The 1,093,921-nt window shown below is 43.2% G+C and overlaps 4 protein-coding genes and 1 non-coding gene across 5 annotated transcripts; 1 reads left to right on the top strand and 4 right to left on the bottom strand.

The window, feature by feature from the left end:
• Window positions 1-4,578: 4,578 nt before the first annotated feature.
• LOC145359747 (mth938 domain-containing protein-like) lies at window positions 4,579-13,445 on the bottom strand. The gene is given in 4 exon segments (XM_080214502.1): window positions 4,579-6,774; window positions 8,161-8,256; window positions 10,417-10,558; window positions 13,150-13,445. Coding segments are annotated over 3 exon segments (369 nt in total). The 5' UTR covers window positions 10,549-10,558; window positions 13,150-13,445; the 3' UTR covers window positions 4,579-6,633.
• A 6,539-nt stretch (window positions 13,446-19,984) lies between these two features.
• Window positions 19,985-27,430, bottom strand: smfn (small fragment nuclease). Its single transcript, XM_080214780.1, has 7 exons — window positions 27,133-27,430; window positions 25,320-25,403; window positions 25,133-25,210; window positions 22,831-22,942; window positions 22,152-22,260; window positions 21,530-21,583; window positions 19,985-20,847 (listed from the first exon to the last, which is right to left on the bottom strand). The coding sequence occupies exons 1-7, from the start codon at window positions 27,400-27,402 to the stop codon at window positions 20,715-20,717; spliced, it is 840 nt and encodes a 279-aa protein (XP_080070906.1). The 5' UTR covers window positions 27,403-27,430; the 3' UTR covers window positions 19,985-20,714.
• Window positions 27,431-33,165: 5,735 nt separating this feature from the next.
• On the top strand, window positions 33,166-42,952 carry LOC145359924 (RNA-binding protein 7-like). The gene is made up of 5 exons (XM_080214793.1): window positions 33,166-33,337; window positions 34,674-34,836; window positions 36,540-36,633; window positions 37,846-37,954; window positions 40,464-42,952. Exons 1-5 carry the CDS (start codon window positions 33,245-33,247, stop codon window positions 40,896-40,898), a joined length of 894 nt encoding a protein of 297 aa, XP_080070919.1. The 5' UTR covers window positions 33,166-33,244; the 3' UTR covers window positions 40,899-42,952.
• Window positions 42,953-139,104: 96,152 nt separating this feature from the next.
• igsf9bb (immunoglobulin superfamily, member 9Bb) lies at window positions 139,105-799,685 on the bottom strand. Its single transcript, XM_080214744.1, has 20 exons — window positions 799,357-799,685; window positions 604,542-604,739; window positions 504,931-505,077; window positions 392,467-392,618; window positions 343,290-343,407; window positions 302,919-303,060; window positions 270,784-270,929; window positions 259,847-259,989; window positions 254,973-255,113; window positions 249,612-249,728; window positions 244,288-244,438; window positions 228,040-228,151; window positions 204,158-204,333; window positions 196,277-196,503; window positions 192,177-192,261; window positions 190,738-190,899; window positions 186,207-186,252; window positions 183,762-185,423; window positions 152,783-152,904; window positions 139,105-139,689 (listed from the first exon to the last, which is right to left on the bottom strand). The coding sequence occupies exons 1-20, from the start codon at window positions 799,418-799,420 to the stop codon at window positions 139,463-139,465; spliced, it is 4,338 nt and encodes a 1,445-aa protein (XP_080070870.1). The 5' UTR covers window positions 799,421-799,685; the 3' UTR covers window positions 139,105-139,462.
• A 187,072-nt stretch (window positions 799,686-986,757) lies between these two features.
• trnav-uac (transfer RNA valine (anticodon UAC)) lies at window positions 986,758-986,830 on the bottom strand. The gene has a single exon. It is a non-coding gene; the product is annotated as a tRNA-Val (tRNA).
• Window positions 986,831-1,093,921: the final 107,091 nt, after the last annotated feature.

The raw sequence follows: 1,093,921 nt of genomic DNA, 5'->3' as shown, positions 1-1,093,921 counted from the left end.
GGTCCTAAACAGCAGCCTCCAGAAAGAGTGGGGAAGAGAGAGACCTCCTGCTTCTTTCAGAACATAGCAATAACTGTTTTTTCCTTTGAGCTTAGCTCCTCCCCTTATGCACATGACTGTGTCAATCAACCTATTCAAGACCCTGCTATTAAACCCCAGGAAATAAAAATAAACAAAAATGCATTAACACAAAAAAAACACATCCCTATCTAAAATCAATTATTAAACTGCAATTTTTATTTTGTGAGTTGTCTGTTTTGCAGACAAATTGGCACTGTGTAAAAACAGCGCTGAATTTTAAACTTACCCCTTACAAAAACATGATAAAAACACATTTCTTATAGACACAGTATCATCACAGTACGCAGTGGTAATTTAAACAAAATGGCATTATTTTAAAGAGGATGCATGAACAAAAGGGCATGGGTTTGCAAACAATACCTTTGTAGCTGGCATGACAGGATGATATCATTGTTAAAGTGTATAGGACCCTTGACTTTATGTAAACAGGAATTATAGAGGACAAAATTTCGGAAGTTTTGCCAAACCTTTATAAATCACTGGTCAGGACTTAGCTAGAGGTTGTGTCCATTTCTGGGCACCACCTTTAAGGAAAGATGTCAGGGTCTTGGAGAGAGTGAAGAGGAGATTTAATAGAATGGTAACAAAGATGAGGGTTCTCAGCTCCACAGGAGGAATTAGAGAAGCTGGGATTGCTCTAATTAAAGCAGAGGTGATTGAGAAGAGACTGATAAGTGGTGTTCAAAATCAGGAAGAATTTGTTGGACAAATAAGAAGTTGTTTCCAGTGGCAGGTGGATCAGTACCAGATTAAAGATGATTAATAATGTACTGTGAGCATTTTCATACAGTGGGTTATAATGGTCTAGAATGCACTACCTGACAGAGCAGTAGAAGGAGGTTCAATGGTAATTTTCAAAAAGAAATTGGATGGATAACTGAAGGTGAAAAAATTGCAGGGCTGTGGGGAAAGAGGCAAGTGGGTTAATTTAAGAGATCTAACAAAGAAAGAACTGAGACTGGATCATTGTGCTGTAAGATTCTATGAATGGCTTTAATGTCCCTCCTCATCAGTAAGAATTTAATGATTTGTGATGAGATTTTTGATTGATTTGTGCTTTCATAATGACAAATTATAGCTATGCTGTTGAGTAATAATGTACATTAGCAGCCTGTTTATACAGGAGAGGAGGAAGAGAAGAACAGCAATAGTAATAGGAGAGTCTAAAGTTAAGGGTGCAGATAGGCACTACTGTGGCCTTCAATGTGACTGGTGTGTTGCCTCCCTGGTACCAGGGTCCAGGATGTCACTGAACATCTCAGGGCATCCTGAAGGTGGAGGGTGATAAGACAGAGGGCATGGTACCAGTGACATAGGTAGAAAGAGGGATGAGGTCTTACATCAAGAATTCAGGAAATTAGGCAGTAGACTGAAAAGCAGGACCTCTCAGGTTGTAATCTGCGGGCCTGTTCCTCCATCCTATCACCTGAGAGGGAATATGTTTGCTTGTACCCTCCTGTTTTCCTTTTTGAATACCCCCCACTATTCTACTGTAGATTTCGCCACAAGTAGCTGTTCCCAATCTACTTTGGCCAAATCCTGCCTTATTTTACCAAAATCCGCTTGCCCCCAAACCAAAACATTTTTTGCAACTTGTCTATTTCTTTGTCCATACTAAGTTAAATTATACTATGTTGTGGTCGCTCTTCCACTACGACCTTAACCACCTGTCCAGCTTCATTCCCTAGGATGAGGTTCAGCACTGTGCCGTCACTCTACAGAAGAACCCTCTACATATTGATTTATAAGGTTCTCCTGTGCACATTTTAAGAAATCTACTCCATCCTCGCCCTTAACATTATATCGATTCTATTTAATGTTGGGAAAGTTGAAATTACCTTATTTTATTATCCTTTTTTTTTTAAATATACCTCCATGAATTATGCACACATTTGCCCCTCAATTTCCTGCTGACTGTCTGGGGATCTATAATAAACACCTAGCAATACGGCTGCTCCTTTTTTTTATTCCCAAACTCTACCCACAAAGCTTCATTTGACACCCCCTCCCAAGATATTATCTCTCCTTATTCCTGACTCCTTTACTAATAATGCAATGCCTCCTCCTCTTTGGCCCTTCCCCGTCTTGCCTGAAGATTCCATATCCCAGAATTTTAAGATATAAAACTCAGGTCTTTTAAAAGTCCAATATTTCTGGGTATAATTCCATGTTCTTTTCCTCCATCAGCCACTCTCAAAATTCTGATTCAGACGCAAGAGTACTACCACCTGGGCCAAGCTGCCACATAACTTAAACACTGCAGAGAACAAGGTCAGCCAGACCGACTGAGTTTCCCCATCATTTTCTGTTTTTATTTCAGATCCTGAGTATTTTGCTTTAATTACACAGTAACTCTTGATTGGTAAAATTAAGTCAACACAGGTTGTACAGATTATATTGTTATGCACAGCAATTTATTTTTAAAGTAGGTTTTCTGTGTAAAACAATATACTTGAGATGAAGGAATCCTGTCCAAGCTTTGATAGAAATTGAAGTCATATTTTAGTATACATAGAATGTGTTACTTAGTGGTAATACATGGAGGTAATCTTACTGAAACAGAGTATTCTGAAGGGATTTGACAGGGTCAACACAGAGACTGGTTCTGCTGTCTGAAGAATCTAGAACATGAGGGCAAAGTCAGTGAGGATAAGGGAATATTTATTTCCTCACTCAAAGGATTGTGAATCATTGGAATTTTCTACACTGGGGGACTGTAGGTCCTCCATCGCTGAACATATTTGAGGCTGAAATTGACATTTTTGATCACTCAGGGAATCAAACAATACGGGAGCGGGCAGGAAAAGTGGAGCTGAAGTCGAATGTCAGCCGCGATCGTGTTGAGTGACTGAGCGGTCTTTAATGACATTACTATTACTAGGCAGGAGGTGCTCGACAGACTGGAGGGGGCTGATTGTGGACAAGTCCCCAGGACCGGATGGAATGCATCCGAGGGTTCTGAAAGAAATGGCGGAGGTGATAGTGGATGCCTTGGTGGTTATTTTCCAGACGTCGCTGGATTCCGGGGAAGTGCTGGAAGATTGGAAAACAGCTAATGTTATGCCGTTGTTTAAGAAGGGTGCCAGGCAAAAGGCAGGGAATTATAGGCCGGTTAGTTTAACGTCTGTTGTAGGTAAAATGTTAGAATCTGTCATCAAGGAGGAAATAGCGAGGCATCTTGAGAGGAATTGCTTGATAGAGCAGACGCAGCACGGTTTCGTTAAAGGGAAGTCGTGTCTGACAAATTTACTGGAGTTCTATGAAGATGTGTCTAGGGTGGTGGATAGAGGAGAGCCGGTGGATGTGGTCTTTCTTGATTTTCAGAAGGCGTTTGACAAGGTACCTCACAAGAGGTTATTGCAGAAGGTCAGGGGACATGGAGTTGGGGGTAGGGTGTTAGCGTGGATAGAGGATTGGCTGTCAAATAGGAGGCAGAGAGTGGGGGTCAATGGGTGCTATTCGGATTGGTGGATGGTGACTAGTGGAGTGCCCCAGGGGTCGGTGCTGGGGCCTCAGCTATTTACCATTTATATAGATGATCTGGAGGAGGGAACCGAGTGTAGGGTGTCGAAATTTGCTGATGACACCAAGATTGGTGGAACGGTAAATTGTGCAGAGGGTGTGGAGAGTCTACAGAAGGATCTAGATAGGCTGGGCGAATGGGCCAGGAAATGGCAAATGGAATTTAATGTTGGCAAGTGTGAGGTGGTCCACTTTGGTAGGAATAATGGTAGGAAGGATTATTATGTGGCGAAAAACTGCAGCAGGCAACGGTGCAGAGGGACCTCGGGGTCCTTGTGCATGAGTCGCAAAAACCCAGCTTGCAGCAGGTGGTCAGGAAGGCGAATGGGATGCTGGCCTTCATAGCGAGGGGGATTGAATATAAAAGTAGGGAGGTCTTGCTGCGGCTGTATAGGGCATTGGTGAGGCCGCAGCTGGAGTACTGTGTGCAGTTTTGGGCGCCGTACTTACGCAAGGATATTTTGGCCTTGGAGGGAGTGCAGAGGAGGTTTACTAGGCTGATGCCGGAGTTGAGGGGGTTGAGCTATGAGGAGAGGCTGAATAAATTAGGCTTGTACTCGTTAGAGTTTAGAAGAATGAGGGGAGATCTCATTGACACGTATAAGATGATGAATGGGATGGATAGGATAGAGGTGGAGAGACTCTTCCCGCTCAAAGGATAGTAGGACTAGGGGGCACAGCCTCAAGATAAAGGGGGGGTGGTTTAGAACGGAGTTGAGGAGGAACTTCTTCACTCAAAGGGTGGTGAATCTCTGGAATTCTCTGCCCGTTGAAGTGGTGGAGGCTACCTCACTAAATATTTTTAAGACGCGGGTTGATGGGTTTTTGATAAGAGAGGGGATTAAGGGTTATGGGGAGAGGGCGGGAATGTGGAACTGAGCCACGACAGATCAGCCATGATCCTATTGAATGGCGGGGCAGGCTCGAAGGGCTAGATGGCCTACTCCTGCTCCTATTTCTTATGTTCTTATGCTCCTATTTCCTATGTTTTTAGTGTTGTGTTAAGCCAGTCGAACAGATTAAAGCTTTCACATTTTGAAAATATCTCCCATTTACTAATCTGAGGTCACCTTCGAGACTGGTGTTTCACAACGTATGGAAACAAATTTGTTGAAGGGCAGGCTAGTCATGGCAGACAACTCAAAGCATCTCCTCTACAAGCCACACATCACTTCCCAAGAATCTGTGGGTAGGATTTTCCAGCTCGCCCCAAAACCAAAAAATCCCACCCGAGGTCAACAGACCCTTGCATGGTCCGACGCCCACCCACTACGATTCCCATGGTGGATGGGATGGGAAAATTCCACCCTACATCTTTTATCCATTTAGTAAGAGAGTAGATTTCTCAACCAAACCAATGTTTTTTTTTTAATGACAACAAATTGATGAACCATACCCAGTATCAATTACTGTTTTTTTCTGCTGGAAGTCATTCTCAGCTACTGACGTGAGGGTTTTCTGTGCTCCTGATGTTTCAGAATCCTGAAGGACAGTTATAGCAAACAAGTTGTCATGGCGACAGCTGGTGTTCACTGATGGGGACAGGTAAAGTGCAATTGATTCATTGCTTTTCAAATTACAAGTGGCTTGCAGGGAAGTAATTTAGGTCACTTTCTTACCACAGTTACACAAGGGTGGGTGAGCTAAATGTCAAAGCAAGTTGAAACTCAAATCTATTTGAATTTGGCTGAAGTGTCAATTCTTCAAATTCTAGGCCTTCAAATATTTTTAGAATTCCCCTCCTTCAGTCTGCACTAGTGGACCAATTAGGGTTTATTTCAGCTTCGGCCTGCTGCCTCTATTTAGTAAACTAATGTATTCATTCATTTTTACAATTATCTTTAGTATGAAGTATTTATTTTTGTGGCTGAAAACAATCATTTAAATGAATTTATTTCAGAGGAAAAAGTAGCCAGCACTTCACATGAAGTGTTCTAGTTCTACATTTTTTGCAGCTAGCCTTTTTTTGTTGGAATGTGAAACAAAGTTAAATGTGACACAGCAAAGCCAATTTTGCAGTGTTGTGTACATCTCAGAACTATTTAAGCTGTGATCGTTGGGAAGTCATTAGTTGCGGTTTGGTCAAAGTGGACCCAATGGGCTGTAACCATTCTATCATGCTATGAGGTGATTGTGATGAATTACATGAGTGACTGTGGAATGTGGGACATTTAATGACTCATTAAATTTAGATGGTGTTTCATTCACGGTTATTGCTACCTCACAGTCCCAGGGACCTGGGGTCCGATTCCTGGCTTGGTTCTCTGTGCGGAGTCAGCACGTCCTCCCTGTGTCTGCATGGGTTTCCTCCGGTTTCCTCCCACAGAGCGAATGACGTGCTGGTTAGGCGCATTGGCCGTGCTAAATTCTCCCTCAATATACCCGAACAGATACTAGAGTGTGGCAACTAGGGGATTTTCACAGTAACTTTATTGCAGTGTCAATAAACTTTAAACTTGATGTCAGTTGTCATCTTAAAAGACAGATAACACAATTAAAGTAGTTGCCATGGCTACATCTGATAGTGATGGTGACTGTTAGAATACAGTTAGATTTATTGGCTTTCAAATTATTAATAACTTACAGGGAAATTATTTAGGTTGCTGTTACCTCAATTATCCAGACTCAATCCCAGGCACAGATAACAAACATCCAGTAATTGCTACTCTGGGCCACGTGCATACGAGAAAAAAATCAGCACTGACTATAAACCAACACCTGCAACAATTAAGGTCAGAAGTGACATAATAGAGTTCAGCATACACTGTAGACAGACCAATAAGGAACATTTATTAATCATTCAAACTGAAAATATAATTAAGCACTGCTTCACTGTATTTCAAATAATCTTTTTAGCTGAAAGCAAGGAAATTGTATAAATGGTTTCAAAGTCTGCCCCATTGCTGAACACACATTTTGTGAGTTATTTTGCTTTGCTTCTTTGTGTTAAAAAAAACAAAATGTTAAAACTGGGCATCTGAACATAACTAACTAATCTCCTGTGGTCCACTAGATGGCAGCTCAAATGCTTCAGCAGGTTGAATGGAAGATTCCTCCAACAGCGACCCCCTCTTTCACCAGTCTGTTGTACTGCTGTACGGCCATCTCTGTTTGCAGAACCACAGCATCAATACCTTTGTTTCTGATGAAAGACAGTGTGGCTTCAGGCACCTAAAACCAACAGTTCACCTTGAATATCTATGATGCTGCGTCCATGCTTTCAGTCATTCAGTACCGAATACAACTTGCACTCATAACTGACTTGGATCAAATCTCGAGTCCAGATCAAATTTGTGGATTACCATGTTGTCAATAAACAATTTTACAAAACTGGAGGATATGTTAAAACTCAATTTGATGTCAATGTGATGATACCCAATAACTATATTCAAAACATCCAGTGAGAACATCAGGTAAAACTTTTTTTGCAGAGATTCGTTCGGATTTGGAATGCTCGCTGTGGAAGCAGTCATAATTGGAAATTTCAGAAGGGAATTTGACAAGCACCTGCGAAGAAAAAATGCAGGGCTGTGGGGAAAGAGCAGGAGAGTGGAACTAGAGGTGTTCCTTTTTCATAGAGCCAACACAGACATTATGGATCAAAGGGCCTCCTTCTGTGCTGTAACCTATGATTCTGTGATCCAAAGAGATTTTTAATATGTTATCATTCACTCTGATAAATAGTCAAATTTATTCAACATTTCTTAAAGGCCAGTTTTATTAAATATCAAATTTGAACCTTGGTTTAACATCTCATTCGAAAGACGATTTAGATTGACAATGCAGCATTAACTCAGTACTGCACTGGAATGTCAGCCTAAATCAGGCTAGTCCATGGGCCAGGTATGGCCACAAGACATTTTTAAGTGACCTGCCACTTGCCCCAAGTGTAGGTAACAGTCCAACTTCAAAACTTCCCAGAACAAATTTCCAAAAATGCTGAGGCTGTAATGTTACAACCATTCATGTCGGCAGGATTTTCCCATCCCCCTGGCTGCCAAATTCTCCGTCTTCGCTGCAGGGGGAACGTGGTGTGAGCAGCAGGTAAGATTGTGCCGTTACTATCCAGTCAATCCCAGGCTGATTTCCCCAATGTCGGGTGAAACTAACATGTGACCGGACAAGCGGAATGTCATCTGTTGCCGGATAAATTTCGAATATCTGCTTCTGGCTGGGACCAGGTGGAAAGACAAGTTCAAAAGAGAGTAGGTGGCTCTGAGACAGTGGGAACTGGGGCACTGGGGATGACAGCCCCCTTGGTTCTGACATTAGAAAGCAGGAATCGTGGCAGGCGGGACAGGACCATGCAAAGATCCATTGACCTTGGGGCGGGGCTATCCGGTTTTGGGGTGAGCACGGCCGGAAAATCCCGTCCCCAAGGTGTTTTACACAGACACTATTGCCAATGGAACGTTTTTATGACAAATCTGAAAAATAATCCATTGAATGGATGGGTGCAAAAAATTACCTTGCCAGAAAAGCAGGGACTCATCAAAACAACCGCAAGCAAAGTTTAATGATTCATTTTGTTTAATGTTGCTCTGAAAATGAACTTACTTGCAATGCTTCATCCATCCCCCTTCCAATTACAAGAGTCTGAATTCCTTTGTTTACAATTTCATCAACATCAGCTGGCTGAACTCCAGGTGTATGCTGAAGGAACACGGGGACAGCATTCAAAGCACAAATTACAGTTCTATCAAACATTAACTTTTTTATTTAATCAATAGTCTTCATATTCTATCAAATTCTCTATGCTTGCCGAGTTTGGTTGTTGGGTGTTGTGATGAACCTGAAGCCTCCACATTAAACTATTGCGTAAGCTTTCAATTCTGATACACAGTATTTCTATTCCCTGGCTTTTTTCATTCACTCGCAGGATGTGGGTTCCACAGGCTTGGCCAGCATCCATTGCCCACACCTAATTGCCCTCCAGAAGGTGGTGGTGAGGAGCCTACTTGAACTGCTGCAGTTCATGTGATGTAGGTACAGCCAAAGTGCTGTGGGGGAGGGTGTTCCAGTGTTCTGACCCAGTGACCGTGAAGGAACAGCTATATACTTCCAAGTCAGAATGGTGAGTGGGCTTGGAGGTTCTTTCAGGGGAAGCAATGGTCAAGCAGTATTATCGCTAGATTATTAATCCAGGATCTCAGTTAATATTTCTGGGGATCTGGGTTCGAATCCCGCCATGGCAGATGGTGGAATGTGAATTTGATAAAAAAATCTGGAATTAAGATAAAAGCAAAATATTGCAGATTCTGGAATCTGAAACAAAAACAGACAATGCCGGAAAATCTCAGCAGGTCTAACAGCATCTGTGGAGAGAGAATAGAGCCAACGTTTAGCGTCTGGGTGACCCTTCACAGATGCTGTCAGACCTGCTGAGATTTTCCAGCATTTTCTATTTTTGATCTGGAATTAAGAATCTACTGATGACCAAGAAACGACTGTCAATAGTTGGAAAAACCCATCTGGTTCACTAATGTCTTTTAGGGAAAGAAATCTGCTGGCCTTACCTGGTCTGGCCTAAATGTGACTTGAGAGCTACCCCAATTTGGTTGACTCTCAACTGCCTTCCAAGGGCAACTAGAGGTCAGCAATAAATACTGGCCAACCAGAACTGCCAATATCCCACGAATGAATTAAAAGTGGTCATGTTCCCACGTATCTGTGCCCTTATCTATCTAGATAGTTGTGGTCATAGGTTTGGGAGGCAAGATCTGAGCCATAATCTGAGGCCGAATCTGAGGCCGGATCTGAGTCAAACAAAAACTGGAATGTATATTGAGAATTCCAACATCAGGCCTCAATGCAGCTCGTAAAAGCAATAAGTTAATATTTGCAAAGTCAGACTCAACATACAAGTGCTAAAACTGTCAAATGTTAGGTTGATGTTAATGTTAATCTCAAAATGGCAGCATGCTCCTTATCTTATTTAAGACTGATTACCCTTAAAGGGAACTGGATTTACAAAGAAAATTGAAGTGTTCTGGATTCTCTGGGTAAATTTTCTTAAGTATATCAGAAGAACAAGGGGTCATACAGGATACACATGTCTACTTTATCTTGCATTCATACAAAATCTGTTGTGTCAGAAAGACATTACAGAATGCTACCGTGTTGAATAAGTGAAAACGTACAAACACGGAAAAAAGATTAGGTAAAATGCATCAAGCGGCAGAGTCAAAAAAGCGGTTGACTAAAATGCTGTAAGTGGACTTCAGAAATCTAGGAGGAAGGAGGTAAGGTAAAAGTTTGGAAAGAAATTCTAGAAGGCATGGGGCAAGATGATCAAAATGATAGTTGGTGATGCACAGTGAAGAGTAGAGAGTAAAAATTTCAGAGATGAGAACAGGTGCAAACAGTTAAATAAGAGGCAAAGATGAAGATAAGGATTTTAAAATTAATTTGTACAGTGGGTATAACCTAACAAGAATGAAAGTAATGGAACTACAGAGCTTTGAGATATGTACCAGTACTAATTTTTGTCTTGCATTGTTATGTTGATTCCCTTTAGCAGTTGGTTTTCACTGTTTGCTTTCTTTTCATGTTTTTTTTATTGTTGTTGTTCTATAAGCATTTTCTGGAATTTAAATTATTCCATTGCAAACATTACAACTAGACATGAAATCTACAGAGCTATTCTGTGGACCAGTGTTCACAGTACTGTTCTACATAAAACCCTTTCCACATGGACAACAAAGTTCCCTTATGCAATCCACCAGCAGACAATAAACCATGACATAATTTCAAACTATGCAGTTTGCTAGATTACAAATTATTTTCAGCATCTCAGCTCCAATCTCTACTCACACGAGTTCCTGTCTCTCTCCAGTCCCACGTTCAGCTTCCCCCTGGCCAGACTTTGCAATCCTTGTAGACAGTGTTATTACCCTCAACCTTCATTTCGCCCCATTTTAACGAGGCGATAGAGGGTGAAGTCATGCTTCAATCACTGTTGGGAAAGGAAAACAAGAAGTGAGCTTCCAGAGCCAATTACACTCTTCATTGGATTCCAGTCATTTTCCATGTATTAAAAGGAAGTGCCCAGTCACGATCTCTGCAGCATTCTGGGCAGTATATGTTGCCAGCTTAACTAAACAAATCACTAGACTGCCTACCATTAGCACTTCCAACAGAAGAGCCCTTTATCTCACAACTTGTCAGATTTCCTTTCCCTTGATTTTTTGCTCTTCCCTAAAGGCTTTCTTCTCATTCCAGGGTGCAGATTCACACAAGCAAATCTCCCAAGAAACCAATACACATTTGTGGGCCAGAACAATAAGGGGTCACAGATTATATAATCAAGAAACAACTGTGGGAACTGATTTTTCCTTTTCCTATTTTAAGGTAATGTGGCCAACTGAACATCCCTACTGCTGCCCCTTCTGAAATAAACCTGGACCATATGCCTAACCTCAGAGCTTTTTGATCCATAATGCACAGATACCAGCTTGGGTTGAAGTTTCAAGTCAACTATAATAATTAAAAGATAACTTCAAAGACAAACCAATTACGAAAATTGGATTCTTAATGATGGGATTTTGACCATTGATCTGGCTGTGATCATCCTGATGATTTACTCATTTGTCAGCACACTAAGTTCACATGTGAATAACAGCCACTTGGATGAGGTATTGAGGAGAAACTGGCATCCACCAAACTAGACTCTTGTTGGAGCTGCCCTCTTTGAAAAGAAAGGGAGAAAATTACAATGCAAATAAAGATAATAGTTACGGCACAAAAAGTACAGAAGTGAGGCCATTTTATCCAAAAACCTCAATTCTTTCATACAAACCCACAATTACCTAAACCAAGTGTCAATCATTCTTTATGTGACAACATACTTCCAAATAAAAGTCTTTATCTTGCTAGTTTTTACCCATATCACCTTTGAAGGTTTATTGTGAAATAACGTTTGAAGTTTATATTTTCTGTTTCATTCAATGCTGTATGTTTTTAGATGGTCCCAACTCCTCTATTTATCCAACCTATCTATTTTTATAAATCTCTTGTTGGAGGGATATTGCCCAGCCTCATTTTTAACTTTTCTTTGTGATACAACCATTTGTCCTTTTTCCAGTAAAATTCTACTATTTGGTATAATTCCACAATAACTGTACTTACTATCAAATCTACCATCACTTCCAGACTTTTTTCAGGCTCTCTGCTTTTAAGTTTATCATTGTTCATTGAGTAAGTATGTGTCTGATTATTCACCCAATACCACCCAGAGTGTTTACCACTGCCACCTCACAGCAGCAGGGACCTGGAATCAGTTCCAGCCTTGGGTAACCGTGTGAAGTTTGCACATTCTCCCCATGCTTGCATGGTTTTCCTCCTGATGCTTCAGTTTCCTTTCACACTCCAAAGATGTGCAGTTTAGATGGTTTGGCTGTGCTAAATTTCCCCTTTGTGTCCCAAGATGTGTCGGTTTGGGGGAATTAACAGAGTAAATATGCAGAGTTTCTAAAAGGACCTAGGTTGGATTCTCTATCGGCGAGTTGGTGCAGGCTCGATGGGCCAAATGGTCTCCTTCCATGCTGTAGGGATTTTATGATTCTATGAATATGGAACAGTCTATCTTAATTTCATCTACCATTGTTCTGTCTACTTGCAATTTTTATTTGGATCCTTCTATAGCTCATTGGTGGCCTCAACTGCTCACTTTTCCCAGCTAAACAACACCTGTCAATTTTACTAATTACATTTTCATTCTTGAATCCAAAGTTGTTCACACAAATTAATAATAATGGCCCAACCACGATCCCTGCAGCATTCTGGGCAGTATACGTTGCCTGCTTAGGACCTCTTGTGACAGGTGACATTCTGTTAGTGCTTTTATCAATCAACATTGTTCCATCCTTCCAACAATAGTTCCAGACCAGCTACTTGCATTTAATAATTCCATTAATGCAGTAAGTCATCCCAAGATGCTTAACAAGAGAATGTCAGCAATAATTATTTTTGACAGCAAGCTACAAAAGGAGGTGGCAGGTGAGAAAGGTAATTGACTTGAAACGCTAGTTCTGTTTCACTTACTACAGGTGTTGCCAGGCCTGTTGCTGAGGGTTTCCAGAATTTTGTCTTTACTTCATATCAGTGCAAATCAGAAGTTATTTATTTGTTAGTGTCACAGGTAGGCTTACATTAACACTGCAATAAAGTTACCGTGAAAATCCCCTAGTCACCACACTCGGGCACCTGTTCAGGTACACCAAGGGAGAAGTTAGCATGGCCAATGCACCTAACCAGCACGTCTTTCAGACTGGGGGAGGAAACTGAAACATCTGGAAGAAACCCACACAGACGTGGAGAGAAAGTGTAGACAGTGACTCAAGCCAGGAATTGAACCCTGGTCCTGGTGCTCTGGGGCAGCAGTGCTAACCACTGTGACATTGAGAAGTCAGGCTAACCTCTTGAAAAAACATGCACACCAAGGAGATAATTTTGCAATGTAACCACAGAAGCACGTCTAAAACATCCCCAAGTAGATCCAAAAGTATCGTTGAAGAGAAATTATTTTACTAATGGCTGGGAGCTCACCATATCCCATTAAAAAGGTTAACTGGCACACAGCAGCTTCTGGCACTGGGTACCAGGACATTGGCAAACACAGATTTGAACCTCATCCATTTACTGCTGCCTAAATAGAATAGCACAGCAAGTTTATAAAAGATTGCAATAAAATTGGCACTGTTGCTGGAACAAAAATATCTTTTCTGTTGCAGATATGGAAACTTCTGCATCATTAAACTTGGTAAGTTCCCAGTTGTTTTGGATCCTTTTGCAAAGCTGCACTGAAGCTCTCAACCTGTGGAGGTGGCGACCAGGAGATTTCTGATAGTTTTACTCAGTCAGCTGTCTCTCACAGCCGGTGAATATGTTTCTGGGAGAGGCGGCGGGGGGGAGGGACAGACTGAGAGGATCAGCGGCCTCTACACCCGGCCAGGGCCTCAAACCCACCCCCCCGGGGCCGCCCGGCCGGCAAACCCTGCCCTCGGCCCGGATACGCACCGGCCGCATCTCCCCTCGCGGCCGCGGCCGCGGCCGCGGCATCAAACCGGCCCCCCCCCTCCCCTCTCACCTCCCCCCCCCCCCCTCCCCTCTCACCTCCCCCCCCCCCCCTCCCCTCTCACCTCCCCCCCCCCCCCTCCCCTCTCACCTCCCCCCCCCCCCCTCCCCTCTCACCTCCCCCCCCCCCCTCCCCTCTCACCTCCCCCCCCCCCCCTCCCCTCTCACCTCCCCCCCCCCCCCTCCCCTCTCACCTCCCCCCCCCCCCCTCCCCTCTCACCTCCCCCCCCCCCCCTCCCCTCTCACCTCCCCCCCCCCCCCTCCCCTCTCACCTCCCCCCCCCCCCTCCCCTCTCACCTCCCCCCCCCCCCCTCCCCTCTCACCTCCCCCCCCCCCCCTCCCCTCTCACCTCCCCCCCCCCCCTCCCCTCTCACCTCCCCCCCCCCCCTCCCCTCTCACCTCCCCCCCCCCCCTCCCCTCTCACCTCTCTCCCCCCCCCTCCCCTCTCACCTCTCTCCCCCCCCCTCCCCTCTCACCTCTCTCCCCCCCCTCCCCTCTCACCTCTCTCCCCCCCCCTCCCCTCTCACCTCTCTCCCCCCCCCTCCCCTCTCACCTCTCTCCCCCCCCCTCCCCTCTCACCTCTCTCCCCCCCCCTCCCCTCTCACCTCTCTCCCCCCCCCTCCCCTCTCACCTCTCCCCTCCCCTCCCCTCTCACCTCTCCCCTCCCCTCCCCTCTCACCTCTCCCCTCCCCTCCCCTCTCCTCTCCTCTCACCTCTCCTCTCACCTCCGGACAGCTCAGCCATTCCGGTCCCTTGGCCTCAGGGCCAGCCGCTGCTGTCATGGAAACAGCCCCGCCTCCCCGCCTTGATTACAATTCAACTCCACCCCTTCCAGCCTCCACTGACAGCAATATAACCCCAATCATCCCCAAATACCCCAATAAACCCCAATCCCCCAAATAACCCCAATCCCCCAAATAACCCCAATAACCCCAATCCCCCAAATAACCCCAATCCCCCAAATAATCCCCAAAAAAAACCCAATAATCCCAAATAAGGGGTTATGAGGTCATGAGAAAAGGTTGAGGGAGCTGGGGCTTTTCTCTTTAGAGCGGAGGAGGATGAAATGCGACTGAATAGAGGTTTATAAGATGATGAGGGGGATTGAAAGAGTGGATGAGCAGAGACAATTTCCTCAGGTGGATGTAGCTGTTACTAGGGGGCATAACTATAAGGTTCATGGTGGGAGATATAGGAGGGATGTCCAAGGTAGGTTCTTTACTCAGTGAGTGGTTGGGGTGTGGAATGCACTGCCTGCTGTGATAGTGGAGTCGGGCACTTTAGGAACTTTCAAGCGGTTATTGGATAGGCACATGGAGCCAGAATGATAGGGAGTGAGTTTTCTTGAGTTTGGACATAGTTCGGCACAATATTGAGAGCCAAAGGACCTGTACTGTGCTGTACTTGTTCTATGTTTTATAACCCCAATCACCCTAAATAGTGTCAATCACCCTAAATAACCCCAATCACCCCCAAGTAACCCCAACCACCCCAAATAGTGTTAATCACCCAAAAGTGTCAATCCGTTCAAAAGTCAATCACCTCAAGAGTGTAAATGGCCCTAAATGTAAATTACCCCCAAAACATCATGACCCCAAGAGGGTAAATGACTCTCTGAAAAGTGTTAATGACCCCAGAGTGTAAATGACCCTGAGTGTCAATGAGTGTAATTTGTCCCACATCCAGTGCTGGATGAGCAGAAATTCCCTCTAATTAAACCTAATTAGAACTATTTGCTTTCGCTCAGTAAAAGAACAGTTTGAAGCAGTATTCTTATTTCCCAGTTTTTATTGCTTTTATTGTTGTGCATTACATACATCCTTTCCACCCACTGTGAATTCCGCTCCCTTGCCGCCTGACTTTCACTGGAAACTTCTGTTTTTGCCTGTGGCTGGGATTCTCTGGTGCTGCTGCAGTGAATAGAATTTTGGCTGAGTGCCAAATTCTTCAGCAGGGCAACATGAATGAGATAAGAAAATTGTACCCTCTGCCTCTCTTTCTCCCTGTTAACTGTCTGAGGCTGAACCATACTGCTTTTGCAACTTTGATGTCATTTAATTCCTCCTCACCCCTCAAGATGACCTCCAACCACACAACCATGCCACCACTAAGATTACCTGTTGCCACCCCTGTAACATTGTCCATCTCAATCTGTCCTTGCTTCAGTTCATTGGCTGCTGCAAATCTTACCCAAGCCTTTGAAACGCTAGACTCAGCCATTGCAACAGCCTCCAGTGAATATTTTGCCCTAAGTAAACTTGTCACCCTAAACTCTCCTGCCTTTGAACCAACTCACACTCAGGCTGATTCCTGTGCTTGATCAGCTTTGTTGGTTCCTGGTCAAGCAACGCCTCAAATTTAAAATTCTCATAATTTTTTTCAAACCTCTTGACAGCCATGCCCCTCCAAATCTTTGTAACCTCCTCTAACCCTCTGACATATGTACACTTCTCTAACTCTGACATCCATCATTATGTTGTACTTTGAAAGGCTAATCAGGGTATGAGTCAATTCCAGCCTCCCGGACTACCTGGATCCATTACAGTTTGTCTACTGCCGCAACAGGTCCACAGCAGATGCCATTTCCCTGGCCCTGCACTCAACCCTGGAACACCTGGATAACAAGGAGACCTATGTCAGACTACTATTTATTGACTACAGCTCAGCCTTCAACACTATTATTCCCACAAAACTCATCTCCAAACTCCGTGGCCTAGGCCTCGGCACCTTCCTCTGTGACTGGATCCTGAACTTCCAAACTCACAGACCACAATCAGTAAGGATAGGCATCAACACCTCCTCCACGATCATCCTCAACACCAGTGCCCCACAAGTGTGTGTTCTCAGTCCCTTTCTATACTTCTTATACACCTATGACTGTGTGGTCAAATTCCCCTCCAATTCAGTTTTCAAATTTGCTGATGACACTACCGTAGTGGGTTGGATCTCAAACAATGATGAGACAGAGTACAGGTATGAAACAGAGAATCTGGTGAATTGGTGCGGCAACAATAATCTCTTCCTCAAAGTCAACAAAATGAAGGAGATTGTCATCGACTTCAGGAAGCGTAAAGGAGAATACACCCCTGTCTACATCACTGGGGACAAAGTAGAAAGGGTTGAGAGCTTCAAGTTTTTAGGTGTCCAGATCACAAATAACATGTCCTGGTCCTCCCATGCCAACACTATAGTTAAGAAAGCCTACCAACACCTCTACTTTCTCAGAAGACTAAGGGAATTTGGCATGTCAGCTACGACCATCACCAACTTTTACACCATATAAAGCATTTTTTCTTGTTGTGTCACAGCTTGGTAGGGTCCTGTTCTGCCCAAGACCGCAAGGCACTACAAAAGGTCATGAATGTAGCCCAATCCATCATGCAAACCAGCCTCCCATCCATTGACTCTGTTTATACATCTCGCTGTCTTGGCAAAACAGCCAGCATAATCAAGGACCCCACGCACCCCAGACATTCTCTTCCACCTTGGGGAAAAAGATACAAACATGTGAGGTCATATAACAACTGACTCAAGAACAGCTTCTTCCCTGCTGCCATCAGACTTTTGAATGGCCTTACCTTGCATTAAGTTAATCCTTCTCTACACCCTATGACTGTAACACTATGTTCTGCACTCTCTCATTTCCTTCTCGATGAACGGTATGTTTTGGCTGTATAGCACGCAAGAAACAATATTTTTCACTCTATAATGCACGTGACAATAATAAATCAAATCAAAGCACCCCCAATTTTAATTCCTCTATCATTAATAGCCCTTTTCATCTGCCAATGCCCATTTTCTGAAAATCCTTACTTAGAACCCTCCACTCTTCTTCAAGACACTCTTCACAAACCATTCCTGGTCATCTGTTCAAAAAGCTTATGTGGCTTGGTGCCAGATTTTATTTTCCAAAACTCCTATGAAGGACGTTATGCCAGAATAGCTTGTTCGTATTTTGACACAGTCGCACATAGGACCAAAGTCCAGCTGTGAAAACCCCTCTCTAAACCTTGTAGCATTTTGTCATTCCTCAATTCCAAGATGATGTCTACTCAGGATTGAGTTTCTTCCATGGGTCCATATGTGACTGAACAGGCCAACTCTTGATCTTTGGGTACGAATAATTAGGCAATCTTTTCCTTAGACTGAGCTTTGGAGCACTTGTCCCAATATCTCCTGGTGTTAAATTTCAATTCTTGTGAAACACCTTAAAAAAAACAGATACAGAGCACAAGGTTTGCTTTTTATCCCCCCTTCTCCGCTGCATCCTGCCTCATTTTAAGACTTTAGGACTCAAGAGTTTTGTGAGAGACAAGTTGTTACCATTCTGAAAAAGTTGTAGCAAGCTCTGCTGTCACTAAGGTCAATAGAACACATTTGAAGGAGATCTAGTCTTTGAAGTTATTCTTTGTCCTCCCTTAGGAGACTGAACAATTGAGAGAATAGGATCTGGTGTGGGGAAGCTGGTTTTTTGACATTGGAACATGATGTTTAGTTTGTTGAAATTGGTTTTGTAATTTTAACAATGCTTGTGGATGGAGCTGCTTCAAGAGAGATACTGGGATTTGTGACAGTCTAGCCACTGAACCTGGAGTATATGACAAGTATTAGTGGAAATTTCCTCAAACACTCATACATCACTAACACTCATGGTTTCATTGCAGTACAAGTGTGGTCAAAACTACATTCTGAACTGGGGCTTTTATTGATTTACAATGAGTCTTTGCTTTGTAATGAATATTTAATTCACAGCTCTTGTTAATATTTGAGGTAATATTTAGTTCTGGGAAAATCATTGGAGGAGGGGTGGTAAGGTAACTCAAATGAGATTCACAGAACAACTAAAAGAAAACAGCTGTTCAGAAGTTTTCAATGGTTGTTTAATAGAAGCAGAATAGAGCAGACAGAACCATACATTAGGGCAGGGGCTTAAACGGGAGACACACTATCTACACCACTTGTAAGATGAGCATTCTAGAGATGCTTTGTTTTGGGAGTTAGAATTTAAAAAAAGTGACTCCTGAAAGGCTAAGTCATCATAGAAAAAGTACAGTTCTCTGGTTTTAAATTTATCTGCACACTTACTAGGAGAGACAGAAAAGCCCTGGGGGCTATTACGCACCAGACAAAGAAGGCACAACAAAATCCTGGGAACTATTTATAGTTCAGTGCAGCTGAAAGACTAGAATTTAGACAAACCCAGCTTATTGAAACTAGAAGAGTGAATGATATGCCTGTATTTAGAAACAAAGGTGTAGCTTTGGAATCCCATGGAAGTCTCCAAAAAGATTATACAACTCTTGATGGTTCAATCATTGAGGCAGTCAGAATCTGAGCAAATCTTGAAATAGTCCATCAGCTACATCTTCAAAAGACCCTTGTGAGTTTTATCAAGGCTTGTCACCCACACCACTGCGCTACTGTTAAATCCACATCTACCTTTTAACTTGCAGCATAGCATTTTTGACAATTTGCCTGGGACTTCATATTTATCTCACGTCAGTCCTGAATGTTAGAGTATAAATGTTGTAAACTGTTTTATTTTGTATAAAAATATTTACTTCATTTACAACCAGTGGAATCTTGTAGCCTTTTTCCCCCCCAAGTGGACAGTTTGGATTTGTCTACTGTAAATAAAAATACTGGCTCCCAAGTGGATTATAATAATTGTCAAATACTTGCTGAGATAGTTCATAGAAGCTGTACAATCCTCTAAAAACTCTCAAAGTCCACTCTTTCCTAGTATCGTTAGTTTGTGTCAACTGTTTGATTACACTTGAGGCACCTTAGAGTTGTTCCTGGAATCTAAGAATACAGTCAATGTTTGTAAGTCATCAAAACATAAGAGGAATTGTTCATATAATTGGTTGCAAGTACAGACAGCACTGAGAAACCAGCTTTGATGAACAATTGAACTAGTCCCCGCCAATCCAACATACTGAATTCTCTCCCCAAACCTAATGGGCATACAAATTAGGAGCTGAAGTAGGTCTTCCAAGTCTGCTCCACCACTGAGAAACATCTGATTTGATTGTAACCTTACTCCAGATAACCTGTCACCCTTGTTTTAAAATCAAGAACCTTGCTGTCTTTCTCTTACTACAGATAGCCTTTCACCCCCTTAAATCAATAATTAGGCAATTTTTTTCTTAGACCAAGCTTTGGAGCACTTGTCCCAATATCTCCTGGTGTTAAATTTCAATTCTTGTACTTTTTTTAAGATGCTTCACAAGGCAAATTGTTGTTAGATAAAGAACTATTAAAAAACACCACCTTTAGACTGCACAGATTTCATAGATTGCAGTAATAATGGAAAGGTGTGGAATTTATTTTGCTTTCTAATTTTTGATGGTCAAAACACAATCATTTGCTTTTGCAGGCAGTTTATTTTCAATAAAAATAAGTTCATTTTCAATGTTCATTTTTTTAATTTCATGGCACAGTGCTGACAAAACTTGAGGCTGAGTAAAACAGTTTACTAAGGGTTGGAACTTGTACAGTGGCAATCAGAATCTCTATCCCTTTCCATGGTCCTATGTACACCAAACACCAACACATGATTAAAAAATTAAACCAGTTTCTGGCAAGATAATTCATTAGTTTGAGATCAGCAACAAAACCAGAAACTCACCATATGCAATAATATAACAATTACAGTATGCAGCTTAACTAAGCACTTTCCCAGAAAGATATGGAAATTAGAAAAAGCAGAAATGTCAGATTATGCAATATTTAAATAGAAGAATTACTAAATTAAAAGCAGCTGTGCTCTAAATTAATGGTGTTGTGCTAATTCATCAAAGGCTCAAATTAGAAGAATCAAAATCAAGCCTCAACTAGCCTCTATCAGCAGAGCTTGTAACTAAAAAAGGCCAAATGCTACAGAAATAAATTTAGACACTCTGCTTTTAACACGTTACGCATTGCACAAGAGCTTGTCATCATGTGGCCAAACTTGATTGGAGGGCAAAAACCATAAACAGACATCAAGTTTGTTGGGAGAGTTTCCTGGGTGCCATTAAATCAGTCCCTTGACTCTAGCTCTCTTTGCTATTGTCGCCATTTTCTAGGTGAGTCTTTCTCTTCTTTTCATCTGCTTTGGTTTCTTTAAATATATGTGTCCTGTAAAACTGAAGTTCTCTGATGCTCTCACGGATGTCATCTAACGCTCTGAAAAGCAAGAGGTAATACTTCAAAACTAGAATTAGTTCATGTAGTCAAATTACTAAAACCCTGCAAAATAATGCACTTGGCTAGCTGATCTCTCAAAGATGGCAAAGGATTCTAATATCAGCACAATTGTACAAGATGGCTATACGTCAACTATAAAAGTTGTCCACATTCACTGTATTAGGCTATTCAAGCAGAGGGCAACAAAACCAAGTTTCATGTCTTTATTTGCTTCAAAAGCTTTTGTGCTGTGTGCACCATTTCTGCACTAATTCCAAGTTAGTCTGCTTTCATCTACATCAAGCAGGTCTTTCAGCACTTTAGACCTTTATAATACTATCAAGATCTTTTCATGTCAAGTTTTTGGCCCTCCAGAACAGGACTGTAAAAAATACAGCCACCTAGAAGCAGTTGTGGAATTTCACAAGAGAGAAGTATGGATAAATACTATCTTGGTTTGTTACACTTACTACTCTGCTGTTTCCAGTGACAGTTCTCGTCACCTCCCTGCCCCACGCAGCTCTGAGGCAAAACGAGGGTCAGAGCTGGCATCATTTAATTTTCAATCAAGTCCACTTTTTGGAGAACTGTATTTGAAGTTTCATGGCTAACAAACAAAATTTTAAACAAGCCAACTCACTAATTCTATTTTCTCCAATTAGCAATGACAAGCATTACTCACCGATGTGATGCTTTCTTCTTTGGTGCATCTTCATATTCATCTGGATACCAACGTCTGAAACCAATAGCAAATCTTGGAGATTTGAATCCGATAGCAGTATAAACTCCAAGGAGAATAATAATATTGTATTGTTTGTATAGAAGAAATGAATAGAACTATTGCTGTCACAATTTGAGCAGGTGAATTAAAACCTTGAAGAATCAACACTTTACTCTTGAATTCCATTTTGATGCTACCAAAGAGAAAAAATAAGGGGCGTTTTGTTTTTAAAACCTGCATTTGAAAATTTTGAATCGAATGGCAAACAAGATTGGAGGGCCTGAAGGGTAATGGGTGTAAATCAAATAGCAAGTCTACACTCACTATGGATTGTATTTTCCTGGGTTAATGTGGCTGTCAATAAGACATCTTGCCATATGCACTATGTCAACTACAATAGTAGCCTAGAAGGAAATATATGCTGCAGTTGAGCCATACTCTTATGCAGTGATAATCTAGTGGACTCCAATGAAAATCAGCTGCACAGTGCTCTTACATTGCTAGAAATACTCACATTTTCACATCGCATTTTAATGTCATTCCTGCTCAGTTTTAAAAAAGCAAAAAACTGCAAACTTCTTACCTGCATAATTCTTTAATGGTGCTGACATCAATTATTCGGTAATGCAGGTGCTTCATGAACTGTGGCATATACTTATCTAGAAACTTTTTGTCAGCATGGACTGAATTTCCTAGAAATAAAAAGGGTTCAGAATGTGAATCTCCTGTTGCATTACAGTTTCCCCTTTCAAATTTTCAGCTCTCTTCACCTGGAGGAAAGCAACTTGTACAATGGTACATTTTAAATGCCTGCATATCCTGTAATTCCACTTGGATACATCAAATTTTATAATAATTAAGTGATCCAAAAAAAGACTAGAGCTGACCCGTAGGCAGCCAGAAAACAAACTTCCATAATACAACTTGATTCTTTTGATCCTTTCTAACAGCACTTTTGCGTACCTACACCACATTAACTTCAGCAATTCAAGGCACCACCACCACTGTCTCAAAAGGTAAATGAGTAATAAAATGCTGGCCTAGGCAGCAATGTCTGAATCCAATAAAAGAGTAAATAAATAAACCCTTCTATCACTAGAAATTTGAGTTTGATTTTTTTGGGACAATTCTCATTAGTGATCCTTTGTTTCCTCAGAGGCGTGACGACTTGCTATGATCATGAAGTTACTTTACCTTAAATACAAGCGTTACCAGCACCATAAAAACCTATGTAAATCATATAACACCTTAATCTGACACACCTGCTAGAGGACAGAGGCCTGGTGGGGTATGTTGGCGTATAAAGGAGAGAAATTCATATTCTGCTTGTTGTAGGCTGATCTTACTATCCCGCACTGCCTGCGTTAGGCCTGACTGCAAGAAAAGGGAAAAATTTTAACAGTTATTTAGGTACAAAATTAAATCCATAAACATGGTCACTTTTCAATGTTTCATCAGCATGAAGCATTGAGTTTATGCCTCAAAACTGAACACTATTATCTGACATTTCCTTTTTTTTTGCTTCCCAGACTGTAAAGAATTTTATAAAAACATGATTAAAATCACAAGGATGAAGTACAGACAGGGTTTTCAGGCAACATGTTAGAAGGCCAGGACACTAGGCCACAGAATGCAACTGTATAATTCACAATAAAATTGAGCAATTTGAAATTTATACATTGTTCTTACTCCAACCCAATTATGAACACTGCCTTAAAATGGAAACTATACATAAACGTATTCTCTTTAATTACATGTTCCTACCAGTGATAATGTAGTTCCATCACTGTTGGCTGTAGTGTTGATAGAAGCCCACTGGAACTTGCCACGATTACAGGGACAAATCTGACAGCGACCTCTGGCACAATTAAGCATGGAAATCCAAAAGTTGCTGTCAGAGGTGCACGGGTCCTCTGCAGGGTGTGCTGTTGCAGGCCTCACTGATAATCATAGCACTAAAATAATCAATGGCAAAAACTTACACACCCATTCAAACTGCTGAGCACAGTTGAAAAATTGAGGGCTACTTCACTCAGGAGTGTGTTTTTAAAATGGAGCAAGTAGTATTAATTACTGATCTATTTCTCTGGCTCTGGAAATAATATTTTTGAAGTATGAAGTCTCATTTCTTCAATTCATGCTGCAGACCTAATATAAAACTGGTTTGTCTCAAATCTGTTACTTCCTAATCTTTTATTTACCTTCTCTACATTAGTTAATTTTATTTTCTGCTTCCTGGTCATCCTTGTCCTGTAGAGCTGTGACTACAAGTTTAATGTTTAAAGTTGAATTGTCCAATCCTCTGGCCAGAAGTGGCTTGCTGTGCCTCTCCATCCTGAGGAGTGGAGCCAGAAATGCAGCCAAGATGGATAAATAGAATGGATAATTCTGCAAGGAGTTGCTCCTCCAACCACAGGCTGTCTCTCCTTTCCCCTCACCGAGCTTATCAATGGCAGAGAAACAGTAAACAGTGTACTTCATCCATGCCACGGCCTGACCACCAGCAATAGTGGTGGGTCTGCTGGGGAGAGGTTTTTCTAGCGGGTGCAGAGAAACCTAAAGCCACTTGCAACCTGACCTCTTGGTGTCTAAGTCACCAAACCACCCAGACCTGGTGACTGTGAGCAAATGAATGGCTCATTCCAACTCACCAGGGTTCTCACTCACCCTCACATGGTAAAAAGGGGGGAGGAGTGAACTCTGATACAGGGAGTGAGCCAGGACTCTTTTACACTCTAATGTACTTTTAAGTAATCAGTTTATTGCTTTTCTTGCTCAGCAAGTTGTTTCTTCCCTTCATACCTCAACTTTTGGAACTCATGGTTAATGTTGTGCTAAAATTCTTTCCAAAATGTACACATCAGCCCCTTGAATTAGCAAAAAACCTGAAATGGGGTCCTTTGTGCAAGTTTAGACAAAGCATGTCTAAATATTTTGGACAGCTGTCAATGTAGCAAATAGTATCTCTTGTTCCTTCATTGTGGGTGCCAACTATGCCAACATGGCAAGTTTACATAGGCCATTTTCATTATACGTAAACATACATTGTAATGGAACATTTGATATGAAGTGCAAACAAACTGATCCATCTACAGCAAACAATGCATTAAGTTTCTTCCCCCCATCTAATCCCACAAGGAATTTCTACAAAAAGCCAAATATTTTTCCACAAGCTCAGCCTCACTTTAAAAATATTGGAATACTGAAAATTAAAACGATTAACATTAGTTCCTTACGTAGTAGAGATTACATAAAGAAAGTCATTCTCCAAGGTGACTGCACAAGAATCTATTCAAACTAGGAAAAGGTGCTCCAGAAACAAAATTGAAATATTGCAAAAGTTTTTCACAATCTTTAAAAGGACAGAGACTACTGTCAATACACAGGCACATGTACTGAACCAGAGCAATAGGACATGTCATATGAACTGTTCTAAGCAAATTTAATGTTAACATATTGTTGCTTCAAAGGGAGCACACAGGATTCACATTTCAGACACAAGCATGTAAATTTTCAGCTATGCAGGAGCTAACAGGGTAACTGAAACAGTCAGCAGGCACATACCTTTCCATGATGTTCTGTACACCACTCTGACATGCCATCCAGTAGTTCATTTGGTTGGTTAACAATCAAATGTGGACCCTAATAACAAAAAGAGCAACAGCAGTGACATTTTGGAATTTAAGTCACATCCAAAAGACATTTAAAAGACCCTCTTTCCCAGGAATAGAAATAGGAATAGGCATCTTACCTCAGCTAAAATATTCAAATTGGAATCAGTTATAATGCAAGCCATTTCTATGATTTTATCTTTTTCTATGTCCAATCCAGTCATCTATTCAAGAAAAAAAAGGAACATCTTAAACCACAAGATCTTTCTTCCTTCTGGCAATTTCATAAAAGGCCCAGTGCAGCATGTCACACATTCCTGTTGAATGGTAGCCTCTTGGAAAACCTCAAACTGTAGACAGAACAATACTATGGTTCTCTGCTCCTACATCTCTACTTCTACATAAGGGCAATATACAAGTTGCAAGTGTCTGCACAGAAGTTTAAACTGTCACCACCTACAAAAACCCAAGTGATTTTTATTCAGCAAACTCGACACTTAGAATTCTTCAATTACTTGTTTCTTTTCATCAGTCACTAAGTCTATGATCAATTGCTTTACTTTGATCTCTTGTCACAGGAGACTTACACAGAACAGCAGAAACACTTTAGCAATGTCCTTAAAGCATTGCTGAGAGGTCAACGTCCTCAAATGAAATCAGAGCCTGGCTTGTTACCAACCAAAACTGGCTTATTCCATTAAAGGCGACAAACAGATTTCACAAGGAACACGCAAAAAAAAAAGTTAAGGTTGGAAAGAATACAAAGAACCCATTTCCCCAACCATACAAGTACTGTCTGTCTCACTTGTGGGTGAGCCTGCAGATTCTTACATTGGACTTGGCAGTCATCTCAGACTAACCATTCAGCCCATCAGTGCTAACCACTGTGCCCCCCACTTCTTGGGGGCCATCAAGCCAAGAGAGAAACAAGTCATCCTTGATCACAAAGGGCAGTCTAAAGAAACAGTAAGAAAAAAACCACAAGAGACTGGGGCATGGGTTTGGGATCCACAAAATGAAAAAAACATCATATCCAACATAACCTCTGGAAGACCAAGGTAAACCTAATCCCAACAATTTTATCCTTTTTGGCCAATTTTAGTTTTCTAGCTAGCAACACCTCATTTCCCCCCAAAAGCCTGTGCACCATCTTAACTAAGAAAGAAAACAGGTTTGCTTGCATTACTTTCCCCATTCTGCTGAAGTGCACAATTCTCCAGCAAGCACTTTCTCAACCAGCCGTAAGTCGTTCACAATAGGGAAAGAGAGAAAAAAATTCACAAGGAAAAAAATTGCATCATCTCTCTGGCACATTCCACTTGCTGCACAAACAGTACCACCAGGCACATTAAAAAACATTCCCCACTTCCAACCAAAAAAAAAATGGACTAAGTAAATTTTGTTGAATTGATCAATCATACATTGCTGGAGATAAACCATCTTTGACACACGCACACCAGAACTATCCCTAGTTGCAAGTGTCCACACCCTGAGGGGAATTTTAAGTGGGGTTAAAATGCAAATAATATAGAAACCCCAATGGAGACAAGTAGCACAATTATAAAAGGGAAGAGCAAAATTGAGAGCTAGGCAGTATTGATTGCATTTCCGTGAGGTGAAAGTGCAATTATAAAATCAGCAATAAAATTTGCAATTCGGGGAAAAAAATAAAAGTTGTAATTCAGGGAAAAACAGCAATAACATTTGCAAATCAAGGAAAGATCAGCAATAGAATTTGCAATTCAAGTAAAGAGCAGCAATAAAATTTGCAATTCAGGTAAAGATCAGCAATAAAATTTGCAATTCAGTGATAACATTTGGAAATCAGGGAAAGATCAGCAATAACATTTGCAAATACTGCTTCAATGTAAACTCTAATTTTTTTAATAGCTCTGTAGGTTCTGTTCATTGACCATTATAAAGTTCTAGTTGGTTGGGGAGGGGGGAAGTTACCTCCAGATCCACCCAGACCATCCTCTTGGCCATGCTCTGGGCTGCCATGGTGGCGAGAGAGCGGCTTAGGAACGGCGAGGCCGAGCCGGAGCGGGTGGGGATCGGGAGGGGAGCCGGCGGCTTGTCGCAGCGCCGGGGCCGGGGGTAGTGAGGGTGGTGCTGGCGGCCGGGGCAGTGAGCTAAGCTCCGGAACCGGCGAGACAAAGCTGGACACACTCCGGCCACCGTCACCGCTTTAAGCCCCGCGCCGGCCGCGCGCAGCCGCAGCATGACAACCACTGCCAATCCGCCTGACGGCAGCACCGCAACGAGCCCCGCCCACACTGTCGCAAAGCCGGCCCTGCCTACAGCGCAGTGTCGCAAAACGCCCGCCCTTAGCCTCCCATCCCCCCAGAGTGGTGCTGGTGTTGCAGCAGGGATTATGCAAGCTCAGCAATAAAAGCTGACTTCTCATCAATTGTTAACAGTTTTCACACAGAATGGTGCTTTATGTTTATTAATGTCCAACTGTACAAAATATATACCATAAACTAATCTTTATTCAACAAATTATACATATAAACTATTTTTATTCAATAAATTGTATACACTCCATAAGCTATATTCTTTATTCAATAAATTATATATACACAACATAAACTATATTATTTATTCAATAAATTGTACATACACACCACAAATTATATTATTCAATAAATTATACATATAAACCATAAACTATATTTATATTCAATAAATTGTACATATACACTCCAAAAACTATATTTTTTATTCAAAAAAATTATACATACACAACATAAACTATATTATTTATTCAATAAATTATACATATTCACCATGAATATATTCTTTAATCAATAAATTGTACAGATACACCACAAATAATATTATTTATCCAATCCATTATACATACACTCTATAAACAAGTTAAAGTTTATTAGTCACAAGTAAGGCTGACATCAATAGTGCGATGAAGTTACTGTGAAATTCCCCTAGTCGCCACAGTTTGACACCTGTTTGGGTCAATGCACCGAACCAGCACATCTTTCAGAATGTGGCAGAAAACCGGAGCACCCAGAGGAAACCCACACACACATGGGGATACCGTGCAAACTCCACATAGACAGCGACCCAAGCCGGGAATCAAACCCAGGTCCCTGGCACTGTGAAGCAGCAGTGCTAACCACTGTGCTACTCTGCTGCCCTATATGCTTTATTCAAAGATTGTACAGACACACCACAAATTATTTATTCAATAAATTATACATATACACTGTAAACTATATTCTTTATTCAATAAATTATATATACACAACATAAACTATATTCTTTATTCAGTAAATTATACATATATCTTTAGATAGCGAAATGTAATGCCCACGTGCATTATAGATTCTGAAATACTGGAACTTGAAATCAGGGCAGCACAGTGACAAGCATTGCTGTTTTACAGCGCCAGGGACCTGGGTTCGATTCCCTGCCTACTTGGGTCACTGTCTGTGCAGAGTCTGCATGTTCTCCTCGTGTCTGCGTGGGTTTCCTCCGGATGCTCTGGTTTCCTCCCACAGTCCAAAAGACATGCTGTGGCCAGGTGCATTGGCTATGCTAAGTTCTCCCTCAGTATATCTGAACAGGCACTGGAGTGTGGCAACAAGGGAATTTTCACAGGAACTTCATTGCTGTGTTAATATAAGCCAACTGTGGCACTAATAAATTAACTTTAAATCAAAACTATCTGGAATGTGGGATCCAAAACATAACCTTTGTGTGATCAATATTTGTATCTTCTATTCATGTCTTATGTACAGACGTTCAAGTTTTTTTTCTGCCATTTACATGAAGAAGTAATGAAAGGCAAGGTTTCACAAAATAGAGTTGTATTGCTGGATAGTGGTGAGGTGATTTGTTCAGAATGTTCACAATATTAACGGGGACAGATAGAGAAACTATTTCCACTAGTTAGGGATTCCAGGAAAAAAGAGTACATAGTCTAAAAATTAGAGTTGGATCATCAGGAGTTAAATTAGGAAACGCCGTACACACAAAAGCTAATTAATGTTTGGAGCCCCTGATTACAAACAGCAACTGATGTTCAATCAGTTATTCATCTTAATTCTGAAATTATTAAATTTTAGTTAACCAGTGACATTAAGGGATATGGAGCAAAGACAGGCAACCAGTCAGCAATATTGAATGATAGAGCAGGCTGGTGGGACTGACTAGCCTGCTACTGTCCTTTGCAGTTGTATTAGTGGCTTATTCTTGAGTTGTCAGCTTTCTGAAGTTGTTGGGTCAGCTTACGTCAGCATTTTAGGTTGGTATTTGTGATTCAGATAGCAAATGAAGTTTATTACTGCATTGCCCAGAAAGGAATGCCAGATCAGCAGTGGCAGAGCGCCGTGGATAACGAAGGAGGTGAAGGAAAGTGTTAAATTAAAAGCGGAGGAATTTAGAGTAGCTAAGAGTAGTGGGCGAGAAGAAGATTGGGAGGGGTTTAAATGTCAACAAAGATTGACAAAGAAGTTGATAAAGAAGAGTAGAAGAAACTATGAAGCTGGGTTAGCGCTTAATATAAAAAAGGAAAACAAGAGTTTTTATAAATATATAAAAAGGAAGAGGCTGGCTAGGGTGAATGTTGGTCCTTTAGAGGATGAGAAAGGGGACCTAGTGGTAGGGGATGGGGATATGGCTAAGGTATTGAATAACTTTTTTGTTTCTGTCTTCACGGAGGAGGACGTGAATAATTTGCCGGGTGTTAGCGATGGAAAGGTGGTAGGACTGGAGGGTCTTAATGACATTACTGTTACTAGAGAGGCGGTGCTTGACAGACTGGAGGGGCTGATTGTGGACAAGTCCCCAGGACCGGATGGAATGCATCCGAGGGTTCTGAAAGAAATGGCGGAGGTGATAGTGGATGCCTTGGTGGTTATTTTCCAGACGTCGCTGGATTCCGGGGAAGTGCCGGATGATTGGAAAACGGCTAATGTTACGCCGTTGTTTAAGAAGGGTGCCAGGCAAAAGGCGGGTATTAAAGGCCGGTTAGTTTAACGTCTGTGGTAGGTAAAATGTTAGAATCTGTCATTAAGGAGGAAATTGCGAGGCATCTTGAAGGGAATTGCTTGATAGAGCAGACGCAGCACGGTTTCATTAAAGGGAAGTCGTGTCTGACAAATTTACTGGAGTTCTATGAGGATGTGTCTAGGGCGGTGGATAGAGGAGAGCCGGTGGATGTGGTCTTTCTGGATTTTCAGAAGGCGTTTGACAAAGTACCTCACAAGAGGTTATTGCAGAAGGTTGAGGGACATGGAGTTGGGGGTAGGGTGTTAGCGTGGATAGAGGATTGGTTGTCAAATAGGAGGCAGAGAGTGGGGGTCAACGGGTGCTATTCGGATTGGCGGATGGTGACTAGTGGAGTGCCCCAGGGGTCGGTGCTGGGGCCTCAGCTTTTTACCATTTATATAGACGATCTGGAGGAGGGAACCGAGTGTAGGGTGTCGAAATTTGCTGATGACACCAAGATTGGGGGAACGGCAAATTGTGCGGAGGATGTGGAGAGTCTGCAGAAGGATCTAGATAGGCTGGGCGAATGGGCCAGGAAATGGCAAATGGAATTTAATGTTGGCAAGTGTGAGGTGGTCCACTTTGGTAGGAAGAATGGTAGGAAGGACTATTACTTACGGGGCGAAAAACTGCAGCAAGCGACGTTGCAGAGGGACCTCGGGGTCCTTGTGCATGAGTCGCAAAAACCCAGCTTGCAGGTGCAGCAGGTGGTCAGGAAGGCGAATGGGATGCTGGCCTTCATAGCGAGGGGGATTGAATATAAAAGTAGGGAGGTCTTGCTGCAGCTGTATAGGGCATTGGTGAGGCCGCAGCTGGAGTACTGTGTGCAGTTTTGGGTGCCGCACCTGCGCAAAGATATTTTGGCCTTGGAGGGAGTGCAGAGGAGGTTTACTAGGCTGATACCGGAGTTGAGGGGGTTGAGCTATGAGGAGAGGCTGAATAAACTGGGCTTGTACTCGTTAGAGTTTAGAAGAATGAGGGGAGATCTCATTGAGACGTATAAGATGATGAATGGGATGGATAGGATAGAGGTGGAGAGACTCTTCCCGCTCAAAAAAGACAGTAGGACTAGGGGGCACAGCCTCAAGATAAAGGGGGGGGGCGGTTTAGAACGGAGTTGAGGAGGAACTTCTTCACTCAAAGGGTGGTGAATCTCTGGAATTCTCTGCCCGTTGAAGTGGTGGAGGCTGCCTCGCTAAATATTTTTAAGACGCGGGTTGATGGGTTTTTGATAAGAGAGGGGATTAAGGGTTATGGGGAGAGGGCGGGAAAGTGGAACTGAACCACGACAGATCAGCCATGATCTTATTGAATGGCGGGGCAGGCTCGAAGGGCTAGATGGCCTACTCCTGCTCCTATTTCTTATGTTCTTACGTATCGAAGGACTAAATGGCCTAAATCCTAGGGTGCCATGGTAGCAGAGTGGTTAGCACTACTGCCTCAGTGCCAGGATCCAGGTTCGATTCAACAACTGTCTGTGGAGTCTTCAAGGGTCCCCGTGTCTGCATGGGTTTCCTCCCACAGTACAAAGAAGTGCAGGTTGGGTTGATTGGCCATGTTAGATTGCCCCCTAGTGTCAGGAGAACTAGCAGGATAAATACGTGGTGTTACAGGGATAGGGATTGGATGGGTTATACACTTTTGACTGTGTGGCTAAATTCCCCTCCAACTTGATTTTCAAGTTTGTTGATGACACCATTGTAGTGGGTCAGATCTCAAACAATGACTAGACGGGGTGCAGGAAAGAGATAGAGAATCTGGTGAACTAGTGCGACAAAATAATCTCTCTTTCAATATTAACAAAATGAAGGAGATAGCTATCGATTTCAGGAAGCATAGTGGAGGGCATGCCCCTGTCTACATCAAAGGCAATGAAGTAGAAATGGCCGAGAGCTTCAAGTTTTTAGGTGTCCAGATCATCAATGATCTGCCCTGGTCCCTCCATGCTGATCTTATAGTTAAGAAAACCCAATGCCTCTACTTCCGCAGAAGACAACGGAAATTTGGCATGCTTGTTCTGAATTTCACCACCTTTTTCAGATGCATCATAGAAAGCATCCTTTCTGGTTGTATCACAGCTTCTTATGGCTCCTGCTGTCTCCAAGACCATAAGAAACTATAAAGCGTTATGAACAAAGCCCAGTCCATCACTCAAACCAGCCCCCCACCCATTGACTATGCCTACACTTTCCGCTGCCTCGGAAAATCAGCCAACATCATTAAGGATCCCATGCACCCAGGGCATACTCTCTTCTAAAAGATACAAAAGTTTGTGAGTACATATCAACTGACTCAATCTTAAGTTTCCTTTATACATTTTGTTTCTGTTCGGGCCTTTCCCCCTCCTTTTGGGGAGCTGCCCCCTTTTTCTTTGTCCAAATGTAATTTAAGTTTGTTTGCTTGGTTCGGCCCACCCAAAAGAACGACTCAAGAACAGCTTCTTCCTGCTGCCATCAGACTTTTGAACGGACCTACCTTGCATTAATTTGATCTTTCTCTACATCCTAGCTATGACTGTAACACTACATTCTGCACTCTCTCCTTTCTTTCTCTATGAATGGTATGCTTTGAATAGTGCGCAAGAAACAATACTTTTCACAGTATGCTAATACACGTAACAATAAATCAATCACAGGATTGTTGTCGGTGCAGGCCCCATGGGCTGAACAGACTCTTCTACACTACAGGGATTCTATGTTCCTCAACCACTTAAAGCTGGGAATTTAATTCAGAACGGTATTTTTAAAAGTAAACTGATATCCGACTGCTGCGCATTTTCTGCATGAAAAGAAAGATAAAAATGTTAAACATAACATGGGGATACATTGGACCAGAATCCAGGCGAGCAGGGCGGAAGTGGGGAGTTAGAGGGGCGGAAGTGAGGTAGAGGGCCGGAAGTTGGGTGTTTGAGGGGCGGAAGTGGGGCAGAGGGGCGGAAGTAGTGTCAGAAAGAGCTGTGTGAGAAGAGGCGCCTGCATCGTAACTGGGAGCCGGGTTCGGGGTCCGGGCTGAGGGGAGGGAGGGCGGGCGAAGCTCCTAAACTGAAACTACCATGGGGGTGTCGAACGATGCGGACAAGACGCTGTTTATCGGGAACCTGGATCAGAGAGTGACTGAGGAGCTTCTGTTCGAGCTGTTCCTGCAGGTGAGCCTGGGCTTGGGCTTGGGCCTGGGGAGAGCCTTTCTGGCCCGGGGAGGGGGAGGGAAGGGTGGTAGCGGCCTCCGCTTGTCTCTTTGGGTTTCTGGTAATCTTCACTGGCTCAGTTTAAAATCTCCGCCATTCACTCAGGAGAATATTTGTGCTGCCAACAGGAGAAAGTTTCCCAGAGATCGCACGCATACATTCAAATAAACCGCGGCAGCTTTCCCAGCTCCTCAGCAGCCACTCACTCACTCGTTACGCTCCATTCCTCACTCACTCTGGCACAGTGGTTAGCATTGTTGTCTCATGGCGCCAAGGACCCAGGTTCAATTCCCAGCGTGGGCCACTGTCTGTGTGGAGTTTGCACATTCTCCCTGTGTCCGTGTGGGTTTCCTCTAGGTGCACCGGTTTCCTCCTACAGTCCAAAAGACTGGTAAGGTGGATTGGCCATGCTAAATTCCCCCTCAGTGTACTCGAACAGATGCCAGAGTGTGGCAACTAGGGGATTTTCACAGCAACTTCAAAAGGTTGTGAATGTAGCCCACTACATCACACAAACCAGCCTCCCATCCATTGACCATCTCTACGCCTTCCTTTGCCTCGGCAAAACAGCCAGCATAATTAAGGACCCCACACTCTCTGGACGTTCTTCCACGTTCTTCCATCGGGGAAAAGGTACAAAAGTGTGAGGTTGTGTACCAACTGACTCGAATAGCTTCTCCCTAGCTGCCATCAGACTTTTGACCTTGCGTTAAGTTGATCTTTGTCAACACCCTAGCTGTAATTCTGCACTCTATTGTTTCCTTCTGTGAGTAGTGTGCCAGAAACAATACTTTTCACTGTATACTAATACATGACAATAATAAATCAAATTTCATTGCACTGTTAATGAAGGCCTACTTGTGACACTAATAAATAAAATCCCTCACTCGCTTACTCACATTCATCCATTCATTCACCCACTCCCTCACTCACTTGCACTCATTAATTCACCCACTATCCTGTTACTGGGATCCTTTCACATTTGGAAGCCTCCAGGAGAGGTTTTATTCTCTTCCTCTGTAGATTAATTGCAGAATTTTAGCAGCCAGTTTCCTGTTCAGGTCTACAGAAGAGTGATATGGACTCAAAATGTTAACTCTGTTTCTCACGGCTGTTGCCAGACCTGCTGAGTTTATCCAGCATTTTCTGTTTTCCTTCAGATTCAGTGTTTGGCTTTAACCTGTGTTGCTTCATTAACTCTCCCCATCCCAGACACTTTGGGATGTGTGTTTTCTCAGCTGAAGCGAAAATGTGCCCACTTCCTCTGTGTCTCATTTTTCTTTTTCTGTTTCATCAGGCTGGCCCGCTCCTTGCAGTAAAAATCCCCAAGGATAAGGATGGAAAATCAAAGCAGTTTGCATTTGTGCATTTTAAACATGTGGAGTCAGTCCATTATGGAAAAGACTTGTTGAATGGGATACAACTATATGGCAAGGCCATCAAGATCCAGTTCAGATCAGGTAAGACGAGTTGAATCGTTGGCTTTCATGTTTTGCTTAGCAACTTATTTCTTCCCTTATACGGCGGTGGTTTAAATTCTAAAAGCAAAAGTTCAAAGATGTGCAGGTTTGGTGGATTGGCCATGTTAAATTGTCCCTCAATGTCTCAAGATGTATAATTTAGGGGAATTAGCCATGGTAAAATGTGCAGGATTATGGGGTGGGGAAGAGGACCTGCGAATGACATTCTGTTAGAGAGTTGGTGCAGACTTAATAGGCCGAATGATGACACTGTAGGGATTCTAAATGAAAATCCTGTGATTGCTGGAACCTGAAATAGAAGATATTGGAAAAATTCAGCTGGTCTGACAGCATCTGTGGTGTAGAAGAGAGAATAGAGCGACCATCCGCATGACTCTTCTTGCTTTAAATTCTTTTTACCAAATTTTTTTTGATTTTTAGTTGCTTTCATGTCATTTTTAATTTGCTACTCCACGTTTTGCAGATCTGAGCGATGTAAATTTGTTCCCAGATGTCCACCATTTGAGCTGGTTGCCAGAAAGGGCATGTAGGTGTTTCTTGGGGCATTTGTTGGAGGTGGGCAAGGAACTTTATAGACTGTGCAAAGGTTCTTGTCAATTTTGCTACCAATAATTCTGCAGTGGACCCACTTAAAGATGAGTTGGGCTATATTTGCAACTATTTTGCACTTTACATTGGATGTACCTCCATAATTGAGTATGCCGCATGTGGCACAGTGGTTAGCATTGCTACCTCACAGCTCCAGGGACCCGGGTTCGATTCCCAGCTTGGATTACTGTCTATGTGGAGTTTGCACATTCTTCCCGTATCTGCTTGGGTTTCCTCCGCGTGCTCTGGTTTCTTCCCACAGTCCGAAGGTGTGCAGGTTAGGTTGATTGGCCATATTAAATTGCCTCTTAGTGTGTCTTGGGATGTGTAGGTCAGAGGGATTAGCGGATAAACGTGTGGGATTGTGGGGATAGGGCCTGGGCTGGGATTGTTTCGGTGCAGACTTGGTGGGGTGAATGGCCTCTTTCTGCACTATAAGGATTTTGTGCACACTCTAAGCATTTAAGCCATCAGTTGATCTGGAGTTTTGCAAAAGGGCACGAGTCGCCACGAATCAGCGTTTTAAAGCATAATAAGAGGCCCTTCGGCTGTCGTGTCTGCTATGGTACCGCCTCTGCTGGAGATAAATTAGATAATTTTAATTGGCGGGGAGTTGCTTCTTCTGCTTCAGCTGTTGAGGGAAAGATGATTCGAATTAGATAAGAAAAGAAACAGTCAAGGCCCTCCGTGCCCATTGGGCACTGCAGGGGCTGAGGTGCCTTATAGACCCCGACAATCACATTTTGATTTGATGTGTCTTAAGTTTCCTTGTACTTTTTGTTTCTGTTCGGGCCATTCCCCCTCCTTTTGGGGAGCCGCCCCCTTTTTCTTTGTCCGAATGTAATTTGAGTTTTTTTACTTGGTTTGTCCGGAAAATACCCTCCGCTTCCTCTATTCTCATCGTAAAATAATCAACCAAACCTGCCAACATTCCTGGCAAAAAAAAGAAAAAAAATGAGCAGAGGTCAGCACCAACATTTATCATTTGCTTTCTGTTGAGATCCATAGATTTAAAATGTTTTTCCTAATGCAGTAAAATTAAAATAAACTTTTGTATATAAAAATTGTAGTAATTTCCTATCTTCTGTTCCTAGGTAGTGTTCATGAATCTCGGGAAGGAAACCCCCAGTCTCAGAATACGGCTGCTACTCATGCTCCCTACAATTCTAACCAGTTCAGCAATAATCGGTAGGGACTTCATATTGTGACTGTTCAGTTTTTTATTCTTTGGTTCTGCATGGCTAGAAATGTAATTCATTTGCTGTATCAGACCTAAGAGGGGGGGATAAAACTAGCAATTCACTTCATTTGGTGAAACTTGCAAGCTTTTTAGATTCCAAATATTGAAGTTGTCTTTTCTGTTTTGAATTCCTGAAGTAGGTTTTCCTGGGCTAGAGCTGGAAGCCAAATGGGGCGGCACAATGGTTAGTGCTGCTGCCTCACAGCACCAGAGACATGGGTTCGATTCCTGGTTTGGGTCACTGTCTGTGTGGAGTTTGTAGACTCTCTCTGTGTCTGTGTGGGTGTCCTCCAGGTGCTCCGATTTCCTCCCACAGTCCAAAGATGTGCAGGCTAGGTGAATTGGCCATGCTATATTCTCCCTTAGTGTGCCTGAACTGGCGCTTTGCAGTGTAAATGTAAGCCTATTTGTGATTCATAAATAAACTTTAATTATTCGCACCACTTGTTAGATTTGGGAAATTTTGGACATTGTGCGCTTGTCATATCCATACTACTGTATGGATACCTGGCTGCTGTTAGAGGTAAGATTACTGCTTGAGGTGGTCTCAACTGTGGGCATTGCTTTCATGGTTAGTGCCAGCATTACACTGCAATATTAACAAAAGCGTTGAATAAAGTTGTCAAGAAACCTGAGACACCAAAGTTTGTCACAAAGATATTACCAATGTTTAATTGAATTTAAATGAAATTAAATCTTGCTTGCAATTCATTTTCGGTCCATTATACTCCATGCAGTTCACACATTGTAAACTTAACTCTTGCAACAGCTGTAATAGTTGGGGAATGGCGGCCGGGGGGTTAACTAAATCCTACACATTCTTTCCCAAATGAATAAATGTGCAAGATAATTAGGACAATAATAATTGGGGATTAGAAGAATGGTTTCAGTTTAAAACACCCGGCGGTGGTGGTACTACTATTAAGTGTAAAAGTTGAGTGGGTAGGGAAGAAATATTTTGGTAATAAATGGTGGGATTATGGAATATTGAAATGTTTCCTGCGCCCATGCTGTTTTGTAGCGTCTGAGTTATTGGACAGATTCTCGCAGTTCTGAGAGTGTATATATTTTGGGTCTGTGCTGTTCCCTGGATCCTGCTGTAAAGTGTTTCCCCCTTCTCTCTCACTCTCCCTTCCTCACACTGATTGCCCCACACGCAGTGACAGGTTTGGTCGGGGAATGGATAATACGGGCTGTCCAATTTTTGTGACTCCACAGCCAGTACAGAGATCATTTTCTTCACTCGATAGTCTTCAGCGGCAGGTCCTGGTAAGTAAAATCAACTTTTGGTTAATCCATTTGTGTGCCTAGTTTATTGAAATAAAGTTAATCTGAACCTTAAAATATGGATCTTGAGGTCCAGTATGCTATTATATATGAGTACCAATTGTATTCTAATCCAAATATCATTATTTTATTCGTCCGTGGGATATGGGCATTGCTGGTGGCCAGCATTTCTTGCCCATCCCCTAATTGCCCTTGTTCAGAGGGCAGTTGAGAGTTAACGGCTCTGGAGTCACATGTAGGCCAGACCAGGTAGGGAAGGCAGATTTCCTTACCTAAAGGACACAAGTGAACCAGATGGATTTTTCTTACAATCGACAATGGTTTCACGGTCATCATTAGATTCTTAATTCCAGAATTTTGTTTTATTGAATTCAGATTCTACCATCTGCCATGGCAGTATTCAAAACTGGGTCCCCAGAATATTAGCTGAGTTTTTGGATTAATAGTCTAGCGATAATATCACTAGGCCATCACCTTCCTGATAAAATAAATACAATATATATAAACTGCACTAAAACCAAACTGCATTTTAAAACCAGAAGTAAAAAATTGGATGGAACAATAACATGATATGATTCCTTAACATTATTTATTTTGTATGTTTCTTTTAAAACACCAGTTTAAGAACCATGAATCTTTATGGACACGTGTTTTTCTTAATTATACTCTTCTTTTTAATATGCCGTATGTTTTTCAATATTCTGGTTTATGCCTGACAAGATATCTTACGTAAGCATTTAAACAGACATAGTTTAGATATGTCATATCTACTTCCAATTATAATGCCTTCTATCATGCCATCCCAGTCTTGCTTTCTTTGAGGCAATTCTCAGGGTTGTCTTTGATACCTGTTAATCATTTTGGGGTGAGCATGGTTTTTGATGTACATATGACCACCTATGCTATTTGCAGTGTGTCTGGGTAGTAAAAGTTTCATGAACATATCCCAACTTTTACAGGTGAATCCTTTTTTCTAATTGACTTAACAAATATGGGCTTCTTCCCTTTTTTTTTCAATCGTGGGATGTGGGCATCACTGACCACCATTTGTTGCCCATCCTGAAGTGCCCTTGAATTGGTGACTTGCTAGGCCATTTCAGAGGGCAGTTAAGTGTCAACCACATTGCTGTTGGCCTGGAGTTGCATGTAGGCCAGATCGGGTAAACACAGCTAATTATCTCCCTGAAGAGACTTATGGAGTTTTTAATGACAATCAGTGATGATTGTCATGGTTGCCGTTACTGAGACCAGCTTTATGTTCCAGATTCAACAATTGAATTCAAATTTCACCAGCTGCTGTGGTGGATGTTGTGTTTCCTCAGCATAAGCTTGGGCCTCTGGATTACCTGTCCAGTGATATTCTCACCATCTCCCAATTAATCCAATTAATTTTACTTGTTTTACTTGTCTAGTCTTTTTCCACAGTCCTGCAAATTGATTTTTCAATATATATAATCTGTGTGTGTGTACATAAAATATGTTCTATAGTTTTTTATTTTTAAGGGGATTGTTTAAAATTCAGCTCTCTTCTGCAGGCAGTCGGTGTGTCTGGTAAACATTTAGCTCAGATATTGTAATAGCAGGATAATTACTCCTTTCAGCTTGGAATTTGTTACTTTGATAGAGTAAATGGACTTTTATTTACACAAGATTCTTTTAGATGTTGAGCCTGTCAATGGGCAAAGCTGGGTCTGTAGCAGAGAAAAGATGTTTTTGCATTATAGAGTTACAGTTCTAGCTGGCAATTGTTTGAAGTTGAAAGCTTATACAAGTTGCTCTGAAACACTTTCTGTCTGAAAGCTTCAAGACTGTCCATTCACCATAGCAAGTATGTATTTAAAGTGGCATTTACATCTGAGGAATGTTGCTTATTTGGAATGGGAACAGTCATAAACTAGAAAGTAAAGTCACTTCCTTTCATTTTTAGATACTGTTCAAATGTTAATAATTAAGTTGCTTCATTTGTTATCGTTACATTTAAACTGTTATTATTTAATAAGGCTTCTTTTACTATAAAAGATGCCAAATTTGTCAGTGAAATTATTCTTGGAGTGAAACATCATATCCTCTCTCTAATGCCAAAATAGAAAAATAGTTGGGTTCCAGCCTGGCTTCACAATATACCTTGGTGTTCTCTCCCAAGACCCTAATAACATCCAGTTCCCTTTTGAAAGATTTGAATCTTTTTTTCACTGCCTTTACGACACCATTTCAGGCAGTATATTCTGGATATTAACAGCTTGTTGGGTTTTAAAACCTTTTTTTTGTCTTTTCTCCTAGTTCTTTTCCAATTACTTTGTCTGTATGCTCGTCCCTGGGTTGATGACCCTCCTGTCTTATGAATGAGTTTATCCTTCCAGTACCAAACTCATTCACGTGTTCTGTTTGCCACTTTAGGGTTTGACTTTCATTGATATCTGACAGGAGAGAGCAGTCAGCTCTGATTTTTGTATTCTGCAGATTTGTAAGCTGTTTGATTTTTAACTTGCAGGTTAACAATATGTGGCAGCAACACGCCAGGGGAGGGCAGCAGAATTATAGTTCCTCAATGCAGCAGTCAAATGCTGTCAACCGTTCCACCCTGCAGCAACCCTACCGAGGAATGCCTTCTAACCAGCAAACGACACCTCCGAATTACACCACCCCTGTACAATCACGGTCGTCCAGTCCAAATTCACGAATGACGTGGCAATCGGAAAAATCATCACCTGGCACCCACAGGCAGCAGGCACACTCGTCTTACCGGTCAGATGACGGTCACTTCACCCGAGATGCTCACTTCCAGGATTATAGCCAAGACCAGCATTATAGAGGGAACCGCGAGCCTGAGTTCCAACATGACCAAGGCTCGCACCACAGCAGAAGCTGGGAATATGATTACAGAAGGGAGCATGCTAGAGGCAACAGACATCGAAATTGGCAATGAACTGTTAAGATTGAATTAAATCCCTTTCCCTCAAAGATTGGAATTTGAGGAAATGTTCAGCGAATTGAACTGGAGCACCACCTGGTTTTAAATTTTTTTAAAATTTTCTATACATAATTGTAATTTTCTCTCAGGCAAGTTGGGATGCCTGCACAGAAATGCCCTGTTTGTAGAATTTACAACACAGAAGGCCCTTTGGCCCATTTGTCTGTCTGACCCTATCCCCTTGCTGCTGTAGATTTATCCAATCCCCTCCTAATACTAATCCTTTGCCTCAGTAGCTGCCTGCTATTTAAAAACATCCCACATCTAATGGTGCTCTTGTTTGTGGAACTTCCCCAATTAGTTCCCACCTCAGTCACATGAACCTTTAGCATGGCAAATGATTTAGACAGCTAATTCTGCATTGTGACGTGTGCCAGTAAAGTGAAAATAGGATTTTTAAAGACAGTATTAAGCATGCAGGAGAGCGAGGAAAAGAAAATCAAACATGACTATGTCCCATCCAGATTGCATGCGAGTGGAATCTGCTGGCAGTGATCATGCAGATGCAATACTTAAATTGTGCCAAAATCCATGCATGAGTTGTGGAATTTAAAAAAAAAAGTTGTTGTACAGACCAGTCTTTTACTAGATCTTCCTCCCTGCAGTATCTCCTGTTTTGATTCCTAGAGACAGTGGCTATTCTTAGTGAGCAATACTGCTCTGGACTCACTACAACAGTGAACATTTAGTCAGGTGCTCAGCATGTCTCTAATGCATACCTCAGAATGTCAGTGCTCTTCCAACCAATGCTTGTTTCTTTGGTTTTAACTCCTGGCAAGTCCAGATGCAGCACACTGAGCAGAAAGCTGCTCATCAGCAAGTGAGGGATCACCCACACTGACCAGTCCTCTATAACCAGCATTAGACTAACTGACAATATTGGTCCTTAAAACTGGATTCCACTATATTAATTTACAGCTACATCTGGTAAACTGATTATAAAATGAATATGATTTACTCACTGAAAAGTGACCAGTGCTATAAAAACATTGTTGGATTTATTTTCCTATCTTCAATCGAAACCCAACTTGTTCATCTCTCTCTCTTTTCAAAAGGAAAGGAAGGAGATTTAAATTAAATGAGCAAGTCTAGGTTGGGGGGATCTCGAATAAAGCAGTCCGATGCAGTGAGGAATTTCAAGAATGATGGACAAGGATTTTGATCTGAGGGAGGTTGTAAATATGAGCTGTTTCCTCAGCTTCGCTTGTGAGCTGGGACAGAATTGTTGAGTGCAGTTTTCCACGTGTTCGGATTGTAATGTAAGAGACCAGCATCCACCTATAGTATCAAACCAGCTCTTATATTGGTGACCGAATCATAAACCACTATTGGGATGTAGGGGAACTCATGCTTATCTTCAGTCCCTTTCACTTCATATTAAACAATAAGTAGCATGGTGCCCAGGCAGTGGATGACTGAGTTTCTATTTGCTCTGAGTTGTCGCTGTTTTCCTGCAAGTTGATTAACTAGTTTGTACTGTTATCCATCAGAAAAGTGGAAGCAGTTAATTGCCATGAGACTGCCTGAGAGCAGTATTGGTCGTCATACCAGCAGGAAGGTTCCTTTTTGGGAGTATTTCACATTGCAGCTACATTCTAAGTAAACATAGAATGCAGGTATTTTCTGTTGGTATTACAGTTACTAATTTTTGTCTTTAATTTTCACATTCTTTGTGGTGTTATTACATCTAACCAAAATTTCATTGCATTTTCCCGAATGTAACTACTGTTTTTTTGTTCTGTACTTATTTTAGTTGCACATAAGGAATGATGTATTCTCTGGTCTTCAGTTCACCAGCAAAAGAAAAGTTATAATGTAAAAGAAACAGTTGAGAATTTGTTTTTTTAAAAAATAATTGAAATTTGTACAAATTTTTAATGTGCTATTGCTTTAATTTTTTTAAACCTGGATTTGTGGATTAAAAAATACTGGAATTTTTCCAGGATAATTGCAACTACTTCATCACCCTTGTACTCTTAACAATATGTTTATAAAATGTGTACTTGTCATTTGGTGGTTCCTTCAATTTTAAAGTCTTAATTTTACCTTTTTTATACAAGGTCTTTTGACTTTGTTCCCCTTTGTTTGGAAATGGAAAAGTTAATTGTTGCTGGCTAAAAGTGGAGCTGGAGGAATGTTAAATACTAGGAAAAATTGCACTGCTGTCTAAATTTTAGTTCTATTTAGCTGTTGTACAGCTTGTAATTTGCCTGTAAATGTGCAATATTTTTTAATATTTCATAATCCTTCTCTGTAGGAAGACCTGTTTACTCTGACTTTACCAGTTCCTGATACCTTTGGTATTTGCTCGACCAGCTGATTTCTAAATGCTGTCATGATTCTATATTAATTGGCATTGTTCATATACCAGGAAGAATATTTTCCCCTTCAGGTTATAGATTATATCCTAATCCTTTCTGTGTTTGTGGAGTTTTACAATTTTTCTTCTTGTTTCTCCAATGTAATATTGTGAAGATTGTGCAGCTACTTTTTAAAAAAAAAATCAGGAGTTTTGCCAGTAAAAGTGCTTTTCCTCTTCTTTGTTTATGCACTTTTTTTGTTAAAAAATATCGTCTTCATTGCCTAAATCCGTATGAGTTATTGGTCCTGAGATATTAGTTCCTGGTTAAATTGTGAGGAGATTACTTAAGATACAAGTCAGGAGTGCGATGGGCTACTCTCCATGTGCCGGGATGAATGAAACTCCAACAACGCTCAAAGCTTGACACCATCAAGGATAAAACCACTGCTTAATTGGCACCTCATCCACAAACATTCACTCCTTCCACCAACTGACATGCAGCAGTAGCAGCTACGTGTACCAGCTACAAACTGCAGAGCCAGAACTCACCAAGGCACCTAAGTCAGCTTTCCTAACCCACAACCACTACCATCTAAAGGACAAGGGCAGTAGACAGGAGTGCCACCACCTGGAAATTTCTGCTACTAACCATTCTGACTTAGAAATACATCACTGTACCTTTGCTTTTGCTGGAACTCCCTCTGTAATTGGCATTGGACAGCAGTCATTTAAAAAGGGCAATTAGGTAGGAGCAATAAATGCTGGCATCTAGTGAGGCTCACAACCCTTGAAGGAATTAAAAATATAATTACAGGTCATGTATTCTTTGGAATTCAGTTTAACAAGGAATAATTTGATAGCAATTTTTAGGATTTTTAAACATGTCCTATTGCAGGACAAAGAAAACTGAACTTAAAATAAGAGCCAAGCCATTAAAGAAAAGTTGGGAAGCACTTGCACAAGTGGTGATAGAAATGTACAACTCTCAAAGCAGTAGATGCTTTTAAAATTGAGTAGCATAGTTAGAGTAAATAGGAAGGACTTATTTTCTTTACTGCAGAGATCAATAAATAGGGGTATTGATTTAAAATAGTTGTTTTAAAGTTTATAGTATCACTAGTAGGTTTGCATTAATAGTGCAGTGAAGTTACTGTGAAAATCTAGTCGCCATGTTCTGGCACCTGTTTGGGTACACTAAGGGAGAATTTAGCATAGCACGTCTTTTGGACTGTGCAAGAAAACTGGAGCTCTCCTAGGAAATCCATGCAGGTACGAGAAGAATGTGCAGACTCTGCTCAGACAGTGACCTGAGCAGAAATCAAACTGGGGTCCCTGGTGCTGTGAGGCAGCAGTGTTTGCCACCGTGCTGCCCGATTGGCAGAAGGATTAGAGGGGAGGTGAGAAATATTAATGCAGAGGGGATGGTTGGAGGGGTGATAGAGGTATTGAAACTTTTGTTGCATTTATATGAACAGGTATGTATTTGAAATGTGGAAACCTGCAGGATTACAGATAATTGGAGCATGCAATTAGGCAGATTAGTTTTTTTTGGCAATTACAGATGTGATTGGCTGAATGGCCCTCCCTTGTGGTGCTAAATTTTTTATTTCTCTGCTAGAACTCTGAAGTTTAACCGGCCAAGGGTGCTGCAGCCAAGATGATGATCGACATTCCTTATAGAACGATGGAATAGTTTTGAGGGGCTGAATGGCTTGTTATTTCAAGAATAGTGCTGTGGATTTGGATACCTTTATTTCTGAGAATTGATTATAAATCCAGCTCAGACATTTATGGCAAGGAGCTACCACAACCTTCATTCAATTGAGCATTTCTAATCAGTATGCAGCACAATCCTTCATGCCTGTCGGTAGAATCCCAGGATTGGATTTCTACCTTACTCAGCCAGGAATTCCTGTAATAAAAATGACTTTTATGTAGTGACTATGGAAAAGACAAGCTGACATGGGCATGAAGATACAAGTAAATCATGAAGTTATGTGGTTTCTGCCTGTGTACTATTAAAGGCAGCTTCGGGCTGGCTGTGAACTGCAGTATTGTTCTACTTGGCGTGATGCTTATGCAGCAATTTTCAGAAAGTGACTGAAACTTTGCTTATTGTCTGTAGTGTCATGTTTCATATGCAAGGTCAATGCTATAACTGAGTTTCACATAAGCAGAGAATCTGTTGTTAAAATTTGATGGTCATGGACATGAAGATGGGTTATCGCAGTTAACGCTTACTTTTTATTAAGGTAACATTTATTAGTCACAAGTAGACTTACATTAAGTGCAATTAAGTTACTGTAAGAATCCTGTTTTTTAGCTAATCCTAAATATGACTTATCCAATGTTTTAATTAAAATGCTCACTGTGGGCTGACAGCAGTTGACAGTTTTCACTTTGCCCTTTATTGTATTGCAGTTTGCGTTTCCAATTTTGCTCTCGAGACATTGTGATCGTGGAGGAAGATCGACAATTGAATCTTGATGGGAATTCTTTTGTTTCTTGTACAATTGTGATCATAAGACCATAAGTAGGAGCAGAATTAGGCCACTTGGCCCATCGAGTCTGTTGGGCCATTCAATCTTGGCTGATATTTTTCTCATCCTCGTTGTCCTGCCTTTTCCCCATAACCCTTCATCCCCTATTAATCAAGAACCTATCTATCTCTCTTAAAGACATTCAATGACCTGACCTCCACAGCCTTCTGCAGCAAAGAGTTCCACAGATTCAACCCTCTGGCTAAAGAAATTCCTCCTCATCTCTTTTTTAAAGGATCGTCCCTTTAGTCTGAGGTTGTGCCTCATTTGTTTTTTTTGATATTTTGTCACATGCAGGGAATTGTACATACTTAACAACTGATATTCTAGAACCTACTGGGGATATAGTTCTTCCTGTACTATCCTCACATGGAAGTACTGTTAAAGGTCTGTATATTATAATCCTTAATTGCAGGACAGAAGCAACCTCAGACCCAGCATTGGCATTTCAGACAATTATAATCAAGAGTTTCTTCCACTCGTGGTATTTTTTTCACAGCCATTTTTCTCCTCAATTTTCCCTGGTGTAATAACCAGTGTTCCAAATCTAAATGCTGTTACCAATGCTATCACCAATTTTCTAATCCCTATTGATCTGTGTTCACACACTCCCATGCATTCCACATTGTGTACTTTATCTACTTGGCGTGCCACCCAACTGTAAACCAATTAATCTCGACTGCTCAATCAAATGACCGTAGAAACTTTGTTTAAAATTTTCAAAATGGGAGTATGTACAAATGATAATTCTGGTGTGAAGAACACAGTCTCAGCTTTTTAGATTTTCTGTTTTGGAAATTATAGTGGTACATTTCTTTGGTTTAACGTGCTGGTGATTTAAGCACATGTTGAATATAATACTATCCAGTTAACATAACCTATTTCTCAGCAAGAGATATTGTGATTACTACTTTTAAATATAAAGACAATGGCACCACTTTAATTGAAGCAGCATTTTTAAAGCTAAGGTTATACTCAACGTATGTGGCGTAGCTATTTGTAAATGAAAAACATGCCTGGATATTTAATTAGCATTTATCAAGCACAGTTGATATAGAATCATAGAGGTTTACAGTGTGAATGGCCCAACTTGTCCTTGGCACCCAGCTTTTACCATTATGCAAATACAGATCATAGAGCCCGAAAAGTGCAGAAGGAGGTTGTTCGGCCCATCGAGTCTGCACAAACCACAATCCCACCCAGGCCCTATCTCCATAACCTCACATATTTACCCTGCTGATCTCCCTGACACTAAGGGACAATTTATTATGCCAATCCACCTAACCTGCACATCTTTGGACTGCGGGAGGAAACCGGAGCACTTGGGGGAAACCCACGCAGACAAGGGAGTACATGCAGATTCCACACAGTCACCCAAGCCAGGAATCAAATCCACGTCCCTGGCACTGTAAGGCAGCAGTGCTAACCACTGTGCCACTGTGCTTGTTGTATATTCTACACTTCAGTTATGATCCCTTGTCACAGCTTAGAATACAGAATATTTCTCTTGCAATAAATTTTGTTTATTATGAAATCTGGGTATTGATATCCCTGTCAGAGAAAGGGAATAGGAGTGAGCAAAGAAGTTGTTTCATTTGTGGGGAAACTCAAAATCCTAAGGGCACAGTGATTAGCACTGCTGCCTTAGGGACTGGTTTTGATTCCCGGCTTGGGTCAACTGTCTGCGTGGAATCTGCATGTCCTCCCCATGTCTGTGTGGATTACTTCCAGGTGCTCCAGTTTCCTCCTACAGTCCAAAAGACGTGCTGGTTAGACGCATTGGCCATGCTTAAAAAATGTTGGATTCATTCTTGGGATGCGGATGTCGTCGGCTAGACCAACATTTATTGTCCATCCCTAGTTGCAGTGGTGAGCTGCCTTCTTGACAACTGAGTGGCTTGCTAGGCCATTTCAGAGGGTAGTTGAGAGTCAACCACATTGCAGGAGCTCTGGAGTTACATATACACCAGACCCAGTAAGGATGGCAGATTTCCTTCCCTAAAGGGCATTAGTGAACCAGCTGATTTTTTTCACCAATCAGCAATGGTTTCATGGTCATCAGTAGATTCTTAATTCCAGATTTTTTAAAATTGAATTCAAATCCCATATCTGTTGTGGCGGGATTTGAACCCAGGCCATTAGCTGAGTTTCTAGTGATAATACCATTAAGGCTACTGCCTCTCCAAGTTTCTCCCTCAGCGTACCTGAACAGGTGCAGGAGTGTGGTGACTAGAGGATTTTCACAGTAACTTCACTGCAGTGTTAATGTAAGCCTACTTGTAACAATAATAAAAACACTTAAACATAAGTTAGTGAACATTTAGCAAAGCTTGGGCTAGTGGGAAGCAGTTATTATGGATTTGCAAAATGCACTTTAATTTTACTTTTTATGGCAATTCGAGGATGAAGAAAGTTAGTGAATATTCTAAAATCAGAGAAAGCTTTGGAAAAGCTGTAACAGAAGTGATATACCAAAAATGTGATGGAGGGTTTTTTGGAATTTAGTGATCTATGAACAGCATACATTTTTCAGAAAGGAAAAAGATTTGAGGAGAGTTGTTTCTGTCTGGTGTTAAAATGCTTCTGCTGCATTCCCAGGAATATTTTTCAAATGATATATTTGCATATTGTCAGAGTGAGGGTTAGCAGTGTAGCAGACGCAAATTTTCTGGGCTTGCACTGATGATGCTGAGCTGCGAGGTGTAGCATTTGCAGCACCAACTAATCGAGGAGCATGGGAGGAGCCTTTTGAGCATGGGGAGCTGGGAATATATTCTAGAATAGATTCCTTTTTGATTTTGGAGTGAGAGGAAGGAAGGTTGAGGTTTAACACAGGAACATTGGAATTAGGAGCAGAAGCAGGCAAAATTCAGCCCTTTGAACTTGCTCCGCCATTCAATCAGATCATGGCTGATCTCTCCCTGGTCTCAAATGCACTTCCCCACCTGTTCCCCATATCTCCTTATCCTTTTTAATTAGAAGTATGTCTAGAAACCATTCAATGATTCAGACTCCATCGCACTATAGGGCAGCAACTTCCACAAATTTACTACCCTCCTCAACTCAGTTTTAAATCTACTGCCTCTCAAACTGTACCTGTGACCTCTTGTTCGAGATTGCGCCATAAGAGAAAACATTTGGTCTGCATTTACTTTATCATTCCCTTTTAAAATTTTATATAACTCAATCAGATCTCCTCTTCTTCTTCCAAACTCCAATGAACACAAACCCAAACTGTTTAATCTCTCCTCATACGTCAACCTTTTCATCCCTGGAATCAATCTGGTGAACCTTCTCTGAACTGCCTCCAATGCTACCACATCCCTGCTCAAGTAAGGAGACAATACCATAGACGTGGTCTCACTAACATTTGCCTACTTTTATACTCCAGTCCCTTTGGAATAAATGGGAAGAGAGAGCATTGCTGATTATTTGGTGAAACTTATGTTAAGAACAGGATAATATCCTGTTATTTTTTGGGCAATTGATTACAGAGTGGGAGGAAAATAGAAGCTTATCAAAAGAATGAAATTGCAGGTCTTGAAATTGTTTTCAAGAAATTACAGAATGAGCTGCATTTTTGAAACAACCACTAGGAGGTGGTGCTAACCAGTTGGATCAAAATCTTTTAACTCTGCACCAAATATAATCTTGGCTCGAAGAGTAAATAATTGCATATTGATGACATGCAGAATAATTGCCCTTTATGGTATTTTTGTAAATACTTGATAGCTTGTGAAACGTATCTCAATTTACTTAAAGGAGGAATGATGAATATGGTATGAAAGGGAACAAAATTTAAGTCACTTTGTGAAAGTTTGTGAGGAAGATTCTGTAGTTGTTAACATGATAGAATTCCTATTGTAGGCTTTATTCATGGCTCCTGACATAGTTCATGTAGGAAAGGTTATAAAGCTCCAGAGTTTGAATTGATTCTTTGCCTCAAAATTTAATTTGGATTTAAATTGCCCCTCTCTGTTCTGTGGCAGAATTACAGGTACAATCATAGAACCCTACAGTGTAGAAGGAGGCTATTCAGCCCCTGCAGTCTGCACTGATCACAATCCCACCCAGGACCAATCCCCATATCCCTGCTAATCCTCCTGACACTAAGGGTCAATTTAGCACGGCCAATCCACCTAACCCACACATCTTTGGACTGTGGGAGGTCATAGAATCCTTACAGTGCAGAAGGAGACCATTTGGAGGGAACCAGACCACCTGGAACAAACCCATAGAGAGGACATGCAAACTCCACACACACAGTGATGCAAACTGGGAATCAAACACAGGTCCCTGGTGCTGCGAGGTAGCAATTCTAACCATCAGTGCAGCCATGGTCCTGAGAAAACCAGAGAGCAGCCCCATGAGGCCCAACAAACACCGGCAGTTCAGCAGGACTATTTAACTGGGCTCCAATGCTCAATTTGAATGAGTCTCAGGGTAAGTGGGCAAATCAAAACTTTCTCTGTCTTTCATCAATGGAATGAGCAAGCACTCAAACTGTGCACGTAATTTACACAAAACATAACAAAGCAGTATAGAAGTAGTTTTTTGATAGGTTTTAGCGAAGAATGACACAAATTATTTGGTGGTCATGAAATTAAATGAATTCAGCTGTGCCATTATTTATATAATTGGCTGCAGCAGGGAAGCTAGCATAGATTGAAGAAATCCGTCACCTTCACATTGGACAATTTTTTAAAGTTTAGTTTTGTTTTCATTCCCTAATTCCATTAAAGGGCAGCACAGTGGCACAGTGCTTAGCACTGCTGCTGCACACTGCCAGGGAAACGGGTTTGATTCCTGGCATGGGTGACTGTGCAAACTCCGCACATTTTCTGCATGGGTTTGCTCCGGGTGCTCCGGTTTCCTCCCACAGCCCGAAAGATGTGCTGGTTAGGTGCATTGGCCGTGCTAAATTCTCCCTCAGTGGCGACCAGGGGATTTTCACAGTCACTTCATTGCAGTGTTAATGTAAACCTACTTGTGCCACTAATAAATAAGCTTAAAAACTAATGAACCAGATATATCATGGAAATTGATGTATGTTTTAATAGTAGAAGAAAATAGGCATTGAGTTGACTGGAGGGATGAGATTTGCTGAGCTATGATCAACTTTTCAGGTTTTTAACACAAAAGCCCCAAGAAATTATGGCAGTGTGTGAATAACTCACTTCACCTTTTGAGACTTCAGTATTGAAAATCAATCTCAAACTGTGGATGACAAAAGAAGTTCTGGAAAATGATTCACATCATTCTTTGTCTTCCTCACATCCTGGTGGGTGTCATCAAAAGTGATGCTTGGTGGAATACTGACTGACAATCAATTATAGGTAGTTGCATGACTGATCTTTGCTTCTGACAAAACATGTTTTTTTTAAACCATTCTGAAGTAAAGTCTTAATAGACAAAACACCAATGTGATCCCTACGGGATGTATAACATACCATCCAACAAGCTAGACCTATTACTAGGGCTGGAATCTTTTGTGTTTTGAATAGATTGTTTGCAAAATTCTGAAATAAAAGTTCGAAAACTCTCAAAGTCAGTTTTTCTATATAGAATTCCCATATAGAATACTGTTACGGTACAGAATGAGACCCATTGAGTCCACACTGACCACAATCCCACCCAGGCCCCATTCCAGGATCCACCCTACCAATCCCCCTGACACTAGGGTCAATTTGGCATGGCCAATCAACCCAACCTGCACATCCCTGGACACATGTCTTGTGAAGTTATTTCTTACTTATTAATTGGATGAAATTTTCAGGCTAATTTTGATTGCCAGGACTCAATCCATGGTGCTGTCCTTTGCTTCACATTTATCCTGTTTAAATGTGGGGAAAAGTTCGCTCCATCACCTGTAATGTGTTGTGCAGCACGCCTAACATTGTCCCAAATCAAATTGTGATCAAAGCTTGGGAGATAGCTATTGAATTGTGTCCACCATAGCTAATACAGCTAAGTAAGCCATCAGGTGACATAAGGGTAAAGCCCTGAAAGCTAATAGCGTGTGCTGCCAAATAAACCTGTTGGACTTTAACCTGGTGTTGTGAGACTTCTTACTGTGTTTACCCCAGTCTAATGCCAGCATCTTCATACCATAATACAACTAAAGTGGAATAAACCCACCCCACAAATTCTCCACTTATCTATATCATAAAGGATACAAATGGTAAGTGCGTGTCTCAAGGACTTATTACGTGAAGGGAACCTTTTTTTTGAGCATTGAGTATATTATGGATAAAAAATTTGGTTTTGAAATGATAGTGATCAGCATAGCTCCCTCATGTGGAGGGCCCTAGCATTAGGGATTCAAGTAAAGAGATTTGCATTGCATAATTCAGTGTTTTCTTTATATCTTTGATTTGATTTGATTTATTATTGTCGTAGTGAAAAGTATTGCTTCTTGCGCGCTATACAGACAAAGTAAACTGTTCAGAGAGAAGGAAAGGAGAGGGTGCAGAATGTAGTGTTACTGTCATAGCTAGGGTGCAGAGAAAGATCAACTTAATACCAAATAGGTCCGTAGATCCGATGTAGGTATGTTTATTTATCTTGATGTATGTCCTGGCAATCTTGGCTCAGTCTGTAATTACTGCCTCCTGCCTTTGAACATTTGCATTCAAGGGGCAAGATCAAGTGGCACCACAGTCTGGATGAAGGTTCTGGAAGCAAAGGAAAAGTGTGAAGTAGTTTCAGGGTTGTCTCTTTCAGTCTTTTGCAGGTTGGTGAGATGCAGCAAGTACAGCTGTAGTGTTCCTGGCTCAAGCAGGGAACTCAAGTTTAGTTATGAGTGGACCTTGTTGTGCAAGGACCTTATGAGCCTAAAACCTGCCTTTAGGCAGAAGACAGATGAATAAATGACCAAAAAGCTGAGTGCTTGTAACTGAAAGAAAATTGGTATCACGTGAAGAAGATGTATTCAAGTAACTCAAGTAAATCTCTGTTGGCAGGGTTGCCGACTTGTCTAGGTAGTGGTGAAGATAAGACACATGTCCATCCACTATTCAATTTGTTCATATAGGTACTACTTCAGCCTTTTCACCTCGGTATACCATCAACTATTACTTTTGATGACATCCACCAGGAAGTGAGGAAGACAACGAATGGATTGATGTGTTAACCAATCTACGTTTTTAGTGCTCTCAATATATTATTTGCCCAGTTCAATGGCATGTCAGATGTCTCGCCAAAGCTTATCATTTTAATGAGACAAAAGCAGAATATGCTGGAAATGTTCAGCAGCTCACGTAATATCTGTGCAGGGAGAAGCAAAGTTAATGGCTCATGCTTTCCAACCTCCTGATTGTTGGAGACCAAACATATCCTCTGAAAAACACAATGGGATCCTTTGGAATTCCTTTATTTTATTCATTTGTACTACAAGCGCTTCATGGGTTGACCAACATTTATTGTAAAAAGTCTCACAATACCAGGTTACAACACCACCTCACAACACCACTTGTTCATAGGTCCTCACTCACCTGATGAAAGAGCTTGAGACTCTGAAAGCGAGTGCTGCCAAGTAAACCTGTTGGACTTTAACCTGGTGTTGTGAGACTTCTTGCTGTGCTTACCCCAGTCCAACAACAGAATCTCCACTTCAACATTTATTGGCCATCCCCAGTTGCCCTTGAGAAGGTGGTGGTGAGCTGCCTTCTTGAATTACTGCAATCCATGTGCTGTGGGTTGACCCACAATACCATTGGGGAGGGAATTCCAGGATTTTGACTGAACAGCTATGAAGGAACAATGATATATTTCCAAGTCTGGGTGGTGAGCGGTTTGGAAGGGAACTTGCAGCTGGTGATATTCCTATGTGTCTGTTGCCCTTGTCCTTCTAGATGGAAGAGGTCATGAGTTTCGAAGGTGCTGTCTAAGGATCTTTGGTGAATTGCTGAAGTGCATCTCATAGCAATTCACTAATGCAATTACTCTTTGGGAATTGCCCAGGAAGGTTGAACTTCCCATGAGCAATACCTCTACTCCCGGGATCCTCTGGAAAAGTCTCCAACTCTGTGTTAGAGTCAGAGACTTCAGATAGTTCCAACTTACCAAAATAGTCACCCAGGAAATGCGAAAACAGGTCTAACGTGGGTAATTGTACAATTGACTCCCTATCTCTCTTACTAATGCTTCCGATTCCTCCATCGATGCACTTCCCTTACCATCCAACCTCACCACTCCTTTAATCATTTATCTTATTCACTCTACCCCTTCACCCACATGCTCTTTCTCCTTAGCCTTTCAAAGAAGGATTGGGCCTTATAGTTTTATGCGAGTTTTCTCCCTCCGGGGTTTACTTCACTGAACCAGTTTGGAAGGATCCTACATTGGAAGATGCTCTGAAGTATCAGAGGAAGGTAAGGGTGTGTTTTTCTTTTCTCTGTTCAGGGTGGGAGACAGGGATGCAAACCCTGGGCGGAAGATTCAGCCTAATGTTCTGAGAACTCGGCATCAATATTTCCAGCATTTTCTGTTTCTATTTCAGATTTCCAATATTGTCAGTATTTTGCTTTCTTATTAGCTTCTTAATGAGGTCTAGATTCATATTCTTATCAAAAGCTTTACAGCTGGAAGCTAAGAAGGTTTTACACTGAATCCAAATTAGCAGCCAAGCAGTAGACTGTTGTAACAGAGCTGCGGCAAAAATTTCCCAATCACAATGACTTCTATGAATTTTAGTGAGAGCATTGGCAGAATCTGCTGTCTGTATTTTGTTTTTGGTTTTGACATTTGACATGACCTGAATCTCTTGCAACAGATTCCAAGCCACCTGTAATGAAATTATGATTTTAATTCACCCCTTAATATAAGTTGCCATGGTTTATATTCCACTTCACATCCACGTTCTTGACTATGCAACAACACCTATCCTTGTGGTCAGAATGCACATGCTGAATGGAAAGCTGCAAGGATTGTGTAGAACTAACCAATGGTATCATAAGTTTCTTGGAGCATTTACATTGTGGCACAATGGTTAGCACTGCTGCCTCCCAGCACCAGGGACCTGTGTTCGATTCCTGGCTTGGGTCACTGTCCGTGCGGAGTCTGCACATTCTCCCCATGTCTGCTTCCTCTGGGTGCTCCAGTTCCCTCCCACAGTCCAAAAGACATGCTGGTTAGGTGCGTTGGCCACGCTAAATTCTCCCTCAGTGAACCTGAGCAGGTGCTGGAGCTTGGCGACTGGGGGGTTTTCACAGTAACTTCATTGCAGTGTTAATATAAGCCTACTTGTGACACTATTAAATAAACTTTGTTTTTCAAAGATATATCTGACATCGGAAGGGGCCTTGGTTAACAGTCACAAAATGATGCATGTTTAATATACATTCCATTGTTTAGGAGCATCCCAGTTATTCTCACCTCTGATTTTTGGAAATCTTTTTCTTAGCTGCATATTTGCAAGCTTACATTTTAACAGTTGAATGGATATATGATTAGTCAGCACCATTGCCCGTGCCATCTCCTACCTTTCATAATCTATTCCTCCTCAATGTCTCACGCAAAACCAAAAATAAACAAAAGACAGCAGGAAGGTTGCAGGGTCTGATCAAAACCTATTGAGATGAAGTGTTAACTGTTTTTCTCTGTCTCCATGGAAGCTGCCTGACCTCTTGCGTTTTTTCAGCAATTTCATTTCTATTTCAGATCTGATTTGTCCGTGCTGAATGAGTTACCTCAGCTACGTTGCTTAGAGGGACAATGCATCTTACTGTAATAGCCAAAAACAAAAAGGGGCAAAAAAATCAGCTTGGCTTTTGCTCTTACTTACTATTATTACATATTTTTACACACTTTCCTCCCTTGGGAATGGTGTGGAGAACCTTTTTGCAGGTTGTTTTGCAAAGCTCTCTTTGTGGCCAACAGGGCTGGAGTGGGACTTGAACCCACTGTTCCCAACTGAGAGGCACAACTGAACCATTCAGGTTCATCAATGCTTTCAATGGAGTAAAAGCCCCAAATGTGCTTCACAATATCAAAGAAATATATTTGTATTGAGTTGGAAAAGGGAAGTTTCAAAAGAAGAAGCAAGGGCAGCATGGTGGCACATTGGTTAGCACTACTGCCTCACAGTACTGGGAACCTAGCTTCAAATCCGGCCTTGGGTCACTGTCTGTGTGCAGTTTGCATGTTTTCCCCATGTCTGTGTGGGGGTACTCTGGTTTCCTCCCACAGTCCAAAGATGTACTGGTTAGGTTGATTGGCCATGCTAAATTGCCCCTTAGTGTCAGGGGGATTAACAGGGTAAATCTGTGGGGTTGCGGGAATATGGCCTGGATGGGAGTGTGGGAAGAATGGCTTCCTTCTCCACTGTAGGATTTTATGATTCTAAGTAGAGAGGGAGAAGATTCCAGAGCCAGGGGACCTTAACAGCTAAAGGCAGGGCTATAAATTGCTCTGGAGTATTGGATATCAGGAATGTGCAAGTGGTCAGATTTGGAGGATCACAAATATCTCCTAGGGTAATTGGGCTGAAGGAATTTGCAGGGAAAGGGAGAAACAAGGCCATCGAGGCATTTCAGAACAAAGATCAGAATGTAAAAACTCAAGGCATTACCACACTGGGTGCCAATATAGGTTCGTGAGCAAAGGGAATGAAAAGGGATGGCCTGCTGGTATTATTGCCAGACTATTAACCCAGAAACTCAACTAATGTTTTGGGGACTCCAGATTTGAATCCCCCCACAGTAGATGATGGAATTTGAATTCAATAAAAAAATCTGAAAGTATGACCATGAAACCATTGTCAATTGTTTGAAAAATCCACCTGGTTCACTAATGTCATTTAGAGAAGGAAATCTGCCATCCTTACCTGGTCTGGCTTACATGTGACTCCAGAGCCACAGCAACGTGAGTGATTCTCAGCTGCCCTTGGGCAACTGTGGATGGGCAATAAATGCTGGCCAACCAGCAGCACCTATGTCCCACGAATGAATGTAAAAGAAAGTTACCAAAGTGATGTATAGGACATCAGTTGTTGCTTAAGAAGATACAGTATCAATATCAATCAGAGACATAATGAAATAATAGAAGAGAAAAAAATCGATGAATTATATAAATATGTAATATTTACACAGTTCATCAATTTTATTTATATTACATTTATTTATATTTATTGTATTTATTTGTATTTATTTTGGTACTGAATAAAATCTGATTGTGGTATGCTCTTAAAAAAACTAGTTATTAAAACAGAATTAATGATTTGACAAACTTTTAATTATTTATGCAGAGTTATTATAATGAAGAGCTGGAAACAAAAAGGGAAATTTTAAATCAGATAAATTTAGAGAAGCAAAATAAAGCATTTGACAAATGGTTTCAGAAAATATACAACAGGTGAGAAGCAGATGGAATGATCTTTGCAAGACAGTAAGGATAGACTTTAGGCTTGAAAGCGATGGGACAATATTAAACCAGAAAGCAGAAAATTCACAAATAGGCTCCTAAGGTACACAATTCAGGAATCTAGACACTGTAACCTTGAACAACTGAAATGAGAACAAGGGCTGTTATACTGCAACAAGGAACTTCCAAACCACGTTTTGCATCAATGCACATAGTGACTTTGAAATTCTGAAACATCAGCACTTTGCATTTTAACAAGTGGCGTGAAGTCAGTTTTTTGCACTGGCCACAGTATAACATTTCAGGCTGGCCTATGCACCATGAGTTGCAAAAAAAATAGTAGGGCTGGTAGCTGCTGTTAGTGCAGAGAAAATCCCAAGCTTCAAAACATCTGGAAGGAAACCAATAGATCATCTCAAACATTGAAATTGTATTTCATTGAGATTCTCTGCAATCTCACTTATCTGGTCAGACGGTGATATGGACATTCTTCATATTGGCATCAAATTGATTATCTCTAGGGAAATAAATCTAAATTGGTTTTTGAACTATATCACAAATGGTCTACAACACAAAGTAAGTGTTTTAAATAATATGCTCTTGTATAACAGTATTTATCCCCCTGAAGTATCCTGGTTAACTATTTATCAATAAAATAGATGATCACTTTCTTAATCCTCCAATAACATTAATTGCAGTTGCGCATCAAGGGAACCAAAGGTAATATTATAACATGAACAAACACTGTCTTTGCTGGGTTAGCTTGAATGTTCACTAAAAGCTGGCAAAATTCCCAAAGTCACTGTATTCCAGCATTATGCAATTTGAATACTAATAGAAAGCTGATTAGTTTCATGCTAAGTCCTTGAAATGACTGCATCACCTTAATACCTCTAATCCTAGCACAGATGATCTTCACTGAATACATAATAATTCTCATTAGTTGTTGTCTTGCATCCTTCACTTGATTGACGAAGTATGGAATAAAATCATTACTTGTGGAGTGATCCTTGAAGCGTTACATTCCCTAGGTTTGACGCCATATCCTCATATAGAATGAGCTGCAAGATTTGGAAGACAGTTGCAGAGAGAACATAAGCTATTGTCTGTTATTGTAGAAAATTGATAAATGCTGATTTTTGGGGCACAGACAGTAATATCACGGAATCATTAACTTTATAAATGGGGAAGCAATGACTATAATGACTTCAATCAGGTTGGCTTATTGGAATATGAACTCACTGATTAAGGAGTCAATTGATGGGCCAATCAAGGAATCTTTTCCTGGTATTCAACTAGGCGTGTCAGTTCCTCTGGCACTCCTGAAGGTAGACTGATGACTGACAGCACTCTGTGTACTGCTATTGGAATTGTAAATAAAAGGATTTTAGTGAAGGGACTTCTGCCTCCAAAGACTTAATACAGTGGCCCAGTGGGTCTATTATCGCTAGACTATTAATCCAGAAACTCAGCTACTGTTCTGGGGACCCGGGTTTGAATCCTAGCTGATGGTGGAATTTGAATTCGATTAAAAAAAAAAATCCAGAGTTAAGAATTGACTGATGACTATGAAATTTTTGTTGATTGTTGCAAAAGCCTATCTGGTTCACTAATGTTTTTTAGGTAAGGAAATCTGCTGCCCTTACCTGGTCTGGCCTACGTGTGACTCCAGGGTCACAGCAATGTGGTTGACTCTCAACTGTCCTCCAAGGGCAACTCAGGTTGGCCAGCCAGCGACACCCATTTCCCATGAATGAACGTAAAAAAATTATTGTACAGCCCACGGTACTCTGATTTAGATCTTATTTTAAGAGACCATTCTGACAGCTATTAAATCTCTAAGTAATATTATTTTGGACAGTTTGAATTTTTTTCCCAGTAGAAATGAGTTAGGCACAAATTGGTCTCAATTGTATTAATTGAAAGTAATTTTTCTGTCACTTTACAGAGAGCTCTAGGTAACAATGGGATGTGGAACTATTGTATTTATTTATTGACTATGCAGAATGATATTGAGTGTAATGACATATTGTGAGTTTTTCTAGAGTCCCTTTACTTCAGTGAAGGCTAATGTTTCATATAATCTGAATGCGAGTCAGAGACCTCCCTTAGCAGTCATAGATTGCAGTGCAGAACAGTGCAGAAGGAGGCTATTCGGCCCATCGAGTCTGCACTGACAACAATCCTACCCAGGCCCTTTTGCCATAACCCCTCATATTTACTCTGCTACTCTCCCTTATACTAGGGTTAATTTAGTATGGTTAATCAACCTAACCTGCACATCTTTGGACTGTGGGTGGAAACGGGAGCACCCAGAGGTAACGCACGCAGACATGGAGAGAGTGTGCAAACAGATAGTAGCCCGGAATTGAACTTGGGTCCCTGGCGCTGTGAGGCACCAGTGCTAACAATGATGCCACTGTGTTGCCCAGTACTTAGTACTGGTAATCAGTACTTAACTGACTGGTTTGGTGGGGTCAGTGCCAAACAGAGAGACTGAATAGCTAATTATTAGCAGGGCTCAGGACTTCTGAATGTTCATCCTGTGTTATAAAATGGCTTAATTTTGTAGTCAGTGCCAAATGTAGGGCATTCACTATTCCGTGTATTTACATTTGCCTTGATGGCCTTTTGGACTGGAATTGGTATCAATTTGAACATATTTCAGCACTTTTCCTTTTACAGGAGATCAAAATTGAAGAAAGCAACATAATGGGCAGGATTTAACAGCCTCGCTCACCCTGAAACTGTAAGATCCCACCCGAGGTCAACAAACCTGTCCATTGTCCACCCCTGGCCCGCTCTTCATAGAAATCCTACAGTACAGAAAAAGGCCATTCGGCCCATCGAGTCTGCACTGACCACAACCCCACCCAGGCCCTACCCCCATATCCATACATATTTTACTCAATAATCCTCTAACCTACGCATCTATGGTCAATTTAGCATGGCCAATCAACCTAATCCGCACATCTCCACACAGCCAATAACCCAAGCCGGGAATCGAACCCAGGTCCCTGGAGCTGTGAAGTAGTAGTGCTAACCGCTGTGCTACCGTGCCACTCTTATTCCCATGGCAGGTGGGGTGGTAAAATTCTGGTCTGTATCTGCACATACATCGAATCCTTACTGAGACATATAGTCCAGGATTTTCCTGTCCCACCCACAATGGTAACTAGAAAATTTGAAGAGGCCATTGACTCCCATGGACCAGAAAATCTTGGCTATAGGATGGCATGTTAACGTTCTGAGTTGTTTGGTAGTAATTAAAGCTTATCACATAATCAAAAAATCAACAACTCCAACATTTTCTGGTATGTTTAGTGAGTGTCTATCAAGGAAATACTCCAGCTTCACACAACTGCATGTATTTCTTAAACACTTATTCCTTTATTGTTAGCCTTGGACTATAACTAATCCTAAAATACATCCAAAACAAGAATATTGGAAGGTGTAATTATTTTATTCAGCACATGCCTTACTCGATCTCTAAAAGCTGAGTGAGAAGTATATTAATTGTGCACATATAACTAACACATTCTGCCTCATACTCTAGTCACACAGTTCTACTCGATTTGGGAACAAAGTAATGATTGCAGTCTAATAATTTCTGTGCTAAAAATGATCATCTTTCCATTCATTCCTTTTGCCATCCTGATTGCTGCTGCCAATTTGACTTTCTACCCAAAATATCTGCTGTTTGTGATTTGTTATGGGTGTCTTAATAATATGAAAACAAAAGGTTTTCTCCAATTTGTTAGCAGATGGTGGTCTGTCAGGCAGTTACATAATTGAATAAATGGCATGGAAGCAAGTGAATCTACTAAACATTATGACAGCAAAGTTAATGTTATAATGGAGGAGGCTGGTATAACGTGGAGTGGGATCTTGAGCCCACTCTCGCTGTTTGCAAGATTGCTAGTGGGGGGTTCAAGATGTGGTAAAACCCAGAAGTCGGGGACATTGCCGGCGAGATTGCGACTTCTGATTTTTGCTGCCCCTCGCCAGCGCAAACCTGATTTACATACTTTTAATATGATTAAAATGCCCCACCTCCGGCTTGGCAAATATATTCATACCGTGCAAAAGTGGCGTTACATTGTTGCTGTTTACAATAGATTCACCTGGATGTGAATGTGTCTTGGGGACCCCACCGAGGGTGTTAAAGTGAGTACAGCCCCCAAGGGAGTGGAACATGTCCAGACAGTGCCCTAGCAATGCCCCCGGAACTGTCCCCGGCACAGATTTGTAAGTGGCGGTTGTGAGTGGACACGGGAGCCAGGAATGCTGGTGATTGCAGTTTGGGGAGCAGTGTGGCTGAGTCGGGGGAAGAGTGTGGTACTAGCATTGAACGTTGGGAAGTGGATGGCATGGTGGCACAATGGTTAGTACTGCTGTCTCACAGAGCCAGGGACCTGGGTTTGATTCCCGGCTTCGGGTCACTGTCTGTGTAGAGTTTGCACGTTCTCCCTGTGTCTGCGTGGGTTTCTTTCGGGTATTCTGGTTTCCTCCCATTCTCCAAAGATGTGCGGGTTAGGTTTGATTGGCCATGATAAATTACTCCTTAGTGCCAGGAAGACCAGGTGGGTAAATATGTGGGGTTATGGGTGTAGGATTATGGGATTGTTGTCAGTGCAGTCTCAATGGACCAAATGGCTTCCTTCTGCACTGTGGATTGTATTATTTGATGAAGAGAAGCGCTGAATTGGTTCAAGATTGAGGAGAGCCCTTGTGACCCCCATGGTGGGCTGCAGAGAGAGCTTTGTTCATGTTGTGATCAGGGCCCTTTAAACATGGCTCTCCGATCTCACTGCAGCTGGGCTTTGCTGGTGTGTTTAGGCCTCACCCCCTGCGTAACAGCATGAAACTCAGCCAGCTGTTTTTGCTTTTGACGGTGTGGTAAGATTTGGAGAGCTAACTAGCCTAATGTGCCACTTTTCTCAGCAGAACCAATAAATACTGTGCCAAATTCTGATAATATTCTCCCCCCGCAAAAAACCACTACTTGTGTCAGGCTGTGCGCTCCTGTACATGGAAGATAATTACATGTAGCTAATAAGATAATTAACAATGTTTTATATGCAATATTAACATATCGTAAAAAAATCAAATATTAATCAGAGTTGTTGGCTACAACTTAGAGGAGAAATGCCCTAAGGACTGCTTCAGAATTAAGCAATTATAACTGAGTGCTTGAAAAGAATCACGGAATCATTGAAACGTATTGCACAAAAGGAGACCTGTCACCTGTGCTATTTCTTTTGCGGAGTAACCCAGTTAGTCTTGCTCCTTTTCTCATTCACCCTGGAACCTGAGTTGTCCGGTATGCTTAGCTGGGATTGTTTAAGTTCATTTATTATTGTCACAAGTCGGCTTACGTTAACACTGCAATGAAGTTACTGTGAAAATCCCCTAGTCACCCCACTCTGGCCCCTGTTTGGGTACACCAAGGGAGAATTTAGCATAGCCAATGCACCTAACCAGCACGTCTTTCGGATGGTGGGAGGAATCCCATGTAGACACAGGGAGAATATGTAGATTCCACATAGACAAAGACCCGAGCCGGGAATTGAACCTGGGTCCCTGGTGCTGTGAGGCAGCAATGCTAACCATTGTACCTCTGTACCATCCAGTTGTAACAAATGCCATTGAATATTTAAACCACCAGTCCCAGTAAATGGCCCAGTGGGTGCAATGCTGTAGGTGACTGGCACAGAGAATATCCATTTTCAGGGCATAACATCAGCCCAAGTGATGCCATTGTATTTTCAGGCTTGTTTACCTCCTTCCATCCTGAGTAACAACTTGCTATATATATCTTCAGCTTTAAATAGATATCGCATCAAAGGTGAATAAATACATGTATGGGTAGGAATGCACAAAAATATAAAAATCCATCGTTTATGACTAAAAGATTAATTAAAAGATTTATAAATAAATATCAGTTTCAGAATGTCTTAATTATAGTGAATTAATTACTTTTCAAGTGTATTGTTATGACGAAAGGAAACACAGGATCAAATTTGTAGATAGAAATAAGAGGTTGGCAGGAAATTGGAAGAGGCTTTTCTTCAAATAGTGCCACTGAGTGTTTCCATCCACTTGTATGTATAGTCAGGTTATTGGAATGACCCTTCATTCAAAAGATAACACATCCAACAGTGAAATATTGTCTAGATGATACAGTCAACTCTCCAGAGTCAGAACTGAACCACAACCTTCTGACTCAGGCTGTTATCGTTGAGACCAGGTTGACAATTGAGGACACTGGTTTATAAATTTTACAGAGAAATGAAGAGTTGCAGGATTTAATTCCGAAACTGCTGATAGAAATCCCGGAATGCAGAGTAACATAAATAGAAACTGCTTTAGTGTTTCATCATATGCTAGCGAGCAGCACTGATAATATATTACAACACTACACCCCTCTTAACATAGAATAACATATTCTCTGACTCACCATCAATACAACTGGACATCTTCCAGTAACATTTAATAAGATGTTGTGCATTACATTATATAGTTTTGCTATTACAACGAGCATCCTCTTGCTTATTATAAAGGCTGAGCACCAAAGAAGGTTAGCCAGTATCTCCATATCAGTAGATGTTCTGGTAAAGGATTACACCTTGGATGTTAACCTTCTAGCATTTAAAAAAAAGTTAAGATTTCCTTTTCCTTTTTGTCTCCATTACATTCCTGTAATACCTTAGATGGCACACAGAATACTTCAAGCACCCCTGATTACCATAGTTCAAGAGAAGACATTGATGTATTGGAGAGACTGCATAGAAAAACAAGGGTGAGACATGGATTTTGATCCTTGTCATTAGTTGGAACGTTGGAAGATTGGATTTGCTTTGTTTGAAGAACAAACACAGGTGGTGGCAGCAGGAATTTGAAATCGAAGAATCCGGAGGAAAGGATTAAAGTGCGCAATTCTTTTTAGCAGCACAGAGGGAAAACTGACAACCCTTGATATTGACATCAGAAAGATCGAAACCTAGCCAATTAAGATGAAACGTCTCACACTACAATGCCTGAATTTCTAGTCCCCTTGTCGAAAGAAGGCATTACACTTGCTGAGATATAGCATGTCCATTTGGCTTTCCTTCCTGTGTGCACCTGAAGAATTAGTGCTGAGTCTTTATCCAATTTCTTTGCTGTAATTTGAGCCTTAACTGTCATGGAAACACATTTACAGAACAGAAGATGGCATTTGGCACATTATGCTACTCTTGCTCTCAGCTAAAGTAATTCAAAACTAAATCATATTATCTTTCCATTATCCTGTGGCCCTGTATTATTCTCTGCTTTAAATATTTATACAATTTTCTACTATGGGAGATAGTGGTAGCTGCCTCAATCATTCCATGCTCTAACAGCCCCCTGTGTAAAGACATTTCTCCTAGCTTCTCATTCTCTTACTTTATATGGTTTAAATCATACAACAAATGTAGGATATGCTTGGTTCAGGCAACTCCTATGGAGACAGAATGAAAGTTAATGTTTCAGTTCAATGGCCTTTTGTCCCAGCTAGAAAATATTACCGATCTGACAGGTTTTAAGCAATGTTGGGTGATCATTTTGCAAGGTGGTACAGTGGTTAACGTGTTCAATTCTGGCTTTGGGTGACTGTCTGTGTGGAGTTTGCGCATTCTCCCCCTGTCTGTGTGGGTTTCCTCCGGGTGCTCCGGTTTCCTCTCACAGTCCAAAGATATGCGGGTTAGGTTGATTAGTCATGCTAAATTGCCCCTTAGTGTCCAAAAGATTGGTAGTTTAAGGGAATTAGCGGAGTAAATATGTGAGGTTAGGGGGAAATGGCCTGGGTAAGATATCCTGTCAAAGAGTTGGTCCCAGCCCAATGGGCCAAATGGCCTTTTTTCTGCACTGTAGGGAATCTATGATTCTATGATTTCCATATTACCGTTCAGTCCACACGTGACGCAAAGCTTTTCAACCACCAGTTGTTTTAATCCTGGACCATTCCCACATGGACTTCTCTGTCCCTAACTTCAAACTTGTCCCACTGAAACCCAAATGAAGTCTGAGGAACAGTATATCATCCATTGATATAGGCTTCTGGACTCAAAATTGAGTTCAACTATTTCAGATCATGATCACCAACCCCAGAGAACAACGGTGATAATAATTCTGTTATTGCTAGTTACATCTCCTTCAGATCCATCTTTCATTCCTTTTCTCATTACTGTCCCCTTTATCTTGCCCCAACATCCCTTTTGTCATTTAATCTCTCCTGTCTCTCACCGGATCACAGATGTTTTATTCTTCTCCATTCCTCTCCCTCACTCTTCCAACCCCACATCCCCATTGCCTTCCCGTGTCACTGTTTGTTCAAACCCTGTGCCATATTTAACATTTTCTAGTTCTGATGACATGTCATCAACTTGAAATGTTAACTGTCCCTCTCTCTCTCTCTCTCTCAATAGATGCTGTCAGACTGGTGAGTATTTCCAACATTTTCTGTTTTTATTTCAGATTTCTAGTCTCTGCAGTATTTTGCTTTGATACTAATACATTTGATTGTCCATTCAAGGAGAAGGAGGGGTGTATCCCCATCTATTATGATTCAATTCAAAACTTTCCAGAGAGCATGTTAGTCTATTGATGTAGCAAATCACCTGACACCCTCTCTTGGCAGCCATCTTAAAAGTTCATCAGGCTCCATTTTAAAATGAAAACAGTTCTTAAAAATGTGCAACATTGTCATGCCAGAACCATTAGAACCATAAAAAATTACAGCTTAGAAACAGACCTTTTGGCCCTTCTTGTCTGTCCCAAACTATTTTTTGCCTAGTCCCACTGACCTGCACTTGAACCATATCCCTCCACACCCCTCTCATCCATGAACCTGTCCAAGTTTTTCTTAAATGTTAAAAGTGACCCTGCATTTACCACTTTATCCAGCAGTTCATTCCACACTCCCACCACTCTCTGCGTGAAGAATCCCCCCCTAAAGTTCCCTTTAAACTTTTCTCCTTTCACCCTTACCTTATGCCTTTTTTTGTCTCCTCTAGCCTCAGTGGAAAAAGCCTGTTTGCATTCACTCTACCTACACCCATCAAAATCTTATACACCTCTATCAAATCTCCCCTCATTCTTCTATGTTCCAGGGAATAAAGTCCTAACCTATTCAATTTCTCTCTGTAACTCAGCTTCTCAAGTCCCGGCAACATCCTTGTGAACTTTCTCTGCACTCTTTCAACCTTATTTACATCCTTCCTGTAACTAGGTGACCAAAACTGTACACAATACTCTAAATTCAGCCTCACCAACGCCTTATATAACCTTACCATAACACTCCAACTTTTATACTCGATATTGCAATTTATAAAGGCCAATGTACCAAAAGCACTCTTTACGACTCTATCCACCTGTGACGCCCCTTTTAGGGAATTCTGCACCTGTATTACCAGATCCCTCTGCTCAAGTGCACTGTTCAGAGTCCTACCATTTACCCTACAATCTACCATTAGTAAAAGTAGAGGTCCTGCCCCTGTCTACATCAATGGGGAAGTAGTCAAAATGGTGAGGGCTTCAAGTTTCAAGTGTCCAGATCAGCAACAACCTATCCTGGTCCCTCCATACCAATGCTATAGTTAAGAAAGCCCACCAATACCGTTACTTTCTCAGGAGGCTAAAGAAATTTGGCATGTTCGCTATGACTCTCACCAATTTTTACAGATGCGCCATAGAAAGCTTCCTTTCCAGATGTATGGCTCCTGCTCCAACCAAGACTGGAAGAAACTATAAAACGTTGAGAACGTAGCTCAGTCTGTCACCCAAACCAGCCTCCCATCCATTGACTCCATCTACACTTACCACTGCCTTTGAAAAGCAGTCAGCATAATCAGGGATGCCATGCGCCCCGCACATACCTTTTCCATCTTTCTTTGTTGGAAAAAGATACAAAAACCTGAGATCATGAACGAACTGACTCAAGAACAATTTCTTTCCTGCTACCATCAGGTCTTTGAATGGATCTACTTTATATTAAGTTGATTTTTCTCTACACCCTAGCTATGATATTCAGCACCCTTTCCTTTCCTCCCCCACCCCTATGTATTCTACAAAATGTATGTTTTGTCTGTATAGCATGCAAGAAACAATAATTTCGACTGGAAATAGTAGGGTAATAATTGGAAACTCAGATGGCAGAGGCACTAAACAAATACTTTGTCTCTGTCTTCACAGTAGAAGATAATAATTCTGTCCCAAAAACTACAGTTAATACAGCAGAACTTAGTGAAATTACCATAACCAGGGAGAAGATACTCACTAAACTGAAAGGTTTAGAAGTAAATAAGTCCCCAGGACCTGACAGACTACACCCTAGGATGTTAAAGGAGGTGGCTGCAGAGATAGTGGATGTATTAGTTATGATATTTCAAAATTCCCTGGATTCTGGAAAGGTACCGATGGACTCAAGAAAGGAGAGAAGCAAGAAGTGGGAAACTGTAGACCAGTCAACTTGATCTCTATAGTGGGAAAGTTGCTGGAGTCAATCATTAAGGAAGAGGTGCCTGAGCATCTGGAAAAGCAAAGCTCAATTCATCAGTGTCAGCACGGCTTTGTGAAGGGCAAATCTCATTTGACAAACCTGCTAGAGGATGTAACAAGAAAGGTAGATAATGGGGATTCTACAGATGTGATCTATCCGGACTTCCAGAAGGCATTTGATAAGATGTCACAGAAGAGACTGATCCAGAAGATTAAATCTCAAAGGGTTGGAGATAGAGTAACGGCTTGGATTGAGGATTAGGTGTTTGATGGAAAGCAGAGACTTGGGATAAATGGATCCTTCGCCAGTTGGCAATCTGTAACTAGTGGGGTGCTGCAGGGTTCAGTTCCTGGACAACAACTATTTATAATCTGTATCAATGATCTACAAGCAATGACAGAGTGTAACATAGCAAAACTTGCTGATAACACAAAAATAGGTGGGAAAGCAGGCTGTGATGAGGAGATAAAAAGTTTACAAATGTATATTGACAGGCTAGGAGAATGGACTCGAATTTGGCAGATGGAATTTAATGTGGATAAATATGAGGTTATCCATTTTGGCCAGAAAAATAAAAGAGTAAATTACTATTTAAATGGGAAACATGTTCAAAAGGCATCAGTGCAGAAGATCTGGGTGTCCTTGTGCATGAGTCTCAGAAAGTGGGTATGTAGGTGTAGAATATTATAAAGAAGGAAGGCAAATGGAATCTTGGCATTTATTGCAAAGGGTCTAGAGTATAAAAGCAGAGAAGTGTTGATACAATTGTATAAGGCATTGGTGAGACCACACTTGGAGTATTGTGTTCAGTATTGGTCACCTTTGAGAAAGATGTGGTGGCCCTGGAGGCAGCTCAGAAGAGGCTCAGTGGATTGATTCTAGGTTTGAAGGGGCTATCATATGAGGAGCAGTTGAATAGCTTGAGTTTGTACTTGCTGGAGTACAGAACAATGACGGGGAGATTTGATTGAGGTATATAAAATACTCAGACTTGTTGGGGGAACTCTCCTATCCTGTCTGCCATGAGAATCATAGCGGGTGGGGGGGTGGACCATGCAAAGGTCCATTAACCTACAGCAGAATTCACTGGTTTTGGGGTGAGCGTGGCCAGGGAATCCCACTCACTTTCCAGCTGCCACTCTGGAAGGGCAATCCTGCAGTGGTGAAATCATCACAAGTCCAGCAAGGAGGAGCCAGAAAGTGCTGCCCACAAACCAGATCTCTTTAAAACTCGACGCTTACAGTCATGAAGGGCTTCTAAAGGCTTGTGAGTGACTCTTCCCTCTGAGATGTTCCCCTGCTCTCCCCAGCCCCAGCTTGAACTTTTCTGGACCTCCCCTCTTGTCTCCTCTACTGCCCCCTTTGTGGCTGGCACCCTGGAGGACAATGGGGGCCTAAGGCCTCACCTCCAATATCCTGTTCGGAGGTGAGGCCGAGAGGCTCTCGTTTTTACACAGCTGTTGTAAATCACACTGACGTGATATCGCGCTGGCATCTGATGGATATTCAGTGAGATGGGAGGGAAATCGCAGTGGGAGGTTTGCTGATAATATTGTAGTGTATCAAAATGTGTTTCCTTGCCCTCTGTGACGGATTTCTCATTATGCCACCAGCCAGAGGCCTGGAAAATATGATCTTGTCAGTGAGAATCACCGATTCTTGCTGAATTTTTCACCCACGTTGCCGTTCTCATTGCTGGCTAATGAAGGCTTGAAACCTCTTCCATTAATTCTGTTTCTCTCTCCACAGATGCTGACAAACCTCCAGGATTCATAGAATCATCATAGAATCCCTGCATTACAGAAGGAGACTATTCGACCCATCATGTCCACACCCACTCTCCCCCAAAGCATCTTACCCGGGCCCTATCCCCATATATTTACCTCACTACTTCCCCTAACCTACCAATAACAAACATTACAAATGCAATGGCAATGATCATCAAAGATGGGAGTACAGTGTTCCTGTCTTCAAAGAAGTGGTCGCATTTCTTAAAAGTGGATAACAAGTTGGCTCCCACATAGGTGAGCACAGCCCCTGCAGCCCAGAAAACAAGGCTGATGAAAAGGAGAATACTTTTTGGAAGTTAACATGCCACAATCCATGATGAATGTGAACAGGTTGTTCCAGGCACCACTCTGTGCGTTTACAATTCACTCTGATACTTTCTGCCCGTTTTATTCTCTAAGGGGCAAATATGTATGGCCAAACCACCTAACCTGTACATCTTTGCAGTGTGGGAGGAAACCCAGGCATACAGGGATGATGCGCAAATTCCATGCAGACAGTGACCTAAGGCCACTCGTGTTCCCGGTGCTGTGAGGCAGAATGCTAACCACTGTGCCTCTGTGCCGCTACTTTTCTAGTACTTTCTGTTTTTGTTGCATTTATTTTGTCTTGGGCCTGGGCAATCACTTCATTTCAGAGAAACACTGATCCAATTGACTCAAACTTTCCAAAGATTCCCACTTTTATGGACACAAAATATTTTGCACATGGGAAAGAAAACACAGCTGTTCCTTCTTTGCATTTCAGCATAAGGCAATCAGTGATGTCAAAGAATGTACTAAAGGAACCTGACATCCAGATGGGCTGCTGAACACATCTGACTGGCACCAGGCAGAATGTGCTATGTGAAGACACTTGACGTTGAAAGTCCCAAGGGCAGAAGAACAGTTTGTGCCATGCAGCAACCCAGAAATCATTTAGCAATCTCTTTGGAAGTAACAATTATTAACTATATTAAACCACTAAGTAGGCAGACATTAAATCGCAAAATCTGTAAAATACTCCCACAATATACTAAAAAAAATCCCTCTGAATATATATTGCAAATGTACAAATTCTTATGGTCATACACCCATCAATGAAACCAGGTTGAGATGTTAGGGAAGGTGATAGCTTAGTAGTATAATCGCTAGGCTATGAATCCAGAAGCTCAACTAATCAGGTTTGAATCCCGCCAAGGTGGATAGTGGAATTTGAATTTAATAAAAAATATCTGAAATTAAGAATCTTCTGATGACCATGAAACCATTGTCGATTGTTGGAAAATTCTACCTGGTTCACTAATGCCCCTTAGGGAAGAAAGTCTGCCATCCTTACATGAGCCATAGCAATGTTGTTGACTCTCAACTGCCCTTGAGCAATTAGGGATGAGTAATAAATGCTGGCTGATCAGCGATGCCCATGTCCCACGGCTGAATTAAAAAAACAGTTCTTTAGAAATTCATCAAAATTGGAAATTATGATGAATGTTTCTATTTTAATTCTTTTAAAAGTGCATTTATAATGCCTGCTATTTAATATCCCATTACTGTTGTGCAAAATACTCTTAATTTATTTCCTGAACTATTTTGCATTTTACAATGGCCACAGTTAAAATACACTCAATTTTCTTCAAATAGCTGTCAACCACATTTGACCCAGTGGTAATGTAATATTTCCAAATTTGCAGATAACCGAAAATTACACAGGAATGAGGATGCAAGGAAGCTTCAAGGAGACTTGGGGAAGGCATGCAAATTGGCAATAACATGGCAGATGGATTATAACATGAATAAGCGTGCAGTTAATCACATTGGTAGGAAAAGAAACAGAAAGGCAGAGTGTTTCATAAATGGTGAGAGGTTTGGGAAGTGTTGATGTCCAAAAAAGATCTGAGTGCCCATCACTAGTTACTTAAAGCTAACATGCAGATACAACTAACAATTAGGAAGACAGGTGGCATGTTTAAAGTTTTCTTATTAGTGTCACAAGTAGACTTACATTAACACTACAGTGAAGTTACTGTGAAAATCTCCTAGTTGCTGCATTCTGACTCCAATTCAGGTACACTGAGAGAGAATTTAGCATGGCCAATACACCTAACCAGCCCATCTTTCAGATACACAGAGCACACGGAGAAAACCCACATAGACATGGGAAGAACATGCAGATTCTGTACAAACAGTGAACCAAGCCAGGAATCAAACCCAGGTCTCAGGTGCTGTGAGGCAGCAATGCTAACCATTGTGCTACCATGCCACCCTATGATTACAGTTGAGTAAAGATTGCAGCCATGATGGACCAAATGGCCGCCTTCTTGACTGTAACAATTCTGTGATATCTTGCTGCAATTGCATAAAGCCTTGGTGAGATTATATCTGGAGTACTGTGTGCTCCTTATCTAAGGAAAAATATAGGTGCCATAAAGGGATTGCAACAGAAATTTCACCAGACTGATACCTGGGATGGCAGGGTTGACTTATGAGAAGAGATTGAGGAAGTTGTGCGTATATTGTCTAGAGTTTTGAAGAATGAGAGGTGATGTCATTGAAATTTACAAAATTCTTACAGAACATGACAGGGTAGATCTAAATTGAATGTTTCTCCTGGCTGGTGAGATAGAACCAAGGGACAGAGTCTCAAAGTAAGGGGTAGGCCATTTAAAACTGAGATGAGGAGGAATCAGACAGTGATGGATCTTTGGAATTTTCAGTCTCAGGGAGCTGGGGAAGCTCAATCACGATTCAAGGCAGAAATTGTTAGATTTCTGGATACTAATGGCATCAAGATGTTTGGGGATAGCATGGTAAAGTAGCACTAAGGGAGCTGATCAACCATTTTCTTACTGAATTGTGGAGCAGGCTTGATGGGCTGAGTGGCCTACACTGCTCCTATGTTCCCATTGGAGTACTTTCACCTCTGAATATGAAGATTTTGGGTCAAAACCTGCTCCAGAAATGTAAGTGTGTCATCCAGGAAGGTGTTTCAGTACAGGGGAGTGTCCTAGGCCCAGCAATCTTCAGCTGCATCATCAATGATGTTCCTTCATCATAAGATCAGAAGTAGGGTTGTTCACTGATGACTGCACAATGCTCAGCACCATTCGCAACTCCTCAGATACCAAAGCAGTCCATGCCTAAATGCAGCAAGACCTGCATTTTCAGGATTGGGCTGACAAATGGCAAGTAACAATCATACCACACAAGTGCCAGGCAATGACCATCTCCAAAAATACAGAGTCTAACCATAACCCTTTGACATGCAATGGCCTTACCATTGGCGAAACCCCCCCATCCCCCTCAACATCCTTAAGGTTACCACTGACCAGAAACTCAACTAGACTCGCCATATAAATAATGTGACTACAAGAGCAGGTCAGAGGTTAGGAATCCTGCAGTGAGTAACTCAGTTCCTAATTCACCAAAACCTGTCCAGCGTTCTCAAGCCACAAGTGAGAAGTGTGATGGAATATAATCCCCTTGCCTGGATGAGTGCAGCTCCATTCAAGAAACTCAACACCATCCAGGACAAAGCAGCCCGATCAATTGGTACCACATCTACAACCATTCATTACCTCCACCGCCTATGAAGAATGGCAGCAGTGTTGTACCATATACAAGATGCACTCACCAAAGCTCCTTCAGCAATACCTGCCAACACATGACTATTACCATGTAGAAGGACAAGGGCAGCAGACACATGAGAATATCACTACTTGGAGGTTTCCCTCCAAGCTACTCACCGTCCCGACTTGGAAATATGTCACCATTCCTTTATTGTGACTGGGTCAATATCCTGGAAGATCGTCCCTCATATTGTATACGCCACATGGATTGCAGTCGTTCAAGAAGGCAATACACCTTCACCTTCACAAGAGCAAGTAGAGATGGGCAATAAACGCATGTCTAGCCAATAAAGCCAATATCCCATGAATGAATTAACACAATGAAGTAGCGCCATCTTACCTTCCCTTCAGGTGAAAAGATTCTATTGCACAATTAGAAGAAGAGTGGGAAAGTCTCCACTGGTGACCTGGAGCAATATATATCCCTCAGCCAACATCACTAAACCCCAAGTTATCTTGTCATTTATACCACTACTATTTATTGGTTCGTTGGTATAAATTGGTTGCCGCATTTCATACATGGCAACAGTGACGACACTTCAAATGTACTTGATCGACAATAAATTGCTTTGCATTGTCTTGTGGTCATGGAAAGTGCTTTTTAAATGAAAGCTCTTCCTTTCAAAGCTCCAATTGATAGAGTCAATCCGTTCATTACATCACACATTTATCTGCCTGTACAGTTCGGGAGGCTGTGCCTTAACTTTTTCTTTCCCCTCCGGTTAGAGTAATCTGTGATTGTGTGGTTAGGCTAATTAGGTTTTTGTAATAACTATTTCTTACTAATGAATTCTGGTAAATAAAAAGGAATTTAACCGAGAACTTTCCTCTGTGAAGCCCAGCAGTTGCTTAAAATTATATTTGGTAAAATGTGTTTGCTAAATCAATCTGTTGGGGTGGGGGGAGGTGGTTGGAGGGGGGGTGATATTCATTTATCATCTTTATCTGGGTGAGAATGATGTAGTGATGTGCTACAGTGCAGTTTTAGTCATTGCATTGGATGTAAGCAGAGTTCCCTCAAATGGCCCCTTTAATTGCAAATTACATGAATTATGAATTGAGCAATGGATTAATGGCCTTAAACAAGTGAATATACCAAGCACCGAATTGAGAAATATTCAACAAAAGGAAGGGTGTCTCTGTTAGGATTTCAATTCCTTCACCAAAATATTTATTTTTCTCAGTTAAAAGTACTGACTATATCCACATAATCACAGCTTTGTTTAGTACTGTTTTTAAATTGCTGCATTGGTGTCGGTACCTTGTTAAATTTTTATTGCAGTGATTTTTCAGATTAGTGTGCCCAGGTATTGTTATCCCGGTGTTTCGCTTTGTACCAGAGGTCTGCTTTTTATCACCAGCTTTAGTGAAAAAGATTAGTGGCCCTGCAGGCCAGGGCACCTTTCCATTTCTATTGATTCAACGGGATCAACTGTTCTGATAGTTGTCCGCAAGCAGGAGACAGTGAGCACAGCCAGTAACTATTAGGTTGTGGACTTCATATGCATGTTATGAAGGGTCGCACTGAGCTTCACCTGTCATTTCTCCAGTGGGATTCCTCAGTCTGATGTTCTATGATGTGTCTGAGTGTCAGTTTTCCTCAACTGTATGCACTCCCGCCTCTGTGTTAGAAGATGGTAAATTCATGTCTTGCCCTAGGACTTTGAGCACAGTCACCTCGCCTGACATTTAAACACAACATTGAGGCAGGGATGCTTTTGGATGAGATGTCAAATTGACAATGTGCCCTCCCCCCCACCCCCCTCACCTGATGTTCAGTTGGAGGCAAAATACCCTGTGGTAGCATTCAAAGAAGATCAGAGTGAGTGGGGTGCACTGCCAGAGCTCTGAGAGTTGGGTGGAGGGGACAGTGGGATGGTGGGTGCATTCCTAAAGCTTTGAGAGTTGGTTGAGGATTGGGGGGGTGTGGAGTAGAGCTGCTGCTAGAGCTGCGAGAGGGCAAGATTTGGAGGAGAGTGTTAGACAGGTGCCAGATTTAAAGGTCTAAATTACGTTAAAAAAAAGTGTCCTGGATGCATTCAACCAAGGAAATGGCACAATGAGTTCAAATATGGAGAAATCCCATAAAATAAGTCATGTTTGATCACCCTGGCTGACTTGATCAGCATGTCTCTGTGATAACCCCTATGAGGTCCATGGGGAATCCTTATTGGACCTCCCTGTGGTTCTCGTTGAATACGAGTTCCCGTGGTAACAGGCAATTTCCTACCCAGGTGGAATTCATCATCCAATCCCTTTATAAGGCAGATAGTAAAATGAGCCTGCAGAGCGATTGTCCCATACATGACTTACGTCCGTACACCACAGAGTAGTGGTTTAATTTTATGATTTTCAATAAACCATTGTGCCTTTCCAGTCAGCTTCCTGAGTTATTATATTCTCCCTTAACTTCATACAAAATGGCCACCTTGTTTGCCTAAATGCCAACATTTAAAATGTAAAATATTGGCTCTGAGGCATTTTGAGAACATCTGCAAACATGAAAGATGATATAAATTTTCATTCTGTCTTTTTGATACTGTTTAGGCTGTTGTATCAAACTTGAAATGGGCAAAATTGCTTTTTTACATGATCAAATAACTAGTCAGTTTCTAATAGAATGGCCTGAAGAAAAAGCTCCGTTTATACTAGTTGTCTCTTCTGGTTCTTTCTGATGATAACATCAACCTTAACCTCTATCTCACAGCCTCCAATCCTCCAGCTGCTACATCTGGAGAGTTGTAGCAGCTCCAACTACAACTGGTCCCAAATGCCCCTGGATTTCTGACCAACCTCATCCAGTTTTGATCTATCAGATCAGGACAAATACATGTAACTACCTGTTCAGGCCTGGACTGGCCTTCTACACGGGACACCATTTTCCTAATGACATCTAAGGAGGAAATCTTCAGAAAAATGTTACCCTTCCCAAACACTGACCTGCCACATCAGAGAGACTTGAAGACAGTGAGAGAAGGGATTGCATTAAACCCTCACACTGATTCCAAAGATCCTTCCAGATACCCAAATTGTTTCTCAAAGGATTTCTTACCATTTGTTAACAAATCTTTTTGTTTTCGAATCATTTTCTCCACCAATTGCAAGTTTTAGCTAAGACATGGGTGCATCCTTTTTCCAAAATGCTCCTCGGTGTAGATCTCACAAAAATTTTTTTGAAACCAATGGTTTAATAGAGAGCAGAACAAATTGCTAATGTGAATTGTATAGGAATCAGCTTCTGTCGTAATTCAAATCAGTAGAAAATATGTCCCAACAGTATAGCTTTTTCTTCAAACGTTAAGTGGTGAATAATTCCCTTGTGCTCCAGATGGTATAAGAATGTTTGTTGCAGTTGTTGAACCTTCTTCTAGCTCTGAAATTTATTCTCCCATGAGACATCTAACAGTCCAACAGTAGCATTTTAATTTACTTCTGCTAGCAATATTACCAAAATTGAGAAGTTACCAGTTTGAGAAATATAGTTTGGGCAGTATGATATTAGAAAGCTTCTTGAATTTATTAAGCTATTTTAGTGGAACAATGATTGAAATCAGTTTAGCTCTAATTTATTTTTACGAAGCAGACTTAAACAAGACTCATGCACTAAGATTTTCTCCCTATCTGCATGTTTATGGTTGTTCTGGATACACAGAATGGGGATGAAAGTGTAGAAGTGGCGCAGTAGCACAGTGGTTAGCATTGCTGTTTCACAGAGCCATGGTCCCAGGTTTAACTTCCAGCTTGGGACACTGTCTGTGTGGGTTTCCTCTAGATGCTCTGATTTCCTCCCATGTTCTGAAAGACACACTGGTAGGTGCATTAGCCCAAACAGGTGCCAGACTGTGGCAAGTAGAGGAATTTTACAGCAACTTCATTTCAGTGTTAATGCAAGCCTTACCCATGACCAATAAATAAATAAAGTTTAGACTAGAATAGCTCCTCACCCTGAACTCTGATGAATTTATTATTGAGACCAGAACGATAAGAAAGGGCGAAGGAAATTCTGTTCTGTTGATTTATAAAATTAATTGATTTTTGCACAATTTAATCACTTTACCTAATGTTTGAATATATCTTTTGATTCAATTATTTCCACAGCATAGGAAGCAATAGAGATGAGTAACATAATTGAAAAGATAGAAGGCAAACAGATTAATTTTCATCACACCAGAAACTTGGAAGCATTCTGGATAGCATTCTGCTACAATTAACATTCAGAAACCAATTAAAAGTCTGTCATTTAGAATAATGCTCAATAAACGTCTTTGGTTATTCTTGAGGGTCGTAACAGCTAAAATTCTCGAAGGCCAGAATCTCAGGAAAAAAACTATGTGCTGCAAAGCTGAAAAAATCCATTTATTTCTCAAAGACGGATAAACCTACAAAGATGCATCATATGCAGATATGTCTGGATTGTCGAGAGCTGCAGTCCTAATTGACATTTTATAAGCATTGAGGCCCTGCAGCATATCTGGAACTGCGCTGCATAATTATGTGTGATGCGGCATATAACAGATATCGTGGAGCTGCTCTGAGGGCTACACAATTGCATATTACAATTGCTTGAGTGCCATCCATCAGTGTTTAAGTATAACGCTCATTTCAGTAATAGGAAAAAATTGTTTTTGAATTATTATTGAGCGCGAGGTTCTGCGAGGTAAATAAAACATGAAGTTGACTGGGAAATAAAACGACCTCTGTCTGACTTTTTAAAACTGCAGATGTTAGTATTTAAAAGGTATTGGAGATCTGGATTTGATCCAGTGTCACTATGTATACTACTAACCAATGGGCCTCAGGGAGATACTTAGAGCATCTTAAATGGCCGGATGAAAACAAAATATGAGAAGTGCAGTGTAGACCATTCGGCAGCTGAAAGAAAAAGATGGGTTTGGATTTTTGGTGTGGCTGTTCGTTCAACGAGCAGTAGCTTGACGGAGTTGGGAGCAGAACTAGCACATGTCTGGAAGTAGGGAAATCTCTCCAGGAACAAGAGCAGGCTATCAATAACTAAATGCAGGTTACTGAATTACTGGGATCGGACTGCACCCCCTCCCCCCTCACGGGTAGTTCCTCCCCCTACGCGCGAAGAACAATCTCCGCATATGTGTCATATCAAGTAATGACAACTCAACGTGTATTGATTAGTATTATTAATTTAGTTTAGAGGCTCTTAATTAACCATAAGCATAAAAACAGCAGGAAATCTGATTGTTTCATTTGGTAGGCTGGCACTGTTGCCTTTCTTTAATATAATAATGCTAACCTTTACTCCATGGTACATTTATGCAGAGAGTTACACTGTCTTGCAGGAATCTTTGTTAAACGAACATTTTTAAGCCAAATACCAACCAACAGTGTTTTGTATGCAGACAAGTAATAGGTTCCTTAAATATACATAGGAGCTGAATATCATATGCCCTTTGCTCCATTTATTTTGGAAGAAGCAGTTTCCACAAGGCATTCTGGTCTGCTGCCCATTCTTGTATAGCCTAAGGAAATTAAAGATAAACTGGGCAGTTTCCATAATGAGATCCTAACCTGCAATGCTGCTCAGTTAGCACTGCTGCCCCATAGCGTCAGGAACCTGTGTTCGTTTCCCGGCTTGGGTCACTTCTGTGCCCAGTTTGCACGTTCTTCCCATGTCAGTCCTGGATTTCCTCTGGGTGCTCTGGTTTCCCCCCACAGTCCGAAAGATGTGCTGTTTGCTTGCATTGGCCATGCTAAATTCTCCCTCAGTGTTTTGAACAGTTTCAGAAGACTCAAGTTCAGATTTGATCCATTTTATCATTCCACAACTATTTATTACATAGAGTCAATTGACACTTCTGTTTGGTTATGCTCTTATAAAACCCAGATTTACCCATTTAATTTTCTGTTCATACAAGTGCTGTGGTGAAGGCATTTCCTCTTTGCACTGAAATTGTGGGCACAGTTGAATGAACATACACTATTCAGAGTGACCCTGAATCAGACATTTGGCACTTTTCCTTCCATTATCTCCTTTTTATATTTGGCAATTTTAGAATCATAAAATCCTTACAGTGCAGAAAGAGGCCATTCGGTCCATTGAGTCTGCATCGACAACTATCCTATCCCCGTAACCCCACATATTTACCCTACTAATCCCTCTAACTTACGCATCCTGGGACACTAATAGACAATTTAGCATGGCCAATGCACCTAACCTGCACATCTTCGGACTGTGGGACGAAACCGGAGCACCCAAAGGAAACCCATGCAGACACGGGGAGAACATGCAAACTCCACACTGACAGTGACCCAAGTCAGGAATTGAACCCGGGTCCCTAATGCTGTGAGGCAACAGTGCTAATCACTGTGCCACCGTGCCACTCGAGCGGGCTAGAAATTTCTAAAATGGAAAGCAGGCTGTTTTTTAGAGCAAAAGTTAATTTTTCCCTGAGGTTCTGTGCCTTGTGACGTGGAGAAATTTGTTATTTAACTTTAGTAAAGATCAATTTTTATTATTAGCAAAGCAAAATTTAAGCCACAATCCCATTGCTTGTCTCCATCCTAGTCCTGCCTAAAGAGTGTTAAACCTATGTTCACCAGCATTGCGTGATGTAAAACAAGTCTTTATTGTATGTTGCATCTAGAGTTAAATGGAAGAACACTAAGGGAATAAAGCCTACAATGACTAAGTACCAATTTGTAATTTGTACTTTGACTTGACTATTGTTTTCGATGGAGAGAGAGTTATATAAATGTGAGCTGTCCTGTAACTCAATCATTGGGCAAATTCATAGAATCATAGAAACCCACAGTGCAGAAGGAGTGGCCATTCAGCCCATCAAGTCTGCATTGACCACAATTCTACCCAGCGCCTATTCCTACCAACTCATGTATTACTCTAGCTCAGCTCCCTGGATTGACTGCAATTTAACATGACCAATCCACCTAACCTGCACATCTTTGGACTGTGGGAGGAAACCAGAGCACCCAGAGGAAACCCACACAGGCATGGGAGAATGTGCAAACTCCACACAGTCAGTGACCCAAGCCGGGAATCGATCCTGGGCCCTTGAAGCAGCAATTCTAACCATTGTGCCACTGAGCTGCTCAAACAGAAAACAGAAATGGGTTACCTCCGTTCAAATATGAATAAAAATTAAAATAACTCAGGGGATACTAATGAGGGTACACCTACAGAAGGGTCCCCAACTCAGGTTGGAGGCACTCCTAGCACTTGGATTAAATGTCCTTCCACCTTCCTTGTCCAGTCAGAAAACCCCAATCACCAAATACTTTTAGAAGTAATAAATGAAAGTGTTCAAAGAACTTGAAAAAAACTCAATTTTTTTTTAATGTCCTTGTAATTTTACACACAGGAATAACCAGGGGATAAACCTTCAATTCTTTGACATTCCTTGATAATCCTGGATGGTTGCCAACTCGAACCCACTCAAAAACATTGAGCATCAAGGAGTGTGACAGCCTTGTAGACCTTTGAGGCTGCAGTTTTCTCTGTCTCAAAATCCTTAGCCAAGCTGTTAATATGGCAGATATGCCAGAATCTATACTAGTGTTAGCAAGCCATAAATAAAGTCCCCACCACAACAAACAAAATCTCTGGTCAGCGAAAATCTAAATGTCTATAATTTAGACATCTGTTTCAGTTTATGCGAAAACTTTAATCAGATAAATCTTTATCGATGAGGTAACGCAAGGAAGGCTTATAGATACCAGAATTGCATTCAAATTAACTGTGTTAAAAAAATGCAAATCAATGATTCATTTCAGAGGTAATTTTTGATCAGGTAGTTATCCTATTATCTGAACCAAGAAATCAACCTCAGTCTGTACCCATTTGTATAAACGTGGAGAGTCTTGAATAAAAATCGACAGGCTGAATAATGATTACCTTGAGGAGTTAGCTTGGCTGTTTATCTCTGTGATCTGACTACAGATTGAACATAAGAACCCATAATTTAGCTTATCGAAAGCAGAGGATTTTCTACTTAATGCTAATTTCCACTTCTTATCTCTAATTTTCTTCCCCTGTTCTCACGTCTTCTTTGGAGAGCACTGAGTTGTGTTTATTGTGTGTTTCTGTAAATACCAGCAACGCTCCACGACCTCGTGCAAGAATGTGAGGTGAGTCTATGAGTAACAGAGGACTATTTCAACAGAATCAGCTGAACATAAACATATTTTCTGGCTGCTTGTTTCCCTCTCTAGGTCAAACGTAGAGAAAGCAACATGAGTCCATTGATACCTTAGCTTCTCAGCAAAACCATGGGTTTCATTCTCTATAGCACAATATCGCAAGGCAATGGGAGTAGTGCAGGGTGCTGGGACTTTGTGGTTTACTCTACAGAGAACCAACGTGGATACAATGGACCAAAAGACATCCTTCTGCGTCATCATGACTCTTATTGTACTTGAACCGTAGGAGTTCATCATTGTTATTTTTCAATGCTGTTTTCCCCCTTTGACAAAGGATCTCTTTTTTTGTTATTCATTTGTGGGAAATGGTGTTGCTGGTGGGCCAGTGGTTGTTGCCCATCCCTAATTGCCCTTGAACTGTGTGGTTTGCTAGGCCATTCCAGAGGGCAGTTCAGAGTCAACCATATTGCTGTAGCTCTGGAGTCACATGTAGGTCAGACCAAGTAAGGGCGACAGATTTCCTTTCCTAAAGGGACAGTAGTGAACCAGATGGGTTTTTCCGACCATTGACAATGGTTTCATGGTTATCAGTGGATTCTTCATTCCAGATTTTTTTCATTGTTTATAAAGCTTATTACATTAACACTGCAATGAAGTTACTATGAAAATCCCAGAGTTGCCACACTCTGGCGCCTGTTCGCGTGCACTGAGAGATAATTTAGCATGGCCAATGCACCTAAACAACTTGTTTTTTGGAAGAATTTAAATCAAATTCCACCATCAGCTATGGTGGGATTCGAACTCAAGTCCCCAGAACATTAGCTGAGTTTCTGGATTAACACTCCAGTGATAAGCCCACTAGGCCATCGCCTCCCCATAAATCCCCTTGTATCAAGCATCATGCTCATTGATGATGAACATTTATAAAAGCATTTTACATGTCCTCAGAATAGGATTTAATGCTGAATAAACTAATCTTAAAGTACAAATTTACAGGGAAACACAGTAACCACAATTACACACAGGGAGGTCTCCCATAGAATAAGTCAGTAAGTAACTGGTGAAGTTATTTTTGTTAGTTGAGGAAAACATTGATCAGAGCATTGACCTAAAGGCTTTGGAGTTTTTGTTTCCAAGCCATGTGCACGGAACCAAGGGGTATCTCCTGTCTGCATCTGTCTTGAGAAAATGTTGTCTGAATGGTACGATCCTTGTTCTGAGATGGAGGGCAAGGAAGGGTGAAAGAGGTGTAGGATGGAGTCAGACCTACTATCCCTCGGAAACAGACTGGAGGTGGCCACAGGCATTGCTGAGGGTGGAGGCAGTTCTTTAAAAGGCCTGCCCCAGTTCCCTGAGGCTTTGCCCCTCTTGTTAACCTAAACATTAGCCCTCTAGGCCTCACCCCTCATACCTTCTCAAACCGCCCCCCATGATTACACAAGCCAACATACACCTGCCATGCACCTCCATGATTCTTTAAATCCTCTTTGAACAAAGAACAATACAGCACAGGAATAGGCCTTTCTGCCCTCCAAACCTGCCCCAGTCATGTGTTCCTAATTAGACCATCCGTTTGTAAATTTGTAAATCCGTTTAGCAAATTAGTGCCATCTCATGGCCCTCCTGACCCCATGGATTAATTTAGTCTCTATGCCAATTTAATGCTAAATTCTGCTTCCCTTCCATAAGCCTTTTCCCTTACACCCTCCTTGCCAATTCACCCAATATCCACCATAGGCACACCTTTGTACCCTTGCTGATATAAAATAAAGTTCCAAATAACTATTATAACATTGTGATAAAAAAAATTGTTCATGAAAGCCCATTTAATAGACTTAAATCTTCTCAAGTATGGAATGCCTTACACAAACAAACATTGCATTCATAACCCCACATCAATGACAGCTAATCCTTTACTAACCTCTTTCAAGCTATAAAACTGTGAACTTAGAGCCTCACTGTGATAATGATAGGTTGTGGGAAGAAGTCACACATTACACTGTAGGTTATATCAACAACAGCCATTGAAACTGACAGAACAGAACCAAAAAAATTCTAAATGTCAAATTTGTGTAAAAACTGGAGTAAATCCCACTAGTTTTTCAGTGGGGTTTTCAAAATGAATCTCCCACGCTCTGTGCATCACAGAGCACCCTAGTGTGAATCGTGCTAAAATTTAGGGATGCAGCCTATTCCCGCTGGAGAGGCTGGCAGCATAACACTGAGCGGGCCACTGTGCATGCACCGATCTGTTAGCGGCGAGATGGGCGCACACGCAGTCGACCTGCACTGCAGGCCTCCCAATTGCTGGCCAGCTCAGTTGCTGGCTGCCCCACAAACCTGCATCGCTGGCTTGTGGCAGCCCCAACCCCCAGCCTGTGTTCCTCCCCTCCCAACGTTCCCGATCTCCCGTCTCCAACCAATCGGCTCCCCCAGAACCTCGACCCCTGCTCCTGGCAGTCCCGACATTCCACTGGTAGGCTGACCCCTCCACCCCAATGCCCAGTTCTGATCGCTGGCCTCTGTCCCTCTGACACCAACTGCAGACTGGGGCAGCGGGACCCCCACCTCCACTGGCCCCTTTTGGCCATATCTCCTCTGGCCCCACCCCCTTGGCACGGCCCAATGCCTGGTGGGCAGTGCTGAGGTGCCACCTGGGCATTGCCACTTTGCCCCTTGGGCAGTGCCAGGGGGCTAGGCTGGCACTGCCATGCTGGCAATGCCCAGGGGCATCACCCTTATCCCTGACCTCCTGAAGGGCCTCCAAGGGCCCCCCCTTCACTCCAGTGGGGGTTGAGCCACCAGTTCCCTGTTAGCGGGGAGCTGTGGTAAACCCCACAAGAGGGAAACACTCCTGATGAGTGTGTAGACGTGAGTGGGCCCACAGACTTCAATCCTGGGCCTGCTAATGATATTAAAACCAGCACTTACCTAATTTATTCAGCTCTGTGCTGATTTCTGGCGTGGAGTGTACGATGCCCGAAATCTGGTGCCCAGTGGGAAACCTTCACTGATTTTTCCCGGCCGGAAAATCATCCCCCAAATTTTTTACGATTCACAGAGGCAGCCTTTTTTAATTTTTAAAGGGAAAGGCTACTTTAATAACTTGACAGCTTGACAATTCTGCAGATCTTATCCACCCTTCATGAACATTTACATTTACTGCATGTCACAAACAGATCCTTGAAGATAGCAGGCAAGGTAGGTAAAGTGGGTAAGTAAGCGTATTGCTTTATTAGCCAAGGTATATAATATAAGAACAGGGATATTGTGAAGTGCTAGATGGGCCAAAGTTAGTGTGCTGGTGTAGTCTTGTCACCACATTACATGAAAGATGTGATTGCATTAGAGATGATGTGGAGTTGCCAGCATTGGACTGGGGTAGGCACAGTAAGTAGTCTCACAACACCAGGTTACAGTCCACCAGGTTATTTGGTAGCACAAGCTTTCGGAGAACTGCTTCTTCATCAGGTGAATGCCTCAGCAGCACTCCGAAAGTTCGGACTACCAAATAAATCTGTTGGACTTTAACTTGGTGTTGTGAGACTAATTACTGTAGAGATGGTACAGGAGAGATTTCTCACAAGTTCTATTTTCATAGACATTCCCTGCCCCATGCTAAAGACCTCTTCAGAAAATCAAAACAGAAACCCATCATGATTCTTTGACCAGCTAAGTGTTCAGTCACTTGAGACGTATTTTCTCTGTGTGTTTCAGGTCCTCGTTGTCAGGCTCAGGTGGAGCCTGCACCATGCAGGGAACAGTCACTCACCTGTTATTTTCCCCGAATTGGCTCGTTGGTGACTCACGAACCACCTTGGCATCTAATTAAGGACTGTGAATGGGGTCTGGAAGCTGGAGGGCTAATAAGAAGCTCACCAATACTGAAGTGCCACAGGATGCAGTGAGGGATAGGCTACCCCAAGATGGAGTCACACAATCTGAAACAAAATTAACACGAAATGTGGCCTCAGCGTCTGGACAAACATCGTAGCGGTCAGGGAATTCTCGCTGAAGCTAGACAGACAAATCAGGGCCTCTAAGGCTGCCTGGGGTACCAGCCCATCTGCTCTGCCACCAGAGGACTTCATCCAGACACCTCCCAGAAGGGAAAAAAAGCTTGGACCAGCATTCTTATTTCCCCATTTTATCCTTTCTTTCCTTCTCGGCTGCCTTGTTTCCTGGTCCAATGGACCTGGAGGTGACTACAAAATTCCACTTGGCTTCCAACATTAGGGCTGCAAAGAATCATAGAAGTGCAGAAAGAGGTCATTCGATCCACCAAGCCTGCACTGACAACAATCCCACCCTGGCCCTAACCCTGTAACCCATGTATTTACCCTGCTACGCTAGCCTTCACTGCCTATAAATCATTGAATCAGTTACCAACCACCACAAACTACCCACCCCCCCTCAATCCCTCAATGTAGCCTCTTGAAATATAGCTCAGGTTTTGGGTTGGATGGAACCAGGGAACTGACATGCCTGTCCCTTTGGGGGCCTAAAAATCATCCCCTCTGTCTCTGACGATAGATTCTTGTAACTTCTCCATCTATTATGCTGAACTGAAAGAAGATATCTACTGTTGCTAAGCTCAATAATGTGTAGCTTCTCTTACAGGTCATAAGTATTCCTGCGATACAGAACTATTCATTTAACTCGAATTACCATGCATAGGCAAATTGTGTGCAGCATGAAGCACTAAGTGATTTGTTGAGATTGCTTTTAACTCCGTGTGTGGCCTGCTTGCCTTGATTGATGGCCTGTCCTTCTCTGTCTCAATATCCTCCATTTATTTTTTCCTATGGTATCCAGTGACCCGTACCAGCTTAACAATGAGAAAGGAATCAGTGCCTATCCTGGAAAGTTAGATCGAAGGCCAAAGGAACCACAGTTTCTCAATCTCACAAAGAGAAAATTCAAAAGCCTTGAAGTTAAACCATCCGATGCAAAGGTACAAATATGTAACCCGTTACTTGCCAAAAGGACAGGAGGATTTCACATGCTAGATATTCATACAGCAATATCGGAGTAATTGCATGGCCTCGGGGATTTGTGGAGCTTGCATTCATATAATGGCGGCACAATGGTTAGCACTGCTGCCTCACAGTGCCAGGGACCTGGTTTGGATTCCTGGCTTGAGTCACTGTCTGTGCAGATTCTGCATGCTCTCCCGTGTCTGCATGGGTTTCCTCTGGATGCTCCGGTTTACTCCCACAGTCTGAAAGATATGCTGGTCAGGTGCATTGGCCATGCTGAATTCTCCCTCAGTGTACCTGAACAGGTGCCAGAAAGTGCTAACTAGGGGATTTTCACAGTAACTTCATTGCACTGTTAATGTAAGCCTACTTGTGACACTAATCAATAAATTAGTTGTGTTCAGAGCAATCACATTTTATTCTGTCTCATTTTAGATAATGTATGGGAAGTGCGAGATAATGTAGGGAATGTGCGACCAGTTATTACAGAAAGCCAACTGCCCTCTCCACCATTGCATCCAACTCCTTTCCTGTGAACCCCACCTGCTTCCAGGAATCTAGTAATGAGACAAGCACTGAGCTGTAGAGAATTACCAGCAGCAGCCACCACTGCTGGTGGCGCTGTCATCAATGGAGAGCTGCTGGCCTCTGATTGGCCAGCAAATCTGCTGAGGAGGGAGGAAATTTCTATCCCATGACAGGGCTTTATTGCATCGAAGGGTCGACACCAACCAGTTAAACACCTGAGTGAACTATTGTTGCACCGAGTGTCCTTCATGGAAATGATGTGGTGCTCCCATTGGCTCTCAAACTGATATGTCACTGGCACTAAATTCTGGAAAATATTTTAGGTTTTTAGCCTCTTATTGGAATAATGCATTTAAGGCGTTTTCAAAACAGAAAGACTTGTATTTATATCTGTACGTATACAAGTGCCCTCCACAACCACCAGATGTCTCAAAGTGCCTTACAGCCCATGAAGTACCTTTGAAGGATACACATTGTTGTAATCTAAGAAGTATGGTAGCAAGGTACTCAAACACTGATGCAATAATGATCAGAGAATTTGTTTTGAGTAATGTTGACCGAGGGGTAAATATTAACCTTTTTTCAAAACAGTGCCATGGGAGTTCCTACACTCAAGACAGCAGTATGGATGGGGCCTCAGTTTAACATCTCATCCAACCTCCAATAGTGCAGAACTCCCTTAGTACTGCATTGGAGTATCGGCATTAGTCATTGTGCTCAAGCTTGGGAGCAGTGGGACTTGCCCTCAGAACCTTTTGCGACCAGGGGTAAGAATGCTACCAGCAGCTGACACAACACTGTTAACATGTTAAAGCTTTATTAAAATTTTAATCAATGTTAAAAGCACAGATGTGAAGACCCACTCCATGCTAAAGACATTACAGAGCTGTCACTAGACTGGGGAAAACTGTTAGCCCTTCAATCTCTGATACACGCCAGACATCAATGATGGCCAAGTGTGGCAATTAAGAACAGCTGTGCATTCTTCGTCAACTGCATTCCCCTTAGTGAAATATTTATAGGTTATGGGCATCCTCACATTCTTCCCATTATTAACTCAGACGAGTGCTATCAGAGTAATCAGTCTCTGAGAATTCCTATGGGTGAGTTTTTCAGCTGTAAGCTGCATAATTTCAGTTTTATTCTTGACAGCTTCTCAACCACTCCCACTACCGCCTCCCCTCCCAGTCCAGGATGTACAGACTGGGATGTAGATGCTGCCACCTCCCAGAATTTTGCTTGGATGTTGTGTGCTAAAGCCTCGGGGATAAAAGGGAGGGCATTTCCCCAACATGCAATCATGATCAGAAGGGGGCAAAGTAGTTCACTCTTCCTGCCCCCTAACATAAGGGGCACTGAGAGTAACAAGGCACTCCAATTCTGTAGAAGAGTCATATTAGATTCGAAGTTGACTCTGTTTCTCTCTCCACGCAGACTTGCTGAGTTTATTGAGCATTTTCTCTTATTTCAGATTTCCAGCATCCGTAGTATTTTGCCTTCGCTCCAACCATTACCCTTCTTAATATCGGTCAACTCAGCTGAAACTGCTCCTATGTTATGCCTTGTTATAATATGTAAGCTTCTGACTTCAAAACCTTGTACAGCTGGCTACAACCCAGAAGAAAAGTCATTGCCAGAAAGTTATGGCTCTGCTCTTCATTGTCTGAATTCATTGAGCCATTTGCGGAATTAGGTGCAGTTTTGTCTCTCGAAATGGGAGTGTATCTAATTGCAACAAGCTGTGTCCAATGTGTAGCCTGCAGGAGACAGCCAAGTGGTACTGATGTGTTGTTCTTGTCTCCTACTGTCTTTTCTTTTTTATTTTCCTTTTCTGTCCTGCTCTTTTTGTGCCTTTTCTCATTCTTATTTTGCAGCTTTCTTGATGGTAGGATTTTATAGGCATTTCCTTATGAAACTCCCATCCGTTCATTGGCTCTGTCTCCACTTCCCGCTGCCTTGGAAAAGCAGCCAGCATAATTAAGGACCCTGTGCACCATGCACATTCTCTCTTCCATCTTCATCCATCAGGAAAAAGATACAAAAGTCTGAGGTCACATACCAACCGATACAAGAACAGCTTCTTCCCTGCTTCCACTAGAATTTTGAATGGGCCTACCACACATTAAGTTGATCTTTCTCTACATCCTAGCTATGACTGTAACACCACATTCTACACTCTCTCATTTCCTTCTCTATGAATGGTATGCTTTGTCGGTATAGTGTGCAAGAAACAATACTTTTCATTCATATTAATTAATATTATTAATTATTACAATAATAAATCAAATCCAATCAAATCAAAAAAGCTATGCCCCACATAATATCAGTAATGAAGGTTCCCTATTAAAATTAAAGTGTCAGAAAGGCTATGTGGGTAGGATGGTGGAATGCCACTGACTGGTTGGCTATACAGAGGATGAGCATGAATGCGAGAGGCTGGACAACATTTGAAACAAGTATAATTCTACAAGTGTAGCTTTAGGGCCAAGAAACATTCATTGGGAACATAAGACTAAAACATGTGGTAGGGAAAAGATAGGATTCTGATCCTACTGCTTGCTTGAATAATGATGCTTTAATTGACAACTTAATACTTAATGTCTTCACAGTGCAGGTCAGAGAAAAGATTGCAATGAAGCATATCTATTGAAAAATGCATGTTTGTTGAGTGGTTGACATGCATGTTCCTTCATTTAAATCAGTGTGCTGTAACAAAAATCAGGCATAAAAACTTGGATCTGGGAAAATGAATTATTGAAACAAAAATAATGACTTAAAAGGGGGAACCAAGTGATCCAGCTACTGGTTGCTGCTATAAATATGGTAGTGGAGGAAGAGATGAGTTCCTTCACTGCTGCAGGGGAACTTCTACTCACATGTGTGCAGTGATTAGTTTTCTTGCATAATCTGTTTCAGAACGGCTGCATCAACTATTGACGCTAAACATTTTAAACGCACAAAGTTTAGTTATTTGTTAATGGATTTCAGCAAGTACCTAGAAATTACTTTCTGAATTTAGTGCCATGGAAAGATGAAATGCTGAAAATCTTATCAGTGTGGAAGTAAATTGGCGAGAAACCAAGGCTAATGCCTTCTCCTTGCAGAGTTCTATCGTGGCCATTAAATCAAGATGGGAGGAAGTGTAAATTCAAGGGACAAATTTAACCTTATTAAAAATTGAACAGGGAGAATTCCAGAACAGCAATAATTAATGGGGAAGGCAACTTGGATGGATTATGTCTTCATTCCTACTCTGTAATATTGATTTTGTATTGCCGCATGACTTACACTTGAATAGTGCCTCTTCATGTGATGCAGGCATCACTGGCAAGGTCCAGCATTTATTTCCCATCCCTAATTGACCTGGAGAAGTTGCTGGTAATTGGCTGCAGTCCATATGGTGTAGGTACACCTGCAGTGCTGTTAGGTAGGAAGCCAAGTTGCTGTTAAAATTTTACTGTTGTGGGCAGCCTGTTTTTAGATTGAATTGTCCCTTTAATCATTTTCCCATGACCATTCACACATTAGTTGCACTGGAATAAGCCTACAACTTCCCTCAGACTGTGCTGGTTAGCGAGAACATCAGTAGAAGATTCCAGGATTTTGACCTAACAATGATGAAAGAATGATGTTAATTCTCAGGTCAGGGCGCTATGTGACTTGGACAGGAACTTGGGGCTGATAGTATTTCCAAGCTGCCCTTGTCCTTCTGAGTGGTCAAGGTCACAGGTTTGGGAGATGCTGTTGCAGAAGTCTTGGTGTAGTCCATCATGAAGATGGTATATGCTGCAGCCACACTGCATAGGGTGGCGGAGGGAATGAATGCCAATCAAGTGAGCTGCTTTGCCCTGGACGGTGTAGTTAGAATTTCTCGAGTGCTGCTGGAGCTGCACTTATCCAGGCAAGTGTTTCCATCGCAGTCCTGGCATGTGCCTTCCAGACAGAGGAAAGGCTTTCTGCAGTATGCTGGTTCACAGTGTGTTGGAATCTGCCTGATTTCAGGGCACCACTTTCACCATTAGCATCCAATTTACTGTTCCTTTCCATTCCATGATTCCAGCACTATTCTAAGCCTGCTCACCTACCACTCCAGTCTCCACTGGCCTTGTTGCTGTCTCCTGATGCATCCATTTCACAATCCTGGTCCTAGTTTACAATTCCCTCAATGACCCCATACCAGTCTCCGCTAAAATTTCCCCCAGGTCATATCTCCCCACTTTGCGCACAGTTTTATTGTGTGCTTCCCGCTGTTATTACTCTTCAGCCAGTTCATCCCTGCGCGCAGGAATTATTTCCATATAATCCCTCTATATTATTTTCCCTACCTTCAGGAGTTTGTTAGAGATATAGGGGGTGATTCTCTGAGCCCGCTACATGCTCTAGCAGCGCAGGAGACATCAGCAGAGGCCATTAGCAAGCTCTCTGCTGGGCACCATAGTCTCTGCACTTCTCTGGGGCCAGAATTTGTGGCATCATAAACTTCATGCTGGAAATTAGTATGCAGCCGATTTTCATATTTAAATATTTTAATGTCATTAGTGGACCAGGACCTTAAGTCTCTGGGCCCGTGAGCATCTTGCCCACTGCGAGGAGCACCTCACTCTAGCGAAGCTTACAACAGCTTCTCACAACCCTGCTGGAGTGAAGAATGGCCATGGAAGATCCTCCCAGAAGGTTGGGGTTAAGGGGGTGCCCCCCAGGGCATTGTCAACCTGGCAGTGCCAGCCTGGCCCCCTGGCACTGCCCAAGGGGAAAAACAGCAGTGCCCAAGAGGCATCTTGAGCACTGCCCATCGGGCATCGGGCAGTGCCAAGGGAGTGGGGCCAGAGGGGTACAGGGTCTATTGGGGGCAAGGCCCATAGGGGAGATTACTGGGGGTGAAATGTCCCATTGTCACTCTGCAGTTGGGATTGCAGGCAGAGGAAGGGAAGAGGCTGATTGGGGGTGGTCATCAGGGTGGGGCTGGCAGGGTGGGCGGCTGCTGGGGGGTCTGGGATGCCGGTCAGGAGGAACGGGGGTGGTGGTCAAGACTGTGATGCCGTGTGGTGGGGGTTGGGACTGCTGGGGAGGGGGTTCAGGGAGATTGTGTGTGGGGGTGGGGAGGCGAAACATCAGAGCTTGCCCGGAGACAGCCAGGAGGCCAGTGATCGGGGTATGGGGGGGATTGCATGGCCAGCGATGTGGGATTGCAGGCTAGTGGTTAAGCTGGCCAGCGATCGGGAGACTGGCAGTGCGGTACTACTACGCATGTGGCAATCTCCGCTCTGACAGATTGGCACATGCGCAGTGGCCTGCTCAGCGTTATGCTGCAGGCCTCTTAGGCAGGAATAGACCATGCCCAGTGATTCTCAGTGTGGATCTCTCTGAGGCACTCTGTAGCGCACAGAGTGAGGCAGATTCATTTTGAAAATCAGCAGGAGTTACTCAGGTTTTTACACAAATTCAGCACTTTTTTGGGAGAATTCTGTCCACCTGCACTCTTTTTTCTCCCAATGCCTTTCTGGGTCTTAACCCCACTTTGTTTTGCTTTGTCAAATGTGCTCTTATCAGTGTGTGTTGTTGGTTGTGATTGTTTGTTGATTGTTTTTTTATCCTGGTTCATGTGCCAACTCAATCCTTTCGTTGTCAGCAAGTTTCCTAATGTTGGAAGCTTAAAAGGGGCAATAGTTTATTTTATTAGTGTCACATGTAGGCTTACATTAACACTGCAAAGAAATGATTGTGAAAATCCCCTAGTTGCCACACTCCAGCACCTGTTTGGGTTCACTGAGGGAGAACTTAGCATTAGGATTTAAAGCTCTTATGCACCTAAACAGCACGTCTATTGGATGTGGGAGGAAACCGGGGCACCTGGGGGAAACCTACATAGACATGGAGAGAGCGTGCAGACTCTGTACAGACACTGACCCAAGCCGGGAATCAAACCCAGGTCCCTGACGCTGTGAGGCAGCAGTGCTAACCATTGTGTCACTGTGCCACCCCAGTGAACAGAACAGCTGGATTGACATGCATCTGATGTATCTCCTCTGCAAGGGGAAATTTAAATTCAAAATAAGCTGGAGAGAATTCACATTTGTCAAAGTCACTTGTATGCAAATTTCCACTCTTGCAATTAGTATGCTAAAATATTTTCTCGAGCAGAGCACAATCAACCTCACCTAGTTCAAGGCCTGAGGTGAGACAGATCTATGACTGTAATATCTGATAGTGTCCTGACAGCATTGTGTTAAAGCCCCTTTAGTGACTATCTATCTCTGTAGATCTCAATATTTTTAAATATTTTCTCCTGGCTCTTCCTCTTCACTCTTGCCATCTCCCTGCTCAGTGACTGGATACTTTTTTTCAACATCACTGTCTATATGGTGCTGTGTATTAGAAATTAGGATCGAAAGCTCCTATGCGTAGCGGGTATTAACTTCATTCATTTATTTTTTTAATTCGTTCATGGGATGTGGGCATCACTGAATGGCTAGCATTTATTGCCCAACCCTGAGGGCAGTTGACAGTCAACCACATTGCTGTGTCTCTGGAGCCACATGTAGGCCAGAACGGGTAAGGATGGCAGATTTCCTTCCCTAAAGGATATTAGTGAAACAGATGGGTAGGATATAAAAGGAACCAAGAATGGGAACTGCTTTATTTCCTGAAGTACATGTTCGCTGATGTCCACAGAAGCCTAAAGGAAAAGAGAATTTGGACAAACCTTTAAAGGATGAGGGCCTGTAAAACTAGCTGTATTTGATTCTATGTCCTCAACCCTTTTGCAATTCACTTTAATGATTTTTACAAGGTTCCATGAGTCGCCATTTCCTATTGTTGTCCTTTTTCTTTCATGGAATAATGGGATTCTCTGAGCTGCCATCTTTAGAAGAAGAGTGGGGAATCCTCAAATTGACGTCAAGTAGCCTAGGCATCCAGACATGTGTTCCATATCTTAGTGCCAGAGATGAAAATATCTCACTCTGACAGATGCATTGAGATGCTTTGGCAGCTATTAAGAGGCTGGAGATTTCTCTTCCCAAATGACACTCTTCCAATAGACCGACAAGATGTGAACACATTGCCAACTATTAGCGTGAAGATTCTTCTGAAGTTTCTTCACTACAGCCCATCATTTTTTTTACATGACGCTATATGAATGGAGGTATGCCAGGGCGATTCAGAGCCAGTTGCATTTGTTTAGCTATGTCAATCAAGATGCCACTCAATAATTCTACAGCGCAGTACAGGCCCTTCGGCCCTCGATAATTTGCCAGACCCTGGCAGACCTTCCAGGAATTGGCTGGAAGTTAGCTGGGTCAACAGAGAGGCAGATGTAAAACTGTTCCAGCTGCTGGAATTACATTGTGGTAACTTCACATCAGGATCATATCCATAGACAGCAATAGAATTATAGAAGAAGGCCATTCAGCCCATCAAACCTGCAAAGGCAACAATTCCAGTAAGCCCCTATCACCGTAACCCCACGCATTTACCCTGTTAATCCCCTAAGTTGACAATCTTTGGACACAAAGGGGCAATTTATCATGGCCAATCAAGCTAACCTGCACATCTTTGGAGTGTGGGAGGAAACCAGAGCAGATGGAGGAAACTTGCACAAACACGGGGAGAACCTGCAAATTCTGCACAATGACCCAAGGTCAGAATTGAATCCAGGTCCCTGGGACTGTGAGGCAGCACTGCTAACCACTGTGCCACTGTGCTGCCTAAATAGTCTGAAATATGTCCGTATTCACCTCCTTGGAAGTAATGAACCTTAATAGGACACTGACTTAAGAATTGACTTGGAGAGTAAAACCTTTTTTATAGCTATATCATGGACCAAAATATCATTGTTAAAGGGAAAGGCCAAACGCCCAGTTCCTCTGCAATTTGCATGCAGAGATACAACAGCTGATATTGTTAGTTGTTTGCTCATTTCTGCTCACTAGTTCTTAATTCTGTATTTGGTTTGGAAAGTTATTAATATAGACTGAAGTAACCAAATGCCTTGCGATCCAAGATGATTCATGAATTTTTTATTGGCATCTGGGGAAAGTAGAGTTTTTGTTCCGGTTGGGATGTACATGGTCTGTGGTAAGAGTAGAATCGATATTTCTTCTTCTCATTGCACAATTTGTCATGTTCTTACAGTATATCATTGGTTGCTTCAAATGTGCCAAAATACTGAGAGAGGCAAGGGAGGAAATTGCTGGGGCCTTGAGAGAAATCTTTGTATCCTCACTGGCTACACGGGAGGTCATGATGTGGAGTTGTCAGACTTCTTACAGGGGAGGTCCCAGAGGATTGGAGAATAGCCCATGTTGTTCCTATGTTTAAGAAGAGTAGCAAGAATAATCCAGGCAATTTACATCAGTGGTAGGGAAATTATTGGAGAGGACTCTTCGAGACAGGATTTACTCCCGCTTGAAAATAAGTGAACATATTAACGAGAGGAAACATGGTTTTTTGAAGGAGATGTCATGTCTCACTAACTTGATTGAGTTTTTTGAGGAAGTGACGAAGATGATTAATGAGGATAGGGCAGTGGATGTTGTCTATATGGACTTCAGTAAGGCCTTTGGCAAGGTCCCTCATGGCAGACTCGTGCAGAAAGTGAAGCCGCATGGGATCAGAGGTGAGCTGGCAAGATGGATACAGAACTGGCTCGGTCATAGAAGACAGAGGGTACCAGTGGAAAGATGCGTTTCTGAATGGAGGGGTGTGACAAGTGGTGTTCCTCAGGGATCACTGCTGGGACCTTTGCTGTTGGTAAGATATATAAATGATTTGGAGGAAAATGTAACAGGTTTTCTTAGTAAGTTTGGGGATGACACAAAGGTTGGTGGATTTGCGGAAAGCAATGAGGACCATCGGAGGATACTGCAGGATATAGATCGGTTGAAGACTTGGGCGGAGAGATGGTAGATGGAGTTTAATCCAGACAAATGTGAGGTAATGCAGTTTGGAAGGTTTAATAAGGATAGGAAATATACAGTAAATAGCAGCACCCTTAAGAATAATGATAGGCAGGACGATCCGGGTGTACAGCTACACAGGTCACTGAAAGTGGCAACACAGGTGAAGAGGTCAAAAAGGTATATGGCTTGCTTGCCTTCATCGGCTGGGATATTGAGTTTAAAAGTTGGCAAGTCATGTTGTAGCTTTATAAAATCTTAGTTAGGCTGCTTTTGGAATATAGTGTTCAATTTTGGTCGCCACACTACCAGAAGGATGTAGAGGTTTTGGAGAGGGTACAGAAAAGATTTACCAGGATGTTGCCTGGCATAGAAGGCATTAACTGTGAGGAGAGATTGAAGAATCTCAGTGGAATGACAGATTGAAGGGTGACCTGATAGAAGTATACAAGATTATGAGAGGGACGGACAGAGTGGATCGTCCTAAGCTTTTTCCCAAGGTGGAGGAGTCAATTATTAGGGGGCATAGGTTTAAAGTGCAAGGGGCAAGGATTAAAGGAGATGTACAAGGCAAGTTTTTTTACATGGAGGGTGGTGAGCGCCTGGAACTTGCTGCGGGGGAGGTAATTGAAGCAGATACATTAGTGAGTTTGAATAGGATGGGAATAGAAGGATATGATCCCTGGAAGGGTAGGGAGTTTTTGTTCAGTCAGACAGCATGGTCGGTGCAGGCTTGAGGGGGCCGAAGGGCCTATTCCTGTGCTGTAATTTTCTTTATTCTTTGCGGCCTGCAGTCCTGCCAAAGGAAGAAGCTGTTTAAGTTTGTTTATTAGTGTCACAAGTAGGCTTAAATTTACACTGCAATGAAGTTACTGTGAAAATCCCCTAGTCGCCACACTCTGGCAACTTTTCGGGCACACTGAGGGAGAATTTAGCACGGCCAATGCACTTAACCAGCATGTCTTTCAGACGGACCACCCAGAGGAAACTCACACAGACACAAGGGAAAGGTGCAAACTCTTCACTGACAGTGACCCAAACCGAGAATTGAACTCCGGTCCCTGGCACTGTGAGGCAGCAATGTTAACATTGTGCCACTGTGCCACCTGAGGGGACGAAAGAGTGTGTTAAAAGTTAGCCCTTTTATATGAGCACTCCTGCTAAAAGATCTATATCCTTCACTGTTACACAAGAATGGTTTTGTGATGAGTTTCTTTGAAGGTTAAACATGCAATTTTTCAGAAGGCTGAATTAATTCTCCTATTGATGAACTGTGTGGAGAAGTTAGTCACTTGAAGAATGCTGATGGATTGTAAACTTATTTAGAGAAGTCAAGCCAGCCCTGATATTACCCCATTAAAATGTCAGTGGAAAGAGGATATTCAAATCAGGCTTCTCTGCAGAAAGGACAAGGCTAGATAATTATAGACTCAACATGTCACTGCTGGTATCTCTGCTTTACTTTTCTCTCCCTTCATGTGACAAATGAGCACTGCTTAGCAATTCTGATTACTGAAAAATTGCATTTAAAATGCTCCTGGAAGCTGTGATGCAGAAATGTGTTTTTTTTTCCTAAAACCTCATCTCCTCATGACAGTTGCAGTGCAAATTAATTTATGTAACGATTCTTGAGTAATGTTATAAATGGATAGTGCCTCTCTCCTATCTGTAACCTCCGAGAGGACATGGGGTAAAAATTCATCATGAGCCGCAAGTTGACATCAACCGTCATCCAAAAACATTTCTGTTCACTTTAATGGAACAGAATGGCCATCCCGGTGTGGAACAGGCAGTCTGTACAATACCAATTGTTCAATATCCTTCCCAAATCAAACTTCATCCCTATTGTTTCAAGCCTAAAAATTAGATTCCCGACACTGAACGAGTAGAAGGTAACCAGTTAGTGCATCTGAATACAGAAGGAAGTCTCACAACACCTGGTTAAAGTCCAACAGGTTTATTGGGAATTGTGAGCTTTTGGAGCGCTGCTCATTCACCTGATGAAGGACCAATGCTCCGAAAGCCTGCGAATCCAAATAAACCCATTGAACTTTAACCAGATGTACAAAGAACAAAGAACAAAAACAGCCCAGGAAACAGGCCCTTCGGCCCAACGAGCCCGCGCCGCCATTTTAACAATACCAGTCCCCCCCTCCGCCCATGACCCTTATCTATTGTTTTATGGCAATCCACATTAAGGGAAACTAATTTAGGGACAATTTAGTACTTCCAATCAGCCTAATAGCACATCTTTGGGGTGTGGGAGGAAACCGGAGCACCTGGAGAAAACCCACGCAAGCACGGGGAGAATGTGCAAACTCCCACAGACACTGGCCCAAATCCATGTGTCTGCACAACAAACAGTGATAGTCACTGAGCTGTCGTGTTGCCCAGCATCTGGTCCAGTTTAAGCACACACTAACGACGTGAAGCACTAGGCCAATCTCGAACATTCAAGAGCAGCCCAAGTACAACCCATCGCGTGTATGCCCCTTGTTGGACAACAAGGCGGACTGACTTAAAACCTGTGAATTAAAAGAGAAAAAACATTATTATCATACCATCCATTTACATTACCAGGGATGTCCCAATGCTAATGAACCTTATTTAAAACAATCTCCTATATCCTCCCATCTCCAACCCACTCATGTGCCTGTCTAAGTTACTCTTAAACAACTCTAGCATGCTTGCCTCCACCACCTTACTTGGCAGAGCATTCCATACCCCCACTACCCTCTGTGTGAACAACCTCCCTCTAATATCTGTGTTATACCTCTCCCCCCTCACCTTAAGCCCATGGCCCCTCGTACTGTGTGTCTCTAACATAGAAAATAGCTTACCTCTGTTTACTCTATCTATACCCTTCATAATCTTATATACCTCTATTAGATCCCCCCTCAGTCGCTGTCTTTTAAGGGAAAACAGCCCCAATTTGTTCAATCTTTCCTCATAACCCAGTCCTTTCATACCAGGCAACATTCTGGTAAACCTCCTCTGCACTCTCTCCAGAGTCTCCACGTCCTTCCGGTAGTAAGGCGACCAGAACTGGACGCAGTACTCTAAATGCGGCCTAACCAACGTTCTATACAACTGCAACATTAGACTCCAGCTCTTATATTCTATACCCCTTCCTATAAAGGCTAACATACCATAGGCTTTCTTCATAACCTTCTCCACTTGTACAGCCACCTTCAAAGACTTGTGCACTTGCACCCCCAGGTCTCGCTGCGTTTCTATACTCTTTATGGGCTTACCCTTTATCATATAACTCCCCCCTACATTATTCTGGCCAAAATGCATCACCTCACATTTATCCGGATTAAACTCCATTTGCCATATATCTGCCTATCAATATCCCGTTGTATTGCCAGACACTGCTCCTCACTGCCTGCCAATCCAGCCATCTTGGTGTCATCAGCAAATTTGCTGATCACACCACTTACTCCCTCAAGTCATTTATATACACTACAAAGAGAAGAGGTCCCAGTACTGAGCCCTGCAGCACACCACTAGTGACAGACCTCCAGCTAGAAAAGGACCCCTCCACTACTGAGACTCCTTACTGTGCCTACCCCAGTCTAACGCCAGCATCTCCACATCATCTGAATATAATCTGTGTAAATTATCTGTTTCAGCAATTCTAATTGTCCTTCATATAAAATGAAGCCACAAAGAATTCTTGTACCTTTTTTGTATCCTTGAAACTGTTTGAAAGTAAACAAAAGCAAACATAAAAATGGTCGATCCGTTTCAGTTTGTGAGCTATTAACTAGATTGTTCACTGTTCCGTGTCTAGAACTGCAATACCATTTCACATGTTTGCCTAAACATAACTGTGTGGAGTTTGCATGTTCTCCCCGTGTCTGCGTGGTTTTCTTCCAGATGCTCTGGTTTCCTCCCACAGTCTGAAATATGGGCAGGTTACGTGGATTGGCCATGCTAAATTGTCCCTTTGCATCCCAAGATGTGTAAATTTGGGGGATTAGCCATAGTAAATGTGTGGGATTATGGGGCTAAGGCAAGGCAGAGGACTTGGGCAAAATAGACTCTGTCTGAGAGTTGGTGCAGTTTTGATGGGCTCCTTCTGCACTGTAGGGTTTCTATGATTCTATGATTATGAATCACATACCTTGGAAATTCAGAGCTTGGTAAAGTTTAAATCTGTGTTTCTGCTGCTTCACACATATCTCAAAGTGCTTGTACCAACAGATCACAGTATCCTGATTTGCAATTTATCAATCAATAAAGCATCACCAAACCTGCCCTTTCTAAACCCTCTATGTTAGCATGTATTTGTATATGGGTAAAATTACTTTTACCTGGCACTTAATTCATGAACACCCTACATGGAGCACCAAGTCCTGTTGACACATTGGTAATATTTTTTTCCCCACAATGTACTGTGACCTGATGGGTTAAAAAGGGAAAATCTTCAATGTTGGAAATCTGAAGGAATGCCTCAGTAGCTTCTGGAAATATAATCAACTCACAACGAAGCACACACTTACATTTTCTCATTCTCTGACATCCTTGTGTTTTAAGATGTAGCTGTACAGTTGGAATTTAGTCATGGAAGATGTTAACTAAATGGAAAATGAGAAGTGTGCAGACATTTACATGTTCAGTTGCCATGCTTTTTCTAATAAATCATTGTGTAGAAAAGATGATTACTGAACTTAAGGCTAGGAGGGCAACTCTCACCAATTGTCATTTCTGGTCTGAAACATCTGTACAGGATGCATATATTGCCAGGCATTCATTATACATGGAGAAGAAACATTGATTGGAAGCCACACATCAAGGCAGCACCATCCAAACCTGTGAGGTCCACCATCTAGAAGAATAAGGGCAGCAGATGCAGTGTAGGTGGAACATCGCCACACCCAAGTTTCCCTCCAAGTCACACACTATCCTCACTTGGAAATATATCGTTGTTCTCATCACTGAGCCAAAAGTTTGGAACTCCCTTCCTAATAACACTCTGGATGTACCTATACCACACTTACTTCAGCCATTCAAAAAGGCAGGTCGTCACCCCTTCTCGAGGACAATTAGGGATGGGCTGATCTTATTTGCTGATCCTCCCAGTGACACCCACATCTCATGGACTATTAAAAACTGAAAGGTAGGGTTCTGTGCAAATTACCCTAATACAGTTTCCTCTTTGCTTATAGAAAAGACATCTGGCCTACAAAAATAAAGTAATGAATCATCATAACGCTGAATATTTAACAGAAGCTAAGGATGCATTAGTGCTAATCATTGTTTTCCTGGTTCTTTGACTTGGGTTGAGGAACAATGTATTTGGGCCTTTAACATTATTTAATGGCATTTTTACAACTTATCTTTTATATATTCTACAACTGCAGTCCCAAAAACCACTGAGTGAGGGATATGCCAGGAAACAAAGGAAAGCAAACTAAATCTGAAAGGGAAATTAGGAAGTAGGCAGGGAAAGAGTGTGATCAACAGCTTTAATGAATCGCGAGAGAGGATGGTTGAGGATGACACTTGAACTCTTTACAGGACGAAATAGATGTTATAAGTGACAGAATGTTAGAACAGTCAGTCTGAGAGGATATGATCACATGGTCAGAAGAACAGTCTTCAGCTGAATGCATTTGTGGATCTATTGAAAAGTTGAGCATTTTTGTTGTTTAAAGTGATAGATTAGGGTAGAATTAAAACAAGAATAGAAAATACTGGAAAATCTCAGACGTCTGACAGCATCTGTGGGAAGAGAATAGAACCAGCATTTTGAGTCAAGATGAATAATCCTCAGAGCCTGTAATTCACTGCCAGCCATGTAATGGGCACTGTGGGTTGGGATTTTATGCGGCATGACACAAATATGGGGGATGAGTCTGTCCCTGATTTTCTGACTTGCCGTGCAATCGTTTAATGGGCTCAGGGTGAGACTTACACCCTTGTCTGGGGAGTAAGTCCTGCCCCCAGGAGCTGCTGGCTATTCAAATTGATGTCAGTTCTGTGGTGCCAGCAGCGCCACTGGGAGAAGTGGCCATCAGTGGGATTGCATCCAGTCCCCCATGGTGATTGCTGGAGTTGCAAGCGTGTGTGTGTGTGTGTGTGTGCGTGGGCAGGGAGGGGGGGTGGCGGGAGGTTATTGCTGGGGAGAGATAGCAGGCCCTGGCGGGGGTGGGCTGGGAGGGACAGGGCAGCGTGCCATTCAAAATGCAAGGTGGGAGCATCTTAGGGAGGGAGAGGGAAAGGGAGAATGGGGGCAGGGGGGTGGGAATGGGCGGCTGGTGGGGAGATCTCACCTCGGCCAGTCACCAATCCAAGTATGAATGCTGTCATATGTATGCTGGCTTATCCTATTGTACATTAAATCCCAGCAGAGGTAGGGAGAAGGCCCAGGAAGGATAATGAAATGGATAATGATATTTAAAGTTAATTTATTAGTCACAAGTAGGCTTATATTAACACTGCAATGAAGTTACTGTGAAAATCCCCTAGTCGCCACACTCTGGTACCTGTTCAGGTACACTGAGGGAGAACTTAGCATGGCCAATGCACCTAATCAGCACGTCTTTCAGACTGTGGGAGGAAACCAGAGCACCCGGAGGAAACCCACACAGACACAAAGAGAACATGCTGACTCCACACAGACAGTGACCCAAGCCAACAATCCCTGGATCTATGATGCAGCAGCACTAACCACAGTACCACCGTGCCTTCCTGTCAGTGTGTGACACGAAGGGACAGAGCATAAAACATAAGAATGCACCAGCAAATAAGATCAGAGTAGATAAAAACAATAACAAGACAGAATCAAAGATGTTTTATCTGAATATTCACAGCATTCCTAACAAGATGCATGAATTGATAGCACAAGAGAAATAAATGAGTTTGCTAGGAGTCATTACTGAATCTGAATTTTCAAGGGTATCTAGCAATTTGGAAAGAAAGGATGAAAAAAAAAGGTGGCGTAGCTCTTGTTAATAAAGGATGAAGTAAGTACAATTGTAGAAACAATTTTGCTTCAGAAGATATGAAATTCCAAAGGAAAGAGGTCACTGCTGGGAGCAGATTGTAGACAACCAAACGGTTGGACAGAATATACATCAATGAATAATGAAGACTTGCAAGAATGCTACCTCAAGAGTATTGGCTGACTTGAATCCTCACATTGATCAGCAAAATTCCATTGAAGTGGGATGAGATTAAGCACTCAAGGGTGACTGAGGATGTTGTCAAGAAGTATCCAGATGTGTTCAAGGATGAACTGGGCACATTGTGTGGTACTACTGTGAAGTTGTGCATAGACCCTCAGGCTACTCCTTGCTTTTCAAAGCCCAAAACATGAAAACATAGAAATATAGAAGATAGGAGCAGGAGGAGGCAATTTGGCCCTTTGAGCCTGCTCCGCCAGTCATTACGATCATGGCTGGTTGTCCAACTCAATCGCCTAATCCTGTTTTCCCTCATGACCTTTGATCCCATTCACCCCAAATGCTTTATCTGCTTGCCTCTTGAATACATTCAATGTGAAGGAAAGTGGAGGAGTTGAAATGGCTGCAAAGGTTTGAAGCATTGACCCCGTGCAGCTTTCTCATTAGGCAGCTTCAATTGTTGCAGTCATTTAAAATGATGGTATGTATATGTGGAGACTACAGGCTCATCATTAACCAAATTTCCAAGTTAGATGTTTATCGGTTACCTCAGGTAGAATATTTGTCTCAAACTCTTAGAACCATAGAATCCCTACAGTGCAGAAGGAGGCCATTTGGACCATCACAATTGCACCGACTCTCTGACAAAGCATCTTTCCCAGGCCCACCTCCCTGCCCTATCATTGTAACCCCACACATTTACCCCTTTAATTCCCCTAACCTACACATCTTGGGACAATTTAGCATGGCCAATCCACCTAACCTGCACATCTTTGGGCTGTGGAAGGAAACCGGAGCACCTGGAGGAAACCCACACAGACACAGGAAGAATGTGCTAACTCCACACGGACAGGCACTCGAGGCTGTAAGTTGCCACATAAAAGTTCACTATACAAGATAAAAAGAGCTTTTGGTGTTGGGGATGATACACTAGCATGGCTGCAGACTCACCAATAGGAAACAGAGAGTTGGGATATATAGGTTGGTGAACTGTAACTTGTGGAGTGCCAAGGATCACTGCTAGAGCCTCAATTATGTTAATAACTTGGATGAAGGAACTGACTGTGTTGAAGTCAGATTTACTCACAACATGAAGTTAGTCAGGAAAGCAAGTTAAGAAAAGGATATAAAGGGGTGAATTTTACCATTCCATCTGCCATGAGAATTGGAACAGGCAAAGAGTGGACCTTGGAAAGTTCTGTTGACCTCAGGCGGGATTTTATGGTTTTGGGCTGAGCGTGGCTATAAAATCCCACCCAAAGGGGGCAATTTTACCATTTTCATTTTAAGTGCAAGGCGAACTTGAAACTGGGAAAGTTTCAGATCCGACTTTTAGGCCCATCTTTAGCTTTTCCCTCCGTACACACTCTGCCTGTAAAATTTTGAGTGTGTCAGATTCGTGCTACAGAAGTTGGCGGATGGGGCTTAACGTGCCCGAAAGACTGCAGAGGGAGGTAGTACGCATGTGCAGGCCTCTGATGCTGCACATGCGCATTTGCAGTAGCAGGGGTCTGATAGACAAGATAGAGTTGTTAGGCTCCTGCTAGCGCAGGCAGCCTGAAGCAGCTCAGCCCGCTCCCTCAATCATGGGGGCCCACAGCCCGAGATGCAGCCCCATGAGTCCCCACCATCCAGACCTCCCTCCCCAACTAATTGCGGACTTGCTGCCCTCCCTCCACCCATCATGGACTCTCCACGCTGTCCCCACCAATTGTGCACCTGCCACCCTTCCCCCACCGGTAGACGACCCTCTGCCCTCTCCCCATCAATAGCTGCAGAGTGGCAGTGGGCCCCCTCTCCCTCCCTCCCACCCACTGATCCCTGCAGAGCGGCTTTAGCCACCATTGGCCCCTCCCACATTAACCTCTCCCCTATTAGGCCTTCCCCCCTATTAAGCTGGGAGTAATTAAGTTTCTTTATTAAACCCTTTCTTTGATTAATAAGTTGAAGTTTTGTTAAATTTCCATTATTTGTATTTGAAGAGTTCCTTCTGAAGAAACAAGGGAGAGAGAAAAAAAGGAGGGAGAGGGGGTCTGTTGCCACTCTGCAGGAATCAGTGGGAGGGGAGGGGGGAGGGAAGGAGAAGGGGCCCACTGCCACTCTGCAGTGATCGGTGGGCAGAGGGCGGAAGGTCCGTTTAATCCCAATTTAGCAGATCAGATGATAAACAGCTAAACCAGTTCTGAATCAAAAGTTCTCAAGTTCATATCTGTTGGATATGCAAGACCAAACTTGGGGCCATGTCAGTCACCATGGGGCAGGGAAAATGGCAACAGGGGTTAAATATGAAGGAGGGTGAAAAGGTAGGCAGTAATTTAGAAAGTGAAGTTATGAGTGCCTTGAGAGAAACTCTTTTCCAAGGATAGAATCATAATGAAGTGGAGCTGAAAGTGGGTCTGGGGTTATATTGGTCACAGATTCAAAAATATGGCTAAAGATGTGAAAGAGACCATGGGTACAGAGATACATCGGTAAGATCAATGGATGATTGTGAATATATGTAGGAATTGTTATAGAGGACAAGAGATTGATGAATTCAGAATAGCGGATAGTGAATGCCAAGGATGAAAATTCTCAGAGCAGCGGATGCAGAAGCAAAGAGAGGAATATATTTTCACTCATGGATAGTGACAGGAAGGAGGGATCAGAATATTGAATTTGATGATCAGACATGATCATATTGAGTGGCAGAGCAGGCTCGAAGAGTCAATTGGCCTACTCCTGCTTCTAGTTTCTATGTTAAGTGGATGGCATGGTGGTTAACACTGCTGCCTCATAGCACCAGGGATCTGGGTTCAATTCCAGCCTCAGGTCACTGTCTGTGTGGAGTTTGCACATTCTCCTCATGACTGCGTAGGTTTCCTCCAGGGGCTCCAATTTCCTTGCGCAGTCCAATGATGTGCAGGTTAGGTTGATTGGCCATGCTAATTTGACCCTCGTGTCAGGGGATGAGCGGGGTAAATATATAGTGTTATGGGAATAGGGTCTAGTGGTTGGTGTAGTCTCGATGGGCTGAATGGCATCTTTCTGCACTGCAGGGATTCTATGAAGTGGACCTCCTAAGCCCTCTCTCACCACTTGTAAAACTGCTGCAGGGCAGGATTAGGCAGGTAGGCTCTGGGAAGAGAGTTTATATCATGACGCCCAATTTCATACTCCTCTCTCTCTGTCAACCAGACCCTAGGGTGTGGAAGGATGCGTGTAAAATGCAGCCCATAAGTATTTGTACATATGCAGAAAGTCATCAGATTCTCCATAGGACAGATCGATGTTTAATATTCTGTGTTGATTTATGCTTTTATTAGTGAGGGATATCATTTGCATGAGTTTGGTTTAAGAAGGTTAAGGAGAATGCAATGAACTAGATGGAACATAAGCTGTCATCATAGACACTGCAGTATGCGACAATGGTTAATGACGACACCGTAAACAGATGTGAAGAAAGATTCAGTCTATTGCTACGAGGATTTTTTTGCCACAGCATACCACTAATGATCAAAGCATGCATTAATCATGTACAATCAACAGATTTATTCTTTGAAGTTGCCTTAAAGACTAACCAGGTTGGATCATTTTATAATTTCATCATTAAATTCCAGGAAACAAAATCTCCTCTTGACATTTCTCTGTCTTTACTAGCCACCATCGCTTATCCAATTTGCCGGTTTTTTTTTATGTCCCTGATCATGTTGTCATCTCCAAGGTTTATGACTTTATCTCTTGCAACTCTCCGTTTGAATCCGTATGGCCAGGTTTCTGTCTTCCCTCAAGGTCTGCACAATTGTAGCCAAAGTCATGAATGGTGCTCTCTGGAATTGTGACCAGGTTTCTTTGTATGTTCTCTGACCATTTTCCTTATCTTTCTGATTGTAACTATCTCCTCTCCCTCACAGTGTCATCTTTGCAAATCTCTGAAGAATTCATTCCAGGCTCCTTCTACATTATTCTCCTTGGTGACATCATCTGTGAAGATGATCAGCAGTTGGATCGCCGGGTGGTTGACACATGAAATCAGGTGGACTGTTCACTTTTACTGTCCATTGTACAACAGGACTAATCAGGCTGGTCAATGTTGAGTGGGTTGATTTCCCCAAGGACGCCAGTAAGTAAATCCATTCCTGTTGGGTCAGTGGTGGTGGAGGCAGAGGCGTGGAATTGTCCTGAATTCACATCCTTGATCAGCGATTGGATGACACTAAGGGAAAAATACTGACTTTGAGGAAGGATGGGATTGAATTGGTTCTCACTTGGCAGGAATAGAAAATTTGATCATCTCTTAGGGAGAATGAGGGTGGGATCTTTTTTCTCTGCTGTGTCTATAACGGCAGCAATATTCATATACAGGTGACATAGATCAGATGGAGTATTCCCCTGTGAGGAAGCGCAGGTTCTGCAACATCAGCAGTACTTCTTTGCAGCAGTAAGAACTAATGAAAAAAAAATCAATGCAAATAGTATTTTCTGTTTTGAAGATTGAACCTCCACCTATAATCCCCGTAGGAAATTGCTTACCATTGTCAAAATATATATTAAAGAAAAGGAGCTGGAAATGTAGCAGCAGGAACATATAGAAATAGCTGCTGGAAATGGCTTGAACAATTAACATTCCTTCTTTGAGAGAAAGGATAGATTTGTGGTTAAATTAGGTCTCTGTTTGTTTCAGGTGAACACAAACAGCGGCTTAAAGGATGCTGAGTGTACACAGCCCAGTATGATGGCTTCTTTAATTTACCAATCAACACCAGGAGGATGTATCTGACATTCACCAAGTTTCAAGCCTTGTTAAAAATCTAGGGTAGAAATTTCCAGCCATGCTCACCCCCCAAGGCCAGACATTTCCGCCAAGACCTTTGCATGGTCCATATCCCGCCTGCTAGGAATCCCGTGGCAGGAGGGATGGGAAAATTCCGCCCCCTATTGTCCAAGACTTTGCTCCTGTTTATGAGAACCAAGTTTAAAAGTGGGGCTATCAGTTACAATCTGGTCCTTAAATAGTCGGTGTATCCTCGCCACTTCTGTTAAAACCAGATATTGCTCTCATTCTGGCTGTTTAACAGTGTGCTCCTGTTGTGAATGAAGTGAAAGAGTAGCAAAGTCTGCAAATTTCAAATCTGGGGCAGCCAAGCATAGATGTCACTGCCACTAGATGCAGGAGATAAGAAGGATCTTCATTATGGAGAGGCAACGGCCTAGTGGTATTATCGCTAAACTATTAATCTAGAAAACTCAGCTAATGTTCTGGTGACTTGGGTTTGAATCCCTCCATGGCAGATGGTGGGATTTGAATTCATTGAACAATATCTGGAATTAAGAATCTACTGATGATCGTGAAACCATTGTTGATTGTCGGAAAAACCTATCTGGTTCACTAATGTCCTTTAGGGAAGAAAATCTGTTGTTCTTATCTGCTCTGGCCTACATGTGACTCTAGAGCCACAGCAATGTGGTTAGCTCTCAACTACCTCCAAGGGCAACTAGGGAATAAGTTCTGGCCAGCTAGCAACGCCCAGGTCCCATGAATGAATAAAAAAAATCTCCAGACTGAGATGCTCAGATAGTGCCAGGGCCACAGATATCACAATCACAATTAATGGGACGGCACAGTGGCACAGTGGTTAGCACTACTGCCTCACAACGCCAGGGACCCGAGTTCAATTCTGGTCTTGGGTCACTGGATGTATGGAGTTTGCATGTTCTCCCTGTGTCTGCTCCGGGTGCTCCGGTTTCCTCCCCAGTCCAAAGATGCGCAGGTTAGGTTGATTGGTCATGCTAAATGAACCCGATGCCAGGGGAATTAGCAGAGAAAATGAGAGTGGTTACAGGAATAGGGCCTGGGTGGGATTTTGGTTGGTGTCGAATGGCTCCTTCTGCACTGTAGGGATTCTATGATTTGTGAGTGACCAGGGTGTGGGCAGGATTGTGAATGAGAGACAGTTCAAGAAAACAAAATGAAGGAATGATCATTAAAATCAGATAAGGAAGTTTGCAATTATGATTGACAATTATGACAGATTGAAAAAAAAATCCCAGAAATGTGGATGATAAAGGTTTTGGCATTAAAATCACTAGTGCTTAATATAGTTTTGTTCTGCCCTTAAATATGCAACTGCAATAAATTTCATTTTTAGCACACCTTCAATACATGAATGTGACCCAAGGAGCTTCATACCGTTTTGTAACGTTTTACCACTGTGTTTTGTTCAGTTCCAACCACTCTTCATCTACATCTGTGCCTTATTGAAGCTCATGGTTAGTGCTAGATCTGTTCTCGTGTTGGAGACCATTTGATATGTTTTTATGAAGTCTTTGTAGTCGGAAGTAGGTTAACTGTATGTATTTGTCATCTACATATATAAAGTGTTCAAGCTGGGAATGATTTCCATGCTTACTTGCATACACAGCTCTGTCCAACACAAGACTAATCCCGAAGTGCAGGTCATGTGTTCCCTTACCTCACTATGTGGACAATACTGTACTCAGTCTCATGTTAACCTCATATGTGCCAGACTCTTAGACTCCAAACCATCATACCATAGGCTCTAACAGAACAAACTTTTCTTTGAATAAGCAACAACTTTCATTTATGCATTCAAATGAAGGTCTTATTTCTTACACAGTTTAATGATTTAATGATGTGCCAGTTACAAAACACATCCAGTACTTAGGACTGGAATCATAAGATTGTCGAATGGTGCAGCTTGGAAGGAGGCCATTCTGCCCATTTGTTGCCAGCTCTGGTAGAGTTGTCCTACTAGACCTTTCTTTCCTCTCTCCTTTCTCCACCGCCTTCCCTTCAAGTATTTATCCGATTCCCTTTGAATGTTATTATCACAGGATCTTTACAATGCAGAAGGAGGCCATTCAGCCCATCAAGTCTGCACTGTTCTCTGAAAGAATATTTTACCTGCTACACTCCCCTGTCTTCTCCTCATAACTTTGCACATTCTTTCTTTTCAGATAGCAATCTAAACCCTCTTTTGAATACCTCGATCGAACCTGCCTCCACCAGGATATTCTTTCCAGATTTCAACTACCCTCTGGGTGAAAAAATATTTCTTCACATCACTTCTACACCATTTGTTCATTATTGTGAATCTATGCTCTTTAATTATTGATGTATTCTTGAGAAGGACAAGTTTCTCACTGTCCACACCCCTCAGGATCTTGAATACATCTCTCAAGTCTCCTCTGTCTTCTTTTCTTCAAGGAAATCATTCCCAGTCCCTCCAATCTATCCTCAAAACTACAGCCGTTCATCCCTGGAATCATTCTTGTCAATCACCTCTGTACTCTCTCCAATACCTTCAAACCCTTCCTCAAGTATGGTGTCCAAAACCAGGTGAGGCCTAACTAGTGTCTTATACAAGTTCAGTAAGAAGTCTGACAACCCCAGGTTTAAGTGTAAATGTAAGCTGTCTGTGCTGTTATATGCTCTGTCTGAGGCCAGAACTCTCCATTCACCTGACAAAGGGAGAAACCCTGAAAGCTTGTGAGCTTACTATCAAATAAATCGGTTGGACTTAAACCTGGTGTTGTCAGACATCTTCTTGTGTTTACCCCAGTCCAACGCCGGCATCTCCACATCATTATACAAGTTCAACAGACCCCTTTACTCTTTTCCTCAATGCCCCTATTAATAACACCCAGGATACTCTATGATTTGTTAACTGCTCTCTCCACATGCCCTGCAATCTTCAATGTCTTATGTACAGAGATACCAAGGTCCCTTTGTTCCTACACCTCCTTTAGATTCGGTTTTCCCCACCTTTTCAAGTAGTGAACTGTAGACCACAACAAGTCACTTTGTAAATAAATGTTTTCTCAAGTTGATTCTGGTTCTTTTGTAAATCACTTCAAATCAGTGTCCCACACAGATGGAAATTCATTAAAAGAGCAGAGTAATGTAATGGTTATCATTACACCGAGTGAATGGAGACATCATGGTGTCTGGAAGGATATATGTGATCCCCTCATTTGAGATCCAAGCCAGGCAAACAACCTGGAACTATGAAAAATTTGATTATTTCTGAAGTTCAGACTGATTGCCCCTCTTGCTCAGGAGACCAATGCGTCTGTCCCTGGAGGCAGAGGCAGCACAGTGACGGGTGCGTACCAAAGTTTCCAACAACTGTGGGCAACTGGGTACCAGGGATGTAGTGTGATTTTATGCCCCCATTTGCTGTGAGTGCAAATGGTGACGTGGGCACTAAACGTCGCAAAACCTGGAAAACAGAATCTTGTTGGTGAGATCTTGTTTTCCGATTCTCCAGACCCCTCCCCGCCAGTGATGTAACAAAATTCCAACCCAGGAAGGTCGGAACTTCATTTCAATATATTTGCTTATAGTAAGTGGGCTTCCCAGTGTGGATGCACAGAGTGTGGTTCATAAGATCAGTGAACTGTGATCACAGAATGGAATTATGACATCATTGCTACAATTGGCTTGAAGAAAGGTAGGACTGAACTACAAGCTGCTAAACTCAGTCACACAGGGAAAACTGTGGGCAGCACGGTGGCACAGTGGTTAGCACTGCTGCCTGATAGCGCCAGGGATCCAGGTTTAATTCCGGTCTCAGTTCACTCTCTGTGTGGAGTTTGCACGTTCTCCCCACGTCTGCGTGGGTTTCCTCTGGTTTCCTCCCATAGTCCAAAGATGTGTGGGTTAGGTTGATTGGGCATGCTAAATTAACCCTGGTGTCAGGGGGATTAGCAGGGCAAATATGTGGGGTATGAGAATAGGGCTTGGGTGGGATTGTGGTTGGTGCAGATTTGATGGGCTGAATGGCCTCCTTCTGCACTGTAGGGATTGTATTAAAACTATGAGAAAACCACAGGGAAGTTGTTATACCACTGGTTAGAAATATAGCCATCACAATCAGGTCCAGAAGTTAATAAATAAGTAGAAAGAAACACTTGCCTGGTAATATTACAATTAAATAGATGTGTACAAGTTGTAATTGGACAACAATACCTTTATGTTATGCATGAGTAATCCTAATCAATAGGTTTGAGTGGATATAGCTAAAGTATGTGCAAATGTACATGTTTGATTGGTATACGCTAATTTCTTGTAACACTGTTTTAACTAGAGCTCGAATTGGGGCTCTCGCCGGTGTGTCACTAGTTGGAGCACTGGGGCCAGCCCTTACTATAGTTCGTAATAAAGGTTTGGTCTGAAACTCCAACCATCTTTGTCTGGTTTTCTTAAGAGTTAGAGAGTAAAATACACTATAGACGATTAGTTATATTTTTCTCCCTAACAAGATCAACACCGGAGAAGTGGAAATTGAAATTTTAGGAGAGAGAAAAGGAACAGGAAAGGCAAAGGGAAAACGAGAAAGAGGAAAGAGAGTTTCAACTAAAGCTGCTTAAACTAAGGGGCAGAGATTGCACTGTGTCCTTTGTGGCTCCCCTGACTGCCCCACACCAGCTCAGCGAAGGGATGAGGCAACCTGGTTCACTCATTAAACCCTACGTTTGAAGCAGAAGTGGAAGCCTTTGTTATTTTTTTATGAGCGGTTAGCACGTCAATTAACATGGCCAATTCAACAGTTGCCTATAATATTGCAGGGTAAATTTTCAAGGAGCGCTCATGAAAAACCAGTGGGATTTATCAGGACACGTGCAGAGGAGAATAGGAGTCAGTCGGAGAACACAGCAGGCTCTGACTGCAGTTCTGAATCGCTGTTGAGGAACTCCTGAGCGTGCAGTGAGGTTAAACAAAGCCCTGAGAGAAACTGGAATTTTGTATCATGGGGAAGGGTGGCCATATTTTTCCAGGGAGAGGCGAGTAAGTCTGTTTTAATATTGCAGGATACACACGCAGGTCAAACTGTACTGCTCAGAAAAGGTATTACCTTCCTACCAGAGGGCAGTAAGTGCCAAGGTGTTGGTGAAGGGGATTGAAGGAGGGCACATGTCCATTCCTCTTTGCTGGGTGCATTTGGGAGTGTGACCATATTCTCGGGACAGTGACTATTTGAGTCATCATTAGTTTGCCAGGAGCTGGGATCAACCTGCTTCTCAGAAATGGCCTGATGGCATCAAAGGTAATAACACCTCTAGTGCTCTGAGAAAAGTCCATTGAGGTCAAGAAGGCCAAGTAGCTGCAGGAGAAGTTGTCTAACCTGGTCAACAGTCACACAAGCTCCTTCAGAGGAAGCTAAAGTGGCTCTGGTCTGGCTATTATAAACCTTTATTGAGAGTCTAGAAGACTCTAAGGAGGCAATAAATAAATCTTCTTTGGTAGCAAATGCATTTTTACCATTTTTCTCCTTTTAGAAGTTAATATATTTACTTGATCTTAGACTCAAGAAAGTCTGGCTAATTTGGTTCCTTTTTGAACATAACTACTGGATCTGGAGAAGATGCCCAAGGGAAAGAGAACCATGTTCGATTAAAACCTTGTTGCTACCAGCAGGAGGATGTGAATAAACTTGGAACCAGTTCATTCTATCTCATCCAGGTGTCTAACAATTTGGGCGTGTTACAGCCGGAAGTGACAAATGGAAGGGTCTCGCTCCGGTCAACAAAATTGGGGGACCTCCCCTGGGGGTGTTGTAACACTTTGTATCTTTCTTTACAAAGGAAGGAGATGCTATTCATGTCAAGGTGAGAGAGGAGTTAACTGGTACACCAGAATAACTTATAATTGAGAGAGCAGGTACCCAAAAGGCTATCTTTACTGAAAATAGGTAAGTATCAGGATCAGATAAGATGCATCTAAGGTCACTGAGGGAAGTGAGAGTGGAAATTGCAGAGGCACTCATGATAATCTTCCTGTCTTCTTTAGATAGGGGTGATGCCAGGGGACTGAAGAATTGTGTATTACACTGTTATTGAAATAGGGGTGCAAGGGTGAAACCAGCAACTACAGACCAGTCAGTTTGGCTTCAGTGCTCGGAAGACTTCTAGTTCGGGACAAAATCAGTAGTTCCCTCAGACAAGTGCAGGATAATGACGGAAGACCAAAATGGATTCAGTAAAGAAATACCAGGGGTGATGCTCCCATTGTGACCCGCAAATTTTCTGGCAGGTCTGGTCGGGAGAGTTACCTGTTGGCCGTTTTGCAGGATTCGTGCATGCTTTCCTGACACGTGTGTCTCCCAGAGCCAGCGAACAGTCGCAGTCAGGACCGTGCTGGAAACTGGCGGAAAGAGAGGTAAGTGATTTAAATCTGTTTTTAATACATTTTAAATGTGATTATTGGGCCCGGCACAGAACTTGTTCGGGGAACTAGCAGGAGAGCCTGCTGGAGTGAAGGGAGGCAATTGGGGCCCCCCCAGAGGATCGGGCAGTGGGGAGAGGTACCCCCTGGGCATGGGCACCCTGGGAGTGCAAGCCTCTGCTCCATGGCACTGTCTAAGGGACAAAGTGTCCGTGTCCAGGGACACCTTGGCACTGCCTCGCGGGCATCAGACAATATCATGGGGGCAGAGCCTATTGTGGGCAGGCCCTAGGAGGCGATTGGTGGGGATGGAGGGGTCTCACTGCCACTCTGCATTGCGATTGGTATGGGCTGGAGGATGGCCAGTGATAGGGGCAGGCTGGGGAGGGGGGGGTGCGGCGTGGTGGTCTGCTGGGAATGGTGGGGGGGGCGGAGGGGGCTGATGCCGGGGGTGGGGGGTCAGCAGAGAGGGTCTGCCAGGGTGTGGGGGGGATCGCTACTGCTGGAGGGGGTTGCACTGGACATCGAGACACTCCAGAGCAGGGGTGGGGGGTTGGGGGGGGTCACAGCTGGCTCGGGAATTGTTGTTGGGGCCGCGATCAGGACTTGTTGGGGGTGGGGGGGGGTGGAGCTGGAGGGGCAGCACTGCAGGGGTCCCAGGCTGGCCAGCGATCAGGCTGGCTAGCAAACAGGGAGACTGACAAATCGGGGCTACTGCGCACGCGCAGAGTTCAGGAGCGAATAGGCCCCACCACAGGTTTCCTCTGGGTACCCCGGTTTCCTCCCACAGTCCAAAGATGTGCGGGTTAGGTTGATTGGCCATGCTAAGAAATTGCCCCTTAGTGTCCAGGGTAGCGGAGATTAGAGGGATTAGTGGGTATAATATGTAGGGATACGGGGGTAGATCCTGGGTGGGATTGTGTTCGGTGCAGACTCAATGGGCCAAGGGGCCTCTTTCTGCACTGTAGGGTTCTATGATTCACCCCCTGGGTTTTTAATGAGATTCATGATTGTGACCTCTGCAGGGCAGGGAGTATGGGAGATTCAGGTCTGAAGTTGCACTGGAAAAACAGTCGTGATCTAGAACAGTTTTCTGTGCAATTCAGCACTTTTGGGAGAATCGCCATCATCATGTAACTACCTCGCTGGAGTCATTTGAGGAGGCAACAGAGAAGGTTGAATAAAGGCAATGCTGTTATATATGGATTTTCAAAAGGCATTAGATGCAGTGACATGCAATAGATTTGTGAGCCAAATTCTAACCTGTTGAATAAAAGGGAAAGTAGGCACTTGGGTAAGAAATTGGCTGAGTGATAGGAACCATGGCTGTTTTTTAGATTGAGAAAGGTTTGTAGTGGGGTTCCCTGGGGGTCAGTGTTCTAACTTTAACGTAGTGTTGTGAGACTTCTTGCTGTGATTACCCCAGTCCAATGCTGGCGTCTCCACGTCAGTGTTGTAACCATTGCTCTTCCTGATATGTATTAATGACCTAAACTATAGCGTTCAGGGCACGATTTCAAAATTTGCTGATGATACGAAGATTGAAAACATTGTTAACTGTAATGAGGATAGTCTTGAACTTCCAAAGGACATAGACATGTTTGTGGGTTGGGCAGACAAGGGGCAAATGAAGTTCGATGCAGAGAAGTGTGAGGTGATTCATTTTGGCAGCATGAATATGAAGACACAGTTTAAAAGGAAGGGGGGAAACTCTAAAGGAGGTGCAGGCACCGATGGACCTTGGTGTGTATCATTGAATGTGGCAGGGCACGTTGAGAGAGCAGATAATAAAACATATGGTATCTTAGGCTTTATCAATGGGGGCATTGAGTACAAGAGTAAGGAAGTCATGTTAAGCTTGCATAAGGCACTAGTTAGGCCTATCACATCCAGTTCTGGGTACCATACTTGAGGAAGGATGTGAAGGCACTGGAGAGGGTACAGAGGAGATTCTGCAAGAAAGCTACAATTGTTTGTCACGAGAAGCAATGAGATTAGAATGGACAGGGTGGAACAGTTTCCCTTGGAGAAAAGAAGGCTGCGAGGATACTTAATCGAGGTATTCAAGATCCTGAGGGGTATTGATAGGGTAAATAGTGAGAAACTGTTCCCACACAAGAGAGCATCAGGAACTGGAGGGCGCTGATTCAAAATAATTGGCAAAAGAAGTAAGAGTGATATGAGGAAAGACTTTTTTTTTACCTACAGGAGCCTTCCACATTCTTTTCAGATAACAATCCAATTCCCTCAATTGAATCTGCCTCCACTGCCTTTTCAGGAAGTTTGTTCCAGGCACCAGACACCGTCTGGTTAAAAAAATTCTAGTCTGTCTTCCAATAGACCGAACTTGTAAATTACAGGTAACTGTCTGTAAAGGGCAGTAATGAAATCTGGAAATCTACTCAGTGGATGTACCTGTCAGCACTTCTGAACCAACCATTTCAACTTTATTAAAATGGTTGTCATCTTCACACTGGTTGCCATGGGTTCCACTATCCTAAAAGACCAAGTTCCAGCTGTTGCATTTGCCTGCTAATAGGCAATCCCTTTCTGCCATCTAATTTTCTTATCAGAAGACATCAAGAATACAAGAACTAAGGGACTTCCAGATACACGCAATTTTTTTTGCAAAGATTTATTATATCAAAATACAAAACATTTTTGAAGCAGAATAATGTTACATGGGAATTAAGCAGCTGAAAATGTCCACACAGTAGTTCCCACACTACCTTGCAGTTATATGTCCTCTATTGTTTCTCTGACATGTTCTGAGCTGAGCACACACACATTTCTTCATGAACATGCACCATTTTTACTCTGATTGATTACACAGCAGGTTTGAAATATTCAGAAATGGTTGGGTACCAGGACTCCCCCCGATCCTTCAGGAACATAAAATATTAGCTGGACTGCTGGTATCACCTGCTACTGTAAGTGCCTGACATCACTGCCAGAAGATATGGATGATTCTTCTGAATATCTTACTTAGAACTCCACTCCCATAACATAGTGAGCTATTTGCGATAATACATTGGTGTGATACGTACATGTGTAACAGGCCTGAGAGGGGAATGTAAGTCTGTATCAATCAAATTTGTGTTGTGCGGTGCTGAGTAGGTATCTTTACATTGGGAAATACTCACTCAACACTCAGTTTAGTAAGATGGTAAATGCTCCTCACCTTTAAGGCATAAGAACAGAAGGTGGCCACACAGCCATCAAGCCTGTTCCACTGAAGCAGTATCATCTTGTGGGTGCCATATAGGATCGATGACCCACTCCACTGACCCTCTTACAGTTAGATCTCATCTAAGCCCTCTTGTTGTTACAGTATTGCAACATGACTTTATGTATGGCCTGCACTCATTAAAAGCCCATTTAAGCTCTGAGGCAATGTCAGATTTATTTTTGACGACAAGTTCTACATTGAATGCCAAAAGCAATCAGTCCACCTTCCCACACTGCTACTTCCAGAGCTTTGCCAATTTTGGAGGGAAAATAGCAATCAATGGTACTTTGGAAAGGTACACAAATCCCATTGAAAATGCTATTCAAAAATAAACAGCGTGCCAAAAATCTCTTGTTTGAAGAGTGTCAATTCAGTCAGCTTTATTGCAGCTTAATTTCTGCGTGGGTAACATCTTAAAATTAGCTATCCATTAACAGATTAAAAACAAAGGCAACAACTGTCTGAGGTCTGCTTTAAAGGAGGAAACAAACTGAATTAGTGGGAGACAAGGCTTGAATTGGAGACCGATGTGTTGGCTTAGGGTAATGTTTGCAGTTGTGTGCATTATAGAGTTCCAAGTCTTGCAGAGATAAATAAAAGCCAATTTTATATTGCACAATTGAAAGAAACAGTCATTGTATGCAATGGGGCCAGCAGTGATATTCTAATTACTGTTGAGTCTGAATCTGTAATTTCAACATTTTGGGAGGAGAAAGTATCATAACATGAGAAAGAATGAGTTCCTGTGTATTGCCAAAATGGGAGGCGTTTGCTTTCAACTCCCAAACCCACTGCAACATATTTGAAGTCTAAAATAAATGGTTACAACAGATGGTGTAGAAAGATGGGCTTTGAATACTGTGTCAGATCAGTGCAAAATTCTTTTGAAATACATGCTCAATGGGGCTAATTAACCTTTGTTATCTCAAGATATCAGTCTGATAAAATTCAATGTGCAGCCCCAACCTCATCTAATAAATCTCCCTATTCTGCTTTGGGTTCATTAGTCTCATTAGATTCTACAATTTTACAGAAATTAGATTATGGGTGAGATTCTCCTCCCCACGGTGGTGGGAGGTGGTGGGATCCTCTGGTCCCACTGTTGTCACTGGGAATTCCCATTGAAGACACCCCACAATGCTGGGAAACTCATGGCAGGGGGTACAACATTGGTGGGACCAGAGGGTCCCGACGGTGTGAACGGCCAGAGAATCCTGAGTTATTACTGGAATTCTCCAACCTCACCCATGGCTGGGATTCTTCAACCTCGCCTGTGGCTGGGATTCTTCAACCTCGCCGTTGGTTGGGATTCTCTGGTTGTAAATGGAGTTTTGGCTGAGTGTCAAATTCTTGCTGGTGGCGAGGCGAATGAGATCAGAGAATTTGGGCCAAATGTTTATATCTGCATTTAGTGCACAGGCACATTTAGCTAGTTAAGTATGCACACATTTGAAAACACCATCCAAGTTTGTGTCTGAATATTTAAAAAATATAAAAATTTACCCTGGCGGAAATATTCAAAAAATGTTTTGCTGGGTATATTTGTAATATCATTGGAAGTGGTAGCATCAACGATTGGAAAATTTGTGATTAAATATACCAGCACAAGCTGAAATATAAATAACAATTATCTGGGACAAATTCCATTTTGGTATTTGGATTTAACACTGCAACTAAATCATACATCTTCTTCAGCTTCTTCTCATTCTCAGTTCAATTATTTTGATGTTAATGCCTCAACCAGATTATTTTTAAGTCATTTAATAGATGCTTGGAGTTACAGACATAGGCCAGGATTTTATGGCCCTTCCCACCCAGAGGGATGTTATGACTCTGTCGATGTAAATGGCATTTAAAATAGCTGCCGCATCCGTTGGGGTGAACGGGAGACACTGTAATGACTTCAATCAGGCCATTGAGGTTGGCCTATTGGAAAATTAACTCCCTCATTAAGGAGTCAATTGGTGGGCCAATCAGGGAGTCTTTTACTTGTATTTAACTGGGAGTGTCAGTTCCTCTAGTACTCCCAAAGGTAGACTGCTGACTGATAGCACTCTGTGTATTGATATTGGAATGGTAAATAAAGGAATTTTGGTGAAGAGACTTTTGCCTCCAAAGACTTGTTGCAGACATGTTGTGGTGGGGCTGGAAAATCCTGGCCATCGGGTTTGAGTTAGCATAATTCAGTCATAAGATTCCAAATATGCTCAGGGTGCACTCAATCGTTATCAGAATAGTAGACAGAAGGTTAACAGTCAAAAACTGCTGTGGCAATAATGCATGTGACCCAATCACAAAACGAGATTAAAGGTAACCATCTTACCTTCTTGATCGAAGGTCATGGTTGCAAGTGACAAAAGCGGGGAAAGAAAATGCTTTTAAGTAACTGTTGCAAAATCAGAACAATTAAAAAATTGGAATGAACTAGATTATCAACTACAAATACAGGACCTCCAATCATTCAATATCCACTGTTCATGCATCAACTGTCTTGTTTGTACTGGTTGATAACTGAAGCAAAGGCAGGCAGGAAATTTCCATCATTGACTTAGCAAAGTGCACTGCGTGGCACCCACTGCTTTCAATGACAGAGCAATCAATGAGTCCTCTGAATCACCCCATAAATGAAAGAACTTCGGAGCTAAAAGCAAAATAAAATAAACCAAAACATATCAAAGCATTCGGCCTCTTTACCAAATCAAGATTGAGGATGTTGGGAAGACCAATTCTCTGTTCTTCAAATGATACAGTAATAACATTTCCCCCCTTCATTGGTAAATGCATTTAAGACTCAGTGATTTTATTATGATCTAAAACAATTGAAGCCCAATGTTAAGAATGTATCCTCTGGGCAGTAATGGCTCTCTTCAAATGTTATCAGGTCATTTATTGATTTATGTTTGTGTGTCAGGAGTTTCCTCCGTAAGCAGTTCGTGGATTATGTAAGATCTACGGCACCGAGATGGGCCATTGGGCCAGGTGACTGATGCTGGCTTTTGCACCACACGCAAATCCCCTCTCACCCCAGTTCATGTTGCACTATTCAGAAAGATTATTCAGCCAACTCAATTGTAAATGACTAAATTATCGTGTTTGGCTATCCCTTGTCTGTCCTGCACCCAAACCAGGCAATCCAGCAGTCCGCTGTATCATTCCCAATGGATTTCAATTTTATATGATTGAGGGAACAGAGGGAGGCTAAGAGCCCAGGTAGGATATATAGCATTAAATATTCTACAGATAAGGCTTTGGTACAGCACCATTTTGTTTTGATCATAGACATAAACATTCTGCATTTATTGAAAAAAGTTATCACAACAGTAATACCTGAAGTTGGTTCAATTAACCCTCTAGTTGCCATTTTGCAGGCTTTATTTCAAATATTACGTGCACAATGCTGATACCAGAAAGAGGATTTCCCGTTAGATTATGATGAAGCCTTCCTGGTAGTTAGCACATGTGGTGACACAATAGGCAATGTCTCACTCCTGTCTGACAAAGTACAAAATGTGTGTGTCGCATTGCTTAGGTTTATAAACCAGAAAGAAAACTATAAAATTATTTCAAATTAACGTATCTGCTTTATAATTAACCAGTCATCTTCCCCAATAAAAGAAGAATTGGGAGAATATAGCTGATCGGTTTGTTTTGACATTTTCAGCAATGATACAGTTTGCTAAATGAGGGGCTGAAGCATTAGCATCAAGAGGGTTAATGTCACTGCAAAACTGTGCTTCTGATTATCACTAGAAAAATTTGCTGTTGTAATGTACAAGATGATTATATTCTGAGTGAGGCATTGATGAAGAAAACCGTTACAGCCTTTAGACCACATTTCTTTGTTTTGGTGGGGGGAATAACAAATATTGCAGTACCTTGTTGCAGCACTGAGAGTGTGCATTGCGCATCAGTAATGGAGTGGTTGCAATATGATAATTTGCTGAACTAGACGCTTTCACAAAAGAGATCTTGAAAATTACACTGTGCAAATATTGGCTGAACACATTCGTATGAATTGCTGTTTTAATGTGGATGTTCGCCCGTTCATTTCAACTGGATAAGGGAGTTTTTCTCAAGATCGATTAACGTGAAATATTATGCTTTTTTCCGGTTAATAATTGTGTTCATTTGAATTTAAAAATGGGTGAGCTGTGATAAGGCTGCAGTGAAAATAAGCATCAGTGCACAATTAACACAAAAGAACAATCTGGGCCTTAGATTTCAGTTACATAGTGTGAAATGTGGTCTAGATGCTGTTCAGATGGTATTACTTTCACCAAACAGCATCTCCCTCCCTATGGATCAATGTGAACCAGTAAGACCTTCGGTAACTCCTCAGCAGCTGGTCCTGAATAAATCAAGTTGGCTTTTCAAAGAGGCCAATTATGATGCTGAATATCATCACTAAAATTAAAATCCACAATTACATTAAAAAGACAGCCCACACTTCTCCGGTTTATGTAGGCCGTGTATCAAAAACAAAATTGCATTAAGAACAACAATGTAAGCCTCTAAGCAAAAAATTTGTCTGCAAAATGTATAGGCTTCATATTTTTTATCACAGCTTTCTTTTTAGATAGACTCATTAGAAACATTTTAGAACAGCGATTACACTCATTTACATTCAGGATACCTATACTGGGGTCTCTCCCGATTTCTCACATTCTGAGTTTTAAAGTTTTGAAGACTAAAGCTTTGCACCAAATCACATCTGCCAATTCTGAAGAATAAATATACCATTTCCAAATTCCTCGGAGCACTTTGACACAAAATGTGGAACAATTCGCAAGCTCTATACTTTATTCCAATAATATTCTGTTCCACCATGACCTGTTTGTATAAATGGACGAAGCCAGTGATAGCTGGTACGTTTATTCCTTAGATTCCTCTAAATAGATAGAACTATTAAAATCAACATTTCTCACATTGAGCCAGTGGCTTTGTTCTTCACTGAGCCTCAGATACTTCAATTACTTTGCAGGTTTGCTGCATTGCAGAAGTGCCTCACCATCTTTGTTTTAAAGATTTGCAAAGGTCATCATCCAGTTAGTGTTCAAACCAATTTCTTAAAGGTGCAGAGTTGGGGAAGGTTGGAGAACTTTGAGAAATAGTTTAAAACATTCTGACCCGGAACAGTGACATCCTGGACTGTTTGAAAAGGAGTTGTAGAGTTTCCTAAAACAGTCAGTGGTAAAATCCTATAGACTTTATATAAATAATGAAATACAACTTCATGGCCCAGAAAAGGGTGACACTTTTTAAAAAAAAGTCTGATGTGACTCACTTGATTAACAACAAGCACCAAGAAGATTAATCCATAAGTTAAATTCAGTTGAAAAACCATAAAGCTTTGGGAAATCAATCCCAGTAAAGAACATTTTATATAACATTTAATAGGTATAGACAACTGCTGTTAAGGGAGTGAATTCAAGTTCTAAAATTATCGTTGGCTGAACTACTTTACATTTCCAAAATTGTTTTTTGTTATCAGTTGTTGGAATTTATAATCAGCATGAGGAAAGTATGAAAGGACAATGACCGTACAAGTCCATCCAGATATGGTTTTCTGTAGCCCCCACTGTCAGGGTTAGACACTAAGCCATACAGACCAGAAAGCTTTCAGGTTTTATGCTTTGGTCTGTGTGAAGCAGTCAGCTGATCTCAGCCAGATTTTTGGCGGGGGGGGAGGTGGAGGAGGTGTGCTAGATTTGGCCTCAGCATTCATGGGTTTGGGGTGAGAGGGAGTGGGGAGCAATGGCTGGGGAATGGGGAGTAGGGGGAGAGGCAAAATCAGTTGGCTGCTTCTGAAGTCTATCCTGCGATTCTTCTGGGAAATGGGGTGTGTCTAGACAGCAAGCCAGACATCAGAATCATGGTTGTGATGCTTCACATTACCATTGCTGACTCAGATGTAAAGAATAACTGTGTGCATCAGTCTAAGGACTTCTGCTGGCCATAGGATAGTATCTGGCATGAACTGTCATGGAAGGCAACAAAGTAAGGGGTGTAAAATAGACCCTCTTTATACTGTGCCAAGCAAATGCCAATTGGCAGGAATCTGGACAATTCCAGGGTCTTACAATTATTATCTTCAGCCATGATTGGGACAGTAAGAATACAGCAATGGCATTTTGAGATAAACCCCATCACGCTGTTCCTTCACAGTTACACAACTATTCACACATTGGACAACAATGTGCAAGGGGCCTCTCATAACATTAGTCCCATTCAAACTGATCTTTCGCTTCTCTAGCGAAAGGAATTGGTCATGTTTCTCTTAAAAACAAAAAGCATTACGAATTCCTGTCATGCATAACCATCCCAAGAGCAACCCTCCCCTCCCTCCCACGACCCATTTGCACCATTTGAAACCAGCCAAACCATTTGAAATGATGGGCACAACCTAACATTTTCTACACAAGTATCTCACAATGAAGAAAAGCACAAAGCTGAGAAATGCTTCCAACATGCAACTCAATAAGAAACACCGATTGGGGAGGGTTCTGCTTTTTTTCAGTCAGGAGATCAGATGAGGCACACAACATTCCTTTTGTTCCTTCATCGTTCTACAACGGAAAGACCTGATTCATGTTGGAAGCTAGATTGACACCAACAAATGCCAGGTATTCCAGATTTTAAACTTACATGTATGGTTATAAAAGGTACACTGTAATGACTGTACATTATTAGTAAAACCTTGTGAACATGATAGATAACAGCTCAAGCTTCTTTTACTTAGTTCACTGGCTTAGTCTCTCTCTTTCAACATCCCCTCTATGCCTCTCAATATAAAACTCTCATGAAATTCACATAATGACATGACAATCATAAAAGTACAAATGCCACACATTTTGAAAAAAAACTGAGTGCTGAATAAAATAAGGGCTGTGTTTTGCAGTACAAGTCACAGTGAAGCTATCAGAGTTCACTGTTATTTCTGAGGAAATCGTACAGCAGCTTCAGTGGCCACACATGGACATGTGATCACAGAATTCAGGAAGTTTTTACTTCTCTAGGAGCTGTGTAAGACTTGGCATCGATATAGTTTGAACACCATGAAATTGCTGTACTTACCTGATGTAAAAAAATTAGGGCTTGAACAGTCCTGCTTAATTATCTTTTTCAGTTTGATACAACTTAATTACTTGCCTCTCTGGCACTGAAAATTAACTTTTACAAGTGTGGAGTTTCATTTCTTCAGATTTTAGTTACTACTGGAGACTTGAAAGAATATGGTGGGGATGGGTCTTGTCTGGCCTCCCCACTGCACGTTTCTCGTAGCAAGAGGCAGCATGCTATTTGCTGGTGGCAGAATCTTCTGGTCCTGCCACTGTCAATGGGATTTCTCAGGTGAGACCTTGGGGCGAGCGTGATTGTAAAATCCTGCCCAAGAACTTCCAAAATTATTTTGAAACACTGGAAGAGGCTATTCAGTCCATTGTATCTATGTTGGCTCTCTATAAAACCAACTTCGCGAGTCCAACTCCCATGCCTTTTCTTTCAGCCCTCCAAATCTTTTCATAACTCCCTTCAGAAAGCCATGTCTGAACATGTCTCCACCACATTCTCAGACAATACATTCCAAGTCCTTTCTACTTGTTGTGTGAAAAAACTTCTCTTCATGTCACTGTTGAATCTTTTGGCAATCACTTCAAATCGGTGTCCCCTGCTTTTCAACCCTTTCACTATGGGGACAGTTGATCTTTATCTACCCTGCTGAGACGCACTCCCCTCCCCACCCCCCCATGATCTTGTAAACCTCTATCAAATCTCCTCTCGACCTCCTCCAAGGAGAACAACCCCAGCTTCTCCAGTCCGTCCACTTAGCTGAAGTCCCTCACGTAAGAGCCGTAGAAAGTCAATCGGCAGATGCAGCAAATGGTGCCACAATCCTGCCCGTATTAAATAAAGGTGAGGTGTCACTTCCATTGTCAACACAGGCTGATCATTTAACATTCCTGGCAGCATGGCTAATGACAAATTCTGAGTATTTTTGTGCTGTGAATTCAAGTTAATCCAGAGCTTGACATAGAGCTGGGATGAGGCAGCTGAAGCTGAGTTAATTTAGGAGCATTCATCCCTTACTTTGCGAGGACAGCTGTTTACAAATGCCCTTGCAGTGAGTGCCAGGGCTGCGCGACATTTGAGTCTGTCAACTGCACATGACAGGCTTCAGCATTTACTGGCTTTTATTCAGATGGAAGACTCATAAAGACTGAGCAGATAAATATAACCTTACTCACTAGAGGGAAAATGATAGTTACTTTTACTTTACACGCCACCCAATTTTTATTTTCTATGGAGGAAGTGTAAAATAGATGGCAAATTCCCTCTTCCTGCAGGCTAGGTTACAAAACACCCCCTTAAGGGCAGCACAGTGGTTAGCGCTGCTGCCTCACAGCACCAGGGATTCCAGCCTTGAGAGACTAGTTGTGTGAAGTTTTCACATTCTCCCCATGTCTGCGTGGATTTCCTCCAGGTGCTCCAAAGATGTGCAGGTTAGGTGGACTGGCCATGCTACATTGCCCCTTAGTGTCCAAAGATGTGTGAGTTAAATTGTCCCTTAGTGTCGGAGGGATTAGTGGGGTAAATGATGTGGTTATGGGGATAGGGCCAGGTGGGATTGTTGTCAGTGTAGGCTCCATGGGCTGAATGGCCTTCTTCTGCACTGTAGGAATTCCATGATTCTAAATATTTCACCTTGATAAACTGAATGTGAAAGATTAACAATTGTGAGTGCAGGCTTACTGAATGAAAAAAAACACAGAACAAGACTTCAATCCACTAATCTAATGGATGAAATGTTACTTACAACCTTGGCTGCATTGCTTGACCAATGAATCACTATTTGAAGCTTCTTTAACACAACTGTACCACATGGAGGAGTGTGTTGGAAATAAAACCACAAAATTAGATGTAAACTGGGAATTAGCTCACTGGGAACTGGACACTGGCAGAATCGAAGAACTTGACAACCCTCAGTCTCAGTCAGTCACCTCGTCACTAACTGGCTTCAAATTCAAGCCCCCAAGTCAAAGAGCAGGAAGCTAATAGAAAATGCTGGAAATTCTCAGCAGGTCTTACAGCATCTGTGGGGAGAGAATAGAGCTAATATTTCAAGTCTGGATGACCCTTTGTCAGAGCTCTATTCTCTCCCTACAGATGCTGTCAGACCTGCTGAGATTTTCCAGCATTTTCTGCTTTTGTTTCAGATGTTTTTATCTTAGGAAGCTGATAGACTGGTACCAACCAAAACCATTTGTGAAGGAACAGAGAAGTTCAACACAGACTGCGTTTGTGACATAAACTGACTGAAGTCACCCAGTTGCTAACGTGGTGCAGAAAGCTCGTTTGTTAACCCACAACCAAACAAGGGAAGGCTGGTGGAAGAGTATTGTGTGGTTAGGCCTCATTCATTCAGGCCTCCAGGTCACTTATTCATCACAACATCATTGCCTTATACATTCCCCTAATAAACTAGATCAAGATCTTCACTTCCCAACAGTAAAAATGTCCAAGCTTTGCTTTGAAATAGAATGCAATGTTATGACTTTAGATATATAGGATTAATATGGATTCATTCTGAATTCAATGCTATTGATTTCAATATGTGATTACTACCACATAAACGAACAACGTCCTATACAGCACATCTGATAATAGCCAAGAACGAGAAGTGACCAAATATTAGTCTTCAAAGTTACGGGCCAGAATTTTCTGGCTGTTCATGCCCCATTGCCACAAAAGTGAGGACAGAGAATTTGGCGCTCAGCTAAATCTTAGTTCACTACAGCAGGGCCAGAAAATCCCGCCAGCGTGAATGGCCGGAAAATTCCGGTCCATGGTGTTTAAATCAGCAACATTGGCAACAAATAGAAAAATAAAATAAGTAATGATTTTATATTTCTGGAATCAAATGGAATACAAGCAACAGAAAAATATCTTTTTCCTCTTCTCTCTAGTATGTACAACTAATGCTCATCAGTCGCTGTGCAGCATAATGGATTCTCCACGAACACGGTTCAATAGCTGGAAAAGTGGTTTCTGGCAACTACTATTATGTGCCTGTCACCAGCAACCTAAATGTGCAAGATTTTTTCTCTTTATCCAGTTCAATCGGGAACGGAAGCAGACACTACCAGATATGATCTCAGATAGCTTTTCTGCATTATCTTGAAGAAATGGACGATAAATGTAAATGATATGAATGCATTGTTTTCTGCTACAGTTCTTTACATACTTCAACTGATTAATCCCCCATTGCTAGTGATTCCCTTCCCCACTTGAGCCAACCACTCGTTTTCAAACCCCACCACCCCCACTTCACCCCTGCCCTACGTGCCTTTTTACTTCCCCAAGTGAGCAGCTCAACTGTCCCTAAGCATTGCCCACACTCTATCCTTTCATGCCCTACAGAATCAGGGCACAAAGTGACCATTAATTCCATCCTCTCCCCACGCCTTTAATAATCTTCTGTACGCCACAGCCTTTTCAAATTGGATAGGGTAACAATCAGAACCTGGGAACATGTGCATGAAATATTAGTTCTCCAGAAACAACAACTCATAAGTTCCAGCCTAATGTCGTCAAGGCAACATCCCCAGTGTGCTGCCACTGATTGACTCACTGATCGCCCCGTACAGAAAGGTTTCTGCACAGTAAATACATTTATTTTCCCGAAGGCCTATATTTGACACGAGAGATGAGAAGGCAAGTGGTGTTTGCTGTGCAAAGGACAGTTTCCACGGGAATCATTCCCAAGGGATAAACATCATTCAACACACACATTCCTTCAGAATTTATCTGAATGTGCATCTGAGACAATTTTTTTTTCACTAATGAAAAGCAAACAGCACTGATTCTCCTCACACAATTCATGTTGAAGATAAAGGAGGTCTGAATATGCTATCAAACAACATATAACATTCAGTTGCGGTGCTTCCTGTGGAGTGATTTGCTTATGACACGATGGTTAATATTGTGTTTGAATGGGATTCAAGGACGAAATGACCTCAAAATGTCATGACGTGCTGCATGAAGGAGGAAGCATTAGATGTGACCCTTTCCTTTGATCAACTCAAATATTCAACTGATGCAAGTTAGTTATTAAATTAGTTAGAAAGATTTAAAAGGGAGCCGAGGGCAACTTCATGCAGAGGGTGGTGTATATGTGAAATGAGCCGCCAGAGAAAGTGGTTGAGGCAGGTACAACAACAACATTTAAAAAGCATTTGGATAAGTACATGGATGGGGAAGGATTAGAGGGATATGGGCCAAACGTAGACAATTGGGACTAGCTGGGAAGGCAACATGGTTGGCATGGACCAGTTGGGCCAAAGAGCCTGTTTCCTTGCTGTATTATTCTATGACTCTATGATTCTAGTAACTGATTAAACATAAAATGAAAATTGTGTAGTTTCTATAATAGAAGGCCAATCTGTATTGTTACACCCAAGTGGCATTGATAATTTACCCAATCACTCCTTGCCTAATACAAGGTGAAATTCCTCTTCCAAAGAAAAGCATGAATTCCCTGCTCCTTGTAATTAATGGCCCACTGATAATTCATGTGAATTATGGTCTTTTAAAGTGTGAGAATTAAATATTCCTGGGTGGTCATTAACAGTTATTAATTAGGTTTCTGTTAAACAATATTCCTAGATTGGTGAAACTTACGCGAAATTGCATGAACTGCCTACAGAACATTAAGTAGAAACAGGAAGGGAAGCCATGATTTTCCGGTCTTGCAGTGACAGGTTTCTGATCCATTCAAATATCCATTGACTTCGGTGAGATTGGAACGTCCTGCTGATCACTGGGGCCAGAAGATCCCTCCTGGAAGTTTTAAAACAATTATTTCATGGGATGTGGGCATATTTGGAAAGGCCAACCAACACTTGTTGTCCATCCCTAATTGTTCGTGTGAAGATGGTGAGTTAAGGTCTGGTAAAATCAAAGGACTGCCTAATTGAGAGCTCCTATGTATGCTTAACCCTGTTTGCTTCGGTTTATGCAAATACTTCACTTATGCAAAGGCTTCATTTTAAGATATTTCTGCCCAAGCAACTAACTCTAAGCTTAAAGAATTGACTATACTCTAAAACTCAGAAGGCTAAAGGTTAGTTGAAAATTGACTGCATTCCCGAAAGAAAACAATTCAAGCAAACAACCACAACTGTTCTTTTCTAGACAGAGACAGACTGTGAAAAACACTTCCGATAACAGGATAAGAATTGACATATAGTTTGGAACTGTGTATTCAGTTTTCAGTTTGTTTTCAAGATCCTGTTCCACTCAGTTCTCAGATTTTACTCTTTTTAAGTACAGGTTTTTGTACAGGACCTGGCTGTGAAGCCAGTTTTGAAGTTCACTCTCTTCTCATTTCTATTACATTAATTGTTTTTTAAGTTTTGTTCAATAAAGAAGCCATTTTAAAACCCATACCACGTGCTGTCCCCTCATCTATTCGAACAAGTAAATGGACCCTACACCAATACTTTGTAAAATGTCACATGACTTGTCGAATGAAGGTTAGGTGGATTGGCCATGCTAACTTGCCCTTTACTGTCCCAAGATGTGTCGGTTAGATGGATTAGCCATGGTAAATGTGTGGGGTTGCAGGGATAGGATGGGGGATGGGTCTGGGTAAGATACTGTATCAGGGTTGGTGTAGACTTGATGGGCTGTAGGGATTCTATGATACTTACAGACCATCATCACCAAATCAATGGCTATCTCAGTGAAAAAGAAACCTCGGCTGGATGGCATTTAAAATTTTGGATAAACCCAAAGATTTTTTTGCGGGTGTAAGGTGAAATGAATGAGGAAACAATACAGCATGGAGAACAAAAGGACAAAGTAATTGCATGAGAAAGAAGAAAGGAGGTAGCGGCAAGAGATTCTGATGAAATGTTTCTTGATAGTTGTTGCAGAGACAAATGTGAATTGAGGTCAAGGATAAGTAAATGTATTTACTATTTTTATAGATTATCAGGATGGCAAGAGTGCATAACCAGGTATTACTTTGCAGATCTCAGAGATCCATAAAAAAGGCCAGAACATTAATCATGGAGATGTCAATAACTTTGAGATTGAATGGGGGACAGAGGAAATGCTAAGGGGTAGTACTTTTTTTTAGGGGGATTTCAAACTCTGATTTCTTTCTCTGTTTAACAGCTTTTTGGATCAGAGGCCGTTCTTTAATAATAATAGTTATAGTATGGAAGATAGAAATAAGGGAGAATCTAGGATTCAATGATCATAACACAATTTGAGCTGAAAAGTTTGTGAGGATACTAAAAAAGAACATGGCTCAGATTCTGCATTAAGCACAATGGTGAAGTGAACAGCACCCACTGTAATTATGAGGTAAATTGGACAACAATTTCCGGAGTCTACACATGCATAGTTGAATGCAAAGATTTGGAATTTGCTGTCCGAGTTAAAATATTCCACTGTAGACTGTGCTATAACAGTAACTTGCTGATAGACTTGGCATTTAAAATCAATGAAAGGGTGTGAAGTTATGATAATTATCCAAGAAAAATGCCAGAAAATGTTAGATGGTACAGTTAGGTATTATCAGTCATAGTTACTGCCAAACAACTTTGTTGGCATTGAAAATTTAATTTTTAGAAGTGTGGAATCACAATCCTTCAGAATATAATTAATCTTTATCTTTGTCTCTTTTACTCCCTCTCATAATTTCATTCCTTCTCTTTATTTTTTCTGAACATGATTTAAATCAAATTTATTCTTCCTGGCTTAGACTCTGCGGGGGCGAACTTGCGAAATAAAGTCCAAATCCAGGACGAGCGTGAAAACGGGAGAGTTTCTGATCCAATTTTTGGGTGAGTGCAAATGTGCTATCTTATGCACTTAGAGCAAAAAAAAGCCATAAAATCCATTTCTCGCCAGTCAGGGAGGGGGCAGGTCTTAAATCACCCCAATGCTGGTTCAGAGCAGCAGAAGGCGCCATTGCACATGCACAGGTCCCTGCCGCTCTGAGAACAGTAGAGACCTGTCACTCAGCCGCTACCTCTTTCAGCCAGCCTCCGTGGCCTAAAGCAGGCCCCCTCCACCCATCCCCCCTACTCCCCCTCCCACCAAGTTACTGTGGAGGCCCATGGCCTATCGCAATCCCGCTGGCCAGACCAATTGACTCCTGTTACCTTCCCCACCTGCCTGGACCGATCCCCCTGCCCTTCTCCCATCGTTCGTAACTGCAGCGTGGCAGCAGCCCTCACCTCTCCTGCCCCCCTCCCCCCACCCATGATCTCTAATGCAGAGTACGCACAGACTCTGCAGAGGGTGGCACAGGGGGTGACAGCTGCGGGTCCAGATTTAAATAATTCATTCAGCCCTGTGCAGGAAATGGGCGTGAGACAAACTGACCTCACTGGATATCCACTGCTGGTAAGATCATGAGAGGTGATAAGTCGGGTGTGAACCTGATTTCTTGGTTCTCGGGTGATCTTACCAGCTCACCCCAGCCGACGTGGTAAGATCACTCCCTGCGTGTCTTAGTGAGCATTCTTCAATCTGATGGGTGGAAGAGTCTCGCTGTCACTTGCCCTGGTTATACACATTGTTGATTCAGAGGACATCATGCTGGATCTGAGGCTGGATTAGAGCAAGTCTTGTGATCAAAGGCCAATGCAAACTCTGTGGGCAGCTGTCAGTGTGACGAACAGCGAGCATCAATCCTTCACCACTCATTCTGAAATCTAATTCCTTGACACGAAGGGCTGACTTTAATGGCCTTGTCACGGAGGGGTTGGAACATGCGGCGAGTCATTCAGAACTCCATTGACATTGGTTGGAGTGGAAAATCCTATTGGCAGAAAAGCTCACCAAAATGTTGGACATTAAAAGGACAGAATATAGAGGACCAAAATTGAAGTTTTAAAATCAGTTAACTGGAACACAGTGATAGTTGCCATCCAAATAATTTTTCAGTTTGTGGTGTGAAATTGGGTCTTTCTATGAATGCCCAGTTGGATTGCTTATTGCGTAGAAAGTGAATGTTGAATGTCAGGAAGGCGAATGGGATGCTGGCCTTCATAGCGAGGGGGATTGAATATAAAAGTAGGGAGGTCTTGCTGCAGCTGTATAGGGCATTGGTGAGGCCGCAGCTGGAGTACTGTGTGCAGTTTTGGGCGCCGCACCTGCGCAAGGATATTTTGGCCTTGGAGGGAGTGCAGAGGAGGTTTACTAGGCTGATACCGGAGTTGAGGGGGTTGAGCTATGAGGAGAGGCTGAATAAACTAGGCTTGTACTCGTTAGAGTTTAGAAGAATGAGGGGAGATCTCATTGAGACGTATAAGATGATGAATGGGATGGATAGGATAGAGGTGGAAAGACTCTTCCCGCTCAAAAAAGACAGTAGGACTAGGGGGCACAGCCTCAAGATAAAGGGGGGGCGGTTCAGAACGGAGTTGAGGAGGAACTTCTTCACTCAAAGGGTGGTGAATCTCTGGAATTCTCTGCCCGTTGAAGTGGTGGAGGCTGCCTCGCTAAATATTTTTAAGAAGCGGGTTGATGGGTTTTTGATAAGAGAGGAGATTAAGGGTTATGGGGAGAGGGCGGGAAAGTGGAACTGAGCCACGACAGATCAGCCATGATCTTATTGAATGGCGGGGCAGGCTCGAAGGGCCAGATGGCCTACTCCTGCTCCTATTTCTTATGTTCTTATGTTCTTATACTGCACCGCAACATGATTCTATGGGACTGCAAGGAACAGAAGGCATTCAAAATGTACAGTGATAACTGGCCAGTTAAAAAATATGCAAATGTAGTAAGATCAACCTTTATAAATAGTGTAATGAAGACTCACAATGAAGAGAAATGATAAAAAGCATTAGTCCAAAGAACAAAGTACAATACAGCACAGGAACAGGCCTTTCAGCCCACCAAGCCTGTGCTGATACATGGTTTCTATCCCTCTGCCTCCCATTCATGTGTGTATCAAGACATGCCCTGAACATTGCTAACATGCCTGCTTCCTTCACTGGCAGTACGTTCCAGGTACCCATCCCCCTCTGTGTGAAAAACTTTTTCTGCATGTCTACCCTAAACTTGCCACCTTTCCCTATAAACCTGTGCCCTCTCCTTTCCACCCTGGAAAAAAGCCTTTGACTCTCCACCCCATCTATGTCTCTTGTAATTTTGTAGACCTCTATCAGGTCTCCTCTCAGCCTCCCTCTTTCCAGTGAAAATAATCTGAGTTTATCCAACCTCTCCTTATACCTAAAACCCTCCAGACCAGGCAACATCCTGGTAAACCTTTTTTGCACTTTCTCCAAAGCATCCACATCCTCCTGGTAGTGTGGCAAACAGAACTGAACACAATATTCCAAATGAACTCTAAGCTGTAACATAACTTGCTAACTTTTATATTTGATGCTCCGGGCTGATGAAGGCAAGCATGCTTATACCCTCTTGACCATCTTATCCACCTATGTTACCACTTTCAGGGATCATTGGCTCTGTACGCCCAGACCCACTTAAAAAAATGTGGTGAGAAGCTGGTATCAGCAATTAAAATGTCAGTTGAGTTGCATCACGTTTTCTTTTAATTAGGAAGAGAAGGAAAACTTGCCTGATTGAATCTTGGTATAAATTTTACAATTCATTGCTCCTGGTACAGTAGCCTCTTGGAACAGGCGTGCAATTCACAGTTGTGACACTGGAGCTCAGCAGACTTCTATTTCCGGAATCAAGAAATGTGCTTCCATAATCTGAAGTCCGACGCTAGTATCACCAAATATCTCACTGCGCAATTCTGGTTGCCCAATTCAATGAAAAATATTTCAATCCTTGAGAGGTGGACAGCTGAGTGAGAATTGATTCCCACGGGGCTGGATTTTCCGGTCATATTTGCCCCAAGGCTGGAAATTCCCGCCCGAGATCAATGGACCTTTGCATGGTCTGCAGAATTTTCTGTCCAGTCCAGTATGATTCCCGTAGTGGGCGGGACGGAAAAATTTTGCCCCAAATGTCAAAAACTTTTCTTTGAACGGGGAACCGATGGCGATTTAATTTATGTTTAAGACCGAGCATTTGTACCAACCGACTCAAGAACAGCTTCTGCCCTGCTGCCATCAGACTTTTGAATGGATCTACCTTATATTAAGTTGACTTTTCTATGACTGCAACACTATACTTCGCATCCTCTCCTTTCCTTCTCCCCTATATACTCTATGAACAGTATGCTTTGTCTGTACAGCACGCAACAAACAATACTTTTCACTGTATACTAATACATGTGACAATAATAAATCAAATCAAATTGAATCAAATCAAAGATTCTGAAACAGCCAACGTGATCTCAGAAAATTACTCATTGGCATAAAGGATTCAAAAAATGACATAGTTTTAAAAAGTAGTACTCATATGGGAGTAAGGCGGGGGTAGTTTGGAGGAACACTTTCATCCTAAGAACAATAGCATTCTAAGACCAATTACCAAATAAGGATATTAAAGTGGACAGTATAATTGAAGTTGAGAATTATGTGTAATTCTGGGTGGAGAAGGAATTAAGTGTTACAGAGGTTAGATGGGTTGATCAGTGAAAAAGGTAGGAGACTGTGAGCCTAGTGGTCTTTTTGTCTTTCAAACAGTTCTTTAGTCCCACACAAGGACCTCATGGCCAAGGAACGTGCATTCATAATGTGGCCAAACAGTCTTGGTATCAAACTACAAATACTTCCAACACATACCAACGGTAGTAAGTGTGGTAAGATTCTGGGAGGAATCCTGGTCATCCATGTGATGAAAAAGAAAGTTGGAGTCTTTACCATTACTATCCATAGCTCCAGAATACCTGCATGTTAAAATGCATGTTGCCACAGCAACTCGGACTCCCTGAATGAAGGGTAACAGCATCACCATTACTACAGTTATCTTAATTAAAGAGGATACTGAGATAATTTCTGGTAACCTAGTGCTGCCTTTTATAGTTCCCAAGTGGTTCACATTGACTCCTTATTTTGTGCAATATTTGTATACAGCTAGTCAGCATGCACTGACTATTCCAAAAGTCCATCAAAACTCAGGCCTCTTCGGTTTATTGCCACTATGGATTCTGCAGGCACATACATGCTTGCTTCTCCATGGTCCTACTTTGACCAGATGGGTACAACATACGCTGGCCTATGCAGCTGAGAATAAAATATTTGAAATGTGATAGGAGTCTGACAGGAACAGGAATGGGCCACACCAACCCTTGAGCCTGTTTCACCATTTCATTAGACCATCTCTCATCTGTCACAACTCATGTCACTCGCTTTTATCCCATAGCCTTGATCCCCAGCAAAAAAAAGCTACTGATCCATATCTTGAAAATTTCGATTGAATCATTCACAGTCTTCAGCTGACCAAGTTCCATCAGCTTGTGTAAGAAACATAGTTCCTGATATCAATCTAGAATGGCCTGTAATTTTTAAGATCACATCTTCATGTCATGGATGACCCCCAGTGGAAATAGTCCATATTTTTACCCTATTGACTCCTTTAATCATGTTAAATACCTTGATTGGATCATCCTTCAACCTTCTAAATGTAAGGAACCTCAAACCAAGTGTATGCAACCTCTCCTCATAACTTAAATCTTGAAGCCCTGACATAATCAGGCAGCATGGTGGCACAGTGGTTGGCATTGTTGCTTCACAGATTCAAAATCAGTTCAATTCTGGCCCTGGGTGACTATCTATGTGGAGTTTGCATGTTCTTCTTCTGTCTACATGGGTTTCCTTGGGCGCTCCAGTTTCCTCCCACAGTCCAAAGATGTGTGGGTTAGGTGGATTGGCCCTTTAGTGTCCCAAGATGTGAGGTTAGATAGAATTAACCACTGTAAATGTGTGGGATTATAGTGCGAGGGCAGGGGAGAGGGCCTGGGTAAGATTTCTATCAGAGACTCAATGGGTTGAATGGCTGCTTCTGCACTGTAGGGATTCTGTGATCCTTCTATGATAATTCTAATGACAATCTATGTTGTATCCCTACATCATTCCCTTGGTTTTTATTCTCTTGAGTTTAGAAGGTTGGCTGGAGAGGTTTAATTAAGGTAGTGGTATCCTCTGCTTTTATAATATTACACTGTGTGTTTATTGCAAATGTTTCTCATTTTGGAACTCCTCCATTAATTTTAGCAAGTTGACTGCATGTTGAACAAGAAATGCCAATCACCTTGAAAAATTCTCTTCTACACTTCATTCCCTAAGTCCCACCTCAACAAATACATCCCAAAGCTTTACCATGCAGCAGAATCATCCAACTAAACAACAACTATCTTAATATCCTACAGTTTATTTCCTTTATACATTTTTTTCTAGGCTAATTTCTCTCTCATGTTCCTCTACTTCTCTTCAAAGTATACTTGACTTCCAAGCTGCATGCATCATTAATAAAGTATCTGTAAAAATGAACATCTCAGTATGTGAAGATTTTTTCTACAAAGAGAGAATATCCCTATCCAACATTTGCGTGGCAGATGCCACACTTATTATACATTGCTATAAATATATTTCTCAATTTCAATAACTTTTCTGAATAAACATTTTTGTCTTTAAAAATGTTTCCACATTAAGCCAAAAAAAATTAAATACAGAGCAGTGATTATTCAAGTCTTTTGACACTGGGGTGTACTGATTACTTATTAAATGGTATGACAGAAAGGTCGGTTTTAATTGTTCAAAGATTTCTTTGAAAGATATTGCAGCATATCATGAATGGAATGCTCATGCGATCTAGTATCCACTGATAACTATTTTATACGATATTTCATTCATATCGTACATATTGATGTTAAAGCGATCTCTGATGGATTCAAACAAGTGCTGTCTGTAGAGCAACAGCAGTGTGAACCAAGACAAAGGTGACAGTCATATTCCCACACAGATAAATCAATGCAGGCTATTTGTTGGATATCCCATCAAAGACACTGAGTTGTGGCAGTTCTTTCGCAATTGGGCCACTCCCATGAGCCTATCATTCAAATCTGTCCTCACCAGATTGCAAGGGTACCAATGCAGCATCAGCCATCATTTCCAAGACTGTTTAATTTTACGATGTGAGTGGGCTTTTGCACTGTCACACACAAATTGCAAGATCTGATCATAATCGATTAGCAAAAGTTATATGACTTAGTATCAAATGGTTGCAAAATAGCAATCACATTGGCCAATCATTGTTAAGCAATTTTTGTTACAGGTGGAAGTTCCTTTTCACTGAGCATCGTTTAGGGATTTTGCTAAAATTCTGCTGGGATTTAGTTTGATGCACATTTTATTCATGCTGAAATTTGATTCACACATGAAAAGAGGCAGAGTGCAGATACCTGCAGCTGTCTCTTGAGAAAAATTCAGAGGTCATTGTGCATTAACAACATTGCATATTCCTAAAGTTCATTAAAAGGGTATTGGCGGGGAAGGGGGGAAGAAAGTGAAATCTGGCTACTGTAATTATATTTCATATTAATGCCTCCACCTCTCTCTCTCTCATTTCACTTTCTCCTAAGAATTTAAATATAAAAACTGCTAACGCTGAATGTGCTCTAGTTGCTAGTTTATTAAATGCCCTATTTACTGTGATAATGGAAATATACACTTTTTGTTAATTTATGTCTGAATACTTGGTTAATTTTGCTTTTTGAATATCCAATCAGTTATCAAACTTGCAATATCTACTCAGTTTAAGGCAGTTTAATCATGCAATACTGGATCCATTTTGATTTTGTTGTGTCCAATCATTTTCCATCAAGTATAATTCAATTGATTCTTTGACTGGATATTGAAAGTCAAATAAGACAACCATGTTATTGGACTATGGTTTTCCTACCAACCGGCAGGAATGATTGATGATGACAATAGCCTCAAGTACAGATTATTAGCTGAGCTAATTAAAAATTGAATGCAAATATTCAGATGGATTATTACTTTCTAATGCACAGAGATTAGTTCTCTTAGTGAATACCAGCTTTGATCTCCACACACGTCACTGGATTAGTGAAGGGACCTGCTATCCCAGTGATAGTACTCGGTTCCGTGGGTAACAACCTGCTTTATTGCCAGTACGATTGTGTGAAGATTATTTACAGAGCTTTGCAAGTACAGCAAGGGGTGAAAGGATGAAATACACCCATTGACAGTCATTGGATTCTGACAACAAACACTACCAAATATGAAATTAAGGAATCTGACTGACATCAGTGAGAAAGCTAATGGGTGAGTCTGCCACTGAATGCCAGGAAAACCATAATAATTTTAAAAATATGATTGTCAGCTCTGCCTCAGATGGTGTAACAATCTTAACACCATTTTGAACAGGGTCATCAAATTACTACCTTCACCTGCTTACCTGTATTCAACTGAACGCTCTACAAGGCAGGTCAAGTGTATTTCCAATACTTGGTTATGCACCTTTTAAATCTAGTTTGACATATTTATCACATTTGCAACACTTGTGGCACTGAGCAAAAGAGAAAACCACAAGATCGAGAAGTTGAAGCCACCTTGGAGTTGTGTAGCCTTTAAAATGCAAAATGCCCAATGACAATTTTGTTGATTCCATTATAATGAATGGAGGCCAACAAAACTGGGGCTGGGGCCTATTTCAGTGGAAATAACGTAAGGGGCAAAAAAAAGGTTTCAACAAACTGCAACAAGCATGTGCCATTCAGTATTAAACTTTCATTCTAAATCTTACTGCATATAAAGTATTACTTCACTGTTTCAGATATGCTATACAAAAGCCACAAACTCAGCACCTGACATGGCACCATCTTGAGTGGGAGAGTGAGATGGAGCATATGCACCCATAGGAAACTGTGACATCGTAAAGCAGCAAGATCTGTGGAAAGACAACTAACAACTTCACAGTTTCATTTACATGTCATCACTGAGCGATCTGTCACACCAACGTTACAAAATTACCTTGGAGGCAACATGACACCACTGATGGGCAGATAATCATTCCCCACATGTGGTGTGTGTATGTGTGTGTGTGTGTGTCATTATATTGGTGGCGTAAAATTATTACAAACTACATGTTTCTTCACATCATTTTTTTCAAGCACTTAAACTAAGTAGGCTGGCGAAACAAAACACTGCCACCCTTTAAGTAGACCTTTCAAAGGGGTATATACGAATACGGTGTCGATACTTTTAATTGTGGGGTAGGTAGTTAAGAAAATAGCGCTGCAGCACTGCTGTTTGCACAACTGAGACCACAAGGCTAACTTCTACCACAGAGTCTGTGCTCAATTTCTTTTGAGCAGAGAAACACATTCTGTACACAGATTTACAAATATTGTCAAGTATTTTGTTAAAACTAATCACTATTACTAGAGCCGTGTTGCCTGCCCATGGTATTCTTCGTGATCCACCTGATCCAGAATAGCCATTTCGTCCTCAGGCTGGTGTCTGTACTTGTGAAACTCTTCTTTCATGGCAGAAAAATAAGCGTAAGGGTCCTGACGGGAGTGTCTCTTCTTCTTTTGGAGGTAGAGAATGCCTTGGGGCTGGAGAACCTGAGATTCACTGGGCTGCTGGACCTGTGAGATTGGAAAACCTAATGCAAAAATAAAAGGAGAATTTGATTAGATGCCAATGAAATATCAACGATACGTATAGTAGGCCTTAACTTCTTCAGATAGGAATTACGCTCGGTGCTACCAACAGTAGTTGGTTGAGAGGCAGCACAAATTGTGGGAAATAAGTCTACAATACAATACTTTTACTACAGAAACAGTCTGAATTTTCTTGGCCTCTTGGAGATGGGGGGTAATGGTAGGGGGCTGTATTAGATTGGCTGCCTGATGCGTTCCTACCTCCAGTGTTTGTCTGGGGTGAACTGGGAACTGTGATTGCTCTCCAGGGAGGCAGGGGCCAATTACTGCAGTTGAGGCACTGCCTAGGGGTCTATGTCATTAGAGTGGCCCTCCCACTACTGGGTGCAGAGGTTTCCAGGTAATTTGAGATGGTCTCCTGGTGGCCGGCCAAGGGACCATTGGACTGGGAGGCTCAATGACAGGGCAGGAAGGGGATGGAGTGGTGAAAAGCCGCAGTCTTTTCAGTGAATAGTTCCGCAGAGTGATTTTCCGTCAACCTATGGACTTCAGGCCTCTTTAATATATAACTTCAATGCAGGTGGCAGAGATGCCTTTGTTCTTAACCATCTGCCTCTCCTGGTGAACCTGCTGACCTGACATTTCTGTTGGTCCTCTGGTTGGGCCTGTTGCAATGTGGAGATGCCGGCGTTGGACTGTGGTAAACACAGTAAGAAGTCTCACAACACCAGGTTAAAGTCTAACAGGTTTATTTGGCAGTAAATGCCACTAGCTTTCGCAATGCTGTTCCTTCATCAGGTGAGTGGAGAGTTCTTCTCACAACAGTGCATATAAAGGTACACACAGTTTACAGAATACAGATTAAAATGCGAGTCGTTACAGCTAATCAAGCCTTAAAGGTGCAGACAATGTGAGTGGAGATAGTATTAAGCTTAGGTTAAAGAGATGTGTATTATCTCCAGACAGGACAGTAAATGAAATGTTGCAAGTTCAGGCAAGTCATGGGGGTTACAGACAGTGTTACGTGAACCCAAGATCCCGGTTGAAGCCGTCCTCATGTGTGTGGAACTTGGCTATCAGTTTCTGCTCAGCGACTCTGCACTAACGTATGTCGTGAAGGCCGCCTTGGAGCCTTTGTCCACAGCAAACTACCCAGCCTTCAGGAGAACAGCGACCACAACACCACACAACCTTGCCATAGGACTATTACTTACGTGGCGAAAAACTGCAGCAGGCGACGGTGCAGAGGGACCTCAGGGTCCTTGTGCATGAGTCGCAAAAACCCAGCCTGCAAGTGCAGCAGGTGGTCAGGAAGGCGAATGGGATGCTGGCCTTCATAGCGAGGGGGATTGAATATAAAAGTAGGGAGGTCTTGCTGCAGCTGTATAGGGCATTGGTGAGGCCGCAGCTGGAGTACTGTGTGCAGTTTTGGGCGCCGCACCTGCGCAAGGATATTTTGGCCCTGGAGGGAGTGCAGAGGAGGTTTACTAGGCTGATACCGGATTTGAGGGGGTTGAGCTATGAGGAGAGGCTGAATAAACTAGGCTTGTACTCGTTAGAGTTTAGAAGAATGAGGGGAGATCTCATTGAGACGTATAAGATGATGAATGGGATGGATAGGATAGAGGTGGAAAGACTCTTCCCGCTCAAAAAAGACAGTAGGACTAGGGGGCACAGCCTCAAGATAAAGGGGGGGCGGTTCAGAACGGAGTTGAGGAGGAACTTCTTCACTCAAAGGGTGGTGAATCTCTGGAATTCTCTGCCCGTTGAAGTGGTGGAGGCTGCCTCGCTAAATATTTTTAAGAAGCGGGTTGATGGGTTTTTGATAAGAGAGGGGATTAAGGGTTATGGGGAGAGGGCGGGAAAGTGGAACTGAGCCACGACAGATCAGCCATGATCTTATTGAATGGCGGGGCAGGCTCGAAGGGCCAGATGGCCTACTCCTGCTCCTATTTCTTATGTTCTTATGTTCTTATGTTCTTATAGCAACCTCTGCAAGACATGCCGGATCATCGACATGGATGCCGTCATCTCATGTGAGAACACCATCCACCAGGTACACAGCACATACTTCTGCAACTCGGCCAATGTTGTCTACCTGATATGCTGCAGGGGGGGATGTCCCGAAGCATGGTATATCGGGGAGACCATGTAGACGCTACGACAACGGATGAATGAATACCGCTAGACAATCACCAGGTAAGACTGTTTCCTTCCTGTTGGCGAACACTTCAGCGGTCATGGGCATTCAGCCTCTGATCTTCAAGTAAATGTTCTCCAAGGCGGCCTTCATGACATACGACAGCGCAGAGTTGCTGAGCAGAAACTTATTGCCAAGTTCCGCACACATGAGGATGGTTTCAACCGGGATCTTGGGTTCATGTCACACTATCTGTAACCCCCATGACTTGCCTGAACTTGCAACATCTCACTTACTGTCCTGTCTGGAGACAATACACATCTCTTTAACCCATGCTTAATGCTATCTCCACGCACATTTTCTGCACTTTTAAGACTTGAATAGCAGATTAGCTGTAAATATTCGCATTCTAATCAGTATTCAGTAAACTGTGTGTGCCTTTATATGCCCTGTTTGTGATCAGAACTCTCTACTCACCTGAAGAAGGAACAGCGTTCCAAAAGTTAGTGGTGTTTCCTACCAAATAAACCTGTTGCACTTTAACCTGGTGTTGTGAGACTTCTTACTGGACCTGTTGCCTCAGGAACGCATCTGCCATCCTCAACTGGACAGCAAGCACAGAGGAGGCTAATTAGGAGGCCAGTGGGCCCACCGCTCATATGAATCCAATGTTGGAGTTCCAATGCCCCCTGAAAATAAGAACATAAGAACATAAGAAATAGGAGCAGGAGTAGGCCATCTGGCCCTTCGAGCCTGCCCCGCCATTCAATAAGATCATGGCTGATCTGTCGTGGCTCAGTTCCACTTTCCCGCCCTCTCCCCATAACCCTTAATCCCCTCTCTTATCAAAAACCCATCAACCCGCTTCTTAAAAATATTTAGCGAGGCAGCCTCCACCACTTCAACGGGCAGAGAATTCCAGAGATTCACCACCCTTTGAGTGAAGAAGTTCCTCCTCAACTCCGTTCTGAACCGCCCCCCCTTTATCTTGAGGCTGTGCCCCCTAGTCCTACTGTCTTTTTTGAGCGGGAAGAGTCTTTCCACCTCTATCCTATCCATCCCATTCATCATCTTATACGTCTCAATGAGATCTCCCCTCATTCTTCTAAACTCTAACGAGTACAAGCCTAGTTTATTCAGCCTCTCCTCATAGCTCAACCCCCTCAACTCCGGTATCAGCCTAGTAAACCTCCTCTGCACTCCCTCCAAGGCCAAAATATCCTTGCGCAGGTGCGGCGCCCAAAACTGCACACAGTACTCCAGCTGCGGCCTCACCAATGCCCTATACAGCTGCAGCAAGACCTCCCTACTTTTATATTCAATCCCCCTCGCTATGAAGGCCAGCATCCCATTCGCCTTCCTGACCACCTGCTGCACCTGCAGGCTGGGTTTTTGCGACTCATGCACAAGGACCCCGAGGTCCCTCTGCACCGTCGCCTGCTGCAGTTTTTCGCCACGTAAGTAATAGTCCTTCCTACCATTCTTCCTACCAAAGTGGACCACCTCACACTTGCCAACATTAAATTCCATTTGCCATTTCCTGGCCCATTCGCCCAGCCTATCTAGATCCTTCTGCAGACTCTCCACACCCTCCGCAAATCCCAGCCCAATGAGCCAATTTTCCCATTTCTAGCATGCATTGAATTATTAAAAATCTACCAAGATGCTAACAATCAAAATTGACCTTTTTGCTAATTTTCTGTCTTCTCTTGGTGGAAGTGCTGACTCCTACTGGGTTGGCATTGGCATCAGTTGCCTTTCAGACCTTTCCTCATGTATGAGGCTGCACAGTGTTGGGAGATTATTCAGCTGAACGGACATCACAGCCGAGGCGAATACAATCCTCACCCAACATTTACGTTGCTAGCAGTCATTGGGAATCCCGACTAAATGTTCTCTACTTAGCTCTGAAGTGGCAAAGACAATTATTGAGTCTTGGCAGCTGTTCAAGTAGGGATGAAGAAAACAAATGTGTATAGATTGGGACGCTTGGCTCTATGTGTTTCACCTGTACACTGCTTTCAGAAACAGTGTACTATGGATCCAAGAGGGATTAGCTTTCCATCACAGTGAAAAGCTGTATTGGAAAATACAGATACCAATTCTGGTACAAATGAACAATTGTACCAAAGAACAAAATCCTAGAATACATCCTCAGTAAGTATTCAATGCCTTTGGTACTTAATGAAAAGGTAAAAATTTACTTAAAATAAAAGTTTAAAGCTATCTTAAGACTGTATCCTTTATTATTTAGCTGTTTCCCTCATTTCTCTGCATATCTTTGTCACATATTTTATCCTGAGTTAGAAGCCAGATCTGTACCCAAAACCACGTGCACGTGTAGTTCTGCACATGCTTGCTAGGAAGTTAGGTGTAACAAATTGATCAGTGTTAACGAGCACATCAGCTTTCTTCTCCCCCCACCCCCTGCTTTAAGGAATTATAACAGGCGGGATTTTCCAGCTGCGCTTGCCCTAAGACCGGAAAATCTCACTCCGGGTCAATGGACCTTTGCATGGTCCTGTCCCGCCTGCTACGATTCCTATGGCAGACAGGATGGGAAAATTCCACTCTTAGCCTCTGTTCAACAATTCCAAATAGCAGCTTGGCTGATATAGAAACCTCCCCAGCTTGTTACTTCACCAGGTAACACAATTAGAAATCCATTGGGTGGCAAGACCAACGAGGGGGGTGTCATTATCTGAGGATGACTAAGGCCGGAATTCTACAACCACGTCTGCGGCTGGGATTCTCCGGTCCTGCTGCTGTGAATGGAGATTTGGCTGAGTACCAAGTACACCGTTTTCAGTGGGAGCGGAGGTGGGGCGTACGATATCAGAATATTCCAGTTTAACACAATGCTGAACTTTGAAAACAGCTGCTTAATTTGATTTGACATTACCTACAAACACGCTTATCTAATTCTGAGGGTAAAATGCAGCTTTAGGGCAGTAGATACATTTACAAACCTGTGTTGAGGTGGATAGCCCTCTGCCATAATCATAAAAATAATTGGTTTTCTATTAAGTCTGATGATGAAGACTCGAACACGATTGTAAGACTATATCAGAAAGTGCAGATAAATTGGATCGATGAAAAAATATTAGAATACATCCTCAATAAATATGCCAATGCCTTTAAAATGTAACATGTATTTTTACTGAAAATATTAAACTGAATGAAATCACAAGTGCAAACCCCAAAATGCATGTTTGACGTTATAAAGCCAGTCAAAAAAGGTCAGTTCGAAAAGTGCACTATATCAGTGAGCTATCCGAAGTACAAAATAATGTCAATATTCATAGAATCCCAGTGCAGAAGGAGGCCATTTGGCCCATCGAGCCTGCACCAACAACACTCCCACCCAGGCTCTATCCCCATAACGCCATATATTTACCATGCTGGCCACCCTAACACTAAGGGGCAATTTAGCACAGCCAGTCAACCTAATTTACACCTTAGGGGGAAATTGGAGCACCCAGAGGAAGTCCACACAGGCACAGGGAGAGTGTGCAAACTCCACACAGTCACCCAAGGCCAGAATTCAACCCCGGTCTCTGGTGCTGTGAGGCAGCTATGCTAACCACTGTGTCACCCATATATGCTATTGGCTTTCCATTAGGTTTGATGATGAAGACTAGAACATGAATGTAAGACTACATCAGAAAATACAGAGAGCAATGTCATCATACATGGTGCAAGAACAAAAAAAAGCCCACTTGTTTTGTCAAGCTTACCTCCTTTTCAAGACAAACGGGCAAACTCTAATCTCATGAAAATTGGAGTAGAGTAATATCAAACCTTGGAACTGGAAAAGTGCAAATTTTGAGGCAGAAATGGCAATATCAGTGAGCATGCAAGCATGAATGGTCCAGAGATTATTGCACAATACCTTATTTTCTAGACCTTGGTCGCATCACCAAGGTTTGCAGTACAACTTGGTGCTTACACACGATGTGACCTTGGGCTGCAAAACACGAATTGTGCAATTAATCGCACAGCCTTTCCTCAGATAGAAATCATGCCACGGCTTTCTTGACCAATTTTAAGTGTGAAGGTGCTCAAGACATAAGGCCGGAATTCTCCAACCTTCTTGGGGCTGGGGCTCTCCAGTCCTGCTGCAGCAAACGGAGCGGCAAGCTCTCCGTTCTCACTAACAGTAGTGGCGAGGTGCACAAGACGGGAAAATTCTGGTCTTAGTCCTTGAGTCACCCTCTCGTCCTCTGTATCTTGATTTATTTCATTAAGCCATGCATTGTTTTCGAAACCTTTGTGTCTGATCGAAGAAGTCAAGTGCTCTGGAAAGACATAGTAATTATCTGTAATCAATTAGTCACTTTCAATTTGGCATTATTTAATTAAAATTAGGTTATTAAGGTTATATAAATTGGCAATCTTTTTGCTATATGTATTTTTGGCTAATTCCAAGCAAAGGTTTGATATTAAAATGTAGATACCACTGGGGAAGGTGCAGAGTATATACATGAATATCAAAGCAAGGCACTATATTTCTCATTGTTACTCTCAAATCAGCCCAGAGGAAGAAGTGAAAGTCTCTTTCTGATGGTAGTTAAAGGTCTGGAATGAAATGAGTTTGCAAAATCTTGGGTAATTCCTCATGGGCGCAGAACCACAGCATAACATTGCTCACAATTCAATATTAATTGGACATTCTCACCCAGAAATGCCAGAGGGTGGTTAATATAAACAAAGAAACTCTCATATGAAGTGAAGTTAAGGATTCTGTTCTGGGTTTGAGTTTAACAGTGAAACATATTTTGCAGGATTACACAGGGAATTCTACACTGCTGATAACAATTGTGACAATTGATGTTGGAGTGAATGCTGTTGACACTGTCAGCAATAAGCACTCTTGTGGGATGTGACTTTTCATAGAGTGAACTGCATGCAGATGAATTCCCTCCACGACATCAACTCTGATGATGAATATACAGCCAAGCAAAGTTATTGGAAGCAGCATATTTCTGCTTTTTTTCATACAAAATATGTCTCATTACATTGTATTTACACGTATTCAGAGTTGACAATGTCAAGTTTATTTTTGAAATTATTCCGGTTAATTTTGGCAGTGGATTGGTTGAAAAAAAGATCATTTTCAAAAGCTAGCCTTTTTACTTTCCTACAGCAGTTAGTATTGTGCAACATTTCAATGGTTCTGTTTTTTGCCTTTTCACAAAAAGGTAAGGACTAAGTTCTCTCTGAAAGCTACCTCTGGATTTACAGAATCAGTGCTACCTGTGGGCGAACAGGCTTTAGTTGATGGCTCACTCTGAGGCTCTGAGAACTGTATGCCAAGGAAGTCCTCGGCTTAAAGGCTGCTCAGTGCTCTGTCAAGGAAGTTAGTAATAAAATTCCCAACATTGTCTGTTCAGGAGGGGGAAAGTGACCATGGTTTTCCTTTTTTTTAATTCATTCGTGGGACATGGGCATCGCTGGCTGGCTAACATTTATTGCCCACTCCTAGTTACTCAAGGGCAGTTGAGAGTCAACCACATTACTGTGGCACATGTAGGCCAGACCAGGTAAGGACTGCAGATTTCCTTCCCTAAAGGACATTAGTGAACCAGATGGCTTTTTCCAACAATTGACGATGGTTTCATGGTCATCAGTAGATTCTTAATCCCAAATATTTTTTATTGAATTCGAATTCCAACATATGCCATCATGGGATTTGAACCCCGGACCCAGAACATTTGCTGGGTTTCTGGATCAATATTCTAGCGATAATACCACTCGGCCATTGCCTCCCCAATATTCAGTGACCTCCTCTGGGAATTCACTGGCATGATATCTGGGATGAAAAATTGTAGATATGAGGAGGACCTTAGATACTGGAATTATTTTTGCTGGGCCAGAGGAATCTAAGAGCAGAATAAATAGCATCTTTTAAAATAATTTAAAGGTTATGATAAAGTGACAGCAGAAAGACTATTTCCTCTGAATTGGCATGCCAATTCAGCAAAGATGGGTCATCAATTTAAAATGACCACTAAGAGAATAAAAATAATGATTAGGCACTTCTGTTTATAGCATAGTTGGTAGAGCAACCACTGTGCCACGGGGAATGGTTGAAGCAGAACCAATTAAGAGTAGAGCAGGCAAATATTTGGATTAGAGGAAATAGAGGTGATCGAGGAAAAGAAGCATACTTGTGGGATTAGTTTTGGATTTCTGGAATAAAGAGTTGGCACAATGATGATGCTCCTTCTGTGCTGTAAGGTTATATAAGGTTGTAGGCGAGGATAGACTTGTCCTGGCCCACACAGTTAAATTATGGCATGGTGGCCTTGTGACTAGCATTGCTACCTCACAGCACCAGAGATCCGGCTTCAATTCTGGCCTCAAGTCACTGTCTGTGTGAAGTTTGTACATTCTGTCCGTGTCTGTGTGGGTTTTCTCTGGGTGCTTTGGTTTCCTCCCACAGTCCAAAGATGCGCAGGTTAGGTGGATTGGCCAAGGTAAAATTGTCCCAAGGAATGTAAGGTAGGAGGATTAGTGGGGTAAATACATGGGGTAATAAGGATAGAGCGGGAAGGAGGGCCTGGATAAGATACTCTGTGAGAGAATCGATGCAGGCTTGATGGGCCAAATGGCCTCCTTCTGAACTGTAAGGATTCTATGATCACTTTATGATGCTCATTGTCAAAGTTCAGATCTGAAAATAGTCACTTGAGTGAAGTATTGAAGAGGTGTCATGACCAAATCCTAGTGTGAGCCATTGCCTTTAGGAAAGTAATGTGTCGGAGAAAGTTTTTAAAAGCACAAATATGAAGCGATACATTTTCTCACATAAAACAGAATTAAGCAACCAAAATAACACCAATAATTAAATGAAATGCTGAAATGCACAGTGGGCAGAAGCAGTGACAAATTAAGTGAAAAAAAATACAATTTATTTGACAATAACTAAGATCTTTCTTACCAGGCAACCCTGCAGACCAATTGTATAATCCAAAAAGGAATCAAAATTGGGACTTGCTTTCTAAATTATGATCTGGAGACTGAGTTCCTCTTTGAGTTTTGAGCTTTTAGATGGACATCACAGACTGCATATGGAGAACCCTATGAGGTTTAAAATGTTAGACACTCTGATGATAGGGATCCATCAGTACCCCAGCATTCCTCATGACTGCCCAGTTTACTATGGGCGCAGTATCTTTGGGAATGTTGGAAGGAGGATGCAAAGGCTACAATAGGAGATCAGGAAATCCCCTTGGAGATTCCATCCATCCTGTTCTAGTCAATTGAACAGTCTGTTCAATCAACGCATGGCACAATGTGTTGTAAAGTATTTCATTTTAACATGCTGAAAACTGCGGCTGGATTTAACCAGCATGAGCAGATGGATTAGGTAGGACTTAATCTCACATCAAAAAGACCACAAATATGATTTACAAAAATAACAGGGCAACCAGATCCACTGAATGATTAGAGTAATTAGAATAACTAGAGTTACATAACAATTGGTAGGTATTGGTAGTATTCCACACAGATCTGATTTTAGACAGCAGTTAGATTGGAATTTCATAAGGCCTGTCTTATGAAGTCTCTTGCATTGCTGGCAGGCCAGAGTTATACTCTTAACTGTGTATCCACCCATGTCACGTCACAATCAGCTAGAAAGGAGTTCTGCACATGGGTGAATGGATGTGGATCACGAGCTCTGTTTTGTCAGTGGCTAATTTTTCAATGAATTTGATTTGATTTACTGTTGTCACGTATTAGTATACAGTGAAAAGTATTGTTTCTTGCGCGTTATACAGATAAAACATATGGTACATAGAGAAGGAACGGAGAGGGTGCAGAATGCAGTCATAGCTATGGTATAGAGAAAGATCAACTTAATATAAGGCAGGTCCATTCAAAAGCCTGATGGCTGCAGGGAAGAAGTTGTTCTTGAGTCGGTTGATAAATGACCTCTGACTTTTGTATCTTTTTCCCAATGGAAGAAGATGGGTGAGAGTATGTCCAGGTTGCATGGGGTCCTTGATTATGCGGACTGCTTTTCTGAGGCAGGGAGAAGTATAGACAGAGTCAATGGATGGAAGGCTGGTTTGCGTAATAGACTGGGCTTTGTTCACAATGCTTTGTAGTTTCTTGCAGTCTTGGTCAGAGCAAGAGCTGTGACGCATAGGGAGATGATGTTTTCTATGGTGCATCTGTAAACATTGGTGAAAGTCGTAGTGGACATGAAAATGTACCTCAGGGGGATATCTCTTCCATACAAAGATCCCATGCATTCCAATAGATTGCCTGGGTGCTGATTTTGATCTTTCATCTTGCCAAAGTTGCAATGAACTTGAACCAATGTGAGACAATCTTCTGCCAGTGTTTTACATTGTTGGACATGAGTAATCCTTGGTATCACATCAAGATCTGACACTGATGTTATATTGCTAATCACATGCTTCATTAATTCAATGGATGTTAGTTTCACTGGCCAGCATTTATTGCCCATCCCTGATTGCTCCTAAGAAGATGGTGATGAGCTGTGTTCTTGAACAACTGCAGTCTCTGAGCAGTGCTGTTGGGGAGAGACTTCCAGGATTTTGAACCAGTGACAGCAAAGGAATAGTGATAAATTTCCAGTGTGGATGGTTAGTGATTTGAAGGGGAAGTGCTGGTGCTGTCATGTATCTGCTGCTCTTGTCTTGCTAGATTGTAGTGGCCGTGAAGATGCTGTCTAAGGAACCTTGGTGAGTTCCTGCAGTGCATCTTGTAGATAGTACATGTTGCAGTTACTGTGCATCAGTGGTGGAGAGATGAATGTTTCTGGATGAAGTGCCAATCAAGAGGGCTTTGTCCTGGATGGTGTCAAGCTTCTTGAGTGTTGTTGGAGTTGCACTCAATCAGGCAAGTCAGGAGCATTCCATCATGATTCCATTCCTATTAGTTACTGCCCTCCTTCTCCCCACACCCTACCTTACCCTCACAGTATAAATCTTGCCTGATTTTCCTTGTCTTCAACTCTGATGAAGGGTCATCCTAATTTAAATGTTGGCTCCATCCTCTCTCCACAGGTCCTGTCACACCTGCCGAGATTTTCCAGCATTTTCTGTTTTTGTGTCAGTATTCTGTCACACTCCTGACATGTGCTTTACAGACAGTGGACAGGCTTTAGGGAGTCAAGGGGTGAGTTATTCACCACAGGATCCTTAGCCTCTGACCTGCTCTTGTAGCCACAGTTTTTATATGGTTAGTCCAGGTAAGCTTCTGGTCAATGGTAACCAAATCTGCTTCAAAATGACCCAATAATGACAGTACAACTAATGTTCAAGACTGAAAAATGAACAGAACTTCATGATGTTGGGACTAACCTCATAGTTGCAGTGAATACTTCAGATTTTTACAGTAAGTTTTTGTAATGCATATTTACCTGTTTTCTTTCTATTTACAAGTATTTTTCTGACTCATACTAGGCCAACTCTGTCTTTTTCAAATATTTCTGACATAAAGGGAAATAAAAACTGGAAGTGTTGGAAATACTCAGCATGTACGGTGGTTCTATTGACATCAAAGAACCCCAGATTACATGGGCTGTTGAGGGCCCATCTGTGTCTGGTGAGTGCATGAGCTGGCCATTTCAAGGACAGTAGCAAAATGTCGGAAACTTGGACATTGGCACAAACACATCAGTCATTGGCATGCCACGATTTTCAGCGTGCAGTTGTACAATTCCTGTCCAGCAGAGCTACTGAAACTCCAGTCTCCAGTGTTCTGAATACATCAAAGCTATTCAATGGGTATCCTATTTTATGTAAGATGAGTAAGAGATTTTGATATACAAAATTGGATAGAAATATAAGAATTTGGCTGGGATTTTCCAGTCCTGCTGTGTTGGGTTTCCCTGTGGTGGACGCAGTGAGCCACTTAAATCTCTGTTGACTCCAATAGGACTGGAAGATCCTACTGTTTTTCATTAAAATTTATCCACTACAGTGAACAAAATCCAAACATGTTTTTTTACTTAAAAGGGACTATCGTCTGAGACCATTCATAGAATCCCTACAGTGCAGAGGGAGACCATTCAGCCCATTGAGTCTGCACCGACCACAATCCCACATTCCCACAGCCCCATGTTTTTACCCTGCTACATCCCCTGATACTAAGTGGCAATTTACCATAGCCAGTCAACCTAACCAGCATATCTTTGGATTGTGGGAGGAAACCGGAGCATCCGGAGGAAACTGTGCAGACACGAGGAGAATGTGCAAACTCCACACAGATAGTGACTCAAGCCGGGAATCGAAGCCGGGTCCCTGGCACTGTCAGGCAGCAGTGCTAACTACTGTGCCACCATTCCACCCAGAGCATGTTTCCTTAGAGCAAAGGATGGTTGCTTAGGTCAGCCTTGACATTAATGTGTCTTGCTTCAGGCTTAGATGTTCTTCAGAAGTAAAAGTTAGCCCAATCCTCCATTGGGTAACCCTCTTCCACAATCAACTCAACAGAGATTTTCATCAGATGAAGGCTAGTCGTACCTGTATAGAATTTATCAAACTGATCAAAGTACCTTGAAAGTTGCATTTGAGTAAAAAAGCCCCTCCCCCTAAAAAATTATAAACCTTTTGCGTTTATATAAACTCTATCATGATACACAGGATGTGATATTAGTTCAAACAACGTGAACTAAAGTCTAAGGATGATTGTTTGAGATATCATATGTACAACAACTTTATGCCACCTTTTTCAACTGTAGTACTAACCTATTTGTAGCAGTTAGGTTAATAAATAGGTTATAATACTAGATAGAGGAACGTTACATGAATGTATTTGTTACTTGCGTTATCCTAAACATACAAAACAGACGCCAATCTATCAAAGGCAGAATGGATTGGTGAGATACATATACATGACTTATTCATGCTCAGATACTCTTCAAAATTACCGAATGTTCCTCCCCATTTTTCCCCAGTGTTTCACATATCACTCACTGTTTTTTTGCCGCGCCTTTGAAGTAAGCTGGGTTGCCTTCTTGGGCTTTCGCACACGTGAATATCTCAGTACTTCGAAACTCTCAGGTACAGCAGCTGCACCATGTGTATCTGGAGGCCTCCTGTGGGATCAAGATAAACAGAACAGAGAATGGGGAAGAATTCTACTTCAACGCTTGACTTGCAATTGTCTACTATCACTGACAACAGCTTGCTACAGTGAAGCATCCATTCAGTGTAATATACTAACTACAGTTCCTGAGCCAAAACTCAACCATGTGGTTGGACAGATTGGGTCTAATATTCAATCGAGTAGAACTAATTTCAAAATTTATCCCCCATCCAAGTCACATTACCTGAACTCAAATAGATTTTAAAAATACTTCTCATTTTCCTCCCTCTTAATCTGCTTAGGTCAAATTGATCAGCCTATCAAAAAGGAACATGTTGAACGATGCACTTCCAGGATTAGGAAAGTGTCCCTAGAGGACCAAGCATTTGGTAGTGTGTGTGTTGGGAACTGGGGAGGTGATTGGGTTGATCATAGTTCCATTGTCATGGAAAAGTGCCTGCTTTCTGATGAGTATCTTATTACGACAAAAACAAAATGAGGTCTAAAAGTCACCATGATGGAACTGTAAAAGGCAAATATCATAAGCAGAGTCCAACTCACTGTGCACCCTGTCAGATTCAGCATCTCTGTCTACAGGAAAGAACATTGGGTATAAAATTATTACGGCTTATTTTCAGACGCATGGGATACTGAGCCCTCAGTCTTACCGGGCTTTGTTGGCTTAATTTGGGTGAGTTTCCAGGAGCTGTCATGCCTCTATATTTGGATTAGTCCAAAGGCAAGTCCCAAATCGGGGAATGTTGCTAGCGATCAAGGGGGAAGGTCAATCACAGACATAGTTGGGAGATCATCCCACCTAGAATGGGGTAAACCCACATCTACTCTGTTGTTCTTGCATAGGGACTGAAAACAGGCATTAGGTCCCTTCCATACACAAATGACAGATCTAATGACTTTCAGGTGATGTTATCTGACACTTGAGAACGAACCTGACTAAATTTTGGGTTGACTGTCTTTCAGATGTCTTTGAGTTGCAAGTCTGGCTTCCCGAAATTGGGTCTTGTTCACTTGTATGGTGCCCCTAAAACAGGTACCATCATGTCCAATTTTTGATTTTTTTTGTATTCTTTCTCTGCAAAAACTCTTTGGACAATACATGATAAAACATCTTGGAGCAGGATAATGATAAGATGCTGCTGGTTATATGTAAAAAATCAACTCAAATGCCTTAGATGCAAAACTTTGTTCTCCAGTTTTGTACTTTTTCCCATCCCAATTATTTTTGCCTCTTTTTTGTTTTAAGACTATTCCTATGCCACAAACCATACTCTCAAATGAGAGGTAGATTGGTATCCTGCATTGTCTCTCCCATTTGCTGCCTCGAGTCAGGTGCCAGGAATCCTACAGTATATTTAGAAAAAATGTTCCCCTGCCATTACCCTCTCTCAGGCCAGGTGACTCATCATGTAGCAAACGCAAGTGTGAACCCCAGATTCTACAACTCAATAGACATAGGAAGAAATCATCAACCGATTAAACATGGGCAGGGTCAAAGAAAACAGGATAAAATAATCGGAGAATTGAATTGAACTCCGCTAGTTTCTGGAAATGGAATGGAAACAGCATTACTATACAGTGATGGAAAATCCCAACATTGTCGCCAAACTAAATTCTCTCCATCTTTCTTAGAAATATTTCCTATCCTCATTGTTATGAACACTAAACTTAAGAAAGGTGTCAATGTCTGAGGGAATGGTTCATTCATCAATTGGATAGAGATTAACAATGAGGTGGGTCACAATATTTCATTTCATTTTGTTCATTTTAAATTACTTGCAATGAATGTAATGATTAAGTGGTGCCAAAACTGCCTTTTATACTATAAACTGTCATTATATTAATTTTGTTTCTGTACCCTAAGCTGCCACAATAATCTGGACTTGTCACTAACTTGTAGCTCATCTACAAAACTAATGGATAATACAGAAGGCTTCAAATTCCCCCGTGGGGTGTTCACATGATTACCCAATGCATGTTCTTTCCACCCGATACATGGCATTACTTTGGAGACCCAACAAGCCTGCCTTCCCTCTTCCTCTCTGCCCTAAAAGTTGTTCATCAGAATCCCTGGCACTTATCACTAATTGACCACTCTGATATTTTTTGGCCACCTGTGCCGCCTCTACTAAATTGTTTCGCTTCACTCCCTTTCTCTTTCCCTGCCTGGGTCCAATTATCCCTATGCTTATTAGCCTGACTTAACCCGAACACTATGACAGGTTGTAACTAGCACTGCTAAGCCATGGGAGATTGACTGGTGAATTTGTTATATATAATAGCTTTTTGTTCGTTATGCATTATGCTTCACTACAGAGTTGATGTCAAGATCATCATCATCTAAAATTGCGATAGAGCAAAGTCACTTATGATGGAATTGAAATCAAATACCTGGATGATATCATGGAGTGGGAAAGTGTGAATTCCTTTCTCATGAATCTTAACACTGTGTGAATTCTGTTGCATAGAATTGCTTGGATTTACAGCACCATTCCAACTGGCTCTTGTTTATGTTCTCGAGGAGCCTCCTATTATATCTAACCCCTGTTCCATTCTAATCACTCTGCATAAAGAATAGTGTCTCCTGAATCTCCTATTGGACTGATTAGAGGTTATCATGCATTAACTGGAGTTGATTTGATTTTAGGCCAACAGACTGGAGGAGCACAATTGCTGGCCACTCGTTCCATTGGCAAAGACATCCCCTCCCAATCTATGTCTTTGAGGCCACTGTATCGCTTAAATTTTATGGGGCAGCTGCGAGGCGCCAAAAGAATTGTCCCAATGCAACTTGCTGGATGAAACCTCAACATTGAGCAACAGCAACCACCTGCTAGGTAAAGTTTGGGCACTGGTGGGGGTGCGATTTCAAAATCATGGAGCACAGGGGTTCCTGGGGTAGCAATGATCTTATCTAAGTCAGAGGGCCCTTATTTTCTGATTGAAAATGAACTTTTAGAATGGAGACCAGCGTTAACAGAATAGTAAAGCTACCAATCCCATTTCAGGTCTGTGGCCACCCTTAAGGCTAAAGTGTTGACACACGACACCAGTGTGAAAATTGGGCATTACTTCCCAGTAAGTGGGGAAGAGTCACTACTCCAGGTTGCTCCCAGTTAACTGGTAGAGTTAAGCATGCAGACTAACCAGCTATGTGTTGGCTCAAGGATAGTGTGTGGTGTAAATATGTAGGGATATGGGGGTAGGGCCTGGGTGGGATTGTGGTCGGTGCAGACTTGATGGGCCGAAGGGCCTTTCTCTGCGGGTTCTATGATTCTATGATCTATAGGCTCAACAAATGGGGTGAGAAATATTCAAAAAAGTGGGAGACCCACTCTCAGAAAATGGCAATTACATTGAAATGGTAACATCTTCAACCTTTTTATGTGTTGATATACTGAACATTTTCTATGAAGTTGTTTTGTGTTGGATATAGAAGTGAAGTTGATAGTGAATAATTTTGCGAAGGGTGTATCTGACCCAAGGGGTATCCTTTCTGATGAATTTGATTAAAGTTTTCCCCAGTGTCTCTCCAAAATGTCTTATACTGTTGGCACTGACCTCAGACGGTGAAAGCATTGATTATTGGGGGAAAAAAAATTGCCCCCCTTTCTTACTCAGAATATCAGACTGAATTGAAACAAATTGCATGAAAATATATGAGTTCTTTGCAAGAGTATACTTGCTTCAGATGCATTCTTAGCAAATACTTCCAGGAATCTTCTGCTGGAAATGTCAAAAGAAATGTGAATGGCCACAATGGAATTGATGTTTCAAGAGGAAGAATTAAGGGCACATATTACACTGTTGACTATAATTATATTTCTCGCTTTTTCTACATGTCTCTTTGCAAACGATAAGAAATTGAGAACTGGGATGGGAGCTTTTCATTTTTTTATTACAAGTTTCTGATATCTTTATTGGAACACCATACACACTCCTAAGATGGGTTTGAAATTTCCAATATGTTTTGTGGTACATCTTCCCCAGATATCCTGTTGCCTTCACGGTATTGATACAACATTTGGACAGTTCATTAGAAAACACCTTTCAGCCTACACAGGCATCGATCAAGGGCCCTCAGGCTCGGAGATTGACGTACCAACAAACAGTGCCACTGTATGATTGGACAAGGGTTTATTATCACAATTTAGTATACAACGTCACATACTTATTTGAGTTGCTTTCGGGAGTGGGATTGAGGGGTTGGTTGAGTAGGGAATCACCGCTTCTTTACAGGAAGGGCGTCACCAGTAGCCAATCGTGAGCACCTCACTTAGTGGGTAGTTACAGCTAGAGCAACATGGGCAGATACCTGGATGCAGTTTGCCAGCCCTGCCCCTCAGCAAGGAATGCTGAGTGCTGTGGAAGAACCTAAAGAGGAGGAAAAAGATATTGTGAAGCAATAAATGGTAAGTGAATGGAGATCATTTACAATACACAGTTTGTGAATATTACTTTCGCTGCCTGCAAGGCCAAGCTAATGTTTATTTCTCCAAATAGGTAAGCTGTGTGTGGAGATGTGGCTCGCCTAAATCATTACAAATAGGAGCCAAAGGGCGCAATCTTACTGGCCATTCGTGCCGCGCTCCCACTGCAGCAAGGTTGGAGAATCTGGCACCCAGCCAAATCTCCATTCACTGCAGCGGGATGGGAAATTCTCACTGGCGTGAACGGCCGTAATATTCCAGCCAAGATCTTATTCCGGGATGGTCTTGGGCCTCCAGGTGGTAACAGAGCTTGCATAGCCTTAATTGAGGGCCCCAATGAGGCCCAATTAAATTTCTACCTCACTATCACAACAGTTGCTCTTGATGTGATTTCTGTTGAAAAGTTGGCGGATTGGGAGACTAATGGTGACAAGTTTCATTGCGGGACTCATGAGATCCTTGTTGATAATTAAGTTGGACCAACCTCAAAATTAAATCAAAATGTATTACTTTGCATAAGCTTTTGCATTGAAAGTGAATCATCTTAAATAGTTTAAATAGAATAAGATATAAATCTTGAATAACTATCTTCAATCCCTGCTTAGTGGACTGTCCCACAGATGATGACATGACCATCAATGATTAATTATGATATCAGTATTTTAAATTAAATATGAGGAAAACATAAATATGAAAATGTCTTAACACATTGTTTTAGCATGAGAAACTTCAGCTTGCAAAATACTTTGCTTTGTTAATCCATCATTTTTCCATTCCTACTCAATATAGTCCCACTTCAGCATGAGAAATTCAATAAATTATTGTGGCTTAATAATAACATGTTCTGCAATTAAATTGTTGGGAATGGTGATGTGTAGAAACACACAGACCAAAATGTTTTCAGCCAGAGTGCTCCAGTCTCGCATGCTCTGCAGCCGCTCCCAGCAAGAATGGAGAATTTGATGCTTAGCCAAATCTCCATTCACTGCAGCGGGAGCAGGGAATCCCAGCTGCATACGAGGTTAGAGAATTCCAGCCCTCAAGTTTGAGTCCTGGTTTGCTTCAAGTTACTATCTCATTTGCACTTGTGGCAGGGATGCAACAATTAATCTCAATAACCTGGGTGAGGGAGGAAAAGCAATTAATACCCGATTAGTACAGAGTAACAACTTTTTAAAAAGAATTATGGATGTATAGTTGGCAGATAATGATGACGCCAGACTATACTACTGCCATGCGGACAGTCAAACTCAGTTAAAGGAGTAACCAATTAGATAAGTTACCACAGAATAAAGGTGGAAGCCAACGACATTGTGAGTCATCACTTTCAGAGTATGAGGGTGGGTGACTGGTGGAACTCTTGGCCCTTTGGTTAAGATCAAGCCCACGATTGGGGTGCAATGTCTTTTCTTGTCAGCTTGGATCTTGTACATCTCTCTTGTGGAGACCATAAATTGGACTCAATTTGAATTTGGTTGTTGGAGCAAGCAATCCACTTTGCACATTGGCTTTATAACTTTAAGAATAGAATTTAAAAATTAAATAAAGGTCCAAGGGGAGCAAAAGAAAATGAAAAGAAGTCGGTCTAATAGTCCAGACTTTTGGAGATAATTTTCATCCATGTCGCTGGGTGGGAAAGTCGATGGGATCAAATGGAAAATTTGTTTGTACCCCAGCCAATAATTACATTCCATTTTTCAATAGGCAATTAAGTAAGATGTGGTGGACTGCTAACCAGCATCTTACCCACTCCTGACAGGTGGGTTAGATTAAAATTGCCCTCGCTTTACTGAGTCCAAAGCATGCTTCATTCCGGATGAATATCTTCTTTATAAACCTAATCATCCCAGGCCTAGTTGTTAACTTTCTCAACCTGAGTAAAGCAGTTCAATAAAACCTGATAGGGCTTGTCAATTTTGAATTCCAATTTCTCACTTCTGTACACATTGGTTAAGGCAAAAATATGAAACGCAACATCCTTGAGTAGCATTCATTGCTGATGCCACTTTGCAAATTGAACTTTATTGATTGCAGATGACTTAATATTCATCAGTAATCTAATTGTATCTATTCTATCAAGGTTGAGTAGACATCTCTCAAATTAGTATGTAAAAAGACCTTAATTTCTAAAGACATTAAAATAGACATCTTGAAATATAGATTTATAATAACAAAAAATATTCAATGGGTAAAAATTCCAGCTACATTATAAAATGCTGGAGCTGAATATGTATTCAAAATATTTATAAACTGTAGTCAGGTCACAGAGCATTTCTTCAGGACAGAAGTTAAATACATCCATATTACATTTTTTTCCTATGCAGCACAGTAAATAAAATATGTATTTTGCGTAGAAAATATTTACAGGAAGTTTTCTGTTTGCAATTGATAGCATAACTGTTAAAGGACATATTACAGCTCTCACGAGCTTTAAAGAAGTGGAAAGCATTCCCACTGGGAACATTATTATTTGAAGTTGTACATTTTGTATGCCTGTTGCAAATCGGCCCGATGTGTTGTTGCTGAAACCTTCAATGGTTGGTCACGAGGGTGAAGGCAATGAAGAAGAAATCAAATCTGCAACTATCTGGAACAATAAGGGAAATGTATGTCCAATAAAAATATATGATTGATTATTCCATGAAAACATTTAAGGGATTTATCTGGTGATGTAGATGGTTAGCAATGATCATCCCCATGAGATTCATGGGGATCACTAATTGATCTCCCTTTGGGGTTTGTTGAATATGAGTTTCCCTGGTAACAGGCCGTGACCTGGCCAGCTGTAACTCATTACTTGAGCCTTTTATAAGGCAGGCCCAGGACTGGGTCTGCTGAACTGTAGTTCCAGGGACCAGTGTATACACCATGGTAGTGGATTTACATTGCATTCTGTAATAAACTATGTTCCTTTCCAATTGGGCTTCCTGAGTCATTATATTGGTGATGAGGAACAAGAAAAATTTTGGACCACCTTGCCTTTCAATGACCCTGGTAAGACAGTGATGGGGAGATATTGAAAATGTTGCTGTTTGTGACTGGAAATTTATGATGTGGGTATGGAGGGTTGGCCCCAGTACATGAAAAAAATGAGGTATTTCTTCTGGGCAAAGAGGTTAGAAGGAGATGACCAACAAGAAGTCATTCTCCTGACTGCTTGTGGGGTGTTCAGCATCATAAAATATTTAACTCACCAGCCAACCCCAGATTCAAACTCGTTTGATGAATTGGTAGATATGGTATTGAGCCACTACAATCCTAAATCATTGTTATATTGCAATGCTACAGGTTTAACACAGCAAATAGACTCCCTAGGGAACTAGTCAGTGAGCTCCTAATGAGACTGCAGAAGTTGGTGGAACACTGAGTACCAGTCAGCATTTCTGGAAATGTTAAGGGATTGTTTAGAATGTGGAAGTAATAGTAATGTGACCCAAAGGAAGCTATGGATTGAACCAGCTCTGAACCTCAAGAGCCATAGAACTGGCTCTTTTGCATGGAAATATAAAAAAAAGGGCCCAGGAGCTTTAGGGGTCCATCCTCAGCCTTGCGTGACCTCCATACTGCAGAACCATTTACTGCCAAGAAACGGTAGTTGGAGTTAGAGGCTGTGAGATTCCAGAACTAGACAGTCTCCACACTACAGTGAGAAGTGAGCACAGCTGTGCTGTGCTTGTGGTCATGGGGTCTACCCCAGACAAGGCTACCGAAACAGGCCAAAGGGCCACATCAGGACAGGGCTTCACAAATAAACCAGCCCCAGAATGAGGAATTGATGCAGGTAAATTACATCATTGCACCCAAAGTTGCTCCAATCAAGATTAAACTTTAGGTAAGTGGCCAGCCCCAAGACATGAAGGTAGATACAGGAGCCTCTATATCTATTATTGGAGAGTAAACCTTCCAGTGAACCCAATTGGGAAACGTGCCTTTAAGCCTGCAGGACACTAGGGCTAGATTGGCCACATACACTGGGGAGCCCTTATGTATTGTTAGGATCACTATAACCCCAGTTATATATGGGCAACAGACTGTTTGACTCCCCCCTAACAGTGGTACAAGGACCAGAGCCCAACCTCTTGGAAAGGAACTGGCTTCAGGAAATCAACCTGGATTGGTAACAGATCTTTAATACCATGTCATTGTGAAGTATCCGGAAGTAGTCCAAGAAGACCTTGAGCAAATTTGGACCAAGATCCACATGGACCCAGAGCCCCAATCAAAAAAACTCAAGCTATTGCTAGCCCCCTATGCCCTATGTACCAAAGTAGAGATTGAATTGGAACATCTAGAGGAACTTGGCATTATAAGCCCAGTACAATTTGCTGAATGGGTCATGCTTGAAGTCCCAGTTTTAAAACCTGACAATTCAATCCGTGTCTTTGGGAATTATAAATTGACTACCAACAGAGTTTCCCATTTAGATAGAAATCCTATGCCAAGCTCTGGCTGGGAGTCAGAGCATGAGCCACGCCTACCTCCAACTGGAACTTATCATCATAAATACTCACAAAGGACTGTATGAGTATATTCTTTTTTCTTTGGGGTGTCTTTGGCTTGCAGCATTTTTCAAAGGGTGTTGGGGAATATCTTTCAAGGAGTGCCCCTCATGGGGCCATCTATTTGGATGATGTTTTAATCTTGAGTTGCTGCAAAGGAACGTTTGGAGAGTTTGAAGGATGATCTTATAGCTTTTTCTGATGCTGGTGGTCTGATTAAAAAGGGAAAAATGTATGTTCTGGACCAACAAGGTAACATACCTTGGGTACAGAGTTGACCAGTATGAATCATACCCTGTCAAAGAGAAGGAGAAGGTGAAGGTCATAAAAAGCATTCTGACTCCAAGGAACACAATGGAGTTGAGGTCTTTCCTAGATCTTATAAATTACTGTGGGAAATTCATACCAAACTTGGTGACTCTGCTGGGATCCCTCCACATAAAAATCAGAAATGCTCATGGAATCCTTCCACATTCTGTTTAAAAAAAATCAGAAATGCTCAAAGCAAATGCCATAAGAGAAAGTCAAACAACAAGCAATTGTTAACAAATACACTAGCTCATTATAATTCCTGAGATACCTCCTCCTATGGGATAGGAGCAGTATTATTGCACTGTTGGGATGATGGGACAGAACGTCCAATCACATACACATTGTGAACCCTGGCAGATGCAGAGAGGAATTATGCCCAGATTGATTATGGTATCTGTGGCGAATAAATTCCATCAGTACGTCAATGGTCGTTATTTCACCATAGTAATGGACCATGAATCTCTGCTGGGCCTCTTCAAGGAAGACAAAGTGATCCTTCCCACGGCATCAGTCCAGATCCAACACCAAGCACTGCTAATAGGTCCGTAAGAATAAACCTCAGAACATCATCCAGAGAGACATTTAGGCAATGCGGATGACTTAATCCCATTTACCAGTGAGGAGCTTCAGGCTTTCATGAGTATGAACAGAATAAGGCACATTAAGTCATCCTTAGGGGTTAAGTCATCCACATTGGAAGATGGATGAAGTCGTCATGGCTCTGAACTTCATGAAGACACTCAGTATCCACCTAGCAAATCTAGGCATGGACCCATAAGGACTCTAAGTTGGCGAAACAACAGCATGTCATCTTAAGTGGTGGACCACAAGAGCGTCCTATGGAGGATTTGAAACCTTGGCAGGAATTTTACTGTCCCACCTGCCATGTGAATTCGAGCAGGTGAGGGGTGAATCATGGAAAGGTCCGTTGACCTCAGGTGGGATTTTATGGTTTTGGGACGAGCGAAGCTGTAAAATGCCACCCGTTCTCTAAATTTCAGGAGTATAAAAAGTGGCATCATCTTGTGGGGAACCCGAATGGTTGTCCTGCATCCAGGCCTGCGACCAACGCTTCAAGAATTGCACAATGGCCACCCAGGAATTTCCAATATGGAAATGTTTGCAAGGAGCTACGTCTGGTGACCTGGCATGGACAGTGATATTAAAAATCTGGTCAAGAGGTGCAAAACCTGTCAGGAAAACCAGAAGGCCCCACCTGGAGCATCGGTGCACCCTTGGGAATGGCTGGGGTGACCCTGGGTGCGAGTACATGCAAACTTTGCAGGGCTCCATGTTTTGAATTCTTATTGGTACCCATTCAAAATGGATTGACGTGCATCGGATAGCCTCTACTTCCTCCTAAAATACCGTCAATCTATTAGTACACATGGTATACTGAGGTTCTAGTGACAGACAATGGGATCCCAGTTACCAGTGGGGAGCTTGAGGCCTTCATGAGTATGAACAGAATAAGGCACATCCACATGGTATCCTCAAATGGCCTGGCTGAGCGGATGGCCCAGACACTTAAAAGTGGCATGAAGAAACAAACCACAGGTTCTCTAGAAACAAAGCTTGCACATTTTCTTTTTACTTATTGGACTACGCCACATATGATATCAGGAATAGCAATGATGAGCTATTGTTGGGCCACTGCCTTCAGACTAGGCCTAGCCTGATGTTCCCAAATTTAGCCAGCAATGCCAAGTTAAAACAAGAAGCCCAGAAAAGGGATCATGAGACTGGATAGTGATTTTAGACTGGGAGATAGTCTCCGCGTGAGGAACTGAGGCGACGGCTCTCCATGGATTCCGAGAGTTATTCTCAAGAAAACAGGACGGGTGTTTTATAATTTAAAACCAGGGAAGAGGTTAAAGAAGCACACAGATCATCTCCGCCACAGAGAACCGTCCACAGAGGCAACTGTTTCTACCAACACACCACGGCGTCCTTCACACTGGCTTGTGGACGGGAAATCCCACCCTTAAAAACTCACCTGGATGATGAAGGTTCTGGCTGGGACATGGAGACAGAGGCAGCAGGCATCAAGTAAGAGGTGCCACCAGGGATGAATCCCCTGTGATGGCTCTTCCGATGCTCTTCACCGAAGAGGTGTTCACCAATTTGTTACAGGCCCCCCCCAACCAGACTATCAGTGATGGAGATGAGGCCTTGGGCAAAAAGACAGCGAAAGCCCCATTGTCATGAGAGCGAGTGGGAACCCTCAGACTCAGAGGGGGGGAGGTGTGGTAACCTCCACAAGGTTCTTGGGAAATTACGATTGATCTCCTTGTGAGGCTCGTTGAGTTGTTGAGTTCCCCTGGTAACAGGCAGTGACTGACTTGCCCAGCTGGAACTCACTACCTGAATCTTTCACAAGGGCAAAGGCCCAGGACTGGGCCTGCTGAATTGTAGTCCCAATCAGGGACTAGCGCATGCATACCATGGTAATGGTTTTACATTGCATTCTGTAATGAATTATGTTCCTTTCCAGTGGGGTTTCCTGAGCACATTGCATGTTCAGCCTCAGGAACTAGATTTGAATCTGGTCAAGTCTAATGAGGTAAACAGCTTCTCTCTGTAAATAAATTGTAAAGTATGAATATGAATTTACAAGTATAAAAGATTATGTACAATCCCATTAAGAAATAAAAAAATCCTCTGATGATCACAAAATTGAGTTGTAGATTCCTGGTTGAGCAGGTTGTAAGAAGACCATGTTAATCATTGCAAACATGGTATTAGTGCAATTTGATTGCTCCAACCTGCCCATAAGTTAGCATTAAATTGGTAATCACACAGAGTGATCCAAAGAAATGAACATTTGCGCAGAGCCAGCAGGTGCTATTTTGTGTTGCAGTGAAGGCAGAGATGAGATAGTCCTGCTTTATATTTGGACTGTGCAATTTCTAGTTTGATGCTTATATTGCATAAAATAAAAAGGAATTTTGTATCCTTGAGCTAACAACCTCCACCTTGTTGAGCAGATTAACCCACTGATATGTAAAAGAAAATTTTTTGAAAAACCTCTTGCTTCTGTACAAAAAATATAATTTATCATTCTTTTTAGATGTTGTATTTGTTTATCCAAATAAAACTTAATCAATGATAGAGTCACAATTGCATTAAGACATTAGGCAATTGCATTAATTAGCTAAAATATTGTACCGAAAGAGATACTTGTTTTGATGTATACTTCATTTCTTTGAAGTACATTTGCTATTTTCGTGTCACCAAGCCACTAACGAGGGTTACCCCAAGACTCTGCCATCAATGCTTCAATCACAACGGGCAAAATCTTATGTTCCCTTGGAAACAGGTTTTACGATGGGACAGGGAGGGATTTTGGAGGAGTCCAAATGTATTTGGAGTCCAAAGATGTGTAGGTTAGGTTGATTGCCCCAAGATGTGTAGGTGAAGGGGATTGGCGGGGGTAAATATGTGGGGTTACAGGGACAGGGCCTAGGTAAGATGCTCTATTGGAGAGGTCGGTGAAGACATTTTGGGCCGAATGGCCTCCTTCTGCTCTGTAAGGATTTTATTTCTGTATGTCAGGCTAGCAGCCTGCCATGTTCCTGCCTTTGGGCACTCAGCCCAGAGGTGGGTCAGCCCAGCAAAGGTGACCCACTTGGCAGTGGAGCGTAACCAATTTACAAAAATGAAATATTCATCAGTGGGTTGATTGGGCATGTCACTAGGAACTGGGGCACCCATGCCCGCATTGAGGTGCTTGGAGGTGGCTTGCCAACAGCAGGGCTGGTGAGGCTTACTTTTTAACTCCCTCAGTGGAGCCTCGGCCTTTGGTGGCATTCAGGTGTCACTGCTGGCCATCTTGTTGAGGCATTTCCCCTACACAGAGCAGACCTGGTAGCTGTGGCCACTGACGATTTTATTAAAGTTCTGATCTCTTCAGTGGGTGCCTTATACTTCTCCGATAATGGCAGTCCCCTATGGAGACTGGTGACGTTGCCATCCTTTCCACCTTCCTCAATTGGATTGTGGACCTGGAGGTGGTTTTTTAATTGACTGCACCAAGCAGGTTCCCTGGCAGTCAGTGCAGAGTTAGGAGCCTGCAGTGGCCACTACTCACAATATTCTGAAAGCAGAAGATTCCACACACACTGTCCTGGAATACTCTGTTGGTCAGTATGTCAACTTCTACTAGCCTTGATTATGGTCAATTTGCTGCCACAAACTAGTGCCAGATATAATCATGGCCTTTAAGTATTATCCATCAAATAACCCTGTGAACCTGCAAGCAGGTTCATAAAACTCATAAAAAAATGAGATGCGGACAGAAAGTCATTACTTAATTATTCGTCTGAATCTCTGGATGGAACTTTTGGCTGCCAGATCAAATTTCCTGAACAATTCCAAAATGTATTAATGTTGCGCCAACTTTGTAAATGAAAGGAGATCAGTTAAGTGCTGCAGGATTCCCAAATGCCAGCACTCTTTCCACCTACTTATACTCATCAAAGTGAGGGATATCAGATCCGGGGGAAAGAAAACATTTTTCACATTGACAATGATAGATTTGGAGGACATGTGGGGATTTGTTGTGTGACTTAAACCTCAGGATTACTGCTGCAATTTCATGTGCCTGAGATTTCCATGTCCAACACAACCTTGTCAAGACAAATTTTAAACTATCGCGCACTAACCCCATGACTTCTCTATTCAGCTGTTTGTCAAAGTCTCCTCCAAGCAATTTAATGCCATGCCAAAGTGGTCCACTTCTTAACCTAATAAGCAGAGGGCATCTTTATGTCGAATTGTTTGAACATGTAACAAACACGAGAAAAATGGCAAATAACTGTATTGCCAGTAAAAATAAAACTACTCCACTCAGTCATCCTTCGTGGCTCCTTATAGCATCTTTAAGGTCCAGGAACAAGACCCCACTCACCCTTTTAATTGGGAAAGGGACCTTATCTATTCACCGCTACTTCAGATCTCACCCCCATCCAAAAATAAAATGCAGGCTACCAAATTTTATATATTTTTAATCCACGCTAACAGGTTTCCTGTGATTTCCACTTTGCACAGATAGTTGAATTTCCTGCAACTTGGCCTATGAGTCAGTTGGAAAATGTGCTATCGAGGAATAGAAGCCATGTAACAGAAGCTTGACTGCATATTGCCAATCAAGGTAACAAGGCTCATAAATAGAGGGTGAATGGACAGAACGGATACTCAGCTCAATGAGAGCTGATTTTCTTTTACAACTTGATGCAGGAATTTACATCAGGAATCGCACCATCTGAAGCCTGATGGACAAAGTGAGTGTGAGGTGCAACATTGCTCTTGGGGAGTCAGAGAGCATGCTGTTTTATACAGTGCCAGCTTTGGTACTGATTTGTGGCGATTAAGTGACATCAGAATGGGTGTATGTGTCCATTCCAATCACATGGGCCCAACCAGGAAGTAAAATTGGTAGGGACTCTTCAGTATCATTAAACAGGCAAGCCGCCAGCATGACAAATGCTGCTGATTTGATAGCGCATCTAATCAGGAGCGGGAAAGTCAGGCCTCTCTGACACCATTTTGTGGCAACCACCATCTCTTGAAATGGAGGTGTTCTGTGGCTGAAGGCAAATTGCATTGAATTCAACTTGTGAAGTGGCAGGCAAAACACAAGAGATGCCCCTCAGCTTTTGGACAACAGTGGAGGTATTGGTGGAAATGGTGGCAGAGGAGTTATTTAGGAACCCATTTCCCAGAGCTGCTCTCCAGTCACTGTAGTACATTTCAGTGTTCTTGATCTGATTGCCGCACTCTACATTTTTCTATCACAGCCTCACTTCTCAGCCATTCTTCACACACCGACATTACTAATATACCTTGACATCCTTTGTCCTCAAAACATCTTTCTAGCCTGCACCCAACATTCTCCATTCTTTCTTGCAGCAGAAGCTAGCAAGCACTAATAGGGTGACAGGAGGAGCAGGGCAGCCTACATTTACACCTTGTGTTTAGTTACTATGAAAATCCCCTAGTCGCCACACTCTGGCATCTGTTCAGGTCAACTAAGGGGGAATTGAGCGTGGCCAATGCTAAATTCCATGCCAGCATGTCTTTTGTACCATGGGAGAAAACCACAGCACCAAGAAGAAACCATGCAGACACGGGAAGAACGTGCAGATTCTGCACAGTCAGTGACCCAATCCAGGAATCAAACCCGGATCTCTGGCTGTGTGAGGCAGTAGTGCTAACCACTGTGCCACCCCTAGTTGAGGCAGAAGTCAGAGGGATTTTGAAGCTGAATCGTGCCGGGGGTACCGTGGGGCTCTTGGCCAATAGTTCTCTTTACTACCGCCACTGACATTTCATTCTCACACTCTCCGCACAAAATGTAGCTTCTTCCAGCAGCCACTCACCTTTCACTGCTTACCTCTCACATTAAATGTTAAACTTTGCTCCTCACTTCCAGGTGCAGGAGCAGTGGGGCAATCTTGCGCTTGCATTAGTCGTGAGTGCAAACTGTGACATGGGTGCGAGGTCTCATGAGAATCGGAAAACAAGGGACGGAATTCTCGGAAAAACTGGAGTAATTCACGCTTCTCAGTGTGAGTTCAGACTAGAGTCTCCCACATTCTGCACTGCAGAGGCCACCAGCACAAATCATTATAAATTAGTGCTTTATGCTCAGTGGGCAAGGTATCCCCTAGGCATGTGTGCTTTGCCCCTTGAACAGTGCCAGGGTGCCCATGGCCTTACAAGGGCACCAGCCCACACCACCCGACCCACTGGGAGACCTTCACTTCAGCAGGCTCATCCCAAAACTTCCCCGAAAACAGGAGCTAGCGTAAATCCTGCCAGAATGAAACACTCCGGCAGGGTGGGAGAGGCCAGCGGGCCCGGAGAATTTAGTCCCAGGCCTGCTAATTACGTTTAAATTATATTAAAAACAGAATAAAATGACTTACCTGTTCTTCCCGCCGGTTTCCAGCGCAGATCTGACAGCGCTGGGAGATGTGCTTCTGGCGGGAACGCAAGCGCCAATCCCACACATGCCCATCCGCAGATTCTCCCACCCCCGCTGCGCCAGAAAATTAGCATGACGGGGTGGGAGAATCGCCCCCAAGGTTTGTGCCAGCGAGATCTCATTTTTTGATTTTCCCCTCTTCTCTCGCCAGTGCATAACAGGATTCCTGACCTCATTTAAATGCATTTCAATATAATTAGCGGGTTACACCGCCATACTCCCCCCCCCCCGACACTTAGAATTCCCCCCTTTCTGACATGATGGCACATCGGCAACATTTACAACTGCTTTTTACAGATGTGAAGCAGTCAAAAGGTGCAGCTAGGGGTGCAAAAGTAAGTATAGCCCCCAAGGGGCAGGAAGAAAGAGTGATCTATCCGGCCACTGCCCCTGGCAATGCCCCCCGGCACTGATCTCTATGCAGCTGACATTGCCATCTCAATCAGGCACTGCCTTGCCAGTGAAGACCATGCCTCCAGATTTTCTGTGCACAGATTGCCATAAAATCTGGAGAGAAAACTTGGCTCTGCAGCTGGAAAGCTGCACGCTGGTTTTCTCAGCTCAGCCAGCGCTGTTTGCACAGAAATTACACAGTGGTTAATAAGCTTGAGCGCAGCAGTACCGATGAAGACCCAATGCCATTTGTTTTACTAGAGCAAATGACAGCTCAGAGGTTGGCATCCTCTATGGAGGATGGACTGGATAGGACTTTACACAGATACTAACCCAGCACAAGTGCACAGGGAGATAAGATGGCCCTGTAGGGAAGCAGCTCAAAATCACACCTTAGCCCTGCTGCAGAGATGAAGATCTTGAGGATGCAGTGTACAGAATGTGGCTTTAAATCCAGGATTACCAAGTGGCATTGGTTGGATGGGATAGACTTAAGGCACTGATTTCCATATTAAAAAGGGGCTAGTCGGCTGAAACATTTTCGATGCTTAGCAGTGAACTATTTTCAAAATTGAGCCAGCCATAATTGTCAAAGTTAAACAGATGTAAAGTCTACCAACCACATTTTGAGGCTGTCACCGCCACTGATGCAGAGTAAAGGTGAGTAGATGTTGAAAACAATAATAAAGCAGCTTGCTGGCATTCACTGCTGGGTTGCTTGAAGAAAAGCCACACTGGACAGTGATTGGTGCCTGTGGAACTGTACCCCGCCAAAAAGGAAATGCTACCAGAAGAGAGGATTGCTATAAAAGGAGCGAGTGGAAAAATGATCTGTTTGAAAGTGGCATGTTAACCACATAGTGTTGGATTCACTGACAATGTGATCTATAATATCAATCACACTTTTATAGTATTTTAAAACTATTGTTTAATAAAATTTAGACTATTTTTGTATCATTTATTTTGCTGGACCGTTTGCGGTCACAATTTGCTTGTTAATTTATGTCAGGGAATCTTTACTACAAAAGGAATCAAATTTGGACGTCCATGTGTAAAGAGTCTAGAGGTTCCAGCCAACTGTTAAGCGTTGTTCTCAAGATATCTCCCAAAGAGGAGAATGGCAAGTGTAAATGTATTTTTGCTGTTAACCCTTCCTTTTCAGAGAACATTCAGACATAATTACCACCCTGTACATGGCTCCTGTAGTAAAGAAGTAAAATTGAGCAGATAAAACGTACTGAACAGAAAGCATGCAAGTATCAACTGTTTCACATGCACAGTTTAAAAATAAATCCCGTGTTATAAACAGGCTACTTTCACTATAGGAGGCAAATTTATAGAGCCACTTTCAAATATGTTTTTACATGGCATTTACACCATTATTTTGGCTTGTGTCAGAGTTATCGGAGAGGAGAGCATCCATTTGTTTGGCTATTATTCAAATCCTATTGTGGAGGTGAAAAGATAGTGTTCCAGGTATGGCGCTGTCCAGTCTCCTTAATATTCATTTCATTACATAATGTGGATGGTCTGTTAGTTAATCTGATGGATAGATTGGTTATGCTTTCACAGGAGTGCACGGTCTTTCAGCAGGGTTGAAAAATGGTTCTTGCATAACATGGAATATAAAGATAATGTCATACATTGTGACGTGGGCTTTGTCTGAATAATGGTTTCCGGTGCCATTCTTGAAATCTATGCCTTGTCCGTAAGGTAGATCATATGTTTTTATGATTCAAAAAGACAAAGTCTTTTTTCCTTTCAGCAAACCCATCAATCACAGACAACTTTATGATGCGTTTATTCACTTTATGCAATATCACCTCATCAGTTCAAAATAATTCCACTGCATTTCTTTGACAGCTCCTAACAATTTGCTGCAATGCGAAGTTAATGACGGTTAGTAAATGGTTTACACTGCATCTAACAACAGAGATATTTATCTACAATGGGCTTCACCATGCTGACAGAGGGGGGGAGGAATGGCAGGATTAGGGGAAATGCTTAGGAACAATCACATTGAGCGACTCAGAAGACAAATGCAACAACGTTTGACTAGCGGAAGCATGCATTGCCTTAGCAGATGTGACTTTAAAGGGGAATACTTGAACTTTCAACAATGCAAAGATTTTCTTTTCCCTTGTCTGGTGGTAGCAGTAAAGATGATAGTCCAAGTGGATCAAAAGTGATTTATGTCATGAAAAACGGAGGCACTTCGAAGAAGTAATATAAACAGAGGAAAACCTGTTTGTAACCGTCTGAAATACTTCTAGTCAGAATGAAAAAAAAAGCAGTGTTTTCCCAAGATTTGCTGGTACTTAATTAGATAGGATAGTGGCAGTGCGTAACAGTCCTGCAAAATTACTGCCAATTCTCCATGCCATCAGGAACTGAAGGTAATTGTTCAAAGATCTCATCAAAAATGCAGCATCATTTATGTTGTGTAATTTACACTCGGAGGTTGGTCTCGGATTTAAAGCAAGTGCATTTTCATGATGACATATTCACTAAAAATCTAGCACTTCGAACCCCAGTGTAAAGAACAATCTATATGAACGCTTCACGTTGTAGATCATGTAGTGTAATGTTAAATGGCAGGATGATTTAAAAAAAATAGATGTTTGTGATTGGGGAAAGATTTCCTTTTTTTTGGTAACTGAGTGCTGGTAGATTTCACACTGTTTTCTTGAAAATATCACCAGTTTTCCAAATGTTATTAATGGTAACATTTAGCTGTTAGCATTGGCACACAATTTCGATGAGTGCCCACTGACCACTGTAGAATCTGATAGCACAGAAAAAAGGCCATTTGACCCATTGTGTACCTGCCAGTTCTTTGAAAACTCTCCAATTAAGCCCACACCATTATCCCAAAGTTAGATTTAAACCAAATAGGAAATGAGATGTGCACAATGGGGCAAGGGTTACAGGCATTTATTTTCTGTGTGATTGCCCCTGACCTTCCAAACATGCTGATGGTGGTTTCAATTTGTTCTTGATGTTGCCCAGGACCTGAAGCTGAACACTTCCCCCTGTGAGTGAAATGCCTGACCACAAGGACAGGTAAAATGGTTAAACAGGGAAGGGGGAAAAAAATGGAGAGGAACACTGACCAATTTGAGGTCCACCATGATTAGAGGGAGCCTTTGGCAACCCTGTTGTGGTCTGTGATGAAACCTGTGACTTGCATTCCATGCCCAGTAACAGGAAATTGAATAGGGCAGAGATGATATCAGTCAGAAATTAAGGAAACATCACATGAAAGCAAAGAAACAATGAAAGTTGAAAGCAAAAATGAAAAATGATGGCAAGCAGAGAACGTTCCAAGTACTGTATTCCCCTTTAAAGGAAAAATGAGTTTAAAAGCCCCACCTGCTGCACCCCCCGCCTTTCAGACATGGATTCAACCCTTACCTATTGAGGTGTTGAGGACCTGGTCACAACAACACTGCCGTGATAGCTGAGATTAATCAAAAACAAAGCAGTTAAGACTCTGAATGATCCATTTAATTGGAAGAATATTCATTAAACGAATGAAGACATTCAGATACATGAGCAGGATGCTCAATAATGCCAGTGGGTTCCGTGTTTACTGCACCTGACATCAATGAAAATGGAACAGAATCTCGAACAGAACGAAAAGACACTTTCACGTCAGTTTAAGAAAACAATACGTAGTTCTCAAGCACAATGACAAGACATGATAATTTTACCTGCAACTCACTCGAAAAAGAGTTCACAGAGAAAAGAGAAAAAAAAAATGGGACACTTAAGCAGTGATTGAGGCAGCCTTGGGTTATAACGTTTCAAGATTGATGCGTGTCAACCTTCAAACTCATATTATCACACCCTGATCGATTGTACCCGGTTGAGTGGAGACCTGAGCTATGAGTCCTGGAGTTCGTCTTATGGCAAAGGCCTAATTCAACTCAGCAATAGTGAACCAAAGAATTCAGGTTGACATTTCCTTCTTATCTAAAGGAGAGAAGATATATCAAAACTCTGTATGTAGGTGAAGTCACAATCTTAAAGGCACAGTATCCTGTTGTAGTCCTTCCAGGGTTATATGCAATACAACACATAGCTTGCTTTAGTTTATAAAGGTCTCTGATAAAGTTCTAAGAATAGTTAACATTTTGTCTTTTTTTTTCATTTTTCAGCTAGGCCTTCCTAATAAATTGGTACTTGCAAAAATGTTCATAATTAGCAACTGCTCATCAAAGCAATTGAATTCCCTTCACACCTTTATGGAGTTAAAAAAAAGACCCTGGGTCAGATGGACACAAGAAGCAAAACATCATTTCCTACATTGGTCTGAAAATATCATTATTCCATTGTACTGTCTGCCAGCCTTTCCAGCTGTGGCACGTGTGAGCCTTTCAGGTTTCTCCTTGGCTATGCTTGTGAGGTCAGTGTCAATAATAAGAAAATGTCGCAGACAGTTTTTCCATTTGGGTTGGAGGTCACTAAGAAATGAATAAGGCACATCCAGCATTTACTTCACTTACAGGCTTTTAACAGATGTATGTGACACAAGGCGGTCGCTCTGACTCTCCTGACCTTGAATGGAGATCATTTCAACCATTTCTCAATGACGCACGATTTTAGAGAAAAGTCATGGCCCTAGAAGAATTTATTTTATAATTGGTGGGCATCACCCAGGACTCCTTTGCCCACACATTTTCCTTCCTTGGTGCTAAAGTTTGGCTTTTTATAGGTGTTTTAACATCTGAAATAATGGTAAAGGCAGCTATAGGCATATAGTGGTCATGTATGTAGCAAATGGGAACAAGTCTAAATATCATACCCAAATGTAAAGGTTTAACGTATCTGGCGTACCATCCCCTCTGTTAAGAATAAATAATAGCTGCTTATGGGAGATATCTATAAAAATAAATACTTAATGACGAATTGGCTTAATTGACTTAATCAGCTTTGACGAAGGATCATCCAGACTCGAAATGTTGGCTCTATTCTCTCTCCACTGATGCTGTCAAACCTGCTGAGATCTTCCAGCATTTTTTGTTTTTGTTTCAGATTCCAGCATCTGCAATACTTTGCAGTTATACTCAATGGCTAAATCAGTGTTCAGGGCAAGTTAAGCTGACATTAGTAGAACTTCAATATTTACACCAGTAAATTGAGGGTGTAAGGCAAATACTAACCTATTTAAGACTAATTACTGCTTATGTAGTTTAGACTTGGGACCACCTTCAAAAAATCAATTACTCAAACCAAAATTCCCATTGTACCAAGAGCAAATCTCTCAAACTAGCTGGGAGGAGCCCTGATAACCTGTGCTGAATATTTTGGCTCCTGATGTTATACTTTCTACGGATCTACCCCATCTGAATTGGTATTAGTGATTCGCAATGAGCATAAATCTTTTCGCTGCTTCTCAGAAGCCTTCGAAGATACAGAAACGACTGATAAAGATGTCGCTCTTGTGCCGGCGAGAGAATTTATTCATTTATATTGGCTGTGCCTTAAAATTGAAGAGAAATGTTTGACGGTCTCAGTGTACAGTTGTACATTGCTTGCTCCTAATTCAAGGAAAAGCAGGTTACTATAATATAGGAAGTGTGTGTGTACACAGCAAATATGCACAGAAAGCAGGGACACAATAATCGTACACAGCATTATAGCAAGCCTCAGACCAGCCAGCACCACAAGACCAACAGTTCCACTAACATCAAGCTTCATGTAGATATGAAGTAGCTATTTTGGGAATAAGGACATGTCCATTGCGCACATGGCTACAGTTCAGTGTAGAGTTGGGACAATTTTCCACTCAATTCATTAGGAAGGTGAATGAAAATCTAATTTCTTTTACTTTGGCAGTGAGCAAAGAAGGCAGTTCAATTTCATCCCAAATAATGACAATCTTGCTATGTCTAATTTATCACTGTTAAATGTCAAAGTAAACATTTTGTGGGTAAGAAACACCAATGTGATATACACATTGGATAACAAATTGTTATGGATGATAGCACTGTTTGATCTGTGAGATCACTGTCAGTTCTTTACATAACATTTAAAATAATAAATTTTACTGTACAGTCAGTGAAGGTCTGTGATAAGGAGACAGAATGAGAGCTCTTGCATCGATAGGTTTGTCATGCTAATGTCTGTCAACCTTCACCGAATAAATTAAGCACTTCAATAGCTTTGTTTCTTCTCCAAGTGAGAAACAGCCCAGATTCTGGCCAGGACAGACATCAACCCTTACCGGAGATGCGGACAATGGTGTTAATTTCAATCACCTAATTAGGTTGGAGAGGAATTTCCCAGATTTTTGTTCTCCCAGAATTAGCCTGAGTCTTTTTTTTGGCCTCTCCCAGGAGGTCACATGCTTTCAAGTGGGGTGGAGATATTGGGAGGAACTTTCCTGTCCCGCCCCTCACCACAGGAATTGTAGTCAGTGGGACACGAATGATGCAAAGGTCCATTGAACTTGGGTGGGATTTTCTGGGGGCAAGCGTGGCCAGAAAATCCTATCCCCAGGGTGGGATTCTGTGCCGGTCATGCCAGTGGGATTCTCTAGTGAAAAGAGATTTGACTGAGCTCCAAATTCTCCATATCCTCTGGCAATGGTGGTGCAGTGAGTGGCTGGAGAATTCTGGCCTGATTGTCTCTCAAGGTGCCACAATTGTGGGAGAATCACTATTGAAAACACAGTGGATCCCCAAGTATAGGCTAAAAGACAATGCATGAACAAACTACATTTGATTATGACTATTATTTTTTATTCTTTCAAGGGATTCAGGCATTGCCTAATTGCCCTTGTGAAGCACAAGAGTCAACCATAAAACCATAAGACATAGGAGCAGGATTAGGCAACTGCCCATTGAGTCTGCTCTGCCATTCAATCATGGCTGACATTTTTCTCATCCCCATTCTCCTACCTTTATAAAGGCCAAAAGACGTAGGAGCAGAATTAGCCATTCAGCCCATCAAACCACATTGCTGTAGCTCATGTTACATGTAAGGCAGACCAGGTAAGGACGGCATATTTACTTCCCTAAAGGACATTGGCAAGCAGGATGGGTTTTACAACAATGATCATCATTCATAATTTTTATTGGATTCAAATTTCATCATCTGCTGTGGCGGAATTCAAACCCAGGTCTCCAGAGAATTTCCCTGAGTCTCTGTAATATTAGTCCAGTGACAATATCAGTACGCCCCCACTGCCTCCCTATTATTAATTGAAACACAGGTAATGGGAGTGTCTTCAAAACCACACCTCTCTTAAGGGCATTGGATTAGAGTTGAACTGCTAGGGTAGACTTGGTAATATGAACCGAGAAAATCTCTAATGCAGGAAAGCGAGCAGAATTTAGGCACCTTGGCTTACTGTAGGAAATTGTAAAGTTTAACTAGCTATATAAGGCTGGTACTCTTCTCATACTGCAAGCCAAAGAGACTCAGCAGAACCTGGAATGGGAAGCTTACCAGTGATTTATTTGGTGACCTTTTTGAACTATATTCAAATTTCAGAGGTAGTCCCACATACTCTCAGGGTAACAGATCTCTAAGCCTTGCCTGTTGACCTGGCTAAGCTGCAATGTTGCTGAGGGAAAGGAGTATGGATTCTGCATCAAACAAATAAAATCTCTACCCACATGGTTTCCCCATTACACTCTGAGAATTAAGCAATGATGATAGGTTTTCATATGTTTCAGACATTTGGCTAACTCTAAAAAAATGCAAGAAGAATAGCTGTCCCTTTGACAGTTAAGTTTTTTGTATTTTTCAAAAGTCTGTATCTTAATGGTAAATTTACAATTATTGCACAGAGTAATCCTTGTTTTACATCACCAGTATAATGCTGGTATTGATCTGACAGTGCAAGGAATGCTCTCTGGGTCGGTAGATAGAATTTCATTCATCCCAACTTAACAGTGAGATCAAAGTAAATCACACACTTGTTGAATTAAAGGATTGGGCTTTTTAAAAAAATTAGTCTGAGACTGACAAAAGGTAATTTTCTCATGAACTCCATCAGTCACTGAAATTTCCGTCACCAGATTTCAACTGTTTTTGAGAAGAGAGTGTTTTGTGGATAATTCCTAACGCTGTAGTTTTGCCATTCGCTGCCAACTCAATGTCCCAAACAAAGTTCTGAAAAACCAAAGGCTATGCGCTTTCCAAACTTCCCTAAAAACCCCATTTCCTGTTCAAAGCAGGCCCGTGGATTATGGCAGACAGGTACTGACACCTTCTTGCAGCCTGGTCCGATTATAGGAAGCAGCAATTTCAGTACTATCACTCCTGCCACCATTCTTGAACCTTGAGCATGTCAAAAGTCTTTGAAATGGGCTAACTTAATGGTGCATTACCAGAACTAACTATTATGAGAAAGATATCCAGTGATATTAAGTTGGCCATTCTTCTAACACTGAACAAAAATGAATGCGTTTTGTCCCTGTTGCATGCATGGCTACATAAATGAAAGACAGACAATGCCTTTCAGCTAGGGGCAGGGGCCAGTGAAGCCTGAAATGCAGTAGGTTAAGAAAAGAATAAATTAGCAACTTTAACAAAAATATTCAGTTTTTCAGATTTTTTTTGTCATGTGCCTGTGGCCAATTCTTTGCTACTCAAAATAGAAATTCCAAGAAATGTGCAAGGTGAACTTCACTGTTTTAAAAATGGACAATCTGAAAATGAAATGCATAAACTGATGTGAATGGATTGTGCCCTAAAAGATGCAAAGACATTAGAGATCAATTAGAGACCACAGGCATTTAAGTCCAGCAAGGGGCATGCATGTGGCAGGTTGTAGTGGGCTGCTCTTGGACGTTGCTTTGGGAGTTGCCTATTGCTTCATGTCGTTAGTGTGCTTAAACTGGACCATCTCGAGGCAACATGACAGCTCAGAGACTGTCTCTGTTGCTGTGCGGACACATGGATTTGGGCCTGTGTCTGTGGGAGTTTGCACGTTCTCCCCGTGGTTGCGTGGGTTTCCTCCGGGTGCTCCAGTTTCCTCCCACATCCCCAAAGATGTGCTTTTAGGCTGATTGATTGGGTACTAAATTGTCCCTAAATTGGACCTCCCTGATCTTCGCACATTAGGCATAGACTAAAATCATGAATAGGACACTGAGACAGTGGGACGGCGGCGCGGGCTCGTTGGGCCGAAGGGCCTGTTTCCCGTGCTGTGTTGTTCTTTGTTCTCTTGTTCTTAATAAACATTCCTGGGGTGAGGAAAAAACTGGGCCAGAAATTGGAGCGTTACAAATTAGCCTGAGTATCAAAGATTAGGCTCACATGGGTGGCATGGTGGCACAGTGGTTAGCATTATTGCCTCACAGCACCAGGGACCCGGGTTCAATTCTGGCCTCAGGTCGCTGCCTGTGTGGAGATTGCGTGTTGTCCCCATGTCTGCATGGATTTCCTCCAGGTGCTTCACTTGCCTCCCACAGACAAAAAGATGTGCGGGTTAGGTGGATTGGCCATGCTCAATTGTCGCTTGGTGTCCAAAGATGTGTAGTTTAGGTGGATTAGCCATGGGAAATGTGTGGGGTTACAGGGATAGGGCCTGGGTAATGTACTCTGCCAGAGAGAGTCAATGGGTGGGATTTTATGGCCTTGCTCGTCCCAAAATCAAAACAACCTGCCTGAGGTCAATGGCCCCCACTCGCTCCGATTCCGATGGCGGGCAGCATGGTAAAATTCTGACTGATGGGTCGAATGGCCTCACTGTAGGGGTTCTATGACTTCTTGTAACATGACGCAAGTTCCTTTGGACATGATGTCTGAATGTACAATTGGTGCTGCAGTAATGTTGGCTGTTTGGATCTACTTTATGTTCTATGGCTGGGAAAATAAATACATTATTTGATCCCTGGGTAGTTTGTTCACCCTTAAAATGTCATTATGCATTGCTAAAAACATAAGCAGCAATAATCATTAATAGAGAAATGAAGAGTTGATAACCATTGAAAATTACTTTCAAGGTCACTTTATAGATGATAATACAGTATATAATGCAATCTTGGGGAAAGAATTAGTTCATTGGCCCATCCTGTGAACCGCTAAAGATTTAAATTTAAGAGATGCTGTGGCGATTGTCCCTTTTAGGGCGACACAGCAGAGTAATGATCACCTGGTCTGGGGACCAATCAGAGGGTGGGTCCTCTGCTGCAAGAGATATGAAGAGAGTGAACTGTGTCCATGAGGCTGCTGAATAATTCTTATTCAAAAATCCTTTTTGTGTTTTGTGTTGGAAATTGTGTTGTGGTAATTGAACTGTAATATTTCATACTTAGGAGGATGGAAGGTACAGATTGACTTCAATTAACTCTGATAGGACATCAGAATCTGATGATGGCAAAACTTGATTTGGAAAGAAGAAATTTTGGAATAAAAACTACCTGACAAAAGTTCTTAACGGAATATTTATTATGTCTGTTTAGATCATATTTTTGCTTTCTCTTTCAGATGATGGGTGTCGCTGAATGGATCACTGTTGCCGATGAACAGATGAGCTGGCGTGACCGGTAGAGAAATGAAATATGGGACCATCTGATTGTGGGTAAGCATTGCATTTGGTACCATCAGCAGCACTTTTAGAAGTTTAGTAGCTTAGAACCAAGAGGCTGGTATTCAGAGGGACGTACCCTTCAACATGGATCACAGGAAGGTAATATGTAGGTACAGCAAACAATTAATAAAGTACATTTGCCTATATTACGAAAGGATTGGTGTACCAGAGTGAAAAAGTCTTACCGCAATTGCATAGAGACCTGGTGAGACCTCCCCTGGACTACTGGCTACAGATTTTATCTCTTTAGCCAAGGAAGGATATACTAGCCTTGGAGGAAGCGCAACAAAAGTTTGCCGGACAAATTCTGGTGTAATGAATTGGCCTATAGGAAAGATTTGAGTGGACAAGACCTAAATTCCTTGGAATTTAGAAGAATGAAAGTTGATCACACTTGAACTAAAATTTTTCATGGGTTTGATGGGTAGATGCTGGAAAGATGTTTTCCTTGGTTGGGCAGGTTAAAATTAATGATCAGAGTCTCAGACTAAGGGGCCAGAGACTTAGGACTAAAATGAGAAATTTCCTGATTCAAATGGCTGATGGTCTTTGAAATCCCAATCTCAGAGGGCTGTAGATACAATCATTGAATATATTCAAGATAAAGATCGATACACTTATAGATACTAAGGGATAAAGAATTGTTCAAGAAGATGGGATTGAATTGAAGATCAATCATGATTGCAATGGCCTCTTCCTGTTTTATATGCTCTTACCCGAATGGACTCTTCTGAGTCATAGTGTGAGAATTGGAGACAGAGTTAATGTGAAAATCTGTATTTAAGAATGCTTGAGTCTCTAAAAGTTTCAGTGTTTGTCACTGTGATGGGAGTTTGGTTCACCTCCTGTGAAAGGTGTTATTATATTGCATTGGCTTGCAAATCAAATCTTCTGATTGATTATTTTTGTCATATGCTTTGATTTATAAAAAGTAAAGTCATAAAGCAGAATAATGTAGCCTCTTGCGAGCACTCACACCATGGTTTAGACTGATTTGATTTTGTTTGGTTCAAGTAAGTTATGATCATCACTGACCATTTGCAGTTTTAGTGCAAGAATGTACAAAAATACATTTACACGAGAGTTCTATGTCCATTGCTACAATAGATACTCCCATTCATTTAAAGAAATAGATTAATGCTTTCATTAAAATAGGACAAAAGAATATCATAGGAGTGTATATGGCGTTCTTAGGCTGATATGGCAGACAGTAATTTCTAGGATTATTTGCATTTGTGAATAGACTATAATATAGACTAAAATCTAAATACTGTTGGTAATTTCAATGGTAACTTATCACTTCTGAAAACAGCCAAATGCGAGGAGGCAACATACAATTGCTGTTACAATATCAGGGTAATATTCTTGTCCATACAACTACTTGCTATTGTTCCAAATTGGCAATGTCACCTGCATAAATATTTAAGCACCATTTATTCCATTCACAAAAATTCAACAAGTCCTGTCATATAACGTGGCTTTTGAGCAAGGGTCTAACAATAGATAATTTTCAGATGGTTTACAATTGTGATACATTCTTATCCAAATTTAGAATGTTATGCAGTCATGACATTATTCAATAGTCTATTTACTGGAAAGCCCATTTCCTCCCTAGCTCGGTACTAAAGACCAACTCCCTGAATGTGCAGTGTCAGCACTGAGCCAAACCTGTTCACTGACCATGGTATTCTGCCATTAAAATGAAGGCAGAGAGAATCATGGGCAAGATGCACCTATGGTTTCTATCAACTGTGTGCATTCAGAAAACTTGCTGTTATTTATCTTTCATACAAATAAAGTGTTTAACAGGATCCTGAAACAAACAGCAACCATCAGCTTCCAGTGGAAACTGCAAGTTTCAAATATCTGAGTTTCAACTGTATTTCCACCCTAATTGAAAGCAGGCAAAGTTCAAAGGTAGTCTCAATTTAACTGCACTCTGGGAGACTAACATTAGACCATGGCTTTTGTTTTTCCAGAGCTGTGCCCTAGAACAGTGGTTCCCAAACTTTCTTGGTTGCATTACTCTATTCAGATTTACCAACTTTGTGTAACTCTACTGCCAGTTCCTTCTTAACTATTCCTCTAAGGACCACACATTTAATAAATCATTCTAATTACACATCACAGGTAAACAAATGTCTATAATTATAATTTTTACCATTAATGTGATCGATGAGCTTGTTTCTCGGAACATAAGCACTTGAAACTCTCTTCCCGAGGGCCTTCTCCACACTCAGATGCTCAGCAGCCCCTCTTCTCAACCCTCTACATTCTACTCACTTCTTTGCGTCTTTGGAAGATGGCCCCAACAAGGTGATGATCTTGTCCAGGTAAGCTATGTCTGCCCAGTAGTCCCCTGACCTGCAGGTCAAGCAGCTGCCTCTCTCGCTTGGCCAGTGGCTGCTGCTCTGGTACCATTGCATCAGTGCCTATGCACAGCCACTCACCTTCTTGCTGCTCCTCCAGCCATTGACTCTTCCTTGTCCATGCTGGCCACTGATAGGCACACTGATGAGGTGCGATTATGTCTATCAGCAGCAAACACTGGAAAGAAGTGACCTGGGATTGGAGCAGTAGTGTGGGGGGGGTGAGGGGCAGCACTCTAGCCTGAGCACCAGAGACATTTGCTGGACTACAGAGAGTGGGAAACGGAGGTAGAAAAACATTTCTCACCCCCGAAGTCCGTCACCACACAATTAAGGGAAATGTGCTCCCTAGGGACAACTGTCAATGGTACTGACTCCACTTAGAGAAACACATCTCCAGAACATCCTTTATATCATTTGAGGAATAGAACAATGCTGAAATATTTGGAATGTTGGAATCTTTTTTCTGAGTGCCAAATCTGTAATGTGAGAAGTGCCCACTTCAGTGGAATGAAAGTTTTACATTTAAATAGCAATTTTATTACACTCATATAGAATTCACTACTTCCAGTTGCAGTAACAATTGTTTCGTAGACAAACACCAGAGGCATTTTTTGGAGATAAGGTGAACAACCAATTGCTCTGTGAACAAAATTTTGAGAAATGAATATTGACCAAGATGCCACGAGCACATTCAGCTCTTCTTCAGATAGTGCCATTGGATGCTTAACATCGATCTAAACCAGGATAAAGAGATGGAGGCCCTAATTTTAATGTCTCATCTTAACTCTGACACCTCAGCTCTGCACTCAGGCATCTGCCTGGCTTGCGTTCTGAAGCCTCGCAGTGAGGCTGCAACCCAAAAGCTGCTGACTCAGGGGTGAAAACACCAACAATAGATCTAAGCTGACCTTTGTATAAAGCTGAGCAAATGTCAGCCCTCATACATTTCATAGATTCTTCATGGGGACTCTATGTGACTATAGTTAATTTGAAATTCAGTAACAATGATGCAAGTTAAAAATTTGGGCACAATTTTGACAAAGCAAAAAATAATGGTATCAATCCACCAATTGAAAACTGGATGAGTTCGATGCAATTTCTGACACCAGCAGTTTTGAATGCAAACAAATACTTAACTTAATGACAAATAACTTTTCAAAAAAGAGCTTACATACAGCTGATTGGATGTAGTTGTATTTCCTGGAACACAGGATTCCACAATAACTTAATAATGCTTAGTTATAGGGAAGAAATCAAATTTGCTTTCCAACTGATCGGGTTCAACATTCTTTTTGAAAATACCTACCCTGAAGTAGATAAGTGTGAAGATGGGTGTTCAAAGGGAGGAATGTCTTCACCTCTCCTCCTATGGATCTGACTATAAAACTCGCTGCGGTCTGCTGCAGGAGAAGGAGATCCTGTGTAGCTGCCTGTAGAAGGTGTCAGTGCCATGTGAGGTCTATAACTGGGGCTTCCTCGTCTGCTGCCCTGGCCAGCAGTGCTGCTTTGTGCTGGTGAGGAGGATGGAGAGGACCTTCTGGATAAGCTAACAACAGCAGGAGGCTGCAGGGTAATTTCAGACATCTCCACAGAGATACCTACAGGAAAGATGCCACGAGGCTGCATATTAGGCCGAGGCCGTGGGCGGGATGAAATCTCTGGGGAGTCGTGACGGGAACTCATAGGACTCTGAGTCAAAGGGGAGAGTCGGGAAGGCTGTAGAACCACCTGGTGTAAACTGGCCTCAGTCCTTCTGCCTTGCCTGGGGCTGGGTCTGGGCCTGGGTCTAGGTTCGTACCACCTGGTGTCCAGGCTGAATGTGCTTGTGCCACTAGGACCAGCCTGTTTGGCTGATTCAGTGTAAGGCAATGTGGGTGCACTTATACCATGGCTGGTATGCTTTAGCTGCCCATGACTCTGTTGCATAGGTTGATGTGGATGTTTTTGAGAGAGAGAGACAGATCCGCTTGTTTTGCTGGGAGTTTTGCCAGTCCGACTCTTTGGTGCCTCCAGTTGCAGCACGCTATGGTAAGGTGCTGGGACCTGGAATGAGGAAGGGGGGCCACCCCTTGGAAGACCAGCCTTTGGCAGTGTACTCTCAGGTGTATCTTGTTGGTGTGAGAAGATAACTGGAGAGCTTTCAATGCTGCTGATAGACAATTCCTTCCTTCTCCATAGCTCAGGAGACCGCATAGTGGTTGGCGTGTGAGTCAAAGGCAGAGTGCTACTGGAAGCGACCAAGTGATGTATTTCTGTATCTCCTTGATCCGCAGGGAGGGTGGGGTGACCATAAGATCCTTCAGCAAGTAATAGAGGTGAAGACATCACTGAACTGAGAGGACTGATATCCGGCATGTAAAATGGCTGACCATCTTGGTCTGCAGAGCTACTGCTGAGATAACCATAAAACTGGCTCTGAGGGTAACCTTTAGGAGGCCGCCTGGTCTGACCGGTGGCCTGCAGCCTGGTATCTAAGCCTCCCATGCTTTCGCCTGTTTTCTGGAATGATGGGCTGTATGCTGGTGGCTGTAGGTATGACTCTTGACTGGATGACAGAGGGGAGAGCTGAGACTTCAAGCCCATGATGGCAGTTGGAGTTAGAGTCTCGTTGTTTTCCTCGTCCGACTGCCGGAACTCAGGATAGGTGTCAGTCTCTTCTGCGAAAGGAAAGCCCTCAATCCTCCTCGTCTTCAATGATGTCTCCATCTCTGTGGGATCCATGATGAAGCGTCCATCAGGCCCTCTGCTGATAAGTTCGATGGGGGTAGAGACATCAGCCTCGGCCTCGTGCTTGGAGACACTGTATTTCCTGCTGGTTATTGCTCGCTTCGTCTTTTTGTACAGGGACATTTCTCTCTCTCTGCCAGGACTCATCATCTTGGCATGTATGGCTTGGGCATCTTCAGAGGAGTCTGATGGAGCTCGCAGTGTTCTGATGCTTTCAGGACTCACCTTTCCTGAGGAAGATCTGAGAGACCAAAATCAGAGGCAACAGTAATCCTGCATACTTTTACGTTTACAAATTTGTTATTGTCCAGTGAAGTAATCCATTAATTTATCGCTGTTGCTGCCAACACTAACATTATCCATTAACAACAGTGATTCTGTCGACTAATTTAATGAGTCATCAGTTAATAAGTTGGAGCAGTTAAAATAAATTTCACGATACCTTAGCCCTCTTTTGGGAAACATTTTATCATGAGTTAAGCAACAACTTAATAATAATAACGCAATTTAAAATAATAGGGTATTTATAGTTTGATTAATACATGATATTACAGCAATAGGACAGCAGAACCATTCAATGGTGAACTAATAGCTCTTTTATGCTGCATAATGATTCGTACCAAAGTACCCAACTTGGCATCTCTTTATGAAAACATAACTAAGTTACCATGGTATTTTTAAAGGTTTTGAGAACAAAACCTTCAGTGTCCTGTAAGAAAACTCCAAATTATGCAGAGGTTTAACTCTGCTTTATGAAATTTATAAAGATTTAAAAATTTATGTAACTAAGGCAGCCAGACTTCAGTTCACTTGCAACCGGCACAATCAGAGGCTTCATTATGGAATGACCATTTTATCACCCCCTTTCATTAAGGATAAAACAAAGACTAGTGTTAAGTCTTTGACGTGGTTGTAATGCCGCAGTCTGGCTACCATCTCTGGGAAAAATGAATCAAGTCAACCACTTCAATTTAGCACAAATGAACAAACACAGAGAGAACTATAAAAGGGGCTGGTTACTTACGGGGATTCCACACTCTTTCGGCAGTGTGTTATTGACAGAGGAGGATCTGGAGGGGAATAAGCATGTACATTAAACAGCTATAAGGGGATCAAGTTTAGCGTTATAAAATACTTTTTATGCAAGAGGTATGACTATAGTTCAGACACATCAAGGTTATCACAATTCCGTGGAACACCAAAGAGAAATCATACGGTTATGACTGACTTAGTGATAGTGAGAAATGGAGAATAATGAGTCATCATCCGATTTTACACCGATTAAGATTTTTCTTTCCATTGGAGAGATGTACAGTGGATTATTGACTTGTTCAATCAAATTCCTCCACATTGGCATCTCAAGGTGATCACTGACCAAAAACCTTAACGGAAGCAGCCATATTTAGATTGCAAAAGGAGGGCAAAGGCTTCTCTACAAAACTTCAAGTCAGGAATGTAATGGAATAGTCAGTGCCTGCCCGGGATGATTGTGGCTGCAACACCAATCAAGAAGCTCACGTATCCAGAACAGAGTAACCTGCTGGATCTGAGCCCCAGGCCTTGAACTCCATAACCACCCTCTTCACTACCTGGTGCATTGTAGCAATTTACTAAGGTTATTTCAGCAGCATTTCCCAGTCGCATGACTTCAACCAACTGGAAGGATAAGAGCTGGAATGTAGTGGGAATGTTATTCCCTGGGAGGTCTCACCAAATTGACTTGGGTTTGTATAGCTATTCTTTCATCGTCACTGGATCAATACTCTCGAATTCCCTATACCGAATGCTGGGGAAACACCAAAAAGCACAAGGGGTTTAAGGGAATTGGTTCACCACCAGCTTCTCACACAACTAGTGATTGGCAATAAATGTGCCCTTGCTGGAACTCCCCACTGAGGACCAGTAAATAAACCCAGAACCGATGGGAAGTGCACCTGGAACAGTAACTCCAAAATTACTGCTCTGTAACAGTATAAATATCTCAGGTTTTAGGCTTAAATATCAAATTTTAAGCATTATAAAATGCATGAAATATCTTCCTTTTTTTCCCAAAAGAGTTGAAATAAAAACAGTGCAGTTATTTTCATTTCTGATTCCGGCACACAACTTTTTTTTAAATCTACTGAAAAGGAAGAATCTTTCATTGTTAAATAACCTGTTAATGATGTCAAGATTTAATTGAAAATAAATCTCTTCACTTCTGTCCTCTGTCAAATGATTGATTGTAATGTGAACAAGGACTTAACTGGCAGTCTACACCATAACTCAGCAATCACGCTTCGTTTCATATGGTTTGGATTTTGATAAAATGCTGCAATGTTGTGCATCTATAATTGTGTTCAAATTCTCAGTAGCAGGGCCCAGCCAACCTAACCTAGCTTTTTCTCGTTTTGCACTGTCGCTGAATACAAAACCAGAAAATAAGATAAAAGTTGAAGTATTTCAAATATCGGATTGTTGGGGACTTCTTAACTGCTTCTATCAAGAGTACACTTTCCATTAAACAGAAAGCAAGTAAAACCATCTATTTGCTGTAATTATTTTCATTTGGAAACATAATAGATGATCACTGGATAAAAACTCACATCCATTGTTATTAAAGGCACCTACAAGTTGACAAGTAAAAATACTTTCATCTATCTCACGCCATTTATGACCTCAGGAAGTCCCAAGGCACCTTACAACCAATTAAGTACTTCTGAACTGTCGTCACTTTTGTGAAATAGAAAAAATAGTAGCTAATCCTGATTCTCTTTACCAATCTGACTGCCCTAGTTTTCTCTTGTTCTTCGTACCTTTTCACCTAATTCTAGTTCCTGTGTAGTGCTTTAGATGTGTGATAACCTAATGATCTGCGTGGGGAATTACTAATTGACCTCCCAGTTGGAATCGTTGAATATGAGCTCCCTGGTGAATGGTAGATCTCGAGTGAGTCCATTATCCTTTTAAGTTGGGACCTGATGTGTCTACCATAGGCTTGTGGTTATTGTTTATTTTCATTTTGTGCAATAAAATTTAGATACATTTTTGAACTGTAAAGGAATTAAGGGTTACGGTGACCGGGTGGGTAAGTGGAGCTGAATCCATGAAAAGATCAGCCATGATCTTATTGAACGGTGGAGCAGGCTCGAGGGGCCAGGTGGCCGACTCCTGCTCCTAGTTCTTATGTTCTTAAAGTACAATTCCTTCACAGCCGACTTCTGAACTTGTTATAAGATGGTAAAGATCAATTGTTCCAAATGGCTCGCTACAAGGTCATTGGATATGAATGTGTGTCTGAGGGGGCCTTCTGATGGAGGAATACCCCACTACCTGCCTAAGATTGAGGATGAGAACAATTTGCAGTTTCCGATCCTCTGTCATCAGGTGTCCGCTGGCCTAAAAATTGAGGCTGGCCAGGAAAAGGCCCTTACATGGTCATTAAGGGCCTTAATTGGGGCATGAATGGGCTACCCTCTCCCCTGAGGCTCTGTCTGCCCCACTGTAAAATCATGTCTGGTTTGGGGTGAGCAGGATCTTGGAGGGAATCCCCTTCATGCAACTTTACACTCCCCTCCCCACCCTGCCCTACCCCAGAACCCACTGCAGGAGGAGGGAGAATCATCATAGAACCATAGAAACCCTACAATGCAGAAAGAGGCCATTTGGCCCATTGAGTCTGCATCGACCACAACCCACCCAGGCCCTACCCCCATATCCCTACACATTTACTCGCTAATCCCTTTAACCTATGCATCTCAGGACCTTAAGGGACAATTTTGGTACGGCCAATCAATCTAACCTGCACATCTTCGGACTGTGGGAGGAAACCGGATCACCTGGAGGAAACCCATGCAGACATGGGGAGAATGTTCAAACTCCACACAGACAGTGATCCAAGCCGGGAATCGAACCCAGGTCCCAGGAGCTGTGAAGCAGCAGTGCTAACCACTGTGCTACCGTGTGGTCCCAGAGAGCGGGAGTTAAAATTCTGGCCTATGCATGTTTTAGAAATCCTATTTAAACTCCGGCTTATTTGCAGGCTGAGAGTTCAACTTTTTCACATTTCAAACCAGGCGATGGATTTGTTCAGTTCCAAAGAAGTAACAAGGAAGTGAAGAAAGGCAACCAGCTTCTTATAGACCTACTTTCAATAACACATCATCCACAATCAAAATCAATGAACTGATTGAATTAAATATAATTTTAAACAGGATACAACCTACAGAATAAAGGAAAGATGCTCCAACGATTGAACAGAAGCTGCATTAAGACAATTAGCATTTCTGGAGACTGGTTACCATGCTGAGTAAAAGGCTTTCAACTGAAGATGTCTCATGGACTGTTCCAAATTGGATTTAAGACACAGCGGTTTTTAAAGGTTAGCAACATGATAAATTATTGAGTCTTATGCAGTGAATCAAAGATTATCTGTGCACTTGCTGCCTGTAAAATCTGAAGATTCATTGCTTAGCTTTTTTTTCAGTAAAAATCTGAATTCTTTGGTCAGAACCAATACTTTTCATCCCCATTTCTCTCTTCACAGATTCCCAGAAAACGTTATGTGACCCAAAGATTGGATGAGGCTTCCAGGTTACTGCCAATATGGCCTGAATCACTTCCAGGGTCAGGAAGGGATTGGCTCAGTGGAGACGTGCATCCTTATTTCCCCCCTCTGTACTGACATTTGGAGCTGGACTTCTAGCCATCACTTGGTCTGAGATCAGAGACGGTTGGGAAATATAAATGTAATCCCACCAGCTGGCATTCCTCCTTTTTATGGAGGCAAGATAAGGGAGTGACAGGATAGCCAATTGTTCTCCAGGTCCCTGTGAGTGGTCGTGGATGGGGGGATGGTGTAGAGAGATCATTCTGTTGCCTACAGGCAGCCTCCTGAAGGTAGATCAGGGCACCAGTGCTCCACACAGGTCTAGAGGCCTTCCATACCTGCCTGTGGAGGGGATTCTTCCATACCCCCCACCAAATGCACACGCAGACGCACGCGCACACACACGCACACACACACACACTCCCTGGTCACCTAACTGCAAAAGTCATTTTTTAAAATTGAAGATCTAAATAAGGTAGAGAGAGGGTACCTCCACCTTGGCAATCCCCCTCTCTAACTTGCCTTCCTGTGTTGCCTGCTCCTTCTTTCAAGCTAGAAGGCCTCTGATTGGTGACCGAGGTTTGAGAGCCCACCTGCTGTCATTTATTGGACTAGGGTTAATGAAGGGTGCACGTCAGTGAAAATCACAATGTGATTCTTGGTCCGGGTCAGAGGGAATGCATCTTGGAAATACACCCAACCTCTGTTTCTCGCCTTAGAGGGAATATTCACCTAGGCTTGCACTTAATTCCTTACTAGGTAGCATGGGTGGCATCAGGAACTTGATGGAACAAGGCTATGGAGCTATCTCCTTGTATTGCATATCTGTATTCCAATTTGATACATCGCAAACCATACTCATTGAGTGATGGAAATTGTAATTTCCAGAAAGCATAAATGCCTCGCTACAGAGTGTCACTTGTACACTTTCCTAATGAAAGCCTTTGAAAAAACAGCTCTGACTTACCCCTCTTTCTCTTATTCTTCCGCTTCCGCTGCCTGTTAACAAAGCAAGCAGCTAGGGTACTGAACAAAATGGCTGCTGCCAGGAAACAGATGGTGGCAACAATCCCAGCCACAACTGGACGGGCCAGGCCTTCCTCGGGCACTTCAGGTGGTGGAAAGACATCTAAAAAGAACAGAGAGTAAGAAAAGACTAAGCAACAATGAACTTACTGTCTTTACGTTTGAACAATCTCCAACAACCCAGAGGCCATGATTGTGGAGATGCCGGCATTGGACTGGAATGGGCACAGTAATAAGTATCACAACACCAGGTTAAAGTCCAACAGATTTATTTAGGATCACAAGCTTTCAGAGTGCTGCTCCTTCCTCAGGTGAGTGGAGAGTTGGTTCACAAACACAGCATATATAGGCAAAGACACAACTTCAAGATAGTGGTTGGAATGCGAGTCTTTACAGGCAATCAGATGTACCTTTACAGGTACGAACTGTGTGACTGGAGAGAGGGGTAATCACAGGTTAAAGAGGTATGAGTTGTCTCAAGCCAGGACATTCAGTAGGATTTTGCAAGCCCAGGCCAAATGGTGGGGGTTACATGTAGTCTGAAATGAGTCCAATATCCCAGTTGAGGCCACCCTACTGCATGTGGAACTTAGCTATCAGTTTGTACTCAGCGATTCTGCGTTGTCGTATATCTTGAAGGCCACCTTGGAGAACGCTTACCCGAAGATCGGAGGCTGAATGCCCTTGACTGCTGAAGTGTTCCCCGACTGGAAGGGAGCACTCCTGCCTGGTGATTATTGTGCAGTGTTTATCTGTTGCCGTAGTGTCTGCACGGTCTTGCTGATGTATCGTGCCTTGGAACATCCTTTCCTGCAGTGTATGAGTAGACAATGTTGACCCAGTTGCATGAGTACATACTGTGTACCTGGGGGGGTGGCGTTCTGACGTGTGATGGTAGTATCAGTGTTGATGATCCGGCACGTCCTGTAGAAGTTGCCATGTCAGGGTTGTGTGTTTTTGTGGTCGCTGTTCTTCTGAGGGCTGGGTAGTTATCTGCAAACAATAATCTGAGGTTGTTTGAAGGCAAGTAGTGGGGGGTGTGGGGATGGCCTTGATGAGATGTTCGTCTTCATCAATGACATGTTGAAGGCTCCAAAGAAAATGTCACAGTTTCTCCGCTCCGGGGAAGTACTGGACGATGAAGAGTACTCTGTCAGTCGTGTCCTGTGTTTGTCTTCTGAGGAGCTTGGTGTGGTTTTTCACTGTGGCACGTCTTTCTTTGTGAACTAACCTCCATTTAACTGATGAAGGAGCAGCGCTCCGAAAGCTCATGATTCCAAATAAACTTGTTGGACGTTAACCTGGTGTTGTGAGACTTCTTACTGAACCCTGAGGCCAACAGAGCTTCCATCCTTTAGAAGGGACATGTGTGCGTCTCACCTGAACTAGAAACCCCAACAATGTTACTTGGCTCACTGATCAGGTCCTGCATGACAGCCATCACACGAAATTCATACCAGGAGTCCTGACAAAAAGAGAAAGAAAAAATCTGCACCTCATTTCTGTCATTTGGGTAAAGTAGCACAGTTGCTGATGAATGGGAAAGATGGAAAGAACAGTGGGGATGACAACACAGTAAGAGTCATGAGAAGGGATCAGGAAAAGAAACTTGCAGGATATGGCTAAATAAATGCAAAATGTTTCAATAATTGTATGAGGTAAAGTGGGTGATTTGGGTCACTGCATGTTCTCCCCGTATCTGTGTGGATTTTCTCCCGTTTCCTCCCACAGTCTGCAAGACATGCAGGTTAGATGCATTGGCCATGCTAAATTGTCCCTCAGTGTACCTGGACAGGCATCCAAGTGTCAAGACCAGGGGACTTTGACAGTGACTTCATTACAGTGTGGGTAAACCTACTTGTGACACAAATAAACAAACTATAAGAAGAGGGACTCACCAAAGTTAATTAAAAAAATAACAGTAATGAAGAAAATAATGGCAGTGGAAGTTAAAAATCCCCAGAAGCAGACAGTTTGCATTCCAGGGTTTAAAGGATATAGGTGAGAATATTGCAGATACTCGTCTGGTGGTATCATAGAATCATACAGAAGGAGGCCATTTGAGCCTGCACCAACAATAATCCTACCCTATTTCCCTCGCCCCGCATATTTACCCTGCTAATTCCACCAAAACTAGGGTCAATTTAGCATGGCCAATCCACCGCACATTTTTGGATTATGGGAGGAAACCAGAGCACCCAGAGGAAACCCACACAGACACAGGGAGAACATGAAAACCCTACACAGACAGTGACCCATTTGAACCCGGGTCCCTGGCACTATGAGGCAGCAGTGCTAACCACTGGGCCACCGGCCACCTGGTATAGAACTTGAGTATCGCTGAAAAATATACATGCTCTCTAAGCTTCTCATTTTGCATAGATCACAAGTTTATCATCCTCATGTCCACATATTGCACCTTTTTCAATGAAACTGAAGCTTGGGGGACAGTCATTACCTGGTTCATTCTGCATGGCAATGCCCTGACCAATGAGGGTCAATGTGCCTTGTTTGAATTTGAACATAAACTTGGCAGTTAACTGCTCCCTGCTGCATTCTCCATGGCAATGCTTCTACCAATAAGTTACTGCCAGCCAATCCAGACTCTCGTCTCATGCAGTATAAATTGTTGTTATCTTTATTATTGGTATTCTGTCCTGATGAGTGCAAAGTGAAAAGCTTAGACAGCATGTCTTTTTTTTCAGCGATATTGCAGGCTGTCTAACCATAACCTCCCAAAGTTTTCTCGCTTTGATGACCATTCATTTAATTTTGAAAATTGTGCAGACCACTCCACCTATTATGAAAGGTGGGAAAGAAGGAACTCAGGGAAATTTAAACCAGTTTGCTTAACATCTATTCACGGGAAATTGCTAGAGTCCATAATTAAGAATAAAGTTATTGAATGTTTTGAACATTTTTAGCTGATCAGCATGGATGTGTAAAGTGTAGATCATGTCTGATAAGCCAAATGTTTCAAGAAGTGACTGATATAATGGTTAGGGGAATATCTAAGAATTATATTTATGTGGATTTCCATCAGGCATTTGATAAAATCCATCAGAAGAGATTTAGCTAAAGTGGAGCTCATGAATTAATGACCTATTTAGGAAATTGGCTGAGGACCAGAACACACGAGAGTTGGGATAATGTGCAAATAATTCTTATTGGCAGGATGTGACTAGTGATGTCCTGCAAGGATCTGTCCTGGGCTCTCAACTATTCACCATATTTATTAATAACTTAGAAAATCAAACAACAAATCCAAATCAGCCAAAAACACAATGACAGGCAGCATTTGAAGAAGTGTAAATGGAAGCATAAAATTGCAAAGAGGACTTGGTGGATTAAGTGAATGGATTTCAGTTCAGGCAAATGTAAGATTATCACTTTGGAAATAAAAGTGTTAGAAGAGGGTGTTTTCGAAATGGTGAAATGCTGGGAGCCATGGAAGTCCAAAGAGACTGGGGCGGGGAAGCGGAAGGGAGGATGTGGGGAGAGGGACGGGGGTTTCCAGGTACAAAGATTGTCACAATGTCATGTGCAGGTCCAGAAAATAATCAAAAAGATTTATAGAAAATTATGTGGTGGACTGAATTATGAATTAGTTCAACACAAAGCCCTGATTAGACCACACCAGGAGGAGTGTGAGCAGTTCTGAGCACCACACCTTAGGAAGGATATTTTGACCTCGGATGAAATGCATCTTAGATTTATCTGAATGATACCTGGACTGTGAGGATTAAACTACATGGTGAGATTACATAAACTAGTGTTGCATTCCCTGGAATTTAGAGTGTTAAGGGGCGATTTGATCAAAGGTTTTAACATACTAATGGGAACAGATAAAGTAGATAGAGGGAAACTCTTTCCACTGGGTGGGGCATCTATGGCTAGGGGTGTAGAACTATACAAACGTTATGGTGCAGAAGGAGGCCATTCAGCCCATTGTGTCTGTGCCATCCAAAAAGAGAAAGCAGAAACTAGCGGCTCATTTTGATCTCACTTTATACACTACAGTCTGCAAATTAGAGTCAGATCATTTTTAGGAGTAAGTTAGCAAATAACTTAATGTACAAAAGGTGGTAGAAGGCTGGAACTCTCTTTGGCAAATGGCAAACGTTGCTACATCAATTATCCATAAAATAAATGGATGTTTGTTAACCAAAGGTGTAAAGGGATATTGGAAAAACAATGATAGATGAATTTTGGCTGCAGATCAGCTGTGAACTCATTCAATGGACAAGCAGGCTTGAGGATTAAATGATTCATCTAGGAAACAAAAATGGAAAATAACGTGTTTTGTCACAAATATTTGATTTTACTTTGCAAAATTCACCTAAAGCCACCCCTCCCAGCCTGACCTGTCAAGAGATTGATGCCAGGGTTAGTCAACAACTCTGCTATTATTGTATTATGTCAGGCTGTTTGAAGGCAAATGAGATGTATTTTGGTCTGTTATTATCAAGCAACTGCTATGCTTCTCTCTGCCTCTGAGCTGCATACACTGCAGCAAGCACGAGAGCAAGCCTTTGCAATGTCACTTTGCCACACATCACCATGGAAACGGGGTCGGTCTGCAGATGGGTGCAGAAGCAGTTCAACTTAGTTTTCCAAGTGGATAAGCACTTATGAATAATTTTATTCCCTTGTTTTGACAATACTGGACAGCCTATCCAGACTCAGAGCAATAGTTTTTGAGGCTTTTCTGCACAGAAATGAGGTTGGCAGCCCCCTCCCCATTTCTGAATAAGGGTGAATGACTGACCTACTCCTGCCATTGCTGTGGCCACTGCAATCTTCCCTTGGGTGTCTCGGGTGGGTGGCTTATTTAAAACGATACAGGTAGCAGCCTGTTTACCTTATTAAGGGAATACAGGAAGGATCACCTGGTCTGCTCAGAATCAACAGCCATTCGAGCCAAAGAAGAGCTGGCAGGTAAGTTTTTGGTCATTCTTGTGGGACCAGGAGGTGCAGCCGTGCTTCTCCAGGCTCTCTGAGACCTGGCCCAGTCCACTGTTCCTCTGGTTCCCCCCTACATTAACCTCTCCTTTTCAGGATCAGGAACCAGTCAGGGTGCCCAATATTCTGGCAGATCCTTGCTGCACTAAACTTCATAAACAATTGATTTTTTTAAAAATATATTCATTCACGGGACATGGGCAGCATTTATTGCCCATCCCTTATTGCCCTCCTTCAGAAGGCAATTGAGTCAACCACATTGCTGTGACTCTGGAGTCACATGTGGGCTGGACTAGGTAAAGACAGCAGATTTCCTTCGCTAAGGGACAAGTGGAGCAAAACATATATGGATAACTTTGCTTGGTAATTGAAAATAATTGCAGGGTGATTGAAAAGAAAATATTAATGCATTAGGCGATCAGCATTATTTAATATTCACTTCAAAATATTTACTCTGTTCGTCCAGCCACCGAGAATTTTGTTTAGATCGTTTTAGAAAAGGATTGGCAATGACTTACCAGAGATAACTCCTTGGTCAGCAGCTCAGTTTCAGTGCCTGGTATTGCATCGTCTAGAATTTCCCACTTATCTCCCAGACGGAATTCCATGATATAATGGTCAATTGGATAGCTATGGTTGGCCGGTGAGAGCCAAGACAGCAACACTCCTTGGTGTGTTCGATTGGCTGTTAGGCACCTTGGTGGAGAAAGCAGCACCAGTGGTTCTCGGGTCGTAACAGGGAAAGCTGAAAGAATAATCAAGGTGATAAACTTGTGCGCTGCACGTAACATGAAGCACTCCTCAAAGCTGCTGGTCAACGCACGGCCCTTGACACGCATTACTCATTTTACTGCTCGGAAACCCATTATTGCTCACATATTTCCACCACGTGTTTTGCTGCCCTATTTTTGTTGGGCCACTATTATCATTGGGAATGATGGCTAAGCAGGATTGTCGAATGTTTGTTCGGACTACCAATGTTCAAATGAATTTAAGTTGAATCTAACTTTTGTCTTAATCCTTTACTGTCTGATCTGAAGCTTAGACAATTATTTTAAAGTTTATTTAATAGTCACAAGTTGGCTTACATCAACGCTGCAATGAAGTTACTGTGAAATTCCCCTAGTCGCCTCAATGCACCTAACCAGCATGTCTTTCAGAATTTGGGAGGAAACGGGAGCACCCGGAGGAAACCCACACAGACACGGGGAGAACATGCAAACTCCACACAGTCAGTGACCAAGCTGGAATTGAACCCAGGTCTCTGGCGCTGTGAGGCAGCAGTGCTAACCACTGTGCCATGTGCCAAATTGTACTCATGGTTTTAATTTTATTTCAAAAACACAGCAAGTGCGTAATGTCCTGAGCAGCTGTAATAAAATATTTTAGAAAGCTTTCATATAAAAAAGTAAACAAAATCAAAGCCTGGTACAGCTCCCAAGCTTTCAATGGGTTAAAAACATTTTTCTTCCTTCATGGGATTGGGGCATTGTTGGCTCGGACAGCATTTGCTGCCCACCCCTAATTGCCATTGAACTGAATGTTTTGCTCAGTCATTGCAGAGTCGACCACAGATTTGGAGTCACTAAAATGAAAAATTATTAAAAAATCCAGGCAGATCAGAGGTTTAAGTATAATTTCAACATTGTGAAATTATATCTGTGAGAAGAATGTTGCTTAGTTGGAACTGAAATAACACTAAGTTAGAAAGTTGCTAGGCTGGGCAAGATGGCAGATATCCTTCCCTAAAGGCCATTCGTGAACCAGAACCATTTTTAGAACAATCAATATTACCTCGCTGATCAGCATTACTGAAAGATTTAATATTCCATTTAACGACTGAATTTAAATTACACCAGCTGCCATGGTGAGATTTGAACCCATGTCTCCAGAGTGTTAGCCTGGGCTTCTGGATTGCATATTTGCATTACGCAATCATGCCATGGAACTCTGAGCCACGTGGGCCATAATGATCCAACCTCCAAATGGATCTTCAGCCAATCTCAACTGGGGTCCAAATTGCCTTCGAGATATTTGAACAGGAAAATTCACCCAGGTTTAGACCTTATTTTGCAATGTGTGTTTTAGGCATTGAATACAGACAAGACTTGGCACTATTTTAGCACTTGCCTGACATGATATAAAATTCTGCCAAACCTCATCACCTGTAGCATAAACCTAAATTTTTAAACATTTCCCTTAAGCATTTAAAAATTTAGCTTCATCCTACAGGCAGTCAGTATGTCTGGAGGGAATATAGCTCAGATGCTTGGAGGGTAGGATAAATATTCATTTTGGTCATGAAGTGTTTACTAATAGGAAACTAATGGACTTTTCACAAAAAGGGCCCTGGGATTTTTGATTAAAGGAATGGAATGTGGGTTTAGGTAGGCAGAGTCATGTAATTATGTGGTTCATGGGAGGAGCTAGGTCTGCAGGAGAGAGAAACAGCTTTTCAGTTCTAGCTGGGAATTGTTTGAATGCAAGAGTTCTACAAGCTGCACTGAAGCTCATTTTCTCTCTGAAAGCTTCAAGGCTGTCCACATTCATTATAGCAAGTATATTTATGTTTGCTAACTGTATTTAAAGTGGCATCTGTAAGAGGGATGTTGCTTATTTGGAACTGAAACAATGATAAGTTAGAAATTAAACACGGGTAGATAGGTTTTTGGTAGGCAAGGGGATGAAGGGTTATGGGGAGAAAGCGGGAAAGTGGAACTGAGCCACTTCAGATCAGCCATGATCTTGTTGAATGGCGGGGCAGGCTCGAAGGCCTAGATGGCCTACTCCTGCTCCTATTTCGTATGTTCTTATAAAGCTGTTTCCTTTCATTTTTAAATATTGTTCAACTATTAATAGTTCAGCTGTTTCATTTATTAGAGTTAGATTTAAACTGTGTTACTAATTAAGTTTTTTTTCCATAAAAGATCCCTCATGTATCAGTGGAATTGCTCCTGGAGTGAAGCATTGTATCCTCACATTTAATTAGAAAAATGTTTGGGATCTAATCTGGTTTCATAATATATCTTGGGGTCCTGGTCTAGTACCCTAACACAAAACACCTAATAATAGTCCCAGAACAAATTTAATGACTAACAATATGAAAGTCAATATTGTGACATGACTGATTGATCATGGGAGGATTGCTTATCCTATGATAGTACTTATATCTCTCACCTTAGATACATCCTCATGACTAGTCTAGCTGATCACTGTGAGGCAGACAGGAAGGAGTGTGCAGGAGGTCAGGATACTGTGAGCCATATTTGGAGGAGGATGTAACAGTTTGGGATCACAGTTAAGTTAATAACTTGTCAGGGCTGCATGATATTAAAGGAGGCAAAGGTGTAGTAGTATTGTCGCTGGACTAGTAATCCAGGGACCCAGGGGAATCTTCTGGGGATCTGGGTTCAAATCCCACCATGGCAGATAGTGAAATTTGAATAAAATAAAAACCCAGAATGAAAAGTTTAACAATGACCATGAAACCATTGTTGATTGTCATAAAGACCTATTTGTTTCACTAATGTCTTTTAGGGAAGGAAAATCTGCTGTCTGGTCTACATGTGACTCCAGATCCGCACTTAAATGCCCACAGGGATGGGCAATAAATGCTGGCCCAGCCAGCGATACCCACATGCCATGAACAGATTTTAAAAAATGCATGCAAGGGCATTGCAGAAAGTGAAAATAGAAATTGTGAAGTCACTGGTTGTAATTTTCAGTTTTCCTTAAACTCAAGGTGGTGCCAGAGGATTGGAGAATTGCAAAGCTTACACCCTTGTTCAAAAAAGGGCATTAAAATAAGCTCAGCAACTACAGGTTTAACATTGATGGTGGGAAGGCATCTAGAAACAATAAATGGAACGAGAACAGTATTCACTTGGGCGCATGGGAGTTAATTAAGGAAAGTAAGCATTTTTTAAGGTCAAGTTTAAATAACTTGCTTGATGAGATTATCAAGAGGGTTGATGAGGATAATGCTGTCAATGCCACGTACATACATTTCCAAAAGGCATTTGATAAAGTGCCACACAATGAGGTTTAGTGAGTAAAGTTAGAATTCACAGAACAAAAGGGATAGTCGCAATATGGATACAAAATCGCATGAGTGACAGGAAACAGACAGTAACAGTGAATGGTTGTTTCTCAGGCTGGAGGAAGATTTATAGTGGAATCAGTGTTAAGACCCCCGTTCTTCCAGATATAATGATCTAGACCTTGGTGTACAGGGCACAATTTCAAAATTTGCAGATGGCATGAAACTTGGACGTATTGTGAACCATGTGGGATGGTGTAGAACTTTGAAAGGAATGGATAGGTGGTGGGATATTTCAGACAAAATAAAGGGGCAGCATGGTGGCACAGTGGTTAGCACTGCTGCCTCACAGCCCCAGGGATCCGGGTTCAATTCCAGGCTTGGGTCACTGTCTGTGTGGAGTTTGCACATTCTCCCCATGTCTGTGTGGGTTTCCTCCCACAGTCTGAAAGACATGCTGGTTAGGTGCATTGACTCGAACACGTGCCAGAGTGTGGCGACTAGAGGTATTTCACAGTAACTTCATTGCAGTATTAATGTAAGCCTTACTTGTGATTAATGAATAAACTTTACTTCAAAAGGTACAATTCTAAAGGAAATGCAAATGCACAAGGCACTGGATGTATATGTGCATTGATCCAGTGTCCGAGGGTGACAGCACAGGTTGAGAATGCGGTAACTAAAGCATACAGCACCCTGGGCTTCTTTAATAGATGTGTAGAATACAAAAGCAAAGAAGATCTACTGAACCTGTATCGAACACTGCTTTCGTTTCATCTGAAATATTTCATCCAGTTCTGGGCACCACACTTTAGGAAAGGTGTGAAGGTGTTAGAGAAGATGCAGAAAAGATTCTTATAAATGGTTCCAGGGATAAGGAACTTCAGTTATGTAGAAAGATGGGAAAAATTGGACTGTTCTCCACAGAGGAGAGAAGGTGATATTTGATAGAGGTTTTCAAAATCATAGGGGACCTGGGCATAGTAGGCAGGAAGAAGGAAGAAGAACCAGAGGGAGCAGAAATAAGACACTTGGCAGATTAAAGCCAATATGACTCTTCTAAGTTGAAGCACAGCATTCAATACTAACAAAAATTTCAGAGGAAACCTTTTCAATTGCTGGATTATAGCATATTGGGACAAGCTTTCCAAAAGACTATGTGAACACTGAATAAAGCCCTGGAGAAAAGCTTCAGAGTATGCTTGGATATTTAGTTATCAGCATTGGCTCACTAGTATCAGTTAGCCATCAGACACAGAAAATCATAGGCTCAATGCAGGTCTTGAGCACATAATTCAGGCTGCGTTACCAGACATGCTAGCTCCTGGATATTAAACTCAGTGCATTTCTGCCTTCTCAGAAGGACATTAAATATATCGTGGCACTACTTGAACATGGACTGTTTGAACAAGAGCGAGGGAAATTCCCTGAAGCAAATAATTATCTCTCTAGCAACATCACTGGAGCAGTTTATCTGGTCATTTATCTCTGCTGTTTGTGGGATTTTGCTTTGGGAAAGTTAGCGATCACATTTCTTGCATTACAATAGCAACTACAGTTCAGAAATGCTTATTGCCTGTGAAACACATTGGAACAGCTTTAAGGTGTGGCAGGCAGTGTAAAATTGCAAGTTCTTTACATTTATACAGAAAATTATTTAAATCAATTGATAGAAATTACAGTGAAACAAACGGATAAAGTGAGCATAGAAAAAATACATTTAAAATCTGCATCATTTATTCACTTTTTAAAGTCTAAAGTTTATTTATTACTGTTACAAGTAGGCTTTAGCACTGCACTGCAAATGAAGTTATTGTGAAAATTCCCTTGTCGCCACACTCTGGTGCCTGTTCAGGTACATTGAGGGAAAATTTAGCATGGCCAATGCACCTAAGCAGCACGTCTTTCAGACTGTGGGGAGAAAACTGGAGCATCCAGAAGAAATTCAAGCAGACACGGGGACAATGTGATGACCCAAGCTGGGAATTGAACCCAGGTACCTGGTGCTGTGAGGCAGCAGTGGTAACCACTGTGCCATCGTGTCACCCCACCCCATAGAAAAGGGGTAGTACGATGCATTGGGGTAGAAGTTAAATGCAATTTCTAAATCAGCCAAATGAAACCTGCCCTAACTTGGCAATCCATGGGCACTAAAGAATAAGTTGAGCTCTTGTGGAAATTGTATCCCAATTTAGTCTTTCATGAGCATTGTTGGTAATTTATTTGCTTTAATTAGGGAAACACAGCAAAACCTATTGGATGAGTAATGCAGTCAGGTCATTGCGCTCCACATAATTAAATGGTACGTATGTACAATTCTGGGAAATTTTATTCTGATGATCCCCATTAAATGTCCAATCACGGACCAATGTCACAACACTACTAAACACAGGATTTAAATATGCATTATAACGTGTTCAGTATCATGGGGTCATTGGCTCATGTTTCTCATTAAGGTGAGTAAGCAAACCGAATACTGAAGTGCTGAGTCAGGGCTAGGTGTACATTTACCCTGAGCTGTTATCACATCTTTATCATTATCATAGAATCATAGAATCCCTGTAGTGTAAAAGGAGGTAATTTGGCCCATCAAGTCTCCACCAACAACAATCCCACCCGGACCTTGTCCCCATAGCCCCATGTATTTACCCAGCTACTCCCCCATGGCCAATCCAGCTAATCTGCACATCCTCATGAGCACTCAAATCCCCACTGATTCCAAACACAAGTTCAGTTATTTAGTCTCCAGAGCTACAATTCTTTGAGGTGTAATTTTATGACCATGGGTATATCATTCGTGCAGAGTATTGAGTATTAAATGAAAATAATAAAACATCCCAGTGTTTGTTTCAGTCTTACTGATATTTACTGTTTAATAAACTGATATAGTTATCGATTGACATTTTCATTTTTAGAAAAGGAGCAGTCTTTATCACAGATACTGGAGCTCAGGAAGCGGCTATTCAGCCCAATGTATTTGTGCTAGTATCTATACTAACTCCTATTTCCTATCTTTCTGAATAGTCTTGCCTCAGATCCTTTTACATATTTGCCATATCCAAGTCCCTTTTAAATAATGTGACAGTCTTGACCTCAATCACCCTCAGGTGAAGTATTTCATTTCTAATCATTCTCTGAGTGAAAACATTTCTTCTAATTTCTCTGTTGTCCTAATGATAATCAGAGAATAGGGTCACAGAATGGTACAGCACAGAAGGAGGCTATTCAGCCCATCTAGCTCAGGAATCCCATTCCCTTGCCCTTTTCCAGTAGCCTTGCTTTTTCTTTTCATTGCAGATGCTTATCCAATTCCTCTTTGAAAGCCCGATTGTATCTATCTTTACTATTCTGTCAGGAAGAAGTACTCCAGATCCTAACCACTCACTGCATAAAAAGGTTTTTTCCCCATGTTGTCATTGGTTCTCTTGCCAATCGTTTTCAATCGGTTTCCTCTGGTTCTTGATGCTTCTACCAATGAGGACAATTTCTTTCTATCCATTCTGTCCAGACACCATGTAATTTCTATCAAAACTTCTCTCCTCTAAGGAGGATGACCTCAGCTTTTCCAATCTATCCAAGTAACTGAGGTCCCTTATCCCTGGAACCATTCTTGTGAATCTTTCCTGCCACCCCCTCAAAAGCCTTTATATCCTTCCTAATGTGCTATGCCCTGAATCGGACAGAATATCCCAGTAGTTTTGCTGTTTCTTCTGTTCTGAAGCAGCTTCACATTGCGTTTGGAATGTTGGCTCAGGTTTTCTCTCTCTCTGCAGACACCGACCCCTGGCCCCCCCGATCTGTTTGGTTTTTTCCCTGCACTTTCTCTTTATATCTTCCTTGCTTTCAGTCTATGCCTCTATTTGTAAAGACCCTTATGCCTTTTATAACCACTTTCTCACCCTACCTATTGACCTTCAACAATTTTGTGCACGTGTAGAGTTGAAGTTTCCTACGGGTGCTGAGAACTCAATATTGGGACATAAGTGGTCTCGAACACTTGCTTGTCCTGATGGACTGTGACGATGAAAGGTCATCGACCTGAAACATTAACTTTCTTTTTCTCTCCACAGATGTTGCATGTCCCAGTGAATATTTTTGGTATTTTCCGTTTTATTTCAGATTCCAGCATCAACAGCTTTTTTCTAAGTATGAATTTGATATAGGAGACAGGATACCAGGTTCCAACAATGACTGTGCATATTTGTAGCAATATGGTAATTCACAGAGGCTTAAAGAAATCAGTCCATATACAATGGTTCATAACTTTTAAAATTATAACACTCCTTGGCATGGAGCTAAAAGCAACATTGCAGAACTACATGGGTTACTGCACACTTATACAGAATATAATTTTACTCACCCAGTGTGTTCACAGTGATGACTTCACTGAAGGGCCCTGTGCCCAGTTTATTCTGTGCTAGCACACTGAACTGGTATGCGGTCTCAGGCTCCAGGCCCTCCACCAGCAGCCAGGTAAGGCCCGTGGATACAGGCAGTGAAAGCCAGTCATGGGGTCCCAGCATAGCCCTCTTTACCCTGCGGCAAATACAGAACTAGATCGTTAGCAACTGCTTCCCGGAGAGGTGCATGCTCAGGTCAGGTTGTGGTTTGAGGGCGAAACAAGTCTTGTGGAATGAAACAGCGTTGAAATCATAGTTCAATTCAGTGAAGAAATGTCATTTACCTTCTCAGTAGCTTGTTCAGCTGATGAAAATACTCTTCCTTCAAACCTCGCCGAAGGTCACCAATTATAAAAGTGTGCCTGACACATTTTTCCCACTCAACACTAACAATTGCCAGGTCAGAAATGGCATTCATTCATGTAAATAGCAAACTTCCTCACATTGCAATCCAATGCCAACTTCCAAAGATCATCTCCTTTCTTCACCAATTCGTTGACTGCTTATTTTGGGCCTTTTAAGGCACTCTTTTTGAATGAAGTAATCAATATTAGATATTAGCGAGGAATCATTAATTCTTAATGTTTGTTAGATGCAAATCGATTAATTCACCTTAAAGAGTTATATGCCATAATTAAACCCTTATTTACTGATGTCCAAACTTTGGATAAATAAAGTCTGTATAAATGTATAAAAGGGAAATAATACATATGGACCAAAACATAGAAATCTGTGCAATTCATCCCTCATGATTGCTCTTTGAAATTGGCCAAATAATTGAATGGGACAAAATGGCAGTTATGGTTTAAATTTAAGTTTATTAGTGTCACAAGTGGGCTTACATTAACACTGCAATTAAGTTATTGAAAATCCCCTAGTCGCCACACTCCAGTGCCTGTTCAGTTACTTTGAGAGAGAATTTAACACAGCCAATGCACCTAACCAGTACATCTTTTGAATTGAGAGGGGAAATTGGAGCACCAGAGGAAACCCATGCAGACACGGGGAGAATGTACAAACTCCATACAGACAATGACCCCAGCCGGGACTCAAACCTGGATCCATGGCTGTGAGGCAGCAGTGCGAACCACTGTTCCACTGTGCTGTGAGACTAATAGGATAATTTTTTCACAGATCCAGCAGAGTACGATGGGTCATAAGAACATAAGAAATAGGAGCAGGAGTAGGCCATCTAGCCCTTCGAGCCTGCCCCGCCATTCAATAAGATCATGGCTGATCTGTCGCGGCTCAGTTCCACCTTCCTGCCCTCTCCCCATAACCCTTAATCCCCTCTCTTATCAAAAACCCATCAACCCGCGTCTTAAAAATATTTAGCGAGGCAGCCTCCACCACTTCAACGGGCAGAGAATTCCAGAGATTCACCACCCTTTGAGTGAAGAAGTTCCTCCTCAACTCCATTCTAAACCGCCCCCCCTTTATCTTGAGGCTGTGCCCCCTAGTCCTACTGTCTTTTTTGAGCGGGAAGAGTCTCTCCACCTCTATCCTATCCATCCCATTCATCATCTTATACGTCTTCAGTCCTGGACAATTCCATAAGAGAAGGATTAACATAGGCCTGAATTTTCATGCAGGTTATGAGGCTCTGGTCCTAGGGGGTAGATATGGGCATAGGGTTGCAGTGGAGGTAGGAAGGGCTGAATAATGGGCTATAGAGTGGCATAAAGGGGTCATAGTGGATGCGTAGAAGGGCATTGGGTGGAATTGCAGGTGGATTGGCTTGGGGAATGTGCGGTTGCACCTCCATATCCAGCAGCCTCTGCACTCATTCTGGGTCGGTCTTCCAACGTAGCCCACCCCAGGAACAGAAATCTAACATTCCAGTCCATTTTTCCCTTGGGTCTGGTTGGGAAAAATCCCAACTCGGTATTCCCGATCCTGGAATGAAAACCTGGCCTGTAGCATTGCTCAGTGTAGAGGATTGAGCTGGGACTGGGAGAGGGATGGAAAGTGTTGGGTGGGACGGGGGGTGGAGGGGAGGCAAGGAAGGGTGGGAAGCTGCTAAATCCATCCTGCAATGATCACTTATGAACTTAATGGGCCAAATAACCTGTTATCACTTTGTAATTTAGGCACACTCTTAAAATAATAGTCATAAGTGATATTTTTGAATAAGGACAGAAACCCTCAAGGGAATGATTATTGTTTAACTTTAGATGTTGAGAATTATGCATATGATCACTGGAAAATCCTAAGAGTAAGCAATCTTGTGATTTATCAGTTACCTATATTTATGGCATATAATTCTCAATTAACTTCTGTCTTTTTTCACATTTTGTGGCAGAAAATCCTGTGTTTAATGATTGCCCAGTACAAATCTGGCAGACCAGTCATATTCTGGTTTTTGATGGAGGTGCTTAGTTCAAGCTGGCATGTACGGTACACACTGGGTAAGAGCATGCAGTTCACTCACATGTTTGGCCTTCCTCAGTTTGGAAACTGTGTCCGTTTATACCCACCAGTGCAGAGCCATCCGTATCTGGGACAAAGAGGGGCTGAGTCAGCTCTACAGCGGATCCGTTGGTATGTGGATGATCCCCATATCAGTGCTGACTTTTACACAGTGTGTACTAGAGATTAGTGCCAATGATAACAGTTAGTAATGCAACGTAAATCTGAAAACTACGTGCAATGCAGAAATGTAGAAAAAGTAGGAAGCATCGCATAAGAGAATGGTTGTTGTCCCCATGAAATCACCAGGCTCCAATATATTAAATGCATAGGCCTGTCAATTTGTGTAAATTAGAAAGACCTGGCCCACACATCAGTAATTTAACTCGTTACAGGATTTTGCATGTGACTAAGCTAAAGGGATATCATTATTCTGTTAGTGACACGTGAAAGCTTTATGAATGGAAGTGTGGTGGCAGACATTTCTTGTTGCTGTCCACTTTCATATTTATTTCCAACAATATTATTAGGATACCAGAGCAGAAACCCCAAAGTATGTTTTGAAACCTGATTAGATCCCAACAGTTTTTCTATTTTGGCATTAATGTGAGGATAAGGTGCTTCACTCCAGATGTGATTCTAGTGACACACTAAGAAGCTTTTATCAAAGTAAACTTTATTTAAGAGTACACTTTAACTATAACAAATGAATAAGCTTAACTTTTACCAATTGAAATACTTAAACATGACAAGGTACAATTCTTAACTGCTAATCTATCTCTATTGATTCTGATCTAAGCAATATTCCTCTTATAGGCATGGACTCCACTTCAAAATCAATTAGCACATCCCAGGATTATCTTTTTGTAATTGTTAACAGTCCTTGAGCCTTTTGACACCTCCAGAGTGAGAGAATGAGAGAGATAACTGAAGCAGGGAAAGGGTTAATGGATTTTGTACCTAGAATATGTCACAAACATAACCCTTCTTCATGGCTGATCTCCTTTAGCTGATACTACTCCTGGCATTAATATAAGTTATTTGTTCATGTATTACATGCTTTAACTTCTCATTTTAATAAAGACAGATAGTTTAATGTGGCTATTTTGTAGACTCTGCAAATCTTACCTTTTTGTGTTAGTTGGACATCGTTACACAGATGGTAGTTTATGATACCGGCTTTTGACAGCTGCTGATGGCAGATTGTGATACCAGCTTTTAACAGAAAGAGTCCTGCTGGGACAGTCGCAATCGCACAAGTAACTTCAAAGACAGGTATGCCGGTACTGCTGCAGAAAGGTTTTGAATCGTGACCGTGTGTCATGACTGCAGCTGCCAGCTGGACTGTGAATTGTGATTAAATCTGGGGCTGCATCACGACCAAAGAAGGAAGGCCCGAAGTTCTGGCTGGGATGGAAAACTTGTCTCGTGATTGACATTAAGACTCGATGTATAAATGCCCACTTGTGTTTGTGTTCTATGAGAAGAATGGTAGTCCTACTTCTCCCAAAATTCTGGAACGAATGCCAGAGTTTTGAAATAAAAGCCCTATATTTTGACTCCCTAACAGTCTTCGAGGTATTATTTTACCTACAATAATAACTATTGCTGCTTTCAGAAACAGGCAGAACCTGACTGCTTCAAGATAAAATAGAAACTGTACATTTTTCCTGCAAGCTTAGCTCTTCCCATTAACATGACTCTGTCTCTGTCAATCAATCTACTCAAAACCCTACTTTGATACCTCAGGGCAAAACCCAAGATAAACAAAAATGCATTAACTCACATTACAATAAACACATCCTGAGCTAAAATCAACCATTAGCCTGCATTTTCAGCTTGTGAACTGCCTGGTGCAGACAAATCGGCACCACGTAGAACAGCTGAATTTTAAACATATCCCTGACAAGAAACACGATAAAAATATATTTCTTAAAGGCACAGTATCATCACAATATATATCAATATGACATCTATGTCTCAAGGGTTTAAGTTGCAGCTGATAACGCAATGGCTATGTCACATAGACGTCATGATGTGGGTATGCCGGCGTTAGAGCCAGCAGTGTAGCCAAGTGCAAGGTTTTCAGAGCAAGCTGTTCCAAAATAAGAATATCCCAGCTGCTGTGCTAGCTATTGAAGTATTAGTTAGCTTAGTGGTAGTGCTTTTATCCCTTTGTCAGGAAGCCCCACTGCAAAAGGCTTTTCTTCACTGATATCACCAAGGGAGTGCTGCTCTGTTGAAGAGGGCCTGCATTTTTATAACATTTTAAGCCACTTACTCAGTTGCACATGAAAAAAAAGACCTTGTATTATTTTTTTCAAGTTTAAAAGGAGCACCTGGGAAACTGTCCTAAACATTTGTCATTCAGCCACCACTGAAGATAAACCAATTTGGCACTTTCTTATACATTTACCCAGTTGAGCAGTGGCTTCACTTAACAAGCTTTTAATTGCTTATGGGACACTTCAAGATTCACTAAGGATGCAAAAGGCATCATATGAATACAAGTTACCTCTTTCTTGCTGAGCTAAGCTTGTTTCTCAGTTACTTCCAGATTTGTGAAGGAACGTAGCTTAGATTTGCTTTTAAGACTATTTTGTTTGGAGGTTGGGAAGAGTGGCATCATCCACTTCCTGTGGTAATGAATTCCACAGGCTCACCACTCTTTGGGTGAAGAAATGTCTCCTCATCTCCATCCGTCAACCCTGTATTTCAGCATGCTGGATGAGCTCTGCATAGTAATTGGATGTGGTTCACTCTTGTGTTAGACTCATGATCCCAGCTCTTCTTCCTGGTCCTGAAGGCAGAGGCTTGGCAATTGTTGGCTGAACTGTGGCGATATGCTATGATTTAGCTGCGGGTAGGGATGAGGAGGCAGGCCCTGAACCTACCTCTGTCAGGACAGGGATTAAACTCAGGGCTGTTGCTGTTAATCTGATGCACACGCTCGCCATATGCCCAATGGAGCTAATTGATCCCCTGCCCCCCACCCCTGTTAGAGCAAAAAATTAATGTACTCTTCATCCCTTTTGAGCCAGAGAGGAAGCTAACCAGAGCTGATCTTGTGTGTTTCCTGGGAGACTGGAGAAATAGAGGACCGATCTTATTAAAAGGAAGGAGGAGAGGAAGCAGGGGACATAACTTCAGTCACATCCTCTTTCCCCTGATGGATATGAGCACTTGGGCCAAAATTCTCCAACATCTCAAACCTGAGCACAGTACCAGCACTCTACCAGCAGACGGAGAACTTTCAATCAAAAGAAATGACATGCACCTTCCATGTTGCCAGTTGATGAGTGACAGTCAACGTAACCAGTTTGTAGTCTCCTCCATGTGTGTTACAATCCACACAAAACTTTGGCAGGGGATTTCTTCTGTGGTTTTCACTGCAGCAACATCATAAAGCTGTTCTTTATAAAAGTTTATTTATTAGTCACAAGGAAGCTTACGCTGCAATGAAGTTACTGTGAAAATCCCCTAGTCGCCAAACACATTGAGGAAGAACTTAGCATGGCCGACGCACCTAACCAGCATGGCTTTCAGACCATGGGAGGAAACCGGAGCACCCGGAGGAAGTCCACGCAGACGCAGGGAGAACTTGCAGAGTCCGCACAGACAGTGATCCAGCCAGGAATTGAACCTGGGTCCCTTGCGCTGCGAGGCAGCAATGCTAACCACTGTGCCACCGTGCCACCCCTTATAAGTAGGATCAACATCTAATCAGACTGAGGAAACACTCCCTGGTTATCTATGAAATCCTACCCACAGGAAAGTGTGAATCTTTCCTTTGCATCTAGTTCTGAAATGAGTAATAACTGCTCCTTAAATCACATGCCTGTCTGATGTAGGCAGCTGGCTGGAAACTAAATAGTTCAATGAGTGAAAGGGATGAGCAAAGCCACTGTAGAGGGCATGAACTGGAGCTCCTCTGTTTTTATGAGGCTGCCTTTCAGATCTGCTGCTTGAGTATCTTTTATTGTTTAAAACTGTACGTTTTCAATTCCAGTGCGAAAGCTCTCTAGCCACAGACAGACATTGTCCTTTGTAGTGACTGCTGTGAAAGTAATTACGTGAACAGCCTCCCAATCAGGGATGGCTTTAGCCATTTCTATTTTAGTTAAATTAGATGGAGGGAAAAAAAATGTAGCAGGTTACTTCAACCTTTAAGCAAACCCTCGGTCGATAAACTGCACCATTAACACACAGCCTGAATGACAAGGACTTGCTACTGATCTCATGGCCAGTTATTCTGATGCATGACAGCTGATGCTCGAAGGTAGATACTTTATTAATAAAAATTTGGCCTGACCCCTTGGAGATATTTACCTGCGTTTCCATCTATTTTAAAAATTCTCAAAGTCAGACTTTACAAAGCTGCAGAAGGTGCTTGTTGAATGGCACTTGGTCTAGTCCACAATTACACACTGTCTGCAGGGTCTCTCAGATTTGCAGCTTCCTTACCTTGCAAGTGTGATGCTTCCAGCAGCCTTTTTTAACTGTGAACTGAGCAGCCACAGGGATCTGTAAGTGCAGGTTCGTAAAGCTGCTGTGCACAAAACTGAACTGATTGAGACACGTTGGCTTTGAGGTGGGATGGCCGCATTTCAGCTGGATAGAAACTAGAGTTGATTGAAGCATGGAGTACAAAAGGGAACTGGAGGTATATCTGAAAAGGAAACATGTGCAGAGAACTGGGGAAAGAGCAGGGGGAAGCGGGACTAATTGCTCTTTCAAGGATCTGGCGTCTACAAGATGCACTGCAGGAGCTCACCAACACTCCAAACTCATGACCACTACCATGTATAAGGACAAGGAAAGCAGATACATCCAGATATACACCTTCAAGCCACACTTGGAAATATATTGCTGTTCCTTCACTGTCACTGGATCAACTGTAATAACACTGCATGCAAAGCAGTTACTGCCATTCTGATATTAAATCAATAATTAGACTTCAAAAGTATTTCATTGGCTGTAAATTGCTTTGGGAGAACCTGTGTTATCCTGTGTTAAGACTGTAAGTCTTTGTTTCAGGCTAGATTTTCAAATAAAAGTCATAAGGGCAAATTGTAGCTCTCTAATGTGTTTGGTGTTGACTCTATTGCACTGGAACCTTCCCGAACAGCACAATGGGTGTACTTACAGCAAATGGACTGCAGGGGTTCACCTTCTCAAGGGCAATTAGAGATAAGCAATGAATTTGGCCTAACCGATGAAGTCCACATCCCCTGAATTAATAAAAAGGTATGGTGGGCTGAGTGGTCCCTTCTGTGCTGTATGATTCTAAGATCCAAGCTTCACACATCTGTGGCATTCTTGACTGTAAGAAGTCTCATGTCACCAGGTTAAAGTCCAACAGGTTTATTTGGTAGTAAACACCAGTAGCTTTTGGAACGCTGTTCCTTGAACTTTAACCTTGTGTTGTGAGATTTCTTACTGTGTTTACCTTAGTCCAACGCCGGCATCTCCACATTCTGTGACTGTGCCAAGGAAAGAACTTGCATTTGTATAGCACCTTTCATCACCTCAGGTTGTTCCAGATGCTTTACAGCAAACAAAATGTTTTTTTTGCAGTGCAGTCACCACTGTAACAGAGAAGGTTAAATTTAACCTCACCGCACCCTCATTAGTCAATGGGAAAACAGATGGGATTGGGTTTGTCCATCCATTTTACACCCTGCCAGTCTATGGAGGGGGGAATCAGACTGTTCCGATCCCGTCAGTGGCTCACCTTGCTGGGAATGATATTACCTTCCAGATGTTATCGCTGTACATACGCAAGCTCTGGGTAGCTTTTACGTTCTCACTTTCTCAAGGGCGCTCCCAGGAAGCATATGGTAGGCACCTGTCCTGTGAGTTTCTAGTTGTTAGTTTCAAATGTATTTTGTTCCAAACAGTTGTAACTGTGATCTTCAGTGATGGATTCCCTTTGTCCCTTCCATCTTTTACCCCCTATTGTTGCGCAACCCCCTGATCAACTACCGCCCCCTCCCTCCCTCCCCCCCACCGCCACACATCACACTCCCCACTCCCCTGGTCGACCAATCACCTCCCAGTTAAAGAGCCAGGCAGGGTTCGGAGCTCCAGCATCTCAGCAAAATAACTGTGAGCATGGAACTGCTGGAATGGTCCCATGGATCATCTTTTCATGTGCCATGAATCTTTTCCAGTTTCAGTGTACAACCTGTGCAGAAAAAATAAAGTAAAAGTGAAGTTTATTTATTGGTCACAAGTAAGGCTTACATTAACACTGCAATGAAGTTACTGTGAAATTCCCCTAGTCGCCACGCTCCAGTGCCTGTTTGGGTACGCTGAGGGAGAATTTAGCAAGGTCAATGCACCTAATCAGCATGTCTTTTGGACTGTGGGAGGGAACTGGAGCACCTGTTTGCACGTGCCCCCCTTGTTTGTAGGTTTCTTCTGGGTGCTCTAGTTTCCTTCCACAGTCCAAAGACATGCAGGTGAGCTGGATTTGTCATGCTAAATTGCCCCTTAGTGCCCCAAGATGTGTAGATTAAATGGATTAGCCATGATAAATGTGTGGAGTTAAGGGGTAGGGCAAGGGAGAGGGCCGGGGTAAGATACTCTGTCAGAACATCGATGCCACATGGCCTCCTTCTGCACTGTAAGGATTTGGGTGACATGGTGATACAATGAATACCCCTGCTGCCTTACAGTGCCAGGGACCCAGGTTCAATTCCAGCCTTGGGTGACTGACTGTGTGGAGTTTGCACATTCTCCTCTGTGAGGGTTTCCTCACAGACATGGGGAGAGAAAGTGCAAACTCCACACAGACAGTGACCAAAGCTGGGAATTGAACCCAGGTCCCTGGCACTATGAGGCAGCAGTGCTAACCACTGTGTGAAGAGGCAGTGTCGATCTGTCCTAGCACACCGAGTGCACAGTTTGTCTGTGGCCAGCACAGCAGTAGCATGCCTTCCTTCAGATTGTGGGACATTATTATTTATGTTTATCTGCATTTTGTCTTCAGCAGCTGGGGGAGAAATAGCATTTCAAGTCACACTTTTTGCCAATGACGACATTCGTGCTGCATTTGTAATAGCGCAGCTGGGCTCAGCGTTCCAGTCGCAATGTTATCGGAAAAGGACACTGTAAAAAAGATTTTCCCCCTCAGTGGCTGCATGCCCTCAATAATCCTGCAGCCTTACATCTGACTTCTCCTTCATGCATTGTCTAGTTGCAATTAACATGTCTATAGCGCTGCGCATTTTTGACAGGCACTCACATTCAGATATTGGTCAGCCTGAACATAATGTCATCAATCTAAAAGGCGTGCTTCAGAAGCCATTTCCTCAGAGCCCAATTCTGTCAAACCAGCCAGTTTTCATTGTACTCACTTCTTTGACCCACTTCTCTGCATATTAAACACAGAGCGCTACCCAGTCGAACACAGCACTGCCTTGTGTTCAACTTACAGCTGTAGTATGCAACAGCAAAGTGATTTACCGCGGAAGACTTTGAGATATTTTATTACTAATCTACGTCTGGAAATCGATAAATTCCATACATATAAATGTGAATTCAATTATAATGGAGAACTGTAGCTGTGGGGTCTCTTATTTGAAGCCAGTATTGTAATGTAAGAACATAAGAATGTTGAAATACTCATATTGAAATACCCAAAGTTACTTCAATACTATACTCAATGAGGAAAAACTGATTTTTGACCTGGATGTAAGTTACCCTGTTCAAGTTTCTTCCAATCCATTGGGATTGTTCTAGAAACGAGGGAATTTTCCAAAAAAAAATCAATCAAGGTAGATTTGTTTTTATTTAATCTTTCACAGGATGTGAACAGGTAAAGATGGCAGATTTCCTTCCCTAAGTGACATTAATGATACAGGGGTTTTTGCGACAATCGACAATCATAGAATCCCTACAGCGCAGAAGGAGGCCATTTGGCCCATTGAACCTGCACTGACAACAATCACACCCAGGCCCTATCCCCATAACCCCACATATTTGACTTAAACATGTGACTTAAACATAGGAAGCTACCTCCTTGAATATGGTTAAGTCACAGGTAGAAAGATTTCTGATCGGTAAGGGAAGTAAAGGTTATGGGGAGCAGGCGGGTAAGTGGAACTGAACCACTTTCAGATCAGCCATGATCTTATTGAATAGCGAGGCAGGTTTGAAGGGCTAGATGGCCTACTTCTGCTCCTACTTCTTACATTCTTATGTTTACCCTGCTAGTCTCCCTGACCTTAAAGGGCAATTTATCAGAGCCAATCAACCTAATCTGTGCATCTTTGTACTGTGGGAGGAAACTGGAGCACCCGGAGGAAACCCATGCAGACATGGGGAGAATGTGCAAACTTCACACAGTCAATCACCCAAGGCTGGAATTGAACCCAGGTCCCTGGTGTTGGGAGGCAGCAGCGATAATCACTGTACCAAAATCCTTACAAAGCTGCAGGAGGTCATTTGGCCCATCGAGTCTGCACTGATGCTCTGACAGAGTATCTTTCCCCAGCCTTCTCCCCTGCTCTATCCCTTAACCCCACACATTTATCATGGTTAATCCATCTAATCTATACATCTTGGGGCACTATGGGACAATTTAGCATGGCCAATCCACTTAACGTGCACAGTCTTTGGACTGTGCAAGGAAACTGGACCACCCAGAAGAAAGCTACATACGAGGGGGGAATGTGCAAACTCCACACAGACAATGGATTCACAGTCATGATGCTGAGATTAGCTTTCATATCTAGGGGTAGAATTCTTCCAAAAACATACTAAGTGTCAAATTTGCATAAAAACTGGAGTACATCCCACTTTTCTTTCGGTGGGTTTTTCAAAATGAATCGCCCATACTCTGCACTGCAGACTGCACAAGCGTGAGTCTCATTAAAAATCAGTTGGTGGGACCTATTCCCACTGCAGAGGTCAGCAGCACAGCACTGAGTGGGCCACTGCTCATGTGCCTATCTGCCAGTACCGAGATTGCCTCATGCACAGTCGCCCCGCATTGCCAGCCTCCCGATCGCTGGCCAGCCCCACCAATCTGCGTCACTGGCACATAGACCACCCCCCACCCCCCCTCCACACCCTGATTGCTGGCCCCAAGACATGTCTGGGCCGGGCCAGGCCAGCCCCGCACCCCCCCTCCAGTCCCAATCTCCCCATCCCCTACTGGCCAGCCCCGCATCCCCCCCCTCCCCGTCTCAATTCCCCCCCCCATCTCCCCATCCCCTACTGGCCAGTCCCGCACACCCCTTCCCACCTCAATTCCCCCCCCCCCCCCCCCCCCCCAGCTCCAGTCCTGATCTCCCCATCCTCTACTGGCAGCCCTAACACCCTTCCTTGGAGATCTGGCCCCCTCCCAGCAGATCTTCACCCTTCCTCCACTACCTCGACGACCAGCCCCGATCGCTGGTCTTCCTTCCTCTGTCACCACTTAGTGCAGATGTGCAGTGGGATCCCCCACCCCACCGATTGCTCCCACAACACCGCGCCCCCTTGGCACTGCCTGATGTCCGGTGGGCAGTGCCAAGATGCATTGCCACTTTTCCCCTTGGACAGTGTGAAGGGGGCCAGGCTGGCACTACCAAACTGGCAATGCCTAAGGGGCATCCCTTAGGAACGGAGGCTCCAGCAGGCCCAAAAACCTCAGACCTAGGCCCGCTAATGAGATTTAAATGAGTATCTGTATACACTATACCGATTCTGGCATGAAGCTGATGGCACTGGAAATCTGGCAACTGGAGATTTGCGGAGGTCATGGCATCCCGTGGGAAGGCCAAAAAATGACCTCTGCTTGAGTCTCCCAGCCTGCTTCGCCCCCAGATTTTTTTCCTCGTTATTAATTTATTTTAAATTCTAACTGCTGGTGGGATTTGAATCCATGTGTCTCCAGAGCATTCGCCTGGATCTCTGATTACCAGTCCAATGATATTATCACCAAGCCATCATCGGCCTCTCATATCTATAAGGCAGAAATAGCTGCTGACTGCAATACCTCATTTTGGATGCCAACAATCCAGCCTCTTCCTCATTCGCCTCCTCTTCATAACGCAGGAACAGAGGAATTCCCAATGCAACTCCAGAGAGTTTATTTAAAATAGCACTTCTTGTGGAAACAATCACAAGTTTCAGCACAATCCCTGACAAAACTCTAAAGTGTCAATCTGTTCAATTGTCAGTTGCAAGACACAACATGACCCCTTCAATGCATGATCCACCTCAGGATACCTTAACTATCCTCAGACCACAATCAGTAAGGATAGGCAACAACACCTCCACCACGATCATCCTCAACACCGATTCCCCACAAGGCTGTGTCCTCAGTCCCCTACTATATTCCTTATATACCTATCACTGTGTGGTCAATTTCCTCTTTGACTCGATTTTCAAGTTTGCTGACGACACCACTGTTTGGGGTTGGATCTCAAACAAAGATGAAACAGAGTACAGGAATGGGATACGAGAATCTGCTGAGGTGGTGCAACGACAATAATCTGTCTCTCAATGTCAACAAAACGAAGGAGATAATCACTGACTTCAGGAAACGTCGTGGAAAACATGCCCCTGTCTACAGCAACGGGGATGAAATAGAAAGGGTTGAGAACTTCAAGTTCTTAGGCGTCCAGATCACCTGTCCTGGTCCCTCCATGTTGATACTGCTGTGGTTCTTGAGTCTTTACTGCCCTCAGGGATAGGTAATAAATGTTGGCCCAGCCAGCAATGCCCACATCCAATGAAAAAAAAAGAGGATCGAGTCATATAGCTTTACAGCAGAGGAAGATGCCCTTTGGCCCACCATGTCTGTGCTGACCTTCAAACATCTACCTATTCCAATTCCATTTTCCAGCACTTGGTCCATAACCTTGTATGCTATGGTGTTTCAAGTGCCCATCTAAATGCTATATAAATCATGGAAGTTACAGCATAGACCATTCCATTCATGGATTCTGTGTTTATACTAGCTCATCAATTGGAGTTGTACATGCAAAACCTTATCCATTTCCTGTGTCCTTTTATATTAATTTTAAAAATATTTATGCTGTACCAGTTCAATCAATGTTATAGTTTCTGCCTGGTAGAGCATTTCAAGTTTCATATAAAATAAAAACCTCTTCTAAAATACTCCTTCACCTTCAGAATGATGGAGCGGCACAGTAGTACAGTGGGGCAGCATGGCGGCACAGTGGTTAGCACTGCTGCCTCACAGTGCCAGGGACTCAGGTTCAATTCCGGGCTTGGGTCACTGTCTGTGTGGAGTTTGCACGTTCTCCCCGTGTCTGCGTGGATTTCCTCCAGCTGCTCCGGTTTCCTCCCACATTCTGGAAGATGTGCTAGTCAGGTGCATTAACCCGAACAGGCGCTGTAATGTGGCCACAGAGGAATTTTGTTGTAAATTCATTGCAGTGTTAATGTAAGCCTTACATGTGACTGATAAATAAACTTGTAAATGATACTTGTGCTAAGAGGATAAAATTGTCAGTACAAATTGGCTGATGTTCCTTGGAGTATGGAAGAGTGAGCACTGATGCGATCATGGTGTTTCAGATGCTAAGAGCAGTCGACAGTGTAGATGCAGCGAAACTCTGGTGGGGATTGAAGGGATGTAACATTGAAATGTGAGCCCAGCTCTTTGGAGGGAAATCAAGAGTCATTTTTTTCACACGAGCAGTGATACAAGTTGGAAATTCATTCTCCAAAAGGCCATGGACCCTGGGTATAATCGAACCCTGCGATTAATGTACTTTTATTTGAAAATCAAGAAATTTTGAGCTTTGGTGGATAAATGGAGTTGATGAACACATTAGAGTGACACAACTCAATGATGAGCAGGCACAAGGCACTGAATGGCCTCCTATTCCTATGTTCCTACAAAAGTTTTTATACTAGTAATGGTAACTGGAAGTCAGTCTTATCATTGCCCTCTAACACTGTGAGCAGCATAAATCTTCCCCCAGTTAGCTTTTATTTATCACTTATATTTTAGGCTTCATTTATACACTGTGTTACAGTGAATAAAACTCCACTTACGCTGCAATTATCTTTTCTTACAGAAGAAGATAACAAACCAACGCACCCTTTTACCCTGACCGAATATATTGTGGTTCCAGTAATCACTCGGAGCGACATGGCTTCACAAAATATTTAGCATACGCCAGCTTTCTGCACGACAGTGAGTATTTAATGTGCAAACATGATCTGAGTGCCACAACGTGTAATTCTGTGCTGACTCGTGAATGAAAATATACCACCGCTATCATCCGACTGCAAGCTTATTTCACTAATGACAGGACCGACATATGTTAAGTCACTGCTATCTAGGTTTGATTGGCATTCCTTTTCAAATGCAGTCTGTGCGCTGACATGTTTGGCTGCGTTAGCATTGACAGCTGCGATCGTCTTCAGGCTGTCGTACCACATAGTGGTTGGGATGAGGTCCTGATATATAAGAAGAATTCTACCTGGCAACATTTCTTCTTTGCCATTTGGATTTATTTTTCTCCATCATCAAATCTGTTTTTGGAGCAGAAATCATCTTTGGAACTCTGATCTCACCCCTTGGCTCCACATCATGAATTATGGCTCTGTTTCTAATGTTGATTATTGCTGCTTAGTCCAAAAACCTCCCTTTATCTTTTGGCCCGTGTTTGGATGTCACTTTGGGTTAAGTTTCATAGCTTTCGGGCTAGATTTTATGGGCGCATGATACCTACTCCCTTGGCTATGAGGTCGGAAATGAGCCCACAGCAACTTAATGCTGCGAGCTGCCTTAACTGCTTTAAGACGAGACCTCCGCCACTACCTCAAGGGGAAGTCCCATTAGTCCCATCTTAGAGAGTAGCTGGCCAACTGATGCTCTGTACTCTCAGCAGTGCCAGCTGGGAGCAATGGTCACTTCTCGGACTGCAGTCAGACCTGATGAAGAGAAGCCCAGGCTTAAATGGTAATTCCAGGGTATTGCCGGCAGACCCAGGTGGGGGAACTGGAGGGTTGGATTTGAGAGGCTGGTCGGGGTGGTGGGATTGGGTAAAAGGAGAGTATAACCTTGATGGTGGGAGGCTGCCTCCAGCTGACCCATGAAGGAACTTTCACCCCTTTACAGACGCCAGCCCATGCAGCTCAAGCTGCTGGTTTTCTCACATGCCAAGGTCCCCCTACGCACAGCAGACAAAATACAAGGAGGGGTGGGATTAGATGCTTAGGTTTCCATGAATTGCCCACTTGAGGGCCTCAAAAGACCTAACCAAGAAGGAAAAAAACCAGTAAAATTGGGAAATGACTCATACTGGTCTGAAGTGGTCCGGTATGTCTTAAAATAGAACTTCAGTTCAGAGTAATATCAGTAATTTCCCAAGTTTTTCCTTCTGGAAATAGTGGATGAGTGGCCCAATGCCTCCCCCACTTCCCAGGAAAATTTCAGACGGGGAAGTGGGGGAGGGTTGCGGGGATGGGTAGATGAGGGGAAGGCATTGCATTTTCCGTGTTCCCTCCACCTTCAATCCCATGGTGAGTGAACATAAAATCCTGCCCTTCCACCCCAATCCAAACTATCACAGAACTACAGAATGGTTATGGCACAGGAGGAGGCCATTTGCCCAATCTCTCTGCTCTCCAAATGAGTATCATGACTCCATCATATTTTCAGGCAGCACATTCCAGACCTAAACCACTTGTGTGAAAAAAAACTCTCACATCATATTTGCTCTTTTTGCCAATCGCTTTAAATTTGTGCCCTATTGTTCTTGATTCTCTTATGAATGAGAGCAGTTTCTCCTATCTAATCTGTTCAGTTCCTTCATGATTTTGAACACTTCTATTAATCTCCTTTGAGTCTTCTTCTCTCCAAGCAGAACAGTCCCAATCTCTCCAATCTATCCGCATAACGAAATTTCTCACACCTGGGACCATCCTTGTAAACCTCTTCTACACTCTCTCTCCAATGCAATCATATCCTTCCCATAGTGTGCACCCAGAACTGTACACAATACTTCAGCCTAACAAGGGTCTTGTGTAAGTTTAGCAAAACCTCCTTGCTTTTGTACTCTTTGCTCCTATTAATAAAGCCCAGAATACTGTACACTTTATAGTAGAATTTAAACTACACTATATGCTTTATTAAATGTTCTCTCCACCTGTCCAGCCACCTTCAATTATCTATTCACATACTTGCATCCAGTGTCCTCTATCTTGCATCCCCTTAAGGATTTTACCCCTTATTTTGTATTGCCTCTCCGTATTCTTTCTACCAAAATGCATCACCTCATACTTCTGCACATTGAACTTCATCTGCCAATTATGTGTCTACTCCACCAACTTGTGTATGTCTTTTTGAAATTTTACACTGTCCTCGCTACAGTTTACAATATTTCCAAGTTTTGTATCATCTGCAAACTTTGACGTTTTCCCCTGGAAACTAAGATCTAGGTCATTAATATACATCAGAAAAAGCACAGGTCCCAGTACTGGCTCCTGGGGGACACTAATACAAATCTTCCTTCAGCCTAGAAAATATCAATTGACTGTTGCTTTCTGCTTTCTATTATTCAGCCAATTTTGTATCCATTTGCTACTGTCCCTTTTATTCCATGAACTATAACTTTTCTCACAAGTCTCCCGTGCGGCACTGTATTGAACGTATTTAGAAAGTGCAAGTGCACCACATCAACTGCATTATCCTCATCAATTCTTTCTGTTAGCTCCTCAAAAAACTATAGCAGGTTAGTTGAACACAACTTCCCCTCTAGAAATCTATGCTGGCTCTTCCTACTCAACCCACATTTTTTTCATGTGATTACTAATTCTATCCCAAGTAACTGTTTCTAGAAGCTTGACCGCCACTCATGTTAAACTGACTGGCTATCTGGAGGGGGAAAAATCCGAATAGGTTAGTAATGATTAAACTATTAGACATTAAGACACTGACAGAACTACTAGCATTGCGTTAAATGACTTTAAAACAGATCTATAAGCTAACCAGAAAGCCGTTTACACATTAAACAAGTGATTATGATTTAAAAACATATGCTGATATTTTGAATGTATTAATGTAGTTTTAAGAATCATTGTTCACTTTAGCCAAAGGCAGATTGCTGCAAAGCATAATGGTAAAGGGAATTAGGACAGAGCCATATTCTAAGGGAATATTAAAACCTTGGGAATATGCAAGTTTTATCAACCGAGTTCTTGATGGTTAGAACATTCAGAACACTTAATCAAATTTCATGAATAGGGGTTATTCACTGCCCAGATAAGATGGATGCATGCCCTGACATGGAGTTATGTGTTAATCTGGTTTGGCAGTGACCTTTAGGGGAACATATGGGAACGTTCACTTTGAACTTTGGGCTAGCTTCTCTGGTTGCTAAGGTATGCAGGAAGTGGGGTCAGCCAAGACAGGAGTTCACTTCCAGATTCTACCCATTAATAAAATGCCATAATGCCAGAGGGTGAGGTGTAATAGGCTAAAATATATGACAGGTATTATTGTTGATTATGTATATTGAAGATGATTGATTTAATGAAAGGCGGGTGTATTTGATAAGAATAACTGATCTATTTCGAATTGTGTACATCAGAACACACTGGAGAGGTCTAGCTCCTCCATCTTGGGAGTTGCTCTGACCCTTTAATGATTTTTTCTAGCAGCCACTGGTCAAAATAAAAGTTACATCTTTAAACTGAGATACTGGCTTTGTATCGTCTCGTATTGAGTCTTGTATTGTCTGAAATTTCTGACAGTACCTGGCCATTTTGAAAACCCCACCAATACTATCCTTCCAACCTTTCTTTGAACAAAAGCATAACATTTGCAATTCTCCAGTCCTCTGGCGCCTCCTCTGAGTCTAGATAAGACTGAGAGATTATAACCAGCACCCCTACAATTTCCATTCTCACTATCTTCAATATCCTTGGATGTATCCTACCCGGTCCTGTTGCCTTGTCAACTTTCAGTACTGACACCTGTTCAGCAATTCCTCATCCATTTTGAATACTTCTACGACAGAATTTGCTAATCTGTTGCCACAGCCTTAGTAGCATCTATCTCTTTGATAAAGACGGATGCAAAGAATTTATTTAATACCTCAGCATATCACCAGCTATGTGTAAGTTCTCACATTGGTCCCTAATTGGCCTCACTCTCCTTTTACCACCATTTTATTTTTTATTTACCTATAGAAGACTCTGGGATACCCTATTACCTTGGTTGCCAGTCTTTTCTCATTATCCCTTTTCACTTCTCGAATGTGCTTTATCACATCCTTTTTATCCTCTATAGTCCTCTTGGTTCTCAACTGCATTTTCTCCTTTATCTGTCTTTAGAACATCTTCCTTATTTTAATTTCTATCTCCTTTTTCATTCCGAAAGCTCTGGATGTGTTTGTCCTATCTTTCCCTTCTAAGGGAACATACGTTGACTGTGTCTGGATAATTTCTGTTTTGAAGATAGTCCACTGTTCAGCTACAGTTTTTCCAGCCAATCTTTTATTCCAGTCTCACCAGCCCAGCTCTATTCTTGCCCCATTGAAGTTGGCTCTCCCCTAATTGATTACATTTACTCTGGATTACTTATTTTCCTTTTCCAACATTATCTAAAACCTTACAATAAAATGATTGCTGTCTCCTAAATGTTCTCCCACTGACACTTAATCTACTTGGACATCTCATTTCCAAGAATTAGTTCTAACAGTGTACCTTGTCTTGTTGGGCTGGACAAATATTGCTGTCGAAAATTTTCCTGAAAATCATCTAGGAACCTTTGCACTCTACACTCTTTATCCTCCCACTGTCCAAGTCTACATTCAGGTAACTGCAGTCCCAATTATAACAACTCTGTAATGTTTGCATCTCTCTGTAACTTCCCTGAAGATCTGTTCCTCGACATCCTTCCCGCTGGTTGGATGTCTATAGATGACACTAAGCAATGTAATTGCACACGCTTTGTTTCTTAGTACTAGCCAAATTGATTCTATCATTGAAACAGCACAGAAAGAGTCCATTCAGCCCATTATATGAGTACTGGCAAGGACGTTCAGAAACAGACATGAAGAAATAGACAGCACTAGAAGAGTGGACAGAGGAACTTTATGTAAACCGTTTGATAAACTTGTTGAAGTGTGATTTCTAGTCACTATTATCCTAGAGCTCCAATGCAAACATAGAAGGAAACATTTTGTGACAACGATGAGCAGAATTGTTTAAATAATAAATAGATGTACTTATTATTAAGGAAAGCAAGACAAGTATGGGCTATGCACAAGTCTTCACTCCCATATTTAAAGGAACTGAATACATGAGCAAACATGGAACTTCAAGTCTGGTATGGTGCATGTTAGATGGAGCACAGAGTTCTTTTATTCATTTGTGGTGTCACTGGCTGGCCAGCATTTATCAACAGCCCACCCCTAGTTGACTGAGGGCAGTTGAGAGTCAACCACATTGCTGTGACTCTGGAGTCACGTGTAGGCCAGACAACAGATTTCCTTCTCTAAAAGACATTAGTCAACCAGATGGGTTTTTCTGACAATCACTAATAGTTTCATGGTCATCAGTAGATTCTTAATTCCTGATTTTTTTTTATTGAATTCAAATTCCGCCACCTGCTGTGGATCCAGATCCCCCGAACCTGAGCTGAGTTTCTGCATTAATAGCCTAGCGATAATATCACCAGGCTATTGTGTCCCCCTAGTTATTCCTACATTATCTGAACAATGGTCCAACTTCAACTGAACTCTGTGCAACCAACGGGGATGATTTTGAACCTGTATTAGCCATCAGCGTAAATGGAGACCGAGGCCCAAAATCTCATGTGAGTCAGCAAACAAGATTTTTTTATTTATTGGATGTGGGTGCTGCTGGTTGGGCACAGCATTTATTCCCAAACCCTAATTGCCCTTAAACTGAGCTAGGCCATTTTGGAGGGCATTTTAAGAGTCAACCACATTATAGTGGATCTAGTGTCACGTGTAGGCCAGGCCAGGTATAGACAACAGATTTCCTTCCCTAAAGAATGTCAGTGAACCAGATGGGTTTTTACAACAATTGAGAATGGTTTCATGACTGTTGTTAGACTTCGAGGGGGTGATTCTCCCATCCTGATGTGCTAATTTTTTAGCACGCCAGGCCAGGAGAAACCTACGTGCACCGATTCGCTGGATTTGCGCATGCATTCCCAACGTGTGCACATCTCCCAGCAAAGGATATCCAGCGGTGCGGATGGGACCACATTGGAAACCTGCAGGAAACTGCAGGTAAATTATCTGAATCTTATTTCAATGTCATTTAAATGGCATTACTGGGCACGGAACTAAATCCTCTGGGCCTGATTGCATTTCCCATCCAGCCAGGACAATTTCACTTTGGCGGTATTTAGGGGAGCAATCGGAAAGCATCACTGCAGCTCACAGTGCTGGGGTTTCACAAAGAAAATGTTTCACTATGGATATTGATGCTGGGAATGAGACTTCTCATTTCAAGTACTTAGACCAGAATTTTACTGTTCTGCCCGCTCCAAAATTGGGGCGGGTGAGACTCGCAGAATGGCATTCTTCATTGGCCTCTGGTGGGATCTAAAAGGCTAGGGTGGGCGAGGCAGTAAAATTCAGGCACTAGTGTCAGCAGCATGCATGGCCAGGTCTGGAGGGAGTTCATCCCTTTCCGCACTGCAACTTCAGAAATGGCTAACAATTTTTCCTCACTCTGCTCAAACAGCACTCTGGATGTTCCTACAGGTGGAATCTTCCCAATCTGCCAGCAGTGGGCATTTTGGCGGACAAGGGATCTAATTTGGCGTGAGCTTAAAAATCAGCCTCTTGACACTGGGATAAAATTCAGCAATCATGTTCTCAGGATTTTAAAGGATTTCCTGTGGAAAATGAAGCCATTTTGCATGCTCTGACAAGTCATGCATGGTCATTGAAAGGCCATCTCATCGGAATTATGTTACTCTTCCGAAGTAAGTTCCCAGCTAGTGAGAAATTAGAACATTTATTGTTATGACTGGTGCACAGTGGTGTGCTCCTGGTCAGGTAGATGTCTTCCATGAATAAAGGCTGCTGCATTTTCCTTTTTGGGGAGGTTCTGCAAATGCTTGTGACTGGGTGGTGGGACTGCAGGATGACCAAGGAAGGGAGGAAGGAGCAACAGGGAAGGGTGTGGCAGTGGTCAGGCAAAGGTGGAAGGGATAGTGTAAGGCGTGTATGGGTGCCCTTTAGACAGGGAGCCCAGACCTCTGATCTCATGAGCTAATGGCAAATTTCCACCTGGTCCTGCCACAGGAATGAGTGAGCTCCTCACAGGGATATTTTCATTATGTTGAACAGCACAAGGTCGTGCGTGGGCAGGTGTCTGAGCTCCCCACCACCCCCTTGGTCTTGGCGGAAATCACTCTCACTTCCATCCCCATCACTGAACCTAGACTCTAGTATGCAAGATTCCAGCCTACACCACATGGACCGCACATGGTTCAAGAAGGTAGCTCACCATCACCTGCTGGAGACCAATTAGGCAATTACGAATAGGCAATTAATGCTGGCTTTGGTTAACAATGCTCACACATGGACAAATAAAAAAACACACAAAACATCCAGGAATGTCTCAGAATGAGGTGGTCAATACATGCTGGACTGACCATCCGATGTCATTTCATGTAGAACCCTTGAAGCCAATACATGGAGGAGACGTTAATCTTAGGCTGGAGTTGAACAGAAAATCATTGTGTCAAAATTAACTGTGCCACCCAGCTGCACTGAATTTACTGGCCTTGTCTGCTATATAGCACGATGGGATAAATTTCCCTAGCACTTTTCCACTGTTACTCTGGTGGAAGAGCTGCAGAAACCCCTGGAAAATGGTGCGAACGTACTTAACGAGTGAAAAGTGCAGGGACGTGAAACTGAATGTACAAAATTGACGGACATGAAAGCACCATCAAGCCTGCCCCACAATATATAATCTGTTTTATAATAGCATATGGTACCCAGAGTCCTTTCTCGAGGGACTTGGGCAACATTTAATTTTCTGCTCTTGTGTCCTTAATTAATATGCTCAAATTCTTTGAGAGCAATTAGCAAACATGCCACGAGTGACCAATTAAACGACCTCCACTTCCCTTGCAGATCTCTTTGACAGTGTTACTGTACATGGCTTGTGATCTATTGTGTGAAGCACTGCACTAATTTCAAATGGGACAAAGTTAGAATCAGCAATTCATACCTGAAATGTTAACCCCATCTTCTTCTTTCCACAGATGCTGCCTGACTTGCTGAGTCGTCACAGCGTTTTCTGCTGTTTACAATCTGGCTGTTTTGAGTGATTGCACTCTGATACCCTTAAGCTCCTCTGTTGGTGGTTTACTGACATTCTCAGTCCTTTGTTGTTGAACACAACACATCTTGTTATCATAGCTCTCTTGCAAAGAAGCAGGCATGGGTAGAAAGTGCTCTCCTGTGTATGAGGTGAGTTGTTTGTTGCTAATTCAACTTGGGAGGATATAAAACAAACCATCTTTTCGTTAAAAATCAAACACGGCTGGGTTTTTTTTATCTTGTGTAATATTTAGAACCCAAGGTATCCAGGCGATTAGCTATATTTTGTTTCTAATAGACTGCAGCATGATGATAACTGCATTCGTTATCCAGGATGGGTGTTAATCAAGCCCCACAGATACAGCTTTCCTTGTCAGCATGGACCTTTTTAATAATGACCCCACATCACATCTTTCCTTGCAAATTAGGAGCTTGGGCAGAGCTTTGCTCTGGATCCTACACTTAGCAACACTGTGGATACATTAAGAATGCATCCCTCAGATTAGGAAGCTGTTCAATAGCTTGTTATATTTGAATATCTTTGGACTCTTTTCTATGCCTTTCATTCAACTGTGCTCGGAATCATAAATTACATTACAAGGTACCGTAGAAATAACTTGTAGCAATGGAATAGCCCTAACTATGTCATTGGGCAGCACTAACTTTTTTTTGATGGTATATCAATGATTAAATGTGCATAAAATAGGTGGTAAAATAAATTGGGGGGCAATCCTAAAGCACTACTCTTTTTCCTCCAAGAAGTAGTTTTGAATCTAGCCTAGACATGGGGATCAAAGTTGTCGACTGTGCTCAAGTCACAATAAGTCTGGATAGTTTCATTGTAACAAGTGTTTAGAAGCTCTGCTCAACCATGAGCAGAGCAGGACAGCTCAACCAGAAATGAATGATAAAGGACAAATGAAATGTCAAGGCAGTTAGAAAGTCCAAAAAGTACTGAGCCAGCAGAGCCTGGTTTCTCTAAGTCAGCAGCCTGCAGCTATTCAACTGCCAAGCGATAACAGCAAAGAGCAAATCATTACAGGAAGCCTAATGCATACAGAACATTCATTGTAAGCAAAGAATTGAGAAGGAAAGGGCGGAAAGCAAAGCATGCTAGGATGACTCACACAGGGCCATACCAGACTGTGAATGTCTGCTCATATCCACCATCATAACCTGGGTCCCAGGAGGCATTAGCAGAGGTCATCGTGGCTGTGACTCTAACATTGGTTGGAGCATGTGGACTTGTGCCTACGAAGAGAAGGGAGAGAAAAAGAGCTTAGTCGTTACATAGTCACAGTTTATTCCTCATATATGCAAAATCCCTCATTATAACATTAACGTCTTCTGGGCTTATTCTGTTCTCCATCTCAAATGAAAGAATTTGGACACCATCTTACCACCCTTTCAATACTATACTCCTGCTGCAGTGAAGGAGAATTTTGGCGGCTCCGTTCGCTGCAGCGGGATGGGAAAATCAGCTGAATGTCGGAAAACTCCGGCCTCGTTATTCTTTCAAAGGCAATAAAAAAGGAGGTTAAGAGTTCACAGGGAATGTAGGATGAATCCTTGTACCCAAAGAGTAAGAGGGTTACGGAATATCCTACCACGGAAAGACATTGAAGCAAATAATTTATATAGGTTTAGAATATAATCAACTACACTGCTGGAGAGAAGAGCTGAAGAAATATGGTACAAAAATAAGGCCTGGCTTGTTGGTGTTTTCCTAGATCTATCTCACTTCACCCAAAAGAAACGGTTCAATGCCTTTTTATATTTGAGTATTTTTGACATCTTCTCTACGCCTCTCATTCAACTGTGCTCGGAACCATGAATTACATTGCAAGATATTATTACTAGAAGTAACTTGTATCAATGGAAAATAGGCAATAAAAAAAAACTTTATGTGATGTCTTTTCATGACCACAAATATGTTCCAAAGCACTTTACAACCAACGATGTGCTTTGAAGTGTAGGCACTGTTGTAATGTTGGAATTGCAGCAGCTAATTTGTGAACAGCAAGCTTCTGGAAAAAGCAAAATGATAATGATCACAATATACACTATGATGATGTTGACTGAGAATCATAGAATCCCTACAGTGCAGAAGGAGGCCATTTGGCCCATCAAGCCTGCACAAGCCCTATTCACATAACCCTACATATTTACACTGCTCATCGCCCTGACACTAAAGTCAATTTAGCGTAGCCAAACAACCTAACCTACATACCTTTGGAGTGTGGGGGGAAACCGGAGCACCTGGAGGAAACTCATGCAGATATGGGGAGAATGTGGAAACTCCACACAGACAGTGAACTGAGACTGCAGAATTGAACCCAGGTCCCTTTCACTATGACACAGCAGTGCTGGCCATTGTGTCACCATGCTGCCCGAGGAATAAATATTGGCCAAGACACTAAGTTCCCTGCTCTACTCCATAATAGTATCGAGGGCTCACTTGTGGCCAGCTGAGAGTGTGGACTTGGTTTACCATTTCATGTGAAAGACATTCCCTCTGACAGCACTGCACTCCGTCGGCACTCAATGGAGTGTCAGCATTGATTTCTGTGCTCAAGTCCTGGAGCCGTAATCTGTTGACTCAGAAACGAGAGTGCTGTCAATCGACCCACAGCTGACACTGCCGTGGATCGGCAGTAATCTGCTGTTATCATTAGTTACGTTTCATGACCTGAGCTATTGTCAACTACGAGGCTCTCCAGTTGAGAAAGTGACCAGCCATTTATAAGATCTCAGCACAAGAATAAGGTTGTAAGAAAATTAAGTGATAGCGAGTGTGCTGAAAACTCATGCATGGGGGTCAGTTTTCAGGAGGTTAAGTGGGAACTGGGGAGGTGAAGTCACAGCCACTCAATCTAATTGGTCCGAGGATGGCCAATTTTCACGTTTATTTCAGTATTGTCAATCCAAACAGCTCAGTCATCATAGTGTTTTTCTGGAGGATCCAGGAATTAAGGATTAATCTCCAGCACACTGCTGCAAATAATTCAACCAAATTTGGAAATGTTAAGAGCAAATTCACCCTTATATCTTTTTAATGGGGCAGGTTTTCTGGAAGTTTGGGGATCAATTCACCCAGCAGTAAGTGTTTCTGTAAGATTTCTGAGTAACACTGGCTATTATGAATGCAACATCATACTTTGTTTCACTGGGATTAAGAGCTCACTCACAGCGTGAGGATAATATGAGCAGAATCGAGGAGAAAGTCCAAACTGGAAGAGGAACAAGCAAGAGTGGGTTTAGTTCAACTTCAGAAAGAGCAATCCTTTCCACTCACCTGTACCCAGTGAGTGAGTTTCAACCAGTGTTACACTCAGCAGGGTTCCTCCTATTTTAAATGACAAATTCACTTCATACGGTCACAGAAAGGGTCCAATTATCACTTTGGTCATAGATAGTCATAGCGGTTTACAGCATGGAAACAGGCCCTTCGGCCCAACTTATCCATGCTACCCTTTTTTTAAGCCCCTAAGCTAATCCCAATTGCCCGCATTCGGCCCATATCCTTCTATACCTATCGTATAAATGTAACTGTCTAAATGCTTTTTAAAAGGATTTAAAAGAATTTAAAAGAATATATTAGTGGGCCAGAGAAAAAGGATAAACAAAAGCAGAATAGCCAACTACCCCCTGATTGTTCTTGCAGGGTGTGATACTCATTTTTAAAGGTGAGACTCCCTTTCTTTAAAAATTGGGGGTGTGGGGGCATCACCTGTTATATGCTCCCTCACATATTTAACCCTATAGACCTCAACAGAACTGATCCACAAGGGTGTCATATCAATCCTTAGAGTGCAGAAGAGGCTCTTCAGCCCATCAAGTCGGCACCAACTCTCTGACAGAGTAACTGAACCCAGGCCCTCACCCCCGCCCTATCCCAGTACCCTGCACATTACCCACGGCTAATCTATCTAACGAATGCATCTTGGGACACTAAGGGGCAATTGAGCTCATCCACCTCTTTGGACTATGGGAGGAAACAGGAACACCTGGAGGAAACCCACACAGACTGGAGGGGTGGGCATGGGGGCTCTGAGGACATGCTGGGGGGGGGGGGGGGGCCTCTGAGGACATGGGGGGGAGAGGACATGCCTTACATCTGCCCTATATCCCTGCTTGGTGGCAAAGTTCCGATCACATTTGGGGCACACCCCCACCCTGAGCCTGGCTTTGGGGGCTCCTGCTCTCTGGCTGTACTCATTTTGAACAGTGGTGTCAGTGTAAGACTGAGACCGTAGCTTGTGGATTTTCACACTTTGTCTGCTTTTCTCAAAGACCTAGGCACTGAAACTGATGAATATTGTAGTGGGGTTACACATGAGAGTTGTGAGTGGCAGTGATTAAATTCTGCAATCGCAGCACACTGTTGTGCCTTAGCAACCAGACTGCGTGGAGGTACTTTGTCATTAAATCAGTTTGACAAAGTGATGAGCCTGAACTGTACCACCTCTGAGTATTTATTTCCATGCCCATTATTAATCCCTCCACCTAAACTATACTTAGACTGAAACTTGGCACATCAATCAGGATCTCCGTTTGCATTGTCATTCAAATTTTATTTTCTTTGGCTAATAAACCATGTTTTCCCATTATTGTGGAGCTGAAATACACACAGGACTGATGCTGTTCAAAAGGAATTCCAGCAAAATCACACCACCAGTAATTAAACAAGTGAAAAGCAAAAGTGACTCAGAACGGGCTATCTTAGTGGTTTAGTGAGAGCCGCTGTCGACTCAAGATTGATCACTGAAGGGGGTGCTTTACATTCTTGTGGAGTTTTTAGTATTCTTCATTTCCATGAACTTCTCAGTCAGGAGACTGTTCCGAGTTTTAAAAAAAATCAATTATTTCAACTGGCCACATGCTGGGAATTGTTCTACAGATGATGCCAATTAAGGAATTACCCAGCCTTAGTGGCATTGCAGATTGTGGGTGGAATTTTCTCAAAAGAAATTTTAAGTGTAAAAGGTTTTCTCACCCGTCTTTTCAGCAAGGTAGGTAACAGTAATTAACGGCACCCTGTGCAGTATAGAGGCCGCAATGTGATTCTTGCCAGGAGGGGGAGGTGGGTGGAGTCTCAGCTCACCAGTGAGGCCTGCTGCTGAGCTCCAGGAGCACCAATGCGCAAGTGCACCGATCTCCAAGTATAGTCTACACAGAGATCTGTCACCTACCCCCACCCCAACCTGGACATGGTGAGCTGGTAAAATCCCGCCCTGTGTGTATGGACAGGTGTGCGGTTTTAGTTTAATTTGTGGTCAGGTTGTACATACACTAGCACTTGTATCCAAGTCGGATGTTCCAATTTGCTACACTGAGAAACCTCCTCTTCAAGCACCACTTCTAATGAGGCCATTTTACTGGTTACACAATGCTGGGAAATGATTTTGCCAGGGTACTGAAGATGCATGATATGGATCAGTATCACCACAATAGTGCAATATGGTGGCACAGTGATTAGCCCTGCTGCCTCACAGCGCCAGGAACCTGGGGTCAGTTCTGACTTTGGGTGACTGTCTGTGTGGAGTTTGCATGTTCTCCCCATGTCTGTGTGGGTTTCCTCCAGGTGTTCTGGTTTCCTCCTGCAGTCCAAAGATGTGCAGGTTAAGTGGATTGGCCACGCTAAATTGCCTCTTACTGTCCCAAGATGTGCAGATTAGGGGGATTAGTGGGTAAATCCATGGGGTCACAGGGGATAGGGAAGGGGTGGGTCTGGGTAAGATGCTCAGAGAGTCTGTGCAGATTTGAAAGGCCAAATAGCCTCCTTCTGCACTGTAGTGATTCTATATCAAAAAGTGGGAGCAAATCATGCATTAGGAGGAATCCTTTGGTTAGTGGAATATCTTTTAAATTGAACAGTAATTTTAGTTATTTTTCACATTTCCATTCTCTTCACAGGCCTCTGTGGCTGATGTGCCTGACCTTGCCCATCCCCAGGCCAAGTAAGATCATTTATGAGCTCCCCGCACTCCTGCAACCCGTCCCCCCACCTTCCCCCATTGCTATTCCACCTTCAGTTCAGTTCAGTGCAAACATTTTGACTATTCCTCCTGTGGGGCATGAGGAGAGGCACCTTCACCTGGCAATCTACCCCAACTAACAGGTTTGTTGCCTGGGGGGAGGGGGGGTTCCGCCTGTGTGAACTTACTGCGCTCAGTGGAGGGCCCCATTAGTCGCAAGGGCTGCCTCTGCAGGAAGAGCCCCTGCCCCTGAACCCCTGCTTGGCACCTCTCAGATTGGCCCCAGCAAGTCCCCCCATCTAATCGGGTCTTGGTCCTCTGGCACCGATCCTCCTCCCAGGCCTCCTGCAGTCCCAGCAGTGGCCACCACTCCGGGTGGCGCTGCTGGGTCTGAAGAGCTGCTGGCCATCTGACTGGTTGGCTGGAAGCTCATGAAGGCGGGACAGTCCTCGCTCTGAAGTCCCTGGGGACCCTGGTGATTTAGGTTGTGATTTAAAACACACTGAAGCTCTTGGAAATGATTGCAGCAAGGTTGCCACTGGCTTTGCAGTCAGTAAACTACAGCAATTAAATCCAGCCCCATGTCTTCGCATCTACAACACTGGTCTGCCAGATGTTTTCATTCACTGAGGATCTACGTCGGGTAAATTTGATACCTGTGGTCAGTTCTTGGCTGTGTACCTTAAATAGCACCTTTGGGAATAGTGAGTGAAGACACAGTAAATCCTACAATGACTAGAGTCTGTATTTTCATGTTAGTGTTTGTGCTGAAGTGAGCCCTTTCTCAGGACAATCTTGCTGTGTAAATAAATAGGATTTATCACCACCATTGTTCAGCAGAATTCCCAAGGGGTTTTTCCAAGTAATCAATGTCTGCTCTAGATACGGCATGAATAAAACTGATATTTAAAAATGCTGGACGGAATTTTCCAGCTGGTTTCACCAGTGGGATTTTCTGGTTTCAGCCCTTGAAACAATTCGCTGGAGGAGGTTGCAGAGGAGATTTACCAGGATGCTGCCTGGGATGGAACATTTAAGTTATGAAGAGAGGTTGGATAGGCTTGGGTTGTCTTCGTTGGACCAGAGAAGACTGAGGGCAACCTGACTGAGGTGTACAAGATTATGAGCGACATGGAGAGGGTGGACAGGGAGCAGCTGTTCCCCTTCACTGAAAGGTCAGTTATGAGGGGACACAAGTTAAAAGTGAGGGGTGGGAGGTTTAGGGGGGATTTAAGGAAAAACATTTTTACTCAGGAGGGTAGTGACAGTCAGGAATGCGCTGCCTGGGAGGGTGGTGGAGGCGGGATGCCTCACATCCTTTAAAAAGTATCTGGATGAGTACTTGGCACTCCATAATATTCGAGGCTATGGGCCAAGTGGGATTAGGTGGGCAGGTGAGGGCATTTCATGCATCGGTGCAGACCCGATGGGCCGAAGGGCCTCTTCAGTACTGTAGTATTCTGCGATTCTGTGAATTCTTAAAGTATTAGAGTAAAAAGAAAACAATTCAATCGTAAAGACCCTCAATTTCAACTTTCGGCCACCTACTATCAAACAGGAAATGATACCACAACTTCCTTCACACCGGTCTGGTACCCAGTTACTGACTGAGTTGCCAAAAACCATCAATGCCAACACCAGAAAGGAATAAAAATCTCAATATAGATTCAGAGCTTTTATATATTCACAACTGCAGATTTCTTGTTAAAAATCACCCTGGGCTTTAGCGCACGCTCTCGCCTGAAGATTATTATACTCAGGGTGTAGTCGATGCAAAACACTGCAGTCTGTAAACCCAAGGAGATGATACGGTTATAGCTCAGCAAGTAAATTAATTCGGCAAATGTACCAATCGACACACAAAACAAGTCTTAATATTTCCATATGCTAAATCACTCTACACTTGAACTCTATGGGAGCAGAATAACAAGAAGGAAATGTAATTCCTGATAGGTAGAAACCCTCATCTAAATTCAAGTGGCCAACTGAAGAAATGGTGACAGAATGTAACCTTGACAAATGAGAGGAAGTGTGGAGGTAACATTCAGTCGAGTGTGAAATTAAACTGAAAGCCTTTGCTATGGAAGTCACTTTCCTCATAAAGCCCACATAGATGATGATTGGTCCGAATCCAAAAGTCTCTGACATGGGGTGGGCTGTTATCAAAAAGTAACTGGCCATTTCTCCAGCTAGCGCCGTACATTTAGCAAGAAATAAAGAGCCCCAATCATGCATTGACATTCCAGCGCTAACAGGGCCATAACAGTAAGAATCCGACTGGTTACCAGAAAGGAATCATTTAAAACAAATGTAAGCACAAATACCTCTTCAACAGAGACCCAGACCCAGACTGTGCTCAGCTGCTCTGATAGCCAGCAGATCAAGGAGAGTGTGAAGGACACTCAATCCACTGTGACTGACACACTTCAGGGCTTCTAACTCAAAGATATTGAAGGCTGTCTCTACGTGGAATCAGGATTTATTTTCTCGCTAAATTAAATTTTCCCTTTGTGAAGTTCTGATGATGCCATCTATCAACACCAGTAATGTGATGGGGATGATTTCCTCTGTGTGAAAGTAACAATATTATAAATCTGTTTCACAAAAAGGGGGGTTTCTGACTTCATAGCATATAGCACAGAAACTAAACATTCCACCCCATGTTGGCTCCGATGCATGGACAGCTTTCGAGAGAGGAACAGTCAGCGACAGTACGAATTTAAAAATGGCTTGTAAAAAAAATTGATTTCAAATGAAAACCATAAATGTCGACTTTGCGAAGCAAATGAAGCTTTTTTTAATTAAAAAAGACTTGCATTTATATACTGCCTATTAGGCCTGCAAGTGCCTTTGCAATCAATGAAGCACATTTGAAACATGAACCGAAATTCTCCGGCCGCTTACAATAATGGGATTATCCATTTCCACTGGCGCACCCACATTTGCGGGTTTCCCGTTGGCGGCGGGGGAGGGTGGGGGGGTTAACATCAACGGGAATTCCTATTAACAGCAGGGGGACAAAAGAAACAAGGCGTAACTTCCTGCTGGCGGGAAACACACGGCTGGGAGGCCAGAAAATCTCACCCATAGTCACCGCTGTGTTGTAGGAAAAGCAGCAGCCAATAGGATGGCCCCCACCTCATTTTTGAAACAGTATTTGGGATGTTTTATATCCACTTGAGAGAGCAGATGGGATCATGGTTTAATGTCCCATCTGAGGGACAGTGCAGTGCTGACGGTACGCTTTCCTGCAGCACAGTGCAGGAATGTCAGCCTGGATTCTTGTGCTTAATTCTCTGGTCGGAGACCTGAATTCACAACCTTCTGACTCACAGACTAGCGTTGCTGCCAACTGAGCTACGACTGACACTTATACTTCTAGACATTGAGTGAAAAGTGGATTTATATCAACACAAAAGAGCTGCTTGTTAAATTGAAAGGTTCACCGTTGGATTTTATTATTATAGATCCGCAGAACAGGGGAAAATGAGACACACTGGGGTTTAATTTCTTTTGCGCTCTATTTTTAGCGCATTAGTTAATATGTTCATGTTATTTTCCACACATAATAATGACTGTTAAATTAATGCAGATAAGGATTTAATGTGAACAAATTAACGAATGCGGTAGAAGCTACGCAGAGAAGAATTAAGCCCCCACACTAACAATCTTCTAATAGTTTACCTAGATGCTGAAGACCCTGCACAACCAAAAATATCTTTCAATTTCTTACACAATTCGTTCACCTACAGTCCTTTTGGAATTAAAATTTGAGTTCCTGTTGTATGTAATTAAATGTGCACGTCCTGCCTCTTGCTGGCAAAGCAATCATCTGACTCAATTTCATAGAATAATACAGGACAGAAGAAAGCCACTCACTAATCTGTTGATAGTGTTTTAGGGACTCTGGGAGTCAGGTGTCATTTTGAACATTAGCCCTGCGCCTTTGAGATTCCAGTGTTGTGGGATGTCGGTTTTTTAGGGACCCCCGAGGTATTTTTGATGGCTGTTGAAGTAAATTAAGGAATTGTTTGCCTTCAAAAAGAAATTCCTGATGTAAATTTGAGATCCTGGAATTGCTTCATCTGGATTTTTGCCGACATTATCTGGAAACATGGTGTTATGTTAAACACAGCTGGGATAATATTGATAAGGCTGATACTGTTCATCTTAAATCAATGCAGCAATGTAAATTGCATGTATTTTAACACACACAAACATACATGTACACACATATATGCACACATACATACAAGGCACACACATATGCATACACTGACATGCACACAGGGATGCACACACACATACACCTAGGCACATACACACCAACAGACTCAAGAACAACTTCTTCCCTACTGTTATCAGTCTTTTGAGGATCCTATCAAATATTACGTTGATCTTTCACTTTTCATCTATTTGTAACTGCAGCACTATATTCCGCACCCTATCTTTTCCCTTTTCCCCAATGTAAAATAGTATGTTTTGGTGGTGTAGCGCGCATGAAATAATACTTCTCTCTGTGTCCCAGTACATATGACAATAAGTCAAATCAAATCACACACACTCACACACCTATCCATACAAACACACACATGATTACACACACATAGACACACACATGCGTGCACACACATGCACACACAGACACATATACACAGACACAGTGCACATCTTAGGACAGACTCCACAGATGATTTTTGAAAGCTTGAGCAGCCATTCAAGGCACTCTGAGAAGAATTTCTCACTTTCTGTTGGGAAATAACTACAATAATATCAAATGTCATCGGAGAAAAGAAAATCAGAGTTAAGAACAAGGTAGATTCTGGTCACCTCCTGTAGGTGTGATATCCAATCAAAGCACTATAATTGTACACCGACAGATGAATAATAATTAGGCTGTATTTTCATATGTTGCTAATGGTTACTGAGGATTACTTATATTCTCACATCCAACTACATATGGGGCACTGAGCTTTCAGAAACTAGCACTAATTGATGTTTGATTATTCAATGTGTGTAATTTCAGGGACATTCAAGGGCATTTGGATTGACTCTGGTCAGTTCACGGTAAGCAGCAATCCACAGAATGCAGTATTTACACCACTACAGAGTGCTGATGACTTGACCATAACCTGGAAATCCTCACACTTTATCACCAAGGGGCTGGTGGGGAGATTAAAAGCTTCTTGTCGCCTGAAACCAGGTACCTTCCTTACACTGGACTGGTAGCAGCGTGATACGAACATCATCAGGCTGCATGTTGCACATATATAATACTGAGGTGCAAATGCTCCGTTTTCTACCGCAGACCTTCTTCCAGTGAAAGTCGTTCTGCAGCATGGTCACTTCCTATTGTGCAGGATCTGCCTGATACATTCAGAAAGCAGCAGAAACACCAAAGGACTGTGTCCCACTGCTTGAAGTCACACGTTCCACTTTACCATTTTGGCTGAGGATCTCCACCTGACATGGTGGGAAGGATCACACAGGTCAACAATGTTAGGATGACCCTGAGCTGAGGACTGGCTGGGACAAAAATGGCAGGCTCAGTCAGGCAACAGCACTGGCTTCTATTCTAGTGGTGGTTTGCTTTGTAAACTGCTTCTCTTGGTCTCTGGAGAAAGGCATACTGTCTTACTGGTTTCCTAAGGCAGTATTATCACACTATCCCTACAGCACAGAAGGAGGCCATTCAGCCCATCAAGGCTGCACTGACAACAATCCCACCCAGGTCCTATCCCCATAACCCCACATATTTACCCTGCTAATCTCCCTGACAGTAGGGTCAATTTTTAATATGGCCAAACAACCTAACCTGCACATCTTTGGACTGTGGGAGGAAACTGGAGCACCCAGAGGAAACCCATGCAGACAGTGGGAGAACATACAAACTGCACACAGACAGTCACCTAAGGCTGGAATTGAACCTGGGTCCCTGGCGCTGTGAGGCAGCAGTGCTAACCACTGTGCCACCCTTGCTTGCTAAAGTAAGACTGTTACGTAAATGGACAACATTCGCTCCATCACAGATATACTCTGGCACACACTTGGCTTTATTAATGAGGTATTGGCGAAAGATTCCTCATGCAGTGATGGCATTTGAAAGCAGATAGATATACAAATCATCCTGCTTAAAGCTCATTAAGTTCACAGGGTGGATAACTTCCATTAAACACGCCAAAGATCTTCATTTCTCCAGCTTCATTTCTCCAGCTAACGAGTTGTCATTTTTAATCTATTAATTAGCGCTTTTGTATTCTCTAAAATTGGCATTTTCCATTGCCTGACAATAGAAATTGTAAACCACTTGATTTGTTAATGAGATATTGTACAATATTAAATTGATTAATTAAAATATCCTTTGCTATTTTGCAATTACAACTGAATAGGCTAAAGGAATATTTTAAATAGACAGCTTTTGATGAAATCGCTTGCCCGCTAAATATTAACTGTCCCAAATTTGCATTTCCTCCAGAAAAAAATTAATGAAAATGGTCATTTCTTCCAAGGATATAGTTTTGTTGCCACAGGATGTAATGCATCTGTAACAAATGTTAGGATATTGTGATTAAGTGGAAAAATAAGAAATCCAATAATTGGGAATGTGTTCTGGTTGACTGTCCAAAGGGAAAACAAGCCTTTTTTTTGTAAAATGGGGAAGAGACAAAAGCTGGAATTTTCTGGCTCATTCACGCCAGCGGGATTTTCCCATCCTACTGCAGTGAACAGAAATTTGGCTTCTTGCCAAAACTTCCATCTTCGCTGCAGTGGGTGCGTAGTGTGAATGGGTGAAAAGATCACACGCAAATTGTTTGAACTGATAGAATTAGGACTTAATGGTACTGATTAGCATGGCCAAACTGGGAACAGGTGTTTACCTGAGGCAAGTTTGGTAACAATGGAGGATTGGGATAGATTTCAGATTTATATTCTAAAAGATGTGCGCTTCAGTATGAAAGGTAATCATGGCTAACTTCTGAGGAGATTAATTCAGATAAGGGAAGGTCAGGAAGAAAGACAATGGCCAAAATTTTCTGGCCATTCGCTTAGTGGGATCTTCTGGTTCCCCCCAGTAGTGAGATCCAGCCATGGGTTCCCCAGTGGTGGAGAGTACTGACAATGGGAAAACCCTTTGACAGTGGCAACTCAGGAAGATCCCATCGCTGACCAATGGAAGGTCATCGCTGCCACCAGAAAACACTCCACAGTGGGTGGTGGAGGACACAGAAAATCTCATCTAGTATATCAAAGGCCATTCACACTCGGCAGGGAGATGGCAGCCCCCACCTTCCAAACCCACAACCATTATCATCTACAAAGAGAAGGGCAGCAGATAACTGGAAACACCACCACTTTGAAGTTTCCCTCCAAGTCACTTGCCATCCCGACTTGGAAATAAGTTCCTTCACTGCCACTGGGTCAAAATCATGGAATTCCCTCCCAAACAACACTGTGGATGCATCTACACCTTGGGTACTGCAGCGAAGAAGGCAGCTCAACATCACCTTTTCAAGGCCAACAAGTGATGGGCAATAAATGCTGGTCTAACCTGTGATGCCCACATTGTGTAGATAAATCACAAAACAGCAGAAAGCTGTGTTCACTCCTATCAAGTTCTGTCTGGAGGAAGCCCATGATGAGAAACCAATTGTTTCTATTTCAGCTTGTACACAAAACCAGAAGATGGAGGTGCCTAGTGTGGTAACTATTGCTAGAATTTGCTTCTAGTTTTTAAAACTTATGGGATGTTGTTTGGGGCGGTTTAGCTCTGAGACTGGCAAAATAGAGGATTTGGATCTGGGTAGATTTAAAGATATTGAGGATAGCCATGAATTTAGTTAATTGTATTTCAATTGACTTTCTTATTGTGTGTTTTACTGTCGAACAAACATTTATTTTGTTTAAAATTCTCTGAAAAGAATCTGGTCTTCACATCTTTCGTCATTTTATACAAATTGTAAAAAGACAGTTAAGAACAGACATTGTAGAATTTCCTGCTGCGTTTTGGAATACCCCAATAGTAACATCAGCTGTGCTCAGAACTTCGTACATCACTGGCATTTGACTCTGGAAATATCAAAAAAGTATCATTTTGCATTATCTGATGACAAAAAATATGAGCAGTTCATGCCAGGGGGTTTCTCTGGCTTGGCTGGCAGCACACCTCCTGCAGTGGGTTTCCCAGTGGTGTTGGATGGGTTCAATGGAAATTCCTATTAATAGCAGTGGGACCAGAAGATCCTTCCACCAGCAAATAGAGCTTTGCTTCCTGCTGTTGAGAAGAACACTGAGGGGAGGCCAGAGAATGAAACAAAGAATAGGAATAGGACCAAAAGGCATTTATTTATTGATAAGAGAAACCTGGTACAGGAGTTGGATTTTTGAAGTTAATACGTTAGTGTCGCAAGTAGGCTTACATTAACATTGCAATGAAGTTACTGTGAAAATCTCCTACTTGCCACACTCCGGCCCCTGTTCGGGTACACTGAGGGAGAATATAGCATGGACAATGCAGCTAACCAGCACGTCTTTCAGACTGTGGGAGGAAACCGGAGCATCCAGAGGAAACCCAAGCAGACACAGGGAGAACATGCAGAGTCCGTGCAGACAGTGACCCAAGCCGGGAATCGAACTTGGGTCCTTGGCGCTGTGAGGCAGCAGTGCTAATCACTGTGCCACCGTGTCACCTGGTTGCAATTCCAGGCTGCTCTGGAGTCAGGACTCAGTCTTTATGATGTTAAGCACAAGGCTGCTAGTTCATTCTGCCCAAGAGAGGATGCCACCATCTAGAGTGATCACTCACTCTCAGTTCCCATTGGTCCCTCAAATCAGCTGACTCACTTGTGCTGTACTTTCTTAAAGAGACAGGCACCACATTCACAACAACCTTACTTTCCTGAGTAAAGTCATTCAAGAATGGCTTTAAATACAGTAATCTACTGTAACATTTTGGTCATTGAGAACCAGACAAATGTTCAACATAATAAGAAGGGCATTTAATCTGAGAATTAACTTCCAGACTGCAACGGTTGTGCTGCTTTTCTTATAATAGCTTTGCCTGTGTGCATGTCAGGGAAGCATCATTGCTTTTGTACCCACCACCTCTCAGAATTAAATTTGAAGAATGTTAAATTTGAAGAGAAAATGAGATTCAGTAATTCAAAATAATTTGAATTTTTTTTCCCATAGTTAGATATTAGTAAGAAAGGGAAAATAATCAAACATAGTTATTGGCAAATTTGCACTTGAATTTATCATATTTATGAAAAAAGTTTGAAATATTTATTTGTGTCGTAAGTAGGCTTACATTAACACTGCAACGAACTTATTGTGAAAATCCCCTACTTGCCACAGTCCGGCACCTGTTCGGGTACACTGAGGAAGAATTTAGCATAGCCAATGCACCCAACCAGCACGTCTTTCAGACTGTGGGAAGAAATCGGAGCACATGGAGGAAATCCACGCAGACACAGGGAGAACTTGCAGACAGTGACCCAAGCCGGGAATTGAACCTGGGTCCTTGGCGTTGTGAGGCAGCAGTGCTAACCACTGTGCCACCGCAAAAATAATCTTGTAATGAAGTCAAATAAAAAATGAGTTCAGTAATTTTGTTGAATAAAACATTTAAAAGTAATACTCACTGCTTTGGTAAAGGTATGTTGCAATGAGCGAACCATACTATAACATTAATTCAAAAATGGCCTATAATTAATTTTTTTTGAATACTTATTAACTCAAATTGCATTTTTTTCATATTTAAAAACTGCAGCATGGGTTCAGTAAGGAGTATGATTATCAAACTGCTTGCACCAGTTATCCTTTTAAAAAGATTATATTAATTTTAAGCTCAAATGTTTCTAATGGAATATTTTTCCAGCAATGAGTCTGAACCATGATTGTCATTCCCATTCAAATCCATAATCAAGGTTCTCCATTTCTCTATCATTCTTTTTAGGACATTGGCATTGCTGGCTGGTCAGCATTTATTGCCCATCCCTAGTTGCCCTTCTTCAGAGGGCAGTTGAGAGTCAACCACTGTGGCTCTGGATGTCACATGCATCTCCACATTATGTCACATGTAGGCCAGACCAGGTAAGGACAGCATATTTCCTTCTCTAATGGACATTAGTGAACCAGATGGGTTTTTACAACAATCGACAATGGTTTCATAGTCATCAGTAAATTTTTAGTTCCAGATTTGTTTTTATTGAATTCAAATTCCACCACCTGCCATGGCGGGATTCGAACCCAGAACATTATTGAGTTTCTGGGATAATACCACTAGGTCTTTGCTCTCCCAGTAACTGAATTTTTTTTGTACTCAATGTCATTAGTTGAGTGGGAGCTGAACCTCCATTACATTTCACAAAAACAAAAAACTGACAGTTTGCATCTAAATTATACATATTCAGCATATCAATTATTACATTTATTCAAAATAGTTACCCTTCCTTAAAGTTAGATCTGGGGGCCCGCAATGGACCAATAAATTTCAGATTAATTTTCATGGTTCTTTTCTTTCACATGGAAGGTGTGGCGCAAATTGCATCAATTTGACAACATTACCACTGAGATTCTGCAGAGGTGCTCATTGTGCAAAATGGAAAAGAGTATGGCTGGAACTTTTCGGCTGTTCGCGACAGCAGGATTTTTTGGTCCCGCTGCAGTGTACGGAGATTTAACTGAGCACCAAATTCTCTGTCCTCCCTGGCAGCGGTGTTGGAGCTTGAAGGGACAGTTCTGACTTTCCCTTTGTAAACCTCTTCACGGCATGCTTCTCCTTAAAGGAGCACTTTAATACCTCTCTCTTTCACCAAACTTCCGGTCACTGATCCCAAACTTTGTTTCAGTGTCGATATTTGTCAGAATGCACTCCTGCCTTTTGCCTTGGGACGTATTACTCTGTTAAAGATGCTATATAAATGCAAGTTCTTTTCAAATTACAAACATTCTAAAACTGAGACAAGCGGAAGGCATGGAGATGCACGACGTTTAAGTAGAAGCAAATACCCGGCAGACAGGGAGCTAGACATTGAGGAGAAAGTAAAACATTTACTAGCAATTGTATTGCGTGTCAGAGATCCCAAAAATGGTAAAAGGAATAAGTGAATTTTGGTTTTTCAATAAAGCATTTTGGTTTCCTCAAATCCAAGTACAATAAGTAGGAAAGCAAGATCTAAAAGATTAACAGCAATACATTAGAATATACCCAGTTTACTAACAGGACCTATTAAATTGGCCCTAGCACCCGAATTTAATTAGTATTTTTGCCATGACTAATTACATACACAGTTATTCATATAGTCAGAGTTCTCCAACTTATGAAATCAAGTGCAATAGCTCTGTGCCTTGTGATATATGTGAAATAAATATGTAGATCGCAGTCAGGTCATAACTCGTTGTACCTACCGATTACAGTGAGATGTGTGCTGGCAGTGATGCTTGTGACAACATTAGTAGCGACACATTCCCATTGTCCGTGGTCCTCTTTGCTGAGAGCTTTGAATTGCAAGCTGCCACTTGGAAGGATGTTGTGCTTGCTTTTACTGGGCTTCCCTACCTTTAAAGAGTCAACAAACCAAACACACACATATCAGGTCAGTCTGAAAACCCCCGGGTTTCTCAGTTCTTCATGCACGCTCACATGAGTTTCCATTCAGTTTATGTTTTATAATTATGCAGTTGTACACTTGAAAGAGAAAAGTGACTGGCGCATCAGGGTGTCCCGGAAAGACAAATATTTCTGGTATACAGTCAGGTGAAAACAGTGGCCAATTTATGCGGTGTGAGATCCCACATACAATAATGAGACAAATGACCAGGTCAATTGTATTTTAGTGTTGATTGAGGGATAAATGTTGGTCATGAAACCAGGTGAAATCCCAACACTTCTCCAAATAATGTCGCACGTCTACCTGAGAGGACGAATGGAAAATGTGCTGTTAGTTAAATAAAGACATGGAAACACTCAGCACTTCTGGCAATATCTGTGGAGACAGAAATAAAATTAATGTTACGGATTGATGAATTAACTGTAAACAGCCAGAGATGTGGCAGGTTTCATGTATGTATAAGGTGTTGCCAGGTTGGCGAGCCCAGGAGCCGGGGTGAGACCAGGGCCAGGCGATGATGGTGGGGGAGGGGTGGATGTGGGAAGATTGCTGGTGATATTAGATGGGGGAGGGGGGTGTGGGGGAGGTGGGGTGAAGGCTGATATCCGTTGGAGGGGAGGGAGTTCTGTATTTTAGCATTGAGATCGGGGCACTTTGATCTCTGTGGAACTGGCCTTGCTGGTGTTTTAGACCTTAGATCAAGAATGAAGACAGCAGACCACTGGGAACTGCACAGTAGAAGGAGGGCATTGGACTAGAAGTAGAAAGCCACAATTTCATCCCAGTTGTGTGTGCTGATCGCTCAGAGGCAGGAACAGTCAAAGTAGATCCAAACCCACCAACGCCAGCAAGAGAATCAGACCTGCATCCCGAGCAGAACTGATAAGCATCTTAAATCTCAACAAATGTCGAAGTCTCAATGACTTTCTGCTTTCTGAGGCAGATGAACCGGCAGATGGGCTCCGGCAGACATTCAGATTATGCCTCCGAATTTTCACAACCCCGATTACAAAGCTGGTCTCCATTTTACATTGTTGCAGTCTGCACCTTTGTAACTCCTTCATAAAAGAGCCATTTGGGTAGCTTTCTTTATTTCCTTTAAATAGGCAGTGATTTGCAGCTGCCTTGAGCTCACTTGGAATTCAAAGCCAGGTTGGGAAATCACCCGAGGGGGAAGAGGGAAAAATCAGGATGTAAAAATATAAACTACCGTGTGGTGTGTAATTATGCTCCGGCCTCCTGGGGATGCAGAAAACAATATCACACATCTCTTTTGGGTAATTTACAGCCAGGAAGCATTCATGTAATTGTATAAACAACCAGGACACATTTCAACTCTTGGTACGAGAAATTTCAATCTGCTCGTATTCCCCGAAGCCCTTTACATTTGATGGAAAAGTGGTTTTAATGAATCGGAAAAATGATCCCTCCCGGAGGTGAACAATTTGCACTCGTTCTCTCATAATATTGAATGTACCATTCTCTGCTTATTAAGCTTGATTCTCACCAATTCTTGGAAAGAACATTGGGAGTTATCTGCAGTTGACAACTAACATCTTGTCTATCAACGTAAAACTTTAATGGATAACCTCCGTCATATAACATGGAGAAGTTTTGGCCTCTAAACCTAAATTAGTAAGTTAAGCCTGTTGTTATTTTAGGTGGATGGCTTCGAGATGAGTGTAAGAACACTAGAAAGAGGAGCAGTAGTAGGCCTTTACGTTCTTCTGGCCTTTCAATAAGATCATGGCTGATCTTCTACTTTGATTCCACTTTCCCCATGCTATCTCCAGGTTCCCTAATCCTGTTACTGAACAAAAATTGATCAATCTCTGTCTTAAATGTACACAATTCCATAGAGCTTCCATAGTTCTCTAAGGTAGTTAATTCCAAAGATTTACAAATTTTTTAGTGAAAAAATGTCTTCTTATTCCATTCAAATGGCCGAGCTTTTATTCTGAGATTGTGAACCTTAGTTTCAGATTCCCCATTCTCCCAGCACCTACCCTGTCAAGTCCCTTCGGAAATTTCACACAGATCACTTCTCACTCTTTTGAACTCCAGAGAACGTTGGCCCAGTTTATTCAATTTCTCCTCAAAGGACAGCCCCAGGAAGCTAGGTCGGCACACGGGTCAAAGGGATAGAAAGATATGTGAATATGTTGGTGGGGTTAGATGAAGAGGGGTGGGAGGAGGTTCATGTAGAGCTTAAAACCAGCATGCAGCAGTGGGGCTGAATGGCCTGCTCCTTGTGCTGTAATTAGTTTTTGATGCTTCATAATTCTTTTCCCTTCTTTCTTGAACAGCTTGAGCTGTTGAGTTTCAGATTTGCTGAGCACTCAATGGTGCCATGATTGAGTGGTGAGTTTTTGTACGTAGTCCAGGCTGATGTGTCAGTGTAGTAGTGAGAATGCCATTCTTTCAGAGATGCTGATTTTGGAGGAAATGTTAAATTGAGGCCCCATTTGCCTTCTTGGATGAGCAATAAAGAGCCCATGGCACCATGCCATTTGATGATGAGCCGGGGGTAATCTCCCGGTGTCTTGGTGAATACTTGTACCTCAACTAACACCTAAAGCAGGTGACCTCCAAAGCATTAGGAAAGGAGTCATGGATGCAGACTTATGGGCATTGAATTGTCTCTCTCTCTTGGCTATATCATTTTTCTATATTTTTCAGCTGAATTTGTGTTGGTCCCTAAACAATCATCTATCTCATTGCTGTTTGTGGGATCTTGCTGTGTTCAAATTGGTGGCTGTGTTTCCTACATTACAATAGTGACTGCGCCTAAAAATTAAAAAGCGCTTCATTGGTTGTAAAGCGCTTTGAGACATCTGGAGGAAAAGTGCCATATAAATGTGAGGGCGTGATTTTACTGGCTGCTCACGCCACTATCCTGCTGCAGCGAGGTTGGAGAATTTGGCATCCAGCCGAAATCTCTGTTCACTGCAGCGGAATGGGAAAATCCCACCAGCGTGAATGGCCGTAACATTCTGGCCTTAGTCTTTCCTTTACATTGTAGGATTGTCAATTATGGTGGGTCACAAAGTCTCGTCTGATTGAGCCCTTCCCTGACACCCAGACACCTGGCCTTTGCAGCATTTCTTCTGGGTAGTCATGAGGAATAGTGATTGTGTTGACTTTTTCATTCTATCCAAGGATTTTGGAAGGTTAAAGTCTTTTAATTAGTGTCACAAATGGGCTTACATTAATACTGCAATGAAGTTACTGTGAAAATCCTCTCGTTTATACATTCTGGCACCTGTTTGGTTGCACTGCAGCAGCATTTAGCATGGCCAATGCAACTAACCAGCACATCTTTCGGACTGTGGGCAGAAACAGCAACAGCTGGAGAAAATCCACTGAGACACAGGGGAGAACATGCAAACTCCATACAGACAGTGACCCAAGCCGGAAAATTGATACCATTTCCCTGGCACTGTGAGACAGCAGTGTTAACCACAGTGTCATCGTACCTCCCAGTTGTACTAGCACAGTTGCTTGACTGAGATCTATGCAGATTTGAGGATTGGGGCATCGATTTTTAAAAAAAATCTGAATCAAATACATTCAATTATTTGGTAAAACCATGTAGTTAATCAAACTATTTTCTTTGAAATGTATCTTTCGATTATCATTCAAATCAGAAACTTGAAAATCATGATTAAGTGCCTTCATAGCTTTTGTGCTCCAGCAGTTATGGAGTCACAGAGGTTTACAGCATGGAAACAGGCCCTTTGATCCAGATTGATTTTCCCAATGCACTGGGAAAGGAGTAGTGAATGTAGAGTTCTGGGTGTTGAATGGTCTCTTTCTTGGCTATCTTTGTGAAAATAACTCCTTTCAGCCCAATTTGGGTTGGGTATCTGCTCCTGAACTTGTGGTCCCTAAACAATCGCAAATCTAAGATGGAGAGATGCGAGCAGAGATCTATCTGTGAGATACCCAAACATATGAATCCAACTGGTGCTGTGAAATGAACTCAATACACTCTGGTGTACTGTGATGGCACATGGAAGAACTTCCTCTTTTGGGGCAGGTAGTTAAAAAAACTCAAAGAATCCAGCCACATCTCCATCTAAAGGCATTAACAATAGAAGAGTTCAAACATTTGGGCAAACCACAGCAAATATTCCTGTGTAATGTTTATACAATGGAATTCCACCTCTTGTTTGCATCTTGCTCCTTCTTTGAAATCCACAATTTTGGTCTATTGCTCAAATAAAGCTGGTGTTATTGCAAACACTCCCAGGACATCCATCTCCTCTCTCTGTAACTATTGCTAGTTTCCAAATTCATGGACGGCTGAGACACATTTTGTTCAAATTCATGAAAAAGCAGATTTATATTCACAAGATGGAAGAACTAATCACTGCCTGTGAAATGTATCCCTTCAATCAAGTTATGATGTGTTATATGACTTGTTTTCCATTCCAATGATATCTTTTGTTTACAAGAGTTTGTTTTTAAACCTTCATTCAAAAAGGAGCTCAAATCAATCAGTGATAATTTATGAAGTGCAACTTAACCATCAGGTTCTTCCAATTTAGCTTCTACAACAGATGCGGGTTCATTGCAAACATTCAAAATATGAGCTGGACAAGTTATTAGAGGAGGCCGATGCTAATATGATTCATAATGAAGACTCACAACACCAGGTTAAAGTCCAACAGGTTTATATGGAATCATGAGCTTTCGGAGCACTGCTCCTTCAGTAGATGACTGGTTCGTTCGCCTGATGAAGGAGCGGTGCTCCGAAGGCTCGCGATTCCAAATAAACCTGTTAGACTTTAACCTGGTGTTGTCAGACTTCTTACTGTGTGCATCCCAGTCCAACGCCAGCTTCTCCACAACATGATTCATTATGATGCATTGATGTTCCTGAGTAACGTCACTGTTTGGCAATTTTCAGAGAAACTTGGACAGGAATATGGGATGCGATCCAACAATCAATTTTAAAAGATTCGGAATTGTCTAAGATTTTAAAAACAAGATTTGCTTTTTCAGTCATCTAACTTAATGGCCTTGCTTGTGTGTTCTGTAACTACTGTACAAATGGAGGAATGACAAGCTCTGACAGCTTAGTCTGTGTTAGGTAAAAAAAAGCTAAGGTTCAGTTACCTTCCTCCAGGAGATTACTGGGAATGGATCACCTGCAGCAGCACATGGAATGACCAGTTCTCGGCCCGCTTCCTGCCGATATTCCCAGCCTGGTAGCACCGTAAAGTAAGGAGGATCCTGGGAAACAGAAATGGTTTACTGTTATTTTTCAAAGATGTAGTTTTCCTGCGAAATACTGACCTCAGCAACAGTGAGAATAATAATAATGGGCATACAAATTATTCCTAGTTTTTTTAGCTACCTAATATAATTCCCAACCCACAGTTTTTCTGCACTTTTTAGTATTTTTATAAATATAAGCCCATAACTTCCAGGTCTTCCAGCATCACATCCGGGGGTAGGTGCCCTCCAGATACTTCCTACGCGAGCGATTGCCTAGGAATTGCCCAGAAATGATAACTTCCTCAGGGCAATTACATTGGGCTGGGAACCATCTGATAGAAACAATAAAGTTGTTAACTTCAGATGGCTCTACCAGTTTTATCCTGATATTACTTTCAAAGTGTTACAAGGGAAATAAAAAATCCCTTCTAAACACCCAGACCCAGCCTTGTATGGGACCCTCTACACTGACCTCACCCGTCCCCACTATCACCCTTCCACCAAACCCATCTCCAACACCAACCTACCTCTTGGCCTGACGCCCCCTTCTCTGCTCTGGGACAATCCCCCATTACTCACTCTCACCCATCAGAATCACCCATGCCATCAAAGGCAGGATTTTTGTTGGGGGGACTGGTGGAGTGGTGCTAACAGGATGCCGGCCTGCTGTCTCTCAAAAGAGCTTGGAGGCCCCTGCAATGGCTGTTGGGGGCTGAGGCAGGCTGTTTAAAAGGCACATCTCAGTGCATCTGAACTCTGTCCTAGTTACAGTAAAAGTAGCAGGGCCCTCTGGCCCTCAACCCCCATGTTACATGTCCCATCCATGCCACCTCATGTCCCTCCATCCATTCCTATGGCCCCTCATTTTCTCCATATCAATCATTCAGAGAGTTTGGATGATTGACACTTTTATTGGGTTGTAATAAAAGGGAGTCTTTTGTTAAGACAGTGGACAGTTATGAATACATTTCTTCTCTAAAACTTTTTGTCATTAGGGGGTTCATTGGCTCTATACAGAGTGTACTGTGGGTTACTGGGCATGGCTTGGCAAGGAACTATGACATCTGGGATGAATGGAGAGGAGTAGCTTGGCATGGAGGGTATGAGAAGCATTAAAGGGGGTGGGTGGAGGGCTTGAGGGATAGGGTTAGGACCTTTTGAACTTACCTTTCAAAAAGTTTGCTCATGATTCATGACACCTGGAAGATGCTGCAAAGCACAACTCTTTGAAAGACTGGCCCAACTTACTGAAAATTGTGGAAGATTAGGACAGGCTTATCCCCACAAGGAACTGGTCAGGTTCAGAGTGCCTGGTGTGGGCTCGTGACCCGGAACATTCTTAACTCACATTGGTGAAAACTGGAAATCCCAGGAATGGGGCCGGGATTAGAAATGTAGAAAAAGAAGCATGAATAGACCATTTGGACCTTCAAGCATGATCTGCCTTCATTTTGATCATGACTGATCATCAAATTTAATATTCTGATCCCATTTTTCCTCCATATCCCTTGATCTCTTTAGCCCCAAGAACTATATCTAATTTCTTCCTGAAATCACACAACGTTCTGGCCTCAACTATTTTCTGGTTTCCCAGAATCTGGTCCTGGCAACTTCGTCTGCTTTCCCTTTTTCTAACCCATTCCCCCCTTACCCCCACATCTTTATCTGTCACAGCTTACCCTATGTTTTCAACTTCTCTTCCGTTTGGCCATTTACACCTTTTATTCTCTCTATGGACTGCCATTAACAGTTTTCCCCCTTGTTTTTGTGGCTATGACTTATCTTTCATTCCCTCATGCTGCAGTATAAATATCTCCCACTTGCTATGCCTTTTCGCTTTGACAAAGGGTCATCTCAAAGTGTCAGCCCTTTTCTCTCCTTAGAGATGCTGCCAGACCTGCTGAGACTTTCCAGCATTTTCTCTTTTGAACTCAGTGGAGTTTCCCCGACTCCATGAGAATCCACCCCCACCTCTCTAACCCAGAACGGCAACAAAATGACATTTATGTTGCTCCTTTTAAGGCATAAAATGTCCAAACCACTTCACACGTTTGGGCTGGAGTTAAATGCAAGGAGAGGAATTATGAAAGGCGTGAGTGAAGAGGCAGCATTTCAGAAAGCGTTGAATGTGGGAAGGGTTGAAGCAAGGCAGTTTAATAAAAACTGGGTTAGCATCAAAATGTAATGCAGCCGACAGTGTGCTGGTCATTCCCTTTCCGAAGAGAAATCAGTGTAAACAGCCTTCACAAAGCACAGCTGGCTGGATAGCATTTTGCGTCTATCTCCAAAATACAGCCTCACTGAGGGGATTTCATAGGAACATGAACTTGCATAGCAAAAATGATCTTGGATCTACTGTTTACAACCAGAACAGCAAATCGTAGAGGAGGCCATTCAGCCCATCAAGACTGCAGCAACTCTCTGACAAAGCATTCTACCCAGACCCAGCCCCACACTATCCCCCTGTCCCCACATATTTAGCCCACTAGTCCCCTCTAACCTTTGGGCATTAAGGGGCAATTTAGCACAGTGAATCCACCTAAGCGGCACATCTTTAGAGTGTGGGAGGAGACTGGAGCACCCAGAAGAAACCCACGCAGACACGGGAGAATAGGCAAACTTCACGCAGACAATGACTCAAGGCCGGAATTGAACCTGGATCCCTGGCACTGTGAGGCAGCAGTGTTAACCACAGTGCCACCGTGCTGCCCAGTGAAAAATAGAATAAGACAGCAGGAAATTAGTACTTAATTAAAAAATAATAGCCTTTCACATGGACTAAGTAGAAAAAGTATGTGTAACTCGTCTGGAAATTAATCATTTTATACCTGGAAGAACAATCTGCATGATATTCTGCTTATTTCTTGGAAAATGCAAATATCTTTGGAAACGTTACTGATCAACTATTACAGTTTATTTTGTCTGTCCATTGGTCCCTCTGGAGGTGTGCAATACATGTTCTGCTCTAATAGGTCTTTTTGCACCATAGTTGAGGCTTTTTCAAACTTATTACCAGTTACAAGGTAACATTTCTCCTGCAAGGTTCCAGTTGTGGCTTAATCAGGGGCTTGCAAGTGAAGCAAGGCTTTGAAAGGGAAAACTCAAAGAACATGCAAGGCTAATTGATTATAACTGCTTGGTGGTTAAGAGTCCGGCAGTCTATTTTATCAGACTATCCCTCACCCAGGATTACCTTCTGCAGGGCAACATCAAAGCAGCCTGGGATGTGAATGAGCAGGCAGCTCTACATCAGATGTAATATTCATGTCTTTCAAAAACCTACATCTTTTTATTTGGCAGTCTTTCAACTTTTATTGAATTAGATCTCGAAAACTTCTGGTTTTTATTCCATGCATCAGACAGACAAAATGTGCAGGAATATGGAAGATAGAGGATAATTCTTTGATTCTTCCAAACTTCAAGTAAATCTTCACTCATGCATATTTACTGTGCTGCAGTGTCCTGCTGTCCTACCAATTCAGAACTATGGAGTTGCTGATCACTTCCAGTTTAAAAGTTGAGGATAAAGTTGCTAATCATTACTTAACTTACCCTGCTCTTATCTCCTATTCTGGCTGCCACAGCGATATCAAGCATCTTTCCCTTCACCTCAGTCACTTATTTCTCCATCAAAACAATGACTACCTGTCAAAAGTATTTCAGTGGCTGTAAAGTGTTTTTTGAGATGTTTGGTGGTTGTGAAACAGATGATGTAAATGTAATTTTTTTCTATTGTATTTTCTTTCAACTTTAAAAAAAAACAGAATCTCTACAGTGCAGGAAGAGGCCATTCAGCCCATTGAACCTATATTGATAACTATCCCTCCCAGGCCCTATCATATTTATCCTGCCAATCCCCCTGACACTAAGAGGCAATTTAGCATAACCAATACACCTAACCTGCACAACTGGGAGGAAACCAGAGCACTCGGAGGAAACCCACGCAGACACGAGGAGAATGTGCAAACTCTACACAGATGGTCACCCGAGACTGGAATTGAACCTGGGTCCCTGGCATTGTGAAGTAGCAGTGCTAACTACCAATGCCACCCAAAAGCTGTTTCTTTTTCTAAAATACAAGCTTATCCACCATTTATTGTAAACCAGTTCAAAGGTGTGATGCAAAGGAATCAATTGACAATTTGACAACTTTTGACTTACAATGGACAAACAAAGAATTACGTTTTCTTAAAATCTTTCAGCAATGTGACACATAATGCTTATGGTCAAATACATGCATATTGCTTTGGAGCTTTATTCAATTTTGGAGGGCAACTGAGAACCACCAAACAAGTTTACACCAACAGCAGCAGCTGAGAGCAGCAGGTTTTAATGCTAATCAATGTCACTCCACACGTTGTTATGATTGTTTTACATAATAGTGGCTTTGTTCTAACCGGGACTGTTCTGCTCACAAATATTAGCTCCTTTGAGTTTTGGGGTGTACAATACAGCTTGCTATACATTGTAAATACATAATAATTGCGGCAAAGACAGCACCACAGAGGAGCATATGGACTGATTACTCTGTGTTTGCGGGAGTTTACACTGAGCTATACTCTAGAAAGAGTATTAAACATGGTTAGTGTCCAATGCATTATTTTTCATTTGGTTCTTTAAGCTTTACAATAAGATAAACTGGGTAATAAAATGAAGCATTATAAATATTGAACATAACTGTTTTGATAGAGGATCCTATAAATTTTAATAATTTTTCAAGTATGCGACTGTAGTTAGGCGGCATGATGGTACATGATTGCTGCCTCACAGTTCCAGGGATCTGGTTTCAATCCCTGCCATGGGAGACTGTCTAGTGGAGTTTGCACATTCTCCCTGTGAAAGCATGGGTTTCCTCCAGGTGCTCCAGTTTCTTCCCACAGTCCAAAGATGTGTAGGTTAGCTGGATTGGCTATGCTAAATTGCCCTTTGGTATTCCAAGAAGTGTAGGTTACATTGATTAGTCATGGTAAATGTGTGGGGTTAGAGGGGAAGGGCGGGGGAGAGCCTGGGTGAGATGTCCTTTCAGAGAGTTGGTGCAGACTTGATGGGCTGCATGGCCTCTTCTGCACTGTAAAAAATCTATAATATCTTTCAACAGCCTGGCTTCCAAGTAATAAAGACTTGTCATTTCATAGGGATCCAGAATTTGGAGCTTTCATTTTAATTCAACTAATGGACACCACAGGAGGCTGACAGGATCTAAAAAGACTTTACTTCATGAAGCTTCAGATGAGAATGGATTAGTCAGTTTGAGCTTACCTTAAGCACCAGTCGAGCAGGGGTAGATTGTCCCATGGTACCTAGAGTGTTGTAAGGCATGCAGGTGTAAGTGCCAAGAGCTTCTTCTGTAGCTTCTTCCAGCGTAATGGTCCCATCGTTTAGCAAATTCCAACCTCGATACTGCCGGAAAAGGTTACCATAAATGATATGAATGAACCAACTTAGATACAACCAGAATATTCTAATAAAGCAGTATATTGGAAAGTCTCTTATAATGATGTTGTATCAGATACAATAATGTTACCTGGTGCAGCCAAAACATTGTTCTTCTTTGACCCAATCTCAGGAGAGAAAGGGAAAGAGCTGTACCCGATTTAAATCTCAATTAACTTGTGCGAAAAATATTCCTCTGACCACTGGCAATCACCAATGTATTTATTTAATGTTTACAAAAATGCAATTCAGATTGAAATTCCAGTCTAGAGATGCAATCCAACTGTAGAGAAAGTAAGAGTCTCTATCTTACCATCATTTTTGGGCATGGGTTTGAATATAGAAAAGCAAAAGTAGAAACGACTTAAAATTTTAAAAAAAGCCATTTTTATGTCGGATTGCAGTTCTGCAACCATTGTTTTCCAGTCAGTACATTTTGCAAAATGCCCACTGATGTGATATGATTGCCTGGTTGGATCATTGCCAGAGCACTGATCCCAAGATGCAGCGAGTGGAAGCATCTGCTTGTACAGGGCAACACTCTGTCCTTATTTGTGATGACTGCTTTACTTCAGCTCAGTACAATAAGAGAAGGAAAAACAAACTCTTTGGAATCTTTAACAGTTGGCAAAATGCCACTTCTGATTCCCTTTTACAACCATGTACAACATGAGATGTAGACTGCAAGAACATCCATCAGTGTTCATTTGTACTCCAATAAAAAGAGATTAATGAAATAAACTGCTGTGATTCAAATCTGAGTGGGTTCCAAAAACACTGAAGAACTGATGAATATTTTATAATCGTTAAAGCGTCAACCAAGTTTATTAATTGTGTGTGATGTGGGGCAGCATGGCAGCACATTGGTTCACACTGCCTCTCAGTGCCAGGGACCCGCGTTCAATTCCAGCCTCGGTTCACTGTCTGCGTGGAGTTTGTATGTTCTCCTCGTGTCTGCGTGGGTTTCTGCTGGATGTTCTGGTTTTCTCCCACACTTCAAAGATGTGCAGGTTAGGTGGATTGGTCATACTCAATTGCCCCTTGATGTCAGGGGCATTAGCAGAATAAATATGTAGGGTTATAGGGATGGGGCCTGGGTGGGATTGTTTTCAGTGCAAGTGCGATGGGTTGAATGGCCTCCTTCTAAACTGGAGGGATTCTAGGATTTAGATAAGTATTAAGGAATATGAATGTTCTGAATAATGTAGGTGACTAAAAGTAACATAATATATTTCATAGAAGCATAGAATCCCTTCAGGAAGCGGCCATTTGGCCCATCGAATCAGCACTGACCACAAATCCCACTCAGGTCCTATCCCTGTAATCCCACATATTTACCCTGCTAATCCCTATGGCACGAAGGGTCAATTTAGCATGGCCAATCCACCTAACCTGCACATCTTTGGACTATGAGAGGAAAGCCACACAATGCTCCTCCTTTGCTATCCTCATATCTTTGTAATACATTTAACTATTTATAAAATGGTTTCTCAATAACTTTAAGCAATATTGCAATGTCTTACTTGCTGCTGTCTGTTAGTTACAGATCAGATTTAAGTCTCTGTGAGTTGGATCCTGTCAGCATAGAAGGTCAGGTTTTCACTTTGCAAACTAATGAACCTGGATTCAAGTATTGGAGTACCTGACACGAACATGTGCCAGTTACACTTGGCATGTGAGCTGTTGCTTTTCAATCAGGTAACAGATGCTTTTTGGGAGAAAATAATCTAATCTGGAGGGGGAAGATTGGCATACATCACTTTGCATTAAGACAAATTCTTTCAGACAATGTGGCAATGTTCCTAATATTCTGCAGAAATCTGCAGTTTAAATGTGCTAAACAAAATTCAGTTTCCCATCAGAAACATGTAAGAATGGATCATGTTCCTGATCTGTAGCTCCTGCTCGCTGTATCTCTCTTCCCGATTCTCCTGCTCCTTCCTGTGCACTGTTTCCTCCCTCCAACCCTTCTGCTCCTTCCTACTCACTGCTTCTCCTCCTCCAACCCTTCTGCTCACTGCTTCCCTCCCTCTGACCCTCCTGCCTCTTTCTGCTCACTGCATCCCCCCATCTGATCCTCCTGCTCCTTCCTGCTCACTGTTTCCCTCCCTCTGACCCTCCTGCCTCTTTCTGCTCACTGCATCCTCCCTCTGATCCTCCTGCTCACTTCTTCCCTCTCCTGATCCTCCTGCCTCTTTCTGCTCACTGCATCCTTCACTCTGATCCTCCTGCTCCTTCCTGCTTGCTGCTTCCCTCCCTCTGACCCTCCTGCCTCTTTCTGCTCACTGCATCCGTCCGTCTGACCCTCATATTCTTTCCTGCTCACTGCTTCCCTCTCCCGACCCTCCTGCTTGCTGCTTCCCTCCCTCTCTTGTGCACTCCCTCCCTCTTGCCACCCCTCTCCTAAGCCCTTGATCACAGCCAGGCTTCGAGAGAGGGGTGGTGGGCAAGACAGTGAGCGGGAAGTAGTGAGGATTCAGGATCGGGAAATGGCAAGTGGGAGGGAGGAAGTGAATGGGTGAGGATGGGAAGGTCGAGGTAAGGAAGCGGTGACGGGAGAGAGAGAGAACAACAGTGAGCAGGAGGGTCAGCAGCAGGGAAGGATTGAGCAGGAAGGAGCTGGAGGGTCGGGGAGAGATTATGGGAACTTCATCTTTTGAGTGGGAAATGGTGTGGGAGAGGAATTTGTAAGATTGGGAGAGGGAATCTGCGAACTGGAGGGTCATGGGACGGAGTGGCAAGTGGGAGGGTTGGGGGAGATGATGAGCAAAGTGGTGTGTTTTATAAAAAAGCAACATCTGTAGTAAATGTGCTAAAATTAAAAATGAAACAGAGCTATTCAGAGAACTACCCAATCTATAAACTTTGTAAATAAAAATGTACTGTTATAACACCCATTAAACAGAGCATACCTGTACTCAGGAGATAATGTTACATAAAGTTTAACATTCCTGTCTCAGTGCTATCTACAGTTGTAAAAGGGGCTGCAATTAAATGTTGACAAATTTACAATAGGAGTGCCAATAGGTGGAACTTCATAATATAATTTGAAATGAAATACTTCAACCCACGCAGCACATTTAATATTTAATAGAAGTCATAGCCTGTTAGCTGAGAGATCCTGCTGAGAATTAAATAATCTGGGGTTAAAAGTAAACCATCAGTATTGGTTTAAATGCTTTGGGAATCAGAATGAGAATTTAAGGAAAACAGACTGAACTGCAATGTAGTTTTCTCCACTTGGACGTCAGTTCGGGACCACCATCACTCAGCTTCAACCTTGTCATTAACCCTTTCCCTCTCATCTTTGACTCTGAGAGTATTGCCTGTCACTGGGGTACATTTTAAACTGCAACAGCAATGACCCTCTGACACTTTGTCCAAGTAGCTACTCTTCAATGTAAGTGTTGGTAGAGAATGTCTACAGGCTAATTACATCTGGTGGGCATCACAGCTGAGACACTTCCTAGCCATAATCAGATATCCATACTCACATACTTTGCAGCAGAAGTTGCTGTTTATTCCTCTCACCAGCCCCATAGGAAGGATGGTTGCAACAGACTAAATTCTTGGCAAGTTGGGATCAGTGCCGATAGGGTCCTGTAGCTGTCTGGTTAGTGTGATTAGTGATCACACTGGATGCCCCTATTATACACCACTTTCCCACAGAATATGATTTTGATCAATATGTACTTGGCATTTGATCCTGGTTTAGAATAATAGGACCAAAAGTCACGAGACTCTGCAGCTAGCAATCACCCTTACTCAATGGGAGAATGAATGGGGGATGAGACCACAATTCTGCAGCATCGATAGGGACCAGGGCTAATCAAATCAGGTATCAAGAGGCTTTGCATCAACACTGCCATCTCACAATTACTTCCAGTAGCTTTGACCGAGTTGCATCAGCATTTCATGGCAGCGTCAGCCACATGCTTTTGGCAAATGATCACAATTCCAACCAATGCCTTGCTGCAGAATCAACTATTGCAACAAGCTACACCAGAGAGTTGGGGAATGTACCTGAATTCCTCATATCATGCCCAATTTCCCGACTTTGATCTTGAATAGTTTCCAAAGAGGGGCAAATACTTCCCCACAGGATGAGGGAAGAGGAAATGAACTATGGAATCAATAGTTCTGTTGTAACAAAAGTTGAGAGAATCCTATCTCCAAATATAATTTCCTCACTTTATTCTTCTGGAGAGCAGGAAAAAGAGACGAAACAACAATGGGTGCAAATTCACCAATATTCTATCATGGAGTAGGCTATAAATTGTGTGAGACTCATGGGTATAGAACGATAGGTCAGAATTGGCCTGTACTATATTATGAGCACTATTGCTTTAATATATGAGGGAAGATATGTTTTTGTGCAATCTTAGTATTCTTATTTCCAGCAATTATTGATTTATTTACTTATACAATTTCAAATGCCTGGTTTTTGGAATCAAAGCAAAATGCCATCAGATCCCAAGTAAACATGATAAAAGGCATCCAACCCACACACAGATAAAAGCAAAATACTGTGGATGTTGGAATCTGAAACATAATCAGAAAATGCTGGAAAATCTCAGCAACGTTGTTTCTATTCTCCCTCCGCAGATGCTGTCAGACCTGCTGAGATTTACCAGCATTTCCTGTTCCTGATCTAGCCCCTCACAATCTGGTCTTTACTGTCCGTCGATCCTACATTTTACCTTTTCAATCCTTAGTGGTCGTCCATCTTTGGTCCACTTGACTTGTGTTACAGGTGGGTCCGCATCCACTGGGCACTTGATATATCCAGGCATCCCAACAGGCAGATAAAAGATGGGAGGCATGTTGACAACTCGTGCTGGATCTGGCAACGAATGAACAAGCTGGGGTCAAAGCTTAATTTGAGTGCCCAATCAGCAGCCTTCCAATGTCATGATCAGATTGATCCTATTGTAGGTGTACTTTGCTGTGTACAGGGGAAAACATACCCAAATGTGTTTTTGCTTTGTCCCTACCAGTGTAAATACAGAAAAATGATGGACTCAGATGTTTATAAGTATAATATTCACACTTACACTGTATTTCACTTTCTTCAGCCACATATATACAAACATTTCCCTAATTACTATTAGTTTTTTGCACCCATTCATGGGACATGGGTGTCCCTGACTGACCAGCATTTATTGTCCAACTATAGTTGTCCTTGGAGGGTAGCTAAGAATCAACCACAATGCTATAGGTCACATGTAGGCCAGACCAGGTAAGAACAGCAAATTTCTTTCCTTAAAGGGCATAAGTGAACGAGATGCATTTTCTGACAATCCACAATGGTTTCATGGTCATCAGTAGATTCTTAATTCCAGATTTTTTTAATGGAATTACAATTTCACCATCTGCCACAGTGGGATTCGAACCCGGGTCCCCAGAACATTGGCTGAGTTTGTGGATTAATAGCCTACTGATAATATCACTAAGCCATCGCCTCCCCAGGATGTGTACTATTGAGGGACTTGTCAAAAAAGACACAGGTAAAACTTTAGAAACTGTGCTTGCTGTGAGACAGATTAGCATTTGTTGTACATTGCGAATGTGTGGGAGGGAGTATTTGTAAGTAAGGATTAGAAACTTTGGCCAAATTATTCCATCAAACCATTGTAACAGATTACAACTGGAAATCTATTACTGTGATTCAATTATAATCTTCATGTTTAGAAGCATTTGTGCCTTAATATCTGTGGGGTTAGTGATGTCAGAGACAGCTATGTAAAGTGGTAGTTGTGGGCAATACCAGGAGTAATGAATCCAAACTCACTGGTGAGTTGTGGAACTGAGTGAAATAGGTCTAATGCCTTCTTTTAATATCTTGCTTGACTTCAATGGAAAAATAAATGGAATGAAAATTAAAACAAGTTTTGCATCTGATTCCGCCTGTCTTCCAATGGGTGGATTAGGTTAATTCATTTTACACTGTCTTTGGTGTTCCCTGCTTATTTTCCAACAGCATGCATTGGGTATCATTGTATTGAGATGTTTCAATGAAATGGCTCATTCCAATTTGATCTGATGATTTGTCTAGTTCTGCAAATTATGCAATATATTTGCAAAAATGCCAACCAGAACCCCACTTCCAGAAATGTCCTACCTGTTGCATGAGTTTGAGGTTTTTATAACAAGCCACTGGGAAAAGAAACAGCAGCTCTAACAACTAGCTTATCACATTAGATTTGTGCACCCCTAACCTAATATGAACCAGGAGGCTAGTGGCTCAAAGTCAGGTTTTTTTTATTCATTTTGGGACCTGGGTGTTGCTAGCTGGCCAGCATTTATTGCCCATCCCCAGTTGCCCGAGGGCAGTTGAGATTGCTGTGGCTCTGGAGTCACATGGTAAGGAAGGCAGATTTCATTCCCTAAAGGACATTAGTGAACGAGATGGTTTTCCAACAATCAACAATGATCATCCAATAGATTCTTAATTCCAAATATTTTTTATTGAAGTTAAATTCCACTATCCGCTGTGGCGGGATTCGAACTCAGATCCCCAGGACATTTGCTAAGTTTCTGGAATAATAATCTAGCAATAATAACATTAGCCATCATTTAGGTGTGTTCAGAATCAGTTGCATGTATTTCACATTAGCCATGTATAACTAGCACATTGCTGTAATGATTGTCTCCTACAACCTGATCAGCTACCTTGGGGACTCGGAGGGGAAGCTTTCCAGAAATAGGCCATGGATTTCTATTGCTCCTCCTTGGAGTTACAATGATCAGAGACTGGGGACTAAGGTGTTTGAGCTAGTGCCATCTAACAGAGTGTGTAATGCTGGGCCTGATGGTCTTTTCACACCTTTCTCCCATTGTTGCCCCAGCTTTGATGCGGTCAACCACAAGGAGTGGATGTGGGAGCTTCCTGGTGTGCACAGAGTTCACCATTCGGTAAACTGAGTGATTGGGGTTAAGATCTGACTAATCTGATGATGGAAAACGAAACTGTGCAGTTCAGCAACCATAATCATCATGTCAACCTCTGGCACAATCACGTGATATCTTTGAAGGGAAGAATAACTCAAGGGGAGGAGTCCTCAAGGCGTTGCTTTCTCCTCCTTCCACACTCCCTCCTGTTTTAAGTTGCAGGACATTTCATCATAGAATCCATATATTGCAGAAGGAGGCCATTTGGCCCATCAAGCCTGCGCTGACAACAATCCCACCCATATCCTATTCCCACAACCCCATGTATTTACCCTACTAGTCTTCCTGACATTAAGGGGGAATTTAGCATGGCCAACCAACTGAACCCGCACATCTTTGGAGTTTGGGAGGAAACTGGAGGAATCCATGCAGACATGGGGAGAACATGCAAACTCCACACAGTGGCCCGAGACTGGAACTGATCACGGGTCCCTAGCACTGTGAGGCAGCAGTGCTAACCACTGTGCCACCGTGCCACCCTCATCACGGTACATCTTATTTTGGAAGAGTTCAGTACAACTGAAAGCAGAAAGAACTCTCCAATTAGGCCAAATGTATCTGGAAAACTGCCAGTTTTCTTTCAGTTATTACTGTCCACTACAGAGAATGGAAGAAGAGGAACACAAAATCTGAGATTGCAGAAAACTGAAACACAGAGTCATAAGTTAATGATGCCAGATGAGGAGAAACAGAGATGCTTAATCAACAAAACTCGGCTTTGAGCGGGGCTGGGGGGGGGGCAAAGCTCCAAGTCCCTGGCTTGGATGCCAGCCAAACTACTCTTTAATTTTTTTAGCTCCCTGCTGCGAGCAAGTAATGAGATTACAGCAAATTCAGCAGTCAGTACTACTGTCTCTGCCCCTCATATCCATCCAATTTAGAGCAAATGTTAAAGCTAATAAGATTTATTTATATTCTGCACTACTAAGAAATGTAATTACTTTTGTGAGCCAGACAGCTATACCACATTCAAAATATTCAGCAACTAATAATCAATGCAACCTTATTTTCAAACTGAGGTTTGAGGATCACTCTACTGAACAGTGGATTGTAGGATCTTGATACTGGTAATTGCATAGTACAAGTACAACGAGCAAGGAAAAGTAGACTGAAGAGGAAGTGAAATGGCTGTGATAAGAATAGGGACAAAATTAGTGAATTGAGAAGTGTTGAATGAGATTTTGGGGTGACACGGTGGCACAGTGGTTAGCACAGCTGCCTCACAGTGCCAGAGACTTGGGTTCAATTTGAGCCTTGGGTGACTGTGTGGAGTCTGCATGTTCTCTCCATGTCTGCATGGGTTTCCTCCGGATGCTCCGGTTTCCTTCCACAGTCCAAAGATGTGCGGGTTAGGTGGATTGGCCATGCTAAATTGCCCCTTTGTATCTAGGGGACTAGCAAGGGTAAATACGTGGGGTTACAGTGATAGGGCCTGGATGGGATTGCGGTCTTGATGGGCCAAATGGCCCCCTTCTGCACCGTAGGTATTCTATGATTCCATGAAATGTGACTGGGCTCTTAGTCTTCATTCTTCTTTATTTCAAGAGGAATGAGTTGTCAATCCTTTCTTTTTATTTATGCCACAAATTTCTGGTATCATCTTTCTAATCTTCTCTCACACTCTCCAATGCCTCAATATAAGCCTATTCCCACCCGAGAGGCTGGAAACATAGCATTGAGCTGGCCATTGACATGCGCTGATCTGTCAGCGTCGAGATTGGTGCATGCCTGTCTCCTGATCACTGGCCAACCCTACAACCTCGTGTTGCTGGCCATGTGACCCCGACCCCCCCCCCCCCCCCCCCGCTGCTACCCAATGGCTGGGCTCCTGGATGTGTCCGGGCCAGCCCTGACCTCAACTCACACACCCCACTGCTTGATCTCCCGCCCCCACTGCAGTCCCAATTTCCTGATGCCCCCCAGTGCAGTCCTGACCGTCCAACAGGCTGAACCTCCCTCCTGATGGCCAGCCCCAATCACTGGCCTCCCTCCCTCTGTCACTGACAGAGACCACCCCCCTCTCCCCACCGATCTCCCTGCAGAGGCCCTGCTCCCTATAGGCCTCGCACACCCTGGCCATGCCCCCTTGGTGCTGCCTGATGCCCAATGGGCAGTGCCAAGGTGCTTCTGGGCACTGCCAGTTTGCTCTTTGGGCAGTGCCAAGGGCACCACCCCCCTTACCACTGACCTACTGGGGGCCTCCATGGTCCCACTTCACTCCAGTGGGGTTTACAACAGCTCCCCACTAGCAGGGAGCTGCTGGTCCAACCCCACTGGAGTGAAACACTCCTGGCAGCATGGAGAGGCTACCAGGCCTGGAGACTTCAGTCCCAGGTCCTCTAGCGATATTCAAATGAGTATTAGAATAATTTAGTCAGCTCTGTTTCGATTCCTGGCATGGAGCTGATAACAGCGCAAATCTGGGGCCAGAGACACGTGCCCATCAGGAAATCTGCTACACGGTCTCCGCTTGAGTCTCCCAGGAGAATCACCCCCCTCATGCTGACCCAAGCCAAATTCAAAGTGCAAAACTTGTGATTTAGGCTTACTTCATAAAATACTTTGGAGTTTCTGATCTAAATTAGAACACGTACCAGAATTCAAATGTTCATTTCTTTTGGTCAGATAAACTTGAGACCAACTTCTACCTTGCTTTTATGCACAAGTCATCTCAGGCTAGTGTCAGCAAGCTGTGTCTATGTAGTTCCAAAGCCTACAATTAAATTGCAAGCAGATAATGTAACAGCTTGCTTTAACAGCAAACTTGGCAACTTATTAAAACCCAGTGTAACAATCGTTCAAATGAACAGAAGGTCACATTTAAATTTATGCTCCATCTAGTCTTCGGCTCTGTAATTAATCTGGAATAAAAATAGTGATTACAAATCCACTAGATTGTCATAAACATCCATCCGGTTCACTAATGTGCTTCAGGGAAGGCAGTCTACAATCCTCACCTGGACTGGCTTACATACGACTCCAGTCCCACAGCAGTGTGACTGATCCTTAACTCCCCTCTGAAATGACCTAGCAAGACACTCAAATTATATCAAACCACCATGAAAAAGTCTAACATGAATAAACCTGAAGGGTGATACTGGCATTGAACTAGGCACTGACAAGAGAAGGGGCAAATCTCAACATCGTCATGGGAAACAAGGGCAAGTGACTGAAGTGTTAGTGGGTGAAAACTTTGGGACCAATGACCATAATTCTATTAGTTTTAAAATAGTTGTGGAAAAGGATAAACCTGGTTTACAAGTTAAAGTTCTAAACTGGGACAAGGCCAATTCTGACGGTATTAGGAACTTTCAAAAATTGATTGGGGGAAGCTGTTCACAGGTAAAGGAACATCTGGCAAGTGAGAAGCTTTCAAAAGCAAGATAACGGGAGTTCAGGGCCAGCATGTTCCGATCAATGTGAAGGGCAAGACTGGCAGGTGTAAACACTGGATGACTAGAAATATTGAGGCTCTGGTCAATAAAAAGAAGCAAACATATGTCCGTATAGGCAGCTGGGGTCAGGTGAATCCCTTGAAGACTATAGGGGGTGTAAGAATATGCAGGAGTACAAAAGAGAAGTCAGGAGGGCAAAAAGGGGGCATGACACAGTTTTTACAGATAAGGTGAAGGAGTATCCAAAGGGATTGTATAAGTATATTAAGTGCAAAAGAGTAAGTAGGAACAGAACAGGGCCCTTTAAAGATCAATGAGGTTGTTTATGTGTAGAGCCACAGGAGATGGGTGAGATCCTAAACGGATATTTCTTGTCAGTATTTACCATGGAGAAAGACATGGAAGCTAGGGAACTCAGGGAAGTAAATAGTGATATCTTGAAAAGTGTCCACATTATAGAGGAGATGTTGGAGACCTTTAATTGCATAATGGTAGATAAATCCCCAAGATCTGATCAAGTGTACCCCAGGACATTGTAGGAAGCTAGCAAACAGACTGTGGGGTCCCTAGGGAAGATATTTGTATTATTGACAGCCATGGATGAAGTGCCAGAAGACAGGAGGGAGGCAAATGGTGTGCTGTTATTGAAGAAAGGCAGAAGGGAAAAGCCAGGGAATGACAGGCTGGTGATCCTAACATCACTGATGGGTAAGTTGTTGGAGGGGATAATGAAAGACAGGATCTTTACGCATTTGGAAAGGCAAGGACTAATTAGGCATAGTCAGCATGACTTTATTATGGGGTGAATGGGATCCAAGGTTATGGGGAGAAAGCAGGATTAGGCTATTGAGTTGGACAATCAGCCATGATCGTGATGAATGGTGGAGCAGGCTCGAAGGGCCAATGGCCTCCTCCTGCTCTTCCATGTATTAATGTTTGTGTATGGGAAATCATGTCTTACAAATTTGATACAATTTTTTGAAGGGGTGATCAAGAAAATCGAAGAGAGCAGTACGATAGATGTTGTCTGCATGGACTTTAGCAAGGCCTTCAACAAGATACCACATGGTAGACTGGTCAGTAAGCTTACAGCACATGGGACCCAGGGAGAACTAATCAATTGAATACAAAATTGGCTTGCTGGTAGGAGACAGAGAGTGGTGGTAAAGGGTTGTTTTCAGACTGAAGGCTTGTGACCAGCAGTATGCCACAGAGATTGGTGCTAGATCCATGATTGTTAATAATTTTTATAAACAATTTGGCTGAGAATATAGGATGAATGGTTAGTAAGTTTGTGGGTGGTATAGCAGAAAGTGAAGAAGATTATCTAAGACTACAACAAGATCTTGATCAACTAGGCCGGTGGGTCAAGGAATGGCAAAAGGAGTTTAGTTCAGATAAATGCAACGTATTGCATTTCGGCAAGACAAACCAGGGCAGGAGTTACACAGTTACTGGGGAGTGTTATTGAACAGAGAGACCTAGGGGTGCATAGTTTCTTGAAAGTAGGTCACAGGTAGACAGGGAGGTGAAGAAGGCGGTTGGCACAGTTTCCTTCATTGGTCAAAGCATCGAGGACAGGAGTTGGGATGTTATGTTACAACTGCATAAGACATTGGTAAGGCCACATTTGGAATATGGCATACAATTCTGGTCATCCTGCTATAGGAAGAATGTTACTAAACTAGAAAGGGTGCAAAAATAAATTCATAAGGATGTTACCAGGACTGGAAGGTTTCAATTATAAGGAGAGGCTGGATAGGATGGGACTTCTTTCCCTGGAGCATTGGAGGATGAGGAGTCACCTTATAGAGGTTTATAAAATCATGAGTAGCAAAGATCTGGTGAATTGCCAAGGTCTTTTCCCCTAGGTAGAGGGGTTCAAAACTCTTCTAGGTTTAAGGTGAGAGGAGAAAGATTTAAAAGGGACCTGAAGGACAACTTTTTCACACAGAACGGGTTGCATATATGGAATGAGCTGTTAGAGGAGGTGGTGGAGATGGGTACAATTATAATATTTAAGACATTTGGACAGGTACATGGATAGGGAAGGTTTAGAGAGGAATGGGACAAACACAGGCAAATGGGACTAGTTCAGTTTAGGAAACCTGGTTGGCATGGATAAGTTGGGTTGAAGAGCCTGTTTCCATGTTGTATATCCCTATGATTCCATGACTCTAATAACAGTGCACTCTACCCAGTGGCTGCAAAGTCCTCCTCATTAATATCTGCAGACTAATGGCAAAATTGGTAGAGCTGTCTATAGACAGGTTGATTCTTAGCACAAAATGAAAGTATTCATGTGAGTTGGTGCCTTCCACAATTTACTACCTTTATTACATGTTGCAATGGTGGCACCTGGGTTGCGAGTTCAGGACCATAGTCACTGGGCTAACATTCCTAATCAAGATATGGCATATTTGAAATTCTGTTTGATTGAATGTTGTTGAGGGACTGATACAATTTGTGTAAATGTGAAGCTCCTTTGCAAATATGGTGCCTCATTATTCCCCACTCTCATACAACATCTGGCAAAGCATTTCAATTATTTTAGGCAATTGGTGATTTTTGAAAAATTATAATGTTGATTGCATTATGCACTTGTTTTGAAAGGAGTGCTAACAATATTAACATTTTACTCTTTACAACAGTTTATAATTAACTCATTGGCACTGTGACAAACCGCTTTCAATATGCATAGATTAAAAAATCAGGGCCCAGCGTGTAAAAGAGCACAAGACGTGATGGAGTACTTGATATCTTTTAGATGTATCACATGAGCAAAATGCTTTTCAAAATTAAACGGCTGTTGTTTATCTGCACCAGTGAATAACAACCTAGAATTAAGGGCAGCATGGTGGCCCAGTGGTTAGCACTGCTATCTCACAGCACCAGGGACCTGGGTTCAATTTTGGCCTTGGGTTACTCTGTGTGCAGTTTGCACGTTCTCTCTGTGTCTGCATGGGTTTCCTCCAGGTGCTTTGCTTTCCTCCTTGAGTCCAAAGATGCATGGGTTAGATTGATTGGCCATGCTAAATTGACCCTTGTGTCAGGAGATTAGCAGGATAAATACATGGGATTGTGGGAATAAGGCCTGGGATTGTGGTTGGTGCAGACCTGATGGGCTGAATGGCTTCCTTCTGTGATTCTATGAAATTAATAATTTCATTTAATGATTCTTGATGGAAAAAGACAAGCAACTCCTTTTACTTAAAGGTTGCCAACCCTCCAAATACATTCAATCCTTCCATCACTGTGAACAGCGGCAGCTGTGTATACCATCTACTCATTACGCAGCACCTTCCAAACCCATGACCACTACCTTCTAGAAGCACAAGGGCAGCAGATCCATGGGTACACCACGATCTGGAGGTTCCCCTCCAAATCACTCACCATCCTGACTTGGAATTACACCACTGTTCTTTCATTGTCACTGGGTCAAAATCCTGGAATTCCCTCCCAAACAGCACTGTGGGTGCACCTTTATCTCAGGGGCCGCAGCGGTTGAAGAAAGCAGTTCACCAACACCTTCTCAAATGGCAACTAGAGATGGGCAATAAATGCTAGCCTAGCCAGTGATGCCTACATCCCTTAATAAAAAGAATCTTTGTAATTCTTATGCTAGAGTTCTCTACTCTGAAGCTTCTAGCTGTGAGTTTACACTTTCAGCATTCAACTTAATGATCACGATCGGAGGTTCTTGGGCAGTATTACTATAGCAGCGAATGTACTTTGGAATGTACTTTGCTGTTCACAGTTACTTGCGAAAGTGCAATAATATGAAAATGATGGCAGTTAGCTTTTTTTAAATTCATTGGATGTTGGTGCCACTGGCTGGGCCAGAATTTATTACTCATCCCTAATTGCCCTTGAACTGTGGCATTACACATGGCATTAAAGAGTCAAGCAAATTACTGCGGGTCTGGAGTCACATGTCGGTTAGATCACGTAAGGACGACAGATTTCCTTCCCTAACCAACATTGGTGAACCAGATGGGTTTTTACAGCAACTGACAATGGTTTCATGGTCATCCATAGACTTTTAATCCCAAATTTTTACTGCATTCGAAGTTCACCATCTGCCATGGTAGGATTCGAACCCAGGTCTCAAGAACATTAGTCTGGGTCTCTAGATTATTGGTTGAGTGACAATAGCACTATGCCACTGACTCACCACTATGTGAGTTGGTGATGCTTAAAACTTCCCTCTTTAAGATTTTTACAGTCCAACACACACCATCTTGTGATATAAATGGCATTTGTAGTTCAATAATGATTACAAAGGCTTCTTTGCATTGTTTGATAGTGGCTGTAGCCAGCAGGCTATTGTCTAATTCAAAACAGCCAAGCGAAGCAAAAGACACTACTATGGCCTGATGGAAAATATGGCTATTTCAGAACAGAAGGTTTTAAACTCCAGGCGAGGAGTGTGGACTGCAAGAAGAAATGATCTTTGTTTACCTGGCTTTGGTTTTATGATGAGTAATAACATCAGCAGGATACTGGACAATGGCTGTTTTCAAGGCGGAAACTATAACACACATCCTTGATAATAGTCATTCTAATTAATCAAATGGGCAGAATCCAAAAACAAATGAGGCCAGAAGACGGATTTTAAGCGTTAAACAGGCTTAGGACAGTGCCCTAAGGTCAGGCAGCCTGCAATAAACTGATTTGGATGCTACGCGTATGATTAGTGTGTACATGTAGAACTGCATGTGTTCCAGCCAGAATAAATATTGGAGTTTTGAAGAACAGAATCAGAGAAGGGAAGAACCACAGAACAAGAAAGGAGCTTGGACACTTCAGATTGATGAAGTCAGATCCCTCTCCATGCCTGACCAGCATGAGTGGATAGAGATACCCCTACAGGTCCATTAAATGAGTATAAGTAGTTAAAATCTATGATTGTACACTGGTTATTGTAGATTTATAGGAGAACAGAAGCATTAATTTGTGATGCAGTGTAAGAGAATCAGTTCTGGAGCAGCCATAAGTAGTTAAAGTTTTCCTACATTTTCCTAATACAGGCTTGATTTGATTTAAAGATAAAGTTTTTGTGTCTATCAATTAACTGGAACAAAGTCTTGATTAACATGGTGTAGAGCTGCAAACACGAATGGAATATTAGAGTCTGAAGTCCAAGAATTCACTGGCCATGAAAGACAAGCAGCATTTTCAACACTGGTGCAAGAAAGGCAAACTGGCTGATCAGGACACATATGGAAATAAGCGCAAGTTGAATCCCCATGACTTTCCCTCAAATCCCACCCCTCAGAGGCCACACTCACACTGGACTGTCAAGTAAGATGAGGCTGAAGGAGAACGCCCAAGGCTGTTACTAGGTACACAGGTGTATTTTCCAGCATCTTCAGGCTTGACTCGGAAGATGATCAAAGTTCCATCAATCAAAATCCGCACCCTCAGCTTCAGATCACTGGTAGAGACAATAAGAGGAACAGAAAATTTTATCAATCGATTCAAAATGTTCCACATTTTACTTTTTCGGTATGATTTTAGTTACAGATGGTCAGTAAGCCAGTCTTTTGGCAATCTAACAGTGGTAGATCATAGCAATGTTCATTAGGAACGTCTGTATCCCACATAAATCTGTCTCCCTTCTACTAAAGGAAATGAGTGGTCTAGTGGGGATGTTGTTACTGACAAAAGCTACCAGGGAAGAGGTAACTAGTCTGGCTTCGCTTGAAGAGTTTTACAAACTATTCCAATTATAATGATAAGGGATGGCATGAAAAAGTTTACTGAGTAGGCTTACATTAACGCTGCAATGAAGTTACTGTGAAGACCCCCAAGTCGCCACACTCTGGCGCCTGTTTGGATCCACTGAGGCAGAACTCAGCATGGGCAATGTACATCTTTCAGACTACGGGAGGAAACCAGAGCACCCGAAGGACACAGGGAGAACGTGCAAACTCCACACAGGACCCAAGCCGGGAATCAAACACAGGTCCCTGGCGTTCTGAGGCAGCAGTGCTAACCACTGGGCCACCCATTGTGATGAACTTGGTCTTTAATTTTTATCTTATTGCACTTTTGCAAGTAACTGTGAACAGCAAAGTACATTCCAATCTCCAGATTAGATATTATAAAAGATAAAGTCACCATCGCCCCAGTTGACCATAGACCTCAATGGGGAGAGCTGACTGGTGGTGATTTAAAATTCACCACGCCTCAGATGATGGGAAAAGGTAAGTAGGCAGGGCCCTCATGCATAACCTTGACTGGTACGGGAACTGAACTCATGCTGTTGGCATCGCTTGGTGTGATGAACCAGCTGTCCAGCCAATTGAGCTGTAACACACTTGGTAGTATTGTTCATTCTTAATGGTGTAAAATGATTGAAAGTCCAGTTCTTTTTATGGTCATCAAAATTAAGGAGGTTAATGAGAAGAAATCAAGTGTTTTACCATGTAGGAATATATTGTCAGTATTAAGTGTATCAAGATCAAGTCTACAGTATGGGCCAGACACAAATAAAGGTCAATCTGCTCAACATTGACAAAGTGTCTTTGCCATGACCACAGAAGAGCACTTTGAAGAGTGCACCAGTGGGACACTTACATTTCCTGTACTATAAAAGCTATCTTTTCAGCTAACTCTCTGAAAGACATTGTAAATTTAGTATCAATTTGTATTAAATTTGGGCAGGTTTGTGCTCCAAGTGCATAGCCACTAGGAAGTGGTTTTTAACTGCCTTACCTACTTAAGGCCATTATGACAGTCACTGAAGATAAAGCTGTCAGATTGAAGTGATAAACACAGTCTGCAACAGGTCTCCTGATAGCACAGCAGTCAGTCAGGTACATTGCATAATCTGCCACACGGAATTTTCAGAAACCGTACTGATGAATTGGAGATTTTACTGAAACCATATGATGGATGGGATGCCTCACATCCTTTAAAAAGTACCTGGATGAGTACTTGGCACGCCGTATCATTCAAAGCTATGAGCCAAGTGTTGGCAAGTAGGATTAAGTGGGCAGGTTAGGGCATTTCATGCACCGGTGCACACTCAATGGTCTGAAGGACCTCTTCTACACACTGTATTATTCTATGATTCTGTGATGAATAAGGAACCGCAATGATGAGCTGGAAATGTTGTTGATAGCTCTGACACAATGGGGGAGCATGGTGGCACAGTGGTTAGCATTGCTGCCTCACAACGCCAGAGATCTGGGTTCAATTTCAGCTTGGGTGACCCTCTGTGTGGAGTTTACACATTCTCCCCATGTCTGCAAGGGTTTCCACCCGGTGCTCCAGTTTCCTCCCACACTCCAAAATTATCCAGGTTAGCTTCAACGGCCATGTTAAGTTGCCCCTTAGTGTCAGAAGATTAGCAGGGGAAACACCTGGAGTTACAGGGATAGGGCCTGGGTGGGATTGTTGTCAATGCACACTTGATGGGCTGAATGGCCTTCTTCAACACTGTAGGAATTCTATGAAACGTCTGTTTTATTCAGTCATGGGACATGGGCATAGCTGGCTGGCCAGCATTTATTGCCCATCCCTGTTTACCCAAGGGCAGTTGAGAGTCAACCACGTTGCAGTGACTCTGGAATCACATGTAGACCAGACCAGGTAAAGATGGCAGACTTCCTTTCCTATACGACATAAGTGAACCAAATGAATTTTTCCAACAATCGACAATGGATTCATGATCATCAGTAGATTCTTAATTAAGGATTTTATTTTTAATTATTGAATTTAAACTCCACCATCTGCCGTGGCAGGATTTGAACCTGCATCCTTAGAACTTCTATTCTAATACTGATGAATCTAGAACCCTTTTTGATTACTAAATGCTGAATGCAAGATGAAGCACATTGAGTTAGGTTTACAATTGCTGTAGGGGTTAAAACTGGGGTTGTGGATTAGTGGTCTATTATAGAATCTGCCTAATTTTTATATCATTGGAATTAATGGAAAGAACATCCCGTAGCTTTTATACATAGTATTCGGTCCACAGTGTGAATTTTATCCCCCCAGCAGCAAGTTGAATATCCACACCTTTATTTCAAACAACAAAGTTGAAGTAAAAAAGACAAATGAATTCAACAATTTAAAATGAAATTAAACAGTCTTCAAACAAAATTCATTCAATTAAAATCTAAATTGCAATCTTCAGCAAACCTCTATCATCCATAACTGAACTCAAATAATGACCAAAACCTTGGTTAGGTGACTTCATTGAGCTGGGATGCTCTGCCCCATTCAATTCTGATCCAGCCAGATTGATGGAGTTGAAACCTCAGTTATACTGTGCCATACATTATGATTGGACAGCTGAGAGTTAATTAAATAGACACAGGTAGAATTTTCTCACTATTACAGATGCACCACAGAACGCATTCTTTCTGGTTGTATCGCAGCTTGGTATGGCTCCTACTTTGTCTGAGACCGCAAGAAACTACAAAGGGTTGTGTATGTAGCCCAATCCATCACTCAAACCACCCTCCCATCCATTGACTCTGTCTGCACTTCCCACTGCCTCGGCAAAGCAGCCAGCATAATCAAGGACCCCACGCACCCCGGCAATTCTCTCTTCCACCTTCTTCTGTTAGGAAAAAAATACAAAAATCTAAGGTCACATATTAAACGACTCAAGAACTGCTTCTTCCCTTCTGCCATCACACGTTTGAATGGACCTATCTCGCACTAAGTTGATCTTTCTCTGCACCCTAGCTGTGACTGTAACACTACATTCTGTACCCTCTCCTTTCCTTCTCTGTGAACAGTATGCTTTGTCTGTATAGCGTGCAAGAAACAATACTTTTCACTGTATATTAATACATGTGACAATAATAAATCAAATCAAGGACAGAAAATACTACCTGAGGTCAATGGACCTTTGCATGGCCCATGTACCACTGGCTACGATCCCCACGGTGGGTGGGATGGGAATTGAGCGAGTACCAGAACTACACTTTGGTTTAATCCTGGTCAACTAATAAGACACATTGTTGACCACTCTGGAAATTCATTCAGACCTTTTTATTTAAAATGGGGAACTCATGTTGTTCATTGGTACTTGTTCCAATGGTTTGTCTCTTTGTATTTTGATCCCAGTAAGGATGAAACTCAATTTACAATGCATTACTTAGTATCACAAAGAACTTCCAGCACAAAAAAAAGGCAATTTGATCTAACAGATTTATGCCAGTGTTTATGTTCCACATGAGCCTTTCCCAATCCACTTCATCTAACCCCATCAATCCAACCTTCTATTCTTTTCTCCCTCGTGTTTATGTAGCATCCCTTCAATTATTCTGCATTATTCAGTTCAGCTACTTCTTGTGGTTGCCTATTTCACATTGTAACTACTCTCTATGCCAAGAAGTTGCTCCTAAGTTTCTCAATTCCCCAAAGATTGTTATCTTCCTTTGTTGTGTTACTTTCCAATTTGCAACTGGCCCCTATCCAGGTCACATCATCAATGGAGGCCATACGTTTCCATACATTTATTCTGGACAAGTTCCTGGAATGAAGTCTCCCTCTTTCCTGACCATAAATAAATATAGCCTCACCAGTTTGTGAGATTAATAGCATCCATAGAATCCCCACAGTGCAGAAGAGACCATTCAGCCCACCGAGTCTGCACCAATTCTCCAAAAGAGCATCTGACCCGCACATCTTTGGATGGTGGGAAGAAACCAGAGCACGTGGAGGAAACCCACATAGACGCAGGGACAATATGCAAACTTGATACAGTCACCCAAAGGCGGAATTGAACTTGGGTCCCTGACGCTGTGAGGCGGCAGTGCTAACTATTGCGCCACCATGCCACCCCAATTATGACTTGAAGGCAGTGGCAGACATTTCCCAAACATTACCCCATCATTCATCCATTATTGACACTAGGCACATATATGAATCAGATTGGCTCTTAACCATCTAACTCTGAACTACCATATATAGATGAAAGGGTTAACTCTATCATTAAAGTTAATGATAGCTACTGAGCATGTGTGTAATGAGCTCTGTCACAGTGGTATCACTCACTGAGAAAGGTTGAGTGAGAAACATCTCAGGATTCTCTGGTCCCGCTGCTGTCAATGGGATTTCGCATTGAAGATACTCTACGCTGACAGGAAGCCCACTTGCAAGAGGGCACTGCTGGCGGGACCAGAGGAACCTGCTGGGTGAACGGCCGGAGAATCCAGCCAACATCTAAACTCTGTAAATAGTAAGGACAAAAGGCCACTGCCTTCAGCAAGATCTCTTCTAGAGTAAGAAGCCACTGAATCCCATGATAGATCCACAATAACAGATCTATCACATCGGAAAGTTTGAACTTTATTGCTAACATCTCAACACAACATGGAAGGTAGTATTCAAGAGATGCAAAACAAGAAGAATTATAAAACATTCAAGGAAGTACTGTTTTCTCACTTTGACTCCTGTATCATGGAATGAAAGGTTTTAAACTATCACATAATATATTAAACGTCGCTATCTCAATGGCACACAGTATAAAGGAACTCATGGGGCGAAGAACTGATGTAACTGTGCCACAGCTAAATTTGGCATTTATTAAGGAGAGTCATGAGTAAATTAAAGGATAAACTGAAGGACTGATTGGTGTTTTAATAATTATGTCTTTAAATTCATCAGTGCTATTAGATTCCATGACCCATTTACTGACCCGTGTGAATTTAATCAATTATGATCAAAGTTCCTTTTTGCAGATTCCAACTATAGACCAAAATGTTTTTTTTCCAAAGCTTTTGGATAATTATTTGCTGTAACATGAGCAGGGAGTTTCTTTACATAGAGCTTGGCCAAAAGCAGTTAAAATTTTAAATCTGTTCTTCCAGTATACCAGGGCACCGGTGCCACATACGCAAGTTGCTTTCTGGAACTTTGCCGAGTGATCATTCTTCATGTGTGAGGCTGAATTTCATGAAGGATATGAGTTCAGGTGGGCCTGATCCAATTTGCATTCAATGTCCAAGCATATATTTTTCCTGAAAGGGCCAAGTGAGTGCTAACAGGAGCAAGAGGAGACGATGGGGTAGTGATAATGTCACTGAGTTAGTCATTCAGGGAGCCAGGCTAATGCTATAGGGTGAAATAATCTTACCAAGACTAGTCTTCCATCACCAATCGCCCTTTATTTACAGGGTGTTGGTAATGCCATTCAGCAGTTATAGTGCCAGCTCAGTCCTGAGTCTTTCAACTCCTGGCATGCTGGTTTTAAACCCCCCCCCAACCCCCGACTGCTCCTTCCCTATTGGGCAAGCCTCCACTCGCCTATGAGGGGAGCTCGTACTCTATGAGGCTCATGGGGAGATCTTTGATGATCACCCATGGCCATCATAATATTCTGCCCCCTCCCCCACATCCATTTCTTCCCCCACACTCCCCCCACCCCACCCCACCCCACCCCAATGTGGGGGAGAGGCGGGACTTTTCTGCTGCTAAGTGATTGGCTTGGGGTCAACTAGGGGCAGGAGCAGATGTGGGGAGGGGCATGGGTGTGAAGCGGATTAGAGACCTTTGCTTCAAAAGGGAGCGCCATAAAGCCACCAACCTCGATGGTTTTTGAGGTTTCGCTTCAGTGGGGGAGCCAGTCTCCGGCGCTTCCATCTTGGAATCTGTATCCTCACCAATCGGAAGGACAAGAATGGGGTTGACTTTCAGTGGTGGGATCAATGCTGAGTGTGGTCATCCCTCTGGCTGGTAATGAGGCCTGCAATGGCATGGACTCTCTACTCCTAAAATGGTCCAAATGCTTCCTGATTATTTTGCCCTGTACTTGGACCTTATCAGACAAGGCCCAATTTTTTCTGTTATGGTCCGGGGACTCAATTGAGGCCGAACCTGATGTTCATCACTTGGACTGGATTGCTGGTTTTGAACGTTCTTTCTCTCCTTGCAGAATCATAGTTCTTCTTCTGGTTCTCTTGTTGGGACTCCATCCTCCCTGCCAGGTTTGGAAACAGTAAGCTTAACCTCAGTCCCATTAACAATTCTGTGGGGTTCCTTGGTGTTGGTGCCACCTTAATTGCCCTTACTCTACCCCCCATTAGATGAAGGCCATTTCCATCCACCTGATAGCCCAAATAGGTCACGGTACTTACTTGGAAGACACATTTTTCCCTTTTCAGGCAAATCCCAGCCTCCGAAAATCATTGCAAGTCCTCTTCCAGACTTGCCATGTATTTGCGTTCTGAAGTTCCTGTAACCAGGGCACTGTCTGCATATACTGCTGTCTGAGGTAACCCTCCGAGCATGTTCTCCATGACCTGTTGAAAAATGATGCACGCAGACGAGACCCCAAAGGACAGGCGAGTGTACTTGTATCGGCCTTAATTGTCACGCACTTTCGAAAAGGTTCATTCAATTCAAGTTGGAGATACGCATTGCTCAACTTCAAGAATTTTTGGCCCCCCAATTAACCAGGTGTACAGGTCTTCAATCCAGGGCATGGGGGTATCTGTCAAGTTTAGAAACCGTATTGACTATAGGCTTATTGGATCCACAAAGTTAGACCGACTTATCTGGCTTAAGTACAGGAACAACAGGTGCAGCCCACTCCGTGAACCGCACACGACTTATTATGCCGAGCTTTTCCAGGCATCCCAATTCCGGCTCTACTTTTTCCAATGGGAAGTATGGAACTGGTCGCGCTCTAAAATACTTAGGTATGTTATTGAGGTTGATGTAAATCTTAGCTTTGCCTTCCCTCATTTTTCCAAGCCCATCTTGGAATTCTTCAGGGTGCTTATTGATGACTTCCTATAGTCCCTTGCACCAGCCTGAAGATCTCCAGTCAGTTCAGTCTGAGATATTGGAGCCAATCTCTCCCCATAAGGCTAGATCCCTTTCCTTGTACAAAGATGAGTGGAAGTCGAGCTGACTGCTGCCTTTAAAGACACTTGTGTTGCCATGGTACCCTTGATTTGCAATGGTTACCCCATGTAGGTAACCTGGCCTTGTGTTTTCTAAGTTCAGGAGCTGAATACTAGCCAGAAGGCGATTATAAGTCTTATCCCCAATAAGGGACACTACATCCCCCGTATCCATTTCCATTTTTAACAGGTGGCCATTTATTAACAACTCCACAATAATGGGGGCAATCATAATACGACCAAATCATGACAGCTGGTGGAATTTAAATTCAAATAATACAGCTGGAATTGAAAGCTAATCTTGGTGATGACAATCTTGTAACTGTCGTCAATTGTTATAATAACCCATCTGTTCACGAATGCCTTTAGGGAAGGAAATCTGCTGACCTTACCTTGTGTGGCCCACATGTGACTTCAGACCTACAGTAATGCGGCTGACTCTGAACTACCCCCTGAAATGGCCTAGCAAGAACTCAGTTCAAGGGTGATTAGGGCTGGGCAGCAACACTCCCATCCCATGAAAGAATAAAGAGAAGCTACCACAGAAATGGCCTCCTTCTGCAGTGTAGGGCTTCTATGATTTCTATTCTATGATTCTAAGAGCTCAAATGTCTGATAAGCAGTTATGGTGTCAAAACATTTCTCCTACCCAAGGTTAGCCTGAGAATCAAACTCAGGGCCCTGTGTATTATTTTACTTAGTACAACAACAGACTGTGCAATTGCCCACTAAGCCACAGCTACCATGTTTCATTGAGATTTTTCACAGTTTAATGCTTTACCATGAACACCATCAGGCTCTGGCTAATTGAATTCCAGTTAAAATCTTAATAGCGTTTCCTTGCAACACTCGCTGCTTTTTGAAATTGACAGCCTTATAATTTATATCAGCCTTAGCAGATAATGGAAATCAACTACAACTATTCCTCTTATAAACTTCTGACACCGCAGCCATTATCCTCTTTTGTAAATGTAACAGCACAGCGACTGCACAATTGCCAGTGATTATTACAAGTAAAAAAATGGGCTAAAAAGGCGGACACATCCCATATCATTGAATACATATTGTACAGGCTAGAGTTTTAACATTCCCGTAGCGGTGGGATTTTAGGGGTTAGCGTGAAATTGAAAGGACGAGATTTCCTCCGAGTGCCCATCTGCCTTGACCCCTCAGTGATTTTACGTTGGCGAGGGCAAGGCCTCAGATGGCAAGCCCACCCTTACTCCTGATGAGGCCCATAGGTGGCCACTAATTGGCCACGGAAGGGCCGTTTCCCAACCAGCCTCAATTTTTAGGCTTTGTTGGGGGGAAAGCTGAAAATCAACAAAGTTGCATCTGCGATGGGAAGGGGAGCAGAGAGGCACCTCCATCAGAAGTCCCCAGCTGAAGTCAGGCGCCACTTGGCCCCCTAAGGCCTGATGGCCTCTGGATGTGGAAGTAACTACTGAGAACATTGAGGGGGTTTTATCATGTATTCCATGTCCAATGCAGGTGAAGTCCTCCCTCCCTGACCAGCCTCTCCCTTGTGCCCCTGATCACCCCCTTCATGCTCCCTAACCTCCCTGCACTGAGACCCCTTGAACTTACTGGACCTTTCACTGCTCGGACTTAGTCTCAGGTGTCCTCCTACATGTCTCCTCCTGACCACCGCATGCTGTTGCTGCAGCGACAGGAGAGCTGCTTGGCCAATCAGATTGGCTGGCAGCTCTCCAAAGCAGGACATGCTCCTAAGTGAAGGGCAGAAGTCCCGTCTGCAGCCATGTCATACTCATTTGAGTGTGAAATGGCTGCGGGGCGCTTGATTTGGTGGGAATTCTTTGGATGGTAGGAACCGTGATCCCACCATCCTAAAATTTCAGGCCAATGTAACAATGCAGACCACGGAGTGATTTCAAAGCAGTGATGCAATGCCAGCATTCACAAGCTAAATAATATGCATGGCACACTTTCATTCTAATAGGTTGTTGAACCAAGTGATGCTTATAACAATAATAGCATGCATTTACATAGCGCCCTCAATGTATAAACATATCCCAACATGTTTCGTGGGAGTGCTAATAAAATCTGACACAGAGCCACATTTATTAGGGAAAGTGATGAAAAGCTTAGTCAAAGAAGTAGGTTTTAAAAAGCGTCTTAAAGGGGGAGAGTTTGAGAGGTGAAGAGGTTATAGGAAGGGAATTTCAGCATTTGGGCCTAATGCAGCTAAAAGTCTGGTTGCTAATGGTGCAGTGATTAAAGTAGGGGATGTGCAAGAGACAGAATTGGAGGACTGTGGAGATCTTGGTATAGGGTTGGAGGAGGTTGCAAAGATTGCGAACATACAAGACAGAGGAATGGCAGATGAATTGCAGACATACGAGGTGTCTCATGTTGACTCAGATCTCACTCATGACCACGTTATGTACAACTGTATGGCCGTCTATATTGGGCAGTAAATTCCTCAGCATATTATTTCTCGTTAAACTTACATAGAAACATAGAAGATAGGAGCAGGAGGAAGCCATTTGGCCCTTTGAGCTCGGTCCGCCATTCATTACGATCATGGCTGATCATCCAACTCAATAGCCTAATCCTGCTTTCTCCCCATAACCTTTGATCTCATTTGCCCCAAGTGCTATATCCAGTTGCCTGTTAAATACATTCAATACAATTACAGTTTGACTGTTAAACATTCAGCGTGAACATACCTTTGAAAAAAGACCGCATTGGCAATTGGTGACTGTACATCAGCCATTGCCCACTAAAAAGCAAAGTCAGATTAAATAAGACCAATACTTTTTTTTACAAATTAAACATAGCAGCTGTTTTGGAGTGGTTTCAAGGTAGTGACTGAATCCCAGTGCTCAGACGACAGTTAAATCTCTTTCAATGCTTAAACCTGCAGAATTCCTTGACTTGATAATTGCTTTGCACCAAGACCTGAACTATGAGACCCTATAGCAGCACCACAGCTTCTCACATTAGACAGCCACACATCTTTTGATTTGCGATTATGCCTGCTTTTTCTCTGCCCACTAGATCAGTATGACGCAGTTTTATTGCATTTTATTATGATTCCCAGTCGACGTGGAATGGATTCTCACATCAGACTGCTGTACATAATTTCTGGCAGACGACAGGACCCTCACTGGTGCTTTGTATTGTCGCAGCATTGCACAGTTTCACCACAAAGGATTCAAACATCAGCCTGGCTGTGGCACACATAAATAGGAATTCTCAGTGTGAAATTAATTTTGTCTTTCATTCCAGCTGGAATTGCACTGAGCATTGCAGCAGTCCAACTGTAGTCAGTGGAAGGATTCATGCACCAGCACTGACTTACCGTCACTGACATTGAACACAAGAAGAAAAAAAAATCACACCGTTAGAAAATTTGCCGAATTCCTTCCATCATTCAGACTGATTTCTTTGTTTGCACAAGTGGCTGTCTTAATCCAATGCTGTGTATCAAAGCATGAAAAACACAACTCATGACCCACATTTTGTTAATCACTCTGTGCATTGTTCCAACATTCTTTGGCACAGGTTGTTGTCAATTCAATCCCCTGCAGCTTGTCTCCTCCCAAGACTCAGACATAAAGTGGCAGTGATTATTAGACATTCTCGTTACAGAAATAATTGCAAGTGATGTCATTTCAACACAAATTACTTATTCATTCCTCAGCCTTTAACTTTACAAGCATGTGCTTGATTGTATTGGCAACCTACTTGTGCCATAGATCGACACTCAAGGGCTAACAATCTGGAGGACATTCCATTGCGGTCTTTCATTTCAACTGGTAGGAGACCAGTGGATCCACGTGGAATTAGATCCTATGCTTTATAGTTTGAACAGTAATTGGTCTCACAACACTAGATTAAAAGTCCAACAGGTTTATTTGGAATCACGAGCTTTTGGAGCGCTACTCCTTCATCAGGTGAGTGACCCCCTACTGTGCCCATCCCAGTCCAACACTGGCATCTCCACATTATATTTTGAAGATTGTTACCCAATTATATTAGACATTTTGACTATTTGTCTGAAATAAACTTCAAGGACAAATCCACACCTACATGTCTTTTGCAAAGCCAGTTTTCAAGAGCACACTTCTCAGCCACTCTGAGATCCTTACAATATGATCTGAGAGACCGAGATATTAAAGGGAAGGCAGGCTCCAATGATTGATGCGTTCTCTTAAATTATTAATATGCATTGTCTGGAATGTCTAGAATTGACAGGGCTTCAAACTACAACTCCAAACGCTTGGCTTTCCTCATTCATTTTTGAAGAGGTTCAATTCGCTTTAAAATATATATATAGTGACCTCTAGGCTGCCCTACTTCAGCTGATTAGATGCAGTCAGTGTAACCATTTAGTTCATGCTAGTTTAGGTCCTCAACCATTGTCAGGTTATAGACACCATGCTATGTTATACAAGACATGTCTTCCAACTCTGGAAATCTAATCCCTCTGGTGGCCCAACTGCATAACCTATAATAGGAATCATTTGAGGTTTATTCCATTTAAAGGCTGAAGTTAAAGAGTGGAGCTAGTAATATTTTTATAGTTACTTCGATGTGAATGTTTTTTGCCTCACATTCATGTTACTTTAGGACTGAGCATACTGCTCTTCCACATCTAAGCCAATAATTGGGAGTGGCCGATCCACATCACAACATGGGGATTGGAAGTTCAGTCAAGTGTAACTAACCCACATACGATAGGGGTGGGGGGGGGGGAGGGGGGGGGGGGGAGGGGGGAGGGGGAAAGGGGGTGGGGGAATTCTCCCACCCCATTATACTAGTTTTCTAGTGCAGCATGGTGGGAGAATCTCGTGTCTGGGCATGCGTCGCAAGTGCATCTCCCGGCACTGTCAGATCCGTGCTGGAAACCGGCAGGAACACCAGGTAAGTCAATTACATCTATTTTTAGTGTCATTTTAATGTGATTAGTGACACAGGATTGAAATATCCAGGCCCGCTGGCCTGTCCCTTCTGCCAGAGTATATCACTCCAGTGGGATTCCTAGTAGGTCCCCACTTTCCCCACAGGAGAGAAGGGGGAGGAAACTGGGGTATCCCAGAGGGTCAGGTGGCAGGGTAGTGGTGCCCCATGGGCATAGGCACTCCGTCAGTGCCAGCCTGTGCTCCATGGTGCTGCCCAAGGGGCAAGGTGCCAATACCCAGAGGGCACCTTGGCACTGCCCTTTAGGCATAGGGGCAGTGCCAAGGTGGCAGTACCAAAGGGGGCAGGGCCTGGGAGAGTGGGGCTTAGGAGGCAGTGTGGGTGGGGGGGGTCTTGCTGCCATGCTATATGGGCATTGATGGGGCAGGAGAGAGGCCAGCGATTGGTGGGGGGGGGGGGGGGAGCGTTCCTCAACCAAATCCAACCACAAACTTGATTTCCATCATCCTAACCCAAAACAATCTCCAACTGCAACTTGCACATAGTTGGATGAACTTGTTGTTGGCATCGTCTGGCCGTCCAATGAACTGAGCTAACTGGCTCCCCATGATATTTGAGTTGCTTTGGCAACATATATTTTTACAAGCATGGTGCAGCCTGAAGCTACGGATAGCGATAGTAGAGGCTACGATTTCATTCCATCATTTAGCTGATCAGGAATCTCTCCCACTCTTACCAACTATTGGCCTACGTTGGAAAAATTTACAAGTTGATATTTAACCTGATATTTAATGTGCTTGGTCACATTACGAACACAGCTTCCTTGGCCGTCAAGTCTTGAAATGGGGCTTGAACTTCTGGCTCAGAGACAAGAATGCCACCCACCGAATAAGACATCTCAATATATGACGGTCACCAAGAAAACCAATGGGGAATTCAGAGGGAACGTCTTTACCCAAAGAATGGTAAGAATGTGGAACTCACTATCACAGGGGAGGGGGGGTTGATATGTGTAATGTAGATTCAGTTAGGACAAAGCCAGCCAAACATTTGAGGGAGAAGAGATTAGATGGAGGAAAAATGAAAGAGATTCAAGTTAAGTGCACATCCTAGCATGGACTGGGTTGTGCAGAATGGCCTGTTTCAGCACTGTATACCCTATGTAATCAATCTGACAAAAGCTCAGAATTTGGAAGACAGATAATTTATGACAATGTGAAGCAGGGTTTTGGAACTTTTATTATCTCAGGAATATGATTTAATCATTTCTCGATAAATGTGATGAAAATAGCTGTCATAATCCCAAAATAAATTATTTGGCCAATTCAATCCAGTTCCTAAAAGATGGTTCCTAAAAGGCATAAGACTGCTCTTAACTCAGGACTAATTAGCAATGAATCTTTAGTAGAACTCAGAAAGTTCACAAGGATCTGTCATACAGGAAACACAATGTTCCCCTCTCTAATGAGATTTTGATAAGGCAGAGGAACTCTGTCCAAACAGGATGGTTTTTCACTGAAAAGTACAGCTTTACAAGCTTCCTTATAAAATTAACTGGCTTGTACAAGATTTCAGAACAATTTAATCTGCAATTTAGTTTGATATTTACTTTCATTTTCTTTTCTACCTCTCACCGTCTTACCTAGCATGTTCTGTGTGAGCGTATAGGGAAAGATGAGGAGAACATAAGAACTAGGAACAGGAGTCGGCCATCTGGCCCCTCGAGCCTGCTCCACTATTCAATAAGATCATGGCTGATCTTTTCTTGGACTCAGCTCCACCTACCCACCTGCTCTCCATAACCCTTAATTCCTTTACTGTTCAAAAATATATCTAACCTTATCTTAAAAACATTCAATGAGGTAGCCTCAACTGTTTCACTGGACAGGGAATTCCACAGATTCACAACCCTTTTCAACTCAGTCCTAAATCTGCTTTCCCTTATTTTGATGCCATGCCCCCTAGTTCTAGTTTCACCTGCCAGTGGAAACAACTTCCCTGCTTCAATCTTACCGATTTCCTTCATAATCTTATATGTTTCTATAAGATCTTCCCTCATTCTTTTGAATTCCGATGAATTTAGCTTCAATCTACTCAGTCTCTCTTCATAAGCCAACTCTCTCAACTCCAGAATCAACTTAGTGAATCTTCTCTGCACTCCGTCCAGTGCCAGCATATCCTTTCTCAGGTAAGGAGACCAAAACTGTACACAGTACTCCTGGTGTGGCCTCACCAGCACCTTAAACAGTTGCAACATAATCTCGCTGTTTTTAAATTCCATCCCTCTAGCAATAAAGGACAAACTTCGATTTGCCGTCTTAATTACCTGCTTTATCTGCAAACCAACTCCTTGTGATTCTTGCACAAGGATACCCAGGTCCCTTTGCACAGCAGTAGGCTGCAATTTTTTACCACTTAAATAATAGTCCATTTTACTGTTATTCCTACCAGAATTGATGACCTCACCTTTACCAACGTTGTACTCCATCTGTCACACCCTCGCCACTCACTTAGTCTAAGTGAATGGGGATATAGATAGTCTATCTATGTAGTCTATAGAGGAAGTAGATGTACTTATAAGAATTACTAGAAAATGTAGTTGGCCTTTGCCCATCCTGATAGTCACATGATAAAAGGATAATGAATTTGTTGGCTAGTCATACCTCTCTATCAATTAATTGACAACGTCATGGGCATTAGGGATGGAAGCCTGAGTAGTGGAAAGATCTGGGAGCCAGAAATCCCAGGACACTTGTTTCCACCAGTCCTATTCGCTTAAATGTTTGATGATGCCACTCCATTTTTGTTCATGAGGGAATGTGTGAGAACAATCCAGGCATTCATTCTCCAATATTACCTTTCTCTATTACTCCTAATGTCTAAATGAATGCACGGCTGGAACCGAGAGGTTATCATGTGAGGGGTAATGGGTGAAAGCCATCGGTCCATTGTTCTCTATTGAAGTATGTTGATGCTGCAGTGACTCTTCCACCACACAGCTCAACTTTTAGTGAAATATTTAGTGTATATTAAATGTATTTAACGAACAGAGAGATAATTGCAGCATGTTTATACCCAAATCAGATACATACTCTGAACCCCTACTGTGCTATTATAGTGCTATTATAAAATGACTTGGCTATATTTTTCACCAAGGAGATGAAAACTGAGATTGCACCATCATCAGAGACTAAAATAAAGTATTAAAAAGAAGTTGTTTTCCAAAAAGAGTCAAGCCATTGAGGAGATTACTGATAGCAAAGGTGGGCAAGTAGTCATGGTGGGCAAGTCACCTTGGTGGGCAAGTTGCCTTGGTATGATTTTCTAGCTGAGGATCTTAAGGGGAGCTAGATAGTGAGAGCTCTGACTAAAATTGTTCACAATTCTCTACAAATGGAAATTGTGCTAGAGGGCTGGAAGTTGACAATTGTGACATCCCTTTTTAAAAAAAAGCAACGATAAGGCAGTAAATTATTTCGGTTGTCAGTAGATTACCAGTCTACAATAGAAAATTAAATTACCGAGCACTCTGAGATACATGAGTTAATCAGCAGCAGCCAGCATAAATTGCTGAAGAGCAGGTTGTGCTCGAGCAGCTTTGCAGAATTATTTGAAGTAACAAATGAGGTAGTTAAGGGAAATGCAGATTATTTTTAGCGTATCTTTGTGTACACACTGTTTGGCACCCTTTCAGGGAGTAGTGGGGAAGTGGTGGAAGAATGGTGGCAGCATGGTGGCACAGTGGTTAGCACTGCTGTCTCACAGCGACAGAGACCCGGGTTCAATTCCAGCCTCAGGTTACCTATGTGTGGATTTTGCACGTTCTCCCCGTGTCTGCTTGGGTTTCTTCCAGATGCTCTGGTTTCCTCCCAGTCCAAAGATGTGCCGGTTAGATTGATTGGCCACGCTAAATTGACCCTAGGGTCAGGGCATTGGCAGGGTAAATATATGCGGTTACAGAAATAGGACCTAGGTAGGATTCTGGTCGATGGGCCAAATGGCCTCCTTCTGCATTGTAGGGATTCTATGATGCTCGAGCTGATTACTAGCCCATTGAACTGTGTTGCGAATGGTGCATCTGTGGCCAATGAGCTCTGGTGTTGGATTTGAACCTGGAGCTTCTGGTCCAGCGGTAAGGGAGCTACTACAGTCAGGTGGCAGATACAGTTTAATGTCAAAAAAATGTGAGGTACTACATCTTCGAATTAAAAATAGGGCTAAGAGATACACTTGGAAGGGTCAAATTTTCAAGGGACTCCTGGTCTAGGCATAGAATAAAGAAACAGGAATGCAATGTTGAATTTTTATGTAAGATCATAGGCAGCAGTTTGAGTATTATGCACAGTTGTGAATGTTCTTTTACAGGTGGAATATAAATATTAGCAAAGCAAAGAAAAAAATGCAGCATAGATTTGCTACGATGCTACCAAAGTTGACGGGTGACACCAAGCTAGACAGAGTTAAGAAGTTTAGCCTTTTTCATTGCAACTGATAACTGGTGCCCTGATAAAATATAATATAGTAAATAGTCATTGATTGTTTTCTCACATCAATTAATGCTAATATTAAGACAATCATAAAAATTCACGTGAGGTCAGAGAATAATTCAAATGTGGGACTGAAAGAAGCAATGTTCATAAATTATGTTGCAAGCGAATTAGATAATAGCTTGAAAAAGGTGACCATCAAAAGTTTGGTAGGATTAGATGGGAACTATTTGAGGGACAAAGCAACAGCATGAGGTGATAAACCAAATGACCTTCCTCCGAGCTGTAATGTTCTATGATTCAGTGAAATCTATCAATCGAGGCATAGATCACAAACACAGAGGGGTCACACTGGAATTGTAAAGAACTTTGCTGAGGCCACAGCTGGAGTACTGTGTGCAGTTCTGGTCGCCACATTATTGGAAGGAGGTGATGGGGCTGGAGGAGGTGCAGTGAGGATTTACCAAGATGCTGCCTGTGATGGAAGATTTAAGTTATGAAGAGAGGTTGGATAGACTTGGGTTGTTTATACAGGAACAGAGAAGACTGAGGGGCCATCCGATTGAGGTGTACAAGATTATGAAAGACATGGACAGAGTGGATGGGGAGCAACTATTCCCCTTAGTTGAAAGGTCACTCACAAGGGGACATAGGTTCAAGATGAGGGGGAATGTGAGGAAGATCTTTTTTACCCAGAGGGTGGTGACAGTCTGGAATGCGATGCCTGGGAGGGTGGTGGAGGTGGGTAGCCTCACATCCTTTAATAAGTACCTGGATGAGCACTTGGCACGTCATAACATTCAGGGCTATGGGCCAAGTGCTGATAGATGGGATTAGGTGGGAGTTCATGTGTTTCTAAGAACATAAGAACCTAAGAAATAGGAGCAGGAGTAGGCCATCTAGCCCTTCGAGCCTGCCCTGCCATTCAATAAGATCATGGCTGATCTGTCATGGCTCAGTTCCACTTTCCCGCTTTCTCCCCATAACCCTTAATCCCTTTGCCTATCAAAAACCTATCTACCCGCGTCTTAAATATATTTAGCGAGGCAGCCTCCACCACTTCAACGGGCAGAGAATTCCAGAGATTCACCACCCTTTGAGTGAAGAAGTTCCTTCTCAACTCCATTCTAAACCGCCCCCCCTTTATCTTGAGGCTGTGCCCTCTAGTCCTACTGTCCTTTCTGAGCGGGAAGTCTCTCCACCTCTATCCTATCCATCCCATTCATCATCTTATACGTCTCAATGAGATCTCCCCTCATTCTTCTAAACTCTAACGAGTACAAGCCCAGTTTATTCAGCCTCTCCTCATAGATCAACCCCCTCAACCAACTTCTAATGTGCTGGTGTAGACTCGATGGGCCAAAAGGCTTCTACTACGCTGAATGATTCTATGATTCTACGATTCAATGCAATGAGGCAAGGGTTCAGGTTTAGTTATAGGAAACAGTCACAGTTTTGATGTGTAGCAGACATAAAACTGATGGAGTTCTTCAGCAAGCAGTTTCATTCTTGAGATTGCTGAACTGGAATGAATACACTTCCACAAAGTATAATTAAGAAACATAATTAGTGCACTGATAAAGATTAGGTCCTTATGGCCAAAGACTGTAAATGTCCATTGATCACTTAATTCCAACTAGCGTGCCATTTCCTTCTGTTCCACGAAGAAATTCACGCTTAAGATTAATGACGTCCAGTTTCATTGTCTCAATTGCGCTGACTAATACTTAATTTATTCCAATATTTCTGTGAATTAAGAAATCTGCCTCTGTTCTTCACAAACCTTTAATTCTATTTTACAACATCCGGCTTCCAGACACTAGCAGAAGCCAATTCTGTCAAATGACATGGGAGAAAGACTGTGTATAATTCATGGCGATCCTTCTAAGCTTAAGGGAAGCAAGTCCCATAAAATTAAAGAATTGTGGAAGAGGTTTGGTGAAACATTTTATTTCCGCTGATTAGCTTTAAGGAGTGCGATCGCAATTTCACTGATATAGTCCCGACCAACAATTGGAGCCTGTGGGATTTCCTATTCAATTGGTGACTGGCCACACAGTACACATTGATATGGTTTAAATTCCAAGCTGGCTGTGCCAATGGGAAACCATTACCAGCTTTGCACAACAGCTGTGAGCCAGAAATTACTCCAAATTTACAGACGGCCCTCATTAATATTTACTGTGTGCGCCAGAGAAAATCCTTCACTGCACCAGGACACATTAACATTGCCTCGAGCTTCACTTGAATCTTTGCTCTACCCCAGTTCCACTGGGTATCGCTCACCACATCACAGGGACTGTAATACAGAGCACTCTGACATTTACTAGAGTAGGAGCATTAGATACTGCCAGCGGATCAAATTCAATTTCAAACAGATGGGTTTGCGTTCCCTTTTTTCTGGCAAATTTCGTGCTTCTCTAATTGACATTTATCAGCAAATGCAGACTTATTGCACTGCACTCCAAAACTTCTGGTACTTTAAAGTAAGATACAGCACAGGCTAACATTACAGAGTATCAAGCACCCCTTATTCTGCCTTCAGAAATGTGCCTTAGACCTGGATGGTGTTACCCACTGTGCCAGTGTAACTTACCATGCCAGCAATCTTCACGACATCGCTAGGATCAATTTTCACCATTAAATAGCCCGTTACGCAGAAGGCATGGCAAGAAAATGGGACTTTTAAAGTTTATTTATTATTGTCACAAGTAGGCTTACGTTAATACAGCAATGATGTTACTGTGAAAATCCTCTAGTGACCACACTTCAGCGCCTGTTCGGGTACATTGAGAGAGAATTTAGCATGGCCCATCCTCCTAACCAGCATGTCTTTCGGACTGTGGGAGGAAACTGGAGCACCCAGGGCAAACCCCATGCAGACAGCAGGAGAATGTGCAGACTCTGCACAGGCAATGCAAGACGAGCACAGAATTGAACCCTGGTCACTGCTGTGAGGCAGCAGTGCTAATTACTGTGCCACCGTGCCACACATGGGATTTGACTAAATGTCTCATCAACTTGGATGGTCCGGCTACCACATTTGCAAAGTGCATTTAGTTGAATGGCTGGAACATGTGCTTGTTTTAACTAATAGACTTCCTTGTATATAAAACTGAGATCCCTGTGGTATACACAGGATTCTGACAACAATTTTCTGAGACAGATATGCATACATGTGTTGTGGCAATGAGTGACCTAACCTAATATTGTGTAATGAGCAACAATTAATTAACAACCTCATAATTAGGGATCCTCGAGGGAAGAGTGATCATAGTATATAGAATTCAAAATTCAGTTTGAGGGCGAGAAACTGTTTGGAATTAAACAAAGGTAATTACATAAGGATGAGGACAGACTCAAAGTAGGGTGTTTAAACGTATGCAATATCTCTGGCTGCATCTCAAATCCTATCATAGCACAACTGTAATTATCAAGTCTCCATCAAATAATACCCGAACCTCACTATAATTAATGAATTAGAAGAGAAACCCGACTCTACATTGAATGTGCAAAAATATCACAACTCACTAAGAGATGGGAGTTTACATAGAATCACAGAATCCTACACGGCAGAAGGAGGCCATTTGGCCCATCGAGTCTACACCAACCACAATCCCACCCGGGCCCTATCCCCATAACCCCATGCATTTACTCTAACTAATCCCCCTAACACTAAGGGGCAATTTTTTTTAAACATGGCTTAACAACCTAACCCCCATATCTTTCAACTGTGGGAGGAGAAAGGAGCAAACTGGAGGAAACCCATGCAGAAATGGGGAGAATGTGCAAACTCCACACAGGCAGTGACCCAAGCTGGGAATCGAACCCCCATCCCTGGTGCCGTGAGGCAGCAGTGCTAACCACTGTGCTGCTTCAGCGAGACTGGAAAATCATGCTCGAGGTCAATGGACATTTCCGTCGTCTGTCCCTCACCCGCTCCGATTCCGTGGCAGGCGGGGAGGTCGAACTTTGGTTAGATAACAATTCTCAGTAAAACACTATCTATCGATTGGTCCTCTTAAAATAAACTTGATCTTGAGTCATAAAATAAACACTTTCCTTGGAAGATATGAATAAAGGACCAAGGCTAAAAGTACAGAACAGCAGGAAGGTCAAAACAATAGGAAAGATGGAAAGATAAATCCAGAAATCACAGTGAGGTAGTGGCAGGGATTGCAAAATGGGGAGACTGAATGTGAAGGGCCTGGGCTCAAGCAAAGAAGCAGTGAGGATAGGAGAAGCTGAGATGTAGTTAGCTTTGAAAAGGTGAGCAAGCGTAAGTGTACGCAGAACATCAAATCTGGAAGGTGAAAACAACAAGCGAGGAACATTCAACTGCGCAATGACCAAAGCGAATTTGGGGAGGAAGAGTAAGAGTAAGAGCTAGAGTGAGAAAGAGTGAGAGAAAGAAAGAGAGAGAGAGACAGAGAGCTGTAGAACTGAGTTAGCGAAAAAGAGAGAACAAGCTAAAGAGACAGAGAGAGAGAGCTAGAGCGAGTTAGAGAGAGTGAGCAAAAGAGACAGTGTGAGCTAGAGAGAGTTAGAGAGAGTGAGAGAGAGGGCGACAGACAGTGTGAGCTGGAGACAGACAGTGTGAGGTTGAGAGTGTGAGGTGGAGACAGACAGTGTGAGGTGGAGAGCTAGAGTGAGGTACGGAGAAAGAAAGAGGGGAATTTTCCTGTCCCACCTGCCATGGGAATCATGGTGGGGGTGGGGGTGGGGAGCAGATAACGGTCCTTTGACCTTGGACGAGATTTTCTAGTTTTGGGGCGAGGGCGGACTGACAATCCTGTCCACAGAGAGAGATAGTGATTTGTAGAATTAGAGTGAATTAATAGTTAAAGTTAGAAGTTAAAGTTTATTTACTAGTCACAAGTAAGCCTTACATTAACACTGCAATGAAGTTACTGTGAAATTCCCATAGTCGCCACAGCCCGGCTCCTGTTTGGGCCAATGTACCTTACCTGCACGTCTTTCAGACTGTGGGAGGAAACCGAAGCACCTGGAGGAAACCCACGCAGACATGGGGAGAATGTGCAAACTCCACACAGACAGTGGCCCAAGCCAGGAATCGAAGTTGGGTCCCTGGCACTGTGAAGCAGCAGTGTAAAAAACAGAGTGCAAGCTGGAAAGAGAGGCAGGGAGAGAGAGAGAAAACTCGTGGGCAGAATTTTATGCCCCATCATGATGGGGGCAGGGATGTAAAATGCAGCAAGCCAGGATAACGGTCATTAAATTTCTTCCCCCACCCTGGCACCACCCCCGGTGAGCTAGCGAGCCAGATAGAGAGTGAGAACTTACCAGGCTGGAAGTGAAAGAAAATTTTTGTTGTTATGAAGGAATATGCTAACGTTTGAGTAAGAAAAGCTGTCGAATGGAAGAAAAACCACAGTGTCAGAGAAGAAGAGCTACTACAAGTGTACTTAAAGCCGTAAGACACCCTTGAGAGTCTGATGGTATTTGCTTTCACAGCTAATGACAAAATCTGAGATCTGTGAGTGTTGCACATTCTCCGACATCTGCTGTCCTAAGAAACAAGTCATCAGCATTAATACTTTTGATGCAGCAAGTGACTTGTGGCACAATTTTATTTGTTGGGTTAACTTAATTTCGGAGGTGACATTTTGTGGAAAGTTTACTCAGTCGGTGGCTAATCGTTCTGAATGAAAGCACTTTAAAATAAGACCGTTTAATTAATGCTTGTTTATCAACAAATTTCTTCATTAGGGGATTTATTATTCTGCAATAATAATATGCTCTCTGGACAGACACTGCAGATGCATCCAATTCGGGCGCATTCAAGTTTCAAGGTGCTGTCATTTCTGATTTTCAATGGGATCTTTGAAGTTGATCAAAAATAATTACAGCCGCCTGATAGATTTCACCTTCTGTGCCTGGCTGCATAATCTCCAAGGTAAAAACTGCGTAGATCTCATTTATCAGCCCATCCCATGCTCACGTACCAGCTTTGCAATTTCCCTATGATGTTGTATCGTCTGTCATTCTGGAGAATATATCCTTGCATTTCATGTGGAAGAGGATGAATGGGGTGAGGAGGGGGTCAGAGGTGACTTGGGCAGCTGATTCCCAGGCGGTCCCCATCCTTCTGATACCGTGAGGCCCCAGTATAAGGCCATGGCGCACAAGAGAACTGGAACCTTCTTCCAATTGGAAGAGCCCCAGTTAGCAGGATCAAGCAGCTATGGCTGCAGGTGGCCATGGGAGACAGTAACATCATGTTGCCCTCAAGATTACTAACACTTTCTTCCTCACGTCTTTCAGGTCGAGCAATGGAAACTCTGTGAGCAGCTGAGTTCATCTCCCATACTATACACCTTTTTCACATGCATAGTGCAGAATGGGCCATCTGATCCATTGAGTCTGCACCAACTCTCTGACACAGCATCTTACTCAGCCCTATCCCCATGACCCCACGCATTTCCTATGGCTAACCTTCCTAACCTATACATCGTGGGACAGTAAGGAGCAATTTAACGTGGCCAATCCACCTAACCTGCACATCTTTGGACTGCGGGAGGAAACTAAAGCATCCAGGGAAAGCCCATGCAGACACGGGGAGAATGTGCAAACTCCACACAGTCACCCAATTGAATCCGGGTCCCTGGTGCTATGAGGTGACAGTGCTAGCCACTGTGCAATTGTGCCACCCCATTAGCAGTAAAGTCTCCTTGTTGTGTTCCCAACAGCTATTCTGAAACAGGTTCCAGGTCCCCCATTGTCCCTATGCTGACCATTTAAAAATTGTGAACCGTTGCTCCCCATAGTCCCAAACTCCACAAGTAATTAATCAGAGAACGTTTGTTGCTATCCCCCCCATTACATGTTCCCTTTTAAAATCTAAGCCCAGCGCTTTGCTATCTGGAACCAGCGATGCCTTCTGATAGTGTGGGTTTACAAAACTCACTCCCACAGGGGATTGAAAATTTGGCAATGTAGAATGGGAAAAAAATGCTGACTTTGCAATTTCTGCACCCTGAAAATATTCCTTTTCTTCAACGTTAGAATATAGTCTCAGTTGGGTGGCATGGTGGTTAGCAGTGCCGCCTCACAGTGCCAGAGACCCGGGTTCGATTCCCAGCTTGGGTCACTGTTTGTGTGGAGTCAGCACGTTCTCCCTGTCTCTGCGTGGGTTTCCTCCAGGTGGAAAGACGTGCTGGTTAGGGTGCATTGGCCATGCTAAATTCTCCCTCAGTATACCCAAACAGGCGTTGGAGCGTGATGACTAGGAGATTTTCACAGTAACTTCATTGCATTGTCAGTGTGAGCCTACTTGTGACACTAATAAATAAACTTAAATTTCTAGCTCCGGATTGAAAATCAAGCTCGTGAATTTCTAAATATTGGTAAAGTTTTCTAAACAAATGGCAGGAAAAGTAGAAGTGGAAAGTTCAATCTCCTCAGACTGAGCACAGAATACTGTGCAAGGCTGGCACTAGTACACAGTATAATAGCATCCATTCTGTATGAAGGCCTGTTTCATTTGCCCACAACCAAACACAGTTTCAATGTGCTTTCTCACTGTTGTTTCCATCTCCGACATACCTCACCAACAGCCGTAAGGCAAACGCAGAACCTTTTATAAGAATTTACCTTTTTGTTTTACCTCTTTTAGGCCAAATTTCACCTAATTTGCGGAATGGATTCACAGGTCGTCATTGTTTGTTGCTTTTTAGAAATGAAATCCAGTATTGCGGTTTTGTCTTGATTGTCAGCTTGTCCTGCTCACAAGCATAACTCTTCTTCTCCTGGGTTTCAGCAATGAACCACACCTGCAGTGCAGAAGGAGGCTATTCAGCCCATCAAGCCAATCACTGTCCCACCCAGGCCCTATCCCCATAACCCCATGCATTTATCCTAGCTAGTCCCCCTGGCACTGAGGGGCAATTTAGCATGGCCAATCCACCTAACCCGCACATCTTTGCACATGACAGCAGACTCAAGCAGCCTGGCTGCTGGGTACTGCTCTGTATTCAGCTTTCCCAAGGTTAACCATTCCGCCTGGAGACAAATAGCAACCAGGCAGGTAAAAGCAATGATAAAAAAAATTTGAAGGATATTTTAAACCCACTGATATAAATATACAAGCAACTTGTGTCTCTATTTCAATTTAACAGTGTAAATACGTTGGTTGGGGCAGCATGTTGGCAGTGGTTAGCACTGCGTCCTCACAGCGCCAGGGACCTAGGTTCGATTCCTGGCTTGGGTCACCGTCTGTGCAGAGTTTGCACATTCTCCCTGTGTCTGTGTGGGTTTCCTCCAGGTGCTCTGGTTTCCTCCCAGAGCACAAAGATGTGGGGGTTAGGTTGTTTGGCCATGATAAATGCCCCTTTAGTGTTAGGGAGATTAGTGGGGTCCTAGGGATTGGGCCTGTGTGGCATTGTTGTCAGTGCAGGCTCAATGGGCCAAATGGCCTCCTTCTGCACACAAGTGATTCTATGATTCTGTACCTCTCACCTTTCCTTAACATCTCAATACAATCACTGCTGCATGAAAAGACATGAAGCATAAACCCATCTTATGGTCAAATTATCCCACATTCAGAAACGCAAAAATATTGCATGTTAGTGTTTTGATTCAAAGGGACCTTGAGGGGTTATTTGCTGATAGCTCTGATCCATTAATGCTATTTTGAAAATGCCTTCCCTATAATTACAAAGGCTCATTTTTAAAAAGGTCTTGTCAGCGTCAGTCTCTGTACAAAAAGACCCCATTGTACATGCACCCCTGAACACTACCACCAGGTGGCAGAGTGTCCATGTTTCTGCAGTTGGCGAATAGATTCAGAAGCAACCTTGGACAATATACAAATTTCTTAGCAGCAGAATATCATCCATGCTGAAGAATGGATTCACAGGTCATCACATTGTTGAGTGGGATTTTTCATATTATACCTTAACTCCCACCCCAGCCTCTCAGAGGCTAACGTTACTGAATTGAGACATTCACTTCAAATTAATAGAGTGCGGATCAGCACAGGGCTCAGAATGGAACAATAATATCATGGTTCTTGCAACAACGTGATTTTTTTTTTGTTTAGATGGTCCAGTGAGATGGAGAACAATGGCACAGATCATCTGAAGACAGGAAAACCCATTTAAAATCGGTGAATAGAACTGGAAAGAGATATATTAGCTTTTTGCACAGATATGAAAATGCAATTTGTTAATTTAATGTGACTGATGCATTTATCCAAGCCATTGGTGATGAGATAAAACATCAAGAAGCTTCTAACCACTATACCGCACCATCAGAATACTATCTGGTGGCAGTTTGCAGTTCTTTGTAATTGACTCCTCAAGATCTGACACGGTGGCACAGTGGTTAGCACCACTGCCTCACAGCACCAGGGACCCAGGTTCAATTCCGGTGACTGTCTGTATGGAGTTTGCACATTCTCCCCACATCTGTGAGGGTTTCCTCCCATTGTCCAAAGATGTGTAGGTTAAGCTGGGTTGGCCATGGTGAATATGTGGAGTTACAGGGACAGGGTGGGCCTGAGCAAAATACTCTGCCAGAGACTTGGTGTAGGCTTGATGGGCTGAATGGCCTCCTCCTGCACTGTAGGGGCTCCATTCTATGGAAATATAGGCCAATTACAAGCTATAAAGAAGAAATTCTGCATGGTTCATTGAAGGGTATATATTGAGCAGAGTAAATGGCCTTTTACCTCCATTCCACACTTTTGTGTTATTAAGACATGTTTGAGGTCTGGTAACATGTAGCTTCCATGCCAGGTGCTTTGTTTTGTCCTATTTCTGTGTCCTCAGTTTCCAGTCAGACAGACACTGTAGTAACTTGAGGCAATTTGATTAGCACATAACTAAATGATTTATTGATGCTAGATACAATTAAGGCGTATATACAATGAAGGGTTTAACATTATAATTAATATAGGTTGACTCCTAACAACACCCTGACTTTACCTGAAGTCCTCCAGCCCCGGGAATGCTCACCCTCCCAATTGGCCCAGGTTTGTGCACTTGTGCCCCATTGGCTTTGGCCCAATTACATGGTCCTTAAAGGGACCACACTATCACACTCCTGCCCTCCCCCATCCCCCTAAATTCTTGCTTTACTTATGATAAAACAAACAGAAAAACAGTTTATACATAGGAAACAGCAATATTATAGAAGGGACACCAGGGAAAACGGATCATAATGTCAGCCGGTCCGGAAACTTTCAGACCCTTGCAGAATGCTACAACTCTGTCAGGGGTTCTTCAGCAGCTGATGACACAGGATCCACTGATAGGGTGGACGTGCTAATCACCTCTGGAGCTAGGCCTTTGCCGGCACCTCCTGTCTCACGCACCAAAACCAGAGGCACGGAACTGTCTTGTTCAGAGGCTGGTACATATGGACTTGATACGGGCACACTTGCTCGGTCAACATGCCTCTTAACTTGACGGCCCTGTGCGTCTGCCACCTCCACAACTCTCCCTGGTACTCACTGAAGTTCTGTGTCAACACAAGATCGCCCACCTTAAACAATCTATCCCCTCTCTGCGTGTCATAATATTCCTTCTGAGAGGCTTGTCTAGCCTCCAACCTCCCTGACAAATTTGTGAACACGAAGTCCAAACAGGTAGGCAGGAATTGACCCATTGGCAACTCTGCAGGTGTGACCTCACTGGTAGAGTGAGGTGTGGTGCTGTGGGACAGCAAAAACTTGCCAATTGCAATGGCAACAGCCTATGAACCTGCTTCTACAAGGAAGCCTTGAACATCTGTGCGGCTCAATCCACGAACCCATTCCAGGCCAGGTGGTAGGGGGGCTGACTTAGCACAACGAATGTCATTAAACTTGACAAGAGTCTGAAATTCAGCAGCCATGAACGCAGTTCCATTGTCGGATACTAACACTCAAGGAAGACCGTAGATTGCAAAACATCTGGCTTAATTTATCAATAATAGATGAAGCTGTGATAGATCTCATGAGCTGAATGTCCAATCATTTGGATTGAGAATCTGCTAAGATCAGAAAACTACGCTCCAAACAAAGTCCAGCAAAAGCTACTTGAAGCCAAGTCCCAGGGGTACGTGTTCACTGGTGGCAGTAATGTTTGCTGGTTCAAACTGCGCCACTATTTGTTCAATGTCTCTGTCAATGCCAGGCCACCAGACATAACTTCCTTCAACACTTTCATTCTGCTCTTACTAGGATGGGCATCACCTAACTATTGGAGCCGATGGCCATCACTCCAGTGGGTGGTACAATGACACAGCCCCCCCACTACAAAAGCACCCCATCTTTGCAGGTTACTTTGTCCCTGCGTGGCACATACGGCTTTGTTTGTTCTGCCTTGTCGAAGCACCATTCTGTCAGTACTATTTCCGTGACCTTCGACATCTACAGGTCACTATCTGTCTATGACAGGCTGCTGAGACTGACAGGGCTCCAAAAAAATGCAGTGCGAACACTAACTCCTGCAAACAGATGGTGACTGTACAGTCTGTGATGGGGGAAGGCAGATAATGCATCCGCATTTGAGATCTGCATTCCCAGCCCATGCCCATCTCTGCACCCTGGCCAAGGCACAGTAAGAAGTCCCACAAGACCAGGTCAAAGTCCAACCAGTTTATTTGATAGTAAACCCACAAACTTTTGGAAACATTGTTCCTTCGTCACTGGCCAAGGCAACAGGTGGCACTGACTTATTCTCTTGGGAAAGGCCCAACAATGGTTTATGATCTAACACAGTAGTGAAATGCCATTCAAAGGCATATTGGTGACATTTTTTCATCGGGTAGATGGCTGTCAGGCTTTCCTTGTCTATTTGTGAGTGTTTTTAATCAGAGTCTGGCCAAGTCCTCGATGCTACAATGCTGTGGTGGTCAGCTGACCCGGTGGAAATAGGAAGCGGATGGGGGCTGAGGGAGGCTTTTGTGACCCAGGGTGTGGCCCAGGTGGTTGTATAATGAAGGATCCTCATTCAACCTTTAATTTGGATTTACTCTGTGAAGTTGTTTTTTTGCTTATTATTGCTTGTTACTGGAGGATTCTTATGGTCGGATGAACACTCGAAGCAAATGCGATCGGTCTCTCCACACCACCAGCCAGTCTATGGGATTGAGCCACTCCAACTCCATATGGTGAGGCATTACAAGTGATGACTAACTCCTTCCTCAGGTCAAAGTGCATGGGCATTGACGATGACTATGAAGCTTGTTTGACTTTTACAAACACCTCTTCTTACATGTCTCCCCACTTCCATCACTGATGCTTCTTTAAAAATCGATGTGTGGGTGGGGGGAGCAGCATTCAGCAGAAACTTTCCATAATAATTGACCACTCTGAGGAAAGACTTCAGTCCTGTTACATTCCTCGGCTTTGGCAATCCCGTAATAGCTCTCACCTTATTTTTCAGGGGACGCAACCCCTTTGAATCCACTTTGAACCCAATGTATGTAACCTCCTCAATTTGGAAAACACATTTCTCGCATCTCAACCATCTGCCAGCTTCCTTAAACCTCTTAAGCACTTTGTCCAGGTTTGCAGCATGTTCCTCAGGAGACGTACCTGCAATTAGGGCATCTTTCAAGTATATCACCTCTTTGCGAATTCCCTGTAACAGGTTCTCCTTAGTCCACTGAAATGCAAGACACCAAATAGGAGTTGGATGTATCAATATAACCCCTTGTGGGTATTTACTGCAACTGACTTACTGGAGTCCTCTCCCAATTCCAGTTGTCGATAAGCATGACTTAGGTTTATCTGAGTGTATTTGAGGATTCCTGCTAACTCAGCGTAGATCCTGGGAATGGGGTAATAACCCAGCGGAAGTCCTCTGTTCACCGTCAGTTCAAGTCTGCGCAGATCCTCATGGATACGGTCCAGTTTCAGGATGGGGACAATGGGCCCATTCTGAAAACTGCACAGACTTAATGGTGCCCAAGTCTTCCAGCCTTTTCAGTCTACTTCCCGATGTAATGCGTATGATATTGGACAAGCTAGAAGAACCAAGGTGTAACCTTGGGGTTCGAGTAAATTTTAGTTTTAATGCTTTTTATTTGACCAGGTTCCCTCTGGACCACCTCCTGATATTTACACAGGAGTTCTTGAAAGCATCTACACCTAACAACACCCTGACTCCAACTGAAGCTCCCTACTGATTAACCTACGTTCATGCACTCGCGCTCCATTGGCTGTGGCCTGGTCACGTGGCCGACAAAGGATTGTCCCTTAAAGGGGCCACGCTACCACAGACACCGTTTGTGCTGGCACCTCTTGTCCATGATGATCAGCACAAGAAACATACAATTGCTGAAATAATTACTGCGACTTTATGTAAAGGTTCCCAATGGTTTATGATCAGGAAGTCATATTATAGTCTAGAATTTGTACACTAATATATGCAGATTTTGCAGCCACTGTGGGTGGTGATGGTGTGCAGAGATTTGTTAAAGTTTGAGGTCTGAACCATATTGTCAATGAACAAATTTTAGTCTATCATTCAGGGCCCTCCCTAACAGCTGGATTTTTCACTTCTGTACTTGACAGCCAGTGATGTCTCAATCACGGAGCGAATGGACGAGTGCAGAGGCAGAAATCCCTGGTGAAAGCCTAATGGATTCATTTATTCCTGAGCTGCAGGAATAGAAAGTTTGTTCATTTGCAACGCTATGAAGAGGCCATGTGCGTCCGCACACGTCAAGCTCAATTTCGAGCCCCTTGTCCATCTGCTCACTTTGTGTGTGATAAAAATACAGACCTATTCATAGAGTACAGGTTTACGATTCTATTGCATGTAGAGAGAATGGTCAGCACTGCTGCCTCACAGTGCCAGGAACCTGGGTTCAATTCCCGGCTTGGGTCACTGTCTGTGTGGAATCTGTATGTTCTCCCCACGTCTGTGTGGGTTTCCGGCGGGTGCTCCGGTTTCCTCTCAGTCCAAAGATGTGCGAGTTAGGCAGATTGGTCATGCTAAATTCTCCCTCAGTGTCCCTGAACAGGCACCAGAGTGTGACGACTAGAGGAGGATTTCCACAATAACTTCATTACAGTGTTAATGTAAGCCTACTTAAGACTAATAAATAAACTTCAACTTTACTTTAGGGAACGTGTCCTCATGTGCAGGAAGCTTTAACTTTGTGCAAGGGAAATTAAAAATTACATCCATTCTCACAACTATGTTGCCACCTGTTTCAAGACAGCAGTGCCGTTCAACATAATGTGAGAACAAATCAGTTGGGGATTTATGGCTTCCATTACTGGGTGTACTCTCAACAAAACCATCATACATTATACGTACAATAAAATCGGTGCTGTATGAAGGAACAGCTTTGCAGACAGCACGGTGGTTAATACTGCTGCCTCACAGTGCCAGGGACCCGGGTTCAATTCCAGCTCTGTGTCACTGTCTATGTGGAGTTTGCACATCAACACTGCATCAACCACAATCCCACCCAAGTCCTATCCCTTTAACCCCCCTCCTTATTTGCCTTGCTAATCCCCCTGACAGTAAGGAGAAACTTAGCATGGCCAATTAACCCAGTGTGGGAGGAATGAGCGGGGTTAAGGGCCTGGGTGGGATTGTGGTTGGGGCAGGCTCGATGGGCCAAATGGCTCTTCCTGCACTGGAGGAATTCTATGATTCTACGAGTAAAAACACAATGGATGGGATTTTCCGGCCGCATTCACCCCCAAGACCGGAAATTCCCGGCCAAGGTCAACAGACTTTTGCATGGACCGTGTCCCGCCCGCTAGGATTCCTGGGAAAATTCCCCTCGATGTCTCAACACTGCAAAATCAATCATGAGTTCCCAAGGCTGACTGCTCGCTAGTGACCCCTGCTGCAATGTGAACATATGTGTAAATTAGATGGGAGAAGGAGCAGGTTTGCTTGTGATGCCTCACATGGTGAAAAGCCTGTGGACACCTCCTCACAATGGAAACCCAACTGACTGATCTACTGTGGGACGCCAGCATCGAGTAACCTGAGAAGGGGGTTAGCATCTTCTGGAGAGGAAAAATAAATCCAAGGAAATAAAATATACATGCCTCATAAATGAAGGAAAAATAGCTTGCTAAAAACAAAGTGAAGGAAGAAGAACATTTACAATATTTTTGCCAATAGATTAGGAGCTGCACAAAAAAGTCACCTGGTGGGAACAGAAATGCCAATCAGTGCAAAAGAAAAAAAAACAAGACTTTACTTCTTGAAGAAGACATTCTCTTCCTCCCAGAACCAGATGTACGTCAAGTTGCCAGGATATGCTTCTGCTTGGCAGGTGAAGAGGGCATCTTGCGATATGTTCACTGTGATATTTTCTGGCGGTGAGATGATGAAGGGTGGCCCTGGGAGACAGCAGAAAGATCAAGTTAGTTAATTATTGTGGAGATAATTGCACGGAAGGTGGGTGAGAAAAAAATGGATCCAGCCAACAAGTGGGACAGAAGATCATTGCAAACAATGAAGCCATAATTGTCAGGATTTTAAATGGTAGTTCTACATTCTGTAAGCCCAGACCATTCTGATACCTCTGTACTGGGTAATATATAGCTCCTGTGAGCAGAACTCTAATTTACACAGAAATAAAATGACCTGCCCTTAACTTGGCCTTTGGATGATTACGGATTGAGCTCCGTGCTGATACATGGGGAGTCACTGCTTTCCGACCACTTGTTTTTTTTTAAACCAGAGAACTTGACAAATCACAACATGGCATCCGTTCAAAAGATACAGTAAAATCCATCAGGTGGTCAGGAAGTTAAACTTCTCCCTCAAATGGCTTCATCCTCCTCGTTATCACAAGCTGCATTGAAAACGTCATGACATGTCTGACAAGGAACCCGCTTGCTTTGGTTAGAACCTTTCTTCCATTCAAGCTGCGCGCGGAGAAAATATGCCCTTAAGGACAAAACCATTCCAGAGAGGCATTTATGATTGCCTATTTACGGAGAGGCCAGACATCAGTTTCACCACACTGAATCCTTACTGTGCAGAAAGAGACCATTCGGCCCATCGAGCCTGCACCGACAACAATCCTCCCCAGGCCCTATCCCCATAACCCCACATATTTACCCTGCTAATCCCCCTAACCTACGCATCCTGGGACACTAAGGACCAATTTAGCATGGCCAATGCACCTAATCCACACACCTTTGGACAATAGGAGGCAATCGGAGCACCCGGAGGAAACCCAGCAGACACGGAGAGAAGGTGAAAACTCCACACAGTCACCCAAGCTGGTGATCGAACCCAGGTCCCTGAAGCTGTGAGGCAGCAGTGCTAACCACTGGGCCGCCATACCGCCCCATTCCAAGTGACATGTTGTCCCTTGAGGGGAACTGCTTGATAGAGCAGACGCAGCACGGTTTCGTTAAAGGGAAGTCGTGTCTGACAAATTTACTGGAGTTCTATGAGGATGTGTCTAGGGCGGTGGATAGAGGAGAGCCAGTGGATGTGGTCTTTCTTGATTTTCAGAAGGCGTTTGACAAGGTACCTCACAAGAGGTTATTGCAGAAGGTCAGGGGACATGGAGTTGGGGGTAGGGTGTTAGCGTGGATAGAGGACTGGTTGTCAAATAGGAGGCAGAGAGTGGGGGTCAATGGGTGCTATTCGGATTGGCGGATGGTGACTAGTGGAGTGCCCCAGGGGTCGGTGTTGGGGCCTCAGCTATTTACCATTTATATAGATGATCTGGAGGAGGGAACCGAGTGTAGGGTGTCGAAATTTGCTGATGACACCAAAATTGGTGGAAAGGCAAATTGTGCGGAGGGTGGGGAGAGTATACAGAAGGATCTAGATAGGCTGGGCGAATGGGCCAGGAAATGGCAAATGGAATTTAATGTTGGCAAGTGCGAGGTGGTCCACTTTGGTAGGAATAATGGTAGGAAGGATTATTACTTACGTGGAGAAAAACTGCAGCAGGCGACGGTGCAGAGGGACCTCGGGGTCCTTGTGCATGAGTCGCAAAAACCCAGCTTGCAGGTGCAGCAGGTGGTCAGGAAGGCGAATGGGATGCTGGCCTTCATCGCGAGGGGGATTGAATATAAAAGCAGGGAGGTCTTGCTGCGGCTGTATAGGGCATTGGTGAGGCCGCAGCTGGAGTACTGTGTGCAGTTTTGGGCGCCGTACTTACGCAAGGATATTTTGGCCTTGGAGGGAGTGCAGAGGAGGTTTACTAGGCTGATACCGGAGTTGAGGGGGTTGAGCTATGAGGAGAGGCTGAATAAATTAGGCTTGTACTTGTTAGAGTTTAGAAGAATGAGGGGGGATCTCATTGAGACGTATAAGATTATGAATGGGATGGATAGGATAGAGGTGGAGAGACTCTTCCCGCTCAGAAAGGATAGTAGGACGAGGGGGCACAGCCTCAAGATAAAGGGGGGCGCGGTTTAGAACGGAGTTGAGGAGGAACTTCTTCACTCAAAGGGTGGTGAATCTCTGGAATTCTCTGCCCGTTGAAGTGGTGGAGGCTACCTCGCTAAATATTTTTAAGACGCGGGTTGATGGGTTCTTGATAAGAGAGGGGATTAAGGGTTATGGGGAGAGGGCGGGAAAGTGGAACTGAGCCACGACAGATCAGCCATGATCTTATTGAATGGCAGGGCAGGCTCGAAGGGCTAGTTGGCCTACTCCTGCTTCTATTTCTTATGTTCTTATATGTTCTTATATTTATGGGGCAGGGAGGAGGGTACAGCAATGGGAAGGGGCAATTCAGTGATCAGGAAGTGTGATAGTACAGGTCTCCCCTCAGCTCTGCTGAATTTGGTGGCAGGACCTATGCCACCTTTGGAATCTGTATCTGACCTTTGCCAACCACACTGAGGGCCAGGCTGTCTGTCTGGTGGGTAGACCAGCTGTGAAATGGATAGAAAGGAGTCATTTAGGATTGGTCAATGGAAACGGATTGAATGGCTCAAAAGATCATGTTGGGGGAGTAGGGGGTGAGGAGGAAGGGGGTAGCGGGTACTGGAGAACTGGGTCAGGTGTCATGGAGGAGATTATGGGAGATTGTGTTTGTGTGTGTGTGTGTGTGTATGTATGTATGTGTGTATGTCTGAGAGTGCGTGTGCATGTGTGCACACGTGTGTGCATGTGTGTGTGGCATGAGTGTGTGCATGTTGAATATGCGTGTTTGTGTATGTGTGTGTGTGCACACGTGTTTGTGTCTGTCTTTGGTTGCATGCGCATGCGAGTGCGTGCATGTGTGTGTTTTCACAAACCCTTACAAATCAATTCCAATCCAGGTCCCACTAGCACAAACGGTTGCTGATTCATCCCTCCTACTCACCCTGTTAAAGATAAATCCTTTGCTCATTAAGTAACAAACAGGCTCCTGACTTGTCATAATTGTGCTCTCCAACAAGAGCTATCACACTGAGTGCATCCAGGAGCTGTAGCGACATATTCAATGAGGATAATGTGATCTTCTGACACAAACGTGTGACAACATGTTCTATTTATTGACATACTGCCCACAGATAAGAACTGACAGTTCCATTAGGCAACAGTATGAATCGGCATCCTTTCAGCAGGAAAATGTAGACCACTTTGTGAAAGCCTCCACTTAAACCCATGAGGATTCCTCACTGTCCTCTCTCATACCAGCCAGCATAATCAAGGACCCCACGCACCCTGGACACATTGTCTTCCATCTTCTTCCATCAGGAAGAAGATACAAAGATCTGAGGTCATGTACCAACTGACTCGAGAACAGTTTGTTCCCTGCTGCTGTCAGACTTTTGAATGGGCATATCTTATATTAAGCTGATCTTTCACTACATCCTAGCTATGACTGTAACACCGCATTCTGAACCTTCTTTCCTTCTCTGTGTACCGTATGCTTTGTCTGTATAGTGTGCAAGAAACAATACTTTTCACTGTATCCCAATACATGTGACAATAATAAATCAAACCAAGTAAATCACACCAGCAACATGGAACATTTGTTATCAGAGTTGCTTGATCACCGGGTCTGTCACATTGTCATACATGGCACTGTCTGGTGAACTATGAACTTGGGGAGCAATCTTACCTGCTCCTCACACCAGTTATCAGCGCGGCGAGCTGGTAAGATCGCAAGAGGGGTGATCCTGGCGTGAACTTTAAGTCCATAAGATTTGAATTTTTCTCTCGCCAAAAAAAACTTTCCTGTTTTCATGCTCATTCACTACTTAGACTTTGGGAAGATTGCCATCTCAGTGTCCCCCCCAGCTCCACTTTTCTCTTATTGCAGACTTGCTTTGGTCCTTACTGCCTTGGCTCAATGATGGCACGTTCACCTCTGATTCGGAAGGTCGTAGGTTTAAGTGGCTTAATCGGCAAACTAGAGTTATTCTTCTACTGCTACCTCTGAAAATTGTAGTGTGGACATTTTCACATAACTGTGTGTTGGTGGTGGGAGAGCTAAGCTCCAGCCCTTAAATACACATTATGAAGGACACAACACACGAGAACACAACAGAGAAAAGCAAGAGTCAGTCACCAGGCCCTTCAAATCAGCCCCGCCATTCAATATGATCATGGCTGATCTATGTCGGCATTAACTCCTTTTCTGCACCATTTCCCCATAACCCTCCATTCCTCGTTCTATCAAATATTTATCTACATCCACTTTAAATCCTCCTAATGGTTCTGCTCCCCTACCCTTTGGGGAAAAGAATTCCAGAAATTCATCACCCTCTGTGAGGAGGAATTTTTACACACCTCAGATTTAAATGACCAGCCCTTTTACTTGAAGCTATGCCCCCTTGTTTGGGACTCTCCCACTAGTGAAAACATCTCTCCATCTCCCCTGTCAAGCTCCCTCAGGGTCTTATATATTTGAATAAGGTCACCCCTCACTCTTCCAAACTCCAAGGAGCATAGACCCAGACTATTTGGTCTCTTTGACAGGACATTCCTCTCATTCCCGAAATTAACCTGGTGAATCTCCTTTGGACTTCCTCTAATGTTACTACATCCTTTTCAAGGTAAGGAGATCAAAACTGTATGCAGCATTCCAGGTGAAGCCTCACCAACACACTGTACAATTACAACAAAACCTCCCTATTTTTAAACTTCAATCCCTTTGCAATAAAGTCTAAGATGCCAATTGCCTTCTTAACTACTTTTGGACCTGTGTGTTAGCTTTTTGTGTTTCATGCACTGGAACACTTCGATCCCTCTGCTCTCTACTTACTTGCAGTCACTCTCCATTTAGATAATAATCTGCCTTTTGATTCTTCCTACCAAAGTGCACGACCTACATTAAATGCCATTGGCCAGGTTTTTGCTCAGGCACCAATCTGTCTATATCCCATTGCGGAATCATAATATTCTCATCACAACATGCCCTCTCACTTGTCTTCGTATCATTGACAAATTTGAAAACATATTCTGTTCCTTTCTCCAGGTTGTCAATGTAACTGGTGAACAACAGTGGAACAATATTCTCTGAGTTATTTTTCAAGAGCTATTTAGTCAGCAGATTGCGAATACACCTATTCTTCAAGAGGGGGCAGTTTTCAAACAACTTCAGAGTATTTGATTGACCCGCTTTCCCAACAAGACATCCAATCAGTGAAAAGACAAATTTTATTGGGGATTGTGGACCTTGTGTAGATGTGTAAGAGACGCTTTACATTGAAGACCCTCTATGATGTTAGCTCAGTGGTAGCACACTCAGTTGGAGGTCCCACTCTACAGATTTAGCAAAGTTTAGGCTGATGTTTCCAGTACACAGAGAAGGAGTGCTGCATTGTTGGAGCAGCATCTTCTAGATGAGATTTTAAAGCAAGGCGCTGGTCGCGCACGTTCACGTGAAGATTGCGCTGGGGCCGGAGAATCACGGGAAGTGGCCTTGGCACATTCAGTGCCAGGGAGAACCCCATTTGTGATTCACTGCCAGGGTGTCAGGTTGTCAATGCCAAAGTGGGGGCCTGGGGAATGGGAAAAGGGGATCATGAAGGCTGTGTGGGTTTGACAACTCAAAGCATGGTGTCGCGCATTTGTGGAGGGGAATTGCTGGTACCAATGAGTGGAGGGGTACCTGAAAGAGAGTGAGGGTGGGTGTGGACTTAGTCGATGAGTTGGGGAAGCGAGTTGTTATGGGGTTATCTGGCGATCAGGGCACATTTTCAAAAGGGTGCCACAATCTCTGAGGAGCCAATTTTGCTGCCATCTTTTGGTCCCCAATCCAAAAATTGTGGGAAAATTCAGTGAGAGTCTCCCCAGACTTCAAAAACATTTCTAAGTATGATTGAATTGCAAACCGAATCGCACCAACCCTCCCGGAAGCAAACCCACCGGTTTTCTCACTACGGAAAACACTTTTTTGGGAGCATTCCTCCCTCTGTCAGCACTCTTAGGCAATCCTGTGGCATTATTTCATATCAGAACAGTGGATGTACCTCTAGTGTCGAAGTTAGTATTTATGCCTTTTGAGCATGATGGAAACAGATTATCTACTCATTATCACATGGTTCAATGCAAATTAGCTACTGTGTTTCCTACATTGTAACAGTGACTACATTTCTGAAAAACACTTAATTGGCTGTAAAGCACTTTGGACGTACTAACTTCATGGAATGTAGTGTATAAATACAAGTTTTTTTTTCCTTGCTCACTCACTTAAACTCTTCCAGACACACACACACACACACACACAATTTAATTGCCAAACTTTTTGATGGCCTTTATGCCAGTGGGATATTTTGGCCCTGCCGATGGTGCAACTCCCGTCACAGGTCTCCCAGTGGTGAGAAACCCCATTGACAACAGCGGCACCATAAAGTCCCACCACCATGGCAAAACACACTGCGGAGAAAGAGAAAAATTTTACCCAATAGACTTTGGCAAAAAAAATGTCTCTTTGCTGAAATATTCTGTTCTTGTTTAATTGGTTCTATAGCCGGAATCCTACCACTGCTCACATCAGCGGGCAGTGAACGGAGATTTGGCTGGCCGCCAAATTCTCCGACCTCTCTGAAGTGGGAGTGTAGGGTGAATGGCCGGTATGATTGCCCCTTTGTAATTTGAGATTGCGATAAATATTCCTTTGTAACATTATCTTCACACTTATTAATACTTGAAATTTTATACACGCAATGCTCTATGACTATAGTAACCATCCACTGTTGGTGATCACTTTACATATCACACAGTGAGCATGGGCCACAAACTGGAAACTCTGAACCAAAAGTCTGGCAGTTAAAATGTTGCACGGCAGATTTTTAAGTGTAGTGTGAAGTGGTGAGGTCACAGGATGAGTTGTTTGTAATGCCTCATGTACACAGTTGGTACACTACGTTAATTAGTCAGTTAAAAAATGCACACAAATAGCATTTACTATTCAATGTTGGGAAAGAGACAGCGAATAGGAGTTATCGAATTATATATAAATCTACATAAGTTACAGAATATTACTGCAGAGTGTAGAAGGGTTTAAGAACCAAAAGCTTAAATTCTGGTAAAGCTTTCTGTTATTACCTGTAGGTTTTGGGGATAGTGATAAATCGGTCAACATACGCAGAATAGAATCGTAGCATCCCTACAGCACTAAAGGAGCCCATTGAGCCTACACCCACAACAATCTCATCCAGGCCCTATCACTGTAACCCCGCATATTTACCCGGATAATCCCCCTGACACTAAGGGGCAACTTAACAAGGCCAATCAACCTAATCCGCACATCTTTAGAGTGTGGGAGGAAATCAGAACACGTGGAGAGTGTGAAAACTCCACACCCAATGCTGGAATTGAACTCGAGTCCCTGGCACTGTGAGGCAGCATTGCTAACCACTGTGTCACCATGCCATCCTTGGGTAGATAAAATCCGGGGTAGATAAAATTATCCAGAATGAATGCGTACATCTTGGCACAAACAACATAGCGGAATCCTGCTGACACAGGAGGGCATATCCTTGTGCGGTTCAGTCAGGTAGGAGGGAGACAAAATGCAAAATAGAAATCTTGGCAGCTGTAGCATCTTATGCTTAGCCAGAATGCAAATTAAATTACGAGTGGATAATAAAAAGTAACTAGGTAAAGCTGTCATAGTATGATTTTACTGAGCTAACATGATTAACTGAAAGTAAGAAAGTTTAAGGATAATGGAAAGGAGTGAAATGGAATGAACTCAGCACATCAGGCAACCTTGAGAAATATACCGTAATCTTTGGCGTATAAGGTGAGAATCTTTTCTCCAGCAGATCAGACTTCTTATAAGCTGCTTTGACTTATCGATCTTTTAAGTGGGTTTTAGATGCCGACACTGATACATTGGGTCCAATTTTACCATTTTGATTCTAAATGCTGAATCCGGGCGCAATTCAGATCCGACTCGGAAAACTGCTCCCCATACGCACCCAGCCTGAGGGAAATAAATCACAAATCTGAATCGCGCTGTGGGCAGGGCTTATCACACCTGAAACACTGCAGTACCGATCGGAGCTTTGAACTGCACAAGCGCAGTGAAAAAAATTTGAAAAACGTTCCCTTGTCACTTCGCTCCCTGGCCGCAAAAAGCAGATAAAGCTGCCCAGGAATGATGGCCCCCACTGACATCACCCCACCCCCATAACATAACTGTTCCCATTATCCAACCACGCCCCCCTCCCTGCTGCCCTGACCGATCACGACCCTCTGCCCCACTTCGCCTCCACCAATCGCCTGCAGAGTGGCAGCGGTTTCCCCTCCCCCCCCCATCGATCACCCGTAGAGTATCAGCGGTTCCCCCGCCACTGCCCCCCTCCCCCAACAAGAAAGCAATCGGGCCTCCCTCTTGCCCTCACCACAGATACATCTGACCCGTTTCCCTCCTCCGATCCCCCCACCAGAGAGTGACCAGGCATCCTTCCTTACTCCCTCCCCCGCCACAGAATGATCAGGCCTCCCTCTTCACTCCCCCGCCCCCCCCACCAGAGAATGATCAGGCCTCCTCCACCACCAGAGAATGATTGGCCCTTCCCCGACCAGGGAACGATTGGGCCTCCTCCCCCCAACCAGAGAATGATTGAGCCTCCTTCTACCAGAGAATGATCGGGCCTCCTCCCCCACTAGAAAATAATCAGGCCTCCCTCCCCCAAGAGAGAATGATCGGGCCTCCCCACCACCAACAGAGAATGATCGGCCCCCTTTCCCCCCACCAGAGAATGATCGGGCCTTCTCCCCCCACTAGAGAACGATCAGGCCTACCTCCCCCTCCAAATCAGAGAATGATTGGGCCTCCCCCCTTCACCAGAGAACGTTCGGGCCTCCCCTCCATTCCCCTCACCAGAGAATGATCAGGCCTCCCTTGTCCTCCCCCCTCACCAGAGAATGATCTGGCCCACCTCCCTCCCTCCACTCCCCCACCACCGATCTGAGTTAGAGAGCCGCCAGAAGCTCTGAACTTACCTCTACAGGAGCTGGAGCGCCCGAAATAGACCTTTGCCAAGCATGTCTGTTTCGTGCCGAATCTGGATGGGCAAATGCATTTAAATCACAGCTGCGCCTGTTTCGGGCGTGGTTCGGATTGCGGCCATTTTTCGGCCTTGGTAAAGTGGGCATCTGTGCAGGCACAGATCGCACTAATTGCCTCATGCCCGACTTTACCAAGTTTTTGCACCCATAATGGTAAAATTGGGCCCATTATGAATAAATCCAAGCAGATCCCATGCTTCATAACATCTCACTTCCAGTAAATTCACGTCAATCCTGTAGGCGGTGCTCAAGATGGAAGTCATGAAATATGTAGAAGAAAATGGCGAGATTGTGACTGCTCACCATAAATATAAAGCCAGTGAGAAAAATGTTCAGGACTGGCACAGGGTGAAGGATGTGTTGCGTACAACCAAGAAGACCCAAAAAAGCAAACCATGGATTGAAAGGCAGATGACTAATATTGAACAGAAATTGGAAGAGTGTGTGTTGACACAACAAGCTGCATGCCGTGGGTTACATATGGTTCAGCTCATTTTATATATGAGCAGAGTTCAGAAAAATTGGAAATCTAATCAAACCTATTTCTACACTGAAAAATACAGTAAATAAGAATGGCATTTAACTCCTTGAAACAGGCAGTCAGGGACCTGAACGGCATGGTGGCACTGTGGTTAGCACTGTTGCCTCACAGCGCCAGGAACTCAGGTTCAATTCCAGCCTCGGGTAACTGTCTCTGTGGAGTTTCCATGTTCTCCCCGTGACTGTGTGAGTTTCATCCCACTCTCCAAAGATATGCTGGTTAGGTGGATTGGTCATGCTAACTTGCCCCTTAGTGTCCCAAGAGGTGTCAGTTAGGGGATTAACGGGATAAATGCATGGGGTTATGGGGATAGGGCAGGGGTGAGCCTGGGTAACATGCTCAGTCTGGAGTTGGTACAGACTTAATGGGCCAAATGGCCTCCTTCTGCACCATAGGGATACTATGATCTATCAGGTGACATATCATTTAAAAACCAGTGCATACTAATGCAATATAGGCAATGAGTCACTGGATACAATGGTGGTCAAACTCACTCAGTGAATTGTCTGTCTTTCAATACATAGACAGCTACAGCTTGCTTGCTTACTTTTATTGTATTCATATATCATATTCATGTCTCTAAAACCAGTTTCTCAAACTTATTAATTAGCAAGAAAGTGCATTCAAGAACAAAGAACAAAGAAAATTACAGCACAGGAACAGACCCTTCAACCTTCCAAGCCTGCACTGACCATGCTGCTCGACTTAATGTAAATCCCCTACCTTTCCGGAGACTATATCCCTCTATTCCCAACCAATTCCTGTATTTGTCAAGCCGCCCCTTAAAAGTCATACCGTATCTGTTTCCACTACCTCCCCCAGCAATGAGTTCCAGGCAGCCATCACTCTCTGTGTAAAAAATCTGCCTCCCATATCTCCTTTAAACCTTGCCCCTCACACCTTAAACCTATGCCACCTTGTAATTGACTCTTCCACCCTGGGAAAAAGCTTCTGACTATCCACTCTGTCCATGCCCCTCATAATCTTGTCGATTTCTATCAGGATGCCCCTCAACGTCCATCGTTCTAATGGGAACAAATCAAGTTTCTCCAACCTCTCCTCATAGCTAATGCCCTCCATATCAGGCAACATCCTGGTGGATCTTTTCTGTACCCTCTCTAAAGCCTCCACATCCTTCTCGTAATGTGGCGACCAGGACTGAACAATTCCAAGTGCGGCCTAATTAAGGTTCCATAAAGCTGCAACATAACTTGCCAATTTTTAAACTCAGTGCCTCGACTGATGAAGGCAAACATGCCGTATGCCTTCTTAACTACCTTCTCCACCTGCACTGCCACTTTCAGTGACTCGTGTATCTGTACACCCAGATCCCGCTGCCTTTCAATCCTCTTAAGGATCTAAAATCTTTCACTTGCAAAGGAATACTGGATTGGACAGCATTTTCACTAATATGAGCTGGAAAAGATTGTCAGGTAAATAGTAATGGTTACAGTACAATCTGGAGTGGGGGAGAATACCAGCCAGTTAGTCAATAGCAGATTTAATCTTCTTTGACCCAGCAGTTCCCCACACCATGCCTTATCATGCTGTTTTAAAACAAATTTATACCAAAATCAGAATTTTTGTTTTGCTATGGATGAATGCACACATTAGGAGCCAAGTTACAACTATCATTTTACTCAAACTCTTAGTGCACGAAGAAGCTTTTGATAAAGTTCCATATTAGAGGTTAGTGTGCAAAATTAAAGTGTGTGAGCTTGGGGGAAACATGTTAGCCTGGATTCAGAATTGGTTGGCAGACAAGAAACAGAATAGAAGAAATGGGTCTTTTTTGAAGTGGCAGGCAATGATGTCCTGCAGAGCCCCAGCTATTCACAATATACATCAATGATTTGGATGTGGGAACCAAATGCAATGGGAGTGATTCTCCCACTCCACCACGCTAATTTTCTAGGTGGTGGGAGAACCTCGCTTCCGGGCACGTGTGGGATTCACGCATGCCTTCCTACCGCGTGTGCATCTCCCAGTGCTGGCTTTCTGGCACTGTCTGATTCACGCTGGAAACCGATGGGAACACTAGGTAGTGTATTTTACATCTGATATAAATGTTATTTCAATGTGATTAGTGAGCCTGGGACTGCATTCTCTGGGCCCACTAGCATCTTCCACACCGCCAGAAGTATTTCACTCCAGCAGAGTTCAGACTAGCTCCCCACTTTCGAGGGGCTAGCGGCCTGACCCCGCTGGAGTGAAGGGGGGCAATCGCTCCCCCCCCCCAACCCCCCTTGTGGGTCAGGCAGTGGGGGGTGGTGCTCCCTGGGCATGGGCATCCTGGCAATACTAGCTTGTGCCCCCAGCACTGCCCACAGGGCAAAGTGCTCCCACGCCTAGGGGGCACCTTGGCACCACCCCCTGCAATGTAACAATAACCATGCTGGTGGCCTCTGCAGTGCACAAAGTGTGGGAGAGTCTAGTGTGAAATGCCACTGGAAAAACCAACGTGATTTACTCCAAGTTTTCCCACAAATTCAACACTTAGAACTTTTTGGTAGAACTCCACCCAATATTTCCACGTTTGCTGATGGCCTGAAATATGGTGGGAATGTGAGTGGAGAATAGAATATTCTCCTCCAAGGCTTCAAGTGATTTAGACAAGATGAGTGAGTGGGCAGTATAATGTAGATAGAGGTGAAGTTATTCACTTCGGATAGAAAAACGAAATGGCAGAGTATTATTTAAATGGTGATAAACTGGGATGTACAAAGAGACCTGGGTGTCCAAGTATACCAGTCACTGAAAGCAAGCATGAAGATACAGTAAGCAGTTAGGAAGACAAATGGTAGGTTAGCTTTCACTGCAAGAGGCCTTGAGTAGAGTACTGCAGCTGCAGGGAGGCCTTAGTGGGACCACATCCAGATATTGTGTGCATTTTTGGTCCCGTTATCCAAGAAAGGACACACTTGCCATTGAGGGAGTACAGTGAAGATTCACCAGAGTGATTCCTGAGATGGCAGGATTGTTGCATGAGAAGAGATTGGATTGACTAGGCCTGAATTCACTGGAATTTATTAGAATGAGAGGGGTTCTAATTGAAATGTATAACATTCTGACAGGGCTGGACAGACTGGGCGCAGGGAAACTGTTTCCTCTGGCAAGGGGGTCACAGTCTCAGTGTATGGGATCAGTCATTTAGGGCTGAGGTGTAGAGAAAGCTCTTCACTCAAAGGGTGGTGAACCTGTGGAATTCTCTACCACAGAAAGATGTGGAAGCCAAGTTACTGAATATATTTAAGGAGGAAATGGAATTCTGACTCTGTAGGTTGTCAAGGGATATGGGGAGAGTGCTGGTGTTGAGATAGAGGATCAGCCATGATCACATCGAATGGCTCGAAGGGTCAAATGGTCTGCTCCTGCTCCTATTTTCTATGTTTCGATGTTACGAACAGAAGCTTGCCTGGGCTAGTTTCAGAGTGAGGTCCTGCTGGGGAGAGTGCAGTGCACTATTGCACTATGATATGGATTTTAGTAATGAACTTCAGTCTAACAGGGGGAACGAGAACGCAGGACTGGAGAGGTCATCTGCTGGAGTCGTGAGCTCAGCAACATACTGACAAGATTCTCTCAGAACTTTAGTCATGAAACAAATCTTCGATTATACGAACAAGGCTAATGGCTCCTCATTCTGGTGAGGGAACATTGTTAACCGTATCAATTGCAGGTTTCAATTTACTGAAGTGCCCTGCCCAGAACAATTTCAGTAGGTCATCTATTTCCTTGAGAGATAAGGACATTAAAGTTGGGATTCTCCAGGTGGATGGGTTCCAATTTCCCCAGAGAACAAATAACAAATTCATTGATTCTTGGCCTTGTCAAATTGCAGAGTCCTAGTATAACTGACGGGCTCTCATCATCATCTCTACTTCAGCTACAGGTAATTATAAGTTCTTCCATTATTTGGTTCAGCGTTTTTCTTTCTGCTCTGACTGACTGCACTATGAAGCTGGCCTTGAGGCTTGCTCTTGGCTCTCTACCAAGGATACTCATTAGCCAATGGTTACCTATCGCTCTCTGATGTCCCTTCTTTCTGGGAATGCCTGGTCTCTATCAGTAGCTCTCACCAAGGGACAGTGCAGATCAGTAATGTGTCACAAGGTCAATTATGAAAGCAAAGTCACATTCTCCATCTAATGTACAATATGAGGAAAGCTCAATGTGATACATTGAGATCATAAGTTTTGGCCTTTTATTCTTTTCCCATATAATTTGAGTTCTGCTCCTGCAGGCACCCCTACACCTAAGGTGACTTCTTTTTTCTTTATTCCTTCGCAGAATGTGGGCATCGCTGGTGAGGCCACATTTGTTACCTATGCTTCATGGTCTTCGATGTGAGTGACTTGCTAGGCTATTTCAGGGAGCAGTTATGAGTCAACCATGTCACTGTGGGTCTGGAGTCACATGTAGGCTGGATTGGGTAAGGACAGCAGTTGGCCAACGGGCAGTAGTGAACCTGATAGATTTTTTACAACAATCAATGATAGTCACCATTACTGAGGCCAGATTTTTAGATGTATTCATTGAATTTAAATTCCACCAGCTGCAATGGTGAGATTTGAACTCATTTCCTCAGAGTATTACCTCTGAATTGCTAGTCTGGTGGCATTACTATTCTGCCACCATTTTCTCCCTTCTAGACCACCAGTATAATCCCCTCAGGGAATATATCACAACATCACTTCCTGACATTCAAAGACAAACAAAAAAAATCTCTAAAATGTCCAATTAGGCTTAGATCAGCCATCATCTGATTGAATGGTGGTACATACAGTTGAGAGGGGATGAATAATTCCTGTTCCTGCACACAACAATTAGAGCCAATAAATTATGGTTTCTACTGAAACACAAACAGAACGGTGGAACCCCCCAGGAAAATTTCAGATTCCCATGAATTAATCAGGATTGAACCAATTTATGGAGAATTCCCACCACAGACAAATAGTGGATGCTCAATAAATACAATATAACGTGCTTCAGGAAAAGGAAAATCCTAGCATTGCCTCCAACAGAACAATCCACTGCCCCGGAGCCCTGCAGACCCTCCATGGTGCTGTACCCTGACAGCTGCCCCTGCATGGGGGTGTTCAGTGTGCAGACGTAGCATAGAATGGAACAGTAAGCTGGAATGTCATCTCCAGCCTCATTAGAGTGGCTATGTAGTGCCAGAGCCCACCATGGGTACTGTCTTTGCTCTATCCTGTCGGAAGTCCTTGAAACATTAGTGGGGAACAATAGAGACATAACTTACTACATCTGCATTCCTTTTTTTTCCTCTGCCCTGTACCAATTGTTCAGGAGCAAGCAAATTAAAATCGACTATACACCATCATTGCAAACCAAGATCGTCAGTTAACAATTAAAGACCAAAACCTAAACACAAAAGAAAATCAGGTTATCACTATTTTCTAAATCATTAATTGCAAACTGACTGAATGTGAACCAGTGATAAGGCACTAGCATTGTGGCTTTTATTTCTGTGACTGAAACACTCATAAAGTCATAGAGGTTTACAGCATGGAAACAGTTCCTTATATTGAGCTGCAAACATTTTCCCCAATAAGTTCTTCTCATTTATTATACAAACACCTTGATTATAAAAATTTAGCTGGCATAGCAAGATTTAAGAACAAAAATGAAATGTCAGTTTACAAGTCAGATTTTATACCCTTCTGGTGAATAATATACATTTTGCATTTTCCTTTTCCTGAGAGGTTATGACTGAAAAATGAAATAATTTACCTGCAGCACAGGCATGAGGAAAATATTTTGTCTAACTTTCCAGTGAGAACAAAGGTTGGTTTACACTGATTGGTCCATTCAGCCTTCAATCTTCTTCATTATATCTGTGCACCGATTCCTTACAAACAATGTGGGGGACGATAGCACTGAGTCCACCACCAAATCTGGCCAATTACCGTCCCTCTGCCTACTCTCAATCATCAGCACATGATGGAAAGTGACATTGACAGAGGCATAAATAGGATGAACGCTCATAGCCTTATTCCCAGGGTAGGGAAATTGAAAACTTGGGAGCGTAGTAGTTTTAAGGTGAGAGGGAAAAGATTTAAAAAGGGACCTGAGGGACGACTTCTTCACACAGAGGCTGGTGCGTGTATGGAATGAGCTGCCAGAGAAAATGGTTGAGGCAGGTTCAATAAGTAAGATTTAAAAAACATTTGGTTAAGTACATGGATGGGAAAGGATTAGAGGGATATAGGCCAAACACAGGCAATTGAGACAAGCTGGGAGGGTACCATGGTCAGCATGGACTGGTTGGGCTGAAAAGCCTGTTTTGGGGCTGTATTACACCATGACTCTACGGCTGTCAAGCGACATTTACACACAAGTAACTTGCTCAATGATATTCAGTTTGCGTTCTGCAAGAGCCAATTGATTCCATAGCTTATTACAGTTTTGCCTCAAGCAAGAACAAAGGAGTTGAATTCCAAAAATGAGCTGAGGTTGATTAGGCATTAAGGTAACATTTGACCGAGTATGGCATCAAGGAGACCAAGCAAAATGGAAGTCAATGGGCACCGGCGGAAAGCATTCACTGACTGGAGTCATATTTTGCAAGATGGAAGACGGTTGTGGTTGTTGGAGGCCAATCACCTCAGCCTCAGGAAATCATTGCAATCATTCCTCAGGACTGTATCCTTGTCGCAATTGCTGTCAACTGCTACATCAATAATCTTCCCTCTGGCATAAGGTCAGAAGTGCAGATTTTCACTGATGAATGCACAACATTCAGCACCATTTGCGACTGCTCAGATAATGAAGCAGTCTGCACCCATATGCAATAAGGTGTAGGGAGGTGATGGCCTAGTGATATTATCACGAGACCATTAATCCAGAAACTCAACCAATGTTCTGGGAACCCGACTTTGAATCTTGCCACGGCAGGAGGTAAAATTTGAATTCAATAAAAGTTATCTGGACTTAAGAATCTACTGACGACTATGGAACGATTGTCGATTGTCGGAAATGGTTCATTACTGTACTTTAGGAAAAGAAATCTTACCTGGTCTGGCCAACATGTGCCTCCAGAACCACAGCAGGGTGGGTGACTCTCAACTGCCCTTCAAGGGCAACTAAACGCTGACCAGCCAGTGACACCCATATCCCATGAACAAAAAAAAGTGGACAATATTCAGATTTGGGCTCATTAGTGACAAGTAATATTCACAGCGCACGAGTATCAGATAATAACTATCTGCACGAGAGAGGGTCTAACTACCTGCTCCTGACATTTGATGCTATCACCATCACTGAATTCCCCACCATCAATATCATGGGAGTACCACTGATGGAAACGTAACTGAACTAGCCACATAAATACGATAGCTGTAACCAGGACAGAAGGTGGAAATTCTGTGGCAAATGATTCAACTCCTCACTCCCAAAAGCGCATTTTTGCAAAGACATATAGCCTCTTTACCATTGTGAAAATGGCTCAAAAGACTGAAAATCGGAAGTCCTGCCCCCTGAATATGGTTTCCCCATTTTAGTGGGGGTGAGAATGTGCCTGAGTTGTGATTTGTACATGAGTTTTGTGCTGGCAGCTGCCCACATAAAACAGTGGCTGCATCAACTCATGATCTAGAATGTCCAATCCCGGCGACCCAAATTTGTGAAAATGATGTGTGGAGGCGAAACCTTGTAGGAATAGGTCTGAACTTTGTGGAGGCATTTGGAGTCGTGGGGTACTCTTTCGGAGAGGGAGGGTGCCTCTTTTGATCTGGTCCCGAGACACCTCTGGGGGTAGTCAGACGTCCTTTGGAGGGAGGTGAAAATGGGTGAACTGCACGCTTGTGACCATCTCCTGACTGGCGCATGTACAGTGAACCCGAGTTCCTGACCTCTGAGATTATGTTGATTGGCTTTGATGAATTGCCCCTTTGTGTCAGGGGGATTAGTAGGGTAAATTTAAGAACATAAGAAATAGGAGCAGGCTATCTTTGAGCCTGCCCTGCCATTCAATAAGATCATGGCTGATCTGAAGTGAATCAGTTCCACTTTCCCGCTTTCTCCCCATAACCCTTAATTCCCTTGTCTATCAGAAACCTATCTACCTGTGACTTAAATATATTCAACGAGGTAGCCTCCACCACTTCAATGGGCAGAGAATTCCAGAGATCACCACCCTTTGAGTGAAGAAGTTCCTCCCCAACTCCGTTCTAAACTGCCCCCCCTCTTATTTTGAGGCTGTGCCCTCTAGTTCTGTTTTCCTTTTTAAGCAGAAAGAATCTCTCTACCTCTACCCTATTTAACCCCTTCATTATTTTGTAAGTCTCTATAAGATCCCCCCTCAGCCTTCTAAACTCTAACGAGTACAGGCCCAGTCTATTCAATCTCTCTTCATGATCTAACCCCCTCATCACCGGTATCAGCTTGGTGAACCTTCTCTGTACTCTCTCCAAGCCAATATATCCTTTCGTAAATAAGGGGACCAAAACTGCACACAGTACTCCAGCTGCGGCCTCACCAATGCCCTGTACAGTTGCAGCAAGACCTCCCTACTTTTATATTCTATCTCCCTCGCTATAAAGGCAAACATTCCATTCGCCTTCTTGATCACCTGCTGCACCTGCAGACTGAGTTTTTGCGATTCGTGCACAAGGACCCCCAGGTCCCTCTGCACCGTAGCATGCTGCAGCTTTTCACCCTTTAAATAATAATCCGTCCTACTATTATTTCTGCCAAAGTGGATAACCTCACATTTGCTAACGTTATACTCCATCTGCCAGGTCCTCACCCACTCTCTCTGCAGACTTTCCGCATCCTCCACACAATTCGCTTTTCCACTCATCCTTGTGGCATCAGCAAATTTTGTTACCCTACACTCAGCCCCCTCCTCCAGATCGTCTATGTAAATGGTAAACAGTTGAGGCCCCAGCACGGATCCCTGCAGCACTCCACTAGTCACCAACTGCCAGCCAGAAAAGCATCCATTGATTCCAACTCTCTGCTTCCTGTTAGATAACCAATCCTCAATCCACGCTAACACTCTACCCCCAACTCCGTGTACCCTAACCTTCTGCAGCAAACTTTTGTAAGGCAACTTATTGAACGCCTTCTGGAAATCTAAAAACACCACATACACTGGTTCCTCTCTGTCTACCGCAATAGTCACATCTTCATAGAAATCCAGTAAATTCATTAATCACAACTTCCCCTTCACGAATCCGTGCTGCGTCTGCTCGATCAAACCGTTCTTTTCTAGGTGTCTTGCTATTTCTTCTTTGATGATGGATTCTAGCATTTTTCCAACTAAGGACGTTAAGCTAACTGGCCTATAATTCCCTGCCTTTTGTCTGCTACCTTTTTTAAACAGCGGCGTAACATTAGCTGTTTTCCAATCCTCCCGGCACTTCCCCAGAGTCTAGCGAATTTTGATAAATAATTACTAAGGCATCTGCTATTACTTCAGATGTATAGGGAAGTCTATACATCTGAATAATAAAAACTCTTCACAGAAACATATTGATTTAACAAAAAGCAAATAATTTAGAAGTTAGTGAAGGTATGAAAAGTGAAAGCTTTATGTTGAAAGTGCTCTACGCATAGTAATTTCTTAACTCATTTGAACATTTAAACTGAATAATTCATGTTGCACAGGCTAGTAAAGAGATATTTGTGGGGATTCAGAGATAAAAACTGGGTGGGATTGTTGTCAGTGCAGACTCAATGGGCCAAATGGCCTCCTTCTGCACTGTAGATTCTATGATTCTAAGTATTTGAGTTTCATAACAACATCAAGCTGTAATCATAGAATCCCTACAGTACAGAAGGAGACCACTCAGCCCATCGAGTCTGTACCAACCACATCCCACCCAGGCTCTATTCCCGTAACCCCAAACATGTACCCTGCCAATCCCCCTGACACTAGGGTCAATTTAGTATGGCCAACCAACCTAACCCAAGCATCTTGGGACTGTGGAAGGAAACGAGACCACCCGAAGGAAACCCATGCAGACACAGGGAGAACGTGCAGACTCCACACAGATAGTGACCCGAGGCTGAATTGAACCTGGGTCCCTGGTGCTGTGAGGCAGCAGTGCTGACCACTGTGCTGCCCTATTGTATATGCCAGATACAGAAACAGATTAATTCAACATCTCTTTACTAGCCTGTGCAACATGAATTATTCAGTTTAAATGTTCAAATGAGTTAAAAAATTACTATGCGTACAGTACTTTCAACATAAAGCCTTCACTTCTCATACCTTCACTAACTTCTAAATGATTTGCTTTTTGTTAAATCAATATGTTTCTGTGAAGAGTATTTTTTTAATATTCAGATGTATAGACTTCCCTGCATCAATAAAATAAATCCTTTTTCTGGCCTAATCAGACTGTAGAGTGTTAGTTTGAGGATGGTCATGTGTTTTCTCTATCTTGGCAACATGATACTCCAGTGGGAGGTTACTGTCTCTCAGTGACCCACAAGTAACTCACTGGTAGAAAAATCAATGCATATTGAATGCTGGAGGTATAGAATTAATTTAGAGGGTGACATTGCCCTGTGACATGCAGAGAAATCACTGCCTGTACTGCCAGCGGGTAAGTCAAGTGATTTGATTAAGAAAAGTCCCTGTCTGCCACATCATTCAATAATGACAAAAAAAACGCATAGCAAGTTAATAAACCAAACCCACCCACTCCTCCTTCAGACTGACACTGGTGACTGGAATTTATTTCCAAGCAGTAACACATCTGCAATACTCAAGCAGCTTGTCCCCTGACCCCCTGATCTGCTCGGGTTTTGTATCACACTGTGACCTGTGGGTGCTATTCTATATTACGTTAGGTGCTTACTGCACAGGAACACTGCACTGTTAACCCTTCCTGCTCATAAGATCAATATTATAGCAGCCTTCAGCTGTCCGTTTGTTTTCATTCACGCGCACAGCAAACCCATTGCTGGGATTCATTGACTGGGGATTGGAAAAGTGGGTGGAACCGCACGGGGCGGCTCCAGACAGTCAGAAAATAGAAAGGGAGTTAAAGAAAGGGATTGATTTTATTGAATGCTGCAGAAAGGCAGAGGAAGGTGACAGTCATGAAGGACATTTCTGTGACTTTGACCAGAGCTGTTTTGGCGCTGTCAGTAGATGACAACTTGACTGAATGGATTCAGATAGACAACTTTGGTGCATGAAGGGAGGTGATGTGTGGACCTTCAGAGGGGGAGTTGGAGCTTTGGGATGAAATAGTAGTTGAGGAGGAGGGCTAGGCTGAAGGTGGGTGGCCATTTAAGCCAATTATTTCACTCATATTCATCCTTTTTAGAACTATAGCAAAGTTATGGTGCAGTTGTGTGTGCGTGTCAGCCTAACAAACTAACCACCCATTTAGCAACCAATCCATTGCCTTGCAGGTACAGATCCAGGTGCCTTTTATCAAATAGCCAGCATTGGAACATTGACCCACTGTGCAGGAAGTCTGCCAGATTTAGTTAGCACAGAAACCCTGCAGTGCAGTAGGAGACCATTTGGCCCATCAAGTCTGTACTGACCACAATCCCACCCAGGTCCTATCCCTTTACCCCACATATTTACTCTGCTAATCCCCTGACATAAGAGTCAATTTAGCGTGGCCAATCAACCTAACTCGCACATCATTGGACTGTGGGAGGAAACCAGAGCATCTGGATGAAGCCCACACAGTAACAGGCAGAATGTGCAAACTCCACACAGACAGTGACCTGAAGCCGGAATTGAACCCGGGTCCCTGGCACTGTGAGGAAGTATTGCTAACCACTGTACCACCATGCTGTCCTCATTGTTGGGCCTTTCTGCAACTCTCTGGTTTGGGCCTGGTCTACTTCTCTGGAGGCTTCATATCTGAAGGTGGAGCCCCCCCCCCGCAATGGCAATAGCTGCCCCTGCATTCCCAACAATGCTCCTGGGAGGGGACGGGGTTAACCTTTCCAATTATTGGGATTACTATGTCCCTGGTACATCAATCAGTCATTTATCAGTCCTTCGAGGTGGTGCTTTTGGAGCTGCAGAGTTGATGGCCCTCTGAATGGGCTGGCAGTGTGGAAAGCTACCCTGCCATCCTTGATTGGGTGCCTGGACATGTGGTGGCCACTGCAGCTCACTGCCCATTCTTGTGGGCTGGGTACCTGAATTAGACCCTTAAGTTGGGGACATCATGTGCCAATGAGGTGTCTGCCAAGTTGTTGCTGAACCGGAAGCCAATGTACAGCCACAAGCACAGCGATGAGTAAAAGGGACTAGTGGGAGTTGGGATACAGGCAGCAGAATCTTGGATGGGCCCAAGTTTATTGAGAGGTTGATCAAAAGTGCATGGGAATCCTCAGATTGGAGGTAACAATGACATGGGCAAGGATGTCATTGGCAGATGAGTTAAGGCAGGACATAGTTGGGTGATGTTACAGAAGTGACCTTAATAACAGCATGGATAATGTGGTTGGAAGCTCATCTTGGGGTCATGTTGGCACAGTGGTTAGCACTGCTGCCCCACAGCGCCAGGGATCCAGGTTCAATTCCAGCCTTGGGTGACTGTCCGTGTGGAATTTGTACATTGCCCCTGAGTCTGCTTGGGTTTCCTCTGGGTGCTCCAGTTTCCTCCCAGAATCCACAGATGTTCAGATTAGATGGATTAGTCATGGTAAATACACAGGGTAATGGGGATAGGATAGAGGGTGTGGGCCTGAATAAGATGCTCTTTTGGAGATTTGGTGCAGACTCAATGGGCCGAGTGGCCTCCTTCTGCACTGTAGGATTCTATGGTTCTACCTTGTCAAGTCCTGCAAGAATTTTGTATGTCTCAGTGAAATCTCCTCTCATTCTTCTAGCTTATAGTGAATACAGATCCATTTTCCTCAATCTTGCCTCAAAGAACAATTCTGCTATCCAAGGGATTAGTCTAGTGGGCTTTAGGTGTACTTGCTAAATGGGAAATATATCCTCCTAAATAAGGAGACCAAAACTATACACATGTACAATCCATGTACAATCTAGCCAAGACTCTATTCAATTGCAGCAAGACACCTTTACTCCTGTACTCAAATCCTCTTGCAATAAAAGCCAACATATCATATGCCTTCCTCATTGCTTGCCTGTTAGCTCTCAGTGACTTATGAACCAGCCAGATCCCTTTGGACATCAACACTTCCCGACCTCGCACCATTTCAGAAAGACTCTGCATTTCTGTTTTTCCTATCAAAGTGCATTACTTTATATTTTTTCATGTCATGTTCCATCTGCCCTAGGAAGCTACCGGGACTTGATGGATTGAGTTATAAGGAGAAGCTGAATAGACTGGGACTTTTCTTTCTGAAGCGTAGGAGGCTGAGGGGTGACCTTATAGAGGTCTATAAAATAATGAGGGGCACAGACAAGGTAGATAGTCAATATCTTTTCCCAAATGTAGGGGAGTCTAAAACTAGAGGACGCAGGTTTAAGATGAGAGGGGAGAGATACAAAAGTGTCCAGAGGGGCAACTTTTTCACACAGAGGGTCGTGAGTATCCGGAACAAGCTGCCAGAGATAGTAGTAGAGGTGGGTACAATTTTATCTTTTAAAAAGCATTTAGATGGTTACATGGGTATGATGGGTATAGAGGGATTTGGGACAAATGCGGGCGATTGGGATTAGCTTAGGGGTTTTGAAAAAAAAAGGGCGGCATGGACAAGTTGGGCCGAAAGGCCTGTTTCCATGCTGTAAACCTCAATGACTCTATGCCTGTTCACTCAGCCTGTCTATATGCCCTTCAAGCCTCTTTGCATTCTCCTCACAACTCCCATTCCCACTTGGTTTTGCGTTATCAACCAAACTGGAAATATTACATTTGGTCTCCACATCCACACCATTGTGATTAGCTGGGGCCCCAGCATGGATTGAGGGCTCCCTCACGTGCCCCTGAACGCTGTTGAAAAAGTTCTTACTAAGGAACTAACTTTCCATGATGCTGCCTGTAAACGTTCAATAAGTAATGCCATGCAAAGCTCGAGTTTTCATTGAACTGTACTGGGTAAGTCAGCGCCTTCAAAATGCATGCTCCTCACAATAAATGCAGACTGATTTTCAAAAACAGACTGTGAGATCTATATGAGTAGTGGCTAGGACTACTTTTAAAAATGAAAACACTTTTCATTTCATAGGCGGCATGGTAGCACAGTGGCTAGCACTGCTGCTTCACAGCTCCAGGGAACTGGGTTCGATTCCCGGCTTGGGTCACTGTCTGTGTGGAGTTTGCACATTCTCCTCATGTCTGCGTGGGTTTCCTCTGGGTGCTCTGGTTTCCTCCCATAGTTCAAAGGTATGAGGGTTAGGTTGATTGGCTATGCTAAAATTGCCCCTTAGTGTCTGGAAATGCGTAGGTTAGTGGGTAAATATGTAGGGATACGGGGGTAGGGCCTGGATGGAATTGTGGTCGGTGCAGACTCGATGGGCCGAATGGCCTCTTTCTGCACTGCAGGGTTTCTATGATTTCTAATCTTGTTAAATTTTTCTTTGCCACAGATACATTCCTGCTTATCTGGGAGAAATCTCCACTCCATCAACTCGTCAGTAAAATGACAAGTTATTTAAGCCATTCTTATAACACTTAAACCTGTGCACTCCCAGGCCACGAGCAAAACAATCTTGTTAGCAGTCTCCAGGCTACGTGTGTTTCTGACAGTGACTCTGATGCTTCAAATTCTAACTCACCTCTGGCCATCATTACAACTAATCTATTTTCACATGCTAAATACTGTTCTAATTCTGACCTAATAAGAATAATTTACCAGATTGAACTTTAAGCATGTCGGGGCAGCCTTTCCTGTTTCCAAAAAAAAATCTTGGCAATGCTTTTAAAGAGACATGTTCAGGAGAGCGGACGAGCACCATACGTGGAGCTCTCTTCTGTGCCTTTTTGTGAAACGCAGGAATTTGTTTTCTGTACAACACTTGCAGAATTTTTAAATTCTGAAAGTGTTATAGAAAAAAAATGTCTTGGCCAATATTGAGAATAACAAGCAAGAGTCCTGTTGCTGGTGGGAGTTCAGTGCGTGCATCTGCTCAACAGATGGTGACCTGGCTGGCGATCCCAAGGCCAGTTCATGTGAATAAATCTAGAAACTCCTTTTGAACAGTGGACCAGCAATGGGGGCTTGCAGTAGGCAAAAACAAAATGGCATTTCTTGCAGAGCTCTTCAAAGGTTGCTCACATCTTTGCAGCCACTTAGAAATTGCAGACAGCACTTGGGGGTAACTTCAGGGAGCCTTAGTACGAGCTCCAAATGGATTTTAAGACATTGACCTATGGCTGCAAGAGATTGTGTTTTAGGAGATGGTGTGGATCCTGGAGGTGCAGAGGGGGATTGGTGGAAATGATGGGGTAGGGGAGGAAGAGGTGGTGGGTGGGTGTTGCTCTTGCCTGGAATGGTACAATAGACCAAAACAAACAATGGCAAAACCAGACGGAGTAAACAAAATCTATGGGCGTGGTGATGGGACGCAACATCAAATCCCTAACAAAATAAAAGCAAAATAATGCAGATGATGGAAGTATCTGTGGATAAAGAAACAGGGCTAATGTTTCAGGTTGATGACCTGGTTTCCTGATTGATGCTTTTTACTTGATAAAGTTGTGTGCGCAGAAATACTCGTGTATAAATTTATTCTTACACATAAACTTGAAACAAAATGCCAAAAACAGCATCCATTTTAGATGAAAGTGAGGGAACATGGGCAGGACAGAAAAGGTTGGGACTTTCTCCTCTCTGCATCTTTAATTTGCACAATTGCAAAACATCATAAGAAACAAGGGCAGGAGTAGGCTATTCAACCTATCAAGCCTTCACCATCATTGAATAAGATCTTGGCTGATGTTCGATCTCAGCCAAGCCTGCCCACACTTGATTCCTTTAATATCCAAACATATATTGATTTCTGTCTTGTGTGTGTTCAACAACCGAGAAATTCCATAAGATTAACAACCTTTTGAGGGAAGCAATCTCCCTCATCTCTAAATGGCCAATTCATTAATCTGAGACTATGACCTCCAATCCTTGACTTCGTAACGAATGGAACATCTGCCCATCATCCATCTCTCAAGCCCATTAAGAATTTTATGGGCAAGATTGTACTGGCCATTCACTCTATGCTCCCGCTGCAGTGAGGTTGGAGAATTTGGCAGCAACTCAAATCTTCGTTAGCTGCAGCGGGATGGGAAAATCCACGCACTGTGAACGGTGATAAGATTCCAGTCAGTATGTTTCAATGAGGTCATTTCACAGTGATTAGCATTACTGCCTCACAGGGACCCTCGTTCAATTCCTGGGTCACTGTATGTGTGGAGTCTGCACGTTCTCCCCGTGTCTGCGTGGGTTTCCTCTGGGTGCTCCGGTTTCCTCCTACAGTCCAAAGGTGTGCAGGTTAGGTGGCATGCTAAATTGCCCCTTCATGTCAGTGGGACTAGGTAGGGTAACATGGGGCTATAGAGATAGGACTTGGGTGGGATTGTAGTCACTGCAAACTCGATGGGCCGAATGGCTTTCTTCTGCACTGTCGGATTCAGTGATACTGTGATCTCCCATTCCCTATCAAGGACATATAGGTCTAGTCTACTCAATCGCTCTTCATACAACAATTGTTTTATCCAAGGAATCAGTCTAATGAACTTTCATTGTACCTCCTTTGAAGTATATCCTTCATAAGGTGACCCAGTACTTAACAAAGTATGATCTATAATTGTAGTAGTATATTTATTATTATAGTCCAATCCTTTTATAATAAAGGCTAACATATAATTTGCTTTTCTAATAGCTTGCTGAACAACATGTTAACTTTCTGTGGCTTTTTTTATTAATTCATGGGACGTGGTTGGCCAACACTTTCTGCTTATCCCTAGTTGGCCAAGAGCAGTTGAGAGTCAATTGCTGTGGCTCTGGACTCACATGTAGGCCAGACCATGTAAGGATGGCAGAATCCCTTCCCTAAGTGAACCAGATGGGTGTTTCTGACAATTGACAATGGTTTCATGGTCATCAGTAGATTTTTAATTCCAGATATTTTGTATTGAACTCAAATTCCACCATCTGCCAACATGGGATACGAACCCAGGTCCTCAGAACAGTTTCTGCATTAATAGTCGAGTGATAATACCACTAGGCCATTGCCTCCTCCAATGACTCACATACAGTAGCATCTAGGTCCCTCCTGTCAATGATATTTGGGCTTTTTCTGTAAATTTGTGCACGTTACATTGATGGTAAAACAGTTGCAAGTAAGCAAGTGTTTCTGCCTCTTTCCCCTCTTTTCTCTCAGTTTTTTTTCCCATAGTATATTCTACCAATGTCTATCCTTTTTGATCTGTGACGATTTTGCACATTCTCTGCCAGCAAATCTGAGTTTCCCCCTCTGGGCACACTGACTTCCCTACTTTACTTCCAGTGTTTAAAGTATTTATCCACAACTATGTTTAAGAAGGAATGACAGATGGTGTATAGAAATTGCAATTAAATTCTGTCTGGGAATCATTGCTAAATAGATATTTCCATTGTCACTGACAGAGATTATGCATCACTGGTTTTTGTAAACTTTATTTATTAGTCACGAGCAGGTTTATATTAACACTGCAATGAAGTTGCTGTGAAAATCTCCTAGTCACCACATTCCAACGTGTTTTCGGGTGCACGGAGGGAGAATTTAGTACGGCCAATGCACCTAACCAGCACTGTGGGAGGAAACCAGAGGAAACCCACGCAAACACGGGGAGAACATGCAGACTCTGCATAGACAGTGACCCAAGCAGGGAACTGAACCTGGGTCACTGGCTTTGTTTTACAGCTGGTTTTATGGCTTCCTAATGGACTTCCGTCCAGAACAGTTCCTTATTTTAAAGGCAGGCCACAGACATGGCTGTTACAAAGTCCAAAGTCCTTTCTTAAATAAGACGGGTGGCTGGGTCAATTATTCATCCTGTGAGACGACTTTCACCATTGAGAGATTGAGACAGCTTGCATCTTTGAAAATGTCAGTTTGAAATTACCTTTCTGAATTAGTTTCAGGGAAAAGCCTTTCAGTTGGGAAAACTCACTCAGGAGAGTGTTTCAATCTAGAAGAGAAATCAGGTGACCTCGGGTGGGTCATCGTTTTGCAGCCTTTTGTATTTTAAAAATATAAAGTATTTACTGAGAGCTCATGATACACGTCTTTTAAATTGATACAGCCCATCACACTTCTGAGCAATCCCATTTCATTGGGCACTGTGCCAGCAGAGCTTCAGCATTGCTCAAGCTCAGACTAACAATAACCACATTTTCATCTCGCAGTGGCAATCAGCAATATGGAACGATTATCAGCATCCCATATCCAATCTCAACCTCCCATTCTCCGAGTATCAGGAACAACAGCAGTCCCAGCTCCACTGCACAACACAGGCCTAGCACTAACTCTGACTAGATTCCTATTACAAGAAACATTGCCCTTTCACCTAACTGGATAAGACTTGCATTTCCTGGAGTGGTACATCTTTTAATCACAGAATCCCTAGAGTGCAGAAAGAGGCCATTCAGCCCATCGCGTCAGCACTGACTCTCCAAAACATCATCCAATCCAGACCCATCATCTGACCCAGACCCCAATTCTGTAACCCCGCTAATCCTCCTCATCTACACATCTTGGAACACGAAGGGGCAATTTAGCATGGCTAGTCCATCTAACCTGCACATCTTTGGACACAATAAAAAGTCTCACAACACCAGGTTAAAGTCAAACAGGTTTATTTGGAATCGCGAGCTTTCGGAGCACTGCTCCTTCGTCAGGTGATTTCATCCACTCACCTGATAGCAGCGCTTTGAAAGCTCATGATTCCAAATAAACCTGTTGGACTTTAATCTGATACTGTGAGACTTCTCACAAGCCCATCCCAGTCCCCCGCCAGCATCTCCACAGCATCTTGGGACTGTGGGAGGAAACCGGAGCAGCCAGAGGAAACCCATGTGGGCACAGAGAAAATGTGCAAACTCCACACAGGCAGTCAGCCAAGGCTGAAATCGAACCTGGGTCACTGGAACTGTGAGGCAGCAGTGCCAACCACTGTGCCATGGAGCCACCCTGATAATGGGGACAGCATACAATTGAGGAAAATTTGAGGAGACGTTTTCACTTCACAAAAAATGGATGGCCTATTCTCCTAAAGAGTGGCCCATCTAGTGATACTCTACATTTGGCCAGAAGAACAAAAGAAATGCTGGAATTCTGAATGAAAATCTCTAAAATCCAATCTATTGAAGCTGTAATGGACTCAGAGTCCTCCACAATTGGAACTTTTTTTTGCATATTTTCTTGTGCAGAACATTAGGGGAACAAGTTCAAAATTGGTTTCAGATATGTGTTAGATGTACAAAACTATCCCAAATCAGCCCCATTTCCAATCAGATAGAAGCTGTCCGTATCAATGCAGTTGGCTGCGGGTCAGCCAGGATTCAAAAGCTTTGATCGAAAATCTAGATGATAAGTGAATTAGTGTGGTGACTTTCTGGGATTCTTGAAGCACCAAGGGCCTCTGAGGAGTGCAAAATGGGGTCTTAAGTTGGCTTCTCCAATGATTAGAACAGGACACCATCCTGGCAAAGCAGCTGGAGCTTGCACTAGGAACAGTGGCGTGGAAGATCATAACGTGACCACTTGCCATTTAGACTACCTCTGAAGAGGTTGCACAACATTGAGGTGGTGATCGATCTAATGCTCCTTCCCAAAAGCAGCCAGCAGACTGGGAACAAAGTAATCATCACAATAGTATTCCAAATGCTACTTAAAGGTATATCATCTTGTACTGTCCTCTTGCTACTGGAAGTTTGAAGAGCATTTATGAAAATATCAGGAGTCTTTCTAGAATATATTTACCAATATTTGAACAGCATTTATTTCAGAAATTCTCTGAGGACTTCACCTAAAAAAAAGGAAGTGCGAAGCTATTTGTAGTATAAGGGGTCAATCATAGAATCTCTACAACGCAGAAAGAGGACATTCGGCCCATCGCGTCTGCACCAACAACAATCCTACCCAGGCCCTATCACAGTAACCTCACATATTTACCTCACCAACCCCTCTAGAAGGAAGCCCCATACAATCTAAGGAGATCCATCAAAGATGCCAAAAGACAATACTGGACCAAGCTAGAATCCCAGGTTAGCCACACCGAACCCCACCGACAATGGCAAGGTCTGCAAGACATAACAGGCTACAAGATGAAGGCATGTAAAGTTGCCGCTCCAACACCCCTCCCAGATGAGCTCAATGCATTCTATGCCTGTTTTGAGGAAGAAGTCAGCGAGAGCACGCCCTCCACCCTGGAAATCCTGGATAAACTTGTATCTCGGGTCACCATTGCAGATGTTAAAGCAGCTTTCTTGAAGGTCACCCTATGGAAAGCAACTGGCCTGAATGGGATACCCGGACGAGCACTCAGATCCTGTGCGGATGTGCTGGTGGACATATTCACAGACATCTTTAACCTCTCTTTACAATAATCTGAGGTCCCTATCTGCTTCAAGAAGATGACCATCATCCCAGTACCTAACAAAAAACAAACAGCGTGCCTTAATGACCATCAGCCGGTGGCTCTAACATCCATCATTACGAAGTGCTTCAAAAGGTTAGTCATGGCACGAATCAATTCCAGCCTCCCGGGCTACTTGGATCCATTACAGTTTGCCTATTTGCCTACTGCCACAATAGGTCCACAGCAGATGCCATGTCCCTGGTCCTGCACTCAACCCGGAAAACCTAGATAACAAGGACATTTATGTCAGACTCCTATTTATTGACTATAGCTCAGCCTTCAACACTATTATTCCCATGAAACTCATCTCCAAACACTGTGGCCTGGGCCTTGGAACCTCCCTCTGCGACTTGATCCTGAACTTCCTAATTCACAGACCACAATCAGTAAGAATAGGCAACAACACCTCCTCCACGATCATCCTCAACACCGGTGCCCCACCAGGCTGTGTTCTCAGCCCTCTACTATACTCCTTATATACCTATGACTGTGCGGCCAAATTCCCCTTCAATTCAATTTTCAAGTTTACTGACGACACCACCGTGGTGGGTCAAATCTCAAAAAACTTCAACAAAATGAAGGAGATTGTCATTGACTTCAGGATGCGTAAAGGAGGACATGCTCCTGTCTACATCAATGGGGATGAAGTAGGAAGGAGTGAGATCTTCAAGTTTTTAGGTGTCTAGATCACCAACAATCTGTCCTGGTACCCCCCCATGCTGATGCCATAGTCAAGAAAGCCCACCAATGCCTCTACTTTCTCAGAAGACTAAGGAAACTTGGCATGTCAGCTACTACCCTCTCCAACTTTTACAGATGCACCACAGAAAGCATTCTTTCTGGTTGTACCACAGCTTGGTATGACTCCTGCTCTGCCCAAGACCGCAAGGATCTACAAAAGGTTGTGAATGTAGCCCAATCCATCAGGCAAATCAGCCTCCCAACAATCGACTCTGTCTGCACTTCCCGCTGCCTTGGCAAAGCAGCCAGCAAAATTAAGGACCCCACACACTCCGGACATTCTCTGTTCCGTTTTCTTCCTTTGAGAAAAAGGTTCAAAAGTTTGAGGTCACGTACCAACCAACTCAAGAACAGCTTCTTCTCTGCTGCTGTCAGACTTTTGAATGGACTTACCTTGCATTAAGTTGATCTTTCTCTACACTAAGACTGTAACGCTACATTCTGCACTTTCGCATTTCCTTCTCTATGAACAGAATGTTTTGTCTGCATAGAGTGCAAGAAACAATACTTTTCACCGTATGATAATCCATGTGACAATAATAAATCAAATCAAATCTAACCCATGAATCTCATGACGCTAAGAGGCAATTTAGCATAGCTAATGCACCTACCCCCCACATCTATGGACTGTGTTTGGAAACTGGAGCACCTGGAGTAAACCCACACAGACATGGGGAGAACATGCAAATTCCAATCAGACAGTGACCCAAGCCAGGAATCAAATCTGAGTTCCTGGCGCTGTGAGGCAGCAGTGCTAGCCACCGTGCTGCCCAATTACAGAATGAGTGAGTGATGTGAATCATGATACAACTGACATCAGCAATCATGTTCTCGAGATTCAGCACAGCAGATGGAGACAGTACTCGAGAGATATACCTATCATGTAGTCTACTTTGTATATAGTGTTGAATTTGCAGTTTTGAAGTAACCTGAATCAGACTAGTGTTACTCATGGTAGGAGGGAAACCTTTCCAGTATGGATTATACCACATTACCAACACACTAAATACCACGTAATCTTATGGACATCTTTTAGGCGTCACCAAATGAATGGAAGTGTTTGGTCATCAGCAGCTTGCCAGGAATCCTCCTTTGGTCTGCAGGAGGAATGGGAGGAGATGACAAGGCTGGGCAGACCAATGGCTGGTGCCATAGAAGAAGCAAACATCAGGTGAGATGGCTTGTCTGGTCCTCCTCCACCAAGTCTTCCTGTGCTGTGTCCCAGAACATGTCTACCCTCTCACTTGGAGTCATCCTGAAGCATGTCGCTATGCATCAGCCAGCACCCTTTACAAATCAAAGTTCCCACTTAAGTAAAATTACTCCAGTGATGTCTTGAAGCAAAATAGGTATTTTGATCTGTCCATTGGGTAGGATGACCAGAGTTCAGGAATTGTAGACTCAGTTGGGCAGGATGAGGGTGAGGGCAGAGATTAGGGGATTGGGGGAGAAAATTTCCTTTTATTAAATGGATGACCCAGTCTATAATAAGCTTGAGAGGGAGATTGTAACGTCTCAAGATCAACAGACATGATATAAGTGGCCTACTTTGGTGTAAAGGTTGTAAGATTTTGACAATTCTACTAATTTTTAGAATCTGTAATATCTATGGGTTTTCCATTGTATCCACAGTTTAAATTAAATGATCAGTTACTGGAATGCTTTGCAAGAAAACAGTTACTTGTGAGGGAACAAAATAGTTTTATTTTATGGCAGAGTTCATTTTGAGTCTAACCTGAAGCTGCTATATGCTCTCAATGTTCACAACACTATTAGTTTTTTTTCAAAATCAGCTTTAAGGAATGTCTAAAGCTACTCTGAACTTAAAAAAAGGCACTTCATGTTGAAACAAACCATGAATTGCTTTAATTGACTCATGCCAGAGTAAACCTTTGTTCTCTATTATTATGATAGGAAGTGGTCTTAACTCGTTCTTTGTATCTTGGAGGTCAATCACGGTTCAAGACCTGAATGACAGAAATAAAAAATTCAGACTTGAGACTTTTTTTCTTAATAAGAAGAATTTTATACCTCGTAACCCTGAACTTTTCAAGGAGTGAGCATCCATCTTTATTTGTGAGTTCAATACCCATTACAATTCATGCCAGCTTTTGAAATTAATGATTGGATGTTGTGGGCAAAGCAGGGATGCTGATGGACCTGCATGGTATTTCCAGCTATCGTCTGGCCTCAATGACGGGCAGTTGTGTTAAGGGATGAGACAGCTGGGCTCCTTCCTTGCGGCCAATGCACATGGCCCACATTGACCAAGGCTCTCAGCAACAGAAATGACAAGAGCAGCTGACAGCTTCGAGTGTCACGCTGCACTGAGCCTTGAACCGAGCAGCAGAATGCCATAAAGTGCGCATTCTAATCATAACACTACAGGGTTGCAGGCACTAAAGATAACCTGCCGGAAGGTTCAGTGCAGTAATACTGACAACGCCGTATTTCACTGTCCCCATTTCCTGTGGTTTTCAATTATAGATAGGATCTCCTCCACTATTCGCACTTAAAAGCTTTTATAATCGCAAACAATGAGATTGAGGCAATGAATAAAAATTAGAATAGCGCTGTCAGCATTACTAGTGCTACAGCTGTCATTTCCTTCAGCAATTTTCACTCACTGATAAATGGAAAGAAGATCTGGAAGATAAACTAATACCTCAAAGGTAGCAACACATGCCCTGTATTATGTAAAATTACACACAATCAGCCTAAAACCAGCCTAGTTAGAAACAATTACAATTACGGAATTTGAACTCTTGGCTGAGGTAAGTTTCAAACTCTCTTTGTGGGATCTGTGTTCAAATCTACTCTAGATGAATGGAATGTGGGTCTCCTTTCTAGCTGTGGGTACCAGCTACATGAAATTAGCTGAGGAAGCCTCCTCTTATTGCTTAATTACAGCAGAAAATCGGTGACAACTGCCACGCAAACTGCTATTAAACAGCTTCACACAGCAAAGCCACAATGGTGTCTGGTGGGGAGGACATGCAACACAAACTCCACACTGGCGTATTGGACTGATCTTCTCGGGCTGGGTTCAGCTAAAGTGTTCGAAGCAGAGTAACATTTAGTTGGTCTGTAACAACTGTTTAAAGTGAAGTAAAGTTCATTTATTAGTATCACAAATAAGACATACATTAACACTGCAATGAAGTTACTGTGAAAGTCCCCCCAGTCGCCACGCACCGGCACCTGTTCGGCTCAATGCACTGAACCAACACGTCTTTCAGACTGTGGGAGGAAACAAGAGCATCCAGAGGAAACCCACGCAGACAGGGGGAGAACGTCAAATTTCACACAGACGGGAATCGAACCTGGGTCCCTGGCGCTGTGAGGCTGCAATGCTAACCATTGTGCCACAGTGCCGCCCCTTTGTTTGACTCATGACCTTGAATTGCTGTTGACTTCAGAGTCAGGAAAGTAGTTGGTCACTGATGTGTCCAGCACCAATGAACACAAAAACTATGGCAAACTGAATAAAAATATCGTTTCAATTTCAATGGGCTTTCAACTCATCCCCCAATGTATCTACAGTGGAGGCACCATGAAAACAGACATTTGGCCGAGCTCTCCAACAATCTTCCATCACAGTTAGCATAGAGTAACTGACAGTTCAAAAGGAGGCCTTTTGACCCAACGTAGGCCCTATCCCTGTAACCCACATATTTACCCTGCTGATCCGCTTGACATTAAGGGGCAATTTTGCATGACCAATCAACCAAACCTGCACATCTTTGGACAGTGGGAGGAAACCAAAGCACCTGGAGGAAACCCATGCAGACATAGGGAGAATGTGCAAACTCCCAAGTCACTCGAGGCCAGAATTGATCATGGGTCCCTGGTGTTGAGAGGCAGCAGAGCTACCCACTGTGCCACCATACCATCCATATATAATAGAAGGAGGGGGACCTCAGCAGAAGTTCTAATCTGAGAATATTATTAAGTACAGCTGTGCAAATTAATTTCTTTTGAGGAAATTCCACATGACCTTTGTTTTGGTATGACTGGTAAAGTCCCTGTTAACCCTTGTAGCACAGAGATACAGGAAAATCACCGGTACAACTATCTGTTTAAGATGGTCACTGCAGCCTTAATTCTATTTCCCTTTGCTCAAATTCTATGGAGCCTGAAGCATCAAAATAATTTCAAACTACACCTGGGTCTGACATGTACGTATGAACATATGATTTAGGAGCAGGTATAGACCATTAATTCCCTTGAGACTGCCCCATTGTTCAATAAGATCAGCGCTAAATTAATTGTAACTTCAACCCCACGTTTCTGCCTGCCCTGATAACTTTTTACCCCCTTGTTGATCAAGGAGCCATCTATCTCTGCTTTAAAAATATCCACCCTCTGGTTCCACTGTCCTTTGAGGAAGAGAGTTCCAGAGATCCACGGCCATCTGAGCAAACAAAAACTCTCCTCTTCTCTGTCTTAAATGAGTGATCCTTTATTTTGAAACAATGATCCCGACAAGAGGAATTTTCTTCTCCACATCCACCCTCTCATGATCAAGTCGCCTTGCACTCCTCTAAACTCTAGTGGATATAAACCCAGCCTCTTTACACTTTCCTCATAAGCCCATTTCTGGTATTAGTGCTCAGAGCTTGCCTTCCGCAATGACTGTCATAGAATCATAGAACCCCTACAGTGCAGGAGAAGGCTATTTGGTCCATTGAGACTGTGCCGACAACAATCCTTCCCAGGCTCTATCCATGTAATTCCACATATTTACCCCGCTAATCCCTCTAACCTACGCATTCTGGGACACTAAAGGACAATTTAGCATGTCCAATGCACCTAAACCACACATTTTTGGACTGTGGGAGGAAACCGGAGCACCTGGAGGAAACTCACGCAGACACGGGGAGAACGTGCAAACTCCACACGGAAAGTGACCCAACCTGGGAAACGAACCCAGGACTCTCGAGCTGCGAGGCAGCAGTGCTAACTGCTGTGCCAGCGTGCTGTCCAAATGGAACAAGTTGGATTACAGCAGTATTCTTTTTCTGACAGTTGCATACAACCAACATCAAGAGTGGCAAAAGTACAAGGGTTAACCAAGGCAGCTTCAATCTCTGCTGTTAGTCCTCACCAAAACCACAGCTACAAACGACTAAGATTTTCTCTGTTGGAAATCCATATAATGCCAACAGAACTTCTGAACATGTGGCACTAATCCCACTGAGAAAAATGAGATTCAAACACTGGCTTCAAAGTTCTTTCAGATATGCTTTGCACCCCTGACAGCACTTTAATCTTCAGCATCACGACAGGTTTCAGATATGCTCAGGGTAAAGGGTATTTTACACAACAGAAAGAGAATTAAGGAATAAGAAGATGAATGTGTGTTTTATTTATACGTTATGCTGTGTGTGCACTATCGATCAGATGGAGGATTTGGCCTCAGTCTGGCAGTCAGAGTCAAAGTTCACATTTGTAATCTAACTTTTAATAAAAATCCCTGACTGGCTGATAACCTACACTGGTGCTGTTATCACTTTGCTTTTCTTTAAGCTCTTGTGAGCAAAAAATGAAGGCGTTCAGAGATGTCTGACCTTATTGCAGTTTGTTGGAAGAGGAGGGCCCAGGTGTGTGAGAAAGCAAGTGGCACGGCAGGAGATTAAACCAGGTCTGATTCAAATGCAAAAAAATACATGAGGGACAAGAATGTTAAAAGAGGATGAGTTAAAATGTAATCCCCTTATTTCTTTACACCCTAGCTATGACTGTAACACTATATTCTGTACCCTATCCTTTCCCTCTCCCCCTATATACTCTATGAACGGTATGTTTTGTCTATATTGCACCTAAAGAAACACTGTATCCCAATATATGTGACAAGAATAAACCAAATTAAAGAATTACTGGCAGAAGCTAGGCAGGATAATCACGAGCAGCAACCTTAAGCTTTAGAACGATTCTAACAACTACTTCCTCTTCAGCGAGAAATTTCCTTTGACTGTTTCCGATTTGGATCCGAGCCCAAACAGAAAAGATTGACTTTATAAATAGCTTCAAAACTTGCTCTGCATTTGTTGACCAATAATTGTGTCTGTGGCATTTATTATTATAAGAAAGTGAATAGGTTGTTTGCCAGAAGAATTGAACGTACACTAGACACTGAATGAGGAAAGTTCAAGCTTGTGGCATGAGGAAGCAAATACTTAATGGATTCACCTGAAGTCCCCCTGCATGCTATTTTGTGGATGGCAGAATTAATTATTTAACATTGTAGCTGGTATTTTCCCAGCTTATATTCACATCCAGGCTAGCGTACCAAATACGGTTCCAATGAAGATCAACCAATATACTAACTTCTCTCTGTGTACCCAAACAGGCAGCGGAGTGTAACAACTAGGGAATTTTCACAGTAATTTACCTGTGACACTAATAAATAAACTTTAAAACCTACAAGGATGCAGCCGTTTTCAGTGGTGCACACTTGGAAGACTTTACTTTTAAGCACTAGCAAGTCAGCTAATGCTGAGTGACAAACAAGTAGGCCCTACATTAAAGCTGTTGTCACCTGTCCTTGAAACATAGTCTTGTGAAAAATGATGAGAGCGAAGACTTGACCTTATCGAAGTCAGCTGGGCAGCATGTGCAGAGGTCTGCAGGAAAGCAGGGCTCCACAGTGCCATTATAATGTGGCTCTGATCATTTGTCTTTCTGAAGGAACGCTTGATTGAACTTTTCATCGCCAAACAATGCTTAGCATCAGAAATTTTAATCAATTCCAAGAGCTGATTTAGCTTTTGACTAATTGTGCATGAAATAGCAGTTCAATATTCAATCTCATAGTGTTAACTCGCAGGTGTCCCCCGAGCATTAGCGAGGAACAGAGCAAAATCACCATCTATTAGGTATCTGTCTCATTGTCATCAAAGTCATTGTCTCTCTAACCCACGGGAACAAGGCTCAAGCCCAAATGAAGTATCAGCTTGTATTATCTCATTAACGGGGATAACGGATGTGGATTGATGCAGAAAGTGCAGCATCTTTGGAGAGCGACACATTTCAATGGCATTGACTCAGGATTCAATTCACTAAACTGCAGTCTTCAGAACATTGTCAATGTATCATGTATTTGTCTGGTTCCTCTAATGGAATATTTATTCTCCTTTGAACAAATCTTTGCCTTTCTAGCTGGTCTGAATACTTGATGTCGCATAGTTTTAGAGCGGAGAAGATTCTGCAACACGCTCTTAACTTCTTTCACAGCACTCATCAGTTAATACTCAATGTGTAAAGTGCTTGGATTTTTTTTGGTTCGTCAAATCTTTGGTTTCATCTCCTCAATGTCTGTTGACTCTAAGGATACAATCTAAATCATTACTGATAATTTATTCCTATTTAACTGGAATGCCTAAGTGCTTCAAATGGGATGACGGCACAGGGTTTTCACGGACAGTGAATCACAGGAAAAGATTTACAGTCAAATAGGATTTATAGGGTCACAATATGGTTGAGAGCACATTCCAGTCACTAAATATACCCTAATCACTCATGGAATCAGAAGCTAGTGACTGTCCAGGAGACCATTTGGCCCTTCATATCTATGCAGGTTCTCTGCAAGAGCAACTCAGAACGTTGTATCTTGCTTACTTGAAGAGTCACTGAATGCAGTGGCACAATGGTTAGCACTGCTGCCTCACAGTGCCAGGGACCCAGGTTCAAGTCCAGCTTCGGGTCACTATCTGTGTGGAGTCTGCAAGTTTCCCTGTGTTGCTGTGGTTTTCTTCCAGGTGCTCTGGTTTCCTCCCACACTCCAAAGATGCGTGGGTTAGAATCAAAGAACCCTACAGTGCAGAAAGAGGCCCTTCGGCCCATCGAGTCTGCACCGAACACAATCTCACCCAGGTTCTACCCCCGTATCCCTACATATTTTACCCACTGATCCCTCTAACCTACGCATCCCAGGACAGTAAGGGGCAATTTTTTACCACAGCCAATCAACCTAACCCGCACATCTTTGGACTGTGGGAGGAAACCAGAGTACCTGGAGGAAACCCACGCAGACACGAGGGGAATGTGCAAACTCCACATAGACAGTGACCCGAGCTGGGAATCGAACTCAGGTTCCTGGAGCTGTGAAGCAGCAGTGCTAACCACTGTGCTATTGTGCCACCGGTTGATTGGCCATGTTAAATTGCCTCTTACTACTAGGTAAATACATGGAATTAAGGGATAGGGCCTGGGTGGAATTATTGTCTGTGTGGGCTAGATGCCCGAATAGCCTCCTTCTGCACTGTAGGGAGGTGATCTGCTTAATACTTGCTGGGACACTGGGATGACTTCCTCTTCACAGGACATTTTATCATTCACCACAATAAGTAGGGAGAGTCTCCGTTTGGTCTGCTATGTGAAGTACTCTTCTGGCACAGCAACGGCTGGAAGCAAATCCTAGAGTGGGGAATGAACCCATAACCAAGGGGAAATAATAAACTGGAGTGAAAGAACGTATACATTATGTTTCTAAACAAATATCTATTTGGAGTGTCAATGTTTTCAGATTCTAATAGTAGATTATGATGAGCAATGTTAGTTTGAGTCAAATTCTACGCATAAGGGTGACTTCAAACGAACAGACAAATCAGGTCAAGACATTAGGCTTTCTTCCATTTGTCCTGATGAGTACAAGATGAAAAACTTCAACAGTATTTCTCTTGTTCCAGTAGTAATCAAGTTCTATACTACCAAGGGACTAGAAATATTCTGGGTTTGAGTATCTACATATTTCCCTGGATTACACAAAACAAATCTGACACCCATTCTCAAATCTTTACCTTCAGCTGGGAGGCAACTGTACAGTTACTGCTGAGGTTGATTAGTATTTTTGGAGCTTTTGAATAAGGATCCTCAGTGTGACAATATAACAGGGTGGATCTCCAATTTTCACTGATGAATATAATACAAACGGAGTCTCCTACAAAATTACATTTAGCACAGCAGTTTCAACTATTAAATCAGTTCAGAAAATACCAATAAATTTCACATGCTAGTGATATACTCTGGTACATTTTCTACACCATTTCAATTTCTTAAAGTATTTGAGTCAGAGTTTGGAGTTAGACTAGACACCCTGTTTCCTACCACATAATTAGATTTCTAATGAAATAATAATACTCAATTGGTAAAAAAGAGTAAGGTAAATATCTTGTGGTTGGTTCACAGTTTTTTCTAAGGTCAATTTACAAGATGTTATACAAATGTTTTCCATTGTACTCAGCAAAATTAAATGTGTAACTATTGAAACTGTAAATTGTAACTAATTTAACTCGATGAGGTAAAACGTTACCTTGAACCAACAACCGAGTTGTGTGAACAGCTTCTCCCTGAATACTGTAGGCACGGCACGTATAGGGCCCGCGGTCATTCCGACCCACCGATGAAATGGTAAGACTTCCATCACTCACCTGAAAGAGAATAAGAGTTTGTTTTTGAGGTTACAGTTGTGGACCAGAAAGAAGCAATTCCACACTTCCAAAGGTGGCCTATTTCAATCAATTATCATGGAACTTTTGCTTATCAGCAACTTGGACATGGTGGATTTTGTACCTCTTTCTCGTTAGATACCATGTTCTGAAAGGGCATTGGTATTCATGGACTTCCATTGGATTGGTCCATGGTTATGCTTGAAAAGGTACTGCAGATGGTTGACCAGAAACTGTCCCCCTCTTGCTGTCTGCCACTGGCATATTGGAAGGATTTAGATGATGATAATCCATCTAGGAATGCAGCTTCAAGGCCACAAAGTCCTGGGCTTGGTTTTGAACCGAGAACGTCTGGCTCAGAGATAGGACCACTAGCCATTGTGCCCTCAAGACCTCTGGATTTGCATAAGAAGGGTATTGATGCCAAATCAATAAAATTTGGAAAAAGTCGCACACCAGTAGAACTACACAATCATAGGATCTAACAGTAAAAGAGGTGGCCAATCAGTCCATTATGCCTTTTCATTCTTTTTGAAAGAGTTACCCAATTAGACACAAACCTCTGCTCCTTCCTCACAGCCTTGCATTTTATTTTCAAATTGATACTAAATTCCATTTTGAGAGTTTCTATTGGTTCTACTTTCGCCATTCTTTCAGTCAATGCAATGCAAATTGTAACAACATGCTTCATAAAGAAAATTCTCCCTATCCCTTTGGTTCTTTTGCTGGTTATCTTAAAAATGAGATCTACAAGTGTAGCAAAAACATAGAAGTTTCAAAGAATCTTTATAAAACAATGGTTTAGCTTCAAATGAGTCCCATTCTGGACATTGCACTTTGGAAAGGATCTGAAGGTGTTAAAGAATGGTTCCCTGGTTGAGGGACTTCAGTTACAGGATAGATCAGAGAGGCTGGTGTTCAAGTAAGGAAAAAAACAGTAAAAATGGGGAATTAAGTATACTGGTCTCATATGCCTATGGAGCGCCAGTTAAAAACTTAAATTAAGAATACGGGTCCAAACTGTTTTTTCCTACTGGGCGGAGAAGCTGATAGAAGAAAAGGTTGAGAAGAATTTTGATTGAAAGGATAACAAAACAAATCTGAAGAAACTTGGGGTAGCACAGTGGTTAGCAGTGCTGCTTAGCAGTGCCAGGGTCCCAGGTTCAATTCTGGCTAAGGGTGATTGTGTGGAGTTTGCACATTCTCTCCGTGTCCATGTGGGTTTCTTCCAGGTACTCTGGTTTCCTGCCAAACCCCAAAGATGTGTGGGTTAGGTTGATTGGCCATGCTAAATTGCCTCCAGGTGTCAGGGGCAGGGTAGCAGGGTAAATGTGTGGGGCTACGGGGTTGAGGCCTGAGTGGGATTGTTGTCGGTGTGAGCCCAAATGGCCTCCTCTTACACTGTAAGGATTCTGTGACTCTACGAAACTGCAGCTCAGGCAGCATCCGTGGAGGGAAACAAAGCTAATGGTCAATGATTCAATGATCTTAGGGTACAGAGGAGATTTACAAGGACGTTGCCTGGACTGGGAGGCATGCCTTATGAAGTTAGGTTGAGGGAGCTGGGTTTCTTTTCCCTGGAGAGACGAAGGTTGAGAGGCGACCTGATAGAAGTTTATAAAATGTTGAGAGGAATAGATAGGGTGGATTCTCAGAGGCTATTTCCCCGGGTTGAAATGGTCGCTACGAGAGGACACAGATTTAAGGTGCGGGGAGGAAAGTACAGAAGTGATGTTTGGGGTAAGTTTTTCACTCAGAGGGTGGTGAGTGAATGGAATCGGCTGCCGTCAGTGGTGGTGGAGGCGAACTCGCTGGGGTCTTTTAAAAGACTTCTGGATGAGTATATGGGGTTTTATGGGATTGGGGGTTATAGATACGTCTATAGATTGGTAGGTGTTGATGTGATCGGTGCAACTCGTGGGCCGAAGGGCCTGTTTGTGCTGTAGTGTTCTATGTTCTATGATCTTTCATCAGAACTGTTTCTCCCCATAGGCGCTGCCTGACCTGCTGAGTTTTTCCAGCAATTTTCTGTTCTTACTTGAGATTTTCAGCATCTGCAGTACTTTGCTCCTGTTGTAGAGATTTGACAGTGAAAAATGGATCCCTTTGATGGAAGGGTCGGGAACAAGAGGACACAGATTTGATGTGATTGCCAAAAAATAAATAAATACAAAGGCAACATGCAAACATGTTTTTAACATAGCAATTGACTACACCCAAGAGACAGATTCAAGTGTGGTTTTCAGAATGAAATTGGATGAAGACCTACAGAGAAAGAAAAATTGCAGCATTTGAGGGAGAGGGTGGGAAGTGGAAATGATTGAATTGTAGAGTCATAAAATCCTATAGTGCAGAAGGAGGCCATTCAGCCCATCGAGTCTACACTAACCATAATCCACCCATGGCCTATTATCACAATCCCATGCATTTACCCTTGCTAGACCCCCTGATACCAAGGAGCAATTTTAGTATGGTCAATTGGCTTATTAGCTTCGGAATGTGGGAGGAAACTGGAGAACCCAGAGGAAACCCGCACAGACACGTGGAGAGTATGCAAACTCCACACAGTCAGTGACCCAGGCCGGGAATCGAGCCTGGATCCCTGGCACCGTGATGCAGCAGTGCTAACCATTGTGCCGCTGTCATGGATTTGAATGGTATCCTTCTGCACTGTAACCATTCTATGATTCTATGGTCATCTTTCACGTAAATAAATCAAAACCAATGAGGCAATTGCTTCTGCTTTTGTGGGACTGGATTGACTGCCAATAGAGAAAAGACATAGAGAGGTAAATTTCATTGCTCCATCGCAATGGCAGGAATCTGCAACACATAAAACTGAAGCTGCACTGTGGACAGCAATATCGTTGAAGCATTGAATGATCTCGGTGGAATAAATTCACAGATAATGAACAGATTTAGATCTCCGCGGATACCAGACAGAAAAAAAAGGGCAGAGCTTAACTGTAGATTTAGTTTTTCACATCCAATTCTCACTGATTCACAAATAAACATCATTTATATTAGTGCCAAGAACAATCACTGACTGATTGAGGGCTGCAGCAGCACAGCACAAAAACTGCAGGCTTCAATTAAATTCCTGGGTAATCTGACAGATGATACAGATGAAAATAGATTTGTGTTGGAGTTTGACTGCAAAGATAGAGGAGGCTGGTTTTAAATAAATGAGCCTCAAGCAAGCCTGAAACCAATACCCCCCACCACCCCAACCCCTATACAACATAGAACACAGTTAATATGTGTAAGAAGCACCCAGCAAAAGCTATTCACGTTGCACTGATGAATTTAACAAAATAGCTGGAAGGGAGCAGGATTAAAGGTTAAGGATAAATTTGGACTGGGATGATTAGATCGTCCATGCAACCATGGGGATGTCTCTTTGGGGACAACCTGTTGGCAGGAAAGGAAGACGTGAGCACATACAGTTATGTGGCTTGATTAATCCTGGGCATCAGGGAATGTACACAAAGCACTTTCCTTCAGAATAGCAATTGGATGGGATAGTGATGGTGGTGGGTGGTTTGTATGCGAGCTATGAGAAAGGTAATGAATGTAAGGGAATGGATAATAATTTTCTAGTTAACTAGCTTTCTTTAATTGCTGTGGTTCCAAACAAAATGAGAGACTTCAGAATTAAAGTCATTTTTGTGTCCAGTACTTCCAAAACTGAAGATTAAGAGGAAATGAGGAATGATGACAGAAGATTTTGCTGGATGCAGAGTGAGGGCTATCATTGTAAGAATTAGTCGATGTTCCATGGCAATATTTGTAATGATTTGAAGGTCGTACAGTCTTACAAAGGCAGGAGCTTGTCATAGGGAAAACAAATTCGCAATTACTGCTGCAATACCTTTGTGCCTTGGTCCAATTTTCTCCTGTCCTTTGACTATAATTTACCTGAAGATGAGATTTGGTCTTCGATCCCATGTGTGTACTATTACCTGGAGGAAGGGTCAGGGACCAGGGCAAACACATTTCAAGCGAGTCCCAAAGGAACAAAAGGTGACACACAAATGCATTTCTTTTACAAGATGATTCATCATCAAATCTCTACAGTGCAGAAGGAGTCCATTCAGCCCATCGAGCCTGCACTGACAACAACAGACCCTATCCCTGTAACCCCCCATATTTCCCCAACACTAAGGGGAAATTTAGCATGGCCAATCAACTTAACCCTTACATCTTTGGATTGTGGGAGGAAACTCGAGCACCCGGAGGAAACCCACTCAGACACAGGGAGAATGTGTAAACTCCACACAGATAGTGACCCAAGTTGGGAATCGAACTTAGGTTGCTGGTGCTGTGAGGCAGCAGTGCTGACCACTGTGCTGCCATTGATTGTGGTTTTCAAAATGAAATTGATAAACACCTGAAGTTGAAGAAATATGAAAGGGTTTTGGGGAGAGGGCAGGAAGTGGAACTAGCTGAACTTCTCTTACAGAGTTAGAGCAGACTCAAAAGGCTGAATGGATTCCTTCCATGCTGGAACCATTCAATGAAAATTAGTTTTCCTTAATCCTTAAAATATACTTATTGTTCTATAATGTTAAAAAAAATTGAAATCTACAATTCCAGCAGTTAAGAGTAAAGGTTGAAGCATCCGAGATCATGGACAAAGGATTCCTAAAAACATTGAATCATTTGAAGGACATTTGTTCTGCTTTTTAACACTCACAGCTGTTGCTGGACATTGTTTCCTGCTTGCTTATGCTCAGTTGTCTTGCTGTTTTATCATGAAGAATTTACTTGTGTGTAACGGCTTAAATAAATTTGCACGTGATCCAATCAGTTCAAAGTAAGTGATTGTAAAGTAGTGCAACAACATAAGTGCAACAGTACAAGCGCGACACTGTAAGAGTGACAGTAAAAGTGCGATGGACAGAAAACTGATGAGAATAGCCACGCTGATTGCTTTACCTGATCAGTGAAGCCCCCATACGCTGTCAGGTGCATCAGATACACCGTTCTGTACAGACAGCAACATTAAACCATGAAAAACACAATGGTCCTAAAATTCCTGGTCTTTCTCTCAGCCTGCCACCATAAGCCTAACAGGAGATGGTGGCATTAATCAGGAAGTGTGGAAGTGGCAATTTATACCCCTTCTCTGTGTATTCTGCCATCTCTCATGAGAGTTTTGGCATCAACGTATTTGGCTGAAGACACATGTTCCTTTGAGGCTAGATAGTGTGACTGATTTTAAGCAATGCAATGGAATTAATTCATTGAATGGTTAATTGTTATTTAGGCTGGAGGTTGAAGCTCGGTTCCATTTGTAGGTAAGTAAGTTATGGGCGGTTTGGTAGCACTGTGGTTAGCACTGCTGCTGCACAGCTCCAGGGACTGGGTTCAATTCCCAGTTCGGGTCACCATCTGTGCGGAGTTTGCACATTCTCCTCGTGTTTGCATGGGTTTCCTCCCACAGTCCAAAGATGCGCGAGTTAGGTTGATTGGCCGTGCTAAAATTGCCCTTTAATGTCCTGAGATGCATAGGTTAGAGGGATTAGCAGTAAAATATATGAGGGTAGAGCCTGAGTGAGATTGTGGTGGGTGCAGACTCGATGGGCCAAATGGCCTCTTTCTGCACTGTAGGGTTTCCTATGATTCCTAAATTCTGATGGGCTGTGTGTATATTTTGACTCTGCTGTTTGAGATTTCCAATGGTTGTGAAAGGCACTAGGTTCCAAATGTTACATTTCTTTCTTTTATATTTAGTTTTTCCATTGTTGGAAGACTTACAACTGAAAATGCACGTCGGGATCCTGTGGAAATTCTAACATCCTGACCTCTGTAGGAATTACCCAGGAGGTTTCAGTTTCCAATGGGCAGTTCCCCGGCTTTGTGGGGCTGTCTTTAACATCTCCAACTCTTGAGCTAGGGTTAGAAAATTTGGTCAGTTCCGTGACACTTGCCTGTTACCAAGGAAATGTTAGACAGATTAAAAATTAGTCTAACATCTGGGTAATTGCACAATCGACCCTGAAATCAATCCCCCAGTGTCTGCAACTCTCAACCCCGACTGCCTGACTCACCATCCACTAATCTGAGCCTAATCACTCGATCATTCTACTGCCCACCAACGAGAATGACACCCCCTGCAAACTGACCCAACTACCCTCCCCAACCACCTCATTGCCCCTGGCTACCACCACACTCTGATTAACCCACTGACCTACTTACTCACCACCTCACCCACCAACCTCAACCAGTTCCTCCCCCCGCACCCCCCCACCACTTCACACACTTATCCACACTCATTCACTCATCCAATCATCCATTCATTAACATTTAGACTGGACTTTAAACTTTTCAAATGGCAACTACTGTTCATAAAACAGGAGGTGTCCTGTTCCCCCACCAACTTTATGATGTTTCGATGGAATTCATCAATGGATGCTGTGCTGCCCATGTCTGGGAAAGCTGGCTTGGAAGGTTCCGGTAGAAATGTCTGGCTGTGTCAAGTTAGGAAATTATCGATCACTGCAGCAGTCCATTAATAATTGCTGCTGCTCGATAGATATGGGCCACTGACTTAGATTAGACACTGTGTGACCTTTGAAGTCTTGCAAACACCTAATGTATCATGCAAATGAAGTAGATAGCAGCAAAAACATTTTCTAATACAATGAGTGGATTTCCTTTAACATTGCATTATCTTACCTGTTTATTATGAAGGGCATGGACAGAGTGGATAGTCAGAAGATTTTTCCCAAGGGTGGAAGAGCCAATTACTAGGGGGCCTGAGTTTAAGGTGCAAGGAACAAGGTATAAAGGAGATGTACGAGGCAATTTTTTTTGCACAGGAGATGGTAAGTGCCTGGAACTTGTTGCCGGGGGAGGTAGCGGAATCAGATATGATAGTGACTTTTAAGGAACGTTGGGACAAATACTTGAATAGGATGGGATTAGAGGGATATGGTCCCCGGAAGGGTAGGGAGCTTTAGTTCAAATGGGCAGCATGGATGGTGCAGGCTTGGAGAGCTGGAGGCCCTATTCCTATGCTGTAATTTTCTTTATTCTTTGTATTGCTATTGGCAAGTGAGTGAGTGATTGTTTTACATAATTTCATGGAACTATTCGTCACATCTACAAAAACTGATGGACAGGGAGCAAAACAACTCCAATTCAGCTGGGATATCTTAATTTGATGGGTTTTTGCTGAAGTCGGGGAGACCAACATTTGAGAGGCATCTTCTGCAACAATCTAAGCAACTGTGTCACTGGGAATTGCCACCTGTTGCCAAGCAGTTGTGTCACTGGTCATCATGGTGGTGCATGCCAACCCACAGGAGATTCTGCCATTTTGCTCTGGGATCAGTTAGTGATACCTAGGTCTAATAAATCATGTCTGGGACATTCTTGGGAGCAAGTCTGAAGCAGAACTTTGGGTATCTTACTGGTTGTCTGGCTCTGGCTATCTTACTTACAGGAAGGCCTTGGGTACACAACAGCTTCCATCCTGCAGATATGCTCTAGCTAACAAAGCTGTCTCTGGTTAATGGGTGCTAATAAATTTGCAAACTCTGCCTTTGAGAGGATTGCTGCATTTGTGATTTTGTTCTATCAGCTTATAGCCACAAGACGCTGAAGGCAGTGAAGATGGAAACTGTTGTGGTTTTTTTCTTGCTGGCTGTAAGTCACCCATCTTTCTCAGCAAGGTTCAGAGGAGGCAAGCCTTCTAAAACATCAGCTTGTTCCTAAAGGTCAGTTTGACCTTATCCAGTGCACGCTTTGCGAGTTGACCAAAAGTGGGAGCTGCTATCTCAGTGCACAAATCGGGTTCTGCCTCAAGGGACAGACTATCCGTCACTGGGCTTTATGGGCAGCCTGGAGATAAATCTGAGGAAAGAATTCAAATTAAATAAACATGGGCAGTGGAATGGAACAGGAGAACTTAATTTGCAAAGTTTCATGGAAACCAATCGAACAACGTATGGGAGGAAATAAACACGAGCGTGTGAATTGTAAACAAATAAATTTGGTGCTAACTGGCAGAAAAGATAAAGTACAGGTGGAAAGGTTGTGGCGAGAGGTTATCTTGAATGTGGACTTCAACAGCATGGGAGAGCCAGCCAGCAGGTATGGAAAATGATGGAGATTTTATACAGCAGCTCGATCCTCAATAGTGACAGGATAGGTCAGTTTCTCAGGTAGCGTGATCCGCAAGGTAGCAAGGATTAAATAGCCTCTTGGATAATGTGCTTCTCAATCAATGGTGATTATTGATATCGATGCAGAGATCTCCCGACTTAGAAGAATGTTGCATTACATTTTGCTCATACATCAATGTGACATTTCATTTGATAAATTCTTGATCTTTGTAGCTTCACTTAACTGAAGTTATAAATTAGGACCAATTACTGCCAAATTACTGGGCAGTTTGGTCTAGTGTCCTCTGGGACTCCTTGAATTTGTTTTGTTTGAGATCTTTAATCACCCTCAGGAAAATAAGACTTTTGCCCAATCTGAAGACTCACAACGCCACGAGTTTTCGGAGTGCTGCTCCTTCATCAGGTGAGTGGAGAGGTAGTTTCACAAACAAGGCATGTTTAGGCAAAGACACAATTTCAAGATGTACCACAGAGGTACTATCCTGCAATTCTGCCTTTGGCTTTGTCTATGTATGCTGTGTTTGTGAACCCATCTCTCCACTCACCTGATGAAGGAGCAGCACTCCTGAACCTTGCGATTCCAAATAAACCTGTTGGAATTTAATCTGGTATTGTGAGACTTCTTACTGTGCCCATCCCAGTCCAATACCGACATCTCCACATCATTTGCCCAGTCTGTCAGCGATGGATTTAAAAGCAGAAGGAAAAGGCGTCCCTTTCACCTCCTCAGACTCAAGGTACTGACTGGCATCAAAACCCATTTTGGGGAGTTGCGCACATGATTTAAGATGATATATTTCAGTCCTGGTGGCATGCTGCATTGACAGAGGTACCAGCTTTCAGTTGAGGTCTTAAACTGAAGCCCTATGAAAGATCCTGTGAAACTATTCAAACAATAGCAGGAAAATTCTGCTGATGTCCTGATTCATCCGACATCTGAAATCATAAAAATAAATTAAGAAACCCTTCATCTTGTTGCTATTTGTGGGACCTTGTTGTCAGCAGACTGGCTTCCACAAAACAACAGTAATTACACTTCAAAACTACTCCACTGGGTGTTTGGGAAAGGTGCTATGTAAAGACAAGTTATTTCTTTCACTTAAAGTCATAGAAATACTACAGTGCAGAGGAGGCCATTCGGTCCATCAAGTCTGCACTGACAACAATCCCACTCAGGCCCTATCCCCAGCACCCCACATATTTACCCCACTAATCCCTCTATTTTACGCATCCTTGGTCACTAAGGGGCAAGTGAGCATGGCTAATCAACCGAACCCACAGATCTTTGGACTGCGGAAGAAAACTGGAGCACCCGGAAGAAACCCATGCACACACGGGGAAAATGTGCAAACTCCACATGGACACTGCCTCTCAGCGCCAGGGTCCTGGGTTCAATTTCAGCCTCGGGTCACTGGCTGTGTGAAGTCTGCACGTTCTCCCTGTCTGGGTTTTCTCCAGGTGCTCTGGTTTCCTCCCATAGTCTAAAGATGTGCTGGTTAGGTTGATCAGCGATGCCAAATATCCCTCTTAGTATCCAAACATGCATAGATTAAATGGATTAGTCATGGTAAATATCTAGGGTTACGGAGATAGGCTGAGGGAGGGGAAGGCCTGGGTGGAATGCTCTTTTAGTGAGTCAGTGCAGACTCGATGGGCCAGGTGGCTTCTTTCTGCAATGTAAGAATTCTATGGATTTAATGATATTTTCCACTAACAGGATGCTGTCATCAAGCCTAGAAGACATTCTGCCCATCACACAGATGAGTAACGTGTTATATGAATTTGAGTGCCAGTGTGATGCCAGGTATATAAACCGTACGTCCTTAAGACTGATAGATCGCATCAAACAGCACATCCCAATCTCTGTTCTCAATGTACAAGCTACAGACCATATCTAATGAGTTCTGTGCTTGCAAAACTCAAAACACAGTGTCTAATATCCAATGTGATTCGTGATTGGGCAACATTTGCTAAATAATCCTCAGTATGCTAAGAATTATGCTGACAATCAATTTAAGATTGCCTAGCTCGCTAAGTGGTGCATGTGTGTGCACTGGAAGCTACAGATGTAATACTCAGGGTCCTGTCCTTTGCAGATCAAAGGACATAGATACACATTGCACCTGTTTCAGTTAAATAAAAGAAGGGGCAGCCATTTGCTGCTTCATTCCTCAACTCAATGCCATGACCAATCAGATGTCAAGCTGCCTGGTTTATATTTTAAACAGTAACTGTCAGTCAGCATCTGCTGGTCCATTCTGAATGGCAATGGTTCGACCAGAGTCCACTGGCCAGACAATCAAAACTCTCTTTCTCATAACGTAGAAAATGTCCTTTACGTTATTCTCTTCCGAATGCCCTGATGAGTGCAAGATGGAAAGCTTTGACAAACATGTCTTTTTTTTGGCATTTCTCATCTCCAGTGCTGCTAAATGAAATTCAGCAGTGGTTTTTATCCCTCTTAACTCCATTTCTGTATTCACATTGAGCTCCAATAACAACATCCTACACGTATCACAGTTCCCTTTGTTGAAATCATGATTCATTTGACTGTCTCTGAAGTTAATTCATCTTTTTTTCCCAGGCTTTAGAACTTAAATTTATTGCTTTTCCCTCACAAACTCTTAAGCATTTAAACCCAAGCGCGATATCATGTCATCACAATTTCATTATTGGTTTCATCCTCTCTTTCCTCCTTTGGTGGCACCTTGCATTATTCCCTCTGACACTTCAGCATGGTTTTTCAATAATAAAAGAAGGCTGCCACCTCAGGAAAAATATATTCTATTGATGGTTCACTTATAATAGCAGTGCTTCAGAGCGTCGATTAACATGAGGGAATCCAAAAGCTGATTGGGTACTGACCGACATATATCTTTAACATAATGGCCAGCATTTTTAGGAGGGTTTCCCTTCTTACCATCCAAAGTGTGGGCGGATAACTTTTTCCAGCCTTCTTCCACATGTCAGAGTTTTATTAAAATTGTACGTGCTGCTCAGCCCCTCTGATAAAATTGGTGGTGTTTTTCCCCCAACTCTTAAATTTGGAGTGTTTCAATTCTCAACGAAGCAAGATAAATTGGAGGGTTTGGTTTATTTTTTACACTCGTGTGCATGCATGAGGGGTTTCGTAATATCTGCCTCTTTTTTGTACTCGCACAATAAACAGGGGATAAGGAAAGAGGAAGAGGATTCAGGGCACGGCCACAATAAAATACACGTTATGGTTTCACGTGAGACCAGAGTCACAGAAGCAGAAATCAACTGAAATGTTCCCTCAGAGGGAAGGCTGACTTTTCAGGGTGATCAGTCTTTTCACCAGGGGGGAAATGCACATGGAGCGAGTTCATCAGGTTCCAATGTTCCAGAGTTCTGCTGTTTTGACGAGGGCCACAGTTGCTTCAGCTGCCTCCTGCTTAATGGGAGACAGAGCAAGTTGTTTGCCTGGAGTCCTGTTCTCATTGGAGGTCAAACAGTAACTGTCTACAGGGCAATATTACACATTTTCGCAGCTTGGGGGAAGTCATGTGACATAACTTCCACTATTCCTCCTAGATGTTGGACAAAAGATGTATATTCCCAGATGTTGGAATGTTGAGCTTTTTAATTGGATCAGAATTCCTTTTGTTCTTGGACACATTGGTGTCAGATTGGTTAAAAAAGGGCCCCCCCCCCCCTCCCAAGATGTTAGAAGAGTTAACGCTTGGTCATTAGCACCATTGTTGGAGGTAGAATCATAGAATCCCTACAATGGAGGAGGAAGCCATTTGGCTCATCAAATCTGCACTGACTACAGTCTCACCTAGGCCCTATTCCCCTAACCTCACATATTTACCCTGCTAATCCCCTGACACTAGGATCAATTTAGCATGGCCAATCAACCTAACCTGTACATCTTTTGGACTGTGGGAGGGAGCTAGAGCACCTGGAGGAAACCCATGCAAACATGGGGAGAATGTGCAAACTTCACAAAGACAGTGATCCAAGGCCGGAATTGAACCTGGGTCCCTAGCGTTGTGAGGCAGCAGTGCTAAGCACTCTGCCACCGTGCTGCCAGAGATGAGGACTTCTAACCAACTGTCTTTGATTGTAGCTGGCTGGAGCAGACAGGTCATCCGTTAAACTATTGTATTCGCTTGGCCAAAATGTTTATATGTTGCAAGGAGTGTTACATTCCAGGACATCTGAAGTGTTTGATTGCTTTTAAATTTCCAGAAAGCTAGCATGTGACCAGCTGCAGCCATTTTGTCAGCCCAGCAATTGTCCATTTTGAAAAACAAAAATAAAATGTTTGCTGTGACGACTCTAATCTCTCTCTCATTGTCAGTAAAACGAAGGAGATAGTCATCAACTTAAGGAAGTACAGTGGAAGACACGCCCCTGTCTACATCAATGGGATGAAGTCAAATGGATTTGAAGATGACCATCAAGAACTTCAAGTTTCCAGGTGCTCAGGTCACCAACAACCTGACCTGGTCCCTCGACGCTGGCACTTTAGTTAAGAAAGCCCAATGTTTCTACTTTCTCAGGAGGCTGAGGAAATTTGGCATGTCCACCATGATTCTCACAGATATTTACAGGTGCACCTCAGAAAGTATCCTTTTTTGTTGTATCACAGCTTGGTGTGGCTCCTGCTCTGACTAAGACTGTAAGAATCTACAAAGGGTTGTGAAAGAAGTCCAGTCGATCATGCAAACTGGCCTCCCGTCCACTGACTCTGTCTACACTTCCTGCTGCCTTGGAAAAGCAACCAGCATAATCAAGGACCCCATGCATCTTGGACATTCTCTCTTTCACCTTCTTCCATCAGGAAAAAGATATAAAAAGCTGAGGTCACATATCAACGGCTCAATAACACCTACTTCCCTGCTGCCATCAGGCTTTTGAATGGACCTATCTTATTTTCAGTTAATCTTTTTCTACACCCTATCGATGATTGTAACACCATATTCTGCACCCTCTCCTTTCCTTCTTTATAAATAGTATCTTTTGTCTATATAGTCACAAGAAACAATATTTTTCACTGTATAGTAAAGTATGGACAATAACAAATCAAATTTGATTTTGCGACATGATGGGATAGTGGTTAGCACTGCTGTCTCACAGTGCCAGGGACCCAGGTTCGATTCCAGACTTGGTCACTGTCTGTGTGGAATTTGCACTTTCTCCCTGTGTCTGCGGGGATTTCCTCCGGATGCTCTAGTTTCCTCCCACAATCTAAAGAAGTGCCAGTTAAGTTGATTGGCCATGATAAATTGCCCTTTAGTGTCAGGGGATTAAGAAAGTAAACGTCTGGGGTTATGGGAAATGGTGGGATTGTGGTCGGTTACAGACTCGATGGGCCAAATGGCCTTGTTTTGAACTGTAGGGATTTGATGATTCTATGAAATCAAATCTTAAAGTAGTCCAGGTGACCAAGATATATTTTCCTTCTTGTCTCAACCTTGACACAAAGTTAAACACTGTGAAGTGTAGGCAATTTGCACCCATCATTTCTGACATTTTGAGCTCCAAATCTGACCGAGGCCCTTCCGGAAAATGCAATGGATACAGACCAACCATTCCAGTTCCATGAAGGAAGAATCAAGGGGCCACCCAACACAGGGGGCAAGCTGAATTGCTAGCCTCCAGGAATAGTATGGGTGTGAGGAGCTTAAAAGAGCGACTGAAAAAGTATTAAAATTGTAGGAAAAGAAGAAAAATTTTAGACCAAAGGAATTTTGACAGCCAGGAATGAATCTCCAAATGCAATGGTAAATCTACCTCAACTTCAAAAGGTAGAGATTTCTCATTCCTTCTGGGTGTACTTCTATGTTCAGTTTAGTCCACATCCAAAAACACATCAGCATTTAGCTGCTGCAGAGCAGTGACAATGGATCAGTCCGCATACCAATCGTCATACTTTATCTCAAGCAGCTCTTTGCAGAATGTAAAGCAGATAATTTTCCTGCTGTTGCACATTCCTTGATCCCATTAAAGACTGAAGGTTTCATTCTGCATACCTGACGCTAATTGGGCTGCATCACTCTGCGCAACGTGGCTCCTTATGCCAACCACCCTTCATATTAATAGTTCACCAGTGAATGTGCTGGTCATCAGCAACCTCTGTGTGTTCATCTGGCACTGTACTGAACATCTTCAATATTCACTGCCCTGACAGTGCATTATGATAAGGTCACGGCAAGTTAATTTTAGTTCCTTTTCCCTCCTTCATCTTTTGTGAATAAATAATGAGACCTTGGTTTTTTTGAAGAAGAACTGTGCTTTTATTAACAGTTGCAATCACTTCCTCACTGTGTGAGATCATTAGATTTTTATGGTAGAAAATGTTAAGAAGACATTTCTGGGATATAAAGGGAATTCAGTCGCATTCCGTATGTCAACATTCTGGACTTACGTTCCAATCTGGCAGCTAACTGTATGGTTGACGTGGCTTATTTGATTATGGCATCAGGGCTGGATCATTTAGTGGTAGCAGCAAAATTGGCTCCCTGGGTTTCTTATTGGCCAAGGTACAAGTCAACCAGATATTTCTGAATTCAGCCCTGCGCTACACGTTCATGTGTGAATACATGTGTGCATACAAGATATTATAGACAGGAGGTGGAGTTAAAGAAAACAAAACCTTGCATTTATGTGGTGCCATTCACAAATCAGCATGTCACAAGATGTTTTCACAGAATCCTACAGTGCAGAAGGAGACCATTCGGCCCAGTGAGCCTGCACCAACCATAATCCTACCCAGGTTCTATCCCCAAAACCCATGCATTTACCCTAGCTAATCCCCCTGACACTAAGGGGCAATTTAGCATGTCCAATACATCTAACCTGCACATCTTTGGACCGTGGGAGGAAACAGGAGCACCTGGAGGAAACTCAAGCAGACATGGAGAGAACGTGCAAACTCCGCACAGACAGTGATCCAAGCTGGGAATCGAACCTGGGTCCTTGGCACTATGAGGCAGCATTGTTAACCATTGAGCCAGCAGCAGCTAATGGAGTGCTTTAGACGTGTAGTCAGTATTGTAATGTAGGAAGTTAAAGTTTAAAGTTTTTTTTATTAGTGTCACACAAGGCTTACATTAATACTGCAATGAAGTTACTGTGAAAATCCCCAGTTCCCACACTCTGGTGCCTGTTCAGGTACACTGAGGGAGTATTTAGCATGGCCAATGCACCTAACCAGCATGTCTTTCAGATGATAACAACAGGATAATGAATTTTGTCTCCTTTGCCTTAGAAGAGAATTCCCATCTTGGCTAGAAAATAAATGAGGGGGCACTGAACAATAAAGAAAGAAGTACAAAGAAAAACTGGAGGATAAGATATTCCTATTCAAGAATTATTTACTTTCAATTAACAGAAGAATGAACAGAGATTGAGATTGGCCATTCTCATCAAGCCTACTAATTGCACATCTTCCATCTACATTGAAAGATTGCGTTTGCTACCAAATAAACCTGTTGGACTTTAACCTGGTGTTGTGAGACTTCTTACTTGCTTTTTTAGTGCAGTAGGATGTAAGACTCTAGCGGGGGCCATTTTGCGTGCTCCCCACTAGGCGCCCAGACCAAAGCATGTCTCCCAGCGCTGGATACCTGGCGCCATCAGCTCTGCACCAATTTCCGGTGTGGAGCTGAATAAATTATGCAACCCTTAATTTTAATATAATTTCAATCTGATTAGCAGGCCTGGGACTAAATTTCCAGGTCCACTAACATCACCCACACCTGCCCCTCCCTCCAACCCCCATTCCCCACCAGGTGTGTTTCACTCCTGCGGAGTTTTTTAATGCTCCGCACTTATGGGGAGCTGGTGGCCCAACCCCACTGGAGTGAAAGGGGGTGCAATCACCCCCTCCAGAGAGTCAGGCACGGGCGGTACGCCTCCTGGGCATTGCCAGCTTGGCAGTACCAGCCTGGACACCCTGACACTGCTCAAGCGGCAAAGTGTCAATACCCAGGGGGCACGTTGGCACTGCCCACTAGGCATAGGGCAGTGGCAATGGGGCCCAGCCTATTGGGGGATGAAGCCTGATGGGGGTGATCAGTGGGGGGTCCTGCTGCCACACTGCAGTGGGGAACAGTGGGGGAGGAAGGGAGACCAGCCATAGGGGCTGGCCATCAGGATGGGGGCGGGGCAGGGGCAGGGCGGTTAACAGCCTGCCATTGGGAGGGGGGGGGGGGGGGAGGAGGAAATCAGGTGGAGGATGGGGATCAGGAGATTGGCTGAGGGGTTGGGGTTCGAGGCTGGCCTGGATATGTCGGAGAACAGCGATCAGCCGTGGGGGAGTTAGAGGGCCAGCATTGTGGGGCTCGCGAGGCTGGCCAGTGATTGAGCTGGCCAGCAATTGGGAGACCGGCAGGTAGGGGCCACTGTGTATGTGCTGATCTTGGCGCTGACAGCTCAGCGCCTGCGCAGTGGCCCACTCAGCACTATTCTGTCTGTCTTTCAGCGGGGATAGGCCCTGCCTGTGCTGAGGCAGTCTGCAATGCATAGTGTAGAAGATTCTTTTCTAATTTCCGACTGAAAAAACAGTGCGATTTACTGCAGTTTTTATGTGAATTTGACACTTAGAAAATTTTGCAAGAATCGCCCCCATTAGCTCCACGAGGGATGGCTCATTACACAATTGACATATTTCTGAAAAACACCAGTAAAACCTCAAGGAAGTAAAGAGTTACTCGAAAGAATGGAGACGCTCAAATCTTATTTTCATTGGCTGGGCTAACTTGAGATGTCTTGCAACATTAGCCCAAATCATGCAACACATATATAGATTATTCTTTCCTGAATAACTTGCTGATGGGGCATGGTGTCAACCTGGATGTGGCAGGATGAAGAACTTATGTGTCAGAAATAGAGCATGTTCAGCTGTAGCAGCTTGCTCATGCAAGACTCGCCCTTGAACTAACAAGAGAAATAAGGTTAAACCAATCCAGGCTCAATGCAGTTTGAAGAGGATCAAACATCTAAGCAGCAGTAAATTTACTGGGAACCTTACCATGCACTATTAGCTTAATCTTCAAAATCAGCCCAGAGCACACTGGGGAAAAACTGTTCTAATGATGCAACTGGGCAGATTTTCTGATTGGTGAGCATAATAGAATGGGCTCTCCAGTGCAAATCAAGTTAAAACAGATATGAAAGTGTCAAACTGAGATACGATACTGTCTGCCACATGCACTTTGCTTCGGAAAAAGAGGTTGTCCTGTAACTGTCAGCAAAGTAAGTCCTTGTTCACAAACGATTTCAGACTGGGGAGTCACACAGAACAGTGAAGAGAGTAGTCAGCAATTGCGATAAGGGAAGCACTTCAGTCTGGATCACGTTTCAGGAATTAACTCCACCACAAAAGATGAAAAGAAATACCACTGAAGGGCGACACAAATGCCGAATCAATAAGTGGAGGATGAGACAGTTTGCTGACTCCATCATCAAAGAAAAAAAAGAAAGGAAGTCAGCGGGCATGAAAGCCAAAGTTGTAGCGAAGTGATTGATGCATTTCAATTGAGGAAGAGAGCACATGCAGAAGTTATTGCGAGGGATCTAGTTTTTTTTTCATCAGAGTGGATTAACAGATGATTCTTGTTGAGGATGCGTCAGCTATCTGTTCAACACTTCAATGATTACCCTGTGCCCCCTCTGCTGCTATGATTTGGCTTATCTCTACAGCACAGCACTATTAGACTTGCTGAGGTATAGGCTACTTTGCTGAATATGCTTCTGATATCCACAGCTCATCCAGTAGCTCATCCATCATTAATCAATAGATATCATTTAAGTAGCTGTCTGAGGAATCCATTGTATCTAACGTTATCCACAAGCCAACCGACCACACAAAATCCATTTCAAACAGAAGTTAGTTATTGGGACAGACTGGATTACTAAAAATACCCTGAAAGAACAAATAATTAGCTATGAAGGCAGTATAACTAGATGATTTTTATCTAATGGAAAGAAACAGGAATCATATTCTTTAGTAATTACAAATAGAAAATGATCAAAATGGTTATGGAGCTGGAATGAATGATAATTCTACAGAAAAGTTGGGTCTCTTCCAAACACATATGAGGATTTGGGAGCAGAGGGCCTACCGTTAATGATGATTGGAGGAATATAAATGTAACTACATTAAGTAAAATGCCCAAGCTTGTTCATTTGTTCATTAGAAAAATCAAAATACTGAAGTATATATATTAGGACGTTATTTTATGTCTAAATCACCGTTCTCGTGTGGAGTTAAGAAACCTGAGCGTTTTGTTTGTCTCTTGGTTTCACCGCTCGTAGACATTTGGCACCTCTATCATCCTCAGTACAGAGGACTCAATCCTCGTTCCAAGGTCCTGATCCTGAAGCTGAATTGGATTTTGGAAACCGGAATTGTCAACGCGGGACCCTGGCGATGATATTTGAAGAAGCAATCAATTCAATCGTCGCCTGTGGGAGCACCATGTAATCAAGGATGGCCTCAGGAAGCTGGGGAGGGCCAATAGGAGGCCTCGCCAACATTGACAAATCAGCTGCTGGTGTAGGTAGGTGAAAGAGCGGGTACCTCAAAATAGAGATATTGTCAGGAAACAGTTTAAAAGAGTGCAAAGAGTCTGTAGCTGCCAGGTCATCATTGTAGGAGGATACCCAGGGAGGCCAGCTGACCACAGCCGCGTAATTGAGGTTGCAGTGACTTATGTTTAATGATGGAGCTCTGACCCACTCTCCGTGGCACAGTGGTTAGCAATGCTGCCTCACAGTGCCAGGGGTCCGGGTTCAATTCCAGCCTTGGATGACTGTATGAAGTTTGCACATTCTCTCCGTGTCTGCGTGGGTTTCCTCTGGGTACTCCATTCCCTCCCACACTCCAAAGATGTGTGGGTTCGCTTGATTGGCCATGCTAAATTGGTCCTAATGTCATGGGCCTTAGCAGGGTAAATATGTGGAGTTAGGGGATAGAGCCTGGGTGGGATTGTGGTTGGTGCAAACTCGATGAGCTGAATGATCTCCTTCTGCACTGTACGGATTCTATGATTCCTTGATTGGCTTGTGGCCTTCACAGAAAAGTTCCAGTTAGCATTGTGAGAGTGACACTAATGAACTCCCATGATGCCTAATTGCTTATCTGTCACATGGGCAGCTAGTCACATTTAAGAAGGCGTATGGTGTACTGACCTTCATCAATCAAGGGATTGAGTTTAGGAGTTGGGAGATAATGCTGCAGCTTTATAAGACCCTAGTCAGACCCCACTTAGAGTACTGTGCTCAGTTCTGGTCACCTCATTACAGGAGGGATGTGGAAGCTATTGAAAGGGTGCAGAGGAGATTTACAAGGACGTTGCCTGCATTGAGTGGCATGCCTTATGAGGATAGAACATAAGAACATAAGAAATAGGAGCAGGAGTAGGCCATCTGGCCCTTCGAGCCTGCCCCGCCATTCAATAAGATCATGGCTGATCTGTCGTGGCTCAGTTCCACTTTCCCGCCCTCTCCCCATAACCCTTAATCCCCTCTCTTATCAAAAACCCATCAACCCGCTTCTTAAAAATATTTAGCGAGGCAGCCTCCACCACTTCAACGGGCAGAGAATTCCAGAGATTCACCACCCTTTGAGTGAAGAAGTTCCTCCTCAACTCCGTTCTGAACCGCCCCCCCTTTATCTTGAGGCTGTGCCCCCTAGTCCTACTGTCTTTTTTGAGCGGGAAGAGTCTTTCCACCTCTATCCTATCCATCCCATTCATCATCTTATACGTCTCAATGAGATCTCCCCTCATTCTTCTAAACTCTAACGAGTACAAGCCTAGTTTATTCAGCCTCTCCTCATAGCTCAACCCCCTCAACTCCGGTATCAGCCTAGTAAACCTCCTCTGCACTCCCTCCAAGGCCAAAATATCTTTGCGCAGGTGCGGCGCCCAAAACTGCACACAGTACTCCAGCTGCGGCCTCACCAATGCCCTATACAGCTGCAGCAAGACCTCCCTACTTTTATATTCAATCCCCCTCGCTATGAAGGCCAGCATCCCATTCGCCTTCCTGACCACCTGCTGCACCTGCAGGCTGGGTTTTTGCGACTCATAGGTTGAGGGAGCTCGGTCTTTTCTCCTTGGAGAGACAAAGGATAAGGCGCGACCTGATAGAGGTGCATAAGATGTTGAGAGGTATTGATTGGGTGGATTCTCAGAGGCTTTTTCCAAGGGGTGAAATGGTTGCTACGAGAGGGCACAGGTTTAAGGTGCTGGGGAGTAGGTACAGAGGAGGTGTCAGGGGTACGTTTTTCACTCAGAAGGTGGTGGGTGAACGGAATCGGCTGCCGTTGGTGACGGTGGAGGCAAATTCGAAAGGCTCTTTTAAGAGATTTCTGGATGAGTGCATGGGACTTAATAGGATTGAGGGTTATAGGTAAGCCTAGTAGGTAGTGATATGATCGGCCGAAGGGCCTGTTCGTGCTGTAGTTTTTCTATGTTCTACCTTGAACAAGCATGTTTCAAAATGAGCAGGAGCATGCCAGCAAGCAGGCACACTGGCTGGTGGCAGGAACCTTTAGGCCTGTCTGCTTCTGGTTCCGTCAGAATCAGGAAGATGGAATGTTCATAATTTCCAGAAGGCTCTTTGTTGCGATGGCCATATTATATTGTGTGAATCAGCTTGGATCTGACAAGTGCATTCTGAACTGATGTCCACCTTAGTAACTGACTTGTATATATGTTAGCACGACCTGGCTGCATGTAGTGGAGATGCCGGCATTGGACTGGGGTGGACAAAGGAAGAAGTCTCTCAACATCAGGTTAAAGTCCAACAGCTTTATTTGATATCATGAGCTTTCAGAGTGCAGCTCCTTCATCAGGTGAATGGCAGCGCTCTGAAAACTCATGATACCAATTAAACCTGTTGGACTTTAATCTGGTGTTGTGAGACTACTTACTGAGCTGCATGTTGAAAGGTGAACTAGCCTTCACCTTCACTGAACTATCCTTGCTGGGACTCTGCCCTACAATGGCCACATTTCATTCACTGTCAGGCATTGATTCATTGCAAGTCAGATTCAAGAAGAATGCAATTTGACTTCACAAACACATGGCTGGGGGTTCGCACTTCTGCACTGGCCAGCTGGTAGCCTTCTATCGCCTCATTTGTGGCAGGAACCTTCCATGCTGAGTGCAGATGTAGAAAACCAGCAATGTTGACTCTTAAGTGCCCTTTTAAATGGCCTGGCAAGCCACTCAGTTCAAGGGTAATTAGAGATGGATAAACAAATAACAAAAACGGAAAATGCCGGAAAATGGCAAGAGGCCTGACAGCATCTGTCGGGAGAGGAAAGAGCCAAAGTTTCAAGTCTAGATGACCCTTCATCAGAGCATCTGTGGGATTTTGCTTTTATCTATGAGTAATAAATACTAGCCTTGACAGCGGCGTCCACGTCCCATGAGTGAATAAAAAAAAAATTCTCCTTGTTGAGCTATTCCATATTCAATGGGACTATGTTCATGACATGTGGGGACTTACTGAGCTCTAAGAGTTTGAACGGGACTGTGCAAAGGAGATGGAAGAGTTAAGCTACACACTAGAGATACCACAATGCTAAAAATCTCTATGTGACAACCATGGGGTGATCTTCAGATGCAGCAGAGCTGCTGATTAATGCTGATTGGAAATTGTGAAGTTTGCCAGTAAGTGCTTCCAGCACTACACTGGAGGTAATGAGAAAGATTGATGATACAACAGTAAAAGATTACCATCATTGAATGGAAAATGTCAAATAGATCAAATATTAAGCATGGTGAGCTTGAAGCTAATTTTGCAAGCTTCAAAATGTCACTTTCCAGTTTTTCAAATCCATTATTCCACGAATATTGCAACTCGAGCCAAAACAGGTTTCCCAATGACTGAGTCAAAACCTTCCTTGGGTTTATTTCCTTTTGTAAACAGAAGGAGTATTTTGAGAAAGAGGAAACTATAAGGATGTGTTCTAAATAACTCTGATTAATCTGTGTTTCTTTTCCATTAGGTATGCTTTCTGTGTCGAAAGTAATTAACACGTCACATTAAATGGCAACACAGATGAAGATAAAAAGTTCCAACCATTCCCATGATTAGATTATAATATGACTGGCTCATGCTGGGCTATATCTGACATGAATATATGAATAATATCATAGCCAAAATGCTTCCCTGATTGCTTAAGTTGGTCAACTCCCCTGTCTAATGAACTGAGGCATTCAGAGCGGCAAATCCTAGATCCAATCTTCAGTAAATGTTTAATTTGTTGCTCTTGTATGGGGCAGGAAATCTCAGCATTGGGAGTGTCAGGTGCTTATTGTTTATAAGGCCTGATTTTCCCTGCTGAAAACTGAAATGAAAATCTTTTCCCAGAAAGTCATTATTTACAGGTAGCGTCAATAATTTGATGTTTCTTGCAGGTCAAAATATTAGGTATGAACTTGGGTATTTCTTTGAGGTAACTTTTCAGAAATCCATGCCAGCTGCTATGTTCAAAGGGTTATTTATTGAACAGGAGTCTGCATGCTCTCCCCGTGTCTGTGTGGGATTCCTCTGGGTGCTCCAGTTTCCTCCTACACTCCAAAGATGTGCAGGTTAGGTTGATTGCCCCTTAGTGTCAGAAGGATTTGTAGGGTCGAAAAGTGGGGTTATGGGGATAGAGCCTCGGTGGAATTGTGGTTGGTGCAGACTTAATGGGCCGAATGGCCTCGTTCAGCACCGCAGGATTCTATGATGATATTGCATGTTTCAGGTGAGAGGGAAATCTTCTTTATTTTTATCCCGTTTCCCCTTTAATTGAAGTAGAATTCTATGTTAGCCGATGCTGACAATGCCTCAACACGAACAACTAGAATGGATAGTTTGTCTTGATGGATTTGGAAAGAGCCATTACAGTTACAGCCCACTGTTCTTGTGCAGAGTTGGAAATTCCAGTGTGTGGTTAACAGCCCCTGCACACTAATGCTGGTTTGTTTTTACCTGCTTTGTTGACTGACTAGGCGTCAAAGACTCAGTCGTCATTGTTACCAGGCAAACCAAAGAGTAGCCATTGGCCAGAATTCTCCAGAGTTCACGTCAGCAGGGATCTTCCCTTCCCACTCCTGGCGTATTCTGGCCACGGGTTTTCCGGCGGGGTAAGGCAGAATCAATGGTAAATCCCATTGACTGTGGCAGGACCAGAAGATCCTGCCACCGACCAATGGCGTGTCACCTCCCATCACCCATAAACACACGGCTTGGAGGTCAGAGGATCCTGCCCACAGTCTCTGTTTTGTGTGCTTAATCTTTAAAGATCTGAAAAAATAATTCCTAGAGTTTTGCTGCCAGTGTCAACAAACCACTAACACAGAATGTTTCTTTTACAGAATCCCTTCAGTGCAGCAGGAGGCCATTTGGCCCATCAAATTTACACCAACTCTCTGCAAGGGCAACTTATTCAGACTCACACCCGTGCCCTATCCCCATAACCCACGCATTTACCATGGCTCATCCACCTAACCTACATATAGGGGCAGTACAGTGGCACAGTGGTTAGCACTGCTACTTCACAGCGCCAGGGACTTGGGTTTGATTCCCGTTTTGGGTTAGTGTCCATGTGGAGTCTGCATGTTCGCCCTGTGTTTGCTTGGGTTTCCTCTGGGTGCTCGAGTTTCGTCCCACAGCCTGAAAGATGAACTGGTTAGGTGCATTGACCCAAACAGGTGCTGGAGTGTGGCGACTAGGGGAATTTCTCAGTAACTTTATTGCAGTGTTAATGTAAGCCTTACTTGTGACTTTAACTTTAACATCTTGGGACACTAAGCAGCAATTCAGCATGGCCAGTCTACCTAACCTGCACGCCTTTGGACTGTGTGGGGGTCAGGGGTCGGTGGGGGGGGGGGGGGGGGGGGGGAGCGGGGGAGGGGCGCAACCAGAACCCTTGGAGGATACCCATACGGACACAGGAAGAGTGCAAACTCCTCCCAAGGCCGGAATTGAACCCGGATCCCTGGCACTGTGACGCAGCAGTGCTAACCACTGTCATCGTGCCACTCTTCATCTAACACGTACTTGATCGATCTAATCCTGTTGAGAGGCTGGTGATACCGTCCACAGTTTTTGAAGATGAGAAATCAAATGGCGATGACAAAGAATCTTTACCTGCAGAAAAGTGAATGGCTACATGGAACGTGGTAAGTTGGAAACATTTTGCTGCATGACCTAATTTCATGAGGGCAGTTTTATTATATTTAGTGGATGTGTGATTCTGCAGATCCTATCATACTGGCGAATATTCAGATTGTTCAAATGGATTTGAGGGATGAACAATCGATTGCCGGGTTGCTTATTATATTTAAGTTTATTTACTGGTGTCACAAGCAGGCTTACATTCATGCTGCAATGAAGTTACTGTGAAAATTCCGTAGTCGCCACACTCCAGCAGTGTGAACACTGAGGGAGAATTTAGCAAGGCCAATGCACCTAACCCGCACATGTGTTGGACTGTGGGAGGAAACTGGAGCACCTGTTGGAGATATCAGCGGAGGCCACTTAATGGACTCCCCGCTGGGTGCCATGGCCTCTGTGCGGCTCCAAGATTTTTGGACTAAATCAGCCCCGCACTGGAAGTCAGCGTTGAGCAGATTTAAATATTAAAATCTCGATTTCAATTCCATTAGTGGGGCTGAAATCTCCGGGTCTCCTATCGTCTCCCCCCACCATCAGGAGTGGTTCACTCCAGCAGGATTTACTTCTGTTCCCCACTAATGAGGAATGGGCAGCTGAACCCACTGGAGGGAAGGGAGGCCATGGTGGCACCCACAGTGCGTGTGGGGTAAAGGAGGGAGGGTGTCCCCATTGGCCATGGACCGTCCAAGGAGCAAACTAGCAATGCCCAAGGGAAACCTTGGCACTGCCCACCGGGCATTAGGCAGTGCCAAGGGCAGGGCCTACAGGGGGCCAATCAATGGGGATGGGGGTACCACTCCCACTCTGCAAAAGGATCGGTGGCAGACGGAGAGAAGGGAGTGATCGGGGCTGGCCATCTGGGTGGGGGATGGGTGAGGGCTGCTGGGGGAATTGGAAGATTGGGAGTGGCATTTGGTGGCGGGGGGGAGGTGGAGGAGGGAGAGGAAGAGGGCCAGGAGGCCACTGATTGGGGAATGGGGGGAAAACGGAGGATCAGCGATGCGGGGTTGCAGGGCTAGCCAGCAACTGGGAGGCTGACAGCGTGGGGCCATTGCGCATGCACCAATTCGGCGATGACTGATCAGCACATGTGCAGTGGCCCGCTCAGTGCTATGCTGCCAGCCTCCCCAGCGGGAATAGGCTCCACCCACAGATTTACAGCGTGAATCATGCTAGGGCACTCTGCAGTGCTCAGAGTGGGAGATTCATTCTGTAAATCCCACAGAAGAAACCAACGGGAGTTACTCCAGTTTTCAAGGAAATTTGACACTTAGAGAATTGTCCCCTTGGTCTTGTTGAATGGTGCAGCAGGCTTGAAGGGCCCAATAGCCAACTCCTGTTCCTAAGTCCTGTGCTGAGCAGATACTGGTGAGTATATCCCACATTTCCTATTTTTATTACGACTGCAATGCTTCACTTGCTAACAATGATATTGAAATATAACTAACAGGCAAATCTGCTGGCATTGTTCTTCACGATAGGTACAATGGGCTTACTGATGACTACAATGTAATGTGATGTTTCAGATCGTGGGAGGAAACTGGAGCACCCAGAGGAAACCCATACTGCTGCACAGAGAGTGACCCCAGCCAGGAATCGAACCAGAATCCCTGGCGTGTGAGCACTGTACCACTGTGCTGTCCTGAAAACATTATCGAAAAATTTGGTGTTACATAAATATGAACTTAGTTCTCCAGGACCAGAGGGGCTACTGAGTTGTTTTTATAAGTTGGCAAACCATTAAAAACCCAGTTACATCTCACTAATATGGCATCACCTTTAGTGAGGCATTTTTATTGCCAATGTTACAACATATAGGTAATGATTTTCTAAGTTCAGTAATATCTAAACATTGCCATATGTAGTGACTTTTACAGCATACTCTGTGGAAGTGAAACTTTAGGGTTTCTGCATTTAACTGCACAAGTATCTTTAAAAAATAATCCTCATTGCTTATTGCAGTGTTAATGTAAGCCTACTTGTGATTTTGATTTAATTTATTATTTCACATGTGCTAACATACAGTGAAAAGTTTGTTTCTTGCACTATACAGATAAAACATACTGTTGATGGAGAAGGAAACAAGAGAGTGCTACAGTGTTACAGTCATGGCTAGGGTGTAGAGAAAGATCAACTTAATGCAAAGTAGGTCCATTCAAAAGTCTGACAGCAGCAGGGAAGAAGCTGTTCGTGAGTCGATTGGTACGTGACCTCAGACTTTTGTATCTTTTTCCTGAAGGAAGAAGGTGGAAGAGAGAATGTCCAGGGTGTGTGGGGTCCTTAATTGTGTTGGCTGCTTTGCCGAGGCAGCAGGAAGTGCAGACAGAGTCAACGGATGAGAGGCTGGTTTGCGTGATGGATTGGGCTTTATTCATAACCTTTTGTGGTTTCTTGCAGTCTTGGGCACAGCAGGAGCCATACCAAGCTATGATACAACCAGAAAGAATGCTTTCTATGGTGTATTTGTAAAAGTTGGTGAGAATCATAGCTGACATGTCTTCTGAGAAAATAGAGGTGTTGGTGGGCTTTCTTAACTATAGTGTCGGCATGGGAGGACCAGGACAGGTTGCTGGTGATCTGGACGCCAATAAGTAAACTTTTTGCTGGTTTCAATTGTGAAAGATGAAAGCAGGTGCCTCATAAAATGACTGTAATATCACCTGTTTGTTGTTTCCACGAGGTAGCGCAAACACCCATCTTTAATGGCTGTGCACAACATCATGCATCAGACAACCACCTTAATAACCACCTGTCAGTTTTATACGGTAATGAACACTGGCATCGTTACAACTGGAAAAGCTAGACGATTCACTTGCCTTCAAACTTCTAGCTCATCCACTGATCCTTTGCAGGCATAGGTTCAAAGAGACGAACATCAGGTCTTTAATCACATTATGTCCTAGGCAAATTCGGTCACAAAGTTTTAATTGCTTGCTTCATTTAATTAAAGAGCAGCTAGTTCATGTTGATCAAAATATCAGAGTGGCTTATCTCTGCAGACCAGTTTGTGTAATGCTCTGTGGTATTCTGTGAACTCTGCTTTATTCCACAGTGGCAAAATGAAATTGGGTTTACATTTGTATATGGCTGTCCACTGTGTTGAACTTGATGCATGTAAAGGAATGTTGATTTTAAATAGTTCTCCAGCATTAGGAAGATCTTACTTAAAATGATAAATGTCTATATCGTTGCCAAGCAGGGAATTAAAGCCAAGAACATTAGGGCTGTTCAAATTGAGGTTGGCTTATGTAATAGTATCTTAGGGCATAGAAGGAGGCCATTCAGCCCATCAAGACGATGCAGTTCCTTAAAACAGTACTCATGCTTAATCACACATTGTGTATTGGGAGAGTTTTTTATTCATGGGATATGGGCATTGCTGGCCGGCCAACATTTATTACCAACCCTAGTTGCCCTTGGAGGAAAGTTGAGGGTCAACCACATTGCTGTGGCTCTGGAGTCACATATAGGCCAGATTTCCTTCCCAAAAAGACATTAGTGAACCAGATGGTTTTTCTGACAACGGTTTCATGGCTATCAGTAGATTCTTAATTCTAGGCATTTTTTATTGAATTCAAATTCCACCACCTGCCATGGTGGGATTTGAACCTGGGTCCCTAGAACATTAGCTAAATTTTGGGACTAATAGTCTAGTGATAATACCACTAGGTCCCCACCTCCCCCATTATAAGTAGCATACCAGAGACTAGGCTTTGATGGGTCAAATTCATTTTTCCTGAACCTTGACCTTTTACATTCTTATGAACAGCTTTTGTTCAGAAATTAATCAGCAAATAATCATTTATGTGAATCAGCAGGTCACAAGAACTATTTGCACTTGACCTGGAATGGCCAAGTTTTTCCACACTCACGCGTCAAGTGTTCTTTACATCAAAAATGGTATTCATTCAAACTGAGACTTCATTTCACATTTACACTACCTTGCTTATGAATGAAAAATGATGCCCAGGCAGCTCTCTCATCTGAGAACTAAACGTTGGAAGTAGCTCAACTTTATCTTTCATGGTAACGCCGATACCCTTACTGGATTGCTGTCTTGCAATTATTCCTTGAATATCCATTATTCCCAATGTAAACATACCGCCTACATTGCTGTCTTTCAATGAATAATAGGTAATTATCAGACAAATAAGTTCAAACAATATACAATTGTTTGCTACATGTCATGCTTAAAGGGGTAAATGCACTTGAAGCTTCTCAATGTAGGGGTGTCCACCATTTGTATTCTGTTAGGCTTCAATCTGTTAAATTGAACAGAGTTAATGAGCGATTGCCTGTCACATACCAATGTCAAACATCATTCTTACACTGTAGTTCTCAGATTCCCTCTGACAGGAGCTCCCTTACGGTTTTGTTAAGCTACTCGCAGGAAACTGTTGAGGTATATATCAGATATTTTTTAAAGTTGAGAATTGTTTATTTCTTTGTGGAATCTTGGTTAGGTTCCATGTGCAAATCCCATTCCAGGGTTTGAGCACAACAAATAAAAAGGCTAATATTCCAGTGGAATACTGAGGGAATGCTGCACAGTGAGAGGTGCTGCTTTTCAGATGAGATATTGAACAGAGGTCCCACCCTAAATGCTTGGTGGGTGGATGTAAAAGATCCTATGGCACAATTTTGAAGACAAGCAGGGGGAATTATTCCTGGCCAATATTTACCTCTCAATCAGCATCACAAAGACATATTTTCTAGTTGTTATCACAGCGTTGTCTGTGGAAGCTTGCTGTGCACACATTGGCTGCCATGACATTACATCACTACAGTGACTGCACTTCAAATGCATTACCTCGGCAGTAAAGCACTTTAAGATGTTTGGTGGTTGTGAGTGGGGCTATACAAATGCAACTCTTTCTTTCCTTTAATTTATTTGCTCGTCTTAAATTCATATAGTTCCTAACGTTAAAGGATGTTTTTGATTGATTTGATTTATTATTGTCACATCTATTAGAGTACAGTGAAAAGTATTGGTTCTTACGCACTATACAGACAAAGCATACTGTTCATAGAGGAGGAAAGGAGAGAATGCAGAATCTAGTGTTACAGTCATAACTAGGGTGTAGAGAAAGATCAAGTTAATACAAGGTGGGTCCATCCAAAAGTCTGACGGCAGCAGGGAAGAAGCTGTTCTTGAGTTGGTTGATACGTGACCTCAGACTTTTGCAACTTTTTCCTGACGTGGAAAAGAGTATGGGATCTTTAATTATCTGGTTGCTTTTCCAAGGCAGCGGGAAGTGTAGACCTAGTCAATGGATGGGAGGTTGGCTTGTTCCCTATTGAGGGGTGGTTAATGGGTTGTAATCAATGCTGGTGTAACATTGGGTGGCTGGATGCAGTTCTGCCCTAGAAAGTCTGGTTTATTATTAGTTACTGCCAAAATAAATTTTTGAAATATCACAGTAAATGTACAAAGCGCATTGCCTTTAGCAACAGAGAAGCAATGGTGTATGTTGCTGGTTGTAATGTTATAAGCAGGCTGGAAAATCTGAGGCAGTCTTGTGTAAGTAAATTACTTACGACGGTAATTGAAATGACTATAATTAATGGCTTAACAGTTCATATCTTCAGGAACTCTGATCCTGATAGTGCGTAACATATCGAGTGAAAGAAAAGCCATATTTTGTTCTCAGTGGCTTACATTTTAAAGGCATTGGAATCTAATGCTGTTAAAATATTTTCCAAAGGAGTTTGTCCTACAAAATATTTTACCTAAAACATTTAGGGAATTTTGCAAGATTTTAGCAACTTGAGATAACAAAGACAACCAGAGAAATTCATCAAATCACAGCAATCATTGCAGGACGCGGGTAGAGACTCAGAATCATAATATTTACCCGGCCCTCTCTGTAGTTTTCTGCAGGGGAAGATTTATGTAATGCTATACGTACTGAAATAATATCCTGATGAAAGGACAATCAAATATTGTCACATGGATAAGAGAGAAAATTCTGTATCTCATTTACCAAGATCAGTTTTATGCTCATTTGCTTTCAAACCTAACTAGGTATAAAGTGCACTTCAGAACTGCTAATCCATAAATATTCCAAATCCAAATCAATTCCCAATCCTACCTTGCAAAGAAAGGGTCACTGCGTAATGATCCATGATAGGATCAACACAAATTATATCTATACAGGGCAAATAGTTCAGCTTTGCTTACAAGTCCAATTATGATTGCGTTTCTCTTTCTTAACATATTTTCTATTAAAATCCAGAAATATCTCCAACAAGGGCCTTGCTGTACGGTTAACCCACACTTATGGAAGACATTGGGTGAGATTCCCTGATCTCGCTGCGATGTTTTCTTCAGTGGTGGGAGGTGGTGGACCATTGTCCTGTGGTGGGATCTTCTGACTCCTCTGCTATCGATGTGATTTCTCATCGATTCCACCCATTGCCGCTGGGAAACCCATGGTGGGGTGCGCTGTTGGCAGGACGAGAAGATCCTGCCAGCGTGAAGAGCCTGGAAGATTTCGTCCATTGTCCAGAATTCTCCAGTCTCACACAGCCCACCACCTTGCTAGTGGGAACAGAGAATATGGTGCTCAGCAAAATCTCCAATCACTTCATGCAGCGAGACTGGAGAATCCCAGCTGTGGATGAGGTCAGAGAATTCCGTCCATCAACTCCAGGTTCAGATTTTGTCTTTTTCTGGCTGGTTTTGTTATTATACTGTGTCATTAGCGTGTCTGAGAGATTTTTAAAAAAAAATCATGTTCTCAGCTTATGTAATTGTTGCAGAGGAGTCCTTTTACTGCTACTTCAGTGATTTTAAATGGGATTAGTTTTATGGCCCTGTGTTCGGAGAAAAATCATGGGTTCTGGACAGGTTTCCTAGGGAGTTTAAAGTTTTTTGTCTGTTTGGCTGTAGTCTGAGTTTTAGTTTTAGAAGGGGCATCAAGCTGAAGAAAAGTCTCTCTCTCTCTATCTCTTCCCATTTGTGGGTTCGCTGAAAGCCTTCCTGGAGTAGAAACTCTGATGTTGGGGACTTGACCATAGTCTACCTGGGGTTCTGGGAAGCTGTTCTGATTTCAACCTGTTCTGGGTGTGTCATGAGAACTACTAAAACTTACAAAACTGAGAGTTTTCAATTCTCCAACCAAAGGACTCAACTCCAGTATCGTGAGCATTAGACTTTGCTGTGTTGAACTTGTTTAGAGGGTTTTGTCTAGGAAGGTTTTGGTTTGATTGGAACATCTTATATATATATAAATATGATTACAGATTATATTTTGTTATGGTTGTTTAGTTTCTTTTGTAATTGATAGCAGTAATTCTAATTTTTTTTCCATACATGTTGACTATATTTTTAAATAAACTAAGTTTGATAAAAGGTCCTTCATGGGTCATTTGAATCTTACCCGAGGTGAACCATATCATCCTAGCCAAATTCAAGATGCAAAACTTATGATCCAAGCGAGCTCCATAAAACACTTTGGAGTTTCTGACCTGAAACATAAACCAGCGCTGTAGCATGGCCCATTAAGATTGCTGAGCTCCTTTAGTTCTGTGCTATACACTATGGTAAAATTTATGTATAATCAGTCATGCTAAGTGTTTTCTTTTGATGTCCTGGATGGTCCTCCATTTGTAACAGACCATGATATATCAACTGCTGCAAGTTGTCGTCTCAGCAAGAGGTATGCTGGCAAATAACATTGCTGATAGAACTACATAGGTCAGGGTTGTGTTTGCTGAGTCCTGCATGTTAATATCATTTCTGAGAATCACTTTAAATGGAACATTTTACAATAAGCTCCTATAATGTGGGTTAGAGGTAGAATTGCTGCCTCTGAGTCAGACTAGGGTCAATTCCCACTAAAGGCACAAATCATAAGATGAAACTCCAGTGGACTACATCGGGAATGTTGGAAGTCCTGTCATTTGGATGCAATATTAAATCTGGATCCTGTCTGCTCTCTCAGATGATGTGAAAGATCTCATGACACTATTTTGAAGAAGAGCAGGAAACCTTCCCCTGGCGTCTGAGCTAATATTATACCTCGACTATTTTCAAAACAGATTGCCTGGATATTATCAAATTATTGGGGGAGACACGTTGACTCTCGCAGGATGGCACGGTGGCACAATGGTTAGCACTGCTGCCTCACAACGTCGGGGACCCAGGTTCAATTCTGGCCTCGGATCACTGTCTGTGTGGAGTTTGCATCAGCATAGGTTTCCTCCGGGTGCTCCGGTTTTCTCCCACAGTTCAAAGATGTGTGGCTTAGGTTGACTGGCCATGCTAAATTGACCCTAGGGTTGGGGGGTGGGGGTGGGGGAGGCATTAGCAGGGTAAATATGTAGGATTATGGGAACAGGGCCTGGGTGGGATTGTAGTCGGTACAGACTCAGTAGGCTGAATGACCTCTTTCTGTATTGTAGGGATTCTATGATTCTGTGGTATTGCTTAAGACATCTTGCTGTCCACAGATTGCCTGTTGCATTTCTTATATTATGACAGTTGACTACACTTCAAAACAATTTGATTAGCTGTAAAATACTTTGGGGGCATTTTGAGCTGGAAAAGGCTGTTACATAAATACATTTATTTATGAGATATTCTATACATAATGAAGCATTACTTTCACTACTCTCGGCAGGGCCTACTAAAGGTGTATAAATTTGGTTAATTAGCCACTTGAAAAGACAGAATATATATCTGCTGATTAACCGTGTTTATATAACCAGGGTAGGATTAATGAAATCAAAAACCTATTCTTCATAAATAGGTTTGAAATTTTGCTGCAACTCAGTGTACAGGGTTAATCTTTAACCCTCGTCTCTACTCCCATAAATCAGTTAGTTCTGTAACCTTTATTCACTGACTTTTCCTTTATTTATCTGTGTCAACTGTCTGAAAGAATCGCAAGTGAAATACAAGGAAGAATGTTAAAGTGAGCTTTGAAGCAACTTCATCCAATTCGTCCACGGTTTGTCAATAGTTCTCAACCCTAATCAGTGCAAACAGCAGTAACCACGGTTCAGAGGAAAGAAAACATTACAGAATGTATGCAATCTCTATGTGAGATATCAGGAACTTCGCTTGATGCTGATTATAAAGTAGGAAAATAACCTGAGGCAAGAGAGCCAGAGGCAAAAGCTTTTACCAAAGTGGAATATTACTCTGACATGTACAGAGAGAGATGTCACAATATAATATTAATAACTTGTACAGTAATTGTTTAAAAGGTACCATGACATATAAATGATTATAACTACTGCCAGGGACCATTATCTCTTATAGCAATAATGCTCCAGGGATATGTGTGTTCCATGGCCCGGACATTAGTTTTACGCACCAGCTCACATAGTGCAACACCTAAACTTCCCAAATATTACATTATGACTGGTCAGATGTCAAGTTCAGACCGATTAAAGCATTGTTAAAGTTATATTGCCAAATTTTAAATAAATGTTTTCTTCTGTACCTTGTTTTTTTTCCTCCATTATTCCTTTGACTTCCCTGAATTTTCCCTGCATTTTCACTCCTTTAGCTTTCAGGTTACATTAATTTGTTCCTTAATTAGAATAGAGGAATTTGAGAAATGGGAGCAGGTCACATGGTCTCCTGTTCCTGCTCCCCCATTCAGTAATATCCGGATTGATCTGTATCCACTTTATTTTCTCATTCTATCCCCATATCCCACTCATTCTCTTAAGTCTTCAAATGTTTAGTAATCTTGTGCAGGCTTGACACACTCAATGATAGAGCACCCACAGCCCTCTAGGGGACTGAGTACCAGATGTTTGCTCATCTGTATCCTAAGTGGCTGACCCCATATCCTGGGTCTATTACATCTAGTTCTCCATGATGTGGAGATGCTGGCATTGGACTGGGGTAAGCACAGTAAGAAGTCTCACAACACCAGGTTAAAGTCCAACAGGTTTATTTGGTAGAGCAAACTTTTGGAGTATTGCTCTTTCTTCAGGTGAGTGAAGAATTGTGTTCACAAACAGGGCATACATAGACTCAGACTTAATTTACAGGATAATGGTTGGAATGCAAGTCTTTACAGGTAATCAAGTCTTTACAGGTACAGACAATGTGAGCGGAGAGAGGGTTAAGCACAGGTTAAAGAATGTGAATTGTCTCCAGCCAGGACAGTTAGGGAGATTTTGTAAGCCCAGGCAAATTGTGGGGGTTACAGATAGTGTGGCATTAACCCAGGATCCTGGCTGAGGATTCTGCATTGTGCAACGCAGAATCGCCGAGCAAAGACTGATAGCCAAATTCCACACACATGAGGATGGCTTCAGCTGGGATCTTGGGTTCATGTCACACTGTCTGTAACCCCCTCAGCTTGTCTGGGCTTGCAAAATCTCACTAACTGTCCTGGCTGGACACCTCTTTAATCTGTGCTTAACCCTCTCTCCACTCACATTGTCTCTACCTGTAAAGACTCGCATTCCAACTATTACCTTGTAAACTGAGTCCGTGTCTATATATGTCCTATTTGTGAACACAACTCTTCAATTACCTGAAGAAGGAGCAAAAATCCGAAAGCTTGTGCAACCAAATAAACCTGTTGGACTTTGACCTGGTGTTGTGAGACTTCTAGTTCTCCAGCCAGGGAAAACAATCTCCCAATGTTTAACCTGGCAATGTTAGGTTGATGGTCCGTGGTAAATTGTCCCTTAGTATCAGGGGGACTAGCAAAGTAAATATGTGAGGATACAGAGGATAGGGGTTGGGTGGGATTGTGGTTGGTGCACACTTGATGGGCTGAATGGCCTCCTTCTGCATTGTAGGGGTTCTATTCTAAAGCCATAATATTATGTCACATGTTATTAATAGTTTAAATAGGCATTGAAAAGCTGGAACTCCATCTCTGAACTGAAACCCACATCACCAAACATTTGGTCCATGAATAGATGAATATTGACTCCAAAAATCAGTTCAATACGGGCTTAATCATATTACATATGATGCATTTTTATGAATAATTTAGAATGTATCTTTGAAGAAATTCTTCAACTATTTTTCTCTGACGTTTCTCCAGTTACAACGTTGTGTAATAATAAACACTGTTACTGTTATTATTATGATGACATGATTATTGTCATTATAATAATTAGGGTCTACACTTACCTATACAATTCTATTTTGCCCATAGGCTGCTCATCTCAGGTACACTCTTTTCCATTCTAAAGAAGTGACAGTGTTACTGTGCATGCTCTGGAGATGTTTAGATAAAGTTACTGAAAATCCTTTCAGTGCTCTTTTCCATGTAGGAATTTGTGCACGTATCAAATATATGGATTTTGAAAAGGTATAATCAATTTATCTCATGTTTCAGCCAACTGATACAGCAATCTTCATGAAACAGTCAGTGCTGGCTGGTGTTGCTTTCCTCAGGGATTTGTGTATAAAGCTGAACAGGAAGTCTATCTCAAAAGAATGAATAGAATGTTTCACATTCGGCAACGCAAGGAGCGATGGTATAATATGCCTTGAAAGTGTTTGCAGCATGATATCACCAGGAAGTAAGTGTGTCATATGATCTAGTATCAGTATTAGTTTGGTTCTTAAGCAGAGCACACAATGTATATCTGCACTAATGTGCCGAGTCTTAATAAATGAACATGCAACATAAAAACACCAACCACTCACAATATTATGAATGTTTGGTGTTTTTAATATCATTATAAAAACATGACACTGAATGAAAATGAAGAATCTGAATGGGTTAATCTCAACAAAGAAGCTGGTTTGCACAATTACCTCGAAGTAAGTATTTAAGGTGCTACAGTTGTGGATTCATGATTCATTAACCCTGACTGATTTTTATTGGAGTCCAGGATTTCCACAACCTACAGCCCAGATTTAAAAGATGTCAGAGGAAGTGAAGATATCTAACTGATATCTAAACGTCAGTCCATTTCTACTATTTATCTGTCAACTTGTTCAGTGCAAATGAGGTGAAACTATTACAAGAGTCAAACGTAAAACATTGTTAATTGGACAACATGGACACTCAGCAGTTGAGAAGAATAAAAGCTGAGTCTACAAACTTTACATAAGCAGCATTGGGCATGAATTCAGTATTAACAGATAATTGTTTGGAAAGAGTTTGTGGTTACTTGATTTCCTGGTTGTTTGAACTTACTACAGTGCACACACGTCACCCTGAACTCTGGCTAACTGTCATTCTAATTCCCTGTCCCATATCATTCTGACCTCTTTTCCCTTGTCAGCTCAAAATGTTTCGATGAAGCCCAATTTGAGCCTGAGGAAGATCTGTTGAGTAGACACCTTTATGGTTGTTTGGGACACAATATTGAGTTCAATAACATCAGGTCACAACCATCATTTCTATCTTTTTCAGACAGAAATGCTTATAATTCTGTCATTGCCACTTACACCTCTTCTAGAACTATTATTTTACTTATTTGCAGTGTTACTATTCCTTCATTGTCTTTCATCATCATCCTTTTTGTCACTTTATCTGGCTGGCCTTCCATCCTGTCACGTTTCTTCTCATTTATTCTTTCCTTCCTCTCGCCTGAAAATAGTGACATCATATCACGCCATTTGCGGTCAACAGCATTCATTTGCACTTGCTCAAATGCAATTATTTAGCTATTCAAAAAATGTTGTGACAGTCCCAGATGACCATAGATTCCTCTCCCCTTTGAGGGGGAAAGCTGACAGGTGGGGATTTAAGCTGAGGAACACCACATCTCAGGCAAGGAGCAAGGTTGAGAAGTTAGGCCTTTGTGAATAATCTCAAATAGGAATTGAACCTGGTCTGTTAGCATTGCTCTGCATCATGAACCAGCCATCCAGCCAACTCAGCTAAATCAACCCCCATTTAGCATGGTAAGCAGCGTAACTGAGTTCATTGCCATCAATTTCCCCAAACTACCATGTTTAAACATGTGCAGAGTTTATTTTCCATATTTCTGAATTGCAATAGCTTTAAACATCCTAAAACTGAACTGACTTAAAAAAGCAGGTTCCATTTTACAACTAGTCTGATGCTTTTCTTCACAGCCTAAAACTAACGCAGCATAACCTTGCCAGCCTCCTGACCCCCCTCCACCCCAGAATGAGGCCATTTCCATCCCGTCAACCTCCCCCGGAGCAACTTTCTCCCACCTCCCCAAATAACCCCATTCCCCTTCCAGATTACGGCTGTTCTGTTCTCCTCCTCTTACTCCCACTTCCCCATCTTCCCCCTGTCTCTCTGTCTCTCCAGTTGACAAGCTCAGGTTGCAGAGCCAACCTAAACTGAAGTGATGTGAGGCTGGACTTTCTGCAGTTTTCCAGGTGGAGTGGGTGCAGCAACTGAGGAAAGTCAGGAGTGGGGAATGGAGACCAAAGATTCCAGCATCCGCAGTAATTTGCTTTTATCGAGTGGGGAACGGAGAGACTTGCTGGAAGGATTGGGGTGGCCAGAATTTGGGGGGGGGGAAGGGCCCAAAGTTCAGGAAGCAGGGAGAGGGAGGGGGTCTCAGAGTTGGAGTCTGGGAGAGCCCAAAGCTCAGCAGCAACTGTGTGGCTCAGAGTTTGACAGTGAAGGCTGGGGTGGAGGGGTGGGATGGGTGCGGGGTGTGGTGATTGGAAGTCTTAAGACCTGGAGACATGCTTGTGGGGGACCATTTAGTTGGGGGGGGGGGGGGGCGGCGGAGTTTAGATCTTGAGCCTGGGCGGGTGGTGAGAAGAGATGGGAAGTATAGACCATGAGACTAAAATGAATTAAGAGCTGATGAGGATTTGGTGGTGCTCTCAAACATGCACTGTCTAGGGGGAATATTTTTTGGACTAAATGAAAAAAAACAGAATAAACTCATTTTTTTCAAGTAATTAATTTCTTTGTATTTTTCAATACAGGTTGCCACTTTTGAGAGCATTTGATAGTTTTGAGCATATTAGCTAGCTTTGAGCGTGTGGACAGTTTGAGTGTATCGGACAGTTTTAGTTTCAGCCGATGCCTTTGAGCGCCTTTTGCAATTTGCTTACATTTGATGGCAAAGATAGCGAAAGCCTACTGCCTGCACGCAAAACATTCCAAATTAGATAATCTGATGTCAAATGATCGCTAATCATTTTAGAGTGCATTTGAACACAAAAATATTCAGATATGGACAGCCTTTTCAAAAACCTGTTACATCTCTAGCCTTTCCAGTTCTGATATAAAAGGTCACCAATCACAGAGGCTGCCGGACTAGTTGAGTATTTCCAGCTTTTATTGTTTTTATTTCTCATTATTCCAGTTGTTTCCACACCATAAATTATATAACCAATCTTTCTTGGCATTTACTGCATTACCCCTTCAGTTTTTTACCAATCTTTGCAATCAGATTCAAGCCATGAAGCGTATTACTGGATAACTGGTGCTGCATAGATTTTTTTTGCTATTGTGAAGTAGGTGACCTTGGAAGGTTCTGCTTCAATTAATGTGCCCGTGATACAGATTGTTGGTGTAGTTTGAGGTTGTGCTTTGAATCAAGGGGGGGTGGGGCGGGGGGGGGGGGGGGTGTTCAGAACATGCAGTTGTCCTAATTGATTCAATTATAATATTTTCAACGGTAGGAATAGAAGCGTGTGCACATATGTGAGCTCTACCAAAATTGTACTGAAAGCCGCGAAACAGAAGATTCATGAAATAAAAACAGAAAACGCTGGAAGTATTCAGCAGGGCTGGCAGCATAGAATTCATAGAAACCCTACAGTACAGAAAGAGGCCATTTAGCCCATTGAGTCTGCATCGACCACAATCCCACCCAAGTCCTACCCCCACATCCCCACACATTTACCCACCAATCCCTCTAACCTATGCATCTCAGGACACTAACAGCAATTTTAGCCCAATCAACTTAACCAAAGCATCTTTGGAGAGAGGAACAGAGTTAACACTTCAGGTCAGTTACCTTTCATCAGGATGTTGAAATGCCTACATTGGACTGGGGTGGACACAGTAAGAAGTCTCACAGCACCAGTTTAAAGTCCAACGGGTTTACTTGGGAGCACAAGCTTTCAGAGTGCTGCTCCTTCATCAGGTGAGTAATCACTCATTTCTTGTGAGACATCTTACCGTACCTTTTATCAGAACAGGATTATTTTTGAAACTTTGTCAAACCTAACCAGAACAAAAGAACACTCCATACTGGACATCAACATGGAAGGTGAATATTGAACAAGGCGGCACGATCTTTGTTGATGTTTATTCACCCTTAAGTAAAGATGTTTATAAAGTTTGTTTATTTATTAGTGCCACAAGTAGGCTTACATTAACACTACAATGAAGATACTGTGAATATCCCCTTGTTGCCACACTCTGGCACCTGCTTGGGTACACTGATGGAGAATTTAACATGGCCAATTCACCCCAACGGTGCCATGAACTTGCATTGTCGGAGCCACTGCTCAAAGCATTGTCTTTCTGTAATGTGGAAGCACTGTTGATGCTGAGGCCCTGCACATTAAACATGCACTAAGTTCAGGAAGGTCCATAAAATAGTTAATCAGGTGATGACGCCCATAATGAGGACCTTAGCAGCAAAAAAACAGTGCAGTGTCCTTCTAAAATGGGTGCTTGATAGCAGGGACTGAGGCCAATGGCTGACCAATCCCATGGAGCTATACTCCAGTGGGTCCTTTTAAGGGACATCAGGAGAGAAGGCTGGAATTTCTCTACCTGCAGTGCACCATGTAGGTGACAGAAACATCATTAATCTAGCCCAGGGATTTCATAGCTTTTCTTATAACTGCAGACAGGATCTACTGGTGGCCTCGCTATTAAGGGATGGCCTCATGGTATTATTGCTAGACCATTAATCCAGAAACTCAGCTAATGTTCTGGGGCCCCAGGTTCGAATCCCATCATGGCTGATGGTGGAATTTCAATTCAATGAAACAAAATCTGGAATTAAGAATTTACTGATGACCATGAAACCATTGTCAATTGAAGGGAAAACCCACCTGGTTCACTAATGTCCTTCAGGGAATGAAACCTGCCATCCTTGCCTGGTTTGGCCTACATGTGATTCCAGAGCCACAGCAATGTGGTTGACTCTCAACTGCCCTCAGAACAAGGGCAACTAGGGATGGGCAACAGATGCTGGTCAGCTAGTGATCTCCATGTCCCATGAATGAATTTAAAAAATGGAACCCTTTGAAACATCCAAAGACTTGGCCTTCAAAAAAATATAATCAGGCAGCTACCAACAGTCTTGATGGAGGAGACCATTGGAATCCTGAAACAAAGGTTCTGCAGGAACTCATCAAGGCTCCTCATGCAGCATCTTCCAAACCCAGAACCATCACTACCTAGAAGGACATGGGTAGTAGATACAGGGGAACACCACCACCTGGAAGTTCTCTTCCAGTCCACTCATCATCCTGACTTGCAAATATATCACTGTTCCTTCAGTACCATTGAGTCAAAATCCTGAAACTCTGTCCCTAACAGCACTGTGGATATGCCTACACCACGTGGACTGCAGCGGTTCCAGAAGGCAGCTCACCACCACTTTCTCAAGGACAATCAGGGATAGGCAATAAATGTTAGCCTAGCCAATGAGGCCCACATCCCTTGAATGAATAAAATAAATGCCTCAAATGATCAGTGGAAGTGTTATCGGTCAGGCAATATATGAAACAATATTCCTTCAATACTCAATATTGCTGCAAAGGAGAAACTGTCATGCAACTTAGTAAAGGACAGCCAACTTCACTTAACCAGTGGGAGCAGAGACTATCAAATAGGTGTCAGGTGAGATATGTGTAGAACATCTATTCACTCACAAAGAATCTTAAGTCAGACCACAATAGGTGGCACAGGGTTAGCACTGCTGCCTCGCAGCGCCAGGGACCTGGATTCAATTCCCAGCTTGGGTCATTGTCTGTGTGGAGTTTGCACATTCTCCCCATGTCTGCATGGGTTTCCTCCGGGTGCTATCGTCTCCTCCCACAGCCTGAAAGGCATGCTCGTTCGGTGCATTGACCCAAACAGGTTCCGGATTGTAGCGACTAGGGAATTTCACTTCATTGCAGCGTTAATGTAAGCCTTACTTGTGACTAATAAATAAACTCCATTTAACTTTTAATAAGCAATGACTTTGAGCGACTGTACCATCCAATGTACAGGTCGTCTGCATGTGACCGCGAAAATCTTGCCAGAAGACATTAGACATGGACCACTGCCCTCTGTTTCATACCTGGTTTGAAAATGACAATGATAGGATCTTTGCTAAGGCAGAGATTATTACAACGTGTAAGGAAAACCTGGCTGGAGGTGTGAAGTAGTGGCTGACACAGGACCGTGGTGAGAATATGGGCCAAAGGGACTAACTTTGGGTTGCTTTACCAGAAAAGCCAACAAAAACATTGTTCTTTGTTCTAAACTTCTCTGCTTCTAAGCAAATGCACAGATCTTGTCAGGTTATCTTCCAGGGCTGCAAATGTGTGCAGTGCCCACACCCCCTCTCCAGTTGTCCTTAACATTACAAATGAGGGGGATTGAATATAAAAGTAGGGAGGTCTTGCTGCGGCTGTATAGGGCATTGGTGAGGCCGCAGCTGGAGTACTGTGTGCAGTTTTGGTAGCCGCACCTGCGCAAGGATATTTTGGCCTTGGAGGTAGTGCAGAGGAGGTTCACTAGGCTGAAACCGGAATTGAGGGGGTTGAGCTATGAGGAGAGGCTGAATAGACTGGGCTTGTACTCGTTAGAGTTTAGGAGGATGAGGGGAGATCTCATTGAGATGTATATGATGATGAAAGGGATGGATAGGGTAGAGGTGGAGAGGTTCTTTCCGCTCAGAAAGGACAGCAGGACTAGAGGGTACAGCCTCAAGATAAGGAGGGGGGGCAGTTTAGAACGGAGTTGAGGAGGAACTTCTTCACTCAAAGGGTAGTGAATCTCTGGAATTCTCTGCCCGTTGAAGTGGTGGAGGCTACCTCGCTAAATATATTTAAGACGCGGGTAGATAGGTTTTTGGTAGGCAAGGGGATTAAGGGTTATGGGGAGAAAGCGGGAAAGTGGGACTGAGCCACTTCAGATCAGCCATGATCTTGTTGAATGGTGGGGCAGGCTCGAGGGGCTAGATGGCCTACTCCTGCTCCTATTTCTTATGTTCTTATGTTCTTAACAACAAGCAGCACACAGGAACATCCCTCTAACGATTAACACACACTCTGAGCCAAAAGACCTAGTAGAATAAATGCTTAAAAATTGATATTTTATATAAAACTCGAACAAATATGAAAAACTGCATTTGTTAAGAAAGGGAAGGCTTTTGAATAAGTGATTTATGTCCTGGCTTCAGGAAGAACTATCCTGAATTATTTTTTATTTTTCAATCCCATCCAATAAAACAATTTAAGAAATAAAAGTTAGTTATGTTGAAGCTCAAAAGGCAATGCGATTTATGATGGTGAATCTGGTACAGATTAAATGGCTTTCTTTTTCAGCCTTTCTATCCTTTCCCCCCATTTATCTAGCAGAAAGTTTCTCAGCAGGCAATGTGTCATGTTACAGCTAATGGGACAAGTCTTATCCTCTTAGAACATCAGTGCATGCATTATCATCTGACATTGTCAGCTGCTGCACAATGACAAATCTCTGTTTTTGTTCCACAACGCAGTTCATCTCTCCAATGCTGGAGGTGACTTCAAGCTTTCAAATCCCTATGGTAGCTGTAAGTGGGCATACAAGGTCACCTGACTACATCAATCTGTCCTTTGTGCTGTCCAGACTTAGTGCTAGTATACTAGTAGACTAGATAAGATACAGATAAGATAGAGTAGATAAATTCCCAGGACCGGACAGGGTATTCCCTCGGATCTTGAAGGAGACTAGTGTTGAAATTGCAGGGGCCCTGGCAGATATATTTAAAATGTCGGTATCCATGGGTGAGGTACCAGATGAGTGGAGGGTAGCTCGTGTTGTTCTGTTGTTAACAAAGGCTCAAAAAGTAATCCAGGAAATTATAGGCCGGTAAGTTTGACGACAGTGGTAGGTAAATTACTGGAAGGAGTATGTATGAAGAGAAAGGATCTACAAATACTTGGATGGATAGGGACTTATTAGGGGGAGTCAACATGGCTTTGTGCGTGGTCGGTCATGTTTAACCAATTTATTAGAGTTTTTCAAGGAGGTTAGCAGGAAAATGGACAAAGGGAAGGCAGTGGATGTTGTCTTCATGGACTTCAGTAAGGCCTTTGATAAGGTCCTGCATGGGAGGTTAGTTAGGAATGTTCAGTTGCTAGGTATACATGGAGAGGTAGTAAATTGGATTAGACATTGGCTCAATGGAAGAAGTCAGAGAGTGGTAGTGGAGGATTGCTTCTCTGAGTGGAGGTCTGTGACTAGTGGTGTGCCACAGGGATCAGTGCTGGGTCCATTGCTGTCTGTCATCTATATCAATGATCTGGATGATAATGTGATAAATTGAATCAGCAAATTTGCTGATGATACAAAGAGTGGAGGGATAGTAGACAGTGAGGAAGGTTTTCAAAGCTTGCAGAGGGATTTGGACCAGCTAGAAAAATGGGGTGAAAAGATGGCAGATGGAGTTTAATGCAGACAAGTGTAAGGTATTGTAATTTGGAAGGACGAGTCAAGGTAGAACATACAAAGTAAATGGTAGGACACTGAAGAGTGTAGTAGAACAGTGGGATCTGGCAATACAGATACATAATTCCCTAAAAGTGGCGTCACAGGTAGATAGGGTCGTAAAGAGTGCTTTTGGAACATTGGCCTTTAAAAATCAAAGTATTGAGTATAAGAGCTACAATTTTATGATGAGGTTGTATAAGACACTGGTGAGGCCGAATTTAGAGTATTGTGTGCAATTTTGGTCACCTAATTACAGGAAGGATATTAATAAGGTTGAAAGAGCGCAGAGAAGGTTTACAAGGATGTTGCCGGGACTTGAGAAACTGAGTTACAGAGACAGGTTGAATAGGTTAGGACTTTATTCCCTGGACTGTAGAAGAATGAGGAGATTTAATAGAGGTGTATAAAATGATGATGGGTATAGATAGAATGAATACAAGCAGGCTTTTTCCACTGAGGCTAGGGGAGAAAAAAAACTAGATGACATGGGTTAAGGGTGAAGGGGGAAAAATTTAAAGGGAATATTTAAGGGATTGTTTCTTCACACAGAGAGTGATGGGAGTGTGGAATGTGCTGCCAGATGAAGTGGTAAACACAGGCTCACTTTTAACATTTAAAAAAGACTTGGACAGGTACATGGATGAGAGGGATATGGAGGGATACGGTCGAGGTGCAGGTCAGTGGGATTAGGCAGAAAAATGGTTCAGCACTGTCAAGAAGGGCCAAAAGGCCTGTTTCTGTACTGTAGTGTTCTATAGTTCTACTGCTGATTCCAGAATCATCCCCAATGTAAAAGGAGCTCATGTTGCTATTTCAGTGAACTGATAAGGTCACTGTCCCATTATATGATACTGAGGGCTAAGTTTTCCAACCCTTCCGCACTTGATGGGATCTTCCAGACTCGTCGAGGTTGACTGCCCATAGTAGGTCCCTGGTGGTGTGGCCTGCGAACAATGCAAACCTCTTGTCATTGGTGGGACCAAAAGATTCTGCTGCCAGAAGTGGTGCACTGCCTCTGCTGCTGGGAAACACACCTGTGGAGGTGAGGGTGAATCCTGCTCTGAAAGATTACGAACTCCATTCTCAATCCAGCGTTGGGAACACAATGTTGGGAACACATTTCTGGTTCCTAGCCCCCTGCATGACATCTGCAAGGTTGATGCAATGCTATCTTCAAGTGCAATCACTTCATTGGGTTTGAGACGAGTTTAATGTCCACTTGGTCATGCTGAATGCGCCCAGGGAGCAGGAGTTAACTCCTGAGAACAATCCTTAGAAGGCAGATGTGGGCAATGACTGGATGTGCTGCTGCCTTGTAAAATAGGGGAGGCAGGAGATCAGAGGCTCAGCAGCCACATGGCATAGAGATGTATTCAAAAGTGAAGGAATATGTACTACTCATAGCCTGACCCAATAATCATTTTTTCTAGAAAGCCTTCCTTACCAGGAACATTACTTGATGGCTCCCCACTTACACCCAACATTAATGTGTTTGGGTTTGGGCTGTTGGGTTTGCTGATCTGTGATATATTTCCATGGGGGTGGTATGATGAAAAGAATTCGAAGTCCAAGATGAGCATGAAAATGGGGGAATTTCTGATTAGTTTTTGGGGAGAATCCAAATCTGCAATCTTACGCACTCAATGCATGAAAAAAACCCTCAAAAACTGTTTCTCACCTGTAGGGGGAGGAGGCAGGACTTAAGACAGCTGAACGCTGGCTGAGAGCAGCAGAGGGTGATTGTGCATGTGCAGGTCTATCACTCACCATCTGCCTCTCTCAGTCAGCCTCCATGGCCTAAAACAGGCCCCCCACCAGCTGCTGAGGTGGCCCATGGCCAATTACACTCCCTGCACCCCATCCACTTCGACTGATTGACCCCCACAACTTGGTGGGGTGTGATAATAAGATATCTCCCCATGGTGCTTGACATGGGGGACAGTATGCAAGTGATAGTGTTGAAATGCTGTGCTCGTTCTACTAGGCGGTAGAGGTTGTGGGTTTGGAAGTTGCTGTTATAGAAGCTGTGATAGATTGTTGCATTTTGTAGTTAGCAAATTCTACAGCCATAATATGGAGTGCTGACCTCTGTACCAGCCAATTTGGGCCAAAGGGCCTGTCACTGTGCCATAGATTCAATGATTCTAGATCATGGCTGGTCTGTTGCCTAAATCCATTTACTTTGACCCATATCCCTTAATATCTTAACAAAAAATTATCTATCTCAGACTTAAAGTAAGCATCAACTGCCATTTGTGGAAGAGAGTTCCAAGCTTCGATCGCCCTTTGTGTGTAGGAGTGCTTCCTCACAGCTAGACTGAGTAGTCTGGCCCTAATTGTTAGACTGATTCCAGGGGGAAAGATCACGTATTGTACAACACATATTTAAGGGGTGGATAGGGTGCCAATCAAGCAGGCTGCTTTATGGTGAATGTATTGTTGGGGCTGCACTCATCCAGGCAAGTAGAATGTACTCCACCACACTCCTGACCTGTGCATTGTAGAGAGACTTTGGGGTGTTAGCTGGTGAGTTTTACTTGCTGCAAATATTTTCAACCTTTGACCAACTCTTCTAGCCACAGTATTTATGTGTCTGGTTCAGTTAAGTTTTCGTCAATGATTACAATCCCGGTTGGGGAATTCAAAGATGGTAAGACAGTTGACTGTCAAGGGAAGAAGGGTTAAACTCTTCTCGGAGGTGGTCATTGTATGGCACTTGTGTGACGAGAATGTTACTTGTGTTTATATTGTCCAGATTTTCCTATATGCAACACAGACTATTTCAGTAACTAAAAAGTTGTTATTGTAATTGAACACTGCAAGTAGCGGAAAACATCCTGACATCTGCCCTTACGTTGGATGGTAGGTCACTGATGCAGCAGCTGAAGGTGGCTGTGGAAAGAACACAATCCTGGGGAACCTGCAGTGATGTCCTGCGGTTGAGATGACTGGCCTACCACCATCACAACCATCTTCATTAGTTCTGGGTATGACGCAAGCCCGTGGAGAGGTATCCTCCTGATTAATGTTGACTTCAATTTTACAAGGACTCCATGAATTCACCCTCTGTTGCCTGACACTGTTGCCTGGTTGTTTGAGTGATCATGTACTATGCCACAGAGCATTGTACAATACACAATCTTTCCCCCTGGAATCAGTCTAAAAATTAGGGCCAGACCATTCAGGTGAGATGTGAGGAAGCACTTCTACACACAAAGGGTGATTGAAGCTTGGAACTCTCTTCCACAAATGGCAGTTGATGCTATCTTTAAATCTGAGATAGATAACTTTTTATTAAGTAAATATATTAAGGGATATGGGTCAAAGTATATGGATTTAGGCCACAGGCCAGCCATGATCTAGAATCATAGAATCTATGGAACAGAGACAGGCCCTTTGGTCCAAACTGGTCCATGCTGACCAAAATGCTCATCTAAGCCAACCCCATTTGCCTGCATTTGGCCCATATCCCTCTAAACATTTCCTATCCATGTATCTGCTCAATTGCCTTTTAAACATTGTTAATGTCCCTGCCTCAACCATTCCCTCCGGCAGCTTATTTTAACACCTACAACCCTCTGTGTAAAAAAGCTGCTTCTCAAGTTCCCATTAATTCTTTCCTCCTTAACAAACCTATGCCCTCTAATTCTCAATTCCCCAACCACGGAAAAAGACTGAATGAATTCACCCTTTCCATGGCTTTCATGATCTTATACATTTTTACACGATCACTCCTCAGTCTCCCACACTCCAAAGAAAAAAGTCCTAGACTGTCCATTCTCTCTCTATAACTCAGTCCCTTGAGTCTTGGCAATATCCTTGTAAATCTCTTCTGCAGTCTCTCCAGTTTAATAACATCTTTTCTGTAGCAAGGTGACCAAAACTGAACACAATGCTCCAGGTGTGGCCTTACCAACTGTACAACTGAACACAACTTCCCAACTTCTATACTCAATGCCCTGACTGATGCCAAAAATCTTCTTCATTACCCTATCTACCTGTGAGTCCACTTTAGAGAACCGTGCACCTGAACTCTAAGATCCCTCTGTTCCACGATACTCCCTAAGGTCCTACCATTCACAGTGAAAGTCCTACCTTGATTTCACTTTCCAAAATGCAGCATCTCATATTATCTGTATTGAACTCCATTTGCCATTTCTTGGTCCACTTCCCCAGCTAATCAAGATCCTACTACAATTTTTGATAACCTTCCTCAATGTCTACAATAGCACCTATTCTAGTGTCATCTGCAAACTTACTGATCATACCTTGTACACTCTCATCCAAGTTGTTGATACAGATAACAAACAGCAATGGGCCCAGCATTGACCCTTGAGGCACACCACTAGTCACAGGCCTCCAGCCCATCAAGCATCCTTCCATCATTACCCTCTTCTTCCTTCCATCAAGCCAATTGTATATCCAATTTACCAGCTCTCCCTGGATTCCATGTAATCTAACTTTTCAAAGTAGCCTACCACGTGGAACTTTATCAAATACCTTATTGAAGCCCATATAGATGACATCTACCGCCCTTCCCTTATCAACTTTCCTGTTCACTTCATCAAAGAACTCTGGCAAATTTGTAAGGCATGGTCTCCCATACACAAAGCCATGCTGACTACTAATCAAAACCCTGTCTTTCCAAATGCCTGTACATCTTATCCCTCAGAATCCTCTCTAGTAACTTACCCACCACTAATGTTAGGCTTACCGATCTATAATTCCCAGGTTTTTCTTTGCTGCCCTTCTTAAATAAGGGCATTACATTTGCTACCCTCCAGTCTTCTGGGTCCCTCACTTGTGGCTAACAATGATGCAAATATCTCCACCAGGGCTTCCACAATTTCTTCTCTAGCCTCATGCACTGTTCTTGGATATACTAGTCAGGACCAAGAAGATTTATCCACCTTCATACATTTCAGCCTGGATGAGATTAGCAAACAGTAATTCTGTTCTGGAACAGATATGTTGAATTGGACCCATTGTCTCTGTTGAAATAAAGTGGCTTTGTAATTGGAGATGAATGAAGTTTCAAAGGAGCTCAAAGTAACTAGAGGCGAGGAAGGAATTGGTATTGGTATTGGAATCGGTGAAGGTGCTTATTGCAGACACTTTTACATATGAAATAGAAGTGACCAGCTGTCACATTCCATTTGAAGTCTTACCGTGTATTTCCGAGTGTTCTCCAGCAGTACTTTCTCCCGCAGCCAGCTAACAACAGGTTTCGGGTTTCCAAAGGCCGTGCATGTGAGGGTGATGGAACTTCCTTCCTTGGCTTCCACATAAGGTAGAGGTGTTTCCGTGAATGTAGGGGGAGCTGAAGAGAAGGATAAATAAATCCACTTAAAATCATCTCAGCATCAGGAGCAAGCACTATATAATTAGAAATGCCAGTTTGTATTTTACAACCGATTACTTCAGCAAATATATAGGAGTCCACAGAGGGATCATGACCCTTTTGATAACATTGATTTAATTTCTACAAGCTGTTGCAAATGTTTGAAGTTTATTTATCACTGTCACAAGTAGGCTTTAATGCAATGAAGTTACTGCGAAAATCTCTCGAGTCGCCTTTTCGGGCACACCGAGGGAGAATTTAGCACGGCCAATGCACCTAACCAGCATGTCTTTTGGACTGTGGGAGGAAACCAGAGCATCTGGAGGAAACCCAGGCAGACATGTGGAGAATGTGCAGACTCCGCACAAACAGTGACCCAAGCTGGGAATCGAACCCGGGTCCTTGGGGCTGTGAGGCAACAGTGCAAACCAATGTGTCAGTCAGGCCAAGAACTTTCACATTGCTTAACTTCAACAGAGTTCAGTCAGAAAAAGGGAGAAAGGATTGATTAGGTTTTGATCTATGTGAGACTAGCAACAGGGATGATTGTGTTGGATGAGTAACGGGAACGGTAGGGAATAGAATTTGAAATTGATCTTAGAAAATCTATTAATTGAAAGGTTTGAAAAACATTTCCAGCAACAGGGCTCAGTAGAGCCAATTATTTCATCTGCTGAGCACTTAATTAAATGCCCTGGTATGATGTTTAAGTTATTCTGGCACCTTGAACTGGGTGCAGAGAATTTGAACATGCAGTTTAAAGCTATAATCTAAGACCATATTGCGATCAATATTCTTACAGTCTTGATTAAAGTGCTCTTGATTAGATGGTGCCTCTCGAACACCTTCTTTCACTTTTCCCCACAGTGGCTATATACATGAGGTGGGAATGTTGTAAAGGTTGGAGATCTAGGTTTGGCATAACTTACTTCATTAAAGTTTCTCTCATTCCAAGTTACGTCAGTAAATAACACATGAAATATATAAGAAACACAATATTGGACACTGCAGTATGTCATCTATATTTAAATAAATCTTCTCTCCTATTACATTTCAGGCAGTCCTTTGGAAATGATGATGAGTTGCTTCTACTCTGGTTTGATGGCTGACAAGTCCAATGTGTGATCTGCAGTCTCTGTCACATGTGGGTCAAGTGCTACTTGAAGGATGGGGTGGATGGGCTGACTGGGGATTTTGTCAGCTCCCTCTGATGCTCTGACCTTGCCTTTGTACATTTCCAACAAAGTCTCTCGATGTACCTTCCCTAAAGAGCCTTTTCCATTTTGGTTGGTCACAAGCCAGGGTCTCCCATCAGCCAAAGTGTACGTTTGCCATCTTCAGGGGTGCTTTGAGGACAACCCTAAAACATATCCGCTGTCCTCCTGGGAGTGTCCTCCCACAACCTGGACATGATGGCTTGTTCTGCATATTCAAATGCCTGAATATGCTGCTTAATTACTTAACCTTGGGATTGTCTCTCACACCCCTGTCTAAGTGATATTGATTGTTAACCGAAGCAAATGAATCAACTGCAGGGTTACGGTGCAGTAATGTGTGGAACACCCACTTATTCTTGCCAGTAGCATCAAAGACTGAGATGGACATGGAGATGTATTACTTTATTTATTAAGCTGGAATTGCCAGGGTATGGTCAATGCCATCAAAGGTTAAGTTGATTATCATAAAGATAGGTTGATTCTTAATGAAACTTGACAGAACATAATTCATCATTAAGTAATACATTAACTCAATTGTAGTCTCATAACATCTCAGCTACAGTGGGTATTTTTCCCCCACAGTAACACTAATAACTGATATACTTAATGACTATTTGTGGTGAGTTTAAAATTAAGAGAAATTAGTGCATCACTCCAGGTGATGTAACCGTAAAAAAGTACATCTTTGTTTTCAAATATCTCCATGATCTGATCCCTCGCCGTCTCTGGAATTTCCAGAATCTGTTTCCCTCAATTCTGGGTCTCTTGAGCATCCACAATTTTAAATGCTCCTCCAGTGGTCACCATGGCTATGTCCTAAACTCTATAATTCCCCCTCCATCCCCGACCTTTTTCCCTTTCTACCTTCCTCATCTCCATTAAGGCACTATAAAACATGCCTCTTTGACCAACCCTTTGGTCAACTGCTCTAATATCTTCTAAAGTGGCTCGGTATCATATTTTATTTCATAATCCTCTGTGAAGCACATTTATTTTTGTAAAAATTGCTATTGTTATAATTCAGGTCAGACACTCCAAAGATTTATTTTTATTCATTCATGGGACATGTGCGACAATGGCTGGCCAACATTTCATTGCCCATCCCTAGTTGCCCAGACAGTTGAGAGTCAACCACATTGCTGTGGTTCTGGAGTCACATGTAGGCCAGACCAGGTAAGGACCGCAGATTTCCCTCCCTAAAGTTACCTAACTGGCTATCTCATAGGGAGAACAGAGTTGGAATAAATGGGTGCTTTTCTGGTTGGCAGTTAGTGACTAGTGAAGTGCCGCAGGGATCGGTGCTGGGGCCTCAACTGTTTACCACATACATTGACGATCTGGAGGAGGGGGCTGGGTATAGGGTAACAAAGTTTGCTGATGACACAAAGGTGAGTGGGAAAGCGAATTGCGTGGAGGACGTGGAAAGTCTGCAGAGAGATTTGGATAGGCTGAGTGAGTGGGCGAGGACCTGGCAGATGGAGTACAACGTTGGCAAATGTGAGGTTATCCACTTTGGAAAAAATAATAGTAGGATGGAATATTATTTAAATGGTGAAAAGTTGCAACATGCTACAGTGCAGAGGGGCCTGGGGGTCCTTGTGCACAAATCCCAAAAACTCAGTCTGCAGGTGCAGCAGGTGATCAAGAAGGCAAATGGAATGTTTGCCTTTATAGCGAGGGGGATAGAATATAAAAGCAGGGAGGTCTTGCTGCAACTGTACAGGGCACTGGTGAGGCCGCAGCTGGAATACTGTGTGCAGTTTTGGTTGCCGCACTTGCGCAAGGATATACTGGCCTTGGAGGGAGTGCAGAGAAGGTTCACTAGGCTGATACCGGAGATGAGGGGGTTAGCCTATGAAGAGAGATTGAATAGACTGGGTCTGTACTCGTTGGAGATGAGAAGGCTGAGGGGGGATCTTATAGAGACATAAGGTAATGAAGGGGATAGATAGGGTCGAGGTAGAGAGATTCCTCCCGCTTAGAAAGGATAGCAGGATTAGAGGGTATAGCCTCAAAATAAGGGGGGGACAGTTTAGATTGGAGTTGAGGAGGAACTTCTTCACTCAAAGGGTGGTGAATCTCTGGAATTCTCTTGCCCGTTGAAGTGGTAGAGGCTACCTTGCTGAATATATTTAAGTCACGGGTAGATAGGTTTCTGATAGACAAGGGAATTAAGGGTTATGGGGAGAAAGTGGGAAAGTGGAATTGATCCACTTCAGATCAGCCATGATCTTATTGAATGGCGGGGCAGGCTCGAAGGGCTAGATGGCCTACTCCTGCTCCTATTTCTTATGTCCTTATGTTCTTATATGATAGCATCACTGTAATCACAGGTCAAGTTGGTTTGCTACTGTTATCTTTGTATATTGCTTTCCAAGCCTATATGTTTATACCAAGTCTCAAACTGAAGTTGTTTGTGTGTGCTACATTAATAAAGGGGTGCTTCAATCTGAGTAGGTTGGAATGGTACCAGGACCACTTGAGCCCAGAACAGCCATCATTACTGGGGTCCCCGATGGGCAGACGGCCATGAGACTCATTGCTTGTATTTCTTGCATGTTATTTACTCTTTTGCAATAAACCATTATACTTGTTGAGATTATGGCTGGAATTTTATCGCCCCGCATATCACAGGAATCAGAGCGGGTGAGGGGCAGACGATGAGTAGGTTTGTTGGCCTCGGATGGGATTTTACTGTCTCGGGATGAGCGAAATCCCCATTCTGTTAATCTAGTCTTATTTAACATTCTTGCGGATCATTAAAAGAACAAAACAGAACACCAGACTAAATTGTTGCTTTGTTTAACAAACTCAGGTTTTGTCAGAAAACTAAAATATAGTGTTTTAATTGAGTACAGAATTCAGCTTTTCATCAAATACAAGAATTACCTTGAGACTATCCTCATTATTTGTATTTGATAAGTTTAATACGGTTCTGTTTCACCAAACTTATTTCTATTTCTTTGCATACCTCCTGGAGGTATCTTGAAGCACGTTACACAACAAATGACTTCTACAAGAGTAAGAACATAAGAAAATAGGAGCAGGAGTAGGCCATCTAGCCCTTCGAGCCTGCCCCGCCATTCAATAAGATCATGGCTGATCTGAAGTGGATCAATTCCACTTTCCCACCCTCTCCCCATAACCCTTAATCCCCTCGCTTATCAAAAACCCATCAACCTGCGTCTTAAAAATATTGAGCGAGGCAGCTTCCACCACTTCAACGGGCAGAGAATTCCAGAGATTCACCACCCTTTGAGTGAAGAAGTTCCTCCTCAACTCCGTTCTAAACCACCCCCTCTTTATCTTGAGGCTGTGCCCCCTAGTCCTACTGTCCTTTCTGTGTGGGAAGAGTCTCTCCACCTCTATCCTATCCATCCCATTCATCATCTTATATGTCTCAATGAGATCTCCCCTCATTCTTCTAAACTCTAACGAGTACAAGCCTAGTTTATTCAGCCTCTCCTCATAGCTCAACCCCCTCAACTCCGGCATCAGCCTAGTAAACCTCCTCTGCACTCCCTCCAAGGCCAAAATATCCTTGCGTAAGTACGGCGTCCAAAACTGCACACAGTACTCCAGCTGCGGCCTCACCAATGCCCTGTACAGCTGCAGCAAGACCTCCCTACTTTTATATTCAATCCCCCTCGCTATGAAGGCCAGCATCCCATTCGCCTTCCTGACCACCTGCTGCACCTGCAGGCTGGGTTTTTGCGACTCATGCACAAGGACCCCGAGGTCCCTCTGCACCGTCGCCTGCTGCAGTTTTTCGCCACGTAAGTAATAGTCCTTCCTACCATTATTCCTACCAAAGTGGACCACCTCGCACTTACCAACATTAAATTCCATTTGCCATTTCCTGGCCCATTCGCCCAGCCTATCTAGATCCTTCTGCAGACTCTCCACACCCTCCGCACAATTTGCCGTTCCACCAATCTTGGTGTCATCAGCAAATTTTGACACCATACACTCGGTTCCCTCCTCCAGATCATCTATATAAATGGTAAATAGCTGACGCCCCAGCACCGATCCCTGGGGCACTCCACTAGTCACCAACCGCCAATCCGAATAGCACCCATTAACCCCCACTCTCTGCCTCCTATTTGACAACCAATCCTCTATCCACGCTGACACCCTACCCCCAACTCCATGCCCCCTTACCTTCTGCAATAACCTCTTGTGAGGTACCTTGTCAAATGCCTTCTGAAAATCAAGAAAGGCCACATCCACCGGCTCTCCTCTGGAGTAGTCATTGTAATGACTACTATTATTATGTAAAAGGGTGTGGCAGTTATTTTGCACAAAGAATTATCTCAAGAACTTCACAAAGCACTTCACGAGAGCCTTAAATAAACACCGACAAGCCGTGCAACAAAATGTGGGAGGATAAGGTTGGTTAAAGAGACAGCCTTAGAGGAATATCTCAAAGCTGAGGGGTAGAGAGGCAGAGAGATTTAAAGAGGGATTCCAGAACTTGGGGTCAAGGCAGGCGAAAGCAAGGCCACCAATGGTGGAGCAAGAAAGATTCCAAAGAGACCAGAATTGGAGCAGCATAACGATCTTGGAGGGCTATGGAGCTGGAGGAGATTGCAGCACAATGGCATGATGGTTAGCACTGCTGCCTCACAGTGCGAGGGACCTGGGTTCAATTCCTGGTTTGGGTCACTGTCTGTATGGAATGTGCACATTCTCCCCATGTCTGCGTGAGTTTCTTCCAAGTACTCCTGTTTCCTTCGAACTGTGGGAGGAAACTGGAGCTTTCTAGCTTTGACAAAGGATCATCTAGACTCGAAATGTCAGCTCTTCCCTCCCCTTACAGATGCTGCCAGACATGCTGAGATTTTCCAGTATTTTGTCTTTTGGTTTGAAAGTAGTACTGGTTAGGTGCATTAACCATGCTAAATTCTCCCTCAGTGTACCCGAACAGGCATCAGAGTGTGGCGACTAGGGGATTTTCACAGTGACTTCGTTGCATTGTTAATGTATGCCTAACTGCGACACTAATAAATAAACTTTAAAACTTTAAATGATTACAGAGGTAGAGAGGGGCAAAGTCATGGGTGTAGCGTGAGTTGGGGGGGGGGGGGTGGGGGGAGGGGGGGCGGTGTTTGACAACAAGAAAAAAATTTTTAAAGTGAAAATTGTTATCATGCAAACTGAGAGCCTATGTATGTTACTGAGCACATAGATGAATGGAACTTGATGTGAATGAGGAGACAGGTAGTAGAGTTTTGGACAGCCTAAATTTATTAACGAAATAAGTAAAGAGACTGGGCTCGGGGGGGGGGGGGGGGGGGGGGGGGTGGGCGGGCATTGGAATAGTTGGCAGGTAAAGAAGACATAGAGGGTTCCAGTCATGGATTCACTGAAGCAGAGGCAGAGATGGGTAACTTTAAGGAGGTGGAAGTAGGCACTCTTGGTCATGGAAGCTCAGCTCAGGTTCAAACAGCAGTGAGACAAAGGCCCAAACATTAGACCCAGGGTCAGGCGTGAAGGGACAGGAGAATTCCTGACTGTGAGAAACCAACCTTTAGAAATGGCTGCCTGGATGTTGGATTTTTGGTCCTGGGTTGATGGCTAGAATGGGAGTCAGGGTCGGTGACCTGAGAGAAACGAAGTGGCCAGATGAGATGAGGGCTGAATGGAAGGGTGTGCCTTGGATTTCCAGCACTGTGTCCAGAAATTTAAAAGAAGAATAAAACTGTCGCAAACACACAAGAAACAATATTTTTAATTGTATAACAATACATGTGACAATAATAAAACAAATTAAATCAAGTGGCTGGCATGGTGGCACAGTGGTTAGCACAGCTGCCTCACAGCTCCCGGGACCTTGGTTTGATTCCCAGCTTGGGTCACTGTCTGTGTGGAGTTTGCACGTTCTCTCTGTGTTTGTGTGGGTTTCCTCTGGGTGCTCCCGGTTTCCTCCCACAATCCAAAGATGTGCAAGTTAGGTGGATTGGCTATACTAAATTGCCCATTCATGTTCAGGGATGTGTAGAGGGATTAGTGGGGTAAATATGTGGGGTTGTGGGGATAGGACCTGGGATGAGGTTGCCTGGGGTGGGATTGTGGTCTGTGCAGACTCAATGGGCCAAATGGCCTTTTTCTGCACTGTAAGTTTTCTATGGTTTGCTAAATCAAATCATAAAACTTCCCTCCAGTCCTCACTCTGTCACATATTCCCAATCCATGCTAACCCATGCCATTTCATGCCATGTACCCATCCTCCATGGCCTTTTATAGGCCCTCTAATGCCAACTTGTCTCAACCATGTTGCCCTACTCATCAGTCTTTGCCCTTATTTAGCATGCCAACTCACCTACTATCCACTTGGGCAGACATCAGCACCCATGCATACATAAGATAAAATAAAGTTCAATAAAATAAAGTTCTAAGTGACTATTACAGAGTACACTCTCATTTCGTAAAATCCATTTACTACATTTGCATTCCTTCAGCTAAATAAAGCCTCAGAATAACAAACATTTCATTCAGGTGCACAATGTCTTATAATAAGCATTGGAGTTTCTAGTCCCATTATATCTGCTTGTAGCTGTCAATCAAACTGTGAAATGGAAAGCACCCTACTGTGATAATAGATGGTTATTGAATCAGTTGTGTCGCATCAATCCAGCAATGGAGTCCCCAGGCTAATGTCAACAGAGAAAGCATTTTTAAAAAATATTCCAGATTTTTTTTCAAAAATTTGAGGTGTGCACTTTTAAATGTGTTGACATCTCCAGAGCTCCCTTTGACGGTCCCTCTGAAAGGTGCTTGTGAATGTTTTGACAGTCCCTTTGACATGTATTGCTCACGGTCTTGGCAGGTTCCTTTAACAGATGCTATCAAGAGGTTTGGTAATTGATTTTGTCAAGTCTCTTGACAGTGACTTGTCTGTGTACTTTTAAATGCACATTTCTGCCTACATTTAAGGTTACTTGACCCTCCACAAACAGCACCTCACCTCTCCCAAAGATAACCGGGACCATATTCAAAGGGGAACCTTCCTCTTCAAAGGAATACCTGGTTATCCACACAAATCCACCAATACAGGCCTTTTCTTATCTGGTCCAATCTGTACTTGTTGGGCTCATATTCCCATCCTATCAAAATCCAACTTCAGTGGAATCAGCTTATGATTAAAATGGCCCCATAAATAACACAGGACGAAAGATGCCCTGCCCCAATCCTGCACCTGCAAAAACGAGAAGCACCACATTGGAGGTGAGACTTCCAAATTTCAGGCACATCTGCCTTTGTTGTCACAATCTAAAGTTGTTGAATTCAGTGTTGAGACTGTGGTCTTTCCTATCCATCTTAACCCCTTTTGTAAATATCCCATACACCTGTTGTCTCAATGCAATAACCCCACCCCCTCCCTTCCATACCAGACTATCTATTTTGTGTTCTTAATGTTTCTACATCTTGTTGCAATCGCTCGCAGCTACAGTTTAATATCCAAAACATTTCTGCCTCTATTTATTTCTGATAAAGAGTGAGATGGACCCAACACCTTGGCTGGAATTTTACCATTTTGCTTGCTGAGGGAGTCAGAGTGGGCGAGAGACGGACCATGGAAATATCCTTCAACCTCAGGTGGGATTTTTCGGTTTCAGGACAAGCGAGGCTGGAAAATCTCACCCTTTCACTCTTTTTTATCCCATCAGATGCAACCAGACCTGTTGAATTTCTCCACATTCTCTTCCTGTTTCATATGGGCCTTTAGGTATTTGCCACATTAATATCACATAATGTAATTTCTGAATTTATCTGGGATTAGTAAACATTCTAACAATATTCCTACTTGTTTTATAACCTTAAATTTTACAATGTTGAATTATAACACAATCTGCTTTGGAAAATAAGCAACGTTTGAACAATTATTTCAACCAACATGAATAATGTTTTTCTTAAATCTTACTGCAAGTAAATGGAAATGGAAATTAAACTTGTTGGTGGAAGTTCATATCTCATCATCAGTAACTCTTAAAATAAACTATTCTGCAGAAAATAATTGGCATTCTTGTCACAGTGTCTGAACTTGTGAAAATTAATTAGCAGCAAAGCTTGTTCTGCCACTGTAAATGAAATACCAATCTAAAAAAGCTACAATCAAACCAAAGTTCATGGATTAAATCTCTAGATGCTGGTATTTGCAATGTCAACATTGTTCTATAAGAACATTAAAAGAAATACAAGTTCCTCTCTCCTTTTCAAGATGGTAACTGTTGCGAAGTTGAGTAGAATAATTGTAGGTTGGTGTTTGTAAAATTGTAAAACACTAGAGAAAAAGCATTGTACTGTCCTTTTAAAAAACGTGATGCTTTTTCTGCACTCAGTAACTTAGAAAAAATGCAAGTACATATAGAGTGCCCAAAATGAAACATCCAAAATGGAACATTTGTATCGAAAGGCTAAGCAGCAGTGTTACCAAGACAACAGGCTTCCAGGCTTTTTGATTTTTTAAAATTCAGCCAATCAAATTAAATTAGGCACTTAGACACCAAGAACCTATTAAATTTAAATCTGATGGTTTTGGCAACCTAGGACCAATCCTATTGTGGGGGATATTGATATGTCATCACAGGTATATAAGAAGGGAGGCAGTGTGACAAAAGCAGAGATCTGCCACCTGCCAGACTAACAGCTCTTAGTTCAGCTCTTAGCTCTAGAGAGAAAGAGAACTGCTGGCTCTCATAGCCTCACTTATGTCTTAAGAGAAAGCACTATCTCAACAGCAAAGGCACCAAAGAAGACAGAAGTTCCAAACAGAAAAAGGCCCAGAATATTTTGGAAGATGTCCAAACCTGATTGTAATTGTGAGAGTGACTAAATTCTGTTTTGTTAATGACTGGGGATTGTATTGATCTGAAATTGGTTTGTTAATAGTATAGTTAATGTGTTCACTGTTAGATAAACAAATTGTTACTTATTGACTTTAGACAGAGTGTCAGGGAGTTATTTTGATTTAACCTCTAAAGATTGTTGAAGAGCAGATTGGACTGCTTCACACTCACTTTATGATTACGAGGCGAGGTACTCCTCTTTGGAGGTTTTGGTGTTAGTTCTCAGAGGGGAGAATCAACCTCCACTTCATAACATAACCAGTCTTCTTGTGGGGCATGTTGCAGCCCAGTCAACATTGAGTTCGGCAGCTTTTGATTGCAACCTTCCTCCAACTTAAATCCCTTCATTCAAATATTCCATACAGGGATTGCCTCAATGCAATGCCTCCCACACCAGACCCTCTGTCTTTTGTCTTTAAAGTTGCGTCGTTTTGTTGCAACCTCTCCCAGCTACACTCCAATATCTAACCCATTCTCCCTCTCTTTAGTTCTAACGAAAGCCAAAAGGACTCAGTACATTAACTCTGCTTTCTTTCCATACAGATGCTGCCAGACCTGCTGACATTTTCCAGCATTGCCTATTCAAGTACAATTAAATGTTTGCCTTGAATGGGCAGAATTTTCTGGCCGCGTTCGCCCCAAGATGGAAAATCCCACCCAAGGTCACAGCGCCTTTTCATGGTCCGTGTCCCACCTGCCATGATTCCCGTGGTGGGCGGGACTGGAAAATTCCACCTAATGACTTCCTCTGAAGAACGTCTATGGAAGAGAATCGCCAACAACAATTAGATATTCAAGAGTTCACTGATCCTGAAAAGAATTATGGGATGCCTGGTGCCAATGCTGCATCAACGTAACTAGACTGAAACCTATCACAAACCAGTTTTATACAACTATATCCACCATTTAATGCTGTTATTCACATGGGCATATCAGAAAAGCCGACGTGTTCAAATCCAGTTCTTTGTTCCTTCTCATCCATTGGCTACACTTGCTGAAGAGCTGTTTCCTTAGCAACCACGTTATGGTCACTGAGAGTTCCCAAAACCAACAAATGAGATTAGTTCCAGCACTTACAACCAGGACATATAAGAATGATATCTTACATGACATAACTAGGCTCCACATAAATATTTCATATTATGACTAAATTTGAATCTTTAAAATTTATAAGATTCATATTTATTTATTTATTTTGGTTTGTGACATAACAAGATGCAAACATTACTGATTACTGACAATTATTTGTGTCTTGTTTAGTAAGTGCACCCATTGGGCATTTACTCTATCCAGTAGACTCCTAAAGTAGAGTTTGAATTTATACAATGGGCTGAATATTTTGGTGCTTTGAGATCCCCACCTCCCGAGTGAAAAAGTCAGGGGAAAGCTCACCTCTCCTCTGGCGAGTTGTCCCGCAGGGATCGAATGGCCATCAGATTAGTCATGTGTTTCAGGCAGGACTTCCACCTCCATCTGGAGTGGATGTCTTGCCTCTGCTTTATGGCTTTAAATTAAGGGGGGGTAGTTATAGGACGGATGTCAGGGGTAGGTTCTTTACCCAGAGGGTGGTGAGGGATTGGAATGCCCTGCCTGCTGCAGTTGTAAATGCGCCTAGTTTGGGGGCATTTAAGAGATCCGTGGATAGGTTTATGGACGAAAAGGGATTGGTTTAGGTTAGTGGGTCATTGTTTTGTAACTGGTCGGCGCAACATCGTGGGCCGAAGGGCCTGTTCTGCGCTGTAATGTTCTATGTTCTATGTTCTGCGAGCTGCTGGCCAATCAAAGATCTGGCAGCTGTCTGGTAATGGGGAGAGCAGGCGTTGCTGGGGCGGCAATACGTCCCTAACCACAAAATGCCAGAGTCGGAGCTGGAGACAAAGTTAAATGAGTGAGGCCTTAGGCTAAAGAAATCCAGTGAGAGGGGCAAAGAGGATAGGAGGCTGGCTTAGACATGTCAGAGGTCTGGGGGACAGGAATTAGAGATGGAGGAAGACTTGGGTGGAAGTAGTTGGTAGGGGAAGCCCTTCAATGGTTCCTCTTGTCTACCACAAGCCTGTACAGTAAAAGCTGCCAATCCGGATGCTTGGTGTGAGTGTCTCCTACCGCTAACTAAATTCCAGTGGTGAGATGAGGGCCTTAATTTGGCCAATAGGCTAGTAGGCTCCCATAGCAGGTAAAGTAGCGAGCTGCTGGTATATTAGGCATAAGTAGATAGGTAGCAAGATTGATGCCCCCAGCACTGCAAAGCTATTGCTGGATACTGTAAATGCCCTGCAAGTGAAGACATTTGTTTGGGAAAGTGTTCCCTAGACCCTTAGCATTCAGATTGTCATATCATTCATATTGCTAAGGTTCCTCCAAAAAGCCCAAAATAATAAATTCATTTGTTAAATCTACAATTAAAGATAAAATTAGTGATCATTTAAGAATGCACATATAACTCCATGATAGACAAGTGTGGACTTATCAAAAACTAATCACACCGGAAATTTTACAGTTCTTTTGAAAAATAATTGATTCAATGGATGAGGGGAAAGGAATATATATGATTTTAGAAAGTATTTGAGAAGGTGATTGGCTTATTAGCAAAGTTTAAGCTTGATGGTATAAGACAACATGCAGCAAGATATCTCAAAATTGAGTTAATGGATAGGAAATAAATTGGATTGGAGAAGGGTTGGGCTTGGATTATCTGGGAATCATTGCTGATCCACTTTGATAATCAATACACATACGTCGTTTTGTCTTGAGAAGAATCTAAAAAGTGGCCAATGACGTATTTGGTATACAGTGAAGCAGCAATGGACGTCAGGGAGAAGATTACAGATTATTACAATGGATAAAGGATACCAGTGCAAAGTAAAAGCAAAATACTGTGGATGCTGCAATCTGAAAAGCAACAGAAAATGTTGGAAAATCTCAGCAGATCTGACAGCATCTGTGAGGAGAGAATGACAAAGGGTCATCTAGACTTGAAACATTGGCTCTGTTCTCTTCCCACATATACTATCAGGCCTGCTGAGATTTTCCAGTATTTTCTACCGATGTAATTTAGTCTGTTCAAGCGTGAAGCATTATTTTTGGGAGGAATCAAGGATTGGAGCTGAAGGATGTGGGTCAAGAGAGAATGAGGAGTTCAAATTCACCAATGTCTTTCAGGAAGGGAATCTGCCATCCTTACCTGGTCTGCCTTGTATGTGACTCCAGAACCACAGCAATGTGGTTGTTTTTCAACTAACCTGGCAACTAAGGATGTTGAAGAATGGAATTCTTCACCAAAGGTTGAGGAAGATAATTGCTCCTTCTAAGGAAAAATTGGATCAATATTTGAACCAGAGGGAGAAGCATGATTATGAGGAGAAAATGATGCAATGGGATTAATTTTGGGTTGCCCTAGCAAAGAGCTGGCACAGGTGTGATGGTCAAATGGCTCTTCACTATGCTCTAATTTCTATGACCTGAAGCTACAGGATGGCAGGGGCTTGGCTCCCACCATGCAAAGAGTCAACCAGGAACATGTCCCTGACAACTTTAGAGTTCCAATGGCATATTACGCTCTAATGGGCGTTGATTGGCATTAGGCTGGGCCTTTGCCTCTAGAGGAAGTCTCACCTTAGAGAGTTGCTGGCCGGTCAGATTGAAAGTGATTTTCAAAAGAAGCAAATGCGATGCGAGAAAGAACATTTTTCACACAGTGGTTTGGGTCTTGAAAGCACTGCCTGGAAATGTGGTGGTGGCAGGTTTGACTGAGACATTCAAGAGGGTAACATTCTAGCCTATAATTTTTTTGGTACTTAATGACAGCTTGATGTCCAAGGGCAGTTTCACAACACTTAAACTTGGACACCAGCCAACTTTTCCCATTTCCACTGCTATTTCATCCAAAGTCAGGTGAAATAATTGAGGAAGATACACACAGCTATTAATAGCAAAATCCAATGCCTTACTTTGTTCCAACTTGAAAAGGCTTGTAAGAAACACTGTTCCCCCAAACTGGTCTGCCTTCCTTTACTATATACCTTACAGCGTTTTTGTTCAGTGAACGTAACCCCCTTGTGAGCAACATTTTATTTGATGGTAACATTTCAATAGAACTCATTCCAAAATCCCTCCCTGGCCAAATGGTGACAAAACTCAAACTATGAAATTAGTCCTCTGGTTCCAATAAAGGTGATTATAATTCACTTAATTGAGCATCACAATGACCCTATCCACTCAGACTGATAATAAATTTGATCTTGTTCAATTATGCTTGAAAATTTGCTATTGGTTGCGTTGAAGGTTGCTCAACAAAGTGCCCTCATTTACTCTACAAATGTGTGAAAGAAATGCACAAAATAGAAAATGTCTTTGTAGCATTTTATAAAATAGTGTTCGTTATCACTGAAGTATGGATCACCTAGTTCAGCAGCATTGTAGTATGAATCACATGGATCAGTCACGCTGAATATGAGTTTACACCATTTGGGAGGGGCTACCTTACCCAGTCCCTTGAAGATATCTTCTGAATGTCCAATTATACCTCATCCACCTCCAGTTTCATCATCTCACTTGTACCACGATTCCCCCATTTCCTCCCTGGATGTAGGGGGGTGCTAATTAAGCTAATAAAAACACATAATCATGGGTTTAAGAACACTAACACAATATTAACTTTAGAATGAATGATCTTGAACTTTGGGAATGTAAGCCAAGGCTGTCGCCATAATCCAAGATCATTTATTTTGAAATTAATACTGTGTTAGTGTTCTTAAATCCATGATTATGTGTTTTTATTCGCCTAATTAGTCCCCCTACATCAGTTATGTTAATATTGTGTTTGTGTTCTGAAACCCATGATTATGTGTTTTTTATTAGCCTAATTAGCCCCCCCATGTCAGTTAAGTTAGTATTGTGTTGGTCTTTTTAAACCCATGATTATATGTTCTTAATTAGCCTAATTAGCCTCCTCCACATCACTCTCCTAATGATTTCACTCCCAACTACCTGGCCCAATTTGCCTTTGCTTTCGGACTCCCTTCCTCCCTCTGTGTACTAACTTAAAACTGACTCCCCAGTTTTCACCCCATGTTCAATGCCGGGCTCTCTCAGTCTTTATTTCCAGATGGAAAGGGAGCCATGTTTTCTGGGCATCTTTCTCTCACACTGAGGATATCAAAGTGACCATGCCTTTGACACTGGCATCAAGGACAAAACAAAGAGTAAGTGGCAATTACAGTCCCAGGTGGAGAGTAAGGAGGAGATGAAAGTGAGAGAGATGGAATGGACATTTAGGACGGAGTATTTGAGGTAGCAAGGCAGCAAATGTAATACCTGAAACAGATTGGTAGGGCTGACATGCTGGGATAAGGTCACAGTAAAGACACCTGGCAGACAGGTTTGTTCATCCTGAGAAAGCCAAAGCTCATCAGTTGGTCTTTGGGAATTTTGGCTCATCTGTGAATCAAAATGTTTGTTTACACAGGATGGTAGGCCATTATGGAGATTATTGAACTGCAGTAATCCCATCACCGACCTGCCCATTATTCCTCCTTTTGTGCATTCGTAAGTCAAGCTTACACATGTATAAAGATAGGATATTAATCCTTACAAAAAAAACACATGCCAAACAGTAAAAGCACAGCAGAATCTCTCTGTACAGCACAACATGCTTTAAGCAACACAACTGAATATACTTTACGTGGTACTGTTTTACCACAATGTGTACAGCATAATCTCTAAGTGAAGAAAATCTAAAATCACATGGGATTCGGGGTGAGCTGACTAGATGGATACAGAACTGGCTTGGTTATACAAAACAGAGAGTAATGGTGGGTGTTTTTCTAGAATGGAGATCTGTAGCTAGCAGTGTTCCGCAGGGATCAGTGCTGGAACCTCTGTTGTTTGTAGTTTATATAAATGATCTGGAGGAAAACGTGGATGGTCTGATTAATAAGTTTGTGGATGACATGAAGATTGGTGGAGTTGCTAATAGTGTCGAGGATTGTCAGACGATACAGCAGGAAATAGATAGGTTGGAGATTTGCGCACAGAAATGGCAGATGGAATTTAATTTGGACAAGTGCAAGGTGATGCATTTTAGAGGATCAAATTTAGGTATGAATTATACTGTAAATGGCAGAACCCTTAGGAGCATTAATATACAGAGGGATCTGGCCATGCAGGTCCACAGTTTCCTAAAAGTGGCAACATAGGTGGCCAAGGTGATTAAGAAGGCATATAGAATGCTTGCCTTCATCAACCAGGACACCGGGTACAGGAGTTGGGAAATCATGTTGCAGCTATATAAAACCTTGGTTAGGCTGCATTTGGAGTATTGCGTGCAGTTCTGGTCACCACATTATCAGAAGGACATGGGAACTTTGGAGAGAGCGCAAAGAAGGTTCACCAGGATGTTGCCTGGTCTCAAAATTATTGGCCATGAAGAGAACTTGAATAAACTAGGAATATTTTCACTGGAAAGATAGAGGCTGAGGAGAGACCTGAGAGATCTATAAAATTATGAAAGGCATAGGCAGGGTGATTAGTCAGAGGCTTTTTCCAAAGGTGGAAGTGTCAATTACAAGGGGCACAGGTTCAAGATGAGAGGGGGAAAGTTTAAGGGAGATGTGTGGGGGAAGTTTATCGCACAGATGGGTGGGTGCCTAGAACGCGCTGCCAAAGGAGGTGGTGGAAACAGGCACATTAACAATATTTAAAAAGCATCTGGATCAGTACATGAATAGGGAGAGAAGAGAGGGTTACAGACCGAGTAAGGACAGAAGGATTTTTTTCGTTAGGTCATCATGATTAGCACAGGCTTGGAGAGCTGAAGGGCCTGTTCCTATGCTGTACTTTTCTTTGTTCTCTTTGAAAACTCAGCAGGACAGATTTGGATTTTCACGCACTGGTATAAAACATGTAATAGCAGACCAGCAGCCCAGCTTTGAACTATAACCCATGATTTAAACAAAACATTGGGAAAGATGGCACAGTGCCTGGCCCCTTTAAGGGAGTGATCTTCTGCAAGGGTCACATGCCTCCAACTAACCAAGTGGAAACTGAGTTGGGGCTTCATTCCAACTTGTCTGGGCTTGTCCCTGCAGTTAGATCCTGGAGGCTCAAAATACTGAATCCATGTCCAAGATGGCGGCGTGGGCTCGTTGGGCCGAAGGGCCTGTTTCCCGGGCTGTTTTTGTTCTTTCTTTTTTATGTTGCTCCACGTAGAGTTATTATTAACAAAAATGCCCTATGTTCATTATAACTGGTGGAGCTAAGTTACTACAGATGGAAAACAAGGACCATTGACTGTTGCACAAAGTCAAGATCACTACATCAATTATAAGAAAATATCTTTTTTTTTAAACTAGCATCTAAGCAATCTTCTCACAAGCAGCATTATAAAGGGTTGCAGGAAGAAAAAGTGGGGCAAGATTTAATCTCAGCCATTTTCACGTGTCACTGCCTTTGTATTATTGTCAAATCTCACTATTTTCACAAATCAAAGTAAAGGTATGCTTTTACACAGCAGCCTATCACATTGCTCTGAAATAACCCAAAGTGTGTCATTCCTGATGGATTACTTTGAAATGGAGTGACTGCTGCCACATGGAGTAAAATTACAAACTGCATGGGACAATCATAATATGGATGAAAAAGTGAATTTTCCCGTAATTCCTTCCAAAAATAACTGGATAATGTTATTGTGTTACATTACAAATCCAATATTCTCCCAGGTCTTTTGTCAGAAAATCAATATAGCTTTAGGTCATATGTCACAAGCATTTCGAAACTGCAATGGAAGGCCAGCACAGCTACTGTAAGGGAAATAATTGCAAAGACAATTCAAAAGCCAACACATTGATTTCATGGCATTGGTTCTCATTTTTAAAGTTCTTGTTCATTCTCTCCGAGTGATATCCTTCACCTGCGTCTCCTGCTGTGCATCCTCCACATCTCTAACTGAAGGCATGCTTCCTTCACCCTTTCCATCTCTCCTTAAATCACTCTGCCAGGTCACTTATCACCTCCATTAGAAACCTGCCCTGTTAACTGACCCTTTGGGGAGTCTTCCCTTCCTTAATATCTGGAAACCAGAATTGTTGCCCTCTTTCTCTGTTCATTTATAAATGTTCCTGCGCATGGCAATGTGATTTAAATTATTTTCATACTAACATATTCATATGAAATGAATAATCTTCTGGTCCAAAAATAATAATTCACGTTTTCTTCTTTCTGGTTTAAAGCAGGAGTCAATTTCAGTCTGTGCCCACGTGGGGATTTGGGTTGGAACACTAGGAATTTGGTTTAAGTGGAGAAAGGTGGGAGTTGCCACTGGATTATTGCTTTGTAATTTATCCACAAGTATATATTATAAGCCGTATAAAGTTGCCCAATGCTTACAATATTTCCTGAAAGAACGCGTATTCTTCTTCAAAAGGCCATTTCTTCAGCACTATCTTGCTGTGTGCCTTCTTTAACACAATACACATTCAGTTCCACTTTTCAATCATGCCTAATAAGCTATTTAGGGCAGTAATGTTGATAATGGATGGCTTGTAAAACATGAGAAGTAAACTAACACTTCATTCAATAGAAATGGGAAACGAAGGCAAGATCGTAGAGAGGAAGGTACAATATGTGCTCATCAGGGATCAATGTTTCCCATTCTGTGCGCAGTGTCAGTGCCAGTATGCCAAGGTTAGATACAATTCACACTACAAGACAATGTAGATGTCAAGACCTCAATAACAACCTCCGAACACAACCAATGTGACAAAAACAGGGAGAAATGAAATAGCATAAATAAGGACATGGGAAAGACCGGAAGGAAATGAAAAAGGCACAACATAATGGAAAAGAGCGAGTGTGTAGGAGTAGAACAATAGGAATGAAGTAAAAGGAATCAGTGAGGGAAGAGGAAAGGGAAAGGGAGACAAGGAGCTAACAAACCTAACATATAAGAGGTAGCACAATAAGGAGGGATAGGTAATAGAGAAAGAGATTGTAAGAAATGGAATGCAACTGACCTGCGGAACACTACAAAAGATGTAACCATTTGAATTCAATTTTCCAACTGCCTCAAACAGGCCGGGATTTTCCAACCCCATCCTGGCAAGAGTGGCTATGGGAGATTCAACAGCCCAGTCAAAGGTCCACTGACCTTCAGCGGGACTGGGCAATCCTGGTAGTGGGCAGGGCTGGAAAACTCCACCCATAGTTCTCAACAATGTGAACAGCTGAATGTAGCTGATTGTAGCTCTGACTTTGCATGGAATCAGCAAGGTTTCCAAAGTTGGTAAGGACCGAATTGTATGAACTGTGTGCTTAATGCTTTTGTAATTGATGCCTGAGATAATAACATATAGATAGCCCCACTTCCTGATATAGGAAGCAGTGACACAGATGGTTGGAACACCAGTTGGGAACAGATATGAAAATTAATTTCATTTGTATTTCTCTTGGTTTCATTCTGTTTGTACTGAGGTTTTTTATGGTGTTCCAGAATGCTAAAGCTTCAATTTTGTGAGTAGCTTGAATCAGTTTCAGGTGAATGGATTAACGCTGGCATTACAGAAATGGCTCTACCATTTTATATTCAACATTTCTAGTTTGTCAATATGATCTAATGTTTTCTTCATTTTTGAAAGGTTGACCACATCTGACTTATTGCACAGATATGAAGTGAAAAGGACTAATCATGATAAGAATTTTGAACAATGAAGGATTTAATATGAAAGTAAGAAAAATAATTTATAATATTATAATCTCTTTAGTGCCCTTAGGATTCCTCAATGTGTTTTGCAGTCAGGGAATTACTCTCAAGCTATAGACAAACATGGCAGCCAATGTGTATGTAAGCAACCAAGTGATTCATTTATTGGAGATGATTGAAGGATGCAGGAGAACTCTTCTTCAGACAGGAGAACTCTTCTTCTATGTCCACCAGGCAGCACAGATGGAGCCATGGTTTTCAATAACTCATCAGAAAATGTGTGCCACAAAAAAACATAGCACTGCCTCAGTGCTGCACTGAAAAGTGCAAACCTAGATTTTCTCATCTCAAGCATCACCCACGCCCCCCCAACTTGAGCCATAACACATCAAATTCAGAGGTGGGATGAGATATATTGCTGAATCAACTTGGCAATTAAAGGTGGAGAGAAACAACAGACCCAGCATTATACATGTCCTCATGACTTCAGTTTTAATCTTAATTACAAAGTCACTTTTACTTCTTATTTTCCTGTGTCATGATATTTCAAATCCATGTATCCACATTACTTGGAACAGATACTTCCTCTGAGAAACCCATGAAATCAGTTTGAGTTTCTGAATCTCCATAAATCTTCTCGACAAAACGTAGACAGAAAGTATTTGACCTCTATCTCCACCACCCAATAATGCTGAGTGAGTTTAAGGTGTAGTCTATAGTTAGATTAAAAAAAAGAGCGGATGGTATTTAATGGAGGCGACAGGAGTCTCATCTACAGACTGGAAAGCTGGCGAGAGCCCCACGTGGTCTCTTTAAGTGAAGGCCCAGAATATTTAAAGCTACTCAGGCACTTGGACAGTGGTGGGTCTTTCATGGGATCACGGACCTCAAGGACAGAAGTCCTCCTGAGAGCTGCCAGCCAGAGACCAACAGCTCTATTGACTGACAACACCACCAGGGAGGTGTGGAGACTGCTGGTACTGCACCCACTGAGGTCTTGTTTCATCACTGGATCCCAGGATAGAGGTGGCAGGAGGTGCGCTGTGGTGGGGTGGATGGGAGGTTGGTAGTAAGGGCAAAGATGTGGCTTCTTAGCAGGAGCATACCTCCCGGTTACAGGTCACTGAGTATCTTTGAACGTCAGACCCTTCCAGGAGCCTGCAAAGCAACCCTGCACAGTTGACTTCTCCTGCTCTCCACATTTAAGCCTCCCTACCATTGTTGGCTTAATATAAGTGGCAGTGGGATGAGGTTCTTCATTGCCCCATTTAAGTGTGTCAACTTTCAATGGGGCACTTCCCTTCCCACCACAGACTAAATCAGGATGGAAACTGAGAAGTTAAATGACCCTCAGTCACCAAACTTGCCCGAGAGGGAGACATTAATTTCCAACAGTGGTGGAATCTGAACCTCTGGTAACCCCCATTTAACACTCGCTCATTGGTTAATCCAGAAATTCATTTAAATATAACTTCCAGCTGGATTTGAACCATAATGTTACGAGCAAAACATCCCAAGTGCCACATATCAAAGCTTTAATTCTTACACAAGACTGATAGCAAATTGCTTTCTAAATGAGACAAGACAGCATTATTGGTTAGATCATTAAAAGCTAAATCGCTTGCCTAGGATCCAGTGTGCATTTTGCATTTAGTTTCCCCAATCTGCCATACAATAAAGAACATTTAAACCCATTTTGCAAAAGGAACTCTTCATCGTTATGGAAACAGATTAATGATCCTTGCTTTGCATCTGTTGAAAACCACACATGCACATTAGAATTGTCACCACAAAGAACTCAACTGGATAGCTGTACAACCATTCAGGTGCTTTTTGATAGTGATCTAAAGGATGTGAGCCTAACTTGAAGTATATTGGTACTGCTCCACTAAAAGCGATAACACAAGTGAACTTGCTACACTATCAGCGTGGATTAATCAAAAGCCACAAACAGAGACATTTGTTATTTTTAGATAATGTGTATTGAACATATAACATTCCAATGCACATGGGAAATCTTTACTTCCCTTTGTCTGTGATATAGGCCATTAATTCTGTTTTAAGATTATTAACTTGCAGGAGAATTAGATACACTCCAGCTACCAGCACAAAATGCATATCAATGGAAGTTAAATGCTGTGAAAAGAACGCGTGACTTGATTGTTCCCATAAGGCAGGCTGAGAGAGAGAGATTCGGCCCCATGTGGATGGATGGTGGGACCCCAGGGCAATCTTTTATTGGTGGCAGCCGATTAGAAGGTTGCGATTAGGACCTCTGTCCAGTTGAGAAGGGTGCTCTACCTCCCAGAGCTGCAGCCGCAATTAGAGAGCACGATGGACACGGCAGCTGCAGGCAGAAGAAAGTGGCGATTCCATGGAGAAGTATCCTGGAGATATATTTATTTACCATGCTGGAGTCAGGACCCAGGGATCAGGTGGCATGGTGGGGATTGGGTAGCAACTGCATCATTCTGCAGCTGCACTGTAGCTATGGGGGCAGCTGTTGTCTCCGTTGGTCTCTTGGTGGGCTGCAGGGTTTTATTTTATTCATTTGTGGAACATGGATGTTGCTGGCTGGCCAACATTTATTGCCCTTGAACTGAGTGACTTGCTAAACTATTTCAGAGGGCAGCTAAGAGTCAACCACATTGCTGTGGCTCTGGAGTCATACGTAGGCCAGACCAGGTAAGGACGGCAGATTTCCTTCCTTAAAGGACATTATTGAACTAGATGGGTTTTTCCAACAATCGACAATGATTTCATGGTCATCTGTAGATTCTTAACTCCAGATATTTTTTATTGAATTCAAATTACACCACCCATGGCAAGATTCGAACCTGGGTCCCTGGTACATTAGCTGAGTTTCTAGATGAACGGTCCAATGATAATACCATTTGGCCACCATCTCCCCTTTAGAATTAGACCACTAGGCCTTCCACTCCCCATAAGGGAGAGCAGTTCCCCAGGAACCCACTGGGAGGCATTATACCAACTGGCAGCAGCACCCCCAGCACTGGTTAAACATTGTGAGAAAATGGCTCATAATTGACCAGTTCACTGGTGTAATTGGCTGCTTGCTTCCAGCAGGGGGTTTTGGCCCCTGTGACAATCCCATAAGAGTGGAATAACATCAGGCTCACCTCCCAGCCTTTTTATGAGATCTCCTGACTCCCAGCCCATCTCTGAAGGGCTGGTAAAATCTGGCCCTATATTTCAAATACAAAAACAAGTAGCATATGCAGAAACTGAGGATATATTCAGATTTCAACCTCTACAGAGCTACGCGTCTTAGTCCTAAGTATCTCCTATTGTCCATCTGCCTGAGGGTTTAGGGGTCTTGTTACCTAGGGGCACATGTGAAAGAGTGGACCCACCAGCTGTGCGTATCCCATGAGGAGACAAGCCGTTATACTGACTGGAAAAGGAGGCTGTTCATTTGAGAACAAATCAGAAACAACTTAATTTGATTAAACGACAGATGCTGATGCAACCTGACGGTCGATTGGAGGCGATGGAAGGTGCAGGAGAAAAAATACAGCTAGTTCCATCTCGAAACTCATTTGGGTTTCTTGTTCCATCATACATCCCCAAGATGTGCAATACTAACGTAACCCCTTTTTGATAAAAATGCTGCAATGTCTATTTTCCATTGTCCTTAACTTTTAGATAAGATCCCTTAGATTCAGATTCTGCACAGTCAACACCAACTCCGACTGGGCACTTTACAGCCTTCTGGACTGAACAGAGTTCAATAACTTCAGAGCATGAACTCTCTTCTCCACCTTCACCCTATTTCCATTTATCTTATTTCATTTTGTTTCATCCTATTCATCCGCTTTAATCCATTTTATCATCCTCCTTTCTCACCTCCATTTTTCCACTTTCCATTCCAGCTCTCCTTCTTGCCCCCACACCCCCAGGGCAACTGCCACATGCCTCAGGTAGTCCTTTAATAACCTGCACATCTGTTCTGCCATTCACAGATTCTGATCACTTAGTGGAAACTTTTTAGCATCTTCTGTATCCTCATTTACATTCCCTTTGTGCCATTCCAACCCGTCCGCTGATTCTCTTTTCTCTCAGAGTCAGTTAGTTGGCTCTATTCTCTCCCCATAGATCCCGTCAGACCTGCTGAGATTTACCAGCATTTTCTGTTTTTACATCACTGGTCTATATGGCTCAGTTCCATCCCAGAGAACACAATGATCTGCTAAGCTGCCAGGAGATAAATTTCAAAATTTTAATGGCCACTTAACTGAATTGCTGACACCTTGATTTGTAATGAGTTTTGGGAACTTGCCTGAAATGAACCGGAAAACTGCAACCACAGTACACATTCTGCTCTAAAGAAGCGCTCACTTTCTTAAGGCTTAAGTCAGCCAGGGAGTTTTTTTTAATTCATTCATAAGATGTGGGCATCACTGACATTTATCACCCATCCCTTACTGTCCCCGAGGGGCAGTTGAGAGTCAAACACATTGCTGTGGGCCTGGAGTGTCACGTGGAGATCAGACCAGGTAAGGACGGCAGATTTCCTTTCCTAGAGGACATTAGTGAACCAGATGGGTTTTTATGACAAGCAACAATAGTTTCATTATTAGACTTTTAATTCCAGATTTTTATTGAATTTAAATTTCACCATCTGTCACAGTGGGATTCGAAGTCCCCAGAGCATTGCCCCTCATCTCAAGAACACTAGTCCAGTGACAATACCACTACGCATTGCCTCCCCAGTGCTTGATGTTAAATAAACATTTCTTTTCCAGAGAATTCTCAACCTTAATTGTGCAGAAAATTACAATTTACCCAACAGAACATGATATTAATAACGATACATTATTCCCTGTTATTACCCTCACGCAATTGCAACAAGTTACTCAACCGCATTTCAAGTTGCGCAACATGCTGTTGAGGAACCTGTCACAGTGGAGGGACAACTCAGAAACTAATACTGTTCATCTGAACCCAAGGACAATTTTAAAACTTTGGGAGTGTGTGGTTCACCAGGTGATGTTTCAGTTGAGGCACACATGCCCCAGAAAGCGTAACCCCAGAAGGTCTGGCCCCGAGGGATGGAACCTTGGAAGTAACCGGATGAACTGTTTGTAACCCCAGAAGGTGTAACCCTAAGTGGTGAAACACTGAAGATGAAACCCCCAAAAAGACCAGGCCCAGAAAGGTTACAGACAACTTATAGTGGACTCCATTCTTATTGCGAGGGAGCTGTTGTTATTGTATTTAAGTATTGGTCTGGTGGTTATATTATGTTGTTGTTTTATTATTTTACCCCATAAAGAATGGAATCTGGGCGAAGATTGGAGGGAATGTTTATTCAAATCCCTTTTCCAAACATTTCTGATGAAAGTTTCGGGTGACATGGCAGCACAGTGGTTAGCACAGCTGCCTCACAGTGTCAGGGACCCAGGTTTCATTCAGACCTTGGGTGACTGACTGTGTGGAGTTTGCACTTTCTCCCAGTGTCTGTGTAGGTTTCCTCCAGGTGCTCCAGTTTCCTTCCGCTCCAAAGATGTGCAGTTGGATGGATTGGCCGAGCTAAATTGCCCCTTAGTGTCCCAAGATGTGTAGGTTAGGGGGATTGGTGGGGTAAATACCTGGGATTACGGAGTGGGATGCTCTATCAGAAAGTCGGCGCAGGATCGATGGGCCAAATGGCCTCTTTCTGCACTGTAGGAAGATTCACAATACGTAATATGAATGTAGTCATGATGATGGCTGTGGATGATACTGATGGCTGTTGCCTAACATGTCTTCTTGGTTTGAGGGATCGGTCAGTGTTGCAGTCAATTTAATAGCCGAACATTTCCCATCCCGCCCACCTTGGGAACGTAATGGGGAGACAAAAAATGGACCATTTAAAATCTGTTGAGCTCGGGCAAGAATTTTTGGACTTGGGACTTGTGCGGCTGGAAAATCCAGCCCACTGTGTGCAGGACAGAACTTTGGGAAAAATTGGAAGTGGACCTTTGTTTGGAAGAAACTTATATTCGTGCAGGAGGCAAACTTCTTAATCCACAATCCCCAAATTTGAATCCTAGCAATGTTCACCAATCTGTCTGCCAAATGATATTTCTTCAGGCCCTAAGGGAAGTATTACATGGGATTGGAGGATGTGACATGGTTTTGTCACAGTAGGCACTGTCAGGAAAAAGCACTGAATAACATGACCACATCAACAGTGTTGGTGAGAAGGTGAGATGTTGGGAGCAACCTCTGCGAAATGCAATGCATCGACATTGGTGAAATGCTGGGTGTAACTCTTGAGATTAGCAAGAGTAATACAGATTGCAAAACTAACTAAACATGGCCATATTTAAAAACAACAACCACAAAATGGTACACAATTTCTAAGACTGGCGCTTATAATCAGCCTGCATTCATTTTGAATGTCACGCCTTCTTTGGTTATGGAGGTCTGATGGCGCAATGGATTGTGTCCCTGCCTTTGAACCAGGAGCCCCAAGTTTTTTTTTATTAATTCGTGGGATATGGGCGTCACTGGCTGGCCAGCATTTATTACCCATCTCTAGTTGCCCAAGGGCAGATGAGAGTTAACCACATTGCTATGGCTCTAGAGTCATTTGTAGGCCAGACTGGGTAAGGGACAACAGATTTTCCTTCTCTAAAGGACATTAGAGAACAAGATGGGTTTTTTCCCGACACTTGGCAGTGGTTTTACAGTCATCAGTAGATTCTGAATTCCAGATTTTTTTATTAAGTTCAAATCTCTGCTGTGGCGGGATACGAACCTGGGTACCCGGAACATTAGCTGAGTTTCTGGATTAATAGTCTAGTGATAATACCGCTAAGCCATCGCCTCCTCTTTGAGTCCCACCAGGACTTGATGGCCATAACGTGGCCAAACAGATTGACTATCACCCTGTAAAATCCTTTCAACAGATGGAAATTTGTAAGAATGGTAAAGACTGCTGGTTAGTGTGCTTGGTGTGGAGTGGCGCTCCTCAAGATAAAAGCCTCTGGCAATATGCTAGTGATTTGTTCCAAGTAAAACTCCCCAGAGGATCAGATAAAAGTTTGCTTTGTGCACCACCAAGTACAGGAGAAGAAACAACAACCTTCTTTGGTTAAAGTAGAAGCTCCAGCGAATGGAAACTTGAAGCTTTCAGAAAAAAAAAAGTCTAATAAAACTTCAAATGGTTAACAAAAGGAGACTTAAACAGAAATTTTAAAAAATATTTTAACCATGCTATACTGTAGCGGTACAATCCTCCAAGAAAAAAAGCAGATGACAACCTCTCATAAAAATAGTTTGTCAAATGATAGTTCATGTGTTCTCAGGTGGATTAATAAGAAACATTTGTTGGATGCAAGAATTCGGATCTGCATTTGTTTAAAGAGCCAGCTGCTCCCTTGAGAACCAACCATTTCAGCTTCAAGATTCATTCGACTGCCAGATTTTAGTCATTGCTTAATAACAACCAGAAGGTGAATTCTTCAACAATGATCATGTTCCCACATCAATTACAAAATAATTTTTTTGACGCGGGTAAAGGGTTTTGAAAAAGGAGCAAAATGGATTTCTTTCCCTCCTGTATAAGATCACACTTCATCACATTTGGAGATGAGGGTGGAGATTTGAACCCGGGTGCCCAGAACGTTAGCTGAGTTTCTGGATTAATGGTCTGGTGATAATACCACTACACCATCACCTCCCCTTTGTGTCCCACTGCAGGTTTTGATGGCTATAGCGTGACCAAACAGATTGGCTATCACCCTGCAAAATTCTTTCAACAGAAGGAAGTTGGTAAGAATGGGAAAGACTCCAGAGTGATGCTGCCACTGTTGGTCTTCTTGAGATCAGTAGATATTCCCATAATAAAGTTCTGTATAACTTTTGGCTGCTAACAATGTGATAAATATTTGGTCTGTGCCCAAATTCACATGAAGCTTTTATAGCCCAGAGAAAGACCACATGCTGTTACAATCTTGTCAGCACTCATTGAATGCCTTCATGGGGCAGTACTAAAGGAACTCCCTAAGGGAATGGGAAAATAAAAAACTTACAGTTGCCTGCTGAACTTCTGTAGCACAAAGCAAGGCATGACTCAAAAGCATGTGACAGGAAAAGTAAAGTTATGAATTAAAAGCAGAACATGAACATGATGGAGGCGCACAGCAAGTCAACCAGAATCCGCAAGAAAGACAGATCAACATCTTTCTGTTTGATCAGGAGCATTGACTAGTCTTATTCTCTCAGAGGCAGACCATCCTCTGCTGGGTTTCCAGCATTCTCTATTTTGTTTATAATTGAAGAGTTTGCTAATCATCAGGCAATTAATAATTACAATGCTTTGAAAAATATAGTAGAGCATAATTTCAATAATCCAGAAGTTGGCATTTTACATCATGCTTCAGTCCCATGAATTCAACATTAAAATGCTGGATATGTATATATTGTTTTGGTTGGTCAATTAGCCCGGGGTGGGGGTTGGGGGGGGGGGGGGGGTGGGGAGGCAAGCCATTCATTTTACATACATCTTATGAGCTTTCTTTTATATACAGTCCCCAAATGTTTACAGTGGGTACTTTCACACAAACATGAATTGTCCATTATACGAGATGCCCAGTGTAGCACTATATTTGTGTCATTATGATTCTCAGCTCCCCGGCCCTTCACCCAAATGAACCTCTTGACCACTGGAACCTAGGCCTATCCACTTACTTATATCAGTGGCGTCCAGCTATTTCCCAATCTCTTCTGGCATTGTCAGTGTCCAGCACCCAAAGTCCTATTGCTGTAATATCCCAAACTAGGTTAGGCAGAGGCTGAATTTCCTTTCATTGCCTCGAATATCACCAACTAGTAATAAACAGCAATGGATACTAAACAAAAATAAGTGCTAGATAGTGACAAATAATAATTAGCAATGAATATTTAATAATGATTAATACTAAAAAGCGATTAATGCCGGTCATGAAAACTAATCAACGATGAATACTAAACAATAATTACCAAATAGTGATGAATACTAAAGAGTGACAAATACTAAACAACACTGAATACTAACCAGTGACAAGAAATAAATAGTGATGAATACTCAGCAGCGACAAATACTAAGCAGCAACAAATACTAAGCAGCAACGAATACTAAACAAAAATTAATACTAAACAATGATTAATACTAAACAATGATTAATTCCAAAGGGTGATGAGTACTGAAGAACGACTAAGGCTCAAACAGTGATGAATACAACGATGAATGCTAAACAATGATGAATACCAAATGGTGATGAATACTAATGAACGACAAATACTAAAATCAGTGATGAATACTACACAGTGACAAATACTAAATGTGAATGAGTACTAATCAGAAACAAATATTAAATAGCAATAAATATTAAACAACAATGTATACTAAAAGTGGTGAATGCTAAACAGCGGCAAAAACTAAACTGTGATGGATACTAAGCAGAGCTGAATATTAAACAGTGGTGCATATAAAACAGTGATGAATACTAGTGGACAATTCTTCACCAGGGGAAGGAACTGAATGACATCAACCTTGAGCATGGTGTCTGATTAGAAACCAGAGCTTCAATAAATACTCCTTAGATTTTTCTGTTGCACAATTAAATTTTCCAGCACATTCCAGCAGACAGCGTGCATACAAAGGATTTACCTTTAGATAGTTTCCTGAGAGTGTGTTATAAGCATGTATAGAAGTGGACAGAATTTGTATATATTTTCACGTGCACTTCATGCCTACCAGAACACAGTAAAGCAGAGCTGCATATGGCCAAAATAAATGGGACACTATAACCAAGAACTTTAAAATTGGATAAAAGCAAATTACTGCAGTTGCTGGAACTGGAAACAAAAACACAAAATGCTGGAAAATCTCAGCTGGTCTGACAGCATCTGTAGAAAGAGAATAGAGCCAACGTTTCGCCTCTCTATCCAGGCTCAAAACATTAGCTCTGTTTTCTCTCAACTGATGCTGGCAGACTTGCTGAGATTTTTCAGCATTTTCTAACTTTAAAATTAGAGTTTGTCATGTTTGGGTCAAGATAAACAACTGAGGATTTTAAAATTGAACTAATTATGCTGTGAGTCTGTGCATATGTTTGATGAATATTTGTTTTTTTCTACTGAATATTTAAATATCTTCTGTTCCAACCATTTCTGATTTGTCTGAAGCTATGAGAGAAACTTGCCTGTGGCAATCAGCACCAACAACCACTTGAGAGTTAATATTCATGGATCTTGCTTTTAGTTCAATTTTGAATGGCAGAAATATCTGTTTGGTGTTTTCCCATGTCATCTGTGGTATTTATTTAAACCTGCAACTATTTAAAATCCACACATTGTAATCTTTTCTGTTTACTTACTATTAAATAAATCAGCTTGGCCAAACCATGATGTTGTGATTTGTTTTTGTCATTTTTTTATTTATTCGTGGGACGTGAGCGTCGCCGGCTGGCCAACATTTATCTCCCATCCCTAGTTGCTCGAGAGCAGTTGAGAATCAATCACATTGCTGTAGCTCTGGAGTCATATGTAGGCCAGATCAGGTAAGGATGACAAGTTTCCTTCCTGAAAGGACATTAATGAACAAGATGGGTTTTCCCAACAATAGGCAATGGTTTCATGGTCATCAGTAGATTCTTAATTCCAGATTTTTTTTATTGAATTCAACTTCCACCCTCACCCGTGACTGGATTTGAACCTGGGTCCCGAGAACATCAGCTGAGTTTCTGGATTAGTAGCCAAGTGACGATACCACAAGGCCATCATGTCCCCTCTACCCCTTGCCAATGTTCAGGAAGAACATGCGAGGACACCTGATATAACTGAGAAGTGGCAACATGTGGACATATGATATAGGAGCCAGAGTCGGCCAATCGGCCTCTCAAGTCTGTTCTGCTACTGAATAAGATTGTAGCTGATCTATTTGCATTGAGTTCCACATTCACATCTATCCCAGATAACCTTTGACTCCCTTGCCTGACAAGAGCCTATCTATCTCCTCCTTAAAAATATTCAGTGACCCCCCCCATCTCCGCTGCCTTCTGAGGCAATGAGTTCCAAAGTTGCAAAACCCACTGAGAGAAAAACATTCTCATCGCTGTCCTATAAGGCGACCCCTAATTTTAAAACAGTTCCCCCCTAGTTCTGGTCTCACCCACAAGGAGGCATTATCCAGCCTGGGAGGGATGTGGGAGAGCCACATTCTACTAGTCTTTGTCTGCACATGCACAGTTGGAGGTGCCGATTGAAGCTGCAGGATTTGGAGCACGTTATGCCCCGCCCACAGGTTTGTGCAGCGCGATTTGGACTCGCTGATATCTTTGCAGGCAGAGAGCATATGTGGGTGTTTTTGGGTGTGGAAATTTGGTAAAATTGGGCATGAGGCAAGTAACTTGATCTACGCCCACCTGCGCTCCAGTTCCACCTTTACCAAGGCCTAAAAACGACTGCGATTGGGACCGTGTCTGAAATGCACTTGCATGCATTTAAATTGCCTTAATGGCCTGCACTCCCAACTTTACCAGCACCTCTTCCTTCACCACCGCATTCGCTCATCCGGAATTGGGGTGAAACAGACATGCTCCTTGTAAGTCCGATTCGGGCGCGTGAGGATTAGTGGGGATGTAAGTGCCTAGAGTCTGATGGGGGACGGGAGACAGGGGGTTCCATTACCACTCTGCCTGAGATCAGTGAAGGGGGGGTTGGTGGGGAAGGGGAGTGCGCTGCCACTCTGCCTGAGATCGGTGGGGAGAAGGGGGGGGGTGGGGGCCATGATTGGTCTGGGTGGAGGAGGGGATGTGGGGAGTAAGGCAGTCAATAATGTTGTGGGGGTGGGGCAACGTCTGTAGGGTCAGGGGGAGCCATTATCCTGCCCAGGAAGGATGCAGAAAGGGAGCAGCATTCTATCATTTTTTTCTGCGTGTGCACAGTTGGAGGCGCCGATCGGAGCTGCAGGGTTTCGGGTGCGTTAAACCCCACCACAGGCTTCTGCAGCATGATTCGGACTCACTGATATTTTTGCAGGCAGAGTGCGTATGGGAGCGTCTGAAAATGGGTCTAAAAGTCAGATCTGAAACACTCCCAATTCCAAGTCCACTCAGCACTTAGAATCAAAATAGTAAAATAGAGCCCAAAGTGCGGTATTCACTGCTTCATAACGTGAATTAGCATGCCAGTGTTAGCCCATGGATGTGGTACCTGACCAGAGAACGCTACTCAGTGCTAGTTTTGTGATGATGTTTCAATGTAAAGATCTCCCTCATACTGCAGTACTGTAAAAATCTGGGCTGCCTCCATGGATTCTTCACGGTATGTGGGCATCACTGGCTAGCTCAGTGTTTATAGATCATCCCTAATTGCCATCAGGAAGGTGGTGGTGAATTGCCTCTTGAACCAATGTAGCCCTGTGGTGTATATGTGGTAGGGAGGGAGTTCTAGGATCTTGACCCAGCAACAGTGAAGCAATGGTGATATAATTCCAAGTCAGGATGGTGAGTAGCTTGGTGGGAACTTGCAGGTGGTGGTCTTCATGCATCTGCTGCCCTTGTCTTCTAGATGGTAGTTGCTCTGGGTTTGGAAGGTGTTGCCAGTGTAGCCTTGGTGAGTTCCTACAGTGCATCACGTAAACAAATTACTCACTGCAGGATTTCTAGCCTCTGGCCGCTCTTGTATTTGTAGTGTTTGTATGGCCAATCCAGTTCAGTTTCTGGTCAGTGCTAACATCCAGGATGTTGATAGTGGCGGTCACTCTGATGATAATGGTGTTGAATGTCAAGAGATGATGGTTGGATTCTCTCTTGTTGGAGATGGTCATTGCTTGGCACTTGTGTGGCATGAATATTACTAGCCACTTGTCAGCCCAAGCCTGAATATTGTCCAGGTACCTGAAATAATCCGGACTGTCAGTAGTCCTGAAACTCCCTGATTCGGTAGGCAATCATTACCTCAATCAAGGAGCGTATACTCCAAGAGGCCAACCAATTGGGCCTTGTTGAAGTCATTACTGTACCAATTCAAAGAACAGGGGCACTTTGACCAATGTGTATCCCTCAACCAATACCACCAATCCAGGTTATCACAATCTCATTGGTGTTTTGTACGGCCTGGCTGTGTGCATACTTTTGGCACATTTCTTACTTCACAGTGACCGCACTACACATTGACTATAAAGTGCTTCGGGGCCCACTAAGGTTATATGTGGTACGATATGTATAAAAAGTAAAATTTATTTATGAGTCACAAGTAAGGCTTACGTTAACACTGCAATGAAATTATTGTGAAATTCCCCTAGTCGCCACAGTCCATCACCTGTTCATGTCAATGCACCTAACCAGCATGTCTTTCACAATGTGGGAAGAAACTGGAGCATCTGGAGGAAACCCACGCAGACACGGGGAGAACGTGCAGCCTCCACACAGCGACCCAAGCCAGGAATCGGTCCTGGGTCCCTGGCGCTGTGAAGCAACAGTGCCAGGGACACTGTGCTTCCGTGCACAAGTATTTCATTCTAAATCATATCAAGAGAGAATAAGAGCAACTGATCTAAACTGAAGAATTTCCTAAACAAAGGTAATGAAGCCACTTCATGTCAAATCCTGCGTAGCTTTCATTACACAGATAAATATTCAATTGTGCAGGTTCTTCCCTCTGCTGAAACTCAGCACTGCCAAACTCCAGTGCACAAAACCACAGATGTACAACCATATGCTCCGCTGAAGATCACTTCGATTTATACTGAATCCCTTAACCAGTCAGGAACTTATGTTGGGTGGATTTCAGAATTCAACAGTAATTTTTCCTCTTTGAGACTTTTCACCGGTATTGAAACCGGTATTGTGCTCTTGGCATATCGCCAGGAAAACTTCTCAGTAAATATTGGCCTGTTTGAAAATGTAGGTTTGACGTCACAGATGCAAATTTCACATTAAATTATTAAATGATGTGGGAAGCCAAGTTTATTTTTCACTTCAGAGGGCTGTGCTGGTACACTGTCTTCAGAGACTCTTGTGCACAAAGTGCTCCTTCACGGCGTGGGAAACACCACCCTCCTCGGTTCTTCTCATATCGCTCACACAGACAAGCATCTTAACAGACGACAGAACCCTGCCGAGTGACAGGCTGAGTCGGGCTGCCACTCCGCTCCTAATTTCCTACCTCAAAGTCCTTTCAATCCTTTCCTCCCTCAGCTTTCTGATGCAGGCCGGACGAGAACCACGCAGAGCAAAGCGCTCCTGGGGCTTCCTGCCAAGTCGGACACAGGGAGGCCATGTCCCCTCTTTAAAGGTACAAGCTGCTGGGAATCAAATGAATTTACAGGTCCAGCCACTTTCAAATCAGGGAGACAGTTTGTAGAGTAATGGATAAGTTGTGGCAGGGAACGGGTGGCCTGGGAGGCTAGTGGAGGAAGAGTCGGCAATTCAGCAGGTTGGGTGATTTTGGTGGGGGGGGGGGGGGGAAGGTGGTAGGTACAGTCACCAGGGAGGGGTGGCATGGTCAGGCGGTTGGGGTGATGAACACACATGCACGCACACACACACAGACATGCACACGCATGTACACACACACACACGTGCATACACATATGCTCACACACACACGTGTGCACAAACACACACATGCACATGCACACACGCACACGCACACATACAAAAGAGGGTTGACTAGTATTTGAGTTGAAGATTACACTTTATGGCAAGGAGGCTGGAATAGAAATCATGTCACTGAGAGCTGCAGCCTGGATCCAGGGTGTGATGAATGGTGAGAGCTCAAATAAAATTAATAAGTATGTCTGAGGACTGAGGTCTGTGTGTCATCATGCTGCCTAAATGTTCATGGCATAGTTTTAACACTGATATTTGTTTTTACAGGTTAGCAGCTCCCTGGGACAACTTGACAGTTGCTGTCCCCGTGAGGAAGCACATTAGAATTGTCAGCCGTCACCCTTTCTTTTCCCAAAAATACTGCAAGGACAACCAGGCAAAATCCCAATATGAAGATCATATTACCAAGTGCCCGTGAACATAGATTTCTAATGACTAGAAAATATGTCAATAACATAGGATTTAAAGCTTATTTATTAGTGTCACCAGTAGGCTTACATTAACACTGCAATGAAATTACTGTGAAAATCCCCTAGTGACCACGCTCCGCTACCTGTTTGGGTACACTGAGGGAGAATTCAGCATGGCCAATGCACCTGACCAGCACGTCTTTAGACTGTGGGAGGAAACCGGAGCATCCAAATGAAATTGACACAGACATGGGAAGAATGTGCAGACTCTGCACAGACAGTGACCCAAGCTGGAAATCGAACTCGGGTCTCTGGTGCTGTGAAGCAGCAGTGCCCATCAACATTGCTAATCATATTTTGATTATGATTTGCAAAAAGTGCACTTTTGTTTTCCCCCAAGAATAAGTAAGTGTGGGTGACACAATATTGCATGTTTATGATGAATGGGTGAATAAATAATCCTCTTTATATAAACTCACAATAACTTGCTGCTGGCTATTTAAATTGACCGCACACTCAAGGGTTAAGAAACACAAATATCTTCCTTTTCAAAAAACACAATGATGTGAAACTAATTGGCATCTAAGTTTTCTCTCATCCCTGTCCATAACAAAATAAAATATAAATAGACACAAAAGCACTGCAAAAGTTACAGAAATGTCTTTTCTAAAATGTTTTCCGAGAAGGTCTGCATTCTCTGAGGAGAATAAGTCAGTGATGTCTCAGCTGTCAAAATAATCTACAATCTTGTTGGTTATAGCAGTTGACATTCGCAGAACTGGTTTTATAATTTACAGCAAAACTGGTCTTTTTTTCAGTGCATACAAAGACTTGCAGTTTCTGAGATGCTCCCTCTTCCTGCTCCCACCATCTCATTGAATGATGGATGAGTAGTAACAACCAGGTAAGCCATTTTTGGAAGCACTGAAAGTAAGTGGAGTTGCTACTTTTGTGATGTAACATCTAACACATTCACATTGAACACTACTGCAAAGGTCTTGGTAAAGGAGAGATTGACAGCAATGGTTTGTAAATTCCTAAGAGATGCCTGTGAACATTCCAAGTTCAATATTTTGTGTATGTGCCTCTCTCTTTCTCTCTCACTGTGTGCGTCTCTCATAGCTGCCACTTAAGGGGAACATCTAATTTTTCTGACTTCAACATAATGCACGTGCAGCTGGTTTACCATAATTCATTTGATAAATTACTATGAGAAGGATTAGCCTTGAAATTTTGCCAATTTGCTACTGTTACTTCTCAAGTTAGTTGACATTGTGCCTAGAGAAAAATATAAGTGGACAGAAATGGTCACTCAAGTTATTTCTCTGGGGTTGGTGAGAGTGGCTGGTTTCTACTAATGCTTTTACAAAGTCCTGGCAGGTGACTGGGAGAAATCCCCTGTCTGTGTCTCTCAGCTTGCGAAGTATTATAAAAATTAATTTCAGAGATGTGGACATCACTGCGAAGGCCAGCAACTATTGCCCATCTGATACAAGTCACAGATTCCCCATTGTGCAGAAGGTGGCCATTCGGCTCATTGACTCTGCATTGACTACAATCCCACCCAGGCCCTACTCCCACAACCCCTCATATTTACCCTGCTAATCCCCTTGACATTAGGGTTAATTTAGCATGGCCAATTAACCTGACCCACACATCTTTGGACGGTGGGAGAAAACCAGAGCATCCGGAAGAAACCCACACAGACACGGGGAAAAGTGCAAACTCCACACAGACAGTGACCCGAGGCCAGAATCGAACCTCGGTCCCTGGTGCTGTGAGGCAGCAGTGCTAACCACTGTGCCAGCATGCCAACCCAAAGCCACTTCCTTGCTGGGCTATTTGAGAGGGTAGTTATGAGTGAACGATATTCCTGTGTCTGGAATCACCTACAGGCCAGAACAGGTAAGACCGGCAGATTTCCTTCCCAAAAGAATATATTTTTTTAATGCACATTTTATCGAAAACTTCATCGATTAACCGAGATTTAAACTCACTCCAAAAATAAAGTGTTACAAGCAATGAGTCTGTCCAGCAGCTAAAACATTGAAACAGGGATCAATAATTAACCAGAAATGTTGCCAGGTCAACTAGACACGTTCCACCATAGAAGATATGGAGTGGGATTTTACAGACTTGCTCATCCCAAAACCACAAAATCCCGCCTGAGGTCAATGGATCTTCCCACGCTCCATCCCTCACCCCCTCTAATATCTATGGCAAGTGGGGCAGTAAAATTCCAGCCATGGTCCCAGATATGGCTTTCCCAGACCAATGCACATGGAAGTGACCTCTGAATTTCCCCTGAGTATTATTGAGGTAAAAAATGTTTTTTCGAGGCCCAATGTCTTGAACTCCTACACCACATCTCTGTAAATCCCTTTCTCCTAATTAGAAATCCTAGACAACTCCAACTCCTACTCTTCCCCTGCCCAAGTCCTGGAGGTTGCAATTTCCCTCAGTATTCTCAACTCTTAAGGATGATATCTTGGAGACATGAAGACTTTCGTCTACAACTGATAGGACATCACCACCTTCAACATACAAAAACACTGTCAATATTCCTGTGGTAGAATTTTCATGGACAACAGGAAGTAGGCTCACAGTACATCGTTAAGTTCAGTGTGACCAAGATCTGAATGCTGCTCAGCCACCAAAACCTCAGCTGATCTAAAAAGGCAACAGAGACTTCATAATGTGCAATCATTAATGGGAAGGGTGAACCATTCTCTCGGACATCAAACTTCAAGAAGTCACTCAATATTGCAATTGGATTCCTGCTTATCGCTTTCTAGGAGCCAATTCAGGTCCAATATAGTCTTCATGGGGGCGGCCACCATTTTGTGCTTTGTATCTGTCACCTGCAGCCTTACTCAGTGAAGAGCTGAAAGATGCAAAACTTCCTTGTCTGTCCTGGGTCTAATGGATGGTGTCTCTGTGAAAGAAAGGAATTTACTACTGAGAGCGTAAACTTCCTTAGCCACTGAAGACCGAATTTCCATTGCTCCATCTTGAACAGTGGGGCCTTCAAATGATGAGCATTTCTTCTAGGATTCCCAGAAGTACATGAATATAAAGGATGTGCATTGATTGAGGAGAACAGAGGGAGAGAATCAATGATTTGTCAGTTCCTGTAGCTGATAGCAGCAATAACCTTGCCTGTGATTGGAAGGTCTGTAATGGCTGATGGGTAAAGGCTGAAGCCAACTGAGGTCATCTGCTAATAAGTTAAAAACAGTTGCAATATCATTTTTCAAAAGAAGTATCAAAGGCTTGAACTTGTACCATAACTGACTAGTAACCTGGATTGTAAATCTCCACTTTGTTGACAACTAACGTTGTCATTTTCTGGACTTTCCATTTCTTGGAAGGTATGTGCTTTAGTAAATATTTGTAGGTCTGTCATTTCAATTGGGATTGCCGGATTTTCAGAAATGTTCGTCTAATTGGGAGCATTCTGTGCCCTCTTGTTGGGCAAGCCTGGCATCGAAGTTTGTTCATCACACCAACATGTTTTTGCACGTTTTTGCTTGGTTTGGTGGGTTTTCTTGTGGATTGGACCACCGTCCATTGGCCTACTCATGGTACGGAGTTATATGTAGCCCGAGAGTCACCACAAATTATAGCTTGTTAAATGCTCTAACTTCGGTCCATCTCACGCACTGGAATGCTTAATCAAATGCAAGAAGATCTTTGGTCTGTAGAAAGTCGGACGATTTCACATCTCTAACCATCATGACGAAGCGATCACAGACCAGCTCCTCCTTCAGTGCCCACTACCCTCAACTAGTAGCCAGACAATATGGGTTAGTTAGGGATGATCCAACTGATTCTCCAGGTTGCTATGCGCGCTGGTTAAAATCTGCTCATTTAATGACTACATTTTGTTTCAGACTAAAGTAGGTATCAAAGGCTTCAATAATGGAATTAAGGTTCATGGTGGATTGCTGAATACCCTGTCTTAGGAGAACGCTCTCTGCTACTGGATTTACTGGATACAGAAAGGAATTAGCTTAGAGCTTTGGCTCTTTTTTATGAAGACCTGATGCTGCTCAGTACTGGAAGTAACTGCAATTCTATAACTCTCACTGATGGTCTCTCTGCGACCCTCAAGACAGTGAAATAGGAAGGGGAGGGAAGAAATTGCTCAGTGGGTAGAGTCTTTTTGACCTCTCTCCATGTATCTTCTTCTACTGTCAAAAATTCTCAAGCCACTTTCAAAGATTTCTTCACCCTTCCTTCGATATCGCCAATGTGACTTTTACATCGATGTTTCCAATGTTACTATCATGTGGGCGGCAAAGTAGCACAGCGGTTAGCGCTGGTGCCTCACAGCACCAGGGACCCTGGTTCCAGCCTTAGGTTATTGTCTGTGTTTGCACGTTCTCCTCATGTCTGTGTGGGTTTCCTCATGGATGCTTTGGTTTCCTCCCACAATCCAAAGATGTGTAGGTTAGTTGGATTAGCCACGGTAAATACGTGGACTTATGGGGAAAGAGCAAGGTTGGGCCTGGGTAAGATGCTCTTTTGGAGACGGCAGTGCAGACACGATGGGCCGAATGGCACAGACTACCCAAAACTGCACTACCCTGTGCTATACATCCTGAAGGGTGGATACAAGGAATTTTGCTGCACTGTGGGGATTCTATGGTTCTATGTTTTGTGATTGTGTCCTTCCTTCTTGGACTTCACGCTTGGGACTTGGTTCTTAGACAGACTGTAGACAAACTCTGGTTTATGTATCTGCTTAACACTTGTTTATTAGTCTAAACAGGTTATAGAATAGGCATGCAACTCCTAGAACCGATTCTAACCTCTCTCTCAAGGGAGATCCTAACACGTGACTGACCAGTGTCAGATGCACACCATCATCTATGACAAACATAAACATATCCCATCTGTTACACTACACAATTTATACTTTGCCTGAAAAAGCACAGACTAAGCTCATTGTCCCTGGAAAATATTAGATTAAAAGGTGAACCAATGAAGGCATTTTAAGATGATTAAAAATTGGAGAAGAACAATGGGGTGTCAAACATGTTATTACAGCTGCAAAATAAACTAATATAAAGAAAGACAGAGTTTACAATGAACCTACTGACCGATAATTGAAGTTGGCAACTTCTGAGCAGCAACAATTTCCTGGACCCCAGGATCACATGAAAGAAAAGCCTGAAAGGGATGGACTAAGTTTCACATCACAAACTATCCCTAAGTTTTTAAAAATTATTTTAAAGGATTGTGAGCTTAGCCTGCAAAACCAGCTTAGTTATCCTCAAAATGGCATAACAGTTTGGCACGACTGGTGAGCTTGCTAGGCAATAAATAGTATTTTAAAATTCACTTATGAGATGAGGGTGTTGCTGGGCAAGGCAAGAATTTGTTGCCCATCTGCAATTGCTCTTGAACTGAGTGGCTTGCCAGGCCATTTCAAAGGGCAGTTAAGAGTCAACCACATTGCTGTGGGTCTGGAGTCATATGCAGGCCAGACCAGGTAAGGATGACAGCCGTCCCTCCCTAAAGAGCATTAATGAACCAGTTAGGTTTTTTACAACGATTGACAATGGTTTCATGGTCGTAATTAGACTTTTAATTCCAAATTTTTTTGAACTCAAATTTCACCATCTGCATGGTGGGATTTGAACCTCTATCCCCAGATATCAGCCTGAGTTTTTGGTTTACTAGTCCGGTGACATTGGCCGGAGTTCTCCGACCTCATCCGCAGCTGGGATTCTCCAGTCCCACTGCAGTGGATGGAGATTTGGCTGAGTGGCAAATTCTCCATTCTTGTTGGCAGTGGTGATGGGATGTGCGAGACTGAAGAATTCCGGCCATTGTCACACCCTTAAGGCAGAATTTTCTTCACCCGCCCGCCATAGGAATCTCGGGTGGGATTTTCTGATCTTGGGGTGGGCTGGAAAATTCTATCCTTAACACTACAGGAAATTTGTTGTTCGCAGTAATAAATTGCAATCTGGGGCTTTGATCACTTTCACAAAACTTGAAACCGTACTGAGATAGTGCAGATGAAGTGGGAGCAAAGTGATGCTGATGTTACTTTTTTTCTTAATGGCACCAAACCTGCATTTGACACCAAAATAACTACAAAGCAGACAGCAGCATAATTAATTTAGGAGTAAGGAGGTGTGAAACATCTGGCCATGCTGACAGCCTGCTGGTTAAATCCATAGCGGCACAGGTATTAGTTACAATCCCTGATCCTTAACAATTAATTTCCAAAAACATTTTGTGCCCATTAAGCCAATTCTAACTAGTACCCCTCAGAGACAGTTTGGAAAGAGCTAAAACTTTACAGAAATTACGTAGCTAGATTGATTGTGTCAAATAATTGAGCACTTTCAATACTCCATGAACCATTTTTTTAATTCATTTGTGGGACATGGGCTTCGCTGACTAGCCAGCATTTATTGCCCATCCCTAATTGCCCTTGGGGGCAGTTGAGAGTCAACCACATTGCTGTAGCTCTGTAAGCCAGACTGGGTAAGGACAGCAGATTTCCTTTCCTAAAGGATATCAGTGAACCAGATGGGTTTTTCCAACAATGGTTTCATGGTCATCAGTAGATTGTTAACTCCAGATTTTTTTTTATTGAATTCAAATTCCACCATCTGCCGTGATGGGATTCGAACCCGCATCCCCAGAACATTAGCTGAGTTTCTGGATTAATGGTCTAGCGATAATACCACTAGGCCATCACCTCCCTGCTCTCATATGAATGGAACCAGCAAGATCTAGTTAACGTGAATCCAAAGGTTTGATGAAAGGCCACTATTGCGGTTACTTAAAAGGTTAAAAGCAAAATGATTTATAATGAATGGCCCTGAGACTCTCAAATGTGATGTGTTTGCAGTTATGGTGATTCCTTTCAAATGGCTCATGCAGATCTGACAAAACAGCACTCAGCAAAGGATTAATGTTTTCTAGATGTTGATTTGTAAAGAGGATTTTGAGTTTTTTTGTTAACTGTACTTGGCAAGGATCAATGAAGAACAAAGATGAATGAATCTGTAAGCAAAGCAAATCAAATATAAACTGCAACTTGAAAAAATGTGAATTAATAAGTGGACAAAATCTCAAACTTTTGACCCCTCACCAAAGAAAGATAAATAATATATATGGATCTGGGACAGAGGAAGCAACAAACTGAATATATGCAAATCAGAATTATCATTTGATGCCAGTTTGACCAAACGTGGCATCAAGGGGCCTTGATTAAAGTAGAATCATTGAGAATTGAAAAACTCTCCACTGGTTGGAGTCATATCTAAAGCAAAAGATTGTGGTTGTTGGAGGTCAATCATCTCAGTCCCAGGACATCACTGCAGCAGTTCCTCACGGTGGTGTCCTAAGCCCAAACATTTTCATCAATAATCTTCCCTCTGTCATAAGGTCAGAATTGGGGATGTTTATTCATGATCGCAACTCTTCAGGTACTGAAGCCGTCCGTGTCTAAATACAGTAAGACCTGGGTAACATCCAGGCTTGGGCTGTTAATTGGCAAATAATACTCACGCCACACATGTGCCAAACATTAACCATCTCCAACAAGTGATGGTTTAATCATCTCTCTTTGCCATTTAATGGCATTATTATGGCTGGATCACCCCCTATCAACATCTGTAACCCCCTATCGACATCTCGGAGGTTACCATTGATCAGAAACTAGACTGGGCTAGCCATATAAATACTGTGGCTGCAAAAGCAGATCAGAGGCCAGGAATGATACAATGAGTAACTCACCTCCTGTCTCCCCATAGCTTGTCCACCATCTACAAAAGTCAAGTCAGAAATGTGACGGTATACTTCCAATTGCTTGGATGAATGAAGCTCCAACAATACGCAACAAGCTCAATTTCATCCAGGACAAAACAGCCCACTTGATTGGCATTGCATACACAAACATTCACTCCCTCCAGCACCAACATTTAGGGACAGCAATGCACACCATCTACAAGATGTACTGCAACAACATACTAAGGCTCCCTTGACAGTATCTTCTAACCTGGCGAACCTTGAACACTGTTAAAGAACAAGGTCAGCAGCTGTATGGAAACATCACCACCTGCAAGTTCCTCTCCATGCTATACACCATCGTGACTGGGAAATATAGAATCCTACAGTGCAGAAGGAGGCAATTTGGTCCATTGAGTCTTCATCAAACACAATCCCACCTAGGCCCTATCCTCATATCCCCATGCATTTATCCCAGCTAGTTTCCCTGAGATTAACGGGCAACTTGACATGGCCAATCCATGAAACACACACATCTTTGGACTATGGAAGGAAACTGGAGCACCCAGAGGCAACCCACATAGATACGGTGAGAACGTGCAAACTCCACACAAGCCGGGAATCGAACCCAGGTCCGTGGCGCTGTGAGGCAGCAGTGCTAACCACTGTGCCACCGTGCTGCCCCACCTTATATATCACCTTTCCTTCAGTGTTTTTGCATTAAAACCTGGGAAGTCCCGTTTTAACAGCACTTTGAGTGTAAATATTATCACCTGGCATGCAGCAGTTTAAGAAGGCAGCTCACCATCACCTTCCCAAAGGCAATTATGATGTGCAATAAATGCTGGTCTCATTAGTGACACCCACATCCCGTGAAAGAAAAATAAAAAAAAAAATTGCTAAGGCACAACGAGTGGGATTTTCTGGCTGCACTTGCTGCAAGATTGGAAAATTCCTCCTGAGGTCAACGGACCTTTGTATGTTCCTGTCTCACCCACCACAATTCCCGTGGTGGGCTGGGTGGGAAAGTTTTGTCCGATGCCTTTGAAATGATTGAAACTGTGCTTGTTAAAACCAAACCTCTCATGCTCTGAAAACTGAGCACATTCACCTGGGGTGGGAGCAGCGAGTGGAAGGATTCTTTTGCTTGAATAGACAAGTTGGGAGACTACAAGATTTACAAAGATAACTCCACAAGATATGCAACCCTGTTGAGTGACAAAAGATGACGTTTTAAACAGGCGTCTCATATTTGAAGCTAAAATTTAAGGCATGGGTAATTAGGTTGAACTTGCCAAGGCGGAAATGTTGAAGGAGATCCAGGGGTAGTGAATATCTTGTTGTAAACTATGCAATACTGAATAAAATAAACTAGACAAACAAAGTGGTGAGGCAAACCCTAGGTCTTGTATCGCTGAAAAGACAATTTTGAACGTGCTTTGTCAAATGAATCCATAAATGGATTATTTAACAGTTTACTGTGTAATGAATTTTCTGTCGAAACTGAGAACATTTTGCCTCAAGCCAGTTCTAGCAGTCAGCAAGAACAGGAATTCCAACAGAAGAACCAGGCTTGCTTAACTGTAGTTGACATGACTTTGGTCAGAAGTTTTCGGCTGTTCACGCTGGTGGTATCTTCTAGTCCCACCAACACCACACCCCCGCTGTGGATTTCCTGGCGGTGTGGGGTGGAGTCAATTGGAAATCGTTCTCCAAGGCGGCCTTCACGACATATGACAGCACAGAGTCGCTGAGAAGAAACTGACAGCCAAGTTCTGCATACATGAGGACGGCCTCAACCGGGATCTTGGGTTCATGTCACACTATCTGTAACCCCCATGACTTGCCTGAACATACAACATCCCACTTACTGTCCTGCCTGGAGACAATACACATCCCTTTAACCTATGTTTAATGCTATCTCCACTCACATTGCCTGCATCTTTAAGACTTTAATAGCAGATTAGCTGTAAAGACTCGCATTCTAATCAATATTCTGTGAACTGTGTGTGCCTTTATATGCCCTGTTTGTGATCAGAACTCTCCACTTACCTGACGAAGGAATAGCGTTCTGAAAGTTGGTGGCATTTACTACCAAATAAACCTGTTGGACTTTAACCTGGTGTTATGAGACTTCCTACCGTGTTTACTCCAGTCCAATGCCGACATCTCCACATCATGAAATCCCAGCTGCACAGAGATCGGGTTGCCATGTTCAAAGAATGCTCTAATCAGAAATTTACTAAATCTCCCCCCAATCCATCACAGGGGTCTCAGGGTCTCCCCTCCCCACCCCAGGTGATCGGGTCCCCACACCACCCCACTTCCCCCAATCACCAGCCCCTTCTCTCCACCCTGCTCAGCAGCCCCTACCCACACCCTCACCGACAACTGGAGCCAATAAGAGTGAGTGGAGAATCAGTACACAAAGTGAGCTGACATTCAGCAGGGTGAAGCACGTGTTGGTCCAGTGGTGCCATTGGAAGCATTTGGTAACATCAAATTGATGTAGGATCAACATAATCTATATGCAGGCCACTCCATACACTAAAATGCATGTAGCCACAGAAGTGGCAAGTGATGATTCAACCAACAAATGGCAAACTCACCATGATCAGTGACTCAGAGATACCATACCCTGGGAGCCATCATGTTCAAGCATCACTACAAAAATTCACGGTGATCACCCCAGGTAGTTTATATTGTGGCTCGAGATTGTCGGCATATCGTGTGCAAGGACTTTTCCTTGCTCACCATCCATTGCTCCATCAAGACAATGACGAGGACCACAGAATAAGGAGTATCATCAGGAAGACTGCCTATTTGTGAAACACAGATCGTCAGCCAACAGGCTGAGTGACAAATTTGAACCAAATATGTATACCCGGTTAGAATGCGCACACTTCATCACACTGCGGAAGTGAGCAGAAGTAGTACTATTGGCAGACAAGCTCCCCAGTCAGCATTCCCAGGGAAAAAACTGCACGAAAAACAGGGGAATGTGACAGTTGCCCATGATCAGCATGAGGGTTATGAATTACCCGACCTGAACAGCAGACAGGAGGTTTGACTCTGACACCCAGCTGATGGCATCTGGAATCCAGCTGAAGTCATTCACAAATGCCTAGAACCAAGATAATACCAGGCACGAATGCCTGGTATGCCAGTGCGATGAAACAAATGTCAAGTCGGGACAATATTACAACTAGAAGCACCATGCAGTCCCACTGAGCACGGTCTAAGAGCCAACACAAACAAAGCAGCCCTAAGCAGCACTCTGAATATTTACAGCACCCTCAAGCAGAGATCCATATAACTGAAAGCTGGACAGGTAAGCAAAATGCCGATGCATTTGAGAGACTTGTTCTGGATTAAAGTACAATCATACAAAATATTATTTTATTTTTCTGTCACGTAAACAGTTTGACTCTTGAAGGGGAAAGCTTTAGTTAGAAATAAAGGAGGATGTTATATATAATGTGCATATACCTTTAAGTGAATGTATGTTTCTAACTACTGTTAATTATTGCATAACCCAACGGCACATGAGGTATCAGTCTCATGGCAGTACAGTGGTTAGCACTGCTATCTCACACCTCCAGGGCTTGGGTGACTGTCTGCGTGGAGTCTGCACATTCTCTGCGGCTGGAATTTTACCGGCATGCCCACCCTGGAATTGGGGCCGGTGAGGCTCGCAGAACGGTATTCTCCGTTGGTCTCGGGAAGGATCTTATGAGACTTGGGCAGGCAAGGCAGTAAAATTCCGGCACCCGTGTCTGCATGGGTTTCCTCCAGGTGCTCCGGTTTCCTTCCAAAGTGCAAAGCTATGCAGATAAAGTGGATTCGCCCATGCTAAATTGTCCCTTAGTGTCCAAAGATGTGTAAGTTATGGGGATTATCCATGGAAAATGTGTGGGGTTATGGTGATAGGGCCTGTGGGACTATGGTCGGTGCAGAATCGATGGGCCGAATGGACTCCTTCTGCGCTGTAGGATTCTATAAGTACCTGTCCAATTCACTTCTAATTTATTTATGGAATCAGTTTCCTCCACTGTTTTGTGGTAGATACTGGCAACTTAGGGAAAAAAAATTCTCCTTGTAGAGAGCAATCTTACCAAAAAATGGCAGACTGTTGCTTACAGCGAGAAAATTGGCATGTTTTACTCCAGGAATCCAGCTGCTGGATTTCTAACCAGATCTCACCACACTCTGCCTAAATAACTCACATCGTCATGTTGGGTGGCAGGGCTTCGACAAGCTGGCAAACCCAGCTACACGGAAATAGGAGCACCATCTTTAAAGGCTGTCATGATCATAACAGGAATAAACCTCCCCAACCAGAACCCATCACGGGGGTCTCAGGGGCTTTCTTCCCATTCCCCATCAGAATTGGCACTTCTCTCCCCCCTAGACCCCTGATCATCAGGTCCTCCCTCTCTGCTCTGTGACCGCACCCCCCCCAACACCCCAAACACAGTTGTAGCTGGCACCCCCCACCTCCCAGCCATTCCCAATCTACTACCAAATGTGAATAAATCCCCCCTCCCCCATGAGGTCCCCATGCCTGCCTCTTGGCATAGATTGGCATGGCTAGGTTGGCATTGCTAGATTGGCATAGGCATGCTGCCAACCTGGCTGAGCCAACTCATGCCAAGGGGCAGTGCCAGGAGGCACTGCCAAGTCACTGCCTGGTCAAGTCTCTTTCTCCCGGGGGCTATACTCACCTTTACACTGTTGAGGAGACCCCATGACAGATTCATGTCTAGGTGAACCTGCGGTAAATTGTGCCGGTGTGATGTAATGCTGATGCCACTCGCTATCTGGTGAGAATCATAGAATCCTTACAGTGCAGAAGGAGGCCATTTGGCCCTTTGAGCCTGTACCAACAACAATTCCACCAGGCCCTATCCCCATACACTTCATGTGGTTATCCTGCTAACCCTCTGACACTGTGACCTGTATTCTACCAACTTGCCCGCTATGGAAGCGGAGGGGGTGAGGGTCCGACAACAGAAATCTCTGTTGACTTTGGATGGGAATTTCCAGTCTTGCCCAAGCAAGGCCATAAAATCCAGCCCAATGGGTTAATTTAGCATGGTCAGTCCACCTAACCTACACATCTTTGGACTGTGGGAGGAAACCACAGGGAGAATGTGCAAACTCCACATAGTCAGTCACACAAAGCTAGAATCGAACCGCAGTCCCTGGAGCTGTGAGGCAGCACTGCTAACCACTGTGCCACCCTGCTGCCTCGAGGGATGAAGTTCCAGTGACAGTGCTTGCTAATGAGATGCTAATTATTAAAATGAGCTTCCTGGCATCCTGTGGCATGTTTCACATTACTCCACTGGAACATGTGCTAGAAGGTGGGAACTCGAAAACTCAGGAATTGCACTTTGAGTCTCTTTGGATTTTGAACGTGTGCCACCACTCCCATGGATGAAGAGCATGGGCTTAATATCACCCCATACAGTCATTACAACACAGAAGCAGGTCATTTGGCCCACATATTCCATGCTAGCTCTTTGTAGCTATTGCCCCTGAAAGTCTTTTGTACAAGGTTTTAAATCTTCAACCGCTACCTTTTCTACTCTACCTAAACCTCTTATCTCCCATTAGAACAACCTCCATTAGGTCACCTCTTAACCTTCTCTGTTCCGTGAAGAACAGTCTAAACTTTTCCAGGATCTCTTCATAAATGAAGTCTTTCATCCCTGGTATCATTCCTGTTCAACCTCCGATGAATCCTATCTGCATCTAACCCTTTTACATCTTTCCTGAAGTGCTTAGAATTGTCTACGATACTCTCAGCTGAGCCCTAAACAGTGATAGCTAAAGTTCAAGATTTATAAAGATCTTTTCGCACTTGATCCTGTTTTGACTTCTCTCCATTCAATCTGACATTTTACCCTCTGTGAAGGGATCTAAATTTTCAACTGTGACCTCAAAGTCACTCTCATTTGCTTGTGATTGTAATTTTATGCATCTATTTATGCATATACCTTTCCATGTGTTTTGACAGTTGTTCTGATACAATGTGATAGCACTTCCAAAATATTTTTCATTATATGCTGCTTGTGCTGTCATTACCTTGAATATTTTTAGCACAAATATACACTGTTGCACATTTCTCATTAAATATGCCATTTTCCTTTATGCATGCTATTGTTAGGCATCTCGAGATGTATTTAGATCATAACCTTTGCAAGAGAATATGCCTCTCCATAACTTGGCTTTAATTGCTGACCTAATTTGCTCATGATGACTTGAATATTGCAGAAGAGAGAAACGTGTTGCTAAAGCTTTTCATCTTGCACTCATCAGGATAAATGCAAGATTTTGTTTTTTCATTCATGGGCTGGCCAGCATTTACTGCTCAGCCCTAGTTGCCCGAAGGCAGTTAAGAGTCAACCACACGGGTCTGGAATCACACGTAGGCCAAACCAGGTAAGGATGGCAGATTTCCTTCCCTAAAGGACCTAAGTGAACCAGATGGGTTAGTCCGACAATCGGCAATGCTTTTATGGTTATCAGTAGAGTCTTGATTCCAGATATTTTTTGTTGAATTCAAATTTCACCATCTGATGTGACAGGATTCGAACCTGGGTTCCCAGAGGATTAGCTGAATTTCTGGATTAATAGTCTAACGATAAAACCATGAGGCCATTGCCTCCGCTCTGCCAAATTTCAAGTAATCGCAACAATTTGTACTACAAAGGAAAAGAGGCGCTGATTTGGTTGGCATGTTGATTCTGATTGGCTGAGGCATTGGCACAGAGAAATCAACAGGTAGTCCTTGCTGAACAATCCATGATGACAGTAAAATACACAAACAACTAATTTAAGATAATCTATCAATCTTGCAGCATGGCTCAGTTAGACTTGCCGCATTTAATTGGAGGGACCCATTCTCTGCCAATAGAAGGAGTACGCTATTGCCTTGTGTCAATATTTCAAATACTCGGGACCTTGGGGAGCCTATAATGTCTTACTGCTTTCTCCATGGCAACACCTCGACCAGTCAGCTTTGTTCTGTTATATAGAAACATAGAAACTAGAAGCAGGGTGAGGCCATTCGGCCCTTCGAGTCTGCTCCACCATTCATCTTGATCATGGCTGATCTGCTAATTCAATATCCTGATCCCCGCATCTCCCCATATCCCTTGATCCCTTTAGCCCCAAGAGCAGCCAATTTCCTCTTAAAATCACATAACATTTTGGCCTCAATACTTTCCGTGACAGTGAATTCTACAGATGCACCCGCTCCCTGGGTGAAGTAATTGCTCCTCACCTCAGTTCTAAAAGGTTTGCCCCTTAAGCTCAAATAATGACCCCTAGTTCTGGACTCCCCCATCATGGGGAACATTCTTTCAGAATCTGCCCTGTCTAACCCTGTTAGAATTTTATATGTTTTCTCCCGGTCTACCCAAGATGGCAAGGAACTGCAAAAGGTTGTGAACGAAGCCTATTCGATCACAGAAACCAGCCTCCCATCCATTGACTCTTCTACACTTCCTGCTGCCTCCACAAAGCATAATTAAGGACCCCATGCACCCTGGACATTCTCTTTTCCACCATCTTATGTCATGAAAAAGATACAAAAGTCTGAGGTCACGTACCAACCGACACAAGGACAGCTTCTTCCCTACTGCCATCAAACTTTTGGATGGACCTACCTCGCACTAAGTTGATCTTTCTCCACAGTCTAGCTATAACTGTAACACTACATTCTTCACCATCTTGTTTCCTTCTCTATGAACAGTATGCTTTGTCTGTATAGCATTCAAGAAACAATACTTTTCACTGTGTGCTAATACATGTGACAATAATAAATCAAATCAAATCAAACCAAACTGCTGGCAGCCACATTTGCATCAGGCACCTCAGTCCTCCCATGTGCCCCCACCAAACATCAGGCACCAAATAAACACAACATTCGCACTCTTAAATTAACCAATCGAAACTGCCTGGGTAGGCAAAACTGACCATTGGCATTCCAGATTCTTACAATAGGACTGAATGGAAGTGCTAAAAGCAATATTTTGCAGATTGACCAAAACCCAGAGTTTTATCTTCCACATTCAGACATGTTGCACATTTCATAAGAGGTTGGTGGCAGAACCTGAAAGCCCATAGGAACAAGTAACAAATTAGAAATTTGATAATAGGCTGACAAGGTAGCAGGGAACGGGAGGTAACAGGTATAAGTGTGCAGCCTTTATTAATGGACTGGTCCTAGCTGTCTGCTGTTAATGTTTATTAACAGCTTCCGAGAGGGTATCGATAACAGAATTTTAATTGGCGGATGACACCAAGATTCACGGGGCAACAAGATGCTTCAAGGAGTGAATTCAAAGAGAATACTAAATAATCAGATGTGTCGCAATGTATTGATGTTTAAACAGGAAATATATTTACGTAATACAGAATATCTTGCTTATTCCAGTGCAACAAATCGCCAAGATGCTGAAGTTATTGAAGAAACAACATTTAGTCTGTCGTTATTATAATGCATTTTGGTCCACATGCATATAAATCAAAACCAAACTGTGGTCATTCCTAATGATTTTTCAGATTCACTTTTCTAAGGCTTTGTGAGCCTTTTGTTCTTGTACAATTGCCTCCACTTGAACTTATTTTTTAAGTCGTAAGTTCTAAAACTGTAAACTACAAGGTAGATGTTTCTTTTCTGCACTCCTGGCCCAGTGTTTGTGTGTTAGTTAGGTGCATTGGCTGTGCTAAATTCAGTGTACCTGAACAAGCGCTGGAGTGTGGTGACTAGGGGATTTTCACAGTAACTTCATTGCAGAGTTAATGTAAGCCATACTTGTGACTCTGATAAATAAATAAACTTTAAATGAACTGGAATTTGTGACAATGAATATCCAGGTACAATGATGAGGTTGATAAAAGTGTTGTGATTTGGGCTGTTTCTTTAAGTTAAAAATGAAAGGGGTTGTAATAAGTCCTCGGAGGCAGAAGTTCCTTCACCAAAATCCCTTTATTTACATAAACAACAGCATACAGAGTGCTTTCAGTTAGCAGTCTACACTAGGAGTCCCAGAGGAACTGACACTCCTTATTCAGTACAAGTAATCAATATGGCCCTTAATCAGGGAGTTCATATTCTAACAGGCCCACCTCAATTGTCTGATTAAAGTCATTATATAGGTCATGCAACAACTCCGAAACCTACCGGATATTGTTCAGTCAGGAGAGCTGCTGAGTAACGTGTGAAGTTCTCTCAGCTGGGAACAAAAGGCATGAGCGGCTACACTGACAGTAAATAGACTGGCTGACTTTTGGGGAGAAAAGAGATAGAGGAAAAGAATAACAGTTGCTGTGGTCAGCAGAAAGAAGAGTCTGTAGGTTCCGTGTGAGCAGTGATTGATCAGAGAAGGAGATGGTCTCTGGTTCATAGGCTACATTCTAAAATCATCTCAGAAATATGGGAGATTTTTCCGGGCATGACTGGAGTTTTTTTTGGAGGGGTGATGTGGAGGAGGGGATGGGGGTTGTGGTGGACAGGGGTGTGGTGGGAAGAAGAATCACCAGAGTAGCTTTACTGCTGATTTGGGAAACCTTCCGCAAACTGAAGGAAATGGGAGGAGATGGTCACTCAAAGTTACTGCTTGGTGAAATGGGAAAACACATACTAACTGGAAGCTAGAAGCAACTGTTTGGCATAAAGACTGTATGGAGTGCAATGTGTGGTAAGTATTCAGGAGGATTTTTTTTCTGTTGTTAAAGTATAAATTTCTGATATCACACAAGTTTAAAAATCACATAAGCTGCAAGCTGCTAAACACAGGGAAATCTCTGAGAAAATCACAGATCCTGATTAAAGCAGACCCAGATAAGGGTCAAGAACCATAAAACTCATCTATCAGGGAGTCCTCAGCACAGAATACACACATGGTCTCAGTGAATTCTATACAGCTGCAGCTTGTTGTTGTCTGTTCCAACAAGGGGAATTAATTAACTATAGGTCTGAAACAGATAATTTGGAAGAAATATGTGTTTGGTGATATTATAATTGGGTAGATGTGCACAGGTTATAATTGGACAACTATACCATGTGCAAGATTTAAACCTAATCAATAGTTGTGAGTGGATATAGATAATTTCAATGCAAGTGTACACTTCTGATTGGTATTTGCTAATTTCTTGGAACTGGATCTTAACTGTAACTGTCTGTATAATCCTTGAATCGGGGCTCTCCCTTGTGTGCCACTAGTTAGAGCACTGAGACCAGCCTACACTATAGTTCAAAATAAAATCTTTGGGCAGGATTTTATAGCCTCGCTTGTCCTGAAACCATAAAATCTTGCCCGAGGTCAATGGGCCTTCCATTGTCTGCCTCTCACCCGCTCAGATTCCTGTGGCAGAAGAGGTGGTAAAATTCCAGGACTTGCCTGAAACTCCAAGGGTCTTCATCTGGTTTTCGAAAGAGTGAGAGGGTAAAGTACACCATAGCCGACTAGCTGCATTTATTCCCTAACAATACAAAAGGAACATTCTTTGTTGTTGTTAAAGTAAAAATTTCCAACTAAAGTAGTGTTTAGTTAATAACTTCCGACTAGCATCGGAAGATGATGATACTTTGGAATTAGAAGACTTTAATATGCAGTTACTCAGTCCTGACAACTGCGCTGAAACCTCCAATGACCGGAGTTGCTTGAGGCCTGCATCGTAATGGTAGTGCAGGCTTGGTCATGAAATAAGTAAAAGCAAAGTTTATTTATTAGTCACAAGTAGGCTGACATTAACACTGCAATGAAGTTACTGTGAAATTCCCCTAGCTGCCACAGTCCTGCGCCTGTTCGGGTCAATGCAGCTAACCAGCATGTCTTTCAGACTGCAGGAGGAAACCAGAGCACCTGGAGGAAACCCATGCAGACATGGGCAAACTCCACAGAGCCAGTGACCCAAGCCAGGAATTGAACCCAGGTACCTGGCGGTGGGAAAGTAGCAGTGCTAATCATGGTACTATTGCGCCATCCCATGTTTTTTAAGGATGAGTTAAATCATCATGGGAATTAAGGATGATTGTCAGATGGACAGGCAGAGAGTGCAATTGAAATCTCAGTTAGATCAGTCACGATCTTGCTGAATGGTGGACTTGTCTATGTTTTTGCTTGCTGAAGTAAATTTGCAGGAGACTTAATGAATTTCTGTCCTCATGCCTTCAAAAGTTTTAATACACCTCCGACATTTTGATATCTACAGAGTAACGTCTGACAGGCAACATACACAGCTTTTGTATATATATATGTATATATATATTTTAATTTTCACTGTCTAAAGCTGAATAGTTATAAGCCTGAGATAAAGATTTGCTTTGGGGATTTACAGCATAATGATGTTTGCAATTCTTCTTGCTCCTTTCAATTTTATCTCATTAGTACTGATTTTTGAATGAGCTCCAAAAGCTTTTCTCTTGGTTTTCTGAAGAGAGTTCTTCGAGTTTAATTTTTGTAATCCCAAATGATTGAAAAATGCCTAAGTTAGTTAATAAAAATTGCCAGTCTCTTGGTTTAGAAAAAAGAAATCTTTACTTTCCATTGAAGTTACAGAGACAATAACTGAAATATTTCCATCGCAAATTGTCTTTAACTCACGACTGAAGTGCAAGAGTAGATTTCCTTGTCTTTCTCTTTAGTGTGATTATTTCAAGCCAGTCACTGGATTTAATCAGTAATAAGTATTTTGGATTGGGGGTGGGGTTATTGTTGTTCCCAAAGCCTCATGACAGAGATTAGAATAATCTTAACAATCGTTCCTTCTATCACACCGGTTGTGAAGTGACATTGTTGTTATCCATTCATGGGACATGGGCGTCACCAGCCGGCCAGCATTTATGGCCCAATCCTAATTTCCTGAAGGCAGTTGAAAGTCAACCACATTGCTGTGGCTCTGGAGTCACATGTAGGCCAGATCAGGTAAGCACGGCAGATTTCCATCCCTAAAGGACATTAGTGAATCAGATGAGTTTTTCTGACAATTGATAATGGTTCTATGGTCATCAGTAGATTCTTAATTCAAGATTTTTTTTATTGAATCCAAATTCCAATGGCAGGATTTGAATCTGGATCCACAGAAAATTAGCTGAATTTCTCAATTAATAATTTAGCAATAATGTCACTACACCATTGCTTCCCAGAACAGAAGCGTAGAAACTCAAAGCAGGAGTAGGCTATTTGGTCCTTCGAGCCCATCCATTTTGATCACGGTTCATCATCAAATTCAATATCCTGATCAGCCCTTCTCCCCATATAGAGTCATAGAGGTTTACAGCATGGAAATAGGCCCTTCTGCCCAACTTGTCCATGCCACCCTTAATCATATCTCTTGATCCCTTTAGCCCCTAGAGCTATATCTAATTTTTTCTTGAGATCAGACAATGTTTTGCCCAACTACATTTTGTGGGAGCGAATTCCACAGATTCACCACTGTCTGGGTCAAGAAATTTCTCCTCACCTCAGTTCTATTCTCAAACTATGACCCCCTTGTTCTGGACTCCCCCATTGACTATATTCGGACAAAAAAATCTTCCTTTCTTATATAGCATCCTCCCAGCCTTTAGATAATTTGAAACTTGCTTCCCCACCCTATTCCCAAGTTTAATGGACAGATTTTCCACAAGCTCATGTTATTTAGTGAGTCCAAACATAACTTGCTTCAGGTCTACATTTCTAAGCAGATTGAAGAAAGAATAGACATTACAAAATGAAGCACAAATCTGTTACAGAAACTACACTTAAATTGTAGTGATAATCTTACTTTAAACTTAACTCAGGGTTGTTTGTGATTCATGACTGAATGAAAAAGGATTAACTTTATGAGTTGAAATGTAGTGCTTAACATACTCTATCTTTCATCTCCCATTGAGCAGGCATAACCCATTTGCTGCCTCAAATGGTGTGCTGCCATTCCAAAAGATCATGATTGCTCTGACTGTGGCCTTAACTCCATTTTCTCTCTGTCTCAATAATCCTTTAACCCCTTGTGGATCAGAAACCTGTCTCACTCGGCTTTGAATATACTGAGTGACCCACTTGTGACAGAAATGGTGAGAACTTTATTCTCTCAGGGGGGTCATGAGTCTTTGGAACCCTTTTCCTCAGAAGGTAGTGGGAGCACTCTTTGAATATTTTTAAGTGGTAGATAGGTTTTTGATCAGCAAGGGGGTGAAAGGTAAATCGGGGGAGGGTTGGCAGGAATGTGAAATGGAGATTATAGTTAGATCAGCCATCTTAATGAATGGCAGAGCAGGTTTGAGGAGCCAAGTGGCCTCCTGTTCCAATGGAGTCAAACAGGCGCCATGATCAAAAAAGGAGGAAATGATCACAGACAGAAGAAACACGAATTAAGAGTGTGTCAAGTTTCTTGCGTTTTCACCACAATGTTTTAGGGAGAAAGTCATTTCCTTAACAGAAACTACTGTACTTGCTGCATAGTTGAAAACTATAAAGTGGCTCAACTGAGTTTAACAAATGTGGATAAAGCCAAGTCAGAGAATCAGTGCAGAAGGAGGCCATTCAGCCCATCGAGTCTGCACCGACAATAATCCCATCTAGGCCCTATCCGCGTAACCCTACATATTTACCTCACTATGCATCCTGCAGCACTAAGGGGCAATTTAGCATGGCCAATGCATCTAACCTACACATCTTTGGAGCGTGGAGGAAACTGGAGCACCCGGATGAAACCCACGCAGCGACCCAAGCCGGGAATCAAACCCAGGTCCCTGGTGCTGTGAGGCAGCAGTGCTAAACCACTGTGCCACGTTGGAAGAATATCCATTGGTTTGAGGTACGGGAGAATGATCCAGAATCAATCAGAAATCTTTGAAACACAGAAGAAAATTGGAAAGGGAAATGCAATCCATTGAACTGAGGGAAGGGCCTATTCATTTTCAACAAGCAGGGAAGGCAAACTCTGTCACAGTAAACTGATGTCTTTGCACTAAAGAAAACCCACCAGTACTGTAAGCACGAACATTACCATTTTATCTCCTGGTGCCACTGGCTCAAAGACGCTGAAGAGAAGACTGACAGATCAGCTCTCCGAATTTGCAGAGCCCAGCATATTTCTGCCCCTCGAGAAACTGCTGTGATTAAACAAAGCAGCTGGAAATACTGACATGCTGGAAAGTTGGAGCTAAAGCAGTGTCACATTGACAGAACAGCCCAGTGCAGATCTTTAAAGAAAGGGAACAGCACGAGCTGTGTGCGGTGAAGGAGATTCTTGGAAGCTGACATAAGAACAATGGAAATATATATACACACCTTTGTTTGACAACAGCCTAACCTGCCAGGTATCAGAGACAAAGTCATGAAGCTTGCGCACATGGGAGCCAGTACCCAAAAAATCGCAGCCTTTGAACAAATCGCCAAGTGACCTTGAGGGCTTGGTACTGAAATTAGCCATGCAAAATAAAATTAATGTTGTACTAACTGCCCTCATTGAAGGGCCTAATTAATGAAGTCAGGGCCATTCTGTGATAGCAAAAGGCCTAAACCACAGTGTCTCAGTCTTAAAGTTATTGGAAAGACTTCATTTATGCACGCGTTGATATGTTTGTACTGTGAGGGCAGCCTGGATTTTTCAATCAATGTTGGCGTGTAAGTTTTAATTCATTTGCTTCAAACAGCATAACGGAAGAGGCAGAATGATAAAGATTTGGGAATCCAGGCCAAAAGAATCATGCAGCATCAATGAATCATAGGGGTAATTGACACTCATGAATCTTGACACATTTATAGTCGGATTTCAATCCCTCCGTACAATTGGAATGGGTATATGCGGAGGTTAAAGTTCTGGCTCACCTCAACTTAACATCTTTGAATTCTCCCTCAGAGACACTGGGGCTTATTTTAAGTGGACAAGTCACATCCTGAGGATATCAAGAATGCTCATGCTATTTTAATACCAGGTCCAATTAACAGGCAATCTCAAACCCATTGTGTGAATCCTGACCAGGCATGTCGAGGTAAGCCTGTGTTGTATTTAACTTTGTAAAGTGAGGTAAAAAGAAGCAGGCTTGCTATTGTTGGCCCCATGGGATGCCTATGAAACATAGTATCCTTACAGTGCAGAAGGAGGCCATTCGGCTCATCAAGCCTGCACTAACAAGAATCCCATCCAGGCCTTTTCCCCATCTATTTACCCTGTTACCTTAGGTTGCTCTTCCACTTTCCATTCTTGAAATTGTGGAGCTGGCTCACGGACTACTCATGTTCCTCTGCCCCTTCCTCATTCCTCCCTTACCTTACCAGGGACCATTTCTGTATGACCCATTCCCCAAAATTTCCATTCCTGCCTGCCATCAGTGACCTAATTCCGTCCCCTTGAGACAGACAGATCATCAAGTGCTTTGGTCCTCAATCCTGGCTGGAATAAATTGGAGCGGTACTTTCTAATCTTTCATCATGGGTGGCATGGTGGCACAGTGGTTAGCACTGCTGCCTCACAGCTCCAGGCACCTGGGTTCAATTCCAGCCTCGGGTCACTTGCACATTCTCCCATGTCTGTGTGGGTTTCCTCCCTGGGTGCTCCAGTTTCCTCCCACAGTCCAAAGATGCGCGTGTTAGGTTGATTGGACATGCTAAATTAACCGTTAGTGTTCCAGGATATGATAGGTTAGAGGGATTAGCAGGGTAACTAATTAGGGATAGAGCCTGGGTGGGATTGTTGTCGGTGCAGTCTTGATGGGCTGAATGGCCCCCTTCTGCACTGCAGGGATTCTATGATTCTATCTGGCTGTTGTATGGAATGGCATTTCCCACTCCAATATTCTCTGCTGTGCTTTGGAAACGCTGATAGATTCTGGAGTATTCCATGGGCCATCCTCAAGTCCATCAGCCTAGTTTAATTTAGTTTATTTATTAATGTCACAAGTAGGGCTTGCATTAACACTGCAACGAAATTACTGTGAAAATCCCCTAATTGCCACACTCCGGCACTTGTTCGGGTACACAGAAGGAGAATTTAACACGGTCAATCCATCTAACCAACACGTCTTTCAGACTGTGGGAGGAAACCGGAGCACCTGGAGGAAACCCACACAGACACAGGGAGAATGTGCAAACTCCGAACAGACAGTGACCCAAGCCGGGAATTGAATCCGGGTCCCTGGCAATGTGGGGCAGCAGTGCTAATCACTGTGCCACCGTGCCCCCCCTCAGTGGATATTCCAATGTAAGCTCATGCAGGAAGTGCTGACAGGCTTTTCACAATGAACAGGGGAGGGAAATAGGAGATTCAGTTCTGCCTGCCCTTATTATAGCACTCAGCATTGATCTTCCTTAACTTCAAGGTCTGGTTAGGATGGTGTGCTCCCCAATGATCTTGGGTTGTTTCTGGGAGAGTGGGAAAAGACTCAGAAAATGGTGAGTCTTTGGACTGGGATTCATATGCTCAGTTTAGTATTCCTTCAGCATGTGTGCGGTGTACTGATCGTTTTATGTTTAAGATAATAGAAGTGGTGGAGAATAAAAATGTCTTTTTTGGCTATCGCAAAATCTATAATTATCACAGTGGAGGTTGAACTGCGCATGCACAAAACTGCCTGTAATTCTGCACCGTATATAGCTACATTGCCAGCTTCATCCAGAATGATCATGAAGATGGCTAGTGTAATGGGAAATGTCTTTGAGTTTGCAATGAGATGAGTTGTGGAAACACCTGTATCTTCTGCACCTGACTTGAAATGTGTAATGTTAAATGGTTGTGAAGCAGAGGTAAAGAGTTCCATCACCAGCACTGACATTATCTGCACTGTCAAATATATTTATATAATCGGTGGCACAGTGGTTAGAACTGCTACCTCACAGCGCCAGGGAGCAGTTTCAATTCGGGCCTCGGGTCACTGTGTGGAGTTCGCACATTCTCCACGTCTGTGTGGGTTTCCTCCAGGTGCTCTGGTTTCCTCCCACAGTCCAAAGATCTGCAACTTAGGGTGATTGGCTATGCTAAATTGACCCTGGTGTCAAGGGATGGCAGGGTAAGTATGTGGGGTCATGGGAATAAGACCTGGGTGGATCTGTGGTCAGTACAGACTTGATGGGCCGAATGACTTCTTTCTGCACTACAGGGATTCTATGATTTATATAAATTAACACGAAATAGAATAAACAAAATTCATATAAGATGTATTCTTCATTGGCTACAACATTGTTTGAACAGAAATGACAGTGTCCAATGTTTTCTGGGTGCTGTTTTCCCTTTTTCTTCTGGATGAAGGTCATTGAACTATGATGTGAACTCTGTTTCTCTCCACAGATGCTGCATGGTCAGTTCTGTGTTCCCAATATCTTCTGTTTTTATTTCTCATTATCTCCTGCCTCGACTGTTCCTGGTGCTGGAATTTACACAGGTAGGATTTGAGAGGCTCGGCCTGTCTTCCCCAGAAATTAGGAGAATGGGAGATGGTCAAATTGAAACTTTTGAAAGGAGCTTGATGGTATTGTTGCTGGGAGGATCCTTCTGCTGCCTGGGGAGTCTGCAACTGAAAGTCACAATCTCAAAATAAAGGGTCAGCTATTTAGGACTGGGATAAATAGACACTTCATCATTCAAAGGATTGTGAATCTTTGGAATTTCTATTCCAGAGAATGTTGGATGGAAATTAGTAGATATTTGAGTATTAAGGGAATTAAGAGATAAGGAGGAAATGGTGCAGTAAAATGGAGTTGAGGTTTGTAGTGTGTTGAAAAGTGCATTGTGCATGTTGTCTACAGCAACCCACAGGTCCACATGTACCAGCAGAGGGAGTCTGCTAGGAAGAAAATAATAAAGAAATAATGATCTATGTTGAACTGATATACTTATAATTCTTAATGTCCCTGACTGAGTATATAGCATTTTCTGCCGCAAGAAATTCACACAGCAGATCATCAGTTATGATGATGCACTCTTCCAGCTTCTATTTCTTATGTTCACCAACAAGCAAAGGTTAATCCAAGTAACAAAGAAAATCAATTGATTAGCAAATATTAAAGGCCAATGTCCTGATGGTTAACTTTCAGACAACTGTAGAATAGACTGTTAGTGCCAATCTACTGGTACATTACACGTCAGCCTGAGTAAAGTATAATAATATTGGTCTTTGATTTAACAGGAATGTAATTTGATTAGCTGTTTGTATTTGTTTTGCCGTGTGAGGGTGTGACATGTCGGAACTCTGCGCTACAGCAGGTTTAGTTTGTCTACCTGGAGAGATGGTTTTATTATGTACCATGGACTGCATTGTGTTTTATCACTACAATCAGATTCAGTTTACAGTCATTTCTGTGCCAAGTGCACCACTCTGGACAGGCATCAAATGGAGCCTTAGCTGAGTGGGGGCAACTAGAGATCTAATCCAGCTGCTCCTGGCAACAAGGAAACTCAAAGAACAAAAGTGAGATGAATTAACTCACCTGGGCCTCTTCTGATTCCCATTCAGTTTGCTTCCTTCTTTCTCTGGTTGCATTTCACACTTGAAATAGCGTCCAAATTATATGTCGGGATCCCAATATTTGAATGTTAGAAGTTCCAGCCTAACTGTGGTGGGCAGCCTGAATTAAGCAGGAGGTCACATAGTAGTGCACAAACTGCACTTTAACCAGCCTGACTTCCTTCCCATTGGATTGGCAAGTTAAATTGGGTGTCCGTTTTACCCACAGTCTTTCTTTCTTTCCTCCTCCATTTTTCACTCTCGATCACTGTTTTCCAATTTACCCTGCCTTTCATTCTCTCCAAATCTTTGCCCTTCATTTTTATTTTTCAGTGTTTATTTCAGTCTGGAACTCACAAGTTGTCTGGATTTAGAATAACAACAACAACAACAACAACAACTTGTATTTATGGAACATCTTTAACGTGGTAAAACATCCTGAGATGCTTCACAGGAGAAAATATGCTTCTGTTAAAGACCAAAGTTCTGAAAATTAACTAACTTCATAGAATCTCTGCAGAGGAGGAGGTAATTTGGCCTATGGAACCCGCACCGACAACAATCCCACCCAGGCCTTATCCCCACATATTTACCCTGCTAATTATTTATTCTGCTAATCCCCTTGACACTAAGAGGCAATTTAGCATGGTCAATCAACCTAACCCGCGCATCTTTGGACTGTGGGAGGAAACCAGAGAACCCGGAGGAAACCCACACAGGCACGGGGAGAACATGCAAACTCTGCACAGACAGTCACCTACAGCTGGAATTGAATCTAGCGCTCTGAAGCAATAATGCTAACCACTGTGCCATCGTACCACCCCAGCAAAACCAATTTTGACATTGAGCCACATATACAGATATTTGGGCAAATGATGGAGTCACTGGTCAAAGCAGTAGATAGTAAGGAAAGTCTTCAAATAGAAAAGCAAGGTACAGAGGTGGAGAAATACAGGTACAGAGGTGGGAGCATATTCCAGAGCTTGGGGCCCTCTGCAACTGAAGGCATAGTCATCAATGGTGGAGCTATTGAAACCGGCAATGCACAAGAGGCCAGAATATGAGTACAGATATTTCAGAGGGTTAAAGGGCTTGAGGAGATTTCACAGATAAAGGAGGGTTGAGGGCACGGAGGAATTATAGTGTCAGTGAGCAAACTGGTGATGGTCACTGAACAGGACTTGGTGCGAGGTAGGACAAGGGCAGCAGAGTTTTGGATGAACTCAAATTTATGAATAATAGAACCTGGGAGTTGGGCCAGGAAGGCAATGCAATAACCAAATCTACAGGTGAAAAAGGCATGTGTGAGGGTTTCAGCAGTAGATAGCTGAGGCAAGGCCAGAGATGACAATGTTACAGTGGTAGAAGTAAGCAATCTTAGTTACAGTGCAAATATTTGATCAGAAGCTTATTTTGGAGTCAATGTGACACCGAGGTTAAGGACAGTCTAGATTAGCTTCAGACTGTTACCAGCTTACAATTTACAATTAGCTTCGACGTCAATGAGACTGGAATGGGTGAAATCTTGCTGAAGATCTCTATCCACCTGAAAGTGCATACGTGCGGATGGCAAGTTCAGAGAGGATTTTGGGAAGTTGTGATGCCACTCATGGAGTAATAAGCTATTGACCTTCTTTGCCTAGACACAGGGTAAAGTACTGGAAAGCGGCCAGCACTTGGTGAATGCTGGATACATAACTCAGCCTCGTAACTCAGAGGTGTCTTCTGAAAATAAATGCAAACATTTACTATATCCTGAATAAACATCCCGAATGTGCAATATCGGAATGATTCCCCATCCTAGCTGGAAGATGGACTCTCAAGCAGCATGAGTGAAAGACAGAATCACAAAGCTCCCAATCTCTCAGAATGTATGATTCCTGCACAAAATCAATTATTACCTGGGGGAGGCAATGGCTGAGTGGTATTATCGCTAGACTATTAAACCAGAAACTCAGCTAATGTTCTGAGGAAATGGGTTCAAATCCTGCCATGGCATATGGTGGAATTTGAATTCAATAAAGTATATCTGGAATTAAGTATCTACTGATAACCATGAAACCACTGCTGATTGTCAGGAAAAACCCATCTGGTTCACTAATGTTCTTTAGGGAAGGAAATCTGCTATCCTTACCTGGTCTGGCCTACATGTGACTCCAGAGCAACTGGTGTCCAAGGGCAACTAAGGATGGGCAATAAATGCTGGCCAGCCAGTGATGCCCATGTCCCATGAATGAATTAAAAAAATTACACTGACTAACTTTATTCCTTGCACATCCAGAAGCACTATGTTTCATTAAAAGACCAAAAGCATTACTGGTGTGTTTCTGAATCCTGTGATAAAGCTAAATTGTTACTTTTATTCACCCGTTTCAGCTGAGAGGGTGCCAAGTTGCTCCATGAATATTCATATAAGCTTTCCCAACAATCAGTACACACTGCCACACGCCTGGTGCGTACATATCAGCTTCTTAATTAAAAGTTTAATATTTTGCCACCTTATTAAAAGCATGATAAACTGATTAATTTGACAAATGTCACTTGGCTATATTTAGTCTGGAAAAAAAAATTAAGAGATAAAATCCATTCTTGCTAAAATGCGCAGTGCTAATTAAACAAAACTTCAACTACCAGAGCAAGGCAGTATTTTCTACAGCTTTCCCACGTAGTTACGTAAATCAATTCACAATCAAAGAGGAAAGCTCTGTCAGTGCTGGAGAACTGAAACAATTTACAGTTTGATGTACCAATGGTTCAGTCAGAAAGGACCACCAGGTTGAAGTCAGGTTTCATGGTTGTTCAGCGTTTTTTGTGTATCCTTTCAAGCCACGTGTCTAAGCTGTAATCTCAACCCCGGGTACAACATTTTAATTTGATTTTGCAATTTTCCTTGATGTTTTGATATCTTTTTGTTACAGTGCCCTGCCAGGGTCTCTGACCCACTCACATTATAAAAGCAAATTACTGCGGATGTTGAAGTCCGCCAGCTTTGACAAAGGGTCATCTGGACTCGAAACGTCAGCTCTTTTTTCTCCTTACAGATGCCGCCAGACCTGTTGAGATTTTCCAGCATTTTCTCTTTGGGTTTATCCACTCGCATTAGTTTATAGAACATAGAACGTAGAAAAACTACAGCACAAACAGGCCTTTCGGCCCACAAGTTGCGCTGATCATATCTTTACCTACTAGGCTTATCTGTAACACTCAATCCTATTAAGTCCCATGTACTCATCCAGAAATCTCTTAAAAGACCCTATAGAATTTGCCTCCACCACCACCAATGGCAGCCGATTCCACTCACCCACCACCTTACCTTATTGATTTTTGTTTTATTTAAAAGATTACATATATTACTCCTTTAAAGTAGACTAAAATTGTGTAAAATCTCATGATCTTCCAAGCCAGCAGAAAAATGGCATTTTCCTCTTTAATTCAAACCCAATGTACCATCATGTGCGGCATGGTAGCATAGTGGTTAGCACAGCTGTCTCACGACACCAGGGACCTGGGTTCGATTCTGGCCATGAGTGACTGCCTGTGCAGAGTCTGCACGTTCTCCCCATATTTGCATGTGTTTCCTCTAGATGCTCTGGTTTCCTCCCACAGTTCAAAGATGTGCAGGTTAGGTGGATTAGTCGTGCTAAATTCTCCCTCAGTGTACCCGAACAGGCTCTGGAGTGTGGCAACTAGGGGATTTTCACAGTAACTTTTTTGTGGTGTTAATGTAAACCTACTTGTGCCACTAGTAAATAAAATTTAACTCAAAAATAAACTTTAAATTTTGACATTTTGCTCAACTTCTTAACATGTACATATACAGACTTTTTTTAACACTTCAATCTTGTTTCCAAAATGAAAGTCAGGAAAGGATCCACTGTCCTCTCCTAACCCGCAATTGCAGTGCCCCATGCACCATGGTACACCCACCCTAATCAATCCAAATTGTAACCTTCTGGAAAAAACATTAAACCAGATAAAATTTCCCAGCCAACTGAGGAAAAATATCTAAACGTTTGCCCTTTTAATCATTTTTGGCAATCGGAATGAGTCAAAAAGATTAAATTGGGCAGAATTCTCCCATCCAGCCCATGGCAGGGGTGATGATGGGCGGAAATGGGGAATCTAGTACAAGTCAAAAAGTCAGAAACCCCTTGGTGTAAAACCAGGTTACAATTCTGCCAATGGCGGGTTAATGGTGGGTTAGTCTTCACACGGCTGGTGGTGTGAATACAATTTGCATTCATTTGCATATCATGAATGCTCATTAAAGCAGCCAGCCACCAGTATCCTGTCAGATTTTCTAATCTTGCAATCTGCCAGGTTGGAGTTATGTTGGTCTGAATCCCGGTTGATGAAGAGTGGTGTGCACAAGGCTGTCCTCAGTTCATCAGATACTTTGAGTTGAGTGCAACAAAACCTTTCTGCCAATGCTCTTGATGCACCGTATATTACTCTGCTGGGACTGACCGGTTCCTGTCCTCCATCTCCACGCCGAGCTTATCTTCTTGGAAAGCACTGTGCTGCTGGACCTATGTACCTGCTGAGTTGGATCAGTTTTGTGCCTGGGGTTGGGGAGTGCAGGGCTCTCCTTCTCTCTGGTGCCACACACCAGACAGCAATATGCTGCAGCGCTCATGCGCCCTCCAGAACAAAGGTCTGAAGTTCAACCGGGGGTGGAAGGTGAGGTGAGGCCGAGTGGGTAGGGTGTGGCCTGACAATGACAAGGAGGGGCAATGTGAAAGGAGGGCTGTGCATCGGTGGGTGTTCACTGTAGGCGGGACTGTAAAAGCCTGCCGGTGAGAACAGCCAGAAACTTCTGGCCCGCGTGTGGAGACTGAACATACTCCTCAGTCTCAAACATGGCTCACAATGTTTATTTGTGCTCTTTTCACGGTGGCACAGTGGTTAGCACTGCTGCCTCACAGCGCCAGGGTCCCAGGTTCGATTCTCAGCTTGGGTCACTGCCTGTGCGGAGTCTTCACGTTCACCCCGTGTCTGTGAGGGTTTCCTCTGGATGCTCAGGCTTCCTCCCACAATCCAAAGACTTGCGGGTTCGATTGATTGGCCCTAGTTCCACGGGGATTAACAGGGTAAATGTATGGGGTTATGGGGACGAGGTGGGATCGTTGTTGGTGCAAGTTCAATGGGCCAGATGGCCCTCTTCTGTACGGTAGGGATTCTATTCTATGAAGATATTCCATCTCATGTATTAAAGTATTATTCATTGATAAATTTCATCGTAATTACTAGACAAGAGAGTGATAATTAGGAAAGCAACAGTTTGCTACTTGAGTTTGCTGATGTCAGTTTGTGGATAGGAAGAGTTATTTTAACAGGAGTGGAACATCTTTAGTGTTGGTTAATCAGATGGAGTTAGTGCTGGTGTAGTTCAGTAGTCAGAAATTATGTATTTCGCTTATTTGAGGAAACACTGGCTGGGATTTTCCAGACCCCTGGACAGGACCGGAAGATTCCACTCGTGGGAAGGGCCAGAAAATCCCAGTCTCTGGAATGGATTCACATTTCCTACACTGGGAAGGAAAAAGGCAGGTACACAATGAACACTGTGACGCAGCGATGAATTGTTGTTGCTCTGGCCCTTCTCATTGTGGCAGCAGCCTTGAAACGGACATCAGAAACATTCAGGATCCTCATGAACAACTCGGGGCCCTACAATGTCAGTGGGACCCTGATGTAAATCTAAAATACCATTTAACATTGCATGGCATAACCAATGGTTTCTAAATTAACCATTGAGGTTGATAATGACATTTAAAAATAATTGTTTTGAGTTCTGGAGGAATGTTAATGATTCCTCATGGCCCCGCAAATATCAGCCTTCTCATACCCACCACGCTTGGGTTGACCCAATGGAGGAATCCTTGGGTTTGCCATTGTCTTATTACAGTGAGCTGTCTATCAGTGCTCACTTTAATATCAGCAGCTCAGCAATTCTAATTAAGTGAGACCCATTTCTCTATATCATTCAAAACTCCCACTAATTTCATTGGATGGATGAAGCAGAGACCTCCCCCCACCCCCAGCCTGATCTGTGTCTAAAACAGAAACTAAATCCTCTTTTCAGAAAATATTACCCTCTTCCCCCACCACCTACACACACACACACACACACACACACACACACACACACACACACACACACACACACACACACACACACACACCTACACACACCCCCTCATTTCCATTCAGTTATTGTCTCACTCTCTTGGAAAAACAAATCAAAGGTTAGAACTCTCTGGCTGTTCATGCCGGTGGGATTCTCCTGTCACCCACCAGCGTGGGGTGGCCTCAATGGGAATTTCCATTGACAGCAGCGTGACCAGGGAATCCCGCCACTAGCAAACAGTGCGCCACCTCCCGTCGGGGGAAAACACACAGCTGGGAAGCTGGAGAATCTCACTCCAAATCTTTTGCAAGCTTTGTTTTAATATTACTATTGGCAATGGATTGTCTCAAATTTCTCTGAAGATGTTGTTAGGCTGATTTTGGATAGATGGGGAATTAGGTATTATGGGTATCAGATGGCAAAGTGGAGTTGAGGCCACAATCAGTATAAGAGCAAGGAGGTGAGGCTGGAGCTGTACAGAGTGTTAGTGAGGCCAAAGCTGGAGTAGTGTGTGCAGTTCTGGTCACCTCATCATCGGAGGGATGTGACTGCACTGGAGGGTTGCAGAGGAGATTCACCAGGACGTTGCCTGGCTTGGAGCATTTAAGCTATGAGGAGAGACTAGATAGACTTGGATAGTTTTCTTTTGCATAGAGAAAGCTGACGGAGGACATTATTGAGGTGTATAAGATTATGAGGAGTATGGACAGTAGGCAGCAGCTACTCCTCTTGGTTGAGGGGGTCACTCATGTGGGGGTATTGCTTTAGGGTAAGGAGATTCAGAGGGGATTTGAGAAAAAGCTTTCTCACTCAGAGGGTGATGGGAACCTGGAATGCACTGCCTGCGAAGGTAGTGGAGACCAGAAACCTTACAACCTTTAAAAAATATTTGGAGGAGCCTTTGAAATATCATAACATTCAAGGTTTTGGAACAAGTGCAGGAAACTGGGATCAGTGCACCTTTAGTAGTAGTTATTGTTGGTGCAGACTCAATGGGTCTTTTCTGCATTGTATGATTCTATGACGCTAAGATCAGCTGTGATCCTATTAAATGGTGGAACTGAATGGCCTACTCCTGCTCCTAAATCCTATGTTCCCAGCCCACGTTTACATTGGGGTATGGTTGCACAATTGCCTGCTGTTCTCTTGTAACCTTATTAATGATCCCATTGATTATGTACATATCCAGACAGTTAATGTCACCAGCCTTTTTATTTACTGAACATGATATTGCATTTCTAGCGGGAGAAGGCATCAGTCTCTCCTACTGCATTATCCAGTTTCCCTCCCACTGGCTTGTTCTTCATCATTTATGAAAAGACCCTGGGAGAACACCAACCCAAATTCTCACACAGTAGCCACACACATGGAAACTCTTCCCTAGCTCAGGTGTGAATGCGATTAGTGAAGTAGGCACAGATCATGTATACATCTTGAGAAGTTCTGAGTGCCATGACCTCCATGAGATCCATGGAGAATCACTCATTGATCTCCTTGGTCCTGGTTGTGTAAGAGTTACCCTGGTAACAGGCAGTGGTCTGCTCAACTGGAGCTCATTACTTGAGCTTTTTATAAGGTAGTTGCAGGACTCGGCCTGTTGAACGATAGTCCCAAAGAGGGACTAGCATGTGTACGCCATGGTAGTTGTTTTATTTTGCATTCTGTCTCTAAACTATGTTCCTTTCCAGTTGGGCTTCCTGTGTTATTACACTGGGTCATGTAGTTCAACATCACAACATATGATCCACTCACAAAATACGCCATCTTATTTCTGATAAAGAGCAAGCAATTCTGATGGTGAAATGAGGATCATGGTGAGACAGTGGCATGGTGGCATTTTCACTGGAAGAGTAATCCAGAGACCCAGGGTAGCGCTCTGGGGGCCTGGATTCAAATCCCACCATAGCAGATGGTGAAATTTGAATTCAATAAAAGTCTGTAATGAAAGCATTGTTCTTCTAATAAAAATTGTGTCACTAATATCTTTGAGGGAAGAAAATCTACCATCCTTACCTGTTCTAATATTCTTTGAAATTCAGGATCATAAAGTGTAGGAGCAGAATAGACCATTCAGCTTATCGGATCTGCTCTGCCATTCAATGATCTGATAGGATAATCCTCAACTTCACTTTCCCAATTTATCCCCATAACCCTTGTTTCCCTCACAGCCTTGAACATATTTAACACCACAGCCTCTGTAGTCCTCTGCGGTAAAGAATTCCGCAGATTCACTACCCTCTAAGAGAAGAAATTTCTCCTCATCTCTTTCTTAAATGGGTGACCTCTTTCTCTGAGATTATGCCCTCTGGTCCTAAACTCTCCTACAAGGAGAAACAACCTCTCAGCATTAGCCCTGTCTCAATAAGGTCACCTCTCATTCTTCTAAATTCCAATGAGCACAAGCCCAACCTAATCAACCTCTCCTCATAACAAAATCCCTCCATACCTGGGATGAACCAAATGGACGTTTTTTTGTTTGGACTGCCTCCGACGCCAGTATATCTTTCCTTAGATAAGGGGACCAAAACTGCTCACAGTTCATGTGAATATTTCAACTGTTGCCCACAGTTCATGGGATATAAATGCTGACCTGGTCAGTGATGCCCACATCTTAAGAATGAATAATAAAAAAAGGTCATGCAGCATTTTTATTAGTTGGAAGATGCAAAGCAGTTACTACAAAATGGCAACAGGATTTGAGAACTTATTCATATCTGCAGAGCAAAAGGTCCAGCAGTCACCAACAGATCAGTATTTATTCTACATATGCAGTTTCAAGAGTTCTTAGATCAAGGTATTTTCAATGACTTATAGAATATCAATTTTGCTCAGCATTCAACACTGGAATAAAACTCTTACCATATGTTGATAGGCAGCCTGAGAAATAGATTACCCTCAGTTTAACCTTCGGCAAATGCATCAAGCTGCAAAGGCAGCAAAAAATAGAATTGGCATCTCTGTGTTCCTGCCCTCATCACTGCCAGTACAGAGTGCAACGAGTGCAGTTTAACCTTACGCTGATTCTCCCCCGTATAATGAGTGCTGTGATAATGAATGCATATAAAGTCTTACTGCCTTGGCAGCCTTAGTGTCCACCAAACATGGAACTGATGCCAAAAAGAACTACTGCAGGGGCTAAAATTCATAGCAGTCTGGCTGATTTAAGGTAATCTGGTACTTTTTTCATCAGTAGCTTGAATGGTAACCTCTCTTTAACCACCTGAGGAGTCTCCTAATGACAAGTAAACTGATATCTGAAAGGGTTTATCCTTGTAGACTTCATTTTTCTTTTGTCCACTCATGGGATGTGGCTGTTACAGGCAAGGCCATTGACTGTCTATTCTTAATTGTCCTTGAATACATATCCTTAAACAGTTATAATGGGTTAATTATGTGTTTACCTTGGTGAGGAATATCTGCACTGGGGAATGGAACAGTTTTGCAATTTCTTGGCAACAGTTATAGTGCCATATATAGTCCCTAGGTATAGTACAGCATGGCTTTGATGCTGAATCCTCTTCTTTGCCTCAGTCCAAAGACGTGCAGGTTAGGTGCATTGGCCATACTAAGTTCTCCCTCAGTGTACCCGAACAGGCGCGCCCGAGTGCGGCGACTAGGGGATTTTCACAGTAACTTCATTGCAGTATTAATGTAAACCTACACTTGACTAATAAATAAACTTTAACTTTTAACATGGTTTGGCACTCAACAATGAAGGTGCATGCTCCAAAACTCTGGTGTGACATTTTTTCCATTTCCTATGCCAGTTATCACTTGTCTGCAGTGAGATAGTCAGATTGATTTGACATGAGCAACTCAGTTGTGTAAATGACCAGTTACAACTTTTCCAAGGAAACACCTAGGCCCCATTTCTGCAACCCCATGTATTTACCCTGCTAGTGCCCTGACACGAAGGACCAATTTAACACGGCCAATCAACCTAACCCGCACATCTTTGGACATCATAATCGAGCACTAATGTGCAGCAATCTAGGGAAATAATGAGGCATCTATTTTCTTGAATCCCTCTTAAAATTTCTCTGGCTGCCAGTAAACATCTTTTCCTTCTTCAACTTTCATCCCTTCTCTGCATCATTCACACGTATATCGATTCTTGAAGCACATTCAGGCAATATGGAATAGGCCGAGAGGCTGTACTTTGGGAATAGGTCCAATGGAAAATAGGTAGCAATATAACAAAGAGGTAAAGGAAATTGGCATTGAAAACAAAAGGCCAGAATTGTGAGGAGAGACTGAAACCAAGTAATACGGCCAGCAAAGACTTGTCTGGGGAATAAAATTCCAGTCATTTCATTTATTGTCTGAACATAGAATCCCTACAGTGCAGAAGGAGGCCATTCAGCCCACTGAACTTGCACCAACAACAATCCCACCCAGGCCTCATCCACGCACCCCCATGCATTTCCCCTGCTAGTCCTCCTGACACAAAGGACCAATGTAGCATGGCCAGTCAACCTAACCAGCACATCATGGTCAAGCACTGAAATGCAGCAATCTAGGGAAAAATAGAAGCAACCATTTTCTTGAATCCCTCTTAAAATTTTTCACTTGCTAACACTAGTATAAACAAGTAGAAACAAACTTTCCATGAGTAAGTTATATTAAACCTTGTGAACGTCCAATTCAGGTGAATTTGTGCAACTAGGAATGTGTGGAAACCAATCTGAAACTGACAAAAAAAGTATAAACCTTAAGACAACTGCCCAAGAAACAGAAACCAATTCTGAGTTACCCTTATGGGTACTGCAGATTCGACAAAAGTCACCTAGAATTATCACTAACTACAAGCCTGTCTATTACAAAGCAATATTTCATAACAAAAGAAATCAGAAATAAAAGATGGCATTGAAAAACCTTTGAGAAAGGTGTAATTACACAATGATTATGTGCTTAGATTCATCAGTTACGATCAAGACTGCCAAAATGTATTAGGTACACTGAAATTTAACCTACCTTTGTCATGCTATGATTGTACTTTGCTTTTCGAAGGAATGTCAGCTTTCAAAGTTGCAGGCCAGAAAGCAGCCTTGAACATCAAACGTACATTTGAAATTATGGGATAGGAAGAAGGCAGACGCAGCGCAGCAAAAGCACAGAGAAGGGCAGAGAAAGGTCTACAGGTTTTAGTAGTAATGGAACTGAGAAGAAAGATGTCACCTTCAGAGATTATACTCACTGGAGTTTAGAAGAGTGAAAGGGGACCTCATAGAAATTTATAAAATTCTAACAGGGTTAGATTCTGAAGGAATATTCCCAATGGTGGAGGAGTCCAGAACTAGGGGTCATCATTTGAGGATGAGAGGTAAACTTTTTAAGACTGTGGTGAGCAGAAATTCCTTCACCCAGTGAGTGGCAAATCTGTGGAATTCACTACCACAGAAAGTAGTTAAGGGCAAAACATTGTCTTGATTTCAAGAAGAAATTAGTCATAGCTCTTGAGGCTAAAGGGATCAAGGGATATGGGGGGGAAGGGGGATCAGGATATTGAATTTGATGATCAACCATGATCAAAATGAATGACAGAGCAGGCTTGAAGGGCCAAAGAGCCTATTCTTGCCTTTACTTCCTACGTTTCTATAATGGTTCTCTGTTAAAAGATGGAATTGGGTTGAAGGGAGTTCACTGAAATATAACGTAAACTGATTTAATGAAGACCAAAAAATAGTGTGGTTCATTTCAGTGATTTTCTATTATTTCTTTGCCTTTTGTAGTGTATACTATCCTTCTCTATACACGTCCTCACTGCTTGATCAAGAGTAAGAGTGACGGGTTGGATAGGAATACGTTCTCAAAACTCTGCTACAATTGTGGGTTTTAGTTGAAGTTATCCTTGGTTAGGATTCATAGAGACTGCAGAAGGCAAGGCTGTTAGAAAAATTTAACTTTTATTAAACATTCTTCTAAATTTATACAGGATAAGGTTTACTATTAGGCTTCACATAGAACACCCGCTCAGTATACTCTTTTGTCAGGTAATCTTACAGCTTTAGCTTGTGGCTATCTGGGTGAAACTGTCAAATTACATTTTTAACATTATCCCTTTATACTACATCTGCCCCCCAAGCTTCAGACTCTATTCAACACATTATATAGTTTATCCTGCACAGGTTTAGAGGCAGTAGACTTAAAACCGAGATGAGGAGGAACTACTTTTCACAGAGGGTGGTGAATTTGTGGAACTTGCTGCCCCATAGCATGGTGGAGCCTCAGTAGTTTCAAGAAGGAGATGGGTATATTTCTGATAAAAACAGGGATATGGGGAACAGGTAGGGAGATGGATTTGTGACCAGGAAGACATCATCCATGATCTGACTGAAAGGCGGAGCAGGCTCAAAGGGCTGAATTTGCCTACTTCTCCTAATTCCTATGTTTCTGTGTTCTCCTAAAGTCTCTGCCTTCATTCCTGGTTTACAACAGTGACCATTATGATTAATTCACCAGTTATCCTAATTTTGTTCCCAGGTCTGTCGAAGGATATATAGGATTCAGGTTCTCCATGTCCTCTCTCAAACTTGGTATGTCAATTATCAGAGACTATCAGTTCGCTGTTCAGTTCATCTACGTGATCTTCTGGGTAACTGGTTCATTCCACTGAAGTTTGTCTTCTTGTAGATACAAATGCACTTCTATTTCTTCTCACTATTTCTTTTTCTGTCTCCACAAGATAAGATCACGGATGTAGCCTTTCATCCAAGATCCGATCTTTGTGATTTTGATCACTCATCCACATTGATTTGATTTTGATTTGATTTATTATTATCACATATATTAGTATACAGTGAAAAGTATTGCTTCTTGAGCACTGTATAGACAAAGCATACCATTTATAGAGAAGGAAACTAGTCAGTACCAAATGTAGTGTTACAATAATAGCTAGGGTATAGAGAAAAATCAACTTTATACAAGGTAGGTACATTCGAAAGACTGATGGCAGCAGTTCTTGAGTCAGTTGGTACGTGGCCTCAGACTTTTGTATCTTTTTCCTGATGGAAGAAAATGGAACAGAGAATTTCCAGGCTGCGTGGGGTCCCTAATTATGCTGGCTGCTTTGCCAAGGCAGCTGGAAGTGTAGACAGAGTCAATGGATGGAAGGCTGACTCCACTTCCTGGATTTGTGCTACGTTATGTACTCTATGGCACTGATTATGCTGCCTGCTGGTTTAATTTGCATGCTACTCAATCTTCCTTCTCCCTTTCTCTATATCTGAGCCTTGAGACATGACATGAGTGTGTGTTGAAGAGCAGGGAGTTAAGTCCACAGTCATCTTCCCATTAAAAGTTCAGTAGCCAAGACATTCTGGAGCGGTGTAGAATGGTAGCTCAAAAGTATTGTTATTTCTCAGCATTCATTGTCCTTTACTGGGTGAGATTGTCATGTGGGAAACCCATAGGTTTCCGTGAACTACTTAAAATGCTTGTTGGCAAACTGTGGGCCTTTATCTGAAATGACTAGGTCTGGAATGCAGTACATGGCAAAAGTTTATTTTAGTAATATATTGACAGCTTGTGAGATGGTACCATTTAGACACACCATAACTCAGATTAGAAACTCCAAAGTATTTTATGAAGTCTGCCTAGATCATAAGTTTTGTCATTTGAATTTGGCTAGGGTAAGCATGAGATGTTACACTTCAGGTATGATTCAAAAGACCCACTAGGGAGCTTTTATCAAATATAGTTTATTTAAGAATACAGTTAACATACCAGGAAAGAAAATTAGCAATAACTTTTACCAATTACAAACAAGAAAAAAAAACATGATATTGCCTAAACCTTAATAGCTACATACCATTCCAACCAAATAAATCCCATAAACTAAAGCACTTGTCACAGGTTTAGCCCAGAAAGTACAAATACTCACGTGATGCTGGAACTTGGTCCCTTGGTTGGATGCTGCAGTTCTCTTGATATACACGTAAACAAGCTTGAAATCAGAACAACTTACCAAAACGCGAGGGGGTGGGGGGGAAAGAGAGAAAGAGGGGGAGAGAGAGAGAGAGGGAGAGAGAGAGAGAGAGAGAGGCTCTAAACACTAGCAAACCACTGAAAGAAGAATTTTTACTCCAGGAAGGCCTAGCGACCTGCTTCTAGCTAGCCAGCACAGTCACAACACCAGGGAGAGAGATAAAAACATTGCTTTTCAATCTGATGTCCAAATATCTTCTGAACTAAAACTGCAATCAGCAGCCAAACCTTGAAATCACTATTAAAAAAACTGTCCAAAACACATGACGTGCCACCAAAACCCCATTTAAACCAGCAATAAAAAGACTTCTAGCAGGCAGCTGGTGCCACAATAAAACCAAAAGGCTTACTTACAAACGGCAGAGAACATGATTTCAAAAGAGAAAAAAAATGACATTTCTTAAAGGTACACTAGCGTCACAGCACGTAACTTCAATCCATCTGGAGTAAACTGTGACAGATTGGTTGGGGGGAGGGGGGCTGGTCAGTGTCAGCAGGACTGAACAATCCCACTGGTGGGAATGGCCGGAAAATCCCACCCTTTAATTTCCTTTGTAATGAAATGTAGCAATCAACTGTCCCCTGACCTTTAAGTCAAATGTCTCCTGAAATGCGGTGTCACATGATCAATGGCTGGATGAAGTCTTGCTTTGGCCACTGCTCTGTATCTGAAAGAACTGAAACTCCTGTTCCAGTGTCTAACTTGAAATTTGTTTTTTTGTCCATTGACCATAATTTCTGTGCCCCAGTAGCTCCCATTAGATCCTGTAATTTCTCCCAATTTCTTGAATGCTACACGCTTCAATTGATTTATCCTTAAATTTCTGAGTTTGGAGCTTTTTCTGTGGCAAATAGCTTTAAAATATACCATTCTTTTAAAGGAACGGGAGTTTACATTTTTAAAGGGACATTCTTTACGCCAAAGCAACTTCAGTGAGGATGTTGAGTAACTGCGGCTACCATGCCCTCATTGCTCTTTTGTTGTTTTCGAGTAGGTATGCTGCTACTTGTGTCCTACAAATTGCACTGTGAGTCGCATTTTTCTACAATATCTCCCTAGCCCTTTGAACAAATACATGAGTTTGCTTACTCACTTCTGCCTGCCCTGTTAATTGCCTTTGACAGCATGAAATCTTCTCGACTGCAGAAAATCTGATCAAGTTTCCTTGAAGACTCCAACAATAATACGATCCAGACTTAATTCAATTTAGGGCTCTGTATTCAAATTTTTCAGCTAGTTGATTAAATTGTTAATGAAGGAGTCAACGTTCTTTCCTCGTCTTTGGATATATATTTTGGATGTTGTTCCTTCTATCACTGTGTTCCGTCTAAGGTTGAAATGTTTATCAAAAGCTTTTATAGCCCCTCAATATGTTGCAGTTTTTTAATTTATGCCCTGTGTGACCATTATGTTCTCTGCACCACTACCTATGGTGTAGAGAAGGGTACTGACCTATCCCTTGATTGGCAGGTTTTGCTACTTCTTGGCCCAATCCAGGCATTCCGTGGATTCAAAGAACTCTGGTAAGGGTATGATTTCCTTCATAGTTGCTCTTCACCCTATCCTTTCAGTAAGCCTTTTTGGCATTTGTTCCTGTGTTGACATTTCCTTTCAGTTTGTTGCGTGTTATTTTTTTCAGTGCACCATCTGTTAATCGTGAAGCAACTGGTTGTCTAATTGCATTCAGGTAGAAGACATTAACCGGGGATTCACATGCTCTTTAATAACGGAGAAGATTGAAACTGTGGTAGTTGGGTTTGAAGGGCCATACTTGTGCTGTGTCCCCCTTTTTATCCTTCATTGCCTGCCTATCTAAAATAGAACACAATCTTGCCACATGTTGCAGAAGACTGCTAAACCAATGCTATCAGATCACACGATTGCTAATTTATCTTTGTTCGAAATTTCAAAAGTGAGCAATATGTAAACAAAGATAAATTAGGAAATGTTAGGTTATATAAAAGAGTTAATAAATTATCCAGAGTAAATAAATTTGGTCTATTTTATGTTAGTTAAAGTTTGATTGTGGACAATAGCATAACAATCAGTACTGGATCAGCCACATGTTAGGTATCTCAAACAATTTTCATAGAATCCTAGAATCCCTACAAGTGCAGAAGGAGGCAATTTAGCCCATTGAGTCTGCACCAACAACAATCCCACCAGGATTTATCTCTGCAGCCCCATGTATTTATCCTCATTCCCCCGACACTAAGGGAAAATTGACCACAATCAATCCACTTAACCTGCACATCTTTGGATTGTGGGAGGAAGCCGGAGGAAACCCATGCAGACACGGGGAGAACATGCAAATTCCACACACATGGTTGGAATTGAACCTAGGTCCTTGGAGCTGTGAGACAGCAGTAACCACTGTGCCACCATGTCATTCAATGGAATGTCAAGATGTGGAATGGGTGGCTGATTTCATATCAGCCACATTATACCGAGTGTTAAAATTACTCCTTTGTGTTTGCAAAGCACATTTCCTGAGTATTAGTGAAACATGCAGTGTGTATTACATTCATATTACACGGTAATAAACATCACAGCTATACAGAACTATAGTCTTTCTTTATTTAGCTACTATAATACCAGTTTAATCAACAAGATAAGCTGTTAAATAAGTCCTGAAATTTGCAATTATTTTTACTCATCTCTTTCCTGAGGCAATGCCTGAAGATAATTCCTTAAAAGTCAAGATATTTCATTGAATATATTGAAGAAGCAAATGCCCTATCAAGTGATTCTGTCAGGATACATGTGCATTTGGGAAATATGAGCACATTTATTCCCTGTTTCATCCAGGAGAAATTACAAAATTAACTACATTCTGTATATATTTATACTCTAGGAAACACAGCTCAGGAAATGAAACCTGGAAATCAGGAACCTTTTCTCAAGTGTCGTGCTGCTGCTGCTGCTTATCGCTACTCCTACCCAGAGATCTGCTGTCCTGACTTTCTACACTCGTCTGTCTGGGTACACTCGTCTGTCTGGGCACCATCCTCTCACACCCACAACCATTCTGTGACATCCCCCGTCCAACCACACCCACTTTGTCTCCTCTATCTGCTGCCATCCATTCGCTCTCTCGAGGAGATCTTTGTAGCTTTTTAGCTCTGATCAAATGTCTGAAATATTCACATGTTGTTTTCTGGATGCCACTCTAAATTAGAGTTCTTTTTGCTGTTACATCTCCAAGCAACTCTTCATTTGTCTTATGGTCTGTATATGAAACTCTTAGCGTTTGTCTTAGTGTCTACAATTCAAAGGCCTCCTCCACAGATCTTTACCCCTTGTCCTATTTTCTGATGAAAACAGGAAAGTGAATCGAATACAGCATTTTCTGAGTTTTTTTCTTGTTACAAGTTTGAATCTTCTTCTTGTTAACACGTCCTTCACCATCACAAAATTACTTCTGGCTATCTCTATTCTTCTTCTAACTTCTGCATCACACCTACCATCTTCTGTTATTACTTGTCCTAAATAGACAAACTTATCTACTAACCAATTCTGACACCATCCACATCAATTTTCAGTCTGGTTTCTGCTAATGTATTGTTACTAACTTGGTTCTTATCTTCTTGGTGTACATATTCAATCCATATCTTAAATGTATAAATTTTACTTGATCTATGATAGCTTGTATGGCCTAACCTGATTCTGCAAATAGCACTGGGTCATCAGAGTAACGCAAGATTATAATGTTCTTACACCTGGAAGTACATCTAATTCTCTGAATACTTGCTCTGTGTACAGAATATATAACTTTGGTGACAGAATGCAGCTTTTTCGTGCTCCTCTCTTGAACTGAAACATGTCTGATCGTCCACCTTCTAGTCTGATGCTCTCTATTTGGTTCCAATATAGACTCTGGATAAATCCTACATTTTTACTGCTAATGTCCCATCTCAGCAAAACCTCTATTAACTTTTTTTAAAGCTTATAAAATTGATTTATTAGTGTCGCAAGTAGGCTTACAATAACACTGCAATGAAGTTACTGTGAAAATTCCTTAGCTGTCACACCCCGCCACCTGTTCGGGTACACTGAGGGAGAATTTAGCATCACTAATGCACCTAACGTGCGTGCCTTTCAGAATATGGGAGGAAACTGGAGCACCCAGTGCTAACTCTGCACAGATGGTGACCCAAGCCAGAAATTGAACCTGCATCCCCAGCACTGTGAGGCAGCAGTGCAAACCACAGTGCCCCTGTAACTTCTGACGGTAAACATGATCAAAACTTTCGGATAGTCAATGAAGCATATATAAATGTTCTTGCTTGTTTCTACATATTTACTGAAGAATGATCTTAGGTTAAATATTCCCTCACTTGTTCCTACTTCCAATATAAATCGAGACTGCTTTTCACCTACTTTTGCTTCAAATATGTTATTATTTCTATTATGACGTTCAAGATTGCTTTAAAGAGATGACTCATTAAGCTTATAGTTCTAAAAAATTTGCACTCCATTGCTTTAGGTTTCTTTGGTAACTTAATGAATAATGAAATCTCAAAGTCACTTGATATGTGTCCTATGGTACTTGATCACTCTCCAAGGGCTTTTAAAACGTCCTGACATTCCTTCATCTACGCCTGGAGCTTTTCCTGCACTTATCAATTTCAAAGCATTCTTTACCTCAGATATCATAATCTTTGGTTGATCATTTGCTTTGATGTCTTGAGCGTTCTCTCAATTTGGATCATCATTCAATTTATTAATATATTCCATCCATTGTTTCGCTACTCCATCTCTTGCAAAATATATTTTACCATCTTTGGCTGGAATTCTCCGGTCCCATGCGCTCCGCTGTCACTAACAGTGAGAACAGAGAATTTGGTGCTCTTATTCTCCATTCATTGCAGCAGGACTGGAGAATCCCAGCCACAGACAAGCTCAGAGAATTGCAGCCTTTGCCTTTTATGTACCCAGTATCCGTTATCCCTTTCATTCTATCTGTCAAAGATTTCACCTTAACTCACATTTTGAGATTTTTCAGCTCCAGTACTTCATCACATCTCTTTCATTTTAGCTTGTCTACATGCATTCCTTTTTTAAAAATTTCATCATACTTAGTTTGTCTCTTTTCTTTTCTCTTTCTGGTGTGATGATACTGTGCCACTGATATATTTTATATTTAAGGGGGATTGTTTTAAGATCAGGTTTTTTTCTACAGGCAGTCGGTGTGTCTGGTAGGAATACAGTTCAGATGCTGGACAGCAAGATAGTTACTCAATTTAGCCATTTAGTGTTTACTTACGATAGAGCTAATGGATTTTTGCTTATAAACAGAGATCTGCCCTTTTTTTTTGCTGAAAATTGTGTGTTTTTTAATTAAAGAAATGGGAGGAACTAGTTGAGTAGCAGAGAAACAACTTTGTATTTCAGTTTAGAGTTCAGTTGCTGACTGGAGCTTTTAAAGACAGAAATCTGCTCCCTTTCTCTACAAAATCTCTCTGGAAGCTCCAAGACTGTTAACCCCAACTTATAGCAAGTATTTTTGTGATTGTTAACTATATTTAAAGCAGTTTTACGCCACTTAGATTGTTGCTTCTTTGGAACTGAAATAGTGATGAATTAGAAATTAGAGTTGCTTCTTTTCATGTTTAAAGATTGTTCAATTGTTAAGTGTTAAACTACTTCATTTGTTAATGTTATATTAAACTGTGTTATTAAATAAAGTTAGTTTTACTATAAAAGATCCCTAATTTGTCAGTGTTTTGTGAAGTTAGCCTAGATCCAAAGTATTACACTTGATTTTGGCATGGGTGAGCATAAAGTGTTTCACTCAAGGTATGAATCAAGTGACCCACTAGGAAGCTTTTATCAAACGACGTTTATTTAAGAACACAGGAAGATATCTGCTTTGATCTTTCCACCTATTTCTCTTGCACATCATGCCAAGCTCTGCAGGTCTGAATAGACTGAATGCACATCTCTCTCTCTCCCCACTATTTACCTAATATTCTCTTATGCCCTCTCAAGCTCATTTGTCCATGAGAACCTTTCCCTGCTCCCTTGCATCCCATTCCGACTAAAGCATTGATTGTCTAAAGTCCTTGCCCAGTACCTAATGTTATAATTGGTTTCCTCTCCTCAGTTACTATGCCTTCTTCAACCTTGCTTGCTCTTCCAAAATCTTCAAACTTCCTATCCTCCACCTACCCCCACCCCGCAACCCAACTTCTGTGTGAATTTCTGCAAATGAGTTTTCCGGTACTTTTGGAAAGTTCTACAATCAGCAAGCCATCTGATTACCAATGTGGTAAAGATAACAATTTACCAGTAAATTCTGGGGATTCCCAGGGCCAAACCAAATCATTGGACATTGGATGTTCGATCAGGAGTGACCGAATCGTCATCAGGAGCGACCGAACGGGGACCAGGAGCGACCGAACGGGGACCAGGAGCGACTGAATCTGGAGCAGAGGAGTATGAGTCCTGTCTGAATGTTCCCTTTATTAGGCAGGAATCTTGAAATCAATTGCAGCACCTCTACTGCTGAGCAACTCAGTAGAATGAGGAGATCAGACATGAAGCCTGGGTTGACCACCAGGCTGAGTGCACTTCCCAATTCACTGAAAGGACAGCTGCTTGACCATCATCAGATTGTTCTGGAAAACTGCTAGGTGAAAGGTACTCTACTACCACCTCTCCCTGGGTGTTTCAATATGCCATGAAAGGGTTTACCTTTTATGGAGTTTTGTGCAATAAAATCAGAGTGCAGCGGTGAACGTAACAGCAGTGGGCCACTAATAAAAAAAGTAACAACCGCAGCAGAAGCAGCCTGGCCCTCGAGGGTCAGAATAGCAAACAGGAAAGAGTTAATGAGAAAAATTTGACAGCATCAGCACAACAGCCGCGTGTAGTCTTTACAGCCTCCAGAAGGTGAAAATTAAGTAACCGTGCAATAAAGCTTCATAAATTTGAGACACAATTATTCCGAGCCCATTACTAGCTCGTCCCATGGTTGTGGCTTGTGCTTCATCTGCAGAAAGGCTGTTAAGTGGAAAATAGAGTTTTTAAACAAAGGCTCAAATGCGTCAATGTGCGCTGTCATCCCACACTGGCAGCTTTACCCACTTAAAATTGTGCATGTCTTTAAATCAAATCCATGAGGAAACAAAACTGCCATCTTAATTGCTTTGGTGCATAACGGCCCCAGACCAAGCAGCCATCTTTTTTTTTCTTGAATTCCTGACCTGAGGTTATTGAATTTTAATACAATTATCCCAGTGTTTGCAACAAGCTAACTGTTTGCTTTTTTTTATCACAAACAGTTGCCCTCAATAGTAAAAGAAGGGATTTGTTTTTAATGATTTTCTAATATGACAGTAATTAGGATTGGTGTTCTCTGGTCTTACACTGAATTTTGCATTGTGAATTGAATTTTACAATATATCACACCCCTCCCTCCTCCCCTTTTAGCCTCCTTTGTGAGCGCTAATGTGAATATTTTTGCATTTGGGCGTCCAAGGCCAGATACCAGAGGGAGACAAAATGTAATCATTATAATCATTTAGTTGTACATATTGTAATAAGGAGTATTATGATTCCAATTATAGCATTGTCATGACCTGGAATTTCCAGGGACTATTCAGAAAAGCACTGGGTCAAATTTAATTTATTTTCCTGTTTTTTTTGTTGAGTAATGGCACAATATACATGAGGAAATTGTCCCAAATGATGAGATTTTGTTGCCTTCTATTTCATATTTGCAACAGAGGAAATTACCAACCACCCCCAGAGAGGCTTGACAAGAGGAGAATTCCCCTTCAATTCAGCATGTTACTTATGAACATAGATCTCCCCGCAAGCTACAAGGACAATGGCACTTTGTAGGTGGTACAAGATACATTTGTTCTCATTTTCTGTCAAACAAGAGACAAGCGGAGAAAATATTTTTGCAAAGGATTATAATGGACATGGGAAACAAATGGCATTTGTGCACTTTTAGTTCCTTTATGTTTGCTTTAGAATAGCGGAGCATCTTACTTTAAGTACCCCTGTGGTGCCTTGCTCATGACAAAAGCAGCAAAAAGGGAATGATATATACAGGCATGTAGAAATGTGCCTAATTATTCATCCAGAGGCTCATCACTTCTACGTCACTTATTAACAAAGTTCAGTGCTGGCGCCGTGGGGCAAAGCCACACTGTGAATCTTAACTGTGAGGCAAGTGCTAAACGAAATTAAGTCTTGTTGTATTCTTGTGAATATTCTCAAGATACTACCTCTCACAAATTGCATGCTGAATTTTTTTGCATCTGTCAGGGAAACAAACAAATTGGAATGAATGCAAATGTGATTGTGGAACCTGAAGAGAGTGTAAGAGTTTCAGCAAGTTTAGCTTCACTCTCCACATGCATTTTCTCCGACAAGTGCCAGTACTGGCTCAATTGATGGCATTCTCACATGAGTCGGAAGATTGTGGGTTTCAACTTCCAAAGTCTAAACTGTGCTCCAGTGCAGTACTGGGAGTGTGCCGTGCTGTCAGAGGTGCTAATATTTTAAGTGAGATGTTAAATCGAGGTACCCAACTTCCCTGTCAGGTGGAATTAAAAAAAAATCCCATGGCACTCTTTGGGAGAAGAGCATCATGAAATAAAAAAAAAACAGAAACTCAACAGGACTCGCCATTGTGGCCACAAGAGCAGTTCAGAAGCTAGGAATACTGTGGTGAGTAACTCACCTGAACTCCTCAAAGCCTGTCCACCATCTACAAGACACAAGTCAGGAGTGTGATGGAATACTCTCCACTTGCCTGGACGAGTACAGCTCCAATAATATTCAAGAAGCTTGACACCATCCAGGACAAAGCAGCCCTGCTTGATTAGCACTGCATCTACAAACATTCACTCCCTCCACCACTGATGTTCAGGAGCAGCAGTGTATACAATCTACAATATGCAGTGCAACAATTCACCAAAGATCCTTAGACAGCACCTTCCAAATGCATGACCACTTCCATTTACAAGGATATGGGCAGCAGATACATTGGAACAGCACCACCTACAAGTTCCCTTTCAAGCCACTCACCATCCAGACTTGGAAATATATCGTTGTTCCTTCATAGTCACTGGGTCAACATCCGGGAATTTCCTCCTTAATGGCATTATGGGTCAATGCACAGTATATGGACTGCAGCGATTCAAGAAGGCAGCTCACCTCACCTTCTCAAGGGCAACGAGAGATGGGCAATAAATGCTGGCCAAGCAGCGATGCCCATGTCCATGAAAGAATTCTTAACAAAGGTTATCTTGTCGTTATCACATTGCTATTTATAGAAACTAGCCATGTACAAAATTCCCTATACATTCTCTGTGTTACAACAGTGGCTACACTTCAGAAGTACTTCCTGAGTTGTCCAGTCGTCATAAAAGACCCTGGCCGGAATTCTCCAAACTCACCCATGGCTGGGAATCTCCAGTCCTGGCTGCGGCTGGGATTCTCCAGTCCCACTGCTGTCAATGGAGATTTGGCTGAGCGCCAAATTCTCCAATCCCACTGGCAGTAGTGGTGGGGCGTACAACATAGGAAAATTCCAGCTCTTAGCTATAATGCCAGTCTTTCTTTGCTAGTCACCAACATCCTTTGTAATGATTGCGTGCGTTTTACTAAAGCCACATCTCCAAAGTGAGTGAGTAGGTTCAATGTACTGCTTGCCTTACCAATAGGGCAAGGGTAAGATTCTATTCTCAATCTGTTATGGTTTAGCTGATCTCAGCCCAGGTTGGGTAAAGATGCAACAAAGGAAGTCAGTGCCCTCTAGACCAGAAAGATGTAAAACCAGGCAGAATTCTCCCTCCTGCCTGTCATCGAGCGAACATAGGGTGAAATGTGGATATATGATGACAAGATCAGGTTGACGACCTGTGCTATTCTCCATAGGTAATTTGGTTGTAAATAATATCCAAGCTTTCACAAGAATAAAGGTCACCTTTGATGAGCTATCAAAGAATTGCTGACACTTGAAGCACTGCTGAGGTCAGCACCTTTAGAACAGAAATGAAAGAAAAAACTGATAAGAAATATTCATTCTTTCACATCCAGCACAGGGTTACAGCAATGTTCAAGCAGGGTTTGAGCTAATTTCCTTGTGTAGCAGGATCTTGTAGGATGGATGATACTGTTCCTTCTGTATCCTGTAATTCCACACTCTCTCCTTAATGGAGCTTCAGAGTGGACTACGAGAAAGTGGCCTCACAGGATGATAGGATGAAGTGGCAGTGTCTAGTTCTATGGTATAGAAATACCATTAATAATAACATGAGATGACAGGCTCCGCTTTTGAAATAGCCTAATGGGCGAGACTGCGTACTCAGTGTCACAAAGACAAGAACATAAGGAGAGTTTTCAATATTAGCCGTTGGTGTAAAGTGGACTGTAGTAGATCGGATTCATTTGAAAATGGGCAGGATATATAATGGATTGCCGTTGGTGCCCATCTAAATTCAGAGCAGTATGGTGGCACAGTGGTTAGCACTGCTGCCTCAGAGTGCCAGGGACCTGGACTCAACTCCAGCCTTGGGTCACTACTTGGGTGGAGTTTGCACATTCTCCCCTGTCTGTGTGGGTTTCTTTCAATTTCCTCCCACGCTCCAAAGCTGTGCAGGGTTGGTGAACTGGCCATGCCAAGTTGCCCATTAGTGTCCCAAGATGTGTAGGTTAGATAGACTAGCCAGGGGAAATGTGTGGGGTTATGGGGATAGAGCTGGAGAAAAGATGATCTGTCAGAGAGTCAGTGCAGACTCAATGGGCCGAATGGCATCTAGGGATTTTATAATTCTGAACTGAAAATTCAGCCCATTGTCCCTTCACAGATTAACATCTGGACTGATGATAGGTAAAATAACCTGCTGTGCCGACCATGTTGCTGGGCATTGCATCATCTCTCTCTAAGGTCATTCAGCTGAGCTTAAGGCTGTAAAGGAGCAGTCAGTGGGGAGATGAGACATATTTCATGTTGTGATATTGTGACTACCTCGAAAGGATAGAGGATCGATTTCCATGGGAAGAGTTTGTGGGTTCAGCTAGAGAATGCGGGTCAGTCTGAAGGAATAGTTGCCTCAGCAGTCATGGGGGAATCTTAGAGATTGCTCATGTACCCCCCACAGTGGTCAGTTAGAAAACAGCAGTCACAGAGCCTTCACTTGGCCCCCTTCCCTGCTCTGCAGAACACCTTGTAATTTCTGGGCAGAGGGAAAAATTGCAAAAATGGGGGAAATAACTTTTAAGAACAGTGCTAGGAGAGTTAAGAAAAATATTACAGGGCTGATTCCACATCCCTTCGCTGGGGAAAATTACAGGATTTCTTGCCTTGTGTTATTAGTATGACTTAGGAATGCTTCTTTCGCTGATTAACCTATGACAGGGCCTAGAACCAGCAGAAGGGGCAGTTGAGTTGGCACAAAGCCTCTCTGGCCTATATCTGGCCTGCTGCTGTGCCTCTGGTTGGCAGGAGTCTGGAGGTTGCAACAGTCTCAAGTATTATTGGGCAAGCCCATCAAACGTTGAATCACACAGTGCAGAAGGAGGCCATTTGGCCCATTGAGTCTGCACCAACCACAAACCCACCCAGGCTCTATGCTCCTAATCCATGCATTTACCCTAGCTAGTCCCCCTGACACTAAGGGCAATTTAACATGGCCTATCTAACTAACATCTTTGGACTGTGGTAGGAAATCGGAGCACCTGGAGGAAACACATGCAGACGCGGGGAGAACGTGCAAACTCCACACAGAGTGACCCAAATTGGGAATCGAACCTGGGTCCCTGGTGCTGTGAGGCAGCAGTGCTAACCACTGTGCCACCATGTTGATCCAGAATAATGGGGATTGGAGGTGATGGTTCGGAACCACCCCCCCCCACTTCCATTTCATTTAAAAATGTGTTTAGCATGTGCTTGCAGCTGACACAGGGACAATTAAGTCCCTGTGTCAGCAATTAAGTTCTGGAAATCCCTGGGCAATAGTGACAGGGGCAAAAACTGAACAAAATTGGCCTCTGCCCCTTTCTGCTAAGGGAAATGAGCAGTCTCCAAGAAATACACAGGAAAACATACCCTTCGAACATAACTGATCTCACTGGTATTAACAGTAAGTGTTAGCTTTTGCTAAACAACAATGAAATGGTTATAATTGCAATTCACGGTGTAATAACTGTGCTATCTCCACTTTTCTCTCCATTAGACTGGCTTTTAATAAAACACACTGCCTCCTTCAAATAACAAATGCAATCAATCTTTGCCTTTCATCTGTTTATGTTGGGTGCAATTAACCTTCCATCCTGAAATCTGGCAATGGGAATCTGTCTCCTCACTAAGCTGTGAGCCTGTTTGCAAGAGGACAGGGTGGAATCATGGCTGTGCTGATTAGTTTTCCAATAACTTTGATGTTAAAAACCAGATTTGCATGGACAAACTGATCGACAAATCAAGGATGAAGACTGTAATTACGTCACCAGATGTGAATGCAGGTCCATGAGCAGAGGGACAAACGAGTCCTGGTCCATGTTAGCATAGGGGCAACAAGAGTTTGGATGGCTTGCAATATAGAGAGGGTGGAGGCATTGGCCAGCGGTGTATTGAAGTAGTCAAATCCAAAGGTAACGAAAGTGTAAATGATGGTTTCAGCAGCAGTAGGAGTAGACAGTCCCTGTGATGGTCCAGTTATGTCTTATCTCCTTCATCCTTCTGTCAGGAAAAAGATATAAAATTCTGAGGTCACATACCAGCCAACTCAAGAACAGCTTCTTCCCTGTTGCTATCAGCCTTTTGAATGGACCTATCTCATAATGAGTTGATCTTTCTCTACACCCTAGCTATGACTGTGACACTACATTCTGCACCGTCACCTTTCCTTCTCTATGAACGGTATGCTTCGTCTGTACAGCGCGCAAGAAACAATACTTTTCACTGTATACTAATACATGTGACAATAATAACTCAAATCAAATAAGATTTGATTTGGGACGATAATTTCCATAAATAAAGGAAATCCCTACAATACTGAAAGACGCTATTCGACTCATTGAGTCTGCACCAACTCTCCAAAAGAGCATCTTATCCAGGCCAAACCACTCCCCACCCCATTCCCATAACCTCATGCATTTACCTCACTGATCCCCCTAACCTACACATCTTGGGACACTAAGGGGCAATTTAGCATGGCCAACTCACTTGATCTGCACATCCCTGAACATTTTATTAGTGAAACCATTTCAGCATTCTCGCGTATACACAATGCTGATGTGACACTGTGCCACATAAACCAATTGTATCTCAGGTTTAATGCTTGTACTTAGCTGAGGGGAAAATTCACAGCTCCACTCTTGAGTATTATTCACTGCTGCAAGGTGCATGTGTACGGACGGCAGGTTAAGACAGAATAATAGGCCTAGGTCACAGGTTGTCCTCCCCACTGCTTGCATGACATTATACAACCAGGCTGGCTCCTGGGTGTATGGCACGAGTCATTATAAATGCAAGCAACAGCACTGTAATTCTACAAGCTAGATTTTTGTTGCAGTTACAACGTACAACTACTAGATCAGATTTTTAATTCGTGTGTTTTTTTTTAGCCTTTATTCTGTCATTGAGTGTGGGTGTCATTGGCAAGGCCGACATTCGTTGTCCATCCCTAACCGCCCTTGAATTGAGTGGCATGCTTGGCTATTTTCCGAGGGCAGTTGAGAGTCAACCACATTGCCTTTGATCTGGAATCGCACGTATTCCAGACTGGGTAAGGACTGGGTAAAGATTTCCTTCCCTAAAGGACATTAGTGAACCCGGTGGGTTCTTTAACAACAATCGATGCTAATTTCATGGTCACCATTATTCAGATCAGCTTTGAATTCTCTCTCTAAACCTTTCCTCACTTGGTGGTACATAGGTCAAACTTTTGTCTGCTTCTGTAGCTAATTATTCCTGGAATAGATCACATGTGCAAACAATGGGGAGGTGCAATTTAGCACGGCCAATCTACCTAACTTACATGTCTTTGGAATGTGGGAGGAAACCAGGGCACTCAGAGGAAACCCACACACAGGGAGAATGTGCAAACTTCACACAAACAGTCATCCAGGCCTGGGTCCTTGGTGCTGTGAAGTTCTGTAACTTGGAAGCAGACTCTCAACTCACTGGTGTCTCAGCCGAAGAAGCATTATTTTTTCCAGTAATTCTAAAGCAATTCTTTGTGGTGGCAAGCGAGGAGAGGAGTGGCAGGTGATTTGTGAGGTCTTTTAGCCAGCCACAGATGAAAAGGTTTGTGAAGCACGGGTGTAGACACCGATTTCCCCCTTTACCATCTTGGTTATAGAGAAAACTGGTCCTCGTTTTGAAGAATGATTAGTCACCACCTTCAGGTGAGATGGAGAAAAACATGGAATCAGAAAAGTATATTCTTAAAGATCCTTAGAATAAGCGAAATGGAATTCTTCTCTGGCCCTGCCAATGAGTTCAATGGGGGGGCGGGCGGGGGGTGGAGGGGAGGTGGGAAGAGAGTGTCTTGTGGGAGTCTAAAAATCTGTTTGACACCAACCTGAAAATTTCCCATGGGATCTTCCACTAGTGTCTGCTAATGGTGATTGGGAAGCCTGCTGGAGACCATTGTGAAACTGATTTGCATCCCTCTAATGGATGCAGATGAAGGCCCGACCACAACCTTCCACCCATGCCAGATATTTTGGCTGCGCCAGTGGGTAAACACGTCGACCCAAAACACATCTGGAACAAGGTGGCAAGCAGGAGTGGGGACTCACCTGAACAATGTCTGGGGCTGCTTCTGGAGTTCAGGATGGAGGCAAGCAGTAACCCTGAACACTGGAACATCACAGCAGCGGGTGGATGGAGCACCAATGGGTAGATCTTCTGGATTCAGTGTCAGCGAGAAGATCCACCTTCCAGCCTCAAGTGTGTTCCTGGAATTCCATCTTTTTCAGGAGGTCCACCTTTATTCTTCAACGGTGGGTTGGTAATGTTGGGTGTCTTTTCAATATGGCATTCAAATATGATGGCGGAATGCACACCATAATGCTCACCTGTCTGCATCTAACCTGATGTGTTTCCATAGCTTATAATATCACCTTATAACATTCTGTGCCCAATGTTTGGAATCAATGAATGTTAAACACACAGATGAAGCCAGAATTGCCCACTTGCATGCTAACAGCAGAAAACATGGATATCAATTATAACCTTTATGCAATTGAGCCCTGAGGCAATGAAAGGTAGCCAGTTGTTAAGGTGAAATGAGACAGTTTCTTAATTCATGCCTTTAGTACCAGTGCTTTTTTGCTTCGATTCAGCATATTTAAGAACAGATAAAAGCCTGAGTACTCTTTCAAGCTCACCTTTCACATTCCCTGCTGCTTGATAGTGACATTTTCCATTGTCCATGCCCCATGGCGTGCATTGTGGAATTTCTGAGCGAGATAGCACATTTATTGCCAATTTGCTACTGTTGTGGGTCAGGGCTTTTTTTTTAAGGATTGGGCCTGGGGGGTGCGGGGGGAGGGGGCGGAGGACCCAGGTTCTGTTCGGCTCCCAACAATCAGCAGAGAAGGGACACACTCAAGCGATCAGAATGAGTTTGATTCAAACCTGGGTCCCGGCGGACAAGGGCCAAAGTGCGCAACTCAATAAATCCAGCAATCCATTTACCGAGTCCCTCCCACGTCGCTTCATTTCAGAGACCATCTAATTGAAAGAATACTCCTGTCGCCAGTACTCAGCCAGGAAATGTTAAGATTCATGTCATGTTTTATCGCAGCAAAAAGGCGGTTTTATTTTTACTGTCATTTTAATCTTGTGGTTCGCTCTCTCTGCACTTGAATTCTGTTGGAGGCTATTCACACATTACGGGCAGGATTTTATGACCTTGCTCGAGTGAGACCAGAAAATCCCGCCCGAGGTCAACGGGCATTTCCATTGCCCACCCCTCAGCCGTTCCGATTCTGTGGTGGATGGAGCAGTAGAATTCCAGCGTATAACTCCAGCTAAGATGGGGGTAAAGAAAATCATAGAAACCCTACAGCGCAGAAAGAGGCCACCCGGCCCATCGGGTCTGCACCGACCACAATCCCACCCAGGCCCTACCCCCATATCCCTACATATTGACTCGCTAATCTACGCATCTCAGGACACTAAGGGGCTATTTTCTTTTAATCATGGCCAATCAACCTAACCCCGCGCATCTTTGGACTGTGGGAGGAAACCGGAGCACCCGGAGAAAACCCACACAGACACGAGGAGAATGTGCAAACTCCACACAGACAGTGACCCAAGCTGAGAATCGAACCCAGGTCCCTGGAGCTGTGAGGCAGTAGCGCTAACCACTGTGCTACCGTGCCGCCCTGTATGTTGATACAGCATTCCTGTAAAGCATATCAACGATTTAACCCATTTACAGCAGAAGTCGTCATTTGATATTTTTCTATCTGCAATTTCAAACCCAGGAAATCCCCAGATGGCATCTTTATTTCAGCTGTGCAGAAGTGATTAGAGCTCTAGCAGATGGCATGACAGTGAAATTATGGAACGGGCAATCCTTCAAAGCCTCGTTTTCTCATACGGGAGCACTTTACGGGTACTTAGAGTATTAATAACTTAGGAGCAATAAATAGGAGCAGGAGTAGGCTATATGGTCCCTCAAGCTTACTCCACCATTCAGTAAGATCATGGCTGAACTTTGACATCAACTCTGCTCATCCACCCTACACCTTGAAACTCTAATTATGCAAGAATGCCTCAATCTCAGCCTTCAACTGAGCTTTCAGAGCTCATTGAGTTTAAGATTATTTATAAGTGTCACAAGTTGGCTTACATTAACACTGCAATGAAGTTACTGTGAAATTCCCCGAGTCGCCAAACTGGCACCTCTTCGGGTACACTGGGGGGGGGGATTTAACATAGCCAATGCGCCATCTTTCGGACTGTGAGTGAAAACCAGAGCACTCAGAGAATGCATGCAGAGATGGAGAGAATGTACAGACTCGGCACAGCCGGTGACCCAAGCCAGGAATCTAACCCAGGTCCCTGGATAACCACTGTGATGCAGAATTCCGAAGATTCCGACTAACCCTAATTGCAGTCCTAAATAGCTTCCTCTGTCCTGAAATCAAGTATGTTGTCAAATGTACATTATTTTTCTTACAGGTAAAGGATAGTTGTTGGCCTTTTATTTGGCCTCATTTACTTCCTGTTCTCTTGAAGGCCAGGATGCAAGGACAATGTCAGGAATGCTGCTAGCTGACTGGCAATCAAGGATTATTCCACATGTATGCGCATGAACTGGGAGTGCTGACAATTCATATAAACCAAAAGAAGGCATTGCGGGTGATCCTCATCTCACTCCAGGTACGTACATGTGCACATTCTAAATATGCCACGTGACCCTGAGTAGCAGCGAAGACCATGGGTGATATTTTCTCTCCTCTTCAGCACAGGGACAGAAAGGCCAGTTGGAATTTTCCCATTTCACCAGCTAGGATCGGTTTACTCAGCACAAGGCAGAGGTCAAGGGCAGGGTTCTTTGGCGCCACTGTGGTTGAGAATGAAGGTTAATAGTGGCCATTTTAGCAGAGACAAGTTCAGGACTGGCAAGATTGCTCCCCGCCCCCCCCCACCCCCACGAGGCAGCAAACCGACAGACACATTACGAGCCTTGTGAAGGATCATTTAAGTTTCCTGATCCAATGGGAAGTGGGTTAACTACCTGGACACAGGCATCAGGAAGGAAGGTGGGGTGGCAGTGCTTCACACCTAGAGGCCTTCCCTCCTTATCCTGTTGAGAATGCAGCCAAACGTCACCCGATAAAGAGATTCCCCATGCGTCCGCACCCAAGTCCACAGTGGTAGGCTGGCTGCTGTATTTGATCGTTATTTAAACTTCATCCAAAGTGCTTACTCCATTACTTACTCACTCATGTGCCCGACTGTTTTTCTTCAAGCTGAAAGGATATCATAGAATCCTTATAGTGAAGGAGGTTATTTGACTTAGCGAGCCTGCACTGACAACAATCTCACCCAGTAACCCCATGTATTTACCCTGCTAATCCCCTTGATGCTAAGATGCAATTTAGCATGGCCAATCCCACCTCTTTGGAGGAAACTGGGGGAAACCCACACAGACATGGGGAGAACGTGCAAACAGTGCAGACAATGACCTGAGGCCAGAATTGAACCTGGGTCCCCGGTGCTGAGAGGCAGCAGTGCTAACCACTGTGCCACCATGCTGCCCATCAAGTGGTACTCACACTTCAAGACCCTCCATACCAAATAAGGGAGAGTATCTATCAAAATCCCAATGAGTAAAATCCCAATGACTGTTTCCACCTAGGAATAGCTTTGGGACCTGGGCACAGTCCCAACTCTTGTTTCCAGGCTCTGTGGGGTTTACAGTCCCAAATGTAGGATCTTCTGAACAGTGATATCAGTTGCCATGTGAGCATGTATCCAGTAGATCAGAGGACACTGAATTCAATCCTCTCCACAATGGAGAACATCAGTGAGTCCTTAATACAGATCTTTCCTTCAATTTAACCTTTTTCCTTCTCACAGACTGCTTTTACTACTTTCCTGAGTTCTTATTCTAAAATTGTTCAAAACTAGCAGAGAAACATCAGTAAAAAGAACGATTTTTACAGTCTTTCCACGTGCTCAGGGAATCCCAAATGTTCTTCAGCCAATGACGGACTCATGAATTTGATAACGCAGGAAACGCAGCTGTCAATTTGCACACAGCAAGGTCCTATAGACACTAATCTAATAATGATAGATAATTGCGGGGAGGCAGTGGCACAATGGGACTTTTACTGGACCAGTAATCCAAGGACACAAGGGGATCTGAGTTGGAATCCCACCATGGCAGATGTTGAAGTTTGAGTTCAAGAATAACATGGAATTAGGAATCTAACGATGACTTAAAAGTCTAATGATGACCATGAAAACATTGATGATTGTTGTACAGGCCCATGTAATTCACCAACATTCCTTAGGGAAGGAAATCTGCCATCCTTACCTGCTCTGGGGGCAAGGCAGTGACTTTAGATCCACAGCAATGTGGTTGTCTCTTAAATGCCATATAAAATGGCCTGGCAAGCCGCACTGTTAAGGGCAATTAGGGATGGCCCAGCCAACAATCCCACGAATGAATTTTTTGTTAGGTGTTATTTGGAGAATAAGTATTCTTTAGGGCAGGGTGAATCCCTCTTGTAACGACTTTAATTGGGCAATTGAGGTGGGCCTGTTAGAATATGAACTCCCGGATTGAGAGTCAAGTTGGTGGGCCAATTAGGGAGCCTTTTGCTTTGTATTGAATCAGGAGTGTTAGTTCCTCTGGGATTCCTGGTGTAAACTGCTAACTGAAAGCACTCTGTATGCTGCTGTCAGACTTGTAAATAAAGTGATTCTGGTGAAGGGACTTCTGCCTCTGAGGACTTATTACACCATTGCTCTTCGAAACTATGCCAGGGGATCCTTTGCATCCATCTGAGAAGGTAGGCGTAGCCCTGTTTTAACATCTCTTTCCTGGCAGTCCAACAGTCCTGTACTGCACTGGAATGTCAACCTAGATTCTATACAATAAAAAAGGAAACATCATCTACCCAGACTATACTGTATTCCCCTGTTTCATTGGGAATGAACACTGCAACTGGGAACAGTTTCTTACAAACATTGTTTGATTATTCACTCCATTGTAGAATTTATGAATATTGACAAAAAGAGAGTTCTACAACCTCAGTGATTGATCATGTGGATAGTTTGGGAATGCCACTACAAAGTGCTGAACATCTGTATTTCTTGATAAAAGAGTGCACTGGGGAATATTTAGGTCCCAAGCTCAATTTATTCTCAATGGTTTAAATGTATCAGAGAGTGAGCCCTTGTAAGAATGAATGAATGCTCGGATACGGGTATCTCCTTGCTTTCAGTGAATATTCCTGTGGCTGGTTTCTCCTGCGATATTCAGGTCATCGTTTCAGTGAAAGAAACTTTCGATGGAAGTCACAAATTAACGATTGCCCAGGACCAAGCTGAAAGACTTTTCCCCCAGGACCTACCACTCAGCTGGATCAGTTATTCTTTCTCGACATTGCAATGTATTTGGTCTCAGGCCAGACTGGAGTGAATATCTCCCCTCCCCTTTTCCTGGGAGCTGTGCTCCCAGCACAATCATTCTGTGGCAGCATGGGTTTTATTTGGCAATTTTTTTTAAAGGATTATTTGTTTATTAGTGTCACAAGTAGGCTTGCATTACATTTTTACTATAACTTCATTGCAATGTTAATGTCAGCCTACTTGTGACTAATAAATAGATAAACTTTACATTAACACTGCAATGAAGTTACTGTGAGGTAACAGGGCTGCCTGCTCCGGTACACTGAGGGAGAATTTAGCATGGCCGATGAACCTAACCAGCACGTCTTTTGGATTATGGGAGGAAACTCACGCAGGCACTGGAGGAACGTGCAGACTGTGCACAGACACAGTGACCCAAACTGGGAATCGAACCCGGGTCCCTGGCGTTGCGAAGCAGCAGTGCTAGCTACAGTGCCACTGTGCTGCCCTATTATAGAACATTCACCCTTAAAGAAACTCACAGGGGAGATCAGTGAACTCGAATGTGATCACACCAGCCCTCCTAACCTCCCCTTAGCTGTCATGGTGCTTGCTATAATATTATGTTCCTCTTCAGTGATCATTTTATGGACGGGTTAATTTCTGTCAAGTGAACCGAAAGGAATATAGGAATCAGTTCAGTAGCTCGAGGTGCCCTGCTTATACTGACCTGGAGGGACAGTTAACTTCCATCTTGAACTGAGTAGATCCAGAACAATAGACTTTAGCACCAGCTGTCAGCTTCTGTACAGTTTAATGAAGATCCTGTTCTTGTACAGCTGCAAACCATGTTTTTATCTGAACACTACGTGCTGCAGCATCTATTATGTGATGTCTGCCCAGAGGCAGCAGTGGTGTAATGGGATTGTCACCAGACTAGAAATCCAGAGACCCAGAGTAATGCTTTGGGGTCCTGGGTTCACCGCTGCAAAAGGTGAAATTTGAATTCAATAAAAACCTGTAATTAAGAATCTTATGATGACAGTCAAACCATTGTCGATTGTTGTAAAAATCTGTCTGGGTCACTAATGTCTTTTAGGGAAGAAAAGCTGCCATCCTTAACTGGTCTGGCCTGGCCTGGAGTTGTGTGACTCCAGAGCCACAGCAGCGTGGTTGACTTGTAGAAAGAATTCCCTCAGATTAAGGATAATTAGGGACAAACAATGAATGCTGAGAAGCCAGCAACGTTCAGATTCCATGAACAAATATTCTTTAAAAGTCAGCACTTCTGCAACAATAGTTTCCACCCCCTGCTCTGTCCAGTCAGTTTTTGAGACTTCCCCATAATTCTCTTCTGTAAGTGGGTGCTACGGTGATTGTCCTCTTAAGGGCAACACAGCAGAGCAAGGAGGACCAAGTGGAACAGAGTAGAGAATCACCCCAAGGGGTGGAGTCCTCTTAGGCAGAAGATGTTTTGGGAGCAAGTTGCAACCATGAGACTGCTGCACAATTCTTATTAATAAATACTGTGTGTTCTCCAATGAAGTCTGTGAAAGTGTATCTTTACAGGTACACTGGGACTTGTGTGCTGTGTCACATGGGTCCCATGCTGAACCAGCACTTCATGGTTGGAAAAGTGGCACAGTGGTTAGCACTGCTGCTTCACAGCGCCAGGGACCCAGGTTCGATTCCTGACTTGGGTCATTGTCTGTGTGGAGTTTGTGCATTTTCCCTGTGTCTGTGTGGGTTTCCTCCGGGTGCTCCGCTTTCCTCCCACAGTCCAAAGATGTGCAGGTGAGATGAACTGGCCATGCTAAATTCTCCCTCAGTGTACATGAAGCGTGCCAGAGTGTGGCGACTAGGGGATTTTCACAGTAATTTCACTGCAGTGCAAGTGTAAGCCTACTTGTGACTAATAAATAAACTTTAAAAGCTTAGCTCTTTCTGTGCTTAATAACATGCACGAAACAGAAATACTGGATGAGGGTCAAAAGGCAGGATGAAAGAATGACAGGCATCTTACTGTCACGTTAGGGTTAGCTATTTTTATTTCCTTTAGTATTTATTAATTACATTTCATGCATCATAACGAATGGTAAACAATTATTTCTGAAGGGATCAGTTTATACTTTATTTAACTGGGAAATCTACTCAACATTGTGTTCAATGATTTTAAATTATAACCTGCCCCATTTTCTTTTTTGTTTGGTTGTTTGATTTTTTTTCCTTCTTGTTTCTTTTCCAATTCCTTTATTTGGTGTCCAGATGTACCTATCCTGCCATTTACACATCTTTAGTTTCTCTACTTGTCCTATCAGTCCTGCACAATGAAGCTTCACGTTATTTAATCTCTCCTGCAGTTCACTCCATCACACACCTCCCCCTTTTGTTGTTCTTCCCTCCAACTCCCTTCCCTTTGCACAAAACCTATCACATTTCAAACTTTTCTCAATTTTGATGGAAGGTCACAGACTTGAAGCATTCTCTCTCCACGGGTGCTGTCAGACCTGCTGAGTGTTTCCAGAATGTTCTGTTTTCATTCATCAAGGGAACTCAAATGAAAGGTCCTATTTGCATTGGGATATTATTCTTCCTAGACTTCCACCAGACACCATGGGCCATACCTTCCTCGGAGGGCCAATCAGTGTTAGATTGCTACTTTGCGCCCACTTTCCTGCAACAGGTTCCTTCCATGTCTGTCTTGCCCGATCATCCTGACTCAGGCTGGGTGAGATCCAGGCAGCGCAGGGATCACCGAAGCTCAGTGTCAGCACCGAACAGAGTTGGAGTGAAGGAGGATACAGCCACCACATCACCTCCCGTCCTTTACTGTACAACCTGTCATTAAGCTGATCAGTCTAAAGGTCCAACTAAAACTGACAGGCCACGGAGAGGATTACTCTCAAAGGTGAGTGGTTAGGATTTGGGGAATGGGGTATTTGGAGGTTCAGTGGGTGGCAGGGGATTCCGACATCAGGGGGGTGGTTGGACATCATGGCTGGAACATTACCATCGCTCACGCTGGCAGGATTTCCCCATCCTGCTGCAGTGAAAGGAAACTTAGCTGGGTGCCAAATTCTCTGACCTCACTGCAACGGGAGCGTTGCGTGAACGGCTGGTAAGATCGTGCCCCAAGGGTTTTGACATGAAGGAAAGGGGGAGGGGAAAGGAAAGGGGAGGGGCAGTGAATCCAGGGGGTGGTGATCCGGCCAGATCAGGTCAGGTCAGGGATGAGTTCGGGCCTGCAGGTTGAGGGGGTAAGGGGAGCCCCATGCAGATGGTAGTAGGTGAGGGTTGTTGGTGGGAATCCTTTGAGGAGTAGCAGTTGGTAATTACCATGCAGTTGGTGGTGTGTTTAGCTGGGGAGGAAACAGCTGTGGATCCTGTGAGTGTGTCCTATGCAGGGAACAATCTGGGTTTTTAAATAATTACGCAGAAGTTCAGTTTTATTTTTAGTTTAAAGTTTATTTATTAGTGTCACAAGTAGGCCTCCATTAGCACTGCAATGAAGTTACTGTGAAAATCCCCCAGTCGCCACACTCTGGCACCTGTTTGGGTACACCGAGGGAGAATTTAGCATGGCCAATGTACCTAACCTGCTCATCTTTCAGACTGTGGAAGGAGGCCGGATCATCCGGAGGAAACGCGTATAGACACTGGGAGACGTGCAGACTCCGCACAGACAGTGACCTAAGCCAGGAATCGAACCCAGGATCCTGGCGCTGTAAGACAACTGTGCCACCGTGCTGCCCTCTCTAACTTCTTCAGAGTAACTATTAGCATAACCCTGGCAGAACCATCCAAAGTTAATGATTTTAATAATTTTTTTGGATGGTTCCACAGGGAAAATGAGCACTTTTGGACAATTGCTGTGCAAATGCTCACCTAGAGCTTCCACAAGGGATTCCTTAGCACATCTTTAGAGTAGCCCCAAAATCTGACACTGGGGGTCCCAATGAAACAGGTATAGCAAGACGTTATCCAGAATACTGGACACAAATTAAACTGTCCTGTATTCACCTCATTTATTAATATTCCAGATGCTCAGTGCTAACTGAGCTGGGAACACTAAATGTGCTGCTCAAATCTGCTGTCAGCTATCAGTACAGCCTGGCATACATTCTGAGACTGTTACAGAATAACCTCTATTTCTCAGTGTCCATGCACGTACCAGAGATTGATGTACGAGTCCTGGTCTAGGCCACCCTCTGAGATCAGCCTGGAACGGTGCTCAGGCACAGAAACTGTGGAAAATCTCAGCAGGTCTCCTGACTCAAAGCATTGGCTCTATTCTCCCTCCACAGAGAGAGGTGTTGTGATTTTCCAGCATTTTCTGCTTTCGTTTCAGATTCCAGCATCCGCAATATTTTGCTTTTAGAATAGAATCCCTACAATGCAGAAAGTGGCCATTTGGCCCATCAAGACTGCACGGATAACAATCGCACCCAGGCCTTAGCCTTGTAATCCCATGTATTTACTCTACTAATTCCCCCTGCCACTAAAGGGCAAATTAGCATGGCTAATCTATCTAATCAGCACAATTTTGGATTGTGGGAGAAAAGCGGAACACCGGAGGAAACCCATGCAGACACGGGGAGAAAATGCAGGCTCCGCACAGACAGTCACCCAAGACCAGAATTGAACCCAGTCTTGGGGATGTGGGGCAGCAGTGTTAATCACTGTGCCACCACGTCACCCCTTCTAACCTGTTGCTTGAAGCTTGTATTGTCTTGCAATGAAATGTTAACTGGTAGCACTAAACAGTATTTAAAACCTTCTGAAGGATATATACTGTAGTGACTGATCATGCAACTTGTACCAAAGAGACTATAGTCATATAAGTTTTATCACAGCATATGTCTCATTTATTCAGCAAAGGCTGATAGAAACAAATTCTAGGTACCGTGACATGGAATATAATGAAGAGAATAGTGACATGTTGGCTCGATCTTGAAGCAGGAAATGCAGAATTATAATGATAGAGAGCTGTGCAAGAAACCAAAACTGGAACTGCTTCGAGGATAATGAATAAGGCTCAGTGAGAGACAGGCTTCTCACAGTGCAGGATAGGATTCTATCCACAAGGAGGGAAGGGAAGGGGATGCTCCTTAAAATCTAACTTTTTTGACAAAGCTTTTTTCACCTAATATCTCCCCATAAGTCACGGTGTTAAAATTTGTTTGAAAACATTCCATTGAAGTGCCTTAGGCACTTTGCGATGTTAAAGGTGCTACACAAGTTGTTGAGCCTGAAAATGATGGAAGAATCTCACTGGAATTAGCAGTTGTTATTCAGTTTGATGTGTTGTCTGGCGCTTTGGATGCCTACAGAAAGGATTAGGCTCTCAGGAGGAACATGAAATGAAGGTTGTGACTCCATACAAGATTGTAAAGTATTGGCAAGGCTCAGGGGAAAGCCTTATTGAAATTACTTTTATTTATTTTACTGAGGCTTTCAACATTGAGCCTCATGAAGGAGTGGAATGTCTTCAGGTTTATATGATCCAATCTTGGATTTTATTAGTCATATGCACAAGCTTCAAAATTAGTGCAAGATTAAATATTATTCCATCATTGTTACCAAAACAACATGGGCGGCACAATGGCACAGTGGTCAGCATTGTTGCCTCACAGCTCTAAGGACCTGGATTCGATTCCCGGCTTGGATCACTGTCTGTGTGGAGTTTGCACATTCTCCCCATGTCTGCATGGGTTTCCTCCGGGTGCTCCGGTTTCCTCCTACAGTCCAAAGATGTGTGGGTCAGGTGCATTGGCCACGCTAAGTTGCCCCTTAATGTCCTGAGATGCGTTGGTTAGGGGGATTAGCAGGGTAAATACGTGGGGTTATGGGGATAAGGCCTAGGTGGGATTGTGATCAGTGCAGACTTGATGGCCGAATGGCCTCCTTCTGTACTATAGTCTTTCTATGATTTCTGTGAACATATTTGAGCTACTGTCTTATTTCTTGTATAAATATAGATTGTGCAGAAACAGGCTGCCATGTCAGTCAATGTAACAATGACAACATTTCAAAACTAGTTCATGGAGGCGGCACAGTGGTTAGACAGTCACCCAAGCCAGGAATTGAATCCAAGTCCCTGGCGCTGCAAAGCAGCAGTTCTAACCACTGTGCTGGCCTTGCCAATGTTGCTTACATTCCATAGAAAAAAGAATGGCGCCTCTCTTTTCTTTATTTTTATGTTTCTATTCCTACTGGCAAATCAACAAAAACAGGTTTGCAAGTCTGTTTATGAATAATGGACAGCAAGGAATAATGTTGGGAGGCACCGAGCATCTATAAACAAGCCACACACTCAATATGACAGAGGCATAATCAGCCTTATTTCACAAATGAACTGAAGTGACCCCAGTCCCACCTAGTTACAACCATCAGAATTTATCACAGTAAAATGTCACTGTAGAACATAATGCAAATGAGAATGTTGATGAATGACATCCAATAATTTTACAACAGATTGTTGGCACAACAGATAAAACAAGACATAGCTGAATACAACTTAATTAAGCAATAACAGAATGACACAATGATTTAGCAGAAAATGGAATACGATTGCGCATCCACTTTTAGATTGTCTGATAAACATAAATGATAGTAGTACATTGTGGATTCCCCATTATCTTCGGGCGTGTGTACCATTGATGCAGAAAGGACTGCACATTTTTATACTTGAAGACTTTACTCATTTATCTTGGCAGACAGAAAGAGTGAAGTTCATGGATTGAATTTTTTTTACCTACACAAAACCTTTTGAGGATAGCCATTTCCTGGTTCATTCCCCATGGCAATGCCTTAACTAATTACAGTCACCCTGCCTGGTTTTAAATTTGAATAAAATCTTGGCAATTAAGTATTCCCTGGTGCATTCTCCAAGACAGTGCCATTACCAATCACAGTCCATTTGCCAACTAATCAGCAGTATCTTCTCATGGTATATAAATTGTTGTTCCCTTTATTACTGGTATTCTGGTGTGCACATTGTGGCTTTTGCTACCAAATAAACCTGTTGGACTGTAACCAGGTGTTGAGACTTCTTACTGTGTTTACCCCAGTCCAACGCCGGCATCTCCACATCATGAGACCTACTGAGTGCCAGACAAAAAGCTTTGACAGCATGTCTCTTTTTCAGCAATACTCAATTACTGTACTATCAAACGAAGACTTTACTCATTTTTAATGGAAACAAGCTTGAACTACTATGTGCCTGCAACAAGGGAGTGGTAAAGAAGGATGAGGTAATCAATGTCAGAACCTGTAACAATATGAGCTGTGAAACTGGGATTCAATATAAATGGGGATTTGTTTACAAATGAACAGGACTTTTCATGTGGATGAAACACCTAAATACCTTAATTTACTGCAACGCGAGAACGGCTTTCCACTACAATGACCCAATTTGTTCTGTTAAATTAACAGCAAGGTGAATCGTGCTTGAAGTTACATCTGTGTAAATGGTACAGCAACTTCAGGCGAGGGCCGGACATGTAATTAATCCTAAATATGCAAAGGTTGCTGTCCGAGTTGGGCCACTCCATGGTTAGCTTTGTAAAAATGATATCTCACTGTCTCCCTCACCATTGAAATGCATTGAACAATGTGAAATTGCCGCACTTGAGTGAAAGATGTGAACTGAATTTACTACAAAAAGTTGTCATTTCAAATTTAAACACTTTTAATGTTAGGATCAATGTTCATTATAACCACTCAACCTCTAGCACTAAAAATTGTTTTTACAAGTGTGCAGTCTCATTCCTTCAGGTTTTAAAATGCCAAATCATTATTTTTTAACTTTTCCTTTTGACTTCCCCCCCCACCCTTTTTTAACCTAATCCTTCCTTCTCTCCATTTATTTTTTTCTAGACCTAACCTGGCAATATATTGACCCACTCAAACTATACGCCCTTCTCAATCATGGTGCTGTTAATTACAAGAGATACTTGGTTAAGCTCATGCTATTCATTTGGATCCCAGATATTGATTTTCCCTGATATTACCATAATCAGCTCATACTACCAGCAACTTGGCAAAAGAAGAAAAGTTTAAAACCTAAATGTCTGAAGGCAAATGTAGCTACTGGCAGAGACCATTAGATGCCCTGCTACAATAATGCTTGGTCCCTGATGATATGTTGTGGACACATTGAGACAGTAAGTCATGAGCAGGTGGCATGGAGTTTGTTTCTGTCACCAGATTAACAGGCACACTAATCTATTTACTATGCCAATTTTAATGAGCCTCAACGTAGATGTGTCTAATGCTGTGAAGCAGATGCTTTGAGAACTGCACTATTGCTTCATCTTCACTGTGAAGAATCTTCGATACGTGTTTTTCATTTTAAGTTGTGGTAAGTGTGGTAACTGCTCATTCTTAGCTGACGTATGTGAAGACAAGATCTATTAGTCTTTATAATACTACACAAGCGTAAATCCTGTCAACGTCTCTACTTAAAACATGATGCAGTTTGTGTTGCTGTCCTTGATGCTGTCAGTCCGCACTCCACTCTGACTTTGCGCAGTTTTCCACCCTAGCCCCTGGGAGCAGACAAGCGAGTCTGCAGGTAAGATTACGAGTAAAGCTTACATTAACTGGATTCCACTGCAATGCCATCAACAGAAAATGGGAAAATCATACAAGGCCGGGGATTATACAGTACATCTTAGGTTAATAGGATTGTAGCACTTCAGATGTTGCAGAAAGCAATTTGTAATCCAGTAAATCAACCACGGTTGGCAGCTAAACAGGCCATAATCTGTATTTTGGTTGAAGATGTCACTAATAGTTATATCTTGCAGTTTACTAGTCAACCTGCTGTGCTGTTGAGAAGTCAATTATTTGACTCTCTTATGATATTGGACCAACATTTTGGTATCAATTATTTTGCGAACAGTACTGTTTCATTTAAAGTAAGCAAAGTTTGCAATACTTGTTCAGAGAATAAAGCCAGAGTTCCACGATTCTGAACAAACTATATAAAGTTTACTATGCAATTTTATAAAAGTAAAACAATTTACAATATCTATCTCATGCTCTAACCTTCAGAATGAAGAGGTACGTGTGAATTAACAAGCAAAATGTCATTGAATGCATCAGTGTAAAACAAATGACAGATGCAACTAAGACAGATCCCATGGATTTCTCAGCAACCCACCCACTCTGCGAGTTACACAATCTTGGTGAAACTGTCTCCCTCACGAGAAATTTCAAGTGTTCGCTTTTAAAGAGCTAGCCTCTGAAGTCCCTTCAAACGTCACTGTGACTCAGAACCGCCTCAATGACTGCTCACCTCCTGTTGGTTTGATCACTTCTCTTGAGACCCATTTCATTGGCTCTCCAAGGCTGAAGTCCAACCCTGACTCACAAATGGAACTCCAGCTCTCCAGCGCCGCCAAGCTGAGTACCACTGATCCAAGTGGTTGCTTCTTGCCCCATGCCCAACAACACTGACCTTCTTCTGCCTTTTCAGATCTCCTGGGATTCTCCTGAGCCCTCAGTACTTAGAGCCTGCCAACAGCAGCACTTTCACAGCCTGGAGTCTCTTTTCTGTTATTCTCCCCAGTGGTTCTGCACCCCAGTGGTGCCGACCACAGCTCTCCTCCTTCTGGTGGTCTTCCCCGGGTTGCACCTTACCCAGTGATCTCTCTCCCTGGATCTTCTCTTGCTGGGACCTCTTCCCATGCTCTTTCTCTTCATCCAGTGACTCCCTGTGTTTTGGTGCCCAAGGCCTGGGTCTCGAGATCCTTGTTTTCTTGCTGTGCAAGAGTATTCCCAATATCCCAAATGGCTGAGTTCTTCAACTAAAATAAAATAAATCTAAAATGGAGCATGCATGTTCTGTCATTTGGCCACACCCTGTACATGCCTGGAACTCTTTAGCCTGCTAGGAAATTGGATCCTCAGCCTGTGCCCGGAAGCAGCTCAGCTCCTATCTCTTAACAATCCACAAGTAAAGGTCTTGATACTTACTTGATATATTCTTCAATTCACGTTTTCTTAATTCTTGCTTGAGGAAACATACTTATCTCAAGCTACTGAAAAATTCGATGGATACCTTGGGCTAGCACATTCTTAAGACCAAAGTATCTCGCAGTGGTTAGCACTGCTGCCTCAAAGTATGAGAGAGCTGGGTTCGATTCCCGACTTGGGTCGCCGTCTGTGCGGAGTCTGCATGTCCTCCCTGTGTCTGTGTGGGTTTCCTGCGGGTGCCTTGGTTTTCTCTCACACGCTGAAAGATATGCTGTTTGGGTGCATTGGCCATGCTAAGATCTCCCTCAATGTATCCAAACAGGGGCAGGTGTGTGGTGACTAGGGGGTTTTCACAATAACTTCATTGCAGTGTTAATGTAAAGCTACTTATGACATTAATGAATAAACTTTAAAAAAATTTTAACTTTCTACTACAGAGAGTAAACAAGATTAAGGGGTAATTTAGTTGAGTTGTTCATGATTAAAAGAGTTCATTGAGTAGATGGGCTAAACCTGTTGGGGCCAAGAACAAAGGGACATAACCTCAAAATTGGAGCTAAGTTGTTTAGAGGTGATGCCAGGAAGGCCTTCTTCATAAAACAAGTGGCAATAATCTGGAACTCTTTCCTTCAACAGGCCATTGAGGCTCGGGGGTCAACTTTTTTCAAATCTGAGATGGATAGGTTGTTGTTAGGTGAGAGTACTAAGGGTTACAGAAGCAAGGGTGGTAGGTGGAGTTAGCCATGATCTGATTGAAAAGTGGAACAGACTTTCAGGGGCTGAATGGCCTATTCCTGTTTCAATGTTCCTACATATGAAGAAGTGAGGTCAGTCAATGTTCCTTCCGTCATACAACTGTTATCCATACCCAAATTTAATACCAGTGCCCACCACGTTATTCTATTAATGTAGTTTTATCCTGGGATTCATTAGCTTTTTACACCAGAAGAGATCCTGCTGGAGGCAATGGTTTTGATTTATGAAAACACATTTATTTGCAAACTATTTTCAAAGGTTAGATAAGACCAGGACATATCTCGAGCTGCTCTTTAAGATGCTACTCATTTACCTTCCCTCAGTGAGGGACATCACTCTGACATAGTTATCATTGGAGTTAACTCTTTACTCCACCATTATTGTTTCTAATTTCATTTCCTATCAGGCACTGGTGGGGAATAATCATTGGTTTCAACCCATGATTTTCTAGCCATTCACCTAAGTGAACAGGGTTGCAGACCCACATTAGCCCGATTTGAACATCTTTACCAATCATACCCACAGCATCAGTGCTAATTGGTTCATTAAAAGGTTTCAATCTTTTGCGCAGTGTCAGTGTTACATGGCAAACTGAAAATAATAGATCCTTATGTTACATAACAGTCCCCATTCAACCATAATAAATTCAGAAACTTTTGCCATTTCAAGATGGCACTTGGTCTTCAAGATTAGTACAAAGTGAATGGAACAAATCTATAAAACAATGCAATGTAGATAAACCCAGTTTCTAAAACTGTGATTGCTTTTAATCTGTGGATGCAATCAAATCCAGGGTTTTGATGTCTGCTTAGTGTGTTGTCCTTGATCTGATCTTTTGCCTGTTGCAGGTAAGTCTGATCTGTGTGTCTCACTCAAAGATAAATCTTTTTACATAGAGATTCTCCCTGAACCTCCGATTAGACCAAAGCCTGCATCTAAACCTGTCAAACCTCTGATCTCCTCCACTCTCTTCTCCTTACTCCCCTTTCTTTCCTCTTCTCCTTCTCCTACTCAACTCCTTTTGCCTCCTGTTCTTCTCCTCCTCCCAACTGTCTCCTTCCCTCTCACCCTCGCTCCTTCTTCTCTCTCCTTCCCCCCCCATTCTTATTCCATCCCTTTCCTTCCCTCTCTTCTCAGAGGGTAAGTATCCCATTAATCCAGCTGTGGAATGCGCAAAACCTTTAATGCGTTCAGATGAACGCCGTAGAAAGTGAATTTCACTGATTGAGCCAATGTGTAATCCCAGCTAATAGTGTGCTAGCAAATGCAGGACGACCATAAACACTCTGCTTCTGATTTAACTGTGTCACAGGCTAATGTACATATTCCATCGATATTAATATGGGCAGACCTGACCTGCGAAGATGATATTTCTGATAAAGTAAATTTTTAAATGCAAATAACCTAAAAATGAGTCTTGAAGATTTTGAGTTATGAGACTGTGACTATTTCCTCGTCTCATTGTGGAATTGTCTTTGGGAAGAAAGATTTAAAAAAAATGTCTTTATTCATTCAAGGGACGTGGGCATCACTGGTTGGGTCAGCAGTTATTGGCTATTCTAACTGCCCATTTGAGAGTCAACCACATTGCTGTGGGTCTGGAGTCACATGTAGACCTGACCAGGTAAAGACAGCAGATTTTCTTCCCGAAAGGACATTGATAAATCAGATGGGATTTTACAACAACCCCAGCAATAGTTGCAAGATCATCATTGGAATTCTAAATTCAGATTTTCTTTTGTTGATATGTCAGAACTATTAGCCAATAGGTACATAAGCTTGTTGCCAGACTCTAAGGCTCAGACCATAAGATGTAGAGTAGAAATAGACCAATCGAGTCTGCATTGCCATTCAATAAGATCATGACTGATATAGGATAATCCTCAACTTCATTTTTTCACCCTATCCCCATATTCCATGATTCCCTTACTGATTAAAAATCTGCCTATCTCAGCTTTGAACATACTTAGCGACCCAAAATCTACAGTAAAGAATTCCACAGATTCACTCCCCTCAAAGATGAAATTCTTCCTCATCTCTGTCTTACATGAGTGACCTCTTACTCTGAGATTATGACCTCTGGTCCTAGACTCTCCCAAAGGGAAATAATCTCTCACCATTTACCCTGCCAAGCCCCCTGAGAATCTTCTGTGTTGCAATAAGGTCACCTCTCATTCTTCTAAACTTCAAAGTGTACAGGTTCAACCTACTCAATCTCTCCTCATGAGAAAATCTCATACCAGCGATCATGTAGCGAACATTCTCTGGACTAACTCCAATGCAAGTATATCTCTCCTATATAAAGGGACCAAACTGTTCAGTGTTCCAGGTGTGGTCTAACTTGTACCTTGTATAGTTTTGTCAAGACTTCCCTCTGTTTATGCTGCATTCCCTTTTAAATAAAGGCCAGCACTCTAATTTGTCTTTCCTATTGCCTGGTGGATTTGCATGCTAGCGCTTTGTGATTTATGCATGAGGATCCTCAAATCCCTTTGTTCTGCAGCTTTCTGCAGTCTTTCTCCATTTAAAGAATACTCCACTCTTTTATTCTTTCTACTAAAGTGCATAATTTCACATTTTCCTACATGCTGACCCATCTGCCAAGTCTTTGCCCACTTATCTAACCTTTCTACATCCTTCTGCGGACTTTTTGTGTCATCCTCACCACTTGCCTTCCCACCTACTTCTGTGCCATCTGCAGACTTGGCAATAGTCCATTCACTTCCCTCATCCAAGTCATGAATATATATTGTAAATAATTGTGGCCCCAGCACTAATCCCTGTGGCACTTCACTAGTTACGGGTTGCCATCCTTAAAATACCTCTCTAAAACTGACTCTGTCTTCTATTCATTAGTGAATCCATGCTAATACCCCCAGCATCCTGGGCTCATATTATTATGTAGCTTTTTGTATGGTAACTTGCCAAACATTTTTTGGAAATCCAAGTACATTACATCGATTGTTCCCCTGTATCTATCCTACTCATTACCACCTCAAGAGACTTTTAATTACTTTATCAGGCTTGATCTCCTCTTTATGAAGCCACGCTGATTCTGCTTGATGCTCTGCTATTATATCGTTGACAACGGACTCTATCATTTTCATGCACAAATGCATTCTTTGATCATCAGAGTGAAGATTTCCACTTTGCAGATGGATGTCTGAATGTGCTGGGCTTTCACATACTCTAAAAAGGAGGGGTCTTCCTTCTCCACATCCCATCAGTTCAATGGACGCACCTTCCGAGACAATCTTCCAGCCAGGTATCCATCCCATAACTAAATTGCTGTGTTTTATGAAAGCAGTGTGTACGCCTCAATGTATAGCATTCCCTGCTACAATATCAAACAGTGTAATGCCTAGCAACCCCACTCACAATTGCTTGTGACATGAGATTTTTTCCCCCTTCCTGAACTCAGCTAGTAAAATTGCTGCTTGTTTGAAAAAAAAAGCCTGCCTGCTCATTGATCTAGAAGGTTGTTCAGTGAAGGAAAATGTCATTAAAAATCAGCCCTTTTCAGGTCAAGCTTCTAAATGGTATATAATAAAAGAAAGCTCACTGCATGTAATGTGCAGCTTGAAGATTCCCATTTAAATTTTTTCATACAGCATCACTACTTGCTGATTTTAAAATGAGATTTTATGACACGATTAGCATTTTAAGCACCAGCCAATATTTCGGCCCCGATACATTTATGTGAAACGATTGAAATATTCTTGCTGTCTGGATATTCTGAATTTCAATGGACTGGGTAGGTTCTGGTGTCATTTTGTCAATTCTACAATCTAGACAAAACAGTAAACTGTGAAACAATTTGACAAATGCTGACATCAAGAACATTGGCTATCAGCCAGGGTTTGCACGCACAGTGGGAGATACCTGCAATGATCAGCAAGAAAAATAAGACATTTATATAAAATGTCAGGCAGTTGTTCATATAACAGTTACCACACTCCAACGACAATTCATTGTCTTGAAGTGCTTTCAGTTGTTACATTGTGATAAAGCATTATATTTGTAGGGAAAGGTTATTACTCAGTCATTTTTAGAATTGTTATGGCTGAGGAGACCATAGATTGAACAGAATTGTGGAAATTGGTGAAGGGAAGGGCAGGGGAAAGAATAGGGATGCTTCGTTAAATTCAGAGGCAGGCTTTACGGGAGTAATACCTCAGGTTCACAGAATCATAGAACCATAGAACCCTACAGTACAGAAAGAGGCCCTTCGGCCCATCGAGTTGCTCAGATTCTTGCCCACGACTAGCCACATTCATTCACATTGCATTATAACTTCCAGAATCAGTGAACAACCAGGGACCTGGGTTTGATTCCCTGCGTGGGTCATTGTCTGTGCAGATTCTGCACATTCTCCCCATGCCTGCATGGGTTTCCTCCTACAGTACAAAAGATGTATTGGTTAGGTGAATTGACCATGCTAAATTCTCCCTCAGTGTATCTGAACAGGAGCCAGAATGTGGTGATTTGGGGATTTTCAAGTAACTTCATTGCAGTGCTAATGGAAGCCGACTAGTGACACCAGTAAATAAACTTTAAAAAAGTTAATACTGCAGTGAAGCTACTGTAAAAATTCCCTAGTCATCACACTCTGGTGCCTGCTTGGATACACTGAGGGAGGATTTGGCATGGCTAATTCACCTAGCTCGCACATCTTTGGACTGTGGGAGGAAACGGAAGCATCCAGAAGAAACCCACACAGACACAGGAAGAATGTACAAACTTCACCCAGACAGTGACCAAGCTGGGAATCGAAGCCAGGTACCTAACACCATGAGGCAGTAGTGTTAAACACTGTGACACTGTGCTTCTCCTTCCAACAATAGTGTCATTGAGATCATACAGATAGAAAAAAGAGGCTTCAAAGGGATCTTTCTCCAGATCTTCACCCATCAGTGGCAGTACCACTAATGAAGGGAGCCAGAGTTCTTGTTAGCCCAACAGGGTGGAATACAAATAGTGACTTCTGCCCTTGGACAAACTACAATCCAGAGTGGGAATCACAGGATAGATACACCAAGCACCTGCAGCATTGTATATTAATCCTGAATATTTCAATAGCTATTTCTCTCTGGTGTTGTGTCTCAGCATACTGAGTGTTTCTGTGCATGGCTAGTTGCTAAACATTTTTTATCATTTAGCTTTAGTCACCCGAAAGAAGTGAAAGGCAGGGCTGTTATTCAGTATGTTAAAACACGTCTACATTTACTCAGTTGGAAAGCAGAAAATGCCAATTTGATCCAAGGCACAAGCGTCTCAGAATATATTCAGTGCCTTCATTATGGTTCTGAGCAATATAGTATTTTGGTGAAATTTATTCAAAAGATGGTGCTATGTGTTACTCTACAGTCTGTTTGGGAACATCAGGAAAAAGATTATTTACTTACTAGTGTCACTAGTAGGCTTACATTAACACTGCAATGAAGTTACTGTGAAAATTCCCCCGTTACCACACTCCTGCACCTGTTTGGATACACTGAGGGAGAACTTAGCATAGCCAATGCACCTAACCAGCATGTCCTTTGGACTATGGGACGAAACTGGAGCACATGGAGGAAACCCAGGTCGACACAGGGGAGAACATGCAAACTCCGCACACACACTGACCCAAACCAAGAATTGAACACGGGTCCCTGGCACTGAGAGGCAGCAGTGCTAACCACTGTGCCACAGTGCCACATGGTCCAGGACAATGATTTTTTTAAAAAAATTTGAATAAGAACCAAACTGGCCGATGTAGCTGTTGGGCAGAATACCAACACACACTGGGGAGTGGAGGAACACAGATCTGAGCCCCACTCTGCTGAATACCTGGCTTAGGGCTCTGGAATTTACTGAGTGTTTTAAATAGATGTTGTGTTAAAAGCATCATGGCAGAATGTTGGATCGTGGAAACAGAGGAGTTTTTTTGTTGCGTTTTACTGGTCATTCTTAGACTTCATCTTTTTATTTCACTCACACAAAAGAAGTTATCACGTGACTACTGCAGTCACCTTGACATATTATCTACTGTTGATAACTTAAATCCTGAGCCAGAAATTCTGCGGCATCCGGCAGCATTCCTTCCTATACCAACTGTACCGCAGTCGCTTTGCGACACAGACCCTGATAATTTAAAATAAACGTATTGTTGATGACAGACTATTATTGATTGCCCTCACCCAATCCAAACACAGCTTTCATTGCATCTAAGGTTATATGCATCAAGCGTAAATGAAGATATATTGTACGGACATCAAACGAGACGTTTATTCATTGTTGAGTTCATTGTTGTTCGACATGACTTTAAGTAATTCATCTGACTGAGGCTACAATGGAGTTTTCGATCATGATCAAAGTCATCTGTAGCACATTCTTATGTTCAATTGTTTTACTCACCATTTACGGTGACGTACACCCAGCTGCCATTGTGAAATGTGTCGTATTGCTGGTCCAACATGAGCACTTTGCATTCGTACCATCCCTGGTCCTCTGAGCGGAGCTGGTCAATTCGCAATGAAGCTTTGTCGTACAGACTGGCCCGGCCTACAGAAACAACACAAAAACACACATTTAGCCATTCGGTAGAACAGAATTTGAGTATCACTGAGAAAAAGGGACATGTCGAAGCTTTTCATCTTGTATTAGAAACATAGAAAAACTACAGCACAATACTGGCCCTTCGGCCCACAAAGTTGTGCTGAACATGTCCGTACCTTAGAGATTACTAGGCTTACCTGTAACCTCTATCTTACTAAGATCCAAGTACTTATCTAAAAGTCTCTTAAAAGACTCTATCGAATCTGCCTCCACCACCGTTGCCGGCAGCCCATTCCATGCACCCACCACTCTGAGTAAAAAACTGACATCTCCTCTGTACCTTCTCCCCAGCACCTTAAACCTGTGTCCTCTCATGGCAACCATTTCAGCCTGGGAAAAAAGCTCTAACAATGCACTCGATCAATACCTCTCAACATCTTGTACACTTCTATCACGTCACCCCTCATCTTTTGTCTCTCCAAGGAGAAGAGGCCGAGCTCCCTCAACGTGTCCTCATAAGGCATGCTCCCCAATACAGGCAACATCCTTGTAAATCTCCTCTGCACCCTTTCTGTGGCTTCCACATTCTTCCTGTAATGAGGTGACCAGAACTGAGCACAGTACTCCAAGCAGGGTCTGACCAGGGTCCTATATAGCTGCAACATTATCTCTTGACTCCTAAACTCAATTCCTTGATTGATGAAGGCCAGTACACCATATGCCTTCTTAACCACAGCTTCAACCTGCGCAGCTGCTTTAAGCGTCCTATGAACTCAGACCCTAAGATCCTTCTTATCTTCCACACTGTCAAGAGTCCTACCATTAATATTATATTCTGCCATCCTATTTGATCTGCCAAAATGAACCACTTCACACTTATCTGGGTTGAACTCCATCTGCCTTTCCTCCACCCAGTCTTGCATCCTATCAATGTCTTGCTGCAACTTCTGACATCCCTCCACACTATCCACAACACCGCCAACCTTTGTGTCATCAGCAAACTTACCAACTCATCCCTCCACTTCCTCATCCAGGTCATTGATAAAAATCACAAAGAGTAAGGGTCCCAGAACAGATCCCTGGGGCACTCCACTGGTGACTTACCTCCATGCAGAAAGTGACCCATCTATAACCATTTTTTGCCTTCTGTGGGCAAGCCAGTTCTGGATCCTATACTATATCTACTGTTCTTCCTTCATCAATGTGTTTAGGCACATCTTCAAAAAATTTAATCAGGCTTGTAAGACATGGCCTGCCTTTGACAAAGCCAGGCTGACTATTCTACAAAGCCATGCTGACTATTCATCAGGATACTTTGCAAGAGTACCAGTATATGAGGAAAACAACAATTTACTGTGTGAGAAGAGAATGCTGATTGGTTGGCAAGTGGATTCTGATTGATAGAGGTATTACCATGGAGAATGCACCAGTTGATGGTGACTGACAGATAACTGCCAAGCATTGTTTGAAATTTAGATCAGGATTAGTCAAAGTATTGCCCCGGGGAATGAATCAGCAAATGGTTGCCACTTATTTTGTTTAGCTGAAACAGGCACAATGTGTGTATAGATTCCTTCTGTCTGCAAAGAACAGAACCTAATGTATTAATATATGTAACTTCCAATGCACACAAGTGTGTCACTCTGCAAGCCCAACTGACAATCTTAAATTGGTTGCGAAGGATGCCTTCACATTGCGAAGACCATACAAGACTTGCATTTGCTGTTTCCACCTGCTCCTTTGACATTGCCGGCCTACTCACCAAACTTCCACTTAGGAAGGCATGGTAGCACTACATCATGGTGATCTAACTCACCACCATTGCATGAATCAGTACTCATTGAACTTATGAGCATAGTAATTCTTATAGTTGAGTTCAGTTTTAATTACAATATATGTAGAAACATAGAAACAGGAATAGAACAGGAGTAGGCCATTCGGCCCTTTGAGCCTGCTCTGCCATTCATTATGATCATGGCTGACCTCACCTTCCCCTCCAGATCTCTTAGTATCTTTAGTCCCAAGAGCTATATCTAACTTTTTTCTTGAAATCATACAACATTTTGGTGTCAACTACTTTCTGTGGTAGTGAATTCCACACATTCACCACTTTCTGGGGAAAGAAATTTCTCCTCACCTCAGTCCTAAACAGTTTACCCCTTATCTTCAAACTATAACCCCTGGTTCTGAACTCCCCCACCATCAGGAACATGGGCTGGAATTTTACTGTCCTTCCCGCCATGGGAATTGGAGTGGGTGAGAGGAGGAACATATATAGGGCATTGGTGAGGCCGCAGCTGGAGTACTGTGTGCAGTTTTGGGCGCCGCACCTGCGCAAAGATATTTTGGCCTTGGAGGGAGTGCAGAGGAGGTTTACTAGGCTGATACCGGAGTTGAGGGGGTTGAGCTATGAGGAGAGGCTGAATAAACTGGGCTTGTACTCGTTAGAGTTTAGAAGAATGAGGGGAGATCTCATTGAGACGTATAAGATGATGAATGGGATGGATAGGATAGAGGTGGAAAGACTCTTCCCGCTCAAAAAAGACAGTAGGACTAGGGGGCACAGCCTCAAGATAAAAGGGGGGAGGTTTAGAACGGAGTTGAGGAAGAACTTCTTCACTCAAAGGGTGGTGAATCTCTGGAATTCTCTGCCCGTTGAAGTGGTGGAGGCTGCCTCGCTAAATATTTTTAAGACGCGGGTTGATGGGTTTTTGATAGGAGAGGGGATTAAGGGTTATGGGGAGAGGGCGGGAAAGTGGAACTGAGCCGCAACAGATCAGCCATGATCTTATTGAATGGTGGGGCAGGCTCGAAGGGCTGGATGGCCTACTCCTGCTCCTATTTCTTATGTTCTTATGTTCTTATGGAACAGGGAAAGGTCCGTTGACCTTGAGTGGGATATTGTGGTTTTGGAACAAGTGAGGCCGTAAACTCCTACCCCGTTCTAACTGAATCTATCTAATCCTGTTAGAATTTTATAAGTTTCTCTGAGATCCCCTTTCACTCTTCTAAACTCCAGTGAATATAATCCGAACTGACTTAGTCTCTTCTCATATAACAGGTCTGTCATCCCAGGTATAAGCCTGGCAAACATTTGTTGTACTCCCTCTATAGCAAGGACATCCCTTCTCAGATAAGGACATCAAAATGGTGCATTTTACTCCAGGTGTGGCCTCACCAATGTCCTGTACAAATTGATAGTATTGCCACAGAATTCTTTAGGTTTAGCTCTCAGAAACATCTTTGCTGGATTACATAAGAAATGTGTCTTTGACAGAAGGGCAACAAACTTCCTTCCGCTTGAATAGTTCCAATATGTGGATAATATCTTTGATATATTTAGAATTATAACATCCCTATAGTGCAAAAGGAAGCCATTCGGCCCATCAAGCCTGCACTGACAGCAATCCCATCCAGGCTCTATCCCTGTAACCCCATATATTTACCCTGCTAATCCCCCAGGGACACTAAGAGGCAATTTTGCATGGCCAATTCATCTAACCTGCACATCTTTGGAGTGTGGGAGGAAACCGGAACACCTGGAGGAAACCTACGCAGACACAGGGAGAACGTGCAAGCTCCACACAGCCAGTCACCCGGGTCCCTGGCGCTGTGAGGCAGCAGTGCTAACCACTGTGCCATCCCTAAATCTGCAGTTGTCTGTAACAATTTCCTTACATGTCTTAAATTTGCACAGTACTGGATTAATCAAATCGGATTCTAATGTTTCCTTTCACAGCCATTGACACAAATAAGACAAATGTTCACCACTCCTCCCTCGACCAGTCTGATTCTTGGGTCCCTTCTACTCAACCGCTCTAAAACCCATTAGTTCTAAATGGTGGTAGTGTTGTAACTAAAGACGCCAGTCTCGTGTCACCAACTTAGAGGAAAGATAGCTATCCATGTATTCTGGTTGGATACAACTAATAATTGAACAGAAATTATTGCTCCATAAGTGTACAATAATAACATCACAAAAAGAATTGACTTAGAATCATAGAAAGGCAGGTGGTTAGCACTGCTGCCTCACAGTGCAAGGGACCCAGGTTCCATTCCCAGATTTGCGTGGAATTTGCACATTCTCTGTGTCTGCTTGGGTTTCCTCCAGTGCTCTGGTTTGCTCCCACAGTCTGAAAGATGTGCTGGTTAGGTGCATCGGCGACGCTAAATTCTTCCTTAGTGTACCTGGACAGGCACTGGAGTATGGCGACTGGGGGATTTTCACAGTAACTTCATTGCGGTGTTAATGTAAACCTATTTGTGACACTAATAAACTTGAACTAGAATCTCTACAGTGCAGAAAGAGCCATTCAGCCCATCAGGTCTGCACTGAAAACAATCCCACCCAGACCCTATCCCCGTAATTCCACATATATACCCTGTTAGTCCCTTTGACAATAAGGATCAATTCAGCATGGCCAATCCACCTAATACACACATCTTTGGAGTGTGGGACGAAACCCATGCAGACACCGGGAGAACATGCAAACTCCACACAGACAGTTACGCAAGGCCACAATCAAACACAGGTCCCTGGCACTGTGAGGCAGCAGTGCTAATCACTGAGTAATTCAACCTATGCGAGAGAAACTGATATAACAGCACCACTGGGGGAGATTCTCCCAGCCTGCTGTGCTGCTCTAGCAGAGCCAGAGGGGGAGGGATAGGGCCTGAGGAAGGGGGCAATCGGTGAGGGTGGTGGTGGTGGGGGGGGGGGGGGGGGTTCCCGCTGCCACTCTGCATTTGGGATCTGCAGCAGAGCGAAGGAGGACGGTGACTGGGGCTGGCCACCTAGGTGGGGATATGTGGGGGGGATGGGGCATGGACTGTCAGCCAGAAGGGGGGAGAGTGGGATGGGAGTCAGATCATTAGAAGGCGGGAGACATCAGGGCTGGTCTAGAGGAGTCTTCAAGGCCAGAGATTGGGAGGGTGGGGAGGTTGGGGAGGTTAGAGGGGCAGTGATGGGGTGTTGCATGGCTGGCCAGCAATTGAGCTAGCTGGTGATCCGGAGGCTGGGGATTCGGGACCACTGCACTGACGGATCAGTGCATGCGCAGTGGCCCACTCAGCGCTATGCTGCTGACCTCTCCAGCGGGAATAGGCCCCACTCCTGATTTCAGAGGGAATCCCGCAAGGGCACTCTGTGAAGCACGAAGTGTCAGAGATTCATTCTGAAAAATCACACTACAAAAGCCAGCAGGAGTGACTCCTGTTTGCACACGAATTGGGGATTTAGAATTCATTAGGGAGAATCCCGGCCCTTATATTTACATAGCATCCTTAACATAATAAATCATTCCAAAGAACTTCACAAGTCACAAAATACAGCACCAAGTCACAAAAAGACATTTAACCAAAAGCTTGGACAACGGGATATATTTTAAGGAATGTGAGATAGAAAGATGGGCAGAGGTTATTCCAGAGCTCTGGCATGAGGTAACTAAAGATGCAGACAACAATGATGGAACGATTAAAATCAGGACTGCTCAAGAAGCCAGAATTAGAGAGGTATTGATATCATAGAGGCTTGGGGGGATTTGTGGAGATTACAGGGATAGAAAGGGGCAAAGCCATGAAAGGCTTTGAAAGCAGGGATGGGAATTCTAAAGCCAAGACATTACTTGATTGAAAGTCGAAGTAAGTCGGTGAGGTCAGGGGTGGTAGGGAAATGGGACTTGGTGCAAGTCGGGACATGGACAGAGATGAGGATGAGCTCAACTTTACAGAAGGTAGAATGTGGGACTGGGTAGAAAAGGTACAAATAAGGAGAAAATAAATAAATGTGCTAGTTTTATGTATACTTCAAAACACCAACTTGAAGTAGGTTACAGGAGGATGGCGAGAGCTGGGCAGAGCTTAGGCTAGACGCGAGAAGATGCGTTACATTTGCTTAACTGATTAATCAACTAGCTTTATAATTTATTGAAATTTCGTACTCCAAAACCTCAAACATTCAAGATCCAAAACCCAAAAGAATTATCCACTGCAATGTTGGAGAATGATTGGCAAACAGCAGGCAGCTACTTAATTACAGCATCAGCTTTTTGTTTTAAGAGATGCTATTTTTACAACATGCACACAACACTTCTGCTCTCTCCTTGTCTCCTTCTTAATATTTCCTTCACGTCAAGCCAATGTAAGCTCTAATATCCCACGTGCAATCACACGGATGGGCTTAACTGTGGGCAATCTGATCACCACCCGTAGAAATAAAAGACAAGTTAAGCCCTTCTTTTAACTGAAGCTGGCCAAGGGGAATGGGTTCTTTTGGATTGCATGGCCATTTCACGCCTCGTTCCCATTTGCGAATGGAATCTGGCAGGATTGCAAAACAAGCATTTGATCTAACCACATCTGACATTCCAGGTGAGAAGAGGTTAAAAATGGGGTCTTTAACGCTTTGGGCAGGATCCTGTTGAAGAAGATTTCCCCTGAAATGTAAGCTGTCTTTTCTCTTTTTAGGTGCCAGCAAGTTTGTTGTTTAGCTCCAGCATTTTCTGTTTCTAATGAGCAAACATTAAATGTGAGAGACAGGCTCAGTGGGAGGCTGACAGAGTGTGATTCTTTCCCGAGAAAAGGCAAGAAGGGGAGTGATTATGGTGTGAAAATCATAGTTTGCCATCCAAATTAGTAAGACAAGTGGAGGGGTATAGAGAGCTGTGTCTAAGGGTCGAGTTAAAATAACCCATGGGTGGGGAGAACCAAAGCCAAAATAACAAAATTTGTCAAATATCCCCAGATGAAGAGATACCAACAAGATTTAAATTCTTGTGACTTTAACACAAACCAGAAACAACATAATTTGCAAATTAACAGGCAAATGATACTTGAAATAAATATGATGTGGAGATGCCGGCATTGGGCTTGGGTGGGCACAAGAAAGGAGCCTCACAACACCAGGTTAAAGTTCAACAGGTTTATTTGGAATCACGAGCTTTCGGAGCACTGCTCCTTCATCAGGTGACTCACCTGAGGAAGGAGCAGCCTTAACAGCAGCAAGGCACACCTCTATGAACCCTCTCTCCCTCGGTCAAGACTGTCCTGATGGTGCAGTTCTCCACAGTTCCTTTTCAACCGGTCAACCAATAACACCTAGCTCACAGTTTGACCACATCACAGAAAACACAACGTTCTTTAACATCTCAAAGTGATTCACACAGATTTCCAGGTTTCAGCCAGCTTTCTAGTCTCCTTTTTATGATATGAAAATGCCAGCTGGGATAGGCACAGTCAGAAGTCTCACAACATCAGGTTAAAGTCCAACAGGTTTGTTTGGAGCACCTGAAGGAGCAGTGCTCCGAAAGCTCGTGATTCCAAACAAACCTGTTGGACTTTAACCTCTTTTAATTCCCAGCGGACAAACTGACCTCTTCCCAAGATTTCTTTCTTTCCCTTATAAGACTTTTCCACATTCCTCTTTTTGCTTCTATTTCCTCTTTCTGTCTGCATCTGTGCCATCATCCCCCAGCTTCTCTGCTTGTATCTCTCCTTTGTATCTGCAGTTCTCCTTTGTGTCAGTCAGCCACTTGGCATTAGAATGTTAAATCCCTTCCAGTCAGTACTGCTTTCAGGTCAAGGGTCGTGAGGTCACATGAACCAGTATTTTCTATTAACCAAGAAAACAACACTTGATCCTTTGACAATTGATGTAAGCTCTTAAATGTTCCCTTTAAAGCATTCTTAAAAAGAATTATATATGCCACAGACATCTTAAAGAAATGACAAATTTTTCTTACTGCACACCTTCCAGTCATCAAAGTAGATAGAAGAACAATTAAAGAGAAGATTAGTGCATTGGTAGTGTTTGCTTGGGCACGATATATTTGATATGGAGATGCCGGCATTGGACTGGGGTGGGCGTAATAAAAGTCTCGCAACACCAGGTTAAAGTCCAACTGGAGTATTCTGAAAGCTCATGATTCCAAATAAACTTGTTGGACTTCAACCTGGTCTTGTGAGACTTCTTAAGATATATTTGAGCTAAGTAAATGAATAATAAGAGATCTGCTATCACAATCAGTGTATCTTATAAACCACAAGATTGTATGAAAGAGGGAACATAGTAAATATGAGTTGTGGAAAGAGTTTCTATAATTATCCAGACAGTTTCTTGAATTGGTATGTTGCCTGTGCAATAAGAAAGAATGCAATGTCAGACCTTGGTCTCTGCAGAAAATTAGAATAAGTAACCCAAGGTTATGTTATTGATTGGAAAAAAGAATTGGTGTTCACACTTAAACTAAGGGACAATCAATAAAATCTCCTCTCCCCATTGCTTTTTGTACCTTAGATCAGGATGAGGTAATCCCTGGTGCGATTAAGTTCAGAGTAAAATTATTTCTGCATTGATCCAAGAATGCACTGTTGTCCAGATCGCTGCTGCACCAAAGTGGTACTTCCATTTTTCATCCCAGTTCTAAGGCTGCCAGTTATTGCTGTAATTCTAATCTGCCGATGATCATTTATTGAGCGTACAAAGCCTGTTTCTGCAATAGCCATTATAGCTTTCAAGAGGGACTTCCAGCACTGTGCACCACAGTGGAAAAATTAGAACGCCCACCAAGTGGACATAAGGGGCTGAATTATCATTTGCAAGGCAGTACTGGGAGTTGGGAAAATTTCTAGCTGCTTCAGGTGAAAGTGCCTGCAGACATTGGATATTCCTTCCTGGGGACAGGTACAGACTCCTTCTCCCCGTCCCCAACCCCCTTCTCCCCAGTTAGTCCAGCTGACATGGAAAAAAAATTGGAGATAGCTACAAAGAGTATGAGGGACACAACCGGGCTGTTCAAAAGGCCTGCCTCGATGCTACAGTAAATTGTCACAGTTAAGACAAAAGCAAGAAGGTCCTCTTGCCCTCGCCCTATCCACTACACCTCATGTCCTTCATCCACTCCTCCACGGCTTCTCATACACACCATGCCAACCTATGAATTCAACCAACACTTATGGCCCCTCATGCCTCCTATGCCAAAATATGGCCGCCACCCTCTATGGCCCCTCTTGTTTTTCATGCCAAGCTATGGCACTTCCATGCTCATTTATCCATTATATGCTGTATACAACCAATAAACCCAGTGATACAATAGAATGTGTTAACAAACTTTAAAACAGTCATTCATTGACAATTTTCTACTTATTTAAAAAGAAAATTATTACAGCTCAAAAGTCAATCACGCAGATCCTATAAAATACCAACAGCAGTAACTTCATGCATTTGTAACCTCCTTGTGCAAATTATCATTGTGAAATTGACAGAAGGAATCAAGAAGCTACAGCAATTAATCAAGCCATGGGGTTCAGGTGTTTCAGTACTCAAATGGATGTCTGGACTCAAACAAGAATACATGAGGGGCCATAAGTGTTGATTGGGGATACATACCTTGACATAGGGGCATGAAGAGGAACTTTTGAACTGACCTTCCAAAAGGGTTCCTCCTGCATACCATAGTTCATGGGATGTTGTGAACCGTGACTCATTGAAAAGTTGGCCCATCTGTAAGAAAATCCTAGAGGACTAGGACATGGGTGTCCTTGAAATGGAACCAACTGGGTCAGGAATGCAGGGTGTGGGCTTGCGACCCAAACCAGCCAATACCCCTTAAAAATGAGACACTGGCCAGGGGTCCTAGAATTAGGTCTTGGTACCCATTTTTAAAGGTTGACAGTCTCCCTGACTCAAGCCCAATGTTTCTGTGGCAACCATTTCCGGCAGCAATAAATCATACTGGAACCTGCTGGACATGTAATTAGCTGTTTAATTAGCCTCTTACAAATTACTGTTTATAATTACAGCACCAGGATTTGTAAGAAGCTGCCTTGAGATGCAAGTCCAGCTTCTTTCTATCCTTAAGCAAATTTCCTTGCACCTTTGTGCCCATCACGTCAATCCAGCCAATGCAAACAGCTGTCAGCTTTCAACCATTTTTCTCAACAGTGCCAAATATGTGATCATTGCAAATAATGACAAATGCACCAACTGTACAGTGTCACTGCAGTCACTGTGCCATTAGTGCCAGGCATCAGTGCCAGCTAGTAGTGCCAGCAATGTCAAAGACATATCTCAGATAGCTCTTTCAGCTATGCTAATTGTACCTGGCAACTGCATCATACGTTTCACTTAAATAAACTACATTCTCTATGCCAAAATTTTATCATCGCGCCTGCCAACTTTGTCTATTTCTGTCTCTCGAAGAAAAAAAAACATGATGCCTTAGGACTAATAATATTCATTACTACTTACAGGATTTCCCCAGTGCATTAGGCGTGAATGCCTATAAATTCAATTTTAAATTAAACTTCAGCTACAGAATAAGTAGTAGTCAATGATGAAGTGATCTCAACTTGTACTGAAAAGAAAATGCAACACACGGCACAGCAGGCTCTGATTGTTCCTGCAACTGTGAGGTCCAGGAGTGAGAATCTGAGCAGGACAACAACTCACAATCATTACCTTCACGGCTCGGTGACTTCTATTCCTGGGAAGGACAGCAGAAGTGCCAGGAGAGTCCCCAGCACCTGAACATACCCTTTACCAAAAACTGAAAGCGGCAGCATTCTCTAATCCCTCACGCCACCTCTGAAATTTTCTGCAGGATTTGCAAATCTATCATCCAACATCTCTTGGCAATCCAATCCATCTTCTCTCCTAAAATCTGTTGGGAATACAAGGGTATTCCTCCACAAAGGTTCTTCTTTGCAGATTTCTCAATAACAGTAAAAGGAACACATGGGAGTTCTAAGATTTTGACCCAGTAACAGTGAAGAAGCAGGCAAGTCGAGCGTGGTGTGTGACTGGGGGCTTGCAGGTGGTGCTCTTTCTATACACTTGCTGCCATTGTCCTTCTAGAGGTAGAGTTTGGAAGATGCTGTTGAAGGAACATTGGTACGTTCCTGCAGTGCATCTTGTATATGGTACGCACTGTTACCATTGTGCACTCATGACGGAGGGAGTGATGGTGGAGGTCAAATGCTGCCTTGATGTCACTGACAAGTTATGATGGCCGTGTCCCAAAACTGAACACAGTTGTTTTCGATTTGATTTATTATACTGTCATATGTACTAGTATTCGGTGAAAAGAATTGTTTCTTGCATGCTATACAGACAAAGCATATCATTTATAGAGAAGGAAAGGTAAGTGTGCAAACTTTGGTATTACAGTCATAGCTAGAGAGTGTAGAGACAGATCGGCTTAATATAAGGTAGGTTCATTCAAAAGTCTGATGGCAGCAGCGAAGAAGCTTTTCTTGAGTCAGTTGATACTTGATTTTTGTGTATTTTTCCTGACAGAAGGTGGTGGAAGAGAGTATGCCTGCGGTGCGTGGGGCTGCTTTTCCAATGTAGATACAGTCAATGGATGGGAGGCTGGTTTGAGTGATGGACTGGGCTACTTTCATGACCCTTTGTAGTTTCTTGCAGTCTTCATCAGAGCAGGAATCCAGATGGTACGCAACCAAGGCTCGGTACAACTGAAGAAAGCTTTATGCCCCTTGTATTCCCAAGCTGATGACTTGTGGGCTACATCCCATTACATTTTTTGATTATTTGCTGTGCCTGTGCACAAGCTTTCAGTGATTTGTGTACATGAACATCCAAATACCTCTGATCTTAGTGCCTTGGCATTTTACAGAAAACTGATTAGTTTTCTAAAGTGGTTGACTCATGCCTCCCTACAGTTTTGCCCACTCACTTCTTATCCATTTCCAATTTCTTGCTTCCATCTATACAGATTACCGTGCCTCCTACCTTACAAAGTCAAGACTGGTGTATAGAGCTCTGTTGCCCAATGCAGGTCATTAATATACATGCCTGGGGCATACCACTTGTCACATCCCGTCACAGTGCTTTATCCCATAGTCACTGTCTCCTACCTCCCAACCAATTATCATAAAAACTCTTTATCTTTCAATGTGGCAGTAGGCAGACAGTTTAAAAATGTGATCTTGTATCTACTACAGATTAAATAGACTCATGATGGCAACACTTGGCTTTAATCACTGACCTTGGCACTACTCCCTGTAAGAGAACATTACTTAAAATTAATATCTTGCATTATGCATTATGGTTGGGTTTTCATGAGAATCAGCTATAAAAGTATGTAGTAGCTCTACTATAAGCTGTTACTATCACCCAATTTATTTTCAAAATGGTAATTATTGTTTGTTGTTGGTGATAGATTATGTTATTAAATCCAAAGCCTGAATGGAAAACCATTTCTGTTTCGAGAGGCTGTGCCTGTATGTAGCTCACAAGTCGAACCACTCAATTACATCCCTGCCCTTAAGTAGGTATTGGAATACTCAAGAAAGTTCAAAGCACTTTTTTTTATTGCTGTTGCTCAAAACCTCACAGAGAAACGTTGTGAAGGCAAAAGTGGAGAGAAATATAAAATGAGCCACTAAATCCTGATCACCCGTTTTACACAGCTTCCTCCCTACTGCCATCAGGCTTTGAATGGACCTACCTCACGTGAACCTGTGGAATTCTCTACTACAGAAAGCTGTTGGGGTCAGTTTGTTAAGAAGGGAGCTGGATGTGACCCATGCAGCTAACTGGATCAAAAGGTATGGAGAGAAAGTGAGAGTGGGATACTGAATGCAAGATTAGCCACAATCATATTGAATGGTGGTGCAGGCAGGAAGGGCCTACTCCTGCACCTATTTTCGATGTTAAGTTAAATTTTTTTCTAGACCCGAGCTATGGCTGTAATATTATATTCTTCACCTTCTCCTTCCCTTCTGTATGAATGGTATGCTTTGTCTGTACAGTGAGCAAGAAACAATACTTCTCATTGAATACTAATACCTGTGATAAGAATAAATCAAATCATTATTGGACAGAAACCAGATAGCACCCCTGCCTATTCAAACAAGCATGATAGATTTTGTGGCTCTTTTTCAAAGTACATCAAACTCGCTAACAGTCATGCCTCAGCTACCATCGCCAAAATACATTTAGGGTGCATTCATTGTCCTGATAGAGAAAAGCAATGATGCTAACAATCAATGTACCATTGCTTGTGAACCACAAGCTGAAGGTTGCAAACCCAACAAGAATGGGAAATGTTTTTAATGCTTCAGATATTGTTTCTATTCAAATTCCAATAGAGGATATCTTGCCTGTGCCCTTCTCATTGGCCCAAAAATGACCTGATTAGCAAAGCCATTCATTTTGAGTTGAGTAAAAATTCTGTCAGATTCAGTCCATACATATGCTGCGCAGTGGAGTTGGGTAAATAAGTAAGGTTACAGGGATAGGTGCTGGGTTGGATTGTTGTCAGTGCAGGCTTGATGGGCTGGATAGCCTCTTTCTGCACAGTAGGGATTCTATATTTGAAGAAAGGTTAAAGGGTGGATTGACAAGAGGTTGGAGAGGGGCTGAGATTGAGGGAATTAGGGGAGAGATTGGACGGGGTTAGAAAAAAGGTTTGGAGGCAGTTAAGCCAGAGGTTGGAGGGGGATATGGAGGGAGATGGAGGGGGAGTTAGGGAGGATGGCGGAGGGGGATTGAGAGGAAGGTGAAGGGGGATTGAGAGGGTGGGTGGAGGGTAGTTGTGGAGGAGGTTGGAGGGGATTGAGGAGAGGTTGGAGGAGGTCAGGCAGGAAATTGGAAATGAGTTGAGTAAGTTGGACAGGACTTGGGGGTGTTGTGGCACATTGGAGATGTGATTGAGGCTGCTGGGGGGGAGGTTGGAGGGAGGGTTGGGGGAGGTTGGAGGGAGGGTTGGGGGAAGTTGGAGGGATGGTGGGGGGAAGGTTTGGGGGAACTTGGGAGGGGGGCTTGGAGGGATGTTGGAGATGTTTGGAAGAGTTTGGAGGAGAGATCGGGATGGTTGAAGGATGTTTTGGAGGGAATTTAGTGAAGGATGGGGAATAGTTGGGGAATTGGAGGAGGCTTGGTGGGCGAAGTTCATTGAGGAGGATGATTGAGGGTGAATTAGAGGGGCCTTGGGGTGAGGTTGGAAAGGGATTGATGAGAGAATAGCTACACAGTCGAATAATTTTATAAACGTAGTCATTCTTTGCAGCCACTTTGCTGACATCAGTTGATTGCTCTGTGATTAATTGTCCTGACAGAATCAGCATTGGGCCTCCAATTTTGTCATTGTTATGGTCACTCTGTCTACTGCATGCAAGTAGAATGAAAGAAAGGCAAAACCTACATTTGTACTGAAGATTTCATAATGTCCCAAATTCCTTTACAGCCAATGAAATACTTTTGCATTGCAGTCACTAGTATAAAGTTGGCAATGTTACGAAATGGCAGAGCAGGCTCAAGGGGCTGAATGGGTATTCCTACTTCCGATACCAAATTCAAAGGATGGCTGAGGTGAACTGGGGAAGATATCCTTTGTCATCCATAATTACCTTGTGAAGAGAGTCTGGAATAATGGTGCACTGTTTATTTTGTAGCAAATGAAATTTATTGTTTCACTCTATCCTAATGCTTTCTGAGGTTTTCTTGAGGCATTAATTAAAGTTTGGTTGTATAGTTAATATTGAAAATATATTGTACTGAAGAACAGCAGAGTCTTCAGACTTGTTGATCAATTCAGCACAGATACAATTGTGAACTATTCCGTCTTTGCCCTCTGGTACCTTAAACGTTGAGACACCTGAGGGCTCCAACACTTCTCACTGACAGTGAAGACCTATGTCGTTTAGTCATTCCACATTGTTGCTCAAGAGTCATTTGACCTTTCTACCCTATGAGGCAGCTGATAAAATAGAATCCAGTTACATCCCTTTGTCACAATAATTATATTGGACAATATCATACACATGTGCAGAATAAGAAGTCTCGTAACATCAGGTTAAAGTCCAACAGGTTTATTTGGAATCATGAGCTTTCGAAGCGCTGCCCCTTCATCAGGTGAGCAAAGAGGTGGGTTCACAAACACAGCACGTTTAGACAAAGACACAATTGCAAGATAATTTAGATTGGAATGTGAAGAATGGTTGGAATGCGAGTCCTTACAGGTAATCAAGTCCGGATCTTGAAAACTTGTATCCTGTAGTATTAAATACTCATTCAGTTAAGGATTTCAGCTGACTAGAAAATGCACAGCCAGGGTCAGGGAGAGAAATTGTGGGTCTCTGTGCTTCTTCTGTATCTGGCCCCTTCTCCCTCTTCACTTTAACCTTCCTTCTCAATCATGTATTTTTTTTCCTGTTTCCAGATTCACCCAAAAATTCACCAGGCAAAGGTCCTATTAAAGTGATAACTCCCACTGTTGGCATCTGGTTACAAATATCAGCCAATAAACAAGCTCATTGGTCATTAATATCAAAAGCAGCGCTGACATAATGCAATGTTAGTTTGTGTGCGCTGATCCTCTACTGGAGAAGCACGGGGACCCACAGTTCTTCTCCCTGACCCTGGCTGTGCATTTTCTACTTAGCTGCAACTCTTAAACAAACGAGTATTTAATACTACAGGATACAAGTTTTCAAGATCCGGATCTCACCAGTTGCCACACATCTGGGCGACACAGTGGTTAGCACTGCTCCCGCGTAGCTCCAGGGACCCGGCTTCAATTCCTGGCTTGGGTCACTGTCTGTGTGGAATTTGCGCGTTCTCCCCGTGTCTGCATGGTTTTCCTCCGGGTGCTCCGGTTTCCTCCCACAGTCCAATGATGTGCCGGTTAGATGGATTGGCCATGCAAAATTGCCCCTCTCGTGTTAAGGGGACTAACTAGGGTAAACGCATGGGGTTATGGCGATAGGGACAGGGTGGAGTTGTGGTCAGTGCAGACTCGATGGGCCGAATGGCCCCTCTCTGCACTGTAGGATTCTATGATTCTATCTCCTCCATAATGAATCTACCGTATTCGATTTGAATCTACGACTATGATTTGGATGAAGCAATCAACCTGCCTACGGCACCCATTAAATCACAGAGACAGAATATTCCCTCAACAGATGGCAGCACGCCACTTGACACTGAAGGCTATTGGATGACCCCAACCAGAGTAAAAACTGACATCCCTATTCGTCGCTGGATGTCCACGGATCAGAAACTATCTACTGCCCTAGCTCTGGAATATTGCAAAGGTTAAAAAGGAATAATCTTCGCCAAAACGCTACTTCTGACTTTGGTGCCTACAGAGCGGAATTTCCTCTAACTGTGACATTTGTTGCAAATTGCTTGAAATGTTTCCGTAGAATATAAACTGGAATACAATTAATGTTAGCAACCCTTAGGCAAATGGTAATTGGTTACTGACAAACATTTCATGTGAAACAATGATTGCGCATCATATTCCCTGCTGATATAACTAGGTCAGTAACACATCTCCATGCTTTCATTGTGGGCATTGAACTGTTAGCGCATGATTAATGATCCAGTCTGCAGGACTAGTAGGATGAAAGTCAAGGTCAATTTGCACTACCCGAGAGTGGGCTGGGAGAAGATTGTATACGTAACCTCTCCTTGTAACCCTGAACCGCCTCGAGCAAAAATGTGCAGGGGTTCCGACTGCTTCAGAAAGCATTCGTTTAAACTACAGGATGGACTCTGGAGTGCTTGCAACGCTGGAGAAATATTCATACAGGGCAGGATTTTACAGTCCACAATAGCCGGGCAAGGGGAGGGGGAGGGTCAAGAAATTCGACACATGGGCTGGAATTTTACTGTCCCACCACTCACGGGCATTGGAGAGGGGAGGGGGGCAGACCATGGAAAGGTCCATTGACGTCATGCGGGATTTTATGGTTTCGGGACGAGTGAGGCTGTAAAATCCCGCCTAAAACCTTTCCACAACCCTCTTGCCTGCGCCAACCTGTCTGCAATTTTACAGGGAAAACAGATGAGGCCTAGCCAAGGCCAGCTGCCCCCCCAATCCCCCCACCCCCACCTCCACTTATCTACTGCCCTTCCTTGAATTGAGGCCTGCAAGCAGGCAATTAACAACCATTTAAGGGCTGCTGCCCCCAGTCTCATTTCTAAGGCTGTCAAAAGGATCTCAGTGGCAGAGAGAAGGCCACTGGTGACTCTGCTCTGCTCCCTCACTCCCACTCTCCATGTCCCCCAGCACAAGGTCACTTCCTCTATCACCCAGAGCCTCATCTCTCCACCCTGCCCTGAGACCACCTGCGCACTCACCTGGATCCTGGACTCTGGGCTTTTGATTCTGGGGACCGCTTTCAGTTCCAGTCCGGACCACTGCTGCTACTTTAGCTGCTGCGGCGACAGAGCTGCCAGTCCTTCTGACTGGCTGGTAGTGTTCTGAGATGGGACTTCCTCCTGGGTGAGCACCCTCTCCAGTCTATTAACACTCCTGGGGATGCGAGTGACTGTTAACTCTGCTTCTCTCTCCACAAATGCTGTCACAGGTGTTATGGCAATATGCTGTGAATCCAGTGCACACAGACACACTGGTATTCAGATGACAGACACACTGTTACTTTGTCAGCAAATATTAGGTTTGGCATCAAATTCACTGACAATGAAACTTAATGGGAAAACCACTCCCCCACAATCAAAAAGAATCAGACTCTGTCAAGTGTGGATGGAGACCATTTGGCCCATCGAGCCTACACCAACAACAATCCCGCCCTGACCTTGTCCCTGCCATCCCATATTCACCCTGCTAATCCCTCTGACACTAAGGGGCAATTTAGCATGGCCAATTCACCTATCCTACTCATTTTTGGGCTGTGGAACGAAACCAAAGCACCCGGTGGAAACCTAGGTAGACGCGGGAAGAACATGCAAACTCCACACACAGTCAGAGACCAAAATTGAACCCGGCAATTAACTGAGCCTCAGTCATTCTGAAGCTCATTGTGTCTTCGAAAGCTCCCAGAGTACATGTACAGACAATGACTTTGATGATGTGCAGTCGCTGTTGTTACCCAGATAAACCTGGCTTCCATTCTGTACAAAGCAAAATCCTATCAACAGCAAAAGGAGAAGTGATTCAGTTTTGGTGATCAATGCAAAACATTGCGGATGCTGGAATCTGCAGGTTCGAATCCGGATGACCCTTCGTCAGAGCTGCTGAACTGCTCTGACAAGGGGTCATCTAGACTCGAAACGTTGACTCTCTTCTCTCTCCATAGATGCTGTCAGACCTGCTGTGATTTTCCAGCATTTTCCAGTTTTGGTGATGTTGTTTGAATCGGGAATATTGACCAGGACACGAGGAGAAGTCACTGCTTTCCTTTTACGGCCTCAAGTGCCCTGCTGCCGCTAAATTAACAGGAAACAAATTGGATGACTTAATCCTATCACTTGTCTGTCACTATCACACTCCTAAAGTGTCAGTCAAGGCGTCATATACATCACAGAACCTTAATTTGCATTTTAAATTGGCTTTGATTCCAAGAGGTCTTTCAGCCTTAGACTTTTATTTTTAACAGAAGCCTATTATCTGACAGATCATTCTACTGGTGACCAACAGATTTCATCAACATTCAGAACTATCACTCCAAATTCAGTATAGAAACAGAGGGTCTAATTAACAATACGTTATAGAAATGCAATCACAGAATGCCTATGGTACAGAAAGAGGCCAATAGACCTATCGAGTCTGCACCAAAAACAATTCTATCCAAAGCCTATTCCCATAACATTTTTCCTACTAATTCTCTAACCCACGCATCCCAGAACACAAAAGGTCAATTTAGCATGGCGAATGCACCTAACCCGCACATTTTTGAATTGTGGATGGAAACTGGAGCATCCGGAGGAAACCCACGCAGAAACAGGGAGAATGTGCAAACTTCACACAGTCAATGACCCAAGCTGGGAATCGAACCTAGGTCTTGGCATTATGAGGCAGCTGTGCCACTGTACCCCCTTGCTATGCTGTGATTTAGATTGTACAGATAAATAGGTGTAGATTTATTTCATGGTGACGCATGACCAGAGATGCAAAAGAACTACTTGAATTTAGAGCTGGCAGACCATAACTTAATCTTGGTGTCATTTTGAGAAGCTCTCTATCAGTGATATTGCAGTGCATTACGTACCACACGTTCCTGGATGCATAATTTGAACTGTGAGCACAGAATCTAAGGGCGCAGATGGGCCGTTGAAAGCAGCAATCATAAGAGTGTAAAAAAAATGGCAGGCACAGTGGAACTGTGGAATGGCGCAAATGTGGGATTAGATGTGAGAATATCACATTGTGATTATCAACTTTCACCTCTCAGAGAGAGCTCTGAGAACGTCTGTCAAACATGTGATTTCATATGTGGAGTAAAAGGCAAAACAAGATTATTTAGTGAAAAAAACAACAGGTTCCCATCTGCTGCAACTTTCTCCCACAAATGTAATGAAGCAATGAATACATAATAATGAATCTGATGGGTAAGTATTGCACAGGTTTCTCAAAGCCCGGTGTGTAGCAGAGCAGTAAACTTTCTGCTCACCATCTGGGTCAATCTCAGACTTTCCGAGGATTGGGAATGTGTGTGTCAGCCTCCAGGCCAAGTGCCTTAAGTGGTGGAAGGGAAATGATATTTACCAGTATTTAAAAGGTTCCTAGGAAAAGCTAAAGGGATGTCAACACTCAAACATGCTTGGAAGATTGCAAATATTTTAAGTGGGCTTCTAAAGATAATAGGAAGGGAAGTCCAGCACTCAGCACAGTGAGTGTCGTGACAATGAGCTGGATTTACTGCACAACCTGCCTTTTTCCTGGCGACAGCCCACAATTGGCCAGTGTCGGGATCTTCTGATACTGGCACTGATAACACAGTTTCCTGTTGAATGCACTCCTTATTGGATCTCAGAATCCCTACAGTGCAGGAGGAGGCTGTTCAGCCCATCAAGCCTGCACTGACAATAATCCTGCCCACACCCTATCCCCGTGACCCCATATATTTACCCTGTTAATCCCCCTGACACTAACGGTCAATTTAGGATGGCCAAGCCATCTAACCTGCACATCTTTGGACTGTGGGAGGAAACCGGAGCACCCGGAGGAAGCCCACGCAGACATGGGGAGAAAGTGCAGACTCCACACAGACAGAGGCTGGAATTGAACCCGAGTTCCTGGTTGTATGAGGCAGCAATGCTAATGACTGTGCCACCTCAAATGCTGGCGTGAACTGTGCAAGTGTAATATTCTTTTCCTTAGCTGGTTATTGAAACATCCCAAAATTCATACTAGTCCAGCTATAGTTACACATTCTTTCTGTATGAGGGGGCAGGCACATATCAATATTTTCCTCACTCAAGGGGCAGGCTAAAGGGATGCCAACACTCAAACAGACTTGGAAGATTACAAATATTTTAAGTGGGCTTTTAAAGATAATAGGGAGGAAAGTCCAGCTCTCAGCACTGTGAGTGTCGTGACAATGGGCTGGATTCACAACCCGCCCTTTTCCTGGCGACAGCCCATGATTGGCCAGTGTCAGGATCTTCTGTTACTGGTGCTGACAAAGTTTCCTGTTGAATGCACTCCTTATTGGGTCTCAGAATCCCTACAGCGCAGAAGGAGGCTGTTCAGCCCATCAAGGAACGTGGCAAGATAAGGCTTTGCACAAGACATTTCAGATGAAGGTAAGAGAAAGAAGAATAAACTGGTATTTACTCTGAGGCTCACTGTGTCTTCGAAAACTCCAAAGGCAGAGAATGACTTTGATGATGTGCAGTCACTGTTGTTACCCAGATAAACCTGGCTTCCATTTTGTACAAAGCAAAATCCTACCAACAGCAAAAGGATAAGTGATTGCGTTTTGGTGATGTTGGTTGAATCAGGAATATTGACCAGGACATGAGCAGAGCTCACTGCTTTTCTTTCACAGCCTGATCAAGAGCAGGAGCCCCCACTAAACTTCCACTGCTGCTAAATTAACAGAAGAAAAATCGAATGACATAGTCTTCTCACTTGTCTGTCGCTATCACACTCCTAAAGTGTCAATCAAGGTGTCATGTACATCATAGAACCGTGGATTTGCATTTTAAATTGGCCTTGATTCCAGGAGGTCTTTCAGCCTCGGATTTTTACTTTTAACACAAGCCCGTTATCAGCCACTGGTGACCGATGAACTCCATCAAGATTCTGAATTATCACTCCAAATTCAGTATGGAAACAGAAGATCTAAGTAACAGTACATTACAGAAATACAATCATAGAATTTCTACAGTGCAGAAAGAGGCCAATCAATCCATTGAGTCTGCATCGACAACAATCCTACCCAAACCCTATCCCTGTGACCCTACATATTTACCCCACAAATCCCTTTACCCTATGCATCCCAGGGCACTAAGGGGCAATTTAACATGGTCAATGCACCTAACCTGCACATCTTTGGATCATGGGAGGAAACTGGAGCACCTGGAGGAAACCCACACAGATATGGGGAGAATGTGCAAACTCCACACAGGGGAGAATGTGCAAACTCCCAAGCCAGGAATCAAACCTGGGTCCCTGGTGCTGTGAGGCAGCAGTGCTAACCACTGTTCCACTATGCCTCCTTGCCATGCTGTGATTTCGATCATACAGATAAATGGGAGACGGTGTAGATTTGTTTAATGATGGCCATGACCAGAAATGCAGGAGGACTACTTGAATTCAGAGTTGGCAGACCATAACTTAATCTTGGTGTCATTTTGAGAAGCTCTCCATCAGTGATATTGCAGTCCATTACGTACCACACGTTCCTGGATGCATAATTTGAACTGTGAGCACAGAATCTAAGGACGCAGATGGACCTGTTGAAAGCAGCAATCATAACAGAGAGTGTAAAAAAAATGGCAGGCACAGTGGAACTGTGGAATGGCACAAATGTGGGATTAGATGTGAGAATATCACATTGAGAGGTGAAAGTTGGTAATCACAGAGAGAGCTCTGAGAACGTCTGTCAAACGTGATTTCATATGTGGAGTAAAAGGCAAAACAAGATTGTGTAGTGAAAAAAACAACAGGTTCCCATCTGCTGCAACTTTCTCCCACAAATGTAATGAAGCAATGAATACATAATAATGAATCTGATGGGTAAGTATTGCACAGGTTTCTCAAAGCCTGGTGTGTAACAGATCAGTAAACTTTCTGCTCACTGATTTCCATCTGGGCCAATCTCAGAATTTCCAAGGATTGGGAATATATAGCCTCCAGGCCAAGTGCCTGAAGTTCTCCATAAGTGGTGGAAGGGAAATGATATTTACCAGTATTTAAATGGTTCCTAGGAAAAGATAAAGGGATGCCAACACTCAAACGTACTTGGAAGACTGTGAGCTTTTTAAGTGGGCTTCTAAAGATAATTGGGAGGAAAGTCTAGCGCTCAGCACAGTGAGTGTCGTGACAATGGGCTGGATTTACTGCACAACCTGCCCTTTTCCAGGTGTTGGGATCTTCTGGTATTGACATTGACAATGGAGTTTCCTGTTGAATATATTTCTTATTGAATCACAGAACCCCTATAGTGCAGGAGGAGGCCATTCAGCCCATCAGGCCTGCACCAACAATAACCCCACCCGGACCCTATCCCCATAAGGCCACGTATTCACCCTGTGGGGAGCTAAACAGGAACATCAACGATGATCCATTTGTCTTTGTTGTGGGGTGATCTTTAGTCAGTAATTCACACTAGTAGCAATTTGGATTTCAGTCCAAATGACTGTGAACAAATGCCTATATCTTGACACTTTATAACAAGCAGTAAATGCTTAAAAAGAATAATGCTGTATATGTGTTATTTAGGAAGGAGGTCCACTCACATTTTTGAATCTCCAGAGGCTGCAGTCCAGTCAAAACATAGATGCTTAGAATCATGGAATCCTCCAGTGCAGGAGACCATTCAGCCCTGGACCGACAACAATCCCACGCCCTATTCTCCAGCCCCCATGTATTCATCCTGCTTGTTGCCCTGACACTAAGGAACACTTTAGCATGGCCAATCAACCTAACCCACACATCTTTGGAGTCTGCAGCAAAACTTTCAAAAGCTCCAATCATTTGAAAAGTGTGTGTGTGTCAGGAACAACGGTAGCATTGTTACAATAATGAGATCTGGCAATGGAAGAGCCAAGTTCGATTCACAGAGTATCATAAGGGCACCAGTCACTCAAAAGGGGCTCAGTAAACAGATTGTGAGCTCATTTAATAAGACCAGACACATGAGAACAGGTATGTTTTGTGTACAAAGCTTGAACAATCAGCAGCAGAGTTGTGTGTGCTGTTGTCTGCTCCAGGCCAAAATGAAACTGAGACTGGATCATTACCCTTCTCATGATGGCATGTCCCAAAGGTCATATTATAACAACATGGTTATATTTTTTCTTTCTTGGGTAGAATATTTGAACACAATTGTTTTAAGTGCTGTTCTTTTTCCACTTCTTTCTTGATTGACTCCACAACCAAATCAAATTAATCTGCTAATTTGATCTGGTTGTGGAGTCAATCAAGAAAGAAGGGGAAAAAGAACAGCACTTAAAACAATTGTGTTCAAATATTCTACCCAAGAAAGAAAAAATATAACCATGTTGTTATAATATGACCTTTGGGACATGCCGTCATGAGAAGGGTAATGATCCAGTCTCAGTTTCATTTTGGCCTGGAGCAGAAAACAGCACACACAACTCTGCTGCTGATTGTTCAAGCTTTGTACACAAAAAAATCTGTTCTCATGTGTCTGGTCTTATTAAATGAGCTTGCAATCTGTTTACTGAGCCCCTTTTGAGTAACTAGTGCCCTTATATCATGATGAAAAACGCACCATTTTCCAGTTTAAAAAATATCATTATAAGGAAGCAGTTCAGTGAAACAATTCATCCAACATCAAGACAAAAGCAAGTGCTTCAGGGTGGATGCTGAGTTCTGAAATGCAGAGCAGAATAATTTCTGTTTTGGTCACCTTTAGAAACACTTGAAGAATCTCTTTCCTCTTCACTGTCCTTGGACTGTAGCTTGTAAGGTGTTCATTACACAGCATCTTCCTGAGCGAGGCACTCACAGAGTTGACAAATTGCTGCACTTTCCACCTATTGTACTCTATGGTTCAGGAAGAACTCACTTGTGCACCGCTGAGATATGCATAAAATCACTGTTGCAGTAAAATGAGGTAACTGTCTACATTTCCTTCCCCTCTGAGGTGAGCTATTATAATGTAATACTCTATTCAATTTTTGCTCATGTACATTTACTGGTTTGACAATTCACTGCAGTAGAGCTCCAATACACTGTGCCCATAAGCAGCAGGACTTGGGCTCACTCTAAATTAAAAGATTGTTACACTCTGGTTGAACATAATGATTTGCGACATCATTGTAGCACCTTATTGTGTAGTCTACTTCATACTCTGTGGCCAATGTGTTATTCTCAATATACTCTCATAGGGTGGCACAGTGGTTGCTTGGGCCATTGTCTGTGCGGAGTCTGCACGGGTTTGCTCTGGTTTCCTCCCAATGTCCAAAAACGTGCAGGTTGGGTGAATTTGCCAAGATAAATTCTCCCTCAGTGTATCCGAACAGGCGCCGGAATGTGGCGACTTGGGGATTTTCACAGTACCTTCATTGCAGTGTGAATGTAAGCCCACTTGTGACCAATAAATAAACTTTAAATTCTCCCTCAGTGTATCCGAACAGGTGCTGGAGTGTGGTGACGAGCGTATTTTCACAGTAACTTGATAGCAGTGTTAAGGTAAGGCTACTTGTGACTCCAATAAATAAACTTAAAAATAATAACTTAAGCTTTAATATTAATGCTGAAGACTTCAGCTGCACCTCAGTTGAATATGAATTTGCTACCTTCTGCTTGGCAAAAAGAAATACATTCAGCAATTTTCTTACTGTAGAATCATAGAAAACCTACAGTGCAGAAAGAGGCCATTTGGCCCATCGAGTTTGCACTGACCACAATCCCACCCATTCCCTAGCCCCATATCCCTACATATCTACCCACTAATCCCTCTAATTTACACATTTCAGAACACGAAGGGGCAACTTTTTAGCATGGTCAATCAACCTAACCCGCACATCTTTGGACTGTGCGAGGAAACCGGAGCACCCAGGGGAAACCCACGCAGTCACGAGGAGAATGTGCAAACTCCACATAGACAGTGAATCGAAGCCGGGAATCGAACCCAGGTCCCTGGAGCTGTGAAGCAGCAGTGCTAACCGCTGTGCTACCGTGCATTTTCTATTTGCAGCTCTCTCATTTCTGTTCATATAGCTGTGGACTCTGCTTAAGATTTGAGAACTAAGAAAGGAGATGCATTGATACACTGCCTTTCATGATCTTAGGACAGCTGTTGAAGTTCCTTAGTGACTAGACATCAATTGTAATGTAAGAAATGCAGTGGCCAATTTAGGAACAGCAAGCTCCCGCAAATAGCAATGAAATAAGTGACCAGGTCATTTGTTTGTGTGTCATATAAACAGGCCAGGACACTGACAGAACTTCACTGTTTTCTTTAAAGAGTGACATTGGAATGTTAACATCCACCCAAGGAGGCAGACGTTTAACATCTGATTGGAAAGGCAGCAGCTTTGGTGTTACGACCCCCCTAGTACTGCACTGAAATGCCAACCTAGATTCTGTGCTTAAATCGCTGGGGGAGAGCTTGAGGCAGCCATGCTGCTGCTGAGCAAAACATGACAATGTTGATCGGTTTGTCCTTGTCAAAGAGGCAAGACATTGGTCAACGTGGGGAGTATGGTGGCACAGTGGTTAGCATTGCTGCCTCACAGCGCCAGGGACCCAGGTTTGATTACTCGGTTTGGGTGACTGCCTGTGTGGAGTTTGCATGTCCTCCCTGTGTGTGGGTTTCCTCTGGGTGCTCAGTTTCCTCCCACATTCCAAATACGTGCGGGTTAGGTCGATTGACCTTGCTAAGTTGACCCTCAGTGTCAGGAGGACTAACGAGGGTACATGAATGGTGTTGAGGGGAAATGGTCTGGGTGTGATTGTGGTTGGTGTAGATTTGATGGGCCGAATGGCGTCTTTCCACAGTGTAGGATAATATGCTATAACATTGGCAAAGGTGAGCAAAAAAGAAGTCAAAAATGCATGTTATCATTTCAGCTGAGATTTCATTCACCTTTACCCCAAAGTTACTGTATTAGGTCTAGAATAGAAACTCTTCAGTGCAGAAGGAGGCCACTCAGCCCATCAGATTGCACCAACAACAATCTCACCCAGGCTCTCTGTAACCCCATGTATTTACCTTGCAAATCTCCCCGACACCAAGGGGCAATTTAGCATGGCCAATCTACCCAACCCGCACATCTTTGAAGGAAACCCACACAGACACGGGGAGAACATGCAAATTCCACACAAACAAACAGTCACCTGAGGCCGGAATTGAACCCAGGTTCCTGGCGTTGTGAGCCAGCAGTGCTAACTGCTGTGCCACTGTGCTGCCCATTTCAAACATATTCCAAGAGGGTAATGAAAGTGTATATCTTTAGATTGTTAAAGTGCTAACTCAAAACATTTCCAATTATCAGTGCAAACATGAAGATTCCTATGTCTTGATATGATTCTGACATCTTATGGTGCTTCAAAAGGCCCAATATAGATGTGCGAAGCAGGATTATGCCTTGCTCAATGCTCAGTTCTGGACCTAATACACCAGTGACTGTCATGCAGATACGCACTAATAGAATGGACTGCCTCTTGTTCCCAACAACCATTGCTGGGACATCACCTGTAATGTGGTTCTCTGCAACTGAAACACTTCAGCATCTTTAGCAATCTTCAGTTTCTGAAACATGAGGCCCCTGTGTCGCGAATGGAGTGTCTCTCCAATTCTAATTTTCATTTGGCCCGAGCCCGTGAGATTACACGCAGCTTCTCATGCAAAAACTAGTCACATCTCGCACTGACGGTACCCCAGAGAAGAAAGCTAATGTTATCACACTACATTTTTCAGAATTTAAAATGTAGCATTATGTTTAACATTATCTATGTTGGGGATTTGGTGTAAGAGGATTGGAATTGAGGCCATAATATTGATGCTTAAAAGCAAGTCATTTAGTGATTATTATGATAGCAAGTGAAATTACATAGTTTTTTTTGTAGTCTGGATAAAAGCAAATTACCGCGGATGCTGGAAGCCGAAACCAAAAGATAAAATGCTGGAAAATCTCAGCAGGTCTGGCAGTATCTGTAAGGAGGGAAAAGAGCTGACGTTTCGAGTCCAAGTGACCCTTTTCGCTCCTTACAGATGCTCCCAGACCTGCTGACATTTTCCAGCATTTTCTGTTTTTTTTTGTAGTCTGCTCTTCTGTGCCACAGTGACAGTAAAGGAGTAATATTAAGCTACAGATTCTTTGATAGAATTTTAGCCAGAGTGTACGCGTGATATTTCTGCAGTTGAGATCCAAATTATTCGACATTCACTTCACTGATGGTATATCCATGCTAACACAGCTCCATTACTGTCTGTACACTTGGACCTTTAATGCAATGGTGTAGTGGTATTGTCACTGGACTAGCAATCCAGAGACCAGGGTAATTCTCTGGGAACCCTGTTTCAGATCCCACCGTGGCAGATGGTGAAATTTGAATTCAATAAAGAAGCCTGGAATTAAAAGTCTAGTGGTGACCATGAAACCACTGTCGATTGTCATAGAAAACCCATCTGGTTCATGAATGTCCTTGAGGACATTAATGTCATCCTTACCAGGTATGGTCTCCACGTGACTCCACACCCACAGCAATGTAGTTGACTCTTAAACTGCCCTCAAGGACGGATAATAAATGTTGACCAACCAGAGATGCCCGCACGCCATGAATGATTGAAAAAAAAGGATGTTCTGCACTCTTACAAACCTTGCCACAGGAAAGAATCAGCCAGGTGGATGCTGAGTTTCCACAGAAAATGTGGCAAAGTTGTTCTCTTTGCAGACAAACCTTCTGCTGTTAGCATGCCAAGGAAATGATTTGGCTTTTGCTGCTACTTCTGCCTTGCCGGTATCGTGTGGTGGAGAAGTTCCAAGAAGTACAATCTTCTTTACCTTGGGAAGAGCTGCCCCGCCTGTGAACTCAGCCTCAAAGAAACTACATAAAACTTTGATAACTTGCAAAGTGATTCCACCTGCCCAGGTATGACTGCCCGCAGCAGGTGGTGGGGTAAGAATGAGCTGTAAAGTTATCAATCTTCCTTGACCATGTTGTAATTTGAGGATACCACTGGAACACTCAGGGAAATTCCTATGCCAACCACTTAGCTTGTTTACTGGTGAGATAGAAACTGGAAGCAAAAATGTGTAGGGAAGGGAGCTCCAAATAAAATTTTAAAAAGCAAGCATCTCCAAACCAACACTGAAAGGTGCCATACATCTTAACGAAGCCAACTATTAAAGGCCCATCAATCCAAGCCATCACTTACTTTTATGGTGTGCGGCAGCACTAGAAGTGAAGACACTTTATCCCCAATTGTGAGACGCTGTATTTGTGTGCAAATTGCTGCCATAATTAAACTCACACAAGTTAGCAGCTGCACCAAAACAAAAGATCTGAGCGTAGCAAATCTCAATGTCCGATTCCTCACTCGGCGCCAGATTTCATTACCTGCACTGCCAGCTGAAGGCCCTTCACATCTGGAGCACGGCTTTGTAATCCTGTGTGATCACTCTGAATTTGGAGGTCACATGGTAAAGAGTTAATGTATCTTAAGCAATTTCTTTCTTGGGCTTCTTCGGTGGTAACAACCTATTGTGACCTCTTCAACTGCTTATCCTCTGATTTTCACAGCTTTGAAATCTAATGTCCCTCTGATGGTGACTGCTTCTTTGATCAGGACAGACTATGATCTATTCTGCATTTCCACTGACCAGTTCTCAGTGCTGTTGGCGCAGGAGGGAGATGATCAGATGACCCTGCCGTCTCTCAGGATAGCCCATCAGCCGAACACCTTGCATTCCGCTCAAGTGGCATAAACTAGTGAGATCAGACTGCATGGCTACCTGAAGCTACTCCTTCATGGGATGCAAGTGGATAGGAAACACAATGGCAACAAGGTCTAACAACTGGAAATAATGGTGCCAAATAAATATTTGCAAATTTTGCAAAATTATGTGCATTTATATAGTGGACGGAAATCATCATCCGACTGCTCCCCCCGTACCCCCAGATGCAGCATAAGGTGGCGGACGCAGCTAGCCATTGGACAACTGCAGGATTTTTCACTCCCGCTGCTGTCAATGGGTTTTCCTTGTAGGTTTCCTGGTGGCGGAGGACTGCCACTGCCAGATCGGAAGATCCCACAGGTGGGAGCAGCCGGAAAATTTCAGCTCGTAACACCTATTAATTATTTTGTGGAATTCAGAGTTGTTTTAAAGCCAATGCAAAAGGCAATGTGCACGATGAAGATTACAAGATTAACCTCTCCATAATGCATCTGTTTTAAAGGTGCTGATTGAGGTATGAATTTTCTTTTAAGTTTATTTATCAGTGTCACAAGTAGGCTTACATTAACGCTGCAATGATGTTGCTGTGAAAATCCCCTAGTCGCCACACTCTAACACTTGTTTGTGTGTGCACTGAGGGAGAACTTAGCATTGGCCAATTCAACTAATCAGCATGTCTTTGGAGTGTGGGAGGAAACTGGAGCACCCAGAGGAAACCCATGCCGACACAGGGAGAACATACAAACTCCACACCACTCAAGCCGGGAATCGAACCTGGGTCCCTGGTGCTGAGAGGCAGCTAACCACTGTGCCACAGTGCCGCCCGCTGGCTTGGCTATTAGGAGAACTTCTTGCTCTCTTCAAGAAAAAGACTGCATAGATCTTTTAAATCCATCAAAGGCCTTAAAGGATCTTTTAGTTCAAAACACAACATTTTGGACAATGCAGATTTTCCTTAGTACTGCAGTGGACCTTTAAACGAGCCAGTGGGAAAATGTTTTTCGACTCCAAACTGGTTAATTGTCTGTTCAGTACTGTAGAAATTTAATTTTTTTTCTATATAGTTGTGATTTGGGCACCGTTATGTATGCGGGGCGTAATCCTTTTAAGAAGATGGGTCAGGTGACCCAGGCATGGGGTGACCTGCCTGGGAAAGCGCCCCTACAATACCTGAGGGTGGCAAGTGAGGAGTACAGTTCATCAATAAATCCTATTGTTCCAATGGCTTGCCTTTCCATGTGACTTCTTTGGAGCTACAACCTGGTTGTCTCCCACTTAACAGGCACAATTTGTTTAGAGCTAGTGTGGATGTCACCAGCTGGGCCAGCCTTGAGGCATTTAAGGGTCAATCATAGGGCTGTAGCTCTGGAGTAACAGGTTAGCCAGGCCAGGTGAGGATGATAGATTTTCTTCCCGAAAGGAAGTTGGTTAATCAGACAGCTTTTCACAACAATTGACAGTGGCTTCAACAGCATTCCAGATTTGTATTGAATGCTGCCATCCGCCATGGTGGGATTCGAACCCAGGCCCCTGGAGCATTACCCTGTGTCTCTGGATTACTAATCCAGTGATAGCGCCACTACCACCTCCCCACTGGCAGTGATATGAATGTAAACACATGAAGGCCCAGGCTTACATTCCTGGTCGGCTCAAGAGAGGGTCAACCTGAGGCAGGGTGTCCGAGAGGAATCATGAAGAAAGGTGAAGCTGGACAAAACAGAGGACAGAGTCACATGGAATGTGAATAATCACAGTGTAATTCAATGAAGAATTATTGATTAAAAAAGAAATGAAAGTGCATGTGGGAATCAACTGGGGGCCTGATATTGGACGTTTATATTGCAAACAGCAGACATGAGTTAGATTGCATTTACAGTACCGATTTAATGCTGGACAGGGTATTTTAAGCCTTAAAGTGACATTAAACCTGGAACAAGCTCGGCAACAAATGAAAAGAGAGCATATACCTCCATCACACTGTGTTAACCTCTGCCACAGCAACTGAAACAACCCACAACAGCTGTGACAAAGAGTCACCTGGACTCGAAACATCAGCTCTTTTCTCTCCGTACAATGCTGCCAGACCTGCTGAGATTTTCCAGCATGGTTTCAGATTTCAGCATCTGCAGTATTTTACTTTTAACCCAGAACATTACTTTTTAGAATCATAGAATCCCTACAGTGCAGAAGGCGGCCATTCAGCCCATGGAGTTTGTACCAACCACAATCGCACCCAGGCCCTATTCCCATAACTCTACACATTTACCCTGCTAATCCCCTGACACTGGGGTCAATTTAGCACAGCCAATCCACCTAACCCGCACATTTTGGTCCGTGGAGGAAACCCACGCAGACACGGGGAGAACTTAAAAAGTCAATTTGCCTTACCTCTCAGATGAAAGGGGATCTTTTAAAATATTCTAGCATCCAGATCTCGATCTTCACCACAACATATCAGTTCTTCCTTGGACCCATACCCTGTCTGCCAAGTCCTGTTGAAATCGTCCATTAGTTTTTGAGATGCATTACTTACAGACAAAAGGTTAACAGGGGTATAAACATGGGCCAGGATTCTCCTGTCCTGCCCAATGGCTGGATCTTCCAGTCATGCCAAAGTCAATGGAATTTTAATTGGCTCACTACATCTAATGTGGCGTGCTGGGATATCTGGGCCATTATCTCCGCTGACCTTCAGCGGCGGAGGTATTCCGATTAACTTAAAAAGGGTAATCACACGGAGGAAAATCAACAGTCCCAATAGAAAAGGCAAGTAGTTATGAATGAATAAAAAGGAAGCATTTAGAACTAGCAGAAGCTCTGGCCAAAGATAACTCGTCTGAGATGTTTGTGAAGTACGAATGCTGTAAATACAGCTACAGGGGGATAAAAAACATGAATAATCAATGTGGAATCTAATTTGGCTGCAGTATCAGTGATTTACACAGCTGGACACTTAAATTGTTTTTGAGGATGCATTATGATTACACAAACAATTTGGCGCAATGAGACAACCCCTGACAAATGCTCTGTTCTTGAATAATGTAATTTTCTGGCCAACGCTACAATTGCCATTAAAAAGCCCAGAAGGCACCACTTTGAGCAGATTTGAGCAGTAGAAAAGTCACCTGCTGCAACAAATTACTTGACCTAGCAATGGCAAAGTAAGGGCACAACAAACTCGACCCTTCCACAGACCATGAGCAGAATATCCAATAGAGATCTTGTGTATTTAACCATTGTAGAGAAAGATTGGACAAAACTCCTTTTTGATTCTGCACATTGACTTAACATTGACATGCTCAGTTTATCCTGGTGTTCGCTGCTATATTAGCAAAAGTGGAAAAGGATATTCAAAGTTGCGTTCCTACACTTCAATTAAGAGTCATTTTCAACTCAAATTTGCTTGTGATGTGGTTGAAAGATGTACTGCAGTTTTTCAAATTAACTTAGACTAACATTTCTTGCAATGGTGCTGACTGTATATCCTAGCGCATTGGTTCTCGTGTCCTGGAGCTATCCTGAGTAGAAAAATATTTAACAAGGCTGCTGCCAGCTCTAACGCAGTGGAGTTTTTATTGGGAATCTACGGTTTGGAGAACAATTTAGCAGGAAGTGATTAAATGAAGCACAGCATTAAATATTATCTTAGTGCCATTCTGTTCTGTGGACCACCAGCAACTTTCTTTGACACGGTGCTACTCTGGATGCACTGCTGAGAGAAGCTCTCGTGGAAAGGTTGATCCTAATTTGAACGGACAGTAGCATATTTTTCCCCTGTAGACAACTGGTTTGTGCTCGAATATGGGTTTCCCCATCCACAATTGACAGCATAAATTCTATCTGGTGCTGCAGACTGTTACTGAATATTTCTAACCCAATATTCATTCACGCAAAGGTCAAAAAATCAACAGTTGCAAGGTTGCTGCTCATATGCGCACACATAACATCACAGCACATCTCAATATTTGACTATTAAATCATTGCCATGCTATTTTAATTTTTCTTTTGATTTCCCTTTCTAATCTGCGCAATAATCACAAACAATGAAAAAGTAGCCCTCCCTGTCCATTGTTTAACATTTTAAAGAGTAGCATTGGAATAGTATCTTAATTTATCCCTCAAAAATATCTCAAAGGGAATGAATCACTTTGAAACCCAGTCATTGTTTTAACAAATACAACAGCCATTTTGCACCCAACAAGCAAAAACAAGGTGCATGACAAACTATGCTGGTTTTGGATGGTGGCTGAGGAGGAAAGAAATGAGTAAAACTCTTATTATCTTTGAGTTGGCACAATAAGTGCTCTCAAAACACCAGGTTAAAGTCCAACAAGTTTATTTGGTAGCATGAGCTTTTGGAGCTTCATCAGGCTCTCCGAAAGCGCGTGTTACCAAATAAGCCTGACTGACTTTAACCTGGTGTTGTGAGACTTCTTACTGTGCTTAACCCAGTCCAACACTGGCAGCTTCACATCATATCTTTGAGTTGGACCATGAAGCTTCAGAGAACATCGGAACAGCAGAGTGGGTCCCAGTTTAATCTATTGTCAAAAGGCCAGAGTACGGCACTCCTTCAACACTACATTCAAGCTGAAACTATGATTTGATTTATTATTGTCACATATGTTAGGATACAGTGAAACGTATTGTTTATTCCATGCTATATAGACAAAGCATACCATTCATAGAGTACATAGGGGAAAAGGAAAGGAGAGCGTGCAGAATGTAGTGTTACACCAGGGTATGGAAAAAGATTAACTTAATGCGAGGTAGGTCCATTCAAAAGTCTGATGGCAGCAGGAAAGAAGCTGTTCTCGAGTCGGTTGATACGTGATCACAGATTTTTGTATCTTTTTCCTGATGGAAGAAGATGGATGAGAGTATGTCCGGGGTACGTGGAGTTCCTGATTATGCTGGCTGTTTTTCCCGATGGAGTGATAGAGTCAACAGATAGAAGGCTGGTTTGTGCGATGGACTGGGCTACGTTCACAATGTTTAGTACAACCCTACACACTCAAATCCAAGGGCAGAGCTTTCCCCGGGACAAGAATGAGACTGACTGAGAAAAGCTGATTCTGGTATTCTAAAAGGGAGGAAATCACTCTCTCACTTGTTTCCTATGAGGAGGTGAATTTGTGAAGCTTACGGTGCAGTTTACAGAGACACGCTTTGATGTGTCCTCTGGGTAAGTGCAGGCATCTGCCACTGAACTCAGTTGATACTGGCATTCTTCCCACTCTGAACTGCCAGACTGAGTGTTTAAATGCATGTCAAGGATCAATACCATTTGGGAGACTCTCCCAGTATGCACTGAACTTTTGACACATACATGTGTACAATGAGATAGAAAATGCACCAATGATCATTTAGCTCAATACAGATGCCTGATGGATTCTCCACATCGGGTTTTCTGAAAATCCTACATAAAAAGTTTATCTTTGCCTGATTTTTCACATCCACTAAATAATCATCACTCCTCATTGGGAATAAATAAATGTCACCCACCAAATTTTGAACCATGCACCCTATGTTACTTTAAAGAAAGGAAGACTTGCCTTTAGATAGCATCTGCAATGAACGTGGGACATCTCAAATGTTTTAACTAATGGGAAAACTGAGAAAATGTGTGCAGAGCAAGCTTCCACAAACAGCAATGTGATAATTCTGCGTTTTTGAAATGTTGAGTGAGGGGTACATAATCAAGGCTGGTCACGTCTTATCTCCCTTTCCCATGGGATCTTTTACTTCCACCCATAAGTGTAGATGGGGCCTCAGTTTAACATCTCATCTGAAAGACCCCACTGCCCTGCTGCAGTAATGTTATCACACGAGCACTTCAGAATTGATGTTTACACTCAATTCCTGGAATGGGATTTGAACACAGAATCTGCCACTTGAACCATGGCTGACACATCGTTATCACTAATATCCACATTGCTTTCACATTTGTTGCTGCTTCCGATGATGGGTCCATATGGGAAAATATTGAAAAAAAGTGACCATGGGAGTGCACGGAAAATACATGCAGAGATTGAATAGAATAAAGGGAAATGTCCCAAGATCTTCCAGCAGTTTACTGCCACATCCTTCACAAGACTGATATAATTCTTGTTCTTATCATGCTGAAAGTCAACTCTGACACAAATCTGCTCCAAACTGCACGGGGAACATCAATGGGAAGCAAAGGTCATGCGCAAAGATATTTTGGCCTTGGAGGGAGTGCAGAGGAGGTTTACTAGGCTGATACCGGAGTTGAGGGGGTTGAGCTATGAGGAGAGGCTGAATAAACTGGGCTTGTACTCGTTAGAGTTTAGAAGAATGAGGGGAGATCTCATTGAGACGTATAAGATGATGAATGGGATGGATAGGGTAGAGGTGGAGAGACTCTTCCCGCTCAAAAAAGACAGTAGGACTAGGGGGCACAGCCTCAAGATAAAAGGGGGGCGGTTTAGAACGGAGTTGAGGAGGAACTTCTTCACTCAAAGGTTGGTGAAAGAGGGGGTTAAGGGTTATGGGGAGAGGGCGGGAAAGTGGAACTGAGCAGCGACAGATCAGCCATGATCTTATTGAATGGCGGGGCAGGCTCGAAGGGCTGGATGGCCTACTCCTGCTCCTATTTCTTATGTTCAGGGCACATGTCAATCACAGGTGAATCTCCATGTAACAATGAGGGAAATGAAGCCTCCTGATAGCGCTGGTTAGCACTACTGCCTCACAGTGCCAGGGACCTGGGTTCAATCCCGTCCTTGGGTCACTGTCAGTGTGGAGTCTGCACGTTATCTCCGTGTCTGGATGTGTATCCTCCGGGTGCTCTGGTTTCCTCCCACAATCCAAAGTAGTACAGGTTAGGTGGATTGACAATGATAAATTATCCCTTTGTGTCAGGGAAAATTAGTAGGGTGAATACAAGGGGTTATGGGGATAGGGTGTGGATGGGATTGTCGTCAGTGCAGGCTTGATGGGCTGAATGGCCTCCTTCTGCACTGTAGAGATTCTAATGAAAAGGTCATGCTTCAAGGCAAATGTCAATCACAGCTGAATTTCCATGCAGTGAGGGAAATAAGGCCTCCTGATAGGAAAGAACATTTCTGCCATTGAGGACTTTCAAGGGCCTGTAAGAACACAGGGCTGGAATAAATTGGCTTACCAATTTTTCCATGGAATACTAATGAATAAAATCAAAATCCCCACAGGCTGGTAGAAGATGGGATGGTGCAGGTTAACCATGGAGGCTGTCCACAATTTGGGGCACGATCAAGCTCTATTGCACTTTCTCCACGCACAGAAAGTGGCCCAAATTCATGTGAAAGGAAGAGATGAGTTAAATCTATCTGCTCCACCTACATGCTGGAACTGTTCTTCCAACAAATCTTAAGGAATTTTAAAGGTTACCTCAGAGAGAACTGCTTACAGTTTAAAAAAACAGAAGCAGTATCCTTTGACAATAAGGAGAAAGTAAGAAGGCGCCTTTGCTTCAGCCTTTATAATCCAACATGTGACCTGACTGTTAACAGGGCCAAACCCTGACAGTTTGGGACGGCTAGGATACATGTTCTTGGCAATTGGTGGAGAGTGGTTCTGTTCCAGCATCCTCCAAAACCTTTGGAGGTGAGTGAGGGGCAATTATTTTCAGGCTGAATATAATTGTCACTCGAAACCTGTAGGAATTGCTGGACTTTCCCAAAGCTGCACCTCGCAGAGTTTGATTCTACTTTAAAGGTGTCTTTAAGAGTGAAGTATCACTTAAGGAGTGAAGGGGCAACACGGTAGCACAGTGGTTAGCACTGCTGCTTCACAGCTCCAGGGTCCTGGGTTCGATTCCCAGCTCGGGTAACAGTCTGAGTGGAGTTTGCACATTCTCCTCACGTCTGCGTGGGTTTCCTCACGTCTGCGTGGGTTTCCTCCCACAGTCCAATGATGTGCAGGTTAGGTTGATTGGCCATGCTAAGAAATTGCCCCTTAGTGTCCAGGGATGTGTAGTATAGAGGGATTAGTGGGTATAATATGTAGGAGTATGGGGGCAGGGCCTGGGTGGGATTGTGTTCGGTGCAGATTCGATGACCCAAAGGGCCTCTTTCTGCACTGTAGATGATTCTAAGATCATAATATTAGTACTGAATATAAGTTTGGGCAGCACAGTGGCACAATGGCCTCACAGCACCAGAGAACCGGGTTCGATTCTAGCTTTGGTGACTGTCGTAGAGCCTGCACATTCTCCCCATGTCTGTGTGGGTTTCCTCTGGGTGCTCCTGTTTTCTCTCACCGTCCAAAGATGTGCGGGTTAGGTGGATTGGCCATGCTAAATTGCCCCTTAGTGTCAGGGGGGGGATCAGCAGGATCAATATATGGGATAGGACCTGTGTGGGATTGTCGTGGGGCTGAATGGCTTCCTTTTGCACTGTAGGGATTCAGTGATAACATCATAACATTCAAGGTTATGGGGCAAGTGGTGCAAAGTAGGATAGCGTGACTTTAGTGGTAGTTATTGTCAGTGCAGACACAATGAGCGAGAGGACCCTTTTTTGCACTGTTTGACTCTTGATTCTATAAGCACCGGCTTGTTGTCAATCTGAAAGCTCTAACATATGAATTACTCGTAACTTTGAACATCAATAAACGGTGTCGTTCAAAACTGCAATTAATTTAAAAAACTACTCAGGGGTACTTCAGATACTTGAAAATACTTCAATATTCATTTTACCCCATTATGCTTTAAAATGTCCCTTCAGGGGTCAGACAGACAACGAGCTGCAATATTTTACGGATACTAATGACAATCAATTTGGTTTTCCCTTCAATACACAGTGGACGGGATTTTACGTCCTCGCTTGGGCAAGAACAGAAATTCCCACCCGAGGTTAACGGAGATTTCTGCTGTCGGACCCTCGGCCACTCCGATTCCAGGGCGGGCGAGGTTGTGGAGTTCTAGTCAATAGGTGCGACATAGAAGAGAATATGGAAGAAACACGCAATCAGAAGAGGACAATTTTTAAATGCGATTTAATTTGCGATTCGGTGGTTTCCCTCCATGACACCTCTTCACATCAGGACAGCAGGAAAAGCCCAAGTGTAAGGGCCTGCTATGCTGGTACACCATCTGCTGACAGGAATGAAACTGTGCTGAGGCCAAATTGGGCAACACTTTCTTTTTCGCTCTTCAGTTTATCTCTGCTAGATAGCAGAAGTCTCATAATGAGGGTGTAAAGAAAAACAATTTCTTCATTTGGCTGTTTGTATTTAAGCAAACAACACTAAATGTGTGACGGCAGCCTAGCTATTGGCATAAACTCAACTCTGTGGAAGATCTGACCAGGATCAATGGGGGACTAGGCCTATTGCATTTCACATGCTGACAGATGGTGCGTTGTTGGTATGTTGTTTGTACGTTCAGGCTACAACATGGCATGTGCATGTCTATGCGTGCAGAGAGATTAGCTACGCCAAGAACAACAGGAAAGGGACAAAACGGCAAAATGCCAAAAGTCTTTGCAAGAGGACAATCAGGAAGGAAGATAAAATCTGAGGGAGCTAAATGGACGATGAAAAGATCATTAGCATCATAAATGACTTCTTCTTGGAGCTTTTATACCGTGATGGGAACCAGCAATATGCTATCCAGCATCAGAAACTTTCATATGACTGAATCAGAAGTTCTTGACACACCAGAAGGGATGAAAACTAATAAATCCGTGAGGATGCATAACTCTGTCATTGAGTACTTACAGGGACAAGGACGGAGATTTATGAAGCACTGACAGTCATTTCAAATGAGGTAATGAAGACTGGGAATTTCTGACAAGCAAAAGTAGGCCATATATTCAATCAGAGCCACACCTTACAACTGCAGACCCATTAGCCTGACCTCAACAATTGGAAAATTAATGGAATCGCAAATCAAGGAAAATGAGAAACATGGTTTTGTAAAGGGTAGATATTTCTTGGAGGATTTCATGGAATTTGTCTGAGAGTATGACAATCTAAAATGACAGGGAAAGATCCAGATACAATAATAGAATGGTTACAGTGCAGAAGGAGAACCTTCAGCCTTTTGGCTCTCTGCTGGCTCCTATGCAAAGACAACTCAGCTTGTCCCACTTCCCTGACTTTTATTGGAATGCTGCAAATTCTTTCTACTCGGGTGCTTATCTGTGTGGATGGCATGGTGGTACAGTGGTTTGCACTGCTGCCTCACTGTGCCAGGGACCTGGGTTCAATTCTCGGCTTGGGTCATTGTCTGTGCGGAGTCTGCATGTTCTCCCTGCGTCTGCATGGGTTTCCTCTGGGTGCTCCAGTTTCCTTCCACAGCCCGAAAGATGCGCTGGTTAGGTGCATTGGCCCTGCTAAATATTTCCTCAGTGTACCCGAACATGCGCCAGAATGTAGCAACTAGAGGATTTTCACAGTGACTTCAACCTACTTGTGATACTAATAAATAAACTTTAAACTAAAAATAAAACCACTTCTAACTTTTGCGTAATTATTTAAGAACCCAGATCGATCCCTGCACAGGACACATGTGAGATCCTATACTATTTATGTGTTTTCCAGTCACTGCTTAGAACTCCGTGTTCATTGATAATACGATCTTCATTGTGGGATTTTGCTTGGTTGTTCTTGCTGTATTTTTGGGTTTGCTTGAAGTGTATTCCTTGTATGTGGCTCTATCTTGTGGCACTTGCAAAGCCTTTGCAAATTTGTTCTGTTACACCGTACCCTCCCTGCCCCCCATTCCCTTCTATAGCACAGCACCTTTCCCACTTGGAACCTTTTGCTATATTATGAACAATGATTTCAATTCAAAAAGTCAAATCATTTCAGCATGCATGGTAAGGCACTAAATATTGAGTAGGTAAAGAATTACATCAACAGTTATTCTTATGTACTATAGCTTCATCCTAAATAATGATTTGCTGTGAAAGAACCTTCAAACACACTGAGCCAGCCATAATTAGATGTTCATTATTTACCATTTATCAGTGTATGGACTGCATAAGGGTGGTATGGTGGCACAATAGTTAGCACTGCTACCTCACAGCTCCAGGGATCCAGGTTCAATTCCAGCTTCAGGTGACTGTGAAGTTTCACATTCTCCCCGTGTCTGCGTGGGTTTCCTCCGGATGGTCTAGTTTCCTCCCACGGTCCAAAGATGTGCGGGTTAGGTTGACTGTCCATGCTAAATTGACCCTAGTGTCAGGGGATTAGCAGGGTAAATATGTGGGCTTAAGGGAATAGGTGCTGGGTGGGATTGTGGTCAGTGCAGACTCAATGAGCCTTCTGCACTCTAGGGATTATATACCAAGACATTGCAATGAAAATAGATTCCAGTTTGATATTTTTGTACCGTTCAAAGTCAAGAAGTCTCCCCAATTCTCCAACCCCTGGTAATTCCAATTCCTCACGGTGACACTGGAATTACCGCTGTGATATTTCACTGGATGACTCCTGGATCTAAATAACATTCAGGTATTTCTTTAACAACGATGAATGTCTCAGGCAGTTTCTTCTGCAAGTTTATCACTGGTTTAGAAAAAAAACAATTACAACCTAAGGGCCCTTCATGCCAGTAAAAAAAAAATCCCAATACAAGTCACCACCTCAAGGAAAGATGGAGAGAAGGAAGGAAACAACGTTGAAAGCATTCTTCAGCTGGTAAGTAATATGAGGACAACGTATGACTTTGTCACTGTATAATTCAATGAAGCAGGCAAATGAGTCAGAAATAAAGTGGGATTTGTCAATCACGAGTAGCTAAACGGATAAATAGATCATCCTTTTTATTGAATTACTGATCTCTTTGTCTGTTTCATGTTATTTAAATGTGATTTTTACATATCTAGACTCATCTTGTAGCTCACAAAGCTATGGACGCTATACTCACATTCACTGTCAAATCATAGAATCCCTACAGTGTAGAAGGAGGCCATTCAGCCCATCGAGTCTGCACTCACTCTCCAACAAAGCATCTTATCCAGGGCCATCCCTACCTTAGCCCCATAATCCCACATATTTACCCTGCTAACTCCCCTAACCTACACATCTTGGGACATGAAAGGGGCAATTTAACATGGCCAATCCATCTAACCTGCACATCTTTGGAGTGTGGGAGTACCCAGAGGAAACCCAGGCAGACACGGGGAGAATGTGCAAATTCCACACCGACAGTCACCCAAGGCTGGAATCGAACCTGAGTCCCTGGCACTGTGATTCTGCTGTGCTAAAGACTGTGCCATCGTGCCACCTTTTGTTTGACAAAGCACAGTGGAGGGCATGTCGATGTCTACAACGAGAACAAAGAAGAAATGGTCGAGTGCTTCAAGTTTTTAGGTGTTCACATCACCAAAACCTTTCCTGGTCCCTCCATGGAGATGCTAAGGTTAAGAATGCCTCTACTTTCTCAAGAGACCAAGGGAATTTGGCATGTCAGCAATGACCCTCACCAACTTTTACAGATGAATTATAGAAAGCATTCTTTCTGGTTGTATCAGAGCTTGGTACGGCTCTTGCAATATCGAAGACTGCAAGAAACTACAAAAGGTCGTGAACGAAGCCCAGTTCATCACTCAAATCAACTTCCCATCTATTGACGCTGTCTACATTTCTTGCTGCCTCAGAAAAGCAGCCAGCATAATCAAAGACCCGATGAACCTGGGACATTCTCTCTTCCACCTTTTTTCATCAGGAAAAAGATAACAAATGTCTGAGGACATGTACCAACACCAGCTTCTTCCCTGCTGCCATCAGACCTTTAATGAACCTACCTCCAATCTTTCTCTACATCCTAGCTATGACTGTAACACTACATTCTGCGCTCTCTCCTTTCTTTCCCTATGAATGGGATGTTTTGTCTGTATAGTGCATAGGAAACAATACTTTTCACTGTATACTGATACGTGTGACAATAGTAAATCAAGTCAAAGTGAGCAAAATTTCCCTTCATGGAGAAAGCACTGTTTCTTAAAATTGTCAGTAACTTTTCTTCAAGAGATTATTTTCATTGCCGGTGCAGAGCACCCTGTACTCCCCTTGGCCTCTGCACTGAACAACAGTGAGAAGTCTCACAACACCAGGTTAAAGTCCATCTGCATCTCCACATCATTCTGCATTGAATGCCATAGTAACTACTGCAGCCCGTCACATACGGAGCTGCAATCCATTCCGTTCACCTCCATTTGAAAAGGTAGTGGCTTACCACAGGAACAGCATTTCACTTGAATCGCTTTCAATAAAATGTTGTTTATTTAAAACTGGGTAGAGATTTCTGAATCCCAGACATGTGCTGCTAGCCCAGTCAGAGACTTCACTTCGTAGACTGAGGAACCTGCATCTGTTCTCCGAGGAGATTGGGAGGGGATTTGTTCAACGTGTTCAAAATCACAAGCAGCAAATAGGGAGAATCTGTTCCTTGGGCAGAATGATCAAGATGCAGACATCATTGATTTTGGAGTGATTGACAAAGGCAACATGAGGAAAGAACCACTTCATGCAGCGAGTGGTTCAGAGCTGGAATGCACTGCTGGAGAGTGTGGTGGAGGCAAATACAATTGGTTTTCGAAAGTTTAAGTTTATTTTAGTGTCACAAGTAGACTTACATTAATACAGCAATGAAGTTAATGTGAAAATCCCATAGTTGCCACACCCCAGCCCTGTTTGGGTACACTGAGGGAGACTTTACCAACGCCAATGCACCAAACCAGCATGTCTTTCAGAGGAAACCGGAACATCCAGAGAAAATCCACACAGACGTGGGAAGAACATACAAACTCCACACAAACATTGACCCAAGCTGGGAATCGAACCCAGGACCCTGGCACTTTGAGGCAGCAATGCTAACCACTGTGCCATTCAGCCTGGTAGAAATCTGCATGGATAGATGGACAGATGGATGGGCAAATAACACAGTTGCAGAAATAAACCTGTTATACGAAAATTAATGTTTTTTTTCAAATGGAGACTAAAGTTTGACCCAATTTATATCAGCATACACAAGGTGTTTATATTTTAGGATGCGAGCAGTGGTATTTCAAATGACGCCATTATTGCCTCATTATTAAAATAAAATGATGATCTAGAATAATCTTCATGCTATAGTCCCTCTGTCACTTGATAGACACAGTACAAACCTCATGGCTACACAACTCTGAATTCATAAGACTGGGTGCCATAGCTTTTAAAAAAGTCAACATGAACATATTAAATAACATTCTTTCATGTGTGTCCTTCTGCTTGACTTTTTTTTTAATTAAAGGAATTATTCAGCCACAGCGTGCGCTGAATGTCACTAAGGTTACAGTTGGGACCTCCAGATGATCATGCTATTTTAGCAGTGAACATGTTAATTCAGCTCCTTTATATGGCCAACTGGGAAACCCCTCCAACCAGTCCCTGCACAAGGTCATCGGTATATCATATTTAAATTAAACCATTTGAAACAAAATTCACAGGAAACCTAGCAGACTATTCATTTTTCATAGCGTTTTTAAAAATATCTACAACTTTTAATTGCACAATTAATTACATTCTATAGCATTAAATGCTACCATGCTGGCTGATTTAGCCACCAATTATCCTCAGGAGAGAGGCACTGTCGTTCACCTAGATACAGCAGAGGAGAGCTTTCATCAAATCAAGGCAAAAGTTTATAAAATTTAAAGTTTATTTACCAGTAGGTTTACATTAACATGCAATGACATTACTGTGAAAATCCCCGAGTTGCCACACTCTGGTGTTTGTTCAGGTACACAGAGAAAGAATTTAGCGTGGCCAATGCACCTAACCAGCACATCTTTCAGACTGAGAGAGATGGTGACCGGAGGGCCGGAACTGAACTCGGGTCCCTGGCACAGAATATGGCGAAGTTATTGACACAAAAAGTATGTGAGGTACAACTGGAATTAATGGTCAAGTCATGCACTGAACTAAAGTTTATAAAAGCCCCACTTCCATAAGCATCCATTTGGTGTCTGCTTGGAACCTGACTCTGGATTTGGGATTCACTTACACATAAATGGGACCCAAGGCCGGAATTGAAACCAGATCCCTGGCACTGTGAGGCAGCAGTGCTAACCACTGTGCCACCATGCCAGCCCCATGTCTGTAATTGTGAGCTAGAAGAAAAATTGTCCATTAGCAGGGTTACTCTTTGGACAATTAATCAAAATTTGTTTGAATTCAAAGAGAGGGCAACCAAGCACATGGAGAATTTGTGTTGGAATTCCACACATGGGCAGTTGTCATTTATTTTGTGCTTTGACAGACTGCTGGAGGTAGGAGCAGCTCGTTTGACGAGAGGAGACAGGAAATGGAGCCAAAAATGAATTAGTTTTGTCATGTACTATTTTCTAAATGGCTACCATTTATTGTCCTTGTAAACTGTCAATAGTACAGAGCAGAAAATACTAAAACCGTTCGGCAGATCTAGTTGCATCTGCAGAGGAAGAAACAGAATTTACTAGCAGAATTTTCATTTCCTGTTCCCTATCCTACTGCAGGGTTGAAATGTGGGTCAGCAACTCAGAAACACAAATCCTGGGAGATTTTGAAAGAGATGGCAATTAAGGGACTGTCCCTGGAAGCTCCATCCAATTAAGGATGGTGAGCAGGCTTCCAAATCTGGAAGCCATCCAAAACTGAAAGGTTGGCAGCCCCACCATCACAGGTAAGGGTGGGATTTCAGTTCAACCTTTCAGTTCTGGATGGCCTCCAGATTTGGTAGCCTGCTGACCATCCTTAATGGGATGGAGCTTCCAGGCAACATTGACCGATACAAGAAAGCCAGATATGATCTAAGGAGATCCAACAAAGATGCCAAAAGACAGTACCGGGCCAAGCTAGAGTCTCAGGCTAGCCACACCGACCTCCACCAACTATGGCAAGGTCTGCACGACATAACAGGCTACAAGATGAAGGCATGTAAAGCTGCCAGCTCCAACCTCCCTCCCTGATGAACTCAATGCATTCTGTGCCCATTTTGAGCAAGAGGTCAGCAAGAGCATGCCCTCCACTCTGGAAGAACCTGTATTTGGGGTCACCATTACAGATGTCAGAGCAGCTTTCTTGAAGGTCAACCCAAGAAAGCGACTGGCCCGGATAGGATTTCCGGACGAGCACTCAGATCCTGTGCGGATCAGCTGGCGGGGGTACTCACAGATATCTTCAAGCTCTCTTTAATACAATTTGAGGTCCCTATCTGTTTCAAGAAGATGACCATCATCCCAGTACCTAACAAAAAACAAGCAGCGTGCCTTAATGACTATCAGCCGCTGGCTCTGATATCCATCATTATGAAGTGCTTTCGAAGGTTAGTCATGGCATGAATCAATTCCAGCCTCCCGGACTACCTGGATCCACTACAGTTTGCCTACCGCCGCAACAGGTCCACAGCAGACGCCATTACCCTGGCCCTGCACTCAACCCTGGAACACCTAGATAACAAGGACACCTATGTCAGACTCCTATTTATTGACTACAGCTCAGCCTTCAACACTATTATTCCCGTGAAACTCATCTCCAAACTCCATGGTCTGGGTCTTGGCATCTCCCTCTGTGATTGGATCCTCAGCTTCCTAACTCACAGACCGCAAACAGTAAGGATAGGCAACAACATCTCCTCCACCATCATCCTCAATACCGTGTTCTCAGTCCCCTACTATATTCCTTATACACCTATGACTGTGTGGCCAAATTCCCCTCCAATTCAATTTTCAAGTTTGCCGATGACACCATCGGTGGGTCGGATCTCAAACAATGACGAGACAGAGTACAGGAATGAGATAGAGAATCTGGTGAGCTGGTGCAGCAAAAATAATCTCTCCCTCAACGTCAACAAAATGAAGGAGATTGCCGTCGACTTCAGGAAGCATAAAGGCCTGACAGATGGAATACAATGTTGGCAAGTGTGAGGTTATCCACTTTGGTAGGAATAATAGTAGGAAGGACTACTACTTACAGGGCGAAAAGCTGCAGCATGCTACTGTGCAGAGGGACCTGGGGGTCCTTGTGCATGAGTCACAAAAACCCAGCCGACAGGTGCAGCAGGTGGTCAGGAAGGCAAATGGGATGCTGGCCTTCATAGCGAGGGGGATAGAATATAAAAGTAGGGAGGTCTTGCTGCAACTGTACAGGGCACTGCTGAGGCCGCAGCTGGAGTACTGTGTGCAGTTTTGGTCGCCGCACTTACGCAAGGATATTTTGGCCTTGGCAGGAGTGCAGGGGAGGTTCACTAAGCTGATACCGGAGTTGAGGGGGTTGAGCTATGAAGAGAAGCTGAATAGGCTGGGCTTGTACTCGTTAGAGTTTAGAAGGATGGGGGGGGGATCTCATTGAGACGTATAAGATGATGAAAGGGATGGATAGGGTAGAGGTGGAGAGGTTCTTCCCGCTCAGAAAGGACAGCAGGATGAGAGGGCACAGCCTCAAGATGGGGGGGGGGGGCAGTTTAGAACAGAGTTGAGGAGGAACTTCTTCACTCAAAGGGTGGTGAATCTCTGCCCGTTGAAGTGGTGGAGGCACCTCGCTAAATATATTTAAGACGCAGGTAGATAGGTTTTTGGTAGGCAAGGGGATTAAGGGTTATGGGGAGAAAGCGGGAATGTGGAACTGAGCCACTTCAGATCAGCCATGATCTTATTGAATGGCGGGGCAGGCTCGAAGGGCTAGATGGCCTACTCCTGCTCCTATTTCTTATGTTCTTAAAGGAGAACATGCCCCTGTCTACATCAAGGAGACAAAGTAGAAATTGTCGAGAGCTTCAGGTTTTTAGCTGTCCAGATCACCAACATGTCCTGGTCCCCCTAGGCTGACACTACAGTTAGGAAAACCTACCAATGCCTCTACTTCCTCAGAAGTCTAAGGAAATTTGGTACAACTATGACTGTCACCAACTTTTACAGATGCACCATAGAAAGCATTCTTTCTGATTGTATCACAGCTTGGTATGGCTCCTACTCTGCCCAAGACCACAAGGAACTACAAAAGGTCATAAATGTAGCCCAATCCATCAAGCAAACGAGCCTCCCGCCCATTGATTCTGTCTACACTTCCCGCTGCTTTGGCAAAGCAGCCAGCATAATTACGGACCCCACGTACCCCGGACAGTCTCTCTTCCAGCTTCTTTCTTCGGGAAAAAGATATAGAAGTCTGAGGTCACCTATCAACCGATTCAAGAACAGTTTCTACCCTGCTGCTGTCAGACCTTTGAACAGACTTACCTTGCATTACGTTGATCTTTCTTTACACCCTAGCTATCACCGTAACACTACATTCTGCACTCTCTCATTTCCTTCTCTATGAACGGTCTGTTTTGTCTGTATAGCGTGCAAGAAACAATACTTTTCACTGTATGTTAATACATGTGACAATAATAAATCAAAACAAAATTTTCCAACCGTGTGCGCGCCAGGACTGGAAACTCCTGCTCGAGGTCAATGGACCTTTGAATGGTCTGCCGAATTTTCTGTCTCGCCTGCTACAATTCCTGTGGTGGGTGGGACGACAAAACTCTGCCCAAGAGGTGGTGAAGTACAGGGAGGTCTACATGGCACAGATGAAGAGAAATAATCTTCTACACAAAAGCGGGGGGGGGATATGGATTTCATTAAGTGAGTTCAAGCTGGCTACGCGAGTGAATACAGGAAGCTGAGCCGGATGCAATCTTCATTATGCTTCGCGTATGGTTCCCTCATTGAAGATTAGGGTCACCAAGGCTGGAGAAGAAACTTTGCCTTATTATTATCCATTGTAGAATAAGTTTTGAGTCATCAATTTCTTATTCAAGTATCCTGACGGTTTTCTCCAAGCAGCCTTTGTCCATTACACACAGAATTCTGCACCCCTTGGTTAGCAGCACGTAAATTGGTAAAAGTTAAATCTAAGGCCTGGATGTTTGTCATGAAGGTGGGTAAGAAGTGTTGGGAAAATTCCCAGCTCAGCCTGTCCACCTTGGGAGGAAGTGCCCACAGAGGCAGGACCTTAATTACTGGGGGCCGAGTGTGAGTTGGGCGTCGGGGCAGCCAACTCAAGAAGAAACGCAGAGGCAGCCACAGGGACTGCTGGATGCAGAGGCAAGTCGTTTAAAAGTCTAACTTCAGTGCTACAGGACAGTGTTGTCATGGCTCTCTATTACTCATCCCTCAGACCCTGTTCATCCTCCAAACACTCCCAGTACACCGTTTATGCCACCTCAGGTACTCACTATGCCTCCTCATGTCTCCTAAGCCAGGCTCTGCCCATCCGCTCAATCCCTGAGGCACCTCACGCTCCCTATGCCAAGGTATGCCACATCCATGCCTTTTGGCCCACTGTACTCTGTAGAATCAATGAACACCATAGTGTAAACTGATATGTGTGAAAGAAGAGATCTGAGGAAGTGTAATCCATTGATCACTTTCTCCTGTATATAACAAAAATGTCTGGACTACAAAGAAATGTAACAATCAACCAGGGCCATTTGAAGTTTCAAAATCCACAAACCACTGAAACCATTTCTGTCAATGTACATTGTGAAACTGACCACAGAAATCAGATCAAAGGACCATAATATCTGTCAGATCACAAGCGCAAAATGCAACTACACTTAGCTAAAAGACAAGTCAGATAAAATGTTCCCAACACCCATTTTATAGTCTAATAAATAGATTAGAAGACATCTTAGATTTAGGTTATCATAGCTTTTAGAAATGCAGAAGGAGGCAATTCAGCTCATCGAGTCTGCATCCATTCTCTGAAAGAGCATCTTAACCAGACCTACCTTCCCGCCCTAGACCCTTAACCCCACACATTTAGCATGGCCAATCCACTTAACTTGCACATCATTGGACTGTGGGAGAAAGCTGGAGCACCTGGAGGAAACCCACACAGACATGGGGAGAATGTGTAAACTCCAGACAGACAGTGACCCAAGCCCAGAATCAAACCCAGACCCCTATGCTAACCACTCTGCCACCATGCCGCCCCTTTTAAGTATATTCTCAACCACAACAGTGAATAAACAACAATCATAATGTGTGCAGAATTAATTTTCCCTATTTTCAATATGTTTATATTGGCAAAGAGAAATCTTCAGCAAAAGTAACAACAAATAATAACATCTTTTAACATTCATATGATTTTTCTCCCAGGTTATAATGCCATGTCCTGGAGATTGAACTTTGATTTCTGCAGATGACAGGTCACTCCTGGAGGGTTCAAAAGATGAATAAGAATAATAGGAATTAAGATTGTGGACCTGATCTCTTTTGACCTCCTATCGTTCTCCATTTAAGTGGCAAGCTGATGACTGATGGGACATCACAGTGGGGCACCACTGCACTTAGTTCAAACTAAGCTCACAATCTTAGCACAGCAGACGAAGATACAAAGAACAGGCAGCCAGAATCCAACAATCACTCCTCTCGGCTAAAACACAGATAAAGTGCTTACTTTTGCTGAGGGACTTTAAAAATATTGCAAATAATTGCCACGTTCTGGACATTTAACTGGAAGGTGACTCGAGATTGGAATCTGATTAAAATTACAGCTTGTGGCTCCAGTAAATATGAGCAATATTCTGATAAGAAAGGGTCGAGGCATTCAATTGATCTATCAGTCTTTGATTTCCCATTGCAGTCCACATGGAAGTTAGTTACCACTACTCAATCAGATCTTTTTAGAAGATTAGACACTTTGTTTTTGTTGCACTAATTTGGTTCTGTTCGTGTGTTTGCTCATTAATGTGTAACACAGCCTCTCACACAGGAAGAGATTCACTTCTGTCAGGTTACCTGAATCAGCTTCACTTAATTAGATGCTGCCTCTCACTCAGGGATAATCAATTTCATATTAAAGCTGCACTCACTGCTTCAGAGTGAAGCCTTCAAGAAATTGAGTCCTCACTTTCGGAATAATGCGTGAAAGGTGGTTTTCTCAAAGTAGCAAATACATATCTCGCACATGCAGATGCACAAATTCATTTTGGCTCCAAAATGTGAGGCAATTGTTGCTGCCAGGCATTCAAAATCGCAGCCACACAAGAATAAACAGATATCATTGACTGCATTATTGATTCATTCCAAGTACAGTACAGCTGCAATACTTCAATCACTCTGCAGACACCTCGAAGAATACTCAGTGCCAGCCTGCATCAATTGATTCCCGATTTTTGAAGTTTATTGAGAGGGATTTTTGGAACCCTTTGTGAAGAAAATAAAGACGAACTCTGCAACAGTATCTCAATTGCCATTAACTGCTTATCTGTGGATGCTCGTCATAAATTCTCCGAACCAGAGTAGTCAGGCTCATCGGAAAACTCATTACAATGGCCGAGAAACTGATACATTTCAGCCGGTACCAGGAGTTTACTATTATCATGCTAATGGTACATAGACACGGAGAAAAAGCCTTTCCCAATTACCAGAGGAATTCTTGTAGTAGCCTGTGATAATGTAGAGTGTACACTGGGCTGCATTTTCTGTTTTGGAGATTCAGTGGGTGGGAAGGTCGATATGGCTTCCGCCTGGTGGTGGCGGAAAGTAACATGCACGGTCTTCCACTTTTCAGCTTATTAGTTGTGCAGGAACCACGAGCTTGGCAAATCTCATGGCCGGGTAAGACCATAAGATATAGGAGCAGAATTAGGCAATTTGGCCCATCACGTCTGCTTTGTTACTTAATTATGGCTGATAAGGTTCTCAACCCTATTCTCCCGCCTTTTTCCCATAACCCTTGAACCACTTACCAATTAAGAACCTACTTATCTCTGTCTTAAATGTCCTCAATGACCTGGCCATCGCAGCCTTCTGTGGCAACTAATTCCACAGATTTACCACCCTCTAGCTGAAGAAATTCCTCCTCATCTCAGTTCTAAAGGGTTGTTCTTTATACTGAGGCTGTGCCCTTGGATCCGAGTCACTTCTACTAATGGAAACATCTTCTCCCTGTCCACTCGACCCAGGCCTTTCAGTGTTCTGTAAGTTTCAATGAAATCCCACCCCCTCAAGTACAGACCCAGAGTCCTCAGGTGCTCCTCTTAAGTCAAGCTTTTCATTCCCAGGATTATTCTCGTGAACCTCCTCTGGACCCTCTCCAAGGCCAGCACTTCCTTCCTTCAATGCGGAGCCTAAAATTGCTCACAATGTGGTCCCACCAGAGCCTTATTAAAGCCTCAGCGGTACATCCCTGCTTTTGGGGTGAAAGGTGCTGGTGCCATTTTTAACAGGCACAAAGAGAGACATTTGGTTATTACAGGCCAGGAACACCACATTACTCCTCCAGTGTGCTTGCAGGCAGAGCTCCTTACTGGAGATACTTGCAGATATGAGCAACTGTTTCCTGTGACATACTGAGGGCATCTCCAGCATTGCCTTTTTCCCATGTTTAGACAAGGGCACTGCCAGGATACACCTGTCATTAGGCCAGTGCTCACCTTTGCAGAGGTCCATGTGCACCAGCCTGCTGATCTTAGAGGCCCCGCTGCCTCTTGCTCCTCCCAGCTCTGTCACTAACTGGCAATGGGCTCCCTACCTGGATGAGTTACATTACCAACACAGGGTTACCTAGAGCCTGCATCAGGCATGTCTCTGTGTATGTGTGAATAAATCAAAACGATACATTTACTGTGCATTGACAGGATTTTCCAGCCCCACCTGCCACCAAGATTATCCAGTCCCGCAATGGACATTTGGCTGGACTACCAAATCTCCTGGTTTATCTCTCAGCTTTACATGAAATGTGTTGCTGTAACTGGTGCATGTTTACTTTTCAGGCTCAATCTACCACCTTTCATCCTCCCCCGTCACCCACCAACATCCCCGATCACCATTCATCTTCTCAATACCACCTCAGCGTTATTGTCTTAGAACCTTCTTCCATTACCCTGTTTGCTATAACCATGCCTCTGCTCAGAGCCAACACTGGTTACCATCCACTGCCCACCCTGACGCTGCCCCTTCCCATTATCTATGCCACCTTTCCTGACCACCCCCCCCACCCAATGACAACAACAGGCACAAGACACAGAACCTCCCACTCTATAGCATCCCTCTTCCCCCTTCTAACTGTGACTGTTCCTTGTACCATCAGCACTGAGAGTTCACTGAGCAGGACCCCACTGTCGACTCCACTGACTCCTCTTACCCTTCCCTGGCCACCCTGCATGTCTTCCCCCACACCCCCCAATACCTTCCCTCATTAGCCTGTCTCTCCTGTAGAACCTTAGCCCCGCCTGTGATGGACACAGCTGAATTGTGATCCTCTTAAAGGTAGACAAAAGCAGTGTCTGCGTATCTTAACATCACTGATAAATAAAGCTCCCCAGGTGCAAACCATTCAAGTGCACTCATGAGGCAGACCATCCTCAGTGCAACATGGTGGCACAGTGGTTAGCACTGCTGCCTCACAGCACCAGGGACACGGGTTTGATTCCCACCTTGGGCCACTGTCTGCACGTTTTCCCTGTATCTGTGTGGGTTTCCTCCAGGTGCTCTGGTTTCCCTCCCCCCACCCCCCAGTCTGAAAGACATGTTGGTTAGGTGCATTGGCCATTCTAAATTCTCCCTCAGTGTACCTGAACAGGTGCCAGAGCGTGTCAACTAAGAGATTACCACAGTAACTTCAATGCAGTGTTAACGTAAGCCTACTTGTGTCACTAATAAATAAAAAAAATTATCTGCTGGTTCCACATAATTTGGAAGTGGAACACGATTCCAGAAAGTGGGGCTTTTAACAAGCATGCATGTGATGCAAACGTGATCCCCGAAATATAGAACTTGGGTGAGGCCACATCTGGAGTACTGTCCATATTTAACCTGAAGCCACAGAGAACTCATGGGGTCCGGAGTTAATGTTAAGGGCTCCCATGGAAACTCTCTCCCGACTGTGTACCACTGTGCCGCCACCTCTGCTGGATCTGCCCTGCCAGTGGGGCAGGACACATGCTGGAGTGGTAATGGTGGTATCTGGGGTGTTATCTGTGAGAATGACAATGTCAGGCTGTTGCTTGACTGGTCATTGAGACAGCTCTTCCAATTTTGGCACCAGCCCCCAGGTAAAAGTAAGGAGGACTTTGCAAGGCCGATAGGGCTGTTTGTTTTGCCATTATCTTTTCCGGTGCCTCGGCCGATGCCAGGTGGACCAGTTCGTTTAATTTCTTTGAGAGTTTGTAGCGATTGATACAATGGAGTGGCTTGCTAGGCCATTTCAGAGGGCAGTTAAGAGTTAAACACATATCCTTCAAAAAGTATCTGGATGAGTGCTTGGCACGCCATAACATTTAAGCCTATGTGCCAAGTGCTGTCAAGTGGGATTAGGTGGGCAGGTCAGGGCCTTTCATGCATCGGTGCAGACTCGATGGGCCAAAGGGCCTCTCCTGCACTGGAGTATTTTGCGATTCTGTGAATCAGATCAGCAGGAAATTGGAGCCACCCTTGACTTGCTATCAACATCAGAAGAGCAAAATGCCAAACCTGATTTCCTGACGATGGAATACTGACTTTTCCAATTACTCCAAATATTGTGCCCCCAACCCAGTGCAATTCCCGTCACCAGTGAGTGGAGAATCCCACCCATTGTTTCCCAAGATCAGAAGTGGTGTCCTATAAAAATGCATAATGTATTCCACTGAAATGGAACTGTCTGACTATAAGATCAACACAAGACCAGGTCAATCAGCAGTTAATATTTCACTCAGGGAACATTGCAGTGATTAGTTCTACCTCTATTTCAGAAGCAGCAGCATTTTAAGATGCCGATACTCTGATGCTTGCAATCTTACCCTTTGCATACCTCCCGTAAATGTCACACCATTATTCAGTGTCACTTTCCCCAGCAAACCTTAACGTGCATTTTTTTTAAAGAAACAGCACATCCTCTGCCACCCTGCAAGCAAAGTCACAGATCTGTTAGTTTGTAAATGTACACATCTCATTTGAGAGAGAGATTTTGTCTCCATCTTGTTTGCTTCATTTTTTTCCATGATTTAGGTTTATATCGGTCATAATCCCCAATGAATGTGACAGATATAAAGCTACACTGTAGCTTAACAGGGTGGGAAGGACAAATGTATCTGAGCTTAAAATGTAGAAATCTTTTGCACAGAAGGGGAGCATCCAGCCCATCCTGTCTGTGATGGCCAAAACAGAGCCTCTGGCCTAATCTGACATTCCACCTCTTAGAAACATAGAAGATAGGAACAGTAGGAGGCCATTTGGCCCTACGAGCCTGCTCCGCCATTCATTACAATCATGGCTGATTGTCCAACTCAATAGCCTAATTCTGCTTTTTCCCCATGACCTTTGATCCCATTCACCCCAAGTGCTATATCCAGCTGCCTCTTGAATACATTCAATGCTTTACAATCAACTACTTCCTGTGGTAATGAATTCCACAGGCTCACCACTCCTTGGGTGAAGAAATGTCTCCTCATGATACCGCTTTAAGGGGTATGTGCTAATTAGTAAGTAGCCACTATTATACTCTGTGACCAGCAGACATTTTTCAGAGAGGACTGTCAGTTTAACTGGCAGCATTTGGTGTGGTGTGAAGGGAATGTAGCTGTTACCAATAGCTGTTGAAGCTTTACAGTAAATCTGTCTGCTGCACAATCCTGCATTGTTTTTAGTTTATCAGCCCAGTGTGAGATTGCTAAGCTTGTATTAAGCAAATGTAGAAACACATATACCGTGAGTCAGTTCCATATCCAGGCATTTCTAATGCGTTGCAGCTTTTGGCCTCTTTCAGGTAATCAGTCTCAAACTCTTTGGGTGAAAAGATGTTTCCTCAGCTCCTCTCAAATTCTTTTCCCACCTGGTTATTGACCTCTCTGCTAATACAAAAGGGTCCTTTCCAGCCACTCTATCTAAGCCTATCATAATTTAGGAATGTCTGAGTTAATTCTCCTCTCTGATTACCCTATTCCAAAGGAAACAAAACCCAACCTTTCCTCACAGCTAAAGCTCTCTATTCCCAGCAACATCCTTGTAACTCTCCCCTGTACACTTGCTTGCATTGATCACACACTTCCTGTTATCCATGTTGCTTGTTCACAGGACTTTTCATGAAGTCCTGCCTTAAATCCACTCATCAATTTCTCCTGAAGTGCAGCAAAAAAAAGGAACTCAACTTGCGCCAAACTCAGCCAGCAATCATTTGAGAAAGCTCAGGGAACAAAGAATCTCATGCTAAAATAAAAACAGAAAATGCTGGAAAAGCTCAGTGGGTCTGATAGCATCAATGGAGAGAGAATAGAGCCAGCATTGAGTCTAGATGACCCTTCGGCAGAGTTGTTTCAGATTCCTGCATCTGCATTTTTAAAAATTTCTTAGTGTCACAAGTAGGCTTACATTAACACTGCAATGAAGTTATTGTGAAAATCACCTAGTCGCCACACTCCGGCGTCTGTTCGGGCGCACTGAGGGAGAATTTAGTATGGCCAGTGCACCTAACCAGCACAGTGGGGAACTCTGTGAAGAAACCCATGCAGACATGGGAGAACGTGCAGTCTCCGCACAGTGACCCAAGCCGGGAATCGAGCTCGGGTTCCTGATGCTGTGGGGCAGCAGTGCTAACCACCGTGCCTTGTGGATGGTGAGCAAACTTTGGGAAGTCAGGAGGTGAGTCGCTCACCACAGAATTCCCAGCCTCTATCTGCCGGTACAATTCTAGACTGAGAGCAGTAGGTATAGGTTCCAGTATTATTGCACGGTATTCTTCATTGACTAACTGACATGGAGTGGTACATCAAAGACATTGAAGCCCACACAGCCTTAGCTGGGAACCAAGAGCAGAATCAAATGCATTCTGTCAACATACATTGCTCACTAGTAATTCTTCTTTAATCAAAACTTACATTTATCTCACTTTGCTCTGACTGCCACTCTCGCTTTATCCCCTCAAAGTTCAGCCAATAACATATTCTAATTGTACATCGAACTGGAAAGAAATCGAGTGAATTGAAAGTTGATTGGATGCTGTGCAGAAGAAAATGATCCTGTCTTTTAAAACACCAAGCAAATTTAAACTTCAGAAGTAAACTTGAGAGCAGCAAGAATGGCGCGACGTAACACAAAAAAGCTTGTAATTTGGAGCATTTATTGGCACCAAAGACAGCAAGGGTTACATTCAGTTTGAATATCGCCTGGCTAGCTACAGCAGAACTGACAAATCTGGATGCCCTGAGATTGTGAATTCTTCAGCTGTCTCCTTTGCTAATGTCAGGTGTCAGCACGACATTAAAGATAAAGGCAAAATGGGGCGGCACAGTGGTTAGCTCAGCTGCCTCTCTGTAACCATTTGAGTTACTTTTGTTTGCCTCTTAACTCTTCCCACAGCTAATCAAAAAAAACTGTGTCTCACATCATCAACACGGTTACGAATGATCTGAGCAGGAACGTCGGGTGATGTTTCCTGGCCCTCTGTGGCAGGTTCTCCGGCATACCAAACGGTGTAGACATTGGCAGGATCGGAAAATCCTGCTGGCAGCCGATTGCGAGCTGCTGCCTGCACCGTCACAAAATATGGGGGTGGGGAAGTGGGGGCAGAAAAACCCACCCGTCAACCTCATTTAAACAAGTTTCAATGTTAAATGCACAAAATAAATCCATCCTCCAAAATGGCGAAGCAAGCAAGGGGCGGCACGGTGGCACAGTGGTTGGCACTGCTGCCTCACAGTACCAGGGACCCGGGCTCAATTCTGCCCTCAGGTCATTGTCTATGCAGAATCTGCGCATTCTCCCCGTGTCTGCGTAGGTTTCCTTCGGGTGCTCCGGTTTCATACCATACTCCAAAGATGTGTGGGTTAGGATGATGTGCCATGTTAATTGTCAGGGGGGATTAGCATGGTAAATACGTGGGGTTGCGAGGATAGGGGCCTGGGTGAAATTGTTATCGGTGCCGGCTTGATGGGCCAAATGGCCTCCTTCTGCACTATTGGGGTTCTATGTATATTCTATGCAATATTAAAAAAGCAACAATAGCAAACACCAGACCTTATGATTAAAGATGCCCACTCAGCATGTTATAATGTTAAAGTTTGTTCAATTAAATTACATAATAATTTCCTGGTACCAGCTGCCAAAACTATGGCCTTTATATCTTATCTGTTTCATGTCTCCTAATCCACATAATGAAATCAACTTTCCTATGAGCGATATTCTTCTGATTTTGTTAATTATCGTGCCCCTGACAAGCACACTTAGTTTCAAATGATTAGTTTAAAAGCCTTCCCACACTGGATAGGATTATGATAGCAGTCATAAAAGGATTATGTTTTCAGTGATCTAGCCAACTGTCTTCCTCTGTAAAATTTAAAGTGACTGACTACAGTTTTATGGAAAGTGGTTAGCGTCGCTGCCTCACAGAACCAGGGACTTGGGTTTTATTCCCAGCATCAGACACCACCTGTGAGGAGTCTGCACATTCTCCCTGTGTCTGCATGGGTTTCCTCCAGGTGCACCAGTTTCCTCCCACAGTCCAAAAGACACGCTGGTTTGGTGCATTGGACATGCTAAATTCTTCCTCAGTGTACCCGAATAGGTGTTGGAGTGTGGCGACTAGGGGATTTTCACAATAACTTCACTGCAGTGTTAATGTAAGCTGACTTGTGACACCAATGAATAAACTTTAAATTTAAAGTTAAAGCTACTTTGGGCCTGTCACCTGTTTGAGATCACAATGAATTTTTGTTTCAATTGCAGCAAAAAAAAATGCTCAGGTCTAAATTTCCATCCTCAAAGTGGGCCTCAGAAGTCAGGAAAATTGCTGGCTCAGCCTGCCCGCCTAGGAGCAAATGCCCACAAAACATGGGATCTTTCCTGACAGGGGAATGCGTGTGAGTTGGAGTCGAACCAAATGACTCAAAACAAATTGGAGCTAGCTACAGTGGTTGTTGGATGCCAGGATGGGCTGATAAAAGGCCAGCCTTGGTGTGGGACTTCATCCCAGTTAAAATAAAAACCACAAAGGCCATTCAGCCCTCACCCCATCATCCTACACACACTCTCCATGCACCATCAATGCCACCTGATGCCACCCACCTACCCCATTTCCTCTCATACCCCAATACCAAGTTCTGCCCTTCCACCCATCACCGTGGTGACTCATACCCCAAGCTATGGTACTTTTGTGCCCATTGCATAGAAGCAATGAACTGTATGGTGGTCATTGTTGTTTCCCTTCCCTTAACTAGTGGTGCATAAGGCAGACTTTCAACTGTTCCCATCGGGAACTCTTTTCCTAGAACAAGTTGCTAGCCTCTCACCAGAGGCTTATTGGTGGTGAGGGGTGGGCGATACTCTACATCAAGTGTGGCTGACCAGGAGTTAATAAAGCTCGCCACTCTGACTCAGGGAAAATCCAGGCCTCTGTTTACTCACTCTTTCATTTTATCCATCTACTGTTGGAGAAGGAGCTGAACAACGCCAAAGTAAAATAAATGTTTCTGGACTAAATCAATAACTTGGCTGGTACTGTGCAATTTTGCTTTAAGGGCTTGTTTTTTATCCAGAGAAGTCTTGGACAACCCAACCATGAGTTGAGTGCAAACTGTACTTGATTTGTTCAAACCTTAGACCTAGGTTGGTTTAATTCCATGCGTCATTATCCAATGGGCTGATTTCCTACCGAGATGTGTTGAGGAGGGTGGAAAATCTGCCCATTTTCCAGGCATTATTTATGACAGGACTCCAGAGGCATATTTACAGTGGGATGGCTCCTCTTAAAGGATGCATGCATTCCCTTCATGTAGATTGCTTCAGGAACTCTGTCTGCATCCAATGTCTCAGAAGCCAATCCCCAGGGCCTTTGGGATGAGGAGAGGTAGGAGGATTACAAAGACAGGAATAGACAAGGCTTAGCGAAGGGCTGCACAGATTGTCACCTCAACATGCGTCACCCCCACGACTTGGTTTTGATTGTCAAAATGCTCTAATGAGTTGACAAGAGCGGCAAGGTTAAGTACAGCTCTTCTGGTGACATTGTGACTTAACCAATAATGCATACTGGTACTGGAACTCATTACCCATCCTTCACTATTTTCATTTGACTTTAGTGATATACCAAAAACATTCCCCTAAAATTATTAGAGATAAAGAGGTTAAAAGTGGAACAGTTTCGTGTCTGCGTGAGAAGGGCTCCGAGCACACTCTAAGATTACAAAGAAAACTTCTCAGCTAATATACAGAGATGTGCTGCTGTACTCCAAGGGATAATATATAATAAAGTCAGTCTGCTTCCTCTCATTGGGGTGTCATCATGAGCCAGGGAGCAATAACTCAATTAGTGACTCAGTCTAAGAAGTGGCAAAGCTGGTACTGGTAGATTACAGTGTCAGCAGCTGAACCCAGTGGCAAAGAACTGCGAAGCAAACACATTAACTGATATAATAGATCTGTAATTTCAAGCTGCGGTTTCTGTGGACAACCTTTCCCAGGATGCTGAAGTCAGGTTGTTCCAATCAAAGCTGCCACCTCTTTGTTTCTCCTCTGTCTTATTTTCAGTGTCACAAATGACAAGGGTGACAGCGTGACAGAGCGATGCATGGGGGGATGCACAACAGGAAAGTGTAACACTGTTGATCATTGCAAGTCCATGTACCATGTGAATAGGCAGCAGGTGTTCCCTACAATGGCACTGACTGTATTGAATTTTCTCAAAGTTATTGCGGAAGCTGAGTGAATGGTTGCAAGCCTGTAGAACCAGGGTGAGTCCATACCCATTCTCACCAGCTCACCTGCCGTTCACATTTCCTGCTTAGATCATTTTGAGGCTTGTGATCACATCAGTAATGTGACAAACTTTCAACAAAGTGGACCTACTGCCCAGATGTGGGGCAGAATTACGGGAATTATATAATGGGCGGAGGCAGACTACGCAAAGATCTGTCAACCTCAGGTGAAGATTTGCGGCCTTGGGGTGAGCATGGCAGGAAAATCCCACCCCGTGGTGTTTCATAGAATCATAGAATCCCTATAATGCAGAAAGCGGCCATTCGGTCCATCAAACCTGCACCGACTCAGCAACATAGCATCTTTCCCAGGCCTACCTCCCCCCGCCCTATCCCCATGCATTTACCCTGCTAACACCACTCCCCTTAACTTACATATCTTGGAACACTAATGGACAGTTTAGCATGGCCAATTAACCTAACCCGCACATCTTTGGATTGTGGGAGGAAACCGGGGCACCTCGAGGAAACCCACACAGAGGGATAATATGTGTACTCCACACAGGCAGTTACTCAAGGCCAAAATTGAACCTGGGTTCCCAGTGCTGTGTGGCAGCTGTGCTAAGCACTGTGCCACCCATGAGACAAAGAATTATAATAAGAAATTTTTTGGGCTGCTTAACTAACAGGATAATGCGGGGAATTATAGGCCGGTTAGTTTAACGTCTGTTGTAGGTAAAATGTTAGAATCCATCATCAAGGAGGAAATAGCGAGGCATCTTGAGGGGAATTGCTTGATAGAGCAGACGCAGCACGGTTTCGTTAAGGGGAAGTCGTGTCTGACAAATTTACTGGAGTTCTATGAGGATGTGTCTAGGGCGGTGGATAGAGGAGAGCCGGTGGATGTGGTCTTTCTTGATTTTCAGAAGGCGTTTGACAAAGTACCTCACAAGAGGTTATTGCAGAAGGTCAGGGGACATGGAGTTGGGGGTAGGGTGTTAGCGTGGATAGAGGACTGGTTGTCAAATAGGAGGCAGAGAGTGGGGGTCAATGGGTGCTATTCGGATTGGCGGTTGGTGACTAGTGGAGTGCCTCAGGGGTCAGTGCTTGGGCCTCAGCTTTTTACCATTTATATAGATGATCTGGAGGAGGGAACCGTGTGCATGGTGTCGAAATTTGCTGATGACACCAAGATTGGTGGAACGGCAAATTGCGCGGAGGGTGTGTAGAGTCTGCAGAAGGATCTAGATAGGCTGGGCGAATGGGCCAGGAACTGGCAAATGGAATTTAATGTTGGCAAGTGCGAGGTGGTCCACTTTGGTAGGAATAATGGTAGGAAGGATTATTACTTACGTGGAGAAAAACTGCAGCAGGCGACGGTGCAGAGGGACCTCGGGGTCCTTGTGCATGAGTCGCAAAAACCCAGCTTGCAGGTGGTCAGGAAGGCGAATGGGATGCTGGCCTTCATAGCGAGGGGGATTGAATATAAAAGTAGGGAGGTCTTGCTGCGGCTGTATAGGGCATTGGTGAGGCCGCAGCTGGAGTACTGTGTGCAGTTTTGGGCGCCATGCTTATGCAAGGATATTTTGGCCTTGGAGGGAGTGCAGAGGAGGTTTACTAGGCTGATGCTGGAGTTGAGGGGGTTGAGCTATGAGGAGAGGCTGAATAAACTAGGCTTGTACTCGTTAGAGTTTAGAAGAATGAGGGGAGATCTCATTGAGACATATAAGATGATGAATGGGATGGATGGGATAGAGGTGGAGAGACTCTTCCCGCTCAGAAAGGACAATAGGACTAGGGGGCACAGCCTCAAGATAAAGGGGGGGGGGGGCGCAGTTTAGAACGGAGTTGAGGAAGAACTTCACTCAAAGGGTGGTGAATCTCTGGAATTCTCTGCCTGTTGAAGTGGTGGAGGCTACCTCGCTAAATATTTTTAAGACGCGGGTTGATGGGTTTTTGATAAGAGAGGGGATTAAGGGTTATGGGGACAGGGCGGAAATGTGGAACTGAGCCACGACAGATCAGCCATGATCTTATTGAATGGCGGGGCAGGCTCAAAGGGCCAGTTGGCCTACTCCTGCTCCTATTTCTTATGTTCTTATGTTCTTATAAACCTTTCAGTCCTGCCTGCCACGGGAATCAATGGGTGGGACAATGAAACCTTGGGAGGGGGTGGGGAAGTGGGATTTTCCAGTCCTGGGCCAGTGCAACTGAAAAATCCTGCCAATATTTTAATTGATCAGAATTACAAGTGAATTTATATCTTCATCCCTTTAAACCTACCTACTGGGGGAGAATTCCAACTCAATTGGGAAACACTACGCCTAAGGCTGGATGGGTACTAGTCTCAGTAATGGTTGCACTCTATATGAACAATGCAGCCACACATCTATTGAGGGAGAATTGCAGAATAATAGACCATGCGTCTACTGTCTGAGTAAATGGGCGAATAATTAGATGATGAAATGGCAAGCCAACAATAATTCATCCCATTTACAATTATTTCTATCAAGTACAAGAAAATTTTGGAAATTTTGTAATTTTGGAAAAATAGGCAAGTAACATGTTGGCCTGTAAATGACAGAACCCTTGGGAACATTAACATTCAGAGCGATCTGGGTGTGCAGGTTCACAATTTCTTTAGCGGCAGCGCAGGTGGCCAAGGTGAATAAGGCGGCACATGGCATGCTTGCCTTCATCAGCCAGGGCAAATAATAAGTTGGCAAATTATGTTGCAGCTATATAAAACCTTGGTTACATCACATTTGGAGTATTGCGTGTAGTTCTAGTCACCACACTGCTAGAAGAACATGGAAGCTTTGGAGAGAGCGCAAAGAAGGTTTACTAGGGTGTTGCCTGGTCTCAAGGCTGTTGACTATGAGGAGAATCCCATCCCCAATAACAGTCACTGTAACATTAGATCAATGATATAAACTTATGTCAAATTATCTTCCATTGTGTGCAATAAAACATCCTATAGAAAGCGAATCCAGATTATGAAAACTAATTTTGAATTGAACTATCATATTTTGGGACTGGCACTGTGGCACAGTGGTGAGCAATGCTGTCTCACAGTGCTAGGGACTCATGTTCGATTTGAGGCTTGGGTCACTATCTGTGCAGAGACTGTACGTTCCCCTTGTATTTGTGTGGGTTTCCTCCCATGGTCCAAAAGACACGTTGGTTAAGCACATTGGCCATGCTAAATTCTCCTTCAGTGTACCCAAACAGGAAGTGGAATGTGGCGATTAGGGGATTTTCACAGAAACTGCATTGCAGTGTTAATGTAAGCTGACTTCTCATACTAATAAGTAAATTTTAAACTCTTCACTTGTTAACTGCTGCTTGAAAGACGCTTGGTTTCTGCTTCTGTGCCAAATGCTTCCAATTCTCCATAAAACACAAATCTATCCAACTCTGAACACTGCACCCCAACTCTTTCAATGACTCGTTTGCATTTCTGTGTGGGATACAGAAAATAAGCTTGTCAACCAATTGGCAACTGGTTTCTTACTTTTAATTGCCAATGTCTCTCCACTGGAACCTTTCCAATCTCCCTCGATTTTACCACTAGTGAATCAGTGCTTCTGTGAACATTTCTTTCATGCACCTCCAGGGCTGAAAATATGCCACCAGACACTTTTCAATGCAGCTCTGTATCACTGCACAATCTTCTGCTCCAGCTCTTTTCTTCCATTGTCGGCCCCCTTAAACAACTCACCACCAAGTTGGTCCTTTCTGCTCCAATCTATTTCTGCTGCAAACCTAAACTTGGCATCACCTAAAGTGCTCCTTTCTGGGTTATGGCTTTTCAAGCATGGTGCCAACCAATCCTCCTTGATGGAAACACAACACCGAGTCAGTCATTCTCATTCATCAGGGATTTGCTGAACTGAAATCCTAAGCACTAATTCACTGGAATCACTCCCATATGCTGTTTTATTTTTATGCAATAATCATCTCAAGTGGGCAACACAGTGGCACAATGGTCAGTGCTGCTGCCTCACAGTGCCAGGGACCCAGGTTCGATTCAGACCTCGGGTGTTTGTATGGAGTTTACACATTCTCCCCGTGTCTGAATGGGTTTCCTCCAGGTGTTCCGGTTCCTCCCACACTCCAAAGATGTGTGGGTTAGGTCGATTGACTTAAATTGTCCCTTAATGTCAATTTAAACTTTAAACTTTTTACTTCACTTTAGTATCAGGGCGATTACAGGGTAAATACGTGGTGTTTACAGGGATAGGGCCTGGGTGGGATTGTTGTTGGTGCAGACTCGATGGGCCAAATGGCTTCCTTTTGCAATGCAGGGATTCTACGATTCATGAATATCAGGTTTTAACAACACAGACGAACAAGGATAATCATCCGATCTTCCTTCTCTACCTGTCAATAACACTGTCTGTTTTAGTGGCTAAATTTCATGCACCACGTCAGAAAAACCCAGTGTGGAAAATCCAAAGTACGACTCATTCAGGGTGATGTAATGCACACCATCGTGGCTGAAATAAATCAAAGGAATTGACACATCACAACAAAATCTGACCAGGAAGAGGGAACTGCAATTTCCAAGGTGTCAGAAAAATTTGAACATGCATCCATTTTATTCCTGGGCTGTGATCAGGCTGAGGATGAAAGAAATGGTAAATGAACAGGACTTGTGCAAAAATAATAGGCCGTGTATGCGGGGAGTGGGGTCTGCTCACAACCTGTGAGAAAAGTTTGCATGGGAAGGAAGTCTTTTTGAGGAGGTGACACGACGTGTCGATGAGGGTAGTGCAGTTATTGTAGTTGATATGGGTTTCAGCAGAGCCTTTGATAAGGATCCACATGGGAGACTGGTAGAGAAGGCAAATGCACATGGGATACAGGGTAATTGGATAATGTGGATTCAAAATTGGCTCAGTTGTAGGAGGTAGAGGGTGATGACAGAAAGCTGCTTTAGTGACTGGAAGCTTGTGTCTAGTGCCGTACCACAGGGATCCGTGCGGTGCCCCCTATTGTTCATCATTTATATAAACAATCTAAATGGCGACGTGGGGGATAGGACCTGTAAGTTTGCAGATGACACAATGATCGGTCGAATAGTTAACAGTGAGGTTGAGTGACTTGGGCAAGAGGAAGATATAGACAGAATATTAAATGGACAGATAAACAGCAGATGGAATTTAACCCTGAAACGCGTGAGATGATACATTTTGGAATGAGTAATTTGACAAGCAAGTATTCAGTGAATGGCATGAGGCTAGGAAGTTCTGGGGAGCAAAGGGACCTTGGCGTGTTTGTCCACAGATCTCTGAAGGCAGAAGGGCATGTTAGTTGGGTGGTGAAAAAGGCATATGGGACACTTGCCTTTGTCAGTCAAGGCATAGATTACAAAAGCAGGGAAGTCATATTGGAGTTGTATAGAACTTTGGTGAGGCCACAGCTGGAGTACTGTGTGCAGTTCTGGTCACCGCATTATTGGAAGGGTATGATTGCATTGGAGTGGGTGCAGAGGAGATTCACCTTAATGCTGTCCCCCTTCATTGCAGGTTCAGTCATGAGGGGACACAAGTTCAAGCTGAGGGCAGGAGGTTTGGTGGGGGGGGGGGGCAGGGCATATGAGGAAAAATATTTTTATGCAGAGGATGGTGTCAGTCTGGAATGCAGCGCCTGGGAGGGTGATAGAGGGAAGCTGCCTCACATCCTTTAAAAAGTACCTGGATGAGCACTTGGCATGTCATAATGTTCAAAGCAACAGGCTAAGTGCTGGTAAATGAGATTAAGTAGGTAGATCAGGTGTTTCTCACATGTTGGTGCTGACATGATGGGTCGAGGGGCCTCTTCTGCACTGTGTGATTCTGCAAAATTGAACATTCAAGGCAAATATTCCATATGAGAGTATAGAAGGTGGACATTCATGCTGTCAAATGTACAAGTGGTGAACAGCAGAAGAAATTTAAGTGTACGAAGGTTGTGAATAAAATGTGTTGATATACACAGGGAACAAGATATGCACTCACTCCCACTGCTTACACTTAGATTTAATTATTGAAATCTACTGCTCAACTTGCTGAACCACAGAGGATTCACTGGCCCTGAAGAACAGGATTCTTCTATTCCATCACTCTGCTCAAGCAGTTACTCAATACACCTCATGACAAATGGCAATCAGAACTGAGGAGAATACATCTGTACGGTTACAATGAATATTGAGCACACATTTGACTCTATAAACCACTTGTCTGTGCAAATCCCTGCATTGGGACTGCATTGCCCTCGTAGAAGTAGCAACAGGGCAATAGGTGCCCAACAATTCTCACTAGAGGTTTAGGCATTGATGTTTGTCCCTCTGTGTAAAGAAATTTCTATAGCCAGAATCATCAGGATGGTAGGGACTCTAGCAAGCCCGATGCTAATTCACGCTCTCACATGACTCTACTGGCAAATGATGCATCTTCTGCCCATCAGTGGAAGGAAGTCTCGCCATGGAGAGCTGCTGGCCAATCTCCAGTCATTCCAGAAACACTGCTGCAGTGGCCAGAAGAGGCACTGCAGCAAAATGTCTGGAACTAAGTGCCAGGAACAGGAGGAAAGATAAGTGGCAGGAGTCAAGAGTAGGGTTGGGATGGTAAGGAAGCCTTGGCAGGGTGGTGAGGGGAGGGTGGTCTCAGAGGATCAGTGGGAGGAAGGACTGGAGGTCACCGGGCCTTAAAGGGAGAATGCCCTGAGTTAGAAAGGGGCAGAAGAGGCACCCCCCAACCCCATCCCACACAAGATCAAACATTGTGCAATTTCAGGTTTCCCCCATGATCTATCATCCCCCTGCCAGCCTAAATATTGAGACTGGGCAGAAAAAGGCCATGAAGTGGCCAACTTGGGCAATGGTGGGCTTCCTGTCCAAGGAATGCTCGCACCAGGTCACAACCAGGTCTGGGTGGGCTGGATCCTGGAGGGAATCCCTTCTGTGCAATTTCATGCTCACCAACCCCGCTCCCCCTCCCCGTCTCACAGCCCATGGGGGAGGCAGAGGGAAGGTAAAATGGCCCATGGACTCAGCTTCATGTTGCTTTGGAAGAAGTCTATGTCAGAAACAACAGCTAATTCTGTAATCCTTGCATCAAAGCTACTGCACTGGAAGGAAGACTGACCGATGCTACTGAAAGTATAGCACTTGACTGGCAATGTGCAATTACAGCATTGGCACGTTCTCCATCATTTACATGGTACACAGTCAACAATAAAAAACTGAATTGGAACCAAAGCTTTGAGTCTTTTCACGATTATGAATGTTTTTGTTTTCAATTAGATTGGTTTGAAATGCAAATTTACCCACAACCCCCTTTACGGGGACCCATGAGAACATTTAAAATTGTAAGGAGCAGGTTATAATTAGAACTGAAGACATGCATGCTTCTAACAAAAAGAATAAAACTAAATCTAAACAGAAATCTATTCATGGACTTGAACTTCTGGGCAATCAACATGGTTTTAAAGGACTCTTCAGATCTCTATCATGTTTCTTTGCAAAAAATAGACTTGATTCATAAAATATCTGAAAGACCATTTCAAAATGACCGGGAAGTGCAATTATGTCCACGTTTTTGACACAGACTCAGTGCTTCTGCACAATCGAAGGAACATCACAGACATTTCAAAATGGTCATTATAGAAAGCAAAATGGCATTTAGAGTCTTTGAGTTTATTTATTAGGGTCTCAAGTAGGCTTACTTTAACACTGCAATGAAATTACTGTGAAAATTCCCCAGTCGCCACACTCTGGCGCTTGTTCGGGTACATTGAGGGAGAATTTAGCATGGCCAATCCATCTAATCAGCACGTCTTTCGGACTGTGGGAGGAAATGCTACATGTGTTGATGTTTTGTCTCTTTTACTCCGCAGGTGCGTCGGTCCACCTTGTTGTCTAACGAGGGGTATGCATACGGTGGGTCGTGCGTGGGCTGCTCTTGGATGTTTTGAGAATGGCCTAGTACTTCGCGTCGTTTGTGCATGCTTAAAACTGGACCAGCAGATGGGCACCACAACAGCTCAGTGACTATCACTGCTAGCTGTGCAGATACATGGATTTGGGCCTGTGTCTGTGGGAGTTTGTGCATTCTCCCTATGGTTGCGTGGGTTTCCTCCGGGTGCTCCAGTTTCCTCCCACACCCCAAAGATGTGCTCCTAGGCTGATTGGTGTAACAAATTGTCCCTAAATTATTCTCCCCTTAATCTGGTTTCCAATGGGGGTACCATAAGCATAGACAAGGGTCAAGGGTGGAGTAGGAAAAACACATTGTTAAGATGGCGGCGCGCGCTCGTCGGGCCGAAGGGCCTGTTTCCCGTGCTATGTTCTTTGAAACCAGAGCACCCAGAGGAAACCCATACAAACACAAGGAGAATGTGCCGAGTCTGCACAGATAGACCCAAAAGCTGGGAATCGAACCAGGTCCCTGGCACTATGAGACAGCAGTACTAACCACTGTGCCACCATGCCACTTGATCTTGGACGCACACTGAGGTGCTGCAAAATACTCAGCAGCTTTGGCAGCATCTGTGTGAAGGGAGCAATACAACACAAAAGCACGGAAGGCTCCGTGTCTCAATGGAGAGACACGCAGCTCTCTATCAAACTTAATGAAGCATACCTTCTGAAATCTGCCTCAAGTGTAAGTAGCATCACTCATTCCTTTGTGGTCCTTGCTGATCCGGCAATGCTAATCCTGGGCTGAATAAGATCTGACTGCCCCTAATCTCGCTGAAAGTGATGCAGACATACCTGCTATGCCCTTGATCTTAGAATCTGTGGACTGGCCAAGGACCCATCCACCAACAGGCAGAGGTGTAGATTGAGGGGCGATAGATTTAAAACTGAATGGAGGAGAAACTACTTCTTGCAGAGGGTGGTGGGTTTGTGGAACTCGCTGCCCCATAGGGCGATGGAGTCCGAATCATTAAATCCTTTCAAGAAAGAGGTAGATATATTTCTGATTTTAAAAATGGGTTAACAGGAGATGGGGAACAGATGGGGAGGTGGATTAGAGGGCAGGGAGAGATCAGCCATGATCTGATTGAATGGCGGAGCAGGCTCGAAGGGCTGAACTTGCCCACTTCTGCTCCTGATTCCTATGTTCCTCAATTTCTGCTCCTCCCAAATTTACCTTCAAAAACCCTCCCATCTTCTTGAATTTCTAGGCATTGCCTCCTGCTCTTCTCAAAAACAGGTGAAAATCCTTCCAGCACCAGATGCAGCACATTTCATTAAAATCCAATTCAAGGATCAATAATCCAGGTTCTGAGAACTTGCTTAAATATCAAAATTAGAAAGAAGCAACACTTAATTAAAACAAGATAAAATTAGTAGAGCTGGCCAATTATCTACAGAGCACTTCTGAATTGTTAAATCAGCCAGCTAACAGGTAAATGGATATAATTACATTTACAAAATAAAAACATGTTATAAAAATACAAGAAAGCATGAAATTAGAGGGGAAAAGCATTCAGCCCTTGTGTTCCCACCATGTATAATCTACCTTGTCATCGCCACGTAATTAAATTAATTCATCTCCTGAAGGAACATTCTGCATCAATCCCCGATTCCTCCCGTCTTTTTCCTAATGCAAGCGGAACATTAGCCATTATTACATTCGATGATTTATTTAACTCGATTAACACTTCTAGCCACTAAGTCCACTTCATCTAGCAGAGGCTTACGCGGTGACTTTTGGGAAATATTAACCAACGCATTATTGTCGGGAGGATGTGCCATAAATCCTGTTTGCTGGGGAAAATATCTCCTGCCTTCTTGTCTCACTCAAAGTTTTTTTTTCATTTTAAACCCATGTTTCGTCCCCCTAAACAAAATTAAATTGCTCGCTTGCATTCCATCACCCGTGCTAAGCAGCAATTTGAAACTCTGAATCTTAATGTTCTTATCTCTAATGAAAACTGCTTCAAAAGGTGGGAGCATCTTTTTCACAGCTTCACCGAAGCATCTTCAGCGCATCGTATGTTACACTGAAACGAGGCTAAACCTCTGCCACCTTCATCCATCATTTAAACATTCGCAAATACATATCATAGAACTTTACGGCATGTGAGGGGGGCATTCAGCCCATTGTGGCTGTGCCAGCCAACAAGTCACCATTCTGCCCAATCCTACTTTCAGGGGTGGCACGGCAGCACAGTGATTCACACTGCTGCCTCACAGTGCCAGGGACCTAGGTTCAATTCCCGGTTTGGGTCACTGTCTTGTGTGACATCTGCATGTTCTACCCGTGTCTGTGTGGGTTTCCTACGGGTGTTCCGGTTTCCTCTCTCAGTCCAAAGATGTGCTGGTTAGGTGGATTGGCCATGTTAAGTTCTCCCTCAGTGTACCCAAACAGGCACCGGAGTGTGGCGACTAGGGGATTTTCACAGTAACTTCATTGCAGTGTCAATGTAAGCCCACTTATGACACTATAAAGCAATGGCAGAGTCGGCAACTTCCCACCACAAGAATCAGTAATGTCCTTAAAAATGCATATTTAATGGACTGAAAAGCGCAAGATCGCACATCAACCATCCCACCTCCCAGTATTAATCACTTCTAACTCCAAATGTTTTCTCCCAAACCTTGGCTCCAGAATGGAAGATTCAGGTTAAGCTTTTGGGCAGTAACTTAAAGATTAACCCTGAAGCGAAGCCCATTTTGATCAAAAGTTTGGAGGTTTCTATAATCAGCCTGGTTAAAGCCTGCATGCTTTGTTTTAATTGATTCTTTGAGAAGCACAGTGACAACTTTTCACTGCCCATCTGTAACAAGAAAAACTCACAGGAAAGTGACCATCCTGGAAATGTCAGTTCACCCTGTGCTTTATGGACAGCATTCAATGCTTACTGACGTGAGCTACCAGGAAATGTGGGGGCAGCATGGTGGCAAAGTGATTAGCACAACTGCCTCAAGCACCAGGGACCTGGGTTCAATTCTGGCCTCGGGTCACTGTCTGTGTCGAGTTTGTGCATTCTCCCGGTGTCCACATGGGTTTCCTCCGGGTGCTCTGGTTTCCTCTCTCAGTCCAAAGATGTGCGGGTTAGATGGGTTAGCTATGCTAAATTAACCCTAGTGTTAGGGGATTAGCAGAGTAAACATGTGGGGTTACGGGCACAGGGCCTGGGTGGGATTGTGGTCAGTGCAGACTCAACAGGCCTAATGGCCTCCTTGTGTCAGGATTCTATGAAACATCGTGGATATCCTACTTAAACATCTCCACCTCTCTACCTCACCTTCCTGCTGAAAAACCCTCTCTCTTTTTGAGCAAGCCTCAAACACAAAATCTCCTCCTGTGACTCGATCTCATCCTCCATTTTGGGACATTTCAATACATGCAAGATGCTGTATAAATGCAAATGGTGGGATAGTGCTGCTGTTATTTGAGAAATTGGGCTTTCTTCCCTCAGTCTCTGCAAAAGTTATGACCTATAGTAACCAATATGTATCTATTCTGTTGATGTCTAAGTGGTGACACAGCATCCATTAAAAGCAGATCAATCAAGCATCTTACATATCAACTGACCAGAGCAATTAATTCTTGCACTTATTCACAATTGTTCACCAGCACCTCTGCCACATTTTTCACTTAAAACAATAGGGGAAAACAGGGGTGGCGCAATGGCTAACGCTGCTGCTTCACAGCTCCAGGGAGCTGACTTCAATTCTGGTCAATATTTGTGTGCAGTCTGCACATTCTTCCCATGTCTGTGTCAGTTTCCTCCGGTTTCCTCCCACACTCCAAAAACACTCGGGTTAGGCTGACTGGCCATGTTAAATTGCCCCTTAGCGGCAGGGGGACTTGCAGGGGTTATTGCGGGGGTGGGGTGGGGAAGCTAGGCGATAGGGTCTGGGTTGGATTGTGCAGGCTCGATGGGCCTCCTTCTGCACAGTAGGGAATCTACAATTTTATGACTAGGTGGGGTAGTTAGTGGAAATAAAGTTTGAACGAGATGGCTGCCAACTATCACACGTTTTATCCGAGGAAAGAGCTACCCTGATGAGTCTGGTTATCACAAAAGTCGCAAGTAGCACACATTCTGCTGACGAACATTGGCATGCAGTAAAAGTCACCTAGAGAGTTATTTACAAATTCAGGGTAAGTTAGCTCCTTCAAGCTCGATGACTTGTTGATCTGAGATGATCACAAATTATTTAATTAGCACTTTACAAATGTTCAATGATCCTGAAATGAAACAACGCGGAGATCCAAGAACAGCTTGAAATGCAGTTTTGTTAATTACTTGTTACTGCTTCAGTGATTGAGAGATAGCACTTCATTTGGGGAGAGAACAAGTGTTCTGTTATAGGGCTTGTTTGTGAGCAACACAGCTTTTGAAATCTGAATTACCTTTGGCGTGCTGAGGTCCCTCATTCTCCTTAAAACCCAGCTCCCCGGGAGCGACAAGGATGACATGGTTAGCACTGCTGCCTCTCACAGCGCCAGGGACCTGGGTTCGATTCCAGTTTTGGGTCACCGTCTGTGTGGCATTTGCACATTCTCCCCGTGTCTGCTTGGGTTTCTTCCTGGCGATCCAGCTTCCTCCCACAGTCCAAAAATGTGCAGGTTAGGTTGATTGGCCATGCTAGTCTCAGGGGAACTGGCAGGGTAAATACATGGGATGAACGGGATTGGTCAGGGGGATTGTTGTCAATGCAGGCTTGATGGGCTGAATGGCCTCCTTCCTCACTGTTGGGATTCTAAGAGTGAAATTATGATTCCACACTATCACAAAATGAATTGGGGGCCAAAAAAAAACACCATAACGCGATGGACATTTACCTGTAAATTCTCCTCCTTAACCATTCAATTCATTTGCATAATCTGCAGGCAGCTATTTTTTATTACTGCTTCTGTGAACCAACAGTGAAATTTAGTGAAAAGAGTTCTCAGGAAGAGATAAGACCTGATAATGATAAATGCTGATTTGTGATTGCAACCACTAACATCCGAGGTGCATGTCAGAGAAAACACATCCAAGGTGAAAATTAAAATGAAAATTCAGACCTGTGCTTCGCAGGCATACTCGGGCAGACATAATCACTCAGATTCCAGCAGTCACCCTCTGTACCTCCAACGTAAACCCCAGTGAAATGGGTACGCCCTGGTCAGGTCCGATCTCAAAAATCTCGGGGAGTTTGTCTCTTTGCTGCAAAATTTCTGCCCACTCTCAGGGCAAATGTCATTAAAACACAACTACAGCTGTACACGGCCTACTTCAGGAGTTTCTAGTATGCTGGCTCCTCGGGATCTGGTGTATAAGGCCATAAGATATAGGAGCAGAATTAGGTTCATTGAATGGCAGAGCAGACTCAATCATAGCTGATAAGTTTCTCAACCCCATTCTCCTGCCTTTTCCCCATAACCTTTTATCCCCTTACCAATTAAGAACCTATCTATCCCTGTCTTAAATACACTCAATGACCCAGCCTCCACAGCCTTCTGTGGCAATGCATTCCACAGGTTCACCATCGTCTAGTTTAAGAAATTCCTCCACATCTTGGTTCTAAAAGATCGTCCCTTTACTCTGTCCTCAGATTCTAGACTCTCCTACCAATGGAACCATCTTTCCCATGATCACGCTATCCAAGTCTTTCAGTATTCTGTAAGTTTCAGTGAGACTCCCCTTCATTCTTCTCAACTCCGAGTATAGATCCAGAGGTACATATACGTCAAGCTTTTCATTCCCAAGATTATCCTTGTGAAACTCCTCTGGACCCTCTCCAAGGCCAGCACATCCTTCCTTAGATCTGGGGACAAAACTTGCTCACAATATTCCAAGTGTGGTCTGACCAGAGCCTTATAAAGCCTCAGCAGTGCACCTCTGTATGGGTGGATGCTAGTGCAGCAAGTAAGTTGAAATGTGCAGAAGATCCAGGCACCAGTCTGCCTCATGGAAGTGAATTCACAAAGTGAAGAGGCACGATTGCTGAAGAATGCCAATGGCTGCAATCCAGGCATAACTGCTGGCATTACAACCCTCAAAGAATTTCAAATTGACTATGTCTATAACATAAAATAAATGGCGCAATTGAGAGCCATCACTGGAACATTTTATACAATTCAGGGCAGCACACTTTTGGAACGGTGGCCAAGTCTTTGAGAGGGTACAAAGGAGATTAAAATAAAAGCAGAATGCTTTTCTGAATGCTGAACATACTCAGCAGGCCAGGCTACAACCGGAGAGAAACACGTGTGGCAGGTCAATGCCCTTCATTAGTATTTTGCCACTTTCTTTTCAGAGGTGGTTTCTCAGAATGCTAACATTGGATGAGGGACGGTTTTGGGGCCGAGATTTGAGAAGCTGAAATCATGCGGGCGGCACAGTGGTTAGCACTGCTGCCTCACAGTGTTGTGAGAATTCTTACTTCAATTCCAGCCTCAGGTCACTGTGTGTGTGGAGTTTGCACATTCTCCCCGTGTTTGTGCAGGTTTCCTCCAGGTGCTCCGGTTTCAAAGAACAAAGAATAAAAAAAATTACAGCGTAGGAACACACCCCCCCAAACCTGCAGTGACCATGCTGCCCTACTTAACTAAAACCCCCTACCCTTCCATATCCCTCCATTCCCATACTATTCATGTATTTGTCAAGATGCTCCTTAAAAGTCACTACCGTATCCATTTCCACTACCTCCCCCAGCAATGAATTCCAGGCACAAACTACTGTGTAAAAAAACTTGCCTCGTACATCTCCTTTAAACCTTGCCTCTCGCATCTTAAAGTTGTGCCTCCTGGTAATTGACTCTTCCACCTGGGAAAATGTTTTTGACTATCCACTTTGTCCATGCCTCTCAATCTTGTAGACTTCTACCAGGTCTCCCCTCAATCTCCGTTGTTCCAGTGAGAACAGACCAAGTTTCTCCAACCTCTGCTCATAGCTAATGCCCTCCAGGCAACATCCTGGTAAATCTTTTCTGTGCCCTCTCCAAAGCCTTCACATTCTTCTGGTAGAGTGGCGACCAGATACATTCCAAGTGCAGCCTAACTAAGGTTCTAAGACTGCAATATGTCTTGCCAATTTTTAAACCCAATGCTCTGGCCAATGAAAGGCAAGCATGCCATATGCCTTCTTGACTATCTTCTCCATCTGCACTGCCACTTTCAGTGACTTGTGTACCTGTGCAGCCAGATCCTTCTGCCTATCAATACTCTTAAGGGTTCTACCATATACTATATATTTTCTATCTGTATTGTACTTTCCAAAGTGCATTAGCTCATATTTGTTTGGATTAAACTTCATCTGCCATCTCTCCACCCAAGTCTCCAACCGATCTGTATCCTGCTGTATCGTCTGATGGTCCTCATCGCTATCCGCAAATCCTTTGTGCTGTCTGCAAACTTACTAATCAATCCAGTTACATTTTCCTTCAAATCATTTATATATACTACGAACAGTAAAGATCCCAGCACTGATCCCTGAGGAATGCCACATGTCACAGCCCTCCATTCAGAAATGCACCCTTCCACTGCTATCCTATGTCTTCCTCCTACAGTCCAAAGATGTGTGTTAGGTTGATTGGCCATGCTAAATTGACCCCAGTGTCAAGGGGATTAGCAGGGTGAATGTGTGGGGTTACAGGTATAAGAATCTAGGTGGGATTGTGGTTGGTGCACATTTTCTGCACTGTAGGGATTCTATGAAACTCTTTTATAATGAGGAGAAAGTTAAGGGAAGGCCCAAAAGGATTATTCAAAATGACAAAGGGTTTTGTGGAGGAAATAGGCTAGAAACATTCCCCGGCACATTGGTCAGTAACTAAATGTCACAAAAGGACAATTAGGAGATTTTTTTCCACACAGAGGCTTGTTAAGATCTGGACTTGAAAGGGTGGGGGAATGTGGGAACTTTCAAAAGGCAATTGAACAAGTACTTGAAGGGGGCTCATTTACAAACTCAAAGGAAGAAAACGTGGGAGTAAATTGGTCAGCACTATGAAATGGCCAGTACAATAATCTGACTTGTCTCCTTGTGTGCCCTAAGATTCTCTGATTGTCTTATTTGCAATGCTCTGAAACAGCTTAGTTACTTGTTCCTACTGCAAAATGCAACCATAGTTCTCTAGGGTGTAAACCCTTACCAGGATAAATCTACGTTTTTGATTAAAAAAAAGTCTTCATCCATCTCTTTGCCTGTCATCTTGAACCCTCGCCCTCTGCCTGCTGTCCATGCACAGTTCTCCTTTCACTTTGCCCCGCTTTTTATGGTGAGCCAACCACCTCCCCACCACCCCCCCCGACCCCTCCCTCAACCACAATTCCAACCTCACCTCACAACCCAGCCCCAGTCATACTTCAGATCTTTGTTGCGGTGACTGTACGATCAATCACTTCCTTCCCTGTTCTTGTGCAAGTTAAGTTTAACATTGGCAATAATGGTGGAGCAGAGGCTGGGGCAATGAACCACCCTCTGCTCCACCTTTCATCTCGGGGCTTGGGTGAGGAGAGAATTTAGACAGACCAGATGAAAGGCTCTTTGTCGTCCATAAATGAAATTAAATTTGGATGTTTATTTTTCCCCAGTTTCTGAGCTATCCACCTAATCCGCACATCTTTGGACTGTGGAAGGAAACCTGAGTACCTGGAGGAAACCCACGCAGACACGGTGAAAATGTGCAAACTCTGCACAGACAGTGACCCTAAGCTGGAATTGAACCCAGGTCCCTGATGCTGTGAGGCAGCAGTGCTAACCATTGTGCCAACCCGTATTGGACTTTGTGTGTGACTGCTACTTAATTCCAAACTGTCAGCTATCCCCAGTTTCTGGGGAAAAAGAATAGCTGACAGTTCAGAATTAAGCAGCGGTCACACACAGAAAGTCCAATACGGGGTGGCATGTTGGCACAGTGGTTAGCACTGCTGCCTCACAGCGCCAGGGACCTGGGTTCAATTCCAGCTAAAGGTCACTGGCTGTGCAGAGTTTGCACATTTTCACCGTGTCTGCATGGGTTTCCTCCAGGTGCTTCGGTCTCCTCCCACAGTCCAAAGATGCGCAGGTTAGGCGCGTAGGCCAGGCTAAATTAACCCCAGTGTCACAGGGAATTAGCAAGTATGAGGGATTATGGGAATAGGGCCTGGATGGGCTTGTGGTTGGTACAGGCTCGATGGGCCGAATGCACTGTAGGGATTCAATGGGTGACAGGTATGGGAAACAGAATTACGCAATAGGGTGCCAGAGGATTCTGCTTTGAGATTGGCTCTAAGACATGGGCTAGAGTTTGGTAGTGGAGAATCCAGCAGGAGACAAAAATTCAAAAACACGCTGGGATAAAATCATGTTGTAATTCTTCCACTGGTGGGTTAATGGCAGGCTGCTCTTCCCATTGGCTGATGGTGTGAAGTCTACTTGCATTCATTCGTATCTCATGAATGGTTATTAAAACAGCTGCCCACGGGATTCCTGATGTTTGTGGTGTCGATGGTAGTCATGATGTGGAGATACGAGGGGATTCTGTCTGGTCTTCCAATTTGTGCCTCAGACCAGCATGAAATTATGTCGGTCTGAAGCCCGATTGATAAAGCGTGGTGTGCACAAGGCAGTCTTCAGTTCACCAAAGACTTTGAGGTCAGTGCAACAAAGCCTTTCTGCTAGAGTGCTGCACTGCTCCTGGTGCATTGTGTACCATCCTGCTGGGGCAGACCACTTCCTGCCCTCCATCTCCGTGCTGACCTGACAATGCACTGACAGCACTGTGTTGCTGGATCCATGGACCCTCCTGTATCAGTGAGTTGGATCAGTATTGTGTCTGGGGTTGGAAAGGAGTCTCCTCTGACCCTGGTGCCACACACCAGTGTCTTTCTGGGCAGCACTGTGCTGCAGGGCTCATACAGCCACCCCAACAAAGATCTGAAGTACGACCAGGACTGGGTTGTAAAGTGAGGTCGGGATTGTGGTTGCGGGAGGCTGGGGGGTTGGTTGGCTCACCATTAAAAGGAGGGCAATGTAGAAGGAGAGCTGTGCATGGGCAGCAGGCAGAGGGTGAGGGTTCAAGATGGCAGGCAAAGAGATGGATGAAGAAGACAAACAATGGAAGGCACAGGGAAGGCTGAGGAGAGGGAAGATGGACCCAGACAAGGTTGCATGAAATGTAAACAAATAATAGGGCCTAAATGGCAACCCGGGCTCCAGGAATAAGGACCTCCCAGGGCTTTGGCAGTGAAAGCAGCTGCTGCTTTCTTCCTGAGGCTACTCAGCTTTTGCGTTTGGTAAGTTGGAGGATTTCTTGAAGGCAGATTGTCTGGAGAAAAATTTTACATGTGTTGGACTGGTGTTTAAATATGGCAACGGGACTTCTGAATGCACCAGCTGACAGCCAGACAACCAGAGTGGGGTGGGGGGGGGAACACGACTACATGTAATTAATGAACTTCCAAGCGCAGAATCTGATGTCAGATCCTGTCATTCTCGACAGCGGGGAAGGTACTGAGACAGCCACTCTCCCATTGTAAAGTGGGAGAATCCTGCCCATAGTGTGCTGCAGTAGAGAGAGATTTACTTTCTAGCTAACTCATTCTACACTTGAATGTGCTGTGGGATGGCGACTGGCTATATTTTATGAGAAGGCTTTCTTCAATTGCAACTCTGTCTGTGGGTAAGAAGCTGCAACACCTCAAACTGACATCATTTAATTGGAAAGTTTACTTAAAGAACAACAAATTCCCAAAACAACATCGGCTAAGGGCAATCGAGACAAACAGCTGGTGGTCCTAATCAGATAGAACTATAGGGAGAAGTAAATAAGCACGCAACTAACAGAGGCTGATGGGAAGGCAATGGTCTAGTGGTATTATTGCTGGACTATTAATCCAGAAACTCAGATAATATTCAGGGGGTCCAGGTTCAAATCCCACCATGGCAATCGGGGGAACTTGAATTCAATAAACAAAATCTGGAATTAAATGTCTAATGATGACCATGAAACCATTGTTGATTGTTGGAAAAACTCATCTGATTCACGAATGTCCTTCAGGGAAGGAAATCCGCCTTCCTTACCTGGTCTGGCCTACATATGACTGGCCCATAGCTGCAACTAGGGATGGGCAATAAATGCTGGCTGGCCAGCGACTCCCACGTCCCACGAATAATTAAAAAAAAATTGAGGTTGGAACAACTTGCCGTGGGTTACCTGTGGACGGACTGTGCTGATGACTGATTGACACATTTGATTACAGCTTGGTTGACAAGCGAGTTAGGATACTTTGAAAGATTGGTAGAAAGAAAGGTTGAAAAGCTAAACTACTTTGAAGAAGTTCTTTCTCAAATCATCTATAACTGAATGACTAAAAGAGGGAGGTGTTATGGTGAAAATGTCGCAGCAATCTGTACAGGGCAAATCCATAATCTTAGCTCTGTCATCGGTGGATGTCCAAGGGGAGGGAGGAGGGACGAATCAGTGACCAATCTTGGCCACTCTAACAAGGCTTCCAGCAGTTGTTATTATTGGCTGCAGAGTAAACTGCAACCTCAGCTAAGTTCAAATCGGACAATGATGTGCGGTGCAGGGATGGACAGGACTACTTTTTAATGAAATGCCTGGAGTGGTTTGCGCAAAAACAAACGTGCTGAAATATAGCTTTTGCTGAGAAGACCTAATGAGCCTTCAGTACTTCTTTCTATCATACTCTAATGAAAGGCAGACAAACGCCTGTCAGCTGCACAGATTTGCAATGTGCATTTTGGACTCTGATTCTGTCCAATATCATTCAGCACTGGTAATTCATTTCACAATAACTCTGCCTGACTGACTTTGTGTAATTGAAAATAAGAAGTTATGCAAAAATGACTCCACATCCAGAAAAGGTGGTGAAAGGTTTCAAGCATCAGATCAGATAGACACCATTAAGTAGAGTGTATAAATTACACTCATGCCTTGGCTGTTGCTTTCAGGTTTGACTCTATGGAGAATATTGTGAAGATATGGAAAGACATGTACAATTCAACTTTCCATTGCTATAACCATCTTTACAACAGGCAATTGAATGGTTAGTCCTTTCTGATGGGAGGATTTTATATGCTCCTATAATCTATATGGGAACTGTAGATGTTGCAGGTTCCAGAATCATTGATAAAGAGTGCTATTGCATAGCAGCTATTTCAAAACTTGTGCTCTGCCCATCCTCGCAGGAATAACTCCCACACTCCTGCCACACGACCACTTACATGGTTCACAGAATCCCGGCAGTGCAGAAGACCATTCTCCCCGAAAGAGCATCCCACCCAGGTCCTTTCCCTGTATTGCCATGCACTTACCCCACTAATCCCTCTACCTACGCATCTTAGGACATTAAGATAGGTTGATTGGTCATGCTATCATCTTTGGATTGTGGGAGGAAACTAGAGCATTCAGAGGAAACCCACACAGACAGGGGAAGGACGTGCAAACTCCACATAGACAGTGACCCAAGGCCGGAATTGAACTCGGGTTCATGGCGCTGTGAGGCAGCAGTGCGAACCACTGTGCCACTGTTACGTCAAAAGTTCTCATGTGACCACTTGGTCGACAGGAAAGAAACCCAAAACATCGCTAGAACATCAACCCAGATATCAGAGGCAGGGCCTCAGTCTTTACTTTCTGGAACCATCTGCTTTCATTGTTTGCAAAGAAGAACATTCCGAAACACCTCCAAACGTCCATCACAGAAAGTGTAATGAAACTTGAATTTTCTGTATATTTCATGTTGCACTCTGAGGTGCTTCAATTCAAAATAAAAGATACATTGCAGACATTTCAAAATGGTCATTACAGAAAATGCAATGATATTCAAGTGTTCGCCATCTGGAGCAGGGTTTGAACCTAACACTCACAGGCAGCAATTGTAACCACTCATTTAGCCAGGAAGCATTTAACTTAAAGATAGCCGATAGGTAGGCAACACGATGACAGTGGTTAGCACTGCTGTCTCACAGCACCAGGGATCCAAGTTCGATTCCTGGCTTGGGTCACTGTCTGTGTGGAGTTTGCATGTTCTCTCCGTGTCTGCGTGGGTTTCCTCTGGGTGCTCCAATGTCTGGAACAAGCTGCCAGAGGTAGTAGTAGAGGCAGGTACAATTTTGACTTTTAAAAAGCATTCAGACAGTTCATAGAATCAGAATCATAGAAACCCTACAATACAGAAAGAGGCCATTCAGTCCATCGCGTCTGCACTGATCACAATCCCACCCAGGCCCTGCTCCCATATCCCTACATATTTTACCCACTAATCCCTCTAACCTATGTATCTCAGGACACTAAGGGGCAATTTTAGCATGGCCAATCAACCTAACCCGCACATCTTTGGACTGTGGGAGGAAACTGGAGCACCCGGAGAAAGCCCACACAGACATGAGGAGAATGCCCAAACTCCACACAGACAGTGACCCAAGCCGGGAATCGAACCCAAGTCCCTGAATCTGTGAAGCAGCACTACTAACCATTGTGCTACCGTGCCGCCCTAAGATTGGTTAAGAAGTTAAGATGGGTATGGAGGGATACGGGCCAAGTGCAGGCAATTGGGACCAGCTTAGGGATTTAAAAAAAAGAGCGGCATGGACAAGTTGGGCCAAAGGGCCTTTTCCATGCTGTAAACCTCTATGACTCTATGATTCCTCCCACAGTCCGAAAGCAGTGCGGGTTAGGTGGATTGGCAATACTAAATCATCCTGGGGGGGATTAGAGTAAATTTGTGGGATTGTGGGGCCAGGTGGGATTGTTATCAGTGCAGGCTTGATGAGCCAAATGGCCTCCTTCTGCACTGTAGGGACTCTATGATTCAGTCAGGTCAAGAGACTCAACAGTAAAGACAGTTTGCAACTGAATAATTGCCACAAGTGAGCCGAGTGTTTTATCTCAGCAACCAACAAGACGTTCATTGAAAAACACAAGCTGGGAACGACAATAAAAAGTTATTCAAAACAGGGACATAGGCATGAAGGAGTAACTTCACCAATAGATAGCTGGTGCAAATAGACCTCACAATGCTATGGATTTGCCCAGATTTGTTTTTTTTTTAAAAAGAAGTTTTCCATTTTCCATTTCCCACAAAATGCAACAAATCCCTGACTCTACTACATTACAGAATGACCATTATACCACATAAACATATAGAATATCCATGTCAATGATTCCATTTATCAGGTATTGTAACTGCAGTAGTCAGTGTCTCCTATGGATACAGAAAGGACACAAGGAAGTGTGGGGAATCTCAGGATAACAGGATACAATCGTGAGGACATAGCCTCATGTTGCACATCCTCCTCCACAGGATAACAGAGTCAAACTACACAATATACAGGATCCCCTGTGGGATAATATGCAACCAACTGGAACTTAACTTCCAAGCAATGAAAGGATAATCCAGAAAAAGGGAAACATCAGGATTACCTCCCTCGATACAGGGTTTAGCGGGTCAGCGTACACACTCATGCACAGGAACCAGTAAGTCAAGTGTTTGTACACCTCATCAAGGCTCGCCACATTACAAACCCCCTTCCTCTCCAGCCATATCGGCGACACCAATCAGACTACCCATCACTTGAAAACTTAAATCATTTTCCACCAAGGAAACCCCAATAACAAGGAGAAAAATTGCCAATACGCCTATCAACAGGGTATCTCAGGGTGAGATATAACCTTCCTCCTCCCAACATGACAACTGAAACCCTCCAGGATTAACTCGAACTAAACAGAGACTGTGTCAACACCCAATCCACCCAGATGAAGAAAGGGAGCCCCTGAGAGAGAAGAGCTTCAGGAAAATTCATTGGGTGTCAGATCAAGGTTTTCCACATATACTTTCATAGGAAGAATACAGAGGACAGAACAGCATAACTTCACAAGGAGCAGGATACCACCCCACTGCCCCCAACCACCACCACCACCACAGAGCAGCCCAACTCCAGAAGACAAACAGACTGGAAGTCTCTATCAGCCCACATAAGACCACATGGAGGAAGAGACCTTTTCCTCTAACTAGCCTAATTTCTAACAAAGGAGAGACTCTAATAATGCTGAACCAAAGCTGCCAGACCCGCACTCAGGCTGCGCAACCGACAGAATACTACACCCCCGGAGGAATCAAGGCTTAGAGAGCATTCCAGAAGTTCTAAAAGGTAACATCATGGGAGAGGGTAACCTATTCCCCATTCAACATACCCTCCACCTGACCCAGATAAACACAGCAACTACTGCCCGAAAGTAAGTGCCAACAAGCCAAGAATGCTCACATCACTCCTATATATTGAACAAAGCAAACCACCCTTTCTCGAGGAACCCCAAAAGCGCCATTTAGGCCCCACTGTCAACAAGATACAAACCATTTCCCCTCATTAGAGACACCCATACAACTGGATCATATGCTAACCATCCCTTCTTGAGCCATGTAATCGAACAAACACTGGCACTGCCCATGCAGCCAAACCAAAATAGATTAATGTAGCAAGTCTAGACATCCAAGGATAAGTCAGCTATGCCCCAGAACATAATTCTCCCACTCCAACAACACCAGAGACGTCAGCAGCAAAAAAAAAGTGGCCTCGTCTTTTCTGGGATACATAATCTGTCTGTACTTTCTCAGGCAACAAGCAGGACTTTTGTATTTTTGTTATCCTGGAATTACAGAAGAAAAGCGCGATCCTGGGGGATTTTCCTCACCCATAATGAGAATGTTACAGGCCATACCAACCCTCTCTGCAACAAACCAACCAAGCCCCGCCCTGCTGTGGTTCTACTTATCTGAAGCATAAAGTGAAGATACCAAAATTTGTACTCCCCCAATGTAAATGTAAGGATTACAGTATATAAAAGAAGCAAACAAACCAGATAAATACAGCAAAACCCTCATGTTATGTATCTAACTCAGCACACTCCCCAAAGGAAAGAATGAGACCACAAACAATTGAACTATGGATTCCCTTGTTCAATTGCCACCAAAAAACATACTAAACAATCCTGATTTTTGCAAAATAATAAGATAATAAATGACAAACACCCCTGTGCTCATCCATCATACACCCTTGCCAGGTTAAAAACCAGAATCACTCAATCAGGATTGTAATTTCGCGGGAACGAGTTCAGGATTAATGATGAACTGCAGGATAAATATCCATCCATGGAAGTTGAAAAGGTCAAAGTCATGACAGGATCATCGAGCAACATCTAGGGTCCATCCAGAGCTTCCCGAAGCCTCCGCACCTCTGCCATGTCGTCATCCCAAAGCCCTGACAAAGAAAAGCCCTGTCCCCAGTGGGTGGCAAGGGCCCAGCAGGTCTGATGAACACCAAGGACAAAACCTAAAACCAGAGGTCAGAGTCTTCGACTGACCCTAAGCCTCAAAGACTGGATACAATGTGCTTCATTGAACTCGACATGCCTGGACTTCAAACCCAGATTGTGAAAGCATGGCAGCCAGTTCTGAAATTTGGCTAGGAATTCATCTCCAGCGTCGCTCAGAAGTCTGGACGCACGGATACTCCTTCCCAGGCCCCATCTCCCCAAGTCAGCCAGGATGGATGACACACCGTGCAGCATGGTTTCCAAGAACAGAAAGTGAGATTTCACTGATGAAACTGCCCTCTCCATTGACGGAATTCTCTTCTCCACTTTGTCCATTCGTTTCACGATATCTTGCACTCCACCGCAATAAGCACCAAAAGTCTGCACTAGGGAAGTGAGACAGTCATCCACACCTTTAATCATAATGGTGGCCATCATCACAGCACCAACAGCATCAGTGAAGCTCACCAGCCAAACCGACATTGCAAACTGAGCCCCACCCTGACTGTCTCTAACCACCCTGACCAAAGGAGGATATTCTTCACTTAACTCTGCAATGTGCAGTCAGCTTCTTCCAGGATCACAGCACAGATGACACATATCAGGATCGGATAATTATGGGTAGTGCATCAGGATAAAAAACGGATTAAAAAGATGAGAAGCACCAGAGTTTGCAAACGCAGCTGCTCCCACGCTCACATCACATGACCTCCCCATATCTCACTGACTGCCTTGATTGTTGGAGTTGAGAGCTTTGACCAATTTACTCCACTCGGATGTGTTCAGGTCTGACCCTGGCATTAGAGTGTGAGAGAGGAGGTATGTATGGTTTCAGCAACGGAAACCAGAAGTATATTCTGGTGTTTAGCAATATAGGGCAGGATTTTTACTGAAGGCAGGATTCGTCACCTCACCACATGTAGGGAACATATCCCTGCTAATCACAGCTACCTCATTGCCATTTGAGGAGACTGAATTGGCTGGAAGTGGGACCACATATTTGCCCCACAATCCCCCTAAATTACACATCTTGGGATGCCAAGGGGCAATTTAGCACGTCCGATCCACCTTACCTGCACATCTTGGACTGTGGGAGGAAATCGGAGCACCCAGGAGGAAACCCTTGCAGTCACAGGGAGAATGTGCCAACTCCATAAAGACACCTTCAGCCAGAATTGAACTCTGGCGCTGTGAGGCAGCAGCGCTAACCACTCTCACCAGCCACAAAATCAAGACCAAGGCAGAAGGAACCCTTCAGCAGGGCAGGTTTTGACAGGGGGGGGGGGGGGGGGGGCGGCGGTGGGCGGGCACATAATTCTGCCCACGGAAACATCCACTAAAATGAGGATCATAGACTGGATTCCAGAGTATGCATTCAATGATGCAATGTCAATGTCAAAGAAATCTTAAAATCCAGAAAATTCTTTGTTTCTTTCATTTCTGCACTCTGCAATCAAAAGAAGAAGTCCAGAACAAATCAAGTGAAAGCCTGTGCTTGCTGCCAGCTGGAAGGGTCTTTAAGTGCAATGAGTTTGGACAGTTACATTCAGCATCAAAGTGGGTGTAATAACATGGACTAACAATCGCCATAATTTGCAACTAATTGGCAGTCTCTCCAGCAATCGCAGAGTAGCTGCTGTAGCAAACAAAACTGTTGCACCATTGCAACAGAAGGCGCTTTTTCGAAAATGACTTGAAGCAACATTGCTTGGGGATAGTGGGACTTGGGTCATGGATATAACATGTGAATTATCTAACCTGGGAGTGCTGGAACTTGATGCTTGAAGTGGTAAATGTTCCTTGAAGCCTCCTTCAATACTTTCTGCAACTTATGATATATATATATATATAAAAACACCCAAGAGTTAACTCCGCATAATAGGCTGACTTGTTCGCAAACTTCTGGATGGCGGATCCCTGGAGATTTTCTAGATAATTTACCTTTGGGAATTGTAAAGCAATTCTGACTTCAACATTTTCATGCGAAGATTGCAATGTTTCAAAGCTTCAGAAATACGATAGTTGTAAAGTGGGAAGTCTGCTGTTCTGTACTACCTTGCTACCGCGACAACATTAATAACAAGCTCAACTGTTCTGTGTGGCTCCCCTATTGGTCATAGAGACAGAAATTAGAAGTAGAAGTAGGCCATTTGGCCTTTTGAGCCTGCTCCGTCATTTATTTCAATCATGGCTGATCACTGAATTCAATATCCTGATCCCCCGCTTCCTCCCATATCACTTGATCACTTTGGCCCCAAGAGCTACATCTAATTTCTTACTGAAATCAGTCAAAGTTTGGCCTCAGCTACATTCTGTGGTAATGAATTCCACACATTCCACCACGGTCATCTCACCGTACTCGTCATCACAGGCAGTATTAGTTCAATTGCAGAGAAGTTGCTATGTAAAAAAGACTGTGACCTGCAAACAGTATGTGTAACCTTGGAGCCATCGTATGCCGACATTTCTTTCTGGTGACATGGGATGGAAATTTACGGCCCCCTCGCGGTGGCGGCGGGGCCGTGTAATGCGTTGAGCCATTGAAATGCCTGTGGACGTCGACGGGACTGTAAATTCCCACCAGCTTAAATTTCTCCTGAGGGGGTCAGCATCACGTGTCATGCCAACTGGTACCGTCCATTTTACCAGCAATCAAATATTCAACTGAATGCATTCAATGGATTCCTGGGATCAATATTCATCAATTACTATGGACGGAATTCTCCGGCCGTTCGTGCAGGTGGGATTCTCCAGTCCCGCTGGCATCGTAACCCCGCCCACCGGTTTCCCATCGGTGTGGGCGGTCAGTGGGAATTCTCATTGACCGTGGCGAGACCAGGGAATCCTGCCGCTAGCAAACAAGACAACATCTCCCGTCGGCAGGAAACACGTGGCTTGGAGGCTGGAGAATCTCGCGCTGTATTTTTGAAATTATCGATGATGGAGAAAGTTTGAGTTAAAATATGGCTTCTTCCTGGGTGGATGTCATGCAAATCAGTTGGCTGTCCTCCCTGAAAGATCTATTAATAAGTGTCCAAATTTGACCTGCCACTGGTATGATGTCAATAGCTTGATAAACAGGATCTGCAGCTGGTTTGATTAAGTACTTGTGCATTTGGTTTTATAATTATAATTACAGGACGTTCTCATTTTCCATCGGTGATGTTCTTCATCACACTGGGAGACATGGTTCAGCAAAGCCCTTGTGCAGCAAGTTAGCAGCACTCACTGAGATTGGTCCCAATTCTCAGGTCATTGCTTTCATTTCTCCAAACCTCTCACTGGGATGGCCAAACTTCCTTCCTGTGTAACGCATGACCAAAGTATTGGATTAAGTTTAAAGTTAATTTATTAGTGTCACAAATAGCCTTAAATTAACACTGCAATGAAGTTACTGTGAAAATCTTGCAGTCGCCACGCTCCAGCGCCTGTTTGGGTGCACTGAGGGAGAATTTAGCATGGCCAATGCACCTAACCAGCACATCTTTCAGACTGTGGGAGGAAACCCGGAGGAAACTCATGCAGAGAGAATACCGCAGAGGCAGTCACCTGAAGCCAGAACTGAACCTGTGTCCTTGGCACTGTGAGGCAACAATGCTAACCATTGTGCCACCATGCCACCCCTTTCAAGCTATCATTGTCCAGGTACACTCATTATGGTTTCATTTTCATGTTGACTTTATGATTCCAGACAGGATATTTTGGATGGCCAAATATCCTTCCCGGCTGTCTGAGGAGTCAGTGGCAAACACACTTCCACCCATATTGACTGCCCTTGTAGCCATTTCACACTCCAATGCATGTTCATTGGCTGGGGGCTGGGCTGCCGTGCCTCAGTGGGGAGTCCCTGCAGTGCCAGAAGTTGCAGTAGATAGCACTGGAACTTCCGGACGGCACGGTAGCACAGTGGTTAGCTCTGCTGCTTCACAGCCCCAGGCACCTGGGTTCAATCCCCGCCTTGGGTCACTGTCTGTGAGGAGATTGCACATTCTCCTCATGTCTGCATGGGTTTCCTCTGGATGCTCCGGTTTCCTCCCACTGTCCAAAGATGTGCACGTTAGGTTGATTGGCCATGCTAAAAATTGCACCTCAGGTCATGAGCTGTGTAGGTTAGAGGGATTAGTGAGTAAATATGCAGGAATATGGGGGTAGGGTCTGGGTGGGATTGTGGTTGGTGCAGACTTGATGGGCTGAAGGGCCTCCTTCTGCACTGTAGGGTTTCTATGATTTCCATGCAGTTCCCAAAGCCTGGGGTCCAGGACCAGATTAATTTTGGGTGGGTCTTAGGGCAGAGAGGATAGTTGAGGCCTGGGGGTGAGAATTGAAACAGGAGAGTTGGGATGTTGATGGAGAAGCTGGGGGGTTGGGGATAGGAGGGGAGGTGTGTACACCTTTTGGGGGGAATGCCAAATGCTGATAAGGCAACCTACCCCTTCCCACCTGAGGTATGAACATATTAATTTTTGGGTTTCCTCCCTGTCCCTAAACTACCCCACCAACCTGAAAATTAAGGCGGGGTGGTAAACATCCTTTTAATGGTCAGTATTTAGCTATTTAAGGACCTTGGTTGGGCCAAGGTCTTTTCTTGGCCCAGTGTAAAACTCCAGAGGACAGAGTTGGCAGGAACACAGTGGGAAGCCCTCCACAAAAGGTTATACTCACCCCCTTGCCTACAAACTCACCGATGGTAAATGTAAAATTCTGTCCCATGTTATATGACGCTTTTCACAGCGTCAGTGGAGCAGATAACATTTGCTCTTCATATGTGTTCTCTTTCTGTCAAATTCAATGAAACCCATCAACATTGAGTCAGTGTGAATTCACTCATTAGTCCCTGGCGAAAAGGCAAGACAATATGTGGGTTGGAAGCCCATTAAACATTTCAATGGGCTTTGCTGAGGCTTCTTAAGTCAGGCTTAGCATCAGCTTCTCTCAGTTAGAAACCATAGAATCCCTGCAGTGCAGAAGGAGGTTATTGAACCTGCACCAGCAACAATCCCACCCAGGCCCTATCCCTGTCATCCCACATATTTACTCCGCTAATCCCTCTAACCTGTGAATCCCGGGGCACTAAAGGGTCAATTTGGCATGGCCAATCAACCAAACCCGCACATCTTTGGAGTGTGGGAGGAAACCGGATCATCCGAAGGAAACTCACAAAGACACGGGGGGAATGTGCAAACACCACACAGACAGCGACCCAAGCCGGGAATTGAACCCAGATCCCTGGTGATGTGAGGCAGCAGTGCTAACCACCGTGCCGCCCAAAGTTCTGAGGAAAAGTCATATTGTCTTGAAACAAGAACACTGTTTCTCTCTCCATCTGCTGAGATTTCCCAACACTTTGTGTTTATTAGTTTCCCACATCCCTGCCAGTCAGTGAGTGAAAAGTCTGACAACACCAGGTTTTAGTCCAACCTATTTGTTTGATAATATACTCGCAAGCTTTCGGGTTAGTCCCTTCGTCAGGTGAATGGAGAGTTCTGGCCTCAGACAGAGCATATAAAGCACAGACAGTTTAGAGATTACTGATTAGAATGCGAATCCTTACACCTAACCTGCTGTTCAAGACCTGAAGTGGCTGATAATGTGAGTGGAAGGAGCACTGATCACAGTTTAAAGAGATGTGTATTGTCTCCAGACAGTACAGTAAGTGAGGTTTTGCAAACCCAGGCAAGTCACAGGGGTTACAGATAGTGCACAGGGTATCATGTGTCAATTCTGTTAGAGGAAGAATTTCCAAGTAAAGGGATCAAGACATGGGGTTTTGAATGGCTCATCAACACTTTGCTTTTGGAGAATGCAGCAGCGTTCCAGTAGTGGGATGAACCCTCCCAAGGATAGGCAAAAAAGGGAAACCGCTTTAACCAAGTAGACAAGGATGGGTGTGACCACAGAGGTCAACAGCAGAAATGTGGCTCCTCCAGAGCCTGCAGACAGTGCATAAAGGTGATCCTTGAGATTGTGAGTAAGGCTAGTGACAGAACAATAACAGGAAGCTGTGTTTTCATGGTGCAGGGTGTGGGGGGAGGGGGAACAACATTTAATATGGTGAGATTGTTCAGAAAGCAAAGGGATTTATATTTGTATTGGTAGACATTAGAATAGTTTTAAGTGGGCTTAATTGAATATTCCTGTGCCTGGAAAGGTAAAACCTGCAATTAGATTCATGCTAGACTAAGATGTTTGTACGAGTGGGGGTTGGTTAAATTCCAACTGTATTTCTATTGTGCTTAAAGAGGGCTATGGAGTGAAGAATAATTAAACTAGCAGTAGTTGCTCAGTAATTCGTGTCCTTAGAAGACAGAAAAGCTTTTAGATTTTAGTTTTAGCTGGATATATTGCAGTTGAAGAAGGCCATTAGGGAGTGAACATCTCTCAGCTCTGCCAGAAGAGTGACTGGACAGGATGGGAGCTGCAAAGTGGCAGACTTCCCAAAGAGTCAGTTACTGCCCAGATAACCAGGGAATTGGGACAGCAAGAACATCTTAAGATGATTTTATTTTATTTGAATGATTACAGCAAGACTGCACATTTCCTCACTGGTTTGCATATCTTTCCTCATATTATACCAATTTGCAAAATAAGTAACGAGGATGCAGAGTTCCAAGTTACCCTTCTGCATTTTGGGATACCCTCACATCTTAAAATCAGCAGGGTTCTTAACATATAGATACAAACAACTAAGCCACCTAAGTCTATGACGTGCATAATATTTGGAACATATCTTAAGCTCCTGTATGCTTTTATTTTTGTTGCACACCCACACTGTTCATCCAGCAAAAGGTACTCTTTGGTTGGGGGGCAATAAAATGAAACAAAACTTACTCCAACAAATAAATCAAAGAATCATAGATTCCTATAATGCAGAAAGAAGCCATTCGGCCCACGAGTCTGTAGCAAACACAATCCCACCTAGGCCCTATCCCCATATCCCTACATATTTACCCACTAATCCCTCTACCTATGCATCCTGGGACACAAAGGGGCAATTTAGAATGGCCAATCAACCTGCCCGCACATCTTTGGACTGTGGGAGGAAACCGGAGGACCTAGAGGAAACCCACACTGACACAGGTAAAATGTGCAAACTCCACACAGACAGTGACCCGAGCCGGGATTCAAACCCAGGTCCCTGGAGCTGTGAAGCAGCAGTGCTAACTACTGTGCTACCGTGTGCCTAAGAGAAAAAGGTTTAATGAAGAAACTTCATTACTCTAACACTTGAGGCCTCACCCTGGACAATTCCAACCTCCCCCATAATACCCAACAGGTTCTTATTTATACTGAGCCAGCTGATCATCACATCATTTTGTCAATGGTTAGTTTACTGGGTCAGCTGACTCTTAGAGCTTGCTACCATTGGTCACACTACAACAGATCCAATGTTATCATTGGTTACATTCTAACACATACCACATCAAAAGTTCATTAAAACTTGGCTGAATAATCTTGCGACAGAAGAAGAACAGTACAGTCAGCAAAATACACTGGATGAAGAAAGGAAATCTGAAAACTTGACAAAAGGTCAACAGGGGCTGACAATTCAATGCTATTGTTTTATCAATAATATGGATTATCAACAGATCACACTTAGATTTATTTGGACAACCCTCTGCAAAGATTAATCAGCGTAGCATTATTTTTAAATTTGTTCTGATTCTTTCAATATCGGCCATCAAAATCAAAAACAATCAATCCAGCACCTTTAACATAAAAAATTCTCAAAGTGATACCTGAATGAAGAGATACCAAACTAAAGGAGATATTAGGAGGACTAATCAAAAGCTAGGACAGGGGTGGGTTTTAAAGAAGACAATGAAGAGGAGTAACACTAAGCCAAGAGGGGTCAATGGAGCTAATCTCAGAGCTTGGGGCCTTGGCAGCTGAAAGCAAACTGAAGATCAAGGGCAAATGCAGAGAAGGACAGATTTGGAAGAACAAAGAGCTCAAGGTGGATGAGTTGTCAGGCTGGAGTATTTTATAAAGACAGGGAGGGGTAAGATCAAGAGTGTTTTAAAAGTAACAATGGTTTGAATTTTATGTCTCCACCTGAAGGTTCTGAAACTTTGTGGGGTGTGGGACGGTGTAAAATAGCATGGATGGGATTCCCTCTGGGATCGTGCCCACCCGCATCCAGCTGTGACTTTACAGTGGGGCAGACAGGACCTTAAACAGGATGCCTGTGCATGCCCAAATTAAGGTGGTTAGGGGGCCACTTAATGGGATGTGGCATCATTGGCTGTGCCAGCCTTCAATCCACATCCCGAATTGCCCTTCAACTGCAAGGTGATTCCAGAGGGCAATTAAGAGTCAACAAGATTGTTATAGACCTGGCATCACAAACTGGCATATTTCATTCTCTAGAAGTCATTAGTGAACCAGATGGGTGCCACCACTTCCAAACTGCATTGTACTGTTCACCGGGGGAAGGATTGCCGTACACAGTGTGTTGTAGCAGCAATCACAGTGAGCAAACCAACAGTGAACAACACAACATCTGGAGAAGAGTCTTCAGACTCACACTGACTTTGGTCCTTCAATATTGACAGTGCAGGACACAAACAAACAGTCTGTGCTAAACCTATACAGTTACTATGTACGATACTGATAGACGTGAAGCTTAGTCATGCAAGGATTGGGAATCTAACCAAATGATCAATGGGGTTGTGAAGTATGTGGCTTCTTATGATGTTGAGGAGGTAAAAATTACAACAGATTAACATTTATGTTGCTATTTTTGTCTCATGTTTTATTCTCTCTCCACTTCAGTCTTTGCCACAGCAGTGACAACAGTCTGCCAGCTGTAACACTAAGAAAATCAAAAGTGTATCAGGGCCTGGCTAACAAAACCCACTCTCCACCCCACCACCCAAATATCCTTCCAGCTTCAGCCATGGCTCAATTGATAGCACTCTTGTCTGAGTCACAAGGTTCAAGTTCAAGTTCCACTCTTGGGCTTGAGCACACAAAAAAATCAAAGCTGCAATGTCCACTGAGGGAGTGCTAGACTGTCAAACATGCCAGTTTTTGAATGAGACAATAACCCGAGGCCACAGGCCCTCTCAGACAAATGTAAAAGATCCAAAGGCACCAGATCTAAGAAGGGCAGTTAAATTATTCCTGGCGTCCTGGCCAATATTTATCCCTCAAGTCAACATCATTAAAAACAGAGTGTTTGTCCATGAAGCTTGCTGTGTGTAAATTGGCTGCCACCTTCCCGAAATTATAACAGTGAATGGACTTCAAAATTACTTCATGTGATGTCCAGTGGTCAGAAAAGGCGCTATATGAATATAATTGTCATTCTTTCCCTTCCTCCTTGAGAAGCGTTGATTCATCAACTAGAATGTATCCAACATCCCCTCATTAAAATCAGTATTAATTCAGATCTGGAATGATGGGCGTACAGTCATGGTTTCCCTGATGTTGGCACTATAGTGTATTGCCAGAATACCTGCTCTATGGAAAGCTGCACTGAATGAAGACTGAGTGCAAATACAGAACACCCAGAAGTGAATTGCTAATGTACTGTCATCTTCCACTAACTCAACATCAAAAGGATCTTTTGATGCCCGCTGTACCCTCAAAATAAAGGAATGGAGAAATACAACATTTCAACTGTTTCCAAATGTTCAATTGTAGATTTTCACATGCTGGTGAACCAAATGGAATCTGTAAATCCTTTGATTTCTTTCTGTTGCTAATATGGAGGCAATGCAGCCACCGCACTCAGGCCTCATTATGACAACACACTCTACACGCAATGAAAATCCAGGTTATTTATCAACATAACACCAAAGCCTGAAGAGCAAGCCAAACATCACAGTACTGCTGTCAGCTGAATTGTAAAATCCTACGAGGTGCCGTGTTACACAGCATTACCACTCGTTTTCTTTAATTAGTTACATACCTGTGGGCTTTGATATTACTTCCAGTTCCTATGTTTCTCATTTCTCTCATCAGGTAAATTACATTCCAGGCAGCTACGAGAAGATTGCTCAGAGTCTGGCATGGGGGGTGGGGGGGGGGGGGGGGGGTAGGGGGGGAGCGGGGAGGGGATCGGTAACTTGAATGTCTTTCTTGGATAATAAGGTTCTTGTAGTTTTCTGTCATTAGCAATCCTTAATTGCAGTAATGATAATTGGGTGAGAAATAGTTTAAATCCAACAAATGCTAGCTTAGTTGGCTGCTTCTGTCAAGTTCGGAGGTTAAAGATCTTTCGAAAAGGAATGGGTTTTGAATTTTCATAGAATGCTTACACTGCAGAAAAGGCCATTTGGCCCATCAAGTCTGCACTGGCTCACGGATACAGCATTGTACCTTATCCCACACACCTGCTTTATCCCTGAAACCACTGAAGTTTATAATTATAAAACAGACAATGAAATGTCAAATTTGACATCTTACTTCTATTCGAAGCTGATTAGCTATAAGCAGCTCTCCGTTCTAATGTCCAGAGAACAACTTCTAGCATTCAATATCTCAATCCTACAGTTGACACTTACTTATTGTTTGTAATTACAAACCATTTCATCTATGGATTTGAGGATGCTGATGAAGAGCCCACTCCCACCCTCCACCATCACAAAACACTTGGCATTGTGAGAAAATCCCATCCCAGTTATGAGACTGGACATCAGATTATTTTATTGTTCAGACTTTCTTTCAATGCTGCTTCTAAAGCCACCTCACCAAATTAGAAAAAGAAAGTTCTATTCAGCACTATTAATTGCTTTGTGCCAAGTAATGAAGATTAGGAAGCAATTTTATTTATGATGAGGTAACTATATAGGCTTCATTACCACAGTCAGTCCTGGGAGTTCAAAACAGCAAATTAATAGTGTGATGATAGTAGTGCAATTGATGTAGATAAATATGTATATTTTTTATGTTTGAGGGGAAGTTTGACAATTCAGCTTTTACTATAGGTGGTTGGTTTGTCTGGGAAGAATACAACTCACTCAGGCTTTGGGAGTGCAGGACAATTATTCATTTCAGCCTTGTGAATGTTTATTTTAAGCAGAGCTAATGGACTTTTATTCACTTAAGTTCTGACATTAGAGTGACTGACAGGGCCAAGTGATGATGTGGTTAATGTGCAGACCTTCATCTGCAGCACAGAGAAAATAGCTTTTGCAGGAAGCAGTTAGTTTGTAGCTGAAGCCTGGTTGAAGTTAGAAGGATTTTGCAGACTTCTGGAATTCTATTTCTCTCTGAAAGCTCTAAGACTGTTTACAAATGTTAAAGCAAGTATGCCAGGTTTGCTAACTATATTTATTTAAAAGCAGATTTGATTTATGCATGATTGGGGTTTATTTGGAATTGAAATAGTGATAAGTTAGAAATTAAAGTTGCTTCCTTTTCATTTTTAAATATTGTTCAAGCGTTAAAAGTTAAGTTGCTTCTTTTGTTAACATTATGTTTAAATTGTGTCACGGAATAAAGTTTGTTTTACTGTAAAATATCTCCATTTTGTCAGTGAAATTACTGGAGTAAAATATTTTATCCTCACATTTATGCTAATAGTAAAATTGTTGGAGTCTAGTCTAAATTCATAATATAACTTGGGGTTCAAGTCCGGTACTCTGATAATATATACATAAAATATAAAATATTGATTCAATCCTCAAACTAGGTTTACAGTTGTAAGATAATAAAATAATTGTCAAGATACAAGACTACAAGCCAGTTTAGATGGCAACGCTTTTTTTCAGATTACTTGGCTGCATGTACTTTCATACAATGTAAAATATAGCCCCAGCAATAACTTCTTTCCCCGTGTTAATAAATCAGGAAACAATGCAGCGAATGTTCAAATATTGTAAAAATGATTTACATTAGTCAGTGAAAGGAAAAATGACACCTCATACTTGATCACATCTTCGTGATAGTGAAGGATCGCAGTCAAATATTATGCACTTGGACAGGTAAATGACAAAATATTCAACCTCGTTCCTACTCAGTGAAGAAAACCTCCCAAGGAATCGTGGAAAATATTGTTAAGCTGTACCAGGGTCTTGAATCACCAATAATTTCTTAAGATATTTGGGAACTTAGCTGCATTGTTTAACTAGCTTCTTTCTCATTGGCTTTTCTTCATATACAATATTGGTGTACATTTTGTTATTTACATGCATATGAATATATGAATCCCGGCTTAAATATATAGGATGGAATCTTCTGATATTTGAATGTTCGTTGCAATGGGAAACTGTGGTGTAGCTCACCAGCTGCACAGCTGAGTTTCCTCTCCAGATTCTCCAGCACTGTGACTGGAGAATCTGGAGTCATGGCTTCTACCATTGTGCTAGCGGGGAAGGGCCTGATAGAATGGGCAAACCCAGAGATTGGGGCACCCTTTTAAAAAGATGTCCCAATCTGTGCTGAAAATAAACTGCCCACCACTTCTCTCCTCTCCGCTCTGACATCTAGACTTGAAACATTGGCTCTATTCTCTCCGCACAGATGCTGTCAGACCTGCTGAGATTGTCCAGCATTTTCTGTTTTTGTTTCAGATTCCAGCATTTTGCTTTTATAATAAGAAGGAAAAGGTTAATGAAGGTCACAGAAAAGAAATGTTTTAAAGGACTGAATGGATGTTTCCATCCAAGGGACGCCAGAGGTTACAAATGTCCTCTTTCTGGATAAACTTTTCCTATTTTAACTTTCCTGAATTAAATAGGATGACACCCTGTTACTGTCTTGCTGTTGGGGCAGTTTCCAAAGAGATGTCAGTCTATTTGACCAATTCAGCACTCAATTATGGACAATTTTACTGGATCACTGGCATGTTGCCGGTGACAGAATGGCTGCTTGCTACATGGGGAGGCCATCAGCTTGCTGGAGGCAGAATCACTTCTGCAACACTGGGGGCATCAGAAGCTGAGGCTCAAAGAAGGTTTCATGGCCAGGGAAGGGAGCTGGTGAAACCCCAATGATCTCCATGGAGAGGATTTCCCCTCTGGTCCCCCAGGGCCAAATACCTGGGGCATCCCACCCTTTAGTTTTAAGATACCTGTCCAAGGGCATCTCAGGATCTCTTACTGGCCTCACTGCTCCTGATAGGGGCTACTGAGGCTTCAGAGCTGCAGACCTTCTGATTGGGCCAACGGGAGCCTGCCCACCATCATTAACTGGGCCAAGAGTCTGGTGGCAGCCAACCAGGAGGCCAGCAGTGGGAAGATTGCTGAGCCAGTGCCACTTAGGGACATGATGGTCCCAAAGTCTGCATTTGGCTCCATGAATCCAGGCAGCTCAAATCCAGTGAAGGGGGAGGGAAATGTAAATGCTAAAAACACAAGACACAATGAAAGGTGGAAGCGAAAATCTGACCAAAGAAAATGTGAGATAGGTGCAAAAGGTTTCGGTAGGCTCTTGGCATAAAGCTATTTCCGGAATGGGTAACAAATATCAGCTCCTACTGGCATCCGAGAATAGAAAGGCTGACAGTCCCTGTTGTGCCAATACAGCTGGTCACTGACTGAGGTCATGGCTGCAAACTGTGGGCTGTAAGTTTACTTCTAATGTTTTCCTAGGAGTCATAAGCACGTATTTTACAATGAACAACTACAACCTTTCCTGAAGATAATGAAAAGCTTATGAAGGCTAATTTAAATATAAAAGGACTTTCAGATTCTAAAAAAAATTGCTTGTAGGAGTGATCTTTTCAGTTCATTTTTTATTAAAATTCCTGTTGCTCAATAATTAGAATCTAATGGTCAATGGCTCAGTTTAGGGGCAGCATGGTGGCACAGTGGTTAGCACACTGCAGCCTCACAGCACCAAGGACCCGGGTTCGATTCCTGGCTTGGGTCACTGTCTGTGTGGAGTTTGCACATTCTCCCATGTCTTATTGGCTTTCCTCTCGATGCTCCAGTTTCCTCCCACAGTCCAAAGATGTGCGGGTCTGGTGGATTGGCCATGCTAAATTGCCCCTTAGAGTCAGGGGGATTAGCTAGGGCAAATGGGGAAGGGAGCTGGGTGGGATTGGGCTCAATGCAGACCTGATGGGCCAAATGGCCTCCTTCTGCACTGAAGGATTCTATGAAGTGGGAAGGGACTCCATTTTTTATTGTGTGTAGTTTATTATAAGAATAGCTACTGTGACAGAGTGAGCTTCAGAGTAAGAATGAGAGAGTGAAAGGAAGTGAGAGTAAGAGCAAGAGATAACAAGGGAGTGAGGGTTAAACAATGAGAGAACAAGAGCAAGAGTGAGAGCATGACTGAAAGCCTGAGACCGAGTGAGAGTGAGCAAGAGTGAGAGCGAGCAAGAGTGAGAGCAAGAGACTGAGGGTGGGATATTCTGGCTGCACTCGCCCCAAGGCTGGAAAATCCTGCCCGAGGTCAACGGATTTTTCCATCATCTGTGTCCCACCTGCCACAGGCTAATATCTCAGAATACAATTTCAGACATCAGAGTTATTGAAAGCCAGACTATGAATGCATGACTTTAAAATGAAAATCCAGAAAACTAACTATGTGGTATTCCCATAACGTCAGAAAAATAAATAATTTTACTTTACTGTGGACAATCAAGGAGCGATAGAAAACCAGCCAAGCTGGGTTCAGAGACAGGATGATCTGCAGTCCCTGTCAGAAGGACTGAACACACACACAAGAACTCTGAATGTTGACAATACTTATAAGAGTTTTATGTCAGGTTGTTCCTTCCAGTTGAATAGACACTGTGGCTTCCTCAACAAATGTCAGGCGAGAGAATATGGATCAAGATCCCAATTCTGATGGGCACAACTAAACTACTGGATTAAACTCATAGCTGGAATTTTACCATCCCGCCCATCACAGGAATTGGAGTGATCGAGGTGCGGATCACGGAAAAGTCCATTGACCTCGGGTGGGATTTTATGGTTTCTGGATGAGCAAGGCTATAAAATCCCGCCCATAATATCATAGACAAGCTCCTGCAGAGCACTTTACCCACGTCCACCTCCCCACCCTATCTCTGTAACCTTGTGCATTTACCTCACCAATCCCCCTAAGCATGGCCAATTCACCTAACCCACACATTTTTGGACCATGGGAGGAAACCGGAGCACCTGGGAGGAAACCCACACTGACATGGGTTCATGGGTGGCAGGATGGTACAGTGGTTAGTACTGCTGCCTTGTAGCGCCAGGGCCCTGGGTTCGATTCCCAGTTTGGGTCACTGTCTGTGTGGAGTTTGCATGTTCTCCCGTGTCTGCATGGCTTTCCTCTGGGTGCTCCAGTTTCCTCCCACAGTCTGAAAGACATGCTGGTTAGCTCCATTGAACCGAATGGGAATCGGAGTGTGGCAACTAGGGGAATTTCACAGTAACTTCATTGCAGTGTTAATGTAAGCTTACTTATGACTGATAAACAAATAAACTTAATGTGCAGACTCCGCATAAACAGTCATCCAAGACTAGAATCAAACCCAGGTCCCTGGTTGTGAGGCAGCAGTGCTAACCATTGTGCCACCATGCCATACAACAATGTTTTTCAAAACAAGCTATAAAAACTATTAGTTTGCTGTAGATCTGCAAAAAGATATGTCAGAAAAACCAATACTTATATCAAGTGGGCCAATGACTCAAATTAAATACATGTCAGAATTTATAACATTCCTCTTTTATGCACTCAACAAGAAGCTGTTTTCCAATCTTGCTGAACTTAAAAATCTTCATTCTTTTCCTGATTTTCCAATGTTGCCGAGGAATATTTGTTACACAAAATGACACCATGCCATTCCATACCAGTTACTTAAAACCTGGTGCTATTTGGAGACACCCTACCTGCATATTCAGGGTCCACATGAGGAGGGTAGAAGCCAAATTTGATGAATATCGGGATGGGAACTCCAAACTTAAACCACTCGACCACGTAAGGGGGTTGTTGTCCCGTCACTGGGTGCACCACATCACATCCTAGAATCACGCTGTCACCAGCACGGGCAGTCACAAACTGAGGCTCCTCCCTTGCACTGTGGGTACCTGCAAGAAACAGTCAAAAGTCAGTTTTTTCAGAGAGGCCCGCTTCCCGCCATTATTCAGAGTGCAGTACTGTTCATAGCACAGAGAACTGGAACTGTTGACACGTGACCTTCATAATGACTTCAACAAGGCCCATGAGGTTGGCCTCTTGAAGTCCGAGCTCCCTGATTGCCTGCCCAATCAGGGAACCTCACCTGTACATAAATATGGGAACATTGGATCTACTGGCACTCCAGATTCTGATTTTGTACCTGAAGCACTCTCGGAGTGAAACTGAGTTTGTAAATAAAGGGAATCTGGTGAAGGGACACTGGCCTCTGAGAAGTTATTTCAACCTTCTTCTTATGAGGTGTAAGCTTAATCCATTAGGATATGATCAACACTGCAACAACGGGTGGTATCTAATCCAAGCAACCGGGGTCTCACCTGCCAACTGAGCAGCTAATGAGAACCTCACATAGCCTCCTTTGGGTAAGCCTGCAGTATTCAGTGCAAATCAGGCACTTAAGTTGCCAGCACTGGGCCTTTCCTAGGATCGAGGTGGAAGGCCCACTCCCCCGAGGACAGAAATCCCACCCCCCGAGAGCTGGTGGCCAGAGGCCAGCAGCTGTCCATAGCAGACAGTGCCAGTGGGAATGGTTGTATCTGCTTGCGATGCACCGGCATGGGCATAGGATCAGTGAGAGAGCCCAGGCCCCATAGATGAGTGAGGGCAGGGTGGAAGTCACGGGATGAGGCTAAGGGGGCAATTGGATGTAAGAGCAGGGGGGCCTAACCTTCAGTTGCTATCTCTTTCCCAAAGCTGATCCTTGTGAGGATCCACCGCTGGTTGAATATTAGTGGCAACAGGGTGCTGTCCTTAGGTGGGCATTCATTACCCACTTAATGACTTTGATTGATGGTGGGGGTGGGAAGACCCCTCCTCTCCCACACTTAATCAAGATGAAATTAGGAAGATGGTGAGGTTCCCACTCTGCATCCTCCCATCTGTTTAAGCGCCACCACCATCCCCCCCCAAATCTCGTAATATTCTACATTTCCAAAATCATCTCAGGGTGGGAACTTCCATTCAATGGTTGAATAACAAGGGGATGGGGGAGGGGGCATTGGTGAATGGAATATCCCCTCCCAGAGAAAAACATCACAGAGCTGTGGACCTGACATGCACCACGCTGACCCACCCCTGAGCCATAACGTGCTGTAGGGTGGACTGATTGGGGCAGGGCGGGGGGGGGGGGGGGGGGGGGGCAGGTCCATATGAAGCCCACTCTCCAGAGCTACCAGCCAATTCGATTTGTTGGCAGCTCCATCAACCTTGGCAATGCCAGGAAGATGTCAGTGGCGGCTACCAAGTCTACAGGAGATAAAGAAAATCGAGGCACACAGATCACCAGAGCAGGAAAATCCGGGGTCTTGGGCCAGGAGGATTTTGGAGGCGGGCTGGGGAGTTAAGTATAGGGTTGAGGTGGAGAAGGAGCAGGCAGGAAGAAAAGGAGTGGGGGGGTGGTTCAAACTCAGGTGCCCACCCTGCAACCAGCAAAGGGCAGTCCAGTGGACAGCAACTACAGAACATCTGAGTTAAAAAAAAATCTTCCTCCTCCTGTCTGGTCGCCTGTGCCAAATGTTTTACAGCATGAGCCATGTATTAGCGACTGGCTTAGTAACAAGCCTAATTGATCCTTCATTTAAATATGGTGGTTGGGTATCAAAATTGGCATCTTTTGGGGTGAGCCCCAGGCACCCATCCTATTTTACCTTGTACTCATTACTAATTTTAAACAAGATAGGAAAAGTTACTTCAGGCCAACACACAAGCTCATTGCTGATAACAAAAGCTCATTTCCAAGAGAGAAAGTGATTTGCAGTGAATTCCAAACAAACACTTCATTCCTCTTTGGCACATCTTTCCACTCTTACAGATCCACTTTACACCGTGGTTCTCTACAATCCCATCATACCACGATAAAAACAAAATACTGCGGATGATGGAATGTGAAACAAATAAAAGAAAATGCTGGAAAATCTCAGCAGGTCTGACAACATTTGTGGGGAGAGAAAAAAAGCCAACGTTTTGAGTCTAGGGCCCTGATTTTACTGACACGCCTGCCCCAAATGACATTCGCCTTGTGTGTGAACTTCCAAGATTCAAGCAGGGATGCCGGTAACATTCCAGCCTAGATGACCCCTCATCAGAGCTCTATTCCCTCCCCACAGATGCTGTCAGACCTGCTGAGATTTTCCAGCATTTTCTGTTTCTGTTTCCTCATACCTCATCAATTTTTGATCTTGTCTACAGCTTTCTATTTCATCCCCAGTTGCTGGAAGCTTGACTCATCAATTCAGAGTCAGAAAATCGCACACAGTGCCCGCCCAAGTTTCTGATCTTTGCCTGCAGAAGGCAAGCCTCTGCCAGTGGCCCCATGCAGCAGCCAACACACTGTAGTATAATGGTTCCTCCTGCATATGATGATGCCTGGTCACATTGCAGAATGTAGCAGTGCCCTGGACAGTGGATACTGTGGTAATAGCCAGTACTCTGGGTAATACGGTAGCACGCCACAAAAAAAAATACCTGAAGGCAGCAGATTTATAGCAATAGTCAGGGAGGCTGGAGGAGCTCCAGTCTTGACATTATTGAGCTGTGTGATGAATTTCTAATCACATTGGAGCACAAAGTAACAACTCCATCTCCACCAGATTTTATCTAAATACCAGTTTTGCCAACTCAGATAAAATTGCAGGATAGGAGTAAATGGAAGCAGGAGGGAGATGCAATTAATGTGCCCAAGGGGTTCAAGTAAAAAACGTTGTCCATTATTAACCGCACCATGCAGGCACTTATCGAATTGATCCTTCAACATGCATGAGGCACAGTCAACAGGAACTGGACACGTATTCAGAAAGCCTACACATTTATACAAAGATTTTTCAATGAATATCATGTGGAAAGACTAGGAATGTCAATCGATTCCACGTTATATTATACGTTTACTCATAGTGCAGCTCAACTGAACAACACCATTGCCAGAAATATGCTTAATGTTTGATTTTTTTAAATTCATTTGTGGAACATGGGCATTACTGGATGGCTGTCATTTATTAGCCTTGAACTGAGTGGCTTGCTAAGACACTTCAGAGGGCAGTTGAGAGTTAACCACATTGTTGTGGCTCTGGACTCGCACATAGGCCAGACTGGGTAAGAACAGCAGATTTCCAGATAATAGGGAGAGTGAGTGGGACCATGAGTGGGCGGCACGGTGGCACTGCTGCCTCGCAGCACCAGGTTAGCACTGCTGCCTCACAGTGCCAGGGACCCGGGTTCAATTCCCGGCTTGCAACATTCTCCGTGTGGAGTTTGCACGTTCCCCGAGTCTGCGTGGGTTTCCTCCAGATGCTCCGGTTTCCTTCTATAGTTCGAAGATGCCCAGGTTAGCTGGACTGGCCATGCTGAATTGCCTCTTAGTGTCAGAGGGACAAGTTAGGGCAAATGCATTGGGTTATGGGGATAGGGCCTCGGTGAGATTGTGTTCAGTGCAGACTTGATGGGCTAAACGGTCTCCTTCTGCGCTGTAGAATTCTATGAGCTGGCATGGATGGGCCATAGGAGGTGCGTGGGTCAGTGATGGGTGAGGAATGTTTTTTGTTTTATTTTTGAAAATGCCAGCATCATGTTGGAGCACTACGCCTTCCACCCAGCCTGCCACTACACCCAGTAACCTCTACGCTTGTTCTGGGGGCTGGACCTGACACCCAATCTAATCCATACCCTGCAACAAAAACCCAGCCTGCAAGCAGCCATTTTAACAATCAGGTTTGCAGAGCCAAAATGTTTCCCATTTGTGCCCACCCAATCCTGGAGCAAAACAAGAGAGAGGTTACGTGATACATCTCTTGGCTGTAAACTGTACTAAATGTGAACTAACAGAGATTGCCACAGGAGCCATAGGGATAACAGCCTCACTCAACCCCCACTCTCTCTGCTTGGAAACCTTTTCAAAAGCTGAGACCTACTTTGGTTTGAAAACCCACCAGAAGAACTTACTGTTGCAAACAGCTTGTTCATAAAGGAGAATTCCAAACCAGCACCACTGTTTTCAAGAGAAAAGAGTCAAACTGCACAACGAGAAACCAAATAAACAGAAGCGACTGTGGAAAGTGACTCTCTAGCTGTGAACATGCATTTGGAAAAGATATGTTTTCTGACTTTTTTTTTTCATTTTTAACACCTGATACTCTCTATAATTGTATTTCTGTTTCTGCATGCCTGGGGAGAAGTTATATGTATCCTTTTTTGCATCAGTGTGAAATTCACCACCTTCGTATATTTTAAACTTTCTTGTTAAGGATTTTTGTATTTTTACCTGAGTGAGCTTTAATAATAAAATTAACTCCTTTCTTACTAACTCAAGGAATCTGGCCAGCTTAACTTTTACAGTGAACTATACATGTTTCAATACATTTTTAATTGGTAATATCACATTTTTAAAATTCAAACTCATATAGCCAACTCAGGAGCGAGAGTGGAGTCTACTCACCTCTCCTAAACTGGTCATAACACCACTGAAAACATCACATCAACCTGCGCATTAAAATCTATTGTGGCATCTCAGGATTCTATTTTTAGCTTTTTCCACTGTGAAAGTAATAGGCCTGGAGCCCTATTTGAAACAGGTTTTCAGTATGAATAAATGGGAAAAGGGAGTCAAATTGATCCTGAATTTGCCATTGGGAAATAATTTGAATTCTAAGGGTGGGATTTTCCAGCCACACTCACCCCAAGGCTGGAAAATCCTGTCCAAGGTCAACGGACTTTTGCATGGTCTGTACCTGCCCTCCCCGACCCACTATTATTCTCGTGACGGGCGGGACTGGAAAATTCTGCGCAAAATCTGCCAAAGCACAAGGCAGATCCTTCCCAAGCCTCATTGTCATTTCAGTTCATATGCAGTGAGACATGGAAGCAATGTTACAACTCACAATCCTCACAGACTTGCTGAATCAGTTTCCCTTCTCCCCACCACTAGGTTAATGTCCCAATCTTGCATCATAAATAATTGCTATTTTACAAGACTTGAGAAACTGAATTACATTTTTAATAGCCCATTGGCACAGAGTATTTATATTCAGCTTATAGATATGATTGACTATCAAAGAGCTTTACAGTATCTGGTTAGCATAGCTCACTAGAACTTTTTCAGATTAGTAATGATGGAGTCTCCTCCTTTATGGTATTGGAAGTCTTACAGCTTCAAAATAGAATCTGCTAAGTGCCCTATTCTTTCAAGGAGAAACCATGGATAGTATTTTCCAGGCCCCTGTGGTGTTTTCCAGCTGCGGATACAGCCGACCTTTGGCCACCGGCAGGGTCTTCCAGTCCCACTTAAGTCTGTGGAACTTTGCGTGGCTTCAGCAGAACCCAACGTTCCCAGCTGTGGGGAGGAGTGTAAAATCCTGCCTGAATGACGCATCAGCACCAGTACCAAAATACGCACTTTGTCAAGCTCCCAGAGTTTATTAAAAAAAAAGTGGTAGTGGTTAACACTGCTGCCACACGGTGACAGGGACCCAGTTTGATTCCGACCTTGGGTCACTGTCCGTGTGGAGTTTGCACATTCTCCCCGTGTCTGCATAGAGTTCCACCAGGTGCTCCAGTTTCCTCCCACAGTCCAAAGACGTGCAGGTTAGGTAGATTGGCCATGCTAAATTACCTCTTACTGTCCCAAGATGTGTGGGTTAGATGGATTAGCCATGGGAAAAGTGTGGGGTTAGGGCCTGGGGAAGGTACTCTGTCAGAGAGTCGGTGCACTCAATAGACCGAATGGCCTTCTTCTGCACTGTTGGGATTCTATGATATCATCGGGTGATGAACACAAAGAGATGCATCTCCAAAACTACCTCCACTACCTTGACAAGCCTCAATGCAATCTAAGCCTAGCAAACTATCCACTCAGTGCTGTGAAAATTACTCACAAAACAGTAATGATCACAGAATTATAGAAACCCTACAGTACAGAAAAAGGCCATTTGGCCTATCGAGTCTGCACTGACTACAATCCCACCCAGGCCTACCCCCATATCCCTACATATTTACCTACTAATCCCTCTAACCTACGCATCTCAGGACACTAAGGGCAATTTTAGCAACCACCAATCAACGAGGAAGGTGCTGCAGGATGTCCAATGAGTGCAGTAAGAAGTCTCACAACACCAGGTTAAACTCCAACAGGACTTGAACCTGGTGTTGTGAGACTTCTTACTGTGTTTACCCCAGTCTAACGCCAGCACCTCCACATCAACGAGTGCAGGTCAGAAGGATGGTGAAGGGAGAGCAGCAATCAAGGTAGGTTGGGGAGTGTGCTCTGCCTACGGGGGTGCCTGCCTCTGGGTGGGGGGGGGGCAGTCTGATCGCAGCAGTGGAGGAGGTCTACCTCCCAGGGGGGTCTGGTTGTGGAGAGGGGGAGGGGGGGGGTGTGGGTCTGGCCATGGGAGGGGGGACGGTCTGCCTGGTGGAGGGGGGGGGGAAACGAACCTGCCTCCCGGGGGGATCTGATTGCGGCGGAGGGGGTTCTGATCACAGGTGGGCGAGAGGACCTGCCTCCCGGGGGGGCATATGACTGTGGGGGTGGGGTGGTGGGGGCAGGTCTGCCGGGGCGGTTAGCGGGAGTCTGCGAAGGGTGCTCGAAGAGGCTGGGCTTCAGAGGTTCCCATGCAGAATAGGAATCCGCTTCGGATTTTTATTCTGCAGGTGGATAGCAGCGTGGATCTGAAACAGATCCAAAGTCGGTAAAGTGGGGGATTGGCGTTAGAGTTGGGCGTGCGGTTCATTAAGTCGATTTAAATGCACGCTAATGCATTTAAATTGTCGGGTCACCCAATTGGGGCACGGCAAAATCGGGTGTCGGCAAAGGCGCGATCTACTCGGTTTCGGGTACAGATCGCGTTACAGGTCCAACACCCAAATTTACTGTGATTTCACGCCCGAAAACGGGTGCGAATTTTTGGTAAAATTGGGCCCATGGTATGACTCTAGGGTCTGGCCAATTAGGAGTTAAGTCAGGGAGTATTTTCTCTTTCAATATTGGGAACTCACCACCCTGATCATAATTCATAAAACTTAAATCAATACATTTTCCTTTGGGAAGGAACAGGCTTGAGGGGCTGAATGCCACATGCCCATGAGATGGGTCCACAGTTGCCAACCACAGAGTTTATCTTTACCACAGTGAGTGCGGTGGCTGCTATTTCACTATGGCTCCTGTGCAGTGAATGAAACTAAAGAATAAACAGCAAAGGTCTTGTTGTTATCTGCAGGTCGTATGCAATTTCCTGAATCAGTGAATAATTCAGTACAATCAGTCTCCTGTGACTCTAAGTAATTACATGTAACTCTAAAAAGATGGAACTCTGAAATATCGCCATGATTCTAAAAGATAATAAAAGTGTAACAATTTAATCCAATTTATAAACCACGCTAACTTGTTACTCTTTCTAATAGCAATATAAGAAATGCAGGGCATAACATCTCTGGATCCAGAAGAGTCCCACCCACCCCACCTCTCACTAACAGCTTTTGTTTTGCATCCCTTTGAATTTTTAGGATATTTAAGGGGCCAAGCCTTGGACTTGAACTGAGCTTTGACTTCTGTGATGGGTCCCAGTAAACCAAGAGGCCTGCCAGTAGAATTGCTACAGTGCAGAAGAGGCCATTCAGCCCATCAAATCTGCACTGCTTCCCTGACAGAGCATCTTACCAAAGCCCTCTCCATCACCCTATCCCTGTAACCCCACACATTTCGTATGACTCATCAATCTAACCTACACATCTTGGGACACTAAAGGCCATTTTACATGGCCAATCCAGCTAACCAGCATATCTTTGAGAGGAAACCGGAGCACCTGGATACATTGTCCCTAAGAAAACTCCACATAGACAGTGACCCAAGGCCAGATTTGAACCCGGGTTCCTGGCACTGCAAGGCAGCAATGCTAACCACTGTGCCACCGTGCTACCTCCTGTCTCAGTGTGCCAGCACACTGATAACCTGCTTAGCCAGGAACAGTCAGCCGAAGGATTCTTGTGCCTCTCTAGTGCCATTGACCTCCTATGGGGCAGGTGGAAATTCACCCTTCAGAGGCCATTGGCAAGCTGCTGAGGATGGCCCAAACCCAATTTGAGCCTTTCTACTGGATCCCACTTCAATTACAACAGATGTAATGACCAATTTTCAGCCTTGGGTCATGTTTTCTTTAGTGCCATTCATAATAATCTAGCTCACAAAGGAATGAATTTCATAATGTAGTGATAACTGCTTTTACTGCAAGGTTAAGACAGGTGCAGAATCATTCAAGGCATCATATCCTCCTAGCCTGTAAGTGTTTTTTGCATACTATCTATTGGAGGGCCCTTTCAAAGGGCTGGCACAGATAGAATGGGCTGAATGGATCCCTCTGTGCTCTATGATTCTATGATATTGCCAGATCGTATCAGAAGCTCGTGCAAACGTGGAATTGACATGGTGCATTTGAACTGGCTGACAGCAAGTTTGGTTTGCCAATTCTCCAGGATGGACCTGGATTCTCCAAGCATTGAAGGTTGATCTCCAGGACATAGTTGTGGGCAACCCAGCAGACATTCTTAAAAGACTTTTTTTTGTCATTTTGTTTGAACATTTCTCTTTACCCGATATAAAAATACTGAAAATAAAGGGACAAAAAGAAAGGCTGTTTGTCTAACAGTCAAGCTTCATTAAGGCGGCATAGTGCATTGCTGCCTCACAGTGCCAGGATTAATTCCAGCCTTGAGTCACTGTCAGTGCAGAGTTTGCACCTTCACCCCGTGTCTGGGTGGGTTTCCTCTGGGTGCTCCGGTTTCCTACCACAGTCCAAAGATGTGCAGGTTAGGTTGATTGGCCATGCTAAATTGACCCTAGTGTCATGGGGATGAGCAGGATAAACGAGGGTTACGGGAATAGGGCCTGGGTGGGAGTGTGGTCGGTACAGATTCAATGGGCCAAATGACCTCTTTCTGTACTGTAGGAATTTTACGATCATCCAGTTGAGGAATACATCTGTTACTTTCCCAAATGGGACAGAATGCCAGTGCAGTGCGTCACAGGGGTGGCTGCGTTAGCCGAGAAATGGATAGACTGTGGGGGTTAAATCATGTGATGAAACCTCCAGGACTACATTTAGTAACAGCTGGCAGCCCTAAGACAGATGTCGACAGGAATATGATCGAACTTGCCCACCTCAACTTCTGGCAGGACTACACATTTAAAGCGCAAAGTTACAAGTTGGTGATTTTGCTTTACCTCCCCTGCTTCCAACTCCCACCCTCCCCAAACCCCCACATCCCCTCAGGTGCAATTTTTACAATAACAATGGCAAAATACTGCAGAGGCTGGAAAATCTGAAATGGCACACAAACTGAAAATGCTGGCAACAGTCGGCGGTTCTAGAATTCTGTGTGCGTGTCTTAATTTAATGATTAATAATCAATAAAAAGAAAGTCTCTGGCAGTACTTGAGAATGTGAACATATTTTGACAAAAAGTCGTTTAATTTGAGCTAATCTCCCGCTGTGAACTGACGGAATACATATCCATCACATTAGAAAATGAAGTTACTCTGAGCCTAAACGTGCAGATCAAAGTAGTACAATTTTTTTTATTAAAAGCTGAAAAAAATAACCTTGCTTAGGGCCTTGCATTGACTGCGTGGCTGTTCTACATTAGGTGTAATGCAAGTAGGCAGCTACCACAGCAGCTAAGGGACATGGCACATTTTAATGTAATTAACACATTGTAAGTGGGCTAAAAAGTACTGTTTTGAACGACTGGGGGATTTAAATAATGTTTTTATGTTTGTCTTGGAGAATGGCTTTGAAAAATGTTTCTTCTGATAAAGTAAATTAAACCAAGGTCTCACAAGAGATCAGATGGGCTGCCTTTTATTTCGGTGTTGATTCCTCAGGAGCCTTTTACATGGCAGAGTTTTCTATCAATTTAAATTGAAGACCATCTCTTGCATTGTTCATGATTTTATAGCTTTTATTTCTACAGGGTACTAATCTCTGGTTGAAATCATAGAATCCCCAAAGTGCAGAAGGCGGCCATTCAGCCCATTGAGTTCACACCGACCACAATCCCACCCAGACCTATCCCTGTAACCGTACATATTTAGCCTGCTAATCCCTCTAACCATGCATTTCTCAACAGTAAATATTGATGAGAAATATTTATTTAGGATCTCACCCATCTCTTGTGGATCTACACAGATTACCTTGTTGATCCTTAAGAGGCCCTACTCTCTCCCTTGTTACTCTTTTGCCCTTTATGTATTTGTAGAAGCTGTTTGAATTCTCCTTTGTCTTATCTGCCAAAACAATTTTGTGCTCCCTTTTTGCCCTCCTGATTTCTCTCAACTCTACTCCTACACCCCCGTACTCTTCAAGAGATTCACTTGATCCCAGCTGCCTATGTACGTCATATGCATAGGCAGCCTGAATATTTTAGAGTATAACAGTAACTGCAGTATGTGTTACTAGTAGAATAACACATTGGATAAACCATATGAAATATACAGGATATGCTTAAGTGCATAGCACAAGTTGGGCATAACAGGCATTACAGGGTAACAAAGAGAGTGAAATATGTAATATACACAGTATAACACAAAGAGGAGCATCATATTGTGTACAGACTAACATGTAAGTTGCTGTTCATAGAGGATACATGACATGTAGAATAAGATGGAATCCATACAAAAGACACAAAATAATATCTTTCATTCTTTAACTGTTAGCCCCAACTGGGATTCATAATGTCTGTTGAATTAGGCGTGAAGGCTAAATCGGGATTCTCACCCAGCATCGAGCCCAATGCAAGTCCCCTGGCCTGCTGCGCCTCATCCAAAGCAGGTGGCAACCTGATCAGAACTAGTTTAAATACATCACCATACAATTAGTGGGCTGGAGGCTGAATCAATGGCCTCCTCAAATGGATTCCCCCATCCCCCCGCAAGAAGACTGGCAGATGCCAATTAGTCCTCATACTGGCAATCAGGGTTCAGGCATCGTGGACTAGGGAGGGGAGGGAGGGGGCGGGGGGCCTCCAGCTGTGTTCAAGGACTCTCTGCCATTTGAGACCCCCCAAGGGAGCTGGGGCTAGGGACACTCAGGCTGGGGAGGGAGGTAATGGTTTGACCGCAGGCTCTCCCTTCGGATGGAGCTCTCGTGGCTGAGCTTCTCTGTGTTGTCCTGGAGAACACGGAAATCATTTTTAGTGTGGTGATTTCAGGCACCTTTCTTGTAACGTTCATATTTGTCTGTGTTCTGCAAAACCTTCCAAATGGCCTGATCTCATTAAAATCCATGCGCCCCTGAATCTGGAAGACCTCAAAATCACAGCAACACTCCATTCTACAGTAGGGATTGCCCTTGGTTAAATTCAGAAGCTCCAGCTGCTCTGAAGTGCTTTGATGGACAGGAGATGTCAGTTTCACTGAGTGGATCCCCTTTCTTTCTCCCATAAGCCCCAGGTGCTCTGAAACCTTTTTGAAGCACTCTGATTGGCAAATGCTTTAAATTTCAGTCTGGCGATCCTTCTTTCCAGCTTAAATAAACCCCAACTGCTCTGAAAGCTCTTAGAGCTGTTTTGATTGACAGCTCCAGAGCAGATCAAGGAGGGGATTAGCCAAAGTTCATTTACACAAGGAACCAATGTTCCATTAGCTGTTAAAAGCTTTGGGGTGATCTGAACATTTGATGGTGGGGCTAGGTTCCCACTCTGCGGTGAAGGATCAGAGGTGCTCCCCTTGTTTTCAGGAGGGTTACAATGTCCACAGGAAGGGGAAGGAGGCCTGGTAATGGACTCTGAGGTCAGAAGGGCATCCCGATCTCTGTGAAACAGGTTGCTGCCATGTATCATGTGGGGTGGGGTGGGGTGCTTTCTTTGTAATCAATAAATGGTTGAATCCAAACTGGTTAGTGCTTCCCATGCCAACGGGTGGCACTTCAGGCTTCCCACTGGCAGTAGCACTTAGATTTGTGTCAGGACAATCATGATCTGAGAAGTTATATTTCAATGCAGCGACAATAGTCATATATCAAGTGCAAAGTGAGCTCCTCAGACTGAATGAAGTTCTACAAGGCACTAAGTGATTCACATTTAGATATATTATGCCTACATTCTGACTCACCTGATATAGAGACAATCTTGGCAGAAACTGATATGTTATTTTGTTCAAATATTTGGATACACTCCTTCTCAAATCATTCAGCTAAACTGTTCAGTCATCAAACATGAACACAATTAAATGTGATCTCTCACATTTTTGTAAGGTAATATCATGAGTAGCAAAATAGGGATTGGAGGAAAAAAAAGCAGCCCAATGACCACCAGAATATTTTAAAGTTTTTTTTAGTGTCGCAAGAAGGCTTACGTTAACACTGCAATGAAGTTACTGTGAGAATCACTAGTCCCCACACTCTGGCGCTTGTTCGGGTACACTGAGGGGGAATTTAGCATAGCCAATGCACCCAACTAGCAAGCCTTTTGGACTGTGGAACCGGAGCGCCTGGAGGAAACCCATGCAGACACAGGGAAAATTTGCAGACTCCATAGACAGTGGCCCAAATTGGGAATTAAACTGGGGTCCCTGGCACTGTGAGGCAACAGTGCCAACCATTTGTTGGAAGATGACTGAGAATCCAATACTGCCTAAGACGGACTAATGTTTTATTAGATGCTAGAGTTTTTTTATACATTTATATAATCTGTTATAAAGTTAGCATCCCTGTTCATCATATAAAATATTTGCTGGAGTATCCTGAGGATGACTCCATTTTATAAAGTAAAACGAAGAACAAAGAATAAGGACACTTCAGCACAGAAGAGGCCCTTCGGCCCACCAAGCCTGCGCCGACACATGACGACTTTCTAAAGACTTTTTGCCTCTACCAGTTTGTATCCCTCTATTCCTTGCCTATCTGTTGAGGTGCCTCTTAAAACATTGCTATTGCATCTGCTTCTACCACCTCCTCTGGCAGTGTATTCCAGGCACCTAGCACCCTCTGTGTAAAAAAATTTGCCTCTCACTGAACTGAGGACAAAAATCACACAAGGTCATGGGAGCAGACAGCTTATCATTTCCTGGGTCTAATACACATTATGCAGGGAGCTCTCAGTCATGGTTCAGTTGGGACACAGTCACTCCCAAATCACAAGGTCCTGGGTTTAAGCACAGAAATCATCACTAATGATCCAGGACATGTTGAGCGAGTGCTGTATTGCTGGAGGTGCCATATTTCAGATGAGATATTAAACTAATCCTCATCTGCCTGCTTGGGTGGGTGGATGTAAAAGATTCCATGGCACCATTTGAAGAGCAGCAGGGCTGATGTCCTGCCTAACCATTTGGTGCAAGGCTTTTTTTGTTCGTTTATAATAGCGTAGGCAATGCAACAGCAAATTAGCCATTGCATTGCCCACGCAGCAAAAAAAAATGCTTCATTGGCTGTAAAAAGCTCTTTTGAGATCTCTGGAAGTTGTGAAAACCCCAGTACAAATACAAGTCTTTCATCAACACCGTAACATCGTAAAATGCACAGTCCTAACTAGACAGGGACCCTACCCCTGGAGAAATCAGTAATATTGCAACTGGGAACGTGCAGGGAAATGGTCTGCACAAGAAAAAATTTATAGCATATTTATTTGAATTACTTTAAATAAACCAATCCCATTTAATTTTCTGTATTCTTAATCAATTTATGTGTTGAATGAAGGAAAGATTGCTCCATGACGTGGGATGAAAGGAAATAATTAGTCTTTCGACATTTTGCTCAAGTGTACATTGCATTCAGCGAGTAATGATTATAATCATACGTAATTACACGTATAAATATTGCACACATTTTCATTGAACCATTTCTATGAGCTCAATGTCTTTTATGGGATTCTAATGATTGGTGCTGACTCTGATCACCACTACAGCCATGTACTGATATTACACTGAACAACCCATTTACAATATCTCAACTTATGCACAATGGTACTCTACAGCTGCTCAACCAGGTTCAATATCGGTAATGTTTGCTGTCACTCACCCTTTGTGATGTGTCTGTATCTACTCTTGCTATCAAACCCAAATATTACATAGCCTCATGTCAGAGCAGATTTTAAGAATGATTTTGTTCATGGGAGGCAGCTTGGCTGGCATTTTTGCTGATGGAGTGGCACGGTGGCACAGTGGTTAGCATTGCTGCTTCACAGCAACAGGGACCCCGGTTTAATTTCTGGCTTGGGTCACTGTCTGTGTGGAGTTTGCATGTTCTCCCCGTGTCTGCTGGGTTTCCTCCAGGTGCTCTAGTTTCCTTCCTGAAGGAAGTACTGATTAGGTGCATTGAGCCACACAGATGCCAGAGTGTGGCAACTTGGGGAATTTCACAGTAACTTCACTGCATAGTTCATGTAAGCCTTAGGTGTGATTAATAAATTAACTTTAAAGATCCCTTACGAAGGTGATGATGTGCAGACTGCTTGAACCACCACAGTCCATATGGTGTCGGTAAATGGTGAAATAATATGAAGATGGAGGTTCCAGGATTTTTACCTTGCAACAGTGAAGGAACAGCAATATAGTTCCCTGTTAGGATGGTGTGTGACTTAGAGGGAAAAATGCAGGTGGTGGCGTTCCCACGTATCTGTTGCCCTTGTCCTTCTAGATGGTAGAGATCACGGGTTTGGAAGGTGCTATTGAAGAAGCTTTGGTGAGTTGCTGCAATGCATCTTGTAGAAGATAGTACACAGTTCTGCCACTGTGGATCTGTGGTGGAGGGAGTCAATATTGAAGGTGGGGTGCCATTCTAGCGAGCTGCTTTGTCCTGGATGGTGTCAAGATTCTTGAGTGTTGTTGGAGCTGCACCATTCAGGCAAGTGGAGAATATTCCGTCACACTCCTGACTTGGGTCTTGCAGGTGGTATACAAGCTTTGGGGAGTCAGGAGTTGAGTTACTCGCAACAGCATTCCCTGCATCTGATCTGTTCTTGTCACTAGTTTTTATATAGCCGGTCCAGTTCAGTTTACAACAATTAATGTGAGATTACTAACAAGGACTTTGTCAAAAGGTACTGGTGAATGACATCAATGAGATCAGACATTCTCCCCAGGAGATGATTCTCAATTGAGCCATTGTGAGCAGGATTGAGTAAGCTAACATAGAATAAAGTACAAAAAAAATTACAGCACAGGAACAGGACTTCGGCCCTCCAAGCCTGCACTGATCATGCTGCCTGACTTAACTAAAACCCCCTATCCTTCCGGGGAGCATATCCCTCTACTCCCATCTCATTCATGTACTTGTCAAGACGCCCTTTAAAAGTCATTACCATATCCGCTTCCACTACCTCCCTCAGCAATGAGTTCCAAGCATTTACCACCCCCTGTGTAAAAAATCTGCTTTGTACATCTCTTTTAAATCTTGCCCCTCACACCTTAAACCTATGCCCCTAGTAATTGACTCTTCCAGCCTGGGAAAAAGCTACAGAATATCCACTCTGTCCATACCTCTCATGATTTTGTAGACTTCTAAAGGCTCTCCCTCAACCTCCGTCACTCCAGTGAGAATAAACCAAGTTTCTCCAACCTCTCCTCACAGCTAATGCCCTCCATACCAGGCAACAGCCTGGTAAATCTTTCCTGTACCCTCCCCAAAGGCTCCACATCCTTCTGGTAGTGTGGAGACCAGAATTGAACACTACATTCCAAGTGCGGCCTAACTAAGGTTCTATAACATGTTACAGGCCATTGCCATGGAATGTAAATCCTCCTCTTCTATTGGATATTGAGGGTTATTGAGGAAAAGTTTAAGAAAATAAGAAATTGGAGAAAGAACCATCTTGGGGCTGAAGGAGGCTAAAGGGGTGAAAAGGGAAGGAAATGAAGTATAATAGAAACAGCAAATGTGGTGACCATGGCAGTCTCCTGTTCGCACTGTGACCATGGCAGTCTCCTGTTCTCACTGTAATGATGGTAATCTCCTGCCCTCATGATTCTATTAAATATAATAGCTTCATTTGAGCAGAAAGCTGAAGCACTTTAAAAACCAGCTTCACATAAAACAGAGCCAGCAAATAACTTGCTCTGGATTGCATCAAAGCCTCTGTCTCTGCAGGAGCCAGACACAAGTCCTCAGTAACACTGCGATTAAAAAAAGAGAATGCACTTCTTTATGTGATTGCAGTCTCTCCACATACCATATGTAAAATGATGATCAATGAACACTGATCTTTTTTTAATTTTCACTCCAGTCAATTAACAAATGAAGTTACAAAAGGCAGCCACTTGTTGCATTACAGCCAGCAGGTTGAAGTGGAAGTCTGTTAGAGGCTGGCACTACCCCATCTTCTCATTATGCGGTGATTTTTTTTTCCTCCTTCGGGTCTGAAAGGATTCCATGTCGCCCTGTTGACCACGAGGATGCGCTAATAAATGGGCCTGTGTAAGCAATCCCCAGCTGCTCCCCTTCTCACACACAACCTCTCTCCCTCACTGCTGTAGAGGGACAAGGGACATTGAAACAGAGAAAAGACCATTGTGAGTCAGTTCACTGACCCCACAGCTCAGACGGAGATTACCACAGTGCTGTAGCTTGTTTGCTTTTTTTTCTGTTAGCATTTGGTGAGGCTTTTCAATTCTCCCCTTTCTGAAGCAGTCCTTTATCTCAATCTAGAGAGCAGTAAGGATGGTGCTTTATTCCATGGGAGCAACTGGCACTTCAGCTAACTGAAAAGGTGAAACTGAAAGGTGCTGAAAGTGTGTTCAAATCCTCTGTGATTTGTTGCATTGTAGGGAAGGGCCTACACAGAAAGTCTCTGAGCTACCTGAATCCATTGGCACTGTCATGGGACTTGTGGATTAAAAGAATCCTCTAAAATTAACCAGTTTGGGTACCATTTAAAGAGCAACGATGTGAGAGCAGGGATATTATTATGGTATGAATGTTATTACAGGGATAAAGCGGAAATGGTCGAGAGCTTCAAATTTCTAGGCGCCCAGATCACCAACAACCTGCCTTGGTCCCTTCACGACGACACAATAGAAAGCCCATCAACATCTCTATTTTCGCAGGAAGCTAAGGAAATTTGGCATGGCCACCATAACTCTAATCAGCTTTTACAGATGCACCACAGAAAGCATCCTTTCTGGTTATATCACAGCTTGGTATGGCTCCTACTCTGTCCAGGACTGCAAGAAACTACAAAGGGGTACAAATGAAACCCAGTCCATCACGCAAACCAGCCTCCCATCCAATGACTCCATCTACATTTCTCACTGCCTCAGAAAAGCAACCAGCATAATCAAGGACCCCCATGCACCTGAACATTCTCTCTTCCACGGGGAAAAAGAATCCAACATCTAAGGTCACGTACCAACCGACTCAAGAACAGCTTCTTCCCTGCTGCCATCAGACTTTTGAATGGACCTACATTATATTAAGCTGATCTTTCTTTACACCCTAGCTATGACTGTAACACTGCATTCTGCACCCTCTCCTTTCCTTTTCCCCTATGTACTCTATGAATGGTACGTTTTGTCTTTATAACAAAAGAAACAATATTTTTCATTGTATGCTAATACATGTGACATCAAATCACATTGTAAGAGAACACAGTATCTAAAGACCGAACAGATAAGAAATCAGTTTAAACTTAGAGTTCTGGATAAACATGCAGAAATTGTTACTTCCTGGACATCAAGGCTAACACTGCAGTGACTGTTGACTAAAAAAAAATGAGGCATGGAGGCCAGCATTTTTCCCCAGATTGTTTAGGAATGCAGAGGGGACAGTTGCCAGGCATATATGGGCATTGCTGGCTAGACCAGCATTTATTGCCCATACCCAATTGCACTTGACAAGGTGGTGGTGAGCCACTTTCTTGAACTGTTGCAGTCTACATGGTGTCTGTACACCCAAAGTACTGGCAGGGAGGGAATTCTAGGATTTTGATCCAGCGACAGCGAAAGACGTAGATCCAAGTCCGAATGGTGAGTGACTTGGAAGGGAAGGTGGTATTCCCAGATAGCTGGTGTCTTTAACCTTCCGGATGTGGAGGTCATGGGTTTGGAAGGCGTTGTCGAAGGAGCCTTGGCGAGTTGATGTGAACCAAGCTCATTGAGCACTTAGTGATGATTTAAATAAGACTATTGCATAATACAGTTGCAGCACCTATAAAAGGGGTTGAATTCGCTCTGAGAATCTCGGTCAGCTGCTCTACCCCAATATTCATTCTCCCTTTTGCTCTCTATCCCATGCCCAATGCCACTCTCCCCATACGCAGAAAGTGTTTGGCCCACACTAGGGATCCAGCAGTCCTACGCTGGCTGTTGGTGCACAACATTACAGGCTTGGTGTCCTGATTCATTGTGCAAGAGGGGCCAAGGGCACCAAGACAAATGAACTAAAACAGCTAACCGGAGTACACGTGGCACACGGTGATGCCAGAATAGGATCAGGGTCACGTCACGGTCCTTATAGAGATAGGAGTGCCCATCTGTGTACAGAGACACAGCGTGCTTCAACAGAATAGGACACTATAAAAGCCTTGAAGTCTTACCGCTGATCCGATTAAACTAAAGCAAATAATAGTAATGAGGCCTTTATTCAGGCTCGATGTAATTTTTCTGTTCACTAACAAATGATATGCTAAAACTGATGATGCAGACATTAAGGTGGCTTTGGGTGATATAAATGCCATCTTGTCACTTTGATGTAGGTTTATCACGGCATCAAATGTATTACAGTGATGGACTTAAACCAACTGCAGCAGTGATGGGGAGGCAGTTCCAATTACTTCAAATACCACCGAGGCGGCAAAGCGGGCCCGAGAGAAACACACTAAAACCAAATTAATTTCTTCCTGTTTAAATCCAGAAGCATCGCAAACACCATTACGCATGACACAGTAATGTACATTAGTTGCTGTAGCCTAATGGATTGGATCCTGGACTAGCAATCAGGGATTGGGCGTACTGATCTCACCAAATAATTAATTCACAAGACTGAATCCTAACTGGTTTGCTGTTATTCTTCAGGTAAGAGAAGTCACTTCTAGGGTCAGGATTTTACGGCCTTTCCAGCCTGGCCGGATCTTATAAAGTTTATTTAACAGTGTTAAAGTAGGCTTACATAAACACTGCAATGAAGTTACTGTGACAATCTCCTAGTCGCCACACTCTGTTCGGGTACACTGAGGGAGAATTTAACATGGCCAATCCAGCTAATCTTCTGGACTGTGGATGGAAACCAGAGCACCCAGAGGAAACCTCCGCAGACATGAGGAGAACATGCAGACTCCGTACAGACAGTGGTCCAAGCCGGGAATCAAACCTGCATCTCTGGTGCTAACCACTGAGCCAAAGTAGACGGCAATTTAAATAGCCGCTGCATCTGCCAGGGAGAGACATCCCATGGCAGAACCACAAAATCTTGGCCCTGATCCTATTTCCAAATGACTCCAGTCCCACACTACATGGTAAATTCATCCCTAAAGGAAACAAGGAATGGACAATGTATATCCCCTTGCTAATGCCTTCCACAACTTGAGAATCTATAAAAATTACAGAATTGCAGTATATTATAATGCCGGTCATTCTCCTCACTGCTGTAATATGGCACAGCTATTTCAAAGAAGATTCTAGGCAACACATCCACGTAGATGGAGGACATAACCTCCGTTGCAAGTGACACAGACTGAGCTATTCTCCAGTGGGATATGAGCGCCACTGAATATTCTAGAAAATAATGATTGATTGCACCCAAGCAAACACACAGATGTTTTGTTCTGACAGGAAATGGACTGAAGGAGCTTCAGTGAGTCAAAAAGACAGAAATATAAAAAAGTAAGTATCTTGACTCCAGCGCCAGGGACACAGGTTCGAATCTCGGTTTGGGTCACTGTATGTGCGGAGTTTGCACATTCTCTCCCATGTATGTGTGGTTTTCCTCTGGGTGCTCTGGTTTTCTCCCACAGACCAAAAGGCGTGCTTGTTAGGTGGATTTGCCATGCTAAATTCTGCCCCAGTGTAACATAACAGGCACCAGAGTGCGGATTTTCACAGTAACTTCATTGCAGTGTTAATGTAAGCCTACTCGTGACACTAATAAAGAATAAATAAATAATTGAGATCAATGAAAGGAAGTTGGCTGGAATTTCCTACTTGGCCACCAGATTCCTCCAGGAGGCAAGGGTTAGTTTAGAAGTCTGGAGGCAGGCAGCCCTCCTCTCCCAAGCACACAGTGGTGGCCTTGCTGCTGAATCTATTCTTTAATTTGAAAAATAAAATGTTATGAGACAGGGTTACCTCCAGCATTTTGAAGCGCCTTCTCTTTTAATTACCTTCCATTACAGCCCACCGCTCGTCCAGAACTGCAGGGCATCTGTCCCTCTAGCTTTGAGGCACCAACTGGCACCCTTAATTTGATGCAGAGATGGCCGGTGTTGGACTGGAGTGGGCACAGTAAGAAGTCTCACAATACCAGGTTAAAGTCCAACAGGCTTTTTTGGAATCACAAGCTTTCGGAGCACTGCTCCTTCATCAGGTGAATGGAGAGGTAGATTTCCAAACACAGTATGTATAGACAAAGACACAATTGCAAGATAATTACAGATTGAAATGTGAAGAATGGTTGGAATGCGAGTCTTTGCAGGTAATTAAGTCTTTACAGGTACGAACAGTGTGAGTGGAGAGAGGGATAATTACAGGTTAAAGAGGTGTGAATTGTCTCAAGTCAGGACAGTTAATTGGATTTTGCAAACCCAGGTCAAACGGTGGAGTTATACACAGTGTGGCATAAACCAAGATCCCGGTTGAGGCCGTCCTCACGTGTGCAGAACTTGGCTCTCAGTTTCTGGCAATGCTTTGAAAGCTCATGATTCCAAATAAATTTGTTGGACTTTAACCTGGTGTTCCAAGATTTCTCACTGCACTCTTAATTTGACAGGAAGCCAGTCTAACTCAGTAAAAATCCCAATGGTTCACCGATCCTCCCCGATTCAGAATCCAGAAGCAATTCCAACCTCTGTTTTCCACCCTGGAAGGGAAATTCCTCCCAAACAATCCCTGTATAATGCTCCCCCCTTTGCTCAAAGTTACTCTCAATGTTTGAAATGAAAACTCTAAAGTCCAGAATGTGAAGACTAAGCTAGCTTATTGTCCTCTTTCTGCTGAGCAGTTAATTATGGGTTGAAGTCTCAAGTGGTGAACATGAGCGCACAGCCAATGTTGTTTGCGCAGATATAGAAAGTCCCCAAACAACTTGGGTGTCCATCTGAAAAATGGAAAAAACAAAACTAGGATGCCATAACGATGAAACTAATTTACTGCAAGTAGCAGGGTCAGATCAAACCCTGTTAGATGCACCTCTGATGGCTGGGTGGAATCGGGAATTTTCATGCCTGCACACCTCTATGCCCACCACCATCGGGGTGTAATATCTCAGTTTGAGGTGTCAATTACAATTGCCACAAGTGACCCCTCATACAGGAATTTAGATGTTTGATCTTTCCTGGGATCCTTCGGCACAGTGGGGCAGCATGATGGGCCAAGAAGCCTAATTCTGCTCTTATGTCTTATGGTATGGTGGCACAGTGGTTAGCACTGCTGCCTTGCAACACCAGGGTCCCAGGTTTGATTCCTGGCTTGGGTCACTGTCTATGTGGAGTCTGCATGTTCTCCCCATGTCTGCATGGGTTTCCTCCGGTTTCCTCCCACAGCCCAAAAGACATGCTGGTTAGCTGCATTGGCTGGGCTAAATTTTCCTCCAGTGTACCCAAACAGGCGCCAGAGTGTGGCGATTAGGCTAAATGGTGCTGCAAATAAACTTTATTTGCAGCACGATTGCACAGGTGTTGCTCTTCATTCTGTTGCACACTCGGTGTACATGAATATGGAACAAAAAACTCTAAATTACTTTTGACAAGCTGGTTGTGATGGTGGTCTGTGCCAGAGGTTGTGCGGACATGACTCACACGTGGTAAAGTTTTAATGCACAGGCTGGCTTGATGCAATTTACCTCCAAAGTCCAAATGACAGATTGTGAAATATTAGAAGCTGCTCCTAAGCACAAAGGCAATCTCGAAAGGTCATATTCTAACTCTGGAAGCTGATGCCTTAACCCGGGTGCCAGTTCGATTTACTGGCTGAAGCCAGCCATTAAGCGAGAAAGCAGAGGGGACAGAATCAGGATAGATCAGTCAAGCAGCAGCACCGGGGTGATGCCCAAGTACACCATCATTCTTCCCAAAGATAAACATCTACTTTGAGTTAGTTCATAACCTTTCCAAATAATCCAACGCTGCTCATGAGATAATGGAATAGCAGTAAATTGGAGATAAAGGTTGGCGAGGTAAACCACAACCATTACAAGAATACAGACTAAAGGGCTGTTTTCCACAGATGCAAAGGATCAAATGGGAGTTTCTGGCCTCACTTTGCCAAGTGAGGTTTGCCACTTGGACAATTCTAACACAGCACAACAAATTAGCTCCTAATTAAATGTTTTATAAACACAATACAGTACAACAACTATATATTTTTTTTAAATATTGCAATCATCAGTGAACATTTGCATACACAACTTTAGTTTCATTCCCATAGCCAGCCCAAAAAACAGAAAGAATGACTGTCAGGTGAGGATAACTCATGCATCCGTCTTGCCTGAACACAAGAGGTGACACAACTGGAACATCATTGAAATCATAGAATCCCCACAGTGCTGAAGGAGGTCATTTGGCCCATCAGATCTGCACTGGCAACAATCCCACCCAGGCCCTATCCCCATCACCCCACATATTTACCTTGCTAATCCCTCTAATCTGGAACACGTTAGCATGGCCAATCAACCTAACCTGCACATCTTTGGAGTGTGGGAGGAAACCCACACAAACACAGGGAGAACGTGCAAACTCCTCACAGACAGCGACCCAAACCGGGAATTGAACCTGGATCCCTGGATCTGTGAGGCAGCAATGCTAACCACTGTGCCATTATGTCACCCTGATCAGCTGCCCGCCAAGTCCAATTCCCTGTGTCCAATAAATAGGACAGTTCAAGAGAACATGAATGCCCTCCCCCTCCTTGTGCTTTTGTACTCAGATGGACACAAATTAATCTATAATTTTATGCATTGAAAAATGGACACAAATTAATCTATAATTTTATGCATTGAAAAATCAAAAGAATTGCATTTGTATGGCATCCTTCATGACCATAGGCTTTAGGGGCTGCTTTACTACCAACGAACTGCATTTTAATCCATATAATGCAGGAGGAGGCTATTTGGCCCAGTGAGCCTGCACCAACATCAATGCCATCCAGACCCTATCCCTGTAACCTCATGTATTTACTGTACTAATCTTTCTGACACTAAGGAGTAATTGAGCATGGCCAATCCATCTAACCTGTACATCTTTGAGAGGAAACTAGAGCACCCAGAGGGAAACTCATACAGACATGAGGAGAACATGCAAACTCTACACGGACAGCGAGCTGAGACAGGAATTGAACCCGGGTCCTTGGCAGTGCTAATCACAGTGCCACCATGCCACAATTAAGTAGTCATCGTTAGAATGTAAAACCTACAGCAGCTGAGTTGTGCATAACAAAGATCCCATCAATGTGATGATGATTCAAAGATAAATATTGACCAGGATACTGGGAATAGCTCCTCTGCTCCACTTTGAAATAGATTGTTTATGTCCACCTGAGAGGGCAGAAAGGATCTCAGTTTAACATCTCATTTGACAGATAGTGCCCCAATAGCACTCCCTCCCTCAGCACTGTGTTAATGTGTTAGCTATCACTTTTGTCCCCAGGTCCTACAGTAAGACTTGAACAACAACCTTCTGACAGAGAGGAGTGCTGCCAACATTCAGTGCTATCAACATCCTAGGGACTGACCACTGAGCAGCAACTGTACTGGAACATATCAATATTGTAGCTACAAGGGCAGGTCAGAAGCTGGGAATTCTGAAGTGAATTCCTCATGACTCCCCAAAACCTGTCCACCATCTACAGGGCACAAGTCAGGAGTGTGATGGAATACTCTCCATTTGCCTGGATGAGTACAGCTCCAACAGCAATCAAGACGTTCAGCGCCATCCAAGATTCAGCTGCCACTTGATTGGCACCCTGTTCAACATTCACCGTCTCCCCCACCAATTCGCAGTTATACCATCTACAAGATGAGGTGCAGCAACCCACCAAGGCTCCTTCAACGGCACCGTCCAAACTTTCCACCTTCACCACCTAGAAGCACAAGGGCAGTAGATGCGTAGGAACACCAACATCTGCAAGCTCCTCTCCAATCCACACACAATCCTGACTTGGAACTACATTGCCGTTCCTTCGCCGTCACTTGGTCAAACTCCTGGAACTCATCCCTAACAGCAGTGCGGGTGTACCTACACCACATACATTGCAGTGGTTCAGGAAGACAGCTCACCACAACCATCACAAGGGAAATCTGGGATAAGTGACAAATGCTGGCCTCGCCAGCAATACCCACGTTCAATGAACAAATAAGTAAAACTAAAAACAGCTGAAGATTTTTCTAAATTGACAAACAACATTGAGGCTAAAGGACACATATTCTATCAAAAATTCAATTCCATCGCTCAATGTTGGGCAGGTAATTGAAGCACACTGTGACAGTTTTGATGTCAATGTTGATTGCAGAGAGGTAAAGTTGGATGTTGGCAGCATACATATTAAAGCTGTCCTCATGACTGTGCATGATGTTACAGAACAGGCACATCATTACAAGTACAGGAATTGTTCTATTCCTGACCCCAGTCTAGTTGGAAAATCTCAAGTGACTTTGCATTTATTCAAGTTATACATGAAGTGCTTTGATAGATAATAGGCCAGATTCACTGTTAAAATAACAGTGTCACTTATCTTTCATTGCATGCAAATCACACAAAAAGAAAATGCATGGTCAAATGTGAAACTATCCGAGGTCACTGCTCAAGGTGCCCTGTTTAGTTGCTAACTTTCCAAATGATGCACCTCATTCTGTGTTTCGCACAAGAAGTAGGGGCAGGAGTAGGCGATTCTGCCCCTCAAGTCTGCTCTACTATCTGATAAACCAAAGCAGGTCTGATTATGGCGTCAACTCCATTTTCTTGATTACACCCTTAACCCCAAGATCCACAAAAGGTTTCTCAACATACACCATTGTGACTAACTAAACTCGCCACAGAAAGTTAGGGCTTATCCATTTTGGTTTATGTGCCCTTTTTAATTACTGTCCAACAAATTCTGACACTGAAAACTACCTTTTAGAAGTATGAGGTGGAGATGCTGGTGTTGGACTGAGGTGGACCCAGTAAGAAGTCTCACAACACAGGTTAAAATCCAACAAGTTTATTTAGAATCATGAGCTTTTGGAGTGCTGCTCCTTCATCTGACGATGGAACAGTGTTCCAAAAGCTTGGGATTCCAAATAAACATTTTAGAAGTGTGAAGCTATTAAATGTTATCAGAGACAAAAATAATGTTATATTACTTTTTCTCACTCTCCTTTTAACTCTTCTCCCCCCCCCCCACCTCTTGATTTTGTTTTCTGGATCTGATTTCATCTTGAATTAAATATTTTAACAGATGTTTCCCGGTTCGCGTTCTGCACTATTACCTTCAATTTGATTACTTTAGAATCATATCATCACAACAGTGCAGAGATGGCCATTCAGCCCATTAAGCCTGTACCAACAACAATCCCTCCCTATCCACATAACCCCCCCAAGTATTTATCCTGCTAATCCCCCTGACACAAAGGGGCAATTTAGCGTGGCCAATCAGCCTAAACTGCACATCTGCAGGAGCAAGATGGAGCACCTGAAGGAGACTCTCACAGACACAAGGAGAATGTGCAAACTCCACACAGTCACGCGAGGTCAGAATTGAATCCAAGTCCCTGGTGCTGTTAGGCAGCAGAGCTAACCACTGTGCCACCCGGCTGCTTTAGGAAGTACAAAGTTGCTTGCCCCCTCCAGAAGTTCCTAATACCCTGCAGATGGTATTGTTGCAATACCCTTTTTGCACAGAGGCAGATGCAGTTAAAATGGGCATGGACAAATCTAATGAAAGACACATGCCCCTCATTTGCCAGTCACAATAAATTCTGACCCAGTGAACATACTTTTAAGAAGCTGTAACAGCTGTGCTACATGGTTCACCTCAAACTATTACAGGATAATTGTTATGAATTGATGCTAATTATATTGAATGACAAACCTGTATTGTTGCTCTTGAAGAACAGCATCACACAAATGAAGTGTCATCCTCAGCAAATACACTTCATTTTGAAGTATCTCACACAGATGGCAGGGTACGTACAGATGAATGAAGCCATTCAATTCTATTCCTTCCGGATGTATCACAGCTTGGTATGGCTCCTGCTCTGTCCAAGACCACCAGAAACTACAAAGGATCGTGAACAAAGTCCAGTCTCTCACGCAAACCAGCCTCCACCCATTGACCATGTCTACACTTCCCGCTGCCTCAGAAAAGCAGCCAACATAATCAAGGACCTCATGTATCCCAGACATTCTCTCGTCCACCTTCTTCCGTTGGGAAGAAGATACCAAAGTTTGAGGACACGTACCAACCGACTCAAGAACAGTTCTTCCTTGCTGCCATCAGAACTCTGAATGGACCTACCTTGTATTAAGTTGATCTTTCTCTACACCCAAGCTATGACTGTAACACTACATTCTGCACTATCTCCTTTCCTTCTCTATGAATGGTATGCTTTGTCAGTATACCATTCAAGAAACAATACTTTTCACGGTATCCCAACGTGACAATAATAAATCAAATCAAATCACTTCACCTGATCCAGTCAGGATGAAAATCTCCATCAAATCAGCTGACTGACTAGCATTTTTACCTTTGCCTTCGTACCGGATAGTCACTTTATTCTTTGACGTGACATCCTCAATTTGAGAATTGCCAAACAATTTTGATTTGATTTACTATTGTCACATGTATTGAAATACAATGAGAAATATTGTTTCTTGTGCGCTATACAGACAAAACGTATCATTTGTAGAGTACATAGGGGAGAAGGAAAGGAGAGGATGCAGAATATAGTATTACAATCATAGCTAGAATGTAGAAAAAGATCAATTCAGTGTATGGTAGATCCATTCAAAATTCTGACGGGAAGAAGCTGTTCTTGAGTCGGTTGGTATATGTTCTTAGACTTGTGTATCTTTTTTCCCCAATGGAAGAAGGTGGAAGAAAGTGCGTCCAGGATGTTTGGGGTCCTTGATTACGTTGGCTGCTTTTCTGAGGCAGTGGGACAGAGCTTTCTCCATGGTTTTGCTCTGGGTGGGGTGAGGCGACAGGCCCCAGGACTACCTCAGTGAGAATGCGGATTGAAGCCTGTGTTGTTGGTAGCAATCTGATGCACAAGCTGGCTGTGTAAACGAGCAAGGAGTGTCACAACACCAGGTTAAAGTCCAACAGGTTTATTTGGTAGCACTACCTTTTGCAGTGCTCCAAAAGCTAGCGGCGTTTGCTACCAAATAAACCTGTTGGACTTTAACCTGGACTTCTTACTGTGTTTACCCCAGTCCAATGCCGGCATCGCCACATCATGTGTAAATGAGATCAGATGACCAAAGGTTTGATTGTAAAGGAGGTAAATGAAGCAGAGATGAGGAGAGGGAGCAGGGAGGAGAATTTCAGAGCCTGGTGCCCAGACAACTGAAGGCACAGTCACCAATGATGGAGCGATTATAACTGAGGAATGGCTAATCGACAAGAATTAGAGTGGAGATATCTTGGAGGGTGGTGGGGCTGGAGGAGATGACAGAGATAGAGAAGCATGAGGCCATGGATTGATTTGAAAACATGAGAATTTTTAAATCAAGACACTGGATAGACACATGTACAGATGGGAGATAGAGGTGTATAAGAGGTTAGACTAGATAGGACAACATGATCAGTGCAGGCTTGGAGGGCCGAAGGGTCTGTTCCTGCACTGTGCTGTTCTTTGTTCCTTGTTTGTTTTTATTGCTTGCCTGGGAGCCAAGGTAAGTCAGCAAGCACAGGGTGAGAGGAAAAAGGGATGTGCTTCGAGTTAGGATTTAATGTAAATACTATATTAATGGAATGTATAACATATATAGAAAATGCTCACTGGGTTACCAGATTCTATTTCTAGCGTGAAAGCTTCTGTTTGACATTGTTAATGGGAACCCCACTTTAAAGTGCCAATATTTAACTGCAGTACCAGATTTTCCTGTAGGTGGTGCTGTGATAGATGTTTATAACATTTTGGGGCCATTTGTGATTAATTGCTAATTTAATCTGGGAGTATTGTCTCTCCGTGGCTTTTTAGACACTACCCACTGGATGGCTCTGCAGTAATGTGTGTACTATCATCACAATATCTGAATGTAGGGCATAATCTTAAATTAGTTAAAATACCAAGCAATTCTGAACATCAGCTTTGTGGTCTAAACCAAATGTAGTACACACCTCTTGCTTGCTGGATTCTGCACTTCCAAGCACTACACTTCAAAATGGCAACAAAGATAGCTGTAACCTTCCACCATCTTCTGTTGAGTCAGTCTGTATTACTACAATGGTCATGCCAACTCCAGTTCGCTGCTTTGTGTTCCTCATGATATCAGCAAATGCACCTCACCCACTCTCTATCCAGTTCCCTAACTCACTTGCCTGTCTTCCCTTGCCTCTTCCCAGTGGCTCTGCTACTGTGCCTTCCTTCTTGTGGTCCAACCCATTCCACCTTTTCCTCGATCGAATGACAACCCTCAACAGCTGGTCCCAATACTTCAACCCCAATGGCAAAGTGCCCACTACCAGCAGGCATTGGGTTCTCCTTCTTCCTGACTGGACCTGCCAGAACCAGAATGGAAAGAGGATTCTTGGCTGAGCAAATAGAAGGGCAGAACCTATTCCCACCACAACAAGAGTATTTTTGGTACTTTGACAGATTCTCGGTTAGTTTATTCCACTTGCCAATCTGGCTAGAGTTGCCTGTACATGTTCCTCTCCAATAACAATTCTCGGCACCAGCAAAAGATTGCTTTTCTAGTTTTAGCTTCCTCTCGTCTCCTCCTCCCCTCTCTCTCTCCCTCCATCCATATTCTTTCCCTTCTCTCTCCTCTCCTTTCCATTGCATCTCTTCCTTCCTCTCTCTACCTCCCCTTAAGCCTGTGTGGACATATCTTTGACAGCCTGGGGAGAATTTTCCCATTCTGCCCACCATGGGAATCACAGTGGGCGAGAGGCAGACTTTGGCAACGTCTGTTGACCTTGGGCGGGATTTTCCAGTTTCAGGATGAACACAGCTGGAAAATCCCATCCCGTGTGCATGCATTGCCAGTCACACCAATTCAGACTGATAAGAAGGAGTGATAAGCCACCCAGGAAGTTACGTGTGTCCTGTATCATGACCGGCAGAATATATTTTAATTTAGCTATTTTCGCTGATGCTGAATTATATTCCGGTGTTAATCTTGTTTCTGCAAAATGCACTCAAGATGCTTCTTCAGCCCCTCCTGAAACCAATACATCTGTTTCAGCAACGATTGGCTAACTCAGCACATACAATGATGCCTTTCTGGTCTGTGCTTTAAAATCAAAGCCACCAGGGAAATATAAAGAATTCATCTTCAACGCCTCCTTCGGTCAACAAGTCAATAAAACAGGATTTGTTTTCTTACGCTCCTCCGTCACCTTTCACATTTGTCTGCCTGCTGATATTCTTCAGGGTTGTCAACTGCCTGTGCCTCCTATCATACCCACTGCCCCCCCTCACCCCTCTCCCAACAACCCTCCACACATGGCAGGGAAGGTGAGGGTGATACATTCCCATCCCTCACATTGTTTACTTGCACAAGACAGCTGCCACTCCCAGAGAATTAGAGGTCTTATTTAAATGGCAGCATTTTGCCCCATTCATGTCATGTAGAACAGCATGGAAGTTTAGCTGTCGGCCTGATGGCCGCAAAAGTCTCCCGCACCAACTCAGTGCATATTCTCAGCTTCAAATCTTGGCACTCTCCTCCCTCTTGGGATTACTCACCAAAGATGCCAACCCAACACCAACCTCCAAAACCCTGTGCCCAGGACTATTTCTTTGGGTCCTCAGTGGTGAACTCAACCTGCTCTCGATGCCCACTTCTAGGCTTCATGCTCTGAGGGCTGGACGATTCATCACTGACCTGTGGCCCTCGCATCCCCTCATGACCTCCACCACACTACCCCCCCACCTCCTTCGCATACCCTTCCAATGCTAACCTTTGCTCCCTGTCCCTCTGTCCACCACCTTTGCACCCCATCCCAATACTACCTCTGCCCCCCTTCCTCCACCCCCCTCACCACTCGCTCTCCCCTTTCCCACGCAATCCACACTCCTCTTCTGTATTTCCTGCTTTAATTCGAACCCCTGGATTCAATTCAACTCACAAAGGTGCACCTTCCGGGCTGATTTGCAAAAGCTATTGAGCCACTTTATCTCCTCTCAAATAAGCACTTCAGAAAGGCTGATTGGGAGATGTTGATTTCATGGATTACACTGAAATTGCAAAATAAATACCTTAAAAAAAAATCAAACCCCTTGTCTTCACTGTCATTTTTAAATATCCCACGGAATTAATCATTGTTTGCGATTAACTGGAATCTGTGAATTCTTTCATTTCTCAGTGCATCCCATGATAGACAATAAATCTCGAAGGACACAGCTGTACAGCTTTATGGAAATTTATTACGAATGACCAAAGTGCGGAAGAACGTTCTTCAATCCCACATGCACAGATGTTTTTGTCTCTTCCTGTGATAACCAGTGGTACAATATGTACAGCAGGACCCCAGATTGCTTTAGTAGGCACTTTACTGTTCTCACGTCCTGCTGAACGTACAGTTCTCAGCGCCAACAGAGATTGCACAGATCACCACCGCCTCTGCTTTCATTGTCAAACACGTGCAGCCCGTAACCCAGAGAGAGATTCGCGTCCTGAAGGCTTTGTTGCTGCGGACCTTCAATCCTTAAGCCTCAGCCATCAGTTTGAATCAGTTACAGAAAAGCGCATCAAGGAAGTCCCAAGGACGAAATAAAGACCTACATTAGTGTCCAGGGTGGAGATTCTATAATATGATTACAGCTCAGCTCTGAGAGTACGCAAGATAAATAAAGTAGCAACTGAGAGAGTCGCAAAGAAAATGATTCATAGAATCTACAGTGCAGGAGGAGGCCATTTGGTCCATCAAGACTGTACTGACAACAATCCCACCCAGGCCCTACCCCTGTAACCCCACATATTTACCTTCCTAAACCCCCTGACATTAAAGGGCAATTTAGCATGGCCAATCAATTTAATCCCCGCATTTTGGACTCCAAGCCAGAAAAATTTACAGGGGTTAAATTTGCAGCGACACACAATTGTATTAACACAGGAAGTGTCGTCAGGGTATTTTTCAGTACAGCATCGAGGAAAACAACAACTGAGGAACTGAAATGCTGAACTGCAACAAATGAAATTTCTTCAGGAGGTAACGCGCAAGGCAGACCTCAGAAAGGATGAACATGGGTTCAGGAGACTTTGGAGAGGAAAGTGGGGTTGGAAATGGAGTGGCAGTTTGCAAGGATAGAGGAATCAAGGCTAGCTTTTTCTTGAGGATGGGATGATGACAGAAAACCTCAAAGAGACAGAACCCAAGAGAACCATTACCAATATTGGTCAATGGCCAGAAAGGAAATTAGGCAGGCAGCACTTTAGCGTAAATAGAACAGGGCAGAGAGAGCAGGATGCTGGGTCTCACAGATAATGCGGACTCAGAGGGCATGAAGGACATGGGAGAGAAACTGGAGAAAGATAGAGATTGGGGTGAGGACGTGGGAAGCAAAAGTTCTAAGTAACAGAACGGATAATCTCAATCTCTGTGAGAAAGATTTTCATGAGTTCCTCATGGCACAGTGGTTAGCACTGCTGCTTCACAATGCCAGTGACCTGGGTTCAATTCCAGCCCCAGGTCACTGTGTGGAGTTTGCATGTTCTCCCCATATCTATGTGGGTTTCCACCAGGTGCTCCGGTTTCCTCCCACAATCAAAAGAGATGAGGTTAGGTTGATTGGCCATGCTAAATTGACCCTGGTGTCAGGGGGATTAGCAGGGTAAATATGCGCGGTTGCTGGAATAGGACCTGGGTGGGATTGTGGTTGGTGCAGACTCGACGGGCTGAATGGCCTCCTGCTGCAGTGTAAGGATTCAATGATCCTATTCTATAATTGTTGGAGGTGAGGGTGAAGGTTTTACAGTGGGTATCTTTGCATTGCAGCATGATATTAAGAGTAATGAGCAATTTTGGAAAACGAGGGGTGGGATTCTCTGGCCTCTCAGCTGCATGTCCCTTGGCGCCAGGAGGCGGCGTGCTGCTCACTGGCGGTGGAATATTCTGGTTCCACTGCTGTCAATAGGAATTTCCACGGATTCTACCCCATACCACGGAGAAACCTGTGAGGGTGTTGCATCATCAGCGGGACAGGAAATCCCTCCAGTGTGAATGGTCGGAGAATTCCAGCCGAGAGTAAGAGCATGTAGTGATTTATATTGTCTGGCCAGATCTGGCAGTGAATGGCTGAATGAGTTTTCTATCATATCTGTTCAAATCTCCACCCAAGACTGAAGGGGACAGAGATGAGAGCCATGCCAGTGGAAACCACTACAATGTGAAAGAATGATGGTCTTAACTGGGACAATGGCATCAAAAATGGAAATGACTGGTCAATAGCTGTAGGAATATCTGTATACCAGATGCACAATGAATAATATCATACTCATACAAGTCCAGGAATTCATGCGTACTACTATATTCCATTATTGTTTAAGTTTATTTATTTGTGTCACAGGTAATCTTATATTAACACTGCAATGAAGCTACTGTGAAATTCCCCCAGTTGCCACACGCCGGTGCCTGCTGAGGGAGAATTTCAGCATGGTCAATGCGCCTAACTGGCAATCTTTCAGACTGTGGGAGGAAATTGGATCACCCAGTGGAAACCCACACAGACACAGAGAGAATGTGCAAACCCCACACAGACAGTGGCCCAAGCCAGGAGTCAAACCCGGGTCCTTGGCGCTGCGAGGCAGCAGTGCTAACCATTGCGCCACCTGACATCCTTGCCTTTAAACATCCAATGTACATTTCAATGTCTGGAGGTATCGAGATGAAGGCGATACACAAGATTCTGCTGTAACTATACCTGATATTTTCAGCAACAGTTAATCTCCAAGAGGTGGTTACATTAATTACCATGTTCCTCGCCCTTCCAAATTAAATTGACCTTTTGCAGAAGGGCGAATGGGAGGCAAACTTTGCAGATAGCGAAACAGCATTAATCGTGAATCAGGAGAGAAAGGCTGCTCTGGCATTACTGCAGGAATTCTGTGTTGAAACAGTATTCACAATGTGGCTTTGTGCGATGAAGTGAGGCCATACTCAATCTGTGTCTGATCTGATTTTTTTTATATTACTGAAAATGAAAGAGGAAATTATAATCATAGAATTTTGTCAGCTGTCAAATGCAAACATTTCTAACCCAATTAGTCCCCTCAGTTGTTCTGAATGGAATCTGAGCTGCTGTTATCTGTAGACATTAAACACAATGATAATAGGCCGCTGGTAATATGCTATGCCACACAGCTGTGCAATTTTACTTCACGGTGCATTGTAATTCAACTGAACAAGTGTCTCTCTGAAAGGCCTGCAGTGAAGACATGGAAGCTTTATCTGGAGCCAGAGGAGGGCGAGGGGGAGGGTGCAGCTAGGGGGAGGCAGGGAGGAAATGTATTGCAATGAAAGACCTGCTCAGATCAGCAGCCCTGACTGTGACTGCACACAAGTGCAGGCCCAAGCTATCAAGTGCACTCTATTACCTTGTAATAACGTCATTGAGGCCCATGAGGTTGGCCTCGGAGTATGAGCTCCCTGATTGAGGTCATAATTGACTGCCCAATCAAGGAGCCTCACCTTTCGTATAAAAATGGGGGCATCAGGTCCACTGGCACTCCTAATTCTGACCGTGCACCTGAAACACTCCAGGAGTGGAACAGAGTTTGAAAACAATAGGAACCTGGTGAAGAGACACCGGCCTCTGAGAAGTTGTTTCACACCTAATAAAATGAGCACCGCCAATGGCCACCAGCTCGATAAGAGTGAAATGCTGCAGATGCTAGAAATCTGAAACAAAAACAGAAAATGCTGGGGAAAACCCAACAGGTATGGCAGAATCAAGAGTGAGAGAAACAGAGTTAATGTTTCGGGTCCACCCAACCCTTCTTAGAGCAGATTCAAATACTGAACTCTGTTCCTCTCTCCATAGATGTTGCCAGACCTGTTGATTCTTTCCAACATTCTCTGATTCTGTCGTCAGATGTTCGGGTCTCTCAGTATCTGTAGCAAGGTGGACGCAGGCTTTATCATCAGCAATGGAGAGGCAGCACAGAGAGTAGGAAAATACATGTGCAACCTTCAGATTTATTTTATCCCAATCTATTAAGCCATGATATTTCTAAAAAGACATTTTAAAAAAGGATCTCTAAACATGCCGTAATTACTTCGAAAAGGAAAATGTAATTTACCCTCATTCATCAGAAGAGTACAGATATGATCCTTTGTAATTAAAACAATTAGATTGATTAACTAACGCAATCTCAATTTCTTCTGAGTCTGCTAGAGTGCCAGGTTCAATAGCGAGGCGGGTGGGAATTGAGGGGTCACAGTAAAGGTCAGCACTGAGTGTACAGTACAGTTAGCTCAATGCTTTCAACCAGCTCACTGATCAACACTCACAGGACAAAGACTTCATCCGAGTGCATTTTCCACATACGAGGAGCCATTTACACAAAATGTATTCCCCGAGCCCGCCTCTGACCAGCAAGTTCCGGAAGACAAATGTTTTTCCCCCAAAAATATACTTTATTCATAAAATTTGTTTTAATGTACCTTACATTAAAACACAATGTTCCAGTTCTCGCAGTGCAGCGCACATCAGTTAGGTTAAGTGAAGTTCATGGCACTCCAGGGTGCTTCACTCCTCTTACTGTGCAGATTGCATCCACATTTACATTACATCGAACCCTTTCTAACACACACATATTCCTGATCCCACAAGCAACCTGACCTGGCTCTGAAGAGGGACAAAGGGAGGCACAGTGGCACAGAGTTTAGCACTACTGTCTCACAGCACCAGGGACCTGGGTTCAATCCCCGGCTTGGGTTACTGTCTCTGCGGAGTTTGCACGTTTCTCTCCTGAGTCTCACGGGTTTCCTCTGGGTGCTCTGGTTTCTTTCCACAGTCTGAAAGACATGCTGGTTAGGTGCATTGGCCATGCTAAATTCTCCCTCAGTGTACTCAATCAGGTGTCAGAGTGTGGCAACTTCAGGATTTTCATAGTTCAATGAAGCTCTGAAGCTATGTTTCAAGCTATATGAAACATAGCTTCGTTGCAGTGTTGCCTACTTGTGGCACTAATAAATAAACTTTGCTTTTTTTTTACTTTAAACTTTACTTTCACTTTTTAGGATTGGTCGGCCCAATCTTCAAAGAACACAGCCTTATTTTGGCTGCGAATTGCTCTGGCCTGAGGCCAGCTCAGGTCAGCCTTAGACGCTCAAACCAGTCGCAGATGTTCATCAGCACACAATGAGCAACAGTAGATCCAAACAGATGATGTCAACATCATCCATGTACAACGAGTCTTCGACCTGAGCTATTCCAATACCTGGGATCCTCACCCTTCCTTTCAGCCATACCCCTCCTGATGGTCTCAGCAAACAGCTTGATCCAACGCAAGTAAGGCAAAAGAGAGGGGACAGCCTTGACTGACTCTGTATTTTATCAGAAAGCTTTCCAATTCACATACAAATGATTGAAACTGTGCTTCAGGTGTTTGAATAGAGCAGTTGGTGTTCATCCAGCAGAAGGTACTCTTCAGTTACAGGCAATAAGCTGAAACAAAACTTACTGCAACAGATAAATCAAAGAAAAAAAGTTTAATAAAGAAACTTCATTATTTCAACATATGAAGCCTCACCCTGGACCATTCCAAGCTCTCCAACAATTCCTAACAGGTTCTTATTTATACTGAGTCAGCTGAAAATCACATCATTTTGTCATTGGTCACAGTTTACTGGGTCAGCTGACCCTTACAGCTTGTTACCATTGGTTACGTTCTAACAATTGGGTCTAATTGTAGATGCTCTACCCAAACCCCATTTTGGACAACCAATCCATCAAATGGGTATGTGATATTTTGTCAAAGACTTTCTTCTGATCTAGTTTGCTGAGGCAGATATCCACCCTCCTGTCCTGTAAATCAGTGATCTTCCCATTGGGAAGAGTGCAAATCTGATCAGGGCAGATCACCAATTCCAAAACTGACTGAACCTGATCTTGGTCAGGATTTTGTAGTCCACATGCATCAGTGAAGTGAGCTGTCAAATTCTGATTGCTTCCGTTTCTGCTTGTAGCTAAAGGGCAATGATACCTGTTCCCACAATTCTGACATGTTGCTGGCCAGAATCTTAGACTTTTCCAGCAATGTCTAGGCTGATCCACTCCCACAAAGTCAAATACAACACAGTCAGTAAGCTGCCTCCTTGGGGAGTCCTACTTGTCTTTGAAGGACGGGATAGCCTTTGCCAGCTTCAGCAAGTGGTCCAGACTTTACCATCTGCTGTCATCTAAAATCTCAGTGACAGACGTTAGTTAGGACTGGGAGGCTGTCCTGTGCCCGAGAGCTGGCATAAATGTATTTGCTGATCCTTAATAAACCAATAGCGCAACTGAGCTATCATCTTCCTCCAAGCTGCTGATCAGACTGCTCACTCTCTGGGCACGATTTTACCAGTTTGATTCTAAGTGCTGAATCTAGACTGAATTCAGATCCAGCTTGGAAATTTGCTCTCAGGCACCCCCATACACATTCAGCCTGAATTGCACTGTGGAAGGGGCTTATTGTGCCCAAAGCACTGCTGCTCTGATTGAAGTTTTGAACTGCGCGTGTGCAGTGAAAAACAAATTTGAATAATGCGCTCTTGTCACATCACTCCCAGGCCACAAAAAGCAGGTAGAGCAGCCTGGCAACGAAAAGCAGGAGCGATGGCCCCCACAGACATCACCCCCACCCTCACAATATTACTGCCCCTCTTATCCACACCACCCCCCCCCACTACACAGACTGAACGTTACCCCTTGCACACCCCCCTCCCCCACTCCCCACACTGATCACCCCCCAGGATGGCAGTGGTCCTCTCCGTCCCACCACCGATCACCCGCAGAGTGGCAGCAGCCGGCTCCCTGCTCGCCCGTCCCGGTCCCCAGTCCGGCATAAATGCAGCACTTTCCTTCCTCCCACCACAGAATGATCTGGCCCACCTTCCTCCCCCACCTGCACCACCGATCTGAGTTAGAAAGCCACTGAAAACTCTGAACTTACTTCTTCAGAAGCTAAACCTTTGCTGAGCATGTCAGTTGTGTGCTGAATCTGGATGGGCGAATGCGATGGTAAAGGGGGAAAATGCTGGTAAAGTTGGATGCGCAGCCCACTAATTCAATTTAAATCCATGCAAAAGCATCTAAATCACTGTTTGCACCCGTTTTGGGTGTGGTTCGGATCTTCGCCATTTCCAGGTCTTGGTAAAGTCAGCATCTGCGCAGATGCAGGCGTGGATCATGCTAATTGCCTCGTGCCTGACTTTACTCTGTCTCCCTTTTGGAAGAGGAGATGAGCTCATTCAAACTGTTTTCGTTGGAGCTGAGACAAATTAGAGGGGGGGGGGGGGGATCTCATAGAACCTTATAAAATTCTAACAGGACCAGACAGGGTAGATGTAGGAAGGATGTTCCTGATGGTGGGCGTTTCCAGAACCAGGATTTCAGGTAGCCTATGTAGGACGGAGATGAGGAGACATTTCTTCACCCAGAAAGTGGTGAGCCTGTGGAATTCCTTACCACCAGGGGCAGTTGATGCCAATGTTTAAAAGTGGCATGTGGAGACCACAGAGGTATCACTGTCTGCAGACTGGCCAGTGCTGGAGACATAGTCGGTGGGAGGAGAGTTTGGTGGCCAGCAAGGGGAGAGCAATGGCCAGAGATTGCTACACCATCATGAGCCCAACTCTCTCAAAACCTTCCAAAACAGCACCTCAGCTCACCCCCTGAAACTCCCAAAACCTCATCCTGCTTAAGTTTCATTCCTCTTTCATCCCTCCCTTGAATCCAAGGAAGTGGGGGGAAAAAAGTGGTTGGTTTTCCTGTCCATGTGGGACCTGGGTGTCCTTGTGCACAAATCTCAAGGAGTTGGTTTGCAGGTGCAGCAGGTAATTAAGAAGGCAAATGGAATTTTGTCCTTCATTGCTAGAGGGACGGAGTTTAAAAACGAGATTATGCTGCAGCTGCATAAGGTGCTGGTGAGGCCACACCTGGAGTACTGTGCGCAGTTTTGGTCTCCTTACTTGAAAAAGGATATACTAGTACTAGAGGGGGTGCAGAAGAGATTCACTAGGTTGATTCCAGAATTGAGAGGGTTGGCTTATGAGGAGAGAATGAGTAGACTGGGGCTATACTCATTGGAATTCAGAAGCACGAGGGGAGATCTTATAGAGACATATGAGATTATGAAGGGAATAAATAAGATAGAAGCAGGAAAGTTGTTTCCACTGGCGGGTGAAACTAGAACTAGGGTGCATAACCTCAAAAAAAGGGGAAGCAACTTTAGGACAGAGTTGAGGTGGCACTTCACACAAAGGGTTGTGAATCTGTGGAATTCCCTGCCCAGTGAAGCAGTTGAGGCTACCACATTGAATGTTTTAGGGAAAGATGGATAAATTTTTGAACAGTAAAGGAATTAAGTGTTACGGCGAGCGGGCGGGTAAGTGGAGCTGAGTCCAAGAAAAGATCAGCCATGATCTTATTGAACAGTGGAGCAGGCTCAAGGGGCCAGGTGGCCTACTCCTGCTCCTAGTTCTTATGTTCCCCGTGCGCTGAGTAGGAAATCGCAGGGGGCAGGTAAAATGTTGGTCAATTTAATCCTCGCAACAAGCAGAATAGTCAGGGGACATGCTGCTTATCCAAGACTGCACCCACTGACTAAAATATCACGCAAGTGCGCGATGTTGGAATGCGTGCGCGATGTCATCAGGCGCATGCCCACCCGATAGATGTAAAATTCTACCCATAGAATCCACACGTCCATTGATTCTGCATTTGGAGTGAACTACACATAATAGCAACTGTGAATTCCATGTAGGCAATCAGCTTGGACACACGCATTCAAAGAGGGAGGCCCCCAGCCCAGTACTTTTCAATTAAGAACTTTCTAGAAGCTTGAGATCATTTGTGTTGCAAAAGCTACCTGACTCTTGGCAGCCACCTTGTGCATATCCATTTTAAAATACAAAAGACATTTCAAGAAGCTTTCACAGGAACACTGATTGTGTCTGAAGTTATGAATAGGACATGCCTTCACTGTGCATAGCTATAGGAATCATCATTTACAAGCCATATTTCTTGTAAAATATCAAATAAAAAAGCCCCATGATTCCAGAACTGAGCATACTCTCAACATTTTTCTTTGCTTAATTGTACAAAAGGCAGCAGTGTACTGGTGTGACACTTCATTATATTAAGGGACTCGAATCAGCCTGAGGAAAGAATCTACAAGACGATGCATAATGTGTCAAGTAGATTCCCTGAAAGGCAGCCTCTAGTTGCCAGGTTACAGGACAGTCTGGCTGTGTAGCTCCAACAACTGACTGTTCACATTGACCAGTAGAACTACTGTAGAGTTTGCAGCTATTCACAGGAGCTTGCAATCCAGTTTCTTGCCAGAAGGCCCACACTGACAGCATTTGTATTCCCCAGTGTAACCAAGGCATGATCTTCACTGACTCTCAGTAAGCTGTATGTAGCTTTCTTTTGCATAGACAGCGTAATGGACACACAAAACCCAACTTGCATTGACGATGACACTCGTATACGGCACTTAAACAAGCATTTAGGTACTGCGAATGGCAGAAGGAACACATTGGGCTAAATTTCCTGCCCCTGTCCCACTGGCAGGTTCCCTTGGTGACAGAAGGTGGGGGGTTTCACATTTAGCCCTGCAGACAAGTGGGGCTGGAAGATCTTGCCACCAGCCAATGTCAGACTGCCTCTGAAAAATATGGGATGGAGGCTTGGAACATTTCACCCATTGTCTCGAAGGGGTTTTTTTCCCTCAGGTACAATTGGAGCACAAGGTGCTGAATTTCTTTGCAACTATTTTAGAGGGAAACCGATTCTACTAACAGGATGCAATGGAAATTGTATACAAATATTAGTTTGCATTATTTATGGCTTCTTGGCTGACTTCCATGTTCAACTCTGATATTGAATAATGAGGTAGAAACAGGAGTAGCAAAACTTAAACGTTGACTGATTAAATTAACTGGATGCAACCAACAATCATATAGAGAAAAGAAAATCAAGGAAAATTATCCCTTTTGGAATCTGGTTGACAGTAGTACTTCTATCGACCGAGTTCCTGCTGGGAGATATAACCAAGTAATGAACAGAAACAGCCTGACATCTGAATGGAAAAGCACTTCTGTGTTAATGCAGGAATTACAAAGAAAATGAAAGCTTTCCGTGAATATCTCTGAACTAAGCCGATCTGAAAGGAGTCAAATCAATTCATCGTCTATGGTGAGGCTGCTCTTGTGTGTTTAGGTTCCTGAAGAGAGTCCTCGAAACAAAGAATGGGAGGCCAGTGACCTAAGAAAGCCAAATAATTTACACAACCTCAGGATGTCCCAAAGCACTCTACAAACCAAAGTACTTGCAAAGTGTGGCCACATTTTTTATTCATTCATGGAACTTGGGCGTTGCTGGCTGGCCAGCATTAATTGCCCATCCCTAGTTGCCTGAGGGCAGTTGAGAGTCAACCACATTGCTGTGGTTCTGGAGTCACATGTCGGCCAGACCAGGTAAAGATGGCAGATTTCCTTTCCTAAACATGTGTGGGTTCGGTTGATTGGCCATGCTAAATTGACCCTAGCATTAAGAGGATTAGCAGGGTAGATATGTGGGGTTACGGGAATAGGACCTGGGTGGTCAGCGCAGACTCAATGAGCCTCCTTCTGCAGTGTAGGGATTCTATGATTCTATAAAGCACATTAGTGAACCAGATGGGCTTTTCCGACAATCATTTCATGATCATTGGTAGATTCTTAATTCCAAATATTTTTTAATATAGTCATGCAGCAACTAAGACCAAGATTAAAGCAAATTACTGTAGTAGCTGGAATCTAACAAAAAAAAATTCTTGAAAATCTCAGATCTGACAGCATCTGTGAAGACAGAACCAAGCTAGACATTTCAAGGATCATCCAGACTTGAAACCCTGCATCTCTATTCTTTCTCCAGATGCTGCCAGACCTGCTGAGATTTTCCAGCATTTTCTCTTCTTGTTTTGAACCAAGTACAAGAAGCTTTCACAATCAGCAAACTTAAAAAGTAACAAATGTGTTAGTGATGTACTCAAGTAATTTCATTATGCTTTTCCCAAACGTTTACTGGCACCAGGAGAAAAAGTTCTTATTGGCAGAATTTTGGATATGGGCACTCTGCCTCACTCCTCATTAGAAAAACAATCATATACAGTTCATAGTGTAACGACAATGCAGGAGGCAGCCATTCAGCCCATCAAGCCTGCACTGACAACAATCCCACCGAGGTCCTATCCCCTTAATGCCAAGTATTTATCCTTTAATACTCTTGACATTAAAAGGCAATTTAGCATGGCTAATCCACCTAGCCTGCACATCTTTGGAGTGTGGGAGGAAACCAGAGCACTGGAGGAAATCCACACAGACACGGGGAGAATGTGCAAACTCCACACAGACAGTCACCCAAGACCAGAATTGAACCCGGGTCCCTGGCACATGAGACAGTAACTGTGCCACTAATGTTGTAATAAGTTGGTAGGCAGACCCAAAAGGAAAGAAATAAAACTGAAAATGCGAGTAAAGGTTAAAGAAAGTACAAATCACAGCATCTCTCCAGAAATCTGGGGATTGTGGTTTTATCACTGGATTAGTAATCCAGAGACTCAAGGTCATGTTCTGGGGGACCTGGCTTCGAATCCCACCATGGCAGATGGCGAAATTTGACTTCAATAAAAATCTGGAATTAAATGTCTAATGATGACCATGAAACCATTGTCAATTGTCAGAAAACCCCATCTGGTTTACTAATGTCCTTGAGGGAAGGAAATCTGCTGTCCTACCTGGTCTGGCTTACGTGTAACTCCAGATCCAATGTGGTTGACTCTTAAATCCCTAAATGGACTAAGCCACTCAGTTCAAGGGCAATTAGGGATGGAAAAACATGCTGGCCAAGTCAGTGATGCCCACCATCCCTGAATGAATAAAAGAAAACTAAGACTTTGGGCTGGTTTAAAAGCTGACAGGGGACTACGACATGTGCTAACTTTTGTGAATGAGGAGCTTCCTGCAAACATCAAACACCTCACAATCTATTATCCTTCCTGCTAACAGTGTTAGGCTCCCAAAGGAAAACAGCAGAATCTGTGTAGAAAAATGTTCTTTCATTAGTATAGAGCAACAGAAACAAAAGGCTAAGCAATTTGCTGTGGGGACAATTGATGAAGGCTTAATTGCATCCAAAATTGAATATGCTTTGTAAAATATATTTTCTGCTTTGGTTTTCTACTCAAATGTAAGTGTACATCAATTCACGTAAATTTTTCCATGAACCAACTCAATCAGGCAATGTTTTAGAACTTTAAAAAAAAATTCCATTGCAAAATATTTTTTGATAAATTCAACAGAGGGTTGGCACAGTGGCTAGTGCTGCCGCCTCACAGCTTCAGGCCTGGGTTTAATTCCGGCCTTAGGTGACTGTGGGGAAATATAGAACATAACAGCATAGTACAGACCCTTCGGCCCTCAATGTTGTGCTGAGCTATGTCCAATCCCAAGATCAAGCTATCCCAGTCCCTATAATTCTGGTGTGCTCCATGTGCCTATCCAATAACCGCTTGAAAATTCCTAAAGTGTCCGACTCCACTATCACAGCAGACAATGCATTCCACATCCCAACCACTCTGAGTAAAGAATCTACCTCGGACAACCCTCCATGAACCTTATAGTTATGCCCCCTAGTAACAGCTACATCCGAGGAAATAGTCTCTGCGTGTCCACTCTATCAATCCCTCTCATCATCTTATAAACCTCTATTAAGTCGCCTCTCATCCTCCTCTGCTCCAAAGAGGAAAGCCCCAGCTCCCTCAACCTTTCCTCATAAGACGTACCCTCCAAACCAGGCAGCATCCTAGTAAATCTCCTCTGCATTCTCTCCAAAGCTTCCACATCCTTCTTATAGTGAGGTGACCAGAACTGAACACAATATTCCAAATGCAGTCTCACCGGTATAGTTGCAACATTATCCCACAGCTCTTAAACTCAAACCCCCTGTTAATAAACGCTAACATACGATAAGCCTTCTTCACGGCTCTATCCACTTGAGTGGCAACCTTCAGAGATCTGTGGATATGAACCTCAAGATCTCTCTGTTCCTCCACATTCCTCACAACCCTGCCATTGGCCCTGTAATCAGCATTCAAGTTTGTCCTACCAAAATGAATCACTTCACACTTATCAAGGTTAAACTCCACCTGCCACTTTTCAGCCCAGCTCTGCATCCTATCAATGTCTCTTTGCAGCCTGCAAGAGCCCTCCACCTCACCCACTACTGGTGTCATCAGCAAATTTACTAACCCACCCTTCAGCCCCTCTTCCAAGTCATTGATAAAAATAAAAATCACAAATAGCAGAGGACCCAGCACTGATCCCTGTGGTACACCACTGGTAACTGGCCTCCAGTCTGAAAATTTTCCTTCCACCACCACCCTCTGTCTTGTATGAAACAGCCAGTTACTTATCCAATCGGCCAAATTTCCTTCTATTTCACACCTCCTTATCTCCTTCATGAGCCTACCATGGGGAACCTCATCAAACGCCTTACTAAAATCCATGTGTACGACATCAACTGCTCTACCCTCATCCTCACACTTAGGTACCTCCTCAAAGAATTCAATCAAATTTGTGAGGCAGGACTTACCCCTCATGAAACTGTGCTGACTATCCTGGATTAAACTGCATCTTTCCAAGTGGTCATAAATCCTATCTCTCAGGACCCTTTCCATTAACTTATCGACCACCGAAGTAAGACTAACTAAAGGTTCCAATCAATATTTGGAAAGTTAAAGTCACCCATGATAACAATCCTGTGACCTCCACACCTATCCATAATCTGCTTTGCCATTTCCTCCTCCACATTTCTATCACTATTTGGGGGCCTATAGAAAACACCTAGCAATGTGACCGATCCTTTCCTATTTCTAACTTCAGCCCATTTAACCTCAGTAGGCAGATCGCCCTCAGCAGCCGCTAAACTATCCTTGATTAACAATGCTACTTCTCCACCTCTTTTACCATCTTCCCTACTCTTACTGAAACATCTATACCCCAGAACTGCCGACAACCATTCCTGTCCCTGTTCTAACCACGTCTCCGTAATGGCCACAACATCATCATCCCAAAGAAATCCACTCTCCAAGTTCACCTACCTTATTCCTGATGCTCTTCGCATTGAAGTAGATACACTTCAAACCACCATCCTGTCTGCCTGTACACTCCTGCAACCTTGGTACCCTCCTCAGTACCTTGTGACCCTCAACCCTGGCTTTTGGACAACATCTCATTTTCCTATCCCCCTGACAAATTAGTTTAACTCTACCCCCACCCCCAACCAAGCAGATGCAAATTTCCCTCCCAGGATATTACTGCCCCTCTGGTTCAGGTGCAAACCATCCTGTTTGTACAGGTCCAAACTCCCCAGAAACATGCTCCAACTTTCCAAGTGAATGAAACCCTCTCTCCTACACCATCCCTGCAGCCACATGTTAATCTGCACTCTCTCTCCCTGTTCCTCAATTCACTCGCACGTGGCACCGGCAACAAACCAGAGATGACTACATGCTTTGTCCTAGCTTTCAGCTTCCAACCTAGGTCCTTAAATTCCTGTTTTAAATCTCCATCCCTCCTCCTACCTACATTGTTGGTACCAATGTGCACCACGACCTGTGACTGATCCTCCTCCCCCTTAAGAATATTGAAAATACGGTCCGAGACATCATGGACTCTTGCACCTGGGAGGCAACATACCATCCGTGAGTCTCTTTTGCTGTCGCAGAACCTCCTATCTGTCCCTCTAACCATCGTGCCCCCAATTACTATTGCTCTCCAGTTCTCCTCCCTTCCCTTCTGAGGTACAGGGACAGATTCAGTGCTCAAAGTCCGGTCACTCTGGCTTACCACTGGTAGGTCATCCCCCTCAACAGTATCCAACACAGAATACTTGTTACTGAGGGGAACAACCACAGGGGATCCCCACACTGGCTGCTTCCCCCTAGCCCCTCTCACTGTCACCCATCTATTTTCGTTTTTCGGAGTATCCAAATCCCTGAAGCTTTTATCTATGATCACCTCTGCCTCCAAATGAAGTTCATCCAGTTCAAGGTCCCTAACGCGGTTTTTGAGGAGCTGGAGATGGGTGCATTTTCCATAGGTGAAATCAGCAGTGACACTAACAACATTCCTCGCCTCAAACATCCTGCAGACGGAACACTGCACTGCTTTCACTGCCATTCCCTCTAGATAAAAAGAAAGATCTTGCCTGATATTCCTCTAAAGGGGTGAGGAAATAAGTGAAAAAGGAAAAAGATAAAAGCTTACCTGCTCTCACTCCAAGCCTTTTTTTAACGTTAGTAGAAGTCTAGAGTCTTGGGTTTCCTCTCCATTCACATTTATTGGGGGGGGAAGAAACCTTCCCAGGTGTCACTGGGGCCTACTTCTGGTTTTACACTCCCAGTTTAGAAAAAAAAACCTCTGAAAAAAAGTAAGGTAAAAAATCCCTCTTACCCACAAGCTCTGTGCACTGAATCTCCACTCCAACTGTTCCACTGGAAACAATGACGTTGAACCTTCTAAGGTAAGTATCTTTCAAAGGAAAAAAAACTTCCCAGGTGTCACTAAGACCTACTTCCTGTTTTACCCCCCGAGTTTAGAAAAAACACTCTGAAAAAAGTAAGGTAAAAATCCCTCTTACCTAATAGTTCACTGCACTGAATCTCCACTCCAACTGCTCCTCTGGAAACAATGAGGTTGAACCTTCTAAGGTAAGTATCTTTCAAAGGAAAAAAAACCTTCCCAGGTGCCACTGAGACCTATTTCCTGTTTTCCCTCCAAGTTTAGAAAAAAAACCTCTGAAAAAAGTAAGGTAAAAATCCCTCTTACCTAATAGCTCTCCGCACTGAATCTCCACTCCAACTGCTCCTCTGGAAACAAAGAGGTCAAACTCTCTAAGGTAAGTATCTTTCAAAGGGGAAAAAAAAACTTCCCAGGTGTCACTGGGGCTTACTTCCTGTTTTACACTCCCAGTTTAGAAAAAAAAACTCTGAAAGCAGTAAGGTAAAAATCCCTCTCACCAACAAGCTCTGCACTGAATCTCCACTTCAACTGTTCTTCTGGAAACAATGAGGAGGAGTTTGTACATTCTAACCAGGTGATCAAAGTTTCAGTGGGGTGGGGTGGGGGTGGGGGTGGGGGTGGGGGTGGGGGGGGGGTGGGGGTGGGGTGGGGGGGGGGGGGGTGGGGGTGGGGGTGGGGGTGGGGGGGGTGGGGGGGGGGTGGGGGTGGGGGGGGGGTGGGGGTGGGGGTGGGGGTGGGGTGGGGGTGGGGTGGGGGTGGGGGTGGGGTGGGGTGGGGGTGGGGGTGGGGGATTAAGAGTCATCCTCACATGAAAATACTAAACTCTACTGTACTGAAAGTACTGGGGGAAGGCTAATTACAATAAGGTAGGAACTGGAGAATGTGGATTGGGAGCCACTGTTTGAGGGTAAATCCACATCTGTCATGTGGGAATCTTTTAAAGGCCAATTGATTAGAGTTCAGGACCAGCCTGTGAAAAGGAAGGATAGAGATGGCAAGATTCAGGAACCTTGGATGACAAGAATAATTGTGAGATTAGTCCAAGAGTAAAAGGAGGCATATGTAAAGTTTAGGAAACTGAAGACAGTCCCCGGAGAATATAAAGAAAGCAGGAAAGAACTTAAACAAGGAGTTAGGATGATTAAAAGGGGCCATGAAATTTCCTTGACAAACAGGATTAAAAAAATCTCAAGGTATTTTATACATAAGGATCAAGAAGGTAACTAGGGAAAGGGTAAGTTCACTCAAGGACAAAGGAGGGAATTTATGCATGGAACCGGAGGAAGTGGGTGAGATTTTTAATTAATATTTTGCATCAATATTCAAAAAGGAGGACATGGCCGATGGTGAATCTAGAGAGGAATTGGTATCCTCGGGCATGTCTGTATAAGGAGGTGCCAGAAGACTGGAGAATAGCCAATGTTGTTTCTTTTTTTAAGAAGGGCAACAGAGATAAGTTGGGAAATTGCAGGCCAATGAGCCTTGCATCAATGGTAGGGAAATTATTGAAGAAGATTCTTATATCACTTTGTATCTTATCACCCACAGACCACGAACAGTAAGGATAGACATCACCCCCTTCACGATGATCCTCAACACCAGTGCCCTACAAAACTGTATCCTCAGCCTCTTACTATACTCCTTATACACCTGTGAATGTGTGGCCAAATTCCCCTCCAATTCAATTGTCAAGTTTGTTGGTGACACCAACGTAGTTGGTCAGATCTCGAACAACAATGAGATAGAGTTCAGGAAAGACAGAAACTGGTGAACTGGCGTGACGAAAATAATCTCTCCCTTAATGTCAACAAACTGAAGGAGATAGTCATCAACTTCAGGAAGCCTGGTGGAGAACGTATCTCCATCTACACCAATGGAAATGAAGCAGAATTGTTGGGAGCTTCAAGTTTCTAGGTGTCCAAATCACCAATAACCTGGCCCCTCCATGCTGACACTATAGTTAAGAAAGCCCATCAACACCACTACATTCTTAGGAGGCGAAGGAAATTTGGCATGGCTGCTACAACTCCCACCAACTTCTATGAAAACATTCTTTCCAGTGGTATCACAGCTTGGCATAGCTCCTGCTCTGTCCAAGACCGCAATAAAACATAAAAGGTTGTGAATGAAGCCCAGTCCATCACGCAAACTAACCTCCCATCCACTGACACTGTCCACACTTCCCATTGCCTCAGAAAAGCAGCCAGCATAATCAAAGACCCTACGCACCCGGACATCCTCGCTTCTACCTTCTTCCTTCAGGAAGCTGTCAGTCAATCTAATTGACCAATAGCTCTCATGGGTGGGACTTCCTGCACTGCCAATCAATGCTCAAGTGAGCGTTAAATAGAAGTGGGAGTTTGGGAGTTGGTGGCTGAGCCTTAGGCTCCTCATCTCCGTATGAAGAGTGCCGATCACTCACCATCCTTCAAATTCTACCCACAGCATTGTTACGATGCAGAAGGAGGTCCATCATGTCTGCACGGGCTCTCCTAGCAAGCATTATGACACTGTGCCATTCCCCTGTCTTTTCCCCATATCCCTGCACATCATTTCTATTCAAATAATCACCGAATGCCTTCTCGAATGCCTCAATTGCCACACTTCCAAGCAACGCATTCTGGACCCGAACCACTCACTGTGTGAAAAAGTCTTTTTTCAGATCATGCCTGCTTCTTTTAACAATCACTTTACATTTGTGCACTCTTGATGTTAGAGTTAAATTTAAGAGAGAAAAAAAAACAAAATTTACAGATTAGGAATTTTAAATACATGATTAATCACAATTAGAATCATAGAATCCCTACAATACGGAAGGAGGCCATTCAGCCCATCGAGTCTGTACCAATCACAATCACACCCAGGCCCTATTCATGTAGCCCCACGTATTTACCCTGCTAATCTCGCTGACACTAGGATCAATTTAGCACAGCCAATCAACCTAACCCACACATCTTTGGACTGTAGGAGGAAACCGGAACACTCGGAGGAAACCCGCACACACACGGGAAGAAAGTGCAAACTCCACACAGGCAGTGACCCGAGGCTGGAATTGAATCTGGTCTCCTGACACTGTGAGGCAGCAGTGCTAACCACTGTGCCACCGTGCCGCTCTTTATTCATCTTAAACCACAGATAGGGCTACAAACCCACTTCACTTTAGGAAATTCTTCGCACCATATAGGCGCTGATGTGTATCAACTGTGTTCTTGAATTTCATTATTTACAATCTTAAATGATTTTCTTCAGCAAATGCCTCCATGTCAACAGGCTTTGTGTTTCCAATTTCATGATTTGCAAGTAGTTTGCTGGTTTGGTCACAAAGTAGTGGCAAACAATTCAGAAGCTTAAACCGAGGCACTATTTGAGATTAGCCTTACAATCAGAATGCGAGGGGGTAGCAGGACAAACTGTTAAAATGAACAAATTGGAGAAAGTACTTCTTCAGGGACAGAAGATGAATACCTCGAATGGGTATTGTAAGAAGTTAAGATGTGGAGATGCTGGCATTGGACAGGGGTGGGCACAATAAGAGGTCTCACAACATCAAGTTAAAGTAACACCAAGTAAAACAAATTTGTTTGGAATCATGAGCTTTTGGAGCACTGCTCCTTCATCAGGTCAGTCTCACTCACCTGATGAAGGAGCAGCGCTCCAAAAGCTAATGATTCCAAATAAACCTGTTGGACTTTAACCTGGTGTTGTGAGACTTCTTACTATTCTCAGCAGGACAATGGAGGAATTATTTGAGAGGCAGCCATATGCAGAGGTACAGGCTGGGGAGGAACATGTTTGCCACCTGTGCCATTTTACGGCAGTGCAGAATTGGCTACCTGTTGTTGGATTTGCCAGATATGCATCTCACAAGAGGATGCCTTGCTGCACCGCTGGGTGGTCAATCTACACTGGTTGATTGCCGCCTCGGCAGCGAAAGGGAACATAATCCCTAATTATTCTGCCGTTGCACGATACAGCAGCAATTTCCATCTTGCTAACTGAAAAAATACCTGACAACACACCTCACTGAAATTATACTCTAGGTGAGGAGAGATCATTTTTCAAAGACTCGCGTAGGTGTAGTTTTCAAATATGTTATATTTAATGGTGAGTAGGTTCGAGTTTTGACAGGATATGAATCAACCTCTAAATGTTTCCCTCGTTTTAAGAGAGTATACATTCCACAGAAGCACAAAAGCTATTGTAAATGAATTAGCCCAATAATGATGGGATGTGAACAGGGAGACACCGTTCTTGAAAAAGGTCAGGGTTGATTTGTATGAAAACACACATTCTTGTTGCCCATAGTTAAAAACAGTAATTCTAACAGTCATGGCAAAGTCAGGGGTGATCCAAGAAACAGATGCATGGAAAAGACTAAAGAATGACATTCCATTCAAACTCCCTCCACTGTCAACATCCTTGGGGTTGCCATTGACCAGAAACTCAGTTGGACTCACCACATAAACTCAATGGCTACAAGAGCATGACAGAGACTAGGAACATTGCAACGAGTAACTCACCTCCTGACACCCCAGAGCCTATCCACCATCTACAGGGACAAGTCAGGAGTGTGATGGAATACTCCCCACTTGCCTGGATGGCTGCAGATCCATCAACACTCAAGAAGCTTGACACCATCCAGGACAAAGCAGCCCGCTTGTTTCACACCACATCCAGAAACGTTCAATCCCTCCACCACCGACGCTCAGTAGCAGCAGTATGTACTGTCTACAAGATGCAATGCAGCAATTCACCAACAGCACCTTAGACAGCACCTTCCAAACCCATGGCCACTTCCATCTAGAAGGCCAAGGGCAGCAGAATCAGGGGAACACCATCACCTGCAAGTTCCCCTCCAAGCCAGGCACCATCCTTGGAAATATATCGCTGTTCCTTAGAAATCACTGGGTTAAAATCCTGGAATTCCCTCCCCAACGGTTTTGTGGGTCAATCCACAGCAAGTGGACTGCTGCGATTCAAGAAGGCGGCTCACCACCACCTTCTCAGTGACAACTAGGGGTGGGCAATAAATGCTGGCCAGCCAGCGACGCCCATGTCCCATGAATTAGTTAAAAAAAAACATTCCTTCCATTGATCACGTATGTGGTCCAGTCATACACTGCTTAACAAGAACTATTTGTGTACCTTTAACTTAGAAGAATATCCCAAGCTGCCTCAGCCAAGTTTTCTGGAAGAAAACTGTTGTGGTGCCAAAGAATGAGATTTTAGGCAAGTTGACCGAAAGCTTGGTTAAAGATTTTAAATTTAAAGTTTCAGTATTAGTGTCCCAGGTAGGCTTACATTAACACTACAATGAAGTTACTGAAAACATCCCCTAGTCACCACACTCCAACACCTGTTCGGGTACACTGAGGGAGAATTTAACATGGCCAATGCACCAAACCAGCATGTCTTCTGGAATGTGGGAGGAAACCAAAGAATCCAGAGGAAACCCATGCAGAGACGGGGAGAATGTGCAGACTTCACACAGACAGTGACCCAAGCTGGGAATCGAATTCGGGTCCCTGGCGCTATGAGGCAGTAGTGCTAGCCGCTGTGCCATCATGGTGTTTTAGGAGGCTGTCAGGGGATGGGAGTAGGAGAGAGAATGAGAGAGCGAGAGAGAGCGCGAGAGACATTGAGTCATAGAGGTTTACAGCATGGGAACAGGCCCTTCGGCCCAACTTGTCCATGCTGCCCTTTTTTTTAAACCCTTTGGCTAGTCCCAATTGCCCACATTTGGCCCATATTCCTCGATACCCATCTTACCCATGTAACTATCTAAACACTTTTTAGAAGATAAAATTGTACCTGCCTCTACTACTATGTCTGGCAGCTTGTTCCAGACACTCATCACCCTCTGTGTGAAAAATTGCCCTTCTGTACCCTTTTGTATTTCTCCCCTCTCACCTTAAACCTATGCCCTCTGGTTTTAGACTCCCCTACCTTTGGGAAAAGATATTGACTATCTCGCTAATCTGTGCCCCTCATTATTTTATAGACCTTGAGGAAATCACCCTTCAGCCTTCTACGTTTCAGAGAAAAGAAGACCCAGTCTATCCAGCCTCTCCTTATAATTCAAACCATTAAGCCTCAGTAGCATTCTAGTAAATCTCTTCTGCACTCTTTCTAGTTTAATAATATCCTTTTTATAATAGGCTGACCAGAACAGTACATAGTATTCCAAGTGTGGCCTTACCAATGTCTTGTACAATTTTAACAAGACATCCCAACTCCTGTATTCAATGTTCTGACCAATGAAAACTAAGCATGCCGAATGCCTTCTTCACCACTCTGTCCACCTGTGACTCTACTTTCAAGGAGCTATGAATATGTACCCTTAGATCTCTTTGTTCTGTAACTCTCTCCAATGCCCTACCAAAGACTTTGTTGTCTTTGTTGTTGTTATTAACTGAGTAAGTCCTGCCCTGGTTCAATCTACCAGAATGCATCACCTCGCATTTATCTAAATTAAACTCCATCTGCCATTCGTCAGCCACTGGCCCAATTGATCAAGATCCCGTTGCAATCGAAGATAGCCTTCCTCGCTGTCCACTATGCCACCAATCTTGGTGTCATCTGCAAACTTACTAACCATGCCTTCTATGTTCTCATCCAAATCATTAATATAAATGACAAATAACAACGGACCCAGCACCAATCCCTGAGGCACACTGCTGATCACAGGTCTCCAGTTTGAGACAGACAGAGAGAGAGAGAGGCGAATAGTTTTCAGAACAGAATCCAAGAGCACAGTACCTAGGCAGCTGAAGACCTGACTCCCATGAGGTGAAGGACAAAGATCAGAATTAAACAACCGGGGAGTCGGGGGTGGGGGGGGGGGGGGTGCTCCTTTTGCACTGTAGGAATTCTAAGACCTGCAAGCAAGGAGGCAAGGACCACTAAAGGGAAGGGTAATGGGTGAGTGGGACTTAGTACAGGCTAGATTACAGGTAGAAGAGTTTTGGATGGGATACAACCCTCCCATAGAAATACTTGTCTTGTTACCAATAAACACGCCAAGTTCTTTGTCAACTTTCGCTAGTTTTCTATATTGTCACTTACGTCAAAGCGCTCCAAAGTGAGCCAAGCTGAACACTATATGCTCAATATTCATATAAATCAGAAATTTGTTGGGTCCAGCCCACTAGAAACTTGAACGTATAATCCATTATATTAAAGGGAATATTTCTTTACTTTCCAACTGAACTTATTAATTGTATATTAATTATATGCAGATGGTGGGCATTAGCAATTTCATAATGTGCGTCTCCATAAACTAATGTTCGCAGAAGTGTGTAAAATTCGACTCCAGTTCACTTGCTACCTCTCTGGATTAGAAACCAATACCTCATCTCCGCAGCTGGATTTAGAAGATCCCAAGGCACTGTAAAAGAGCAATGAGTTTTCCCAGTGTCCTGGCCAAAATTCTACCCACAATTGACACCAGAAGAAACACAAATGATATGATCTTTTGTGATAATATGTTGTTTTCAAAATGGCGTTCACCATTAACTACATAGTGTCAATGGATATACTTCAGAAGAATTGGTTGTGAAGTGCTCAGGGATTTCCCAAGAATGGGATAAGGTGCTATATAAATTCAAGTTCTTTGCTTCCAAACTTGCAGAGATCAAGATCCAATCATAACATTTTTGGCAAAGACTGGTGACTGGAGCCCATGGTGAGGTGCCAATCTGCTCGTGCTGTTGTGATAGCACAGATCATTCATGAAGACGTCAGTATTTTTAGCTGAATAGTTATGGTTTCACTAGAAAAAAAATGACTAAAGAAAGGTTTCACAGACACATTTCCATAAACTGTGAGGGCAGTTCTTCCCCTATGCCGACATTTTTTTTTAAATAGCCCATTTAATCTGCAAGTTAACAAACACAAATCTTCAAAAGTTCACATTTCATGATGTTCTGACATCTCCAAATGAAATCAAGTAACCTTCTTTATTTTCGCAAAATGCTGGAAATCCGAAATAAAAATGGAAAATGCTGGGGATAGTCTGCAGTGGATGGAGAAACAGAGTTAACATTTCAAAGTCTGTATGTCTCTTCTTCTGAGAGTCTGGAATCACATTTTGGCTCGACCAGATAAATACTGCAGATTAGTGAACCAGATGGGTTTTTATAACAGTGATCACCTTTAACTCTTGATTTTTATTGCATTCAAATTTCATCATCTGACATATTGGGATTTGAACCTAGGTCTACTGGATTACTATCCCAGTGATAATACCACCTTGCCACCACCTCCCCACAGAATGAATAGGAGATTTGTATTCACACAGATTATTAAACCTGCTTTCTCTTCCAATTCTATCCTTTCCTTTTCCAAAAACCACAGGCAATGAACTCTATATAAGTGTCAATCTTCATTGTCAGACCCAGTGAGTGTTCAAACCCTATTTGTTAGTGCTGAAGATGTGCTGCATCTCAGATGAATGTCAAATAGGACTCATTCTGTTTTAATGGTTCATATGAACATTAAATATCCCACATCACTGTTGGAAAAGCACCCAGTTCCCACCATATTTACCATTCTTGCCTGAAACATCACTGCCTGAAATGAATCGCTGGGGTCCCCTGTGATTGGTTTCTAGATTTGCCAACCTAGATTTCCACTTCGAACGATCAATTTGCATTAAAAGTTATTTTAACACTTTTCTGACATAAAAGGTAAGCTATTGTAACAAGGCAAATCTTCCTTCATCCACAGGAATCATAGAATCCCCATGGTGCAGAAGGAGGCCATCTGACCCATCTTTGCAAGAATTCAGAACAGGGGGAATTAAGAACAAGAGGAAAAGACAGTAAGGAGAATAAGGAAAGCAGAGAAATCAAGGGTCAGAGTCAGATAGGGACCGAGTAAAAAGTAGTAGGGAAGGGAAAAGAAATGTTAAAGGTGCCCACTTTAAGGTTTTTTTTACCTGAATGCTCGGAGCATTCAAAATAAAATGGATGAATTAGTTGCACAGATAAATGTTAAAGGATATGATATCGTTGGCATTACAGAGACATGGCTTCAAGGTGAGCAAGGATAGGAACTAAACATTGAGGGCTATTCAGTATTTAGGAAGGACGGACAGAAAGGAAAAGGCGGTGGAGTTGCATTGTTGATTAAAGGTGATATTGATATGCTATTGAGGAAAGATATTAGCATAGATGATGTGGAATCTAGATGGGTTAAGAAATAACAAGGGGCAAAACCCATTGGTAGGATGGTATACAGACCACCAAACCATAATGGTAATGTCGGGAAAAGTATCAGACAGGAAATCAGAGATCCATGTGTTAAAGGAACATCAGTGATTATGGGTGACTTTAATCTGCATATAGTTTGGGAGAGTCAAATTAGTCACAGTACAACAGAGGAGGAATTTCTGGAGCGCACACAGGATAGTTTTTTGGAGAAATATATTGAGGAACCAACAAGAGAGCAGATCATCTTGGACTGGGTGCTGCAATGAGAAAGGAAGGATTAGTTGACAGTCTAGTTGTGAGAGAACCGTTGGGGACGAGTGACCATAATATCGTAGAATTCTTTGTCAAGATGGGTAGTGATGTAGTTGATTCTGAGACAAGGGTCCTGAATCTCAATAAAGATAACTATGATGGTATGAGGCATGCATTGGCCATGATGGATTGGGAGACATTACTGAAAGGAAAGACAGTGGCCAGGCAATGGCAGGCATTTAACGAACGAATGAACAGGTGAACTCCAGGAGTTTTTATTCCTGTTTGGCGCAAGAGTAAGGGAATTGTGGCCCAGCCATACTCACAAGGGAAATTAGGGATAGTGTCAGATTTAAGGAAGAAGTATACAAACTGGCAAGAAAAAGCAAGTGGCCTGAGGATTGGGAGCAGTTTAAAATTCAGAAAGGAGGGCCAAGGGATTGACTGAAAAGGGAAAAGTAGTGTGAAAATAAACCAGCAGGAAACATTAAAAAAAGCTTTTACAGATATGTAAAGAGAAAAAGATTGACAAAAACAAATGTAGGCCCCTTACAGTCAGAAACAGGAGAATTCACAACAGAGATGAAGAAATGGCTGAGGAATTAAACCCATACTTTGCTTCAGTCTTCACAAAGGAAGACATGAATAATGTACCAGAAGTGCTGAGAGGAACATGTCTTAGTGAGGAGCTGAAGGAAATTAGCATTAGTAGAGAAATGATTTTGAGGACATTGATGGGATTGAAGGTGGATAAATCTCCAGGTCCTGATAATCTTCATCCCAGAGTAGTTAAGGAAGTGATCCTGGAAATTGTGGATCCATTGACGGTTATTTTCCAAAATTCTTTGGACACTGGAATAATTCCTACAGAATGGAGGGTAGCTAATGTAAGCTAGCTTTTCAATAGGAGGTAGAGAGAAAACGGGGAACTATAGACCAGTCAGCCTAATGTCGGTACTGGGGAAATTGCTAGAATCCATTATCAAGGATTTTACAACTCGCCATAGGAAGCAAACAGTTGGCATAAATGAGTCTTTTTCTGATTGGCAGTCAGTGATTATGGGGTTCCACAGGGATTTGAGCTGGAACCCCAACTATTCACACTACATATTAATGATTTGGAAGAGAGAACTGAATGGATTATCTCCAAATTTGCAGATGATACAAAGTTGGGTGAGGGGATGGGCTGTGAGGAGGATGCAGAGGTGCTTCCAGTGTGATTTCAACAGACTGAGTTTGTGGGTATGTGCATGGCAGATGCAACATAATGTGGATAAGTGTGAGGCTATCCACTTCGGTAGCAATAATGGAAAGACAGATTATTACTTGAATGGATGTAAATTGAGAGAGAGAGAGAGAGACCTTGGAGTCCTAATGCATCAGTTGCTGAAAGTAAGCCTGCAGGTACAGCAGGCAGTAGAGAAGACAAATGGTACGTTGGCCTTCATAGCGAGAGGATTTGAATATAGGGATAGGGATGTTTTGTTACAATTGTATAGGGTGTTGATGAGGCCATACCTGGAGTATTGTGTGCGGTTTTGGTGTCCTTATCTGAGGAAGGATGTCCTTGCTTTCAAGGGAGTACAGCGAAGGTTTACTAGGCTGATTCCTGGGATGGCAGGTCTGTCATATCAGGACAGACTAAGTTGGTTAGGTTTATATTCACTGGACTTTAGAATAACGAGAGGCGATCTCATAGAAACGTATAGAATTTCAACAGGGTTAGACAAAGTAGATTCAGAGAGAATGTTCCCAAGGTTGGGGGGGTCCAGAACGAGAGGTGATCTCATAGAAACGTTTAAAATTTCAACAGGGTTAGACAAAGTAGATTCAGAAAGAATGTTCCCAAAGTTGGGGGGGGGGGGGGTCCAAATCTAGGGGTCATAGTTTGAGGATAAGGGATAAACCTTTTAGGACTGAGGTGAGGAGAAATTTCTTCATCCAGAGAGTGTTGAATGTGTTGAATTCATTACCACAGAAAGTAGCTGAGACCAAAACATTGTCTGATTCCAAGAAGAAATTAAATATAGCTCTTGGGGCTAAGGGGATTACGGAATATGGGGGGAAGGACGGAACAGAATATTGAATTCAATGATCAGCCATGAGCAAAACGAATGGTGGAGCAAGCTTGAAGGGCTGAATGGCCTACCCGTGTCTCTACTTCCCATGAACCTGCACCGACAACAATCCCACCTAGGCCCTATCCTCACAACTCTACGCATTTACCGTGCTAGTCCCCCTGATGCTAAGGGACAAATTGGCATAGCCAATGAACCTAACCCATACATACTTGGACTGTGGGAGGGAACACACACAGACATGGGGAGAATGTGCAAACTCCACATAGACAGTCACCCAAGGCTAGAAATGAATGCAGGTCCCTGGTTCTGAGAGGCAGCAGTGCTAACCACTGTGCCCCAAGTGTAGAAGGCATCACAGTCGAGCTTAGTCCCATTATCATTGGGTATATACATTCCAAAGGGGCTTCAGTACTGTTTTTGTTTTGGCTTTTAACAGTGGTAGATCTATAAGCTCCTATAAAGAGCAATAAATGTGATGATTTCAGAGAAGCTACAGTTAGCTTTCTTTGTCATTTTGGAATGTTGCAGTTCATTAATGGATGGAATTGGTGTTGCTGGCGTGTGAAATGTTATACTATTGATTTTTTCCAAGCGATATTAGTTACTTCTGGAGTGTAAAGCAGTATTTTACATCTCTATCGCTACCGCTAAATCATTCATTGACATTTTTTGATCATTATATTTCATCCAGCCTAATGCGTGGTGTGGCTTTTTGGAAGTACAGCACTTGAAGCAAACCATTTCTCCTTGACCTACATGAGCTGCAAATAGCAGACGCATATCAGGATCCCACTGGATGGAATATATCGCAGTGAGGAAATCATATCAGAAAACATTCACGTACACAGATAGCAATGCTCAATTCACTTTGGAGTTTTCACTCAGTTAGTGGACGCAAGCCAAGGAAAACCTTTATGCAGCAGTTTAAAAAGAAAATAGCAGTTACAGCTGTTTGTCCCAACCCTCAGGAAATTGGCAAAATTTGTGACAAAGTAAATTGTGAGTCAAACAACAACTGGTACAAGACTTATTTTACGTCCGATAAAAGGGGGCCAACACCTAATTACTCCAAGCAATTCCACTAGTCACACGGCAACAGAAGTAGAGGCGCACATGAATGCAAAATCAAAGCAGGAAATGCTGGAGGCGCTCAGCATGTGAATGGAGAAAGAAACAGAGTTAGCATTTCAGGCCTGTAACATGGGGGATGTTATGGGTTCAGATTTGTGGCCCAGTTGGCCAACTCCAAAAAGTCGCATTGTGCGCCTAGTACACAGAATCACAGAATATTACAGTGCGGAAGAGGCCCTTTGGCCCATCAAGTCTGCACCAACGCATGAATGGCCCTGGCCTGCCCACTTACTCCCATTTGCCGGCTCTTGGCCCATAGCCTTGAGTGTTATGGAGTGCCAAGTACTCATCCAGGTACTTTTTAAAGAATACGAGGCATCCCGCCTCCACCACCCTCCCAGGCAGCGCATTCCTGACTGTCACCACCCTTTGGGTAAAAAGGTTTTTTCTTAAATCCCCCCTAAACCTCCCACTCCTCACGATTAACTTGAGTTCCCTTGAAGCTGAGTCTTCAACTAAAGGGGACAGCTACTCCCTATCCACCCTGTCCATGCCTCTCATGTCTGTCAAACACCTAACATTTCGTTACAGATGCAAAAGCTGGAAGAAAATCCATCATGTGCCTCTCAGAACTTTACATCCACAAGTATTTTCTGATCTGTATTAAAAATCAACAGAAGTTAGACTATCAACTGTTAACGATTGCCGTCCTCCAGCCACACAATTCTATGATCGGGACATAAGAAATAGGAGGAGCAGGCCATTTGGCCCCTCGAGCATATACTGCTATTCAATTGATCATGGCTCATCTTCAACACCATTTTCTGCACATGATCCCCATATCCCTCGATGACTTTGCTATCGAGAAATCTACCAATCTCTGTCTTCAACTTACTCAATAGCTGAGCCTCCACAGATCTCTAATGAAGAGAATTCCAAAGATTTATGACCCTCTGAGTGAAGAAATTTTTCCTCATCTCAGTCTAAATGACCTACTCTGTGTTCCCTGGTTTTGGACCCCTGGCCACTCTCTTCTAAGTTTTCCCTTCATAGGACAATCCTGCCAGCCCAGAGATCATTTTGGCCAACCTTCATTGCCCTTGCTCTAGGGCAAATATATCCTTCCTTAGTTAAGGAGATGAAAACTGTACACAATACTATGGGGTGGCCTCCCCATGGATCTATACAATTTCAGCAAGACATTTTTACTCCATGGCTCAAATTCTCTTGCAATAAAGGCTAACATATTATCTGCCTTCCTACATGCTTGCTGCACATGCATCTCAGCTATTGTGAACAAGAACACTCATTTCCTTTGGACATCAACATCTCACCATTTAAAAAAACACCAAGATGGATCATTTCACATTTTTCCACATTATTTTCCATCTGCCATGTTCTTGCCAACTCACTTAACTGACCTATACCATCTTTGTAGTAAATCTGAAGGTGACTCACTGTGGCCTCAAGAAATATCAGCTTATTATCGAGGATAACGAAGAAATTTGGCATGTCAGCTACGACTCTCACCAACTTTTTCAGATGCCCCGTAGAAAGCAATCTTTCTGGTTGTATCACAGCTTTGTATGGCTCCTGCTCTGCCCAAGACTACAGGAACTGCAAAAAGTCATGAATGAAGCCCAGTCCATCACGCAAACCAGCCTCCCATCCATTGACTCTGTCTACACTTCCTGCTGCCTCGGCAAAGCAGCCAGCATAATCAAGGACCCCACGCACTCCGGACATTCTCTTTTCCACCTTCTTCCATCGGGAAATAGATAAAAAAAAGTCTGAGGTCACATACCAAACGACTCAAAAACAGCTTCTTCCCTGCTGCCATTAGACTTTTCTCTCCTGTCTTAACTCCCTCTCTGACTCCTATTCCCCTGCCAAGCTTGCTATCATAGCAGCAGAATATCCTGATGTATTACAGATTAGAGATGTGATGTGGCACAGCACTGCTGCCATACGTATGTGTCTTAACAAGAGCAATAGGAGATCCACTACCTTACCACAATCCTGCCGGGGTGAGTAAGCAATAAAATTACCTTTAAGTATTCACAGAAGGCAACATTTCAAGATTTAAGCACCTTCTAATCTAGTTGGATGAAGGTCTGCCTTAAAAAGAAGGCTGAGTCTCTCTGATCATTTTAAATGCGCTCTTTACATTTTATTTGCTGCACTTTAATTAGTATAGTATAATTAAAGGTCTATTTCTTTCTAAACAATTTTGTCACTCCACAGGACACAGTTTTCACAATGTTAACAGTAAAAGCTTCTGGATATATAGATACATGACCCAGGGTCATGGGAAAGAACCATTAACCACTGACTTAAAAGTTAAAGTTACTGAATAAGCTTCCAATATTAGTCTTGTGCAGGAACACTGGAGAGGTGACCACAGAATCCTACAATGCAGGAGGAGGCCATTCAAACCATTGAGTCTGCAGTGTGTCTCAGCAATGCATTTTAACCATGTTTGCTGCAGTTGTTGGTGAGGCCACACCTGGAATATTGTGTGAAGTTTTGCTATCCTTATCTGAGGAAGGATGTCCTTGCTTTAGACAGAGTACAGTGAAAGTTTACCAGGCTGATTCCTGGGATGGCAGGTCTGTCATGTGAGGAGAGGCTAAGTCGGTTAGAGTTATATTCACTGGAGTTTAGAAGAGTGAGAGGGGATCTGATAGTAACTTATGAAATTCTAACAAGATTAGACAGGGTAGGTTCAGAAAGAATGTACCCAATGGTAGGTGTCCAGAACTTGGGGTCGTAGTTTGAGGATAAGGGATAAATCTTTTGGAACTGAGGTGGGGAGAAATTTTTCACTCGGAGACTGGTGAATGTGTGGAATTCACTACCACAAAAAATAGTTAAGGCCAAAACTTTGTCTGATTTCAAGAAGAAATTAGATATAGCTTTTGGGTCTAAAGGGATCAAGGGATATGGAAGGGGGAATCAGGATATGGAATTTGATGGTCAGCAGATCAGGCTCGAAGGGCCTACTCCTGCTTCGAGTTTCTATATTACCTGGACCCTATCCCCATAACCTCACGTATTTACCCCACTAGGCCCCCTAATCTACACATCTTGGGACACTAAGGGGCAATTTAGCATGACCAATTCACCTAACCTGCACATCGTTGGACGGTGGGTGGAAACTGGAGCACCAGGAGGAAGCACATGCAGACACTAGATGAAAGTGCGAACTTCACACAGATGGTCACCCAAGGCCAGACTTGAACCCAGTCTCTGGCGCTGCAAGGCAGCACTGCTAACCACTGTGTCACCGTGCTCCCAGTGTTTGAAGGAGTACTCCACCACCTGCACACCTTCTCACACTTGAGTTAGCAACATGTGGGAGAGTATTGGCACTTTTGAGTGACAAATGTGGAAGTTCATTCAGATTCCTCGCAGAAGTGACTATTGTTTTCCCTGTTTGAAGGGACTATTGGTACTGTTTTACTATCTTGAAAATATTGCTAACACTAGGCTGAGGCCTGTGGGCCTCCATAGATGACAAGCTCTCTGATGGTGTGCATTTAATGTCAGGCTTTGGTACAGCAATTATATTCTCACCTGAGTCAGCAGGTTGTGTGTTTAAGTTCCACTCCAGAGGTCAGAGCACTGAGTTCAAACTGACACATTGGTGCAGCGCTGAGGGAGTGTGGCACGGTCGGAAGTTCTCGTTTGAGACACCCAGGGGCTAAATTTTAAGAAGCAGCATAGTTGCCCTCAGGGCCCTGGCCAATGTTTATCCCTCAACCAACATCACTCAAAAACCTAGGATTGAATCCCACCATGACAGATGGTGGAATTTGAATTCAATAAAAAATATCTGGAGTTAAGAATCTAATGTTGACCATGAAACCATTGTCAATTGTCAGAAAAGAAAGCATCTGGCTCATTAATATCCTTTAGGGAATCTGCCATCCTTAGCTGGTCTGGCCTACATGTACCTCCAGACCCATAACTATGTGGTTGACTCTTAAATACCCTCAGGAATGGGCAATAAATGCAGGCCCAGTCAGTGATGCCCACATCCCATGAATAAAAAAAAACAGGTTATCTCGTCACTGCAGTTCAGGGGATCTTGACATCTGCAAATTGCTGCCATGTCTCTGTGGGACATGGGTATCACCAACATTTGCTGCCCATTCCCAGTTGCCCTTTAGGGAAGGAATTCTGCAATCCTTACCTGGTCTGTATTACGAGTGTTTACATTTCCAAAGTGTTCCAATCTTGCACACTGTCAGGGGTCCCAGGGCTCTGAAAGGCAACTACATGAATGCGAGTTCTTTCTTTAGAAAGGGGACTTATTTGGTCCCACCTACTGAATTTATCACGACAAAGGAATGTGACAAATGACATTGTAGCAACTGATTCTGGCATTATCTGGATTAGTATCAATGGAACGGAAAAGAAACATATTCTTTTCCTATCGGCCAATCCCAGCTAAACAAGAGGAAATAATTAACTCTATTATCAGTGATAATACAACTGTAATAAATACAAGGTGGAATCAATTTCCTTGGTTTCGTTTGACTGAGCATTTGTTATTTAGATTCAATTGAAACTGCACTCCAGCGCAGACCAAATCAAAATCTTCATTGGAAGCTTCAAGAGCTAAATTAGAATTTTATCTTAATCAGGAACTCGAGTAAGGTATTGACTTCTTCCAGCAATTCCATTCACTTACATTTAAAACTAAAGCTCGCTCTCTAACCTCCAAGTTGGTCAACCATAAATATTTAATTTCTATACTGACCCCATTGACACTCTTCCTGCATCTTCCCCCCCCCGGCCCCCATCTCCTTGTAACAAACTTGATTTGATTTGGTTTATTATTATCACATGTGTTGGGGAACAGTAAAAAAGTATGGTTTCTTGTACACCATAAAGACAAAGCATATCGTTCATAGAGGAGGAAAGGATAGGGTGCAGAATTTAGTGTAGAGAAAGATCAGCTTAATAGATGGTAGATCCATTCAAAAGTCTGATGGCAGCAGGGAGGAAGCTGTTCTTGAGTAAGTTGGCACATGACTGCAGACTTTTGTACCGTTTTCTCAGTGGAAGAAGGTGTGAGAGAGAATGTCTGGGGTGCGTAGGGTCCCTGGTTATGCTGGCTGCTTTTCCAAGGCAGCGGGAAGTGTAGACAGAGTCAATGGATGGGAGGCTAGTTTGTGTGATGGATTGGGCTACATTCACGACACTTTGGAGCTTTTTGCAGTCTTGGGCAGAGCAGGTGCCACACCAAGCTGTGCTACAACCAGAAAGGATACTTTCTATGATGCATCTGTAAAGGTTGGTGAAAATCATTGCGGAAATGCCAAATTTCCTTAGCTGCCTGGGCATTATGGATCAAAAACAACAAAATGAACATGTAAAATGCAATAAAAACAGAAAATACTGGAAAATCTCAGCAGGTCTGACAGCATCTGTGGGGAGAGAATAGAACCAAGGTTTCAAGTTTCAATGCCTTTCATCAGATTTCTGTTTTTATTTCAGATTTCAGACAGGGGTGGTACAGTGGTTAGCTGCCTCATAGCTCCAGGGACCCAGGTTTGATTCCTAGCTCGGGTGACTGTCTGTGCAGAGACTGCATGTTCTCCCCATGTTTGCATGGGTTTCCAGTGCTCTGGTTTCCACCCATAGTCTGAAAGATGTGCTGTTTAGGTGTATTGGCCATGATAAATTCTCCCTCAGTGTACTTGAACAGGCACTGGAGTGTGACATTGAGGGGATTCTCACAGTAACTTCATTGCAATGTTAACGTAAGTCTACCTGTGACAATAATAAATACGGAGAAAAGATTCTAGCATCAGCAATATTTTGCTTTTATTCTGGAAAATGTGCAAATTGTCACCCAGGATGCAAAACATAAACTATTATTTATGCAGGATACAGCACCAAATCCCAAACAGCAATCATCAGCTTGCATATCATTGCACAGTTCCAAGTTACAGTAGAACTATCCTTCATAACGAATAAGCTGGTTGGATTCAAATCTATATATATTAAGATTTGAAATAGAGGTTATATACCTTTATTTTGAGTCTAAGATTAGAAAAATCATGTTGAGCTGGGAGAGGGAGAATTTATTTGGAGTCAGACTGGAAGCTTTCAATTCAACGTCTCATCTTGAAGCACAAACTAAGTGAACCAACCTTCACGGCTTTGGTGGGAGACAGCAGCATGGGCGTAACATATCTGCTGCATTCTGAAGTGGCAGCTTCAAAATCTTTGATCACGTTTTTACAATCTGTTCTGCAAAGTCAGTGAAACCAATAGCAATTTGTTAATGACCTTCAATTCACCCAAATGCAACTGTCAGAGCAGATGTGTTGGTACCCAGCTGTGGTCAGATGGTGAATGTCTATTTCACACAAAATCCCACGTATAAAATTCAAACACAGGGCAAAGACACTTATAGACATAATGAAAACTAGGATTTTAACAAAACACACATCTGTTGATTGTGAAGAGGGCTTAAGAATCTCCAGAGGGATTTAGATAGGTTAAGTGAATGGGCACAGAAGCTATTAAGGCTCATGAGATTTCTGCATCTCATGAGCCTTAATAGCTTCTCGTATCTACATGCACTCAACGAGACAAGTGTAGCATCTTTTGTTGGCAATATCAGTGTGAATAAACTTCATGCCTTGGTATGACAGATTCTTTTGTCTGCTGTTTTGTAGTTTACTCATTCTGGCACTCGAGAGCAAACCAAGAGTTTTCCATTGTAAACAATGACAATGCTGCATCATATAAGTAACCATCAAGATTATTTCCTCTGAATAACTAAACTGTGTTTCCTCATCCATGGTTTTACTTGAAGACCCAGATGGTCTTGCATCTTTGTTTGTGATCACTTCAGCTAGGCTAATGAGGTTGGCTTGCTAGAGAATGAACTACCTGAGAGAATGAACTATCTGTTGAGTCTACTTGTCGGATGGCCGAGTGGTCTAATGTACCAGACTCAAGGATTCAGTCCTTTCTATTGCGGGCCGGGTGTTCTGGTCTCCAACTGGAGGCCTGGGTTTGAATCCCACTTCTGACATTACCTTTTAAGTTTCCTTCTACTTTGCTTTTTGGTTCAGGCTGCACTCCCTCCTTTTGGGGAGCTGCCTCTTTTAATTTGTCCCTAAGTTAATTTGAGTTAGTTTATTGGTTGGTATTGAAAAGAAATACCTGATGAGTCTTAACTAATGGTTAAATTAGAGAGCCTCATGCTTCCTATTTAAAACAGGTATGTCAGTCTCTCAGTCTGTATTCAACAGGGAGCGACTGGAGAGCTGGCTGTGTACAAATGTACGGTGTAAATAAAGTAACTTGGTGACGGGACTTTTCACCTCTGTGGAGTTATTACACTGGTCTAGTCTTTTTATCCGTTCATGGGCTGTGGGCATCACTGGCTAAACATCGCAAGACTTTTAAGTCAATATACATACAAAGCAATTAGGGGTGAACCTAATTCTAGCTGAGATTAGTGAAGAGGTAAAGTGTGTTTTCTCCGAGGTGAACCTTGAATGTGGGTATGACCAGTTGGAACTCACAGGGAGAGCTGCTATATTAACCTTTCAGCACACATGTCTCTTAAGTGATACATAAATGTAACTTTCAATATCTTCAGCAACAGAGATATTACAACAAATGATGCCAAAGTGCCTTGAATGAAAGCTATGATATTCTGATATAGACCTCCAGCTGAGCAGAAAATGACATCCACTACACAGAATACTTCAGAGGCTACAGAAAAATAACCCCATGTTTACACATGGGTGAATCTGGTAGGAAAATCTAGAATATTTTAGTTTAGACTTCACAAAAGAGGTGACTTTTTATTTTATTAGCGTCGTAAGTAGGCAATGAAGTTACTGTGAAAAGCTCCGAGTTGCCACACTCTAGTGCCTGTTCTAGTACACTGGGGGAAGAATTTAGCATGGCTAATGCACCTAACCAGCACGTCTTTCGGACTGTGGGAGGAAACGGGAGCAATCAGAGGAAACCCATGCAGCCACAGGGAGAACGTGCAGACTCTGCAGATAGTGACCCAAATTGGGAATCGAACTGAGTCCCTGGTGCTGTGAGGCAGCAGTGCTATCCGCTGTGCCACCTCAACAGACCTAAAGATTAAAACAATCTACAGTGTCTCAGGCCCAAGTAATGGATCAGCAGTCCATGAGCTCAATACAGTCACTTGTTGTTCCCATATTGTTTCCTATTTGGCTAGAATCACAGATCCACTGCAAACATGAATAATTAGAAATAGCATCTGCAAGCAAGAAGACAAATATGAACATGTCCTCTTGCAGATCAAGCAATTGCTATCCAGACGGTGATGGCCTATTTTTTAGACGAAAGGGACAAAATGTATTTGTATTGTTGCCAGCCCTTTCAGGTTTATGGTATGACAATTAATTAAGGCCCAGGATCCAACAACCCTGCTGACTGCATATCACACCAATGAGATCTAGATGCTGCCACAAGCGAGTGGGCTGAGAAATTCATTAACTTGTTTCTACACACCAGGCAGTCACTCCAGCTGTTATCAAGCAGGATCTCACACTGGAAGTCACCATACACTGTTTACAGATCAATCAAAGGTACGGGTTGAAAGGAGACTACTGGCAGTTCAGATTTCCGTGAGCTATAGGTTGATATTATGTGACTCAGCAAAAGTACAGGCATGCTAACAAAGTCACAGCAACTGCAGATGCTGTAGTTACATAAGAATAGGGTCACAATGCAAAAGAAGCTATTTAAAGATGTGTCATTTGTCAGGACTCATGTATAGATAGAATGTGAAAGAATGCTACTTTCCATGCTGAAAGGGTTAATAATCACACAAGTTTAAAAATCACACAAGCTGTTATCAAAAACAAAGGTCTTCCTATCAGAGCCTTCACATTAGTCTGGGCAAAGCTAACCATGGTGTGGAGATGCCAGCGTTGGACTGGGGTAAACACAGTAAGAAGTCTCACAACACCAGGTTAAAGATCAACAAGTTTATTTGATGGTAAACCCACAAGTTTTCAGGGTTTGCCCTTTGTCAGGTGAGTCTCACTGACGAAGGGGCAAACCCCGAAAGTTTGTGAGTTTACTATCAAATAAACCTGTTGGACTTTAACCTGGTGTTGTGAGACTTCTTACAAAGCTAATTAAATCAGACATCTGAAACTAGGAAGGGAGTAATCCACAGACACAGGAACGAGCTATGATAACTTGTTGCAATAATGTATTAAGTTTTCATGCTAATTGGATATTATAATGAAGCAAGTGTAAAGTGATTGTGATTGGAATATGCTAATTACACATAATCAAATTTGAAAACTATAATTGCTTATGTATCTCAGAATACACCACATGGGCTAGCTCCACAGATGTGAACTGTAGCTTTCCAGCATCCTTGTTATAGCTTAAAACAGCTGTTTAAGAGAACTCCGTGATGTGGTCTGGTTACTCAAAGGGTAAAGTTGTGATCAATTAAAAGGCTGACATCAGAGCCCACAACACATGCCAAATATACCTTGAAAGAAGTGCAAGATACTGTTTATTTATCCAGGAAACTTCTCTCGGAAATAAAGATCATGCTGGATTGTATGACAGGCTGTGTCATTGAATTTATTCATGGCAAGATTAGACAAATTTTGAGTTGATACGAGAACCAAGAGTAATGGGGGGCAGAGAGGAAAGTAGATTTGAGACCACAAGCAGATCAGTGATAATCTTATTGAATGGAGAGCAGTCTCGAAAGGTCGAATGGCCTACTCCCACATGATATGTTCCAAGCACTTTTATATAAAGACAAACACAGCAGCATTACCCCAATTAGGGGAGGCGGTGGCGTAGTTTAAGTTAATTTATCACAAGTAGGCTTATACTAACACTGCAGGTTAATGTCCCATTTACTCCTAAATTGTGTTTAAACATCATCCTGTGCATTTTAGACTGTCTTCCCTTTGCCTCTACGCCTTCCTCTCTCATTCCATTTTCTGGTACTCACACATTATTCTCTTCCTCTTTTAGTTATTGTACATGTTGCAACCTTTTTGATTTGGAAGCTGAATACACCAAAGTTAGTAATAAGACCAAACATGACACCAACTCCCAAACTCAAAATTTACATCCCATCGAGAAAGAAGTCAGACCCCCAACTTCAAAAAGTAAAGCATGGGTCCCCATATGCAAAAACTCACAACCCAATAAGCAAAAAAAAATCCCTCCTAAGGGTCTCTGCAAATGCCCTCTTTGGGGCATTTACAAAAACACTGGTCCCTTGAAGGAGAACCAGTTCCATGGGCACTGACCCATCATTGGAGAGTGCTTACAAGTGTACTAACCCTTCTTTATTGGAGGACATCCCCATGAACACTGACCCCTTAAGGTGGGGGAGGTGGGTTATGCCTGCAACCACCCACTCTCTGGTGGATGGGTCGCTCAGGCGTGGTCTGCTCCCTAAAAAAATTGGTACCTTGCAAATGTGAATTCTCTGACCTCCTTTCCCCATTCATTCTTCCCCTACTTTGGCCCATTTGTCTGAGTTGCTAAGGTCTAGTTAGTCTTTTTCTAAGTCTCCTTTATTTCTTTTTCCGTTTCTAATGCATATTTTCTTGATTAGTTTTTCTCTCTCATTTTAGACTGTCTTCCCTTTGCCTCTATGCCTCCCTCTCTCATTCCAATTTCTGGTACTCACACATTATTCTCTTCCTCTTTTGGTTATTGTACATGTTGCAAACTATAATCCCCTCTTCAAAAGGCTTCTTTGGAACTGGCACAAAGTGGAAGGAAAAAGAAAAAGAAAACACTTGCATTTATCTAGTGCTTTTCACAACCACAGAAGTCTCAAACAGCTTTGAAGCCAATGAAATACTTCTGAAGTGTAACAACTGTTGTAATGTGGGGAATATGGCAGCCAATGTGCACATAGCAAGCTTCCATGAGTAGCAATGCGATAATGACCAGGTCATCTATATTAGAGCTGTTGTCTGAGGTGTAAATATTATAAGAAGTCTTACAACATCAGGTTAAAGTCCAACAGGTTTATTTGGTAGCAAATGCCACTAGCTTTCGGAGTGCTGCTCCTTTGTAGGTGAGTGGGAAGTCCAACCCCAGTCCAATGTCGGCATCGCCACATTGTGTAAATATTAACTAAGAAATAAGGTTTCCTGCTCTTTTTTTGAGGTAGTGCCATGGGATTTTTTTGACCACCCGAACAGGCAGATGAGATCTCAGGTTAAGGTCATAACACTATCTTAAAGTTTTAAAGTTCACTTATCAGTGTCACAAATAGGCTTACATTAACTAATGAAGTTACTATGAAAATCTCCTCGTCGCCACACTCTGGCAACTGTTTGGTACACTGAGGGAGAATTTAGCATGGCCAATGCCACCTAACCAGCACATCTTTCGGACTGTGTGACAAAACCGAAGCACCTGGAGGAAACTCATGCAGAAATGGGGAGAATGTGCAAACTCCACACAGGTAGTGACCCAAACTAGGAATCGAACGCAGATCCCTGGTGCTGTGAGGCAGCAGTGCTAACCACTGTGCCATCCATAGCCCTGCAGTACTTCAATGGAGTGTCAGCCTTTTCTTATCAGGCTCAAGTCCTGAAGTGGGATTTTGAGGGAACCAACATGATCTTTGCATACTGTGTAAATGAAGTCTGAAGCCTACATTTGATCCATAAGCCATGCCGTGGACATCACAAACTTACTAGCATGTTTACCTCTGATGCTGGAGAACGTTGATCTTCAGATTTTGGCTGTGGGTCAGAGTGAAATACGGCTCAGCCTATGCACCTTCCTTGAAATTGCCATTTTGTCTGGTATCTAACAGAGCCACAGAGCGGAACACAACACAAAATCTCGCAGTACCTGGATAAATCAGGAACAGACATGGTATCCTTCCAGTGAGTAAAATGACTCTGTTAGTGCAGATTGGGGAAAAGTTTTCTATATGCAGTTTTGGAAAATAGTAGTCATCTGTCACGAGTGTCAGCTACTGGGTAGATTCCCTGTCAGTAACACGAATTTTAGAAACAAGAATTGGTATCGAGAGAACCTTCCAGAGCTGAAATGACTGAGACGGACACCTGTAATGGGATAAAGCAGCTCATTTCCTAAGGCAAGGGTCATATTGAGTCAAGCAAAGGAAGTACACATGAAAGTGCCAGGCTGCAAATTTAATACTTGTGGCTTCTGGCTCTTTCATTAATGCAGAATCTGCATAAAACATCTCCATTCCACACCACTCAGTGTATCAGAGTTCCCAATAAGCACTATCATGCATCTCATTTGCTGTATCAGATTTATGAGAATTATCTTCTGCCAGCTGCTATTTTGGAATAGAAGGCAAAATCTGTTTTTTTATATATATATTTGCAGCAGTCCAGGAGAAAGACGAAATTGTGCATTAAAATATTATTACAGTTCTCAAAGGATTCCCAGCTCTCTTTCTGCCTTGAACAGAATCTCCGCACTGTCACAAGGCCCATTAAAACTCAAAAGCTCGCTGTCAAAATAACCCTCACCTACATTGTGGGAGATTTATACTCTGAGATCCTTGTTGCTGAGGTCTGGGATATTTATGTTATCTGCCTTCCCCCCCCCACACACACACAATTCTGCAGGTCTCATCAATAAGAGCACAAGGACATCATCTGACTGTCAGTGCTCCAGGCATCAGGCCATGTTGGATGCAGAGTCATAACAGCCTGATACTGTCAGCAGCTGTTTTGCATTTTAACATCATAAAAGCTTTTAGTGCCTGCTGTCATAAAACAATGTGTGTGCATACATATGTGTGTGCGCATGTGTTTGTGTATATGTGTATATACATGTGTCTGCATATTTGTTTGTGTGTGTATGTGTATGCATTTGTGTACACACGTGCATGTTTGTGTATGTGCGTGTATGCTCATGTTCTTTACGTGTGTATATGTGTATAAGTGTGTGCAAATGTGTGTACAGCACATGCATGTGTGTGTTTGTATTTGCATGCTTGTGTACATGTATATATGCATGTGTGCACACACATACATGCATGTGTATGTATAAATGTGCATGTGTATGCATGTAATGCATGCGCACTGTTAGTCTAACAGAAAGCAAGGCAAACAGGCTATGAAACAACAAATCACTGGTTCCCAGTTCCTCCAACAAGATTTAACAGAGGCCTTTCCCTGAACAGGATATGAGCCCAGCTGATTAATCCAAACAAATTATTAGTGAAAAGTCATAACAGAATCCTTTCTACATCTCTTGTTCATGATCTTCCAGAGGAGAATCTCTAAACTACAGAGGGGAACTACGAGGGACGTATCTTCAGGCAGTTGGTCCAACTCATTGGGAAAGAAGTCTCCAAATGCACGTTGCTATCTGTCCTGCATTTCACTTGAGGCTGGAGATTCCGTCGCTCTGGAGATGGTTGTGCGGTGTGACGCAGTGAAGAGATCTCCAAGTATCCCTGACACGGCTTGCAACATTAAGCCCCGTGTGATTTGTCTGTCAATGGACTGTAAGTGGGCTGTTTAACCCCGTGAAGCATAATCACTGGCACTGACTGCATTACTCAGATCCCCTTCTCAACATCAAACTCAGTGATTTGGCAGCACCTGAATAGCTGGGTTTTTTGGTTTCCATATCTTGTTTTTATTTATTTTGGCTGCAGTTCCTTTTTGTAGTGGTACATTTGTTTAATTTGCTCTCATCATGTCTGCTCTGAAACAACCTACTTTGCTCTTTCAGACTCTGTCAAGCCTGCTGTGCATTTTGAGCATTTTCAGTTTTAATTTCCGATCTGCAACATTTGTGGTTTGATTTGGCTGCGGCTCCCTCACTGTGGGAAATTACTTCCTCGAGTGACAAAAACCTCATTTTACTGCCAACATTTTATTGGTGCTGCAGTGTTTCACTCATCGCAGCTATTGTTTTATTCATTTCCCCTGATGCATTTTGCATGAAGATTCCTTCCTACGACTTTTTATTTGCACTGAATTATAAGCCTTCCTGTGGATCCTGAAGTGGCAAAGCTACTGTAACACAAAGTTGTGACTTGGTGGTGCCAGTCTTGGCTTTGAGTCATGAGACTATGGGTTCAACGTCCACTTGCGAGGTGTGAACACGTAATCTAGGCAGACACTCCAGTTCAGGAAACACTGCACTGTCTTTCAGTGCAAGATTTTAAACCCAGGCCACGTGCGTTCAGATGAGTGTAAAGAACCCATGGCGCTATTCTAACGGGAGCTCCCCACTGTTGTCCTGACCCATATCCACCCTTCATTAAACATCACCAAAACAGACCATCTGCTCAATGTCGCTTGCACTGTAGTTTATGTGAGCTTGCTGTGTGAAAATTAGTTGCTGTGTTTCAGATGTGATAAAGTGGCTACACTTCACAGGGACCAGCATTTGATTCCTGGCTTGGGCCACTGTCTGTGCAGAGTTTGCACATTCTCCCTGTCTCTGCATGGGTTTCCTCCAGCTGCCCTGGTTTCTCACAGTCTGAAAGACGTGCTGGTTGGGTGCATTGACCCGAACGGGTGCCGGAGTGTGGTGAGCAAGGGAATTTCACAGTAACTTCATGGCAGTGTTAATGTAAGCCTTACTTGTGACACTAATAAATAAACCTTACTTTTTGTTGTCTGCTGCAATGATTTGCTTTTGTATTTCCCTAAGTCTTTCACTGGAGCAAATAAAATTTGACACCAGCCACACCCTGACCAGAAAATTTTGATATCATTTTTCTTCCTAACCTCCTACATTACATCACCCTGCCCCCACCCCTACCCTGGAGTAATTTTCTCCCTGCCCCACGCCCACTCCCTTGCTGGGTTGCAGTGGTTATCTTCATATATACTGACTCCCTTCCTCCCCCTCCATCTTCTCCTTCTCTTCCCTCCCCATCTGCCCGTTCATAGCCATTTCCTCCCTTTCTCTCCTCTCCCTCTCTTCTCCCTCCCCACTTCCCCCTCTCCTCTCCCTCACAACCCTCTTCTCCCCTCTCTCTCATCCCGCTCCTTCCTCCCACTTCTTCGCACTGTTTCCTCCTTCCTCTCTCTCTCTCTCTCCCCTCTGCATTGCCCTCCCCCCTTCATTCCCCCAACAACACTGAAGCACTCACGTTATGAGGCAGCCAAAACCAGAAGTGAGGGTGAAAGCCTCTGCTGCAGCTTTGCAGCTGGCGTGGATCAGCAATGGTGGCAGAAAGAGGGCAGTTGAGGGTGGAACAAGTCATCACAGCAAATAGGATGGAGAGAATCACCAGGGGTGGCAGCTAGACAAAGCGGTTTGGTGGCTATATAGACCTGGGATGTTTCATGGCTGGAGATTGTTAGGAGTGGGGGGTGGTGATGGCGGTGGTGAAGTGCGCTGGTTGTGGTAGGGGTGCAGGCTGAGACTGGTGCAAGGTGTGGGCTTTGTAATAGGCCAGTGACTGTTGGGACTGTGAGATGTAGGCCCAGGGTGGGGGTGAGGAGAGAGAGAGAGAGAGACACACACATCGGGGATCAGGAAGGGAGATGACAGTCACCGGAGTGTGGAGGTGGAGAGGAAAGAATCGTCAGGGGCCAGTGGGAAAAGTTGCTGATGGAGGCAGTTGGAGGAAGGGAACTGCAAAAGATGAGTTGGAGAGAAAGTGGGGGAATGCGGAGGGGTGAGGAAACATTAGGAAACGATGAGAAGAGATCGGGGAGGAGGGGGCGCACCAAAGACACCAAGGCGGATGCCAATTGTCCCTCGTCCTATATGTTTTCTTTCCAGCTCAGCATCTTATCATTTCAGGAAATGAATGAAGAGAGTCCTTTTATGGATGTCATGTTGCACTCCAGCGTATATAGTTGAAAGATTTGTTTTGGACTAAAATGAAAAAAACTTGATCAGTTCAGATATTATTTTAGTAATTAATTTCCTGATCTTTTCCAATGCAGCTTGTTGATCACATTTGATATCAATGAGTGCATGTCACCAATGAAGCTGCAGAAATTTTATTTGTGAATGACCTTATCAGATTGGACTAGATGTAGCCACGCACATCTTGTCCATGTCTAAATGAACATTGCAGTATGGTGTACCAGTGGGACCCTCAGTTTAGCCCCAACACCTTGGGTGGCCATATGTATCACTTCCCTATCTATTCACCATAATCCTCTGCGGAGCCCAGTGAATCATGGAAAATAAATGCCCCCATTCAACAGGGCCTGAACAAGCTCAATCAACAGTGCTTGACGTCACACTTTTGGATCCATGTGTTTCACCTTTAATAATAGGGCTTCAGCCATGATGAAGTTTGGAAAACCAAATAGAGCTTGTGATAACATCACAGACATCTTGTGAATGACTTGATGCAGAAGATCCTTGACTTTGCTTTTCCGAAGATCCTTCAGTCCCCGAAGAACCCTAACCTCATTTTCCCAAACAGTAGCTGATGTGGATACATACAAATGGAAAATTAAAACTCTCCTGTGTGCATCTCTGAGGGCACCCTCAATAATCCACAGAAGGTACAATATCTCAATATACAATTCGTAATGGAGGCATCACAGTGCTACACTCCATTACCCCTGACTCAATTATCTGGTTGAACCATCTGAATCTAACATTATAATTGCTGCTCTACATCAGCTTAAGAAGGAAGATTTGACTGATGTCAAGTCATGCATGGGGCAGAATTTCTTCTAACACTGGCAAGATTTAGGTCATGGTACTTGGACCTAACTCTGCAGCACCCCCGCCCCCTCACCCCAGCAATGGCATTGATCATCTCCCCCAGGTTAAACATTGTTTTGTCTCTAAGCTGAGCTTCAGAATCTACTGCCAGTCAGTCTCCAATGTCCATTGTTACAATAACTCTGTTCCCACCCCACTGCTTTTGACTGCCACAACTTGTTATCTCCAGCAATCACCTTGTTGGTCTGAGCAATTTGGTCTAATGCAAACACTGATGAGTTTACAAACCTAGTGTCTTAATACATCTCATTGATCCATCATCCTCATTCTAGCTATCCTCCATTGGGACTTCACTTCCTCATGCATTGATTTCAAAATCCTCATCAGCCCATTGCTTTTCCCTGTGCTCCACCTTACCTCTGCAAACTCCTTCCACTCTCCTAAGTTGCAGCAACTATTGTCTTTTCTAAGCTGTGTACCTGCTCCCACTACTAAACCATTAGCAGTAGAGCTGCATGCAGCTAATGTGAATTTGGACCCTTTCCACTCGAAAATATTTCCATCATTTCTTCATTTCTTCCCCCATCTTTAAAATCTTCCTCAGAACCAATCTTCAGCTCAGATGTCTTCCTTAACTCTCTACCCAATTCGTTTCTGGGATTAATTTTTTCTGGTGCTTTGCAAAATGTCTAGGGGCCTTTTGTTTGTTAGGCTGCCTTCATTCTTGGTGAACTGACAAAACATCTTCACTAATTGACTGATAAATATTTTCTCTACAAACATAACGCAGCAAAGTTGCACTGTGGGAGAGACGAGTTTGCAGAAGCCAACTATACATTTGGCTACAAGACAGCAGAGGCAATCCCCTAACAGCCACTAGTGGGCTTTGGTCCAAGTCATCAGCAGTTATTGCACTAATAAAAACTCACATACCTAATTAGTGTCATACGCTAACTGGAACATACTCCTGCAATCTTCAAACAAGAGTACAGTCAAGGCACGGATTAGCAGGTTACAAGTCTTTAAAATTGAAGCCTGCAACTTAAAATGTCAGGGAAATTTGCCTGAAATAAATGTTAGGATACTTTAATAAACTAGTTAAATGTTGCTTTATGAACACTTTCCAAATTTGGAAGTAATTGGGCAGATGCCTGTTCAGTTTTTTCTGGCTGTTAAAGACTGGCAACAAAGTATTATAATTTTCTTTTAATGTACTTTGATGTTGAGGCCAGAGATCCAATTTTGAGTGAGTTTCACACGGACATCTTTGGGCTCACATTACAGATTTATTTTTATTCTTTCGTAGGATGTGGGCATTGCTGACTAGGCTAGCGCTTGTTGGCCAGCCAGAATTTCTCTTGAGAAGGTGATGGTAAGCTGCCTTTTTGAGCTGCAGTCGTCCATTTAGTGCACTGGCTCCTTGTCTAGCCCCTGCCAGAAGCTGCACTGGACAGCACTGGAATGGCAAGCAGTCCCCAGAGCGCATGGAGTCTGGGACTAGGTAAGTGTGGGTAGAGGTCTTATGGTAGGAAGGGGAGTGAGGTCCAGGGGAACAGATTGGGAACGGGGAGTGGGGGATGGCGGGGGCGGGGCGGGGGGTCAGTGAGAACGTGTACGGATGTTGGTAGAGAGGCTGAGTAGGGTGGGGGAGCCTGTGTCAGGGTCAGGCCTTTTGTGAGAGCGGGGGGGGGTGTTGCCTAATGTTAAAAGGTGTCTCAAATGGAGGCTAACCTCCTCCCCTTCTCACTTCAGACACAAGGTTCATTCAGGGCTACCTCTGCCACTGAACCCCTCCCACGAGCCTGTAAATTGAGGCTTGGTGGGAAATGGTCCTTAAGTGGCCAATTGTTAAGTGGTACAATTTGATGCTTGGATGAGTAAACTCTAGGCTGGCCTGCTGCCCTTAAAGCAACTCAGGCCCTTAAGTGGCAAATTATTGACCACTTAAGCGCCTCAATTAATGTTAGGACAGCAGGCTGGTCTAGACTCTACCCATGCAAGCGTAAAATTGTGGAGAGGTCAGGGCAGGTAGCAAACTGTCAGGAAGGCCCTTCAGGAAATTTTACATTTACCCCTGCCCACAACTCACTGGCAGGCGGATTCTGCCCATGAAGTCACACTGAGTCTGAAGGACAGAATTTCTGACAATGCCGCATTCCAATTCTGTTTCAAACGCATGTCCTCCCAATCGTATGATCTAGATTCAGTCTATATGACTCACACTGAAAAGCTGTTGTGTATCAGTTCACAGGTATCACAGCAAGATCGCACATCCTGCATGCATTATACACAATGTACACAGTTGTAAGGGATTGCTATGAATGATGCAACGCAATCAAAATGTTTTGATGATGTGTCAAAACTAGGAAATAAAAAACGTGTTGTAAATATCACTGGAAACTGACTGCCTGTTACTGGGTTATATATATTCATCCTGAAATGTGGCACGGTGGTTAATACTGCTGCCTCACAGCACCAGTGACCCAGGTTCGATTCCCAGCTTGAGTGGCTGTCTGCGCAGGGTCTGCATGTTCTCCCCATATCTGTGTGGGTTTCCTCTGGATGTTCCAGTTTCCTCCCTTGTCCAAAAGATGTGCTAGTTAGGTGTATTGGCCATGCTAAATTCTCCCTCAGTGTACCCAAGCAAGTGTCAGAGGGAGGCAACGAGGGGATTTTCACAGTAACTTCATTACAGTGTTAATGCAAGCTTACTTGTGACACTAATAAATAAACTTTAGAAATGAGTGCTGGAAAGATATTCATCTTCTCAGTATCTCTTGATGCCTCCCTTAACTCTTCATCCATTTCCTTCATGTTTCTGCTGATTTGTAAAAGGCTACTTTTGTTTGTCCATGATGTTACATAAAGTTCTCTTCATTCTTTGGCAAAGAACAAAGATTCTTTGCTAACTGACTGATAACTATTTTCTACACATTCATAAAACAGCACAGTTCCAGTGATAATTGCACTGTGTCATATGGGAGTGTGGGAATAATTATGAGAAAACAATCTTTATTAGTATAGAAAGGACCCAGGCAAGTGAGAATGCCATGCTAAAGAAGTTTGCACAGGACTATCCACAGAAATCTCAAATACACTACAGAGTCCAATATGGCACATCCATTATGACTCCCACCACAGAGAGTATCCTCTCTGGATGTATCACAGCTTGGTATAGCCCCTGCTCCTACCAAGACCGCAAGAAACTACAAAAGGATGTGAACATAGCCCATTCCGTTATGCAAGCCAGCTTCCCATCCATTGACTCCATCTATACTTCCTGCTGCCTCGGAAAAGCAGCTAAAGACCCCATGCGTCCCAGACATACTCTTTTCTGCTTCATAGAATAGAATCATAGAATGCAGAAGAAGGCCATTCAGTCCATCAAGTCTGCACCGACAGCAATCTAACCCAGGCCCTATCCCTGTAACCCCATGCATTTACCCTGCTAGCCCCTCTGACACTGAAGGTCAATTTTGCAAGGCCAATCTACCTAACCCGCACATCTTTGCAATGTGGGAGTAATCCAGAACATCTGAAGGAAACCATGCAGACATAGGGAGAATGTGCATACTCCACACAGTCACCCAAGGCCAGAATTCAACCTGGCGCTGTGATGCAGCAATGCTAATCACTGTGCCACCCTGGATCTTATTCCATCAGGAAAAAGATACAAAAATCTGAGATAACATACTGACTCATGAACAGCTTCTTCCCTGCTGCCATCAGTCTTTTGAATGGACCTACCTCGCATTAAGTTGATTTTTCTCTACACCCTAGCTATGACTGCAACACCAAATTCTGCACCCTCTCCTTTCCTTCTTCCCTATGTACTCTATGAATGATATGTTTTGTCCATACAACACACAAGAAACAATACTTTTCACTGTGTCCCAATACAGGTGACAATAATAAATCAAATCAAATATAGATGAAAGATGTCGTTCAGGAAATTCAAGCTGAATTGCATTCAGAAGCAAAATAAAACAAGGGGAAGAAGCAGCAAAGATTAAGCAAAAAGTGGTCAGCAAGTTGAATATATAAAATGGGAATACAGACATGGCATATTGTTTGTAGCACTGCTCAATATATACAGGCAGAACTTGTGTATCAAAGTACCAGAACATGGGTTTGGATAACTATCCATGCAACAATCCAACCTGGCCATTAGACCAAGTCATAGAGTCATTTACTGCACAGAAGGAGACCACTCAGCCCATTGAATCTATGCCGGCTCTTTGAATAGAATAAAAGCAAAGTGCGACCACAGGGGATGCAATCAGCTGGCTCTACATTTGCTGGTTAACTCTGGAGTGCATGAGCAGAGGAACTGCTCATTAACTGTTCTTTGTTCTTTAGTGACTTTTAAGGGGCACCTTGACAAATACATGAATGGGATGGGAATAGGGAAATATGGTCCTGGAAGAGTAGGGGTTTTTAGTTCAGTCAGGAAATATGGTCACTGCAGGTTTGGAGGACTGAAGGGCCTGTTCCCGTGCTGTAATTTTCTTTGTTCTTAATCTGTCTGGGTAGGGGGTTTGTTACTTTATCTTGGAAATAAAGGTAGCCATTCAGCGGCAACAAAACTCTGCCACACACAATCCCATTTACAACGAACGGGCTGTGAAAAGATGCAGTGTAAATTCTGCCTCACTGCAAGCAGCAGTAATCGATAGAATTCAGCTAACCAACATTAATTACAAGGAGTGCAGTGATGTGGCCTCAAGATCTGTGAGTTATGAGCCAAGCCATTGATAGTTCCCGACACCCTACATACTTGCCCTCATTCTCTTCACGCTGCTGGATGCTGTGTTTAATCAATGAGGAAATAATGGAATTCTTCTGACACTGGGCTATATGTGTGGCAGTCAAATGCTATTCTAAATAATTAGATCAAACAGTGAAATCATACAGCATACACTCATAAAGATACACAGTTAGCTTTAGTGCTTCCCCGACAGGGGTGTGTTCCCTCTGCATTGTGTTAAATAAACAGTAATCCATGAGATCTTATTACAGTAGTAAACATGAAAAATCTTCCTGTACGAAGGCCTCCAGGGGGACGTTCACCAACTGGTTTCTTTGATTTGTTTTCTCCCTTCATTTAATTTCTCCCCGTTTGCTTCCACCAATCGACGTGGCTGACATCAATGTTGAATGAGAAGGATGAGCCATCAGCAGTTTCAGTGTGATTCCCTGCGCCGGCACTGAGGGGAGTGCGGTGAGTACCTTCTCCCTGCCAGCTACCACTGACCACTCCCCTCCCCTCTCCCCCCGCCACCGCACACCACACACACAAAACAAAACTGCTTTCTTTCGCCAAAAGCCTTCTGTTTAATCAGCAGGGTTATGGCACAATCAGCTGAATTGACAGGAGTCACTGAGCTCGGCTGTACAACCGAGCCGGCCTAATAGCAACACTGGAGCAGTTATTACTGAGGAGATGCTAAACTGATCTTCGCCTTGTTTAAAGTGTGCTAATTCAGCTTGCTTACTGAGTAAGTCAGAGGTATGAGGCAAAAGTAAACCAACAACGAGGAAAGAAAACCTTAATATTTATAAATCATAGAATAAGTAAATTACTGCAATAGGGCCTGGGTGGGATTGTTGTCACTCTGGGGCTCGATGGGCTGTATGGCCCCCTTCTGCACTGAAGGGATTCCTCCTGACACTAAATGGGCAATTTAGCGTGACCAATCAACCTAACCCGCACATCTTTGGACTGTGGGAGGAAACTGGAGCATCCTGGAGGAAACCCACGCAGACACGAGGAGAATGTGCAAACTCCACACAGACAGTGAGCCGAGGCTGGAACTGAAACCCGGGTCCTCCGCGTTCTGAGGCAGCAGTGCTAACCACTGTGCCACCACAAAACACTGCGGATGCTGACGGGTCTGACTCATCGAAGGGTCATCCAGACTCGAAACGTTGGCTCTATTCTCTCTCCACAGAGGCTGTCAGGCCTGCTGAGATTTTCCAGCGTATTCTGTTTTTTGGCCTCGTTGGCTCGCTCTGAAGCGCACCTCACAGCAAGTGCCTTGGCCTGTATAAGCACTCACAGATGGAATGTTGTCGGAAATTCCCTCCTGACTGTGGGTTTAGTCGATTGTACCTGTTTAATGATTCGTCTATGGGAGATTAGAACTCTTCAGTCCTGATGGTGATGATGGGGGAAGGGGTGGTGTGGTGGGGTGGGTGGGGGGGAGGGGTGAAATGGGGGGTGGCGGTGGTTGGGTTGAGTGTAGAAGGAAAAGGAAGCAAGCACTAGCCTGAATCTTAACAGGGCTTTGAGTGCAACCACTTTGCGCCACCTGCGAATATGAATCCATTGATGTATTTTAGTTTGCTGACTTGCTGGCTCTCAGCAGCAAATGTCATTTTTTATTTCTCCAATTTCTCTTAGTTTAATGCAGCGAGGGAGAAAAAATAAGCCTCCAGGAAATGGACCTGTGGAGGTTTATTTTTATTTCCAGAGTGGAAACACAGGCTGGTGAATGTGAACAACTCATCCAAGTGTTCTGTGTGAGCTGCCTGTGGCAGTGCTTCACATTTTGTATGCACAGGTCATCACCGATATTTCCTTTTGTGTGTGATTGAAGCATTAACCTAAAGCGAGCGGGCCAATGCTTTCCCTGCTCGCATTTTGTGAATGTGGCCCCCTCTGGATTGTCGATGAGAGAGAGGGAAAAAAAAATCAATCCTTCTCCAGCAAGACAAGAAAATAAACTTAGCAGCAAAAGATTCACAAATGCAGGGTCATTTCAAAATTTCGATCTCCACTGTTACTGAGTTACACCCGGGCTGGATTTAACACAACGTGGTGAATAACTGAGCTTAGCTTCTCTGTGATAAACCAGATCGAACACTTGTTAAATCAGGAGACTCAAGGATCGTTGGAGGAGCAGAGGGAGTGAGGAATCCATGCACAGAAATCACTATAAGCTATCGGGCAGGTATAATAAACAATTACTCAAGACTATAGGAATATTAGGCATTATTTCAAGTGGGGGGATGAGGGGTGTGTGGGGTGGAGGAGGGGATGAGTGAATTGAGGAGTGTGGGGGTTGAGGGGTGTGGGGGGGAAGTAGGGGAACGGGAGGGCAGGGATTTAAGGGGTAAGGGGGCTGAAGGGTGTGGGGGGAAGTAGGGGTTTGAGAGATGTGGGGGTGAGGACTGAGCGGGTTGAGGGGTGGTAGGGGAGAATGAGGAGTGTAAAAGGTGTAGGGAGTGAAGGGTGTGGGGGTAGGGGAGAATGAGGGGTGTGGGGGAGGAGCGTGTGGTGGGGGTGAGGAGGCTATGGTTGTGATGCACAAGGGTAAGAGTTAGGCTACAGGTAGGGTATGAGGGGTTGAGTGGTGTAGGGGGGTGAGGGGTGTGGGGGTAGGAGACTGAGGAGTTTCAGGGGTGGAGGGGATGGGGGAGGCAGAGGTTGTGATCCAAGAGGGTAGAAATTAGGTTGCAGGTATACAAGGCTCTGGTTAAATTACATCAGGAACACCACATTCAGATATGGCTATCACACCTCAGGAAAGGAAGATTGGCCTGGAGGTTTTACAACCATCAGACTGACACCAGGGCTAAAAGGGTGAAATTATGAGGGCAGTTTGCATTGACCAGGCTTGTATTCCTTCAGTTCGCACAACTAAACTGACTGTGGTGCTTAAGATGATAAGAGGAGAGGAGGGGACAGAAATAACGTGGGAGAGAGCGAGAGAGAGAGCAAGGGAGAGAGCACGAGGGAGACAGCGAGAGAGAGAAACTATTGCTTTCAGTCAACAAGACCAGACTAACGGGCCGTAGCCTGAAAATCAGATCTAGGGGTGATGTCAGGGATAATCTTCACACAAACAATTAGTGTAAATTTGGAAATCTCTTCCCCAACAAGCTGTGGAGGGTAGATCAATACTGAGGTGGATAGACTTTTGTTAGGCAAGGGTGTTGTGTTCTTCTAATGATGTAAAGTCACCAATCACTCATCAAAGGTTGGGTAAACGCATTGTGGGTTCATTTACTTAGATGAGGCACATGAGAGGGGTGACATTGGCATAACGGTATTGTCACTGGATTCATAAATCCCGTGTAATGCTTGGGCTTAAATCTCACAAATTAATGCAATAAAAATCTGACAGAAGTAGGGGGACACAGGTTTAAGGTGTGTGGGGAGAAGTTTAGAGGAGATGTGCAAGGCAGATTTCTTTTACATAGGAGTGGTGAATGTCTGGAATGCACTAGCTGGGGAGGTAGTGGGAGTAGTACAACATCGGCATTAAAGGGGCATTAGACAAATACATGAGTAGGATGGGAATGAAAGGATGTGGACTCCGTAAGTGTATACAGTTTTAGTTTAGGCAGACATGATCGGCGCGGGCTTGGAGGGGCCAAAGGGCCTGTTCCCCTGCTGTATACTGTTCATTGTTCTTTGTACTGAGGATGGGAAGGGTGCAGAATGTATTAGAACATAGAACATAAAACATTACAGCGCAGTACAGGCCCTTCGACCCTCGATGTTGCGCCGGCCAGTGGAACCAATCTAATGACCCTCTAACCTAAACTATTCCAATGTTATCCATATGCCTATCCACTGACCATTTGAACGCCCTTAAAATTGGCGAGTCCACAACTGCTGCAGGCAGGGCATTCCAAGACTTTACTACCCTCTGAGTAAAGAACCTACCTCTGACATCCGTCCTATAATTACCACCCCTTAATTTAAAGCTATGTCCCCTTGTGTTAGCCATCACCATCCGAGGTAAAAGGCTCTCACTATCCACCCTATCCAATCCTTTGATCATCTTGTATGCCTCAATCGGGTCACCTCGTAACCTTCTTCTCTCCAATGAAAATAACCTCAAGTCCCTCAGCCTTTCCTCATAAGACCTTCCCATCATACCAGGCAATATCCTGGTAAACCTCCTCTGCACCCTTTCCAATGCCTCCACATCTTTCTTATAATGCGGCGACCAGAACTGTACACAATACTCCAAGTGTGGCCACACCAGAGTTTTGTACAGTTGTAACATGACCTCACGGCTCCGAAATTCAATCCCTCTACCAATAAAAGCTAGCACACCGTACGCCTTCTTAACAACCTTATCAACCTGGGTGCCAACTTTCAGGGAGCTATGTACATGTACCTTGAGATCTCCCTGCTCGTCCACACTACTAAGAATCTTTCCATTAGCCCTATATTCTGTACTCCTGTTATTCTTACCAAAGTGAATCACCTCACACTTTTCCGTATTAAACTCCACCTGCCACCTCTCGGCCCAGCTCTGCAGCTTATCTATGTCCCTCTGCAAACTGTAACATCCATCCTCGCTGTCTACAACTCCTCCGACTTTGGTGTCATCAGCAAATTTACTAATCCATCCTTCTACACCCTCATCTAGGTCATTTATAAAAATGACAAACAGCATCTATCTGGGGGACTCATATATCCATAACCCATAGCTAAAAGTAGCTTGGTGGTATCACTACTGACCGAGCTGGACATAGTTACTAGGCTGGGTCTGTAGCAGGTGGTGAAACCTTAACATAACCCTCACCCACCTTTCCTCTTCCTCACCAACTAGTGCATCACAGGCAGATTGAACCTGTCTATGAAGGTATTGATAGGAGTGGCCACCACACAGTCCTTGTGGAGAAAAAGCCCTTCTTCACATTGAGGATATGCTCCGTTGCATTGTGTGGCACCGAGCTGAATGAGAAAGATTTTGAACAGATCTAGTAACTCAAAAATGAGGAACTGTGGGCCATCAGCAGCAGCAGAATTGTACTCAGCCACAATCTGTAACCTGATGGCCCAAAATCTCCCCACTCTATCATTACCACTAAGCCAGGGGATCAATCCTAATTAAATGACGAGTGCAGGAGGACACATCAGGAGCAACACCAGGCAGATGTAAAAATGAGGTGTCAAGCTGATGAAGCTAGAACGACACAGGACAACTACTGTGCCAAACAGCATAAGTGGCAAGTGATAGAGAGCACTAAGCAATTCCACAACCAGTGGTTCTGCAGTCCTGCTTTACCTAGCCGTGAAAGATGGTGGACAATTAAATAATTCGCTTGATGCGCAGTCTCCACACGTATCCCTAACCTCAATGATAGAGGTGTCCAGCACATCAGTACAAGAGATAAGGCATGTTCAGCCAGAACCATCTGTCTCAGCCTCCTCCAGAGGACGCAGCATCACAGATGTCAGTCTTCAGCAATTCAATTCACTCCACACAATACCAAGAAATGACTGAAGGCACTGGATACTGCTGTGGGCCCTAAAAGTATTTCAACAAGGGTACTGAAGACTTGTGCTCCAGAACTTGCCGCACACCTAGCCAAGCTGTTCCAGTACAGTGACTACCTGGCAATATGGAAAATTATCCAGGTATGCCCTGTACACAAAAAGCAGGAAAGTCCAACCTGGCCAATTACCCCATCAGTCTACTCTCAATCATCAGCAAAGTGATGGAATGGGTCAGGAGCAGTGCTAACAATTACCTGCTCACTGACGTCCAGTTCAGGGCCACTCAGCTCCTGACCTCATTACAGCCTTGGTACAAACACAGATTAAAGTGTTGAATTCCAGAGGCAAGGTGAGAGTGACATCAGGGCAGTACTTGCCCCAAGTGTGCCATCAAGGAGCCCTAAGAAAACCAGAGTCAATGGGAATCAGGGGAAAAACTCTCCGTTGATTGGAGTGATACCTGGCACAAAGGAAGATGTTTGTAGTGCTCAGAAGTTAATCATCTCAGTTCCAGGATATCACTGCAGGAGTTCCTCAGGGTGGTGTCCTAGGCTCAACCGTTGCTTCACTAATGATCTTCCTTCCATCATAAGGTCAGAAGTGGGTGTGTTTGCTGTACAATGTTCAGCACCATTCACTAATAGACTTGAGCCCTGGGCTACCAAATTCATGCCACACAAATGCCAGGCACTGAGAATCTCCAACTAGGGAGAATTTTACCATCATCCCTTTACATTCAATGGAATTACCATTGCTGAATCTCCCACTACCTCCCACCATGGAGATGGACTATCCATATCAATACGATAGCTATAAGAGCAGGTCAGAGGCTAGGAATCCTGTAGTGAGTAACTTACCTCCTGACTTCCCAAAGCTTGTCCATTATCTACAAACACAAGTTAGGAGTGTGATGGAACACTCTCCACTTGCCTGGAAGAGTGAAGCTCCAGCAACACTCGAAAGATCAACACCATTCTGGACAAAGTAGCCCACATGATTGGCACCACATGCACAAACTCCCTCCACCACTAATGAACAGTGGCAACAGTGTGTACCATTACAAGGTGCACTGAAGGAATGCATCATGCCTCCTTTGACAACACCATTCAAACCTCTACCATCTAGAAGGAGAAGAACAACAGATACTTGGTAACATCACCATCTGCAGGTTCCTCTCCAATTCATTCACCATCCTGACTTGGAAATATATCACCGTTCCTCCACTGTCGCTGGGTCAGAATCCTGGAATTCTCATCCTTTCAGTCCAACAGCTCGACGATGCCCCCATCCATGCATCTATTTAATCCTTTGAAGAGTTTAGTATCCTGGAAGCAACTGACAACTCATATTACAGCTATTTAATGTTCTCTGTGTAAAGAAATACTTCCTGACATCTGTGCTAACTTTTCTCTCCGTGACTCTGATTAAATTTATATTAATGCTGTCATTTTGTGGTTGAAATATTTGTTTTTCTCATAGATAATATTAAACTGTAATAAATCACTCAATGTTTCATATAGGAATCTGGAAAAAAAAGGACTGCATCTGCCCTGGAGCCAATGATCAAATGTACAGCAAATAAACCAATAAACCTATTAAGTGCCCAAAAGTTGTTATAATATGAAAATTGGATTAACCAGTTTTCTACCTACACATGAAGCATTTTTTCAAGATCTTGTTTCACACTGGGAGTATTTTACAATGCTTCGATTCAGCTACTTTTGAATTAATTGTTTGGGTTTCTCCAATTCTGCAAGTTTTATGGTCAAAGTCTTCAAGATAGACCTCATCAGGATAAGGTCCTCCCACCCAACACCCTGTCCCTAAGGAGGTTTCCAGCAATAACCTGCTTCCAACCTGACAGGCTGGCTAGCTTACAGACCTCGTGTGAACGCAGACTCATTGTGGCAGACAAATCTGTACTCAGCCAAGCTCAAGGTGCGCAGCGTAACAGTCAAGAAGCCCAAGGCCAAACAAAATCCTGATGAATTGACATGCACAGACCTGACAAGACCGGCAGACGTACATTTGACTGATGGGCAACCCTGGGAGTCGACTCCATGGCCATCTGTTTGAGACTTGCACTGAGACTTTGATACCTCCAAGACAATTATTATAATTAAAATCTGGCAATAATGATACTAGCTGATTCCACTTACATCCCGACTATCACCAACGCAACACTTGTCTCATCAAAAACCATCTGGAAAGCCCAATCTTCCCCTTGTTTAAACTTTAATGTGGTTGCAATTTTAACATGTTTGTTATTCGTAATGTAACTATCAGCTTCCTCATTATATACATAGTGATGTCTAGATATGTATATGGGACAAGAAGGAAATTTTCCCCTCCATTTATAAACTTTCTTCAGACTGATTTAGCATTCAAGTTAATAAATTGTACCTTGTAGCATAGCACAAGCATGAGCAATATTACTGTATTGGAATGTGTCTCTAACTGATTTTATAACTGCAACTTATTGCTGTTAAAAAGTGGTTCATTGAAATCACAGAATCCCTACAGTGCAGAAGAAGGCCATTTGGCCCATTGATTCTGCACTGACAATAATCCCATCCATGCCCTAAACCCATAACCTCACATATTTACCCTGTTAGTCCCCCCTAATACTAAGGGGCAATTTTGCATGGCCAATCCACCTAACCCGCACGCCTTTACACTGTGAAAGGAAACCAGATCACCTGGAGGGAACCCACACAGACGCAGGGAGAACATGCAAACTCCACGCAGATGGTCACCCTGGTCAGGATCGAACTGGGTCCCTGGCGCTGTGAGGCAATACTGTACCACCCAAGTTCAAAGCAAAAAAAGTAACAAAAACAAAATGCATGGAGGCTGAAATTTTAAAATTAGAAATAGAAATTATTGCATACAGCACATTAAATGGTGACAGTGGTTAGCACTGCTGCCTCACAGCACTAGGGACCCGGGTTCGATTCCTGGCTTGGATCACTATTTGTGCAGAGTTTGCACATTCTCCCAGTGTCTGTGTGGGTTTCCTCTGGGTGCTCCAGTTTCCTCCCATAGTCTGAAAGATGTGCTGGTTAGATGTGTTGGCCATGCTAAATTCTCCCTCAGTGTACCTGAACAGGCACTGGAGTGTGGCGACTAGGGGATTTTTACAGTAACTTCACTGCAGTGTTAATGTAAGTCTACTTGTGACTAATAAATAAACTTTAGCAGCATCTGAAAGAGAAAATGGTTAACATTTATCAGAATTCCTCAAAGTGTTCACCTTTCTATAAGAAGCTGATTGAACCACAGTGCACTTCATATATATTCTCTTTATCCAAATCTGTTTGTTTTTCAAAGTTGCAACATAATCTTTCACAGCTTGCAAACACACATATCTGTCAGAGGGGGAATTTTCCAGCCATTCATGTCCTACCACCACAAGCGAGGACGGAGAATTTGGCGTTCAGTCAAATTTCCATTCAGTGCGGTAGGACCAGGGTATCCCATCAGAGCAAACAGCCGGAAAACTCCGGCCGTTATCTCTTCATCCTCAATTTACAGAAATAGTGATGACTGGAAGGGGTGACATGCCACAAGGATTTTGTCATTATGTGCATGTGGCAAGGTAAAAGGCAAACAATGATATGACCAGGAAATATTACGCCTGACAAACAAGCATACTGTCTTTTTTTTATCATCTGTTGATTTTTACAGTAACAACTGGTGGTATAAAGATAGAGGCAACATTGAGAAGTCAAAAATAGATAACTAACTGCCTGTGATCTTCCCTGCTGTTTCACAATAACAATCGTTGTTAAAATATTCATTGCTTGGATAGAGAGCCAAGCCAGTCGCAGGTTGTCTATTATAAATAAATAATATCCGACATACCTCCATTTCATAACCTGCACTGTTGAGAATTCACACTGGGGGATTCCTCTCAGTTCAACAATGTGTAGGAGGCTCAAGACAGAAGTAAAAACCTTTTACTGTGATTAAAAGCTTCCACAAGTTATTAGATCACTCAAGGGGGGAACACTCAAGATAAACTTCTTCAGAACCAACTGACCACAGGGTTGCTTGAGAAGCTGTTTTTAAAATGTGTGAACTGTGGCTTAAAGATCCCCAATTTTTTATTCATTCGTGGGACATGGATGTCACTGGCTGGGCCAGCATTTATTGCCCATCCCTAGTGGCCCGATGGCAGTTGAGAGTCAACCACACTGCTGTGGCTCTGGAGTCACATGTAGACCAGACAGATAAGGATGACAGATTTCCTTCCCTAAAAGAGTTCAGAGAACCAGATGGATCTTTCCAACAATCAACAATAGCTTCTTGGTCATCAGTAGACTCTTTTTAAAAAAGTGCGGTGGAGATAGGTTCAATTGAAGCATTCAAAAAAGATTTAGACTGCTATTTAAAAAGGAAGAATGTGTGAAGCTACAGGGAGGAGGGAGAAAAATGTCACTAAGTGAAAAGCTTATTCGGAGAGTACAAGCAAATATCAATGGGCCGAATGGCATCCTGCTGCACTTCAACAATTTGGTAATTTGGAGTTACACATTGGATGATCTGGCTATGTGCAGCAAATGACCAGAACACTAAACAGTGCTGGAAATCTATAAAACAAAAAGATCTTTGGGCACCATATAATGGGTGGAATGCAGCCAAATCCTTTGACTATTTTGTTTGCAGCAAGCAGCAAAAGTTGCAACATGTATTTAAGTAAATGATGTTCAAAGAGGCTATTTACAATATCTGTAAATAAGCTATTATTGCTAAATCTTTAAAATATTCAACAGACTAGTCTTCTGATTAAAATTTGAGTTCTGGATTACAGCCGTTCATTACAATTTCTAAAAAGAAATCTAGCACCCGTTTTGAAATCTTCAGTTTTGTGACTTCAATCGGAAAGGGTTTTTGACCATAATCTGTTCGTATGAGAAAGTGTGGGAGGGCCAGTGGTGTAACAGAAGAAAAAAATGGACATTTGTAATAAAACGAGTTACAGAGTTACAATGAAATACTTGTGGAAACTGCACCGTTCTTCAATGAATGGACTCATTCAATATATTCAAGCCATGCCCAAATCCATCATTTGCATTCACCCACTTGCTTATAGGAGTTCCATTGCAATAATCTTTCCTACACGACCCCAAAGTTCAAGCTCCAAAGAATGGCAAAGCGGAGGATTAATCACTGTCAGTAACTATGCATTGCTTCATGGTAATTATTCCCATAATTCTAGAGGGAACAAATTGATGGGGAGTAACAAATTCAACTGAACTTCTTCTCAAAGAAGGTCCCCATGCGTATTCTCTGCATTCTTAAATAGAGCACATGCTACATTTGACATTTATCAAATATAATGCTACCCCAATGGTCTACGCCTCTCATCAAAGCCACAGAGATGCACAAAAGGTACATTTGGCCTGGTTCCAGGCTGCTGATTGAACCACACACACACACACACACACACACACACAGTAACGAAAATCTATACATGCACTGTCTGCAATTTTCCAACTGAAATCAATGGACAGAAAATTGCTGATATTTTCTGACATTCACTGGCACAGGGCCTTGTAGAGTTTGCCCTATAGTGCAGTCACAGAATCATAAGATAACACACATGAAGAAGGCTATGTAACCTATCTTTGCTCACGCATTACAATGGCATATAGCCTCTCTATTGGATCATGCAATTCCATCCATCTGCTGCCCCCACAAAAAAGGACATATATTTATAAAGCGCTTTTTGTGACCTTAGGATGTCCTGAACTCTCTCAGACAATGGGGCGGCACAGTGGTTAGCACTGCTGCCTCACAATGCCAGGGACCCGGGTTCAATTGCAGCCTTGGGTGACTGTCTGTGTGGTGTCTGCGTGGGTTTCCTCCAGGTGCTCCGGTTTCCTGCCACAGTCCAAATATGTGTGGATTAGGTTGATTGACCATGATAAATTACCCCTTAATGTTCGGAGGATTAGGAGGATAAATATGTGGGGCTACAGGGAAAGGGCAGGACCTGTGAGGGATAGCTGTCAGTGGAGCCTCGATGGGCCAAATGGCATCTTTCTGCAATGTAGATTCTTTGAATGAGGGAGTAGGGAATTATTGTTGTGATTAGGGGATTTTCACAATACCTTCATTGCAGTATTAATGTAAGCCAACTTGTGACAATAATAAATAAACTTAACCTTACTTTCAAACTGCTGTAATGTAGTAGCTAATCGACAGACAAACAGCAATTGTAGCAACTTCACAATAAGCAATCTGATCAACTAATCACAACTTAGACACCTTGTACTGCTTTGCTTATGCCCACACACAACACTATACATTAATGATCCAGAATATATGGGGAAAACATTGGGTGAAAGGGATAGAAAAGGCCAGTATTAGTGCGCAAACAAAACCCAGCAACTTGTGGCAAACAAGAAACATGTTGTGAGTTTTGTCTTGCAAAACCTGGAGCTTGCTTTCAACTTCTGTGAGAGTTTCAAGAAACTGCTGGATTTACTGTGCAAAATCTGAACTGAACTCATTGCAGAGAGTTGCGGCTGGTATTACAGAGCATAAGTGCTCTGTTAATAATGTGATTTATGGTGCTCAACCTTACAGACCTGGAAAAGGAACAGCTGAAAAATCTCACTCCTGCAGGCAGTAAATTGTATGTCAATAATGAATTTTGAAAATTCTTTGTTTTCCTGTCTGTCTCTTTGCTCTCTCTCTCTCTCTCTTTTAATCCACCCGATGAGTGGGATTTTATGGCCTCTCTCGAGGAAATTCCTGCCTGAGGTCAACGGACATCTCCGTTGTCAGCCTCTTGCCCGCTCCGGTTCCGTGGCGGGTGAGGCGGTAGAGTCCTGGTGTATGGGTGGGATTTTCTCGCTCGCCCAAGACCAGAAATTCCCATCTGAGGTCAACAGACCTTTGCATGGTCCACCGAAACTTCTGTCAGGACAGGACAATTCCTCTATCGAATTTGACTCCAATTCACCCTAATCTTGTCCTCTTTTTCTTTCCCTATCTCTAGGTTTCATTGTCAAAGGGGCCAGACTACCAATCCAGTGTTCACTCAGATTCCAGGTGTCCTTTTGGCCTTGCTGCAAATGATCAATTTGAACATCCAGCAATTCATTTTGTATAAGTTAAGCTGAGTTGCTGAATGAGAGAGAAAAAAATGTAATTTATGGTGCTCACCACAAGAGGCCCAGCTCCAATCAAAGGACATTGAGTGTAAGAGTTGGAACATTATGTTACAATTGTATAAGTCATTGGTGAGGCCACACTTGGAGTATTGTGTACAGTTTTGTCTATAGGAAAGACATTGCTAAACTGGAAAGAGTGCAAAGTTTTACCAGGATTTTGCCTTGAGTTATAGGGAGCGGTTGGCCAGGCTAAGGCTTTATTCCTTGGAATTTGGGGTGGCCTTTTTGAGGTATATCCAATCATGAGGGACGTAGAAAGGATAAACACTCATGGTTTTATTCCCAGGGTAGGGGAATTGAAAACTAGAGGGCATAGGTTTAAGGTGAGAGGGGAAGGATTTAAAAGGGATCTGAGGGGCAACTTCTTCATGCACGGGGTGGTGTGTATATGGAATGAGCTGCCAGAAAAGGTGGTTGACAGGTTCAATAGCAACGTTTAAAAAGCATTTAGATAAGTACATGGATGGGAAAGGATTAGAAGGATATGGACCAAATGCGGGCAATTGGAACTAGCTGGGAAGGCACCACGGTCAGCATTAGCCGGTTGGGCCAAAGGGCCTGTTTCCATGCTGTATTGCTCTATGACTCTAAATTCTAGGCTATGTGTGTGTGCGTGGAACCGACAGAGATCAAAGTCAGATGACACGAAAGCTTGATAAACATCTCAGGGACTTCAGGCCCCTTGAGCTATGTAAATGTGTTCAGTAAGTATTCTCCAGACAAAGAAAAAATACATTTAATGAAATGATTCAGTAAATATTGCACCAAACAAATTCAAGGATAGAGTTTAATCTTGTTTTCTGCTGGTATTTACTGGGTGCTTTTCTACTGATATTTTGGAACAATTGATGAGGAACACACTCCGCTGATACTGGCTGATCTGCAACTATTGAATACTCCCATATGCATTAATTGACTGAGGTGGCACTTGTGCCCCTTACTCAGGAGGAACCGGCAACTCTCAAACCCCCAGCAGTGCCAGAAGCTTCACTGGGCAGGATTGGGACTGCGCGGGGTTGGGGGGGACGGGGGTGCAAGGAGGGGAGATAAGCCTGGGGGAGTGGGAAGAAGGGGTGCATGCAGAGGAAGTGAAATAACTCCTCAGAGTCCAGTGTCCCTTCACCAGATTTTCAATAATAATAACTACAGTACAGGAGGTGGCCATTTGGCCTCTGGAATCTGTACTGACCACAATCCCATCCAAGCCCTATTTTTTAAATTCTCATTAATCCCCATGACGCTAGGGGTAATTTAGCATGGTCAATCAACCTAACCCGCACAGCTTTAGGCTGTGGAAGGAAACCAGAGCACCCAGAGGAAACTCACACAGACACGGGGAGATGTGCAGACTCCACACAGATACTGACCCGAAGACGGAATTGAACTGGGTCCCTGGCGCTGAGAGGCAGCAGTGCTAACCACTTTGCCACCGTGATTCCCTTCATTTACAAACTCTATTCCAATCCTAGAGTGATTCAGGTACAAAGTCAGAATCAGGATTGTTAGTGGACCTGACTTGCCCATGTTTATATACACATGAGACTTCCTGATTGGGCAGGCAATTATAATCTCAATCTGGGAGCTCATACTCCAAGAGGCCAACTTCATGGGTCTCATCAAAGCCATTACAGGAGGGTTGGGGTATTGGTCTGGAGAGAAAGTAGCACTGGCAAGGAGCCAGACTTTTCCAGGATGTGGAGGGGAGGGGGGGAATGTAGGAACGAGGCTGTTGATGTGGTTTCCTCCACCTCCCCACTTGACGCCTGAGCAGGGTCACTTTCTGGGCTTCCCCGCTGCCCCTGAACCCTTCTCGCCTGAAAATATAAACTGGGATGGAAAACAACCCTTAAATGGTTATTAATTGGCCACCAACTTGAGGGCCTCAATTGGGGCAACCGAGACTGCACCCGTCCCACCATAAAATTGCAGAGTGGACGGGACGGATGCAGGCCAGTGGCACGACATCTGTGAAATATTACAGACTCTCTCCGCAATTGCCGGAAATCCCACCGGCGGGGCAAGGTAAAGTTCTGCCGTTAGTTTTGTCATTCACTTATAGGAATCAATTACTCCATATCTTGTGATATTCCTCAATTTAAAATGCAATAGCTCACCTAAAATTATTTGTGTTTGTCCTGTTATCTAGTGCTCCACTTTCCGAATCACAGATTTGCCTAACATTGAAAGATGTCTTTAGCAGCCGATTCAGGGAAAGAAAATGACTGGGTGAGTCTAAATTTCATACATTTTTTCTTTTAATTTTCACCATATCTTTTGGAGCATTTAGAAGGGTGTCAGAACATCACATTTGTTTTTACACACAACGTGAAACATTACCCATTAGAATCATTTGTGATGGACAACACATTGAGCTGGAACAGTGGAAATGTGGAGCCATGTCAAAATGAACATCCCAATTTATTGCTTTATTCATTCATGGGACATGGGCATTGCTGGATGGCCAGCACTTATTGCCCATCCCCAGCTGCCCTTGGAGGCAGTTCAGAGTCAACCACATCGCTGTGGAGTCATATGTAGGCCAGACTAGGTAAGAATGGCAGATTTCCTTCCCTAAAGAACCACAGCGAACCAGATTGTTTTTTCCAACAATTGACAATGGTTTCAGGGTCATCAGCAGATTCTTAATTCCAGAGTTCTTTTTCTATTGAATTCAAATTCCACCATCTGCTGTGACGGGATTCACACTCCGGTCCCCAGAACATTATCTGGGTTTCTGGATGAATAGTCCCGCGACACTAGGCTATCGCCTCCCCTTTGTGATTGGCGAGTACTTATACAGAACTTTCCTTTGAGGATTTAACAGGTAGGGTAGATTTCGTCTGTGGAAGTAGCAGGGAACTGTGTTCCATGTATAATGCACAGCACAGGCAATTATAATCAGTGGCTGGTTATTATTTCCCAGAAGCTCAGATTACAGAGCTATGAAATCCATTAAAAGCAGCCAGTTAATGTTTCTTTCAATAATTGACACAGCTCTAGTTAACTTCCTTCATCCCATCAATACTCAAAATAGAATTAAATAAATTTCTAACTTATTTCTGGAAATTGCAACAAAAATTAATTGACGCTGAATGCTTTAAAATAATCTTGCTCTCCCACACTATATAAAAACATTAATAAAAAACACCTTAGAGATCTTTAATGCTTCAAAATGCAATATTCTTTATATTGGACTATGTTACCTCCAGACTTGATTATTTGAACACACACACCTGGATAGCCTCCAATATTCCTTCATCCATAAATCTGAGGTGATCCAAAGTCCAGCTGTTCCTTTCCTTTATCATTCATCCCCTGACCCCTGCACCCACCCTCCTCCAGAGCTACAACTCTCCTAGATACATATCTGTGCTCATCTTAATTCTGACCTCTTCAGCATCATGGACTTTAATCATGCTACCATTGGCAGTCTTACCTTCAGCTTCCTGGGCTCTAAGCTCCAAAATTTGCTCTCTATACTACTCCACCACTCTTTTTTTCTTTAAGATGTTCCTCAAATCATAAGTCTGTGACCAAGGTTTCAGTCACCTTTCCTTCAAGAGCAGCATGGTGGCACAATCATTAGCGGTGCTGCCACACAGCGCCAGAGACCCAGGTTCGATTCCCACCTTGGGTCACTGTGTGTGTGGAGTTTGCACATTCTCCCTGGGTCTGCATAGGTTTCCTCCAGGTGCTCCAGTTCTCTCCCACATTCCAAAGATGTGCAGGTTAGAGGGATTGGCCATGCTAGAATTGCCCCTTAGTGTCGGGGGACTAGCTAGGGTAAATGCATGGGGCTATGGGAATAGGGCCTGAGTGGGATTGTGGTCAATGCAGACTCAATGGGCCGAAAGGCCTCCTGCTGCACTCTAAGATTCTATTCAGTGGTTTTTACTTTATAACACTCCTGTGAAGTATTTTGGGGTAGTTTATTATTGTTAAAGGCGCTATATAAATACAAGTTGTTGTTGGCAGCAGTAACAAATGAAAATATTCTTTTTAATACAAAATGGTCGGGTGCCTTTAACTCCCTTATTAGGGCTGTAACCTTTCCTTTTGTAGCTGTGATGGAATCTGTGGTTTCAAAACTTGTACTTTTTGTGTCAGATCATAACTGAAAGAGAAACTGAACCTTCTGGTTCTTAGAGAAACCAAAACTGAAACAGAAACTTCAGGTATCCAGGGAAACTGAAGCTGATTGAAATCGGACAGAGCAATCTGAGCTATTATCCAGTGGTACAGTGAAGGCAGGTTGGAGAGAGAACACAAAGGCTGGATTTGTGAGCGAGGTAAAGGAAAAATAAATTATTGCCAATGCGTCAGTTATTTCAAAAGAACTGACTGGCCAGCACTGACTACAGTACACAAGTGCTGTTACTGAGGGCTAGGATAAAGGTAACATTGGTAAATCCATTTCGCACCATGTTGGCGAAGGCTATGTCCATGGAACTCAGGTTGGTTGGGTGCTGTTGACAGATGAGAATTGGAGGCCAAACCCTTGAAGGAAAAGGATCTGGATTTCTATAGGAGAAAGCTTGGAACTTTGAAGGACATTGTGGCTGAATATACAAAGTGGACAACCCCACTATATCCATGAGATCTATAGTTGTTGCATCTACTACTTCATGTGGAATGTATAATTTATATTGATCGCAATTTGTCTGTTGATTCATGTTTAAGTGAAATTGATTTGACATTATGCAAAGTGAAATATTGCCTATTGAACTTCTCCATGGAATTGTTTGCTAAATTCAATAACATGGATAGAGAATTAAGCAAAGGAGCACTGCGTTATAAAAATTCATATTTCTTTTGATGCTTGCTTTACATATTCTACAGACAGTTACTCCAACTGTTCCCCCAACTCTTCATAAACCATCTCTTTTTTTGAGTCGACACATCCCTAGTTGGCGCTCATCAAGATTGGAAATGCCTGAAGGGTCTGTTCACAAAACTACTTTCGCTTTCTGCATGTTCAGTATCAATTTCACTGTTGACAGCAATGAATGAATGAAGCTCATTTCACACATTTACAATAATACCTTTAAGCAAAAAGATTTAACAACACTTATCTTAAAAGTAACACCAAATTCAAACACAATTGCACAAGAGCTAGGAAGGAGGGGCTTGGCTTATAAGGAAGCCTAGGTCACGTACTTTCAGAGATTTGGGCCAAGATTTTTAGGATAGTCGGGTTTCTCTACCCATGGTCTGAAGAGTATTGAGATCATAGAAATCATAGAAACCCTACAGTGCAGAAAGAGGCCATCTGGCCCATTGAGTCTGCACCGACCGCAATCCCACCCAGGCCCTACCCCCATATCCCTACATATTAAACTGCTAATCTCTCTAACCTACGCATCTCAGACACTAAGGGGCAACTTTAGCACGGCCAATCAATTTAACCCGCACATCTTTGGACTGTGGGAGGAAACCGGAGCACCCGGAGGAAACCCATGCAGACACAAGGAGAATGTGCAAACTCCACACAGACAGTGACCCGAGCCAAGTCAGCAGTCAACGCATCCCTGTCGACACTGTGAGCCCTGCAGCCATTTCACGATGAGCGTTTATTGGCTGGAGGTGGGACTTCTGTTCTTCGCTTGGGAGTAAGTCCCAATTTAGAGAGCTAGCAACCAGCCTGGTTGGCTGGCAGCTTTCTATAACTTGGATGTGACCAAGACTGTGTGTAGCCCCAAGGGCTATGGGAGTAGACGGTGCAGACGTGGTGCTGATGGAGAGGCAGGAGGAGGCAGGTCCTGCAGTTACTGTACCTTGAGGTGGGGTGGGTGGCGTCACCCATTCTTAAAAGGGGCTGTTGATGAAGGTGTTTCATCCCCGCCAAATCCCCCACCTTTCACTCCCCACCCTAAGTCTGAACCCAATTATTTTCGGGTTTTCTCCAAAACCTCCAAACTCCTCCTGCTAGCCTAAAAGTTGACGCCGGGCAGAAATGGCTCCTGGGTGGTCACTAATTGGTCATTTAAAGGCTTCAATTGGGAAAAGGGCAAGCTAAGGCCTTGTCTACCTCAGCGTAAAATTGCAGCAAGTTTGGAGTGGGCAGGGACCCGGCAGAAAGCCCATCCAAAGAGCCCTCCCAACCCTACACCAACAAACCTGGCAGCAGGAGGTGGTGGTGGTGGTTGCAGTGAGGGGTTTGGTGGTGTTGGATTGTAAAATCTTGAAATCTTGCTCAGTATTTTGCAGCAAATCCTTCCGGATTTCATTCCAGCAAAAACTTACTCTGACAACCCCAAAACACTCATCACAGTCAGTATGGTGGTTCCTCCCACATCACTTTCCCCTTCCCCATCCTTGCAGAGATTCTTCAGCAGCTGTCACCCTCTGGATGAAGTGGCTATTCTCTGTCTGTGGCTTTGATTAAGGTTGAATATGACCACTCGATTGCAGGAAGCATCCACTGCTCAGCCTAGTTCTATAGTTGTATGTTATTGCCAACAATTTCCATCAAGGTTAACTGGATAATAACCAGATTTAAGAACACTTACTGGTTTCCTCCCCCCCTTTTAGTGCTCCAATTGCTCCCCCGGCTGGTAAATTAACTCAATCCAGATTAGGCACTGAATCTGGTACCTTCTTGGTTTATGTGGCTCTGTTCCAACAATAGACTTACCAGCAGAGTAATCAACAGAGCTCCAGGCACCGTGGCTGATTCAACACTCGTAACATCAAGACAGTTGATTATTTCAGTGTTGGAATCCAGCATCAGGACAGAAGGCAATGAGATAAACTTAGGTTCAAACATGTCTTCAGCCTGAAAAATTGCTTCAACAGGATAATATTCCACACTTTAACAATGCTTCGGGCAATACATTTCCAATATTTATCTGGCTTCTCTTCCACAAAGGCTTCTACCTTGCCTTAAAGATGACATAAGGATCAGAATTGCTGAGTCTTGTGTCCTTTCCCTTTGTAACAAAACTCCCTTTTATATTTATTTCTACTCTGTCTCGGAACACTCCTGCAATACTTGTCTTCTGTATCATAATAATTTTCTTTTGACTTCTCATCTCACACTCCCACTGCCATCTCTTGTTGCTTCACTCAGACACATTAAACCATCAACATGAGCCAGCATTACTGCTTTCAATGTGCCTTCAAGCATCTGTCAGTGTAACACGCTGACGTTGTGTTAAACAAGCCCTCAACTTGTTTTGACTCCATTCAAGCATTCACTTTGTTTCTGAACAATATCAACAGCCTCCTGTAATAGTAGACTTGGAACAGTTGGTGTAAGTGCAGGTGCATCGTGACCACGGTTTCTTTCTCATTAAAAAAACACTCAATTGTCTTCAAACTGTCATCGCCTGCCAGAATCCGCACTGTGCAAATGGAATGCATTCTCATAATGCCACCCAATGTCCACAGCAGCTTGCATTTTACATCGTGAAACAACTCAAAGCTTTTCACAGGACAGGCACCAAAGAAAACTTTGATTCTGAGCCACGAAAGGCAATGTTAGGTCATCTGACCCAAATTATTGAACCCCTACAGTACAGAAGACGCCATTCAACCCATCGAGACTGCACCTAAAACAAGCCCACCCAATCCCTGTTCCCCCACATGTTTACCTGATAATGCCCCGACACCAAGAGGCAATCCATCTAACCCGCCACATCTTTCGGACTGTGGGAGAAAACCGGAGCACCCGGAGAAAACCCACGCAGACACGGGGAGAACATGCAAACTCTACACACACAGTCACTCGAGGCCGGAATTGAACCCAGGTCCCTGTCGCTGTGCTAACCATTAGTCAAAGAGGTAGATTTTCAGGAATGTCAGAAAGGTGGAGAGATTTATAGGGAGGGATTTCCAGAATTAAAAGCCTGAGCATCTGAAAGGATGGCCACCAATGATGGAGCAATGGTGAGGTGATCAGAGCCATGCAAGAAGTGAGGGAGTTGGATCTGCTGAATAACAGTGGGATAATTCAGCCCAATAGTTCAGGCTGCCTTCATTGTGTAGTGGCTTAAGTCTACAAAGATGGCTGTTGTCTTGGATGGTGGGCGATTTCAGCCAGTCCAGCATGTATAATGCACCAACTGGGACGTTTACATGTGCAGACAGACCAATTCCAGCAATGGCCAAGTGAAAACTGGCCACAGATTTTTTTAGTTTATTTATTCATGTCACAAGTAGGTTTACATTAACACTGCAGTGAAGTTACTGTGAAAATCCCCTAGTTGCCACACTCCGGTGCCTGTTCAGATACACTGAAGGGGAATTTAACATGGCCAATGCACCTAACCAGCATGTCCTTTGGACTATGGGGAGGTAAACTGGAGCATCCGGAGGAAACCCCATGCAGACATGGGAGAACTTGCAGACTCCGCACAGACAGTGAACCAAGCTGGGAATCGAACCTGGCTCCCTGGTGCTGTGAGGCAGTGGTGCCAACCACTACGACACTGAGTGGCTGGCAGCATCTGTAAAACCACAGGAAAATTCAGCCCTTTTAGAGAGGTGGAAATTAGTGATCGGGTGGGGGGGAGGGAAATAAATATTTGCTCACAACATTGCTCAACCATATCTTTATGCTGGATCTGTAAGACCAGCCATCAATCAGCAACAATGACATGCTGGAGTGATGGTCTAGTCAATCCCTTCAGATTTCTTTTTTTCCCCACCCATTTCAATGGATTAGCATGGGTGATAATTGCAATTACAAAACTCTTGCCCACAGCATTATAACTGAGAGCTTCGCAACGAAGCACTTGAACATCTAATTCAGCGTCAGCTTCCATTTAATTTCTTATCGACTATCTTTGATTAACCAGTCTTAAGTAGCACTGTGCAGTTGGACTGGCAATCTCGGTAGCTTCTGTATTGTGTTGCTCTATCAGTAAGGCACACTTCATTCCATCTCTGCAAGGGTCATGATAAGATTTCCCAACTGCAATAATGGAGGATTCTCCATGGGCTGTGATTATTGCCATCTGCACCTCCTTAGTGTTTACCACACAGAGCGAGAGCGCCAAATCTTCTTTAAACATGGGATTCCCTGAGAATAAGATGTACTCAAAAGTTATTTGGCCTGATACCCAATGACTTATTCTTTAATCCATCTTCACTTACACCAGTATGCATAAAATATTTATTTTATTTATATATCCTCAACTGAGAACCACACCATCTGGTATCAGCGTTTTGCTCCCATAATTACACACCATATAGTCAATAAATGACAGTCAGAAGGAGAACACAATATAGGGTTGAGGAACATTAATGCCACATCTCCTGTGCTGATTGTGATCCAGTGACTGTCCAATGAGCAAGGAATTTGGGTTAGTATCGATGTCCCATGCTATCAGCTAGCCTCCTGAGACACACTGGCTCTGATTTAGTCAGTCCATCAGCCATTAACAGGGTGCTGGTACCATACCTTGAGGCAAGCTCCAACCACTTGTCCCAGAAGCTGTTTTTATTTTTAGAAATGCCCCAAATTTTGGCTGAGTATATTTTGGTGGGGTTCAAATCAATGCTCCTCTTGGCCACACATGTACGGGGTGTGGGCTGCTGCTACCCTTGTAGAACTTGCCCTGTTCTATGATCAGTCCGCTGTCCCTTTCTGTGGGAATCGACCACCTGCTGGCTGTCCAAGATCCCTCCACATGCCAAATGGCAATGCCAGGCCCATTCAGGCCATTCAACCCATTGTCATGCTAATGAGGTCCAAGCCTCAGATCTCCCCAGTGTCCGGCACAACCCTAAAGGGCAAAGTCACTGCCCAGGCTCAAGGCTTGAAGCTTGGGAAAGGCAGCATACAGGTCAAGGAGCAAAAGAGTGACATGTAGGGATACAGCTGACTCTATTCTGGATCTTAGCAATGACAATGACAGAGGAGAAGCTCAGTTCAAGTGGATCTTTGATGTGAAGGGAGCTGAATTAAAATGCTGCATTCAAATTCTTTAAAAATATGATCTGAATAATAAGCTGGAAATTCCACACGTTAAATTTAAACATCTCTTTACTCTGCTGGTTATAACTTTTTAAAATTAATTTGTGGGACAAGGGCATCACTAGCATTTATTGCCCATCCCTAATAGCCCTTGAAACTGAGTGGCTTGCTAGACCACTTCAGAGGGCAGTTGAGAGTTAACCACATTGCTGTGGCTCTGGAGTCACATGTAGGCCAAACCAGGTGAGGACAGCAGGTTTCCTTCCCTAAAGGGCATTAGTGAATCATATGGGTAACTTGCAACCAAGCAACCCTGCTGGGTTATAACCCTAATGTAACAGCTTTGGGATAAATATCGGGGCCAAATTTTAAAATAACTGTGCATCCAACAGTGTCTGTCCTTGCAATCTTCAACTCAAAACATTTTTGCTCATTAAGTTATTGAAGGTACGTGCTGATAACAACACAAGGACCAATAGGATTCTGGGTGAATCAGCAATAGCTTGGGTGGAATTCTCCGGCTGTTCACACCCGTGGGATTCTCTGGTCCCGCCAGCAGCGCATCCCCGCCTGCGGGTTTCCCACCAGCATGGGGTGACATCAGTGGGAATTCCCATTGGGACCAGGGAGTCACTACAAACAACACGCCACCTCCTGTCGGCGGGAAACACTTGGCTGGGAGGCCGGAGAATATCACCCCATATCTCCTTAACCGTTCAATTTGAAGGATTTAGAATTTAACAATGCAAGCAGCAGGGAATATTCACTGAATCAGGTCCAGAAAGAAACATAAGAGAGCGGGAAAGAAAGAAATAGAAAAATAAAATGTAGAATTGAATGTGGCATGTTTTAAAATCTTCAACAGCAACTAATGTTGATGGAATGAGATTCTGATAGTTAATTTAGTGCCAGACAGTGGTTAACAATTATCAAGTCATTAAAGAGGGAATTGTATTTGAAATGGTAAGAATTTACTTTGTGATAGGGTTAGTTTGTACCTATTGTACAATGTCACATCATTAAATGCTTTTCAATGGTGAGGTAGAGGGCAATGTGTCACTCTTGCAGAGCTAACATTTGAGCAGCGCAGCTTGGAGAACAATGTTTGGACATCACTTGACCAAGCATCTGTTCCTAGACTGAACTTGCTTCATCATTAATACGCTCGCCTTGCTGAAATTGTGACAGGATATTCTGGTGTCTCATAATAACTGTCACTCAAAGAATTCCTTCTAAAATGTACACCAATCAAACAATGAATTATTTGTTAAGCATCAGTCTCTGTTAACACAATGTAAAGCACAAGTGCCCTCTGGCACCTACACCATAATTAAATTCTTAATTCTGGTCATTCCTGCAGTGATTTAAGTAGCAGGACATAATAACATAAGAACTAGGAGCAGGAGTAGGCACTTCAGCTCCACCATTCAATACAATTAAGGCTGATCTTATTATTTCCTCCATTGTCACTCTGTGGAAAATGTAGCAATGGAAACTATTCTCCCAAATACTCAACACTGCTAATTTCAGACTGTGGGGCTGGGTTTTTGTTACTGAAGTGGGTAGTTTGATTCAGCAGGCCCACCTACATTAAATGCCCCGCAAAACCCAAATTTTACTTCAGGGAGGTGGGGCAAGATTAAATTGGGCCCTGGTCCCCAGAAGCAGCCAATGAAGTGAGTGAGTACCAAGGTGGGCTAGTTAGAAGACCCATCTTGCTTCTCTAGAACTTCTTCCTAGTTGTTTTAGAGGCTTTTTGGGCCTTCAACCCCTCACCCTCCTATCTAGCCTCAGGTCCCTTTATAATCCCATATCATCTCCATTCCAATCCATGTCCCCCCTTCCTGCCCACAAAGCCCCTCATAACCCCATGCCATCCCCATATCATCTCCAAAACCACTCACCCAGTACCAATCATGGTACTAAGGAGCCATGTGCAGATGACAAAAAAGTCTAACCATCCAATACAGTTCTCATACAATCAAACTTGATAATAATAAAAACTTCCATATGTGAAACCCATTCAAAGTCTTTAAATCTCAAGTACTTAATCTCTTTTAAAAACAACCTTCTATTCAGACCCCATATCTTAGATAGTTCATCCTTTAACAGCCTCTTTAGGGTGTCAATAATTATAGTTTTTGAAACGCAGTCAAGTATTTACAATGAAATGATAATAGCCAATCGGGATAGGTCAACAAAGAATGCTCCTGAAATTGCATGACCAATTGTTGATATTTATTCTAATCAACAATCAAAATAGTCCAGCAGAAGTTTTTTTTTTAACTGTTGCTGACAGTTTAAACCTGCTTTTTGCCACATTTAAAGAATGGAGGAATTTTTTAAAAATTCAAATCTTGGCATTTAAACATATCTCATCCACTCTTCAATATCATTTGTTTGTCTATTCCATTAATTCATGAAATCCTACATTATAGGTTATGGCCCATGCAACAGCCAAAACAGAGTCTGTCTGAACACAGGACAATGATCAAATGGCTCTGCTAAGTTTGGGTTTCAGCCTGTGTGAGGCATACCCTACCCCTTCTAGAAATAATTGGATCTGTTGGAAATGGGGGCAGGGTTTCAGCTTCAGGGACCAGCCAGCAATTTTTAAAAAGATTCACAGAAGTTTCCCAATTCTCAGGTGCATAACATTGTGCGATTTCATTATGATGCAATTTCTCATGGTACTCAACAATCTTTGTAGAAAGTCAGTATACAAATGGGGCAATGGGAAATTCTGTAATCTACACAAAACATATCCCGAACATGCAATTAACAACTTACACTTCTGGCACTGTAGTGTCAGCATCCGGTGCAAGTTCAAACAGTTAGCTCCTGGATCAGCCAAGAGGCACTTGCAATGACTGCGCCACTGTGCTGCTTCTGATATAGCAGGGTTGTCATAAAGGAGGTTTTGGGCTACAGTTCCAAATTATTTATTTCACAACAACAAAGGCCATTAAGTTCCTTGCACCTGTTTCATTATTCAACTAGATCCTGACAGCTCTATACCTGGGCCCTTTTGCCTGCCTTTCTTTTGACATCCTCAGACATTTATTGATTGCAGTCTTGAAAGTTTCAACTGACACAGCATTTATTGCCCATTGGATGACCTAGGGAGTTCCAGATTTTGACTACACTTAGTGTGAAATGCTTAAAGGGCATTGATTTCACTCACAGCTGACACAAGCCTTAACTTCAAGCTTACGCTCACTTGCTCTGGATTCCCCAATGGTTCTCTTTGTCTAAAAGCTTTATTAGTTTCACAAGTAAGCTTCCTGAATGAAGTTACTGTGAAAATTCCCTAATCCTCACTCCCTGGTGCCTGTTCAGGTACACTGAGGGAAAATTTAGCAAGATCTAACCAGCACGTCATTTGGACTGTGGGAGGAAACCGGAACACCCGGAGGAAACTCATGCAGATACGGGGAGAATGTGCTGACTCCACACAGTGATCTGTGCCAGGAATCAAACCTGAGTCCCTGTCGCTGTGAGGCAGCAGTGTTGACTACTGTGCCACCCACCATGCTGCCACTCTGTCAAGCAACCAATTCTCAATTTGATCACCTCTCAGTCATCTAAATAACACAAGTTTATACAAACTACCCTCGTAGTTTAACCCCTTTGGTCCCAGTATCATTCCAGTAAGTAAATGTTGCACCCCCTCCATGGCCACTATATCCTTCCTGAATTAGTTGAATATTAGAACTTTTAGGAACAGGGAGAAAGAAAAAGAGAACATGTCTCTCTTTGGTAGATCAATTTTACCTGTCCACCTGCTCACTGTATCTCTATTCCTGTCTTTCCAAGAAGTGCATCAACCCCAGTACCTCATTTACATTCCCTGATTCAATGGTAACTTATTCTACAATACTATTTACCCTTCGGGTGATAAAGGTTATGCTGACTTTTTGTGTACTTGACTCTTTACATTTGTAACTTGCAACTTCTGCAGCAGGATTTTCCCAGCATGCTCGCTCCAAAGCCGGAGAATCCCGCCTGAGATCAACAGACCTTTGCATGGTCAGTGTCCCGCACACCATGATTCCCGTGTCAAGTGGGATGGAAAAATTCCGCCACTAGTATTTAAACCCTTCCTATCAGCAAATAACCTGCCCCCATCAACAATGTGAAGTACCACTTATTACCTTGAAAATGAAGCCAAACCTCAGTGAAGCAACTTTTGATTTTTTAGTAGGATCCAAAGAATCCCGACAGTGCAGAATGAGGCCATTCAGCCCGTCAATTCTGCATTGACAACAATCCCACCTAGGCCCTATCCCCGCAGCCCGACATATTTACTCCACTAATCCCTCTCACCTATGTATCCTGGGACACTAAGGTACAATTTTTAGTATAGCCAATGCGCCGAACTCACACATCTTTGGACTGTGGGAGGAAACCGGAGCACCCAGAGGAAACACACACAGACATGGGGAGAGCGTGCAAGTTCCACACAGACAATGACACAAGCCAGGAATCAAACCCAGGACCCTGGAGCTGTGAGGTAGCACTGCTAACCACTGTGCCACCTTGTTAACATCAGACAACCTGCCTGCTTATCTGAACAAAGTTGCCAATTTGCTTCCAGACTGCAATTTGTTTACTGCTTTTACTCCAGATCCAATAAGAACCAGATTAAAACTGCCCAGCTGCATTTAACTGCAGCTTCCAGGGCCAGCGGAGGAAGACAATCATTCTATCAGTCTGATAAAAGATTTATTTCTCTCTTCTTTCGCTGACAAATACTTCAGACAAATGCTGTTCTGCTGGAGCCCATGCAGTTTATGAAAGGGTTGGCATTTTGAGAAGATGTTAATGTTACGTATGCAGGGCATAGCCCCTTTAAGAGGACAGATCAGGTCACTTGGGCATGGGGTGAACTACACAGAAAACCACCCCTATAGCCACTCAAGGGCTGGAGCGCGAAGGGTACAGTTCATCAAAAAACCCTATCGTTCCTGTGGCTTGCCTTCCATGAGAGTTCTTTGGAGCTACAACCCTGTCCCTCCTGGTTGTCTGAGACTTAACAGTTGATGAAAGCAAATTTTTGCAGATGCTGGAAATCTGAAATAAAAACAGAAAATGCTGGAAAAACCCAGCAGGTCTGGCAGCATCTGAAGAGAGAGAAGCAGAGTTAATGGGCGGGATTTTACGGCCTCATTCAGGCAAGATTGAAAATCCCTGCCTCGGGTCAACGGAGATTTCCGTTGTTGGACCCTTTCCCACACTGATTCCGTGGCGGATGAGGTGGTAAAGTTCCGGCCAATGTTTCGGGTCCGTATGACTCCTCTTTGAGAGGACAAAGTGTGATGGATTTTATATTGTTAGAGAGGGGGTGAAGCAAAATAGAAGATCAGTGATAGGGGCAGCTAGCAGAGATTGCACCAAGATGTTTAGGGCACGAGACAATGATAGCATTAATGGCAGAGTTAAGGACTATAGAAGGCATTATTAGTGGCACAAAGGTAAGACAGCAGAATGTGTTAAGAGGAGAACAAAGATCAGTGCACAGTCGAACCTACAGCCAAAAATGAGCTCTCGTTAAAAGCAAGTAGCAAGTGAAATTGAGAGGAAAATGAGGTCAGGAAAACTTGTTCAGGAAAACAGCTGTGTCGCCCCGAGGTTGAAACAATAATTGTAATTATATTAGGGAAAATGATGCCGAGAACAAATGAGTGAACTGAAAGTCTGTGCGTGCTTGATCTGAATCCAGCTCCTTTTCCTATGAATCGGAAGTCCTTAGTCACGTCATTATCGTTCACAAAAGTGGATGATAGACTTTCACTTTTTCATGATATCACTGCATCATTCAAAATTGCACAGCTACCTTTTCAAAAAGAAAAGAAAATTGCTGTCTGAAAAGGGACCTGACAAACAACATCTAGAACGCTGACAGTTCAGCAGGGGGTGGAGAGTAGTGCACCAACCAGTTGCTCCATTTGCAGCCTGCCATCTGCAGATCATGACTATTCAGAGTTAGAGTTTTTCTGGTTATTGAATTGTCCTGCTGGTTATCTATGTTCTGATACTGGCATTTGTTCCTTTGGGATGTGAACTCTCAGGAAGCGATCTTGAAGGATGGAGATGGTAGGGAATGGCTGGGGGTTGGGTGGTTGGGGAATTGCTCAAAGATACATTTAGCACCTGGATCAGCAGGCAGGCATTTGTAATGGATAATGTTTGATATAACTGTGCCAAGTTGGTGGCAACAGCAGTTCCTCCATCTGACATAGCGATAAATCCCATTTTATTTTAACTCCACTGGTGGAACCTGAGCAGATGAGCAGTCAAAAAGCCACAGATTGCTTTGCTCTGTTAATCTAACTGGAACCTAATGTTAACTCTGATTTTAAACCTGCATTTTTGAGTAGCTGAGACAGATAGAGCTTGCAGCCAATGGAGTTCTTCCTTAAGTATGCAGATTGGGGTCTGATGGTGTCAGTCAGAACCTGACTTGTCATCAAGAAGGCTATGGCAGGTGAGGACCGAGAAACTGTTATCACAAAAGATGTAATGTTGGGCAAGCTAATGGGGCTGAAGGTAGACAAGTCTCCTGGCCTTGATGGAATGCATCCCAGGGTACTGAAAGAAATGGCAGGGGAAATAGTCAATGCTCTAATTTACCAAAATTTACTGGACTCTGGGGTGGTTCCTGTAGATTGGAAAACAGCAAATGTGATGCCACTGTTTAAAAAAGGAGGGAGACAAAAGGCAGGTAACTATTGAATGGTTAGCTTAACTTCTGTAGTAGGGAAAATGTTTGAATCTATCAAAGAAAAAATAGCAAGACATCTGGATATAAATCATCCCATTGGGAAGACGCAGTTTGTGTTCATGAAGGGCAAGTCATGTTTGACTAACTTGGTATAATTGTTTGAGAACATTACATGCGCATTGGACAATGGAGAACCTGTGGATGTGATGTATCTGGATTTCCAGAAGGTGCCGCACCAAAGGCTGTTGCATAAGATAAAGGTGTACGGTGTTACGGGTAATATATTAGCATGGATAGAGGATTGGTTAACCAACAGAAAGCAAAGAATGGGGGTAAATTGGTGTTTTTCTGGTTGGCAATCAGTAACTACTGGTGTGCCTCAGGGATCATCATTGGGACCATAATTGTTTATGATTTACATAAATGATTTGGAGTTGGGGACCAAGCGTAGTATGTCAAAATTCGCAGATGACACTAAGATGGGTGGAAAAGCAAAGTGTGCAGAGGACACTGAAAGTCTGCAAAGGGATATAGATAGTCTAAGTGAGTGGACCAGGATCTGGGAGACGGAGTACAATGTCAGTAAATGTGAGGTCATCCATTTTGGTAGGAATAACAGCAAAATGGACTATTATTTAAATGATAAAAAGTTGCAGGAAGTTGCTGTGCAGAGAGACCTGGGTATCCTTGTGCATGAATCACAAAAAGTTGGTTTGCAGGTACAGCAGGTAATTAAGGCAGCAAATTGAATTTTATTCTTCATTGCTAGAGGGATGGAGTTTAAAAATAGCAAGATTATGTTGCAGCTGTATAAGGTGATGGTGAGGCCATACCAGGAGTACCACATACGGTTTTGATCTCCTTACTTGAGAAAGGATATACTAGCACTGGAGGGGATGCAGAGGAGATTCACTAGGTTGATTCTGGAGTTGAGAGGGTTGGCTTATGAGGAGACACTGAGTAGACTGGGGTTATACTAATTGGAATTCAAAAGAATGAGGGGCAATCTTATAGAAACATATAAGATTATAAAGGGAATAGATAAGATAAAAGCAGGAAAGTTGTTTCCATGTGTGTGAAACTAGAACTAGGGGGCATAACCTCAAAATAAGGGGAAGCAGATTTAGGACTGAGTTGAGGAGGAACTTCTTCACACAAAGGGTTGTGAATCTGCGGACTTCCCTGCCCAGTGAAGCTGTTGAGGCTACCACACTGAATGTTTTTAAGGCAAGGATTTGTACAGTAAAGGAATTAAGGGTTATGGTGAGCGGGCGGGTAAGTGGAACTGAGTCCACGAAAAGATGGGCCATGATCTTGTTGAATGATGCAGCAGGCTCGAGGGGCCAGTTGGCCTACTCCTGCTCCTAGTTCTTATGACTGTCTTCCTGCCAAACTGGGAGGAAATGTAAAAGTATTGGGACATAAAGAGGCTGTGTCAGCTAAGTATTTAACAACATGGGCAGGCTGGTGGCACAGTGGTTAGCACTGCTGTCTCAAGCATCAGGGAACCAGGTTCAATGCCAGCTTCGGGCCACTGTCTGTGCGGCGTTTGCACATTCTCCCTATGGCTGTGTGGATTTCCTCCGGGTGCTCCGGTTTCCTCCTGTAGTCCAAAGATGTGCAGGTTAGGTTGATTGGCATGCTAAATTGAACCTAGTGTTAGGGGAATTAGCAGGGTAAATATAGGGGTTGTGGAAATAGGACTGGGTGGGATTGTGGTGATGCAGACTTGATGGGCTGAATGGCCTCTTCCTGCATTGTAGGGATTTTATGATTTCACAAAAGCTGTAATTTTTACAGGTGATTGTACTGGACACAATATAACTTGACTGTTCTTGCTTCAAATGGGCATTTGGTGCATGAGTAAAATCAGGTGTAAAATCCACCTCTTCTTTATGATTGGAGAGCATTATAGACAGGAGCACTCAGTGCTGAGATTTGAAGGTTGACAGTGTTGATCCAGAAGGAACCTTCCAGTGTAGACAATAAAAATATAACAAAACTTCAACTTAGAAATCAAACAAAAGATTTAATAAAGAAACTGAAGCCCCATCCTGGGCCATTCCAAGTTTCTCCACAATTCCCATATGTTCTAATTTATACTGGATTAGCCGATCGTCACATCATCCTGTCATTGGTTACATGGATTACATGGTTACGCTGGCATCTCCACATCATGGTTTAATGGGTCAGCTGACTCTTACAGCTTGTTACCATTGGACACATTACAACAGATCCAATGTTAGCACTGGTTATGCTCTAACAGGCAGTTCCGCATTATACAAGAAAAAGACAGGGCACAGATGATTCAAATATGGAGCATAATTATTGCCAGCAATGTGCCACCTGGGTATACAGGACAACTTCCCCTTCATGAATGCACAAATGCCTTGATCTTACTTCTGTCATCCTCCTTCCACACTCACCAAGCATTCATGTATGTTAAACATTGATAATGATCACTTGCAGGTTTGCTCAGTAGTAGTGTGACTTTCCAACTATTTTGTTAGTGGGGCAAATAGAAGTTATTGTTAGACCAAAAGAGATAGGGACAGGAATAGGCCAGTTGGCCCATCTAGCCCGCTCCTCCATTCAATGAGGTCACGACTGATCTGATATGACAGTCCTCAACTCTACTCTCCCACCTTATCCCCAAAACCCTGGATTTCCTGACTGTTTAAAAATGTGTCTATCTCAGCCTCCACAGTCCATAGTGGCAAAGACTTCCTCCTCATCCCTGTCCAAAATGGGTGACCCCTTCCTTTGAGATTGTGCCTTCCTGCCCTAATTTCTCCCACAAGGAGAAACAACCTCTCAGCATCTACCTTGTCAAGTCCCCTAAGAATCCTATGGGGGTGATTTTCCTCCCCAAAAGATCAAAGCGCCCAACGGCAGGAAAACAGGAGATTTTCCCACCTATTTTATGGGCGCACTTAATGGGATGGATTTGCAGCACTGAGCGTGCCACTGCACACGCGGCAATCTGTCAGTAAGGAGATCGGCTCACGCGCATTGGCCCCCACATTGCTAGCCTCTTGCTTGCTGGCTCCCTGACTTCCCCAGCCTTCCCCTCCCGATCGCCGACTTGCCAACTCTCACCATTCACCGGCCTCTGTGAAGCCATAGCCCTCCCCCACCATCACCCGGACTGTGACAGAGACCAGCTTTAATTCCCACTGGTGGAAACCTCTCCCTGCGGGAGGGGCTGGGGGAAAGTGGCGGGCTGGGGGAGGGGGTGGAAATATTAGCAAGCCCAGATGATTCTGTCCCAGGCTCACGAATGATATGGAAATGATGATTTCCATATGGTAATCAACCTCATGCTGATTTCCGGCGCGAGGCTGATGATGCTTAAAAAAAGGACCTGGGAAAGTTGCCGACTTTTCCCAGCCTGTTGCATTACTCCCAGCACAGCAGAGTGGGAAAATCATGCCCTATATGTCTCAATAAGATCACCTCTCATTCTTCTAACTTTCCATGAGTACAGGCCCCAACCTACTCAACCTCTCCTCATAAGAAAATCCCTCCATTCCCATGGTCAACCAAGTGAACCTTCTCTGGACTGCCTCCAATTTCCTTCTATAAGGGACCCAAAATATTCACAATATTCCAGCTGCTGGCGAACTTGTGCCTGAATAATGTTAGGAAAACTTCCTTATTTCTACACTCCATTTCCTTTGAAATAAAGGCCAACGTTCCATTTGTCTTCTCAATTACCTGCATTACCTATTGTTCTGCTAAGTGATGTTTTCTTCTGTTGTTTAAAGATCTAAGAAGTAATTTTTGTTTATGATGTTGGGGTGAAACTCACTTTTGGCTACAATTACACCAATCTGAAATATCCAACCAATCTTAGACTGAGAGGGATAGTCTAACCAAGCTGAAGAAAAAAGGATAAAAGCAAATTATTGTGGATGCTGGAATCTGAAACCAAAAGAGACAATGCTGGAAAATCTCAGCAGATTAATGGAGCTAAGCAATCTGTGGATACTGGTAGATAGTCTGTTGTGGGAAATGGAGACAGAAAGGTCAAGGAAGGGAAGGGAAGTGTCTGAGGTGGACCAGGTGAAGATGATGGAGGGGTGGAAACTGGAAGCAAAGTTAATGAATTTTTCCAGGTTCAGACGAGAGCACGAAGCACCAAAATACTCATCAATGTACCGGAAAAGGAGTTGTGGGAGGGGACCTGGGGTAGGGCTGGACAAGGAATGTTCAACATACCCCATAAAAAGACAAGGGTAGCTAGGAATTATGCGGGTACTCATTGCTAAGCCTTTGATTTGAAGAAAGTGGGATGAGTTAAAGGAGAACTTGTTGAGAGATAGAACGAGTTCAGCCACATGGAGGAGAGTGGTTGTGGATGGGAATTGTTCAGGCCTCTTTTCAAGAAAGAAGTAAAGAGCACTCAGGCAATCCTGATGTGGGACGGCGATGTAGAGAGATTGCTCATCCATGGTGAACAGGAGGCAGTTAGGGCCTGTGAGCTGGAAGCTGCCAATATGATGCAGGGCATCAGAGGCATCCCGAGGTGGGGAGGGAATGGACCAGAGGAGTGAGGATGGAGTCAAGGTACGAGGAAATAAGTTCAGTGGAGCAGAAGCGTGCTGACACAATGGGCCTAAAGGGACAGTCCTTTTGTGGATTCTGGGAAGTAGTTGGAAGCGGGCAGTCCGGGGTTGGGGGACTATGAGGTTGGAAGCTTGGGGGGGGAAGGTATCTGGAAGAAATGAGGTCAGTGACAGTATTGGAGATAATGGCTTGATGATCAGTGGTGTGGTCAAGGTCCAACAGGAGTAGGAGGGGGTATCTGAGAGTTGGCGCTCAGCCTCTGCAAGGTAGAGATCAGTACGCCAGACAATAACAGAGCCCTCTTTGTTAGCAGGTTTGATGACAACATCAGGATTGGACTGGAGGGAGTGAAGAGCAGAAAGTTCGGAAGGAGAAAGGTTAAAATGGGTGAGGGGGGAAGAAAAATTAAGACAGCCAATGCCCCATCGAATGAAATGTCTTTTCAATGAAAAGATCAAGGGCAGGTAATTGTCCCGGGGTGGGGGTGTCCAACTGGGGGCAGAATGTTGGAGGCACGTTGGACTGCCATTAACCATGGACTGCCGTTAGCAACCTTTCCCCTTGTCTTTGTGGCTATGACTCATCTTTCATTCCTTCACCCAACTGTATAAGTATTTCCCACTTTCTATGTTTTTTATCTTTCACAAAGAGTCATCTGAATTCAAAACATTAGCTCTTTTCTCTCCTTACAGATGCTGCCAGACCTGCTGAAATTTTCCAGCATTTTCTCCTTTGGTTGGAGAAAAAGGGAACTATTTTTCTGTATTGATTAAATCCACCAAGTTAACCAATTATTGAGAGGTGCATTAGCAGATAAACTGCATTACTAAGGCAGCACGTCAAATACTTGTCTTTTAATAGGAAGTCACAGAGCTTCAAAATAGGTTAGGGACATGCAAGGTTTAAGAACTCTTCATAAATGTTCAACTTCTAAAATTGAGAGGTTATTAACATGGAGCCAGGACATTAACAGTGGCAGATATAAATGGTGATGGTAATGCAATCGGGCAGTATTATTAAAGCATGGGATAGAGGGTGACTGAGATCAATGTGAGGCAATTGAGAATTTCAAATGCACTCTACAGAGCAATGGATTCACTCAGAAATGACCGAGGAATGGATTTTCATGATATTAATTCCAGAACTGACAGCTCACAATGAATAGAAGACAGACATTGTCAAGGACAGAAATCAGTTGCAAAGTACCCCCAGGGTCCTGGGAAGGATAGTCCAATACAATCACTTGACCTAGTTAAAGGTATAACGTTATAGAGAAAAGTGCTGACCGAGAGTTATTTCATAGCAGCTTGAGTTAGGTTTCGTCCCATCGCGCTGATGTGTAGTGATGCCTCACCTCTCATGGTCATGAAGTAAATTTCTCACATAATTCAGACAGCGGTCAACCATTTATTTCTAACCCAGGTGAAACCAACATAGACGACTAAAGATTGTTCTTTGGCCAGACTGTCATCAATTAGGTATTTCAAGTTCAAAAGGTAGGGAAGACGATGGCTTAGTGGTATTATCACTGGACTATTAATCCAGAAACTCAGTTTATGTTCCTGGGACCCAGGTTCAAATTCCGCCATGACAACTGGTGGAATTTGAATTCAATAAAAAATATCCGGAAGTAAGAATCTACTGACGAAAACGAAACCATTGTCGACTGTCAGGAAAACCCATCTGGTTTACTAATGTTCTTTAGGGAGAGAAATCTGCTGTCCTTACCCAGTCTGGCCTACATCTGACTCCAGAGCCAAAGCAAAACAATGTGGTTGACTCTCAACTGCCCTCTGAAATGGCTGAGCGAGGCAATCAGTTCAAGGGCAGCTAGGGATGGGTAATAAATGCGGAAAAGCCAGAGATGCCCATGTCCCATGAATGAATAAAAAAAAAGCTGGTAACTTGACAGGAATCCTGCAAAAACCTTCTTTGACTACATGTGTCATGCATATACAATAAGAAGTCTCACAACACCAGATTAAAGTCCAACAGGTTTATTTGGAACCATGAGCTTTCAGAGGTGAGTTCTGATGAAGGGACAGCCCTCTGAAAGCTCGTGATTCCAAATAAACCTGTTGGACTTTAACCTGGTGTTGCAAGAATTCTTACTGTGCCCACCAGTCCAACATCGGTGTCTCCGCATCATGTCTATACAGCTATGGTTTATTGATGTAGAATCACCATCAAGTCACTATGGACTTGGTATAGTCACACATACACATCAGTCCTGAAATGCAAGCTTATGACAGGATTCTGAAGGTAACTATATCTAACTATTCCTTTTACAAATGGCAAAGTTCAAAGTAATGTACAGAGTTCAAGTAATTCAGCTTGAGTGCTATCTACAAAATGCACTGCAGAAATTCACCAAAGATCCTTGGACAGCATCTTCCAATCCCATGACCACTTTCATCTGGAAGGACAAGGGCAACAGATACATGGGATCACCACCACCTGCAAGTTCCCCTCCAAGCCTACTCACCATCCAGACTTAGAAATATATCACCATTCCTTTGCCGTTGCTGGGTCAAAATCCTAGAATTCCCTCTTTAACAGCATTGTGGGTCAAGCCACAGCACATGGACTGCAGCGATTCAAGAAGGCAGCTCACCACTACCTTCTCAAAGGCAACGAGGGATGGGCAATAAACGCTGGCCTAGCCAGTGACGCCCATGTCCCACGAACGAATAAAGAAAACTTTGGATATTCACCAAAGAAGTCAACTTGAGTCACAGATTAATTTGAACACTCATTAGTTGCTTCAGTCTAATCTTTATCCACATGGATAGGGATCCTATCTGTTTCTCGGCGATAAGGGATTCTCCTTATTAATGTATTGGTCCATGGTTTAATAAAGATGAAGCATATTAAGTTATACCAAGCTGATGGGAAATGCTAGGCGGTTTTCAATTCTGTTTTGCAATGAAACGGCTTGCAACGGCCGAGAAAGTCTGTAACACCCTGAACCCTCTAAGTGGCAACTTGTATGCTCCATTAGCTAATCGAACACCCAGAACCTGCTGCAGCAGCTTGTTTACAACTTGAATGACGATCACCACATACAAATGGGTCCTTTATTTACTTCCTAACAGGCAAATCCAATGGTTCTACTGAGAGCAAAGTCAGAAAGCCAGCCTAAAATTTACAGCAACAAATGTGTCAATAAAGGCTTGCCAAATGGTCGGTTCAGGAAAATATCTCCAGTGGAAATTGCTCCGCAGTTTGCCAATGAGCAGCTGATAAGAAGTGTGGCTCCAGTCCACTGATTGTCACATCTGCTATGAAATTGTTTTGCTGCTTGTCAAGTTGTCTGTCTCGCCACTCAGCTGGAACAGTCTTGCTTGTACTGGATTGCTGGATCCATTCCATTTAAACTGCGCTGTGACAAGCTGGCCATCAGCTTCAGGCGAGGAGAGGAACCTGCTGTCCTGCAATCCTCGATAGCAGCGTGAGGTGAAAGAAAAGGTCAAAGCTGAAGGCACATGGAAAGATGACGGAAATAGTGAGAACCAATAAAAGAAGGCAAAGAACTTAAGAACAATTACCAAGGAAAAGCCCAGGAGAATTTAACGGGACTAAAAGCTGACAGATTTCCCTGACCGGATGGCCTACATCTTAGGAGATTGACAGAGTTAGAGGACTGAACCAAATGGATGAGGGTGAACTGACAGGGCTGAAAGCAGGAGGGCAGCTTACTTCAGATGATGGGCAGGACCCAGGGAAGCAGATTCCTGGGAGTGGCCAACTATGTGACCACTGCTGAAGCTGCTACCAAGTGGGGTCTGGGAATAGTGAGGCCAGACAGGCAGGCCCTGACAATCTGGGGAGGGTGGTGGGGGGACACTAGAGGGATAGGGTGGTCAAGGGGCAGGAAGCCATGATGACTGAAAAATATTGGGCACACAACCCAAAGTATTCAGGTGCCATTCTCCCAGCCTTCCCATCTTACAGCCCATCCAGAAAAGATCAGTAAAATTCGATCATCTTAATGGCATAGAAGGAGGCCATTCCTCCCATCAGGTCTATGACAGATCTTCGTGGAATAATCCAGTCAATCACATTCCCCTTCTCCATCCCCATTATCCTGCAAATTTGGCTGGAATTCTCTGGCCGTTAATGCTGGTGGGATTATCCAGTCAGTGCACTCCCACCCACGAGACTCCCCCCCCAATGTCAATGCTGAATTAAAGAGGCATATGAACCACATTTCAGCAATACACAGTAATCTCTGAGTAAACAGCACCAGGGAATGCTTTGTTTAATACTTTAAAAGTGTAAATGTTTTTGGTGGTCCGACCAGTCCAAGCTGCATTCCGCACACTCGGGTAATGGTCCCCAACAGCAGAACCCTTTGACTCTCGACTGGAAGGCTGAAGTCCAAAGGTCTCCCAAACCCAACTTGTTTGCCTCAGATTAATGAATACTTCAGTTCTCAGGCAGCCCATTAGAGGGAGCACTTCACTGAGCTGTGAGCTTGTCTCTTCCAGAGGAGGGAAAGAAGACATTGTTCATCTTGTTCCTCATTACAACATGTGCCCCACTGACAGTCATGGGAAGAACTATTGCCTGAACCTTCACTATCAAGGTTTGCTCAAACTATTTCCCTAACAAGCTTGCATCAGAGAAAGAAATAGCGATGAACCCGTAAAGCAAGTAGCATAGTGACAAATGCACTTAGAGATTTGAGAGAGGTCAGACTCCATTATGTAGCCCTTAACCTTTTCTCTTATCCTACACAATGTACCGCCTGACAATCTTTTTTGATTTTATTTGAGTTATTGTCACACGTACTATTAGTAAAAAGTCATATTTCTTATGCAGTATAAAGACAAAGCATATCATTCATAGAGAAGGAAAGGAGAGAGTCCAGAATGCAGTGTTCCAATCATAGCTAGGGTATAGAGAAAGACCAACTTAATGTGAGGTAGGTCCATTCAAAAGTCTGACGGCAGCAGGGAAGAAGCTGTTCTTGAGTCTGTTGGTACGTGTCCTCAGACTTTTGTATCTTTTTGCCGATGGAAGAAAGTGGAAGGGTGGCACAGTGGCACAGTGCTTAACATTGCTGCCGCACACAGCCAGGGACCCACGTTTAATTCCCGGCTTGGGTCACTGTCTATGCAGAGCTTGCACATTCTCCCCGTGTCTGAGTGGGTTTCATCTGGGTGCTCCGGTTTCCTCCCACAGTCTAAAGATGTGCGAGTTAAATGGATTGGCCATGCTAAATTGCCCTTTACTGTCAAGGGATTAGCAGGGTAAATATATGAGGTTACAGGGATAGGGTCTGGGTGGAATCGTTGTTGGTGCAGGCTCAATGGGCCAACGGCCTCCTTTTGCACTGTAGGAATTCTATGATTCTATGTCTGGGGTGCATGGGGGGCCTTAATTATGCTGGCTATATTTACAAGGTAGCAGGAAGTATAGACAGTGTCAATGGATGGGCGACTGGTTTGAGTGATGGACTGGGCTTTGTTTACGACCGTTTGTAGTTTCTTGCACTCTTGGACAGAGCAGGAGTCATACCAAGCTGTGATATAACCAAAAAGAATGCTTTCTATGGTCAAAGTGTAAAAGTTGGTGAGACTCGTAGCAGACATGCCAAATTTCCTTAGTTTTCTGGGAATGTAGAGGCGTTGGTGGACTTTCTCAACTATAACATCATTGAATTTCCCAGGTTTGTTTCACATTAGATTATTTTATTCAGCTGAGTTTAAGGTCTTTCTTTTACTATTGGCTTCATTTGATTCTTGGTTCTTGGGCGACACGGTGGTACAGTGGTTAGCACTGCTGCCACAGTGCCAGAGACCCGGGTTCAATACCAGCCTTGGGTGATTGCCTACATGGAGTTTGCACATTCTCCCCGTGTCTGAGTGGGTTTCCTCTCGGTGCTCAGATTTCCTCCTACAGTCCAAAGATGTGCAGGTTAGGTGGATTGGCCATGCTAAATTGTCCCAGATGTCAGGGAGACCAGTTGGGTAAATACATGGGGTTACGGGGATAGGGCCTGGGTGGGGTTGTTGTTGGTGCAGGCTGAATGGCCTCCTTCTGCACTGTAGGGAGTCTATGACTATATTCAACAATAAACGTTTCTTTTCATTTGGGAATAATCTGCCTTCAGTTGTTCCCGTGCTGCTTTTATTTTTACATTTTCCTCTTCCCATCCTTTACCCCACTGTTTTTGAGTCTTCTTCGCCCTGAGAAAGTCCCTGTCAGCAGCTCAATCGTGCTGAACTGTCAGACATTCTTTTATGTCAAGACTGGTTTTGTATTAGTTAAGTCAAAGGATGCCCATTCCCATTTTACTCACAGGATTTACCAATGAACAGGCACTGAAATCATGCAATTTTATATAAAGATTAGGCAGGGCAGATGCCAGTTGTGGACTGTGATAACCTCCATAAGGTCCATGGGGAATCCTTAACTGATTACCCTGTGGGCTCGCTGAATGTGAGTTCCCGGGGGAACTCATCACCTGAGCCCTTTATAAGGCAGACACCAGGAACGGTCTACAGAACTACTGTCCCGGATGTTTGCACTTGAGTCCCACGCTCCTGATCTACGGGTACCTGCTGCAGAGTGGTGGTTGGAAAGGCAGAGGGCCTCCTCGTGAACCTGCTCCTCGGCCTGGCCGAACTTGCCATAAACAGGTCCAGAAGCGGGTGACTGAGGGGGTCGCCCAGCCGACTGTCTGCCCCTCTACCGCAGCTACATTCACAGCCGGGTGTCCCTGGAGACGAAGCATGTGGTGTCCATGGGCACCATCGAGGCCTTCCAGGCTTGTTGGACCCCACAGGGGCTGGGGATTATTACCGACTACTTTAATCACATTTTGGTTTAATACTTCAAGCTTCCTTTACACTTTTTTTTGTTTTGGGCAGTCCCCACAGGGGCTGCTCCCTTTACTCTGCCTCTCTGATTTTGTTTACTTGATTAGCCAAAAAGATTGACAGGACTTATGTCTGTACACCACAGAGTAGTGATTTAGCTTTATGATTTGCAATAAATCACTGTTCCTTTCGAGGCAGCTTCCTGAGTTATTACACAGCAGCTAGGTTTGAAATTCTCCCCAAAACATATGACACAAAAATTCCCACATGTTAATCGTGACCACATACAGCTGCAAAAGTTGCAGATATGGATCACGGCGAACACGCTAGCGCCAGGTATGAAAATCTTCCCCAAGTATGCTGCATCATTGCATTATTGTGGGCTTTTGTAAAAACACCCCTGGATCAAGGAATAATACACATGAAACATAGAATCCTAGAATCCCTACTGTGCGGAAGGAGGCCATTTGGCCCATCGAGTATGCACCGATCACAATCCCACCCAGGCCTTAATCCCATAGCCCCACATATTTACCCTGCTTAACCCCTGACATGAGGATCAATTTAGCATAGCCAATCAACCTAACCTGCACATCTTCGGGCTATGGGAGGAAACTGGAGCACCTGGAGGAAACCCAAGCAGACATGGGGAGAATGTGCAGACTCCACACAGACAGTGATCGAAGGCTGCCCTCACAAGGAATCGAACTCGGATCCCTGGTGCTGTAAGGCAGCAGTGCTATTCACTGTGCCACTGTGCCAGCTATTGAGTCTGCACTCACTCTAGAATCCCTACAGTACAGAAGGAGGCCATTTGGCCCATTGAGTCTGCATTCACTCTCTGACTGAATACCAGGCCCTCTTCCCATAATCTCGTATATTAACCATGGCTAATCCCCCTAACCTACACATCTTTAGACACTAAGGGGCAATTTAGCATGGCCAATCCACCTAACCTGCACATCGTGTAGGAGGAAACCGGAGCACCTGGAGGAAACCCACACAGACACAGGGAGAATGTGCAGACACCACATGGACAGTTACCCAAGGGCAGAATTGAACTGGGTCCCTGGCATTGTGAATCAGCAGTGCTAACCACTGTGCCACCCTGTCCCATGTGAGCATAAAGTCTTTACCAAGAAATAGATGACTACCTGTGTCTTCAGTGCATGTTGACAGCACACTTCAGAGATAAATGAGAGAGAGTATTTGTTATTATCATCAAGTAGCACATATTTCAGTGAAACCTCTTCTGAACCAGAGGTTACAAAATCTGAATCGCTGCAACACAGCATGCATTAAAATTCTCACAATCACATCTCTCAAAGTTAAACATAGGAGGCATAAAAATAGAGGATTCTTTGGTGTGTAGTTAACAAATGAACTTCAATTTAATTCAGTGCAAAGAAGAAGAAGGGAATGACATATTCCAATCACAGGTGCCGTTGAGACAATCAGCTTGGATGAATTAAAGTGGAGGTTTGATAAGCACATGAGGGAGGAAGGGAGGAAAGGTATATTGTTCGGGTTAGTTGAAGAGGAATAGGAGGAGGCTTGGTGGACCACTTTCGCATTGTCATTTTAGACCAAATGGTCTGATTCCACACTGTAAATACTTTGTAATACTTAGTACCATTTTATACACTGAATGCGTTGCCAGCCTTTGCCAAGTGTTCAGAATAAGTCTGTGTCCAAACTTCATTCTTGGACATCTTTACAAAGGGAATTATGAAGAAGCCATAATTGGTCTACAGAATAAGAACAAAGAAAATTACAACACAAGAACAGGTCCTTTGCACCGCCCCCCACCAAGCCTGCACTGACCGTGCTGCCCAGCTGAACTAATTCCCCCTACCCTTCCAGGGAACATATCCCTCTATTCCCATCCTATTCATGTATTTGTCCAGAAACCCCTTAAAAGTCACTATTGTATCTGCTTCCACTACGTCCCCTGGCAGCGAGTTCCACGCACCCAACACCCTCTGTGTAAAAAACTTACCTCACACATCTCCTTTAAACCTTGCCCCTCGCATCTTAAACGCCCTAGTAATTCCACCCTGGGAAAAAGCTTCTGACTATCCACTCTGTGCATGCCCCTCATAGTCTTGTAGACTTCCATCAGGTCACCCCTCAATCTCCGTCGTTCCAGTAAGAACAAAGCAAGTTTCTCCAATCTCTCCTCGTAGCTAATACCCTGCATACCAGACAACACCCTGGTAAAAATACAATCTCATTTCTTGCACATGATTCTTCGTGACCAGTTCCTGGTGCAGAGGGAGAGGAGATGGAGAGCCATTATATCATCTTCTCAACTCTGGTATGGATTCCTGGATTACTGTAACAGGGTTTAGGTCTGTTCTAACCACATACTCACGACAGACATATGAGATGGGGTGGGGGGGGGGGGGCATTCTCAGCCCACCCCAGAAGAGAGGAACCCCAAAACACTTTGCATTTCTGTAGCGACTTTCAGGACGTTAGGACATTGCAAAGCACATTACCAAAGTAGCTAACTGGCTGTAATGTGGTAATAACCAGATAATCTGCTTTCATGAGGTAGGTTGAAAGATCTCTTATTTATTAGTCACAAGTGGGCTTACATTCAGACTGCAATGAAGTTATTGTGAAAATCCCCAAGTCGTCACACTCCCGGCACCTGTCCGGGTACACTGACGGAATGGTTTGAAACCACAGGAAGAATGTGCAAACTTCACACAGACAGTGAACCAAGTCAAGAATCAAAAATCCAGGTCCCTGGTGCTGTGAGGCAGCAGTGCTAACCACTGTGCCACCATGCCACTCCAAAACAGTGCCTCATCTTTTAATCACATCCCTGAGGGAAAATGAAGCTTTGGTTTAACCTCTCATCTGAAAGATTGCATCTGCAAAGGGGCAGCACTCTGTCATGCAGTGTGCAGTCTAGCTATGATTGCTCAAGTCCTAAAGAAGTGTAAACTGAACCCAAGGTTGAGATAAGGTTGTTACCCACTGAGCCCCAGCTGACACTTCACTTACTTCAGATACATTTTTGTCTTTATTCTTTTACAGGATGTGGGCATCACTGGCAAGGTTAGCATTTGTGGCCCATCCCTAATTACCCTTGCTTGGCCATTTCAGAGAGCATTTAAGAGTCAGTCACATTGCTGTGGGTCTGGAGTCACATGTATGCCAGACCAGGTAAGAATCGTAGAATCCCTACAGTGCAGAAGGAGGCCATTTGGCCCTCCAAGTCTGCGCCAAACACAATTCCACCCAGATCCTATCCCGCAACCCCTCATATTTACCCTGCTAATTCCCCTTGACACTAGGTTTAATTTAGCATGGTCAATCAAACTAACCTACCCATCTTTGGACTATGGGAGGAAAACAGAGCACCCGGAGGAAACCCACGCAGATATGGGTAGAATGTGCAGTCTCCAGACAGACAGTGAGCCGAGGCTGGAATTGAACTCAGGGCCCTGGTGCTGTGAGGCAGCAGTGCTAACCATTGTGCTACCGTGCCAGGGTAGGAGGTTTCCTTCCCTAAAGAGTAGTAGTGAACCAGGTGGATTTTTATGACAATCAATGATAGTTTTATGGTTACCATTACTGAGATGGGATTTATATTCCAGATTTATGGATTGAAATTAAATTTGAACCTGTGTCCCTACAGCATTAGCCCGCATGTCTTGACTACTAGTCCAGAGTAATTACCTCTACGCCACTGTGTTTCCTCATCATATTGTTTACACGACTCCCAACTGCAAACTGTTATGTATTGTAAAGCTATGCGTCGGTATTCAGTCACATGATGTGCTGTGATGTTACCAAAGGCATTTGCAGGATTTTATCTCAATTCCACATTGGACTTCAATCTGGCAATAGCTCTTAAATAAATCTGCATTGTGTTGGTTCAAAACCCACAGCGTGGGCCCTTATTATCTTTTGCCTTGTTAGTACAGCCAGTCAAAATATCTAATAAATAACACAAACCAAGAGGCATATTTTGATAAAAGAGGCACTGGTACGGTGTGATTATTAAGTGGTATTAAGGGATGAAAGAACGAGGAAATTAGACATGGAACCAGTGGAGAATGTCCTCCTGTGGACATCCTTCTCATTCTTCACATTCCTGGTTTACGAAGATGAAAAATCAATCTTTTAATATCTGCAGCTGATTCAGTTCAGTGTGATGTCTCTATTCCTGATACATGGAGACAGATAATGATTTTACTGAAGGCCAGTCCTTAAAAATCCTCCTGCTACATATGGTAATTTTCATTAAAGTTTATTCGCTTCAGATTGACTGATGTTTTGGGTATTTTGGAAGATATTTCCCGAGGGAAAAGTCAGCAGGCTTCTAACCTGCAAAAAAAAATCATCTCAGAGTTTGGAAGAGTGTGCAACTCAATAACGTGCAAGTGCTTTGGGATTGACAAAACACCCCACCGCTCTGTTAACAAATTACACAAGAGTGCCATTCCTGGTAAAAATAGAAATGTCACTGAATCTTTTCCCTCACCGTCCAGCATTGGCCACTGCCATGTTTTAACGGATCTCTCCTGTTAGCACATTCACACTGAACCCAACCTACACTTTGGTTTCTGCTAGGGTCACCCAGCTCCTTATCTCATTATAGCCTTGGTTCAAACATAGACAAAAGAGCTGAATTCCAGAGATGAGGTGAGAGTGACAGCCTTGACATCAAGGACACATTTGATCGAGTGTGGCATCAAGGAGTCCTAGCAAAACTGGAATCAATGAGTATCGGGAGCAAAGTCTCCACTGGTTGGAGTCAAATCTGGTACATAGGAAGATGGCTGTGGTTGGTGAGGGTAAATTATCTCAGTTCCAGGACATCTCTGCAGGAGTCCCTCAGAGTAGTGTCCCAAGCCCAACTATCGTCAGTTGCCTCATCAACGCTCTTCCTTCCATCATAATAGGTCAGAAGTGGGGATGTTCGCTGATGATTGCACCATATTTAGTACCATTTGCAACTCCTCAGGTACTGAATCAGTCTGTGTCCAAATGCAGCAAGACTTGGACAATATTAGGCTTGAGCTGACAAGTTGCACACAATTTTTTTGTCACATAATTGCCAAACAATGACCATCACCAACAAGAGGGAATCTAAACATTACCCTTAACATTCAATGGTTTAACCATCACTGAATCCCCCAACTATCAACATCCTGGGGGTTACCATTGACCAGAAACTAAATTGAACTAGCCATATAGATAGTGTGGCCACAAGCGCAGGTCAGAGGCTAGGAATCCTACAGCGAGAAACTCTTCTTCTAACTCCCCAAAGTCTGTCCACCTTCTACAAGTCAGGAATGTGAAAAATACTCTCCACTTGCCTGGATGAGTGTAGCTCCAACAAGTTTGGCACCCATTTAGGAGAAAACAACCCACTTGATTGGCTCCCCATCCACAAACATTCACTCCTTCCTTTACTGACATACACTGTCAGCAATGTGCACCATCTACAAGATGCACTGCAGGAACTCACCAAGACGTGTTAGGCTGAATCTTCCAAACCCATGACTGCTGCTTTCTGAAAGGATCAGGGCAGCAGATACATGGGAACACCACCATGTGGAAGTTTCATGTCAAACTACTCGCCATCATGACTTGAAACAATATCACTGAGCCTACACCACAGGAAGTAGTTCAAGAAGGCTTGGCAGTATTTTCTCAAAGGTCATTTGGGAAGGGCAAAAAATGCTGGACCACATCCCATGAATGTATATTTAAAAAATGCCAAAAATTAGATCATAACTACATTGATAGAACCAGCTATTGATTGATTTTTTTATATTTATATATTTTTTAGCAATTCACTCTTTTTTTGTTGGGATCGTTAAAATAACAATTGAAGACAAGGCAACACAAAGGTTGATTTACCTAAAACATGTTGGATAGTATTAAGCTTTTATAAAGCCAGTTATATAGTTGAACCAAGGAGACTGGGGTAACTATTACACAACTTGATAAATACACGTTCTCCATCACCCCCTGCCCCCCTTGCAATCTCTCTCTTTACCCCTGCCCTCTTCATCACAGGTAGGACAGGAATAAGACAGAAAATTCTGGAAATTTGCAGACACTCTGGCAGCATCTGTGGACACAGTAAAAAGTCTGACAACACCAGGTTTTAGTCCAACCTATTTATTTGATAATATACTCGCAAGCTTTCGGGGTTAGCCCCTTCATCAGGTGAGACCTGACGAAGGGGCTAACCCCGAAAGCTTGCGAGTATATTATCAAATAAATAGGTTGGACTAAAACCTGGTGTTGTCAGACTTTTTACTGTGTTTACGCCAGTCCAACGCCGGCATACCCACATCATGAGCATCTGTGGAGACAGAGAGACAGAGGGCGGGATTTTCTGGCTGCAGGCAAACGCCACCGGACAGGAAATTCGCGCTCAAGTACAATGGACCTTTAAACGGTCCACCAAATTTTCTTTCATACTCACTACAATTCCCGCAGCAGGTAGGTCGGGAAATTTCCAGCCAGAGTTAATGGGCAGCATTTAATGCAGGTGATGGGGCAGGAGTCGATGTGAACCCCACTCCCCGCCTACTTTAAGGAAGGTCTGCCAAATTAGATGCCACTCAGGCACTTAACAGGATAGTAGCGGACAGGCAGATGTCCATGTCCACTGAGAGCTGCCATCCAAAGTCCACCAGCTCTATTCAATGGCAGCTCCCGCCAGGGGAGTGGTGATTGTTGCATGTACGACACTCACAGAAGGTTGAGGCTTATCATTGGAACCCAATGACAATGGTGGAAGGAGAAGGGTCACGTGGAAAGGGGCAGGAGGAATGGTTCAGCAGCAGTGGCAAGGGACTGGTCTCAACAGGACCTCCTTCCCAGTGTTGGGTCTCTGCCTGAATGCCTTTGAAGAAGGGAAATCCCATAAGATATAGGAACACAATTCGGCCATTCAGCCCATCGAGTCTGCTCCACTATTCAATCATGGCTGATAGATTTCTCAACCCCATTCTCCTGCTTTTTCCCTCGTAACCTTTGGTCCCCTAAATCAAGAACCTATCTCAGTCTTAAATATACGCAATAACCAGGCTTCCACAGTCTTCTGTGGCAATGAATTCCACCCTCTGGCTGAAAAAATTCCTCCTCATCTGAGTTCTAAAGGGTCATCCCCTTATTTGGAGGCTGTGCCCTCAGATCTGATTCTCTCCTACAACTGAAAACATCTTCCCCACGTCCAGTCTGTCCAGGCCTTTCAGTATTCTGTAGGTTTCAATGAGTAAAATAAAGTTTATTTATTAGTCACGAGTAGGCTCACATTCACATTGCAATGAAGTTACTGTGAAACCCCTCCTCATTCTTCTAAAATCCATTGAGCACGGGCCCAGAGTCCTCAAACACCTCCGCCCCCCAAACCCTGGGAGCCTGTAAACAATCCCACACGGATTTCCTTGTCGTGCTCTCTGCGTGGTGAGTTCCTGCCTGCCACTGTGTTAATATCAATGATGGGGCAGAACCTTCGTTCCATGGCAATATCTCACCAAAGGGCATCAACTGGCGATGGGGCGGAAAGTCCAACCAACCACTGACTTTATCAGGGAGGAGATGGCAGGATCCCCACCCACCCAATTAAAAGCCCTTACCACCAAACCCGCCACAGGGAAGGGCATCGAATCTGACCTCCTGTGTCAGATCAATGAGTCTTCCTCAGAAGACTGCCATTGTCAGACTGCCATTGGCGGCACTTTCTGCCTGGCAGTTTTTGATTTTTTTAATTTGATTTGATTTATTATTGTCACATGTATTAACACACAGTGAAAAGAATTGTTTTCTATATAGACAAAGCATACCATTTTTTAGAGGAGGAAGCGAGAGAGTGCAGAATGTAATGTTACAGTCATAGTTAGGGGAATTTCACAGTAACTTCATTGCGGTGCACAAGCCTTGCTAGTGACGAATAAACAAATGTTAAGGGTGTACAGAAAGATCAACCTAATATGAGGTAGGTCCATTCAAAAGTCTGACAGCAGCAGGGAAGAAGCAGTTCTTGAGTCGGTTGGTATGTGACTTCAGACTTTTGTATTTTTTTCCCGAAGGAAGAAGGTGGAAGAGAGAATTTCCGGGGTGTGTGGGGGTCCTTAATTATGCCGGCTGCTTTGCCAAGGCAGCGGGAAGTGTAGACAGAGTCAATGGATGGGAGGCTGGTTTGTGTGATGGGTTGGGCTACATTCACGACCTTTTGTAGTTCCTTTTGTAGAGCAGGAGCCATACCAAGCTGTGATACAGCCAGAAAGTTTGGCTTTCAGGGATTTTTGCCTGCAATATAAACCGGACTCTGAATAAGATGTCTGAAGCAGGGGCAGCTCCTGGAAGAAGTGGAAAAGCTGGTGGCCGGATTAACACTCTTAGAATTGGAGCAATGTCAGAATCAATGTTGATCCGAGATGAAAGGCCTGTTTTCACCACCGGGTTTTATTCCCTCCATTAGCTGAGGCGCCTTGGAACTAATAAAGAAAATCCTTCTGACTATGCTGTTATTGTGTGGCGGATTTTCAAAATCAAACAGTGAGAGCCAGCAGCGGATGTGCAAGAGCTGTGACCATGTCCAGCACTCACTAGTTCAAGGGAAAACCCTGGACTCAATTACAAAAATCATTGATTGGCACAGCCCTTTTTAACGGCTGTACATCCGGAGAGTTTTGCTGACTGGAAAAGCTTTATAATGGGAATTGATTGTGTGTTTTACTCATTTGATTTTTTTTTAAAAGATGTGCTGGTTCGCAATGTGAACGCTTTCAGTCAGTCGCCGAGATAAGGCGTGTAAGTTGGTTCAATAAGTTAATGTCACAGTGCTCATTAATCAGGGGTGCAGAGTTGAGGTGCAATAATGCTAATGAAATAGAAATGAATTAGCCATCTCATCAGCATTGAAACCTGATAAAGTGCTGACTGGGACTCTTATTAAAAATCATGTATTAAACTGCTGAATACTTTTCATCCTCCCTGCCAAATGAATGCACTGCCACCTCTGAGTGGATTGTTCATCTGAATTCTTCTCACATTGGTTCACTGACGTAATTCGAAGGAGTCATTAATGCAAATGGAGGGAAGCCTTCTAACTTGGGTTGCAGCATTTAAGTTCAACATTTGTGAATGCTGTTTTAGAAGGTTAGCTGGCAAAATTTATGGAGCAAGCTGTTAGCATGAGAGCAACGTGTACAAAAAGGTTGATAATGGAAAGGTTAGCCCAGTGCAGTACAATTGAATCATAAAATAGCACAGCTAGAGGCTATTCTGCCATTGAGTCTATGCCAGCTCTTTAGAACAGCAAGCTAGTTCACCTCACTTTCCCACTAGATCAGCACAGCCCCAATTACTTTTCCCCCCTTCAGTTCCCTTTTAAATGCCACGATTGAACCTCTATCTAGCACCCAGTTAGGCAGTACATTCCAAATCCTAATACTCGTTACTGAGAAAGGATTATTTGTGCAATGCAACAAGAAGCAATGGCTGACAAGGGCAGAGACAAGATTTTCCAATGCTACACTGGTGGTCTTTTTTTTTATTCATTAGTGGGACATGGGCTTTGCTGGCTGGCCAGCATTTATTGCCCATCCCTAGGAGGGCAGTTGATAGTCAACCATTTTGCTACGGCTCTGGAGCCACATGTAGGCCAGACGAGGTGAGGATGGTAGATTTCCTTCCCTAAGGGACATTAGTGAACCAGATGGGTTTTTCTGACAATCAACAATGATTTCAAGGTCACCAGTTGATTCTTAATTCCAGATATTTTTTATTGAAATTCCACCACCTGCCATGGTGGGATTCGAACCTGGGACCCCAGAACATTAGCTGGGTTAATAGTCTAGCAATGATACCACTAGGCCATCGCCTCCTCACTTGGGGGTGGAAATGGGAAGGAGGATGTCCTGAGGGACAGAAGGCCCTCCAGACACACAGAGGGAATAGACACACAGAGATATGTGTCAGGGTTTAGCTCCAATGACCCAGATGCACTGCCACAAGAGGTTTAATAACCTCATATAAGGGATCAAGGTTAGTGATTGCCACTTCAAATGCCATCCACACCCTACCTCCCCCACTGACCATCTCTATCAATCAGGGCTCAGACTTAACATTCATATGTTTCACCTGACACATTAAGCACTGTTACAAGCTTCACATGCACGAGTTTGCACACACTAACAGCTCAATCAAGACTGCCACAACAACCAAACGAGTTGCACGACACTCACTGACAATGCTGCTTAATACAACCATAAAGCCGTGGAAAAGTTACAGCACAGAAGGAGGCCATTCAGCCCATCTTGTGCATGCCAGCCCAAGGACACCCAGGTGCCATTTCTAATCCCATCTTCCTGCATCCAACTGATCGCCCTGTAGCTTACAGCACTTAAGGTGCAAAACCAGGTATTTTCCCCTTGCAGCAAAAGGTTGTGCAGTGGTTGGCACTGCTGCCTCACAGTGCCAGGGACCTGGGTTCAATTCCGGCCTCGGTCACTGTATGGAGTCTGCACGTTGTCTGCGTGGGTTTCCTCCCACAGTCCAAAGATGTGCAGTTAGGTGGAGTGGCCATGCTAAATTGACCCTTAGTGTGTTCTAAGATGTGCAGGTTAGATGGATTAGCCATGGTAAATGTGTGGGGTCACAGGGTTGGATAAAGGAAAAGGCCTGAGTTAAATACCCTGATACAGAATTAATGCAGACTTGATGGGCCGAATGGCCTCTTCTACACTGTAGAGATATTATGATTCTATGAGGAGAGGAAGAAGCAGGCCTACATCCAATCTCGAATGAGCCATTTTCAAGTGCCAGCGATGGGGCTAACTTTATTGAAGATGACAATATTCTCACACCCAAGCGCTCCTTCACATCTCACAATTTCTTCTACAGATGGTGTAAGCATACAACTCTTCCTTTCTCACTTACTCCTCAGCATAACCGTATCTTGTGATTTTTAGGTACCCAAAAATTGACCGCACAATGGAGAATGAATGAGGAAACAGTGATGAAGACATTCTGTTGCCTGATTTCACATTTGCGGCCGCCAGCCCAGTGCGTCTATCTCAGAGAATAGAGGGGTAATCCGCATGTGGTGAGACCCTAAGCACAGTTCTGCTGCAACAAGAGCAGAGGACAAGGATTGTGTAGGAATTTACAGGCTCGAAGGAGGGAGGAGTCACAAGCGGGTTCTGCTGCAGAGGACTCGGATAACGACTTTGATGAGACAGAAGTTTAAAGGAGACCAATGGGCGTACATGAAAAAAAAAACTAAGTGCAAGAACAAAATACCATGCATTTTCAAAATCTGAAATTAAAAACACAAAATGCTGATGGTCTGGCAGCATCTATGGAGGGAGAAACTGAGTTAATGTTTCACAACAATGGCCTTACATTGGACCCATTCTGATGTAAGGTTACTGACTTGAAATGTTAAACTTTCTTCCTCTCTCCAAAAGTGCTTCGGGAAGCCTGCCAGAAAGCTTGTGCTCGATGGCGAATAGCGTGGGTGAGCCAGCACCAACCTAGCACAGGGATTCATGCAGAACTCGGAAACCATCCTTTCTACTATGGATAAGGTGGCAACCCCAGGACTTGGCACAGGACTTTGCGCAGAGCTCGCAGCTCATTCTATCTGGCAAGGAAAAGATGGCCAACTCCATAGTACACTTGTGCTCCTAACCCTGACGCAACATTGGATGGTCAATGTCTAGTTTCTCTTGCTGCACAAGCATAGAAATCATAGAATCCCTACAGTGCGGAAGGGGGCCATTCGATCCATCAAGTCTGCACCGACAACAATCCTACCTAGGCCCTATCCTCGTTACCCCAAATATTTAGCCTGCTAATACCTCTAGCCTACACATCCCAGGAAAATTTAGCAATTTAGACAATGCACCTAACCAGCATATCTTTGGACCGTGGGAGAAAACCAGAGTACTCAGAGGAAACCCATGCAGACATGGGGAGAACAAGCAAACTCCACACAGAGAGTGATCCAAACCAGGAATGGAACCCAGGTCCTTGGGGCCGTGAGGCAGCAGTGCGAACCACTGTGCCACCGTGCTGCCCAGCTTCCACTAATAGGTTGAATGCCACAGTGAAAGTTCAGTCTACACCATGCAAGTTCAGCTAGCTGCCATCATGGCTGTGGATTACAGTGCACAGGGTCTCACAGCAGGCCACCAACCCGGTTTGCAATAGAATGACCAGGATTGCTGAGCCGCTTGCAGGGCAAGTGGGCTCGGCCAGTTGGTGCGGTGGGGTGGGATGGGATGGTTGACCAATCGGGTGGAAGTCAGCCAGTTGGAGTTTGGGGGAGGTGGGCGGAAGTGTCCTGTGGGGGGGGGGGGGGGGGGGGGGGGGTGGTAAGAGTAGGTGTTGATCTGTACAGTAGTTACCAAGAAGTTAAAAATTATAATTTTTCCAACTTTTTCTAGGATAATCATTGATATAACATCGTTGGAAAAATCCAAGGTTTGTGGATTAAATCGCATTTCGGAGACAGTTCCAATGCAGGGCAATTGCCCATGGGAAGTGCACACTTTGCAGGCAATTGGAATGCACTCCTCACCTGGGAATATCTTGGGTGGTTTCCCCCAGCACATCTTTGGGACACTCCCCAGATGAATTGCCCTAGAGATGGAAGTTACAGTCCTTAGTTTTAGAAAGTTTTGTCAAATTTGTAAATGTGCTGCACCTTCCATCCAATCAGTTCCAATTTTGTTAACAGGCCTAATATTCTCCTTGAGTTACTATGTCCAAAGAGGGCAGTGGCATCCACTGACTTCCATTGGATTGGTCCATGATTATGATTTTGATTTGATTTGATTTATTATTGTCACATGTATTAGCATACAGTGAAAAGTTTCTTGCGCGCTATACAAAGCATATCATTCATAGAGAAGGAAATGAGAGAGTGCAGAACATAATGTTACAATTATAGCTAGGGTACAGAGAAAGAGCAACTTAATATAAGGTAGGTCCATCCAAAAGTCTGGTGGCAACCGGGAAGAAGCTGTTCTTGAGTCAGTTGGTACGGGACTTCTGTATCTTTTTCCCGATGGAAGAAGGTGGAAGAGAGAATGTCCAGGATGCATGGGGTCCTTAATTATGTTAGCTGCTTTGCCGAGGCAGTGGGAAATGTAGAGTCAATGGATGGGAGGCTAGTTTGCGTGATGGATTAGGCCACATTCACCACCTTTTGTAGGAGGAGCCAGATCAAGCTGTGATACGACCAGAAAGAACGCTTTCTATGGTGCATCTGGCAAAGTACTGCAGTGCTTTGCCATTGCCTCCTGCAGAATGGTTGACCAGAAACTCTCCCACTCTCACAACCTGCTATTAGGTTTATTGGAAGATAAAAGCAAAATACTGTGGATACTGGAATCTGAAACAAAAAAACAGAAAATCTCAGCAGGTCTGACAGCATCTGTGGAAAGAGAACAGACCAACATTTTGAGTCTGGATGACCCTTCTTTAGAGCTCAGAGGGGCATTCTCCCAGAGAGGGTATTCCAGACTTGAAACATTGGGTCTATTCTCTCTCCACAGATGCTGTCAGACCTGCTGAAATGTATTAGAAGGGCTGATAATCAATCTGTTTGGCCATATTATGCACACACCTTTCATGGCCATCACAGGTTGAAGTAGACATGAACCTGGAGTTTCAGCCCAGAGGTAAGGGTCCTAAAATGCGCCACAAGATCTCACTTCACAACCAATATATGATACTTTATCAAACACTTTCTGAAATTCCACATACCCAATGGCCCAGATCACATAGCACCCAGATCCAAACTCTCATGTTACCTTGTGACTCTATTCAGTTACAAAGATAAGAATTAGCAAATCCTTCAGAGTTTGTCCAAGTGGCTGTTAATTTTCTCCCAGATTGTCTTCTTCTAAAAGCTTGCCCATCACTGATGATAAACTGACTGACCTGTAACTGACCTTCATGATCTTCTTTGAACAAGGGTGCAATATTTTCTGTAATGCAACAGTGCTGGGACTATGGTTCCCAGCTAAGCTTGGAGTTCAGTCGTGCGTAGACTAGCATTGAGAATCTTCTTACTTACTTAATCATGCTTTCAGGTCAGGGTAGTAATTGTGTTTGGCTGAGAATTAAACTTACCAGCTCTGCACAGCCTGAATCTTAGTTCTTTTTATTCAGCCCTAACAATAGTTGGAATCACTTGCTGAAAATCTCTGTCAGACTTCCTCACCAGAAATATTGCAACAAAAACAAGTTGTAAATATGGTGGAGGTACTGTCTGCCTTGCTGAGTGTTTTCTAGCATTTTCTGTTGTTACAATGGTAAGATGAACAGCACAACACAATATCATTTTGAGACACGGTGTTCTAGGCAACACAATTTCCTTGATGTGTTTGTCACTACTCACATAAAACACAGCGCCCTTGAGTAACTATCTGAGTGGAATTTGCACTCTCTCCCCATGTCAGCCTGAGTTTCCTCCGGCTGCTCTGGTTTCCTCCCACAGTCCAAAGATGTGAGGGTTAAGTGGATTGGCTGTAGTAAAATGGCCCCTCACTCTATGTATGAGTCTGTGTCCTGTAATAGATTCTGGCAACACAACTTAGGTGTATCTTGCCGAATACTCAATGCCTGTCAGGATAGGCTCTGATAGGCGAAGGCTAGTGATATTATCACTAGATTATTAATCCAGAAACTCAGCAAATGTTCTGGGGACCCTGGTTCGAATCCCACCACAGCAGCTGATGAAATTTGAGTTTAATAAAAAAATCTGGGATTGAGAATCTACAGTAAAACCATTGTCGATTGTCAGAAAAATGCATCTGGTTCACTGATGTCCTTCAGGGAAGGAAATCTGCCATCCTTACCTGGTCTGGCCTACATGTGACCCTACAGCCACTGTAATGTGTTTGATTCTCAACTGCCCTTGGGCAACTAGGGATGGGCAATAAATGGTGGCCAGCCAGCGATGTCTATATCCCATGAGTGAATAAAAAAAATACTCCCTGCCACCCTGACCTGGAATAGGTGGCGAGTGAAGTGAAGTTGGGAGAAAAGTTAAAAAAAATTGCGCGGCCCAAAATGTCTAACCCGTCCTTTTAGCTTGAGGGAAAATAGAATCGATGGCGTGCTGAGGTGCGGTGTCCCTTTCAGCAATGGTGGTAATGTCTTCCAAGATTGAAAAATCAGTGCAAAAGGTGAGTCCATTTATTATGAGACTGTGAGCCAGATAATTACTCTGGAACAGACTAAATGACTTCAACAGGCAGCCAGTTTTAAGATAGACCAACACACACTTGCAAATAAATAGATTATAACTGCATCTGGAGAGCACCTCATGCAGTGATAATTCAATAGAGTCACCCAGGCTGAGGCAGGCATTTCATCAGAAAAAGGTTAATGTTCTTCATCCCTGCACAACCTTGACCTTTAATGTAAGTAAGTGGCTTATATGAAGCCTTGAAGGTCAGAGTTAATAACAGGAAGCAGCTGAGAATCTATATGGCCGACTGTTGCACTCGATCAAAGCGATATTGGCAGATTGTCAGTGCATAAGTACAAAGAGTCAACACCGCACAACGCACACTGCCTGCCATTTCCTTACAGCAGTTATTCCCCTAGCACTGAAAGAAATAAGAACAATCAGTTCCAAAGGCAGAGTAGTGCTTACGAAATGCTCATTATTAATGTTTTCCCTTTCTGTGAATTCACAATGTAATTAGATACAAATAGCCCAATTTTAAAATAACATCAGGAAAACAGACCAAATTACAGATTACAGTGTGCTGTTTATTCTTAGGTTTCAGCATACTCATTCATAACTCGAGAGGTGAGCAGTGTTGGGCCATAACATCCTTGGGTGGCAGTCAGTGTGGGACTGCCACTCCATGCCTACTTACTGGCACAAAATTTGTTCAGTGCCCATCTCACCTGCCCTGCCTACACAGGGTGGGCTCAGATCCAAGTAAGGGCGGCTCTCTCCGAAGTCCAGCCTCACAGTCAGGCAGGGACGGATGGAAGAGGGACATGCCCCTATTTCTTAAGAGCTGCAGTTGCCTTAAACCAGGTAAATTTCAATTGAAACTGACACAACAGAGAAAAGGTAAGTGCCTAAGGTAAGTGATAGGATTTATGCAGTCGGGGGGGGGGGGGGGGGGGGGGGGGGTTGCGGGGGGTGATTTGATGTCATGTGTGGGCAGTGATAGGACACTGGTGTGGGGGAGTGTGCATTCGGACATTGGGGATGGGGCTGTGGGGCATCGCGGAAGAGTTGGACATCAGAGCTGGGGGGTGGGGGGGGGGGGGGTACAGGTGGCGCTGAGTGGCAGCCATCAATGGGTTGGCCAGACATTGGGGTGTGAGGGTCAGGTTGACCTGCAGAGTAGGGGTTGAGCCAGGGTCCATGATGGGGAGGGTGGGATGATAAGTCCCATGTGGGTACGAGGAATCCCATACCAGTGTGGTTAGCCTAAAGGTTTGGGGATTCCCATGGGTGGATCAGTATGGGTTTTGACAATAATTACCCAGAATTTAGATGAGGTTTTAATTCTTCTGACCTGTTTGAGTAACAACTGGTGTAACCCAGTTGGAACCATCAGAAGTTTGTGATTTAAAACACATTTTTGTATGGGTCACAGAGCAGGGCAATTGCCTAGAGGAAGTTTGCACTTTGGGCAACTGCTCTGCAAAGCCTTCCCTGTGAAATTCCATGGGGGATTCCCCAGCGTATTTTTGAGACACCCAGCCAATCAGACAATGGGAAGCTCAGCAGTTACAGCCCAATATCAGTAACATCCATCCAATGGACCAATGTGTTGCTGCAGCCTTCAGTAGGTTTTCCGCTTCCCTTTTCCATGTTCAAACTTTGTAATGTTAACATTTTCTCTCATATCATCAACCTACTCCAGGAATATCTTTCTTGGACAGTAGGTAATACCATTAATAATTGTCGACTAGCAAGGGGGTTTTCATTCATTCGTAACGGGCCAGATTTTGCGGACGTAATGATGGTAAAACTGTCAGCATTCAGGGCCATTATTCCTCTGAAACAGACAGCAACTGCTAGTTAAACATGGGAAATCCAGAAGCTGTTGTCAGTGATTCAGCTCTGCTCCATAGGATGTGCTGTTGAAGTGCTCCCAGTCTGCATTTCAATAGAAATTATTGAACTGATGAGGAGAGCTGATCTGTTAGTGTTGATATAAAAATGCTTAAAAATGTTATGGCATGGCCTCAGATGACTGCGTGGTGCTTGCACATTCTCTCCATGTCTGCGTGGGTTTCCCGCGTGCGCTCTGGTTTTCTCCTACACTCCAAAGATGTGCGGGTTAGGTTGATTGACCATGCTAAATTGATCCTTAGTATCACGGGGATTAGCAGAGTAAATACATGGGATTAAGGGGATAGGGCCTGGGTGGGATTGTTGTCAGTGCAGGCTCAATGGGCTGAATGGCCTCCTTCTGCATTTTAGGGATTCTATGATTCTATGAATGGCATAGTGGCACAGTGGTTAGCACTGCTGTCTCAAAGTGCCAGGAAGCCTCGTTCAATTCTGGGCTCGGGTCACTGTCTGTATGGAATTTGCACATTCTCCCCATGTCTGCATGGCTTTCCTCTGGATGCTCCAGTTTCCTCGCACACGCCAAAGATGCGCAGCTTAGGTTGGTTGGCCATGCTAAATTGATCCTTAATGTCAGAGGGATTAGCAGGGTAAATATGTGTGGTTATGGGAGTAGGAGAATGCAGGACCTGGACGCGATTATGATTGGTGCAGACTCGATGGGCTGAATGACCTCCTTCTGCCTTGTAGGGATTCTATGTTGAAAGAAGTGCAACTGGATTTTGAAAGACTTACTAAGTTCATAATTATGGCTCAAAAATCTCTATTGCCCACAATTTATTAACCAATTTTATATTTGTGGAATGACAAATTTTTCTATTTGTTATAAACATGTTTCTAAAATGATAACTCTAAAAATATTTATGATATTCCAGCTCCTACCTTGATACCATGAGCATGAGCCAATCTATACATTTACCTCAAAAGAGTTAATCAGAAATTAAGGTTAAGCAGTGCAGTTTACTTGCAGGCACGCTGACTGTTAGAATACTTCGATATGATTGGCAGTTCAGCCTGCTCGCTGAGTGCCTGAGGTTTCCTTGCTCGGCACCACTTTCAGCCCGATGTCAGGGAAGAGGGTTGCCAGATCTTTGTGGGCAGCTTGCAGGGACCAGCAATAAGCACCATCACTTTACCACTGACAGAAAATCCAGACCAATAGCAAGGATTGTGATGAATTGATGGCAACCAGAAAATTAAATTAGGGCGGCACGGTGGCAGAGTGGTCAGCACTGATGCCTCACAGCCCCAGGGACTTGGGTTCAATTCTGGCCTTGGATCACTGTCTGTCTGGAGTTTGCACATTCTACCTGTGTGGGTTTCCTCCAGGTTCTCTGGTCCCCTCCTACAGTCCATTGTCTACTCTTCCCGCTGCCTCAGTAAAGCAGCCAGAATAATTAACATTTTTAGACACAGGGGCAATTTAGGACCTCAATTTAATTAAGGACCCCATGCACCCCAGACATTCTCTCTTCCACCTTCTTCCTTTGGGAAAAAAAATACAAAAAGTCTGAGGTCACATACCAACTGACTCGAGAACAGCTTCTTCCCTGCTGCTGTCAGATTTTTGAATGCAATTACCTTGCATTAAGTTGCTCTTTCTCAACAGCCTAGCTATGACTGTAACACTACATTCTGCACTCTCTCCTTTCCTTCTCTATGAATGGTATGTTTTGTCCATATAGCATGCAAGAAATAATACTTTTTACTGTCTGTTAATACATGTGACAATAATAAATCAAATCAAATCAGTCCAAAGAAGTGCAGGTTAGGTGGATTGGCCATGCTAAATTGCCCCTGTGTCCAAAGATGTGTGAATTAGAAATGGTAAATGCATGGGTTAGGGGGGGCGGTTGGATCTGATTAAGATATTCTTTCACAGAATCAGTGAAAACACAATGGCAAGATGGCCTCCTTCTGCATTGTAGGGTTCTATAGATTCTAAGCTTACCAGTGGCAACACCGCAAATGGATTTGTGCCACCATTGCTTTGACTCTCGGTTGGCCTGGCTAATTCCAAACCAACAGTGAAGGTTGTAATGTGTAACAAACAGAACACGTTGGCCTGGATTGCTCGCCCATTCGGCACATGCACTGAGTGGGAATGAAACATGCTTCTGGCTGCAAGTGATCCCAAACTGCAACTTCATGCTGGCTGGCCAATTGACAGGAAGCCAGCGTGAACCGTGTGCTGGGAAAAGTTCAACGCTGCCAGGGAGGGTGGGATGAGGGCAGGTGCAGAGCCAAAGGAGGGTGCGGACTGGCATTTTGTAATTACAGAGCTGTGAGAAATAAGTGGCGAAGGCAACAAGCTGCAAGAAGTGACTAGGCGGCACATTCGAGTGCCAATCTCAGTCCCCAGACATGTTTTCTCATTTTATTTCAGCTGTGACATTTCATTCCATCCTGGATCAAAGTTGTAGCTAAAACATCAAGACCGTCTGGCCAATTAGCTGACCTGCCAATCGTAGAGCAGATGAACCATGTCGACTTCTGGTCAATTGGCCCTTTAATGGGTGAAATTACCACTTGATATTAGGCAGGCGCGATTCTGACTTTTGTGCACCCTCACCAACCAAAACATTGCGCAGTCAGGGCATGTACACAATGTCTGTGCTTCTGGAATATGCACAGGCAAGCTCAGGCAACATAGGATTCTGGCCGTCATCTTTATACAGACTTTCACCTATCTCTGCCTTGCATTTACCAGCTCCTTACCTCTCGGTGTCCCCTCTCTATTAAAATGTAAACACTTCAACACCTACATTTTCTACCACCCCATTAATATATCCTGATTTCCTTCAATTTCACCCTGATCTTTTTCAGCACATGTGCTGTCCTGTACTACGGAGCTGCCCTGTTCAACTTAACTCTTAACCAGTTTATAAAAATACAGCTTTACGTGAGACGATTGGAGCAAAATGAACGAACAGGAGCAATGACTGTTGACAGACAAACTTCAAGTAGTAGTTAGGTGTAACGATTTTAATCAGGCAATTGAGATTGGCCTGCTTGAATATGAACTCCCTTGGTTACGGGCCAAATTGATGGTTAAATCAGGGAGCCCCCATGCTTAAAACAGGAGTGTCAGTTCCTCTGGCACTCCAGATGTAAGCTGCACACTGAGAGGACTCTATATAGTATTGTTGGATCTTGTAAATAAAGGAATTTTGGGTGAAGGGACTTTCACCTCCAAGGACTTATTATATAAGGATTCTTGCCCAGCACCAGTGCATAGTGGAAATGGTGGGGAACTCCACTATGGTTTATTCCTACCCATGGCAAAGTTCCTGAGTGCTAGCACCTGCATGAAACATTATCTGATATATTTTGTTCTACATCTTGAAAACAGTGCTGTGTTGGGGCTGGAGTTTGCATTTACAGACCTATCTGAGCACCAGCCAGTCAGCAGAGGCTTAACATTGAACAAGCGAACTTAACCAGAAACATTTAATCCTAGCTTTTTCACAATTAATAGGAATCACTTTTTTGACATCAAAATTTACTGAGTTGATTCATGAAGGTAATTCCTTTGGACGCTGTTCATTAAAGCTTTGTAAACACACAAGCTCCTTTCAAATATATCATCTAAGCCTTCAACCCACTAAAATATGAATATCAACATTACAAAACATGACAGGCAGTGAAACAAGTAAGACACTTCTGCTGAATCTGAAATCTGTCTTGCATCACTATTTTCTTCTAAACACCAATTTCTACAGTCAAGTAAAAGTCACGACAAAATTGCCGCATAATGTTAGGCTTCTTCCAAATATACTCTGCTTGTATCACTTATCCTATTATGATAGAAACATTTTCTACTTTGTTTCAAAAGGACTCAACTTTGCAAACTGACACTAACCAAATGGCCCAAACAACTAATTACAAAACAACACTGGATTTTTTTAAACCCTTCAGTATTCAACATTTGAAGACCATTGCTCTTATTAGTGGGTTAGATTTACAGGAAACTATATCTTATGTCAATGCACCAGCTGAATCCCCAGTCTGTGCACACAAAACCCAAAAGGCTGGTGTGAATTATCCAAGCTTCTTACAATAATGTAGTTGATAAAATGACTTTTGTGTGCAGAGGCGGCATTGTAGACTGATCCTTCACCTCAGAATTGGGTTAAATCCAGTTAGACAGGGCTGCGAATAAAATTGGTTTTGACATTTTGAATGCAGCTCTTGTAAATGCCAGCCCAAATCATGAAGCCATTCATAATTTAGTCTTAAGTAGGCAATATCATTCAGAAGAGTGACAAGGAAAGATCTGTTGGAAACTGAAATATTAGACCATGATGCAGCAATGAATGCTCTATTTCTCTGCACTATCAAAGCATGAAGAGGGCATTGCTGATAACATCTCACACATGCTATGCTGGACCCGATAAGCACAGCACTCGTAAACACAAACTATATTCCGTGAATGCACACATTTCATATTTTCTGGATTTCGCAAGCCTTCGTCATGGAGTAAAGGGTTAACATCAGAAGCATACATGATGCGAATGGAATACTGATGTCAGGTCCAAATGATTAAGAAGGAAGTATGATCTTGAAGAGAAGCTCTTACTTGGAAGAGGTCCAAGTATGTAATTATTGGCTATAAATAACCAGTTCTGGTTAAAAAGACTGTGGACTTGGGCAATATACACTTGGGACACCAGACAATCCCTGGCTGGTTCCAGGCAAAAATATGCATCCGGCATTCCTGAGCGTGCCGGCTGCATTGCCAAGATACAGACGTAGAATCCCTACAGTGCCGAATGAGGTTATTCAGCCCATTGGGGCTGCACTGACTCTCTGACAAAGCATCTTATCCAGGCTGTTTACACTTAACCCCACATATTTACCCACTAATTCCCCTGACCAATAATCTTGGGACACTAAGCGGCAATTTAGCTTGGCCAATCCACCGAACTGACACATCTTTGGATTGTGCAAAGAAACCGGAACATCTGGAGGAAACCAACACAGACACAGGGAGAATGTTCAAACTCCCAAGGTCAGATTTGAACCTGGATCCCTGCCCCGTGAGGCAGTATGGCTGACCACTGTGCCAACATGCCACCCTACTCCTACTGTGTCCTACTCCTCCTCAATATTCATGTAGTTGGGTCACAGTTTAAAGAGTCATGATTCATGGCCCCTCAGGGGACTCATTGTTCCCATCAGTTTGGGTTACACCAGGACAGCTCAGCTCCACTATAGCCTTAGCCTAAACAAAAGAGCTGAACTCAAAAGGCGACATCAGAGGGATTGTCCTTGACTTCCAGACGGCACATAATGTGGCTTCAAGGTGCCCTAGCACAACTGGAATCAATGGGAATGAGGAGTCTTACTGAGCACAAAGGAAGATTATTGTGGTTACTGGATGTCAATCATCTCCAGAATATCACTGTAAAAGCACCTCAAGGTCGTGCCCTCGGCACAACCATCTTCAGCAGAGTTATCAATTACATTCCCTCCATTATAACGACAGAAGATGCTCACCAATGAGAGCATGATGTTCAGCACCTTTCATGACCCCTCAGATTCTGAAACAATTTTGTCGTGATTTTTACTTGACTGTAGAAATTGGTGTTTAGAAGAAAATAGTGATGCAAGACAGATTTCAGATTCAGCAGAAGTGTTTTACTTGTTTCACTGCCTGTCATGTTTTGTAATGTTGTTATTCATAAGAGCTGTACAATATTCAGGCTAGGACTGATAAAGGGCACGGCAATAACCATCGCTAACAAGAGAGAATCAAACCATCTCCCCTTGACATTCAGTGGCATTGCCTTTGACAAATCCCCCATTATCAACATCCTGTGGGTTACTATTGAGCAGAAACTGAACTGGATCAATCATACAAGTACTTTGGCTTCAAGAGTAGGCCAAAGGCTGGCAATTCCATGGAGAGTAACTCAACACCTTAATATACATGAGGGGTGTGAGGTCTGATATAAAGACTAATACAAGACCATGAGGTTATTGGAAATACACTACTGTTGAAACTGTTTATTAATATGTCTATCCTCTAGCACAATCAGCACAAGGTCTCCACCCAGGGTGGAGTCTGATTGCAGGGTCACCTTGACCTGTTCTCTGAAAGGGACATGGCCCAACATACATAACACAACTGACTTCCCAAAGCCTGTCCACCATCAACAAGCAAAAGTAAGGAGTGTAATGGAGTACAATACCACATGGACTGCAGAGCTTCAAAAACGCAGCACACACCATCACCTCCGAGGGTAATTAGGGATGAGCAATAAATGCTGGCCTAGCCAGCAAAACCCACATCCCTTGAAAAGAACCCACTGGTAATCAAACAGACAATTCAGCCCATAGAGGATCAACAGAACCCAATTTTGTGTGGCCTGTCTGCCTTTATGGATGGCCAGGCAACCTTTACTTTTTGGCTACAACTTTGAACCAGAGTGGGACCAAATGTCAGGACTGAAATAAAATTAAAAAGGCGTCGGAGGATTAAGGTTTGTGTCCGAACGTGCTGCTTAGACACTCTGCATAGTTTCTCCATCGCAATTTATTTATTTATTTTAAATAGGTCTGACGCTCCCTGATCAGCCCTTCCCGTCCTCTGGGCTGATCTTTTCCAGCGCACATTTCATGTGGGCTGCCCGTTGAACGAGCAGCACAAAATCACATTCCAGGTCTGATCCCGGTCAGATAAGAGTATCGCGTCCGCTTCCGTTCCATGAAGTATCCGCGCCGGACAGGCGAACAGCTCAGGCCTCGGTCAAAATAAATCTACATAACTGCAACAACTTTCTCACAGTAAAATCTCTACAGTACAGAAAGAGGCCTTTCAGCCCATTGAGTCTGCACCAAGCACAATCCCACCAAGGCCCTACCCCCATATCCCTACATACTTATCTATGCATCTCAGGACACTAAGGGCAATTTTTAGCACGGTCAATCAACCTAACCCGCACACCTTTGGACTGTAGGAGGAAACCAGAGCACCTGGAGGAAACCCATGCAGACATGAGGAGAATGTGCAAACTCCACACAGATAGTAACCCAAACCAGGAATCGAACCCAGGTCCCTCGAACTGTGAAGCAGCAGTGCTAACCACTGTGCTACCGTACCGTGCAGGCTATTTAAACCTATTGACCTCAGACCCATTCCGTTATAACTCAATTAATTGATGTCGAGTCACTTAATCGCAGCACTCCCAGAATACACATCTTTGAAAACAGCCAAGAAAATCCTGGGGAATTCCAATGATGCATTTACTGCACGCTCAACATAGAACGGTGCAAGAGAATAAAGCTGTTATGGAGTAAATAACTTGTACCATTAGCTCAGTCACTCTACAGATTGCTGGGAGTTTTACATTATTTCCTCTGTTACCCTCACTGCAAACTGTGACAAAATAAATCATACTTCCACCCACTGACATTAATGATGATCACTATTTTTTTGCAGTGAAGTCGGTTTTCATGTTCCTGTCACTTAGATATAAAAATAATGCTCTGGTGATCGAGAAATGGAGTGATATTTATGCGATTATGTACAAACATGAGTAAAAGGACTACGAGCTGTGAGAGGCATCTCAGTTTATTTGGTATGAAGTTTGCCTGTTGTATTAATCAGTCTGACTCCTCCAAATGTTTCTCATTGGGCTAGTTCAGTGGCTGGGTAAAATTACAAAAATACTTTCCTTCCAGGTATTCAGTGCAGTGCTCAATCCCCCCCACCCTTCCTTTCTGACTCAGCTCACACCTCCCCACACAGTTGGTGCTCTCCCCTGACTACTACTGGTTTAACTACGTCAACCGCTTTGAATGTATTTCTGAAGCTATCAAAAATCACTGTACTTTTGCTTTGTGAACTCATATCCATGATCAATGATCTCCGCTTTTAAAATATGCAATAAAACCATGGTTCCATGAAAAAAATGTTCAACGGTGAAGACAATTTAGACAAACTAAGATTCACACAGCGGTGGAAGCCACAAGGATTGATCTTTGTACAAAATAACACTGATAGTCCTCATTTGACGTTCATTGGCCTCATCTCCTTTGGAGATCTCCGCCTTGTGGCCTCCAACTTCATAGTCCCCCAACCCCAAACAACACAAGATCCATAAACCAGATCCATAAGCCCAAGTGGTCTCATCATTTCAGCCTTTTCTTGCCCCACACAATTCAGGAGGAATTTCTTCAGCCAGAGGTTGGTGAATTTATGGAATTCATTACCACAGAAGGCTGTGGAAGCCAGGTCATTGAGTGTATGTAAGACAGAAATAGATAAGTTCTTGATTGGTAAAAGGATCAAGGGTTATGGGGAAAAGGCAGGAGAATGGGATTGAGAAACTTATCAGCCATGATCGATAGGTGGAGCAAACTTAATGGGCCAAATGGTTTAATTCTGCTCCTATATCTTAATGCCTTATGATCTTTTCCTTCCTTTGTATAGTCTCTTCCCACCTTGAATTGTGATTGTTCTGACATCCTCCACCATGTTAATAATTCCCAGTCTCCTGACCCCAGTATCTCCTTTCCCCCATGGAGATTGAGTGCTTCTATACCTCGAACCCCCATCACGATAGTTTGAGGTATCCCTATTTCTTCCTTGAATGGAGGTTCAACCAGTCCCCACCATTCCAGAACTTTCCTCTGTCTGGCTGACTATTTACTTATATTGAACAATTCCTCCTTTATCTCCAACCACTTCCTCCAATTAAAATGTGCCGTTATGGAAACTATGATCGGTGCAGGCTTGGAGGGCAAAAGGGTCTGTTTCTGTGCTGTAATTTTCTTTGTTCTTTGAAACCTGCATGGGTCAAGCTATGCCTAACACTTTATGGGAGATGTGAAACATTCTGTGCCCCTGGCTAACTGAAGCCCCTCCATTAGCTTGTTTCAGGTACACTGATGTATTGGTGCCATTTCCTGCTCTCACCTTGAATTGGAAAGTTTTATCAAATTGACTCCAAAGGTCAAACTTTTGCTGATCTTCACATGGTCCATCTTCAACTCTTCCCTTCCCTTTCTCAACTTCTCCATCTCCATTTCTGAAACAGGGAATCAACTAACATCTACCATAAATCCACTGACTCTCACAGCTACGTCAACTACACTTTCTCACATCTCATTTCCTGGATGCACTCTATATCATTCTCCCTGCTTTCAATATGTCTTACTGCTTTCCCCAAGCAAGGGCCCCACTGTGGTCGGCACGCTTCTGAGCTCTCCCCTTCCCCCAGTCTGTTCCTCCCAAGGACCACAACCAGGTTTCTTTCCCTTGTACTTTCTCCTCCACCAGCCTTTGCATTCAACAAACCACCCTCGACCATTTCCATCAACTTCAACCAACACCTTTCCTTCTTGTTTCAGAATTCCAAAGAGACCCTAACGCCTCCTCAATTACCCCCCACGTCCTCTCCGTTACCCATGGCACTTTTCCAAGCAAGCACAGGAGATACAAGATCGGTCATTTTGGTTCTTCTCTCTCACTGTCTAAAGGCCAAGCAACACTCCTTCCAAAGGATCTTCTAATCACAAGGGATTTTTAAAAATTATCCCAATGTCAATTATTAACTTGAAATTACAAAGTATTTTTGAAGTTGGGGGTATCTTAAATTGAAGTACTGGCTCTTGCCTCTAATCCATTGAGGCAAAGCATTGATATCAACTTCATTGTTTGAAAATGTGAGCAAGAATCTTGGGATTTAAAACAAAACCCTTGCGATTAGAAGATCATTTCTCTCTTTCACTGAGACCAGCTCTTTGTGTCTTCTTATTTTTAAACTCAAAAGCATGTCCCAATTACCTTTTATCCTGTTAAATGTCACCTCATTACATGCTCATCAGAGACTGAAAATTTTAACCTGGAGTTATGAGTGAATTGTCATGGGAAGAATAAGCAATGTATAATGTGACTTTCTCACCATTTGTAAAATCTTATGAATGCAAACACTGAGTTCAGATGTTTCTACTGTGTTGGTACAGACTCAATGGGCCAAAGGGCCTCTTCTGCACTGTATGATTCTATGAATCCTAAAACCTTCATGGCAAAAAACATCAATGGAAAGTGCTACAAGATCAATCTGCTTCACGATCTAATTTTGGTTGCCCAATAATTTACAAACCATTTAAATTCCTCTGTAGAAACCGATAGCCTCCCTCCCCCACTTTCCCCCCCACCCCACCACCCCCCCCCAATCACGTGACACATTTTCCAGCAGAGACAGCAGCTCACCATTGGCCACTGGTAGGATCTTCCTGTCCCACTGAAGTCTACGATGTTGTACGTCGCTCGCCCATCCTGCCAACGGGACACCCATGGTGGGACCAGAAGATCTTGCTGGGATCGGGGGCATGGAAAAATCCCATCCAATATTGTGGTAATACACCAGGTGTTCGAATCAATAATTACGGGTGCATACAAGTTCTCATGTAAAGAACAAAAGATTGGAGCAATGATTGCCCAGTAATATTGTACTCTGGGAAAGAAGTGGTAAGAAGAATGGGGAGGTCCCCTGGATAATTGACCAACAGAAATACAAATCAGGACATTCCACTGTGCAATCACGCTTTTTCTCTAAAATTACTTAGAAGAAAGATTTACCCCCATCATCACCTCTCAGGAGTGTTTTGCCCATCAAAAGGAACTATCGCAGAGTCAACAGATCAAAGACACACACTCTTAAGTTGTGATCTTCGAGTCTTTGTAGAGTTGTTTAACGATCAAATAAAGAATCCTCAATGTCAAAGCTCCACAATTGCAGGAATATCAAAACCAATGCTGAGCTTCACACAAAAAAAATCCACTTTGCTTGACCTTACAGAAGCTTGTGCTCAAATGCTTGATAAATACTTAATGAAGCTCCTAACACAGCTTTGTAGTGTGCCACAGCAGTACATTTCATACTGCCTGCTAACAGAATAAGGGAACAGATGATGAGTCAGTGTTGGGGATAACCAAGAATACCAAACATCTCTCTCCGGATCCTGGTTGACACCACGGAAAAGCTGTAGACAGCTTGCATGAGAATTTCCACTTGCATCATATTTTGTTGCTGTGAATTTGACTGCACTAAAATCTAATTCTTGGGAGTTTTGAGTCAGAGAGAGTCATGGAGAGATACAACATGGAAATAGGCCCTCCAGCCTAACTCGTCCATGCCAACCAGGTTTCCTAAACTTATTGGGGGCGATTCCCCAGCTACAAAAGCAGAGCAGTGGGCTGGGAGACTCAAGTGGAGGCCATTTCACAGGCTCCCCGTTGGGTGCCAATGGCCTCCAAGATTCTCCATGGATTTCCAGCAGCATCAGTTCTGTGCCAGAAATTGGCGCAGAGCTCCACAATTTTGTTAATGGACATTTAAATGTATTTTGAATATCATTAGCAGGCCTGGGCCCAACATCTCCAGGCCCACTAGCTGTTCCCCGCCCTGCCAGGAATGTTTCACTCCAGTGGAGTTTACCATGGCTCCCCAGTTGCAAAGAGCTAGTGGCCCAACATCGCTGGAGTGAAGGGGAGGGGGGTGGGTTGGGCACTAGCAGGTAGGCAGTATCAGCCTAGCCCTCTGGCACTGCCCAAGCAGCAAAGTGGCAATGCCCAGGAGGTACCTTGACACTGCTAACTGGGCATCGGGCCTATTTTGGAGGGTGGGGGGGGGGGGGAAGCAGGGTAGGAATTGGTGGGGATGGGGCTCCCACTGCCCTCTACAAAGGGATCTCGAGCAGAGGGAAAGAGGCCTGCAATTCAGGGCTGGAGGCAGGGGGGCCAGTGCAGGGGAGTGTGGTATAGGGAGAATGGGGCTGCTGGGAGCAAGGGGGTGAGGGGGTGGAGATCAAGGCAGGCCAGGAGTAGGTAGAGGGCAATGGTTGGGTTCAGACAGGTTCAGGGAGTCAGTGATCTAGCCCTGCGAGGTTTACACACTGGGAGGCCAACAGTGCGGGGTGACAGATCGGCACATGCGCAGTGACCTGCTCAGCGCTATGCTGCCATTCTCTCCTGTGGGAATAGGCCCCACCCATTTATTGTTCACGAGATTCACGCTAGTATACCCTGCGCGCACAGAGTGTGAGAGATTCATTTTTAAAATCCCACTGAGAAAACCAACGAGATTTACTCCTGTTTTTATGAGAACCTCCCCCCCAACTAGTCCCATTTGCCTGTGTTTGGCCTATATCTCTAAACCTTTCCCATCCATGCGCCTGTCCAAATGTCTTTTAAATGTTTTAACTGTACCAGCCTCTACCTCTTCCTCAGGCAGCTCATTCCATACACACACCATCCTTTGTGAGAAAAGGTTGCCCCTCAGGTCACTTTTAGATCTTTCCCCTCTCATTTTAAACCTCTACCCTCTAGTTTTGTACTCCTCGGGAAAAGACCTTCACCTTATCTATGCCCCTCATGATTTTACAAACCTTTATAAGGTCACCCCTTTTCCACTTGAGTGACTGATGTATGTTAGTTCACAAAAGTTACCCCTCCAGAGGTAGTGGCAGGCACGCAGCCTAATGCATTGGATTGAAATGTATAATTCATTGGGTTACACTGAATCCCTACAGTGCAGAAGGAGGCCATTTGGCCCATCGAGTTGCATTGACTCTTTGACAGAGTGTCTTACTCTGGAGCTGATTTGTGTGGGCTTCAACTCCCCACGGCTACCTGACCCCACGGCTACCTGACCCCACAGCTACCCAACCCCACGGCTACCCGACCCCACGGCTACCCGACCCCACGGCTACCCGACCCCACGGCTACCCAAACCTACAGCTAGCCGACCCCACAGTTAGCCGGCCCCGTGGCTAGTCAACCCCAAGGCTGAGTGACCCCACAGCTAGCTGACCCCAAGGCTAGCTGACCCCATGGCTTCCTGGCCCTATGCCTAGCCGACCCCACGGATTCCATATTAAAATTCACCACGATCCATTTGTACAAATGTTAAACATGTATAATGAGCCCTCCATATGTTCCACCCCTCCAGCCCACCCATGCCCTCACCTCCTCCTGCTCTCTCCTTCCTGCATTCAAGTGACAGCTTGAATCCTAAATACCGCAAGTTAAAAGCAAAAGCTTACAGGTCACATCATTACTGAGTCAAACAATGACAGAATTTCGGGGCGAGAGGGGGAAGCTATTGGCGTGCTGTTTATTATTGTCTATGACAATACCTTGAATCAGGGGTATGCATTTTGGATTTATCTAAGTTTGGATGCAGCAGTCAATTATAAATGGCAAGTTATTCCTTTGCATGACCTGTACTGACATTTTGAGGAGCGGATAAACATACATAAACATCAGAAAACTGTATTCGGTTTAATGAGCTTCAAAAAGGCCAGCAGCAACTATTCAGTTTACAACAATGAGGAAGCTTTCTCTACCTGCTATTGAACTGCTACTTATGTTGTATGTACTCCTTCCATTTGCAGTCAACAATGACCACCATCTACTGCATACTCTGCCAAGAGAGTCAATATCACTGTCTTCCTGCACATTCAACTGCATTTTATTTATTTATTAGTCACAAGTAGGTTTACATTAACACTGCAATGAAGTTACTGTGAAAATCCCCTAGTTGCCACACTCTGGCACCTGTTTGGGTGCACTGAGGGAGAATTTATCATGGTCAATGCACCTAACCAACAATCTTTGGACTGTGGAGGAAACCGGAGCACCCAGAGGAAACCCAGGCAGACACAGGGAGAATGTGCAAACTTCATACAGACAGTGACCCAAGCCGGGAATCAAATCTGGGTCCCTGACGCTGTGAGGCAGCAATGCTAACCACTGTTCCATCATGCCGTCCATTTAAATATCCAGGTGGTGGCCCCCCACAGTGGTAAATAATTTAGATGAGCTTTCTTTGCCCTAAATATATACAATACTGTTACTTTGAAACCATCTTCATTTCCTTTTTTAGGCATGACTTTTCTGGTCAATTGGGTAAATACGACCACAGTCATATTTTTCCATGGGCATGGACATCCTGATCATCTGGCTTAAGTTTCTCACTCCCACAACAGTGACAGAAACAGCAAAATGACTTTTAACTTGGGAATATTACTGTTTCAATGGAGCATTGCAATTGACACAGAAACCAGTGAAGTGTGAACCAACAAGAGGTCAATACTGTTGCCCTAATGACTTAGGTGTTGTATGTTCTGCATGGTACGCTGAACCCTTTCCACTCTGAGTTATAAAGATGAGAAAATAACCCCAAAACAAATAACAGATTTAAATCTAGTCATTTACTCCTTCCTGTATACTAAATGAACTTTGAATAAAAGCAAATTACTGCAGATGCTGCAATCTGGAACCAAAAGAAAAAATGCTGGAAAATCTCAGCAGGTCCAGCAGCATCTGTAAGGAGAGAAAAGAGCTGACGTTTCGAGTCCAGATAACTCTTTGTCAAAGCTAAAAGGCATAGAAAATGGGAGATATTTATACTGCAGGATGAGGGAACAAAAGATGAGTCATAGCTACAAAAACCAGGGGAAAGGCTGCTAATGGCAGTCCATCGAGAAAAAAAGAATGAATGGCCTAACAACAGAGAAATCAGAGGCTAAACTGTGACAGATGAAGATGTGATGAACTTTAATTACTCAAAAGTTCAAGGCTGCATTCAAGTCATTCTCAACTTAAACTTGTCCAAGATAGCAGTCTTCCACACCCCTGCCTTTGTTCCCAGAGACCATATCCTCACAATATATTTATTTTTAATCACAGAGCTCTATTTGAATGAATGGGCAGAATAACCCTAGGTCCTTCAATGGACTCACTTTACCAGGTCACGTCAGTCTCATCCACTGTTCATAGAATCAAAGAATCCCTAGAGTGCAGAAGGAGGTCATTCAGCCCATTGAGTCTGCACCGACTCTCTGACAGAGCAACTTACCCAGGCCCTCTCCCTCCCACACACTTACTATGGCCAATCCACCTAACCTGCGCATCTTTGGACTGTGGGAGGAAACTAAAGCACCCGGAGGAATCCCACACAGACATGGGGAGAATGTGCAAACTCCACACAGACAGTCATCCAAGGCCGGAATTGAACCTGGGTTCCTCGCGCTGTGAGGCAGCAGTGCTGACCACCATGCCACCTCATCATTCTTCTGTTGCTGCCAAAACCATTTGTATATTTAAAGTTCATAAAGATCTTCCGATTCTCAACCCCCCTCCCTCAAATCCAGAAAATCTCTTTGACTAACCTGTTTTCGATACTAATCGCTAAGCAACCAGTCTCCAAACCTCTGCAACAGCAGGAAACAAAGCTTTGATGAAATGATCCCTTGGATTCCTTCAGTTATTGAACTTAGTTTTACCAATAGTTGAACATTTAATCAATTAGTTGAAAGAAACGAGTAAAGAAAAGCAAAGCAATGCCTCTGCCCCCAGAAGGACATGACTTACAGGTATGCATGTTTTCTGTTTGCAACATACTTTTGTGAAACATTTTTCACAGATTATTTTTCAACAAATGCCCAACAACGCTACCAGTTTATTGAACAAATACATTTAACAGTAGAATTCCAGCTACAGGCTTTTTACTATAGTCTGAAGACAGCGCACACAGAAGCCAGAGTACTAGATCTTCCAGGGTGGGCAGTTATTAAATATTCATGACAAGCCTCCAGCCTGGTAAGGGCCTTCCTAAGGCCTTCTGTCATCAGATGATGAAATGTCCAATGTTGATGCAGCACGAGGCGGCAGCCCAGTTACAAGAGACAGAAATCAGAAAGGCTTTGATATTATTTGTGAGGTGAGCACTGGAGCAAGAATGCCATGCGGCTTAGCGAGTAGATGAAAGTAGCTTTTCGCTCTTCAATATTCTCGGCCGCTCTCTCTGCAGTGGATCAGGGTGGCATGGTGGCAGGTGCTGCTGCCCCACAGCGCCAGGGACTCAGGTTCAATTCCCAGCTTCGGTTACTGTTTGAGCGGAGTCTGCACGTTCTCCCTGTGTCTGCGTGGGCTTCCTTCAGCTCCTCCAGTTTCCTCCCACATTCCAAAAAATGTGCTGGTTAGGTGCATTGACCATGCTAAATTCTCCCTCAGTGTCCCCAAACAGGCATCAGAGTGTGATGACTCGGGGATTTTCACAGTAACTTTATTGAAGTGTTAACGTGAGCCTACTTGAGACACTAATGAACAAACTTTAAATTTATCAATGCAGACATCATGAGAGGTGGTGGTATCAAAGGATAATAATCTAACGAACATCAGAAAACATGGCACAGTGAGAAGGCTTGCCATGGGAGCGCTACCTTGACTTATCTATACAAACAAAATGGGTGAAGTCTTTACCTCAGGTACTTGGCTTTTTATCCTTTAACAATAGTACCATGCAAAGCACTTGTCAAGTGTTCTTTGCCTGCATAGACATCACTGTACTGAAACATGGCATGCTCAAAGATGTCCAATCAACTCTAGATGCATGGTAAGCGTACAAGGATCAGTGAACAATCTCTTCAAACTTCTCTGCTTCCTGAAAAAGTGACACATAACAGGAAGGAGGAGAAGGAAACAGCACCGAATTCAGTAAATTCCTTTGAATCAAGTGGCTAAGTATGGAGCAGTGTGGAAATCAGAGGACAAGTACCAGTTTCCTGCTATTTTTTCTCTCACAACTCAAGCTTCACTTACTGCAGCACATGATCAAGTGCATTGCACGGTAAAAACATTTTTCAAGGGTTCCTTGCAGTCAGCATTCTTACGTCTATCACTGTGCTGACTCCTCGGGAACCAGCTTCTAGTGAAAGAAGATGTCACTTTACAGCAGCCTGTCCCAGTGAAGTATCGGCGTAGGCACAGTCCGAAGTGGAAGCACTGGATAACTCACACTGCACAAACAACTAAGGCCAGAATTCTCCAGTCTCACATGCCCCGCTACTGAGAGATGGAGAGCTTGGCACTCAGCCAAATCTTTGTTCGCAGCAATGGGACCAGAAAATCAGAGTCGTGGAAGAGACTGGAGAACCCGACCCAAATATGGGTTAAAACTCAATGTCTCTGCGTGCGCCCCCCCCCGCCCGCCCCAAAGTGTCCGTAACATCTCTTCAACCGAAGTTCCCATGGTCATCTCAGCAACTCCCCCATCCCCACACCCACAGTCTGGTGAACAAACTACCCCTGCGCAGTCAACCTGTAAAACAGGTAGTGACACCAATGGATGAGTTGGGATATCCTGTTTGAAGAATCAATTCTGAACCTCTCTAAGCTACAACACGGGAGATTCATATCTTGCAGGCCTTTCTGGTCCCGAGCTTGCTGTGCAGTCACCCAACAAGGTTGTGGGACACCCTGCAAATTCTTGTGGCAAAACTCTGTAAGGTTCTGCTCACATCTATATCATGCTGGACAACTTACTGGAACACCAACTGCAGGAAGCAGTGAAGGTTCTGCCAGTAATGTCTCTCTCTGTTGGGCTACTTCTAGTTAATGCTCATGCTGCTGACACTAGGGCCTTGAGTTCAATCTGCAAGAGGCTTTCTTCTCCAGCTTCAAACAGTTGAGAAATCAGATCAGAACCGTACACTTCTACAAAGTTGCTAGGAGGTTTGCTCCAGTGCAAATCATGGGACATCATGGGACAATGTGTGGCAGCAGGGCCTTGACTGGAGTAAACATACACTTTACATATCCAGGCCCTCAGCGCATGTAAAAAAAAAGGCCACAAACCAATTAGAATCAGACAGCCACCACAGACTTGGCAAGGCATAGTGGCAAGCACTGCTTCACAGCACCAGGAACCTGGGTTCAATTCCAGCCTTGGGTATATGTGGCGGTGACTGCACGTTCTCCCCGTGCCTGCGTGGGTTTCCTCCAGGTGCATCATGTCCAACCACATACCAAAGATGTAAAGGTTAGGTGGATTGGCCATGCTAAATTGGCCCTTAGTATGCCAAGATATGTAGGTTAGATAGTTTGGCCATTGTAAATGTGTGGAATTACAGTGATAGGCAGGGAAGAGGGCCTGGGTAAGATACCCTGTCAGAGAATCAGTGCAGACTCAGTGGGCAGAATGGCCTCTTCCGCACTGGAGGGATTCAATGAGACTCAGGATTATAGGGAGGGACATTTCATGGATCATAATATTCACTGTATCCACGAGGGAAACACTTCGAAAGGACATAGGTCTAAGTTTGAGAAGGCACAGCAGGTATTATAAAGATAAATGAGCTTACATAGAATTAAATTGGTTGCATTTGATTTCAGCTGCATTCAAAGAGGTTGCTTCTGCTCATCCATACACAGTATCAGCAGATTAAAGGGTAAGAATCAGTGTGAGCTGAAGTAATGCAGAGAGCAGCATTAATGATAGTGTGTAGGGTCACTCCATTACATATGGTTGTAGACCAGACCCTCAAGTTGTTGGTAAAATTCAGTTAGGGGCCAATAAGATAGGGGAGAATTTTCCAGTACTGCCCACCACGGGAATCGGAGCAGGCGCGGGGTGGACCACGGAAAGGTCCGTTGACCTCAGGCAGGATTTCTAGTTTTGGGGTGAGCACAGTCAGAAAATCCTGTCTGTTTTGTTTAAAGTAGACAAAGTTTGAGATTCAGGACACTTTCTAAGTGAATAAAGCCACAAGGTTCCACAACTTTTAAACAAACTGAAATAAACTTTACTATCAAGGTCATAAAGAAAAACAATCTATCTTATACCCCAACAAACAGGGTTAATATGAGGCACATGTGAATTAACGGATAAACTGTGGTGGCACACACCCCACTGCACAATTAGTGACAGATCCCACTGGTTTCTCAGCAATCCAGCCAGATGTCAGTAAACACAATGAGTCAACCAACCTCATGGAAACACTGTCAAAGATCAGGCCCTGAATTTGGCCAAAGCTGCACAAACCCCAACTGCCTCAACTGTACAGCTCCCCAGGTTTCAATCTCATCTCCCGAGACCCTGTCTGTCTGGATTTCCATGTCAGCACTCCAGCCTCTTTTTACTGGCACACTTTCAGCTCCGTAATAGCCAGCCAGCTTTACTGGGCTGACACTGCCTCTGGATTTCACCAAGATCCAACCTCCCCAGCTACACTAAACTATAAATGGCTCCCAGTGCTCATTCTGAGACTTAACCCTTTCCAACAAGAAGCCAGTGACCTTCTGCCACCTTCTCAGCTCCCCAGGACTTCTCCTGAGCCCTACCTGTGCAGAGCTATCAAATGGCTCCTGGAACTTCTCCTGAGCCCCAACTACACACAGCCAGCGAACAGTAAATCTTTTGCTGCCTGGAAGCTGCTGACAGCAACACTTTTATCTCTCCCCACCACCCCCACCCCCCACCCCCCTCTCCTCACCCCCTCCACTGGATAATACTGTGACAGCAAAAGCACAGATAAATTGAAACTCTAGACCATTCTTAAATTCTACCCATCTCCATGACGATATAGCTTTCCAAGCCTCACTGAATGCTTTTTAATTAATTTTGGCTCTAACACCTAAAAACAAATCAACAGTCTGGGCTGCCCTCAGCAAACAGCAAAGGCATCTCATCGACAATTCTCCAGCTCCGAAATCCCACTCACTGATTAATGTTCTTGTCTTTCCGGCTAAGTTAACATGGCCCCCACATTTTGAGTGTAATAGCGTTCGAGCTTCTTTAGTTGCATTTACCCTATTTTCTACAGTTGAACTCCACTCTTCTCAGGACTAAAAATGACCTCTAAAATCCCAAGATAACCCATGAACCAGATATATTTATAACAGCACATGTTTACAGGACAGGATTGCTCATCCACTTAGTTGGAGATTTTATCTGTGAGATCCTGGTGTAGATTGAGTTGAGATTAGACAGCAGTGCTTGGATGAGTACAGACCGTGACTCTTGTCTTTAAAGCTTTGTGGATCTGCTAAGGCGTTTTTGATTTTGCTTTTTTTTACAAAAACGTTAGAATGCTATTAAATGCAATTTCTGCCCAATGTGCAATTAAGTTAAGCAAACGGACTTGCTGGGCATGCACCCATTAGTATCTCAGTGCTCGCCACTAAGCCCTGCTGATCTGTAAATGACCACTTTGTGAAGAATTGAATTACAACAGCTTTGAGCTGCTAGTTTCACATGTAAACAATATTCGCAGCAGAGTGCACATTGATTTAATATTTAACAACACAGATCTCTTTCACTAGAGAAGGGGATCTCATCATCAATTCCCCTTTTATCAAAATGGCCATTCTCCTCCAAAAATACGTTATTATTTGTGGAGTCACTGTACATTTACAAAACCCTTGATGGTTTTGTCATCAGGACATGCAGAGCTAAGGACAGTGTATTGTTTAAGGACTCAGACAACTTGAGTCGTACTTGGGTTACGCAGAACTGGGTACAGTATTCATCTTACAGAGTATTCACTCTTGGTTTGTTTTGTCATTTTTTGAGTGTAGCGCCTTGCAAAGCACTCATCAGTCTTATCATTCTTTTCTCACAAATAAATCACTATACTGCAGCATTCCTTGTTTAAACTGGAACTATCAATTGCAAATATATCCAATAAACCCCAGATGAGTGACAAGCAAGTATCACTAGAAATGCTCTTCGAATTCTCTGCTAACTTAAAAAGTGACACATAACAGAAAGGATGAAGTTTTTTTTAAAATGTTCTCATGAGGTGCGGGCATCACTGGCTGAGCCAAAATTTATTGCCTATCCCTGAGGGCATTGCTATGGATTTGGAGTCACATGTAGACTAGATCAGGTAAGGATGACAGATTTCTTTCCCTGAAGGGCATTAGTGAACCAGGTGGGTTTTTACAACAGTCAATAATAGTTTCATGGTCACCAACAGACTTTTAATTCCAGATTTTATTGAATTCAAATTTCACCATTTACCATGGTGGGATTTGAATCCAGGTCCCCAGTGTAGTACCCTGGGTCACTAGGTTACAAGTCCACTACAATACCACTATGCAACCGTCTCCCCTCTGTCAGAATAACATTCAAGTAATATGCAATCTTCACCTGTGTTTCCAACCCCTTTAAGAATACTCATGCAAACTAAGGCCCCTCTTCTGGATCACACTTACAAGAAGAAAAATGCTAATTCAAAGAACAAAGAAAATTACATCACAGGAACAGGCCCTTCAGCTCTCCAAGCCTGCGCCGAACATACTGCCTGACTGAACAAAAATCCCTCTATTCCCATCTTATTCATGTATTTGTCCAGGTGCCCCTATCTGCTTCCACTAGCTCCACCGGCAGCGACTTTCAGGCATCCACCACCCACTGTGTAAAAAACGTGCCTCGTACATCTCCATTAAACTTGCCCCTCGCACCTTAAACCTATGCCCCTTAGTAATTGACTCTTCCACCCTGAGAAAAAGCTTCTGACTATTCACTCTGTCCATGCCCCTCATAATCTTATAAACTTCTATCAGGTCACCCTTCAACCTCTGTCGTTCCAGTGAGAACAAACCAAGTTTCTCCAACCTCTCCTCATAGCTAATGCACTCCATGCGAGGCAACGTTCTGGTAAATCTTTTCTGTACCTGCCACATCCTTCTGAGAGTGTGGTTAATCATTGGAGAAAAACTTCTGAAAGTCCAGAGAGGTAATGAACAAACTCCAGCAAATCACCAGTCCTGAGGTAGCTACCCTAGTGGCTCCATTATCCCATTGTCTTTCTAAAGTTACTGTTAAAGGCACAATAAAATCCTGACAACTTTTCACGTGGAATATCCTATTTGAATAGGCACTAATGTTGGCATTTTCGCTTGACCTGGTTATTGCTGAGCCTGAGTGTGAAAGAGCTGGATTAAATTTAGCAGAGACAGTCATTTAACTCAGAGTATTTCAATAATCGTACAACAGTTTACACGCTGGTTGAGGGCCCTCAAGTGGTAATCGAACCACTAGTGGTTGCTATCCAGCTAAAAATGTTCTAAAAGTGAACGAGGTATGTGGATTCCAATTGTTCATCACCCAAAGCTGACATTCCATTGATCCTAGAGCCTGACTTTACTTTCTCACAAATACATTTCAATTTAAAATTGTAAAAAGATTTGATAGGGTAGACATAGATAAGATTATTCCACTTGTGGATAAGGCCATTAGTAAAGAGAGCCAATAGGGAACTCAGGAGAAACTTCAAGAGTGGTGACAATGTAGAACTCACCATCACTTGGAATGGTTGACAAAAAACAGATACGTTAAGGTCAAGCTGATTAAGCACATGAGGAGAGAGGAGTAGAAAGAAATGGCGATAAGATGAGATGAAGCAGGGTAGGGGGAAGGTTGTTTGAACAAAAACATTGGCATAGACTAGTTATCATCGACTCCCTACAATGCAGAAGGAGGCCATTCGGCCCATTGAGACTGTACTGATACTCTGACAGAGTATCTTACCCAGGCCCTCTTCTCTCCTGATCTATCCCCGCACATTTCCCATGGCTAATCCATCTAACCTACACTTCTTTCGACATAAAGGGGCAATTCAGCACGGTCAATTCTCCTAATCCGCACATCTTTGGACTGTGGGAGGAAACCGGAGCATCCGGAGGAAACCCACAAAGACACAGGAAATATATGGAAACTCTACACAGTCACTCAAGGCCAGAACCCGGGTCCCTGGCACTATGAGGCAACTGTGTCATGGTGGGGAAAATAACCTGTTTCTCTGCTACAAGTTCTAATGCTATGTAAAAACATGCTCAATAGGAACATGTGACAAATGCTTACCTCCAATGACCACTTGTTCAATTGCTTTCAGTCTTTTCTTTCTTGGTATACAACACTGACTTTTCTGGCAATTCTGGGTTACATTATGCCTTAATACTCCGAGGACAATAGTAAAGCTACAGATAATTATACTACTGACTACAAGCAAATGTAGAGATTAGAATGCCTTGTCGTGTAAAAGAAACAAAGTTGTGGCCACTGCAATAGGTATGGGGAACATTTGAAATATGGGTCTTTACAAACACTCCCAAAATAGTGACACTTCCAGTTACCTAGATCTATAATCTCACTAAGGAACTAGCCTCATCACCCGTAGCTTAATTCTAATAATAGCTTCAAAATGCAAAAAGAACTACCCATAAGACACTCAGCCAATAATCAAACAAGGGCTCAACTTTTAGACATAAAATTTTCAATCCTTTAACGCATTGTGTTTTATCTCCCCAATCGTTTTTGATGAAATGGATGCAAATCGCCCACTCCTTCAGCAGTCTGACCAGATAGTCATGTCTAACATAAGAAGACCGACCGCAACAACTACAGCGAGAAATAGAGATGTCTAGACATCATTTTCTCCACTGAAGCAATCAGGCATTTCCTACATGATGTGCAAGACCTTGTCCTTGGCAGTGAAAAACCGAATGCCAGTAACTATGCTACAACACAAATTAACAATGGCACGTGTGCTGCAGTGAAGGATTGCCTGTACGATCAAAAGAAAAAGCCAGCAAGTCAATTTTAAACTGCTGTGTGCCTAATAAATATGATATTTTTGTTTTGCTGGGTAGATAAATTACAGCTTCCAGTTTTAGTCTCAATAGAGATCACACGGGCTTTCCTTTGCGACTGAGTGCAAGTTTCTTAAAACAGCTTGGAGCTGCAGCAGCTGGCTGGGCCCGAGAGAGGTGGGATTCTGGTTTGAATTGAATGTTACCCACGCAATGCATTTTCTATTTCAGCTGAAATCATCTGGAGGGGTCCCAGATGGAGAAACAGCTCACAAGGACCCTGGTACGAGGCATTTGTGAGCTCATGGTCACAAATTCTTCCACAGCCAAGATTTAATGAAATAATATTAATTGTATTTGAGCAACATAATGTACTTTTTTTTGTTGCTCTGAAGCCTGTTTCACTGTTTGTGATGATTACCTTGTTTACCCTGTCACCTTGTTTGCCCTGGTTCCTAGACTCCAGTGTATTTAAAGGCCAATTGGATTCAGGTCAAAGAAGACATTGCCCTCGTTTTTGTCCATTCCTTTTATAGATCCTTAAAGATGGGGCAGATTAAGTGCTGCGATTTGTCCATTTCCCTCACTTGAGAATCCAATTCAGGTCTCTGGAACTCCTAGCGCAGTGACAGCAAACACAGTGGCCAGAATTTTCCAGCTGTTTCTCCAGAGGGATCTTCTGCTCTCCCTTGCCGCTGGTTTCCTATCGGCATGGGATGCAGTAAATGGGAAATCCCACTGACAGCGGTGGAAGTAGAATATCCCACTGCCAGTGAATAGTGCACTACCTCCTGCCACGAGAACCATGCTGCGGAGAAGCCAGTACATCCCCCTTCCCCCACTGTGCCTTCAATTCCACTCTCATCCGACTGCACCATGGAATTCTACAGGGCAGAAGAGGCCCTTCGACCCATCGAGCCTGCACTGACACACAAAAAACACCTGACCTCCCACCTAATCCCATTTATCAGCAATTGGTCCATGTCCTTGAATGCTATGACACGCTAAGTGCTCATCCAGGTACTTTCTAGAGGACTTGATTTGATTTGATTTATTATTGTCACATGTATTAACATACAATGAAAAGTATTGTTTCTTGCGCACTATACAGACAAAACATACCGTTCATAGAGAAAGGAATGAGAAACTGCAGAATGTAGTGTTACAATCATAGTGAGGGTGTACAGAAAGATCAACTTAATGTGAGGCATCTTGCCTCTATCCCCCTCCCAAGCAGTGCATTCCAGACCATCACCACCTCCTGGGTAAAAACACTTTTCCTCATATCTCCTAACCCTCACCTTGAACTTGTGTCCCCTTGCAACTGACCTTTAAACTAAAGGGAACAGCTGTTCCCTATCCATCCAGTACGTGTCCCTCCTAATCTTGTACACCTCAATCAGGTCATCCGTCAGTCTTCTCTGTTCCAACAAAAACAACACAAGCCTATCCAACCTCCCTTCTTGACTTAAATATTCCATCCCAGGCAGCGTCCTGGTGGATCTCCTCTCCACCCCCCCCCAGTGCAATCATAGAATAGAATCCCTACAATGCAGAAGAAGGCCATTCAGCCCATCGAGTATGCACCAGGCACAATCCCATCCAGGTCCTATCCCCATAACCCCACGTATTTACCGTGCAAATCCCCCTGACACTAAAGGGCAATTTAGCATGGCCAATCTACCTAACCCACACATCTTTGAACTATAGGAGGAAATTGGAGCACCCAGAGGAAAGCTATGCAGACATGGGGAGGATGTGCAAACTCCGCACAGATAGTCACCTGAGGCCAGAATTACTGAGCTCATGGTCACAAATTCTTCCACAGGCAAGATTTAATGAAATAATATTAATTGTATTTGAGCAACATAATGTACTTTTCTTTGTTGCTCTGAAGCCTGTTTCACTGTTTGTGATGATTACCTTGTTTGCCCTGTCACCTTGTTTGCCCTGGTTCCTAGACCCCAGTGTATTTAAAGGCCAATTGGATTCAGGTCAAAGAAGACATTGCCCTTGTTTTTGTCCAGTAATCTCTAAACTGTCTGTGCTTTATATGCTCTGTCTGAGGCCAGAACTCTCCATTCACCTGACGAAGGGACTAACCCCGAAAGCTTGTGAGTCTATTATCAAATAAATCGGTTGGACTAAAACCTGGTGTTGTCAGACTTTTTACTGTGTTTACGCCAGTCCAACGCCGGCATACCCACATCATGGCCAGAATTGAACCCAGGTCCCTGGCGCTGTGAGGCAGCAGTGCCAACCATAGTGCCACCGTGCTACTGGTGGCTAATCACATCCGGTTTCCCATTTGCTATCCATGCAGTGCCTCTGGTGCGAGAAACTGCTCATTTATTTTGCCAACAGACAATATTTAAAATACTTTGCACAAACTAGCAGATTCCAATTGTTGGAACCGTTTTTTTAAAGACAGTGTAAAAGTACTGGGATGGAAACTCGCACCACAGAAATAAAATTACATTGCGATCATCACTGCTGGGCATTTTCCTTGCAATAAAACAATACCAGCAGACACCACATCCCAGCCATTCATATTCCAGCTTAAGGAGCAGCAATATGGTTGACCTTTTATAGTCCCAGCAAGAAGTCTCACAATACCAGGTTAAAATCCAATAGGTTTATTTGGTAGCACGAGCTTTTGGAGCGCTACACCCTTCATCAGGCGAGTCAGGTAAAGGGGCAGTGCTCCAAAAGTCATGCTACCAAATAAACCTGCTGGACTTCTTACTGTGCCTACCCAGTCCAAACGCCGACATTTCCATTTCGTGGCTTTTATACTCCCTTCCACATCATGACAGCAATGTTATATATATTTTATATCTCAAATCTATGCAGAAATGGTAATAGTTTCTATTCTCCGGTTGTTTACACCAGTGAGATCTTGCGGTCCTGCCAATGTCGCACCCCCGCCACAGGTATTCATGTATCAAGCTTTATTCAGTGCTTTTAAAAAGTCTATTCTATGTTTCAGCTCTGGATTCCAGCTCTTATCACTGTTGGCTGACTTTTCTCTGAGTCCACACCCTGTCTTAACTAATCAAGCACAGTGAGCATCAATTGTTGACAGACTCACATAATCAAACACAGAACAATTAACCAGATTTCTCCTGATTAAACAACTGAAAGATACAGCAACCACAATTTACAATTTCCACTTGTAATGAGGAAGCATACCAATGAGTCACAGAATTGCAGAACAGAAGAGGGCCATTCAAACGGTCATGTATGTGCTGACTCCTCAAACGGGCTGCCCAATTAGTTCCAGTCCCCTGCTCTTTTCCTGCAGCCTTGCACATTTTTCCTTTCAAATTTCCCTTTGAAAGTTACAATTGAATCTGCTTTACCACCACACTGTCATAATCAAAGTTCAAATAATGTCACTTGCTGGAGTCAACCCTTTCACCATTTCCTTCCTAATTATTTTGTTCTGATTTACTTGGGACATAAGAGGTATTATTGGGAACAACAGAATGTGATTTACATCATACTTGCCACTTTACTCACAATTTTAACACTCACGAGTTACCATCTCCACAGTGAGATTCTAATTTTAGCCAATTGTCTCCATAAAAAGATATTGGAGCCATTATCTCTCAAGAAATCAGTAACTGTATCAACTCCCAAAGCACAGGTGTGACACATCAAATAGAAATAGAATTTTTCTTGACAAGATGCAGCTTCTCCCACTGTGCTAGAATGGTGTTCCAAGACTAACATTAGATTACTTTCCTTTAAGGTTTTGGAACACTTTATACAGTGCTAAATGTGGTTGTTGAGGAATCCATTCAAGTAAGGTGTTAATCTTGTGCTCATTCTATTTACCTTTGCTATTTTAAATGTTTTATAATAGATTCAACACAATAATGCCAGTCACACATACTGTTCACTGTGGCAAAGCAGAACCGTACATATATTATCTCGGAGATTTTTCTTTATTCATTCATGGGATGTGGGTGTCGCTGGCGTTTATTCCCGATGCCTCAGAACACTTAAGAGTCAACCACATTGCTATGGAGCTGGAGTCACATGTAGGCCAGACCAGGTAAGGATGGCAAATTTCCTTCCCTAAAGGATATCAGTGAGCCCGATAGGTTTTTACAACAATGGGTTCATTAGACTTTTAAATGTGGATTTTTACTGAATTCAAATGTCACCCATCTGCTATGATGGGATTCAAACATGAATTCCCAGAATATTATCCTGGGTCTCTGGATTGCTAGTCTAGCAACAATACCATTACACCGCTGCCTTCCTACAGTAGTAATGCTGTGGTGTGCTGTGCATTGGATCCCTAAAATTCTGTCCTGGCTTTTTAATTCTGTATTTATGCTACGTCATTTGGAAGGAAATAATATTTTGTAAATGTATTGATTCCGGGAGGCCTGAGTGCCTAGCAACCAGTGACCACTAGCCACTGTGTTTGCTAACTACTCATGAATAAAATAGACTGGGTTTGAATTCTCTCTTTGAAGTTTTGCTGTTTCAGTTCAGTTTTTGAATAATGGAGAACACTTAGAAAGTAGCCAAAAGCATCCTTGCAACCCTGTCTGCAGGAAAACCAAAGTTTGTCAACTCACAATACGATTATGATCAAATTGATTTATTACTATCATATGTATTGGGATACAGTGAAAAGTATTGTTTCTTGTGCGCTGTACAGACAAAACATACCATTCATAGAATACATAGGGGAGTGGAAAAGGAGAAGATGCAGAATATAGTGTTGCAGTTACTGATAAGATATGAAGAAAGATCAGCTTAAGGTAGGTCCATTCAAAGTCTGATAGCAGCAGGGAAGAAGTTGTTCTCGAGTCGGTTGGTGTGTATTTTCAGACTTTTGTATCTTTTTCCTGACTGAAGAAGGTGGAAGAGAGTATGTCCAGGGTGCATGAGGTTCTTGATTATGCTGGCTGGTCTCCCAAGGCAGTGGGAAGTGTAGACGGAATCAACAGATGGGACGCTGGTTTGCGTGATGGACTGGGCTACATTAACAACCCTTTGTAGTTTCTTGCGATCTTGGTCAGAGCAGGACCCACTCCTTTTCAGGAGCCATACCATTTCTTCAGTGTCATGACGTGAAGCAGTGCACAAAAAGGCAATGTTTCCGTGTGTATTGCGAGAATCTTTCCAGTACACATTCCCTGATATTCCAACCTGTCCAAACAACAACCAACAAGGAGTTGGACGGGTTTCATCCCTCCTTGTCCCAGTCACTGAATTGGGCGGTGGTGGGAATCACACTTTCATGAGAGAGGATGCAAAGTCGTTTAAGAAAAAGGCTAAATAAGATGTGGTTATATTGAGAGAGCAGAATCAGTAGAATTCAGATCACACAGTAGGTTCAGAATGTAATTTAATTTCAGCACTCAGTTTGTGAAGGCGTATGAATTGGGATTATTTACTGGAAAACCCAAAGCTGCAAATCAATCCTGCACCAACATTATTCCCTCAATTCACTTACTGATACAAATGATGATAAATTACATTTTTGGCCTCCATTGACTTTTCCCCATGCCATGATGTTATAGCAGCTCAGCATGAGCAAAGTGGATTATTAATGTATGGAATCACAGTGAGGATGGAATGATCCGCGAGCTGTCCCCAAGTTCACCTGATAGCAAGGTAAAACTGACATTGGCAGGGTCCCAACATGCCTTGGTGGCACAGTGATTAGCACTCCTGCGTCATTTCTCCAGGCACCCGGGTTCGATTCCCAGCTTGGGTCACTGTCAATGCACAGTCTGCATGTTCCCCCCGTGTCTGTGTGGGTTTCCTCCGGGTGCTCTGGTTTCCTCCCACAGTCTGAAAGACGTGCCAGTTAGGTGGATTAGCCATGCTAAATTCTCCTTCAGTGTACCCGAACAGGCGCTGGAGTGTGGCGACTAGGGGATTTTCACAATAACGACATTGCAGTGTTAACGTAAGTCTTACTTGCGACACTAATAAATAAACTTTAAACACCAAGTGGGATGATCGTCCACACACTCACCTGCCGGGGCAGGGGTATAAATGTAAACTGCCCTGCGGCGTAGTGGGGCAGAGAGAAGAAATGGCTGAGAACCCATTTGTTCACAGTTCCAAGATCTCATGAAATAAGGCTGCACGTCGCACTCACCACTGACGAGAATATCAAATTAAGTTAGATTAGTCAAGCTATCGCAAGGAAAAACAAAGCTATGCAAATTGAAACCTAAATGGCAAATAAAGCGACATGTAAAACAGGTTAAATTCACAAACACTATTTGCCAATTGAAGAGTCTCAAAATTACTAATTAGATAACACTGATACATTTGTGTAGATGGAACCCTTGAACATGTCAGGAGGTTTTTTTTACACTGCTTTCTGAAATAGAGTTCTTGTTCACCATCTAAATTAACAAAACAGCATTGTGCAAGTTTCCAGATGAGTGTCATCAAATAGAATAGAGCAATGTGCAGAACCCAGAAATGCTTCATTTAATTAATTCTTGGAATAAAATAACAAAAAAAATCTAACTTGCTAACTTCCAGAACTTGATGGAGTAATGTTGCTGCTCTGTTCTAAGGATTAAAACAAATTCTGTGCTTTGATGCACAGCGTCACTGCTAGAGGCTCAGGAGAATTTAACTTCACAAATGCTTGTTTGTTCTGGTCTTTTGCTGCTGACGGGAACTCCATGGTTGGTAGCAAAGTGAACAAGACAGTGAATGTCACCAAAGTGTACCATTAGACTATGGTACAGCAGCACCCCTTTGCAAAAGCCACAGATCCATATTCATGACTGTATATGTGTAATTGTTGAGTGAATGGAGAAAACGCCTGTATTAACTGCCTTTTTTTTCAATTCTTTGCAGAATGCAGGCATTGCTGGCTAAGCCATTTTGTTTTCACCCCTAATTGGTGGCACGGTGGCACAGTGGCTAGCACTGCTGCCTCACAGCACCAGGGAGCCGGGTTCAATTCTGGCCTTGGGTGACTAAGCCTTGGTGAGTTTCTGCCCTGCATTTTGTATGAGGTGAATAGTGCTGCTACTGTGCATCAGCAGTGGAGGAACTGAATGTTTAAACTGGTGAATGGGGGTGCCAATCAAGCTGGCTGTTTTGTCCTGGATAGTCTCAAGCTTCTGGAGTTTTGTTGGAGCTGCGCTCATCCAGGCAAGTATTCCTGCACAATCTTCTCCTCTCTTTTAAATGGTGCAGTCAGGAGGTTGGTTAGTCACCAAGAATTACCAGCCTGCTCTTTATAGTATTTATGTGGAGGTTCGAATTCAGTTTCTGATCAATGGTAAACCCAAGGATGTGGGTTCTCGATTGAACATAAGAACATAAGAAATAGGAGCAGGAGTAGGCCATCTAGCCCTTCGAGCCTGCCCCGCCATTCAATAAGATCATGGCTGATCTGTCGCTGCTCAGTTCCACCTTCCCGCCCTCTCCCCATAACCCTTAATCCCGTCTCTTATCAAAAACCCATCAACCCGCGTCTTAAAAATATTTAGCGAGGCAGCCTCCACCACTTCAACGGGCAGAGAATTCCAGAGATTCACCACCCTTTGAGTGAAGAAGTTCCTCCTCAACTCCGTTCTAAACCGCCCCCCTTTTATCTTGAGGCTGTGCCCCCGAGTCCTACTGTCTTTTTTGAGCGGGAAGAGTCTCTCCACCTCTATCCTATCCATCCCATTCATCATCTTATACGTCTCAATGAGATCTCCCCTCATTCTTCTAAACTCTAACGAGTACAAGCCCAGTTTATTCAGCCTCTCCTCATAGCTCAACCCCCTCAACTCCGGTATCAGCCTAGTAAACCTCCTCTGCACTCCCTCCAAGGCCAAAATATCTTTGCGCAGGTGCGGCGCCCAAAACTGCACACAGTACTCCAGCTGCGGCCTCACCAATGCCCTATACAGCTGCAGCAAGACCTCCCTACTTTTATATTCAATCCCCCTCGCTATGAAGGCCAGCATCCCATTTGCCTTCCTGACCACCTGCTGCACCTGCAAGCTGGGTTTTTGCGACTCATTCACAAGGACCCCGAGGTCCCTCTGCACCGTCGCCTGCTGCAGTTTTTCGCCCCGTAAGTAATAGTCCTTCCTACCATTCTTCCTACCAAAGTGGACCACCTCACACTTGCCAACATTAAATTCCATTTGCCATTTCCTGGCCCATTCGCCTAGCCTATCTAGATCCTTCTGCAGATTCTCCACACCCTCCGCACAATTTGCCGTTCCCCCAATCTTGGGATTGGATTCAGCAATGATTATATTCTCTCTTGTTGGAGATGGACATTACCTGCAACTTGTGTAGCACGAATGTTACTTGTTACTTGTCATCCCAAGCCTGACTATTGTCCAAGTCTTGCTGCATTTGGACATGGATTGCTTTAGTATCTGAGGAGTCGCGAATGGTGCTAAACATTGTACAGTTCAGTTCTGTTGTCCATTTTTTGGACCAAGGCTGTAATAAAGTCAGAAGCTGAGTGGCCCTGATGGAACCCAAACTGAGGGTGAGTGAACAGGTGATTGCCACTTTGACCACATTGAGATTTGAAGCAGCTTTCAGCCCCAGTGCCATCATTCAGGTACCTCCTGCTAACAGTGGCATCATCAATGAAAGTAAGCAGAGGGCTTGAGCAGTACAGAAGCCAAAGAGATTGTAAAAACTATAAGTTACAGAGCTGATTCTCCCATTTATCACAGTGGTTCAAATCCCACAATAACTGAAGACTTGATTCCATCAGCTGCCTTATCCTGCACCGAATCAGTTCTCAATAGTCCTATGGACATAGGCATCACAGGAAAACACCCACCCCTGGCTAAGCAACTGACCATTTTGCACAAAGCTGTGGTCAAGGAAAACTCAGCAGCCCACTAACTCCATTCTAATGGAGGGCAAAGTGGAGCCGGATTCAGGACAAAATGGTGAACTGATGCGACAATAATAAACTCTCCCCCAATATCAACAAAACAAAGGAGATTGTCATCTATTTCAGGAAGTGTACTGGAAAACATGCTCCTGTCTACATCAACGTGGATGAAGTAGAAATGATCGAGGGCTTCAAGTATTTAGGTATCCTGATCACCAACAATCTCTCCTGGTCCCCCATGCAGACACTATAGTTAAGAAAGCACACCAAGCCTCTCCTTTCTCAGAAGACTAAGGAAATGTAGCATGTCAGCTACAACTCTCACCAACTTTTACAGATGTACCATAGAAAGCATTCTTTCTGGTTGTATCACAGCTTGGTATGGCTCCTGCTCTGCCAAAGACTGCAAGAAACTACAAAAGGTCATGAAAGCAGCCCAATCCATCAAGCAAACCAGCCTCCCATCCATTGACTCTGTCTACATTTCCCGCTGCCTCGGAAAAGGAGCCAGCATAATTAAGGGCCCCACGTACCCCGGATATACTCTCTTCCACCTCCTTCCTTCAGGAAAGAGAAACAAAAGTTTGAGGTAACATTCCAACTATCTCAAGAACAGCTTCTTTCTTGCTGCCATCAGACTTTTGAATGAACCTACCTTGCATTAAGTTGATGTTTCTCTCCATCCTGGCTATGACTACAACATTACATTCTACACTCTCTCCTTTCCCTCTCTATGAATGGTATGCGTGGTCTGTACAGCATGCAAGCAACAGTACTTCTCACTGTATATTAATACATGAAGCAATAATAAAGCAAATCAAACCTCAAATCAAAGAATCAAAAAATGATGAAATACCTATTCTGATGAAAGTTCATTGACTTGAAACGTTAACTCCCTCCCTCCACAAATGTTGTCTGGCGTACTGAATATTTCCAGCATTTTCTGTTTCAACAACAGTGAAATAGTTTCCAATTGTTTAGTTTTGTGAAAGCAATGGTCGCATTATTACATTGAATATTGGGAGTTCTCTTTTCAAAACACTGGTAATTATATAAAGATTTGGAGAATGGGTTTACAGCCAGTCAGGCCACAGAACCCAGAGTACAGGCTTTGCAATGTCATTGTAAAATGTATTGCAGAAGGCTTGATGAGTCAAGTGCACCTCACAACATCAATCATACCTGCTGTAAGGAAGATAAATCTTCCACTACTGGCTGCCAGTTTGGATTTCTTGGTCAAAAACTTTATTAGTTTCCACAGTGCCAAGTATAAATACTTCCACAATATCAACAATCTTTCCGTCTGACAGCAGTGATGAAACCAATACCAAATAGGTCTCCCTCAACATTCTGAAAAAAATGCTTTTCCGCCAGAGGAGAGTGCAGTCGTTAGCATTGAGCAAAGGTTTATTCCACTCATCTGACGAAGATTCATTATCAAGCAACATTAAATATGAATATCACTGCATATCGTTCACAGATTGCAAGCTCTTTTAGAAACCGAATACATTGTAGAAAGTCCTTTTTAACAAAAACAAAAATCATGGAAATGCAGCCCTGACTCACTGCAAATATCATAGTGCAGAGGGAGGCCATTTGGCCCATCAATTCTGTTTCGACTCTCCGACAGAGCATCTTATCCAAAACCTATCCCCGTTACCCAGATATTCACCCCGCTAATTCCCCAAATCTACATATCTTGGGACAAAAAGGGACAACGTAGCACGGCCAATCAACCTAACCTGCTTGTCCTTGGAGGAAACTGCAGCACCCAGAGGAAACCCACACAGACATGGCGAGAATGTCTGTGGAGTTGGCACAGTCACCCAAGGCCTGAATTGAACCTGGGTCCCTGGTGCTGTGAGGCAGCAGTGCTAACCACTGTGCTACCGTACCACCCTATATCATTCACACGAAGAGCACACACTGGTAATGCACACACAGAATCAGTCAGAGGTACATCACACACAGATACCTATTTGTCTTCTGAGCACCATTCTGCTCTCCCTCCTGAGCATTAGGCGGTTAAACTGAAGTTGTCAGTATTTAGTATTAGTCAGCCAACACATCTTTAAATGAATTTTCAAGCACTGCATGCTGTTTGTGCCGTTGACAGCAGTTAAATGCTACTTTATATAAATAATTTGCACACACTCCATGGGTGCTGAAAACCTATTTTACAAATGGGCCCATCAGATTCTACTAACCAGCTTTTCAAAATGGTTACCCCCTCATTACCCCCTCATTACATAATGTAATTTGAACATGGCAGTTTGCAGCTCAAACAAAAAATATATCCTTTGCCTATTTTTGACTTATTTGTCTCTTAATTAATAAATCTTCATATAACTGGTGAAAATGTGTCTTCTTTAACTGTGCAAAGATGAAATACAGGCAAACCCTCAGTGAAAAGTCATAGAATCCCTACAGTGCAGAAGGGAGCCATTTGGCCCATTGAGTCTGCACCAACCACAATCCCACCCAGGCTCTATTCCCGTAACTCCACATATTTACTCTTCCAGTCCCCTGACACCAAGGTCAATTTAGCATGGCCAATCAACCTAACCCACATATATCCTTGGACTGTGGGAGGAAACTCCACACAGACAGTGACCCGAGGCCGGAATTGAACCCAGGTCCCTGGCATTATGAAGCAGCAGTGCTAACCACCGTGCCACTGTGCCACCCCCAATGTCCAATGCTAAATTCAGTGGACAAAGTCTTTTTGGTTAAACAATGTCCACCCAAAAACATGCAGCGGAATTTTCCGGCTGCACATATCCCAAGACTGGAAAGGTCAATGGACCTTTCAATGGTTCAACAAATTTTCTGTTCAGCCTGCTATGATTCCCATGGTGGAGGGGGTGGGGGTGTGGCGAGACAGGAAAATTCCACCTAATGTCTTTTGGGGCAGATAGTGTCTTTTGGGGCGGACAGTGTCTTTTTGGAGCCATTGAAATCTGTTGGCCTCAATAAATTCCACAGATTCAGAACATCAGGAGAATGAATGTGAAGTTTCAGAGGCCAGAAGCTAAGACGGGAGAGTATATTCACTCATTCCACTGGGGAGCTTTGTTGAAAAGGAGTTCTGATTAGATAACGGCATTAGTACTGAAGCACTTTCATTGAACCAGGATGGAAGCAATTCTGTTCCTGGTCTTGGGAAAGCAATATCCATGAGAGAAAACGAGCAACTTGGACACCTAACTAAAGAAGTGGTTTCTCTCTATGCCATTGGCACCAAAGCAAAGAGCAATAGCTGACATCATCACTTGCCACATTTTTGCTCTGTTTTCAGATGTGAATGCTTCATAACTGTATATGATTGGAATTGACATGTATGAATAGTGGTAACCTGTACAATATGAGCTTGCAACACTCTCTTTCTGATTCACGATCAATCTGCATTTCATTGATTATTTCTTGTTCAATTTCATAAGTCAATAAAACAATGCAAGCATCGGAACAAATTAATCCATCTGGGGAGATTAATGCATCTCAATGATTGATAAAATTGCCACTTCCCCAACTGTCCCTGTCCATTGAAAATGGTTAGTTTGCCTTTGGCAAACAATGAGCAATGGCCCAACTTTAACATAAAAACCTCCACAAAATATTTCACTGATTACAAACAGGGTGGTACAGTGGCACAGTGGTTAGCACTGCTGCCTCACAGTGCCAGGGACCTGGATTCAATTCCCGGCTTGAGTCACTGCCTGTGCAGAGTCTGCGCATTCTTCCTGTGTCTGCATGGGTTTCCTCTGGGTGCTCTGTGGACTACCACAGTCCGAAAGACGTGCTGATTAGGTGCACTGGCCATGCTAAATTCTCCCTCTGTACACCTGAACAGTTGTCAAGGTGTGCCGACTAGGGGATTTTCACAATACCTTCATTGCAGTGTTAATGTAAGACTACTTATGACTAATAAATAAAAAAGTTCACCACAATACTTTTAAGCACAAAAAGTGATCCTTCTGTTGCATTATGCCATCACTTTAGAGCATATTGCAACACTTCCTTCTTTAGAATTCATGTAGACATGTACAAAACTTCACAATGGAGAATTTGCAGGAGCATAACATATACCAATTCCTTTACAGTAGGGAAGATATGTGCCATAGAACCTTTTCTGTTGATCAAGCCCACATTTTTCAAGCATGTATCCTGCTGTCAGTTCTTTATAATGTCCTTCTTACACCACAGGCCAAGGAATTGTATAGTTTGTAAAAGTATGATTCTCAGCCCAGCACAGGATTCCACATTGCTGTTCCCATTCTCTCCTATTGTGTAAAGTTTCTATACCGAATGCAATCTCTGTTTGATTTGAACATGTTTCTACATTAGCAGTGAGTTTCTGGGCACACACTAAGTGGTGCAATATATTTGCAGAGTGTGAAAAGGCTGCAATGGTTAGGCCAGAGCAAAAAAAAAGGAAGTGTGAAGTTATTGATAAATAATGCATGCCAAAAAGGAAGCTGGGCTAAATGCCATATGAAAATCCCAAAACTCATCGGAAAGCATGTCGTCAGCTTTCTCAGATTGTGATAAGCAGTTCCAACCATTTAGCTGAAGAAAATCCCATTGCTTTTGCTTCTCAAACCTTGGGCAGAGCTGCAAGTGACTAGCCCCGGATTAAACACAAAGCACTGGAATCACCTTTGGAGTCAAGAAATTCCATCAAAAAAAAAACTAATTGGTAAAGTGGTCATATTTTCCCCCGTGAAAGATAATTTATACAGAACCACACACAATGTTATCCCAATAAAAGGTTCTATTGGATAAGTTGTTCGCTGCTGAAGGGCAATCTCAGTTCTCAAACCCTGAGCCTTGTTCCTGATTTATGGTTGATGGAAATATAACAGCGACTGATTTCAAACAAATTGCCATTTCCCTTCAATAAACAGAATCCAAGAGGTTGATCACGGGTATGCCAGTTTTAGTAAATGAGGACTGATGACCAGTAACTCACGGTAAACATCACCGCTTGTCTTAACTTATACTTATGTCATAAAGACTGCTACTCAGTTCAAAGAGTGATGCCCTGTGTATATACAAGCACCATCAAATCACATCACTGGTTAGTCTTCATTAACAACCCAGACTGCCAAGTAACAAGCAGCCAATCGCACTCTACATGTTATATGTTGTAATCGTCTAATATTGCATATCCTTTTCCAAAAGGATCACAACTTCAATCCAGTTGATCTCAGATAAATACAAATCTAACAAAAGCAGAACAAGAGGACGGCATGGTGGCAGAGTGGTTAGTACTGCTGCCTCACAGCTCCAGGGACTCCAGGTTCAATTCCCAGCTGGGGTCACTGTCTGTGTGGAGTTTGCATGTTCCCCCCGTGTCTGCGTGGCTTTCCTCTGGATGCTCCGATTTCCTCCCATAGTTCAAAGATGTGTGGGCTAGGTTGATTGGCCATGCTAAATTGTCCCTTAGTGTCCTGGGATGTGTAGGTTAGAAGGATTAGTGGGACAAATGTGTGGGCTTGTGGGGATAGGGCCTGAGATGGGATTGTTATCGGTGCAGGCTTGATGGGCTGAATGGCCTCCTTCTGCACTGTAGGGTTTTTATGATTCTATGAGATGTTCCACTGGCACGAGTCATAGGTCCAAGAGCACACCTTCCCGAATGTGCACCTCTACCTGTCATGAACCAATTAAAACATAAAATCTCCTCTAGTTTCAGTCCAGCAAAACCCTTTCCTCTTTGCTCATTATACAAAAATCAGCTACACTAAATTCATACCATTTACTCTCAGTATATAGAGATAAGACTTACCTAACCCTTCCCATTTACTATCAATGTATAGAGAGCAGACTTATCAAACTCTTCCCATTTACTCCCAGTATGTAGAGATAAGACACACTGTTGTGTATTTGGAGACATGTCACTGGGAACACTTTGGTAAAAACTAACAAAATTTTATTCACGGTATGTCTTCAATCTCATGTCTGTTGCTTCTCTCTGTTTCCCATGCTACATCTCATCAAGTCGACCATGCATGTATACAAAGGTGTCAAACCTCGTGAGAATATTTCCTTGCATATATTACAACAGCAAGGCTCCACAGTGAGACAAAAGAGAAATATATAAAACTTTCTCCCGCCTTAATCTGAACGTCTCCAAAAGAAGTTCCACATGAACAATAGTCAATGAGTTAGTCACTACTACAAATTCAGACGGTCTGCAGGTCCTCGCTCTCGGAATAGTTGGCGGAAAACCTCTGGCATTTTCCCCTTCACACTAATGGGAACTACCCAGCCTAGCATGGCCTATGAAAGCTGGGTAGTTACCCTTCACTACGTGTAGAGACAAATCAGCTGTTTGTCCATTGAGCTGCACAGCCACTTCAGTGCAGCCCTTCAGGGGAAGCATTTCTCCTGTGTCCATCTTCAGCACCAGCCCTAAGGGAATGTACTTAAGTTTCTAGCAACAGTGAGACTGCTGTCCCAGTGTCAAATTCAATCCTTATTGCCTGTCCTTCCAGCAGTGAAGTTATCCGGTATCTCTGTGCAATACCAGCTATGATTAGCACATGTAGCTTCTCCTCTGAGCATACATCACTACGCTCTTCTCCACCCTGTTGTATAGCATGGACATTTCTTTTCATTTTGTTTAAATGGTCTCTTGATTCATTCCTGCTTTGTACTTTCATTATTAGTTTGCTTTCTGTTTCTCATTATGTGTCCTTTTTCTCCCCCCATACAGTTTCGATATTCCATGTCTTTACACCAGCAGTAAGCAGCAGAATGCCCTGATTTTGCACTCCAGCAACACCGACAGGCCCTGGTGGCTTTGAATGTTGATTCAGCGGACATTTTGTGCACCCACTTGGATGAACTCAATTGCTTCTTTTGTAGCTACCTCCATAGAAACAGGGATTTCAATGGCTTTCTGAAGAGTGAAATTGCTCTCAGTTAACAGATGTTTGATGGGCAGCATAGTGGTTAGCACTGCTGCCTCACAGCATCAGGAACCCAAGTTCGATCCTCAGCTTGGGTCACTGTCTGTGCAATGTTTGCACGTTTGCCCCATATCTGCAGGTGTTTTCTGCGGATGCTCCGGTTTCCTCCCACTGTCCGAAACACATGCTGGTTAGGTGCTCTGGCCATGCTAAATTCTCCCTCAGCGTACCTGAACAGACTAGGGGGTTTTCATAGTAACTTCATTGCAGTGTTAATATAAACCTACTTATGACACTATTATTAAATAATAAATGTTGTTAAATAATTGCTTTGCTGCACAGATCACAAACAACTCTGTCACGAATTATGTCAATTATGTCACATCTCTAAATTCACCATATTCTGCAAGTTTTTTAAACACCAGAACAAATTGTGTGATTGACTCCCCCTCCTCTTGGTTTCTTTTATGGAATCTGAAGTGTTCTGTAATCACCAGGGGTTTAGATGTAGAAGATGCTGGCACAATTTCCACAATTTGTTTGTATGTTTTAATGTTAGTTGCACAAGATGGTGCAGGAGGTTAAAAGTTTTTCCTCCCAACACACTCAGGAAACTAGGCACCATAACGTCTCCATCTGTTTTGTTCGCCAGCTTACAATAGTCAAAATGCTCAATATAAGAGCTCCACTGCTTAACATTTTCATCAGGAGCTCCAGCAGTGCTGAAAACTTGTGGTGTACGTTCATTCTCATGTCTGCTGTTTCTCTTGGTTTCTCACTCTACATCTCATTACATTGGCAGTACGTGCACACTAATGAATCAAACCTTGCATACATTACTACACAGGGAGGGCTCTATAATAACCGAAAAGACAAATGCATAACACACACCAAACCCTCACCATTGATTCTTACTATTATAGAACACATCAAGCTATTTCTGACGTTTCCACCGTGATGCCACTACTAAACACATCCTCTCCTTACCCCATCCTTTCAGCATTCTGCATGGCCCACACCCTCCACAACCACCCTGGTCCACTCCTCCATCGCTCCCAACCCTTCAGCCCTTTCCATGGCACCTTCCCATTCAATTGTACCTGTCCCCTCGCCCCCACCTCAAGGGCCCGAAAACTCCTTTCCGGCCACAATGCAACATTTCACTTGCACCTCCCTCAACTTTGTTAACTGTATTTGCTACTCCCAATGTGGTCTCCTCTACATTGGGTGGACTAAATGCAGATCTGGTGACCACTTTGTGGAAAATCTTTGCTCCGTAATCACGACTCCAAACTTCCGGTCACTTGGGATTTCAACTCAGCATCTTGCTCTCAAGCCCACATGTCCATCCTTGGCTTGCTGCAGTGCTCCAGTGATGCCCAATGCAAACTGGAAGAACAATACCTGGTCTTCAGATTAGGTTCAATGTTGAGCCTTCTGGACTTAACATTGGGTTCTACAACTTCAGTCTGTAACTTTCCCAGCTATCTTGTCTTGCACCCACCCCTTCCCTTTCTGTTTTTTGGTTCCTTTGGCCTGCCCCAACAAAATCCCACCTCTCCCCCACACAGCCACCTGTCTCTTATGGTTCAGATTTTGCTCCCACTGAGCACTGACCTGCGTTCACCAATTAACACATTTTGTTGTTTTACGTTTTGCCATTATTAGCAGTCTTCAGTCATAAACATAAGAATATAAGCATTAGGACCAGAAGTAGGCCATCTGGCCCCTCGAGCCTGCTCCATCATTAAATAAGATCACGACTGATCTTTTCATGGACTCAGCTCCACTTACCCGCTCGCTCACCCTAACCCTTAATTCCTTTACTGTTCAAAAATTTATCTATCCTTGCCTTAAAAGCATTCAATGAAGTAGCCTCAATTGCTTTACTGGGCAGGGAATTCCACAGATTCACAAACTTTTGGGAAAAGAAGTTCCTCCTCAACTCAGTCCTAAATCTGCTCCCCTTATTTTGATGCCATGCCCCCTAGTTCTAGTTTCACCTGCCAGTGGGAACAACCTCCCTGCTTCTATCTTATCTATTCTCTTCATAATCTTGTATGTTTCTATAAGATCTCTCCTCATTCTTCTAAATTCCAATGAGTACAGTCCCACCTCCTAAGCCAACCCTCCCAACTCCTTAATGGCACCATTAACACCCTCCTTTGCCTTATGTCCATGACACCTTTGTCAATCTCTCCTTAGCTACGACCGATCCCTGTTCTATTCTGCTTCATCTCCTCCATCCGTCTCTCCAATTATACAATTCTTTACATTTCTATTTCTTTTCAGTTCTGTGGAAGGCTCAGTGGACTCGAAACATTAACTGCGTTTTTATCTCTCCACAGATGCTGCCAGACCTGCTGAGATTATTCAGCATTTTTCTGTTTTTACATCAAGTGGTTTCCTGTTCAGGTTGAGAGTTACACTGCACCAATTCAATAGTTATGTATTCCCCATTGCACACATTTTGTAATTGAAATACAAACATGTATAAACATTAACCACACAATTCCAGCAATGAAACATTTTCAAAGATGTACATTTAATGCTCATGACATGAAATCCGCAAACAGCCTGCTGACTTTCCCACACAGACAGAACACGTGTAGGCATTGAAGCATTTTTGTGCATACAATAGTTTTATTATTTGTATTGAATTGTTGTTAGAAGCAGTGATTAAATGGGCTGAGCTGGGGAGGTTTGCAAGTTTGCTGTTGTAATTTGTAGCTTATAGAAATCCTGATCGAAGCATTAGCAGTTATGCATTTATTGGAACATCATTATGTATTTTACAGAAAACTAATTAAATGACTGGAGTTACTGACAATGCATGAGGTTACTTGCAAACTATGAAATATGCATTATTCCCCTAAATAGTTGAATGAATGCAGACTGCTCAGCACCTCTGGGCTTCTTTTAATTAAACCGCACATTCTCCAGTTAACTGTCCAGCAACAGACTAAGACAGAAGAGCTACAACTCCCCACCAGTTTCCCCATCCCTGCCCCCATATCTCCTCCCCTGACTTTTAAATAGAAATTTTACACTGGCTAAGCAATGAAACTGAAAGATGGAGGGTTTTTTTCCTCCCAAACTTTGAACAAAGCCAAGTTTGGAGCTTTATGCAATCTGCTGAATGTTCAGACTGAGTCAGTTGCTCGAGAGCTTTATTATCACCAAGGAAAATATGGACTTAATGAGTGGCTACTGAACCCATGGGCTGGAATTAATGCAGCCCTCTGCGGAAAGAATCATTTGGTGGCCAGGCCCACTTCACCATAGGAGAGGCCCTTGTCAGTCATAGAGTCAGAGAGGTTTACAGCATGCAAAACAAGCCTTTCAGCCCGAATTGTTCATGCTGCCCTTTTTTAAAAACCACTAAGTCCCAATTGCTCGCGTTTGGCTCATATTCCTCTATAGACATCTTAGCCATGTTACTGTCTAAATGCTTTTTTAAAAGACAAAATCTAATCGCCTCTACCACTACCTCTGGCAGCTCATTCCAGACACTCAACACCTCTGTGTGGAAACAATTGTCCCTCTGGACCCTTTTGTATCCATGATGTGGAGATGCCAGCGTTGGACTGGGGTAAGCACAATAAGAAGTTTCACCACAACAGGTTAAAATTCAACAGTTTATTTGGTAGCACAAATTTTTGGAGTGTTGCTCCTTCTTTTGTATCTCACAGATAGTCAGCCAAGGGCTGAGTCCCTCATGCTGTGAGGCAGCAGTGCTAACCCACTGTGCTACTGTGCCACACAAAGCTCAAATGTATGACCTCAAAAGAGAGTTACTAATACTATTAGCCCATAAATATTAGCATTTTGAGAAACTGGCTTTCTTCCTCTGAAACCTAAAGCTATCTCTCTGTAGTTTTGGATATTGTCGACTTCACCCATATAAGTACAAGAGTAATTTTTAGATTACACCGAATATAGTTCCAATTCCAAATCAATCTCGAGTTTCAAACTAAAATTATATGATACTGATATTGCAGCAGTTTGATTCTATGATCAGGAAGTATTTCTGTTCGGAGCTGTACTTGATTCCAGGAAGGGAAGTTGAGAACCAGACATTGATTTTCACAAATCACATTTGCTTCTTTTGCAAATCACTTTAAACCTGTGCCCTCTCGTTCTCGGTGCCTTTCAGAGCAAGAACAGTTTCTCTCTATCTACCCCATCCAACCCACTCATGATGCAGGGACGCTGGTGGTTAGACTGGGCTGGGCACAGAAGGAAGTCTCACAACACCAAGTTAAAGTCCAACAGGTTTATTTGGAGTCACGAGCTTTCGGACCACTGCTCCACTCACCTGATGCAGGAGCAGCACTCCAAAAGCTTGTGATTCCGAATAAGCTTGTTGCACTTTTACCTGATGTTGTGAGACTTCTTACCATGCCAACTCCTTCATGATTTTGAACATCTTCATCAAATCTTGCAGCAAGTCATATGCAGCCCAAAGATGTGCAGGTTAGGTTGATTGGCCATGCTAAAATCGCCCCTTAGTGTCCTGAGATGCATAGGTTAGAGGGATTAGTGGCTAAAATATGTAGGGATATGGAAGGGTGGGGGGGGGGGGGGGGGGTAGAGCCTGAGTGGGACTGTGTTCGGTACAGTTTCAATGGGCCGAATGGCTTCTTTCTACGATTACTTCTATGAGTTACCCTTATGCAAGTCCAATTACCTTTTATAAACAATAGACCATCAATTTGATACGAGCTTGTTGGGGGAGGCTAAGTTTGAGTCATCAACTTGCCTAACTTTGAGTTGTCATTTGAACATGCTAATTTATTCATCATCAATTTGCTGAGTCACAGTGACCTGTGATGCTCCATATGGTTTGCCTCCAGCTTTATTCAAGTTTAAAAAAAAACATATTTTGGGAACCAAATGTTCTCAGGCAAAATAATTAGCTGGGAGTGCTGTTAGATTGAGATTTTGCAAATAAAAGTAATTAAAAGTAGATTCACAGCACTGCAGTCATTATTCACAAGTACACAAACTGGGCACTATAATCTCATGGAGGAAGCTTCGACGTTGCAATGCAAGTTCAAACCATCCCAAAAGTGAGTGGACCTTCCAACTAAGCACCATTGGTAAAGCTTCCAGTTTTGCTTCTGAAACTGGGCAGTTTATCAATTTAACATAAAAGAAGTCCATCATTCAGTTACAGGATTACGGATGCCAATCTGCCAAGTAAAATTAACACCAGCCATCAAGTGATGGCTTAACAGCAGGAGAAAGAAAATAAGATAAAGAACTGGCATTTAAAAAGCAAATCTATGAGGCATCCTGAAACATTTCATAGAATTCCTACAGTACAGAAGAAGGTAATTCAGCCCATCGTGTCTGTATTAACCACAGTCCCACCTGGGACGTATTCCTGTAACCCTGCACTTTTACCCTGCTACTCCCTCGACACTAGGGTCAATCTTGCACAGCCAATCAACCTAACTGGGACATCTTTGGAGTGTGGGAGGAAACCGGAGCACTTGGGGGAAATCCACGCAGGCGCAGAGAGAATATGCAGACTCCGCGCAGACAGTGACCCAAGCTGGGAATCGAACCAGGGTCCCTGGTGTTGTGAGGCAGCAGTACTAACCTCTGTGCCACCGTGCCGCCATGCCATGAAATCAAAAAATAATTGATTTCACAATCACTGACATTTTGTAGGGAAGTACAATATAACCTATAGCAGGACAGCACATAACAAAATGAGACAAATGGCCAGGTTTCTTTTGAGACTGACCAGATCACCAGAAGGATTCTTCTTTGAATAATGAATGGGATTTTGTGGTACATTTGCTTGCTGTATCTATTTAAGAGCTTATGTAAAAGATGGCACCTTCAAGATCTTCCTTGGCTGCTTGAGGGCACACTATGCAAATGGAGAAGAAATGGAAAGCAGGCTTCCCATTCCACCATCAAAAGAGTCAGTGCTCACTCTGATTGCACTGCAGCCATTTCATGCTCAAATGAGCCTCAATTACCATAAAATATTGGAGCAGAATTAGGCCATTTGGCCCATGGAGTCTGCTCCGCCATTCAATCATGGCTGATATGTTTCTCAATCCCATTCTCCCACCTTTTTGCTGTAACCTATAATAAGGCCATTGGCGGCAGGCGGGGCTTCCTACTGAGTGAGGAAAGGAAATCCTGCCTTCAAGAACTGCCAGCGAATCTGACTGGCTGGTAGCTCTTTAGTCCCTGCGACAACAACAGCTGCAGGGGACTGAAGAGGGACTTCAGGGTGTTTTCTGAGCCAATGTCCCTGGACTGGACAGCAAGGTAACTTTACGGGATCACAGTTCGAAGAGGGTAAGGAAGGCCTGCGTGGTTGGGGTGGGGGCAGGGGGTAGGTAAGCAATTGGGGAACAGGCTTGGGGTGAGGAAGTGAGGTCCTCAGTGGCCATCAGGCCTTAAGGGGGAAGCACCCAAAGTCAGATGGGGACTTCTGATGGAGGCATTGCACCCCCCACCACTTCCACCTGAGGCCCACACCCATTAAATCCCAGGCTTCCCCAGGCTAGATATTCTAAATAGCATATTCTAGATATGCTAAAAATTAATGCTGGCTGGGAAACAGTCTTTAAATGGCCATTATCTACAGTATCCGAGGCCTTGCCACTCCAGTGTAATAGTCGCCTGAGTTTGGTGTAGGCAGGAGGCCAAAGGGAAAAAGTTAAAATTAATTTATGGACTAACAAGTAGGCTTACATTCACACTGCAACTAAGTTACTGTGAAAATCCCCTAGTCACTACACTCTGGCACCTGTTCAAACGAGAATTTAGCATGGCCAATGCACATAACCAGCATGTTTTTCAGACTGTGGGAAGCAACTGGAACACCAGGAAGAAACCCCATGCAGACACGGGGAGAATGTGCAGCCTCCACACAGTCAGTGACCCAAGTCGGGGATTGAACCCAGGTCCCCGGGCGCCTCATTTCAGAGCATTCAGCCTCATGCTTTCCAATGTCTGGCAGGCTATCTCAGGAAAAATCTCAACTGTCCTGAGATTTTGGCCATCTATTGTGCACCATACCTGCACCAAAACTCCTGAGAGCCAAAATTCACTGCAAAATGCCATTCCATTTCAGCCAAATGCAATGGCACGGTGGCACAGTGGTTAACACGGTGCCTCACAGTGCCAGGGGCATGGGTTCGATTCCCAGCTTGGGTCACTGTCTGTGTGGAGTCTGCATGTTCTCCCTGTGTCTGCATGGGTTTCCTCCAGGTTCCCTTGGTTTCCTTCTATAGTCCAAAAGACGTGCTGGTTAGGTGCACTGGTCATGCTAAATTCTCCCTCAGTGTATCCAAACAGGTGCTGGACTGTGGCAACTAGGGAATTTTCACAGTAACTTCATTGTGGTGTTAATGTAAGCCTACTTATGACACTAATAATTTTTTTTTAGAAATCTTGCTCAGGAATTCCAAAGGCTTTAAATCCTGACTCATCAGTGCATTCAACGGTGGGTTTTGATTGAAATCTGCTCTGGAATAGTCACCTCACACATCTTCAAAATCACAGTGGACTATCTGAAACCCTTTGTCAGTTTCTGCAAAATAAACTTGCAACGTGTGAGTGTATTGGAGCGCAGCAAGACAGCAACATTTAAGGGACAGTGCGGCCAAACTGACCGCTTCAGAGGCCAAGTAATGCAAGTCCAAACAATCTTTACGATAAAAGCGTGTTTGGACAGATCTTTATTCAGAAGATGGAAGAAGAATGCAGTGAGGAAAAGTTAGATTCAAGTTGTAAACTGAGATTGACAAAACAAACAAAATACTGCCTGCAGATACTACAATCTGAAACAAGAGCAGGGGATGCTGGAAACACTCAACAGGTCTACCAACATCTAAAGGACAGCGATATTCTTTCTGGATTCCAATTTGAACTTACCTTCTACTAACTCTTTCGTTCTAAATTGGCTCTAAAGGACAGTAGCATCCCTCCAATGTACCAGCTGTAGCTCTATTGGTAACACACTCACCTCTCAGCTACAAGGTTTCGAGGTTAAGTTCAACTCCAGAGCTTGAGTGCAAAAATCGAGGTTGACGCACCAGTAAAGTACTAAGACAGCTCTGCAATGAAACACGTGCTGTCCTTTGGATGAAATGTTAAACTATGCACAGCACAGTGGTTAGCATTGATATTTCAGAGCTCCAGGCACCCGGGTTCTGGGTGACTGTCTGTGTGGAGTTTGCACATTCTCCCTGTGTCTGCTTGGGTTTCCTCCTGTTTCCTTCCACAGTTCAAAGATGTGCATGTTAGGTGGATTGGCCATGCTAAATTACCCATTAGTGTCCCAGGATGTGTAGATTTGGGGATGAGTGGGGTAAATACATGAGATTATGGGGATAAGGAGGGCCTGGGGGAGATACTCTTGTCAGGGAATCAGTGCAGAGCTAATGGGTTGCATGGCCTCTTCTGCAGTGTAGGGATTTGATGAATCAATGCTCCATGTCTGCTTGGGTGGATGTATAAAATCCCATGCACAGTTCCAAAGAGAAGCAGAGGCACTGGGTGAGATTCTCTGGCCTTCCAGCCGCATATTTCCCACTGGTAGGGGGTGGCACTTTGTATTCTAGTGGCGATATTCTCCGGTTCCACCGCTGTCAATTGGATTTCCCACTGATGTCATTCCACACTGGCAGGAAACCTGTGGGCAGGATTGCACTGCTGGCAGGACCATAGAATCCCAATGGTGCGAACATCTGAAGAATTCCAGCCGCTATTCCTGGCCAATCTTTATCGCTCAAACAACATCATAAAAACAGGTGATCAAATTGCTCTTTGTGGGAGTTCGCTGGGTGCAAATTATCATTGTGATTCCTACATTCCAACAGCGACGACTATTCAAAAAGTACTTCATTGGCTGTAAAGTGCTTTGGAATGTCCAATGGTTGTGAAAAGCACTACATAAATACAAATCTTTATTTTTTTCCTATGTGTCATCTGCATTAATTGGCAGTAGCCAAGTCTTCCAACTGCCCCTCCATCCCCACCTTGTGCCAATTACCTTCTGGGCCACTCTTAGTATTCAGGCAAGAAGAACACCTGCCAATCATTGTCAAGCTAAGGAAGTATTCACACTGCAAAGCAAGATGCAGAGCCAAGCAGTTAGATATGCACTGGGTTGTTCTCTGCTGCATGTGGCAAAATTTGTTTTTGGCCAAGTGACAAATCGGGAAATTTGTGTCTTTATTTCCACGTGTGAAATAACTCGATTTGAAATCTGAAGTTGTTTTCCTCTACCAAGCTCCAACATTTAGGACCATAGACTGAATGCTATGGTGTACTGGTCCCGTTAATGGACTACGGAATCCACACAGTGCAGGAGGAGGCCATTCGACCCATCGAATCTGCACCAACTCTCCTACAAAGTATCTTACCCAGGCCTTCTCTCCGTCCTCTAGCCTTAAACCCTCATCTTTACCCCACTAATTCCCCTAACCTTGGGACACCAAGGGACAATTTAACATTACAAATCAGCCTAACATGCACATCTTTGAACTGTGGGAGGAAACCAGTGCACCCAGAGGAAGCCCTAGGCAGACATGGGGGGAACACGCAAACTCTGCACAGACAGCCCCTACGGCCAGAATTGAATCTGGGTCCCTGGCGCCCTGAGGCAGCAGTACTAACCATTGTGCCATCATTGTGCCATAATTCAGACAACGTGGATCGACTAAAGTTTTGAATTAAAGTGTATTTATTAGTGTCACAAATAGGCTTCTATTAACACTGCAAGGAAATTATTGTAAAAATCCCCAAATTGTTACACTCCTGTATCTGTTTGGGTATAGAGGGAGAATTTAGCGTGGCCAATGCACCTAACCGCATGTCTTTCAGACTGTGCAGAAGGAGACCAGGGCGCTTGGAGGAAACCCATGCAGAATGTACAAACTCCACACAGACAGTGACCCAAGCCAGGAATCTAACCCGAAATCTTTGCGTTGCGAGGAAGCAATCTAACCACTGTGCCACCCATGTAGATTATCACAAGACTGTGTTATGTAACAACTTCAACACACTGATTTTACAATTCTGCACGTTTAATTTCACAACTGTGAGCTAATTATTCAACAATTATAGGGGTTTTGAATTTTAAAATGAGCCACAACTCACACTGTAATATTTATGGGGTATTGTCTCTGTATCTCAAAAAAAGAGTAAATAGGTCAATTAGCTGGATAAATGTTTTTGCTGGTTATTATATGCCAGAAATTGTGCAGCTTTCTTAACAGCTGCACAGAACAATCTCTAAAAGGGTTAATTGACTTCTTGGCATGTGGCATCTGCCAGTGGCTCATTGAGCACTGCATTGTTTTGGCAATAATTTTAGGAATAATTTTGTAACACATTGTTAAGCACAGACATCTGAAGCGTATCACCATTTTTCATGCCAGCTAGCCAATCCCGGGAGATGATATTCATATCAAGAACATGTTACCGAATGAAATTTCAGAATCAGTGCTTAGTCAACTAAAGTATTGTGCGAATTTATTCAAACATTCACCATCTCTTATTTCGTTCATGGGCTTTCACTTTCATGAATCATTATCTTTAGGTCTTTAAGCTGAGAAAATTCTGGACATTAGTTTAGTTTATTTATTACTGTCACACGTAGGCTTACATTAACACTGCAATGAAGTTACTGAGAAAATTCCCGAGTTGCCACACTCCAACACATGTTTGGCTACACTGAGGAAGAATTTAACATGGCCAATGTACCTAAACAGCACGCCTTTTGGATTGTGGGAGGAAACTGGAGCACCCAGAGGAAACCCACACAGACACGGGAAGAATGTGTGTACTCCACACAGGCAATGACCCAAGGTGGGAATCGAACCCAGACCCCTGGCATTATGAAGCAGCAGTGCTAATCACTGTGCCAGCATGCCAACCTTGCACTTCCATTGTTTAGATGTTAACTATTCATGAACAAGAATAACAGAGGCAATGCTGTTATAAAAGCAAAATATGTTGACATCCAGTTTTTTTAGAACAGCTCCATCTGTGTGGCCACCACCAGTAGCTTCAAGACATTGACAAGTAGTTCTGGCTTTGAGGTCCTATATAATTTACACCCTTTCATAATTTCAATACAAGGAGACGTTGCATGTTGTGCTGCATTGTGTTTCCCCTAATCAATGTGACATGGTCAGTTCTTCAAGGCTGCTTCTTGGACAACCAGAGAATTAAATGCAAACCATGCTTGCCAAATGTGACAAATTGTTTCCCAGGTGCATTTTCATCCTGGCAAACAAGCTTCTTGTTATTGCAACATGCAATATGCTATGGCCTTTAAAAAGCAAACTCGGATAGCAATTACTAATTATGAACCAGTCAAAGATGTTGTACAATCTGAAATTAAATGCAGGTAAATGCTACAGCAGCATTGATGTATGAGTGTGGTCCGAAACTTTACATTCACCATGATTTATGAATAGTCAATCTCACACACGAGACTTAGCAAGTAGACAGGGCTAGAAAGCCAAACCTCAATGCCAATAAATGACAAGATATGGACACCTAGGGGTAAAGAGTCACATGAAGAGATGTATAATGTATATAGGACAGGTTCAATGGGCCAGTTGGCCTTTTCCTGACCCAGGTTATTCATATGTTTGTAAAAATTACATTTGATTATTTGTTCCCTGGTTATGTGTGGGACTCTACAATGTCAGTTACTCTATATACCCATAAAGGTAAGTAATGGATTTCAAAAGGAAGTCTAGGATTGTAAAACACCTTGGTACACACAAGAGTGTGACAAAGTTCGGCAGAAATGCTTGTTATTTTTCTTGCAAAATGCTATTTCCCCGTCTCCCACCTCTGATAAAGTTCATCATTTTGAATACTGTCTGCATGAGTACTGCCTTTCAGGCAAGACATTAAACCATAGCATTATTCAAAGAAGCTCAGGATAATCCTTCCCATGTTCAGGGTAACATCTTCCCTCAAGCAAGATCACCAAACCATATTGTCACATCAACTACTCTATCTCATTGCTATTTTGGGATACTTGCCACATGCAGATTGGCTGCTACATTTTTCCACATTACATCTGGAACGCCAGTCCAAAATAAATAACACTCCTTTGGATGTGAAATCATAGAATCCACACAATGCAGAAGAAGCCATTCGGCCCAATGAGTCTGCACCAATTCTCTGACAGAGTACCTTACTCATGCCCTCTCCCCTGTCCTATACTTGTAACCCCACACATCTCCCATGGCTAATCTATCTAACCTACACATCTTTGGACACTAAGGGAGAATTTAGCATGACCAAGGCATCTAACACGCACATATTTGGACTGTGGGAGGAATCCAGAGGAAACCCATGCAGACATGGGGAGAATGTGCAAATTCCACACAGACAGTAACCCGAGACTGGAATTGAACTTGGGTCCCTGGAGGCAGCAGTGTGTACAGTGCCACTTTGGAATGGTTTGGAATGCCCTAAAATCATGAAATGCACTATATAAATAAGTTTTTTTCTCTCTTCATTTATATATTCTGGTACCTCAGGCATTCATGTGAGTAACATGCAGTACTATTAACTGCACTTAAGTTATGTTACATGTCTGTTCAGGACTACAGAAGTGATCCAATTGATATCTGTGCTGGCAGCAGCTAGCAAAAAAGCCTTCAGTTGAAGTATATGCCCTGGATTGTGACATCCTAGCCTCTCCACCCACTTTGTACATTTGTCAGCTTTGCACACCTTTCCACACACAGACATTACTAGCTGCAGAAACTACAAAAGGTCTTCTTGTACAAATAAATACATATCAGTAGAAGTTCTACCAGCATCATGAGCCTGTATGTAATGTAACGTTGGCTAGAACATTATTCCAGTGCTTTTATTTTTGGGATTAGTTAAGTCAAATAAGAGCTGAGCTCTCTAATTAAAAAGAAATAGTGCAAAAAGAGTCTTGGCATTTCTTGCCCATCTACATTTTTCCTCCCTCATCTCCAAAAATCACTGGCTTAGGGTACAGATCAGTCAACAGTAGCTCCTTCAATTGCCAATTGTTCCATCTGTGAGTTTGGGCACTGAATAGCAAAGGCTATTTGACTCTACATATTAAATCTTCATTCACTAGACATGCTGAAACATCAAAAACCCCTAATCAATTTTTGACCCCCTCTCCAAAAATACGGATGAGAATAACAGCATCTCAATTTCCAAAAGAAACCGTCAAGCAAAAAAAACCCCAAGATCCAATGAGAAACCTTCTGGATCAATGTGTATCACACTCTATGGTGCCTTAGATCAGTGAGGCATTGGGGAATCCACATATTTGAGCTTCCTACATAAATTCATTTAGATACATAGCCAGAACCTTTGCCGGAGACAACATGGTTAGGAACTCTGGAAAAATTTCCCGAATGCCTCCAACAGTTGTTAAACTCATGAGTTGTTACCTGGAATGCTATAGAAATGTAACTGTTAATCTTTAAATTTATCAGCATGTAAGCCCAAGAGAGAATGTCGACATTCAAATATGACCAATACCATTCTGAACTTGTTAGCAACAAGTGCACAGAGCAAACTGAGAATAATGAGCCCTGCTGGGGGTGTTTCTACAGCAGCACCAAGATTGTGGTCTGAGCTGGAATCCAAAATGAATCTAGACATCTGATCCACACACCATGGATCTCCAAACTGCAGTGTCCCCAACCTCAACCCCCCACCCCTTCTCCAATGCCCCACACAGCATATAAATCCAACTCTGACTAAATATTCAGCTAAATTATTATTGCAAGATTCACTCCTCCTGCCCTCTTAATTTTGTGTTACTCATTTGCATGTGCTGATGCCATATTTGAAGACTTGATTCCAACCAGTTTCACTGAAATAAAGTGTTGTGTTCTATAGGGTGGCATGGTGGCACAGTGGTTAGCATTGCTGCTTCACAGCACCAGGAACCTGGGTTTGATTCTGATCTTGGGTGACTATCTCTGTGGAGTTTGCACATTTTCTCCATGTCTGCGCAGGTTTCCTCCGTTTTCTTCCCACAGTCCAAAAATGCAAAGGTTAGGTGAATTGGCCATGCTAAATTGCCCCTCAGTGTCAGGGGGTCTAGCTAGGGTAAGTGCATGGGTTTATGGAGATAGGGCCTGAGTGGGATTGTGGTTGGTGCACTTGATGGGCTGAATGGCCTCCTTCTGCACTTTAGGTTTCTATGATTCTATGAACATGCAGGGTTACGGGGGCTAGCCTGGGTGGGATGCCCTTTTGGAGAGCCAGTGCAGACTCGATGGGCTCAATGGCCTCCTTCTGCACTGTAGAGATTCTAATTTGTAGAATGTGTGGAAGCCAGTAAAGACATGAGGGAAATTGGGATTGCTTACAAAGAAAAAAAAAGTCAAACTTTTAATTTTACTGTTTTATACATTAGTTACTTCCTGTGCAGAAAACAGTTCGAACAGCACAATGATTCAAGCATCAGTGGGGGTCAGCATCGAGGACATTTAAATGCTTGCTCATTTATTGTGCAGTTAATCATCATAGAAGTGGGACGCTGTGTACTTGGTATTCACACCAGTTACTCACCACCTCTCACAAGTACATGACGGTGCTGTGACATACTGGAATGAGCCAGGCTGACATCACTCCCCCCGCACACATCTTGAGAGGGTGGCATGAACAGGAGTTGGGGAGAGGGAGGGATGCGTACTCCAGCTGACAGCAGCGTGGAGACATCGCTTCCCCTCTGGTAAGCGGTGGCGTCTTCTAGTTTAACAGCCCGGCTTTCCCCATTCAATGGCTGCACACACACACACACACACACACACACAGAAAAACCATCACCCAAGCTGCATTTTCCTCCTCCTCCTTCCCCTGGAGTCGGAATGTGAGCCACATTCTCCCCAAAGTGCGGTGAGAAAACAGTCGCATTAAATTGCCAAACGCAACAGCGGTTCGTTAAATCGTTTTTGAATCTATGGTTGCACCTTCCAAAAACCTGACATGGGGGGGGGAGGGAGGGAGTCGCGGGGGGGGGGGGGGGTTCTAAAGGAGACTGCGGAGGCTCTCACCTTGGTACCACCTTTAAATCTCCGCGACCTTTGGGAAAGGTTTGCCCTTATTACATTGATCAGTGTGATGCGAAATTACTGTGGGGGCTCTGTGCTGGCTCCACCATAGTGTTTCGCAGTAGGCGAATACCACCCTCCCTCCCTTCTGACACACACACACACACACACACGCACACTGGATCAAGGAGTATTCCCCATTCAGGAGAACTTTGAGGAGGTGCCCCAGATGTGCAACGTAAAGCGTAGACTTCGCACGCAGCGATACGCGAGTCAGAAATAACCTTAAGACCCCTTCTCTTCCCCGCCCCCGTCTTGCAGCCCTGCACTCGCTCCTCGGATGATTCTGAAGATTTCGGGGAGGTAGGGGATGCTGTGATCGGGTTTTAAATAAGAGAAAACTGGCAGCTCTTAGCCCCTGGTTCAGGACAGGTAGAGGAATCAATTATGTTCATTTAGGGAGGACTGCCAGCTATTTGTCATAAAGGTCACATTCACTTAAAACTTCTCGAATGCCTACACACACACATACACACATAATATAGCAAAAACTATATTATGCATAATATAGTAAAAACCATATCATGCATAGTATAACAAAAACATACACATAATATAGGGAAAACTATATCATGCACAGTACAGCAAAAACTATATCATGCATAATATAGTAAAAACCATATCATGCATAGTATAGCAAAAACATGTACACTATAGGGAAAACAATATCATGTATAGTACAGCAAAAACTATATCATGCATAATTTAGCAAAAACCATATCATGCACAGTATAGCAAAAACCATATCATACATAATATAGGGAAAACTATATCATGCACAGTACAGCAAAAACTATATCATGCACAATATAGCAAAAACCATATCATATATAGTATAACAAAAACTATATTATATCTAAAATATGATACTGGAGAGTACCCCCTCTAGAGACAGGCTAGAAACTAATACATTCCGAATATGCTTTAAGTAAAATGTTTAACAGAATATTCAGAAGCTTCAGTGTGACATTTCATACTTCAGATATTGGCATAGTAACATTCATCTAAATTAAATCAGATTTCTCTCGTTGCGGGACTCCCAGTCTCCCAGCGAGAGACATCCCCAATTCCACTCCAGCGGAGAGAAACTTTCGCTGCTCTCCCCTTTCTCAGCACCGAGTGTCTATCTCACAGCTCCAGTACAGCACTGCAGCAAGATTCACATCCACAGCCTTACCCAGCGGAGAGAACTCGGCTGCCCACCTCCCCACCCATCTCCCCTTGGCCCTTAAAAGAGGACCCATCTCCCCTTGGCAAAACTAAAATATATGTATATTTTTTTAAGAAGTTGCAGAAACTGGTGAAATCTTTTGAGCAGAAAGCCACAGCCTGCTGTGATCCGCCAGAGTGCGGGGGAAGCAATGTGTCTCAACCCCAAGAGATGTTTCAGCACCTGCAACAGACGAAAGCCAGGTGGGGAGGGGATGGGGAAGAAAGCAGGTGGGGGGATTTAACAGGGCCATCCAGCCAAACAACCCCCGCAGAACCATAGATTTTACAAAAAAAAGTTTCCCCTTTCGTCCTTATAAAGCCCCATAACTTTTACAGTAGCCTCTGATAATAAATACACCTGTATGAAGAGAGGGTGAGAGAGAGAAAAGGGCAGAGGGCACAGAGGGGGGGCACAGAGGGGGCAGGAAAATGGAGAAAGGGAGAGGGGAGAAAGAAAGAGAGAGGACAGAAAGAGAGAAAGGAGGCAGAAAGTTAGAGGGGCAGAAAGTGAGGGGGGGCAGAAGTGAGGGGGGCAGAAGTGAGGGGGGCAGAAGTGAGGGGGGCAGAAGTGAGGGGGGCAGAAGTGAGGGGGGCAGAAGTGAGGGGGGGCAGAAGTGAGGGGGGCAGAAAGAGAGAGCGGGCAAAAAGAGAGGGGGCAGAGAGAGAGAGAGGGGGCAGAAAGTGAGGGGGCAGAAAGTGAGGGGGGGCAGAAGTGAGGGGGGGGCAGAAAGAGAGAGGGGGCAGAAAGAGAGAGGGGGCAGAAAGAGAGAGAGGGCAGAAAGAGACAGGAGGTAGAAAGAGAGAGAGGGCAGAGAGAAAGCGAGGGCAGAAAGAAAGAGGGGGAGAAAGAAAGGGGAAAGAGTAAGGGGAAGAGAGTGAAGGGGAAGAGAGTGAGGGAGGAGAAGGGCAACATTACAGTGAGCAACATCCCCCCCCATCCCCCCTTTTCAGTTGGGATGACTGACCAGATCAATGCATGAGGATAATGTGGCATTCAAACATTTGACACAAACTCTCCCTCGGCACTGGGAGCTGGAGCCGCCGCTGTCTGCACACTTTGCAGCAGCAGCAGTGCATAAACTTGGGCACAATGATCTTGAACTTCAACTCACCTTGAGCTGCCGATCCTCTCGTGCTGATTACACCCGCTAGCAAAGTGGCCACATACCAAATCATAGTACTATTAACCCACTGTGAGATCGGGCTGGATCATATCTTGGAGCTCCCTTCACTTTCCGATGTTCCCCGGGAACGCGTTCCTTCCGACGGTGTCCTCTTCAGCTGCTGCTCACCGCTGTTCATTCTCCCTTCCTGGCTTCTTTCTTTCTTTCTCCTCCTCTTTCTCTTCCTCTGCCTCTTGCTCTGTCTGTCTCTCCTCTCTCTGCCTGTCTCTCCCTCTCTCATTCGGTTACATCCCCTGCTGGATTGGCACTTGCACTCTTCCCAGCTTCTCTCTCTCTCACACACACACGCACACACTCTGTAGCTCTTTGCTCTGAGCGCAGCACTGATGGAGAGTGGATTTCCCCTCTCCCCCTCCCCCTTACACACATACACAAACCTAACTTGATAGTCTCCCCTGCTAAACCCACCCCCCAAGCTGATGACTGGCTGGGGCCAGCCAAACTCCTATGCCGATTGGCCATCGATGCTGTCCATCAGCCGGCGATGGGGATTCACAGCTTCTCAAGGTGGGTTGAGGTGGAGAGGCTGGAGCGCCGCAGTATCATGCGCAATAGCAACACAGCATCTTCCCTTCCAGCTCCTGGCTCAGCCCCCTTTCTCCAGCCCTTAAGGTGAACAAGCAGCCAATTCCTCCCAGGGCATCTTCACAATGTGCAGAAGTTCATCTTGATTAAAGGAACAGGCAAAATAAAAATGGCAAAATGCTGCGAAAATGCTGGAAAATCTCAGCAGGTATGACAGCATCCCTGGAGAGAGATTAAAGCCAATGTTTCAGGGACGATTCTCCCAAAATATTTTCTAAGTGCTGAATTCGTGGGAAAACTGGTCTCAATCACGATTTTTTTTTTCACTGGGAATTCAGACTCCAATCATAGAAACCCTACAGTGCAGAAAGAGGCCATTCGGCCCATCAAGTCTGCACTGACCACAATCCCACCCAGACCCTATCCCCATAGCCCTCCCTATTTACCTGCTAATCCCTCTAATGTACACAACACTAAGGGGCAATTTTTTTTTAGCATGGCCAATCAACCTAACCTGCACATCTTTGGACTGTGGAAGGAAACTGGAGCAAACCCATGCAGACACAAGGAGGATGTGCAAATTCCACACAGGCAGTGACCCAAGCCTGGAATTGAACCCAGGTCCCTGGAGCTGTGAATCAGTAGCGCTAACTACTGTGCCGCCCATAATCTCCCACACTCTGTGCAATGCAGAGGTCACAATCCTGAATATCATTAAAAGCTCGGCGGGGAGGGTCCTATTCCCACCAGACTCTGACAGTTCTGAAACTTTGCGCATGTGCAGTGGCCCCAAACTGTCACCCCCCCACCCCCCCAATCGCTGGCGAGCTCAATCGTTGGCTAGCCCAGGACACCCCGCAATACTGCCCCTCCAAACCATGCCATGGCCCAATTGCGGCCCCCACAAGCATTCCCTGGGCCAGCACTGACCCCGGTCCTGTCCCAGACCACGCCAATCTCCAGTGTCCCCCCAGCAATAATGATCCCCCCACCCCCTCACATCCTGTCAGACACCACTCCACACACGAGGCAGGCACACCCCCATGGGAGGCAGGCCACCATGGGCAAACCATGGGCAGCCTGTCCCAATCGCTGGCCTCCCTCCAGTCCCAACCGATCCCTGTGCAGAGAGGCAGCGGGACCTCTCTCCCACCCCCACTGATTACCCCCTAGGACCTGCTCCACTAGGCCCCACCCCAGAAGTCCCTGCCCCCTGGTCTCTGCCCCCTCAGCACTGCCTGATGCCCGAAGGTGCTCCCTGGACATGGGCACTTTGCCCTTGGGCAGTGCCGGGGGTATAGGCTGGCACTGCCAGGATGCCAATGCATAGGGGGACTGCCTACCCCCCCACCCCTCCGCCGTCCGACATCCTGGGGGGCCCCCCTTCACTCCCGCTACGTATCCCAAAAGTGGGGAACTAGTCTGAACCTGGAGTGAAATTGTACTGAGGGGGTGGGAGATGCAAGTGGACCCACTAACCACATTAAAATAAGATCAAAAATAGATTTAAATCACTAACTGCTGAACCTGCCAGTTTCCAGCATGGTCCTGATCATGCCAGATATCCAGCACTCATAGATGCACATGTGGCCCAACATGCATGGGAAAAGAGGGATGTGGTCCCCGGGAGGGTAGGGGGTTTTAGTTACGTCGGGCAGCATGGTTGGTGCAGACTTAGAGGGCCGAAGGGCCTGTTCCTATGCTGTAATTGTCTTTGCTCTTTGTGTGCGCGAATCCCACAAATCGGCCCACAAGCAATTCTCCAGGCCCGCTGCACTAAACAATCAGCGTGGTGGGATGGGAGAATCGTCCTGAGTCTGGAAACATTGGGCAGGGATTTTCCAGCCACTCTTGCCCCAAAACGCAAAAATCCCCATCCGAATCAATAGATCTTTGCATGATCTGCATCCCCCACCCCCCAACTGCCCGCTACAATTCCTGTGGCATGCGGAATGGGAAAATTCCCACCTCATTGGCTCTATTCTCTCTCCACAGATGCTGTCAGACCCAGTCATAGAATATCATAGAATCCCTGCAGTGCAGAAAGAGGCCATTCAACACATCAAGCCAGCACCGACAACAATCCCACCCAGGCTTGATCCCCGTAACCCCATGTATTTGTGCTGCCAATTCCCCTGACACTAAGGAGCAATTTAGCATGGCCATATCAATCTAACCTGCACAGCTCTGAGCTGTGCAAGGAAACTGGAGCATCTGGAGAAAACCCAAGCAGACACGGAGAGAATATGCATTGACCCGAGGCTGGAATTGAACCTGGGTACCTGGCACTGTGAGGCAGCAGCGCTCATCATTGTGCCGCCCATAGTCATAGAGGTACATAGCACGGAAACAGGCCCTTCAGTCCATGTCGTCCATGCCAACCAGGTTTCCAAAACTGAACGAATCCCACATGCCTGCCTTTGGCCCATATCCCTCTAAACCTTTGCCATCCATGTACCTGTCCAAATGTTTTTTGAATTTTTTAACCACCCTTCTCTGCAGCCCATTCCATATATCCCCTATGAGAAAAAGTTGCCCCTCAGGTCCCTTTTAAATCTTTCCCCCTCACCTTAAACTTCTGCCCTCTAGTTTTGGACTCTCCTACCCTGGGGAAAAGATCTTGGCCATTTACCTTATTTATGCTCCTCATGATTTTATAAACCTCCATAATGTCACCCCTCATCCTCCTGCACTCTAGATTAAGAAGTCCCAGCCTTTCCAGCCTCTCCTTATTGAAACCTTCCAGTCCCAGAACATCCTTGTAAATCTTTTTTGCACCCTTTCCAGTTTAAGAACATCCTTCCTATTGTGATTTTACAGGGCGGGGGGAGGGACATTTCCCTGCAATTAAAAAGCTGCAAAATTAATCCATCTACAAATTTACAAACCAACTAATAAGGATTACGAATAAAAAAACTGCAATAAATTACATGCAGTTCTTAATGGATTGCTGGACATTGTAATTCTTGTTGGGTACGTGTGGCTGGGAGTCAGCAAGTGTTATTTTATCAAATTGATTTCTTTCTCTCTTTCTCTGATATATTTATGTCATACAAAAGCAATTCCTACATCCAATTTTTTTTTTGTTTTTATTCCAATTCAATCAAATCAAGTCCAATTCAGAGTCTCAACAAGTTGGGACATTCCCAACCCAAGCTGACAAGATAGGGCTCTCACCTCCTGTCTTGGGCTTGATCTACATGATCCAAGCTGATTGGAGTAGGCATAGCTCCTCCTCTAAGGCTTGATCTCATTTGCATCTTAGCCAAAAGGCTGAGATGCAGCTTTTAAAAATTTCTTCAAATGGAGCTAAAATGTAACCTAATGACTTCAACCAAGAGAGCATATCGATGCTACCCTTGATCTTAGCCAAAAGACCGAGAAGCAAAGTTACATGTTATGTGAGGGAGAAATTTATTCTGGTGATGATTGCTTTAATTCCACAATCTACTGACTAACCTGAAATTTACATCGCAAAGTGTCTGATTATGTGACTGATTGATTTCTGGTTGAAAACATTTTTAAAAGATGGTCAAATAGTGAAATTTATTGCAATCAGGATTATTCTGACACTTGTTCCTTGCTGTTCAAAACTTCCAAATATAACATAATAATGGTTTTCAGATCCTAGTTCCAGTGTGTTGGTCTGCCCAACATGGACAGTGCAAACATGGAACTTAGCCCTGTGTAAATAAACTGCGCCATCCTGCATTTATATAGCACATTTAACACAGAAATAAAGTCACTTCAGAAGTATTGTCACAGAAGAAGTCATTGTCAGGATAAAGAAGAAGGTATTAGAAAGGATAAACAAAATACTAAGCATAATGTTGCATTTCAAGAAGAGCAATAACAATTTATACAATGCCTTTAACATGATAAAACATGCTAGGGTGCGTCACTTTGATAAACTGAGGACCACTTAGAAAATTGAATTGAAAAATGACACGAATACACAAAGCAGGAACAGGAGTGGCCCATTCAGCCCATCAAGTCTGTTCCACCATTTCATATAATCATGGCTGATCTTGAGTTTCCCAACTCAACTTCCCTGCCCAGTCCCATATCCCTTGATTCCCTGCAAGGTCAAAAATCTGTCCATCCCAGCCTTAGTTCTATTCCATTAAATATATGAATGGGTCGATTCACATTCAACAGCTATGGTTTATTAAAAGGCAAGTGCTTAGCGTAAACAGATTGATGCAACACCAGCAGTCAAGGAATGGTGGTGTAATTTGATTCCCCTCACCCACTCTCAAACCTGTTGGAGTGGGAGATTAAAAGCAAAGACATTGGTGGAGAGAACAGGTCCAGAACAAACATGCTGCAGTTGGTGCAAGTGTGCACCATTTATGCCCACCTATGTTTCAGCAGCACCCACTGTTCCCTCTCCACACACTTCCTCCTGTCTGCCTTGCCCCATTAGAAGCATAGAATCCTGACAGCGCAGAAAGAGGCCATTCGGCCCATTGAATCTGCAGCGACTCTGCAAAAGAGCATCCACTCACACCCACCAACTCCTGCCCTATCCTCATAACCCTATTTGCCATGGATAATCCAAGTAGCCCACACATCTTTGAACATGAAGGAGCAATTTAGCATGGTCAACCCACCTAACCTGTTCATCTTTGGACCATGGGCCGAAACCAGAGCGCCCAAAGGAAACTTAGACATGGGGAGAACATGCAAACTCCACACAGTCACCCAAAGCTGGAATGGAAACTGGATCCTTGGTGCCCTGAGGCAGCAGTGCTAATCATTGTGCCAACATGCTGCCATTCCAATCATTACCACTCATTCCAATCTTTCAGTAATGTGGCACCACCTCAATTATCAACACACATCTTCAAATGCATGCCAGTACCGATTGTAGTACATCTGTTTGAGATTCACCCTCATCCAATGTATAGAATCAAGCAAATAAGGCATGGATAGCATGGTGGCAAAGCAGTTATCACTGCTGCTTCACAATACCAGAGACCAGGGTACAATTCCAGACTCAGGTGACTGTCTATATGGAGTTTGCACGTCCTCCCTGCGTCTGTGTGGGTTTCCCCCGGGTGCTCCCGGTTTCCTCCCGTAGTCAATGATGTGTGGGTTAGGTTGATTGGCCATTGTTCCTTAGTGTCAGGGGATTAAGAAGGTAAATACATGAGGTTACGGGATAGGGCCTGGGTGGGATTATGGTCGGTGCAGGCTCAAAGGGCCAAGTGGCCTCCTTCTGCACTGTAGGGATTCGATGTTTCTATGCTTCTATGTGTTATGGACAATCAAAATTCTGCCTTGGCTCCTTGCAGAAGAAGGGAATGCAAAATACAAGGCAGAGGGAGAATCCTAAGATGAGGATCCTGTAAGAGGCAGATCCTACAGATCAACAAGCTCATAAATGGCAAAGGAAAGGTGTTGAACATGTGACCAAAAGCATTGACGATAGAAAGACTTAGACTTAATTTCTGTAGGGTTGACAGAATTAATCTCAGTCACACACATTAACCAAGTCACTTCAACACTGAACAAAGTTGTGATGTAGATATTGCTGTTGGAATGAGGTTAGCTGTAAAGACTCGCATTCTAATCAGTATTCTGTAAACTGTGTGTGCCTTTTATATGGTCTGTTTGAAACCAGAACTGTCCACTCACCTGACGAAGGGGCAAACCCTGAAAGTTTGTGGGTTTACTATCAAATAAACTAGTTGGACTTCAACCTGGTGCTGTGAGACTTCTTACTCTGTTTACTCCAGTCCAAAGCCGGCATCTCTACATCTTAAATATTGAGGACAGGCTTCCTGCACCCCAGTATAAATTTGGTGGCGAGGGATATTGGGGAGGGTGGGGTGGAGTTGGATTTGGGGCAGTCCTGTCTCTACAAGGTTGGCTCACTCTGCTTTAATATTTTGGGTGATAGGCTCTATAATTAGTATAAGGTGGGACTTTGGTCTGTCTCCAGGAGGATATCCCACCATGTAGAGCTACAACCAGATGACAGCAGTTCATTGCTACAGAAGGAATGTTGGTAGGAGGCTTAGGAAAAAGAGGAACCATGCATCACACCAAACCCAGTTAAGTCTGGGATCTTGCCAGGTTGATAGGCACCAGTGAAAGAGGGAAGCTGAGATAGCTGGTTGATGTACAGTGGGTGTGGATGAGGAGGTGGACATAGACAGTTAAAACTGTGCGCAGGGGCGCGGGGGGGCGCCTCTGATTGGCACAGCGGGCTCGGAAGAAGACACTCCCCATTTCAATAGCTTAGGCCCGTGGGACTAAATCTGTTTAGTGATAAGTTAAGTATAAACTCTTCCCACCAATCGTGGGATGATGACTTCAATTGGGCACTAACTGTTTACTTAAAGGCCCCAAATGTGCCCAAAACAGGTCAGCCATCCGACACCTGCTCCATCACTTTTTATATCATGCTAGGGGGTGGGCAGTGTGCACTGCTGATGGCATGGTGTCCTTATCACAGGTATTCCTGCCTATTTTCCCAGTGGTGGATGGCCTCTCAAATTCACAGTGTTGGAGGATTGGAGAACTGTTAACACTGTTAATGAGAGTGATGAAGGACCAGTGCTCCGAAAGCTTGTGATTCTACATAAACTTGTTGGACTTTAACCTGGCATTGTGAGACTTCTTACTGTTAATAAAGGGAGAAAGGGATAGACTGAATAATTACAAGCCTAACCTCGTGGTGGGCAAATTAGAAAACATTCACTATTAATAGCCATTTAGAGAGGTACAGATAATTAAGGACAATCAGTATGGATTCATTAAGGAAAGATTGTCACTAAATACAATTTTTTTTGAGAAGGTAACAAGGAGGGTCAATGAGGGTAACATGATTGATGCAGTCTACCTGGATTTAGCAAGGTTTTTGACAAGGTCCTGCATGACAGGTGGATGAAAAAGCAAAAGTCATTGGGAAATGTAGCAAGGTGAATTCAAGATTGGTGCAGAGATGGGAAGCAAAGAGTAGAAATTACACAATATATCTTAGTGGCAGAAAGACTGGTTCCATTGGGGTTCAACAGGCTGAGTACTGAGTCCCTTGCTTTCCATAACATACCATAATTATTTAGATATGAATACAGGCAATATGATTAAGAAGTTTGCAGATGATACAAAAAATAGTCAATAATGAGGAAGAAAGCTATAGGCATCAGAGCAGTGGTAGGCAACCGGCAGCCTGAGTGCCACATGTAGCCCATCTAGGTTCTGAGTGTGGCCCACGAGCTAATTTGTTGACTGTTGCCCACACATAGTATTGCCACATTCTGCTGATTTCTGTTTTTTTTACCTACCAGTATGACTGAAGTGATATACATATAACACACGGGCAAGTGAAATGAGGCGTGCGCTGATTGCTCACAATATTGACTGTGAAAGCCATGCACCCTCTCTGCATCCAAAGTGTAAATATTTATTTTGCTTCTACCAGCTGAAGTTGGTTAATTTATAAACGATTAAGCATTCTGTATAATTTGTTATGAAATATTCAGAGTATATTAATCTTATTCATGGGATCAAAGTAAGTGAACAAGTCTGATTTCAATCTTGTGGCCCATTGAGATGAAGGAGGGCTACTCCTGCTGCCTATTCACTAGCCTAGGCTACCCATCACTGCTCCAAAGAGATATCACTGGACTGATCAGGTAATCATTTGACTTCATTGGTGGATGTTGAATGCTTTGATGTTCAGTGTTTTAATTGATCATAATTTTAGTTCCTTTTAAGTAACCAAATCAAGTCATGGAGTTCTCCTAAACAGCTGTTTTAATTTCAAGCTATAGCCAGGGTTCTGGAAAGTCAAAGGTCACAATCCGTAACTAGCCAGAGTGCAGGATTCAAGAATACACAAACAGTTATAGCTTCAAATTTGATTAAAAGTAATTAACATATACCAATCAAGGTATCAAACTTATCTCTATCCATTCAGAAATATTTTTTCAGGTTACATCATGCATAAGATACAGATATTATCATTGCACGTTTGCTTAAATTATAATATTCAATCAGTGTGAAGACTTAATCATTTTAGCTGACTGACTTCATCATTGTTATAAGTTATCATTGACGTCTCAGTTTATGTCTGTGTCAATGCATGTCGCTCCTCCTCCCATGTCCAGATGCCTGATTTAATGAATTCTGTCAGACTAAATGCCTTGATGCTTATCCATATAGACTTTTATAAAGAGCTCTGGCTTTTCTCATAGCAGCTTATGTGATTTTTAAACTAGTGTGATTATTAACCCTTTTAATCTGTTTCCTCAGCAATGTCATCAGCCAATTTTCTAGGGGGTAAACTTTGCCATCTGGCAGTCACCACTCAAGTGTTGTTCCAGGTATGAACAACTTGGGGATGTTGTACAGCAACAGAATGAAAGCATTCTAAAGGCCTGCAGGCTACCTGACACAGGTCTGCAAGAACCTTTTCTTGTGATTGCACAGTAGCTGAATATTAATGGAATTAAATCCCTTGCAGTTGTTGAGTGCTCCTGGTCAGTCTGGTGGTACTCAGATTGCTATGTATGCACAATCGATGGCACCATGTTACTGTGGGGAGCCAGCCATAGATGTGAATCTGGGTGCCTGCTCATTCTGGCTACTGCCATTACACAAGAAATTTACACAACACCCAGCCCAGGTAAATAATCCACCCATCAGCTACAGTGTGCATTCTGGTGAGTCAGAAATATTGCTTTATACAACCCCTTTGACAAAATTCGTATGAACACCTTTGTGACATCATTATCATATCAAACAGCCATCCAGTGGCTCCAATGGTTGGTGACTACTTAAAGCCCACTAAATTTGAATTTCTACTCCAATATCTGCACATCATTCAAGGCCCACTGCCATTAATGACTGGCAGGACCAAGAGTATTTACCATTTAACCCAGAACACCATGAAAAATGGACACATGCCTGCATAGCGGGCAAAGGAAGCTGACAGAGCTACAACAAAGCAACTCAAAAAAACCCGGTGGGCATAAATGCAACAGGCAGTTACAGCAGTGTATATAATTACATGTACTGCTTGCCAAAACCAACCCCCAGGTCATGTGTAGGCCTCTACACAAGACTCGTTCACCATCTTTCTGTGATGTGGACACTGAAATATGTGTTCTGGATGTTGCAAGAAAAATGGGTGAATGAAGAGCAATATATTTTAGCTATGTAATAATGTGGAAAAAAAAAAGTCAAATCGAATCTGATCCATTGAAAGGACAAAACCCTTCGTGGCTCTATGGTGAATATGAAAATCTGGTTAAGTACCACCATGCGCCCCAACATTCATTATGGCAATATAGTACCCACATTGTGTACAGCTGTGTCTGTTGGCCTTTTGTCCTCCCTTGCTGGGGCTAAATTAATGCTATTTGGAACTCTTCACACATATGAGCTGAAATGCAGGCATATACAGATTGCTATGAATGCTGCCTCCAGAATTCAAGTGCTGCTTTCCTTCAAACTAAGAAGAGCTGAAGATCCCAAAAAATTGCCTTATTTGTACTGAGGCAGAGCAAGTTTTAAAGCTGCAGAAACGAATTAGAGCGTAAGAAATTAAACTGCAGTTGCCCACAGCGGGGGAAATAAATTATGGCAGGTCAGAGTTTGGAAGGAGGCTTGTTTCTACTTTCACCATTGAGATACCATGGTGGCATATAGAGGAACAGCAGTAGGCTATTCTGCCCATTGGACCTTCTCTGCCATTCAATTTGATTATGTCTGCTCTCTATCTTTTCACTTGCCACAGCTCCATATCCCTTGACATTCTTACTCTACAAAAATCAACGGAAACATTGAACATTCTAGTTACCTAAACAGCCTTTTTTGAGGACTGAGTTCCAGATTTCTAAATTGTATTTTTATTGCATTTGTGAGAACAGTCTAACATATTGGTTCCAAGCATGCAGTATTAATATTGCTTTTAGGAAGAGAAAGATCTAATTCCCTCCAATCTCAAACTTGAGAAATGTCACCAGCATCTAATATATAAAAAGTGTTTGTTTCCCTGAACGTGCTCAGATTATTATTTGAATTAAATCATTAGTGTGACTATTTGCTTCTGGAGCAGCAGGGCAGTGCCTGCTAGAACTCATGAATGGAGTCTGACACTGGAATGTTGAAAAAGTTCATTGTGGCATCACAATAAATGTTTGTTATAGTCAGGATGGTAATACAACACTGAAGTCACTGTCCTGATATACAATACTGGGCATGGCAATGTAGCATTGCTCATGTAACCATGATAATAATATAAAGAATGCAAGTTCAAATCCTACCATGGCAAACATTATGGCCGGAATTCTCTGGCCTCTCAGCCGCGTATTTCCTGCCGACAGGAAGTGGCACATTTGCTTGCTAGCAGCCAGATTCTCTGCTTCCACAACTGTCAATGGGGATTTCCATTGATGTCAATGGTATAGGGGCAAATGCATTTACAACAGGTTGATTGGTGAGGATGAGGTCAAGTAGCTATTTTCTTCTTGTTGATTCTCTCACCATCTGCCATCGGTCTAATCTGGCAGCTACATCCTTCAAGACTTTCAGTACAATTGGCTATTGAGCCACTCTTGGTGATGGACACTGAACCATGTGGCTAAAATCGAATTGGCTAAAAGTCTGACACGCGGCAGGGGGCGGGGTGGGGGGGGGAGCGGTGGGGGTGAACCCGTGGGTGGGGGTGAGCTGCCGGCCGGAATGGAGAAACCTGCCAGCGCTAATGGCTGGAGAATTCTGACCAATGATTCAAAAAACTACTGAATTATGCAGTGGTAGTACTGAACCTTATCCCTGGTTTGACGTTGGAGGAATTCTGATATTTGTGCAGCCAATTTCCAATCTCTTCCATCAATATCCCTGGGCATGTCCTGGCAGGCGATGACACCATGGTAACGGATGGGATGGAGTTTTCCTGAGATTGAATATTGATTCCGGACCCCATGAAGCCTCATGGCATCAGGTCAAGCATAGGAAATGAAACATCTTGCTAATTGCCACCCGCCGCCCTCCCTCATGGCATCAGGTCAAGCATAGGAAATGAAGCATCTTGCCAATTGCCACCCACTGCCCTCTCTCAGCTGATGAGTCAGTTCTCTTGCATGTTGAAGACCATTTGAAAAAACTGCTGAGGGCAACAACATGTCAGAATGTACTCTGGATGGAGGATTTCAGTGTCCATCACCAAGAGTAGCTCAATAGCCAACTGTACTGAAAGTCTTGAAGGATGTAGTTGCCAGACTAGACCGATGGCAGGTGGTGAGAAAATCAATAAGAGGGAAATAGCTACTTGACCTCGTCCTCACCAATCAACCTGTTGTAAATGCATTTGCCCCTATGCCATTGACAGAAGTTACCTCCACATGGTTCTTGTGAGACAAAATCCCATCTTTGCACTCAGGGTTCCCTCCATTGAGCTGTGTGGTAGGTCAGTGCAAAAGACAGTCTCAAAAATTTGCAACTATCTTCATTCAGAAATGTTGACTTATTTATCCATCTTGATCTTCCCCTCAAGTCTCAGCATCACAAATGTCAGTCTTTTAGCCAATTTGATTTTAGCTGCATGGTATCAAGAAATGCTTCAAGGCAATTTTTACTGCATAGGTTATGGTCTCTGACAACATCTGATTGTAATATTGAAGATTTATGTTCCAAATCAGGCTGTGCTTATAGCCAAGCTGTTCCATTACACCTATAGATTGGCATCTACCTGACCATGTGGAAAATTGTTCACTTTGTCCTGTCCATAAAAAAGCAGGACAAAGTCCAAAGATTAAGTTGATTGGCTATGTTAAATTGACCCTAGTGTCAGGGGATTAGCAGGGTAAATATATGGGGTTATGGGAAAAGGGCCTGAGTGGGACTGTGATCAGTGCAGACTCAATGGGCCAAATGGCGTCCTTTGTAAGGATTCTGTGATTCTATGAAATCCCATCCAACTACATACTGCCTTATCATTCTATTTTAGATCATCGTTCAAATGGTTGAAGGTGTCAGTGACAATGCTAGCAAACTTTTACTCAGAAATAATCAGCTCAATAACCGATGCTCAATGTAGATTTTTCCAGCACCACTTGCATTCAGATCTCACTATAGCCTTGGTCCAAACATGGACAAAAAATCTGTATTTCACAGCTGAGACGGGAAAAACTGTCATTGATATCCAGAAAGCATTTGGATTCAAAGAGAACTGCGTAAAATTGGAAGTCAATGAAAGTTGGGAGAGAGCACTACTATTTGGAATCATACCTACTTCAAAGGAAGACGGTTGCAGTTGTTTGGGGCCAATGATCTCAGTCCCAGCACGCTTTTGCCATGTTCCTCAAGGTAGTGTCCTAAGTGAGAACGCCTTCAAATGTTCATCAGTAACTTTGCCTCCGTCAGGAATGAGGATATTCAATGATGATTGCACTGTCTTCATTTCCCTTTGTCATTCCTCAGATGATGAAGTAGTCCATGTCCGTGTACAGCAAGACCTGTTCAATATTTAGGTTTGGACTAATGAGTGACAAGTAACATTCACACCATACAAATGCCAGACAATGACCATCTAACCATCTCCCCTTGACATTCAATGGCATCACCATCACTGAATTCACCAGCATCAACATACTGGCAATTACCATGGGCCAGAAATTGACCCGCCACATACTGTGGCTAAAGGAGCAGCTTAGAGGCTGGGGATTCCGCAGTTGGTAACTCGTCTCCTGACTCCCCAAAGCTTGTCCATTTCTCATCTCCTGACTCCCCAAAGCTTGTCCATTTCTCTCCATTTCCTTGTCCGAATGCAGCTCCAAGATTGATCATGAAACATAGGGCTAAGAAGCCCAATTGATCAGTACCCCTCCCTCCATCCTCTGCTTTAAACATTCACTCCCTCCAGCATCAGTCCACAGTGGCAGCAGTGTGTACCATATACAAGTTGCACTGCCACAACTCAGCAAGACTCCCACGGCAGCACCTTCCAAACCGTGAACTCTACCACCTAGAACAAAGGCCGGCAACCTCAATAACAAGAGCAGCTATTTTTCTTTAAATCCAGTCTCAAACACAATATCTGAAGAGCCATAATGCTGTTACAAAAATGCCAGTAAGTGAAAAACTAGACAGAGACACATTTCAGCAGGGTACTTACAGAATGTTAATTGAATCAAAAGTACAGTGCTAATGAGGCCATTCAACTACTAGGGTGGCACAGTGGTTAGCACTGCTGCCCCACAGGGACCCAGGCTCAATTCCTGCCTTGGGTCACTGTCTGTGTGGAGTTTGCACATTCTCCCCATGTCTGCATGGGTTTCCTCCAGGTGCTCCAGTTTTCTTCCACAGTCCAAAATATGTGGTGGTTAGGTGCATTGGCTGTGCTAAATTGACCCTAGTTTCAGGGGGAATTAGTAGGGTAAGTGTGTGGGGTTGCGGGAATAGGGCCTGGGTGGGATTGTGGAGGGTGCAGACTTTGATGGGCCGAATGCCCTCCTTCTGTACTGTAGGGATTCTATAAGTCCATGAAAGTGAGTTTCATTGATCAACATGAATTCGTAATTAGTCCTAAGCAACTCCTGAACTACAGGTTGTCAATCTCTACCTGGAAGAATAAAGGTTCTCCTCAGATTTGCAAATACATTGCCATTCCTATACTATCTCTGGGTTAAAAACTCAGAATTCCCTTTCTAACAGAACTGTGCGTATACCCACAACACTAGGTCCACCACTAATCTCTCAAAGGCAATTCATAGAATCACAGAATCCCTATAGTGCAGGAGGAGACCATTCAGCCCATCAAGCCTGCACTGACAATGATCCCACCCAGGCCCTATCCCTGTAACTTCAAGTATTTTACCCACTAGTCCGTCTGACACTAAGGGGCAACTTAGCACGGCCAATGCATCTAACCAGCAAGTCTTTCAGGCTGTGGGAAGGAACCAGAGCACCCAGAGAAAACCCACACAGACATGGGGAAAACGTACAGACTCCACACAGACAGTCACCCAAGCTGGGAATTAAACTTGGTTTCTGGTGCTGTGAGGCAACAATGCTAACAATTGTGCCACCGTGCTGAATTATAAGAGATGGGCTTCCACATCCATCATATCGCCAGGTGACTATAAGCAAATGGTGGCACAATTAGCCCTGCCACCTCACTGTGGCGGGGAGTTCGATTCCTGGCTTAGGTCACTGTCTGTGTGGAGTTTGCACATTCATTCCATGTCTGCATGGGCTTCCTCCAGGCGCTCTGGTTTCCTCCCACAGTCTGAAAGACATGCGGGTTAGGTGGATTAGCCATGTTAAATTGCCTCTAAGTGTCAGGGGGACTAGCTAGGGTAAATGCATGGGGTAATGGGGATAGGGCCTGGGTGAGATTGTGGTCGGTTCAGACTCGATGGGCCGAATGGTTTTCTTCTGCACTGTAGGATTCGATGATTCTATGTTTTGAAGTCTACTGAAATCCATCATGTGTCAATCACTCTTATGTGAAGAATTTACTGACATCAAAATGAGATTTTCCTTTTTCTAATTTGAATATGTCTCTTTGTCTGTGTCCCAATGAATGTCACCTCTCCTTTAGCATTTACTATCTTATCTAGCTCCACGGGGCCAATTCGCAAACACTTCTTTTCAAGATCAAATGAAGTGTTTATCAAGCATTACTTTAAATTTCTATCTTGTGGCTATTTTTTAAGTTGATCCCTGAGTTGAAATGCCTCTGTTATGTCTAAGTGGCAAGAACTGAATGGAATACTTAAAGGTGTAGTCTGATGGAGCTCTGTCCAATTTGACCATGATCTCTGAAGCTTATACTTTATTATATTCACAAGATAGTTCTGCATTCCTTTTCCTTTGTTGATTGCTGCCCCACAATCATGTGGCACCTCTTCAAACTTAATCCTTATATATTTCAACACCAGCTTTAAGTTTATTTATTAGTGTCATAAACTCATCTTACATTAACACTGCAATGTGAAAATCCCTTGCTCCCCACACTCCAGTGCCTGTTCAGGTAAATTGAGGGAGAATTTAGCATTGCCAATGTACTTAACCAACACATCTTTTGGACTGTGTGGGGAAACCGGAGCACCCAGAGGAAACCCACACATACAACAGGGAGAACATGCAGAATCTGCACAGACAGTAATCCAATCCAGGAATCAAACCCGGGTCCCTGGCGCTGAGGCAGCACTGTTAACCATTGTGCCACCGTGCTGCCCCTATTAGGTAACATGATTGTATTACACTACACAGGTTGTAACTTTTGACCATATGTCCTTAATCTGAAAAGTGCCCCCTCATCCACAATGATTCATGAACCTTGTGCCTATTACAAAACAAATCCTGTACTCCAGATCCTGCTTCATTGTGGAACATCCTGCCCTATGTGCTCAATTATCTGCGGTCCGAGATGTGGCCTCCTCAGTCACACAATGATCCATGGCAGGAACTCACAACCCTGAGTGGACTTCATCCTAAAATAAAGTAACAAGTGGCTACAAGTGAAACCAATGGATCTAGATGTAACATTAAAATGTGATTGGCGTGGCAGAACCATAACCTAGAACAGTGCACATCAAGTAAACTAAAATTTTGCCATGGTGTGATACTCAGTATACAGGTAAAGTTTAACTGTCCAGCCTGAATGTGATTGTAAGCCTCTCGCAATAAGTAGTTCCTCACTGCAGCCCGACACTAACCCATCTTTTCGAAGTATTTCCTTGACTGCACAAAAAAGGACAGAGAAACCCCAATTTTACACACCCCAATTTAGCGCGAATTCAGATATAACGTGATGAATCATTGGACCCTTTTCTTTTGCTCTTTCCGGGGAACTGAAAAGTTTTTAAGAACTAAACTTTAGTTTAGTTTTTATTTTGTTTATTAAAAAGCTTTACTAAAAATTAATTTGTGTTTCAATTTCTACTGTAGCAACAATTTATGCGTGGAATTCTTTAATTAAAAGGTAATTTACTTACCAGATGGTAAACGTGCAAAAAAAAGGATCAAATAGGGCGATAATAGGGGTGTTTTAGTATGTTAAGTCAACATTGGGTCAGTTTGAATGCTGATTTTCTTGACCCCGATTTAGTGCAACCCTGCTTTTTTCACGATAACATTTTATGGACCCCAACCATTGCGTTATAACGGAGTCGCACTGTATTCCAAAAACCGTTCCTATTTCAGTGCAACATACTCATGCCATACCTCCTCCCCCCACCTCACCGCGAGAGCTCTCCTCTCTCTCAACTCAGTAGAAAGTGTCAATGTCAAGCAGAAAACAAAACGGCTCATTTTACAGAATCTTCCTGCTCATTTGGCTCAGTTCTGGGACAGACAATCCCACCACAACGAGAGGCATGTGGCTAATTCTGTTGTATTGTGGTTTCTCCTTTCCCAGCTTCAAGCATCAATATAGAATCAGGTTTTGCCACAGATCACGGTCACAGCAAGGTCATCGACTACCTGGTACAATTTGCAAAGAGAAAATGGGAGAAAAGCTTTACGGTTGTAAGTGTAAATTAAACAAAAAAAACCCCCAGGAAAATAAATAAATCTCCTGCAAGAAGAGATCCCTTGGCCCCTCAGAGATTTTATTCATTTTCGGTTCATTAATTTTTCTTAGTGCATTCACTTAATCATTTTAAACAACATCAGTGGTTTCGTGTGAAGATAAGGTAATTGGGTCATCTCTTACCTTTCAATTCATTGAAGGAAGTGCATGAGTAAAACTGAGGTCAGAATAATTAAGCGATTTTAGGACTATATATAAAATAAGTAATCTTGCAAATAATAGAAGTTTTTTTTCTAATTGAACAGGCTGGTGAAACCTGAAAGGCTGCCTGCCCGTGTATCGCTGTGTCAATTAGAGTTTCAAATAACCCGCCTGCTAAGTAAAGAATTGGCTTCTGAATGTACTTCAGAGGAAAACATCCTGCTATTGATCCTGGCAGCACTCACACTTTGCCAAAATTGTGTAAATATGGAGTAACTTTAAAATAAGTGTAAGGCAGTGTTGTAGTAGCGTTGTAGTGGCATTGATGTTAATTGTTTTAAGGTTATGCTACTCTTCACAGACTTGTGCTCCAGAGCTAACTATGACACCTAGCCAAGCTGTTTCAGTACAGCTGCAATACTGGCATCTACCCGACAATGTGCAAAATTGCCCTGTTATGTGCCGTCCACAAAAAGCAGCAGAAATCTATTCCATCCGATTACTGCCCCATCAGTCTACTCTGATCGCCAGCAAAATTGTGGAAGGTGTTATTGACGGTGCTTCAAATGGCAGTTACACAGCATCAAGCTACTCACTGATGTTCATTTTGGCTTTGGTCAGGGCCATGCATCTTCTGACTTCATTACAGCCTTGGTCCAAACATGGACAAAAAGAGCTGAACTCAAGAGGAAATGTGAGAGTGACATCAAGGCAGCATGTGATTGGACATGGCATCCAGGAGCCCAACAAAACTGAAGGTATTGGAAATCACTGGGAAAATTCTCCACTGAATGAAGTCTTTCCTAGCACAAAGGAAAATTATTGCACGTGATCTTACTGGCCATTCATGCCACGCTCCTGCTGCAGAGAAGTTGGAGTACTTGGCACCCAGCCAAATCTCCATTCACTGCAGCAGGATGGGAAAATCCTGCTGGTGTGAACGGTGGTAACTTTCCAGCCATTGTGTTTGCTTGCACCTTCTCCCTGTGGGTTTCCTCTGGGTGCTCCAGTTTCTTCCTACAGTCCAAAGATGCACAGTTGAGGTTGATTACCCATACTAAATTGTCACTTGGTATCCCAGGATGTGTGGGTTGGGGAGATTAGTGGGATAAATATGTGGGGTTACAGGGGGTAAAGTGCTCTATTGGAGCACCAGTTCAGACTCGATGGACTGAATGGCCTCCTTCTGCACTGTAGGGATTCTACGATTCTGTGATTGCAGTGCCAGGACGTGAGTTACACAGGGTCCTGTTCTAAGCCCAATCATCTTCAGCTGGTTGATCAATGACCTTCCCTCCAACATAAGATCAGAAGTGAGGATCCTTGCTGATGACTGCACAATTCACCGTCATCTGTGATTCCACAGACTCTGAAACAGTTCCTGCCCACATGCAGCAAGACTTGGACAATATTCAGGCTCGGGCTGAGAATTGATAAGTGACTTCTGCGTCACACAATTGCCTAGCAATTACCGTCTCCAAAAACAGAGAATCCAACCATTCCCCCTTTCATAGTGCCAGGGATCCGGGTTCAATTCCAGCCTTGGGAAGACTGTCTGTGTGGAGTTTGCACATTTACCCCATGCCTGCGTGGGATTCCTTGGGTGTTCCGGTTTCCTCCCACAGTCCAAAGATGTGCTGGTTAGATGGTTCGGCCATGGTAAACTTACCCCTTAATGCCCCAAGATGCATGGGGGGGGGGGGTGTTAGATGGATTAGCCAGAGTAAATGTGTGGGGTTACGGGGATAGCGTGGGGGAAGAAGGTCTCTGTACAATACTCTGTCAGAGAGTTGGTGCAGATTTGATGTAGTGAATCGATGAATAGTACTTTCTTACTATTGAAAAGGAAGGAGAATACCATTAGCTCCAAGCCACACACCATGCTGACTTGAAACTACATTGCTATTCCTTCACTGTCGCTGGATCAAAGGCAATTCAGCATCAACCACATCACTGTGGATCTGAAGTCATATAGAGTTCAGACAGGGAAATGACAGCAGATATAATTCACAAAAGGATATTAATGAGCCAAATGGATTTCCACCACATGGGCCTGGACTTTGGCAGAGTTGGGATGACTTGGGAATTCTTCAAAAATGGTGGGCAGCTCTCACTTCTCACACTTATTTAGTTGGAATAGAATTCCTACAGGGGCCATTCAGCCCATCAAGTCTCCACCGGTCCTCTGACAGAGTCTCTTCCTACCCAGGCCTACCTCGCACCCTTCCCCGTAACCCCACACATTTACTCTACTAATTCCCCTCACCCCCTACACATCCTGGAACATTAAAGGGCAATTTAGCACGGCCAGTCCACCTCACCTGCACATCTTTGGACTTTGGGAGGAAACCGGAGCACCCGAAGGAAACCCGTGCAGACACAGGGAGAATGTGCAAACTCCATGCAGACAGTCCCCAAGGCCAGAATTGAATCCAGGTCCCTGGTGCTGTGAGGCAGCAGTGATAACCACTGTGTCACCGTGCTGCCCCACTGAATTAACTGAACTTATATTCTCCAGCTGCGTTGGAGGAATTGGAACTCACATTCTGGATTACCAGTCCTCCAACATAATCTCTATGTAACCATACCACCGACAAGGTCTTGATAAAGTAAATGAGGAAAAGCTATTCCCACTGATAGGAGATTCAGTAACAAGGGTGGGGGGGGGGCACAATCTTAAGATAATTGACAAAAGAATTAGCGATATTGAAGTAAAGTTTATTTATTAGTATGGCAAGTAGACTTGCATTTACATTGCAATGAAGTTACTGTGAAATTCCCCTAGTCGTCACACTCCAGCCTGTTTGGGTCAATGCACCTAACCAGCATGTCTTTCAGACTGTGTGAGGAAACTGGAGCACCCGGAGGAAACCCATGCAGACATGGGGAGAATGTGCAAACTTCATACAGACAGTGGCCCAAGCTGGGAATCGAGCCCAGGCCCCTGGTACTATGAAGTGGCAGTGCTATCCATTGTGCTACCGTGCCACCCCAGTGATATGATGAGGAGGTTTTTTTAAAGTTTATTTATTAGTATCACAAGTAGGCTTACATCAACGCTGCAATGAAGTGAATATGCCTTTGTTGCCACACTCTGGCACCTGTTCGGGTACACTGAAGGAGAATTTGGCGTGGCTAATGCACCTAACCAGCACATCTTTCAGACTGTGGGAGGAAACTTTAGCTTTTTATTGGTTGAGGGATTGAATTTCGGAGCCGTGAGGTCATGTTACAACTGTACAAAACTCTAGTGCGGCTGCACTTGTAGTATTGCGTACAGTTCTGGTCGCCGCATTATAAGAAAGATGTGGAGGCATTGGAAAGGGTGCAGAGGAGGTTTACCAGGATGTTGCCTGGTATGGTGGGAAGGTCTTATGAGGAAAGGCTGAGGGACTTGAGGTTATTTTCATTAGAGAGAAGAAGGTTATGAGGTGACCTAATTGAGGCATACAAGATGATCAAAGGATTGGATATGGTGGACAGTGAAAGCCTTCTTCCTCGGATGGTGATGGCTAACACGAGGGGACATAGCTTTAAATTAAGGGGTGGTAATTATAGGACGGATGCCAGAGGTAGGTTCTTTACTCAGGGGGTAGTAAGGGCGTGGAATGCCCTGCCTGCAGCAGTTGTGGACTTGCCAACTTTAAGGGCGTTCAAATGGTTAGTGGATAGGCATATGGATAACATTGGAATAGTTTAGGTTAGAGGGTCATTAGATTGGTTCCATTGGTCAGCGCAACATCGAGGGCCGAAGGGCCTGTACTGCGCTGTAATGTTTTATGTTCTATGTCCTATGAAACCGGAGCACCTGGAGGAAACCTATGCAGACATGAGAAGAATGTACAGACTCCACATAGACAGTGACCAAAGCTGGGAATCGAATCTGTGCCTTGGTGCTTGGAGGTAGCAATGCTCACCACTGTGTCACCGTGCTGTACTCTTTTTACATGGTGAGCGTAAATATGCAGCCTGACTGAGAGCTGGGAACAGATTCAATAGTAACTTTCATGAAGGAATTGTATAAGTTACATGTGAATCGTGGTTTCACCATTGCATACCAGGGAAGCAGATGACAGCAGCCAGCATAATCAAGGACCCCACACACCCCAGACATACTCTCTTCTACTTTCTCCCATTGGTGAAAAGGTACCAAAGTCTGAGATCACACACTAACTGATTCAAGAAAAGTTCCTTTTCTGTTGCCATCAGACTTTTGAATGGACCTACCTCACATTAAGTTGATCCTTCTCTACACCCAGCTATGACTGTAACACTATATTCTGCACTGTCTCCTTGTCTTCTCTATGAATGATATGCTTTGTTAGTATAGCGTGTAAGAAACAATATTTTTCACCGTATACTAATACATGTGACAATAATAAATCAAATCAAATCAAAATCTAGTAATACGAGTGAGAAGGGAGTTCTGTGAGGGAGAATGAAAGAAAGGAAATTGAGGATGAGTTGACAAAGGTAAGATCCTGAAAATGGATGCCCAGAAAATAATCGAAAACAAAACACGTCAGAAGCTTTATTGATGGGTGAGGATGATATGGCTATGATACATAGCAATGGTAATTATACAGCACACCATGTCAACCTCTTATGTCCTACAGTACATAATTTAACTGTTCTGTCATATAACAGACATTGATCCTTCTGTCATAAGCACACTTTCTGTTCTACAATACATCTGTTCTACAACTTCTTTGTCCTACAACACACCACATCAAGCTAAAAAAACAAAATAGCTCAGAACACCATGTTGTGTTATCTCAGGGGCTTAGCTTTGGATCTAACTACACACAGATAAGTCTGAAGTGCAGTGAATCCAGACAATCAGTCCTATTTCTCCTTATCTGTTCATGGGATGTGGACATCACTGGCTGGGCCAGCATTTATTGCCCAACCATGCGGGCATTTAAGAGATAACCACATTGCTGTGGGTCCAGAATCACGTGTAGGTCAGACCAGGTGAGGACAGCAGATTTCCTCCCCTAAAGGACATTAGTGAATCAGATAGGTTTTTATGGCAATGGTTTTGCAGTCATTATTAGAATTTTAATTCCAGATCTTTGTTGAATTCAAATTTCACCATCTGCTGTGGTAGGATTCAAACCAGGTCTGCACAGCATTACCCTAGATCTCTGGATTACTAGCCCAGTGACAATGCCACTACAACTCTGCCTTCCCAAATTGAAATGCGTCCCATCCCAAAAATGCTCTTAGATGAGCCACAATCTGGTATGAAAATCATTTTCAGATTTTCAGTGTTACTGTCCTCAATTCTATTTTTAATTTAAAATGTTTAAATACAAGCTTCGGAAAATGGAGAAAAAAATGATCAACATCAATATTTTCATATTCTATAGAATAGCTTCCCCATAACTTCAGGGAACAATTTCCTTACCTCTTTCAGGACTCGAACCTCTATCTACAGTGAACAATCTGCTTATAGTATCAGAGCAAAATATTTTTGGATTCTAAGAAGGATGGTGGGGGTGAAAAGAGAAAGTAAGAAGTTCACTTTGGGAGCTTTGGAAAATCTAGCCAAGGAGTCTGAACAATTTGTCACGGTTGCTGGAGTTGTTGGAATGCCGAGAGTGGAAGTGTATGGAAGGGAAATACTCAACTGGAGAAAATGTTCACGACTCAGTGTCAGTCAGGCAGTCTGTCAACACAGAAAGCAGGAACACGCTCTGCATAAACCTATGGAGAAATAACACGTTGCTTCTCCAGGGAACAGGAGATGGCACAGATTGCAAGTTTGGAGAAGATTGCGGAATGAGGTTCATGGAATGAGGCCGTAAAATACTGTGAGGATGAGGAGAAAGGAAGGCAGAGAACAAGCACAAGTTAGCGTGGATAGGATGATGGAGTGAGCAGGAAGGGATAGGAGGCACTTGTGGAGAGTGGAGGACAAAGACTGACAAGAAAAACATCTTGAAATGCTAACAAAATATTCTCCTTATAACCGCAGGAACTTGCTTTTTATTTGTAGCCAGGCCAGAGCAGAGGCTATTCTGAGGAGGTGGAAATCGCTGTCTATGTGATAGAATAGATTTATGATTGAAGCTCAGCTTTGGGTCAATGCCAATGTTCCATACAGTCTGCTCAGCCACAGTGAGAAGGGAAGTGAATTTATGGAACCACTTGAGACAATGGCTTTGGTCATTTGAATGCTTAACTGAAACAAATCTTGATGACTTAACGGCAGTCGGCAGTCTGACAACATGGAATGCAGGAAAACAATCTGATCAAATCCGTGTAGAGAAAACATTTGGCTGTTCCAGGGAACAGGCTCTTCACATTACCAGACAATTGCTAATTTACAACCAGCAAACAGCTATACTGCCAGGGAATGGCCTCCTCATGACATTAGGAAGTCAGCTCCTTCTATCTCTAGAGAACAATTTCATAATGCTTCCATGACACCACTTCCTTACACTTTTAGCTAACACCCATTTTATATTCCCACATAAAATTGTCTGTACATCCCCTGGATGGAGGAAGCAAGCTCTCTCCATAGGTAAACCTTTATGGAACTTTTGTGAAAGACGAAGCTCAGAACTTTCCCTTCCCGACCACCGCAGGAATCATAGCAGGCGGAGCAGGAGCATGCAAAGGTCTGTTGACCTCGGGTGGTCTTGGGGCGAGCATGGTTGGAATATTCCTCCCCAAAACTCCATCCCTTCCAGGAGGCCTTTAAAGGAACAGATGGGTTTGCAGCCATGTATTGTCTCAAACGGGATTGACAGTGCGACTTTATTCTTTTTTTTCATGGGACATGGATTTTGCCAGCTCGGCCAGCATTTTTATCAGTCATCTCTAAACGATGTAATTCCATGAACTTTTTCACCAGACATCCCAGTTAATGAATCAAATTAAATAGGATAATCTGTGCATGTCTGGGAATTAATGACATGGGACTCCAAATACAACTTCATAGCAACATCATACTATGAATCAGCCAAATAATTACTTCTCAACCAAAAGGCAAAGAAGTTGCAAAATGGGACAATGCAAAACAGAAATTGAAATTAGAAATATTTATATTTTAGAAATACTTGGCTATTCAAATGAAAATGAGAAATATATGGACAGAATGGTTTAATTAGTTTAAGTCTTAAAATGGTTATAAAGAAAGCAATTAACCCATTTCGCAATTATATTTTCTAAGTTTAAGTTTATTCATTAGTGTCACAAGTAGGCTTATATTAACACTACAATGAAGTTACTGTGAAAATCTCCTGGTCGCCACACTCCAGCACCTGTTTAGGTATATTGAGGGGGAATTTACACGGTCAATGCACCTAACCAGCAAGTCTTTTGGATTGTGGAAGGAAACTAGAGCGCCTGGAGAAAACCCACGCAGACACGGGGAAAACATGCAGACTCCACGCAGACAGTGACCCAAGCCAGGAATTGAACCCAGTTCCCTGGCGCTGAGAGGCAGCAGAGCTACCCACTGTGCCACCATTCAAGGTTCAGGACTTTTGAACCATAATCAGGTGAGAATTAAGATTATGAGTGTTTGTGAATTTTGATCCAATTTCCATTTTTCATTTCATTTGAAACTGACTTTGGTAAAGGGACATTGCCAGTTAAAGTCCCTTTTGGGGCAGATGGCACGAGAAATGGAAATTCCAAGCTGGCACAGGAGAAAACATTCTCTAAGACACATCATGGGACCATTTTGTGCCATGAATATTCCGAAAGCTGACGTAATTATTTCTAGGTAAAGCACTTTCTCGTCCCAGAATATCTCACAGCGCAGAGTGAGTGTGTGAACACATATTGCTTACTGTTCTCTTCACAGCACTGCAGGGTTTTCCTGAGCTTACTAATGCACGGAGATTACCACCTGCTTGTTTATTCATTCCTGCCCGTGTTGCCAGGTGGGGACAGCTCATGTTTCAAAAAAAATCTTCCACGGGATGTGGGCGTCACTGGCAATGTTGCTCATCCCTACTTGACCTTGAGATGGCGATGGTGAGCCACTTTGCTGAACCACTGCAGTCCAGCTGGTGCATGTACTCCCACTGTGCTATTCGGCAGGGAGTTCCAGGTTTTTGATCCAGTGAACTCCCCTTCAAGTACAGCATCTTGTGTCTGGGGAAAGAAGCTAGTCACATTGTGAATCTTCCCTCTGTATCAAACAGACTCCCTGTAGTTCCCTTGGCATTAATGTGGAACAGCTTTTTCACTCCTGTTTGTTTTCCAAATTAAAGAGTATTTAAAGGATTAACACCGCCTTCTATAGAGTTGATAAAACTCAAAGAATTAGTAGAAAGATTGACAGAAAAATCCCAATAAAGCCATAAGCAGTTATGACTAAATTACCGTGACTAACTGGCCACCAATACAGAGCTAAATCACTTTAAAGCTGGAACAGTCTCAACAGAATTGCAAAGTATTTCTGAAGGTTGGCAATGTAATATATTCCTGTGGCCTTCCTTTCAAAATCACGGAACTGTTTCAGTGCACAAGGAGGCCATTTGGCCCATCATGTCTGCACCAGTTCATCAAGTCTCACTCTTCCACCTTCTGCTCGTAACCTGGAACATTCTGCCTGTTTAGATAATATTCCCTTTTGAATGCTTCAATTGAACGTGCATCCATCGAACCTGCATCCATTGAACCACTCTCAGTTAGTGCATTCAGACCCAACCACTCGCTGCGTGCAAAAATGTACCTCATGTCACTTTTGTGTCTTTTACTAATCAATTTAGAGTTGCGTCCTCTCGTTTTCCATCCTTTCACAAGTGGGAAGAATTTCTCCCTGTTTACTTTGTCCTGACCCCTTGTGATTTTGAATGTCTCTGCGAAATCTCCTCTCCAAAGAAAGGAGTCCAAATTTCTCCAATCTATCATTTCTCATGGGTGGAATCTTTCTGACATTCCCTCCAATGCTTTCACATCCTTCTTGGAGTGTGGCGTCCAGAACAGATCGTAATACTCTAGTTGAAGCCAAACTGATGACTAATGCAAATCCAACATAACCTCTTTGCTCTTCTACTCTTTGGGTTGTGTCCTTTATTTTGTCTCTCTATATTCTCCCTGTCTGCCCATTCCACCAACTTATCTGTATCGTTTTGAAGTTCTACACTAACCTCCTTGCAATTCACTATGCTTCCAAGTCTTTATCATCGCAAACTTTGAAATTGTGCCCAGTGCTCCAAGGTCTAGATTATTAATATTTCAGGAAGTGGAAGGCTCCCTGAGGAACTCCATTACAAACCTTCCTCCAGCAGGTAAAACATCTATTCACCGCTACTCTCTGTTTTCTGTCACCCGGCCAATTCTGTATCCATGTTGCTACTTGCGTTTTATTCCATGAGTTATAAGTTGGCACACAAATCTCTTGTGTGGCATTCTGTCAGACACTTTTTGGAAGTCTATGTACATCACATCAACACCTTTGCCCTCATCAATCTTTTCTATTATCCTTTCAGAACTTCCAACAAGTTGGTTAAACATGGTTTTCTCTGAATAAATCCATGCTGGTTTTCCTTAATTTACAGACAGTGCTTCATGTGATTGTTCATTTTTGTTTCTAAAAGTTCCCCTACTTCCAAAGTTAAACAGACTGGCCTGCAGTTGCTGGGCTTATCTTTACTCTCTTTCTTGAACAATGGTGTAATGTTTGCAATTCTCCAATTTTCTGGGACCGCACCTCAGTCTAAGGAAGACTGAAAATTAATGGTCAGTGCCTTTGCAAGTACAGTTCTTACCTCCCTCAGTATCTTTGTGTGCATCCCATCTGATCCTGGCTCCTTTTGAACTTTTAAGTACAGACAACATATCCAATACTTCTTCCTTTTCAATTTTAAATACATGTTGTGTCTGATTTACCTCCACTTTTACCATGGCCTGGGTAGCACCTCCTTCTTTAGTAAAAACAGGTTGGTACAAAGTATTCATTTATTACCTCAGTTATGCCCTCTGCGCCCTTTGATTTGATTTTGTTTATTGTTGTGAAATGTATTAGTACACAGTGGAAAGTATTGTTTCTTGTGCGCTAAACAAAGCATACTGCACGTAAATGAGAAGGTGCAGAAATGTAATTAAAGCATTGTTAGAGAGTTTAAAAGATTTAGAATAGAGTTTTAAATGCATGGAATGAGAATAAAAGATAGAATCAGAGGTATGTTGGGCTTGCAAGAATTCAGCACGCTCCGGTGCCAACTTGGTAAAAGAAATCCCCTCGTGTAAATCCCCTTTTAGGTCTCATTGGCATTGCTCCTTCTTTTATCACCATTTTACTATTTATATGCTAATCAAAAACTTTAGGATTCCCTTTTATGTTCGCTGCCAGTTTCCCTTTATACTCTCACTTGGTTTGTCTTAGTTGCTTTTTCACCTCTCCTCTGAACCTTCTACACTTAGCTTGGTTTTCAATTGTATTTTCTCCCTGATATCTGTTATTCACACAGATATCTTTATCATAATTTCTACCTGTTTTGGAAACACAGAAACATATTTGTCATAAAGAGAGTTCTAGGTTTTTTTTTCTTTGCTCTACCTTTTCCTATTTGGCAGCAACATTTTGCAAATTAAAATTTAAACAGGTCCACACAAAGTTAGGAAAGGCAGGAATGCCTTATGAAAGTGTGAAATATTCACGTAAGTTCTCGTGTTCCTGTTTCTTTTTCCTGTGTGTCAGAAGTCACGTCAACCCATGAACAGACAAAAATCAGAATACTGTGGATGCTGGAAATCTGAAATAAAAACAGAGAAAGCTGGAAGTACTCAGCAGGTCAGGCAGCATTTGTAGAGAAATGTGTAGAGTTTTCCAGCTCCGTTTGTCCCAAGGCCAGAAATTCCCACCTAGGTCAACGGACCTTTACATGGTCCGCCAAATTTTCTGTCCCACCTGCTGCGACTCCTGCAGTGGGTGGGATGAGCAAATTCCACCCAGTGTTTCAGGTTAATGATGTTTCATCTATAAATAGATATGTTGTGAAGAACCAATCCTTTCTTTAGTGTCACAGGGTGGATTTCTCCCAAGCACCCCCCCCCCTCCCTTTGCAGTGGGTTTAATGGCACATTGGGGAGGATTTTTGGGGGGAGAATGCAGCAGGAGGTCCAACAATCAATGTCACAGCGGGACTAAAGTGACAGTGGGATCTTCCGCTCATGGCCACCATGGCTGGTCACAATTCCCATCGGAGACCGTGACACCGATTTGCATGACACTAATGGGATGCAGATGAAGGCCTGGCTGGAATTGCCCCTTCCTGCTTGACCATCTGCAATCGCGCCGTTCCAGAACACATCTGGACCAACATGGCGTACACATATTGGGACTTACCAAAAGAAGACCCTAGGGCTCCCTCTGGAGTTCAGGATTGAGACCCTGGAACAAACAGCCGGAGACTGGGGGAGCATTCATCAGGTGAATCTTGAGTGCCTTGGCGGAGGTCCATTTTCTTCCTTCAGCTGTGGGCCACCAATACCCGGATGCCTTTTGAAAATGGTGCCTGGAAATGATGGCTACGTGCAAGTCATCCAGCCCACTGTGCCACATAAAACACTGGAAAACCCCAACTGCAAAGTTAATGAGGCCAGACTCACGACTTCCTGATGGCCTCCACGGTGGGAAACATTCCCCATCCACCCTCATCATAGGACATAGTATCCATCCTCACTACAGGACATAGTCCCAGTTGGAAGATGATGATGGCCTAATGCTATTATCTCTAGACTATCAATCCAGAAAAATCAGCTAATGTTCTGGAGACCTAGGTTCAAATTCTGCAGATGGTGGAATTTGAATTCAAGGAAAAATATGTCATTAATTAAGAATCGACTGATGACCATGAAACCATTGTCCATTGTCAGAAATCTGGTTCACTTTAAGGAAGGAAATCTGTCGTCCTTACCCGCTCTGGCTGCATGTAACTCCAGAGCCACAGCAATGTGGTTGACTCTCAACTGCCCTCTGAACAAGGGCAATTAGGGATGGGCGATAAATGCTGGCCAGAAATCGATGCTTGTGTCCCATGAATGAATAAATAAAAAAAAATTTTCTACAGTGAAACCCAGTGGGAGGTAATTGTGGCAATGCTGGATCAGTACAAATTTTCCACATGTTTAAATCCCTTTGTGTCAGTAAGCAGCCCATTCTTTTCCATTTGAGGGTTACATGAAGAGCCTTCGTCATCCAATTTTCTGCTCCGCTGTGGGTTTGCCTCTTCAACTGTTGCCAGATCATTATTACTTGGTAGCGACAGTGAATCTGTCTGCTGGTAGTTAACTGAAGCTGATCCGAGATTATAATAGACACCTATTTACCAGCTCCCCGTTTTTACTCCCTGGTGAGCTATATCAGCTTAATCATGCTGATTATATTGCCAGCTAATTCACATTATGCAGTCAATACATTTGTGCATGTTAAAATAAATTTCACCATGAGTTACCTTTGTTCCACATGGAACAGCTTCTTCCTACTATTTCTCTTCATTGTGACATGGCCTGCAAATGATGACCACTTCCTACCATCTTCACTGTTTTGAGATTTTCTCAGCAACTCCTTGGAAAAAGGACAAGGAGCAGAATAACTGACAGATAACATCGAATGTGAAAATATGTTCAATGAGAAATATCAATTTAGTGGCCAAATATGTTCTCTGCAATAGTATCAAGAATATATTGCAAAGAAAACACAACTTATAGAGTCCCTACAGTGCAGGAAGAGACCATTTCACTCATCAAGTCTGCACTGACAACAATCCACCCAGATCCTATCCCTGTAACCTCTACACATTTACCCTGATAGTCACCCTGACACTAAGGGGCAATGTAGCATGGCCAATCCAGCTAACCTGCACATCTTTGGACAGTGGGAGGAAACTGGGTCACCCCAGAGGAAACCCATGCAGACACAGACAGTCACCCAAGGTCGGAATCAAACCTGGGCCTCTGGCACTGTGAGGTGGAAGCACTAAGCATTGTGCTATCGTGCTGCCTTCCACTCAGGTAAAATTTGTAACAAAGGATCCTCTTAGCATAAACCTGATATTTCTATATCCTATGTTATTCCTATCTGTGTCTGTTTTGACTGGGATTGTCAAAGCGGAGCCACAGTAGAATCACAGAATCTTACGGGGTGGCAGGGTTGTTAGCACTGTGATTAGCACTGGTCTCACAATGCCAGGGATACGGGTTCAATTCCCGGCTTGGGCCACTGTCTGTGTGGAGTTTGCATGTTCTCCCAGTGTCTCTGTGTGTTTTCTCTGGGTGGTCTGGTTTCCTCCCACATCTTTCCTCCCACAGTCCAAAGATGTGTGAGTTAGGTGGCTTGGCCATGATAAATTGTCTGTTAATGTCAGGGGAATTAGCAGGGTAAATACTTGGGATTACAGGGATAGGGCCGGGGTGGGATTGTTGTCGATGCAGGCTTGATGGGCTGAATGGCCTCCTTCTGCACAGTAGGGATTCTATGATACTCACAGCACTAAGGGAGGCTATTCAGCCCATTGTGCCCATGTTGGCTCTTTGAAAAGGCAGTTGTTCTCAGACCCCCAACCCTGTTTTTTTTTGTCTGTAGCCCTCTAAATTTCTCAACTTCAAATACCTGTCCAAGTGGCTTCTAAACGAGTTATAGAATCAGCTTCTATCACCTTTTTGGGTTGAGCATTCCATATCCTCTGAGCATTAAAACGTGCTCCACATCTTCCTCTGAGATCAGTTGTCAACGATTTTAAATCTATGGCCCCTTGTTATCTATCCATTCACCAGAGGGAGCAGCCACCTAATCCATCAAACCGCTCATCATCTGTGAATCTCTATTCGATCACCCTGTCATCTTCTCTGTTCCAAGAAGAACAGGATGAGCTATGCCAACCTCGCTTCATGAATAGAATACTTCATTCCTGTTTATAATTAGACTTGCATGGTGCACTCAGATCCACCTGATACCGGAGATGTTGTGAGGCCAATCCATGTCACAGATTGGAGTGGTCAAATGGCTCAAAGAACTTCACCCCTTTGAGCTGTTGAAAAGAAAAGAAAATTTGAACAACACAGGTCTGAATGCAGAGATCTCAACAATAAGGAAATATTAAGACTGACGCATTGAATAGTGAAAGATGGCACAGTATACAAATTTGTTTAAATCTTTAGAGTTGAGTTATTTTAACAGTGGCATATGTCAAAATAATTTTTTTTTAAAAAAGTAATTATCAGTTGTAATGAGTAACAATTGGTAGATTTGGGACTGGATTTGAGTTCTGAGAGATGTTGAAACAGTACTCTAACCCACCCATCATTTCTTGCTTATTGTCATTTATTTCTCATCTCAACTTTTGATTTGATTTATTCTTGTCACATGTATTAGTATACAGTGAAAAGTATTGCTTCTAGCACGCTTCACAAAGCGTACTGTTCTGAGAGTAGGAAAGGTGAGGATGCAGAATGTAGTGTTACAGTCATAGCTAGGGTGTAGAAAAAGATCAACTTAATATAATTTAGGTCCATTCAGAAATCTGATGGCAGCCGGGAAGAATCTGTTCTTGAGTCAGTTGGTACGTGACTTCAGATTTTAGTATCTTTTTCCCAACTGAAGAAGGTGGAAGGGAGTATGTATGGGGTGTGTGGGCTCCTTCATTATGCTGGCTGCTTTTCCTGAGGCACTGGGAAGTGTAGATAATGTCAGTGGATGGGAGGTTGGTTTGCGTGATGGACTAGGCTACGTTCACAACCCTTTGTTGTTTCTCGCAGTCTTGGGCAGAGCAGAAGCCATACCAAGCTTTGACACAACCAGAAAGAGAAAATGCTGGAAAATCTCAGCAGGTCTAGTAGCAGCTGTAAGGACAGAAAAGGGCTGATGCTTTGATTTCAAATGATTCTTTGTCAAAGCTTTGACAAAGGGTCATCTGGTCTCATAGGCTCATAGAGGTTTAAAACATGGAAACAGGCCCTTCGGCCCAACTTGTCCATGCCACCCTTTTTTTAAAACCCCTAAGCTAATCCCAATTGCCCACATTTGGCCCATATCCCTCTATACCCAACTACCTAAATGCTTTTTAAAAGATAAAATTGTACCCGCCTTTACTACTACCTCTGGCAGCTTGTTCCAGACACTCACCACTTCTGTGTGAAAAAATTGCCCCTCTGGACACTTCTGTATCTCTCCCCTCTCACCTTGAACATATGCCCTCTAGTTTTAAACTCCCCTACCTTTGGAAAAAGATACTGATTATCTACCTTGTCTGTGCCCCTCATTATTTTATAGACCTCTATAAGGTCACCCCTCAACCTCTTATCTCCAGAGAAAAAGTTCTCATCTATTCAGCCTCTCCTTTTAACTCAATCCATCAAATCCCGGTAGCATCCTAGTAAATCTTTTCTGCACCCTTTCTAGTTTATTAATATCCTTTCTATAATAGGGTGACCAGAATTGCACACAGCATTCCAAGTGTGGCCTTACCAATGTCTTGTACAACTTCAACAAGACGCCCTGACTCCTGTATTCAATGTTCTGACTGATGAAACCAAGCATGCCAAAATGTCTTGAAATGTCAACTCTTTTCTCTACTTAGATGCTGCCAGACCTGCTGAGATTTTCCAGCATTTTCTGTTTTGGTTTCAGATTCCAGCATCCACAGTAATTTGCTTTTATGCATCCAGAATGTATGCTTTCTATGATGCATCTGTAAAAGTTGGTGAAAGTTGTGGTGGAAATGCCAAATTTCCCTTTCACAGACGTGGATCTATTGTGACATTGTTAACTCACAAAGTGCAAACATCTCACACAACAGGTAGGATTTTACAGCCTCGTTCAGGCAAAACCAGAAATTCACACCCACGATCAACGGGGATTTCTGTTGTTGGACCCTCGCCCACTCTGATTCAGTGGCAGATAAGGTGTGTTATTGAGCATCAGATATGCAAGGCTAGACTATGCAGTAACGATTTAGTTAAAAACTTCTTGTTCTTTAAGGCAAATAGAGACCCCCTAGCAAGGTTGAAGAGTGAGCAGTGAAGAAAATGAAGAAATGAGAGCTAATATATTAACAGTAAGCTTGAGCTTTTAAACCCTGAAGGTAGTTGTGGAAAGAAAAGCTGAGGGACCTCAGTTTCAATTTTGAGCTCCTTAAAAACTGGTAACCTTTGGCTGTAATATGACTGACAACACAATGCATTAGGACAGGTAGAATACCAACATAGCCCAGTTAAAGAGAAAGGTAATATTTTAGCAGATGACATTTTAGGAATAATGAGAGGCAGATCCTTGTATTACCAAAACCACAGTGAGACCTGTTTTAATTTTCAGTGAATAAAATGTATATTTATTACCATGATAAACTTCAAGCCATTTTGATATGGAAAATAAAGTCCATTAACTAAGTGCACTCACTGAGCGAAGAAGTGATTTAGTTATTGACCTTTGACTTATGTAAGATGGGAGGCTGTATAAAATCGTGAATTAGGCACTCACTCAATCCTCATGTCCACTTATACTTGGAGGCTGGTAAATACATGGACATGTTCCTGGAATCTCTCCGGTAATTCACCTTGTTTATAGTTCCCTTCATCACAGAGCGAGCCAATGCTTAGAAATTAATATTGGTGAGATTGTTGGTGTTGCGAGTGCCCTGGATTATTTAATTTGCTAGATTTGCTTCAGATTCTTTTCACCTGAACAGGACAGGAGTGTGAGACGTTTCACACTGGCTTTGTCTTACTTTGTGAGGGTGTAAAAGCTGTCAGATACTCTCCGCTCGCTTGTCAAAGAGCCCTGTCATCTTGGAGATGTCAATGGTTTGATTGCTGACTTGCTTTCTCAGGCACAGTGGAAAGATATCTGGTGTGCCCCTCAGGTTATTTAACCTGAGTTTCCTGAGGCTGCAGTTCAGTACGACTATACATATTGCACCATTGATTCTTACATTTTTCAACAGTCTAAGTTAATTAAGAATGTTTACACTCCACAAGTTTGTCAGCACCAAGCCAAAATTGCCTGCCACTGAACACAAATTTGCAGTGCACGCACCATTAGTTAGTACTGAACCATTCGCAGTAAGGGAAAGCTATCACTGGTAGTTCACTGCAGGCAGAAACCCTTGGTCCATGTGAAAGGATCAGAAATTTCCTCGGACTTGCTCCCTTTTGTCATCATCACCTCATCAGAAATGCAATGGAAATGCTCCTCCTGCGCTTCTGCCAAAGATATGATGGCAGAGGGAAGAAGACTCTGCTCTCTCTGTTTATCAGCCTTCTCTTTCTCCTACCCTCTGCTTTCTAATAGATATACATACCAGGCCATGTGCCATCACTGGAGAGAAATATGCACAGTGGCACAGTGGTTAGCACTGCTGCCTCACAGCATAACGGTTAGCACAGAGTTAGTACTTCAGACCAGGCTCATTGGATTCCATGGAAAGTCCTGGTTGCTGAAGGTGGTCACAGATTCACTTCCAGGTTTTGTTGGTTGGAAAGTCGAGAAGTTGTTTTATTTATCTTTTACACTAATGCACAAACTGGGCAGGTTAGTGTTGAGTGTGACATATAAATTTTAAAGTTTAAAGTTTATTTATTGGTGTCACAAGTAGACTTCCATTAACACCGCAACGAAGTTACTGTGAAAATCTCCTAGTTGCCATACTCTGGCGCCTGTTGGGGTACACTGAGGGAGAATTTAGTATGGCCAATACAACTAACCAGCACGTCTTTTGGGCTGTGGGAGGAAACTAGAGCACCCAGCGGAAATCCACACGGGGAGAACATGTAGGCTCCACACAGACAGTGAGCCAAGCCGGGAAGTGACCCTGGCATTGTGAAGCAGCAGTGCTAACCACTGTGCCGCCCTTTTAAATTTTATAAACCTCACATCTCATCCTCCCACTCAGTTCCAGGGATCAGACATCCAACTCATACTCAGGAGGCGAGGTTCCAGTAAAATATTATGATAAGACGGAAAGTGGCATATTTAATTTCTCTTACTGGTTTAACCAGGGAGGTCTTGTGGTGGGAAAACAGAAAATGCTGCAGAAACTCAGCAGGTCTGATAGCATCTGTGGAGAGAGAATAGGGATAAGTGTTGGAATTTTACCACTTTGCCCGCCTAACACTCGTAGAATCTCGCCCGAGGCCAAAGCAGAATGCCATTCTGCGAGTCTTGGCCTCCTCATTTACAGGGCGGTAAAATGATTCTGACTTGAAACGTTGGCTCTATTTTCCTCATGATGTGGAGATGCTGGCGTTGAACTGGGCTAAACTTAGTAAGAAGTCTCACAACACCAGGTTAAAGCCCAACAGGTTTATTTGGTAGCAAATGCCAATAGCTTGGTAGCTACTAGTAGCTACCAAAGGCCACTAGTGGTGTTTGCTACCAAATAAACCTGTTGGGCTTTAACCTGGTGTTGCGAGACTTCTTACTCTATTTTCCCTCCACAGATGTTATCAGGCCTGCTGTGTTTCTCTAGAATTTTCTGTTTCAGATTCCAGCATCCGCAGTATTGTGCCTTTATCTGAGGTCTTGTGGTGCAGTGGGTCAGCATCCCAGCCTCTGAACCAGAAAACCTGCGCTCAACTCTCACCCCAAGACTAGATGGCCAAGAAAGGTGTGTGCACAAAGCGGCCAAACAAGTCAAGGATCAACCTGCACATCCTTCCAGGAAGAGATTCCTTATCAGTCTTGCGATGGGAAAAAAGGTTGGAATGTTGGAAAGGACACAGAGGAAAGTTAGAGTGGAAATTGCGGAGACATGAGCCATAATTTTCCAGTCTATCTAAAACTGAAGGGTGGGTTCCAGAGGAGTGGAAAATTGCAAGCTCTTGTTCAAGAAAGGGTTGAAAGGCTGAACCCCAGCAGTGAGTGGGGGGGGGGGGGGCGGGGGGGGTGAGTTAAACCCTGATGGTGGGGAAGCCTATAGGAGCAATGATTCAAGACAAAATTAATAGTTACATGGGTATGTGTGAGTTAATTAAGGAAAGACAGCATTGATTTCTGAAGGGAAAATAGTATTTACATTTAGTGTTACATTAAGTTCTGGGCAGCACTCTTTAGGAAAAATGTGAAGGTATTGGAGAGAGTGCAGAAAAAATACACGAGAATGGTTCCAGGGATAAGGAATTTGAGTTATGCAGACAGATTGGATAAATGTTAGGACTGCTTTCTTCTTGGCGAAAAAAGACTGAATGGAGATTTGATAAAGGAATTCAAAATCGTGAAAGGTTCTGGACAGAGCAGATTGGAAGAAACTATTCCCATTTGTGAAATATCGAGAACCAGAAGGCACAGATTTAAAGTAATTGGCAGAAGCAGCAAAAGCGATAATGGAACAACTTTTCCACACAGCGAGTGGTTATGGTTTGGAATTCACTGCATGAGAGTGTGCTAGAGGCAGATTCAACTGAAGCATGCAAAAGGGAATTAGACTGTTATCTGAAAAGGTAGAATGTGCAAGATTACAGGGTGGAGGCAGAGGAATAGCACAATGGGCAATTGGTAATTCAGAGAGCTGGTATAGACAGGATGGGCCAAATGGCCACTTTTTCTGCTGTAACAATTCCATGATTTGTAATTCTGTGCACCTCCATTAACAATATCCAGAGCGCCAGACTATATAAAAGTGCATGTTGCCACAACAACTCAAACTCCAAGTGAGCTGCAACACAGTTTTATTATAATAAAAATGATAACTCATTCACTAATGTCCTTTAGGGAAGGAAATCTACCAGCCTTACCTGGTCTGGCCTACATGTGACTCCAGACCCACAGCCATGTGGTTGACTTTTAATTGCCATTGGAGATGGGCAACAAGTGCTGGCCCAGCCAGTGACACCCATGTCCCATAGATGCATTAAAAAAAAATCCAGGCTGGCCGAGTTATCTGGGCCTCGGACAATCTGGAGCAGCTCAAGGAAAGTGAAGACAATTTTGGATAGAATATGAGGGCCCTGCTTGTGGGCCAGAAGAAGAGGAATGCTTCCCCTGGGCACTCCATGTTTGGCTGCTTCACTGCCATTGAGCAAACACCCCTCTACCCCCTCAAATGGCACCCACACCTTCTCTAACTCACCCAATCACAGTTACAGGTTGTGGTTGTGACACACTCCTGAGTGCTCCCAGCCTGACTGGATGCCAAGCCTGACAATCAGAATGACTTCAGGGTCCGGATCCTCTCATAGAAAAAGACACAGGCAGTGGAGGCAACACCTTGCAACCTGCGGGAATTTTGTCTGCAACTTTGTCCCTACTCCCACTTTGCAAACCCAACCCTGCCACTATTGGGGCAAACATGGCTGAGTGCACAATACATAACCTATATACCACGGTCAGTTTCTGCATTTCCCTCTATAGAGCTGAAAGCTGGGGTGGCACGGTAGCACAGTGGTTAGCACTGCTACTTCACAGCACCAGGGACCTGGGTTCAATTCCTGGCTTGGGTCCACTGTCTGTGTGAAGTTTGCTCATTCTCCTCGTGTCTGTGTGGGTTCCCTCCCACAGTCCAAAGATGTGTGGGTTAGGTTGATTGGCCATACTAAAATTGCCCCTTACTATCCTGAGGGACATAGGTTAGAGGGATTAGTGGGTAAAATATATATGGGGATAGGGCCTCGATGGGTTTGTGGTCAGTACAGGCTTGATGGCCTGAATGGCGTCCTTCTGTACTGTAGGGTTTCTAATTTTCATGCATTCGAATACATCTTGGTGAGATTGGTCATGATCTATTGCCATGGAAATTGGAGCTGGCTACCCAGAAACAAAATTGGTAACAAACAGACATCTACTTATTAGATCCACATGATCAGTCTGCTTCTCCTATTTCATCGCCTTGACGTACAATCAGAGAAATTGGTCATTGCTCCATCATGATATTGCTCATCTGCTAAAGGTCACGACAGTTACACAGTGTGAAAATGTACACTGTGTGTGATTTCAGGGGAAGACTCTCTGCAAACATCCTCAGAGAGGCTCGTGATCAGCAGCAATTTTTCAAACGAGCCGTGTGCAGTGAGCACATTTTAAGATGACCTCTGGCAAGATCGTTTCTACTTTGAAAAGGCGTTGTCGTTAATGTGACATAAAGGCAACAGGTTCATTTTGTTCAGTTATATAATTCAATGCTCCCCTTCTCATTGAAGTAGCAGCGATTTTGGAGCTTGTCAGTCATAATCAGGCAGGGGCCAAGGCAAACTCACTGCACTTGTGGTGTGCGGGTGCCAGCGATCTTGGTTTGCCTGTGCTCGGGTAGAGCAAGCCATCAGGGTCACCACAGAGGTTAAACCAAGCCTTTACCTGATGCAATTTTTTAAAGCCATCTTGACCTTTTGGCGAAGATGAAGCTCAGCTTAAGCTCAGGAGGGGGTGCAATGCCTCATCCTGTCAGCTTGGATCTTGTTCAGTTGAACCCAAGATGGGATATATATTTTTGTCTTGTTAACTTGGAACTGGTTTGTCCCTCGTGTGGGGACTCTGATTGGCTTTTTCGATTAGGAATAAAGTACTAAATAAAACCTGAAGAAGAGTCAGTCCTGAGTCCATTCTGTACTCGGGTACCCAGCCAACCTGTACGCTCAACACCTGGGGTTAAAAATATCCACAGGGACAGCTGATGCTATTGTGCAATGGCATCACACTTAATGCAGTCTGGCAATTTTGAAAGGACAGTGAATTTGTCAAAGATTTTCAGCTCATTTTCATGCTTCTCTCCCTTGTGGGAAAATACAATACAGAAACCAGCAATTGGCCCAACTGCTTCTGGGAGATGCACACAAAAACTGCCAAAAAATATTGGCCTATTTATAATTCTACCTGTCCTCTCAAAATGCCAGTATATCACAATGGCAGGAATTCTCTGGCTGCTCACGCTCAGCCAGGAAGGAGAATTTTATTTATTTTATTAATCAGTGTCACAAGTAGGCTTATATTAACACTGCACTGAAGTTACTGTATAAATTCCCTAGTCGCCACACTCTGACGCCTGTTCAGGTACAGTGAGGGAGACATTAGCAGGGCCAATGCACCTGACCAGCATGTCTTTCAGACTGTGGGAGGAAACCTATGCAGACATGGGGAGAACGTGCAGACACTGCACAGACAGTAACCCAAGCCGGGAATCGAACCTGGCTCCCTGACACTGTGAGGCAGCAGTGCCAACTACTGTGCCACTGTGCCACTCTGGCGCTCAGCCAAATTCCCGTTCACAGCAGCAGGACCAGGGGATTTCATTGTTGCACTTTTCATGTTAAAGTGAAATTCTGGGGTTAAACAATAGCTGTTGAATGATTAGTCTGGAGAAAGCATTCATTAAAAAAAACTTTTTAAACAGTTGAAATTCTCACGATCACTTGTTTCAGCTAGGTTCCTGCATGTTTCAGTAATCGCATGCGGAAATTGATATTAACCACTTTTGTTTCTGAATATTCTCAAACAACAGAACGGATTTCAGGCTTGAGATGCTGGTGCTGCCACTTGTTTGCTCACAATTTATATCCTTGATTTATGATAGGTTGAAGAGATAATTGCAAATAGATTGAAATAAATTGTACAGTGAGCATGAGCTGCAAATTACAATATGCGATCTAAAGTAAATGGGAGAGAGCTTTCATTAAAACAGCAGGCAGGGAAATTTGAGCTGGACACATCGAGTGTTCCTGCAGTAACACTGCCCAGTATAATTTTCAGGCTTACACCTCAATCAAACACCTTGCCTGCAGCAAGTGTATTGTAAATCTCTACCTGATCTGACAAGTTTTACTCCATTTGCTTTATATAACACAGCAGCTACAGTCTCATCTGGCATATTGGTTATAAATGTATTAGCACATTAACCCCTGATTGTTGATACAGTACAGTAATTAACATGAAAGCTAGTTAGTGAATTGGGCCGGCACAATGGTTAACACTGTTGCCTCACGGTGCCAGGGGCCCGGATTCGATTCCCAGCCCATCAACTTTGTACTGACCACAACCCCACCCAGACCCTAATCTCATAATCCCACATATTTACCCTGCTAAATCCTCTGATAATATGTTCAATTTGGCATTGCCAAGCAACCTAACCCGTACATCTTTGGACTGTGGGAGGAAACCGGAACAGCCGGAGGAAACCCATGCAGAAACAGGGAGAAAGTGCAAACTCCACACAGACAGTGACCCAAGGCTGGAATTGAACCTGGGTCTCTGGTGCTGTGAGGCAGCAGTGCTAATCACTGTGACACCAGGAAACATTCAGAGTCTGCATGTTCTCCCTATGTCTGTGTGGGTTTCCTCCGGATGCGCTGGTTTCCTCCCACACTCCGATAGACATGCTGGCTAGGTGCATTGGCCATGCTAAATTCTCCCTCAATGTACCTGAACAGGCGCCAGAGCATGGCGACTATGGGATTTTCAGAGTAACCTCATTTTGTGTTAATGTGTAAGCTTGCTTGTGACACTAATAAATAAACTTAACCTTAAAACATAAGGCTAGGGCCCCACTCCTATCTGAGAAATCAGTGGTGAGTCTACCTCCTCCTGGCTGGTTTGGTCCAAGCCAGTTTTACAGCTGTTGGGTCACTGATGATTCACTCATGATGAGACTTGCACCCCATTCCCTCCCCTAATCTGAGAAGGTGTCCTTCCTCTGAGAGCTGCTAGCCAATCAGATGACTGGTAACTCTTTTGTCCCATTAATGCCACCAGGAGCAGTGGACACTGCAGGGACTGCAGGCAGTCCTCAAAAGCAGTAACAATGGAGCTGAAGGCAAAGGAAGGGGGGTCTTCCGCTGGAGACAATCTGGCCTGCCCCAGCGAAGGGGATTGAGTGGTATGGCGTGGGGTGCATACACACACGCACACACACACACGCACACACATACACGCACACCCCCATGACTGATTTCATTTGATTTATTATTGTCACATGTTTTGGGATACAATGAAAAGTTGTTTGCGAGCTACAAATACAAAGGAGAGGGTGCAGAATATAATGGTACAGTCATAGCTAGGGTGTAGAGAAAGGGCAGTTTAATATGAGGGAGGTCCATTCAAAGCTCAGATGGCAGCAGGGAAGAAGCTGTATTTGAGTTGGTTGGTACATGACCTCAGACTTTTGTCTATTTTTTTCCTTTTAGAATCATAGAATCATTACAGTGCAGAAGGAGGCTATTGGGCCCATCGAGTCTGCACCGACCACAATCCCACTCAGGCCCTAATCTCGTAACCCCACATATTTACCCTGCTAAACCCCCTGACAATATCTTCAATTTAGCATGGCCAGTCAACCTAACCCGCACATCTATGGACGGTTGGAGGAAACCGAAGCAGCCGGAGGAAACACATACAGACACGGGGAAAATGTGCAAACTCCACACAGACAGTGACCCAAAGCTGGAATTGAACCTGGGTCCCTGGTACTGTGAGCCAGCAGTGCTAACCACTGTGCCACTATGCCATTCCCTCATTTCTTTTTCCCAATGCAAGAAGTTGGAAGAGAGTATATCCAGGGTACATGGGCTTGATTATGCTGGTTGCTTTTATGAGGCAGTGGGAAGTGTAGATGGAGCCAATGGATGGGAGGCTGGTTTGTGTGATGGGCTGGGTTACGTTCACAACGCTTTGCAGTTACTTGCAACCTTGGTCAGAACAGGAGCCATACCAAGCTGTGATACATCCTGAAAGGATGCTTTCTATGGTGCATCTGTAAAAGTTGGTGAGTATTGCAGTGGACATGTCAAATTTCCTTAGCCTCTTGAGAGAGCAGGGGACCCACCATTGGGCATTGTGTGTGTGGCACATGGAATGTTCACCTGAGACTGGTGAAGTATGAGCAAATGTGGGTAAGTGATGGGCACAACATGCGCCAGAGTTGGGAAAAGAAATGAAAAAACCCAGCCTTAATGCTTGTGAGACAGTCAGACATATTAGCAAAGACTTTGGTATCACAGGTAGGACTCATAAAAGGTGCAGAGGTACAAGCAATTTCAAGTATTAAAGTATTGGAACTGGTATTGAGAATGAACTTTCATGAATGCACTTTCATTGTGAATGCCATTAGAGGCTCCCTTAAACTGTCAGTATTTTTGTATAGACTTCCCTGTTCCAACAGGAAACAAAGGAATTTTTTTACTGAGGGGTGACTGATGCAAAAGGAACCTACAGGTTTTAAGGGTAATTTAGTGAGTTTTTGGGTAGGCTTTGAGCTATTTAACAGGAACATTGCAATTCCATGGTTCACTAATGAATTGCAACATTTATACTGCTTAAGTAGCTCATTAGCTGCTGGAGAAACATTAAAGCTTGATTATTACAGAAGCTTTGCCATTTGTTTTTTCTCCCTGATAATGGAATTAAATTCTCAAAATCGCATGCTCACATGAAGTACAAAGGAAAAGAAACATTCCTCCTGCTTTTTCAACGGAGTCAAACATATAAAATTGAGTAATGTCCCAGAAATGGTTGGAACTATGGATCTTGCACTGAGCAACATGAACTAGACTTCTCTCCCCACCTTTCACATTGCAGTGAATACACTGTATTCACTGGAAGTGCGAGGTTATGGCATACAATGTTAACACCACTCCGTTCTCTTGTGAAGAATAAAGTCATAGAATCCCTACAGTGCAAAAGAAGGCCATTTGGCCCATCAAACCTGCACCGTTAATAATCCCACCTAGGCCCTATCACCTTAAATCCCTCCTATTTACCCGCTAATCACCCTGACACTAAGGAGCAATTTAGCATGGGCAATCCACCTGACCTACATATCTTTGGGCTGTGGGAGGAAGCTGGAGCACCCAGAGGAAGCCCACAGAGACATAGTGACAATGTGCAAACACCACACAGACAGTCACCCAAAGCCGGAATTGAATCTGGGTCTCTGGCACTGTGCTAACCACAATATGGAGCTCCTGTGCTCCTGGAGGGGAGGTGGCAATGAGCAGCACTCTGCAATAGAATGAGAAAGAGGGGGAGTAAGTGTTGATGTGCCCAGGGCAGCACCATCAACAACACCCATCTCTGCCACGGGTAGCAAAGATGATCCGATTCAGACATATCTTTGTTGAACTGTAAGATAATACAGCAATTGTTGAGATAACATTCCAAAAGTTTCATTTAGGATCGCATTTCTGTGTTGCAAAAGGTAACAGATAAGACAGTCAAGTTGTTAATGATATTCATTAGTCTGTGCTTGGAGTAATCTTGACTTTTTTCACTCCACTTTTCTTAACTGTCAGTTGAGCAGTGTCAAGGGTTGGGAAGCACCTGTAAGGATACACTCTGTAAATGCTGATAACAGCACTAGATTGCCACCTCAGTGTATCTTCCTATCCTTATTCCCAAACAGATTGAACTTTGCTCCAGCTCAGAAGCAATGAGATAATGCAACATTTCTTATTTTCTAAAGCAAGCTGCTTTTCTCTACTAAATATTGAAGTGATACTTAATAAGGAAATTTGAGAAGTAACAAGCAAATTGAACATGAGAAAAAAATGGCCTGCGAAGAGAGTTTCTGTGATGAATACCAAAAAATAGGCAATAGCACACCTATAAAGGTGGCATGGTGGCTCAGTGGTTAGCACTGTTGCCTCACAGCGCTAGGGTCCCATGTTCGATTCCCAGCTTGAGTCACTGTCTGTGTGGAGTCTGCACGTTCTTCCCGTGTCTGCATGGGTTTCCACTGGGTGCTCCAGTTTCCCCCCACAGTCTGAAAGACATGATGGTTACGTGAATTGACCATGCTAAATTCTCCCTCACTGTACCCGAACAAGCGCCCGAGTGTGGCAACTAGGGGATTTTCACAGCAACTTCATTGCAGTGTTAATGTAAGTCTAATTATGACATTAACAAATAAAGTTTAAAACTTTAACAATGTGAGGCAAAGAGATATCTGAAAAATATACCAGATAAAGCTAAGCATAACATTTAAAAATATTGCCCTTGTACCCCAAGAAAAGGAAAATCGGCAAAGAGGTGAAAGCCATAAAATATGCAAAGAGTCCTAAAATTGAGGTCAACCACAAAAGTCATAAATTTTCTAAACGATTACACCCTTCTTCAGCAACCTGCCTTCTCCAAACAAAGATATTCCAAGTAAAATCGATTACTTTGTTATAAATGGGGATGGAAGTCCTTAATCCCTTCGGATCGACAGTATTTATGTCAGAATTCTGACAGAGAGTAGCGAAGTGATCTGTGAAGCATTGACAATCAATATGGAGTAATTGGACACTGGGGAGGAACCAGAAGTACCCATATTCAAAAAGGGTGACAACATAGGCACGAGCAACATGAGCCCATTAGTCTTACTTTCATTCCGTGTAGCACAATGTATTTGAGAATCATCTGTACAGCAATAACCCAGTTACAGCAATAAGAATCAATTCTTCCAGACCACTGCACCAAAATTTATCAGGAAGTGACAAGAACTGCGATGGGAGAACTGTTTTTTATGGTTAAGGGTTCAGAACAGGGGGAATGAGATACATAGCAGCTTTAAGCAGAGGAAAATGTTTTTGCAGAGCAGTTTGAGAATATGGAAATCTACGCTAGTGCTTGAAGAAGAGATCACACCAAGATTTAAAAATAGGTTAGATAGATAATTGAAGAAAAGGGATTTAAAGTGAGAAGGGAAGAAAATGTACATGTGGATTAGGACTACAACCCATATGGGGAACTAGCATCATCTAGGAATGGCTGGACCAAACAGCCTATTTCCTTCTTGCTGTTTGTATGAAATTCATTATCGCTACTAATCACACAAACCAACCTCCCCTCCATTGATTCCGTCTACCCATCCCCCTGCTCAGAAAAGTAGCCAGCATAATCAAGGATCCCACACTCCTCGGACATACTCTCTTCCATCTTCTTCCATCGGGAAAAACATACAGAAGTCGGAGGTCACATGCCAACCAACTCAAGAACAGCTTCTTTTCTGCTGCCATCAGACTTTTGAATGAGCCTACTTATGCTAAGTTGATTGTTTTCTACACCCTAGCTATGACTGTAACACTACATTCTGCACCCTCTCCTTTTCTTCTCCCCATGCACTCTATGAATAGTATGCTTTGTTTGTAAAGAGCACAAGAAATAATACTTTTCACTGTATTTCAATATATTTTTCCATTGCATACTACATCTTGTAGTCACAAGTGGCTGAAGGACAATGATTGGTTGGCTCCGACGGTTATGAGTGCGATGCTGAGAGCGTGTGTTTAGTTTCTGTACTCACTGAAGTCATTCTAGATGCTTTGAGTAGCAACCCTCAGACACTTGAGGGTGCTAAGTAAAGAGAGAGGAGCAGTGTTTTACCAAAAGATTCTCAGCGAGAAAAGTGTAAAATTTGGAAGGCGAATGTGCTATGACTTCAGGTCTCAAGTACTTCTTGCCCAGGCATTAGATTTGCCTGTCTTGGAAATGGTTTTTCCCTCACATTGATTTTCTCTTTCAATAACCTTTTTCTCCCCTACTGACCTTCTTCCCGAATCACTAACCATTATTTAATCACACATGCCTTCCTCCTTACATGGATACATCCCTACCTGTCATTCATCTTCTTCATCCTGGCTTTTCCACCAACCATGACCTTCATCAGAAGACTGTTCTGCAGATGACCAAGGGCACATTAACAATGATCACAAAACATAACTTTGGGTTCCAATGCTTCAACATTTAGAAGGATAAGTATCGGTGCGGGAGGGAAGGTGAATGGAAGTTAACATTATTCTTATTATTACTTAACATTATCCTTAACATTGTTTATTCTGATGCTGTACAAAGTTGGCATATAGCAACCAGGACCACTAAGAGTTGGAAGGATATATTTATTGTTGGAACACTAGTCAATGAGAAGTTATTCGGCTGAGTACCTTTGGAAGCTATGATAATGTTACAGCAATTCTGATTACACTGCAATGGTTACTAGTTATTTCAAGGCACACTTTCCTGGCTGGTATTGTGACCATTATGTTATCTCATCTGTCCTTTAATGGAGAGGTTTACCCAGTCATGCTTCTATAATTATCTGGCAATACATTCCAGCAACATTTTGCAGAATAAATTAGAATTGATCCTTGACCTCAGTCCGATCAATGTTATCGATCCCAAAATCAAAACGACAAATTGAAATCATCCTTTTAAGCAATCATATTTTCAAAATAGTTAGTCATCGCAGTGGTAGAACATTACTCCATGAATTAATAATTCACAAAAAGTTGGCAAGGCAGACACAAGGTCAAAATGTGAGGAATGTGGTGTGACAAGTATAACCAGATATTTTGTGAAGGAAACTGTAGAATATAGAATCCTAAAGAGCACAAAGAAAGAAACCTGGAGCTTGATGTGATCAATAATTAATCAGGATGCTTTCTGGACTTGGACTGGATTCAAAAGTAAAGGCAAAAATCATATTGTACAGGAATGATTCTTTCCTTTAATACTGTTGGGTTAGGTAAAGTTTAAAGAAAAAATAGAAGTCACTTTATTTCAGTATTCAGCCTATCACTGTTTTCAAACAAGTTAGTGGTCTATAGACTCACTGCATTTCGCACAAGACTGCTTGCTGTAAATTTCAGTGTCTGAGTTCCATTGTCATGCAGGTCTGAAAATGTTGTAATGTAACTTTTACTTCAGTATGACCAACCTTTTTATGTATTTGCTACACCAGAGAGTTCAGCTCACAGACTTATTAAAATATACAAGTGTATTACCATCAATTTTCTCTACTATTTAGCCCTCCTTTCAGCTGCTGGCTAACAGCTTCAATGACACCACCGTTCCTCATGGTCACTTTTTTACATACAAGTCTGCAAGCTGGAAGTTGACAGTCCATTCAACAATATTAGGGAAGGTGGTGGGATAGCGATATTGTCACTGGACTAGTAATCCAAACACCCAGGATAAGGCTCTGGGAACCTGGGTTCAAATCTCATCATAGCAGATGGTAAAATTTGAATTCAATAAAAATCTGGAATTAACAGTCTAATGATGACCGCGAAACCATTGCCAATTGTAATAAAACCCCATCTGGTTCACTAATGTCCTTTAGGGAGGGAAATTTACCTGCTCTCGCCTACATGTGACTGCAGAGCCATAGCAATGAAGTTGATTCTTAAATGTCCCCAGTGATAAGCAACAAATGCTGGCCCAGCTAGTGATGCCCACATCCCATGAATGAATATTAAAAAAGTAAGTAAAGTAAGTTTGCTGACTGCTGTTTCTGATCTCGACATGTTTGTGTGATAGTTAATTGCATGCACCTTAATTGAAATGCTAATCAACAAAGTCTACGGCCAAGATCTTACAGTCAGCAATAGAATGGGTGACCCACTGCTGTTGGCTCCAGTTTGCATCCAATGATTAGCAGAATCAAGAGGGCAAGTGGTGAATGTAAATCTAGTGAAGCAGTGCACCCCTTCGTTTGTCACACACCTCTTAAAGCCTGTCTTCAGATTATTGACTTACATAGTGTTTGAATGGAGTTGTCATCTCAACACTGCACAACATCACCCAACAACATCCATCACACCTTTCCTCATGCCCAAACAATGCTTAAACTACCTAACCCCCTGACAATGCTTAAGCCCCAAAAATGATCACACACTCTCTCTCTCACCCTTGGCAGTATTCAGCCCCTTCATCCCCAACAATACTCACCTCCAACTCATCCCTTAACAAGGTTTGCACAAGCTGGCACAATGGTTAGCACTGCTGCCTCACAGTTCCAGGGACCCAGGTTCAATTCCAGCCTCAGGTCACTGTCTGTGTGGAGTTTGCACATTCTCCCTGTGTCTGCGTGGGCTTCCACTGGGTGCTCCGGTTTCCTCCCACAGTCCAAAGTTATGCGGGTTAGGTGGAGTGGCCGTGCTAAATTCACCCTAGTGTCAGGGGATTCACAGGCTAAATATGTGGAGTTACAGAAATAGGGCCTAGGTGGGATTGTGTTTGGTACAGAGTTGATGGGCCAAATAACCTCCTTCTGCACTGTAGGGATTCTAAGGTTCTCCTCCTCCAACAGTGTCTAGTGACAAAGTATGGAGGGTGAGGAAGTGGTAGTAAATATTTTCGAGGGTGGGCGACATTGCTGGGGGTAGTAGAAAATTCTCTACTAATAGGATTGAGTGGCCTTTAACTTACTTTATGAGTTACTCAATGCTTAAGGGTGGGTAGCCCGGCCCTTTCCTTTTCTGGGAAAACAGTCAGGCTGTAGGACGGTGGACAAACAGGCACACCAGCAAATGATGTGAATTTTTATGTTTTTCCTGCCTCTACGCTCATCCTAACTGTGGCCAAAAGGTTTGATGGGCCAGATTCTCTGACGTTGCCTTCAGCTGGGATTCACTTGTCCCGTTCCAGTGAATGGAAATTTGGCTGAGGGCCAATTTCTCCATTCTCGTGGGCAGCGGTGGCGAAATGTGAACGGCCAGAGAATTCCGGCCGATGTGTCCAAAGTTTAGAACTGGAACATAGGCAAGCAGCAGCTTCAAAAGATGGATGGAACTACTTGTAACTAATCAATGTGCTAATTCATTAAATGCCAAAGTGTGCAGAAACAACATAAAAGTCTTGTTCCAGTTGGACTGTGGGGTTATCATTAACTTGGCTCATGGACAGTACTGTCATTTCTGACTTTGAAAGTTACGTGTGAAGTCCCAGGTACTCCTAGAATTGAGTGCAGTACTGAGGGAGTGCTGGATTTTCAGAGGTACTGTCTTTCAGATGAGATGTTAAACTGAGGTCTCTGCTGTCTGTTGCAGGTGAACATAAAAAGATATTTTTTGGAAGAATGTCAGGAGAGTTAGAATCATAGAATTCCTACAATGCAGAAGGAGGCCATTCGGCCCATTGAGTCTGCACTGACACAATCCCACCCAGGCTCTTTTCCCATAACTCTATATATTTACCCTGCTAATCCCCTGACACTAATGGAAAATGTAGCATAGCCAATCCACCTAACCCACACATCTTTGGAGTGTGGGAGGAAACCCACACAGACATGGTGAGAACATGCAAACTCCACACAGTCACCCAAGGACAGAATTGATCCACTATGCCACTGTCCTGGCCAACATTCATTACTCAACCAACACTTCCAAAACTGGTAATATGTCATTGTTATTTGTGGAATTTGCTGAGTAGAAACTGGCCCAGCTCTTGTTAGAAAAATACTGTAGTCGGTGTGCTTAGTTCATTGATTGTGAAGCATTTTAAGACAGGAAAGGTACTAACCAAGTCCAACCCCTATTTACAGTCTGTCTAGAAATGAATAACAGATAGTTTGATGATCCAAGTAGCTGATAACTCAGGACTCTAAAACTCATCTGTTGAGATTCAGCAAAACTATGCTTCAGGGACCGGTGATTGGTCCACTGTTATTTGTAATTTATATTAATGATCTGACTAAGAATTTAGGAGGCATCATTAGTAAGTTTGCAGATGACACCAAGATTGATGGCATAGTGGACAGTGAAGATGGTATTCTAGGATTGCAATGGGATCTTGATCAATTGGGCCAGTGGGCTGATGAATCGCAGATGGAGTTTAATTTAGATAAATACGAGATGATACATTTTAGTAGATTGAACCAGGGCAGGACTTGCTTGGTTAATGGTAGGGCATTGGGAAAAGCTATAGAACAAAGGGATTGAGGGGCACAGGTTTAAAGCTCCTTGAAAGTGGAGTCACAGGTGGGCAGAGTGATGAAGAAAGCATTCGGTATGCTTGGTTTCATTGGTCAGAACATTGAATGCAGGAGTTGGGACATCTTGTTAAAGATGTGCAAGACATTAGTAAGACCACATCTGGAATACTGTGTACAGTTCTGGTCACCCTATTATAGAAAGGATATTATTGAACTAGAAAGAATGCAGGAAAGATTTACTAGAATGCTACCGGGACTTGATGGTTTGAGTAATAAGAAGATAGATTGGGATTTTTTCCCCTAGAGCATAGGAAGCTTAGGGTGATCTTATAGAGGTCTACTAAATAATGAGGGGCATAGATCAGCTAGATAGTCAACACCTTTTGCCAAAGATAGGGGAGTCACAAACTAGAGGGCATAAGTTTAAGGTGAGAGATACAAAAGGGTCCAGAGGGGCAATTTTTTCACACAAAGAATGCCGTTGAAATCATCTACATGGACTTTAGCAAGGCCTTTGACAAGGTATCACATGGTAGGTTGTTGCATAAGGTTGAATCTCATGAGATCCAGGGTGAGGTATCTAAATGGATACAAAATTGGCTTCTTGACAGAGGCAGAAGATGGTTGTAGACAGTGGCGGATTTACCATTAGGCTGAGTAGGCTTAAGCTTAGGGGCCTGGAAGGGAGGAGGGCCCAAGATCAAAAAAGATTGGTTTAACCCTTTCAAGGGTGAATAAATTTTCATAACTATACCCCGTGGGTGAATTAATATAACAAATAACTATAAATAGGGGAGCTTCACTCACCGGACTTGTACTACATGCAAATAAATATAAAATAAATGCAGCAAAGAGTTTATTGTCATGCTATAACATGTATACATGCTTATTTTAGTGCACACTTAGTTACATATAGTACTTTTGTCAATTTTCACCCTTTCATAGTATGAGTCCCACAACACCACTGCCTCCACTGCTATGAATGTATCATCAAATTCACAATCATCATCGGATAATTCACAAATATCAATATCAAAATCTTCGGCATCTAAATGACTCCCACTATCATCTCTGCATAATCTATCATCAAAACTGTTGTTGAGCACATTTACTGTCTGTGAATATGTCAAAACAGACTTTCGTTTGTAAACCAAAAAACACAGGAGCCTTTTAAAGTATAAATGTAAAGAAAATGAAAAATAAATGAATAAGAGAGTTGTAACTGATTCATATAACTTTATGATATTATACATGTAGTACATTATACATAGTACAACAATGTAAGTTATCCAACGTCACTTAACATCACTTAATTCTATTCAATGAAGGGTGAGGCAGGGGGCAGGATGCAAGGTCAGGGGGCCTTACTAAGGCTCTGCCTAGGGGTCCTGGTGGTAATGGATCTGCCACTGGTTGTAGAGGGTTGTTTTTCAAACTGGAGGCCTGTGACCAGCTGTGTGCCTCAGGGAATCAGTGCTGGATCCATTGTTATTTGTCATTTATATTAATGATTTGGATGAGAATATAGGAGACATGGTTAGTAAGTTTGCAGATGACACCAAGATTGGTGGCATAGTGGACAGTGAAGAAAGTTATCTCTGATTGCAACGAGATCTTGATCAATTGGGCCAGTGGGCTGACAAATGGCAAATGGAGTTTAATTTAGATAAATGCAAGGTGATGCATTTTGGTAGGTTGAACCAGGGCAGGACTTATTCAGTTAATAGTAGGGCGTTTGGGAGAGTTACAGAACAAAGAGATCCAGAGGTACATGTTCATAGTTCCCTGAAAGTGGAGCCACAGGTAGACAGAGTGGTGAAGAAGGCATTCAGCATGCTTGGTTTCATTGGTCAGAACACTGAATACAGGAGTTGGGAAGTTGTACAAGACATTGGTAAGACCATACTTGGAATACTGTGTACAGTTCTGGTCACCCTATTATAGAAAGGATATTATCAAACTAGAAAAAGTGCAGAAAAAATTTACTAGGGTGCCACCGGGACTTGATGGATAGAGTTATAAGGATAGGCTGGGACTTTTTCCTCTGGAGCGTAGAAGGCTGAGGATCTTATAGAGGTCTATAAAATAATGAGGGGTACAGATCAGTAAGATAATCAATATATTTTCCCAAAGGTAGGAGAGCCTCGTGCCTGCGTGGGTTTCCTCCGGGTACTCTGGTTTCCTCTCACAGTCCAAAGATGTGCAAGTTAGTTTGATTGGCCATACTAAAAAATTGCACCTTAGTGTCCTGAGATGCATAGGTTGGAGGGATTAATGGGTAAGTGTGTGGAGATATGTGGCTAGGGCCTGGGTAGGATTGTGGTCGGTGCGGATTTGATGGGCCAGATGGCCTCTTTCTGCACTGTAGGGTTTCTATGATTCTATGAGCCTAAAACGAGAGGGCATATGTTTAGAGTGAGAGGGGAGAGATACAAAAGTGTCCAGAGTGGCAATTTTTTTCACACAGAGGGTGGTGAGTGTCTGGAACAAGCTGCCAGAGGTAGCAGTAGAGACGGGTACAATTTTGTCTTTTAAAAAGCATTTAGACAGTTACATGAGTAAGATGGGTATAGAGGGATATGGGCCAAATGCAGGCAATTGGGATTAGTTTAGGGATCTAAAAATAAGGGCAGCATGGACAAGTTGGGCCAAAGGGCCTGTTTCCATGCTGTAAACCTCTGTGACACAATGACTGTATGAGAGTGCTGAGCGTTTGGAATGAGCTGCCAGACTTAGTAGTAGAGGTGGATACAATCTTGTCTTTTAAAAAGCATTTAGACAGTTACATGGGTAAGACGGATATAGAGGGATATGAGCCAAATGCGGGCAATTTGGACTAGCTTAGTAGTTAAAAAAAAGGTGCAGCATGGACAAGTTGGACCGAAGGGCCTGTTTGCATGCTGTAAACCTCTGTGGCTCTATGAAAACAGCAATGAAGCCATTGGGTAACAGTGGGTGTTGGGAACAATAAGAAATGCAACATTGATTTTGAACAGGTTCCAAATTGCTGCCGTGCTCCTGTTTTTGTAAAGCCAAGCAGCCTATACTGCTTGTGATAATGAATCATGAAAGTATTAATGAGGATAGGGGATTTATCAAAGCTCACAGAACAAGTATGGAGTATGTAAATAGCAGAATGCCTTCAAAGGAAAGATAAACTTGTCAAGCACCTGGCAGTTTCAGACTGATCTCAAGGCTCCACCTTTAAGATTTCAGGAGTGTTTATTCACAAGATGTAGTGGGAAAATACCAAGATGTCTTCAAAAATTACACCACAGACTTAAAAATCAATCTGCAGGTCTCAGCCAGACAATTTATAGCCAGGAAACCAACTCCAGGTGTAAAATAACTTATCAAGAAGTGCATCATTTCTCTGACTGCCTGTCTGTAGAACAGCTATAGCGCAGGAGGCCATACTGATATAATGGGAGAAATGATAATGGATCAACTATTCATTGATCCAACTTTCAGAGGCCCCAGCAAGTGACCATCAAAGACCCTACTGCATTGTTTGAGGAAGAGCAGGTCGAGTTATCCCTATTGTTCTGACCAATATTTATCTGTCAATCAATAACATATAGAAGAAAGATTAAAGAAGAAAGATTATCTGGTGATTATCACTTCACTGTTTGGAGAACTAGCTATGCGTAAATTGGTTGTTGTGTTTCCTTTATCTTCACCTGAAAAGTGCTTCATTTGGATGCAAAGCACATTGGGATGTCCTATGGCCAGGAAAGGCACTACATAAATGAAAGCCTTTCTTTATTTTCAAATCCACTTAACAAAAGAGTCAACTGATTTTACAACTCACTTCAAACTAAGTAATATTTTGCCCTCAGCTGTAAAACTAAAACCATTCATGGTTATGGGTGGAATGGAATTTTGCATTTTCATAGAATTCCTACAGTGCAGAGGCCATTCAGCCCATCCAGTCTGCGCCAACAACAATCCCAACCAGGCCCTAATCCCATAACCCCACATATTTATCCTGCTAGCAATTTTAGCATGGCCAACCAACCCTAACCTGTAGGGGGAAACCAGAGCACCCAGAGGAAACCCATGCAGACACAACGGAGAACATGCAAACTCCATACAGTCACCTGAGGCTGGAATTGAACCCTGGTGCTGTGAGGCAGAACTGCTAATCGCCTCGCTGCTCGCATTTTGTAAGAGATGAGAAATCAAGTATGCTAACTATTTTTTCAATCCCATTTGGAAGGTAAAGATGATTGAATATGTCTTTTGGAATCTCTCCAGGTGCTTGAACATTTTCCGAGGAGACTCTTAAAAATCTGAAAGATGTTGCTCTCATGGAGAATGATCGGCAACTCGAAGTTCTGTTAAACATGTGCAAAAATAAATCAAAAAAGGATAAAACCCATGGGGTGGCACAGTGGTTAGCACAGCTGCCTCACAGCACCAGGGACCTGGGTTCAATTCTGCCCTTGGGAGACTGTGTGAATTTATACATTCTGCCTGTGTCAGTGTGGGTTTCCTCCAGGTGCTCCGGTTTCCTCCCAAAGTCCAAAGATGTGCCGGTATGGTTGATTGGCCATTCTAAATTGCCGTTTCGTGTCAGGGGGTTAGCAGAATAAATACTTGGACTTCTGGGCCCAGGGCCTTGTTATCGGTGCAGGCTCGATGGGCCGAATGGCCTCCTTCTGCACTGTAGGGATTCTATGATTCCATGAAAATCCAACTCAAAAAACAAGAAAGGTTATGCAATCTCCGCAGTTGGATTAGAATGCAAGTCCAAATGCAGGACAATATTATAGCTGCCTTTCCCACTGAAAAAAAAAAGTTAATCAGTTTCAGAATGAATCAGTTTGCTCCAAAGTTGTCAGAGGTAACTGTTCCTCTTTATGACCTACATAAGAGAGAAAGATGACTTTGCATGCCTGGGCTTGAGGCACAAGCCACCAGGTTGACATTTCTGAAAGTGACATACAAGAATGTCATATCCAAGAACATCTCACAAGGGACTGTCACCATGAGAAATGTCTAGATCAGACTAGAGAATCATCTCTCAGGAGTTATGACTAAAAGGTTTTGACATCAATACAAGATATACTTTGCATTGCAATGAGAGGACACCCTGTGCAATAATTTCAACTTAGAATCATAGAATCGTTAGACCACAGGAGACCATTCAGCCTGTTGGGTCTGTGCTAGCTCTCTGAAGAAGCGATTTATTGAGTACCACTCCTCCACCATGGCCCTGTGCATTCCTACTCTTCTTTTCATGACCCAATTCCCTCTTGAACGCGATGATGGAACCTGCCTCCTCTGCACTTTCAGGCAGTGCATTCCAAATACAAATAATCCTCTGCATAATAAAGTTTTTCCTCGTGCTACTTTAGCCAATTAGTTTAAATTTGTCCCTTATAGTTCATGGAATGGCGCTTTTTCAAATGCCTACATGCTGTTCCCAAAGTGTGAACTCCACAGCTGGATACAGTACTCCAGTTGAGGTCAAACCAGTGCTTTGTACAAATTTAACATTACCTCTTGTTTTTTTTGTACTCTGCGCTGTTATTTATAAAGCCAAGTATGCCCTTTTGCTTTATCAACAATTTTATAATTTATACACAGATATGACCAGGTCCCTCTGCTCCTGTGCCCCATTTAGAATTACCCCCTTTGTTTTATATTGGGCTGGATTTCATGGCACCCTTGCCTAGTGTGTTTTTGGCAGGGGGTTACATAAAATATGTTGGGTGTCCAGCCCACTTCCAATCTGTTTCCCATAATACGGGAGGCAGATAAGTTACCCACAAGGCTGTCCACCCGTAGACCTACTCATAGAAAGAAGCCATTCAGCCAATTGAGTCTGCAGTGACAATAATCCCAACCCAGGCCTATCCCCACAATCCCACACATTTAATCCACTAATCCCTCTGACCTACACATCCGGGGACACTAATGGGCAATTTAGTATGGTCAATCCATCTAACCCGCATATTGTGGGACTGTGGGAGGAAACCGGAGCACCCAAAGAAAACCCACACAGACATAGGGAGAATGTGCAAACTCCATATAGACAGTGACCCAAGCTGGGAATTGAACACAGGTCCCTGGACTTGTGAAGCAGCAGTGCTAACCAGTGCACCACTGTGCTGCCCGTACTGAGGCCCTTAACAGCCCAATTAAGTGGCACTTACAATTCGATTATGAGGAGCATGGACAGGATGGATAGGGAGCAGCTGTTCCCCTTAATTGAAGAATTAGATATGAGGGATCACAAGTTAAAAGTGAGGGGTGGGAGGGTTGGGGGGATTTGAGGAAAAATGTTTTTACTCAGAGGGCGTGACGGTCTGGAATGCACTGCTTGCGAGGGTGATGGAAATGGGATGCCTCATATCCTTTAAAAGTTTCCTAGATGAGTACTTGGCATGCCATAACATACAAGGATATGGGCCAAGTGCTGGCAAATGGGATTCATGTGTCGGTGCAGACTCAATGAGCCAAAGGACCTCTTTTGCACTGTAAGATTCTGTGATTCTGACTCTCTAATTTAAGGGCCTTAACTTACATTCACTGCCATAAAACATTGAGCAGTGGCAGGCAGTGCAAAGCTCATAGGTCGTTTTTGAAACAGCTCTTTTGAAAAGGCAGAACAGAAAGGGGGAGGGAGTGTTTATCAACGGGGCTTCAGAGATGGGCATTTAAGCAATAAATTCTGGCTCAGCCAGATGCCCACATCCCATGAAGGGATCTTTTTTAAAATTAGGTTCACGGGTTTCTCGGATGCGATTAGATATAGATAATGTTGCAATTATTGAGATCTCGATTCACTGCAAGTTTTCTGAATGATTTGGCTTCTCAAGCTGGCTGACACACTTATTTCAGGAGAGAGATAGAGAGACAGAGAAAGCAGCCTCCAACTTTACCTCTGATGAAGACATCCTTGACATGGACTGTGCCACTTGCAATCTCTCTGGTGGCCGGGCAGCCTTGCCTTCAAATACACCGCTCATTGTGTTTTGCCAAGTGATCATGGGTGAGTCTGCCTAGGGAGCCATTATTTCAATATCCAGTACGTTGCATTTATAATATCTCTTCCTTAGACAGTTACAAGTTTTGATGAGTGTCTGGATTATAGGAAATGTCTCTCTCTTCACCCTTGAGGGTGATTTTTTTCGTTTTGCACCTTCAACTTGGACTGCGGTCTTAGATTTTTTTTAAGAAGGTTGCTCTAATTTAGTTCAGATTGCCAAATTTCCAGTCTGTTGAAAAAAATTAGGTTTTTAAAAATGAAGGGGTAAAGCCTTGCGGTACATTGCAACACCAGTGTAGGTAGGATGAGTGCATTTTTGGATTCAACAATGAATTTTGGCTGTGCCTCTTGAAATCCCAGACACTGCTATTTCTTCAGAATGAAAATAAATGGCTGACGGTCTCAACCAAATGATGTGCCATCCCAAATTACCATGCTTTTCAACATTACAGAAGAGCACAATGTACAGAATGGACTGACGGCGAAGGAGAGCTTTGATAGCAATTTCACTTTGCATGGGAGCACAGATGGAGAGCAGAGTTCACTCAAGACACACTGAAAACAGCCATTGTCTTCAGAGAGCTAGGGAAGTGGTTTGCTTTCCTCTGATGGAAAAGAATTGCAGAGACTGACATCGCCACACATTATTTGTGCCAGTGCTTTTCGTGCCAAAGTGCAATAAGAATGCTTTAGCCAATAAATACCATATCCTGGAACAAATGTGTTGTCATCTGCTTGAAGCATCTGGAAGCAAGTACACTGTGTGTACTGGCTCTGATTTATTTGAAATGGCCCATTTAAAAAAAAGGTCAAATCACTATACCAAAGGTTAAAGGTCATTTGGTAGGTCAGGACATTCAGAAGGATGTCAACATTTTAACTCACCAAGGTTCCAATAGTTTCACGCGATGATGTGTATCTGAATTTCTTCCCGCTCATTAAAGTACCTGGAATCACAATCGCACAAGCACTTATAGAGAAAACTCACCAGGGCAGCTCAACAAGTTACTTCACTCTTTTTACAAAAGAAAATACTGCAGATGCTGGGCGTCTGAACTAAAAGCAAACAAGACTTGGAAATGCACAGCAGTTTCATGCAGTATCTGCGGAGAGAGAAACAGCGATGTTTCAGGTCAATGGGTGGCATGGTGGTCAGCACTGCTGCCTCACAGCACCAGGGATCTGGGTTCAATCCAACCTCAGGTCACTATCTTGTGGAGTTTGCATGTTCTGCCCATGTCTGCTTGGGTTTCCTCTGGGTGCTCTGGTTTCCTCCCATGTTCCAAAGATGTGCAGGATAGGTTGATTTGGCTGTGCTAAATTTCCCCTGAATATAAGGAAAGTTAGCAGGGTAAATATGTGGAATTATGGAGATAGGACCTGGCTTGGATTGTTATTCGTGAAGCTCGATAGGCTAAATGGCCTCTTTTTGCACTGCAGGGATTTGATGATTCAGTAATTTTTCATTAAAACTTCAAAAAAAGGGAAGTAGCAGACAATATGCAAGTCCAGAGGCAGAGAAAAGGAAGGGATGGGAAGGGGAGGGAGGGTAAAACAAATGGAAAAGCCTGTGACAAGGTGGAGGGAAGGCATGATTCTTCTGGCAGCAACTCCCTCTGTTTTAAAAATGAAACTGAAAATGATATTTCTTTCTTGCAAGCTTAGCTCCTCCCATTAAGCACATGACTTTGTCCCTGTCAATCAACCTAATCAAAATGCTACTCTGAATCTCTAGGGGAACCTAAGTAAACACAAATGCATTAGCTACACATAAACAGTCCATTTCTAAAATGACTTCTTAACCTGTGGTCCGAGCTACAAATTTAACAGTTTTCCTAGACAAATCGGTATTCTGCAAAACAGATCTGAATTCTAAATATAACCCCTTACAAGAAATATGATATAAATATATTTCAGAAAGACAAAGTATCATCAAACTCTGAATAGCCTTACGTCATGGCTAGGCACTACATTCATGACCCTTCCTCCAAAAGTTGCCAGTGAAAACTATTCTACTCTGGCTATAGCAGTGGGTCCTGGAAGCAATGTCCCTTTGAGCCAAATCTTTGGATCCAGTCCAGCCGTTTGAGGCCTGGTACATTTCTGAAAACAATTCTCAGTTTTTATCAATTCTCCTCACAGCCACTGTAAGACCATGTAAACTTTGCAATATCCAAGTCATTTGAAGGTGTCTTCTCACCTACCTTTAGTCAGGTATCACACTTAACAATCAAACTCCATCTTCTGATGACTGCATCAGTTCACCATGCCACGTAAGCCCATTCACTGCCCAGGCTTGTAGTCACAAGGGTCATTGGGGTCAAATAGTAAGACCAGTTCCTCTTTTTGAAAAAAATGTGATGAAAATATAATTGCTTCTTTTTGAACAGCAGCACGGCTACAATGTCAGTCAAAACAGCGAAACAATATCTGTGAGTACAAATTATAAGAAAAATCCTTCAGGGAAAATGTCCAAACTTACCGAGTTAACAATATTACTATGTATATCATTGGTCAATAATCAAAGCACAGACACATCTAGGTTTAAATCAATGTCTACAAAGTAAGATTCAGTACAAAATAACTTTAAACATTCATTGTGGCGGTGGCACAATGACACAATGGTTCGCACTGCTACCTCACAGAACCAGGGATCCAGGTTCGATTCCTGGCTTGGTCTGTACAGAATCTGCATGTTCTCCCCATGTCAGCATGGATTTCCTTCAGGTGTCCTGGTTTTTGCCCACATTTTGAAAGGAGTGCTGGTTAGATGCATTGGCTGTGCTAAATGTTTCCTCAGTGCAGCCAAACAGGCGCTGGAGTGTGGCAACTGGGGGATTTTCACAGTAACTTCGGTGCAATGTTAATGAAAGTCTACTTGTGACGCAAATAAATAAACTTAAACTAATTTTTTTTAAAAACTATGAGCTTAAAACTGAGAACAGAGCAGAAATAAAATGCCAAAATACAACATAGCAAAAATGAGTGACTGCAGGTCCACACTTTCTTTGGATGAGTTGGGTAGAGTCAAAAAAGTTGTCCAGTGTAAGAGCAATTTTAGCCAGGTAGAGAAGGGTGTTGGTCGATGAAGACTGGTTCACTTTCTGATCAAGGAAGAAGTGAAGTGTCTTCAACTCTCTTGGTGGCAGACAAATCCCGGACAGCCATGCTAAGAAGGCGATGGTTAGAGTTAGGAAACTGGCAACTTTTAAAGTGGTGGAAGGCATTGGAAGCATCTCAGGTGTCAACTGGAGAATGGACAAGGATCTCCACTTTCCCTGGTTGTACTGTGAGTGATCCAAAAGTGAAATTATCCCTCGGCAATGTCTAATTGATCTAGATCTATAATAAAAATATTTATATATACATCCAAACATGTGCAGGTTAGGTGGGTTAGCCATGTTAAATGAATGGGGTTACAGGAATAGACACGACACACGACAGCGCAGAGCCACTGAGCAGAGACTGATAGCCAAGTTCCGCACACATGAGGACAGTCTCAACAGGGATCTTGGGTTCATGTCGCCCTATGTGTAACCCCCGTGACTTGCCTGGGTTTGCAAAACCTCACTTACTGTACTGTCTGGAGACAATACACACCTCTTCAACCCGTGATCAGTGCTCCTTCCACTCACATTGTTAGCCACTTTAAGACTTGAACAGCAGGTTAGGTGTAAAGATTCGCATTCTAATCAGTAATCTGTAAACTGTCTGTGCTTTATATGCTCTGTCTGAGGCCAGAACTCTCCATTCACCTGACGAAGGGGCTAACCCGAAAGCTAGTGAGTTTACTATCAAATAAATCGGTTGGACTAAAACCTGGTGTTGTCAGACTTTTTACAGGAATAGGGCAGGGGTTTGGGTCTGAGTAAGATGCTCTTTTCAGAGAATCGGTACAGACTCGATGGGCTGAATGGCTTCCTTCTGCACTGTTCGGGATCCTATCATTCTAGCAGATATTCTCAGAATTCAGCAAGACTGTAAAGGGATTCGGTTGCTACCACAAGTTCAATGCTAAATGAAAGACCCATCAGTGTAAGAAACAAACTTGAAAAGAAAGAAAGGTTTGCATTTAATACACCACTTGTCGTGGCCTTAAGTTGTCCCAAAGTTCTTTACAGCTATTTAAATCATTTTGAAACTTAGACTCTGTTAAATTGTAGGAAATGAGGCAACCAACTTGCACATACAAGGACCCACATATGATAATGACTAGATGATCACTCTTTTAGTGACATTGGTTGAGTAATGAATGTTGGCCAGGACATTGAGAAAAAGTTCCCCACTCTTTTTCAAATAGTGCCATGGCAGCTTTTATATCCATCTGAGGAGGAGAAGGATGGGACTTTGATTTAATGTCTGAAGAGACACTGGGGAGGAACAATAGACAGCCACAGAGATCAGAATGATTTAATGAAAGGGTCAGGGATAACACTCCAGGATTCAGGATGGATCTATTCAGCCAGTCGCAGTAAACAAGCCATAAGCGGGGCGGCATAGTGACACAATGGTTAGCACTGCTGCTCCACGGTGCCAGGGACATGGGTTCAACTCCTGGCTTGGGTCACTGTCTGTGTGGAGTTTGCACATTCTGCCGATGTCTGCATGGGTTTCCTCTGGGTGCTCCGGTTTCCTCCCACAGTGCAAAGATGTGCAGGTTAGGTGGATGGCCATGCTAAATTGCCCCTTAGTGTCAGGGGGGTTAGTTAAGATAAATGCATGGGGTTATGGGGATGGGGCCTGTGTGAGATTGTGGTTGGTGCAGACTCGATGGGCCGAATGGCCTCCTCTGCACTGTTGGATTCTATGATTCCATGAGTGCTGGCACCATGACTGTCTTCTCAAATGGAAAAGAGTCTCAGCAACATGGCCAGGTTTTTCCAGTCCTGTCGCAGGCAGGAATGGAAAATTTGGAGGGCCAGCCAGAAGTCCATTGATTTTCAGTGGCAACGGAAAACCCCAGCCAAGATTTCAACACTCTGATTAACAAGCCTTCAACCGTTAACACAAAGGTCATTAAGAAATTCTGAAAACCACAAACAACCATTTGAGGTATGTGTGACTAGGATTGAATTATTAATAATGGAGATGTAGGACCTGATAATTGATCTTGATTGTATTGTTCCCGTTGATGAAGTGTTCTTGTTTGAAAGTTTATTCTCTTATGAGAAGAAGGCAATATTGATAATTGGTGCGACTATGTACTAACAGTGTAAAGGAAGGTCTTTTAAGTTTTAGCTACATTCTTGAAAGGGGATATCTGGGATGTTCAGGGAATTCATCTGTTCTACATCTTCCCAGTGAGCTGCTCATTTAAGAATAGCTTCTGTGCACTTCTCTGAGGATATTGCATAATATGTTAGAAATATAAATAAGGTGGATTGACTACTGCGGTCTTAGTTCACATGCTAAACTCGTATTCAGCATAATCCATCCCTTAGCAATCTGTACAGTGCAAAGAAAGAAAATGATGGCAAAAGCACTTTATTAAAAGCAAGAACACAATCTAGTTGTAATGAAATTGTACTACAGAACACTTTACCTGGTACACTGCTGGCAATTTGCTTGTAGTAATTGCTATAGACTCTTAACAATGTATCATGTAGCACACTTCTCATAGATTCGCAATCCAAACCTTGGGTCTGCAGATGTTACATTTAGTTGGTACACAGAAACCAAAACCAGCAAAGAGAGATTTGGAAACACATTGAGCAAGAAGGGCACAGAACAAGAAGGCATAAGATAAAGGTACACAGAGTTGGGGGTAAAGTGTTAGCATGGATTGAGGATTGGCTATCTAACAGAAAGCAGAGTCGGAATAAATGGGTGCTTTCCTGGTTGGCAATCAGTGATTAGTGGCATATGGCAGGGGCCTCAACTATTTACCATATACATTGACGATCTAGAGGAGGGGACTGAGTGTACGGTAACAAAGTTTGCGGATGACACAAAGATGAGTGGGAAAGCAAATTGTGTAGAGGACACAGGAAGTCTGCAGAGAGATTTGGATAGGCTAAGTGAGTGGGCAAGGATCTGGCAGATGGGGTATAACGTTGGTAAGTGTGAGGTTATCCACTTTGGAAGGAGTAATAGGAAAATGGACTATTATTTAAACAGTGAAAAATTACAACATGCTACTGTGCAGAGGGACCTGGGGGTCCTTGTGCCTGAATCACAAAAACTCACTCTGCAGGTGCAGCAGGTGATCAAGAAGGCAAATGGAATGTTGCCTTTATTGCGAGAGGGATGGAGTATAAAAGCAGGGAGGTCATGCTGCAATTGTACAAGGTACTGGTGAGGCCGCACCTTAAATACTGTGTACAACTTTGGTCCCCTTATATAAGAAAGGATATATTAGCTTTAGAGGGGCTACAGAAAAGGTTTACCAGGTTGGTTCCGGAAATGAGGGGGTTAGCTTATGAGGAGAGATTGAGTCGACTGGGCCTGTACTCACTGGAGTTTAGAAGGTGGAGGGGAGATCTTATAGAGACATTTAAGATAATGATGGGGCTAGACAGGGTAGAAGCAGCGAGGTTATTTCCACTTACAGTGGAAACAAGAACGAGGGGGCACAGACTCAAAATATGGGAGAGTCAATTTAGAACAGAGTTGAGGAAGAATTTCTTCTCCCAGAGGGTAGTGAATCTTTGGAATTCTCTGCCCAATGAAGTAGTAGAGGCTACCTTGTTAAATGCGTTTAAGTCACAGATAAATAGATTTTTAACCAATAAGGGAATTAAGGGTTATGGGGAGCAGGTGGGTAAGTGGAACTGAACCCACTATCAGATCAGCCATGATCTTACTGAATGGTGGAGCAGGCTCGAGGAGCTAGATGGCCTACTCCTGCTCCTATTTCTTATGTTTGACAATAGCAGTGAATAAAACGACAGGAGGAAAGCAAAAATAAAGTCAACAATATTCATTGCAGGATTTTGCTCAGTTATGTACTCCTCATTCAAGTTAAGTTTAAATTTATTCATTAGTGTCACAAGTAGGCTTACATTAACACCGCAACGAAGTTACTGTGAAAATCCAGTAGTCCCCACACTCCCATGCCTTTTCGGGTACTCCAAGGGAGAACTTAGTATGGCCAATACATCTAACCAGCATGTCTTTTGGACTGTGGGAGGAAACTTGGGCACCAGAGGAAACTCACACAGACAGGACGAAAATGTGCAGACACTGTAAAGACAGTGACCCAAGCTAGGAATCAAATCCATTGATAATTGATCTTGATTGTATTGTTACTGTTGATGAAGTGTTCTTGTTTGAGAGTTTATTCTCTTCTGAGAAGAAGGCAATATTGATAATTGGTGTGACTGTGGACTAACAGCATAAAGGAAGGTCTTTTAAGTTTTAGTTGCATTCTTGAAAGGGGATATCTGGAATGTTGAGGGAATTTGTCAGTTCTACATATTCCCAGTGAGCTGCTCATTTAAGAATAGCTTCTGTGCACTTGTCCGAGGGTGCTATATAATATGTTAGAAATGTAAATAAGGTGGATTGACTGCTGTGAGTTTAGTTCACTAAGCGCCGTGAGATAGCAGTTCTAACCACTGAGCCGCCCAGTGCCCTGCTCTGGAGGCCTTCCTGGCACAGTCATCTAGGTGTCTACCATAAAACTGGAATAAAATACCTTTGCTTGCTCATTAGGATACAAGTCTGTACTCCTCAAGCTACTTCTGCTACCGTCTACAGAAAATCCCGCAAAATAGTTTCTTGCATTCTCATTTCTCCACCAAATTCATTGCTTGCAGTCATTTGATCTTGGACCTGGAGGATAGTTCAGTTAGCCGATAACAGCACGAGGGCAGGGAGGTGGAAGCTGGAATGTTAAAAAAAAATGAGATTGGGACATCCATTTAGGATTTCAGAGCTCCCACCTGTCACCAGAAGGTATTTTTGTGCAATTAGACAGAACTGAACTTGTTGCAGAAGTACTGCTAAAGCTGTGATTTACAAATTGGAATTGATTTTCTCAAGAAGTCCATTTTTTGCATGTTGCGTGTACAAATCACTTTCGAATTTAAAGTAAAAATATTCCATCTATATTTTTAAATTTGATTTTGGGATTTGGACTAAGCTGTTAAGATCACATTTACTGCTCATCCCAAGTGTCAATGAGTTTCTTATTGAGCAACTACTTTTCCAACTAAATGGCCTTGGTAGGTCAGTTCAGAGGGCGTTAACAAGAGCAGGCCATTCAGCCCAAATAGACTATGCCAGTATTTATGCTCCACACAAATTCTCATATCCTTCTATTCTCGTATCCTTCACCAAATTCAACCATTTACTATGGTGGCACAGTGGTTAGCACTGTACCTCACAGCATCAGGTTCCAGGTTCGATTCCCAGCTTGGGGCGCTGTCTGCATGGAGTCTGCATGTTCTCCCTATGCGGGTTTTCTCTGAAAGACGTGCTGGTTAGGTACATTAGCCATGCTAAATTCTCCCTCAGTGCACATGAACAGGTGCCGGAGTGTGGTTACTAAGGGAATTTCACGATAATCTCATTGTAGTATTAATGTAAGCCTACGTGTGACGCTAATAAATAAACTTAAGCTGGACCAAATGTAAATGTTGGCCAGATCAAGTGGGGGCAGCATGTAGCCTTGGCTGATGGCCATTACTGAACTGGTTGGTTTTGACAACAATTCTGCCACTTGCATGGCTTTTTCTAATGCCAGTCTAGAAAGTATCAAGTTTAATTAATTACTTTTCATAGTGCCATCATAAGCTCTGAACTGATGATCTCCAAAAATATATTATTAATTGCAATCCAAAACCATAAAACCCTGTTATTGTGCCTGTATCATGTTTAAGCAATATGTAAAAGGTTAGAACTTAGGCACAGAATTATAGCAACACATCTGTCACCATCTGGAGGAGGAAACCATTAGGATGAAATTTATATTTGGAAATGATTTCGTTATAGTAAGTGCTGAGAATCAGTCAGTCAGTACCAGTTCTCCCAACACACATATCTACCATTGGGTTCTATTCCAGAAAGCCAGTTTGTGATGGATTATTTTGGAGTCAATCTTTATTCAGTCTTACATTTATTTACAGAGTGAAACATTACAAGCATGTGCCTCCTAACCCAACCACACTACAATTTCAGTAAGCGTTTCTTGAAATGTGCTCAAGCGGAACTCCAATTAATGTCCACCATTGACAAATAATCAAACGCAATTGATAAATGATTAATAAGCAGGAGTGAAAAAGGCGATTGTAACATTCCAGAACTGTTCAAGTTGCTTGACAATCAATAGGTCCAAGTTGTAAAACATTTCAGACCCAGCCGAGAGGCTTCTACGTTCAGATTTATAAAGGGCTGCCTAAAAATAACCCCATCAAACACATTAACAAACACTCAACCATGCTGGCTGTGCAGAACAAAATGCTGTTTTTACCGATGAATAATTCTACTCACTGAATTGGAATTATGTGACCATCACACCAAATCAGGACAATTGTTACTGCAAATAAAAATCAAAGTGCCAAGATTTATCATATGTCTGATTGGAGACAATTATTTCATCTATTCTATTTGTAAATATAATCAATAATTCTATTTTCTACAATAGCTAATTATTATAAATAGTACATTTTCAAAGTTTCATAATTATAGGACAACCAAATAAATTACCATCTATTTATACAACATATCTTGGAAAGATTGAGACAATTTGGCCGGAATTTTACCATCTTGCCTGCCCCGTAATCGGGCTCACAGAACGGAATTCTCCATTAGCTTCGGGTGGGATTTTACAAGCCTTGCCCAAACGAGGTGATAAAATTCTACACTTAAAATCTATGAATGATCTGAAATACAATAGAAAATATTGGAAATATAAAACTAACTGCACTTGAAAAAAAGAAAAAGGGAAAAGTTAGTGGCTCAGACTTTGTGGTCAGTGGTAAATAGTTGGTGCCCATTTTTCATTATGCTTAAACCCACACTTTCTCTGGGGTTTTACACTGGAGGTTGCAGTGATTAGAAAGCCAATGCAGTGCCCTCTACAGGAGGTTTGAAATCTGTATGAACAGGTGAAGCAACTTTGTATTTCCCTAACTAATCAGATTGAAGAATTGTTACTGAGCAGCAGCCTGTATAGTGTGCAAGAATCAATACTTTTCACTGTATCTCAGTACCTGTGACAATAAATCTAATCAAGAATCACATCAAAGTTAGTTTCTCTTTATTTCAGTTCGAAGCACTGTAAAACCCACAAGCTCAGACGTAATGACAACTGGTTCACACCAGCTGTAGTACTTGGTTTGATTGTAGACTGTGCCATACTTTAATGCCAGTCGTTTACAGTATTGTATAACGATCCCCTGCCTGTTGCTAATTATGCCATTATTGTTACACTCAGGAAGATCCTAATTATTTACCTGGACTATTTAAGTTGAGGGTTATAATTAACTTTCAGGCTAAGTAAAGGGAACAATTAATTAACTATTAGAGCAGTTTTTACCATTCCTTACTTACAGTAAACATCTCCTATTATCAAAAAACGGTGATTGAAATAAAATGTGTTTTTCAGTTGACCTGACCAGCCGCATTCTTTTGAATTCTGCAGAGATGGTAAAACTTGAATTAGATCCCCCGGTTTGAGCTCAGATTCTCTGCTTTATGCTTTAAATGGTAGTATCGGTCAAACTGTGCAAATTATTGCATTACCATCCAGCAAGTGCTCTCAGATTTTGGCATATGTCCAGGCCTATTCTCTCGGGTAGGCCAGCAGTAGGCCCATGTTGAAGATAGTCTTTCTTTGGGCTAAAAGTAGGTCAGATATGGTGCAATGAGAATTAACTCCTTTACTGCTTGTTTTAATTACTATGTAGCACCACATGAGTTGGTGCAAATTTTAAAAAAAATTTTAACTTTTTTGTAACTTTATGAATCAACTTGAACATGTTGCAAGATGAAGTGTCATTGTCATAGTTTCTGCCGATGGACTTAACATCAAAATGGATAGCATTTCTGTGTTGCAGTCATACATTAACCCATTAATCAAAATTGAAATTCTCACAGTTTTTTCGAACACATATCTGTCCTTAGAATGGCAAGTTCTATGGCTTTGTGGGTGGCACGGTGGTACAGAGGTTAGCACTGCTGCCTCACGGCACCAGGGATTCGGATTCAATACTAACCTAGGTCACTGTCTGTGTGGGGGTTTGCACGTTCTTCCCATTTCTGTGTTGGCTTCCTCTGAGTGCTGCAGTTTCCTCCCACACTCTAAAGATGTGTAGGTTAGATTGATTGGTGATGCTAAATTGCCCCTTAGTCTCAGGGGGGTTAGTAGGGTAAATACTTGGAGTTACAAGGATAGGGGCTGGGTGGGATTATTGTCAGTGCAGGCTCAATGGGCCAAATGACCTTCTGCACAGTAGGGATACTATGTAAAGTTATATTTTTGTTAAAATACAATAACATATTGGCAGTCAGTATATCACAAAGAACAGTACACTACAGGAATGGATCCTTTGGCCCACCAAGTCTGTGCTGACACAGATGCCTCTCTAACCTAATATTTTCTTGCCTCTACGTGGTCCAAGTCCCTGTATTCCCTGCCTAGTCATGTATCTATCTTTTGAACAATGTTATAGAATTGCATTTTAAATATAGAATTCCTTCGTAAGTGCTAATGAATTTGTATTATTCTGAGAACAACGATTGTGTTTATGGGATAATAATTACAAAATAAAGTTTCCATCCTCATCAATCTTTGTTCATTTACTCTCCCAGGTTGTCACAAATTCTCTGCTGAAATAGGACTATCTCTCCGCTCTCCTGTCTTAGCTTTGTACAGATACGTGTCCTGAAACAAGTCAGTTTTGACAAAACTGAGAAGAGTAGATACATAAAAAATTTCCGCCAGGGCAAGAAGCTGACAGAAATAAAAACATAATGTATCTGTAAGTACAGCAGGTATGTTAACCCACTCAAAGTGCAGCAATCTTCCTTGTTAATATCACTGTCTCCAAGTGTTGAATATGATTCAATTCTGGCTGGCCAAAATGTTTACTCATCTAAAGTGTTTCTCCGTGATTCTTTCGCCCGAATTGCTGTGGGCAACATGCTGGCACAGTGATTAGCACTGCTGCCTCATAGCGCCAGGGACCTGGGTTCAATTCCTGGCTTGGCTTACTATCTGTGTGGAGTCTGCATGTTGTCTGTGCGGATTTCCCTCTGGGCCCTCCAGTTCCCTTCCACAGTCCGAAAGATGTGCTGGTTAGGTGCATTAGCCATGCTAAATTCTCCCTCAGTGTACCCAAACAGATGCTGGAGTGTGGCAACAGGAGGATTTTCACAGTAACTTCATTGCAGTGTTAATGTAAGCCTACTTGTGACTAATAAATAAATTTTGAATTTTAAATGTGTCAAGAGCAATGAAATTGGGCCTGAAATTAAGACAATACTGGGTGCATTTTTCTAATTTTATTAATAATAATAAACATTTATGCAGACAGAGAATCACCCCCTATTGTGGTTATTGTGCTGTCATTTGAGATATCACTGTGTACAAGAGTAATCCTACTGCAAAAATGAATTACTCTATCCATGATTAAACAATTCATATTCTAATGTGGACTGCTTGGATTATCATATTGTCACAGATATCACTAAATTAACATTTTAATAATAATTGTCTTTGAAATATTCTTGTATACATTGCTATTGTGGTGCGGCACAGTATTGACTTGAATCATACTGTCCTCATCTCATTGGGAACGTGTAACCGTTAGAAGCATCAGGAAAAAGCATCAGGAAGCATCAGAAGTAAACAGGAAATTGGCTCTCATGCTGAGCACTGGCCATAAAAAATGGCTTTTCACTTAACCTCAAATTAACCCCTGAAATTCTTTAATCTCTTTTTGTTGCTCATTTGTGCTGGTGGTATCCTTGTCCTTCCTAGCAAGAGCTTTGTTTTCAATTATTTACAAATTAACTAATTTTTCATTAACTTCAGTCTATTTAGGTTCCACTGTGTTCTGTGAATTCCTTGGATATTCTTTGGGCAGAATATTGTTTCCATTTTCACAAGATTATGATCTAAATCTGCATCAGCTCTTGGACAAGCAAACTTGAAAATTGAATTGGAGCAGAATTTGGCCGCACAGTCACAGGTATATAAGGAGTATAGTACAGCCTTGTGGGGCACCGGTGTTGAGGATGATCGTGGAGGAGGTGTTATTGCCTATCCTTACTGATTGTGGTCTGTGAGTTTGGAAGTTCAGGATCCAGTCTCGGAGGGAGGTGCTGAGGCCCAGACCACAGAGTTTGGAGTTTTGTGGGAATAGTAGTGTTAAGGCTGCGCTGTAGTCAATAAATAGGAGTCTTGACACTGGTGTCCTTGTTATCTAGGTGTTCCAGGGTTGAGTGCAGGGCTAGGGAGATGACGTCTGCTGTGGATCTGTTGCAGCGATAGGCAAATTGTAGTGGATCCAGATAGCCCGGGAGGCTGGAATTGATTTGTGCCTTTTGAAGCACTTCATAATGGTGGTGTTGTGAGACTTCTTACTGTGTGCATGCCCACCCCCCCCCCCCACCCTCCTTTCCCCCGTCCACCCTACCCCCTACTACCAATGCTGGGATCTCCACATCATCAATATACAGTCTAATCTTCCTGTATTGCCAAACATTTTCCATGTATATCATCTTCTTTTATAACAATATATTTGTTAACATGACTATCATCTTAAAAAAAATTACCAGCTATTAGTCTTATTCATTTCCTTTTCCAAGTCCAAATGGTTCTACTTTGTCATGGCTTCCTCCACCAGGAACTGTTCCAATTTCCCATATCATCTACATAGCTCTTTCCAATCTCCTGTTTGATTGGTTTTTCAATTTGATTATATATTTCATCAACCACCATATCTGGACATTCACTTGAATGATGGTGATGTCCACTGATTACCTCTTTAATGTCATGAGCATCAGTCTACCTGACTCATACTTTACTTCACTTACACAGATAACAGCTGCACGGGGCGGGGTTGGAGGGGGGGTGGGGTGGGTCGTATTTTGGTATTGTCACTGTGCTAGTAAGTCAGAGACCCAGGGTGATGCTCTGTGGATCTGGGTTCAAATCCCATCACGGCAGATAGTGATAGGCTTTAAATTTAATAACAATCTGGAATTAAGAATCTACTGATAACCACAAAATCATTGTCGATTGTCAGAAAAGGTCATCTGGTTCACTAATGTTCTTTAGGGAAGGAAATCTGCTGTCCTTATCTGTTCTGGCCTACATGTGACTCCAAAGCCACAGCAATGCGATTGACTCTTAAATGCCCTCGAGGATGGGCAATAAATGCTGGCCTTGCCAATGATGCCCACATAAACAAATAAAAAAAACTCCTCATTCCTTTTCTTCTTCTGTGTATATCATTCTCATTTTGTCACACAGGAGTTATCATGCCCATCTCACAGTAGCTCACTTCCCTGACAACCATTATGTTTGTATAATTCTCGGATGTTAAATTCCTCATTTTGCACTGCTTGCTTTAGGTTCTCTTGCTTTCCTTTCATGTTTATTATTCATATATTCCTTCTTGTACATGTGAGAATTTCACTGGTTAGTGCCCTGGGAGGCCTCATCCCTCCCTTGCTAAGCACAACAGCAGCACCAGTCCTTAGAGTCAGTCATATGAGGTCTATTAGTGGCACTGATATCATTGTAGCCCAGTACTATTTATCACAATAGTCGAGTCATCAGCGATCCGACCAGCACCATAATATGAGGCAGAGGGAAACCGCTACCAAAATCTATCAAGGAAACAAATTAGATCGTCATACTTAACACCATACAAAAAGGTTTAACAATGATGAAATCTGATGGATTTTGGGGCCAGAATTCTACATTGGGCTGGTGAGAGGCGCCTGACCTGGAAGCAAGTGAAGTCATGCGGGAAGTCATTGTGCAGTGATGTAATATTTCAGTCGGTGGAGGTGTGTGAGAGTCAGAAGCTTAGCAGCTGACAATGAAACAGGCTATTTAGCTCATTAAGGGGCAATTTTACATGGCCCATCTGCTTTCATGGTTGGCGAGTGGGCCAATTGGTCGGGTGGCCTTTACATTCTAGCTTCAACCTCAGTCCAGGGCAGGATAAACTGCCCATGTTGAAACAAAATTTTACCATCCTGCTCACCACAGGAATTGAAGCAGGCGAGGGGCAGACCATGGAAAAGTCCATTGGCCTCAGGTGGGATTTTCCAGTTCTGGGGTGAGCAAGGCCAGAAAATCCTACCCTTAATTTCAACTTTCAAGATCATAGTCCATTTCCAGTGCAGTATCATTGTTCAACCTGCCTCATTCATTTTCTTTCCCGATTTTCCATGAACACATTTTACCAGGAATACTGAATTCCCAATTCTCCTTCTTCTTTGAGTCAGATTTTTGTTGTTGCCATCTTTCATTATCCCATGTGACAATTTGTGCCCACCTTCCCTAACAGGTTAAAGTCCAACAGGTTTATCTGGAATCACAAGCTTTTGGAGCTTTTCATCAGGCGAGTGATGAGGGCCTGATGAGGGAGCAATGCTCCAAAAGCTCATGATTCCAAATAAACCAGTTGAACTTTAACCTGGTGTTGTGAAACTTCTTACTATGCCAGGCCCGGCATCTCCATGTCTTGGCTTCCATGTATTTTCACACATATCCAAGCCTAACTTGCACCTCTGTCATGTCTGATCCTGCTGTCTTGGAACTGCTCTTCATTCTAATGTTGTTTGTTTCTCCCAATGCAATATTCACTTTTACTTCTCCTTTCCAAGGCCTTATCCTTGCTGTGCGCACCCCCACATCCACCCACCCACCTTCCTCAGTACGCCCACCTCCCACTTACCCTGCCAAATCAGATTAATCCTTCAGCCATAGCTTTACTTGAGTTGGCCCACCAGTAATGTTAGAAAAACTTTGATAAAATTTGAATTCAATATTTGACAGAGGATAAAGATTTTTTAATGCTTTTGCCTCTGTGAACTGATTTTGATTGGCTTTCAGTGGCTTCACAATTCTCAGTTTAGCACTGATACTCTTCCTTAACCCTTCTCCAGGGAGGCTGGAGAATTTGGGAAATGGGGATTAGGCTAAGGTGAAGCAGGAATGCTTAGATCAGATGCAAAAACAAGCACAGGAGAGCTCAACTCGATATCTGACTGGTGTTAAATCCAATCGTGGGCACGCACTGCAAACGATAAAATGTTAATGATGGCTTTCCCCACCGTGATTAGTGCACAGACACATAAAGGCCTTCAGGATTATTAATTTAAAGAACTAAGGGGAAAACTCACGGCTCCTCTCAAATATTAATGTCGACCTGAGTGAATCATTAGAATTACAGTTTGCATTATTGATCAATAAATATGACAGACTTTCTTCAGTATTGAATTGAAGAAACTCGCAGTTGGTGGGAGGGGTCTTCACGTCCTTGTAAGAATTTCAGGGGGAATGGGGTAGTGAATGAATGGCTAGCATAGTGCTGATGTCATTTCCTGAGAGGGTTCCCTGCCTGCAGCTCTGATGTTAAGTTCAGTATGTGTGCTGTTGTACCGCAGGCTGCATGGAGATGTTTGAATGTGATTGAAGAAATTACCTTTCTAATTCATCTGGTGGATAGCTAAAGCCATCAGCAAAAGGAACGCACTGTACCATACACTTATATCATTATGCATAACCTGCACAGTGACAAGGGTTGATTTAAAGGGTCCAATTGTGTCCATTTTCAATGAAATCTCAATTTCTGCCGCAGCCCCTGCACTAAAATTACATTCTGTTCCAGTCAGGATGATGTGAATGTGCTGTTTCCCCAAGGGTCGATGCTATATTTGGTTCGCCCTCATTCAGTTCCTGTACTGAATGGCATTAAATTACCATATTGACTCATGCGCTTTGCTTTCCTCTCAGACAGAAAAGGACTGGCTCGTTCAATAAGCAGAAATCCCAGCTCCAGAGGTTTGGGGGGGGGGGGGGGATGATGGGGATGGGGAGAGGAGGGGGGATCTTTACCTTCTGGAATGGCGTAAATAGTATCCTTTGGCTTATTGTGAGCATTTAATAACTTGCTTGGCAATAGAGTTGCAAAATAATGTGATGTTAACACTAATGGAAAAGAAGCCCCATTGTAATGGACTGAACACTTCAATGCAGTTCCATGTAAATTACCTGTGATGTGCCGCAACATCACAGCTAGAGAGGAATACAAAACAATTGGCATCTGCAGTTTCCAGTGCAGCAATTTCCTCGGCTTTGGTTGATGCCACCACAAGAGGTACAGATGAAACCAGTGCAGATGGGGTGACTCTCAGTGCATAACCTTACCTACAGAAATGTATAGTGGGGAGAGCGACTTTCATTAAAATATGTAGACAGGAATGCTCATAGTTAGGGGGCAGCATGGTGGCACAATGGTTAGGACTGCTGCCTCGCCGTGTCAGGGACCTGGGTTCAATTCCCTGCCTGAGTCACTCTCTGAGCGGAGTCTGCACATTCTCCCTGTGGATTTCCTCCGGATGGTCCGGTTTCCTCCCACAGTCCAAAAGATGCACTGGTAAGATGCATTGGCCATGCTAAATTCTCCATCTGTGCATCCAAACAGATGCTGGAGCTTGGCAACCAGGGATTTTCACAGTAACTCCATTGTGTTGTTAATGTAAGCATACTTGTGACACTGATAAATAAACTTTAAAAGTTAATGCCTCTAAGAAAAGGGATCCAGAAATAAATGCTTTTTTTCCCCTATTGCACAAGTTACCATTTATTCAATTTTATCCATTCGTTTAGTGTTCAAAGATTCTTCGTGAATTATTCAGCAGCGTTTCCCCCACTCCATATGTGTAAAAATGGAGATAACCTAATGGAAAACTCAGGTGGCAACGACTTGATATAGAAATATTGTCTACAATCAAGCCAGCAATGTAATTAAGCCTCGATTCCTCAGGTCATGTGCTTTGTTACCCACAACAATGTCCTTGTCTCATGATCAATGCCAAGTTATTTACATAGTTATTTGACATGACCAATTAAGTGGATGCAATCTGAAATTGCACAATCCATCTGAAAATGTCTTTTGTAGAGTATGACATGTAAATTGGATTTTCAGTGAAATGATGAAGCAAAATACAGCCACAGATTAGTTGCCATTGATACGTTCATGTAAATAGAATGACTTTTGCCTTTAAAAGTGCTAATCTCTTTGTTGCATTGTGCATTAACTGATAATGGAGATCATCTGGTCCTCATAAATCACTCGTGTCAAAACTGTGGTCTCCCATTACACATCTAAATGCTTGTTGAATCATTTGAGTTTTTACCTTTGTGACCTTCCTTAAAGAATTTTATCTATTAATCTTTGAAAATTCGTTCACAGTATTTGTGAGCAAGGCTAACATTTGCTGCCCATCTCTGTTGGGTCCTTGGCATAGTGGTGGTGAATCTCTTTCTTGAGTGCAGTCGAATGGCTTTCAAGGCGATTTTCTTTTTGGCACCTTTCGGTACTTTTATTCCAACCAAAAAGGTCAATTCGAATTAAGTTCAATCATGGTCTGCACATAAGGGACAAACAAGATCCAAGCTGACAAGGCCAGACATTGCATCCCAGCTTGGGTGCGATCAAACAAGATCCAAGCTGACAGAATGAGGCATTGCACCCCCTCCTGGGCTTAATCTAACGCTTCATCTTAACCAAAAGGCCAAGGTGGTTTTGAAAAGTTGCATCAGGTTAAGCTTCGGTTTTCCCTCATTGGTTATCCTGATTCTTTACTCTACCCTTGCTGAGGCAAACCACCTTCACAGGCATCAGCAATGGGCTAGCCTGCCTGACCATGGTTTCGTTCTTATTCTGGGAGATCGACCTACCAGATCATTGACTCTCCCCTGTCAGGTAGAGGACAGGTCAATCACCTTGCTCTGTATCAAGAGCCACATTTTGGCCAGACACTGTACAGACAGCAGATTTCCTTCCCCAGAGGACAATCATGAACCAGGGGAGATTTTGCAGCTAACGTTTTAATTAAGATTTATTAGCTAATTGAATTTAAATGCGCTGACTGGCAATGTAGGGTTTGAACGTATATGTTAGCATCATTAGTCCAGGCATCATAACTAAACCACCATGTGAGCATCTCCCTACAACAACATTGTTGAAGTGCTTGCTGACAATATTCCTGAAGGTGTATTTTTGTCTCCTTATCCTGTGAAGACATGGGGAGAAGATGCAAACTCCAAAAAAACAGCCACCCAAGGCCAGAATTGAACCCAGGTCCCTGGCATTGTGAGGCAGCAGTGCTAACCATTGCGTCACCTTACTGTCCAGGGGCAACCCCGCAGCACTGCAATGCTATCCCTCTGACCCCTCCAATGCTTCAATCGCTGGCCTCCCGGGCCTCTCTTGACCTATCCAGGCCAACCCCAAAGCCATTCCCCTCCAGCGCTGCCTCAATCTCTAGCCGCCCCTACCAGCAGCAACCGACCCAACCCCCCGCCCCTCCCCACCACAGACCCAACATCCCCTCACCCATGTCCAGGCCAACCCCTCTCCCTCACCTTGATGGCCAACCCCGATTGCTGTCCTCCCTCCTTCTGTCACTGACCCCGATTGCAGAGTGGCAGCGGTACCCCCCACTGATCTCCCCTCCCATAGGCCCTGTCTACCCCAATAGACCCCGCATCCCTGGTCCTGTCCCCTTGGCACTGCCCGATGCCTGGTGGGACAGTGCCAAGGTGCTCCCTGGGCATTGCCACTTTACCCCTAGGGCAATTCCAGGGGGCCAGGCTGGCATTGCCCAGGATGACACCCCCACTTACCCCCAACCTCCTGGGGGGGGGGGCGTCCAAGGCCTCCGTTCATTCCAGCAGGGTCGGCCTTCCAGATCATGTACCCCCTTCACGGGAAGTTGTTGTGAAACTCCACTGGTGTGAACCACTCCTGGCAGGAGGGGATGCGGTGGTGGTGATGGCAGGGGGCAGGGGTGGACAAAGAGGGATTCACATTGCAATTTAAGCAGCTCCCTGCTGACCTCCAGCACAGAGCTGACACCACCGGAAATCCAGAGATGCGCAGAGGCCGCGGTGCCTGGTGGGGAGCCCACTAAATGGCCTCCGCTGATGTCTCCCAGCCCACTGCGCTGCTGGGAGAATTTTCAATCCCTCCCCCCCCCACCATTACTTTAAAATGATGAACAAAATCAGTGCTGGTAACAGGTACTCCCATTAAAGAAATAATTGGCAACTTGAAAACGTTTTAAAATCAGATTCAGTGCTCAAACTATCCAATAAATTGTGGAAAGATCAGCTTTATATATAAAACATTACACAGCTTGTCAGGATGAAACTTCACTTTATGTTCTCGATTATTTAAATCCCCATTTCTCCTTACTCAGCCTGAGGTTGGAAGTTTTATTTTTAAATCAGTAGCTGGATATTTTGCTGTCTGAAATGATTATAGAGAAACGGTCTTTGATTTGCAGCGCAGTGTAGTGGTCTAAAACACAGGTGACACACATTACATAGATGTGCGCTGGAATCTGCAGAGCTATGTGACTGTTAGACATGATTTTTAAGATATTCATTTATATTGACATTGGAACGCTGGCATTTTTTTGCAAAAGGATTGTTTGAAGGATTTGCTGCATTTCACTAAATTCTGGAGATTTGATGGGCGGGATTTTCTGGCTGTGTTCATCCCGAGACTGTCAAATCCCGTCTGAGGTCAATGGACCTTCTCATTGTCCGTCCCTCACCCACTCTGATTCCCGTGGCGGGCGGGGCAGTAAAATTCCAACTTTGGAGTCAATTTTGCATTTGGTTTGCATTTTGTATCCTTTGCGTGGACAGATTGGATAGTCAGAAGCTTTTTCCCAGGGTGGAAGAGTCAATTACTCTTTTTCCCAGGCTGGAAGAGTCAATTACTAGGGGGCATAGGTTTAAGGTGCGAGGGGCAACGTTTAGAAGAGATGTATGAGGCAGATTTTTTACACAGAGAGTGGTGCCTGGAACTCGTTGCTGGGGGAGGTAGTGGAAGCGGATATGGTTGTGACTTTTAAGGAGCATCTTGACAAATACATGAATGGGATGGGAATGGAGGGATATGGTCCCCGGAAGCGTGGGGGGTTTTAGTTCAGTCGGGCAGCATGATCAGTGCAGGCTTGGAGGGCTGAAGGGCCTGTTCCTGTGCTGTAATTTTGTTTGTTCTTTGTTGTTTGTTCTTTATATTGTGTAATCAAATGGATACTCAAAAGACAGACAAGATTTCACTTTCTTGCTTTCTTTTCAGCTTTCTCTCTACTCCTCTCCTGAAGGTGCCAACTCCCTTTCTGAGGCACAGACCCCAGACACCATTCACATCCAGATGCCCATTAATCAGCTGTGAGCCTTAAACTGAGGAGTTGAATATCCATGGTTGGGGGAGTTCTCTCAATCTTGGCTCCTCAGAGATTATGGAAAGACGGGGTGAACAGCATGTGAGGTAATTCTCCATGGTTTCCACAGATCTCTGACTGAAATTACAGTAAACAATTTGGGGAATCTTCATCGCAGAAGGGAAAAGAAAACAATAAAAATGGGGAAGTAAGGACACTGGTCCGAATTATTTTTTATCCTGTTGGGGTGGAAATCCTACCCCAAGGTTGGCAGAATGTGGAGAACTTCGCAACCATCCTTACCCAACAGCCCTATACCCATTTCCACCAAGGATCAATAAATAGGATAGGAAACCCACTCCTGTTCTTTAACTCCAAAGATGTGTAGGTAAAGTGGAACGGCCATGCTAAATTGCCCCTTAGTGTTGGGAGAATAGCGGGGTAAACAAATGGGGTTAAGGCCTGGGTGTGATTGTTGTGGAGAAAGGATCAATGGGCTGAATGGCCTCCTTCGGCACTCCAGGGATTCTCTGATTCTATGAACTGAGAATGCTCGATTGACTGCAATCAACACACTTATTACAGGCTCGGGGTCTAATGTGGCATGGTGGCACAGAGGTTAGCACTGCTGCCTCACAGTATCAGGCATCCGGGTTTGATTCTCAGCTTGGGCTATTTTCTGTGTGAAGTCTGCACGTTCTCCCTGTGTCTGCGTGGTTTCCCCCGGGTGCTCCGGTTTCCACCCACACTCCAAAGACATGCTGGTTAGGTGGATTGGCCATGTTAAATTTTCCCTTAGTGTACCCGAACAGGCGCCGGAGTGTGGCGACTAGGGGATTTTCACAGTCACTTAATTGCAGTGTGAATGTAAGCCTACTTGTGACTAATAAATAAGTAAACTCTAACTCTAAACTTTAACTCTAATACTGAGACCTTCCTGATCCGCACAATTCTGCAATGGCAATTTTCTCCCTAAACCATCAGGGAATTTAAGCCTAAGATTTATATTCCACAAGCCAGAACATCATATTATGATAGGTTAAGCCTTACATGTTACCATGTTCCTTAGCTTTCAAGAAAATATATTTGTGCTTAATTCTTTAAACTCATTGTCAATTTTTTCCATATAGTATAACAAAGAAATTAATCGAAGATATTCAATGAATGCAGAAGGAAAATGTATAGTATTCCTTTTCTTAACTAATTTCAGGAGATGATGAATTGCATTCAATAATGCACAATAACAGGTTTAGCCTTAGGATTCAGAGAACGTACAAATGTGTAATCGTCATGGTAGCATTAATGCATATTGTCCCATTTACTGCTTTGAAATAAAATATATCTTGTTGTGCATTTTTCAGGCAAGACAATTGATCCAACAGCCTCTGTTTTAAAAATCCATTGGCCGTGAAATTCAATAATGCCCCACTTGCTGTGTAGGATTAGCTGTTGCTTCTGACGCAGGCTGCATTCAAACTTCATACACCGCTTATTTAAGTGATTGTAGCAATATGCAACATTGTTGTGTGGCTTTATTATGTCTGAGTGGGAGATGTAAAATCTTGAGAGGTTGGTGAAGGTTAAAACTATAGCTGCACTGCTTAAAAGCAACCCGTATTTCTTAAAGATGAGGTGCATTTTGGGCCAGTGGGTGCTGCAAGTCATTACTGCAAGTAATGGGGTGGCATAGTGGCACTAATAAGAACATAAGAAATAGGAGCAGGAGTAGGCCATCTAGCCCTTCGAGCCTGCCCCGCCATTCAATAAGATCATGGCTGATCTGAAGTGAATCAGTTCCACTTTCCCGCTTTCTCCCCATAACCCTTAATTCCCTTGTCTATCAAAAACCTATCTACCCGTGACTTAAATATGTTTAGTGAGGTAGCCTCCACCACTTCAACGGGCAGAGAATCCTACCAGTGACTGTTGTTAGCACTGCTGCCTCACAGTGCCAGGGATCCGAGTTTGATTCCTGGCTTTGGGTGACTGTGTGGAGATTGCACGTTCTACCTGTGGGTTTCCTCCGGGTGCTCCGGTTTCCTCCCACAATCCGAAAGACATGCTGGTTAGGTGCATTAATCTGAACAGACGCCGGAATGTGACACACAGGAAATTTCACAGTAATTTCATTGCAGCATTAATGTAAGCCTTACTTGTGACTAATAAATAAATGAAATAAGCTTTCTGAATGGGAGGTTGACCTATGATGGAGTTCAGAGTGGCACATCATAGTACAGAGAAGGCTCCAAGATTTTCCGATGCTGGATTGAAGGCCACAGTAGAGGAGGTGCAGTGGAGACGAGATGCTATCCAGCTGCAGGAAGTCAGACAAACTCGCAGATAGCAGTAGGGTCAAGTAGCCGTGGCAATTAATGACAGCGGTCTAATACCCCAAGGCCTGGATGAAGTGCTGCAGGAAATTTAATGAGCTCGTTTGAGTTGGCAAGGTCAGTGGATGCATCATCAAAAGCTATATCCCACCCACTGTATCACTAAACTCACATGCTGCTCAATGCATCTCATCATAGAATCCCTTCAGTGCAGAAGGAAGCCATTTGGCCCATTGAGTCTGCGTCGACTCTTCAAAAGAGCATTTTACCCAGCCCTTTCCCCCACCCTATCCCCAAAATCCTGCACATTTACCATGGCTAATCCAACTAACCTACACATCTTTGGATACTAAGCGGCAAGTTTCCATGGCCAATGGGGAGGCATTGGTGTAGTGATATTGTCACTGGAGTAGTAATCCAGAGAACCTGGGCAAGATCTGGGGACCTGGTTCAAATCCTACCATGGCAAACAATTATATCCGAATTCAATAAAATGCTGGAATTAAAAAGTCCAATGATGACCATGAAACCATTGTCAATTATTGTAAAAACCCATCCTTCCTTTAGGGAAGGAAATCTGCCATCCTTACCTGGTCTGGCCTACATGTGCCTCCAGAGCCACAGCAATATGGCTGACTCTCAAATGCTTTCTCAAATGGAGGGCAATTAGGGATGGGCAATAAATGCTGGCCCAGCCCGCAATGCCCACATCCCATAAATGAATTTTAAAAAATTAATCTCTCCTGCACATCTCTGGACTACAGGAGGAAACCCACGCAGACATGGGGAGAACATACAAACTCCACATAGACTGTCACCCAAGGCCAGAATTGAACCTGGGTCCCTGGTGATGTGAGGTAGTTGTGCTAAATATTGTGCCACCATGCTGCCAGTTTATCTTCATCACTCACCTACCAAAATCCTCTATCAGGCATGATGCATAGCTGACAGTCACCTCACCTCATTCTCATTACTATGGCAAGCCTCGCATCCACATCTCATAGCTTGCACGCACTGTCAGCTATTCAACCATGATAGTCACATCACCCAGGCACATTGCACCATAATCATTGACACAATTATCTCTCTCTCTTGCAAAATGAGGTAGCACCCATCCAGAAGCAGCAGAGCCTAACTGGTGGTGTAGACATGGCTAGATATTCTTATTATCATGGAGGCAATGGTGTCCATTATCAGAATGATCATGACTCGAGTCAAGGCCAGCAGTGAGGCTGACAAGGGTGTTCGGCATAGCAGGAGTTGACGCAGGACTGGCAAACAGTGCATCTAACCAGCATGTCTTTTGGAGAACAAGCAGACTCTGCACAGACAGTGACCTAAGCCGGGAATCAAACCCAGGTCTCTGATGCTGTGAGGCAGCAGTGCAAACCACTGTGCCACCTCCCAAGGCATGATACAGAGAGCCACATGACAGTAGACAGGAGACAGAGCTATATGGAGAGACTTGAATGGTAGCCAGCATGGAGTTAACTCAGAGTGTGGACTATACTTTGTGCATTTGTGTATAGTGATGCGTTAACAATAAACACTAATGTTCAATCTTACAAACCTTTGAATGTCTGTGCGACTCACTGAATAAACTATTACAACAGCTGAAACCATCGAAGATGGCAATGTGCTCATGGGTGGGATTTTCCTGCAATTTTCCACTGACAGAATTGGCTTGTTCCCCCAAAGGGGAATCCGCCCTCCCCATGGCAGAACGGGAGAGCTTTGTTCCTGTGCCAGCAAGAACTCACCCTCTGAAAGGGTGGGCAGTTCAGGTTGCGTATCAAGGTCCTCCCTGCACCCTTCACATGAATGACTGCTTTGGCCAGACGCCTGGATGTGCTGCCCAGATGCTAGCATCCTCATTCACAGCACCGTAATGTTACAGTCTTTGGAATATACATGAGTGTCACTATTCAGGCTGTGAGATATTTTAAGGGCAGCCTGAGGCTTCTGTTCTGTGAACCGTCCAGCAAAGAAACTTGCTTCTGAAGCTTTTTCAGTTATCCAACTGTGCTGAAATTCTTTATTGCTCTGGGGGATTTCCATGCTTGTGACCAACGGGTTACACCAAAGAGTTTGATTAGTGTCACTTTGCGATTAGTCTTACATGAATGCACAGCACTGCTTCACCTTGGTAATTCCTTGCAGTGTCATTGACAGACTACTAACATGATTCAGGTGTACCTCTGGGCTCATGTGGGAATGTATAGTTCAGTTAGCTTCCGTTTTAATTGGCTCCCCCGGTTAACCATCAAGCCGCTTGTATAGAGCTCACCAGCAGGGTCTATTCTCATTTACATCTTTACTGTGCAATTGTTGTGCGGGTTTAAATCTGATGGGGTATGCTAACAGACCAGCTTGGACTCTTGCCACCTGAGGATGAAACCACCCCCCCCTTCATCGCTAAGGAAATTAATACCTTCCATCAAAAACCTCTCAGTCCTTTCCCTGTATCCTTTGATCCCACTATAGTGGATATTGGCTTGTTAGCCCACAGACACACTGAGTGGAGATGCCTATGTCCCGTGTACATCTAAACTCTCACCTTCTCGAGGCAGAGTTCAACGTGTACCCCACACTCATTCTGGGAAACACCCCCGCCCCCCCTCCCCCGGGCTTCACCAGACAAGGACTAACCTTAAGCCTTTCCTCCTCTTCCCCCAGCAATCCTTGGCCTTACCACAGGTTTGCTAGGCAGAATCTTGCCCCCGAAAAGCAGATGGTGCTGCCTGCAAAGCTTGTTTAAAGTTTATTTATTAGCATCACAAGTGGGCTTACATTAACACTGCAATGATGTTACTGTGAAAATTCCCTAGTCACCACACTCCGGCGCCTGTTCAGGTACCCTGAGGAGAATTTAGCCCCACCAATGCACCTAACCAGCATGTCTTTCGGACAATGGGAGGAAACCCACACAGACACGGGGGAGAACATGCAAACTCTGCACAGTGACCCAAGCCGGGAATCGAACTCAGGCTAACCACTGTGCCACCGTGCTGCCCCAATGAGTTATCCTCAACGAGTTGAACATAATCAGTATTCAGTCAACTATTGTCCATGGAAAAATTTTTCAAGGATTGACAAATTGCTAGGATGACGAAAATACTGCTTTCCTGCCCAGGTTAAGATTGGGCCCAACTTTAATTCGCTCAAAACCCACTCTCTCACACAGAGTTAAAATTGGGACCAAATTTTCCGTGGTGGCAATTTTATTTTGTTATGAGCTCTGGCCTACTTAATGCAGCTGGTTAGTGTGTTCCTGGCAAATATCTCTGGTGCCAAAAATATCAGATGTTGTGTTGCCATCATTGAAAATGAGGACCAGTTGAAGTGTTTCATGGAAAGTAGCTGACCTCCAGACTAATACTTCATGCTTAATTGTTTAAACCTTTAACCCATAACTACAGGAACCTTTTCTGTTATTAGAATGCATTAACGATCATGAGCATTGGCCAGTTCTAAGCCCCAAACATTCTATTGAGTTGACTCAACTGATCAGTTGAGATGTGAATATTACAACTATAAGAAAAATGTTTCAGTGTTAACATTGCTGCCTCACAGCATCGGGGACCTGGGTTCGATTCCTAGCTTGAGTAACTGCCTGTGTGGGTCTACACATTCTCCCTGTGCCTGCATGGGTTTCCTCCGGGTGCTCTGGTTTCCTCCCACAGTCTGAAAGACGTGCTGGTTAGGTGCATTGGCTATACTAAATTTTTCCTCAGTGTTTCCAAACAGGTGCCCGAGTTTGGTGGCTAGGGGATTTTCACAGTAACTTAATTGCAATGTAAATGTAAGCCTACTTGTGACACTAATAAATAAACTAAATAAATGTTGTGGCGGATAACAAAATGGATGTAATGCAGCTCATTCGCTAATCTCGCAATTGCGCCAATCCATTGCCACAATGCTAACTGCAGTGGGAGAGTGTTATTGCTTCTAGAAATGAGGCTATAAATAGTGACACAGCAATTCCAGCCATAATGGGCTGTGCCTGGAGACTGCACTGTGAGAAGTGACATTGATTTTCCGCATGAGATTTCAGTGTAATTTTCCTTCACACATTGCAATTCATCGGCAAAATAATCAATTTGTATTACATAACTGTCCTTCGCTCCATTTTGCTTGAGATAACACCCGATTTTTATTGGGAGAAGTTGACATTGGTTTGGTCATAACTTTGGTTTCGTAGAAGTTGTTTTGAAATAAACCCACTTTGCTGCGCTGGTTACATAGTCCCCTTCTGCTGAATAAATAGGCTTTGGGGAAGAAATCTACTTGCATAATTACTTCTAGCACCAATTCATCAGGATTGACAATTCTTACACAGCTTTCTGTGTGAGCCACACTCCCACCTTCAATCAGCGCAAGATGAAAAAGTTTCCCCCCCTTTGTCCAACTCATTGACAGCACCTTCTCAGTCAACAAGCCTTCGGCTGCCTGAGGAAGAGACTGTTTGAAGACCAAGATCTCAGACCTGGCACCAAGGTCGTGGTCTACAGAGCAGTAGTGATACCCGTCCTCTTATATAGGTCAGAGATGTACACCAGGCACCTCAAACCCTGGAGACGTACCTCCAGCACTGCCACTGCAAAATCCTGCAAATCCATTGGCAAGAAAGGCACACCAGTGTCAATGTTCTTACTCAGGCTAACATCCCCAGCACTGGAGCATTGACCACACTTAAGCAGCTGTGCTGGGGAGCTATATCATCCCCATGCCTGTTCTGATACCCTTGAAACAAACGTTCGGCTTGGAGTTTCGACACAGCAAGCCTCAGGTAGGGCAAAGGAAATGCTTCAAGCTCACCCTCAAAACCTCCTAGAAAAAGTACAACATCCCCCACCAACAACTGGGAATCCCCTGGTCAAGACCCCATGAAATGGAGGAAAACCTTCTAGGAAGGAGCCAAACACCTTGGGTTTTATCCCAAAGAGCAAGCTGGAGCCAAAGGTCAACAGCGAAAGGAGCATGTAGCAACCCGAGCACTCCCCCCACCTCCCCCAAGGCACTCCACCCACCCAGGCACTCCACCAACCACCTGAGACAGAGACTGTATCATAGAATCTCTATAGTGCAGAAGGAGGCCATTTGGCCCATTGAGTCTGTACCGACCACAATCCCACCTATATTTATCCCCATAATCCCATGCATTTATCCTAGCTAGACCCCTTGACACTAAGGGGCAATTCAGCATGGACAATCCATCTAACTCAAACATTGTAGGTCAAGCATTGGACTCCTCAGTCACCTGAGAACTTATTTTTAGTGTGAACACAAATCATCCTCAACTCTGGCAGACTGCCAAAGAGCGAGAAGGTAAGAATATGGCTTGTATGTGTCTTTCATAAATAGAAAATCCATTGACGGTGCCCAATTTAAGAAAAGTTAGTTGTATTTCCTTAACACATTGATACTCTTTCTTCTTTATTGAGAACAGGAGTTGGCAAATTATGTTGCAGCTATTCATGCATGTATTGCATGCAGTTCTGGTCACCACACTACCAGAAGGACATGGAAGCTTTGGAAAGAGTGCAAAGAAGATTAACTAGGATGTTGCCTGGTCCCAAGGATGTTGACTATGTAGAGAGGTTAAATAAACTACCATTGTTTTCACTGGAAAGACAGAGGCTGAGGGGAGATCTGATAGAGGTCTATAAAATTATGAGAGGCACAGACAGGGTGGATAGGCTTTTTCCCTTCTGCAGGTTGGAAGTGTCAATTACAAGGGGGGTGCAGGTTCAAGGTGAGAGGGAGAAAGTTTAAGGGAGATGTGCAGAGGAAGTTTTTTTTGCAGTGGGTGGTGGGTCCCTGGAATGTGCTGCCAGAAGAGGTGGTGGAAGCGGGCACTTTCGCAACATTTGAGAGGCATCTGGATGGTACATGAATAGGGAGGGAATAGAGGGATACAGACCAAGTAAGGGCAGAAGCTTTTTTAGTTTAGTTAGGATATCATGATCGGCATGGACTTGGAGGGCTGAAGGGCCTGTTCCTGTGCTGCACTTTTCTTTGTTCTTTGTTGTTCTCTAATCTGGTCTTTGAATAACTGCAGCATACCTGATGTGCACTGCACCAGCCCATATCTTAGATTGGCTGAATTTGGCGGGCTAGGTCAGTTGCATGATCAAAACATCGGTGTGGACTCAGCCCTGGCAACAGGTGGACAACAAGTGCAGTTGCAGGTTTGAAAGGCCTGTAACAATGGGCCTTTCTTTACTCTTCAGACTGGAGATCAAGCCCCCATTTTGAACCCGACTCTTAGCTAAAATTACAGTGGATGAAGCTTTACCTGAATAATTAATTCTGCAGCTCGCAAACAAATCAACTGTAAAAAAACCCAAAAAAATCATAAATCCTTTGACACAACTGTAACCATGGTAACTGGACTGACATGGTCTGGTGCATGATGGGGAATGTTGCACATGCTCAGGTTGGATCATGTGATACATCTAAAAAATAAAGGAATATCAACTTTGAGCTCAGACTAATGAGAGCCTGAGTCTAATTTGTTTAAAAAATATATCAACATGCTAACTCAGGGACAACTTTGGAAGCATATTTAATCAGTAATTTGTCAAATGTATTAATTAGGTTATAAACTTGGTGCATACCCTGAGGCTGTGCTCAAAAATAATTAGTGGATAAAAAAAAACAGTTTTGCTGGGGGAACTGTTTATTTTATTGATGCACTCTGCAATTTTTGTATATGTTAAAATCCCAAGTTTATTGCTGTACTTACTGTTCCATTCTTCTTGGTGCCATGCTAGTTATTCCTTAATGCGTTGCCTCTTTAGCTTTACAAAACTGCTAAGGAGATGAGTTGGCTTTTCCTGCGTCTTCAATGATCTTCAGAATGTGTGTTCCCCTACCATGACATCCCTCTTTAAGCTTAAGTTAGAAATTAGACTTTATTTGTTAGTCACATTTAGGCTTACATTAACACTGCAATTAAGTTACTGTGAAAATCCCCTAGTCACCATACTCCGGCGCCTGTTTGGGTATGCTGAGGGAGAATTTGGCATGGCCAATCCACTTAACCCGCACATCTTTGGACTGTGGGAGGAAACCGGAGCATTCAGAGGAAACCTATGCAGATGCAAGCAGAATGTGCAAACTTCACACAAACAGTGACCCAAGCTGGGAATCGAACCCAGGTCTGTGGCACTGTGAGTGCTAACCACTGTGCCACCCCAAAATTCGGTCTCATTGTTTGAAACTTGCCATTCACACAATATTGCTCACCACTATACTGGGTTCATCTGAATGTGCACCCGGTCCTGTGAATAATAATACAAATGACTTTCAACTGGTGAACTGAGATCTCTCAAGTGAGGTTTGCACCATAGATTGTAGCTATTTAGAACAACCTTGCTATTACCATATGTATCGGAATTCTCTGGTCGTTCATGCCAGTGGGATTCTCTTGTCCTGCCGGTAGCGCATCCCCTGCCTGTAGGTTTCCTGCCGTGTCGGGTAACATCAATAGGAATTCCCATTGACAATGACAGGATCGGAGAATCCCGCCACCAGCAAATAATGCACCATCTTCCGTGCGGGCAACACGCGGCTGGGGGATCATAGAATCTCACTTATGGTCTGTAATGAGCTAGGAACTAATTGGTACGTGTAAGTGTTCCAGGGGGTCACTTTTCACAGCACCAGAGGTTTATTTGTTGTATAATAGAAACAGTATAAATCAGCCCTTTCTTTGTACAAGGCAAACATTAAACAAAAAGAGCTCTCATCTCTTCAAGCTTGAAGACTTATTATTACCAACATCTGGGGAAAGAAAAGACAGTAAGAAGTCTCACAACACCAGGTTAAAGTCCAATAGGTTTATTTGGTAGTAAACGCATTTACTACCAAATAAACATGTTGGACTTTAACCTGGTGTTGTGAGACTTCTCACTGTGTTTACCCCAGTCCAACACTGGCACTTCCACATCATGACTACAAAAGAAAAGACAACAAGAACACACAGCAGGTCTGCAGACTGAAACCGCCTCCTTGGGTTGGGTTTTAAGTGACCAGCTGTGGTGGTGACAATGGCAGCCATGCTACATAAATGAAGCAGATGCCTCACGTCAGTCTCTCATCAGCTGGAGAAACAACATACGCCCGCTCCCTCCCCCCACCCCAATTAAGCCAAAAGATGGAAGGGATTACAATGGAATTCCCAGCCATCGCTGGCAGCAAGTCAAGTATGTTCATTAATTAACCAATTGACACCCATTATCCTTGACCCACTGCAATTTTGCCATGGAGTCAGAAGTGTGCCAGACACAGAAATAGAACAAATTAAGACACAGAAAATAAGGTCTGATGGATAGAGAAATAACATGAAAAATTGGTATACGATGAAAAGAAAGACTTTTTCCAACCTATCAAGAAATGCTTCTACCTCTTTAAGCCAATAAAATTAAAGTTCGTTCAAGCTTTAATAGCAGCAGCATCTTGTATTAAGTATACAAATACTTTGTCCAAGCTCATTAATTATCTGAAGCATTAAAGCACAACTATCCATTATAAACCTTATAATTAACAAAGAACAAAGAAAATTACAGCACAGGAACAGGCCCTTTGGTCTTCCATGCTGCCTGTCTGAATTAAAACAAGCTTCCCTTCCGGGGTCATATCCCTCTATTCCCATCCTATTTATGTATTTGTCAAGACGTCCCTTCAAAGTCACTATCATATCTGGTTTCACTATCTCCCCAGCAACGAGTTCCAGGCACCCACCAGCCTCTACATAAAAAACTTGCCTTGTACATTTCCTTTAAACATTGCCCCTCGTACCTTAAACCTCTCCTGATATGTTTTAAGTTGGACTGAGTAACAGGGATTAATCCAGGACATAGATTTGCATTTAGAGTCATAGAGGTTTACAACATGGAAACAGGCCCTTCGGCCCAACTCGTACATGCCACCTTTTCTTTTTTAAAACACCTAAGTAATCCCAATTGCCCACATTTGGCCCATATCTCTCTACACTTATCATACCCACGTAATTATCTAAATGCTTTTTAAAAGACAAAATTGTACCCGCCTCTAAAACTACCTCTGGCAGCTTGTTCCAGACACTCACCACCCTCTGTGTGAAAAAATTGCCCCGCTGGACACTTTAGTATCTCTTCACTCTCACCTTAAACCTATGCCCTCTAGTTTTAGACTCCCCTACCTTTGGGAAAAGATATTGACTATCTAGCTGATCTTTGCCCCTTATTATTTTATAGACCTCTATAAGATCACCTCTCAGCCTCTTATGCTTCAGAGAAAGAAGTCCCAGTCTATCCAGCCCTTCCTTATGACTCAATCCATCAAGTCCCGGTAGCATCCTATTCTGCACTCTTTCTAGTTTAATAATATCCTTTCTGTAATAGGGTGACCAGAATTCACGCAGTATTCCAAGTATGGCCTTACCAATGTCTTGTACAACTTCAACAAGGTGTCCCAACTCCTGTATTCAATGTTCTGACTGATGAAACCAAGCATGCCAAATACCTTCTTCACCATTCTGTCCACCTGTGACTCCACCTCCAAGGAGCTATGAACATGTACCCCTAGACCTCTTTGTTCTGTAACTCTCCCCAACTCCCTACCATTAACTGAGTAATTTAAATATCTTGCTTTATTCATTCAGTTGGGTTGAGCTCTCCTCTTCAAAAGTGTAAGTGGGTTCACAACTCTGCTGCCTGACTTCATTAGGAATGAAGTACCAGGTCCCACATCCATCAGCCCTGACCTTCCTGGGCCTGCATTGGCTCCCAGTCCCCCTGTGCCTCAAATTTAAGACACACATTCTCATACTTAAATCCCTTCTTGACTTTGTCCCTTCCTACCTCTGTAACTCGTCCAGTCATGTAACACCTGAATGCCATACCCTCCTTCTGCCCCACTGAATTCCCTCTTCTTTTGACTCTGCTCCTTTGGCACTTGCCAGGTGCCCACCCCATCGTGCCAACTATCCTTTCAGCCGTGGTTTGAAATTTCCTTCCTGAACACACCCATTTCCCTCTTCACATTTAAGGTATTCTTTGTTCAGGCTTTTGGTCACCCCTTGCATTGTCTACTCCTTTGTCTCAGAATCTATTTTTATCAATGTCCTCTCTGTAAAGTGCTTTGGATCAGTTTTCCACTTTAAAACTTCTGTTACGATGACAGGAAAAGTGATTTAGGTGGTTATATTGAAGGGGTTATTTATTGAGCTGCATTGCGTTACTTGCAAATTTATTAACATATCCATGGTATGTGAGAGCAAATCTACTATTCCTCGGTGATGCATTTTGAAGGATCAAATGTAGGTGTGAGTTACACGTGTAAATGGAAGAACCCTTAGGAACATTAATATACAGAGGGATCTGGGCGCACAGGCCCACAGTTCCCTAAAAATGGCAACTCAGGTGGCCAAAGTGATTAAGAAGACATATGGCATGCTTGCCTTCATTAGCCAGGGCATTGAGTTGAGAAAGAGTTGAGAAATTATGTTGCAGCTTTATAAAACCTTGATTAGGCCGCAATTGGAGTATTGCGTGCAGTTTTGGTCATTACACTACCAGAAGGACATGGAAGCTTTGGAGAGAGTGCAAAGAAGGTTCACCAGGATGTTACCTCATCTCGAGGGTGTTGGCTATAAGAAGAGGTTGAATAAACTAGGATTGTTTCCACTGGAAATATGGAGGCTGAGGGGAAACCTGATAGAGGTCTACAAAATTATGAGAGGCATAGACAGAGTGGATAGTCAAAGGATTTTTCCCAGGGTGGAAGTGTCAATTACAGGGGGGTTGCAGGCTTAGAGTGAGAGGGTAAAAGTTTAAAGGAAATGTGCAGGGGAAATTTTTCAGGCAGCAAGTGGTATGCGCTTGGAAAGTGTTGCCAGAGGAGGTGGTGGAAGTAGGCACATTAGCAACATTTAAGAGGCATCCAGATGGATACTTGAATAGAGAGGGAATAGAGGGATATGAACCAAATAAGGGCAGAGGTTTTTTTGTTAAGACATTATGATCGGCACGGGCTTGGAGAGCTGGAGGGCTTATTCCTGTGCTGTATGTTTGTTTGTTCTTTGTTGAGTGAAGGAAAACACTATCTGTCTTTAGTTTTCAATCAATACACATCTCTTGCACTTTCTTTCCAAATAGTTTCATCAGCACTTTTCTCTACTTACACCTCCCAACCCTTTGACTTGCAGCAGCAAAGCCTCCCAAACACCATGGGGGTATGCATTGAAAGATGTATAGTATAACTAAAAATCTACAGATGTATCTGTCACACTTCATCATCATCCTTTGTAAAAAAAACACCAACAAATCATAACTAATCTTTCAATGCATAATAATACAGAAAAGGAACCCACACTGGTCATAAACTTTCAAACATTGTTGTTGCGTATCAAACTGCAATTCAGGATTGGATATTGTGACCCCACATACCCCCTGCTCCACAGGATGTGTTTTCAGTGGGGGAGCATTAAAGTAGAGAGGAGACTAGCCCACCATCTTCACACCCATCTCCGAACTATCCTCCCCATAATATGGGGACTGGATGGCAGTTGCCGAAATCAACAGCTTGCCTGCCATGTGTGAATAAATAATTAAGGATCAATTATTCTTGTTGATAAGTCAACTGACTCCAATATTTCACTGACCACATCATAACTTAACTGCAGGCTAGTCAGGAGTAGGTAGCCCATTTTTTCAAAAATATTTTTTAAAGTGTGGGAAGGACTATCTTTGGGTTGGGAGTACCTTTAGCACATCAGAGTGGCACTGTCTCCACTCTGTCTTCCTCCCACCAGCACTGCAAAACCCATACCACAATCCCTTCCCGATCTGACTTATCTGAGTCTGGAACCCATTGGGGTCTTGCCCACAGTCCCAATAGCATCCACTTTTGAGCTCTGGCATCTCCAGGAGTGCAAAACTATGACTTACTCCCAGCAAGGAGTAGAAGTCACATATTTTCCTTACTGTTGTCACTTGCAGGGCACTATTGTTGCAGGGTAGACTTTCTCCACACAACTTTTTACTCAGGAGAGGGGTTGTGGGGATGTGGGGATGTGGGGATGGGTGTCAAGCAGTACGACCTACAGCTGAAAACATCCCTAAATCTTGTGCCCTTAGAGGAGACTGGCTAGATTAGACATATCTTCACTATAAAATAACATGTTACAAGATGTAATGCTCTCCTTTATTGCTGTTGGAATTTTCTATCTGCATCAGGTCATGGACAGCCAATCAAATCCATTGGGGATTGGGTAGCTTGTTATGACATCTGTTGGTAAAACAAAAAGCAAAGCCTACAGCGAGAAGATTGTATAAATTGAAACAGTTGTGCTAAAGACAGGGAAATCTTATACAAATAAATGTTGGACCAACTCAGTTCAAGAAATCCAAACTGCCTGTTTCAACGGAAATCCAATATGTACGATGAGCTCAAGAGGGTGCTTGGTTCTTCCATCGCCAAAGTTGCCCCCCTGAAAATGGCTAATTGTGAAGTACTCATTAACTGAAACAGATGTCCCAATCGGTTGAATACTGCTGAGCACGATATTGCCATGAAGTGGACATCTCCCAACCTGCACTTGATGCTGTCCTATAGCTTACTGTCATGATTGAGTTTGAAGAAAAACCCACCTTGCTTGAGGTCAAAAAGATCATTGGTTGCTTTGTGAGCAGAAGGCATCCAGCAGGGAAGACAATTCAGACAAGCTGCCCATCATGACAAGTCCCAGTTGTTGCCACACCTCCATGACCTTCTACTGTGTCAGCCTGTTAGGGGAGATGATCACATGGTTATATTGTCATTGGACTAATAATCTCAAGGCTGATGCTCTTGAGTCATGGATTCAAATCCCACTGCAGCAGCTGGTGGAAACTAAATATAAATCTGGAATAGGAAACTACTGTCGCGAACATTTTAAAAAGTGTTTCCCTAAATTTACCTGTGAATAAAGTGATTGTGTGTGTGTGTGTGCGCGCGCACTTATAATGTCCTGAATATGTTAGGGGTTGTGGTTTTAACAAAAAGATAATATATGGTTTGCATACATTGATTCAAAGTAGCAGCCAACAGGTTTATTCTGGGCTTGTACAAAGCACAAACTTTAAGTAAAACAGCAGCCTGAGGCAACACCCTAATGACATCATCATCAAATCATGTCACCCTTTAAGCATTTTAAATATATAACAGTTTTCCCACTTGTGGAATGAGAAATCCATTTTAAAACAATCCAACAGCAAAGACATTATTTTTCAAAAGAAAAGTTGGTTTATTTCATTTTATCGCTCAGCTGTTAGCTAAAAAAAGATGAAATTACTAACATATACAGACACAAAGATTAGTTACAAATGAATATAAAATGAATCTCATAAATGTATATCAAGATTATCATAGAATCCCTATGGTGCAGAAAAGGCCATTTGGCCCACCAACTCTCTGACAGATTATCTTACCCAGGCCCTCTCCCCTTACCCCATACATTTTCCATGGCTAATGCATCTAACCTGCATATCTCAGGACACTAGCGCAATTTAGCATGGTCAATCCTCCTAAACTGCATACCTTTGGAGTGTGGGAAGGGACAAGAGCACTCAGAGAAACCCCACACAGACATGGGAAAACATACAAATTCTACACAGACAGTCACCCAAGCCCAGAATTGAGCCAGGGCCCCTGGAGCTGTGAGGCAGCAGTGCTAACCACTGTGCCACCGTGCCCCCCATATTCAATAAGGGGCTGATATCTTTCATGCTGTATTGCCTGAAGTGAAAGTTTTGAAATTATAGGATTGTCTCTGTAACTGTGATGGCTTCCATTGTTGAATTGCCAGAGATGGTTTTAACAGGCGAGCTTAGGGGATGGAATCAGGTTTACACTCTTCTGTCACGGTGGCACTTTCAGCTGCCCATTTACTTTACCTCACATCAGTAGCTGTTTTTAGTTGCCTTCTCTATCTCTTCCAGGGTTAATGCATCTCTATGATGTTTCTCTGGAGCTGCAGCTTCCTGCCTTATTAAATAGTTTTTTGCAGGTAAGCCAAGATGGCCACTATGGTCAAGTACAACAATGTCAAGTCACTCTCCATATAAGGCAAGTTTTAATTCCATTGTAATTATCCAAAATCCCCTTACCCCTTGTGGGGATCAAAATGGCTCAATGTTATTTACACCTTACAGTGGCTTATCAGCATCTTCGCATTTGGAGGAAAAGTCATCAAGTTGATGAGTTTCTGCATATTCTTTCGGAACACTTATTGAATTGTAACGGCATACGTCTGAGAATGTCTCTCTCCTCTTTATCTGGCTGAAGGCATTCCAACCCAAATCCACAAAGAAAAGTCCGTTCAGCCTCAGACTCCACTTTGGAAACAATCTTTAAACTCAGTACAAGGTTTCCAAAATGTGAGTTTTAAAACAGTATTTCTAAAAAATTGTAATAATGTTATGTGACTGTGTATTGCCTCAGCGTTGGTGACATTAGATGGGTGTTTAAAAACCTCTCCAATAAAAGACTTTAGGGAAGAAAATCTGCTGTGATATCATGGTTCCTTTAAGGGACCGTTCCCTGAGGTCTAAGTGATCGAGTTGGACCCTATGGCATGCCAATATGGGAAGGTGAGCCAACTGAGTGCCAGGACACGTACCCTGGGTCGGGAAGGATGGGCAGCTGGGATCAGAGAGGAGTAGTGGACAGTCTCAGAGTTATTCTGTCAGACCCTATTTGTTAATCGGTGAGTTGGCAAAAAAGCCTTTTTGCTCTGAAGACTTACTGAATCATCCTCGATTTATTACATCTGCCATCCTTACCCCATTCTGTCCTGCACGTGACCTGGAACGATCCTGTTCAAAACCTAGTAAACTACTCAGTTCGAGGGAAATTAGAGACAGGCAACAAACATTGACCTCAACACAGATGCTCATATCCCGTATAAAAAGGTATCAGTGCCATAGGAGAGGCACGGCACAAAAGTCATCATATTATACAAAACCAAAGGTAGCAGAGGAGATTTCAATAATATAAAACAGTGGAACAGTAGTTAGCACTGCTGCCTCACAGTGTCAGGGACCCATGTTCGATTCTCAGCTTGGGTCACTGTCTGTGTTGAGTCTGCACGTTCTCCCCACGTCTATGCAGGTTTCCTCGGGTGCTCCGGTTTCCTCCCACAGTCCAAAGATCTGTGGGTTAGGTTGATTAGCCATGCTAAATTGACCTTAGGTTGGGGGGTTTAGCAGGTTAACTATGTGAGATTATGGGGATAGGGTGGGATTGTTGTTAATGCAGGCTTGATGGGCTGAATGGCCTCCTTCCGCACAGTAGGAATTCTATGAATGTCTGCACCACTGGGGGTGGCACAGTGGTTAGAACTGCTGCCTCACAGCGCCAGGGACCCAGGTTCAATTCTGGCTTCAGGTCAGTGTGTGGAGTTTGCACATTCTCTTCATGTCTGCCTGGGTTCTCCGGTTTCCTCCCACACTCCAAAGGTGTGCAGGTTAGGCAGACTGGCCATGCTAAATTGATCTAGTGTCGGGGGGATCAACAGGGTAATTATGCAGGGTTACAGGAACAGGGGCTGGGTGGGATTGTGGTTGGTACAGACTCGATAGGCCGAATGGCCTCCTTCTATGCTGCAGTGATTCTATGATTCTATGTTCTCCAACATCTCAGGAATGCCACAGCAGAACTGTGCTATTCTAATTCTTCCAATGTTGTGATGTGCTTTGCTTCTTCTCTCTTAACGGCGTTGACTTTTACAGCACCGACGCCTCACAGATGTGGGCAACCCTGTAACACATTGGTCTCAGTGGCTGTTATTGATTTGTGAACCCAGGCAGTAAAGTGATGGAAGACTGCTTGACTACGAAAAACATTACTGTAGAATTATGTCTTGACCCAACATCCATAGCTTTGCACTCTCCGGGGAGGGATGGGTCATCAGATAGCAATCAGGAGCTTAACCCAGAACAACTGAGTGTTTATAATGCCCCAACTATCAGTGTTCATTAACTCACTAAGAGTACAGTTTCAAGAAATAGCCTCTATTGGGTATGTCTAAAAATAGCAGGCCCTGGACTTTGGAAAAACGAAGTGTTTTTGCCTTTGGGTACAATACACAGAATATAAATGGAGAAGGCAGTGACTGATGTGAAACAACAGTTCTGAACAACAGTGAGCCGGGGGCTTAATATATTCTATTAAATGAAATAAATACAAAGCAATTATATATTTGACAACTTTTTTCTTCTGTGAATGAAACAACCTGCACACCAACTCGATTCTGAGGGGAAATCTTAAACTGCCCAATTTGATTTTGAGGAGTAATTTAAAGTTCTAATTCAGCCAACATGAGGGAATGTACAGTGGTTGTAAAACACTGTTTTTTTTCATATTTGAAAGATATACTTTATTCATATATAATCTGAAAATCATTACAGAAACATTTCCAATCATTAGAAGAGCAAAAGAAATCATATTTATATTTTTCCTGAGATCAAAATTTACACTGTGTTCAGTCTAAGAAAGTTAGATATATTTCTGTGCAATGTATTTCAAAGATCTTCATGAAACTATGTAAATTGGTCAATCTGCGCTTTGTGGTGCTTTAATAAAGTTACACACAGTTGGAGGTTATAGAGGTTTGGGCGGCACTGTGGCACAGCGGTTAGCATTGCTGCCTCACAGCTCCAGCGACCTGGGTTTGATGCCTGGCTTGGGTCACTGCCTGTGTGAAGTCTGCACATTCTCCCCGTGTCTGCGTGGGTTTCCTCCAGGTGTTCCGGTTTCCTCCCACAGTCCAAAGATGTGCGGCTTAGCTGCATTGGCCATGCTAAATTGCCCTTAGTGTCCTGGGCTGCATAAGTTAGAGGGAATAGTGAGGAAAATCTTTGGGGTTACGGGGATAAGGCTCATGTTGCCAGTGCAAACACGATGGGCCGAATGGCCTCCTTCTACATTGTAGGAATCTATGATTCCGTAGACAGTCTGAGGGCTTTTTCCAGTTACTAACCCGTCAGTCTACATGGGCTGAAAGGCCTTACATAGTGGCCTTTCCCCATTGTGCCTTGGTGGTATCTGCTCCAAGCCTGAGCGTGTTCCTCAGCACATAATCCTGGACCTTGGAATGTGCCAGTCTGCAACATTTTTTGAAGGACAATTCTTTGCATTGGAAGATCAATAGGTTTCAGGCAGGCCAAAGAGAGTCTTTCACTGAGCTGATGACCCTCCAGCAGTAATTGATGTTTGCCTTGGTATGTGTCCCTGTGTGTCTGTAGAGCACAGAGTCCTGTATCACAGAGCTGCTCAGGATGTAAAACATTGCCATCATACTTCAGCTTACTTGCTGGATGTCATGGTGGTTCATTAATGCATTTTTACTTAAAAGAATCATTAACAAATTTAAACTCTCTTCTCACATGCTAGTCACATAATGAAAAAAATTGGATTAAACCTGAAATATCAGGTTTTAAATCGGAATAATTTTGCACGAAGTGCTGTAACCAGCAGTTTGTCTCAGTGCTGCAGTACAGATTAAACAGGTTGTAGTTCAAAAGAGTGTTGAATATTCATTAAATAGCAGAAGAGTCAGGTTCAATATCATACCAACTTCATTATGTGACCAGCACGTGAGAAGATAGTTCAGGTTTCTTAATGATCGCCTAAAGTGCAATACATTACTTAACCATCATGTCATTTTGTGTCGAAGTCTAATTTATCGCCATCGAGCAGAAACAGTGTAAGAAAATTTGGCAGGTCTGCTACGACTCTCACCAATTTTTATAGATGCACCATGGAAAGCATCCTTTCTGGTTGTGTCCCTGCTTCCCGCTTAGAAAGGATAGCAGGACTACAGGCAGGACACTGCCTCAAGATAAGGGGGGGGGGGGAGCAGTTTAGATCAGAGTTGAGGAGGAACTTCTTCACTCAAAGGGTGGTGAACCTCTGGAATTCTCTGCCCGTTGAAGTGGTGGAGGCTACCTTGCTAAATATATTTAAGTCATGGGTAGATAGGTTTTTGATAGACAGGGGAATTAAGGGTTATGGGGAGAAAGCGGGAAAGTGGAACTGATCCACTTCAAATCAGCCATGAACTTATTGAATGGCGGAGCAGGCTCGAAGGGCTAGCTGGCCTACTCCTGCTCCCATTTTTTATGTTCTTATGTCACAGCTTGGTATGGCTCCTGCTCTGACCAAGAATGCAAGAAGCTACAAAAGGTTGTGACTGTAGCCCAGCCCATCACGCAAACCAGCCTCCCATCCATTGATTCTGTTTACACTTCCCACTGCTTCCGTAAAGCAGCCAACATAATCAAGGACTCCATGCACCCCGGACATACTTTCGTCCATTTTCTCCATCGGGAAAAAGATACAAAAGTCTGAGATCGCGCACCAACCAACTCAAGAACAGCTTCTTCCCTGCTGCTGTCAGACTTCCGAAGGGATCTACCTTGTATTAAGTTTCTCGATACCCCTAGCTATGACTATAACACTACATTCTGCACCCTCTCCTTTCCATCTCCCCTATGTGCTCTAGGAATGGTATGCTTTGTCTGTACAGCATGCAAGAAAAATACTTTTCACAGTATGCCAATACATGTGACAATAATAAATCAAATACTCATTCATTCAAATAATGCCAATATTTTGCATTTGCTCTGCTGATCTATCCCTCTCATGTTGCCTCAGATTCACCTTGGATGTATACAGGCCTGTGTGACACAGCTGCACAAAATCAGAGACGTTTCCATCCGCTCTGCACAATGTATTATCTGGAACAAGAGTTTCATATTATCTTAATGATGGATTGGTTTAATACCCTCACTACCATGATATAAAAATAAATTCTTACAATTACCTATCATGGTTGAGGCTTGTGATACAAATGCGTAATTATGATATTACAGATGTTAGGGACATAAGAACATAAGAAATAGGAGCAGGAGTAGGCCATTTAGCCCTTCGAGTCTGCCCCGCCATTCAATAAGATCATGGCTGATCTGAAGTGGATCAGTTCCACTTTCCCGCTTTCTCCCCATAACCCTTAATCCCCTTGTCTATCAGAAATCTATCTACCCGTGACTCAAATATATTCAACGAGGTAGCCTCCACCACTTCAATGGGTAGAGAATGCCAGAGATTCACCACCCTTTGAGTGAAGTTGTTCCTCCTCAACTCCGTTCTAAAGTGCCCTCCCCCCCTTAATTTGAGACTGTGCCCTCTAGTTCTGTTTTCCCTTCTAAGTGGAAAGAATCTCTCTACCTCTACTCTATCTAGCCCCTTCATTATCTTATATGTCTCTATAAGAGCCCCCCTCAGCCTTCTAAACTCTAATGAGTACAGGCCCAGTCTATTCAATCTCTCCTCATAAGCTAACCCCCTCATCTCTGGTATCAGCTTGGGGAACCTTCTCTGTACTCCCTCCAAGGCCAATATATCCTTTTGCAAATAAGGGGACCAAAACTGCACACAGTACTCCAGTTGCGGTCTTACCAGTGCCCTGTACAGTTGCAGCAAGACCTCCTTGCTTTTATATTCTATCCCCCTCACTATAAAGGCCAATCACCTTCTTGATCACCTGCTGCACCTGCAGGCTGAGTTTTTGCGATTCGTTCACAAGGACCCCCAGGTCCCTCTGCATTGTAGCATGCTGCAGCTTTTCACCCTTTAAATAATAATCCCTCCTACTATTATTTCTACCAAAGTGGATAACCTCACATTTACTAACAGTATACTCCATCTGCCAGGTCCTCGCCCACTCACTCAGCCTGTTTTATACACACTGTTTACAGACAACTGTTTCAAACACACGTTTCTGTTTTCAAGCATTTGCATTGAGTTTAAAAGGCCTTTTTAAAATTGAAACATGGACAAACAGCATGGCACTTTTCTATGTTTATTCAGATTTGGTCAGACTCATATTTCAAGAGCAGATAATAAAGGGTCTTTAACATGAAAATGCTTTCCCAGGGATATCCATTGAATCTGCTAAAAGGAGTAAAAAACCTTTTACTTCTGAGGGAACAGGAGATAGGTAGGGACTTCAAAGGACGGCAACATAATTAACTTCTTTGCCAGGTGAAAAAATGACTCCTTGAAAATGAATATTTTTGTTGTTTTCGAAACTGAATGATGGAGGCTGCAAGAAGCCATCTTGGAAGCTAGGGTGAAGAATGGCCCTGAGAGACACCATCAGAGTTTGGCACTGGGAAACCAAGGGGAAGGCATTAAGAAATCAACTATTCTTCTGCTGGAAGGGCTCAGGTGATCTTGAAGTGTCACAACCACAGAACTAACAAGGAACAAGCATCCTTCGCTCTGTCCCAAAACCTGGTTGACCTGCTGAGTAAAGGAAAACACCAACTGATTGCAGAATCTGCTAGAACGAACCTGAAGTTTCAATCTCTTTACTTCAGAAAGATTGAAATCAGGTTGTGAGCCTGCAATGGTATCTCACAGAGGCCAACTTGAAATCTCACTTAAATAAAAGCAAATTACCGCAGATGCTAGAATCTGAAACAATAATAGAAAATGCTGGAAAATTTCAGCAGATCTGAAAGCATTGGTGAAAAAAGAACAGAGCCAACATTTCAATTCTGGATGAGCCTCATCAGAGCAGAGGGCAAATATCATAGTGATGTATATTTTTTCCTTTGTATTTTAATCTTTGTATCTGAATTATTTTTAAATCGAACCACTTATACGTTAAAAGGGGCACACACACACACACAAACACGGACAGACAGACACACAAATACACAAACACACACACACATACACACATACATAAACAGACACACACTCACAGACACACTCACACACACACACACATAGGAATTCTTAGTTCACGGAACAATTGATATTATGGTGACCCTTACCAGTTGTGTACTTGTATCTTTATGTGTGTTAATTGACAATTGTTGTTTTGAGAATTCAACACACGAGGCAGAGGTTTATGCTCATTGATGGGCAGGGTGAGCTGGTAAAATCGCACCTGAGCGGAGAAATCGGGGATCATGCCCGATTTCTCAGCTCTCGCGATCTTCTGAGAGCCAATTTCCAGCGAGGGGAGAAGGGGTGCCCATTGCCACTCTGCAATGCAATCAGATTTTGGGGGGAGAGCGGCGTGATCAGTCTAGTTGGTGGGGGTGCAGTGGCATCTCAGGTGGGGTGGGGCTCGCAATTGGCCGCGGGCCCTGTAATTGCAGGAGGGGGAAAGGTGGCCATGTTAAGGCTGCCTGTGGCACTAAGGACCCGAGAGCTCCCTCTCTGTTTGTCAAACCCCTGCCATTGAAATAGCGGATAAACTGTCAGAAGTCTGCAATAGATTGCTTTACAGTTGCTATTGTGTATGTGCAGACACAGGGATCTGCATATGTGCTTTAGGTTACTCTGCTGGCTGGCTGGAAAAACTGCCTGCAGGAGCTAGAAAGAGTCAAGCCCGCATTTTCAAAGACTAAGGGCCTGATTTTACCATTGCATTGTGCCTGTTTTCGGGCGCAAGAACTTGGTAAAGTCAGGCATGAGGCAAGTCTTGCGTTCCACGCCCGCCTCCGCATCGGTTTCTCTTTACCAAGGCCCAAAAACAGCCGTCATCGGGACCACATCCGAAACAGGCGCAACAGCCATTTAAAATGCATTTAAATTGGCTGAATGGGCTGCACACCCAACTTTACCGGCACTTCCCCCTTCACCACCATGTTTGCCCATTCAGGATTGGCACGAAACAGACATGCTGCATATGAGACCGATTTGGGTGCTCCATCAGTGTTAGTGTTAGTGAGGAGGTAAGTGCCTAGCGTCCGATGGCTCTCTGTTTGAGACTGGTGAGAGGGTAAGGGGACCCATGGCCACTCTGCCTGAGATTAGTTGGGTGGGGCGGGGGGTGGGGGATCTTGTGATCAGTGGGGGAGAAAGGGGGGGAGGGGACCGCAACTGGTCTGGGTGGTGGAGGAGGTGGGGGGATAAGGCGATTATTAATGTTGTGGGGGTGCCGCAATGTCTGTGAGGGCCAGGGGGAGGCATTATCCAGCCCAGGAGGGACGTGGCAGGGGAACAGCATTCTGTTATTTCTTTCTGTGCATGCGTGATTGGAAGCACCGATCAGAGCGGCAGAGTTTCGGTCATGTTAAGCTCCCCCCATAGGCTTGTGCAGCACAATTCAGAAAATGCCGATATTCTTTCAGGCAGACTGTGTACGGTGGGGGGGTGCCTGAGAATGGGTCTAAAAGTCGGATCTGAAACCTTCCCAGTTTCAAGTCTGCTCAGCACTTACAATCAAAATGGTAAAATAGGACCCTAAGAATCTTAAAAATTCCGACTGTGTTTTATTTATTTGTTCACAGGATGTGGGAATTGCTGGCTGGACCAGCATTTATTGTCCATCCCTGAGGGCACTTAAGAGTCAACCACATTAGTGTAGATCTGGAGTTATATGTAGGTCAGACTAGGTAAGGAAGGTAGGTTTCCTTCCCTGAAGGACATTAATGAAGCAGGTAGGCTATAAAATGTTTATTTATTAATGGCACATTCCGGTACCTGTTTGGGTACACTGAGGGAGAATTTTAGCATGGCCAATGCACCTATCCAGCACGTCTTAACCAGTTGGGAACTGGAGCATCCGGAGGGAACCCACACAAACACGGGGAGAACGTGCAGACTCTGCACAATCAGTGACGCAAACCAGGAATCAAGCCCAGATCCCTGGCGCTGTGAAGCAGCAGTACTAACCATTGTGCCACCATGCTGTTACATATTTAGGTGTGCAGACATGGCACAGTGATTAGCACTGCCTCCTCACAGCGCCAGGGACCCAGGTTCGATTCCTAGTTTGGATCACCGTATGTGTGGAATCTGCACGATCTCCTTGTATCTGCATGGGTTTCCTCTGGGGTGCTCTGCTTTTCTCCCACATTCTGAAAGATGCGCTGGTTAGGTGCATTGGCCATGCTAAATTGTCCCTCAGTATACCCGAACAGGCACCAGAGTGTGACGAGTAGGGGAATTTCACAGTAACCTAAATGTAAGCCTTCCTTGTGACTAATAAATAAATAAGCTTTAATAAATAAACTTTAATAAATAAAAAACTTGAAAAATTTCCAGAGAATTTTAAATCAGCACAACTATGTCGATAATACGAATAAGTATCTTTTTCCCAAAAAAGTATAAATATCTTTTCAACACAATATTTTAATGCTTCCAGCAATGCTGTCTTTCTTGTCTTAAGTCACCTCTCACAGCTTCACATACATAAAACATTTATTCCACCCTCTTCATTTTGTCCTTAAAGTTGCTTCTGTACATTTATTTTCTTGGAAAGTCTTTTGCACAGAGATGTTTTTAATTGGTGAACTGCTGACAGTTCTTGTAACACGCTGTCAAGTTCAAATGAGCGCCTTAGGTATCATCATACCTTCTGGATTTTTACATTCTATTTTGATGTTTTCTTGGTTATATGATTTCACTTGTTCTCTAATATCTTGTAAACTATTTTCCTTCATTTCTTTTTAACATATTTAAGATTTATCTGATCCTGTTCTTCCCTTGATTTCCCTGTAATAAATAATAGCTCCACTTTAGAATCCCTACAGTGCAGAAGGAGGCCATTCAGACCATTGAGTCTGCACTGACAACAATCCCACCCAGGCCATTTCCCCGTAAACCCACATATTTATCTAACAATACCTCTGATACTAAGGGACAATTTAGCATGGCTGATGCACCTAACCTGCACATCTTTGGACTGTGGGAGAAAACTGGAACACCAGAGGAAACCCACTCAGACACAGGGAGAATGTGCAAACGCCACACAGTCATCCAAGCCGGGAATTGAACCCATGTCCCTGGCGCTGTGGGGCAGCAGTGCTAAACACTATGCCAATGTGCTTCCTTATAATCCTGCTTTCTGATTAGCTAAATGGATTCTTTCATGATTAGTATTGTTAACTCTCTCAACCCTTCTATAATCTTTCTGTTCTTGATTACATACCTTCCTTTCATCTCCTTCAGCTCAGTTTTTACTTGATTCCTCTGATCTTGGCATTCAGAGACTTGTATGTGAACTCCCATTCTGCCTCAGAACTTTCAGCTCCTTAGATCTCAGCAAGGTACTTGAGATATCCTTTTATATTGTTCCACATTTCTCTGATAAACTATTGCTGGCATATATACTTCAACCTTTATATCTGCAAAAGTAGCTCACATTACTTTATGTGTGGATTGGTAGGCTCAAAGTTATTTATGCAATCGTGGCTACAGATCTGAGTGCACTCACCAAAAAAGGTTCACCAAAACAGGTCATGTTTATTGCAAAAAAACAGATACTGCTCATAGATATAGATCCTATATACTTTCAACAGTGGTGACAAATTCATTTGTGAACCAAGTCCCATTGTGGACTGTTCCTGGGTGTTTTGTGGAGCTGTCATTTAACATGAACATCAGTTAGCAACTTTTTTTACCCAGCTTGTCTTGTCTGATGGCAGGCCATTGACTGAAGAATTCTTGGACCACATTTTCCTCCAGATATTAATTTAAAGACAGACCGGATGTGCATAAATAGGTAAATAAATAGGTAAAGGATGGATGTTGTTTGCAATATTACAGCTACTGGTTCCTACTGTCAGGGGGCTAAGATGTCACACTATATATTTTTGATACATATACATAAATATCCAAATATCTAAAATTAAAAAAAAACTAGTCAAAGACCTTTTAAATGGCTAATGCTCTGTTCGTCTGTGACCCACAAACAACATGCGGTACCATGGCAATATCACAGAAACTTGCACTCTGTTACTTCTGAGAAGACACCAACAGCCTCCTGTGGCTGCAGAGACCAATTTCAAAGAGAACTATACTAAAGCCATTTGCATTCATAAGCCAGGCCTGGCCAATCAGACCCCATTTATCGCAAGGACAAAGAGCTCTGTAACCTTCCTTTCAAGTCCTAAACATGTAACAATCTCAGAGTCTCAGGCAAATAAACACACACCCTTTGTCAAAGCCAGATTGGAGAGGTAGGAGTCCTAAGAACTTCCAGTTGGAAAAACCAGGTATATTGCAAACTCAGTCTGTAGTTTTTAACATCTACAGGCAGCAACACAGAGATATGGCTGTGCCCAGGGTGACTACCTGGACCCAACTACACTGTTTCTACTGGAACCCCTGTACTCATCTCTGCTTGTCCATCACCTCATGTGAAGCCAACTCCACTGGAAAAGAGAATTACCGGTTTTCAACCTACCTACCTCTGTGAAGAAATGCCTCATTAGACTTTAATTCTGAACTTTGAATATTTCTTTCCTCGGTGGCATTTGGCATATAAATCTTTCTTTCATCTATCCCCGTTTTACCGTAAGTATTAGGGGGCTACATGGGTTACGTGGTGACCACACCCCCATCCCCACATTTCTATTTAAACTGACCCTTCAAGTTTACCTTATCACATGTTTGTTGTTGGTTCATAAATAGTAAATAATTATAAATAGAAATTGGATCACACCAAGTGGTGGACAGTGCCAGAATTGTAGCCACCACAGCAGGCAGCTATGATCTCACCTGTCAGCCTGGAACCTCAGATAGACCCTTTCCAGACCAATCCCAAGAGTATTGGAAAGTTATGTGGGGCGATATGGATATGAGAAATGAAAACACAAAGGAGGGTGCAAGGAGCCCTCTAGTAGTGTGAAAAGATAACCCCAGAGACCAACATGTTCCCATTGTAATAAAATAGGCCATTGCATGGAGACGCTGAGGGAAGCTTGTTGGTCTCATTGGGCTCCACATGAGTAAACACTGAAGGATGCCTCAATGGGTAGTGTGGCAAAGCAGCCAAAGACCCTCATTGCAGAAGCCAACCCCTTGGAACTATGTGTGTCTGAGACAGACAAACTCCCAGCAAGTTTCCAGAGCTTTTCTTCTTTTCAGGAATAGTCTCACTACCTGGCCCAAGATGTGAGTAAAACTGTTGGACTGCTCCGGAACACTCAGTCCCTAATGTTAGAGATAAATTTAAACTTACCCCCTGAATCCACCCTGAAGACCAAAGCCCTGACCAATGGAGCGGGGAGGAGAACCTCTGTTTGCACCCCTCCATAAGGCCCACCAGGAGTGTGACATTGTTTCAGGCTCTGTCATGGTAGGAATTGTTCCTGTGCTACTAATAGCAGGAATCTATTGTCTCCTAGGAAACAATCTGGCTGGCAGCAAGATATTAGCTAATGAAAGAAAAGAGGCCCACATCAAACAGCAGAAACCTAGAATTACAGAGGGCTGGAGAAGGTCCAGAAGGCCAAAACTGCAAAGTTCCCTCCATAAATTTTGAGTGAGGGCTGCTTGAAGGGAGCAAGGATTTAGACCGCTAATGTTAAAAGAGGTCCTGGAAGGCCCGACCAAATTTCAAGTAAACTTACAGAATATCTCAGGATTAAACAGGGGCCAGAGAAGTTCTAGAGCAGTGAATGAGGTAGCGAGGGAGATGCACCACTTAGTCAAAGAGTCTGAAGGAAGGCAAGTTATTGGACCAGGAATAGCAAAGGTTGAGGGATTGCCTGAAGTAAAGCTGGAAGAAACCTTCTTTCCAAAATTATAGAGGGAGAAAGGGAAATCCCCAAGCAGACAAGCAGATTGGTGAGCTCCATATTAAACGCATGGGGTTACGGGGATAGTGCCTATGTGGGATTGTTGTCAATGCAGGTTTGATGGGCCAAATGGCTGCCTTCTGCACCATAGGAATTCAATAATGTCTCTTAAAACGCTTACTTCCCAAGCAAAACATCCATTTCCCTTTTAAATGCTTCATTGGCAACTACATCAATAATTTTCTGGAACAAAACAGTTCACACTCAAGCAGCTCTTGCTGAAGTAAGTCATCTTGCCAGCCCTGAACTTTCAAACAGATAATTGTGAATTTTAAGACTATGTACGTATCAGTAGAACTATTTTTCTACTGAAAATAGTCCAAACCTATTGCTGTCCATAACAATATAAATAATTCTGAAAATGCTGGATAGACAAAGCAGATTCATCAACATTTGTAAAGAGACGAGACAGATTAACGCTTTGGCAGTGTCAGTATTGCTGTTCTTCAATTCTGCAGTTTTGCCAAAGAGTCTACACAGAAAATAATCTATAGCACTAATTTTGACTTTGGGTGATATTGTAAACCAGGCAGTATTGATTCAGCTGCCTGCTATGCACCTCTCTTGTATTTCATTTGCATCACAGTCGAGCATTGACAAACGTGTTGTGTAGTTCCTGCATTTGCTTTCTTTTATCAATTAATTGAAATGCGCTCTTGAAAAACGTTATTTCAAAGCCAAAATACCCTCATGGCAATAATGCATTGACCATGTCATGCAACTTATTGGTGCTAGATATGCTGTAAAAGTTAATTCTAATTTATTTGTAGGAAATTTATAAATAAACTTTGTCTGTGTTCAAAGTTCACTTGAGTTGGACTTTCACATTTAAAACAAAGACCAAGCGTTAATTCGAGTCTGTGTATTCAATTTAATGTCATCCAATATTGAACTGCCTGCTTTTAGTTCACAGCAAATCACATTCTCCGATGACCCACATGCTCACAGACTTGCATTGGCTGCTGGTCTAAATTTTAAAACATCCTTGCTTTCAAATCCTGTCATAGTCTTACCCTTTCTTACCTCTGTAATCTCTTCCAGCCCCACAATCCTCCAAGATACAAGTGCCCCTCTCATTCTAGCCTCTTGTGCATTCGCAACTATGTGACTATTCCTTAGGTTGTCCAGACTCCAAAGTGCAGCATTCTCTTTCTAAACCTCTCCAACTCTTTACCTTACTTGAGACGTTCCTTAATACCTCTGTATTTGACCAATTAAACTTTTAATCATTGAACCGAATATATTTAAATTTATTTTATTCCATCCTTCAAGCTACAAAGCCAATGCTCAGAATGGACCTAAATCCATTCCTTGCTTGCTCCAAAAAATGAAATTTAAAATCCAATTAAATTCAACTATGGTCCCTACAAGGGAGACAGACAAGATCCAAGTTAACAAGATAAGGCATTGCACCCCATCTTGAGCTTGACCTGACGCTTGATCTTAGCCAAAAGGCCGAGAAGGAATAGAAACATCAAAACATAAAGAAGCAGGAATTGGCCATTCAGCCCTCCGAGCCTGCTTTGTCATTCATTCTGATCATGGCTGATCGTCGCATTCAATATCCTGCCTTCCCGCCTTCCATCCCCTCCCCCCACCCCCTGTATCCCTTGATCTCTTTAGCCCCAAGAGCTATATCGAACATCTTCTTGAAATCACACAATGTTTTGGCGGCAACTACTTCCTGTAGTTAGTGAATTCCACAGCTTCACCACTCTCTGGGTGAAAGAATTTCTCTTCACCTCTGTCCTAAAAGATTTACTCCTTATCGTCAAACTATGAGAGTAGTTCTGAACTACCCCGCCATCAGGAACATTCTTTCTGAATCTACCCTGTCTATTCCTGTTAGAATTGTATAAGTCCCTGTGAGATCCCCTCTCACTCTTCTACACTCCAAGGATTACAATGCTAACCAATGTAGCTCCTTGTGTGGTGCAGTGCTTTGTTTTGTTTCACGATGCTCCTATGAAGTACATTGGGATGTGTCATTTGTTAACGGCACTATATTAATGATCTTTATGGATGGGATTATACTGCTGTGCTTGCCCCAAGACCAGAAAATCCCGTCTGAGGTCAACGGAACTTTGCACGGTCTGTGTCGCACCTGCTACAATTCCCATGGCAGGTGGGATGGGAAACTTCCACCCTATGTATTTGAAATGCATCCATCTAATAACATGCAGTTTTTTTATGCAATAGATAGGCTTTAAGATTTAAAGATTATTTTGTTTTTGGGGACTAGATATGGATAGGTAGAGGGATTTCACAAACATCGTACGTTTACTTAAATAAATGCAAATATATCAATCTGGGTTGGTGCAGTATATTTCAGCCTGAATTTGGATAAAATGGTTATGCTTGTGAAGTGCATCGCATTAATACAGAAACAATACATGTTCAATCATAATAATATTAAGAAAAGGGAAACAAAATAGATAGATTGGACAAAGTTTTCCTCTCCTTTCTTAACTGAATATGAACAACAATTTAAAAATTTAAATGTGTATAAGATTGGTCTTCTCCTCAAACACCAGTTTTAAGAGCTTCATAATGGTATCTGATTCATAGTGTTGGGTATTTCTTAGCCACTGTGCAGTTCCCATTTAAGTTAAATGCTTTAACTGAATATTAATAACTGCAATGTGCAGTTAATGATGACAGATAGGTGATCAATAAACATTTGTGCAAAATCCAATTTATGAAATGCAGGGATTGCCTTCTGACAGGTTTCAAGAGCAGTGGAGCAGTTGTCATTTGTCATAGCTTTAGTCTGCTGTGGTATACGGTGGGGATTCTTTACAAGATTATGGAAACTCAGTGCAAAATTATGAAATGTAATTATAAATATAATTCATGCAGTGAGTTTCCATGCAAGATAATCGGAATTCTACAGCAAAATCTATGCGGTGGGGTTTTTGTACTTGATTTTAATGCTCTTCTTGTGTGGCGGCCATTCTCCATGTGGATACACCACCCTGATGTATTGATCAATCCCCCCTCCTTCCACCCCAGGGAAGTGTAACAGAGCAGCCAAAACCTTGCATCCAATAACAACTTTGCACACAAAATGAACTGTGCAATTGTCATTTTAGCAAGGCAGAAGTCACTCTTTGGAAATTAAATTGTCAAACACTAATTTCAACGGTATTGCACGCAATGAGCCACTGAGCGGGATTTTCCGACGGCGCTCGCCCTGAAACCAGAAAATACTGCCTGAGGTCAACGGGCCTTTCCATGGTCTGCCCCTCGCCTGCTCCAATTCCCATGGTGGGTGGAATGGGAGAATTTGCTCATTGAGTCTTATGATTCAGGAGGCCATTCATCCAAATTAATAAGAAAATATGTTTGCCCCATACTTGCATCTCTCATTTTGCATGTTTGGTATGTTTGGCTAATTCATGCCCTTTCTCTCTCTCTCCACCAATAATTCTTTGTGAATCCAATACATCTGTCTCTCCTCTGATAGGTGTTCATAACCTTTCCCCTCTGTGATCTATTGCTTACTTTTCCATTGATTCCTGTGCATTTGTCACAATTGCTCTGATGTTTATTTGTCTCCCTCACTCTTGCTGAAGTATCTTGCATTCATCTGTCTCTCCCTTGATCTCTTACCTTAATCTCTGGTTGGCTGCTACTGTCCGCTATATTGCTGAACATGTGTCTGTGCGTTTGATTAAATTGTTTCTGTCTCTTTTCTTTGTCTGGCGATCTCTTCCTGCTTCTGTCTTTGTAAAACCTTTGGTCGATGTGCCTTATCTTTCCTACTGCATCTTGTTCTTTCTCACATTTCTTCACCCCGATCCCTTTTCTCCTCCCTCTCTGTCTATCTGACTCTCTCCCCTTCTGTCTCTGATGATTTGTATCCTATTAGTGGCTTTTTGACTGAATCTTTCTCCTCATTTCTGATTTTTTTGACATAACCCACATGTGGGCCCTTTATCTTCGACTGAACTGAAATATTGGCCTCCGAATGTTGCAAATGGAAATACTGGAATCAATCAGATTGCTACCTGCTCCCCACTGCCATGCTGATTCTCTCACTCATCCTGATCTTCACTTAAACTGGCAACTCATTTCGAGGAACAAGATTGGCATCAGGAATTAAGGGGGAGGCACAGTGGAATTATTAGCATTAGTGACCCAGGGTAATGCTCTGGGAGCTTGGCTTCGAATCCCATCACGGCAGATGGTGAAATTTGAATTTACTAAAAATCTGGAATTAAAACTCTACTGATGACCGCCAAAACTTTGTTGATTGTTGTAAAAACCCATCTGGTTTGCAAATGTCCTTTAGGGAAGGAAGTTTATTTATTTAATAGTGTCACAAGTAGGCTTACATTAACACTGCAATGAAGTTACTGTGAAAATCCCCTAGTCACCACATTCCGGCACCTGTTTGGGTACACTGGGGGAGAATTTAGCATGGACAATGCACCTCACCAGCACGTCATCTTTACTGGGCCAGGCCCACAAGTGACTCCAACAATGTGGTTGGCTCTCAAATATTCCCTGAAATGGAAGGCAGTTAGGGATGGGCAATAAATGCTGGCCTGACCAGTGACACCCTATTCCATAAAAATGAATAAATAAGAAAAAATCTCAGTTGAAATCTCTTCAACTGACAGGCATAAAATACGTGAGGAAAAGCAATTGTTCGCATGTGTACTTTGGGGTAAACAAATAAATTGGCTGCCCAATGTTCCTCCATTGGCGTTTAATTCTACTGAAGTCAATAGAATTAAATATGAGGCAGTGAACTGAGTCATAGAGTCATATACAGCACAAAAAGAGGCCCATTGTTTCTGCACCAGCCATCAAACACCTTTCTATTCCAGTCTCATTTATCAGCACTCAGTGAGTAGCCTTGTATTCTATGGCATTTCAAGTGCTCATCTCAATGCCTCTCCATTTTGTGAGTGTCCCCGCCTCCACCACCCTTTCAGGCAGTGAGTTCCATATTCCACCACATTCTGGGTGAAAAAGTTTTCCCTTAAATCCCCTCTAAACCTCCTGTCCTTAGGTCTACATCCCCTGGTTATTGACCCCTTTATTCAGGGGAAATGTTCCTTCCTTTCTACCCTAACTATGTCCTTCATAATTTGTACACCTGAATCATGCCCCCAGTCAACCTTCTCTGCTCTGAGCAAAACAAGACAACCCCAGGGGGTGGCTTGGTGGCACAGTGGTTAGCACTGCTGCCTCACAGCGCCAGGGACCCGGGTTCAATTTGCACATTCTTCCCATATATTTCCTCCGGGTGCTCCAGTTCCTCCCACAGTCCAAAGGTGTGCGGGTCAGGTAGATTGGTCATGCTAAATTGCCCCTTAATGTCAAGGTAAATACGTGGGGCTGCTTATTTGGGGGATTGTAGTTGATGCAGGTTCAATGGACTGAATGGCCTCCTTCTGCACAGTATGAACGTGTGCAACAGCCTAGCCAGCCTCTCTTCATAGCTGAAATGTTCCAGCTCAGGCAACATCCAAGTGAATTCTGAACTAGCTGCCAATTCCATAGCACTCAAGGTGAAACCCTCTTTCATTAACTTCAACAAGAGTTTCAAATTGGTTTTTCAAAAGTCCTCATACAATAGCTAAGATAGTGAAGGAACAATTCATTCTGAAAGGATGAAAGAGAGCAGTGAGATAGAAGGGATGGACGAGGCAGCAGACGCGTGCTTTGCTGGGTCAGGCCCATTCTTAGACAACAGTCCTCAAATCTCTTTGTCAATGAGACCCAACTTCAAGATCATTTTAGGCAACTGAATCCAAGTGCATGAGATCTTTCCATCTCCAAAAAGAACAGCAAATTAGCAAGGAAATTTTATGTGCTTTTACTTTTTTATTTTATTTTATTTTCAGTGTGACTAAACCATGACAATGTGAATAAACTAGTTTGCTAAATTAGTCATTACTAGCATATGGCTGTCTGACAACACTATTTAACCTGCACTGCAGAACAAACCTGGCTAAATATAACTCAAGACGTTTACAAGTTGATAAAAATTGTAGGTAATTTTGATGAGAAGATACAAATGGACAAACAATCTATTTGTATGGGATTCTACCTTCTGCTACTTTAATAGTCACCTGTGTGTTTCTGTGCAGATTATCAAACAGCATTTGTGTTAAAAAAATGTGCAAAGGCAAATCTAACTAAATGTGGCAAGTTCTTTAATGTGCAAACTAATAATAGCAGAGTGGAAGAAAGTATGCATCTCAGATTTGAGTGAACAGGGCAAACAGCTGCATATTTCCTTAGTCAGTCAGATTGGAGGATTGTGAAATAAGCAGCACAAGGGCAGAGAAAGAAATCCTTGGTATGTACAGCTTGGTATGGTTCCTGCTCTGACCAAAACCGCAAGAACCTACAAAGGGTTGTCAATGTAGCCCAACCCATTACGCAAACCAGCTTCCCATCCATTGGCTCCGCCTACACTTCCCGCTGCCTTGGAAAAACAGCCAGCATAATCAAGGACCCCACGCACTCCGAACATACTCTCTTCCATCTTCTTCTGTTGGGAAAAGTCTGATATTGGATAATAACTGACTCAAGGATAGCTTCTTCCATGCTGCCATCAGACGTTTGAATGGACCCACCATACATTAAGTTGGCCTTTCTCTATGCCCTAGCTATGACCGTAACACTATATTCTGAACCCTCTCCTTTCCTTCACCCCATGTGCTCTATGTAAGGTATGTTTTGTCTGTACAGAATGCAAGAAGCAATACTTCTCACCATATCCCTATATATGAGACAATAATAAATCAAGTGTGGGTGAATTCAATGTGAAATCCGAATCAGAAAAATAATGAAGATAGGAACAAAGACTAGATTAATGGAGACAAATAAAAAAAGAGGCAGAATGAAAAAAAACAAAAACAACCAAAAAAAACCCCACGCTTAATGTTCCAGGTACAGATACTATAGGAAAGAAAGCACAGGAGGTAAGAGAGAAGGAGGAGTTGCACTTTTGATTAGGTAAAGCATCACGGCTGTACTAAAAGAGGATATATTCAAGGGTTCAGTCACTGAGTCTATGTGGATGGAACTGAGAAATAAGAAGGGGGAAATCACTTTGATAGGGTTGTACTATAGGCCTCCAAATAGTCAGAGGGAAATTGAGGAGCAAATATGTAAGGAAATTACAGAAAGCTCCAAGAAAATTAGGGTGGTAATAGTCAGAGATTTTAATTTTCGCAATATTGATTGGGACAGCCATAATATTAGAGGGTCGGATGGAGAGAAATTTCTTGAGTGTATTCAGGAGGAATTTCTCATTCAGTTATATGGATGGCCTGAGAAGAGAGGGGGCAAAACTTGACCTCCTCTTGGGAAATAAAGAAGGGCAGGTGACAGAAGTATTAGTGACGGATCACTTTGGGACTAGTGACCATAGTTTTAAGGTAGCTATAGAGAAAGATAGGTCTGTCCCAAAAGTAAATATTCTAAATTGGGGCAAGGCCAATTTTGATGGAGACAAGCTTTCAAAAGTTAGTTGGGGGAGTCTGTGGGAAGGAAAAGGGACAGGATCCAGGGTAAACACATTCCTCTTCGAGTGAAGCACAAGGCTGGTAGAAGTCGAGAACCCTGGATGACTCGGGATACTGAGGCCCTGGTCAAGAAGAAGGAGGCACATGATGTGCACAGGCAGCTGGGATCAAGTGAATCTCTTGAAGAGTATAGGGGTTGTAGGAGTAGAGTTAAGAGAGAAATCAGGAGGGCAAAAAGGGGACACAAAATTATTTTGGCAGGTAAGGCATAGAAAAATCCAAAGAGCTTCTACAAATACATTAAGGGCAAAAGAGCAACAAGGGAGAGAGTAGGGCCTCATAAGGATCAACAAGGTAATCTATGTGCGGATCTACAAGAGATGGCTGAGATCCTAAATGAATATCTCTCATCAGTATTTACTGCCAAGAAAAGCATGGATGTTAGGGAACTTGAGGAATTAAATATTGATGTCTTGAGGAATGTACATATTAGAGAGAAGGAGGTGCTGGAAGTCTTAAACCGCATCAAGGTAGATAAATCTGTGGGACCTGATGAAGTACATCCCAAGATGTTGTGGGAGGCTAGGGAGGAAATTGCGGTCCCCTGGCCGAGATATTTGAATCATCAATAGTCATGGGTGAGGTGACTGAAGATTGGAGAGTGACAAATGTTGTGCCTTTGTTTAAAAAGGGCTGTACGGAAAAGCCTGGGAACTACAGGCCAGTGAGCCTCACATCTGTGGTGGGTAAATTGTTGGAAGGTATTTTGAGAGACAGGATCTACTGGCATTTAGAGATGCCAGGACTGATTAGGAACAGCGAGCATGGCTTTGCGAGTGAAAATCATGTCTCACAAATTTAATTGAGTTTTTTGAGGGGGTAACCAAGAAGATAGATGAGGGCAGTGCCGGTGATGTTGTCTACACGGACTTTGACAAGGTACTGCATGGTAGGTTGTTGCATAAAATTAAATCTCATGGGATCCAGGGTGAGGTATCTAAATGGATACAAAATTGGCTTCTTGACAGAAGCCAGAGGGTGGTTATAGAAAGTTGTTTTTCAAACTGGATGTCTGTGACCAGCGGTGTGCCTGAGGGATCAGTGCTGGCCCACTGTTATTTGTCATTTATATTAATGATTTTGATGAGAATATAGGGGGCATGGTTAGTAAGTTTGCAGATGACACCAAGATTGGTGGCATGGTGACAGTGAGGAAGGTTATCTCCAATTGCAGCAGGATCTTGATCAATTGGGCCAGTGGGCTGTCATTTGGCAGATGGAGTTTAATTTAGACAAGTGCAAGATAATGCATTTTGGTAGATTGAACCAGGGCAGGACTTACTCAGTTAATGGTAGGGCGTTGGGGAGAGTTACAGAACAAAAAAATCTAGGGGTACATGTTCATAGCTCCTTGAAAGTGGAGTCACAGGTGGACGGAGTGGTGAAGAAGGCATTCGTCACGCTTGGTTTCATTGGTCAGAACATTGAATACAGGAGTTGGAACATCTTGTTGAAGTTGTACAAGACATTGGTAAAGCCACACTTGGAATACTATGTGCAATTCTGGTCACCCTATTATAGAAAGGATATTATTAAACTAGAAAGAGTACAGAAAAGATTTACTAGGATGCTATTGGAATTTGATGGATTGAGTTAAAAGGAGAGGTTGAATAGACTGGGACTTTTTTCTTTGGAGCATAGGAGGCTGAGGGGTGACCTTATAGAGGTCTATAAAATAATGAGGGGCATAGACAAAGTAGATAGTCAATATCTTTTCCCAAAGGTAGGGCATAGGTTTAAGGTGAGAGGGGAGAGATTCAGAAGTGTCCAGAGGGGCAATTTTTTCACAAAGAGGGTGGTGAGTGTCTGGAACAAGATACCAGAGGTAGTAGTAGAGGTGGGTACAATTTTATCTTTTAAAAATCATTTGGATAGTTACATGGATACGATGGATATAGAGCAATTTTGGCCAAATGCGGGCAATTGGGATTAGCTTAGGGGTTTAAAAAAAAGAGCAGCATGGAAAGTTGGGCCAAAGGGCCTGTTTCCATGCTGTAAACCTCTATGACTCGATGACTCTATAACAGAAAACACAATTTTGAAAAATATCCGACAATTAATATTTGCAGGAATGATGCTCCACACTTGCAAAAGTTATATTTTCAGCACCAGAAAGTTTGATTGGCACAAGTTAACACAATGCTTCATTAAGAGAGATTTTAGGCTTGAAATTATTTAACTTCTATGGCCAGTTTATTTAATATCCACTGTCCAAATGTCCTTCCAACCCTCACATCCTGGTTTGACGCAAACCCCAAAACAATGGAATGAAAACTTCCTCCCTCAACTGGCTGTCAAGGTTTTAAGTGAAATAAGTTTGAGAAGTTTCAATTCAGCTGGTCGTGGGTGGTGAGTCCCACATACATTATTCATTTTTTGGCACAAAATATTCATTTGTCAGACTGACTCAATAGGCCAAAAGGATGGCTTGAATTCAAAGTCCAAAAATTGTCACTGATGCACCGAGATGAGGATTCAATGAGATCAGCAACATTGGCTGAACATATTCCTGGAGTTATTATCTCCAATTGCTCCATGAAAGTTAAACAGCACTTCTCTTTTTTAAAACATTTTTAGAACTGATAAACAAAAATGAAAGATACACATTTTAAAAAATGCCACTTTTAATACTTCTTTTTAGTACTTTTTTTTAATATAGAGAAAGCAGGATTAAATCCAACCTGGTCAATTAGCATCCCATCAATCTACTCTCGATCATCAGTAAAGTAATGGAAGGGGTCATCAAGAGTGCTATCAAGCAGTACATATTAAGCAATAACCTGCTCATTCATGCTCAGTTTGGGTTCTGAGAGCATCAGTCAGCTCCTGTCTTTGTTATAGCCTTAGTTCAATCTGGACAATATAATCATGAGTGGAACAGTGGCTCGCCCTGCTGCATTGCAGCGCCAAGGAACTGAGTTCGATTCCAGCCTTGGGTGACTGCTTGTGTGGAGTTTGCACCTGATCCCCACTGATGGCGTGGGTTTCCGTTGGGTGCTCCACTTTCCTCCCACTGTCCAAAGATATACAGGTTAGGTAAATTTCCCTTAGTGTCCCAAGATGGATTAGCCATGGTAAATGTGCAAATGTACGGGGATAGGGTGGATGAGAGAACCTAGATGGAATGCTCTTTTGACGAATCAGTGCCAACTCGATTGGTTGAATGGCCTCTTTCTGCACTGGAGGGGTTTTATGATTGTTACAGATGAACTCCAGAGGAGAGGTGACAGTGACAGTTCTTGATATCAAGGACTCATTTGACTGAGTATGGCATCACAAAGCCCCAGCAAAACTGGAGTCAAATGGATTCATGGGGGAAAACTGTCATATCTAGCACAATGGAAAATGTTTGTAGTTGCTGGAAGTCAATCATCTCAATGCCATTAAATTGCTGTGGGTAGTGTCCTAGGCATGACCATCTTCAGCTGCTTCATCAATGACCTTCCAGCCCTCATGAGGTCAGAAGTGGGGATATTTGTTGATGATTTCACAGTGTTCAACACCATTTTCAACTCCTCAAATACCAAAGCTGTCCGTCCTATATGCAGCATGAACTAGACAACATTCAAGCTTGGGCAGGTAAATGGCAATTATCTTCGCACCATACAAAAATGCCAGGCAAAATAACCATCACTAAAAGGCAAGAATCCAACCACCTCCCCTTCATTCAATGGCATTAACCATTGCTGAATTCCCAACTATCAATATCCTGGTGTTACTATTGACCAGAAACTGAACTGGACTGGCCATGTAAATATTATAGCTACAAATGCAAGTGAGAGGCTGGGAATTCTGCAGTGAGTAAGTCACCTCTGGACTCCCCAAAGCCTGTCCGCCATCTACAAGACACAAGTCAGTAGTGTGATGGAAAGCTTGACTGGATGGGTGCAGTTCCAACAACACTGAAGAAGCTCCACACCATCCAAGACAAAGCATCCCGCTTGTTTGGCACAACATCCACACCTCCAACATCCACACCTCCAACATCCACACCCTCCACTAGTGGCAATATTGTATCATTTATAAGCTGCATTACAATAGTCCAACAAGGCTCATTTGCCATCTCCCAAATCCACGGCCTCTAGCACTTGGAAGGATCAGGGCAGTAGATCCTTGGAAAAACCACCACTACAAGTTCCTTTCCAAGCCACTCACCATCCTGACTTGGAAATATATCATAGTTCCTTCATTGATGCTGGGTTATAATCCCAAATAGCACTCTGGGTGTAACTGCATCACATGGATAGTATCAGTTCAATTAGAGATGGGAAATAAAAATGCTGGCCTAATCGGTGATGCCCATGTTGCATGAAAAAATAAAAAATAAAAGCAGGTTGGTTGACAAACTTGAGATGGAATAATGAGATAGTGACAGATTGGGCGGAATCTTATTCCCTTCTCTGTAGTGAGCTCGGTGATGGGGAAGTATTTAATCATGCTGGAGAATGGCAGGTGGTGACCCTACCATCTCTTGGCCTCCACCATGATTACATCTGGGGTGGAAAAGCTTGTGTGTAGCTTTCCTGCCCTGCCATCAATTGGGATTCTCAAGTGAGCAATTAATGTCAACTTCAGGGTCTCATCCCATTGCCACTGCTTTTAACTCAGTGGCGGGCAGAGATGGTTTTTCCAAGTATCTACTACTCCGATCCTTCCACGTGGTGGAGATCATGGCTTTGGTAGATGGCAAAGGAGCCTTGTTGGATTGTTGTAATGCAGCTTGTAGATGATACAATGTTGCCACCGGTGGAGAGAATGGAGGCACTGTAGTGAACGTGGTGCCAAACAAATGGGATGCTTTGTCTTGGATGGTGTTGAGCTTCTTCAGTGTTGTTGGAGCTGCAATCATCCAGTCAAGTTTTCCATCACACTCCTGATTGAGGGACCCAACATTGGGAAGGGCAAACTACCGACAACCAACCCCCTACCCTTGCCGACAGCTGCCCTCCCCTCTCACCATGACATAATCCCTCATCACTTACCTTCTCCTCTATCTAAGACCTCTGGTGGATATATTAACAGCAGCAGCTGCTGCTCTGCTGAATACAGAAGAGCTGCTGGCCTATGATTCACTGCTATCTCTTGGCGGGTGGGATACTGAGGGGCAAAGTCAGGATGTTATGGAGGTGGAATGGGAAGAGCTTACTGATGACATGAAAAAGATTGGAAGGACATGTGAGTCAAATATGGAGTTGGCTGAGATCAGACTGGATTATTCTCACACTGTTAATTTATTAATATGCTTACATAAATGCAAGGAAAAAAGTGCAAAACAGGAAGGCAATAAATTAATGAAAATTTATTGGGCAATTTAATGAAGTAAATTAGTGTTGTAGAAAGATGTTAGCATGATATCTAGTCTGCACAGCTAATTTGATGACATGTATGTCCCCACTCCTGCAACCAATAGCACTGCCCCCCCCTATCAAGAGTTAGTAAATTAGTATTGGTCTGAATATGATTTCAGTCCCTCCACTGAGTTCTCTGTTTGTGAAGATGTGTCAACATTTATATGACTATGGAATTAGTAAGTGCTCAATTCTATATTTGCCAAGTTAGGAGCCAGAATTAGAATTTGTATGTGAAAAGTGCGAAACCATATGACTGTGCTCAAAGAGATGAAACATCTGTTGGTGAGAAATATCTGACATCAATGATGAGAGTTATTTTAAAAAAAAGGAGTATTGGGGAACATTTATCTGGAGAGTTTTAAAGGGAGATCTTTCTATTATCTGTACAGCCAGACATGTGGCAATGATGAAACTGAAAGCAGCCTGCCATCTGGAACCTGGATGGCATAAACTACTGCCAGACCTATATTCATTAAAACCTGGACTCAGTAACAATTTTGTAACAAACTCACAACTACCTATTACTGTTTATATTTGGACCTCAGTCTCTGAATGTTATCTAGCTGTCACGCTAACATATCATTAAGCAGTTTGCAGCACTGTAATTAAATTGTTGTTAAATGCTTGGTTTTATTCATTGTAACTAAAGTGTTTATTTTACCACGTGCTTGCAAAAAACAAAAAATGTTATCAGACAAAAATAATCATGGTTCATTAAAATACACACTCCATATTTGTAATCATTTTTATTCCAGAACAACCTTCACTCAAAAAGTATATTTTTTCACATTCGGGCTTTGTATTATTCTCTCTAGGCGACCTGTGCAGCACAAACACACATGTCTCTAATGGATTAAGGAAGGCAATGAGACTTGGCCTATGGTATTTATATCATGGCTTGTGAACCAGAGTCCAAATAATACTTTGTTCGAGCTACATATGAGGGAATTATCTCTAAAACCGTAGTAGGGAATTTTTAAAATATTCATTTGTGGGACATTGGCGTCGCTGGCTGGCCAGCATGTATTGCCCATCCCTAGTTGCCCTTGAGAAAGTGGTGGTGAGCTGCCTTCTTGAGACGCTGCAGTCAATGTGCTGCGGGTTGAGCCACAATGCTGTTAGGGAGGGAATTCCTGAATTTTGACCCAGTGACTGTGAAGGGACGGCAACATATTTCCAAATTAGGACGGTGAGTGGCTTGGAGGGGAACTTGCAGGTGGTGATGTTTCCATGTATCTGTTGACCTTGTCCTTCTGGATCAAAGTGGTTGTTGGTTTGGAAGGTGCTGTCGAAGGATCTTTGGTGAATTGCTGCAATGCATCTTGTAGATAGTATACACTGCTGCTACTGAGTGTCGGTGTTAGAGAGATTGGATGTTTGTGGGTGAGGTGCCAATCAAGCAGGCTGCTTTGTGCTAGATGGAGTCAAGCTTCTTGACTGTTGTTGGAGCTGTACCTATCCAAGTGAGTGGGGAGTTTTCCATCACACTTCTGACTTGTGTCTTGTAAATGGTGGATAGGCTTTGCGTAGTCAGGAGGTGAGTTACTCACCACATTCCTAACCTCTGATCTGCTCTTGCAGCCTCAGTGTTTATGTGGTGAGTCCGGTTGAGTTTCTGGTCAATGGTAACCTCAAGGATGTTCATTCCAAATATAATGAAAATATTCAGCAATAATAATATTCTGGAACTGCCACAACAAAATCCGCAGTATCCAAACAATGGGCTGGAAAATAGGCAACACTTTCTACAGGGAAAATGTGAGAAATCGCATCAAAAAAAGCTGCCCCCAGATTGAATGCTGAGTCCACACAATAGCAGCAATATTTGGCCTTAACATAGAGTTTTAAAAGACACTGCCCCCTAGTATGCCAATTTTCACCATACCCCCTAGAGTAACTCATGATCCTCTTTCTTTTTCTCATAGCTCTTTCACTGGTAGTCTTGTAGTATTTTAAGTGGAGAGAGATGGCCTTGTGGTATTATTGCTGGACTATTGAACCAGAAACTCAGCTAATGTTCTGAGGACGCTGGTTCGAATCCTATCATGGCAGATGATGGAATTTGAATTCAATAAAAAATATCTGGAATTAAAAATCTGCTGATAAACCATGCAACCATTGTTGGAAATACTCATGTGGTTCACCATTGCCTTTTAGGGAAGGAAATTTGCTGGCCTTACCTGGTCTGGCCTACATGTGACTCCAGAGTCACAGCAATGTAATTGACTCTCGACTGCCCTCCAAGGGATGGGCAATAAATGCTGACCAGCCAATGATGCCCATATCCTGTGAATGAATAAAAAAAAACAAAAAAAAGGGAGGGACAGAAATTGCTAGACTTGTTGCCAGTGCAGCCTTGCCACATGTAAGAACAGAATTAGATGACAAGAATTAGGCAACAGTGTGAATGCTCATTTTTGACAATGATCCCTTCTCAGAATGCTTTGGCCTTATTTCTATTCATATTATTTCATTTCTTCTTTTCATTTTATACATCCGTTTTTATTATTTTATATTCTTATTTTTATTTTTCACTTCTAAAATCTTGCACCTCATCTTGTTTTCCAATTGCCCACACCCCACCCCACCAGGGCCAATTGCCACATCCCTCAGGTTGTCCTTCGACACTCTGCACCTTTGTTCTGCTATTCACATATTCCGATCTCTTAATGGATGCTGTTAGCACCATTCTCAGCCTTGATTGTCACCATTTACTTTCACTTCGTCTTTTTGTCTATGCCAGCCTATCAACTGCAGCCCCCAACCCCTCCTTCACCTTCATAATATAAACCTTGTCCTATTTTCCCTGTCTTCAGCCCTATTGAAACTCGAAACATTGGCTTTATTCTCTCTCCACAGATGCTATCAGACCTGCCAACATTCTCCAGCATTTTCTGTTTTGGTTTCCGATTCTAGCATCCGCAGTATTTTGCTTTTACCTTATCGTGGTTAACATTGCTGTCTCACAGCATCAAGAGCTCGACAGACTGGAAGGACTGATTGTGGACAAGTCGCCAGGACCAGATGGAATGCATCCGAGGGTTCTGAAAGAAATGGCGGAGGTGATAGTGGATGCCTTGGTGGTTATTTTCCAGATGTCGCTGGATTCCGGGGAAGTGCCGGAAGATTGGAAAGTGGCTAATGTTATGCCGTTGTTTAAGAAGGGTGCCAGGCAAAAGGCGGGGAATTATAGGCCGGTTAGTTTAACGTCTGTCGGAGGTAAAATGTTAGAATCCGTCATCAAGGAGGAAATAGCGAGGCATCTTGAGAGGAATTGCTTGATAGAGCAGACGCAGCACGGTTTCGTTAAAGGGAAGTCGTGTCTGACAAATTTACTGGAGTTCTATGAGGACGTGTCTAGGGCGGTGGATAGAGGAGAGCCGGTGGATGTGGTCTTTCTGGATTTTCAGAAGGCGTTTGACAAGGTACCTCACAGGAGGTTATTGCAGAAGGTCAGAGGACAGGGAGTTGGGGGTAGGGTGTTAGCGTAGATAGAGGGTTGGTTGTCAAATAGGAGGCAGAGAGTGGGGGTCAATGGGTGCTATTCGGATTGGCGGATGGTGACTAGTGGAGTGCCTCAGGGGTTGGTGCTGGGGCCTCAGCTATTTACCATTTATATAGATGATCTGGAGGAGGGAACCGAGTGTAGGGTGTCGAAATTTGCTGATGACACCAAGATTGGAGGAAAGGCAAATTGTGCGGAGGGTGTGGAGAGTCTACAGAAGGATCTAGATAGGCTGGGCGAATGGGCCAGGAAATGGCAAATGGAATTTAATGTTGGCAAGCGCGAGGTGGTCCACTTTGGTAGGAATAATGGTAGGAAGGATTATCACTTACGTGGCGAAAAACTGCAGTAGGCGACGGTGCAGAGGGACCTTGGGGTCCTTGTGCATGAGTCGCAAAAACCCAGCTTGCAGGTGCAGCAGGTGATCAGGAAGGCGAATGGGATGCTGGCCTTCATCGCGAGGGGGACTGAATATAAAAGTAGGGAGGTCTTGCTGCGGCTGTATAGGGCATTGGTGAGGCCGCAGCTGGAGTACTGTGTGCAGTTTTGGGCGCCGTACTTACGCAAGGATATTTTGGCCTTGGAGGGAGTGCAGAGGAGGTTTACTAGGCTGATACCGGAGTTGAGGGGATTGAGCTATGAGGAGAGGCTGAATAAACTAGGCTTGTACTCGTTAGAGTTTAGAAGAATGAGGGGAGATCTCATTGAGACATATAAGATGATTAATGGGATGGATAGGATAGAGGTGGAGAGACTCTTCCCACTCAGAAAGGACAGTAGGACTAGGGGGCACAGCCTCAAGATAAAGGGGGGGGCGGTTTAGAACGGAGTTGAGGAGGAACTTCTTCACTCAAAGGGTGGTGAATCTCTGGAATTCTCTGCCCGTTGAAGTGGTGGAGGCTACCTCGCTAAATATTTTTAAGACACGGGTTGATGGGTTTTTGATAAGAAAGGGGATTAAGGGTTATGGGGAGAGGGCGGGAATGTGGAACTGAGCCACTTCAGATCAGCCATGATCTTATTGAATGGCGGGGCAGGCTCGAAGGGCTAGCTGGCCTACTCCTGCTCCTATTTTTTATGTTCTTCTGTTCTTATGAACGAGGATTTGTTTCCCGGCTTGGGTCATCGATTGTGTGGGGTCTGCACGTTTCCCATGTCCGCATGGGCTTCTTCCGAGTGCTCCGGTTTCCACCCACAGCCTGAAAGATGTGCTGGTAACGTGGATTGGCCATGCTAAATTCTCCCTCAGTGTACCTGAACAGGTGCTGGGGCATGGCAATGAGGAGATTTTCACAGTAACGTCATTGCAGTGTTAATGTAAGCCTACTTGAGACACTAATAAAAAAAATCCCTGTCCTTAAAAAGTCAAAGTAGATCGTTTTCAAGGGTTATTCTATTTATTTCTGATCTTTTCACTACAGATAGGCAAGTGGTATATTTTTCAATTCCACCAAATCACTTTAAAACTTTCTCAAAGACTTCAAAAAAACAAACAAAACATTGAAAAGATTTGATCCATTTTGAAACTTTGAATTGACAAAGCAACACCACACTCAATCATTGATAAGTAATGACGCTGTGTGTTTACAGTCACAAGGTAATCGATGGACAACCAGCATCTATTCCCCTCCAGTAATTGAAGTGAACGTGGAACAGGGTAGCAAAGAGGACACATTCAATTCTAAATGTGTGTTGTCAATTCTATGCAGCAACCGTCATAGCCGATGATTTTCAAAGCAAAGTTTCATAAAGCCACAAGAACAGAACGACTGAATCCTTATTTATAAGCAGCATCACGAAGACCTTTGAGTAATATCAAACTGACTGCGAGATATTCTCTATAATGATGGTTGAAATACCAGCCACTGCTATCTTGACTCACAGAGGCCTCCTGGACATTGAATGATAAGGGTTGTATGAGTCAATCTCTGTAATGCACATCTCTCGCACAAAAGATTTAACATTTCAATGCAAATTTCTAAAGAAATTTTAGCCTACAATACAGATACGTTTCCGGAATCTTCAGGCTGGTTCAAAGGTTTAATTCTACTCTTAGGCCTCGATTTTACCAGCACAGCCACCCCGAAATCAGGGCAGGTGAGGCTCACAGAAAGGCATTCCCATTGGCCTTGGACACGAGCTTAAGAGCCTTGGGCAGCTGTGCCAGTAAAGTCAGGGCCTTAGTGTTTTCAGGGTTTAAAACCAAGTGGGGTCAAAAATTATTCTTCCACGTTACTTTCCAAGTATCCATATATATGCTGAAGCCCACATATATTATGCTCCTGCTTTTACATGCAAAGTTCCAGTGTTTGCTCCGAAACTGTACAGTGAGTTTATCTCAGGAGTGGGTCAAATCCAGCCCACTGAATTGTGAATCAATCTTATTTCCCTCAGTTGCACCTAGGAGCTGCTAATCAGAGGCTGACAGCCCTTTAATACCAACTGGGCCACATGGAGCAACGTCCACTGCCGCTATCGACAGTCTGCCCCAGTGAGAGGAGCTCCTCTGGAGCCCTGGGACACAGGTAAGTGGTGATGCAGAGATGCTGGCGTCGGACTGGGGTAAACACAGTAAGAAGTCATTTTGACAGGTCAAATAGGAAAATAGGTCAAATGGGCACCAGGTATGTTCCTGTGGAGCAGCATGGAGAGGCAGCGATTTGGGCGTGCGAGAAGGTCGAGATTAAGGTAAATTTTTTTAATTTTTAACTTTTTCTTTCTAGTTAAAGTTGCGAGCAGCGGTGGTTTTTTTTCTTTTTTTTAAGTTAGCTAGAAACCGGAAGTCGTCATTAGGAGGCTTACCGGTAGTTGTAGTTTTATTTTGTCCCTCTGACCATATAAATTGGTACAGAGAGGATACCTGATCCTCTACACAGGTAGAGTATCCCACCCTCCCCCCTCCTCTAACCTACTAATAAGTATGTGGGAAGTTTTTTTTTCTCTCCCCTCCTGGAAATTGTATCAGAGATGGCGATTCAGGCAGTAAGCTGCACCTCCTGCGGTATGTACGAGGTGAGGGACATCAGTAGTGTTCCTGCTGATTTTACCTGCAGGAAGTGTGTACACTTGCAGCTTCTGGAGGATCGTGTTAAAGAGCTGGAGCTGGAATTGGAGGAACTACGGATAATCCGGGAGGTTGAGGCGGACATTGATAGGAGTTACAAAGAGATAGTCACTCCTAAAAATGAGTCTTGGGTAACTGCTAGGAAGAGGGGTAAGAAGCAATCGGGAAGACAATCACCTAGGGCTGTTCCCCTCCAAAATAAGTTTTCTGTCCTGGAGGCTACAGTTGAGGAAGAATCAACTGGAGATAGCCAAAGGGAGCAGGTCTCTGGAGGTGAGCCTGCTGTGAAGGCTCTGGTGTGTAGGGGAAGTAAAAAATTGGGCCTGGTGATTGGGGACTCCATAGTTAGGGGGACAGATAGGAGAGTCAACAGTAATGGAAGGGACTCAGGGCTGGTCTGTTGCCTCCCAGGGGCTGGGGTCCGGGATGTTTCAGAGCGGGTGTTCAAGACTCTTAAGGGAGAGGGGAGTCAGCCCCAAGTCATAGTTCATGTGGGGACACATGACATAGGGAGGATAGGGGAAGAGGATATTAAACAGAAATTTATGGAGTTGGGGTGGAAACTTAGGGCCAAATCAAACAGAGTAGTTATCTCGGGACTCTTGCCTGTGCCACGGGATAGTTTAGAGAAGAACAGAGAGAGGGAAAGTTTGAACTCGTGGCTGAGGGGATGGTGCAGGAGGGAGGGGTTCAGGTTCTTGAACAATTGGGGCTCATTCTGGGGAAGGTGGGACCTCTACAAGAGTGATGGTCTACACCTGAATCAGAGGGGAACCAATATCTTGGGGGGAAAATTTGCAAAGGCTATGCAGGGAGGTTTAAACTGATTCAGAGGGGGGGTGGGATCCTGAGTAGCAGGGATGAAATTGAGGGGGTCATAGATGAGGACTGCAAAGTGCGGCATCGTGGGGGTGGAGTAGAGCATGGTTTGAAATGCGTATACTTTAATGCGAGGAGTATTCGCAATAAAGTGGATGAACTTGCAGCATGGATCAGTACCTGGAACTTTGATGTTGTGGCCATTTCAGAGACATGGATAGAGCAGGGACAGGAATGGTTGTTGCAGGTTCTGGGGTTCAAATGCTTCAGTCGGAGTAGAGAAGGAGGTAGAAGGGGGGGAGGAGTAGCATTATTAGTCAAGGACTGTATCACAGTGACAGAAAAGAAGTTTGATGAGGACTTATCTGTTGAGGTAGTATGGGCTGAGATTAGAAATAGGAGAGGAGAGGTCACCCTGTTGGGAGTCTTTTATAGACCTCCTAAAAGTTCTAGAGAGGTAGAGGAAAGGATTGCAGAGACGATCCTGGACAGGAGTGAAAGTAATAGGGTAATTGTTATGGGAGACTTTAACTTTACTAATATTGATTGGAATAGCTATAGCTCTAGCTCGTTAGAGGGGTCAGTTTTTACACAAAGCGTGCAGGAAGGTTTCTTGACTCAGTATGTAGATAGGCCAACTAGAGGTGAGGCTATATTGGATTTGGTGCTGGGAAATGAGCCAGACCAGGTGTTAGAGTTGGAAGTTGGTGAGCATTTTGGTGACAGTGACCACAATTCGGTTACGTTCACCTTAGTGATGGAAAAGGATAGGCATGAACCTCGGGGCAGTAGTTATAGCTGGGGGAAGGGTAATTATGAGGCTGTTAGGAGAGAATTAGGGACCATAGGTTGGACTAGGAAACTACAGGGGCTGGGAACATCCGAAATGTGGGGTTTATTCAAGGACCAGCTACCGCGAGTCCTTGATAAGTATGTCCCTGTCAGGCAAGGAGGAATTGGTCGAGCTAGGGAACCGTGGTGCACTAAAAAAGGGAAAAGGAGGCTTATGTCAGGATGAGGCTTGAGGGCTCAGGTAGTACACTGGAAAGCTATAGATTAGCCAGGAGGGAGTTAAAGAGTGAGTTAAGAAGAGCTAAAAGAGGACACGAGAAGACTTTGGCTGATAGGATTAAGGAGAATCCTAAGGCTTTCTTTGGATATGTTAAGAATAGAAGACTGGTTAGGGCAAGATTAGGGCCAGTCAGAGACAGCAGTGGGAAGTTATGTGTGGAACCGGAAGAGATTGGATAGGCACTGAACAAATATTTCTCTTCGGTATTCACGCAGGGAGATGTAAATGTAGTTGTAGAGAACACTGGGTTACAGGGTTGTAAACTGGATAGTATTGCAGTAGATAAGGAGGATGTGCTAGATATTCTTGAGGGTTTGAAAATAGATAAGTCCCCTGGGCCGGATGGGATTTACCCTAGGATTCTCTGGGAGGCAAGAGAGGCAATTGCAGAGCCTCTGGCTCTGATCTTCAGGTCGTTGTTGGTCACAGGTATAGTGCCAGAAGACTGGAGGATAGCGAATGTTGTCCCATTGTTTAAGAAGGGGAAGAGAGACTTCCCCGGGAATTATAGACCGGTGAGTCTTACTTCTGTTGTGGGCAAAGTATTAGAAAAAATTATTAAGGATAGGATTTATAGTTATTTAGAGAGTAATGAATTGATTGGAGATAGTCAGCACGGTTTTGTGAAGGGTAGATCGTGCTTTACTAACCTTATTGAGTTTTTTGAAAAAGTGACCAAAGAGGTGGATGGGGGTAAGGCAGTTGACGTGGTATATATGGACTTTAGTAAGGCGTTTGATAAGGTTCACCATGGAAGGCTTCTGCAGAAAATGCAGATGTATGGGATTGAGGGTGATTTAGTTAATTGGATCAGGAATTGGCTAGCTGATAGAAGACAGAGGGTGGTGGTTGATGGAAAGTATTCGTCATGGAGTTCAGTTACAAGTGGTGTGCCTCAGGGATCTGTTTTGGGGCCACTGCTGTTTGTAATTTTTATAAATGATCTGGATGAGGGTATAGAAGGATGGATTAGTAAATTTGCTGATGACACCAAAGTCGGAGGAGTGGTAGATAGTGAAGAGGGGTATCATAGTTTACAGAGAGACTTGGACAAGTTGCAGAGCTGGGCCGAGAGGTGGCAGATGGAGTTTAATGCGGAAAAGTGTGAGGTAATTCACTTTGGCAGGAATAACAGATGTGTAGAGTATAGGGCTAACGGTAGGACTCTGAATAGTGTTGACGAACAGAGAGATCTAGGTGTATATGTGCATAGATCCCTGAAAGTTGGAAATCAAGTCGATAAGGTTGTTAGGAAGGCATACGGTGTCTTGGCGTTTATTGGTAGGGGGATTGAATTTAGGAGCCGCAACGTCATGTTGCAACTGTACAAAACTCTGGTGCGGCCGCACTTGGAGTATTGTGTACAGTTCTGGTCCCCACATTATAGGAAGGATGTGGAGGCATTGGAGAGGGTGCAGAGGAGGTTTACCAGGATGTTGCCTGGTATGGAGGGAAGGTCCTATGAGGAGAGACTGAGGGATTTGAGGTTGTTTTCGTTAGAAAGAAGGCAGCGAAGAGGAGACCTTATTGAAACATACAAGATGATTAGAGGTTTAGATAGGGTGGACAGTGATAGCCTTCTTCCTCGGATGGAGAAAGCTAGCACGAGGGGACATAGCTTTAAATTAAGGGGTGGTATTTATAGGACGGATGTCAGAGGTACGTTCTTTACCCAGAGGGTGGTGGGGGAATGGAATGCCCTGCCTGCTGCAGTTGTAGATGAGCCTAGTTTGGGGACGTTTAAGAGGTCCGTGGATAGGTTTATGGATGGAAAGGGATTGGTTTAGGTTAGAGGGTCATTGCTTTTTTCTTAATTGGTTGGCGCAACATCGTGGGCCGAAGGGCCTGTTCTGCGCTGTAATGTTCTATGTTCTATGTTCTAGGTAGTACCCAGGGTGGCAGGGCTTGGGGGGGAGCAGAGCGGTTGGGAGGCAGCGCCAGACCAGCTGTTGGGGAGAGGTAGGAGGGGAGGAAATGGTGGGAACTCTGCATGGGGGAGGGAGGCTGGTCGTGGGGTTCAGAGGCTGAATCAGGCCATAAAGAGTTCGGTGATCAGGGGGTTCCGGGTGTGTTCAGGGATAGGAGGATGGGTCTGGCTGTCAGGAGGCTGGCAATTGAGGATTGGGAGGGATGATCAGGCGTCGGACGCTGGGTTCAGCTGTAGAAGACCGCCCATTGAGGGCAGTGAGGGGGCTCAGGACCAGTGATATTGGGGGACAGGAGTTTAGGGTCGGCAATCTGAAGGCTGGTCATTGGGGATCCGGCCATCAGGGTCGGGGTGGGGGGGGGGGGGGGGGGGGAGTGGTGGTGGTGGTAAGGCACATGTCGACTGATTTTACTGGGAGATTGGCACATGTGCACTCCTTCCCACAGCAGCTGGTCTTTCAGGCAGGATTAGGCCCCACACCCCACCTACCGGTGTTAATCCCCCGATGGCTCTGTGATGCAGAGTACATAGAACATAGAAATAGAGCATAGAAATCCTACAGTGCAGAAACAGGCCCTTCAGCCCATCGAGTCTGCACCGACCACAATCCCACCCAGGCCCTATCCCCATGTCCCCACACATTTACCTACTAATCCCTCTAACCTACACATCCCAGAACACTAAGAGGCAATTTTCACATGGCCAATCAACCTAACCTGCACATCTTTGGACTGTGGGAGGAAACCGGAGCACCCAGAGGAAACCCACTCAGACACGAGGAGAATGTGCAAACTCCACACAGACAGTGACCCGAGCCAGGAATCAAATCCAGGTCCCTGGAGCTGTGCAACAGCAGTGCTAACCACTGTGCTACCGTGCCACCCATAAACTCTTTCAACTAAGCTCAGCCAAAAAACGGGTGGGAAAAACTTCCCATTTCCCATCCATTGGGCACTTTGTTTATTTTCAGGAAAATCGCACCCGATATGTGCAGGTGACTTGGTGGAGAGATTTTTTTTCCAAGTACACAGAAAGTAAATCATAAATGAAAATAGTTCATAACTCTCAAACTTTTCCAGCTGAAGGGGACTAAAAGGTTCTCAGTTGTACTGCCTCAGTCATAAGATTCAAAGCTCACTCCAGAATAATAAGACAACCTTCAGTGTAGTGAACTGTCCATGGTGCTGGTCTCCAGATAAACTGTTGGCTAAAGCCCTCTATCCAGGTGGGCATTAATCAAAGAAAGGCAGAAAGTTACAACCAAATAAACCAAAAACAGATTAACTGGTCATTCATTGAATTGCTGTTCCTGCGCTCTTGCTGCATGTTTATAGCCTGTTGTATTTGCTTCCAGTAGAACGTGATTTCACTTCAAAGTAATTTATCATAGAAATCATAGAATCATCGCTGGGGCGGCATGGTAGCACAGTGGTTAGCACTGCTGCTTCACAGCTCCAGGGACTTGGGTTCGATTCCCGGCTTGTGTCACTGTCTGTGTGGAGTTTGCATATTCTCCTCGTGCCTGCATGGGTTTCCTCCGGATGCTCCGGTTTCCTCCCACAATCCAAAGATGTGCAGGTTAGGTTGATTGGCCATGCTAAAATTGCCCCTTAGTGTTCTGAGATACGCGTATTAGAGGGATTAGTAGGTAAAATATGTAGGGATATGGGGCCTGGGTGGGTTTGTGATCAGTGCAGACTCGATGGGCCAAATGGCCTCTTTCTACACTGGGGGGTTTCTATGATTTCTTATTTGTTGTTTGAAAAGCAATTCTCACATTCCAAACTACAGGTTACACCGCATGTCCTCAGGTGATCTGTTTAGCCATAAAATGGCTCACCACCATCACAAGGGCTGTTAGGTATGGGCAATAAATGCTGGCTTAGCCAGCGACACCCACATCCTCATGAATGAATAAAAAGAAGGTGGGGCTATGAGAGTCCATGGGGATTAATAGAGGAGAATGGGATGGGAAAGGGTGTATGACAAGCCATGGGGATGGGTTTATGGGTATAGGATGGCAAAGGGGTATGAGGGGCCATGTCAGGTAGTGAGGCCTGAAGTGATATTTTATGTTTTAATCTTCAGTTCCTTTTCATTTTGGACATTTTACCAGAGTCCCAATGTTCACCTTTATGTCATCCAGCTTGGTAGCCTTATCACCTCTTACAGGGTGGGCTCTCCGACTCTTATTCTAGCCCACTTCCCCGGACCAAAAGTCTGACGTTTAGGTAGACATTTTTAAAGGCCAGGCTTGCAGAGCTGGGATTACTATCGTCCATACTCACTCAATCCAGGAGCAAAAGTTTGGGCCCATGATCTGTCGCAGACATAGAGCCATCTCTGAGAGCTGTACCAGAATGCTACATAAATGTAAGGATCTGCCATTACGACCTCTGGGACAATTAGCTTTGGCTGTGAGCATCTCGTAACTTTTGCATTTTGATGCTGTTATTTTTAAAGCTAGAATTTCCTGGGTCAAGTGGTTTAATTCATAACTTACAAACTGCCAATCATAAAGTGTAAACTTTACTGTTTCGTCTTGATATGGATAGATACAGTATGGGTTTAAACAACCAGTCAGTAAGTTAAATACTTTCCTATACTCCAGCGAGTATCTCTGTATTTAATCGCCATTCGCACTGCCGTCACGTTAGGAATGTGCAAGTAGCTCAGTCATAAGCTACTGTTGTATCAATGGAAGAAAAGCTTTGCAAAAAAGCTCAGATAAAATACTCATCCAAATAATACCTTAGTGAGAAAGTAATTGTGGGATACAATCTCACAAAATGGTGCAACATGTTCCACCTCATCAATTATCCAAAATTATCTTTCTTGGCTTATTTCTTTCGACTCAAAATATGACACCACTTGCGCCACACAGCTTAATATGGTGCCAAATACAACAGCAAAGATCACAATTCTTTACCTTCAATCAACTGACTTTCTCTGGTGAAAAAACTGTCAATAGGAATCAAATGCAGCCACATCACAAAGTGATACATTGCAATTGATGTGTAGCTATGGAGATCCCATAATTTGCATTGTCAAGAAAATATCCTGTGCATAGACAAATTGAGGGATTAGATTGCTAGTCAGATGTAAAATGACCAACCCATACTGCAATACCAGCACACATATGACTAAGCTCACAAATAAAAGGCTAAGATATTATATCTATTTAACCTCGTGTTCCTTCAACAGTACGGGATGGCCATTGTGAATCCAGCAAGTTCTGTTTATAATATATCTAATTCACAGTGAGCCAGGTTTTTACATTTTATAAACATTAAGAGTGCGATCTTAGCAGGCGTTCACGCCACGCTCTCGCTGCAGTGAGGAATTGGTGCCCAGCCAAAGCTCTGTTCACTGCAGCGGGATGGGAAAATCCTAGTGTTTTCTAGTATCCAGCATGAAGGAGGAACTGAAGGAAATCCTTATTAGTCAGGAATTTGTTTTGGGGAAATTGCTGGGATTAAAACCTGATAAATCTCCAGGGCCTGATGCTCTGCATCCCAGAGTACTTGAGGAAGTGGCCCTACAAATACTGGATGGATTGGTGATCATTTTCGAGTGTTCTATAGACTTTGGAAGCATTCCAATGGATTGGAGTGTAGCTAATGTAACCCCATTTTTCAAAAAAGGAGGGAGAGAGAAGGTGGGGAACTGTAGACTGGTTAGCCTGACACCAGTGGTGGGGAAAATTATGAATTTAGAACATTACAGCACAGTACAGGCCCTTTGGTCCTCGATATTGCACCGATCAGTGGAACCAATCTAATGACCCTCCAACCCAAACTATTCCAATATTATCCATATGCCTATCCAATGACCATTTGAATGCCCTTAAAGTTGGTGAGTCCACTACTGCTGCAGGCAGGGCATTCCACGCCCTTACTACCCTCTGAGTAAAGTAAAGAAAGGATGTTATAACTGAGCATTTGGAAAGTGGTGACAGGATCAGTCCAAGTCAGCATAGATTAACTAAAGGGAAATTGGGCTTGACAAATCTTCTGGAATTTTTTGAGCATGTGACCAGCAGAGTGGACAAGGGTGAATCAGTGGATGTTGTGTATCTGGTCTTCCAAAAGGCTTTTGACAAGGTCCCACACAAGAGATTAGTGAGAAAAATTAGAGATCATGATATTGGGGGTAATGTATTGAGATGGATAGCAAACTGATTGGCAGACAGGAAGCAGAGAGTGGGAATAAATGGGTCCTTTTCAAGTGGAAGGTAATGATTTGTGGGGTACTGCAGGGTTCAGTGCTGGGAACTCAGCTGTTCACAATATACATTAATGATTTGGATGAAGGAATTGAATGCAATGTCTCCAAATTTGCAGGTAACACCAAGCGGGGTGGCAGTGTGTGCTGTGAGGAGGATGCTAAGAGATTGCAGGATGACTTGGACAGGCTGACTGAGTGGGCAAATACTTGCCAAATGCAATACAATATGTGGATAAACATGAGGTTATCCACTTTGGTAGTAAAAACAGGAAGGAAGATTATTATTTGAATGGGAAAAAGGGAAGTGCAACATGAGCTAGATGTCATGATGGAACAGCTGCAGAAGGTTGGCATGCAGATACAGCAGGTAATGGGGAAAGCTGATGACATTTTGGCCTTCATAACAAGCAGACTTGAGTATAGGATAGGGATGTCTTGCTGCAGTTACTCAGGGCCTTGGTGAGGCCACATCTTGGGTGGTGTGTGCAGTTTTGGTCTCCTAGTCTGAGGAAGGACATTCTTCCTACTAAGGGAGTCCAGTGAACTTACACCAGACTGAAGAAAAACTGGATCAACTCAGCTTGAACTCACTGGAATTTAGAAGAATGAGAGGGGATCTCAGTGAAACATATAAAATCCTGGTTGGACTGGACAGGCTAGAAACAGGAAGAATGTTCCCTATGTTGGGGAAGTCCAGAACTAGGGGTCAAAGTCTAAGTATAAGGGGTAAGTCATTCAGGACTGAGGTGAGGAAGAACTTCTTCACTCAGAATTGTGAACCTGTGCAATTCTCTATCACAGAAAGCTGATGGGGCCGTTTCTTCAGATATGTTCAAGAGGGAGCTGGACATGCCACTTGCAGCTAAACAGATCAAGGAATTTGGAGAAAAAGTGGGAGCAGGATATTGAGAGTGCATGATCAGTCATGATCATATTGAATGATGGTGCAGACTTGATGTGCAGAATGGCCTACTCCTGCATCTATTTTCTATGTCTCTATGAAGTTACTGAGAAAATCCCCTAATTGCCACACTCCGGCGCCTGTTCGGGTACACTGAGGGAAAACTTAGCACAGCCAATGCACCTAACCAGCACGTCTTTCAGACTGTGGGAGGAATCCAGAGCACCCAGTGGAGTCCCATACAGACACGGGGAGAATGTGCAGACTCTGCACAGATGGTGACCCAAGCCGGAAATCAAACCCAGGTCCCTGTTGCTGCGAGGCAGCAGTGCGAGCCACTGTGTCACCCTAGGTCATTGAAATAATGAGTTATCTTTCCCACACATAGTAGTGGAAATTTGGAATTTGTTCATTGGAAGATTATAGATGGTGGGTAAATTGACATTTTCAGGAACAAAGATCAACAGATTTTTATTTAGTATGGTTTAGTAAAGTGGGAGTTGAACTGCATATCACCCAACTGCAAATAATAGAAAGGATGGAAATGGAATTTTCAGGTAAAGTAACAGGAGTTTTTCCAAAGGGAACAGGACAGAATATTTTGCTGGTGCACTGAGCACCAGCAAAATATTCAAGGTTAAAGGTTTCAGCCAGGTCAACAAATGATGGAATTGAATACCTACATAACTATAGAAGAGGCATCCTTCTTCATGCAAAATGGTCTTTCTCAAATGCATAACCTTCTGAAGGAAATTCATACAGTCCTCAAAATGTGATTTTCAGTTGGATTAAAAGAAAAACTACATCCATTAAGGGATATAGTTTTGTGAGGAAAAAGCCAGCCAAATTCTCTGTGCTGTTTAAAAATTCATTGAATGCATGAACAGAAGACCACTTTCAGTTTTTAAACAAAAGGAAAACAAGATTTTCTTTTAACCTCACCAACTAGATTCCAGCTTTCTTCTCTAGGTTTAATAATAAATGTTATGGCTTAGAATAGTCAGTGACTGAGACTGAAAGTGGGACAGAATTAAAACTGATTTAGGTTATGTGGCACAAAGTGTGACATCGCAGAAAAATAGGACATCGTCTCTGAGCAGGAAAGGAAGTCATGGGTGTGTGTGTCATTGCCATGACTGCAACTATAAGGAAGATTTTAATTGGTTAATTTAGCTCTCCTAGTCAGTGGTGGCTGTATGGTTGCTAAGGGAACATTAGTTTAACAAAGGTTTTTCTCATCCATGTGAAAAAAGGCAAACAGCCATTGGAGTCCAAATATTCAGTATTTTCTGATCTGTCCATAATAGGCAGGAACTAGTCCCTTCAGGAGTGGCATGGTGGAACAGTGGTTAGTGCTGCTGCCTCATAGCGCTAGGGACCCGGGTTCAATTAGGTCACTGCCTGTGTGGAATTTGCATGTTCTCCCTGCGTCTACGTGGGTTTCCTCCCACACGCCAAAGATGTGTGGGTTAGGTTGGTTGGCCATGCTAAACTGAACGTAAGAACATAAGAAATAGGAGCAGGAGTAGGCCATCTAGCCCCTTGAGTCTGCCCCGCCATTCAATAAGATCATGGCTGATCTGTCGTGGCTCAGTTCCACATTCCCGCCCTCTCCCCATAACCCTTAATCCCCTTGCCTATCAAAAACCTATCAACCCGCGTCTTAAAAATATTGAGCGAAGCAGCCTCCACCACTTCAACGGGCAGAGAATTCCAGAGATTCACCACCCTTTGAGTGAAGAAGTTCCTCCTCAACTCCGTTCTAAACCGCCCCCCCTTTATCCTGAGGCTGTGCCCTCTTGTCCTACTGTCCTTTCTGAGCGGGAAGAGCCTCTCCACCTCTAACCTATCCATCCCATTCAACATCTTATACGTCTCAATGAGATCTCCCCTCATTCTTCTAAACTCTAACGAGTACAAGCCTAGTTTATTCAGCCTCTCCTCGTAGGTCAACCCCCTCAACTCTGGAATCAGCCTAGTAAACCTCCTCTGCACTCCCTCCAAGGCCAAAATATCCTTGCGTAAGTGCGGCGACCAAAACTGCACACAGTACCCCAGCTGTGGCCTCACCAGTGCCCTATACAGCTGCAGCAAGACCTCCCTACTTTTATATTCAATCCCCTTCGCTATGAAGGCCAGCATCCCATTCGCCTTCCTGACCACCTGCTGCACCTGCAGGCTGGGTTTTTGCGACTCATGCACAAGGACCTCGAGGTCCCTCTGCACCGTCGCATGCTGCAGTTTTTCGCCCCGTAAGTAATAGTCCTTCCTACCATTATTCCTACCAAAGTGGACAACCTCACATTTGCCAACATTAAATTCCATTTGCCAGTTCCTGGCCCATTCGTCCAGCCTATCTAGAAACTTCTGCAGACTCTCCACACCCTCCGCACAATTTGCCGTTCCACCAATCTTAGTGTCATCAGCAAAGTTCGACACCATACACTCGGTTCCCTCCTCCAGATCATCTATATAAATGGTGAATAGCTGAGGCCCCAGCACCGACCCCTGGGGCACTCCACTAGTCACCAACTGCCAATCCGAATAGCACCCATTGACCCCCACTCTCTGCCTCCTATTTGACAGCCAATCCCCTATCCACGCTAACTGCCCCTTAGTGTCGGGTGATTAGCAGGGTAAATACATGGGATGAGGGGGATAGGGTGGAATTGTTGGTGTAGGCTTAATGGGCCAAATAGCCGCCTTCTGCACTGATTTTATGAAGTAACTTTTTGCCATATGTGTTTCTGTATGAGCTGAACCTTAGCATCTAAGTTGCGTCATGTTTAGCAAGTCATACAGACCTTACTAGGAAAGTAACCAAAATGGGAAGTTGGAATTTCAGGCCGGTATATCTAGGCACCAAATTATTCTGAACTGAAGTTTCTAGTTTGGCTCTTCACACTTCCCTGTTGAGAAGGCACAAATAGTGGGATAATTAAGATTTTTTGACCAGACAAGTTAAAAAAAATTGGAACGCCCACTGGCTGAGAGGTTTTATTGTTCACAAAGAGTTCGACCTTTCATGTCAAGAGGACCTGATGTTAACTCATGTCCACCCACACCAGCTCTGTGACTCAAGACTAAATTCACAACGGAGTAGATTGTTGGGCCTATGGAATCGTTTTAGCACAAGGCAAAGTTAAGAGCTGATCAAGGCACCAACATACTAAAGCCGAGCATTGCCTTTGCTTTTTCCTTCATATGCTTGACCATTTTCCTACTGCCACCTGTTTTTTTCTTCCCCTGTCCCCCTCTTATATTCTAAAAGCAACAGCTCAATTTTGGAATAAGTAAAATACTATGGATACTGGAATATGAAATGAGAACAGAGGACAGCGGGTCTTCCACCATCTATCAGGAGAGAAACAGAATTAATGCTTCGAGTCCTTAGACCCTTTGTCAAAACTTTAGAAAGTGCAACAAAAAGTGGCAAATTTAAGAATAAACGTCAGGTAGAATAGCCTTGTGTGAGACGGGGTGTTTTGCATTAAGACAATACATCAATGGAATATTTAAAAGGAATGAAGAAGGGGGAGTGGTTAATATGGAGGAGAAAGTTCAAAATCTAATGTTGCCAAACTCAACCTCAGGTCCCGAGGGCTGCAACATGCCCAACGTGGGCAAAGAGATTCTGCTCCTTCAGTTTGCACTGGGCTTCACTGGAACGTTGCAGTGGGCCAAGGATGGACATGTGGGCATGACAGCAAGGTGCTGAGTTAAAATAACACACAGCAGGAAGGTTGGGGTCATGCTTGGGGACTGAACAAGGGTGTTCCGCAAAGCGGTCGCCCAGTCTGCATTCAGTTTAACTTGGATATTGATTGCTCTCCAGCATCTTGACAAGTGCCATTCTTCCTGTGTTGATGACACAGCACCGCTTTGTAACAGTCCCTTGTACCATTGTATGAAACAGATTTAAATATATAGTAACTGCAGGAAAAAGAAGGTACATTTCGAACTTCAATTTTTTGCTTAGTTGCTGTGGGTATCGTGACAGCTATAACGGGATCCTAATTTAAATTGCTGACTTCTTGACTCCAAAATGAATATAAACAAACTAAAATACCTCCACTTGTGATAGAAAGTGGAGTGAATGGTTAATTTTCTAAGTGTATTCCTTCTATTCTCCATGATTTATACTGTGATAATGCTGGAACATCGATATAATCAATTTTAGTTCCTGTCATGAATTGTTTTCTTTTCCACTGATTCCAACACTTTCTCTGGTCACTTCCTCATCTTGCAAAGCCTTAATATCCTTCTCAGCTCATGTAGATCATATCTAGCACAAAGATTTCTTTATTTCATTCTACAATATTGCCCATCTCTGCCCTGACCCCTTGCTGAATCCCTTTTCCTTGCCATTGCCACTTCACAAATTTATTTATCCAATGTTTTCCTTGTCAGCCCTCTCACCTCCAGCCCCCATATTTTACAGCACAAAGAGAGGCCCCTTCAGCCCATTGTGTTTGTGTTGGGAACAAGCACTATCTATTCTAATCCCATTATCCTCCACTTGGTCCATAGGCTTGTATGCTATGGGGTTTCACAATATTTCTTAGATGTTGTGACGGTTGCCACATCTATCTCCCTTCCACGAAGTGAGTTCTCACTACCCTCTGACAAAAATAGTTTTCCTCAAATGCCCTCTAAATCTTCTGCTCCTTACCTTAAATTTATGATTATTGACCCCTCAACTAGTCATAGAGTCATAGAAAAGTGGAAAAATCATAATCAAGGGGGAAAGTTTCTTCCAATCTATCCTATGTATATCCCTCCTAATTTTGAACACCACAGTCAGATCCCCCCCAAGCCTTTTCTGCTCTAAGGAGAACAAACCCAGCCTAACCAGCCTTTCTTCATAGCTGAAACACACTGGCAATATCCTGGTGAATCCCCACTGCACCCTTTCCAGTACAATCACTCCCTTTCTCTAGTGTGGTAACCAAGACCACACACGGTACCCTGCCTATGGCTTAACGAGCACTTTATGCAGCTCCATTTTAACCTCCCTGCTCTTAAATTCTACGCCGCAGCTAGTAAAAGCAAGTCTCCCATATGCCTTTCCAATCACTTTTTCTCCCTGTCCTGCTACCTTCAGGGGTCTATGGACAGGCACAAATATCAACTTGTTCAAAGTTTCAGCTACTTGCTTTTTGTCACTAAACTCAACTCATCCATCATCCTGTTGTTGTTCATTCACATTGACTTCCTGCTCTCTGATGTATTATGCACCCGACATTCCAGGGGCATCAATTTCAGTTCCACCGGTAAGGCCATCACATCTGGTCACTTTTGCTGGGGCCCAGCTGTGATTGCCGCCAGTGTGGACTCCACCGACGAGCTTATAAATCCAAGTGAGCGGACAATAGCATTTCAACGTTTGCTAAAGACACTTAAGTTAGGGCATGAATATTAAAGGTGCCGGACTATGGTGACTACGGGACTTTCACAGTAACTTCATTGCAGTGTTCATGTAAGGCTTACCTGTGACTAATAAATAAACTTTATTTTTCTTTTACTTTACTTATAAAATCAGCTTTGCGTCGGGAAATGATATGAAGCTGATTACATAAAAAACATGGCCCAGGAGAATCACAGCCTGCCAGCTGCAAGGTGGGAATCAGAATTTTAGCTTCCTGCTTATATTTCCTGCCTTGCTACACTACTCAACCAGGGATGGGAAAATTGCACCCATCATGTCATGGTAATAGCAGTGATTTGATAATCAATTCAGCAGTGATCTGTGGCTCAGTCCTGTTGAACACCTTAAATTTTTCACTACAAAGAACTATTACGCATTTAAACTTGATTAAGAGGCAGAGCAGCTTTTTTTAACTTTGCTGAGGAGAGATCGGACACCATCAGATGGGTTGTCCAAGTGTGCCACCCTTTTTTGCGTCTCCAGAGACTTGTTTGAATAGGATGCTGGGAATTGGGACAGCGCTGACCGGTACGGGATATCCAACACAGCACCTCATCTAAATGCCTGCAGTTTACAAAGGAATTTACTTGTCACAATAAGGGAGCTCCAGGTCACATGGAGCTGCGGTGGCACGGTGGCACAGTGGTTAGCACTGCTTCCTCACAGTTCCAGGGACCCGGGTTCGATTCTTGGTTTGGGTGACTGTGTGGAGTTTGCACGTCTTCCCCGTGTCTGTGTGGGTTTCCTCCGGGTACTCCGGTTTCCTCCCACAGTCCGAAAGATATGCTGGTTTGGCGCATTGGCCATGCTAAATTGTCCCTCAGAACAGGTTCGGAGTATGACGACTGGGGATTTTCACAGCGACTTCATTGCAGTGTTAATGTAAGCCTACTTGTGACTCTAATAAATAAACTTAAAAACCAAGGAGAGGTTTCATCATTGAATAATGAGGCCAGGGTGGAGCAAGAGACAGAGCAGAAGGTGGGGAAAGCTGCTTCAAGATATAGGTGAGAAGCGATCGCAGGGTCACTAAAAGAGGCACCTTCCACGCTCAGGAATTTTTGCAATATAAAAAGATGCAACTACTTCTAGTTGAGCAGATTGGCACATCAACACCAAACACATCAAACAGCTACACTTTGCCCTTGTGGTTCTCATTTGAAAATCTAGCCTGAAGGAACGAAGAAAGACTTGCATTTATATCATGCCTTTCATGGACTTAGGTTATCCCAAAGCACTTTACAGCCAATGAAATGCCTTTGAAGTGTCATTACTGATGTAATATCAGAAATGATATGGAGATGCCAGCGTTGGACTGGGGTAAATACAGTAAGAAGTCTCACAACACCAGATTAAACAAGTTAATTTGATTATAAACCCGCAAGCTTCTGAAACGTTGTTCCTTCGTCAGGTGAGTGGAACTTTCCACTTAAACCTGGTGTTGTGAGACTTCTTACTATGATATCGGAAATGCAGGAGCTGATTTGCACACAGTATTATTACAAACAGTAATGTGAAAGTGAGCAGGTAATTTCGTTTTTTTTTGAGATGTTGATGAAGGGATAATTATTGTCTAGGACACTAGTGCTAGCTTCTGCTTTTCTTCCAAATACAGGTCAAGTTTCCATCATCTGAAATCATAGAATCCCTACAGTGCAAAGGAGGCTTATGGTGTAGGGTGTAACTTATTAGCATGGATAGAGGATTGGTTAGCTCATAATAAACAGGCGGTAGGCACAAGTGTCAGCAACACGTGATGAGTGGAATCCATTGCGGATCAGAACCTCAACTATTTAGAATTTATATAATTGAAAAGATGGGTAGCTAAATAAGCTGGAGAATTCCACCCAATGAATCTGTAAAGCAATATGGATAGTGCCTGCAGGTTCAAAGTCACCAGCATTTCGAAAGGTATTTCACAGGATGTGAAACTCAATAATGAGATTAGCAGTTGTAGACAGGCCAAAACAAACACATTGTCCTGCTAATAGGAAATACTTTGGGTAGGCAATTGTATCATTCAGAAAAGCCATACACGTGTTAATATAAAAGTAGGGAGGTCTTGCTGCAGCTGTATAGGGCATTGGTGAGGCCGCAGCTGGAGTACTGTGTGCAGTTTTGGGCGCCGCATCTGCGCAAGGATATTTTGGCCCTGGAGGGAGTGCAGAGGAGGTTTACTAGGCTGATACCGGAGTTGAGGGGATTGAGCTATGAGGAGAGGCTGAATAAACTAGGCTTGTACTCGTTAGAGTTTAGAAGAATGAGGGGAGATCTCATTGAGACGTATAAGATGATGAATGGGATGGATAGGATAGAGGTGGAGAGACTCTTCCCGCTCAAAAAAGACAGTAGGACTAGGGGGCACAGCCTCAAGATAAAGGGGAGGCGGTTTAGAACGGAGTTGAGGAGGAACTTCTTCACTCAAAGGGTGGTGAATCTCTGGAATTCTCTGCCCGTTGAAGTGGTGGAGGCTGCCTCGCTAAATATTTTTAAGAAGCAGGTTGATGGGTTCTTGATAAGAGAGGGGATTAGGGGTTATGAGGAGAGGGCGGGAATGTGGAACTGAGACATGACAGATCAGTCATGATCTTATTGAATGGCGGGGCAGGCTCGAGGGGCTGGATGGCCTACTCCTGCTCCTATTTCTTATGTTTCTTATGTTCTTAATCTTAGAACTAATAGAACCGATGGGACAGACAGCCAATTATAAAGAGAGAATTTTCAAAGGGAAGCAATGATGTAATCGGTAACATACTTGTGGAGGTAGGAGGCAGTATGCATCTAGCAGCCTGAGGCACAAAGTCAGCTAGCTACCTATAAACTGGTTCTAGTTAGCACACTTTCAGCAAGAATGCAGAAATCTTCGTGGAGGCAATTAAAATCCTGAACCTAAACACTCAACAAAGCAAATGCACTTTGGATCAAAAGAGTAATTCCTACCTAAACTGTATGGGTGTGTTTAGTCGTTTCTTGTATGTAACAGTCTTAGATCATTATAGTCCTGTTTCTGCATATGGATGCATCTCCAACAGCACTCAAGAAGTTTGAAACTATCCAGGACAAAGCAGCCCAGTTGATTGGCGGCACATCCACAAACATCCATTCCCTCCATCACCGACACTTAGTAACAACAGTGTACTATCTACAAGATGCACTGCAGCAATTCACCAAAGATCCAGCACTTCCAAACCCACAACCACTTCTACCTAGAAGGACAAGGGCAGCAGACACATGGGAACACTACCATCTGCAAATTCCTCTCCAAGTCACTCTTGACTTGGAAATATGTCACCGTTCCTTCGCAGTTGCTGGCTCAAAATCCTGGAATTCCCTTCCCAGTAGCATTGCGGGTCAACCCACAGCACGTGGACTGCAGCATTTCAAGAAGGCAGCTCACCACCATCTTCTCAAGGACAACTAGGGATGGGCAACAAATGCTGGCCACATCTGGATTACTGTGGACAATTTTCATAGAATCCTACTGTGCAGCAGGCCATTCGGCCCATCAAGTCTGCACTGACCACAATCCCATCTGGTCCTATCCCCATAAGCTCATGCATTTACTCAAGCTAGCCCCCCTGGCGCTAAGGAGCATGGCCAATCCACCTAACCTGCACATCTTGGACTGAGGGAGGAAACCGGAGCAGCCATAGGAAACCCAGACAGATATGGGGAGAACATGCAGACAGACAGTGTCCCAAGCCAGGAATCGAACCCAGATCCCTGGTGCTGTGAGGCAGCAGTGCCAACCACTGTGCCACCGTGCCACCCGTTATTGCCTTCTTCTTTAAGAAAGGTTATAAATGTGGGGGCAACAGTTCAAAGGAGGCTCACTCTCTGATACCTGGAATAGGCACGTTATCTTACAAGGAAAAGTTGGACAGGCTGGGCCTGTTTGGAAGAGTGAGAGGTGACCTTATTAAAACAAAGGTGATCCTGAAGGGACTTAACAGGGAGGAAGCTGAAAGGATATTTCCTCTCATGGGGATAATTAGAACCAGGGAACATGGTTTAAAAATAGGTGGTCTCCCGTTTAAGATGGAGATGAGGAGAAATGTTTTCTCTCAAAGGATCATGAGGCTTTGAAACTCTCTTTCCCAGAGTTTGGTGGAGGGAGAGTTACTGAATATTTTTAAGGTGGAGATAGATTCTTGACTAATAAGGGAGTCAAAGATTATTGGTTAGTGGGGGAGGAGGATGTGAGACCAAAATCAGACAAGCTATGATCTAAATGAACAGCACAGCAGGCTGAGGGGGTCATTTGATTTACTCCTGCTCTTAGTTTGTATGTTCGAATCTATGTATGCAACAAAAGCAATTGAATGTGCAAACAATACCATGAAAAGCTGTTGCTTTTAAAATTCACTACAAAAGTTGACAAAGTCTTGTTCCAAGTGTACTTATTTTAAGTTGACTTGAGTGAAGTTACCTTCTCCAAGTAAACCACACCAAATGAAAATAATGCAGCGCCACAGTCATTTAATGCTGCCATCAAAAGCTCCGTCAATACTATACAACCTTTCATATTTGGGCAGCACGGAGGCACAGTGGTTAGTATTGCTGCTTCACAGCTCCTGGGACCTGGGTTTGATTCCAGCCTCGGGTCACAGTCTGTGTGGAGTCTGCACATTCTCCCCATTTCTGTGTGGCTTTCCTCTGGGTGCTTCGGTTTCCTCCCACATTCCAAAGATGTGTGGGTTAGGTTGATTGGCCATGTTAAAATGCCTCTTAGTGTCCTGAGATTAGGGGGTAAATGTATGGGGTTGCAGGGATTGGGCCTAGGTGAGATTGTGGATGGTGTAGACTTGATGGGCCGAATGGCCTCCTTGTAGGGTTTCCATGATTCTTTATGAAAACTCACCCTGTGTCATTTCAATACTGAATACCCACCAACATTACATAACTCCCATCAGTTGGGCACACGTGCAATGAGAACATCACCAAGTTCCCAATCAACTATCCCTTCTCCCTATTTCTACTAATTTGTGCTTTTAAATATTTGTGATATGCGCAAGAAATATAACTTGAAGGCGCTCCCAAGACAGCAGTGTGAAGGAGTTTTTTTTTAATACACTCACAGTTGAGAGGACACAATTACTGAAATATCCTGAGATCCTAATGGCGTTGACTGAGATTAATTTCCTGTCAACACCATCAGAGTCACAGATGCCGCTCAGAGAATATTCCCAGTACCATTACCATTCACTGTTTAAACATCATTATTCAAAAACTGGACAGGAGAGACACAATTTAGCCTAGTTTTATTCTTGTTGGCACCAACACTATTAAGAGATAGAAACAAGAGCTCTATTTGAAATTAGTTCTGTAGACAATAAGCATAATTATTAAACTTTGACCTAGATTATATTGAGTAGTATTCTTTAGTTCAGATTCATGGCTCTGCTCCCAGGAATGTGCCCTCTAGTGTTCCACGTTGTAACTGCTGCAGATGTAACCACGTCAAATGGAATCTAAATTTGAAGGGTTTTTTTAACTAATTAATTGGGGGATGATGGCCTAGTGGTATTATCGCCAGAATATTTATCCAGATATTCAGCTCATATTCCAAGAACTTGAGTTCAAATCCCGCCATGGCAGATGGTGGAATTTGAATTCAATAATAAAAAAACTCTGGACTTAATAATCTTCTGATGACCATGAAACCATTGTCGATTGTTGGAAAGACCCATCTGATGTCCTTTAGGGAAGGAAATCTGACATCCTTCCCCAGCCTGCATGTGACTCCAGAGCCACAGCAATGTGGTTAACTCTCAACAGCTCTCGGATAACAAGAGATGGGCAATAAATGGTGGCCAGTCAGCAATGCCCATGTCTCACAAATGAATAAAAAAAAATCGAAGTGCAAGCAGTGCACTGAAAGAATTTTTGAAATAAAAGATTTGAGGAATGGAAAAAGCTGCAGTAGAGATCCAACAGTGACACCATTTTGAACGCTTCCACTTTCTATAGAAAATGGAAATAGAGCCTTTGTCTGGAGATCACAGGAGGAGTGAAGAATACAATGATGCACATGGCATCACAGTTGTGTGGGACAGCCTGTCCATCATTGTTCCATTGTATTCATTCTTAACGTTCAAAAGGAAAAAAAGAAATATCTTGCACGTGTATAACTTTTTCCAGAACCTCAAGGCATTTCAAAGTTCTTTGAAGGCTGTGAAGTAATTTGGAACTGTAGTCACTATAGTAACATAGGAAATAATATAGGTTATTGACACTCAGTAACCTCCCATAAACAGAAGCATGATAATGACCAGATAACTTACTCCAGTGATGTTCATTGTGGAATCAATATTGTCCGGGAGACTGGATATTCCCTTCTTTTAATATGGCTGAGGGATCTATAATACCTGCTGATAGATTACAAAAAGACTTTGGAGAACTCAGAAGAAATCAGTTCGGTCAAAATTAGAATCAAATGTCACTGGAACAAAAATGATTTTCTTGATATTTCAATATGTGGCACAATGGTTAGCACTGCTGCCTCACAGCACCAGGGACCCGGGTTCAATTCCAGCCTTGGTTCACTGTCTGTGTGGAGTATGCATGCTCTCATAAGTTCATAAGATATAGAAACAGAATTAGGCCCTTCAGCCCATCGAGTCCACTCTACCATTTGATCATGCCTGATATGCAGCCACCACACTTTGGGATAGCGAATTCCACAAATTCACAACCCTCTGGGAGAAGTAGCTTCTCCTCAACTCTGTTTTAAATTTGCTACCCCTTATCCAGAGGCTATGAATGCACCACAAGAGGAAGCATCTGCTCCATGTGTCTGTGTGAATTTCCTCTGCGTGCTCCGGTTTCCTTCCACAGTCCAAATGTTGTGCAGGTTAGGTGCTCTGGCCATACTAAATTGTCCCTCAGTGTACCTGAACAGGTGCTGGAGTGTGGCGACTGGGGGATTTTCACAGTAACTTCATTGCAGTGTTAATGTAATCCTACTTTAGTGACACTAATAAATAAACTTTAAGTTTCCCTTGTAATGTAACGCAGACCTGATGAGTTTTTCCCCTTCTTACTTCAGCTTCCAGCATCCACTGTATTTTGCTTATTTAAATATTATATCAGTACCTTGAAAATTCATAAACTCACTTTCCACGCTATGATATATTTATGCGTGAAATTACTAAACAGAAAGGAATGGATGTTTGACAGTAAGAAATTTTAATCCTTCCTGCGTCACAGATGAGTTCATTCTTTCTGGTGCGATTAAATTTGAGAGGTCAAGGGTCATTTGCCCAGTGAAGTCTCAGGCTGATTTGACATGTTTTCTTGTTTCATGGGTTGATCCTTTATCTTGCTGCATTTTTAAAGTTTGATGATCAGTTGGCTGGCCTATGTGGCTGGTCTTCAGACAATCAAATATTAATCCTGGAAAGCAAAATACTGCTGCTGCTGCTGGAAAAATAAAAAAATGCTGGAAATACTCAACAGGTCAAGCCGTATCTGTGGAGAGGGAGGAACAGAGTGACTCTTCATTCCCTTTTATCTCGTTCACCTTCATTACTTTCTATTTTCCTTCTCATGTTTAATCTCTCAAAGGTCATTTTCACAGCCACACGACTCTTTTGAAGCTATTTCGTCAGAGTTGGATGGATTAAGAATAGCTGCAATGCATGAAATTAGTATTAAAAGCAGCTAATATAGTTAATAAAAATAATCGGGGTGATTGGCATGTATTCGGAAACGAGCAGAAGTGAGGTGTTTACTTAGTTTTCATTGTAAATTGTATGTTACTTAGTGCATCAGAGTTAAATTGCCAAAAATAAAGTTACACCTTGAAATGCAGGTGGCCTTACACCCCTGTGGGGTGGCACGGTGACGCAGTGGTTAGCATTGCTGTCTCATAGCTCCAGGGACCTGGGTTTGATTCCCAGCTTAGGCCACTGTCTATGTGGAGTCTGCACGTTCTCCCTGTGTCTGCATGAGTTTCCTCTGGGTGCTCCGGTTTCGTCCCACAGACAGAAAGACGTGTTGGTTAGGTGCATTTTTCACACTAAATTCTCCCTTAGTGTACCCGAACAGGTGCCGAACTGCGGTGACAAGGGGATTTTCACAGTTACTTCACTGCAGTGTTAATGTAAGTATGTAAGTCTACTTGTGATACTAATAAATAAACTTGAACTATTATTAGTCTTTGTTTCAGTCTCATAGTGACTGATCTGGAAATGTACAACAGTACAGCCCAGGGAGACTGTAGAACATGTTGCAGTTGAATGATGGGGGGCGCCCATGACTTTCATGAAATAATGTCATGAGTTTTTTAAAATTATCATTTCCAATTCTCTTTGCTAATGGTGCACTAAGGCACACTTTCATCTGTTTGCACATCCAGTAATGCCTGGACCAGGTCACTAGTCTATTGCCAGAGGGTTATAGCTTGAAGGGGCACTACTCTACATCGAGCACAGCTGACCAAGAGTCTCTCCTACTCTTACCTCCAGCCAATGATGTGTTTGGAAGGATTTCGCAAGTTGACGCGCTCAATCCTGTTTGACTGCATTTTGAACACATTTTGCTTGGCCATTAAATCCAGGGGTGAGATTTGAACCCAGAGCTTCTGGTTCAGAGGAAGGGACACTACCCACTGCACCACATGACCTCCACATTTTTTAAAATACATTTACCGAAGCAAGACCTCACTGGGCCCTTCTCATCTTAAAGCGGGTATTTCTGACAATGTAGCATTCTCTCAATACAGCAGTGAGTGACTAATACAACTTCAATTTGTGTGAAGTGGAGTTTGAGCCCACAGCCTTATGATGAAGAATCAAGAGAGCTGCAAAGCACCAAGTCAAGCCAACAATTAAATTATAAACATGCAATATGATAGAAACATAACTGCCCACCATGGCACCAAATTTTAAATGATTTTATGAGACACTTCTAATGGGTAGGTCTCTATATAGTTTTATGACAAATAATTAGAATTAAACCACGCACAGTCTCTTTTGCTATTACCCTTGAAATATTCCCTGATCTTAGCTGACACCCTGTACCCTAAACCATCTGCTTAAATTCCAGTCTACTTGACTGCCTTGCCCTACTTACTCTTTTTGAACTCTCCCAGACTCACATCACCATGAACATTATTTTTCTCTGACTTGTTCTTATTTAATCTCACCATTGGTGACAGCTCAGGCCTTCAGATGTTGAAAAATTCTAAGAAACCTTTTTTTTGGCCTTTCCCAGTTCCTTTTAAATCTCCTCAAAGCTCAGGCTTTTCAGTATCTATTTTCTTAGTTAGGGAGTGCATTTTCCATAAGATTAAATTGCGACAAGGCCTTATACGCATAGATTCCCTATAACAGAGGCATGAAAAGGGCCTCTAGGCAACTGATTCTTGGAGATCAACTCCCAGTGCTGTTTATTCCTCTTCGTCCATGAACTTTTTTTCTCCAGCAACTGGATTTCCAGTATTATCAGCTCTGTGCCGCTTTCTGGTGCAGAGCTGAATCAATTATTCAAATATGCATCTCCCTCTCTTTTAAATCTAATTTGCGGGCCTGGAGATGTCAGTCCCTCTAGCCTCTCCCCCTCCGCCAGGAGTGGTTCACTCCGGCAGGGTTTAGTATAGCCCCCCACTTGCAGGAGGTTGATGGACCATTTTTTCCTCAAACTCACCATCTACATCCTCTGGGATTTGTGTAGCATTGCTGCTGTTTGTCAAAAGTGATGAGAGTGAACACGATATGGTGGCACAGTGGTTAGCACTGATGCCTCACAGCACAGGGATCTGGGTTCAATTGCGGTCTCGAGTGACTATCTGGAGTTTGCACATTCCCCCCGTGTCTGTGAGTGTTTCTTCTGGGTGCTCCAGTTTCCTCCCACACTCTAAAGATGTTCAGTTGAGGTTGATTGGAAATGGTAAATTGCCCCATAGTGCCAGGGGGACTAGCAGGATAAATAGGTGGGGTTATGGTTTCCCCAAGGAAAATCCCACCCAAGGACTAGGTGGGATTGTTGTCGTCACAGACTCGATGGGCCAAGTGGCCTCCTCTGCACTGCAGGGATTCTATGAAATTTCTTGGCTTGCCTGGGGATACCAGTAATGTCTGCTCTTCCATGGCTACAAAAATAGGATAGGAATATAAGAGAAAACATTACTTTCAACAAGAACTTTCAAGCAGTCCTTGCACTTTCATCTAATGCACAGATCTCTCAACCTGATGCAAATATTCTAACCGTGTTCCGATGGATAAGGGTAATCTGGCTTGATATTTTTTGGCCCTTAATCAGCTACTGACAGCAGATTGTTTAGTTCTATTCTGGCTTATATCCAGAGTTCTTTGACTGCCTGCTCTGTTTGGTATCTCAAGGAGATTCCTCATCAGCCAAATATCTCTGTCTTCACCTTTTACAACCATGACAGCCATTCACATTTCACATATTCAGTGCTTTGGGCACATTGCCCGAATTCCTCAATCAACACAGATTATAACTTTCCCACCCTCTTCTTCACTTGCCCTACAAGTCACCATGGCTCATTTCTCCTTTCCATGCACGCGGTGCTCCCCATTTGAAGGCTGGGTTGATCTTTAGTGGGGAGAAGGGATACTACAGGGAGTGGACTGGGCACCCTCTGCACTAGAATCTTTTCAATGGAGATACAGAAATCGTAAAGCCCAATATAATGTATTTTAACAGCTGAGCTAACTTTCTCTATTTTTCTTGGAATTTCTCCAGCTTTTTGATCGATGATGTCTTACTGTTTAGGGGCAAAAGCTTGCCCCGCTCGATCTTCTTTCCAGTTCTTGTACCACCTTACTCAACAATGTTACTGTCCATCTCTCTACCAGATCCAGGCTGGTGACAGCCAGTTTGATATCTAACTCTACCCTGTTAAATCTACCTCTTGCACCTTACCTGATCCAGTCTAGTTAACTCAATCTTTTTTTTAATTTATTCATGGGCCATGAGCGTCGCTGGCTGGCCAGCATTTATTGCTCAAACCTAGTTGCCCAAAGATAGTTGAGAGTCAGCCACATTGCTATGGCTCTGTAATCACAAGTCATCCAGACCAGGTAAGGATAGCAGATTTCCTTCCCTAAAGGACATTAGTGAACCAGAAGGATTTTTACCACAATCAACAATGGTTTCATGGTCATCAGTAGATTCATTCCAGATATTGGGGGATTCTCCCATTCTGCTGCACTGCTTTTGGAATGCAGCAGGTCAGGAGACTCGAGCGGAGGCCCACGATCTCCATGCGTGTCCAGCAACTGGATTTCCAGTATTATCAGCTCTGTGCCGCTTTCTGGTGCAGAGCTGAATAAATTATTCAAATATGCATCTCCCTCTTTTTTAAATCTAATTTGCGGGCCTGGAGATGTCAGTCCCTCTAGCCTCTCCCCCTCCGCCAGGAGTGGTTCATTCCGGCAGCGTTTAGTATAGCCCCCCACTTGCAGGAGGTTGATGGACCAGCTTCGCTGGAGTGAAGGGGGGCATGAGGCCCCCCCAGGTGGTTGGCCATGGGGTACGTGCCTCCTGGACATTCCCACCTTGGCAGTGCCAGCCTGGGCCCCCTAGCATTGCCCAAGGGGCAAACTTTCAATGCCCGGGGGCACATTGGCACTGGGCATTGGGCAGTGCCAAGGCAATGGGGCCTAATGGGGGGTAGGGCCTTCAGGGGACATTTGGTGGGGTGGGGGGGGGGTCCCACTGCCACTCTGCATTTGGGCTGAGTGACAGAGGGAGGGAGGCCAGCAATTGCATTAGGGTGGAAATCAGACTGCTGGGGGGGGGGATGTCAGGGCAGCGGGGGCAGAAGGCGGAACTACCGGGGAATGGTGTTGGGGCTACTGAAGGGGGATAGGGTCAGGTGGGGAGGGTCAGGATATCGGGGCTGTGGGCTGGGGGGGACATTGAGGTGGCTGGAGGGGGTCAAGTCTAGACAGCGGTTTGGGGCCACTGCGCATGTGCCAATCTCAGCGCTGACAGATCAGTGCATGCGCAGTGGCCCACTCAGCGCTAAGCTGCCGGCCTTTCGGCCTCTAGGCCCCACCCCCAGGGTTTTGGATTGATTTAAGCTAGTGCACTCATCAATGGACAGAGTGTGGGAGATTCATTTGGAAACTCCAAAACAGCGTGATTTACTCCAGTTTTATGCAAATTCAACACTTAGAATTTTTTGGGGAGAATTGCCCCTTTTTTATTGAATTCAAATTCCAACATCTGCTGTGGTGGGATTCAAACCTGGATCCCCAGAACATCAGCTAAATTTCTGGATTAATAGTCTAGCGATAATACCACTATGCCATCACCTTCCCTCAACTAGAATCAACTCCAAGTGCAGCAGAATCATCAATCAATTAGCAATCAAATAGGTGGAGATGTCCATTCAATACATTGATGTGTCTACTACAGCCATTTAAATCCTCTACTGTGATCTGTATTGTCCATCTAGAAAAGATTGCATTGATATAGATCCTTAAATGTAATAACATTTTCTACAGTGTTTCACAGAAACATTGAAGTTTTAAAATTGAGTTTATTTGATTATATTATCAAACAAACTTAACACCAAATCTTATGCAAAAATATTAGGACAAGTGACTGGAAAGCGGGTCAAAGAGGAGGAAAGAGAAGTGATGAAGTAAAGAGTTTTAGGATTTATCCATTCATGGAACATGGGCACTACTGGCAGATCAGCATTTATTGTCCATCCCTAGTTGCCCCTTCTTCAGAGGGCAGTTGAGAGTCAACTACGTTGCTATGCACCTGGAGTCACATGTGGGTTAGACCAGGTAAGGACGGCTGATTTCCTTCCCTAAAGGACATTAATGAACCAGGTGGGCTTTTCCGACAATTGTTTCATGGTCATCAGTAGATTTTTTATTCCAGATTTTTTTTATTGAATTCAAATTCCACCATTGCTGGGGCAGGATTTGAGCTCAGGTCCCCAGAACATTAGCTGAGTTTCAGGATTAATAGTCCAATGATAATACCACTAGGCCATTGCCTCTCCTTTCAGAGCTTTAATTTGTGTGTGTGTGTGTGTGTCAGTCTCTCGGTCTCTCTGGCACTATCACCTGAAGATCTGCTATGTGCTTGTGTTGCTAACTCCTAGCTAACAGATGTAGTAAGAATGGGACATCATGCAGTCAGTACTGCTGCTTCTGAATACATCCACCAATATTCAGCCATGTGAGAAATGATCTTGCGCCATTCGAGCCTCCACCAATTTTCAGTCCCATTACCAGTTAAAATAGGAAATCTATGGTGAAACAGTAAAACAATTGGAAGAAACAGACAGCAAAAAGAGAACCAGCTTCCCCTAAGTCACCTGCTGAAGTAACCAAATTTTACCTAAACAGAAATATTGGATGCAAAACAAAATTTCCTAAGGAAGTCAAATAAGAAAGGTCAAAATAAAAGATAAAAGCAAAATATGCTGGATCTGAAACACAAACAGAACATGCTGAAAAATCTCAGCAGGTCTGACAGCATCTGTGGAGAGAGGATAGAGCCAAGTTTCAAATCTGGGTGACACTTCGTCAGAGCTCAAATGAAGGGTCATTCAGATTCGAAATGTAGTCTCTATTCTCTCTCCACAGATACTGTCACACCTGCTGAGATTTTCCAGCATTTTCTGTGGGCTTTGTGTTAAATAAGAAAGGTCGCATGTTCAAATCAGATCTGCTCAGAGTAACACAACAAGAAATATGCCAACAGTATACATTGATTTGAAAACGTTTTGTCCTGAAAAACGGCTCATTTCAGACCACTATTCCACACAGCATCGTAACATAGCCAGACAATTATTATGCAGTGTATATATATGCTGGAAAAATACACCTGAGCACACATGAGTGATAATGTGCTCCAGGAGACTGTTAAACAGATAACTAAATCAGGCATATGATTGGAACCCAGTCACAAGGCAATGAATGCTTGAGGGCAATGAGACAGAACATTCTAGAAGAATAGCTTTACCAAGCAAAGAATAGGAAGCAGGTAGAAAGCCAATCTCTTATGTATACTCCTCCACGCATCAAGAAACTCTTTTACAATATTTGCATAATTGATACAGATCAAACACAGATTCTTATTCATGTTCACACACAAGCTATTTATTTTTAAACCCGTGCATTTTCAAGATCAAAGCTTTTTTTACATTTAATTTAAAGACCATCTAAAATTTGTACCAAATTAATAGTGACATTAGTGACATATTCAGCACTGCATTAGAAAGACACTCTTTTCAAATGATGCTGTTCTCCTGACTGCAGATAGATCCTTAAAGAGGATAGCCCTGATCCTTCATTTAAATGGTGTCATTTACATTATAAAAGCTTGCTGTTGAATCATAATGTCCAATCTGTGTCACAAAGTACTGGATTTCCCATCCATTGCCATGCGACTGTCAGGCAGAAAATGGGTGCCTGAGTGTGAGACACATTGGAGCCTTGTGTTCCATTGCATTTTCTGGTGATAGGACCAGTGGCATTATCTGAGTGGCACCAATCACTTTATCTGTTATATATCTGGAAGAAGGAGAATTATGGTGGGATGCTAGGACAGTCAGACTATGTAGGGGTATCTGGCTCATCTTCCAGAGTTTGCACATAGACCAGGGGTGAAAGTACATCACTTTCAAAAATGCAGGCAGAATCTCTAATTGCCAAGATCTTTTAAAAAAAGTTTATTTATTAGAGTCACAAATAGCCTTACATTAACACTGCAGTGAAGTTACTAGGAAAATCCCCCAGGTGCCACACTCAGCCGCCTGTTTGGGTACGTTGAGGGGGAAATTACCATGGCCAATCCACCAAACCAGCACGTCTTTCAGACTGTGGGAAGAAATCAAAGCACCCAGAAGAAACCCACGCAGACACGGGGAGAACGTGCAAACTCCACACATACAGTGTCCCAAGCCAGGAATTGAATCCAGGTCATTGGCGCTGTGAGGCAGCAGTGCTAACCACTGTGTGGCCATGCTGCCCCTCAATTAATGGAATTAATTGGGTATTTGAATACTTGTGGCGTCCTCAAACACAACTCCAGTGTGTTCTGTTTTCAATGTCAGGGTGACAGCTAAAGCTATGACCTATTCTTGCAGACTTTGACACCTCTATTTGTCAATGTCTGTCTTCTGGATCAGCAAACTCGTGTTATGTGATCTGCTTAAAAGGCTTTGGCAGTTCCTGTGTAGTACAGAACTGGCACATGGAGTCCATGTTTTCTCAATGGATTGTCTCCTCCTCTGGAAGACCTTTGTAAGGCTTTCCAAAAGCTGTCAGAAATGTATCAGCTTGGGCTATTTCTATTTAATTTGATCCACAATGTAAATTTGGTTCACACACAATTTCTGTTGAGTCCTGTAGATATATCTGATCATACACTTGAAGATGTGTTAGATTGTGCAGAGAATCACAAAATCACAGGTTACTATAGTGCAGAAGAGGCCCTTTGGCTCATTGAGTCTGCACCGACGTGTGAAACCCCCTGACCTGCTTACCTAATCCCACTTGCCAGCACTTGGCCCATAGCCTTGAATGCTATGGTGTGCTAAGTACTCATCCAGGTACTTTTTAAAGGACATGAGGCATCACACCTCCACCATCCTCCCAGGCACTGACCCAGAAGAATTTGATGTAAAGTGTCCCCTCCCATTTCAGCCTGTGTCCAATCCATCAACAACCAATGCAAGTGGAAATAATGCCAAATAAGGAAAATCCAGACTAATATTGGAGCCAGTGAATCTTCTTAACAACATTTAGACCTGCAATTACCCCCACACTTTTCCTACCCTATCTCCCCCCTCCAAGGCTGGCATCATTAAATTGGTAAATTATCTTTTGTCTCTGTAGGATTGGATGAAAGAGACAGTCACATACTCAGTGTACTAGATTCAAATAAAGTTTGGAGCACCATTGCTATTACAGAGTTACCTTCCCCTCCAAGGTCCAGAAACCAAACATCAAATGGCACCATTATGGACAAGGTTATTCTGCAGGCATGAGAGGTGGTTTAATTTAATACTGACTGCTGGGGGGGTTAGCAAAAGCTTAATGCGCCTCTGATGCACTTCTCTTCCTACAGGAAACAACAACTCCTTTACAGATAAATATCTCGTTCTGCAGTTGCATTCAGTATCTTCCTTTTACAGAATATCATCCAAATGAGGGTGAACAGTAAACCCAGATCAAGGTTATTTATTTAATTTGTTCATGGGATATGGACATCACTGACTGGGCCAGCATTTATTGCACATTCCTAAAGGCATTGGACATATCGGCCAATATTTTACAACTTCGCTCAGGCGAGGCTTGTAAAATCCCACCTGAGGCCAACGGAGAATTCTGTTCTGTGAGCCGCACTGGCCCTGATTCCAGCCACCTTATCAAAATCTAGATACAACCGAATGGACTTGTACTGGATTTAATGGATGCACCATATACTGATGGATGGCAGTGAGCCTTTATTGGATTCTAATCTAATGCAAAAGTTCAGAAAACATTAAAGAGAACAAGAGTGACAAGGTGTGGTTGATATAATTTGAGTCCTCAGATTAAGTTATAGACTTGACATCACATGGCTTTGACTATGAAATGTGATGCTCTTGCTCCACCCCCAGCTTCACTGGAAATGTGGCAGAATGCTCACTTTTAGGCATAAATATGAGTTCCACTGTGCCTCTGGCAAAGTTAGAGTGCAACAGTGACATCAACTCTGAGGAAATTCCACTACATTAATGTTCTTCACATTAACCTATGGACTGTTGAAAGTTTTCCTTTCAAATCTTTTCAGACATCATCTTCTTTTCTTTCCCTTCAACCTAGCAACCCTTTTGATCATTGCCTTTTAGTTAGATTTCTCAAGACAAAGAAACATCATGTAGAAATCCACGTGAGGTGAAATCGTTGTTTCAGTTAAGGAAACCGAGAAGTGGCAAAGCTATATGCATTTAATTTCTGAACTTGTTTGCCTACTTTACTGTCTTTCTTGTGTTGCATGGAATTTACATTTTGCATCAATGAAAGAACAGTGAATAGAAGCTCCGGCAGTGTGAAGGTCAGTGTTCTGCTTAGCACAGTTTCATTGATTCTTTAAGACAACATCATTCAATCTGCTTTGTCAGTCTGGCTGACACAGCTAAAATTTGAAACGCTACCACATACACAGCAAGGTATGCATTTTGCATTGTATTACATGTGTGTCTACACTTGCACTGAACTACTATAAGCTGCATATGTTTTGGTATGAGGAGTAGTAGTGTACACTGTTTGGCACATTATACTGATCTACAGCCACATCCCTGACTGACTCAAGAGAATGGAGTTTCATCAATTAAATTGATTGTATTGATGATATTGCGATGCAGCATGAACCAAGATTCTGAAGTTCCAAATGTTTCATTGAAGTCAATGCAGAGCTACAAGGGCGTGGCATGGTGGCACAGTGGTTAGCACTGTTGCCTCACAGGGCCAGGGACTGGGATTTGATTCCCATCTTGGGTTACTGTCTGGGCAAAGTTTACTCGTTTACCCCTTGTCCACATGGGTTTCATGCAAGTGCTCCGGTTTCCTCTCACAATCCAAAAGATGTGCAGGTTAGGCACATTAGCCATGATAAATTCTCACTCAGTGTACCTGAACAGGTGTCAGAGTGTGGTGACTAGGGGATTTTCACAGCAACTTCATTGCAGTGTTAATGTAAGCCTACCTGTGATGTTAATAAATAAAGTAAATACTTCAGGACCTTGGACAAGTCTCAAGTCAAGTGAAGGTTAGGGACTCCAGAAGTATTTATAATCCTATTCATTTGTAGGTAGCAGGAGTTTGTGAATGAATATGAGAGGAATACTATGCGTAGAAAATCCCAGAATTCATAAACATGTGTTTCTCCTTAATTTCTCTTCCCTGATTTCTTAACATTGTTCCATTCCAAAGTACTATACTTGTTAGGAAAGGCAGGTAGTTTTAAGTAAGTTGAATTTCTGTTCATGGGTTTTAGGAATAAGATATAGTTTTAAGTTTAACTTGTGTTCTTTATTTGTGGGTTAAAAAAGTGAAACCTGAGTCTAGTTTCAGTTTGGAGTAGAGTCAGCAGGTTTGGGGCTGTTTGTATTCATGTATTTTTAATGAGGTATTACAACTCTTGAATGAAGTTAAAACAAGCACAATGTATGAAAAGAACTAGCTGTTGCCTGGCAACAGGAGTCCTGAGAGGGGAACCCACTGGGAGAGTCCAGTAAGGATTAAAATGACAGGCGACTGGAAACTCACAGTCACTGACTGAATGGAAATGTCCCATAAAGTGGTCACCTAATTTTCATTTGGTTTCCTCAATGTAATGAAGATTAAGCAGTGAGGAGCAAAAACAGTATATGGTACTAAAAATAAGCTGCAATTGGACCATACTGTAAAGAAAGGGATTAATGAATACTATAAATTTGGTAAGCAGCACATATTGAATAAGGCAAACCCATCCAAAGATAGCGGAGGGTTAAAACACATTGGCTGATTTTTTTTCAAGTATTCACCAATATTTTAATACATTAATGGCTGTAATGTGTTAGTAGGGTTAGTGAGCTAAAACAGTTCTTTTTCAGAAGTTATTCATTATTTTCTCCTGTTTCCTTTCAGTTAGCATATTCTGAAGGGCACTCAGTCATGGCAACAGGCAGATGATTTGCTTCCAGACCTTATGTCAATGCTGTTTATGGAACTGACCAGAGTGAGCTGCAGGTCGGAGCTATTCAGCTTTCACCTTTCATTTTCCATCCTGCCTTGCAAGGAAGCACCTAGGGACCACTTGTCCCTATCCACTGACAGCCTCAAAGGTCAGCAGTGTGAATCTTGAACTGGGTGTGTGAATTCACGTGTCTAGTAGTTATGTCAGTGGGGTCACTTATGAACAACTGCCCTTAAAGTACAGTTTTGCATTTATCATTAAATTCTAGGCTGTTGTAATGTAGTCACAATAGGGATAGCTCTTTAGAAAATTACTTGCTAAAATGTTCCCATTTTTAGCTACGAAGTACATTGAATTTGAGACCAATGTATTGTTCAAATGGAAGAATTCCACAGAACGAGTTTACCATTTGAATGATTAGGTTAGCTGGAACCATTCATCATTTCCACAATCCCTAAAATGCTTCAACTGCCAAAGTGCATTAGTTTGAATATTAATCCTTGCTGAGGATCATAATGGAGTAGATTGCTGCATGGAACTATGAAGATGGTATATAAGGACTTCAGGCAAAAGTGTCTCCCACTACCCTGCCAAAGAAAAACTCCCTTAAAAATAACTACAACTGCTGATACAAAATATTCTAGCATTTAAAGATACCTTTATAAGGGGTGAGGTAGAATAGGGAAATTTGTTACAATGGGCCATCATTTGCTATAGAAGAGTTGGAAATCCACTTCCACCATAAATTAATCATGATGACACTTTGCCCTCCAATTTGCTGGAACTGAGTTAATAAAGGACAAATTGCATGAATTGGGGAATCAATGGCATAGCGGCATTATCACTAAACTAGTGATCCAGAGTAATGCTCTGAGTATCCCAGGTTCAAATCCCACCACTGCAGCTGGTGAAATTTGAATTCAATAAAAAAAGTATGGAATTAAGAGTCTAGTGATGACTATGAAACCATGGTCGATTGTCGTAAAAACACATCTCATTCACAAAACTCTTTAGAGAATGAAATCTGCCATCCTTATCTGGTCTGGCCTACACGTGACTCTGGACCCACAGCAATGTGGTTGACTCTCAAATGCCTTCTGAAATAGGGGGCAGTTAGTGATGGGCAATAGATGCTGGTCCAGCCAGCGACACCACATCCCATAAAAATAAATTTAAAAAACTGAGCATCTGGGGTCAGAAGGAACAGGACAAGCAGCTGTGTATCTCCTGGACCAATCACGTAGAAGTATTATGAAATATAGAGCTGAATTATGGGAGCTTCCGGCTTCCCTGCTCCTCTCCTGCTAAAACACCAATGGAGGGGGGCATCTAGGGGAAAACTGACTGCTGCGCGGCCAGTTAGTGACTAATTGGCCCTTATTGGAATGGAGGCAGGATTTCTAACCCTCAGGGACAGGAAGACCACCCCAATACTTCGGATCGAAGAATGTGGCATTGGTTCAGGATTTGAATCAGTGTTTGGGCATCTTGTTGTGTGCCAAGCTGATAGGTCAGTATTTAAGAAACAAATGTTGCGGGTGGGGGAGGGCAACTTGGAGGGAGTGATGAAGCTTTTGAGGGGTCTTGGGGGCCTACTAAGGATGAAACTCCCGCCCACCACTAACCCACACAAGGAAATCTGAACAGCTAGTCAGTTGGCACGGGCCTGTCCTGCTGCTGGTCAAACCCTGACAGGATAAGACCCTTAAGTGGGAACTAATGACCAACTGGTGAGCATAAAGGCTGCTGGTATAATGGCAGTGGAGGGTAGGGGCAGATGGGCAGGTGGTGGGTGAGCCACCAGCTGGATTCAACAAGCTTCCCACCTTAAAACCCAATGGTTGCAGAGGGTTAAATTCAGTCGATTGAGTGCAAGGACGGAGAAGGAAATGAAAAGTAGAATGGGTGAATTAAATGTGAAATCAGGTACAGAAGGAGGAGTAAAGGGAGGGAAAGAAAGGGGGAGAAAGAAGAGACATAAAGGGAAAAATATACATATTTAATTATTTTAAAAATCTCCAATAACAATTAAAATCTGAAGGAATGAAACTCCTTACTTGTAATAGTTAATTTTCAAAGCCTGTAGCAATGATTAACATTAATCACATTGTACATAGTATATATGAAATGCCAAGGGGCCGATTGGTCTGTTTCTGAATGTAACGACTCAATATCCAGTGACTTAATTTTCTGTTTTATCTGCAGCTGTTACAGAAATACAATAACTTTGTGCTGTTCAATGAATTTCAATGGTGAGACAGTCAAGATGTTGTTTTTGCAAAGCAATGATGAAACAGTACAAGTCAGACAGCAAATTTTGGATATTTGAGTTTCACTGTACATCTGCCCCTCACCTTAAGTTGCTGTAACATTTACACATAAATACCAGTGAGGGACACCAGTCTCATCCTTATTTTAGTGACAAATTGTGACGCCATACAGTATTTGGAACTGTCAATGCAGTTTGCACTTGTGTATTAATAAACTAGAGAACCGGAGCACTCTGGAATATTCCTGGTGTCCCAAAAATTTGATATCCCAATTTTCTTCATGGAGTTGCTTCCCTAACGTTTCATTACTGAAGAATTAAATGAAACTTCATTGTATGTTCATCACATCCGTTCCTCCGCAGTCAGGTCAAAATCCTGGAATTCCCTCCCTAACGACATCGTGGGTCAACCCACAGCACGTGGACTGCAGCGATTCAAGATAGCAACTCACCATCACCTTCTCAAGGGGAAGATGGGGTTGGGCAATAAGTGCTGGCCAGTTAGCAACGCCCATGTCCCACAAATGAATAAAAGAAAAAATAAGTGCCACCTCTGGGGCTTAGGACAAGAGAGTTAGAAAAGAGCTGGAAAATGAGAAGGCAGATCTGAATATTAGAATTTCACAGCACAACTTTGTGCGCAAGCGTTATGGTTATGCCATGATGACATGCACCTTTAAGAAGGCATATCTTAAACTACCGTCGATCATTACCAACTCAACAGGATATGATGTATTAGGCCTGTGATTTAGAGGCAATTTGCAAAGAGCAGTTATCGAGGTCAGACATGTATCTCATCCTTCCAGTCGGTACTCTCTGCATGTCATCTTATCTTCAAGTAAAGCACCCACATTATTGTTTCACCAACCCTTGCGCATAATTGGCACTTTTATGTCGAAGGAAAAGCAACGATTGCCTGGCTATTTACTAAATTGTTATTCCACGTACATCTGAAAGGCAGGGGAAGTTAGAATTCATTAGGATATCTCTGAGTGTGCTTATATGCATTCGTTTACAATGCGGCGTATTCTCTCTGAAGCTTCCTTTTTTCTTTGCGACAGAGCTGACCTTGGATACTGTGCTCATCAATCTGAGAATAGTGCGTTTGGATGCCTGAGTGCACATCGGTTGTCAGGGCTGGTGTTCAGTCGGAGCACCCGAGAAAATATTACTTCTGTAGTTCCGTGGCATTTTGTAACTTATAACTAAACAGCTGTGTTTCTTCCTCCAGCTCTGAGTCATACACAGGGGCAGATAGTCTGATCGGCTCGGATGATACAGAGGCATATGACACATCTTCTGTCCCGTGTAATTGGCCTACAGTATCCATTGTGCAGTGTGTGTCAGGATGTCTTATTTTGAGACACGATTTGCAGGATGTACAACTCACCAGTTATCACAGAGGGAAGATGATAGAAAGCAGGCAGCAGCAGCAGTTTGAAGTGTTATGTGCTGCAGCTTTTGACCTGCTCCATTTGTTCTGGAAGCGCAGGCTGTACACACCATAATTCATGGCTTGCAAACTGAATCCCTCCTTCCCAATAAAATACTCGTGAATACAAATGATTGTGTCTGGTTTTACTGCAGCGCCGATGCGATAAATCAGACACAGCCGTTTGGATTTGCAACTTGGAATTCTCCAAAAATATGTTTCAAAATGTACCCGACACAAAAATACATCTAAACATTGTAATATGTGTTAATAGATATCTGTGTTGTGCATTATCTAAGCATCTGTAAATGCGTCTGTACCCTAATAACCTGGAAATCCCTGAGGCCTCTGCCAAAAATGGAAGAGGCTGACCCCATCAGCCATTCCAGATTCAGCTAATTGAGACAGTTTTGGTGGTACAGGGCAGGACCACCGAGTTATCTCCTCAAATAACTACTCCACACTCAGGCATCGGGGAACATAAATCTTTTATTCCTTCTACTCGCTTCACATCCCAAACTTTGACTGCCCACTCGGGGTAAATCCCAACAGCTCACCCTACATCCCAGGTCACCTGATCCATTCCCTTAAAGGGATCATGCACCAACATGCAGATCGGGGGAAGAATAAGAAGCTAACTTTCCTATATAAAGGGAGGTGAAGGGGCAATACAGAAAAAGGGACAAAAGTCGCTGGTTAAGCTCAACAGCTCCTCACTTCCCTCTCCCATCCCTTCCCCATCCCCACTGCTCATTCCACCCTGTTTCTCAGGATTGCAATCCCAAATCCCTATTATAAAAACAGGAAGAATTGTAAAAACTCAGCGTCCATGGCATGAGTTATTGATTTGAGTCCAATTTGACTCTTCTTCAGAGCTCATTCTCTCAGTTATCTGTAGGACGGTGGTTAATTTGTATAAATTAAGCTAACCTGCCAATCAGCATGTTGACAACTTGGCTTATAGAACAGTGGACGGTGGTTGGCTGATCTGGTATTATCTGTTCCTCTATCGCCAGCCATCAGATTGCAAAGATGAAGAACCTGTGGGTGGTGCGTGGCACAGTGGTTGCCCATCACTGCCTCACAGCACCAGGGACCCTGGTTCGATTCCAGCTTCAGGTGTCTGTGTGAAGTTTGCGTGCTCCCCCATTGTCTGCATGGATTTCTTCCGGGTGCTCCAATTTCCTCCCAGTCAAAAGATATGCAGGTTAGTTAGATTGGTCATGCTAAGTTGACCCTTAGTGTCAAGATAAATATGTGGGTTACATGGATTGGGCCTGGGTGGGATAGCAGGCTCAATGGGCTGAGTGGCCTTCTTCTGCACTGAAGGGGTTCTATGATTCTATGAACTTGGGAAAGAATGTGTTACTGGAGTGAAAACAACAAGATTGCAAACACGATACTTTGACTTTGGAATTGAACACAGTCATGGTTTGGGTCTCATTATATCCACGACTGCACAGAGTTGCCTGGTCTGGTAAGTCATTCTATCTCCTGCACAGTTCAACTTCCAAAGTGAGGGCTGAGGGAGGGGGGGGGGGGGGGGGAGGTGGTGGGTGGGTGGGAAGAGGGCAGAGGGTGGTGGTTCTCAGTGATCATGACAAACTGTTGGCTTGGAGGGCCAGTGGGAGGAAATAATTATGAAAAGCATCTACTTTCTGCAGGCAGCAACTCCCACCTTCAATTAGCTACCAAGTTTCCCAAGTCCTGGAAACCCAGTGTGTGACTATTAAAATTTTAATCAGGCCGACATCTGTCCTCTAGGAGATGAATTTAAATATTATAGTGGTGTCCTGCCTCTTTCTTAACTGGGACACATACACAACCCCCAATCTGCTGCCACTGCAAAAATGGTGGCAGACATAGAAGCAGTCACATATCAAAATAGTAAACTTTAAACTATTTCCCTACCCTCTCCCATGATGAAGTGAATATCGATCCCTATTTGTGTTATGTCAGATTTGGCAAAGTGAATGAGAGGGACAAAAATCCTTAATGTGGAATCTAATAGACTATAGCTTGGGGGAGGCCTGTGGCTTCAATATTCTTATCTCTTTAGGCTTTGGCAATGTAGACTCTCCTTCTGCAAATTAGTGAAGGGTTTGTCATTTCTGAGTCTTCCTCCATGTCATTAACCAGGCCGTCCTGAAACATTGTAAGCTGAAGGAACACATGCACAAAACTACAGCCGAGAGTGTCAGAATGAGACTATGCAACATGCAGATAGATGGAGTCACTCCCTTTACATTTGAAGTACTTGGCAGACAGGAGTATTTCTTTCAGATGGATGGTCCATGAAGAAGGTTGCCTCATAAAGTGATTTCCAACCTTTTGTGAAACTGTTATACTTCCTACAGTTTAGTCTCACTAATGCCATTATGGCTTTTTGAAGGCAGTGACCACTTAGGCCACTCTGACACAAAGCTTGGGAGCAAATAAACTACAATTAGGGCCAAAACTGTCTTTTCAGTAACTGTGGCATTGTAGCTGACTTTTCAAACATCTGCATGCCTTGACATTACAGCCAAAAGTAGAACTTCACATAGCTGATGATGAGGAGATTTGACTCTCCAAATCGTGTGCAACAAGCTCAACCTCTCTATTGATTCGCCTCTTGGTCCATGGGAAACGTGCAGCGAGCCTACCCAGAAATGTCAAGGTTGGGACGTGATCAAGATGGCTTGACTGCTGGACTCAAAGAGCTGCAAGTGACCTTAAAAGGGGAGATCATCTTTTGTGGTGCAAAGAAACCCTTTAGAGGTGAAAATATTGGCTGGAAGGAGAAAGGGGCAAATTTAACCCATTCATGAATGACTCCTTTGACGTTGTGCTGTAAAAACATTAAGGATTGAAACTGAGCTCCTTGATTCTGCATTCAGTGGGTTAGCCATACATCAGTATCATTTTCCCCTTGCTTGATACCCTTTGTGATGATTTATCCAGATGTCAGTTTCCTGTCACCAAACACCCCTTATTGTACAGCAAAAAGGACCAGGCTTGCGGCTTACAGCTGCTCAGTCTACACTTCGGGACCTACACCACTTGTCTGGATTGAGAAGCACGTTTAAAAAGCCCCGCTGATAACTTCTCATTGGGCAAATATCTACTCCATCAATAAAGAAGCTCATACACCACAATGCATCCTCCACAAGGAGATCTATCATAGAATCCCTACGGTGCGGCCATTTGGTCCATCACGTCAACATTGACTCTGACAGAGCATCATATCCCTATTCCCATAACCCCATGTATTTACTATGCTAATCCCCCTAATCTACATATCTTGGGACACCAGAGGTGAATTTAGCATGGCCAATCCACTTAACCTGCACATCTTTGGACTGTGGGAGGAAACCAGAGCACCCAGAGAAAACCCACACAGACACGGGGAGAACATGCAAACTCCAAACAGATAATCACCCAAGACTGGAATTGAACCCGGGAACCTGTGAGGCAGCAGTGCTGCCCATAGTCAATGACGCTTTCTGGCTTTCATGACCATCATAACACCCTCAATGCGTTTTCTTAACAAGAATCCACTAAGTTCATCCTGAAAATTTCAATTGACCCAGCAACATTTTGAAGGAGAGCCTTCCAGTTTCCTGCTACCATTTATGTGAAAAAATGCCTCCTGATTTTAGTAATGGATGCCTAGTTCTTAGTACACCTACCTCGTCCCTAGCCCCTTGTTCTTCATTCTCTCCACCAAAAGAGTTTCTCTATGTCACTGCCATTGAGGAGGTCAGCTCTATTTGGAGCAGAAGTCTATTCTCCTTTGAAATTGGAGTTACGAGTAGCAAGGGTGGAAGTAGCTGAGTAAATGAATACAGACGCCCAGATTTATCGGTCATGGGGATGGGAGGATGAGCAAGATGTTTGCTGGAATCACAAGAAGCACCCAGAATAAATATATCCTTTGATAAATGACTTAGTTTTGCCCATAAGCTGCAAGGAAAATATTTCTTTCTTATGCCGTTTGGGAATTAGCATGCGGAGAATTTTATTCTTTCTCGCAACACTTTGTGAAACAAAAGGTGCAAGGCGTAAGTGTGGTCAGGCATGGCCACATAGCAGTTTAAAGTTCCTCTCAAATAGAGAACCACTAGCACAATTACCAGGCTATTTCATTTGCACACACAGTGGTGCATTTTGGATCCTCAATTGGTTGCTTTCAGAATCGTAGAATCATGAATCATAAAATTCCTACAGTGCTGAAAGAGGCCATTCAGCCCATTGACTCTGCATCGACAATGATTCCACCCAGGCTCCATCCCTGTAAACCAACATATTTATCCTGCCAATCCCCTGACACAAGAGCATAGCAATCAACTTAACCGCACATTGACCTACGGGAGGAATGATGTGGGTATGCCGGCGTTGGACTGGCGTAAACACAGTAAAAAGTCTGACAACACCAGGTTTTAGTCTAAAACCTGGTGTTGTCAGACTTTTTACTGTGTCTACGGGAGGAAACCAGAGCAGGCAGAGGAAACCCATGCAGACGTGGAGAGAAAGTGTAAGTTGTACACAGACAGTGATCCAAGGCCAGAATTGAATTTGGGTCCCTGGCGCTGTGAGGCAACAGTGCTAACACTGTACCACTCTAAATTGTGCTATTTGCGTGTTATCCAACGATTAAGCTGAAGCCTTTAGGTAAACGTATGCTAACATGCAAGTTCTGAAAAGTTTTGAATAATTATTTTCAGAAAGCCAACAAAACTATAAAATAATTTTGTATTTAAAAATAAACATTTTCTGTAATTTAATGTTGGTTACTCACAGGTGGCAGGCAGATTGATTTAAAATGCTTATTTTTGTTAACTCCATTTTGAGCTGTATTAGTCAATCTTTACTAAGTTATCACTCTTAAATACATCAAAGAATATTCTTTAAAGCAACATATACCCATTTTAAATTTAGCTTGATGGTGCTGGTTAATGGCGAACTTTTGGCATTCAGGCAAAGAAAACACTTCTCCATCTGAGAAACACGGTGTGAGCTCCCTGGCTGTTACCCCCTGCTGTCACTGTGGAACAGCTGCTGTAAGCCATTTATATGGAGCTCCCCAGTGATTGGCGCCATTACATTCAGAATGGCAGGCGAATCAGAGGAAAGCCACTGTGGGCGCGCCGTAATTCTCATGGCCATTAAACCTTTTGTCAACGAGGTTCAAGATCCAGTCAGAAATCATGGGGGAGCTGTCAGTACAATTCACAGAATCCCTACAGTATAGAAGGAGGCCATTTGGTCCAATGAGTCTGCACCGACTCTTTGACAGAGCATTCTTAGCCAGGTCCATACCCCAACCTATCCCCACAATCCCACACATTTACCCCACTAATCCACCTAATCTACCCATTTTGGGACACCAAGGGGCAATTTAGCATGGCTTACATGGAACTTACATGTTAGCATACCTTTACCTAAAGGATTCAGCTTACAATCCATGTAACCTACATATTTACCCTGACACTAAGGGTCAATTTAGCATGACCAATCCACCTAACCGGCACATCTTTGGATTGTGGGAGGAAAACCCACACAGACACAGGGAGAAGGCGCAAACTCCAGACAGAGAGAGACCCAAGACCAGAATCAAACATGGGTTCCTGGCGCTGGGAGGCAGCAATGCTAACCACTGTGCCACTCACTTGAGATTTGTAACCAAAATGCAATGTCATCAACAATTTAAGCATATGCAGGTGCTTTCAGAATGTTTGACAAATTAAACTTCAAGCTACGCTTATCACTAAAACAGCTGCAAGAGCTTCCATTTTGCAAGTGTTCACGACTCAAAACCATTACATTGTGGTAATTAGCCACTAATTATCCTAAATACCCAGCAAAACAGAAGTAATCTATCTACCATCCCCTCCCCACCCCAATTAAAGCTTATTATTTGTGGCTTGTCATTACACGCACATTGATCGGACAAAAAGCAGATAGAACAATACAGTATCTATTATTCACTCCACTTTTCTCTCTGGAACCAACACTCTTACAAATTCTGGTAAGATCACCTTCAAGTTCTCCTTGCTAAACAGAAGCACTGAATGAGTGCTTTGCATCTGTCTTCACTACAGAAGAGGAAGGCACCAATGTCACAATACATGAGGAGGGAGTTGAGAAATTTAATAGTAAAATATAATGAAGAAGGAAGCCCTTAAAACGGTTGAAGCAGAACAGTCATCCAGGCTGAATGAGGTGTGTCTGGGATGTGAAGAGATGTGAGGGTAGAAACTGCAGAGGCTCTGGCCAGGTACATCTGATCCTTCTTAGATATGGGAGTTATGGCCCTAGACAAGATGATTGCAAATGTATATTCCTGTTCAACAAATGGATGGGATTAAACTGAGTAATTACCAGCCGGTTGACTGAACGTAAGTAGTAGGGAAACAATTGGACAAAATTTTAACTCACTCAAAACCCATGTGCTTACGCAGACTTAAAATCAAGCCCAATCATAATGAACTGATTTAATTAATAAAAATAACATAGATTTGTTAAAGGGAAGATTTGTTCAAGTAAGTTGATTGAATTCTTTGATGAAGTATTGGAGAAAATTGATGAGGGTGTTGTAGCTGACGTATATGAATTTTCAAAAGGCTTTTGCTCATGATGTAATAGACTCTTTAAAGTTTTTTTTATTAGTGTCACAATTAGGCATTCATTAACACTGCAATAAAGTTATGAAAATTCCCCACTCACCACACTCTGATGCCTGTTCGGGTGCACTGAGGGTGAATTTAGCATGGCCAATGCACCTAACCAGCCCATATTTGGAGTGTGGGAGGAAACCGATACTCCTGGAGGAAACCCACGCAGACACGGGAAGAACATGCAAACTTCACACAGACAGTGACCCAAGCCAGGAATCGAACCCGGGTCCCTGGTGGTGTGAGGTAGCAATGCTAACCACTGTGCCACCATGCCGCCCCTCATTAACAAAATTAAAACCCATGGTGTTGAGGGGCAATGTCTCCACTGATATGCAATTGGCTAAGGGACAGAAAACAAAGAGTAATGATGAGCAGTTGTTTTTCAAACTGGAGAGAGGAATGCTGTGGTTGGTGTTTGGACCACTGCTATCTTTGTTATTTATTAAGAACCTGGCCATATTGGCATATGTGACATTGTTTTAAAGTAACACAAAAGCCAGGAATGTAGCAAACTGTGGGGAGAATAGCTCCAGGCTTCAGGAGGACATAGACACTCTGGTCTAAGAATACAAAAGAAAGAAGTTTACATTGGAATGTGTGAAGTGATTCATTTTGGTAGAAAGAATGAGGAGAGGTAATGTATACTAAATGGGCCAATTTTTAAGGAGGTGTAAGAAACAGGAAAGATGTGTACACAAGTGTTTAACAGGTGGCAGGAAAAGTGGATATACAGGAGCCTTGGCTTGATAATTGACTCACCTGATAAAGGAGCAGCACTCCGAAAGCTTGTGATTCCAAATAAACCCATTGGACGTTAACCTAGTCCGATGTCCAACACCAGCATTTCCACATCATTGATAAATAGAGAAATAGCCTACAGAAGTATGGAAGTTATGTTAACCCTAATCTTAGGTTAGGCCCTAACTAGAGTATTGACACTAATTCTGGCCACCACACTTTATGAAGAATTTCAATACCTTGGAGATGATATTGGATAAATTGACTAAATTGGTCAATTTTAGGGACTTCAATTGGGCTTCTTCTCCACAGAACATAGAAGACTAAGGTGAAATTTGCTACACCAGTTCAAAACCATGAAGCATGTTGATACCATAAATAAAAGGAACTACTTCCAGTGGCAAAGGGTCAGTAGGTCAAGGACATAAATTAAAGATCATCAGCAAGAAAATTGCTGGGATGTGAGAAAGAAAAATTATATCACATCGTGAGTTGCTATAACCTGGAACATATTGCCTAAAAGGGGAGTAGAGACAGATTCAATAATAGTTTCAAAAGGGAATCTAATGAATGCTTGCATAGTAGTGCTGGATTTTGGCTGAAGCGTGATTAAGTTACAGTTTGAGACCTCACAAAACTAGAGGCTTCAAAATGAAAAAAAAGACTCAGTACCAAGTTTTATTATAAATCAGTTGTTAAATAAATAATATCTGGGAAAATTAGTCTCTAAGTAAGGACTTCTTGTCCTAATATGACAAATGCATGCATACATACAATTACAATTCATTATTAAGTTTATAAATGTGTGCAGGTTTAGCAATAATTCAGTGGATGAGGAAGCTTTGCTGGACAGTGGGAGGAAGAGCAGAATAATGAAACAAATTGGATTCCTCTTTCCATGATCTGGAACAATGGGCTGAATGGCCTTCACTGTTCTGAATCATTCCATGATTGTACGATTCAAAGACAGTCAACACCAGTTACTGGGGTGAAGATGTTAATACATCTCAGAAATTATTGACACAGAACTGCTTTGTCCCATTCAAGAAATACTTCATGTTACAGCTCGTAACTATAGTGATAGTACCTTTGTAAAGAACCTTGCTAGCAATTACTTTTGGTAGACTTAACATGAGGGGAGATAATACTGTACTTTCATGCAGAAACTTCTGATAGAAAACAAGACTCTCTGGATTTCTGTGTGCTTTGTAATCCTTTGACCCCTTCAACTTCTCTCATTTTTTAATATTACGTGTTAAGCAAGGATAATTTTGCCAGGTTCAAGGTTCATACCCACAGCGCTTTCTTGCTGCCATAGCCCTGATATTCTCAAAGGTGGGAGGGAACAGGGAGGCGATGTGGGATAGTTAGAAATCACAGGAACATGGATGCCCTATGTGATTTAAAGAATCATGCAGGTGTTATACAACTGGAAGTATTAACTTGATCAAATTGTTTTGAATAAGTTTATTCCGAGATATAAATGAGGCCTGGCAATCATAGGATCCCTACAGTGCAGAAAAAAGGCCATTCGGCCCATCGAGTCTGCACTGACCCACCCAGGCCACATTCCCATAATCTCATGTATTTATCTATGATTCTCCCCTGATGCTAAGGGGTAATTGAGCATGGCTGCTCCACATAATTCACACATCTTTGGAATATGGGAGGAAACCAGAGCACCCAGAGGAAACCCACGTAGACACGGGAGAATGTGCAAACTCCACACAGACAGTGACCCCCAAAGCTGGAATTGAAAGCAGGTCCCTGGCATCATGAGGCAGCAGTGCTAACACTGTGCCAGCATGCCACTTACGTGGAAGATTAAAGCCAGCTGCTACTATGTGCATGTATCCTTAAATGGTCCACAGCAAACCATAAGGCTGGTTCAACTGATCACGTGAATGTCTTGTTTTCTATGTGCAACCAATGAACTGCACAGGTTTCTATTACAGGTATAGCCTTGGTGTCAACTGAACTTGGTTAGAGCAGAGGGAAGATGAGCACAAGAGTGACGCAATTGATTGCAATCCACTTCAATCATGTGCAGTATCAATTGTCTTAAGAGATGGTAAGGAACCCTAATAAGAACTCATAAGAGAATTATCTGCAGGCCTTAAATGAGTTATCAAAAGTGGAGTGAACTGTAGGGCAAATACAATAAAGGCTTCTGCCCCATTCCAACTTATGCTTGGAGTGTTGCAACATAAATTAATGCATTTGTGAGTTATTAGAAGTTGATAGATGATTAATAGAACTTGATCTTATTGAAGCAATCTTGTCATCAGTGTGAGGTGGTTAAAAAAACTCCACTGAGTCACCATCCAGAGTTTATGATTGGTTTAAACAGAAGGTGAAGTTGATGTGTCAGAAACACCTACAGTGCATTTATTAGCACTTACTGCAAATCATTCAACTCATTATTATCTTTGTATAATGCACCAACGTAGCCACCTTCACACTATGACACATGTTAGCATTACTTTGTTGAACAGAATGTGACACTGAGTGGAAACTACTTCTTACACGAAATGTATTAATGAGTCCTCCACATTTCCCAGTTCATTTTAGCTATTTTGTTACATTATGCAACATCCCACATCATATGGATCAGATTGAAGTGTGGATGTGCCTCTAAAATCTTAATCATCATTCGATGAAAACTGTCCCATTCAGCACTACTGGAATACATTGCTGCTGTAGAGGCAACTTTGTACAATGATAAAAAGTTCTCCTTGGGGTTGGAGGGGTGTGGATCAAGTTTAAAGTTTTAAAGTTTATTTATTAGTGACACAAGTAGGCAGACATTAACACTGCAATGACTTTACTGCGAAAATCCCCTTGATCAGTGTACAACCGAGGTGATACCAGCGCTGGATCTATAAATCAATGTAGTGAGCCTGACATCCAGGTTCCAATCCTGTGCTTGGACTGCGTCACTTGTGCGATGCTATTTCTAAATGTAAAAAAAACCTAATTGGCCAGGAGGTGAGTGCTCGGTGAGTAACAGAGCTGCCTGCATGGTACCAGTGGCAACATTAGGCAGCAGCCATGTTAGAAGCTGCCACTATCGTGCCAAAGAGACTTGGCAGCTCCTCGGATGGCCAGGAGGTTGAATGCGGTGGAAATGACTTTGGTAAAGAGCAGCGCTGGTGCTGGATTTGGTTACCTTATACATCTGAATAAATAGCAACTATAAAGTACCCCATGGCAACCTGAGAGTGACACACAAATATGTTCAGGCTCAACTGAGTGAAGATCACAGCGCCAAATGGATGTGACCCTTAACAAACTCCTTAAGGAGCTTAAGCGCCTGTCAACTGACAGAAATTGTGTTTCTGACTCGCTCCCCTCAGTCGATCCTTTTAAAATTATCCCAGGGGTATAGGATCCTGACGCTCCCTCCAGCTCCACGATATTGAAATCCTGTGCACACTGGTCCTGACCCTGTGACCCTTTGAAAATCTAACTCCAAGTCTCAAGAATAGAATCGTAAATCTTACCGTGCAGGAGGACACCTTTCGGCCCATCGAGTCTACACTGACCACAATCCCACCCAGGCCCTATCCTCATAATCCCGTGCCTTTACCCTAACTAGTATACCTGACTTTAAAGGAGGAATTTAGCATGGCCAATCCACCTAACCTGCATACCTTTGGACCGTGGGAGGAAACCAGAGGACCCAGAGGAAATCCACCCAGACGTGGAGAGAATGTGCAAACTCCACACAGACAGTGACCCAGCTGGGAACTGAACCTGGTTCCCTGGCGCTGTGAGGCAGTAGTGCTAACCACTGTGCCACCATGCCACCCTCGGGAATAGATCAGGAATGTTTTGGGGAGATTGGACCTGCTGGGCAGCATAGTGGCACAATGGTTAGCACTGCTGCCTCACTGCGCCAGGGACCTGGGTTCGATTCCTGACTTTGGTCACAGTCTGTGCGGAGTCTGCACATTCTCTGAATGGGTTTCCTCCCACATTTTGGTTTCTTCCCACGGTCCGAAAAATGTGCTGGTTTGATGCATTGGCCATGCTAAATTCTCCCTCAGTGTACTCGAACAGGCGTTGGAGTGTGGCGACTAGGGGATTTTCACAGTAACTTCATTGCAGTGTTAATCTAAGCCTGCTTGTTACGAATAAATAAATAAATGAAACTGTTAATGGTGGGGAAGGGGACAGTCACGTTACTAAAAGAACAAAGAACTGGAAACTGAAATAAAAAATGAAGACATTGTCAATAAAAAACTCAGGCAACAGAACTTTAGACAAAGGATAATAACAACAGAAGTTACAATCAAAAGCACTGAAACAAATAGTTCAAATCGGTTCAGGAGAAACCAAAGGGCAGATGTTCCATCTCTGTGTCCATGGTGATTTACTTTGTCTGCTGCCACTCGACAGCAAGCCTATCATTTCTCACTTAGTTCTGGCAGTGGGCAGACTACTTCTCCATAGGGGGCATGGAAAATCTATCCTTGGATTTGTTGCTGGAGAAAGAACAAATGCGCTTAACGTGAAGGGAAACATTGAACTGGGGTCAACCAGAAAGGAAGCAGCTTGATACGTCAACTGGCTCTTTTCGCTTCTTAACTTTTTTTTCCCCATGTTTATCATAGTATGAATCTTTCAGAAATGAGCACAGGTTTGCGTAGGAAGCTTGATGATCAGAATGGTGCTTATCTTGGACATGTCAGGAATAGTAATGGACTTGTACTTCTGTGCCGGAAATAGTAACAGAGATTCATTGACGCCTATCTGTACAATGAGTTCCTGAGGATACCCCTCAGTAAAAGATTTAGCGCTACCTCTCAGGGTGGTTCCTGGGTGGATCACATTACACCCAGGGTCAGGGTCACCTGACTGTTCTCTTAAAGGGACTAAGCTCCAATTCCGTAACAAACAATAAAATAATTTTTCCTCAGCTGATAAGTATCCTCATCTATGTCTTTAAAAGAAATTCAATTTGAATCAAACAAAATACTCTGTGTCATGTGTCTCACTCTGATATATAATTTGGTGAAGTGTGAAGGGAATTTTGAAGAAGAGTTCTCACCTAGCTTCAATTTTGAAATGATTACGATAAATGTTTAACTTAAATTATTTTGCTTTGTTGCGTTAGGTTTTTGATATTGGTTTGTAACCGTGGCAACTGACTGGGAGAAAAGGGTGAAAGGAATCGACTTACCAGGTGCTATTTAAATGACAGAGGGCTTTAAGCTTCTAAATTTACCACCTAATTACCCTCAGACAAAAACATCAAATTCTCGACACAGAGCGCTCTTAGCAGAGTTGGTGCCATGCCACGCATTAACAGATAGTAAAATGGCATCCATTCAACCGGTTATTTTCCAGAACTTTCCAGTCATTCATGCCCCATCGCCACTGGCAGCGAGAATGGAAGTTTGGTGCTCAGTCAAATCTCTGTTCAGAGCAGTGGGACTGGAAAAACATAAAAATATGGGCTGCAGCGGTTCAAGAAGGCGGTTCATCACCACTTTCTCAAGGGCAACTAGGGATGGGCAATAAAAGCTGGCCAGCCAGCAATGCCCATGTCCCACAAATGAATTTAAAAAAAGCAGGAGAAGGCCCTTCAGCCTCCTTTGAGCCTGTTCTGCCATTCATTTCAATTATGGCTGATCATCAAATTCAATATCCTGATCCCGCCATCCCTCCATACCCCTTGATACTTTTAGCCCAAGGGCTATATCTAATTTCTTCTCAGAATCACACAATGTTTTGGCCTCAACTACTTTCTGTGGCAGTGAATTCCACAGATTCCCCACTCTCTGGGTGAAGAAATTTTTCCCCACCTCAGTTCTTATCCTCAAACTATGACCCAGAATCCCAGCTGTGGGCGAGGTTAGAGAACTCAGCCATACATTAGCCGAGAGAATCACATTTGGTAAAACTACCCATTCAGTTATTTTATTATGTTAGCTGAGATGATCCATATGATAAGCCCCAAATGCTACAAAACCTTGAGGCATATGCGCTGCGTCCCCCACTTTTACCAGATTTTATCACCACAGAAATGAGAGTAAAATCTCTTTGCAAAATCTGCATTGTTTTGTAGCGGGAGCCATTGTGCTGCACGAGTGAGTGAGAGAGAAAGAGAGAGAAATGCGAACACCAAGGAACAAGAGGACAAACAGGTCATAGCTGTACAAAACGTTGTGCAGGCATTGATCTTCTGAGGCAAAACAAAAACATTTTCCTGAGGGGGATGCTGTCAGAAAGCTTAGGTTGCCTACAAAGTGATTTCCAAGGCCTGTCATAATATTTGTTCCAGATGATAGAGACTGCTTGACTTGTGGCCGTAACAGTCACTGCAATAAATGCATTTTTATCACAAGGCTTTCTTAGGCAGCAGATAAAGCCTTCCATTGTATCCACGTACTGTTATAGAAAGCAAACAAATTCCTTCATTTCATAAAGAATTTTATTGTTTTAAGAGATGCTATATGGGTTAACAGAATTGTTGCAGCACAGGCCATTCGGCCCTCTGAGTCTACGTTGGCTCCTTGAGTCCATGTTGTCTCACTGCAAGAGCAATTTAGCTCGTCCCATTATAGTTATTGATAAACTAATCCCAATTCTCACTTTCTCGAAGCTCTGGGTATAATTAACTGTCCTGTCATGGAAATAGAAAACTATTGGTTAAACCAGTGCTGAAAACCAATTTAAAATTAGCCGTAATCACTGTCTAGAAATCACAGCTTTTGACTTGATTGGATTCCCCCAAGAGCCTGTTCATCGCAAGTATTTATATTTAGAGAAGCCTTGGGAAACTTGTGCATGATCAGAAAAATTAACTAGAGCTTAAATAAATATGAAGTTGAAGTTAAATGGGGAAAACATTTTAGTTACGGGGCAATAGAGAAACATATGATAGATCCAGCAACATTTAAGGTCAGATGGTCTATTGAAATCCATCCCTCTCTGATTCTGTCTCTCCAGCATCCAATATGTGTGCGGTTATGTAGAATCCTGAGAAAATAAACTTGCTTTCCAAAGTCTCTGAGCTGAAGTAAACCGAGTCCCAGAAATGGAAGAACTGTGTGTGTTAATCCACCGTGCAGTCTAATCCCATAACCCGATTTATTTGTCCTGAAGTCAATTCTTTTAGAAGAATGGCGGCACCATTTCTTTGTTAATTGTGTCGTTCTGTAATCTAGTCATAGAGTGCATTTAAGCAGAGGTTAATGTAATGCTTAAAGGTCCGCAAGTGTTAAGAAACAAATGGTTCAGAATCTAGTCAGTTTAATACCTCATTATTCTGTGTCGATTGGAGTATTCCCTGTAAATAACACACTCTTAACTGCAACTCCACCTACTATATCTTTGTTAGAATTATGCTGTAATGTTTTCAACAAAGTGATTTCTTGGCATATTTCTCATTTAATATCTTACCATCTCAATTTTGTTTCCCCACTTGCCACCTCTAATTCCTTGATATTAGCATAGAATCATACAGTGCAGGAGGCGGCTATTTGGTCCATCGAGTCTGCACCGACCACAATCCCACCCAGGCCCTATTCTTGGAAAGCCATGTATATTTATCCTGCTAATCCCCTGACAGTAGGGGCAATTTATCATGGCTAATTAACCTAACCCACACATCTTTGAACTGTGGGAGGAAACTGGAGGAAACCCACGCAGACACGGAAAGAAGGTGCAAACTCCACACAGACAGTGACCCAAGCCGGGAATCGAAGCCGGGTCCCTGGCGCTGTGAGGCAGCATTGCTAACCACTGTGCCACCATGCTGCCCCATGAAAGAGTGTGTTAGCCAAACATATTTGTACTGAGATTATTTGGAAGCTGTCAGAAAACATGATTATCCATTCTGATTAAACTGGATTCAAGCCAAGGATTTATTAATGTCAGGGCAACGTGATTTGAGAGTACCGTGTCACCAACATGAACACTTTCCATCCTATTTAAATATGTTATTATCCATTGCTCTCTTTTGCTTTAACTCCATGTGGAGTCTTCCTGATTTCAGATGCTCAGTTTCGTCACTTACGTTTGAGTCCAGTTGTGCTGATGGACAGATTTTCCTTTTCAATTGAGTTGGAAAACAGAGTATTGTTGCAGACTCATGCATCAAGCAATTCAACAGGGCAATGATCTTTGTATGAAGCACTATTAAGAGACTACATTTGCACTGAGATTCATTGTGATATTTGCATGGCACGTTCTCTCAAGTAGAAACATTTCAGAGTACCCAGATAACATTTTCTGCTTAATGCAACTAATAGATGCACAGGGAAGATTCACAACTGTTCAGTTTTTGATGGATTTCCGATTCTGAGGGCTGGATTTTATTTTCAGCGGGGTGGGAGAGGGGGTGATGGTGTGTGGGGGTGGGGTTGCAAGGTGTAGGGGTAAATAACATAGGGTGCATGCCTGGCCCATCACCTTCCTGCTCAACCCCAAGCTCACCACCATAACAAGGTAGGTGGATGGATGCCGAAAATGACAGCTATGTAAAAGTAATGCTGTGGAGTTTCTGGCATTGGACTGGGTCACAGTAAGTAGTCCCACGACACCTGGTTAAAGTCCAACAGGTTTATTTGGTAGCACGAGCTTTAGGAACACTGCTCCTTCATCAGGTGAGTGCAGGATTCAGTTCACAAACAGGGCACATATAGACACAAATTCAATTACAAGATAGTTGTTGGAATGCAAGTCTTAACAGATAATCAAATCTTTCCAGGTGCAGATACTATGACTGGAGGGAGGGATAAGTTCCATATACATGAGGACGGCCTCAACCGGGATCTTGGATTCATGTCACACTATCTGTAACCCCCACAACTTGCCTGGGCTTGCAAAATCTCACTAACTGTCATAGCTGGAGACAATTCACACTTCTTTAACTTGTGCTTAACCCTCCACTCACATTGTCTGCACCTTAAAGACTTGATTATCTAAGACTCACATTAGAACCTCTAGCTTGTTATTGAGTTTGTGTCTATATGTGCTGTACTTGTGAACCAAATCCTGCACTTACCTGATGAAGGAGCAGTGCTCTAAAAGCTTGTGCCAGCAAATAAACCTGTTGGACTTCAACCTGATGTTGTGAGACTACTTACGATGTAAAAACAACTAATTAGAGGTTAATCAAGCTTCTTAACAAGACAAATGATGCCAATAATATGGTTGGTATGAGCAGGAATGGGCAGATCATTGTTTTTAAATGGCTTTCAAAAGGGTAGGAAAGAATATTTGTTGCACATTGGGACCAGCCCTTCTAAGATAGTAAAAAAAACATCCCTCCTCACCTCCAGCCCCCCAACACACACGCTTGCTTTCTATTCACCAGCTCTCCAAAACCCACCATCCTCAACCCCCACCTTCTCCCTATAAGCTGGCCAAACCATCCCCCCCACCCCCCCTCTGCAAAACCCCAGCCTATCAAATTCCATGATCCATTAGGCCTTCTTGGGACTAGTTGCAATCCTGGCAGTGCCCAACGAACTCTGGTGCTGCTGGAACTGAAGCCCAAGAGCTAGGCTCCCTCCCCAGTCAGACGTGGAAGTCCCACTGTCCACTGATTTAGCCCGTCCACAGTGCATTATGAGTGTGGAGTGGGCTTGCACAGACTGAGTCGGTTTCCCATCAACATTCTTTCCATGCAGTCCTGAATGTGGGTTGACTTTGTTCTTTTAACAGTTGTATCAGTCTGGATAGTGTGGACATGGGGAAGATGCTTCCATTAATAGGAGAGACAAGGATCCAAAGGCACGGCCTTTAGAACTGAGAAGAAGAGGAATTTCTTCAGCCAGAGGGTGGGTGAATCTATGGAATTCATAGCCACAGGAGGTTGTAGAAGCCAGGTCACTGGGTATATTTAAGACAGAAATAGGTTCATAATTGGGAAGGATACAAGGAAAAGAATGGGGTTGAGAAACGTATCAGCCATGATTGAATGACAGAGCAGACTCAATGGGCCAAATGGCCTAATTTGCTCCTATATCTTAAGGTCTTTTTTGTTCAATCCCTGAATCATAACATTAGGTCTTCTCCAATAATAATGGAGAATACAACTGGTGAATACAACATACTTAACATGAACATAATTCGGATTAAGCATGCAGCTTGCTGCAGCTAATCCTGATGATTTTATGTATCTCGACATTATACATATAATAGGTACAAACATATTCAACTCCAGAAAACATATTCCAAGTATTCTGGCTCAAAGTCTATAATTCCACTAAGTCATTTTTATAGGATTGAGATACCCAATGTAAGCATTAGATTTCCATACAAAAATCTGATCTAAGCATAAAATGGCATCAAATTATTCCATTTTTAATAGTCAGCAGTCCGCATGCAGTCAATCCATTGTCAATTTTAACTTGGAACAGCAGCATGTTTTCAAAATCTAATCAGTTCTGTGTAAAATGGCTTTTGTTGGACACAATGTTGTCGATTTTATTTTGATTGAGCTGCTGATGAACCTTTAATGGGCTTAAATGTACAAGTATTTACAAACTGGCAATCTTCTTTTCCACCTCTCCTTCATCCCCTCTCCTCCCCCTGCTGAAGATTCTCATTCCCTCATGGAGGGGGGAGGTTCGTAGGCACTGGTCATCCTCTGGTACTTTGCCAAATTCATCACTTCTTACGAGCGAGCCTAGGCAATGATTAACAGGGGGCTACTTAACTGTGAAGAACATTGCAAATGATCCCAATCCTGTGCTTACACATTCTAACAGATGATTTCCATTTCCCTGACGTAGGCAGGTTTTGAGCACTGTCATGCCCTTAACACTGTCCTGGTTGCGATTAGCTGATACAACACAGAGAAGAAAGGAAAAAGAAATAGACACTGACATTTATAAAGCCTTTCACAAACTCAGGTACCGGAATTTTACCACCTCGCCTGCCAGAGGCTTGTAAGATCCTGCCCGAGGCCAATGGAGAATGCTGTTCTGCGAGCCTCGCCCACCCTGATCCTGGGATGGGCGAGGCAGTAAATTTCCGGCCAAGATGTCTCAAACCGTTTTATAACCAATCAATTGCTTTTGAATTGTGGTCGCTATTATTATATAGGAAAATGCAGTGTGATAATCTTATCGAGGCCAGTCTTCTGTCACCATCACCCTTTGCTTACAACGTGCTCAAGGTGCCAGTCAGTGAACAGGTCAGTCCTGAGTCTTTCAACTGCTGGCCTGAGTGAAGCCAGCTGGTTCTAAACCCCTCTGCTGCTCCTTCCCTATTAAGTGAGTCTCCACTTGCCTAATGAGTACTTGTATTCTACATAGGAAGAAGAATAGGCCATTCAGCCTCTTGAGACCACTCTGCTATTCAGTAAGATCATAGAATCCTACAGTGCAGAAACAGACCATTCGGCCCATCAAGTCTGCACCAACCACAATCCCATTCAGGCCCTATCCCTACATACTTACCCACTAATCCCTCTAACCTATGCATCCTGGGACACTAAGGGGCAATTTAGAATGGCCAATAAACCTAGCCCGCACATCTTTGGCCTGTGGGAGGAAACTCACACAGTTTAGGTTAGAGGGTCATTAGATTGGTTCCACTGGTCGGCATAACATCGAGGGCCGAAGGGCCTGTACTGTGCTGTAATGTTCTATGTTCTACATGGGGAGAATGTGCAAACTCCACACAGACAGTGACTCAAGCTGGGGTTCAAACCTAGGCCCCTGGAGCTGTGAAGCAGCAGTGCTAACCACTGTGCTACCGTGCTGCCAGCATGGCTGATCTGTGGTCCAACTCCAAGTACCTACCCTAGGCTCATATCCCTCGATGTCCTTGTCTGAATCATTAAATGGCTTTAAGAAGGAAATATATTTCTGATAAGAAAAAGCAGGTCAAAGGGATACAGGGAACAAGTGGGGATGGGATTTGAGATCAGGAAGAGATCAGCCATGATCCTATTGAACGGCAGAGCAGGCTCGAAGGGCTGAATTGCCTACTTCTACTCCTAGTTCATACGTAATAAAAATGTCTATCTCAGACTTAAACCCAATAATTGAACCACCATCTACCATTGACAGAGGAAAAGAGTTCCAAACCTCCACCACTCTCTCTGTGTCGAAGTGTTTTCTAACATCTCTCCTGAACAGCTTGACCCTAATTTTTAGATTACGATCCCGGATTCTAGATCCTTCAACTAATGGAAGCAGTTTATCCTTATCCATCCACGAGGCCCAAGGTGAGATCTATTGACAATCCCCCGTGGCCATCATAACATGCAGCAACAAATTTGCACACAGCAAGCTGCCACAAACAGCAATGAGCAAATGGCTAGATCATTTGTTTTTTTGTAATATTGATTGATGGATAAACATTCGCCATGTCACCAAGAATATCTGCACCACTCTTCATTGAAATCATGCAATCCTTCATGTTTAGAATCCCTACATTATAGAAGGAGGCCATTTGGCCCATTGAGCCAGCACTGACAACAATCCCACCCTATCCCTGTAACCCCACATATTTACCCTGCTAGTCCCCCCGCAACTAGGGTCAATTTAGCATGGCCAATCAACCTAATCTGCACATCTTTGGACTGTGAGAAGAAACTGGAGCACCCGGAAGAAATCCCCGATGTGCAGCCTCTGCACAGATAGTGACCCAAGCCCAGGAATCGAACACAGGTCCCTGGTGCTGTGAGGCAATGGTGCTAACCACTGTGCCACCCATAAGTGGCTTATTCGTAATAAATATGAGAGATCAAATCTGTCATTTTCTGATTAAAGCAAAATAATGTGGATGCCGCCTTCTGAAACAAACAGAAAATACTGGGAAATCTCAGCATGTTTTGGTAATCAGATGGCTTAGTTTGCGTCAGATTTACAGAAATTTTCATCCATGCATGATGAATATTATGCAATGAACTTAACTAGTTAAATCTACTTTGGGTATAGTGTGTAAAATTGTGATTGACGCATGTTTCATATTTGATCACAATGTGGTCTCACCTTTTATGCCAATCTTGACACAAAAATCGGCAGTTAAATCCTTGAAAGTTTTGTAGCAGTCACAGGGTCAACCTGCTTAATAAGACAACCTGCGAGATTTGGTCATTTTTTTAACTTAGGAAACTACTCAGGTGCCATTAAATCTCCACCATTTGCAAAGGGATGACAATCTCTCATCTGGGTTGCAATCAGTAAAATGTTCATGCAGTTGAATGTTGGTAATCAATACTCTGTGTACGTGTCGAAGTACACACTGCACAACTCCATCTTATAACATTCAAAGACCTTGCAATTGGGGGTTTTAAGCTTCCAGTCGTGATCTGGAAACAGTATGAATTTGTAGCTGAGATTAGAAAAGTTGCCCTTTTGTCTTTGACATTTCCAGAACAATTACAAAAGTTTAAAGTTTATTTATTAGTGTCACAAGTAGGCTTACATTAACATGCAATGAAGTTATTGTGAAAATTCCCTTGTCAACACACTCCGGCGCCTGTTTGGGTATATTGAGGAAGAATTTAACACGGCTAATGCACCTAACCAGTTATTTGGACTGTGGGAGATAAACAGAGCACCTGGAGGAAACCCACGCAGACACAGGGAGAAGGTGCAGACTTTGCACCGAGGCCAGGAATAGAACCCGGGTCTTTGGTACCAAAAGACAGCAGCGCTGACCACTGTGCTACCTTGCCACCCTAGTGTAGCATCCCAGCTTGATTACAGACCTGGAATATGTCAGTTTAAAAGGGTAAATGATTTCTGCAAATAATTCAAAAATCAAGCCACAATAATTGGATATTCATTCTTGTGCTATGAAACTTCTATGAAAGGGAGCCTTGGCGAAGCATTTTTGACTGAATTGTACTTGCAATCTCCATTCTTTACTTGATGGAGATGTTGCTTCATGACCTGAACATAGATTTTCGTAACTTCAGATCGCAACTATCTCCCTCTCATTCCAAATCTCCCTTCAGTTCTGAAGGTGTCTTGCCCACATGTTGTCTCACCAGCACCTTTTAGCTGCCCACAGCCAATTGGAGTTGGCTTTTGTACATCATCCAGCACTTGAAATGAGGAATGAGATGGAGAATCTGGTGAACTGGTGCAGCAACGATAATCTCTCCCTCAATGTCAACAAAACGAAAGAGATTGTCATCAACTTCAGGATGTGTAAAGGAGAACATGCCCCTGTCTACATCAATGGGGATGAAGTAGAAAGGATCAAGGGTTTCAAGTTTTTAGGTGTCCAGATCCCCAATAACCTGTCCTGGTCCCCCCATACCGACACTATAGTTAAGAAAGCCCACCAACATCTCTGCTTTCTCAGAAAACTAAGGAAATTTGGCAGGTCAGCTACTACTCTCAACAAATTTTACAGATGCCCCATAGAAAGCATTTTTTATAGATATATCACAGCTTGGTATGGCCTCTGCTCTGCCCAAGACTGCAAGGAACTACAAAAGGTTGTGAATGTAACCCAATCCATCACCCAAACTAGCCTCCCATCCATTGACTCAGTCTACACTTCTCAATGCCTCAGCAAAGCAGCCAGCATAATTAAGGACCCCATGCACCCCAGATGTTCTCCCTTCCATTTTCTTCCTTTGTGAAAAAGATACAAAGATCTGAGGTCATGTACCGATCGACTCAAGAACAGCTTCTTCCCTGCCGCTGTCAGACTTTTGAATGGACTTACCTTGCATTAAGTTGATCTTTCTCTGCACCCTAGCTATGACTGTAACACTACATTCTGCTCTGTCTCATTTCTTTCTCTCTGAACAGTATGTTTTGTCTGTATAGCATGCAAGAAACAATACTTTTCACTCTATGTTAATACATGTGACAATAATAAATCAAATCACATCACTTTTCAATTCTTCCCACTCGTTCCCATGCAACTAAATTCTGTAGCAAATTCCTACTAATATTCAGCATTTTTGACCAGCAGTGTTTATTTGTTGTCCTCTACTTTCCTTGTTCTTTGCTCAGTCAAATAAACAGAATGTGTGCATGTACTAAATGTCAAAGACAAAAGGACAACTTTTCTAATCTCATCTATAGATTCATAGCTTTTCTAGATCACGACTGCAAGATTAAAACCCCCTAATTTGGACAGCACGGTGGCACAGTGGTTAGCGCTGCTGCCTCAACGCCAGGGACCGGGGTTTGAATCCTGGCCTCAGGTCACTGTATGGAGTTTGCACATTCTCTCTATGCCTGTGTGGATTTCCTCCCGGTCCAAGGATGTGCAGATTAGATGGATTGGCCATGCTAAATTGACCCTTAGTGTCAGGGGTCTAGGTAGGGTAAATGCATGGGGGTATGTGGATAGGGCTTGGGTGGGATTGCAGTTAGTGCAGATTTGATGGGCCGAATGGCCTCCTGCTGCAATGTAGGCTTCTATGATTCTAGTTAAAGGCAAAATACTGTGGTTGCTGGAATCAGAAACAAAAACAAAAAATACTAGAAGATCTTAGGAGGCCTGGAACCATCTGTGAAGATAGAATAGTGCCAATGTCTTGAGTCTGGATGACTCTGAGCTCTGTGAAGGGTTGTCCAGACTTGAAACGTTAGCTGTATTCTCTCTCCACAGATGCAGTTAGGCCTCTTGAGATTTTCCAGCATTTTCTGTCTGTGTGTGGATGCAGAGTTACCTTTCCAGTTCTGAGGAATGATCTCTACCTGCAATTCCAAGATTTTGTATTTTATTTCAAATTTTCAATATTTGTGGTCCTTTTTCTTTTGATCTTTCTGCCTGAGTTCACTGTTTCAAAAGCAAAATGTGAATTCTAATATTCTACATTCAGCGCTCTCTCTCTCTTATATATCCATTGAGGAATTAATCAATCACCAAGTTCTCGGGATCGTCATCACTCCCAAGGAGGGGATGCTGGTGAGATGAAGATACATATCCAAACAAGGGTAACAAATTCCAATGCCAGTTTGCACCATGATATGGCATATATAATTATTGGGCGATTTCCAAAAGATGCCATGTGTGTGACAGGGTGGGCAATTCATAGAATCCCTGCAGAGCAGAAGGAGGCCATTTGGCCCATTGAGCCTGCACCAACAACAATCCCACCCAGGTCCTATTTCCATAAACCCATGTATTTACCTACTAATCCCTCTGACACTAAGGGGCAATTTAGCATAGCCAATCAACTGAACCCTCACATCTTCAGACTGTGGGAGGAAACTGGAGCACCTAGAGGTAACCCATGCAGACACAGGGAGAATGAGCAAACTCCACACAGATGGTCATCCAAGGCCAAATTGAACCTGGGTCACTGGTGCTGTGAGGCAGCAGCACTAACTACTGTGCCACTATGCTGCCCTGTAACATGAAATGTCCCTTGCAATGGCACCAGATAAACATCTACACTAAACAGAAGAGATGTTAGGGGTAAGTTTTTCACTCAGAGGGTGGTGAGTGAATGGAATCGGCTGCCGTCGGTGGTGGAGGCGAACTCGCTGGGGTCTTTTAAAAGACTTCTGGATGAGTATATGGGATCTAATGGGATTGGGGGTTATAGATAGGTCTATGGCTTTGTAGGTATATGGGCCTGTTTGTGCTGTAGTGTTCTATGTTCTAAATAGTGGAGTTCCTTTCAACTGGTAAATGCAACTTAACAATGTTTCTGTCTGGCTTCGAACCAGGGACCCTTTGCGTGTAAAGCAAACATGATAACCACTACACTACAGAAATGTGATTGACTGAATTTACAGAGAAACTGTCACAAACAAATGTTTCTAGAGCGTATAAAAATGGACAATTAGTAACAGTCCGAAAGAGACAGTACACTGGAACAGAAACATACTTCAACTTGCAACTGCAGACATTCATATTAACAAACTTCAGAACACCTTCAATGCTCCGAGTCCATTTCCAACATTAAACCTGGACATGCATGACAGTGGATGAAAGGAACACCTTTTGTGGAATGAGGAACTCAGCAGGAGAGAAAATGCTCCACCATTAAAACTAATGGCTGCATGGCTCGATTCCCAGGGAAAGCAATTTACCTGTTCATTGGCCACTAGGTAATAAATTCACAAATTAACAAAAGCTAGAATCTCTACTAGAATGGGGGTGATTTTTCCAAAACAATTCCAAATGTCCAACAGGCAGGAAAACAGGATGTTTTCCCACCCCTTTTTTTGGCAAACTAAATCTCAGTTGTTGGCGGCATTCTGTGCAACATGGAGGCCATGAGCAGATTCATGCCAATGGGGTGGAGGGGGAAGAGCCTAATTTGCCAGAGAGATCAGCAGCAGCATTGCACGTGCGCCAATCTCCCAATATACTGGGAGATTGACAACACCCTGACCCCAGACAATATTGGCCTCTTGATCGCTGGCCCCAACTGTGATCCCCAATTGCCAGCCTCCTGATCGCCAGGCTTCTCTCCCTCCCCCCCGCCCCCACCACCTCCCAACTTGATCAGCAGCCCTGGCTCTGAATTGCCAACCCCAGCATTAACCAAGGCTCCAAAATTAGGCACAGTTCCAGATGAAGGCTGTAAGAGAAGGAATGCTGCAGGGGAAATAGCTGATCTTGGGATATTTAGCTGCTCCTATTTACAGCACATTCAATGAACATTTTGAAAACTGGAACACATGCAGGAAGAAAAAAAAACGAATGTGTCCTTAACGTACAGATTTCACTATAACCACATTTGTCAAATTGTGACCTTGCAATATATTTAACAGCGTAGGAGGAGGTCATTATTTTACTGCTTCTCAGACTGAGAATTGTGCAGTCATCTCCTAGCATAGATTGACAAGTTCAGATGGCATATTGCTATCAAATTTAACTCCAAGAGCTGGCATTAAGAATTATGCCACTCATAAAGTCTGACTCAATTATATGTAGGAACTCAAGGGAATTTAACCATTAACTGTTGCATTGTTCTATTCTGGCACCCCACCTCTACTATTCTCGTTACCTGCTGAATAATCTGTCCTGGTCCCCCTCCTATTTCTCACCTATTCAGCATCCAACACTCTGTCAGATTCATTGTGCAAACTGATCACATTCAACATTGCCTCATGACCACCTCTTGTCTGAAAACAGAGATAGTTTCAAATAATCCATATTTGAATGTGTTAAAAATAAGATATAAGCTTATTTTTGTGTTCCAGTATTTGAAGGGGTGAAGGACTACAGTTTGGTTTGGATTCATGCATGGTAATGAGGGTTTATGACAAGAGTGCAAATAGGGTTTAAAGAGAAACTAGACTGTTATTTAGTAACCAGGGACCACCCTGGGACAGAAAGAACTTTTGAGTGGGTTGCAAGCTAGAGCCAAGAGAAGCTGGGCAGGACAAGGAAGAGCAGAGAGCAGACTTCCTAATAGAACAAAAGCAAGTCCCAAAAGCAAGGAAATGGGGACATAAAGAATGTCTCAGGAAGGCAGCTAAATTAAAAGGAACAAAGAACAAGAAGTTGTACAAGGTTCTGTTCAGTGAAAATAAAGTAGAGAAAGCCTTCTGAGTTTGAGAGGCAGCTGCAAGAACCATTTAAATTTGGCTAAGTGAGAATTCCGACATTCAAGGTAAATTAAAAATTTGGTGACATCTTAATTCAGCCTTTGAAGAAATAGTGTTCTATAGAATTGGCTAGCTACCTGGCAGATTGTACGGAAGCTTGAATGCACATGGCTATCCAAAGCAGAAGAATACCAAAAGGAGCAACTGAAATTCTGGAGGTGGATCCTTGGTGAAGGCCCCTGAGTGTTGTTTGGGGGAAGATTCTAAGCCTGTCCTTTGAGAGTAGAGATTGGAAACACCTGTTTGGAAGTCAGAGTTTCTCTGAGGCCAGTTAACTCACAGTGCGATAACCATTTAGAGGATTTGATGAGAAATCCACAGAAATATTTTTCATAGATTCATACAGTGCAGAAGGAGGCCATTCGGTCCATCGAGTCTGCACCAACCACAATCCCACCCAGGCCCTAATCCTATAACCCGATGCATTTACCCTAACTAGTTCCCCTGACACAAAGAGACAATTTAACATGGCCAATACACTTAACCCACACATCTTTGCTCTGTGGGAGGAGACCAGAGCGCTGAGGAAACTCACGCAGATAGATACAGGGAGAATGTACAAACTCCACACACAGTGACCGAAGTTGGGAATTAAACCAGGTCCCTCCTGCTGTGAGGCAGCAGTGCTAACCACAATGCCACTGTGCTGCCCATGCCATCTGTCTCTTGGTTTCAGAGTTGGGTATGTTTAACCACAGGTCACCTATTGGTTTGCATGTACTGTGTATTTACTGAGAACATTAGAGTGTAAGATATATTTTGTAACTTACATTATCCTTCACAAATCTCTCCAAACCTTCAAAGATCTAGGTGGGGGAGGGGTGAAAGAATAGTGTATTATAGTTAATATTTGCTTGTTTAATAAAGATTTTATTCTTTTGCTAAAAGATAATTGGAAACCCTGCAACACTGTTCACCCACATCTCTAAACAAAAAAAGCATATATCAAGCCAATATACCACTCTGGAACCCGGCTGTCCCAGTAGTAACAGCAGTTGGGAACGTAATACTGTGAGCAATAACACTCACCCAATTTGGAATTTTAAAAAATATATTACTTGATGAGATATTAGCTTTGCTGGCTAGGCCAGAATTAATCATCCATCCCCCAATTGCCTTTGAGAAGGTGACGTTTGGCTGCTTTCTTGAACAGCTGCAGTCCCTGTGGTGTATGTACACCCACAATGTCTGACCAAACTGAATCACTACTGTTGTAAGATTTTGTATGTAGTTTGGTAGGCCTCATGAAGAGGTTCTGTCCTGAATAGTTTAACATTAAGTGTTTATTAATAACTGTTACTTAATACTGTATATGCACACACAGTAATATGTCTAAGCTAGGAGCTGTCACCATGCTTGCCTCTCTGTCCTGTACAAGACTGCTCCCCAAATTCAGATCATGAGTCCCTGTACATCACCACACTGATGGTACTTCACCCAGTCTCATGTTAACCCTTTCTATGCCTGACTTTATTCTACACCTTCCCCCGCCCAAGTCCTTATTCAAAATATTTGCAATGCGCCTCTTCACCCAACATATTTGAATTACTTGTACTAGCCATCCATCCCCTCAAATCTTCTCAAGTGGTCTGGAGATTTTAAAATGCTACAAGATATTGTCTTTACAACAGTTCAAGGAGTTAAAGGAAATTGTTTTAGACATTGTTGTTCTTTTTGATGATCTTTTTCAATTTTTCTCCAATGTATAGTGGGATGAATTCCTTGAGGGAATGGCTCCTCCTGACTATACCTCCTACATACTGGTAAGGTACCACTATATCACCCTTTCTTTCATGGTCCTTAATCTAGACTCTGCGGTCTGTGTGTAAATGTGGCAGGTGCCTGGTATGGAACCTTTCATTGTAGGTGGAAGCCTGTTTCTGTCTATATGTTTTGATAATGTTCAATTGCTCTGAAAATGCCTGACACTAACGAGATTGGGCTTGTGCCTAGTATTACCTGGTGTATAATTTGGGTCATCTCTGGCCAAAGGAAGGCTGAAATGACGAGCAGATCATTGATGATGACAAAATGTTTCTGCTGTTCAAACTGAGTCTTCATGATTCATCCACTCGGTCTCTGCTGCGGTCACCCTGGTTGACAGTAATGGCAGACACAGGCACACATCTCATCTCGCATTTACTCCTGATAGATTTGCTGGAGTTTTCCTGTGATTGCTGCCTCCTCATCAATCGAGAGTGCAAACAAGGTTGGCACCATTTGTTTTTGGAAGGTGGTCCTGTGCGCTGTTGTTACTCTTTTATTTCCCTGATCCTAGCACTGACTCCATTCCTGTCCCTGGTCACTGTCTGACAGTGAACCAATCTGTTCACAACCTTGGCATCCTACTTGATCTTACCAAATCCACATTCTCCCATCATCAAGACATCCACTTCTGTAACATCACTCGACTCCATTCCACTTTACCTTGAAATCTGATCCTAGATTGTGCAGCCTAGATTATATGCTGGAGGATCTCAAGTGGGAATTTAAATGCACGAATGTCCAACCCAAGACTGGGCTATTAGCACAGTTTAGTATAGGACCCTGTTGGACAGTCTTAGATAAGACTGTGAATGAATGCACACCTTCAAAAACAGCCTACCTCATGATTCTTTCTGCCACTTAGATCTTAGGGACATACATAATTGGGATTACTCCCAGGCTATTCTGAAACAGGGAAGTTTCAGGGCTTGCTTTTATTTTTTGTGGTACTATGCTCCTCCAGGACACACAACAATCCTTTAGGTCTGGTGAAGGCTCATACCTTTCCTGCCTTTACTTCCTCTCGACAGGTGAAGAGCAGCACGGTGACACAGCGGTTGGCACTGCTGCCTCACAGGGACCCATGTTCAGTTCTGGCCTTGGTTGACTGTCTGCATGGAATTTGCATGTTCTCCCCATGTCTGTGTGGGGTTCCTCCAGGTGCTCCCATTTCTTCCCACAGTCCAAAGATGTGCTGATTAGTTGGATTGGCCAGGGTAAATTGTCTCTTAATGTCTCAAGATGTGTAGGTTAGGGGGAATAGTGGGATAAATACATGGGGTTATGGCAATAAAGTTTATTTATTAGTCATAAGTAGGCTTACATTAACACTGCAATGAAGTTACTGTGAAAATCCCCTAGTCATCACATTCTGAAGCCTATTCGGATCGACTATAGGATCTGAGTAAAATTCTCTGTTCGAGAGTCAGTGTGGACTTGATGGGCCGAATGACCTCCTCCTGCACTGTAGGGATTCTATGATTTCTGGCTTGGCTCCACAGTGACACATTCTCCTTAAAATGGGGAGTGGTCCAGGAGGAGTTGAAGACAGTGCACCCGGGAATTCTACAATCCTCCTCCTACAGTTCATCTTTCCCCGTTTAATTCTAATGTGTACAACAACGTTGGTCTCAATGTAAGTTTGGACTCATTTAATGTTGAAGCATTTAAATGTCATTTTGTAATGTGCACTATTGTCAAATGTTTTGCCTGTGGCATTACTGTCTTGGAAACTCATGGAAATGATGGAGATGTGCGATCACAAGAGGGCAGTGACACTCAGCTTCTTTTAGGTTCGTGGACATAATTGAACTCAATGCTGCATGACAGTGGGCCTTACACTAAAGGATTGCTGAGCTCTGACAAAAGCATTAGAAAGCTGATCTGACATCTGTAGTCAAGATTTTATTCATTGCAAATGATGTCTCTGGTGGTTCAGCCCTTCTGTCAGTTTTTATAAATTTCTCCTGGTTTAAATTCAGGAATGCTGCAGCGAGACTGCACTGAAATATGTTCTTGCTGTGAACGCACCCTTCTGTGACGTGCAAAGTCTCACTCGCACAGAATTTCCCTTTATCTTTATCCCCGTGCTTTAAATTGGACTTTGCTAAATCCCACCCATGGGATAAAGCTGTAGACTGGAATTTTACCGACACATTCATCCCGATTCTGAGGACAGGCGAGGCTTGGAGAGCGGCATTCTCTGTTGGCCTCAGGCGGGATGGTAAGAACCTTGGGCAGATGTGCCGGTAAAGTTCATAATGTGCTGCAATTGCATGAAGTTCTTTGGTAGTTTTTACAAAGCATACCCAAAGTGAGAACACGTCGACTACAATTCAATTTAGCTAAAAATGATGATATGGTTTTTAAGACATGATGGGCAAAATCTTACCAAAAATGGGAGAGTTTTGGTCCTGGTGCAAAAAAAAAGGAGTGTTTCCCATTAATGGCATTGGCATGATTTTGGGATGAATTTTATGCCCCAGTGAAAATTTTTATGCGCACAAGGATTATGCCGTCTGGATTACCCTCCCCACAACGACCTAACCACTGGGGAGCTCCATGTAAACAGCTTCTGGGCATTTGTTCCACAACGACTGCAGGAAAGGCAGCCAAGAAGTCCGCGCCTCGCTTGTTAGAGGGGGCCTCTCACCAGATTGCTGGGTGGAGCAGAGTAGAGGTGGGGACTCACTCTACCTCCGCTCCAGGAGACGGACCTCTAGTAGGGCCACCACCCCCAGCTGGGATGCAGTGGCAGCCCTGCTGAGTGCCAGCTCACTCCAAAAGAGAACAGAGCAGCAGCGTTGGAAGAAGATGACCGATCTTTTTCGCTCAGCCAGGGAAAGTGAACCACCCCCAGTCCCCCTCTGGACCCCTCGCACCCCAAGTCCATCTCTCACCCAGTCATCTCCAGGGTTGCCAACACCACGCACCAGGTGCCCCACCGCCAATCCCTCAATCATCATGTTTCCCCCAGTGGCTGCTATGGTCCTCACACTCCAGCTCCCACACCTGCTACACCTCATCACCAGCTTCAATCTCACTATTCCCATCTACACTCCGTATCTCTGTCATTGCAGGACAAACTCAACCACAACAGGTGTCAGTGGGCACAGCCATCTGGGTTAATGACCGAGTTTCAAACCCTGATGCATTTTGAGGAGTGAGATCTTGGAGATGGCCAGGGAGGAGGAAGAGCGTGGCTGCACCGTTGGTGAGGTGGGCACAGCAGACAAACATGGGAGTCTTCAGCACAAATGCTGTCATTCCTCTGGTCTGTGAGTAATCCATGTTCCCTCTGTATGTCATTTCCCTTGTCTTGCAGGCCGACCAGCCCTCTGGACCCGCTGGACCCCAGCGGCTCAGACAGAGACGTCTTCAGCCCCACTATGGAAGCTTTCACCCACACCCGGCACCAGCACAGATAATCACACCCCGGTGAGATCACTAAGTAGACAGGTTTCTGAGTCACTCACTGGTGAGCACCTCACAGCTGAAGATCCACGGCACCCTGTGATGACTCTGATTGGATTGCATAATGATGGACATCACCATCACGCCATTCATTGGGATGCACATCAGTATTATGTGTGTGATGTTGCGGCCTTTCTGAAAATGCCAGCTCAATGCCGGGGCATTGAAGGATTAAAAAGCGACCTCAACTAAACGGCAGTGATTTTTGGCAGCATAGCATTTATAATGAGGGGAGGCTGGAAGGCCTGTTCAACCAAGTGTCTTCTTCTTGTGGCAGACAAGGCACAAGTGAATTGTGTGAAGCCCAGTGATTAGCATATCCAGCACATTCCCAGAAGGCGCCCTGTTTCTGACAGCTCACAAGAGGCGCAGAGCTGAGCAGTCTTCCATGGTCCATTGAGATCTGTGCCTCTTGTTTTCAAGCCCTCCCACTCTCCTCCCAGCCTCCACTAAGGAAGGGCACTTCCTCAGCTGTGATATGGACAGGAACCCAGGATGGTGGCTAGGGGAAGCGCTGCCTGCGTACCAATCTTCACAATCTCTTTAAATTAAGGGGCACCCTGACATGAAGGGAAGCTAAAGCCTGCAAGTAATCCCTTCTGACCACCCCTCCCCCACTTTGGTGATTCTGGCACCCCCACATCCGGCCCCAAGTCACACTTGTGTGTTCCATGTCCTCTCCGGGGCCTCCTGAGCAGTTGTCACCCGGAATGCGATGACTGCCCGAGCGCTCACCTCCGAAAGTCCCCCCTGGAGTGAACAGGTTCATGTTTATGTAGAGCTGTTGTCAATGGCACTGACGTGTCTGGCGAAGGAGATGGGGGGAAGTCCCAGAGAGAGAACTCGCTAATTGAGATGCTAATATACTAAAATGAGCTTCCTGGGGTCCCACGGCTTGTCCCACGCTACTCCGCCGAAGGGGCTGGAAGATCAGAACACAGAAACTCACTGGCGCAAATCCCATTTTCCGAGTCTCTTCAGGTTCTGAGTGAACACACATTTTCGTGGACGGAGAGCGTGGGCTCAGAATCACCCCCATTCTTTATACTTTGTCATAAACCAATTTCCCAGATTATTGTATGTTAAAAGTTTACTGCTTGGTTATTCTGACTACTAATTGACAATCTGTCCTGGATCAATTAGCCACTAACTGACACTAGGAAGACAAAGCAACGCTATGCATTGGCCTAAAGACGTACACCAGGTAAGACAGAGTTGAGACTCAGCAGCAGATTAACAAATTGTGCATTACATTGGAAAGAAATATCTGCATTTAAATCTTACCTTTAATAACGTTTGGATATCATGAAGGCCTTTACCACCTATGAAGTATTCTTGTGGTGTCGTCACTATTGCAATGTAAAGAAACGTAGCAGACAACTTTCACACTTCCCCAACAGCAAGAAATAATGATCATATAAAAGTCCAGAATTTGAATTTGTGATAATGGTGGAACAGCGCTTCCTGTTAAATTATTTTGTACTGATGAGTATCTTCAAGATCTCGCTCCACAACAGGGTTCTTTCTCAGAACTTTCTCAGAAGACTAAGAAAATTTGACAGGTCAGCTACAACTCTCACCAACTTTTACAGATGCACCATAGAAAACATTCTTTCTGGTTGAATCGCAGCCTGGTATGGATCCTTCTCTGCCCAAGACCGCAAGGAACTACAAAAGGTCATGAATGTAGCCCAATCCATCACGCAAACCAACCTCCCATCCATTGACTCTGTCTACACTTCCCACTGCCTCAGCAAAGCAGTCAGTATAATTAAAGACCGCACGCGGTCTGGACATTCTCTCTTCTATCTCCTTCTGTCGGGATAAAGATACAAAAGGTCTGAGATCACGTATCAACCGACTCAAGAGAAGCTTCTTCCCTGTTGCTGTCAGATTTTTGAATGGACTTGTCTCGCACTAAGTTGATCTTTCTCTACACTCTAACTATATCTGCAATACTTCATTGTGCACTCTCTCGTTTCCTTCCCGATGAACATTATGCTTTGTCTGTAGAGGGTACAAGATATAATACGTTTCACCGTATGTTAATACATGTGACAATAATAAATCAAATCAAAAGGGTGGGCGGCATGGTGGCACAGGAACAGGAGTAGGCCATTCAGTCCTTTGAGCCTGCTCCACCGTTCAATAAGGTCGTGGCTGATCACACGTTCCTCACATCCACTTCCTGCCCGTTCCTCGTACCCTTGATTCCCTTACTGGTCAAAGATCTATCGATCTCAGCCTTAACTGTACATAAACGGGCAGGATTTTACGGCCTTGCTGAGCGAGACTGGAAATTCCCGCCTGAGGTCAATGGAGATTTCTGTTGTCGGACCCTCACCCGCTGTGATCCCATGGTGAGGTGGTAGAGTTCCAGCTCATGACTCCGCCTCCACAGCTCTCTGAGGAAAGGAATTCCAAAGACTCACAACCCTCAGAGGATAAATCCTTCTTCATCTCAGTTTTACATTGCATCTCTTCATTCCGTGACCATGGCCTCTGGTTCAAGACTTCCCCGTGAAAGGGACCAACCTCTCAGCATTTACCCTGTCAAGTTCCTTAAGAATCCTATATGATATCAATTGAAGGAAAAATAGTGACAAGGACATGGAGGGTGACCTCCCAATGCTTCATAAAAACAGCACTATAGAATCTTACACGTCCACCTGAGAAAGCAGGAGACCATCAGAAATTCATATGAAAGATGACACATTAGGCAGTGCTGCACTCCCTCAGTATTACACTGGAATGTCAGCTGAATGTTATCCTCAGGTCTCCGCAGTGGGACTTAAAGCTAAAGCTTGCTGACTCAGGGGCAGAAATGCTAAAGCTGACTGACTTCAAACTTACCACTGACATTAAAGGTGTTCTGTTGTCATTCGAAAAAGCAAACAACTTTAATAATTTAGTGATGAATAAAATATGTCAAGTTTTCTAATCACTGAGGGAGTGCCTTTCTGCAATGCATGATGAGAAATATAACATCATTACCTCTTTACAGCTTGGTGCTCTCTGAATATCTCTGCAGCCTCTCAGGAAATCCCCACTGCCTTGGTGTGTAGTCACAATGTGTACAGAGCACACAGACAGTGAAGATTCTATCATCAATTCTTGGTTTGTGCTGAAATCCACAGGGCACGTGGTTAGACAGAGAAATAAGTTTGAGTTCCCATTCATAATCATTGCCTTCAATTTCTGTTGAAAAAGACCATGGATGGCGGAATTTTACAAGATTTTTTTCTGTGTCCAGCTAGCGTGAAAACGGGAAAGCTCCTGATCCGTTTTTTGGGTGAGTTTTCACACCCAATCTTATGCACTCATCCTTTGAAAACGTGGGCTAGACAGTTCCTAGCCACCATAGGCAGTGGACGGGGCTTAACTCACCATCCAGCCACCAGCCCAGATCGCAGCCACAAACTGTGCATGCGCAGAAAAAACAAAAAAAAACAAAGCAGCTGTCCTGGTCGAACCCATTGGGCCAGATAGAGCCCCCCTCCCCCAATCCCAGCATTACTGACCCCCTTACCAACCTCCACAACACCCCCCCCCCCCCACCACCGGACTCACTTGCACAAGACTCCCGTATCACCCCGAGTCCTGATGGCTGCTTGACCCTCTCTTTTCCCTACCTCCGATCGTCACAGAGGCACAAATCCCACCCCCTTCTCCTACAGCACACCTGCAAGTGCTGACGTGGCTTCCCCTCCTTGATAACAAGGCAAACTGCATTAAACTTGTGGGAATGCTCTAACAGGCACATGACTCGCCCAGACTGCCTGCAGCTGATCTGCCCTAACAAGGGTAAGCTCCATAAAAACCCCCAAGGATGGACAGACAGGCAGGAAGTGCAGGAAGAAATGGCCTCCAGGAAAACAGCTCCCCATTTTTCTGATGCTGATCTGGTCAGGTTGCTGCAAGTGATGAAGGCAAGGTCGGACTGCCTCTTCCCCCTCCCTCACACCCCCCCCCCGCCCCCCCAAACAGAGGAAGGGATGGAAACGCAATCTGGGAGGCGGTGGCAGTACGGGCCAGGAAAACCAGGAAGTAGTGCCACAAAAAACTGAATGATCTAATCTGAGCAGCAAGGGTGAGCGTTTAACCTCATCCAACATCTTCCCCCTAAATGACCCCCAGATCCCCCCACCCCCAGCACCCTGAATGCTTCCAGCCCTGACCCCCAAGAGCACCACAGCTCTTGCCCTTAAGAGCCACCCCCTGAAACGTTGCAGGACTCGTGCCATCAGATTTTACATGGCTCCTTCTGACCCCACAGGAGAAGAATACCCATAATTGCCAGGAGAGGGTGAAGACAGTGATTCAGATCTTCACCCCCTTGAGGATTGGGAGCTGAAGCTTGCTGGAGAGGAGAGCATGTGGAACATGGTCGGACTGGAGCATGGAAGTGAGCACCTGCCTATCCCCCACCTGAAGAAATCTCAAGTAAGTCGCATGCAGCCCAGATTCCTCTCCTTCCCTTCCTTTAACCTTGTGTCCTGTGTTACAGGAAGGGACCCCGTTGCGCCTGAGCCATCTGGCATTGTGGCTCCCACAGCTTTTCCCACCCTTCCTGCCCCTGACAGCTTGGAAGATCTGCCCTAGGTAGGCAACACAACCTTTGGGATTCTCGATCCTGGTCACAGAGAACAGTGTCAATGCCCCTAACTATACTATCCCAATTACCTTATAACTTAAGAAGTTGTAGTGACACTAAGATGGCAGGGGCAAAGGGCAATACTAGTTAGATGGAATCTTTAGGAAATTTAAAGTCTCACATTCACACGTTGTTACATTAGCACTTATTATGAAGGCACCTTTATTGGCACCAATAAAGGTTATTTCACCCCACACCTGTAACTAACCTAACAGGGATGTATTTACCCTGACAGTAGCTGGAGAGACCCTGCACATTGATGTCAGTGAGAGAGGCCCCTCAATGCACTGCCGCTGAGAAAATCAAGGTACCCAACTAATTCACTGGTAACAGCAGGTGGCATGTGTTGGTAGTGACTTACAGCATCTGCCATGGCATCTGCAGAACCCATGAGAGATTCCCTCCATCCCACCCTCTCCCCAATCTCACCCACCCCAGGGAACTCATGTGCAGCAACACAGGCCCCTAGTGACAAAAGTGAGTGGTGATCAGGGCCTCCCTCGCACGCCTGACCCTGCCTGGTGTTGCTCATCATCATCCTCCTCCTCTTCCTTTGCCTCCTGCTGGGTGGTCTCCTCACCAGTGACACCCAGCTGGTCGGCCTGCATGTCCTCCTCCTCCTCCTCCTCCAAAAGATCTCCTCACTGCCGTACCAGGTTCTGTAAGGCACAGCACACCATCACAATGCAGGACAATATCAGGAGTTTATATTGAAGGGCCCCAATAGAGTGGTGCAGGCATTTGAACTGCATTTTAAGGAGCCCTGTGCACCACGACACCATTGACTGGGTGGCAATGTGGGCCTCATTGTATCGAGTCTCCGCCTCCACAGAGAATGTCTGTGTGGAGTTTGCACATTCTCCCTGTGTCTGCACGGGTAACTTCTGGGTGCTCTGGTTTCCTCCCACAGTCTAAAGATGTGCAGGTTAGGTGCATTGGCCATATTAAATTCTCCCTCAGTGTATTTGAGCAGGTGCTGGAATGTGGCGATGAGGAGATTTTCACAGTAACATCATTACAGTGTGAATGTAAGCCTACTTGTGACTAATAAATACACTTTCCTTTTACCTCCTGGCAGGCAAATTACATATGATTTACTTTGCAACCTGCTGAATACTCAGCTCTTTCAGGATGTCCTGTTGTTGAACCCACCTAAACTACACTTTGAGTGTAAGAATCACTTTTGATGTTTTTCTCATAATGAGCCAAATGTAAACAATTAACTATTCTTTCATTTACAACTTGCAATAATGCACTATTCTCTTGAGCTGCATCTTCCTCGTGTACATATGTGCATGGTAATTCACCTTTCAGGGTGAATACATGAGAAAATAATTCTGTTCATTTAAACGTATGACAGCTTGCTGCTGGTTTTCAATTTGCCCGTGCACACTGAGGGTTAAGAAGCACACACATCTCCCTTTTCACTCCTTACGGATAGTAAGGACAAGGATTTCAGTTCTCTCCGAACTCTGTCCATAATACTACTTTTCGAAGATTGATTTTGCTGATCTCTAACCAAAAGAGAAAATGCTGGAAAATCTCAGCAGATGAGGCAGCATCTGAAAGGAGAGAAAAGAGCTGACATTTCGAATCCAGATGACCATTTGTCAAAGCTCAGTTGAGCTCTTGGGGTGGAAAGGGATGCTGGTGGGAAGGGGAATCAGAATTTGATGATCATCCATGAATGGCAGAGCAGACTCCTGGGGCTGAACTGCCTACTTCTGCTTCTATTTTCTATGTTTCTCATGTTTTCCTCATAACTAAGAGAATCACATTTGCTCAAAGTGCTGAATGGCCTCCTCCTGCTAATCTCTATTTTTGCAGCGATTTCTTTCAGTGAATTATTGGGTTTAAATATGGATGACAAGACTTTTTTTATGTGTGGATGGGTTGTGCTTAATACGCAGAATATAGTTACCGCACCATTGCAGCTAATTATTTTTCTGATAGCAAATCCATGATTTTAATAAAAGTTGTTTAGATATTATCATGACTGCGTGCTATGAGCTAAAGTGGTGAATAGACAGCTTAAGGGAGGTGATTAGTAAAATGTATCTGATTGAAAAAGAAATAAAACACATGGTGTAAACCAATTCCATAATGCAAATAGATGTGTGTAAAATTAAATTAATCAGAGTGCAGTGACTATTGTTGTTTTTACTCAGTTCTCACTTTATATGTCTATACTTGATCATGTGATTTCAAGAAGAAATTAGATATAGCTTTTGGGGCTAAAAGGATCAAGGGATATTGGGGAGAAGGCGAGGTCTGGATAGAGTGGATGTGAAGAGGATGTTTCCACTAGCAGGAAAAACTAGAACTGGAGGGCACAGTCCCTCAGGCTTAAGGGACAATCCTTTAAAACAGAGATGGGGAGGAATTTCTTCCGCCAGAGTGGTAAACGTGTGGAACTCTTTGCTGAAGGCGGCTGTGGAGGCCAGGTCATCGAGTATATTTAAGCCAGAAATTGATAGGTTCTTGATTGATGAGGGAATCGGGGTTTATGGGGAAAAGGCAGGAGAATGGGGAGGGGAAATGGCAAGAGAATGGGGATGAGAAAAAAAAAATCAGTCAAGATTGAATGGTGGAACAGACTCGATTAGTGGCCTAATTCTGCTCCTCAGTCTTATGGATCAGAATTTGATAAGAACATAAGAACAAGAAATAGGAGCAGGAGTAGGCCATCCAGCCCTTCGAGCCTGCCCCGCCATTCAATAAGATCATGGCTGATCTGTCACTGCTCAGTTCCACTTTCCCGCCCTCTCCCCATAACCCTTAATCCCCTCTCCTATCAAAAACCCATCAACCCGCGTCTTAAAAATATTTAGCGAGGCAGCCTCCACCACTTCAACGGGCAGAGAATTCCAGAGATTCACCACCCTTTGAGTGAAGAAGTTTCTCCTCAACTCCGTTCTAAACCGCCCCCCTTTTATCTTGAGGCTGTGCCCCCTAGTCCTATTGTCTTTTTTGAGCGGGAAGAGACTTTCCACCTCTATCCTATCCATCCCATTCATCATCTTATACGTCTTATCATATCTTATATCTTGATGAACATGCATGATCAAAATGAATGGCAGAGCAGGCTCAAAAGGGCTGAATGGCCTACTTCTTCTATTTTCTATATTTCTAATTCTACCCTCATAACCAAGAGAATCACATTTGCTCGAAAGGCTACTCCTGCTTCTAGTTTCTATATTTCTATGCGTTATTCTATAAATGCAGGAGCAAACAATAATTCTGACCTCCTTTAGCGATCCAACACATTTGATTTTTAAGTCACTCAAATAGACCCATACAATTTGAAATCAACTCTTTCAGAAGAACTGGTAAACCTGGAAGTACCAGAAGATCTTTTACGGTTCCAAACCAAATGACACACAATTCTGCATTGAGAATAGATGCAGAGTTGTCGGCCATTTCTGCTTGGAAATTTTTGATTAACATCATGAATTATTGCAAAGAAGGCAAGCAAGGTTATAATACAAAGGAGTCAGGTAGGTAGTAGCTGGATAACTTTCCTATAACCCAAAAGACTAAAACATTCAAAATTCTGAAGCATTACCTTCTTTGTAATGCTCCTTATATTTTATGCGGTAGTTGCACTGCATTTACAATAATAACATCCATACAGTGCAAAAGGAGGCCATTCTGCCTATTGAATCTGCACCGACTCTCATAGAACATCTTGTCCTGACCCCACCTCCACAATCCATGCATTCACCCCACTAATTTCCCTTAACATACACATTTTTTGGGACATTAAAGGGGCAATTTACCATGAACAATGCACCTAGCCTGCACATCTTTGTACTGTGGGAGGAAACAGGAGCAAACTCCACACAGTCACCCAAGGCCAGAACTGAGCCCATGTCTCTGGTGCTGTGAGACAACAATGCTCACCACTGTGCTGAAGGATTTAGGGAGGCTTTAGCTCCTCCCCAAATACAAAGATGCCACGTAGCAGGCTGGAGACACAGTGCTCTTGTGTTTTTGTTTTGGATTATTAGGAATAAAATCACTTGTGTGAATAATAAAGCAGGGATGGACAAAAAGGTCACCTATTCCTATACATTTCACATAGGCAACAAGAACAACTAATCAAATGCACAGCATATTACAGTCACTGTTGACTGAGCTTAAACCAATGTTTTAGATCCGAAATGAAATCCATTACAGATTTTTTTTTTCAAACGTTGTATTTTTACCAGAAAGGTCAGTGCATGATGAAGCAGTGCTGAAATATTTTTGCATTGCATTCTATTCAGTTCCCTTCCAAGCTCTTAATATGCTGCGCATTTGTTCGGAAAGTACCTTCTCTGTCAGTGTGAATGTTGGAATCAATCCAACTTCACTTCCTGGATGATGTGGCCAATCTATTAATGTATCAGCTTCAATCAATCAGCTGGTTTTCCTGTGAGACAGCAGCCTGGGAACGCAGTGTGTGAGAAGGCTTTGTGGCACGCTCAGCAGTCTCACTTTCACCATGATTCCCCCCGCCCCAGCATTGTTTGTGGAAATGGTGGCCTAGAGGGAATCATTTTACTGAGAATGTGTGCCCCCACATTTCTTCTTCTGTCTCGATTGTCTCCTTCCTCGGTTGTCAGCTTCTCCTCTCCCACCGAGCTCCAGCGTTTAAAAGTCCACCACAGGCTAATTAACCTTTCCTAAGCCATTGTTGTGCACCTTTGGAAACGACATTTCCAGGCATTGGTTTTTAGACAGCATCAATTGAATGGAGTACTCAGCAGCAAGGAAAGTTTAATGGCCAATGTAATGGGCGGTAGCATAAATAAACCTGAATGCTCTGCATGTAATTCAAATGCTGAGGTAAAAAGATACTCATGTTCAAAGTTGTGCTTCAAAAATATATCCCACGTGTCTAAATCTGATCAGCAATCCCATTTCAGAAGGTGGTTTTAGCCTGGGTTGGAGAAAGTGGTTCTTTACACATTTGTTTCTTTCTTTTCATCTCTGAGAAAGCATTGTCATAATATTCATTTTCTTCTATTTGTTCTTTTTCCCCTCTCGGCTAAATCTTTTCTCAAAACAGGTTTGGACTCTTGTTACAGTCCCATTCGTAGCAGTGGCCTTTCCATTACTTTCTGCCAGTAATCATTCCTCTCCTTGAATTTCTTGGATGCTGTATCCTGGAGAACAAATGACCTGTGGGACATCCACACATATTCACTTCCAGCTGGATTGCTTGACAATGTGTAGGAACTTTAATCAACTCCCCCCCATCCATTCAAGAAGATGCTGAATTCAATTGTAGCAATGGCACTTAGGCCCAAGTAACATTGACTTACTCAGGACAGACTAGGGATAAATATTATGGAATATACATATTTTGTGGAAATAACTGTTCCAGTCTAAAATAATTTTCAAGCCTTTTGATTACTTTCTCTTTATTTTACTGGTAAAATTCCAATTCTTCGTTTTGTTTCCTGTCGGGCAATGCCATGCTGATTGCTGTTTTCATTTCAAAGCCAAATTATCACAATGCATTTGATTCTTGTGTTCCTTCAACACTATTTTCACATATCATCAGCAAGTTACAGTCCCCAAAATGTACTAGTGCCTTCTACAGCTTAATATAGTTCTTTACTGCTATCTTATTCTAGTCCGTCAGCTACAATGACAACAGAAAAAATAAGTTAATGTACTATTGATTGCCTAAAAGAAGATTAGTTGAAAGTGAAAAGCATTTTTATTCCTAACTACATGACGTATGAACGATTTGGGTTTCCTTCAAATAAGACTAGGAGATGTTCATTCACATCCGTCTACTACACTGTATAAGCAATAATGTACAGTGCCACATCTGGTAGGATGATTATCCAAACAGTATCAACAATATATATTTTATGGATGCTTTGTAAATTTAGATCTGTTTTCCTCTCTCTGTAATAATACTTAGTGCTATTGAGTGTTATAGTAAGCATCTTCTTACCTGAATATATATTCGGGGCAGCATGGACAAGTTAGGCCAAAGGGCCCATTTCCATGCTATAAACCTCTATGACTCTATGAATTTATATACTGATGTCTTTAGTGGGTATGTTCATGTGAGAGAGACATCATCAGTAACGCGGGCCTGAGTGAGTTTAGCCTTACCACGAGGGACCTGCGCAATTAGCTGCCTCCAGTGCTGAATCCATGCATTTCAATATTTTTATACGTAAAGAAATATCACCACATGTTCGACTGCCTTTATGTGACCAAGTTAGCATACTAAGTAAAATATTCCACAATATTATTTATAAAAACAACAAAATTGTTTTTATTTGATATCAGTTTGTGAGCAATACTAAGAATGCTATGTTTATGTGCCAGCCTAGATATTCTGACAAAGTAATGACAGACCTTCTTGAATTCAGCAAAATCTTTATCGTGATGTGAAGAATTCAAAAAGTTCGATCCATACCAACAAAAGAATGGTAATATATTGTCAAGTCATGCTGGTGGTGGGGATTATCAAGAATCAAAAGAATCTCTACGGTGAAGAAGGCGCACATTCAGCCATCGAGCCTACACCGACTTTCCTACAGAGCATTTTACCCAGGCCCTATCCCCGTAATTTACCCCACTGATCCTCCTAACCTACACATTTTTGGACACTAAGGGGCAATTTAGCATGGCCATCTTTGAACTCTGGGAGGAAATTGGAGCACTCCCACACAGAAATGGGGAGAATGTGCAAACTCCACATGGACAGTGACTCAAAGCGGGGAATCGAACCCTGGTCCCTGGCACCCTGAGACAGCAGTGCTAACCATTGTGCTGCCCTATGAAGCTGATGGTATTCCTACAATCTTACTGACTTTGTGCATCTTAGTAGTAGAGGTTGTGTGAAGTGTTGTTGAGGTAAACTTAGTGAGTTGCTCTGGTGCATTTTGTAGAACCTATACAGCCACAGCGCACCAAGGGGTTGAGCATGGAACATGAAGCTGATGGCAGGGACCATCAACAAGGACTGCTGCATCATGGATTGTGTCAGGTTTATTGAGTGTATTGCCTTTGCACCTGACCCAGGCAAGTGGTCTGTGTTCCATCATGCTCTTAACTTGAGCCTTGTAGATGTTAAAGAAGCATTGCAAGGTCAGGAGGTGAGTCAGTTAGCACTGAGAAACCAGCTCCTTCTTTGTTTTTGTACCCACACTGGTATACTTTCATCTCGAGTGTGAAATTTTTTCAGCTTTCAGTTGTTGGATTTATTTTTTTCCTGGTGCCTGATTCGTAATCTACTGGCTCAGCAAAAGCTTTGCTGTTGATGCTATTCCATTCAATCTGTGACAGTACATTCCAACAAGTCCAAAGGGCAAATTCTACTGTTCAACAATAAATTCCACAGATCAGTGAACTAAAACCCAAAGGTATTTTTGAGATAGTTGATAAACTAAGCTCTTTACAGATTTAGTCTCAAATTTGACCACAGATCTATTTTCATAAATAGAATAGTATGATGATTTACTCAAATGTCACATGGTATGTATGGAACTTGCATACTACTGAGAAGAGAGACATGCTGTCAAAGCTTTTCATCTTGCCCTCATCAGAACACTCTATCAATCAAAGCTGACACAAGTGGGAGCGGGTGGGAAGGGGGCGCTGTGAGGGATATTGGGGCCAACGATTGGGAAGCGAGAGATCGGGAGGTGCATTGTCTGAGGAGAGTGAGCATTCAGTGAGGAGGCTGCGATGTCCAGGAGTGCAGGTGGAATGATAGATTTCCCACTACAATGTGTACACTTGTACACTGTGCACTGGGAGATCAGGGCACATGCGCATAGCCCCCGTCCAGCAGTCTGCAGCTGACTTCCTGAGATTAAAAGACTCCACCCACTCCCCCTACTGACAAGAATCATATGTCTCATTTTCTACTCTAAGTACCATACAATTGTATCTGGGAGCTTGTCCAAAATATGGATGCGATTCTCTTCTAATTTTATTCTCATCTCTCACTTTAAATATTTTTGGTAAGATCACACCCCTTAGTATCCTTGAGAATTTGTCCTGATGAGTGCAAGACTAAAAGCTTCAACAGCATGTCTCTTTTATCAGCAATAATTTATTCAGTGATTATTCCATAATCTTATAATTTCTCATCTGCATTGTTTATCAGTAGAATTCAAATCAAGATGTATTTAATTGATGTACCCTTACCTCAAGCTGAGTGCTTGTGCCTTGCTCAAATCATTTTCTATCTATTTTTCTGTCCTGATCAGAGAGTCTCTCCTCCTACTTGCACATGCACAGTGCAGGTACAGGGTAGCCTACCAGTATAAACACATACTTTTTCAACCAATGGGGACCATATAGAACTTCCCTGAAAAAATGCATATGTAAGTATCTGGAATTAATTTATATTAACAGAATAAGTCACATATGTTAGTAGCACAATCCTGGAAGGAACATAGTAGCACAGTGGTTAGCACTGTTGCCTCACAGCGCCGGAGACCCAAGTTCGATCCCAGCCTTCGGTGACGGTGTGGAGCTTGCACATTCTCCCTCTGTCTGCATGGGTTTCCTTCAGATGCTCTGGTTTCTTCTCACAATCCAAAGATGTAGAGATTAGGTACATGGGCCATACTAAATTGTCCCTTATATGTACAGGTTAGGGGAGTAGTAGGGTAAATGTATGGGTTTACAGGGATAGGGTGTGGGTGGGCCTGGGTGAGATGCTCTTCCGGAGAGTTGTTGAAGACTCAATGGGCCAAATGACTTCTTTATGCACAGTGGGGATTCTATTCTATTAATAATGACCATGCTACAAAGGTGATTGGTGACACTCAGGAAAGCAGAGTTACCCCCTAGTATCCCACCAAATGTAGGCCTCCTAGTTACTTATTAAAATTTCTTCTACCAATTATTTGAGGTTCCCTTAGCAAGAATACTGAGTTATTTGTTTAGGAAAGATATTTTCTCCATCAATTTGGCTTTATCAGAAAGTATGACTGAATAATTAGGGTCAGAAGTGAGCTACAACCTTTTACTAGAAGTAAAAGGCAAAACAAAATTCTTTCATTAGGTTATGCTGTAACTCTGCTGCATTTTACAGTACCCAGTATACAAGCTGCACTGGTTTTATGACAATAAGAATATTTATTTCCTAACGGATTTGATATTTTGCAATAAATTATTGATGATTTTCCACAGCTGATATCAATTGACTTAAACAAGATTAAGCCAACCATCCAAAACAATGCAATGTGCTGAGATTTCAATTTTGATTATAAGCTCAAAGTGCAGGAAGAAACGTTTTTCCTATCTCAAAGTTTGTTACCAACACCATGTACATTGGAAACAAAAATATACCTTTGCCATCAGTGTTGACTGACTTTTTGTATCTTTCAATGCAACGGAACCTTTGCTACACTTGGCCATGAAGGAAAATCAGATGCTTTGAACACAATAGGCACTAACATTTATTCCATTATCAAACAAGATGACACTAAGGGTGCAATTTTACCAGCCACTCATGCCACACACTCCATTCAGCGCGGTCGGAGAATTTGGCACCCAGCCAAATCTCCATTTACTGCAGCAGGATTGGAAAATCCCACTGGCATGAACGATGCTGACATTCTGGCCATAAAGTACATTCGGGAGGCACAGGGTCAGTCAAGCAGACCCTGGTGAGGGGAAAGGGGCAACAGTGAAGGAAGGTGGCACTCAATATGGCCAGGAGTCCCGTGCTGAGCCAAAGAGAGCCGTTCCCTGGAGCCTGGTAAGAAGGCTGCCAGTTTACTTGGAAATCTCCGCACGTGACAAAGCAACTCTGCAAAATGCCACCGGAGGCTGGAAGAAGCACCAAATTGGCTAATTACGTGATGCAGTTGATTTCTAACAGGGCGAGCCACCTCTTCCACTTTTGGCAAAATGATATGGGTAGCAGGAAGGCCTTAAGCGTGCCTGACACCTGGCAACACCATTTTAGCAACCTGCCTGCCTCCGAGCCCATCCTCAAAGGACCTGGAAAAATCCCAACCAAAATTAACAGTTTCTCTCCCCACAAATGTTGGCAGATCTGCCAGCTATTTCCAGCATTTTTCTGTTATTCTAATTCATCATTCTTCCCTCTTTTTTTTATGTCCATGATCTTGAAAAGCTAGTGCTGATGCTATTATTGCATTTTCAGATCAGACAAAACGTGTTCAAAGGATTGACAATAGGTAGATGGCAGGTGATTAATAAAAGAATGGGAGATGCACTGAATATGGAGAAGTGTTGTGTTAGCTATATGGGACCAGACAACTCAAAGCTGGTCTACTCTATAAATAGATGCCCTATGAAAGTAACCAAGTGAAAACAGACTTGCAGGTAGTTATTTCCCATCTAGTGCAGGGTCACAACAATATGGTATAGCGAGGGAGAATGCAATGAAATTTCTGTAAGGACAGAGTTGCGTTCCCAAATGAAGTTTTGTGTCCCATTTTTGTCCTTGCATCTGATGTGGGTTTTGAAGCTCTGGTTAAGTTGAAGAGGAAGGGGGCAGGTGCAATAGTTCAATGTGATTCTTAGTTATGAGGATAGAATTAGAAACATAGAAAATAGAAACAGGAGTGGGCCATTTGGCCCTTCGAGCCTGCTTAATTATTCATTATGATCACGGCTGATCATCAGACTCAATATCTTGATCCCTCTTTCCCCTCATATCCCTTGACCCCTTAGCCCCAAGAGCTATATCTAATTTCTTCTTCTTGAAATCACATGTTTTAGCTTCAACTACTTTTGGTGGTATGAAAACATAGAAAATTTTTTCTAGGAAAGTTGAACTCTAGGGAAATGCAGACTCAGTTGTTGTTTTAATGGAAAAGTACATATTGAATTGAATCAATTAGATAGGGTGGGCAGAATGGATAGTGATCATAGAATCAGAAACACGAAATAGAGTCAGGTTTGATTCCAGGAACTAATTTTTATCTCTGAAAGCTCCATCACCCTGGACATGGTGGATGTGAGAAGTCGAGAGATGTAGAGAGTCTTTTCAGAAGAAGCTTAACAAGCACTTGAAAGAAAATCCAAAATTCATAAGTTTGGCTCATAAAGTGCCAATGTCCCCATGATTCCCTTAGGCTTTCTTAACTCTGAAGTCAGAGAAACTTACCAAACCACTTTTTTTGACTCATTGTCATTAATAGCAGGTGGAGAAGGTAATGCACCAGATGGAACTATCCAGTGAGTTAGACAAACATGCCAACGTATGAAGTAGGAGCAGTACTAGGCTATTTGGTCCCTTGAGAGTGTTCCCATTTGATAAGACTGGCTGATTTGATTGCGGCTTCAACTCCATTTTCTTATTTATCTCTTATTAAGCAAGCATTTATCTAATTCAGCCTTAGCAATATTCAATAATCCTCCCTCCAGTGATTTCTGGGGAACAGAGCTACACAGACTAATGATTCTGTCTCAGAGAAAAAAATTCTCCTAATCTCCACTTTAAATGGGAAACCCCTCATTTTTAATTTGTGTCCCCTAGTTTTGGTGTCTCCCACAGAAAAAACATCCTCTTGGCAAACGCCTCAGGATCATATATATTTCAATGAGGCCAGGGCCTGGGATTTTCACCCATTGGCCGCGCACATTCAGCAGATGTGAAGCGCAGTTCCAGCAGCGATTGGCCCCAGAAGGCACTTTCACACTGGCTGGCCAAATAATGGGTGGCCAACAGCCAATGTGAAAAGTCCAATGTTGCCAGAAAGGGCAGAAGTTTAGAAAAGAGAGAGTGCAGGCTTGTGATTCAACTATGCTTCCTCTGGGAGACTGCTGCTGTAGTGCTGTCTCAGGGAGCTGCAGACCTACAATAAATAAATTGCAATGGAGAAGTGCTTCAAAAAGAATGCCTAGGCAGCACATTCAAGCACAAACCACAGTCCTCAGGCACCTTTTAAATTTTTTTTCAGCCCAGACATTTCATCCCATCTTAGATCGAGGTTGCAGCCAAAAGGTAAAGGGCTCCTAGCCAATCGGCCTACCCAACAACTATAAACGTAGACAGACTAAGTACAATTGAGTTCAATTGGCCTCTTAATGGGCTAAATTCCCTGCTTATTGTCGATGTGTGGGCTTCCGACTCATGCTGATCAACAAACCATGCAAGTGTGCAGGGCCATCAGGGTTCTTCTTGTTATCTTCCAGCCTCATTCCACACAGGTCTGTGTTGGGGTCTGAACAACGTTAAACTCTGGCCCACCTCTCACTCTTCCCACCTCCAATGGGCACATGTCCAACTTTTCAACGTAAAATTTTAAGTTGATTGGCCATTCTAAATTGACCCTTAGTGTTAGAGGATTAGCAGGGTAAATATGAGGGGTTAGGGGAATAGAGCTTGGGTGGGATTGTTGTCAGTGCAAACTTGATGGGCCAAATGGCCTCCTCCTGCACTATAGAGATTGTATGGATATTCCCTTCATCCCAAGAGTTGGATAAGGAGCTTCTCTTTGACCTATGTGCTTTTATGTTCAAAACTCTCATCTCCTCAGCTACCTGCTCCTTTATAGACAATACAAAGGATTACCCCCAAATGACGCTGCCATATTGGATCAGCGTGAGACCCCAAAACACTTGAGCCTGGTTCCTTTTCTCTTCTGAATCAAATAACAAAAATGCTTTTTTTAAAAAAATCATTCATGGGACATGTATGTCGCTGGCTGGCCAGCATTTATTGCCCATCCCTAGTTGCCCTTGAGAAGGTGGTGGTGAGCCCCCATCTTGAATCGCTGCAGTCCACATGCTGTAGGCTGACCCACAAAACTGTTTGGGGGGAATTCCAGGATTTTGACCCAGTGACTGCAAAGGAATGGCGATATAGTTCCTAGTCAAATACTGATTTATTTGTCAGAAGCATAGTCATTATCAAACTACAGAAAACATGTTTATATTGTCTCTAAAATTTGAAACTTTCCAGAAACATGCACTCAAAATCAACTTTGGGGCATTCTGTCCTTCTGCTGTCACAACTGCTAAACGTGGTCATGTTTCTGTCCTGCAATCACTTCATGCAGGATGAATTCTGATGTCTTAGAAAATTTTTGGAAAGCTGTTATTATACCTTGCAACCAGTAAGTGTTGTTGAGCAAGCCCTCAATAGATCTAATGCATTCTGAAAAGCTTCAGTCAACACTCCAAACATTGATTCAGCTGAACTACTTCCTATAATAACATCTTTATATTCATTGCTGTCCTTGTCTTCATTATGAAATCTTGACAGTCCTAAATCTAACTGCTTTCAGCTGTCGCAGAATTTCTGCAGACCAAAGCAATTTTCTCTTCGGTAAAGATACCTGTGCCATGGTAAAGGTATATTCCTCAAATAGAGTAGAATCATGATATCCGTGCAGTGCAGAAGCAGGCCATTCAGCCCATTGAGTCTGCACCAATTCTATCACAGAGCATCCCACCCAACTTCTATCCACTTAAACCCACCCATTTACCCCACGAATCCCCTAATTTACAGATCTTGAGACACTAAGTGGCAATTTAGCATGGCCAATCCACCTAACCTGCGCAACTTTGGACTGGATATTCCTTATTGTAATACCAATGTCAGAAAAAAAAGGACTTTAATTTCTATAGCATTTATCACAATCGCGAGATGTCTCAAAGCACTTTAGAGTGATCGAAATAAAGCCCTTGTTGTAAAATGAATGCTCCATCTCCCCCACTCTTCCCCACGTGCAACTGACATTGGGACCCCTCTCCCAAACCTTGAGATGCCCCTCCCTGCCCCATAATGCTAGGTGCCAGGGGGCAGTGCCAGAGTACAGTACCAAGGCACTGCCCAAGCATATCCCAATCATCATCTGGAGGCTATACCTGACTGTGCACCCCAGCCATGGTCATCACAACTGATTGTCATCTTTGAAAACCAGAAGTGATTCGTGCCAGTGTGACATCTTGCTGGACGAGGGGGAGGATAAGAGAGGATATACTTACTGGCATCAAGGTCAGCCAGTAAGTATATATTAATTGATTAAAATTTATGGAAATCAGGTTCATGACACTGGCAAGAGCGGGGGGGGGGGGGGGGGGGGGGGGGGGAGGTGGTATGGGGGGGGGGGGGTGGAGGTGGTATGGGGGTGGGAGTGATGTCAGAGTTCTCCAGAGGAAATCCTATTTTGGCCCACTCATGAGATTTAACAGCCTGCAATTGACTGGATTGTTAAGTTTTGGCCAATATATTTATCCATTAACTGGAACTTCAGTACGTTAATAAGAAATTATGGGGAAGAAATTGGCTAAGCCTTGTAAATGGGAGTGACTTGTGTGATTAACCCACACCATTCATTGCATTGCAGGCAGCATGATAAATAGGTTCTTTTTTTCTATATGATTGCTACATGCAGCCAGGACTACCTATGCTGTTTATTAGCGTTTTATCAGTGGGGACCCCAATATCAAGAGTGCCCTCTTGAAGGCAGTTAGTGGTTAAAGAGTCATTTGAAAATGGTCTCCGATATATCTGAGCAATGAATGGACATGTAAGAGCACTGACACTAAGGGTCTTCAGACTGCATGAGAGATCTTGACAGAAAGAATGTTGTCTTATATCCACAGAAATGTAAGAGGTTCTCCAAGTAGATACTGAGGAGGCAATGGAGAGAAGAATTGGTTGAGCCGGAGTTATTACTCTGAGAACATGGATGCAGCAGAGGAAGAAGTGTAATGATCACATACGAGTGAGTGGTCATGGTGAGTTCAACTTCAACTGGCACATTCTGCCAACTGTGCTACTAGCCTCATTGTTCAATATAGTACAACCCCACCACCTGCCTACCATGAGTCTATTATTCAGTAGTCAACTCTAATACTAAATGTGTTTTACCTTGCTCTCACGTGGGACTAATGCAAACATTGAAACCACAACTCAGCTCACACACTGGCAATGAATGTTATCATACAGCATGTTCCTCTTGTCGTTAAATCGCTGCTCAACCATGTGAATCTGTTGGCCACAAGTATATGTTTTTAATTCTGTACTTTCTTGCATTAATTCTAATTTAGTTGGTGGTTTACACTAGCATAATCAAATAAAGTGGCCAGTGCTATAAGTAAAATCTTTCATAGTTTAATTTAAAGTTAGTTGATTTCCATCCTAGGTAGGTATGTCTAATTAGTATGAGATCATGTTTGCCCAGTTACCAAAAGAAATCACCTGTCTACACCAACCAGGCATGGGATTGATAGTAGCTTGCAGTTTGATGTATACTCTTTCCTCTCAACTGCCACATGTGATGGATGACAAAAGGAAAAGAATTATAAAGTAAGATGCTCAAACAAATTGCTTTTTTGAGAAGAAATTCAACTTTCAGAATTGACAATTGACAGGTACTGAGTGCAAAAGAACATTTGATTTGTTGCTCAGTTGTGTGAATTAAGCCATTGCTGCTTTGCACAAGTATATTTCCTTTGCACATAATATTGCATTATTAATTGGGAATCATGCCCACTGAGATAATTGATGAGACAATCAGTTGATAGATTCCGCAATTAGTTGTACACTTGTTAGAGTACTTTTTCACCAATTGCCCAGAGAAGATTTTTCACCACAACATGTAACCTACAGCAGACATTCCAGATTAATAAATAATTTCTCTCCCATTCTTATTTGCTAATATTCCACTTCACTCTGAGGAAAAATATGAATGCTCAACACACAATGCTGTGGTATCATTACTCAAATCTGTCACCCAGTTTTTAATGAATGTTGACAGGATGCACATTATCTAGTTGTGACAAGTTCAATATTGAGGTTAGAGTGGATGAGGTTCTGAGGCTGGAGCAGAATGATTAATATTTGGAGGGCTACTTGTAGCATTTTGTAGTATATCTGAACAATAACTAAAATGAATCATAATTAGTGGAACTAAGAGTAAAACTGGAAATAATTGATCTAAGATTCAGTATATATCTGTAGTACTATAAAACCTAAGCATTAAAAGTATATAGAAAATTAATTTGCTAACTTTATATAAGAAATGAGTACAAATTCTGAAATGCTCTGAAGTCAGCATGGTGACAGCACAGTGGCAGTGGTTAGCACTGCTGCCTCACAGCGCCAGGACTGTTTGTGCAGAGTCTGCACATTCTCCACTTGACTGTGTGGGTTTCCTCTGGATGCTCCAGTTTCCTCCCATAGTCCAAAAGACGTGCTGGATCGAAGCATTGGCCACGCTAAATTCTCCCTCAGTGTACACAGACAGGTGCCGGAGTGTGTGGCAACTAGAAGATTTTTATAGTAACTTCTTTGCAGTGTTAATGTAAGTCTACTTGTGACATAATAAATTAATTAATCCATTTCCTATCCAATGTAGATACCAGAGGAAATTTGCTCGTGCCTGCATTCTATTGATTCCATATTCCAAGTAAACTCATGATTTGAATCCAATAGATCCACAATTTCTGCTGCTTCTCTTGAAACTGCGACAAGTGCCAGCAGGAGACAAATTATAATTTGATAAATGTACCACAAGCTGGAAGCCTGATTCTACTCATTTTGCATTGTGTTTGAAGTTCCCACTGCATTCGCACAATAAATATACAACCTGCAAAAGGAGTTGAAAAAGACAATGCTGGCCATGGATTTCTGAGTTGCAAGGACTGATTAAAGGAACCTAAACTTATCACCTTTGGAGAAGAATACGAAGAGTAGATGCTATAATCCAAGCTCTTAAAATGATGTACAGAATTGATATGACGAATGTCTTCAGACAGGAAATGTTTCACTTCTGCCTAGTATGTGTAAATAAACTTGCTCTGATGGGAAGTTGTCAGAAGGAAGACGATTTGTACAATTTAGGTGATGTGGATAGAAATGAATTTGGACCAGGCAATGTGTTTTGCTAAGTGCATCTGCAGAATGCAGGTAGTGCAGCAGTAAGTTGCAGCATGCAGTGTGGGAGGAAATACTATGTTGTACTAAGTGCAGGATGTAGCTGTCAGTGAGTTCATAAAAAAAATAGATATTGTAAAGAATATCTTTTCCTTTCAAACTGTGAAATTTGTAAGTGTATGTTCTATTTATAATACTAAAATGTGATCATTTGGAACATATGATACAACTTGGTTCAATCAGCCTGTAATCCGGTCAAAGGAAGTAGGGTAAGTGGGACAAAGAAGGAACGTTCCATGTTGTGTCATTGGCCTGGAACATAGACACAGTTCATAAACAACTCACTGCTTATAAGTTTTGAGCTAATGTTAAAACTGCCAGTTATAGTAAAGTGTAAAAAATTGCAGATGCATATAGAATCGTAGAACCCCTACAGTACAGAAGGAGGCCATCTGGCCCATAGAGTCTGTTCCAACCACAATCCACCCAGACTCTATTCCCATAACCCCACACATTTATCCTGCTAATCCCCCTAGGGTCAATGTAGCATGGCCAATCCACCTAACCTATACATTTTGGAGTGTGGGAGGAAACTGGAGCACCCGGAGGAAACCCAAGCAAACTGCATACAGACGGTGACCCAAGGCTGGAATTGAACCTGGGTCCCTGGTGCTAACCACTGTGTTACCATGCCTGTGATACCCTGGTGATTAAGCCTGTGAGTAAATTGATCCAAATGTAGATATCCCTCTATTATCATAAATGTAGATCTGTGAAATATGTGAAGTAGTATCATTAGAATAGAAAATAGTTAGTGTATTACAGATTTTACTTATAATCATCATGGAATATGGGCATCGCTAAATGGGCTAGCATTTATTGCCCAGCCCTGACGGCATTTCAAGACTCAACTACATTGCTGTGGATCTGGATTCACAAACCAGGTCAGGGCAGCAGATTTTCTTCCCTAAAGGGCATTAGTGAACTAGGGGTGTTCTTGCGATAATCAACAATGGTTTCATGGTCATCAGTAGCTTTTTAATTCCAGATTTTTGTATTGAATTCAAATTCCACCATCTGCCATGGTGGGATTTGAACCCAGATCACCAGAGAATTACACTGGGTCTCTGGATTACTAGTCTGCACCACCACCCACCCATAAAAAGGGAAGCAATAGGGTGGAGCAAGTAGATGAATAAAGGAACTTAAGGGGTCAGGAACATGTTATAAAGATTAATTGGATGCTACCCTACATAACAAGAGATGTACACTACAATTGCAAGGAAGTGTACTCTGCACAGGCCAGAACTCATTTGGGATAGAACAGAGAACAAAGAACAGCACAACACAGGAACAAGCCCTTCGGCCCACCATGCCCACACCCACATAATATTTAGGGATAATTTTACAAATCCATAATAATAGTGGGAGTACTGTATATTAGTTTGAAAAACAAATGCACCTTAAGATTATACTGGAGGGAGCTCAGCAATGATTTACCAGAATGATAGCTAGGAGGAAGGTGGCATGGTAGCACAGTGGTTAGCACTGTTGCCTCACAGCTCCAGGGACCCGGGTTCGATTCCCGGCTTGGGAGTTTGCACGTTCTCCCCACGTCTGCGTGTGTTTCCTCCGCGTACTCTGGTTTCTCCCTACAGTCCAAAGATGTGTGGGTTAGGTGGATTGGCCATGCTAAATTGCCCCTTAGTGTCGGGGGACCAGCTAGGGTAAATGCATAGGGTTTTGGGGATAGGGCCTGGGTGGGATTATGGTTGATACAGACTTGATGACCTCCTTCTGCACTATAGGTATTCTATGGAAGCAGTAGATAGATTCCTAAAAGGTAAGGATTAAGGGACATGCATATTGAGAGTAGGGTAGGGTCATTGCAGCAACTCCCGCTCCTCTGAGCTCCACTGGAACACATATTACATCACATATAAACATGGTGAACACTTCCTAAGCCAAAGCCTGTGCTCGGAATCTTAAACAGGGCAATCCAAACCACTTTCACCCATTTTACCACAAGCTCCTAAGGCAAATTTGACTCTCAGATTCCTGTTCTTTTTTGGTCTATTACTTTCATTCATTGAAATAATATATCCATCTTGTTGTGTGACTTTTACTTCCTTTGTCTTCAGTTTAAAGGGATATTACATTATTTCAACTAATAAGTCTGCCGCCAATTCTGCATCATTTTCATTGAGTTTTTCCTCCTAATTTTTGCGTTATTTATCCATTTCTCCTCTCAATCCCACAAGCATCCTTTCAAGGATATATTGATCAATGACTTAGTGATTAGTTACTCACCGATTACGTGTTTGTTTTTGTGTGCTAAAACAAAATACTGCACTGAACTCTCATAAACCAAAGACAGTTCTGTCATTTTTCTATAGCTCTCTGCCTATTTTATGGAGATGTCTGGTGACTGTTCATATTTCTACTTTATTGGCTGGGTTTACCTTGTGTCTATTATTTTTATTGAGATTTATTTTATCTCTCCTGCTCTCCCCTATTACCCACGTAGCACAAACTTGAATGTTCCCCGAGTCCAAATTCTCACCCTGGGTTCTCACTCTTTGAATAAGGTTAACTCTTACCAAGCTTCAGTTCAGATATTTCAGACTGTTCCTCGAGACGGGATGGTCTTACTGGTTCATCATGTATGGTCAACCAGCGTAGTGAGCTGGTACAATCGTGAGACTGACAGAAAACCGGCTTTGCACCTGGTTTTTCATCTCTTGTGATACTAACAGCACTGAAAAGCCAGCGTGATTGGCATCATGCCCAGGAAGGGGGAGGAGGGAGGGAGGGAAGATGGAAGGTGAAAAGGGAGGGGGAAGGAGAGGAGGGGGAAGGAGTGGGGGATAGAGAGCAGAGGAGGGGGATAGAGAGGAGAGGAGGGGGAGGGGGAAGGCAGGGAGGGAGAAGGAGGGCAGGTAAAAGGATGGGGTGGGGGGGGAGGGGGAAAAAAAAGGGGAGAGGGAAGGGTTTGAATTTTACATGTAGCCTGACTCTCCCATGCCTATACCAAAGTCTCAAAAAACAACTTCAGTTAAGAATCAAGTGAAAAGTGCCATATTCCACCGGTTGTAGAACATGACTCCAGATTTTCAAGCTGCACTGCATTCTGTAATACCGAGTTCACATCAGCTTCCAGGAGACATGCATCTGTCATCTTAAGGGATACATTTTCCTGAAGCATTTGAACAAGCTTAAAGTTACACAAGGATCAATGCTGCATCAGGAAGACTCTTCAGATAGGGTTAAAAACTGCTTAAAATATATTGCAAAATTCAAATGCTGAAATTCAATCCATTCACTGAGATCCACTTTGTTATATATGAACAAACGTTAGTTGTCATGACAAAGTTGTTAAAAAAAAATTCAAAAATAATTTTTTTCAATGTCCCTGCTTTACTGGTGTGTTAAACAATGTTTGAAAACAATTACAGCTTAGTGCTTCAGCACTGGCAACTTTCTGAACCTCGATCGTAAGTTTAAAATTGGCAATCTTTCAGAGCACACATGTATGCGCTGGGACTTCCAGGATGTCCCACATGCATGTACAGCGCTTAATCAACTTAACCTGGCATTCCAGACCAATATTATATCACTTGTGAATGATGTCACTGTGACAAACATAGCTCACGGCTTTCTCCTTTCTAACTTACGCTTTTCTCATGCAACAATTTTCAGTTAAGCCTTTGAATATAATGCATTTCTAACACCGTGGTCACAGTCCGAGGGCCCACAACATACTGATCTCATTGTAATGTGTTGATACCCAGCTTGTTATTAAATCAGCATTTCTTTGTTGTCGTGTAACATTGATTTTTATATAAACTCCGTAATTCATGTTTGCAGTGCTTGGATGTTATATGGAGATGCCATCTGTAAAACCCAACCAGGAGTGAAATTATATAGAGGATAATAGATGGCTGGCAGCAAGTTACAAGGTAATAATTCAAATGAGCAACTCTGGTGATATCATAAAACACAAGAACCAAGCTTAAGCAGTTTATGATCAGCCGCAGAACCTTGAGACTGAATTACTGTCCTACACTTACCGCTGGACATTTGTTATTCTTTGTGATATATTTAAAAAGATGGTTTACATTTTTTTTGCGTGTAGTGGTTACATGTAATATGGTCGCTAGAACGTGAAGGAGGTGAAAGTAAAGTCAGCGAAGGTGCTTCAAACCACATTATCACATTTTCTCTGGAGGGTAGGAGGCTGAGAGGTGATCTTATAGAGGTCTATAAAATGATGAGGGGCACAGATCAGCTAGATAGTCAAGACTTTTTCCCAAAGGGAAAAGGGAGTCTAAAACTAGAGGGCACAGGTTCAAGGTGAGTGGGGAGAGATAGAAAAGCTTCCAGAGGGGCAATTTTTTCACACAGAGGGTGGTGAGTGTGTGGAACAAGCTGCCAGAGGTAGTAGTAGAGGCAGGTACAATTTTGTCTTTTAAAAACCATTTATATCATTACATGGGTACAATGGTATGGACTAATGTAGGCAATTGGGATTAGCTTAGGGGTTTAAAAAAAGTGGTGGCATGGACAAGTTGGGCTGAAGGGCCTGTTTCCATGCTGTAAACCTTTAAACTTCTAAATGGCTGGCAACATTATAATGCAGAGTTTCTCTCTTAGAAGATTACAGGATAATATAAACTGTAGAGTGTAGTGCCAGTCTTTCAAATAGTCTGATGATACACTTCATCGCTTTCATGTACTAAAATTAATGGATATCAAGTCAAAGGCTGCTCGTGTACAGTTTCACAATGTGCACTTCCAATGTGTGAAGACTGTGTGTGTGTGTGTGTGTGTGTGTGTGTGTGTGTTGGCAGGAGGGGTACAGAAGTAGAATTTTCACTCATTAATTATTTAATTGCACATTTCAAAAACATTTGAGGTTTTTTTTGTCAATCAAAAAAATACCCCCCCCTGCTGGCTTATTGTTTGCAAAACAAAGTGGTTTCATGTGGCCAGCCATGAGGAAGGATAAGAATGTATTTGAAGCATCTAATATCTGTAATAAGTCTAGGTCACTGAATAAAAAGAACAGCCAAAATGATTCCTGGCAGGCACCACCCCATCAAAAGGCATAATGATCCCTGTGACCTTTCCAAGCAGTCACCTGAATGTGAATTTTTTTTCTCTGTCAGTGAGAAAACACAGAAGCAGTAATCAATTTAAGATGTTTACTCCACAAGTCTCTCAATAAAAACTATAATAAAAAGACTCCTGTGAAATTTAACAAGGCAGATTTTAGAGTTATCACAGCCACAACTGTCAAAAAGTCCCCAGCCAATCATGCTGTTGTTATGCTTTTGGTGCTAATGTTAATGCACACTGCATATTGAAACAGAATTGAAATATAAATTGATTGATCCAGATTCTATAATTTTCTCGAACAAGCTTGTGGTGGTAAAATTCCAGCCAATGTTCCCAGTGGTGGGAGAGTCCAGAATTAGGGGTCATAATTTGAGTATACCTTTAGGACTGAGATGAGGAGAAATTTGTTCACCCACAGGGTGGCAGATTTGTGGACTTCACTGCTGCAGAAAGTAGTTGAGGCCAAAGCATTGTGTGATTTCAAAAATAAATTAGAATAGGCCTTGGGGGTGAGGGGGAAAGTGGGATTAGTATATTAAATTTGATGATCAGCCATGATCATAATTAATGGCAGAGGAGGTTCAAATGGCCTCCTCCTGCTCCTATTTTCTATGTTTATATGCTTTTTACTGCCTCTGTGCATTCCTATTTACCCGTGGAACTCTCATACATGCCTTTGTCACCTGTGGACTCAACTGTTCCAATTTTCATCTAACCTGTTCCCCATCCTACACCAGTTGGAAGCTTCACACTTAGCAACATTTTGCTTCTAATATCTTATTCCACACAGGTCCCACTCACTTATTTGCAGCTGCCTTTGTTGATCAACATTACTTTCTAATAATGCAGAAGCTCCACTTTAAAGTTCTCACCCTTATATTCATAGTTGCACCCCTCCCAAATTCTGTAACATCCTTCTGCCCTTCAATTCTCACTTTCTCTAACATTGATTTATTATGCAACCTTTACTTCCTTCACTCACCCTTGGCAACTCTGCTTTGAACTGTATCTATTTCTTTCACTTCCAACACTTTTCATAATATTGCCCTGAATTGGTTTTGTGTCCATTTTTGTCTGATAACGTCTTTGTGAAAAACCTTAGGATTTCTATCTAGTAAAAGCACTTCATAAATCCAGTGGTTGTTGTTGAGTTAATTTTGACCTTGTGTTTTGCCATTCCAACTCTCATTCCTGTTTTATAAGTTGTTTGGTGTCTCACTAACAGGTCGGGAGAATTGTGTCATTGAACATATATCATTTATTGATAACCCATAACCATGTACCATAAGAAAGTGGTCCTGGAAATAGTAGATTGGTGGTCATTTTCCAAACTTACTTGGACTGTGGACTCATTATTACAGAGCGGAGCATAGCTATGTAAGCCCGCTATTCAAAAAGGAGGTAGTGAAAAAACAGGGAACTATAGACCAATGAGCCTAACGTCAGTACTTGGGAGGTTGCTGGAGTCCATTGTTAAGGATTTCGTAACTCAGCATTTGGAAGGCAGTGGTATAATCAGACAAAGTCAACATAGATTTACAAAAGGGAAATCATGCTTGATGAATCTATTGGAACTCTGAGGAGGTAACTAGTAGAACTGACCAAGGAGAACCAGTGCATGTGGTTCGTTTAGACTTTCAACAAGGTCTCACATAACAGACTACTATGTAAAGTTAAAACACATGGGATTGTAGCTAATGTCTTGAGATGGATAGAAAGCTGGTTAGCGGATAGGATGTAAGAGTTGGCATAAATGTGTTTTTTTCTGATTGGCAGGCAGTGACTAGTGGGGTACCACAAGGATCCATGCTAAGACCCCAACTGTTCACACAATATATTAATGTTTTGGAAGAGAGAACTAAATGTATCATCTCCAAATTTGCAGATGATACAAAGTTGGGTGGGAGGATGAGTTGTGAGGAGGATGCAGAGATGCTTCAGTATGATTTGGACAGGCTAAGTGTGTGGGCATATATATGGTAGATGCAGTATAATGTGGATAAATGTGAGGTTATCCACTTTGACAGCAATTATTACTTGAATAGGTGTAAATTGAGAGAGGTGGATTCTCAGCGAGACCTTGATGTCCTTGTGCGTGAGTTGCTGAAAGTAAGCATGCAGGTACAGCAAATAGTAAAGAAGGCAAATTGTATGTTGGCCTTCATAGTGAGAGGATTTGAGCATAGGAATAGAGAAGGTCTACACAATTGTCTAGGGCATTGGTGAGGCCACACCTGGAGTATTGTGCGTAGTTTTGGTGGCCTTGTCTGAGGAAGAATGTCTTTGCTATATAGGGAATACAGCAAAAGTTTACAAGGCTAATTCTGGGATGGCAGGTGTATCATATGAGGAGAGATTCAGTGGGTTAGGATTATATTCATTGTAGTTTAGAAGATTGAAAAGGGATCTCATATAAACTTACAAAATTCTAACAGGGTTAGACAAGGTAGGTTCTGAAAGAGCGTTCCTAATGGCAGGATAGTCCAGAACTAGGGGGTCATAGTTTGCAGACATGGGCTAACCTTTTTGAACTGAGATAAGGAGAAATTTCTTCACTTAGAGAGTGATGAATGTGTGGGATTCACTATCACAGAAAGTAGGCCAAAGCAGTGTGAGATTTCAAGAAATTAGATATGGTTCTTTGGGCTAAAAAAGGATCTAGAGATATGGGGGGAGGAGGGGGGAAAATCAGGATATTGATTTTGATGATCAGCCATGTTCAACATGAATGATGAAGCTGAATGGCCTACTCCTGCTTCTAGTTTCTATGTACATCTTCAAGGTACTTCCAAGCATTGGTGCTGTCTCCATATTATCTCCATCAAGACTTTATCATACAGTCCAATATCATCTAACTCTCTACATCATAACACGCTGGCACTCTTCTCCAGTCCTACATTAACCCTTGCTCTGTCAAATACCCTTATACCACAATGGCATACAGCTATCCTTTAAAGGCATATTGCTACAATTCTTCAAAATAGTTAATTGTGCTTCACATTTCTTTGCCACTGTTCCCTCTAGAATTACATTAGGTCTTGCTTTAGGGATTTAGTTATTTATCTGTGGCACAATCCTAATTGATTTCCAATCCATCTGTTGCTGCTTGCCACCTTAGTCTTGTTTCTGTGTTCAAACATCCAATTTGTTAGTAATACTTCTGCATATTGGGTTGGTCCGTCACTCCCTTATTATTTGAATTATCAAGCTCCTATTTATTGCCATTACAACTGATGGAGGGAGTTGAGTAGCATACTTCAAAAGTTGCTGCCACTCAGAGTAGTTTCCATACAAAATGTCTTCGCCAAGACTTTTAACAAACATGCAGCAAGAAAAGGACAATGTGTGTCAACTATTCTAACATTCGACATCCTTACAAACATCTGTATTTCTCAGTTTTATTGATGCTATATGATCACTGTTATAAAAGCTCCAACAATGCTAACCAAGTAATTCCACGAAGTGCGTGGTTAAATTGGTGACACTCTCACTGCAGCCAGAAGATTCAAATTCAATTCCAGAATCTGAGTACAAGAATCAAGGCTGAACTTTGACTGTAATACTGAGGAAGTGCTGATCTGTTGGCAGTCCTGTTGTTCAGTTGAGATGTTAAACCAAAACCTTGGGTTGGATTTGGCTACTGGTATATATATGTGTGTGTGTGTGTGTGTGTGGTGTGTATGTGTCTGTCCACATGGACCTTCAGGCCCTTAAGCCCTAACCTGTCACATCTTCCTCATCCCCTGCCCACGTTCCATGGCCCCTCATACCTTCCACACCAAGTAAATGCCAGCTCATGCCTACACCCAACCTCCCTTTGCCCTGATAGCATCCATGCCAAGTCCATAGCAACTCATACAGCATTTACCATGGGCAGACCTCAGGTGTGATATGGTGATGAAATGAAATAAAAAAATGTAAACAGCTCTGACAATACAAATTTAATGATGAATAAAAATCATGAAAGCATCAAAGCTTTTAAATATCTTCACGTGGGTAATGTCTCACGAAAACAAGCAAACTTCTATTCACACCTCTCATATTTCAATAACTTATTTAAACTGTCAATCCGACTGCACTCAGGACCACATTTTGAACTCAGTTCTGGTGAGTTTTGCAACTCAGCCAAGCATTCATAATGAATGGTCCTTAGGAAAATATTAACAAATAACTATCAAAACTATTCAAACAGATGATGATTTCTATGATGATTTCAAATGAAGGTTTTAATCTCGTTAAAGTCTCTCCTCATTCCCCCCCCTCCACTCATGTTTCACTCCAGAGAGGTTCTTCGCCATTCAAAGCAGTCTAGCAGAGGTATTTTTAAAACAAACACTAAAACAATAGAAAGTTTTTTAAAATAGTTTAAAGCGTGGGGGATTTTTAAAAAAACTTTCAGATCACAACAGTTAAACCAATCTTATCCATCTTTCAAGGGCATCCACTTCATAAATTTGTGACTCTGTACTGTGGATTAAGGCCTTTGAAACGGGCAAAATGGGATCAGTTTGAACTCAGCAATAAGTTCAATGGGTTTAGCTAAGTTAGTGTTTCACTCTCCACCCCATTTACCCCACTGGTCAAAAATGAGCTATGTCAAAAATGGAGGTGAGATTTCCAATCTGGGTCTCATTCATCATTTTTAAAGGATCTGCGGAATCTTCCCAACTCTACAAAAAACTGGTTCTTGTTTCCATTTTCAAGTTAACGTAAAATATCCTGTAACTCAGTTCTGGAGAAAAACAGGAGGAGGTAATCCCCAATGTTGTGGCCAATATTTATTTATTGATCAACATCATAAAAACAGTAGGATTCTCCCAAAAAAAAAACTGTTGAATTTGCTTAAGAACTGCAGTAAATCCCACTGTTTTTTTTCAACATGAATCTGCCACACTCTGTGCACTGCAGGTGCACTAGCGTGAATATTATTAAAAATCAGTCGGCAGGGCCTATTCCTGTTGGAGAGGCCAGGAGCATTGCTCTGAATGGGCCACAGTGCGTGCACTGATCTGTCACAGCGGAGGTCAGTGCATGCATAGTAGCCCCACACCGCCAGCCTTCCAATCGCAGGCCAGCCCGTGACCCTGCATCGCTGCTCCTCTAACCCCACCCCCAACTCACCAACATGCCCAGGCAAACCTCAACTGCAATTTTGGTAGGACAAACTTGAATGCGGATTACAAAGTCAATGGCAGGGTTCTGAGGAATGTAGAGAAACAGAGATCTTGAGATTCCTATCCACAGATCTCTGAAGGTTGCCACTCAAGTGGATAGAGCCGTGAAGAAAGCTTATAGGGTGTTAGTGTTTATTAACAGGGCGTTTGAGTTTAAGAGCCGTGCGGTTATGCTGCAACTATACAGGACCTTGGTGAGACTACATTTGGAATATTGTGTGCAGTTCTGGTCACCTCACTATAAGAAAGATGTGGACGTATTGGAGAGAATGCAGAAGAGATTTACGAGGAACCTGCCTGGTTTGGAAGATAGGTCTTATGAGGAAAGGTTAAGGGAGCTGGGGTTTTACTCTGTAAAGTGGAGGAGGATGAGAGGTGACTTAATAGAGGTTCATAAGATGATGAGGGGGATAGATAGACTGGAAGTGCAGAGATTATTTCCTCTGGTGGATGTCGCTGTTACTGGGGGGCATAACTTTAAAGTTCATGGTGGGAGATATAGAGGGATGGCCGAGGTAGATTCTTTACTCAGAGAGCGGTTGGGGTGTGGAATGCACTGCCTGCTGTGATAGTGGAGTCAGACACTTCAGGAATTTTCAAGCGGTTATTGGATAGACTCACGGAGCACACCAGAATGATATGGAGTGGGATAGCTCGATCTTGGGTTCAGATATAGCTCGGCACAACATCGATGGCCGAAGGCCCATACTGTGCTGCACTGTTCTATGCTTTATGTTCCACACAGACAGTGACCCAACCTGGGAATCGAACTCAGGCTCTTGGAGCTGTGAAGCAGCAATGCTAACCACGCTGCCCAAAATTACAATATTACATTATTAAGCCAATTTCTGACACGGAGCTCACGATGCCAGAAATCTGGCAGCCAGCGACTTGAGGAGGCTGTGGCGCCCAATGGGGTGCCCGTTAAATGGCCTCTGCTTGAGTCTCCCTGCCCATTGGAAGAATCGCCTACCCCCCCTCTGGTCTTAGACACATTGCCGTTTGTGCTTGTTGCATGGGAAGTATTGTTGCTGAGATTCCTATGTTACTACAATGTTATTTCAAAAGTCCTTCTGTGGCTGTAAAACTCAGCTCTGATGAAGGGTCATTCAGACTCAAAACATTGGCTCTATTCTCTCCCCACAGATGCTGTCAGACCCGCTACGATTTTCCAGCATTTTCTGTTTTTGTCTTTTGGGGGCGGGGGGGGGGGGGGGGGGGGGGTTATGTGGTCACTGAAGGCATCATACAAATAGAAATAATTTTTCCCCTTGTCCTGCAATCATATTATGAACAAAATCAGTCAAAACTTTTAAGATTTAGACACAAACAAGCTTTTAAGATGGTTGCTGCAAATCATATCACTTTTGGCATTTGGACTACAGATTTCAATGATCACTGCAAGTCTTCAATTAATACCTAATTAAATACGGACATAGGTGAAGGTACCTCAATCATTCATGAAATTCATACATCTCTTTGTTTATGGATGAGCCAAAACCTAAAGACTCTGGAGTTTCCAGACAGCCTGACTTCATGCTTCATCTATATGGAAGGGAAGGTCAAATCTCAGCGGCCATGATCAACTTCCCATTGGATTACAATGGTCTTCCACAACCAAATTAGACAGAGTGGGCCTCTGACCTACTAACTCCACATCACGTGATCGACACTGGCTTCAGAGATTGTGGCCTTCATTACCTGAGGATTCAGGAAATCCATTAGAATCAGTCATCAGCCAGTCAAAGAACCAGGTCAAAATTCTCCAGCCATTTATGCCCCATCACCACCACAAGCAAGGACAGAGAATTTGGCGCTCAGCCAAATCTCCCTTCACTGCAGCGAGATCAGAGAGTCCTGCCAGTGTGAACAACCAGAAAATTCCAGCCCCAGAGTTTGAAACGAGCTGCAAGTCATCAAAGAGTCATCAACTTAACCTGTTCCAGTTTCAAACAAAAAGACATACGTGTTTCTGTACAAAACAGGCAGATTACAGATATTAAGAGAACGGATAGATACATAGGGTGGAATTTCCTGTCTGTTGACCGCGGGTGGGATTTTCCGGTCTTGGGGCTAGCGTGCTGGAAAATCCCACCTTCGGTCAATGGGCCTTTCTAAATGTCCGTCCTTGTCTGCTCCAATTCCCGTGGAGGGCTGGGTGGTAGAATTCCGATGATTATGTCTGTGGCACTTCTATTTTGAAACTCTATTTAAATCTAGGTATGTCATGTCATTCCCTATTCTAACTCATTCTTTTCTTGCAGTTCAGACAGCCCTTTTTCACCATTTACCCTATCTTCTTGCAAACTGTGTTTCTGAAGGCTAAGTTTGATGTATTCTCTGATGGTTTAGCTTGTAATTTTTACTACTCTACAAGATTGGCAGTGCTCTGCACAATGGAACCTTGGCCTTTCATCAAGATTTCTCAATAATAAAAGAATGCAATTCTGATGAAGTGCTCTGCCATTAAATCTTTGATACTATAATAATATCCAAGGGAGTTCCTGGGCCGGTATGAAATGTGAGCAGAATGCCAAACTGTGCAAGGCCGGTGAACTTCTATCTCTGTGATTATGTAATCAAATAGAAAAGAAATAGCTGTTGTTACACCAGATATTTCAATTCTTTATTGCTGTTATTGGGGTTTCAGTTACATGAGTATCATAAATGTATCAAAGGAAGATTAATAGTTGAGGCATACAAGAATGGCTTAACACCAATCAACAACAAAAAATTAAAATTGATATCCGACTTTTTTAGACAGCGTTCTCACTTGATAAATGCCACCACCACTTCCAAGTCACTGAGGCAGAAAATGCTAATTGGATATATCACATTAATAATGAAAATAAGTGATGGTCTTCATACAACTGCAGACAAAAACATTGTTGGGATTATTCCAAGATTGATGTAAAGACTTGATTGTTTTAAACTCAACCTGAGGGAGTATACCATAGACAAGGGAGTTTGCTTTCACTGTTTCTGTGTCGGCTGCAGTTCAACCCACACACAAAGCATGCCCAAAATTCCACCAATTTTCCAAAGAGAAGTTATGGCTCACATTCCTTCTTGAACTCGCGTAAAATGACAAATGCAAAATCTTTCACGAGTCAGTGCAATAAAGCAGCGCTTAAGGTCAGAACCATTCAGTTTTATTCCCTTGCATTAATTAATATTCCTTGATATAGTTGGTGCAGCTTAATTAATACAAGTGTTTTTATCTGTATAATTGGGGAAGCAGTTATAACGTAATCTCAAAGTTAGGAAGCCACTCAGCAGCTTCAGTTGATGCAACATGAATAAGTGTGATGTTGCCAGGAATGGGTCTCTCAGGGCAGAGGTTCAGCCTACGGGTGATGGAGAGACTTGGGTAACCACAGTCACAATTTGATCTGTTCCTCATATTGGGCGGCAAAGTGGTTAGCACAACTGTCTCACAGCACCAGGGACCCAGGTTCACATTCCAGCCTCGCGTCACTTGTGTGAAGATTGCACATTCTCCCTGTGTCTGCGTGGGTTTCTCTGGGTGCTCCAGTTTCCTCCCACACTCCAAAGTTGTGCAGTTAGGTTGATTGGCCATGACAAATTGACCCTAGTGTCAGAGGATTAGTGGGATAAATATGTGGGATTGCAGGAGTAGAGTCTGGATGGGATTGTGGCCAGTGTAGACTTGATGGGCCTAATGGCCTCCTTTTGCACTGTAGGGATTCTATGATTCCACTTACATAAAAAATAGGAGGCCATTTGGCCGTTCGAGCCTGCTCCATCATTCATCACGATCATGGCTGATTGTCCAACTCAATAGTCTAACCCTGCTTTTCCCCCCATAATCCTATTCACCCCAAATGCTATATATAGCTAGTCACCTCTTGAATATATTCAATGTTTTGATATTGACTACTTCCTGTATTAACGAATCCCACAGGCTCATCAATCTGGGTGAAGAAATAGCTCCTCATCCCTGTTCTAAATGGTCTAACCTGAATCCTCAGATTGTGACCACTGCTTCTGGACTCACCCACCATCAGGAACATCCACCCTGCATCTTGTGGAGCATGTAGCTGCATCTTCCCTGGTCCACCCTCAAGCGGTTTCTGGCTGCCCAGATTTTTCACAGAAGGTTGACATGGATGTTTGTTTGGAAGGCAAACAAACCACTCGGGTCAGTTGCCAGGGTATGGCTGGTGATGGATGTACTCCATTTGAGAGGTGAGTCTATTGTCAGTTCATAGGGTGTGGAGTTAGTTTTAATAGTAGCTATGGGAATTCAGAGAGCAGCATGAGGCTTTTTCAAGTCCTGTGCCAATGATGCTGTTTTATCAGCTGTGTTCTTTGAGAAGGATGTTTTCCCTGTGGACACATGGGCAGCACAGTGGTTCCACTGCTGCCTTACAGCACCAGAGACTCACTTGGCTGACTGCCTGTGTGGAGTTTGCTCATTCTCCCTGTGTCTATGTGGGTTTCCGCTGGGTGCTCCAGTTTCCTCCCACAGTCCAAACATGTGCAGGTTGAGCGGATTGGCTGTGCTAAATTTCCTCTTATTTTTCCAAGGCAAGTAGGTTAAGGGGATTTATGGGGTAAATATGTGGGGTTACAGGAATAGGATCTGGATAGGATACTCAGTCAGAGCGCCAGTGCAGAGTTGATGAACCAGATGGACTCCTTCTGCACTGTGGGCATTCTATGATTAGGAGGCTTAATAAGTGTTAGGACAGGAAGCCACTAGAGCTATTTTGGTCTCAACATCCCAGAAGTATTCCTTGTGGCTTCCTGAAGGTGGATATCTACTATGTTTGTTTGGTGTTTTCATAAGAGCATCAAGACTACCACCTGATTTTAAAAATAGTATTAAATTGACTTTCAAAAACTAATCAGAATCCTTTACTAGTTTTATTGATGTAGACTGTGGGAACGATTGTTCACGCTACTCAGGTACCTTGATGATACTGTACGAGTGAAACAGCTTTCTGCTGAATGTGTGTGTGTGTGTGTGAAATTCATTCATTCATATCCCTGATGATTTGGAATATGTTAATCAGGTCACTGGTACTTGTGGTATAAAATGATTGAAAGCTTTTGCGAGGTAATAATAATCATGGAGCTTAAAATGGCAACATAGCCATGGTAACAGGATTGTTAAAAGGGATTGAGAAGGCTTAAGTGTGAGTTTAAAGGGAATTGGATAGGTCTTGAAGGGAAAAGGTTGGACTTGTGAGAAATGATGGAGAATAGAAATAGCTAACCTGGACTCAGAGAGCAGACCATTGATGGGCTGAATGTCCTGTACTTTACCCATTCTACCCAAATCTATTTTATTCTTACCCAAGTACATTTTATTGACTCCATGTAAGTTGAATGTCATTTTTATATATCTTTGATGTCCTGTGCTTTAATTCATTAGTGTGCAAGTAGGCTTACATTAACACTGCACTGAAGTTACTGTGAAAATATACAGAAAGTACAGCTCAAACACAGAATCAGTGTAGGAGATACGAGAATACCACTGTATGTTGTACTCATTTTGATATTATGGCCTATGATGTGTCTGAGCATTTATATTGGATTATCATGTCTCAATACAAACTGTACAATGCATCATTGTAGCTACTCAAATGTAAAAAAAGATGAATTAGGATAAGCAAGCAATCCAAGGTACAAAAATGTCTTCATAAATTAATTACTTGGAATAATTTTTTAAAAATGACCTTTTAGTGCCCTTTTGCCAAAGTTTAAAGGTTTTTTTTTAAATGTTTATTTATTAGTGTCACAAGTAGGCTTACATTAACACTGCAATGAAAATACTGTGAAAATGCCACAGTCTGGCACCTGTTCAGGTACATTGAGGGAGAATTTAGCATAGCCAATGCACTCAACCAGCACATCATTTGGAGGAAACCGGAACACCCGGAGGAAACCCACGCAGACACGGGGAGAACGTGCAAACTCCGCATAGTCAGTGTCCCAAGCCAGGAATTGAACCCAGGTCCCTGGCACTGTGAGGCAGCAGTGCTAACCACTGTCCCACAATACTGTCCATCTAATAGAAGATATTAAAAAGAATATAGTAAATCTCAGAATGGTCAACTAGACCTCAGGTTGGCAGTGAGGTATGTGTTGAATAGAGCTCTCCAATCAGAGTGCTCGAGTGTCCCAGCATTGGATTTTCCTGCGGCATTGTTTCTGTTTCCATCGCTGCTTTGGGGCTATATTGACATTGGTCACTGAACAGATTAGATAGTGGACTGTCCAACAGTCGCTGACTGTTCCTCTCCCAAAGAAAATGGCTTGCATTAATATATAGATAACAAAAGAAACGATAATAAAAGGGAACGGGAAAAGATTAGGAAATAAGTGTAAAGATATAATTAGGAAGGTAAAGACAAAGTACAAAATTAAGTTACCTTGGAAATTTCTATAGACACATCAGTACATAGTTTAATATGTATCCCTTAATAGTCCCTATACCTACGCTGTTCTTCCTAAGACATATTAATAGCAAGATAGCAGGAATATTAAATACATGTTTAACTAACCAGCTGGCTATGATATTAGTGGAAGAGATCAAAAAAGATATTTGATGCTTAGGTTACAAAGGGGGAAGTTAATTGTTAAATTAATCAAAATTAGAGAAGATAAAACTTCTGATTTGGATGGATTGTATCCATGTGTATGAAAAAAAGTTCTGGAACAAATAGTAGAGACACTACTATACATGTTTGGAAAAGTCATCAGGCAAGGAATAGTGTCAGAGGATTTGCGAATGGTTAATGGATTCCTGTTTATGTAAATAGAGATGGAACAAGCCCATGCAGGGAACTAGCTTAACATGGATGGGAAATTCAGGAGAAACGTCTTTACCTCGAGAATGGTTAGAATGTGGAATGTGTCTGTGTGGTTTTTCTCCTTGTTCTCGGTTTCCTCCCACAGTCCAAAGATGTGTTGGTTGATTGACCATACTAAACTGCCCTTTAGTGCCAGGAGGACTAGCAGCATAGATGGGTGGGACTACGGGGATAGGGCTTGGGTGTAGGCTCGATGGGTTGAATAGCCTCCTTCTGCACTGTGAAGACTCTAAAAGTAAAGTTTATTTATTAATGACAAGTAAGCTTACACTCATACTGTAATGAAGTTACTGTGAAAACCCCCTCGTTGCCACACTGACACCTGGCTGGGTACACTAAAAAGGAGAATTTAGCACGGCCAGTGCACCTAACCGGCATGTCTTTCAGACTGTGGGAGGAAACCCACACAGACACAGGGAGAACATGCAAACTCCAGACAGTAACCCAAGCTGGGAATCAAACCCGGGTCCTTGGCACTGAGGCAGCAGTGCTAACATTGAATCATAAGCAGCATGGTGGCACAATGATTCAGTATCACAGAGTAATTGAGGCAAGTTGCAAAGATACTTTTAGCAGGAGGCTATGTATGTGCAGTAGGAAGAGAAGAATAAAAGAGTCAGTGCGAACTCAATGGGCTGAATGGCATCTTCTGCACTGTAGAGATTCTATGAAGTGTTGATTAGGTGAGGTAAAGAGGAGCAGAAGGAAACTTTCAAAAAGCATAAACATCAGTATATATCTGCTGGAGTAAATGGCTTGTTTGTGCTGTAAACACTGTTTAATACTCTCTAAAATCCATTGACACCAAAGATAAATTTAAGGTTTTTTATTAGATTCACAAGTAGGTTTACACTATCACTGTAATGAAGTTGCTGTGAAAATCCCGTAGTCGCCACACTCTGGCGCCTGTTTGGGTACACTGAGGGAGAATTTAGCATGGCTAATGCATCTAAACTGCACGTCTTTCGGACTGTGGGAAGAAACTGGAGCACCCGGAGGAAACCCATTCAGAGAACATGCAGACTTCGCACAGACAGTGACCCAACTCAGGAATCTAATCTGGGTCCTTGGCACTGTTAGGCAGCAATGCTAACCACTCTGCCACCATGCCGCCCACATTAACTGATGATCTGACTTTCCTAAGTTTTGTTCATTGAACGATTACTCTTGGTTGTGATACTGGGAGAATTCTCCTCGGTGAAAAATATCAGTCACAGTATTCCATTCCCAAGCAATGGTGCCAATTATCTCAACGAACACAATTTCCTTTCTCTGTGATCAAAAGAAAGAAGTGTTGTTGCGCATCTGAAATACTGAAAACCTTTCACAGAAATAATTTCTGAGACATTAAGCAGATTAAGAATATCACAAATAACCAGTTTAACGACAGAAGCACGATATATATGAATTAGAAATTTAAATTAGCTACTATTTATTCTCATGCTTTTTTTCCTCCACATTTTATGTAAACATCATTATCTAACAGTATAAATGCAGCATCGCTAAGTAATTCAAACAGTCATTATTCATTATAAACTATTAATGTAAATCCTTGTAAAGCAAATATTCCATAACAAGTGCTCAATCTAATAGGGGAAGAAAATTTATTATTGCTGGAGCTTTAAAAAACATCAATCCTAGGAATTTAGATTCACCTACATTTTATTGCTGTAATTAAAGGATAAAATTCTGGAACTAAATCAGCAGGTGTGGCAGCATTTGTGGAGGGAGAAGCTGAGTTTAATGTTAAAGGCCACTGATCTTTCACCAGAAACTAGAAGCAGGTGGAGGCCATTCAGCCCTTCGAGCTTGCTTCACCATTCACACTGATCATGGTTGATCATCATATTCAATATCCTGATTCCCCCTATATCCCTTGATCCCTTTGGAGTTCTATCTAATTTCAGGCAGTTTGGCCTCAAACTACATTCTGTGGTAGTGAATTCCACACATTCACTGTCATTTGTTTACATCATGCTTCTCTATATTCAATATAACTAACCTGGCGTGGCGGTACAGTGGTACAGGGTCACTGTCCATACATAGTCTGTACAATTCTCCCCGTGCCTGCATGGGTTTCCTCCGAATGCTCTGGTTTTCTCCCACAGTCCGAAAGATGTGCAGGTCAGATGCATTGGTCGTGCTAAGTTCTCCCTCCGGTGAGCCTGAACAGGTGCTGGAACGTGGCAACTAGGGGATTTTCACAGTAACTTCACTGCAATGTTAACATAAGCCTACTTGTGATTCTAATAAATAAACTATAACTTCTGCATAATCTGTCTGATTGAAAATGTTTGCTGAGAGTGGCAAAGCGCGTGTCTCGCTCAACTTTCCACACACAGGCTGAGTGAGATTGGGGCAGTGCCACACACCCCCAGACAGAGCAACTGGGGTGCAGATGGGTAAGAGATACCATCTTTTCACGGTAGTAACTGCTGTGAAGGGGGTTAAAGGAACAAGGGAGCAGATGTGTTTCACCTGTTATCGTGGGGTGGGTAGGTGGGGGGAGGGGCAGTGAAACTGAATAGAAGAGGGTGAAGGAGACCAGGGTGTGTTCCAGATTGGAGAGGAATGGTGTCCTGGAGTGGAAAAGTCTGGGGAAGTGTATCCCAAATGAGAGTGGACCAGAGAGAAGGGGGGTGTGGATAGTATCCCAGATTGAAGAGCAGGGAGGGTCTCGGACTGGACAGGAGATAGGGTGGTGGTGTCTTGGACTGTAGAGGAGAGGGTGCAGTCAGACCGGTGGGGGTGTTTGGCCCAAAATGGAGATCAGAGCCAGAAGTGGGGTTGGAGGCAGAGGGGGGATTGGGCCAGAAGGAGTTGGGGGGGGGGGGGGGGAGTTGGTGGTATGGGGTGTCAGAGTCAGAAGGGGGGGATTCAGACTGGGAGAGGGGAGTCAGAGCCTGAAGGGGGGGGGGTCTGCGAGGAGGTGGAGGTGGGTTGGAGCCAAAAGAGGAGATTAGAGATGTAAGGGGTTCTGCCCCTGCAGGAAACGGAAGCCAGCAGGGGGTTGGGGGGATGTCGGGGGCTGGTGTAATTTGCCCCCTTCAAGGCTGAGACAGAATGTTTAGATAATTACTCTGATGTTGAAAGTGATTTCTCCTTCTAATACTTTCAGACTATCAGATAAAACTGGCAGAACTATCTGAAATTGGCAATTTAAAATTGCTCTGTGGGATGGTTCTTAACCCAGCGCAATTGTCCAGGGGAAGTTAGCACTTCTGGCTAATTGCTGAGTAAACCCTTATGTGGGAACTTCCTGGAGGGATTCCCCAGCACACCATTGGGGTACCCCCAAAAGCAATATTGGGAAACTGGGAAGTTATGGGCCTATATTTATCCTCGAATGGTTAAATATTGATAATAGTATTTACGTGAATTTCAGCCATAGCTTAATGGTATGTGATCAAGGCCCAGACACCTCACTGTGAAGGTTAACATGTCAGTGTATCACTGAAGGTCCAATGCACTCTCGGTGATGCTAGCTTCTGAATAGATGCTAAACCTGTCTTCCCTCACTTGTGATATCCTCCAACACTATCAGAATAGTATCCAAAGAGTAGGGGAGTTCTCATCCATTCCCTGAGCAATATGATTCTCAGGAGCAATGCCTAAAACATTTTGCTGCATTGATATTTTTAGGGCCACTGAATGTGAATTCGAAGTTGCAATTCTTCCACCATTAGAATGACTACATTCCAGAAGTACGTAATTAGTTCTGCAGCATCCTGAGGTTGTGAAAAGTGCTTTTCAAGTGCAAGATTTTCTATAATTACAGAAATGGAAATTCCTTTGCAATATAGAACTGCATTCAAGCACATTGGCTTTTCAAGGTTTGTGTGCATTAGAAAATGAAATTCTATCATCAGGATAAATGAGGTGAAATCCAAGGTTCTTTATCAAGGTCATATTTTAATGTGGAGATTTGTTCTTGGTAAGGGCTGCAATGCTTGTATTATTCCCCTGCTGAGCTATTTTTCAACCTCTTGAAGTGCTTTCTGAGCTACAGGGTGCTGGGGCAGAGAAGGTGCACAGACTGGCATTGATCACCACACGGGTAAGCTGTTTCGATCAGTCAGGCCTTTTGTTTGTTACAGAATTCCTGCTGAGTGCTCCATAAAGCTCACAGTATGGTGCCCAGAGGAAAAAAAAAACAAATCAAGCTCCCAACTAATCTGTAAACAGACTGTTCAGTCAAAGTCACACTCATAAGTTGGCACAGTGAGGATATCTCTATCCAATGCCAGTGGAGCATATTCATTGTCCAAAAGCCTGTTCCTACAGGCTCTACTGGGGAGTTATTCAACAGAGGGGGATGTGATATTCTCAACATCGGAATGGTGAGAAAATCAGAGCGGCAAACATCCCATGCTTAGTTGTTTTTCTGGGAGAGTAGTGAGTTGCACACCATTCTGGGAGGTGCAGAGCTTAAATGCGCCAGTAAGCCTGGGTGCAATGTGATCAGCGCTGTTTTGAAAGGGCGCACTCATCTCAGTGCCACAGGAGACCCTTTCCCTCCCCACAAGGACATCAGGACACCCCCCTTACCAGAGACATTATCCCCACCCCCCAACATGATCTTCAGCATCAGAGCATTGGGGGCCTCCCACTGGGTTCCCCTTCATGATCCCTGACAACCCCCACCCCATGACCCCTGACATGCCCTCATTCATGATCTCCATCATAGCCCCCACTCAGGTCCCACCCCCTTGGCACTGCCAGGTGTACACTACCAGATGGGCACTGCCCAGCCATGTCCCCGAGCACTCAGGGGCTTCAGTGGCCCCCAAGCCCCCCGGTGTAGCCATCATGCCTGGTGTCTGCTCGTGTAGACCAGCAACGATTCTCACTGGGCTTGCCTGAGCGGTGGAAGATCCCGGAAGCTGGGAGAATCTGGTATCTAATTGGCTATGCATATTTAAATGCTACTTTAAATATGCTAATCAGCCCTGGGTGCGATCTGGTTTGTGCCAGTAGAAAGGGACCAGGATGATTGCGAACCATTTGGCGCTGGGTACGAAACCTGTTTTTAGGCCCACATGCTATTTTTTGGGATCAACGTGATCCGTGCCGGGCGCGGCAAGGCCGGGAAAAAAAAAAATCACCTCTGGGATTTACTTAAAAAGGCAAAAATAAAAAACATGATAGAGTTAGAGTTAGGGATAGAGATAACTTCATGTAGGCTGGAAAACGGCATCTGCATGTCAGAATGTCATTTACATGTATGAATTAATATTCTAGTTTGTTATGCCTGCATCAGTTGATTATGAATTTTGACTAATTTGATTTCAATATTTTACAAAGATGTGCAGATGCAGTAAAATGGACATGAATAGTGGTTAGCACTGCTGCCTCACACTGCCAGGGACCGGCGTTCGATTCCTAGTCCGTGTGGAGTCTGCACGTTCTCCCCATATCTGTGTGGGTCTCTTCATTGCAGTGTTAAGAATCATAGAATCCCTACAGTACAGAAGCAGACCATTCAGTCCATCGAGTCTGTACCAGCCACAACCCCACCCAGGCCCTATTCCCGTAACCCTCATTTACCTTCCTAATTCCCTGACACTAGGGTCAACTTAGTATGGCCTATCAACCCAACCTGCATATCTTGGAACAGCGGGAGGAAACCCGAGCACCCAGGAGGAAACCCATGCAGACACGGGGAGAACGTGCATATTCTGCACACACAGGTGACCCGAGGCCGGAATTGAACCCAGGTCCCTTGCATTGTGGGGCAGCAGTGCTAACCACTGTGCCACCCAAATTAATTTAAGCCTACTTGTGACACTAAAACAAACATATTGAACATCATTACCAATAAATCAGAGGAAGAGCTAACAAGGAATTACTATTAATTAATTCAGTTAGGGGCTTATATAAGCTGATCAATTTAAAACAATAACTGAAAGCTGCAAACAAAGAGATGCTATCACTTCGCAGCACAATGTTTTCTGTTAACAGTTGTTCTTTATGCACATTAGCTTAAGAACTCCATTCACCTTACACGTGCATTTAACACCCTGAGATTCATCATCTTGGCAGATGTGAATGGCTCTGCGACAAAAATTTATTGGGTCTACTTCTTTTTTGGGGGGGGGGGGGGGGGGGGGCGGGGGTGGCGGAGGGGAGGCAAGAAGTGGAATGAAGTAGAAATTAGAAATCAGTAAGTCTGAAACATTTCTAGTCAGGAAATGACTGTTCCCAGGATTTAGTTGGAGCGCTCTCACACGTTGTGTCACCAGAAAGTCTGCCGTTCAACTGAGGTTCAGCTTTCGACTCAACCTGAAATTTCGCAATTAAAGAATTATTAGTAGCCAAAGTGAAATTAGAACAGGAATTTCATCAGTGCCTCTTTACACACACAATTTCTGATCCTTATTTCTCTCACGAGGAAACAAGGCTCAGGAACTCAAGCAATAACAAAGTTAAGACACATCTATCAAAATAACTCTGTCTCTAACCACATATATGTACACAGCAGGAAGATAATTATGAGTCAGTTGTAATATCACTTTTTTTATTGCACTCATGATAAAGTTGTGCTTTAAGTTATATCATCAAAGCTGTGTGTTTATCAGGTCCCTTTTTTGTAGTCTTTGCAAATGCAGAAACTTATAATTCAATTCTGAGATTGACTAAAATTCAATAATCAGTAAAATAATCTACAAGGTACAAGTCAGGAATGTGATGGAATACTCCTCACTTGCCTAGATGGCTGCAACTCCAACAAAACTCAAGAAGCTTAACACCATCCAGGACAAAGCAGCTTGCTCGATTGGCACGACACACATAAACACCCACTCCCAAATAGCAACAGTGTATACTACCTACAAGATGCACTGCAGAAATTCACCAAAGGTACTTAAACAGCACCTTCCAAACCCACGACCACTTCCATTTAGAAGGATAAGGGCAGCAGATACATGGGAACATCACTTGCAAGTCCCATTCCAAGCGACTCACCATCCTGACTTGGAAATATATTGCTGTTCCTTCGCAGCCCCTGGGTCAAAATCCAGGAATTTACTCCCTAATGGCATTATGGGTCCACCCACAGCATGTGGACTGCAGTGATGCAAGAAGGCAGCTCGCCATCACCCTTGTAAAGGGGATTAGGGATGGGCATTAAATGCTGGCCAGCCAGAGACGCCCATGTCCCACAAATGAAAAAAAATTTTAAATTTATCCCAGTTTGGAAATATCTGTCCCTTGAAAACTGATGACATTCCACGTAGATAGGACACCTTCATTGTCATGGAAGACATACCCATCTCCCTAACAGCAGTGCTGCTACATCAGGTCACAGTGACCACAGGAAAGTAAGCGCCCACCTCTTATTGACTATTTATAGTTCAAAAATACCATTATGCTCGGCATTCAGTTTCCTGTTAATCTTTTTTCGAGTGGCACGGTGGCACAGTGGTTAGCACTTCTGCTTCAAGTGCCAGGAACCCGGATCCAATTCCAGCCATGGGTGACTGTCCATGTGGAGTTTGCACATTCTCCCTGCATCTGCGTGCGTTTCCTCTGGGTGCCCTGGTTTTCTCCCACAGTCTGAAAGACGTGCTGGTTAGGTGCATTGGCCATGCTAAATTCTCCCTCAGTGCACCCGAACAGGCACCGGAGTGTGGCAACTAGGGGATTTTCCAGAGTAACTTCATTGCAGTGTTCATGTAAGCCTATTTGTGACACTAATAAATAAACTTTGAAAGCTTTACCAAGACTGCCCCTTTCATTCTTCCACTTGTTCAAAACTTATTAGATTTCTATCTTTCCTTGGTTATGATGAGGGATCATAAAACCTTAAATAATCTTCTCACCAAGGAGCAGCAATTTGCAGCATTTTCTGCTTTTATATTACACAAGATGTTATGCCATGTAAATGCACTAAGTCACAACCACTGCTGATTGACTTCACTGGCCCTGGAAAACTAATGTTATTTACTTTATTCCATTTATGATAAAACACATTTCAGAATTGAAAGTATTATGATATTTCAGCCTTGTAATGTGCATGTCCTAATTTTTATCAAATTCTAGAAAGCAATAAATGCTTAGAGTCACCAATTGGGGAGCATTTCCATGCCTAATTAAGAGGGAGCATTAGCTGAATCTTGAAATTGTAGTGCTCACATCAACTTAGAATTATATATTAAAAAAAAAATCAACGATAACCAGTGCATTTTACTTCCTGCTTTGCTCTCCATGAGAATTCTTCAATGTGATTGGTTGCTCATCTTACTTGATGACATCACTGTTGCTGGACACCTAGAAACTGTCCCCCCCCCCCACCCCCCCACAAACTTGGAGCAAAATTCAAATTAATACCAGGAGAGGTGCAATGCACGTCACATCACTAGATTCTTGTTAGTAGCTCTTTTTGACGTCAGTAGCGAGCACTGTTGCTGCGCTGGTGACCACAAAATCTGGGCTATTACATTGCCCACCATGCCCTCTAATCCTGGCAGTGCCCACTAATCATGAAAGGCCACAGAAATACCTCTTGTAAGCAGAGAAACAGTGACTACAACAATGATTTTAACTACAATAATGACACTATCAGCTTTAAGAAAAGCAATGGCGACTGAGGGTTAAACATGCTTGGATTTTTGGTCAGTGTGTAATTAAAAAAAAGAGATGCAGAGCAAAGAGTTACTGTGAGTTGTGACCCAGTCTGGGAGCTGAAGCTTTCAGTAACCTGAAGCTTCCAGTGTTGGCCAAGTATAGGGAGTTGTTTAGCTGGAGCAAGATTCTATGGTACTGAGATTTATGGGTTAATCCAAACATGGGTTAAAGCTGTGTAAACTACATGCTATTTGAATAAAGCATTAAGGAGTTGATCACAGGTAATTCCATTGGCTGTTTGAACAAAGTGATTGGTTTCTGGTTATACCATTGACTGGATGTTACAGAATGTTTGAGAGAGTTAGACCATTTCTGTGGATAAAGGTACATGTACAGCCCTTTGTTTCTAGTGAGAATAGCCATCGTAAGTGTGGCCTGAAGAACAATCGGAGAAAGACCATGAGGACAGATTCTACATTGGGAATGCACCTGGCCATTTCATTCTAAATGGGGTAGTATCTATCTTCAGTTACAGAATTAAAGTTAATGTACAGTTAAGAGTTATAGTTCAGTAATTGTTGTTAAGTTTGAATTTGGTACCTAAAGTGTTAAATAAAGGTGTGCCAGTGTTGGACTGGGGTAGGCACAGTAAGTAGTCTCACAACACCAAATTAAAGTCCAATAGGTTTATTTGGTAGCACGAGCTTTCGGAGAGTTGCCCTTCATCAGGTGAGTGAAGAGTTCAGTTCACATTCAGGGCATATATAGATACAAACTCAATTACAAGATAATGCTTGTCTGCTTTCTTCCATCTTTGATGCCTGTCGATTTGGAGATCCTCTCCACTTTGAGCAGGTCCAACGCCAGCAACACCACATTATGACTACCACTGACACCGCAAACTGCTGGCTCAAAGTGGAGAGGACTTCCAAGCATATTGTAGAAACTTGATGTCTGGGTCAATATGCACAAAGATGCAATTATCTTTTTAGCATTATATTGTAATTGAGTTTGTGTCTATACATCTTAAATAAAAGGGACATTTTTAAGAGAATCAAGAGTCGACTCCTGTTGCTGTTTGTCACATTAAAGTGGATTGCTGGCAGAGAGTTTAGATTAGTAGCCGAATTATACTCTCCAGAGCCACAAGTTGGACAAAGTTGTGGGCAGTCAGAGTACCTCACCCTACATAAGGCATTCCAATAGCCAATATTTGGTGGTGCAAATCATGTTAGAATCTGTACATTTCAGGTTCAAATAAAAATCCTAAAAGGGAAACAGAAAACCGTGGTTGAAGTTGGACTTACAGGCTGGAATTTTAGGACCTCGCTCGGGCGAGGCTCGTAAAATCCCGCCCGGGACCAATGAAGAATTCCTTTCTGCAAGTCTCATGTGCCCCAATTCCAGAGCGGGTGTGGCAGTAAAATTCTGGCCACAGTTTCATATCGATAAATGATATTTCACTTTAAATGGTCACCAATTTGTTAAAATATATTGCAATGGATTGACTTTTCCATAAAACTCTAATTCAGTATTTCTCTCCTGTGATAGTAATTTACTGTCAGCATTGTCTGATTAACTATTGATGAATAGCCTTGTGATTGCTCTTTGGCATTTCATCTTCAAACTCTGTTAGAACTAAATATAATCACAGAAGATGCCATCTATTTTCAAGGCACCAATTGGAAACAATAACCTGATGGCAGCAATGGTTTAAACAAAAGCTAAATACAAAGGTCAGGATTTTAAGCCATCACCGCACAGAAACTATAGGCAAAGCACTGATTTGGATACTATAAGCCCTGTCAGAGATCTGGAATGCCCCTCAGCTCAGTTCATGCAAGCTGTTCTTAGGCCACCATAAGGCTATCTTCACTGGTCAATACATGCATTGGGTTTCTTACAGTTCCACGTTAAAGATAGGTCCCAAGGTTGTCAATAAGACCGAAGTTACTTGCTCATCATTCCAGCTTGATATTGAAATAGGGCACATCAAAGGCAAATAGTGGCATAATCAAAGTTCCTACAATGCAACAGGAAGCCATTCGACCCAACATGTCTGCATCAACAATCTGACTCAGGCTCTTTCCCTATAACACCACACATTTACCATGACCAATCCATCCAAGCTACACATCTTGGGACACTAAAGGGGCAATTTAGCATAGCCAATCCACCTAACCCACACATCTTGGACTGCAGGAGGAAGCCGGAACACCTGGAGGAAACCCACACAAATACAGGGACAACATGCAAACTCCACACAAACAGTCACCCAAGGCGAGAATTGAATATGGGTCCCCGGTGCTGTGAGGCTCATCACTCTACCACTGTGTCACGTTGGCTAAGCTGATCAGATAGGTTAACACTAAATATCACGCAAACCCATGAACGGGCCTCAGGCCATCATCTTTGATCTAACAATTGCCCAGTCTACCTCAGATTACCTTGGACAGGCAAGGTATCTCAAATTTGAGCAAGAGGTGATGCTAACTGTTTCATGCTGCTACTATGTAATAGCAACACAAGTAGTATTCATAACTAACAAGATGTTACTATCAAGCCAAACAGATATTCTGCCTGCCACATAAATAATGTGATATTTCAGTGCCAGTATGATGCTCGATATGTAGGTCTGCATGGTTAAAATTTCAAATAATGCTTGGCAGTTAACTGTCAGTTATCAACTGGTGCATTCTTCATGCATGCCTCTAGCTATCAGAGTCCACTTGCCAACCAATCAGAATTTTCTTCTCACACAGTATAAAATTTGTTTCTCCTAACATTGGTATTCTTGCCAATTGTCCTGATGAGTGCAAGACAAAACGTTTCGACAAAGAAAAACTCAGCGTTATTTGGGTATTTATTGCTTTTTGGAGTTTGTTAAAATTGCTGAAGTGTTTAGGAAGTGCTGTGGCAGGTGCTGAAGGGATTTGTCTTGACATCAAGGCTTGTGCACAAGTAAGTTGTACCAAGATATGATGCGTCATAGCATCCAAAGCTCAAACTCCAGCTCATTAACTCTGAACAACCAACACTGACTACATGTGTGTTCACGAGAAGCCACAATGGGGTCCACCAGCTCCCACATCATGCAGGTGCAACACATCACCTGGCTCCCCACCCCTATTTTATTTAATTAGTTAGTTAATTTGTTTTCTTCCCTGCTGTCATTAGACTTTTGAATGGACCTACCTCATATTAAGCTGATCTTTCTCTACACACTAGCTGTGACTGTGACATTACATTCTACACTCTCTCCTTTCTTTCTCCACTATATATTCTATGCTTTGTCTGTGTTGCGCAAGAAACAATACTTCTAGCTGTTAACAGCCTCCTAAATTACATTCTAGATAACATTTGCTAGAACCACTAGGTAAATTAGACATTTCATGCTATTTGGGGAGCTCTGAACAGCACCTTGTAGTGCTGCCTTTGATGAAATGCCATATTATGGAGGCGGGGGGGGGGGGGGGGGGGGGGGGGAGGCTGGTGGTGGGCAATGCTCCCAGTCCGCAGGGTGGGGAGACTTAAGCGGAGGCCGTTTAGCAGTCCTGCTGGGCACCAAGGCCTCTGTGCCCGCCGGATTTCTGGTGTCCCAGAAATCGGTGCCGAGCAGAGTAAAATTATGCAGATGCCCACTTCATCTTACTTAATGGGCCCACTGGGCATCGGGCTATTCCAAGGAGGTAGCACCCAGAGTGGACAGGGTAAATCGATGGGGGTGGGGTAATCCTATTGCCACTCTGCACTCGGCTGTGACAGAGGGAGGGAGGCCAGTGATTGGGGCTGTCCATTGGGGTGCAGGGTCAGCTTGTCACGCGGTGGAGAACGTGGAGGGGGAGGATATGGGGGAATGGGGGAGGTGGTGTTGGGGCTGCGGGTGGAAGGGGGATTGGGATGTCAAGACTTCTGGGGAAGGTTGCGGAGCAAGCCAGAACACATCCGGGAGGCCAGCAATGCGGGGCTACTGCGCATGTGCCAATCTCAGTGCTGACAGACCAGTTATACTGCCGGCTTTTTCAGTGGGAATAGGCCCTGCCGACTGATTTTTAATGTGATTCATGCTAAGAAATTCTGTGATACAGTGTGGGAGATTCATTTTGAAAATCCCACTGAGAAAAACATTGGGATTTGCTTCAGTTTTTACACAAATTTAGTACTTTATTTATTTTGGGAGAATGCCACCCTATATACCTATGTTCGTATGTCTCCAGAAGGAAATAGTGTAATGAGGCACCAGTGTAACTGAACAAGTGAAAAGATTGCTGCACAGATAAAAATAAATAATCTGGACCGTTTTCACATTCTGTCACAGCAGTGAGGTCACACAGCTAACCTAAGGTTTTGTCTCACTGAGGAATTGTAACCATACTCAGTTGTAATGTTGTCAAAACACTAACTGTGCATGATCTGTGTTGATGGTCCTGTGATAATGTCTTTTCCATTCATCGCACCCAGGAATAGCTTTAGTTGCATCACAAGCAGTGATAATTCTTCATTGGGTGGGTGCTGTTTGACAGACTGGTTTGAGAGATTCTTGGAAATATCTGCCCTTTCTGCAGTAAAGCATTGCGATCTATGAAATTACATTTGTTATTCAACAGATAGTTCAAAGTGTTTATTGGGTGGGTTATGTCATGCTGTGTTTTATTAGTCCCCAGGAGCAACCTTCAACACTCAATTTGCTTTGAGTAGAGACGTGTCTGTCATGCTCTTTGGGTTGGATTAGTTACATTGTTGTGCGTAGAAATTACTCAGCTTAATCATATGAACAATAGGGGATTCAGTAGCTTACTGGTTATGCCGCTAGGCTAGTAGGGCCTGGGATAATCAGCTAGGTGGAGGTTTGAATTCAAATCCCAACACGGCAGATGAGTAATTTCAATTTAATTAGGTAATAACATCCGGAATAAGAAGTCCCAGTCACGAATGGCATCAAACAGGGCTGTGTGCTCGCACCCACACTGTTCAGCATGATGTTTACTGCCATGCTGAATGATGTCTTCCAGGACAGTGTTGCTGGAATCGGCCTCAAGTACAGAGTGGATGGGAAGCTTTTCAACCTGAGGGGACTTCAAGCTACTACCAAAGTGAAAGAGACTGTTCTGAGAGATTTCCTCTTTGCCAATGACTGTACCCTGTATGCTGGCTCAGAGCCAGAGATGCAAGTCATTATGGACAAATTTTCCACGGCTTGTGACAACTTTGGACTCACCATCAACATTAAAAAAAGACTGAAGTCATGCACCAGCCTGCTCTTCATGCTCCGTACACAGAACCCATAATCAGAATCAAAGGGCAGAAACTACAGGCAGTGAACCAGTTCATTTATCTTGGCAGCACCCTCTCCCAAGCAGTGACTATTGATGCAGAAGTTAATTGCAGAATAACAAAGGCAAGTTCTGCTTTTGGTAGACTGTGCTCCACTGTATGGGAATGTCGAGGAATCAGCCCAGCAACAAAAATGAAGGTCTATTGCGCCACAGTACTCACTACCCTCCTGTATGCCTGTGAAATGTGGACTGTATCGAAGGCATGCAAGACAGCTCAATCATTTCCACATGACTTGTCTTCCCAGAACATTACGCATCAGATGGCAAGACAAAGTACCAGACACTGAAGTTCTCTCTAGAGCAAGTCTAACATCAGTCCACACACTGCTGATGAGAGCGCAGACCCGGTGGGCAGGTCATGTCATCCGTATATAGTGAAGAGGGGTGTCATAGTTTACAGAGAGACTTGGACAAGTTGCAGAGCTGGGCCGAGAGGTGGCAGATGGAGTTTAATGCGGAAAAGTGTGAGGTCATTCACTTTGGCAGGAATAACAGATGTGTAGAGTATAGGGCTAACGGTAGGACTCTGAATAGTATTGATGAACAGAGGGATCTAGGTGTATGTGTACATAGATCCCTGAAAGTTGGGAATCAAGTAGATAAGGTAGTTAGGAAGGCATACGGTGTCTTGGCGTTTATTGGTAGGGGGATTGAATTTAGGAGCCGCAAAGTCATGTTGCAACTGTACAAAACTCTGGTGCCTCCATACTTGGAGTATTGTGTGCAGTTCTGGTCCCCACATTATAGGAAGGATGTGGAGGCATTGGAGAGGGTGCAGAGGTGGTTTACCAGGATGTTGCCTGGTATGGAGGGAAGGTCCTATGAGGAGAGACTGAGGGATTTGGGGTTGTTTTCATTAGAAAGAAGGCAGCTAAGAGGGGGCCTTATTGAAACATATAAGATGATTAGAAGTTTAGATAGGGTGGACAGTGATAGCCTTTTTTCCTTGGATGGAGAAAGCTAGCACGAGGGGGCATAGCTTTAAATTAAGGGGTGGTAGATATAGGACGGATGTCAGAGGTAGGTTCTTTACCCAGAGGGTGGTGAGGGATTGGAATGCCCTGCCTGCTGCAGTTGTAGATGCACCTAGTTTGGGGGCGTTTAAGAGATCCGTGGATAGGTTTATGGATGGAAAGGGATTGGTTTAGGTTAGAGGGTCATTGTTTTTTAATTGGTCGGCGCAACATCGTGGACCGAAGGGCCTGTTCTGTGCTGTAATGTTCTATGTATGTCAGACGAGCGCATATCCAATCAGCTCCTTTTTGGGGAACTCTCTGCTGGAAGACCCTCGCATACAGGGCAGAAGAAACGTTTCAAAGACAGACTCAAAGCCTCCCTGAAGTCGCTTGACATTGACACGACCACCTGGGAAATGCTGGCACAAAACCATCCAGCTGGCGCTGCCTCATCCACAAAGGCTGTCAAGCTCACGAAGGTATATTGCTGAAGCACAACTTAAGCACGAGCTGCGCAAGTCCAGAGCCACCAGCGCAACAACCACAGTAGCTACACAAGTCTGTTCAATATGTGCCAGGACATTCTGTGCTCAAATTGACCTGATCAGTCATCTTCGGACACACCGCAACCAGTCTCAAAATGACTAATGGTGTCGAGCTCCTCATCGATGATGATGGACGAACAACATATTATTAAGGCTAATATGAGTTACAAGGCCTATCTTGCTTGGCTAGCCCAGACATGATAGGCCAAAGGGCCTCTTTCTGTGCTACAACACTCTGAAGATGATCCGCTCAGCCCCCTGCAGTGCTCGAGTAGACGCAGCAGACCAGGAGAATTCAGTGGCAGCTGTTCCACGGGCTTCCTGCTGGGCATCACAGCCTCCTTGCTTCTTCCAGGCAAAGATTTCTGGCATTATCAGCTCTGCACTGGAAATCAGCACAGAGCTGATTATCATATGGAAATGTCATGGTAATTGATATTTCCATATGATTAGCAGGCCCGGGATGGAATTTTCCAGGACCACTAATGTCTCCCATACCACCCACGGGGAGAGGTTCCGTCCAGCAGGGTTTAGTACTGCTCCACATTGACGAGAAGAGAGGCAATTGAGGTCCCTGCCGGAGGTCAGGGCTAAGGGGCAGTACCAACCTGGCACCGCCCAAGGGGCAAACTGACAGCTCCGAAGGGTCATCCAGTCTTGAAACGTTGGCTCTATTCTCTCCCCATAGATGTTGTCAGACCTGATGAGATGTTCCAGCATTTTCTGTTTTTGTTTCAGATTCCAGCATCCGCAGCATTTAACTCTTATACTTGAGGACTATGTGGACTTTTGCTCATACTGGGGCAAATTTTACCATCCAGGTAATCGAAGCAGACATCACAGGAATTGAAGCGGGCGAGGGGCAGACCATGGAAAGGTCTGCAGGCAGAATTTTCCAGTTTTGGGGCAATTGAGGCTGGAAAATTGCACCCATTGAGTACAAAAATACAGACCGTTGCTGAAAGCAAATCAAACTAACTTTATTAGAGCCATGCTCTAAACAAAGCTACAGCCTCAATGCACTGTAGAATAACCACAGCAGTAAGCAAGCATTCTGACAAAACAATTATTGATCTTCGATGCCTCTGGAGGTTTAAAGATGGGTATGGAACTGGACTGGAATATCAACTAAAGGTGTCTGAATTAGTAGAAATTTGACTTTCAACCCTCAGTTCGATAATGAATGACTGATTCTGATTGAATACCATTTAATTAGTGATCATAAATGTTAAAAGATTCAGCATTGCAGTAAAGAAGCCGTTTACCTGTGACACCACTGCAAGACTGAGGGCATTATTATTATTCAGAAATCTTGCACACGGCTGGTTTGAGTTCCCTGTGCGGCTGAATATTACGGTATTTTAATCTGCAGAGAATTGATCATTTTTATAAATAAATGTAGAAGTGGTTCTGTAATCCTAAAAGTAGGTAGAATCATAGAAAAAAAACTACAGCACAAACAGGCCCTTTGGCCCACAAGTTGTGCTGATCTTATCTCTACCTACTAGGCTTACCTATAACCCTCAATCCTATTAAGTCCCATGTACTCATCCAGAAGTCTCTTAAAAGACCCTAACGAATTTGCCTCCGCCACCACAGACGGCAGCCGATTTCACTCACCCACCACCCTCTGAGTGAAAAACTTACCCCTGACATCTCCTCTGTACCTACTCCCCAGCACCTTAAACCTGTGTCCTCTTGTGGCAGCCATTTCAGCCCTGGGAAAAAGCCTCTGAGAATCCATCCGATCAATACCTCTCAACATCTTATACACCTCTATCAGGTCACCTCTCATCCTTTGTCTCTCCAAGGAGAAAAGACCAAGCTCTCTCAACCTATCCTCATAAGGCCTGCCACCCAGTCCAGGCAACATCCTTGTAACTCTCCTCTGAACCCTTTCAATGGCTTCCACATCCTTCTGTAATGAGGCGACCAGAACTGAGCACAGTACTCCAACTGGGGTCTGACCAGCATCCTATACAGCTGCAGCATTATCTCCCGACTCCTAAACTCAATTCCTCGATTGATGAAGGCCAGTGCACCATATGCTTCCTAACCACATCCTCTACCTGCAAAGCCAATTTGAGAGTCCTATGAACCCGGACCCCAAGATCCTTCTGATCTTCCACACTGCTAAGAGTCTTAGTCTTAATATTATATTCCTTCATCCCATTTGACCTGCAAAAATGTACCACTACACATTTATCCAGGTTGAAGTCCATCTGCCACTTCTCCACCCAATCTTACATCCTATCTATGTCACACTGCAACTTCTGACATCCCTCCAAACTATTCACAACACCTCTGACCTTTGTGTCATCGGCAAACTTACCAACGCATCCCTCCACTTCCTCGTCCAGGTCATTTATAAAAATCACAAACAGCAAGGGTCCCAAAACAGACCCCTGGGGCACTCCACTGGTGACCAACCTCCATGCAGAAAAAGACCCACCTACAACCACTCTTTGCCTTCTGCAGGCAAGCCAGTTCTGGATCCACAAAGCAATGTCCCCTTGGATCCCACGCCCCCTCACTTTCTCAATAAGCCTTGCATGGGGGACCTTATCAAATGCCTTGCTGAAGTCCATATAAACCACATGCACTGCTCTTCCTTTGTCAATGTGTTTAGTCACATTTTCAAATAACTCAACCAGGCTCGTAAGACACAATCTACCTTTAACAAAGCAGTGTTAACTACTTTTGATCATACTATACTTTTCTAAATGTTCATAAATCCTATCTCTCAGGATCTTTTCTATCAACTTACTAACCACTGAGGTTAGACTCACCGGTCGATAATTTCCTGGGCTATCTCTATTCCCTTTCTTGAATATAGGAACCATATTCGCAATCCTCCAATCCTCTGGAACCTCTCCCGTCTCCATCGACGACAAAGATCTATCACCAGAGGCTCTGCAATCTCTTCCCTCGCCTCCCACAGTAACCTTGGGTACATCCCATCCGGTCCCGGTGATTTATCTATCTTGATGCTATTCAAAAGCTCCAACACATCCTCTTAATGTCCACACACAAGCTTTTCAGTCCGCTGCAAGCCTGCACTACAACCACCAAGATCTTTTTCCACTATGAATACTGAAGTAAAGTATTCATTGAGCACCTCTGCTATTTCTACCGGTTCTATACAAACTTGCCCACCACCACACTTTATACATCCTATTCCTTCGCATCTCATCCTTTTACTCTTCACACATTTGTAGAATGCCTTGGGGCTCTCCTTAATCTTACCTGCCAAGGCCTTCTCATGACCCCTTCTAGCTCTCCCAATTTCCTCCTTAAGTTCCTACCTACAAGCCGTATACTCTTCTAGATCCCTAACATTACCTAGCTCCCTGAACCTTTTGTACGCTTTTCATTTCTTTTTGACTAGATGTTGTTCATTTTGTTGGAAAGAATAAGAAGAGGCAACTGGTGAAGCAGTGGCAGGGGTGGGGCGGGTGGAGTTCGGTATATATGTACCAACATCTTCGAAGGTGACAGGTCAGGTTGAAGGGATGTTAAAAAAGTATTATAAACAGAGGCACTGTATATTAAAACAAAGAAGATATGCAAAACTATTTTTAAAAATACACTAGTTAAGTCCCAGCTGGAGTATTTTATCATTCTATTGTGATGAAACTGTGCCTTTGAGAAATGTAATATATCATAGTTCTTGTGAAGGAAATGTTTTAAGCTTCAGCTCTGATTACTGTGCCAATTTGTCTGATCCAGGCAGCCCATCTGCTGAGAATGCAGAAGAATAATTTCTCCTATATATTGGGATTTGTTTTGATCTGAGTTAATGCAGTCTTGATAATTTTTTAGGTTGCGTTCTGATGTTTCAGAGTAGGGATTCAATTAGGTTGATTGACAAGAATCACATGCTAATGGGAGGACCTCGACTTCCAGAGAGACAAGCAGACAGTTTCTGTTTGGACTTTGCAAGCAACTGCAGCTTTTCTCTCTCTCTGGAGATTGAAGCCTGGGACCTGCTAGCAAATAAATAGCTCTCTCCTAAGGTGTTCTATAGACTGGAGGACTGGTAGCCAACACAAAACCTTCTGTACTATAGGGATTCTATAATCCTATGTTACTTTGCTAACTGATTTTGAAAAGGTGTTTACATCTATTACTTAAATTAGAACTAATAGAATAGGCTAGCAGTAAAGAATCATATCTTGTCATGTTTAAGTATTTCAATTGGTAAAAAGTACACTCATTCTTTTTATTACAATTAAATTATTGCAAATAAACTTTGCTTTGATAAAAGCTTCCAAGTGGGACGATAGAATCATACTAATGCCAGAATCAAAAACAGTTGAGGTGTAGTCTAATTTCATAATATACCTTAAATGGGGTGGCACAGTAGCACAGTGGTTAGCACTGCTGCCTCAAAGTGCCAGGGACCCAAGTTCAATTCCAGCCTTTGGTGATAATGTGAAGTTTGTATGCCACGTGCCTCTGTGGATTTCTTTCAGGTGGTCCGGTTTCCTCCCACAATCCAAAAGATATGCAGGTTAAGTGGACTGGCCGCGTTAAATTACTTTTTGATGGCCTCCTTCTGCACTGCAGGAATTCGATGGGATTCTATAATTCTGTAAAATGGAAATCTTATTTAAGAAGCTTCACTCTGACTTTAAGGTACTTCATTCAATTTCTTGGATTCTCCTTGTCCTGTGAATGATCTACCTGAATTGATGCTCCTTGTTCTCATGAATCACACTCTCACTAGCTTGTGATGCAAACTTGTAGTTGTCTAATGGCATGGTCTTTATGAGCTGCTACCTTGGAAAACATAACACTACCCAGCCAAGTGTGTTACAGGGCAAACTCTCTAAGCAAACATTCCCCCTCCACCAATCTATTAAAATCTGTGCCAATGTTCAGCATAACTCTCACCTGCCTGTACACATGGGCCTTCACCAATGGGCAGCTTAACTTTAAACTGTCTGTCCGTCCTTGGCCTGCTGCAATGTTCCAGTGAAGCTCAACACAAACTAGACGAACAGCATCTCATCTCCTGGCCAGGCACTTTACAGTCTTTCGGTCTCAACATCAAATTCAACAACTTCAGATGATTAGCTCCACCCCACCTTGACCCTTTTGTTTTAATTTTATTTAATTTTGAACTGTTCTCTACCTTTTATTTCCCCTCCACTCTTCTCCCCCATTTTATCCCTCCTTTCTCTCAATTTTACCTCTCTTGCCCCCATCTTCATCTGTCATAGCTTACTCTGATTTCAGTTTCCCTGCTGTTTGGCCAATCATACCTTCCATTCTCTCTATGGACTGCCATTAGCAGCCTCTCCCCTTGCTTCTGTGGCTACGATTCATCTTTCATTCCCTACTCTACAGTATAAATATTTCCCACGTTCTATGCCTTTTAGCTTCGACAAAGGATCGTCTGGACTCGAAGTGTTGGCTCTCTTCTTTCCTTACAGATTCTGCCAGACCTGAGATTTTCCAACATTTTCTCTTTTGGTTAACTTGAAATTTGCTGCTTCTGCCTAGATGAATGCTGTCAAGATCGATCCTTGTCCTTGTAACATGTGCATTAGATGTGGGGCATAGCCACACGTCAGGTGATGTATGAGGCCTCCACATGCAGCCTGATAAATGGCATTATGTTGGACTAAACAGCAAATTCTAGACATGTGACAGATCAGCTTGGACCAACTTAATTTCTATCAACAAGTGCTGATTGTTCAGAAGGGACATTAGAGTCTTCTGTTATGGAGCTGTCAGGAACACATCAATTGCAGACAACTGGCTTTTCTCCAGGCAATCCTTTTCCACCATATGCTAATAATTAACTCGCATTCAGCAATTACGAATGCGCAGAAATCTGGGCTCTTCAAGTCTGCATCTCCATTCTCTCCAACAAATCTAGCATTTGAGATTTCCTCCCTGGTGAGTTGTTTATTGGACTTGGCTTTACACTGATACCTGCACCAACAGGGACGACACAGTGGCACAGCACCCGGGAACCCAGGTTCAATTCCAGCCTTGGGTCACTGTCTGCACGTTCTCCCCGTGTCTGCCTGGGTTTGCTCTGGCTGCTTTGGTTTAGATGGATCCAGGTTAGATGGATTGGCCATTGTAAATTGTTTCTTAGGTGTCTCAAAATGTGTCGGTTAAACAGATTAGCTATGATGAGGTTACAAGGATAGGGAGAGGGCCTGGATAAAATGCTTTGTCAAAGAGTCGGTGCAGACTCAATGGGCCGAATAGCCTCTTCTGCACTGTAGGGTTTCTATGAATTCTTCTAATGAATTCTATGAATTTTAAAAATACTGATTTCCTGGTTATTTTAGAATTGGTAGTAATGGCATCTTGCTGTGTGTAAATTGGTTCCCTGCATTATGTTGACAGTGTTTCAAATAGGTATTTCACTGGTTGTAAAGTGCTTTACGAGGATCACCCCCTTAGTCTTATGTTGGGGGATAGGCAACAAGTGAAGCCTGGACAAGATGGAAAAGTAGTTGTGTGAGCTATAACAGGTGTTCAATAAGTAAATGCAACAAGGAGGAGGCATAGTCATGTTTATGGAGGTGAGAAATAGAAAGTAGGAAAGGGAAGGATTGATGGGGCTGGGGCTAAATTAGAGTGCTGCAGGACCCCTTACATCAAGTAAGAGAAGCGAAATATGTGATTGGGTTTACCTTGGTGATACTGGTAATGTTGTTAAATTTCTTCTTGCACTGCAGTCACATTCTTGGGACAATTAGCTCTCATGAACCTGTGCGGGTAAATTTCTCCATCACAACTGACTAATTTGATAGGATTCATGTTACTCATTAAAGGGAAAGAGAATCTTTTCATTTGGCTTCACAAGCACCACCATGGCTTTATTGGAGAATTAGGGAAATCCTGGGGGCATCATGCTGCCTTCTGTTTCAATATTTCACCCTTCATCTTTGAATCGTGCAGCTCCCTTTCACAAACTATATTCCTCCTTTATATGGCACAGTCCCTAATGGGTTTTCACCCCTCCCAGTTGGTAAGCTGCTTATCAGAGGTACCATTAGTGCTGAAAGCTTGACCGTTGAAAACAAAAGTCGATCAGTCCTCTCGCTGACATCTTTCCCACTGCTCATGCGATACATTCCGTGTACGGTTGCTAAAATTTTATAGAAACAGAATTATCCTTTTGCGACTTGTATTCGGAACAATCACAGAATAGTTAGATTGCGGAGTAGAGGTAAAATTCCATAGCAACCTCCTTTTTCATTATTCTTCAGATACAAAATAAATCAAACATAAAGATCATTTGGTGGAGGTCTGCATTGTGTAACAGAATGGCATTTCCTTGAAATTTTTCTCAATGCCGGTGTATCCTCCAAACAGCACAATTAAGATGGGAGGAGGGTCACTTCACAAACAGCAGAGAGAAAAGTCTGTCTCACTCTCTGCACTAGGCAGCAGCTGATACAAGCATATTATCGGAATCCTCAGATATGGGAACTTCTTATTGTCAACTATCTGCCACGTGGAATTACCCGAGTGTAAGCTAAAGGAACAACAACAACTTTCTGTAACACCTTTGACATAAAAAAAGTGTTCCCTCTGAGGTAAATTGTGAAATACTTGATAGGAATTGCTGAAAACTCACTGCTGAAGAGGTGGATTTCATGGTGCTTTTGAAGGTGCAGAGAAGTAGATGGATTCGAGAAGGCCATTCCACAGTGTGGGGACAAAAAGATGGAAGAATCTGCCAACCATTTATTGTATTAAAAGGAAAAAAGATGCTGCCATCACACCAGATGTCCATCAACAACTGGAAAAGGAGAAAAGTCAATTTGAGCATAGATGCTGTATCAGGGCTCAATTATTAAGATGATGTTTCCCTTCAGTTACTGGTTTCCAGAAATATTAAGATATAATTGTGTGATTAAATGATGGTATTTCTTATATTAATGTTTTCAAAGAACAAATGAAAGTACAGCACAGGAACAGGCCCTTTAACCCTCCAAGGCTGTGCTGATCGTGATGTCTGCCTAACCTAAAACCACATGCACATACGGAGTCCATTTTTTTCCATTCCCATCCTTTTCATGTATTTGTCTAGTTGTTGTCATCATACCTGCTCCCTCACCTCCCCAGGCAGCGTGTTCCAGACATTCACCACCCTCTGTGGGAAACATCTTGCCTCTCACATCTCCTCTAATCTTTTCCCCACACACTTTAAACGTATGTCCCCTAGTACTTGAATTTTCTACCCTAGGAAAGAACATCTGACTATCCACTCTGTTCATGTCACTCAATTTTGTAAAGCTCTATCAGGTCATCCCTTAACCTCTGTCGTTCCAGTGAGAACAAACCAAAATTTATCCAACCTCTCCTCATAGCCAATACTCTCCAGACCAGGCAACATCCTGGTAAACCTCTTCTGTACCCTCTCCAAAACCTCCACATCCTTCTGTTAGAGTGGCGATGAGAATTGTACGCAATATTTGAAATGAGCTTAACTAATGTTCTGTATTAAAATTGACCAGCCAATTTTAATCATAGAATCATAGAACCCTACAGTGCAGAAAGGGGCCCTTCGGCCCATCGAGTCTGAACCAAACACAATCCCACCCAGCCTTACCCCCATATCCGTACATATTTTAACCCACTAATCCCTCTAACCTATGCATCCCTGAATACTAAGGGGCAATTTCTTAGCATAGCCAATCAACCTAACCCACACATCTTTGGACTCAGTGGTCTTTAATACTCAGTGGTCTTTAATACTCAGGCAAGCATGCTGTACACCTTCTTGATTACCTTATCCATCTGTGTTACCACTTCCAGTAATCGATGGACATATACACACAGATCTCTTTGCCCATCAATACTCCTAAGGGTTTTATGATTTACTGTATAATTCCTACATGCATTGGACCTTCCAAAATGCATTATTTCACACTGGCCTGGATTAAACTCCATCTGCCATTTCACTGCTTAAGTCTCCAACCAGTCTATATTATCTATAATAGTGGCATTATTGCTAGATTATTAATCCAGAAAATCAGCTAACGTTCTGGGGGATCCAGGTTCAAATCCCACCATGACAGATGATGGAATTCAAATTCTGTAAAAACATCTGGAATTAAGAACCTAGTGGTGGCCATGAAATTATTGTCAATTGTCAGAAACACCCACTTGGTTCACTTATGTCCTTTAGGGAAGGAAATCTGTCGTGCTGACCTGATCTGGCCTATAGGTGACTCCAGAGCCAAAGCAATGTGGGTGACTCTCAACTGTCCTCCAAGGGCAACTAGGGATGGACAATAAGTGCTGGCCAGCCAGCGACATCCTTGTCCCATGAATGAATAATATATCTTGCTGTATCCTCTGACAATCCTCTTCACTAGCCGCAATGCCACCAATTTTTTGAGTCATCTGCAAACTTACTAATCAGACCAGCTACATTTTCCTCCAAATCACTTATATATACTACAAAACAACAAAAGGTCCCAGAACTGATCCCTGTGGAACACCGCTAGTCACAGCCTTCCATTCAGAAAACACCCCTCTACTGCTACCCTCTGTCTTCTATGATCAAGCTAGTTCTGTATCCATCTTGCCAGCTCTCCTCTGATCCCGTGCGACTTCACCTTTCGTACCATGAGGTACCTTGTCAAAGGCTTTCCCAAAGTCCACGTATACAACATCCACTGTCTTTCCCTCATCTATTATAAAAATGTTTCTACGTTTATTAAGCTATATTTTAAGCTTGCTACCAAAGGAGCTGGTTTGGAATAGACACACTGGGCAGAATTTTACCAGCATGTCTGCCCAAGTTTCATATGATCCTGTCAAGATCAATGGAAAATGCCATTCTCAGAGCATCACCCATCCCCGGAATTGGTGCAGACGTGCCGGTTAAATTCCAACCATTAAGTCAAATATTTCAGATAAATGTGGTATGTTCACCCTTAACTAGATCATAGAATATCTACAGTGCAGAAGGAGACCATTCAGGCCACCAAGCCTGCATCAACAACAATCCTATTCGGGCCCTATCCCCATAACCCCACGTATTTATCCTGCTAAACCCCCATCACCAAGGGGCAATTTAGCATAGTAAATCAACCTAACCCACACAAGTTTGGAATGTGGGAGGAAACCAGAGCACCCATAGGAAACCCATGCAAACAAGGGGAGAACGTGCATCAGCGCTGACTACAGTGCTGCCCGGTGCACCATCATGTACACCATTTTTTTCCTGATTACGATAAAAATCTGATGAGAATTTTAGCCAGTTTATTTTTACAAGCGACAAAGGGCATGAATGAAATCGAAATACAAAAATGCCAAGTAGCATTCTCACTTCCAATTACTGTCCAGTCACAATCCCAGTGAAATACAAGTCTACGGAGATGTCGGATTGGTCTCAACCACACTATTTTCCTGTGGACAAACAGTCTCCTGACAATCAATGTTAAAGATCATGCAAGGAGAAAGGCAACTTTGGTGAGTTAGTCAAAGCCCAGAAGCGGTCTCAATTCTCTTAATGCAATCTCCTTGCCAAGGTAACAGTGGCTTCCATCCAAACTTTTTACCATGCATGTCTCCCCCAACAGAAGAGACTACTTTTGATTCTGTAAACGTTAGTAGGTTCAGCATAGAGTCCATCCATCCTGGCTTTTATGCCAGTACGTGATGCAGTCTTGAATTTTTGGGAGCCTGCTTTTCTGATTTGATTTATTATTGTCACATGTATTAACATAAAGTGAAAAGTATTGTTTCTTGCATGCTAAATAAACAAAACACACCATACATAGAGAAGGAAATGAGAGAGTGCAGAATGTAGTGTTACAGTCATAGCTAGGGTGTAGGGAAAGATAAACTTAAGTCCATTCAGAAGTCTGACAGCAGCAGGGAAGAAGCTGCTCGAGTCAGTTGGGATGTGATCTCAGACTTTTGTATTTTTTTCCCCAAAGGAAGAAGGTGGAATAGAGAATGCCTGGGGTGCTCTAAGGGTATATTGACTAGGATGGATTTCAGCTGTGTTCCTTGTAGCCTGTTTACGCTCACCAACCACAGTTGGGTTTTGATTTAAATTGTGCAAGTATCTCAATTAAAAGAACTTTGGCTGGAATTTTACTTTCATCGTGTGGGCACGTGGTAGGTTGGATGCCTCATGAATGGGGCACAATGACATTTGGAAGGCTTCCTGATGTCATGGCGGCACCTTGCAATATTTCCATTGGTGGGCACACCTCTGATTTCTGTGCGTGCCCATCAACCAAACTATCAAAGGACTAAGGCCAAGACAGCCCCAATTCCCTGTGGATTTTAAGTGGCCCATGCATTTTTACACTTGACATATAAGCCAATTGACTAGATGACTTAATGACCAGAAATTTCCCATCCTGCCTGCCACAGGAATTGTAGCAAGCAGGGGTTGGATCATACAGAGGTCCTGTTGACCTTAGGCAGAATTTTCTGGTTTTGGGGCTAGCGCACTGGAAAATCCCACCCCCATGTTTTTCATACATTGTACACCCAGGTGGGATAAAAGGCCCAGATGTTTTTGAAAAGGTGAGGAGTTTTGCTGTGTGCTCCTTGTTTCTGGATTAGAGAACAATTCTGGTTGCTTTGGATGAATCATGGAATGCTAAAGTTTTGCAGTGGCTTTTTGCAGAAGGGCCTCTTCAGTGCAGAAACCTATGTTTCAGGACACACACGGGGTTGGTATACTCAACTGGAGGACCTCCTCAAAAGAGGAGATGGCCAGTGGAGAGACCAAGCCAGATGCCTATAGGCACTTTCCAGAGTTGCAGACAATGAACTCAGGTCTGAATCTGAGGAAGAGCTTGATCAGCCCCAGGATAAGGAGAAAGACCCAAAAGTGAGGATGCCTTTTGGAAGCAGGGACAGCACAGAGGCCTCAATTCAGGGGACTTTCAATTAGAATTCAAAAGTTATTGCAAGGAGTCTGGCATCTTAATAATCTGTGCTGATGAGGCCTTCCTGTCACTGTGCACTCATGTCTCTACCTCTTAAACCATCTTTTCAGTCTGTGTGTGACAATGGTATTCTCCCTAACATTTGTCTGAAGCACACTAAGGCTATTGCAGATGATCTCCTGTTTTAATAGTGAAGTATGAGACAAACATACATTATTACATATTCATCAATTAAAAATATCCTGCCATGCAACTCTATGTGATCATATTACTTCCGCTTACAAGTGTTTCACCTTGGTTTTCCCCCCTCTCTGGTAGCTACATTAGAGACAGGCTGCTATGTTGGCCCATCAGCCTTCATGATTTGAGGGGAAGTATTCGCATCTCACATTAGCAGTGACCTAAGGCCTGTGTCGGTAGGTGGACTCACAGGTACAAAAAGTAACCCCTGATTGAGTTCCTGCCTCTCCATGAGTGTCACCACTCTCCCTATAGAGGAGGCTGTGCATTCAGAGTTCTCGACTAACACAGTGCTCACACTTTGCATGGACTCTTTCAATACAGAGTTTGCAGCATGCACCTCATCAAGGATCTCAATCAGATCTTCACATGCATCCTTCTGAACATCTGGCATTCCCTGCCATGAGCCTCAACATCTGCCTCAGTATTAACCTGATCTCCAGCAATCCTCTGGCTGCTGGCAGTGAGCATTCTCTGCCTTCACCAGTTCATTAAGTCTCACAACATCAGGTTTAAAACCAACCAGTTTATTTGATAGTAATCCCACAAGCATTCAGAAACGGTGTTCCTTCGTCAGGAAAAAGGAACACTGTTTCTGAAAGCTTGTGAGATTACTATCAAATAAACTGGTTGGACTTAAACCTGGGTGTTGTGAGATTTCTTACTGTGTTTACCCCAGTTCAATGCCAGCATCTCTACATCATGACTACCTTCGCCAGCTCCTTAGGTGAGTGTGACATGGCTTCTCCAGTGTACATCATCATCTGCTCGGAAACACATACGCCCACTAACGTGTCTGTGTCTGTGTCTGCACTGGCACATGGTTCAAAGGGAGGATGTGATGTCAGTACATCTGTTGGCAGGTAATCCCCTGATGTCAAGGGTCCTCAGGGTCATTCTGGTATCTAGAGATGTTCCACTTGAGGGAAAGAAACCATATGCAATTCTTGATAAGTATTAAGAAATCAAGAGTGTGTGCATTCTGGTTGCTTCTCAAAATGGACATCTCCATGAGCAAGGATTTTTGAATGGATGAACAACAGGGATTAGTAGACTTCATCTGTTAATCTTACAACTGTTTTCACCTTGCACACCCTCTCCAATTCTTGCTTGTCCATTGAACCCTCCTAATTTCCCCAAGATCACTGCATCGCCGCAACCAGTAGACCTGGCTCTATGTTCACGTGCAATTTCAAGGGCGACACGGTGGCGCTGTGGTAAGCACTGCTGCCTCACAATGCGAGGGACCAGGTTCAATTCCTGGCTTGCATCACTGTCTGCACATTCTCCCTGTGTTTCCTCCAGGTTATCCTATTTCATTACTGTATTAATGTAAGACGACTTGTGAAAATAATATATAGATAAATAATATGTTCTTCCGGCTGACTCAATGTCAGCAAGTCACAGACATCACCAGCTATTCCTCGTTGTTTTTCTACATCGTGATTCCTTTCCTCCTGTAACGACGTAAGTGATTTCATGAGTTGCCCCCTCTAAATGCCAGAACATACCATAACCCTCATTCCAAAAAAAAGTCATGGTTCAGATATCCATCAGAATGTGACACATGACTTTTACATTCATTCCAGCCATCCAGTATAATCACATGCAGTCTTTAAGGATGCAGGAAGAGGTGCTAATTTAGACTTGGCATTTTACACCCACGTGCCCCAACAAGGTGATGTCACACAAACCCCTCTCCTTCTGAACAGCACTCGTCTTGAAAGAGCACAGAAGAACATATTGGACATCTGCCTGCACTGCATTGAGGATTACATCATGTCCTCTGGCCAGGGTTGACACCTCCGTGCATGCCTTCTTTGTTAAGTGTGATGGTCTTCCCTTGCAGTCTCATGACAGCAATATCTCCCATCAGGCACTGATTACCTCCAGCAGAACCCACAAGAACTCATCAGAAAAGTTGGAGGGCCTGATGAGCTCCAGCCATTCCCATCCTACTTGGCATGGGCTTCAAGTACAGAAGATTGAGAGCACAGTAACTCAAAAAAGCAGCATGATTCTTGTAAAAATCACTGAACTCGCTGAGGCAGTTCCACAAGAATTGTCAGGCTTCAGAGAGCTCCTTGTAAACTCTCCATTACAAACCCCTCTTTCATAGAATCATAGAATCCCAACAGTGCAGAAAGAGATTAGTCAGCCCATCAAGCCTGCAGCAACAATAACCTCAAATCAGGCCTCATCCCTGTAACCCCACACATTTACCCGACTAATCTCCCTGAATCTAAGGGACAATTTATCATGGCCAATCAACCTAACTTTGTCATCTCTGGACAGTGGGAGGAAACCAGAGCACCTGGAGGAAACCCACACAAACACGGTGAGAATGTTCAAATTCCACACAGACAGTGACCAAAGGCTGGAACTGAACCCAGGATCCTGGCACCGTGATGCAGCAGTGCTAACCACTGCAACTAATTGTAGCCTTTGAGATAGATGAGTTGATGAACCTGTTAGTTTATTGTATTCGTTGTTTAGAACTAAAAAGAAAGAATGCAAAATTCTTTCAAACAATAATTTTAGGACTCTGATGGTTAAAATTCAACAATCAATGAGTACTTTAACTTGAAATTTCAAGCATTCTGCACAGCTAGAGTCTTACATTAATTTGAAATAATAACATAACATTTTTTATTTCATAGATTCCCAATTGCACCACTTATGAAATTGCTGTATTATGTGGTGATTGGCAGTCCCTTTGTTAAAGTCAGTCATAAAGAAGTGGATTTTGTGTCTAGTGCCATGCTATTGATTCATTAACAAGTTTGTTCTGGCAGCGATATGAAGTAAACACCTGAACTAAAGGCTCAACGATAATTTATAAGGAATGGTTTATCAGCAATCCGGAAAGGAATCTTAGCCCAGAATTTGCACAGTCTTTGACAGTGAGCAATCCACATTATCCTGGGAATCTGACCAGAACGGTGAAGTGGCACTGTGGTTAGCAATGCTCCCCCTCAGCGCCAGAGACCTGGGTTTGATTTCCAGGTTGGGTCACTGTCTGTGCAGAGTTTGCACATTCTCTCCATGTCTGCATGAGTTTCCTCCCATTGTTCAAAAAACATGCTGATTAAGTAGATTGCCATGCGAAATTCTCCCTCAGTGTACCCAAGCAGGCGCCAAGGATTTTCATGGTAACTTCACTAGCAAGACATGTTACATTGATCAATAACTGAGAACATTGTTATTTAATAGCACTTTGTGAAGTAATACAGCTCACAGTTTGCAGTTAGGTCGGAAATGTAGCCATAACATTGGATACATTGCAGACTGCCTCATGGTATCATAGAATCCTTGCTGTACTGAAAAGATACTGTTCAGCCTATTGAGTCTGTACCACTTTTCTTACCCTATCCTCATTACTCCATGCATTTACCATGACTAACCCATTTAACCTACACATTTTGAACTGCTATGTGACAACTAAGCATGGCCAATCCAGCTAGCCTGGATAGTGGGAGGAAACTTGAGAGCCCAGATGAGACAAAGTGCAGGAACATCAGGCTCTAGGAAATTCAGACTCTCACTGAAAGAAGGGGAGGTGAGTCCTGCAGTTGGAGAGTATGGCTATGATTTGATGGGGAGGCAGAGACAGAGAATCCAAGGGGCCCAAGCCTTGGTGGGGGCAGTGGAGAGGTAGGGGGCACCTGATCCTGAATGTGAAGACAGAGGGGCCCCCCACTCTTCCCACTCAAGCCCCAAATAGGATAACTGACAGCCTTTCCCAACCCTCTCCCTAACCCATTTCCTATTAATTGGCCACTTAAGGGCCTCAATTAGGGCAAAGCTGACCCAGTAATCTGTAGGCAAGCAAACAATAGATCTGTGGACAGATCAATGGGGACAGGTGGTAAGGTGATGGGAATTTAGCCCAGTAATTTTACAGCTCCTTTTGTTTTCAAGCCTTTCAATAAGCAGTTAGATAAGATACTTGAGGTAAGGGGTATCAAAGGATATGGGGGAAAAGGCAGAATCAGCTATTGAGTTGGATGGTCAGCCATGAGTGGTGGAGTAGGCAGGAAGGGCCAGATGGACTCCTTTTATCTATGTTCCTTAAAAGTTGGTCCACAACTGATTGGAATGTGATCTTGGTGCATGGGGAAAATGATGGCCTCATGGTATTATTGCTAGACTATTAATCCAAAAACTCAGCTCACGTTCTGGGTTTGAATCCCACCATGGCAGGTGGTGGAATGTGAATTCAATAATATCTGGAATTAAGAATCTACCAATGACCATGAAATTATTGTTGATTTTCAGAAAAAAAGCCATCTGCTTCACTAATGTCCTTTGAGGGAGGAAATCTGCTGTCCTTATCTGGTTTGGCCTTATGTGACTCCAGAGCCACAACAACGCGGATGACTCTTAACTGCCCTCAGGCAACTAGGGATGGGGACTAAATGCTGGCCAGCCAGCGATGCCCATATCCCACAAATGAATAAAAAGTGTTAGCTCCCCCACAATATGTATATATAAAGAGTCTGATTCAAGAACCCACCCTGGAAACATGAGGCTTTACTGATATGATAGGTGACATATCTGGTATACACCCACCATCCCAACTCTGCCCCAGTGTTAAACCTTCTGATAATCATTTTACAATTGTAAAGGCACGCACTGATGAGCCACAATTTTTACAATGCAGTTTTTTTTTGGCATTACAGTAAAACTATTTTGTGTCTTAGTGAGAAGGCTTTACTAATTAGTGCAATCATATTTAAAATAATGTGGAACATTGGTACCAGTCATTTGCATAATAGTTTATCCACATTAATTGAGATAAAGCTACCACATACACAAGTAAATGTCAACACGGAGTTCAGCCGTGACTGGGGCATGATAAGATTATGTAAATGAGGGCATCTGCACAATAGAGCAGTATCATTTTTAGTGGGTAGGCAAACAATAAGCACAGATAGCACAGAGGAAATTATAATGACAAGGACATTGAGGTAAAGTAGATTTGGTTTAAATTATTGAATTTGCAGCTACAAAGAAAATAAATTTCACCGATTTTAGTTGGTGGCCAAAATGACAACCCACCAAACATATATCAGATAGGTGGTGATCCTTAACAATGAACAGATAAAATTCTGAGCTTCACTGTTAGCTTGAAAACAGTGAAAAAATCTTAAACAATTGGCACATTTTACTTGTGTAATGCCACCTCTAATACCCTTGGCAGCCAGCAAGTGAATCTACGGGTTAAGTGCTACATTAGTGGTGTCACTGTCTGGTTTCATTAGTTATTTAGTTCACAGACTTCTTGCACAGATTAAGTATCTATGACATGCAGCGTACAATAACAGGCCAAGGTGATAAATGGTGACACCTTGAAACTGTTGAACCTTTGTGAAGTTGTCATTCCAGTAGTAGCCTTGTCGGATGTTTGTTGTGCTCTTGGACACCTCACAGAAGCAAGTGTCAGCAAATGACTGGAGCAAATGTGTCTGCAATGTTGATCTGGGAAGGAATAGGGTGAATAGAGAAACTATAGCTGATGCTAGAGTTAAGAAAGCCGAACAATACCTCTGCCTCCTCAGGAGGCTAAGGAAATTCAACATGCCAACTATGACTCTCACCAATTTTTACAGATGCGCCATAGAAAGCATCCTCTCTGGTTCAACAACACCTCGGTATGGCAAGAAACTACAAAGTGTCATGAACATAGCCCAGTCCATCACTCAAACCAGCCTCCCATCCATTGGCTCTGTCTACACTCCCCGCTGCCACAGAATAATAGCCAGCATAATCAAGGGCCCTGTACACACTCGTTTCTATCAGAGAAAAGATACAGTTGTCTGAGATCACGTACCAACTGACTCAAGAACAGCTTCCCCTCTGCTGCCATCAGACTTTTGAATGGACCTACCTCATATCATGTTGATCTTTCTCTACACCTAGCTATGACTGTTAAGCTACATTCTGCACTCTCTCCTTTCCTTCTCCCCATGTGCTCTATGAACGGTATGCTTTCTCTGTATAGTGCTCAAGAAACAATACTTTTCACTGTATCCCAATACATGTGACAATAATAAATCAAAAATGTAGTTTATTAATAGTGAACAGCAACATTGCAAATGAGCTTCGTCATAAATTGTCACTTTTTTCTTGTATTATTTTTGAATTTACTTTCTAAAATGTAGAATTATATAGAATATATAGTGTAGAACCAGGCCACTGGGCTGAGCTGAACCATGTTCTTCACAAGTTTTCCTTCACGTTTTCAGCTCACCTTATTGTGACGACTGGTTGAGGGGGAATGAACTGGCTCTCATTTACTTCAGTCCTTGTGGTTAGTTGCAACAAATATTTTAAAATAAATGTATTTTCCCACAAATGCCTTTTCCAATCCAAATGTATTTGTTTGTTAACAAGGAGCCCATCAAACCTGGTTTTCTTGATTCAGAGAAAGAGTAAGCTACTAAATCTGAGGAAAAAGAAAAAGGATGCAACGACGCAGCTACTTCAAATCAGAAATAAGAAAGTTGAAGTCCAAATAAAAGTTGACAAGGGCTTGTCAATGGGGCATAGTTTGTTGAATGTTGGAGGTGCGTTGGTTACTTTTACAGTTCTGATGTTGACTTGAAGTTTTGTTACTGCACTTTGCTGGAGACATTCTTTGCTTCAGGGCAAGAGGGAGGGGGAGATTCCTTACTGCTTGACTCAGCAGTTCTTTTCCAGATGCCTTTGGTTTGTTTCAGACTTTGCAAAACTAGTTTTTAGAACTCCTGTTTGTAAATTCCCAGGGAGGTATTCAATTAACATGTCACAAAGTTATTCTTGTTGACAAAAAAAAAAATCACATTTTGATTTTCCTGAAACATTTTGAGATTGTAGAAATCAACAAGGTAAAGGGTTATTTGACCCCCACAGAGGGTTTTAAGTGACTGGTGTGGCATTACTGGTTATGAAGCAATTCCCATTGTCTTACAGAATTATAGTGGATTAAAAGTCTAGGACTTTACATTTTTAATGTGTTCCTTTCATGAATCCCACCCTGGAGATCTATAAAAGGAACCAAAAAAGAAAATGCTGGAAAATTTCAGCAGGTCTGACAGCATTTGTACGGACAGTAAAGATCTGACGTTTCGAGTCTAGGCGACTTTGTCGAAGGTAAAAGGCATAGAAAGTGGGAGATATTTATACTGTAGGATGAGGGAACGAAAGATGAGTTATAGCTACAGAAGCAAGGGTAGATGCTGCTAATGGCAGTCCATCGAGAGAATAGAAGGTGAGAGTGGCCAGATGGCGGAGAAGCTGTGACAGATGAAAATGTGGCTGAAGGGATGAGATGGGTGGAAGAAAGGTAAAATCGAGAAAAAGGGGAAGGGGAGAACAAAAATAAAGACAGACAATAAAGAAATAGAGAACAATTAAAAAATGAAAACAAAGGGGTCGAGGTGGGTTAGAGCTAAACATCTGAAGTTGTTGAATTCGATGTTGGGACCGGAAGGTTGTAATGTGTCCAGATGAGCTGCTGTTCCTCCAGTTTGCGTTGAGCTTCATTGGAGCATTGCAACAGGCCAAGAACAGACATGTGGGAATGAGAGCAGGACCGTGTGTTAAAATGGCGAGTAATGGAAAGGTTAGGTTCTGACAATGCTCAGCCACTGTTTCTTGGTCTCTCTGATATAGAAGTGCTACAATATTTTGATGTTTGAGCACTTGTACTCTTGATCAGCAGATGCCTCCCAGCATGGGCTTGGCATGGTCAATATCCAGACAGGCAGATCAATACCCTTCATGTCAAGGGGCCCTCGCTTCACAAACTCATTATGCACAGATTGAGAAGGAATTCTTTTCTTTAGTCTTCACTTGTCAGAAATCCCATGACATTTTCTGTGATCATCGTGTAAATGTTGAAACTGATCATCAGCCACTTATAGCTATTCTCAAAAAGCTTCTTTATACTGCATCTGTATGACTGTATCACATGATGCTCAAACTACAGCACTACAACCTCAGAGTCATCTACAGTGAGGAGATGTACCTTTCTGCTGCTCTTTCTCTCTAGAGCCTTCCTGCCCACCTGTGACTTCACTAAGAAGTCTCACAACATCAAGTTAGAGTCCAACCAGTTTATTTGATAGTAATCTCACAAGCTTTCGGAAATGGTCTTCTTTAGTCAGGTGTGTCACTCTAACCTGGTGTTGTGAGACTTCTTAAGTCTGTTTACCCCAGCCCAACGCCGGCATCTCTATGTCACCTGTGACTAGCCAGATCACGAGCAGGACATGAACTTAAGGATGTCCTACAAGCGGATCTCACATGCAGGTAGCTACACAAGGTCATTAGGAAAGGCTCGCCTGAATCAAATGAGCTTTCCCATGAGCTCTACTACTTCTTCTCTATGAGAAAGGAGTTAACTGTACAAGATAGACTGATTCTGTGTGGCCAGTGTTTGTCCATCCCTACCTCTCTACAGAGGTACCGTTTCCAACAATCCCAACAAGGGCATCCAGAGTTGGAGGAAACCAGATAAGGGTGAAATAATCCCTATACTGGTCCTGGTTATATGTTATATGTGAACAAAGACAGGGAAGTATCCACATGTGCCAAATGTAACATGCTCAAGTTGCATCAAGCCAAAGAACCACTCCACCTTCATGAGGTACCAGCCCTCCCACAGTCACTCAGAGCCTGATATCTTCAAAGGTGATAGCAAACAGCTCTTGGTCCTGGTTGATTTGTACTTTGGTTGGTTCAAAATCGACCACCTTCCAGATAAGATGACCAAACAGCCAATGGCAAGTTTGAGGGATAGTTCATCACACATTCAATCCCCCAGAGGATAATGATGGGACAATGCCCGACAATTCGTCTCCAGGGAGTGCAAAGTTTTTGCACACAAATGGGACTTTGAGCACATTACAAGTAGCTCCTGTAGTACCCACAGTCCAATGGCCTGGCAGAATGGGCAGTATGCTCAGCCAAGCACCTACTTGATAAACTTGCCTGAGACGACACAGCTTTCTACGTTGCACTCCTCAGCTTGCAAACTATGCCAAGACAGTGCTTGCCCACATCAGCATAGTGAATGCTCTCCAGGACCATGAGCCTCACCACCAAGGTCCTCTTGCAACTGGAGGTGGAAATCAAGATGAGTGGCACTCTTGTGAAGCAGTGACAAAAAGAGAAAGAGCAGTGAAAAAGAGAAGAGAATGAACACAAATGTTCAGAGATTTGGCTCTCTGGGACCTGGTCAAATGGTTAGGATCCAGATCACACGTGATCACAACAAGTACCCAGTCATGCCCCTCAGCCAAACTGTTATGTTGTTGCCTCAGACCCATTACCTGTATCACTTACTGCAGGTAACTGAAGCAGCACCATCACTAAGAACCAATGCACCTAGCCCCCTGCACCATTGGAAATGGAGGATTCCAGCAGCTATGCAGTGAGTCCACAGGCAATGGGTACACCACAAGGATACCTGATGCCATACACAAAGAAGAAACCAACCTCTGGGCATCCAAAGCACAGCCAACTGACACACTCACATGCTCAGGGTGCCTGAGTAAACCAAATACAAGGTTCAAAGACAACGTGATGAGCTAGTCTACAAATGGACTTTGCTTTGAAAATGCAGGGGGAGGGGAGGAGAGGAGACAATGATAGGCTATGCACTAGCTGCAGCAGTCCAATTAGTGTTTTGCACAATGTGAATACTTATGCTTTGTTTGTCCTATTTAACTTTGTATTTTGTAAATGGTTAACACCCTGTTGCCTTACACTGCTATATCTCTGTACTACTGGTTGTCCCAACTTAAGTGAGAGTATGGAACAAGCTCCCAGAGGCAGTAGTAGAGGCCGATACAATTTTATCTTTTTAAAAGCAATTAGGCAGTTACATGTGGAAGTGAGGTATAAAAAGGGACATGGGCCAAATGCAGGCAATTGGGACTAGCTTAAATGGTAAAAACTGGGCAGCATGGACAAGTTGGCCCAAAGGGCCTGTTTCTGTGCTGTAAACTTCCATGACTCTACAAGTGGGGAAAATATAGACAAGATGGTCATTAGACACCGGGATGATGCAGATACAAAAAAAGGGGTCACCTGTCGTGATGTGCTCCATGAGCTCGTGATTTCAAATAAACCTGTTGGACTTTAATCTGGTATTGAGACTTCTTACTGTGCCCCAGTCCAACACTGGCATCACCACATTAGAGATATGGAGCATAGGAGTTCTCTCTGGGGTGCAGGCAAATAAACAACTATTCATAAACCTTCATTGTTGTTAGCCCCTTGTTGTCAGTTATTCCAACCCGGTAACTTCTACATCACAAATTTGAATTTGTACTCTGCTCTGCCAATTGTTGCCGAATGGAAAGAATGAGTTACCGTGTGCCATAGGTTGTTTGAAACAGAAACAGTGGCAAAGACTATCACTTTACCCAGAATTAGACAAAACATTAAACTTGAACCCAAACATGGGGGAATACACCCATTTACGTTCTGTCACAGCAGCACAAAAAGAGTTTAGTTCAAAGCAAGCCGAGGAACAACAAAGTTACTGATTTCAAAATAATGCTGAAATAACTCCTCAGAGGCCAGTGTCTCTTCCAGATTCCCTTTGTTTACAAACTCTATTCCACTCCTAGACTGCTTCAGGTACAAAGTCAGAATCTGGAGTACTAGTGGACCTGACACTCCCATTTTTATATACAGGTATGATCCCCTGATTGGACAGGCAATCATTAGCTCAATCAGGGAGCTCGTGGAGGCCAACCTCATGGACCTTGCTGAAGTCATTGCAAATACATCATGAAGAAATCGGGTGCCAAACACAATGCTTCAATGGATGCAGAGATCCTGATGATGGTGTAAATTTCCAACTTGTATCTTTAACATTAATATTTATTACTGAGTAATACCTTGGAGAATAACCCTCCGAAGAAAGGATTGGAATGGAGAAGAGATTACCACGGCTCCAGTATTTATTTATTGCAGAAAACAAATGATTATCAAAGAAAGCATGCAAAAAAATCAGAATGTTTCAAACGTATTCAACATTTACTGATTGCATACTGCACTAAATGAGAGTCTGTGAATGATCAGCATTTATCTTTGGTGAGTAATTACATCAGTCAGAGGTTCAAGTTGCTCTCCCTTGAATTATTGTGGCAGCACATTTTCCAGCTCAGGATCCTGATGTGTATCAATGGTAAGTAAAATTAATGTTTCTTCCTTCCAAAACACCACCATTCATTCAGACCAGGAGGTGTCCTCCACTCTGAAATGAACTCAGCTTCCTAAAAGTAGTTCCATCCACTACGTAATTAAATTTAAAGACGTGTATTTCCAATGTACAGGTTATAAAGAGAGTGCGTTCAGCAGTAGTAAAAATTGGTTCACCAAAGATCCTTTGACAGCATCTTCCAAACCCATGACTACTTCCATCTCAAAGAAGGACAAGGGCAGCAGATACATGGGATCTCCGCCACCTGCAAGTTCTCCTCCAAGTCACTCATCATTCTGACTTGGAAATACATCGCTGTTCCTTCACAGTCATTGGGTCAAAATCCTGGAATTTCCTCCCCAACAGCATTGAGAGTCAATCCACAGAACATGGACCGCAGCAATTCAAGAAGGTGGCTCACCATCACCTTCTCAAGGGCAACTAGGGATGGGCAATAAATGCTGGCCAGCCAGTGATGTCCATGTTCCATGTATATGAATGAATAAAAATAAATCCTTTTTCTATTTGTTTTCTCTGATTAATCGAACATTTGTCAATTTGACAAATGTTGAAAATATTTCCCTGCTCTTGGGCAAATTTTCCCATTCTACCTGCCGTGAGAATTGTAGCAGGCATGGGGCTGACCATGGAAAGGTCCATTGTCTTTGTGTGGGATTTTCTGGTTTCGGACCGAGCATGGTTTAATTTTTAGACCTAGACCTGGGCCAGAGTGAGATGGGAACTAAGAATAGCCTCACTGGCTGATGCTCCAGTTCCCCAGCTCCATCCCCCACTCAGACCATTTTTCCAAGAATAGTGTGGGGGTGGTATGTCAAACCACCTGCAAGCAACTGGTAGCCAACACAATTGATGTGCCACTTCAGGCCAAATAAAGTGGATTTCCCAGTCAGCCAGGCTCCTGCAAGATATGGGAGTCAGACAAGCTGCCTGGAGAGGCCTTCCCAAAGAAGATAAGGCGTGCCAAGGCTCCAGATAGGCCTGGAAGACCATTCCACTGCTTGGTGTTACAGTAGCCCCAGGCTTTCCTAAAGCTATTATAAATTAATGACACACAAATGCAAATGGAAACTTTAATCACATGTGGCTTCCTTCAAGCTCACATGATGCAGCTTATAACTGTTCCAGTAATGAGGAGGTGATGGCCTACAGATATTATCACTAGATTATTAATCCAGAAAGTCAGCTAATGCTCTGGGGACCTGAGTTTGAATCCTGCCACAGCAGAAGATGGAATTTGAATTCAATAAAACAAAAATCTGGAATTGACAATCTACTGATCACCATGAAACCATTGCCGATTGTTGGAGAAACCCATCTGGTTCACTAATGTCCTATAAGGAATGTAATCTGCCATCCTTACCTTGGTTTGGCCCACAGGTGACTCCAGAGCCACAGTAATGTGGTTGGCTCTCAACTGTCCTCCAAGGATAATTAGGGAAGACAATAAAGGCTGGCCAGCCAGCGCTCACGTCCCATGAATGAATTTTTTAAAAAGCTACAACACTGGCATCCATCCAGCAAAGTGGAAAGCTTCCCAGGTATGCCTTGTCAAGAATGTAAACAGTGTCTTTCAATTCAAGCCTCAGCAGTACACAGCACACACTGTGGAGAATGCCCAGAAAGATATCATGGTGATAGCTGGCACCACTCGCCACATTCACCATTTTTAAGAGACCCTATCTGGATGCAGATATTGTCGTCATGCATTGTCTCTAATGCACTTTAGCACAAGGTTGGAATGTATATACATTGGCTTGGGGCAGGGGGGAGGAAAATGTGCAGGTCAGATGCAACGAGACAATAAAGACTCAACTCTAAATCATGCTGCTGGAGGACAGATGAAGCTATGTGGGGATTACACATGTAATGGGAAGCACTGGGGTAGAAGACACAGATACACGGAGTGATGAGGGTCAGGTTCTGTTATGACTCCTCAATGCTCATTGTGGTGTTTTCACTGTTTCAGTGCATGATTCAGGAGAATCACGGAGCCTGCTGTTAGCCTTTCTACTGATCGGGATTGACCAACAGTGACGTGTTGCTGTGCGAGGCCAGGACCAGTGACCTGCAGCTGCTTTGGGAGCTCACGTGGTCCACACGTGGGGGACAACCTCAGAGACAGTACCGGCCAAGATCACTTTTATGCTAGTGGCTTGTTCCGGGGCAGCACAGGACACATCGGGGGATCTCCCAGTCTGTCACTCACAAATGTAAGAGGAAGGTACAATAGTGAGGGATGACCTAAGTTGAGGAAACCAGGATGTGGATGGGTAGAGAGAGGAATTGCTTGATAGAGCAGACGCAGCACGGTTTCATTATAGGGAAGTCGTGTCTGACAAATTTACTGGAGTTCTATGAGGATGTGTCTAGGGCGATGGATAGAGGAGAGCCGGTGGATGTGGTCTTTCTTGATTTTCAGAAGGCGTTTGACAAGGTACCTCACAGGAGGTTATTGCAGAAGGTCAGGGGACATGGAGTTGGGGGTAGGGTGTTAGCGTGGATAGAGGATTGGTTGTCAAATAGGAGGCAGAGAGTGGGGGTCAATGGGTGCTATTCGGATTGGCGGATGGTGACTAGTGGAGTGCCTCAGGGGTCGGTGCTGGGGCCTCAGCTATTTACCATTTATATAGATGATCTGGAGGAGGGAACCGAGTGTATGGTGTCGAAATTTGCTGATGACACCAAGATTGGTGGAACGGCAAATTGTGCGGAGGGTGTGGAGAGTCTGCAAAAGGATCTAGATAGGCTGGGCGAATGGGCCAGGAAATGGCAAATGGAATTTAATGTTGGCAAGTGCGAGGTGGTCCACTTTGGTAGGAATAATGGTAGGAAGGATTATTACTTATGTGGAGAAAAACTGCAGCAGGCAACGGTGCAGAGGGACCTCAGGGTCCTTGTGCATGAGTCGCAAAAACCCAGCTTGCAGGTGCAGCAGGTGGTCAGGAAGGCGAATGGGATTGAATATAAAAGTAGGGAGGTCTTGCTGCAGCTGTATAGGGCATTGGTGAGGCCGCAGCTGGAGTACTGTGTGCAGTTTTGGGCGCCGTACTTACGCAAGGATATTTTGGCCTTGGAGGGAGTGCAGAGGAGGTTTACTAGGCTGATGCCGGAGTTGAGGGGGTTGAGCTATGAGGAGAGGCTGAATAAACTAGGCTTGTACTCGTTAGAGTTTAGAAGAATGAGGGGAGATCTCATTGAGATGTATAAGATGATGAATGGGATGGATAGGATAGAGGTGGAGAGACTCTTCCCGCTCAGAAAGGATAGTAGGACTCGGGGGCACAGCCTCAAGATAAAGGGGGGGGTGGTTTAGAACGGAGTTGAGGAGGAACTTCTTCACTCAAAAGGGTGGTGAATCTCTGGAATTCTCTGCCCGTTGAAGTGGTGGAGGCTGCCTCGCTAAAAATTTTTAAGACGCGGGTTGATGGGTTTTTGATAAGAGAGGGGATTAAGGGTTATGGGGAGAGGGCGGGAATGTGGAACTGAGCCACGACAGATCAGCCATGATCTTATTGAATGGCGGGGCAGGCTCGAAGGGCTAGATGGCCTACTCCTGCTCCTGTTTCTTATGTTCTTAGAGATGAGAAATGGCAAGATGTCACTTATGTGAATTATGTACAGCCCTTTATGCCAGGGCTGAAATGTTTATCAAATTTGACTGGGATCAGACAAATCACTGCATCTCTATTGACCTATCCCTTAACATAATTTGCCAATTCACTTTGGCTAGTTCAGCTTTTGTGCCCTCATAATTGCCCTTATTTCAGTTTATAAGCATTGTCTCAGACCCACTCCTCTCTCCCTCAAACTGACTCTTTATTCAGTCATGTTAAGACTACTGCTACTTAGGAACACCTTTACTATGATGAGGGCATCAAACGCGGCAATTGGGACTAGCTTAGGGGTTTAAACAAAAAGGGTGGCAAGGACAAGTTGGGCCAAAGTGCCTGTTTCCATGCTGTAAATCTCTATGACTGTATGAATTAATAATTACTGTTGATCCACCAGAAGGAACTCTTCAGTTGTAAGCAATAAAATAAGACTTACTCCAACTTATAAATCAAAGAAAAAAGTTTAGTAAAGAAATGTCATTACTCCAACAGTTGAGGCCTCACTCTGGGCCATTCCAAACTCCCACAAACCCCAGCAGATTCTTATTTATATTGAGTCAGCTGACCACCACATAATTTTGTCATCGAGTAAACTATGTAACCAGTCAGCTGTCCCTTACAGCATGTCACCATTGGATCTATTGTAGTGTGAACAATGTTATTATTGGTTACATTTGGACAATTACTCCCATCCCATTGCACGATACCAGGTCTAGTATAGTCTGGTTAACTGTTAACTCAAGAACATGCTACTCTAAGAAACTAAAACAAAAAACATTCAAGAAACTCATGTAGGCTACCTTTGCCCATCTGACATTTCCAGTCTGAATATAGATTAAAATCAACCTTGTTTATTGCTGTGCTTTTATGACAACCTCTAATTATTTCTTCCTTGATGCTCCAATCTGCTGTTTGGTTATTTTTAAGGGATCTGTACACAACTCACATAGGTGACATTTTGCCATTTCTCACCTCTACCCAAACAGTTTCCACATCCTGGTTTCTTGAATTTAGTGAATGATAATACAATAGTGAGGGATAACCTAAGAGTCACCCCTCTGTCCCTACGTCAACCATATGGACTGCAGCGGTTCAATGCCACAGTTCTGTTGGCAATTAGGGATGGACAATATAGGCTGGCGTAGAGAGTGAAGCCTACTTCCTGTGAAAGAATATTTTTTAAAAAGATGCGTACTTCATTAATCCCCTCCAATGCCCCACCCAACCAGTACGTCTTCCAGGCTGTGAAAGGAAACCAGAGCACCTGGAGAAAACACATGCAGACATGGGGAGAATGTGCAATCTCTGCTCAGACAGTGACCCAGCCATCTAACCTGGGCCCTTGGTGCTGCGCGGCAGCAGTGCCAACCATTGCGTCACCGTGCTGCCCAAGGTAGACTCTTGATCAACAAGGGGGTGGAAGGTTATTGGGGGAACATCAGGTTGAAGTTACAAGGAGTTCACCCATGATTTTATTGAATGGAGGAGTAGGCTCGAGGAGCCAAATGGTCTACTCCTGTTCCTAATGTATGTCCATATGTTGGCATACTTGACTAAATAACATTGTCTGTTGGCTCACTCTCAAACTTGAATTTTACTGTCAAAGTCTCCATTAGCTAATTTTAGACACTTTTCAAAATAATTTCCTGTTTCTCTTTGAGCAATCATACACTGTGACAGGTTTTCTGAGGGTTAGTTTATCTGAAACAAAACTTAGTCTGAAGTGAAATATTAGGCATTCTGAACTCTTTTGTTATTCTTCCATGGGATGTGGGCTTTGGTGGCTGGGACAGCATTTATTGCCCATCAGGGAGCATTGTAAGAGTCAACCACAATGCTGTGGGTCTGGAGTCACATATAGGTCAGACCAGGTAAGGATGGTGGATTTCCTAAACGGCATAAACGAATCAGATGGATTTTTATGATAATTGACAATGATTATCAGTAGAATTTTAATTCCAGATTTTTTTTTTGAATTCAAATTTTACCATCTGCCATGGTGGAATTTGAACCTGGGTCCCCAGAGCATTACCCTGGATCTCTGGAATACGAGTCCAGTGCCACTGCCACTACACCACTTCCTCCTTCCTTATGATCAAAGCCGTAACTGAATGAGTGAAAAGTTTCCCCTCAGTGAGGCAAACTTACTTATTCATCAGATTTTGGCAGCACAGTGATTAGCACCTGCCTCACTGTGCCAGGGACCGAGGTTCAATTCCCACCTTGAGTCACTGTCTGCGTGGAATCTGCACATGCTCCCCATGTCTCCATGGGTTTCCTCTGGATGCCCCGGTTTCCTCACACAGTCCGAAAGATGTGCTGGTTAGGTGCATTGGCCATGCTAAATTCTCCCTCTGTGTACCCAAACAGGTGCCGGAGTGTGGCGACTAGGGGGTTTTCACAGCAACTTCATTGCAGTGTTAATGTAAGCCCACTTGTGACACTAATAGATTAACTGATGCTTAAATCTCAAGTTAATCAACGGCTGGAATTTTACCACGGGAATCGGAGCGAGCAAGAGGCGGACAATGGAAAAGGTCTGTTGACTTCGGGACAAGAGGGGTTGTAAAACCCCTCCTTTTGTCTACATCGACAAAGTACCTCAGTAAAAAGCACATAATCCCTGTAACAGTTCCAACTATATGAAGTATGGGCTGCCCAAAGGGTGAATTTTGCCACTCATCATTCTCTTTTGTTTTATTTTCTGAATAAATCTCTTAAAAAAGTGAGTCAGCACAAGCCTGTGGGTAGACAGAAGGCACAATTACTCAAATAATTATCACCTGAAGTGAATACTGTGAATGATTTGTTTCGGATGGGAAGAATTTTGAGTCACTGTGCAATATTTACAGGAACATTAACTAGAAATAAAATCCCCCATTGGACCTGAAGTACACAAAGCCAGGCTTCTTGAATATCGAATTAGCAACTCTACTATTCATGAGTTGAGCGGCTGGTAAACTTAATTTGTATTTGCATTGTATCTCATTTCTGTTTAAAAGTACTTAGTGCTGTTTCTAAGAGCGATGATTACTGGAGCATTGCCACTTTAATTAAACAATCTTGATTATAATCACTCTTCCACTAATCACAACATTGTCACGATGCCTCAATTGCAATGGTGGTTGTGCAGCTCAGTGCTGACTTATTGTGATGACTGAGTGTTCAAATGAGAGACAAGGGGCAAGTTTCAAAGCTCTGTGACACGAGGCAATTGCAATTCTCTGCCAACAGCTTGGGGGAGTTGAGAATTATAGATTTGAAAATGTTTTTTCTTAATGGATTTTTGACAAAGACTCTGGGTTATGAGAAAAGATAGCAGCTTGATGCAGGCCACTGGTTCCCCTTGTCTGACCTGTGTTTTTTATATGGTGCCATCAACATTGCAAATTGGTTCCAAATGTCAGCCTTAGTTCATGATCATGGTTATCCTTCAGACCCAATTCCAGAAGCCTGGGCACATAAAATCTAGCTACAGTCCCTTAGATGAAATGTTAAGCCAAGCTACTCCCTGGCCCCACAATAAAGTTGGTTAACTTTTTCCCGTTCCCAATCATCCTCAAATCAGTAGAATCTTGCTGCCATTCATGCTGGTAGGATTTTATGGTCCCACTGATGGCATACCTCCACCATGGGTTTTCTGGCAGCAACACTGCATTCAATACAACCCCGTTGACAATGGCAGGATCATAAGATCCCATTGCCAGTGATTGGCACACTGCCAAACATACCACAGAGAGATAAAAATCCAGCGCAGTATCTTCCTCCTCTTCACAATGGTGGGGCGAGGGCTTAAGAATAGACTGAAAGTCAGCTTCCTGTAGCCTTTTTTGCTCTTTCAGAATTTATTCCAGCGACAGTAAAAGGGATAGCGATGTACTTCCACCTCAGGATGGTGTGTGGTTTGGAGGGAACTTGTGGGTAATGCTATACTTGCTGCCTTGGTCCTTCTGGGTGGTAGAGTTTGTAGATTTGGAGGTGTTGTGGATAGAACCATGATGAGCTACTGCAGTGCATCTTGTGGACAATACACATTGGTGCCACAGTGTATCAGTGGTGAAGGGAGTGGATGTTTAGGGTGCTGCAGGGAGGGTCATCTGTTGAACAGTTTGTCAGGAAGCAGAACCTCACGAGTTTAGAAACACCTGGAGTGTAAATCTGCGTGAGGGCCAAACTGACTTCAAATGAAGAGGAATCCCATCTTACAGGGTCTCACTCCACTTCATTATGGCATCAGGCTCTCTCCCAAATCTACTTTCATTTATCCTATAACTACATCACCGTGTAAATCAACCCATCAAGTGCCCCAATAGCTGTAATTGTGTAAAGACTGGCAAAGATCTTTACACTTTTGTAAAGACAGGAGAAGTGTACTTCTACAATCCAGCCAAAGGAAGCAGCTATTCTAAAATGTCACTGAGTGAATGTGATGCGTGCCAGTCTTAATCCGCTTAAATTCCACTGATTACACCAACCCGTAGTCCTGAGTTTTGCCATTTCTCTTGTCAGAGTTTGAGATTAACAACTGGCCAACGCTCTAGATTCCAAAGTATATTTAGAATAGATCAATGCCAAACATTACAATAATAAGACCAACAGTGTAGTGATAATCTAATGCAGCATTGACGCATTGGAGGTCTGAGTGAAGTCTGATATGTTCTGCCAAACCACTTGTTACATTTCAGTAGTTGCTACGAGAATAAAAGTCATCAGCAGACAAACTGAGTCTACGTTTAACCTTCCCCAGAAAAGACGTCTTTTGCAGCACTCAAAATACGCACAGAACCTCTATCAAAGGGCATCAGAAAAAAAATCTGAAACTGCATCAAGTTGTCTGCATTGAATGCAGTACAAGCGAACATTTTGATTTAACGTAAAGGGTTCAAATATTAATTCTGAATGCATGTCCAGCACTGTAGTCCCAAAAGGTTAATAGGAAACTCAGGATTAGTCATTGCTCCAGCTGAGCAAGTGGATGAGTTCTATATTTGGCTTACGATGGTTGGAATCTGAAGAAGTTCAACTCTACAAGCAAAAACAGCAAGTAGAGAAATAGTTTTCTCTCACTCATCAGGGATTTGAAAAAGATGTATTAGACTACTAATACATTGCCTAGATACCATTAATGTAAAAAGCCCATTCAACAACCACATCCACTTCTGTCGCTGTAGTTACTATCATGGATGTTTGCCATTTGATGCATGATTAAAAAAAAGCTTTTAGGCAAAGCTTTCAGCAGAGCACTAACGATAGTAATGTCATTGTGAAAAGGGATGTTTTGCCTCTCCTTGGGAGGAGAATAAATGTCTTTTCCTAAAGAGATCAGCGCAGTGATTCTAAAATTGAGTAAACACTTTCATCCACAAATGAATCAGAATAAGTTCAATTCAAGCTCTTTTTTTCTGATAGATGTGTATTTAATCCCTAATATTGAATCCATTTAATTGAGATCTAAGAAGATATCGTCCACGGTGAATCAATGGTTAGCAATTCTGCCTCACAGCGCCAGGGACCCGAGTTCAATTCCAGCCATAAGACATAGGAGCAGAATTAGGCCACTCAGTCCATCGTGTCTACACCGCCATTCAATCATGGCTAATACTTTTCTCATCCCCATTCTCCTGCCTTTTCCCCATAACTCCTGACCCCTCATTAATCAAGAAGCCCTTGGGTGACTGTGTGGCGTTTGCATGTTCTCCCCGTGTCTGTGTGGGTATCCTCTGGTTCCTCTCAGAATCTGAAGATGCGTGGATTAGGTTGATTGATCATGTTAAATTGCCCTTAACGTCAGGGGGATTAGCAGGGTAACTATTTGGGATTATGGGATGGAATTATTGTTGGTGCACTGTAGGGATTCTATAATTCCATGAACTTTTTTTTTAAGAACAAAACAATTTTAAAAACTTCCAGTTACAGTTTTTTTATATTTAACTTTCCACATTGCAGCTGCTACTCAGAAAGGTAAGTTGTCTTTTTCCACCGTGTCACTCCGTATCAGACACTAATACAAACCAGGGAAAGAGGACACAAATTTAAAGATATTGCATAAGAGATTCTGGGCAGATAGAAGGAGAACTTTTCTTTGTGCAGCTCGTTGGAATGACTTGAAAGTTGCTGAGAGTAATGGGAATAGGAATGGTCAATGATTTATAAATGAAATTTGATGACCCCGTGAGGGAAACAAACTTCCAGGGCAATGGACATGGAACAGGGGAATAGCATTGACTAGATTGCTCTACAGAGGGCCAGCATTGACTCAATGCACTGAATGGCCTCTCTGTGCTTTTATTAATCTATGACTCGATACCAGTACATTTCAGCACTGAGTACGCAGTATAAAGTGACATTACATGAACATTCCTTCATTCAAAGTAAATAGCACAGATAAATAAAGTTTATTTATTAGTGTCACAAGAAGGCTTATGCAGTGCAGTTTACATTTATAATCCTGCCTCCAGCAGAGAGAGTCATCCCACTCACTGTTTAAAGTTTATTTATGAGTGTCACAAGTAGGCTTACGTTAACACCGCAATGAAGTTACTGTGAAAATCCCCAAATCGCCACAGTCTTTCAGACTGTGGGACAAAACCCGAGCACCTGGAGGAAACCCATGCAGGCATGGGGAGAATGTGCAAACTCCACACTGTGATCCATCCATGAATCGAACACTAGCCTCTGGTGCTGTGAGGCAGCAGTGCTAACTACTGTGCCACCATTTGCATCTCACACCCAAATTCCAACAAGATAAACAAGCAACAGAAACAATTTGGTGCAGATTTATCAGAAGAAATATCGAAGGTACATACGGTTATAGCTTAAGAATGCTACACTTTCTCTCTGGAAATCTCAGGAAGGAGAAACGTGAGGGAACTAGTTAACTCAAGGACAAAGCGACAGTTCTAAAAAGTAATCTAACAGCGAACTATATGCTGACCTTATGCCAACTGGCAAAATACTGTTTAATGCCAGTTCCAAAACAGAAAACAAATTAATCCTCTGAGTGGCAATCCTTTGTCGAGTATCTAAATTGTACACATTTGGCATCCACACAAGGCGGCGTCACTTCACATTAGACTAAACTTGGAATATAGATCATGTGTGAAAGTGTGTGACTCTGAAGCGAGGTGAACTTTAATTCAAATTGAAATTAATTTTCCACACTCCAATTCAAAATGAGGCAATTTTAGAAAGACTGAAAAATCGTATACAACTATCCTGCAAATTGCATGCAAAAAGTTCTCTGGAAAGCTCGAATAACTCCAGCTCTGGTTCAATTGAATGCTATTAATCATATAAATTGGTCCCTGTACAATTTTTGGTGAAATGTGTTCCAGTTCAATGATGGTTTACAACTTCAATTCCGGTGAGTATTTCAGTATCTCAGCTACTGTGTAGAGAAATTGATGGCTGATCATACATTTTTTGGTGGCACAGTGGTTAGCATTGCTGCCTCACAGCACCAGGGACCCAGGTTCAATTCTGGCCTCGGGTCACTGTCTGCGTGGAGTTTGCACATTCTCCCCGTGTCTGCGTGGATTTCCTCCAGGTGCCCCGGTTTCCTCCCACAGTCAAAAGATGTGCAAGTTAGGTTGATTGGCCGTGCTAAATTGCCCCTTGGTGTCAAGCAGATTAGCCGGCTAAATATTTGGGGTTATGGAGATAGGGACTGGGTGGGATTGCTGTCGGTGCCGATTGCCCTCCTTCTGCACTGTGTTGTTTCTGTGATTCTATGGAAACCTGCTCAGGCTGGAGAATTGAATTCCATCAGTAACCTGAGAAATGATCCTGCTTCCTGTCTTTTCACATTCTCTGTAATTACATGGAACATCCCCTGCTCAAAGAAGGGAACATGATTGAGAGGAATTGCAAGCTGCATGTGTTGGAGAATTGGAATTTGGTTAAATGATCAATTTACTCCTCATAAGATTGCTCCCTTCTATGTGGCAGGTCATCACTGGTGCAGATTGGGCAGAAGGGTTGCAGACAGGCCAAAGGCAACTAGGGATGGGCAATAAATGCTGGCCAACCAATAACACCCATGTCCCATGCCTGAATAGAAAAAAAACGCTTTCTTCAGAGTGAACACATCCACATGGAAGGGGAAGGCTCAGATAAGCATGTGATTTGCAAGGGTTGCTGCCTCTGTCTGTGGCCACACCAGTTAGCCCCCACCCATTTCAGTCCACATTTCCATGCAGTGTTCCATGTCTGCTGAAGGGTGGAGGAGGCACAGTGACCACTTCACCGCAGTGTGGATGCACTGAAGTGGGGCAATGAGGCAGGACATTCCATTGCCACCGGGCCTTGGACCCTGAAATATTGGAGTGGTTTATGCAGCCATCTGATGAGACATACACTGGCGGAGCCAATAAGGTCATTCATCCTGTTCCAGCATGGTATAGCCGACCTCTTGTGCACCCTCTGGGCATTGACCACCTGCATCCATGCAGCATTGGTTTTGTCCCTTAGTCTCCTCCTCGTATGGGGTTAGAGCACATTCCTGCACACCAACACATGGTGCAGAAGGATACACACGGAGACGTCACTGAATGTTGAAGCAGGGCAGATGATTGACATTGCAGACATCTCTCTGGTTTTAGCCTGCATTGTAGATATCCGGGCACCTTTTAAATATGGTGCCATCTAGTCCACCCTGCCATAGAACATGACACAAAGCATCAGGCTGAATAATTTATTATGAGGAGGCCGGGAGATATGGTGGAGAAGCATGGAGGCCTCCATGGTGTGAAACACTCCCCATCCCCACCCAGTTACAGCACTGAGTCCCAGATAGAAGAATCCCGTTTCAGGTGTTCATTGTTGAGGTTGAGTGACACTAGTAATCAGGCAATGATTTGTAACTCCCAGGATGTTGCTTCCTCACCATGGTGATTTGCACACTATTATCTTCAGCAAGACCTGGTCCTATTCATCCACGATTTTAAAATTTATATATCAGCGTCACAAGTAGGCTCACATTAACACTGCAAATGAAGTTATTGTGAAAATCCCTTCGTAGCCACACTCTGGCAGCTGTTCAAATACACTGAAGGAGAACTTAGCATTTGCCAATTCACTTAACTGGTACATCTTTGGACTATGGGAGGAAACCTGAGCACTCGGAGGAAACCCACCCAGACCCAGGGAGAAATGTGTGGACTCCACACAGACAGTGACCCAAGCCTGGAATTGAACCTGGGTCCCTGGCGCTGCGAGGCAGCAGTGCTAACCACTGTGCCACCATACGGCCCTCAAAAGAGGACCTACGGTCGGGCAAACCTCATATCTTCCTGTCTGGGAATTGAACCCCGCTCTCCAGCGTGACAGCCGGAGATAGTAACGAGGAGCTGTCTTGTGATACTGCTTATGGGTCCCAAATGTGAAAATCAGAAGTGTCTGCAGTTGATTTGTGAATTCGCTCTCACTTTTAGCAATAGTCTGTTCTCCTAACAGCACAGAAAAATCGCACTGTTTTGAATATGCTGGAACCTGCAAGTAACATTGAGGTCAGGGTTTAATAAGGGATAATTATGAACTTTTTAAAGAAACAATCCACATATGATTTCAGACAGCAATACGAGGCATTTGTAATTGCCTTCACAAAGAAGAGCTCAATAAAACTTGGCTGACATTATTCCAGCTCCCAGAGCAATCAAATCTTGCAGCAGAAAATAAAGATGCCCTTAGCGGAGGCATTAATTGAGTCAAAATCTGGTGATTTATTGCATCTTGTAACAAGTAATTACTGAATTATTCTAAGTGTTGTGAAAAATCCGAAACAATCATTTGAAAAAACCCAACTGTTGTGTTGCGCGCTGAGACACTGTATGAGAATGAGTCTGACGTGGAAGTTAACATAAAATTTTAAATGTCAGGCTGGCGAGGTGTTGCTCAGTAGAGCTGTCAGCATGGTGCTGGGGCTGACATAAATCATACAAATAGTCATTCACTCTCAGGCATCAATAAGTCATTCCCTAGTCTTCCACCCCCAGCTATGCTGCTTATTATTTCCTCTTCTGTTTGTGGATGAGGGTGTCACAGCACTGGAATAATGGAAGGCCATTTCAAATAGTCACCAAGCCTTTGCTGAGTGACAGGCATTCTGCTAGGACTTGAAGTGGTTCAGGCCCAGAGATTTATTGGAGACCAGAAAGTTGCTTCTTACTTTTATTTATCTCATGGGCAAAACTTCCAAGTAACAGAGCAAAGAGGCACAGCAGAAGCATACTGGACCCAAAACGCAGAGATCGATGGATCAAAACAATCTTCTGCTACGTCCACAAAATTGGGACATTTGTCTACCATCCGATATCACATCTTGGGTGACACAGTGGTTAGCGCTGCTGCTTCACAGAGCCAGGGACCCAGGTTTGATTCCAACCTTGGAGAGAACGTGCAAACTCCACCTGTATCTGCATGGGTTTCCTTCAGGTTCTCCGGTTTCCTCCCATAGTCCAAAGATGTGCGGGTTAGGTTGACTGGCAATGCTAAATTGCCCTTTAGCGTCAGAGCAACAAGCAGGGTAAATACATGAGGTTACAGGAATAGGGGTTGGATGGGATTGTGGACAGTGCAGGCTCAATGGGCCAAGTGGCCTCCTTCTGCAGTTTAGGGATTCTACGATTCCGTGAAAAGCAGTTTGCAAGTTGTCATTTCATCATCCACGTGTTGAATAAATCTATCATTGTACATGCCCGTGAATTAAAATTCAAATTCAAATTCTCATTTAATAAAAAAGGGTTGGTGTTTTCTGAGCCCACCATTTCCATAACACACAATGAGTTACATCAAAGAAAAAGAAAAAAAAATGCTGCAGATGCAGGAATTCTGAAACAAAGAGAAAATGCCAGAAATATTCAATGGGGGTAGTTTTCCTGTCCCACCCACTGCAGGAAGTGTAGTGGTCTGGGGGCAGGGTGGGGGGAAAACACCATTGACCTCACAGGATTTTCTGGTTTTGGGGTGAGCGTGGCCGGACTATCCCATCCAACAAGTTAGGCAGCATCCGAGAGACAGAGTTAACATTTCAGGCTGATGGCCTTTCACCACAACTGGAACACATTGGGAGATGTAATTAGTTTTAAGCAAGTTGAGAAACAGGGAAAGGGGGAAGAACAGATTTATTGGGCATTGTAATCCCTGTTTTTGGAGACAGTTGTATTTTTAACCCACAGATTCTGACCATTTCCTGAATAAAGACATTTCTTCTGGATAATTATAGATTCCCTACAGTGAAGAAGGAGGCCATCCAACATTAATCCCATCCAGGCCCTTATCTCCATAACCTCACATATTTACCCTCCTGAAACTGAGGGGCAATTTGGCACGGCCAATCAACCCAACCCACACATCTTTGGTACATGGGAAGAAACCGGAGCACCCGGCAGAAACCCACACAGACACAGGAAGAACCTGAAAACTCCACACAGTCACCCAGGGTGGGAATCGAACCTGAGTCTCTGGCACCGAGGGGCAGCAGTGCTAGCCACTGTGCCACCCCAATTTTTGACTTCCTATTGGATTCATGAGCAACTATCTTGAGCTTTTGGCTCCTAGTTGTAGTCTCCCCGCAAGTGAAAACATCGCCTGAATTCTCCGGCCATTAATACCCCACCCCCACTGCTGCTAATGAGGGTGGAGAATGTGGTGCGTCTCCAAATCTCCATTCACTGCAGCAGGATCATAGAATCCGTTGGCGTGAATAGCCAGAGAATTCCTACCATCTTCATTACATTTACCCCATCGACGCTTCCAATATTTTAAAGACCCCTTCATCTTTTAATTTATAAATGTGTCCTGATTCTAATAAATCCCTTTGTCATTTCCCCAGTGCCTTTTCACATCCTTTTTGTAGAATTGAGACTGGAACTATCTGCAGTACTCCAAGTGTGGTTCAACCAATATGTTACAATCCCCATAGAGACCAATAATTTTTAAAGAGATGAATTTCCAAGCAACTGACAGAAAGAATACAAAGCAAGAATTCATGTTTTAAGAATTTTACTGTGACTAACAAACTAAAACCAACAGACTCAAGGTAAATTGAGATGCAACTAATACATCAAACTAAAAAAATGTACATCTCCTTAAAGAACACAACCTAAATATTTTATGATATATTTTTTCTTTATGCCACACACAGCTGTTCCACAGCCATGTAGATATAGATCCAAACTCTCCTGGCTTTTCAGCAGGCTCCCTTGCAGGCAGCATGGTGGCACAGTGGTTAGCACTGCTGCCTCACAGCACCAGGGATCTGGGTTTGATTCCCAGCTTGGGTCACTGTCTGTGCGGAGTTTGCACATTTACCCTGTATCTGCACAAGTTTCCTCTGGGCGCTCCAGTTTCCTCTCCCATGTCTGAAAGACGTGCTGGTTAGGTTAATTGACCCAAACAGGCGCTGAACTGGGTGACTAGGGGAATTTCACAGTAACTTCATTGCAGTGTTAATGTAAGCCTGACTTGTGACTAACAAATAAACTTTAATTATTCAGTGTGAACTCCCATCACTTCTACCCAGAGGATTCTGTCTTAAGTTAAAATATGACCATCCTGTAAGGATTCACCCTGCTTGACTTGACTCTGACAACTATAAACTGCAGCAGATTTCTGTGCTTTCTATCATTCTGACGTTATGAACCTAGATCACTCTTAATGTTCTATGTATTAATACCTCCAGCTCCTCTATCCCATTAGAGCACTGTAAGGAGCATGTTATAGAATAATAGGTTAATAGAATCGTTATGGTAACAAGAGATGTCAATCATGATGTTACAGTGACATTGGTAATCAGGTGCCAGATGCTTAGGACAGAGAATTTGGAACATTCTGTTCATGAGAGAAATAACTATTCTGTAACTTATCTTACACAATGGTAATAAACCAGTTTGAAGTAACTACCTGAATCAAACTATAGTCACTCTCGGAAAGGCAGGAAATACAAATGGCCTTTTTATTTTCCCTACACGTAGGGGTCAGTTTAATTCAGTTGGCTGGACAGTGATGCAGAGCAACGCCAACAGTGTAGGTTCAATACCCGTACCAGCTGGAGGTTATTAATGAAGGCCCCTGCAATAACTTTAATGAGATGCATGAGTTTGGAAGAGTATGAGCTCCCTGATTGGTCAGGCAGCCTCACCTGTATATAAATATGGAAGTGTCAGATCCACTGACACTCCAGATTCTGACTTTGTACCTGAAGCACTTCAGGAGGGGAATAGAGTTTTTAAATAAAGGGAATCTGGTGAAGGGACGCTGGCCTCTGAGGAGTTATTTCAGTCCCGCCTTCTCTACCTTATCCCTCGTCTGGGGTGTGGTGATCCTTGGGTTAACTCACCAGCAGTCAGCTCTCCTGCTCAGAAGGAGTAGCCAATGGTCACTGGGACTGTGGTTACTTTATCTTTTACAGGTACAACCACACACTTGGCTATACCAAAATATCATTTGCAAATTACATACCCATCTCACAAGTTTATTAACGTCTTCCTTATATTTTGTCACAGGCTCTGTATTAACTACATTGTAATTTTACAGTTATACTTCTAGCTGCTCGAGTCCTAATCGTTTGCATATTCAAAACACTGTAGGCTTTTGACAGTCTTCCCCAGAGGTAGGGGATTTGGTAGCAAAAAGATGCAGATTTGTGGCAATTGTCAAGAGAACTAGACATGAGGATTTTTTTTTTTAAATGCAGCAAGATCTAGAGTGTGCTGCCTAAAAAGTGTAATGCAGTTTCAATAATAACTTTCAACTGTGTAAACAGAGTATTAGGATTCATTAGACAGTTCTTTCAAAGAGCCAGCAGAAAATTAATGGGCCAGATGCATGTGGACGTTTTCCAAACATGAGGTCTTGCAAATCCTGTAATGCAAGAGAACCAAACTATGGTATGGAGATGGATTGGGCCAGAGAGACACCAAAAGAATCCCAAACTGATGCCTTGATTAACAGTTGCTGAGGCCTAAGGCCAACCCAATGTCCAGTGTGCAGGGCACATTAGGGAAGCACTGAAGCAAAGTTGTTACATATGATCTGTTGGCCTCAAGAAGGTCCCAAACAATGAAGAAGGCCCTCACAATGTTATAGCCATAGCATTATACAAAGACTCCAGACACACAATCCCCACTTAAAACTGATATATAAAGTAGCAGTCACATAGTTACTGCTTATGAGTCCCAAGTTGAGCAGGTCTGATTCCTATGAAGTTCTGTGATATACAACTTAACAAAGGGGGATCTAAAACAACAAAGGCTAGTCCTGTAACTTATAAATATAATGGACCAAACCATCATATTAGGCAGCAAGTCTGGATGGGTGCAGCTCCAACAACATTTAAGCAGCTTACCACCATCCAGGAGAAAAGCAGCCTGTTTGATTGGCACCACATCCACAAACATCCACTCCCTTCACCACCAACGCTCAGTAGCAGTGGTGCATATTATCTACAAGATGCACTGCAGAATTTACCAAAAATCCTTAGACAGCACCTTCCAAATCCACAATCACTTCCATCAGTCCAAATGTGCAGGTTAGGTTGATTGGTCATGCTAAATTAAACTTAGTGTCCCAGGATGAGATTGTTACCCTGCTGATCCCTCTCACCTAAGCTGGGATAGGGCCTGGTTGGGATTGTTATCAGTGCAAATTCAATGTGCTGAATGGCCTCCTTCTGCACTGAAGGAGGACAAGGGCAGCAGATACATGGAAATACCACCAGCTGCAAGTTCCCCTCCAAAGTACTCACCATCCTGACTTGGAAACATATCACTGTTCCTTCAAAGTCGCTGGGTCAAAATCCTGGAATTCCCTCCCAAACGGCATTGTGGGTCAACCCACAGCACACGGACAACAGAGATTCAAGGTGGCAGCTCACCACCACCTTCTCAAGGGCAACTAAGGAATGAGCAATAAATGCTGGCCAGCCAGCAACACCTATGTCCCACAAATGAATTAAAAAGAAGAACATCTGAAAGGTGGCCTGATCCAATATCAAGTTGAATGCCTTTGTGACTTCAGTTCCCTACATTGGCCCTTGTGGCATCCATTTCATACTTGTAAAATGGATGTGATGATGCTCAGTACCTACCCCAGATCGGGACAGCAAGAGACCAATGAATCCCAAGTGATTATTCAGAGTGCATATCATGATCCATCATTTATACACTGCTGGAGACATTATCGTCACATTTGACTTGCACATTGAACACCATCTTGAAAACCCTCTTGGTTTATGGGGGAAGAAATTGATAAACTTTTTCAGTCTGTAACAGAAGATACCTCAGAACTGAGTCATGAAGCAAGAAGACAATTTGAGTGCAGCTGCTCTGTGGATAAGAGGTAGTAATAGCACGAACATTGATTCTGTAAAGCAGCCAAGCTTGAATCTTTAAAAAACAACTTTTACATGTTTTTTTCTGGCTCTCTGTTAAGTCATGGAGCTAAAAACTGATTTGTGACTGGGGCACTCCTCCAAGTGTTAGACTTTGCAGGTTGCTTGGTACATCCTCTTCAGGAGGAGGCGGCGGCGGCGAGGGGAGGAATGCCAAAGCATACATATAAACTTTCCCACCATACGCCAACCACTGGCACCTAAATTTGTATACACAGCTATATAGATCATGGCAATTTTTCCTGGACTTGTCCAAATAAATCTGCATTAGAAGCTGCTTTCTCCACAGGAGGCCTTGATAGAACATTGAAGTGACCAACCACCAGGCATAGGAACACTTCCAGAATAACCTAAGCACCAACAGCCAAATCATAGAATCTACAGTGCAGAAGGAGGCCATTTGGCCCATTGAGTCCCACCCAGGTCCTATCCCTGTAACCCTCCTAATCTCCCTGACACACAGAGGTAATTTAGCATGGTCAGTCAACCTAATCCATCTTTGGATGGTGGGAGGAAACGGGAATAGCCAAGAAACCCCCACAGACACAGGGAGAGTGCGCAGACTACGCATAAACAGTCACCTGAGACCAGAATTTAATTTAAGGGCGCAAAATGTACTCTGGATGGGAGGGGAATTCAATGCCCACCTCCAAGAGTGAGTTGGCAGCAGCACTACTGACAGACCCTAAAGGATATAACTGCTAAACTGGGTCTGCAGCAGGTGGTGAAGGAACTAACAGGAGGAAATAACATATTTGACCACATCCTTACCAATCTGCTGGCTACAGACGTGTCTGTCCATGACAACCTCAGTGAGAGTGACCACCGCGCAATCCTTGTGGAGACAAAGTCCCATCTTCACATTGAGAATAGCCTCCATCGTGTTGTGCAGCACTATCACCATCCTAAACAGGACAGACTTCAGACCATTCTAGCAACTCAAGACTGGGTATACATAAGGCGCTGTGGGCCATCAACAGCAGTGGAATTGTATTACAGCACAATCTGCAACCTCATGGCCTGGCATATCCCCCACTCAACCATTACCATCAAGCTAGGGGATCAACCTGACAGTGCAGGAGGGCATGAGTGGAGCAGCACCAGGTATATCTAATAATGAGGCATCAACCTGGTAAAGCTACCAAAAGGACTACTTGCATGCCAAATGGAAAAAAAAACAGCAAGTGATAGACAGAACTAAGCGATCCCACAACCAAAGGCTCAGATCTAAGCTCTGCAGACCTTTCACATCCAGTCAAGAATAGTAGTGGACAATTAAACAACTCATTGGAGATGGCTCCACAAATATCCCCATCCTCAATGATGGAGGAGCCCAGCACATCTGTGCAAAAGGCTAAAGTATTCACGGCAATCTTCAGCCAGAAGTGCCAAGTGGATGATCCATTGCACCCTCCTCCAGTGGTCCCCAGCATCTCAGATGCCAGTCTTCAGCTAATTCAATTCACTCCATCTGATATCAAGAAACAGTTGGAGGCACTGGATACTGCAAAGGCAATGGGTCCTGATAACATTCCAGCAATAATACTGAAAATCTGCTTCAGAAATTGTCGCTTCCCAAGCCAAGCTCTTCCAGTAGAGTTACAATACTGGCTTCTACCCAACAATGTGGAAAATTGTCCAGGTACGTCCTGTACACAAAAGCAGGACAAATCCAACCCAGCCAATTACCACCCAGTTAGTTTACTCTTGATCATCAGTAAATTGATGGAAGGGGTCATCGATAGTGCTATCAAGAAGCACCTGCTCAGTGACACCCAGTTTGGGTTTCGCCAGGGTCACTCAGCTCCAGACCTCATTACAGCCTTGGTTCAAACGTGGACAAAAACAATTGAATTCCAGAGGTGAGGTAAGGGCACTTGACATCAAGGCCACATTCAAATGAACGTGGCATCAAGGAGCCCGAGCCAAATTGGAATCAATGGATATCAGGGGGTAAACTTTCCGTTGGTTGGAGTCATACCTGGCACATCGGAAGATGGTTGTGGTCATGGAAGGTCAGTCATCTCAGCAAGAGTCCCCCCTCAGGGTAGTGTCCTAGGCCCAACAACCTTCAGCTGTTTCATCAATGTCCTTCCTTCCATAAGTTCAGAAGTGGGGATGTTCGCTGATGATTACACAATGCAACAAGATCTGGACAATATCCAGGCTTGGGCTGACAAGTGGCAAGTAGCATTCGTGCCTCACAAATGTCAGCCAACGAGCATCACTAATAAGAGACATGCTAGCCACTGCCCCTTGATATTCAATGGTGTAACCATCACTGAATTCCCCACTATCAACACCCTTCGGGTTAGCATTAACCAGAAACTCAACTGGACTCACCACAAGCTAGAAGAGCAGGTCAGAGACTAGGAATACTGTGGCAAGTAACTCACCTCTCAACTCCCCAAAGCCTATCCACCATCTACAAGGCACAAGTCAGGAGAGTGATGGAATATTCTCCACTTTCCTGGATCTGTGCAGCTCCAACAACACTCAAGAAGCTTGACACCATTCAAGACAAAATAGCCCGCTTGATTGATACCACATCTACAAACATTCAATCCCTCCAACACCAATGCTCAGTAGCAGAAATGTGTACTATAAGATGCACTGCAGCAATTCACCAAAGATCCTTAGACAGCACTTTCCAAAACCACAACCACTTCCATCTAGAAGGACAAGGGCAGCAGATAAACGGGAACACCAAGTTCCCTCCAAGCCCTCCCATCCTGACTTGGAAATATATCGCCATTCCTTCGCAGTCACTGGGTCAAAATTCCTTACCTAATGGCATTGTGGGTCAACACAGACTGCAGTGATTCAAGAAGGCAGCTCACTACCACCTTTTCAAGGGCAACTAGGGATTGGCAATAAATGCCAGTCAGCGATGCCTGTGTCCCACAAATGAATTTAAAAAAAAAACAGGGTCCCTGGCACTGAGAGGCAGCAATGCTAACCATTGCTCCACACTTTGATAATATTGAATTGAGTATCTCTGAAAGAAAAAAGAGACATGAAGATTTTCATTTTGCACTCATCAGGAAGTTTAATAAGAATAAACTATGACAGACAGTTTACAACTGAGGGAGATTGAAAATGCATACCACAATTCCACATTCTTAAGATGTCAAAATTATGTTGCACATTGAAAATCTAGATGGAGAAAGAAATTGGTAAACAGTCTGTAATAGAAAATACCTCAGCATTGAGTCATGAAGAAAATAGATGTTAGAGAGCAGCTGCTCTGCAATAGTCATGTAACAATAGCACAGATTGATTCTCTACAGTCGCCAAGTTCAAAGTCACAAGAAAAGTATTTTACATGTTCTTTTTGGCATTCTAATGTGTCACAGAGCTAAAAGCTAATTTGTGATGTGTGACACACAGTTTTAATACATTCTGGCTTGGAGTGGGATGATTTATTTTCTCTCCCTCTGAGACAACTTTGAAACTGGGACAACCCAGTGTCTCCTGGTGGGTTAGTATGGAGGAGTATTCTCTACAAAACGTCAATCTACACAAAAATAATAGATGACAGGCAGAAAATTCAGCAAGCACTTCAAGTGATCCTGGGAGCAGAGACTCTGATTAGATAAACAAATTAAAAGAAAAAAGTCAACTTTAA

The sequence above is a fragment of the Carcharhinus amblyrhynchos genome, chromosome 29 (genome assembly GCF_965287045.1).
Source record: "Carcharhinus amblyrhynchos chromosome 29, sCarAmb.v2.hapA, whole genome shotgun sequence".
NCBI lineage: Eukaryota > Metazoa > Chordata > Chondrichthyes > Carcharhiniformes > Carcharhinidae > Carcharhinus > Carcharhinus amblyrhynchos.
Note: the sequence above shows the minus strand (reverse complement) of the source record. Positions and strands in the feature narration are given on the sequence as shown.

Excerpts from the sequence above, each read along its gene's own strand:
- smfn (XM_080214780.1), bottom strand. The coding sequence starts at position 27,402 with ATGCTGCGGCTGCGCGCGGCCGGCGCGGGGCTTAAAGCGGTGACGGTG. Across the intron at positions 25,211-25,319 it reads ATTTGAATATTTTAGCTGAG|GGTCCACATTTGATTGTTAA; the intron begins GTAAGATGCCTA and ends TTTTGTTATTAG. Across the intron at positions 20,848-21,529 it reads AAGAAGAAAGCATCACATCG|AGCGTTAGATGACATCCGTG; the intron begins GTGAGTAATGCT and ends CTTGCTTTTCAG.
- LOC145359924 (XM_080214793.1), top strand. The coding sequence starts at position 33,245 with ATGGGGGTGTCGAACGATGCGGACAAGACGCTGTTTATCGGGAACCTG. Across the intron at positions 34,837-36,539 it reads CAAGATCCAGTTCAGATCAG|GTAGTGTTCATGAATCTCGG; the intron begins GTAAGACGAGTT and ends TTCTGTTCCTAG. Across the intron at positions 36,634-37,845 it reads AACCAGTTCAGCAATAATCG|TGACAGGTTTGGTCGGGGAA; the intron begins GTAGGGACTTCA and ends CCCCACACGCAG.
- igsf9bb (XM_080214744.1), bottom strand. The coding sequence starts at position 799,420 with ATGATTTGGTATGTGGCCACTTTGCTAGCGGGTGTAATCAGCACGAGA. Across the intron at positions 196,504-204,157 it reads CATCACTGTGAACACACTGG|CTTTCCCTGTTACGACCCGA; the intron begins GTGAGTAAAATT and ends TTATTCTTTCAG. Across the intron at positions 190,900-192,176 it reads TGTTGGGGTTTCTAGTTCAG|ATGTCTTTCCACCACCTGAA; the intron begins GTGAGACGCACA and ends TGTTCTTTTTAG.